The 1,153,433-nt window shown below is 41.4% G+C and overlaps 8 protein-coding genes and 1 long non-coding RNA gene across 26 annotated transcripts; 8 read left to right on the forward strand and 1 right to left on the reverse strand.

Moving 5' to 3' along the window:
• The first annotated feature begins 73,372 nt into the window (after positions 1-73,372).
• LOC139749315 (protein FAM200B-like) lies at positions 73,373-74,507 on the forward strand. The gene is made up of 3 exons (XM_071663041.1): positions 73,373-73,444; positions 73,558-74,070; positions 74,238-74,507. Exons 1-3 carry the CDS (start codon positions 73,373-73,375, stop codon positions 74,505-74,507), a joined length of 855 nt encoding a protein of 284 aa, XP_071519142.1.
• Positions 74,508-94,573: 20,066 nt separating this feature from the next.
• Positions 94,574-141,398, forward strand: Vps24 (vacuolar protein sorting 24). Its single transcript, XM_071663420.1, has 5 exons — positions 94,574-94,891; positions 127,689-127,749; positions 131,351-131,530; positions 137,825-138,036; positions 140,490-141,398. The coding sequence occupies exons 1-5, from the start codon at positions 94,847-94,849 to the stop codon at positions 140,649-140,651; spliced, it is 660 nt and encodes a 219-aa protein (XP_071519521.1). The 5' UTR covers positions 94,574-94,846; the 3' UTR covers positions 140,652-141,398.
• Positions 141,399-186,128: 44,730 nt separating this feature from the next.
• Positions 186,129-244,174, forward strand: LOC139749498 (uncharacterized). Of its 3 annotated transcripts, XM_071663422.1 has the most exons (4): positions 186,421-186,707; positions 188,006-188,063; positions 210,593-210,691; positions 233,008-244,174. In XM_071663422.1, the coding sequence occupies exons 3-4, from the start codon at positions 210,653-210,655 to the stop codon at positions 240,682-240,684; spliced, it is 7,716 nt and encodes a 2,571-aa protein (XP_071519523.1). In that variant the 5' UTR covers positions 186,421-186,707; positions 188,006-188,063; positions 210,593-210,652; the 3' UTR covers positions 240,685-244,174. The 3 variants fall into 3 exon arrangements, with proteins under 3 accessions (XP_071519525.1, XP_071519523.1, XP_071519522.1); XM_071663424.1 differs by lacking the exons at positions 186,421-186,707; positions 188,006-188,063 and adding an exon at positions 186,129-186,329 and having other exon boundaries at positions 210,597-210,691; XM_071663421.1 differs by lacking the exon at positions 188,006-188,063.
• LOC139749316 (EF-hand calcium-binding domain-containing protein 4B-like) lies at positions 207,849-208,310 on the forward strand. The gene has a single exon (XM_071663042.1). It carries the CDS (start codon positions 207,849-207,851, stop codon positions 208,308-208,310), a length of 462 nt encoding a protein of 153 aa, XP_071519143.1.
• Positions 244,175-254,338: 10,164 nt separating the features above from the next.
• On the forward strand, positions 254,339-732,089 carry psidin (phagocyte signaling impaired). Of its 2 annotated transcripts, XM_071663426.1 has the most exons (17): positions 254,339-254,583; positions 299,398-299,622; positions 318,047-318,240; positions 346,386-346,523; positions 489,455-489,615; positions 500,246-500,475; positions 525,450-525,619; positions 528,871-529,034; positions 553,679-553,869; positions 589,407-589,576; positions 606,296-606,439; positions 625,348-625,481; positions 655,749-655,901; positions 695,944-696,064; positions 698,633-698,756; positions 723,416-723,687; positions 730,713-732,089. In XM_071663426.1, the coding sequence occupies exons 1-17, from the start codon at positions 254,523-254,525 to the stop codon at positions 730,992-730,994; spliced, it is 2,934 nt and encodes a 977-aa protein (XP_071519527.1). In that variant the 5' UTR covers positions 254,339-254,522; the 3' UTR covers positions 730,995-732,089. The 2 variants fall into 2 exon arrangements, with proteins under 2 accessions (XP_071519527.1, XP_071519526.1); XM_071663425.1 differs by lacking the exons at positions 254,339-254,583; positions 299,398-299,622 and adding an exon at positions 303,510-303,766.
• A 28,089-nt stretch (positions 732,090-760,178) lies between these two features.
• asrij (OCIA domain-containing protein asrij) lies at positions 760,179-839,119 on the forward strand. Of its 2 annotated transcripts, none has more exons than XM_071663427.1 (6): positions 760,179-760,325; positions 781,819-781,942; positions 783,088-783,271; positions 811,244-811,392; positions 821,724-821,852; positions 838,266-839,119. In XM_071663427.1, the coding sequence occupies exons 1-6, from the start codon at positions 760,251-760,253 to the stop codon at positions 838,397-838,399; spliced, it is 795 nt and encodes a 264-aa protein (XP_071519528.1). In that variant the 5' UTR covers positions 760,179-760,250; the 3' UTR covers positions 838,400-839,119. The 2 variants fall into 2 exon arrangements, with proteins under 2 accessions (XP_071519528.1, XP_071519529.1); XM_071663428.1 differs by lacking the exon at positions 760,179-760,325 and adding an exon at positions 760,405-760,475.
• Positions 839,120-845,402: 6,283 nt separating this feature from the next.
• LOC139749501 (ataxin-3-like) lies at positions 845,403-1,001,947 on the forward strand. Of its 5 annotated transcripts, XM_071663431.1 has the most exons (12): positions 846,077-846,155; positions 849,822-849,983; positions 868,935-869,141; positions 869,503-869,703; positions 908,301-908,465; positions 918,406-918,542; positions 927,987-928,141; positions 936,060-936,166; positions 951,770-951,983; positions 971,847-972,002; positions 979,895-980,050; positions 1,000,276-1,001,947. In XM_071663431.1, exons 2-12 carry the CDS (start codon positions 849,834-849,836, stop codon positions 1,000,353-1,000,355), a joined length of 1,728 nt encoding a protein of 575 aa, XP_071519532.1. In that variant the 5' UTR covers positions 846,077-846,155; positions 849,822-849,833; the 3' UTR covers positions 1,000,356-1,001,947. The 5 variants fall into 5 exon arrangements, with proteins under 5 accessions (XP_071519531.1, XP_071519532.1, XP_071519530.1 ...); XM_071663434.1 differs by lacking the exons at positions 846,077-846,155; positions 849,822-849,983; positions 868,935-869,141; positions 869,503-869,703 and adding an exon at positions 904,086-904,182; XM_071663430.1 differs by lacking the exons at positions 846,077-846,155; positions 908,301-908,465; positions 918,406-918,542; ... (4 more) ...; positions 979,895-980,050; positions 1,000,276-1,001,947 and adding exons at positions 845,403-845,420; positions 874,137-874,276; positions 884,976-886,865.
• A 5,764-nt stretch (positions 1,001,948-1,007,711) lies between these two features.
• LOC139749503 (uncharacterized) lies at positions 1,007,712-1,025,236 on the reverse strand. Its single transcript, XR_011712982.1, has 2 exons — positions 1,024,705-1,025,236; positions 1,007,712-1,007,918 (listed from the first exon to the last, which is right to left on the reverse strand). It is a non-coding gene; the product is annotated as an uncharacterized lncRNA (long non-coding RNA).
• A 10,809-nt stretch (positions 1,025,237-1,036,045) lies between these two features.
• Positions 1,036,046-1,138,313, forward strand: LOC139749504 (cytosolic Fe-S cluster assembly factor NUBP2 homolog). Of its 10 annotated transcripts, none has more exons than XM_071663443.1 (10): positions 1,036,051-1,036,129; positions 1,049,300-1,049,377; positions 1,061,895-1,061,915; positions 1,068,376-1,068,468; positions 1,084,962-1,085,121; positions 1,091,338-1,091,452; positions 1,093,699-1,093,843; positions 1,122,790-1,122,887; positions 1,127,924-1,128,135; positions 1,136,154-1,138,313. In XM_071663443.1, exons 2-10 carry the CDS (start codon positions 1,049,362-1,049,364, stop codon positions 1,136,203-1,136,205), a joined length of 912 nt encoding a protein of 303 aa, XP_071519544.1. In that variant the 5' UTR covers positions 1,036,051-1,036,129; positions 1,049,300-1,049,361; the 3' UTR covers positions 1,136,206-1,138,313. The 10 variants fall into 10 exon arrangements, with proteins under 10 accessions (XP_071519537.1, XP_071519544.1, XP_071519536.1 ...); XM_071663435.1 differs by having other exon boundaries at positions 1,036,055-1,036,129; positions 1,061,895-1,061,958; XM_071663440.1 differs by lacking the exon at positions 1,036,051-1,036,129 and adding an exon at positions 1,036,668-1,036,712 and having other exon boundaries at positions 1,061,895-1,061,958.
• Positions 1,138,314-1,153,433: the final 15,120 nt, after the last annotated feature.

The raw sequence follows: 1,153,433 nt of genomic DNA on the forward strand, positions 1-1,153,433 counted from the left end.
CCACTCACAGGTGAGGTGTATGGTGGAGAACCACTCAGAGGTGTGGTGCATGGTGGAGAACCACTCAGAGGTGTGGCACATGGTGGAGAACCACTCAGAGTTGTGGTGCATGGTGGAGAACCACTCATAGGTGTGGTGCATGGTGGAGAACCACTCAGAGGTGTGGTGCATGGTGGAGAACCACTCAGAGGTGTGGCACATGGTGGAGAACCACTCAGAGTTGTGGTGCATGGTGGAGAACCACTCATAGGTGTGGTGCATGGTGGAGAATCACTCATAGGTGTGGTGCATGGTGGAGAACCACTCGGTGGTGTGGTACATGGTGGAGAACCTCTCAGAGATGTGGTGGATGATGGAGAACCAATCAGAGGTGTGGTGCATGGTAGAGAGACACTCAGAGGTGTGGTGCATTGTGGAGAAGCTCAAAGGTGTGGCGGATGGTGGAGAAGCACTCAGACATGGTACATGATGGATAACCACTCACAGGTGTGGCGCATGGTGAAGAACCACTCAGAGGTGTGGCGCATGGTGGAGAACCACTCACAGGTGTGGTGGATGGTGGAGAACCATTCAGAGGTATGGCGCATGGTGGAGAACCACTCACAGGTGTGGTGGATGGTGAAGAACCACTCAGAGGTATGGCGCATGGTGGAGAACCACTCAGAGGTGTGGTGGATGGTGGAGAACCATTCAGAGGTGCGGTGCATGGTGGAGAACCTCTCACTTGCTAACCCAGACAACCGTACCCTGAGTCACCCACTGCTTGTTGTCCAAGTTAATATTGAGTAGCAGTGGCACGCAGCGAAGTAGCTACTTTCGAGTTTTTACTAGTGTTACTTTTCCTGGAGTACAACCCAGCTCCCCTGACGAGACCGAGATTCATGAACATGACAGCCATCTCCCCTCCCACCAGCAAGTAACGAGAGACGTCAAGTAAAAAAGTGATGAAATTTGCGTATTTTTTCTCGGAAAATGTACTCGAAGTAGATGTAACGCTCGTCAGATATTGAAATATTGGGTTGAAATCCGGAAATGATCGCCTTTAGTAGAGTAACGAAGTAATGGTACTTGCCTTCATACCACCACTGTTCATCACTCGTTTTGTGGTGAAATGTGAGTGAGAGAGAATCCAGGGAGGTTGTTATTCTCGCCAGCCCTTCGCTAGGTACGACGTGTGCGTTGAGCCGCTCTGCTGCACCTGTGTCCTTGAGACACGGCCTTCCTGCCGCCCTCTATTGCAAGCCATCCTTCATGCTCTGCCAACATTGGCTGCGCTCTCGTACATGGCAACAGCTATACACCTGAGTACGAGTATCGGGCAGCATTGGGCGGTAGCTGGGTCTGCGTGCTCTCTCTTAGACTGTGCTTTTATTGACGCCAATGTGGTCTCTTGTTCGTCTCATGTACGAGGATGGTAGCAAGAGACAAACGGGCAAAACAAAGAGAGACAGACAAACCTTGGTGATGAATAGTGCAAATTCATTGTACCAGTTGCCAGGTTACAAGTATGTTGGCAGACCGGGGCTCCGTTAGTACCAGCTGACCTGAGCTGACAGCACACCCACAGCCTCGGGGGTCCGCCATGACCACACACCCACTGGCCAGGGGGCCCAGCATGGGTCCAAAATAGGTTGGCAACGTTTAAAATGCCGCACTGGTCGTGTCCTCTGCCCACAGCATTAGTGGCCTGTCCTGTCGTCAACCCACAACGCTGATGGTTTATTCCGTTATGTTAATAACCCATAACACCGGTGGTCTGTTGTGTACTCAGCCCATAACACCGGTGGTCTGATGTGTCACCCTTCTACAACACTGGTGGTCTGTTCTGTCTCGAGCCCACGACACTGGTAGAGTTGTCGTCAGCTCACAACACTGGTAGAGCTGACGTCAGCCCACAATTCTGGTAGAGTTGTCGTCAGCCCACAACACTGGTAAAGTTGTCGTTAGCCCACAACACTGGTAGAGTTGTCGTCAGCCCTCAACACTGGTAGAGTTGTCGTCAGCTCACAACACGGGTATAATTGTCGTCAGCCTACAACACTGGTAGGGTTGTCGTCAGCCCACAACCCTGGTAGAGTTGACGTCAGCCCACAATTCTGGTAGAGTTGTCGTCAGCCCACAATACTGGTAGAGTTGTCGTCAGCCCTCAACACTGGTAGAGTTGTCGTCAGCCCTCAACACTGGTAGAGTTGTCGTCAGCTCACAACACGGGTATGATTATTGTCAGCCCACAACACTGGTAGGGTTGTCGTCAGCCCACAACACTGGTAGAATTGTCGTCAGCCCACAACACTGGTAGGGTTGTCGTCAGCCCACAACACTGGTAGAGTTGTCGTCAGCCCACAATTCTGGTAGAATTGTCGTCAGCCCACAACACTGGTAGAGTTGTCGTCAGCCCTCAACACTGGTAGCGTTGTCGTCAGCCCTCAACACTGGTAGAGTTGTCGTCAGCTCACAACACGGGTGTAATTGTCGTCAGCCCACAACACTGGCAGGGTTGTCGTCAGCCCACAACACTGGTAGAATTGTCGTCAGCCCACAACACTGGTAGAGTTGTCGTCAGCCCTCAACACTGGTAGAGTTGTCGTCAGCCCACAACACTGGTAGAGTTGTCGTCAGCCTACAACAATGGTAGGGTTGTCGTCAGCCCACAACACTAGTAGAATTGTCGTCAGCCCACAACACTGGTAGAGTTGTCGTCAGCCCACAACACTGGTAGAATTGTCGTCAGCCCACAACACTGGTAGAGTTGTCGTCAGCCCACAACACTGGTAGAATTGTCGCCAGCCTACAACACTGGTAGTTGTCGTCAGCCCACATCACTGGTAGAGTTGTCGTCAGCCCACAACACTGGTAGAGTTGTCCTCAGCCCACAACACTGGTAGAGTTGTCGTCAGCCCACAACACTGGGAGGGTTGTCGTCAGCCCACAACACTGGTAGAGTTGTCGTCAGCCCACAACACTGGGAGGGTTGTCGTCAGCCTACAACATTGGTAGAGTTGTCGTCAGCCCACAACACTGGTAGAGTTGTCGTCAGCCCACAACACTGTAGAAGTTTCTTGTGTCGCCAGTAATGTTGTCGTCAACCCACAACAATGGTGGAGTTTGTTGTGTCGTCAGCCCACAACCCTGATGGGGCATGGTGTGTCGTCAGCCCACAACCCTGATGGGGCATGGTGTGTCATCACACAACCCTGATGGGGCATGGAGTGTCGTCAACACACAACCCTGATGGGGCATGGTGTGTCGTCAACACACAACCCTGATGGGGCATGGTGTGTCACACATCCCAGCAGTAAAGGTACATTGAGCTGGTGGTACATCGTTGATGAGTTCTGTGCAGGATGATAACACGATGGTCTCGGTCTGGGGCATCTTGCCATACCTCCTCGCCTCACTCTTACTGGTAACTCTGCGTGCTCCGGGCCAACGCCGGATGTCATATCTGGCTGGTTGTGTGTGTCTGTGGTAGAGACGGAGGTGGAGAGACAGATATTAAGATATTTTGACACCAGGGAGAGAGAGAGAGAGAGAGAGAGAGAGAGAGAGAGAGAGAGAGAGAGAGAGAGAGAGAGAGAGAGAGAGAGATGACTTGGCGTCACATTCCCATGTTTCATCACCAAGGTGGGTGGGTATCAAATTATGTCATGCACTATACTTGTACAGTACACGTACAGAACTGTACCTGTAATGAACACGTACAGAACTGTTCTAACTTTTTATCACACTGTTCTTCTACTGCAGACGTATAGGACTGTATCTGTAATGAGCAAGTAAGGAACTAATGTAACACATTTTTCGCACACTGCAACTATGCGAACCAAAAGCAGAAACAGTGTAGTTCCACCAGACGTTCGTGATTGAGGCAAGGCGATTCACAGACCAGTGTGAGTGAACAGACTACCTCCCACACAGACTTAGGTAAACCTCAGGTAGGATGTAAACTGTAATTTTGATATCACCTTCGTACACAAGTCAGTGAATACTTTCCTCGCTGGGTTGAGTGCCAAGGGAGAACACAGAGGAGTCAGCGGGAACTGGTTGAGGCCCGGGAGCTCTGGTCGCGGTTCATTGTGACAGACAACTAGTCTGTTACTCGACGTCAGCTCTCTCAGGTGGAACACGAAGAAAAAAGAACCAGGTCTGTAACAATTATTTTGATGAAATTCATTCCACTGGAATCTGACTTTAAAGACCCATTGCGACCTCTGTAATCCTTTTGTGCTACCGCTCACAGGATTAGCGTGGGGTGCACAATGAATTTCCCGGTGATACCGGCACAAATCGAAAAGTATGAAAAGAAAATGTCTTTATAAATCATTTGTATAAATCTCTTGGTAAATTTGCTCATACACTGTACCTGAGGAGAGGTAGCCACAACACCGACACACTGTACGCGTATAAACTGTCTCTCCTAAGGGCTGGCCTCGGGGTTTGCAGCCCCACACCCCTTCCTGCCAGACCCCGCTTATCCTCCACCTGCCCAACAGCGTTCCTCGTTCCCTCACGGCGACCTTGCTCACTCATGGTACATAAGGTATCCGCGAACGTCAACCATCGCCCCTGTGAAGCAGGAGTTGGGGGGGGGGGGTCTCTCCAGTGGTGGAGGTGTCATGTTGTCAGTAGCTCAGCCATGGGGTCATCTGCAAGTACCTGTCTTAAAGGGTATCAGGTAAATGCCAGTCCTCCCTCCTCCCAGGTACTTACGTTAAGTGTTGTGCATCTTTCGCCGCTGAAGGACTCTAGCTCATACTATATTGTGACCGCTGAGAGACACGTTAAAGAACTCATCCATGGATGAATACTTGCAAAGGGAAATTTAACCAAAGTGATGCACAGAACGGATTTAGGGAGAGCGTTGTACGCAACGTCTCATGGATCTGTATGAGGGAGATAGCTTCGTTTTGGACGAGAGATATGGATGGACGGAATATGTGTTCCTGGACTGTCAGTAGGCGTTTGACGTTGTGCCATAGAGTGGTAAAGAAGCTGGATCTTCAAGCGGGAGTGAAGGGATAACTTGTTCCATAGATTGAAAAATATCGTAGTGGAAGGGAAAGAAGGTCGACCGAAAATGTTGAGTTTACCATTGGTGTGCCACAGGGCGTGGTCCTGGGACCATTGATCTTCTTGATCGCAAGTGATCCGCCAGGACTGGAATCGAACCTGAACATACTTAACGCATGATACCAGTTCCATGAGCCGAGTAAAGAATGAGGTGGACCGTATCAGTTTGCAGTGGGACCAAGACATACTCCAAAATTGCTCGATTTGTAGGTGATGAAATTCAACAGCGTTATTTGTAAAGGAATGAGGATGGATGACTGAGAAAGAAGCCCTCGAAACAAATATAATCTAACTGGAAATGTGCGACGGGAATCCGTGTGAAAGAGATCTGGGAGTCGACATTGTACCAAACATGTCACCAGAGGTCCATCTCAGGAGACTTGTACAGGAATTTCATTTTTTAGCGGGTACAGGGATAAGATAATGTTAAGCAAATAATTTCCATCGTATATTGTCGTAATATACGATGGGAGAACAATCCACCTCATCAGGTGTCAGTACTTCATAAAGTTATTTACATCTCAACATCACAACAGAAGTATCATCCGACGTAGAGACAGGTGCTGGGGTTGGCAGGTATAAAGGGAAGCAGGTACCAAGGGAGGCAGGTACCAAGGAAAGCAAGTACCAAGGGAGGCAGGTACCAAGGAAAGCAAGTACCAAGGGAGGCAGGTACCAAGGAAAGCAAGTACCAAGGGAGGCAGGTACCAAGGAAAGCAAGTACCAAGGGAGGCAGGTACCAAGAGTGGCAGGTACCAAGGAAGGCGGGTACCGAGGGAGGCAGGTACCAAGGAAGGCAGGTACCGAGGGAGGCAGGTTCCAAGGACGGCAGGTACTGAGGGAGGCAGGTACCAAGGAAAGCAGGTACCAAGAGAGGCACATAACAAGGAAGGCAGGTGCCAAGGAAGGCAGGTACCAAAGGAGGCAGGTACCGAGGGAGGAATGTACCACGGGACGCAGGTACCGAGGAAGGCAGGTACCAAGGGAGGCAGGTACCAAGAGAGGCAGGTACCGAGGGAGGCGGGTACCAAGGGAGGCACGTACCAAGGGAGGCAGGTGCCGGGGGAGGTATGTAGCAGGGAGTGTTTATGGCGACGGTGGCCTTCCTTAGTATCATGGGCCTAAGGCAACAGGGTGACCTCCGGCCGCCCTCTCCCCCGACGCGCAAATCCCAGTGGCTGCAGCAGGTCTTTCCCAGTCTTCCCGTGAGAGGCCGTCCCGGGACGGGCCCTCCAGTACACCACTCAGAGCTGGACACGTGATCTTCATGGTGTACATGTCCAGATTATATACCTTTTTTGTTCCTGTTGTTGGGCATATGTTTTAGGTGTGTGTACTGTGTCTCGTTGAAGTAAGGGAGTGTAGACGCTGCAGTCGGCCGGCGTCACACTGTGTCCTCGATAACCGGCGGTCGTCGTTTATGGTCTCGTGTTTTGTGCAGTTGTCAAGGGTCGCTAGCGGTACGATCACTGAGTGGTACCTGGTACCTTGGTTATATTTCCTCGTTGTTTACTGATTGTTATCAGTACCCCAAAATACCTCTTACCACTGTTTGACATTACTTGTGTTACAATGGGCTGAGAATGACTGACAATAATGGATATTCTTTTTGTTTCTTTTACACCTTTTGTGTTCCTCCGTCGACGTTAGTAGTGTGGTGTTGGTCCATCCCTTGTACACCCTGTAGGGCCAGGATCCTCGTCATATGTACACTTGTGTTCAGTAGCGTTGGGTTTGGTGTCATGGTTGGCAGGATACTGCTGACATTATGGCAGCTTTCGACCCATCGCGTCCACGTCATCGGGTCTGTGATAACCTGCTCATGGTGTTCACCCACTCGCTATTGAGCCATGGCTTAGGGTTTAATTTTGTTCATAGATGAATGTGGCCATCGAATGGCAGGCTTTAAAAATAACCTGGCCTAGGTCAGGTCCCTCTTGACGTCACTACCTACGTCATCAGCAGAACACCAACGTAAATGAAGAAAAAACGGGTTATCATTAAGGGCTATATTCGCCCAAGGCCGGATGTACGTACATGTACTTGTTACATTCCACGACACGTTGTATTCTGCTTCCTCGCCCAACATGACCACTGGCTTGTGCTTATCTTGGTCCACAACTGGTCGTGAATATTATAGTCATGGGTAAGGTGCAGTTCCCTCCCCCACTGCTGAGTCACAGCTGGAACATGCTCACCCCTCCTAACCGCCACACCATGACCCTTCACCACCACAGTGTCGCCTCTCACCACCACAGTATGACCCTTCACCACCACAGTGTCGCCTCTCACCACCACAGTGTGACCCTTCACCACCACAGTGTCGCCTCTCACCACCACAGTGTGACCCTTCATCACCGCAGTGTCGCCTCTCACCACCACAGTATGACCCTTCACCACCACAGTGTCGCCCCTCACCACCACAGTATGACCCTTCACCATCACAGTGCCGCCCCTCACCACCACAGTGTCGCCCCTCACCACCACAGTTTGGCCCTCACCACCACAGTTTGGCCCTCACCACCACAGTATGACCCTTCACCAGCACAGTGTCGCCTCTCACCACCACAGTATAACCCTTCACCACTACACTGTCGCCCCTCACAACCACAGTATGACCCTTTACCACCACATTGTCGCCCCTCACCGCCACAGTATGATCCTTCAGCATCACAGTGCCGCCCCTCACCACCACAGTATGACCCTTCACCGTCACAGTGTCGCCCCTCACCACCACAATATGACCCTTCACCACCACAGTGTCGCCCCTCACCACCATAGTATGACCCTTCACCATCACAGTGTCGCCCCTCACCACCACAGTATGACCCTTCACCACCACAGTGTCGCCCCTCACCACCACAATATGACCCTTCACCACAACACTGTCGCCCCTCACCGCCACAGTATGACCCTTCAGCATCACAGTGCCGCCCCTCACCACCACAGTATGACCCTTCACCATCACAGTGCCGCCCCTCACCACCACAGTATGACCCTTCACCAACACAGTGTCGCCCCTCACCGCCGCAGTATGACCCTTCACCATCACAGTGTCGCCCTTCATCACCACAGAGTCACCCCTCACCACCACAATATGACCCTTTACCATGACGGTATGACCCTTCACCACCACAGTTTGACCCTTCACCACGATGGTATGAACCTTGACCACGGCGGCATGACCCTTCACCACGACGGTGTGCACCCTGACCGCGATGGTACAACGTTTTCTGTGCTCTTTGGGGTTGGTTATGAGGCAGGTAGCGTTATGAGCCATTATGATATGGTTGTGGTGCTGGGTCACACACACAACAACATTACTGTAAGCTACCGCAGGGTCAGGCACGGGAGCTAAAGAACCGTTCTATCACACCTGCACGAACTCTTGGCTACAATACCCAGTTTTCGCTCTTTAACTGGCTCAGGCAAGTGGAGTGGTGTCTTGAGTCATCCCTTACAATTGCGGGAAAATTTCAACTTGTTGCTGGGTTAGTATTTTCTTACCATTTTTTATCCCTCAGGTTCTTTGAAGAGGTTAAGCCCAGGCTGACTGACCTGTGGCCGTAGGCTGTCCCTTGCATTCCTTACACAATTTTATTGCTGGGAAAAAATAGAAAATTTAGCTGCCCTTCTTAAGGAGTGGCAAATTTTTTATACGAAATAATCTATAATATTTTTTCTGTAAAACAAGGCATTTAGCACTGTACCTTGTCATGGTACAGTTTGCGTGTGTCTGTGTGTGTGTATATATATATATATATATATATATATATATATATATATATATATATATATATATATATATATATATATTCTATTATACTTTGTCGCTGTCTCCCGAGGTAGCGCAAGGAAACAGACGAAAGAAATGGCCCAACCCACCCCCATACACATGTATATACATACGTCCACACACGCAAATATACATACCTACACAGCTTTCCATGGTTTACCCCAGACGCTTCACATGCCTTGATTCAATCCACTGACAGCACGTCAACCCCGGTATACCACATCGCTCCAATTCACTCTATTCCTTGCCCTCCTTTCACCCTCCTGCATGTTCAGGCCCCGATCACACAAAATCTTTTTCACTCCATCTTTCCACCTCCAATTTGGTCTCCCTCTTCTCCTCGTTCCCTCCACCTCCGACACATATATCCTCTTGGTCAATCTTTCCTCACTCATTCTCTCCATGTGCCCAAACCATTTCAAAACACCCTCTTCTGCTCTCTCAACCACGCTCTTTTTATTTCCACACATCTCTCTTACCCTTACGTTACTTACTCGATCAAACCACCTCACACCACACATTGTCCTCAAACATCTCATTTCCAGCACATCCATCCTCCTGCGCACAACTCTATCCATAGTCCACGCCTCGCAACCATACAACATTGTTGGAACCACTATTCCTTCAAACATACCCATTTTTGCTTTCCGAGATAATGTTCTCGACTTCCACACATTCTTCAAGGCTCCCAGAATTTTCGCCCCCTCCCCCACCCTATGATCCACTTCCGCTTCCATGTTTCCATCCGCTGCCAGATCCACTCCCAGATATCTAAAACACTTCACTTCCTCCAGTTTTTCTCCATTCAAACTCACCTCCCAATTGACTTGACCCTCAACCCTACTGTACCTAATAACCTTGCTCTTATTCACATTTACTCTTAACTTTCTTCTTTCACACACTTTACCAAACTCAGTCACCGGTTTCTGCAGTTTCTCACATGAATCAACCACCAGCGCTGTATCATCAGCGAACAACAACTGACTCACTTCCCAAGCTCTCTCATCCCCAACAGACTTCATACTTGCCCCTCTTTCCAAAACTCTTGCATTCACCTCCCTAACAACCCCATCCATAAACAAATTAAACAACCATGGAGACATCACACACCCCTGCCGCAAACCTACATTCACTGAGAACCAATCACTTTCCTCTCTTCCTACACGTACACATGCCTTACATCCTCGATAAAAACTTTTCACTGCTTCTAACAACTTGCCTCCCACACCATATATTCTTAATACCTTCCACAGAGCATCTCTATCAACTCTATCATATGCCTTCTCCAGATCCATAAATGCTACATACAAATCCATTTGCTTTTCTAAGTATTTCTCACATACATTCTTCAAAGCAAACACCTGATCCACACATCCTCTACCACTTCTGAAACCACACTGCTCTTCCCCAATCTGATGCTCTGTACATATATATATATATATATATATATATATATATATATATATATATATATATATATATATATATATATATATATATATATATATATATATAAATATATATAAATATATATAAATATATATATATATATATATATATATATATATATATATATATATATATATATATATATACATATATATATAAATATGTATGTATACACACACACACACACACACACACACACACACACACACACACACACACACACGCACACACACACACACACGCACACACACACACACACACACACACACACACACAACTTCTCTTCCTGCCCTAGGAATTCCTTTTATTTTCTGAGACTTCCAGAACACTGTGGGAGCCGGCCGCGTCCTTGGGGCAGGACCACAGCTCATTAAGTGTAGTGCTAATATGTTGGCGTTTATGAAGATAGAAGTCGGGGCAACTGGGGTGTAACTGTTTATGAGGAAAGAGTGGGGGGCAACTGGATTGTCAGTGTTTATGAAGATAGAGTGCAGGGCAACTGGGGTGTAAGTGTTTATGAAGGCAGAGTGCGGGGTAACTGAGGTGTACGTGTGTGTGTTCACTGTGGTTGGTATATGGAGGGCATGAAGTATCTTGAAATATGTTGTACTGGTGTGTGTAGTGTCGCAGGGATTGGTGTTATTCAGAAGCATAAACGAAAAAGTGTAACTCTTTTATGTCTGGGGAGTGTGTTGACAGAAAGGTATTTGTCTAATGCTGTGGAGTTTAAGACATAGTTGGGAGGTGGAGGATGGTGTGTTAGTGGTTCTCGGGTCTTTTCGGTGAGTATACGTTTTGTTTGTCGGGCTGCACGGATCTTTGAGTATAGGTTGCTACAGTGTGAGGTAAGGGGGTAAGCTTTTTGTTTTTATGCTTATTACACATGACACGTGGAACATGAATATTAGGCAATTCTTCGTCTGTTCTTGGCGGTACCTCGTAGACTTGGAAAACGACGAAGTATAAAATATGTGTGAAGGAATAGTGGTTCCGACAGTGGTATATGGTTGCGAGGCATGGTCTATAGATAGAGTTGTGCGGAGGAGGGTGGATGTGCTGGAAATGAGATGCTTGAGGACAATATGTGGTGTGAGGTGGTTTGATCGAGTAACGAATGAAAGGGTAAGAGAGATGTGTGGTAACAAAAAGAGTGTGGTTGAAAGAGCAGAAGAGGGTGTTTTGAAATGATTTGGTCACATGGAGAGAATGAGCGAGGAAAGATTGACAAAGAAGATATATGTGTCAGAGGTGGAGGGAACGAGAAGTGGGAGACCAATTTGGAGGAGGAAAGATGGAGTGAAAAAGATTTAGAGTGATCGGGGCCTGAACATGCAGGAGGGTGAAACGCGTGCCCGGAATAGAGTGAATTGGAACGGTGTGGTATACCGGGTTCGACGTGCTGTCAGTGGATTGAACCAGGGCATGTGAAGCGTCTGGGGTAAACCATGGAAAGTTCTGCGGGGCCTGGATGTGGAAAGAGAGCTGTGGCTTTGGTGCATTATTCATGACAGCTAGAGACTGAGTGTAAACGAATGTGGCCTTCGTTGTCTTTTTTTAGTGTAACCTCGCGCACATTCGGGGTGGGGGGGGGGTTGTCATTTCATGTGTGGCGGGGTGGCGACGGGAATGGATAAGGGCAGACAGTATGAATTATGTACATGTGTATATATATGTGTATGTCTGTGTGTATATATATGTATACGTTGAGATGTATAGGTATGTATATGTGCATGTGTGGACGTGTATGTATATACATGTGTATGTGGGTGGGTTGGGCTATTCTTTCGTCTTTTTCCTTGCGCTACCTCGCTAACGCGGGAGACAGCGACAAAGTATGATAATAGTAGTAATATATATACTGCTTAGTATGTGTAAACTTAGGTAGTTGCGGTAAGCAGTAGAGTAGTATGAAGATGAACATATAAAGATACCAAATAAAGTAAGAGGATGGTCATATTTTTGCAGTGTGTCCTTTGTGCTGTAAGACTGACTAGCACAGAGATCAGTTTATTCGTCATTAATGATACTTGGAAGTTCGATATGATATTCAGATGTGCCCGGCTAATGTGTATGACCAGGGACGCTGGCGATATGTATGTATGGTACTATTCTAATTGAGCGTTAGCTGTACATAAGGATTTACTCCACCCATGGGAAAGTGTGGATGTTATTCAGGGAGTGTGTTGTAAGGTCTGGCGACAGCTGGTGCTGGCGAGTGTTGCTGGAGGGAGGGCCCAGGCTGACCCACACTTTCAAGGCCTCTCGCTCAGTGCTCACCCCCAGCCCAGGCTGACGCTCTAACACTCATCTCCCAACCCCGGAGTGAATCTTCCTCCTTCTCCCTCGTGATGAGTATCGTCTCCCCACCTCCCATCTCCTCAGGATTAATCCCCCCACTCCTTAACTCGTCTCCCATCCCTCAGGCCGTCTCCCTCCCGACACGCCCATCCGCTTCCGCTGTTTATCGGGGTTGACGCAACCCGTTCTCAAGTAAATACGATCGTCAAGGACTTACACAGTGTACTGAGAACTGGCACTAGGAGAGACGTTGAGGGAGGGTTCAACACAGCGCGACACAGTGTCTGTAAAGCCATGAGACTGTTTTTTCTTAATTGCCGATAGATGAGTAGTTGAATATATTAAGTAGTACAGCTGTTTTATTATTATTATTATTATTATTATTATTATTATTATTATTATTATTATTATTATTATCATTTATTATGACTAGGACTCTTAAGTTACAAGGCGGCTGGCAGTAGTAGAGATGAAGCATTATGTAGTAAGTAATGGCTTGATTATATAGTAAGTAATATAGTAATATAGTAAGTAATGGCTTGATTATATAGTAACAAAGAGGTTAAGACAAGTGTGAGTAGCATCGAGAGCAGTAGATGGCGTGAGATTTACAGGAACAAGAAAACGAGAAGAAGGATTACGAAGAGTTTTGATGATAATGAGAGGCGTAGTGGTTGTCGTCCGGTGGATGATGGGGGCCTGTATGAGAGGGAATCCATAACAATTTTGAGTTGAATCCCTGGAGCAATAATGGGTGAGTATTTATCTCTGGCTTCAGAGACCAGAATGTTACATTTTGATCTCAGGATGTTAAGGACAAGAGGTGAAGATAAAGAATCAAAGATAATTGAACTGTCTGTGGCAGTGATTTCTACCTGCTCAAGAACGATAAGTATCGCGAACAAATCACTTTGTACAGTAGATGCCCAAATGTTTATTCTACCATTTTTATCTAATCTATTACCATTGGACTTGATCACAATGGCAGACTGTCTGCCCTCCCAGTGGTAGAGTCATGAGAACCGTCAGTATAGATGCACTAGGCTATGTTATTGTCAGTCTGGATTTCCTGTATATGTTCAAGAGTACTGGTCTTAGCTAAGAGTTGAAGGTAAAGTTATAAGTAATTAGTGTCTTGTGTGGATAAGTGGGTGTAGTGACGTCAAAGGGAGTTATCTGCCAGGGAGGCAGGAAATGCTGCTGCTTCCTGATTTTATACAAATTATGTACACCAAACATTGTCATGTGGTTGGCTGTTATTTGGATCCATTTAGATTCACTCGTGCCATTGCATATGTGGTTTAACAATTCTTTAGAGACAACACTGTCTGGATTTCAAGTATTCAGTCTTCCATGCTGGGAATACAAGTTCTTTCCTACTGTGAAGCACTTTAGTGGACTTCGGGCAACCAAGTTTGATTCTTAAGGCTTCATTTAGCATTTCTTCAAGTCTTTTGATAACTTTGCTGTTGTGTAGGACCAAAACTGCCCACACTGTCTGTTGCCACTCAAAAATAGTTCATCCGTCATTGGCGTACTTCCTAGTGGTAACTTTGACGGCCAAAAGAAATTATTCAAAATCTTTCTTACGTGTCTTTTGAGTCTCTTAAATGACCTCCAGAAATCGACTCATGAGCTCAGTGTATCACATGACTTCTGTACGTGGTTGGTGCTACGACGTCATGTAAGTTGCCCCTGCCATGTCCTGCTCTAAATTCCGTATATGATACACGTTTGGCTGAAAATGACCCTTAACGTTTTACCCCGTGTGGTTGTCTTCGTCTCTCAGGAAGCACCTGACCGTTGCAGTGCTGCTTTTCCCACGTTCCACTGTTGTAACAACTTGGCCTTGTAGTATGGACACCTGGCCTGCCACGAGCCACTGGCACTCACCTCGCAGTCCCATCCATCAACACATAAGCTTTCATCGAGCCTGTGAGTTATCCTTCCTTCGCCAAGCCACGTCCACTTGCTGTGGGGGAAGAGCGTGTGTCTCACCACTTTTACTCAACTTCCAGTCACCTCGCCCACGGTGACTGGCATCACTCTCACTTCAGCTGGGAGTGTCTCACCTCCTCCTCCTCCTCCTCCTCTTCCTCCTCATATCATGGAGTCGTGTGTCAGACTACGTACAACATATGACAGTGCAGCAACGTCTTTACACTATCAGGGTTGACCTTTTCTGGTTCCGAAATTCCTCCGACTCCTTTTCCCTGACTGCTCATGTTTCTCTACACACCCCTGCTTCGCCCCATACCATAGGATAGACATGATGCAGATCCTGTGGTCCTGCCGTGTCTGTAATCCCCATATAAAAAGCAAGTACCAGAAACTCGCGATTTATTCACCTCTGGCGGCTTCATCGTCTGGTCGTCACATTTTGGGTAGACCCATACATTCCCCGACCTTCTCTTGCCTCGCTGTACTGATTAGCAAATCTTGCCCCTTCCGTTACATCAGAGGGTTTCCGTTCGCGTACAGTCAACCTCATCTGCTGAGGACAACGCTGTCACTCAAAACTAAACGTAACGTTCAAAAATAGATTTCCGGTGTTTCAGCTTTAGCCACCACTCCTGATGATTTCAGAGTATTGTGTGAGCACGACTGCCCTTTCTCAGGTCTCGATGAACATATATAACCATTTGATTCCTTATTGGAGTCGTGTACCGCCGCTTCTGCCTCGCTTAAACAATAATGAGTTTCTAGTGTCGTAATTGTCAATAGACATGTGAAAGTTGTAGCCCACTTTTCCCCTGTTTAAAAACTGTGATGTGGCCATATTTCACGTGACTCCTGAAATTTAATCAATTTTCATATTTTTCATCTCATGCGTCCTCCCCTTCCCGCAGTCCAGCCTGCCGTCTTTGCAAGCTTAATTTTCTCTCTCTCTCTCTCTCTCTCTCTCTCTCTCTCTCTCTCTCTCTCTCTCTCTCTCTCTCTCTCTCTCTCTCTCTCTATCTCTATCTCTCTATCTCTCTCTCTCTCTCTCTCTCTCTCTCTCTCTCTCTCTCTCTCTCTCTGAAAAAGAGTGTCTCTGAACTTGCACCTGTGCTTGCTCATCTGCTCCATATCTGTTCCAAAAACAAAACTTTTCCTTCTTCTTGGATGCATGCATTGATACAGCCCATCCCTAAGAAGGGTGACTGTTCTGACCCCTGTTGCTTTGACATCTATCATATCCAAAGTCTTTGAATCCCTCCTCTACTTCTACATCCTTAGACATTTGGGGTGGTTCTAGCTCTGCATCCTTACTTGACCGAGATGAGTTGAAAGCGGTCCGACTCATTAACTCTCCCATGATAACTTTAAGACTTGACCCGCTTGCCCTACGCCGCAATGTTCGTTCATTTTCCCTCTTCTATAGGTATTACGGTGGTTTTCGCCCCAGAGAGCTGGCGGCCTGTGTTTTCCTCACTACTAGCTGAACCACACAACACTCTAGGGCTAGCTGCTGTGTCACATAATTACTGAGTGGCTTGGCAACTCAAAGGTGGGTCGTTTTGATAACTGTTTCTTTCCCTACACTTCGAAGCTTTGGAACTCTGTTCGCTGTGTGAATAGAAAAACTTAACAAAATATTGCGGTTGTCGAGGTATTAACATGTAGATTTTGTGTGTTGGAAGAATAAGCTAAGCTTGTAAGATGTAGACATTGTGTGATGATGGGATAGGCTACGCTTGCAACATGTAGACATTGTTGGTGATAGGATAGGCTAAGCTTGAGTTACTACACCTTCTAAGATTGATCTGGTGTCAGTGAGTCATCTGGCGGCCACAACATCGCCTTCATTACTTGAATTTTGCCCACGAGAATCATCATCGAGAATACTCTTACGAAGGTAACTTCCAACTTTTGCAACCTACGGACCGTCTTGTGGGCTACCGCTACATTTGTGATGAAGTATATGGAGAGTTCGCGGGTAGAGGAAGCAAAGCAGCGGTCGGAAAATGATGGTCCAGGAAAACATGGTATATTGAAGTATGGTTAGATATTTTGCAAGTATTTACTTATACTAGTGTAATCGTTTCCATATGCCAACTGAAATTGTTATATGTGTGTTTCGTATTGATTCTGAATTCCTTACAGCGAATCATTTTACTTTTCGGAGAGATGTACCACGAACCTAGGCTGACATCCTTAACCACTGGAGGTCAGATAAGACGTTACCTTAATGTTGCCTGCTTCCCTCATCGTCCGTATTCCCGACACATCTGTGTTTAGGTCGACGACAGTTTGATGGTAATGGGTGAGTGAAGGTGTGTCTTACGGTAGCAGAGTGAAACAAAGTGTTTTATTGCGTCACGCTGATCAACCAGACCAAGCATGACCGGTGAAGGTGACTCCGCCACAGCCTGAGGCTGTTTCACCCATCCAGCTACGAAGGTGGTGTCCTGGTGACTCACTTCCCTTCCGGCCTCGCAGACTCCTGAGGTGTATCTCTCCACCACCCACGGTATGAGTATCCGCAACCCCTTACCCCTACCCTGACCGGCCACTCAGGTTAGGTAGACTGGTCCAGGTCTTCCGCTCATGTGTCTTTGACGTCAGCGGATGAGCCGTACGCCCACGACATGAGGGGCCCCCGTACTCACGCAAGCACCAGCTTAAAACAGGAAGAATAGTGTGGTTTGGAAGTGTAGGATAGATGTCCAGTGGCTTCTGTTGTGGGTGGGGAGTGTAGGATAGATGTCCAGTGGCTTCTGTTGTGGGTGGGGAGTGTAGGATAGATGTCCAGTGGCATCTGTTGTGGGTGGGGAGTGTAGGATAGATGTCCAGTGGCTTCTGTTGTGGGTGGGGAGTGTAGGATAGATGTCCAATGTTTTCTGTTGTAGATAGGAATCCGTAGGGGTAAGGCTGGATGTGCCATCTGCTTGTAGGCAATACATTTTGTGAATAATTTTCTTCTCTTGTTTGTTTTGTTTGTTGTTGGGAATTATTGCAGAAACAGGTCCAAGCTCACCTAACCGTAAGCTGATACTTAAACTCGAGGGTCGCAGTGAATTATACGGATATTACGTTGTGCAGACCACACCACAGTCTGTGTTGTGCAGACCACGCCACAGTCTGTGTTGTACAGACCACGCCACAGTCTGTGTCGTGCAAACCACACCGCAGTCTGTGACGCGCAGACCACACCACAGTCTGTATTGTGCAGACCACCCCACAGTCTGTGTCGTGGAGACCACACCACAGTCTGTGTTGTGCAGACCACACTACAGTCTCTGTTATGCAGACCAAACCACAGTCTTTGTTGTGGAGACCACATCACAGTCTCTGTTGTGCAGACCACACTACAGTCTCTGTTGTGCAGACCACACCACAGTCTTTGTTGTGCAGACCACACTACAGTCTGTTTTGTGCAGACCACACCTCAGTCTGTGTTGTGCAGACCACACCACGGACTGTGTTGTGCAGACCACACCACAGTCTGCGTTGTGCAGACCACACTACAGTCTGTGTTGTGCAGACCACACCACAGTCTGTGTTGTGCAGACCAGACCACGGACTGTGTTATGCAGACCACACCACAATCTGCGTGTGCAGACCACACTACAGTCTGTGTTGTGCAGACCCCACCACAGTCTGTGTTGTGCAGACCACACTACAGTCTGTGTTATGCAGACCGCACCACAAACTGTGTTGTGCAGACCACACCACAGTCTGTGTTATGCAGACCACACCACAGTCTGCGTTGTGCAGACCACACCACAGTCTGTGTTGTGCAGACCACACCACGGACTGTGTTATGCAGACCACACCACAAACTGTGTTGTGCAGACCACACCACAGTCTGTGTTGTGCAGACCACACCACAGAGTGCAAAGGAAACAAGTGGGCTGGTGCAGTGTAGAGGGAAGGATCAAGGTTGCCTGACCGACCACGACAATGGTAGGCTATCATTACTCGTGGTGCACGGCTGTTGCTGCAGTACCACGGTGCATAGCAGCCACCACACTGCTGGTTGGTGTTAGTGGTCCTGCTGCTTGGGGGGGGGGGGGGGGTACTGATGCTGGTGGAGTGTACCAAGAAAAATCATGGAAACTTGTCTCGCGTCTTTCTCAGCAACTGTGACTTGGCACATTTTAGGACTGGCTTTTCACTTCCTGCAAAAATCGTAAATATTATCCCTTGTCTTTTGTTTTTCCTATTCATAATCCTCTCAATATATTAGTTAAGGCTTGGCGTTGTTGTGGACTTTTGTCCGTAACTGGAGCGCCCAAAGAAAAGAAAATCGCACGATTGTTTAGAGTTGCATCAGAGTCGTTTTCGAGAACAGAAAGAGAGCCGCTTTGTCAGTAGGAAGAAACAGATATAATAGTACAGTGAGGCCAGGGAAGTGAGGGAGAGTTACGATGACAAAACTTGTTATGGATACGTTTGTCTCAACACCAGAGAGGCGTTCCTCTGGAAGGTGATCGACAAACGTTGTACCTCACCAGTAATGTAATTAGAACCAAGCCCAGAAAAAAGGCTGCAGATTTGTATGAATTACATGTGTGGTCTCATAAACCAACCAACCAATTACACGTCAAGGTTTGCAGGCAAACGATCAACATCTGGTTGGATATCATTCTCCTGGATGGCAGTAAACAGTATAAATGTCATCATTCAAAATGGCCTCCACGAAGGCTTTCTTTTGTGTCCCAACGACTTAGGCGATCTTGGTACCTACTTATACGTTTTGAGGGTCAAGGATTAAGTGTATGACAGAAGTACAGTCCTTCTCTACTGCTCTCACACTTGGGTTGGTTCTAATCCTGTATGCTCACTTGACGGAGTTGAGCCGAAAGCGATCCGACTTGCACACTGTCCCTGGCTAACTTCCAAACCTGAGCCCAATTGCCCTACGCTGCAATGATGGTTCACTTTCCTTCTTATATAGGTATTACTTTGGTTTCTGCTCACTAGAACTGGCTGTTTGTATGCCCCCACCTCTAGTTGGATCGCACAATACTCGGCAAGCTGCTGCGTCACAGGATCACTGTGTGGCCATCGGCAACTCAAAGGTGGGCCGTTTTGATACCTGCTTCTTTCCCTTCACGTCGAAGTTTTGGAACTCTCTACCATTTCATGTTTTTCCCATTAACTATGACCTGGCACACTTCAAAACACAGGTCTTTCACTTCTTCCAAATTCGCAAATACTTTCCCTTGTCTTTTCTTTTTCTGTTTCATAACTATATATTTCAATTAAGGCCCGGCCTGATGTGGACTTTTGTCAGTGACTGGAGCCTTCAACATACAAAATGATGTGCTCATATACCTCCATATTTGTACAGTAAGGTTCTGTAAAATGCTAACTGTTGGTAATGTGAGCCTAATGGGATTTGACTAGTGTAGAATTCGTTGCCCATGAATGTGAGACGAAGGGTAATCGAATAGTCATTTTCCTATTAGGGGTGATCAGAACCAAACGGTAGCATTCCCACCTACCATGCATAGGGTCCTGGGTTCGAACCCTGGCTGTTGGAGGGTTATGTGCTCTATGAAAGTACGCGTTCAGATGCACTGATGCACTATATTTTTGTGTATGTGTGTGTGTGTGTGTGTGTGTGTGTGTGTGTGTGTGTGTGTGTGTGTGTGTGTGTGTGTGTTAGTGCAAAGGTGAGTAATGTGGCAGTTGAGGGAATAATTGGTGTACATGGGGTGTTCAGTGTTGTAAATGGAAATGGTGAAGAGCTTGTAGATTTGTGTGCTGAAAAAGGACTGGTGGTTGGGCATACCTGGTTTGAAAAGAGAGATATACATGAGTATACGTATGTGAGTAGGAGAGATAGCCAGAGAGCGTTATTGGATTATGTTTTAATTGATAGGCGCGCGAAAGAGAGACTTTTGGATGTTAATGTGCTGAGAGGTGCAACTGGAGGGATGTCGGACCATTATCCTGTGGAGGCGAAGGTGAAGATCTGCAGAGGTTTTCTGAAAAGAAGAGAGAATGTTGGGATGAAGAGAGTGGTGAGAGTAAGTGAGCTTGGGAAGGAGACTTGTGTGAGGAAGTCCTAGGAGAGACTGAGTGCATAATGGAAAAAGGTGAGAGCAAAGGACGTAAGGGGAGTAAGGGAGGAATGGGATGTATGTAGGGAAGCAGTAATGGCTTGCGCAAAAGATGCTTGTGGCATGAGAAGCGTTGGAGGTGGGCAGATTAGAAAGGGTAGTGAGTGGTGGGATGAAGAAGTAAGATTATAAGTGAAAGAGAAGAGAGAGGCTTTTGGATGATTTTTGCAGGGAAATAATGCAAATGAGTGGGAGATGTATAAAAGAAAGAGGCAAGAGGAGGTCAAGAGAAAGGTGCAAGAGGTAAAAAAGAGGGCAAATGAGAGTTGGGGTGAGAGAGTATCATTAAATTCTTGGGAGAATAAAAAGATGTTTTGGAAGGAGGTAAATGATGTGCGTAAGACAAGAGATCAAATGGGAACATCAGTGAAGAGGGCTAATGGGGTGGTAATAACAAGTAGTGGTGATGTGAGAAGGAGATGGAGTGAGTATTTTAAATGTTTGCTGAATGTGTTGCTGAATGCATTATACATGACAGCTAGACACTGAGTGTGAACGAATGTGGCCTTTGTTGTCTTTTCCTAGCGCTACTTTGCGCGCATGCGGGGAAGGGGGTTGTCATTTCATGTGTGGCGGGGTGGTGATGGTAATGATGAATAAAGGCAGCAAGTATGAATTGAGTACATATATATTTATATTTATTGTAGTAAATACGGGCAGAAACTGCGTGTGGTCAGTGATCCGGATCATCCATCCGCTCACAAGGATCTCCACACACACATTCACCGCACACTGCATTCTCCATTGACTGGACTGTTACTTAACAGACGTTACCATCACCCGAGTGCCGGATCTGGGGGGGGGGGGGGTCATCGTCTTTTACACGAGCGGCTACAATACGTACATTCAAGTCCGGGATCGGTAGCCAGATACCGGACGCGAGGCGAGGGAGAAAGTTTTCGTAGCTCCAGGTGAGGTGTGTTCTGGGAAGCTAGTGCTTACTGAGCAGGGCGTCCGGGTAGGTCGACCAGCTCCTGCCAAGTGAATATCAATGGAAGTGTAGGAAAGCTTTGGCTTGGGAAGGTCCTTTTGGTCAAGTCGTGAGTCAATGCAGAATCAGAAGAAAATATTTGGGTTTCCAGAGTACCGGGGAGTCACCTGGAGGTGCTAAGAGGTCATTAACGGTGCTGGGGAGTCACTTGGAGGTGCTAGGAGGTCAGTTACGGTGCTAGGGAGTCACTTGGGAGGTGATAGGAGGCCACTTACGACGTTAGCGATTCATTTGGAGGTGCTAGGAGGTCGGTTACGGTGCTGGAGAGTCAGTAGCAGGTGTTAGCCGTCAGTTAGGTTGCTAGGCAGCCATTGGAAGAGCGAGATAATCATGACGGCAGAAAACCATGGTTATATCACCTGAGGGGAAAGGAGATGTGAACCAATAACCTGTTGTCAACGGCCACAGTAGCTGCCTGAAGAAAATAATAATGTAATAGACGCCTTAAGTTTTGTTGGCAATACCTTGACATATGACTTCAAAGAAAATGTTCAAGTGCATCCGTTCAGAAATGCAAATGCCAGAAGGAAATCCACTGAATTGTGGCATCTTGAGCATTCATCTTACAGGGTCTTCATTATTGTTGTTGAGGTATGTGAACAGAAACGTCAGTGTCGCAGTATAGAATGGTGTGGTTGGGTCTTGTCATTCTGAGGTTGGCTTTATTTTCTCTTATGTATACCCAGGGAATGGTACTATGCATGGCATAGCATACCAGGGGAATGGTACTGTGCGTGGCATAGCATACCCAGGGAATGGCACTGTGCATGGCATAGCATACTCAGAGAATGGCACTGTGCATGGCACAGCATACCCACGGAATGGTACTGTGCATGGCATAGCATACCAGGGGAATGATACTGTGCGTGGCATAGCATACCCAGGGAATGGCATTGTGCATGGCATAGCAAACCCAGGGAATGGCAGGAGGATAGTGGAGTGGCTCACAGATGGTGAGGCTGGTGAATGATGGTGGCTCACAGATGGTGAGGCAGGAGGACAATGTAGTGGCTCACAGATGGTAAGGCTGGTGAATGATGGTGGCTCACAGATGGTGAGGCTGGTGAATGATGGTGGCTCACAGATGGTGAGGCAGGAGGACAATGTAGTGGCTCACAGATGGTGAGGCATGTGGATAGTGCAGTGGCTCACAGATGGCGAGGCAGGAGGATAGTGGAGTGGCTCACAGATGGTGAGGCAGATGGAGACTGGAATGGCTCACAGATGGTGAGGCAGGAGGACAATGGAGTGGCTCACAGATAGTGAGACAGATGGATAGTGGAATGGCTCACAGATGGTGTGGCAGGACAATGGAGTGGCTCACAGATGGTGAGACGGGTGGACAGTGGAGTGGCTCACAGATGGTGAGGCAGGAGGACAGTCGAGTGGCTCACAGATGGTGAGGCAGGAGGACAATGTAGTGGCTCACAGATGGTGATGGAGATGGATAGTGGAGTGGCTCACAGATGGTGAGGCAGGAGGACAATGGAGTGGCTCACAGATGGTGAGACAGGTGGATAGTAGAGTGGCTCACAGATTACCTGAGCCCTGCTCCCCAACTCCTCCCAGGCCTCAGCTTCAACCCTGGAGTGTCTTAACGCATCTCCTACCAGACACATCACGTCCAGCCACCTTCGTTAATCCCACATCATATTAACACACAGGCTCCTGCTCCAGGTGTTGGGTAGTGTGAGATGCCGATGATGTATATCCAGGTGCTGTTGGCGGTGACTCTAGCATCAGTAGCGTTTGAACTAGAAAAAGATATACTGTGATTTAGTAGATGTTACTCTCGTGTACTGACACTTGTCATTTTTGTCGTACGTGTTTTTCCGGTATTGCAGTCTGTTTCTAGTTCTCTCGACTTCATTGGCAAGAACTGGGATGGTTTCTGTTGGCCAGTGTCTCACTGTGCATTACAATTACCATCGTTAATCCTTTGACTGTATGATGTTGTATCATACTTATCCAATGTCTTCTGTTTGGTACTTAATTAACATTCATCACCCATCTGAACATTGTGGTACTTCATCAAGTGATCGTGAAATGTTATTTGTGGAACACAGGGAGTCCCCAAGCTTGACACTCAACGACATCACACAGTAGAAGGCGGGACTTGCATCAGAGGGTAGCACATAGACCCCCTACAGCCACAGTACCATATCATTTACAGTAATTTTTCAGTGTTACATGTCAGACATTACGTTATATCATTTGCTCATGTTACTTTCACAGATTAATGACTTTTCCTCTTATTCTGTCTTTATGTATTCATTCAACCATCGTTCACCTCCTGCATTACCACTGGTCATGTCCTCTTCACAGGCACGGGGTACCTCGTCTCCCCTGCCTCTGCACGTTACTCTAAACTGCTCACTACCATTCACGGTGCCCCATCGAGTACGCTGCCTTCCTTGCAAAAACCAATTTGACAATTACCTTATTAGCTTCAAGAAACCAAAGTCCTGGGATGAAGTTCTCTAGCACTGTGAGACGAGAATGTGTGTTGCCTAACTTACACTGCTGTGTGTACTAAGCCTTTAGTAACAGTAAGTCTGGGGAGAAGTAAATAAGGGTGTTAATCAACTACGCAATCAACTGCAATATTCTCTGGGTAGACGCCTTTATTTACCATGGCTCATACATGAAGCCTCTGTTGTGCCACTTAAAGGCGTGTTTACACTGTTCATAAAAATCATTTGGCCCACAGATATCTCTGGGTTTCTACGAATCGTCCACAGAAACGCGTGGGGAAAGCGACAACTAGCTAAAAGGATATTCTCTGGGCACCCGTCATACACAGATTGTAATTGTGTAGACGCTATATTATCATTCGTATGCATTCCAGTTATGATATCTATTTCTGTTATTCAGTTATGAAAATTGTGCTTTTGAATATGTGCAAATGTATATTTAGAATGCAGAACATTTATTTCAAGTTATATATCCAGCAAGATATCATGTTCAGAGCGTCAACTGACCCCCGACCGAAAGCAAACATTCAAGAGAGCGGCACCAGAGATACTCTTCGAATTTTTCCGTAGCCATGGTTTTTGCCCAAAACCTTTTCGTTTTCTTGTTTTTCTTTTCCAACTCCCTCTACACACTCAGGCAGTTTGATGTGGCAATAGTCGCAGGAATTGTTCAGGTTCCACCAAGGCGGAGTTTGTTTACATTAGAATCGCTGGGCTGGGACTGTGGTTTTCGTTGCAGAGTGAACATAACGGATGGTATTGGGAGAACTCCAACCCATAGAAAACTGTGCATCCCATTGGTATCTATGTCTAGTATAAACGTACTCTAAGAGTGGCCACGCTTGTCGTGGACACTTTCACTGTGACCAAGCTTGTCGTGGCCAGTTTAAGAGTGGCCACGCTTGTCATGACCTTGTGACTGCCCACGCTCGTCGTGGTTATCATCTCAATGAGTTGGTTAGCTGGTTAAGGGAATAGATAAATTCGCCAAAGTTTCCTCCTTTGGGGGCGCCTACGCCGCGGAGGCTGGGGGTTGGGGAAGGGGAGCAGGGCCTGGGAGCGGGGTCGAGCCGGGCCCTTAGGGAGTGGAGGCAGCACAAGGGTTGGCTCAGTAAGGGAGAGATAGTGGCTCAGTATAGTGGTGGTGGGGCTTGTCTGGGGTGGCGCATATCCTTATTCAAACATTTTCTTAACAATTGACATAGACAGGGACTAGTAAATGAATGAATTGATAAACAGACAACGATAGTTTGGTAACAGGAGTATCTTTTTTACCACCCACTAATTCAAGTTCCAGGACCTTATTTACGGCAACCTAGGAAAACGCAAAGCCGTCACCCTCGTCAACTTGAGCAGGTGTCTCGACCTAAGTAGCCATAACACAATTATCAACAAAGCCATCAGTGTTGGGCTGATAAGAAGCCTCATACCGTGGCTTGTACACCTCTCGGTGAGCTTCCCAGGAGCCGTCAACGCTTTCAAGTCCCTCAGGAGATAAGGATAGGACTCTTGTGTTGCCTCATCAAGCTGACCAGGAATATGCCGGTTCCTTTAGAAGTACGTGCATCCATGACTTCCAGCAGCATCACCGTTGACAACAGCTCCCCCAACAACATGGCCCTCTCGGACACTCTGAACAGCCTTCAGGACTAAACTCACTATTGCTGTGGCTGCAATACATCCGGTCCCTCTGGTTAGAAAAAAAAAAATAATATAATCCATTTGAAACAAATTTGAATTGATTAGATCGAAAACCTAGACACCTTTTTTCTTCTTTTCTTTTTTTTTTTTACACTCCGTCCTTCCCTTGGAGTATGGAGATTAACTTCCTATGTTCATAGTGAATGGAACACTTAAGCTGTAGCCTGGTATTAAGTCATCGGTAAAGAAATCTTTATCGCCGATATTTAACCAAGATTCGGAAATGGCGATCATATATTTTCCTTCTATCGCTGTTGTCACTAATTCTGAGACTTTATTTCGTATACTTTGAGCGTAAGATATTTTTAGACGAAACTGAGACCTATATGGCGAGGTACTTACAAAAGGGGATGAGTCCGTCCTTTTTAAACAAACCAGACTGCATGTGGAAATGCTGCCACAAGTGTATGAACTCAACTCCATCCTGATGACAGAGAATCACTGATCTGTTACTCAGACAGAAGGACTTACCAAATAAGGCGTTCCTGGCATCGATCCTGAGTAGCACTCTTGAAATCACATAATTTGTTTGATGTCGAATGAACTGGCGATATTTTTCCAACAGCTCCTCCGATCTCTCCTTCAGCACATCGTTAGTACCTACACAACAAATATTTAGTGTACTGTCGTTAGTGCCACCACAAACCTTGTCTATACCGTCGGCAACATCGTCTGCCTTGGCTCCTGGAAATCAAAAACGTTTACGGCGTGAAAAGTTTCTGGCGCAAGATTCCTCCCGCTGCCTTTGGAACATAGAGTCGCTGACGAGCCTTACTTCATGTCCGTTGTCGTCCACATCACCCAATGCCTGAAACCGAGCTTTCATTGTAATAATTGGCATCAGAGGTAAAGCGTATGGGGTTCCGCACGTCGTCGCACTACCTGGATGGGTCGGCTTTCCCTGGTGAGAGAAGAAGGATCACTTTGGTGTCTGAACAACCACAACGCTGCTGTCCGACGGTGATGGCTCTCAGCAAGCTGGTGGAGTCGACCATGTCCTGAAGCACATCTGCCTCGTATGTTTGAACTGTTACTTCATCAGTAACTGCAGCTACCGTCTCCTAAAAGGTCCCGTCTGTCCACGTATAGCCTGCATAACAAAGGCATCGCAAGATGATTATTAGCCTGAACGCCACCTTTTCCAACAGCACACACACACAAAACACTTCTGACCTGCTGTGCTGGCATGCTGAAATAGTAAACAGAAATTATACATGACTGAAAATGAGGATTGTTGAAGGACATGAAACTCACAGAAAAGACCCTACCTTGTATGCTAGGCTTATGATGAGAGTTCCGCGTCTCCCCAGATCCTCGCATTGTTTCCCAAGAGCACGTATATGAATGTTTTTCTATCTTATATCACAATTTATAGCACTTTTTAGCTCTACATTATGATATGCCACTTGCTAGATATATATAAAACAACACCCGAACCAGCTGTCCCTAAAAGATGCAGTGACAGGACACCGAAGAATCACAACAAAATGTGTAATAGAATCGTTTCAGGAAATAGTCCTTTGAAGGGTGTGCAGGCGGGCGTGTCTGACCTCCAGTGATCACATTATCTGTAGTGTGGACCAAGGCGTGCGTGCCTGCCAGCATGGCTGCTGCGGTGTCCTCCTCCTGCGGTAGGCTAGCACCGTCGTCAACAATCAGAGACGTGTGTAAACATTTTCCGCTACCCCTCACAGGATGAGCATGCCCCGGGTGCACAGTGAATTTGCCGGTGTTATCAACGCAAATCGAATCAAAAAGTCGGTTGACCTTTGTATTAAGAAGTATTCCCGCCCTTGACGGGAGTCAGTAAATAATGATTATATCAGTAATAATAATGATAATAATAATAATAATAATGATAATAATAATAATGATAATAATAATAATAATAATAATAATGATAATAATGATAATAATAATAATAATAATAATAATATTATTATTATTATTATTATTATTATTATTATTATTATTATTATTATCATTATTATTATTATTATTATTATTATTATTATTATTATTATTATTATTATTATTATTATCATTATTATTATCATTATTATTATTATTATTATTATTATTATTGTTGTTGCTGTTGTTGTTATTATTATTATTATTATTATTATTATTATTATTATTATTATCATTATTATTATCATTATTATTATTATTATTATTATTATTATTATTATTATTATTATTATTATCATTATTATTATTATTATTATTATTATTATTATTATTGTTGCTGTTGTTTTTTTTTTTTTTTTTTTTTTTTTTTTTTATACTTTGTCGCTGTCTCCCGCGTTTGCGAGGTAGCGCAAGGAAACAGACGAAAGAAATGGCCCAACCCCCCCCATACACATGTACATACACACGTCCACACACGCAAATATACATACCTACACAGCTTTCCATGGTTTACCCCAGACGCTTCACATGCCTTGATTCAATCCACTGACAGCACGTCAACCCCTGTATACCACATCGCTCCAATTCACTCTATTCCTTGCCCTCCTTTCACCCTCCTGCATGTTCAGGCCCCGATCACACAAAATCCTTTTCACTCCATCTTTCCACCTCCAATTTGGTCTCCCTCTTCTCCTCGTTCCCTCCACCTCCGACACATATATCCTCTTGGTCAATCTTTCCTCACTCATTCTCTCCATGTGCCCAAACCACTTCAAAACACCCTCTTCTGCTCTCTCAACCACGCTCTTTTTATTTCCACACATCTCTCTTACCCTTACGTTACTTACTCGATCAAACCACCTCACACCACACATTGTCCTCAAACATCTCATTTCCAGCACATCCATCCTCCTACGCACAACTCTATCCATAGCCCACGCCTCGCAACCATACAACATTGTTGGAACTACTATTCCTTCAAACATACCCATTTTTGCTTTCCGGGATAATGTTCTCGACTTCCACACATTTTTCAAGGCTCCCAAAATTTTCGCCCCCTCCCCCACCCTATGATCCACTTCCGCTTCCATGGTTCCATCCGCTGACAGATCCACTCCCAGATATCTAAAACACTTCACTTCCTCCAGCCTCTCACCATTCAAACTCACCTCCCAATTGACTTGACCCTCAACCCTATTATTATTATTATTATTATTATTATTATCATTATTATTATCATTATTATTATTATTATTATTATTATTATTATTATTATTATTATTATCATTATTATTATCATTATTATTATTATTATTATTATTATTATTGTTGTTGCTGTTGTTGTTATTATTATTATTATTATTATTATTATTATTATTATTATTATTATTATCATTACTCATCATCATTACTATTATTCTCATCATGACGCCGAGGATGAGGCGACATTAGAAGCAGTGTGGTGACGAGGGACCAGCTGTCCGGCCCCAGGGGACGGACCCGGCTGCCCGCTTCTCCGAGCGTTCTGTTTGCAGGATGGAAAATGGGCATTCGTTGTAAGTGTGTTGATGACGGCGTGTAACAGCAAGAGTCAGAAACAGACATAAGAGCAGAGAAGCAAATAGATGCGTGCAGCAGAAATACCTGTAAACTTTACATGAAGCTGACGGGAGGCAAATAATGTCAATCATTATGTGAGTCAGGCAAAGTAATTATCAAGTCCAAAACGTATCAGTCACTGATGCTGCTTTCCACTACACTAACGGGTATATCATCCCATATGTAAACATTTCTACTGAGGCAAAAGGACTGTATCACATTAGCATTTGTCTACAAATCTGTATTCATTACCACGAGTGAAATCAGGGAAATGTATCCTTGAACAGGTTCTTAGTTCGAGACTGCGAAAGCTTTTGAGAAATGGAATACCCCTGTCACATCTCGTAACCTTCCCTCTTCTAGAATATAAAAGTTCAATTCGTCTAGCTGATGTTCTATAAAAAAAAAATCCAAAAACTTTGAACAAAATTCAACATGATATTTGAATAGGTAAGAGTGAGTAGTTTATCAGACCAATTCGAATGCCCTAACCAGAAAAAATAGAATTTCGTCTGCCTTGTTCATTGCTTCTGTGCACTACTCACTAAGCTTTATTGCCAGATTATACTCAAGACTTTTCCCTTCTTTACTTTTTGAGGTTCATCAGAATTCATACTGTCTCTGCCTCTTCGTTTTTACTACTGATGTGTAAGTAGAACTTTATGCTTATAAATATAAAGATTCGATTGCCACCTGTGAGACTGACCAGTCCATCAGTTTGTTTTTGTCAGACTGCAGCTGTAGACGTTCAGTTTCTCTAGTACTTGTATTTCCCAGCTTAGCATCGTTTTTGAAATTTGGTACCTCAAAAGGCAGCCCATTATCAGTATCATTAATGTATATGAGAAAGAAAGCAGGACCTAAGAGTGATCCCTGTAGCACACCACTTGTCACGTCTAACCACCCTGTGGCTTGACGGTTAACCACTTTACTTATCATACGGCTACTCAGCCACTTTTCTGACCACTGAAGAACAACATTATCTATAACACTTGACTTAACCTTTGCAGGGATTTTATCAATTTTTTTTTCGAAAGATAAAGAGAAATGACATCATCCACTTTACTTTCATTATACATTTTGATTTTATCATTAAGAAAGATAAAAGATAAATGAAAATCAAGCAGATTTGTCAGACATTAACTATTTCGTGGAAAATCATGCAGTGAATGGATGAATAACTGGTGGGCCTCACAATGATTTAGTCTTGTCTGGAATGATGGTTTTCGTGAACTTTCTTAATACCGGTGGTAAAGTGACAGGGTGTTTATTTCTAGGCAGGAATATCAGTTTCCTCGTAGTAAGTGATTTTCTGTAATACCAGTTAAGATCTTAACTTTCTACTTGTTAGCTAGTTTGATTTTCCTTGTATCAAACTTGTCAAGAGCCATCCATTGTTTTCACTTCTTTTGATGTTGACTGAACATCTTGACAGTGTATGTATAGCAGAATATTCTCCTCTCTTAGCAGTGCATCCGTAGATCTGGGACGTGAGTTGCATCTTCAGTAGTGTAGACAAAATGAAGCACAACACATCTGATACCTTTGTGATGACTGCGTTGTTATGAACCAAGTCACCCATTGTCATAACCAGCTGAGTGATGATGACGCTCTTGCTTCTAACTCAACTTTAGATTTCTTCTTATTTTCTTTTGCTTGTTTTTGTAATGTACGCTTCGTTTTAGAGTAAGATTGATGTACAAAATTATGTAGCTTTTGTCAGTCTTACTTATGTTATCATGTTGATTACTCTTCTTGTTAAGATCCATATGTAAATGACAATGATAATAGTAATTATTATTATTATTATTATTATTATTATTATTATTATTATTATGATTATGATTATTATTACTATCATTATTATTATTATTATTATTATTATTATTATTATTATTATTATTATTATTATTATTATTACTATTATTATTATTATTATTATTATTATTATTATTATTATTATTATTATCATCATCATCATCATCATTATTAGTTATCAATGTTATTAGGATTATTATGATGATCGTTATACCTAACATAGTTTCCCTCCTAAGCGAGGGAGCATGAGGAACACATGAGGAGTGGTGTCATTTGCACACATGCGATCTTATTATTCAATTATTATTAAAGTTTATTGGACAAAATCTGACAGTGTTAGATCATTTACATGTTACAGCATTATATCAGCTCATGCTCAACAAGGTACATGAGCATAGTCAAAAGTATCACAACCACCCAGCATGGGTGATAATTGTTAAAGTGATCACAGTAATGCAGAATGCACAAAACAAAGATACATCAGCACTTGAGAAGCAGAAAGTACAAAACAAGGATTTCACATGATATTAAGGAATCTAGGATAATTGTTAAAGTGCTCGCCTCGCTGTTACGTATATGACGTAGAGAGACCAGAACCCGAACTTGTTTGTTGGAAGTTTTGATGTCTCTTATATAGAATATAGATAGGGAAGGGCCTAGTGACGACCCTCTGAGTTAACCCCGTATGCAGTGTCTTTGATATGTTAAGGAACATAGCTAATGCACGCAGATCGTTTTCTGTTTCTTCAATGGATGTTGAACTTTACCAGTGGTGTTTGGTAAACATCAGAGTACTCATGTTTATGTCTAGGATTGTTGTCATGAATGGTAGCACGTGCTTCTGGGAGATCCAGCAATATAGCACGGGCCAGTTTTCCAGTGTTTGATATCAGTTGTAATCTCGTTCGGCAGTGGAAGGATGAACACATATTGATAGTTAATGTCCTGCAGGGGGATGGACTGTGACAAGCGTTGATGTGGGAAATAGACGATCTCGGAGAGAGAGAGAGAGAGAGAGAGAGAGAGAGAGAGAGAGAGAGAGAGAGAGAGAGAGAGAGAGAGATTTTTGTTTCTGTTGGTGACGGAAAGTTGTGTACTGTCGCCATGAATGTGTGGAGATGGCTAGTATGACATGGTATCTAGCTATGTCTGGATATCAGATATGATAATATGGTAGTTCATGGTCTGAGTGGGCTATGGTAGTATATCATCTAGTAATGCATGGTAGGAGTAACATGGGAACTACTTCAGAAGAGACGAGTGTTTGGTATTTTGGGGTAAGTGAACGTAAGACGTATGCCAACTCCCGTTGCGTGTAGTATGTGACGGGAGTTGCAGGATGAGAGAGAAGACGGTACGTAGCGATGTACGTAGCAGAATATAATTGTCCTAACGGATGTAGATTGAGAGTGTGGTTAATGGATCTATGGCAGCTATCAAGATAATGGTGGTGGGGAGGGGGGGATTACTAGAGAATGGGGAAGGTGGAATGGCAGCTGCGAATGAGAGGAGAGGATTGTGCGTTACTGATCACACATGATGTAGTAACCTTCACCTATAGTAACGCAGTGTAACAGTCTCTCTCTCTCTCTCTCTCTCTCTCTCTCTCTCTCTCTCTCTCTCTCTCTCTCTCTCTCTCTCTCTCTCTCTCTCTCTCTCCTGGGCCCTAAATCGACCTAATCCAAGTCTTTCGTAACCCATCCCGACGTAAGCAAAACCCAATCTCAATTTCTTTACAAAACTACTGGAACCTCTGCTGACCTGGCTGGCGGCTTGATGGGCGTCTGGAGACTGTCTGCCACAGCCTTAACTCACCCTCACCTCACCTGACCCACCTGGTGTCGGAGGTATGGGTGACCGAAATGGAAGGGATAAACTAGTCTGCTTAAAGAACGGTCACATAACACCGATGTTAATTACGTTGCTCCTTGACGTTAGTCGTTATTCATATCGCATATTCAGACGTACGCTATGCCTCAGTGAATGTAAAGAGGAAATGACGCATTCTATGACGGAGAACAGCAAGAACACGTGATTGCTCATCAAAGTGGAACACAGTAAACAAATTTCATTTCTTTGGTTCCTTCACTGTTCACGACACACTGGACGTTACAAGGAACTGTTACTGGCACCCAGACTACACTAGACGTTACAAGGAAGACACAACTAATGGTCAACCGCAAGATCCTCTCCTTCCTTGTTTTTATGTTCAAAGTATACCTCCTGTACTGACGTGTATGTTAAAAGTATACCTCCTGTACTGACGTGTATGTTAAAAGTATACCTCCTGTACTGACGTGTATGTTAAAAGTATACCTCCTGTACTGACGTGTATGTTCAAAGTATACCTCCTGTACTGACGTGTATGTTAAAAGTATACCTCCTGTACTGACGTGTATGTTCAAAGTATACCTCCTGTACTGACGTGTATGTTAAAAGTATACCTCCTGTACTGACGTGTATGTTAAAAGTATACCTCCTGTACTGACGTGTATGTTCAAAGTATACCTCCTGTACTGACGTGTATGTTAAAAGTATACCTCCTGTACTGACGTGTATGTTCAAAGTATACCTCCTGTACTGACGTGTATGTTAAAAGTATACCTCCTGTACTGACGTGTATGTTAAAAGTATACCTCCTGTACTGACGTGTATGTTAAAAGTATACCTCCTGTACTGACGTGTATGTTCAAAGTATACCTCCTGTACTGACGTGTATGTTAAAAGTATACCTCCTGTACTGACGTGTATGTTAAAAGTATACCTCCTGTACTGACGTGTATGTTAAAAGTATACCTCCTGTACTGACGTGTATGTTCAAAGTATACCTCCTGTACTGACGTGTATGTTAAAAGTATACCTCCTGTACTGACGTGTATGTTCAAAGTATACCTCCTGTACTGACGTGTATGTTAAAAGTATACCTCCTGTACTGACGTGTATGTTCAAAGTATACCTCCTGTACTGACGTGTATGTTCAAAGTATACCTCCTGTACTGACGTGTATGTTAAAAGTATACGTCCTGTACTGACGTGTATGTTAAAAGTATACCTCCTGCACTGACGTGTATGTTAAAAGTATACCTCCTGTATTGACGTGTATTTTACCATTATACCTTCTGTACTGATATGTATATTAAAAGTATACCTCCTGTACTGATGTGCATACTGAAAGCATACCTCCTGTACTGATGTGCATACTAAAAGCATACCTCCTGTACTGATGTGTATGTGAAAAGTTTGCTAGTGAGATGGGAGGGGAGAGCGTTAAGAAACAAAACAAAATAACAGAGACATCTAGGAAAGATGTTAATAGAACACTGATGAGTCTTAACTCCGACAAGGATCATTTTCGCCATTTCCCTCGTTAGCGAGGTAGCGCAAGGAAACAGACGAAAAAATGGCCTAACCCACCCACATACACATGTATATGCATACACGTCCACGCACGCACGTTTGTATGTGTGTGTGTGTGTGTGTGTGTGTGTTGTCTTGATATGACTTACTTGTCTCCATGTGTACGTAGACGAGGAGAGTAAGACAGTATTCCTGTCCTACATCAGGTATCCTCGTCCTATAATAGATCGTTTTTCCTTCAGTTCTCGTAGCTTCCCATTCAGTTTCGTATAGACTTGGTCCCTGGACTCGCAGCGTTCGTGACCATCCCGGCTGAACCTGTAGCCTGCCGGCCAGCAGTCTCTCTCTCTCTCTCTCTCTCTCTCTCTCTCTCTCTCTCTCTCTCTCTCTCTCTCTCTCTCTCTCTCTCTCAACACCCTTTACCTCGAAGCCTCTGCAAGTGGCACGTAAGCCCTTCATGCTGCCGGGAGAGGGGGGGGGGGGGGAGGAGGAGGAGGATTTCCTATCTAGAAGTTGAAGGTGAACTGGGGATCAAGTTGTCTTAAAGATATTAAGATTGTGCTAAGAAAATATGTACCCCAATACTCACTGAAGGGGTTAACTTGATGGGATGGTTGAGTTATATGGAAAACTTTAAATGGTCGTACTAAAGTGTTGTCGTAGTGAAGATGGATAAGGTATCGTACCGAGAATGGTTAAGCTGTGTATCTAATGAAGGAGATGTGCTTAAAAAGTTAAAGTGTTGAACTAAATAAATTAAGTTTTCATAATCAAGGAGTTCAGGTGGTCACATGACCCGGGAGGAATCGGTCTTGCAGATGGCTTGAGCCAGTCTTGCTGAAGATTCGTCGTCTGGAGTTTGTATTATTGTACTCCGTCGCTTAGATTCTCGCACTGAATAGGACTGAGTATTGTACTCAGTAAGTCAAAATGTTCTACTTAGTGGATTAGGTATTCAGTGGCTTAAATTGTTGTATGTACTTGGTTAGATTGTCTTACCCCTTAGGTTAAAATGTCGTACTCTATAGATTAAAGAGACATACTCAGTAAGTTAGATTGTCGTACTTGTAGGTTAAAGTGTCGTACTCAGTAGATTAATTTCTCGTAATCAGTAAGTTGAAGTATCGTACTCAGTAGGTTAGATTGTCGTACTTGTAGGTTAAAGTGTCGTACTCAGTAGATTAATTTCTCGTAATCAGTAAGTTGAAGTATCGTACTCAGTAGGTTAGATTGTCCTACTTTGTAGGTTAAAGTGTCGTACTCAGTAGATTGATTTGTCGTACTGAGTTAAGTTGAAGTATCGTACTCTGTAGGTAAGACGTCGTACTTTGTAGATTAAAGTGTCGTAATTAGTAGGTTGATTTGTCGTACTCGGTAAGTTAAAGTATCGCACTCAGTAGGTTAGAATATCGTTGTCAGTAGGTTGAATTAGCTTAGTTGCTTAGTCGTACTCGGCAAGTCAAAGCGTCGTCGTATTAGTACGTTAACGTGTTGTGATTGGTTAGTTAAGTGTTGCTACGAAGTGAGTAGCTTAGAGTGTTGTACTGGCTTGTATTATTCTTTAAGTTCGTTTTAGAACTTACGGAATTAAGCTTTAGTACTCAGAGTTGTAGTACTCAAGCTGTTAATTTGTAGCGCTGTCGAGGTTGATTCATGCTCGTAGGGTAAAGTGGTAGTAGTATTAGAATGGTTAGATTATAGCACTCAAGGAGGTAAAATGTAGTGGGTAGATTATAGCACTCAAGGAGGTAAATTGTTGTGGGTAGATTATAGCACTCAAGGAGGTAAAATGTCGTGGGTAGATTATAGCACTCAAGCTGGTAAGATGTAATAGGTAGATTATAGCACTCAGGGAGGTTACAGACTGTACAAAGGCATGCTTCCAAGAGGAAAAGTCTGGGCTTTGAGGCAGACGCTCAATAGGTGAGCGAGGATGGGAACTAGCCTTCGCCTTGTCCACTCAGAGCTTGAAGAATACACGGAAGATCCTGGTCACAACCAGGACCTAGTTTCTTGGGGTCAAACACCCTAAATCAAGTGGTCTCTTTTTGTCGATGTGAAGGGCTAATTATTACTGTACTCAGCAGATTGAGTTTGATGGTGTTGAGTATATTTGGTTAGTTATTTCACAGCTCATCTCCGAGGTGAAGTAACATATAGAGTTCCATTTTATGCTAATCGACTAATGCAAAGCTCTATGTATGTATGAATCATTTATGACAACTCCCAGCTGGTATGTGCCCGATCCTGCACTGACCACCATCACCAGAGAGCCTCACTTACACCACACTCCATGAAAAGGTTACCAGTGGACTATTCTGACTGACATAACATTATGCTATGCTTCCTACCTCCTGCATTCCCATCACATGTTACATTATGCTATGCTTCCTACCTTCTGCATTCCCATCACATGTTACATTATGCTATGTTTCATACCTCCTACATCCCTATCACATGTTACATTATGCTGTGTTCATACCTCCTGCATATCCCATCACATGTTACATTATGCTATGCTTCATACCTCCTGCGTCCCCATCACATGTTACATTATGCTATGCTTCCTACCTCCTGCATCCCCATCACATGTTACATTATGCTATGTTTCATACCTCCTGCATATCCCATCACATTTTACATTATGCTATGCTTCATACCTCCTGCATATCCCATCACATGTTACATTATGCTATGCTTCATACCTCCTGCATATCCCATCACATGTTACTTTATGCTATGCTTCATACCTCCTGCATCCCCATCACATGTTACATTATGCTATGCTTCATACCTCCTGCATCCCCATCACATGTTACATTATGCTATGTTTCATACCTCCTGCATATCCCATCACATGTTACATTATGCTATGCTTCATACCTCCAGCATCCCCATCACATGTTACATTATGCTATGTTTCATACCTCCTGCATATCCCATCACATGTTACATTATGCTATGCTTCATACCTCCTGCATCCCCATCACATGTTACATTATGCTATGTTTCATACCTCCTGCATATCCCATCACATGTTACATTATGCTATGCTTCATACCTCCAGCATCCCCATCACATGTTACATTATGCTATGCTTCATACCTTCTGCATATCCCATCACATGTTACATTATGCTATGCTTCATACCTCCTGCATATCCCATCACATGTTACTTTATGCTATGCTTCATACCTCCTGCATCCCCATCACATGTTACATTATGCTATGCTTCCTACCTTCTGCATTCCCATCACATGTTACATTATGCTATGTTTCATACCTCCTACATCCCTATCACATGTTACATTATGCTGTGTTTCATACCTCCTGCATCCCCATCACATGTTACATATGCTGTGCTTCATACCTCCCGCATCCTTATCACATGTTACATTATGATATGCTTCATACCTCCTGCATCCCCATCACATGTTACATTATGCTATGCTTCATACCTCCTGCATCCCCATCACATGTTACATTATGCTATGCTTCATACCTCCTGCATCCCCATCACATGTTACATTATGATATGCTTCATACCTCCTGCATCCCCATCACATGTTACATTATGCTATGCTTCATACCTCCTGCATCCCCATCACATGTTACATTATGCTATGCTTCATACCTCCTGCATCCCCATCACATGTTACATTATGCTATGCTTCAAACCTCCTGCATCCCTATCACATGTTACATAATGCTATGCTTCATACCTGCATATCCCATCACATTTTACATTATGCTATGCTTCATACCTCCTGCATATCCCATCACATGTTCCATTATGCTATGCTTCATACCTCCTGCATATCCCATCACATGTTACATAATGCTATGCTTCATACCTGCATATCCCATCACATGTTACATTATGCTATGCTTCATACCTCCTGCATATCCCATCACATCACATGTACATATGCTATGCTTCATACCCTGCATATCCCATCACATGTTACATTATGCTATGCTTCCTACCTCCTGCATCCCCCATCACATGTTACATTATGCTATGCTTCATACCTCCTGCATCCCATCACATGTTACATTATGCTATGCTTCATACCTCCTGCATATCCCATCACATGTTACATTATGCTGTGCTTCATACCTCCTGCATATCCCATCACATGTTACATTATGCTGTGCTTCATACCTCCTGCATATCCCATCACATGTTACATTATGCTATGCTTCATACCTCCTGCATATCCCATCACATGTTACATTATGCTATGCTTCATACCTCCTGCATATCCCATCACATGTTACATTATGCTATGCTTCATACCTCCTGCATCCCCATCACATGTTACATTATGCTATGCTTCATACCTCCTGCATATCCCATCACATGTTACATTATGCTATGCTTCATACTACCTCTATCCCTTTCACATGTTACATTATGCTATGCTTCATACCTCCTGCATATCCCATCACATGTTACATTATGCTGTGCTTCATACCTCCTGCATCCCCATCACATGTTACATTATGCTATGCTCCATACCTATGCTATGCTTCATACCTCCTGCATCCCCCTCACGTTACATTATGCTATGCTTCATACCTCCTGCATATCCCATCACATGTTACATTATGCTATGCTTCATACCTCCTGCATCCCCATCACATGTTACATTACGCTATGCTTCATACCTCCTGCATATCCCATCACATGTTGCATTATGCTATGCTTCATACCTCCTGCATCCCCATCACATGTTACATTATGCAATGTTTCATACCTCCTGCATCCCTATCACATGTTACATTATGCTATGCTTCATACCTCTTGCATCCCCCTCACATGTTACATTATGCTATGCTCCATACCTCCTGCATCCCCATCACATGTTACATTATGCTATGCTTCATACCTCCTGCATATCCCGTCACATGTTACATTATGCTATGTTTCATACCTCCTGCATCCCCATCACGTTACATTATGCTATGCTTCATACCTCCTGCATATCCCATCACATGTTACATTATGCTATGCTTTATACCTCCTGCATCCCCATCACATGTTACATTATGCTATGCTTCATACCTCCTGCATATCCCATCACATGTTACATTATGCTATGCTTTATACCTCCTGCATCCCCATCACATGTTACATTATGCTATGCTTCATACCTCTTGCATCCCCATCACATGTTACATTATGCTGTGCTTCATACCTCCTGCATATCCCATCACATGTTACATTATGCTATGCTTCATACCTCCTGCATCCCCATCACATGTTACATTATGCTATGCTTCATACTACCTCTATCCCTACCACATGTTACATTATGCTATGCTTCATACCTCCTGCATATCCCATCACATGTTACATTATGCTATGCTTCATACCTCCTGCATCCTTACCACATGTTACATTATGCTATGCTTCATACCTCCAGCATCCCCCATCACATGTTACATTATGCTATGCTTCATACTACCTCTGTCCCGATCACATGTTACATTATGCTATGCTTCATACCTCCAGCATCCCCATCACATGTTACATTATGCTGTGCTTCATACCTCCTGCATCCCTATCACATGTTACATTATGCTATGCTTCATACCTCCAGCATCCCTATCACATGTTACATTATGCTATGCTTCATACCTCCAGCATTCCTCATCACATGTTACATTATGCTATTCTTCATACCTCCAGCATCCCCCATCACATGTTACATTATGCTATTCTTCATACCTCCAGCATCCCCCATCACATGTTACATTATGCTATTCTTCATACCTCCAGCATCCCCATCACATGTTACATTATGCTATGCTTCATACCTCCAGCATCCCCATCACATGTTACATTATGCTATGCTTCATACCTCCTGCATCCCCCATCACATGTTACATTATGCTATGCTTCATACCTCCAGTATCCCCCATCACATGTTACATTATGCTATGCTTCATATCTCCAGCATCCCCCATCACATGTTACATTATGCTATGCTTCATACCTCCAGCATCCCCATCACATGTTACATTATGCTATGCTTCATACCTCCTGCATCCCCATCACATGTTACATTATGCTATGCTTCATACCTCCTGCATCCCCATCACATGGTGTTCATCATTACAGGAAACTCGGCAAGCTTGCATTATGAATGTAACGTAACATCCATGAGGAATGTCTAATTACGTAGGAGGTGTCATTCATACAGGCTGAAATCATACATACTGTAGGTTTTTAACTTCAAACTTTTGAAGATTATTATTCTGTGGTGTTATATGGGTCGTATGTAAAATAAGTATCCGTTTATATGCACAGTAATGACACGTTACAGTGAGTCTTTAAGAGGAGCAACCTTTAGAAAGAAAATTTTTAGGTAAAGCATTCCATCTATTGTGTCTGAATACTGAAGCCACCGTGCAGAAAGCTGGGATAGTGTGCAAGGTAACGAACAACAGGATCAAACCAGTGAAGTGCTGCTAAAAAAAAAAAAAATTACCTGCACGAAGCTCACTACATAACCTCACCACTAATGTTATATGAATACTTTTTTTTTTGTTTTGTTTTGTATTGTTTGCAAACGTATTTACTTTCCGTTGTTTCTTGATATGCGACGTGTGGCCTCCGTGCTTGGGTGCTGCTGGGCCACGAGGGTACGTGCGTTGACTAATGATGTGTGGCGGTAATCCCAGCACACACTGAACCTTTTGCCTGAGCTATCATACACAAACAGTCGAACCGTCGTCCTCAAGGCTTGTATGCAGGAATTAATATTATCTGTAGCTACTTTCCTGTGATCTTGAAACTAATTAGTTTCGTAGTGTTCCGTCAGTGGTACTAACCACTGGCGTAAGTCTCATGTCGAAGGGAAGCTATACTAGTGATGATTTTGTAAAGTGCTGTTACTGATTTTCTATCCGAGTGACATTAAATCAGCACACAAATAAACCGTCACTGAAAACATCAACCCAAAACAGAAATGCTCTTCAGAGAGTTCATCAGGCGGTCAGGCGCATCGCATGGCGCAATCACTTCTGAGAAACTAACGACCGGAGTGGTGGCGGGGCCGGGCGGGCCGGGGCTGGGGTTCCACATAGCTGCGCCACAACGTTTGGTTTAGTTCATCCCTGCTGGCAAGCCGCCGCCTGACTTTGGTGTTTGGTTATAGCCTCCATCCCCCGTTCTTCGCCATAAGTCTTTGTACTTCATAAATTCTAACGTACTGTTAGAGGAGTCTTTCTTAACGTTTGCATCTTCATAGTCAATTGCATACACACATATTCTTTTACCTGCTTTAAATCATGGCTTCCAGTCTTCTCTCGTTTGTCGTGATGTACTGACAAGGGCACGTGATAAGCACATGACAAACTAATCAAGACACGTGGTAAGCCCGTACATGTGGGAAAATGACTAGAACAACAAAGTAAGAGCAGCAGCGGCGTGGTATATCATATCATGAATAGTGAGCAGGGATTACCCAAGCGGAGGAGCATGCGTCACGCTCACCCACATTATATCGGTAGGTTTTCCTGTAGCGACGGCACGACAGCTTGTAAGTCAGCAGTAAGTTGTTAAGAGGTTCCAGTGGCGATGCGTAAATATATCGAGGGAATAAGGCAAGTAAAGATAAGACAAACTTACACATGAGACTGACGGACAAATAAAGACATCTTCCTGTGGCACTTGAAGGATCAGACGTTGGCACGTAGCCTGGCTGGCACACACGTACCATTCATCATTGCAGATTGTCACGTCACTCGTGAAGAATAGAAGTGACGGTCGTATAGTGAGGGTTGCGGTGGCCACTTGTTTATATTAAAACCTTCATTAGTGTAAATGTGCGTACGTTGACATGACGTTTGTGTCACAGCCGGATTGAAAGACACACACACACACACACACACACACACACACACACACACACACACACACACACACACACATACATACATACATACATACATACATACATACATACATACACACACACACACACACACACACACACACACACACACACACATACACACACACACATACACACATTCACACACACACACACACACACACACACACACACACACACACACACACACACACACACACATATATATATGAATATATATATATATATATATATATATATATATATATATATATATATATATATATATATATATATATATATATATGTTTCCTTGCGCTACCTCGCAAACGCGGGAGACAGCGACAAAGTATAAAAAAAAAAAAAAAAAAAAAAAAAAAAAAATATATATATATATATATATATATATATATATATATATATATATTGTTACGAACTCAATAATCATTAAGGTCGCCAGTAACATGTTACAAATACTACTGATCCTTGTCTTGCAAGGACGTTATAGATTTGTCAAGTTGCACAACTCAGGATAACACAATAATAAAGTTATGGGATTGAATTAAAGACCAGCATTACATTAAATCTACTTATAATGAAAGAATTCAAGTGTACGAAGATAGGCACATAAATCAAGCATGAATCATTACGTTAACACTGAAAGTGAGTTTAACATTGAACATGAGATAACATTCCAGATAAGATTTCAAGCCAAGAGATCTCTTTCTTGTGACACTTAGTTACGCTTGACGTGACACAATGAACTTCATCGTTACACTTATCTAAACCTGATGTAACACAGTAAACACTTAGCTAAATCTGATGTAACACAGTTAACACTTATAGCACAACACTCGAGTAACGGGCTTACAGGCTTACAGCAGGGGACACCACCCACCTCGCTGGGCTGGAGAGAGAGAAATCGAATCTCAGCGGGTGTAGTGGGTACAAGAAGACAAGCGTTCACCCTTGCTGCTATACAACCTTACATTTCGATTGGCTATAGAAATATAGGAGCAATTCTTATTGGTTGGAGGGTCCCAGAGTCTCGGCGTAGTTACACTCTTCGGTTTCTTGCGAACTCAGCACCGATGAAATACGGTGGTGAAATACCCTCGCAGCTGACCCCATCAGAATGCTGGGTGGACAGAAACTCCGAGCCAGCCTCTGGCATCACTCCTCGCCCTGATAAGAAATAGATACAACACACACGTGTTCGTAACAATATATACACATATATATATATATATATATATATATATATATATATATATATATATATATATATATATATATATATATATATATATATATATATATATTCATTATGCTTTGCCGCTGTCTCCTGCGTTAGCTTGCCTTTCACCCATGGTCTGCAGATGCGTGCCCTTCACCCATGGTCTGGAGGTGCTTACCTTTCACCCATGGTCTGGAGGTGCTTGACCTGAACCCATGATCTGGAGGTGCTTGCCTTTCACCCATGGTCTGGAGGTGCGTACCCGTCACCCATGGTCTGGAGGTGCTTGCCCTTCACCCATGGTCTGGAGGTGCTTGACCTGAACCCATGGTCTGGAGGTGCTTGCCTTTCACCCATGGTCAGAAGGCCCTTGCCCTTCACCCATGGTCTGGAGGTGCTTGACCTTCATCCATGGTCTGGAGGTGCTTGCCCTTCACCCATTGTCAGAACGCCCTTGCCCGTCACCCATGGTCTGGAGGTGGGTGCCCCTCTCCCATGGTCTGGAGGTGCTTTCCCTTCACCCATGGTCTGGAGGTGCTTGCTCTTCACCCATGGTCTGGAGGTGCTTGCCTTTCACCCATGGTCTGGAGGTGCTTGCTCTTCACCCATGGTCTGGAGGTGCGTGCCCGTCACCCATGGTCTGGAGGTGCGTGCCCGTCACCCATGGTCTGTAGGTGCTTGCCCTTCTCCCATGGTCTAGAGGTGCTTGCCCTTCATCCATTATCTGGAGGTGTGTGCTATTCACCCATGTTCTGGAGGTGCTTGCCCTTCACCCATAGTCTGGGGTTGCTTTTCCTTCACCCATGGTCAGGAGATGTTTGCCCTTCACTCATGATCTGGAGGTGCTTGCCCTTCACCCATGGTCTGGAGGTGCTTGCCTTTCACCCATGGTCTAGAGGTGCTTGCTCTTCTCCCATGGTCTGGAGTTGCTTGCCCTTCACCCATGATCTGGAGGTACATGCCCTTCACCCATGGTCTGGATGTGCTTGCTCTTCTCCCATGGTCTGGAGGTGCTTGCCCTTCACCCATGATCTGTAGGTCCTTGCCCTTCACCCATGATCTGGAGGTGCTTGCCCGTCACCTTGGTCTGGAGGTGCTTGCCCTTCACCCATGATCTGTAGGTGCTTGCCCTTCACCTATGATCTGGAGGTGCTTGCCCTTCACCCATGGTCTGGAGGTGCTTGCCTTTCACCCATGGTCTGGAGGTGCTTGCCTTTCACCCATGGTCTGGAGGTGCTTGCCCTTTACCCATAGTCTAGAGTTGCTTGCCCTTCACCCATGATCTGGAGGTGCTTGACCGTCACCCATGGTCTGGAGGTGCTTGCCGTTCACCCATGATCTGGAGGTACTTCCCTTCACCCATGATCTGGAGGTGCTTGCCCTTTACCCATAGTCTAGAGTTGCTTGCCCTTCACCCATGATCTGGAGGTGCTTGAGCGTCACCCATGGTCTGGAGGTGCTTGCCCTTCACCCATGATCTGGAGGTGCTTGACCGTCACCCATGGTCTGGAGGTGTTTGGCCGTCACCCATGGTCTGGAGGTGTTTGGCCGTCACCCATGGTTTGGAGGTGCGTGCCCTTCACCCATGGTCTGGAGGTGCGTGCCTTTCACCCATGGTCTGGAGGTGCGTGCCCTTCACCCAAGGTCTCATTGAAATACTTTGTATGATTAGAAAAATAGAATTTTTGAAATTGGATGAATTGCATGAAGATCTTCCACATTAGTTGAGCCTCGTGTTATCATTACCAAATGGTGGACGACGCATTTCAGTTTCTCGTGGAAATTCACTCTTCGCTACATGACCTTGAGAAGAATCTTGATAACCGAGATCCCTGGATAGGTAGTGGTACACCAGCTTTATCTGCAGAACTTTTTCTTGGAATCTTCCAGTCTTTAACCCTGCAGGAGTACATGATGATCTCCCCGGAACCATGTCATCTCATGACCCGCCACTGAACTCGCTCAGAAATCTTCCGGTACACGAATTTGAGAGAGCCGGGGTGGTGGGCGGCGGAGTGGGATGGTCAATATGACTAGCTCCAGGTTGATTTGTGGAGGTTATGACACTTTACTCGGGGTCATGTACGTACACTAGTCACCATGGAATGATGTACGTGAATATGTGTGGCACGTCACGTCACTATGTGTGACCTTGTGTGAAAACTGGAGGTTGTTATGGCTTAGTCTTCGTATCAGTAGTCAGAGTCACCGAGATGATTGATATGAGTAACCATTTGCTGGAGTGATTGCGAGTGAGCGTAAGAAGGTAAAGTGTACCATACCTTTCTCCTGGAATATCCTGGAAGGCATGGATCATGGCTCTTATGCCCAGCCATTGTAAGTACACACTGGTCACCGTGTGTACTCTAGATTTAGTGTGTTTATCTTGGTCGCTGTTTCTAGAGTGGGTTTCCGATATCAAGTGGGGGGGCATCGTAAGTCAAGCCAGGTCGCTATGTTGAAGATGGGATCATCTTCAGTTAACCCGGGGTCACTGTGTAGTAGACGGGGGGGGTCATCGTGAGTTGGTGGAGGGGGAGCGGGAGTAGAGTGTGAGGGGAAGCGTGCACAGACTGCCCACACTCCTTCCATAAAGGAAGATCAAGTCTTTCTCCAGTTGCCTTTACTGGCTAGATGGTAATGCTGGGCAGGAACCGTGAGGATCATGATTCCCTGAGCGAGAGGGTGCGACCCCTGAGCACGACGGTGCGGTATATAAGTTACAACGATACGACCCTGGGGAACGGTGTCGTTGTCTCTGGTCTTGGTAATTAAGAATCAAGCCATCATGCCCACGTGTCGTACCGTCGTGTTCAAGGATCGAACTGTTGTGTTGGAGGGTCGTACCGTCGTGTTCAAGAATCACACAGTTGTGTTGGAGGGTCGTACCGTCGTGTTCAAGGATCGAACTGTTGTGTTGGAGGGTCGTACCGTCGTGTTCAAGGATCACACTGTTGTGTTGGAGGGTCGGACCGTCGTGTTCAAGGATCACACTGTTGTGTTGGAGGGTCGGACCGTCGTGTTCAAGGATCACACAGTTGTGTTGGAGGGTCGTACCGTCGTGTTCAAGGATCACACAGTTGTGTTGGAGGGTCGTACCGTCGTGTTCAAGGATCACACTGTTGTGTTGGAGGGTCGTACCGTCGTGTTCAAGGATCACACAGTTGTGTCGGCGGGTCGGACCGTCGTGTTCAAGGATCACACAGTTGTGTTGGAGGGTCGTACCGTCGTGTTCAAGGATCACACAGTTGTGTTGGAGGGTCGGACCGTCGTCCTTGAAGATGGCATTATCGCCCTGGAAGATTGTACCGTCTTACTTTAGATGCTGAGGCGTGCACCAGACATGGATTTTTATTATTATTATTATTATTATTATTATTATTATTATTATTATTATTATTATTATTATCATTATTATTATTATTATTTTTATCATTATTATTATTATTATTATTATTATTATTATTATTATTATTATTATTATTATTATCATTATTAATATTATTATTATTATTATTATTATTATTATTATTATTATTATTATTATTATTATTATTTTTATCATTATTATTATTATTATTATTATTATTATTATTATTATTATTTTTATCATTATTATTATTATTATTATTATTATTATTATTATTATTATTATTATTATTATGATTATTATCATTGTGATTATTATTATTATCATTATTATTATTATTATTATTATTATTGTTATTATTATTATTATTATTATTATTATTATTATTATTATTATTATTATTGTTATTATTATTATTATTATTATTATTATTATTATTATTATGATGATGATGATAATGATGATGATTATTATTATTATTATTATCATTATTATTATCATTATTATTATTATTATCATTATTATTATTATTATTATTATTATTATTATTATTATTATTATTATTATTATTATTGTTATTATTATTAATAATAATAATAATATTATTATTATTATTATTATCATTATTATTATTATTATTATTATCATTATTATTATTATTATTATTATCATTATTATTATTATTATTATTATTATTATTATTATTATTATTATTATTATTATTACCTGAGAATCAAGCACATTACCGTCTATTATATCGTTATGATGAGCCTCGTCCATGCATCACATCATGATACATTGAATTTTGAACAGTGATCATGTCAAGGTGAACGGGTTTTTCAGAGATGTAGAGATAAAACAACATAGAATTAAAGAAGCTTGTTAGAAAAAGACGTGAAGTACTTTATATATTAAGAGTGGTGCTTGAAAGTGATATAAAGGGTGTAGTGAATGTGGACAACTTGCAGAAGTTTTAAAGATTGTACGACAGCAGAGAATACTTGAGAAATGGCGGGCCACGAGACTAGTACTCTATCTTTTATGTTGGAGGCTCCAATCACGGACATTATTCCACATCAAGGTCGGGCCTTAATTAAAATATAGAGAATGATGAAAGGGGAAAAGAAAAGACAAAGTGAAGAGTTTACGAATTTTGGAGGAAGAGAAAAACCTTTCTATTAAACTGTGAGTTTTATTAATCAATGTGATAGAAATGACGTGAGATATGTTTAACATATGACGTCCTCCGCCCAAGATATCCTGTGTAAGAAAGTCGTGTAGCAACAAGAGCAGTGAGTGGGTTAAGTGACGAGGTGGATTCATACAATAAGACTACCCCTCCTGCCCTAGTCCCCCCAGTTTACTTAGAAGGTTACTAGAGACAGCGTGCGCGCGGTAACGTTCGAGTCTTCTGGGAACTGATTATCAACCTTCCTCATTGTGGGGGGCGGAGTGTTAGGGCCGCGCCACGATCCTCCTGCCAACCGGCTGAGATACAGTGGTGCAATCTTCCCAGTGGTAGCATTGCTCTCCTGTATGGTTAGTGTCTGTAGAATCTTTTGTAGGTGGTTGGCAACGTTTGGCAACGGTGGCTTCAATTATCTGTGGATGGTGGACATATTAAATGATAATTATCCCTCTGTTGGATGGCCCCTGCTGAGCCAGTGTTGTCACGTGAGTGGCTCTTGGATAACCTCGTTTTTCTCCTGTATTATAACTTTATGATTCTGTGGAGTTACCATTATAAGGACACACGAGGTAGATGATATGAAGCATTTTAGCGTGAGTGCGACCTACAGCGAACGCAGTTCTCTTCTCGTTCTGATTACTGTAGTGGTTGGTGTTGGAACTTCTGAATAGACTCCTTCACGCTTGATTTTCATTTTTTTTTTTCTCTCAGAAGTATGTTAATACCTGTACTGTTATGTAACAATGGACTGTTCCATTAGCGCTGACCATATTTAAGGGTCTATCATGCTGTTAAGACATCGGGTCTGACCATACTTGTACATAGGACCGTGTTACAGTAGCTGTAGTACATGGGACCGTGATACAGCAGTTGTAGTACATTGGACCGTGATACAGCAGCTGTAGTACATTTGACAGTGATACAGCAGCTGGAGTACATGGGACCGTGATACAGCAGGTGTAGTACATGGGACCGTGATACAGCAGCTGCAGTACATTGGACCGTGATACAGCAGGTGTAGTACATTTGACAGTGATACAGCAGGTGTAGTACATTTGACAGTGATACAGCAGCTGTAGTACATGGGACCGTGATACAGCAGCTGGAGTACATGAGACCGTGATACAGCAGCTGTAGTACATGGGACCGTGATACAGCAGCCGTAGTACATTTGACCGTGATACAGCAGCTGTATTACATTAGACCGTGATACAGCAGCTGTAGTACATGGGACCGTGATACAGCAGCTGTGATACCAATATATTAATGTAACCTAACGAACAAGTTCGACTTTATTATTAACACTGATGGATGTGCCATTCTTCCCATTACCATTTCATTAATTGATCGTAGGATTTTCACTGTAGATATCAGTTATATTCTTAAACCCTACTTTTGTGCAGTGTATGTGCCAGCTTTAATGGCTACCACATCAGTCAGTGGGAGACTGTTCACCTTGTTGTGAATATCGTCATCATTAGTTAAGTCGTTTACCGAGCAGAGAGAACGTACCATTTACGGTTAATTCATCAACATTTTGTTTATATCAATTGCAGTGTGACGTTAGCGAACGTTCGCACTTTAACTTTGCTGGGCTGCACCGTCCTCTTGCCTCTGTGTTTGTCTCTCCCTTGTTTTGCCGTCAGACTGCATTCCTCTCTCTCTCTCTCTCTCTCTCTCTCTCTCTCTCTCTCTCTCTCTCTCTCTCTCTCTCTCTCTCTCTCTCTCTCTCTCTCTCTCTCTCTCTCCCAGTCAGTTCCTACTGTTTTCCTTTTTTTTCTGATCCTACCAAATCACTTTCTTGGTTACATGACTACAGATGGTAGTGGAAGACGAAGGGAAGGGGGGGATCCCTGGGAGCAGAGGGGTGGTAGTGTAGGCAGTAGAGGGAGCGGGTGGTCGCGGACATGTTGGGTCTCGGGGAGGAAGTGTTGGGGTATGGGAGGTGGTGGCTGGGTTGGTGCTCGGGGGAAGTGTGGTGACGGTAGGGGCGGGGGATGTAAAGGATAGGGAAGGGGAGGAGGAGTCGGCGAGATAACGATCGTCGTTCTAGGAGTTCATGGCCTGAATGACGTGAGATTCCACCACAGCCAAGGAGCGGGGAGGGAGGACAGCGCTCGCGAGAGAGAACCAACCCGCCAGTCTCCGACCTTGAGCATCTGGCGGGTATAATATCAAATTTCTTTCCTCATTATGGATGTACTGATGCCGTAGTAACAGCTTTTTCGTTGTTTGAAGTGTAATGTATTACATAACCGCCCACACACGCACATATACATACATATACATTTCAACGTATACGTACATATACATACACAGACATATACATGTATACAAATGTATATAATCATACTTGCTGCCTTCATCCATACTCGTCGCCACCCCGCCACAAATGAAATAGCATCTCCCACCCCCACCCTGACCTCCAGCGAGGTAGCGCCAGGAAAAGACAACAAAGGCCACATTCGTTCACACTCAGTCTCTAGCTGTCATGTGTAATGTACCGAAACCACAACTCCCTGTCCACATCCAGGCCCCACAGACCTTTCCATGTATATATATATATATATATATATATATATATATATATATATATATATATATTTTTTTTTTTTATACTTTGTCGCTGTCTCCCGCGTTTGCGAGGTAGCGCAAGGAAACAGACGAAAGAAATGGCCCCCCCCCATACACATGTACATACACACGTCCACACACGCAAATATACATACCTACACAGCTTTCCATGGTTTACCCCAGACGCTTCACATGCCTTGATTCAATCCACTGACAGCACGTCAACCCCTGTATACCACATCGCTCCAATTCACTCTATTCCTTGCCCTCCTTTCACCTTCCTGCATGTTCAGGCCCCGATCACACAAAATCTTTTTCACTCCATCTTTCCACCTCCAATTTGGTCTCCCTCTTCTCCTCGTTCCCTCCACCTCCGACACATATATCCTCTTGGTCAATCTTTCCTCACTCATTCTCTCCATGTGCCCAAACCATTTCAAAACACCCTCTTCTGCTCTCTCAACCACGCTCTTTTTATTTCCACACATCTCTCTTACCCTTACGTTACTTACTCGATCAAACCACCTCACACCACACATTGTCCTCAAACATCTCATTTCCAGCACATCCATCCTCCTGCGCACAACTCTATCCATAGCCCACGCCTCGCAACCATACAACATTGTTGGAACCACTATTCCTTCAAACATACCCATTTTTGCTTTCCGAGATAATGTTCTCGACTTCCACACATTTTTCAAGGCTCCCAAAATTTTCGCCCCCTCCCCCACCCTATGATCCACTTCCGCTTCCATGGTTCCATCCGCTGACATATCCACTCCCAGATATCTAAAACACTTCACTTCCTCCAGTTTTTCTCCATTCAAACTCACCTCCCAATTGACTTGACCCTCAACCCTACTGTACCTAATAACCTTGCTCTTATTCACATTTACTCTTAACTTTCTTCTTCCACACACTTTACCAAACTCAGTCACCAGCTTCTGCAGTTTCTCACATGAATCAGCCACCAGCGCTGTATCATCAGCGAACAACAACTGACTCACTTCCCAAGCTCTCTCATCCCCAACAGACTTCATACTTGCCCCTCTTTCCAGGACTCTTGCATTTACCTCCCTAACAACCCCATCCATAAACAAATTAAACAACCATGGAGACATCACACACCCCTGCCGCAAACCTACATTCACTGAGAACCAATCACTTTCCTCTCTTCCTACACGTACACATGCCTTACATCCTCGATAAAAACTTTTCACTGCTTCTAACAACTTGCCTCCCACACCATATATTCTTAATACCTTCCACAGAGCATCTCTATCAACTCTATCATATGCCTTCTCCAGATCCATAAATGCTACATACAAATCCATTTGCTTTTCTAAGTATTTCTCACATACATTCTTCAAAGCAAACACCTGATCCACACATCCTCTACTACTTCTGAAACCGCACTGCTCTTCCCCAATCTGATGCTCTGTACATGCCTTCACCCTCTCAATCAATACCCTCCCATATAATTTACCAGGAATACTCAACAAACTTATACCTCTGTAATTTGAGCACTCACTCTTATCCCCTTTGCCTTTGTACAATGGCACTATGCACGCATTCCGCCAATCCTCAGGCACCTCACCATGAGTCATACATACATTAAATAACCTTACCAACCAGTCAACAATACAGTCACCCCCTTTTTTAATAAATTCCACTGCAATACCATCCAAACCTGCTCCCTTGCCGGCTTTCATCTTCCGCAAAGCTTTTACTACCTCTTCTCTGTTTACCAAATCATTTTCCCTAACCCTCTCACTTATATATATATATATATATATATATATATATATATATATATATCTTTCAAACTATTCGCCATTTCCCGCATTAGCGAGGTAGCGTTAAGAACAGAGAACTGGGCCTTTGAGGGAATATCCTCACCTGGCCCCCTTCTCTGTTCCTTCTTTTGGAAAATTAAAAAAAAATAATGAGAGGGGAGGATTTCCAGCCCCCCGCTCCCTCCCCTTTTAGTCGCCTTCTACGACACGCAGGGAATACGTGTGAAGTATTCTTTCTCCCCTATCCCCAGGGATAATATATATATATTTATATATATATATATATATATATATATATATATATATATATATATATATATATATATATATATATATATATATGTGTGTGTGTGTGTGTGTGTGTGTGTGTGTGTGTGTGTGTGTGTGTGTGTGTGTGTGTGTGTGTGTGTGTATTTCTCTAGCTTTAATATTTAATCGCCGATCTCCACGTTACCGAGGTAATGCCAGGAACACGAAGAAATTTTGGCCGCATCTGCCCACAACCATACTCCAGCTGCCATATGCAGCGCATCAAAACCGCAGCTCCCTATCCACACCCCAGGCCCTCCCGACTTTCAAATGGTTTACCCGGAACGTTTCACATGCACTGGTTCAGTCCGTTGACAGCACGTTGACCTCAGTATATCGCATCGTTCCAATTCATTCTATTCTTTGCATGCCTCTCACCCTCCTGTATATTCAGGCCCCGATAGTTCAAAATCTCTTTCACTCCATCCTTCCATCTCCAATGTGATCTCCCAGTTCTCATTGTTCCCTCCACTTTTGACATATATCCTCTATATCAACCTATCCTTACTCGTTCTCTCCATATGTCCATATCACAACAATAAAGAACTTGTTCATTGAAAGGGACTGACCTTGAAGTTATAAATTGTGACATCCATTCTGTACTTGCCTTGCATGTTTATCTATGAATGAGCTTATGTTACGATTTCCTAGATAAGTATTGTCGTGTTTTAGTGGGTTTTTTATTAACTTAATGTTTTATTGGTGCAGTACCTTTGTAGATCACTTGTGTTATTTGTCTTTGAATACAATGAATTAATGTATTTTACTGTATTGTTTCATTGCTTTAGATTTTAATCATGGACCATGATGTATATTGTATACATTCTTAAATCATGTAATTTTGTGGTCAATAAAATACCTATCTATCTACCTATCTGTCTATATATATATATATATATATATATATATATATATATATATATATATATATATATATATAGATAGATAGATAGATAGAGGGAGACCAAATTGGAGGTGGAAAGATGGAGTGAAAAAGATTTTGTGTGATCGGGGCCTGAACATGCAGGAGGGTGAAAGGAGGGCAAGGAATAGAGTGAATTGGAGCGATGTGGTATACCGGGGTTGACGTGCTGTCAGTGGATTGAATCAAGGCATGTGAAGCGTCTGGGGTAAGCCATGGAATGCTGTGTAGGTATGTATATTTGCGTGTGTGGACGTATGTATATACATGTGTATGGGGGGGGTTGGGCCATTTCTTTCGTCTGTTTCCTTGCGCTACCTCGCAAACGCGGGAGACAGCGACAAAGTATAAAAAAATATATATATATATATACATATATATATATATATATATATATATATATATATATATATATATATATATATTTTTTTTTTTTTTTTTTATACTTTTTATATATATATATATATATATATATATATATATATATATATATATATATATATATATATTATCCCTGGGGATAGGGGTGAAAGAATGCTTCCCACGTATTCCCTGCGTGTCGTATAAGGCGACAACAAGGGGAGGGAGTGGGGGCTGGAAATCCTTCCCTCTCGTCTTTTTTTAATTTTCCAAAAGAGGAACAGAGAAGGGGGCGAAGTGAGGATATTCCCTCAAAGTCTCAGTCCTCTGTTCTTAACGCTACCTCGCTAACGCGGGAAATGGCAAATAGTATGAAAAAAGAAAAGAAATATATATATATATCCAAACCATGTCAGCACTCTTTCTATTGCCACACATCTCTCTTACCCTTTCATTACTTACTCGCTCAAACCACCTCACACCTTATATTATCCTCAAACATTTCATTTCCAACACACAGCCTTATCTATAGCCCATGCCTCGTATCCATATGATATTGGTGAGATTACTATTCCTTCAAACTCCCATTTTTGCCCTCCCAGATAACGTTTTCTTTTCCCCACACATTCTTCAGAGCTCGCAGAACCTTCGCCTCCTCACCCACCTTATGCCTCATTTCCACTTCCTTTGTTCCATTTGCTGCCATGTCAACCTCCCAGGTATCTAAGATACTTCACTTCTTCCAATTTTTCTTCATCAAAACTCACCCCAAGGTAATCTCTCCTTCTATCCTGCTAAACCTAATAACATTGCTTTTATTCACATTTACTCCCAACTTCCTCCTTTCACACACGTTTCCAAGCTCATTCACCAACTTCTGCAGTTTCTCAGTCGAATCTGCCACCAGTGCTGTATCGCCAACAAATGACTCACTCTCCAGGCCCTTTCATTCCTCCACAGACTGCATACTCGCTCCTGTCTCCAAGACTCGCGTTTACCTCCCTCACACCCCATCCACAAACAAATTGAACGCTCATAGTGACATTACACACTCCTGTCGCTGACCAACCTTCACTTAGAACAATTTACTCTCCTCTCTTCCTACTCATACACATTCCTTACACCCTTTACAAAAACTTTTCACCTCTTTCTAGCTGCTCTCCCCACTACAACTTAAAGTCTTAACACCTTCCACAAGGCATACCTATCAACCTTATCCTATGGCTTCTCCAGATCCATAATTGCCACATGCGAGTCTATCTGTTTCTTTGAGTATTTCTCACACACATTCGTTAAAGCACTTCTGAACAATCAGTTTCTTCCTATACAACTTACCAGGTACATTCAACAAACTTACAAGTCTGTATTTTGAACACTCGCCTTAATCCCCCTTGCCTTTATACAGTGGCACTTCACCATGATCCACACATACATTGATTATCCTTATCAGCCAATCAACAAAACAGTCATCCCCCATTCTTGATAAATTCAGCTGTAGTACAATCCACTCCCGCCGCCTTGCCACATTTCGTCATACGTAAGGCATGTGTACGAGTAGGAAGAGAGGAAAGTGATTGGAATGATGTGGTATACCGGGGTCGACGTGCTGTCAGTGGATTGAACCAGGGCATGTGAAGCGTCTGGGGTAAACCTTGAAAAGTTCTGAGGGGCCTGGATGTGGAAAGGGAGCTGTGGTTAAGGTGCATTACACATGACAGCTAGTGACTGGGTGTTCACATATGTGGCATTTTTTGTCTTTTCCTGACGCTACCTCGCTGGAGGAGGGGGAGGGGGGGGTGCTTTTTCATGTGTGGCAGGGTGGCGACGAGAATGGATGAAGGCAGCAGATATGAATATGTACATGTGTATTTATGTATATGTCTGTGTATGTATACATTGAAATGTATATGTATGTATATGGGCGTTTATGTATAAACATGTGTATGTAGGTGGGTTGGGAAATTCTTCGCTACCTCGCTGACGCGGGAGACGGCGTTTAAGTATAATAAATGAAATATGAAATGATATATATATTGGAAAGGATCACAATTTTGCGCGTGATCATAGGAATATATATATATATATATATATATATATATATATATTGGAAAGGATCACAATTTTGCGCGTGATCAAGATATTCCTATGAGTCCCCAGGAAAATGATGATGTGATTATTACACGAAAGTGCACTTGGGAACTTTTCGTGTTTCATTTTCCCCGTGGACTCATAGGAATATATATATATATATATATATATATATATATATATATATATATATATATATATATATATATATATATATATATAAGAGGATGTGTATATATATATATATATATATATATATATATATATATATATATATATATATATATATATATATATATATATATATGTATATATATATATATATATATTTGTTTATTTATTAAACAAGGGGGTAACTGTATTGTTGACTGGTTGGTAAGGTTACTTAATGTATGTATGATTCATGGTGAGGTGCCTGAGGATTGGCGGAATGCTTGCATAGTGCCATTGTACAAAAGCAAAGGGGATAAGAGTGAGTGCTCAAATTACAGAGGTATAAGTTTGTTGAGTATTCCTGGTAAATTATATGGGAGGGTATTGATTGAGAGGGTGAAGGCATGTACAGAGCATCAGATTGGGGAAGAGCAGTGTGGTTTCAGAAGTGGTAGAGGATGTGTGGATCAGGTGTTTGCTTTGAAGAATGTATGTGAGAAATACTTAGAAAAACAAATGGATTTGTATGTACCATTTATGGATCTGGAGAAGGCATACGATAGAGTTGATAGAGATGCTATGTGGAAGGTTTTAAGAATATATGGTGTGGGTGGCAAGTTGTTAGAGGCAGTGAAAAGTTTTTATCGAGGATGTAAGGCATGTGTACGTGTAGGAAGAGAGGAAACTGATTGGTTCTCAGTGAATGTAGGTTTGCGGCAGGGGTGTGTGATGTCTCCATGGTTGTTTAATTTGTTTATGGATGGGGTTGTTAGGGAGGTGAATGCAAGAGTTTTGGAAAGAGGGGCAAGTATGAAGTCTGTTGGGGATGAGAGAGCTTGGGAAGTGAGTCAGTTGTTGTTCGCTGATGATACAGCGCTGGTGGCTGATTCATGTAAGAAACTGCAGAAGCTGGTGACTGAGTTTGGTAAAGTGTGTGAAAGATGAAAGTTAAGAGTAAATGTGAATAAGAGCAAGGTTATTAGGTACAGTAGGGTTGAGGGTCAAGTCAGTTGGGAGGTAAGTTTGAATGGAGAGAAACTGGAGGAAGTAAAGTGTTTTAGATATCTGGGACTGGATCTGGCAGCGGATGGAACCATGGAAGCGGAAGTGAATCATAGGGTGGGGGAGGGGGCGAAAATTCTGGGAGCCTTGAAGAATGTTTGGAAGTCGAGAACATTATCTCGGAAAGCAAAAATGGGTATGTTTGAAGGAATAGTGGTTCCAACAATGCTGTATGGTTGCGAGGCGTGGGCTATGGATAGAGTTGTGCTCAGGAGGGTGGATGTGCTGGAAATGAGGTGTTTGAGGACAATATGTGGTGTGAGGTGGTTTGATCGAGTAAGTAATGTAAGGGTAAGAGAGATGTGTGGAAATGAAAAGAGTGTGGTTGAGAGAGCAGAAGAGGGTGTTTTGAAATGGTTTGGTCTCATGGAGAGAATGAGTGAGGAAAGATTGACCAAGAGGATATATGTGTCAGAGGTGGAGGGAACGAGGAGAAGTGGGAGACCAAATTGGAGGTGGAAAAATGGAGTGAAAAAGAGTTTGAGTGATCGGGGCCTGAACATGCAGGAGGGTGAAAGGCGTGCAAGGAATAGAGTGAATTGGAACGATGTGGAATACCGGGGTCGACGTGCTGTCAGTGGATTGAACCAGGGCATGTGAAGCGTCTGGGGTAAACCATGGAAAGTTGTGTGGGGCCTGGATGTGGAAAGGGAACTGTGGTTTCGGTGCATTATTACATGACAGCTAGAGACTGAATGTGAACGAATGTGACCTTTGTTGTCTTTTCCTAGCGCTACCTCGCACACATGAGGGGGGAGGGGGATGTTATTTCATGTGTGGCGGGGTGGCGATGGGAATTAATAAAGGCAGACTATGAATTATGTACATGTATATATATGCATATGTCTGTGTGTGTATATATATGTATACGTTGAGATGTATAGGTATGTATATTTGCGTGTGTGGACGTGTATGCATATACATGTGTATGTGGGTGGTTGGGCCATTCTTTCGTCTGTTTCCTTGCGCTACCTCGCTAACGCGGGAGACAGCGACAAAGCAAAATAATTATAATAATGATGATGATAATAATAAAATATAATTATGTGTGTGTATATATATATATATATATATATATATATATATATATATATATATATATATATATATATATATATATATATATATTATTATTATTATTATTATTATTATACTTTGTCGCTGTCTCCCGCGTTTACGAGGTAGCGCAAGGAAACAGACGAAAGAAATGGCCCAACCACCCCCCCCCCCATACACATGTATATACATACGTCCACACACGCAAATATACATACCTACACAGCTTTCCATATATATATATATATATATATATATACCCTAGCCTGAGCCAGGTACCCGATTATCGATCAACCCCTAGAGGTGGAGGAACAGCTGGGTTTGACTGTGGACCGAGTGCCGCAACCAGGATTCGAATCTGTGTGCTCGACCCTGAGCGGCCCATGAATACGTCACGGTTAGGAATGCTAACCGCTGCACCACGCAAGTCCATAGTTACATCCAAAAGTCTCTCTTTAACACTCCTATCAATTGATATGTAGTCCAATAATGCCCGCTGACCATGTCTTCTACTAACGCATGTATACTTGTGTGTGTTCCTCTTTTTAACTCAGGTATTCCCAGTCATCAGCCCTTTTTCAGTACACAGCTCCTCAAGCTGCTCACCATTTTCATTCATAATACAGAATACTCCATGCGCCCTAATTATACCATCAATTGCCACATTACTCACCTTCGCATTGAAATCACCGATCACTAATACCCGGTCTCTTCCATCAAAACTGCTGACATTCACTCAGCTGCTCCCAAAACACTTGCTTTTATGATCTTTCTTCACTTGGCCAGGGACATATGCATTGATAACCACCCATTACTCGCCATCCACTCTCATTTTTACCCACATCAGTTTGGAATTTACTTTCTTATACTCTTTCATACACTCCTACAACTGCTGCTTCAAGATTAATGCTAATCCTTCTTTAGCTCTTGTCCTCTCATCAACCCCTGACTTTACTGCCAAGACATTTCCAAAACATTCTTTCCCCTTTACCCTTGAGCATTGTTTCACTCTGAGCCAGAGCGTCCAGGTTTCTTTCCTCAGACACACTATCTCTCCACTGTTATCATGTTGGTTACATCCACACGCTTTAGACACATTAGCCTGAGCCTTCGAGGAGGATGAGCACTCCCTGCTTGGCTACTGTTTCTTCTAGAAATTTAAATACAAGTAGGGAAAGGGGATTCCCAGCCACCCCGCTCCCGCCCTCTTTTGTCGCCTTCTACGTCACGCAGGGAATACGGATGTAGAATCCTGTCACCTACCCCAGGGTTGGAGTAGGTGGGTATATAGGTGGAGGCAGCCACCGACCTGGAGGGTACATTACTTGCACTACCCGCCTGGGTACTCATGAGGGTTAGTGACACCTCCACAGTGGCTGCTGTATTGAACTCCCCCGACCCAGGGAGCAGTGTTTTCTCTGTGCCTCACCCACACGTTACTGCTGGCATTCACTTCGCAAACATACAACCGCCCCATCTCACATAGAACACATAACAACGCATAATTCATAGAACTCGTTCTTAGAAATCAATATTTTTCCGCGGTGAACGCTACGCGCTGGCCCGGTCTTTTGGCAATATCTCGTCGTGGGTACTTGTACATAGTATAGGTGCAGACAGGAATCCATTATAGCTGTGTCTTTCATTGGCTAGTGTGAAATTTTTACCTCTTCTCTGGTAAGGTTCAAAATGTCGTCTTCTGTGGTAGGGTTCAACATGTATTGTCTTCTGTGGTAGCGTTCAACATGTTTTATCTTCTGTGTAGGGTTCAACTTGTATTGTCTTCTGTGGTAGGGTTCAACATGTTTTATCTTCTGTGGTAGGTTTCAACTTGTATTGTCTTCTGTGGTAGGGTTCAACATGTTTTATCTTCTGTGGTAGGGTTCAACATGTTTTATCTTCTTTGGTAGGGTTCAACATGTTTTATCTTCTGTGGTAGGGTTCAACATGTATTGTCTTCTGTGGTAGGGTTCAACATGTTTTATCTTCTTTGGTAGGGTTCAACATGTTTTATCTTCTGTGGTAGGGTTCAACATGAATTGTCTTCTGTGGTAGGGTTCAACATGTCTTGTCTTCTGTGGTAGGGTTCAACATATATTGTCTTCTGTGATAGGGTTTAACGTGTATTGTCTTCTATGGTAGGGTTCAACATGTATTGTCTTCTGTGGTAGGGTTCAACATGTTTTATCTTCTGTGGTAGGGTTCACCATGTCTTGTCCTCTGTAGTAGGGTTCAACATGTCTTGTCTTCTGTGGTAGGGTTCAACATATGTTGTCTTCCTTTTCGGTAGGATTTAACAAAACCTCTTTCGAGTTACGGTTCAGTATATCTTGACTTTCTCTGTTGTAGGGTTCAGCACATCTTCCTCAGTTGTAGAGTTCAACACATCTTGACTTCCTCTACTGTAAGGTTCAACTCATCTTGACTTCCTCTACTGTAAGGTTCAACTCATCTTGACTTCCTCTACTGTAAGGTTCAACTCGACTTCCTCTGTTGTAAAGTTCAACACATCTTAACTTCCTCTGCTGTAGTGTTCAGCATATTATGTCCTCTGTGGTAGGGTTCATAATATCTTGAATTCCTCTGCTGTAGGGTCAGCACATCTTGTCTTCCTCTTTGATAGAGTTTAACTCATTCTATCCTGTTTTAAGGTTTAACACATCTTAACACCCTCTTTAGGAGGGTTCAACACATTTTGACTTCCTTTATTACAGGGTTCAGAACATCTTGTCCCCTACTGTAGTGTTCAAAACATCTTGACTTCCACTCTTGTAGGATTCAGCTCGTCTTCCTTTATGATTGGGTTCAACACATCTTCCTGCTGTAATAGGATTCAACAAATCTTGGCCTCCTCTGTGGTAAGGTTCAACACATCTTGACTTCCTTTGTTGTAGGGTTCGTCCAAGATCTTGTAGGTCCACTTGTAACAAGGGACTTGAATGGCTAAGTATGAAGTGATCCTCATCACAGAAGTGCGAGTGTGTAGTGTGGCATTTAGGCCACTAGTGTGGTGTTCGTAGGTGGGGTGAGGTAATAGTAGCTTGTGCGTTGCGCTTCGTATGCATGGTTTACACAAAGGATATGACTGGCTCGATGAGTAACATATGATGGGTTTGATCAGTCGTGGACAGAAAAATGGTTGAATTTAATCATTTGTTGTAGATATTTCGTAGCTCAGATGTTTAACTCAAACACGATCCTTCTAATAGTTTCTTTGTAAGATTGTCCTTTTTTTTCTCTGTGATTTACAAAGAAATGGTACCAATAATTTATTTAGTAATGTGTCTCGTTTGGATTTCCGAAAGTGACACTGTAAAGGTTTTGCGTTTGTATGTTTCTTTTTCCATTGACTCGTAGATATTAATAGCTGGATTAGTGTTGAACTGAGGCCGTGGTGTAGGATCAGGAAGTAGTCCGAGAATCTGCCACCAAGTGAAAGAACTGTTTGACGAAGAAGCTGGTGAAGCTATCAGTGTAAATTGTTCATACAAATATAAGGTCGTAGGGAGAGTAGGACAGAGGACATGATGGAAATGCTGATTGGTAGACTCATAAGTGGAAGATGGGACACCTTGTGAGTTGAATATACAAACTAGTGAGAGGAAGTTGTCTACGAAGTAAGAGGCAGTTAGACGAGCAGATGATACGTGAAGTTAGCTGAGGAGCGAGACAATAGGAAGGTGGGATAATCACCGCTTGCATCGCCTGAGGACAACACTGACAATACCTTCCAAAGACTGAGGTATAATTGACCACAAAGAGCTATTCATGCTAGAACCTTGGACTGGGACTCCAAGTTTTCCTACAAATGAATAACTCCTTAATCTAGAGAAGTGAAATGGTCTTGATAAAAGGCTACGTTAGATATTATCGGTGTATTAAGTTTACAACCATTTTAAAACGCCTTTTTCTCTCTGCAGGCAATTTGAGGAGGACGCAATATGATTTACATTACTGATCAAAGGGATAGATTGGTGGTGAGTTTATAATAAAACATATTATCCCAGTGTTTCCATTTGATATGGATGCAGGAAACTATACTTGGTGTGCCAGGCAACAGACCAGTAGCGATACACATATAATTCAACTGTTTGTTTGTGGTTCCTTAACCTCTTGTCTTGTAGAATTGCTGGTAGGGAGTGTAGCAGTCACGGAGCCAGAGCTTACTCGATCAAACCAGCTCATACCACATATTGTCCTAAAACATCTCGTTTCCAACACATCCACCCTCCTCTGCACAACCCTATACATAGCCCACGCCTCGCAACCATATAACATTGTTGGAACCACTATTCCTTCAAACATACCCATTTTTGCTTTCAGAGATAATGTTCTCGCCTTCCACACATTTTTCAACGCTCACAGAACTTTCGCCCCCTCCCCCAACCTATGACTCACTTCTGCTTCCATGGTTCCATCCGCTGCCAAATCCACTCCCAGATACTTAAAACACTTCACTTCCTCCAGTCATTTTCCATTCAAACTTACCTCCCAATTGACTTGTCCCTCAACCCTACTGTGCCTAATAACCTTGCTCTTATTCACATTTACTCTCACCTTTCTTCTTTCACACACTTTACCAAACTCAGTTATCAGCTTCTGCAATTTCTCACCCGAATCAACCACCAGCGATGTATCATCAGCGAACAACAACTGACTCACTTAACAAGCCCTCTCATCCACAACAGACTGCATACTTGCCCCTTCCCCCAAAACTCTTGCATTTACCTCCCTAACAACCCCTTCCATAAACAAATTAACCTTGGAGACATCACGCATCCCTGCCGCAAACCGACATTCACTGAGAACCAATCACTTTCCTCTCTTCTTACTCGTACACATGCCTTACATCCTCGATAAAAACTTTCTTCTAGCAACTTGCCTCCCACACCATACATTCTTAATACCTTCCACAGAAAATCTCAATCAACTCTATCATATGCCTTCTCCAGATCCATAGATGCTATATACAAATCCATTTGCTTTTCTAAGTATTTCTCACATACATTCTTCAAAGCAAACACCTTACATCCTTACATCCTTACATCCTCTACCACTTCTGAAACCACACTGCTCTTCCCCAATCTTCTGTTCTGTACATACCTTCACCCTCTCAATCAATACCCTCCTATATAATTTCCCAGGAATAATTAACAAACTTATACCTCTGTAAATTGAACACTCACCTTGATCCCCTTTGCCTTTGTACAATGGCACGATGCATGCATTCCGCAAATCCTCAGGCACTTTACCATGAGCCATACATACATTAGATATCCTTACCAACCAGTCATCAACACAGTCACCCCCTTTTTTAATAAATTCCACTGCAATACCATCCAAACCCGCCGCCTTGCCGGCTTTCATCTTCCGCAAACTTTCACTTCCTCTTCTCTGTTTACCAAATCATTTTCCATAACCCTCTCATTTCGCACACCACCTCAACCAAAACACCCTATATCTGCCATTCTATCATCTAACACATTCAACAAACTTTCGAAATACTTACTCCATCTCCTTCTCACATCACCACTTCTTGTTATTACCTCCCCATTTGCCCCCTTCACCGATGTTCCCATTTGATCTCTTGTCTTACGCACTTTATTTCCCTCCCTCCAAAACATCTTTTCATTCTCCCTAAAATTTGATGATACTTTCTCACCCCAACCCTCATTTACCCTCTTTTTCACCTCTTGCACCTTTCTCTTGACCACCTGCCTCTTTCTTATACACATCTCCCAGTCATTTGCACTATTTTCCTGCAAAAATCTTCCAAATATCTCTCTCTTCTTTTTCACTAATAATCTTACTTGTTCATCCCACCACTCACTACCCTTTTTAATCTGCCCACCTCCCACGCTTCTCATGCCACAAGCATCTTTTGTGCAAGCCATCACTGCTTCCCTAAATACATTCCATTCCTCCCCCACTCCCCTTACGTCCTTTGCTCTCACCTTTTTCCATTCTGCATTCAGTTTCTCCTTGTACTTCCTCACACAAGTCTCCTTCCCAAGCTCACTTACTCTCACCACTCTCTTCACCCCAACATTCTCTCTTCTTTTCTGAAAACTTCGACAAATCTTCACCTTCGCCTCCACAAGATAATGATCAGACATCCCTCCAGTTGCACCTCTCTGCACATTAACAACCAAAAGTCTGTCTTTCACGCGCCTATCAGTTAACACGTAATCCAATAACGCTCTCTGGCCATCTCTCCTACTTGCGTACGTATACTTATGTACATCTCTCTTTTTGAACCAGGTATTCCCAGTCACCAGTCCTTTATCAGCACACAAATCTTCAAGCTCTTCACCATTTCCATTTACAACACTTAATACCCCATGTCCACCAATTATTCCCTCAACTGCCACATTACTCACATTTGTACTCAAATCACCCATCACTATAACCCGGTCTCGTGCATCAAAACTGCTAACACACTCACTCACCTTCTCCCAAAACACTTGCCTCTCATGATCTTTCTTTTCATGCCCAGGTGCATAGGCACCAATAATCACCGATCTCTCTCCATCCACTTTCAGTTTTACCCATACTTTCTTACACTTTATCACATGCTCCCACAATTCCTGTTTCAGGAGTAGTGCTACTCCTTCCTTTGCTCTTGTCCTCTCACCAACCCCTGACTCTACTCCCAAAACATTCCCAAACCACTCTTCCCCTTTACCCTTGAGTTTCGTTTCACTCAGAGCCAAAAGATCAGGTTTCTTTCCTTAAACATACTACCTATCTCTCCTTTTTTCTCATCTTGGTTACATCCACACACATTTAGACACCCCAATCTGAGACTTCGAGGAGGATGAGCACTCCCCGCGTGACTCTTCTGTTTCCCCTTTTAGAAAGTTAAAATACAGGGAAGGGAGGGCCTACCCGATTGAGCAGGTAATAAAATGCTTGGTAGCTGATGTGGTAGAGGAACTATTATACAAAGTAGTGAAGTTAAATGTAAATAGAAACATTAAAGAAGGATTGGAAGTGGAGTGTGAGGTCACTGACAGAACGACTTTTGTGGTGGCGTAATGCAAGCAGAACACAACAAACCCTTTACCAAATATGAGGAAACTTTGTTAAGTGATATCATACCCGGAGCCGGGATAGGTACCTCGAGCCTGGGTGTTGGTCCCTGGAGCCTGGGGTAGGTACCTCGAGCCTAGGGTTGTACCTCGATCCTGGGGTTGAAACTGGAACCTGGGGTAGGTACACGTTTGGTTTATTCCTGTATTGATAGTCGAGAACTTTGTGATATCACTTGCTGGAAAGACTTAAGGGTGTGGTGGTACCAGATGTAAGTGTATCAGGAGTAGGAGTACCGTATGTGAGTGTATCAGGTGTAGGAGTACCATATGTAAGTGTATCAAGTATGGGAGTAGCGTATGTGAGTGTATCAGGTGTAGGAATACCGTATGTATCAGGTGTAGGAATACCGTATGTATCAGGTGTAGGAATACCTTATGTGAATATCATGTTTAGGAGTGCTGACCTCAGTCCATCAGGCTGGGGGAGGGGAAGTCTCCCTAGTCCAGAACGTTTTCGCGTGCTGGCAGCCGGCTTACACAATGAGTCAGACTTCCAGTTATTTAGGGAGGTGATGACGTCAGAGGATACGAGCTCTGCTGAGGTTCCTACAATATGGCCTGCGGCGTCTCATCTAAGAATAAGTGTCACATGAGCCAAAGCACCTGTGGATTATGTTCGCTGTTATCAGTCAGTCGCTACTTCTGGGAGGAGCTGGGAATCTCCGTCCGGTTGGCTGTGCTCATAACCACCTGATTCTTAGTTTGACTTCACTGTTATATGACGCAGGTTACGTCCCGTCACGCCTCTTGACGTCATTGTCTGTAATTTACTCACATCTCTAATATGGACTGTATGGTGCGGGGCGGTAGGGTTGAGAGTCCTATAGTCAAACTGGTATCAGTACGTGTGTGTGTGTGTGTGTGTGTGTGTGTGTGTGTCGCCTAGGAACTTCCGGGGCGGAGCTGCACCTCCCCTCCCGCCACCCGAGTTACTTGCATTGTTACGTGTTCTCACGCCAGTGAATCTCAGCAAGAAAATCCAGAGAAAGTTGGCAGTCTGGATGAATGGCTGGCCCGAAGAGGGAAATTCCCGGGTAAATCCCAAACACAGGCGGGGGCGACCGCAATACACGGCGCATGCGGCTCCTGGCGCACTCAGATGATGACTGCCATGGTCATGGTGCGCGTACCTGATGACTTCCATGGCCTTGACGCACACCCATGATGACTTACGAAGTATCAGACAGGCCTGATGATGAGACATGCGGTCGTCGCCATGCAATTATTATACTCAGTTTTTGTTTTTTGTTTTTTTTTCATCGAGGCGAAGATACACTTGACAGGTTGGTGATGATTGGTTGATTGCAACATGTCCGAATAATATCGCTAATTTGCAAATAAATATCAGATAATGTGAATTGAAACTTACTCAAATTTCTTTCTGCTACATATGTTATTAGTGCATACTGGTCACTGGCATGCACAGGTACTGTTACATAACACCCATTGGCATACACAGGTGGTGCATATTACTCACTGCCATACACAGGTAGTGGTGCATAATAATCAGCGCCTTACACAGGTAGTGGTGCATTCTAGTTACTGTCAAACTCAGGTGCTGGTGCTTACTAGTAGTTACTGGAGTACACAGGTACTAGTGCGTACTAGTTACTAGAATACACAGGTTCTAGTGCATACTAGTCATTGGTATGCTTGGTCATGAGATAGAGCACCTCAGGTGTAAAACTTCCTCCTAGAACCGCGCAAACAGGTAATTGCACACACACACACACACACACACACACACACACACACACACACACACACACACACACATTCATGAGAGAGTGACTCTCGTTTTATACAGTACAAGGCTGTGTGGACTGCATGTATGTGGACCGTCGGAAAGCATTTGACCCTGACTAAGGAGGCCGCCGGTAAGATAGCTGGGTAGTCAAGCAGTAATAAGGTGGAAGTCTCCGTCGACTGAACGAAAGTTACGTAAATGGGTTGAGGTTACGATTGGTGTGCCACAAGGCTCGGTCCTGGGACCATTTGCTCGGCTTGATTTATCAAAAGCACTATATTCATACTTGAAGATGTTTGCGTATGATGCCAGTGTCATGCTGAGAAGTAAACAGTGAGGAGAACTGGTCCAACGTACGAGGGGATCTGACACACTTCAGAGTTGGTTTGATATACTGTGTTGAAGACATTCAGCCTGATACTGTGTGATGATGATGGGACGCTGAGGAAGGTCTTGATACGAACATCATCCGGCCACTACATAAGCCGCAAGAACTTCTGTGTCAGAGGGTTTAGGAGTGGACAAATGGGAACTTCAGTGAAGGGGGCTAATGGGGAGGTGATAACAAGTAGTGGTGATGTGAGAAGGAGATGGAGTGAGTATTTTGAAGGTTTGTTGAATGTGTTTGATGATAGAGTGGCAGATATAGGGTGTTTTGGTCACGGTGGTGTGCAAAGTGAGAGGGTTAGGGAAAATGATTTGGTAAACAGAGAAGAGGTAGTAAAAGCTTTGTGGAGGATGAAAGCCGGCAAGGCAGCAGGTTTGGATGGTATTGCAGTGGAATTTATTAAAAAAGGGGGTGACTGTATTGTTGACTGGTTGGTAAGGTTATTTAATGTATGTATGATTCATGGTGAGGTGCCTGAGGATTGGCGGAATGCTTGCATAGTGCCATTGTACAAAGGCAAAGGGGATAAGAGTGAGTGCTCAAATTACAGAGGTATAAGTTTGTTGAGTATTCCTGGTAAATTATGTGAGAGGGTATTGATTGAGAGGGTGAAGGCATGTACAAAGCATCAGATTGGGGAAGAGCAGTGTGGTTTCAGAAGTGGTAGAGGATGTGTGTATCAGGTGTTTGCTTTGAAGAATGTATGTGAGAAATACTTAGAAAAGCAAATGGATTTGTATGTAGAATTTATGGATCTTGAGAAGGCTTATGATAGAGTTGATAGAGATGCTCTGTGGAAGGTATTAAGGACATATGGTGTGGGAGGCAAGTTGTTAGAAGCAGTAAAAAGTTTTTATCGAGGATGTAAGGCATGTGTACGTGTAGGAAGAGAGGAAAGTGATTGGTTCTCAATGAATGTAGGTTTGCGGCAGGGGTGTGTATGTCTCCATGGTTGTTTAATTTGTTTATGGATGGGGTTGTTAGGGAGGTGAATTCAAGAGTTTTGGAAAGAGGGGCAAGTATGCAGTCTGTTGTGGATGAGAGAGCTTGGAAAGTGAGTCAGTTGTTGTTCGCTGATGATACTGCACTGGTGGCTGATTCATGTGAGAAACTGCAGAAGCTGGTGACTGAGTTTTGTAAAGTGTGTGAAAGAAGAAAGTTGAGAGTAAATGTGAATAAGAGTAAGGTTATTAGGTACAGTAGGGTTGAGGGTCAAGTAAATTGGGAGGTGAGTTTGAATGGAGAGAAACTGGAGGAAGTGAAGTGTTTTAGATATCTGGGAGTGGATCTGGCAGCGGATGGAACCATGGAAGCGGAAGTGAATCATAGGGTGGGGGAGGGGGCGAAAGTTCTGGGAGCCTTGAAGAATGTGTGGAAGTCGAAAGCATTATCTCTGAAAGCAAAAATGGGTATGTTTGAAGGAATGGTGGCTCCAACAATGTTGTATGGTTGCGAGGCGTGGGCTATGAATAGAGTTGTGCGGAGGAGGGTGGATGTGCTGGAAATGAGATGTTTGAGGACAATATGTGGTGTGAGGTTGTTTGATTGAGTAAGTAATGTAAGGATAAGAGAGATGTGTGGTAATAAAAAGAGTGTGGTTGAGAGAGCAGAAGAGGGTGTTTTGAAATGATTTGGTCACATGGAGAGAATGAGTGAGGAAAGATTGACCAAGAGGATATATGTGTCTGAGGTGGAGGGAACGAGGAGAAGTGGGAGACTAAATTGGAGATGGAAAGATGGAGTGAAAAAGATTTTGAGTGATCGGGGCCTGAACATGCAGGAGGGTGAAAGGCGTGCAAGGAATAGAGTGAATTGGAACGATGTGGTATACCGGGGTCGACGTGCTGTCAATGGATTGAACCAGGGCATGTGAAGCGTCCGGGGTAAACCATGGAAAGTTCTGTGGGGCCTGGATGTGGAAAGGGAGCTGTGGTTTCAGTGCTTTATTACATGACAGCTAGAACTGAGTGTGAACGAATGGGGCCTTTATTGTCTTTTTCTAGCGCTACCCCGCACACATGAGGGGGGAGGGTGTTGCTATTCCGTGTGTGGCGGGGTGGCGATGGGAATTGATAAAGGCAGACAGTATGAATTATGTACATGGGTATATATGTATATGTCTGTGTGGGTATATATATGTATACATTGAGATGTATAGGTATGTATATTTGCGTGTGTGGACGTGTATGTATATTCATGTGTATGTGGGTGGGTTGGGCCATTCTTTCGTCTGTTTCCTTGCGCTACCTCGCTAACGCGGGAGACAGCGACAAAGCAAAATAAAGATAGATAAGATATATATATATATATATATATATATATATATATATATATATATATATATATATATATATATATATATATATACATCTTTTTTTTCCACGCTATTCGCCATCTCCCACGTTAGCGAGAAAGCGTTAAGAACAGAGGACTGAGCCTATAAGGGAAATCCTCACTTGGCCCCCCTCTCTGGATTGGATTACGTGTTTATTGATAGGCGCGCGAAAGAGACTTTTGGATGTTAATGTGCTGAGAGGTGCAACTGGAGGGATGTCTGATCATCATCTTGTGGAGGCGAAGGTTAAGATTTGTAGAGGTTTTCAGAAAAGAAGAGAGAATGTTGGGGTGAAGAGAGTGGTAAGAGTAAGTGAGCTTGTGAAGGAGACTTGTGTGAGGAAGTACCAGGAGAGACTGAGTGCAGAATGGAAAAAGGTGAGAGCAAAGGACGTAAGGGGAGTAAGGGAGGAATGGGATGTATGTAGGGAAGCAGTAATGGCTTGCTCAAAAGATGCTTGTGGCATGAGAAGCGTGGGAGGTGGGCAAATTAGAAAGGGTAGTGAGTGGTGGGATGAAAGAGTAAGATTATTAGTGAAAGAGAAGCGAGAGGCATTTGGACGATTTTTGCAGGGAAATAGTGCAAATGACTGGGAGATGTTTAAAAGAAAGAGGCAGGAGGTCAAGATAAAGGTGCAAGAGGTGATATATATATATATATATATATATATATATATATATATATATATATATATATATATATATATATATATATATATATATAAGTGGGAGATCTAATTGGAGGTAGAAGGATGGAGTGAAAAAGATTTTGAGCGATCGGGGCCTGAGCATGCAGGAGGGTGAAAGGCATGCGAGGAATAGAGTGAATTGGGGTCGACATGCTGTCAATGGATTGAACCAGGGCATGTGAAGAGTCTGGGGGGAACCATGTGAAGTTGGTGGCCTTTGTTGTCTTTTCCTAGCGCTACCTCGCGCGCATGCGGGGGGAGGGGGTTGTCATTTCATGTGTGGCGGGGTGGCGACGGAATGAATAAAGGCAGCAAGTATGAATTATTTACATGTGTAAATATGTATATGACTGTGTGTGTGTGTGTGTGTATATGGGTGGGTTGGGCCATTCTTTCGTCAGTTTCCTTGCGCTACCTCGCTAACGCGGGAGACAGTGACAAAGTATAATAGAAATAGAAATAGATAAAAAAAAAAAAATATATATATATATATATATATATATATATATATATATATATATATATATATATATATATATATATATATGTTGGAAAGGATCACAATTTTGCGCGTGATCAAGATATTCCTACGAGTCTACGAGGAAAATGAAACACGAAAAGTTCCCAAGTGCACTTTCGTGTAATAGTCACATCGTCAGGGGAGACACAAGAGAGAAATATAACGGTCAGTTGATATACATCGAAGAGACAGAGCTAGGACGCCAAATGGTAAACATGTGATTGTCCAAAACAATCACACACACACACACACACATATATATATATATATATATATATATATATATATATATATATATATATATATATATATATATATGTATATATATATATATATATATATATATATATATATATATATATATATATATATATATATATATATTTTTTTTTTTTTTTTTTTTTTTTTTTTTGCTTTGTCGCTGTCTCCCGCGTTTGCGAGGTAGCGCAAGGAAACAGACGAAAGAAATGGCCCAACCCACCCCCATACACATGCCTTGATTCAATCCACTGACAGCACGTCAACCCCGGTATACCACATCGATCCAATTCACTCTGTTCTTTGCCCTCCTTTCACCCTCCTGCATGTTCAGGCCCCGATCACACAAAATCTTTTTCACTCCATCTTTCCACCTCCAATTTGGTCTCCCTCTTCTCCTCGTTCCCTCCACCTCCGACACATATATCCTCTTGGTCAATCTTTCCTCACTCATTCTCTCCATGTGACCAAACCATTTCAAAACACCCTCTTCTGCTCTCTCAACCACGCTCTTTTTATTTCCACACATCTCTCTTACCCTTACGTTACTTACTCGATCAAACCCCCTCACACCACACATTGTCCTCAAACATCTCATTTCCAGCACATCCATCCTCCTGCGCACAACTCTATCCATAGTCCACGCCTCGCAACCATACAACATTGTTGGAACCACTATTCCTTCAAACATACCCATTTTTGCTTTCCGAGATAATGTTCTCGACTTCCACACATTCTTCAAGGCTCCCAGAATTTTCGCCCCCTCCCCCACCCTATGATCCACTTCCGCTTCCATGGTTCCATCCGCTGCCAGATCCACTCCCAGATATCTAAAACACTTCACTTCCTCCAGTTTTTCTCCATTCAAACTCACCTCCCAGTTGAATTGACCCTCAACCCCTACTGTACCTAATAACCTTGCTCTTATTCACATTTACTCTTAACTTTCTTCTTTCACACACTTTACCAAACTCAGTCACCAGCTTCTGCAGTTTCTCACATGAATCAGCCACCAGCGCTGTATCATCAGCGAACAACAACTGACTCACTTCCCAAGCTCTCTCATCCCCAACAGACTTCATACTTGCCCCTCTTTCCAAAACTCTTGCATTCACCTCCCTAACAACCCCATCCATAAACAAATTAAACTACCATGGAGACATCACACACCCCTGCCGCAAACCTACATTCACTGAGAACCAATCACTTTCCTCTCTTCCTACACGTACACATGCCTTACATCCTCGATAAAAACTTTTCACTGCTTCTTATATATATATATATATATATATATATATATATATATATATATATATATATATATATATATATATATATATATATATATCAGGTTTGAATTCCAGAGGGAGCGTTGGCTTATCGCAAACAACAATTGCGGTGTAAACCTGAGTTCGTGAAATACGATCACTGAGCTGAGAGAGAGATCGAGGAATGTCCGTTCTCAGTGTGTCCAGTGCCAGCAAGTCCTTGTCAACAAATCTATGAAGGAAAACAAACTAAAATGTCACTTGTGTTCAGGTCATCCAGACTTTGTTGAGAAGCGACTAAGATATTGAAAGGATAAGGAAGAACAGGTAAAACGAAGACGGACTGATGCTCCTTGAGGCTCAGCTTTTTCTTTGGAGAAAGCTTCCTTGGCGTCCTTTGAAGTGGCATGGCGTATTGCAAGATGCAAAAAGCCTCATAACATTAGAGAGGAGCTAGTAAAACCAGCAGCAGCAGCTATGGTGAAAACTACTTGCATCAGACGTCGAATTGATCTCATTCTTTAGATATTTTAGATCAGCTAATTGTGGCGCTGAAAAAAATGGCAGGAAAATTTTCACTGCGGTTAGATGAATTTGTGAACATTGCTGGTGACCCTCAACTCATGGTTTTTGTGAGTTATAGACGAGATGTCAGAATTCTACGGAAATTTGTGTTCTGTAGTGCATTGTGCACAACCACCAATGAAGGAGGCATCTTTGTTATATCGGACAATTTTTTTTCCAGAAATACAACTTCGACTGGTTGACTTGTTTGGCTGTGTGTACTGATGGAGCTTCATCTATGATGGGAAGTCATGTAGGTTTTGTCACTCGAACTGAAAGAGAAAATCCTGATGTCATAATGTCTCACTGTTTCTTACATGAAAACTTGGCCTCTCAACGTCTCCAGCCGAAACACTATGTGGTTCTGAACGATGTTATCCAAGTTGTGAATGTTATCAAGGCCAGAGCTTTGAACTCACGCATTTTCCATAAAATGTGTGAAGAGATGGGATCACATCACCTGCACCTACTTTTCCACTCTGATGTCCGCTGGCTGTCTCGAGGTCGCGTTCTTGAGCTGGTTATTGAGCGAAAAATTGAAAGAGAAGTTTTTCTCCAGGAGAAAAAGCTTAAGCTGGCCGACTGCTTCAAAGATCCTGCTTGGGTGGCAAAGGTGATTTATTTAGGCGATATCTTCAGGCACATGAATGAAGAGAACTCAGACATGCAAGCCCGAAATCAAACTATGAAGGACGTTAGTGAAAAAAATTGCCCCATTCAAGAAGAAACTTGCACTTTGGAGAAAAAGGTTAACCAGGGGAAAGAAGGCTGCTTTTCCAGGACTGAGTGAGTGTAGTGCTGGAAGATTCGTCAGAAATAGCCCTTGCTGACATTAAAGTGGATTTTAAAGATCATTTGAAGAAACTTCAGGAGGAAATGGACAGATATCTGCCAGAAAGTATCGACCTACGTCAAGATAGCTGGGTTAGGAATATGTTCGGTGTGAACGTCAGCGAAGATGGAGAACATATCCCTGGTTTTCAAGAAGAACTAATAGATCTCCAGGAAAATCAGGTGCAGAGGCAACGTTTTGAAAGTCTCTCGTACTCTGAATTCTGGGCTCAACTCAAGGATAATCCTATTCTGACTCATGAGGCTGAAAAGGCTCTTCCCCCTTATCCAACCACATAGCTGTCATGTATAATGCACCGAAACCACCGCTCCCTTTCCACATCCAGGCCCCACAAAACTTTCTATGGTTTACCTAAAGACGCTTCACATGACTTAGTTCAATCCATTAACAGCACATCGTTCCATTTCATTCTATTCCTTGCACGCCTTTCACCCTCCTGCATGTTCAGACCCCGATCGCTCAAAATCTTTTTCACTCCATCCTTCCACCTCCAATTTGGTCTTCCACTTCTCCTCGTTCCCTCCACCTCTAACACATATATCCTCTTTGTCAATCTTTCCTCACTCATTCTCTCCACGTGACCAAACCATTTCAGTACACCCTCTTCTGCTCTTTCAACCACACTCTTTATTACCACAGATCTCTCTTACCCTTTCATTACTTACTCGTATATATAGAACACAAGGTGAAAGTGAATACAGTTAGAGTGGGTGGGGAATGAAAAGGAAAGCAGTGATGGCATGTGTAAGAGAAGCATGTGACATGTGAAAGGTGGGAGGTGGGCAGATTAGAAAGGGTAGAGAGTGGTGGGATGAAGTGAAGTTGCTAGTGAGAGAAAGAGAGGCGTGGTGAGAGAGTAAAAGTAAATTTTAGGGAAACTTAAATGGTTTGTAGGGGGACTGATAATATACGAAAAGCAAGAGAACAAATGGGAGCATCGGTGAAGGCGGCAAATTGGGAAGTGGTAACAGGTAGTGATGGAGTGAGGAGATGGAGTCAGTATTTTGAAAGATTGTTGAATGTATTTGATGATACAGTGGCAGATGAAGGATGTATTGTTCGGGGTGGCATGCGAACTGTAAGGGTCATGGAAGTGGTTTGGTAAAGGGAGAAGAAGTGGTGAAAGCCTTACGTAAGATGAGATGTGGCAAGGCAGCTGGGATGGTTAGCATTGCAGTTGAATTTCTTAAGAAAGGGTTTGACTGCGCTGTTGACTAGTTAGTTAGGATTTTCGGTGTATGCGTGAATCATAGTAAGATGCTTGAGGATTAGCGGAATGCATGCATAATGCCATTGCATAAAGGCAAGGGGATTAAGGTGAGTGTTGAAATCAAGGAGGTGTGCGTTTTCTGAGTGTAGCTGTTAAGTTATATGGGAGGGTATTGATTGAGGGTGTGAAGGCATATACAGAGTATTAGATTGGGGAGGAGCAGTGTGGTTTCAGAAGTGCTTGGGGATATGTGGGTCAAGTGTTTGCTTTAAATAATATGTGTAAGAAATACTTAGAGAAACGGATGAATTTGTGGGTGGCATTTACGGTTTTGGAGAAAGCATATGTTAGGTTTGATAAAGATGCCTTGTAGAAGGTTTTTAAGAATATGGTGAGGGAGGGTAGTTACTAAAAGTAATGATAAGTTCTTATCAAGGGTATAAGGCTTGTGTGCGAGTAGAAAGAGGGGAGAGTGAATGGTTCCAAGCGAAGGTCGGTCCGTGGCAGGAGTATGTGATGTTACCACATGTTTGAATCGTCTGATGGATGGAGTGGTGAGGGATGTGAATGCGAGCGTCTTGGAGAGAGGGGCGAGTATGCAATCTGTAGGAAATGAAAAGGCCTGGGAAGAGAGTCAGTTGTTGTTTGCTGATGATGCAGCACTGATGGCAGATTCGAGTGAGAAACTGCAGAAGTTGACTGAGTTTGGAACTGTGTGTGAAAGGAGGAAGCTTAGAAAAACGTTAGTTATAGCACGGTTAGTAGGTTTACCATGGTTGAGGGACAGGTTAGTTGCGGTGTGAGTTTGAATGGAAAAAAGAAATTGGAAGAAGTGAAGTGTTTTAGACATTACAGGGAATGGAATTATGGAGGCGGAAGTGAGTCATGGGGTAGGTTAGGGGCGATGGTTCTGGGAGCATTGAAGAATGTATGTAAAGAGAGATCGTTATCTGGGAGGGCAAAAATGGGTATGTATAAAGGTATAATGGTCTCAACAACTTTTATGTGGCTGCAAAGCAGAGGAGGGTGGAATTGATGGAAATGAAATGTTTGAGGACAATATGTGGTATGAAGTGGTTTGATCGAGTAAGTTATGAAAAAATAGGAGAGAATTAAAGTAATGAAAAGGGTATGGTTGAGAGCTGAAGAGGGTATGTTGAAATGGTTTAAGCATATGGGGAGAATGAGTGAGGAAAAGTTAATAGAAGGGATATATATGTGTGTCAGAGGTGGAGGGAACAAGAAGAGGGAGACCAAATTGCAGATGGAAGGATGGAACGAAAAATGTTTTGAGTGATGGGGCCTGAAGATGCAGGAGGGTGAAAAGACACACACAGGACAGAGTGAACTGGAACGATGTGGTACACAGGGGTCGACGCGCTGGCAATAGACTGAACCTGGACATGTGACGTGAAAAGGTCTGTGGGCATATGTGTGGAAAGGGAGCTGTGGTTTCGATGCATTACATACGACAGACAGGGAAAGGATGAGAGCGAGTGTGACCTTTGTTCGTCTTTTCCTGACGGTGCCTCACTAACGAGGGAAATGGCGATCAAGTACGAAAGAAAGAATATATATAAGCTAGGATCATGGGCAGCACCTCATCAAGGCGTCAATATAGCGTAAAAGTTGCCAGTAATAAGCAAGCAGCTTTGTTAAGGCTCGACCCTCTACACCCGCTGCATGTTTCCCATTCTGTCACAACCAAAGTTTGCTTAGCTGACGTTATGGAGTTCTTATCATCACAGTCAAGAAATGGAGAAAACGTGCGTGAATCTTTATCGTTAAGTATGACCCCTCTTATGGTTCCCAAACACAAGTAACCAAATTATAGCGAAGGATAACACATGCTTACGTCTGTTAAGTTCTTGATCTTTGTGGTGACGCACGCTTATATTATTAGAATATGTAACTCCTGCCAAGCATTACCTACTGCTCGTGTGTCCATCGTAACATGCATCATGCAGGCCTACTGCCTTGCATATATACTAGTACACCAGCTACACTCCCGCATGGTGGTGTTGCTCAATGACATTCATCAGCATACAGTGGAGGACTCGTACTGACGACGTGGTCAGTACTAGTGGACCAGGTCAGTGTACGATGCAGGACCTGTACTGACGACGTGGTCAATACTGGTGTACCAGGTCAGTGAGACACAGGACCTGTACTGACTACGTGGTCAGTACTGTTGGACCAGGTCAATGTGTGACACAGGACCTGTACTGACGACGTGGTCATCGCTGGTGGACCAGGTCAGTGTGTGACGCAGGACGTGTACTGACGATGTGATCATTACTGGTACACCAGTTCAGTGTATGACACTGGGCCTGTACTGACGACGTGGTCAGTACTGGTGGGCCAGGTCAGTCTGTGACACAGGACTCTTACTGACGACGTGGTCAGTACTGGTGGACCAGGTCAGTGTGTGACACAGGACCTGTACTGACGACGTGGTCAGTACTGGTGGACCAGGTCAGTGTGTGACACAGGACCTGTACTGACGACGTGGTCAATATTGGTTGTCCAGGTCAGTATGTGGCAATGGACCGTTCAGGTCAGTGTGTGACACGGGAAGTGTACTGACGACGTGGTTAGTATTGGTGGACCAGGTCAGTGTGTGACATAGTACCTGTACTGACGACCTGGTCACTACTGGTGGACCAGGTTCATATGTGACACAGGACTTGTACTGACGACGTGGTCAATACTGGTGGACCAGGTGAGTGTGTGACTCAGGACCTGTACTGACGACGTTTTCAATCATGGTGGACCAGGTCAGTGTTTGTCGTAGGACCTGTACTGTCGACATGGTCAGTACTGGTGAAACAGGTTAAGTGTGTGACACAGGACCTGTACTGACGACGTGGTCAATCCTGGTGGACCAGGTCAGTGTGTGACACAGGATCTGTATTGACGACGTGGTCATTCTGGTGGACCAGGTCAGTTTGACACATGATCTGTACTGACAACGTGGTCAGTACTAGTGGACCAGGTCTGTGTGTGACACAGGACCTGTATTGACGACGTGGTCAGTCCTGGTGGACCAGGTCAGTGTGTACATATGACCTGTACTGTCGACATGGTCAGTACTGGTGGACCAGTGTGACGCAGGACCTGCATTGACGACGTGGTCAGTACTGGTGGACCAGTTCAATGTGAGACACAGGACCTGTACTGACGACGTTGTCAGTACTGGTGGACCAGGTCATTGTGTGACACAGGACCTGTACTGACGACGTGGTCAGTACTGGTGGACCAGAGCTTTGGGAGCGGGCCTCAGTGAAAGACTGACCTGGAAAGTACTTGTGTGATGATACTTCCGGATCTTAAAGCTGCTTTGAGGGGCTCCAGACCTGTAAGAAGCTCTTGATATGTGTGAGGAGAGGCTCCTAAGATGTGTGAATAGAAGCTCCTCAGATGTGTGAGGAGAGGCTCCTAAGATGTATGATGAGAGGCTCCTAAGATGTGAGAGGAGAGGCCCCTAAGATTTATGAGGAGAGGGTCCTAAGATGTGCGAGGAGAGGCTCCTAAGATTTGTGAGGAGAAATTCCCAAGATGTCTGAGGAGAGGCTCCTATAATGTGTAAGGAGAGGCTCCTAAGATGTATGAGAAGAGGCTCTGAAGATGAGTGAGGAGAGGCTCCTAAGATATGCGAGGAGAGGCTCCTAATATGTGTGAAGAAAGGCTCCTAAGATGTGAGAGGAGAGGCTTCTCAGATGTGTGAGGAAAGGCTCCTAAGATGTGTGAGAAGCTCTTAACATGTGTGAGGAGAGGCTTCTAAGATGTGTAAAGAGGGGCTCCTAAGATGTGTAAGGAGAGGCCCCTAAGGTGTGTAAGGAAGACTCTTAAGTTTTGTTAGGAGAGGCTCCTAAGATGTGTGAAGAGAGGCTCCTAAGATGTGTGAGGAAAGGCTCTTAAGATGTGTGAGGAGAAGCTCTTAATATCTGTGAGGAGAGGCTTCTAAGATGTGTAAAGAGAGGCTCCTAAGATGTGAGGAGAGGCTCCTAAGATGTGTGAAGAGAGGCTTCTAAGATGTGTGAGGAAAGGCTCTTAAGATATGTGAGGAGAAGCTCTTGATGTATTTAAGGAGAGGCTTCTAAGATGTGTAAAGAGAGGCTCCTAAGATGTGTAAGGAGAGGCTCCTAAGATGTGTGAGGAGAGGCTCCTAAGATGTGTGAAGAGAGGCTTCTGTGTGGAGAGGCCCCTGAAATGTGTAAAGAGAGGCTCCTAAGACGTGAGGAGAAGCTCCCAAGTTGTGTGAGAAGAGGCTCCTAAGATGTGTGAAGAGAGGCTCCTAAGATATGTGAGGAGAGGCTCTTAAGATGTGTAAGGAGAGGCTCCTAAGTTATGTGAGGAGAGGCTCCCAAGATGTGTGAGGAGAGGTTCCTAAGATGTGTGAAGAGAGGCTCCTGTGTGAAGAGAGGCCCCTAAGATGCGTAAGGAGAGGCTCCTAAAATTTGTAAAGAGAGGCTCCTAAGATGTGTGAGGAGAGGCTCCTAAAAATGTGTGAGGAGAGGCTCCTAAGATGTGCAAGGAGAGGCTCCTAAGATGTGTGAGGGGAGGTTCCTAAGAGGTGTGTGGAGAGTCTCCCAAGATGTGTGATGAAAGGCTCCTAAGGAGGCAGTGAGATCCATAAGACTGAAATAGACCAACCAGAACAAGAAATATGTTAAGAAATATACATGTAAAAAGCAGTGTTGAAGTGCATGAGAAATGAATGAGTGGTGTGAACTGAGTTACGAGATTGTGACGTTGTGCAGAAGCTGGATTACTTGTATGGTAGCAGAGAATGTTCAGGAGATGGGCATCCCACGAGTTTAGAGCTCCCTCGACATAATGTACTAATAGGTACTTACATATAGTGATTACACACACAGTAACATGTTTGCCTTTTTTCAGCATTATATATATATATATATATATATATATATATATATATATATATATATATATATATATATATATATATATATATATATATATATATATATATATATATATATATGTGTGTGTGTGTGTGTGTGTGTGTGTGTGTGTGTGTGTAATGGGGATTTCCATGCTTACCCCGCTGTGTAGCAGTGGCAGGGGGCAGGAGGTGGCCAGGAAAGTCCACGACTGGGGCAGTGCCGGGGATCCCAGCCTGACTGGCCCCGCTTCAGATAACTCCACACACACACACACACACACACACACACGTGGGGACAAGGTCAGTGACAGCCTCTTCCACGTGATTGTTTTCTGTTACATATCATCTGACCTGTTCCTCTGTGTATATATCACTTAAGAATTATGTTTTAAGTAATATTCTTTTTTTTTTTTGCTCAATGTCGATTGATTTTCCAGCCATTGTGTTCATTATAGTATCACAGAGGCATACCCCTTCCAGAGCAATAATTAAGGTATATGTCCAGGATTTCCTCATCTTATGAGAAAAGAACCTTTCAGTAACATTGTAAACTTATGCAAAAATATAAATATAACCAGCAAGAACCATTTGAGGAAGGTGGGAGGGTGAGTGTGGGGTGAGAGGCTGGGGTGCTGCGGGTTGGGATTCCCAGCCCCGCCAGCCATCAACACCACTCTCCTCCCTCCGTTATATTTGTAACTTTACTCTTTATCTCATAATACATTATTTTCTAACTATGATGTACCATATATCGACCTCATCATAACATACCATTTCTTGACCTCATCATAACATACCATATCTTGATCTCATCATAACATACCATATCCTGACCTCACCATAACATACCATATCCTGACCTCACCATAACATACCATATCCTGACCTCACCATAACATACCATATCCTGACCTCACCATAACACACCATATCCTGACCTCACCATAACATACCATATCCTGACCTCACCATAACATACCATATCTTGATCTCATCATAACATACCATATCTTTACCTCACCATAACATACCATATCCTGACCTCACCATAACATACCATATCCTGACCTCACCATAACATACCATATCTTGACCTCACCATAACATACCATATCCTGACCTCACCATAACACACCATATCCTGACCTCACCATAACATACCATATCCTGACCTCACCATAACACACCATATCCTAACCTCACCATAACACACCATATCCTGACCTCACCATAACATACCATATCTTGACCTCACCATAACATACCATATCTTGATCTCACCATAACATACCATATCCTGACCTCACCATAACATACCATATCCTGACCTCACCATAACATACCATATCCTGACCTCACCATAACATACCATATCTTGACCTCACCATAACATAACATCTTGACCTCACCATAACATAACATATCTTGACCTCGCTATGACATACCTAAGCTTTATTTTGTCACCCTAGATAATCATTACATAGCTTTACGTCAGTGAAAGCTTGACTCCTCTTTCCCAGTGATACAGGACCTGGCTTGGCTCGGGCTTGATGACCAGGGACTTGGTGCTGCCGTAGCTGTATGATGAACTTTATTTTTATGATGTGGGGGAGCGTGAGTGTTGTATGTATGTTGAGGTACGTATCTCCTTGTGTCCCAGCTGACTGTGGTGGTGTTGCCCAGACTGTCACTGGGGCACCACTATCTGCCACTGACCTTGATGGTGCCCAGACTGACACTGGGGCGTTATTGCCTGCCACTGACCTTGGTGGTGGCCAGGCTGATTACAGTGGGGCACCACTGTCTGCCATTGACCTTGGTGGTTGCCAGGCTGACACTGGAACACCATTGCCTGCCTCTGACCTTGGTGGTGGCCAGACTGACACTGGGACACCACTGCCTGCAGCTAACCTTGGTCATATAGTGCTCAGGATAATGATTGCTACATGCTAAATGAAGGACGGACAACGCCATTTATCCGGTAGATGCGTCAGTGTGAAAACCAACAGGATATACGGTACATCTTGCCCATGTACCTATCCTACCCACATTGTGTGCACGTGTATGTGTCTCTGTATGTAATAATAATGATAATACCAATAATAATGATGATAATAATATTAATAATAATGTGAGAAACTGCAGAAGCTGGTGACTGAGTTTGGTAAAGTGTGTGGAAGAAGAAAGTTAAGAGTAAATGTGAATAAGAGCAAGGTTATTAGGTACAGTAGGGTTGAGGGTCAAGTCAATTGGGAGGTGAGTTTGAATGGAGAAAAACTGGAGGAAGTGAAGTGTTTTAGATATCTGGGAGTGGATCTGGCAGCGGATGGAACCATGGAAGCGGAAGTGGATCATAGGGTGGGGGAGGGGGCGAAAATTCTGGGAGCCTTGAAGAATGTGTGGAAGTCGAGAACATTATCTCGGAAAGCAAAAATGGGTATGTTTGAAGGAATAGTGGTTCCAACAATGTTGTATGGTTGCGAGGCGTGGGCTATGGATAGAGTTGTGCGCAGGAGGATGGATGTGCTGGAAATGAGATGTTTGAGGACAATGTGTGGTGTGAGGTGGTTTGATCGAGTAAGTAACGTAAGGGTAAGAGAGATGTGTGGAAATAAAAAGAGCGTGGTTGAGAGAGCAGAAGAGGGTGTTTTGAAATGGTTTGGGCACATGGAGAGAATGAGTGAGGAAAGATTGACCAAGAGGATATATGTGTCGGAGGTGGAGGGAACGAGGAGAAGAGGGAGACCAAATTGGAGGTGGAAAGATGGAGTGAAAAAGATTTTGTGTGATCGGGGCCTGAACATGCAGGAGGGTGAAAGGAGGGCAAGGAATAGAGTGAATTGGAGCGATGTGGTATACCGGGGTTGACGTGCTGTCAGTGGATTGAATCAAGGCATGTGAAGCGTCTGGGGTAAACCATGGAAAGCTGTGTAGGTATGTATATTTGCGTGTGTGGACGTATGTATATACATGTGTATGGGGGTGGGTTGGGCCATTTCTTTCGTCTGTTTCCTTGCGCTACCTCGCAAACGCGGGAGACAGCGACAAAGCAAAAAAAAAAAAAAGATAATAACAATGATAATGATGATAATAAAAATAATAAGAGAAGAGGAGGAAATCAACGATTTATTTCATTAACTGGAGCCGAAGGCTGAAATTATTCTTGCAAAACATGACATCATAAACTGGCTGACACTGGGGCACCACAGACCTTGGTAGTGGCTAGGCTGACATTAGAGCGATAAAAGAGAATGTGGAACGTGTTAAACAGACAATCTTTACACAAATGGTAGGATGGGGGTTAATATATAACCTATTATTGTTGATTGTGATAACTGGTTGGAATGGAGCTGTTCTCAAAGCGATTTGTTACGAGTTCGTATGGGTTCATTGCCGCTGTGATAGCAAACTGCATCTCGGGAACGAGATGTCTTAAGTGGCAGGATCTGATAGTGGCGAAAATAGTGCAGTAGCTTCATCCCGAGCTGTCGCAGGTGGTCGTTGGAGAAAGCCGGGAGGATCAGTGTCTTGAGCGCTTTTTGATAGGTGGTGTAAGAGACCGCGAATGATCTTGAATGCCCATTTCTGTACGTTTTCTATTTTCCCAGTTGTCTTGTGGATAAGGCGGGGCAGACAAAGGTGAGCTTGAAAAGAATGAGTTTTGTACCTGGCACTGAGTACATCACCAGGGAGTCTGTATTGCAGCTTTGAGTCGACGAAGAAGTTGATGGCTAGCTGGAAGATATTATGATGGTATCAACGTATTTCATTCAGCTTTAGTTTGTCATCCAGAAAACTTTATTGACCAAAGAATTTGGAGGGAGATGGGCCGTCGTGAGACAGTAGGGACTCGTGAGTCAGTAGGGTTTCGTGAGTAAGCAGGAGCTCGTGAAACAGTAGGGTTTCGCAAGTCAGTAGGGGCTTGTGAGTTAGTATTGGCTAGTGAGACAGGAAAGGTTCGTGACTCGTGAGTCAATAGCGTCTGGGACCTGGTTGAAATAAGACTGACATGCATGAATACGGTTTTTGATTGGTTGATGGTGACGCCTTGGGATGAGACTTTTCCGCAGCCAAGGTTGATGGCTTTGTTTATCATTATGTTATGGCTAGCTAAGTCGGGAGCCCTGATATAGTCAACGAAAGTAAGAGCCATAGAGGTCTTGCATTCTAGGTAGTTGCAGTAGGTGACAGAGGTCCTCATATTAACAAATTGCTGAAGGCTTTTTGTATATTCCGTATCTGTGTAAACCCATGTAAACGCAATAGCTCCACAAAGTAGGCGAGGGGTTGGGGCGATGGCTGTGGGTCATAAGTAAATGCGAGACAGTGGCTTGTTGCCTCTGGTGTTAGCAAAACTTTGAGTGATAGGGCAGATGTGTTTGATTAGAGAATTCCTTGTACACTTTCAGTGATAAGTTTAAAGATGTATGGGGAGCATTGTATCTTGTGCCTGGGGCTTCAAATTCATTGTGTGACCCAGGAGATGGGGCTAAGGTTAGCTGACAGTTCATCCCATGCTATTTATCGGCGCCTCTGTTCCTAAAAACGGTTCGTCTCTTCCCTTAGATTAGGTCAACTTCGGTTCAGTTAGGTTTATCGAATAGTCAGTAGATGTACGGGGACAACTTTCGGGATGGGCCGAAGCGTCGGGCAAGTGTATGCTAGGAAGGAGGACGTGTCTAGGCGGGACTGTTTGGCGAACGGCGACGAAGTTATTGCGAGCTCAACTGTTTTATCATTGCAGATGCAATCACCGGAGGGAAAGGACGAAGTCTGCTTGTGATTCTTGTCTGTGTATTATTGGGAGAGAGTTTCAAACTCGTGTTACCCTGTCTGTTATCGTTGTATACATGTACGAACCGTATCTAAACTCCTATGTGTACAGATACATTCACGCACGTCTGCCTGAGCCAGATGTGTGTGTGTCATTGGAGTAGGTGTTTACCAGGGTGAGCGAGAATGTGTCTTTCCATATTTTGTAAGATGGTATCTTTCAGTGTGTATTACGGTCACAAATAGTGTGATTTAGCATTCTGTACAAGATTGCTGACGGTATTCGTGAAACGAACTGGAAAAGAATGAAGTCTTGTGCAAAGAGGAATGCTTTCAGAGAAGGGTGGCAACTCTGTGTGCATTTGCAATTGAAATGGTAAATTAGAATGCAAGTCTTCACTCATGATGATATATGAGACAATGGGTGTGTGCTTCTCGTTACCAGTGTACAGAATCAGAGGCAGAGATAAACACAGTAACCCTCTCAACAAATATTCTGCTAGTTTTCCTGCTTCCTTGAGGTTCCACCTCTGTATATATTTTCATTTTTATCAGTGGTATCATCAGATTGTGGCTGAATCTGTTATGTATCAATGTATAGGGAATTATTCGCATTTTCTGCGCAAGAGCTTTTTCTTCTGTTATCAGAAGAATGAACGAATATCCGTAACGAAGTCATGAGTTTCCATATACCGCTGTAGCAACATCTGCTGTATACGGCCTCATTCACGTCATTGGAGCACTTTGGATGTCAGTTTGATAATTTTATATTAATATACTTCCAGAAAAGTACATTCTATGGTATAAGATCAGTAGAATTTCTCTCATCCTGTTGAAAATATGTTTGGCGAGCGTTATTTTGTAACAATTAAAAGGACAACAAGAACTGTATAATATGATCTGCATGAATTTATGTTTTGCCAAGAGCGTGTGAAATATGTTCGTTTAACTGCTATATATTGGTGACCCGCCGGTGTCACTTGCCCTCCACCCAGCTACGTTACCTCTGACGTTGGACGCAGTTGTTTCGCAAGTTTTTGTGCGACTGGCGAAAGTGATTTGAACTGGCTGGGCCGGACGTTCAGCTCCTCATGACGTCAGTAGTCTCCGTGACCGAAATCAACAGAACGTTTTCCCCACCAGCAGTAATTTAGGCAACAAGCAGCTGCGCGGTAGTGGCTTGTTGTCGTCAATCTTTACGTCAGTGGTAACTCTTGTCCGCTCGTTCATATATTCATCACGATTGAGGATATTTAGTTTGTGATTATGATCTTTACGTTATGGGGAGAGAGTTTTGCACTCAAGTTGCAATGTCTCATCTTTCTCTGTACGGGTCATGTCTTTTATGTCAGTATACTCTAGCCCACACATCAGCCTAAGCCAGGTACACTTACCGACCAGTCCCGAGGGGAGGATATACACCTGGGTTGGATGTGTAGTCAACTCCATTTGAGTTGAAACTGCTGAATTTTCCAGACATAGTATTTCATAAGAATCATTATGCCGTGAACTTGAACATTTTTTCAGTATCAGATTTGTATGTTCAGTTATTAGTGGATTCAACTGAAATGTATGCAGATTTGTTACATTTGTGACGTTCAAGTGGTCAAAAAATAATCCTTACAAAACTTGAGCTGAACAGAAACACACTTCCCATTCCTTTATTGTCAGATGAACCAAATCATTGAATGCTTTTCTTTATCAACAACCACAAGAACTGTGTATTTTTTTGTTAGCAATGATGAAGTCAGTGGCAGGAGCATCTCCTTTCCCACAGGATAATATGGTTAACCCAACGGGAGGAGTAACAGTCCCGGAAAACATTCCCATATGGTAACAGTATCCTCTCCTACCGTCACAGGCACTCCTCTTTCATAGCCCCTAGGGAGCAACACACCTCCTAAACATACTACATTAAGAACATGCTCCCTTATCTTACCATCATACTCTCTCACCGCCATGCTCCCTCACCACCATACTCCCTCATCATTATACTCCATCATAATGCCCCCCCCCCCACCACCATACTCCCTCACCATCATACTCCCTCACCACCATACTCCCTTATCATACTCCCTCACCATCATGGTCCATCACCACTACATTCCCTCAACAACATACTCCCATACCTCCATACATCCTTACCAGCATACTCTCACCATCATATTTCCTCACCACATACTTCCTTACCAACATGCCGCCTCACCATCATAATTCCTTGCCACCATACTCCCGCACCACCAACGTACTTCCTCACCACCATCATACTTCCTCACCACCGACAAACTCCGTTACCACCAACATACTCCCTCACCACCACCATACTCTCACCACCAACATACTCCCTCACCACCACCATACTCCCTCACAACCAACATACTCTCACCACAACATACTATCTCACCACCAGCGACATATTCCCTTACCACCAACTTATTTCACCGCCTCCATACACTCACCACCAGCATACTCCCTCGCCACCACCACCATACTCCCTCACCACCACCATACTCCCTCACCACCACCATACTCCCTCACCAGTGACATAGTGCCCCACCACCCTCATACCCTCTCATTACTAACATGCTTCCCTACCGTCAACATCCTCACCGCCAGCATACTCCCTCACCAACACCTTACTCCCTCGCCACCAACTTACTCCCTCCCTATTACCAGTCTCTCACCACCACCATACTCCCTCACTACCACCGTACTCCCACACCAACACCATACTCCCTCACTACCACCATACTTCCTCTACCACCATAATCACACCACCATACTCCCTCACTATCACCATACTTCTCACTACCAGCATACTCCCACACCAACACCACACTCCCTCACTACCACCATAATCCCACACCAACACCATACTCCCTCACTCCCACCATACTCCCACACCAACACCATACTCCCTCACTGCCACCATATTCCCACACCAACACCATACTCCCTCACTACAATCATACTCCCACACCAACACCATACTCCCTCACTACCACCATACTCCCACACCAAAACCATACTCCCTCTACCATCATACTCTCTCACCACCATACTCCCTCACCACCAACATACTCCTACACAACCACCATACTCCCTCAGCACCACCATACTCCCTCACTACCATCATACTCCCACACCAACACCATACTTCCTCACTACCACCATACTCCCACACCAACACCATACTCCCCCACTACCACCATACTCCCTCACTATCACCATACTCCTTCACTACCACCATACTCCTATACCAACACCATACTCCCTCACTACCACCATACTCCCTCACCAACACCATACACCCTCACTACCACCGTACTCCCTCACTACCACCATACTCCCTCACTACCACCATACTCCCACACCAACACCATACTCCCTCACTACCACCATACTCCCACACCAAAACCATACTCCCTCTACCAACATACTCTTTCATCACCACCATACTGGCCATCAGCAACTCAAGGGTTGGTCGTGTAACTGTAACCTGGCGTTTTTTAAGACAGGCATTTTACTTCCTCCAAAATTCGTAAATACTTTCCCTTGTCTCTTATTTTTCCCTCTCATTATTCTTTCTGTATTTCAATTAAGGCCTGTCCTTGGTATGGAAATTTGTCCGTGACTGAAGACTCCAGCTAAGAAAAAAAAAAACTCAGATACCCAACTGGTCGACCAACTTCTAGGGGAGGATGAATAGCTGGAATGCTAAATTACTTAAGAAATCTTAGAGATGCGACGCACTAAGGTCGATATATATATATATATATATATATATATATATATATATATATATATATATATATATATATATATATATATATATATGTTCCTTCCTTCTTTTGGAAAAAAAAAAAAAAAGGAACAGAGAAGGGGGCCAGGTGAGGATATTCCCTCTAAGGCCCAGTCCTCTGTTCTTAACGCTACCTCACTAATGCGGGAAATGGCGAATAGTATGAAAAAAAAAAAAAAAATATATATATATATATATATATATATATATATATATATATATATATATATATATATATATAAAATTGGTGGCTGGGTTTCGTGGGGTGTGTGGGGGAGGAGGACTGGGTGGATGTGAATAGGAGCAAGGTTATTAGGTTCACAGTAGGGTTGAGGAACAAGTAAATTGGGAGGTAAGTTTGAATGGAGAAAAACTGGAGGAAGTGAAGTGTTGTAGATATCTGGGAGTGGATTTGGCAGCGGATAGAACCATGGAAGCGGAAATGAGTCACAGGGTGGGGGAGGGGGCGAAGGTTCTGGGAGCGATGAAGAATGTGTGGAAGGCGAGAACATTATCTCGGAAAGCAAAAATGAGTATGTTTGACGGAATAGCGTTCCAACAATGTTATATGGTTGTGAGGCATGGGCGATAGATAGGGTTGTGCGGAGGAGGGTGGATGTGCTGGAAATGAGATGTTTGAGGATAGTATGTGGTGTGAGGTGGTTTGATCAAGTAATGAAAGGGTAAGATAGATGTATGGTAATAAAAAAGTGTGGTTGAGAGAGCAGAAGAGGGTGTATTGAAATGGTTTAGTCACATGGAGAGAATAAGTGAGGAAAGATTGATAAAGAGGATATATGTGTCAGAGGTGGAGGGAACAAAGAGAAGTAGGAGACCAAATTGGAGGTGGAAGGATGGAGTGAAAAAGATTTTGAGCGATCAGAGCCTGAACATACAGGAGGGTGAAAGGCGCGCAAGGCATAGAATGAATTGGAACGATGTGGTATACCGGGGTCGACGTGCTGTCAATGGATTGAACCAGGGCATGTGAAGTGTTTGGAGTAAACCAAAGAAAGTTTTGTGGGGCCTGGATGTGGAAAGGGAGCTGTGGTTTCGGTGCATTACACATGATAGCCTAGTATATATATATATATATATATATATATATATATATATATATATATATATATATATATATATATTCCTGGGGATAGGGGAGAAAGAATACTTCCCATGTATTCCCTGCATGTTGTAGAAGGCGACTAAAAGGGGAGGGAGCGGGTGGCTGGAAATCTTCCCCTCTCGTTTTTTTTTTTTTTAATTTTCCAAAAGAAGGAACAGAGAAGGGGGCCAGGTGAGGATATTCCCTCAAAGGCCCAGTCCTCTGTTCCTAACGCTACCTTGCTAATGCAGGAAATGGCGAATAGTATGAAAGAAAAGAAAGATATATATTCCTATGAGTCCACGGGGAAAATGAAACACGATAAGTTCCCAAGTGCACTTTCGTGTAATAATCACATCATCAGGGGAGACACAAGAGAGAAATATAACAGTCAGTTGATATACATCGAAGAGACGAAGCTAGGACGCCATTTGGTAAACATGTGATTGTCCAAAACATACAACGAGCGTTCATAAACTTATCATTTTACAAATTTTATCAACAATAAAGTTATCTAATTTGTATAGACCATCACTAATATTAAGATTATAATTCTTTGTGTATTCAGTAATAGAAGATTCAATGATATTTCTCTTGGTAACAGAGTTAGAGTTAATAACTGAGATGGCGTTACTCCAGTCAATACAATGATCATAGTTTTTAACGTGATTAAACAAGGCATTTGATTCTTGTCCCGTTCTTATACTATATTTATGTTGCTTAAGTTTAACAGAAAGATCCTTACCAGTCTGACCAACATAAAATTTATCACAGTTTCCGGAAGGCACTTTATAGATGCATCCAAGAGAATTTTCTGGTGAATTCCTGATTAAGATATTCTTTATAGTATCATTGTTGCTAAAGGCAACATTTACATTAAAGGATTTAAGCAACATGGGAAGCAAAGTGAAATTATTATTAAAAGGGAGAACTAAAAGATTCTTGGTGTCAATGGGAGGTTTGTGCTCAACTCTATAAAATGATTTCTTTGCTAACTTAAGGGATTTATCAATGAAAGATCTAGGGTACTTTAACTTAGATCCAATAGAATATACCTTCTCAAACTCATCATCAATAAACTCTGGACTGCAAATACGTAATGCCCTAAGGAACATATATTGAAATGATGATAATCTAACTCTGTCATGTTGAGATGAGTAATAATGGATAGATGAGCATACATTGGTGGGTTTTCTGTGTATGCTAAACTTAAACTTGTTTCCTTGTCTATGGATCATGCAATCTAAATATATATATATATATATATATATATATATATATATATATATATATATATATATATATATATATATATATATATATATATATAAGTTAGAGTTTGTCATAAATAATTCGGGATAACGAAAATCCCCCAAGTTTCTGCGACAATTGCACTGGAACCTCATAGTATACCTCACTGACTCCCATTACTGGGGCCAAGGACTGTCATGGGTCCTAGTCCGGTGTGAATTATCACAGACAGTGACGGGTATCCATTTTTGTAGTAAGGAAAAATGGCAGATTTACTCGTTTAACAAATGGTACTTCGATGGAAGAGCCAATTTTGTGTCGACATACCTGGAGAATTTAACAGTGAACTGTCTTGCGTTTCATGGTGGTAAGTAACCACGGAGGTCTACTGCGGCAATCGGTGTAATGTGTCGCAAACAGTGGGGAGATTTTCATTTAACCCAATTTCAATATAACATACTAAAAAAAAATTTCCCTTTTTTCTTTTAGTCCACTTCGATGCGTCATTACTCTAAAAATCACTTCGGAAATTTTGCATTATAATTACGGGAAAAGTACTAAATTATTAGGGTGTGACATGACCATGATTTTCAAATTGAGTGATAGCTTGACCACACTCCCATACCGGGGATGAAAAACTGAATTACCCTATGTGATGTGTACAGAGCCTCAGATTTTACGGAACCTGGACTCCAAGTATTTGATAGACGACTTTACAAGAAAGAAATGAAACAAATAATTTTCAAGTGCATGGTACATATATACCCATCGCATATATTTATTGTGAAACTGATAAATATCGCAGTCTCTTATTTCATGCAATCTTCTGACTCCATACACAGTATGGGACCAAAAAGTTTTAGCCTAATAACCATCATCTCCAGGGAAGATAGTTCCATCAGGCCTTCCCCTTTTCGTTCAGGATATCTTAGAAAAGTCATTTATGAAGATTATTAGATATAAGTTGCATATTTAGTGGTAATATATGCACTAGAACCGACAGTAAACATACCATAATATTTTACGTTACTCTTGAACATATAGTTTTCTGTCAACTGGTTTGAAAGAAAAGAAAATTGAAGTCAGGGTATACTTTTCATTCAGAAAGTAAAAGTTATTCAAACAAAAACCAAATATTTGATGACAGTAGAGAAATGCGAAGTTATATGTAGTATATAAAACACGTGAGATAATGTACATCTATTTGTAGGGGGAGTTCTCAAAGCTGAATTTCCGATACCCATCTTTACAAGACAGGGGAAAAAAAAAAAAAAAGGTAGGGACAGCAAGCTCTTACCGAATTAACTTCGTGTATAAAATGACCCAAACATATTGGCCATAGGCTGAAGAATAAATGTGAGTGGTATCGCTAAGATCTATGTGCCAACAGGTTACGATACGTTTGGTTGTATTAGTACAACACTCATTAAGCGGCCCCATACATAGTCAAATACGCTTGTCCTACATGGTGCTTGATCATACAGTTTGAGCATGTTTGGGTGTGATTGAAGGTATGACCAACATGCTTGACGAAGATTAGACAAGTCTGATATTTTCTTGTCATACATGCTTGACCGTGCTTGATCAAATGTGCTCAGTTGAGTAGCTGCAACCATGGCGAGCACATTGACTCGCAAGCATTGTTTTTAGATGTAGGCCTATTCTTTCTGCATCTGAGTACTTTTTCTTCATACTCAGGTCAAAGGCATATATTTAGTTATAAGGGACATTTTATCGTTTATTTTCATGTAAATGAATTGTTAAAAAGAATGTTACATGTATTTCATATTCACCCTAAAAATTTCTTAAGTATCAACCACTAAAAAGCACACTTTCTTTTCCTCTAATCGAAATGCTTAGAATTATTAGGCTAACATTATTGAATGAAAAGTTTCACTTTTAATTAGTACCTTATTTCATAAAGTTAGTCGATATCAAAATGAATTATAGAATTGAAAAGTAATATTGTTTTTAAACAAAAATAATGTGTGTACTTTACTTTGAACTCTAAAAAATAAAAAGGTATGAAACTTTGCAATATGAAACTTTGTAATCAGATGCATTCTTACCTAGCTATTGTGTTACAACACCTTTATCATTGAAATGCATGTATCCAGTACAATAATGCCAAGGCTCTTTGCAGATATCCAGGTTGTAAATTTCGTCCTCGAAAGATAAGCCCGTTGCAAGGAACCGCAGCAGTGTCCTTGAGTGCCTTTGGTACCGTGGTATATCATCTCTCATATTGGTATCCTTTCTTACAATGTATGGCGTTACTAAACCCAATTATTCAAAGTTTCATTGTCTATACGTAAAAAGTTCCTATAATCTTCGGGAGATGAGATGACTAGTTCCTTTAATAAGACATTGTGAGATTTAGGCCTTTTTGTGTGTGTGTGTGTGTGCCAGTCATTCATCCAACTTTCGTTTCTTGTTTTTTTTAAACCTTTGCTTCAAGAGAATAGATGTAGCACAAGCTACTTCCTTGCTCATGTTCGCTTCCCACTCGTACACACTACCAGCTGAGGTTGGATCGGTGTGTCTGATGAGTGTGGAGCGGTGTATGGCACGATCAAGCATTATGTAAGACGATCATATTTAATCGTCTATGGGCAACTGTAGAGTTTAAATTATTTTACTTTTTTCCTGCGCTTCAAAACCCTTCTCATTGTGGGTTCTCTTACCAACGTAGGATGGAAGGGCAGGACGTGCACTTATTGCATGTGAAAATCTTGTCTTCAGGAATCAGATCAGTTGCCCAATGAAGTTACTGAAAAAGAAAGGATTGATTAGAGGGCGAAAGGAGATTTGATACATTTTAAAATCAACAGCAATATGTTGGTATCAGAGGGAGAAACTGTAACTTTGTAGAAAGTTCCACAAACATACGTGTTGTATGTTTAACTTATTTAGACAAAAGATAAGTGTTCCAAACACGAATATTATAACTAGCACAATGGTATCCATACACTTACAACTGCGTACGATCTGCACTGACCTCACTGAGAATACAAAATGTCTCACAGTATGACTTATTTTACGTCTTTGATACGTTCATATATAACTGGCAATATACCCATGATTTATGTCCTCTGAAAGTGTCAAGTGTTTCCCCGTCAACTTCGGTAACTTTCTTCCCGCATAGTGGCATAGTATCTTGACATAATCATTTGTAGTGTTTTTTTATATGTAAATGTATTATAATCAATAGCAATATCTATTTAACTAAGTGAAAATCTTATTTATCTTTCATAAGAAGTACATCAATATTACTCTTTCAAAATGTAAAAATGTAGCCATGTTTGTTGACAACCAAGATTAAATGTCCGAAACCTTTAATAATGTATTTGTCGACAGTTTTTAATAGGAAGACCTCGAACTGAAGGGTCGCAATGAGGGAAAAGATATGTTAGATTAGTCAAAATAGATTGTTTGGTAGCTGGATATTACAAATGAAAAACTGTTAAGATATGATTTACCCATCATAGATGATTGAGACTGTCCAAACGAACTGTATGGTTGACTCAGCGTATTAAGTGTCGTGCAGAAGCATTTAACAGACTTCTAAAAATGGGTTTGTTTTCTAAGAGTCCCAGCAAAACTCCTAAAGATCAGGTAAGTTGATGTAAACATCGTATGGCTTGGTTATCTTTTCTGTCAACTTGTGTTTGGTACGTAGGAGGGTCATGCAGTGGACTCTGACACCAGACGCCAAAGCAACTTGTGTTTGGTACACGGAAGAGTCATGCAATGAACTCTGACACCAGACCCCAAAGTATTACTTGCGCCCAGATGACAGTCATCTCACAGGACAATGGGTAAAGATAGCAATCTAGGTTAATGCTAACCCGAGCATAACCATATAACAACCACAATCTGGTCCTTTTCCTAAGGTGAAGATGAACATAGACTTGAGTGCTGTCTACACATTGTCATGTGGGCCGCCTGTCTTGTGTGGCGACTGTGTTCAGAAGCGCCAACACGGTTGTTTCGGTGCGGCTTTATTTGTTATAGGCATGCTTGAGGTTGCGTAATAAAAACTTTCTAAAGCAAGGACCACGTTAGTGTTTATCTTATGAATATTTTTTTGAAGTTTATTTTCGCTTGACATAGCTATAGTCATGGACAATGAAAAATGTTGTGTAGTTTATAAAGGATACAATAACTTTTGAGCAAATACAGAACGATATTAACTAAAGATTGTAGTAGTGAGGGTTATGTACATCATGGGAAAATACAGGGTTCAGTATTGTAAAATTAGTTGATACACTGATGATAAATTAACAGTTCCAATGAAAATCTCTGTAGAATTACATTGTCAGGCACTGTTTTTCCGATTCGATTTTTTTTTGTGTGTGGTTTTCACGATTCTGACCATTATTTCCACTAGATTACTACCTTTTAGTGGAAAGCAATGATTTGCAATAGAAATGAAGGTCAAAATCGTTCAAAAGACATCAAAAACCATTGGAAAATTCCTTTCAGCCAAACCAAACATAACCTAACCTGACAAAATTCGGTAGATAACTAAAACAGGAATAATACCATAATGTTGCCTAATTATCCTAGCTTCCTGAGTTGCAGGAATATTCTAATTAAGATATATCACTCACAACCAAGGCTGAACATTGTGCAAATTCCAGTGATGTTCACAAACAGATAACTGAGCTGCAATGTGATCTGCATGAGCAGATCACTGTAACTGTTTTACCTCTGTATCAAAACTAGCTCTGAGAAATGGCATCTCATGATTTATCTTCTTTATACAGTTGATCTTGATTACTGAAATACTTGCAGAGGACTGACCTATCGTCTTATTGGTTTATCAGGGAAATTATGGGATTGATTCATGTAGAAATAAGTAATACGCTTGTTAAAAATCTGTGAACCTATGAAAACCCACATAATATTGTAGACAGTATTTCTCATACTTGGTATATTAGTTGAAATATATCAGTCACACTAAAGAAATTGCACTTTTTTTTACCTCCTTCCTAAACATCTTTTTCTTCTCCCTAAAATTTAATGATACGCTCTCACCCCAACTCTCATTTGACCTCTTTTTCACCTCTTGCACCTTTTTGACCTCCTGCCTCTTTCTTTTATACATCTCCCACTCATTTGCATTATTTCCCCTGCAAAAATCGTCCAAACGCCTCTCTCTTCTCTTTCACTAATAATCTTCCTTCTTCATCCCACCACTCACTACCCTTTCTAATCAACCCACCTCCCACGCTTCTCATGCCACAAGCATCTTATTATACTTTATCGCTGTCTCTCGTGTTAGTAAGGTAGCACAAAGAAACACACGAAAGAATGGCCTGACCCACCCACATACACGTCCACACACTCACATATACATACCTAAACATCTCAAGGTATACATATATATATACACACAGACATATACATATATACACATGTACATAATTCATACTGTCTGCTCTTGTTCATTCCCGTTGCCACCCCGCCACACATGAAATGACAACCCCCTGCCCCCACATATGCGCGAGGTAGCACTAGGAAAAAACAACAAAGGCCACATTCATTAACTGAAACCACATCTCCCTTTCCACATCCAGGCCCTACAAAACTTTCCAAGATTTATCCCAGATGCTTCACATGCCCTGGTTCAATCCATTGACAGAACGTCGACCCCGGTATACCACATCGTTCCAATGCACTCTATTCCTTGCACGCCTTTCACCCTCCTGCATGTTCAGGCCCCGATCACTCAAAATCTTTTTCGCTCCATCTTTCCACCTCCAATTTGGTCTCCCACTTCTCGTTCCTTCCACCTCTGACACATATATCCTCTTTGTCAATCTTTCCTTACTCATTCTATCTATGTGACCAAACCATTTCAAAACACCCTCTTCTGCTCTCTCAACCACACTTTTTTTATTACCACACATCTCTCTTACCCTTTCATTACTTACTCGATCAAACCACCTCACACCACATATTGTCTTCAAACATCTCATTTCAAGCACATCCACCCTCCTCTGCACAACTTTATGTATAGCCCACACTTCACAACCATATAACATTGATGGAACCACTATTCCTTCAAACTCACCCATTTTTTCTTTCCGAGATACCATTCTCGCCTTCCACACATTTTTCAACGCTCCCAGAACTTTTGCATCCTCCCGCACCCTATGACTCACTTCCACATCCATGATTCCATCCGCTACCAAATCCACTCCCAGATATCTAAAACACTTCACTTCCTCCAGTTTTTCTCCATTCAAACGTACCTCCCAATTGACTTGTCCTTCAACCCTACTGTACCTAATAACCTTGCTAATATTCACATTTACTCTCAGCTTTCTTCTTTCACACACTTTACCAAACTCAGTCACCAGTTTCTGCAGTTTCTTACCCGAATCAGGCACTAGCGCTGAATCATCAGCGAACAACAACTGACTCACTTCCCAAGCTCTCTCATCCACAGCAGACTGCATACTTGCCCTCTCTCCAAAACTCTTGCATTCACTTCCCTAACAAACCCATCCATAAACAAATTAAACAACCATGGAGGCCTGACACACCCCTGCCGCAAACCAACATTCACTGAGAACCAATCACTTTCCTCTCTTCCTACTCGTACACATGCCTTACATATTCGATAAAAACTTTTCACTGCTTCTAACAACTTGCCTCCCACACAATGTATTGTTAATACCTTCCACAGAGCTTATCTATCAACTCTATCATATACCTTCTCCAGATCCATAAATGCTACATACAAATCCATTTCCTTTTCTAAGTATTTCTCAGTTACATTTTTCAAAGCAAACACATGATCCACACATCCTCTACCACTTCTGAAACCACACTGCTCTTCCCCCATCTAATACTCTGTACATGCCTTCACCCTCTCAATCAATACCCTCCCATATAATTTCCCAGGAATACTCAACAAACTTATACCTCTTTAATTTGAGCACTCACCTATATCCCCTTTGCCTTTGTACAATGGCACTATGCAAGCATGCCGCCAACGCTCAGGCACCTCACCATGAGTCTTACATACATTAAATAACCTCACCAACCAGTCAACAACACAATCACCCCCTTTTTTAATAAATTCCACTGCAATACCATCCAAACCCACTGCCTTGCCAGCTTTCATCTTCCACAAAGGTTTTATTACCTCTTCTCTGTTTACCAAATCATTCTCCCTAACCCTCTCACTTTGCACACCAAAACACCCTATATCTGCCACTCTATCACCAAACACATTCAACAAACCTTCAAAATACTCACTCCATCTCCTTCTCACATCACCACTACTTGTTATCACATCCCCATTAGCCATCTTCACCGATGTTGCCATTTGTTCCCTTCTCACGCACTTTATTTACCTTCTTCCAAAACATCTTTTAATTCTCCTTAAAATTTAATGATACTCTCTCACCCCAGCTCTCATTTGCCCTCTTTTTCACCTCTTGCACCTTTCTCTTGACCTCCTGCCTCTTTCTTTTATACATCTCCCAGTCATTTGCACTATTTCCCCACAAAAATCATCCAAACGCCTCTCTCTTCTCTTTCACTAATAATCTTACTTCTTCATCCCACCACTCACTACCCTTTCTAATCTACCCACCTCCTATGCTTCTCATGCCACAAGCATCTTTTGCACAAGCCATCGCTGCTTCCCTAAATACATCCCATCCCTCCTCCTCTCCCCTTACGTCCTTTGTTCTCACCTTTTTCCATTCTGTACTCAATCTCTCTTGGTACTTCCTCACACAAGTCTCCTTCCCAAGCTCACTTACTCTCACCACTCTCTTCACCCCAACATTCTCTCTTCTTTTCTGAAAACCTCTACAAATCTTCACCTTCACCTCCACAAGATAATGATCAGACATCCCTACAGTTGCACCTCTCAGCGCATTGATATCCAAAAGTCTCTCTTTTGTGCGACTATCAATTAAAACGTAACCCAATAATGCTCTCTAGCCATCTCTCTAGCCTACTTACATACATATACTTATGTATATCTCTCTTTTTAAACCAGGTATTCCCAATCACCAGTCCTTTTTCAGCGCACAAATCTACAAGCTCTTCACCATTTCCATTTACAACACTGAACACCCCATGTACACCAGTTATTCCCTCAATTGCCACATTACTCCCCTTTGCATTCAAATCACCCATCACTATAACCTGGTCTCGTGCATCAAAACTACTAATACACTCACTCAGCTGCTCCCAGAACACTTGCCTCTCATGATCTTTCTTCTCATACCCAGGTGCATATGCAACAATAATCACCCATCTTTCTCCATCCACTTTCAGTTTTACTCATATCAATCTAGAGTTTACTTTCTTACATTCTATCACATACTCCCACCACTCCTGTTTCAGGAGTATTGCTACTCCTTCCCTTGCTCTTGTCCTCTCACCAACCCCAGACTTTACTCTCACTGTTCCCCTTTACCCTTGAGCTCCGTTTCACTCAGAGCCAGAGCATCCAGGTTCCTTTCCTCAAAGATACTACCTATCTCTCTCTCTCTCTCTCTCTCTCTCTCTCTCTCTCTCTCTCTCTCTCTCTCTCTCTCTCTCTCTCTCTCTCTCTATGTATATATGTATGTATATGTGTGTGTGTTGACGTGTATGTATATACATTTGTATGTGGGTGGGTTGGGCCATTCTTTTGTCTGTTTCTTTGTGCTACCTCACCAATGCTGGAGACAACGAGAGAGTATGATAAATGAATAAATAAAATATATATATATATATATATATATATATATATATATATATATATATATATATATATATATATATATATTCAAACTTTCAAACTATTCGCCATTTCCCGCGTTAGCAAGGTAGCGTTAAGAACAGAAGACTGGGCCTCTGAGGGAATATCCTCACCTGGCCCCCTTCTCTGTTCCTTCTTTTGGAAAATTAAAAAAAAAACAAGAGGGGAGGATTTTTTTTTTTTTTTTTTATACTTTGTCGCTGTCTCCCGCGTTTGCGAGGTAGCGCAAGGAAACAGACAAAAGAAATGGCCCAACCCCCCCCCCCATACACATGTATATACATACGTCCACACACGCAAATATACATACCTACACAGCTTTCCATGGTTTACCCCAGACGCTTCACATGCCCTGATTCAATCCACTGACAGCACGTCAACCCCAGTATACCACATCGCTCCAATTCACTCTATTCCTTGCCCTCCTTTCACCCTCCTGCATGTTCAAGCCCCGATCACACAAAATCTTTTTCACTCCATCTTTCCACCTCCAATTTGGTCTCCCTCTTCTCCTTGCTCCCTCCACCTCCGACACATATATCCTCTTGGTCAATCTTTCCTCACTCATCCTCTCCATGTGCCCAAACCACTTCAAAACACCCTCTTCTGCTCTCTCAACCATGCTCTTTTTATTTCCACACATCTCTCTTACCCTTACGTTACTCACTCGATCAAACCACCTCACACCACACATTGTCCTCAAACATCTCATTTCCAGCACATCCATCCTCCTGCGCACAACTCTATCCATAGCCCACGCCTCGCAACCATACAACATTGTTGGAACCACTATTCCTTCAAACATACCCATTTTTGCTTTCCGAGATAATGTTCTCGACTTCCACACATTCTTCAAGGCCCCCCAGAATTTTCGCCCCCTCCCCCACCCTATGATCCACTTCCGCTTCCATGGTTCCATCCATTGCCAGATCCACTCCCAGATATCTAAAACACTTCACTTCCTCCAGTTTTTCTCCATTCAAACTCACCTCCCAATTGACTTGACCCTCAACCCTACTGTACCTAATAACCTTGCTCTTATTCACATTTACTCTTAACTTTCTTCTTCCACACACTTTACCAAACTCAGTCACCAGCTTCTGCAGTTTCTCACATGAATCAGCCACCAGCGCTGTATCATCAGCGAACAACAACTGACTCACTTCCCAAGCTCTCTCATCCCCAACAGACTTCATACTTGCCCCTCTTTCCAAAACTCTTGCATTTACCTCCCTAACAACCCCATCCATAAACAAATTAAACAACCATGGAGACATCACACACCCCTGCCGCAAACCTACATTCACTGGGGATAGGGGAGAAAGAATACTTCCCACGTATTCCCTGCGTGTCGTAGAAGGCGACTAAAAGGGGAGGGAGTGGGTGGCTGGAAATCCTCCCCTCTCGTTTTTTTTTAATTTTCCAAAAGAAGGAATAGAGAAGGGGGCCAGGTGAGGATTTTCCCTCTAAGGCCCAGTCCTCTGTTCTTAACGCTACCTCGCAAACGCGGGAAATGGCAAATAGTATGGAAAAAAAAAATATATATATATATATATATATATATATATATATATATATATATATATATATATATATATATATATTTTTTTTTTTTTTTTTTTTTTTTTTTTTTGCTGTCTCCCGCGTTTGCAAGGTAGCGCAAGGAAACAGACGAAAGAAATGGCCCAACCCACCCCAATACACATGTATATACATACATCCACACACGCAAATATACATACCTACACAGCTTTCCATGGTTTACCCCAGACGCTTCACATGCCTTGATTCAATCCACTGACAGCACGTCAACCCCGGTATACCACATCGCTCCAATTCACTCTATTCCTTGCCCTCCTTTCACCCTCCTGCATGTTCAGGCCCCGATCACACAAAATCTTTTTCACTCCATCTTTCCACCTCCAATTTGGTCTCCCTCTTCTCCTCGTTCCCTCCACCTCCGACACATATATCCTCTTGGTCACTCTTTCCTCACTCATTCTCTCCATGTGCCCAAACCATTTCAAAACACCCTTTTCTGCTCTCTCAACCACTCTCTTTTTATTTCCACACATCTCTCTTACCCTTACGTTACTTACTCGATCAAACCACCTCACACCCCACCACACATTGTCCTCAAACATCTCATTTCCAGCACATCCATCCTCCTGCGCACAACTCTATCCATAGCCCACGCCTCGCAACCATACAACATTGTTGGAACCACTATTCTTTCAAACATACCCATTTTTGCTTTCCGAGATAATGTTCTCGACTTCCACACATTCTTCAAGGCTCCCAGAATTTTCGCCCCCTCCCCCGCCCTATGATCCACTTCCGCTTCCATGGTTCCATCCGCTGCCAGATCCACTCCCAGATATCTAAAACACTTCACTTCCTCCAGTTTTTCTCCATTCAAACTCACCTCCCAATTGACTTGACCCTCATCCCTACTGTACCTAATAACCTTGCTCTTATTCACATTTACTCTTAACTTTCTTCTTCCACACACTTTACCAAACTCAGTCACCAGCTTCTGCAGTTTCTCATATGAATCAGCCACCAGCGCTGTATCATCAGCGAACAACAACTGACTCACTTCCCAAGCTCTCTCATCCCCAACAGACTTCATACTTGCCCCTCTTTCCAAAACTCTTGCATTCACCTCCCTAACAACCCCATCCATAAACAAATTAAACAACCATGGAGACATCACTCACCCCTGCCGCAAACCTACATTCACTGAGAACCAATCACTTTCCTCTCTTCCTACACGTACACATGCCTTACATCCTCGATAAAAACTTTTCACCGCTTCTAACAACTTGCCTCCCACACCATATATTCTTAATACCTTCCACAGAGCTTCTCTATCAACTCTATCATATGCCTTCTCCAGATCCATAAATGCTACATACAAATCCATTTGCTTTTCTAAGTATTTCTCACATACATTCTTCAAAGCAAACACCTGATCCACACATCCTCTACCACTTCTGAAACCACACTGCTCTTCCCCAATCTGATGCTCTGTACATGCCTTCACCCTTTCAATCAATACCCTCCCATATAATTTACCAGGAATACTCAACAAACTTATACCTCTGTAATTTGAGCACTCACTCTTATCCCCTTTGCCTTTGTACAATGGCACTATGCACGCATTCCGCCAATCCTCAGGCACCTCACCATGAGTCATACATACATTAAATAACCTTACCAACCAGTCAACAATACAGTCACCCCCTTTTTTAATAAATTCCACTGCAATACCATCCAAACCTGCTGCCTTGCCGGCTTTCATCTTCCGCAAAGCTTTTACTATCTCTTCTCTGTTTACCAAATCATTTTCCCTAACCTTCTCACTTTGCACACCACCTCGACCAAAACACCCTATATCTGCCACTCTATCATCAAACACATTCAACAAACCTTCAAAATACTCACTCCATCTCCTTCTCACATCACCACTACTTGTTATCACCTCCCCATTTGCGCCCTTCACTGAAGTTCCCATTTGCTCCCTTGTCTTACGCACTTTATTTACCTCCTTCCAGAACATCTTTTTATTCTCCCTAAAATTTAATGATACTCTCTCACCCCAACTCTCATTTGCCCTTTTTTTCACCTCTTGCACCTTTCTCTTGACCTCCTGTCTCTTCCTTTTATACATCTCCCACTCAATTGCATTTTTTCCCTGCAAAAATTGTCCAAATGCCTCTCTCTTCTCTTTCACTAATACTCTTACTTCTTCATCCCACCACTCACTATATATATATATATATATATATATATATATATATATATATATATGCAAGAGTTTTGGAAAGAGGGGCAAGTATGCAGTCTGTTGGCGATGAGAGAGCTTGGGAAGTGTCAGTTGTTGTTCGCTGATGATACAGCGCTGGTGGCTGATTCATGTGAGAAACTGCAGAAGCTGGTGACTGAGTTTGGCAAAGTGTGTGAAAGAAGAAAGTTAAGAGTAAATGTGAATAAGAGCAAGGTTATTAGGTACAGTAGGGTTGAGGGTCAAGTCAATTGGGAGGCAAGTTTGAATGGAGAAAAACTGGAGGAAGTAAAGTGTTTTAGATATCTGGGAGTGGATCTGGCAGCGGATGGAACCATGGAAGCAGAAGTGAATCATAGGGTGGGGGAGGGGGCGAAAATCCTGGGAGCCTTGAAGAATGTTTGGAAGTCGAGAACATTATCTCTGAAAGCAAAAATGGGTATGTTTGAAGGAATAGTGGTTCCAACAATGTTGTATGGTTGCGAGGCGTGGGCTATGGATAGAGTTGTGCGCAGGAGGGTCGATGTGCTGGAAATGAGATGTTTGAGTACAGTGAGGTGGTTTGATTGAGTAAGTAATGTAAGGGTAAGAGAGATGTGTGGAAATAAAAAGAGCATGGTTGAGAGAGCAGAAGAGGGTGTTTTGAAATGGTTTGGGCACATGGAGAGAATGAGTGAGGAAAGATTGACCAAGAGGATATATGTGTCAGAGGTGGAGGGAATGAGGAGAAGTGGGAGACCAAATTGGAGGTGGAAAGATGGAGTGAAAAAGATTTTGAGTGATCAGGTCCTGAACATGCAGGAGGGTGAAAGGCGGGCAAGGAATAGAGCGAATTGGATCGATGTGATATACCAGGGTCGACGTGCTGTCATTGGATTGAATCAGGGCATGTGAAGCGTCTGGGGTAAACCATGGAAAGTTGTGTGAGGCCTGGATGTGGAAAGGGAGCTGTGGTTCCGGGCATTATTACATGACACCTAGAGACTGAGTGTGAACGAATGGGGCCTTTGTTGTCTTTTACTAGCGCTACCTCGCACACATAAGGGGGGAGGGGGATGTTATTCCATGTCTGGCGAGGTGAATAAATAAAGGCAGACAGTATGAATTATGTACATGTGTATATATGTATATGTCTGTGTGTGTATATATATGTGTACATTGAGATGTATTGGTATGTATATTTGCGTTGGTGGATGTGTATGTATATACATTTGTATGGGGGTGGGTTGGGCCATTTCTTTCGTCTGTTTCCTTGCGCTACCTTGTAAACGCGGGGGACAGCGACAAAGCAAAAGTTTTGGAAAGAGGGGCAAGTATGAAGTCTGTTGTGGATGAGAGAGCTTGGGAAGTGAGTCAGTTGTTGTTCGCTGATGATACAGCGCTGGTGGCTAATTCATGTGAGAAACTGCAGAAGCTGGTGACTGAGTATAGTAAAGTGTGTGAAAGAAGAAAGTTAAGAGTAAATGTGAATAAGAGCAAGGTTATTAGGTACAGTCGGGTTGAGGGTCAAGTCAATTGGGAGGTAAGTTTGAATGGAGAAAAACTGGAGGAAGTAAAGTGTTTTAGATATCTGGGAGTGGATCTGGCAGCGGATGGAACCATGGAAGCGGAAGTGAATCATAGGGTGGGGGAGGGGGCGAAAATCCTGGGAGCCTTGAAGAATGTGTGGAAGTCGAGAACATTATCTCTGAAAGCAAAAATGGGTATGTTTGAAGGAATAGTGGTTCCAACAATGTTGTATGGTTGCGAGGCGTGGGCTATGGATAGAGTTGTGCACAGGAGGATGGATGTGCTGGAAATGAGATGTTTGAGGACAATGTGTGGTGTGAGGTGGTTTGATCGAGTAAGTAATGTAAGGGTAAGAGAGATGTGTGGAAATAAAAAGAGCATGGTTGAGAGAGCAGAAGAGGGTGTTTTGAAATGGTTTGGGCACATGGAGAGAATGAGTGAGGAAAGATTGACCAAGAGGATATATGTGTCAGAGGTGGAGGGAACGAGGAGAAGTGGGAGACCAAATTGGAGGTGGAAAGATGGAGTGAAAAAGATTTTGTGTGATTGGGGCCTGAACATGCAGGAGGGTGAAAGGAGGGCAAGGAATAGAGTGAATTGGATCGATGTGGTATACCGGGGTTGACGTGCTGTCAGTGGATTGAATCAGGGCATGTGAAGCTTCTGGGGTAAACCATTGAAAGTTGTGTGGGGCCTGGATGTGGAAAGGGAGCTGTGGTTTCAGGCATTATTGCGTGACAGCTGGAGACTGAGTGTGAACGAATGGGGCCTTTGTTGTCTTTTCATAGTGCTACCTCGCACACATGAGGGGGGAGGGGGATGGTATTCCTTGGGTGGTGAGATGGCGATGGGAATGAATAGGGGCAGACAATGTGAATTGTGTGCATGGGTATATATGTATGTGTCTGTGTGTGTGTATATATATGTGTACATTGAGATGTATATGTATGTATACTTGCGTGTGTGGGCATGTGTGTGTGTACATTGTGTATGGGGGTGGGTTGGGCCATTTCTTTAGTCTGTTTCCTTGCACTACCTCGCAAACGCGGGAGACAGCGACAAAGCAAAATATAATAAATATGTAAGATAAAATATATATATATATATATATATATATATATATATATATTTTTTTTTTTTTTTTTTTTTTTTTTTTTTCCAAACTATTCGCCATTTCCCGCGTTAGCGAGGTAGCGTTAAGAACAGGGAACTGGGCCACTGAGGGAATATCCTCACCTGGCCCCCTTCTCTGTTCCTTCTTTTGGAAAATTAAAAAAAAAAAAAAATTGAGAGGGGAGGATTTCCAGCCCCCCGCTCCCTCCCCTTTTAGTCGCCTTCTACGACACGCAGGGAATACGTGGGAAGTATTCTTTCTCCCCTATCCCCAGGGATAATAATAATAATAATAATAATAATAATGATAATAATAATGATAATAATATATACACGTGCATGTATTACCTGAAAAACTTGACATTACATCCTTTTCAAAACAGCAAAATGCATAATTACATCTACCTTAAACTAAGGTTTGACCCATCTGCAGTGATACAAATCACCAAAATTCTTTTCAATGAAGTTTCTGTAAAGAATGTCACAACACTCACAGAAGCAACCTTCTCAAAAGTTGCACATCCACACCCTTCCACTATTTCAACCATAAGCAATTTGCATATTCAGCAGTCAACATATTTTATCAATAATCTTCTTGGTCTAACTTTGTTAACTGATCTCCTCTAACTGCAATAATTCCAATCATCTGACTTTATGGCATGAAGATCTACAATCTAAATTCCAAAGTGAAACAAAAGTTATAGTTCTTTCATTAAAGATCTACATGCAATGCAATACGGATTAAACAAGTTTTGTGGTAAAGATAGAGCAGACACTAAAAACAAAAACAAAATTCTACCTAATTATGAGAAAATTTTCCATGCATGGCAATTTTTTTTTTTTTTAAATCCACTTTTTCAAGTCCAGTGTTCAGTTTAAAACAAATGACTTGGGAAAATCTAACTTATCTTTACCATGAGAGAATATACGTAAATACAAAATAACCCTTTATTATTCTTTCTTCCGATATACAATCACAAACCGTCCATACAACAAATATCAACAAACAATTAATTTCAAAAACTCAATTACATTTAGTCTGTTACCTAGAGGTTCAACAACTATGTAATTAGATGAATCTTGTGTAAGGCTGCAACATGAGCCTTGAGAGCATCCTTGCGATTGGTACGATTTGGGCAATAAGGACAATGAAACGGCTTTTGACCTGTGTGAACCAGCAAGTGCCGCTCAAGCTTCTGTTTCCAAGTAATGCCGCTAAACGAGTGGCCACATATACTACAGGACCTTGACAGGGCAATGGAATTTTTTTCTCCTGCAACACCTATTCCAAGGCCACCTGCACTCCCTCCATCTGGAGCATGACCTCCTGGTTCGTGACGCCGTCTATCCACTGCAAGAGGGGTTGTGTACGCTGAGTCTTGTCAGGATAAGTCAACCTGCAATGTAAACGCATACCACTCAGTCTCCCTCTAGCTCTATGCTTGCCTACAAGTATCTTCTTTATTTACTTATGATTGGTACAATCATAAGTATATGTATATATATATATATATATATATATATATATATATATATATATATATATATATATTTTTTTTTCCGCTGTCTCCCGCGTTTGCGAGGTAGCGCAAGGAAACAGACGAAAGAAATGGCCCAACCCACCCCCATACACATGTATATACATACGTCCACACATGCTAATATACATACCTACACAGCTTTCCATGGTTTACCCCAGACGCTTCACATGCCCTGATTCAATCCACTGACAGCAAGTCAACCCCGGTATACCACATCGATCCAATTCACTCTATTCCTTGCCCTCCTTTCACCCTCCTGCATGTTCAGGCCCCGATCACACAAAATCTTTTTCACTCCATCTTTCCACCTCCAGTTTGGTCTCCCTCTTCTCCTCGTTCCCTCCACATCCGACACATATATCCTCTTGGTCAATCTTTCCTCACTCATTCTCTCCATGTGCCCAAACCATTTCAAAACACCCTTTCTGCTCTCTCAACCACTCTCTTTTTATTTCCACACATCTCTCTTACCCTTACGTTACTTACTCGATCAAACCACCTCACACCACACATTGTCCTCAAACATCTCATTTCCAGCACATCCATCCTCCTGCGCACAACTCTATCCATAGCCCACGCCTCACAACCATACAACATTGTTGGAACCACTATTCCTTCAAACATACCCATTTTTGTTTTCCGAGATAATGTTCTCGACTTCCACACATTCCTCAAGGCTCCCAGGATTTTCGCCCCCTCCCTCACCTATGATCCACTTCCGCTTCCATGGTTCCATTCGCTGCCAGATCCACTCCCAGATATCTAAAACACTTGAGCACTCACTCTTATCCCCTTTGCCTTTGTACAATGGCCCTATGTACGCATTCCGCCAATCCTCAGGCACCTCACCATGAGTCATACATACATTAAATAACCTTACCAACCAGTCAACAATACAGTCACCCCCTTTTTTAATAAATTCCACTGCAATACCATCCAAACCTGCTGCCTTGCCGGCTTTCATCTTCCGCAAAGCTTTTACTATCTCTTCTCTGTTTACCAAATCATTTTCCCTAACCTTCTCACTTTGCACACCACCTCGACCAAAACACCCTATATCTGCCACTCTATCATCAAACACATTCAACAAACCTTCAAAATACTCACTCCATCTCCTTCTCACATCACCACTACTTGTTATCACCTCCCCATTTGCGCCCTTCACTGAAGTTCCCATTTGCTCCCTTGTCTTACGCACTTTATTTACCTCCTTCCAGAACATCTTTTTATTCTCCCTAAAATTTAATGATACTCTCTCACCCCAACTCTCATTTGCCCTTTTTTTCACCTCTTGCACCTTTCTCTTGACCTCCTGTCTCTTCCTTTTATACATCTCCCACTCAATTGCATTTTTTCCCTGCAAAAATTGTCCAAATGCCTCTCTCTTCTCTTTCACTAATACTCTTACTTCTTCATCCCACCACTCACTATATATATATATATATATATATATATATATATATATATATATATATATATATATGCAAGAGTTTTGGAAAGAGGGGCAAGTATGCAGTCTGTTGGCGATGAGAGAGCTTGGGAAGTGTCAGTTGTTGTTCGCTGATGATACAGCGCTGGTGGCTGATTCATGTGAGAAACTGCAGAAGCTGGTGACTGAGTTTGGCAAAGTGTGTGAAAGAAGAAAGTTAAGAGTAAATGTGAATAAGAGCAAGGTTATTAGGTACAGTAGGGTTGAGGGTCAAGTCACTTGGGAGGCAAGTTTGAATGGAGAAAAACTGGAGGAAGTAAAGTGTTTTAGATATCTGGGAGTGGATCTGGCAGCGGATGGAACCATGGAAGCAGAAGTGAATCATAGGGTGGGGGAGGGGGCGAAAATCCTGGGAGCCTTGAAGAATGTTTGGAAGTCGAGAACATTATCTCTGAAAGCAAAAATGGGTATGTTTGAAGGAATAGTGGTTCCAACAATGTTGTATGGTTGCGAGGCGTGGGCTATGGATAGAGTTGTGCGCAGGAGGGTCGATGTGCTGGAAATGAGATGTTTGAGTACAGTGAGGTGGTTTGATTGAGTAAGTAATGTAAGGGTAAGAGAGATGTGTGGAAATAAAAAGAGCATGGTTGAGAGAGCAGAAGAGGGTGTTTTGAAATGGTTTGGGCACATGGAGAGAATGAGTGAGGAAAGATTGACCAAGAGGATATATGTGTCAGAGGTGGAGGGAATGAGGAGAAGTGGGAGACCAAATTGGAGGTGGAAAGATGGAGTGAAAAAGATTTTGAGTGATCAGGTCCTGAACATGCAGGAGGGTGAAAGGCGGGCAAGGAATAGAGCGAATTGGATCGATGTGATATACCAGGGTCGACGTGCTGTCATTGGATTGAATCAGGGCATGTGAAGCGTCTGGGGTAAACCATGGAAAGTTGTGTGAGGCCTGGATGTGGAAAGGGAGCTGTGGTTCCGGGCATTATTACATGACACCTAGAGACTGAGTGTGAACGAATGGGGCCTTTGTTGTCTTTTACTAGCGCTACCTCGCACACATAAGGGGGGAGGGGGATGTTATTCCATGTCTGGCGAGGTGAATAAATAAAGGCAGACAGTATGAATTATGTACATGTGTATATATGTATATGTCTGTGTGTGTATATATATGTGTACATTGAGATGTATTGGTATGTATATTTGCGTTGGTGGATGTGTATGTATATACATTTGTATGGGGGTGGGTTGGGCCATTTTCTTTCGTCTGTTTCCTTGCGCTACCTTGTAAACGCGGGGGACAGCGACAAAGCAAAAGTTTTGGAAAGAGGGGCAAGTATGAAGTCTGTTGTGGATGAGAGAGCTTGGGAAGTGAGTCAGTTGTTGTTCGCTGATGATACAGCGCTGGTGGCTAATTCATGTGAGAAACTGCAGAAGCTGGTGACTGAGTATAGTAAAGTGTGTGAAAGAAGAAAGTTAAGAGTAAATGTGAATAAGAGCAAGGTTATTAGGTACAGTCGGGTTGAGGGTCAAGTCAATTGGGAGGTAAGTTTGAATGGAGAAAAACTGGAGGAAGTAAAGTGTTTTAGATATCTGGGAGTGGATCTGGCAGCGGATGGAACCATGGAAGCGGAAGTGAATCATAGGGTGGGGGAGGGGGCGAAAATCCTGGGAGCCTTGAAGAATGTGTGGAAGTCGAGAACATTATCTCTGAAAGCAAAAATGGGTATGTTTGAAGGAATAGTGGTTCCAACAATGTTGTATGGTTGCGAGGCGTGGGCTATGGATAGAGTTGTGCACAGGAGGATGGATGTGCTGGAAATGAGATGTTTGAGGACAATGTGTGGTGTGAGGTGGTTTGATCGAGTAAGTAATGTAAGGGTAAGAGAGATGTGTGGAAATAAAAAGAGCATGGTTGAGAGAGCAGAAGAGGGTGTTTTGAAATGGTTTGGGCACATGGAGAGAATGAGTGAGGAAAGATTGACCAAGAGGATATATGTGTCAGAGGTGGAGGGAACGAGGAGAAGTGGGAGACCAAATTGGAGGTGGAAAGATGGAGTGAAAAAGATTTTGTGTGATCGGGGCCTGAACATGCAGGAGGGTGAAAGGAGGGCAAGGAATAGAGTGAATTGGATCGATGTGGTATACCGGGGTTGACGTGCTGTCAGTGGATTGAATCAGGGCATGTGAAGCTTCTGGGGTAAACCATTGAAAGTTGTGTGGGGCCTGGATGTGGAAAGGGAGCTGTGGTTTCAGGCATTATTGCGTGACAGCTGGAGACTGAGTGTGAACGAATGGGGCCTTTGTTGTCTTTTCATAGTGCTACCTCGCACACATGAGGGGGGAGAGGGATGGTATTCCTTGGGTGGTGAGATGGCGATGGGAATGAATAGGGGCAGACAATGTGAATTGTGTGCATGGGTATATATGTATGTGTCTGTGTGTGTGTATATATATGTGTACATTGAGATGTATATGTATGTATACTTGCGTGTGTGGGCATGTGTGTGTGTACATTGTGTATGGGGGTGGGTTGGGCCATTTCTTTAGTCTGTTTCCTTGCACTACCTCGCAAACGCGGGAGACAGCGACAAAGCAAAATATAATAAATATGTAAGATAAAATATATATATATATATATATATATATATATATATATATATATATATATATATATATATATATATATATATATTTTTTTTTTTTTTTTTTTTTTTTTTTTCAAACTATTCGCCATTTCCCGCGTTAGCGAGGTAGCGTTAAGAACAGGGAACTGGGCCACTGAGGGAATATCCTCACCTGGCCCCCTTCTCTGTTCCTTCTTTTGGAAAATTAAAAAAAAAAAAGAAAAATTGAGAGGGGAGGATTTCCAGCCCCCCGCTCCCTCCCCTTTTAGTCGCCTTCTACGACACGCAGGGAATACGTGGGAAGTATTCTTTCTCCCCTATCCCCTGGGATAATAATAATAATAATAATAATAATAATGATAATAATAATGATAATAATATATACACGTGCATGTATTACCTGAAAAACTTGACATTACATCCTTTTCAAAACAGCAAAATGCATAATTACATCTACCTTAAACTAAGGTTTGACCCATCTGCAGTGATACAAATCACCAAAATTCTTTTCAATGAAGTTTCTGTAAAGAATGTCACAACACTCACAGAAGCAACCTTCTCAAAAGTTGCACATCCACACCCTTCCACTATTTCAACCATAAGCAATTTGCATATTCAGCAGTCAACATATTTTATCAATAATCTTCTTGGTCTAACTTTGTTAACTGATCTCCTCTAACTGCAATAATTCCAATCATCTGACTTTATGGCATGAAGATCTACAATCTAAATTCCAAAGTGAAACAAAAGTTATAGTTCTTTCATTAAAGATCTACATGCAATGCAATACGGATTAAACAAGTTTTGTGGTAAAGATAGAGCAGACACTAAAAACAAAAACAAAATTCTACCTAATTATGAGAAAATTTTCCATGCATGGCAATTTTTTTTTTTTTTTAAATCCACTTTTTCAAGTCCAGTGTTCAGTTTAAAACAAATGACTTGGGAAAATCTAACTTATCTTTACCATGAGAGAATATACGTAAATACAAAAAACCCTTTATTATTCTTTCTTCCGATATACAATCACAAACCGTCCATACAACAAATATCAACAAACAATTAATTTCAAAAACTCAATTACATTTAGTCTGTTACCTAGAGGTTCAACAACTATGTAATTAGATGAATCTTGTGTAAGGCTGCAACATGAGCCTTGAGAGCATCCTTGCGATTGGTACGATTTGGGCAATAAGGACAATGAAACGGCTTTTGACCTGTGTGAACCAGCAAGTGCCGCTCAAGCTTCTGTTTCCAAGTAATGCCGCTAAACGAGTGGCCACATATACTACAGGACCTTGACAGGGCAATGGAATTTTTTTCTCCTGCAACACCTATTCCAAGGCCACCTGCACTCCCTCCATCTGGAGCATGACCTCCTGGTTCGTGACGCCGTCTATCCACTGCAAGAGGGGTTGTGTACGCTGAGTCTTGTCAGGATAAGTCAACCTGCAATGTAAACGCATACCACTCAGTCTCCCTCTAGCTCTATGCTTGCCTACAAGTATCTTCTTTATTTACTTATGATTGGTACAATCATAAGTATATGTATATATATATATATATATATATATATATATATATATATATATATATATATTTTTTTTTCCGCTGTCTCCCGCGTTTGCGAGGTAGCGCAAGGAAACAGACGAAAGAAATGGCCCAACCCACCCCCATACACATGTATATACATACGTCCACACATGCTAATATACATACCTACACAGCTTTCCATGGTTTACCCCAGACGCTTCACATGCCCTGATTCAATCCACTGACAGCAAGTCAACCCCGGTATACCACATCGATCCAATTCACTCTATTCCTTGCCCTCCTTTCACCCTCCTGCATGTTCAGGCCCCGATCACACAAAATCTTTTTCACTCCATCTTTCCACCTCCAGTTTGGTCTCCCTCTTCTCCTCGTTCCCTCCACATCCGACACATATATCCTCTTGGTCAATCTTTCCTCACTCATTCTCTCCATGTGCCCAAACCATTTCAAAACACCCTCTTCTGCTCTCTCAACCACTCTCTTTTTATTTCCACACATCTCTCTTACCCTTACGTTACTTACTCGATCAAACCACCTCACACCACACATTGTCCTCAAACATCTCATTTCCAGCACATCCATCCTCCTGCGCACAACTCTATCCATAGCCCACGCCTCACAACCATACAACATTGTTGGAACCACTATTCCTCCAAACATACCCATTTTTGTTTTCCGAGATAATGTTCTCGACTTCCACACATTCCTCAAGGCTCCCAGGATTTTCGCCCCCTCCCTCACCATATGATCCACTTCCGCTTCCATGGTTCCATTCGCTGCCAGATCCACTCCCAGATATCTAAAACACGGGAATTGATAAGGGCAGCAATTATGAATTATATACATGTGTGTATGTGTATATGTCTTTGTATGTATATATATATGTATACATTGAAATGTAGAGGTATGTGTATGTGCGTGTGTGGACATGTATGTATATACATTTATATGGGAGTGGTTTTAGCCATTCTTTCATCTGTTTCTTTGTGCTACCTTGCTAATGCGGGAGACAGCGACAAAGTATAATAAAAAAAAAAGAAAATTTATATATTTTTGTATTTGGACGAGTTTTGCAGGGAAATAGTGCAAATGAATGGGAGATGTATAAAAGAAAGAGGCAGGAGGTCAAGAGAAAGGTGCAAGAGGTGAAAAACAGGGCAAATAAAAGTTGGGAGGAGAGAGTATCATTAAATTTTAGGGAGAATGAAAAGATGTTTTGGAAGAAGGTAAATAAAGTGAATAAGACAAGAGAACAAATGGGAACATCAGTGAAGGGGGCTAATGGGGAGATAGAGTGAGTATTTTCAAGGTTTGTTGAATGTGTTAGATGATAGAGTGGCAGATATAGGGTGTTTTGGTCGAGGTGGTGTTTAAAGTGAGAGGGTTAGGGAGAATGATTTGGTAAACAGAAAGAGGTAGTAAAAGCTTTGCAGAAGATGAAAGCTGGCAAGGCAGTGGGTTTGGATGGCATTGCTGTGGAATTTATTTTAAAAACGGGTGATTGTGTTGGTGACGGGTTGACAAGGTTATTTAATATATGTATGACTCATGGCGAGGTGCTTGAGGATTGGCGGAATGCAGGCGTAGTTCCATTGTACAATGGCACATGGAATAAAGGTGAGTGCTCAAATTACAGAGGTATAAGTTTGTTTAGTATTCCTGGGAAATTATATGGGAGGGTATTGATTGGGAGGGTGAAGGCATGTGCAGAGCATCAGATTGGGGAAAAGCAGTGTGGTTTCAAAAGTGGTAGTGGATGTGTGGATCAGGTGTTTGCTTTGAAGAATGTATGTGAGAAATACTTAGAAAAGCAAATGGATTTGTATGTAGCATTTATGGATCTGGAGAAGGCATATGATAAAGTTGATAGAGATGCTCTGTGGAAGGTATTAAGATTATATGGTGTGGGAGGCAAGTTGTTAGAAGCAGTGAAAAGTTTTTATCGAGGATGTAAGGCATGTGTATGAGTAGGAAGAGAGGAAAGTGATTGGTTCTCAGTGAATGTCAGTTTGCAGCAGGGGTGCATGATGTCTCCATGGTTGTTTAATTTGTTTATGGATGGGGTTGTTAGGGAGGTGAATGCAAGAGTTTTGGAGAGAGAGGCAAGTATGCAGTCTTTTGTAGATGAGAGAGCTTGGGAAGTGAGTCATTTGTTGTTCGCTGTTGATACAGCACTGGTGACTGATTCATGTGAGAAACTGCAGAAACTGGTGACTGAGTTTGGTAAAATGTGTAAAAGAAGAAAGCTGAGAGTAAATGTGAATAAAAGCAAGGTTAAAGGTACAGTAGGGTTGAGGGACAAGTCAATTGGGAGGTAAGTTTGAATGGAGAAAAACTGGGGGAAGTGAAGTGTTTTAGATGTTTGGGAGTGGATTTGGCAGCGAATGGAACCATGGAAGTGGAAGTGAATCACAGGATGGAGAGGGGGCGAAAGTTCTGGGAGCATTGAAAAATGTGTGGAAGGCGATAACATTATCTCAGAAAGCAAAAATGGGCATGTTTGAAAAGAATAGTGGTTCCAACAATGTTATATGGTTGCGAGGCATGGGCTATAGATAGAGTTGTGCAGAGGAGGGTGGATGTGCTGGAAATGAGATGTTTAAGGACAATATGTGGTGTGAGGTGGTTTGATCGAGAAAGTAATGAAAAGGTAAGAGAGATGTGTGGTAATAAATAGTGTGGTTGAGAGAGCAGAAGAGTGTTTTGAAATGGTTTGGTCACATGGAGAGAATGAGTGAGGAAAGATTGACAAAGAGGATATATGGGTCAGAGGTGGAGGGAACAAGGAGAAGTGGGAGACCAGATTTGAGGTGGAAAGATGGAGTGAAAAAGATTTTGAGTGATCAGGGCCTGAACATACAGGAGGGTGAAAGGCATGCAAGGAGTAGAGTGAATTTGAACGATGTGGTATACCGGGGTCAGCGTGCTGTCAGTGGATTGTATCAGGGCATGTGAAGCATCTGGGGTAAACCATTGAAAGTTTTGTGGGGCCTGGATGTGGAAAGGGAGCTGTGGTTTCGGTGCATTATACATGACAGCTAGAGACTGAGTGTGAACGAATGTGGCCTTTGTTGTCTTTTTCTAGTGCTACCTCACACACATGAGGGGGGAGGGGGTTGTCATTTTATGTGTGGCAGGGTGTTGATGGGAATGAATAAAGGCAGCAAAGTATGAATTATGTACAAGTTTATATATATATATATATATATATATATATATATATATATATATATATATATATATATGTCTGTGTATGTATAAATATGTATACGTTGAAATATATAGGTATGTATATGTGCGTGTGTGGACATGTATGTATATACATGTGTATGTGGGTGGGTCAGGCCACTCTTTCATATATTTCCTTGCGCTGCCTCGCTAACGCGGGAGACAGCGACAAAGTATAATAAATAATAATTATATACATATATTGAATTTATTATACTTGATTGCTGTTTCACTTGTCAGCAAGGTAGTACCAGGAAACAGACAAAGAAGGACCCATCCACTCATATGCACATATATATATATATATATATATATATATATATATATATATATATATATAGAAGCAGTGAAAAGCAGTTAGAAGCAGTGAAAAGTTTTTATCGAGGATGTAAGGCATGTGTACGTGTAGGAAGAGAGGAAAGTGATTGGTTCTCAGTGATTGTAGGTTTGCGGCAGGGGTGTGTGATGTCTCCATGGTTGTTTAATTTGTTTATGGATGGGGTTGTTAGGGAGGTAAATGCAAGAGTTTTGGAAAGAGGGGCAAGTATGAAGTCTGTTGGGGATGAGAGAGCTTGGAAAGTGAGTCAGTTGTTGTTCGCTGATGATACAGCGCTGGTGGCTGATTCTTGTGAGAAACTGCAGAAGCTGGTGACTGAGTTTGGTAAAGTGTGTGGAAGAAGAAAGTTAAAAGTAAATGTGAATAAGAGCAAGGTTATTAGGTACAGTAGGGTTGAGGGTCAAGTCAATTGGGAGGTGAGTTTGAATGGAGAAAAACTGGAGGAAGTGAAGTGTTTTAGATATCTGGGAGTGGATCTGGCAGCGGATGGAACCATGGAAGCAGAAGTGGATCATAGGGTGGGGGAGGGGGCGAAAATTCTGGGGGCCTTGAAGAATGTGTGGAAGTCGAGAACATTATCTCAGAAAGCAAAAATGGGTATGTTTGAAGGAATAGTGGTTCCAACAATGTTGTATGGTTGCGAGGCGTGGGCTATGGATAGAGTTGTGCGCAGGAGGATGGATGTGCTGGAAATGAGATGTTTGAGGACAATGTGTGGTGTGAGGTGGTTTGATCGAGTGAGTAACGTAAGGGTAAGAGAGATGTGTGGAAATAAAAAGAGCATGGTTGAGAGAGCAGAAGAGGGTGTTTTGAAGTGGTTTGGGCACATGGAGAGAATGAGTGAGGAAAGATTGACCAAGAGGATATATGTGTCGGAGGTGGAGGGAACGAGGAGAAGAGGGAGACCAAATTGGAGGTGGAAAGATGGAGTGAAAAAGATTTTGTGTGATCGGGGCCTGAACATGCAGGAGGGTGAAAGGAGGTTAAGGAATAGAGTGAATTGGAGCGATGTGGTATACCGGGGTTGACGTGCTGTCAGTGCATTGAATCAAGGCATGTGAAGCGTCTGGGGTAAACCATGGAAAGCTGTGTAGGTATGTATATTTGCGTGTGTGGACGTATGTATATACATGTGTATGGGGGGGGGCCATTTCTTTCGTCTGTTTCCTTGCGCTACCTCGCAAACGCGGGAGACAGCGACATAGTATAATAAAAATAATAATAAATAAATAATATATATATATATATATATATATATATATATATATATATATATTTTTTTTTTTTTTTTTTTTTTTTTTTCTCCAAACTATTCGCCATTTCCCGCGTTAGCAAGGTAGCGTTAAGAACAGAGGACTGGGCCTCTGAGGGAAAATCCTCACCTGGCCCCCTTCTCTCTTCCTTCTTTTGGAAAAAAAAAAAAGAAAAAAAAAGAAAAAAAAGAAGGGGAGGATTTCCAGCCCCCCCGCTCCCTCCCCTTTTAGTCGCCTTCTACGACACGCAGGGAATACGTGGGAAGTATTCTTTCTCCCCAATCCCCAGGGGATATATATATATATATATATATATATATATATATATATATATATATATATATATATATATATATATATATATATATATATACCGGAGTTGACGTGCTGTTAGTGGATTGAATCAGGGCATGTGAAGCGTCTGGGGTAAACCATGGAAAGCTGTGTAGGTATGTATATTTGCGTGTGTGGACGTATGTATATACATGTGTATGGGGGGTGGGTTGGGCCATTTCTTTCGTCTGTTTCCTTGCGCTACCTCGCAAACGCGGGAGACAGCGACAAAGCAAAATATATATATATATGTATATATATACTTACATATATATATATATACTTGCCCCTCTTTCCAAAACTCTTGCATTCACCTCCCTAACAACCCCATCCATAAACAAATTAAACAACCATGGAGACATCACACACCCCTGGTTTGCAGCAGGGGTGTGTGAGGTCTCCATGGTTGTTTAATTTGTTTATGGATGGGGTTGTTAGGGAAGTGAATGCAAGAGTTTTGGAAAAAGGGGCAAGTATGAAGTCTGTTGGGGATGAGAGAGCTTGGGAAGTGAGTCAGTTGATGTTCGCTGATGATACAGCGCTGGTGGCTGATTCATGTGAGAAACTGCAGAAGCTGGTGACTGAGTTTGGTAAAGTGTGTGAAAGAAGAAAGTTAAGAGTAAATGTGAATAAGAGCAAGGTTATTAGGTACAGTAGGGTTGAGGGTCAAGTCAACTGGGAGGTAAGTTTGAATGGAGAAAAACTGGAGGAAGTAAAGTGTTTTAGATATCTGGGAGTGGATCTGGCAGCGGATGGAACCATGGAAGTGGAAGTGAATCATAGGGTGGGGGAGGGGGCGAAAATCCTGGGAGCCTTGAAGAATGTGTGGGAGTCAAGCTGGTTTGATCGAGTAAGTAATGTAAGGGTAAGAGATATGTGTGGAAATAAAAAGAGCGTAGTTGAGAGAGCAGAAGAGGGTGTTTTGAAATGGTTTGGGCACATGGAGAGAATGAGTGAGGAAAGATTGACCAAGAGGATATATGTGTCGGAGGTGGAGGGAACGAGGAGAAGTGGGAGACCAAATTGGAGGTGGAAAGATGGAGTGAAAAAGATTTTGAGTGATCGGGGCCTGAACATGCAGGAGGGTGAAAGGCATGCAAGGAATAGAGTGAATTGGATCGATGTGGTATACCAGGTCGATGTGCTGTCAATGGATTGAATCAGGGCATGTGAAGCGTCTGGGGTAAACCATGGAAAGTTCTGTGGGGCCTGGATGTGGAAAGGGAGCTGTGGTTTCGGGCATTATTGCACGACAGCTAGAGACTGAGTGTGAACGAATGGGGCCTTTGTTGTCTTTTCATAGCGCTACCTCGCACACATGAGGGGGGAGGGGGATGTTATTTCATGTGTAGCGAGGTGGCGATGGGAATGAATAAAGGCAGACAGTGTGAATTGTGTGCATGGGTATATATGTATGTGTCTGTGTGTGTATATATATGTGTACATTGAGATGTATGGGTATGTACATTTGCGTGTATGGACGTGTATGTATATACATGTGTATGGGGGTGGGTTGGGCCATTTCTTTTGTCTGTTTCCTTGCGCTACCTCGCAAGCGCGGGAGACAGCGACAAAGCAAAATAAATAAAATATATATATATGTTTTTTCTTTTCTTTTCTTTCAAACTATTCGCCATTTCCCGCGTTAGCGAGGTAGCGTTAAGAACAGAGAACTGGGCCTTTGAGGGTATATCCTCACCTGGCCTCCTTCTCTGTTCCTTCTTTTGGAAAAATTGAAAAAAAATAATGATAGGGGAGGATTTCCAGCCCCCCGCTCCCTCCCCTTTTATTCACCTTCTACGACACACAGGAAGTACATGGGAAGTATTCTTTCTCCCATATCCCCAGGGATAATATATATATATATATATATATGGGTTTTCAGAAAAGAGGAGTGAATGTTGGGGTGAAGAAGGTGGTGAGAGTAAGTGAGCTTGGGAAGGAGACCTGTGTGGGGAAGTACCAGGAGAGACTGTGTACAGAATGGAAAAAGGTGAGAACAATGGAAGTAAGGGGAGTCGGGGAGGAATGGGATGTATTTAGGGAATCAGTGATGGATTGCGCAAAAGATGCTTGTGGCATGAGAAGAGTGGGAGGTGGGCTGTTTAGAAAGGGTAGTGAGTGGTGGGATGAAGAAGTAAGAGTATTAGTGAAAGAGAAGAGAGAGGCATTTGGACGATTTTTGCAGGGAAAAAATGCAATTGAGTGGGAGAAGTATAAAAGAAAGAGACAGGAGGTCAAGAGAAAGGTGCAAGAGGTGAAAAAAAGGGCAAATGAGAGTTGGGGTGAGAGACTATCAGTAAATTTTAGGGAGAATAAAAAGATGTTCTGGAAGGAGGTAAATAGGGTGCGTAAGACAAGGGAGCAAATGGGAACTTCAGTGAAGGGCGTAAATGGGGAGGTGATAACAAGTAGCGGTGATGTGAGAAGGAGATGGAATGAGTATTTTGAAGGTTTGTTGAATGTGTCTGATGACAGAGTGGCAGATATAGGGTGTTTTGGTCGAGGTGGTGTGCAAAGTGAGAGGGTTAGGGAAAATGATTTGGTAAACAGAGAGGAGGTAGTAAAAGCTTTGCGGAAGATGAAAGCCGGCAAGGCAGCAGGTTTGGATGGTATTGCAGTGGAATTTATTAAGAAAGGGGGTGACTGTATTGTTGACTGGTTGGTAAGGTTATTTAATGTATGTATGACTCATGGTGAGGTGCCTGAGGATTGGCGGAATGCGTGCATAGTGCCATTGTACAAAGGCAAAGGGGATAAGAGTGAGTGCTCAAATTACAGAGGTATAAGTTTGTTGAGTATTCCTGGTAAATTATATGGGAGGGTATTGATTGAGAGGGTGAAGGCATGTACAGAGCATCAGATTGGGGAAGAGCAGTGCGGTTTCAGAAGTGGTAGAGGATGTGTGGATCAGGTGTTTGCTTTGAAGAATGTATGTGAGAAATACTTAGAAAAGCAAATGGATTTGTATGTAGCATTTATGGATCTGGAGAAGGCATATGATAGAATTGATAGAGATGCTCTGTGGAAGGTATTAAGAATATATGGTGTGGGAGGCAAGTTGTTAGAAGCAGTGAAAAGTTTTTATCGAGGATGTAAGGCATGTGTACGTGTAGGAAGAGAGGAAAGTGATTGGTTCTCAGTGAATGTAGGTTTGCGGCAGGGGTGTGTGATGTCTCCATGGTTGTTTAATTTGTTTATGGATGGGGTTGTAAAGGAGGTAAATGCAAGAGTCCTGGAAAGAGGGGCAAGTATGAAGTCTGTTGGGGATGAGAGAGCTTGGGAAGTGAGTCAATTGTTGTTCGCTGATGATACAGCGCTGGTGGCTGATTCATGTGAGAAACTGCAGAAGCTGGTGACTGAGTTTGGTAAAGTGTGTGGAAGAAGAAAGTTGAGAGTAAATGTGAATAAGAGCAAGGTTATTAGGTACAGTAGGGGTGAGGGTCAAGTCAATTGGGAGGTGAGTTTGAATGGAGAAAAACTGGAGGAAGTGAAGTGTTTTAGATATCTGGGAGTGGATCTGTCAGCGGATGGAACCATGGAAGCGGAAGTGGATCATAGGGTGGGGGAGGGGGCGAAAATTTTGGGAGCCTTGAAAAATGTGTGGAAGTCGAGAACATTATCTCGGAAAGCAAAAATGGGTATGTTTGAGGGAATAGTGGTTCCAACAATGCTGTATGGTTGCGAGGCGTGGGCTATGGATAGAGATGTGCGCAGGAGGATGGATGTGCTGGAAATGAGATGTTTGAGGACAATGTGTGGTGTGAGGTGGTTTGATCGAGTAAGTAACGTAAGGGTAAGAGAGATGTGTGGAAATAAAAAGAGCGTGGTCGAGAGAGCAGAAGAGGGTGTTTTGAAATGGTTTGGGCACATGGAGAGAATGAGTGAGGAGAGATTGACCAAGAGGATATATGTGTCGGAGGTGGAGGGAACGAGGAGAAGAGGGAGACCAAATTGGAGGTGGAAAGATGGAGTGAAAAAGATTTTGTGTGATCGGGGCCTGAACATGCAGGAGGGTGAAAGGAGGGCAAGAAATAGAGTGAATTGGAGTCATGTGGTATACAGGGGTTGACGTGCTGTCAGTGGATTGAAGCAAGGCATGTGAAGCGTCTGGGGTAAACCATGGAAAGCTGTGTAGGTATGTATATTTGCGTGTCTGGACGTGTGTATGTACATGTGTATGGGGGGGGGGGTGGGCCATTTCTTTCGTCTGTTTCCTTGCGCTACCTCGCAAACGCGGGAGACAGCGACAAAGTATAAAAAAAAAAAAAAAAAAATATATATATATATATATATATATATATATATATATATATATATATATATATATATATATGTATATATATATATTTATTTATTTTATTTATTATACTTTGTCGCTGTCTCCCGCGTTTGCGAGGTAGCGCAAGGAAACAGACGAAAGAAATGGCCCAACCCCCCCCCCTACACATGTATATACATAGGTCCACACACGCAAATATACATACCTACACAGCTTTCCATGGTTTACCCCAGACGCTTCACATGCCCTGATTCAGTCCACTGACAGCACGTCAACCCCGGTATACCACATCGATCCAATTCACTCTATTCCTTGCCCACCTTTCACCCTCCTGCATGTTCAGGCCCCGATCACACAAAATCTTTTTCACTCCATCTTTCCACCTCCAATTTGGTCTCCCACTTCTCCTCGTTCCCTCCACCTCCGACACATATATCCTCTTTGTCAATCTTTCCTCACTCATTCTCTCCATGTGCCCAAACCATTTCAAAACACCCTCTTCTGCTCTCTCAACCATGCTCTTTTTATTTCCACACATCTCTCTTACCCTTACGTTACTTACTCGATCAAACCACCTCACACCACACATTGTCCTCAAACATCTCATTTCCAGCACATCCATCCTCCTGCACACAACTCTATCCATAGCCCACGCCTCGCAACCATACAACATTGTTGGAACCACTATTCCTTCAAACATACCCATTTTTGCTTTCCGAGATAATGTTCTCGACTTCCACACATTCTACAAGGCCCCCAGGATTTTCGCCCCCTCCCCCACCCTATGATTCACTTCCACTTCCATGGTTCCGTCCGCTGCCAGATCCACTCCCAGATATCTAAAACACTTTACTTCCTCCAGTTTTTCTCCATTCAAACTTACCTCCCAGTTGACTTGACCCTCAACCCTACTGTACCTAATTACCTTGCTCTTATTCACATTTACTCTTACCTTTCTTCTTTCACACACTTTACCAAACTCAGTCACCAGCTTCTGCAGTTTCTCACATGAATCAGCCACCAGCGCTGTATCATCAGCGAACAACAACTGACTCACTTCCCAAGCTCTCTCGTCCCCAACAGACTTCATACTTGCCCCTCTTTCCAAAACTCTTGCATTCACCTCCCTAACAACCCCATCCATAAACAAATTAAACAACCATGGAGACATCACACACCCCTGCTGCAAACCTACATTCACTGAGAACCAATCACTTTCCTCTCTTCCTACACGTACACATGCCTTACATCCTCGATAAAAGCTTTTCACTGCTTCTAACAACTTGCCTCCCACACCATATATTGTTAATACCTTCCACAGAGCATCTCTATCAACTCTATCATATGCCTTCTCCAGATCCATAAATGCTACATACAAATCCATTTGCTTTTCTAAGTATATATATATTCTTTCTTTTTTCTTTTAAACTATTCGCCATTTCCCGCGTTAGCGAGGTAGCGTTTAAGAACAGAAGACTGGGCCTTTGTGGAATATCCTCACCTTGCCCCCCTCTGTTCCTTCTTTTGGAAAATTAAAAAAAAAAACGAGAAGGGAGGATTTCCAGCCTCCCGCTCCCTCCCCTTTTAGTCGCCTTCTACGACACGCAGGGAATACGTGAGAAGTATTCTTAATCCCCTATCCCCAGGGATAGGGGGAAGTGAAGTGTTTTAGATATCTGGGAGTGGATCTGGCAGCGGATGGAACCATGGAAGCGGAAGTGGATCATAGGGTGGGGGAGGGGGCGAAAATTCTGGGGGCCTTGAAGAATGTGTGGAAGTCGAGAACATTATCTCGGAAAGCAAAAATGGGTATGTTTGAAGGAATAGTGGTTCCAACAATGTTGTATGGTTGCGAGGCGTGGGCTATGGATAGAGTTGTGCGCAGGAGGATGGATGTGCTGGAAATGAGATGTTTGAGGACAATGTGTGGTGTGAGGCGGTTTGATCGAGTGAGTAACGTAAGGGTAAGAGAGATGTGTGGAAATAAATAGAGCATGGTTGAGAGAGCAGAAGAGGGTGTTTTGAAGTGGTTTGGGCACATGGAGAGAATGAGTGAGGAAAGATTGACCAAGAGGATATATGTGTCGGAGGTGGAGGGAACGAGGAGAAGAGGGAGACCAAATTGGAGGTGGAAAGATGGAGTGAAAAAGATTTTGAGTGATCGGTGCCTGAACATGCAGGAGGGTGAAAGGAGGGCAAGGAACAGAGTGAATTGGATCGATGTGGTATACCGGGGTTGACGTGCTGTCAATGGATTGAGTCAGGGCATGTGAAGCGTCTGGGGTAAACCATGGAAATTCTGTGGGGCCTGGATGTGGAAAGGGAGCTGTGGTTTCGGGCATTATTGCATGACAGCTAGAGACTGAGTGTGAACGAATGGGGCCTTTGTTTTCTTTTCCTAGCACTACCTCGCACACATGAGGGGGGGAGGGGGGATGTTATTCCAAGTGTGGCGAGGTGGCGATGGGAATGAATAAAGGCAGACAGTGTGAATTGTGTGCAGGTGTATATATGTATGTGTCTGTGTGTGTATATATATGTGTACATTGAGATGTATGGGTATGTATATTTGCGTGTGTGGATGTGTATGTATATACATGTGTATGGGGGTGGGTTGGGCCATTTCTTTCGTCTGTTTCCTTGCGCTGCCTCGCAAACGTGGGAGACAGCGACAAAGCAAAATAAAAATATATATATATATATATATATATATATATATATATATATATATATATATATATATATATATATATATAGAGCATCGATGTATATATATATATATATATATATATATATATATATATATATATATATATATATATATATATACACATCAATGCTCTTGCATGCACAAATGCATATACATATGCATATCGACATAGACACATATACATACACATACACAGATATACATATACACACATGTACATATTCATACTTGCTTGCCTTCAGTCATTCCTGGTGCTACCCTGTCCCACCAGAAACAGCATCGCTACCCCCTGCTTGAGCAATGTAGTGCCAGGAAAACAGACAAAAAAGGCCATATTCATTTACACTCAGTCTCTAGTTGTCATGTGTAATGCACAGAAACCACAGCTCCCTATCCACATCCAGGCCCTACATACCTGTACATGGTTTACCCCAGACATTTCACATGCCCTAGTTCAGTCCATTAACAGCATGTTGCCCCCAGTATACCACATTGTTCCAATTTACTCTGTTCCGTGCATGCCTCTTACCTTCCTGCATGTTCAGGCCCCGATCACTCTAAATCTTTTTCACTCCATTCTTCTACCTCCAATTTGGTCTCTCTGTTCTTGTTCCCTCCACTTCCGACATATCCTCTTTCTCAACTTTTCTTCATATGTCCAAACCATTTTAGCACACCCTTTTCTGCTCTCTCAACCAAACATCTCTCTTACCAAAATTCACATCTCATTTATGAACAAATGAACTTCAGCCTCATTTGTTCACCACATTTCTTAAGCTGTCATGTAGGATGTATAGGAACCAGACTGCCCTCCATTACTAAGTCCCACAGGCTATACCATGTTTTACCCTGACAGCTTCATATGCCCCAGTTCATCCCACTGACAACACAATATTTCCTACGCTCCACATCACTCCATTGCATTCTATCTCATACCTACCCTCCACCTTCATGAATGTTCAGAATTTTATACCTAACAGCCCCCTTCATTCCATCTTCCATCTTCTTGGTCTCTCCGTACTCCTTCTTCTCTCCACATTTGACATATTGGTACTCTTAATCAATCTTTCTTTGCTTATACTCTCCATATGTCCGTAGCCAGCTCTAACAATCATATTGTGTTTACTACCATAACGTTTTCTTCTATCATTCCTTACATAATGAACATGCTGCACACCTAACATTGTCCTCAGGCATTTTATTTCCAACACTTCCATCCCTTTCCTTTCCTTTGTGTTCAAGGCTCAAGATTCACATCCATACCATACTGTTAAGAGTGCTATACCTTAAATAGCTGCCCTGATAGAAACTGGCCTCTCCACCCACACTTTCTGTAATACACCTGAGACTGTAGTCTCCACTCCCACCATGTGACTCACTTCATCCCCCATGGTTTCCTTTGTTGCCATGTCCACTGTGTCCACTCTTAGGTACATGAATCATTCAACTTCTTCCAGTTCTTTTCCTCTCAAACTATCTTGTTTCATCCCCCTGCTGCACCTCATTCCCTTACTTTTCATCATGCTCTCTCAGCTTTCTCCTCTCACATGCTCCAAGACTGTGTCACTAGCTTTTGGAGTGTATCTTTTGAGTAAGTCACCAGAGCCATGTCATCTGTGAACAGCAGTTGATTCACCTACCATCTTCAATATACCATCAACTTGTCCTCCACTCAGTCACTTGCATTTATCTCCCCCATTATCCTTCCCGTAAAAAGATAAACTACAGTGCACACCCTTGACACAGACTCACTGTTACTGGGAACCACTCACCTTCACCCCTTCTACTTGCACACATGGTTTATTTTCCTGATAGAAATTCCCTGCTGCATATATACAGTATTACCTATTGATAGAATAATTTGTAAATAAGCACAAACTCCTGAATAGTATACTATGTCTTTATACTGGGTTTTCCTCTTCCCCAGGTCAATGAGTGGTGCAGCCGAATAAGGAAGGAGGGATATGGCTTAGACAGACAGATTAGAGGTATAGAATTGGCGTTATTGTTGATATTGTAGTTTACCTGTGTTTAATATACTGCCAAGCATTTCTTAAACTCTGCTTTGGTTTAACATAGTTATGAATGTGATACAAATTTTAAGAGAAGGATGTCATTGCCAACTACAGTAAAGTCAGCAATTATGTAGGTTTCTGCTGCAAATTACAGGGAAATTACAATTCTGCTGAAGTCTTCAGTAATGATGGAATTTTGAGCATAAAGATTTTTTCTTTCTTATGTGGTCTCTCCTGTGAGCATGACATATTCTATTTCATATTCTTTAGGAGAATCAGGGTAGGACCCTCCAGTCCTCAATATTTCCATTGAGCAAGTGCTAGCCTTCCCCACCCTTAGCTTTTCACGCAAAAGCTGCAGCTCATTTCAGGCCTGCCTTCAGCCAATCAAAATCCACCCTAGATTGAGGTCATTGACCTACTCGTCATAATCACCTGACATCTTTCAGTTCTTTTGGATCACATTCTGACAAGATATTTGCTACCAACCCAGCCTCACCTATCCTTTTTCTGTTATGTGTAATGCACCGAAACCATGGCTCCCTGTCCACATCTACGCCCCTTAAACCTTTCCATGGTTTACCCCAGACATTTCACCTGCCCTGCTTCACTTCATTGACAGCACGTCAACCAAAGTATACCACATCATTCCACTTCACTCTGTTCCTCGCGCGCCTCTCACCCTCCTGTATGTTCAGGCCCTGATCGCTGAAAATCTTTTTCACTCCATCCTTCCACCTCTAATTTGGTCTCCCACTTCTTCCCCCCACCTCTAACACATATATCCTCTTTGTCAATCTTTCCTCACTCATTCTCTCCATGTCTTCAGACTGTTTCAACACATGCTCTTCTTTTTTCTCGACCACTTTCTTTTTATTTCCACACGTCTCTCTTACCCTTTCATTACTTACTCGATCAAACCACCTCACACCACATATTGTCCTCAAACGCTTCATTTCCAACACATCCACCCTCCTCAGTTCAACCCTATTATAGCCCATGCCTCGCAATCATATAACCTTTGTTCGAACTACTATTCCTTCAAACATACATAGCATTGTCTCCTTCCACACATTTTTCATTGCTTCCAGAACCTTCACCACCTCCCCCACCCTGTGACTCACTTCCGCTTCCATGGTTCCATTCACTGCTAAGTCCACTTCCAGGTATCTAAAGTACTTCACTTCAACCAATTTTTCTCCATTCAAACTTTCATCCTAATCACCTTGTCCCTCACCCCTACTGAACTTGATAACCTTGATCTTATTCACATTTACTCTCAACTTTCTTTTTTCACACACTTGTCCAAATTCACTCACCAGCTTCTGCAGTTTCTCACTCGAATCAGCCACTAGAGCTGTATCATCTACCAACAACAACTGACTCACTTTTCAAGCCCTCTCATCCCCAACCAACTGCATGCTCGCCTGTATCTCCAAAACTCTTGCATTTACCCCCCTAACCACCCCATCCATAAACAAATCAAACAATCATGGATACATCATGCATCCCTGCTGCATACTGACATTCACTGGGAACCAATCACTTTCCTCTTCCTACTTGTACACATGCCATACATGCTTGGTAAAAACTTTTCACTGCTTCTAGCAACTTATTTCCCACACCATATACTCTTAAGACTTTCCACAAAGCATCTCTGTCAGCCCTATCATATACCTTCTCCAGATCCATAAATGCTGCATACAAATCCATTTTTTAAGTATTTCTCACATACATTCCTCAAAGCAAACACCTGGTCCACACATCCTCTACCACTTCTGAAACCACACTGCTCTTCCTTAATCTGATGCTTTTTACATTCCTTCACCCTCTCAATCAATACTCTCCCATATAATTTCCCAGGAATACTCAACAAACTTATTATTTTTATATTTCATTATACTTTGTTGCTGTCTCCCACGTCAGTGAGGTAGCACAAGGAAACTGACGAAAGAATGGCCCAACCCACCCACATACACATGTATATACATACACATCCACAACTGCACATATACATACCTGTACAATTCAACATAAACATATATATACATACACAGACATATACACATATACATAATTCATACTTGCTGCCTTCATTCATTCCCATTGCCACCCCGCCACACATGAAATGACAACCCCCTTCCCCTGCACGCGCGTGAGGTAGCGCCAAAAAAAGACAACAAAGGCCACATTCATTCACATTCAGTCTCCAGCTGTCATGTATAATGTACTTAAACCACAGCTCCCTTTCCACATCCAGACCCCACAAAACTTTCCGTGGTTTACTCCAGACGCTTCACATGTCCTGGTTCATTCCATTGACAGCACTTCAACCCTGGTATACCACATCGTCCAATTCACTCTATTCCTTGCACGCCTTTCACCCTTCTGCATGTTCAGGCCCTGATTGCTCAAAATCTTTTTCACTCCATCCTTCCACCTCCAGTTTTGGTGTGAATGAATGTGGCCTTTTGTTGTCTTTTCCTAGCACTACCTCACGTGCATGTGGGGGGATGGGGGGTGCCATTTCATATGGCGATGTGGCTGCGGGAGTGGATGAAGGCAGAATGTATGAATATGTACATGTATATATATGTATATTGTGTATGTATATGTATGTGTACGTTGAAATGTATAGGTATGTATATGTATGTGTACGTTGAAATGTATAGGTATGTATATGTGCGTGTGTGAGTGTTTGTGTATATACATGTGTATGTAGGCAGGTTGGGCTTTTCTTTCGTCTGATTCCTTGTGGTACCTCACTAATGCGGGAGACAACGACAAAGGATAATAAATAAATGAATAAATAATATATATGTGTGTGTGTTTGTGGTTTGGGACGTAAGTACAAGAGTTTTGGAGAGAGGGGCAAGTAGGCAGTCTGTTGGGAATGAAAGGGCTTGGGAAGTGAGTCAGTTGTTGTTCGCCGATGATACAGCTCTAGTGGTTGATTCGAGTGAGAAACTGCAGAGTTTGGTGACTGAGTTTGGAAAAGTGTGTGAAAGGAGAAAGTTGAGAGTTAATGTGAATAAGAGCAAGGTTATTAGGTTCAGTAGGGTGGAGGGACAAGTTGATTGGGATGTAAGTTTGAATGGAGAAAAATTGGAGGAAGTGAAGTGTTTTAGATATCTGGGAATGGATTTAACAGCGGATGGAACCATGTAAGCAGAAGTGAGTCACAGGCTGGGGGAGGGGGTGAAGGTTCTGGGAGCGATGAAGAATGTGTGGAAGGAGAGAGCATTATCTCAGAGGGGTTTACCTATCTCACTTTTTGTCAATTAATCCTTACTATTTATATTTTTCTCAAACTCACTTACATTTCCTCTAAGATGGCCATAATTGGGGCATGCTTTTGCTCATACCTTGTCGGCTACTGTAGAAAAAAATAAGATGCTAGAATTGAGTGGTTAAGCAAATTAGCAATTTAGGATATAAAATCTTTTGTAATTATATGATTTTAGTTTAAGAATGTTTGATAATAAATGTATTATGTAATTACAAGAAAGTTTGTATGGATTCTAGGAAGTATAAACCTGTGGAATGAACTAAATTTGATTTTTTTTATTTACAGCCATCCAGCGAGAAGAGGAAAAAGTCAAACGCTCATTGAAGGATGCAGCTCATAAGGGTGATCAGGATGTGTGCCGAATGCTTGCAAAAGAAATAATTCAGTCAAGAAAAGCTGTTACTCGAATCTATACAAGCAAGGCACATTTGAACTCTGTGCAGTCACAGATGAAAACACAGTTAGGTAAAAGCACTTCATCTCATAACAGCTAAATATTTTTAATGGACATGATTACAGTGTGTGACTTTTGTCACTTGCATTGATTTGCTGAGAAAGAGTTAAGAAAACATTGTTAAGTTGGTTTGTTGCTCAGGACAAGCTGCTGCAGGTAGTGCAGGATTTGGTAAGATGCAAGGTAAGATGAGGTAAAATAATGTGAAGTAGGCAGGTTCTTGTAGTGCTGTTGAAGATGGAGATGAGCTTATTATTATTTTTTTGTTAGTTTATTTTATTATACCCAATGGCCATCTCCTATGTTAGTGGGGTAGCGCAAGGAAACAGACGAGGAATGGCCCAACCCACCCATCTATCAAGTCTATCATATGCCTTCTCCAGATACATAAATACTACATACAAATCCATTTGTTTTCTAAGTATTTCCTACATACATTCTTCAAAGCTTACACCTGATCTACACATCTCCCACTTCTCAAACCACAGTGCTCTTCCCCAATCTGATACTCTGTACATGCCTTCACCCTCTCAATCAATACCCTCCCATATAATTTTCCAGGAATACTCAACGAACTTATACCTCTGTAATTTGAACACTCGCCTTTATCCCCTTTGCCTTTGTACAATGGCACTATGCATGCATTCTGCCAGTCCTCAGGTACTTCACAATGACCCATACATACATTGAATATTATCACCAACCACTCAATAACACAGTCACCCCCTTTTTTAATAAATTCCACTGTAGTACCATCCAAACCCGCTGCCTTGCCAGCTTTTATCTTCTGCAAAGCTTTCACCACCTCTTCTCTGTTTACCAAATCATTCTCCCTGACCCTCTCACTTCACACACCACCTCGACGAAAACACCCTATATCTACCACTCTATCATCTAACACATTCAACAAACCTTCAAAATAGTCACTCCATTTCCTTCTCACATCACCACTACTTGCTGTTACCTCCCCATTAGCCCCCTTCACTGATGCTCCCATTTGTTCTCTTGTCTTATGCACTGTATTTACCTCTTTCCAAAACATCTTTTTATTCTCCCTAGAATTTAATGATGCTCTCACCCCAACTCTCATGTGCCCTCTTTTTCACCTCTTGCACCTTTCTCTTGACCTCCTGCCTCTTTCTTTTATACATCTCCCACTCATTTGCACTATTTTCCTGCAAAAATCGTCCAAATGCCTCTCTCTTCTCTTTCACTAATAATCTTACTTCTTCATCCCACCACTCACTACCCTTTCTAATCTGCTCACTTCCCACGCTTCTCATGCCACAAGCATCTTTTGTGCAAGCCATCACTGCTTCCCTAAATACATCCCATTCCTCCCCCATTCCTCCCCCATTCCCCTTACGTCCTTTGCTTTCACCTTTTTTCATTCTGCTTTCAGTCTCTCCTGGTACTTCCTCACACAAGTCTCCTTTCCAAGCTCACTTAATCTCACCACTTTCTTCACCCCAACATTCTCTCTTCTTTTCTGAAAACCTCTACAAATCTTCACCTTCGCCTCCACAAGATAATGATCAGACATCCCTCCAGTTGCACCTCTCAGCACATTAACATCCAAAAGTCTCTCTTTCATGCACCTAACAATTAACACGAAATCCAATGATGCTCTCTGGCCATCTATATCTATGTTTTCATACCAGATATTCCCAATCACCAGAACTCTTTCAGCACACAAATCTACAAGCTCTTCACCATTTCCATTTACAACACTGAACACCCCATATACCCCAATTATTTCCTCAACTGCCACATTACTCACCTTTGCATTCAAATCACCCATCACTATAACCCGGTCTCGTGCATCAAAACTACTAACACACTCACTTAGGTGCTCCCAAAACACTTGCCTCTCATGATCTTTCTTCTCATGCCCAGGTGCATAGGTACCAATAATCACCCGTCTCTCTCCATCCACATTCAGTTTTACCCACATCAATCTAGAGTTTACTTTCTTACATTCTATTACATACTCCCACATCTCCTGTTTCAGTAGTGCTACCCCTTCCTTTGCTCTTGTCCTCTCACCAACCCTTGACTTTACTCCCAAAACATTCCCAAACCACTCTCCCCCTTTACCCTTGAGCTTTGTTTCACTCAGAGCCAAAACATCCAGGTTCCTTTCCTCAAACATATTACCTATCTCTCCTTATTTCTCATCTTGGTTACATCCACACACATTTAGACACCCCAATCTGAGCCTTCGAGGAGAATGAGCATTCCCCGCGTGACTCCTTCTTCTGTTTCCCCTTTTAGAAAGTTAAAATACAAGGAGGGGAGGGTTTCCAGCCCCCCGCTCCCGTCCCCTTTAGTCGCATTCTACGACACTTGAAGAATGCGCGGGAAGTATTCTTTCTCCCCTATCCTCAGGGATATATATATATATATATATATATATATATATATATATATATATATATATATATATATATATATATATATATATATTTTTTTTTTTTTTGCTTTGTCGCTGTCTCCCACGTTTGCGAGGTAGCGCAAGGAAACAGACGAAAGAAATGGCCCAACCCACCCCCATACACATGTATATACATATGTCCACACACGCAAATATACATACCTACACAGCTTTCCATGGTTTACCCCAGACGCTTCACATGCCCTGATTCAATCCATTGACAGCACGTCAACCCCGGTATACCACATCGATCCAATTCACTCTATTCCTTGCCCTCCTTTCACCCTCCTGCATGTTCAGGCCCCGATCACACAAAATCTTTTTTACTCCATCTTTCCATCTCCAATTTGGTCTCCCACTTCTCCTCGTTCCCTCCACCTCCGACACATATATCCTCTTGGTCAATCTTTCCTCACCCATTCTCTCCATGTGCCAAAACCATTTCAAAACACCCTCTTCTGCTCTCTCAACCACGCTCTTTTTATTTCCACACATCTCTCTTACCCTTACATTACTTACTCGATCAAACCACCTCACACCACACATTGTTCTCAAACATCTCATTTCCAGCACATCCATCCTCCTGCGCACAACTCTATCCATAGCCCACGCCTCGCAACCATACAACATTATTGGAACCACTATTCCTTCAAACATACCCATTTTTGCTTTCCGAGATAATGTTCTCGACTTCCACACATTCTTCACGGCTCCCAGGATTTTTGCCCCCTCCCCCACCCTATGATCCACTTCCGCTTCCATGGTTCCATTCGCTGCCAGATCCACTCCCAGATATCTAAAACACTTTACTTCCTCCAGTTTTGCTCCATTCAAACTTACCTCCCAATTGACTTGACCCTCAACCCTACTGTACCTAATTACCTTGCTCTTATTCACATTTACTCTTAACTTTCTTCTTTCACACACTTTACCAAACTCAGTCACCAGCTTCTGCAGTTTCTCACATGAATCAGCCACCAGCGCTGTATCATCAGCGAATAACAACTGACTCACTTCCCAAGCTCTCTCATCCCCAACAGACTTCATACTTGCCCCTCTTTCCAAAACTCTTGCATTTACCTCCCTAACAACCCCATCCATAAACAAATTAAACAACCATGGAGACATCACACACCCCTGCCGCAAACCTATATTCACTGAGAACCAATCACTTTCCTCTCTTCCTACACGTACACATGCCCTACATCCTCGATAAAAACTTTTCACTGCTTCTAACAACTTGCCTCCCACACCATATATTCTTAATACCTTCCACAGAGCATCTCTATCAACTCTATCATATGCCTTCTCCAGATCCATAAATGCTACATACAAATCCATTTGCTTTTCTAAGTATTTCTCACATACATTCTTCAAAGCAAACACCTGATCCACACATCCTCTACCACTTCTGAAACCACACTGCTCTTCCCCAATCTGATTCTCTGTACATGCCTTCACCCTCTCAATCAATACCCTCCCATATAATTTACCAGGAATACTCAACAAACTTATACCTCTGTAATTTGAGCACTCACTCTTATCCCCTTTGCCTTTGTACAATGGCACTATGCACGCATTCCGCCAATCCTCAGGCACCTCACCATGAGTCATACATACATTAAATAACCTTACCAACCAGTCAATAATACAGTCACCCCCTTTTTTAATAAATTCCACTGCAATACCATCCAAACCTGCTGCCTTGCCGGCTTTCATCTTCCGCAAAGCTTTTACTACCTCTTCTCTGTTTACCAAATCATTTTCCCTAACCCTCTCACTTTGCACACCACCTTGACCAAAACACCCTATATCTGCCACTCTATCATCAAACACATTCAACAAACCTTCAAAATACTCACTCCATCTCCTTCTCACATCACCACTACTTGTTATCACCTCCCCATTTGCGCCCTTCACTGAAGTTCCCATTTGCTCCCTTGTCTTACGCACTTTATTTACCTCCTTCCAGAACATCTTTTTATTCTCCCTAAAATTCAATGATACTCTCTCACCCCAACTCTCATTTGACCTCTTTTTCACCTCTTGCACCTTTCTCTTGACCTCCTGTCTCTTTCTTTTATACATCTCCCACTCAATTGCATTTTTTCCCTGCAAAAATTGTCCAAATGCCTCTCTCTTCTCTTTCACTAATACTCTTACTTCTTCATCCCACCACTCACTGCCCTTTCTAATCAACCTACCTCCCACTCTTCTCATGCCAAAAGCATCTTTTGCGCAATCCATCACTGATATATATATATATATTTCTTTTCTTTTAAACTATCCGCCATTTCCCGCATTAGCGAGGTAGCGTTAAGAACAGAGGACTGGGCCTTTGTGGAATATCCTCACCTGGCCCCCCTCTGTTCCTTCTTTTGGAAAATTAAGAAAAAAAAAGAAAAAAAAAAAAAATATATATATATATATATATATATATATATATATATATATATATATATATATATATATATATATATATTGGAAAGGATCACAATTTTGGGCGTGATCAAGATATTCCTCTGAGTTCACGGGGAAAATGAAACACGAAAAGTTCCCAAGTGCACTTTCATGTAATAATCACATCATCAGGGGAGACACAAGAGAGGAATATAACAGTCAGTTGATATACATCGAAGAGACGAAGCTAGGACGCCATTTGGTAAACATGTGATTTACCAAATCATGTTTACCAAATGGCGTCCTAGCTTCGTCTCTTCAATATATATCAACTGACTGTTATATTCCTCTCTTGTGTCTCCCCTGATGATGTGATTATTACACGAAAGTGCACTTGGGAACTTTTCGTATTTCATTTTCCCCGTGGACTCATAGGAATATATATATATATATATATATATATATATATATATATATATATATATATATATATATATATATATACCATCGAGTCCATGGGCGAATGAGACTCCATATGTTCCCAAATGCACTTTCATGTAATAATGATATCCTCAGGCAGTAGTTGATATACATGGAAGAGTTGTAGCTAGGATGTATCTTTCTACATCTGTTTCTTAATGTTATATTGCTAGCATAAGAAACAGCGATCCAGTATGAAAATCATATGTATGTTTGTATATGCGCACTGGACTCTACCTGCTTGAAGTTACATTGCAAGTTAAAAGTCAACTTTTGGGAGAATGTCATTGTGAGGATAGTCCAATCAACAAACTATTCACTTCAAAAAAGTTTCCATGTACCTGCTATGAAAAGTAGCATAACCTTGAGCTTCAGGACCCGTAACAAAGATTCTGGGTAATGCCAGGACTCTTATAGAAATTAGTCTTGTAATAGTAATTGTAAATAGATTAGATATTGGGACAAGAAAAGGAATCCCTCAGTATCCTCTACAAACAATCCATCCTCTCCACTTTTAACTGTGCCTTTCAGAACCAAATATGAAAATAATGCCAACAAACAAGATATTGCATTCAGTACACTTACTCGCTATCTAGCCACCACAAACAATCAACGTTACAGTGAAACAAAGCTCCTCTCAGTACAGTCCCACCCCAACATGCTTGGCAGTCAATTTTATGCAACAATATTACATCCCTCCCACCGAAACCACTCTCTAACCAACCATCAACTTGCTAAGTTGAAATGAAAATCTTACCTATGCCTCACACTTCAGTAACCTCTCTACCCACAGACCCCTACCCCAACAAAAACAACACATGAAAATAACGTGGCAAATATTAAACATCCAACCTCCTAACTCAGTCTTAAACTCAAACCCATCAGACACACACCAATGAGAATATTAATGTAATGTCACTGTATTCATTAATGTGGAAAATTCATTGAAGCATTTGTTTTATAAACCTTAAAAATTTAAAATTTCTTACAGCTACTCTTCGTATTGCTGGTTCACTGCAGCAGTCAACTGATGTAATGAAAGCCATGCAAGAGTTGATCAGATTGCCTGAAATTAGTAAAACTATGCAGGAGCTGAGCCGTGAAATGATGAAAGCTGGCATCATTGAAGAAATGCTGGAGGATACCATGGAAGGCCTTGAACCTGAGGAATTGGAGGAGGAGGCTCAGGAGGAAATTGACAAGGTTAGAGGGATGTGATAGTGACAGTCAAATCTCAGAATTTGACTTTACAGCTGTAATATGTTAGAATGTTTAGAAACCAGAAATTATGATTGAAGGGTCTCCTTATAACATCTAAAGTTAGAATCATTGAATTTCTGTTTGAAATGCATTGTGAGGGATACTTAAAAGGAATCTAACCACTACTAAAAACCGTAAATATGACCATTTTAACTTTTAGACATAACTTGTTTTTTTTTTTTTTCTTCTTCTTCTTTGACAGTACAGAAGCTTCCCAAAGAAGCTAGTTCATAAATTGGGTACTACTGTAGGCTAGGGATATCTATACACGTAGTTATTTATGTATTATACTTTGTTGCTGTCTCCCGTGTTAGTGAGGTAGCACAAGGAAACATATGAAAGAATGGCCCAACCCACCCACATACACATTTATGTACATACACGCCCACACACACACATGTACATATCTATACATTTCAACTTATACATACATATACATACACAGACATATACATATATACACATATACATATTCATACTTGCTGCCTTCATCCATTTCCACTGCCACCCTGCCACACATGAAATGGCATCCCCCAACCTCTGCATGCATGTGAGGTAGTGCTAGGAAAAGACAGTAAAGGCCACATCCGTTAACACTCATTTTCTAGTTGTCATGTGTAATGCATCGAAACCACAGCTCTCTTTCCACATCCAGACCCCACAAAACTTTCCATGGTTTACCCCAAATGTTTCACATGCCCTGGTTCAATCCATTGACAGCACATTGACCCCAATATACCACATCGTTCCACCATCTTCTGCTCTCTCAACCATTCTCTTTTTATTACCACACATCTCTCTTACCCTTTCATTATTTACTCGATCAAACCACCTCACACCACATATTGTCCTCAAGCTCTTGATTTCCAACACATCCACCCACTTACACACACCCCTATCTATAGCCCATCCCTCACAACCATATAACATTGTTGGAACCACTATTCCAACAAACTTACCCATTCTTGCTTTCTGAGATAACAATCTCACCTTCCACACATTCTTCAACGCTCCAAGAACCTTCACCCCCTCCCCCACTTCCACTTCCATTGTTCCATCCACTGCTAAATCTGCTCCCATATATCTAAAACACTTCACTTCCTCCAGTTTTTTCCATTCAAACTTACCACCCAATCAACTTTTCCGTCAACCCTACTGAACCTGATAACCTTCCTTCTATTCACATTTACTCCCAGCTTTCTTCTTTCACACACTTTACCAAACTCAGTCACCAACCTCTGCATTGTCTCACAAGTCTCTCACCCAAATCAGCCTCCAGCGCTGTATCATCAGCAAACAACTGCCTCACATCCCAAGCCCTCTCATCCACAAAAGACTGTATGCTTACCCCTCTCTCCAAAACTCTTGCATTCACCTCCTAACAACCCCATCCATAAACAAATTAAACATCCATGGAGACATCACACACCCCTGCCACAAACCGACATTCACTAGGAACCAGTCACTTTCCTCTCTTCCTACTCGTACACGTACCTTAAATCCTTGGAAAAACTTTTCACTGCTTCTACCATCTTCCCTCCCACACCATATACTCTTAATATTAAACCTTCCCGAGAGCATCTCTAGCAGCTCTCTCATATGCCTTCGGATCCATAAATGCTACATACAAATCCATTTGTTCTAAGTATTTCTCATATACATTCTTCAAAGCAAACACCTGATCCACACATCCTGTACCACATCTGAAACCACACTTCTCTTCCCCAATCTGATGCTCTGTACATGCCTTTACCTTCTCAACCAATACCCTTTCATATAATTTCCCAGGAATACTCAACAAACTTGTACCTCTGTAATTTGAACTCTCACCTTTATTCCCTTTGCCTTTGTACAGTGGCACTATGCATGCATTCCACCAATCCTCAGGCACTTCACCATGAACCATACATACATTGAATATCCTTACCAACCAGTCAACAACACAGACACCCCTTTTTTTAATAGATTCCTCTGTAATACCATCCAAACCCACCACTGCCTGCTTTCATCTCCCCAAAGCTTCCACTACCTCTTCTCTGTTTACCAAACCATTCTCCCTGACCCTCTCACTTCGCACACCACCTCGACCAAAATACCCCATATCTGCTACAGTATGTTTACTATGTTGAGAGGTGGAATTAGATCCATCAGAGCAAACAGAGAAGTTACAAGTTTTAAAAATTGAATAAGAAGAAATTGAGCTTTAGAGATTTTAAAGTTAGGTATGGTGCTTTTGCTTCTCTGGTTAATCCTTACCAATTATGAGTGTATGATAGTATTACACAGTACAGAGATCACTGCTATGCTGAGAAATAACATATGTTCATTGTTTAAAAAACCATATTTTTTCTACATATGCCCACAATACAATGTAATGGATTATATTTCACAATCAGGTGTTATGGGAGATCACAGCTGGCCAGCTGGGCAAGACACCAGCCATGGTGAGTGATGCATTGCCTGCTGAGCCTGAGGGTGCAACTGCACTTGCCCCAGAGGAGGAACCAGAAGAAGACATGGAGGAGATGAGAAATCGTCTGGAAGCTTTGCGTAGCTGAGGAGGAAAAGGAATGTGATGATCATGGAATCTTTGATCAAGGTGCTTTTCTTCCTTGAAGCAAGTGGGCTGTTAATGTTTCTAAAATGAAAATACAAAAAAATTTATAATGAATTGTTTTACTTAAGGTTTTAAAGAGTAAATATTTTGAAAATAAAAGAAAGTAACGAAGGCAAAATTTTAAATTTGCGTTTGATGTGATATGTATGATTTTTTTGTCTCAATTTATAGTTAGCAGTACATTTCTTTCAAGTTTCAACAGTATATGTTAAAGAAATTAATTTGATAAGTGTGGCAAAGCACTTTACTGTGAATTTACTATCTATATGGATACTGGACTTATAATCCATGAAAATTTGGATAAAAAGTAGCTTGAACAAAGTCTGTGAATAGCACCAACATTACTGGAAACTTTTAGTCAAAAGAAATGTACAGTCTCTATCTTATTTATCTCACTTCATTCTGTTTTTTAAGCTTGTAGATTATGCCTATATCATGATTCATTGTTTTTACCTGGTTTCATCTGAAGGAAGGAATTGCTTTCATAACTTATGAATTGTACTATACTATAATTCCCGTTTTTCACTGTGACAACACTAGCCCCCCCAATTTTTTTTTTTTTTACATATGGAGATTTGTGTCACATTACAAGATATAATTCAGTGTTGCCAAAGCAAATACTGTTGCATATAAATATACATCCCTCTTCAATCCTTGTAAAAAATTTTATAATACATCATTATGTGGTTATGGAATTCTCAGTTAACCCGGAAACAGTTGTACTGACTGCAATGTTGATGTGCTTGTGCAGTTTGAAAGACAAAGAAAAAAAATTTTCTTCCCCTCCCTAATGATATATTAGCATGAAGAGGTAAGAAAAGATAGTTAGAAAGTTAAATGAATACCTCTTTTGGGCTGGTCAACTACTGAGCACTGGACTGCTGGTATTCTGTCCACAACCATACTCTCTCTCCTTGTCACACATAACACTTAAGAACACTTAACTCATGTGACTCATTCTTCATATCTCTAGATTTTTTTATTGTGAGCTCTGTACACTAGCCCTGCCTTTTTGCAAAACGGTAGGAGGAATAGACAGAAGTAGGTTAGAACATTAGACAGGAGCATTAGGTAGTTGTATGTAGGAATATAAGGTTGGAGCATCAGGTAAAAGTAATAGGTTGTAACATTAGTTAGACACGTCAGGTAGTAGTAGTGAGTTTAAAGAGTCTAAAAAGCAGCATTGAAGTTCACCAGTTTAGATAGACATCTGATAGCTCCTATTAAGAAAGAAGGAAATGGAAGTTTTATATTCTTTCATGTAAGCTTGGTGTCACACTGTACTATCATACATGGCACAATGTCATTGGTGAATAACTTGAATATGTTTGGAAATCTTACACTACAAACACTAAAAATGAGTGTGAGCAGGGTGGGTGGCTGGCATGTGTGTAGAAGAATATTAGAACTTTTGTTTCTTTTTTCCTGAACATAGTGTCACAGTTTACTTTTATTTCATATACAGTCATAATAATGCTGGTGAATAACTTAAATACATTTGGAAATATATTACACTACTCACACAAAAAAATGAGTGTAAGCAGGGTGAGTGGCTAGCACATAGGAGGATATTGTAGGTATATTTCCTTTGGAAGTAGTAAAGTTCAATACTGTCATCTTTTACAAAGGTTCTTCCAGGTGCCATGATTACATAAAAGAGAAAAACAATGCATTTGTTGCTGTAGTCCCTTCCATGTGAGGGAAGGTGATGGGTTGGCCCTACTCCTGTAATGTAATCCCTCTAAAACACTCTCAAAGTCATTATTTCTACACACTTCTCTTTTTATTCTTCTTCACATTCTTCACCATATCATAAATGTTCCCTCATCGCTATGTCTCCCAGCACTCGTAAGTATTTTCCACCGTGTATGCATAGCTTGCATGCTGTGCACTTTTACTGATGGTTCTTTGAGCGATGGGGTCAGCAGAATTCTTTCTATACCTTGATGATAATGGAAGAAACCTCTATAGGCTGCTGATGGTATGATAACTGAGCAACATATGTAACCAGAATGTCGATTCATCATGTGATGATGGGAGTAGTTTAAGTGTTTCCGAAAAGAAATGTTTTTGCAGTATGTCATTTAACTTTGTGTTCTCACTGCATTACTTACTTTCTTTGAATAAGAATGATTTTTCATGATCAGTTTATTCCTTACAGTGATGTATATGAATATGTTTATAGTTAATCATGGTTTGAAATATAATACAATCGGTGAAACCTTTAATAGGGGACTTCATTTTATCAGAATGTAGCTCTCATCAGACCTTTTGGACCCCACTGGACTAAGTTTGGGACCAAATGGAAAAATCCAAGCAGTTCCATTACATCAGGCTGAGTTAGGAATGTAGTGAAATAGTCCATTAGTTCCTGACCTTAGTTTGGGATGTTGGGCACCAGAACATGTGACACCCTGTGTCAGAAGACCTTATGTTCTTATGTTCATTCACATATGACATTCTTCTCACCTCACATACAAAACATGTTGATGAAGATATTGAGGAAATTACATGAGCAATATCAGCAGTCTTTCAAATAGAGGAAAGGACAAAGGTACAGTACCTGTGGAAAGTCTGAGGAATGGGTAAAAAACAAAAAAATTCTACTTTCTTTATTTTAGTACTCAGTGTGGCCATCATGTGCCTTCAAAAAAAGCTTGTCTGCATCGCGGCATGGAGTCAGTAATGTTTCTGCAGTAATCAAGGTCAGTATCATTCAACCAGATGTCTCTGATGGCTTCAAGAAGGCAAGGAATTGTAGAGGTGTTCCTTTTTTGAAGTTTAAGTTTCATGTGAGACCACAGCTCTTCAATGGGATTCAGATCTGGAGAATTCCTTGGCCATTGAAGGATGTTCACCTGCTTGTCTGACAACCATTTCATGACCATCTTTGCCTTATGACGTGGTGCACTGTCTTGCATAAAGAAGTTGCAGTCATGGGTATCATAAAATTTCATCAAGTGGTCACAAAGAATTTCAATGTAGCAATCTTCATTCATTGTGATGTTCTTGGGAAGCACATGAAATCCCCCACATCCTAACTCTCCAATGAAGCAACTCCAAATCGTGCCTGAGTATGGGTGTTTAACAGCCATTTGTGCATAACAGGGGTAAAGGGGATTCATGTGTGAGGGACATCTAAATTTGCCATGCCTCACTGCACTACACTGGAAAGTCAACTCATCGCTCCATGAGACCCTTTTCCAGTTCCTTGCAAAACTGAGATGAGCAGCATGAAGCATGCGAGTCATTAGGGGTTTTCTGGTTGGGGAATGAAGAGGCAGGTTCAGATGTTCCTGGCAGCACTCTTGAATCACGGTGCATTCAGCAACACTTTCGAGGTGGGTGGCATAAGCTTGCTTCAATTGTCTTGCTGTGACACATGGATTTATCAATACTTGCCTCTTTATAAGCTTGTTGGTAGTTGCTGAAGTCTTTCTGGGATACCCTGGTACAGATTTATGAGGTGGAACTCCATCTTGTTGGGTATTCTTGGCTTTTGCAACAAGGCTGTGTATGGCTGACTTGCTCACCTCCCATACACTGACAAATCTTCTTCACTGACATTTTTGCTTCCCTCAGGGCAAGAATTCAAGCCTTTTCTTGCTGGGTGAGGTTCTTGTGCCCCATTCGAAGATGTGGTTGGGTGGCAGTGGGATGAAAAGTGAACAAAACAGAAAAAAAGGGTCTTTGTTAATCCAGTAACTCATGGCTTACATACTCTCTCTAGCTTGTCCCATAAGGCACTCACGTGGTCCTTAGTCTGTGGTGACTGGATCACCAGGAAGAGTTACCAAATACTAGTTAAGGGACATCTGAGCGCTCAGTTCAGTAGGCTTGTAGATGTAGACATTCTGAGAACACCCAACCACACAACAAAAGGCCCCATATTCCTCAGACTTTCTGTGGGTACTGTACACACAGCATCTGTTGAGTCAATATCAACAGCTGTTCAGTTAATGAAAAAGACTAACTCACACACATACACACAGACTGATTATAGTACAGGACAAGGCAGTTTAGGAGGAGCAGTTTTGGCTGCAAATTAACAGACATAGAACCTGAAGTGTGATGGAAAGAAAAGATCTAGAGTGACAGTCAGAGGTGCAAAGAGAATTAGATGAAGAAGGCAAAAAAAATAATGTGCACTGTTAAAGATGCAGCAACCAAGAGAGGTTATGTGTTAGTTGATGGGAGGTTAAGAGAAATACAAAGCATACAGGACCAAAGCTTTCTGGCTAAAAGAGAGACACAGACAATGACTCTTCTACACTGAGGGATCTAGCTGAAAAGTGGATGGCACCAAAATTAGAAAGATTAGTAAAGGAAGAGATTGATGTGTATAAATTACTGATTATTTTTGGCTTGGAAGACCATACATCAGGTAAGGAAAGAGGAGGAAATATATATAAAAAGATTGCAGGAGGCTCTGGGACTGTCATATGCAATTTCTGTGATAAAGGTGGTCTAATCAAGATAAGAAGGGGCAACCATTTATGGTTTCGTTTGACTTGGTGTAATCAAACTAGGAAGTACTTGGGAAAGCCAGGAATTTTATAGGCAAGGTGGAATTCAGTGAAATACTCATCAGATGTGGTAAATCAGAGGAAGAGAAGGAGAAGAGCAAAGAGTACAGTCAGAAGACAAAAAAACAAGATGCCAAACACTGCAGAGAGGGCAGGAGTGTTAGGGGATGGAAATAACAAACTGAAAGTAATTAGTGGTAAAGAACTGGAATTCAAGGACTGTATGAAGGCACCAGATATTGTTAAGAGTTGTGGAAACTTTTTTTGCCTAGACAAGTCAAGAAAAAGAGAGGACAAAGTAGAGGAGGGATTACCCTCAATAAAAGATAGCCAGATGTTTCAAGAATTGGTGGAAGATGGCCCATTCAGACAATACTTAATGGGAAGAGTAACTTCAGGGAAGAAGAGTGTACTGGTGTTGATATTGTGTCATTTTTCAAAATATTGTAATGTACAGGGACAAATATACAATGATGACAATGAAGGAACAATCAAAATGGTACTTGAAGTAGTGAAACACTTACTTCTTAGAGAGGGAGAAAGTACTGATTATGGGGAATTTCAATTATACAGATATAGACTGGGAGATTTCGGAATTTTGTAGTGACAGGTGTCCATGGAGACAAGTTTTTCAAGTGAAAATTTCTTGGGATTTTGGATTCTCATAGTTACAGGTAATTGTGGGACACAACTTTTTAAAGTCTAAGCTGGAGGATTTCTGAGGGATTTTGAATTCTCATGGTGACAGTTAATCATGGAGACAAAAAGGCTGGAAAATCTCCTTTACCAACATAGCAGGGAGCATACTAGGATAAAAGGAACTGATACACCATCATCATTAAATCTTCACACATACTGGCATGGCCATGAGGATATTATATTTCTTTTTTTCATGTGTGCCATTCTCTATGTGAGCTAGGTAATGCCAAGAACAGACAAAGAAATTACCTCATTCACTGACATCCACTCTCTAGATTCATGTATAATGTGCTGAAACCGTAAATCTTTGCATGGTTTCTCTCAACTGTTCCACATACCTTGGTTGAGCCCATTGACAGCATGTTGTCCCCTGTCATTGACATCATTCCAATTTGCTCTCTTCCTTGCATGCCTCACACCCTGTAATTCATATCATTCCAGTTTGTTCTATCCTTTACATGCCTCACACCTTGTAATCCACATCATTCCAGTTTGATCTATCCCTTACATGCCTCACAACCTCCTGCACGCTCATCTCCTGAGCCTTTTGAAAGTATCTTTCACTCTATCCTTTTACCTCATCCTAAGTTACCCCCTTTTCCTTGTTCCATCCACTTTTGACATGTATACTCTTTTAGTAATCCTTTCCTCATCCTCCCTGTGTGTCAAGACCATTTCAGCACACCCTCTTCAGCTCTCTCGATCATACTCCTCTTACTACAACAATTCCCTCTTACCCTATCATTTCACATTCAATCAACCCTCCTTACACCACTTATTGCCTTCAAACATTTCATTTCCAACACATTCACCTTATCCTTTACATTTTTTGTCAAAGGTCTATGGTGCGTATCTATATAGTTACCATCAAACATCCCTGTCTGCACCCTTAAAAAAGGGTGACCTCTCTTTCCACATATTCCTCAGTGCATTTAAGACCTGTGCTCTCCCTCACCCACCCATCATTCCATTTGCTGCCACATCACATCTATAACCAAGTATCAAACAATCCATTTCTTTCCAACAAGTTCTCTTTATTCAAATTTACATTCCTAGATACCTGACATTTCATTGCTGAACCTAATAACCTTGCATTTATTCACATTTGCTCTCGATTTTATCCTTTCACACACACTTCTAAATTCAAAACCATCTGCAGTTTCTCACTCAAATCTTCCACCAAAACCATTTCAACAGCAAAAAAGCAACTGACTCGTCTCCCAAGGTCCACCTCCCCAGGTTACAGAATACCTGCTTCCCTCTCCAAGACCCTTCCAGTTACCTCCCTTATCATCCTCTCTGTAAACAGATTAAAGAGCCATAGCTTATCCCTGGGGACAGGGGAGAAAGAATACTTCCCACGTATTCCCTGCGTGTCGTAGAAGGCGACTAAAAGGGGAGGGAGCGGGGGGCTGGAAATCCTCCCCTCTCTCTTTTTTTTTTTTTTTAATTTTCCAAAAGAGGGAACAGAGAAGGGGCCCAGGTGAGGATATTCCCTCAAGGGCCCAGTCCTCTGTTCTCAACGCTACCTCGCTAATGCGGGAAATGGCGAATAGTATGAAAGAAAGAAAAAAGCAACATCACACCCCTGCTGCAAACCAACCTTCACCAGGAACCACTCACCCTCCTCTCTTATTCTCTTGATACTGTTTCTCATGGCTTTCCTTCCATACCATATATTCAGAGCACCTTCCATAAAGCATCTGTATCAACCCTGTCCTGTCAAATTCTTCCTGCAGATCCAAAAATGCCACTTGAAAATCCTCCCCTATCTCTTAAGTATTTCTCATGCACTTTCTTCAAAGCAAATACTTGATCCACACGTCCTCTGCCACTCATGAAATCACTGTTCCTCTCCTATCTGATGCACTGTTCTTTTAACCACCACCCTCTCAATCGCCATTCATCCATACAGCTTACCTGGTACACTCAACAAACTAATACCTCTTTATCTGAACACTCACCTTTGTTTCCTTTGCCTTTATCTAATGGCACTATACATTCATTCTGCCAGTCTTCAGGCATTTATACAAGGCTTTCACCACTTTTCCTTTCACCAAACCACTTGCCATGGCTCTCTCACTTTGCATACCTTCCTGACCCAAACACTCTACCACCCTGGTATCAAACACATTTAACATTTCAAAATACTGTTTCCATCTCCTCCTCCCTTCATCACTGCCTGTTACCACTTCCCCATTTGCCCCTTTCACCGAAGTGCTTCATTGTATTTTTCTCACTATTAACCTCCTCCTGAAGTATCTTATTCTCCCTAAAGTGTGCTGACTCATGCTCTCACAAGCCTTCATTTGCCCTCTTTTTCAACCTCTGCACCTTACTTTTGACCTGCCACTTTATCTCATACATCTAATCACTCTCACTCCTTTCTTGTAAGTATTGCCACTGCCCATACACCTTTTCTCTTTCACCTTCAACTTTTTTTTGTCATCCCACCACTCATTACCCTGTCTCACATGCCACACACTCATCTAGCAAGTTCACGTGCTGCTTACCTAAATACTTCTTTTTCACACACTCCCCTAGTTGTGTTTACTCTCACCTTTTGCCATTATCCACTCAATCTTTCCTGATATTTTTTCACACCAAGTCTCTTTTCCAAGTTTTATTACTTTCACCACCCTGTTCTCACCCATATCATTTCCTCTCCTCTGAAAACGTCTATAATACTTCACCATCATCTACACCAGGTAATGATTAGACATCCCACCAGCAGACCCTCTCAGCTTATCTTTTGCATACCTATCAGTTAGTATGTAATCCAGTAACTCCCAATTCACATCTTTCCTACTCACTCACATATATTTAAGTATGTCCTGCTTTTTAAACCTGGTATTCCCAATCACCTGTCCTTTTTCAGTACACAACTCCACAAACTGTTCACCATCTCCATGTACCTTACTGAATACCCCATTCCCCCTAATTAGACACTCAACTGCCACATTACTCACTCTCACATTCAAATTACCCGTCACTAATACCTGGTCAATTACATCAGAATTGCTGACACACTATCCTAGTTGCTATCAAAATACTAACCACTCTTCTTTCTTCTTGTGGCCAGGCACATAAGAACTGTATTCACCCATCTCTCATAATCCATTTTCATTTTTTACCTCCGTCAGTTTAGAGCTCACTTCCTGACACTCTCACACATTCCCAGAGCTGCTTCAGCAGTAATGCTACCCCTTCCTTAGCTCTTGCCCTCTACTTAACCCTTAACTTTATCCCTAAGATGTTCCTAAACTATTCTTCCCCCTTACCCTTGAGTTTTGTTTCACACACAGCTAGAACATTCTGGTTCTTTTGTCAGACATAACCTATCTCTCCGTTCTTCTTATCCACACACATTTAGACCCCTCAGCCTAAGCCTTTGAGAAGGGTGACTACTCCATGCTTGGCCTTTGTTCTCTTTTCCTAGCGCTACCTTGCGCATGTGCAGGGGGAGGGGGTGGCATTTCATGTGTGGTGGGGTGGCAGCGGGAATGGATAAAGGCAGCATGTATGAATATGTACATGTGTATATGTCTGTGTATATGTATGTATATGTTGAAATGTATAGGTATGTATATGTGTGTGTGTGGGCATCTATGTATGTACATGTGTATGTGGGTGGTCTGGGCCATTCTTTTGTCTGTTTCCTTGCGCTACCTCGCTAATGCAGGAGGCAGCGACAAAGTATGATAAAATGAAAAATTATTATTATTATTTATTGATATCTGTTTCCTCTTTTACAAAGTTGAAGTACGAGGAGGGGAGAGTTTCTAGCCCCCCACTCCCATCCCCTTTAGTCGCCTTCTACAACACGCGGGGAATGCGTGGATGTATTGGAAATGAGATGCTTGAGGACAATATGTGGTGTGAGGTGGTTTGATTGAGTAAGTAATGAAAGGGTAAGAGAGATGTGTGGTAATAAAAAGAGTGTGGTTGAGAGAGTAGAAGAGGGTGTATTGAAATTGTTTGGTCACATTGAGAGAATGAGTGAGGAGAGATTGACAAAGAGGATATATGTCAGAAGTGGAGGGAACAAGGAGAAGTGGGAGACCAAATTGGAGGTGGAAAGATGGAGTGATAAAAGACTTTAAGCGATCAGGGCCTGAACATACAGGAGGGTGAAAGGCGTGCAAGGAATAGAGTGAATTTGAACGATGTGGTATACCAGGGTGGACGTGCTGTCAATGGATTGAAACAGGGCATATGAAGCGTCTGGGGTAAACTATGGAAAGTTTTGTGGGGCCTGGATGTGGAAAGGGAGCTGTGGTTTTGGTGCAGCTATAGACTGACTGTGAATGAATGTGGCCTTTGTTGTGTTTTCCTAGCACTACCTCGCATGTGGGCTGAAAATATCATGGTGCAAAGTTTTGAAACCTGCACTTTCTATTGTTGTGTGTGGTTGTTTCTGTGTAAATGTATTTAAACATGCAGTTTGATTGTTGTTTTTTGCTAAGGTAGAGATATATTTGCCTATAATCTAAAATGACATTTTTCAAAATTAAGGTTGCATAGATTGACTTCAAATGGAAAGTTATTTTGGACAGGATAGTATCCAGTTGAATTCCTTGCATCTCTGACTGTTTTTTAGAGTGGCAACAAGCTCCTTAAATGCAATGCTGTACTCACAGCTAAACATTTTCCTGAGTCATTTATGGGAGAGAATATCAGACACATGATTCATAGTATGATGACACCATCAGAAATATCTGGTGAGAAACATGACAAACTTGTTCATGATGGAGTTTCAAATGTGGTTCTAGGTACCCATCTAGCAAAAGTAAAGACTGTCCATTATTTCCTTCACATTCTTGATGTAGTCATGGAGGACTGTTTTCGGTCATCACACTGTCATTAAAATTTGTACTAAAGTTCACAACATTGCTACCTATTTCAGTTACTCAAGTTTGGGTCACAACAAGGTAAGAAAACTTCAGACTGATATGCTCATTGAAAACTCACTTTTTTCAGTCCAAAATCTAGCCAAGAGATGGATCAGCACAGTTTTCTGTCCAAGACATAACCAGGTGATGGAAGAACACTGACCTCATGCTTCAGTGGGGGCCTAACACTAAAGCAATACATCTAAATTCACAAAGCCATCTATGAATATGTCTTTTCAATTTTGAGTGCTAATGAGTGAAACCTTATTAGAAAATTAATGTGCCTACTTCTTTCTGAATTTTGAAATTGAAGTATGCTGAGTGATAAGGATTGTCTTTTTTTTATTGCTTTGGATTTGAGACATAAGCTGATGTGCATTAAAGACCAGATAGGCAGTGTTAAAAAGTGGCTTTTGATGGAGGTTCAGGCTATTGAGAAGCAACTACAAAGAGGAATAACTGAGGGCGGGGCTAGTAATGAAAATGAAAGTACTATCCCTAGTGTATTTAAACCTTATAAGAATGCCAGAGAATAGATATAGGTGAATGTAAGAGCTACAAGAAAACTGTAAGCTTGAAAGAGCATCATGACAACTTCCCCAGTTATGATGAAAATGGCAAAGCGGAAGAAACTTCCATCGATATGGAAATATGAGAAGAAAAAGTTAATCGCAATAGAGTTATTACATGCAGTTGACAACTGAGTCACTAAACTAGGTCATGGATAGGCTCCTTTGAAATTCTAGAAGGATATTACATCTGCTTACCCAAATGTATGTAAACTAGCTTGTTACTATCTTGCCACTACTGCTTCATCTCTTAATTCTGAGCATCTTTTGTCTGAAGTAGAAAATGTATTCAGAAAGCACCAAACATTTCTCCTACCTTATTTCTTCACCACAACTCTAATCCCCCCCCCCCCCCCATTCCTCAAACAGATGCTCAATAAATGAGAGTATTAATTTTTTTTTTTTTTTTTTTTTTTTTTTATACTTTGTCGCTGTCTCCCGCGTTTGCGAGGTAGCGCGAGGAAACAGACGAAAGAAATGGCCCAACCCCCATACACACGTACATACACACGTCCACACACGCAAATATACATACCTACACAGCTTTCCATGGTTTACCCCAGACGCTTCACATGCCTTGATTCAATCCACTGACAGCACGTCAACCCCTGTATACCACATCGCTCCAATTCACTCTATTCCTTGCCCTCCTTTCACCCTCCTGCATGTTCAGGCCCCGATCACACAAAATCTTTTTCACTCCATCTTTCCACCTCCAATTTGGTCTCCCTCTTCTCCTCGTTCCCTCCACCTCCGACACATATATCCTCTTGGTCAATCTTTCCTCACTCATTCTCTCCATGTGCCCAAACCATTTCAAAACACCCTCTTCTGCTCTCTCAACCACGCTCTTTTTATTTCCACACATCTCTCTTACCCTTACGTTACTTACTCGATCAAACCACCTCACACCACACATTGTCCTCAAACATCTCATTTCCAGCACATCCATCCTCCTGCGCACAACTCTATCCATAGCCCACGCCTCGCAACCATACAACATTGTTTGGAACCACTATTCCTTCAAACATACCCATTTTTGCTTTCCGAGATAATGTTCTCGACTTCCACACATTTTTCAAGGCTCCCAAAATTTTCGCCCCCTCCCCCCACCCTAGGTTCCACTTCCGCTTCCATGGTTCCATCCGCTGACAGATCCACTCCCAGATATCTAAAACACTTCACTTCCTCCAGTTTTTCTCCATTCAAACTCACCTCCCAATTGACTTGACCCTCAACCCTACTGTACCTAATAACCTTGCTCTTATTCACATTTACTCTTAACTTTCTTCTTCCACACACTTTACCAAACTCAGTCACCAGCTTCTGCAGTTTCTCACATGAATCAGCCACCAGCGCTGTATCATCAGCGAACAACAAGAGTATTAATATGTATTGTATTATGAATTTGATTTTGAGTTGTTTGAATTTCCTGTATAAATCATTGTGCTTATTCAGTTGATGTTTGGCTATACAGGTACGCCACCAAATTTCTGGCAACTGATGGTTTGGTACCTCCTTTAGTCTGGACAAAATTATGTGAGGGAACTTGAAATTACCGCGGCCACCAGACTAGTTTACTTGGCAGCCACAGATAGTGTTGTGTGTAGGGTGCACTTATTTACATTCTTTACACTGCATTTGGTGGTGATACCACAATTCTGTGAGATTCTTAGCTTATTTTGCTCAAATTTAACCCTAGCTATGGTTTCTAAGACATATGAGAGTGTCAGATGTGGTTTCAAACATAAACACCAGTCCATATCTACTTTATTTGTTCATCAACTGTTTATGATATAAAGAAGCAAAGGGAGAAAATATTGAAATTCTATGCAGACAGCGATTCCAAGAAGCAAATGACGATTAGAAAAACTATGAAAGATGGTAAGAGCGCTGAGCATCATCAAGTGATGATGGAATGGTTTCGACAGCATTGAAGTGATCATGGGGATCTGTCAGGTAGCATGATAATGAACCAGGCTAATTTGTTCCATAAGGAACTTAAATTACAACATGAGCATAACTATAGTTAAGGATGGCTTCAAAGATTCAAGAAGCGTCATGGAATTTCCATAAATAAAGTTTGCGAAGAAAAGCGGTCTGCAAACCACGAAGGAGCTGCTGAGTATGTGGGCGAATTTCCAAAACTCTTAGTTGACAAGCACCTCAGTCCTGAGCAGGTGTATAAAGTATTTCATGTATTTATTTGATTTACATTTAATATTTGTTTACTTTAAAGAAAGAGACAGGAGGTCAAGAGAAAGGTGCAAGAGGTGAAAAAGAGGGCAAATGAGAGTTGGGGTGAGAGAGTATCATTAAATTTTAGGGAGAATAAAAAGATGTTCTGGAAGGAGGTAAATAAAGTGCGAAAGACAAGGGAGCAAATGGGAACTTCAGTGAAGGGCGCAAATGGGGAGGTGATAACAAGTAGTGGTGATGTGAGAAGGAGATGGAGTGAGTATTTTGAAGGTTTGTTGAATGTGTTTGATGATAGAGTGGCAGATATAGGGTGTTTTGGTCGAGGTGGTGTGCAAAGTGAGAGGGTTAGGGAAAATGATTTGGTAAACAGAGAAGAGGTAGTAAAAGCTTTGCGGAAGATGAAAGCCGGCAAGGCAGCAGGTTTGGATGGTGTTGCAGTGGAATTTATTAAAAAAGGGGGTGACTGTATTATTGACTGGTTGGTAAGGTTATTTAATGTATGTATGACTCATGGTGAGGTGCCTGAGGATTGGCGGAATGCGTGCATAGTGCCTTTGTACAAAGGCAAAGGGGATAAGAGTGAGTGCTCAAATTACAGAGGTATAAGTTTGTTGAGTATTCTTGGTAAATTATATGGGAGGGTATTGATTGAGAGGGTGAAGGCATGTACAGAGCATCAGATTGGGGAAGAGCAGTGTGGTTTCAGAAGTGGTAGAGGATGTGTGGATCAGGTGTTTGCTTTGAAGAATGTATGTGAGAAATACTTAGAAAAGTAAATGGATTTGTATGTAGCATTTATGGATCTGGAGAAGGCATATGATAGAGTTGATAGAGATGCTCTGTGGAAGGTATTAAGAATATATGGTGTGGGAGGCAAGTTGGTAGAAGCAGTGAAAAGTTTTTATCGAGGATGTAAGGCATGTGTACGTGTAGGAAGAGAGGAAAGTGATTGGTTCTCAGTGAATGTAGGTTTGCGGCAGGGGTGTGTGATGTCTCCATGGTTGTTTAATTTGTTTATGGATGGGGTTGTTAGGGAGGTGAATGCAAGAGTTTTGGAAAGAGGGGCAAGTATGAAGTCTGTTGGGGATGAGAGAGGTTGGGAAGTGAGTCAGTTGTTGTTCGCTGATGATACAGCGCTGGTGGCTGATTCATGTGAGAAACTGCAGAAGCTGGTGACTGAGTTTGGTAAAGTGTGTGAAAGAAGAAAGTTAAGAGTAAATGTGAATAAGAGCAAGGTAATTAGGTACAGTAGGGTTGAGGGTCAAGTCAATTGGGAGGTAAGTTTGAATGGAGAAAGACTGGAGGAAGTGAAGTGTTTTAGATATCTGGGAGTGGAGCTGGCAGCGGATGGAACCATGGAAGCAGAAGTGGATCATAGGGTGGGGGAGGGGGCGAAAATCCTGGGAGCCTTGAAGAATGTGTGGAAGTCGAGAACATTATCTCGGAAAGCAAAAATGGGTATGTTTGAAGGAATAGTGGTTCCAACAATGTTGTATGGTTGCGAGGCGTTGGCTATGGATAGAGTTGTGCGCAGGAGGATGGATGTGCTGGAAATGAGATGTTTGAGGACAATGTGTGGTGTGAGGTGGTTTGATCGAGTAAGTAACGTAAGGGTAAGAGAGATGTGTGGAAATAAAAAGAGCATGGTTGAGAGAGCAGAAGAGGGTGTTTTGAAATGGTTTGGGCACATGGAGAGAATGAGTGAGGAAAGATTGACCAAGAGGATATATGTGTCGGAGGTGGAGGGAACGAGGAGAAGTGGGAGACCAAATTGGAAGTGGAAAGATGGAGTGAAAAAGATATTGTGTGATCGGGGCCTGAACATGCAGGAGGGTGAAAGGAGGTCAAGGAATAGAGTGAATTGGATCGATGTGGTATACCGGGGTTGACGTGCTGTCAGTGGATTGAATCAGGGCATGTGAAGCGTCTGGGGTAAGTCATGGAAGGCTGTGTAGGTATGTATATTTGCGTGTGTGGACGTATGTATATACATGTGTATGGGGGTGGGTTGGGCCATTTCTTTCGTCTGTTTCCTTGCGCTACCTCGCAAACACGGGAGACAGCAACAAAGCAAAAAAAAAAAATTTCTAGCATTCCATGGTATACTTTAGACACATGGGAGATGTATAATTAGTGGGTTAAAGATGTGTTGATGAATAATTACTATGTGACCACAGTTTGTCCAGTAAAATGGTTAATCCGGCAAGGCTTTGGAACCAAGAGTGCTAGAAAGTTGGTGGTGTCCCTGTATATATAGATTAATTTTTATTTATTATACTTTGTCGTTGTCTCCCGCGTTAGCAATGTAGCGTAAGGAAACAGATGAAAGATTGGCCCAACCCACATGCACATGTATATACATACACGTCAACACACACACATATACATACCTATACATTTCAACATATACATATATATACATACACAGACATATACATACACATGTACATAATTCATACTTGCTGCCTTTATTCATTCCCGTTGTCACCCCGCCACACATGAAATGACAACCCCCTCCCCCTGCATGCGTGTGAGGTAGCGCTAGGAAAAGACAAGAAAAGCCACATTCATTCACACTCAGTCTCTAGTTGTCATGTATAATGCACCGAAACCACAGTTCCCATTCCACATCCAGGCTCCACAAAACTTTCCATGGTTTACCCCAGACACTTCACATGCCCTGGTTCAATCCATTGACAGCATGTCGACTCCGGTATACCACATCATTCCAATTTTCTTTATTCCTTGCATACCTTTCACCCTCCTGCATGTTCAGGCCCCGATTGATCAAAATCTTTTTCACTCCATCTTTCCACTTCCAAGCTGGTCTCCCACTTCTCATTCCCTCCACCTCTGACACATATATCCTCTTCGTCAGTCTTTCCTCACTCATTCTCTCCATGCAACCAAACCATTTCAAAACATCCTCTTCTGCAATCTCAACCACACTCTTTTCATTACCACACATTTCTCTTACCCTTTCATTACTTTACTAAATCAAACCACTTCACACCACATATTGTCCTCACACATCTCATTTCCAACACATCCACCATCCTCCACACAACTCTATCTATTGCCCACGCCTCGCAACCATACAGCATTGTTGGAACCACTATTCCTTCAAACATACCCATTTTTGCTTTCCGAGATAATATTCTCAACTTCCACACATTCTTCAAGGCTCCCAGGATTTTCGCCCCCTCCCCCACCCTATGATCCACTTCCGCTTCCATGGTTCCATCCGCTGCCAGATCCACTCCCAGATATCTAAAACACTTTACTTCCTCCAGTTTTTCTCCATTCAAACTTACCTCCCAATTGACTTGACCCTCAACCCTGCTGTACCTAATAACCTTGCTCTTATTCACATTTACTCTTAACTTTCTTCTTTCACACACTTTACCAAACTCAGTCACCAGCTTCTGCAGTTTCTCACATGAATCAGCCACCAGCGCTGTATCATCAGCGAACAACAACTGACTCACTTCCCAACCTCTCTCATCCCCAACAGACTTCATACTTGCCCCTCTTTCCAAAACTCTTTTGCATTCACCTCCCTAACAACCCCATCCATAAACAAATTAAACAACCATGGAGACATCACACACCCCTGCCACAAACCTACATTCACTGAGAACCAATCACTTTCCTCTCTTCCTACACGTACACATGCCTTACATCCTCGATAAAAACTTTTCACTGCTTCTAACAACTTGCCTCCCACACCATATATTCTTAATACCTTCCACAGAGCATCTCTATCAACTCTATCATATGCCTTCTCCAGATCCATAAATGCTACATACAAATTCATTTGCTTTTCTAAGTATTTCTCACATACATTCTTCAAAGCAAACACCTGATCCACACATCCTCTACCACTTCTGAAACCACACTGCTCTTCCCCAATCTGATGCTCTGTACATGCCTTCACCCTCTCAATCAATACCCTCCCATATAATTTACCAGGAATACTCAACAAACTTATACCTCTGTAATTTGAGCACTCACTCTTATCCCCTTTGCCTTTGTACAATGGCACTATGCACGCATTCCGCCAATCCTCAGGCACCTCACCATGAGTCATACATACATTAAATAACCTTACCAACCAGTCAATAATACAGTCACCCCCTTTTTTAATAAATTCCACTGCAATACCATCCAAACCTGCTGCCTTGCCGGCTTTCATCTTCCGCAAAGCTTTTACTACCTCTTCTCTGTTTACCAAATCATTTTCCCTAACCCTCTCACTTTGCACACCACCTCGCCCAAAACACCCTATATCTGCCACTCTGTCATCAAACATTCAACAAACCTTCAAAATACTCTCTCCATCTCCTTCTCACATCACCACTACTTGTTATCACCTTCCCATTTACGCCCTTCACTGAAGTTCCCATTTGCTCCCTTGTCTTACGCACTTTATTTACCTCCTTCCAGAACATCTTTTTATTCTCCCTAAAATTTAATGATACTCTCTCACCCCAACTCTCATTTACCCTCTTTTTCACCTCTTGCACCTTTCTCTTGATCTCCTGTCTCTTTCTTTTATACATCTCCCACTCAATTGCATTTTTTCCCTGCAAAAATCGTCCAAATGACTCTCTCTTCTCTTTCACTAATAATCTTACTTCTTCATCCCACCACTCACTACCCTTTCTAATCAACCCACCTCCCACTCTTCTCTCTCTCTCTCTCTCTCTCTCTCTCTCTCTATATATATATATATATATATATATATATATATATATATATATATATATATATATATATATTATCCCTGGGGATAGGGGAGAAAGAATACTTCCCACGTATTCCCTGCGTGTCGTAGAAGGCGACTAAAAGGGAAGGGAGTGGGTGGCTTGAGGATTTCAAGCCCCCTGCTACCTCCCCTTTTAGTCATCTTCTGCGACACGCAGGGATTAGATGGGAATTATTTTCTCCCCTATCCCCAGGACGTAGGGGGAATGTGGGAGGAATGGGATATATTTAGGGAAGCAGTGATGACTTGTGCAAAAGATGCTTATGGCATGAGAAGCATGGGAGGTGGACAGATTAGAAAGAGTAGTGAATGGTGGGATGAAGAAGTAAGATTATTAGTGAAAGAGAAGAGAGGGGCATTTGGATGATTTTTTGCAGGGAAATAGTGCAAATGACTTGGAGATGTATAAAAGAAAGAGGCAGGAGGTCAAGAGAAAGGTGCAAGAGGTGAAAAGGACAAATGGGAGTTGGGGTGAGAGAATATCATTAAATTTTAGGGAAAATAATAAGATGTTTTGGAAGGAGGTAAATGAAGTGCATAAGACAAGAAAACAAATTGGAACATCAGTGAAAAGGGATAATGGGAAGATAATAACAAGTAGTGGTTATGTGAGGAGATAAAAAGGGAGAGATAGGAAGTATGTTTGAGGAAAGGAACCTGGATGTTTTGGCTATGAGTGAAACGATGCTCAAGGGTAAAGGGGAAGAGTGGTTTGGGAATGTTTTGGGAGTAAAGTCAGGGGTTGGTGAGACAACAAGAGCAATGGAAGGAGTAGCACTACTCCTGAAACAAGAGTAGTGGGAGTATGTGATAGGGCGTAAGAAAATGAACTCTAGATTGATATGGGTAAAACTGAGAGAGGATGGAGAGAGATGGGGGATTGTTGGTGCCTTTGCACCTGGGCATGAGAAGAAAGATCATGAGAGGCAAGTGTTTTGGGAGCACCTGAGTGAGTGTGTTATTAGTTTTGATGCACAAGACCGGGTTATAGTGATAGGTGATTTGAATGCAAAGGTGAGTAATGTGGCAGTTGAGGGAATAATTGGTGTACATGGGGTGTTCAGTGTCATAAATGGAAATGGTGAAGAGCTTGTAGATTTGTGTGCTGAAAAAGGACTGGTGATTGGGAATACCTGTTTAAAAAGAGATATATACATAAGTATACATATGTAAGTAGGAAAGATGGCCAGAGAGCATTACTGGATTACATGTTAATTGATAGGCATATGAAAGAGAGGCTTTTGGATGTTAATGTGCTGAGAGGTGCAACTGGAGGGATGTCTGATCATTATCTTGTGGAGGTGAAGGTGAAGATTTGAAGAGGTTTTCAGAAAAGAAGAGAGAGTGTTGGGGTGAAAAGAGTGGTGAGAGTAAGTTAGACTGGGAAGGAGACTTGTATGAGGAAGTACCTGGAGAGACTGAGTGCAGAATGGAAAAAGGTGAGAGCAAACGACATAAGGAGAGTGGGGGTGGAATGGGATATATTTAGGGTAGCATTGATGGCTTGCGCAAAAGATGCTTGTGGCATGAGAAGCGTAGGAGGTGGGCAGATTAGAAAGAGTAGTGAGTGGTGGGATGAAGAAGTAAGATTATTAGTGAAAAAGAAGAGAGAGGCATTTGGACGATTTTTGCAGGGAAATAGTGCAAATGACTGGGAGATGTATAAAAGAAAGAGGCAAGAGGTCAAGAGAAAGGTGCAAGAAGTGAAAAAGAGGGCACTCTTCCCCTTTACCCTTAAGCTTCGTTTCACTCAGAGCCAAAACATCCAGGTTCCTTTCCTCAAACATACTTCCTATCTCTCCTTTTTTCTCATCTTGGTTACATCCTCACACATTTAGACACCCCAATCTGAGCGTTTGAGGAGGATGAACACTCCCCGCGTGACTCCTTCTTCTGTTTACCATTTTAGAAAGTTTAAATACAAGGAGGGGAGGGTTTCTAGCCCCTCGCTCCCGTCCCCTGTAGTCGCCTTCTATGACACGTGAGGAATGCATGGGAACATGCAGGAGGGTGAAAGGCGTGCAAGGAATAGAGTGAATTGGAACGATGTGGTATACCGGGTCGATGTGCTGTCAATGGATTGAACTAGGACATGTAAAGTGTCTAGGGTAAACCATGGAAAGTTTTGTGGGGCCTGTATGTGGAAAGGGAGCTGTGGTTATGGTGCATTATACATGACAGCTAGAAACTGAGTGTGAATGAACGTGGCCTTTGTTGTCTTTTCCTAGCGCTACCTCGCTCGCATTCGGGGGAAGGGGGTTGTCATTTCATGTGTGGTAGGGTGGCGATGGGAATGAATAAAGGCTGCAAGTATGAATTATGTATATATATATATATATATATATATATATATATATATATATATATATATGTTATTTTATTTTTTTTTATTATACTTTGTCGCTGTCTCCCGCGTTTGCGAGGTAGCGCAAGGAAACAGACGAAAGAAATGGCCCAACCCCCCCCCATACACATGTATATACATACGTCCACACACGCAAATATACATACCTACACAGCTTTCCATGGTTTACCCCAGACGCTTCACATGCCTTGATTCAATCCACTGACAGCACGTCAACCCCGGTATACCACATCACTCCAATTCACTCTATTCCTTGCCCTCCTTTCACCCTCCTGCATGTTCAGGCCCCGATCACACAAAATCTTTTTCACTCCATCTTTCCACCTCCAATTTGGTCTCCCTCTTCTCCTCGTTCCCTCCACCTCCGACACATATATCCTCTTGGTCAATCTTTCCTCACTCATTCTCTCCATGTGCCCAAACCACTTCAAAACACCCTCTTCTGCTCTCTCAACCACGCTCTTTTTACTTCCACACATCTCTCTTACCCTTACGTTACTCACTCGATCAAACCACCTCACACCACACATTGTCCTCAAACATCTCATTTCCAGCACATCCATCCTCCTGTGCACAACTCTATCCATAGCCCACGCCTCGCAACCATACAACATTGTTGGAACCACTATTCCTTCAAACATACCCATTTTTGCTTTCCGAGATAATGTTCTCGACTTCCACACATTCTTCAAGGCCCCCAGAATTTTCGCCCCCTCCCCCACCCTATGATCCACTTCCGCTTCCATGGTTCCATCCGCTGCCAGATCCACTCCCAGATATCTAAAACACTTCACTTCCTCCAGTTTTTCTCCATTCAAACTCACCTCCCAATTGACTTGACCCTCAACCCTACTGTACCTAATAACCTTGCTCTTATTCACATTTACTCTTAACTTTCTTCTTCCACACACTTTACCAAACTCAGGAAGTTGAAAGTCTCCTCAGCTTGTCCACTGTTTACCGAAATTTGGAGAGTAGTATTTGAAAGCTATAGCTAATTTATCCTTATCGCATGTGCTCTTCGGTGCTTCGTGTGCAGCTCAGAGGTGGACTCTGCATGTGCAGGTGAATTTGGGTTTGACTCTCCAGCCTTACAGAGTGCCTTCATTCAAGGTTGCACTGTGGAAGGTGCAACAGGGGCAGGAGAGCCATTCTGCGGGAAGAGCAAGATATACATTGAGGAACGGACAACACCAACTTGCATGTTCAGCCCAGGCCACGGCTGGGTGCAGGGAGGCTACAAGTGTAAGTGTAAGACAGAGTACTTCCCCAAGGACAAGACATTCAATGGCAGTCTTGTTGAAGTGGCCTGGGAGGGGAAGCAAGTCAAGAACCCGACCTACGAGATGCTGTACGTCTGTCGCTCCTGCCCTAAAGACTGCCCCAACTGCACCTCCGACAAGCCCTGCGTGGCCCACTACAACTGGCCCTTCAGGTCCTCAGACGGTGGAAGAGAATCGCCGTGACGGGAACTGTGTCCTTCAGCATGGCAAGGAAATTGCCCATCGCTGAACAACACTTCCACTGGACCTCTATCATCACCTCGTTAAGATCATCGTGTGTCAAGACATCATATAAAGCGCCTCTTCGCAAACGGAACTACCTTGGCCCACCAGTGATGCTACTACGTTTGTGAATCGGGAACCATTGCAACACAAACCTCGCCAGGTGGTAGAGTTTCCCGCAGTGGATCGAGACAGACTTCCCCAGAACTTTTTTTAAAGGGGAAGTAAATGTTTATAGTTGTGTTACTGGAGTGATAGTTTTCATACATGGTGTTTTGACAAGAAAATAGTGAAATTGGAGAAAAATGTAGCTTAGACATTGAAGCTTATTGATACAGTGGTTAAATTGATGAGAACTGCTATTGACGTTTGTGTAAATAAATTATACATTTCCTTTTTCCATAGCCAGAGGTTGAACCATTATGTGACATTCATTTTTTCATTCATTCCAAGCTAGAAGTTTCAGTTTTCTAAATTGTTTCTTACATTTTTCATATGTATATATATGTATGTGTGTGTGTGTGTGTGTATATGTGCGTATGTATGTGTGTGTGTGTGTGTGTGTGTGTGTGTGTGTATGTGTATGTATATATATATATTATCCCTGGGGATAGGGGTGAAAGAAAGAATATATATATATATATATATATATATATATATATATATATATATATATATATATATATATATATATATATATATTTAAAGTGTGTATAAAGTGGTAAAGTGTGTGAAAGAAGAAAGTTAAGAGTAAATGTGAATAAGAGCAAGGTTATTAGGTACAGTAGGGTTGAGGGTCAAGTCAATTGGGAGGTGAGTTTGAATGGAGAAAAACTGGAGGAAGTGAAGTGTTTTAGATATCTGGGAGTGGATCTGGCAGCGGATGGAAACATGGAAGCGGAAGTGGATCATAGGGTGGGGGAGGGGGCGAAAATTCTGGGAGCCTTGAAGAATGTGTGGAAGTCAAGAACATTATCTCGGAAAGCAAAAATGGGTATGTTTGAAGGAATAGTGGTTCCAACAATGTTGTATGGTTGCGAGGCTTGGACTATGGATAGAGTTGTGCGCAGGAGGATGGATGTGCTGGAAATGAGATGTTTGAGGACAATGTGTGGTGTGAGGTGGTTTGATCGAGTAAGTAACGTAAGGGTAAGAGAGATGTGTGGAAACAAAAAGAGCGTGGTTGAGAGAGCAGAAGAGGGTGTTTTGAAATGGTTTGGTCACATGGAGAGAATGAGTGAGGAAAGATTGACCAAGAGGATATATGTGTCGGAGGTGGAGGGAACGAGGAGAAGAGGGAGACCAAATTAGAGGTGGAAAGATGGAGTGAAAAAGATTTTGTGTGATCGGGGCCTGAACATGCAGGAGGGTGAAAGGAGGGCAAGGAATAGAGTGAATTGGAGCGATGTGGTATACCGGGGTTGACGTGCTGTCAGTGGATTGAATCAAGGCATGTGAAGCGTCTGGGGTAAACCATGGAAAGCTGTGTAGGTATGTATATTTGCGTGTGTGGACGTATGTATATACATGTGTATGGGGGTGGGTTGGGCCATTTCTTTCGTCTGTTTCCTTGCGCAACCTCGCAAACGCGGGAGACAGCGACAAAGCAAAAAAAAAAAATATATATATATATATATATATATATTTTTTTTTTTTTTTTTTTTTTTTATACTTTGTCGCTGTCTCCCGCGTTTGCGAGGTAGCGCAAGGAAACAGACGAAAGAAATGGCCCAACCCCCCCCCCCATACACATGTACATACACACGTCCAGACACGCAAATATACATACCTACACAGCTTTCCATGGTTTACCCCAGACGCTTCACATGCCTTGCTTCAATCCACTGACAGCACGTCAACCCCTGTATACCACATGACTCCAATTCACTCTATTTCTTGCCCTCCTTTCACCCTCCTGCATGTTCAGGCCCCGATCACACAAAATCTTTTTCACTCCATCTTTCCACCTCCAATTTGGTCTCCCTCTTCTCCTCGTTCCCTCCACCTTCGACACATATATCCTCTTGGTCAATCTCTCCTCACTCATTCTCTCCATGTGCCCAAACCATTTCAAAACACCCTCTTCTGCTCTCTCGACCACGCTCTTTTTATTTCCACACATCTCTCTTACCCTTACGTTACTTACTCGATCAAACCACCTCACACCACACATTGTCCTCAAACATCTCATTTCCAGCACATCCATCCTCCTGCGCACATCTCTATCCATAGCCCACGCCTCGCAACCATACAGCATTGTTGGAACCACTATTCCCTCAAACATACCCATTTTTGCTTTCCGAGATAATGTTCTCGACTTCCACACATTTTTCAAGGCTCCCAAAATTCTCGCCCCCTCCCCCACCCTATGATCCACTTCCGCTTCCATGGTTCCATCCGCTGACAGATCCACTCCCAGATATCTAAAACACTTCACTTCCTCCAGTTTTTCTCCATTCAAACTCACCTCCCAATTGACTTGACCCTCACCCCTACTGTACCTAATAACCTTGCTCTTATTCACATTTACTCTCAACTTTCTTCTTCCACACACTTTACCAAACTCAGTCACCAGCTTCTGCAGTTTCTCACATGAATCAGCCACCAGCGCTGTATCATCAGCGAACAACAATTGACTCACTTCCCAAGCTCTCTCATCCCCAACAGACTTCATACTTGCCCCTCTTTCCAGGACTCTTGCATTTACCTCCTTTACAACCCCATCCATAAACAAATTAAACAACCATGGAGACATCACACACCCCTGCCGCAAACCTACATTCACTGAGAACCAATCACTTTCCTCTCTTCCTACACGTACACATGCCTTACATCCTCGATAAAAACTTTTCACTGCTTCTAACAACTTGCCTCCCACACCATATATTCTTAATACCTTCCACAGAGCATCTCTATCAACTCTATCATATGCCTTCTCCAGATCCATAAATGCTACATACAAATCCATTTGCTTTTCTAAGTATTTCTCACATACATTCTTCAAAGCAAACACCTGATCCACACATCCTCTACCACTTCTGAAACCGCACTGCTCTTCCCCAATCTGATGCTCTGTACATGCCTTCACCCTCTCAATCAATACCCTCCCATATAATTTACCAGGAATACTCAACAAACTTATACCTCTGTAATTTGAGCACTCACTCTTATCCCCTTTGCCTTTGTACAATGGCACTATGCACGCATTCCGCCAATCCTCAGGCACCTCACCATGAGTCATACATACATTAAATAACCTTACCAACCAGTCAACAATACAGTCACCCCCTTTCTTAATAAATTCCACTGCAATACCATCCAAACCTGCTGCCTTTGCCGGCTTTCATCTTCCGCAAAGCTTTTACTACCTCTTCTCTGTTTATCAGATCATTTTCCCTAACCCTCTCATATATATATATATATATATATATATATATATATATATATATATATATATATAAATATTTGTTCTTTCTTTCTTTCATACTATTCGCCATTTCCCGCGATAGCGAGGTAGCGTTAAGAACAGAGGACTGAGCCTTTGAGGGAATATCCTCACCTGGCCCCCTTCTCTGTTCCTTTTGGAAAATTAAAAAAGAAAAAAAAAAACAAGAGGGGAGGATTTCCAGAGCCCCGCTCCCTTCCCTTTTAGTCGCCTTCTACGACACGCAGGGAATACGTGGGAAGTATTCTTTCTCCCCTATCCCCAGGTGTATATATAGGGGATAGGGGAGCAAGAATACTTCCCACGTATTCCCTGCGTGTCGTAGAAGGCGACTAAAAGGGGAGGGAGCGGGGGCTGGAAATCCTCCCCTCTCATTTTTTTTTTTTAATTTTCCAAAAGAAGGAACAGAGAATTGGGCCAGGAGGGTAGTCCCTCAAGGGCCCAGTCATCTGTTCTTAACGCTACCTCGCTAATGCGGGAAATGGTGAATAGTTTGAAAGAAAGAAGAAAATATATATATATATATATATATATATTATATATATATATATATATATATATATATATATATATATATATATATATATATATATATATTATTTTTTTTTTTTTTTTTTTTTTTTTTTTTTTTATACTTTGTCGCTGTCTCCCGCGTTTGCGAGGTAGCGCAAGGAAACAGACGAAGGAAATGGCCCAACCCACCCCCATACACATGTATATACATACGTCCACACACGCAAATATACATACCTACACAGCTTTCCATGGTTTACCCCAGACGCTTCACATGCCTTGATTCAATCCACTGACAGCACGTCAACCCCGGTATACACATCGCTCCAGTTCACTCTATTCCTTGCCCTCCTTTCACCCTCCTGCGTGTTCAGGCCCCGATCACACAAAATCTTTTTCACTCCATCTTTCCACCTCCAATTTGGTCTCCCTCTTCTCCTCGTTCCTTCCACCTCCGACACATATATCCTCTTGGTCAATCTTTCCTCACTCATTCTCTCCATGTGCCCAAACCATTTCAAAACACCCTCTTCTGCTCTCTCAACCACGCTCTTTTTATTTCCACACATCTCTCTTACCCTTACGTTACTTACTCGATCAAACCACCTCACACCACACATTGTCCTCAAACATCTCATTTCCAGCACATCCATCCTCCTGTGCACAACTCTATCTATAGCCCACGCCTCGCAACCATACAACATTGTTGGAACCACTATTCCTTCAAACATACCCATTTTTGCTTTCCGAGATAATGTTCTCGACTTCCACACATTCTTCAAGGCCCCCAGAATTTTCGCCCCCCCCCCACCCTATGATCCACTTCCGCTTCCATGGTTCCATCCGCTGCCAGATCCACTCCCAGATATCTAAAACACTTCACTTCGTCCAGTTTTCTCCATTCAAACTCACCTCCCAATTGACTTGACCCTCAACCCTACTGTACCTAATAACCTTGCTCTTCTTCACATTTACTCTTAAATTTCTTCTTTCACACACTTTACCAAACTCAGTCACCAGCTTCTGCAGTTTCTCACATGAATCAGCCACCAGCGCTGTATCATCAGCGAACAACAACTGACTCACCCCCCAAAAACCTTCTCTAACCCCCAAACGGGACTTCAACTTGCCCCTCTTTCCAAAACTTTTTTGCATTCACCCCCAAAAAAACCCCCATCCAAAAACCCAAATTAAACAACCGGGAGACATCCCCCAAAACCCCTGCCACAAACCTACATTCACTGGAACCAATCATTTTTCCTCTTTTCCCTACACGTACACATGCCTTACACCCTCGATAAAAAACTTTTCACTGCTTCTAACAACTTCCCCTCCCACACCTTATATTTTTTAATACCTTCCAAGAGCATCTCTATCAACTCTATCATACCCTTTCCAGATCCAAAAAATGCAAATTTACAAATTTCCATTTGTTTTTTCTAAGTATTTCTCACATAATTCTTAAAAAGCAAACACCTGATCCCCCACATCCTCTACCACTTCTGAAACCACATCCCTTTTCCCCCAAATTCTGAGGGGCTCTGTACATGCCTTCCCCCTCTCAATCAATACCCCCCCTTTAAATTTCCCGGAATACTCAAAAAAACTTATACCTCTGTAATTGAGAAATCCCCTTTTTACCCCCTTTCCCTTTGTACAATGGCACTATGCACGTTTCCCGGGCCCAATCCTCAGGCACCTCACCAGGGAGTATACATACTTTAAAATTAACCTTACCAACCAGTCAAAATTACATTCCCCCCCTTTTTTAAAAAATTCCCACTGCAATCCCAACCCAAAACCTGCTGCCTTGCCGGTTTCATTTTCCCGCAAAGCTTTTACTACCTTTCTTTTTTAAACCAAATCATTTTCCCAACCCTCTCACTTTGCCCCACCTCGCCAAAACACCCTAAAATTCTGCCACTCTTTCATCAAACACTTCAAAAAAACCTTAAAAATTTCTCTCTCCATCTCCTTCTCACATCCCCAAAAAATTGTTATCCCCTTTCCCCATTTCCCCCTTACTGAAGTTCCCATTTGCTCCCTTGTCTTACGCATTTTATTTACCTCCTTCCAGAAAAATTCTTTTTATTCTCCCAAAAAATTTTAATTGAAACTCTTTTCACCCCAACTTTTTTTCCCTTTTTTTCACCTTTGCCCTTTTCTTGATCTCCTGTCTCTTTTTTTATACATCTCCCACAAAAATTGCATTTTTTCCCTGAAAAAATTTCGCCCAAAAATGCCTCTCTTTCTCTTTCACTAAAAATCTTACTTCTTCTTCCCACCACTCACTACCCTTTCTAATCAACCCACCTCCCACTCTTCTCCTCTCTCTCTTCTCTCTCCTCTCTCTTTTATATATATATATATATATATATATTATATATATAAAATTTTTATATATATTTTATATTATCCCTGGGGTTTGGGGAGAAAAAATTTACTTCCCACGTTTTCCCCTTTGCGTGTCGTAGAAGGCGACAAAAAGGGAAGGGAGTGGGTGGTTGAGGTTTCAACCCCCCTGCTACCTCCCCTTTTAGTCATTTTCTGCGACCGCAGGGATTAAAAGGGAATTATTTTTTCCCCTACCCCCAGGGACGTGGGGGGAATGTGGGAGGAATGGGATATATTTAGGGAAAGCAGTGATGATTGTGAAAAAGATGCTTATGGCATGAGAAGCATGGGAGGTTTGGGCAGATTAGAAAGAGTAAATGAAAAGGGGGGATGAAGAAGTAAGGGTTATTAGGGGGAAAAAGAAGAGAGGGGCATTTGGGGTGATTTTTTTTCAGGGGGAAATAGTGCAAATGGGCTTGGGGGATGTATAAAAAAAAGAGGCCCGGAGGGCAAGAGAAAGGTGCAAGAGGTGAAAAAAGGGGCAAATGGGAGTTGGGGGGGGAGGAAATCATTAAATTTTAGGGAAAATAATAAGATGTTTTGGAAGGAGGTAAATAAAATGCAAAGCAAGGGAAAAAAAATTGGGGAAATTCAGTGAAAAAGGATAATGGGGAGATAATAACAAGTAATTTGGGTTTTGTGAGGAGATAAAAAGGGAGAGATAGGTAAGTATGTTTGAGGAAGGAACCTGATGTTTTGGCATATGAGTGAAACGATGCTCCCAAAAAAAAGGGTAAAGGGGAAGAGTGGTTTGGGAATGTTTTGGGGGTAAAGTCAGGGGTTGGTGAGACAACAAGAGCAATGGAAGGAGTTGCACTACTCCTGAAACAAGAGTAGTGGGTGTATGTGATAGTAGGCGTAAGTAATGTTGAACTCTAGATTGATATGGGTAAAACTGAGAGAGGAAAGGAGAGAGATGGGGGTTTTTTGGTGCCTTTGCACCGGGGTTTAGAAGAAAAGGGTCATGAGAGGCAAGTGTTTTGGGTGCACCTGAGTGTGTGTGTTATTAGTTTTGATAGCACAAAGATCCGGGTTTAGTGATAGGTGATTTGAATGCCTAAGTGATGGAGATTTTTGAGCTTTTGAGTAATGTTGATTTGAGTAGTTGAAGTACATTTTTGGAGTTTGTTTGAGTTGTTGGATAGGTGAGTGGAGTAAATGAGTATGATGAGAAAGTATTTGTGTTTTCTTAGATGTATAGTAAAGTACTTGAAGTTGTTTTTTGAAGATGAGTAGTTATGTAATTTGTTTGAGTAAAGTTGAGATGAAGAAAGTTAGTAATGGTGTGAGGTTGTGAGTAGTGAGTGAATGTGAGTTGTTGAGTTGAGTATGTGTGAAGTTTTTGTGAGCATTGATTTTTTGTGGTGTATTTGAGTTTTTGTGATTGAAGTTTTTTTGAGTTGTGAGTGTAGAGTGAAGTATAGTATGAGTATATATTTGATAGTTGGATTGTGTTGTGATGAATTTTTTGAGTGTGTGTGTGTTTTGTTTGGCAAGTAAGTAGTTTGTTTGTGAAGTAAGAAGTAAGTGGAGTAGTTATTTTGGCACGAGAGTTGGATTTGTTTGTAGTTAAAGTTTTCTTGTTGAATTTTTTGTGTTGATGAGTGTCTTTTTTTGTAGTGAGTCAGTGTGGTGAGTGTGTGTTGTATGGTAATTGAAAGTTTCGATGGATTTTTTGAAGTGTAAGTTGTGTAATGTTTGTTTTTTGTTCGACGTTATTTTGAGTAAGTGTGTATTTTGGAGTAACTTTGAGTTAAGTTGAGTTTTTTGAGTGATTAGATTGAGGAGAAGTACGAGAAGTATTTGTTTGAGAGCGTAGTAATGAGAGTTTGATGGAGTGTAGTAAAGGGTGGTATTTGAGAGTAAGTTTGAGAGTTGAGTTTTGAGTTTGACAGGTGAAAGTTGAGGGAATAATTGGTGACATGGGGTTTTCCCAGTGTCATAAATGGAAATGGTGAAGAGCTTGTAGATTTGTGTGCTGAAAAGGATGGTGTTGGGATATACATGTTTAAAAAGAAAATATATACATAAGTATAATATGTAAGTAGGAAAGATGGCCAGAGGGCATTACTGGATTACATGTTAATTGATTAGGCATTGAAAGAGAGGCTTTTGGATGTTAATGTGCTGAGAGGTGCAACTGGAGGGATGCGATCATTATCTTGTGGAGGTGAAGGTGAAGATTTGAGGGTTTTCAGAAAGAAGAGAGAGTGTTGGGGTGAAAAGAGTGGTGGAGAAAGGGTTAGATGGGAAGGAGACTTGTATGAGGAAGTACTGGGAAAATGAGTGCAGAATGGAAAAAGGTGAGAGCAAACGACATAAGGAGAGTGGGGGTGGAATGGGATATATTTAGGGAGCTTTGATGGCTTGCGCAAAGATGCTTGTGGAAATGAAAAGCGAGGAGGTGGCAGATTAGAAAGAGTAGTGAGTGGTGGGATGAAGAAGTAAGATTATTAGTGAAAAAGAAGAGAGAGGCATTGGACGTTTTTTGCAGGGAAATAGTGCAAATGACTGGGAGATGTATAAAAGAAAGAGGCAAGAGGTCAAGAGAAAGGTGCAAGAAGTGAAAAAGAGGGCACTCTTTTTAATATACTAATTTAAAAAAAAATTTTTAAAAAATAATAAAAATTTAACACCCAATTAATTTAAAATAAAAATTTTTTATTTTTAAAATAAAAACCCGGAGGGGAGGGTTTTCTAGGCCCTCCGCTCCGTCCCCTGTAGTTTGCCTTCTATGACACGTGAGGAATCATGGGAACATGCAGGAGGGTGAAAGGCGTGCAAGGAATAGAGTGAAATTGGAACGATGTGGTATACCGGGTCGATGTGCTGTCAATGGGTTGAACTAGGACATGTAAAGTGTCTAGGGTAAACCATGGAAAGTTTTGTGGGGCCTGTATGTGGAAAGGGAGCTGTGGTTATGGTGCATTATACATGACAGCTAGAAACTGAGTGTGAATGAACGTGGCCTTTGTTGTCTTTTTTCCCAGCGCTACCTTTGCTCGCATTCGGGGGAAGGGGGTTGTCATTTTTATGTGTGGTAGGGTGGCGATGGGAATGAATAAAGGCTGCAAGTATGAATTATGTATATATATATATATATATATATATATATATATATATATATATATATATATTATATATATATATATATATATGTTATTTTATTTTTTTTTATTATACTTTGTCGCTGTCTCCCGCATTTGCGAGGTAGCGCAAGGAAACAGACGAAAGAAATGGCCCAACCCCCCCCCATACACATGTATATACATACGTCCACACACGCAAATATACATACCTACACAGCTTTCCATGGTTTACCCCAGACGCTTCACATGCCTTGATTCAATCCACTGACAGCACGTCAACCCCGGTATACCACATCACTCCAATTCACTCTATTCCTTGCCCTCCTTTCACCCTCCTGCATGTTCAGGCCCCGATCACACAAAATCTTTTTCACTCCATCTTTCCACCTCCAATTTGGTCTCCCTCTTCTCCTCGTTCCCTCCACCTCCGACACATATATCCTCTTGGTCAATCTTTCCTCACTCATTCTCTCCATGTGCCCAAACCACTTCAAAACACCCTCTTCTGCTCTCTCAACCACGCTCTTTTTACTTCCACACATCTCTCTTACCCTTACGTTACTCACTCGATCAAACCACCTCACACCACACATTGTCCTCAAACATCTCATTTCCAGCACATCCATCCTCCTGTGCACAACTCTATCCATAGCCCACGCCTCGCAACCATACAACATTGTTGGAACCACTATTCCTTCAAACATACCCATTTTTGCTTTCCGAGATAATGTTCTCGACTTCCACACATTCTTCAAGGCCCCCAGAATTTTCGCCCCCTCCCCCACCCTATGATCCACTTCCGCTTCCATGGTTCCATCCGCTGCCAGATCCACTCCCAGATATCTAAAACACTTCACTTCCTCCAGTTTTTCTCCATTCAAACTCACCTCCCAATTGACTTGACCCTCAACCCTACTGTACCTAATAACCTTGCTCTTATTCACATTTACTCTTAACTTTCTTCTTCCACACACTTTACCAAACTCAGGAAGTTGAAAGTCTCCTCAGCTTGTCCACTGTTTACCGAAATTTGGAGAGTAGTATTTGAAAGCTATAGCTAATTTATCCTTATCGCATGTGCTCTTCGGTGCTTCGTGTGCAGCTCAGAGGTGGACTCTGCATGTGCAGGTGAATTTGGGTTTGACTCTCCAGCCTTACAGAGTGCCTTCATTCAAGGTTGCACTGTGGAAGGTGCAACAGGGGCAGGAGAGCCATTCTGCGGGAAGAGCAAGATATACATTGAGGAACGGACAACACCAACTTGCATGTTCAGCCCAGGCCACGGCTGGGTGCAGGGAGGCTACAAGTGTAAGTGTAAGACAGAGTACTTCCCCAAGGACAAGACATTCAATGGCAGTCTTGTTGAAGTGGCCTGGGAGGGGAAGCAAGTCAAGAACCCGACCTACGAGATGCTGTACGTCTGTCGCTCCTGCCCTAAAGACTGCCCCAACTGCACCTCCGACAAGCCCTGCGTGGCCCACTACAACTGGCCCTTCAGGTCCTCAGACGGTGGAAGAGAATCGCCGTGACGGGAACTGTGTCCTTCAGCATGGCAAGGAAATTGCCCATCGCTGAACAACACTTCCCCTGGACCTCTATCATCACCTCGTTAAGATCATCGTGTGTCAAGACATCATATAAAGCGCCTCTTCGCAAACGGAACTACCTTGGCCCACCAGTGATGCTACTACGTTTGTGAATCGGGAACCATTGCAACACAAACCTCGCCAGGTGGTAGAGTTTCCCGCAGTGGATCGAGACAGACTTCCCCAGAACTTTTTTTAAAGGGGAAGTAAATGTTTATAGTTGTGTTACTGGAGTGATAGTTTTCATACATGGTGTTTTGACAAGAAAATAGTGAAATTGGAGAAAAATGTAGCTTAGACATTGAAGCTTATTGATACAGTGGTTAAATTGATGAGAACTGCTATTGACGTTTGTGTAAATAAATTATACATTTCCTTTTTCCATAGCCAGAGGTTGAACCATTATGTGACATTCATTTTTTCATTCATTCCAAGCTAGAAGTTTCAGTTTTCTAAATTGTTTCTTACATTTTTCATATGTATATATATGTATGTGTGTGTGTGTGTGTGTGTATATGTGCGTATGTATGTGTGTGTGTGTGTGTGTGTGTGTGTGTGTGTATGTGTATGTATATATATATATTATCCCTGGGGATAGGGGTGAAAGAAAGAATATATATATATATATATATATATATATATATATATATATATATATATATATATATATATATATATATATTTAAAGTGTGTATAAAGTGGTAAAGTGTGTGAAAGAAGAAAGTTAAGAGTAAATGTGAATAAGAGCAAGGTTATTAGGTACAGTAGGGTTGAGGGTCAAGTCAATTGGGAGGTGAGTTTGAATGGAGAAAAACTGGAGGAAGTGAAGTGTTTTAGATATCTGAGAGTGGATCTGGCAGCGGATGGAAACATGGAAGCGGAAGTGGATCATAGGGTGGGGGAGGGGGCGAAAATTCTGGGAGCCTTGAAGAATGTGTGGAAGTCAAGAACATTATCTCGGAAAGCAAAAATGGGTATGTTTGAAGGAATAGTGGTTCCAACAATGTTGTATGGTTGCGAGGCTTGGACTATGGATAGAGTTGTGCGCAGGAGGATGGATGTGCTGGAAATGAGATGTTTGAGGACAATGTGTGGTGTGAGGTGGTTTGATCGAGTAAGTAACGTAAGGGTAAGAGAGATGTGTGGAAACAAAAAGAGCGTGGTTGAGAGAGCAGAAGAGGGTGTTTTGAAATGGTTTGGTCACATGGAGAGAATGAGTGAGGAAAGATTGACCAAGAGGATATATGTGTCGGAGGTGGAGGGAACGAGGAGAAGAGGGAGACCAAATTAGAGGTGGAAAGATGGAGTGAAAAAGATTTTGTGTGATCGGGGCCTGAACATGCAGGAGGGTGAAAGGAGGGCAAGGAATAGAGTGGATTGGAGCGATGTGGTATACCGGGGTTGACGTGCTGTCAGTGGATTGAATCAAGGCATGTGAAGCGTCTGGGGTAAACCATGGAAAGCTGTGTAGGTATGTATATTTGCGTGTGTGGACGTATGTATATACATGTGTATGGGGGTGGGTTGGGCCATTTCTTTCGTCTGTTTCCTTGCGCTACCTCGCAAACGCGGGAGACAGCGACAAAGCAAAAAAAAAATATATATATATATATATATATATATATATATATATATTTTTTTTTTTTTTTTTTTTTTTTATACTTTGTCGCTGTCTCCCGCGTTTGCGAGGTAGCGCAAGGAAACAGACGAAAGAAATGGCCCAACCCCCCCCCCCATACACATGTACATACACACGTCCACACACGCAAATATACATACCTACACAGCTTTCCATGGTTTACCCCAGACGCTTCACATGCCTTGCTTCAATCCACTGACAGCACGTCAACCCCTGTATACCACATGACTCCAATTCACTCTATTTCTTGCCCTCCTTTCACCCTCCTGCATGTTCAGGCCCCGATCACACAAAATCTTTTTCACTCCATCTTTCCACCTCCAATTTGGTCTCCCTCTTCTCCTCGTTCCCTCCACCTTCGACACATATATCCTCTTGGTCAATCTCTCCTCACTCATTCTCTCCATGTGCCCAAACCATTTCAAAACACCCTCTTCTGCTCTCTCGACCACGCTCTTTTTATTTCCACACATCTCTCTTACCCTTACGTTACTTACTCGATCAAACCACCTCACACCACACATTGTCCTCAAACATCTCATTTCCAGCACATCCATCCTCCTGCGCACATCTCTATCCATAGCCCACGCCTCGCAACCATACAGCATTGTTGGAACCACTATTCCCTCAAACATACCCATTTTTGCTTTCCGAGATAATGTTCTCGACTTCCACACATTTTTCAAGGCTCCCAAAATTCTCGCCCCCTCCCCCACCCTATGATCCACTTCCGCTTCCATGGTTCCATCCGCTGACAGATCCACTCCCAGATATCTAAAACACTTCACTTCCTCCAGTTTTTCTCCATTCAAACTCACCTCCCAATTGACTTGACCCTCACCCCTACTGTACCTAATAACCTTGCTCTTATTCACATTTACTCTCAACTTTCTTCTTCCACACACTTTACCAAACTCAGTCACCAGCTTCTGCAGTTTCTCACATGAATCAGCCACCAGCGCTGTATCATCAGCGAACAACAATTGACTCACTTCCCAAGCTCTCTCATCCCCAACAGACTTCATACTTGCCCCTCTTTCCAGGACTCTTGCATTTACCTCCTTTACAACCCCATCCATAAACAAATTAAACAACCATGGAGACATCACACACCCCTGCCGCAAACCTACATTCACTGAGAACCAATCACTTTCCTCTCTTCCTACACGTACACATGCCTTACATCCTCGATAAAAACTTTTCACTGCTTCTAACAACTTGCCTCCCACACCATATATTCTTAATACCTTCCACAGAGCATCTCTATCAACTCTATCATATGCCTTCTCCAGATCCATAAATGCTACATACAAATCCATTTGCTTTTCTAAGTATTTCTCACATACATTCTTCAAAGCAAACACCTGATCCACACATCCTCTACCACTTCTGAAACCGCACTGCTCTTCCCCAATCTGATGCTCTGTACATGCCTTCACCCTCTCAATCAATACCCTCCCATATAATTTACCAGGAATACTCAACAAACTTATACCTCTGTAATTTGAGCACTCACTCTTATCCCCTTTGCCTTTGTACAATGGCACTATGCACGCATTCCGCCAATCCTCAGGCACCTCACCATGAGTCATACATACATTAAATAACCTTACCAACCAGTCAACAATACAGTCACCCCCCTTTCTTAATAAATTCCACTGCAATACCATCCAAACCTGCTGCCTTGCCGGCTTTCATCTTCCGCAAAGCTTTTACTACCTCTTCTCTGTTTATCAGATCATTTTCCCTAACCCTCTCATATATATATATATATATATATATATATATATATATATATATATATATATATAAATATTTGTTCTTTCTTTCTTTCATACTATTCGCCATTTCCCGCGATAGCGAGGTAGCGTTAAGAACAGAGGACTGAGCCTTTGAGGGAATATCCTCACCTGGCCCCCTTCTCTGTTCCTTTTGGAAAATTAAAAAAGAAAAAAAAAAAACAAGAGGGGAGGATTTCCAGAGCCGCGCTCCCTTCCCTTTTAGTCGCCTTCTACGACACGCAGGGAATACGTGGGAAGTATTCTTTCTCCCCTATCCCCAGGTGTATATATAGGGGATAGGGGAGCAAGAATACTTCCCACGTATTCCCTGCGTGTCGTAGAAGGCGACTAAAAGGGGAGGGAGCGGGGGGCTGGAAATCCTCCCCTCTCATTTTTTTTTTTTTAATTTTCCAAAAGAAGGAACAGAGAATTGGGCCAGGTGAGGGTAGTCCCTCAAGGGCCCAGTCATCTGTTCTTAACGCTACCTCGCTAATGCGGGAAATGGTGAATAGTTTGAAAGAAAGAAGAAAATATATATATATATATATATATATATATATATATATATATATATATATATATATATATATATATATATATATATATATATATTTTTTTTTTTTTTTTTTTTTTTTTTTATACTTTGTCGCTGTCTCCCGCGTTTGCGAGGTAGCGCAAGGAAACAGACGAAGGAAATGGCCCAACCCACCCCCATACACATGTATATACATACGTCCACACACGCAAATATACATACCTACACAGCTTTCCATGGTTTACCCCAGACGCTTCACATGCCTTGATTCAATCCACTGACAGCACGTCAACCCCGGTATACCACATCGCTCCAGTTCACTCTATTCCTTGCCCTCCTTTCACCCTCCTGCGTGTTCAGGCCCCGATCACACAAAATCTTTTTCACTCCATCTTTCCACCTCCAATTTGGTCTCCCTCTTCTCCTCGTTCCTTCCACCTCCGACACATATATCCTCTTGGTCAATCTTTCCTCACTCATTCTCTCCATGTGCCCAAACCATTTCAAAACACCCTCTTCTGCTCTCTCAACCACGCTCTTTTTATTTCCACACATCTCTCTTACCCTTACGTTACTTACTCGATCAAACCACCTCACACCACACATTGTCCTCAAACATCTCATTTCCAGCACATCCATCCTCCTGTGCACAACTCTATCTATAGCCCACGCCTCGCAACCATACAACATTGTTGGAACCACTATTCCTTCAAACATACCCATTTTTGCTTTCCGAGATAATGTTCTCGACTTCCACACATTCTTCAAGGCCCCCAGAATTTTCGCCCCCTCCCCCACCCTATGATCCACTTCCGCTTCCATGGTTCCATCCGCTGCCAGATCCACTCCCAGATATCTAAAACACTTCACTTCGTCCAGTTTTCTCCATTCAAACTCACCTCCCAATTGACTTGACCCTCAACCCTACTGTACCTAATAACCTTGCTCTTCTTCACATTTACTCTTAAATTTCTTCTTTCACACACTTTACCAAACTCAGTCACCAGCTTCTGCAGTTTCTCACATGAATCAGCCACCAGCGCTGTATCATCAGCGAACAACAACTGACTCACTTCCCAAGCTCTCTCATCCCCAACAGACCATACTTGCCCCTCTTTCCAAAACTCTTGCATTCACCTCCCTAACAACCCCATCCATAAACAAATTAAACAACCATGGAGACATCACACACCCCTGCCGCAAACCTACATTCACTGAGAACCAATCACTTTCATCTCTTCCTACACGTACACATGCCTTACATCCTCGATAAAAACTTTTCACTGCTTCTAACAACTTTCCTCCCACACCATATATTCTTAATACCTTCCACAGAGCATCTCCATCAACTCTATCATATGCCTTCTCCTGATCCATAAATGCTACATACAAATCCATTTGCTTTTCTAAGTATTTCTCACATACATTCTTCAAAGCAAACACCTGATCCACACATCCTCTACCACTTCTGAAACCACACTGCTCTTCCCCAATCTGATGCTCTGTACATGCCTTCACCCTCTCAGTCAATATCCTCCCATATAATTTACCAGGAATACTCAACAAACTTATACCTCTGTAATTTGAGCACTCACTCTAATCCCCTTTGCCTTTGTACAATGGCACTATGCACGCATTCCGCCAATCCTCAGGCACCTCACCATGAGTCATACATACATTAAATAACCTTACCAACCAGTCAACAATACAGTCACCCCCTTTTTTAATAAATTCCACTGCAATATCATCCAAACCTGCTGCCTTGCCGGCTTTCATCTTCCGCAAAGCTTTTACTACCTCTTCTCTGTTTACCAAATCATTTTCCCTAACCCTCTCACTTTGCACACCACCTCGACCAAAACACCCTATATCTGCCACTCTATCATCAAACACATTCAACAAACCTTCAAAATACTCACTCCATCTCCTTCTCACATCACCACTACTTGTTTTCACCTCCCCATTTGCGCCCTTCACTGAAGTTCCCATTTGCTCCCTTGTCTTACGCACTTTATTTACCTCCTTCCAGAACATCTTTTTATTCTCCCTAAAATTTAATGATACTCTCTCACCCCAACTCTCATTTGCCCTTTTTTTCACCTCTTGCACCTTTCTCTTGACCTCCTTTCTCTCTTTTATACATCTCCCACTCGATTGCATTTTTTCCCTGCAAAAATCGTCCAAATGCCTCTCTCTTCTCTTTCACTAATACTCTTACTTCTTCATCCCACCACTCACTACCCTTTCTAATCAACCCACCTCCCACTCTTCTCATGCCACAAGCATGTACATATTCATACTTGCTTGCCTTCATCCATTCCCACCCCACAGGAAACAGCATCACTAACCCCTGTTTCAGTGAGGTAGTGCCAGGAAAAGAGACAAAAAAAGGCCACATTCATTTACACTTAGTCTCTAGCTGTCATGTGTAATGTTTGATCTCCATTTTCTGTGCTTGTGCCAGGAAATAGATGAAGAAAGATACACATACATTTAAGTATTTAGGAGCTATCTTGGGTAATTTTGGAGATATGAAAGGATAGACAAGGGAGAGATGAGTGGAGGATAGCAGTCTGTGGGTCCCTTAATGGAATAATGAATGGTAGAGGTACAGAAGTGAAGAAAATATTAAGGGACAGCATAGTCCTCCTGACCTTGACCTATGCAGCCGAAGCATGGACATGGAATGAGTCAGAAAGGTCAAGAATCCAGGCTGTGGAAATGAGCTGTTTGAGAGGAGCATGTGGTATGACTAGATGGGCCTCACAGAACTCTGGGATTCTATGAAAGCTTGATAGGGGTCTCAAAAAAGAGCTGCTCTGCAATTGGTTTTTTATCATTCCATATATGACCAATTAGTGGCTTTAACTACATTAAGCAGCAGGAAGTTCACAGTTTCAAGATCACAATAATAATGTGGTCCATTGTCAAGATTCTTTGTGGAACGATAAAGTTTAATGCCTCCAAGACTCAGTTTCTACCCATCTCTTTCTCGGAAATTCCTCACAACGTTCATCTCTCCTTTGATGATTCTGTAATTTTCCACCTCTTGACTCAGTGAACATACTCGGTATTACTGTAACATCCACTCTTTCTTGGAAGCCCCTTTTATGGAAATAGCTAAGTCTGCCTCTAAGAAACTGGGAATCCTGTTTATATGTCAAAACTTCTTTTTTTCTGAACTACTGCTCTGTTTATACAAAGAATTGATTCGTCCTTGTATGGAGTACTGCTCTTACATCTGGGGTAGATTCAGCCTTGCATCCTTACTTGACAGAGTTGAGTCGAAAACAGTCAGACTTATAAACTTTCTCAGGCTGACTTCCAAACTTGACCCTCTTGCCCTACACCACAATGTTGGTTTGCTTTCCCTCTTCTATAGGTAATACTTTGGGTTTGGCTCCCAAGAGCTGGCTGCTTGTGTGCCCCCACCACTAGTTAAACCGTGCAATACTCAGCAAACTACTGCATCACATTATTATTGTGTGGCCATTGGCATCTCACGAGTGGGCTATTTTGGTCTTCATCTTGAGAACATCCTCCGTTACTAACTCTCCCGCTGGGATGCTGATGGTGTTACTCAATCTTGTGGAGACATCCTTGATCACGTCCTTCCATCTAGACCAGATGCATCTCATGTGAGGTCCTCATTCATCCCTGCCTTCCTCTCGGAGCATGTTACAAAAATCCACATCAAGGCCAGGCCATAAATTAAATATGAAGAGAAAAGGGTAAAGGAATAGACAAGGGAAAGTATTAACGAATTTTGGAGGATATGAAAGACCTGTCTTTTAAAATGTATCTGGCCGTAGAGACATCCCCATGAGAAGGAAGAGTTTCAAAGCTTTGAAGTGTAGAGAAAAAAACAGTTATCAAAACAGCCCACCCTTGAGTTTCCAATGGACACATAGTAATCATGTGACACATCAGCTTCCTGAATATTGTTTGGTCTACCCAGTGGTAGTGGGGCACAAGCATCCAGCTCTTAGGAGCAAAAACCAATATAATAAAAATAGAAGAGGGGTAAGTGAACGAACATTGCAGCATAGGGTAAGAGGGGAAAGTTTGGAAGTTAGCCTGTGACAGTTTATAAGTTGGACCATTTTCAACTCAACTCTATCAAGTACAGATGCAGAGCTAGTACCACCGCAGATGTGAGAACAGTACTCCATACAAAGATATATCAGTCCTTTGTATAAATGGAGGAACTGTTCAGAAATTAAATTTTGACATCTAAACAGGACTCCTAGTTTTTCAGAGGCAGACTTAGCCATTTCTGTAATGTGGGGTTTCCAAGAAAGAGTGGATATTATTGTAATACCAAGTATGTCTACTGAGTCAAGAGGTGGAATTACAGAACTGTCAAAGGAGAGACCAGAGTTGTAAGGAGGCTTCGACAGAGAGATGGGTAGAAACTGGGTTTTGGAGGCATTAAACTTAACCAGGTTACATCTACCCCACTGAGATATCCTGTCCAAGCCTGAGTTTATTGAAGAAGTTGCGTCAGACGAGATGCAGATCAAGTGAGAAAAGAAGGAGCATAATTAAAGGATGTGGATGAATGCAATATCGAGTTGGCATCATACGAGTGCATTTGGTTAGTTGAGGGAGATGAAATCATTGATAAAATGGGGGAAAAGTGCAGGGGACAGGCAGAACCTTGAGGGACACTGCTGTTGATGGAGAAAGGGGGTGCAGAGAGGCTGATCCATCAACAACCACAGAGACATCAGCCAGAGAGGAAGCTAGATATGAAGGAGAATATTAAGGGAGGGAAGCCAAAAGAAGGGAGCTTAAAGATGAGACCCTAATGCAACACCGTTAAAAGCTTTGGATACGGCAAAGGCAACTACACAAGACTCCCTAAAATCTTGCACAGTGAAGATGACCAGAAATTAGTAAGACAGGAAAGAATATCACCAATGAATCTCATAGAAGCCATACTGGTGATCAGAGGAAAGACTGTGAGATTCAAGGTGTATAAGGATATGGGAGTTGAGCAGGAATTCGAAGACTTTGGAAATGGTAGATGTCAAAGCAATAGGACGATAGTTAGGGGGTCAGAACAGTCACCCTTCTAAGGAATGGGATGTATCAACATATGCCTTCAAGAAGGAAATGTTTTGGTTTTTAAACAAATGGAATGGATGGGCAAGCACAGATGCAGGTTCAGAGGCACACCCTTTCAGTACATGGGGTATGGATGCCATCAGGACCGCAAGCTTGTGTCCAGAGGGAGAAGCACTTTTTAGACAGTCTGAAAAGAGATTGTGGGGAGGGGGATAAGATTAGTAAGAAGAGGATCAGGGAGTGAAGGAATGTAAGAGTAGAAATGGGAACCAAAGAAAGTTGCTTTGTCTATGAGAGAGATAGCTATAGTATCACCAGAATGGAAAAGTGAAGGAAGGATAGGGCAACAAGTTGTTAGTGATGCTCTTAACTAAAGACCAGAAAGACCTGTCAGTGGATGATGAAGAGAGGTTATCACACTTCCTCTAAATAAAGGAATACTTTGCCTGATGGATAACATACTTGCAGTGATTACGGGCTGTGGTAAAAGTTGAACAGGAGTCAGAAGAAGGAGGGTTTTTCTAAGCCTGGATGGCTTTAGAACAGGAACGGTTGAACCATGGATTGGAAGAAGGGGTCATTTTGGAGGAACGGGATAAATGCTGCCAGTTCCACAAGAATAACCTCTACAGTTCATTTGGCAGAGACAGAAGCATCGCCACATTAGAGTAATGTACCCAAGGAAAGTTGGGAAAAAAGTTACACAAGTTATTCCAGTCAGCTTTGTTGAGATGCCACTATTTTATGGTTTGATAAGTGTTCTGGAAAGGGAGGTGCCATTAGAATAGATACATTTATGAGAGTGTGGTCAACCTTCTTCTTACATTTAATTTAAAGTCGCTGTAGATGTTATACTCCTCACTTGTGAACTCCGCACATGATTTCCACAGATGTTACATTTCTTGGGCACCCATTAAACGTTGCCCTGAAGCCTGGACCCGATTCCTTTATGAAAATATTCTCTTAGTGAAAAAGAAGGCAATAGAGGATGGTATTTCACTTCAAGGGAATGAGACCCATGACCGTCTCCACCAGTACCAGTCATCCAAGGATGATCTGATTGCCTTCCACAATGTCATCGGACTGAATTCTGACATAACCTCACAGTCAGCATTAACCATGAAACAGGTATGGCAGCCATGTGGCACTTCATCAACAAGGTGCTCAGAAAGAAGTCTTCTGGTGCCCTTCACCCCAGCCCAGCACAGCACACAACAAGACCTCATCACAACCTGGTCTGAGCAACTCCAAGATCGTAATATCCCGCAGCACATTTAAGAGGCCCTTGCCCTCCAGCCAGTTCTCCATGCCCTCCATCTCATGGCAGCATCACTGAAGGTCGATGAAGAGGATACGGTGGAGATAACTGATAAGGAATTGTAGTGTGCCCTCTTCCAAGTAAAGGCAACAGCCCCTGGTGATGATGGTGTCACCTACTCACTTCTCCGTCTGCTTCTGAAAGTCCTCAGCAATCCCTTCCTCCTACTACACAATCTATATACCTGCATCGGGTACTTGCCCAGTGGCTATACACCTCCAGCATAACAGTTCCCATTCCAAAATGTCAATTTCAGGCCTATTTCCTTTCCCTCCTCCCCTCCTATAAAGGCAAGGTCATCAAACTTATTATCCTTACCTTTCTCATGTTTGGGCTGAAAGACAAACTCTCACCAAGCCTGTATGGCTCCCCACTACAACAGAGTACACACCAGCCTCATGGAACTCTATACCCGCCTTTCCCAACAAGCGACTGGGAGACTTGAGGGTCAAAGGTAATCTTTTATAATGAATTCGGGGATACAAGTGGAACAGAACCTTTCATATCCTCTTTAAGGGAACCTGCAGCTCCACCAAGGACTTCGAACTTGGCATTCCACAAGTTGAGGTTCTCGGCCCCTTTCTCTTTACTGTCTCCTTATGCATCACCAACTCTCCCACCTGACGTTCTCGATACCACAGTCACCTGATACGCTGGTGATATCTGCATATACTCTGACTCGCCAGGAAGTCTTTAACGACTCCTGAACTCATTCATCACGTTGAACTCCATTCATGGTCATATTATCTCCCCAGACAAGAGCAGATCTCTCCCCGCATCCCAAGGACGCTCCCAAAATTCATCGTGGGAGATAGTGTTATCCCTGTGTGTATGCAGCACCTTTACCTGGGTGCACCTGTACGGATTACTCCAGCCACACCAGTACGACAAAGTGTTCACCCCATCGTCCGTGACTTCATAAATCTATTGCAACAGTGCCTGTCCTTTCCCCGATGGCTCATCAACAATGCTGTCAGGAAATCTATCCGCTTAACCAGAACTGCTTACATTGTTTCTCCTATCTGTTGTCGACTACCTTTCACCTGTCTCAGCTCCCAAGGATTCCCTAGATCCCCCAGAAAAGTTTCGAAACAAAGTCCTGAGATTTATCCTGAACTGTTCCACCTCCACCAGGATAATTACCAAACGGAGCTCAGTCTTCCTCCTCTTGTTGAGAGAATATATCTTAATGTCTCCTGCTTCAGTGTCAGATGTCTTATGTCATTAGAACCTCCCTTAACCTAAATGCATCTCGGCTTCTACTTCGGCCGGGTGGTCTCATTCTCATTAAAGGAACTTGTTCTATACTTCAATATCTCGCAAGTGATGTGCCCCAATCAGAGGATGATCACGGTCCTCCATCCTGAGGATGGCTCGTACATTTGTCTTCTTTACTCACACCTCAAAGTCGGAACCACCACTCCCTCAGAAACAATTAGCTCTGTAGGCCATAAACAGAATTTCTTCATCAATCCCTACCTTACACCATACATAACCTACACTGACGTTTCCCTACAGGCAGACGGGAGTGTGGGATGAACTCTCCTCTCACTGAACGAAACGTGAGCACGTCAGCAGGAAGTTAGGTCGGCCGTCGACTTCCTAGGTGGTCAAGCTCTGTCTAAAGTAAAATGCATTGACTTTTAGATGTTGTTGATCTCTAACCTCAGAGATCAAATGGTGTGATTATATGTGATTTTTCAATCTACTACTCAGGCCCTCTACTCCGACAATCCCAGATGCCTTCCTTTAATGCAACTTATATTACGTTTCCAACCGTTAACACCATGCAACACTATTGCCTCGACTGTCCCACTGAAATAGACTTCCTACTGCAGGGGGAGTCGCTAATTAGCATAAGTTACCCACCTACTTGTACATAATACTTTGAATGTAATTATTTTGCACGCCACCCAAGCTTTTGACGGGGATGGCTGAAGCCCCTACTTTGAAAAGTTTGGGTTGGGGGGGACCCCATTTTGTTTTAGACCTACTAGTAAAGAATTGTAGTATGTTGTGAAAGCTACCGCCGCCCATAACGAACCATGTAGAGTGTCCTGGAAGACACCAGCACCCGTGTTTGGCTGCATGATCTCGTAATTATATTTCTTGCCCTTTGGGGCATAATAGTAGAATGAAATAAACATAAGCATGAAATAAGTAACTTGATAAGAAACATGCAAGGAAATGGTGGAAGAATGGCGTAAAATCAATTAGACATGGATAATGCAGACAACATACAGAAATGTGTAATTATAATTTGGTAATTGCATATACACCCTTAAATATGTATATTTGCATATATGTGTACATTTCCAAATATGCATGTTTTTTTCATGAGCTTTTTTCTTGTTCCACCTACTGGATAAATTTCATTAATTCGCAGATTTCTTGTTTTCAATAAAACTGAGAATTTCTTTTGCACGTAAAAGTCTTGTTCCAAGTGTGATTGAGATATAAAGGCGAAGTAAATCTTAGCACAGAAAGTGGACATTAGTAACTTTATTGCTAAATAGATTTACCAGTCCTTTGAATTACTTAGAGAATTCTCCTTGGAAAATCGTGAATCCATCCCCACATAACGTGGTTTTATTTGGTAAAACTATGCGTTCTTTAGAATTTTATAATATTTTGACTAAAGGAACCTTAGTTCTTTAGTGAAACCCTTGGAAATGGCGATGTTTATCAACGACTGTAAAGCCATATTTCGTCAGTTCTAAAGGCAAGTATATCAAATCCGAGGAAGTATTTCTCTTTCTCTCTTTCTAAAAGTCTTAATTGAAGATGTGATGAAATAATGAGATTTTAAACCCATAGTTGAGCTAGGGATACCAAGAGACAATGAGCACGTGACGAGATAGACGTCAAAGTCTAGGCACGTCAACGTTTAGGGCATTGGATGGCTACTGAACGGTGGTGCATCGTAACAAGTTGGTCGCCAACATCTTGGTATGTCTATGTATCTCAGACGTTTCGAAGAGAAAATTGGTGAATCTCGTGACTGGAGATTATGAAGTGATTTAATGTGCACGTTTGTTCGGCACATAGTAGTGATGGCGGCTGTTTATTGTTCCCTCTAGGACGTGGGGTCGCACGCTTTGCTGGTAAGTTATTCACCATTTTCAGTATGATGACCAGACTACTTTACTACTGCCCCAGCCATTAACATGAATAATGCCAACGTTATATATATATATATATATATATATATATATATATATATATATATATATATATATAACGAAAGGAAAAATCCATTAACCTTCGACCTTAATTTTTTTTTGCCTCCGAATTACAAAGTTTCGTGTACCCAGCTTGGTAGTTCATCATCAAGCAGACTCCCGTGTACTAGATGATATTTATATTATTCGACCGTGATACCTGTGGATTTTTTTTTATGATTTTTGCATTAATAATTCATTGCGAGATTTTATTTAGCGTACCTCGTACTGCCACAAGGTGAAGAAACCACAAAGGTGGAGCTTTAGACAAGAGGGGAACCGAGGTAAAACCACTGGTGTTCAGTGTTCGGACTTTTGTTGTCACTCATCACAATAACTCAGCTAATGTCCTAATATCATATGACCAAATATCTTTCCTCAATCTACGAGGATACTCGCAGTAAATGTCTTGAAGACTACAGCAAAATATCCATTTGACACTTTGTTCAGACTCGCTAGAGCTTTATTCGGTTTGTAAATAGATTTTTAAACAAAGAAAACTATTGAATAATGTGACTTGCCTTTAGGGTTTGGCAAAGGGTAATTCCCTTGTTATTAAGAAGACACAGCCCAGTGGATGGAACCAGGCTTAGTAAATTTTGTAGGTTAGACTGACTGAATCTAGTTCTTTCAAAAATGTGTGGTAAATTCAGGTACCTATGAACTTAATGGGAATGAACTGTGGCAGAAAAGGACCTTTTCCAAACACTTGGTCAAGTTCTAATACAAGTGTAGATAGTTTAACTTGCTGGTTCCATCTCACCCCATGCGGGGCACTGTCCATTGGATGATGTTTCTTTACTAATGGAGAATGTCATTCATTACAAGACTATGTCATCTTTAGCATTCAGACTGCCAAGATATGTTTTTGCTTTCTCGTGCTTAGAATTATACTTTATTTACCCCCCACATTTTCCCATTCTCTCATAACCGTATTTGCTATCTGGTTATTAATGAATAATAAGGATTGTAGGAGGTAGTGTAAAAACCATACCTTAAATTCCATAGTTATATACTAAATAAAGTTTCTACAAGAGCACAACAAAATGCCTAGAACTAGAGCACATGCATGTTTCCTGATGAATTACTGTTTTTGAATTGCCATGATTACTGTTATTATTTAGAAATTTTTTCAACTTCATTAAATTAATGTTTACTAGTACGAATGTGAATTATTTCAGGAATACTGTACCCGGAACAGCTTGTGATTGTACCCTCTTCTTTACATTAATATTAAAGGTAGAGTATTTTAATTCAGTGTCAGAACTAGCTCTTGGAAATGACTATGTTTGTTTTAGGTGCTTTATATAGTTCATTATTATCACAAAAATACCTATGTAGTGTATTTGTTTTACTAGACAATATTAATCAAGACCAGTCATATATCATGGAATAGGTAGAGTTAAAAAAGTAGAAGTTGGTTATACACCTGTAAGAAATAATAAAAGCCCAGGAAAGTTTGCCTAACCTTCTTTGAAGGTGAGATTTATCTTAACTTTTACTAATCAATGTATACCAGTCTCTTGAAAATAAACTGCATCATGATGCCCAGTGTCTGCAAATGGATGACACAGTAGGCAGCACATGAATATTGTGTTGGTGTATTTCTACTCATGTTTCAGTTTCTCCGTGTGGATTTTATTGGTACTGTTGATGTTTTACATGTCTCGCCTATTTTAACATTAATGAGCCAAATATTCTCCCTGATATATGCGTATAACCTCAGTAGCCTTAATTGATATAGTTTGATGAAATATAGAGTTCCAGTCATGCTTTGTAGGAATTTCTGTAATCAAAACAAATCATATAAAGCACCTAAAACATAAGTAGCCATATTCCAAAGTTAGTTTGATAAAGAGTTAAAACACATTTTAAGAATTCTTTTGACATTAGAAATTATAGGGTTAGCAGTAATTAGCATGTCATAAAACTATTTTAAACTTATACTCTTAAGTAGGAGAAAATGTAGATAACAGTTATTTATTTATTAGGTGTTACCAGGTTCCACCTGCATGAAGTTTCACCATGAGTGACAAGTCATCTTTGGTAAGGCTGTATCACTGGGAACACAGTCTCTTTAAAGAATGTTTCAAGTACTACTCTAAAGTTGTGCATCCTTGGTTGCAGGAGCCTTTAGAAAGAGGTCTTAATAACAAGACTCTTCATTAGAAATTGATCCTGGGGTAATAATAGATAAATACTTGTAAATACTAAATGAATAAATACTTGTAAATATGCACACTTTAACACTAGCTTTGGATATTGGGTGATTTTATCAGTTATGCTAGTTTAAAGTATAGAGAATATGGTAAGAGTTTAAGGAGCATGACCGTTTAAATGAGGTGTTAGATACAGTGATAGTAATGAGGGTTATGAATATGGGAAAAATGTGGGGTTAGACAATGTTAAAGTTAGTGAAACACCTCTAGAAACTCAACAGGATGTGTGAAGACCTTACCTAGCCTCCTTAGCACTTGAAAGTTACCTATATGTTTAATATTCTAGATGAAGTATGCCAGTCACACCCATGACTGAACATGCTGACAGCTGGCGAATGTTTACAGAGAGCAGGCTGAGCAATAAATCAGCCACCATCAAACCTCCTCTCAACCAGCCATTCCATGAGATTCCCAGCAGCAGAAAGTTCAGTGTTAGTGTTATATATTGGGGTTGACATAACCCTGAAATATGCCAAAATTAGCCAAAATTTATAAGAATAATTACATGCCATCCAAATTGCCTGACTTGTGATCAGGTGAGCTGGTAGAACAACGATTGTCATAAAGAAAAATATTTGACATTTGTGCTTTCATCAGATCATACTTTCAGACACTGATAAACATCTTAATTGGCGAAACATAATTGGAAAACTATGCAAAATGATAAATCATTGTAAAAGAATAATAAAACAACCCCAAAAAAGCAAGTGAATAGGGCTTAACCTAACCAGAGAGAAATTTAAACTTTGGGATTATATTGTTCAATAGCATTATGTGCTGAAAATATCTGGATGTTGACACATCTCCCTGGTGGTGGTGGTGGTGTCACCTCTTTAGTGTAGCAGTTTGGTAAACTTGCTTTCTATATGAGGATAAAGTTCACCAAGTTCCACATGGCTTCATTAGTTTTAAAGGTGTTTGATTAGCTTCCTTATGATATTTGGTGTGATATTCTCATACAGTATTTATTTATTGATTTGTCATTATTGATCTCAGCACGTCAATACTTTTACTTGGTTCATAGTTGAGTGATGGTACAATGATTGATACCTTGTTTCAGTATTTATTCAACTTCATTACACATGTGTCATACTAGGCAAAAGGATGGAGAAGCTCACTAGCACTGATGAGAATGCTGGAGTGTTAGGAGATGGTAATGTTGGACTGATGTTAATGTATTCAAATGCTGATGGACTGATAGCTAGTGGTAGAGGTGGAATGCAAGGATTGGATAAGGAAAAGTGCACTTAATATTGGAGTTTTGGTAACTAAGCATACCTGCTTCACCCAGAGGAGTACATGATATCATGAAAGGAAAGAGAAGGTGAAGGAGGAGGAGGATTAACCCTCTTAATGAAAGTTAACTTGGAAGTTGCAAGAAACTGTGGAAGATAGCCCATTCAATCAGTTAATAATAGGATGAATAACTGTAGGGAAGAAGAGAACAGTGGCATTAATATTATGCAATCCTTCATAGAATTGCAGTGAGCCAGAACGAATACATGGTTTATAACATTGAAGGAACAGGATGGTCCATACAGTAGTGAAACACTCAGTGAATGGAGATGATAAAGTAATGATAATCGGGGATTTCAGTTATAAAGAAATAAATGGAATTTGGATTTCTAAAGTGATAGGGAGTCATGGAGACAATATTTAGGATATATACAGGAAAATCTATGCCATGTTAGTGATCATCTAAGGATGAGAGGGATTAACACTATGCAAGCATTCCACCAATCCTCAGGCACGTTCACCATGAGTCATACATACATTAGATATCCTTACCAACCAGTCAACAACACAGTCACCCACTTTTTTAATAAATTCCACTGCAATACCATCCAAACCCACTGCCTTGCTGGCTTTCATCTTCCGCAAAGCTTTTACTACCTCTTCTCTGTTTACCAAATCATTCTCCCTAACCCTCTCACTTTGCACACCACCTTGACCAAAACACCCTATATCTGCCACTCTACCATCAAACACATTCAGCAAACCTTCAAAATACTCACTCCATCTCCTTTTCACATCACCACATGTTATCACCTCCTCATTTACCTCTTTCACTGATGTTCCCATATGTTCCTTTGTCTTACGCACTTTATTTACCTCCTTCCAAAACATATTTTTATTCTCCCTAAAATTTAATGATACTCTCACCCCAATTCTCGTTTGCACTCTTTTTCACCTCTTGCACCTTTCTCTTGACCTCCTGCCTCTTTCTTTTATACATCTCCCAGCCATTTGCATTATTTCCCTGCAAAAATCGTCCATATGCCTCTCCTCTTTCACTAACAATCTTAATTCTTCCTCCCACAACTCACAGCCCTTTCTAATCTGCCCACCTCCCATGCTTCTCATACCACAAGCATCTTTTGCACAAGCCATCACTGCTACCCTAGATACATCCCATTCCTCCCCCACTCCCCTTACGTCCTTTGTTCTCACCTTTTTCCATTCTGTACCCAGTGTCTCTTGGTACTTCCTCACACAAGTCTCCTTCCCAAGCCCACTTACTCTCACCACTATCTTCACCCCAACATTCTCTCTTCCTTTCTGAAAACCTCTACATATCTTCACCTTCGCTTCCACAAGATAATGATCAGACATCCCTCCAGTTGTACCTCTCAGCACATTAACATCCAAAAGTCTCTCTCGCACGCCTATCAATTAACACATAATCCAATAACGCTCTCTGACCATCTCTCCTACTTACATATTTATACTTATGTATATCTCTCTTTTTAAACCAGGTATTCCCAGTCACCAGTCCTTTTTCAGCACATAAATCTACAAGCTCTTCAACATTTCCATTTACAACACTGGACACCCCATGTACACCAATTATTCCCTCAACTTCCACATTACTCACATTTGCATTCAAATCACCCATTACTATAACCCAGTCTCGTGCATCAAAACTACTAACACACTCACTCAGGTGCTCCCAAAACACTTGCCTCTCATGATCTTTCTTCTCATGCCCAGGTGCATATGCACCAGTAATCACCCATCTCTCCCCATCCACTTTCAGTTTTACCCATATCAATCTAAAGTTTACTTTCTTACACTCTATCACAAACTCCCACCACTCCTGTTTCAGTAGTGCTACTCCTTCCCTTGCTCTTGTCCTCTCACTAACCCCTGACTGTACTCCCAAGACATTCCCAAACCGCTCTTCCCCTTTACCCTTGAGCTTCGTTTCACTCATAACCAAAACATCCAGGTTCCTTTCCTCAAACATACTACCTATCTCTCCTTTTTCTCCTCTTGGTTATGGCCACACATATTTAGACACCCCAATCTGAGCCTTCGAGGAGGATGAGCACTCCCCGCGTGACCCCTTTTGTTTCCCCGTTTAGAAAGTTGAAATACAAGGAGGAGAGGGTTTCTAGCCCCCCGCTCCCATTCCCTTTAGTCGCCTTCTACGACACGTGAGGAATGCATGGGAAGTGTTCTTTCTCCCCATCCCCAGGGATATATATATATATATATATATATATATATATATATATATATATATATATATTTTTTTTTTTTTTTTTTTTTTTTTTTGCCGCTGTCTCCCGCGTTTGCGAGGTAGCACAAGGAAACAGACGAAAGAAATGGCCCAACCCACCCCCATACACATGTATATACATACGTCCACACACGCAAATATACATACCTACACAGCTTTCCATGGTTTACCCCAGATGCTTCACATGCCCTGATTCAATCCACTAACAGCACGTCAACCCCAGTATACCACATCGATTCAATTCACTCTATTCCTTGCCCTTCTTTCACCCTCCTGCATGTTCAGGCCCCGATCACACAAAATCTTTTTCACTCCATCTTTCCACCTCCAATTTGGTCTCCCACTTCTCCTCGTTCCCTCCACCTCCGACACATATATCCTCTTGGTCAATCTTTCCTCACTCATTCTCTCCATGTGCCCAAACCATTTCAAAACACCCTCTTCTGCTCTCTCAACCACGCTCTTTTTATTTCCACACATCTCTCTTACCCTTACGTTATTTACTCAATCAAACCACCTCGCACCACACATTGTCCTCAAACATCTCATTTCCAGCACATCCATCCTCCTGCACACAACTCTATCCATAGCCCACACCTCACAACCATACAACATTGTTGGAACCACATAGCCCACACCTCACAACCATACAACATTGTTGGAACCACTATTCCTTCAAACATACCCATTTTTGCTTTCCGAGATAATGTTCTCGACTTCCACACATTCTTCAAGGCTCCCAGGATTTTCACCCCCTCCCCCACCCTATGATCCACTTCCGCTTCCATGGTTCCATCCGCTGCCAGATCCGCTCCCAGATATCTAAAACACTTTACTTCCTCCAGTTTTGCTCCATTCAAACTTACCTTCCAATTGACTTGACCCTCAACCCTACTGTACCTAATAACCTTGCTCTTATTCACATTTACTCTTAACTTTCTTCTTTCACACACTTTACCAAACTCAGTCACCAGCTTCTGCAGTTTCTCACATGAATCAGCCACCAGCGCTGTATCATCAGCGAACAACAACTGACTCACTTCCCAAGCTCTCTCATCCCCAACAGACTTCATACTTGCCCCTCTTTCCAAAACTCTTGCATTTACCTCCCTAACAACCCCATCCATAAACAAATTAAACAACCATGGAGACATCACACACCCCTGCCACAAACCTACATTCACTGAGAACCAATCAGTTTCCTCTCTTCCTACACGTACACATGCCTTACATCCTCGATAAAAACTTTTCACTGCTTCTAACAACTTGCCTCCCACACCATATATTCTTAATACCTTCCACAGAGCATCTCTATCAACTCTATCATATGCCTTCTCCAGATCCGTAAATGCTACATACAAATCCATTTGCTTTTCTAAGTATTTCTCACATACATTCTTCAAAGCAAACACCTGATCCACACATCCTCTACCACTTCTGAAACCACACTGCTCTTCCCCAATCTGATGCTCTGTACATGCCTTCACCCTCTCAATCAATACCCTCCCATATAATTTACCAGGAATACTCAACAAACTTATACCTCTGTAATTTGAGCACTCACTCTTATCCCCTTTGCCTTTGTACAATGGCACTATGCACGCATTCCGCCAATCCTCAGGCACCTTACCCTGAGTCATACATACATTAAATAACCTTACCAACCAGTCAATAATACAGTCTCCCCCTTTTTTTGATAAATTCCACTGCAATACCATCCAAACCTGCTGCCTTGCCGGCTTTCATCTTCTCTGTTTACCAAATCATTTTCCCTAACCCTCTCACTTTGCACACCACCTCGACCAAAACACCCTATATCTGCCACTCTATCATCAAACACATTCAACAAACCTTCAAAATACTCACTCCATCTCCTTCTCACATCACCACTACTTGTTATCACCTCCCCATTTGCGCCCTTCACTGAAGTTCCCATTTGCTCCCTTGTCTTACGCACTTTATTTACCTCCTTCCAGAACATCTTTTTATTCTCCCTAAAATTTAATGATACTCTCTCACCCCAACTCTCATTTGCCCTCTTTTTCACCTCTTGCACCTTTCTCTTGACCTCCTGTCTTACTTTTATACATCTCCCTCTCAATTGCATTTTTTCCCTGCAAAAATCATCCAAATGCCTCTCTCTTCTCTTTCACTAATACTCTTACTTCTTCATCCCACCACTCACTACCCTTTCTAATCAACCCACCTCCCACTCTTCTCATGCCACAAGCATCTTTTGCGCAATCCATCACTGATTCCCTAAATACATCCCATTCCTCCCCCACTCCCCTTACTTCCATTGTTCTCACCTTTTTCCATTCTGTACTCAGTCTCTCCTGGTACTTCCTCACACAAGTCTCCTTCCCAAGCTCACTTACTCTCACCACCCTCTTCACCCCAACATTCACTCTTCTTTTCTGAAAACCCATACAAATCTTCACCTTAGCCTCCACAAGATAATGATCAGACATCCCTCCAGTTGCACCTCTCAGCACATTAACATCCAAAAGTCTCTCTTTCGCGCGCCTGTCAATTAACACATAATCCAATAACGCTCTCTGGCCATCTCTCCTACTTACATACGTATACTTATGTATGTCTCGCTTTTTAAACCAGGTATTCCCAATCACCAGTCCTTTTTCAGCACATAAATCTACAAGCTCTTCACCATTTCCATTTACAACACTGAACACCCCATGTATACCAATTATTCCCTCAACTGCCACATTACCCACCTTTGCATTCAAATCACCCATCACTATAACCCGGTCTCGTGCATCAAAACCACTAACTAGTGGAGCACGGAATGAGTCAGACCACATTGGAAAGATCTTTTGATCCTACTTTTCCTGGGCTATAAAAGGATTCCAGACTGTTCCCACGATCTGTTACAGATCCGCTACAGGCGAGCGTTACAGACATGAAGGAGACGTTACAGGCCAAACCATGAAGGGGGCGCTGCTCTCCACCAGCCTCTCGAAGCCCCTTACGATGTGTCCAGCCCCAACTATTCCAAGTTGCCGCTCGGGGAGTCCCAGTAGCAGAGTTCAACGTGGAGACAACACCAGCCACCAACACCTTTGGCTTAAGCGTCGCGTCATGAGAAGAACCATCATAATGGAGTTGCACGGACTGTGATCCTTGCTGTGGTTACAAGAATGTTCTTCCGCCCACCAGTGATGCTACTACGTTTGTGAATCAAGAACCATTGCAACACAAACCTTGCCAGGTGGTAGAGTGTCCCGCAGTGTATTGAGACAGACTTCCCCAGAACTTTTTTAAAGGGGAAGTAAATGTTTATAGTTGTGTTACTGGAGTGATAGTTTTCATACATGGTGCTTTGACAAGAAAATAGTGAAATTGGAAAAAATGTAGCTTAGACATTGAAGCTTATTGATACAATGGTTAAATTGATGAGAACTGCTATTGACGTTTGTGAATAAATTATACATTTCCCTTTTCCATAGCCAGAGGTTGAACCATTATGGGACATTCATTTTTTCATTTCATTTCAAGCTAGAAGTTTCAGTTTTCTAAATTGTTTCTTACATTTTTCATATGTATATATAGGTATATGGGTGTGTGTGTGTATATGTGTGTATGTGTATGTATATATGTATATGTATTTTTTTTTTTTTTTCTTTTGTCGCTGTCTCCCGCGTTTGCGAGGTAGCGCAAGGAAACAGACGAAAGAAATGGCCCAACCCACCCCCATACACATGTATATACATATGTCCGCACACGCAAATATACATACCTACACAGCTTTCCATGGTTTACCCCAGACGCTTCACATGCCTTGATTCAATCCACTGACAGCACGTCAACCCCGGTATACCACATCGCTCCAATTCACTCTATTCCTTGCCCTCCTTTCACCCTCCTGCATGTTCAGGCCCCGATCACACAAAATCTTTTTCACTCCATCTTTCCACCTCCAATTTGGTCTCCCTCTTCTCCTCGTTCCCTCCACGTCCGACACATATATTCTCTTGGTCAATCTTTCCTCACTCATTCTCTCCATGTGCCCAAACCATTTCAAAACACCCTCTTCTGCTCTCTCAACCACGCTCTTTTTATTTCCACACATCTCTCTTACCCTTACGTTACTTACTCGATCAAACCACCTCACACCACACATTGTCCTCAAACATCTCATTTCCAGCACATCCATCCTCCTGCGCACAACTCTATCCATAGCCCACGCCTCGCAACCATACAACATTGTTGGAACCACTATTCCTTCAAACATACCCATTTTTGCTTTCCGAGATAATGTTCTCGACTTCCACACATTCTTCAAGGCTCCCATAATTTTCGCCCCCTCCCCCACCCTATGATCCACTTCCGCTTCCATGGTTCCATCCGCTGCCAGATCCACTCCCAGATATCTAAAACACTTCACTTCCTCCAGTTTTTCTCCATTCAAACTCACCTCCCAATTGACTTGACCCTCAACCCTACTGTACCTAATAACCTTGCTCTTATTCACATTTACTCTTAACTTTCTTCCTTCACACACTTTACCAAACTCAGTCACCAGCTTCTGCAGTTTCTCACATGAATCAGCCACCAGCGCTGTATCATCAGCGAACAACAACTGACTCACTTCCCAAGCTCTCTCATCCCCAACAGACTTCATACTTGCCCCTCTTTCCAAAACTCTTGCATTGACCTCCCTAACAACCCCATCCATAAACAAATTAAACAACCATGGAGACATCACACACCCCTGCCGCAAACCTACATTCACTGAGAACCAATCACTTTCCTCTCTTCCTACACGTACACATATGTATATGTATATATATATATATATATATTATCCCTGGGGATAGGGGTGAAAGAATACTTCCCACGCATTCCTCGTGTGTCGTAGAAAGCGACTAGAGGGGACGGGAGCGGGGGGCCAGAAATCCTCCCCTCGTATTTTTTAACTTTCTAAAATGGGAAACAGAAGAAGGAGTCACGCGGGGAGTGCTCATCCTCCTCGAAGGCTCAGACTGGGGTGTCTAAATGTGTGTGGATGTAACCAAGATGTGAAAAAGGAGAGATAGGTAGTATGTTTGAGGAAAGGAACCCGGATGTTTTGGCTCTGAGTGACACGAAGCTCAAGGGTAAAGGGGAAGAGTGGTTTGGGAATGTCTTGGGAGTAAAGTCAGGGGTTAGTGAGAGGACAAGAGCAAGGGAAGGAGTAGCAGTACTCCTGAAATAGGAGTTGTTGGAGTATGTGATAGAATGTAAGAAAGTAAATTCTCGATTAATATGGGTAAAACTGAAAGTTGGTGGAGAGAGATGGGTGATTATTGGTGCATATGCACCTGGGCATGAGAAGAAAGATCATGAGAGGCAAGTGTTTTGGGAGCAGCTGAATATATATATATATATATATATATATATATATATATATATATATATATATATATATATATATATATATATATATCTCACATCACCACTACTTGTTATCACCTCCCCATTTGCGCCCTTAAATGAAGTTCCCATTTGCTCCCTTGTCTTACGCACTTTATTTACCTCCTTCCAGAACATCTTTTTATTCTCCCTAAAATTTAATGATACTCTCTCACCCCAACTCTCATTTGCCCTTTTTTTCACCTCTTGCACCTTTCTCTTGACCTCCTGTCTCTTTCTTTTATACGTCTCCCACTCAGTTTCATTTTTTCCCTGCAAAAATCATCCAAATGCCTCTCTCTTCTCTTTCACTAATACTCTTACTTCTTCATCCCACCACTCACTACCCTTTCTAATCAACCCATCTCCCACTCTTCTCATGCCACAAGCATCTTTTGCGCAATCCATCACTGATTCCCTAAATACATCCCATTCCTCCCCCACTCCCCTTACTTCCATTGTTCTCACCTTTTTCCATTCTGTACTCAGTCTCTCCTGGTACTTCCTCACACAAGTCTCCTTCCCAAGCTCACTTACTCTCACCACCCTCTTCACCCCAACATTCACTCTTCTTTTCTGAAAACCCATACAAATCTTCACCTTAGCCTCCACAAGATAATGATCAGACATCCCTCCAGTTGCACCTCTTAGCACATTAACATCCAAAAGTCTCTCTTTCGCGTGCCTGTCAATTAACACGTAATCCAATAACGCTCTCTGGCCATCTCTCCTACTTACATAAGTATACTTATGTATATCTCGCTTTTTAAACCAGGTATTCCCAATCATCAGTCCTTTTTCAGCACATAAATCTACAAGCTCTTCACCATTTCCATTTACAACACTCAACACCCCATGTATACCAGTTATTCCCTCAACTGCCACATTACTCACCTTTGCATTCAAATCACCCAACACTATAACCCGGTCTCGTGCATCAAAACCACTAACACACTCATTCAGCTGCTCCCAAAACACTTGCCTCTCATGATCTTTCTTCTCATGCCCAGGTGCATATGCACCAATAATCACCCATCTCTCTCCATCAACTTTCAGTTTTACCCATATTAATCGAGAATTTACTTTCTTACATTCTATCACATACTTCCACAACTCCTGTTTCAGGAGTACTGCTACTCCTTCCCTTGCTCTTGTCCTCTCACTAACCCCTGACTTTACTCCCAAGACATTCCCAAACCACTCTTCCCCTTTACCCTTGAGCTTCGTTTCACTCAGAGCCAAAACATCCAGGTTCCTTTCCTCAAACATACTACCTTTCTCTCCTTTTTTCACATCTTGGTTACATCCACACACATTTAGGCACCCCAATCTGAGCCTTCGAGGAGGATGAGCACTCCCCGCGTGACTCCTTCTTCTGTTTCCCATTTTAGAAAGTTAAAAAAATACAAGGAGGGGAGGATTTCTGGCCCCCCGCTCCCGTCCCCTCTAGTCGCTTTCTACGACACGCGAGGAATGCGTGGGAAGTATTCTTTCACCCCTATCCCCAGGGATAATATACATATATATATATATACACATACACACACATACACACACACACGTACACATACACATCATCAGCATCACGGGACCTCTGCCAAGTCTGCCTCGTGCTACTCGACCTACCTTACTTTATTTCTTCTTTATAATAATTCTAATTCAGACTTCCCCAAAACTTTTTTTTTTTTTAAAGGGGAAGTAAATGTTTATAGTTGTGTTACTGGAGTGATAGTTTCATACATAGTGTTTTGACAAGAAAATAGTGAAATTGGAGAAAAAAATGTAGCTTAGACATTGAAGCTTATTGATACAGTGGTTAAATTGATGAGAACTACTATTGACGTTTGTGTAAATAAATTATACATTTCCTTTTTCCATAGCCAGAGGTTGAACCATTATGTGACATTCATTTTTTCATTCATTTCAAGCTAGAAGTTTCAGTTTTCTAAATTGTTTCTTACATTTTTCATATGTATATATATGTATGTGTGTGTGTGTGTATATGTGCGTGTGTATGTGTATGTGTATATGTATATATATATGTATATTATCCCTGGGGATAGGGGTGAAAGAATGCTTCCCACGTGTTCCTCGCGTGTCGTAGAAAGCGACTAGAGGGGACGGGAGCGGGGGGGCCAGAAATCCTCCCCTCCTTGTATTAACTTTCTAAAATGGGAAATATATATATATATATATATATATATATATATATATATATATATATATATATATATATATATATTTTTTTTTTTTTTTTTTTTTTTTTTTTTTGCCGCTGTCTCCCGCGTTTGTGAGGTAGCACAAGGAAACAGACGAAAGAAATGGCCCAACCCACCCCCATACACATGTATATACATACGTCCACACACGCAAAATATACATACCTACACAGCTTTCCATGGTTTACCCCAGACGCTTCACATGCCCCGATTCAATCCACTGACAGCACATCAACCCCGGTATACCACATCGCTCCAATTCACTCTATTCCTTGCCCTCCTTTCACCCTCCTGCATGTTCAGGCCCCGATCACACAAAATCTTTTTCACTCCATCTTTCCACCTCCAATTTGGTCTCCAACTTCTCCTCGTTCCCTCCACCTCCGACACATATATCCTCTTGGTCAATCTTTCCTCACTCATTCGCTCCATGTGCCCAAACCATTTCAAAACACCCTCTTCTGCTCTCTCAACCACGCTCTTTTTATTTCCACACATCTCTCTTACCCTTACGTTACTTACTCAATCAAACCACCTCACACCACACATTGTCCTCAAACATCTCATTTCCAGCACATCCATCCTCCTGCGCACAACTCTATCCATAGCCCACACCTCGCAACCATACAACATTGTTGGAACCACTATTCCTTCAAACATACCCATTTTTGCTTTCCGAGATAATGTTCTCGACTTCCACACATTCTTCAAGGCTCCCAGGATTTTCGACCCCTCCCCCACCCTATGATCCACTTCCACTTCCATGGTTCCATCCGCTGCCAGATCCACTCCCAGATATGTAAAACACTTTACTTCCTCCAGTTTTTCTCCATTCAAACATACCTCCCAATTGACTTGACCCTCAACCCTACTGTACCTAATAACCTTGCTCTTATTCACATTTACTCTTAACTTTCTTCTTTCACACACTTTACCAAACTCAGTCACCAGCTTCTGCAGTTTCTCACATGAATCAGCCTCCAGCGCTGTATCATCAGCGAACTACAACTGACTCACTTCCTAAGCTCTCTCATCCCCAACAGACTTCATACTTGCCCCTCTTTCCAAAACTCTTGCATTTACCTCCCTAACAACCCCATCCATAAACAAATTAAACAACCATGGAGACATCACACACCCCTGCCGCAAACCTACATTCACTGAGAACCAATCACTTTCCTCTCTTCCTACACGTACACATGCCTTACATCCTCGATAAAAACTTTTCACTGCTTCTAACAACTTGCCTCCCACACCATATATTCTTAATACCTTCCACAGAGCATCTCTATCAACTCTATCATATGCCTTCTCCAGATCCATAAATGCTACATACAAATCCATTTGCTTTTCTAAGTATTTCTCACATACATTCTTCAAAGCAAACACCTGATCCACACATCCTCTACCACTTCTGAAACCACACTGCTCTTCCCCAATCTGATGCTCTGTACATGCCTTCACCCTCTCAATCAATACCCTCCCATATAATTTACCAGAAATACTCAACAAACTTATGCCTCTGTAATTTGAGCACTCACTCTTATCCCCTTTGCCTTTGTACAATGGCACTATGCACGCATTCTGCCAATCCTCAGGCACCTCACCATGAGTCATACATACATTAGATAACCTTACCAACCAGTCAATAATACAGTCACCCCCTTTTTTAATAAATTCCACTGCAATACCATCCAAACCTGCTGCCTTGCCGGCTTTCATCTTCCGCAAAGCTTTTACTACCTCTTCTCTGTTTGCCAAATCATTTACCCTAACCCTCTCACTTTGCACACCACCTCGACCAAAACACCCTATATCTGCCACTCTATCATCAAACACATTCAACAAACCTTCAAAATACTCACTCCATCTCCTTCTCACATCACCACTACTTGTTATCACCTCCCCATTTGCGTCTTTCACTGAAGTTCCCATTTGCTCCCCTGTCTTACGCACTTTATTTACCTACTTCCAGAACATTTTTTTATTCTCCCTAAAATTTAATGATGCTCTCTCACCCCAACTCTCATTTGCCCTCTTTTTCACCTCTTGCACCTTTCTCTTGACCTCCTGTCTCTTTCTTTTATACATCTCCCACTCAATTGCATTTTTTCCTTGCAAAAATCGTCCAAATGCCTCTCTCTTCTCTTTCACTAATAATCTTACTTCTTCATCCCACCACTCACTACCCTTTCTAATCAACCCACCTCCCACTCTTCTCATGCCACAAGCATCTTTTGCGCAATCCATCACTGATTCCCTAAATCCTTACCAACCAGTCAACAATACAGTCACCCCCTTTTTTAATAAATTCCACTGCAATACCATCCAAACCTGCTGCCTTGCCGGCTTTCATCTTCCGCAAAGCTTTTACTACCTCTTCTCTGTTTACCAACTCATTTTCCCTAACCCTCGCACTTTGCACACCACCTCGACCAAAACACCCTATATCTGCCACTCTTATCATCAAACACATTCAACAAACCTTCAAAATACTCACTCCATCTCCTTCTCACATCACCACTACTTGTTATGACTCATGGTGAGGTGCCTGAGGATTGGCGGAATGCGTGCATAGTGCCATTGTACAAAGGCAAAGGGGATAAGAGTGAGTGCTCAAATTACAGAGGTATAAGTTTGTTGAGTATTCCTGGCAAATTATTTTTTTTTTTTTTTTTTTTTTTTTTTTTTTTATACTTTGTCGCTGTCTCCCGCGTTTGCGAGGTAGCGCAAGGAAACAGACGAAAGAAATGGCCCAACCCCCCCCCCATACACATGTACATACACACGTCCACACACGCAAATATACATACCTACACAGCTTTCCATGGTTTACCCCAGACGCTTCACATGCCTTGATTCACTCCACTGACAGCACGTCAACCCCTGTATACCACATCGCTCCAATTCACTCTATTCCTTGCCCTCCTTACACCCTCCTGCATGTTCAGGCCCCGATCACACAAAATCTTTTTCACTCCATCTTTCCACCTCCAATTTGGTCTCCCTCTTCTCCTCGTTCCCTCCACCTCCGACACATATATCCTCTTGGTCAATCTTTCCTCACTCATTCTCTCCATGTGCCCAAACCATTTCAAAACACCCTCTTCTGCTCTCTCAACCACGCTCTTTTTATTTCCACACATCTCTCTTACCCTTACGTTACTTACTCGATCAAACCACCTCACACCACACATTGTCCTCAAACATCTCATTTCCAGCACATCCATCCTCCTGCGCACAACTCTTTCCATAGCCCACGCCTCGCAACCATACAACATTGTTGGAACCACTATTCCTTCAAACATACCCATTTTTGCTTTCCGAGATAATGTTCTCGACTTCCACACATTTTTCAAGGCTCCCAGAATTTTCGCCCCCTCCCCCACCCTATGATCCACTTCTGCTTCCATGGTTCCATCCGCTGACAGATCCACTCCCAGATATCTAAAACACTTCACTTCCTCCAGTTTTTCTCCATTCAAACTCACCTCCCAATTGACTTGACCCTCAACCCTACTGTACCTAATAACCTTGCTCTTATTCACATTTACTCTTAACTTTCTTCTTCCACACACTTTACCAAACTCAGTCACCAGCTTCTGCAGTTTCTCACATGAATCAGCCACCAGCGCTGTATCATCAGCGAACAACAACTGACTCACTTCCCAAGCTCTCTCATCCCCAACAGACTTCATACTTGCCCCTCTTTCCAGGACTCTTGCATTTACCTCCCTAACAACCCCATCCATAAACAAATTAAACAACCATGGAGACATCACACACCCCTGCCGCAAACCTACATTCACTGAGAACCAATCACTTTCCTCTCTTCCTACACGTACACATGCCTTACATCCTCGATAAAAACTTTTCACTGCTTCTAACAACTTGCCTCCCACACCATATATTCTTAATACCTTCCACAGAGCATCTCTATCAACTCTATCATATGCCTTCTCCAGATCCATAAATGCTACATACAAATCCATTTGCTTTTCTAAGTATTTCTCACATACATTCTTCAAAGCAAACACCTGATCCACACATCCTCTACCACTTCTGAAACCACACTGCTCTTCCCCAATCTGATGCTCTGTACATGCCTTCACCCTCTCAATCAATACCCTCCCATATAATTTACCAGGAATACTCAACAAACTTATACCTCTGTAATTTGAGCACTCACTCTTATCCCCTTTGCCTTTGTACAATGGCACTATGCACGCATTCCGCCAATCCTCAGGCACCTCACCATGAGTCATACATACATTAAATAACCTTACCAACCAGTCAACAATACAGTCACCCCCTTTTTTAATAAATTCCACTGCAATACCATCCAAACCTGCTGCCTTGCCGGCTTTCATCTTCCGCAAAGCTTTTACTACCTCTTCTCTGTTTACCAAATCATTTTCCCTAACCCTCTCACTTTGCACACCACCTCGACCAAAACACCCTATATCTGCCACTCTGTCATCAGACACATTCAACAAACCTTCAAAATACTCATTCCATCTCCTCACATCACCACTACTTGTTATCACCTCCCCATTTACGCCCTTCACTGAAGTTCCCATTTGCTCCCTTATCTTACGCACCCTATTTACCTCCTTCCAGAACATCTTTTTATTCTCCCTAAAATTTACTGATAGTCTCTCACCCCAACTCTCATTTGCCCTTTTTTTCACCTCTTGCACCTTTCTCTTGACCTCCTGTCTCTTTCTTTTATACTTCTCCCACTCAATTGCATTTTTTCCCTGCAAAAATCGTCCAAATGCCTCTCTCTTCTCTTTCACTAATACTCTTACTTCTTCATCCCACCACTCACTACCCTTTCTAAACAGCCCACCTCCCACTCTTCTCATGCCACAAGCATCTTTTGCGCAATCCATCACTGATTCCCTAAATACATCCCATTCCTCCCCCACTCCCCTTACTTCCATTGTTCTCACCTTTTTCCATTCTGTACACAGTCTCTCCTGGTACTTCCCCACACAGGTCTCCTTCCCAAGCTCACTTACTCTCACCACCTTCTTCACCCCAACATTCACTCCTCTTTTCTGAAAACCCATACTAATCTTCACCTTAGCCTCCACAAGATAATGATCAGACATCCCTCCAGTTGCACCTCTCAGCACATTAACATCCAAAAGTCTCTCTTTCGCACGCCTGTCAATTAACACGTAATCCAATAACGCTCTCTGGCCATCTCTCCTACTTACATAAGTATACTTATGTATATCTCGCTTTTTAAACCAGGTATTCCCAATCATCAGTCCTTTTTCAGCACATAAATCTACAAGCTCTTCACCATTTCCATTTACAACACTGAACACCCCATGCATACCAATTATTCCCTCAACTGCCACATTACTCACCTTTGCATTCAAATCACCCATCACTATAACCCGGTCTCGTGCATCAAAACCGCTAACACACTCATTCAGCTGCTCCCAAAACACTTGCCTCTCATGATCTTTCTTCTCATGCCCAGGTGCATATGCACCAATAATCACCCACCTCACTCCATCAACTTTCAATTTTACCCATATTAATCGAGAATTTACTTTCTTACATTCTATCACATACTCCCACAACTCCTGTTTCAGGAGTATTGCTACTCCTTCCCTTGCTCTTGTCCTCTCACTAACCCCTGACTTCACTCCCCAAACATTTCCAAACCACTCTTCCCCTTTACCCTTGAGCTTCGTTTCACTCAGAGCCAAAACATCCAGGTTCCTTTCCTCAAACATACTACCTATCTCTCCTTTTTTCACATCTTGGTTACATCCACACACATTTAGGCACCCCACTTTGAGCCTTCGAGGAGGATGATCACTCCCCTGCGTGACTCCTGGCAAATTATATGGGAGGGTATTGATTGAGAGGGTGAAGGCATGTGCAGAGCATCAGATTGGGGAACAGCAGTGTGGTTTCAGAAGTGGTAGAGGATGTGTGGATCAGGTGTTTGCTTTGAAGAATGTATGTGAGAAATACTTAGAAAAGCAAATGGATTTGTATGTAGCATTTATGGATCTGGAGAAGGCATATGATAGAGATGCTCTGTGGAAGGTATTAAGAATATATGGTGTGGGAGGCAAGTTGTTAGAAGCAGTGAAAAGTTTTTATCGAGGATGTAAGGCATGTGTACGTGTAGGAAGAGAGGAAAGTGATTGGTTCTCAGTGAATGTAGGTTTGCGGCAGGGGTGTGTGATGTCTCCATGGTTGTTTAATTTGTTTATGGATGGGGTTGTTAGGGAGGTGAATGCAAGAGTTTTGGAAAGAGGGGCAAGTATGAAGTCTGTTGGGGATGAGAGAGCTTGGGAAGTGAGTCAGTTGTTTGCTGATGATACAGCGCTGGTGGCTGATTCATGTGAGAAACTGCAGAAGCTGGTGACTGAGTTTGGTAAAGTGTGTGAAAGAAGAAAGTTGAGAGTAAATGTGAATAAGAGCAAGGTTATTAGGTACAGTAGGGTTGAGGGTCAATTCAATTGGGAGGTGAGTTTGAATGGAGAAAAACTGGAGGAAGTGAAGTGTTTTAGATATCTGGGAGTGGATCTGGCAGCGGATGGAACCATGGAAGCGGAAGTGGATCATAGGGTGGGGGAGGGGGCGAAAATTCTGGGAGCCTTGAAGAATGTGTGGAAGTCGAGAACATTATCTCGGAAAGCAAAAATGGGTATGTTTGAAGGAATAGTGGTTCCAACAACGTTGTATGATTGCGAGGCGTGGACTATGGATAGAGTTGTGCGCAGGAGGATGGATGTGCTGGAAATGAGATGTTTGAGGACAATGTGTGGTGCGAGGTGGTTTGATCGAGTAAGTAACGTAAGGATAAGAGAGATGTGTGGAAATAAAAAGAGCGTGGTTGAGAGAGCAGAAGAGGGTGTTTTGAAATGGTTTGGTCACATGGAGAGAATGAGTGAGGAAAGATTGACCAAGAGGATATATGTGTCGGAGGTGGAGGGAATGAGGAGAAGAGGGAGACCAAATTGGAGGTGGAAAGATGGAGTGAAAAAGATTTGTGTGATCAGGGCCTGAACATGCAGGAGGGTGAAAGGAGGGCAAAGAATAGAGTGAATTGGAGCGATGTGGTATACCGGGGTTGACGTGCTGTCAGTGGATTGAATCAAGGCATGTGTATGGGGGTGGGTTGGGCCATTTCTTTCGTCTGTTTCCTTGCGCTACCTCGCAAACGCGGGAGACAGCGACAAAGCAAAAAAAAAAAAGAAAAAAAAAATTTATCCCTGGGGATAGGGGAGAAAGAATACTTCCCACGTATTCCCTGCATGTCGTAGAAGGCGACTAAAAGGGGAGGGAGCGGGTGGCTGGAAATCCTCCCCTCTTTTTTTCTTTTTTTTTTTCTAAAAGAAGGAACAGAGTAGGGGGCCAGGTGAGGATGTTCCCTCAAAGTCCCAGTCCTCTGTTCTTAACGCTACCTCGCTAATACGGGAAATGGCAAATAGTTTGAAAGAAAGAAAGAAAGAAAGATATATATCACAGCTACCTTAGAGAATGAGCGTCTTCTGTACTGCCCATCCCGGATGTTCAAGGTTGTATCTATTGGGATAGTGGTGTAGGGAAAACTTCCTTCATCTACAGGGCTTCCAAGGGTGAATTTCGGGATGATGTTGGTTCAACAGTTGGTATGGACTACCAGACACTGGAGGTGCAGGTGGGTGGTGTGCTTGCAGTACTCCATCTATGGGACACTGCGGGCCAAGAACGGTTTCGGTCCATCACCAAACAGTACTACAGGAAGGCTGATGGTGTGGTGGTCATGTATGACCTTACCAATGAACAGTCCTTTCTGAATGTGGTGGATTGGATAACTTCAGTCAAGGAGACAGCTGGAGAGGATGTGATTGTGATGGTATTGGGGAATAAAGAAGACCTGCAGGCAGATCAGCACATTGATGAGAGTGTAGCGTACAGGCTGGCTAAGGACAATAACTGCTTCATATGTCAGTGCAGTGCTGCAACTGGTAGTGGGGTACAGGAAGCCATATTGCATTTAGCAGCTGTTCTAACCACCCTGCAGGAGCATGACATCATTGCTCCCACAGCCATCACACTTCAAGAGCCACTCAAGAAAAAGATGTGCTGCTGATAAGGCATTAAAGCGAATGTCATCATATTTATCTAGTCATGATTTGTTTAGTAATAGTTGATTTCATGTTACAAGTACTGGACAATAGAATTTACTTATTCAGGCATTGATATGAGCAGTAGTGTTTATAAATGTGTTAGAAATACCATTATATTCCCACCACAGAAAACACTTTCTCAAGGACTAATAATAAAAGTGTTAAAGTGCTGTCATATATATCTTTTTACTTATTAAGTCTAGGAGCGGGGGGCTGGAAATCCTCCCCTCTCATTTTTTTTTTAAATTTTCCAAAAGAAGGAAGAGAGGGGGGCCATGTGAGGATATTCCCTCAAAGGCCCAGTCCTCTGTTCTTAACGCTGCCTAGCTAATGGGGGAAATGGTGAATAGTATGAAAAAAAAAAAAATATATATATATATATATATATATATATATATATATATATATATATATATATATATATATATATGCATACATACATACATACATACATACATACATACATACATATATTCCTATGGGTCCACTCGTAAAATGAAACACGATAAGTTCCCAAGTGCACTTTTGTGTAATAATCACATCATCAGGGGAGACACAAGAGATAAATATTATACTTTGTTGCTGTCTGCTGCGTTAGCGAGGTAGCACAAGGAAACAGACAAAAGAATGGCCCAACCCACCCACATACACATGTATAAACATACACGTCCACACACACACACACATATACATACCTATACATTTCAACGTATACATATATATATACATACACAGACATATACATATATACACATGTACATAATTCATACTTGCTGCCTTTATTCATTCCTGTCGCCACCCCGCCACATGAAATGACAACCCCCTCCCCTCGCATGTGTGCGAGGTAGTGCTAGGGAAAGACCACCAAGGCCACGTTCGTTCACTCAGTCTCTAGCTGTCATGTTTAATGCATCGAAACCACAGCTCCCTCTCCGCATCCAGGTTTTGGTGCTTTACGCATGGCAGCTAGAGAATGAGTGTGAGCCTATATCGCCTTTTTCTTTGTCCATTTCCTGGCCCTACCTCACTGACAAAGGGTGGCAATGCTGTTTTGTGTTGGGCGGGATGGCACCGGGAATGGATGAGGGCGAGTAAGTATAAATATTTACATGTGTATGTATATGTTCACATGTACTTGTGTGTCGATATGTGTGTGTATGAGTGGATTGGTCTTTCTTCCTCTGTTTCCTGGAGCTTCCTCACTAACATGAGAAACAGCGATCAAGTGTAATGAGTAAATGAAATATATATTTATGGTTTGTGGGCAGTTCTTTGAGATATCCCACATATTTATGGAAATAATTGACTGTTGTAAATTTAAAGGTAGACACAGATATAGTGACAAACATTGCTTTGAACTTATAAGATAAAAGCAAATCTAAGTTTGAAAAAAAAGAAAAATTGAAAATAAGAAGACCAAACTTGAGAAGCATATTGTTGTTTTAGCCATAAGTATAATCTGAACTGCTTGCTGATTATATCATGATATCCATAACAGAATGTGAATTGATTGTAATCTTGTTAGATACTTCAGATGTATAACACTGGACATCATTGCTCCCTTTTAGTGTCACTATATATGATTTTATTTATTGACCTGAAAATGTATGTTATATGAATTTTATGAATTATTATTCTCATTGTGATTGCTATCCCTCATTATGTCATTCATAGAAACTCTAGAAAGAGTATGATTCACAGAGATCATCACTTCTTATAGTTTGTCATTACTTGACCTCAGTAGTAGTTGTTTCTCCTAGAGCTGAATACAGCACTTGAGTAACTGAAAACAGTCGGTTGCTTTAAAAAATTCAGTGATTACCCTTATATTTTATTTTTATTGCCAAAGTGCTCCTCATGGGGATTCTTTTGAGAAAAAGTATTGTGAGGTAGTTATGAGTAGTACCATGGTGGACCTAAGTAGCATAACTTTAGGCTGTTTTGGGCACAACCCAAATAAAAAGAATTCAGAAAGTAGCTTCATGAAATTTAAAGATTTTTATTACTTTTTATTGAATAGATATGTGGCCTTATGTCTGAAAGTTTGTTTGTCATGAATTAGAAAATATGTAGATGTATAAAGAGGTGATTTGTTTAAGGCACTGTAATGGTTCAAATGGAAAGAAAATTTGGGGTAAGTGAATGAGGACTAGAAAGCATTAGTTTGATACTGGGCTGCATCTTGAATAAACTAAATAAAGACATATACATTTTATGTTGCCATGTACTGTACTATTTCTTCCAGGTAGCAGCTGTATGGAAGGTCTTGGTGTATGCTGTCATTTGGTGGATTGCTGATAATATTATGGTAGAGTTCATCATGGACTGCGTATGGCTTTCTGTGGTAAGAAATTTCTTGCTTAGTTCAAACTCATGCCTTCTCTTTATTCTCTTAGTGATCTTGAAATTTTGTAACACTGTCATGCTTTGTTTTTGCAGCAGTGTTACCAGTAGCCAAGCTATTCCTTTACTGTAAGTGCTCTTATTTTCTTTTAACAAATATTTCTTTGTCATTTGTATTTACCCGAAGGTGTGAGTGCTCACAGAGTTGTATAAGTGTAAGAAATGTAGGTTTTGAGGAATCAAAAGCATCAGAAAAGAGCACTTGCTCAGTTGTTTAAACATTAATGAAATATGAGGGATATTCATGTATGCAAACTATTATAACGTATGAGGCTCTCAGATGCTCATTCATAGGGACACGGTGACCGTATATTATCCAAGCATCTGTGATATTATGATGTGGATGAGAGGTTGCACCAAGCATTCAGACACCCTAATTCATTCACTAGCTGCTCAAGTCTGTGTTTTGGCCGTGTTACCATCAGGAAGCAAGGAATTATATATATATATATGTATATATGTATATGTTTGGGATGAGAGAGCTTGGGAAGTGAGTCAGTTGTTGTTCGCTGATGATACAGCGCTGGTGGCTGATTCATGTGAGAAACTGCAGAAGCTGGTGACGGAGTTTGGTAAAGTGTGTGGAAGAAGAAAGTTAAGAGTAAATGTGAATAAGAGCAAGGTCATTAGGTACAATAGGGTTGAGGGTCAAGTAAATTGGGAGGTGAGTTTGAATGGAGAAAAACTGGAGGAAGTGAAGTGTTTTAGATATCTGGGAGTGGATCTGGCAGCGGATGGAACCATGGAAGCAGAATTGGACCATAGGGTGGGGGAGGGGGCGAAAATTCTGGGAGCCTTGAAGAATGTGTGGAAGTCGAGAACATTATCTCGGAAAGCAAAAATGGGTATGTTTGAAGGAATAGTGGTTCCAACAATGTTGTATGGTTGCGAGGCATGGGCTATGGATAGAGTTGTGCGCAGGAGGATGGATGTGCTGGAAATGAGATGTCTGAGGACAATGTGTGGTGTGAGGTGGTTTGATCGAGTAAGTAACGTAAGGGTGAGAGAGATGTGTGGAAATAAAAAGAGCGTGGTTGAGAGAGCAGAAGAGGGTGTTTTGAAATGGTTTGGGCACATGGAGAGAATGAGTGAGGAAAGGTTGACCAAGAAGATATATGTGTCGGAGGTGGAGGGAACGAGGAGAAGAGGGAGACCAAATTGGAGGTGGAAAGATGGAGTGAAAAAGATTTTGTGTGATCGGGGCCTGAACTTGCAGGAGGGTGAAAGGAGGGCAAGGAATAGAGTGAATTGGAGCAATGTGGTATACCGGGGTTGACGTGCTGTCAGTGGATTGAATCAAGACATGTGAAGCGTCTGGGGTAAACCATGGAAAGCTGTGTAGGTATGTATATGTGCGTGTGTGGACGTATGTATATACATGTGTATGGGGGGGGGTTGGGCCATTTCTTTCGTCTGTTTCCTTGCGCTACCTCGCAAACGCGGGAGACAGCGACAAAGTATAAAAAAAAAAAAAATATATATATATATATATATATATATATATATATATATATATATATATATATATATATATATATATATATATATATATATATATTTTTTTTTTTTTTTTTTTTTTTTTTTTTTTTTTTTTGCCGCTGTCTCCCACGTTTGCGAGGTTGCGCAAGGAAACAGACGAAAGAAATGGCCCAACCCACCTCCATACACATGCCTTGATTCAATCCACTGACAGCACGTCAACCCCGGTATACCACATCGCTCCAATTCACTCTATTCTTTGCCCTCCTTTCACCCTCCTGCATGTTCAGGCCCCGATCACACAAAATCTTTTTCACTCCATCTTTCCACCTCCAATTTGGTCTCCCTCTTCTCCTCGTTCCCTCCACCTCCGACACATATATCCTCTTGGTCAATCTTTCCTCACTCATTCTCTCCATGTGACCAAACCATTTCAAAACACCCTCTTCTGCTCTCTCAACCACGCTCTTTTTATTTCCACACATCTCTCTTACCCTTACGTTACTTACTCGATCAAACCACCTCACACCACACATTGTCCTCAAACATCTCATTTCCAGCACATCCATCCTCCTGCGCACAACTCTATCCATAGTCCACGCCTCGCAACCATACAACATTGTTGGAACCACTATTCCTTCAAACATACCCATTTTTGCTTTCCGAGATAATGTTCTCGACTTCCACACATTCTTCAAAGCTCCCAGAATTTTCGCCCCCTCCCCCACCCTATGATCCACTTCCGCTTCCATGGTTCCATCCACTGCCAGATCCACTCCCAGATATCTAAAACACTTCACTTCCTCCAGTTTTTCTCCATTCAAACTCACCTCCCAATATATATATATATATATATATATATATATATTTTTTTTTTTTTTTTTTTTTGTCGCTGTCTCCCGCGTCTGCGAGGTAGCGCAAAGAAACAGACGAAAGAAATGGCCCCACCCACCCCCATACACATGTATATACATACGTCCACACACGCAAATATACATACCTACACAGCTTTCCATGGTTTACCCCAGACGCTTCACATGCCTTGATTCAATCCACTGACAGCACGGCAACCCCGGTATACCACATTGCTCCAATTCACTCTATTCCTTGCCCTCCTTTCACCCTCCTGCATGTTCAGGCCCCGATCACACAAAATCTTTTTCACTCCATCTTTCCACCTCCAATTTGGTCTCCCTCTTCTCCTCGTTCCCTCCACCTCCGACACATATATCCTCTTGGTCAATCTTTCCTCACTCATTCTCTCCATGTGCCCAAACCATTTCAAAACACCCTCTTCTGCTCTCTCAACCACGCTCTTTTTATTTCCACACATCTCTCTTACCCTTACGTTACTTACTCGATCAAACCACCTCACACCACACATTGTCCTCAAACATCTCATTTCCAGCACATCCATCCTCCTGCGCACCACTCTATCCATAGCCCACGCCTCGCAACCATACAACATTGTTGGAGCCACTATTCCTTCAAACATACCCATTTTTGCTTTCCGAGATAATGTTCTCGACTTCCACACATTCTTCAAGGCTCCCAGAATTTTCGCCCCCTCCTCCATCCTATGATCCACTTCCGCTTCCATGGTTCCATCCGCTGCCAGATCCACTCCCAGATATCTAAAACACTTCACTTCCTCCAGTTTTTCTCCATTCAAACTCACCTCCCAATTGACTTGACCCTCAACCCTATTGTACCTAATAACCTTGCTCTTATTCACATTTACTCTTAACTTTCTTCTTTCACACACTTTACCAAACTCAGTCACCAGCTTCTGCAGTTTCTCACATGAAGCAGCCACCAGCGCTGTATCATCAGCGAACAACAACTGACTCACTTCCCAAGCTCTCTCATCCCCAACAGACTTCATACTTGCCCCTCTTTCCAAAACTCTTGCATTCACCTCCCTAACAACCCCATCCATAAACAAATTAAACAACCATGGAGACATCACACACCCCTGCCGCAAACCTACATTCACTGAGAACCAATCATTTTCCTCTCTTCCTACACGTACACATGCCTTACATCCTCGATAAAAACTTTTCAATGCTTCTAACAACTTGACTCCCACACCATATATTATTAATACCTTCTTCAGAGCATCTCTATCAACTCTATCATATGCCTTCTCCAGATCCATAAATGCTACATACAAATCCATTTGCTTTTCTAAGTATTTCTCACATACTTTCCTCAAAGCAAACACCTGATCCACACATCCTCTACCACTTCTGAAACCACACTGCTCTTCCCCAATCTGATGCTCTGTACATGCCTTCACCCTCTCAATCAATACCCTCCCATATAATTTACCAGGAATACTCAACAAACTTATACCTCTGTAATTTGAGCACTCACTCTTATCCCCTTTGCCTTTGTACAATGGCACTATGCACGCATTCCGCCAATCCTCAGGCACCTCACCATGAGTCATACATACATTAAATAACCTTACCAACCAGTCAACAATACAGTCACCCCCTTTTTTAATAAATTCCACTGCAATACCATCCAAACCTGCTGCCTTGCCGGCTTTCATCTTCCGCAAAGCTTTTACTACCTCTTCTCTGTTTACCAAATCATTTTCCCTAACCCTCTCACTTTGCACACCACCTCGACCAAAACACCCTATATCTGCCACTCTATCATCAAACTCATTCAACAAACCTTCAAAATACTCACTCCATCTCCTTCTCACATCACCACCACTTGTTATCACCTCCCCATTTGCGCCCTTCACTGAAGTTCCCATTTGCTCCCTTGTCTTACGCACTTTATTTACCTCCTTCCAGAACATCTTTTTATTCTCCCTAAAATTTAATGATACTCTCTCACCCCAACTCTCATTTGCCCTTTTTTTCACCTCTTGCACCTTTCTCTTGACCTCCTGTCTCTTTCTTTTATACATCTCCCACTCAATTGCATTTTATCCCTGCAAAAATCGTCCAAATGCCTCTCTCTTCTCTTTCACTAATACTCTTACTTCTTCATCCCACCACTCACTACCCTTTCTAATCAACCCATCTCCCACTCTTCTCATGCCACAAGCATCTTTTGCGTAATCCATCACTGATTCCCTAAATACATCCCATTCCTCCCCCACTCCCCTTACTTCCATTGTTCTCACCTTTTTCCATTCTGTGCTCAGTCTCTCCTGGTACTTCCTCACACAAGTCTCCTTCCCAAGCTCACTTACTCTCACCACCCTCTTCACCCCAACATTCACTCTTCTTTTCTGAAAACCCATACAAATCTTCACCTTAGCCTCCACAAGATAATGATCAGACATCCCTCCAGTTGCACCTCTCAGCACATTAACATCCAAAAGTCTCTCTTTCGCGCGCCTGTCAATTAACACGTAATCCAATAACCCTCTTTGGCCATCTCTCCTGCTTACATAAGTATACTTATGCATATCTCGCTTTTTAAACCAGGTATTCCCAATCATCAGTCCTTTTTCAGCACATAAATCTACAAGCTGCTCTTCATTTCCATTTACAACACTGAACTCCCCATGTGTACCAATTATTCCCTCTACTGCCACATTACTCACCTTTACATTCAAATCACCCATCACTATAACCCGGTCTCGTGCATCAAAACCACTAACACACTCATTCAGCTGCTCCCAAAACACTTGCCTCTCATGATCTTTCTTCTCATGCCCAGGTGCATATGCACCAATAATCACCCATCTCTCTCCATCAACTTTCAGTTTTACCCATATTAATCGAGAATTTACTTTCTTACATTCTATCACATACTCCCACAACTCCTGTTTCAGGAGTATTGCTACTCCTTCCCTTGCTCTTGTCTTCTCACTAACCCCTGACTTTACTCCCAAGACCTTCCCAAACCACTCTTCCCCTTTACCCTTGAGCTTCGTTTCACTCAGAGCCAAAACATCCAGGTTCCTTTCCTCAAACATACTACTTATCTCTCCTTTTTTCATATCTTGGTTACATCCACACACATTTAGGCACCCCAATCTGAGCCTTCGAGGAGGATGAGCACTCCCCGCGTGACTCCTTTTTCTGTTTCCCATTTTAGAAAGTTAAAAAAGTACAAGGAGGGGAGGATTTCTGGCCCGCCGCTCCCGTCCCCTCTAGTCGCTTTCTACGACACGCGAGGAATGCGTGGGAAGTATTCTTTCACCCCTATCCCCAGTGATAATATATATATATATATATATATATATATATATATATATATATATATATATATATATATATATATATATACACAAATGTAGCTTAGACATTGAAGCTTATTGATACAGTGGTCAAATTGATGAGAACTACTATTGACGTTTGTGTAAATAAATTATACATTTCCTTTTTCCATCGCCAGAGGTTGAACCATTATGTGACATCCATTTTTTCATTTCATTTCAAGCTAGAAGTTTCAGTTTTCTAAATTGTTTCTTACATTTTTCATATGTATATATATGTATGTGTGTGTGTGTGTATATGTGCGTATGTATGTGTGTGTGTATGTGTATATATATATATATATATTATCCCTGGGGATATGGGTGAAAGAATACTTCCCACGCATTCCTCGCGTGTCGTAGAAAGCGACTAGAGGGGACGGGAGCGGGGGGCCAGAAATCCTCCCCTCCTTGTATTTTTTAACTTTCTAAAATGGGAAACAGAAGAAGGAGTCACGCGGGGAGTGCTCATCCTCCTCGAAGGCTCAGATTGGGGTGCCTAAATGTGTGTGGATGTAACCAAGATGTGAAAAAAGGAGAGATAGGTAGTATGTTTGAGGAAAGGAACCTGGATGTTTTGGCTCTGAGTGAAACGAAGCTCAAGGGTAAAGGGGAAGAGTGGTTTGGGAATGTCTTGGGAGTAAAGTCAGGGGTTAGTGAGAAGACAAGAGCAAGGGAAGGAGTAGCAATACTCCTGAAACAGGAGTTGTGGGAGTATGTGATAGAATGTAAGAAAGTAAATTCTCGATTAATATGGGTAAAACTGAAAGTTGATGGAGAGAGATGGGTGATTATTGGTGCATATGCACCTGGGCATGAGAAGAAAGATCATGAGAGGCAAGTGTTTTAGGAGCAGCTGAATGAGTGTGTTAGTGGTTTTGATGCACGAGACCGGGTTATAGTGATGGGTGATTTGAATGCAAAGGTGAGTAATGTGGCAGTTGAGGGAATAATTGGTATACATGGGGTGTTCAGTGTTGTAAATGGAAATGGTGAAGAGCTTGGAGATTTATGTGCTGAAAAAGGACTGATGATTGGGAATACCTGGTTTAAAAAGCGAGATATACATAAGTATACTTATGTAAGTAGGAGAGATGGCCAGAGAGTGTTATTGGATTACGTGTTAATTGACAGGCGCGCGAAAGAGAGACTTTTGGATGTTAATGTGCTGAGAGGTGCAACTGGAGGGATGTCTGATCATTATCTTGTGGAGGCTAAGGTGAAGATTTGTATGGGTTTTCAGAAAAGAAGAGTGAATGTTGGGGTGAAGAGGGTGGTGAGAGTAAGTGAGCTTGGGAAGGAGACTTGTGTGAGGAAGTACCAGGAGAGACTGAGTACAGAATGGAAAAAGGTGAGAACAATGGAAGTAAGGGGAGTGAGGGAGGAATGGGATGTATTTAGGGAATCAGTGATGGATTGCGCAAAAGATGCTTGTGGCATGAGAAGAGTGGGAGGTGGGTTGATTAGAAAGGGTAGTGAGTGGTGGGATGAAGAAGTAAGAGTATTAGTGAAAGAGAAGAGAGAGGCATTTGGACGATTTTTGCAGGGAAAAAATGAAATTGAGTGGGAGATGTATAAAAGAAAGAGACAGGAGGTCAAGAGAAAGGTGCAAGAGGTGAAAAAAAGGGCAAATGAGAGTTGGGGTGAGAGAGTATCTTTAAATTTTAGGGAGAATAAAAAGATGTTCTGGAAGGAGGTAAATAAAGTGCGTAAGACAAGGGAGCAAATGGGAACTTCAGTGAAGGGCGCAAATGGGGAGGTGATAACAAGTAGTGGTGATGTGAGGAGATGGAGTGAGTATTTTGAAGGTTTGTTGAATGTGTTTGATGATAGAGTGGCAGATATAGGGTGTTTTGGTCGAGGTGGTGTGCAAAGTGAGAGGGTTAGGGAAAATGATTTGGTAAACAGAGAAGAGGTAGTAAAAGCTTTGCGGAAGATGAAAGCCGGCAAGGCAGGAGGTTTGGATGGTATTGCAGTGGAATTTATTAAAAAGGGGGGTGACTGTATTGTTGACTGGTTGGTAAGGTTATTTAATGTATGTATGACTCATGGTGAGGTGCCTGAGGATTGGCGGAATGCGTGCATATTGCCATTGTACAAAGGCAAAGGGGATAAGAGTGAGTGCTCAAATTACAGAGGTATAAGTTTGTTGAGTATTCCTGGTAAATTATATGGGAGGATATTGATTGAGAGGGTGAAGGCATGTACAGAGCATCAGATTGGGGAAGAGCAGTGTGGTTTCAGAAGTGGTAGAGGATGTGTGGATCAGGTGTTTGCTTTGAAGAATGTATGTGAGAAATACTTAGAAAAGCAAATGGATTTGTATGTAGCATTTATGGATCTGGAGAAGGCATATGATAGAGTTGATAGAGATACTCTGTGGAAGGTATTAAGAATATATGGTGTGGGAGGCAATTTGTTAGAAGTAGTGAAAAGTTTTTATCGAGGATGTAAGGCATGTGTACGTGTAGGAAGAGAGGAAAGTGATTGGTTCTCAGTGAATGTAGGTTTGTGGCAGGGGTGTGTGATGTCCCCATGGTTGTTTAATTTGTTTATGGATGGGGTTGTTAGGGAGGTGAATGCAAGAGTTTTGGAAAGAGGGGCAAGTATGAAGTCTGTTGGGGATGAGAGAGCTTGGGAAGTGAGTCAGTTGTTGTTCGCTGATGATACAGCGCTGGTGGCTGATTCATGTGAGAAACTGCAGAAGCTGGTGACTGAGTTTGGTAAAGTGTGTGAAAGAAGAAAGTTAAGAGTAAATGTGAATAAGAGCAAGGTTATTAGGTACAGTAGGGTTGAGGGTCAAGTCAATTGGGAGGTGAGTTTGAATGGAGAAAAACTGGAGGAAGTGAAGTGTTTTAGATATCTGGGAGTGGATCTGGCAGCGGATGGAACCATGGAAGCGGAAGTGGATCATAGGGTGAGGGAGGGGGCGAAAATTCTGGGAGCCTTGAAGAATGTGTGGAAGTCGAGAACATTATCTCGGAAAGCAAAAATGGGTATGTTTGAAGGCATAGTGGTTCCAACAATGTTGTATGGTTGCGAGGCGTGGGCTATGGATAGAGTTGTGCGCAGGAGGATGGATGTGCTGGAAATGAGATGTTTGAGGACAATGTGTGGTGTGAGGTGGTTTGATCGAGTAAGTAACGTAAGGGTAAGAGAGATGTGTGGCAATAAAAGGAGCGTGGTTGAGAGAGCAGAAGAGGGTGTTTTGAAATGGTTCAGGCACATGGAGAGAATGAGTGAGGAAAGATTGACCAAGAGAATATATGTGTCGGAGGTGGAGGGAACGAGGAGAAGAGGGAGACCAAATTGGAGGTGGAAAGATGGAGTGAAAAAGATTTTGTGTGATCGGGGCCTGAACATGCAGGAGGGTGAAAGGAGGGCAAGGAATAGAGTGAATTGGAGCGATGTGGTATACCGGGGTTGACGTGCTGTCAGTGGATTGAATCAGGGCATGTGAAGCGTCTGGGGTAAACCATGGAATGCTGTGTAGGTATGTATATTTGCGTGTGTGGACGTATGTATATACATGTGTATGGGGGTGGGTTGGGCCATTTCTTTCGTATGTTTCCTTGCGCTACCTCGCAAACGCGGGAGACAGCGACAAAGCAAAAAAAAAAAAATATATATATACACATACACACACATACACACACATACGCACATATACACACACACACACATACATATATATATACATATGAAAAATGTAAGAAACAATTTGGAAAACTGAAACTTCTAGCTTGAAATGAAATGAAAAATGCATGTCACATACTGGTTCAACCTCTGGCTATGGAAAAAGGAAATGTATAATTTATTTACACAAACATCAGTAGTAGTTCTCATCAATTTAACCACTGTATCAATAAGCTTCAATGTCTAAGCTACATTTTTTCCAATTTCACTATTTTCTTGTCAAAGCACCATGTATGAAAACTATCACTCCAGTAACACAACTATAAACATTTACTTCCCCTTTAAAAAAGTTCTGGGGAAGTCTGTCTCGACACACTGCGGGACACTCTACCACCTGGCGAGGTTTGTGTTGCAATGGTTCTTGATTCACAAACGTAGTAGCATCACTGGTGGGCCAAGGTAGAACTGACTTGCTCCTTGCGAAACACAACTTAAAGATGACATTAGAGTCCCACTGGGCAGAGGACGCGAGGACCCAGTCCTTGCCAATGATGATGATAATCACTGGTGCGAGAAAGAGCAACCATCAGAGCCAATATAATTGGTGATATGCCAACTACAAGCCTCCAGCCTTGACCACGCTTCTTGCCAAACACACACAGTTTACCACAGATCCACAGACTCAGGTATCCTAGGCTGCAAAATGAAAAGGAAGAATGCCCACTGGGAAAAGCTCTTGGGTCCTTCTTGTATTGAATATATATATATATATATATATATTTTTTTTTTCATACTATTCGCTATTTCCCGCGATAGCGAGGTAGCGTTAAGAACAGAGGACTGGGCCTTTGAGGGAATATCTTCACCTGGCCCCCTTCTCTGTTCCTTCTTATGGAAAATTAAAAAAGAAACGAGAGGGGAGGATTTCCAGCCCCCTGCTCCCTTCCCTTTTAGTCGCCTTCTACAACACGCAGGGAATACGTGGGAAGTATTCTTTCTCCCCTATCCCCAGGGATAATATATATATATATATATATATATATATATATAGAAGGAGGTAAATAAAGTGCGTAAGACAAGGGAGCAAATGGGAACTTCAGTGAAGGGCGCAAATGGGGAGGTGATAACAAGTATTGGTGATGTGAGAAGGAGATGGAGTGAGTATTTTGAAGGTTTGTTGAATGTGTTTGATGATAGAGTGGCAGATATAGGGTGTTTTGGTTGAGGTGGTGTGCAAAGTGAGAGTGTTAGGGAAAATGATTTGGTAAACAGAGAAGAGGTAGTGAAAGCTTTGCGGAAGATGAAAGCCGGCAAGGCAGCAGGCTTGGATGGTATTGCAGTGGAATTTATTAAAAAAGGGGGTGACTGTATTGTTGACTGGTTGGTAAGGTTATTTAATGTATGTATGACTCATGGTGAGGTGCCTGAGGATTGGCGGAATGCGTGCATATTGCCATTGTACAAAGGCAAAGGGGATAAGAGTGAGTGCTCAAATTACAGAGGTATAAGTTTGTTGAGTATTCCTGGTAAATTATATGGGAGGGTATTGATTGAGAGGGTGAAGGCATGTACAGAGTATCAGATTGGGGAAGAGCAGTGTGGTTTCAGAAGTGGTAGAGGATGTGTGGATCAGGTGTTTGCTTTGAAGAATGTATGTGAGAAATACTTAGAAAAGCAAATGGATTTGTATGTAGCATTTATGGATCTGGAGAAGGCATATGATAGAGTTGATAGAGATGCTCTGTGGAAGGTATTAAGAATATATGGTGTGGGAGGAAAGTTGTTAGAAGCAGTGAAAAGTTTTTATCGAGGATGTAAGGCATGTGTACGTGTAGGAAGAGAGGAAAGTGATTGGTTCTCAGTGAATGTAGGTTTGCAGCAGGGGTGTGTGATGTCTCCATGGTTGTTTAATTTGTTTGTGGATGGGGTTGTTAGGGAGGTAAATGCAAGAGTTTTGGAAAGAGGGGCAAGTATGAAGTCTGTTGGGGATGAGAGAGGCTTGGGAAGTGAGTCAGTTGTTGTTCGCTGATGATACAGCGCTGGTGGCTGATTCATGTGAGAAACTGCAGAAGCTGGTGACTGAGTTTGGTAAAGTGTGTGGAAGAAGAAAGTTAAGAGTAAATGTGAATAAGAGCAAGGTTATTAGGTACAGTAGGGTTGAGGGTCAATTCAATTGGGAGGTGAGTTTGAATGGAGAAAAACTGGAGGAAGTGACGTGTTTTAGATATCTGGGAGTGGATCTGGCAGCGGATGGAACCATGGAAGCGGAAGTGGATCATAGGGTGGGGGAGGGGGCGAAAATTCTGGGGGCCTTGAAGAATGTGTGGAAGTCGAGAACATTATCTCGGAAAGCAAAAATGGGTATGTTTGAAGGAATAGTGGTTCCAACAATGTTGTATGGTTGCGAGGCATGGGCTATGGATAGAGTTGTGCGCAGGAGGATGGATGTGCTGGAAATGAGATGTTTGAGGACAATGTGTGGTGTGAGGTGGTTTGATCGAGTGAGTAACGTAAGGGTAAGAGAGATGTGTGGAAATAAAAAGAGCGTGGTTGAGAGAGCAGAAGAGGGTGTTTTGAAGTGGTTTGGGCACATGGAGAGGATGAGTGAGGAAAGATTGACCAAGAGGATATATGTGTCGGAGGTGGAGGGAGCAAGGAGAAGAGGGAGACCAAATTGGAGGTGGAAAGATGGAGTGAAAAAGATTTTGTGTGATCGGGGCCTGAACATGCAGGAGGGTGAAAGGAGGGCAAGGAATAGAGTGAATTGGAGCGATGTGGTATACAGGGGTTGACGTGCTGTCAGTGGATTGAATCAAGGCATGTGAAGCGTCTGGGGTAAACCATGGAAAGCTGTGTAGGTATGTATATTTGCGTGTGTGGACGTATGTATATACATGTGTATGGGGGGGGTTGGGCCATTTCTTTCGTCTGTTTCCTTGCGCTACCTCGCAAACACGGGAGACAGCGACAAAGTATAAAAAAAAAAAAAAAATATATATATATATATATATATATATATATATATATATATTTTTTTTTTATTTTGCTTTGTCGCTGTCTCCCGCGTTTGCGAGGTAGCGCAAGGAAATAGACGAAAGAAATGGCCCAACCCACCCCCATACACATGTATCTACACACACGTCCACACACGCAAATATACATACCTATACATCTCAATGTACACATATATATATACACACACAGACACATACATATATACCCATGCACGCAATTCACACTTGTCTGCCTTTATTCATTCCCATCGCCACCTCGCCACACATGGAAAACCATACCCCTCCCCCTTCATGTGTGCGAGGTAACGCTAGGAAAAGACAACAAAGGCCTCATTCGTTCACACTCAGTCTCCAGCTGTCATGCAATAATGCCCGAAACCACAGCTCCCTTTCCACATCCAGGCCCCACACAACTTTCCATGGTTTACCCCAGACGCTTCACATGCCCTGATTCAATCCACTGACAGCACGTCAACCCCGGTATACCACATCGATCCAATTCACTCTATTCTTTGCACGCCTTTCACCCTCCTGCATGTTCTGGCCCCAATCACTCAAAATCTTTTTCACTCCATCGTTCCACCTCCAGTTTTGTCTCCCACTTCTCCTCGTTCCCTCCACCTCCGACACATATATCCTCTTGGTCAATCTTTCCTCACTCATTCTCTCCATGTGCCCAAACCATTTCAAAACACCCTCTTCTGCTCTCTCAACCACGCTCTTTTTATTTCCACACATCTCTCTTACCCTTACATTACTTACTCGATCAAACCACCTCACACCACACATTGTCCTCAAACATCTCATTTCCAGCACATCCACCCTCCTGCGCACAACTCTATCCATAGCCCACGCCTCGCAACCATACAACATTGTTGGAACCACTATTCCTTCAAACATACCCATTTTTGCTTTCCGAGATGATGTTCTCGACTTCCACACATTCTTCAAGGCTCCCAGGATTTTCGCCCCCTCCCCCACCCTATGATTCACTTCCGCTTCCATGGTTCCATCCGCTGCCAGATCCACTCCCAGATATCTAAAACACTTTACTTCCTTACTTCCTCCAGTTTTTCTCCATTCAAACTTACCTCCCAAATGACTTGACCCTCAACCCTACTGTACCTAATAACCTTGCTCTTATTCACATTTACTTTTAACTTTCTTCTTTCACACACTTTACCAAACTCAGTCACCAGCTTCTGCAGTTTCTCATATGAATCAGCCACCAGCGCTGTATCATCAGCGAACAACAACTGACTCACTTCCCAAGCTCTCTCATCCCCAACAGACTTCATACTTGCCCCTCTTTCCAAAACTCTTGCATTCACCTCCCTAACAACCCCATCCATAAACAAATTAAACAACCATGGAGACATCACACACCCCTGCCGCAAACCTACATTCACTGAGAACCAATCAGTTTCCTCTCTTCCTACACGTACACATGCCTTACATCCTCGATAAAAACTTTTCACTGCTTCTAACAACTTTCCTCCCACACCATATGTTCTTAATACCTTCCACAGAGCATCTCTATCAGCTCTATCATATGCCTTCTCCAGATCCATAAATGCTACATACAAATCCATTTGCTTTTCTAAGTATTTCTCACATACATTCTTCAAAGCAAACACCTGATCCACACATCCTCTACCACTTCTGAAACCACACTGCTCTTCCCCAATCTGATGCTCTGTACATGCCTTCACCCTCACAATCAATACCCTCCCATATAATTTCCCAGTAATACTCAACAAACTTATACCTCTGTAATTTGAGCACTCACTCTTATCCCCTTTGCCTTTGTACAGTGGCACTATGCAAGCATTCCGCCAATCCTCAGGCACCTCACCATGAATCATACATACATTAAATAACCTTACCAAACAATACAGTCACCCCCTTTTTTAATAAATTCCACTGCAATACCGTCCAAACCTGCTGCCTTGCCAGATTTCATCTTCCACAAAGCTTTTACTACCTCTTCTCTGTTTACCAAATCATTTTTCCTAACCCTCTCACTTTGCACACCACCTCGACCAAAACACCCTATATCTGCCACTCTATCATCAAACACATTCAACAAACCTTCAAAATACTCACTCCATCTCCTTCTCACATCACCACTACTTATCACCTCCCCATTAGCCCCCTTCACTGAAGTTCCCATTTGCTCCCTTGTCTTACGCACTTTATTTACCTCCTTCCAGAACATCTTTTTATTTTCCCTAAAATTTAATGATACTCTCTCACCCCAACTCTCAGTTGCCCTCTTTTTCACCTCTTGCACCTTTCTCTTGACCTCCTGCATCTTTCTTTTATACATCTCCCACTCATTTGCATTTTTTCCCTGCAAAAGTCATCCAAATGCCTCTCTCTTCTCTTTCACTAATAATCTTACTTCTTCATCCCGCCATTCCCTACCCTTTCTAATCAACGCACCTTCCAGGCTTCTCATGCCACAAGCATCTTTTGCGCAAGCCATCACTGCTTCCCTAAATACATTGCATTCCTCCCCCACTGAAGTTCCCATTTGCTCCCTTGTCTTACGCACTTTATTTACCTCCTTCCAGAACATCTTTTTATTTTCCCTAAAATTTAGTGATACTCTCTCACCCCAGCTCTCAGTTGCCCTCTTTTTCACCTCTTGCACCTTTCTCTTGACCTGCTGCATCTTTCTTTTATACATCTCCCACTCATTTGCATTTTTTCCCTGCAAAAGTCATCCAAATGCCTCTCTCTTCTCTTTCACTAATAATCTTACTTCTTCATCCCGCCATTCCCTACCCTTTCTAATCAACGCACCTTCCAGGCTTCTCATGCCACAAGCATCTTTTGCGCAAGCCATCACTGCTTCCCTAAATACATTGCATTCCTCCCCCACTCCCCTTACCTCCTTTGTTCTCACCTTTTTCCATTCTGTACTCAGTCTCTCCTGTTACTTCCTCACACAAGTCTCCTTCCTAAGCTCACTTACTTTCACAACCCTCTTCACCCCAACATTCTCTCTTCTTTTCTGAAAACCCATACAAATCTTCACCTTCGCCTCCACAAGATAATGATCAGACATCCCTCCAGTTGCACCTCTCCGCACATTAACATCCAAAAGTCTCTCTTTAGTGCGCCTGTCAATTAATACGTAATCCAATAACACTCTCTGTCCATCTCTCCTACTTACATACGTATACTTAAGTATATCTTGCTTTTTAAACCAGGTGTTCCCAATCACCAGTCCTTTTTCAGCACATAAGTCTACAAGCTCTTCACCATTTCCATTTACAACACTGAACACCCCATGTATACCAGTTATTCCCTCAACTACCACATTACTCACCTTTGCATTCAAATCACCCATCACTATAACCCGGTCTTGTGCATCAAAACCACTAACACACTCATTTAGCTGCTCCCAAAACACTTGCCTCTCATGATCTTTCTTTTCATGCCCAGGTGCATATGCACCAATAATCATCCATCTCTCTCCATCAACTTTCAGTTTTACCCATATTAATCTAGAATTTACTTTCTTACATTCTATCACATACTCCCACAACTCCTGTTTCAGGAGTAGTGCTACTCCTTCCCTTGCTCTTGTCCTCTCACTAACCTCTGACTTTACTCCCAAGACATTCCCAAACCACTCTTCCCCTTTACCCTTGAGCTTCGTTTCACTCAGAGCCAAAACATCCAGGTTCCTTTCCTCAAACATATATATATATATATATATATATATATATATATATATATATATATATATATATATATATATATATATATTATATATATATATATATATATGTATATATATATATATATATATATATATATATATATATATATATATATATATATATGTATTGTTCTCACCTTTTTCCTTTCTGTACTCAGTCTCTCCTGGTACTTCCTCACACAAGTCTCCTTCCCAAGCTCACTTACTCTCACCACCCTCTTCACCCCAGCATTCACTCTTCTTTTCTGAAAACCCATACAAATCTTCACCTTAGCCTCCACAAGATAATGATCAGACATCCCTCGAGTTGCACCTCTCAGCACATTAACGTCCAAAAGTTTCTCTTTTGCGTGCCTGTCAATTAACACGTAATCCAATAACGCTCTCTGGCCATCTCTCCTACTTATATACGTATACTTATGTATATCCCGCTTTTTAAACCAGGTATTCCCAATCACCAGTCCTTTTTCAGCACATAAATCTACAATCTCTTCACCATTTCCATTTACAACACTGAACACCCCATGTATACCAATTATTCCCTCAACTGCCACATTACTCACCTTTGCATTCAAATCGCCCATCACTGTAACCCGGTTTCGTGCATCAAAACCACTAACACACTCATTCAGCTGCTCCCAAAACACTTGCCTCTCATGATCTTTCTTCTCATGCCCAGGTGCATATGCACCAATAATCACCCATCTCTCTCCATCAACTTTCAGTTTTACCCATATTAATCAAGAATTTACTTTCTTACATTCTATCACATACTCCCACAACTCCTGTTTCAGGAGTACTGCTACTCCTTCCCTTGCTCTTGGCCTCTCACTAATCCCTGACTTTACTCCCAAGACATTCCCAAACCACTCTTCCCCTTTACCCTTGAGCTTCGTTTCACTCAGAGCCAAAACATCCAGGTTCCTTTCCTCAAACATACTACCTATCTCTCCTTTTTTCACATCGTGGTTACATCCACACACATTTAGACACCCCAGTCTGAGCCTTCGAGGAGGATGAGCACTCCCCGCGTGACTCCTTCTTCTGTTTCCCATTTTAGAAAGTTAAAAAATAAAAGGAGGGGAGGATTTCTGGCCCCCCGCTCCCGTCCCCTCTAGTTGGCTTCTACGACACGCGAGGAATGCGAGGGAAGTATTCTTTCACCCCTATCCCCAGGGATGATATATATATACAACTTGCCTCCCACACCATATGTTCTTGATACTTTCCACAGACCATCTTTGTCAACTTCATCATATGCCTTCTCCAGCTCCATAAATGCTACATACAAATCCATTTGCTTTTCTAAGTATTTATCATGTACATTCTTCAAAGCAAACACCTGATCCACACATCCTCTATCACTTCTGAAACCACACTGCTCTTCCCCAATCTGATGCTCTGTACATGCCTTCACCCTCTCAATCAATACCCTCCCATATAATTTCCCAGGAGTACTCAACAAACTTATACCTCTGTAATTTGAACACTAACCTTTATCCCATTTGCCTTTGTACAATGGCACTATGCATGCATTCCGCCAATCCTCAGGCACTTCACCGTGAGTCATACTTACATTAAATATCCTTACCAATCAGTCAACAACACAGTCACCCCCTTTTATAATAAATTCCTCTGCAATACCATCTAAACCTGCTGCCTTGCTGGTTTTCATCTTCCGCAAAGCTTTTACTATCTCTTCTCTATGTACCAAATCATTGTCTCTAACACTCACTTTGTACACCACCTCGACCAAAACACCGTATATCTGCCACGCTATCATCTAACATTCAACTAACCTGGAAAATACTCACTTTTTTATTATTCTCATTATTATTATTATTATATTTTGATGCTGTCTCCTGCATTAGCAAGGTAGTGCAAGGAAACAGACAGAAGAATGGCCCAACCCAACCCACCCACATACAAGTGTATATACATAAATGCCCACACACACACATATACATAGCTATACATTTCAACGTATACATACATATACATACACATACGTATACATATATACACTTGTACATATTCATACATGCTGCCTTCATCCGTTCCTGCCGCCATCTTTCTCTTGACGTCACATGAAATGAAACTTCCCTCCCCGTGTGTGTGCGCAAGGTAGCGCTAGGAAAAACAACAAAGGCCACATTTGTTCACACTCAGTCTCTAGCTGTCATGTGTAATGCACCAAAACCACAGCTCCCTTTCCACATCCAGGCCCCACAAAACTTTCCATGGTAAACCCTAGATGCTTCGCATGCCCTGGTACAATCCACTGACAGCACATTGACCCTGGTATATCAATTCACTCTATTCCTTGCACGCCTTTCGCCCTCCTGTATGTTCAGGCCCCGATTACTCAAAATCTTTTTCACTCCATCCTTCCACCTCCAGTTTGGTCTCCAGCTTCTCCTCATTCCCTCCACCTCTGACACATATATCCTCTTTGTCAGTGTTTCCTCACTCATTCTCTCCATGTGACCAAACCACTTTAAAACACCCTCTTCTGATCTCTCAACCACACTCTTTTTATTACCACACATCTCTCTTACCCTTTCATTACTTATTCGATCAAACTACCTCACCCCACATATTGTCCTCACACATCTCATTTCCAACATATCCACCCTCCTCCTCACAATCCTATCTTTAGCCCATTCCTCACAACCATATAACTTTGTTGGAGACTTCTGGATGTTAATGTGCTGAGAGATGCAACTGGAGGGATGTCCGATCAATATCTTGTGGAGGTGAAGGAGAAGATTTGTAGAGGTTTTCAGAAAAGAAGAGAGAATGTTGGGGTGAAGAGAGTGGTGAGAGTAAGTGAGCTTGGGAAGGAGACTTGTGTGAGGAAGTGCCAGGAGAGACTGAGTGCAGAATGGAAAAAGGTGAGAGCAAAGGACATAAGGGGAGTGGGAGAGGAATGGGATGTATTTAGGGAAGCAGTGATGGCTTGCGCAAAAGATGCTTGTGGCATGAGAAGCGTGGGAGGTGGGCAGATTAGAAAGGGTAGTGAGTGGTGGGATGAAATAAGATTATTAGTGAAAGAGAAGAGAGAGGCATTTGAACTATTTTTGCAGGGTAATAATGCAAATGAGTGGGAGATGTATAAAAGAAAGAGGCAGGAGGTCAAGAGGTGAAAAAGAGGGCAAATGAGAGTTGGGGTGAGAGGGTATCATTAAATTTTAGGGAGAATAAAAAGATGTTTTGGAAGGAGGTAAATAAAGTACGTAAGACAAGAGAGCAAATGGGAACATCGGTGAAGGGGGCAAATGGGGAGGTGATAAGAAGTAGTGGTGATGTGAGAAGGAGATGGAGTGAGTATTTTGAAGGTTTGTTGAATGTGTTAGATGATGTGGCAGATATAGGGTGTTTTGGTTGAGGTGGTGTGTGAAGTGAGAGGGTTAGGGAGAATGATTTAGTAAACTGAAAAAGCTTTTTGAAAGATGTAAGCTGGCAAGGCAGCGGGTTTGGATGGTATTGCAGTGGAATTTATTAAAAAAGGGGGTGACTATGTTGTTGACTGGTTGGTAAGGATATTCACTGCATGTATGACTCATGGTGAGGTGCCTGAAGATTGGCAGAATGCATGCATAGTGCCACTGTACAAAGGCATATGGGATAAAGATGAGTGCTCAAATTACAGAGGTATAAGTTTGTTGAGTATTCCTGGGAAATTATATGGGAGGCTATTGATTGAGAGGGTGAAGGCATGTACAGAGCATCAGATTGGGGAACAGCAGTGTGGTTTCAGAAGTGGTAGAGGATGTGTGGATCAATTGTTTGCTTTGAAGGATGTATGTGAGAAATACTTAGAAAAGCAAATGGATTTGTATGTAGCATTTATGGATCTGGAGAAGGCATATGATAGAGTTGATAGAGATGCTCTGTGGAAGGTATTTAGAATATGTGGTGTTTGAGGCAAGTTGTTAGAAGCAGTGAAAAGTTTTTATTGAGGATGTAAGGCATGTGTATGTGTAGGAAGAGAGGAAAGTGATTGGTTCTCAGTTAATATTGGTTTGTGGCAGGGGTGCATGATGTGTCTGTGGTTGTTTAATTTGTTTATGGATGGGGTTGTTAGGGAGGTGAATGCAAGAGTTTTGGAGAGAAGGGCAAGTATGCAGTTTGTTGTGGATGAGAGGGCTTGGGAAGTGAGTCAGTTGTTCAGTGATGATACAGTGCTGGTGACTGATTCGGGTGAGAAACTGCAGAAACTGGTGACTGAGTTTGGTAAAGTGTGTGAAAGAAGAAAGCTGAGAGTAAATGTGAATGAGAGCAAGGTTATTAGGTACAGTAGGGTTGAGGGACAAGTCAGTTGGGAGGTAAGTTTGAATGGAGAAAAACTGGAGGAAGTGAAGTGTTTTAGATATCTGGGAGTGGATTTGGCAGTGGATAACCATGGAAGCGGAAGTGAGTCACAAGGTGGGGGAGGGGTCGAAAGTTCTGGGAGCATTGAAAAATGTGTGGAAGGCGAGAACATTATATCGGAAAGCATAATTGGGTATGTTTGAAGGAATAGTGGTTCCAACAATGTTATATGGTTGCAAGGCATGGGCTATTGATAGAGTTGTGCGGAGGAGGGTGGGTATGTTGGAAATGAGATGTTTGAGGACAATATGTGGTGTGAGGTGGTTTGATCAAGTAAGTAATGAAAGGGTAAGAGAGATGTGTGGTAATAAAAAGAGTGTGGTTGAGAGAGCAGAAGAGGGTGTTTTGAAATGGTTTGATCACATGGAGAGATTGAATGAGGAAAGATTGACCAAGAGGATATATGTGTCAGAGGTGGAGGGAATGAGGAGAAGTGGGAGACCAAATTGGAGGTGGAAAGATGGAGTGAAAAAGATTTTGAGCGATCGGGGCCTGAACATGCAGGAGGGTGAAAGGCGGGCAAGGAATAGAGTGAATTGGAACGATATGGTATACTGGGGTCGACGTGCTGTCAATGGATTGAACCAGGGCATGTGAAGTGTCTGGGGTAAACCATGGATAGTTTTGTTTGGCCTGGATGTGGAAAGGGAGCCGTGGTTTCGGTGCATCATATATGACAGCTAGAGACTGAGTGTGAACAAATGTGGCCTTTGTTGTCTTTTCCTAGCGCTACCTTGCGTGCATGTGGGGGGAGGTGTTGTCATTTCACATGTGGTAGGGTGGCGACGGGAATGAATGAAGGCAGCAAGTATGAATTATGTTCATGTGTATATATGTATTTGTTTGTGTATGTGTATATATATGTATACATTGAAATGTATAGGTATGTATATGTGCGTGTGTGGATGTGCATGTATATACATGTATATGTGGATGGGTTGGGCCATTCTTTCGTCTGTTTCCTTGTGCTACCTCACTGACATGGGAAACAGTGACAAAGTATAATAATAATATTTATAATAATGATAATAATGATAATATTTATATAATTATTTTGTTTTGTCGCTGTCTCCCACGTTAGCGAGGTAGCGTAAGGAAACAGACGAAAGAATGGCCCAACCCACCCACATACGCATGTATATACATACACGTCCACACATGCAAATATACATACCTATACATCTCAGTGTGCACATATATATACACACACAGACATATACATATATACACATGTACATAATTCATACTGTCTGCCTTTATTTATTCCCATTGCCACCTGGGAATAAATAGATAATAATAATATAGATATATATAAATATTTTAGGTTTTCAGTTTCCTCCATTCTCAAGGTAGTGCCAGTAACAAGTGAAGATACTGCCTCATTTCCTCACTCATTCATTCACTCACTCTCAAGTTGTCACATATGATTTTCTGAAAACACAGCTCCATAGCTACAACCTGGTCCCACAGGCCATTCAGTAGTTTCCCCCCAACCACCTCATATATCCTGGTTTAGCCCATTGGGAGTACATATCTACCTGTAAACCAGATCTCTGCAATTCATTTCAACCCATCCTTTCATCTCCAGTTTGGTCTCTGTTTTCTCTTATCCCTTCCGCTTCTGACACACGTATCTCCTTTTTCAACTTTTCACTCATTTCCATTTGTCTGAACCATTTCAGCACTCTTCAGCACCACATATTGTCTTCAAGCATTTCATCTGCTTTCTTTTACCAGGTTGTTGAAATTAGGGCATATATGTATGTGATAAATACTTCTATTTTATTTTTCAGAAGGACATGAGGCCTTCATCTCGCTCCAGATCTGCTTGTTTGAGACCGTTTCGAATCTCATCTCAAAAGAGAGTCTCTCTGTCAGATGGTTGTCATGATAGCAAAGGATGTTCTGAAGGCAAAAAGGAAGTAGGAATACATTACAAATATTCTGAAAGTATTTGTAAGGAAAACAAAACAAAAAGAATGAAAATAAAACTTTGGGGAAGTGGAAAAAATTTATTAACAAAAAATGATGGGAAGGTGTTGAAACGAGGTTGTCTGGCATTTAAGAAATTTACTGAAAAGGAACTCTCATCAAAGGATGCAGAGGTGAAATCTCGGGGAAGTTATTTTGGTGAACATACGGAAAGTGAAATGAAAAAGGAAGTAAATTTTCAAGGAATCATATTGCATGCCTCAGAGGAAACTGAAAGGAAGGGAAACTACAAGTTGCAGGAAAGTGAAGATGTGTTGACAAGGGAATTTGAAAAGAAGACGATACAGACTCAGGAAACTGCGGATATTACATTAAAAGAAATTGAAATGGAAATGACTGGGATAAATAGAGGAAATGATGAAAGTGATTCCTTGGAAAGTAAGATGAAAGGAATATGTACTGAACAAGTTGGAACTGAGGTGAAGGAAGAAAAGCTTGTGAATATTGCTAAAGGTGTTTTGAAAGGTAATAGTGAGTGTTACAAAAAGCAAAAGAAAAATGAGGACACTATGCTGACTGAAAATTACATTAAGGAAATTGAAATGAAACCTCAAGAAGGTAGAGAAAGTCAGTTGAAGGAAAGTTATGGAAAAGATCAAGGTAAGAAGCTTGAAATGTGTGAAGAGTTGATTAGACCTGAGGTCTTAAAAGAAGGGGCACTCCCAAGACCTTTTGTTAAAGACTGTGATATTGCATCTGAAGACAGTACATCACTTCATGTGCATAGTCATATGAGGGGGAGAGATGGTACTAATGGGAATCCCCCTGTTGTTTCCCATTTAATGCAGCATGCACCTGTTTTCCCAGATGGATGGTTGGAATGTAATGTAAAGTTTTCATGCAAAGGAAGCCCAAGAATTCATGGACTGTTCTCCAGAAAATGGGAAGATGAAATTGGAATTTGTTCAGACAGTTCAACGGGGAATATTGTTGATTTCTATGGAGGGGCAGATGATATGGAAAATGACACAGGAGAACATCCACCGAAGTTTGTTAATTTTAATCCCAGCAAAAGAGAAGGTAATATTGAGTATGAAGTGGCTCTTACCAAACCGATTAAGAAGGAATTGGTTCCTATTGAAACAACTGCAGTTTCGTTTATCACAAAAAGTTCGGGAGGTATCAGAGACTACAGTGAAAGAAAGGAAACAATTACTGAAAATACAAATACCAACAAAGTTGTTAAAAGTAATTTCATCACTGCAATTACTTTTAAAGACCACAAGAAACTAAAGAGCAAAGAAAGTCACTTAGTCCTTAACGAAAATGAGCAAGAATGCTCTTCTGTATATACAGATGATCAGGTCTTGCTCACAAAAGTTGATGTACATATGGAAACTGTTGAACAAAGGAAAAATGATACTGAGATTAGAGTAAGCAACAGAAGCATGTTTGTATCACACAGTGATTCAGTGGAGGACAGTAGTAGAATTCAATCTGATGATTATATGGAATGTACAGATACCCCTCCTACTATAGTTATGAGAGAGAACGGTAGTCTAAGGGTCTTAGGAAAGCCCAAGGACATACCACAAAATAAGAATGATGATGAGCATGAATCGGAATACTGTACGACTGATGGAAAATCCTCATCAGAAATTTTGCATGGTGTTTTTACTGAGGAAAGATTTCCTTTAAAATGCAATATGTCATCCCTAGAACATATGATTCCCAGATCACATTCTCTGGAAAATGTTGGTTATTTCACTGTGGGAAAGGAAGGTAACATTGAACATTTAACTGACAGAAGGAATATTCATTCTGGCCAGATACCTTTAAGGGAAGTTGATCCTGACTGTGTACCATTGGAAATACAGTGTTATGTTGATAATGTACACATGAGGGACGAAGGTAATTCTGGACATGTAGTATTGAAAAAAGGAGGTGATCAAGACAGCATATGTGTGAGAAAGGAATATGAATATAACCATTTATCTTTGGAAATGGAAGGTAATCATGACCGTGTACCTGCGGGAAGGGAAGCTGAGCATTGTTGTGTATCCTTAGAGAGAGAGACTGTGGGAAGGGAAGCTGAGCATTGTCATGTATCCTTAGAGAGAGAGAGTGATCATTTAGCTGTAAGAAGAGAAGGTTATCCTAATGGTTCACAAATGAAAGGAGAATCTGAATTGGAACAAATACTTTCAAGAAGGATAATGGATCCTAATGATATATCATTTAGAAGTAAAGGATGTTCTGACCATGAATACATTAGTAAGGAAAACAAGGCTAATCATGTATATGTAAGTAAAGTTGATTCAAATGTTGTATGTGTAGGAAGAGAAAGTGATCTTGACCATTCACCTTTGAAAAGTAAGAGTGATCTTAACCATGTTCTGGAAGGAAAGAACGATTATAACAGTACATTCATTGGGATGGATTTTGGGCAAGAAAACCAACTTGAAGGAGGGAGCTGTGATCACGAAAGTCTTCCTTGTATCAGAGATGTCAACACATATGAGACTGTTGAAGAAAGAATGCATAACAGTTTTAGCTGTAACACATACCCAAGTGTTTGTGGAAGAGAGGGGCCTTCTGAAGAGAGGAGTAAAGTAGTGGAACACCATGAATCTCAAGAAGAGTTTGATTCTGATCATGTACTGAAGACTAAAGACAGAGACAAATTAGACATAGTTGGAACACTATCAAATGTTCCTCTCAAAGGACAAGAAAATGAAATAATTTTTGAAGACTTTTGTATAAAAGATTGTGGTTTAGAAAAGAATTCCTCCTATGGTTTGCTTACTGAAAGGGAAGAGGGACAGGCAGGAGGTGAAGTTGTTATAAACTGTTATAATTTAGGGCACCTGATTTCTCTTCTCCAAGTATCAGGTGCACTAAGTGATAGTAAACATCTTCTGTCAATTCCACGATCGTATCTTACTGTCGAACTTGTAATGGCAGCCATCAATGCAAACATTTTTAAAAACAGTGATATCTTTACATGGATTTGTAGGATTTGCAGGCCAAAGAGCAGAAAATACACTTCAAAATTTGCTCATCAGTTTCAACAATATCAACAACTGTATCAACATATTACTGAAAAAGTTTGTCCAGACAAGCGAGATGTATGGGGAAACCTTCTTAAGCAGTCTGTATATCGTATACCAAAGGGCAAAGGTTTATGTCTGATATTTGGAAAAATTCCTGAACTATGTAAGAATGAAGCACTTGATATTAGTTTGATTGGTCATCTTGATGGGGTTATCCAGAAGGATATGGCTTTGGCACCTTTTGAATATCAGAGGGGTTATGATGGATTTAGAAGATCAATAAAAGCAATGAGGGGTGAGATTGATAGGTTGCTGTCAGAATTGAAAGGTAAGAATGAAGAATTAAAGCATCAGCAAGAATATACAAAGCAAGAAATGAAAAAGGTAAGGGAGGGGGATTCTGGTAAGCAAGAGTTAATGAGTATTTATGAGACATTAATTGAAGAAATTAGATTATCTTTTCTGTTGATAAAAAATCAAAGTTCCACTGTTAATCACAATTTAGTTGAAGAGGAAAAGGGAGCTTACCTCAGGCATGTTCCTAAAGTGTTAGTCTGTCTTCGTCAAATTGTTTTGGAGAAAGAATCAAAGGTCAACCAGTTACAGGATAAGGTAAACTCTTACTTGGACATGGTAGAGGCAAGAGAAATTATTATCAAGAAGCAGCAGGAAGAAATATGTAAGAATGAACATGAAGCATCACGAACAGATGATTATATAAAGCAACTTAAAAAGCACATAAAGGTTGTTGAGAGTAGGGTAAAAGATTGTAAGTCTCATATTCATCAGCAGGAAGAGCTTCTTAGGATGAAGTCAGTCAGTCCCATCTATGTTAAGCAGCTAGAGGAAGACATTACAAAATTAAAAGATATTCTGAGAGAACAAGAACTACTAATATGTCAGCAGCAAGAAAAGCATACTCAGATGGAAAATGCAGTCATAGTATGTGAATCTCTAAAGAACCAACTTAACCAAGAGTTGAAGGTTGTTCAGGATACATTACATGAAAGGGATGCTCAGATTCAGTGTCATCAGACATTGCACAGTCAGTTGGAGTATGATGCACAACAAAAAGAAGCTATTGCACAAAGATTGAAGGAAGAACTTCATGCTTGTGAGGCAATTCTGAGTGAAAAGGAAGCACATATTTCCACACTTCATGCAGAACGAAGTGTTCGCATCACTGAATTGGAAGAAAGACTTGTATGTTGTAATAATCTTCTTGTAGAAAGAAATGACATCATAGAAAAACTTAAGAGTGACCTTGCTGTATTAGAGAAGAAAGAAAAGGAAAGAGAAACCCAGATTCATAATCTTGAGGAAGAAGTAGACCATTATCAAAACTATGTCATGGAAATCCATGCAATAAGTTTCAAAGACAGTTCTTCAGTTACTGACAGCTTTAACAATAACCAGATAAGAAAAAAATTTAATGATACAGAATATTCACAGAGTTTTATCAAAGGCAGAATGGCTAGGAAGAAAGTTAGTGATGATGTATTTTATAAACCTACATTAGATCATTCATTAATGCTTAAAAACAAAGTTGAACAACATAGAAGAGATACAGATAAGCTAAAAGAAATTGAACAGGTATTTTATTTGTCAAAGCAAGAAAGAGATGGCAGTCCAGCCACTGACTTGAAAAGTGTACAGGAACTCAGGATGCAGGTTTCAGAGCTCAAACGCTGTCTTGCTTCTCGCGAGGAAATGAATGGACAACTTGAGGAAATGCTCAGGAATCAAGAGGAATCAATTGAGAAACTAAAGAATCACCAAGAAGCTAAGGATAGTATAATAAATTATTTACAGATGTTATGTGTAAATTCAAACAGTGTTTTGGAGTCGGTCAATAAGTCAGTTGACAAAAACGAATGGTTGGATGAACTAAAAGTTGGTCCTAGTTTTGCAATACAAGATAGTTCTCGAGCAGTATCGCTGCATCACATAGAAACTATGAAGCTGGAACCCATGAATGACTCTCCCATGTTGGTAAGAGACAGTCTAGGTCAAACTAAAGAACTTGAAATATCTCAAAGCAGACAGATCAGACAAAGACCATCTATTGTGCACAATTGCTTCACAAAAGAAAATACCACCATAACTTTAGGTGATGCTGGTATTTCAAATAGTATTTTAGTTCAGGAAACCAGCTCCAGTAAGCGGGTAGTTTCAAAAGAATCACACCATTTGAAAATTACTCTTTCTGAGTACCGTGTTAGAAGTAAAGGCAAGGAAGTGGATCTAAATGAAGAAAAACAAAAACTTCATTTACCTTGCACTTCTGGTAACCAAAGGCAAAACATGAAGAGGAAAGGTAATGAAGTAGGATTGCCAGAAACATCACTGTTGAAGACAATGAAGAACCCTCATCCAGAGAAGAAGAGAAGAATTTTATCAAGAGAAAACTTTCCTGTTGAGTTAGATGAGAACAAGAGGACTAAAAGTCAGATTATAAGCAGAGAAGATTTCCATCTTATTACTAAAGATCGTTACACTGTACCTAGTGTGAGACAAGCTGGAATGAGGAGAGAAAAGCATAAATATTTAAAGCACAGGTTGAAAAGGCATGATTATCAGACTCATCAGTCTCTTAGAGAGAAGAATCCAGGAGAGGAGATGCTGAGATTGAAAAAGACTTTGGAGTACATTAAAGGAAAACATGACAAGGCAATGGCTAAAGAAATTGAGGAAAGGTTGAAGTTAGAGGAAAGGTCTAGATCTAGAGAAATACTTTTAGCCCAGTTGGTGAAAGATTGTGGTAACTTAGAGGTACAACTGAGAAATAGTGATACAGCTTTAATCATAATAGAAAATGACCGAGCAAGGATCAGTACCCTTTTGGAACAAGTTGAAACTGATCTGAAACAAGCATTAGACACCAAGGATTATCTTAGAGACCTTATTAGCCAAAAAGATGATGCTCTAAAGGTATGTCATGATGAAAAGGCAAAGTTGAATTTAATTATTGAACAAACCATTAAAGAACACCAAAAGAAAGTAGAGGTTCTCAGTCATGCACTTAAAGATAAGGAGATGAATGTTAATGATTTGAAGAAGAAGATAGAAAAACTTGAAGAAGATATTGATAAAGAAAGAGAAAACCATCATAAAGTTACAGAACAGATAGAAAAGAACCTAAGGAGTAGAACCAATGCCTTGGAGGTGATGAGGAGTGAGAAAATCCATTTGAAAAAGGATGTAGAAAAAAAAGATATGAACTTGAAAATGCATATTGAAGAAAAGGAGCAGTTAGGTGCCATGTTAAAAATTGAAAAAGACAAAAATGATCAGTTTGGAAAGAAATTGATGGAAAATGATGAAAAAATTAGGGATGCAGTAGAAGGAAAGATTGAGGTTGAAAGACTGCTGAAAGGGAAAGAGCAGGCATTGGTAAGACTTGAAGAAAAGACAAAATATATGGAAGCCAGTATAGAGGAAAAGGCAAAAGAAATACTACTGTTACAAGAAGAAATATGTAATTTAAAAGAAACAAGAGAAAAGGAAGATGCAGTAAAAGAAAGCTTTGTTTTAGAGAAACAAAAACTTGAGCAAACTTTAAAGCAATGTCAACAAGCATTAAGGGAGCAGTTAGAGGACAAGAAACAAAAAGAAGCAATAATCCAGAAACTTCAGGAGACCATCATCTCAGAAACAGAAAAGACACGGATGGTGAATAAGGAGGCAGATGAAGCTTTAGCTCATAAAGAGCAGGAAATCCATGATCTTCAGAAAGATAAAGAGCAGTTGGAAGTAGATATAGAGGAAAATAAACAGAAACATTCAATTATTTTGTCTGAGAAGGACAGATACTTGAAAATGCAATTAGATTTGGTTCGTAATGATCTTGAAGAAGCACTTAAAACAAATGCAACTTTAAAATGTCAGCTGGAAGACATCAAGGCAACTAAGATCCTTATTAGAAAAGAATTAAAACTTGGAGAAGCATCTTGTAAACCCCTAAAATTAAAAGAGGAACTTGAAAGTGTATGTAAACTTACTAACATGCTGAAGGAGGAGAAAATGAGGAGTGGTATGATGAACCGTGAGCTGCTTGAAGAAAAATCAAGAAGCAGGACTCTCATGAAGCAGTTGCAGATGATAAAGAAGGATAAACAAGTTGTAAAGAGGTGGGCTAATAAAGGTAAACAGAATCATTTGAACCAAGCTTGCCAGACTTTGCCTTTACAGGAAGAGGATTTGCAGTTTCACATAGAAAACACAAAAAATCTTAAGACAGCCTTGGAAACAGAGAAACGTGTTTCTGAGGGTATGTACCTTAAGTTGTTGGTTGAGCAGAAAAAGTCTATGTCTTTAGCTACTGGACTTCAGCAGGCTTATGAAGAAACTTCAAAAGATTTAGAATACCAGTTGTCCCTCTTCTGTTGGGCTGCAGAGAAGTATAGGGAAAAGTTGCGAAAGCTTGAAGAGCTTACTGCCATTAGCACCAATAGTGAAGTAGGAGTTGAAGATTTTCCACCTTAAAAATGTTTTATGGTGATCTTGGAATTATGTACAACAGGAAGTAACAGAAGATAAATTGAAGCTTTTGATTATTGCTTGATAATAAGGGATTTTTCTTTTTTTTCCTGGATGTGGAAAAATGTATATTAAGGCTTATAGTGTGAATGTAACTTAGGCTTAGTTAATTCTAAGTTCTTGGTCATTAAGTGATTATTTGTCCATACTTTGAAATTTAGTTCCTTTGTTTTTTGTTTTAATATCTTTGTTATTATTGTCAGGGTTTTTCTTCATATAAACAGTCTGATTTTATTTGTAATTAATAGTATAATTTGTTACAAATGGTGTATTACATCTCTTTTAGAATATTTTTTGTATTCTTTTGTTTGTTTTGTGTTTGCACATGCTGGGTAATCGAAGAAAAGTTCCCAAGTTATACACACATTGTCAGGTGCTTGAAATTGTAGTAGGACTGCATCATGTCAGAATACTTGCTACACAATTGTCCCCTTTTTTCAATGAAAAGAAGGAATTACCATGTTAATTTGGCTGTAGGGGTTGGTGTTACCATTGTAACAATAAACAGATTAATGTACATAGACCTTTGTTGGTCTGGTATGGAAGGGCAGTTAGAAGTTTATTCCTTGAATGAGTAGAATTTCCTTTTACTTTTATAGAATGCAGATTTTGCATTGTACTCAATTTTAGTCTCAAAACTGATTTTTTTCATGTTATTTTCTCTGCCTGCATGAGTTACAGTGTGAATGAGAAGTCACCTTTGACAAGGTTCTATTACTCGGAGTACAGTCTTGTATAAAAACTTCTTCCTTCAAAGGAGTCTGCATTTCCCTGTTACTGGAAGTAATGCAACCTTGGGCTGCAGGAGACTTTAGAAAGGTCATAGGTAATGCCAGGACTCTCGTAAGAGATTGGTCCAAGGATGATTCCAAATAAGTAAATAGAATACCTGTATATTGTAGACATTAAATTTTGTGTTCCATGAAAACTTTCATGAAAAAAATTATCTACCTTATTTTCTGCCATAGACACTTTTCTTCAGAGAAACATCTCCAAAAATCACTCCATGTCATAGTTTAGACCTTTATACCCTCGACTGCCAGTCTCGCATTCAAATCGCCCATCATGAGTACAGATCTCTTGTGTCAAGACTACCGACACACACAATTGGCTCTTCCCCAAAACCCTTGCTTCTTCCTCCCTCCTCTCATTTCAAAGTGCATATGCACTGATGGTCACCTATCTCTTGTAATCCACTTTTTTTTTTTACCCACATTAGTCTGCAGCTCACTTCCTTACACTTTTTCAAACATTCCCATAACTTCTTTAGCAGGAGTGCTACCCCTTCTTTAGATCTTGCATTGACTTAACCCAAGACATTCCTGAATTATTATTCTGCACTATGAAACACTTCCATACATATCCTTACATTACCTATCTTCTTTGTCTACAATATTCTTTACAAAGTCCTGTTCTTTATTACTTATCCTGTTATACTCATTCCTTGCTATTGCATAGATTACAAATGCTAGCAGGCCAGAGTACCCCAGTAGCCAGTGGCTGTATATTCTTCCCAGGACATGAAGTTTTTTGGCTTTTTGATATCGTTTATTCAACCACCCTTATTTCATAGCCTACCCTCTGTATTTGAAGCCAAAGGTAACTATGTTCCTACTCCACTACAGATTTCACAGAATTTTCCACCACAGTGCAGTGGTACTAAACTTTATTTCCCATTTGTACTACCATAGAAAGTTTGAATTTTATGTAGTTTCATCTTTGTATTTTTGTAGTTTCTAGTTTCCCTCATCTGCCATAATAACAGGCTCAAGCAGTATTACGTTTTCCAATTGTTGTTTATACATGATATTTTCAATATCCTTGGTGCTATGGGTGAAGATTTAGTAGTACAGGTTGAGCATCCCTAATCCGAAATACTCCAATTTTTTTTTTTTTTTTTAGCAGCGACATGACGTTACTGGTGGAAAATGCCACACCTGACCTCACTTGCCCATGCTGGGCTCTTGACATTTTTGTTGGCACGTTTGTTACAAAACCATCATCACTGCCAGACCTACATGCATTGTTCACTGTGTTTTTTGCTTATTCTTTGCTATGTGAATAAGTGTACGAAAATGATTAGGTTTATCAATACTATATAAATTCAGTCAGAAGTCGAGATGATGTCAAACAAACACATTGTTCACATGGGCAGCCACCTTAGCTCTCTTATGGTTGAGTTACACAAATTTGTTTCACATGCAAAATTATTGAAAATATTGTATACATTACCTTTGGGCTGTGTGTATAAGTTGAATATGAAATGTGTGGATTTTGTGTTTAGACTTGAGTCCCATCCCCAAGATATCTATTAACCATCATGACACTTGTGGAAAACAGGATGGTAAGAAAACAAATGGGTTAGAGCTGAGACATACCTCAATGTTTCGACCGTTCGACGGTCTTTCTCAGGAGATACTGATTCCAGCATTCTGCAGGGCTGTGTTCTCCAGCAAGTGATGGTCACCTTGTCGGACGCCTTGGCATGTCGCTCTCTGGTTGGATCGCTTGTCCTCTCCACCGTTCACAATGATCTCTGCTGCCTGACATGACCAGATGAACCCAGACCTAGTGTTAACGTTGCTCTAAAGCAGGACTCTCATGAAGCAGTTGCAGATGATAAAGAAGGATAAACAATTTGTAAAGAGGTGGGCTGATAAAGGTAAACAGAATCATTTGAACCAAGAATGCCAGACTTTTCCTTTACAGGAAGAGGATTTGCAGTTTCACAGAAAACACAAAATATTAAGACAACCTTGGAAACAGAGAAACATGTCTGAGGGTATGTACCTTAAGTTGCTGGTCAAGCAGAAAAAGTCTTATGTCTTTAGCTACTGGACCTCAGCAGGCTTATGAAGAAACTTCAAAAGATTTAGAATATCAGCTGTCCCTCTTCTCTTGGGCTGCAGAGAAGTATAGGGAAAAGTTGCAAAAGCTTGAAGAGTTTACTGCCATGAGCACTAATAGTGAAGTAGGAGTTGAAGATTTTCCACCTTAAAAATTGTTATAGTGACCTTGGAATTGTGTACAACAGGAAATAACATAAAATAAATTGAGGCTTTTTATTATTGCTCGATAGTAAGGGGATTTTTTTTTTCCTGGATGTATGATAAGGCTTATAGTTTGAATGTAACTTAGGCTTGGTTAGTTCTAAGCTCTTGGTCATTAAGTAATTATTTTTACATACTTTGAAATTTAGTTCCTTTGTTTTTTGTTTTAATATCTTTGTTATTGTTGTCAGGGTTTTTCTTTTTACAAAGTCTGATTTTATTTGTAATTAATAGTGTAATTTGTTACAAATGGTGTATTACATCTCTTTTTGAAGATTTTTTTATTTTGTCTGTTTTGTGTTTACACATGCTGGGTCATCAAAGAAAAGTTCTCAAGTTGTATACACATTGTAAGGTGCTTGAAATTATAGTAGGACTGCATCATGTCAGAATATTTTCTACACAATTATCCCCTTTTTTGAGTGAAAAGACCTTTGTTTAAGTATGGCATGGAAGGGCAATTAGAAGTTTATTCCTTGAATGAGTAGAATTTCCATTTACTTTCGTAGAATGCAGATTTTTCATTATACTCGATTTTAAAGTCTCAAAACTGAATTTTTTTCATGTTATTTTCTCTGCCTGCATGAGTTACAGTGTGAATGAAAAGGCACCTTTGACAAGGTTCTATTATTCGGAGTACAGTCTTGTCAAAGAACTTCTTCCTTCAAAGGAGTCTGCATTTCCCTGCAACTGGAAATAATGCAACCTTGGGCTGCAGGAGACTTTAGAAAGGTCATAGGTAACACCAGGACTCTTATATGAGATTGGTCCAAAGATGATTCCAAATAAGTAAATAGAATACCTGTATATTGTAGACATTAAATTTTGTGTTCCATGAAAACATTCATGAAAAAATTATTTACCTTATTTTCTGCCATAAAGACACTTTTTTTTTAGAGAAACATCTCCAAAAATCATTCCATGTCATAGTTTAGACTTTTATACCCTCGACTGCCAGTCTCGCATTCAAATCGCCCATCATGAGTACAGATCTCTTGTGTCAAGACTATCGACACACACAATCAGCTCTTCTCCAAAATACTCGCTGCTTCCTCCCTTCTCTCATTTCAAAGTGCATATGCACTGATGGTCACCCATCTCTTGTAATCCACTTTCACTTTTACCCATATTAGTCTGCAGCTCACTTCCTTACACTTTTTCAAACATTCCCATAACTTCTTCAGCAGGAGTGCTACCCCTGCTTTAGATCTTGCATTGACTTTACCTAAGACATTCCCAAATTATTATTCTGCACTGTGAAAACACTTCCATACATATCCTTATATTACCTATCATCTTTGTCTTTATTCTTTTCAAAGTCCTGTTCTTCATTACTTATCCTGCTATACTCGTTCCTAGCTATTGCATACATTACAAATGCTAGCAGGGGCTGTATATTCTTCCCAGGACATGAAGTTTTTTGGCTTTTTGATAGTTTATTCAACCACCCTTATTTCGTAGCCTACCCTCTGTATTTGAAGCCAAAGGTAACTATGTTCCTACTCCTTCACTACAGATTTCACATAATTTTCCACCACAGTGCAGTGGTACTAAACTTTATTTCCCATTTGTAGTACCATAGAAAGTTTGAATTTTATGTAGTTTCTACTCTTGAAATCGAGTTTCATCTTTGTACATTTGTTGTTTCTCCTGAATCTGATTTCATCTATGTTTTTTCCTCATCTACTATATTAACAGACTCAAGCAGTATTACGTTTTCCAATTGTCGGTTATACATGATATTTTCAACGTCGTTGCTGCTGTGTGTGAAGATTTAGTAGCACAGGTTGAACATCCCTAATCCAAAATACTCTTTTTTTTTTTTTTTTTTTTTTTTTTTTTTTTTTTTGCAGCGACATGACGTTACAGGTGGAAAATGCCACGCCTGACCTCACTTGCCCATGCTGAGCTCTTGACATTTCTGTTGGCACGTTTGTTACAAAACCATCGTCACCGCCAGACCTACGTGCATTATTCACTGCGTTTTTTGCTTATTCTTTGCTATGTTTACAAGTGTACGAAAATGATTAGGCTTATCAGTAGCATATAAATTCAGTCAGGAATCGAGATGGTGGCAAACAAACACATTGTACACAAACTTGTTTCATGTGCAGAATTATTGAAAATGTGTACATTACCTTCGCGCTATAAGTTGAATATGAAACGTGGATTTTGTGTTTAGACTTGCGTCCCATCCCTAAGATATCTGTTAACCATCATGACACTTGTGGAAAACAGGATGGTAAGAAAACAAATGGGTTAGAGCAGAGACACACCTCAACATTTTGACAGTTCAACAGTCTTTCTCAGGAGATACTGATTCCAGCATTCTGCGGGACTGTGTTCTCAAGCGAGTGATGGTCACCCGGTTGGACGCCTTGGCATGTCGCTCTCTGGTTGGATCACTTGTCCTCTCCACAGTTCACAGTGATCTCTGCTGCCTGACATGACCAGCAGATGAACCCAGACCTAGTGTTAACGTTGTTCTTAATCTCTTCCTCTAGGTAAGCTCTGACACTATAACTAAACGGTGTGTCACTTGCCTGTAGTTACCTTGGTGTCGACCTTATAGTGAAAGTGTGAGAGCTTACCTGGAGGAAGGGATTAAAAACAATGTTAACACAGGGTCTGGGTTCATCTGCTGGTCTCTTCAGGCAGCGTAGATCATTGTGAACGGATGGAGGCAGCAGGACAATCAGAGTGACATGACAAGGCGTCCGACCGGATGACCATCACTTACTGAGGAACACAGTCCTGCCAAATGCTGGAATCAGTATCTCCTGAGAAAGCCCGTTGAATGGTCGAGACATTGAGGTACGTCTCAGCTCTAACCTTTTTTTTTTTTTTTTTTTTTTTCTCCATCCTGTTTCCCACCTATCTCGTTTTGTCTTTGCAAATATTCCAAAACACCTCTGGTCCCAAGCATTTTGTATAAGGGTTACTCAACCTGTAATGGTGTCAGTCCATCTGATCCTAGGTGTGGTCATTGACGTGTTAGTAAGGGAAATTTTCCTGTAAATACTAAAAGCTTGCATCTTCGTGGCCATTGGTTTCCATGAAGGATATATGATGTAAAGGAGGGATGGAGAAAAGAGGTTAGGTATCTTGATATAGAGATATCTGGGAGTTTGAGATGCTGATGGAGGACCCATTTATGCAATGCACCAGCTAGGCAATATTTGCATTGTATTAGATAATGATTCACAGGATTTAAATGAAGCCATACATATATACAATAAAATAAGGGAATTAGGATCAAGTTATATGCTTCTCAATAATGGTAATGGAGGATTTCAGTTACAAAGAAAGGTGGAAGTCAAATTTTCATGACAAAATGTCATGAGACAAGTTCTTAGAGTGGGAGATAGTAGCTTCCTCCACCTTCCCTTGAGTTGTGTCCTTGATCTGTTTATTGTGGATTGAAGCTCTTTACCTTTAGTCAGAGAAAGCATGTTGGAACAGAGGCATGACTGTGCCTCTTTCGCCGTGAGTCGATAATGAAATGAACAAAAGTAAATTTTCCATGAGGAGAAAGTTATGGTGATACAAGTTCTTCGAGTTGTTTCCTGTATTAGCATCTAACTGACCACATCTAGAATCAGAGACTAATTATTACTAATTTTATGGTAACACATAGCATGGAAAATGGAAATGTCAGATATGGTAGGCCAATCAGCAAAAGTGATTATTTATTTCTTAGACTTGATAACCATCTTATGGAGGTGTTAGAATCAGATGAGAGGAAACCAGACTTGAGAGATATAGTCATGAGCCTGAACAGAGCTAAATGATTTCTTTGCGAACATTAAGTCGCAAGGAAAGTACAGAAAGATGGGGATTGCCTCGGTTTAGGAGAAAACCTAGACACTGAAGTTGGCAATGTATTTGGCTAGAAAAAGAGAAAATGCAGATAAATGCTCAATAATGGGAATGGGACACACGTGATAAAAGATCTTGATACAATTGTTAATTACCAGAAAATAAGGTGTAGGAACCTAGGTTAAGGGACATGGAAATTGACAAGATATTTAAACCCTCGACAGAACTCCACCTCACGAGAATTGTAAAGAAATTCTGTTTGCAGAATATTAGAATGGCATTTAGCGTATGTATTAGGAAATTTCCATCAAGATATTGTCAAAATTAAGAGAACCAAGTTACTATATACAAGTGACTCAGGCCATAGAATTGTCCACTAAGAAAAGGGTGAGCGGTGACTGGATCACATCCTATAAGACTGCAAACCAGTTGATGTCAGCCGTGAACAGATCTCCGTAAAAATTTCCGATTAGATAACCAGAGGATGTAACAAGAAAGTAGGCAAGAAACTTAGTAGAAGAGAAATGTTTTCATATCCCAGTACTAATGAATGGAACAAGTTAAAGAAACTAATTGCTGAAAATATGTATAGTTGCAAAGCTGCATAAAAGTAAATTTCAAGAAATTGAGGCTCATTGAGTGGAAAACCTCCATACTGTATTGAGCTATTATCAATAAAAACATTGACAAATTTGTACAGTTATCAAGGTAAATCACTATTGCTTGTGCAGAAACAGGAAACAGGAATATAGATAAGGCAGTCTTGACAAAGGATGAGGTATTAACTGGGGTCCCATGATGCCACTGGAGACCAATGATGCTGCGGCAAGAGGAACGAGACGTTTCTTGGTTTCTCTTGTACTATCGCAAGTGGGATGACTTACTATTAATATAACCCAATTTGTATGATGTATGGGAAGGGAGTTTTACACTCGTGGTGCCCCTATCTCTGGAACATTATCATACTACTACATGTGTATTCAGCCTTTAACTGTGTCCTTGGTCAGACTGTTCCATTCACCTAACACTCTTATGCTATCAAAGTACTTCTTTACATCTTTGCTTGCAAGATTTTTTGCTCAATTTCATGTTATGACCTCTGGTTCCTCAATCTCCACATCTTTCGAAAAACTGTTCTGTCTTTTAAACATTTAAAGGTTGTGATCAAGTCACCCCTCATTCTTTCTTCCAAGATGGACATATTTAAAGCCTCGAGCAAACACATTAAGGTAGGTGTCCATCCCTTAAGGTAAGTCATGTACATATAACAAAAAGAATAATAGTCCTAAAACAGACCCTCTGGCACTCCGTTAGGCACCTCAACCCATTTGGAGAAGGGTTCTCTAACGTCCGTCGTCTGTTCCTTCTCACTAAGATATGTCCATGGAAGGAGTTTCCCACATATTTCTGCCTAGCTAGTAGCTTCATGATTATCATTTTCCCACACAGTACAGGACCAAAGTCTTTCTGTCAGACATTCCTTGGTGGTAGAATGAAATTTCATAAAACAGTATTGGAATGAGATAATGCAATTATGTCTCAAGATACCAAACCAATCTAATATTAACAGTGACTTTACCTGGGATATCTTCCATCTGCATAGTACAGTAAGCATCAATGTTTTAGGCTCAGCAAAGCTGACAGTCATTATATGAAGGCTTCAGTAAGATGTTTTAACATAACATGGTATATATCTTATCCTCCCCTGCAGCACTATATTTAGTATCTAATAGACTGTGTATCATTTCCTTCATGTGAAATCGTTATAGTTTCCTTCATTACTGAAGCAGACAGATAGGGGAAAGGTCTTTTTTTATTATGAGCTCCTTACTATATCTGTTGACACCCAGACACTGACAAGTAACATCCGGAAAGAACATCACAGCAAAAAAGTAATACATTTTGATGCCTTCATTAATAAGTCGAAGCAAAGAACCTACTAAAAAAATTTCGACCAACTTCTTTATTCTGATTCGGTAAAGTTCTCCAATACTTTTTTCTTGATACATTTTTGGCTTCCTTGACTTTTTTATATTTTCTGGTAAATCAATCTATTGTTAAAAGAATTATCTCCCCTTAGTCTAGTGTATGTAGATCTACAAAGGTTTGCGATACCGAACGTAAGATTGGTTTTATTTTCCTTGTTGAAGTAGTGCTATTCTTGACTGCATCTATGATGTTTACATAATTATCATATGCTTCTTCAACAACAGGAAATTCAAACATCTATGGTGCCGAACTTAAAGTAATGGTCACCGGAAATGTTTTCCTCCTTTTCTTGTGTGCGTTCAGCTTTAATGGCTCTCAGGAGCTGAGATGATTTCACTAGAATCTGTCTCACGTTAAATATACAAGAACTTATAGCTGGAATTTATGTTGCAGATTATCTATTTGTACGATATAGAATAAACTCCACTAAGAATTAGAGTAATTGTCAACAATAGAGCTAGATCAAAAGAAGCACCTAGTCATTCAGTAGTATGTATGGTAAAGAATTAGCAACATAAGTATATTTGAAATGACCCATTCCCAAGAGCCTGTTTAAAAGTTTCCATTTACAATGAATTAAAAATATTAGAGACTTATTTTACAGGTAAAATGGATACCCATTTTAGATGTATCTAATTTCTTTTGTAGAGGTCAAACGAAAAGGGAATACAGAAGCGCACTTAGTAGTACAAGAATGATGTGCTAAGTACAAGGAAAGTGGTGCACGAGCTATTGCTCCTGGTGCACAAGTTGAAAAAGGGTTTAGGGAGTGTTCCACAGTGATGGTACAGGAGGGGTGAGTCGTTACCATAATTTTCAATAGGAAATCGCGATCGTCTCGAAGCAGTCAAGATCACAGGCATTATACAGGGATATGTTGAACATTATTTGAAATTGAAGAGCGGGACTATGACGGCATGTAAGGAACTGTGATTGGTTGGTTCAAATTCGAAGTGGCCTATTAATGTCCAGAAAACAACTACGCATCCGTACTGCAGCCTTACAACAAACATACGAACACACAGGACTCTTGGACACTTTTCAAATAGATAATGGTTATGTGGCAGGAAAGTTATTCCTATGTGTAAGGAGAAGATAAAGTATAATTATTGTCACATTTTAAACGAACATATGCCGATGGTGCACATCTGGAGTTCTAGAATCTGATTATATAAATCATTGGCTCCATCGCGTTTAGGATCATCATGGCGTCAAGAGTGAACTTGTTTTGCAGTACGAGTGTAGACTGGATCAGTTTCTGTTCTGAAAACAAAAGTGATGAAACACTGTTTTGACCATCAACAGCCAGTAGGAAGCCCAGTTATTGTTGTGAAAATTGACGAGTTGCAAATTGGAAAGAGGAGATGCGAGAGAGGCCGTGTTCCGAGTGTTTGGCGGCTTCGAGAGGAAATCCAAGAAGTTTTACGTCATTCCTCTCGTAGAACCTGTTGCCCATAAATGTCACCTGCTGCAATGTTTCCTTTGATTAAGCAGTATATATATACGCCCAGGGACAACTATTGTAAGTGACAAGTGGACAACCGGCAATAGCCTGGAGAACCACGGATTCATATGACCATCTTGTGATTAAACACTCCGAGAATTATGATCCACATAATTGCACTATTCACACGCAGAATATTGTGGAGGGACAATAAGTTGTGGATGTAGCGACCCGGCAACAAGGCTGACTACTCCAAGCAGTACTTGGCGCGATACTTGTTCGTCACTCACTCCAGCGAGGACTTCGTCACTGTCAGCAAGCTCTACCCCCTGCAGTCAGAGAAACAGTGGCCAGTGTGACGTGTGGCTGAAGAGGAGGACCATGACAACCCCATTTCTAAGTCTTATAGAGTTTGATTAAGGTAAGTACTCATAGGTGTACATATGTTACGATAGGGTACGTTAGGCCCTGGTTAGGTTCGGTTTAGTTGAAACTGCTTTTCCAGATGGCTTATGATGTCTTTAGAACGATCCTCCTGACCTTCAATACTATCAGAAATCACGCATTTTTATGATTTCCCAAACCCCGGTTCCTGCTGAGAGTACCCTATTATTGCTGGATAAAGAGGGGGAGGGTTATTTCAGTGTAGTGAGTTGTGGTAGAAAGGTCAGAATCGTGCAAAACACACAAAAAATGAAAGAGCGTGATTTCAACTTCCAAGCAGGTGGATGTCATAAACTAATTCTACCCAATACTTTTAATTTTTCTTTTTCATCCTGCTCCACTCGTCCCATACTCTCTTAGACCTTGCCAGTACTACCGGGTTAGAGTGCTTCTATCTCTTCATCACTACTTATCTCGAAGCTCCTTTAGTTTATGACATTTTTAGTAAAATCATTCATTCTTTGTGACCATTCTTTCTTTATTTGAGGCTTGAGGTACCCATGCCTCTCATTCCTCACTGTGAATTTCAATAAACCTCTCAACACTACGTCCTGGTTCGTGGCTACTGAATTCCATTCTTCAGTCTATCTTACCATAGGAATTATTGAGGTTTGTGTAGTTCCTCGATTGTATCTACTTTCTGCCTTACCTGCTCTTTTAATGTCCACTTTAACCAGATATTCAAATCTGAGTATTACATTATCACTTTCCAACAGGTGTATCGTGTACATTTTTCTCAATATCCATGCTAGTATGATTAAAGATAAGGTGTAGTAATGCTGGTATATCATTCTTCATCTTAGTGTGCTCCCTGACATGCTGTTGCAAGAAATTTTCTTTTATACCACGAGAATCCAGATTTCCCTACTCTGTCTCTGTATAACTAAGATTCTCCATTATCCGTAGTGTACCATCTCTAAGAGGTGTGTGTTTCACTATATGTACCATCCTGATTCTTCCTTTGTTGTCATCATTGTGTTTCTGTTCCGGTTCGTTTCAATTCTTTGGAGTACATACTGATAACACCACAGTGCTCTTCTTCCCTATAGTTACTATTCTCAGTACATAGTCTGAATGAGCCGTCCTCCACTATTTACTGAAGTTTCAGATTCCCTTTTATTAAGAAGTCCGATCCTCCCCCTCCTTCCCATTCCCTTTCCCTTCATATACCACTTTGGGCGGAAAAGTGAGTTTATCTGTGGTAAGCTTAGTTTCCACCATTCCAATAATATCAGATGCATTGTCCCTTATACGATCCTTGAATTTTCAGTTTTTTACAACCATCAATCCATCCTCCTTTGAATACATTACTTTCAGTCTGACATTACCATTCCCAAATACTCCTGCCCTTTCTGTAGTTCTAACAGGACTTCTCCATCCACTTGCCATGTGTCACGTCTCCAGTTTTTTCTGACTGTACTCTTTTCTTTCCTTAAATCTATCACATTTGATGAACATCCCACTGAATTCCACCATGCCTTTCAGATTCTAAGCTTTTCTTAGTGTATCCTGGTTAGATCACTCCAAGCCAAACGTATCCATAACTGGTCGTCCCCTAACGTCTTTGTTATAACCTGTTCTTCTCCTTTCATACATCACAGAAGTCGCTTCTTGCAGTCCCATAGCCTCACGGTATCGTAGTTGTGCTACATGAACTGGGAGATATTGCCGAGGTGTTCTGGCTGTGCTGCAGAAAGCGCTGTCGCGGTAAGGTGTCGTTGTATAGGAGGGAGATTATCTTACCGAGTTCCTGTGATACTAGACCTGCAGAAGACAGCACGGAGGTCCTACAGAGCTGCCTTAGGGAGAATAAACCGCATTCAGTATGCAGCTGCGATGATATGGGTAGTAGGTGATGAGCTCCTGCGGGATAGGGGCAAGGACATACACCAGATGTGTCTGTATCTGACGGCTTAAGTTAGAAAACCCACAGTTTTTATGGCCATGGAACACTGCCCTCGGGTGGGTGATGTATGACTTTGGTCTAGAAGGACCGATGAGGCAATGCGTCACCGAAGTGTATATGAAGATTGTGGTTGAAAGAGATTTGTTGGGGACGTCATGTTGCGTGAGGTATCCAAGTCATTCACACCATATAGATTGATTTTTTCTTTTTTATCACAAACCTGGTGACTGTGAGAGACGTGGGATGTGCGGTTTCCACACCATCTGGACTGATTTTTTACCACAAACCTGTTGGGTTCAAAGGAGACTTGGAATGTGCGGTTTCACAAGGCACCCAGGTCCTTGACGGGAAGGCACGTGGACTTTTAATTAAAAGGTTTTGTTGAGGAACGCATACGTCATTACACCATCTTAGAAAGGGCATGTTACACCTGACTCAGCATCAGCATAATTCTTGTGCTTGCTATTGCATCCAATCTTTCAAGCAAACTCAATGATGACGCAGCATACGTAAATAACCATAACCTGGAGAACTTGCTAAACATTTTTTTCTTTATTTCAGTAATTCTTTTGGTAGTTTTTGGAAATATTTTACTTGCAACAACGAATGAGATATGGAAGTCCAACAAATTGATCTAATTTCTGAATATGACTGAGCTGCACATCACCTTTTAGCAGTCCACTTACAGAGGACTATAAGCATTTCTAAAATTGAATGTCACTGTTCATCCGTTTCATCTTTGCCCGTAGACACGCATTTTAAATAGAAAATATTGTTTAACTTTATGCTTAACATTTTTCAGTTATCAGAAGAAATACACATGAAAAAATCTAAAGATATACGAATGAGCAGAAGGAAAAGTTGGGGTAATTCAGTGTATAAATTTGGTAAAATGTATGGCCCAAGTGTTTGTTTTCATCTAAATGTGAAGGTGTAGTGACAGTGGCAATAATTGAGTACCGTGCGGCGCATCATTTATTTTGCATGTGTTTGATAGCGTTTGCCTCAGTTTGTCAGACTGATTTTCGCTTAATAAGTAACGAATATGAGGAAGATATAAATAATATTATTAAAATTTGATATGATAGGAATTAGAAAGAAACTTTCTAAAATCATAACATAGTCAGCAAACATGGCCGGTCGGGCGCATGTTGACGATTCTGTTATTGAAAGACGTTTACGGCCTATTTATGGTAAGATTCACTTCCAGTTTAATTTTCAAGATTGATGAATGTACCATTGTATGTATGGGACTTGCAAGTAAAGGATTCATGTAGCGACAAAAATTCTTTGACTACATGATACTAACCACTTTGAGTACAAAGTCAGCTCAGGGTAATATTTTGTTAAGGACGACGTTATATTGGAATGACCTTTGCAATTTGATATTTGATCTTGTTGAAGGTGGCTTATCAGATGAGTAGGGATTTACGGAATTATGTGTTCAGCCTGTTGAACGATATGTTCTGAGACAGTCTGTTCCATGTTTACAATTTTTACTGAATGATACAAAAGATTTCATATATTTCTGAAGGAAGACATGAAAATTTTCAGTTTACTTACACGTTGATACTAACCTTGGAATGATGATTTTGTTAAAAGCTCATTTTAGCTCTGCATCAAAGCTAGGTTTTGGATGTGGCTAGCCACTTCTGTTTTAAAGTGAAATTTCAGAATTCGAACGCCCGTTTTTTTAGATGCTCCAATATAAAGTAATGTATTTCTTACAATGCCTAGAGTTGACATTGAATGTGGGATTTTAAGTGTAAAACATCTAACTCCATCAGTTATAATTTCTTAGAAAGTGGGCAGGGCTTTGAGGTAGGGGGAAATTATGGGGCAAAAGCACTAGAAATGGACAATTGAGAGTGTAACGAATGTATAGGTAACACTTGTCCAAATCTAGAAAATATTTGATAATCAGCAAGAATTCCTGTCTTGTCCTGGCATTTTCTAAAAGTCACCGTCCTGTGGAAAGCTGGTATAAGATATTTATCTTGCATTTGTTTGGATTCTATAGAGGTTTATTTTGTTTTGTTGACATACATATTGATTAAAGTTGTGATACAAGAAAATTGTGCTGTTGGGTCCAGAAATGCGTAATTTTTTAAATCATTGATACATTCCAGTGAATGCTGCCACTCATTCTTTTTTGTAACTTTTGTTTCTGAGTTTTGCACATTTGTTGGATGAGTTCTGAGAGCTGTAAAGATATAGGGATCAAATTAATTCTAATGTGATCTGTCCCACATAGGGCTACATTCCTGTATCTACAGACATTTGAACTTGCAGTTTACCTCTTTAATGAGATGGAATCTTAGCACTGCTAAGTAGAGACTGTGTTTTGATAATGTATTTTCAGCAATAATAGCACCCACAAAACTTTTGTAGCATGAAAACAGGCAAATTATATTATTTTTTATATTGGTATTTCACACTTTGTATCACTTAACCCTTTATTTTACCTTTTCTTCATTACATTACCACTAACCTTATTTATTATGGAAAGATAAATTTTAAGGATAAGAAATAATGTAGCCATAAAATGATTGCAAAAGAGTAGAACTCATACTAAACCTAGAGAATGTGCATGTGGCTTTATTTACATTTCTGTAATTACAGAAATACCTTTGGAGGGTAAAATTCTGTTTGCTCAGTGTCATATTTTGTTTTAGGAAATGGCTTCATATGATGTTAAACTATTTGGATGATAATTACCAGGTAGTGACTTATTACTTTTTTTGAACATCGGTGTTACAGTAGTGAATTTCCATTTTTTTTTTTTTTCCGGTCTCCCGCATTTGCGAGGTAGCGCAAGGAAACAGACGAAAGAAATGGCCCAACCCACCCCCATACACATGTATATACATACGTCCACACACACAAATATACATACCTACACAGCTTTCCATGGTTTACCCCAGACGCCTCACATGCCCTGATTCAATCCACTGACAGCACGTCAACCCCGGTATACCACATCGATCCAATTCACTCTATTCCTTGCCCTTCTTTCACCCTCCTGCATGTTCAGGCCCCGATCACATAAAATCTTTCTCACTCCATCTTTCCACCTCCAATTTGGTCTCCCACTTCTCCTCGTTCCCTCCACCTCCGACACATATATCCTCTTGGTCAATCTTTCCTCACTCATTCTCTCCATGTGCCCAAACCATTTCAAAACACCCTCTTCTGCTCTCTCAACCACGCTCTTTTTATTTCCACACATCTCTCTTACCTTTACGTTACTTACTCGATCAAACCACCTCACACCACACATTGTCCTCAAACATCTCATTTCCAGCACATCCATCCTCCTGCGCACAACTCTATCCATAGCCCACGCCTCGCAACCATACAACATTGTTGGAACCACTATTCCTTCAAACATACCCATTTTTGCTTTCCGAGATAATGTTTTTGACTTCCACACATTCTTCAAGGCTCCCAGAATTTTCGCCCCCTCCCCCACCCTATGATCCACTTCCGCTTCCATGGTTCCATCCGCTGCCAGATCCACTCCCAGATATGTAAAACACTTTACTTCCTCCAGTTTTTCTCCATTCAAACTTACCTCCCAATTGACTTGACCCTCAACCCTACTGTACCTAATAACCTTGCTCTTATTCACATTTACTCTAACTTTCTTCTTTCACACACTTTACCAAACTCAGTCACCAGCTTCTGCAGTTTCTCACATGAATCAGCCACCAGCGCTGTATCATCAGCGAACAACAACTGACTCACATCCCAAGCTCTCTCATCCTCAACAGACTTCATACTTGCCCCTCTTTCCAAAACTCTTGCATTCACCTCCCTAACAACCCCATCCATAAACAAATTAAACAACCATGGAGACATCACACACCCCTGCCGCAAACCTACATTCACTGAGAACCAATTCATCTGGAAATTTTCCTGTAGCAAGTGATTTATTGAATATGCAGTCAAGGGCTTAACTGTCTCGTATTTCATCTCTTTTTTTTCCTTGGATGAAACTAATTAGGGCCTACTATTTAATTTATTTACTTTAAGATTATTGCTTATAGCATGTCTTCAGGTTTTATGTCAATTTGTGGAAGAACATCCCCTATCTTACCAGTGAAACTAGATTCGGGATGTGGGTTGTGTCTTTGATTGTAAATACAAATGTAAAAAAGTCATTTAAGATTTTTACCTTGGTTTTGTTGTCTCTAAGCATTTCACTATTTTCCATAATTAATGGACCAAATGACAGTATTGACTCTTGCTTCTGATATAACTAAAACTGCTTAGGGTTTCCTTTGCTATTTACAGCAACAAATGCTTCTTGTTGATGTATACTTTGTTATATATCTCTTTTACTTTCTCTATGTGAATTAAGTAACTTTATCATTTTGGTTATTGGTCTTTTTGAATTTCGTACGAGCTGCTTCTTTAGGCAATAGGCTTTTTTTTATTTCACTGTTCCACTACCTTGGCTTTGTTTTTGAAATTGACCATTTACAATGTATTGGCATGTCCATTCCTCCCTATTGCTTTGAAGGTTTTTCTGAAACTTTCCCAAGCTATGTTCATGTCGTTTTCACTTACCCTGTCTACCTAGGTTTGCATGTCGGGAGCATGTGAAGATCATTAAAATTTGCATATTTAAAATCAGGTATCTCTTCACAAGCTATCATGTTGACCAGTGTTACAAGCTGTGTCGAAATCGACCTCAAAAGTAATTTGTTTCATGATCACTTTTACCAAACTTTTCACAGTAATTTTGTTTCATGATCACTTTTACCAAACTTTTCACTTCAGTGTTATTGACTGTATCCACCTTTGTAGTTTGAATTAGATCTAATGTAGTCTCATCATGAGTAGGTTTCTTGTCGGAGTTGATTAGGTTGCTATTAAGCAAATTTAGGCAAGAGTCCATGCCTTAAGCTACTGTAAAGGGATTCTTCCCATTTAGGTACTGGTACGTTAAAACCTCCTACTATGATATAATCTTCTTCATTACAAATTTCTGCTAACTGATCATAAAATCTTTCATCTGCCTTTGGTGTTTGTGTAAGGGGCCTATAAACCAGTGCTACTATTATTTTCTTATGAACTTTATCTTTAATTTATACAATAATGAAGTCAGCATTCTCAATGGCTTCAGCATTTTTTCTTTAGGATTTAGATGAGTTTTAACAAAGTGCAAGACACTGCCACCTACTTTGTTTTCCCTGTCCCTGTTGTTCAGGTTGTATACCTAGGAAATGAGTATTCAGCAAGGAAGTCACTGTTGTTGATATCTAACCAAGATTTGAGAATAGCAATCATGTCATAATTTCCTTCCAACGCTTTTGTCTCTAACTCTTGAGATTTTATTGCATATATTCCGACCGTTAGCATAAAATATTTTTAGATGAAGGCGAGACCTATTTCAAATGGTGCTTATACTGGTGGATGGGTTTACTCCTCACAAGCAACATTTTTTTTTACCAAAACACACATGTTAACTCATTAAGGAGCCTACCAAAATGTGCGGCTCCCATTGCATTCAGGTTTAGTCCTTCCTTGATAAACATCAGATTGCCTGTAGAAATGTTGCCACAAGTTTATGCACTCCTGTCCTTCCTGAAAACAAAGGTTCAGTAATCTATTATTTAAAGTGAATGCCCTGCTAAAGAAGGTGTTCCTAATGCCGATCCTGAGAAGAACTCCTGAAATCACAATATTATCTATTTCACCTCGGAAGTTTCAAATGAGCTGGAGATATTTCTCTAATCTCTGATATTTCCTTCAGTACATGGCAAAGAACAAAATTATTATCATTAGTTCCACAACAGACCTCATTTACAGTGTTGGCAGCATCATCTACACTAACACCTGGAAAACAAAAAACATTTATGGCTTAAAGGGTTTCTGGCTCCAAATTCCTCCTGCTGTCCTCAGATCATGGAGTTTCTGAAGAGTCATACTTTGTGTTTTTTGTCCTCAACATCATTCAAAGCCATAGATTTTTTTCTTTTAATTATTGGCATCAGTGGGAAATGTTTGCAGGGTTTTGCCCCTCATCACACTACCTGGAAGAGTTTACTTGGTGAGAGAGGGATTACCTTTGAGTATTTCAATACCCACAGTGCTGCTTCTTGACATTGATGGCTCACACTCTGATGTTTGCAAGCTGGATTCAATGATGTCCTGTAATGCAATTACCCTATGTGTTAGAACAGTTATTTTTTTCAGTAGCTGCAGCCAACTTTTCTTTCAAGGCTCTTGTCAGTCCAAGCAAAACCTGCAAATATAAGGCATTGCAAGATTATTGCAAAACAGAATGCCAAACATCCCACTGCATACAGAACACTGTTGACCTGCTGGCATGCTGAAATAGTAAACAAAAATTTTATATTATCAGAAGTAAGGCTTAGTAAGAAATCACAGAAAAGACATTATCTTGTATGTTAGACTTATGAAAGTTTCACTTTCCCCAGAAATCTTCAGTGTTTCCCAGGCACATGTGTATCTGCGCAATGTTTCCCAAGCACATGTGTAGGGGTATTTTTTACTTGCTTTTACCTCTGGAAATTTATACCATAACCATTTCAGCACACTCTTCAGCTTTCTCACCCACATTCTTTTTATTGCCACGCCCCATTCTTGCCATCTTATTACTCAATCAAACCACCTTACACCACATAATTGTCCTCAGACAATTCATTTCCATTACTTCCACTCTCCTCTGCACATCTTCAAATATAGGCCATGCCTAACATCATTCAACATTGTTGGGACTACTGTACCTTCAAACATAACCATTTTTGATCTTGTTTTTCCACACATCCTTCAATGCTCCGAGACCCTTTTTTCCCATCTAACCCACCCAATGACTCACTTTCACTTCCATGGTTCCATATTTATTTTATTTATATTCTATTATACTTATTTGCTGTCTCCAGCGTTAGCGAGGTAGCACAGAGAAACAGACGAAAGAATGGTTCACCCCACCCACATACACATGTATATACATAAATGCCTACACACGCTCATATACATACCTATACATCTCAATGTATACATACACAGACATATACATATATACACATGAACATATTCATACTTGCTGCCTTCATCCATTCCTGTCGCCACCCCGCCACACATGACAAACAGCACACACACACACCCGTGCAGGCAAGGTAGCACTAGCGAAAGACAACAAAGGCCACATTCGTTCACATTCAGTCTCTAGCTGTCATGTGTAATGCACCAAAACCACAGCTCCCTTTTCTTATCCAGGCTGACAAAACTATCCATGGTTTACCCCAAATGCTTCACATGCCCTGGTTCAATCCATTGACAGCACACTGACCCTGGTATACCACATCGTTCCAATTCACTCTATTCCTTGCATGCCTTTCACCCTTCTGTATGTTCAGGCCCCAATCGCTGAAAATTGTTTTCACACTATCCTTCCACCTCCAATTCAGTCTCCCACTTCTCGTTCCCTCCACTTCTGACATATATATCTTCTTTGTCAATCTATCCTCACTCATTCTCTCCATGTGACCAAACCATTTCAATACACCCTCTTCTGCTCTCTCAACCACGCTCATTTTATTACCACACATCTCTCTTACCCTTTCATTACTTACTTGATCAAACCACCTCACTCCACATATTGTCCTCAAACATCTTATTTCCAACACATCCACCCTCCTCTGCACAACCCTATCTATAGCCCATACCTCACAGCCAAATAACATTGTTGGAACTACTATTCCTTCATACATACCCATTATTGCTCTCCAAAATAACGTTCTCACCTTCCACACATTCTTCAATACTTCCAGAACCTCCCCCCCCTCCTCCACCCTGTGAATTACTTCCGCTTCCATGTTTCCATCCGCTGCCAAATCCACTCCCAGATATCTAAAACACTTCACTTCCTCCAGTTTTTCTCCATTTAAACTTACCTCCCACTTCACTTGTCCCTCAACCCTACTGAATCTAATTACCTTTGCTCTTATTCACATTTACTCTCAGCTTTCTTCTGTCACACACTGTATCAAACTCGCTCACCAACTTCAACAGTTTCTCACCCGAATCAGCCACCAGCGCTGTATCATCAGCGAACAGCAACTGACTCACTTCCCAAGCTCTCATCCACAACTGACTGCATCCTTGCCCCTCTCTCTAAAACTCTGGCATTCACCTCCCAAACAACTCCATCCCTAAACAAATTAAACAACCATGGAGACATCACGTACCCATGCCACAAACCACCATCCACTGGGAACCAGTCACTTTCTTGTCTTTCTACTTGTCCACATGCTTTACATCCTTGGTAAAAACTTTTCACTGCTTCTAGCAACTTACCTCCCACACCATATACTCTTATTACCTTCCACAAAGCATCTCTATCAACTCTATCATATGCATTCTCCAGATCCATAAATGCTACATACAAATCCATCTGTTTTTTTAAGTATGGGAGGTAAGTTGCTAGAAGCAGTGAAAAGTTTTTATTGAGGATGTAAGGCATGTTTACGAGTAGGAAGAGAGGAAAGTAATTAGTTCCAAGTGAATGTTGGTGTGCGGCAGGGGTGCGTGATGTCTCCATGGTTATTTGATTTGTTTATGGATGGGGTTGTTAGGGAGGTGAATGCAAGAGTTTTGGAGAGAGGGGCAATTATGCAGTCTGTTGTGGATGAGAGGGTTTGGGAAGTGAGTCAGTTGTTGTTTACTGATGATACAGCACTGGTGGCTGATTCGGGTGAGAAACTGCAGAAGTTGGTGGCTGTGTGAAAGAAAAAAGCTGAGAGTTAATGTGAATAAGAGCAAGGTTATTAGGTTGAGTAGGGTTGAGGGACAAGTCTATTGGGAGGAAAGTTTGAATGGAGAAACTGGAGGAAGTGAGGTGTTTTAGATACCTGGGAGTGGATTTGGCAGCAGATGGAACCATGGAAGCGGAAATGAGTCACAGGATGGGGGAGGGGGCGAAGGTTCTGAGAGCGTTGAAGATTGTGTGGAAGGCGAGAATTTTATGTCGGAGAGTAAAAATGGGTATGTATGAAGGAATAGTGGTTCCAACAATGTTATATGATTGTGAGACATGGGCTATAGAAATGGTTGTGAAGAGGAAGGTGGATGTGTCGGAAATGAAATGTTTGAGAATATGTGGTGTGGAGGTTTGATTAAAGAAGTAATGAAAGGGTAGGAGAAATGTGTGGTAATGAAAAGAATGTAGTTGAGAGAGCATGGTCAATTGGAGAGAATGAGTGAGGAAGGATTGACAAAGAGGATATATGTGTCAGAGGTGGAGGGAAAAAGGAGAAGTGGGAGACCAAATTGGAGGTGGAAGGATGAAGTGAAAAACATTTTGAGCGATCAGGGCCTGAACATACAGGAGGGTGAAAGGTGAAAGGGTGGGGGAGGGGGCGAAGGTTCTGAGAGCGTTGAAGATTGTGTGGAAGGCGAGAATTTTATGTCGGAGGGTAAAAATGGGTATGTATGAAGGAATAGTGGTTCCAACAATGTTATATGATTGTGAGACATGGGCTATAGAAATGGTTGTGAGGAAGAAGGTGGATGTGTTGGAAATGAAATGTTTGGGAATATGTGGTGTGGAGGTTTGATTAAAGAAGTAATGAAAGGGTAGGAGAAATGTGTGGTAATGAAAAGAATGTAGTTGAGAGAGCATGGTCACATGGAGAGAATGAGTGAGGAAGGATTGACAAAGAGGATATATGTGTCAGAGGTGGAGGGAAAAAGGAGAAGTGGGAGACCAAATTGGAGGTGGAAGGATGAAGTGAAAAACATTTTGAGCGATCAGGGCCTGAACATACAGGAGGGTGAAAGGCCTGCAAGGAGTAAAGTGAATTGGAACATTGTGGTATATCGGGGTGGATGTGGTGTCAATGGATTGAACCAGGGCATGTGAAGCGTCTGGGGTAAACCATAGAAAGTTTTGTGGGGCCAGGATGAGGAAAGGGAGCTATGGTTTTGGTGCATTGCACATGATAGCTTGAGACTGAATGTGAATGAATGTGGCCTTTGTTGTCTTTTCCTAGTGCTACCTGTGGATGTAACCATTATGAGAAAAAAAGAGAGATAGGTCATATGTTTGAGGAAAGGAACCTGGATGTTTTGGCTCTGAGTGAAATGAAGCTCAATTGTAAAGGGGAAGAGTGGTTTGGGAATGCTTTAGGAGTAAAGTCAGGGGTTGGTGAGAGGACAAGAGCAAAGGAAAGAGTAGCACTACTCCTGAAGCAGGAGTTGTGGGATTATGTGATAGAGTGTAAGAAAGTAAACTCTAGATTGATATGGGTTAAAACTGAAAGTGGATGGAGAGAGATGGGTTATTATTTGTGCCTATGCACCTGGTCATGAGAAGAGAGATCATGAGTGTCAAGTGTTTTGGGAGCAGCTGAGTGAGTGTGTTAGACATCTTTGATGCACGAAACTGGGTTATAGTGATGGGTGATTTGAATGCAAAGGTAAGTAATGTGGCAGTTGAGGGTATAATTGGTGTACATTGGGTGTTAAGTGTTGTAAATGTAAATGGTGAAAAGCTTGTAGATTTGTGTACTGAAAAAGGACTGGTGACCTGGTGATTAGGAATACCTGGTTTAAAACGAGAAATATACATAAGTATATGTTTGTAAGAAGGAGAGATAGCCAGAGAATGTTATTGGACCATGTGTTAATTGATAGGCAAGTGAAAGAGACTTTTAGATGTTCATACTGAGAGGGGCAACTGGAGGGATGTCTGATCATTATCTTGTGGAGGCGAAGGTGAAGATTTGTAGAGGTTTTTAGAAAAGTAGAGAGAATGTTGGAATGAAGAGAGTGGTGAGAGTAGTTGGAATGAAGAGAGTGGTGAGAGTAAGTGAGCTTAGAGAGGAGACTTGTGTGAGGAAGTACCAGGAGAGATTGAGTGTAGAATGGAAAAAGGTGAGAGCAAATGATGGAAGGGGAGTGGGAGAGGAGGAATGGGATGTATTTAGGGAAACAGTGATGGCTTGTGCAGAAGATGCCTGTGGCATGAGAAAGGTGGAAGGTTGGCAGATTAGAAAGAGTAGTGATTGATGGGATGAAGAAGTAAGAATGTTCGCAAAAGAATAGAGGCGTTTGGACGATTTTTATAGGGAAGTAGTGCGAATGACTGGGAGATGTATAAAAGAAAGAGGCAGGAGGTCAAGAGAAAGGTGCAAGAGGTGAATCCTTGAGAGGGCAAATAAGAGTTAGGGTAAGAGAGTATCATTAACTTCTAGGGAGAATAAAAAGATGTTTTGGAAGGAAGTAAATAAAGTGCATAAGACAAGAGAACAAATGGGAACATCGGTGAAGGGGGATAATGGGGAGGTAATACCAAGTAGTGGTGAAGTGAGAAGATGGAGTGATTATTTTGAAGGTTTGTTGAATGTGTTTGATGATGGATTGGCAGATATAGGGTGTTTTGGTCAAGGTGGTATGTAAAGTGAGAGGGGTCAGGGAGAATGGTTTGGTAAACAGAGAAGAGATACTGAAAGTTGTGTGGAAGATGAAAGCCGGCAAGGCAGCGGGTTTTGATGGTATTGCAGTGTAATTTATTAAAAAAGGCGGTGACTGTTGTTCACTGATTGATAAGGATATTTACTGTATGTACGGATCATGGTGAAGTGCCTGAGGATTGACGGAATGCATGCATAGTGCCATTGTACAAAGGCAAAGGGGATAAAGGTGAGTGTTCAAATTACAGATGTATAAGTTTGTTGAGTATTCCTGGGAAATTATATGGGAGGGTATTGATTGAAAAGGTAAAGGCATATACAGAGCATCAGAGGGGAAGAGCAGTGTGGTGTCATAAATGGTAGAGGATGTGTGGATCAGGTGTTTGCTTTGAAGAATGAATGTGAGAATACTTAGAAAAGCATATGGATTTGTATGTTTCATTTATGGATCTGGAGAAGGCATATAATAAGAGTTGATAAAGATGCTCTTTGGAAGGTATTAAGAGTATATGGTGTGGGAAGTAATTTGCTAGAAGCAGTGAAAAGTTTTTTCAAGGATGTAAGGCATTTGTATGAGTAGGAAGACAGGAAAGTGATTGGTTCCCAGTGAATGTTGGTTTGCAGCAGGGGTGCATGATGTCTCCATGGTTGTTTGATTTTTTTATGGGTGGGATGGTTAGGGAGGTGAATGCAAGAGTTTTGGAGAGAGGGGCAAGTATGCAGTGTGTTGTGGATGAGTAGGCTTTTGAAGTGAGTCAGTTGTTGTTCACTGATGATACAGCATTGGTGGCTGATTCAGGTGACAAAACTGCAGAAGTTGGTGACTGAGTTTGGTAAAGTGTGTGAAAGAAGAAAACTTAGGGTAAATATAAATAAGAGCAAGGTAATTATTAGGTTCAGTAGGGTTGAGGGACAAGTAGATTGGAAGGTAGGTGTGAATAGAGAAAAACTGGAGGAAGTGAAGTGTTTTAGAAATCTGGGAGTGGATTTAACAGCGAATGGAACCATGGAAGCAGAAGTTAGTCACAGGGTGGGAGAGGGGGCGAAGGTTCTGGGAGTGTTGAAGAATGTATGGAAGGTGAAACATTATCTTGGAGAGCATAAATGGGTATGTTTGAAGGAATAATGGTTCCAACAATGTTATGTGGTTATGAGTCATGGGCTATAGATAGGGTTGTGCAGAGGAGGGTGGATGTGTTGGAAATGAAATGTTTTGGGACAATATGTAGTGTGAGGTGGTTTGATCGAGTAAGTAGTGAAAAGGTAAGAGAGATATGTGGTAATAAAAAGAGTGTGGTTGAGAGAGTGTAAGAGGATGTATTGAAATGGAGAGATTGAGTAAGGAAAGATTGACAAAGAGGATATATGTGTCAGAGGTGGAGGGAATGAGAAGTGGTAGACCATATTGGAGGTGGAAGGATGGAGTGAAAAAGATTTTGAGCAAGCAGGGCTTGGACATATCGAAGGGTGAAAGGCGTGCAAGGAATAGAGTGAATTGGAACGTTGTGGTATACCAGGGTCGACGTGCTGTCAATGGATTGAACTAGGGCATGTGAAATGTCTGGGGTAAACCATGGAAAGTTGTGGGGCCTGGATGTGGAAAGGGAGCTGTGGTTTCGGTGCATTATACATGACAGCTAGAGACTGAGTGGGAACGAATGTGGCTTTTGTTGTCTTTTCCTAGCGCTACCTTACGCACATGCTGGGGGAGGGGGTTGTCATTTCATGTGTGGTGGGGTGGTGACGGGAATGAATAAGGGTAGACAGTATGAGTTTATGTACATGTGTATATATGTATATGTCTGTGTGTGTATATATATACATGTGTATGTGGGTGGGTTTGGCCATTCTTTTGTCTGTTTCCTTGCGCTACCTCGCTAACACGGGAAACAGCGACAAAGTATGATAAAAATGAAAATAAAAGTTTTGTGGAAGATGAAAGCTGGTAAGGCAGAGGGTTTGGATGGTATTGCAGTGGAATTTATTAAAAAAGGAGGTGACTGTATTGTTGAATGGTTGTTAAGGTTATTTAATGTATGTATGACTCATGGAGAGGTGCCTGAGGATTGGCGGAATGCTTGCATAGTGCCATTGTACAAAGGCAAAGGGGATAAAAGTGAGTGCTCAAATTACAGAGGTATAAGTTTGTTGAGTATTCTTAGGAAATTATATGGGAGGGTATTGATGAGAGGGTGAAGGCATGTACAGAGCATCAGATTGGGGAAGAGCAGTGTGGTTTCAGAAGTGGTAGAGGATGTGTGGATCAGGTGTTTGCTTTGAAGAATGTATGTGAGAAATACTTAGAAAAGCAAATTGATTTTTATGTAGCATTTCTGGATCTGGAGAAGGCATATGATAGACTTGATAGAGATGCTGTGTGGAAGGTACTAAGAATATATGGTGTGGGAGGCAAGTTGTTAGAAGCAATGAAAAGTTTTTATCAAGGATGTAAGGCATGTGTACGAGTAGGAAGAGAGGAAAGTGATTGGTTCTCAGTGAATGTAGGTTTGCGGCAGGGGTGTGTGATGTCTCCATGGTTATTTAATTTGTTTATGGATGGGGTTGTTAGGGAGGTGAATGCAAGAGTTTTGGAAAGAGGGGCAATTATGAAGTCTGTTGTGGATGAGAGAGCTTGGGAAGTGAGTCAGTTGTTGTTCACTTATGATACAGCGCTGGTGGCTGATTCATGTGAGAAACTGCAGAAGCTAGTGACTGAGTTTGGTAAAGTGTGTGAAAGAAGAAAGTTAAGAGTAAATGTGAATAAGAGCAAGGTTATTAGGTACAGTAGGGTTGAGGGTCAAGTCAATTGGGAAGTAAGATTGAATGGAGAAAAACTGGAGGAAGTGAAGTGTATTAGATATCTGAGAGTGGACTTGGCAGCAGATGGAACCATGGAAGCGGAAGTGAATCATAGGGTGGGGGAGGGGGCGAAAATTCTGAGAGCGTTGAAGAATGTGTGGAAGTCGAGAATATTATCTCGGAAAGTAAAAATGGGTATGTTTGAAGGAATAGTGGTTCCAACAATGTTATATGGTTGCGAGGTGTGGGCCATGGATAGAATTGTGCGGGGGAGGGTGGATGTGCTGGAAATGAGATGTTTGAGGACAGTATGTGGTGTGAGGTGGTTTGATCGAGTAAGCAATAATAGGGTAAGAGAGATGTGTGGTAACAAAAAGAGTTTGGTTGAGAGAGCAGAAGAGGGTGTTTTGAAATGGTTTGGTCACATGGAGAGAATGAGTGAGGAAAGATCGACCAAGAGGATATATGTGTCAGAGGTGGAGGGAATGAGGAGAAGTGGGAGACCAATTTGGAGGTCGAAAGATGGAGTGAAAAAGATTTTGAGTTATTGGGGCTTGAACATGCAGGACGGTGAAAGGCATGCAAGGAATAGAGTGAATTGGAACGATGTGGTATACCGGGGTCGACATGCTATCAATGGATTGAACCAGGGCATGTGAAGCGTCTGGGGTAAACCATGGAAAGTTCTGTGGGGCCTGGATGTGGAAAGGGAGCTGTGGTTTTGGTGCATTATTACATGACAGCTAGAGACTGAGTGTGAACGAATGGGGCCTTTGTTGTCTTTCCTAGCGCTACCTCGCACATGCACACATGAGGGGGGAGGGGGTTGTTATTCCATGTGTGGCGAGGTGGTGATGGGAATGAATAAAGGCAGACAATATGAATTATGTACATGTGTATATATGTATATGTCTGTGTGTGTATATATATGTATACGTTATGTATAGGTATGTATATTTGCGTGTGTGGACGTGTATGTGTATACATGTGTATATGGGTGGGTTGGGCCATTCTTTCGTCTGTCTCCTTGTGCTACCTCGCTAATGTGGAGACAGCGACAAAGAAAAATAAAAAAATACTTAGTTTCTTGCTAGGGTTAAATTTTCATCTGTTAAAAGCTTTCAAGATGTATATGAGATAGGTTTGAATATGAGATCTAATTCTGAATCATGAAATGATGTTCTGTTTTTATTAGAAAGTCAGCATCTGCAATGTAAACTTAGAGAAATTCACATCATAGTAAAGGAAATTTTTGATATTTCATGGGAAGCAAAGTCTTCTCAAAAGAGTCCATGAATTATATAGTTTTTGTAAGCATCCTATTCACAAAGTCTTTCTTTACATAACTAAGTTTTCAAAGTTTGTTCTTGTTAAATCATCCAGTATCTTTAAAGAAAAAAGATATGGGAGGTGTTGTAGGCAGAATTTGCACTTGTCTTCTCTTATCAATGGGAGGTGTTGTAGGCAGAATTGGCACTTGTCTTCTCTTATCAATGCCTTTTATTCAACTAAAGGCTCAGTGTTGTGCCTTAGGTGGTGCTAAGTATCCCATGCATTAATGATATTTGTTTGTAAAAGTCTGATAAAGCCAAGGGACATAGAACATGGCCAGAAAATCTGACAAATCCTTGCAGGTAAAGAACGGACTAAACAGCATTTCTGTTAAATTAAGCATATTAGTTGGATAAATTGTGGTGCTTGATATGTTTTCGTTTCATATAATTAGCTTATTCCTGGGGATAGGTGAGAAAGAATACTTCTGGCAAATTCCCCGCGTATTGTAGAAGGCGACTAAAGGGGACGGGAGCAGTGGGCTAGAAACCCTCCCCTCCTTGTATTTTAACATTCTAAAAGGGGAAACAGAAGAAGGAGTCACGTGGGGAGTGCTAGTCCTCCTCGAAGGCTCAGATTGGGTTGTCTAAATGTGTGTGGATGTAACCAAAATGAGACAAAAGGAGAGATAGGTAGTATGTTAGAGGAGAGGAACCTAGATGTTTTGGCTCTGAGTGAAATGAAGCTCAAGGGTAAAGGGGAAGAGTGGTTTAGGAATGTTTTAGGAGTAAATTCGGGGGTTGATGAAAGGACAAGAGCAAAGGAAGAAGTAGCACTACTCCTGAAGTTGTGGGAGTATGTGATAGAGTGTAAGAAAGTAAACTCTAGATTGAGATGGGTAAAACTGAAAATGAATGGAGAGAGATGGTTGATTATTGATGACTATGCACCTGGGCCTGAGAAGAAAGATCATGAGTGGCAAATGTTTTGGGAGCAGCTGAGTGAGTGTGTTAGTAGTTTTGATGCACAAGACCTGGTTATAGTGATGGATGATTTGAATGCAAAGGTGAGTAATGTGGCAGTTGAGGGAATAATTGGTGTACATGGGATATTCAGTGTTGTAGATGGAAATGGTGAAGAGCTTGTAGATTTGTGTGCTGAAAAAGGACTGGTGATTGGGAATACATGACAGAGTGGCAGATATAGGGTGTTTTGGTCGAGGTGGTGTGCAAAGTGAGAGGGTTAGGGAAAATGATTTGGTAAACAGAGAAGAGGTAGTAAAAGCTTTGCGGAAGATGAAAGCCGGCAAGGCAGCAGGTTTGGATGGTATTGCAGTGGAATTTATTAAGAAAGGGGGTGACTGTATTGTTGACTGGTTGGTAAGGTTATTTAATGTATGTATGACTCATGGTGAGGTGCCTGAGGATTGGCGGAATGCGTGCATAGTGCCATTGTACAAAGGCAAAGGGGATAAGAGTGAGTGCTCAAATTACAGAGGTATAAGTTTGTTGAGTATTCCTGGTAAATTATATGGGAGGGTATTGATTGAGAGGGTGAAGGCATGTACAGAGCATCAGATTGGGGAAGAGCAGTGCGGTTTCAGAAGTGGTAGAGGATGTGTGGATCAGGTGTTTGCTTTGAAGAATGTATGTGAGAAATACTTAGAAAAGCAAATGGATTTGTATGTAGCATTTATGGATCTGGAAAAGGCATATGATAGAGTTGATAGAGATGCTCTGTGGAAGGTTTTAAGAATATATGGTGTGGGAGGCAAGTTGTTAGAAGCAGTGAAAAGTTTTTATCGAGGATGTAAGGCATGTGTACGTGTAGGAAGAGAGGAAAGTGATTGGTTCTCAGTGAATGTAGGTTTGCGGCAGGGGTGTGTGATGTCTCCATGGTTGTTTAATTTGTTTATGGATGGGGTTGTAAGGGAGGTAAATGCAAGAGTCCTGGAAAGAGGGGCAAGTATGAAGTCTGTTGGGGATGAGAGAGCTTGGGAAGTGAGTCAGTTGTTGTTCGCTGATGATACAGCGCTGGTGGCTGATTCATGTGAGAAACTGCAGAAGCTGGTGACTGAGTTTGGTAAAGTGTGTGGAAGAAGAAAGTTGAGAGTAAATGTGAATAAGAGCAAGGTTATTAGGTACAGTAGGGGTGAGGGTCAAGTCAATTGGGAGGTGAGTTTGAATGGAGAAAAACTGGAGGAAGTGAAGTGTTTTAGATATCTGGGAGTGGATCTGTCAGCGGATGGAACCATGGAAGCGGAAGTGGATCATAGGGTGGGGGAGGGGGCGAAAATTTTGGGAGCCTTGAAAAATGTGTGGAAGTCGAGAACATTATCTCGGAAAGCAAAAATGGGTATGTTTGAGGGAATAGTGGTTCCAACAATGTTGTATGGTTGCGAGGCGTGGGCTATGGATAGAGATGTGCGCAGGAGGATGGATGTGCTGGAAATGAGATGTTTGAGGACAATGTGTGGTGTGAGGTGGTTTGATCGAGTAAGTAACGTAAGGGTAAGAGAGATGTGTGGAAATAAAAAGAGCGTGGTTGAGAGAGCAGAAGAGGGTGTTTTGAAATGGTTTGGGCACATGGAGAGAATGAGTGAGGAGAGATTGACCAAGAGGATATATGTGTCGGAGGTGGAGGGAACGAGGAGAAGAGGGAGACCAAATTGGAGGTGGAAAGATGGAGTGAAAAAGATTTTGTGTGATCGGGGCCTGAACATGCAGGAGGGTGAAAGGAGGGCAAGAAATAGAGTGAATTGGAGTCATGTGGTATACAGGGGTTGACGTGCTGTCAGTGGATTGAAGCAAGGCATGTGAAGCGTCTGGGGTAAACCATGGAAAGCTGTGTAGGTATGTATATTTGCGTGTGTGGACGTGTGTATGTACATGTGTATGGGGGGGGGGGTTGGGCCATTTCTTTCGTCTGTTTCCTTGCGCTACCTCGCAAATGCGGGAGACAGCGACATAGTATAAAAAAAAAAAAAAAAAAAATAAGTATACGTATGTAAGTAGGAGAGATGGCCAAGGAGAGCATTATTGGATTACGTGTTAATTGTACACATGTACAAAATTCATACTGTCTGCCACCCCACCACACATGAAATGACAACCCCCTCCCCCCGCATGTGCGGGAGGTAGCAGTAGGAAAAGACAACAAATGCCACATTCGTTCACACTCAGTCTCTAGCTGTCATGTATAATGTACCGAAACCACAGCTCCCTTTCCACATCCAGGCCCCACAAAACTTTCCATGGTTTACCCCAGACGCTTCACATGCCCTGGCTCAATCCATTGACAGCACGTCGACCCCAGTATACCACATCATTCCAGTTCACTCTAATCCTTGCACGCCTTTCACCCTCCTGCATGTTCAGGCCCCGATCACTCAAAATCATTTTCCATCCATCTTTCCACCTCCAATTTGGACTCCCACTTCTCAGTCCCTTCACCTCTGACACAATATCCTCTTTGTCAGTCTTTCCTTACTCATTCTCTCCATGTGACTAAACCATTTCAAAACACCCTCTTCTGCTCTCTCAACCACACTCTTTTTATTACCACACATCTCTCTTACCCTTTCATTACTTACTCGATCAAACCACCTCACACTACATATTGTCCTCAAACATCTCATTTCCAGCACATCCACCCTCCTCCGCACAACTCTATCTATAGCCCACGCCTCGCAACCATACAACATTGTTGGAACCACTGTTCCTTCAAACATACCCATTTTTGCTTTACAAGATAACGTTCCCACCTTCTACACATTTTCAACGCTTCCATGGTTCCATCCGCTGCCAAGTCCACTCCCAGATATCTAAAACACTTTACTTCCTCCAGTTTTTCTCCATTCAAGCATACCTCCCAGTTGACTTGTCCCTCAACCCTACTGTACCTAATAACCTTGCTCTTATTCACATTTACTCTCAGCTTTCTTCTTTCACACACTTTACCAGACTAAGTCACTATCTTCTGCAGTTTCTCACTCAAATCAGCCACCAGCGCTGTATCATCAGCAAACAACAACTGACTCACTTCCCAAGTTCTCTCATCCTCAACAGACTGCATACTTGCCCTTCTCTCCAAAACTTTTGCATTCACCTCCCTAACAACTCCATCCATAAACAAATTAAACAACCATGGAGACATCACACACCCCTGCCTCAAACCGACATTCACTGAGAACCAATAACTTTCCTCTCTTCCTACTCGTACACATGCCTTACATCCTTGATACAAACTTTTCACTGCTTTTACCAACTTACCTCCCACACCATATATTCTTAATACCTTCCACAGAGAATCTCCATCATATGCCTTCTCCAGATCCATTTGCTTTTCTAAGTATTTCTCACATGCATTCTTCAAAGTACACACCTGATCCACACATCCTCTACCACTTCTGAAACCACACTGCTCTTCCCCAGTATGATGCTCTGTACATGCGTTCACCCTCTCAGTCAATACCCTCCCATATAATTTCCCAGGAATACTCAACAAACTTATACCTCTGTAATTTGAGCACTCACCTTTATCCCCTTTGCCTTTGTACAGTGGCACTTTGCAAGCATTCTGCCAATCCTCAGGCACCTCACCATGAGTCATGCATACATTAAATAAACTTACCAACCAGTGAACAACACAGTCACCCCCATTTTTAATAAATTCCACTGCAATATCATCCAAACCTGCTGCCTTGCCAGCTTTCATCTTCCGCAAAGTTTTACTACCTCTTCTGTGTTTACCAAATCATTTTCCATAACCCTCTCACTTTACACACCACCTTGACCAAAACACCCTATATCTGCCACTCTATCATCAAACACATTCAACAGACCTTCAAAATACTCACTCCATCTCCTCACATCACCACTACTTTTTATCACCTCCCCATTAGCCCCCTTCACTGATGTTCCCATTTGTTCCTTTGTCCTATGCACTTTATTTACGTTCTTCGAAAACATCTTTTATTCTACCTAAAATTTAATGCTCTCTCACCCCAACTCTCATTTGCCCTTTTTTCACCTCTTGGACCTTTCTCTTGACCTCCTGCCTCTTTCTTTTATACATATCCCAGTCATTTGCATTATTTCCCTACATTATTTCTCCCCAATCCCTGGGGATAGGGGAGAAAGAATACTTCCCACGCATTCCTCACTTGTCATAGAAAGCAACTAAAGGCGACGGGAGCGATGGTCTAGAAACCCTCCCCTCCTTGTATTTTAACTTTGGTTTGGTTTGGGAATGTCTTGGGAGTAAAGTCAGGGGTTAGTGAGGACGAGAGCAAGGGAAGGAGTAGTACTTCTCCTGAAACAGGAGTGGTGGGAGTATGTGATTAAGAGTGTAAGAAAGTAAACTCTAGATTGATATGGGTAAAACTGAAAGTGGATGGAGAGAGAAGAAAGATCATGAGAGGTAAGTGTTTTGGGAGCAGCTGAGTGAGTGTGTTTGTAGTTTGGATGCACGAGACCTGGGTGATTTAAATGCAAAGGTGAGTAATGTGGCAGTTGAGGGAATAATTGGTGTACATGGGGTGGTCAGTATTGTAAATGGAAATGGAGAAGAGCTTGTAAATTTATGTGCTGAAATAGGACTGGTGATCGGGAATACCTGGTTTAAAAAGAGAGATATACATAAGTATACGTATGTAAGTAGGAGAGATGGCCAGAGAGCATTATTGGATTATTTGTTAATTGATAGGCATTCGAGAGAGAGACTTTTAGGTGTTGCTGTGCTGAGAGGTGCAACTGGAGGGATGTCTGATCATTATCTTGTGGAGGCGAAAGAGAAGAATTGTAGAGGTTTTCAGAAAAGAAGAATGTTGGAGTGAAGAGAGTGGTGAGAGTAAGTGAGCTTGGGAAGGAGACTTGTGCGAAGAAGTACCTGGAGAGACTGAGTACAGAATGAAAAAAGGTGAGAACAAAGGAGGTAAGGGGAGTGGGGGAGGAATGGGATGCATTTAGGGAAGCAGTGATGGCTTGCGCAAAAGATGCTTGTGGAGTGAGAAGCATGGGAGGTGGGCCGATTAGAAAGGGTAGTGAGTGGTGAGATAAAGAAGTAAGATTATTAGTGAAAGAGAAAAGAGAGGCATTTGGACGATATATATATATATATATATATATATATATATATATATATATATATATATATATATATATATATATATTTTTTTGGTCGCTGTCTCCCGCATTTGCGAGGTAGCGCAAGGAAACAGACGAAAGAAATGGCCCAACCCACCCCCATACACATGTATATACATACGTCCACACATGCAAATATACATACCTACAAAGCTTTGCATGGTTTACCCCAGACGCTTCACATGCCCTGATTCAATCCACTGACAGCACATCAACCCCGGTATACCACATCGATCCAATTCACTCTATTCCTTGCCCTCCTTTCACCCTCCTGTATGTTCAGGCCCTGATCACACAAAATCTATCTCACTCCATCTTTCCACCTCCAATTTGGTCTCCCACTTCTCCTCGTTCCCTCCACCTCCAACAATGTTGTATTTTTGTGAGGCATGGGCTATGGATAGAGTTGTGCGCAGGAGGATGGATGTGCTGGAAATGAGATGTTTGAGGACAATGTGTGGTGTGAGGTGGTTTGATCGAGTAAGTAATGTAAGGGTAAGAGAGATGTGTGGAAATAAAAAGAGCGTGGTTGAGAGAGCAGAAGAGGGTGTTTTGAAATGGTTTGGGCTCATGGAGAGAATGAGTGAGGAAAGATTGACCAAGAGGATATATGTGTCGGAGGTGGAATGAGGAGAAGTGGGAGACCAAATTGGAGGTGGAAAGATGGAGTGAGATAGATTTTGTGTGATCGGGGCCTGAACATGCAGGAGGGTGAAAGGAGGGCAAGGAATAGAGTGAATTGGATCGATGTGGTATACCGGGGTTGACGTGCTGTCAGTGGATTGAATCAGGGCATGTGAAGCGTCTGGGGTAAACCATGGAAAGCTTTGTAGGTATGTATATTTGCGTGTGTGGACGTATGTATATACATGTGTATGGGGGTGGGTTGGGCCATTTCTTTCGTCTGTTTCCTTGCGCTACCTCGCAAACGCGGGAGACAGCGACAAAGCAAAAAAAAAAATATATTTATTTTTTATTTTCCTTTGTCGCTGTCTCCCGCACCTGCGAGGTAGCGCAAGGAAACAGACGAAAGAAATGGCCCAACCCACCCCCACACACATGCACACACACACACGTCCACACACGCAAGCATACACACCCACACATCCCAACGAACCCACATATACACACATGCACACAATTCACACTGTCTGCCCCTACTTACCCAATCGCCACCCTGCCACACACGGAATAACATACCCCTCCCCCCTCATGTGCGCGAGGCAGCGCCAGGAAAAGACAACAAAGGTCCCATTCGCTCACACTCCATCTGTCATGCAATAATGCCCGAAACCACAGCTCCCTTTCCACATCCAGGCCCCACAGAACTTTCCATGGTTTACCCCAGACGCTTCACATGCCCTGATTCAATCCATTGACAGCACGTCAACCCCGGTATACCACATCGATCCAATTCACTTTATTCCTTACACGCCTTTCACCCTCCTGTATGTTCAGGCCCCAGTCACTCAAAATCTTTTTCACTCCATCTTTCCACCTCCAATTTGGTCTCCCACTTCTCCTCGTTCCCTCCACCTCCGACACATATATCCTCTTGGTCAATCTTTCCTCGCTCATTCTCTCCATGTGCCCAAACCATTTCAAAACACCCTCTTCTGCTCTCTCAACCACGCTCTTCTTATTTCCACACATCTCTCTTACCCTTACATTACTTACTCAACCAAACCATCTCACACCACATATTGTCCTTAAACATCTCATTTCCAGCACATCCACCCTCCTGCGCACTACTCTATCCATAGCCCACATCTCGCAACCATACAACATTGTTGGAACCACTATTCCTTCAAACATAGCCATTTTTGCTTTCTGAGATAATGTTCTCGACTTCCACACATTCTTCAAGGCTCCCAGGATACAAATCCATTTGCTTTTCTAAGTATTTCTCACATACATTCCTCAAAGCAAACACCTGATCCACACATCCTCTACCACTTCTGAAACCACAGGGCTCTTCCCCAATCTGCTCTGTACATGCCTTCACCCTCTTAATCAATACCCTCCCTTATGATTTACCAGGAATACTCAACAAACTTAATTTGAGCACTCATCTTTTTCCCCTTTGCTTTTGTACAATGGCACTATGCAAGCATTCCGCCAATCCTCAGGCACCTCACCATGAATCATACATCCATTAAATAACCTTACCAACCAGTCAACAATACAGTCACCCCTTTTTTTTTATAAATTCCACTGCAATACTATCCAAACCTGCTGCCTTGCTGGCTTTCATCTTCTGCAAAGCTTTTACTACCTCTTCTCTGTTTACCAAATCATTTTCCCTAACTCTCTCAATTTGCACACCACCTCGACCTAAACACCCTATATCTGCCACTCTATAATCAAACACATTCAACAAACTTCAAAATACTCACTCCACCTCCTTCACACATCACCACTACTTATCACCTCCCCATTAGCCCCCTTCACTGAAGTTCCCATTTGGTCCCTTGTCTTACGCACTTTATTTACCTCCTTCCAAAACATCTTTTTATTCTCCCTAAAATTTAATCTTCACCTTCGCCTCCACAAGATAATGATCAGATGTGTGTGGATGTAACCAAGATGAGAAAAAAGGAGAGATAGGTAGTATGTTTGAGGAAAGGAACCTGGATGTTTTGGCTCTGAGTGAAACGAAGCTCAAGGGTAAAGGGGAAGAGTGGTTTGGGAATGTCTTGGGAGTAAAGTCAGGGGTTAGTGAGAGGACAAGAGCAAGGGAAGTAGTAGCACTACTCCTGAAATAGGAGTTGTGGGAGTGTGTGATAGAGTGTAAGAAAGTAAACTCTAGATTGATATGGGTAAACTGAACGTTGATGGGAGAGATGGTGATTAGGTGCAAAAGCACTGGCAGAAAAGAAAGATCATGAGAGGCAATGCTTTGGGAGCAGCTGAATGAGTGTGTTAGTGGTTTTGATGCATGAGACCAGGCATGTGAGGGTGATTTGAATGCAAAGGTGAGTAATGTGCAGTTGAGGGAATAATTGGGATACATGGGTGTTCATGTTATAAATGAAATGGTGAAGAGCTTGTAGATTTATGTGCTGAAAAAGGAGTGGTAGATTTATGTGCTGAAAAAGGAGTGGTAGATTTATGTGCTGAAAAAGGAGTGGTAGATTTATGTGCTGAAAAAGGAGTGGTAGATTTATGTGCTGAAAAAGGAGTGGTAGATTTATGTGCTGAAAAAGGAGTGGTAGATTTATGTGCTGAAAAAGGAGTGGTAGATTTATGTGCTGAAAAAGGAGTGGTAGATTTATGTGCTGAAAAAGGAGTGGTAGATTTATGTGCTGAAAAAGGAGTGGTAGATTTATGTGCTGAAAAAGGAGTGGTAGATTTATGTGCTGAAAAAGGAGTGGTAGATTTATGTGCTGAAAAAGGAGTGGTAGATTTATGTGCTGAAAAAGGAGTGGTAGATTTATGTGCTGAAAAAGGAGTGGTAGATTTATGTGCTGAAAAAGGAGTGGTAGATTTATGTGCTGAAAAAGGAGTGGTAGATTTATGTGCTGAAAAAGGAGTGGTAGATTTATGTGCTGAAAAAGGAGTGGTAGATTTATGTGCTGAAAAAGGAGTGGTAGATTTATGTGCTGAAAAAGGAGTGGTAGATTTATGTGCTGAAAAAGGAGTGGTAGATTTATGTGCTGAAAAAGGAGTGGTAGATTTATGTGCTGAAAAAGGAGTGGTAGATTTATGTGCTGAAAAAGGAGTGGTAGATTTATGTGCTGAAAAAGGAGTGGTAGATTTATGTGCTGAAAAAGGAGTGGTAGATTTATGTGCTGAAAAAGGAGTGGTAGATTTATGTGCTGAAAAAGGAGTGGTAGATTTATGTGCTGAAAAAGGAGTGGTAGATTTATGTGCTGAAAAAGGAGTGGTAGATTTATGTGCTGAAAAAGGAGTGGTAGATTTATGTGCTGAAAAAGGAGTGGTAGATTTATGTGCTGAAAAAGGAGTGGTAGATTTATGTGCTGAAAAAGGAGTGGTAGATTTATGTGCTGAAAAAGGAGTGGTAGATTTATGTGCTGAAAAAGGAGTGGTAGATTTATGTGCTGAAAAAGGAGTGGTAGATTTATGTGCTGAAAAAGGAGTGGTAGATTTATGTGCTGAAAAAGGAGTGGTAGATTTATGTGCTGAAAAAGGAGTGGTAGATTTATGTGCTGAAAAAGGAGTGGTAGATTTATGTGCTGAAAAAGGAGTGGTAGATTTATGTGCTGAAAAAGGAGTGGTAGATTTATGTGCTGAAAAAGGAGTGGTAGATTTATGTGCTGAAAAAGGAGTGGTAGATTTATGTGCTGAAAAAGGAGTGGTAGATTTATGTGCTGAAAAAGGAGTGGTAGATTTATGTGCTGAAAAAGGAGTGGTAGATTTATGTGCTGAAAAAGGAGTGGTAGATTTATGTGCTGAAAAAGGAGTGGTAGATTTATGTGCTGAAAAAGGAGTGGTAGATTTATGTGCTGAAAAAGGAGTGGTAGATTTATGTGCTGAAAAAGGAGTGGTAGATTTATGTGCTGAAAAAGGAGTGGTAGATTTATGTGCTGAAAAAGGAGTGGTAGATTTATGTGCTGAAAAAGGAGTGGTAGATTTATGTGCTGAAAAAGGAGTGGTAGATTTATGTGCTGAAAAAGGAGTGGTAGATTTATGTGCTGAAAAAGGAGTGGTAGATTTATGTGCTGAAAAAGGAGTGGTAGATTTATGTGCTGAAAAAGGAGTGGTAGATTTATGTGCTGAAAAAGGAGTGGTAGATTTATGTGCTGAAAAAGGAGTGGTAGATTTATGTGCTGAAAAAGGAGTGGTAGATTTATGTGCTGAAAAAGGAGTGGTAGATTTATGTGCTGAAAAAGGAGTGGTAGATTTATGTGCTGAAAAAGGAGTGGTAGATTTATGTGCTGAAAAAGGAGTGGTAGATTTATGTGCTGGAAATGAGATGTTTGAGGACAATATGTGGTGTGAGGTGGTTTGATCGAGTAAGTAATAGTAGGGTAAGAGAGATGTGTGGTAATAGGAAGAGTGTGGTTGAGAGAGCAGAAGAGGGTGTTTTGAAATGGTTTGGTCGCATGGAGAGAATGATTGAGGAAAGATTGACCAAGAGGATATATGTGTCGGAGGTGGAGGAAATGAGGAGAAGTGGGAGACCAAATTGGAGGTGGAAAGATGGAGTGAAAAAGATTTTGAGTGATCGGGGCCTGAACATGCAGGAGGGTGAAAGGCGTGCAAAGAATAGAGTGAATTGGAACGATGTGGTATACCGGGGTTGACGTGCTGTCAATGGATTGAACCAGGGCATGTGAAGAGTCTTGGGTAAAACATGGAAAGTTCTGTGGGGCCTGGATGTGGAAAGGGAGCAGTGGTTTCGGTGCATTATTACATGACAGCAAGAGTCTGAGTGTGAACGAATGGGGCCTTTGTTGTCGTTTTCCTAGCGCTACCTCGCACACATGAGGGGGGAGGGGGTTGTTATTCCATGTGTGGCGAGGTGGCGATGGGAATGAATAAAGGCAGACAGTATGAATTGTGCACATGTGTATATATGTATATGTCTGTGTGTTTATATATATTTATACATTGAGATGTATAGGTATGTATATTTGCGTGTGTTGACGTGTATGTATATACATGTGTATGTGGGTGGGTTGGGCCATTCTTTCGTGTGTTTCCTTGTGCTATCTCGCTAACGCGGGAGACAGTGACAAAGCAAAATAAAAAAAAATATTTCATGTTGGAGGCTTCAGTCATGAACAAAGGTGTACATTGAGGGTGGACCTTAGTTGAAATAAAGAGAGGATTATGAAAGGGAAAAATAAGAAACAAGGAAAAGTACAAATTTTGGAGAAAGTGAACAACCTGTCTTTTAGAATGTTCCACACCACAGTCACTGGGAAAGGCATGAGAAGGTAAGGAGCTCTAGTTAGGTGTAGGGAAATTGTTACTAAAATAGCCCATCTTTGAGTTGCCAACTGCCACACAATAATCTTGTGATGCAGCGGTTTGCTGAGTATTGCATAGTCTAGCTTTTGGTTAGGGCACACAAGCAGCCAACTCTCAGGAGCAAAAACCAAGGTAATACCCATAGAAGAGGGAAAGTGAACCAACATTGCATCAGAGGACAACTGAGTCAAATTCTGAAGTTAGTCTAGGAGAATGCATAAGCTGGACCACTTTCTTCTCTGTCAAGTAAGGATGTAGAGGTAGAACCGCCATAGATTTGAGAGCAGCACTCCTTACAAGTTTGAGTCAGTCCTTTGCATAAATGGAGCGAATGTTGAGAAGTAAAGAAATATCATCTGTACAGGACTCTCAGTTTCTTAGAGGTAGTCTTGACTATTTCCATAATGTGTTTTTTTCCAGGAAAGAGTGGATGTTACAATCATGTCAAGTATGTTCATTGAGTCAAGAGGTGGAATTACAGAACCAGCAAAGGAGAGATGAGAGTTGCAGGGAGTTTTGATCGAGGAATGGGCAGAAACTAGGTCTTGAAGGCATTAAACTTAAACAGATTTTTCTTCATCACTGAGATATCCTATCCAAGTCTGAGTTTACTGGGGAATTTGTGTTGAGATGAGATGCAGATTGAGTGAGAGGAGGAGGAGTAGAATTGAAGAATGTTGAGTCAGCTTGTGAGTGCACTTGGTTATTTGTGAGAGGAAATCATTGATAAAAAGGAGAAAAAGTGCAGGGGAGAGGACAGAACCTTGAGGGACACCGCTGTTGATAGAGAAAGTATGGGAGGCTGATTCATCAACAGCCAAGAAGATAGATCAGCCTGAGGGGAAGCTAAATATGAGGGATCAAATTGATGGAGGGAAGCCAGAAGAGGGAAGCTTAGAGATGAGACCCCAATGCCACACCCTGTCAAAAGCTTTGGATATGTCAAGGGCAACAACACTGGACTCTCGAAAATCTTTCAGGGATGATGACTAGACTTTAATAAATTAAGATAGGATAAAATGTCACCAGTCGATCTCACCTTATGGAAGCCACGTTGGTGATCAAAGAGAAGACTGTGAGATTTATGGTTTACAAGAATATGGAAGTTGAGTAGGGATTCAAAGACTGGAAATGGTAGATGTCAAAGCAACAGGATGATAGGGGAGTTATAATGGTCACCCTTCTTCAGGATGGGATGTACCATAAACCTTGCTTGTGTCCAGAGAGAGAAGCTTTTTTTGGACAGTCCGAGAGGAGATTATGGGGAGCGGCATAGGATTAGGAAGAGTAGTGTCAGGGGGTGAAAGAATGTTACTCATTCTAAGTGAAATTTGAGGAGAAACAGGAACCGAAGAGAGTTGTTTTGTCTGTGTGAGAGACAGCTATAGTGCCATCAGAGCAGAAAAGTAAAGGAAAGGTAGTTACAGAAGTTGATAGCAATGCCCTTAACTAAAGACTAGAGTTGCCTATCAGGGTACGAAGAGGAAAGGTTATTGCTCTTTCTTTGAATAAAGGAACACTTTGCCTCATGGATAACATGCTTGCAATTATTATGGGGAGTGATAAGTGCTGAATGGGAGTCAGAGAAAGGAGAGTTTTTCCAAGCCCAATATGCCTGATCCCTTGCCTGAATGTCCTCAGAATAGGAACGGTTGAACCATGGATTGGAAGAAGAGGTCATCTAGGAGGAACAAGGAATGAAGGTTTCCATACCTGCAAGAATAATCTCTGCTATGCGTTTGGTGGTGGCCAAAGCATCACCACATAAGAAACAGTAATTTATCCAAGGAATGTCAGAAAAGGATTTTCATAAATTGTTCTTGTCAGCTTTGTTGAGTTTCCAGTATTTATGCATAGGAGATGCTGGAGGGGGAGGTACTGTTCAAATAGATACACTTATGACAATGTGATCAAATGAACCATTTGGAGTGACATTGTGTTAGAACCGGATGGATTAAAAGTGGAAAACAGATTCTACCTTATTAAACATAATAACCTTGCTTTTATTTACATTTACTTTCAATTTCCTCTTTTCACACTCTTCCGGGCTCAGTCACTTTCAGCAGTTTCTCACTCGAATCTGTCATTAGTGCTGTGTCATCAGTAAACAATAACTGACTTAATTCTCAGTTCCCCTCATCCACTACAGAATACAGACTCTAACACCCTTGCATTTGCCTACCTTGCCACCCCATCCATAAACAATTAAACAGCCATCATGACATCACATGCCCCTGCTGCTGACCAACCTTCACTTAGATGCACTTAGTCTCCTCTCTTCCTACTTGTATGCATCTTGAACTCTTAAAAACTTCTCTGCTTCTTGCAGCTTTCCTCCTATGCTATGTATTCATAAAACTTTTTGCATGATATCTCCATGAACCCTGTCATGTGCTTTCTCCAGGTCCATAAATGCCACGTACGAATCCTGTTTCTCTTTACTATTTCTCATACACATTCTTTAAGGTAAAAATCTGATCCTCTATCTCCTTTACCACTTCTTAGACTACAGTGTTCCTACTCAGGTTGATGCTCTGTACATGCTTTCACCCTTTCAGTCTCTACTATCCCATACATTTTATGAAGTACATTCAAACTTACACCTGTATAGTTTGAACACTCATTTTTCCCCACTGCCTTTGTACAGTGGCACTGTGCATGCATTTTTGCCAATCTTGAGGCACCTCATCATGATCCATGAACATCCTCAACTGTGGTACCATCCATGCCAGTCACCTTGCCACATTTCATCATATGAAAGGCCTTCACCACCTTTTCTCTCTTCACCAAACCACTTTCCATGATTTTCACTTTGCGTACCACCCAGACCCTCATGGATACCTCACTGAGTCTTTGGAGATCTTCATCCTCCATAGCCCAGGCAAGGCCCAGACTGCTGGATTGTGCCTTTAGTTGACCAAGCTGTTGGAAACAGCAACCCATGCTGTTTCTAATGGTTGGTGGCATGGTGTGGAAGAGTGTTGGGCCACAAGTTTAAAGGGTTCTCTCTTTTTGTGCATATGGTACCTATAGATTTCAGAGGAAGTATTTTGCCAAGTCTTCCATGTATCTTATGTATGTATCAACTGTATGTTGTGATGTATTGGTTATTTCCATCTTTTGCATTCTAAGTGCTGTGACACCATGGTTATATTTGTCAGATGCTTTTGCAAAGTTGGTGTAAATTACATCAGCATTTTTTTTCTAGAGCTTCAACAAAAATATAGTGGTCGTGCAACTGAGAGGGATAAGCTTTTCCCACCTGAAACCATGTCCTGTGATGGAGCTACACTTCTACAAATTCAGTCAGCTTGCACCTTGGGACTCATTAAAAGATTTTAATGATGTGATGTTAATACACTTGGTCAATAGTTTCTTAGAATTGCTTTGTTTCTGCCTCTGTGGAGGGGGATAGTGTGGTTCAGTTTCATACTCTCAGGGATGATGCCAGAATCTAGACTTTTTTTTCCAGAAGATATCTAGGGCATGTGCTAGAGGTGTCTTGCATTTCTTAGGGAAGACTGAGTTCCATGAGTCTGGACCTGGGGCTAAGTGCATGGGCATACTTTCAATGGCCCTCTTAAAATTCCGTGTTAAGATAATATCTTCTTTGCGTACACTTGGGAAGTTAATGTTTAGGAAGAAATCTGTTGGTTCATTTATTTTTAATGTGGTTGGCTCACTGAATACTTATTCATGTTGCCTTTTTAAAATCTCACTTATCTCTTGGCAGTTGTGTGTAAAGTTACCTTTTTCTGTTTTGATTTGGCCATTAGAGTTTGTCGTCCTGGATTTGCATTTTTTTTATATGAGTAAGAGTGTTTTGGGTTATCTCTTATTTCATAAATGGCTTTCTCTTCTTCCTGTTTCATATGACATTTTTAGTGTATGGTTTGTGTCATAATTATTCACTTCATAGGTTTTCTTTTCTTTGTTAGGAGAGCTGTGACTTCATCAGACGATCTGCAGTTCTTTTTTGTGTCAAGTAAAGTGCTCATCTTTCTCGTTCTGACCTAGACCTTTCATGCTTTCTTCTCGTTGGTATATGTCTGTTGCATGTTTGGGGTACCAAAATTTTTAAGTCATTTACACGTTCCTTCTTCATTTTGGTATTCAGCAGGGTTTCCCATTGTGTTGCAGATATCTCATTGATCACATTTTCCTAGTTTATCCATTTACTATTATAACTGAAATTACTTAAAACACCTCTACTGTTTCTTCTGTTTTAATGAGGCAATTTAGCATCCAAATTTGTTTTTACTAGAACCTAGTTGTGTTCAGAATATAGGGTGTTTGAGTTGGCATTATTACAATATTTGTGAAGATTAAGCCCAGAATGCTTTTGATTCTGGTTGGTTTTGTCATTTGTTGGCTGTAGGAGAACGTTTCACGTAGTCTGAATAACTCTTGCTGCTGTTCATGTTAGTTGCTTCCATTGTGAGTATTTTCTGCCACGGTGCTATTTCCTGCTTGTTTCCATTTAATGTGTAGTAGGTTGAAATCTCCTAAGACAGTTATACAGGTACGCCACCGAATTTCCAGCAACTGATGGTTCGCCACCTCCTTTAGTCCTGACAAAGTTACACAAGGGAACTTGAAATTACCGCGGCCACCAGACTAGTTTACTGGGCAGCCACAGACGGTATTGTGTGTAGGGCACGCTTATTTACATTCTGTATGCTGCACTTGGTGGTGATACTGCAATTCTGTAAGATTCTTAGCTTATTTTGCTTAGATTTAACCCTAGCTATGGCATCTAAGACACGAGTGTCATTCGTGGTTTCAAATTTAAACACCAGTCCTTATCAATCCATGATAAAGTAGAACTGTTGAAAAAATGGACCGTGGTATTTTGGTGCGTTAGCTGTGTGACATCTACATTATTTGTTAACAGCTGTTGCGTTAGCTGTGTGACATCTACATTATTTGTTCTTCAACAGTTTATGATATAAAGAAGCAAAGGGAGAAAATATTGAAAATCTATGCAGACAGTGATTCCAAGAAGCAAATGATGATTAGAAAAACTATGAAAGATGGTAAGAGTACTGTGCATGATCGGGTGATGATGGAATGGTTTCGACAGCATCGGAGTGATGAAGTGGATTTGTCAGGTAGCATGATAATGGACCAGGCTAAGTTGTTCCATAAAGAACTTAAATTACAACATGAGCGTGACTATAGTGAAGGATGTCTTCAAAGATTCAAGAAGCATCATGGAATTTCCATGAATAAAGTGTGCGGAGAAAACTGATCTGCAAACCTCAAAGGAGCTGTTAAGTATGTGGATGAATTCGCGAAACTTGTAGCTGACGAGCACCTCAGTCCTGAGCAGGTGTATAAGTACCTGTATTTCATTAATTTATTTAATTTACATTTAATATTTGTTTGATTCAAATTTCTAACAGTCCATGGTATACTTTAGACATATGGGTGATGTGTGATTAGTGGATTAGAGGTGTATTGATGAATTATTATGTGAACCGCGGTTGGTCCGGCAAAATGGTTAATCCGGCAAGGCTTTGGAACCAAGAGTGCCAGAAAATCTTTGGTGTACCTGTATTTAGTGCTGGGTTTCTAAGGCAAAGACAAGTCTGAGTTTCTTATTTGTTCCGTAAATTCATGAGGCTTTGCATCAGGTGGTATATAGATAAATGCAATGATCAGGTTTGGGTTTTCAGTCTTAATAACAAGTGATTCTACTACATCATTGTAGGAGTTCAGTTGCTATAAGTGTATTTAGTGTATGCAGCCCAACTCCTCCAGATGATATAATTCTGTCTCATCTGAACAGGTTGAAATTTGGGATCCACACCTCACTGATCATATGGTCTTTTGTATGTGTTTCAGTGAAAGCCACAAATTTAGCACTTGACTCATTTAGCAAGGATGTTACATGGTTTGTCTCTGTATTGTTTTAGAGGGTTAATATGCTCTGTTTTGCTAAATTTGGTAAACAGCTTTCAGTTCCCTCACCATTCTAAAGTGCAAAGCCAGTGTCATCTCCCTTTCTTGTAGTTCTTCCCTGCCTCTGTTTGACCTTTTGTTTGTCACTAAAAAAGAACTTGTGCTTTGTTAGGCACAAGGGATATGTCTTATTGACCCTAATATCAAGTGGTTCTCACATTACTTATTCAAGCAGTGACTGAATTCTAGTGATTGTTAGCACAATTCTGGATGGTAGAATCTCCATCCCCCCTACATTCATTTATTTTTCTTCAGCCAGTTCAAACTTTTTTTAGGGTGTTTGAATTTACATTTTCCCCAGTATGTTATGCCAGTCTTGCTATTCATGGAATTTCCCTTTGCACAGTATCAACAGACTTTGTCCATCCCCTGGATTTATTATTCATTTACTGCATGTCTGTGCACACTGTTTTCTGGCTTCCATTAACTCCTCCTCATTCTATACTAGATCAGTGTCTCCGTCACTTTCTATGTTCATTTCTGTGGTTGAAGTTTCTCGATCTCTGCTTTCTATGGGAAATTCCACAGTGGACTTTCCCTCTGTAGTTGTGACAGAGTCTGCTATGTTTACAAGATCATTCTCACTGCAGCATTTCTCATTTCTGAGTTTATGTGCAGGCCTACAATAAGAGTGATATGTGACTTTTTCCACTTGATTTAGAGTGAGGTTAGTGTTTTTGAAAACTTTTCCTAATCTTCCTCATATTCTCATTTAATATTTGAAAAAGCAATATGATGTGTATTTGCTGTACATGACCAACACTTACTGTCTGCCTGTGAAGCACTCATGGCAGTTTTTAACATGTTACTATTTGTGCTTGCTCTGTTGTTGTTACAGATTCTCTTAAAAGATAAGCAAGCAATTCCCTGTTGGATTTTCAGGGTTTTTAGAGGCACTCAACATCTGCCACCATATTAAACACATTGAACAGTTCTTCAAAACACTCATTCCTTCTCCTCCTTACTGCATCCCTGCCTTTTATCAATTCCCCATTTCCCCTCTTCATTGATGTAGGTTTGTGGGTCATGGCTAGGTAGGTAGGTGGGTGGGTAGGTATGTAGGTGAATGTATGGGTGGGTAGGTTGGCAGTCAGGTGGGTATGTAGAGAGAGAGGTAGGTGGTTTGGTTGGGTAGGTAGGAAGGTAGTTGGTTAGTAGGTAGGTGGGTATGTAGATAGGTGGGTGGGCAGGTAGATATGTAGGTGGGTGGGAGGCAAAGTGGGCAGTTGGGTGGGTAGGTAGGTTGACAGGTAGGTAGTTGGGGGGTAGGAAGGTAGGTGGGTGGATGGGTAGGCAATTAGGTAGGTAGGTGGATGAGATGGTAAGTAGGTGGATGGGTAGGTAGGTAGGTGGGTGGGAGGGTAGGGAGGCAGGTGGGTGGTTAGATACATAAGTGGGTGGGTGGGATGGTTGTAAGGTAGGTGGATGGGAGGGTAGGTAGGCATGTGGGTGGTTAGGTAGGTAGGTAATCAGTGGGTGGGTAGGTAGTTAGGTGGCTGGGAGGGTAGGTAGGGATGTGGGTGGTTAGGTAGGTAGTTAATCAGTGGATAGGTAGGTAGGTGGATGGTTGGGGGAGTAGGCAGTTAAGTGGATGCATAGGTAGGTAGGTAGGTAGGTGTGTGGGTGGGTAGGTAGGTAGGTCAGTAGGTAGGTAGTTGGGGTGGGTGGGTAGGTAGTTAAGTAGGTAGGTGGGAGGGAAATAGGTAGATGTGTAGGTGGGTGGATTGTTGGGTAGTTAGGTAGGTGGATGGATAGGTAGGTAGGTAGGTGGATGGGAGGGTAGGTAGGCAGGTGGATAGTTAGGTAGGTAGCTTATAAGTGGGTAGTTAGGTAGGTAGGTGGATGGATAGGTAGGTGTATGGGTGGGTAGTTAGGTAGGTAGGTGGATGGATAGGTAGGTGTATGGGTGGGTAGGTTGTAAGTAGTCAGTTGGGGGTGGGTGGGTAAGTAGGCAGGTGGAAGGGAAGGTATGTAGGTGTGTGGATTGATGGGCAGGTGGGTGAGTGGATTGATGGGTAGGTGGGTGGGTGGATTGTTAGGTAGGTGGATGAGTGGGTAGGTAGACATTCGCAAACCATTCTTGCCCCCTTACCCTAGAGCTTTGTTTCACTCTGATCTAGAACATCCAGGTTTCTTTCCTCTAACTTTCTGCTTATCTCTCCTCTTTTCTCATCTTGGTTACACCCACACATATTTGGACAGTCTGGTCTGAGCTTTTGAGGTGGATGAACACTCCCTGCCTGGCTTCTTTTGTTTCCTCATTCTGAAATTTAGATACAGGAAGGAGAGGGTTTCCAGCCCACCTGCTGTTGCCCTTTTAGTCACCTTCTATGACAAACATGGAATACAGAGGTGGAATTCTTTCTCCTCTGCATATATATATATATATATATATATATATATATATATAAGAGTGAGTGCTCAAATTACAGAGGTATAAGTTTGTTGAGTATTTCTGGCAAATTATATGGGAGGATATTGATTGAGAGGGTGAAGGCATGTACAGAGCATCAGATTGGGAAGAGCAGTGTGGTTTCAGAAGTGGTAGAGGATGTGTGGATCAGGTGTTTGCTTTGAAGAATGTATGTGAGAAATACTTAGAAAAGCAAATGGATTTGTATGTAGCATTTATGGATCTGGAGAAGGCATATGATAGAGTTGATAGAGATGCTCTGTGGAAGGTATTAAGAATATATGGTGTGGGAGGCAAGTTGTTAGAAGCAGTGAAAAGTTTTTATCGAGGATGTAAGGCATGTGTACGTGTAGGAAGAGAGGAAAGTGATTGGTTCTCAGTGAATGTAGGTTTGCGGCAGGGGTGTGTGATGTCTCCTTGGTTGTTTAATTTGTTTATGGATGGGGTTGTTAGGGAGGTGAATGCAAGAGTTTTGGAAAGAGGGGCAAGTATGAAGTCTGTTGGGGATGAGAGAGCTTGGGAAGTGAGTCGGTTGTTGTTCGCTGATGATACAGCGCTGGTGGCTGATTCATGTGAGAAACTGCAGAAGCTGGTGACTGAGTTTGGTAAAGTGTGTGAAAGAAGAAAGTTAAGAGTAAATGTGAATAAGAGCAAGGTTATTAGGTACAGTAGGGTTGAGGGTCAAGTCAATTGGGAGGTAAGTTTGAATGGAGAAAAACTGGAGGAAGTGAAGTGTTTTAGATATCTGGGAGTGGATCTGACAGCGGATGGAACCATGGAAGCGGAAGTGGATCATAGGGTGGGGGAGGGGGCGAAAATTCTGGGAGCCTTGAAGAATGTGTGGAAGTCGAGAACATTATCTCGGAAAGCAAAAATGGGTATGTTTGAAGGAATAGTGGTTCCAACAATGTTGTATGGTTGCGAGACGTGGGCTATGGATAGAGTTGTGCGCAGGAGGATGGATGTGCTGGAAATGAGATGTTTGAGGACAATATGTGGTGTGAGGTGGTTTGATCGAGTAAGTAACGTAAGGGTAAGAGAGATGTGTGGAAATAAAAAGAGCGTGGTTGAGAGAGCAGAAGAGGGTGTTTTGAATTGGTTCAGGCACATGGAGAGAATGAGTGAGGAAAGATTGACCAAGAGAATATATGTGTCGGAGGTGGAGGGAACGAGGAGAAGAGGGAGACCAAATTGGAGGTGGAAAGATGGAGTGAAAAAGATTTTGTGTGATCGGGGCCTGAACATGCAAGAGGGTGAAAGGAGGGCAAGGAATAGAGTGAATTGATGCGATGTGGTATACCAGGGTTGACGTGCTGTCAGTGGATTGAATCAAGGCATGTGAAGCGTCTGGGGTAAACCATGGAAAGCTGTGTAGGTATGTATATTTGCGTGTGTGGACGTATGTATATACATGTGTATGGGGGTGGGTTGGGCCATTTCTTTCGTCTGTTTCCTTGCGCTACCTCGCAAACGCGGGAGACAGCGACAAAGCAAAAAAAAAAATATATATATATATATATATATATATATATATATATATATATATATATATATATAGTCTGTTGGGGATGAGAGAGCTTGGGAAGTGAGTCAGTTGTTGTTCGCTGATGATACAGCGCTGGTGGCTGATTCATGTGAGAAACTGCAGAAGCTGGTGACTGAGTTTGGAAAAGTGTGTGGAAGAAGAAAGTTAAGAGTAAATGTGAATAAGAGCAAGGTTATTAGGTACAGTAGGGTTGAGGGTCAAGTCAATTGGGAGGTGAGTTTGAATGGAGAAAAACTGGAGGAAGTGAAGTGTTTTAGATATCTGGGAGTGGATCTGGCAGCGGATCAAACCATGGAAGCGGAAGTGGATCATAGGGTGGGGGAGGGGGCGAAAATCCTGGGGGCCTTGAAGAATGTGTGGAAGTCGAGAACATTATCTCGGAAAGCAAAAATGGGTATGTTTGAAGGAATAGTGGTTCCAACAATGTTGTATGGTTGCGAGGCGTGGGCTATGGATAGAGTTGTGCGCAGGAGGATGGATGTGCTGGAAATGAGATGTTTGAGGACAATGTGTGGTGTGAGGTGGTTTGATCGAGTGAGTAACGTAAGGGTAAGAGAGATGTGTGGAAATAAAAAGAGCGTGGTTGAGAGAGCAGAAGAGGGTGTTTTGAAGTGGTTTGGGCACATGGAGAGGATGAGTGAGGAAAGATTGACCAAGAGGATATATGTGTCGGAGGTGGAGGGAACAAGGAGAAGAGGGAGACCAAATTGGAGGTGGAAAGATGGAGTGAAAAAGATTTTGTGTGATCAGGGCCTGAACATGCAGGAGGGTGAAAGGAGGGCAAGGAATAGAGTGAATTTGAGCGATGTGGTATACCGGGGTTGACGTGCTGTCAGTGGATTGAAGCAGGGCATGTGAAGCGTCTGGGGTAAACATGGAAAGCTGTGTAGGTATGTATATTTGCGTGTGTGGACGTATGTATATACATGTGTATGGGGGGGGGTTGGGCCATTTCTTTCGTCTGTTTCCTTGCGCTACCTCGCAAACGCGGGAGACAGCGACAAAGTATAATAAAAAAAAAAAATAATATATATATATATATATATATATATATATATATATATATATATATATATATATATATATATTTATTTTTTTATTTATATTGCTTTGTCACTGTCTCCCGCGTTTGCGAGGTAGCGCAAGGAAACAGACAAAAGAAATGGCCCAACCCACCCCATACACATGTATATACATACACGTCCACACACGCAAATATACATACCTATACATCTCAATGTACACATATATATACACACACAAACACATACATATATACCCATGCACACAATTCACACTGTCTTCCTTTATTCATTCCCATCGCCAAATACATGATCACCACTCCTGTTAGTAAGGTAGCACCAGGTACAGACAAAGAAAGGCCACATTCACTCACATCCATTCTCTAGCTGTCATGCATAATGCACCAAAACCACAGCTCCCCATTGACAGCTAGGCCCCACAGACCTTTCCATTTCATGATATGCCTTGGAAATTTCATATGCCCTGGTTCAGTTAATTGACAGCATGTCGACCCCAGTGTACATCATCATTCCAGTTCACTCTGTCCTGTGTCACCTTTCATCCAACTGCATGTTCAGGCCCTGAGTTCTAAATATCTGTTTCACTTCATCCTGACACATATCCTTTTTGTCAACCTTTCTTTGCTCACTCTCTCCATTTGTCCAAACCATTTCAGCATACCCTCTTCAGTTCTCTCGACCATACTCTTTTTATTACTATACATCATCTTTTACCCTTTCATTACTTACTCACACCACATATTGTTTTCTTACATTTAATTTCTAACACATCCAGCCTCCTCAAGACAACCCTATCTACAGCCCATGCCTTGCATTCATATGATATTGATGAGACGACTATTCTTTCAAACATACCCAATTTTAACCTCCCAGATAATGTTCTCTTTTCACATGTTCTTCAGCTCACAGAACCTTTGCCCCTCCCCCATCCTATGACTCACTTCTGCTTCAGTGGTCTCATTTGAGGACATGTCCACTCACAGATATCTAAAACACTTCACTTCCTCGAGTTTTTTCCATTTAAAATCACACCCCCAACTAACCTGTCCTTCAACCCTGCAAAAGCTAATATAAAAACTTTGCTTTTATTAACATTCACTCTCAGCTTTCTCTTTTCGTACTCTCTTCCATTTTCAGTCACCAGCTTCTGCAGTTTCTGAATTGCATCTGCCACCAGTGCTGTATCATCAGCAAACAACTGTTCTTCCCACACCCTCTCATCCCCAACAAACTTCAAACTCGCCCCTCTTTCCAAGACTCCTGCATTTATCTCCGTGACCCCCCATCCATAAACAAATTGAATGACCATGGTAACATCATACGCACCTACCATAGACCAACCTATGCTTGGATCCATTTATTCCCATCTCTTCTTACTCATGCACAAAACCTTACACCCTTGATAAAAACTTTTCACTGCTTCTAGTAGCCTTCCTCTGACACTGTATATTCTTAAGACCTTCCATAAAGCATCGCTATCAACCCTGTCATGTGCCTTCTCCAGATTCGTAAATGCCATTTACAAATCCATCTGTTTTTCTATGTATTTCTCTCACATTCTTTAAAGCAAAGACTTCTCTGTCAAACCTATTATAACCTCTTTGTCAGCCTCTCCTTACCTATTCTCTTCATATGTCCAGACCGTTTCAGTGCATCTGACTCAGCTATCTCATCCGCGCTTTTTATTGCATTAGAACCTTTACCCCCACACCTTGCTATGACTCACCTTTGTGTCATGGTTCCCTTCACTGCCATGTCCACTCTCAGGTATCTAGAACACTTCACTTTCACCAAATATTTTCCTTTCAAACTCACATCCCAAGTAACCCATCCATCTGCCCTGCTAAACCCAAAAAAACTTTCTTTTATCCTTACTCAGTCTCCTCCTCCTCTTACTTGCTCTCCCAAACTCAGTCACTAACTTTTTCAGTTTCTCACCCAAATCTGCTCACCAGTGCTGTGTCAACAAACAAAAATTGCCTCAATTCCCAGGCCCACTTAACCCACCTTCAAACTGCAGAATGCATACTCTTCCCTTTTTTCAAAACCCTTGCATTTGCCTTCGCCACCCCATCCACAAAAAGAAATTAAACTGCCATGATGACATCATACACCCCAACTGCTGACCAAACTTCTTTTGGAGCCACTCACTCTCCTCACTAACTACTTGCACACACACCTTATGCCATTGATAGAGACTTTTCCCTTCCTAGTCAGTGAAGAGTTTATTTCCCTCCTTGTCGTAGCGTAAGGTGTACTCCCCCTTCTCTTTGCATAAAAAGCCTTTTACTCTCATCTTAGTACCTAATTATTCCAGGTGGATGGAGGAATCTATAACTAGTACCCCATTTACATTTTTGAAATTTATTAAGATATCTGCATAGTTTGAGGTGCATGACCTCACATTTATTATTCACAAAGCATTTTGCTGTAACACTTTCTAAATAGTACATTCTTTTACATTTTTGTTATATTTACTCCTGCATCTATTGTTAGATATATATTTTCCCCCTTTATTTACCTCCTTCGAAAACATCTTTTTATTCTCCCTAAAATTTAATGATACTCCCTCATCCCAGCTCTCATTTGTCCTCTTTTTCACCTCTTGCACCTTTCTCTTGACCTCTTGCCTCTTTCTTTTATACATCTCCCTGTCATTTGCACTATTTCCCTGCAAAAATCGTCCAAATGCTTCTCTCTTCTCTTTCACTTACAATCTTATTTCTTCTTCCCACCACTCACTACCCTTTCTAATCTGCCCACCTCTCACCTTTCTCATGCCACAGGCATCTTTTGCACAAGCCATCACTGCTTCCTTAAGTACATCCCATTCCTCCCCCACTCCCTTTACGTCATTTGCTCATACCTTTTTCCATTCTATACTCAGTCTCTCCTGGTACTTTCTCACACAAGTCTCCTTTCCAAACTCACTTACTCTCACCACTCTCTTCACCCCAACATTCTCTCTTGTTTTCTGAAAACCTCTACAAATCTTCACCTTTGCCTCCACAAGATATTGATCAGACATCCCTCCAGTTACCCCTCTCAGCACATTAACATTCAAAAGTCTCTCTTTCACGCCCCTTTCAAGTAATACATAAGCCGATAATGCTCTATGGCCATCTCTCCAACTTTCATACGTATATTTATGTATATCTCTCTTTTTAAAGTAGGTATTCCCAATCACCAGTCTTTTTTCAGCACACAAATCTACATGCTCTTCACCATTTACATTTACAACACTTAACACCCAATGTACATCAATTATACCCTCAACTGCCTGCCACATTACTCTCCTTTGCATTCAAATCACCCATCACTATACTCTGGTCTCATGTATCAAAGCTGCTAACACACTCACTCACCTGCTCCCAAAACACTTGCCTCTCATAATCTCTTTTCTCATGACCAGGTGCATAGCCACCAATAATCACCCATCTCTCTCCATCCACTTTAAGTTTTACCCATATCAATCTAAAGTTTACTTTTTTACACTCTATCACATACTCCCACAACTCCTGTTTCAGAAGTGGAGCTACTCCTTCCTTTGCTCTTGTCCTCTCACCAGCCCCTGACTTAACTTCCAAAACATTCCCAAACCATTCTTCCCCTTTACCCTTGAGCTTTGTTTCACTCAGAGCTAAAACATCCAGGTTCTTTTCCTCAAACATACTACGTATCTCTCCTTTTTTTTCATCTTTGTTACATCCACACACATTTAGACACCCCAGCCTGAGCTTTCGAGGAGGATGAGCACTCCCCACATGACTCCTTCTTCTGTTTCCCCTTTCAGAAAGTTAGAATACAAGGAGGAGAGGGTTTCTAGCCACCTGCTCCTGTCCCCTTTAGTCACCTTGTATGACCTTGTTCCCCAGAGAACAAATGGGAACATCGGTTAAGGGGGCAAATGGGGAGGTAATAACAAGTAGTGGTGAAGTGAGAGGGAGATGGAGTGAGTATTTTGAAGGTTTGTTGAATGCGTTTGATGATAGAGTAGCAGATATTGGGTGTTTTGGTTGAGGAGGTGTGTGAAGTGAGAGGGTCAGGGAGAATGATTTGGTAAACAGAGAAGAGGTAGTGAAAGCTTTGTGGAAGATGAAAGCTGGCAAGGTGGCAGGTTTGGATGGTACTGCTGTGGAATTTGTTAAAAAAGGGATTGACTGTGTTGTTGACTGGTTGGTAAGGATATTCAATGTATATATGGTTCATGGTGAAGTACCTGAGGATTGGTGGAATGCATGCATAGTGCCATTGTACATAGTCAAGGGAATAAAGGTGAGTGTTCAAATTACAGAGGTATAAGTTTGCTGAGTATTCCTGGGAAATTATGGGAGGGTATTGATTGAGAGGATGATGGCATGTACAGAGGGCCAGATTAGGGAAGAGCAGTGTGGTTTCAGAAGTGGTAGTGGATGTGTGGATAAGGTGTTTGCTTTGAAGAATGTATGTGAGAAATACCTAGAAAAACAGATGGATTTGTATGTAGCATTTATGGACCTGGAGTAGGCATATGATAGAGTTGATAGAGATGCTCTGTGGAAGGTAAGAGTATATGGTGTAGGAAGTAAGTTGCTAGAAGATGTGAAAAGTTTTTATTGAAGATGTAAGGCATGTGTAAGAATGTGAAGTGAGGAAAGTGATTGGTTCCCTGTGAATGTCAGTTTGTGGCAGGGGTGCGTGATGTCTCCATGGTTGTTTAATTTATTTATGGATGGGGTTGTTAGGGAGATGAATTCAAGAGTTTTAAAGAGAGGGGCAAGTATGCAGTCTGTTGTGGATGAGATGGTTTTGTAAGTGTGTCAGTTGTTGTTCGCTGATGATACAGCGCTGGTTGCTGATTCGGGTGAGAAACTGCAGAAGCTGGTGACTGAGTTTGGTAATTGTGTGAAAGAAGAAAGCTGGGAGTAAATGTGAATAAGAGCAAGGTTTTTAGGTTCAACAGGGTTGAAGGACAAGTCATGTGGGAGGTAAGTTTGAAAGGAGAAAATCTGGATGAAGTGAAGTGTTTTAGACATCTTGGAGTGAATTTAGCAGCAGATGGAACCATGGAAGCAGAAGTGAGTCATAGGGTGCGGGAGGGGGCGAAGGTTCTGGAAGTGTTGAAGAATGTGTGGAAGGCGAGAATGTTATCTTGGAGAGCAAAAATGGGTATGTTTGAAGGAATAGTGGTTCCAACTATGTTATGTGTTTGCGAGGCATGGGCTATAGATAGAGTTGTGCAGAGGAGGGTGGATGTGTTGGAAATGAGATGTTTGAGGACAATATGTGGTGTGTGAGGTGTTTTGATCGAGTAAGTAATGCATGGGTAAGAGAGATGTGTAGTAATAAAAAGAGTGTGGTTGAGAGAGCAGAAGAGGGTGTATTGAAATTGTTTGGTCTTATGGAGAGAATGAGTCAGGAAAGATTGACAAAGAGGGTATATGTGTCAAAGGTGGTGGGAACGAGGAGAAGTGGGAGACCAAATTGGAGGTGGAAGGATGGAGTGAAAAAGATTTTGAGTGATCAGGGCCTGAACATACAGGAGAGTGAAAGGCGTGCAAGGAATAGAGTGCATTGGAACGATGTGGTATACCGGGGCCGACGTGGTGTCAGTGGATTGAACCAGGGCATGTGAAGCACCTGGGGTAAACCATGGAAAGTTTTGTGGGGCCTGGATGTGGAAAAGGAGCTGTGGTTTTGGTGCATTACACATGACTGCTAGAGGTTGAGTGTGAACGAATGGGGCCTTTGTTGTCTTATCCAAGCGCTACCTTGTGCGCATGTGGGGGGAGGGGGCTGCCTTTTCATGTGTGGCAGGGTGGCGGCAGGAATGGATGAAGGCAGCATGTATGAGTATGTACACATGTACATATATCTGTGTATGTCTGTGTATGTATACGTTGAAATGTATAGGTATGTATATGTGCGTGTGTATGCGTTTATGTACATACATGTGTATATACATATACATCTGTTTCCTTGCGCTACCTCGCTAACGCGGGAGACAGTTACAAAGTATAATGATATTGAAAATAATGTATTTCCCCATAGTAAGTTTTATATTTCTCATTCATATTATAAAAAGTTTCATCAATCTACCTTAACTTTGTGATATTCTACGGGTAAAGGGGCATAGGAGGAGAATCAGTTACTGTTTGCAGATGATATGACTTTGATTACAGACTCCAGAGATAAACTCCAAATGTTACTGTCAAAGTTTAGGAGAGCCTGTGAAAGGAGAGTGTGATTACAGACTCCAGAGATTAACTCCAGATTTTGGTGTCAAAGTTTAGGAGAGCATGTGAAAGGAGAATGTTGAGAATGAAAGTAAACAAAAATAAGGTTGTGAGATGTGGTGGTGGCATGAAACAGGATGGTATAAGAATATTTTGAATGAAGTGAAAAGAAGAATATGTTAATAAATTTGACTTCAGAAATAATTACAGAATGGAAAACATCATGTGGACTGGGCCTACAGGAAATCCACATACATTTTTCTTTAAAAGAAAATTGCTGATTAGATTGATTGTGTGATCACATAGCCAATGATTTTTTTTTTCAGCTATGCACTCATATGTTCTGAATGATTTGAATTTTACTCAAGCAGACACATGGTTGAATATGTGACAACTAGTGTCCATTTGACTTTTATTTATTGATTTGGCATTAGTTAAAGATCTTTAAGAATTCCTTCCTTTTTAGTTATTCCTTCATGTATAAACTATCATTCTGTTTGGTAAGTTTAATGTATGTTAACTGTGTCGAGAGTACTGTATAATAATTAGATGAAATTTGCAGCTTTTTGTAGATATGTTACAACTAACTCATTAACCTCAACAAACCTACATATTGCAATGCATCTCACTGGATAACGCAACCTAAACAAGCTTGGTGTAATATTTTGAATGAGTGCTTTCTGTGAATATCATGACGTACTTGATATTGGACCATTTGAGTTATCAACCTCTGATTCATGATGACAAGACTACTGGCCTACCATTCCATTTGTGAGGCTTATGGTAAACTGGTAGTTCATAACTTTGCAAAAAGTCTTGCTGAATTGATGAACAGAAATGTGGGAATGAGTTAGTCATGATGTACTCACAAAGTAGATGACAAATTATATGAACTGATGACATAGATGCCTCATATCAGAAGTTATGTAAATAGGTAAGCACATGCCATTGCTGATATACCTAACTACAGTAAGTACATGGTCACAAAGTACTTAATTTCAGGGAAGTGATATTTGTATTGTATTTTAAATGGCTTGACAGTAAAGTGACTAAGGAAGGATGATGATTGAGTAGACTAAACACACTAAACACAATGAAGATGAGTATAGCTTATCAGAATCATTGATTAGTGAAGAGTTGAAGTACAGTAGTGTGTGCTATTGCCATACTTAGATGCAGTAAAAGTTATGAAAGGTATTACTTCAATGACAGTTTTGTATTGCAGAATGGCTGGATACGGGAAATAACAAAAAGGCAGTGCAAGAAGCAGACAAGGTGCTGCGGAAACAGGCCACCCTCCATTGTGCTCGTGTACTTAAGGGTCTGGCTCTCCTACGCATGAGCAGGCGAGAAGAATGTGAGAACCTCATTTCTGCTGTTATCAAGGACAGACCAACAGATGAAGCAACTCTCCAGGCTCTCACAATTTGTTTTCGGGAGATGCATCAACGTAAGTTTAGTGCTATCCATGATTACACATGCATGAATGAAGAAGAATTTTTTTTGTCATTATCATCATACAAAGAAGGTCAGATTTCTGATGTCTGTGTCGTACCTTGTTTATGTTTATGAGATTTTGATACCACATATACTCTAGAATAGTGCAGATCTCATGCATAGTTTGACCCCCTCCCCCAGATATACCTCATAAAAATTCAGTTTTTTTTATGAGGTCAAGAGAAAGGTGCAAGAGGTGAAAAAGAGGGCAATTGAGAGTTGGGGTGAGAGAGTATCATTAAATTTTAGGGAGAATAAAAAGATGTTTTGGAAGGAGGTAAATAAAGTGCGTAAGACAAGGGAACAAATGGGAACTTCAGTGAAGGGGGCTAATGGGGAGGTGATAACAAGTAGTGGTGATGTGAGAAGGAGATAGAGTGAGTATTTGAAGGTTTGTTGAATGTGTTTGATGATAGAGTGGCAGGTATATGGTGTTTTGGTTGAGGTGGTGTGCAAAGTGAGAGGGTTAGGGAAAATGATTTGGTAAACAGAGTAAAGGTAGTAAAAGCTTTGCGGAAGATGAAAGCCGGGAAGGCAGCAGGTTTGGATGGTATTGCAGTGGAATTTATTAGAAAAGAGGGTGACTGTATTGTTGACTGGTTGGTAAGGTTATTTAATGTATGTAAGATTCATGGTGAGGTGCCTAAGGATTGGCAGAATGCTTGCATAGCGCCATTGTACAAAGGCAAAGGGGATAAGAGTGAGTGCTCAAATTACAGAGGTATAAGTTTGTTGAGTATTCCTGGTGAATTATATGGGAGGGTATTGATTGAGAGGGTGAAGGCATGTACAGAGCATCAGATTGGGGAAGAGCAGTGTGGTTTCAGAAGTGGTAGAGGATGTGTGGATCAGGTGTTTGCTTTGAAGAATGTATATGAGAAATACTTAGAAAAGCAAATGGATTTGTATGTAGCATTTATGGATCTGGAGAAGGCAAATGATAGAGTTGATAGAGATGCTCTGTCGAAGGTATTAAGAATATATGGTGTGGTAGGCAAGTTGTTAGAAACAGTGAAAAGTTTTTATCGAGGATGTAAGGCATGTGTACGTGGAGGAAGAGAGGAAAGTGATTGGTTCTCAGTGAATGTAGGTTTGCGGCAGGGGTGTATGATGTCTCCATGGTTGTTTAATTTGTTTATGAATGGGGTTGTTAGGGAGGTGAATGCAAGAGTTTTGGAAAGAGGGGCAAGTATGCAGTCAGTTGTGGATGAGAGAGCTTGGGAGGTGAGTCAGTTGTTGTTCGCTGATGATACAGCGCTGGTGGCTGATTCATGTGAGAAACTGCAGAAGGTGGTGACTGAGTTTGGTAAAGTGTGTGAAAGAAGAAAGTTATGAGTAAATGTGAATAAGAGCAAGGTTATTAGGTACAGTAGGGTTGAGAGTCAAGTCAATTGGGAGGTAAGTTTGAATGGAGAAAAACTGGAGGAAGTGAAGTGTTTTAGATATCTGGGAGTGGATCTGGCAGTGGATGGAACCATGGAAGCGGAAGTGAATCATAGGGTGGGGGAGGGGGTGAAAATTGTGGGAGCCTTGAAGAATGTGTGGAAGTCAAGAACATTATCTCGGAAAGCAAAAATGGGTATGTTTGAAGGAATAGTGGTTCCAACAGTGTTGTATGGTTGCAAGGCGTGGGCTGTGGATAGAGTTGTGTGCAGGAGGGTGGATGTGCTGGAAATGAGATGTTTGAGGACAATATGTGGTGTGAGGTGGTTTGATCGAGTAAGTAATAATAGGGTAAGAGAGATATGTGGTAGTAAAAAGAGTGTGGTTGAGAGAGCAGAAGAGGGTGTTTTGAAATGGTTTGATCACATGGAGAGAATGAGTGAGGAAAGATTGACCAAGAGGATATATGTGTCAGAGGTGGAGGGAATGAGGAGAAGTGGGAGACCAAATTGGAGGTGTAAAGATGGAGTGAAAGAGATTTTGAGTGATCAGGGCCTGAACATGCAGGAGGGTGAAAGGCGGGCAAGGAATATAGTGAATTGGAACGATGTGGTATACCGGGGTCGACGTGGTGTCAGTGGATTGAACCAGGGCATGTGAAGCACCTGGGGTAAACCATGGAAAGTTTTGTGGGGCCTGGATGTGGAAAAGGAGCTGTGGTTTTGGTGCATTACACATGACTGCTAGAGGTTGAGTGTGAACGAATGGGGCCTTTGTTGTCTTATCCAAGCGCTACCTTGTGCGCATGTGGGGGGAGGGGGCTGCCTTTTCATGTGTGGCAGGGTGGCGGCAGGAATGGATGAAGGCAGCATGTATGAGTATGTACACATGTACATATATCTGTGTATGTCTGTGTATGTATACGTTGAAATGTATAGGTATGTATATGTGCGTGTGTATGCGTTTATGTACATACATGTGTATATATACATATACATCTGTTTCCTTGCGCTACCTCGCTAACGCGGGAGACAGTTATAAAGTATAATGATATTGAAAATAATGTATTTCCCCATAGTAAGTTTTATATTTCTCATTCATATTATAAAAAAGTTTCATCAATCTACCTTAACTTTGTGATATTCTACGGGTAAAGGGGCATAGGAGGAGAATCAGTTACTGTTTGCAGATGATATGACTTTGATTACAGACTCCAGAGATAAACTCCAAATGTTACTGTCAAAGTTTAGGAGAGCCTGTGAAAGGAGAGTGTGATTACAGACTCCAGAGATTAACTCCAGATTTTGGTGTCAAAGTTTAGGAGAGCATGTGAAAGGAGAATGTTGAGAATGAAAGTAAACAAAAATAAGGTTGTGAGATGTGGTGGTGGCATGAAACAGGATGGTATAAGAATATTTTGAATGAAGTGAAAAGAAGAATATGTTAATAAATTTGACTTCAGAAATAATTACAGAATGGAAAACATCATGTGGACTGGGCCTACAGGAAATCCACATACATTTTTCTTTAAAAGAAAATTGCTGATTAGATTGATTGTGTGATCACATAGCCAATGATTTTTTTTTTCAGCTATGCACTCATATGTTCTGAATGATTTGAATTTTACTCAAGCAGACACATGGTTGAATATGTGACAACTAGTGTCCATTTGACTTTTATTTATTGATTTGGCATTAGTTAAAGATCTTTAAGAATTCCTTCCTTTTTAGTTATTCCTTCATGTATAAACTATCATTCTGTTTGGTAAGTTTAATGTATGTTAACTGTGTCGAGAGTACTGTATAATAATTAGATGAAATTTGCAGCTTTTTGTAGATATGTTACAACTAACTCATTAACCTCAACAAACCTACATATTGCAATGCATCTCACTGGATAACGCAACCTAAACAAGCTTGGTGTAATATTTTGAATGAGTGCTTTCTGTGAATATCATGACGTACTTGATATTGGACCATTTGAGTTATCAACCTCTGATTCATGATGACAAGACTACTGGCCTACCATTCCATTTGTGAGGCTTATGGTAAACTGGTAGTTCATAACTTTGCAAAAAGTCTTGCTGAATTGATGAACAGAAATGTGGGAATGAGTTAGTCATGATGTACTCACAAAGTAGATGACAAATTATATGAACTGATGACATAGATGCCTCATATCAGAAGTTATGTAAATAGGTAAGCACATGCCATTGCTGATATACCTAACTACAGTAAGTACATGGTCACAAAGTACTTAATTTCAGGGAAGTGATATTTGTATTGTATTTTAAATGGCTTGACAGTAAAGTGACTAAGGAAGGATGATGATTGAGTAGACTAAACACACTAAACACAATGAAGATGAGTATAGCTTATCAGAATCATTGATTAGTGAAGAGTTGAAGTACAGTAGTGTGTGCTATTGCCATACTTAGATACAGTAAAAGTTATGAAAGGTATTACTTCAATGACAGTTTTGTATTGCAGAATGGCTGGATACGGGAAATAACAAAAAGGCAGTGCAAGAAGCAGACAAGGTGCTGCGGAAACAGGCCACCCTCCATTGTGCTCGTGTACTTAAGGGTCTGGCTCTCCTACGCATGAGCAGGCGAGAAGAATGTGAGAACCTCATTTCTGCTGTTATCAAGGACAGACCAACAGATGAAGCAACTCTCCAGGCTCTCACAATTTGTTTTCGGGAGATGCATCAACGTAAGTTTAGTGCTATCCATGATTACACATGCATGAATGAAGAAGAATTTTTTTGTCATTATCATCATACAAAGAAGGTCAGATTTCTGATGTCTGTGTCGTACCTTGTTTATGTTTATGAGATTTTGATACCACATATACTCTAGAATAGTGCAGATCTCATGCATAGTTTGACCCCCTCCCCCAGATATACCTCATAAAAATTCAGTTTTTTTTATGAGGTCAAGAGAAAGGTGCAAGAGGTGAAAAAGAGGGCAATTGAGAGTTGGGGTGAGAGAGTATCATTAAATTTTAGGGAGAATAAAAAGATGTTTTGGAAGGAGGTAAATAAAGTGCGTAAGACAAGGGAACAAATGGGAACTTCAGTGAAGGGGGCTAATGGGGAGGTGATAACAAGTAGTGGTGATGTGAGAAGGAGATAGAGTGAGTATTTGAAGGTTTGTTGAATGTGTTTGATGATAGAGTGGCAGGTATATGGTGTTTTGGTTGAGGTGGTGTGCAAAGTGAGAGGGTTAGGGAAAATGATTTGGTAAACAGAGTAAAGGTAGTAAAAGCTTTGCGGAAGATGAAAGCCGGGAAGGCAGCAGGTTTGGATGGTATTGCAGTGGAATTTATTAGAAAAGAGGGTGACTGTATTGTTGACTGGTTGGTAAGGTTATTTAATGTATGTAAGATTCATGGTGAGGTGCCTAAGGATTGGCAGAATGCTTGCATAGCGCCATTGTACAAAGGCAAAGGGGATAAGAGTGAGTGCTCAAATTACAGAGGTATAAGTTTGTTGAGTATTCCTGGTGAATTATATGGGAGGGTATTGATTGAGAGGGTGAAGGCATGTACAGAGCATCAGATTGGGGAAGAGCAGTGTGGTTTCAGAAGTGGTAGAGGATGTGTGGATCAGGTGTTTGCTTTGAAGAATGTATATGAGAAATACTTAGAAAAGCAAATGGATTTGTATGTAGCATTTATGGATCTGGAGAAGGCAAATGATAGAGTTGATAGAGATGCTCTGTCGAAGGTATTAAGAATATATGGTGTGGTAGGCAAGTTGTTAGAAACAGTGAAAAGTTTTTATCGAGGATGTAAGGCATGTGTACGTGGAGGAAGAGAGGAAAGTGATTGGTTCTCAGTGAATGTAGGTTTGCGGCAGGGGTGTATGATGTCTCCATGGTTGTTTAATTTGTTTATGAATGGGGTTGTTAGGGAGGTGAATGCAAGAGTTTTGGAAAGAGGGGCAAGTATGCAGTCAGTTGTGGATGAGAGAGCTTGGGAGGTGAGTCAGTTGTTGTTCGCTGATGATACAGCGCTGGTGGCTGATTCATGTGAGAAACTGCAGAAGGTGGTGACTGAGTTTGGTAAAGTGTGTGAAAGAAGAAAGTTATGAGTAAATGTGAATAAGAGCAAGGTTATTAGGTACAGTAGGGTTGAGAGTCAAGTCAATTGGGAGGTAAGTTTGAATGGAGAAAAACTGGAGGAAGTGAAGTGTTTTAGATATCTGGGAGTGGATCTGGCAGTGGATGGAACCATGGAAGCGGAAGTGAATCATAGGGTGGGGGAGGGGGTGAAAATTGTGGGAGCCTTGAAGAATGTGTGGAAGTCAAGAACATTATCTCGGAAAGCAAAAATGGGTATGTTTGAAGGAATAGTGGTTCCAACAGTGTTGTATGGTTGCAAGGCGTGGGCTGTGGATAGAGTTGTGTGCAGGAGGGTGGATGTGCTGGAAATGAGATGTTTGAGGACAATATGTGGTGTGAGGTGGTTTGATCGAGTAAGTAATAATAGGGTAAGAGAGATATGTGGTAGTAAAAAGAGTGTGGTTGAGAGAGCAGAAGAGGGTGTTTTGAAATGGTTTGATCACATGGAGAGAATGAGTGAGGAAAGATTGACCAAGAGGATATATGTGTCAGAGGTGGAGGGAATGAGGAGAAGTGGGAGACCAAATTGGAGGTGTAAAGATGGAGTGAAAGAGATTTTGAGTGATCAGGGCCTGAACATGCAGGAGGGTGAAAGGCGGGCAAGGAATATAGTGAATTGGAACGATGTGGTATACCGGGGTCGACGTGCTGTCAATGGATTGAACCAGGGCATGTGAAGCGTCTGGGGTAAACTACGGAAAGTTCTGTGGGGCCTGGATGTGGAAAGGGAGCTGTAGTTTTGGTGCATTATTACATGACAGCTAGAGACTGAGTGTGAATGAGTGTGGCCTTTGTTGTCTTTTCCTGGCGCTACCTCGCACACATGAGGGGGGAGGGGGTTGTTATTCCATGTGTGGCGAGGTGGCGATGGGAATGAATAAAGGCAGACTGTATGAATTATGTACATGTGTATATATGTATATGTCTGTGTGTATATATATGTATACATTGAGATGTATAGATATGTATATTTGCGTGTGTGGACGTATATGTATATACATGTGTATGTGGGTGGGTTTGGCCATTATTTCGTATGTTTCCTTGCCCTACCTTGCTAACGCAGGAGACAGTGACAAAGCAAAATAGATATAGATAAATATTTCATTTATAGATTGACCCAAGTGTTTGAAGGAATGCCCTAAGCATACTGGTATATTCCTAACTCCACTGAGACCCACCATGGTGTGGTATCATTGTGGATGTTGTGTATCTTATCCCATACCCATCATTTTTGCTCATAGATATATGCAGAACATTCCTGTTGTGTGATAGATAAGTACTTACTTATCTGTAGGAATCAAATAGAGACATTTTGATAGTAATATTATTGCATTATGTGTGGCTTTGGGGTCTCATTTCTAAGCTCCCCTCTTTTGGCTTCCCTCACTCATTTTGCTCTTTCATATCTAGCTTCCTCTCTGGCCAATCTATCACTGTGGTTGTTGATGGATCAGCCTCCTCCCTTTTCTCCATCAACAGCAGTGTCCATCAGGGTTCTGCCTTGTCCCCTACACTTTCTCTCCTTTTTTTCAACAATTTCCTTTCCTCCACAAATAATCCAGTGCATTCATATGCTGATGACTCAGCACTGCATTCATCCACATCCTTCGGTTCTGCTCCCTCTTCTTTCCCTCAATGTGCATCTCATCTTGATACAGCTTCCTCGGTAAACTCAGACTTGGATAGGATGTCTCAGTTGGGTAGACAAAATCTTAAGTTTTATGCCTCCAAGACCCAATCTCTACCCATCTCTCTATCACAAAGTCCTCAACTCTCATCTTTCCTTTGACATTTCTGTAATTCCACAACTTGACTTGATGAGCATACGTGCTTGGTGTTACTGTAACGTCCACTCTTTCTTGGAAACCTGACATTGTGGAAATAGCTGTCTGCCTCTAAGAAACTGGATATCCTGTTTAGATGTTGAAAATTCTTCTCTTTTGAACCTTTGCTCCTTTTATACGAGGAATTGATTTGCCCTTGTATAGAGTACTGCTCTCACATTTGGGATGGTTCTAGCTCTGTGTGTTAACTTAACAAAGCTGAGTTGAAAGCATTGCAACTTATGAACTGTCCCAGGCTAACTTCCAAACTTGACCCTCTTGCCTTTATAAACTGTCCCAGGCTAACTTCTAAACTTAACCCCCTTGCCCTGTGCTGCAGTGTTGGTTCACTTTCCCTATTATATAGGTATTACTTTGGTTTCTGCTCCTGAGAGCTGGCTGCTTGTGTTCCTTCATGACTAGCAAGACCATGCAACACTTAGCAAACTGTTGCATCACATGATTATTGTTTAACCATCAGCATCTCAAGGGTGGGTTGTTTTGATACCTGCTTCTTTCCCTACACATCGAAGCATTGGAATTCTCTACCTTCTCATGTTTTCCCAAGAATCATAACCTGGCACATTTCAAAAGACAGGTCTTTCACTTCCTCCAGAATTCCTAAATTCTTTCCCCTGCCTTTTCTTTTTTGTTTCATGATTCGCTCTATATTTCATTTAAGGCCTGGCCTTGATGTGGACTTTTGTCCGTGACTGGAGCCTTCAGCATAAAAAAAAGTAAAGAGTATGGTATTTAAGGGCAAAGGTAAGTATTTATTGTGGGATAGTGGTCCTGTCGATGCTGTATGGATGTAAGGTGTGCTCTGTAGGCAAATGTGAAGGTTTAGGTCAATGTGTTGGAAATGAAATGTGTGAGGACAATATGTGGTGTAAGGAGGATTGATTCAATAAGAAATGTTGTATGGGTAAGAGAGATAGCCATGTTGTTCTCTTTATTAATGTCTGCAGTGAGTTGTTTATTTATCTCATTACCTATTAGAAAAAGCTCTCATTGAGGATTAATTAAGAAACAGAAAGCTACAATTGACTAAATGTTTGTCAGCATGTATCTTCAGATAGCTTTTTGTAACATTGTACATAGGTACTTTGTGGTATGTATGGATCCTCAAACCAGATAGTAATAAACTTCCTGATAATCTCAGTTTATTTTACTGGCATTTCCATTAAATTCAGTTTTTTTCTCTCAATGATTTCAAGACAGTCAGAATGATGAATATTGAGATTGGCAAACTTTTGGAATTATAATGTCTGCATTTTGGTCAAATTGCATTTCCGTATTAATAATCTTTAATTTTTTGGTTTATTGAATTATAATATTGGTGGACTTCATTGTTTATCAAGCTGCACTCCTCTGACCCAAGTAGCCTCGCCCAAATATGGACTGCTGGCATTCTGTCCAGAAACACAATATCTCCTTGTTATACATAACACTTGGCATGTTATACATAACACTTGACAACACTTTAACTCACCCTACTTATTCTTTGTAACTCAAGAGTTTCTGCAGTGAGCACTGTGTGCTAGCCTTAGTCAGTAGGAACATTAGGTAGGAGCCTATGTTAACACTGCTATTGACTGGCCCTCTGCCACTAGCCTATTTAGGGTAAGGCCCTAAAGACGAAGTGACACTGGAGCTCACTAGTTATGGAGACCCTGTTGCAGTGGCCACCCCCTTGTAGAAGTTTCAGTTGGGAACAGGCAGCAGAGATTATAGATAGAAAGCTGGCAAGGCAGCGGGTTTGGATGGTATTGCAGTGGAATTTATTAAAAAAGAGGGTGACTGTATTGTTGACTGGTTGGTAAGGTTATTTAATGTATGTATGATTCATGGTGAGGTGCCTGAGGATTGGCGGAATGCTTGCATAGTGCCATTGTACAAAGGCAAAGGGGATAAGAGTGAGTGCTCAAATTACAGAGGTATAAGCTTGTTGAGTATTCCTGGTAAATTATATGGGAGGGTATTGATTGAGAGGGTGAAGGCATGTACAGAGCATCAGATTGGGGAAGAGCAGTGTGGTTTCAGAAGTGGTAGAGGATATGTGGATCAGGTGTTTGCTTTTAAGAATGTATGTGAGAAATACTTAGAAAAGCAAATGGATTTGTATGTAGCATTTATGGATCTGGAGAAGGCCTATGATAGAGTTGATAGAGATGCTCTGTGGAAGGTACTAAGAATACATGGTGTGGGAGGCAAGTTGTTAGAAGCAGTGAAAAGTTTATATCGAGGATGTAAGGCATGTTTACGTGTAGGAAGAGAGGAAAGTGATTGGTTCTCAGTGAATGTAGGTTTGCGGCAGGGGTGTGTGATGTCTCCATGGTTGTTTAATTTGTTTATGAATGGGGTTGTTAGGGAGGTGAATGCAAGAGTTTTGGAAAGAGGGGCAAGTATGCAGTCTGTTGTGGATGAGAGAGCTTGGGAAGTGAGTCAGTTGTTGTTCGCTGATGATACAGCGCTGGTGGCTGATTCATGTGAGAAACTGCAGAAGCTGGTGACTGAGTTTGGTAAAGTGTGTGAAAGAAGAAAGTTAAGAATAAATGTGAATAAAAGCAAGGTTATTAGGTACAGTAGGGTTGAGGGTCAAGTCAGTTGGGAGGTAAGTTTGAATGGAGAAAAACTGGAGGAAGTAAAGTGTTTTAGATATCTGGGAGTGGATCTGGCAGCGGATGGAACCATGGAAGCGGAAGTAAATCATAGGGTGGGGGAGGGGGCGAAAATTGTGGGAGCCTTGAAGAATGTGTGGAAGTCGAGAACATTATCTCGGAAAGCAAAAATGGGTATGTTTGAAGGAATAGTGGTTCCAACAATGTTATATGGTTGCGAGGCGAGGGCAATGGATAGAATTGTGCGCAGGAGGGTGGATGTGCTGGAAATGAGATGTTTGAGGACAATATGTGGTGTGAGGTGGTTTGATCGAGTAAGTAATGTAAGGGTAAGAGAGATGTGTGGAAATGAAAAGAGTGTGGTTGAGAGAGCAGAAGAGGGTATTTTGAAATGGTTTGGGCACATGGAGACAATGAGTGAGGAAAGATTGACCAAGAGGATATATGTGTCAGAGGTGGAGGGAACGAGGAGAAGTGGGAGACCAAATTTTAGGTGGAAAGATGGAGTGAAAAAGATTTTGAGTTATCAGGGCCTGAACATGCAGGAGGGTGAAAGGCGGGCAAGGAATAGAGTGAATTGGATCGATGTGGTATACCGGGGTCGACGTGCTGTCAATGGATTGAACCAGGGCATGTGAAGTGTCTGGGGTAAACCATGGAAAGTTGTGTGGGGCCTGGATGTGGAAAGGGAGCTGTGGTTTCGGGCATTATTGCATGACAGCTGGAGACTGAGTGTGAGCGAATGGGGCCTTTGTTGTCTTTTCCTAGCGCTGCCTCGCGCACATGAGGGGGGAGGGGGATGTTATTCCATGTGTGGCGGGGTGGCGATGGGGGTGAGTAGGGGCAGACAGTGTGAATTGTGTGCATGTGTGTATATGTGTTTGTCTGTGTGTGTATATATGTGTGTACGTTGGGATGTGTGGGTGTGTATGTTTGCGTGTGTGAACGTGTGTGTGTGTGCATGTGTGTGGGGGTGGGTTGGGCCATTTCTTTTGTCTGTTTTCTTGCGCTACCTCGCAGGCGCGGGAGACAGCGACAAAGCAAAATAATAAAAAAAAAAAAGATAGTATTCATCTTGTTTCAGTATTTTAAGGGTATAATGGGCATCAGAAAAGTCAAGTATCATTTTTAGAATTTTATTACAACAAAACCAAAAGAGATATAGTGATATAGTTTTTTGATTTATCTAATAAATTCCCATGCTTTGTGCTCTTCAGTATGTACACATCCAAGTGATAACCCACTTCTGTCCATGTATTGGCCAACACATCCTTCTTCACATTGCTGATGCCATCTCATATCCCTGTACAAAATATTTCACTGTCAACAACAAGGTGTTTGAAAAGCATAATCCTTGACATACTCCCATAAAAAGTCTAAGAGCACATCATCAGAAGGCCATAGAGAGCTGGGGACTGGACTATTACATGCAATCCAGCTGTTAAGGAAGTTCTTGTCAAGGAGGTCATGCATAGACAAACTTCATTGTAAAGGACTTCATTGTAGAGGAGTATTGTCCTGTTGAAAAAGAAAATGAATAGCTGCATTTCTTCCTACTGGGGGATAAAGTAGATTTCAAGGATTTCAGGATATAGTTCACCTTTTTTTGTCACAATCTGGTCAGTTAAGAAAAATGGGTCTATTAACCTGTTGTGTGTTACTCTAGTCTCATCATCATAGAGTTTTGAGGTATTATATTTGTGGCCATGTCAGAAAGCAAAACCCTTTTAGGTAGTCAATATTTTCATCACTTGAATTAATCATGGAACATGCAGACTCACATCACCATGGCATATCGTTTGGTTGTAAAGCTTGCAGCATCTGCCTTTTTGTATGAATGAAGTGTAATCTCTTTTATCTGTCTATCTTTGATGCCTGTACCTTCCTGGAACTCCCTGAAAGGGGTGGCCACAGCAGAAAAGTCTCCATAAGTAGTGAACTTCATAACTGCTTCTTAACCTTTAGTGCCTTGCCCTTAACAGGCAACTGGCAGAGGACAACCCTAACAAAGTGTTTGCAGAGGCTCTTTCCTTATGTGCCTACTGATTACTTCTACCTAACGCTCCTGCCTAATGTTCTTACCGACTTCTTCGACCTGATGCTTTTGCCTAAATGTTCCTGCCAACCACATCTACCTATTGCTCCTACCATTTTGCCAAAAGGCAGGGCTGGTGCATTGTGCTCTAGTGCTCACACCGCAGAAGAATCTAGAATTTTGAAGAATGATCTGTTTGAGTTAAGTGGCGTCAGGTGTCATGTGTGACAAAGTTTGTATGTTTGTGGACAGAATGCCAGTTGTCCACATATGGGTGAAGCAGAAAGAAGAGACAGCTACCTGGGTCAAAGGAGTGCAACTTAACAACTGCTGAAGTGCTGGCTCACTATGCAGCCATCTCTTGAATACATTTTGATGATTGTTCACTTTGACAACTGGAATTGACCTAAGGCACAATGCATAGAATTTCTGGGACTGCATTGGAAGGCCTCTTGGACTTAAAAGTTTCTCCTGAAAGCCTCTTGATTTCCACTTTGAGTTGACTATGCGTGCTCCCTGTCTCAAGAAATTTGTAAAACCATCTCCTAATGCTGGGTTTGGAGAGAGCATTATAGCTTTATAGATGGTCAGAAAGCTTTTCATCAGTTGTCACTGATTTTGACTCGGCATTTGTCATTTTTGTTTAGGCGGTTGTCATTTTTGTTTATCCATTGATCAGTTGCAATTGGTCTCAAATTATAACCTATATATTATACTGTTGCTGTCTCCCGCGATAGCGAGGTAGTGCAAGGAAACAGATGAAAGAATGGCTCAACCCACCCACATACACATGTATATATATACTTGCCCACACACCCACATACACAGACATATACATACATACACATGTACATATTCATACTTGCTCCCTTCATCCATTTCCATCGCCACCCTGCCACACATGAAATGGCACCCCTTCCCCCCCCACATGTGCACGAGGTAGCGCTAGGAAAAGACAACAAAAGCCACATTCGTTCACACTCAGTCTCTAGCTGTCATGTGTAATGCACCGAAACCACAGCTCCCGTTCCACATCCAGGCCCCACAAAACTTTCCATGGTTTACCCCAGATGCTTCACATGCCCTGGTTCAATCCGTTGACCGCACATTGACCCCGGTATATCACAATTGTTCCAATTCACTCTATTCCTTGTACGCCTTTCACCCTCCTGTATGGTCAGGCCCCGATTACTCAAAATCTTTTTCACTCCACCCTTCCACCTCCAATTTGGTCTCCCACTTCCCCTTGTTCACTCCACCTCTGACATATATATCTGCTTTGTCAATCTTTCCTCACTCATTCTCTCCATGTGACCAAACCATTTCAATATACCCTCTTCTGCTCTCTCAACCACACTCTTTTTATTACCACAAATCTCTCTTACCCTCTCATTACTTACTCGATCAAACCACCTCACACCACATATTGTCCTCAAACATATGATTTCCAACACATCCACCCTCCTCCTCACAACTCTATATATAGCCCATGTCTCACAACCATATGATATAGGTGGAACCACAATTCCTTCTAACATACCTATTTTTGCTCCGAGATAATGTTCTCACCTTCCACACATTCTTCACTGCTCCCAGAACCTTCGCCCCCTTCCCCACCCTATGCCTCCCTTCCACTTCCATGGTTCCATCCGCTGCTAAGTCCACTCACAGATATCTAAAACACTTCACATCCTCCAGTTTTTCTCCATTGAAAGTTGTCCCTCAACCCTACTGAACCTGATAACCTTGCTCTTATTCACATTTACTCTTAGCTTTCTTCTTTCATACACTTTGCCAAACTCAGTCACCAGCTACTGCAGTTTCTCACCTGAATCAGCCACCAGCGCTGTATCATCAGCGAACAACAACTGACTCACTGACCAAGCCCTCTCATCCACAACAGACTGCATACTTGCCCCTCTTTCCAAAACTCTTGCATTCACCTCCCTAACAACCTCATCCAACAAATTAAACAACCATGGAGACATCACGCTTCCCTGCCACAAACCGACATTCACTGGGAACCAATCACTTTCCTCTCTTCCTCCTTAAACACATGTCTTACATCCTCGATGAAAACTTTTCTTTGCTTCTAGCAACTTACCTTCCACACCATATACTCTTATTACCTTCCACAGAGCATCTCTATCAACTCTTATCATATGCCTTCTACAGATCCATAAATGCTACATACAAATCCATCTGTTTTTCTAAGTATTTCTCACATTGTACAAAGGCAAAGGGGATAAGAGTGAGTGCTCAAATTACAGAGGAATAAGTTTGTTGAGTATTCCTGGTAAATTATATGGGAGGGTATTGATTGAGAGGGTGAAGGCATGTACAGAGCATCAGATTGGGGAAGAGCAGTGTGGTTTCAGAAGTGGTAGAGGATGTGTGGATCAGGTGTTTGCTTTGAAGAATGTATGTGAGAAATACTTAGAAAAGCAAATGGATTTGTATGTAGCATTTCTGGATCTGGAGAAGGCATATGATAGAGTTGATAGAGATGCTGTGTGGAAGGTATTAAGAATATATGGTGTGGTAGGCAAGTTGTTAGAAACAGTGAAAAGTTTTTATCGAGGATGTAAGGCATGTGTACGTGTAGGAAGAGAGGAAAATGATTGGTTCTCAGTGAATGTAGGTTTGCGGCAGGGGTGTGTGATGTCTCCATGGTTGTTTAATTTGTTTATGGATGGGGTTGTTAGGGAGGTGAATGCAAGAGTTTTGGAAAGAGGGGCAAGTATGAAGTCTGTTGGGGATGAGAGAGCTTGGGAAGTGAGTCAGTCGTTGTTCGCTGATGATACAGCGCTGGTGGCTGATTCATGTGAGAAACTGCAGAAGCTGGTGACTGAGTTTGGTAAAGTGTGTGAAAGAAGAACGGTAAGAGTAAATGTGAATAAGAGCAAGGTTATTAGGTACAGTAGGGTTGAGGGTCAAGTCAATTGGGAGGTAAGTTTGAATGGAGAAAAACTGGAGGAAGTAAAGTGTTTTAGATATCTGGGAGTGGATCTGGCAGCGGATCAAACCATGGAAGTGGAAGTGAATCATAGGGTGGGGGAGGGGGCGAAAATTGTGGGAGCCTTAAAGAATGTTTGGAAGTCGAGAACATTATCTCGGAAAGCAAAAATGGGTATATTTGAAGGAATAGTGGTTCCAACAATGTTGTATGGTTGCGAGGCATGGGCTATGGATAGAGTTGTGCGCAGGAGGGTGGATGTGCTGGAAATGAGATGTTTGAGGACAATGTGTGGTGTGAGGTGGTTTGATCGAGTAAGTAACGTAAGGGTAAGAGAGATGTGTGGAAATAAAAAGAGCGTGGTTGAGAGAGCAGAAGAGGGTGTTTTGAAATGGTTTGGTCACATGGAGAGAATGAGTGAGGCAAGATTGACCAAGCGGATATATGTGTCGGAGGTGGAGGGAACGAGGAGAAGTGGGAGACCAAATTGGAGATGGAAAGATGGAGTGAAAAAGATTTTGAGTGATCGGGGCCTGAACATGCAGGAGGGTGAAAGGAGGGCAAGGAATAGAGTGAATTGGATCGATGTGGTATACCAGGGTTGACGTGCTGTCAATGGATTGAATCAGGGCATGTGAAGCGTCTTGGGTAAACCATGGAAAGTTGTGTGGGGCCTGGATGTGGAAAGGGAGCTGTGGTTTCGGGCATTATTGCATGACAGCTAGAGACTGAGTGTGAAAGAATGGGGCCTTTGTTGTCTTTTCCTAGCGCTACCTCGCACACATGAGGGGGGAGGAGGATGGTATTCCATGTGTGGCGAGGTGGTGATGGGAATGAATAAAGGCAGACAGTGTGAATTGTGTGCATGGGTATATATGTATGTGTCTGTGTGTGTATATATATGTGTACATTGAGATGTATATGTATGTATATTTGCGTGTGTGGACGTGTATGTATATACATGTGTATGGGGGTGGGTTGGGCCATTTCTTTTGTCTGTTTCCTTGCGCTACCTCGCAAACGCGGGAGACAGCAACAGCAAAATAAATAAATAAATAAAACATATTCTCACGTACATTCTTCAAAGCCAACACCTTATCCACACATCCTCTACCACTTCTGAAACCACACTGCTCTTCCCCTCTCAATACCCTCCCATATAATTTCCCAGGAATACTCAACAAACTTATTTATTTATTTATTTATTATACTTTGTCGCTGTCTCCCGCGTTTGCGAGGTAGCGCAAGGAAACAGACGAAAGAAATGGCCCAACCCCCCCCCATACACATGTATATACATACGTCCACACACGCAAATATACATACCTACACAGCTTTCCATGGTTTACCCCAGACGCTTGACATGCCCTGATTCAATCCACTGACAGCACGTCAACCCCGGTATACCACATCGCTCCAATTCACTCTATTCCTTGCCCTCCTTTCACCCTCCTGCATGTTCAGGCCCCGATCACACAAAATCTTTTTCACTCCATCTTTCCACCTCCAATTTGGTCTCCCTCTTCTCCTCGTTCCCTCCACCTCCGACACATATATCCTCTTGGGCAATCTTTCCTCACTCATTCTCTCCATGTGCCCAAACCACTTCAAAACACCCTCTTCTGCTCTCTCAACCACGCTCTTTTTATTTCCACACATCTCTCTTACCCTTACGTTACTCACTCGATCAAACCACCTCACACCACACATTGTCCTCAAACATCTCATTTCCAGCACATCCATCCTCCTGCGCACAACTCTATCCATAGCCCACGCCTTGCAACCATACAACATTGTTGGAACCACTATTCCTTCAAACATACCCATTTTTGCTTTCCGAGATAATGTTCTCGACTTCCACACATTCTTCAAGGCCCCCAGAATTTTCGCCCCCTCCCCCACCCTATGATCCACTTCCGCTTCCATGGTTCCATCCGCTGCCAGATCCACTCCCAGATATCTAAAACACTTCACTTCCTCCAGTTTTTCTCCATTCAAACTCACCTCCCAATTGACTTGACCCTCAACCCTACTGTACCTAATAACCTTGCTCTTATTCACATTTACTCTTAACTTTCTTCTTCCACACACTTTACCAAACTCAGTCACCAGCTTCTGCAGTTTCTCACATGAATCAGCCACCAGCGCTGTATCATCAGCGAACAACAACTGACTCACTTCCCAAGCTCTCTCATCCCCAACTGACTTCATACTTGCCCCTCTTTCCAAAACTCTTGCATTTACCTCAACAAACTTATGACTCTGTAATTTGAACACTCACCTTTATCCTGATTGCCTTTGTGCAGTGGCACTATGCATGCATTCCACCAATCCTCAGGCACTTCATTATGAACCATACATACATTGAATATCCTCACCAGCCAGTCAACAACAGTCAACCCCTTTTTTAATAAATTCCACAGCAATACCATCCAAACCTGCCACCTTGCCAGCTTTCATTTTCCACAAAGCTTTCACTACCTCTTCTCTGTTTAACAAATCATTCTCCCTGACCCTCTCACTTCGCACATCACCTCAACCAAAACACCCTATATCTGCCCCTCTATCATCAAAAACATTCAACAAACCTTCAAAATACTCGCTCCATCTCTTTCTCACTTCACCACTACTTGTTATTACATCCCCATTATCCCCCTTCACCAGTGTTCCCAATTATAACCTACAGAACAAAAAGACTCCATAAGTTAAGCGATAAAATGCAAAACTGCATTAGTTTGTCTCTTTAGGTTTTGAGGTTTTATTATAATTTAAGTTTTAAAGGGAATATTATTTTGTGGTCACCTTGTATTTCAGTTCATAGGATAACCTTTACCAACTGAATGATATGAAATGCTAAAATTTACCTTGATAATTGATTTTAGATTTTATTATGAATCCGATGGATCTTGTGGTCATTATACTGTTGAAGTGTGTACCTCACATCAGATATTTATAATCTCAAATGTGTTTTGTTTATACATATTGGATGAGAGAGTCCTGTTTGATTTTATGAAAGACTATTTATCATCTTTGTAGCAAAGACTGTAAGTGTTGAAATTATGTTGCATCTTAGAAAATTTGAGAAGAGTAATGATCTAATAAAGTATGATATTTTGAAAGGTTCCATTTGAACTCCATTTTTACAGAGAGGAGTCATGGCTATGAAAAGATGAGTGGACTGTTATGCCCAAAATTATGGAAGTGAAATGGTCATTAAACTGGATTCAACATAAATATGATTGGAAAATTTATGCAATTTTAGATATGTGTTTTTAGCTTCAAGTATAAAATGTATCTGGAAAAGTTTGATATTGTATCCACTTTGATATTCCGGTCCTACAGAGTGGGTGACCTCATATAGTCTTTTGTCTTTATGAATTTCAGATGACTTGCTCTAATGATAACCCTCTCTTTTTCTGTTGCATACTTACAGCTGACCAGATATGCAGAGTATATGAAATGGCAGTAAAAACTGAGCCAAGCAATGAGGAGCTACTGTCTCATCTCTTTATGGCCTATGTTCGAATAGGAGACTATAAGAACCAGCAGCAGACAGCTATGAAGTTGTATAAGCTCAAACCAAAAAACCCCTACTACTTCTGGGCAGTGATGAGCTATGTAATGCAGGTAAAAAAAATTTATATATCGAGGATGTAAGGCATGTGTACGTGTAGGAAGAGAGGAAAGTGATTGGTTCTCAATGAATGTAGGTTTGCGGCAGGGGCGTGTGATGTCTCCATGGTTGTTTAATTTGTTTATGGATGGGGTTGTTAGGGAGGTGAATGCAAGAGTTTTGGAAAGAGGGGCAAGTATGAAGTCTGTTGGGGATGAGAGAGCTTGGGAAGTGAGTCAGTTGTCGTTCGCTGATGATACAGCGCTGGTGGCTGATTCATGTGAGAAACTGCAGAAGCTGGTGACTGAGTTTGGTAAAGTGTGTGAAAAAAGAAAGTTAAGAGTAAATGTGAATAAGAGTACGGTTATTAGGTACAGTAGGGTTGAGGGTCAAGTCAATTGGGAGGTAAGTTTGAATGGAGAAAAACTGGAGGAAGTAAAGTGTTTTAGATATCTGGGAGTGGATCTGGCAGCGGATGGAACCATGGAAGCGGAAGTGGATCATAGGGTGGGGGAGGGGGCGAAAATTGTGGGAACCTTGAAGAATGGAAGTCGAGAACATTATCTCGGAAAGCAAAAATGGGTATGTTTGAAGGAATAGTGGTTCCAACAATGTTGTATGGTTGCGAGGCGTGGGCTATGGATAGAGTTGTGCACAGGAGGATGGATGTGCTGGAAATGAGATGTTTGAGGACAATGTGTGGTGTGAGGTGGTTTGATCGAGTAAGTAACGTAAGGGTAAGAGAGATGTGTGGAAATAAAAAGAGCGTGGTTGAGAGAGCAGAAGAGGGTGTTTTGAAATGGTTTGGGCACATGGAGAGAATGAGTGAGGAAAGATTGACCAAGAGGATATATGTGTCGGATGTGGAGGGAACGAGGAGAAGTGGGAGACCAAATTTTAGGTGGAAAGATGGAGTGAAAAAGATTTTGTGTGATCAGGGCCTGAACATGCAGGAGGGTGAAAGGAGGGCAAGGAATAGAGTGAATTGGATCGATGTGGTATACCGGGGTTAACGTGCTGTCAGTGGATTGAATCGGGGCATGTGAAGCGTCTGGGGTAAACCATGGAAAGCTGTGTAGGTATGTATATTTGCGTGTGTGGACGTATGTATATACATGTGCATGGTTGGGCCATTTCTTTCGTCTGTTTCCTTGCGCTACCTCGCAAACGCGGGAGACAGCGACAAAGCAAAAAATATATATATATATATATATATATATATATATATATATATATATATATATATATATATATATATATATATATATATTATTTATTTTTATTATTATTATTTTGCTTTGTCGCTGTCTCCCGCGTTTGCGAGGTAGCGCAAGGAAACAGACGAAAGAAATAGCCCAACCCACCCCCATGCACATGTATACACATACACGTCCACACACGCAAATATACATACCTATACATCTCAATGTACACATATATATACACACACAGACACATACATATATACCCATGCACACAATTCACACTGTCAGCCTTTATTCATTCCCATCGCCACCTTGCCACACATGGAATACCATCCTCCTCCCCCCTCATGTGTGCGAGGTAGCGCTAGGAAAAGACAACAAAGGCCCCATTCGTTCACACTCAGTCTCTAGCTGTCATGCAATAATGCCCGAAACCACAGCTCCCTTTCCACATCCAGGCCCCACACAACTTTCCATGGTTTACCCCAGACGCTTCACATGCCCTGATTCAATCCACTGACAGCACGTCAACCCCGGTATACCACGTCGATCCAATTCACTCTATTCCTTGCCCGCCTTTCACCCTCCTGCATGTTCTGGCCCCGATCACTCAAAATCTTTTTCACTCCATCTTTCCACCTCCAATTTGGTCTCCCACTTCTCCTCGTTCCCTCCACCTCCGACACATATATCCTCTTGGTCAATCTTTCCTCACTCATTCTCTCCATGTGCCCAAACCATTTCAGAACACTCTCTTCTGCTCTCTCAACCACTCTCTTTTTATTTCCACACATCTCTCTTACCCTTGCATTACTTACTCGATCAAACCACCTCACACCACACATTGTCCTCAAACATCTCATTGCCAGCACATCCACCCTCCTGCGCACAACTCTATCCATAGCCCACGCCTCGCAACCATAAACATTGTTGGAACCACTATTCCTTCAAACATACCCATTTTTGCTTTCCGAGATAATGTTCTCAACTTCCACACATTCTTCAAGGCTCCCAGGATTTTTGCCCCCTCCCCCACCCTATGATTCACTTCCGCTTCCATGGTTCCATCCACTGCCAGATCCGCTCCCAGATATCTAAAACCCTTTACTTCGTCCAATTTTTCTCCATTCAAACTTATCTCCCAATTGACTTGACCCTCAACCTTACTGTACCTAATAACCTTGCTCTTATTCACATTTACTCTTAACTTTCTTCTTTCACACACCTTACCAAACTCAGTCACCAGCTTCTGCAGTTTCTCACATGAATCAGCCACCAGCGCTGTATCATCAGCAAACAACAACTGACTCACTTCCCAAGCTCTCTCATCCACAACAGATTTCATACTTGCCCCTCTTTCCAAAACTCTTGCATTCACCTCCCTAACAACCCCATCCATAAACAAATTAAACAACCGTGGAGACATCACACACCCCTGCCGCAAACCTACATTCACTGAGAACCAATCACTTTCCTCTCTTCCTACACGTACACATGCCTTACATCCTCGATAAAAACTTTTCACTGCTTCTAACAACTTGCCTCCCACACCATATATTCTTAATACCTTCCACAGAGCATCTCTATCAACTCTATCATATGCCTTCTCCAGATCCATAAATGCTACATACAAATCCATTTGCTTTTCTAAGTATTTCTCACATACATTCTTCAAAGCAAACACCTGATCCACACATCCTCTACCACTTCTGAAACCACACTGCTCTTCCCCAATCTGATGCTCTGTACATGCCTTCACCCTCTCAATCAATATATATATATATTTTATTATTTATTTTGCTTTGTTGCTGTCTCCCGCGTTTGCGAGGTAGCGCAAGGATACAGACGGAAGAAATGGCCCAACCCACCCCCATACACATATATATACATACACGTCCACACACACAAATACACATACGTGTACATCTCAGTGTACACATATATATATACACACACAGACACATACATATATACCCATGCACACAATTCACACTGTCAGCCTTTATTCATTCCCATCGCCACCTCGCCATACATGGAATACCATCCTCCTCCCCCCCTCATGTGTGCGAGGTAGCACTAGGAAAAGACAACAAAGGCCCCATTCGTTCACACTTAGTCTCTAGCTGTCATGCAATAATGCCCGAAACCACAGCTCCCTTTCCACATCCAGACCCCACACAACTTTCCATGGTTTACCCCAGACGCTTCACATGCCCTGATTCAATCCACTGACAGCACGTCAACCCCGGTATACCACATCGATCCAATTCACTCTATTCCTTGCCCTCCTTTCACCCTCCTGCATGTTCTGGCCCCGATCACTCAAAATCTTTTTCACTCCATCTTTCCACCTCCAATTTGGTCTCCCACTTCTCCTCGTTCTCTCCACCTCCGACACATGTATCCTCTTGATCAATCTTTCCTCACTCATTCTCTCCATGTGCCCAAACCATTTCAAAACACCCTCTTCTGCTCTCTCAACCACGCTCTTCTTATTTCCACACATCTCTCTTACCCTTGCATTACTTACTCGATCAAACCACCTCACACCACACATTGTCCTCAAACATCTCATTTCCAGCACATCCACCCTCCTGCGCACAACTCTATCTATAGCCCACGCCTCGCAATCATACAACATTGTTGGAACCACTATTCCTTCAAACATACCCATTTTTGCTTTCCGAGATAATGTTCTCGACATCCACAAATTCTTCAAGGCTCCCAAGAATTTTGCCCCCTCCCCTACCCTATATATATATATATATATATATATATATATATGTATATATATATTTTTGCTTTGTCGCTGTCTCCCGCGTTTGCGAGGTAGCGCAAGGAAACATACGAAAGAAATGGCCCAACCCACCCCCATACACATGTATATACATACGTCCTTACACGCAAAATATACATGCCTACACAGCTTTCCATGGTTTACCCCAGACGCTTCACATGCCCTGATTCAATCCACTGACAGCACGTCAACCCCGGTATACCACATCGATCCAATTCACTCTATTCCTTGCCCTCCTTTCACCCTCCTGCATGTTCAGGCCCCGATCACACAAAATCTTTTTCACTCCATCTTTCCACCTAAAATTTGGTCTCCCACTTCTCCTCGTTCCCTCCACCTCCGACACATATATCCTCTTGGTCAATCTTTCCTCACTCATTCTCTCCATGTGCCCAAACCACTTCAAAACACCCTCTTCTGCTCCCTCAACCACGCTCTTTTTATTTCCACACATCTCTCTTACCCTTACGTTACTTACTCGATCAAACCACCTCACACCACACATTGTCCTCAAACATCTCATTTCCAGCACATCCATCCTCCTGCGCACAACTCTATCCATGGCCCACGCCTCGCAACCATACAACATTGTTGGAACCACTATTCCTTCAAATATACCCATTTTTGCTTTCTGAGATAATGTTCTCGACTTCCACACATTCTTCAAGGCTCCCAGAATTTTCGCCGCCTCCCCCACCCTATGATCCACTTCCACTTCCATGGTTCCATCCGCTGCCAGATCCACTCCCAGATATCTAAAACACTTCATCTCCTCCAGTTTTTCTCCATTCAAACTTACCTCCCAATTGACTTGACCCTCAACCCTACTGTACCTAATAACCTTGCTCTTATTCACATTTACTCTTAACTTTCTTCTTTCACACACTTTGCCAAACTCAGTCACCACCTTCGCAAGTTTCTCACATGAATCAGCCACCAGCGCTGTATCATCAGCGAACAACGACTGACTCACTTCCCAAGCTCTCTTATCCCCAACAGACTTCATACTTGCCCCTCTTTCCAAAACTCTTGCATTCACCTCCCTAACAACCCCATCCATAAACAAATTAAACAACCATGGAGACATCACACACCCCTGCCGCAAACCTACATTCACTGAGAACCAATCACTTTCCTCTCTTCCTCCACGTACACATGCCTTACATCCTCGATAAAAACTTTTCACTGCTTCTAACAACTTGCCTCCCACACCATATATTCTTAATACCTTCCACAGAGCATCTCTATCAACTCTATCATATGCCTTCTCCAGATCCATAAATGCTACATACAAATCCATTTGCTTTTCTAAGTATTTCTCACATACTTTCTTCAAAGCAAACACCTGATCCACACATCCTCTACCACTTCTGAAACCACACTGCTCTTCCCCAATCTGAAGCTCTGTACATGCCTTCACCCTTATACCTCTGTAATTTGTAACTTATACCTCTGTAATTTGAGCACTCACTCTTATCCCCTTTGCCTTTGTACAATGGCACTATGCACGCATTCCGCCAATCCTCAGGCACCTCACCATGAGTCATACATACATTAAATAACCTTACCAACCAGTCAATAATACAGTCACCCCCTTTTTTAATAAATTCCACTGCAATACCATCCAAACCTGCTGCCTTGCTGGCTTTCATCTTCCACAAAGCTTTTACTACCTCTTCTCTGTTTACCAAATCATTTTCCCTAACCCTCTCACTTTGCACACCACCTCGACCAAAACACCCTATGTCTGCCACTCTATCATCAAACACATTCAATAAACCTTCAAAATACTCACTCCATCTCCTTCTCACATCACCACTACTTGTTATCACCTCCCCATTTGTGCCCTTCACTGAAGTTCCCATTTGCTCCCTTGTCTTACGCACTTTATTTACCTCCTTCCAGAACATCTTTTTTATATAAATATATATATATATATATATATATATATATATATATATATATATATATATATATATATATATATATATTTTATTTTTTTATATTTATTATACTTTGTCGCTGTCTCCCGCGTTTGCGAGGTAGCGCAAGGAAACAGACGAAAGAAATGGCCCAACCCCCCCCATACACGTGTATATACATACGTCCACACACGCAAATATACATACCTACACAGCTTTCCATGGTTTACCCCAGACGCTTCACATGCCTTGATTCAATCCACTGACAGCACGTCAACCCCGGTATACCACATCGCTCCAATTCACTCTATTCCTTGCCCTCCTTTCACCCTCCTGCATGTTCAGGCCCCGATCACACAAAATCTTTTTCACTCCATCTTTCCACCTCCAATTTGGTCTCCCTCTTCTCCTCGTTCCCTCCACCTCTGACACATATATCCTCTTGGTCAATCTTTCCTCACTCATTCTCTCCATGTGCCCAAACCACTTCAAAACACCCTCTTCTGCTCTCTCAACCACGCTCTTTTTATTTCCACACATCTCTCTTACCCTTACGTTACTCACTCGATCAAACCACCTCACACCACACATTGTCCTCAAACATCTCATTTCCAGCACATCCATCCTCCTGCGCACAACTCTATCCATAGCCCACGCCTCGCAACCATACAACATTGTTGGAACCACTATTCCTTCAAATATACCCATTTTTGCTTTCTGAGATAATGTTCTCGACTTCCACACATTCTTCAAGGCCCCCAGAATTTTCGCCGCCTCCCCCACCCTATGATCCACTTCCACTTCCATGGTTCCATCCGCTGCCAGATCCACTCCCAGATATCTAAAACACTTCATCTCCTCCAGTTTTTCTCCATTCAAACTTACCTCCCAATTGACTTGACCCTCAACCCTACTGTACCTAATAACCTTGCTCTTATTCACATTTACTCTTAACTTTCTTCTTTCACACACTTTGCCAAACTCAGTCACCACCTTCGCAAGTTTCTCACATGAATCAGCCACCAGCGCTGTATCATCAGCGAACAACGACTGACTCACTTCCCAAGCTCTCTTATCCCCAACAGACTTCATACTTGCCCCTCTTTCCAAAACTCTTGCATTCACCTCCCTAACAACCCCATCCATAAACAAATTAAACAACCATGGAGACATCACACACCCCTGCCACAAACCTACATTCACTGAGAACCAATCACTTTCCTCTCTTCCTACACGTACACATGCCTTACATCCTCGATAAAAACTTTTCACTGCTTCTAACAACTTGCCTCCCACACCATATATTTTTAATACCTTCCACAGAGCATCTCTATCAACTCTATCATATGCCTTCTCCAGATCCATAAATGCTACATACAAATCCATTTGCTTTTCTAAGTATTTCTCACATACATTCTTCAAAGCAAACACCTGATCCACACATCCTCTACCACTTCTGAAACCACACTGCTCTTCCCCAATCTGATGCTCTGTACATGCCTTCACCCTCTCAATCAATATAAATATATATTTTATTATTTATTTTGCTTTGTTGCTGTCTCCCGCGTTTGCGAGGTAGCGCAAGGATACAGACGGAAGAAATGGCCCAACCCACCCCCATACACATATATATACATACATGTCCACACACGCAAATACACATACCTGTACATCTCAGTGTACACATATATATATACACACACAGACACATACATATATACCCATGCACACAATTCACACTGTCAGCCTTTATTCATTCCCATCGCCACCTCGCCATACATGGAATACCATCCTCCTCCCCCCTCATGTGTGCGAGGTAGCACTAGGAAAAGACAACAAAGGCCCCATTCGTTCACACTTAGTCTCTAGCTGTCATGCAATAATGCCCGAAACCACAGCTCCCTTTCCACATCCAGACCCCACACAACTTTCCATGGTTTACCCCAGACGCTTCACATGCCCTGATTCAATCCACTGACAGCACGTCAACCCCGGTATACCACATCGATCCAATTCACTCTATTCCTTGCCCTCCTTTCACCCTCCTGCATGTTCTGGCCCCGATCACTCAAAATCTTTTTCACTCCATCTTTCCACCTCCAATTTGGTCTCCCACTTCTCCTCGTTCTCTCCACCTCCGACACATGTATCCTCTTGATCAATCTTTCCTCACTCATTCTCTCCATGTGCCCAAACCATTTCAAAACACCCTCTTCTGCTCTCTCAACCACGCTCTTCTTATTTCCACACATCTCTCTTACCCTTGCATTACTTACTCGATCAAACCACCTCACACCACACATTGTCCTCAAACATCTCATTTCCAGCACATCCACCCTCCTGCGCACAACTCTATCTATAGCCCACGCCTCGCAATCATACAACATTGTTGGAACCACTATTCCTTCAAACATACCCATTTTTGCTTTCCGAGATAATGTTCTCGACATCCACAAATTCTTCAAGGCTCCCAAGATTTTCGCCCCCTCCCCTACCCTATATATATATATATATATATATATATATATATATATATATATATATATATATATATATGTATATATATATTTTTGCTTTGTCGCTGTCTCCCGCGTTTGCGAGGTAGCGCAAGGAAACAGACGAAAGAAATGGCCCAACCCACCCCCATACACATGTATATACATACGTCCTTACACGCAAAATATACATGCCTACACAGCTTTCCATGGTTTACCCCAGACGCTTCACATGCCCTGATTCAATCCACTGACAGCACGTCAACCCCGGTATACCACATCGATCCAATTCACTCTATTCCTTGCCCTCCTTTCACCCTCCTGCATGTTCAGGCCCCGATCACACAAAATCTTTTTCACTCCATCTTTCCACCTAAAATTTGGTCTCCCACTTCTCCTCGTTCCCTCCACCTCCGACACATATATCCTCTTGGTCAATCTTTCCTCACTCATTCTCTCCATGTGCCCAAACCACTTCAAAACACCCTCTTCTGCTCCCTCAACCACGCTCTTTTTATTTCCACACATCTCTCTTACCCTTACGTAACTTACTCGATCAAACCACCTCACACCACACATTGTCCTCAAACATCTCATTTCCAGCACATCCATCCTCCTGCGCACAACTCTATCCATGGCCCACGCCTCGCAACCATACAACATTGTTGGAACCACTATTCCTTCAAATATACCCATTTTTGCTTTCTGAGATAATGTTCTCGACTTCCACACATTCTTCAAGGCTCCCAGAATTTTCGCCGCCTCCCCCACCCTATGATCCACTTCCACTTCCATGGTTCCATCCGCTGCCAGATCCACTCCCAGATATCTAAAACACTTCATCTCCTCCAGTTTTTCTCCATTCAAACTTACCTCCCAATTGACTTGACCCTCAACCCTACTGTACCTAATAACCTTGCTCTTATTCACATTTACTCTTAACTTTCTTCTTTCACACACTTTGCCAAACTCAGTCACCACCTTCGCAAGTTTCTCACATGAATCAGCCACCAGCGCTGTATCATCAGCGAACAACGACTGACTCACTTCCCAAGCTCTCTTATCCCCAACAGACTTCATACTTGCCCCTCTTTCCAAAACTCTTGCATTCACCTCCCTAACAACCCCATCCATAAACAAATTAAACAACCATGGAGACATCACACACCCCTGCCGCAAACCTACATTCACTGAGAACCAATCACTTTCCTCTCTTCCTCCACGTACACATGCCTTACATCCTCGATAAAAACTTTTCACTGCTTCTAACAACTTGCCTCCCACACCATATATTCTTAATACCTTCCACAGAGCATCTCTATCAACTCTATCATATGCCTTCTCCAGATCCATAAATGCTACATACAAATCCATTTGCTTTTCTAAGTATTTCTCACATACTTTCTTCAAAGCAAACACCTGATCCACACATCCTCTACCACTTCTGAAACCACACTGCTCTTCCCCAATCTGAAGCTCTGTACATGCCTTCACCCTTATACCTCTGTAATTTGTAACTTATACCTCTGTAATTTGAGCACTCACTCTTATCCCCTTTGCCTTTGTACAATGGCACTATGCACGCATTCCGCCAATCCTCAGGCACCTCACCATGAGTCATACATACATTAAATAACCTTACCAACCAGTCAATAATACAGTCACCCCCTTTTTTAATAAATTCCACTGCAATACCATCCAAACCTGCTGCCTTGCTGGCTTTCATCTTCCACAAAGCTTTTACTACCTCTTCTCTGTTTACCAAATCATTTTCCCTAACCCTCTCACTTTGCACACCACCTCGACCAAAACACCCTATGTCTGCCACTCTATCATCAAACACATTCAATAAACCTTCAAAATACTCACTCCATCTCCTTCTCACATCACCACTACTTGTTATCACCTCCCCATTTGTGCCCTTCACTGAAGTTCCCATTTGCTCCCTTGTCTTACGCACTTTATTTACCTCCTTCCAGAACATCTTTTTTATATAAATGTATATATATATATATATATATATATATATATATATATATATATATATATATATATATATATATTTTATTTTTTTATATTTATTATACTTTGTCGCTGTCTCCCGCGTTTGCGAGGTAGCGCAAGGAACCCGGACGAACGAAATTGGCCCAACCCCCCCATACAGTTTGTATATACTACGTCCACACCACGCAAATAAACATACTACACAGCTTTCCATGGTTTACCCCAGACGCTTCACATGCCTTGATGCAATCAACTGCAGCAGTCAACCGGTATACCCATGCTCCAATACTCTATTCCTGCTCTTTCCACCCTCCTGCATGTTCAGGCCGATCCAAAAATCTTTTTCACTCTCTTTCCACCTCCAATTTGGTCTCCCTCTTTCTGATCCTCCACTTGACAATATTCCTCCTTGGTCAATCTTTCCTCATATTCTCTCCATGTTGCCCCAAAACTTAACCCACCCCTAAACAGCATAACACCCACCGTCTTTAAAATCCACACATCTTTTTACCTTCCGATACTACCTGATAACCGCCACACCCACCAATTTGTCTCTCCTGCATCTATCTCGCTCTGTGATCGCACATTCTCACACTCCCCCGCACCCCTGCACGCTGTACTCTATGTCTCGTACGCCGACTACCACTCCTAATATCAAATACAACTGCACGTTCATGACCTCACTTCTCCTCACGCCTCTCCACCATCAGTCTCACATAGTAGAAATGAACTCCAGCTGTGTGTGCCTCCTCACACTCCAATACTTCTCAATAAGATGTAAGAATGTTACTATGAGACTATGACTCTGTACTACATTGATATCAACTAACTGTGTGTCCTAGCGAAAAGGTAATCCCTACTGACTACATCTCAGTACGCCGCTACATCCCCTGACACCACAGACACCTCACACACCCTCAATAAGCACAGAATCACTCAGTGCAACACTCTCAACCCCCTCTGTTGCCATCGGATCCACAAACATACTAACATAGTACTTACAATCTATCTCTATCACCCCAAGAACTACTCACCTCCCTCTCCTAGCCTAAAGAATAAAAACCACATTACCAACAAGACTTCTCACACACTGAGAATTACAGAACTCACCCTCAAACCATTAACTCATCACAACATTGTCTCTCCACACACCTAAGCTCAATATATATACCTCTTCAACCTCAAAGTCACATACTAAACCTGTCACATTCTTATTACTCAGATAACCCCTGCCGATGATAGCGGCGACCGAAATACCTGACACTCCTCTCCACCAGTAGTGATATCAGTGACACCAATATCGCACCCGAGTCTCTCTGAATATGAGCTGACCAAGTCAACACTATCCCTCTCAGGAGATCTCGTTGGTTTTAGTCTACTTCACACTCTCCTCTCAGAGTATCTTACTCATTTTACCTACTTATATACCACATCCACTCGGCTCCGTGCCCACATACGATTATACACGGTGTGCTCGGTCGTCGGACAATATGTAAACTGTCTACCCTCGAGCATTAAACTGATTCCTCAGTGTAGACCCTACGACACGCCACTCTACCTACTCAAAGTACGTGTCCATTCGGTCAACACGAGTACGTGATAGAGATCCGTGTTCTCTCACATCACCACAGTATATATTACCTATGTCATACAAAATCATCTCACCATGAGACAAAGACTCATCCCCCCTCTCAAAACTCACTTCACCTCGTTATCTGTATTGTGTGCCCAAAGTTCACTCACTATCCCTACAGTCTCTGACATATGAACTCCTTATGTAAACAGAGTTGTGTATACTCTCATTGTTCTGTCTGTTGTTCTCTCTCTACTTCTCTCACTTGCACCATATATAATCTCCAGTCCGCAACAATAGTTCGCCTCTATAGACGCCTACCCTAAATCCAACCACCGAAGTCTCGACTTTACTCTCACAGTACGCGTGACTGGTGCCACAATCGGGCGTTAGTGTGCGTCAAGTCCTGAATGCGCCACCACCATAGAGCTCAGGATGTGAACCCACTAATCATTCTATCTGCACTGCATATGATCGATATAAATCTCGCTTAAACTACTCAAGTAGAGGTCGATATGGCATGAGTGTCTCTCACCGGCTCCCTTCACTCCGTGTCCCTCTCTCCAAGATGTGCGCTGTGTGCTCGCTTGCACGCATGTACGCACAGATGTAATCACCCGAGCGGTACAGCTCTATTGACACTTCTACGTCTACCTGTCAATCCACAGACCTAGCCTCTATCACTCTCTCCCACCTTCACTCCGTCGATCTCCAGGTCGCCACACTCGAATCTCACCTCGATCAACGTTCGTCAATGCGCTCACCAGAGTGTCGTGCCCGGAAGCACTCGCCCTACGCACTACAAGATCTGGCCAACCACCCCATGTCTACATCGACCATACGCCCCGATCCCCTCTCTTCAACGGCATCCTACCTACCACAACACACATACCGAAAATGCCCACTCCTACCTAGACCAGTCCACATCCCCCAACTGCTCATACGCACCAACCTATACAACATTATCTCCCACCACATCATGCCATCTCTCACTACAGAGACGATCCACATGTCCTCTGATGACTTCCTGTCGAGGTCGGTGCCTGTCCTATAGTCTTCGTAGTCAGTGCGTGTGCCATCCTCACGCCCACAACGCGTGTTGTGCACCACCTATACTCCATTCTACCAGACTCGAGTGAGATCGCAGGAAACTTTCTACGGCTAAACAGAGCCTCGCCCCACATCATAGTAGTTCTACCTCAGTGCGTCTTCATTCTCGCACCCTACCGTCTAAGACCAGTCCGTGTGTAATAACACTGTGTCGCCACACGTGACGGTCTGTGCCCCGTCCTACTCTCGCACATAATTACTGTCATATTGTGTGTGTTTTCTCATCTACATAACGCTCTCAAGACATTATTACAATTACATAGTGTCATTCATCTTATCACTTACTATACCTATATCCTTAGATTATGAGTCACATATATACTCCACTGCTCGCACACACTACCTGAGTCCACGCTAATATGAATCGCACGTGCCGGCTACAGTGCGTATGATATCGCCGCCACCTCGTCCGCGTCCTCGGCGCCACTCCAGTGCTAGAGGACCTTTTCTATATACATGCTAGTGAGACACTGTTCGCGCGTGTCGTATAGTCAGCTCTCTATTTGGCGTGTGGCGTGGTGGGCATAACACATATCCCCGCGGGGGTGAAGACCCTTGAGAGACCCACAAGTCTATCTCCAGCATCGCACTCCTCTGTCCTGTTCATTATTTGCACTTTCGACAAGCAGGGGAATAACATGGAAGTATTTCTTTCTTGGTGTGTGTCGCCCCATCTACGGGCTGTCCATCCTCTCTCATCTCCTCACCAGTCTCCGCACTCAGAAATAAAGAAAGACTAAAAACATGAGAAGTGTACAAATATAAAGTATTTAGTATATGTAAAAATGTAAAAATCATGTACCATCATCTCTGTATATATGTGATCTAGTGTGTTTTTATTATATTTTTTTTTTTGCCCTGTCTCTGCGTTTGGCAGTTAGCGCAGGCCACTGCCAGCGTAGTAACGGTGTCCACACCCCAGTCCCTCCCCTGTCCCCTCCCAGTTACCACCTCACTCACACACTATTCACCGATTACTCACACCGCAAGACCTCTAAAACATACTATCCAAGCCACTTTCCCTGGTATTGCCCCCGCCGAACAGACCGCTCACCTGCCGCGAAGTCACACCTCCCCTAGTACCGACATCTCTCTTGTATCCCCCCGCGCCTAAATGTCCAGTATCTCCCGCATCGCGTCACGCACTCACTCACCTCACAGTGTCTCGATGTCTGACTACTTCCGCACACTCCCTTCTCGTACCACCTGTGTGCTTCGCTTTTCTGCTCTACAGATCCCTACAATGCTATAACTCTCACAAGTATATACATCACTCCTGACTGAGATTCACCAACACTCTGACACTCTGCGTGTGTCTCAAGTTAATTTTCCGTTGTACCCTACCACCCCCCTCCCCCGCCTACAGACTATGTCTCACCTCTACCAGACGCGAAGACACACTATTATTACACTCTAATAGTTATCCTGATGTCAGAAGTCATCAAGCACCAGTCACCTATTATCTATACCCAACAACTGTGCCGCATCAGAGCATCCTCCAAACACATTATCATTACTAAAGAATCTACCTACAACACAGTATCTGTCTTACATCAATATATGACCATCTCTACTATGCAAGCTCTCTCACACCACACACCTCCATGCACCTTGACTAACTCCTCTCCTAATATCTGACGTCTAGTGAGTTAGATCATAGTCTTCTTAACATCAACAGATTATCCCTACACCACTCCTCTCACCTTAACAACACTGATGCACTCCTCCCACTCGCCCCTGATCACACACAAATCGCCCTAATCCCCCGACCACACTCACCCACATACACTACATCCACACACTAACCCCTAACTCATAAGAGGTGTATCTACACACTCACACCACTTGATCTTACAATCTCCGCACCCCAAAATCAAACTCTAACCATAACACTCCAACCCCCCCAACAACATTCACCACATGTCCATAAAAGTGTCCCTCCCTCCACACCTCCACACATGTGATAAGCCTCTAACTCCCTGTATACACACCATTAATAGCCACTCACATTCCCACACTGTCCTTACCCACATCACCACCTAGACTCAACTCTCCAGCCCTCATCTCTACATAACTCTATCAGCTCCACACTATACTAAACCATACAACTCGCCCACACTGCACACCTATTCAACACTATCCTTCACTATGTCCTCCCTATCATCCCTCCACTATCCACGCATTCATCATATAGACAAGCCACCACACTAGCGAGTCCCTTCCACAACAAATAATAGAGACCACCCACATCCATACACTCCTCTCCTCACCTCTCCTCTTGTGTCATAGCCACACCACTCAACATCAATAGATACCACTAAAACACAACGATAAATCACACCTGTCAACCTCTTGCACCGCATACTAACACTCCAATGCCTACCACATACCCATCCTCCATCGTACCCCGCCTCCAACCACCTCGCTGTCCACTCCCAGCCTCACTACCTGAGCCCATCCCTAACCAAGACCATATCACGCACATGAGACTGAACATCTCTCACCCACAATCACAGACCCTACCACACACATCTAGATCCCCCCCATGAGCCCTAAGATCCCCTCTTCTCCTACCCCACTCCACAATGTGCATCATATACCCACCAGTCATGCCTCCCCCCACTCACCTCAACTACCACACCCACTCAGAGGCCCCACCCTCCCTCCATGAAGAGTAGTCACCACACAGCCACCTCCACACCACGTACACCTGTCCTCCCCAGCCCTCACACCCCCATCACTACACCCAAGTGACTGTGTGCTATCTACCCCCCCTATATCACCAAAACCATCACCAACCCTACCAACCTACACCTCTAGCGCACCCCCTATCCCCACCTAGTATCAGTAGACACACACTCCCTACCAAATGTCCATCATGCCAACCTCACGACACACCCTCAGCTACCACCACCACAATCCCCCACCACATCTAAGACACACAAACAACCCATACATCTTGTCGTCCTAAGTCCACACCACAGACACCACCACAAGTCTATCAACTCACACCACGCACCCAACCTACACTCGACCCCATCTCAAACCAAGATTGCCATAACCCAAACATAACTCCCCTTTGCTCCTCATACATCATTCCCTAATGTCTCTAGGATTCACTTATCTTCAGTCGTCCCGTTCGTCCACACATTATCCTCCCCTAAAGTTAAATCCTGTCTCCACTTATTCTAATCTGATTCTCTGATCCCAGTTGTCCATTGTGATGTGTGCTTTCCACAGTGGACTTGCGTGTCATTCCCGCTTGCACCACACTCCCTACCCTCTAAAACTCCCTCCCACTCCCACTCCCACACTCTATATCCATCCATACCCAGCTCAAACAACGCTCTCTACTCACTCTGATCAACAAGTCCTGTCCCAGTTATATCACACAGTGTGTAGATATGTGTATCAATAGAGTCCTCCCCCACCAGTAGTCATGTTACAACCTCGTCCTATCAAGTGAAGAGTATGTCAGTCCGATAGTATAATACAACACGCCACAGTGAGAGTCCCATGCGCCTGTTTCCCTAGCCGCTATCATCTAACGCGACGTGCCACCTCCTCACCCCAATAATCCCCACTAACACACTCCACCAACATAATACAACTCTCATCTTCACATTAACACCACCCAAAAACTCGCCCCTCCCTGACTGCTACCTAGTTGCTACACCCATCACTATCTATTACGAGAACACACCTGCTTGCAGACAAAAGTGACGTGAAATTCGACCTGAACACTGACTACCAAACCATCATGAGTATCCCCTCTTCGCTCACTCATGTCTCTTACTGAGCACCAATGTCTCCCTTGTTTATGAGATGTGTACAAGCTAGCCTCTGTGATCACACTCTAACTACCCCTCCATACAAATGCCGTACTCTACCCAGATCACCCGCCAGTCTCATCGTACTACCCCTCAAAGGTGCACTACTATGCGCTTACTAGTTCACACTCACCACATTTACCACACCCCCCACCACCACCTGCTCCCCCTGTGGTGTGCTCTCTGGACCTTGTATGGTCACAATAATTCTGGAGCTGGTCTAGTAGAGAGCCCATATCTCACTTGAATATAGTGTCTATAGTCCTACTGATGTTGTCAAGTATGTGTCCTCTCTACTCATGTGTGTCAATATTGACATCTCTTGCACTGCACCGTGAGACCTCCTGACGTAACTCTGTAGAGAGTCATAACCACTCACATTGAGTGAACTTGATGAGACCGCTCTGCCGTTTGCCATCTAGAAGTACCCCATGTGACCTAGATCTCCAACACTTTCCTCCCTCCTGTATTCTGTAGGTTATGACTCCCATAGAATCTATGTGTGTCTCTCCAACACCAGAGCTCATGTGCCTAGCATTGTATCGTGTGTGTACTCCTCTATCATCCTCCCAGAGTAGAAGATCGTCTTTGTCACTTGATCCACGCATATCTTAACAATGTCGAGCTCCTGTGTCACACAGAACTTATCAATACTTCACTAATCTCTCCTGAGGTCTCTCTGCATACGATGTCTATATCTGACATCTTGTTCATATGACCGTGACCGTGACTAAAGTTTTATCTCTCTTACTGTCCACAGACATTAGTCTGAACTGAGACTGTGAATCACACCTCACTCCCGTGTAGATGAGAGTTTTGTCCTTTGTGTACACTTTACCGGACCTCTCACAGGATGTAGTCCTCCCTCCCCTGTGTACCCCTCACCTCTCCTAGTGTATCATGACCTGGTGCAAGACCTGCGTCTGTCTATCCATGGAGAGAGCCACCTGTTGTCATTCCTTGAAGCCCCAAACTTATATCGCATCGCTAGTAGCGAGCCACTGTTGTGCTAGGAGAGAGCACCTATGTTAGAACACAAGAGATTCTCTTAAGATATGCCATATGAGAAAGAGTTGAGTCACACACAGTGTGCCTAGTTGAAGATCATTGCCAAATAACACCATCTCGCAGTCGCTTAGTGATATATAGAGAAATCTGTCACAACCTGTGTTCGTACGTAGTCACACTCCACGTGTAGAAGTCAGCCCGTCTGCTAACCGTTGTGCGTGTACACTACAGATGAGGATCCTAGACTACCTCCGATCGTCTCACAACCCCACTCTTCAACTGTAATATACTATAGACTAAGAATCTTGTGTCATAGCTTGTAGTGTGTGCTCTACGACCTCACTCACCCTCAACGGACACCCAGAATTGTACACACCAGATGACGTGTAGAGTGCACAGAGAGTGTCACACCCCTGAATCATCGTCTACGATGAACTCTCAGAGATCCTCATCATCTCTTCTACTCTGAGTACTAGACACTGTATACAAACTACAACCCCCAGTAGTCCCATACTCGCTAAATGAACTTATAATCTCATAATTTCTAATGACCACACTCCGCAGAGAGACTCGACATGAGAACACGACCTCAACTGGCCACAACAGTGTCTACGTATCAAAGTGTTCATTAGACGTCCCTGAGACGAAAATCCTATGCTCTCATCCTGAGTCCCTGCAGCTTGATACTCCCCTCACACCGTGTCCCTCTTTTCACCCTCATATGACAACGTATCCTTATCTCCACAGAAGCCTATTCACTCTGCATAGATGTAGTGTGTCTCTATACCACTCCACTCCGTGTCACCCGATATGAGAAGAACGATTTGCTGACACTCTTAACTATATGTCTATGACGTAGTGAATCATTAGATGATACCTGAGACCTCTGCAGCCTACGTCACACAGTCCAATGTAGTGCGCGGTCCTGTCACCGTCTATGTTCTAATCAGTGTAAACTCCTAGACCTAATCTCCGCATGTGATGATACCCGCAGTTGATCAACCTTAAGAACAATTGATCAATAGATTAAATCCTCTTTGCCCACCGTACTCTGTCTCGACCAGAGATACTCCAAGTGTAGCCACATGATCCCATGATGACAGAACCACTTACCAACATATACCCTGTCCTTCCTAAACTCTTCGTACTAGAACGTTGTAGAGACTCCACGGCAAGCGCGTGGACTCGCCTCTTCTAAACTGTCTGTAATATAAAGTCAACCTGATAGAGTAGGTCGCTAGCCGCGGAAACTGTCACATCCCTAAGTAATACTAGTGTTGGTCGTTGCCTTGTACGATCTTGAGTGATTGTCTGTGCCTGCCCTACTAAGTACTATTGCAGTGAAACTGTACGTATTGGCACCATTTAGTCAAGCGTGCTCTGCTTTAAGCCTTGAGTGTCACGCGTCAACTCTGCTAAGTATGACTGCATATATCAGGCTCCAGCACATACACAGCCTATATCGCCACTTTCCGCTATCATCGCACGGCACCTGTGACCCAGTGTGAGACGCACGTGAGACTCTCAACAGATCCCCCGAGTCGGAGTGATGCTCTCAATAAGAGTATGGTCCAGAGACGCAGCGAATGCCGTACTTGTGATGTAATTGTCACCACTCGTAGCACATGAGATCACCTCTAAAATCTGATGCCGATCACATTTGTGCGCTGCCCATAGATATACTAAGACACCAGTGTCAACTGTGATACTAACCTCAACTCTACGCTCACTTATTGTACCCTCTGATGCCGTACTTCCAAGAGTGTACCCTTGTATCTGCTCCCCATCACAAGAGACTAATGATATGTTGTCCAAGATATGCCGCCTACAGTCTAGTCATACTCGCTAGAGTGAGTATGTTAGTACCTCACTAGTACAGTGTGTCAATACCTAGAGTCATTGCCATAGTAGACTTATTAGTGTAACATATATATGTCTAATCCTCCTCACTCAGAGATTCAGAGTCTTTCCTGTGTAGCCTGTGTCCCTACAGTGTGAGACTCTTGAGCCAGCAATGTACGTTTAGATCCTGTATCTGCCCCGTGAGAACTACAGTCTGACTCCATGTCACCCTGAGACCTTTAATCTTACCCTACCTCACCCAAGTTGTAGAAGACTATAGAGAATGACCCTGCGTAGTGTACATGTGTCCCGTGTCTGCTGTCACAACGAACATGTGAGATGTGTACAGACTAATGTCATGTACGTGTACGAGACCGCCCAACCCACGTGAATGACAGTGTCATATCTCCGTGTCCCCGTATGTCTGTCTTTGCACACACCACTGTCTGTTCGCCCTTATTGTGTCCATATCATCTCTATTGTGTAGACTCCGCACGTCTTGGCCAACCACCGGGAGACATTCTACTCTCCTGTGCTCGTAGCTCACCTAGCCTGAGCCCTGTTAGATCGAGACGCATGCCTGTCCTTTACAATCTTACCTCTGACGTGAGCTGCTCCTTCTCTAAAGCAGAGTGTACCTGATAACTCACTTGTTCTATGTTCACTTTGCACTAACGTCAACTGTATAATAAGATGTTCAAGTGAGTTTGTAATAGTTGAGTCTAGATGAGTGTCTGATAACTCCGCCCTCTCTCTCTCTATGAGTGTCTTCGTGTGCTTGGCTTGTCTCGGATAACCCCCCGCTGAGTGTCTAAATGTTCTTGTGTCCGCTTGTGTAAGTTTGCTGCGATGCGCCTGGGATCTGGATGTTGTGAGCTGTTGTGAATCTCCTGAGAGAGGTGTTGGCACACTCCAACTCGATTTGTGTCTCGATCGCCAGAATGAGTTGTGCATCCGTGGCCCTCCGCGCACGTGTACTGTGTCATAAACTGCGGCTGTTGATGAGTGACGCATTGATGTGTGGTCACCTGTCATCTCCTATGTAAAGACGACTTTGATGCGTGCTGCTGTCCGAGATCGTGATGCGCCGCGCATGTGTGCGCTGGTCGTGCAACATAGACTGGTGTTTGTTCGTTGTGCCCTCGATATGTGTCAGTTGTTCAGATGTCAATTTATGTCTGAGTCGGCCTCATGCTGTATTTGCAGGAGTCTCTCTCAGAGTTGATAAGATATCGATTGTCTGGTAGAGGTGGAGGGATATTGATAGGCGTGCTAAGTTGAGCGATGTGAACTCGCACTATTCATGTATGTATTTGTCGCGACGTCCAGATAACAAGAATGGTGCGTGTGAAAAAAGCATTTGTGTTTTAAGTGATCGGTGCATCTGAAACATGCAGGAGGTTGGAAAGGAGGGACTGAAGGAAGAATAGAGTGAATTGGTATCGATGTGGTATACCGAGTGGTTGACGTGCTGTCAGTGGATTGAATCAGGGCATGTGAAGCGTCTGGGGTAAACCATGGAAAGCTGTGTAGGTATGTATATTTGCGTGTGTGGACGTATGTATATACATGTGTATGGGGGTGGGTTGGGCCATTTCTGTCGTCTGTTGCCTTGCGCTACCTCGCAAACGCGGGAGACAGCGACAAAGCAAAAAAAAAAAAAAATATCCCTGGGGATAGGGGAGAAAGAATACTTTCCACATATTTCCTGCGTGTCGTAGAAGGTGACTATAGGGGAAGGGAGCGGGGGGCTGGAAATCCTCCCCTCTCGTTTTTTTTTCCCCCCCAAAAAGATGGAACAGAGAAGTGGGCCAGGTGAGGATATTCCCTCAAAGGCCCAGTCCTCTGTTCTTAATGCTACCTCGCTAACGTGGGAAATGGCGAATAGTATGAAAAAAAATATATATATATTATTCATTTATTTTATTTCACTTTGTCAGAGCTGGTTCCAATCTTAGTTCACCTGTTTTGTCTCTGCCAAAAAATCAGACTTTCCCTTTTAGAAAGCATTCTCTGGGCTTGCCTACCCCTGAAGGGAAGACCATTCTAGCCCTTCTACCTATTGCCCTGTTGCTCTCTGTTTTTTACTGTCTCCTTAGTCATTAAAATCTTTTGATTGCAATCATTAAGACTAATTTCTTTATTTCAGGCCACCAGTACAGCTTTTGGGGCTCAAGCACAATTTTCTTTTTTTTCAGACCACAAGTACAGCTTTTGGGGCTCAAGTACAATTGTTGATCTTTTCTCATATGTGACCCACCTCTGGTCCTCTTTTGGGGATTTTAACTGATCTTCTATCCTGGTCCTTAACATCTCCAAAATATGTGATAGGATATGGTTCATTTCTTTACATAGTAAACTTTCATCCTTTGGCTCTGCTCTAACTCTCTGTTTTTGTAATCATTCTTTCTTTGATGGAGCAACTTCTCCCTCTGATCTTATCATCATTAGTGACCTTCAGTGTCTTTCTTTATTCACATCATGTGATCTCCTTTCCTGAACCTCTAACCCATTTGTGATTCCACTATACATTCTTCAACTAACCTCCCTACCCCTCCTAACCCCAATAATGATTTTTTTCTTGCACTTAACATATTTCCTTTCTTAATTCTGACCTTTGCATTAGCTCCAAGTGGGTAAGCAGTAACCTGGTTAGAATTCAACATTGGAGAAATGCAGTTTCTACCTATAACTCTTTTTAGATCTCATTCATTTTTGAAAGTTAGATTTTAAAACTATAGCATTTCAAAAGAGTGTTTTATCCCATCAGTAACATTAGATACATTAAATTGTTAGACAGAACTATATCTTTCACTCTATCTTGGAAACCCTTCATGATGAACATCATAAAATGTGCTTCACAAATGCTTGGGATGTTTTATAGGTGCTGCAATAATTTTTCTTGTGAGTAGGTATTACCTATTGTAAGTAATCTTATTCACTTGAGTATGGAGTCCTGTTCACATGTTTAGGATGTTTTCTCCACCTTTCTTTTAGCCTGATTGGAAAGGAAAACCTCCTACCTTATGAATGCACAGCTATTAATCCAAAAGTACTGTTTGTTTGCTTGGACAAAGGAAAGAACAATAAATCAGATATTGGATCTTTTAAAGCTGACATTTATGTAAGCATTTTCCAAAGTATTCCATATGTTAATTGGCCTATACAAGTCTGTATTTAGCCTAAGAGTGAATGAAGAAACTGATAACAATATACTCAGTGACTTTGATGAACATGCATCTACAATAATAAACATATCAGAGGGAGATATGATTGAGACATTTGACCAACCAAAAGAGAATTCTGCAGTATGGCTAGTTGTAATTCCAGCTGTATTTCTAAAAGAAATGAAAAAACGATGAGAATTTAAAAAAAAAAAGCTTAACTGGTATTGTCAGTACAAAGCGTAGACCAATCTAGCATAGCAGTTATACAGGATGTGGCATATGGAACAGCAGTACAGGAAGGGATATCCAAATTGTTGCTACAACAATATTGACCAGTCTGTCTAACTTCACAGATAATAAAAATATTTTGGAGAATAATAAAGAAACACATTTGGAACATCGAGTTCACAGTGAACTCTTAAATATAGGTCAGTATGGTTTTGTACCTGGTAAAAGTGCACAAACACAGCTATTATCTCCCTGTAGTTAAACAGTTAAGGTGACAAACTGCCTGTTAGCAAATGTTAGAAGTTCAATGTAGTTCACATATAAAGAAATACTTGGTAAGCTCTTCACAACCTAGATAAGGTCAAAACTAGAATATGCTTCTCAAGTTTGGTCACTACACCTAAAGAAACACAAACAGTTATTGGAGAAGGTCCAGTGGAGAGTTGCAAAATTAAGAATAAAGAGAGTTGATTTACAGGGAAAGGTTAGATGCCTTAAATTTTCCTGCCTTGGAGGAGAGAGGGGTGACCTTATTACATTCTTTAGGTTTTGAAAGTACGTTGATGACATGGACATTAAACGGTTCTTTGAAGGATTTAGGAATACAGGTTGTACCTCTCTAATCCGGTGCACTGTGGTCTGGCATGTTTTGAATCTGCCGCCATTAGTTATTAGTTTGTGGGTTTGCTACCAGGGCAGCACTGTTAGCAGTGCTAAGGCACCAAAATCTGTTTAAACTGCACCTAAGCTAATTAACATTCCTGTTAATTTCATATATTCAGCTGTATTTTGGCCCTTCAGGATGTCATCCAAGAGACCAAGAAGATGGTGCTGGTGCTAATAAGCATAAGCATAAATGATTATCTATTCTTGAAAAGGTAGAGTTACTGAAATAATTAGATAAGGGAATTTCTGTAAAGAATTTGTGTTAGTACTATGCCACAGTACTATGAGAAAAAAGGAGAGATAGGTAGTATGTTTGAGGAAAGGAACCTGGATGTTTTGGCTCCGAGTTAAACGAAGCTCAAGGGTATAGGGGAAGAGTGGTTTGGGAATGTCTTGGGAGTAAAGTCAGGGGTTAGTGAGAGGACAAGAGCAAGGGAAGGAGTAGCACTACTCCTGAAACAGGAGTGGTGGGAGTATGTGATAGAGTGTAAGAAAGTAAACTCTAGATAGGTATGGGTAAAACTGAAAGTGGATGGAGAGAGAGGGGTAATTATTGGTGCATATGCACCTGGGCATAAGAAAGATCATGAGAGGCAAGTGATTTGGGAGCAGCTGAGTGAGTGTGTCAGTAGTTTTGATGCATGAGACCGGGTTATAGTGATGGGTGATTTGAATGCAAAGGTGAGTAATGTGGCAGTTGAGGGAATAATTGGTGTACATGGGGTGTTCAGTGTTGTAAATGGAAATGGTGAAGAGCTTGTAGATTTGTGTGCTGAAAAAGGACTGATGATTGGGAATACCTGGTTTAAAAAAGAGAGATATACATAAGTATACGTATGTAAGTAGGAGAGATGGCCAGAGAGTGTTATTGCATTACATGTTAATTGACAGGCGTGCGAAGGAGAGACTTTTGGATGTTAATGTGCTGAGAGGTGCAACTGGAGGGATGTCTGATCATTATCTTGTGGAGGCGAAGGTGAAGATATGTAGAGGTTTTCAGAAAAGAAGAGAGAATGTTGGGTTGAAGAGAGTGGTGAGAGTAAGTGAGCTTGGGAAGGAGACTTGTGTGAGGAAGTACCAGGAGAGACTGAGTATAGAATGGATAAAGGTGAGAACAAAGGAGGTAAGGGGAGTGGGGGAGGAATGGGATGTATTTAGGGAAGCAGCAATGGCTTGCACAAAAGATGCTTGTGGCATGAGAAGCGTGGGAGGTGGGCAGATTAGAAAGGGTAGTGAGTGGTTGGATGAAGAAGTAAGATTATTTGTAAAAGAGAAGAGAGAGGCATTTGGACGACTTTTGTAGGGAAATAATGCAAATGACTGGGAGGTGTATAAAAGAAAGAGACAGGAGGTCAAGAGAAAGGTGCAAGAGGTGAAAAGAGGGCAAATGAGAGTTGGGGTGAGAGAGTATCATTAAATTTTAGGGAGAATAAAAAGATGTTTTGGAAGGAGGTAAATAAAGTGCATCAGACAAAGGAACAAATGGGAACATCAGTGAAGGGGGCTAATTGGGAGGTGATAACAAGTAGTGGTGATGTGAGAAGGAGATGGAGTGAGTATTTTGAAGGTTTGTTGAATGTTTGATGATAGAGTGGCAGATATAGGGTGTTTTGGTTGAGGTGGTGTGCAAAGTGAGAAGGTTAGGGAGAATGATTTGGTAAACAGAGGTAGTAAAAGCTTTGCGGAAGATGAAAGCCGGGAAGGCAGCAGGTTTGGATGGTATTGCAGTGGAATTTATTAAAAAAGGGGGTGACTGTATGGTTGTTAAGGTTATTTAATGTATGTATGACTCATGGTGAGGTGCCTAAGGATTGGCGGAATGCTTGCATAGTCCCATTGTACAAAGGCAAAAGGGACAAAGGTGAGTGCTCAAATTACAGAGGTATAAGTTTGTTGAGTACTCCTGGTAAATTATATGGGAGGGTATTGATTGAGAGGGTGAAGGCATGTACAGAGCATCGGATTGGGGAAGAGCCGTGTGGTTTCAGAAGTGGTAGAGGATGTGTGGATCAGGTGTTTGCTTTGAGAAATGTATGTGAGAAATACTTAGAAAAGTAAATGGATTTGTATGTAGCATTTGTGGATCTGGAGAAGGCATATGATAGAGTTGATAGAGATGCTCTGTGGAAGGTATTAAGAATATATGGTGTGGGAGGTAAGTTGTTAGAAGCAGTGAAAAGTTTCTATTGGGGATGTAAGGCATGTGTACGTGTAGGAAGAGAGGAAAGTGATTGGTTCTCAGTGAATGTAGGTTTGTGGCAGGGGTGTGTGATGTCTCCATGGTTGTTTAATTTGTTTATGGATGGGGTTAGGGAGGTGAATGCAAGAGTTTTGGAAAGAGGGGCAAGTATGCAGTCTGTTGTGGATGAGAGAGCTTGGGAAGTGAGTCAGTTGTTGTTCTCCATCAACACTAGTGTCCCTCATGGTTCCGTCCTGTCCCCTACACTTTTTTTTTTTTTTTCAATTTCCTCTCCATGAATAATCCAATGCTCTCATATGCTGACAACTCAACACTACATTCATCCACATCCTTCAGTTCTGCTCCCTCTTCTTTTGCTCAACCTGCATCTCATCTTAACACAGCCTCCTCAATAAACTCAGATTTGGCTAGGATATCTCAATTGGGTAGAGAAAATTTTAAGTTGAAGGCCTGTAAGACCCAATTTCTACCCATCTCTTTATTGAAAACTCCACAAGTATCGTCCCTCCTTTGATGATTCTGTAATTCCACCTCTTGACTCAATGAATATATTTGGTATTATTGTAAGATCCACTCTTTCTTGGAAACCCCAAATTACAGGAATATCTAAGTCTGCTTCTAAGAAACTGGGTGTCCTGTTTAGATGTCGAACCTTCTTTTCTTGTGAACAGTTGCTTCGTTTATAAAAGGGATTGATTTGTCCTAGTATGGAGTACTGCTCTCACATTTGGGGTGGTTCTAGTTCTGTATGCTAACTTGACAGAGTTGAATTGAAAGCGATGCGACTTATAAACTGTCCGAGGCTAACTTCCAAATTTGATTCCCTTGCCCTATGCTGCAATGTTGGTTCACTTTCCCTTGTCTATAGGTATTACTTTGGTTTCTGCTCCTGAGAGCTCGCTGCTTGTGTGTCCCTCACCACTAGCTAGACCATGCCGTACTTGGCAAGGTGCTGTGTCACATGATTATTGTGTGGCCATCAGCAACTCAAAGGCGGGCTGTTTTGATACCTGTTCCTTTCCCTACGTGTCGAAGCTCTGGAACTCTCAACCCTCTCATGTTTTTCCCAGTAACCATGACCTGGCAAATTTCCAAACACAGTTTTTTCTTAAAAATTTGTAAATACTTTCCCTTGTCTTTTTTTTTTATTTGTTTCATAATTCTCTCTGTATTTCAATTAAGGCCCGGCCTTGATATGGACTTTTATCTGTGACTGGAGCCTTCAACATAAAGAAGATAAAAGCTTTTGCCTCGTCATCCACTTTATCATTGGCATATAGATGGAAGATTAGATTTAGGGCCATATGCATTTAAACCACTAAATTATTATGGAGATGAGACTCATCTCAACCCAGCCTTCATGAAGAAGGCAAGAAATCAGCAATGGAGATATTTGTGGCCAGTCTTGATTTGATGATATAATTATGATAAGAGAGTGCAGCTACTCTTTTTGTGTATATAACAATATGTTTACCATGTTTATTATTATTAGGACTTTCACTGATAACCTAGTGAAGCCTTTATATATTGTTCATATGTAAGAAATATCAATGCTGTCTGAAATGCATCCCCATATATACAGTGTTACAGTGACCTCTTTTACTACTGATGTGATTAGCACTCTTTTGCCAGGAATGCATCCTGAATACTAAGCAGGGTACCTGTTCATACATTTATTCTGATAATTTTTTCCTTCATATGTGAGTGGTGTAATTTCTCTTAATGAACACATTTTAGACGGTAACACATTGGCTGTCATTAGTTCTTTGTCATTAAACTACTTAGCTATGTTACAATCACATTGACTCTTGGCTGATCCTGGCCCCCCCCCCCTTTTTTTTTTCAAATAAAGCCACAACTACCACTTCTGTATATTTATAATAAAACAACTAGATCTTTACTAGGAATGAAACTGTGGCATTAAAGGTGATTGATTAATTCATACAAACATGGTATGGTACATTAGGTTGAACTGTATCTATAAAAGGCATGATTCTTATAGGATTAATAGATAAATTTTTGTGTAATTACAGGATATCTGCCATATTGTATTTGAAAGGGTTTTCTTTTAGATGGTTATGTAGCCATGTATTCTTTTACATTCCATTTCAGGCCCACAAATCAGGTGATCCAAAGGGGAAGGAGGTTAGCCTTTTACTGGCTGAGAGAATGGTTAATAATTTTGTCAAAGATGGCAAGATTGAAGCAGAGGCAGAAGTTATGACATACCTTCACATCTTGGAAACGCAGGTAGAAAATGAAGTGAATTATGTATATTTATGTTTTATGTAAGGTCATCAACAAATTTCTCAATTCTTCTTATAACTTAGCATTCACTTCACAGACAGTTAGGAAGTAACAAAGAAGGGGAATCAAGTATTTTTCGGTATTTTTAGATGATGTATGACCATCTTACACATGTGGGTTATTAGTTTTAAACTGGTGGCTTTTATTATAGAATGTTGCTCATTAACACTTAGTGTATGAACACTTATCATTGCATACTAATGGAGATTGCTGTTGTAGAGAGTGAATCAGCTAGCTTTGGTTACTAATGGAATCACTAGCTATTGTGAAGTTTATTTTTTTTTTTTTTAGATTAATAAAGGGTTGAGAAAACCCTTGACTTACATATCCCAAAGTGGTCTTATTGAAAGAATTCCATGTATGATTCAGAAGAGAAAGGTTTTAAGATGACTACCAGTTAGAATTAAGTGGGTCAAAGGTGTGTCCAGTGAGATGTGAAAATGCAGGATGACTTCAGTGCTACTAATAACACACTCCACTGTAAGTACTTATCTTCCATTTAGTTTCCTTTCAGAGCAGTATGTGTGTCTCCTTGGCAAGTACACAAATGTCTGTTGTTTAGTTGTAAGGTCGATAGATGCCTATACCTACTGTCTTTGATCATTTACTTCACAAATGGAAATGGTGAAATAGGATTTATTTTGGGGGCATTGAAGATTTTCTCTTGTGATGTACTTAGGAGGAGGATGTTAAGACTGAATGCAGTGGTTATCAGGGTGCTTGTGGATGAAAATGTTGAGGAGGCCCTGTTGAATGTGAGTTTGAAACATGTTAAAAAGTAACTTTCATGAAGCATGTTATTGAGAAAGTGGAAATTTACATTTAGAATTAAGTAAGAAGAATTGTAATTGCTCTGAGAACTCTGTTGAATGAGAAGAAATTAAGATTGAAGAGTGCATGATTTAACTGCTCGTATTATATGTATTGGGCTTTGAAAGAAAGAGGCTGAGAGAGAAGTATGTAAGAACTCTTTTAAGATGCACTCATTACTCTAATTGTTGTATGAATGTGAAACACTCACTGAAATTGGTGTATGTCCTTGAAATATGAGAACTCAAAAGTGAATGATTCACATGGTATAGTATGAATGGATATTATGGATAAAGAATGAAGTACAAGAAATATACAGGATTATGAAGTCATTTGCAAGGCAAAGGAAGAAAACCTTTTAGTATGATAAAACCAAGTAGATGGCACAGCAGTTGTAAGGTTATTAGAGATGTGTGACATGAATAGTTAGGAGAAATTGATCACTGCAAAACTAGTTATAAACTAATGAAATACACCTGTTGAGGATCCTCAGTATATAATGCCCTTTTATATTGTGGCCCCCAAAAAATCTTTTTTAGGTGTAAGCCGTTTTAAATTCCCAAAATGAAATTTGAATTGTACCATATTCAGAAATACCATACGGAATCTATACAATTGGAATGTTATGCAGTATTTACCAAACTCAGTCTCCTACATTACATAGAAGGAAATTTGTTTTATGGTAATGAACATAAGACACTGCGGAAGTTCATCCATGGGAAAACCAATAAAGGAAAGTTCATTGCCAAATGAAACAAAATGGCAGTATTCATAATTTTCTGTCCAAAAATATATATATATATATTTTTTTTTTTTTTTTTTTCCAATTGAAGGAACAGAGAAGGGGGCTGGATGAGGATGTTTCCTCAGAGGCCCAGTCCTCTGTTCTTAACGCTACCTCGCTGACGTGGGAAATGGCGAATAGTATGAAAGAAAGAAGTACTGAACAGTGTTTTTCAGTGTAAAGTAACCAGTAAATGTACATCAGAAATGGAATGCACCTTTTTTTTATGCTTGATTACTGTTTCCCTCATTAGTATGGTAACACCAGGAACAGATGAAGAAAGGCTGTACTTGCTCACATCTACTCTCTAGCTGTCATTTGCAATGCATTGAAACTACAGCTCCTTATCTACGGCTGAGCCCCCGGACCTTTCTGTTGTTTCTTCAGCCATTTAATATGCCCCAGTTCAATCCATTAATAGCACATTGACTTATGTTTACCACAATGTTCCGGTATGTTCTATCCTATGCATGCCTCTCGCCCTCTTGTATTTTCAGGCCTCGATTACTCAAAATCTTTTCACCCTCTTCTCCTGTCTCTAATTTGGTATTCCATTCTCCTTTTTCCCTCCACCTCTGGCGTATACCCTCTTTGTCAGCCTTTCCTTACTCAAGCTCTCCATTATCTCCAAACCATCACAGCAAACACAATTCAGGTATCTAAACCACACTCAGTTTGTTACCACACCTTTCTCTTATCCTTTTATTACTTGATCAAACCACCTCACACCTCATATTGGTCTCTTAACATTTAATTTTCAACACTTCCAGCCTCCTTTGCACATAATCTGTAGCCCATGCCTCATATCCATACAACATAGTTGGGACTAATTTACCCTCAAACATACTCATTTATACCCATCCCCCCCGAAAAAAAGCACCTCTCCACACATTTTTCAAGGCTCTCAGAACCTTGGCCCCTTTACCCAGCCAATGACTTGCATCTCCAGTGTTCCATTTGCAGTCTTGGTGCTGACTAGGTGTGTAAAACACTTCATTTCTTCTAGATTTTATCCATTCAAACTCACACCCGACTAACGTGCCTCTTCATCCTGGTAAACCCATTAACTTAATATTCGTTCACATCTACCCTCTACTTCCTCCTTTCACACACTCAAGCTTGGTTGCCAACTTTCCTTGGATTGATTACTATATTTGGATTGGTGATGCCTCTTCCTCTACCATACACATAACAGAGGTAGTTGTTGTGGGATTGGACACATTTATCCTCCAAGACGACCTCTTCTTCCAATCCTTGGTTCAACCTTTCGTGTTCTGAGGCCATTCAGATAGTGGATCAGGCGTATTAGGTTTGGAAAAATTCTCCATCCATGTATGGCCATTCAGTATTTACCAGTTCCCATAATCATAACAAATCTGTTAGCTGTGAGGCAAAGCATTCCTTTATTCAAAAGAAGTGCAATAACCTCCCCTCTTCATCCACCAATAGATCTTTCCAGTCTTTAGCTAAGGGTAACATTTACAACTTTTGTTTCTCCATTTAACCTACACTTTTCTGTTCTGGCAGTAATATAAATGTTGCTTCCATGGATACAGCAACTCTCTTTTGGTCTTGTTTCTCCTCTAATTCTACCTTGGATGACTATTAACATTCTTTCACCCTTTGATGCTCCTTTTATTAATCCTATACTCCTCCCTGTAATCTCCTTTTGAACTGTCTGAAAAGCACTTCTCTTTCTGGATATAAGTAAGGCTTTTAGTCCTGATAGCATCCATCCCCATGTACTGAAAGTGTGTGCCTCTGAACTTGTTTTTGCACTTGCTCGTTTGATCTGTTTTTGTTTAAAAACCAAAACTTTTCATTCTTCTTGGAAGCATGTGTTGGTACATTCTACCTCAAAGAACAGTTGTCATTCTATCCCTCTAACTATTATCCTGTTGCTTTGACATCAGCAGTTTCTAAAGTCTTTGGATCCCTCCTCAGCTGCCATATCCTCAGATATCCTGAATCACAGTTTTCTTTCTGGTCACCCTTCCATAAAGGCGAGATCCACTGATGATATTCTCTCCTATCTTGCCAATGTTTAGACATCATCCCTTGAAGATTTTGGGAAATCCTCTGTAGTTGCCCTTGATATATTCAAAGCTTTTGACAGGGTTTGGCATTGGGGTCTTATCTTTAAGCTTGCCTCTTTTGGCTTCCCTCCCTTTTTATGTTTATGGATGGGGTGGTAAGGGAGGTAAATGCAAATCTTGGAGAAAGGAGCAAGTATGCAGTCTGTTGGGATGAGAGTGGCTGGAAAGTGAGTCAGTTGTTCGCTGATGATACAGCACTAGTGGCTGATTCGAGTGTGAAATTACAGAAGGTGGAAGAGTGTGTGAAAGGAGGAAGTTTGGAGTGAATTTGAATAAAAACAAGGTTTTTAGGTTCAGTAGGGTTGAGGGATAAGTTAGTTGGGTTGTAAGTTTGAATGGAGAAAAATTGGAGGAAGTGAAGTGTTTTAGATATCTGGGAGTAGACATGGCAGTGATTGGAAGTGGAAGTGATTCATAGGTGGGGGAGTGGACAAAGTTTCTGGGAGCGATGAAGTATGTGTGGAAAGAGAGAACGTTATGTGAGAAGGCAGAAATGGGTATGTTTGAAGGAATAGTAGTTCCAACAGTATTATATGGTTGCAAGGCATGGGATATAGATAGGGTTGTACGGAGGAGGGTGGATGTGTTGGAAATGAAATGTTTGAGGACAATAGGTGGAGTGAGATGGTTTGATTGAGTAAATATGAGAGGGTAAAAGAAATGTGTGGTAAAAAAGAGAGTGTGGTTGAGAGAGGAGAAGAGGATGTGTTGAAATGATTTGGACATATGGAGAGAATGATTGACGAAAGATTGTCAGAGTGGATATATGTGTCAGAAGTGGAGGAGACAGTGAGAACTGGGACACCAAATTGGAGATGGAAGGATGGAGTGGAACAGATTTTGAGCAATCAGGGCCTGAGGGTGAAAGGCGTGCATGGAATAGTGAATTAAAACAATGTGGTTTACTGGGGTCGGCGTGCCATCAGTGGACTGAGTCTGAACTAGGGCATGTGAAACGTCTAGGATAAACCATAGAAAGGTCTGTGGGGCCTGGATGTGGATAGGGAGCTGTTGATCAGTGCATTACACATGATAGTTAGAGAATGAATGTGAATGGATGCAACTTTTCTTTGTCTATTTCTTGGCACTGCCTCACTGACGATCTGGTATGGGGGAAAAGAAGTGAATGTATATGTTATCTTTTGCCTTTTCTTTCATTTATGCTGTTTCCTGTGGGTTAGGGTGGCTTTGGGAATGGATGAAGGCAAGCAAGTATGAATGTGTGCATATATATTAATTTTCCAAAAGAGGGAACAGAGAATTGCGCCAGGTGAGGGTATTCCCTCAAAGGCCCAGTCCTCTGTTCTTAACGCTACCTCGCTAATGCGGGAAATGGCGAATAGTTTGAAAGAAAAAAGAAAGATATATATATATATATATATATATATATATATATATATATATATATATATATATATATATATATTTTTTTTTTTTTTTTTTATACACAGGTGCACGAAAGAGAGACTTTTGGATGTTAATGTGCTGAGAGGTGCAACTGGAGGGATGTCTGATCATTATCTTGTGGAGGCGAAGGTGAAGATTTGTATGGGTTTTCAGAAAAGAAGAGAGAATGTTGGGGTGAAGAGGGTGGTGAGAGTAAGTGAGCTTGGGAAGGAGACTTGTGTGAGGAAGTACCAGGAGAGACTGAGTACAGAATGGAAAAAGGTGAGAACAAAGGAGGTAAGGGGAGTGGGGGAGGAATGGGATGCATTTAGGGAAGCAGTGATGGCTTGCGCAAAAGATGCTTGTGGCATGAGAAGCGTGGGAGGTGGGTTGATTAGAAAGGGTAGTGAATGGTGGGATGAAGAAGTAAGATTATTAGTGAAAGAGAAGAGAGAGGCATTTGGACGATTTTTACAGGGAAAAAATGCAAATGAGTGGGAGATGTATAAAAGAAAGAGACAGGAGGTCAAGAGAACGGTGCAAGAGGTGAAAAAGAGGGCAAATGAGAGTTGGGGTGAGAGAGTATCATTGAATTTTAGGGAGAATAAAAAGATGTTTTGGAAAGAGGTAAATAAAGTGCGTAAGACAAGGGAGCAAATGGGAACTTCAGTGAAGGGGGCTAATGGGGAGATGATAACAAGTAGTGGTGATGTGAGGAGATGGAGTGAGTATTTTGAAGGTTTGTTGAATGTGTTTGATGATAGAGTGGCAGATATAGGGTGTTTTGGGTCGAGGTGGTGTGCAAAGTGAGAGGGTTAGGGAAAATGATTTGGTAAACAGAGAAGAGGTAGTAAAAGCTTTGCGGAAGCTGAAAGCCGGCAATGCAGCAGGTTTGGGTGGTATTGCAGTGGAATTTATTAAAAAAGGGGGTGAGTGTATTGTTGACTGGTTGGTAAGGTTATTTAATGTATGTATGACTCATGGTGAGGTGCCTGAGGATTGGCGGAACGCTTGCATAGTGCCATTGTACAAAGGCAAAGGGGATAAGAGTGAGTGCTCAAATTACAGAGGTATAAGTTTGTTGAGTATTCTGGTAAATTATATGGGAGGGTATTGATTGAGAGGGTGAAGGCATGTACAGAGCATCAGATTGGGGAAGAGCAGTGTGGTTTCAGAAGTGGTAGAGGATGTGTGGATCAGGTGTTTGCTTTGAAGAATGTATGTGAGAAATACTTAGAAAAGCAAATGGATTTGTATGTAGCATTTATGATCTGGAGAAGGCATATGATAGAGTTGATAGAGATGCTCTGTGGAAGGTATTAAGAATATATGGTGTGGGAGGCAAGTTGTTAGAAGCAGTGAAAAGTTTTTATCGAGGATGTAAGGCATGTGTACGTGTAGGAAGAGAGGAAAGTGATTGGTTCTCAGTGAATGTAGGTTTGCGGCAGGGGTGTGTGATGTCTCCATGGTTGTTTAATTTGTTTATGGATGGGGTTGTTAGGGAGGTAAATGCAAGAGTTTTGGAAAGAGGGGCAAGTATGAAGTCTGTTGGGGATGAGAGAGCTTGGGAAGTGAGTCAGTTGTTGTTCGCTGATGATACAGCGCTGGTGGCGGATTCATGTGAGAAACTGCAGAAGCTGGTGACGGAGTTTGGTAAAGTGTGTGGAAGAAGAAAGTTAAGAGTAAATGTCAATAAGAGCAAGGTTATTAGGTACAGTAGGGTGGAGGGTCAAGTCAATTGGGAGGTGAGTTTGAATGGTGAGAGGCTGGAGGAAGTGAAGTGTTTTAGATATCTGGGAGTGGATCTGTCAGCGGATGGAACCATGGAAGCGGAAGTGGATCATAGGGTGGGGGAGGGGGCGAAAATTTTGGGAGCCTTGAAAAATGTGTGGAAGTCGAGAACATTATCCCGGAAAGCAAAAATGGGTATGTTTGAAGGAATAGTAGTTCCAACAATGTTGTATGGTTGCGAGGCGTGGGCTATGGATAGAGTTGTGCGCAGGAGGATGGATGTGCTGGAAATGAGATGTTTGAGGACAATGTGTGGTGTGAGGTGGTTTGATCGAGTAAGCAACGTAAGGGTAAGAGAGATGTGTGGAAATAAAAAGAGCGTGGTTGAGAGAGCAGAAGAGGGTGTTTTGAAATGGTTTGGCACATGGAAGAATGAGTGAGGAAAGATTGACCAAAAGGATATATGTGTCGAGGTGGAGGGAACAAGGAGAAGTGGAGACCAAATTGGAGGTGGAAAGATGGAGTGAAAAAGATTTTTAGTGATCGGGGGCCCAAACATGCAGGAGGGTAAAAGGCATGCAAAGAATAGAGTGAATTGAACGATGTGGTATACCGGGTGACGTCTGTCAATGGATTGGACCAGGGGATGTGAAGCTCTGGGGTAAACCATGGAAAGTTGTGTGGCCTGGATGGGGGAAAGGGAGCTGTGGTTTTGGTGCATTATTACATGACAGATAGAGACTGATTGGGGAACGAATGGGGCCTTTGTTGTCTTTCCTAGCGCTAAAACCTCGCACACATGAGGGGGGTAGGGGGTTGTTATTCCACGTGTGGCGAGGTGGCAATGGAATGAATAAAGGCATACAGTAAAACAGTGGGTTTGCTTTGAAGAATGTATGTGAGAAATACTTAGAAAAGCAAATGGATTTGTATGTAGCATTTAGGACCTGGAGAAGGCATATGAAAGAGTTGATAGAATGCTCTGTGGAAGGTATTAAGAATATATGGTGTGGGAGCAAGTTGTTAGAAGCAGTGAAAAGTTTTTATCGAGGATGTAAGGCATGTGTACGTGGAGGAAGAAAAGGGAAAAAGGGTTGGTTTCCAGTGAATGTAGGTTTGCGGCAGGGGTGTGTGATGTCTCCATGGTTGTTTAATTTGTTTATGGATGGGGTTTTTTAGGGAGGTGAATGCAAGAGTTTTGGAAAGAGGGGCAAGTATGAAGTCTGTTTTGGATGAGAGAGCTTGGGAAGTGAGTCAGTTGTTGTTCGCTGATGATACAGCGCTGGTGGCTGATTCATGTGAGAAACTGCAGAAGGGTGGTGACTGGTTTGGTAAAGTGTGTGAAAGAAAAAAATTTAAGGGAGTAAATGTGAATAAGAGCAAGGTTATTAGGAAACCAGTGGGGTTGAGGGTCAAGTCAATTGGGGGTGATTTTGAAGGGGAAAAAAAATGGAGGAATTTAAAGTTTTTTAGATATTGGGGAGTGGATCTGGCAGCGGATGGAACCATGGAAGCGGAAGTGGATAAATAGGGTGGGGGAGGGGGGAAAAATTCGGGGAAAACCTTGAAGAATGTTTTGGAAGTTGAAAAATTTTTATCTCGGAAAGCAAAAATGGGTATGTTTAAAGGGGAATTTGTGGTTCCAACAATGTTGTATGGTTGGGGAGGGGGGGGGCTATTTTTTGAGTTTTTTGGCAGGGGGAAATGGATGTGCTGGAAATGAGATGTTTAAAGAAAATGTGTGGTGTGGGGGGGTTTGATCGAGTAAGTAACGAAAAGGGTTTAAGAGAGATGTTTGGAAAAAAAAAAAAGAGCGTGGTTGGGGAGAGCAGAAAAAAGGGTGTTTTGAAAGGGTTTTGGGGCACATGGAGGAATGAGTGGGGAAAAAGATTAAACCAAGAGGATTTATGGGGGTGGAGGTGGAAAAGGGAAGAGGGGAAAACCGGAGGTGGAAAGAGGGGAGTAAAAAAGGGGATTTTTTTGGTTGTTGGGGGCCCCCTGCATGCAGGAGGGTGAAAGGAGGGCAAAAAAATAGGGAAATTTTGGGTATTTTTGGTATCCGGGGTTGACGTGCTGTCGGGGTGGATTGAACAAGGCATGTGAAGCGCCCCGGGGAAAAACCATGGAAACTGTGTAGGTTTTGTATATTTGCTTTGTGTGGATTTTGGGGTAATACTGTGTAGGGGGGGGGGGGTTGGGGCCCATTTCTTTCTTTCTGTTTCCTTGGCTACCTCGCAAACGGGGGGGAGACAGCGACAAAAAAAAAAAAAAAAAAAAAAAAAAAAATAAAATATATATAAAAATATATAATATAAAAATAAAATTATATATTTTATATATATATATATTATATATTTATATAAAAAATTTTTAATTTTTTTATTTTTCTTTTTCCCCAAAAGTAAAAATGTTTTGGAAAGCAGAAAAAAGGGGTTTTTTTTTTTCATGAATTTTTTTTTACTGGGGAAAAAAACTTAAAATTGGTTAAAAAAAAAAATTAACTTTTGGTTTTTCTGTTCAAAAAGGGGAAAATTTTTTTTAAATTTTTTTGGCGGATGAAAAATTCTACCCTCATGTTTTTCCAAGATAGGGTTTGGGTACTTTGTGTAGTGAAGAAAATTTTAAAAGAAACATCAAAAGCCAAAAACCCATTTTCATAAAGGTTTAAAAAAGGGGACCAGGAAATTTGGATAACAGTGGTTAAATTGATGAAAAATTTACTTTTGAGTTTTTTAAATAAATTATACTTTTTCCCTTTTTCCCATAGCCAGGGGTTTTTAAACCGTTATGTGACATTCTTTTTTCATTTTTTTTTCCAGCTAAAAGGGCCCCATTTTTTTTAAATTTTTTTTTTACATTTTAATATATTTTATATATAAATATATATATATATAATATATATATATATATAAAATTTTTATATTTTTTATATATATTTTTATTTTTTTCCCGGGGGTTTTAGGGGGAAAAAATTACTTCCCACCCCTTTCCCCCAGGTTTTGAAAAAGGCCCCCTTAAAAGGGGAAGGGGGGGGGGGGGCCAAAAACCCTCCCCTTTGAATTTTAACTTTTAAAATGGGAAACGGGAAGAAGGAGTCACGCGGGGAGTGCTCATCCTTTCCCCGGGAGGCCAGGGTTGGGGGGGTCTAAATGTGTGTGGATGGGACCAAATTTGGAAAAAAAAGGGGAGATAAGGGAATATTTTTTGGGAAAAAGGGAAACCGGAAAGTTTTGGCTCTGATGAAAAAGAAACTTAAGGGGTAAAAAAGGGGAAAAAGTGGTTTTTGGGGAAAGTCTTGGGAAAAGTCAGGGGGGGTTTGGGAGAGGACAAGAGCAAGGGAAGGAGGAGAAATAATCCTTTAAACTATTTTGGGGGAGTATGTGAAGGGAAAGTAAGAAAATAAATTTTAGATTAATATGGGTAAAACTGAAAGTTGGGTGGAGAGAGATGGGTGAAATTGGTGCAAAATGCACCTGGGGGCCCTGAGAAGAAAGATCTGAGAAGGGAAAATGTTTTGGGAGCAGCTGAAAGAGTGTGTTAGTGGTTTTTTATGCACCCCCGGGGCGGGTTTTTAGTGATGGGTGATTTGAATGCAAAGGGGGAGTAATGTGGGCAGTTGAGGGAAAAAAATTTTTTTGGGTTTTCATGGGTGTTCGTGTTTTAAATGGAAATGGTGAAGAGCTTGAGGGTTTTTGCTGAAAAAGGGCTGGTGATTGGGAATACCTGGTTTTAAAAAGGAGATATACATTTAAAAAACTATGTAAGTAGGAAAAGATGGGGCCCGAGGGGGTTATTGGATTAGTTTTTAATTGGCAGGCGGCAAAGAGAGACTTTTGGGGTGTTTTAAAGTGCTGAGAGGGGGCAAAATGGGGGATGTCTGATCATTATCTTGTGGGGAAGGTTTAAAATTTTTTTTTTGGGTTTTCAGAAAAGAAGAGGTTTAATGTTGGGGGTGGGAAGGGGGGTGGTGAGAGAAGTGAGCTTGGGGAAAGGGGACTTGTGTGAGGAAGTACCGGGAGACTGAGTCCCAAATGGAAAAAGGTTTTTGGAAAAAAAAGGGGGTAAGGGGAGTGGGGGAGGAATGGGATGCATTTAGGGAAGCAGTGATGGCTTGCGCAAAAGATGCTTGTGGCATGAGAAGCGTGGGAGGTGGGTTGATTAGAAAGGGTAGTGAATGGTGGGATGAAGAAGTAAGATTATTAGTGAAAGAGAAGAGAGAGGCATTTGGACGATTTTTACAGGGAAAAAATGCAAATGAGTGGGAGATGTATAAAAGAAAGAGACAGGAGGTCAAGAGAACGGTGCAAGAGGTGAAAAAGAGGGCAAATGAGAGTTGGGGTGAGAGAGTATCATTGAATTTTAGGGAGAATAAAAAGATGTTTTGGAAAGAGGTAAATAAAGTGCGTAAGACAAGGGAGCAAATGGGAACTTCAGTGAAGGGGGCTAATGGGGAGATGATAACAAGTAGTGGTGATGTGAGGAGATGGAGTGAGTATTTTGAAGGTTTGTTGAATGTGTTTGATGATAGAGTGGCAGATGTAGGGTGTTTTGGTTGAGGTGGTGTGCAAAGTGAGAGGGTTAGGGAAAATGATTTGGTAAACAGAGAAGAGGTAGTAAAAGCTTTGCGGAAGCTGAAAGCCGGCAAGGCAGCAGGTTTGGATGGTATTGCAGTGGAATTTATTAAAAAAAGGGGGTGACTGTATTGTTGACTGGTTGGTAAGGTTATTCAATGTATGTATGATTCATGGTGAGGTGCCTGAGGATTGGCGGAATGCTTGCATAGTGCCATTGTACAAAGGCAAAGGGGATAAGAGTGAGTGCTCAAATTTCAGAGGTATAAGTTTGTTGAGTATTTCTGGTAAATTATATGGGAGGGTATTGATTGAGAGGGTGAAGGCATGTACAGAGCATCAGATTGGGGAAGAGCAGTGTGGTTTCAGAAGTGGTAGAGGATGTGTGGATCAGGTGTTTGCTTTGAAGAATGTATGTGAGAAATACTTAGAAAAGCAAATGGATTTGTATGTAGCATTTATGGATCTGGAGAAGGCATATGATAGAGTTGATAGAGATGCTCTGTGGAAGGTATTAAGAAGATATGGTGTGGGAGGCAAGTTGTTAGAAGCAGTGAAAAGTTTTTATCGAGGATGTAAGGCATGTGTACGTGTAGGAAGAGAGGAAAGTGATTGGTTCTCAGTGAATGTAGGTTTGCAGCAGGGGTGTGTGATGTCTCCACGGTTGTTTTATTTGTTTGTGGATGGGGTTGTTAGGGAGGTGAATGCGAGAGTTTTGGAAAGAGGGGCAAGTGTGCAGTCTGTTGTGGATGAGAGAGCTTGGGAAGTGTTGTTGTTGTTCGCTGATGATACAGCGCTGGTGGCTGATTCATGTGAGAAACTGCAGAAGGTGGTGACTGAGTTTGGTAAAGTGTGTGAAAGAAGAAAGTTAAGAGTAAATGTGAATAAGAGCAAGGTTATTAGGTACAGTAGGGTTGAGGGTCAAGTCAGTTGGGAGGTAAGTTTGAATGGAGAAAAACTGGAGGAAGTAAAGTGTTTTAGATATCTGGGAGTGGATCTGGCAGCGGATGGAACCATGGAAGCGGAAGTGAATCATAGGGTGGGGGAGGGGGCGAAAATCCTGGGAGCCTTGAAGAATGTTTGGAAGTTGAGAACATTGTCTAGGAAAGCAAAAATGGGTATGTTTGAAGGAATAGTGGTTCCAACAATGTTGTATGGCTGCGAGGCATGGGCTATGGATAGAGTTGTGTGCAGGAGGGTGGATGTGCTGGAAATGAGATGTTTGAGGACAATATGTGGTGTGAGGTGGTTTGATCGAGTAAGTAATGTAAGGGTAAGAGAGATGTGTGGAAATAAAAAGAGTGTGGTTGAGAGAGCAGAAGAGGGTGTTTTGAAATGGTTTGGTCACATGGAGAGAATGAGTGAGGAAAGATTGACCAAGAGGATATATGTGTCGGAGGTGGAGGGAACAAGGAGAAGTGGGAGACCAAATTGGAGGTGGAAAGATGGAGTGAAAAAGATTTTGAGTGATCGGGGCCTAAACATGCAGGAGGGTAAAAGGCATGCAAAGAATAGAGTGAATTGGAACGATGTGGTATACCAGGGTCGACGTGCTGTCAATGGATTGGACCAGGGCATGTGAAGCATCTGGGGTAAACCATGGAAAGTTGTGTGGGGCCTGGATGTGGAAAGGGAGCTGTGGTTTTGGTGCATTATTACATGACAGATAGAGACTGATTGTGAACGAATGGGGCCTTTGTTGTCTTTTCCTAGCGCTACCTCGCACACATGAGGGGGTAGGGGGTTGTTATTCCACGTGTGGCGAGGTGGCAATGGGAATGAATAAAGGCATACAGTATACAGTGTTTGCTTTGAAGAATGTATGTGAGAAATACTTAGAAAAGCAAATGGATTTGTATGTAGCATTTATGGACCTGGAGAAGGCATATGATAGAGTTGATAGAGATGCTCTGTGGAAGGTATTAAGAATATATGGTGTGGGAGGCAAGTTGTTAGAAGCAGTGAAAAGTTTTTATCGAGGATGTAAGGCATGTGTACGTGGAGGAAGAGAGGAAAGTGATTGGTTCTCAGTGAATGTAGGTTTGCGGCAGGGGTGTGTGATGTCTCCATGGTTGTTTAATTTGTTTATGGATGGGGTTGTTAGGGAGGTGAATGCAAGAGTTTTGGAAAGAGGGGCAAGTATGAAGTCTGTTGTGGATGAGAGAGCTTGGGAAGTGAGTCAGTTGTTGTTCGCTGATGATACAGCGCTGGTGGCTGATTCATGTGAGAAACTGCAGAAGGTGGTGACTGAGTTTGGTAAAGTGTGTGAAAGAAGAAAGTTAAGAGTAAATGTGAATAAGAGCAAGGTTATTAGGTACAGTAGGGTTGAGGGTCAAGTCAATTGGGAGGTGAGTTTGAATGGAGAAAAACTGGAGGAAGTGAAGTGTTTTAGATATCTGGGAGTGGATCTGGCAGCGGATGGAACCATGGAAGCGGAAGTGGATCATAGGGTGGGGGAGGGGGCGAAAATTCTGGGAGCCTTGAAGAATGTGTGGAAGTTGAGAACATTATCTCGGAAAGCAAAAATGGGTATGTTTGAAGGAATAGTGGTTCCAACAATGTTGTATGGTTGCGAGGCGTGGACTATGGATAGAGTTGTGCGCAGGAGGATGGATGTGCTGGAAATGAGATGTTTGAAGACAATGTGTGGTGTGAGGTGGTTTGATCGAGTAAGTAACGTAAGGGTAAGAGAGATGTGTGGAAATAAAAAGAGCGTGGTTGAGAGAGCAGAAGAGGGTGTTTTGAAATGGTTTGGTCACATGGAGAGAATGAGTGAGGAAAGATTGACCAAGAGGATATATGTGTCGGAGGTGGAGGGAACGAGGAGAAGAGGGAGACCAAATTGGAGGTGGAAAGATGGAGTGAAAAAGATTTTGTGTGATCGGGGCCTGAACATGCAAGAGGGTGAAAGGAGGGCAAGGAATAGAGTGAATTGGAGCTATGTGGTATACCGGGGTTGACGTGCTGTCAGTGGATTGAATCAAGGCATGTGAAGCGTCTGGGGTAAACCATGGAAAGCTGTGTAGGTATGTATATTTGCGTGTGTGGACGTATGTATATACATGTGTATGGGGGTGGGTTGGGCCATTTCTTTCGTCTGTTTCCTTGCGCTACCTCGCAAATGCGGGAGACAGCGACAAAAAAAAAAAGAAAAAAAAAAAGTATAAATTATGTACATGTGTATATATGTATATGTCTGTGTGTGTATATATATGTGTATATTGAGATGTATAGGTATGTATATTTGTGTGTGTGGACATGTATGTATATACATGTGTATGTGGGTGGGTTGGGCCATTCTTTCATCTGTTTCCTTGCACTACCTCGCTAACGTGGGAGACAGCGACAGTGTATTGCAGTATATTGAGACAGACTTCCCCAGAACCTTTTTAAAGGGGAAGTAATGTTTATAGTTGTGTTACTGGAGTGATAGTTTTCATACATGGTGCTCTGACAAGAAAATAGTGAAACTGGAAAAGAATGTAGCTTAGACATTGAAGCTTATTTCTTTCATTGAAATGTGAACAAATGGTGAACAAATGGAGCATTTTTTCAGAGTGATAGAGATGTAAAGCAAAAAGGTGTTTTTCATGAATGTACTGGAAAACTTGAGGTCCAGATAAACTTTTGGTCTGTCAAGACTTTATTATGGCGGATGACAAACTACCTACCCTCATGTATCCAAGATATGGTTGTACTTTGTGTAGTGAAGACAATTGAGAAACATCATAAGCCAATATTCCAGTTTCATGATAAGAGAAGAAGTGGACCAGGCAGTTTGATACAGTGGTTAAATTGATGAAAACTACTATTGACGTTTGTGTAAATAAATTATACATTTCCCTTTTCCATAGCCAGAGGTTGAACCGTTATGTGACATTCTTTTTTCATTTCATTTCCAGCTAGAAGTTTCAGTTTTCTAAATTATTTCCTACATTTTGAATATATATATATATATATATATATATATATATATATATATATATATATATATATATGTATATTATCCCTGGGGATAGGGGTGAAAGAATACTTCCCACGCATTCCCCACGTGTCGTAGAAGGCAACTAGGAGGGACAGGAGCAGGGGGCCAGAAATCCTCCCCTCCTTGAATTTTAACTTTATAAAATGGGAAACAGAAGAAGGAGTCACGCGGGGAGTGCTCATCCTCCTCGTAGGCTCAGATTGGGGTGTCTAAATGTGTGTGGATGTCACCAAGATGTGAAAAAAGGAGAGATAAGTAGTATGTTTGAGGAAAGGAACCTGGATGTTTTGGCTCTGAGTGAAACGAAGCTTAAGGGTAAAGGGGAAGAGTGGTTTGGGAATGTCTTGGGAGTAAAGTCAGGGGTTAGTGAGAGGACAAGAGCAAGGGAAGGAGTAGCACTACTCCTGAAACATACTCCTGGGAGTATGTGATAGAATGTAAGAAAGTAAACTCTAGATTGATATGGGTAAAACTGAAAGTGGATGGAGAGAGATGGGTGATTATTGGTGCATATGCACTTGGGCATGAGAAGAAGGCATGAGAAGAAAGATCATGAGAAGCAAGTGTTTTGGGAGCAGCTGAATGAGTGTGTTAGTGGTTTTGATGCACGAGACTGGGTTATAGTGATGGGTGATTTGAATGCAAAGGTGAGTAATGTGGCAGTTGAGGGAATAATTGGTATACATGGGGTGTTCAGTGTTGTAAATGGAAATGGTGAAGAGCTTGTAGATTTATGTGCTGAAAAAGGACTGGTGATTGGGAATACCTGGTTTAAAAAGTGAGATATACATAAATATACATATGTAAGTAGAAGAGATGGCCAGAGAGTGTTATTGGATTATGTGTTACTTGACAGGCGTGCGAAAGAGAGACTTTTGGATGTTAATGTGCTGAGAGGTGCAACTGGAGGGATGTCTGATCATTATCTTGTGGAGGCTAAGGTGAAGATTTGTATGGGTTTTCAGAAAAGAAGAGTGAATGTTGGCGTGAAGAGGGTGGTGAGAGTAAGTGAGCTTGGGAAGGAGACTTGTGTGAGGAAGTACCAGGAGAGACTGAGTACAGAATGGAAAAAGGCGAGAACAATGGAAGTAAGGGGATTGGGGGACGCATGGGATGTGTTTAGGGAATCAGTGATGGATTGCGCAAAACATGCTTGTGGCATGAGAAGCGTGGGAGGTGGGTTGATTTGAAAGGGTAGTGAGTGGTGGGATGAAGAAGTAAGAAAGAAGTGAAAGAGAAGAGAGAGGCATTTGGACGATTTTTGCAGGGAAAAAATGCATTTGAGTGGGAGATGTATAAAAGAAAGAGACAGGAGGTCAAGAGAAAGGTGCAAGAGTTGAAAAAGAGGGGAAATGAGAGTTGGGGTGAGAGAATATCATTAAATTTTAGGGAGAATAAAAAGATGCTCTGGAAGGAGGTAAATAAGGTGCGTAAGACAAGGGAGCAAATGGGAACTTCAGTGAAGGGCGCTAATGGGGAGGTGATAACAAGTAGTGGTGATGTGAGAAGGAGATGGAGTGAGTATTTTGAAGGTTTGTTGAATGTGTTTGATGATAGAGTGGCAGATATAGGGTGTTTTGGTCGAGGTGGTGTGCAAAGTGAGAGGGTTAGGGAAAATGATTTGGTAAACAGAGAAGAGGTAGTAAAAGCTTTGCGGAAGCTGAAAGCCGGCAAGGCAGCAGGTTTGGATGGTATTGCAGTGGAATCTATAAAAAAAGGGGGTGACTGTATTGTTGACTGGTTGGTAAGGTTATTTAATGTATGTATGACTCATGGTGAGGTGCCTGAGGATTGGCAGAATGCGTGTATAGTGCCATTGTACAAAGGCAAAGGGGATAAGAGTGAGTGCTCAAATTACAGAGGTATAAGTTTGTTGAGTATTCCTGGTAAATTATATGGGAGGGTATTGATTGAGAGGGTGAAGGCATGTACAGAGCATCAGATTGGGGAAGAGCAGTGTGGTTTCAGAAGTGGTAGAGGATGTGTGGATCAGGTGTTTGCTTTGAAGAATGTGTGTGAGAAATACTTAGAAAAGCAAATGGATTTGTATGTAGCAGTTATGGATCTGGAGAAGGCATATGATAGAGTTGATAGAGATGCTCTGTGGAAGGTATTAAGAATATATGGTGTGGGAGGCAAGTTGTTAGAAGCAGTGAAAAGTTTTTATCGAGGATGTAAGGCATGTGTACGTGTAGGAAGAGAGGAAAGTGATTGGTTCTTAGTGAATGTAGGTTTGCGGCAGGGGTGTGTGATGTCTCCATGGTTGTTTAATTTGTTTATGGATGGGGTTGTTAGGGAGGTGAATGCAAGAGTTTTGGAAAGAGGGGCGAGTATGAAGTCTGTTGTGGATGAGAGAGCTTGGGAAGTGAGTCAGTTGTTGTTCGCTGATGATACAGCGCTGGTGGCTGATTCATGTGAGAAACTGCAGAAGGTGGTGACTGAGTTTGGTAAAGTGTGTGAAAGAAGAAAGTTAAGAGTAAATGTGAATAAGAGCAAGGTAATTAGGTACAGTAGGGTTGAGGGTCAAGTCAATTGGGAGGTAAGTTTGAATGGAGAAAAACTGGAGGAAGTAAAGTGTTTTAGATATCTGGGAGTGGATCTGGCAGCGGATGGAACCATGGAAGCGGAAGTGAATCATAGGGTGGGGGAGGGGGCGAAAATCCTGGGAGCCTTGAAGAATGTGTGGAAGTCGAGAAATTTATCTCGGAAAGCAAAAATGGGTATGTTTGAAGGAATAGTGGTTCCAACAATGTTGTATGGTTGCGAGGCGTGGGCTATGGATAGAGTTGTGCGCAGGAGGATGGATGTGCTGGAAATGAGATGTTTGAGGACAATGTGTGGTGTGAGGTGGTTTGATCAAGTAAGTAATGTAAGGGTAAGAGATGTGTGGAAATAAAAAGAGCGTGGTTGAGAGAGCAGAAGAGGGTGTTTTGAAATGGTTTGTGCACATGGAGAGAATGAGTGAGGAAAGATTGACCAAGAGGATATATGTGTCGGAGGTGGAGGGAACGAGGAGAAGTTCGAGACCAAATTGAAGGTGGAAAGATGGAGTGAAAAAGATTTTGTGTGATCGGGGCCTGAACATGCAGGAGGGTGAAAGGATGGCAAGGAATAGAGTGAATTGGATCGATGTGTATACCGGGGTTGACGTGCTGTCAGTGGATTGAATCAGGGCATGTGAAGCGTCTGGGGTAAACTTTGGAAAGCTGTGTAGGTATGTATATTTGCGTGTGTGGATGTATGTATATACATGTGTATGGGGGTGGGTTGGGCCATTTCTTTCGTCTGTTTCCTTGCGCTACCTCGCAAACGCGGGAGACCGGCAAAAAAAAAAAAATATATATATATATGATTGGATGGGCTATTGTTCGTGTTTCCTGGCACTACCTCACTGACACAGGAAACAGCAGTTGAGTGATTTTGATGATAATCAACATATACAAATATGCATACACATACACACATATAGGTACAGTTGTACATATTCATATTTGTTTACCCTTATCTATTCTTATTGCCTCCCCGCCCCACAGGAAATAGCATCACTACCCCCAACTTCAGCAAGGTAGCGTGAGGAAAATAGACCAAAAAGGCCACGTTTGTTCACACTCAGTCTCTGTCATGTGTAATGCACTTAAACCACATCTCCCTATCCACATCTAGGCCCCACATACCTTTCCATGGTTTACCCCAGACGCTTCACATGCCCTGGTTCAATCCATTGACAGCATGTCGACCCCGGTATACCACATCATTCCAATTCCCTCTATTCCTTGCACACCCTCATGTATGTTCTGGCCTCGATCACTCAAAATCTTTTTTACTCTATCCCTCCACCTCTAACTTGGTCTCCCACTTCTCCTCATTCCCTCCACCTCTGACTCATATATCCTCTTTGTCAATCTTTCCTCATTTATTCTCCCCAAGTGATCAAACCTTTTCAACACACCCTCTTCTGCTTTCTCAACCACACTCTATTTATTACCACACATTTCTCTTACCTTTTCATTACTTACTCGATTAAACCACCTCACACCACATATTGTCCTCAAACATCTGATTTCCAACACATCCACCCTCCTCCGCACAACCCTATCTATAGCCCATCCCTCACAACCATATAACATTGTTGGAACCTCTATTCCTTCATAAATACCCACTTTTGCTCTCAGAGATATCGTTCTCGCCTTCCACACATTCTTCAATACTCCCAGAACCTTTGCTCCCTCCCCCACCCTGTGACTCACTTTCACTTCCATAGTTCCTACTGCTGCTAAATCCACTCCCAGATATATAAAACACTTCACTTCCTCCAGTTTCTCTCCATTCAAACTTACCTCCCAATTAACTTTTCCCTCAATCCTACTGAACCTAATAGCCTTGCTCTTATTCACCGTTTAGTCTCAGCTTTCTTCTTTCACACACTTTACCAAACTCAGTCACGAACCTCTGCAGTTTCTCACCCGAATCAGCCACCAGTGCTGTACCATCAGCATGTATGTGAGTGGGCCTGTCTTTCTTCATCTCTTTCCTGACACTATCTTGCTAATGTGGGAGACGGCGATCTAGTTTTGAAAAGAAAAAATCATCCTTCTTTTTGGTTAGTCTATCTCTGTGGTTGTAGATGGATCAGCCTTTTCCCCTATCTCCATCAACATTAGTGACCCTCATGGTTCTGTCCTGTCTCCTATACTTTTTCTCCCTTTTTTTTTCCAGTCTTCGGCAGATAACCAAATGCATTTGTATGCTGACAATTCAACACTGCATTCCTCCACATCCTTCACTCCTGCTCCTGCTTCTCTCACTTGGTATGCATTGCATCTAGACACAACTCTCTCAATAGACTCTCAGACTTGAACAGGTAGGTAAGGATCTGGTTAAGTTTATCGCATCTAAGACCCAGTTTCTTCCCATCTCTTTTGTGAATTCCTCACAACATTCCACTATCCTTTGATGGTTCTGTAATTTCACCTCAACTCTGTGAACATATTTAATATTATAATAGCATCCTCTCTGTCCTGGAAACATCACATTTTAGAAATAGCTAAGTCTGCCTCTTAGAAACTGAGAGTTTAGTTTAGATGTTGAAATTTCTTTTCTTCCAAACAATTACTTTTCTCATAGAAAGGATTGATCTGTTCTTGGATTGAGTACTAATCTCACATCTAGGGTGGATCTAGCCCTGCAGTCTTACTTGACAGAATTGAATCAAAAGTGTTTTTCCAAGGCAAACTTCAGAACTTGCCTTACACTGCAATACTGGTTCACTCTCCCTCTTCTATTGGTATTGCTTTGGTTTCTGCTCCTGAGAGCTGGCTGCTTGTGTGCCCCTACCATTAGCTAGACCTTGCAGTACTTGGCAGGTGGTTGTGTCTTATGATTAATGTGTGGCCATTGGTGACTTAATGGTGTTTTTTTTTTTTTTGTTATGTGTTTCTTTTCAAACACCTCAAAGCTTTGGAACTCTACTGTCTCATGTGTATCTTGGTAACTATTACCTAGCACTTTTTAAAAGGCATTTTTTTTACTTCCACCAAAATTTTTGATATCTTCCCTTGTATTGTCTTCTTTCCATTCATTAATATTTCCTCCAAAAGTCTTCAGTATTTTCCCCTGTATTGTCTTCTTCCCATTCATTAACATTTCTTTTCTCAATTAAGGCCCTGGCCTTGATGTGGACTTTTGTACCTGACTAGAGCGAGTGTCCAAGGAAAAAAGATCTCATTTGAATCTGCCAGCTGTACTCTGTTATCAGCAAACAACTACTTATTCTCTTCCCAAGCCCCTTCATCCCCTACAAACTGCACCCTCACCTCTTTTTCAGACTCTTGCATGTACCTGCCTCCACCCTATACATAAACAGTCTTTCGCACATGCCAGAAGTGTTTCCTTAAATTCTACCCATTCCTTGCCCACTCTCCTCACTTCATTTACTCTCACCTTTTTAATATTCTACTCTCAATTTTTCAAGGTGTTTCTTCACACAAGTTTATTTCCTAAGCTCACTTACTTTCAACACTGTGTTCTCACCAATGAGATTTCATCTTTTCCAAAAACTTACTAAAGTCCTCACACTCGCCTCCACAAGTTGATGACTACACATCCCACCTGCTTCCCCTCTTAGCACTTTCACATTCAGAAGCCTCTCTTTTGCATGCCAATCAGTTACTATGTAATCTAATAATGCCATGTTACCATCTTTCTTCCTCCCCCACATATATTTATGTATGTCTTTTAAACCAGATATTGCCAGTCACTGATCTTTTTTTTCAGCACACAACTCCATAAGTTGTTCATCATTCCTCTTCACCTCACTGAATATCCCATGTACCCCAGTTATACCCTCAATTGCCACACTACTCATTCTCACATTTGAACCACACATCACTAATTCCCAATCTCAAGCATCAAAACTGCTGACACACTCACACAGCTGGTCCCAAGACACTAGCCTCTTATAATCCTCCTTCTGATGGCCTGGTGCATAACCATCTCTAGCATTTAGCTTTTATTTTTACCCACATCAGTCTGGAGCTCACTTCCCTACACTCTTTCACATATTCCCACAACTCGTGCTTGATCAGTATTGCAACTGTTTTCGTATCTCTTGCCCTCACACCGACCCCTGACGTTAATAAACCCCTAAGACATTCCTAAACCATTCTTCACCCTTATCCTTGAGTTTTGTTTCATTCAGAGCCAGAACATTCTGGTTCCTTTCCTCCAACATAATACCTATCTCTCCTCTCTTCTCATCTCAGTTGCATCTACACACATTTAGACACCTATCCTGAGCCTTTAAGGAGGATGAACACTTCTTTCCTGGCTCCTTATTTTATTTTATCTTTTGGATATTGAAATACCAGATGAAGAGGTTTCCATCCCCCTGCTTTGGCCCCTCATAGTTGCTATCTGTGACACACAGGGAGTATATAGGTAGGAGTCTTTCTCCGCTTCCCCTATATTATTTTTTTCATACTTGATCGCTGTTTCCCACATTAGCAAGATAAAAACAACATCAGGCAAAGAAAGGCTGCATTTGCAAACATCCTTTCTCTGGCTGTGCAGTACTCCAAAACCACTGACCCCCATCCATAACCAGACCCCACAGACCTTTCTGTGGTTCCCCCAGCCAATTCACATGTCCTGGTTCAGTCCACTGACAGTATGCCAGCCCATATACCACATCATTCCAATCCACTGTATCCATGCATTACTTTCACCTTCCTGCATGCTCAGGCCCCAGTCAGTTAAACACTCTTTCACTCCATCCTTCCATCTCCAATGTGGTCTCGCCTATCTTCTTGTCAATGTATGTCTGACACACATATCCTCTTCGTCAGCTTTTCCTTACTCATTCTCTCCATATGTCCAAACTATTTCAGGACACTCTCCTCTTTATTACCCTCTTTATTACCACACCTCTCTTGTACACTTGTGTTACTTGATCAATATATTGGATATATAGATTTTTATTATAGGTGTTGATGGACTGTCAGAACGAGGTTAAACCATGAGTGAAAAGTCACCATTGCTGAGGCTATGTCATTGGTAGTATGGTCTCATCAGAGGACTTCTCTCTCCATGGGAGTCTGCATTTCACTGCTACTAGAAGTAGCACAACATTGGGCTGCAGTAATCTCAAGAAAGGTCCTGGGTAACACCTGAACTCTTTGTTAAAAATTGGTCGTAGGTTAATAATAAATTAGTGAAATATATATACAGTCTGTGCTAGAAGTCAAGGCACAAGCTGAAGATAAGAATTTTTTTGTTTAAATGGCTTAGAAAATGTAATTAATGCTAACCAACATAATTAATGCTTTATTCCATTTCACTTCCTGTTGATGCACTCCTATAGCCTGTTGGGAATGCTGTCAGCAAGATTCTTGAGTAGTTCTGGGGAAAAAGTACCCCATAGCTGCTTAATTACTGTCTAGGTTTTGGTAGAGAAAATGTGTCCATTTGTGAAGTCGTTGCATCATATTGGACCACAAGGTTTCCATTGGATTTAGGTTGTTAGGACTGCTGGTCCTTCAAACATACCCATTTTTCCCCTTCCAGATAACATTCTCTGTTACCATACATTCTTCAGAACTCGGAACCTTTGCCACCTCCCCCACCCTATGCCTCGCTTCCACTTCCCTGGTTCTATTTTCTGCCAAGTCGTCTCCCAGATATCTATTTTTCTCCAGTCGAACTTACGTCCCAACTAACTTATCCCTCACCCCTGCTGAATCTGATAACCTTGTTTTTATTCCCATTCACTCAACATTCTCCTTTCATACACTCTTCCAAACTCCCCGTCCTCCACCATTTCTCACTTGAATCAGCTAACAGTGCATTATCATCAGCAAGCAAAAACTGACTCACTTCCCAGGCCCTCTCATCCCCCACAGACTGCATACTTGCTCAACACTCCAAGAGTCTTGCATTTACCAACCTCACCACGCCATTCATAAACAACTTAAATAACCATGGTGACATCACACATCCCTGCCACAGACTGACCTTCACTTGGAACCATTCACTCATCTCTGTTCCCTCTCATATACATGCTTTGTACTGTTGATAAAAATTTCTCACTGTTTTTAGCAGGTTTCTTCCCACACCATATATTCTTAGGACCTTCCACAAAGCAATTCTATTAACCCGCTCATATGCTTTCTCTAGATCCGTAAATGCCACATACAGTCCATCTGTTTTTGTAAGTATTTCTCATACATTTTCTGTAAAGCAAACATCTGATCCACACACATCCTCTTCCACTTCTGAAACCACACTGCTCCTGCCTAATCTGATGCTCTGGATGTGACTTCACCCTCACAGTTAATACCCTACCGTACATCTTACCAAGTATGCTCCACAAACTCATACCTCTGTAGTTTGAACACTCACCTTCATCCCCCTGCCTTTGTACTATAGTGCAATGGCTGGAAATGTAAAAAAAAAAAGCTTTACAAGAAAATATATAGATGTCTTGCAAAGAAATTTGAATATCTCCTTTAATGCAGTGCTGGAAAACTAAAAAATTTAAAAAGATTGATTACAGCAACATTTAAAAGAAGACTAGACTCATGGATAAAGACAGTACTGGAGGAGTTTAGAATAGACTGGTACATCAGGGGAATAACTTGAAAAAACAGCTTTATACAACAGGCAAGATATATGATAAGTGGAGTAGTGGTGGTTGAGAGAAACAGCATCCAAGAAATTATTTGTGCCATGGCAAAATCATGTAATAGGTATTTGTAAATAGGTATGTATGCTTGACAGTACTTCTGGAGTACCTCGTACTCCTGGCAGTGGAGCAACTTTAGTTAAAGAGCATATAGTGCACATAATTGTTTTACCACATTGAGGATTATGTCATTGTGTTATGCTTTATTTAATCATGATAACAAATGTAGGTTGATATTGTTCAAGAGTTTCATGCACACAGAGTGTACTGTAGATATTAGGTCTGCTTCAGTGTGAGGGTTTTTAAAGGAATTTTCCTTTAGTTTCAGTCGTTTTCCAAATTCTAGGGCCTCCTATATAGCATAGCAAACTTTCACACTTACTGCTGTGAAGTAGGGCACAGATTTGTATAGTGACAAGTACCCTCTTTTACATTCAGTAGGATTGAAAAGAGTATTCATTTATCATAGTTTTTATTTACGAAATATTTTTTCCTTTGATATGAGAATATTTCAAGATGTAAGATATTGCTTTGCTCATCATGCATTTTATAATGATATGGCAAGGAGCTTTTTAAATTGTGTTCCACTCTTTGGCAAAATGCATTTTATTTTGCATCCTACCCACTGGAAATCGGCTTGATAACAAAAACATGCCAGCCAATGCTAACACTTGCCAGGTTTGTCAGCACCTTTTCTTGTTATTTTCTACTTCTAAAGTAAGTGTTTGCCATTTCATTTTGTCTGCCCGGATTTTTTAATGTACTCAGGGGAGTACAAGAACACAAGGATATTATTTTGAATGTGAAATTGGAGGTGTTTAGGAAGTTTGATGCTATAAAGAATCCCGTTTACTTTGTGCAGAAGGAAAAGTAAGGAGAAACTTTGATGTGGTTCTTTGTCTTACATTTCATTTGCTGCTGAATTAATGTGTAAAGAACCAGTGATATAATGGAAAAGATGGAAAACCTCCTGAGCGTTTGGACTGAATGTCAGAATCTGAGGAACATAATGATGACCTGACATGGGTCACAACTGTGAATGTTACCTTTGTTGTGTAGAAGGCTTACCAATGTTTCATGTGGCTATAGAGAGCTTTAGAGAAGGAAGAAGAGACATACTACTCATGTAACACTGGGTAAAATTTTTTAAACACCTAAGAAAACCTCTTGTCTCACATCCAGTTGAAGAGTTGTTTGAATCAGGTCATTCAAGGAATGATGTAGACCAGGGATTTCCACGCTTTTTGATAGAAAAATGAATTACTAGAACCTTGTCCAAGAGGTTCCAATATAGCCATGATATAGTATGGAGAATATTAAGAAAAAGTTGTATATCATATGTAGCTTCTTACTGATGTTCTTATAATCTTGCTGAAAAAGATCATTACTGAGTATTATCATGTTTGTTTATAATATGGAGTGAAAAACAAGTTGCATCGAAAATGCATTTTACACATTAACACGTTCATAACTCTAGTGGACCTAGAGAACTAAACCTACTAACTCAGATAACCTCACTTGATTGACAAGAGTGAGCAGTTTTTGATCATCAGCTGTGTGTTTATAAGATGTTCCTGTTTCTTGCTGTGACTGTTTTGGGAGGAACATAGCAAATGTTGATAAAGTTGCCAATTGGCTTTCCACAGTTCTAAATCATGGATATCATATTATTCACATTAAAAGATGTCAATGTACCTCAAAGACCCTCATTCCACATTTGTTCCTATGTTGTCAGTCACTCTTGTTCAAAGAACAAAAATGGACTGATCAGAGATCATGGAACCCCATCAAGTTTTCACAGAACCTTGGGCCCAATCCTGCTGAACTCAGTTTCACAACCTCTGATATAGACAACCCTGTTGCTCCTACATGTACCTCTCAGTAACCCTCACTCCTCAGCACACTCCACCAGCACCACATTCCCCTATCACTCCATTTTCTTGTAAATTTTCATTTGGTCTTTTACATTCACTGATGTTGGTGTGTAGTAAGTTTTTAAGGCTAAGTTGTTGCAGATTTATTTCACAGTAAGGAGTTAGAATCGGAAAATTTTTGATCAGATATGTAACTCCCTCTTACTTCATAGTGAGTTTCAGTTGCTCATATAGCGACATTACACTTAGCGACAGCTTTTCAGGAACGTAATTCTGTCTATGTGTAGGAGTTACTAGTACTCAGTAATTTTACCCTTTACTCCATCACTATACTAAGCAGATGCTGCTGTCTCTTACCAGTTAAATGCATTACAATGATCATTCACTTTTATTTTGTCATTAAACCTGATAGTAACCACACTAAATTGAGCTAAGCCCATTGCATTAACAATATCAGTCATCCGATCATCTTGCTGAAGACACCGAAGCACATTAAATTTCACTTCTAAAGTACAAAAATTATCAACAGGAATGAAAGATTTTCTTTGCATAGGCATGACTAGAGATAAACTTACGATACCAATACTTTGTAATGAATCAATCACAGTTACTTCATGGTAGCTGTTATTTACAGAAAACAATGATTTGAGTACTGTATTATATACAGTATATAGATTTCCGTCATTTTAACGCGAACCTTTAATTTCCACCATTCAACAGACCATTAAAACTCGCATTCTGGGGTTCCGCGTGCCCACCTACCCCAATGTGAACCAGGCGGAGACAGGCTGGAGGTGCGCGGCGCGTGAGTTTATATAATTTTTCACGCTGTTTTTGTTGTACACAAATTGTTCTTACATTTATATGTTTGTAAATAATTTTCTTATCATATAGTAAAATATGAAGATAGATTCATAGTGTCAGGTTATTTCCCTAATGGTGTGAATAACTTCAGATTTCACTCCATCTCCAGTATCACAACCATCACTCCAACACCACCAACTCCTTCTTCAGCTTAACATCACTAACAATAACTCCACCTTCATCGTTAACACGAATTATACTATTAACTTATCAATTGAACATATACTGTATTTACCAGTAAGGTCTTGCAGAGCATCTGCATTGATCCTCCCTGTATACATGGTGTATAGTTTGAACTTTATGATGTGCACAATGCTTCAAATGTCTGAATTTTCCAGACAATTGAAGCAAAACATGTAATTGGAATGCGAGAGTAAGTTTTTGAAGATATGCAGTTTTTGGCATTGGGACACGAGTTTCAAAAATATTGAATAGATTTTGTAGAATTTTTTTCATACTTGTTTGCCATTTCCTACATTAACAAGGTAGTGCCAGGAACAGATGAAGAAAGGCCTCATTCTCTCACATCCACTTTCTATCAGTCATGAGTAATGCATTGAAATCATAGTCCCCTATCCACATTCACATCCCACAGACCTTTTCATGTTTTCCCCAACTGCTTTATATGCCGTGGTTCAGTTAATTAACATCATGTTTCCCCCTGTATACAACATCATTCCAGTTCACTCTATCTTTTCTACATCTTTCACTCTCCTGCATGTTCAGGCTCTGAACTCAATTTTTTTTCATTCCATCCTTTTGTATTTACTTTGGTCTCCTTCTCCATATCCCTTCTGCAAATGACACATATATCCTCTGTCAATCTCTCTTCACTCATTCTCTGTGTTTCCAAGCCATTCCGTCAAACCCTCTTCAGCTCTCTCAACCCCCACTCTTCTTATTACCTCACCTCTCTCTTACCCTTTTATTACTCGATAAAACTAACTCACATTACATATTGTCCTCAGACATTTAGTTTCCACACATTCTCAATCTATAGCCCATGCCTCACATCCATATACCACATACTGTCCTGAAGCATTTCGTTTCCACACATTCTCATATGAAGCCCATGCCTCACATCCATATACCACATACTGTCCTGAAGCATTTCGTTTCCACACATTCTCATATGAAGCCCATGCCTCACATCCATACAACGTTGTTGGGACTACTGTACCTTCAGGCATACTCATTTTTACCATCCCAGATGATAACCCCTCTCTCCTCATGTTCATCATTGCTCCCATTGTAGATACAAACTTCTAAATTCCATCATGTTAGAACATAAATTTAAAGTCACTCATTAATATATAAACTGAAAATTTCATCAGTCTAAGTGGCTCGACTGGGTGCTGTTTGGGGTTGTTGCCAGAGTTGGGTGGTAGACTATTTCTGGCTGATCTATATTGAATCACTTTTTCCATATACATCATTTTATTTATTTGTAAATTTCATTGAGAATAAAGTTTTCACCATTTTCTTCATCAGTTTCACACATTTTAATGTTCTGCAGTCCATTTAGAATAACTAAATCTGTTATGACGTCACTTGACTTTTGGAATTCCTTTCTGAAGCTTGTTTTATGTATTTTGCCTTTAGAATCACCTTTGTGACTATATCAATGAAAATTACATACCTATCATCACTTTCATTTGGCTTTTACAGTTTATTGTACCATTGTACATAATAATTCTTTCAGTCCAGTGAAAGAATGTTAGTCATCCAAGGTGGAGTTAGAGAAGAAGGGGTAACCAAAGAGAGGTGCTTGTCTACAGCAGGGACAGCTATAGTACCGTCAGAACAGAAAAGTAAAGGAAAGGTACAGCTACAGAAGTTGTTAGAGATGCCCTTAGCTAAAGACCAGAAAGACCTATCAGTGGATTACAAGGAGAGGTTATCGCACTTCTTTTGAATAAAGAGATGCTTTGCCTCAGATAATGTGCTTGCGGTGATTATGGGTGATGATAAAAGCAGAATGGAAGCCAGAGGAAGGAGAATTTTTCCAAACCCAATATGCTGGATCCCTTGCCTAAATGGCCTCAGAACAGGAACAGTTGAACAGATGATTGGATGGAGAGGTTTTCTTGGAGGAAAAGGGGGTAAATACTTACATTCCTGCAAGAAGAACATCTGCTATGCATTTTGCAGAGACAGAAGGATCTCTACTTAAGAGACAGTTATTTACCCAAGGAAAGTCAGAAAAGGAATTATGCAAGTTATTCCAGTCAGCTTAGTTGAAGTGCCAGTATTTATGCTTTGAAGGGGCTGCTGGATGGGGAGGTGCCATTAGAATAGTTACATTTATGAGAATGTGATCAGATGAACCAATTAGGATCAAGATTGTGTACTTCCAGAAGGTTGGACCATAGTTGAAAAACAAATCCAGGATATTAGGAGAGTGGTTGTAGCAGTCAGGAATATGGTAGGGTGGGAGATAATTTGCTTTAAACCATTGAGAATGGAGAATGTGAGGGTTTCAATCCCTCCACCATCTGTATAGGAAGAATTCAACATTCCTTATGGTGAACAATGGAGTCCCCAAGGTAGAGGATCTTGGTTTGAGGTTGAGAGGATGTCACAGTCTCATGACAGGAGTTTAGATAGTCGAAGAAACATAAAATTTGTGCAGTTAGGAAAGCAAAAGGCAAAACAGAGGAAGAGTGTGGTGGTTGGGAGACAGACCTTGAGCCACATAACATAAATGTTTGGGGACTCAAGGTCTTTGAGGCATGCAACAGTTGTGTTGATGTTGGAGTAATTACAAACACCACCTTTTAAATGGAATTGTGAGTGGAGATTATGGTTGGATATTATTTCTTATTATCCTACTTGATTGCCGCTTCCCATGTCAGTGAAGTAGCACCAGGAAACACAAAAAAAGACTCTCATACACGTTCCCATGGTTGTTTAGGGAGGTAATTGGAAGAGTTTTGGAGAAAGGGGCAAGTATGCAGTCTCTTGTGGATCAGAGGGATTGGGCATTGAGTCAGTTGTTGTTCGCCAATGATGCAGCTCTAATGGCTGATTCATGTGAGAAATTGCAGAGGTTGGTGACGGAGTTTGGAAAAATATGTGAAAGGAGAATGTTCAGTGTAAATGTGAATAAGAGCAAGGTTATTAGGTTCACTAGGGTTGAGGGACAAGTTAATTTGGATGTAAGTTTGAATGGAGAAAAAAATTGGAGGAAGTGAAGTGTTTTAGATATCTGGGACTGGACTTAGCAGTGGATGGAACCATGAAAGCGGAAGTGAGTCACAGGATGGGGGAGGGGGCGAGGGTTCTGGGAGCAATGAAGAATGTGTGGAAGGAGAATGTTATCTCAGAGAGCAAAAATGGGTATGTTTGAAGGATTAGTAGTTCTAACAATATTATATGGTTGCGAGACATGAGCTGTAGATCGGGTTGTATGGAGGAGAGTGGATATGTTGGAAATTAAATGTTTGAGGACAGTGCGGTCTGAGGAGGTTTGATCGAGTAAGTAATGAAAGGGTAAGAGAGATGTGTGGTAATAAAAAGAGTGTGGTTAAGAGAGCAGAAGAGGATGTTTTGAAATGGTTTGGACGTATGGACAGAATGAGTGAGGAAAGGTTGACAAAGAGGATATATATGCCAGAGGTGGAGGGAACAAGAGGCAGGAGACCAAATTGGAGGTGGAAGGATGGAGTGAAAAAGAATTTGAGAGATTGGGGCCTGAACATACAGGAGGGTGAGAGGTGTGCAAGGAATAGAGTGAATTGGAACGATGTGGTATACCGTGTCAATGGACTGAATTAGGGCATGTGAAACGTCTGGGGTAAACCATGGAAAGGTCTGTGAAGCTTGAATGTGGATGGGGACCTATGTTATCAGTGCATTACACATGACAGCTAGAGACTGAGTGTGAACGAATGAAGCCTTTTTTGTGTTTTCCTGGCACTATTTCACTGAAGGAGGGGCAGTGATGCTGTTTCCTGTGGGGTTGGGTGGCGCCAGGAATGGATTGAAGGCAAGCAAGTGTGAATATGTACATATATATTATTCATTTATTTAGTATACTTTGTCGCTGTCTCCTGTGTTAGCGAGGTAGCGCAAGGAAACAGATGAAAGAATGGCCCAACCCAACCACATACACTTGTATAAACATACCCACCTACACATGCGCATATACATACCTGTACATTTCAACATATACATACATATACATACACTGATATATATATATATATATATATATATATATATATATCCCTGGGGATAGGGGAGAAAGAATACTTCCCACGTATTCCCTGCGTGTCGTAGAAGGCGACTAAAAGGGAAGGGAGCGGGGGGCTGGAAATCCTCCCCTCTCGTTTTTTTTTTTTTTTTTTTTAATTTTCCAAAAGAAGGAACAGAGAAGGGGGCCAGGTGAGGATATTCCCTCAAAGGCCCAGTCCTCTGTTCTTAACGCTACCTCGCTATCGCGGGAAAGTGGCGAATAGTATGAAAGAAAAAGAAAGAAATATATATATATATGTGGAAGGTATTAAGAATATATGGTGTGGGAGGCAAGTTGTTAGAAGCAGTGAAAAGTTTTTATCGAGGATGTAAGGCATGTGTACGTGTAGGAAGAGAGGAAAGTGATTGGTTCTCAGTGAATGTAGGTTTGCGGCAGGGGTGTGTGATGTCACATGCCCTGGTTCAATCCAATGACAGCACGTCTACCACAATATACCACATTGTCCAATTCAATCTATTCCTTGCATGTCTTTCACCCTCCTTGTTGTTCAGGCAATCATCACTCAAAATCTTTTTCACTCCATCCTTCCACTTTCAATTTGGTCTCCCACTTCTCCTCGTTCCCTCCACCTCTGACACATATATTCTTTTTGTCAATCTTTCCTCACTCATTCTCTCCATGTAACCAAACCATTTCAATACACCCTCTTCTGCTCTCTCAACCGCAATTTTTTTTTTATTACCACACATCTCTCTTACCCTTTCATTACTTACACAATCAAACCACCTCACACCACATATTATTCCTCAAACATCTTATTTCCAACACATCCACCCTCCTCCACACAACCGTATCTATAGCCTATGCCTGGCAACCATATAACTATTCTTTCAAACATACCCATTTTATATTATACTTGTACTTTGTTGCTGTCTCCTGCGTTAGTGAGGTAGCGCAAGGAAGCAGATGAAAGAATGGCCCAACCCACCCACATACACATGTATATACATACACGTCCACACACACACACACATATACATACCTATACATTTCAACATATACATATATATATACATACACAGACATATATACACATGAACATAAATCATACCTGCTGCCTTTATTCATTCCCATCGTCTCCCCGCCACACATGAAACAACAACCCCCTCCCCTGCATGTGCGCAAGGTAGCGCTAGGAAAAGACAACAAAGGCCACATTCATTCACACTCAGTCTCTAGCTGTCATGTATGATGCACCGAAACCATAGCTCCCTTTCAACATCCAGGCCCCACAAAACATTCCATGGTTTATACCCAGACGCTTCACATGCCCTGGTTCAATCCAGTGACAACATGTCGACCCTGGTGTACCTCATCGTTCAAATTCACCCATATATATTATATTATCCTTGAGGTTAGGGGAGAAAGAATACTTCCCCTGTATTCCCTGCGTGGCATAGATGGCGACTATATGGGGTGGGAGCAGAGGCATGGAAATCCCCTCTCCTTTTATTTCAACTTCTAAAAGGGGAAACAGAAGAAGCGGGGACTGCTCATTCTCTTTGAAGGCTCAGATTGGGGTGTGTGGATGTAACCAAGATGAGAAGAAAGGAGATATAGGGAGTATGTTTGAGGAAAGGAACCTGGATGTTTTGGATCTGAGTGAAACAAAACTCAAGGGTAAAGGGAAAGAGTGGTTTGGGAATGTTTTGGGAGTAAAGTCAGGGGTTGGTGAATGGACAAGAGCTAAGGAAGGAGTAGTACTATTCCTGAAGCACGAATTGTGGGAGTATGTGATAGAGTCTAAGAAAGTAAATTCTAGATTGATTTAGGTAAGACTGAAAGTGGATGGAGAGAGATGGGTAATTATTGGTGCCTATGCACCTAGTCATGATAAGAAAGATCATGAGAGGCAAGTGTTTTGGGAACAGCTGAGTGGGTGTGTGAGCAGCTTAAATGCACGAGACCGGTTATAGTGACGGGTGATTTGAATGTGAAGGTGAGTAATGTGGCAGTTAAGGGTATAATTGGTGTACATGGGGTGTTCAGTGTTGTAAATGGAAATGGTGAAGAGCTTATGGATTTGTGTCCTGAGAAAGGACTGGTGATTGGGAATACTTGGTTTGAGAACAAAGATATATGTAAGTATACGTATGTGAGTAGGAAAGATGGTCAGAGGGTGTTACTGGATCACATGTTAATTAATAGGCATGGAAAAGTGGGACTTTTGTATGTTAATGTGCTGAGAGGGGCAGCTGGAGGGATGTCTGATCGCTATCTTGTGGAGGCAAAGGTGAATATTTGTTGAGATTTTCAGAAAAGAAGAGAGAATGTTGAGGAGAAGAGAGTGGTGAGAGTAAGTGAGCTTGGAAAGGAGACTTCTGTGAGGAAGTACCAGGAGAGATTGAGTGCAGAATTGGCAAAAGGTGAGAGCAAATGCCGTGAGGGTAGTGGGGGAGGAATGGGATGTATTTCTGGAAGCAGTGATGGCATGCACAAATGATGCATGTTGCATGAGAAAGGTGGGAGGTGGGCAGATTAGAAATGGTGGTGAGTGGTGGGATGAAGAAGTTAGATTGTTCGTGAAAGAGAAGAGAGAGGCGTTTGGATGATTTTTTGCAGAGGTGAGTAATATGGCAGTATAGGGAATATTTGGTGTACATGGGGTGTTCAGTGTTGGAAATGGAAATGGTGAAGAGCTTGTAGATTTGCGTGCTGAAAAATGACTGGTGATTGGGAATACCTGGTTTAAAAAGATAGATATACATAAGTATACCTATGAAAGTAGGAGAGATGGCCAGAGAGCGTTATTGGATTACGTGTTAATTAATAGGTGCATGAAAGAGAGACTTTTGGATGTTAACTTATTGAGAGGTGCAACTGGAAGGATGTCTGATCATTATCTTGTGGAGGTGAAGGTGAAGATTTGTAGAGGTTTTTAGAAAAGAAGAGAGTTTGTTGGGGTGAAGAGAGTGGTGAGAGTAAGTGAGCTTGGGAAGGAGTCTTGTGTGAGGAAGTACCAGGAGAGAGTGAGTGCAGAATGGAAAAAGGTGAGAGCAAAGGACATAAGGGGAGTGGGGGAAGAATGGGATGTATTTAGGGAAGCCGTGATGGCTCGCGCAAAAGATGCTTGTGGCATGAGTACATGCCTATACATCTCAACATATACATATATATATATATATATATATATATATATATATATATATATATATATATATTCTTTTTTTTTTTTCATACGATTCGCCATTTCCCGCGTTTGCGAGGTAGCGTTAAGAACAGAGGACAGGGCCTTAGAGGGAAAATCCTCACCTGGCCCCCTTCTCTGTTCCTTCTTTTGGAAAATTAAAAAAAAAAAAAACGAGAGGGGAGGATTTCCAGCCACCCGCTCCCTCCCCTTTTAGTCGCCTTCTACGACACGCAGGGAATACATGGGAAGTATTCTTTCTCCCCTATCCCCAGGGATATATATATATATATATATATATATATATATATATATATATACATACATACACACACAGACATATACATATATACACATGTACACAATTCATACAGTCTGCCTTTATTCATTCCCATCGCCACCCCGACACACATGAAATAACAACCCCCTCCCCCCGCAATTGCGTGAGGTAGCGCTAAGAAAAGACAACAAAGGCCATATTCGTTCACACTCATTCTCTAGCTGTCATGTAATAATGCACCGAAACCACAGCTCCCTTTCCACATCCAGGCCCTACAGAACTTTCCATGGTTTACCCCAGGCGCTTCACATGCCTTGGTTCAATTCATTGACAGCACGTGGACCCCGGTATACCACATTGTTCAATTCACTCTATTCCTTGCAAGGCTTTCACCCTCCTGCATGTTCAGGCCCTGCTCACTCAGAATCTTTTTCACTCCATCTTTCCACCTCCTGTTTGGTCTCCCACTTCTCCTCGTTCCCTCCACCTCTGACACATATATCCTCTTTGTCAATCTTTCCTCACTCATTCTCTCCATGTGACCAAACCATTTCAAAACACCCTCTTCTGCTCTCTCAACCATACTCTTTATTTCCACACATCTCTCTTACCCTTACGTTACTTACTCGATCAAACCACCTCACACCACATATTGTCCTCAAACATCTCATTTCCAGCACATCCACCCTCCTGCGCACAACTCTATCCATAGCCCTCGCCTTGCAACCATACAACATTGTTGGAACCACTATTCCTTCAAACATAGCCATTTTTGCTTTCCAAGATAATGTTCTCGACGTCCACACATTCATCAAGGCTCCCAGGATTTTTGCCCCCTCCCCCACCCTGTGATTCACTTCTGCTTCCATGGTTCCATCCGCTGCCAGATCCATTCCCAGATATCTAAAACACTTTACTTCCTCCAGTTTTTCTCCATTCAAACTTACCTTCCACTTGACTTGACCCTCAACCTTACTGTACCTAATAACCTTGCTCTTATTCACATTTACTCTTAACTTTCTTCTTTCACACCCTTACCAAACTCAGTCACCAGCTTCTGCAGTTTCTCACATGAATCAGCCACCAGCGCTGTATCATCAGCGAACAACAACTGACTCACTTCCCAAGCTCTCTCATCTACAACAGACTTCATACTTGCCCCTCTTTCCAAAACTCTTGCATTCACCTCCCTAACAACCCCATCCATAAACAAATTAAACAACCATGGAGACATCACACACCCCTGCCGCAAACCTACATTCACTGAGAACCAGTCACTTTCCTCTCATCCTACACGTACACATGCCTTACATCCTCGATAAAAACTTTTCACTGCTTCTAACAACTTGCCTCCCACACCATATATCCTTAATACCTTCCACAGAGCATCTCTATCAACTCTATCATATGCCTTCTCCAGATCCTTAAATGCTACATACAAATCCATTTGCTTTTCTAAGTATTTCTCACATACATTCTTCAAAGCAAACACCTGATCCACACATCCTCTACCACTTCTAAAACCACACTGCTCTTCCCCAATCTGATGCTCTGTACATGCCTTCACCCTCTCAATCAATACCCTCCCATATAATTTACCAGGAATACTCAACAGACTTATACCTCTGTAAGCACTTACTCTTATCCCCTTTGCCTTTGTACAATGGCACTATGCAAGCATTCCGCCAATCCTCAGGCACCTCACCATGAGTCATACATACATTAAATAACCTTACCAACCAGTCAACAATACAGTCCCCCCCTTTTTTGATAGATTCCACTGCAATACCATCCAAACCTGCTGCCTTGCCAGCTTTCATCCTCTGCAAAGCTTTTACTACCTCTTCTCTGTTTACCAAATCATTTTCCCTAACCCTCTCACTTTGCACACCACCTCAACCAAAACACCCTATATTTGCCACTCTATCATCAAACACATTCAACAAACCTTCAAAATAGTCACTCCATCTCCTTCTCACATCACCACTACTTGTTATCACCTCCCCTTTAGCCACCTTTACTGAAGTTCCTATTTGCTCCCTTGTCTTACGCACTTTATTTACCTTCTTCCAAAACATCTTTTTATTCTCCCTGAAATTTAATGATACTCTCTCACCCCAACTCTCATTTGCCCTCTTTTTCACCTCTTGCACCTTTCTCTTGACCTCCTGCCTCTTTCTTTTATACATCTCCCACTCATTTGCATTTTTTCCCTGCAGAAATCATCCAAATGCCTCTCTCTTCTCTTTCACTAATAGTGTTACTTCTTCATCCTACCACTCGCTACCCTTTCTAATCAACCCACCTCCCACGCTTCTCATGCCACAAGCATCTTTTGCGCAAGCCATCACTGCTTCCCTAAATACATCCCATTCCTCCCCCACTCCCCTTACCTCCTTTGATTTCACCTTTTTCCATTCTGTACTCAGTCTCTCCAGGTACTTCCTCACACAAGTCTCCTTCCCAAGCTCACTTACTCTCACCACTCTCTTCACCCCAACAATCTCTCTTCTTTTCTGAAAACCCGTACAAATCTCCACCTTCGCCTCCACAAGATAATGATCAGACATCCCTCCAGTTGCACCTCTCAGCACATTAACATCCAAAAGTCTCTCTTTCGCGCGCCTATCAATTAACACGTAATCCAATAACTCTCTCTGGCCATCTCTCCTACTTACATAGTATACTTATGTATATCTCGCTTTTTAAACCAGGTATTCCCAATCACCAGTCCTTTCTCAGCACACAAATCCACAAGCTCTTCACCATTTCCATTTACAACACTGAACACCCCATGTATACCAATTATTCCCTCAACTGCCACATTACTCACCTTTGCATTCAAATCACCCATCACTATAACCCGTATGTATATATATATATATATATATATATATATATATATATATATATATATATATATATATATATATATATGTATATATATATTAAATACATTAAATACATTAAATACATTAAGTAACGTAAGGGTAAGAGAGATGTGTGGAAATAAAAAGAGCGTGGTTGAGAGAGCAGAAGAGGGTGTTTTGAAATGGTTTGGGCACATGGAGAGAATGAGTGAGGAAAGATTGACCAAGAGGATATATGTGTCGGAGGTGGAGGGAACGAGGAGAAGAGGGAGACCAAATTGGAGGTGGAAAGATGGAGTGAAAAAGATTTTGTGTGATTGGGGCCTGAACATGCAGGAGGGTGAAAGGAGGGCAAGGAATAGAGTGAATTGGAGTGATGTGGTATACCGGGGTTGACGTGCTGTCAATGGATTGAATCAAGGCATGTGAAGCGTCTGGGGTAAACCATGGAAAGCTGTGTAGGTATGTATATTTGCGTGTGTGGACGTATGTATATACATGTGTATGGGGGTGGGTTGGGCCATTTCTTTCGTCTGTTTCCTTGCGCTACCTCGCAAACGCGGGAGACAGCGACAAAGCAAAAAAAAAAAAAAATGTATATATATATATATATATATATATACATTTTTTTTTTTTTTTGCTTTGTCGCTGTCTCCCGCGTTTGCGAGGTAGCGCAAGGAAACAGACGATATAGGGTGTTTTGGTCGAAGTGGTGTGCAAAGTGAGAGGGTTAGGGAAAATGATTTGGTAAACAGAGAAGAGGTAGTAAAAGCTTTGCGGAAGATGAAAGCCGGCAAGGCAGCAGGTTTGGATGGTATTGCAGTGGAATTTATTAAAAAAGGGGGTGACTGTATTGTTGACTGGTTGGTAAGGTTATTTAATGTATGTATGACTCATGGTGAGGTGCCTGAGGATTGGCGGAATGCGTGCATAGTGCCATTGTACAAAGGCAAAGGGGATAAGAGTGAGTGCTCAAATTACAGAGGTATAAGTTTGTTGAGTATTCCTGGTAAACTATATGGGAGGGTATTGATTGAGAGGGTGAAGGCATGTACAGAGCATCAGATTGGGGAAGAGCAGTGCGGTTTCAGAAGTGGTAGAGGATGTGTGGATCAGGTGTTTGCTTTGAAGAATGTATGTGAGAAATACTTAGAAAAGCAAATGGATTTGTATGTAGCATTTATGGATCTGGAGAAGGCATATGATAGAGTTGATAGAGATGCTCTGTGGAAGGTATTAAGAATATATGGTGTGGGAGGCAAGTTGTTAGAAGCAGTGAAAAGTTTTTATCGAGGATGTAAGGCATGTGTACGTGTAGGAAGAGAGGAAAGTGATTGGTTCTCAGTGAATGTAGGTTTGCGGCAGGGGTGTGTGATGTCTCCATGGTTGTTTAATTTGTTTATGGATGGGGTTGTTAGGGAGGTAAATGCAAGAGTCCTGGAAAGAGGGGCAAGTATGAAGTCTGTTGGGGATGAGAGAGCTTGGGAAGTGAGTCAGTTGTTGTTCGCTGATGATACAGCGCTGGTGGCTGATTCATGTGAGAAACTGCAGAAGCTGGTGACTGAGTTTGGTAAAGTGTGTGGAAGAAGAAAGTTAAGAGTAAATGTGAATAAGAGCAAGGTTATTAGGTACAGTAGGGTTGAGGGTCAAGTCAATTGGGAGGTGAGTTTGAATGGAGAAAAACTGGAGGAAGTGAAGTGTTTTAGATATCTGGGAGTGGATCTGTCAGTGGATGGAACCATGGAAGCGGAAGTGGATCATAGGGTGGGGGAGGGGGCGAAAATTTTGGGAGCCTTGAAAAATGTGTGGAAGTCGAGAACATTATCTCGGAAAGCAAAAATGGGTATGTTTGAAGGAATAGTGGTTCCAACAATGTTGTATGGTTGCGAGGCGTGGGCTATGGATAGAGTTGTGCGCAGGAGGATGGATGTGCTGGAAATGAGATGTTTGAGGACAATGTGTGGTGTGAGGTGGTTTGATCGAGTAAGTAACGTAAGGGTAAGAGAGATGTGTGGAAATAAAAAGAGCGTGGTTGAGAGAGCAGAAGAGGGTGTTTTGAAATGGTTTGGGCACATGGAGAGAATGAGTGAGGAAAGATTGACCAAGAGGATATATGTGTCGGAGGTGGAGGGAACGAGGAGAAGAGGGAGACCAAATTGGAGGTGGAAAGATGGAGTGAAAAAGATTTTGTGTGATCGGGGCCTGAACATGCAGGAGGGTGAAAGGAGGGCAAGGAATAGAGTGAATTGGAGCGATGTGGTATACAGGGGTTGACGTGCTGTCAGTGGATTGAATCAAGGCATGTGAAGCGTCTGGGGTAAACCATGGAAAGCTGTGTAGGTATGTATATTTGCGTGTGTGGACGTGTGTATGTACGTGTGTATGGGGGTTGGGCCATTTCTTTCGTCTGTTTCCTCGCGCTACCTCGCAAACGCGGGAGACAGCGACAAAGTATAAAAAAAAAAAAAAAAAAAAAAAAAAAATATATATATATATATATATATATTTCTTTTTCTTTTAAACTATTTGCCATTTCCCGCGTTAGCGAGGTAGTGTTAAGAACAGAGGACTGGGCGTTTTTTGGAATATCCTCACCTGGCCCCCTTCTCTGTTCCTTCTTTTGGAAAATTAAAAAAAGAATGAGAGGGGAGGATTTCAAGCCACCCGCTCGCTCCCTCTTTATGTCGCCCTCTACGACACGCAAGGAATACGCGGGAAGTATTCTTTCTACCCATCCCCAGGGATGGAGAGACAGCGACAAAGTATAAAAAAAAAAGAAAAAAAAAATATATATATATATATATATGTGAGAAACTGCAGAATCTGGTGACTGAGTTTGGTAAAGTGTGTGGAAGAAGAAAGTTAAGAGTAAATGTGAATAAGAGCAAAGTTATTAGGTACAGTAGGGTTGAGGGTCAAGTCAATTGGGAGGTGAGTTTGAATGGAGAAAAACTGGAGGAAGTGAAGTGTTTTAGATATCTAGGAGTGGATCTGGCAGCGGATGGAACCATGGAAGCGGAAGTGGATCATAGGGTGGGGGAGGGGGCGAAAATTCTGGGGGCCTTGAAGAATGTGTGGAAGTCGAGAACATTATCTCGGAAAGCAAAAATGGGTATATTTGAAGGAATAGTGGTTCCAACAATGTTGTATGGTTGCGAGGCGTGGGCTATGGATAGAGTTGTGCGCAGGAGGATGGATGTGCTGGAAATGAGATGTTTGAGAACAATGTGTGGTGTGAGGTGGTTTGATCGAGTGAGTAACGTAAGGGTAAGAGAGATGTGTGGAAATAAAAAGAGCGTGGTTGAGAGAGCAGAAGAGGGTGTTTTGAAGTGGTTTGGGCACATGGAGAGAATGAGTGAGGAAAGATTGACCAAGAGGATATATGTGTTGGAGGTGGAGGGAACAAGGAGAAGAGGGAGACCAAATTGGAGGTGGAAAGATGGAGTGAAAAAGATTTTGTGTGATCGGGGCCTGAACATGCAGGAGGGTGAAAGGAGGGCAAGGAATAGAGTGAATTGGAGCGATGTGGTATACCGGGGTTGACGTGCTGTCAGTGGATTGAATCAAGGCATGTGAAGCGTCTGGGGTAAACCATGGAAAGCTGTGTAGGTATGTATATTTGCGTGTGTGAACGTATGTATATACATGTGTATGGGGGGGGTTGGGCCATTTCTTTCGTCTGTTTCCTTGCGCTACCTCGCAAACGCGGGAGACAGCGACAAAGTATAATAAAAAAAAATATATATATATATATATATATATATATATATATATATATATATCCCTGGGGATAGGGTAGAAAGAATTCTTCCCACGTATTCCCTGCGTGTCGTAGAAGGCGACTAAAAGGGGAAGGAGCGGGTGGCTGGGAATCCTCCCCTCTCATTTTTTTTTTTTTTTTTTTTTAATTTTGCAAAAGAAGGAACAGAGAAGGGGGCCAGGTGAGGATAGTCCCCGTAAGGCCCAGTACTCTTTTCTTAACGCTACCTCGCTCATGCGGAAAATGGCGAATATTATGAAAGAAAGAAAAAAATATATGTATAAATATCCCTGGGGATAGGGGAGAAAGAATACTTTCCACGCATTCCTCACGTGTCGTAGAAGGTGACTAGAGGGGACGGGAGCGGGGGGGCTGGAAACCCTCCCCTCCTTATATTTTCACTTTCTAAAAGGGGAAACAGAAGAAGCCACACGGGGAGTGCTCATCCTCCTTGAAGGCTCAGATTGGGGTGTCTAAATGTGTGTGGATGTGACCAAGATGAGAAAAAAGGAAAGATAGGTAGTTTGTTTGAGGAAAGGAACCTGGATGTTTTGGCTCTGAGTGAAACAAAGCTCAAGGGTAAAGGGGAAGAGTGGTTTGGGAATGTCTTGGGAGTAAAGTCAGGGGTTAGTGAGAGGGCAATAGCAAGGGAAGGAGTAGCACTACACCTGAAACAGGAGTGGTGGGAGTATGTGATAGAGTGTAAGAAAGTAAACTCTTGATTGAGATGGGTAAAACTGAAAGTGGATGGAGAGAGATGGATGATTATTGGTGCATATGCACCTGGGCATGAGAAGAAAGATCATGAGAGGCAAGTGTTTTGGGAGCAGCTGAGTGAGTGTGTTAGTAGTTTGGATGCACGAGACTGGGTTATAGTGATGGGTGATTTGAATGCAAAGATGAGTGATGTGGCAGTTGAGGGAATAATTGGTGTACATGGGGTGTTCAGTGTTGTAAAAAGAAATGATGAAGAACTTGTAGATTTATGTGCTGAAAAAGGAGTGGTGAATGGGAATACCTGGTTTAAAAAGAGAGATATACATAAGTATATTTATGTAAGTAGGAGAGATGGCCAGAGAGCATTATTGGATTACGTGTTAATTGATAGGCACGCAGAAGAGAGACTTTTGGATGTTAATGTGCTGAGAGGTGCAACTGGAGGGATGTCTGATCATTTTCTTGTGGAGGCGAAGGTGAAGATTTGTAGAGGTTTTCAGAAAAGAAGAGAGAATGTTGGGGTGAAGAGAGTGGTGAGAGTAAGTGAGCTTGGGAAGGAGACTTGTGTGATGAAGTACCAGGAGAGACTGAGTTCAGAATGGAAAAAGGTGAGAACAAATGACGTTAGGGGAGTGGGGGAGGAATGGGACGTATTTAGGGAAGTAGTGATGGCTTGCGCAAAAGATGCTTGTGGCATGAGAAGCGTGGGAGGTGGGTTGATTAGAAAGGGTAGTGAGTGGTGGGATGAAGAAGTAAGATTATTAGTGAAAGAGAAGAGAGAGGCATTTGGATGATTTTTGCAGGGAAATAATGCAAATGAGTGGGAGATGTATAAAAGAAAGAGGCAGGAGGTCAAGAGAAAGGTGCAAAAGGTGAAAAAGAGGGCAAATGAGAGTTGGGGTGAGAGATTATCATTAAATTTTAGGGAGAATACAAAGATATATTGGAAGGAGGTAAATAAAGTGCATAAGACAAGGGGACAAATGGGAACTTCAATGAAGGGGGCTAAAGGGGAGGTGATAACAAGTAGTGGTGATGTGAGAAGGAGATGGAGTGAGTATTTTGAAGGTTTGTTGAATGTGATTGATGATAGAGTGGCAAATATAGGGTGTTTTGGTCGAGGTGGTGTGGAAAGTGAGAGGGTTAGGGAAAATGATTTGGTAAACATAGAAGAGGTAGTAAAAGCTTTGCAGAAGATGAAAGCCAGCAAGGCAGCAGGTTTGGGTGGTATTGCAGTGGAATTTATTAAAAAAGGGGGTGACTGTATTGTTGACTGGTTGGTAAGGTTATTTAATGTTTTGTGACTCATGGTGAGGTGCCTGAGGATTGGCGGAATGCTTGCATATTGCCATCCCATTAACATTATATATATAGGTTGAGTATCCGTTATCTGAGATGCCCCCAACCAGAAGTGTCTCAGATTTTGTTTTTTTTTCAGATTTTGGAATATTTGCATATGCATAAAGAGATATGTGGAAAGCAGGATGGTATGGAAACAAATGGGTTAGAGCTAAGACGTACCTCAATGTTTCGACTGATCAATGGTCTTCCTCAGGAGATACTGATTCCAGCATTTGGCAGGACTGTGTTCCCTGGCATGTGATGGTCACTTGGTAGGATGCCTTGGCAAGTCATTCTCTGATTGGATCACTTGTCCAGCTGCCTCCACCTGTTCGCAGCGATCTCCACTACGTAATGTGACCAGATGATCCCAGACCTTTTGTTAACTTTTTCTTAATCTCTTCCTCTTGGTAAGCTTTTTTAATATCATTAAACAGTTTGCCACTTGCCTAAAGTTGCCTTGGTGTCAACCATTTAGTGATAGTGTGAAAGCTTACGTAGAAGAAGGGATTAAGAGCAACGTTAAGACAAGGTTTAGGTTCATCTGCTGGTCGAGTCAGGCAGTGGAGATATCTACACTGTGAATGGGTGAAGGCAGCAGGACAAGCGATCCAATCAGAGAGCAACATGCCAAGGTGTCCAACCAGTTGACCATCATTAGCTGGGGAATATGATCCCACTGAATGCTGGAGTCAGTGTCTCCAGAGGAAGATGGTTTAATGGTCAAAATGTTGAGGTATGTCTCAGCTCTGACCCATTTGTGTCCAAACCATCCAGTTTTCCATGTTTGTCTTCATGGATAATGAGATATCTTGGGGATGGGACCCAAGTCTAAACACAAGATCCATTTGTTTCATATAAAATTTATACACATAGTCTGAAGGTAATGTATACAGTATTTTTGATAATTTTGCACATGAAACAAAATTTATGTGACACTGAACCTTCAGAAAGCTAAGGTGTCACAACCTCAGCCGCCCATGGGGACTATCTGTGGTTGTTAAGCATCATTTTATGCCTTACTGAATTTATATGCTGCTGATAAGTAATCATTTTCTTACACTTATTCACACAGAACAGAGAATAAGCAAAAAAAAAAAAAAAAGGAGTAGGGCATGTAGATCTGGTGGTCACAATGGTTTGTAACAAATTAACACCACCAGAGTGTCAGAGCCCAGCATGGGTGAGTGAGGTCATGTGTTTAATTTTCCACATGTAACGTCATGTTGTCGTTCAAAATGTTTTAGATTTTCAGAGCAGGGATCTGGCGATCAAGTATTATAGAATAGATAAATGAATATATATCTGATCACGATCTTATGGAGGCGAAGGTGAAGATTTGTAGAGGTTTTCAGAAAAGAAGAGAGAATGTTGGGGAGAAGAGAGTGGTGAGAGTAAGTGAGCTTGGAAAAGAGACTTGTGTGAGGAAGTACCAAGAGAGATTGAGTGCAGAATGGCAAAAGGTGAGAGCAATTGACAAGGGGAGTGGGGTAGGAATGGGATGTATTTAGGGAAGCAGTGATGGCTTGCAAAAGATCCATGTGGTATGAGAAAGGTGGGAGGGAGAGTAGAAAGGGTAGTGAATAGTGGGATGAAGAAGTAAGATTGTAAGCGAAAGAGAGGAGAGAGGCATTTGGACAATTTTTACTGGGAAGTAGTGCAAATGACTGGGAGATCTATAAAAGAAACTGGCAGGAGGTCAAGAGGTAGGTGCAAAAGGTGAAAAAGAGGGCAAATGAGAGTTGATGAGAGAGTATCATTAAACTTTAGGGAGAATAAAAATGTTTTAGAAGGAGGTAAATAAAGTGCATAAAATAAGAGAACCAAAGGGAACATCGGTGAAGGGGGCAAATGGGGAGGTAATAACAAGTAGTGATGAAGTGAGAAGGAGATGGAGTGAGTATTTTGAAGGTTTGTTGAATGTGTTTGATAATAAAGTGGCAGATATAGGGGGTTTTTGTCAGGGTGTTGTGCGAAGTGAGAGGGTCAGGGAGAATGGTTTGGTAAACAGAGAAGAGGAAGTGAAAGCTTTGCGGAAAATGGAAGCCGGCAAGGCAGTGGATTTGGATGGTACTGCAGTGGAATTTATTGAAAATGAGGGTGACTGGGCTGTTGATTGGTTAGTAAGGATATTCAGTGTTGGTATGGATCATGGTGAAGTGCCTGAGGTTTGGCAGAATGCATGCATAGTGCCATAGTACAAAGGCAAAGGGGATAAAGATGAGTGTTCAAATTACAGAGGCATAAGTTTGATGAGTATTCCTGAGAATACTTTACCAAACTCAGTCACCAACTTCTGCAGTTTGTCATCCGAGTCAGCCACCAGCGCTGTATCATCAGTGAACAACAATTGACTCACTTCCCAAACCCTCTCATCCACAACAGACTGCATACTAGCCCCTCTCTCCAAAACTCTTGCATTCACCTCCTTGACAACCCCATCCATAAACAAATTAAACAACCATGGAGACCACGCACCCCTACCACAAACCGACATTCACTGGGAACCAATCACTTTCCTCTTTTCCCACTCGTACACATTCCTTACATCCTTGATAAAAACTTCTCACTGCTTGTAGGAACGTAACCTCCCAGACCATATACTCTTAATACCTTACACAAAGCATCTCTATCAACTCAGTCATATTCCTTCTCCAGATTCATAAGTGCTACATGCAAATCCATCTGTTTTTCTAAGTATTTCTCACATACATTCTTCAAAGCAAACACCTGATCCACACATCCATTACCTCTTCTGACACCGCACTGCTCTTCCTTATTCTGATAATCAGTACATGCCTTTACCCTCTCAATCAATACCCTCCCATAGAATTTCCTAGGAGTACTCAACAAACTTATACCTCTGTAATTTGAACACTCACCTGTATCCCCTTTACCTTTGCACAGTTTCACTATGCATGCTTTCCATTAATCCTCAGGCACTTCACCATGAACCATGCATACATTGAATATCCTTACCAACCAGTCAACAATACAGTCACCCCCTTTTTTAATAGATTCCACCGTACAATGGCACTATGCAAGCATTCCGCCAATCTTCAGGCACCTCACCATGAGTCATACATACATTAAATTACCTTACCAATCAGTCAACAATACAGTCACCCCCTTTTTATTAAATTCCACTGCAATACCATCCAAACCCGCTGCCTTGCCGGCTTTCATCTGCTGCAATGCTTTTACTACCTCTTCTCTGTTCACCAAACCATTCTCCCTGACCCTCTCACTTCGAACAGCACCTTGACCAAAACACCCTATATCTGCCACACTATCATTAAACACATTCAACAAACCTTCAAAATACTCACTTCATCACTACTTGTTATCACCTCCCCATTTGTTCTCTTGTCTTATGCACTTCATTTACCTCCTTCCAAAACATCTTTTTATTCTCCCCAAAATCTAATGATACTCTCTCACCCCAACTCTCATTTGCCCTCTTTTTCACTTCTTGCACCTTTCTTTTGACCTCCTGCCTCTTTCTTTTATACACCTCCCAGTCATTTGCACTATTTCCCTGCAAAAGTCATCCAGATGCCTGTCTCTTCTCTTTCACTAACAATCTTACTTCTTCATCCCACCACTCACTACCCTTTCTAATCTGCCCATCTCCCACCTTTCTCATGCCATTGGCATCTTTTGCATAAGCCATCACTGCTTCCCAAAATACATCCAATTCCTCCCCCACTCCCCTTACGTCTTTGCTCTCACTTTTTTCCATTTTGCACTCAGTCTCTCCTTGTATTTCCTCACACAAGTCTCCTTTCCAAGCTCACATACTCTCACCACTCTCTTCACCCCAGAATTCTTTCTTCTTTTCTGAAAACCTCTGCAAATCATCACCTTCGCCTCCACAAGATAATGATCAGACATCCCTCCATTTGTCCCTCTCAGCGCATTAACATCCAAAAGTCTCTCTTTCACGGGCCTCTCAAATAACACTTATTCCAATAACGCTCTCTGGCCATCTCTCCTACTTTACATACTTATACTTATGTATGTCTCTCTTTTTAAACCAGGTATTCCCAATCATCAGTCCTTTTTCAGCACACAAATCTACAAGCTCTTCACCATTTCCATGTACACCAATTATACCCTCAACTGCCACATTACTTACCTTTGCATTCAAATCACCCATCACTCTATCCCAGTCCCGTGCATCAAAACTACTAACACACTCACTCAGATGCTCCCAAAACACTTGCCTCTCCTGATCTTTCTTTTCATGACCAGTTGCATTAGCACCACTACTCACCCATCTCTCTCCATCCACTTTCTTACACTATATCACATACTCCCACAACTTCTGCTTCAGGAGTAGTGCTACTCCTTCCTTTGCTCTTGTACTCTCACCAACCCCAGCTTTACTCCCAAGACATTCCCAAACCACTCTTCCCCTTTACCCTTGAGCTTTGTTTCACTCAGAGCCAAAACGTCCAGGTTCCTTTCCTCAAACATACTACCTCTCTCTCCTTGATTCTCATCTTGGTTACATCCACACACATTTAGACACCCCAATCTGAGCCTTTGAGGAGGATGAGCACTTCCCGCATGACTCCTGTTTCCCCTTTTAGAAAGTTAAAATATATTTTTTTTTCCATACTATTCGCCATTTACTGCATTAGCGAGGTAGCGTTAAGAACAGAGGACTGAGTCTTTGAGGGACTATCCTCACTTGGCCCCCTTCTCTGTTCCTTCTTTTGGTCAATTAAAAAACGAGAGGGGAGGACATCCAGCCCCCTGCTCCCTCCCTTTTAGTCGCCTTCTACGACATGCAGGGAATACGTGGGAAGAATTCTTTCTGGAGAGAATGAGTGAGGAAAGATTGACAAAGAGGATATATGTGTCAGAGGTGGAGGGAACAAGAAGTGGTAGACCAAATTGGAGGTGGAAGGATGGAGTGAATAAGATTTTGAGTGATCGGGGCCTGAACATGCAGGAGGGTGAAAGGCTTGCAAGGAATAGAGTGAATTGGAACGATGTGGTATACTGGGATCGATGTGCTGTCAGTGGATTAAACCAGGGCACGTGAAGCGTCTAGGGTAACCTATGGAAAGTTTTGTGGGGCCTGGATGTAGAAAGGGAGCTGTGGTTTCGGTGCATTATACATGACAGCTAGAGACCGAGTGTGAACGAATGTGGCCTTTGTTGTCTTTTCCTAGCACTACCTCGTGCGCATGTGGGGGAAGGGAGTTTTCATTTCATATGTGGTGGGGTGCCGACGGGAATGAATGAAGGCAGCAAGTATGAATTATGTACATGTGTATATATGTATATGTCTGTGTATGTATATAGATGTATATGTTGAAATGTATAGATATATATATGTGCGTGTGTAGACGTGTATGTATATGCATGTGTATGTCGATGGGTTGGGCCATTCTATTGTCTGTTTCCTTGTGCTACTTCGCTAACGCGGGAGACAGTGACAAAGTATAATATATGATAATAAATAAGTAAAGGTAACCCAATGTGAATAAGAGCAAGGTTATTAGGTACAGTAGGGTTGAGGGTCAAGTCAATTGGGAGGTAAGTTTGAATGGAGCAAAACTGGAGGAAGTAAAGTGTTTTCGATATCTGGGAGTGGATCTGGCAGCGGATGGAACCATGGAAGCGGAAGTGGATCATAGGGTGGGGGAGGGGGCGAAAATCCTGGGAGCCTTGAAGAATGTGTGGAGGTCAAGAACATTATCTCGGAAAGCAAAAATGGGTATGTTTGAAGGAATAGTGGTTCCAACAATGTTGTATGGTTGCGAGGCGTGGGCTATGGATAGAGTTGTGCGCAGGAGGGTGGATGTGCTGGAAATGAGATGTTTGAGGACAATGTGTGGTGTGAGGTGGTTTGATCGAGTAAGTAACGTAAGGGTAAAAGAGATGTATGGAAATAAAAAGAGCGTGGTTGAGAGAGCAGAAGCGGGTGTTTTGAAATGGTTTGGGCACATGGAGAGAATGAGTGAGGAAAGATTGACCAAGAGGATATATGAGTCGGAGGTGGAGGGAACGAGAAGTGGGAGACCAAATTGGAGGTGGAAAGATGGAGTGAAAAAGATTTTGAGTGATCGGGGCCTGAACATGCAGGAGGGTGAAAGGAGGGCAAGGAATAGAGTGAATTGGATCAATGTGGTATACCGGGGTTGACGTGCTGTCAGTGGATTGAATCAGGGCATGTGAAGCGTCTGGGGTAATCCATGGAAAGCTGTGTAGGTATGTATATTTGCGTGTGTGGACGTATGTATATACATGTGTATGGGGGTGGGTTGGGCCATTTCTTTTGTCTGTTTCCTTGCGCTACCTCGCAAACGCGGGAGACAGCAACAAAGCAAAAAAAAAAAAAAGAAAAAAATATGTAAAGGAGGAAGTAAAGTGTTTTAGATATCTGGGAGTGGATCTGGCAGCGGGTGTAACCATGGAAGCGGAAGTGAATCATAGGGTGGGGGAGGGGGTGAAAATCCTGGGAGCCTTGAAGAATGTGTGGAAGTCAAGAACATTATCTCCGAAAGCAAAAATGGCTATGTTTGAAGGAATAGTGGTTCCAACAATGTTGTATGGTTGCGAGGCGTGGGCTATGGATAGAGTTGTGCGCAGGAGGGTGGATGTGCTGGAAATGAGATGTTTGAGGACAGTATGTGGTGTGAGGTGGTTTGATCGAGTAAGTAATGTAAGGGTAAGAGAGATGTGTGGAAATAAAAAGAGCTTGGTTGAGAGAGCAGAAGAGGGTGTTCTGAAATGGTTTGTGCACATGGAGAGAATGATTGAGGAAAGATTGACCAAGAGGATATATGTGTCGGAGGTGGAGGGAACGAGGAGAAGTGGAAGACCAAATTGGAGGTGGAAAGATGGAGTGAAAAAGATTTTGAGTGATCGGGGCCTGAACATGCAGGAGGGTGAAAGGCGTGCAAGGAATAGAGTGAATTGGATCGATGTGGTATACCGGGGTCGACGTGCTGTCAGTGGATTGAATCAGGGCATGTGAAGAGTCTGGGGTAAACCATGGAAAGTTGTGTGGGGCCTGGATGCGGAAAGGGAGCTGTGGTTTCGGGCGTTATTGCATGACAGCTAGAGACTGAGTGTGAACGAATAGGGGCCTTTGTTGTCTTTTCCTAGCACTACCTCGCAGACATGAGGGGGGAGGGGGATGTTATTCCATGTGTGGCGAGGTGGCGATGGGAATGAATAAAGGCAGACAGTGTGAATTGTGTGCATGTGTATATATGTATATGTCTGTGTGTGTATATATATGTGTACATTGAGATGTATAGGTATGTATATTTGACGCGTGTGTGGATGTGTATGTATATACATGTGTATGGGAGTGGGTTGGGCCATTTCTTTCGTCTGTTTCCTTGCGCTACCTCGCAAACGCGGGAGACAGCGACAGAGCAAAATAAATATGAATAAAATATATATATATATATATATATATATATATATATATATATATATATATATTTTTATACTTTGTCGCTGTCTCCCGCGTTTGCGAGGTAGCGCAAGGAAACAGACGAAAGAAATGGCCCAACCCCCCCCATACACATGTACATACACACGTCCACACACGCAAATATACATACCTACACAGCTTTCCATGGTTTACCCAAGACGCTTCACATGCCCTGATTCAATCCACTGACAGCACGTCAACCCCGGTATACCACATTGATCCAATTCACTCTATTCCTTGCCCTCCTTTCACCCTCCTGCATGTTCAGGCCCCGATCACACAAAATCTTTTTCACTCCATCTTTCCACCTCCAATTTGGTCTCCCTCTTCTCCTCGTTCCCTCCACCTCCGACACATATATCCTCTTGGTCAATCTTTCCTCACTCATTCTCTCCATGTGCCCAAACTATTTCAAAACACCCTCTTCTGCTCTCTCAACCACGCTCTTTTTATTTCCACACATCTCTCTTACCCTTACGTTACTTACTCGATCAATCCACCTCACACCACACATTGTCCTCAAACATCTCATTTCCAGCACATCCATCCTCCTGCGCACAACTCTATCCATAGCCCACGCCTCGCAACCATACAACATTGTTGGAACCACTATTCCTTCAAACATACCCATTTTTTGCTTTCCGGGATAATGTTCTCGACTTCCACACATTCTTCAAGGCTCCCAGAATTTTCGCCCCCTCCCCCACCCTATGATCCACTTCCGCTTCCATGGTTCCATCCGCTGACAGATCCACTCCCAGATATCTAAAACACTTCACTTCCTCCAGTTTTTCTCCATTCAAACTCACCTCCCAATTGACTTGACCCTCAACCCTACTGTACCTAATAACCTTGCTCTTATTCACATTTACTCTTAACTTTCTTCTTTCACACACTTTACCAAACTCAGTCACCAGCTTCTGCAGAGGCAAGTGTTTTGGGAGCAGCTGAATGAGTGTGTCAGTGGTTTTGATGCACGAGACCGGGTTATAGTGATGGGTGATTTGAATGCAAAGGTGAGTAATGTGGCAGTTGAGGGAATAATTGGTATACATGGGGTGTTCAGTGTTGTAATTGGAAATGGTGAAGAGCTTGTAGATTTATGTGCTGAAAAAGGACCGGTGATTGGGAATACCTGGTTTAAAAAGCGAGATATACATAAGTATACGTATGTAAGTAGGAGAGATGGCCAGAGAGCGTTATTGGATTACGTGTTAATTGACAGGCGCGCGAAAGAGAGACTTTTGGATGTTAATGTGCTGAGAGGTGCAACTGGAGGGATGTCTGATCATTATCTTGTGGAGGCTAAGGTGAAGATTTGTATGGGTTTTCAGAAAAGAAGAGTGAATGTTGGGGTGAAGAGGGTGGTGAAAGTAAGTGAGCTTGGGAAGGAGACTTGTGTGAGGAAGTACCAGGAGAGACTGAGTACAGAATGGAAAAAGGTGAGAACAATGGAAGTAAGGGGAGTAGGGGAGGAATGGGATGTATTTAGGGAATCAGTGATGGATTGTGCAAAAGATGCTTGTGGCATGAGAAGAGTGGGAGGTGGGTTGATTAGAAAGGGTAGTGAGTGGTGGGATGAAGAAGTAAGATTAGTAGTGAAAGAGAAGAGAGAGGCATTTGGACGATTTTTGCAGGGAAAAAATGCAATTGAGTGGGAGATGTATAAAAGAAAGAAACAGGAGGTCAAGAGAAAGGTGCAAGAGGTGAAAAAGAGGGCAAATGAGAGTTGGGGTGAGAGAGTATCATTAAATTTTAGGGAGGATAAAAAGATGTTCTGGAAGAAGGTAAATAAAGTGCGTAAGACAAGGGAGCAAATGGGAACTTCAGTGAAGGGCGCAAATGGGGAGGTGATAACAAGTAGTGGTGATGTGAGAAGGAGATGGAGTGAGTATTTTGAAGGTTTGTTGAACGTGTTTGATGATAGAGTGGCAGATATAGGGTGTTTTGGTCGAGGTGGTGTGCAAAGTGAGAGGGTTAGGGAAAATGATTTGGTAAACAGAGAAGAGGTAGTAAAAGCTTTGCGGAAGATGAAAGCCGGCAAGGCAGCAGGTTTGGATGGTATTGCAGTGGAATCTATTAAAAAAGGGGGTGACTGTATTATTGACTGGTTGGTAAGGTTATTTAATGTATGTTTGACTCATGGTGAGGTGCCTGAGGATTGGCGGAATGCGTGCATAGTGCCATTGTACAAAGGCAAAGGGAATAAGAGTGAGTGCTCAAATTACAGAGGTATAAGTTTGTTGAGTATTCCTGGTAAATTATATGGGAGGGTATTGATTGAGAGGGTGAAGGCATGTACAGAGCATCAGATTGGGGAAGAGCAGTGTGGTTTCAGAAGTGGTAGAGGATATGTGGATCAGGTATTTGCTTTGAAGAATGTATGTGAGAAATACTTAGAAAAGCAAATGGATTTGTATGTAGCATTTATGGATCTGGAGAAGGCATATGATAGAGTTGATAGAGATGCTCTGTGGAAGGTATTAAGAATATATGGTGTGGGAGGCAAGTTGTTAGAAGCAGTGAAAAGTTTTTATCGAGGATGTAAGGCATGTGTACATGTAGGAAGAGAGGAAAGTGATTGGGTCTCAGTGAATGTAGGTTTGCGGCAGGGGTGTGTGATGTCTCCATGGTTGTTTAATTTGTTTATGGATGGGGTTGTTAGGGAGGTGAATGCAAGAGATTTGGAAAGAGGGGCAAGTATGAAGTCTGTTGTGGATGAGAGAGCTTGGGAAGTGAGTCAGTTGTTGTTCGCTGATGATACAGCGCTGGTGGCTGAATCATGTGAGAAACTGCAGAATATATATATATATATATATATATATATATATATATATATATATATATATATATATATATATATATATATATATACATACATATATTTCTACTATTGACATTTGTGTAAATAAATTATACATTTCCTTTTTCCATAGCCAGAGGTTGAACCATCATGTGACATTCATTTTTCATTTCATTTCAAGCTAGAAGTTTCAGTTTTCTAAATTGTTTCTTACATTTTTCATATGTATATATATGTATGTGTGTGTGTGTATATGTGCGTATGTATGTGTATGTGTGTGTATGTATATATATATATATATATATATATATATATATATATATATATATATATATATATATATATATATATATATATATATTATCCCTGGGGATAGGGGTGAAAGAATACTTCCCACGCATTCCTCGTGTGTCGTAGAAAGCGACTAGAGGGGACGGGAGCGGGGGGCCAAAAATGCTCCCCTCCTTGTATTTTTTAACTTTCTAAAATGGGAAACAGAAGAAGGAGTCACGCGGGGAGTGCTCATCCTCCTCGAAGGCTCAGATTGGGGTGCCTAAATGTGTGTGGATGTAACCAAGATGTGAAAAAAGGAGAGATAGGTAGTATGTTTGAGGAAAGGAACCTGGATGTTTTGGCTCTGAGTGAAACGAAGCTCAAGGGTAAAGGGGAAGAGTGGTTTGGGAATGTCTTGGGAGTAAAGTCAGGAGTTAGTGAGAGGACAAGAGCAAGGGAAGGAGTAGCAGTACTCCTGAAACAGAAGTTGTGGGAGTATGTGATAGAATGTAAGAAAGTAAATTCTCGATTAATATGGGTAAAACTGAAAGTTGATGGAGAGAGATGGGTGATTATTGGTGCATATGCACCTGGGCATGAGAAGAAAGATCATGAGAGGCAAGTGTTTTGGGAGCAGCTGAATGAGTGTGTTAGTGGTTTTGATGCACGAGACCGGGTTATAGTGATGGGTGATTTGAATGCAAAGGTGAGTAATATGGCAGTTGAGGGAATAATTGGTATACATGGGGTGTTCAGTGTTGTAAATGGAAATGGTGAAGAGCTTGTAGATTTATGTGCTGAGAAAGGACTGATGATTGGGAATACCTGGTTTAAAAAGCGAGATATACATAACTATATTTATGTAAGTAGGAGAGATGGCCAGAGAGCATTATTGGATTACGTGTTAATTAACAGGCGCGCGAAAGAGAGACTTTTGGATGTTAATGTTCTGAGAGGTGCAACTGGAGGGATGTCTGATCATTATCTTGTGGAGGCTAAGGTGAAGATTTGTATGGGTTTTCAGAAAAGAAGAGTGAATGTTAGGGTGAAGAGGGTGGTGAGAGTAAGTGAGCTTGGGAAGGAGACTTGTGTGAGGAAGTACCAGGAGAGACGGAGTACAGAATGGAAAAAGGTGAGAACAATGGAAGTAAGGGGAGTGGGGGAGGAATGGGATGTATTTAGGGAATCAGCGATGGATTGCGCAAAAGATGCTTGTGGCATGAGAAGAGTGGGAGGTGGGTTGATTAGAAAGGGTAGTGAGTGGTGGGATGAAGAAGTAAGAGTATTAGTGAAAGAGAAGAGAGAGGCATTTGGACGATTTTTGCAGGGAAAAAATGCAATTGAGTGGGAGATGTATAAAAGAAAGAGACAGGAGGTCAAGAGAAAGGTGCAAGAGGTGAAAAAAAGGGCAATTGAGAGTTGGGGTGAGAGAGTATCATTAAATTTTAGGGAGAATAAAAAGATGTTCTGGAAGGAGGTAAATAAAGTGCGTAAGACAAGGGAGCAAATGGGAACTTCAGTGAAGGGTGCAAATGGGGAGGTGATAACAAGTAGTGGTGATGTGAGAAGGAGATGGAGTGAGTATTTTGAAGGTTTGTTGAATGTGTTTGATGATAGAGTGGCAGATATAGGGTGTTTTGGTCGAGGTGGTGTGCAAAGTGAGAGGGTTAGGGAAAATGATTTGGTAAACAGAGAAGAGGTAGTAAAAGCTTTGCGGAAGATGAAAGCCGGCAAGGCAGCAGGTTTGGATGGTATTGCAGTGGAATTTATTAAAAAAGGGGGTGACTGTATTGTTGACTGGTTGGTAAGGTTATTTAATGTATGTATGACTCATGGTGAGGTGCCTGAGGATTAGCGGAATGCGTGCATAGTGCCATTGTACAAAGGCAAAGGGGATAAGAGTGAGTGCTCAAATTACAGAGGTATAAGTTTGTTGAGTATTCCTGGTAAATTATATGGGAGGGTATTGATTGAGAGGGTGAAGGCATGTACAGAGCATCAGATTGGGGAAGAGCAGTGTGGTTGCAGGAGTGGTAGAGGATGTGTGGATCAGGTGTTTGCTTTGAAGAATGTATGTGAGAAATACTTAGAAAAGCAAATGGATTTGTATGTAGCATTTATGGATCTGGAGAAGGCATATGATAGAGTTGATAGAGATGCTTTGTGGAAGGTATTAAGAATATATGGTGTGGGAGGCAAGTTGTTAGAAGCAGTGAAAAGTTTTTATCGAGGATGTAAGGCATGTGTACGTGTAGGAAGAGAGGAAAGTGATTGGTTCTCAGTGAATGTAGGTTTGCGGCAGGGGTGTGTGATGTCTCCATGGTTGTTTAATTTGTTTATGGATGGGGTTGTTAGGGAGGTGAATGCAAGAGTTTTGGAAAGAGGGGCAAGTATGAAGTCTGTTGGGGATGAGAGAGCTTGGGAAGTGAGTCAGTTGTTGTTCGCTGAGTATACAGCGCTGGTGGCTGATTCATGTGAGACTCTGCAGAAGCTGGTGACTGAGTTTGGTAAAGTGTGTGAAAGAAGAAAGTTAAGAGTAAATGTGAATAAGAGCAAGGTTATTAGGTACAGTAGGGTTGAGGGTCAAGTCAATTGGGAGGTGAGTTTGAAATGAGAAAAACTGGAGGAAGTGAAGTGTTTTAGATATCTGGGAGTGGATCTGTCAGTGGATGGAACCATGGAAGCGGATGTGGATCATAGGGTGGGGGAGGGGGCGAAAATTCTGGGAGCCTTGAAGAATGTGTGGAAGTCGAGAACATTATCTCGGAAAGCAAAAATGGGTATGTTTGAAGGAATAGTGGTTCCAACAATGTTGTATGGTTGCGAGGCGTGGGCTATGGATAGAGTTGTGCGCAGGAGGATGGATGTGCTGGAAATGAGATGTTTGAGGACAATGTGTGGTGTGAGGTGGTTCGATCGAGTAAGTAACGTAAGGGTAAGAGAGATGTGTGGAAATAAAAAGAGCGTGGTTGAGAGAGCAGAAGAGGGTGTTTTGAAATGGTTTGGGCACATGGAGAGAATGAGTGAGGAAAGATTGACCAAGAGGATATATGTGTCGGAGGTGGAGGGAACGAGGAGAAGAGGGAGACCAAATTGGAGGTGGAAAGATGGAGTGAAAAAGATTTTGTGTGATCGGGGCCTGAACATGCAGGAGGGTGAAAGGAGGGCAAGGAATAGAGTGAATTGGAGCAATATGGTATACCGGGGTTGACGTGCTGTAAGTGGATTGAATCAAGGCATGTGAAGCGTCTGGGGTAAACCATGGAAAGCTGTGTAGGTATGTATATTTGCGTGTGTGGACGTATGTATATACATGTGTATGGGGGTGGGTTGGGCCATTTCTTTTGTCTGTTTCCTTGCGCTACCTCGCAAACGCGGGAGACAGCGACAAAGCAAAAAAAAAAAAAATATATTTCTCTCTTATGTCTTCCCTGATGATGTGATTATTACACGAAAGTGCACTTGGGAACTTATCGTGTTTCATTTTCCCCCTGGACTCATAGGAATATATATTTATTATTTATTCATTTATGTATTTTGCTTTGTCGCTGTCTTCTGCATTAGCGAGGTAGCGCAAGGAAACAGACGAAAGAATGGCCCAACCCACCCACATACACATGTATATACATACACGTCCACACATGCAAATATACATACCTATACATCTCAACGTATACATATATATACACACAGACATATACATATATACACATGTATATAATTCATACTGTCTGCCTTTATTCATTCCCATCGCCACCCCGCCACACATGAAATATCAACCCCCTGCCACCTCATGTGCGCGAAGTAGTGTATGTTGGTGGGTTAGGCTATTTTTTCGTCTGTTTCCTTGCTCTACCTTGCTAATGCGGGAGACAGGGACAAAGTATGATAAATGAAATAAATATGAAATAAATATAAATGGGAACATCAGTGAAGGGGCTAGTGGGGAGGTAATAACAAGTAGTGGTGATGTGAGAAGGAGATGGAGTGAGTATTTTGAAAGTTTGTTGAATGTGTTTGATGATAGAGTGGCAGATGTAGGGTGTTTTGGTCAAGGTGGTGTGCAAAGTGAGAGAGTTAGGGAGAATGACTTGGTAAACACAGATGAGGTAGTAGGAGCTTTGCGGAAGATGAAACCCGGGAAGGGAGCAGGTGTGGATGGTATTGCAGTGGAATTTATTGAAAAAGGGGAGACTGTGTTGTTGACTGGTTGGTAAGGTTATTTAATGTTTGTATGACTCATGGTAAGGTGTCTGAGGATTGGCGGAATGCTTGCATAGTGCCATTGTACAAAGGCAAAGGGGATAAAAGTGAGTACTCAAATTACAGAGGTATAAGTTTGCTGAGTATTCCTGGTAAATTATATGGGAGGGTATTGATTGAGAGGGTGAAGGCATGTACAGAGCATCAGATTGGGGAAGAGCAGTGTGGTTTCAGAAGTGGTAGAGGATGTGTGGATCAGGTGTTTGCTTTGAAGAATGTATGAGAGAAATACTTAGAAAAGCAAATGGATTGGTATGTAGCATTTATGGATCTGGAGAAGGCATATGATAAGAGTTGATAGAGATGCTCTGTGGAAGGTATTAAGAATATATGGTGTGGGAGGCAAGTTGTTAGAAGCAGTAAAAAGTTTTTATCGAGGATGTAAGGCATGTGTACAAGTAGGAAGAGAGGAAAGTGATTGGTTCTCAGTGAATGTAGGCTTGTGGCAGGGGTGTGTGATGTCTCCATGGTTGTTTAGTTTGTTTATGGATGGAGTTGTTAGGGAGGTGAATGCAGGAATTTTAGAGAGAGCAGCAAGTATGCAGTCTGTTGTGGATGAGAAGGCTTGGGAAGCGAGTCAGTTGTTGTTTGCTGATGATTCAGCGCTGGTGGCTGATTCGTGTGAGAAACTGCAGAAGGTGGTGAATGAGTTTGGTAAAGTGTGTGAAAGAAGAAAGCTGAGAGTAAATATGAATAGAGCAAGGTTATTAGGTACAGTAGGATTGAAGGACAAGTCATTTGGGAGGTAAGTTTGAATGGAGAAAAACTGGAGGAAGTAAAGTGTTTTAGATATCTGGGAATGGATTTGGCAGCAGGTGGAACCATGGAAGCTGAAGTGAGTCATCGGGTGAGGAAGGGGCGAAAGTTCTGGAAACGTTGAAAAATGTGTGTAAGGCGAGAACATTATCTCAGAAAGGAAAAATGGGTATGTTTGAAGGAATAGTGGTTCTGACAATGTTATAGGTTGTGAGGCATGGCCTATGAAGTTGTGCAGAGAAGGGTGGATGTGCTGGAAATGAGATGTTTGAGGACAATATGTGGTGTGAGGTGGTTTGACCGAGTAAGTAATGAAAGGGTGAGAGAGATGTGTGGTTATAAAAAGTGTGTAGTTGAGAGAGCAGAAGAGGGTGTTTTGAGATGGTTTGGTCACATAGAGAGAATGAGTGAGGAAGGATTGACAAAGAGGATATATGTGTCAGAGGCCACGATTGGTCAAAATCTTTTTCATTCCATTTCACCTCCAACTTGGTCTCCTACTTCTTGTTCCTTCCCCCTCTGACACATATATCCTTTTTGTCCATCTTTCCTCATTCATTCTCTCCATGTGACCAAACTATTTCAATACACCCACTTCTGCTCTCTCAACCACACTTTTTATTACCACACATCTCTTATTCTTTCATTACTTATTCAATCAAACCACCTCACACCACTTATTGTCCTAAAACCTCTCATTTCCAACACATCCACCCTCCTCCGCACAACCCTATCTCTATAGCCCATGCCTCCCAACCAATAACATTGTTTGAACCACTATTCCTTCAAATATACCCATTTTTGCTCTCCGAGATAATGTTCTTGCCTTCCACACATTCTTCACCATTTCCAGAGCCTTCGCCCCCTCCCTCACCCTGTGACTCACTTCCGCTTCCATGGTTCCATCCGCTGCCAAATCCACTCCCAGATATCTAAAACACTTCACTTCCTCCAGTTTTTCTCCATTCAAGCCTCCCTCCCAATTTACTTGTCCCTCAACCCTACTGAACCTAATAACCTTGCTCTTATTCACATTTACTCTCAGTTTTCTTCTTTCAAACACTTTACCAAACTCAGTCACCAACTTCTGCAGTTTCTTGACCGAATCGGCCACCAATGCTGTATCATTAGTGAACAACAACTGACCCAAACCCTCTTATCGAAAACAGACTGCATGCTTGCCCCTTTCTCCAAAACTCTTGCATTCACCTCCCTAACAACCCCATCCATAAACAAATTAAACAACCATGGAGACATCACGCACCCCTGCCGCAAATCGACATTCACTGAGACGCAATCACTTTCCTCTCTTCCTACTCATACACATGCCTTACATGCTTGATCAAAATTCTCACTGCTTTAAACAACTTACCTCCCACACCATATACTTTTACTACCTTCCACAGAGGATATCTATCAACTCTTATCATATGCCTTCTCCAGATCCATAAATGCTACATACAAATCCATCTGTTTTTCTAAGTATTTCTCACATACATTCTTCAAAGCAATCACCTGATCCGCACATTCTCTACCACTTCCGAAACCACACTGCTCTTCCCAATCTGATGCTCTGTACATGCCTTCACCCTCTCAGTCAATACCCTCCAATATAATTTCCCAGGAATACAAGAAACTTATACTTCTGTAATTTGAACACTCACCTTTGTCCCCTTTGCCTTTGTACAATGGCACTATGCATGCATTCTGCCAATCCTCAGGCACTTCACCATGAACCATACATACATTGAATATCCTCACCAACGAGTCAACCATAGTCACCCCCTCTTTTGATAAATTCCACTGCAATACCATGCAAACCCACCACCTTGCTGGCTTTCATCTTCCACAAGCCTTTCACTACCTCTTGTCTTTTTGCCAAATCATTCTCCCTGACCATATCACTTTGCACACCACCTCGACCAAACACCCTATATCTGCCACTCTATTATCAAATACATTCAACAAACCTTCAAAATACTCACTCCATTGGTTCACCACTACTTGTTATTACCTTTCCATTTGCCCCCTTCACCGATGTTCCCATTTGTTCTCTTTTCTTATGCTTTTTATTTACCTCCTTCCAAAAATCTTTTTATTTTCCTTAAAATGTAATGATACTCTCTCTTCCCAACTCTTATTTGCCCTCTTTTTCACCTCTTCCACCTTTCTCTTGACTTCTGTTTTCTCTTTCGTTTATACATCTCCCGGTCGTTTGCACTATTTCCCTGCAAAAATTGTGCAAATGCCTCTCTCTTCTCTTTTATTAACAATCTTACCTCTTCATCCCACCCCATACTACCCTATATATATTATACTTAGTCGCTGTCTCCCGCATTAGCGAGGAAGTGCAAGGAAATACACATGTACATACATAAACACCCACACACGCATATATACATACTTATACATCTCAACTTATACATACATATACATATTCAGACATATACATATATGCACATGTACATGTCCATACTTGCTGCCTACATCTATTGCTGTCATCACACCACCACACATGAAAATGGCACCCCCTCCCCCCACGCGCACATGGAGTAGCACTAGGAAACGACAACAAAGGCCACATTCGTTTACACTCAGTCTCTAGCTGTCATGTGTAGTGCACCGAAACCACAGCTCCCTTTCCACATTCAGGCCTCACAAAACTTTCCATGGTTTGCCTGAGACGTTTCACATCCCCTAGTTCAATTCATTGATAGCACGTCAACCCCGGTATACCACATCGTTCCAATTTACTCTATTCCTTGTACACCTTTCACCTTCCTGTATGTTCAGGCCCCAATCGCTCAAAATCTTTTTCCACTCCATCCTTCCACCTCCAATTTGGTCTCCCACTTCTTGTTCCCTTCACCTCTGACACATATATCCTCCTTGTCATCTTTCCCCACTCATTCTCTCCATGTGAACAAACCATTTCAATACACCCTCTTCTGCTCTCTCAACCACACTCTTTTTATTATCACACATCTCTCTTCCCCTTTAATTCTTTCATTACTTACTCGATCAAACCACCTCATACCACACATTGTCCTAAAACATTTCATTTCTAACACATCCTTCCTCCTCCGCACAACACTATCTATAGCCCATGCCTCATAACCATATAACATTGTTGAAACCATTATTCCTTCTAACATACCCATTTTTGCTCACAGAGATAATGTTCTCGCCTTCCACACATTCTTCAGCTCTCCCAGAACCTTTCCCCCCTTCCCTACCTTGTGACTCACTTCTGCTTCCATGGTTCCATCCTCTGCCAAATCTACTCCCAGATATCTAAAACACTTCTCTACCTCCAGTTTTTCTCCATTCAAACTTACCTCCCAATTAACTAGTTCCTCAACCCAACTGAACCTAACAACCCTGCTGTTATTCACATTTACTCTCAGCTTTCTTCTTTCACACACTTTACTAAACTCAGTCACCAACTTCTGCAGTTTCTCACCTGAATCAGCCACCAGCACTGTATCTTCAGTGAACAACAACTGACTCACTTCCCAAGCCCTCTCATCCACAACAGACTGCATATTTGCCCCTCTCCAGAACTCTTGCATTCACCTCCCTAACAACCCCATCCATAGACAAATTTATCAGCCATGGAGACATCACGCACCCCTGCCGCAAACTGACTGAGAACCAATCACTTTCCTCTCTTCCTACTCGTACACATGCCTTACATCCTTGATAAAAACTTTTCACTGCTTCTAGCAACTTACCTCCCACACCATATACTCTTAATACCTTCCATAAAGCATCTCTATCCACTTTACCATATGCTTTCTCCAGATCCATAAATGGTACATACAAATCCATTTGTTTTTCTAAGTATTTCTCACATACATTCTTCAAAGCAAACACCTGATCCACATATCCTCTACCACTTCTGAAACCACACTGCTTTTCCCCAATCTGATGCTCTGTACATGCTTTTACCCACTCAGTCAATACCCTCCCATATATATTATCCCTGGGGATGGGGGTGAAAGAATACTTCCCACATGTTCCCTGTGTGTCGTTGAAGATTACTAAAAGGGGCGGGTGCAGGAGGGTAGAAATCCTTACATCTTGTTTTAATTTTCCAAAAGAAGGAACAGAGAAGGGGCCAAGTAAGGATATTCCCTCTAAAGGTCAGTCTTCTGTTCTGAATGATAGAGGGGTTAGAATGGTCATCCTTTGTAGGGATGGAATGTATCAAAGCATTCTTTTAAAGAGAAGAAAAAGTTTGGTTTTTAATCAGAAATGGAAAAGATGAGCAAGCACAGGTGTAAGAGTATAGGCACGCTCTTTCAGTACACGGAGGTGGATGCCGTTGGAATAAGCCTTGCCTGTGTCCAGAAAAAGAAGCGCTTTTTGGCCAGTCCAAAAAGAGATTACAGGAAGTGGAATAGGATTATTAAGAGAAGCATCAGGGGGTGAAGCATTGTTAGAGTCATCCAGGGTGGAGTTAGAGGTGAAATGGGTACCAAAGAAAGTCACTTTGTCTACGGGAGAGACAGCATAGTACTGTTAGAATGGAAAAGTATGGAAACTTAAGAGTGATGATCCACGGATATACGTGGATGTGGAATGATGGAAAAGAAGAGCAAAAAGATTTTGATTGACTATATGGCAGTGGATGAATGATTGAGAAAGGGTGTGCTAGATGCTAGAGTTGTGAGAGGATTCTTTGGAGACTGGCCATTTCATGTTCTTGTTGGGATGAGGATCAGGAAGAAGTAGAGGTAAGGTGTAAGGAAGAGTGGAGGGATAGAAGTTTTGGCAAGTGAGAAGATGAATTAAAAAAAATGCAGGGAGGAGTGTGAAAGGAAGGTGACTGAAAGCTTAAATGGAGGTGCAATGAATGTAGGGGTTCAGTCATGTGTGAATGAGGTGTTTAAAATGTTTAGAAAAATAATGTTAAAGGTTGTAGAATTACTAGTTGGATACAAGGTCATGAGATATGGCAAATGAAAGGGCAATGCATGGTGGACAGAAGGGATTAGAAATGCTGTGGAAGGGAAGAAAAAGACATATGGTAGATTGCTAGATAGCAGTGTACCAGTGGAAGTTCAGCAAAAGAGGAGAGAAGAATATGAAATAATGTAGACAGAATGTTAAGAAGCTGATGGAGGAAAGCAGAGAAAGAGTAGATGAAGATTTTGGAAGAAAGATGAGTGAAAAGTTTTGGTATAATATGAAACTACCCTGGAAGGAGGTGAAAAAGGATAGGTGGATGCAAGAGTGGAAATGTTAATGTGACAAGTAAGGAAGGGGAGTTGCTGAATGAAAAGGAGGAAGTGAAAGGAAGGTAGAGAGAGTACTTTGAAGAACTGATGAATGTGAGAGGAGAGGCAGCAGACATGCATGGGTATGGAGGATGGAAGGAAAAGGATACAAGTGCAAGGGCCTGTAGCAAAAAGGGAAGTAAGAAGGGCAATAATGAGGCTAAGGGTAGGAAAGGCACCTGAAGTGGATGGGATTTCAGCTTGAAAGCTGTAGTATGGAGGAGAAATTGAGGTAGAGTGGATGCATCTGATATGTATTATAGCATGGAAACAGAAGGTTGTGTGTGAGGATTGGATGAAGGTTATTATTGTTCCTTTATTCAAAGGAAAAGGTGCTAAGGATGTATGGAGCAATTATAGGGGAACAAGTCTGTTGATTATACCAAGAAAAGTGTATGCAAGAATGTTAATTGATTGGGTGATGGAAGTAACTGAAATTCTGCATGAAGAGGAAGGGGTTTTTATTAAAGGTAGATGTGTGGATCAGAGTTTTTAGTAAAGGTGACAGTGAAAAAATATTTAGCAAAAGGTAAGAAGTTGTATGCAGCTTTTATGGATATGGAGAAAGCATATGACAGATTTGAGGGAAGTGCTTTATGGGATATGTTAAGGGAATATGGTGGAGGGGGATGACTGTTGGATGGTGTGAAAGCCTTCTATAGAGGAACAAAAGCTTGTGTAAGAGTGGATGGAGAGCCGAGTGAAAGTTTTGTGATACATGTAGGTGTGAGGCAGGGTTGTGTGATGTTACAGTGGCTTTTTATTACATATATGGATGAAGTGAGAGATGAAAGCAAAATCAGGGAAAAGGGGTGCAGAGATGGTGTCGCAGTGAGAAATGGTGTCTAATGGCAAGCCTGTCTGTGGATGATGCTGTTGTTTACTGAGAGTGAAGAGGAGTTGCAGAAGGTTGTAAGTGTGTTTTATGATGTGTGTAAGTGGAGACTGAAGTTAAATGGTAGTAAAAGTAAAGGAATGGTGTTTGAAAGGAAACTTTTTGAAAGTATAGATTTTGTAAAACCTTACAGAGTGAAAGAAGAAAGCGTACTAAATTTTGCTATGGACATGGAGGGTGAAAGACTGGAAGAAGTGAGAGAATTTAAGTATTTAGTAGCTGTCTTTGAGTAAGTTTAGTGATATGGAAAAAGAGATAAGGGAGAGAGCATTACAGGGTTGAAGAGTCATTGGGTCCCTTAATGGAACAATGAAGGGTAGAGGTGTAAGTATGGAAGTGAAGAGAGGTTTATGAGACAGTATAGTCTCCCAACCCTGACTAATGCAGCCGAAACATTGACATGGAATGAGTCACAGAGGTCTAGAATCCAGGCTGTGGAAATGAGCTATTTGAGAAGAGCGTTTGGTGTAACAAGATGGAATGAAAGAAATGAAGGGATGTATGAGATATGTAGTATGGTAGGAAATGAATTGTGGAATGGTAGAATGGATGAAATGAAATACTTTTAGGTGGTTTGGGCATTTGGAAAGAATGCAAGAGTGGGAGTTTACAAGAAGAGTGTATGATAATACAATCAAAGGGGTTGGCGTGAGAGGAAGACCCCCCCTGTGACATGGGCAAATGAGGTGGAGGAATACTGGAGAGAGGGAAATGGTGGAAGAATATGAGGGAAGTATTAAGGGCAGGGATAAGTGGATACTTTTTTGCTATGGTTACCCCTTGATGGGAGTTCTTGGAAGGAACAGGGGTCAGAGATATAGAAGGCTGAGCCTGAAAAGAAATATAGAGAGGTTAATGAAAGGGAAAAGGAAGAGCCTTGGGAAAGAATTTATGAATTTTGGAATAAGTGATAAACCTGTCTTTTAAAATGTGCCAGGTCATAGTTATTGGGAATGAGATGAAATGGTAGAGTTCCAAAGCTTCAAGGTGTAGGAAAAGAAACAGTTTTCAAAGCAGCCCACCCTTAAGTTGCCACCTGTCACACAATAATCATTTGACACAGTAGCTTGCTGAATGTTGTATGGTGTAGCTAGTGATGGGGGCACACAAGTAACAGGCTCTTGAGAGCAAAAACAAATGTGATTCCTATAGAAGAAGGAAAGCAAATGAACAGAGTTGTGTAGGACAAGTAGGTCTAGCTTTAAAGAAAGCCTAGAAGGGTTGATATGTTGCTTTCGACTGAACCCTGTTAAGTAAGGATGCAGAACTGGAAAAGCACCCCAGATATGAGAGCAGTGTTCCTTATGATTACAGATCATTCCTTTGTATAAATTGAGTAATATCTAAACAGGATTCCCAGTTTCTTAGTGACAGACTTAGCTAACTTTGTAATGTGGAGTTTCCAAGTTAGAGTTGAACTTAGTGATATCAAGTATGTTCATTGAGTCAAGAGGTAGAATTGTAGAACCATAGAAGGAGAAAGGAAAGTTGTAAGGAATTTTTTATTGAGAGATGGGGAGAAACTGGATCTTAGAGGCATTAGATTTTACCAGATTTCTTCTAACCCACTGAGATATCATGTCCAAATCTGAGTTTGTTGAGAAAGTTCTTTCGAGACAAGATGCAGATCAAGTGAGAGAAGAAGGAGCAGAACTGTGGGATGTGGAGGGATGGAGTGTTGAGTCATCAGCATAAGGATGCATTTGGCTATTTGTAGAAGAAAAGAAATCGTCAGTGAGAAGGAGAAAAAGTGTATGAGTCTCTACAGAACCTTGAGGGACAATGCTGATGATGGAGAAATGGGGAGAGGCTGATCCATCAGCAACCATGGAAATAGATCAACCGGAGAGGAAACTAGATATGCAGGAGCAAAGTGAGGGAGGGAGGTCAAAAGAGGGGAGCTTAGAGAGAGGTTTGGATATATCAAAGGCATCTATATAGGATTCCCCAAGCTCTTTTGGGGATGATGACCATACCTTAGTGAAAGAGGATAGAATATCACTGTTGGATCTTGCTTTCCATCTATATTGGTGATCGGAAAGAAAACTGAGGTTCTTGATGTCCAATGATATGTTTGTTAAGGAGAGATTCAGGCTTTATATATGGTAGATGTCAAGGCAATAAGACAGTAGAGGGTTTAGAATGGTCACCGCTCTTAGGGATGGGATGCACTGATGCATGCTTTCAAGAAAAAGTAAGAATTATGCTTTTCAAACTAAAACAAAATAGAAGAGAAAGTGCTGCTGGTGGAAATTCAGAGGCATCCTCTGTACGTAGATGCTATCAGGACCATAAGCCTTCTTGTATCCAGAGAGAGAAGCTCTTTTTGGACAGTTCAACAAGAGATTACTGGGAGAAGCATAAAGTTAGTAAGAGGAGTAAGGGGTGAAGGAATGTTAGTCATCCAAGGTAGAGTTAGAGGAGAAACAGGAACCAGATTTGCTTTATCAGTGGGAGAGACATTTATTGTACCTTCAGAATGGAAAAATTAAGGAAAGATGGAGTGACAGGTAATTGTTAACAATGCCCTTAGCTAAAGACCAGAAAGACATCGGGGATGCACTTCTTTTGAGTAAAGGAATGCTTTGCCTGATAGATGATGTACTTACAGTGATTACAGACAGTGATAAATGCTAAAAGGGAGTCAGAGGAAGGAAAATTTTTCAGAGCCTGATATGATTGATCCCTTGTCTGAATGGCTTCAGAACAGGAATGGTTGAACTTTGGATTGGAAGAAGAGGACATCTTGAAGGAAGATGGGATAAATGCTTCCATTTCCACAGCATTAAGCTCTGTTATGTATTTAGTGAAGTTGGAAGCATCACCATATGAGAGACAGTAATTTACCCAAGAAAAAACAGGAAAGAATTTTCATAAGTTATTCCAACCAGCTTTGTTGAGGTGCCAATTTTTGCATTTAGAAGGGGCTGCTAGAGGGGTAGGTGTTCTTAGAATAGATACATTTACGTGAGTGTTGGCAGATGATCCAGTTGAGAGCAAGATTGTGAAGGATTGGTGGCAAAAAACAAGAATATTAAGAGTGGTCTCATTGGTCAATCCCCCACTGTCCATGTGGTGAACATTGAAATCCCTTAGTTAGAGGATCTCGGTTTGCGGATGAGAGGATGTCATGGCAGGAGTTTAGATAGTGAAAGAAGGATTTAAAGTTTGTAGAATTGATACAGCAGTAGACATAACAAAGGAAAACAGTGGTAGGTGGGAGACAAACCTTGAGCCAAATAGCATCAAAGTTTAGGGACTCAAGGTCCCCAATGCATGCAGTGAGTTGATGTTGGAATAAGCATAGATACCACTTTTGAACTGGAACCCTGAATAGAGATTATAGTTGGATATGAGGAAAGGGCTAGTGAAAACATCATTAGACAAATGTATCTCAGAGAGAAATGAGATGTTAGGAAAGGTACTAGACAGATGGTGTTCAACAAAAGAGAGGTTATTAGAGAGACCATGACTGTTAGTATAAGGAATAGAAAAAGAGGCAGGTCTTTTAGAGTGGGAAAGGCCTTGGGAGGGGTAAGTACAACTACTGCCTGTGCCAACGAAGTCAAGCGCAATAAAGATGACTCATTCAAGTAGCAGTTTGTTTGAAAAAATGGAAGGTAGGTTAAGCTAAGCAGGACTAAGTGGCAGGTGTGGTGATGGGTTGAATGTCAGCTGAAAAAAATGGGAGGTAGGTTAAGCTAAGCAAGGCTAAGTGGCGGGTTTGGTGGTGGGTTGAATGTCAGCTGTTGAGGAGTGCTTGGCAACACGCCTGGTGCATGTTAACACTCCCTTTCATGCCACCACTTTAATCACCCTTACCTTTCTGCTTTCTCACATCTCATTTTGAAATGTTAAGTAATATGATGTTGATGGGATACACCATTGCTCATTTGTACTTCCACTCAATTTTGTGGGTAGACATCAGCTGTTAAATAGTCACTGGCAGTGCTGCAGCCATTGTTACCAAAGAAACCAGTAGATGCATCACTTCCTCACTACTTACCAGTCTCCCTCACCACCCACACCACTTTCATCATTATCACTACCACTATTTTCACACCTAAATCATAATTTCAGTGATTCAAAGATGGATTAGCTTCACCCAGAGCAGAGCTGTATGATGTCTACTGCCTCCTTCCTTTCACCTTTTTCTCTCCCACTGCATCTCCCTGACATGTCTTTCTCATTCTCCCATAATCATTCAGGATGCAATATTGTACATTATTTATTTGTAAGTCTTTAATCAGTAAAGATAGGTTTCTGTAATAATCTGTGTTTATTGGTACTTGTAATCTTCTTATACAATATTTTCTCCTTCTCATAGGTAATGACAACAGGCATGCATCTCCATATATGCAGTAGTAAAAGTACCCTGTAGAGAACGTTTCATTTAGCACTCCATTTTCCAGGAACATATTCTGATTGCTAATCAGGGTATTTATTAGTGTACCTGGTAAGTTGTGTGGGAGAGTGATGATTGAGAGGGTGGTGGCTTGCACAGATCATCAGAGTTGGGAGGACCAACATGACTTCAGGAGTTTTAGAGCATCCGTGGATCTGGTGTTTCTTTGAATATTGTTTGTGAGAAATACAGGGAGAAACAGAAGGCTTTGTGTATTGTGTTTATGGATCTGGAGACAGCATATGATAGGATTGCTAGAGATTTGCTGTGGAAGGTTATGCAAATATAAGGTGTTTGAGGAGAGTTGCTAGAAGCAATGAAAAGATTTTATCAAGAGAGGGGCATGAGAAGAGAGGTTGAATGGTTCCATGAGATGATGGGTCTGCAGCAGTGGGTATGTAATGTCACTGTGGCTGTTTAATGTTTATGGATGAAGTTGTTAGGGAGGAGAATACTATGTTCTTTGAGAGAGGAGCAGGTCTGCAATCTAGCTGGGCTGGGTGGCGAGTCAGTTGTTGTTTGCTATTGTTATGGCACTGGAGGTAGATTTGAGTGAGAAACACTGGAAGCTGGTGTCTGAGTTTGGGAGAGTGTGTTAAAGGAGAAAGTTGAGAGTGAATGTGAATAATAGCAAGTTAATTAGCTTTAGTAGTAGAAAGAGACAGGTTTGGTGGATTTTGAGACTGAATGGAGAGAACCTGAAGGGATGGTTTCGATACCTGGGAATGGACATGACAGTGAATGGAACTAAAGAAGCTGAAGTGAGCCATAGCATTGGTGAGGGGGGCAAAGGTCCTGGGCTCATTGAGGAATTTATGGAGAGGTCTTTCTCATTCAGGGCAAAGTTGGGCATGTGTGATTGACTAGTAATCCTGAAGATACATGAATGTGAGGCCTAGGATATGGATGAGAAAGTACTGAGGAGTGGGAATATGTTGGAAATGAATTGTTGAAGGGCAGTTTGTCATGTGAAGAGGGTTGATTGAATAAGAAGTGAGAGGTGTGATAATAAGAAGAGTAATTTTAAGATAGCTGAAGAGGGTGTGCAGAAATGGTTTAGACATATGGGAAGGATGAGTGAGAGATTGATATGGAGGATACATGTCAGTTGAGTGAACTTGCATCAGAGATAGAGATAGATAGAGGTCAGAAGATGAGTGGGTAGGAAGGAAGGGGAGACCAGGCTGGAGATGGAGGGATGGAGTAAAAAAGTTTTCATTGCTTGAAAATCCTAATCAACCAGTCAACATCACTGTCACCCTCTTTCTTGCAAAATTCAACTGCAATTCATATCCACTCCAGCTGCTCTTCCACCTGTCATCTTATATATGGCTTTCACTGCTTCTCTTTTCACCTAACCACTTGCCATGATTCTGGTTTTACATACCTCTTCATCCAAACACCTTATGTGTGCCACCTTATCATGTAATACATTCATGATTCCATCAGAATGACCATTCTATCTCCTCTTTACATTTTGTTTGTCTGTTACTACTTCACACCTGTTACCTTCTGGTGCTACCATATGGTTTCATTTCACTCTGGTCACCTCTTTCCATTATATTTTCTTGTTCTCTCTAAATCTTGCTGATACTCTCTCACTTCAGCTTTCATTTGCCCTCCTTTTCATCCCCCTGCACAGTCTTTTTGACTGTTTCTTCTTCCTCTCATAAATCTCCCAATCACTTGCACTCCTTCAATGCAGGTAACTCTCAAACTCCTCCCTTTTTCCGTTCATTTCCAACTTGATTTCTACATCCCACCACTTATCTCACCAGATCACCCCCACCCTACCTTACCCCAGCACTGACCCCTCATTGAACCAACAACAACCTAACTTTAGCTATATATAACAAGCAAGATATGTGATGAATAGAGGAATGACAGTTGAGAGGAACACAGTTTTCTGCCCACCAGGTAATGTGATGAGTGCCACATGTTAGCCCAACCATCATGGCAGAATCTCATCGTAGGTACTCATAGGTACCTTACTTTTGCAAATGCTGAACCCCCCTCCCCCTCTCTCTCTAACCCCACAACAGTCCCACCTTACTTTACCCCTACACTAAACACCTGAACACCATAACAGCCTCACTCCTACTTTACCCCAGCACTAATCCCTGCTTATCTAACTTTCCCCAGGGCTAACACAGATGCCTTTAACCCAGCACTGAATCTTCAGAGTCTCTCTCTCTCTCTCTCTCTCTCTCTCTCTCTCTCTCTCTCTCTCTCTCTCTCTCTCTCTCTCTCTCTCTCTCTCTCTCTCTCTCTCTCTCTCTCTCTCTCTCTCTCTCTCTCTCTCTCTCTCTCTCTCTCTCTCTCTCTCTCTCTCTCTCTCTCTCTCTCTCTCTCTCTCTCTCTCTCTCTCTCTCTCTCTCTCTCTCTCTCTCTCTCTCTCTCTCTCTCTCTCTCTCTCTCTCTCTCTCTCTCTCTCTCTCTCTCTCCTCTCTCTCTCTCTCTCTCTCTCTCTCTCTCTCTCTCTCTCTCTCTCTCTCTCTCTCTCTCTCTCTCTCTCTCTCTCTCTCTCTCTCTCTCTCTCTCTCTCTCTCTCTCTCTCTCTCTCTCTCTCTCTCTCTCTCTCTCTCTCTCTCTCTCTCTCTCTCTCTCTCTCTCTCTCTCTCTCTCTCTCTCTCTCTCTCTCTCTCTCTCTCTCTCTCTCTCTCTCTCTCTCTCTCTCTCTCTCTCTCTCTCTCTCTCTCTCTCTCTCTCTCTCTCTCTCTCTCTCTCTCTCTCTCTCTCTCTCTCTCTCTCTCTCTCTCTCTCTCTCTCTCTCTCTCTCTCTCTCTCTCTCTCTCTCTCTCTCTCTCTCTCTCTCTCTCTCTCTCTCTCTCTCTCTCTCTCTCTCTCTCTCTCTCTCTCTCTCTCTCTCTCTCTCTCTCTCTCTCTCTCTCTCTCTCTCTCTCTCTCTCTCTCTCTCTCTCTCTCTCTCTCTCAGAAAAGGATTTATTAGTAGAATTGATAATCCTGGGGTATTGTGTTTTCTGAAAACACAGACTTTAAAAAACAGACTAATTGATATGATAGAAGACTGTTTTCGAAGTCAGATGATTCAGGACCCAATGACAGGTGGAAATATATTTGATAGAATGCTGTCCACCAACAGAACCTAATCAGCACATGTACAGAAGGTGAAAAACTAGGAAACAGCTGTCACAGTATTGTCGGATTCAATATAAGATGCCAGTTTGGTTTCAAATAAAACTGCATGATGATACCCAATTTTTGATTTGTTGACTGTTCAGTTAGGCCAAGACTTAAGTAAAGTAAATTGGATCAGGCTCTTGAGTAGACATGGATACAGTTGAAAAGATGTGGAGAAACTTAAGTGAAGTGAATTGGATCAGGCTCTGAGTCGACATGAATACAGTTGAAAAGATGTGGGAAATCTTCAAGAATACATTGCATCCCCATGAAAGAGTCAGCGTCTTAAAAAAAAGGTGAAAAGGAGCCATGAAAGGGAAGAGCCAGGTTGGATGAATTCAGAAATTAATGGCATATTTAAAATGCAGACCATGAAATATACATAAAAGTGCAAAGAGAATTTAGGAAGAAAATCAAAAGCAATAAGAAAACTGGAAAAAAATTCTCACTTTTGAAAAAAAAAGAAATCCCTAGATACATGAGAAGCACAAAAAAGTCAAGGATACTTTAATTAGAGTTCTTTGCCAGCAGCAGGGCTACATTTTCAGAAAAGCCCTGTGGTTGGTAAAATTGTGGTTGGTGAGACACTTACCTAGGTATATGGGAAATTGAGAGTTAGGGGGAGTGATCCTTGAGAGACATACCTTAAGTCCTATTTTGAGCTCTGGAAAATAATCAGCACGTTATGCCGCTGGAACAACATGTTTGTTCTATAAAACTATAAGGAAATGACATATAAAATGGTATAGAATGATGATAGTATATCATCTATGTTGCTTTCTGCTTGGCCTCTGTAATGCAACTGGTCAGCTGTGGCATAGAAAATGCTGCTTCACTGTTCTTTATAATTCACATTGGTGACTCTTAAACACCAAAATGTCTCATAACAGAAGACAAGTTTTTGCTCTAAAGACATATCTTTTCTTGCTGTCAGTAGATTAGCACAGTCTGCATCACTAGAGGCCATATCTAAGGGCACATAGCATCACACATTAAATTTATCTAAAGTTTGTAATGATCTCATATGGAGTCCACCACTTGATGAGTCAGAGTAAGATAGAACAATTTAGCTAGAGTGTAGGTAATGTTGCTAAGGTGACTGGGTTATCTTATTCACATTTTGCTGTGTGCTTTCTCATCCTTTTGACTGAGGGATGCAAACCACTGCTGGAAGTATGTAGATGAATTCACCATTTATGTCACTAGTAACAACAAATTTCCTGACGTCAGTGCCCCTCAAGCTACTGTTAACAAGGTTCAGGGGTGGACTACAGCCAACAACTTCACCATCAGTCACACCAAGACTGTGATGATGCACATCAACCTAGGTGCAGATGACATCCTGTCCCCATCATACTTGGCCCTGATGTCCTCCGGGTAGTCAGACTTCAAACTTCTTGACTTCATTATAGATAATGGCTTAAACTGGAAGAGTGATGTTAGCACTCTCATCAGATCTCATATGGTCACCGTCTCCACTGGCTGTGATCACTGCGTGTCCCATCATCTTAGCTGACGAATGTGTATGCGATCTTCACTCTACCTAAGCTCACCAGTGCCTCCCCAGCCTGGTATTCCTCTCTCACAGCTATAGAGAGGGACCATCTGGAGTGAGTGCCTAAGAGGGCATGCAGAATCATTCTTGGCCCTTCTTACACCAATCATCTTGCTGGACCTGTCCATCCTCTTCTCCCAATGCCATCAGGTCACACAACAGTTTGGTGATAAACTGCTGACATACTCCCTTCACTGGGACCTCCTTCCCCCTGATGCCCCACCCCCATGGACTACTGTCTGTTACACAGTTGCCTTGTTCCGATTAGAGCTAGTACAGAAAAATATAAGAAGTCGTTCATGAACAAGTGCATAGCCAGGCAAGTTAATAGCCCAGTTTTCATTTGGTTAAGCTGTTTTGTGTGTTAGCTACTTTGTCATTGTAACTTAATCATTACATAATGGCCAACTAATTATCACTTAGTGCCTAATGTATAAATCTTAGTATTTACTCCATGAAACTATTTGTATATCTTCCACTTTGACTTTGTAGCTGTACCTTACTCGTGTGCTAGTCTGAAGCATGAAAGTATCCAGCTCTACCTTGACCTTAAGCTCTGTTATGATTAGTTAACTAGTTACTTATGACATCCTAGTTCTGTAATATTTCAGTTGTGTATTTTCAGGTGAATAGCTGCCTGAATTCAATAAACTTTTCATCATTACTATTATTATTATTATCTTCTTGCCACCACTGTGCTGGATCCCACCATGCTTGCTAGAAATAGCCTGTAGCCACCATGATACTCACCTGATGGTCAGAAAAAACATTTCATGGATACTCATAGCCCTATACTGTGGTTGGTAAAAAAGTTATCATTTATCTTGAGTATGGATATGTGAAACTGGTTGGAAATACTACAGGAAACAAGGGACCTACCTATATATTGGCACATCAAATGATAATTGCACATTAGTTTCATAAAAGGAGTGGCTTCCTCTCCAAACAAGACTTTTGATTGAATATTTATCATAGAAAATTCATATGGCATACCATAGGCACAAAATTTATTTCTAGCCACTGAAAATGAAAAATTGATATTACAAGTTAATTGGGATGTAAGTTTGAGTGGAGTAAAATTGGAGGAAGTGAAGTGTTTTACATATCTGGGAGTGGACTTAGCAGCAGATGGAACCATGGAAGCATAAGTGAGTCCAGGGTGGGGGAGGGGATAAAGGTTCTAGGAGCAATGAAGAATGTGTGGAAGGAGAGAATGTTATCTCGGAAAGCAGAAATAGGTATGTTTGAAGGAATAATAGTTCCAACAATTTTATATGGTTGCAAGGCATGTGTTATAGATAGTGTTGTATAGAGGAGGGTGGATATGTTGGAAATGAAATGTTTGAGGATAATACGTGGTGTGAGGTGGTTTGACAGAGTAAGTAATGAATGGGTAAGAGAGATGTGTGGTAATTAAAAGAGTGTGGTTGAGAGAGCAGAAGAGGGTGTGTTGAAATTGTTTGGACATATGGAGAGAATGAGTGAGGAAAGATTGACAAAGAGGATATATGTGTCAGAGGTGGAGGGAACAAGGAGAAGCAGTAGACCAAATTGGAGGTGGAAGGATGGAGAGAAAAGTTTGAGCAATCGAGGCCTGAACATTCAGGAGTGTGAAAGGCGTGCAAGGAATAGAGTGAATTGGAACGATGCAGTATACTGGGGTTGACATGCTGTCAGTGGACTGAACCAGTGCATTTGAAGCATCTGGAGTAAACCATAGAAAGGTCTGTGGGGCTGGATGTGAATAGGGAGCTGTGGTTTTGGTGCATTACACATGACAGCTAGACTGACTGAATGTGGCCTTTTTTTTTTTTTTTTTCAGCTGACTGAATGAATGTGGCCTTTTTTTTTTTTTTTTTTTCCTGGCACTACCTCACTGAAGGGTTGGGGGGTTGCTATTTCCTGTGTGGTGGGGTAGCTACAGGAATGGATGAAGGCAAGCAAGTATGATTATGTACATAGGTTTTTTTTGTTTTTTTTTCAAACTATTCGCCATTTCCAGCATTAGCAAGGTAGCGTTAAGAACAGAGGACTGAGCCTCTGAGGGAATATCCTCACCTGGCCCCCTTCATATGTATATATCTGTGTGTATATATGTTGATATGTATATGTATGTATATGTGCATGTATGGACATTTATGTATATATATATATTTTCTTTTTTTTTTTTCTTTTAAACTATTCGCCATTTCCCGCGTTAGCGAGGTAGCGTTAGGAACAGAGGACTGGGCCTTTTTTGGAATATCCTCACCTGGCCCCCTCTGTTCCTTCTTTTGGAAAATTAAAAAAAAAAAAAAAACGAGAGGGGAGGATTTCCAGCACCACGCTCCCTCCCCTTTTAGTCACCTTCTACGACACGCAGGGAATACATGGGAAGTATTCTTAATCCCCTATCCCCAGGGATAAGTATATATTTTTTTTTTATTATACTTTGTCGCTGTCTCCCGCGTTTGCGAGGTAGCGCAAGGAAACAGACGAAAGAAATGGCCCAACCCACCCCCATACACATGCCTTGATTCAATCCACTGACAGCACGTCAACCCCGGTATACCACATCGCTCCAATTCACTCTATTCTTTGCCCTCCTTTCACCCTCCTGCATGTTCAGGCCCCGATCACACAAAATCTTTTTCACTCCATCTTTCCACCTCCAATTTGGTCTCCCTCTTCTCCTCGTTCCCTCCACCTCCGACACATATATCCTCTTGGTCAATCTTTCCTCACTCATTCTCTCCATGTGACCAAACCATTTCAAAACACCCTCTTCCGCTCTCTCAACCACGCTCTTTTTATTTCCACACATCTCTCTTACCCTTACGTTACTTACTCGATCAAACCACCTCACACCACACATTGTCCTCAAACATCTCATTTCCAGCACATCCATCCTCCTGCGCACAACTCTATCCATAGTCCATGCCTCACAACCATACAACATTGTTGGAACCACTATTCCTTCAAACATACCCATTTTTGCTTTTCGAGATAATGTTCTCGACTTCCACACATTCTTCAAGGCTCCCAGAATTTTCACCCCCTCCCCCACCCTATGATCCACTTCCCCTTCCATGGTTCCATCCGCTGCCAGATCCACTCCCAGATATCTAAAACACTTCACTTCCTCCAGTTTTTCTCCATTCAAACTCACCTCCCAATTGAATTGACCCTCAACCCTACTGAACCTAATAACCTTGCTCTTATGGGAGGGTATTGATTGAGAGGGTGAAGGCATGTACAGAGCATCAGATTGGGGAAGAGCAGTGTGGTTTCAGAAGTGGTAGAGGATGTGTGGATCAGGTGTTTGCTTTGAAGAATGTATGTGAGAAATACTTAGAAAAGCAAATGGATTTGTATGTAGCATTTATGGATCTGGAGAAGGCATATGATAGAGTTGATAGAGATGCTCTGTGGAAGGTATTAAGAATATATGGTGTGGGAGGCAAGTTGTTAGAAGCAGTGAAAAGTTTTTATCGAGGATGTAAGGCATGTGTACGTGTAGGAAGAGAGGAAAGTGATTGGTTCTCAGTGAATGTAGGTTTGCGGCAGGGGTGTGTGATGTCTCCATGGTTGTTTAATTTGTTTATGGATGGGGTTGTTAGGGAGGTGAATGCAAGAGTTTTGGATGGGCCATTCGTTTTTGTTTCATGGTGCTACCTCGCTGATGCGGGAAACAGTGATTAAGTATGATTTTAACAATAATACTTGAAAATTGAGGCACACTATATCCAAACAAATCAACTGGTGCAGATGATATCTCCCCCAGAATATTGGAAGAAGTTAGCTGGTGAATAGCTTTCCTGATGACCATAATGTTCAACAAATTGTTTGGGAAGAGAATTATCTGATGACCAGGGCATGTAAAACGTCTGGGGTAAACCATGGAAAGGTCTGTGGGGCCTGGATGATACAGTACTGTTGGCTGATTCTGGTGAGGAACTGCAGAAGCTGGTGACTGAGTTTGGTAAAGTGTGTGAAATAAGAAAGCTGAGAGTAAATGTGAATAAGAGCAAGGTTATTAGGTACAGTAGGGTTGAGGGACAAGTCAATTGGGAGGTAAGTTTGAATAGAGAAAAACTGGAGGAAGTGAAATGCTTTAGATATCTGGGAGTGGATTTGGTGGTGGATGGAACCATGGAAGCAGAAGTGAGTCACAGGGTGGGGGAGGGGGCGAAAGTTCTGGGAGCGTTGAAAAATGTGTGGAAGTTGAGAACATTATCTCGGAAAGCAAAATTGGGTATGTTTGAAGGACTAGTGGTTCCAACAATGTTATATGGTTACGAGGCATGGGCTATAGGTAAGTTTGTACCGCGGAGGGTGGATGTGCTGGAAATGAGGTGTTTGAGGACAATATTTGGTGTGAGGTGGTTTGATCGAGTAAGTAATGAAAGGATAAGAGAGATGTATGGTAATAAAAAGAGAGTGGTTGAGAGACCAGAAGAGGGTGTATTGAAATGGTTTGGTCACATGGAGAGAATGAGTGAGGAAAGATTGACAAAGAGGATATTTATGTCAGAGGTGGAGGGAACGAGAAGTGGGAGACCAAATTGGAGGTGGAAGGATGGAGTGAAAAAGATTTTGAGTGATCGGGGCCTGAGCATGCAGGAGGGTGAAAGGTGTACAAGGAATAGAGTGGATTGGAACGATGTGGTATACCGGGGTCGACGTGCTGTCAATGGACTGAACCAGGGCATGTGAAGCGTCTGGGTTAAACCGTGGAGAGTTTTATGTGGCCTGGATGTGGAAAGGGAGCTGTGGTTATGGTTCATTATACATGACAACTAGAGACCGAGTGTGAACGAATGTGGCCTTTGTTGTCTTTTCCTAGCGCTACCTCGCGTGCGTGCCAGGGGAGGGGGTTGTCATTTCATGTGTGGCGGGGTGGCGATGTGATTGAATAAAGGCAGCAAGTATGAATCATGTACATTTGCATATATGTATGTCTGTGTATGTAATGATATGTATACGTTGAAATATATAGGTATGTACATGTGCGCGTGTAGACAGGTATGTATATACATGTGTATATGGGCATGTTGGGCCATTCTTTCATCTGTTTCCTTGCATCCCCCCCTAATGTGGGAGACAGCGAAAAAGAGGGCAAATGAGAGTTGGTTTGAGAGAGTATCAATAGATTTTAGGGAGTATAAAAAGATGTTTTGGAAGGAGGTAAATAAAGTGCGTAAGACATTGGAACAAATGGGGACATCAGTGAAGGGGGCTAATGAGGAGATGATAACAAGTAGTGGTGATATGAGAAGGAGATGGAGTGAGTATTTTGAAGGTTTGTTGAATGTGTTTGATGATAGAGTGGCAGATATAGGGTGTTTTGGTCGAGGTGGTGTGCAAAGTGAGAGGGTTAGGGAGAATGATTTGGTAAACAGAGAAGAGGTAGTAAAAGCTTTTCGGAAGATGAAAGCTGGCAAGGCAGCGGGTTTGGATGGTATTGCAGTGGAATTTATTAAAAAAGGGGGTAACTGTGTTGTTGCCTGGTTGGTAAGATTATTTAATGTATCTGTGACTCATGGTGAGGTGCCTGAGGACTGGCGGAATGCTTGCTTATTGCCATTGTACAAAGGCAAAGGGGATAAGAGTGAGTGCTCAAATTGCAGAGGTATAAGTTTGTTGAGTATTTCTGGGAAATAATATGGTAGGGTATTGATTGAGAGGGTGAAGGTATGTACAGAGCATCAGATTGAGGAAGAGCAGTGTGATTTCAGAAGTGGTAGAGGATGTGTGGATCAGGTGTTTGCTTTGAAGAATGTATGTGAGAAACACTTAGAAAAGCAAATGGATTTGTATGTAGCATTTATGGATCTGGAGAAGGCATATGATAGAGTTGATAGAGATGCTCTGGGAAAGGTATTGAGACTATATGGTGTGGGAGGTAAGTTGTTAAAAGCAGTGGAAAGTTTTTATTAAGGATGTAAGGCATGTGTACATGTAGGAAGAGTGGATAAAGATGAGTAATCAAATTACAGAAGTATAAGTTTGTTGAGTATTCCTGGGAAATTATATGGGAGGGTATTGATTGAGAGGGTGAAGGCATGTATAGAGCATCAGATTGGGGAAGAGCATTGTGGGTCAGAAGTGGTAGAGGATGTGTGGATCAGGTGTTAACTTTGAAGAATGTATGTGAGAAATACTTAGAAAAGCAAATGGATTTGTATGTAGCATTTATGGACCTAGAGAAGGCATATGTTAGAGTTGATAGAGATGCTCCGTGGAAGGTATTAAGAGAATATGGTGTGGGAGGCATGTTGCTAGAAGCAGTGAAAAGTTTTTATCAAGGATGTAAGGCATGGGTATGAGTAGGAAGAGAGGAAAGTGATTGGTTCCCAGTGAATGTAGGTTTGCTGCAGGGGTGTGTGATGTCTCCATGGTTGTTTAATTTGTTTATGGATGGGGTTGTTGGCAGGGTGAATGCAAGAGTTTTGGAGAGGGGGCAAGTATGCAGTCTGTTGTGGATGAGAGAGCTTGGGAAGTGAGTCAGTTGTTGTTCACTGATGATTCAGCGCTGGTGGCTGATTCATGTGAGAAACTGCAGAAGCTGGTGACTTAGTTTGGTAAAGTGTGTGAAAGAAGAAAGCTGAAAGTAAATGTGAATAAGAGCAAGGGTATTAGGCACATCCAAAAGTCTCTCTTTCACGCGCCTATCAATTAATGCTTAGTCCAATAATGCTCTTTTGCCATATCTCCTACTTACATACATATACTTATGTATAGCCTTCTTTTTAAACCATGTATTCCCAATCATCAATCTTTTTTCAGCACACAAATCTACAAGCCCTTCACCATTTCCATTTACAACACTGAACACCCCTTGTACACCAATTATACCCTCAACTGCCATATTATTTACCTTTGCCTTCAAATCACATATTACTACAACCTGGTCTCATGCTTGAAAACTGCTAACACACTCACTCAGCTGCTCCCAAAACACTTGCCTCTCATGATCTTTCTTCTCATGAACAGGTGCGTAGGCACCAATAATCACCCATCTCTCTATCCACTTTCAGTTTTACCCATATCATTCTAGAGTTTACTTTCTTGCACTTTATCGTATACTCCCTCAATTCAGTAGTGCTACTCCTTGCTTTGCCCTTGTCCTCTCACCAACCCCTGACTTTACTCCCAAAACATTCCCAAACCACTCTTCCCCTTTAACCTTGAGCTTCATTTTACTAAGAGCCAAAACACCCAGGTTCCTTTCCTCAAACATACTACCTATCTCTTTTTTTTTATCTTGGTTACATCCACATACATTTAGACACCCAAGTCTTATCCTTCGAGGAGGATGAGCACGCCCCGCATAACTCCTTCTTCTGTTTCCCCTTTTAGAAATTTAGAATACAAGGAGGGGAGGGTTTCTATCCCTGTGCTCCATCCCCTTATTCGCCTTCTACGGAACGCAGGAATGTGTGGGAAGTATTCTTTCTTCCCTATCCCTATGTATATGTGCGTGTATAGGAGGGTGTTGATTGAGAGGGTAAAGGCATGTGCTGAGCATCAGATAGGAAGAGAGGAGAGTGATTGGTTCCCTGTGAATGTTGGTCTGCGGAAAGGTGGTGTGATGTCCTCATGGTTATTGAATTTGTGTATGGATTGGGTAGTTAGGGAGGTAAATGGAAGAGCTTTGGAGAGGGGATGAGTATTCAGTCTGTTGTGGATGCGAGGGCATGGGAGATGAGTCAGTTGTTGTTTGCCGATGATACAGCTTTAGTGGCTGGTTCGTGTGAGAAACTACTGAGGTTTGTGACTGAGTTTGGAAAAGTGTGTGAATGGAGAAAGTTTAGAGTAAATGTGAATAAGAACAAGGTTATTAGGTTCATTAGGGTTGAGGGACAAGTTAATTGGGATGTAAGTTTGTATAGGGAGAAACTGGAGGAAGTGAAGTCTTTTAGATATCTGGGAGTAGTCTTGGGAGTGGATGGAACCATGGAAGTGAGTCACAGGGTGGGGGATGGGGCGAAGGTTCTGGGAGTGATGAAAAATGTGTGAAAGGAGAAAACATTATCTCGGAAAGCAAAAATTGGTATTTTTGAAGGAATAGTAGTTCCAACATTGTAATATGGTTGTGAGGCATGGGCTATAGATAGGGTAGTACGTAGGGTGGATGTGTTGGAAATGAAATGTTTAAGGACAATATGTGGTGTGAGGTGTTATGATCGAGTAAGTAATGTATAGGTAAGAGGGATGTGTGGAAATACAAGAATATGGTTGAGAGAGCAGAAGAGGGTGTGTTGAAATGGTTTGGACATATGGAGGGAATGAGTGAGGAAAGCTTGACAAAGAGGATATATGTGTCAGAGGTGGAGGGAACAAGGAGAAGTGGGAGACCAAATTGGAGGTGGAAGGATGGAGTGAAAAAGATTTTATATGTATTATCCCTGGGGATAGGGGAGAAAGAATACTTCCCACGTATTCCCTGCGTGTTGTAGAAGGCGACTAAAAGGCAAGGGAGCGGGGGGCTGGAAATCCTCCCCTCTCATTTTTTTTTTAATTTTCCAAAAGAAGGAACAGAGAAGGGGGCCAGGTGAGGATATTCCCTCAAAGGCCCAGTCCTCTGTTCTTAACGCTACCTCGCTAATGTGGGAAATGGCGAATAGTATGAAAGAAAAGAAAGATATATATATATATATATATATATATATATATATATATATATATATATATATATATATATATATTTTTCTTTTCTTTCAAACTATTCGCCATTTCCTTGCTTTGTCGCTGTCTCCCGCGTTTGCGAGGTAGCGCAAGGAAACAGACAAAAGCAATGGCCCAACCCACCCCCATACACATGTATATACATACGTCCACACACGCAAATATACATACCTACACAGCTTTCCATGGTTTACCCCAGACGCTTCACATGCCTTGACTCAATCCACTGACAGCACGTCAACCCCGGTATACCACATCGCTACAATTCACTCTATTCCTTGCCCTCCTTCCACCCTCCTGCATGTTCAGGCCCCGATCACACAAAATCTTTTTCACTCCATCTTTCCACCTCCAATTTGGTCTCCCTCTTCTCCTCGTTCCCTCCACCTCCGACACATATATCCTCTTGGTCAATCTTTCCTCACTCATTCTCTCCATGTGCCCAAACCATTTCAAAACACCCTCTTCTGCTCTCTCAACCACGCTCTTTTTATTTCCACACATCTCTCTTACCCTTACGTTACTTACTCGATCAAACCACCTCACACCACACATTGTCCTCAAACATCTCATTTCCAGCACATCCATCCTCCTGCGCACAACTCTGTCCATAGCCCACGCCTCGCAACCATACAACATTGTTGGAACCACTAATCCTTCAAACATACCCATTTTTGCTTTCCGAGATAATGTTCTCGACTTCCACACATTCTTCAAGGCTCCCAGAATTTTCGCCCCCTCCCCCACCCTATGATCCACTTCCGCTTCCATGGTTCCATCCGCTGCCAGATCCACTCCCAGATATCTAAAACACTTCACTTCCTCCAGTTTTTCTCCATTCAAACTCACCTCCCAATTGACTTGACCCTCAACCCTACTGTACCTAATAACCTTGCTCTTATTCATATTTACTCTAAACTTTCTTCTTTCACACACTTTACCAAACTCAGTCACCAGCTTCTGCAGTTTCTCACATGAATCAGCCACCAGCGCTGTATCATCAGCGAACAACAACTGACTCACTTCCCAAGCTCTCTCATCCCCAACAGACTTCATACTTGCCCCTCTTTCCAAAACTCTTGCATTCACCTCCCTAACAACCCCATCCATAAACAAATTAAACAACCATGGAGACATCACACACCCCTGCCCCAAACCTACATTCACTGAGAACCAATCACTTTCCTCTCTTCCTACACGTACACATGCCTTACATCCTCGATAAAACCTTTTCACTGCTTCTAACAACTTGCCTCCCACACCATATATTCTTAATACCTTACACAGAGCATCTCTATCAACTCTATCATATGCCTTCTCCAGATCCATAAATGCTACATACAAATCCATTAGCTTTTCTAAGTATTTCTCACATACATTCTTCAAAGCAAACACCTGATCCACACATCCTCTACCACTTCTATATATATATATATGTATATATATATATATATATATATATATATATATATATATATATATATATATATATATATATGAATCAGCCACCAGCGCTGTATCATCAGCGAACAACAACTGACTCAGCGCTGGTGGCTGATTCATGTGAGAAACTGCAGAAGCTGGTGACTGAGTTTGGTAAAGTGTGTGGAAGAAGAAAGTTAAGAGTAAATGTGAATAAGAGCAAGGTTATTAGGTACAGTAGGGTTGAGGGTCAAGTCAATTGGGAGGTGAGTTTGAATGGAGAAAAACTGGAGGAAGTGAAGTGTTTTAGATATCTGGGAGTGGATCTGGCAGCGGATGGAACCATGGAAGCGGAAGTGGATCATAGGGTGGGGGAGGGGGCGAAAATTCTGGGAGCCTTGAAGAATGTGTGGAAGTCGAGAACATTATCTCGGAAAGCAAAAATGGGTATGTTTGAAGGAATAGTGGTTCCAACAATGTTGTATGGTTGTGAGGCATGGACTATGGATAGAGTTGTGCGCAGGAGGATGGATGTGCTGGAAATGAGATGTTTGAGGACAATGTGTGGTGTGAGGTGGTTTGATCGAGTGAGTAACGTAAGGGTAAGAGAGATGTGTGGAAATAAAAAGAGCGTGGTTGAGAGAGCAGAAGAGGGTGTTTTGAAGTGGTTTGGGCACATGGAGAGGATGAGTGAGGAAAGATTGACCAAGAGGATATATGTGTCAGAGGTGGAGGGAGCAAGGAGAAGAGGGAGACCAAATTGGAGGTGGAAAGATGGAGTGAAAAAGATTTTGTGTGATCGGGGCCTGAACATGCAGGAGGGTGAAAGGAGGGCAAGGAATAGAGTGAATTGGAGCAATGTGGTATACCGGGGTTGACGTGCTGTCAGTGGATTGAATCAAGGCATGTGAAGCGTCTGGGGTAAACCATGGAAAGCTGTGTAGGTATGTATATTGTATATTTGCGTGTGTGGACGTATGTATATACATGTGTATGGGGGGGGTTGGGCCATTTCTTTCGTCTGTTTCCTTGCGCTACCTCGCAAACGCGGGAGACAGCGACAAAGTATAAAAATATATATATATATATATATATATATATATATATATATATATATATATATATATATATATATATATATATATATATATATATATGGAAGCGGAAGTGAATCATAGGGTGGGGGAGGGGGCGAAAATTCTGGGAGCCTTGAAGAATGTTTGGAAGTCGAGAACATTATCTCAGAAAGCAAAAATGGGTATGTTTGAAGGAATAGTGGTTCCAACAATGTTGTATGGTTGCGAGGCGTGGGCTATGGATGGGGTTTTGCGCAGGAGGATGGATGTGCTGGAAATGAGATGTTTGAGGACAGTATGTGGTGTGAGGTGGTTTGATCGAGTAAGTAATGTAAGGGTAAGAGAGATGTGTGGAAATAAAAAGAGTGTGGTTGAGAGAGCAGAAGAGGGTGTTTTGAAATGGTTTGGTCACATGGAGAGAATGAGTGAGGAAAGATTGACCAAGAGGATATATGTGTCGGAGGTGGAGGGAACGAGGAGAAGTGGGAGACCAAATTGGAGGTGGAAAGATGGAGTGAAAAAGATTTTGAGTGATCGGGGCCTGAACATGCAGGAGGGTGAAAGGAGTGCAAGGAATAGAGTGTATTTGAACGATATGGTATACCAGGGTCGACGTGCTGTCAATGGATTGAACCAGGGCATGTGAAGCGTCTAGGGTAAACCATGGAAAGTTGTGTGGGGCCTGGATGTGGAAAGGGAGCTGTGGTTTCGGTGCATTATTACATGACAGCTAGAGACTGAGTGTGAACGAATGGGGCCTTTGTTGTCTTTTCTTAGTGCTACCTTACACACATGAGGGGGTAGGGGGTTGTTATTCCATGTGTGGCGAGGTGGCAATGGGAATAAATAAAGGCAGACTATGAATTATGTACATGTGTATATATGTATATGTCTGTTTGTGTATATATATGTGTACATTTTGACGTAGAGGTATGTATATTTGCGTGTGTGGACATGTATGTATATACATGTGTATGTGGGTGGGTTGGGCCATTCTTTCGTCTGTTTCCTTGCATTACCTCGCTAACGTGGGAGACAGCGACAAAGCAAGATAAATGAATATAAAATAGAAATTTATATAGATATCCCAGATATCTAAAACTCTTTACTTCCTCCAGTTTTTCTCCATTCAAACTTACCTCCTGATTGACTTGACCCTCAACCCTACTGTACCTAATAACTTTGCTCTTATTCACATTTACTCTTAACTTTCTTCTTTCACACACTTTACTAAACTCAGTCACCAGCTTCTGCAGTTTCTCACATGAATCAGCCACCAGCGCTGTATCATCAGCGAACAACAACTGACTCACTTCCCAAGCTCTCTCATCCCCAACAGACTTCATACTTGCCCCTCTTTCGAAAACTCTTGCATTCACCTTCCTAACAACCCCATCCATAAATAAATTTAACAACCATGGAGACATCACACACCCCTGCCGCAAACCTACATTCACTGAAAACCAATCACTTTCCTCTCTTCCTACACATACACATGCCTTACATCCTTGATAAAACCTTTTCACTGCTTCTAACAACTTGCCTCCCACACCATATATTCTTGATACCTTCCACAGAGCATCTCTATCAACTCTATCATATGCCTTCTCCAGATCCATAAATGTTACATACAAATCCATTTGCTTTTCTAAGTATTTCTCACATACATTCTTCAAAGCAAACACCTGATCCACACATCCTCTACCACTTCTGAAACCACACTGCTCTTCCCCAATCTGATGCTCTGAACATGCCTTCACCCTCTCAATCAATACCCTCCCATATAATTTCCCAGGAATACTCAACAAACTTGTACCTCTGTAATTTGAGCATTCACTCTTATCCCCTTTGCCTTTGTACAATGGCACTATGCAAGCATTCTGCCAATCCTCGGGCACGTCACCATGAATCATACATACATTAAACAACCTTACCAACCAGTCAACAATACAGTCACCCTCTTTTTTAAAAAATTCCACTGCAGTACCATCCAAACCTGCTGCCTTGCCGGCTTTCATCTTCCGTAAAGCTTTTACTACCTCTTCTCTATTTACCAAATCATTTTCCCTAACCCTCTCACTTTGCACACCACCTTGACCAAAACACCCTATATCTGCCACTCTATCATCAAACACATTCAACAAACCTTCAAAATACTCACTCTATCTCCTTCTCATATCACCACTACTTGTTATCACCTCTCCAATAGCCCCCTTCACTGAAGTTCCCATTTGCTCCCTTGTCTTACGCACTTTATTTACCTCCTTCCAAAACATCTTTTTATTCTCCCTAAAATTTAATGATACTCTCTCACCCCAACTCTCATTTGCCCTCTTTTTCACCTCTTGCACCTTTCTCTTGACCTCCTGCCTCTTTCTCTTTACCTCCTGCCTCTTCCTTTTATACATCTCCCACTCATTTGCATTTTTTCCCTGCAAAAATCATCCAAATGCCTCTCGCTTCTCTTTACTAATAATCTTACTTCTTCATCCTAACACTCACTACCCTTTCTAATCAACCCACCTCCCACGCTTCTCATGCCACAAGCATCTTTTGCGCAAGCCATCACTGCTTCCCTAAATACATCCCATTCCTCCCCCACTCCCCTTACGTCCTTTGTTCTCACCTTTTTCCATTCTGTACTCAGTCTCTCCTGGTACTTCCTCACACAAGTGTCCTTCCCAAACTCACTTACTCTCTCCACTCTCTTCACCCCAACATTCTCTCTTCTTTTTTGAAAACCCCTACAAATCTTCACCTTCGCCTCCACAAGTTAATGATCAGACATCCCTCCAGTTGCACCTCTCAGCACATTAACATCCAAAAGTCTCTCTTTCGCACGCCTGTCAATTAACACATAATCCGATAATGCTTTCTGGCCATCTCTCCTACTTACATATGTATACTTATGTATATCTCGCTTTTTAAACCAGGTATTCCCAATCACCAGTCCTTTTTCAGCACATAAAGCTACAAGCTCTTCACCATTTCCATTTGCAACACTGAACTACCCATGTATACCAATTATTCCCTCAACTGCCACATTACTCACCTTTGCATTCAAATCACCCATCACTATAACCCGGTCTCATGCATCAAAACCACCAACACACTCACTCAGCTGCTCCCAAAACACTTGCCTCTCATGATCTTTCTTCTCATGCCCATGTGCATATGCCCCAATAATCACCCATCTCTGTCCATCAACTTTCAGTTTTACCCATATCAATCTAGAATTTACTTTCTTACACTCTATCACAATCTCCTACAACTCCTGTTTCAGGAGTAGTGCTACTCCTTCCCTTGCTCTTGTCCTCTCACTAACCCCTGACTTTACTCCCAAGACATTCCCAAACCACTCTTCCCCTTTACCCTTAAGCTTCATTTCACTCAGAGCCAAAACATCCAGGTTCCTTTCCTCATCCTATCTCTCTTTTTTTCTCATCTTGCTTACATCCACACACATTTAGACACCCCAATCTGAGCTTTCGAGGAGGATGAGCACTCCCCGCGTGACTCCTTCTTCTATTTCCCCTTTTAGAAAATTAAAATACAAGGAGGGGAGGGTTTCTATCCCTGTGCTCCATCCCCTTATTCGCCTTCTACGGAACGCAGGAATGTGTGGGAAGTATTCTTTCTTCCCTATCCCTATGTATATGTGCGTGTATAGGAGGGTGTTGGATTGAGAGGGTAAAGGCATTGCTGAGCATCAGATAGGAAGAGAGGAGAGGATTGGTTCCCTGTGAATGTTGGTCTGGGAAAGGTGGTGTGATGTCCTCAATGTTATTGAATTTGTGTATGGATTGGGTAGTTAGGGAGGTAAATGGAAGAGCTTTGGGAGGGGATGAGTATTCAGTCTGTTGTGGATGCGAGGGCATGGGAGATGAGTCAGTTGTTGTTTGCGATGATACAGCTTTAGTGGCTGGTTCGTTTGAGAGAAACTATGAGGTTTGTGACTGAGTTTGGAAAAGTGTGTGAATGGAGGAAAGTTTAGAGTAAATGTAATAAGAACAAGGTTATTAGGTTCATTAGGGTTGAGGGACAAGTTAATTGGGATGTAAGTTTGTATAGGGAGAAACTGGAGGAAGTGAAGTCTTTTAGATATCTGGGAGTAGTCTTGGGAGTGGATGGAACCATGGAAGTGAGTCACAGGGTGGGGGATGGGGCGAAGGTTCTGGGAGTGATGAAAAATGTGTGAAAGGAGAAAACATTATCTCGGAAAGCAAAAATTGGTATTTTTGAAGGAATAGTAGTTCCAACATTGTAATATGGTTGTGAGGCATGGGCTATAGATAGGGTAGTACGTAGGGTGGATGTGTTGGAAATGAAATGTTTAAGGACAATATGTGGTGTGAGGTGTTATGATCGAGTAAGTAATGTATAGGTAAGAGGGATGTGTGGAAATACAAGAATATGGTTGAGAGAGCAGAAGAGGGTGTGTTGAAATGGTTTGGACATATGGAGGGAATGAGTGAGGAAAGCTTGACAAAGAGGATATATGTGTCAGAGGTGGAGGGAACAAGGAGAAGTGGGAGACCAAATTGGAGGTGGAAGGATGGAGTGAAAAAGATTTTATATGTATTATCCCTGGGGATAGGGGAGAAAGAATACTTCCCACGTATTCCCTGCGTGTTGTAGAAGGCGACTAAAAGGCAAGGGAGCGGGGGGCTGGAAATCCTCCCCTCTCATTTTTTTTTAATTTTCCAAAAGAAGGAACAGAGAAGGGGGCCAGGTGAGGATATTCCCTCAAAGGCCCAGTCCTCTGTTCTTAACGCTACCTCGCTAATGTGGGAAATGGCGAATAGTATGAAAGAAAAGAAAGATATATATATATATATATATATATATATATATATATATATATATATATATATATATATATATTTTTCTTTTCTTTCAAACTATTCGCCATTTCCTTGCTTTGTCGCTGTCTCCCGCGTTTGCGAGGTAGCGCAAGGAAACAGACAAAAGCAATGGCCCAACCCACCCCCATACACATGTATATACATACGTCCACACACGCAAATATACATACCTACACAGCTTTCCATGGTTTACCCCAGACGCTTCACATGCCTTGATTCAATCCACTGACAGCACGTCAACCCCGGTATACCACATCGCTCCAATTCACTCTATTCCTTGCCCTCCTTTCACCCTCCTGCATGTTCAGGCCCCGATCACACAAAATCTTTTTCACTCCATCTTTCCACCTCCAATTTGGTCTCCCTCTTCTACTCGTTCCCTCCACCTCCGACACATATATCCTCTTGGTCAATCTTTCCTCACTCATTCTCTCCATGTGCCCAAACCATTTCAAAACACCCTCTTCTGCTCTCTCAACCACGCTCTTTTTATTTCCACACATCTCTCTTACCCTTACGTTACTTACTCGATCAAACCACCTCACACCACACATTGTCCTCAAACATCTCATTTCCAGCACATCCATCCTCCTGCGCACAACTCTATCCATAGCCCACGCCTCGCAACCATACAACATTGTTGGAACCACTATTCCTTCAAACATACCCATTTTTGCTTTCCGAGATAATGTTCTCGACTTCCACACATTCTTCAAGGCTCCCAGAATTTTCGCCCCCTCCCCCACCCTATGATCCACTTCCGCTTCCATGGTTCCATCCGCTGCCAGATCCACTCCCAGATATCTAAAACACTTCACTTCCTCCAGTTTTTCTCCATTCAAACTCACCTCCCAATTGACTTGACCCTCAACCCTACTGTACCTAATAACCTTGCTCTTATTCACATTTACTCTAAACTTTCTTCTTTCACACACTTTACCAAACTCAGTCACCAGCTTCTGCAGTTTCTCACATGAATCAGCCACCAGCGCTGTATCATCAGCGAACAACAACTGACTCACTTCCCAAGCTCTCTCATCCCCAACAGACTTCATACTTGCCCCTCTTTCCAAAACTCTTGCATTCACCTCCCTAACAACCCCATCCATAAACAAATTAAACAACCATGGAGACATCACACACCCCTGCCGCAAACCTACATTCACTGAGAACCAATCACTTTCCTCTCTTCCTACACGTACACATGCCTTACATCCTCGATAAAAACTTTTCACTGCTTCTAACAACTTGCCTCCCACACCATATATTCTTAATACCTTACACAGAGCATCTCTATCAACTCTATCATATGCCTTCTCCAGATCCATAAATGCTACATACAAATCCATTAGCTTTTCTAAGTATTTCTCACATACATTCTTCAAAGCAAACACCTGATCCACACATCCTCTACCACTTCTATATATATATATATGTATATATATATATATATATATATATATATATATATATATATATATATATATATATATATATGAATCAGCCACCAGCGCTGTATCATCAGCGAACAACAACTGACTCAGCGCTGGTGGCTGATTCATGTGAGAAACTGCAGAAGCTGGTGACTGAGTTTGGTAAAGTGTGTGGAAGAAGAAAGTTAAGAGTAAATGTGAATAAGAGCAAGGTTATTAGGTACAGTAGGGTTGAGGGTCAAGTCAATTGGGAGGTGAGTTTGAATGGAGAAAAACTGGAGGAAGTGAAGTGTTTTAGATATCTGGGAGTGGATCTGGCAGCGGATGGAACCATGGAAGCGGAAGTGGATCATAGGGTGGGGGAGGGGGCGAAAATTCTGGGAGCCTTGAAGAATGTGTGGAAGTCGAGAACATTATCTCGGAAAGCAAAAATGGGTATGTTTGAAGGAATAGTGGTTCCAACAATGTTGTATGGTTGTGAGGCATGGACTATGGATAGAGTTGTGCGCAGGAGGATGGATGTGCTGGAAATGAGATGTTTGAGGACAATGTGTGGTGTGAGGTGGTTTGATCGAGTGAGTAACGTAAGGGTAAGAGAGATGTGTGGAAATAAAAAGAGCGTGGTTGAGAGAGCAGAAGAGGGTGTTTTGAAGTGGTTTGGGCACATGGAGAGGATGAGTGAGGAAAGATTGACCAAGAGGATATATGTGTCAGAGGTGGAGGGAGCAAGGAGAAGAGGGAGACCAAATTGGAGGTGGAAAGATGGAGTGAAAAAGATTTTGTGTGATCGGGGCCTGAACATGCAGGAGGGTGAAAGGAGGGCAAGGAATAGAGTGAATTGGAGCAATGTGGTATACCGGGGTTGACGTGCTGTCAGTGGATTGAATCAAGGCATGTGAAGCGTCTGGGGTAAACCATGGAAAGCTGTGTAGGTATGTATATTGTATATTTGCGTGTGTGGACGTATGTATATACATGTGTATGGGGGGGGTTGGGCCATTTCTTTCGTCTGTTTCCTTGCGCTACCTCGCAAACGCGGGAGACAGCGACAAAGTATAAAAATATATATATATATATATATATATATATATATATATATATATATATATATATATATATATATATATATATATATATATATATATATATATGGAAGCGGAAGTGAATCATAGGGTGGGGGAGGGGGCGAAAATTCTGGGAGCCTTGAAGAATGTTTGGAAGTCGAGAACATTATCTCAGAAAGCAAAAATGGGTATGTTTGAAGGAATAGTGGTTCCAACAATGTTGTATGGTTGCGAGGCGTGGGCTATGGATGGGGTTTTGCGCAGGAGGATGGATGTGCTGGAAATGAGATGTTTGAGGACAGTATGTGGTGTGAGGTGGTTTGATCGAGTAAGTAATGTAAGGGTAAGAGAGATGTGTGGAAATAAAAAGAGTGTGGTTGAGAGAGCAGAAGAGGGTGTTTTGAAATGGTTTGGTCACATGGAGAGAATGAGTGAGGAAAGATTGACCAAGAGGATATATGTGTCGGAGGTGGAGGGAACGAGGAGAAGTGGGAGACCAAATTGGAGGTGGAAAGATGGAGTGAAAAAGATTTTGAGTGATCGGGGCCTGAACATGCAGGAGGGTGAAAGGAGTGCAAGGAATAGAGTGTATTTGAACGATATGGTATACCAGGGTCGACGTGCTGTCAATGGATTGAACCAGGGCATGTGAAGCGTCTAGGGTAAACCATGGAAAGTTGTGTGGGGCCTGGATGTGGAAAGGGAGCTGTGGTTTCGGTGCATTATTACATGACAGCTAGAGACTGAGTGTGAACGAATGGGGCCTTTGTTGTCTTTTCTTAGTGCTACCTTACACACATGAGGGGGTAGGGGGTTGTTATTCCATGTGTGGCGAGGTGGCAATGGGAATAAATAAAGGCAGACTATGAATTATGTACATGTGTATATATGTATATGTCTGTTTGTGTATATATATGTGTACATTTTGACGTAGAGGTATGTATATTTGCGTGTGTGGACATGTATGTATATACATGTGTATGTGGGTGGGTTGGGCCATTCTTTCGTCTGTTTCCTTGCATTACCTCGCTAACGTGGGAGACAGCGACAAAGCAAGATAAATGAATATAAAATAGAAATTTATATAGATATCCCAGATATCTAAAACTCTTTACTTCCTCCAGTTTTTCTCCATTCAAACTTACCTCCTGATTGACTTGACCCTCAACCCTACTGTACCTAATAACTTTGCTCTTATTCACATTTACTCTTAACTTTCTTCTTTCACACACTTTACTAAACTCAGTCACCAGCTTCTGCAGTTTCTCACATGAATCAGCCACCAGCGCTGTATCATCAGCGAACAACAACTGACTCACTTCCCAAGCTCTCTCATCCCCAACAGACTTCATACTTGCCCCTCTTTCGAAAACTCTTGCATTCACCTTCCTAACAACCCCATCCATAAATAAATTTAACAACCATGAGACATCACACACCCCTGCCGCAAACCTACATTCACTGAAAACCAATCACTTTCCTCTCTTCCTACACATACACATGCCTTACATCCTTGATAAAACCTTTTCACTGCTTCTAACAACTTGCCTCCCACACCATATATTCTTGATACCTTCCACAGAGCATCTCTATCAACTCTATCATATGCCTTCTCCAGATCCATAAATGTTACATACAAATCCATTTGCTTTTCTAAGTATTTCTCACATACATTCTTCAAAGCAAACACCTGATCCACACATCCTCTACCACTTCTGAAACCACACTGCTCTTCCCCAATCTGATGCTCTGAACATGCCTTCACCCTCTCAATCAATACCCTCCCATATAATTTCCCAGGAATACTCAACAAACTTGTACCTCTGTAATTTGAGCATTCACTCTTATCCCCTTTGCCTTTGTACAATGGCACTATGCAAGCATTCTGCCAATCCTCGGGCACGTCACCATGAATCATACATACATTAAACAACCTTACCAACCAGTCAACAATACAGTCACCCTCTTTTTTAAAAAATTCCACTGCAGTACCATCCAAACCTGCTGCCTTGCCGGCTTTCATCTTCCGTAAAGCTTTTACTACCTCTTCTCTATTTACCAAATCATTTTCCCTAACCCTCTCACTTTGCACACCACCTTGACCAAAACACCCTATATCTGCCACTCTATCATCAAACACATTCAACAAACCTTCAAAATACTCACTCTATCTCCTTCTCATATCACCACTACTTGTTATCACCTCTCCAATAGCCCCCTTCACTGAAGTTCCCATTTGCTCCCTTGTCTTACGCACTTTATTTACCTCCTTCCAAAACATCTTTTTATTCTCCCTAAAATTTAATGATACTCTCTCACCCCAACTCTCATTTGCCCTCTTTTTCACCTCTTGCACCTTTCTCTTGACCTCCTGCCTCTTTCTCTTTACCTCCTGCCTCTTCCTTTTATACATCTCCCACTCATTTGCATTTTTTCCCTGCAAAAATCATCCAAATGCCTCTCGCTTCTCTTTACTAATAATCTTACTTCTTCATCCTAACACTCACTACCCTTTCTAATCAACCCACCTCCCACGCTTCTCATGCCACAAGCATCTTTTGCGCAAGCCATCACTGCTTCCCTAAATACATCCCATTCCTCCCCCACTCCCCTTACGTCCTTTGTTCTCACCTTTTTCCATTCTGTACTCAGTCTCTCCTGGTACTTCCTCACACAAGTGTCCTTCCCAAACTCACTTACTCTCTCCACTCTCTTCACCCCAACATTCTCTCTTCTTTTTTGAAAACCCCTACAAATCTTCACCTTCGCCTCCACAAGTTAATGATCAGACATCCCTCCAGTTGCACCTCTCAGCACATTAACATCCAAAAGTCTCTCTTTCGCACGCCTGTCAATTAACACATAATCCGATAATGCTTTCTGGCCATCTCTCCTACTTACATATGTATACTTATGTATATCTCGCTTTTTAAACCAGGTATTCCCAATCACCAGTCCTTTTTCAGCACATAAAGCTACAAGCTCTTCACCATTTCCATTTGCAACACTGAACTACCCATGTATACCAATTATTCCCTCAACTGCCACATTACTCACCTTTGCATTCAAATCACCCATCACTATAACCCGGTCTCATGCATCAAAACCACCAACACACTCACTCAGCTGCTCCCAAAACACTTGCCTCTCATGATCTTTCTTCTCATGCCCAGGTGCATATGCCCCAATAATCACCCATCTCTGTCCATCAACTTTCAGTTTTACCCATATCAATCTAGAATTTACTTTCTTACACTCTATCACAATCTCCTACAACTCCTGTTTCAGGAGTAGTGCTACTCCTTCCCTTGCTCTTGTCCTCTCACTAACCCCTGACTTTACTCCCAAGACATTCCCAAACCACTCTTCCCCTTTACCCTTAAGCTTCATTTCACTCAGAGCCAAAACATCCAGGTTCCTTTCCTCATCCTATCTCTCTTTTTTTCTCATCTTGCTTACATCCACACACATTTAGACACCCCAATCTGAGCTTTCGAGGAGGATGAGCACTCCCCGCGTGACTCCTTCTTCTATTTCCCCTTTTAGAAAATTAAAATACGAAGAGGGGAGGGTTTCTGGCCCCCCCGCTCCCGTTTCCTTTAGTCGCCTACTACAACACGTGAGGAATGCGTGGAAGTATTTTTTCTCCCCTATCCCCAGGGATTTATATATATATATATATATATATAGATAAGAGAGATATTCATAAGTATACATATGTAAGTAGGAGAGATGGCCTGAGAGCCTTATTGGATTACGTGTTAATTGATAGGCACGTGAAAGAGAGACTTTTGGATGTTAATGTGCTGAGAGGTGCAACTGGAGGGATGTCTGATCATTATCTTGTGGAGGCGAAGTTGAAGATTGGTAGGGGTTTTCAGAAAAGAAGAATGTAGGGGTGAAGAGAGTGGTGAGAGTAAGTGAGTTTGGGAAGGAGACTTGTGTGAGGAAGTACTGGGAGAGGCTGAGCACAGGATGGAAAAAGGTGAGAACAAAGGAGGTAAGGGGAGTGGGGAAGGAATGGGATGTCTTTAGGGAAGCAGTGATGGCTTGTGCAAAAGATGCTTGTGGCATGAGAAGCATGGGAGATGGGCAGATTAGAAAGGGTAGTGAGTGGTGGGATGAAGAAGTAAGATTGTCAGTGAAAGAGAAGAGAGAGGCATTTGGATGACTTTTGCAGGGAAATGATGCAAATGACTGGGAGAAATATAAAAGAAAGAAACAGGAGGTCAAGAGAAAGGTGCAAGAAGTGAAGAAGAGGGCAAATGAGAGTTGGGGTGAAAGAGTATCATTAAATTTTAGGGAGAATAAAAAGATGTTTTGGAAGGAGGTAAATAAAGTGCATAAGACAAGGGAACAAATGGGAACATCAGTGAAGGGGGCTAATGGGGAGGTGATAACAAGTATTGGTGATGTGAGAAGGAGATGGAGTGAGTATTTTGAAGGTTTGTTGAACGTGTTTGATGATAGAGTGGCAGATATAGGATGTTTTGGTCGAAGTGGTGTGCAAAGTTAGAGGGTTATGGAGAATGATTTGGTAAACAGAGAAGAGGTAGTAAAACCTTTGCGGTAGATGAAAGCTGGCAAGGCAGTGGGTTTAGGGTATTGCAGTGGAATTTATTAAAAAAGGGCATGACTGTGTTGTTGACTGGTTGGTAAGGTTATATAATGTATGTATGACTCATGGTGAGGTGCCTGACGATTGGCGGAATGTTGGCATAGTGCCATTGTACAAAGGCAAAGGGGATACAGGTGAGTGCTCAAATTACAGAGGTATAAGTTGTTAAGTATTCCTGGGAAATTATATGGGAGGGTATTGATTGAGAGGGTGAAGGCATGTACAGAGTATCAGATTGGGGAAGAGCAGTGTGGTTTCAGAAGTGGTAGAGGATGTGTGGATCAGGTGTTTGCTTTGAAGAATGTATGTGAGAAATACTTAGAAAAGTAAATGGATTTGTATGTAGCGTTTATGGATCTGGAGAAGGCATATGATAGAGTTGATAGAGACGCTCTGTAGAAGGCATTAAGAATATATGGTGTGGGAGGCAAGTTGTTAGAAGCAGTGAAAAGTTTTTATCGAAGATGTAAGGCATGTGTACGTGTAGGAAGAGAGGAAAGTGATTGGTTCTCAGTGAATGCTCGTTTGCGGCAGGGGTGTGTATCTCCATGGTTGTTTTATTTGTTTATGGATGGGGTTGTTAGGAAGGTGAATGCAAGAGTTTTGGAAAGAGGGGCAAGTATGCAGTCTGTTGTGGATGAGAGAGCTTGGGAAGTGAGTCAGTTGTTGTTCGCTGATGATTCAGCGCTGGTGGCTGATTCATGTGAGAAACTGCAGAAGATGGTGATTGAGTACAGTAAAGTGTGTGAAAGAGGAAAGCTGAGAGTAAATGTGAATAAGAGCAAGGTTAGTAGGTACAGAAGGGTTAAGGGACAAGTCAATTGGGAGGTAAGTTTGAATGGAGAGAAACTGGAGGAAGTGAAGTGTTTTAGATATCTGGGAGTGGATTTTGCAGCAGATGGAAGCATGGAAGCGGAAGTGAATCACAGGGTGGGGGAGGGGGCGAAAGTTCTGGGAGCGTTGAAAAATATGTGGAAGTCGAGAACATTATCTTGGAAAGGAAAAATGGGTATGTTTGAAGGATTAGTGGTTCCAAGAATGTTATATGGTTGCAAGGCATAGGTACATGGAGGAGGGTGGATGTGCTGGAAATGAGATGTTTGAGGACAATATGTGGTGTGAGGTGTTTGATCGAGTAAGTAATGAAAGGGTAAGAGAGATCTGTAGTAATAAAAAGAGTGTGGTTGAGAGAGCAGAAGAGAGTGTTTTGAAATGTTTTGGTCACATGGAGAGAATGAGTGAGGAAAGATTGACAAAGAGAATATATGTGTCAGAGGTGGAGGGAACGAGGAGAAGTAGGAGACCAAATTGGAGGTGGAAAGATGGAGTGAAAAAGATTTTGAGTGATCGGGGCCTGAACATACAGGAGGGTGAAAGGCGTGCAAGGAGTAGAGTGAATTGAAATGATGTGGTATACTGAGGTTGATGTGCTGTCAATGGATTGAACCACAGGGCATGTGAAGCGTCTGGGTAAACCATGGCAAGTTTTGTGGGCCTGGATGTGGAAAGGGAGTTGTGGTTTCGGTGCGTTAGACATGACAGCTAGAGACTGAGTGTGAACGAATGTGGTCTTTGTTGTGTTTTCCTAGCTCAACCTCGTGCTCATGGAGGGGGAGGGGGTTGTCATTTCATGTGTGGCATGGTGGCGACAGGAATGAATAAGGGCAGACAGTATGAATTGTGTACAAGTGTATATATGTATATGTCTGTGTGTGTATATATATGTATACGTAGAGATGTATAGATGGACATAGGTGGACACAGGCGAAAGTCCACCTCAAGGCTGGGCCTTAATTAGAATATAGAGGTTAATGAAAGGGAAAAAGAAGAGACAAGAAAAAGTATTTACAAATTTTGGAGGAAGTAAAAATCCTTTCTTTTAAAATGTGCCAGATCATAGTTCTTGGGAAAGACATGAGAGGGTAGAGAGTTTCCAAAGCTTTAAGGTGTAGGCAAAGGAACAGTTATCAAAATGTTCCACCCTTGCTTGAACTGCCTAAGGTCGTAAGGTAATCATGTGATGCAGCAGCTTACTGAGTATTGCATGGCCTACCTGATGGTAGAGGCACATTAGTAGCCAGCTCTTGGGAGTAAAAACCAAAGTATTACCTACAAAAGAAGGAAAGCTAACCCATTGTGGCCTAGGGTAAGTGGGTCAAGTTTTGAAGTTAGACTGGGAGAGTTGATAAGTGATACCACTTTCGACTCAACTCTATTACCAATGCAGGGATTAATCCTTTGAATAAATGAAGCAGTTGTTTGGAAGAAAAGGAATTTTGGCATTCAAGCAGGACTTCCAATTTCTTAGAGGTAGAATTAGCTATTTCCTTGATGTGGGTTTCCAAGCTAGTGTGAATATTACAGTTTTACAAAGTGTGTTCATTGAGTTGAGGTGGAATTACAGATCCGTCAGAGGAGAGAGGAAAGTTCTGAGGAATTTTTGATTAAGATGTGACAAAGACTGACTCTTGGAAGCATTAAACTTAACCAGATTTCTTCTACTCCACTGAGATTTCTTGTCCAAGTCTGAGTTTATTGAGGAAGTTGTGTCAAAATGAGATGCAGATTGAGTGAGAGAAGATGGAGTAGATTTAAAGGGTGTAAAAGGAATTCAGTGTTGAATCATCAGAATATGACTGCATATGATTAATTTTAGTAGAGAGTAAATCTTTGATAGAAAGGACATAGAATGTAGGAGACAGAACAGAACATTGAGGGACACTACTTATGATAAAGAATGTGAGAGAGACTGACCCATCAACAACCATGGAAATATATTGGCCCAAGAGGAAACAAGGTAAGGGAGGGAAACCAAAAGAAGGAGCTTGGAGATGAGTTCCCGTGCCACACCCTGTTAAAAATCTTTGGATATATCAAGGGCAACTACATAGGTTTCTCCAAAGTCCTTCAGAGATGATTTGCAGATATTAGGAAGACGGGAAAGAAAATCAACGATGGATCTCGTTTTACAGAAGCCAGACTGGTGATCAGAGAAGATACTGAGATTAAAGATATTAGGGATATGGGAGCTGAGGAGGGATCAAAGTCTGGATAGTAGATGTCAAAGCAATAATAGGGCAATAGTTACAGGGATTAGAATGGTCACCCTTCTGAAGAATGGAATGTATCGACAGATGCATCCATGAAGAAGGAAAAGTTCTGGTTTTTAAACAAATGGGACAGACAAGCAAGCACAGGTACAACTTCTGTTGAACACTTTTTCAGTACATGGGGATGGATGACATTAGGTCCATAAACCTTGCTTGTGTCTAAAGAGAGAAGTGTTTTTCGAAAGGGTTGAAAAGAGATTAAAGGGAGGAGCACAGGATTTGTAAGAGGAGCATCAGGGGTGAAGGAATGTTAGAGTCGTCCAAGTTAGTTAGAGGAGAAACAAGAATGCTTGGCTAAAAACCAGAAAGACCAGTCAGTGGATGAAGAAGAGAGGTTGAGATTACTGCATTTCCCCTGGATAAAGGAAGGATTTCACTCGAGGATAATGTACTTGCAGTAATAAATGGTGAATGGGAATCAGAAGGAAAGGCTTTCCAAGCCTGATGTGGATATGCCTAATCTGTTGCCTGAATGACCTCACAACAGGAGCAGTTGAACCATGGATCAGAAGAAGAGTTGTCTTTGAGAAAGAGGGGATATTTGCTTTCATTCTAGCAATAGTAACATTTGCTGTGTGTTTGGTGGAGACGAAAGCTTCACCACATAAGAGCCAGTGATTTAAACAAGGAAAGTAAGCCAAGAATTTTCATAAGTTAATCTAGTTAGTTAGAAGATATGCTTCCAACTAATGTTCCAGCCTCACTTTGGTTCTATATAAATTTTTATAAACAATGGAGACAAAATCCTTAAATTCTTAAAATGTAGATTGATAACAGACCATAAACATTGTTTTCAGAATGAAAGATCATGTTAAGTGAATCTGTATTATTTGGTCATTTATATGATAACAGGGACTCCAAAATATCCTCTGAAGCTATATAGTTGGACTTTGATATGGCATTTGATAGAATGCCACATAAATGATCACTAAAAAAAATGAAAGACCACTGCTTTGCATGGATAGCATATTAACTCAGAGAAGAAATGAAAAATATTATGAAATGGGAAAGTGTGCAACTGACTTTTCATCTGTATAACAACATAGAGAAACGACCCACCCATAGAAGCTCTATTTGCCAATGAAATGAAATTAGGAAGCTTAGCCGATTTGAAGGAAGACTGCCAGAAAAATCAGTGGGGATTTAGGAAAACTGGTAAAGTGAGTAGAAACATGGCAGATGGATTGCAGCTAAGGCAGATGCAAAGTAATGCACATTGGTGTAAAAAATGTCATGATTACAAGATTGTTGATAAACCACATCTATAAATTAAAAGTGAAAGGGCCTTGGAGTGATTTTCAGTAATGACCTTAACCCTTTCACCACTCAAATCTAAAGCCAACAGAACCAGGTCATTATCCAAAGTGAGTGATGACGAGGATGAGAATGAACCAGAGTCACAGCCATCAACCAGCACAGCACTGGGTCAGACACACCATTATAAGTGGTCAGTGGTAAATAATGTACAAAAGGAAAACCGAGAACAAGTTGAAAGGTGTGATGGATATCATTGGTACATATAAAGTGATTGGAAAAGAAAACTATACCCCATTCCAATGTTTTCTGAAAACTTTCCTTTATACCATTTATGAACATGTTAGTAAAGAAACTAACAAGTAACTGATATGTATAGATATTTCTTTTTGAAATTGTTCAAATCGTTTGAGGTGATATAATATAACCCTTTATGCATCCATCTTCATTCTGTATCCTGATACTGTAATATATGTATGTGTGTGTGTGTGTGTACATATACGTGTGTATGTGGGTGGGCTGGGCCATTCTTTCATCTCTTTCCTTGCGCTACCCCACTAACATGGGAGACAGCGACTAAGTGTAATAAGAATAAAAAAAATATATTTATATATTTTTTTTTTTTTTCAAACTATTCGCCATTTCCCGCTTCAGCAAGGTAGCGTTAAGAACAGAGGACTGGGCCTCTGAGGGAACATCCTCACCTGGCCTCCTTCTCTGTTCCTTTTTTTGGAAAATTAAAAAAAAAACAAGAGGGGAGGATTTCCAGCCCCCCGCTCCCTCCCCTTTTAGTCGCCTTCTACGACATGCAGGGAATACGTGGGAAGTATTCTTTCTCCCCTATCCCCAGGGATATATATGTATATATTTGTATATATATATATTTTATTATTATTATTATACTTAGTCGCTGTCTCCCACGTTAGCGAGGTAGCACAAGGAAACAGACGACAGAATGGCCCAACCCACTCACATACAGATGTATATACATAATGCCCACACACGCACATATACATACCTATACATTTCAACATATACATATATAGACATATACATATATACACATGTACATATTCATACTTGCTGCCCTCATCCATTCCCCTTGCTATATCCCTCCCCCCGCGTGCACATGAGATAGCACTTGGAAAGACAACAGAGGCCACATTCGTTCACACTCAGTCTCTGTCTGTTATGTGTAATGCACCGAAACCACAGCTCCCTTTCCACATCCAAACCCCACAAAACTTTCCATGGTTTACCCAAGACGCTTCACATGCCCTGGTTCAATCCATTGACAGCATGTCGACCCTGGTATACCACATTGTTGCAATTCACTCTATTCCTTGCACACCTTTCACCCTCCTGCATGTTCAGGCCCTGATCGCTCAAAATTTTTTTTCCACTTCATCCATCTCATTTCCAATCCATCCACCCTCCTCCGCTCAACCCTATCTATAGCCCATCCCTCACAAACATATAACATTGTTGGAACCACTGTTCCTTCAAACATACCCATTTTTGCTCTCCAAGATAACATTCTCACCTTCCACACATTCTTCAACGCTCCCAGAACCTTCGCCCCCCTCCCCCACCGTGTGACTCACTTCCGCTTCCATGGTTCTGTCCGCTGCCACATCCACTCCCAGATATCTAAAACACTTCACTTCCTCATGTTTTTCTCTATTAAAATTCACCTCCCAATTTACTTGTCCCTCAATCCTACTGAACCTAATAACCTTGCTCTTATTCACATTTACTCTCAGCTTTCTTCTTTCACACACCTAACCAAACTCAATCACCAGCTTCTGCAGTTTCTCACCCGATTCAGCCACCAATGCTGTATCATCAGCGAACAACAACTGACCCACTTCCCAAGCTCTCTCATCCACAACAGACTGCATACTTGCCCCTCTCTCCAAAACTCTTGCATTCACCTCCCTAACTACCCCATCCATAAACAAATTAAACCACCATGGAGACATCACGCACCCCTGCCGCAAACCGACATTCACTGAGAACCAATCACTTTTCTCTCTTCCTAATCGTACACATGCCTTACAGCCTTGGTAAAAACTTTTCACTGCTTCTAGCAACTTACTTCCCACACCATATACTCTTAATACCTTTCAGAGAGCATCTCTATCAACTCTATCATATGCCTTCTCCAGATCCTTAAATGCTACGTACAAATCCATCTGCTTTTCTAAGTATTTCTCACATACGTTCTACAAAGCAAAACCCTGATCCACACAGCCAGTACCACCTATGAAACCACACTGCTCCTCCCCAATCTGATGCTCTGTACATGCCTTCACCTTCTCAATCAATACCATCCCATATAATTTCCCAGGAATAATCAACAAACTTATACCTGTGAAATTTGAACACTCACCTTTATCCCCTTTGCCTTTGTACAGTGGCACTATACATGCATTCCGCCAATCCTCAGGCACTTCACAATGAACCATACATACACAGAATATCCTCAGCAAAAAGTCAACAACACAGTCTCCCTCTTTTTCAATAAGATCCATTGCAATACCATCCATACCCGCCACCTTGCTGGCTTTCATCTTCCGCAAAGCTTTCAATACCTCTTCTCTGGTTAATAAATCATTCTCCCTGACCCTCTCACTTCGCACACCTCCTCAACCAAAACACCATATATCAGCCACTGTATCATCAAACTTATTTAACAAACCTTCAAAATATTCACTATATCTCGCTCTCACATCACCACTTCCTGTTATTACCTTCCCATTTGCCTCCTTCACCGATGTTCCCATTTGTTCTCTTGTCTTATGCACTTTATTGACCTCCTTCCAAAACATCTTTTTATTCTCCCAAAAATTTAATGATACTCTCTCATCCCAACTCTAATTTGCCCTCTTTACTCTCTCATCCCAACTCTAATTTGCCCTCTTTTTCACCTCTTGCATCTTTCTCTTGACCTTCTGCCTCTTTCTTTTATACATCTCCCAGTCATTTTGCACTATTTTCCTGTAAAAATTGTCCAAATGCCTCTCTCCTCTCTTTCTCTAAGAATCGTACTTCTTCATCCCACCACTCACTACCCTTCTAATCGGCCCACCTCCCACATGCTTCACATGCCACAAGCATTCCCTGCACAAGCCAACACTACTTCCCTAAGTACATCCCATTCCTCCCCCACTCCCCTTATGTCCTTTGCTCTCACCTTTTTCCATTCTGCACTCAGTCTCTCCTGGTACTTCCTCACACAAGTCTCCTTCCCAAGCTCACTTACTCGCACCACTCTCTTCACCCCAACATTCTCTCTTCTTTTCTGAAAACCTCTACAAATCTTCACCTTCGCCTCCACAAGGTAATGATCAGACATCCCTCCAGTTGCACCTCTCAGCACATTAACATCCACAAGTCTCTCTTTCGCACGCTTATCAATTAACACATAATCCAGTAACGCTCTCTGGCCATCTCTCCTACTTACATACGTATACTTATGTAAATCTCTCTTTTTAAACCAGGTATTTCCAATCACCTTTTTCAGCACACAAATCTACAAGCTCTTCACCATTTCTATTTACAACACTGAACACCCCATGGACACCAATTATTCCCTCAACTGCCACATTACTCACCTTTGCATTCAAATCACCCATCACTATAACCCAGTCTCATTCATCAAAACTACTAAAACACTCACTCATCTGCTCCCAAAACACTTGCCTTTCATGATCCTTCTTATGCCCAGGTGCATATGCACCAACAGTCACCCATCTCTCTCCATCCACTTTCAGTTTTACCCATATCAATCTAGAGTTTACTTTCTTACACTGTATCACATACTCCCACTACTCCTGTTTCAGGAGAAGTGCTACTCCTTCCCTTGCTCTTGTCCTCTCACCAACCCCTGGCTTTACTCTCAAAACATTCCCAGAGCACTCTTCCCCTTTACCCTTGAGCTTCGTTTCACTCAGAGCCAAAACATCCAGGTTCCTTTCCTCTAACATACCACCTATCTCTCCTATTTTCTCATCTTGTGTTATATCCACACACATTTAGACACCCCAATCTGAGCCTTCGAGGAGGATGAGCACTCCCCACGTGACTCCTTCTGTTTCCCCTTTGAGAAAGTTAAAATACAGGAAGGGGAGGGTTTCTAGCCCCCCACTCCCGTCCCCTTTAGTCACCTTCTACGACACGTGAGGAATGCGTGGGAAGTATTCTTTTTCCCCTATCCCCTATATATATATATATATATATATATATATATATATATATTTTTTTTTTTTTTTTTTTTATACTTTGTCCGCTGTCTCCCGCGTCTGCGAGGTAGCGCAAGGAAACAGACGAAAGAAATGGCCCAACCCCCCCCCCATACACATGTACATACATACGTCCACACACGCAAATATACATACCTACACAGCTTTCCATGGTTTACCCCAGACGCTTCACATGCCCTGCTTCAATCCACTGACAGCACGTCAACCCCGGTATACCACATCGACTCCAATTCACTCTATTCCTTGCCCTCCTTTCACCCTCCTGCATGTTCAGGCCCCGATCACACAAAATCTTTTTCACTCCATCTTTCCACCTCCAATTTGGTCTCCCTCTTCTCCTCGTTCCCTCCACCTCCGACACATATATCCTCTTGGTCAATCTCTCCTCACTCATTCTCTCCATGTGCCCAAACCATTTCAAAACACCCTCTTCTGCTCTCTCAACCACGCTCTTTTTATTTCCACACATCTCTCTTACCCTTACGTTACTTACTCGATCAAACCACCTCACACCACACATTGTCCTCAAACATCTCATTTCCAGCACATCCATCCTCCTGCGCACCACTCTATCCATAGCCCACGCCTCGCAACCATACAACATTGTTGGAACCACTATTCCTTCAAACATACCCATTTTTGCTTTCCGAGATAATGTTCTCGACTTCCACACATTCTTCAAGGCTCCCAGAATTTTCGCCCCCGCCCCCACCCTATGATCCACTTCCGTTTCCATGGTTCCATCCGCTGCCAGATCCACTCCCAGATATCTAAAACACTTCACTTCCTCCAGTTTTTCTCCATTCAAACTCACCTCCAAATTGACTTGACCCTCAACCCTACTGTACCTAATAACCTTGCTCTTATTCACATTTACTCTTAACTTTCTTCTTTCACACACTTTACCAAACTCAGTCACCAGCTTCTGCAGTTTCTCACATGAATCAGCCACCAGCGCTGTATCATCAGCGAACAACAACTGACTCACTTCCCAAGCTCTCTCATCCCCAACAGACTTCATACTTGCCCCTCTTTCCAAAACTCTTGCATTCACCTCCCTAACAACCCCATCCATAAACAAATTAAACAACCATGGAGACATCACACACCCCTGCCGCAAACCTACATTCACTGAGAACCAATCACTTTCCTCTCTTCCTACACGTACACATGCCTTACATCCTCGATAAAAACTTTTCACTGCTTCTAACAACTTGCCTCCCACACCATATATTCTTAATACCTTCCACAGAGCATCTCTATCAACTCTATCATATGCCTTCTCCAGATCCATAAATGCTACATACAAATCCATTTGCTTTTCTAAGTATTTCTCACATACATTCTTCAAAGCAAACACCTGATCCACACATCCTCTACCACTTCTGAAACCACACTGCTCTTCCCCAATCTGATGCTCTGTACATGCTTTCACCCTCTCAGTCAATACCCTCCCATATAATTTCCCAGGAATACTCAACAAACTTATACCTCTGTAATTTGAGCACTCACTCTTATCCCCTTTGCCTTTGTACAATGGCACTATGCACGCATTCCGCCAATCCTCAGGCACCTCACCGTGAGTCATACATACATTAAATAACCTTACCAACCAGTCAACAATACAGTCACCCCCTTTTTTAATAAATTCCACTGCAATACCATCCAAACCTGCTGCCTTGCCGGCTTTCATCTTGCGCAAAGCTTTTACTACCTCTTCTCTGTTTACCAAATCATTTTCCCTAACCCTCTCACTTTGCACACCACCTCGACCAAAACACCCTATATCTGCCACTCTATCATCAAACACATTCAACAAACCTTCAAAATACTCACTCCATCTCCTTCTCACATCACCACTACTTGTTATCACCTCCCCATTTGCGCCCTTCACTGAAGTTCCCATTTGCTCCCTTGTCTTACGCACTTTATTTACCTCCTTCCAGAACATCTTTTTATTCTCCCTAAAATTTAATGATACTCTCTCATATATTTTTTTTTCTTTTTTTTTTTTTTTTGCTTTGTCGCTGTCTCCCGTGTTTGCGAGGTAACGCAAGGAAACAGATGAAAGAAATGGCCCAACCCACCCCCATACACATGTATATACATACGTCCACACACGCAAATATACAATATACATACCTACACAGCTTTCCATGGTTTACCCCAGACGCTTCACATGCCCTGATTCAATCCACTGACAGCACGTCAACCCCAGTATACCACATCGATCCAATTCACTCTATTACTTGCCCTCCTTTCACCCTCCTGCATGTTCAGGCCCCGATCACACAAAATCTTTTTCACTCCATCTTTCCACCTCCAATTTGGTCTCCCACTTCTCCTCGTTCCCTCCACCTCCGACACATATATCCTCTTGGTCAATCTTTCCTCACTCATTCTCTCCATGTGCCCAAACCATTTCAAACCACCCTCTTCTGCTATCTCAACCACGCTCTTTTTATTTCCACACATCTCTCTTACCCTTACGTTACTTACTCGATCAAACCACCTCACACCACACATTGTCCTCAAACATCTCATTTCCAGCACATCCATCCTCCTGCGCACAACTCTATCCATAGCCCACGCCTCGCAATCATACAACATTGTTGGAACCACTATTCCTTCAAACATACCCATTTTTGCTCTCCGAGATAATGTTCTGGACTTCCACACATTCTTCAAGGCTCCCAGGATTTTCGCCCCCTCCCCCACCCTATGATCCACTTCCGCTTCCATGGTTCCATCCGCTGCCAGATCCACTCCCAGATATCTAAAACACTTTACTTCCTCCAGTTTTTCTCCATTCAAACTTACCTCCCAGTTGACTTGACCCTCAACCCTACTGTACCTAATAACCTTGCTCTTATTCACATTTACTCTTAACTTTCTTCTTTCACACACTTTACCAAACTCAGTCACCCGCTTCTGCAGTTTCTCACATGAATCAGCCACCAGCACTGTATCATCAGCGAACAACAACTGACTCACTTCCCAAGCTCTCTCATCCACAACAGACTTCATACTTGCCCCTCTTTCCAAAACTCTTGCATTCACCTCCCTAACAACCCCATCCATAAACAAATTAAAAATATATGAGAATCACACATTGTCCAAATATATGATTATTTATATAAATATTTATTTTTCTTGTCTCCCCTCTTTTCCAGCCAAAACGACAATTACTCTCGATAAAAAACTTTCACTGTTTTTCTAACAATTTTCCTCCCACCCTATTTTTCTTATACCCCACAAGATCTCTATCAACTCTATCATATCCCTTTCCCTCCAGACCTAAATGCTACATAAAAATCCATTTGCTTTTCTAAGTTTTTCTCACAAAATTTCTTCAAAGCAAACACCTGACCCCACACACCTCTACCCTTCTGAAACCACATTTGCTTTCCCCAATCTGATGCCTTACATGCTTTCCCCCTCATCATCCCCTCCCATATAATTTCCCAGGAATACTCAAAAATTTACCTCTGTAATTTGAGCACTACTTTATCCCCTTTGCCTTTGTAAAAGGGACTAGCAGCTTCCCCAACCTCGGCACCTCACCGTGATCATACTAAATTAAAAAAACCTTACCAACCGTCAACAATACAGTCACCCCCTTTTTTAAAAATCCACTGAAATACCATCCAAACCTGCCCCTTCCCGGCTTTCATTTTCCGAAAAGTTTTTACACCTTTCCTTTTTTACCAAATTTTTTCCTAACCCTCCATTTTGCACACCACCTCGCCCAAAACTCCCTATATCTCCCACTTATCTAAAAATTCAAAAAAACCCCTTCAAAAAACCACTCCTCCCCTTCTAAAACCCACCACTATTTTTATACCCCCCATTTGCCCCCTTTCACTAAAGTTCCCATTTGCCCCTTGTTTTACGCATTTTATTTACCCCTTCCAGAACATCTTTTTATTCTCCCTAAAATTTTAATGATACTCTCCATAATTTTTTTTTCTTTTTTTTTTTTTTTTTGCTTTGTCGCGTCTCCCGTGTTTGCGAGGAACGAAAGGGAAAAACAGATGAAAGAAAAGGCCCAACCCACCCCCCTCACATGTAAAAACATACTCCACATTAAACCAAAAATACAATATACAACCTACACAGCTTTTTATGGTTTACCCCAGACGCTTAATGCCCTGATTTAAACCCGACAGCACTCAAAACCCCGTTACCACACGATCCAATTCACTCATTAAATTCCCCCTTTCACCCTCCTGCATTTTAGGCCCCGTCAACAAAATCTTTTTCACTCCATTTTCCCCCCAATTTGGTCTCCCACTTCTCCAGTTCCCCCCACCTCCCGACACATATTCCTCGGCAAAACTTTCCTCACCATTTTCCATGTGCCCAAAACCCTTTTAAACCACCCTCTTCGTATCTCAACCCTCTTTTTTTTTCCCCAAAACATCCTCTTACCCTTAAAATTATTTTTCGATCAAACCACCCCCCACACCACACTTTCCCAAAATCTCTTTCCCCCATCCACCCCTTTCGGGAAAACTCATCCATGCCCCCCGCAATCATACAACATTTTTGGAACCACTTTTCCTTTTTAAAATACCCATTTTTGCTCCCGAGATAATGTTCTGGGTTTTCCCCACATCTTCAAGGCTCCCAAAGGGTTTTTTTGCCCCTCCCCCATATGATCCACTTTCCCCTTCATGGTTCCATCCGCTGCCAACCACCCCCAATATCTAAAACACTTTTCTTTCCCCCAAATTTTTTCCATTCAAACTTACCCCTTGACTTTACCCAACCCCCAGTACCTAATAACCTTTTCCTTTTTCACATTTACTCTTTTAAATTTCTTTTTTAAACACTTACCAACTCAGTCAAACCCCCCCTTTTTGCAGTTTCCCATGAATCAGCCACCAGCACGTATCTCAGCGAAAAAAACAACTGACTCACTTCCCCAAACTCTCTATCCCCAACAGACTTCATAAATTGCCCCCCTTTCCAAAACTTTGCATTCACCTCCCAACAACCCCATCCATAAAAAAATTAAAAAAATATAAATATTAATATTAAATTGTATAAGAAAAGTATTATTTTTTATTAAATATTTATATTTATTTTGCTTTGCGCTGTTCCTGCTTTGGGGAGGCAGCGCAAGGAAAAAAGACAAAAGAAATGCCCAACCCACCCCCATACACATGTATATACATACACGTCACACACGCAAATATACATACCCATACATCTCAATGTATACATATATATACACACACAGACACATACATACATACACATGCACACAATTCACACTGCCTTTATTCATTTTCCCCTCGCCACCTGACCCACACATGGAATAACAACATCCCCCTTCCCCTCATGTGTGCGAGGTAGCAATGGAAAAGACAACAAAGGCCCCATTCGTTCGCCACTCAGTCTCTAGCTGTCATGTAATAATGCCTGAAACCACAGCTTTCCCCTTTTCCACATCCAGGCCCTGCAGAACTTTCCATGGTTTACCCCAGATGCTTCACATGCCCTGATTCAATCCATTGACAGCACGTCTACCCCGGTATACCACATCGATCCAATTCACTCAATTCCTTGCCTGCCTTTCACCCTCCTGCATGTTCAGGGCCCGATCACTCAAAATCTTTTTTCACTCCATCTTTCCACCTCCAATTTGGTCTCCCACTTCTCCTCGTTCCCTCCACCTCCGACACATATATCCTCTTGGAAATGAGATGTTTGAGGACAATATGTGGTGTGAGGTGGTTTGATCGAGTAAGTAATGTAAGGGTAAGAGAGATGTGTGGAAATAAAAAGAGCATGGTTGAGAGAGCAGAAGAGGGTGTTGTGAAATGGTTTGGGCTCATGGAGAGAATGAGACAGCGACAAAGTATAAAAAAAAAAAAAAAAAAAAAAAAAAAAAAAATATATATATATATATATATAATATAAAATTATATAGACTTTTGGATTTTTAATGTGCTGAGAGGTGCAACTGGAGGGATGTCTGATCATTATCTTGTGGAGGCTAAGGTGAAGATTTGTATGGGTTTTCAGAAAAGAAGAGTGAATGTTGGGGTGAAGAGGGTGGTGAGAGTAAGTGAGCTTGGGAAGGAGACTTATGTGAGGAAGTACCAGGAGAGACTGAGTACAGAATGGAAAAAGGTGAGAACAATGGAAGTAAGGGGAGTGGGGGAGGAATGGGATGTATTTAGGGAATCAGTGATGGATTGCGCAAAAGATGCTTGTGGCATGAGAAGAGTGGGAGATGGGTTGATTAGAAAGGGTAGTGAGTGGTGGGATGAAGAAGTAAGAGTATTAGTGAGAGAGAAGAGAGAGGCATTTGGACGATTTTTGCAGGGAAAAAATGCAATTGAGTGGGAGATGTATAAAAGAAAGAGACAGGAGGTCAAGAGAAAGGTGCAAGAGGTGAAAAAGAGGGCAAATGAGAGTTGGGGTGAGAGAGTATCATTAAATTTTAGGGAGAATAAAAAGATGTTCTGGAAGGAGGTAAATAAAGTGCGTAAGACAAGGGAGCAAATGGGAACTTCAGTGAAGGGCGCAAATGGGGAGGTGATAACAAGTAGTGGTGATGTGAGAAGGAGATGGAGTGAGTATTTTGAAGGTTTGTTGAATGTGTTTGATGATAGAGTGGCAGATATAGGGTGTTTTGGTCGAGGTGGTGTGCAAAGTGAGAGGGTTAGGGAAAATGATTTGGTAAACAGAGAAGAGGTAGTAAAAGCTTTGCGGAAGATGAAAGCCGGCAAGGCAGCAGGTTTGGATGGTTATTGCAGTGGAATTTATTAAAAAAGGGGTGACTGTATTGTTGACTGGTTGGTAAGGTTATTTAATGTATGTATGACTCATGGTGAGGTGCCTGAGGTTTGGCGAAATGCGTGCATAGTGCCATTGTACAAAGGCAAAGGGGATAAGAGTGAGTGCTCAAATTACAGATGTATAAGTTTTTTGAGTATTCCTGGGAAATTATATGGGAGGGTATTGATTGAGAGGGTGAAGGCATGTACAGAGCATCAGATTGGGGAAGAGCAGTGTGGTTTCAGAAGTGGTAGAGGATGTGTGGATCAGGTGTTTGCTTTGAAGAATGTATGTGAGAAATACTTAGAAAAGCAAATGGATTTGTATGTAGCATTTATGGATCTGGAGAAGGCATATGATAGAGTTGATTAGAGATGCTTCTGTGGAAGGTATTAAGAATATATGGTGTTGGGAGGCAAGTTGTTAGAAGCAGTGAAAAGTTTTTATCGAGGATGTAAGGCATGTGTACGTGTAGGAAGAGAGGAAAGTGATTGGTTCTCAGTGAATGTAGGTTTGCGGCAGGGGTGTGTGATGTTCTCCATGGTTGTTTAATTTGTTTATGGATGGGGTTGTTAGGGAGGTGAATGCAAGAGTTTTGGAAAGAGGGGCAAGTATGAAGTCTGTTGGGGATGAGAGAGCTTGGGAAGTGAGTCAGTTGTTGTTCGCTGATGATACAGCGCTGGTGGCTGATTCATGTGAGAAACTGCAGAAGCTGGTGACTGAGTTTGGTAAAGTGTGTGAAAGAAGAAAGTTAAGAGTAAATGTGAATAAGAGCAAGGTTATTAGGTACAGTAGGGTTGAGTGCCAAGTGAATTGGGAGGTGAGTATGAATGGAGAAAAACTGGAGGAAGTAAAGTGTTTTAGATATCTGGGAGTGGATCTGGCAGCGGATGGAACCATGGAAGCGGAAGTGGATCATAGGGTGGGGGAGGGGGCGAAAATTCTGGGAGCCTTGAAGAATGTGTGGAAGTCGAGAACATTATCTCGGAAAGCAAAAATGGTTATGTTTGAAGGAATAGTGGTTCCAACAATGTTGTATGGTTGCGAGGCGTGGGCTATGGATAGAGTGGTGAGCAGGAGGATGGATGTGCTGGAAATGAGATGTTTGAGGACAATCTGTGGTGTGAGGTGGTTTGATCGAGTAAGTAACGTAAGGGTAAGAGAGATGTGTGGAAATAAAAAGAGCGTGGTTGAGATAGCAGAAGAGGGTTTTTGAAATGGTTTGGGCACATGGAGAGAATGAGTGAGGAAAGATTGACCAAGAGGATATAGTGTCGGAGGTGGAGGGAACGAGGAGAAGAGGGAGACCAAATTGGAGGTGGAAAGATGGAGTGAAAAAGATTTTGTGTGATCGGGGCTCTGAACATGCAGGAGGGTGAAAGGAGGGCAAGGAATAGAGTAAATTGGAGCGATGTGGTATACCGGGGTTGATGTGCTGTCAGTGGATTGAATCAAGGCATGTGAAGCGTCTGGGGTAAACATGGAAAGCTGTGTAGGTATGTTATTTGCGTGTGTGGACGTATGTATATACATGTGTATGGGGGTGGTTTGGGCCATTTCTTTGTCTGTTTCCTTGCGCTACCTCGCAAACGTGGGAGACAGCGACAAAGCACAAAAAAAAAATGATTATACATTTCCTTTTTTCCATAGCCAGAGGTTGAACCATTATGTGACATTCATTTTTTTCATTCATTTCAAGCTAGAAGTTTCAGTTTTCTATATTGTTTCTTACATTTTTTCATATGTATATATATGTATGTGTGTGTGTGTGTGTATATGTGCGTATGTATGTGTATGTGTGTGTATGTGTATATGTATATATATATGTATATTATCCCTGGGGATAGGGGTGAAAGAATACTTCCCACGTATTCCTCGCGTGTCGTAGAAAGCGACTAGAGGGGACGGGAGCGGGGGGCCAGAAATCCTCCCCTCCTTGTATTAACTTTCTAAAATGGGAAACAGAAGAAGGAGTCACGCGGGGAGTGCTCATCCTCCTCGAAGGCTCAGAGTGGGGTGCCTAAATGTGTGTGGATGTAACCAAGATGTGAAAAAAGGAGAGATAGGTAGTATGTTTGAGGAAAGGAACCTGGATGTTTTGGCTCTGAGTGAAACGAAGCTCAAGGGTAAAGGGGAAGAGTGGTTTGGGAATGTCTGGGGAGTAAAGTCAGGGGTTAGTGAGAGGACAAGAGCAAGGGAAGGAGTAGCAATACTCCTGAAACAGGAGTTGTGGGAGTATGTGATAGAGTGTAAGAAAGTAAATTCTCGATTAATATGGGTAAAACTGAAAGTTGATGGAGAGAGATGGGTGATTATTGGTACATATGCACCTGGGCATGAGAAGAAAGATCAAGAGAGGCAAGTGTTTTGGGAGCAGCTGTATGAGTGTGTTAGTGGTTTTGATGCACGAGACCGGGTTATAGTGATGGGTGATTTGAATGCAAAGGTGAGTAATGTGGCAGTTGAGGGAATAATTGGTATACATGGGGTGTTCAGTGTTGTAAATGGAAATGGTGAAGAGCTTGTAGATTTATGTGCTGAAAAGGACTGATGATTGGGAATACCTGGTTTAAAAAGTGAGATATACATAAGTATACTTATGTAAGTAGGAGAGATGGCCAGAGAGCGTTATTGGATTATGTGTTAATTGACAGGCGTGGCGTGCGAAAGAGAGACTTTTGGATGTTAATGTGCTGAGAGGTGCAACTGGAGGGATGTCTGATCATTATCTTGTGGAGGCTAAGGTGAAGATTTTGTATGGGTTTTCAGAAAAGAAGAGTGAATGTTAGGGTGAAGAGGGTGGTGAGAGTAAGTGAGCTAGGGAAGGAGACCTGTGTGAGGAAGTACCAGGATGAGACTGAGTACAGAATGGAAAAAAGGTGAGAACAATGGAAGTAAGGGGTAGTGGGGGAGGAATGGGATGTATTTAGGGAATCAGTGATGGATTGCGCAAAAGATGCTTGTGGCATGAGAAGAGTGGGAGGTGGGATTGATTAGAAAGGGTAGTGAGTGGTGGGATGAAGAAGTAAGAGTATTAGTGAAAGAGAAGAGAGAGGCATTTGGACGATTTTTGCAGGGAAAAAAAAAAAAAATATATAATAAATATATATATATATATATATATATATATTTATATATATATATATAATATATATGGTATATATATGGTATGGTATTCCTGGGGATAGGGGAGCAAGATACTTCCCTCGTTTCCATGCGTGTCGTAGAAGGCGACTAAAGGGAAGGGAGCGGTGGCTGGAAATCCTCTCCCTCTCGTTTTTTTTTTTTCCAAAAGAAGTGAACGAGAAGGGGGCCAGGTGCGGCTATTCCCTCTAAGGCCCAGTTCCTCTGTTCGTAGCGCTACCTCGCTAACGCGGGAAATGGCGAATAGTATGAAAAAAAAAATTATATATATATATTATATATATAATATATATATTAGGTATATATAAAGATGGTTTGCGTGGAATTTATTAAAAAGGGGGTGACTGTATTGTTGACTGGTTGTAAGGTTATTTAATGTATGTATGACTCATGGTGAGGTGCTGAGGATTGGCGGAATGCGTGCATAGTTTCATTGTACAAAGGCAAAGGGGATAAGAGTGAGTGCTCAATTACAGAGGTATAGTTTGTTGAGTATTCCTGGTAAAATTATATGGGAGGGTATTGATTGAGAGGGTGAAAGCATGTACAGAGCATCAGATTGGTGGAAGAGCAGTGTGGTTTCAGAAGTGGTAGAGGATGTGTGGATCAGGTGTTTGCTTTGAAGAATGTATGTGAGAAATACTTAGAAAGCAAATGGATTTGTATGTAGCATTTATGGATCTGGAGAAGGCATATGATAGAGTTGATAGAGATGCTCTGTGGAAGGTATTAAGAGATATATGGTGTGGGAGGCAAGTTGTTAGAAGTAGTGAAAAGTTTTTTCGAGGATGTAAGGCATGTGTACGTGTAGGAAAGAGAGAAAGTGATTGGTTCTCAGTGAATGTTAGGTTTGCGGCAGGGGTGGTGATGTTCCATGGTTGTTTAATTTGTTTATGGATGGGGTTGTTAGGGAGGTAAATGCAATGAGTTTGGAAAGATGGCAAGTATGAGTCTGTTGGGGATGAGAGAGCTTGGGAAGTGAGTCAGTTGTTGTTTCGCTGATGATACAGCGCTGGTGGCTGATTCATGTGAGAAACTGCAGAAGCTGGTGACTGAGTTTGGTAAAGTGAGTGAAAGAAGAAAGTGAGAGTAAATGTGAATAAGAGCAAGGTTATTAGGTACAGTAGGGTTGAGGGTCAAGTCAATTGGGAGGTAGTTTGAATGGAGAAAAACTGGAGGAAGTGAAGTGTTTTAGATATCTGGGAGTGGATTGGCAGCGGATGGAACCATAGGAAGCGGAAGTGATCATAGGGTGGGGGAGGGGGCGAAATTCTGGGAGCCTTGAAAGAATGTGTGGAAGTCGAGAAACTTATCTCGGAAAGCAAAAATGGGTATGTTTGAAGGGATTAGTGGTTCCAACAATGTTGTATGGTTGCGAGGCGTGGCTATGGATAGAGTGTGCGCAGGAGGATGGATGTGCTGAAATGAGATGTTTGAGGACAATGTGTGGTGTGAGGTGGTTTGATCGAGTAAGTAAGTAAGGGTAAGAGAGATTGTGGAAATAAAAGAGCATGGTTGAGAGAGCAGAAGAGGGTGTTTTGAAATGGTTTGGGCACATGGAGAGAATGAGTGAGGAAAGATGACCAAGAGGATATGTGTCGGAGGTGGAGGGAACGAGGAGAAATAGGGAGACCAAATTGGAGGTGAAAGATGGAGTGAAAAAGATTTTGTGTGATCGGGGCCTTGAACATGCAGGAGGGTGAAAGGGACAAGGAATAGAGTGAATTGGACGTATGTGGTATACGGGGTTGACGTGCTGTCAGTGGATTGAACAAGGCATGTGAAGCGTTTGGGGTAAACCATGGAAAGTTTGAGGGGCCTGGGGTGGAAAGGGGGCTGTGGGGGTTTTGGTGCAAATTTCGTGAAGCTAGAGACTGAGGTGATCAAAAGTGCCTTTGCATCTTTTTTTTAAAAAACTACCTCGTGCACGTGGGGTTTAGGGGGTCGTTTTTTCACATGTGGGGGATGGCACGGGAATGAGTAAAGGCAGACATATGAAAATTATGTACATGTGTAATTGTATAGTCTGTGGTGTAATTATGTATCGTTGGTGTATAGGTATTTATTTCGTGTGTTTATGTAAAATTACATGTGTATGTGGGTGGGGGGGGGGGTCTTGGGTTTTTTTCTTTTCCTTGTGCACCTCGCTAACGCGGGAGGGGCAGCGACAAGCAAATAAATGAAATAAAATAAATTTATCCTTTCTTTTTTTGCTGTCTCCCGCCTTTGCGAGATAGCCCTAGGAAACAGACGAAAGGGAAGGCCCAACCACCCACACACATGTATATACTTTCACACCACCCATCATTTTAAAAATACCTATACATCTCAACGTGTACATATATATACCACAGGGCATATACGTATACACACTGGGACTAATTTTTACGTCTTTCCATATTCATTCCCCTTGCAACCCGCACAGTGAAAAACAACCCCTCCCCCCCCCATGTGTGCGAGGTAGCTCTAGAAAGGCAACAAGGCCACATTCGTTTCACTATCAGTCTCCTAGCTGTCATGTATAATGCACCGAAAACAGCTCCCTTTCCCCCATGCAGTCCCACACAACTTTTAATGGTTTACCCCAAAACGCTTCACATGCCCGGTTCAAAAATTACACAGTTTGGGCCCCGGTAACCCCATCGTTCCCAAATTCACTTTATTCTTGCACCCTTTTTCCTCTTGCAGTTTAGGGCCCCGATCAATCAAAATCTTACTCCATCCTTCACCCCCAATTCGGCTCCCCCTTCTCCCGTTCCCCCTTCTGACAATACATCCTCTTTGTCGTATTTCCCCCATCATTCTTTCCATGTACCAAACCATTCAAAAACCCTTTCGCTCTCTAACCACGCTCTTTTTATTACCACACATCTCCTTACCCTATTTTTAATTTCCAAACAAACCCCCTCACACCACATATTGTCCTAAAACACTCATTTCCAGCAACCCACCCTTTCCGCACAACCTATCTATGCCCATCCCAAAACTATATAACATTTTGAATCACTATTTTTTTTTTTTTGAATCCCCTTTTTTTGTTTTCCCAAAAAAACGTTTCTTGTTTACCACATTTTGAACGCTCCCAGAACTTTCGCCCCCCCCCCACCCTATGATTCCTTCGGTTCATGGTTCCACCGCGGCCAAACCCACTCCAGATATCAAAAACACTTCATTCCCATTTTTCTCCTTCCCACACTTACCTCGCAATTGACTTGCCCCAAAACCCTATTTGTACTAATTAAATGAAAATTTTATATTTTTTTTTCATTTATTTTGCTTTGTTGCTGTCCCCCACGTAGCGAATTTTACCCAAAGGGGAAACAACGAAAGATTGACCGAAACACACCCACTTTACACATGAATGCATACATGCCACACCGCCACACATAAAAAATAACCACCCCCCTCCCCCCAAGTGTGTGCGAGTTTTAGCTAGAAAAAGACAAAAAAGGGCCCCACTTTTTTTTTCATTCAGTCTCTAGTTTGTCATGAATATGCATGAAACCGGCCCCTTTTTCCCACATCCAGGCCCCACAGAACTTTCAATGGTTTACCCCAGACGCTTCACGGGCCCGGTTCAATTTTGACAACAATCACCCCGGTATACCACATCGTTCCAATTCAATCTTTTCCCTTTGGGCACGCCTTTATCCCTGCATGTTCAGGCCTGACACTAAAAATTCTTTTTCCACCCCCATCTTTCCACCCCCCAATTTGGTTCCCACTTCTCCTCGCCCCTCCACCTCGACACATATATCTCTTTGTAAATTTTTTCCCTTACTCATTTTTCCCCAAAGGGGACAAACCCCATTTCAATATACCTCTTCTGCTATCTCAACCACACTTTTTTTAACCACATCCTCTTACCCTTTCTTACTTACTCGATTAAACTTTCAGGGCGTGAACATACAGCGGGGGTTTGAAAGGCGTGCAAGGGAATATTTGATAGGTTAGGGTATACGGGGGTCACGTGCTGTCAGTGGGTTTTTTAAAAACAGGTACATGAAGAGTCGGGGTTTGGAACTATGGAAAGGTCTGTAGGGCCCCTATTGTGGAAAGGGAGCTGTATTTTAGTTGCATTACAATGCGCAGAAAACTAAGTGTGAAATGAATGTGGCCTCTTTGTCTTTTCCGGGCGTTGCCATACTAAAAAAAAGGGGTTGCTTTTACATGTGTGGGGGGTTGGGGACACGAATGGATGAAGACGGGAAATTTGGGGAATCGTCGTGGGTATTTTGTATATGTTTTTGTACTTTTATATATGATTAGAGGTTAGGCATTCTTCTTCTTTTCCTTCGCTACCTCCTTTTGCAGGAACAGCGATTAAGTATATAAGAAAAATAAAAAATTTTAAAAAATTTTAAAGTATTATGGAAGCGTAACAGTGTGCCAAAGGGTTGGGGCAAAGGATTGGATAATGAGGGGAAAAGGGTTACTCAGAGAGTAAACATGTCGGAGGAGAAGGGATAAGAAAAGTGGAAAAAAACCAAAGAATAGGTTCCCGGGTGGAAGAAAGTGCTTTGACGGCCCTTGGGGCATGAACAGCAAGAAGATTCAGAGATGGAAGAGTATTACAGGGATAAGTTTCTGTTATTGCTGTATTAGGCATTTGAAGTGGTTTGGGGAAACAGAGAAAGGTTTTTAGGTTATGTTTGTGAGTAGGGATCTGGTTTCTTTTTATCTGACATTACACTAAGAGTGTGTGTGAGGGAAATGAGGCCATTTTATCTCCTGGCATTACCCACTAATACAGGAAATGGCCCAAACCTTTTTATGAAAAAAAAAAATTCAATGTAAATTCTGTTTTCAGATTAAATTTTTGCCATATTTGTTAAAATTATGTCTTTTGTTTTTACTTAAAGTTTTTTAAAAAGCATATATGATTTCATTTTTCAAGTGCAAAAAATAATTTCATGGGAATAAACTGAAAATGAAATCTGTGGGTGAAGTTAGATATGGTAAACAGTGCTTAGCTTCATAAAAATAAAGGTTAAAAAGGATTTGTTTTCACCCTTCTATAATTTTGGTTTCCAGCTTGATCAGAATTAAAAGAAAAAATAGACAGTTCACGACCAACAAACTAGTCACTTCTAACAGGGAAAAAGTTTTGAGGAAATTCCCGATCTAAATGTATTCTCTGTAAAAAGGCTAAAACAAAGGGGGTTTGATAGCAGTTTTTTAAAAACATTTAAATTTATTTTGACAGATACTAACAAAAAATTTCATCATTAGACAGAGATTTATTGACTGAATATATGAAAATAAAAGGAAGGCAAGTAATACAATGTGGACAAAGTGTTTTTCATTTTGCATTGGGTTGTGCATTTTAATGAAATTCCTCCCGAAAAGTAAGTGCGAAAAAAATATAAGTTCCTTAGATCAAAACTAGGCAAATTTATGAGTGAGTGTATCCGCAGTTTTGGTGCATTTAGACGGGGTATTAGTGATGTGTGGTGAAAAAATTTTTCTTTTTTTTTTGGGGTTGGGATAATTGGGTAAATGGGGTATTCAGTGTTGGGCAATGGCAATGGTGAGAGCTTGTGGATTTATTGCTGAAAAAAAAACCCTTTTGATTGAGGGAATATCTGGTTTGATAGAGAGAATACACCCAAATATACGTATTCAAGAGGAAGATTGTCAAAGGCAAATTTTTAGAACATTTTTAATCAAAAGGAGTTTAAAAGAAGACTATTGGATGTAAAGTCAGAGGGGCAGCTGGGGGATGTTGATCACTGTCCTGTTGGGGGGTGAATTTTGAAGTTTTGTAGAGGTTTTTCAGAAAAAAATGTCAGGGAGAAGGAGTGGGTGTGAGTAAGTGAATTTGGGAAAAGGGAAGTTATGTAAGGAAGTACAGGAGGAGTTGGATGTAGATTGGAAAAAGGTAAGAGCAAATACAGAGGGGAGTGGGTGAGAAAGGGGATGTATTTGGGGAAGGGCAGTGGGGCATGTTAGAGACGCATGTGCCCAGGAAAGGTGGGGTTGGGAAGTTTAGAAGGGGAAAAGTAGTGGTGGGATGAAGAGGAAAGTTCTTAGTGAAATAAAAAGAGAGGCATTTTTGGATGTTTCTTGTGAGGAAGAATGCAAATGCTGAGAGATTATAAAGGAACAGCAAAAAGGCAAGGGGGAAGTTGCAAAGCTGAAAAAGGGGGGGCAAAATAAGATTTGGGGGTGAGAGAGCATCATTAAATTTTGTTAGGGGAAGCCTCGGGGAGAGGGTTTTGGTAAAGAGAGGGGAGGTGGTAAAAAGCCTGAAGAAATGAAACCAAAAAAGGTGGTGGGTGGGATGGATTACAGTTAAATTTTTTAAGAAAGGGGGGTACTCGTTCTTAATTGGTTAGTAAAAAATTTCATGTATGTAGGGAATCAGGGTGAATTGCCTGAGGTTTGGGCAGAAACTGAATATTGCCATTATACAAAGGCAAAAGGGTAAAGGTGAGAGTTTAAACACAGAGGCATAAGTTTTTTGATATTTCTGGAAAAAATTATCGGTAGGGTATTATGAAGGGTGAAGGTTGTGCAAGCTCGGGTTGGGGAGAGCATTGTGGTTTTTAGAAGCAGTACAGGTGTGGATCAGGGTGTTTTTTTGAAGAATGTGTGTAAAGAAATACGTAAAAAAACAGATGTTTTGTTGTAGCATTTATGGGTTTGGAGGAGGCATATGATGGAGATAGAGATGCTTTGGGGAAGGTCTTAAGAGTGTAGGGGTTATGGGGGGGTAAGGCAGAAGCAGAGAAGTTTGTATTTAAGGGGTTTGTAGATTGACATGTAGGAATAGAGGGGGTATTGGTTCCATAAAGGGTCGGTCGCACGGGGGTTTTGTGATATCCTCTTTTTTGTTTAATTTGTTTATGGGTGGGTGGTTAATGATGGTTATAGCGGGCTTTTAGGAGAAAGGGGGAGTTATGCGTCGTTGTGGTTTGAGAGGGCTGAAGGTGATCATTTATTGTTCCCGTGTTCAGCTCTGGTGGCTGATTCAGTGAGAAACTGCAGTTGGTGACAAAAATGAAAGTGTGGAAAGGAGAAGTTTGGAAATTTGATATGAATTAGAGCAGGTTATTGGGTTTACAGGGTTGAACAAGTTTTTTGGGATGTGAATTTGAATGGAGAAAAATTGGGTATCTGGGAGTGGGGTTTTGCGCAAGTGGAACCATGGAAGTAGAAGCGAGGGGGATGAAGATTCTGGGAGAGAAAGAAAAAAATGTGGGAAAAGGGGTGAAAAGTTATCATGAAGAGTGAAAAAACATATGTTTGAAGAAATATAATTCCCACAGTATTTTTAAGGCTGCAGGGATGGGGTTTTAGATAGTTTTGTAGGAGGAGGTTGGGTGTGTTGGAATTGAATGTTTGAGAAGATATGTTGGGGGAGGGGTTTGGTTTTATTGATTAAGAATGAAAGGGTAAAGAAGATTGTGGTAATAGAAAGAGTGTGGTTGATGGAGCAGAAAGGGGTTTGTTGAAATGTTGAAAAGTGGGAAAGGTTGACAAAGAGGATGTTTTGTGGGCAGAGGGGGAGGGAAAAGGAGAAGCAGGGGGGACAAAATTTGGGGATGGAGGATGGAGTGAAGATTTTTAGGTCAAGGCCTGAAAATGCAGGAAGGTGGAGGCCCTACAAAAAAATAAAAGTGAAAATTGGGAAAGATGTGGTACCATGGGGGCAGTGCTGTTTAAATGGACTGAACCGGGATTGAAAAAATCTGGGTAAAAACCTTTGGGAAAAGTCTGTGGGGCCTGGGTGGATAGGGAGTTTTGGTTTTGGTGCATTTTCACATGATAGTAGAGACTGATGTGAATGTGTGGCATTTTTTTTTCTGTTTTCCTGGGGCTTCCTCTCAAAAAACGGGGTTTGGGAATGTTGTTCCCTTTGGGGCAGGGTGGCGCGGGAATGGTTAAGCAGCAGTATAAAAATAATCATGTATGTAATATGAAAAGGTATTATGGAAAAAGGGGAGAAACAATGGGTAAGGGGAGTGGGGGGGGAAAAGGGATGATTTGGGGCAAATGATGGATTGGCAAAAGATGCTTTTTGGCATGTGAAGAGTGGGAGGTGGGCTGTTTAGAAAGGGTAGTGAGTGGTGGGATGAAGAAGTAAGAGTATTAGTGAGAGAGAAGAGAGAGGCATTTGGACGATTTTTGCAGGGAAAAAATGCAATTGAGTGGGAGATGTATAAAAGAAAGAGACAGGAGGTCAAGAGAAAGGTGCAAGAGGTGAAAAAGAGGGCAAATGAGAGTTGGGGTGAGAGAGTATCATTAAATTTTAGGGAGAATAAAAAGATGTTCTGGAAGGAGGTAAATAAAGTGCGTAAGACAAGGGAGCAAATGGGAACTTCAGTGAAGGGCGCAAATGGGGAGGTGATAACAAGTAGTGGTAATGTGAGAAGGAGATGGAGTGAGTATTTTGAAGGTTTGTTGAATGTGTTTGATGATAGAGTGGCAGATATAGGGTGTTTTGGTCGAGGTGGTGTGCAAAGTGAGAGGGTTAGGGAAAATGATTTGGTAAACAGAGAAGAGGTAGTAAAAGCTTTGCGGAAGATGAAAGCCGGCAAGGCAGCAGGTTTGGATGGTATTGCAGTGGAATTTATAAAAAAAGGGGGTGACTGTATTGTTGACTGGTTGGTAAGGTTATTTAATGTATGTATGACTCATGGTGAGGTGCCTGAGGTTTGGCGAAATGCGTGCATAGTGCCATTGTACAAAGGCAAAGGGGATAAGAGTGAGTGCTCAAATTACAGATGTATAAGTTTTTTGAGTATTCCTGGGAAATTATATGGGAGGGTATTGATTGAGAGGGTGAAGGCATGTACAGAGCATCAGATTGGGGAAGAGCAGTGTGGTTTCAGAAGTGGTAGAGGATGTGTGGATCAGGTGTTTGCTTTGAAGAATGTATGTGAGAAATACTTAGAAAAGCAAATGGATTTGTATGTAGCATTTATGGATCTGGAGAAGGCATATGATAGAGTTGATAGAGATGCTCTGTGGAAGGTATTAAGAATATATGGTGTGGGAGGCAAGTTGTTAGAAGCAGTGAAAAGTTTTTATCGAGGATGTAAGGCATGTGTACGTGTAGGAAGAGAGGAAAGTGATTGGTTCTCAGTGAATGTAGGTTTGCGGCAGGGGTGTGTGATGTCTCCATGGTTGTTTAATTTGTTTATGGATGGGGTTGTTAGGGAGGTGAATGCAAGAGTTTTGGAAAGAGGGGCAAGTATGAAGTCTGTTGGGGATGAGAGAGCTTGGGAAGTGAGTCAGTTGTTGTTCGCTGATGATACAGCGCTGGTGGCTGATTCATGTGAGAAACTGCAGAAGCTGGTGACTGAGTTTGGTAAAGTGTGTGAAAGAAGAAAGTTAAGAGTAAATGTGAATAAGAGCAAGGTTATTAGGTACAGTAGGGTTGAGTGCCAAGTGAATTGGGAGGTGAGTATGAATGGAGAAAAACTGGAGGAAGTAAAGTGTTTTAGATATCTGGGAGTGGATCTGGCAGCGGATGGAACCATGGAAGCGGAAGTGGATCATAGGGTGGGGGAGGGGGCGAAAATTCTGGGAGCCTTGAAGAATGTGTGGAAGTCGAGAACATTATCTCGGAAAGCAAAAATGGTTATGTTTGAAGGAATAGTGGTTCCAACAATGTTGTATGGTTGCGAGGCGTGGGCTATGGATAGAGTGGTGCGCAGGAGGATGGATGTGCTGGAAATGAGATGTTTGAGGACAATCTGTGGTGTGAGGTGGTTTGATTGAGTAAGTAACGTAAGGGTAAGAGAGATGTGTGGAAATAAAAAGAGCGTGGTTGAGATAGCAGAAGAGGGTATTTTGAAATGGTTTGGGCACATGGAGAGAATGAGTGAGGAAAGATTGACCAAGAGGATATATGTGTCGGAGGTGGAGGGAACGAGGAGAAGAGGGAGACCAAATTGGAGGTGGAAAGATGGAGTGAAAAAGATTTTGTGTGATCGGGGCCTGAACATGCAGGAGGGTGAAAGGAGGGCAAGGAATAGAGTAAATTGGAGCGATGTGGTATACCGGGGTTGATGTGCTGTCAGTGGATTGAATCAAGGCATGTGAAGCGTCTGGGGTAAACCATGGAAAGCTGTGTAGGTATGTATATTTGCGTGTGTGGACGTATGTATATACATGTGTATGGGGGTGGGTTGGGCCATTTCTTTTGTCTGTTTCCTTGCGCTACCTCACAAACGTGGGAGACAGCGACAAAGCACAAAAAAAAAAATGATTATACATTTCCTTTTTTCCATAGCCAGAGGTTGAACCATTATGTGACATTCATTTTTTTCATTCATTTCAAGCTAGAAGTTTCAGTTTTCTAAATTGTTTCTTACATTTTTTCATATGTATATATATATATGTGTGTGTGTGTGTGTATATGTGCGTATGTATGTGTATGTGTGTGTATGTGTATATGTATATATATATGTATATTATCCCTGGGGATAGGGGTGAAAGAATACTTCCCACGTATTCCTCGCGTGTCGTAGAAAGCGACTAGAGGGGACGGGAGCGGGGGGCCAGAAATCCTCCCCTCCTTGTATTAACTTTCTAAAATGGGAAACAGAAGAAGGAGTCACGCGGGGAGTGCTCATCCTCCTCGAAGGCTCAGAGTGGGGTGCCTAAATGTGTGTGGATGTAACCAAGATGTGAAAAAAGGAGAGATAGGTAGTATGTTTGAGGAAAGGAACCTGGATGTTTTGGCTCTGAGTGAAACGAAGCTCAAGGGTAAAGGGGAAGAGTGGTTTGGGAATGTCTGGGGAGTAAAGTCAGGGGTTAGTGAGAGGACAAGAGCAAGGGAAGGAGTAGCAATACTCCTGAAACAGGAGTTGTGGGAGTATGTGATAGAGTGTAAGAAAGTAAATTCTCGATTAATATGGGTAAAACTGAAAGTTGATGGAGAGAGATGGGTGATTATTGGTACATATGCACCTAGGCATGAGAAGAAAGATCAAGAGAGGCAAGTGTTTTGGGAGCAGCTGAATGAGTGTGTTAGTGGTTTTGATGCACGAGACCGGGTTATAGTGATGGGTGATTTGAATGCAAAGGTGAGTAATGTGGCAGTTGAGGGAATAATTGGTATACATGGGGTGTTCAGTGTTGTAAATGGAAATGGTGAAGAGCTTGTAGATTTATGTGCTGAAAAAGGACTGATGATTGGGAATACCTGGTTTAAAAAGTGAGATATACATAAGTATACTTATGTAAGTAGGAGAGATGGCCAGAGAGCGTTATTGGATTATGTGTTAATTGACAGGCGTGGCGTGCGAAAGAGAGACTTTTGGATGTTAATGTGCTGAGAGGTGCAACTGGAGGGATGTCTGATCATTATCTTGTGGAGGCTAAGGTGAAGATTTGTATGGGTTTTCAGAAAAGAAGAGTGAATGTTAGGGTGAAGAGGGTGGTGAGAGTAAGTGAGCTAGGGAAGGAGACCTGTGTGAGGAAGTACCAGGAGAGACTGAGTACAGAATGGAAAAAGGTGAGAACAATGGAAGTAAGGGGAGTGGGGGAGGAATGGGATGTATTTAGGGAATCAGTGATGGATTGCGCAAAAGATGCTTGTGGCATGAGAAGAGTGGGAGGTGGATTGATTAGAAAGGGTAGTGAGTGGTGGGATGAAGAAGTAAGAGTATTAGTGAAAGAGAAGAGAGAGGCATTTGGACGATTTTTGCAGGGAAAAAAAAAAATATATATATATATATATATATATATATATATATATATATATATATATGGTATATATATGGTATGGTATTCCTGGGGATAGGGGAGCAAGAGTACTTCCCTCGTATTCCATGCGTGTCGTAGAAGGCGACTAAAAGGGAAGGGAGCGGGTGGCTGGAAATCCTCCCCTCTCGTTTTTTTTTTTTTCCAAAAGAGTGAACAGAGAAGGGGGCCAGGTGCGGCTATTCCCTCTAAGGCCCAGTCCTCTGTTCGTAGCGCTACCTCGCTAACGCGGGAAATGGCGAATAGTATGAAAAAAAAAATATATATATATATATATATATATATATATATATATATATATATATATATGGTATTGCAGTGGAATTTATTAAGAAAGGGGGTGACTGTATTGTTGACTGGTTGGTAAGGTTATTTAATGTATGTATGACTCATGGTGAGGTGCCTGAGGATTGGCGGAATGCGTGCATAGTGCCATTGTACAAAGGCAAAGGGGATAAGAGTGAGTGCTCAAATTACAGAGGTATAAGTTTGTTGAGTATTCCTGGTAAATTATATGGGAGGGTATTGATTGAGAGGGTGAAGGCATGTACAGAGCATCAGATTGGGGAAGAGCAGTGTGGTTTCAGAAGTGGTAGAGGATGTGTGGATCAGGTGTTTGCTTTGAAGAATGTATGTGAGAAATACTTAGAAAAGCAAATGGATTTGTATGTAGCATTTATGGATCTGGAGAAGGCATATGATAGAGTTGATAGAGATGCTCTGTGGAAGGTATTAAGAATATATGGTGTGGGAGGCAAGTTGTTAGAAGCAGTGAAAAGTTTTTATCGAGGATGTAAGGCATGTGTACGTGTAGGAAGAGAGGAAAGTGATTGGTTCTCAGTGAATGTAGGTTTGCGGCAGGGGTGTGTGATGTCTCCATGGTTGTTTAATTTGTTTATGGATGGGGTTGTAAGGGAGGTAAATGCAAGAGTCCTGGAAAGAGGGGCAAGTATGAAGTCTGTTGGGGATGAGAGAGCTTGGGAAGTGAGTCAGTTGTTGTTCGCTGATGATACAGCGCTGGTGGCTGATTCATGTGAGAAACTGCAGAAGCTGGTGACTGAGTTTGGTAAAGTGTGTGGAAGAAGAAAGTTGAGAGTAAATGTGAATAAGAGCAAGGTTATTAGGTACAGTAGGGGTGAGGGTCAAGTCAATTGGGAGGTGAGTTTGAATGGAGAAAAACTGGAGGAAGTGAAGTGTTTTAGATATCTGGGAGTGGATCTGTCAGCGGATGGAACCATGGAAGCGGAAGTGGATCATAGGGTGGGGGAGGGGGCGAAAATTTTGGGAGCCTTGAAAAATGTGTGGAAGTCAAGAACACTATCTCGGAAAGCAAAAATGGGTATGTTTGAGGGAATAGTGGTTCCAACAATGTTGTATGGTTGCGAGGCGTGGGCTGTGGATAGAGATGTGCGCAGGAGGATGGATGTGCTGGAAATGAGATGTTTGAGGACAATGTGTGGTGTGAGGTGGTTTGATCGAGTAAGTAACGTAAGGGTAAGAGAGATGTGTGGAAATAAAAAGAGCATGGTTGAGAGAGCAGAAGAGGGTGTTTTGAAATGGTTTGGGCACATGGAGAGAATGAGTGAGGAGAGATTGACCAAGAGGATATATGTGTCGGAGGTGGAGGGAACGAGGAGAAGAGGGAGACCAAATTGGAGGTGGAAAGATGGAGTGAAAAAGATTTTGTGTGATCGGGGCCTGAACATGCAGGAGGGTGAAAGGAGGGCAAGAAATAGAGTGAATTGGAGTCATGTGGTATACAGGGGTTGACGTGCTGTCAGTGGATTGAAGCAAGGCATGTGAAGCGTCTGGGGTAAACCATGGAAAGCTGTGTAGGTATGTGTATTTGCGTGTGTGGACGTGTGTATGTACATGTGTATGGGGGGGGGGGCCATTTCTTTCGTCTGTTTCCTTGCGCTACCTCGCAAACGCGGGAGACAGCGACAAAGTATAAAAAAAAAAAAAAAAAAAAAAAAAAAAATATATATATATATATATATATATAGGTATATATAAAGATGCTTTGGTAGGAGGTAAATAAAGTGCGTAAGACAAGGGAACAACTGGGGACATCAATGAAGGGGGCTAATAGGTAGGTGATAACAAGTAGTGGTGATGTGAGAAGTAGATGAAGTGAGTATTTTGAAGGTTTGTTAAATGTGTTTGATAATAGAGTGGCAGATATAGGGTGTTTTGGTTGAGGTAGTGTGCAAAGTGAGAGGGTTAGGGAGAATGATTTGGTAAACAGAGAAGAGGTAGTAAAAGCTTTGCAGAAGAAGAAAGCCAGCAAGGCAGCGGGTTTGGATGGTATTGCAGTGGAATTTATTGAAAAAAGGGGTGACTGTATTGTTGACTGGTTGATAAGGTTATTTAATGTATGTATGACTCATGGTGAGGTGACTGAGGATTGGCGGAATGCTTGCATAGTTTCATTGTACAAAGGCAAAGGGGATAAATATTAGTGCTTAAATTACAGAGGTAAGAGTTTGTTGAGTATTCCTGAAAAATTATATGGGAGGGTATTGATTGAGAGGGTGAAAGCATGTACAGAGCATCAGATTGGTGAAGAGCAGTGTGGTTTCAGAAGTGGTAGAGGATGTGTGGATCAGGTGTTTGCTTTGAAGAATGTATGAGAAATACTTAGGAGAGCAAATGGATTTGTATGTAGCATTTATGGATCTGGAGAAGGCATATGATAGAGTTGATAGAGATGCTCTGTGGAAGGTATTAAGAGTATATGGTGTGGGAGACAAGTTGTTCAAAGTAGTGAAAAGATTTTGTTGAGGATGTAAGGCATGTGTACGTGTAGGAAGAGATGAAAGTGATTGGTTCTCAGTGAATGTTGGTTTGCGGGAGGGGTGCGTGATGTTTCCATGGTTGTTTAATTTGTTTATGGATGGGGTTGTTAGGGAGGTGAATGCATGAGTTATGGAAAGATTGGCAAGTATGCAGTCAGTTGTGGATGAGAGAGCTTGGAAAGTGAGCCAGTTGTTGTTTGCTGATGATACAGCGCTGGTGGCTGATTCATGTGAGAAACTGCAGAAACTGATGACTGAGTTTGGTAAAGTGTGTGAAAGAAGAAAGCTGAGAGTAAATGTGAACAAGAGCAAGGTTATTAGGTACAGTAGGGTTGAGGGACAAGTCAAGTGGGAGTTAAGTTTGAATGGTGAAAAACTGGAGGAAGCGAAGTGTTTTAGATATCTGGGAGCGGATTTGGCAGCGGATGGAACCAAGGTAGCGGAAGTGTATTATAGGGTGGGGGAGGGGGCGAAAGTTCTGGGAGTGTTGAAGAATGTGTGGAAGTCGAGAACGTTATCTTGGAAAGCAAAAATGGGTATGTTTGAAGGATTAGTGGTTCCAACAATGATATATGGTTGCGAGGCGTGAGCTATAGATAAAGTTGTGCGGAGGAGGGTGGTTGTGCTGTAAATGATATGTCTTGAGGACAATATGTTGTGTGAGGTGGTTTGATCGAGTAAGTAATGAAAGGGTAAGAGAGATATGTGGTAATAGAACGAGTGTGGTTGAGAGAGCAGAAGAGGGTGTTTTGAAATGGTTTGGTCACATGGAGAGAATGAGTGAGGAAAGATCGACAAAGAGGATGTATGTGTCAGAAGTGGAGGGAACGAGGAGAAATGGGAGACCAAATTGGAGGCAGAAGGATGGAGTGAAAAAGATTTTGAGTGATCGGGGCCTTAACATGCAGGAGGGTGAAAGGCGTACAAGGAATAGAGTGAATTGGAACGATGTGGTATACTGGGGTCGACGGGCTGTCAATGGATCGAACCAGGGCATGTGAAGCGTTTGGGGTAAACCATGGGAAGTTCTGAGGGGCCTGGATGTGGAAAGGGAGCTGTGGTTTTGGTGCATTATACGTGACAGCTAGAGACTGAGTGTGATCAAATGTGGCCTTTGTCATCTTTTCTTAACACTACCTCGTGCACATGTGGGTTGAGGGGGTCGTTATTTCACATGTGGTGGGATGGCGACGGGAATGAGTAAAGGCAGACAGTATGAATTATGTACATGTGTATATATGTATATGTCTGTGTGTGTATATATATGTATACGTTGAGATGTATAGGTATGTATATTTGCGTGTGTTTATGTGAATGTATATACATGTGTATGTGGGTGGGTTGGGCCATTCTTTCGTCTGTTTCCTTGTGCTACCTCGCTAACGCGGGAGACAGCGACAAAGCAAATAAATGAAATAAAATAAATTTATCATACTTTGTCGCTGTCTCCCGCCTTAGCGAGATAGCCCTAGGAAACAGACGAAAGAATGGCCCAACCCACCCACATACACATGTATATACATACACATCCACTCGTACATATACATACCTATACATCTCAACGTGTACATATATATACACACAGACATATACGTATACACACATGTACATAATTTATACTGTCTGCCCATATTCATTCCCATTGCAACCCCGCCACATGTGAAAGAACAACCCCCTCCCCCTGCATGTGTGCGAGGTAGCTCTAGGAAAAGGCAACAAAGGCCACATTCGTTCACTCTCAGTCTCTAGCTGTCATGTATAATGCACCGAAACCACAGCTCCCTTTCCACATGCAGGTCCCACACAACTTTCAATGGTTTACCCCAGACGCTTCACATGCCCTGGTTCAATCCATTAACAGCACGTGGACCCCGGTATACCACATCGTTCCAATTCACTTTATTTCTTGCACGCCTTTCACCCTCTTGCATGTTTAGACCCCGATCAATCAAAATCTTTTCACTCCATCCTTCTACCTCCAATTCGGTCTCCCACTTCTCCTCGTTCCCTCCACTTCTGACACATACATCCTCTTTGTCGATATTTCCTCACTCATTCTTTCCATGTGACCAAACCATTTCAAAACTCCCTCTTCTGCTCTCTGAACCACGCTCTTTTTATTACCACACATCTCCCTTACCCTATTATTACTTACTCAATCAAACCACCTCACACCACATATTGTCCTCAAACATCTCATTTCCAGCACATCCACCCTCTTCCGCACAACTCTATCTATAGCCCATGCCTCACAACTATATAACATTGTTGAATCACTATTCCTTTAGACATACCCATTTTTGCTTTCCAAGATAACGTTCTTGACTTACGCACATTTTTGAACGCTCCCAGAACTTTCGCCCCCTCCCCCACCCTATGATTCACTTCGGCTTCCATGGTTCCATCCGCTGCCAAATCCACTCCCAGATATCTAAAACACTTCACTTCCTCCAGTTTTTCTCCATTCACACTTACCTCGCAATTGACTTGTCCCTCAACCCTACTGTACCTAATATAAATGATATATATATTTATTTTTCATTTATTTTGCTTTGTTGCTGTCTCCCACGTTAGCGAGGTAGCACAAGGAAACAGACGAAAGAATGGCCGAACACACCCACATACACATGTATATGCATACATGCCACCCCGCCACACATGAAAATAACCACCCCCTCCCCCCAAGTGTGTGCGAGGTAGCACTAGAAAAAGACAACAAAGGCCACTTTCGTTTACATTCAGTCTCTAGCTGTCATGTAATAATGCACTGAAACCACGGCTCCCTTTCCACATCCAGGCCCCACAGAACTTTCCATGGTTTACCCCAGACGCTTCACATGCCCTGGTTCAATCTATTGACAACATGTCGACCCCGGTATACCACATCGTTCCAATTCACTCTATTCCTTGCACGCCTTTCATCCTCCTGCATGTTCAGGCCCTGATCACTCAAAATCTTTTTCACTCCATCTTTCCACCTCCAATTTGGTCTCCCACTTCTCCTCGTTCCCTCCACCTCTGACACATATATCCTCTTTGTTAATCTTTCCTAACTCATTCTCACCATGTGACCAAACCATTTCAATATACCCTCTTCTGCTATCTCAACCACACTTTTTATTACCACACATCTCTCTTACCCTTTCATTACTTACTCGATTAAACCATATCAGGGCGTGAACATACAGGAGGGTGAAAGGCGTGCAAGGAATATATTGAATAGGATTGATGTGGTATACTGGGGTCAACGTGCTGTCAGTGGATTAAACCAAGGTACATGAAGAGTCTGGGATGAACTATGGAAAGGTCTGTATGGCCTAGATGTGGAAAGGGAGCTGTATTTTAGTTGCATTACACATGACAGCTAGAGACTAAGTGTGAATGAATGTGGCCTCTTTGTCTTTTCCTGGCGTTGCCATACTGAAAAAGGGGGGTTGCTGTTACATGTGTGGTGGGTTGGGGACACGAATGGATGAAGACAGCAATTGTGAATGCGTACGTGGGTATATATGTATATGTTTTTGTGTATATATATATATGTATATGAGTGGTTAGGCCATTCTTCTTCTGTTTCCTTGCGCTACCTCACTTTTGCAGGAAACAGCGATTAAGTATAATAAGTAAATATAAAAATAAATATATAAAGTATGTATGAGAGCTGTAAACAGTGTGCCAAATGGTTTGGACAAAGGATTGGATGAATGAGGAAAGGATTACTCAGAGAGTATACATGTCGGAGGTAGAAGGTATAAGAAAAGTGAGAAACCAAAGAATAGGTTCCAGGATGGAGAGAAAGATGCTTTGACGGCTTGGGACATGAACATGCAAGAAGATGCAAGAGATGGAATGATGTAGTTTACAGGGATAACGTGCTGTTATTGCTGTATTAGAGCATATGAAGTGGTTAGGGGAAACTAGAGAAAGGTTTTTAGGTTATGTTTGTGAGTAGGGTCTCTGGTTTCTTTGTATCTGACATTACAGCTAGAGAGTGTGTGTGAGCAAATGAGGCCATTTATCTCCTGGCATTACCTCACTAATACAGGAAATGGCAAACTTATATGAAAAAAAATATTCAATGTAGAATTCTGATATCAGATATATTGTTGCCATATTTGTTAACTTATGGTCTTTTGTTGTACTGAAAGTTTTTAAAAAGTCATATATGATTTCATTTTTCAAGTGCAAAATATAAGTTTCATGGAACTAAACTTGAAAATGAAATCTGTGATGAAAAGATTAGATATGGTAAACAGTGCTTAGCTTCATACAATAAAGTAATAGGATTTGATACTCACCCATTCTATGAATTTTGGTTTCCAGACTTGATCAGAATTAAAGAAAAACTAGAGCAGGTTCACAGACCAACCAAACTAGTCACTTCTAACAGAAACAAGCTTATGAGGAAAGATTCCAAGATCTAAATGTATTCTCTGTAAAAAGGCATAAAATCAAAGGGGGTTTGATAGCAGTTTTCAAAACATTAATTGATTTTGACAGTATACTAACAAAAGTTTCATCATTAGACAGAGATTTATTGACTAGTAATATATGAAGATAAAAGGAAGGCAATGTAATAGCAATGTGGACAAAGTGTTTTTCATATGCATTGTGGTTGTGCATTATAATGAACTTCCTCCTGACATAGTAAGTGCGAAAACTATAAGTTCCTTCAGATCAAAACTAGACAGATATTCACTGAGTGAGTGTATCCGCAGTTTTGGTGCATGAGACCGGATATTAGTGATGTGTAGGTGAGTAATGTGGCAGTTGAGGATATAATTGGTGTAAATGGGGTATTCAGTGTTGTCAATGGCAATGGTGAAGAGCTTGTGGATTTATGTGCTGAAAAAAGACTGGTGATTGAGAATATCTGGTTTGAATAGAGAGATATACACAAGTATACGTATTCAAGTAGGAGAGATTGTCAAAGGCATTATTAGATTACATGTTAATCAATAGGCATGTAAAAGAGAGACTATTGGATGTAAATGTGCTAAGAGGGGCAGCTGGTGGGATGTTTGATCACTGTCATGTGGAGGTGAAGGTGAAGATTTGTAGAGGTTTTCAAGAAAAAATGTCAGGGAGAAGAGAGTGGTGTGAGTAAGTGAACTTGGAAAGGAAAGTTATGTAAGGAAGTACCAGGAGAGATTGGATGTAGAATGGCAAAAGGTAAGAGCAAATGACAGAGGGGAGTGGGTGAGAAATGGGATGTATTTAGGGAAGCAGTGATGGCATGTGCAAGAGACGCATGTGACATGAGAAAGGTGGGAGTTGGGAAGATTAGAAAGGGTAGTGAGTGGTGGGATGAAGAAGTAAAGTTCTTAGTGAAATAGAAAAGAGAGGCATTTGGATGATACTTGTGAGGAAGAAGTGCAAATGACTGAGAGATGTATAAGAGGAAGCAGCAGAAGGTCAAGAGGAAGTTGCAAGAGTTGAAAAAGAGGGCAAATAAGAGTTGGGGTGAGAGAGCATCATTAAACTTTGTGTAGTGAGAGCCTCAGGGAGAGTGGTTTGGTGAAGAGAGAGGAGGTGGTGAAAGCCTTGAAGAAGATGAAATCCAGAAAGGTGGTGGGTTGGGATGGTATTACAGTTGAATTTATTAAGAAAGGGGGTGACTCAGTTCTTAATTGGTTAGTAAGAATATTCAGTGTATGTATGAATCATGGTGAAGTGCCTGAGGATTGGCAGAATACATGAATAGTGCCATTATACAAAGGCAAAAGGGATAAAGGTGAGAGTTTAAACTACAGAGGCATAAGTTTGTTGAGTATTCCTGGAAAATTATATCGGAGGGTATTATTGAGAGGGTGAAGGTGTGTGCAAAGCATCAGGTTGGGGAAGAGCATTGTGGTTTTAGAAGCAGTACAGAATGTGTGGATCAGGTGTTTTCTTTGAAGAATGTGTGTGAGAAATACGTAGAAAAACAGATGGATTTGTATGTAGCATTTATGGGTTTGGAGGAGGCATATGATAGAGATGATAGAGATGCTTTGTGGAAGGTCTTAAGAGTGTACGGTATGGGAGGTAAGCTGCTAGAAGCAGAGAAGTTTGTATTAAGGGTGTAAGATATGTGTACATGTAGGAATAGAGGAGAGTGATTGGTTCTCAGTGAAGGTCGGTCTGCAGCAGGGGTGTGTGATATCCTCATTGTTGTTTAATTTGTTTATGGGTTGGGTGGTTAATGAGGTATATGCAGGCGTTTAGGAGAAAGGGGCGAGTATGCAGTCTGTTGTGGATGAGAGGGCCTGAAGAGTGAGTCAGTTATTGTTCACCGATGTTACAGCTCTGGTGGCTGATTCGAGTGAGAAACTGCAGTTGGTGACTAAGTATAGAAAAGTGTGTGAAAGGAGAAAGTTGAGATTAGATATGAATAAGAGCAAGGTTATTAGGTTCAGCAGGGTTGAGGGACAAGTTTGTTGGGATGTGAATTTGAATGGAGAAAAATTAGATATCTGGGAGTGGGTTTAGCAGCAAGTGGAACCATGGAAGTAGAAGCGAGGGGATGAAGATTCTGGGAGAGATGAAGAATGTGTGGAAGGAGTGAATGTTATCATGAAGAGTGAAAATCAGTATGTTTGAAGAAATAGTAATTCCAACAGTATTAAATGGCTGCAAGGCATGGGCTGTAGATAGTTTTGTATGGAGGAGGGTGGATGTGTTGGAAATTGAATGTTTGAGAATGATATGTGGTGTGAGGTGGTTTGATTGAGTAAGTAATGAAAGGGTAAGAGAGATGTGTGGTAATAGAAAGAGTGTGGTTGATGGAGCAGAAGAGGGTTTGTTGAAATGTTGAGAATGAGTGAGGAAAGGTTGACAAAGAGGATGTTTGTGTCAGAGGTGGAGGGAACAAGGAGAAGCAGGTGACCAAATTGGAGATGGAAGGATGGAGTGAAGATTTTGAGGAGTCAAGGCCTGAACATGCAGGAGGGTGAGAGGCATACAAGCAATAGAGTGAATTGGAATGATGTGGTACACTGGGGTCATGTGCTGTCAGTGGACTGAACCAGGGCATGTGAAACATCTGGGGTAAACCATGGAAATGTCTGTGGAGCCTGGATGTGGATAGGGAGTTGTGGTTTTGGTGCATTACACATGATAGCTAGAGACTGAGTGTGAATGAATGTGGCCATTTTTGTCTGTTTTCCTGGTGCTTCCTCTCAAACACAGGGGGTGGCAATGTTGTTCCCTTTGGGGCAGGGTGGCGCTGGGAATGGATGAAGGCAAGCGAGTATAAATATATTCATGTATGTATATATGAAAAAGGTATATATGGAAAAAGGTGAGAACAATGGAAGTAAGGGGAGTGGGGGAGGAATGGGATGTATTTAGGGAATCAGTGATGGATTGTGCAAAAGATGCTTGTGGCATGAGAAGAGTGGGAGGTGGGCTGTTTAGAAAGGGTAGTGAGTGGTGGGATGAAGAAGTAAGAGTATTAGTGAAAGAGAAGAGAGAGGCATTTGGACGATTTTTGCAGGGAAAAAATGCAATTGAGTGGGAGAAGTATAAAAGAAAGAGACAGGAGGTCAAGAGAAAGGTGCAAGAGGTGAAAAAAAGGGCAAATGAGAGTTGGGGTGAGAGACTATCAGTAAATTTTAGGGAGAATAAAAAGATGTTCTGGAAGGAGGTAAATAGGGTGCGTAAGACAAGGGAGCAAATGGGAACTTCAGTGAAGAGCATAAATGGGGAGGTGATAACAAGTAGTGGTGATGTGAGAAGGAGATGGAATGAGTATTTTGAAGGTTTGTTGAATGTGTCTGATGACAGAGTGGCAGATATAGGGTGTTTGGGTCGAGGTGGTGTGCAAAGTGAGAGGGTTAGGGAAAATGATTTGGTAAACAGAGAAGAGGTAGTAAAAGCTTTGCGGAAGATGAAAGCCGGCAAGGCAGCAGGTTTGGATGGTATTGCAGTGGAATTTATTAAAAAAGGGGGTGACTGTATTGTTGACTGGTTGGTAAGGTTATTTAATGTATGTATGACTCATGGTGAGGTGCCTGAGGATTGGCGGAATGCGTGCATAGTGCCATTGTACAAAGGCAAAGGGGATAAGAGTGAGTGCTCAAATTACAGAGGTATAAGTTTGTTGAGTATTCCTGGTAAATTATATGGGAGGGTATTGATTGAGAGGGTGAAGGCAGGTACAGAGCATCAGATTGGGGAAGAGCAGTGTGGTTTCAGAAGTGGTAGAGGATGTGTGGATCAGGTGTTTGCTTTGAAGAATGTATGTGAGAAATACTTAGAAAAGCAAATGGATTTGTATGTAGCATTTATGGATCTGGAGAAGGCATATGATAGAGTTGATAGAGATGCTCTGTGGAGGGTATTAAGAATATATGGTGTGGGAGGCAAGTTGTTAGAAGCAGTGAAAAGTTTTTATCGAGGATGTAAGGCATGTGTACGTGTAGGAAGAGAGGAAAGTGATTGGTTCTCAGTGAATGTAGGTTTGCGGCAGGGGTGTGTGATGTCTCCATGGTTGTTTAATTTGTTTATGGATGGGGTTGTTAGGGAGGTAAATGCAAGAGTCTTGGAAAGAGGGGCAAGTATGAAGTCTGTTGGGGATGAGAGAGCTTGGGAAGTGAGTCAGTTGTTGTTCGCTGATGATACAGCGCTGGTGGCGAATTCATGTGAGAAACTGCAGAAGCTGGTGACGGAGTTTGGTAAAGTGTGTGGAAGAAGAAAGTTAAGAGTAAATGTGAATAAGAGCAAGGTTATTAGGTACAGTAGGGTTGAGGGTCAAGTCAATTGGGAGGTGAGTTTGAATGGAGAAAAACTGGAGGAAGTGAAGTGTTTTAGATATCTGGGAGTGGATCTGTCAGCGGATGGAACCATGGAAGCGGAAGTGGATCATAGGGTGGGGGAGGGGGCGAAAATTTTGGGAGCCTTGAAAAATGTGTGGAAGTCGAGAACATTATCTCGGAAAGCAAAAATGGGTATGTTTGAAGGAATAGTGGTTCCAACAATGTTGTATGGTTGCGAGGCGTGGGCTATGGATAGAGTTGTGCGCAGGAGGATGGATGTGCTGGAAATGAGATGTTTGAGGACAATGTGTGGTGTGAGGTGGTTTGATCGAGTAAGTAACGTAAGGGTAAGAGAGATGTGTGGAAATAAAAAGAGCGTGGTTGAGAGAGCAGAAGAGGGTGTTTTGAAATGGTTTGGGCACATGGAGAGAATGAGTGAGGAAAGATTGACCAAGAGGATATATGTGTCGGAGGTGGAGGGAACGAGGAGAAGAGGGAGACCAAATTGGAGGTGGAAAGATGGAGTGAAAAGGATTTTGTGTGATCGGGGCCTGAACATGCAGGAGGGTGAAAGGTGGGCAAGGAATAGAGTGAATTGGAGCGATGTGGTATACAGGGGTTGACGTGCTGTCAGTGGATTGAATCAAGGCATGTGAAGCGTCCGGGGTAAACCATGGAAAGCTGTGTAGGTATGTATATTTGCGTGTGTGGACGTGTGTATGTACATGTGTATGGGGGGGGTTGGGCCATTTCTTTCGTCTGTTTCCTTGCGCTACCTCGCAACCGTGGGAGACAGCGACGAGGTATAAAAAAAAAAAAAAAAAATGTATATATGAGTGGATGGGTCTTTCTTCATGTTTCCTGGCGTTACCTTGCTGACATGGGAAATAGCGATCAAGTATAATGATGATAATTTTAGTGTTTACTGAATTATTTTGTGCAACAAAATAATTTTATGAATAAAAAAGTCATAGTTTCAGAAATACCAAGAATGTTATGTGCAAGTTTTTTCTCTGTCCCTCCCAACAAATATTTACATAGCTGAGTGATGCCTATAGACCTAGACCAGTTGTATTTACTAAAAAGTGGGGAGGGTCAAGTGGAGCAACAAAAAATTTTGGTCTGGCTGCAAATACTTATTAAACTATATACTTATGCATTATGAAATATGCATTAACAATATCTCCATTGTCTTTGGGCCAAAATTTGCATTAGCTATACTTTATATGCTTTAATTCGATGATCAGAGTTTTTCCCTTGCACTCATGGTTATTAGAATCATTTATATTTAATTACTTTTTATCATTTTCTTTCCCCTCTTCTGGGCTGCAGGAGAGACAAGTGGGGGCTGCATGTGGCTCACAGGCAGTATAGTGAATGCCAGTGCTCTTGAGTTAAGACGGATATTTACACACTGAACTTTGTGGCTCATTTTCAAAGCCACTTGCTGAGATTGAGTGGTGGCTGAGGGGGAAGTAATCTTTCAGCAATGCCAATGAGAACATATTTTCTTGAGTTTTCTAGGAAGGAGACTGAGTGGATTTAAGCTAGATTTAGAGGACAAGGGTGAAGGAGACCCTGAAGTATTTGTCAGTGAGGATCTGTCTTCAGATCATATTGAGTGTGATTCTATAGACCATTTTTAGTCGTTGCTGGGTATTAAGCAAGGACTTCAGTTGTCAAGTCAGTTGTACTTCTCTGATCCACATAGCTGTCTTTTCTTTCTGCCCCACCCACACATGAACTGCTGGCTTTTCTGTCCAGAAAATACAATCTCTCCCTATTACAGAGCACTTGACAAAATTTAACTCGCACATATCATTCTTCCTAACTCTAGATTTTCTTGCAGTGAGCACTATAGTACACTAGCCCTACATCAAGGCAAAATGGTGGAGCAATAGATAGAAGTGGTAAGTAGAGAAATTAGGTGGGAGCATTTGGTAGAAACAGTAGTCAGAACCAGTGGATAGGAACATTGGCAGGAGCATTATGTAGATGTATTAGGTTGGAACATTATGTACAAACATAAAGTAGACACATTAAATAGTAGTTGCTGGAAGGAACATTAGGGAGAAGCTTCTGGAAACACTGTGCTAGAGTTGTCCACTGCCATTGGCCTGTTAAGGTTGGGGCTGTAAAGGCGAAGAAGCGGCACTAGAGCTCACTAGTAATGGAGAATATTTTGCTGTTGCCACCCATGAGAGAGTTCCCAGATGGTACACACATCAGAAATATAGATAGATAGATAGACTCTTTCAGCACTGAAAGTTAAGCAAGATGAAGCAAAAGGTTTTGTCAAAATTAAAGGCCGTGTTGCCAGTGCCCACATAACCTTGACATTACTGCATCTGACTGGTGCAGCTGGTAATTTTACGTACTTTTATAGTTTTGCTGTTATGAAAAATTGATCTTTGAATCGGCACATTATTGCAATTAAAGCAATATGGTAGAAATGTACTTCTGAAGTGAGTTTTTTCATGGGTATACAAACATCTCTGAAATTGTATGAAATTGTATGGCTTAATACATTTTTTAAACAATTTGAAAAATATAAATTTTGAGGTTTGGAAAGGAAAACTTCATGTGACATTAAGGGATTAAGGATATGATGATAATGATAGAATTATCTGAGAAAAGCTTGGAGTTTTAATGCTACTTCTGCTTCTGAGAGCTGACTGCTGGACCACGCAGTACTTGGCAAGCTGCTGCATTACATGATTACTGTGTGGCCATCAGCAACTCAAGGGTGGGATGTTTTGTTGACCATTTCTTTCTCTACACCTTGAAACTTTGGAACACACTACTTTCTCATGTCTTTCCCATTATATGACCAAGCAATTTTTAAAAGAGGTTTTACTCTTCCTCCCAAATGCTTTCACATGTCTTTTCTTTTTCCCTTTTGTAATTCTCTCTTTCAGTTAAGGCCCAGCCTTGATGTAGACTTTTGTCCTTGACTGGTGCCTTAAAAAAAGTTAGATGAGGAGAACAATGGTGTATGTCTTGCCAGTTAATGGCATATAAAGCAATTGATTATGGAGATTCTCATCTAGTTTGATAGTAATTTTGAATGTGTTCAAGTAATGATTATAGGATATTTTGGTTTTAAGAAGCATGGATTTTCAAATGTTGACCTATAATTCATTATTTAGTGTAGAATTGCTACCTTTTTATCCTTAAAATTATCGTAAACTGTAGTTGACTAGGGTGAGGATGAATAGTTAATGGAAGACCAGAAGTGTAGCAGATGAAGAAAGTGAATATTATTTGGGTGAGAGGAATTTCTTGAATAAGGAATTAGGTGATGTATATGAAAATACATTAGTTGTGCATGAAGAGATTATGCATGAACCAGCCAGCAATATAGTGGTGAAAGGCATAATGAATGTACGATTTTTAGAGTTTTTGAATTAAAGTGTCCAAAATGAATTCCTCTCTCTTTGCAGGGTAAATATGCTGAGGCATTGGGTGTTCTGGATGGCCCTTTAGCAGAAAAGGTGGTGCATCAGCCTCAGAACTTTCTAGCCTTAAAGAGAGCTACTTATCACTCAAAACTGGGCCAGTGGGAAGCTGCTGCATCTGTCTATAAGAACCTCATAAGTGAGGAGTGAGTTTTTGACCACAATAGAATTGATGTTTACTGTATTTTTTTTTTTTTTTACTTTCATATCATATTCACCTTCAACTTCCCACTGTATTGCAGGATGAGTCATGCAGATTGATTAAGTACACACATAAACACATGCATGCATGCAAGTACTTAGGAGTGTTTTTAGAATGTAAAGATTATGCGATTACTGATGAAAATAGTGATAAAATTACATGAATGAAGAAGCCTGTACGTATAGTAGAAGCCAACTAACTGATGCCAAGTCAGTGAGTTGCTCAAACAATATTCACCACCCAGGTTATTTTGAATAATACAAGATGCAAGTACCAGCATAATGAAAGTGTAAATTGAAATAAAGGTGGTATTTTCCAGTGCTTAAGAAACAGTGGAAGTATCATCAAAACAAAACAGTAATTAGGATCTGATGAACACCAGTTGGAAACAGCTTTGACTAGAAACTTTCTTTTCATTTCTAAGTGTAAATGAAGTTTGGGATTTCTCTTAATATAAGCCAGATCACATTGGCAATTCATCATTTTTAAAGATGAGTTTAAAAAGCTGTATTGTATTTCATGTCAAGGAACTAGTGTACAGTGCGCAAAAATAGGGTGAAACAAACATCTAAAGGTAGCTATGATATGCTAGGTCTTCATCTTAACATTTTCTGTCCACAAATGATCTTTTAGCCCTTCTTAGTTCAGGAAAAATATCAATCGCATATTTTTCTCATGAAGGTGTGCACAAAAATGAAGTATGTTTCTTTGACCATTAGACTGCAGCTGTTTCAAAATCTGCATACAGCTGTAAAAAGCATGATAAGATAAAGGCTTTTATGAAATAATGTGTTCTTGTGAAATTAAAGACATGTATGCAGAAGAAAGTAAAGTGAAAAAAGATATATCTCCATGTACTTTGCCCTGGGGAAGTGTTGAAACTTATCAATGCATCTCTAAATGCTGCATTTGGCATGCATAGGCTTTCTTAAAAGTATATTTATCGTATTCATATATAATTAAAGTTATGCAGGTAGAAGTATCCAAAAATGAAGAAATATAAATCCTTCATCAACTTTTATTTTACCATGGTTGATTGGTAAAGTTTAGAAATTCTACATGTGGTGTTCAATTTAATTATATTGTGCAGAAACATGTTTAAGAGAGGAGGCATGTCATAGTTGTAGGAATGAATTTATATGAGGAATGTTGCAGTTTTAGAGTTCAGTTGGCAAGTTCATTTGAAATGACATTCCCGCAGTGTGAAAGCAAAAAAGATAGAGAGAATATACTTTCTTCTTTATTAAGCGGTTGGGTGTCATTAGATGTGGAAGGGCCCCTAGCTAGTGGCATGGATGCTCCTTATATAAGTAAGTATCGAGTTATCATTGATTTTCCTAGGTGTTATTTCATTCAATTATATTTATTATGCTTTATCACTGTTTTCCGCATCAGCGAAGTAGCCCCAGGAAACAGACGAAGGATGGCCTATCCACTTATATGCACACACATATACATAAACACCCATACATGCAAATATACATACATATACATATCAACATATACATACATATACATACACAGACATATACATATATACACATGTACATATTCATACTTGCTTGCTTTCATCCATTCCTGTCGCTACCCCACCCAACAGAAAGCAGCATTGTTACCCCCTGCTTCAGTAAGGTAGTGCCAGTGAAACAGACAAAAATGCCACATTCGTTCACACTCAGTCTCTAGCTGTCATGTGTAATGCACTGAAACCACAGCTCCCTATCCATATCCTGGCCCCACAGACCTTTCCATGATTTACCCCAGATGCTTCACATGCCTTGGTTCAGTCCATTGGCAGCATGTTGACCCTGGTATGCCACATCATTCCAATTCACTCTATTCCTTGCACGCCTCTCACCCTCCTGTTTGTTCAGGCTCCAGTTGCTCAAAATCTCTTTCACTCCATCCTTCCACCTCCAATTTGGTCTCCCACTTCTTGTTCTGTACACCTCTTACACATGTATCCTCTTTGTCAATCTTTTCTCACTCATTCTCTCCATATGTCCAAACCATTTCAACACACCCTCTTCTGCTGTCTCAACCACACTCTTTTTATTACCACACATCTGTCTTACCCTTTCATTACCTATTCAGTTGTACCACCTCACACCACATGTTGTCTTGAAAATTTCATTTCCAACACATCCACCCTTCTCTTTATAAACCTATCTATAGCCCTAGCACCCTTACAACCTTGTTGGAACTACTATTCCTTCAAACATACCCTTTATACTCTCTGAGATAACATTCACTTCATCCACACATACATACATTAATACACATCACACACTCTCGATTTTTCCAAGTATGATTTTATACATTCATTATGTATCATTTACATATTTCTTACATTCTTTATGCATATTTTATGTATATATGTTTTTTGAAATTACCTCAGGATCAGTTTTTATGAAGGAGTCCTGTTATTACCCACGATTTTTAAAGTCTGCACAACATCCATTAGCAGGAAAACAATGTAGATTCCTTTAAAGTGAGAAGTTCTTTGACGAGGCTGTGCCTTCAGTGAAGCAGCCTCACCAAAGGTGTTTTTTTCACTCATTGTGTAACCTCTAGCAGATGGAGTTTGGTAATACCTGTGTGGATATTTATATTTGCACATCAGTTTTGCAAACCAACTTTATTTACATGAATATATAAGAAAAAACCTTATTTTCATCAAAAATATTAATATTATATTTTCTTTATTATACTTTGTCGCTGTTTCCCGCGTTAGCAAGGTATTGCAAGGAAACAGTCGAAAGAATGGCCCAACCCACATGCACACCCACATGCACACCCACATACGCACATATACACAACTATACATTTCAACGTATACATACATATACATACACAGACATATACATGTATACACATGTACATATTCATATTTGCTGCCCTCATCCATTCCCCTCGCCACCCAGCCACACGTGAAGTAGCACCCCCTCCCCCATGCACGCGCAAGGTAGTGTTAGGAAAAGACAACAAAGGCCACATTCGTTCACACTCAGTCTGTAACTGTCATGTGTAATGCACCAAAACCACAGCTCCCTTTCCACATCTAGGCCCCTCAAAATTTCCATGATTTACCTCAGACGCTTCACATGCCCTGGTTCAATCCATTGACAGCATGTCGAGTTTGGTATACCACATCGTTCCAAGAACAGAGGACTGAGCCTTTGAGGGAATATCCTCACTTGGCCCCCTTCTCTGTTCATTCTTTTGGAAAATTAAAAACGAGAGGGGAGGATTTCCAGCCCCCTGCGCCATAAGGCGACTAGAGGGGACGGGAGCGGTGGGCCAGAAATCCTCCCCTCCTTGTATTTTAACTTTCTAAAAAATGGGAAGCAGAAGGAGTCACGCGTGGAGTGCTCATCCTCCTCATAGACTCGGATTGGGGTGTCTAAATGTGTGTGGATGTAACCAAGATGAGAAAAAAGGAGAGACAAGTAGTATGTTTCAGGAAAGGAACCTGGATGTTTTGGCTCTGAGTGAAACGAAGCTCAAGGGTAAAGGGGAAGAGTGGTTTGGGAATGTCTTGGGAGTAAAGTCAGGGGTTAGTGAGAGGACAAGAGCAAGGGAAGGAATAGCACTACTCCTGAAACAGGAGTTGTGGGAGTATGTGATTGAATGTAAGAAAGTAAATTCTCGATTAATATGGGTAAAACTGAAAGTTGATGGAGAGAAATGGGTGATTATTGGTGCATATGCACCTAGGCATGAGAAGAAAGATCATGAGAGGCAAGTGTTTTGGGAGCAGCTGAATGAGTGTGTTAGTGGTTTTGATGCACAAGACCGGGGTATAGTGATGGGTGATTTGAATGCAAAGGTGAGTAATGTGGCAGTTGAGGGAATAATTGGTATACATGGGGTGTTCAGTGTTGTAAATGGAAATGGTGAAGAGCTTGTAGATTTATGTGTTGAAAAAGGACTGGTGATTGGGAATACCTGGTTTAAAAAGCGAGATATACATAAGTATACGTATGTAAGTAGGAGAGATGGCCAGAGAGCGTTATTGGATTACGTGTTAATTGACAGGCGCGCGAAAGAGAGACTTTTGGATGTTAATGTGCTGAGAGGTGCAACTGGAGGGATGTGTGATCATTATCTTGTGGAGGCGAACGTGAAGATTTGTATGGGTTTTCAGAAAAGAAGAGTGAATGTTGGGGTGAAGAGGGTGGTGAGAGTAAGTGAGCTTGGGAAGGAGACTTGTGTGAGGAAGTACCAGGAGAGACTGAGTACAGAATGGAAAAAGGTGAGAACAATGGAAGTAAGGGGAGTGGGGGAGGAATGGGATGTATTTAGGGAATCAGTGATGGATTGCGCAAAAGATGCTTGTGGCATGGGAAGCGTGGGAGGTGGGTTGATTAGAAAGGGTAGTGAGTGTTAGGATGAAGGAGTAAGATTATTAGTGAAAGAGAAGAGAGAGGCATTTGGACAAATTTTGCAGGGAAAAAATGCAATTGAGTGGAAGATGTATAAAAGAAAGAGACAGGAGGTCAAGAGAAAGGTGCAAGAGATGAAAAAGAGGGCAAATGAGAGTTGGGATGAGAGAGTATCATTAAATTTTAGGGAGAATAAAAAGATGTTTTGGAAGGAGTTAAATAAAGTGCGTAAGACAAGAGAGCAAATGGGAACTTCAGTGAAGGGTGCTAATGGGGAGGTGATAACAAGTAGTGGTGATGTGAGAAGGAGATGGAGTGAGTATTTTGAAGGTTTATTGAATGTGTTTGATGATAGAGTGGCAGATATAGGGTGTTTTGGTCGAGGTGGTGTGCAAAGTGAGAGGGTTAGGGAAAATGATTTGGTAAACAGAGAAGAGGTAGTAAAAGCTTTGCGGAAGATGAAAGCCGGCAAGGCAGCAGGTTTGGATGGTATTGCAGTGGAATCTATTAAAAAAGGGGGTGACTGTATTGTTGACTGGTTGGTAAGGTTATTTAATGTATGACTCATGGTGAAGCGCCTGAGGATTGGCGGAATGCGTGCATAGTGCCATTATACAAAGGCAAAGGGGATAAGAGTGAGTGCTCAAATTACAGAGATATGTTTGTTGAGTATTCCTGGTAAATTATATGGAAGGGTATTGATTGAGAGGGTGAAGGCATGTACAGGGCATCAGATTTGGGAAGAGCAGTGTGGTTTTAGAAGTGGTAGAGGATGTGTGGATCAGGTGTTTGCTTTGAAGAATGCATGTGAGAAATGCTTAGAAAAGCAAATGGATTTGTATGTAGCATTTATGGATCTGGAGAAGGCATATGATAGAGTTGATAGAGATGCTCTGTGGAGGGTATTAAGAATATATGGTGTGGGAGGCAAGTTGTTAGAAGCAGTGAAAAGTTCGTATCGAGGATGTAAGGCATGTGTACGTGTAGGAAGAGAGGAAAGTGATTGGTTCTCAGTGAATGTAGGTTTGCGGCAGGGGTGTGTGATGTCTCCATGGTTGCTTAATTTGTTTATGGATGGGGTTGTTAGGGAGGTAAATGCAAGAGTTTTGGAAAGAGGGGCAGGTATGAAGTCTGTTGTGGATGAGAGACCTTGGGAAGTGAGTCAGTTGTTGTTCGCTGATGATACAGCGCTGGTGGCTGATTCATGTGAGAAACTGCAGAAGGTGGTGACTGAGTTTGGTAAAGTGTGTGAAAGAAGAAAGTTAAGAGTAAATGTGAATAAGAGCAAGGTTGTTAGGTATAGTAGGGTTGAGGGTCAATTGACGTCAATTGGGAGGTAAGTTTGAATGGAGAAAAACTGGAGGAAGTAAAGTGTTTTAGATATCTGGGAGTGGATCTGGCAGCAGATGGAACCATGGAAGCGGAAGTGAATCATAGGGTGGGGGAGGGGGCGAAAATCCTGGGAGCCTTGAAGAATGTTTAGAAGTCGAGAACATTATCTCGGAAAGCAAAAATGGGTATGTTTGAAGGAATAGTGGTTCCAACAATGTTGTATGGTTGCGAGGCATGGGCTATGGATAGAGTTGTGCGGAGGAGGGGTGGATGTGCTGGAAATGAGATGTTTGAGGACAGTGTGTGGTGTGAGGTGGTTTGATCGAGTAAGTAATGTAAGGGTAAGAGAGATGTGTGGAAATAAAAAGAGCGTGGTTGAGAGAGCAGAAGAGGGTGTTTTGAAATGGTTTGGGCACATGGAGAGAATGAGTGAGGAAAGATTGACCAAGAGGATATATGTGTCAGAGGTGGAGGGAACGAGGAGAAGTGGGAGACCAAATTTTAGGTGGAAAGATGGAGTGAAAAAGATTTTGAGTGATCGGGGCCTTAACATGCAGGAGGGTGAAAGGAGGGCAAGGAATAGAGTGAATTGGATCGATGTGGTATACCAGGGTTGACGTGCTGTCAGTGGATTGAATCAGGGCATGTGAAGCGTCTGGGGTAAACCATGGAAAGTTGTGCGTTGCGTGGATGTGGAAAGAGAGCTGTGGTTTGGGGCATTATTGCATGACAGCTAGAGACTGAGTGTGAACGAATGGGGCCTTTATTGTCTTTTCCTAGCGCTACCTCGCACACATGAGGGGGAGGGGGATGGTATTCCATGTGTGGTGAGGTGGCGATGGGAATGAATAAAGGCAGACAGTGTGAATTGTGTGCATAGGTATATATGTATGTGTCCGTGTGTGTATATATATATGTACATTGAGATGTATAGGTATGTATGTTGTTGTTCGCTGATGATACAGTGCTGGTGGCTGATTCATGTGAGAAACTGCAGAAGCTGGTGACTGAGTTTGGTAAAGTGTGTGAAAGAAGAAAGTTAAGAGTAAATGTGAATAAGAGCAAGGTTATTAGGTACAGTAAGGGTTGAGGGTCAAGTCAATTGGGAGATGAGTTTGAATGGAGAAAAACTGGAGGAAGTGAAGTGTTTTAGATATCTGGGAGTGGATCTGGCAGCGGATGGAACCATGGAAGCGGAAGTGGATCATAGGGTGGGGGAGGGGGCGAAAATTCTGGGAGCCTTGAAGAATGTGTGGAAGTCGAGAACATTATCTCGGAAAGCAAAAATGGGTATGTTTGAAGGAATAGTGGTTCCAACAATGTTGTATGGTTGCGAGGCGTGGGCTATGGATAGAGTTGTGCGCAGGAGGATGGATGTGCTGGAAATGAGATGTTTGTGGACAATGTGTGGTGTGAGGTGGTTTGATCGAGTAAGTAACGTAAGGGTAAGAGAGATGTGTGGAAATAAAAAGAGCGTGGTTGAGAGAGCAGAAGAGGGTGTTTTGAAGTGGTTTGGGCACATGGAGAGAATGAGTGAGGAAAGATTGACCAAGAGGATATATGTGTCGGAGGTGGAGGGAACGAGGAGAAGAGGGAGACCAAATTGGAGGTGGAAAGATGGAGTGAAAAAGATTTTGTGTGATTGGGGCCTGAACATGCAGGAGGGTGAAAGGAGGGCAAGGAATAGAGTGAATTGGAGCGATGTGGTATACCGGGGTTGATGTGCTGTCAGTGGATTGAATCAGGGCATGTGAATCATCTGGGGTAAACCATGGAAAGCTGTGTAGGTATGTATATTTGCGTGTGTGGACGTGTATGTATATACATGTGTATGGGGGTGGGTTGGGCCATTTCTTTCGTCTGTTTCCTTGCACTAACTCGCAAACGCGGGAGACAGCGACAAAGCAAAAAAAAAAAAAAAAAAATATTTGCGTGTGTGGACGTGTATGTATATACATGTGTATGGGGGTGGGTTGGGCCATTTCTTTCGTCTGTTTCCTTGCGCTACCTCGCAAACGCGGGAGACAGCGACAAAGCAAAATAAAATAAATATATATATATATATATATATATATATATATATATAGGGAGCGGGGGGCTGGAAATCCTCCCCTCTCAATTTTTTTTAATTTTCCAAAAGAAGGAACAGAGAAGGGGGCCAGGTGAAGATATTCCCTCAGTGGCCCAGTTCTCTGTTCTTAACGCTACCTCGCTAACGCGGGAAATGGCGAATAGTTTGAAAAAAAAAAAAAAATATATATATATATATATATATATATATATATATATATATATATATATATATATATATATATATATATATATGAGTTGACAGAGATGCTCTGTGGAAGGTATTAAGAATATATGGTGTGGGAGGCAAGTTGTTAGAAACAGTGAAATGTTTTTATCGAGGATGTAAGGCATGTGTACGTGTAGGAAGAGAGGAAAGTGATTGGTTCTCAGTGAATGTAGGTTTGTGGCAGGGGTGTGTGATGTCTCCATGGTTGTTTAATTTGTTTATGGATGGGGTTGTTAGGGAGGTGAATGCAAGAGTTTTGGAAAGAGGGGCAAGTATGAAGTCTGTTGTGGGTGAGAGAGCTTGGGAAGTGAGTCAGTTGTTGTTCGCTGATAATACAGTGAAGCTGGTGACTGAGTTTGGTGGAGTGTGTGAAAGAAGAAAGTTAAGAGTAAATGTGAATAAGAGCAAGGTTATTAGGTACAGTAGGGTTGAGGGTCAAGTCAATTGGGAGATGAGTTTGAATGGAGAAAAACTGGAGGAAGTGAAGTGTTTTAGATATCTGGGAGTGGATCTGGCAGCGGATGGAACCATGGAAGCGGAAGTGGATCATAGGGTGGGGGAGGGGGCGAAAATTCTGGGGGCCTTGAAGAATGTGTGGAAGTCGAGAACATTATCTCGGAAAGCAAAAATGGGTATGTTTGAAGGAATAGTGGTTCCAACAATGTTGTATGGTTGCGAGGCGTGGACTATGGATAGAGTTGTGCGCAGGAGGATGGATGTGCTGGAAATGAGATGTTTGAGGACAATGTGTGGTGTGAGGTGGTTTGATCGAGTGAGTAACGTAAGGGTAAGAGAGATGTGTGGAAATAAAAAGAGCGTGGTTGAGAGAGCAGAAGAGGGTGTTTTGGAGTGGTTTGGGCACATGGAGAGAATGAGTGAGGAAAGATTGACCAAGAGGATATATGTGTCGGAGGTGGAGGGAACGAGGAGAAGAGGGAGACCAAATTGGAGGTGGAAAGATGGAGTGAAAAAGATTTTGTGTGATCGGGGCCTGAACATGCAGGAGGGTGAAAGGAGGGCAAGGAATAGAGTGAATTGGAGCGATGTGGTATACCGGGGTTGACGTGCTGTCAGTGGATTGAATCGAGGCATGTGAAGCGTCTGGGGTAAACCATGGAAAGCTGTGTAGGTATGTATATTTGCGTGTGTGGACGTATGTATATACATGTGTATGGGGGGGGGTTGGGCCATTTCTTTCATCTGTTTCCTTGCATTACCTCGCAAACGCGGGAGACAGCGACAAAGTATAATAGAAAATAAATAATATAATATATATATATATATATATATATATATATATATATATATATATATATATATGTATAACTTGTCCCTCAACCCTGCTGAACCTCATAACCTTGCTCTTATTGACATTTACTATCAGCTTTCACCTTACACACACTTTTCCAATCTCAGTCACCAACTTCTGCAGTTTCTCACTCGAATCAGCCAAAAGAGCTATATCATCACTTAACAATAATGACTCACTTCCCAGGCACTTTCATCGCCAACAGACTGCATACTTACCCCTATCTCCAAACTCCTGCATTTACCTCCTTAACCACACCTTCCATAAACAAATTTAACAACCATGGGGACATCACACACCCCTGCCACAGACCGACCTTCACTGGGAACCAATCACTCTCCTCTGGTCCCACTCATACACATGCCTCACATCCTTGGTAAAAACTTTTCATTGCTCCTAGCACCTTACCTCCCTCACCATATTCTCTAAAGACCTTCCTCAAAGCATCTCTATCAGCCTATCATATGCCTTCTTGAGATCCATAAATGCTACATACAAATCCATTTGTTTTTCTAAGTATTTCTCACACATCTTCAAAGCAAACACCTGGTCCACACTTCCTCTACCTCTTCTCCCCCAATCTGATGTTCTGTACATGCCTTCACCCTCCCAATCAATACCCTCCCATATGATTTCCCAGGAATACTCAACTAACCTATGCCTCTGTAGTTTGAACACTCACCTTTGTCCACTTTGCCTTTGAACAGTGGCACTATGTGTGCATTTCAACAATCCTCAGGCACTTCACCATGGTCCATACATACATTGAGTATCCTTACCAACCAAGCAACAACACAGTCACCCCCATTTTTAGTAAATTCTACTGCAGTACCATGCAAACCTGCCACCTTGCCAGATTTCATCTTCCGCAAAGTTTTCACTAACTCTTCTCTTAACCGAATCATTCTCCCTGACCCTCCCACTTCGCACACCACCCTGACCAAAGCACCCTATATCTTAGGTAGGACATGCTTGCAAGAGAACTGATTAGATGTTGCAGAGCCAGTGTGATTGACTTATATGGGATGAGGTTCTTTGCTGATTTGATGAGACCCTTGAATTTTCCTCTTATTATTAAGGATGATATTTTAGATTGGAAGTATAAGTTATATGTTAATGAGGATTCAAAGGCAACTTAATACTTAGTACTGATAGAACTCTAAGAATGATATTGGTGCTAAAATGGATTCTTTGGAATCCCTATTTCAGATTTACATAAATTCATTTATATTTGTTCTCCTCAACCAAGGCCGGACAACTGGCAACACTACGTAGAATACATTCAGATGTTGATGAAGCTAAGAGACAGTGATAGAGGAGTTGATGACCCATTGGTAGAAGCTGCTGCATTCCTCTGTAATTTGAAACAGAAAACTGTTGTTGAGAAGACTAGGAACAGAGGACCACTTTTGGGCTTGCTACAGTTGGCTCTGGTGCTAGAACGTGAGGGGATGAGTGATCAAATTAGTGAATTGTGTGGTAAGTTAACCTGCTTGTTCATTTCATCTTGTTTGATCTTGTTTGTAGCTTAATTCAATTTTATTATTCCCAGAGTTTTTGATTTTGTGTTGTACAAAGATTATAAAGCAAAGAAATATTCCAGGGAGCATTTTGCAATGACTATATCTCATTTGATTACAGTGCCAGTTATGGTGAATGACAATCCAAAATCTTTATTTTCTTTTTTTGCCTTACTCTGTTGCTATTTAAGTGATAGTCTAGATATCTTTGTCTCAAGGTCGATGGTGAAGGTGTCAGGAATGTGTATATTCTGGCTAACCATGTTCCCAAACAAGCTAATGATCCCAAAATTTATATGTGAAGGACATTGAGTTTGACAAAGGTGCATTTGAGTGCTGTTCCAAACAGCTGTAGATCTGATATATATAAGGTACCCTGAGAGAGAACTAGGCATATGACAAATGGCAGAAGATGTGTTTCTTATTATGATTTTCAAATTTCCCTCTTTCCAGTAGAAAACTGAGACATAGTATGGTTGATTTTCCCAACAAAAAGTGCAGTTTCACCCTGTCACTAAGGTTCACTGGATTATGCTGACCCATTTTATTACTGGGAAAGTTCTGCCTCCCTTACTACCAACACCCTCTATTTAGATATCTTATTTCTTCTGTTGTGTGTGTGTGTGCATGAAATGAAACATTAGATTGTTCAATGTGTTTTAACCCATCATACCATGTCGTAAGAATTTAGGGTGTATCTCTTTCATAAGTGGGAAGGAGGTGGGGAATTAGTGTGTGGTGGTATTGTTAAATCCATCATCACCCCCACCTGGTACTGCCACCTTCACCACCATCACCATCATTGCTGAAATATTTTTAACCACCACCACCTGTCATTATCAGCTTTCAATTGTAGATTAAGCACCTGTAATGGCTACGACAGGTAACAGAGAATAAAGCTTTGATTCCAGAATGGGAGCTTGAGAAATGTCTGTTGCATGTAAGGAAGTTAGTAGGCACACAAATTACCTGCTCATGGCACAGGAAGGTATGAAAAATATTGATGTGAGACTCATTCAAGGCCTGGAAATTGGAATGAGTACACTTTAAATCCTTTAACAAGAATTCATTAGAGGGCAAGTCTGGTGATATTAAGCCTGGACATTCTACTCCAATAGCTTATTTTAAAGTTAATGCAGTTAAAAAGCAATAGTTGGATTTCAGTTCTGGACTTGCAGTTTATTGCCCAGTGCCCACTGTTATATGCCAAACAGCTGCACTGCTGGCTCACACAGGTTGCTCTTTGTTGAGTTCCCCAAGTGCCTAGCAAGTTTACTTTTAGAATTTTAGTGTTCAGAGTAGGCTTTTTATATTTACCTAGGGATTAGGAGACAGAGTACTCCCATGCATTTCCTTCATGTTGTAGAAATTGACTATGGGGCAGGAGTAGAGAGGGGGCTAGAATTCTAACCCACCCCTTCTTGTATTTCTTTTTCTAAAAAGCTGAAACAGAAGAATTGGCCGAGGAAGGATTGCTTATCCTCTTAGTGTGTTCGAATGTAACCAAGATGAATAGAAGGGAGAGATAGTTAGTTTTTATGAGGAAAGAAACCTGGGATGTTCTTGCTCTGAATAAACTAAACCTTAAGGGTGAGAGAAAAGAATTGTTTGGGACTGTCTTAGGAGAAAAGTCAGGGGTTAGTGTAACAGTGAGAGGTAGCACTTCTTCTGGAGGAGGAGTTGTGAAAAATGTGCAAAATAGTGTAAGGAAGTGAACCCCAGATTAATGTACATGAAATGAAAGTAGCTTATGAGAGATAAGTTATTATTAATGTTTAAACTAGCCACAAGAAGAATGATAAAGAGGTGAGTGTTTTGGGAAGAGTTGAGTATGTCAGCAGCTTTGATGGGAGAGATTGGGTATTAGTGATAGGTGATTTGAATGTGAGAGTGGGTAATGTTGTAGTTTAGGGTATGATAGAAGATGTGGGGTATTCAGTGATGTGATTGGCAGTGCTGAATTGCATGTAGTGTTGTATGCTGAAAAAGGATTGGCGATTAGGTATACCTGATTTAAAAAGAGGAACATATATAAGTATGTGGAGTAGTAAAGATGATTATATGGCATTATTGAAATAGTTGCTGGTATCTGGTGGGATCTATGAACATTATATACTGGAGACGATAGTAAAGATATGTAGAGGTATTCAGAAAAGATGAATTTGTTATGGGTGACAAGAGGGTGGTGAAAGTAAGTGAGCTCGGAAAAAAGGCCTATAGGAAGAGATACCAGAAGAGATTGAGTGTAGAATAGCTAAAGGTGAAAGTAAGGGAAGCTTGGGGAATGAGTGATGAATGGGAGACTTTTAAGAAAGTAGTCCTGGCATGGTAAGAGAAATGTGTGGAATGCGGGAGGTGGGTGGTGGATAGGAGAGAAAGGGAAATTAGTAGTGGGATGACAAAGTTAAGTTGCTGGCGAAAGAAAAAAGAGAGGTGTATGAGTGGTGTATTGAGAGGAATGCAGTGAATGGGAAATGTACAGGAAAAAGCAACAGGAGTTGAAAAAGAGGTTAAATAAGAGTTAGGGTGAGTAGCACACTTATTGGAAGGAAGTTAATAGTGTGAGGTAAGCAAGAGAAGAAATGGGAACATTAGTGAAGGGGACAAATGGGATATTGTTAGCAGGTAGAGGTGAAGAAGAGATGGAGTGAATATTCGAAGGGATGTTGAATATGTTTGATGATAGGGTAGCACATGAAGGGTGTCTGGGTTGGGGAGGTGTGTGAGGTGAGAATCATTGCAGGTAGTTTGGTTAAAAGAGAAGGAGTGGTGAAAGTCATGTTTAAGATGAATTGTGGTTTGGTGGCTGGAGTGAAGGGCATTGCAGTTGAATTTTTTAAGAAAGGGGGTGACTTTTGATGTTGATTGAATAGCTAGGATTTTCACTGTATGTGTTAATCATCATGAGTGCCAGAAGACTGGTGGAATGATTGTATAGTGTAACTGTATAAGGGTAAGGGGACAGAGGTGAGTGTTTGAATCACAAAGGTATAAGCTTATAAGTTTGTTAATTGTACCTGGTAAGTTGTATGGAAGATTGATAATTGAGAGGGTGGTGCCATGCACAGAGCATCAAACTGGAGAGGAGCAATATGATTTCGAGTGGTAGATGTGTGAATCAGGTTTTTACCTTGTTGAATGTGTATAAGAAATACTTAGAGAAGCAAAGATTTATGAGCTGCAGTTACGAATCTGGAGAAGGCTATGATAGGATTGATAGAGATGTGTTGGAAGGATTTTGTGAATATATTAACACTGAAGAATGATCTAGAGAAGTGACAGATTTATGTTGGATAATTATACCTATCTTTTCTCTTTCAGTAGCAACTTTAATTACTGCTTCAGTGTCAGTTATGATGATGAAAATATGAAATACATTTATATAAGTATATGTATGTAAGTAGGAGAGATGGTCAGAGACCGTTATTGGATTTCGTGTTAATTGATAGGCATGTGAAAGAAAGACTTTTGGATGTTAATATGCTGAGAGGGGCAACTGGAGGGATGTCTGATCATCATCTTGTGGAGGCAAAGGTGAAGATATGTAGAGATTTTCAGAAAAGAAGAGAGAATGTTGGGGTGAAGAAAGTGGTGGGAGTAAGTGAGCTTGGAAAGGAGACATGTAAGGAAGTACCAGGGGAGACTGAGTGCAGAATGGAAAAAGGTGAGAGCAAATGACGTAAGGGGAGTGGGGGAGGAATGGGATGTTTTTAGGGAAGCAGTGATGGCTTGCACAAAAGATGCCTGTGGTGTGAGAAAGGTGGGAGATGGGCAGATTAGAAAGGGTAGTGAGTGGTGGGATGAAGAAGTAAGATTGTTAGTGAAAGAGCATGATAGTTACATAGTACTTAATAGAAAGATGACTAATTGATCAAAACACAAGAGTTAAAAGACAATAGTTAAATGGCTATTTGTGTGGTGTAATCTTTCAGCTGATTGAGTGTCAACAAATAGCATGTGCGGCATCTTTGCAAAAGGCAACTTTCCAAAACTTTGGTGTCTGAATGTACATATGAATATCACAGGATAATGTGACATCTTTAACTTACCTACAAATATGAATTGAAACTAAGACATTGTACAAATCAATTCTCTGAGTGATGAAACAAATGCATTAAACTGAAAACTGAAACATGTAAGAATTTTAGCAGTTAATTACAGATTGCCAGTCTTATAATTGTATATCAAAGGATGAGTGACTATTTGTTTATATTTATTATACTTTGTCGCTGTCTCCCGTGTTAGCAAGGTAGCGCAAGGAAACAGACGAAAGAACGGCCCAACCCACCCACATACACGTGTATATACATACATGTCCACATACGCACATATACATACCTATACATCTCAACTTGTACATATATATACACACACAGACATTTACATATACATAATTCATACATGTGTATGATGTGAAAAAAGGAGAGATAGGTAGTATGTTTGAGGAAAGGAACCTGGATGTTTTGGCTCTGAGTGAAACGAAGCTCAAGGGTAAAGGGGAAGAGTGGTTTGGGAATGTCTGGGGAGTAAAGTCAGGGGTTAGTGAGAGGACAAGAGCAAGGGAAGGAGTAGCAATACTCCTGAAACAGGAGTTGTGGGAGTATGTGATAGAATGTAAGAAAGTAAATTCTCGATTAATATGGGTAAAACTGAAAGTTGATGGAGAGAGGTGGGTGATTATTGGTGCATATGCACCTGGGCATGAGAAGAAAGATCATGAGAGGCAAGTGTTTTGGGAGCAGCTGAATGAGTGTGTTAGTGGTTTTGATGCACGAGACCGGGTTATAGTGATGGGTGATTTGAATGCAAAGGTGAGTAATGTGGCAGTTGAGGGAATGATTGGTATACATGGGGTGTTCAGTGTTGTAAATGGAAATGGTGAAGAGCTTGTAGATTTATGTGCTGAAAAAGGACTGATGATTGGGAATACCTGGTTTAAAAAGCGAGATATACATAAGTATACTTATGTAAGTAGGAGAGATGGCCAGAGAGCGTTATTGGATTACGTGTTAATTGACAGGCGTGCGAAAGAGAGACTTTTGGATATTAATGTGCTGAGAGGTGCAACTGGAGGGATGTCTGATCATTATCTTGTGGAGGCTAAGGTGAAGATTTGTATGGGTTTTCAGAAAAGAAGAGTGAATGTTGGGGTGAAGAGGGTGGTGAGAGTAAGTGAGCTTGGGAAGGAGACCTGTGTGAGGAAGTACCAGGAGAGACTGAGTACAGAATGGAAAAAGGTGAGAACAATGGAAGTAAGGGGAGTGGGGGAGGAATGGGATGTATTTAGGGAATCAGTGATGGATTGCGCAAAAGATGCTTGTGGCATGAGAAGAGTGGGAGGTGGGTTGATTAGAAAGGGTAGTGAGTGGTGGGATGAAGAAGTAAGAGTATTAGTGAAAGAGAAGAGAGAGGCATTTGGACGATTTTTGCAGGGAAAAAATGCAATTGAGTGGGAGATGTATAAAAGAAAGAGACAGGAGGTCAAGAGAAAGGTGCAAGAGGTGAAAAAAAGGGCAAATGAGAGTTGGGGTGAGAGAGTATCATTAAATTTTAGGGAGAATAAAAAGATGTTCTGGAAGGAGGTAAATAAAGTGCGTAAGACAAGGGAGCAAATGGGAACTTCAGTGAAGGGCGCAAATGGGGAGGTGATAACAAGTAGTGGTGATGTGAGAAGGAGATGGAGTGAGTATTTTGAAGGTTTGTTGAATGTGTTTGATGATAGAGTGGCAGATATAGGGTGTTTTGGTCGAGGTGGTGTGCAAAGTGAGAGGGTTAGGGAAAATGATTTGGTAAACAGAGAAGAGGTAGTGAAAGCTTTGCGGAAGATGAAAGCCGGCAAGGCAGCAGGTTTGGATGGTATTGCAGTGGAATCTATTAAAAAAGGGGGTGACTGTATTGTTGACTGGTTAGTAAGGTTATTTAATGTATGTATGACTCATGGTGAGGTGCCTGAGGATTGGCGGAATGCGTGCATAGTGCCATTGTACAAAGGCAAAGGGGACAAGAGTGAGTGCTCAAATTACAGAGGTATAAGTTTGTTGAGTATTCCTGGTAAATTATATGGGAGGGTATTGATTGAGAGGGTGAAGGCATGTACAGAGCATCAGATTGGGGAAGAGCAGTGTGGTTTCAGAAGTGGTAGAGGATGTGTGGATCAGGTGTTTGCTTTGAAGAATGTATGTGAGAAATACTTAGAAAAGCAAATGGATTTGTATGTAGCATTTATGGATCTGGAGAAGGCATATGATAGAGATGATAGAGATGCTCTGTCGAAGGTATTAAGAATATATGGTGTGGGAGGAAAGTTGTTAGAAGCAGTGAAAAGTTTTTATCGAGGATGTGAGGCATGTGTACGTGTAGGAAGAGAGGAAAGTGATTGGTTCTCAGTGAATGTAGGTTTGCGGCAGGGGTGTGTGATGTCTCCATGGTTGTTTAATTTGTTTATGGATGGGGTTGTTAGGGAGGTAAATGCAAGAGTTTTGGAAAGAGGGGCAAGTATGAAGTCTGTTGGGGATGAGAGAGCTTGGGAAGTGAGTCAGTTGTTGTTCGCTGATGATACAGCGCTGGTGGCTGATTCATGTGAGAAACTGCAGAAGCTGGTGACTGAGTTTGGTAAAGTGTGTGGAAGAAGAAAGTTAAGAGTAAATGTGAATAAGAGCAAGGTTATTAGGTACAGTAGGGTTGAGGGTCAAGTCAATTGGGAGGTGAGTTTGAATGGAGAAAAACTGGAGGAAGCGAAGTGTTTTAGATATCTGGGAGTGGATCTGGCAGCGGATGGAACCATGGAAGCGGAAGTGGATCATAGGGTGGGGGAGGGGGCGAAAATTCTGGGGGCCTTGAAGAATGTGTGGAAGTCGAGAACATTATCTCGGAAAGCAAAAATGGGTATGTTTGAAGGAATAGTGGTTCCAACAATGTTGTATGGTTGCGAGGCGTGGGCTATGGATAGAGTTGTGCGCAGGAGGATGGATGTGCTGGAAATGAGATGTTTGAGGACAATGTGTGGTGTGAGGTGGTTTGATCGAGTGAGTAACGTAAGGGTAAGAGAGATGTGTGGAAATAAAAAGAGCGTGGTTGAGAGAGCAGAAGAGGGTGTTTTGAAGTGGTTTGGGCACATGGAGAGAATGAGTGAGGAAAGATTGACCAAGAGGATATATGTGTCGGAGGTGGAGGGAACGAGGAGAAGAGGGAGACCAAATTGGAGGTGGAAAGATGGAGTGAAAAAGATTTTGTGTGATCGGGGCCTGAACATGCAGGAGGGTGAAAGGAGGGCAAGGAATAGAGTAAATTGGAGCGATGTGGTATACCGGGGTTGACATGCTGTCAGTGGATTGAATCAAGGCATGTGAAGCGTCTGGGGTAAACCATGGAAAGCTGTGTAGGTATGTATATTTGCGTGTGTGGACGTATGTATATACATATGTATGGGGCGGGGTTGGGCCAGTTCTTTCGTCTGTTTCCTTGTGCTACCTCGCAAACGTGGGAGACAGCAACAAAGTATAATAAAAAAAAAAAATAGATAATTCATACTGTCTGCCCTTATTCATCCCTGTCACCATCCCACCACACATGAAATGACAACCCTCTCCCCCCGCATGTGCGTGAGGTAGCGCTAGGAAAAGACAATAAAGGCCCCATTCGTTCACACTCAGTCTCTAGCTGTCATGTATAATGCACCGAAACCATAGCTCCCTTTCCACATCCAGGCCCCACAAAACTTTCCATGGTTTACCCCAGATGCTTCACATGCCCTGGTTCAATTCATTGACAGCACGTCGACCTCGGTATACCACATCGTGCCGATTCACTCTATTCCTTGCACGCCTTTCACCCTCCTTCATGTTCAGTCCCCGATCACTCAAAATCTTTTTCACTCCATCTTTCCAACTCCAATTTGGTCTTCTACTTATCCTCGTTCCCTCCACCTCTGACACGTATATCCTCTTGGTCAATCTTTCCTCACTCATTCTCTTCATGTGACCAAACCATTTCAATATACCCTCTTCTGCTCTCTCACCCACACTCTTTTTATTACCACACATCTCTCTTACCCTTTCATTACTCACTCGATCAAACCACCTCACACCACATATTGTCCTCAAACATCACATTTCCAGCACATCCACCCTCCTCCGCACAACTCTATCTATAGCCCATGCCTTGCAACCATATAGCATTGATGGAACCACTATTCCTTCAAACATACCCATTTTTGCTTTCCAAGATAACGTTCTCGACTTCCAGGCACTTTTCAATGCTCCCAGAACTTTTGCCCCCTCCCCCACCCTATGATTCACTTCCACTTCCATGGTTCCATCCGCTGCCAAATCCACTCCCAGATATCTAAAATACTTCACTTCCTCCAGCTTTTCTCCATTCAAACTTACCTCCCAGTTGACTTGTCCCTCAACCCTACTGTACCTAATAACCTTGCTCTTATTCACATTCACTCTCAGCTTTCTTCTTTCACACACTTTACCAAACTCAGTCACAAGCTTGTGCAGTTTCTCACCCGAATCAGCCACCAGTGCTGTGTCATCAGCGAACAACAACTGACTCGCTTCCCAAGCTCTCTCATCCACAATAGACTGCATACTTGCCCCTCTTTCCAAAACTCTTGCATTCACCTCCCTAACAACCCCATCCATAAACAAATTAAACAACCATGGAGACATCACACACCCCTGCCGCAATCCAACATTCACTGAGAACCAATCACTTTCCTCTCTTCCCACTCACAGACATGCCTTACATCCTCAATAAAAACTTTTCACTGCTTCTAACAACTTGCCTCCCACACCATATATTCTTGATACCTTCCACAGAGCATCTTTATCAACTCTATCATGTGCCTTCTCTAGATCCATAAATGCTACATACAAATCCATTTGCTTTTCTAAGTATTTCTCACATACATTCTTCAAAGCAAACACCTGATCCACACATCCTCTACCACTTCTGAAACCACACTGCTTTTCCCCAATCTGATGCTCTGTACATGCCTTCACCCTCTCAATCAATACCCTCCCATATAATTTCCCAGGAATACTCAACAAACCTATACCTCTGTAATTTGAGCACTCACTTTTATCTCCTTTGCCTTTGTACAATAGCACTATGCAAGCATTCCGCCAATCTTCAGGCACCTCACCTTACCAACCATTCAACAATACAGTCACCTTTTTTAATGACTTCCACTGCAATACCACCCAAACCCGCGGCCTTGCCGGCTTTCATCTTTTGCAAAGCTTTTACTACCTCTTCTCTGTTTACCAAATCATTCTCCCTAACCCTCTCACTTTGCACACCTCCTCGACTGATGTTCCAATTTGTTCCTTTGCCTTATGCACTTTATTTACCTCCTTCCAAAACATCTTTTTATTCTCCCTAAAATTTAATGATACTCTCTCACCCCAACTCTCATTTGCCCTCTTTTTCACCTTTTGCACCTTTCTCTTGACCTCTTGCCTCTTTCTTTTATATATCTCCCAGTCATTTGCATTATTTCCCTGCAAAAATCGTCCAAATGCCTCTCTCTGATTGACTAATATGTTAATGATATTATGAATAGAACAAGAGTTAGATAGCTATTCATGCAGCTTAATCAATCACTGATTGAGTGTCAACAAACAGTGCTTGCAGCATCTTTACAAAAGGCAGCCCTCCAAAACTACTGGCATTTATATGCTTTCTATGTCACTGATGACTGTCCCTCCAGGAACTTCCTCAAGGGAGTGGCCACTGCAAACCAAACTCCATAAATGATTAACTCCAGTGCCACTTCTAAGCCTTTAGTGCCTCACCCTAAACAAGCCACTGGCAGAGGGCAACTCTAGCTCAGTATTTTCAGAGGTTCCCACCAAATGTTCCTACCAACTACTTCTACCTAATGTTCCTACCAACTACTACTACATGATGTTCCTACCTACTGATTCTACCTGTTGTTCCTACCATTTTGCTGGAAGGCAGGGTTAACGCACAGTGCTCACAGCAGGGAAATCTAGAGTTATGAAGAATAAGTTAAGTGTTGTCAAGTGTTCTGTATGACAAGAAGATATGTTTGTGGAGAGAATGCCAACCGTCTAGGTGTGGATGAAGTAGAGAGAAAAGACAGCTACCTGTGTCAGATAAGTACAACTTGACAACTACTGAAGTGCTGGCTCATAATGCAGCTGTTGCTAATTCTCCCAATACCGTGGGTAGTACTGGTAATATTCCTCACTAGTCAGAGGCTGCCTATAAATTACTACCTGCACATAAGAGAATATTGTAAATATCACAGGATAATATATAATTTTTAACTTATCTATGAATAAAAATTGAAGCTCATACATTTTATACATGGAGTTTGAATGAAGAAACACACATATTGACACTGCAAACTCTGACATATATGTGCACTTTAGTAGCTCTGACATAATTGTATGTTAGAGGGTAGATACTATGATACTGAATAAATATGAGAGATAGGGTACTTCCATTTTACTAATCAGTCAATGAAAATATCTCAAAAACGGAGAGAGATCTACTTATTGTGTGCTTGGTCAGCTGGCATCTGTATACAAACAGAGAGCATAGTGCTGTGTTACTCACAGAGGGCAGCCTAAACATGTGTAAGGCAGGCTTTTCAAGGTTGTCAGGTTGTATCTGCTTATTGTAGTATTAGGAAAAGTTTTTGTAACCCCATGGGGTAAGTCTGCTGATTTTCCTTTTGTGGTGTTTTCATCTTATTGTGCTTCACCTCAAGCTGAAATATATTTGTAAGACATCATGCAAGAGGAGAAACTTTGGAATGCGACTGTGTGCAGTTATTGGTAATCATTTTGTGAGCAGATATGTCCACTTATCACAGGGAAAGTGTGAAATTGGTGATGCTTTTGTAAGAACATAGTTAATTTTGTAGTAAATGAGCAATAATGAAGAGCATATGAGGAGCACAATTTAATGCACTGCAAATGGACCACAGTGAGGAATTATTGCTTTTGGTTTTCCATCATAGTCAGTTTGTCAGTCACTTTATGACTTTGTGTCAGTACTCAAGACCTATTATTTTTGCCAGTATTGAAATGTATTATTTATGAGAATGCTATTTTTGTTTTGTAGCATTAATACTTTATTTATTATTTTTATTATACTTAGTCGCTTTCTCCCACGTTAGCAAGGTAGTGCAAGGAAACAGACGAGAGAATGGCCCAACCCACCCACATACACATGTATATATATATAAACGCACACACACGCACATATACATACCTATACATTTCAACGTATACGTATTTATGTTTTTTTTTTTTTTTTTTTTTTTTTGCTGCTGTCTCCCGCATTTGCAAGGTAGCGCAAGGAAACAGACGAAAGAAATGGCCCAACCCACCCCCATACACATGTATATACATACGTCCACACACGCAAATATACATACCTACACAGCTTTCCATGGTTTACCCCAGACGCTTCACATGCCCTGATTCAATCCACTGACAGCACGTCAACCCCGGTATACCACATCGCTCCAATTCACTCTATTCCTTGCCCTCCTTTCACCCTCCTGCATGTTCAGGCCCTGATCACACAAAATCTTTTTCACTCCATCTTTCCACCTCCAATTTGGTCTCCCACTTCTCCTCGTTCCCTCCACCTCCGACACAAATGTCCTCTTGGTCAATCTTTCCTCACTCATTCTCTCCATGTGCCCAAACCATTTCAAAACACCCTCTTCTGCTCTCTCAACCAAGCTCTTTTTATTTCCACACATCTCTCTCACCCTTACGTTACTTACTCGATCAAACCACCTCACACCACACATTGTCCTCAAACATCTCATTTCCAGCACATCCATCCTCCTGCGCACAACTCTATCCATAGCCCACGCCTCGCAACCATACAGCATTGTTGGAACCACTATTCCTTCAAACATACCCATTTTTGCTTTCCGAGATAATGTTCTCGACTTCCACACATTCTTCAAGGCTCCCAGGATTTTCGCCCCCTCCCCCACCCTATGATCCACTTCCACTTCCATGGTTCCATCCGCTGCCAGATCCACTCCCAGATATCTAAAACACTTTACTTCCTCCAATTTTGCTCCATTCAAACTTACCTCCCAATTGACTTGACCCTCAACCCTACTGTACCTAATTACCTTGCTCTTATTCACATTTACTCTTAACTTTCTTCTTTCACACACTTTACCAAACTCAGTCACCAGCTTCTGCAGTTTCTCACATGAATCAGCCACCAGGGCTGTATCATCAGCGAACAACAACTGACTCACTTCCCAAGCTCTCTCATCCCCAGCAGACTTCATACTTGCCCCTCTTTCCAAAACTCTTGCATTCACCTCCCCAACAACCCCATCCATAAACAAATTAAACAACCATGGAGACATCACACACCCCTGCCGCAAACCTACATATGTTGTATGTACTATATATGTTCCATGGCTTTAGATTCTGCTCTGCAGTTGAGGAGGCTATACTTTCTTATGCTCTCTTATTGTTTTAGTTTTGTGGATTCTTTCTTTTTGTAATGTGTTATAGTGTATTACACTGTCAGTTTATATTACAACCTATATATAATACTGCATTTTACCACATTGTTTCCTTTGGTGATAAGGATAAAGAATACAGCCCATTTATTTCTTGTGTCACAAAAGGTGACTGAGAGAGATAAGAGTGGGGAGCAGGAATTCCTTCATCTCCATATTTCTTTCCAAGTTGTTACCGATGAGGGAGCAAAGTAAGGATTTTTCATCAAAGGCTCAGTCATCTCTTCTTAATGCTACCTCACTCATGTGAGAAATAGCAAACATTTATGAAAGAAAGAGAAGAAGGAAGTCATACTATTTAACTCCTTTTACATTTTTGTGTTGCATTCATATCATAGTTTACACTTAGAGATTGTTTTGTCCCTTGTTTTTGTCTGTCTGTCAGTGTATCATCCATTTGTCTGCTTGTCATCCACATTGGGAGTAGTGCTTTAACCTTCCGCATAACCTTGATTACAACCTGAAAACTTTTGATTAGATACTCAGTGAATTGTATGCTGTTGTTTCCTTGCATATACTTGATTTAATAGCATATGAGCCATAACTATAGTTTGGAATTTACCTAAGTTATGTTGTTTACAGTATCAAAATATTCAGCTGGGAACATAATCTTCCTCATGACTTGAAAAGAATTCAACCTGAGACCATGAATCTTTGTACAGTTGTTTCCCAGCTTTTAAAGAATTTAATAGCATGTGACTCATAACTCGTTTGATTTTTATGCTACTTATGAAATGGTTTAATCTGAAACATGATTGATTCATAACTGGAAGAAGCTTCCACATTGGCCATGAAACTTAATATGTTTGTTTCCTATGGTTGTTTCATAGCAACTAATGAATTGAGTGACCTAAGACTCATAACTTTATTTCTATTTTTATGCCACTCATTAAAAGGTTTAGCTGTTTTCACTTCCTGTATATAAGGTTTTTTACAAGCAATACAAGTGTTCCATGTAATACACTTTAGTTTTCTCTTTTTCAAAGCCATATTTTTACCACATTATATTGTGTTGTATTAAAGTGTGTCTTATTGTCTTATTTTCTCTTATATTCATCTTTATTGTATTATACTACATTACACTGAAGTCACAAGCTCACATTCATCGCTATTGTAATATACTGCATTACACTGAAGTCACATGCCTAGTATCATTAAGTATGCTAGTTCAGTGTAACAAATTGTAATTAACTTTCTGTACAGTAACAGGAGAGAGTTCTACACTCGTGGGACTTGTCTCCTAAACAGTCTGTATTATCGAATAGCCCTTTGGTTATCTGCCAGCCTTTGCTGTATCACACATTAGTTTTTCAACTATATACCGTCTGAACACAATGCCTCTCTCTCTCTCTCTCTCTCTCTCTCTCTCTCTCTCTCTCATATATACATTTTTTTTTTTTTTTTTTGCTTTGTCGCTGTCTCCCGCGTTTGCGAGGTAGCGCAAGGAAACAGACGAAAGAAATGGCCCAACCCACCCCCATACACATGTATATACATACGTCCACACACGTTAATATACATACCTACACAGCTTTCCATGGTTTACCCCAGACGCTTCACATGCCTTGATTCAATCCACTGACAGCACGTCAACCCCGGTATACCACATCGCTCCAGTTCACTCTATTCCTTGCCCTCCTTTCACCCTCCTGCATGTTCAGGCCCCGATCACACAAAATCTTTTTCACTCCATCTTTCCACCTCCAATTTGGTCTCCCACTTCTCCTCGTTCCCTCCACCTCCGACACATATATCCTCTTGGTCAATCTTTCCTCACTCATTCTCTCCATGTGCCCAAACCATTTCAAAACACCCTCTTCTGCTCTCTCAACCATGCTCTTTTTATTTCCACACATCCCTGGGGATAGGGGAGAAAGAATACTTCCCACGTATTCCCTGCGTGTCGTAGAAGGCGACTAAAAGGGAAGGGAGCGGGGGGCTGGAAATCCTCCCCTCTCGTTTTTTTTTTTTTTTTTTTTTTTTTTTCCAAAAGAAGGAACAGAGGAGAGGTCCAGGTGAGGATATTCCCTCAAAGGCCCAGTCCTCTGTTCTTAACGCTACCTCGCTATCGCGGGAAATAGCGAATAGTATGAAAAAAAAAAAAAAAAAAAATCTTTCTTACCCTTACGTTACTTACTCGATCAAACCACCTCACACCACACATTGTCCTCAAACATCTCATTTCCAGCACATCCATCGTTCTGCGCACAACTGTATCCATAGCCCACGCCTCGCAACCATACAACATTGTTGGAACCACTATTCCTTCAAACATACCCATTTTTGCTTTCCGAGATAATGTTCTCGACTTCCACACATTCTTCAAGGCTCCCAGGATTTTCGCCCCCTCCCCCACCCTATGATCCACTTCCACTTCCATGGTTCCATCCGCTGCCAGATCCACTCCCAGATATCTAAAACACTTTACTTCCTCCAGTTTTGCTCCATTCAAACTTACCTCCCAATTGACTTGACCCTCAACCCTACTGTACCTAATAACCTTGCTCTTATTCACATTTACTCTTAACTTTCTTCTTTCACACACTTTACCAAACTCAGTCACCAGCTTCTGCAGTTTCTCACATGAATCAGCCACCAGGGCTGTATCATCAGTGAACAACAACTGACTCACTTCCCAAGCTCTCTCATCCCCAACAGACTTCATACTTGCCCCTCTTTCCAAAACTCTTGCATTCACCTCCCTAACAACCCCATCCATAAACAAAATAAACAACCATGGAGACATCACACACCCCTGCCACAAACCTATATTCACTGAGAACCAATCACTTTCCTCTCTTCCTACACGTACACATGCCTTACATCCTCGATAAAAACTTTTCACTGCTTCTAACAACTTGCCTCCCACACCATATATTCTTAATACCTTCCACAGAGCATCTCTATCAACTCTATCATATGCCTTCTCCAGATCCATAAATGCTACATACATATCCATTTGCTTTTCTAAGTATTTCTCACATACATTCTTCAAAGCAAACACCTGATCCACACATCCTCTACCACTTCTGAAACCACACTGCTCTTCCCCAATCTGATGCTCTGTACATGCCTTCACCCTCTCAATCAATACCCTCCCATATAATTTACCAGGAATACTCAACAAAGTTATACCTCTGTAATTTGAGCACTCACTCTTATCCCCTTTGCCTTTGTACAATGGCACTATGCACGCATTCCGCCAATCCTCAGGCACCTCACCATGAATCATACATACATTAAATAACCTTACCAACCAGTCAATAATACAGTCACCCCCTTTTTTAATAAATTCCACTGCAATACCATCCAAACCTACTGCCATGCCAGCTTTCATCTTCCGCAAAGCTTTTACTACCTCTTCTCTGTTTACCAAATCATTTTCCCTAACCCTCTCACTTTGCACACCACCTCGACCAAAACAACCTATATCTGCCACTCTATCATCAAACACATTCAACAAACCTTCAAAATACTCACTCCATCTCCTTCTCACATCACCACTACATGTTATCACCTCCCCATTAGCGCCCTTCACTGAAGTTCCCATTTGCTCCCTTGTCTTACGCACTTTATTTACCTCCTTCCAGAACATCTTTTTATTCTCCCTAAAATTTAATGATACTCTCTCACCCCAACTCTCATTTGCCCTCTTTTTCACCTCTTGCACCTTTCTCTTGACCCCCTGTCTCTTTCTTTTATACATCTCCCACTCAATTGCATTTTTTCCTTGCAAAGATCATCCAAATGTCTCTCTCTTCTCTTTCACTAATAATCTTACTTCTTCATCCCACCACTCCCTACCCTTTCTAATCAACCCACCTCCCACTCTTCTCATGCCACAAGCATCTTTTGCGCAATCCGTCACTGATTCCCTAAATCCATCCCATTCCTCCCCCGTTCCCCTTACTTCCATTGTTATCACCTTTTTCCATTCTGTACTCAGTCTCTCCTGGTACTTCCTCACACAAGTCTCCTTCCCAAGCTCACTTACTTTCACCACCCTCTTCACCCCAACATTCACTCTTCATTTCTGAAAACCCATACAAATCTTCACCTTCACCTCCACAAGATAATGATCAGACACTCCCTCCAGTTGCACCTCTCAGCACATTAACATCCAAAAGTCTCTCTTTCGCGCGCCTGTCAATTAACACATAATCCAATAACGCTCTCTGGCCATCTCTCCTACTTACATACGTATACTTATGTATATCTCGCTTTTTAAACCAGGTATTCCCAATCACCAGTCCTTTCTCAGCACATAAATCTACAAGCTCTCCACCATTTCCATTTACAACACTGAACACCCCATGTATACCAATTATTCCCTCAACTGCCACATTACTCACATTTGCATTCAAATCACCCATCACTATAACCCGGTCTCGTGCATCAAAACCACTAACACACTCATTCAGCTGCTCCCAAAACACTTGCCTCTCATGATCTTTCTTCTCATGCCCAGGTGCATATGCACCAATAATCACCCATCTCTCTCCATCAACTTTCAGTTTTACCCATATTAATCGAGAATTTACTTTCTTACATTCTATCACATACTCCCACAACTCCTGTTTCAGGAGTACTGCTACTCCTTCCCCTGCTCTTGTCCTCTCACAAACCCCTGACTTTACTCCCCAGACATTCCCAAACCACTCTTCCCCTTTACCCTTGAGCTTCGTTTCACTCAGAGCCAAAACATCCAGGTTCCTTTCCTCAAACATACTACCTATCTCTCCTTTTTTCACATCTTGGTTACATCCACACACATTTAGACACCCCAATCTGAGCCTTCGAGGAGGATGAGCACTCCCCGCATGACTCTTTCTTCTGTTTCCCATTTTAGAAAGTTGAAAAAAAAATACAAGGAGGGGAGGATTTCTGGCCCCCCGCTCCCGTCCCCTCTAGTCGCCTTCTACGACATGCGAGGAATGCGTGGGAAGTATTCTTTCACCCCTATCCCCAGGGATAATATATATATACATACATATATATGTACATACACATACATACGCACATATACACACACACACACACATATACATATGAAAAATGTAAGAAATAATTTAGAAAACTGAAACTTCTAGCTTGAAATGAAATGAAAAAATGAATGTCACATAATGGTTCAACCTCTGGCTATGGAAAAGGGAAATGTATAATTTATTTACACAAACGTCAATAGTAGTTGTCATCAATTTAACCACTGTATCAATAAGCTTCAATGTCTAAGCTACATTTTTTCCAATTTTACTATTTTCATGTCAAAGCACCATGTATGAAAACTATCACTCCAGTAACACAACTATAAACATTTACTTCCCCTTTAAAAAAGTTCTGGGGAGGTCTGTCTCGATACACTGCGGGACACTCTACCACCTGGCGAGGTTTGTGTCGCAATGGTTCTTGATTCACAAATGTAGTAGCATTACTGGTGGGCGGATGAACATTCTTGTAACCACAGTAAGGATCACAGTCCGTGCAACTCCATTATGATGGTTCTTCTCATGACGCGACGCTTAAGCTGTGACCATGGTTGAGAGCAGCCATTCTTCAGCTTAAACTCAGAAAACTCATAGTAGGGGGTCGTCGTGGTCCTCCTCTTCTTCACTCACAAACTTGCACTGGCCGCTGACACTTTCTTCAACTAACTCGCTCGGCCGGATGTCACACTTCTCACTGACTCCTTCCTGAGGTGCTTCGATCCCTTGCTGGGCTGGGACTGCTTTCTCAACAGTTGCTCACTCTGTCTATTTTTTTTTCCCCCCTCGTTCTGTCTGTGGTACTCTTGCACGTCCAGCTTACCCTACACTCTCGTCTTCCCTCTCTTGCCTCCTGCCACGGGACACTACTGTGCCCCACAGCCAAGTCACGCGGCTGACCCAGGACCCCATGCACTACACACACATATATATATATATATATATATATATATATATATATATATTATCTCTGGGGATAGGGGAGAAAGAATACTTCCCACGCATTCCACACATGTCGTAGAAGGTGACTAGAGGGGACGGGAGCGGAAGGGCCAGAAATGCTCCCCTCCTTGTATTTTAACTTTCTAAAATGGGAAACAGAAGAAGAAGTCAGGCGGGGAGTGCTCATCCTCCTCATAGGCTCAGATTGGGGTGTCTAAATGTGTGTGGATGTAACCAAGATGTGAAAAAAGGAGAGATAGGTACTATGTTTGAGGAAAGGAACCTGGATGTTTTGGCTCTGAGTGAAACAAAGCTCAAGGGTAAAGGGGAAGAGTGGTTTGGGAATGTCTTGGGAGTAAAGGCAGAGGTCAGTGAGAGGACAAGAGCAAGGGAAGGAGTAGCACTACTCCTGGAACAGAAGTCATGGGAGTATGTGATAGAATGTAAGAAAATAAACTCTAGATTAATATGGGTAAAACTGAAAGTGGATGGAAAGAGATGGATGATTATTGGTGCATATGCACCTGGGCATGAGAAGAAAGATCATGAGAGGCAAGTGTTTTGGGAGCAGCTGAATGAGTGTGTTAGTGGTTTTGATGCACGAGACCGGGTTATAGTGATGGGTGATTTGAATGCAAAGGTGAGTAATGTGGCAGTTGAGGGAATAATTGGTATACATGGGGTGTTCAGTGTTGTAAATGGAAATGGTGAAGAGCTTGTAGATTTATGTGCTGAAAAAGGACTGGTGATTGGGAATACCTGGTTTAAAAAGCGAGATATACATAAGTATACGTATGTAAGTAGGAGAGATGGCCAGAGAGCGTTATTGGATTACGTGTTAATTGATAGGCGCGCGAAAGAGAGACTTTTGGATGTTAATGTGCTGAGAGGTGCAACTGGAGGGATGTGTGATCATTATCTTGTGGAGGCGAAGGTGAAGATTTGTATTGGTTTTCAGAAAAGAAGAGAGAATGTTGGGGTGAAGAGGGTGGTGAGAGTAAGTGAGCTTGGGAAGGAGACTTGTGTGAGGAACTACCAGGAGAGACTGAGTAAAGAATGGAAAAAGGTGAGAACAAAGGAGGTAAGGGGAGTTGGGGAGGAATGGGATGTATTTAGTTAATCAGTGATGGATTGCGCAAAAGATGCTTGTGGCATGGGAAGCGTGGGAGGTGGGTTGATTAGAAAGGGTAGTGAGTGGTGGGATGAAGAAGTAAGATTATTAGTGAAAGAGAAGAGAGAGACATTTGGATGATCTTTGCAGGGAAAAAATGCAAATGAGTGGGAGAAGTATAAAAGAAAGAGGCAGGAGGTCAAGAGAAAGGTGCAAGAGATGAAAAAGAGGGCAAATGAGAGTTGGGGTGAGAGAGTATCATTAAATTTTAATGAGAATAAAAAGATGTTCTGGAAGGAGGTAAATAAAGTGCATAAGACAAGGGAGCAAATGGGAACTTTAGTGAAGGGGGCTAATTGGGAGGTGATAACAAGTAGTGGTGATGTGAGAAGGAGATGGAGTGAGTATTTTGAAGGTTTGTTGAATGTATTTGATGATAGATTGACAGATATAGGTTGTTTTGGTCGAGGTGGTGTGCAAAGTGAGAGGGTTAGGGAAAATGATTTGGTAAACAGAGAAGAGGTAGTAAAAGCTTTGCGGAAGATGAAAGCCGGCAAGGCAGCAGGTTTGGATGGTATTGCAGTGGAATTTATTAAAAAAGGGGGTGACTGTATTGTTGACTGGTTGGTAAGGTTATTTAATGTATGTATGACTCATGGTGAGGTGCCTGAGGATTGGCGGAATGCGTGCATAGTGCCATTGTACAAAGGCAAAGGGGATAAGAGTGAGTGCTCAAATTACAGAGGTATAAGTTTGTTGAGTATTCCTGGTACATTATATGGGAGGGTATTGATTGAGAGGGTGAAGGCATGTACAGAGCATCAGATTGGGGAAGAGCAGTGTGGTTTCAGAAGTGGTAGAGGATGTGTGGATCAGGTGTTTGCTTTGAAGAATGTATGTGAGAAATACTTAGAAAAGCAAATGGATTTGTATGTAGCATTTATGGATCTGGAGAAGGCATATGATAGAGTTGATAGTGATGCTCTGTGGAAGGTATTAAGAATATATGGTGTGGGAGGCAAGTTGTTAGAAGCAGTGAAAAGTTTTTATCGAGGATATAAGGCATGTGTACGTGTAGGAAGAGAGGAAAGTGATTGGTTCTCAGTGAATGTAGGTTTGTGGCAGGGGTGTGTGATGTCTCCATGGTTGTTTAATTTGTTTATGGCTGGGGTTGTTAGGGAGGTGAATGCAAGAGTTTTGGAAAGAGGGGCAAGTATGAAGTCTGTTGGGGATGAGAGAGCTTGGGAAGTGAGTCAGTTGTTGTTCGCTGATGATACAGCGCTGGTGGCTGATTCATGTGAGAAACTGCAGAAGCTGGTGACTGAGTTTGGTAAAGTGTGTGAAAGAAGAAAGTTAAGAGTAAATGTGAATAAGAGCAAGGTTATTAGGTACAGTAGGGTTGAGGGTCAAGTCAATTGGGAGGTGAGTTTGAATGGAGAAAAACTGGAGGAAGTGAAGTGTTTTAGATATCTGGGAGTGGATCTGGCAGCGGATGGAACCATGGAAGCGGAAGTGGATCATAGGGTGGGGGGAGGGGGCGAAAATTCTGGGAGCCTTGAAGAATGTGTGGAAGTCGAGAACATTATCTCGGAAAGTAAAAATGGGTATGTTTGAAGGAATAGTGGTTCCAACAATGTTGTATGGTTGCGAGGCGTGGGCTATGGATAGAGTTGTGCGCAGGAGGATGAATGTGCTGGAAATGAGATGTTTGAGAACAATGTGTGGTGTGAGGTGGTTTGATCGAGTAAGTAACGTAAGGGTAAGAGAGATGTGTGGAAATAGAAAGAGCGTGGTTGAGAGAGCAGAAGAGGGTGTTTTGAAATGGTTTGAGCACATGGAGAGAATGAGTGAGGAAAGATTGACCAAGAGGATATATGTGTCGGAGGTGGAGGGAACGAGGAGAAGAGGGAGACCAAATTAGAGGTGGAAAGATGGAGTGAAAAAGATTTTGTGTGATCGGGGCCTGAACATGCAGGAGGGTGAAAGGAGGGCAAGGAATAGAGTGAATTGGAGCGATGTGGTATACCGGGGTTGACGTGCTGTCAGTGGATTGAATCAGGGCATGTGAAGCTTCTGGGGTAAACCATGGAAAGCTGTGTAGGTATGTATATTTGCGTGTGTGGACGTATGTATATACATGTGTATGGGGGTGGGTTGGGCCATTTCTTTCGTCTGTTTCCTTGCGCTACCTCGCAAACGCGGGAGACAGCGACAAAGTATAAAAAAAAAAAAAAAAAAAAAAAAAAAAAAATATATATATATATATATATATATATTTTTTTATATAATGTACCAAAACCACAGCTCCCTATCCACAACCAGTCACCACAGAACTTTCCATGGTTTACCCCAGATGCTTCCCATGTCTTGGTTCAGTCCATAGACAGCATATTGACCCCAATATACCACTTCCTTCCAGTTCACTCTCTCCTATGCCTGCCTTTCACCCTTTTGCATGTTCAGGCCTCATTTGCTAAAAATCTTTTTCATTCCATCCTTCCATCTCTAATTATGTCTCCCCCTTCTCCTTGTCCCCTTCACATATGACACATACATCCTCTTTTTTTGACCTTTCCTCGCACATTCTCTCCAAATATCCAAACTATTTCAGTACACCCTTTTCTGCTATCTCAGCCACACTCTTTTTATTGCCAAATATCTCTCTTGCCCATTCATTCTCAACGAGATAAAACCGCTTCACACCACATATTGTCCTCAAACATTTTTATTGCCACATATCTCTCTTGCCCGTTCATTCCCTGCAGGATCTAACCACTTCACACCACATATTGTTCTCAGACACTCAATTTCCAACACTTCTGCCCTCCTCTGCACAGCCTTATCAATAGCCCTTGCCTTGCATCCATATGATATTGTTGGAACTACTATTCCTGCAAACATACCCATTTTTGTCCTCCCAGATAATGTTTCTTCCACACATTCATTGTGTTCCCAGAACCTTCACCCCCTCCCCCACTTAATGACCCACTATCACGTCCATGATTCCATTCATTCCCCTGTCCACCTCCAGATATCTAAACCACTTTTCTTCCTCCAAATTTTCACCATTCATAGTCACACATGAGCTAACCTGTCCCTCAACCCTGCTGAACCTAATAACCTTGCTTTTATTCATATTCACTCTCAAGTTTCTCCTTTCACACACACTTCCAAATTCAGTCACCAACTTCAGTAGTTTATCACTCAAATCTCCCACCAGTGCTGTATCATCAGCAATCAACATCTGACTCACTTCCCAAGCCCTCTCATCCCTCACAGATGGCATACTCACCCCTCTCTACAAGATTCTGGCATTTACCTTCCTTATCACCTTATCCATAAACAAATTGAACAACCATGTTGACATCACACACTTCTGCTGCAGACCAACTTTCACATGGAACCATTCTTTCTCCTGTCTTCCTACTCATACACATGCCTTGCACCCTTGATTAAAACTTATCTGCTTCTAGAAGCTTTTCTCCCATACCGTATGTTCTTAACACTTTCCACAAAGCATCTCTTTCAACCATATCGTATGCCTTTTCCAAATCCATAAGTGCCACATATAAATTCTTCGTCTTTTTAAGTATATCGCACATGTTATTTAAAGCAACACCTAATCTACCCATCGTCTTCCATTTGTGAAACCACACTGCTCCTCCCCTCCCCCCTCCCTGATGCTCTGTACATTTCTTCACCATCTCAATCAATACTCTCCCATACATTTACCATGTATACTCAACAAACTTATACCTTTGTAGTTTAAACACCTTTATACAGTGGCACTATACAAGCATTTTGCCAGTCCTCAGGCAGCTCTCTATGATCCATACATGTACTGAAAATCCTTACCAACCAATCAACATCACAACCACCCTCTTTTTTAATGAATTCAACTGCAGTACCATCCACTCCAACTGCCTTCCCACTTTCCATCTTCCGCAAGGCTTTTGACACCTCTTCTCTACATCAAACCACTGTCCATGACTCTTACTTCACATACCAGCCTAACCAAACACCCTATATCTATCACTGTATCATCAAACACATTTAACAGTCTTTGAATGTGGTGGATAATAAAGTGGCAGATGTAGAGTCTTTTTGGTCAGGGTGCTATATGAAGTGAGAGAGTCATGGACAGTGGTCTGATAAAGAGGAAACGGGAGGTGGTGAAAGCCTTGTGTAAGATGAAATGTGGCAAGTCAGCTGGATTGGATGGTGTTGCTGTTGAATTTATTAAGAAAGGGGGTGGTTGTGCTGTTGATGGCTTGGTAAAGATTTTATATGTATGTATGGATCATGCTGGGGTGCCTGAGGATTAAAGAAATGCAAGTCTAGTATAGTGCCATTTTATGAAGGCAAAGGGGATAAAGGTGATTGTTCGAACTACAAAGGTATAAGTCTGTTCAGTATTCTTGGTAATTTGTATAGGAGGCCATTGCTTGAGATGGTGAAGGCATGTCTCATAGGTTAGTTTACTTCAACTGTCTGCCACCCTAACACTAAAGCAGTGCTTCTTAATGTACTTTTTAACTAATGTTTTACGTAGCTTTTTGTCATGGCCTCTGGTTACTCTGGTACTGCATCTCATGAAAAACTGTTCCATGTGAGTATCATCTAGCTGATTTAGAAACTTGAAGATCGTTAACTGGTCCCCTCTTATCTCTCTTTGCCATCTTGGTAGACAGCTTTGTAACTTTCATCCTTTCATTATAGTTCAGTCCTCCTAAATATTGTACCTTTGTAGTTGCTTTTTTCTGTACCTTCTCAGTCAGATCTTGATGCTTCTTTAGATGTGGAGACCAGAATTGTAAGGAATAATCCAATTTTGGTCTGGTGTTTGTTATGAACAATATACAGAACATGTCCTTATCCATATACTTAAATGCAGTTCTTATATTTGCCGGCAGGTAGTTAGGCTCTTTCACAGTTCTACTGATGTGTAGCTCTGTGAACAGATTGGGTACAATATTGACCCTCAGGCGTTTTTCAAACAAATTCCTGTATATGTTGTCAAGACCTCACCCCATCACTAAGCTGGGTTTGTAAGCCTTACTAACACCTCACTTTTCATATAGGACAAGCTGTTGGCTTCTGTTAGACATGCAAAATAGTCAGGTTACATGCTTAAGTGTCCAGAAAATTGTATGAAGATTGTTGCTTGATGGAACTTTGAATTGTATGGATGTGATACTTAAAACTTTTATAGTTGGAAGTGTGGAGTAAATAAGTAACTAGAATGTTTTTGAAAGTTTCTGCATGCTATGACCTGCTTTAAATGCAAGTGATATGAATGGATAAAGATGCGTAGATAGATAGGTTTATAAAAAGAAAATCTTTGACTTTTCCAGGTGATCTTGTAGAGATCCTTCACCTGTATATTGAGGGTTATGGGGATAAGATGTGTTGCTATGGTGACATTGTGAACTTCCTTCCACTTGTGCCAAAGGACCGAATCTCTCTCTTCCTAAATCAGATCAAGGATATTATACATCTTAATGAAGAAAGTATTCCCCTTAATGTAAGTGTTACGACAAATATGTTTACTCTATTCATCCTTAATGTTGTTGTTTTGATGTAAAGTGGTCTTTAGTAAAAGCTTTCCTTGATGACACAGTCATCTTATATACTTATTTTTCTCTCTCAGAGAACCAGTATTAGGGCTAGAAATATAGAGAGTGCAGTTTGGTGAAACATTTCAATCATCTTTTTTCAAAGGTATATGAAATGTGCTTAGAAGCTCATTATAAATTCTTGTCTTTTGCCTCTAAACCCACAAGTATGTTACAAACTAGTTAACACATGATTTACACAACACTTTACTCTCCATTCTAGCTTTTCCTTTATGATGTATGTGGATTTATGAATTATGGCAGTACACCATCAATTGGATTCTTTGATGCTGAATTGGAATGGCATCTTCAGTCAGTGAGGGCTGGTTGGTTCCCTGGGCCTCAGTGAGTTACAAGTGATTAAGGCCTACCCTACTTCTACATACACCATTCCCAGACCTGGCTTTTTTCATTTTCATATCTGCACTGTTCATTCTCTTAATGCTAACCATCCTTGTGTAGAACACCATCTGTCCACTTCCTGCCCTGATTAACTGTTAAGGCTGCTTCTCTGCAATACCAGATCTTTAATCTTTAACATAATTTTTAATCCTAAGGTGGTATTTGTGCCTCCTGTAACACAGAAACTGCCATTGCACTGTAAAAGCAAGCACAAACATTATCTGTCAGATTATAGAACAAATAATCTCTAGACTAATACCATATAAAGTGAAATGTAATAATGTACAGAGAAAAGTACTTCAAAGAAAGAAAACAGTTGACAAACAGAAGATAAGAGTAGAAGAAAAACTGAGGCATACAACAGGCATAAGCAAAAAAGATGAACTAGAAAATGAAATAGGAAATGATAATGAGAAAAGAGTTCTATAAAAGAGAAAAGAGAGTAAATGAAGAAAGAAATTCAGAGCATGGAATATGAATTCAAATGTATACATAGAGAAAGCAAAGAATGATAAGACAGACTGGAATATTCACATCAAGAGATTATTGAAGAAAAAAGCCCAGAATATAATCTGCCAGATGTTAATCTACTAATATATAGATGTTGAATCATTTGATGATGATGCCCCTAAGGGCCGGGATAAGTGGTGACTCTTTTGCCATGGCCATCAGAAATAGATATAGCCCTTACTTCTATAGATTTAACTGAAAAGGACGTGATTAAAGTGATACATGAATTTAGAGACAACTTGTCAGGAGCATCTGATGGAATTCCAGCCGTATTTCTTTAAAAAGCATGCAAAGCCCCTTATGATGTTACTGAGACAGAGGAAAAACCAATCTTGTACAGCAGATATACAAAAAATTGTATTCATAACTCCAGTACACAAAGGGAGATTCAGATTACTACCAAAAATGGTATAGACGAGTTAGCCTGACATTGCATATGCTTAAGACTTATGAAAAAATGATGAAAAGCATATTCTGAAGTACTGTTGAATAATGATAGGGTAGCAGGTGTGCAATTTTTGGGTCAGGATGGTATGCCAAGTGAGAGAGTCATGGACAGTGTTTTGGTGAAAAGAAAGATGCTGAAAGCCTCAGATAAGATGAAATAAGGTAGGGCAGCTAGAGTGGATGGTATTGCAATTGAATCTATTAAGAAAGGAGGTTACTCTGTTGTTGATTGGTTGATAAGGATTTTCATGGTATGTATGGATCATGGTGAAGTGCTTGAGGATTGGCAGAATGCATATATATAGTGTCGTTGTATAAGGACAAAGTTCATAAAGGTGAGTATTCAGACTTCAGGCATTAAGTGCTCCTGTTAAGTTGTATGGGAGGGTATTGATTGAGAATGTGAAAGCATGTACAGAGCATCAGATTGGGGAGGGGCAATGTAGTTTCAAAAGTGGTAGAGGATGTGTGAATTAGGTGTTTGCTTCAAGGAAAATGCATGAGAAACATTTAGAAAAACGATGGATTTGTATGTGGCATTTATTTATCTGGAAAATGCATTTTATAGGATTACTAGAGATGCCTTGTGGAAGGTACTAAAAACTTCTCACTGCTTCTAGCAACTTTCCTCCCACTCTGTTGCTCTGTATATTCTTTATATCCTTTCACAAGGCATCTTTATCAACCTTATGCTGTCTCTAGATCCATAAATGCCACATGCAAATCCATCTGTTTTCTTAAATGCATACAGCTGATCCACACATCCTATACCATTTCCGAAACCACACTATTCCTCCCCAATCTGATGCTCTCCTTGCTTTCACCTCCTCATACAACTTACCAGGTATATTCAACAAACATTCTCCTTTATCTCCCTTGCCTTTATACAATGTCACTATACATGTATTCGACCAGTCCTGAGGCACCTAACCATAATCCATGCATACATGGAAAATCCTTACCAACCAATTAACAACACAGTCAACCCCTTTCTAAATATATTCAAGTTCAATATCATCCACTCGTGCCACCTTACCACATTTTTATCTTGCTCAAGGTTTTCATCACCTCTTCCAAACCACTCTCCTTGACTCTCTCATTTCTCTTACCACCCTAACCAAAACACCCTACATCTGCCACTCCATCATTAAACACATTCAACAGTCCTTCAGAATACTCAGTCTCCTTCTCACTTTATCACCACTTCTTAGCATTTCCCCTTTTGCCCCTTCACCAGCATTTCTAACTGTTTTATTGTTTTTTTTTTTATATTATTTACCCCCTTCCAAAGCTCACTCATTCTAACTCTCATTTGCACTCTTTCCCTGTAAGTACCAACCAAAATCCTCTCTTTTTTTTCTTTTTTCTTTTAGAAGCAACTTTGTTTCTTCCTCCTATCACTAAACACCCTTTTTATTCTGCCCTTCTCCTACCCATCGCATACCACTTACATTTCATGCAAATTCAATCACCGTTTCCCAAAATACCTCCCTTTGCTCACTCATTCCCCTTCCTTCATTTACTCTCACCTTTTGCCATTCTGCATGCAGTCTTTCCTGGTATTTCTTTACACAAGTCTCTTTTCCAAGCTCCCTTACTCTCACCATTCTTTTTTTTTTTCACTGACAGTGTTCCTCTTTTGCAATTAAAGTCTAATGTAGTGACTATGTCTGATTTTTGTTGTTCAAAATGTTGAAGATCATATTGCAGTTTATTTGTGGTACACTCCGAGTTGTTTTTTGAAAACTTTATCGAATGTATTAAGCTGCTAATGTAACACTTTTATTCTTATTTTTTATAGGTTGAAGCCATTTATCGCAATCTTTGTTGGTTGCAGCTTAGAAGAGCCTTAGGAGAGCAAGAAAATCTAAACCCTTTACAACATACAGAATTCTCTGACTCTCTTGTAAAGTTGTATAATCAAACATTACATCTCTCTTCACACATGGCTGATACGGACATCAGGTCAGTAAAGATTTTATTTTTCAAGTTTTGCTTCTACATAATGATTGCATGATTGTGAACTGCAAAGATGACTATTTTAAGAAATTTGGGCAAATATTTTTAACTGACTTGCAAAGTTAAAGTGAATTTTAAGAAATTTGGGCAAATATTTTTAACTGATTTGCAAAGTTAAAGTGAATGCTAAGTTTTTCATGTGCCTCACAGGAGAATGGTATTGTTGTGTGAGTAGAAAATGTTTAAGCACTGAGGTCATGTTAGCCACTTTGTCATGTACATCATAAATGTGGTTGAAATATATGGTTAATTCAGAAAATTTTTGGTTAGAGGTGTGCTTAGAATTAATGTTGAGCTCTTCACCAAGGTTATAGGGGCATTTACATCTTGAAAATGATAATATTCTTTGAAGCTCTTGATCAAGAGGTGTGAAGGTATTTTCTTCTGAGCATGTCGAAATACTACGTCCCTCAAAGTGCAGTATACAGTATTGCATTCTTGAGATGAAGGTTCTAAGCTAGAGGGTGTGTGAAACTGAATTTTTTAGATAAGCTTTTTAAGATGTAGATAGTTTCATATATTCTCTCTCATTTGCCACTGGTCCTACATGCATTGAGTGACATATCCAGACAACATGCCAACTTGGGCTTGTTCAGTCTTATATTTGGTGAGAATAGAGCAGCCTAAACTCACCCTTAGTAAACACTTCAGTGATGCTCACATCAAAGTTATCATCTGAAGTGGTTTGCTTTTGGCCAGTCAGCAATCATGTCTAGGATAACATTACTGCACCCGCATCCTACTGACTCACTGAGTCCATCATTTATTAGTATATGAAATACCCAGACTATTGCTTCACAGCCAGCTATTATGAAGATCAATAAACTTTCCTTTCTATTTTATTTATTTATTTATTATACTTAATCGCCGTCTCCCACGTTAGGGAGGTAGCATAAGGAAACAGACGAAAGAATGGCCCAACCCACCCCCATACACATATATATACATAAATGCCCACACACGCATATATACATACCTATACATTTCAACGTATACATAAATGTACATACACAGACATATACATATATACACATGTACATATGCATACATGCTGCCTTCATCCATTTCCATTGCCACCATGTCACACATGAAATAGCACACACACACACACACACACACACACACACACACACACACACACACAGTGAGCGTGCGAGGTAGCGCTAGGAAAAGACAAAAAAGGCCACATTCGTTCACACTCAGTCTCCTTTCTTTTCTTATTTATATTATACTTTGTCGCTGTCTCCCGTGTTAGCAAGGTAGCACAAGGAAACAGATAAAAGAATGGACCAACCCACCCACATACACATTTATATACATACACGTCCACATACGCACATATACATACCTATACATTTCAACGTATACATATATATACATGCACAGACTTATAAATATCTACACATGTACATAATTCATACTTGCTGCCTATTTTCATTCCCGTTGCTTTCCCACCACACACAAAATGACACTCCCCTCCCCCCGCATGCACACTAGGTAGCGCTAGGAAAAGACAACAAAGGCCACATTTGTTCACACTCATTCTCTATATGTCATGTATAATGCACTGAAACCACAGCTCCTTTTCCACATCCAGGCCCCACAAAACTTTCCAAGGTTTACCCCAGATGCTTCACATGCCCTGGTTCAAGCCATTGACAGCACGTCAACCCTGGTATACCACATCATTCCAGTTCACTTTATTCTTTGCACGCCTTTCACCCTCCTGCATGTTCAGGCCCCGATCACTCAAAATCTTTTTCACTTCATCTTTCCACCTCCAGTTTGGTCTCCCACTTCTCCTCCTTCCCTCCACCTCTGATACATATATCCTCATGGTCCATTTTTCCTCACTCATTCTCTCAACACACCCTCTTCTGCTCTCTCAACCACACTCTTTTTATTACCACACATCTCTCCTACCGTTTCATTACTTACTTGATCAAACCACCTCACACCACATATTGTTTTCAAACATTTAATTTCCAACACATGCACCCTCCTCCGAACAACCCTGTCTACAGCCCACGCCTCGCAATCATACAACATTGTTGGAACCACAATTCCTTCAAACAAACCCATTTTTTCTTTCCGAGATGATGTTCTCGCCTTCCCCACAATCTTCAACGCTCCCAGAACCTTTGCCCCCTCCCCCACCCTGTGACTCACTTCCACTTCCATGGTTACATCTGCTGCCAAATCCACTCCCAGATATCTAAAACACTTCACTTCCTCCAGTTTTTCTCCATTCAAATGTACCTCCCAATTGACTTGTCTCTCAACCCTACTGTACTTGATGACCATGGTGAAGTGCCTGAGGATTGGCGGAATGCATATATAGTGCCATTGTACAAAGGTGAAAGGGATAAAGGTGAGTGATCAGATTACAGAGGTATAAGTTTGTTGAGCATTATGGGAAATTATGTGGAAGGGTATTAAACGAAAGGGTGAAGGCTGGTATAGAGCAACAGATTGGGGAGGAGCAGTGTGGTTTCAGAAGTGGTAGAGGATGTGTGGATCAGGTGTTTGCTTTGAAGAATGTATGTGAGAAATACTTAGAAAAGCAAATGGATTTGTATGGAGCATTTATGGATCTGGAGAGGGCGTATGATAGAGTTGATAGAGATGTTCCATGGAAGTTATTAAGAATATATGGTGTGGGAGGTAAGTTGCTAGAAGCAGTGAAAAGTTTTTATCGTAGATGTAAGGCATGTGTACAAGTAGGAAGAGAGGAAAGTAATTGGTTCCCAGTGAATGTCGATTTGCGGCAGGGGTGTGATGTCTCCATGGCTGTTTAATTTATTTATGGATTGGGTTGTTAGGGAGGTGAATGCAAGAGTTTTGGAGAGAGGGGCAAGTATGCAGTCTGTTGTGCATGAGAGGGCTTGGAAAGTGAGTCAGTTGTTGTTCACTGATGATAGAGTGCTGATGGCTGATTCGGGTGAGAAACTGCTGAAGATGGTGACTGAGTTTGGTAATGTGTGTGAAAGAAGAAAGCTGAGAGTAAATGTGAATAAGAGCAAGGTTATTAGGTTCAGTAGGGTTGAGGGACAAGTAAATTGGAAGGTAAGTTTGAATGGAGAAAAACTGAAGTATTTTAGATATCTAGGAGTGGATTTACCAGTGGATAGAACCATGGAAGTGGAAGTGAGTCATAAGGGTAGGGGAGGGGGCAAAGGTTCGGGGAGCGTTGAAGAATTTGTGGAAGGTGAGAACCTTATCTCGGAGAGCAAAAATGAGTATGTTAGAAGGAATAGTGGTTCCAACAATGGTATATGGTTTTCAGGCAAGGGTGATTGATAGGGTTGTGTAGAGGAGGGTGGATGTGATGGAAACGAAATGTTTGAGGACATTATATGGTGTGAGGTGGTTTGATTGAGTAAGTAATGAAAGGGTAAGAGAGATGCGTGGTAATAAAAACAGTATGGTTGAGAGAGCAGAAGAGGGTGTTTTGAAATGGTTTGGTCACATGGAGAGAATGAGTGAATAAAGATTGCCAAAGAGGATATATGTGTCAAAGTTGGTGGGAACGAGGAAAAGTGATAGACCAAATTTGAGGTGTTAGGATGGAGTGAAAAAGGTAACGCAAGGAAACAGACGAAACAGTGGCCATACCCACCAACATACACATGTATATACATACACGTCCACACACGCAAATATACATACCTGTACATCTCAACATATACATATACATACACACACAGACATATACATATATACACATGTATTTAATTCATACCATCTGCATTTATTCATTCTCATCGCCACCCCGCCACACATGAAATAAGAACCCCTTCCCCCTGTATGTGCGCAAGGTAGCGCTAGGAAAAGACAACAAAGGCCACATTCGTTCACACTCAGTCTCTAGCTGTCATGTATAATGCACCGAAACCACAGCTCCCTTTCCTCATCCAGGCCCCACAGAACTTTCCATGGTTTACCCCAAACGCTTCTCACACCCTGGTTCAATCCATTGACAACACGTCCACCCCGGTATACCACTACGTTCCAATTCACTCTATTCCTTGCACACCTTTCACCCTCCTGCATGTTCAGGCCCCGATCACTCAAAATCTTTTTTCACTCCATCTTTCCACCTCCAATTTGGTCTCCCACTTCTCCTCGTTCCCTCCACCTCTGACACATATATCCTCTTTGTCAATCTTTCATCACTCATTCTCTCCATGTGACTCAACCATTTCAAAACACCCTCTTCTGCTCTCTCAACCACACTCTTTTTATTACCACACATCTCTCTTAACCTATTATTACTCGATCAAACCACCTGACACCACATATTGTCCTCAAACATCTCATTTCCAGAACATCGCAACCATATAACATTATTGGAACCACTATTCCTTCAAAAATACCCATTTTTGCTTTTTGCGATAACGTTCTCACCTTCCACACATTCTTCAACGCTCCCAGAATTTTCGCCCCTTTCCCCACCCTATGATTCACTTCCGCTTCCATGGTTCCATCTGCTGCCAAATCCACTCCCAGATACATAAAACACTTCACTTCCTCCTGATTTTCTCCATTGAAACACCTCCCACTTGACTTGTCCCTCAACACTACTGTACTTAATAACCTTGCTCTTATTCACATTTACTATCAGCTTTCTTCTTTCACACACTTTACCAAACTCAGTCATCAGTTTCTGCAGTTTCTCACACGAATCAGCCACCAGCGCTGTATCATCAGCGAACAACAACTGACTCACTTCCCAAGCTCTCTCATCCACAGCAGACTGCATACTTGCCCCTCTTTCCAAAACTCTTGCATTCACCTCCCTAACAACCCCATCCATAAACAAATTAAACAACCATGGAGACATCACACACCTGGCCAGAAACCATCATTCACTGAGAACCAATCACTTTCCTCTCTTCCTACAAGTACACATGCCTTACATCCTCGATAAAAACTTTTCACTGCTTCTAACAACTTGCCTCCCGCACAATATATTCTTAATACCTTGCACAGAGCATCTCTATCAACTCTATCATATGCCTTTTCTAGATCTATAAATGCTACATACAAATCCATTTGATTTTCTAAGTATTTGTCACATACATTCTTCAAATCAAATACCTGATCCACACATCCTCTACCACTTCTGAAACCACACTGCTCTTCCCCAATCTGATGCTCTGTACATGCCTTCACCCTCTCAATCAATACCCTCCCATATAATTTCCCAGGAATACTCAACGAACTTATACCTCTATAATTTGAGCACTCACTCTTATCGCCTTTGCCTTTGTACAATGGCACTATGCAAGCATTCCGCCGATCCTCAGGCACCTCACAATGACTCAGACATACATTAGATAACCTTACCAACCAGTCAACAATACAGTCACCCTCTTTTTTGATAAATTCCACTGCAATACCATCCAAACCCGCTGCCTTGCCGGCTTTCATCTCCTGCAAAGCTTTTACTACGTCTTCTCTGTTTACCAAATCATTTTCCCTAACCCTCTCACTTTGCACACAATGCCTCGACTAAAACACCCTATATCTGCCACTCTATCATCAAACACATTCAACAAACCTTCAAAATACTCACTCCATCTCCTTACATCCTCACTACTTGTTATCAGCTACCCATTAGCCCTCTTCACTGAAGTTCCCATTTGTTCCCTTGTGCAAGAGGTGAAAAAAAGGGCAAATGAGAGTTGGGGTGAGAGACTATCAGTAAATTTTAGGGAGAATAAAAAGATGTTCTGGAAGGAGGTAAATAGGGTGCGTAAGACAAGGGAGCAAATGGGAACTTCAGTGAAGGGCGTAAATGGGGAGGTGATAACAAGTAGCGGTGATGTGAGAAGGAGATGGAATGAGTATTTTGAAGGTTTGTTGAATGTGTCTGATGACAGAGTGGCAGATATAGGGTGTTTTGGTCGAGGTGGTGTGCAAAGTGAGAGGGTTAGGGAAAATGATTTGGTAAACAGAGAAGAGGTAGTAAAAGCTTTGCGGAAGATGAAAGCCGGCAAGGCAGCAGGTTTGGATGGTATTGCAGTGGAATTTATTAAGAAAGGGGGTGACTGTATTGTTGACTGGTTGGTAAGGTTATTTAATGTATGTATGACTCATGGTGAGGTGCCTGAGGATTGGCGGAATGCGTGCATAGTGCCATTGTACAAAGGCAAAGGGGATAAGAGTGAGTGCTCAAATTACAGAGGTATAAGTTTGTTGAGTATTCCTGGTAAATTATATGGGAGGGTATTGATTGAGAGGGTGAAGGCATGTACAGAGCATCAGATTGGGGAAGAGCAGTGCGGTTTCAGAAGTGGTAGAGGATGTGTGGATCAGGTGTTTGCTTTGAAGAATGTATGTGAGAAATACTTAGAAAAGCAAATGGATTTGTATGTAGCATTTATGGATCTGGAGAAGGCATATGATAGAGTTGATAGAGATGCTCTGTGGAAGGTATTAAGAATATATGGTGTGGGAGGCAAGTTGTTAGAAGCAGTGAAAAGTTTTTATCGAGGATGTAAGGCATGTGTACGTGTAGGAAGAGAGGAAAGTGATTGGTTCTCAGTGAATGTAGGTTTGCGGCAGGGGTGTGTGATGTCTCCATGGTTGTTTAATTTGTTTATGGATGGGGTTGTAAAGGAGGTAAATGCAAGAGTCCTGGAAAGAGGGGCAAGTATGAAGTCTGTTGGGGATGAGAGAGCTTGGGAAGTGAGTCAATTGTTGTTCGCTGATGATACAGCGCTGGTGGCTGATTCATGTGAGAAACTGCAGAAGCTGGTGACTGAGTTTGGTAAAGTGTGTGGAAGAAGAAAGTTGAGAGTAAATGTGTGTGAATATATATATATATATATATATATATATATATATATATATATATATATTCACTGAGAACCAATCACTTTCCTCTCTTCCTACACGTACACATGCCTAACATCCTCGATAAAAACTTTTCACTGCTTCTAACAACTTGCCTCCCACACCATATATTCTTAATACCTTCCACAGAGCATCTCTATCAGCATCAGCGACAAAGCAAAAAAAAAAAATATATATATATATATTATTATTTTATTTTTATTATACTTTGTCGCTGTCTCCCGCGTTTGCGAGGTAGCGCAAGGAAACAGACGAAGGAAATGGCCCAACCCCCCCCATACACATGTATATACATACGTCCACACACGCAAATATACATACCTACACAGCTTTCCATGGTTTACCCCAGACGCTTCACATGCCTTGATTCAATCCACTGACAGCACGTCAACCCCGGTATACTACATCGCTCCAATTCACTCTATTCCTTGCCCTCCTTTCACCCTCCTGCATGTTCAGGCCCCGATCACACAAAATCTTTTTCACTCCATCTTTCCACCTCCAATTTGGTCTCCCTCTTCTCCTTGTTCCCTCCACCTCCGACACATATATCCTCTTGGTCAATCTTTCCTCACTCATCCTCTCCATGTGCCCAAACCACTTCAAAACACCCTCTTCTGCTCTCTCAACCACGCTCTTTCTATTTCCACACATCTCTCTTACCCTTACGTTACTTACTCGATCAAACCACCTCACACCACGCATTGTCCTCAAACATCTCGTTTCCAGCACATCCATCCTCCTGCGCACAACTCTATCCATAGCCCACGCCTTGCAACCATATATATATATATATATTTTTTTTATACTTTGTCGCTGTCTCCCGCGTTTGCGAGGTAGCGCAAGGAAACAGACCAAAGAAATGGCCCAACCCCCCCCCCCATACACATGTATATACATACGTCCACACACGCAAATATACATACCTACACAGCTTTCCATGGTTTACCCCAGACGCTTCACATGCCTTGATTCAATCTACTGACAGCACGTCAACCCCGGTATACTACATCGCTCCAATTCACTCTATTCCTTGCCCTCCTTTCACCCTCCTGCATGTTCAGGCCCCGATCACACAAAATCTTTTTCACTCCATCTTTCCACCTCCAATTTGGTCTCCCTCTTCTCCTTGTTCCCTCCACCTCCGACACATATATCCTCTTGGTCAATTTTTCCTCACTCATCCTCTCCATGTGCCCAAACCACTTCAAAACACCCTCTTCTGCTCTCTCAACCCCGCTCTTTTTATTTCCACACATCTCTCTTACCCTTACGTTACTCACTCGATCAAACCACCTCACACCACACATTGTCCTCAAACATCTCATTTCCAGCACATCCATCCTCCTGCGCACAACTCTATCCATAGCCCACGCCTCGCAACCATACAACATACATATATATATATATATATATATATATATATATATATATATATATATATATATATATATATATATATATCCCTGGGGATATGGGAGAAAGAATACTTCCCACGCATTCCTCACGTTTCGTAGAAGGCAACTAAAGGGGATGGGAGCGGGGGGCTAGAAACCCTCCCCTCCTTGTATTTTAACTTTCTAAAAGGTGAAACAGAAGAAGGAGTCACGCAGGCAGTGCTCATCCTCCTCGAAGGCTCAGATTGGGGTGTCTAAATGTGTGTGGATGTAACCAAGATGAGAAAAAAAGAAGAGATAGGTAGTATGGCTGAGGAAAGGAACCTGGATGTTTTGGCTCTGAGTGAAACGAAGCTCAAGGGTAAAGGGGAAGAGCGGTTTGGGAATGTCTTGGGAGTAAAGTCAGGGGTTAGTGAGAGGACAAGAGCAAGGGAAGGAGTAGCACTACTCCTGAAACAGGAGTGGTGGGAGTATGTGATAGAGTGTAAGAAAGTAAACTCTAGATTGATCTGGGTAAAACTGAAAGTTGATGGAGAGAGATGGGTGATTATTGGTGCATATGTACCTGGGCATGAGAAGAAAGATCATGAGAGGCAAGTGTTTTGGGAGCAGCTGAATGAGTGTGTTAGTGGTTTTGATCCATGAGACCGGGTTATAGTGATGGGTGATTTGAATGCAAAGGTGAGTAATGTGGCAGTTGAGGGAATAATTGGTATACATGGGGTGTTCAGTGTTGTAAATAGAAATGGTGAAGAGCTTGTAGATTTATGTGCTGAAAAAGGTCTGGTGAATGGGAATACCTGGTTTAAAAAGAGAGATATACATAAGTATATGTATGTAGGTAGGAGAGATGGCCAGAGAGTGTTATTGGATTACATGTTAATTGATAGGCACGCAAAAGAGAGACTTTTTAATGTGAATGTGCTGAGAGGTACAACTGGTGGGGTGTCTCATCAATATCTTGTGGAGGCGAAGGTGAAGATTTGTAGAGGTTTTCAGAAAAGAAGAGAGATTGTTAGGGTGAAGAGAGTGGTGAGAGTAAGTGAGCTTGGGAAGGAGACCTGTGTGAGGAAGTACCAGGAGATACTGAGTATAGAATGGAAAAAGGTGAGAAGAAAGGAGGTAAAGGGAGTGGGGAAGTAATGGGATGTATTTAGGGAAGCAGTGATTGCTTACGCACGTGGGAGGTGGGCAGATTAGAAAGGGTAGTGAGTGGTGGGATGAAGAAGTAAGATTATTAGTGAAAGAGAAGAGAGAGGCATTTGGACGATTTTTGCAGGGACATAATGCAAATGAGTGGGAGATGTATAAAAGAAAGCGGCAGGAGGTCAAGAGAAAGGTGCAAGAGGTGAAAAAGAGGGCAAATGAGAGTTGGGGTGAGAGAGTATCATTAAATTTTAGGGAGAATAAAAAGATATTTTGGAAGGAGGTAAATAAAGTGCGTAAGACAAGGGAACGAATGGGAACTTCAGTGAAGGGGGCTAATGGGGAGGTGATAACAAGTAGTGGTGATGTGAGAAGGAGATGGAGTGAGTATTTTGAAGGTTTGTTGAATGTGTTTGATGATAAGAGTGGCAGATATAGAGTGTTTTCGTTGAGGTGGTGTGCAAAGTGAGAGGGTTAGGGAAAATGATTTGGTAAACAGAGAAGAGGTAGTAAAAGCTTTGTGGAAGATGAAAGCCGGCAAGGCAGCGGGTTTGGATAGTATTGCAGTGGAATTTATTAGAAAAGGGGGTGACTGTATTGTTGACTGTTTGGTAAGATTATTTAATGTATGTATGACTCATAGTGAGGTGCCTGAGGGTTGGCGGAATGCTTGCATTGTACCATTGTACAAAGGCAAAGGGGATAAAAGTGAGTGCTCAAATTACAGAGGTATAAGTTTGTTGAGTATTCCTAGGAAATTATATGGGAGGGTATTGATTGAGATGGTGAAGGCATATACAGAGAATCAGATTGGGGAAGAGCAGTGTGGTTTCAGAAGTGGTAGAGGATGTGTGGATCAGGTGTTTGCTTTGAAGAATGTATGTGAGAAATACTTAGAAAAGCAAATGGATTTGTATGTAGCACTTATGGATCTGGAAAGGGCATATGATAGAGTTGATAGAGATGCTCTGTGGAAGGTATTAAGAATATATGGTGTGGGAGGCAAATTGTTAGAAGCAGTGAAAAGGTTTTATCAAGAATGTAAGGCATGTGTATGTGTAGGAAGAGAGGAAAGTGATTGGTTCTCAGTGAATGTAGGTTTGCGGCAGGGGTGTGTGATGTCTCCATGGTTGTTTAATTTGTTTATGGATGGGTTTGTTAGGGAGGTGAATGCAAGAGTTTTGGAAAGAGGGGCAAGTATGCAGTCTGTTGTGAATGAGAGAGCTTGGGAAGTGAGTCAGTTGTTGTTTGCTGATGATAATTCATGGTGGATAATTCATGTGAGAAACTGCAGAAGGTGGTGACTGAGTTTGGTAGAGTGTGTAAAAGAAGAAAGTTGAGAGTAAATGTGAATAAGAGGAAGGTTATTAGGTACAGTAGGGTTGAGGGACAATTCAATTGGGAGGTAAGTTAGAATGGACAAAAACTGGAGGAAGTGAAGTGTTTTAGATATCTGGGAGTGGATTTGGCAGTGGATGGAACCATGGAAGCGGAAGTGAATCATAAGGTGGGGGAGGTAGTGAAAACTCTGGGAGCGTTGAAGAATGTGTGGAAGTCGAGAACATTATCTCGGAAAGCAAAAATGGGTATGTTTGAAGGAATAGTGGTTCCAACAATGTTGTATGGTTGTGAGGCGTGGGCTATGGATAGAGTGTTGTGGAGGAGGATGGATGTGCTGGAAATGAGATGTTTGAGGACAATATGTGGTGTGAGGTGGTTTGATCGAGTAAGTAATAATAGGGTAAGAGAGATGTGTGGTAATGAAAAGAGTGTGGTTGAGAGAGCAGAAGAGGGTGTTTTGAAATGGTTTGGTCACATGGAGAGAATGAGAGAGGAAAGATTGACAAAGAGGATATATGTGTCGGAGGTGGAGGGAACGAGGAGAAGTGGGAGACCAAATTGTAGGTGGAAAGATGGAGTGAAAAAGATTTCGAGTGATCGGGGCCTGAACATGCAGGGGGGTGAAAGGTGTGCAAGGAATAGAGTGAATTGGAACGATGTGGTACACCGGTGTCGACGTGCTGTGAGTGGATTGAACCAGGGCATTTGAAGCGTCTGGGGTAAACCATGGAAAGTTCTATAGGGCCTGGATGTGGAAAAGGAGCTGTGGTTTCGGTGCATTATTACATGACAGCTAGAGACTGAGTGTGAACAAATGTGGCCTTTGTTGTCTTTTCCTATCACTACCTCACACACATTTGGGGGGAGGGGGTTGTTATTTCATGTGTGGCGAGGTGGTGATGGGAATGAATAAAGGCAGACAGTATGAATTATGTATATGTGTATATATGTATATGTCTGTGTGTGTATATATATGTATATGATAGAGTTGATAGAGATGCTCTGTGGAAGGTATTAAGAATATATGGTGTGGGAGGAAAGTTGTTAGAAGCAGTGAAAAGTTTTTATCGAGGATGTAAGGCATGTGTACGTGTAGGAAGAGAGGAAAGTGATTGGTTCTCAGTGAATGTAGGTTTGCGGCAGGGGTGTGTGATGTCTCCATGGTTGTTTAATTTGTTTATGGATGGGGTTTGTTAGGGAGGTAAATGCAAGAGTTTTGGAAAGAGGGGCAAGTATGAAGTCTGTTGTGGATGAGAGAGCTTGGGAAGTGAGTCAGTTGTTGTTCGCTGATGATACAGCGCTGGTGGCTGATTCATGTGAGAAACTGCAGAAGCTGGTGACTGAGTTTGGTAAAGTGTGTGGAAGAAGAAAGTTAAGAGTAAATGTGAATAAGAGCAAGGTTATTAGGTACAGTAGGGTTGAGGGTCAAGTCAATTGGGAGGTGAGTTTGAATGGAGAAAAACTGGAGGAAGTGAAGTGTTTTAGATATCTGGGAGTGGATCTGGCAGCGGATGGAACCATGGAAGCGGAAGTGGATCATAGGGTGGGGGAGGGGGCGAAAATTCTGGGGGCCTTGAAGAATGTGTGGAAGTCGAGAACATTATCTCGGAAAGCAAAAATGGGTATGTTTGAAGGAATAGTGGTTCCAACAATGTTGTATGGTTGTGAGGCGCGGGCTATGGATAGAGTTGTGCGCAGGAGGATGGATGTGCTGGAAATGAGATGTTTGAGGACAATGTGTGGTGTGAGGTGGTTTGATCGAGTGAGTAATGTAAGGGTAAGAGAGATGTGTGGAAATGAAAAGAGCGTGGTTGAGAGAGCAGAAGAGGGTGTTTTGAAGTGGTTTGGGCACATGGAGAGAATGAGTGAGGAAAGATTGACCAAGAGGATATATGTGTCGGAGGTGGAGGGAACGAGGAGAAGAGGGAGACCAAATTTTAGGTGGAAAGATGGAGTGAAAAAGATTTTGTGTGATCGGGGCCTGAAAATGCAGGAGGGTGAAAGGAGGGCAAGGAATAGAGTGAATTGGAGCGATGTGGTATACCGGGTTTGACGTGCTGTCAGTGGATTGAATCAAGGCATGTGAAGCGTCTGGGGTAAACCATGGAAAGCTGTTTAGGTATGTATATTTGCGTGTGTGGACGTATGTATATACATGTGTATGGGGGGGGGGTTGGGCCATTTCTTTCGTCTGTTTCCTTGCGCTACCTCGCAAACGCGGGAGACAGCGACAAAGTATAATAAAAATATATAATGTTGAGATGTATAGGTATGTATATTTGCATGTGTCGACGTGTATGTATATACATGTGTATGTGGGTGGGTTGGGCCATCGTTTCGTCTGTTTCCTTGCGCTACCTCGCTAACGCGAGAGACAGCAACAAAGCAAAATGAATAAAATATATAAATATATATTTATATATTATTCATTTATTTATTTGCTTTGTCGCTTTCTCCCGCATTAGCGAGATAGCGCAATGAAACAGACAAAAGAATGGCCCAACCCACCCACATACACATGTATATACATACCCGTCGACACACGAAAATATACATACCTATACATCTCAACGTATACATACATATACACACACAGACATATACATATATACACATGTACATAATTCATGCTATCTTCCTTTATTCATTCCCATCGCCACCCTGCCACACATAAAATAACAACCCCCTCTGAAATAACAACCCCCTCCCCCGCATGTGCGTGAGGTAGCGCTTGGAAAAGACAACAAAGGCCATATTTGTTCACACTCAATCATTAGCTGTCATGTAATAATACACTGAAACCATAGCTCCCTTTCCACATCCAGGCCCCACAGAATTTTCGATGGTTTACCCCAGATGCTTCACATGGCCTGGTTCAATCCATTAACAGCATGTCGACCCCGGTATACCACATCGTTACATTTTACTCTATTCCTTGCATGCCTTTCACCCGCAAAATATTCTTCTCCATCTTTCCACCTCCAGTTTGGTCTCCCACTTCTCCTCGTTCCCTCCACCTCTGACACATATATCCTCTTTGTCAATCTTTCCTCTTTCATTCTCTCCATGTGACCAAACCATTTCAAAACACCCTCTTCTGCTGTCTCAACCACACTCCTTTTATTACCACACATCTCTCTTACCCTATTATTACTTACTCAATCAAACCACCTCACACCACATATTGTCCTTAAACATCTCATTTCCAGTACATCCATCCACCCTCCTCCGCACAACTCTATCTATAGCCCACGCCTCTCAACCATACAACATTGTTGGAACCACTATTCCTTCAAGCATACCCATTTTTGCTTTCTGAGATAATGTTCTCAACTTCCATTCATTCTTCACCGCTCCCAGAACTTTCGCCCCCTCCCCCACCCTACGATTCAGTTCCGCTTCCATGGTTCCATCCACTGCCAAATCCACTCCCAGATATCTAAAACACCACTTCCTCCAGTTTTTCTCCATTCAAATTTACCTCCCAATTGACTTGTCCCTCAACCCTACTGTACTTAATAACCTTGCTCTAATTCACATTTACTCTCAGCTTTCTTCTTTCACACACTTTACCAAACTCAGTCACCAGCTTCTGCAGTTTCTCACACGAATCAGCCACCAGCGCTGTATCATCAGCGAACAACATGTGACTCACTTCCCAAGCTCTCTCATCCACAACAGACTGCATACTTGCCCCTCTTTCCAAAACTCTTGCTTTCACCTCCCTAACAACCCCATCCATAAACAAATTAAACAACCATGGAGACATCACACGCCCTTGCTGCAAACCTACAATCACTGAGAACCAATCACTTTCCTCTCTTCCCACTCGTACACATGCCTTACATTCTTGATAAAATCTTTTCACTGCTTCTAACAACTTTCCTCCCACACCATATATTCTTAATACCTTCCACAGAGCATCTCTATCAACTTTATCATATCCCTTCTCCAGATCCATAAATGCTACTTACAAATCCATTTGCTTTTCTAAGTATTTCTCACATACATTCTTCAAAGCAAACACCTGATCCATACATCATCTACCACTTCTGAAACCACACTGCTCTTCCCCAATCTGATGCTCTGTACATGCCATCACCCTCTCAATCAATATCCTCCCATATATTTTCCCAGGAATACTCAACAAACTTATACCTCTGTAATTTGAGCGCTCACTTTTATCCCCTTTGCCTTTGTACAGTTTCAATATGCAAGCATTCCTCCAATCCTCAGGCACCTCACCATGAATCATACATACATTAAATAACCTTACCAACCAGTCAACAATACAGTCATCCCCTTTTTTGTTAATTTCCACTGCAATACCATCCAAACCCGCTGCCTTGCCGGCTTTCATCTTCCGCAAAGTTTTTACTACCTTTTCTCTGTTTACCAAATCATTCTTTCTAACCCTCTCACTTTGCACACCACCTCGACCAACACCCTATATCTTCCACTCTTATCATCAAACACATTCAACACACCTTCAAAATACTCACTCCATCTCCTTCTCACATCACCACTACTTGTTATCACCTCCCCATTAGTACCCTTCACTGAAGTTCCCATTTGTTCCCTTGTCTTACGCGCTTTATTTACCTCCTTCCAAAATATCTTTTTATTCTCCCTAAAATTTAATGATACTCTCTCACCCCAACTCTCATTTGCCCTCTTTTTCACCTCTTGCACCTTTCTCTTGACCTCCTGCCTCTTTCTTTTATACATCTCCCACTCATTTGCATTATTTCCCTGCAAAAATCATCCAAATGCCTCTCCCTTCTCTTTCACTAATAATCTTACATCTTCATCCCACCACTCACTACCCTTTCTAATATGCCCACCTCCCACACTTCTCATGCCACAAGCATCTTTTGCGCAAGCCATCACTGCTTTCCTAAATACATCCCATTCCTCCCCCACTCCCCTTACGTCCTTTGATCTCACCTTTTTCCATTCTGTACTCAGTCTCTCCCGGTACTTCCTCACCGTTTTGCACGTGATCAAGTATATTCCTATGAGTTTACCAGGAAAATGAAACACGATAAATTCCATAGTACACTTTCGTGTGATAATCACATCATCATGGGAGATACAAGAAACAAATATAACTCAGCTGATATACAAGAAAGAGACGTAGCTAGGACATTATTAGGTAAACATGTGATTGTCCAAGACACACAACGAGCATACTATAAACGTATTATGTGGACAAGAAGGTGAATTGTTTACAAATTTTATAAACAATAAAGCTATTCAATTTGTATAGACCTTCACTAATATTAAGGTTATGATTCTTTGTGTATTTGATAATAGAAGATTCAGTGATATTTCTCGTGGTACTGGAGTTAGAGTTGATAAGAGATGGCATTACTCCAGTCAGTGCAATGATCGTAGTTTGTAACATGATTAAACAAGGCATTTGATTCTTGTCCTGTTCTTTTACTGTATTTATGTTGCTTAAGTATAATGGAAAGATCCTTACCAGTCTGCACAACATTAAACTTATCACAATTTCTACATGGCACTTTGTAGATGCACCCAGGAGAATTTTCTAGTGAGTTCCAGATTAAGATATTCTTTATAGTATTATTGTTGCTGAAGGCAACATATACGTTAAAGGATGTAGGCAGCATGGGAAGTAAAGTAGAATTGGTATTAAAAGGGAGAACTAAAAGATTTTTGGTGTCAGTGGGAGGTTTGTGTTCAACTCTATAAAATGATGTCTTTGCTAACTTAAGGGATTTATCAATGAAAGATCAAGGGTACTTTTAGATCCGATAGAATATATCTTCTAAAACTCATCATCAATAAACTCTGAACTGCAAATACATAATGCCCTAAGGAACATAGATTGAAATGATGATGATTTAACTCTGTCATGTTGAGATGAGTCATAATGGATATATGAGTATACATTGGTAGGTTTTCTGTATATTCTAAACTTAAACTTGTTTCCTTGCCTCTGGATCATGCAATCTAAAAAAGGTAACAGACCATCATTTTCATTTTCTACAGTAAATTTGATGGAAGGTACTAAATTGTTAAGTAAGGGGAAAAATGTTTGTAAATTTTCATTTGTTGGCCAAACACGAAGAACATCATCTACATACCAAAACGAAATTCCATTAGAAGGTAAGATATCCTTTAGTAATTTTGTTTCAAAGAATTCTCTATAAAGATTACTTAGTACAGGTGAAAGAGGGTTACCCATTGCCATACCAAATTTTTGAGCATAATATTCTCCATTGAATTGAAATACACAGTCTTTTATACACAATTTTATCAGTTCAATGAAAACAGACTTTGAAACAGGTAAATTAATATCATGACAAAGAGGATATATGTGTCAGAGGTGGAGGGAACGAGGAAAAGTGGGAGACCAAATTGGAGGTAGAAGGATGGAGTGAAAAAGATTTTGAGTGATCGGGGCCTGAACATACAGGAGGGTGAAAGGCGTGCAAAGAATAGAGTGAATTGGAATGTTGTGGTATACTGGGGTTGGCTTGCTGTCAGTGGATTGAACCATGTCACATGAAGCATCTGAGGTAAACCATGGAAGGTTTTGTGGGGCGTTGATGTGGAAAGGGAGCTGTGGTTTCGGTGCAATACACACGACAACTAGAGACTTAGTGTGAACGAATTCGGCCTTTGTTGTCTTTTCCTAGTGCTACCTCGAGTGCATGCCCCACCTCCCCAAAGTTTTCTCTTTTCAGATTCACTCCCCACCTAACTTATCTCTCTCCACTGGTAAATGTAATAACCATCCTGTTATTCACACTTACTCTTAACTTTCTGCTTTCACATACACTCGAAAACTCTGACACCAACTTTTGCAGTTTCTCACTTGCATCTGCCTCCAGCACCTTGTCATCAGCATACAACAACTGACTCCCCTCATTGCCCTCACCTCCAACAAACTGCATACCTGCCCCTTTTTCCAAAACCCTTACATTTACCTCCAACTACAGTTGAATATCTATGGTGACATCACACACCCTTGCGGCAGATCCACTCTCACCTTGAACCACTCACCCTCCTCTTTACTTACTCACACACATGCTATACTCTCTTGATAAAAATCCTCAGTGCTTCTCATGTCTTTCCTCCCACACTTTCTACAAAGCACCTCTGTTAACCCTATCATATGCTCTCTCCGTATCCATGAATGCCTCATAAGAATACTTCTGTTTGTGTTTCATACATTCTTCAAAGCAAACATTTAACCCACACATCCCCTACCACTCATGAAATCATATTTGTGCTCTCCAGTTTGATGCGTACCATGACCCTCTCAATCATTGCTTTCCTTTACAACTTAGCAGGTACAATCAGCAAACTTTAACCTCTAATTTGATCACTTGCCTTTGTCTTCCTGCCTTTATACAGTAGCATTATGCATGCATTTTGCTAATCCTCAGGCACCTTTCCTGACTAACTAAGTAACCAGGCAGCACACAATCATCCCTTTTTTGAGAAATTCAACTGCAGTACTATCCACTCCATCCACCTTGCCACATTGCATCATATGTACATAAGACTTTCACCACCTCTTATCTTTCCTCCAATACTTTGCCTTTTGCAACCTAGGCACCTTGAATTTGCTACCTTGTCATCAGACACATTCAAATCCTTCAAAGTATAGGTTGAGTATCCCTTATCCGAAACGCCTGGGACCAGAAGTGTTTCAGGTTTTGGATTTTTTTTTTTATTTTGGAATATATGCATATACATAATGTGTTTTGGAAAACAGGTTAACTGGAAACAAATGGGTTAGAGCTGAGACATACCTCAATGTTTTTACCATTCAGCGGTCTTCCTCAGGAGATACTGATTCCGGCATTTGGCAGGACCATGTTCTCAGCAAGTGATGGTCACCTGGTCAGACGCCTTGGCATGTTGCTCTCTGATTGGATCGCTTTTCTTGCTGCCTCCACTCATTCACAACAATATCCGCTGCCTGATGCGACCAGCAGATGAACCCAGACCTTGTGTTAAAGTTGTCTTTGGTAGCAATGTAAGCTGCTTCTAATTTCTTTCTTATTTGTTTGCTTAAGCCCTTGTGCAGTATTCTTGCCTCATCCCACTACACAGATTTGCATCGAAGAGTTCCTCTTTGTTTCTGTCATGCTGAGACTTGAGTGATGTAAACAAAGGAAGGAGGCAAGAATACTGGGCAAGGGCCTGAGCTAACAAATAACAAGGACATTAGAAGTGATTTACACTGCTACCAAAGAATGTTAACACAAGATCTGTTTCACCTTTTGGTTACATCAGGCATCGGAGATATCTGTGAATGAGTGAAGGTGGCAGGATAATCGATCCAATCAGAGAGTGACATGCCAAGACATCCGACCGGATGACCATCACTTGCAGAGGAATATGGTCCTACTGAATGCTGGAATCAGTATCTCCTGAGGAAAACCATTGAACATTTGAAATGTTGAGGTATGTCTCAGCTCTAACCCATTTGCTTCCATACCATCTTGTTTCCACATTTGTCATGATGGATAATAGATAATGAGATATCTTGGGGATGGAACCCAAGTTTAAACACAAAATTCATTTATGTTTCATATGCACCCTATACACATAGCCTGAAAGTAATTCATACAATATTTTTGATAATTTTGTGCATGAAACAAAGTTTGTGTAACACTGAACCATCAGAAAGCTAAGATGTCACAACCTCAGCTTTTTTAAATGGCTTTTTAAAATGTTTTCTCCAGAGTTATCTTCCTCATTAACAATGGATTTTGTCTTAAAAGTCTGTCTTTGATTTTATTAACTGACATGATTTTTTGTTCTGTTAAGAATGTATGCTGCTATAACCCATCAATAAGTACATCACATTTTTTTGTCATGTCATCTATAGGCACTTTTTCTGCAGTGTTAACAAAGTCATCTAAAACGGCTGTTATCACGATCACCTTGATTCAGAACTATTTCAGCTATTTACTATTGGTCAGTGAATGAACGATTGGAACCTCATTATCTGCAGGCCTTTTTGACATTTTCAAAAATATCTTTGTACCACAGAGCAGAGAATGAGCAAAAAACAGAAACGCACATGGGTCTGGCAGTGACTATGGTTTGTAATAAACTGGTGTCAACAGAGCATCAGAGCCCAGCATGGGTAAGTGAGGTCAGGTGTGGAATTTTCCATTTGTAATGTCGTGGCTGCTCCAAAAGTTTTGGATTTTGGAGCATTTTGGATTTTCGGATTAGGGATGCTCAACCTGCTCTCACTTCATCTCATCTTCATCTCACCTCTGCCTATAACCACTTACCCATGTGTCCCATTCAAGGATGATCCCTTTCTCTCTCTCTCTCTCTCTCTCTCTCTCTCTCTCTCTCTCTCTCTCTCTCTCTCTCTCAACATTTCCGAAACATTTATCTGTTTTGTTTGAAGTTTGCTGGTATGTGCTCGCCCCAACTCTTATTTGCCCTCTTTTTCAGCCCCTGTACCATCCTCTTGACATCTTATGGCTTTCTCTTGCACCTCACCCAATCACTTGCCCTTCTTTCCCATAAGTATCATCTATACACTTCTTTTTGCCCTTTCACTAGCAACTTAACTCCATTTTCCCACATTTCATTACTCTTTCTCACCTCAATACCTTCTGCATGCCACACCACTTCTTGTACATGCTGGCGTTTTATCTCTTTTCTATATTTCTGATGCCTATTCCATCCAGGAACTCCCATCAGCAAAAGTCTTTACTTATCCCTGTCCTTACATGCCTTCCTCACATACACCATTTCATGCACTCTTCCACCATTCCTCCTCCTCCAGTATTCTTTCACTCTGTTTGCCCATGTCACAGGTGGTCTTCCTCTCACCCCAGTCCCTTTAAGTGTACTGTCATGCTCTCTCCTTGTAAACTCTCAGTCTTGCATTCTCTCCACATTTCCAGATCACCTCAAAGTATTACATTTCACCCACTTTACCACTCCACAATTCATTCCTTTTGCATTCCTTACCATACCACATCTCTCATATACCCCATCATTTCTTTCTTCATTCTTTCTAGTCATACCAGGTGCTCTTCTCAAATAGCTTATTTTCACAGCCTGGATTCTTGACCACTTTGATGCATTCTTAGTTCAAGGTTTTGAGGACCATGCTGTCTCTAAATCCTGTCATCACTTCCACACTTTCACTTCTACCCTTCATTATTATCTTAAGGGATTCTTCTACTCCATACTGCTGTCTCCTTTATATCTCCTTCCATATCACCAAACTTATCCAGGAGAGCTCTTAGATACTTAAATTCTCTCACTTTTCCAGTCTTTCTCCCCCATATCCAAAAGTCAGTTTAGTACACTTTCTAATTTCATTATTTATGGTTTTGCAAAATCTATACTTTCACTCTGTTTTCTTTCAGACACTGTTACTTTGCATTTACCTTTAATTTCCTATACTTACACACATCATAAAACACACTTCCATCCTTCTGTAACTCCTCTTTACTCTCAGCAAACAAGACATTTTCGTCCACAAGCAGGCTTGCCACTAGCAACCGCACCGCAACGACACTCCATCTCTGCACCTCTTTTCCCTAGTTTTGCTTTCGTCATTCTTATCATTCCATCCATATATATATTAAAATGCCATGGTAACGTCATGCAGCCTTGCCTCACACCAGCATATATACCGAACTTTTGCTCGACTTCCCATCCACTCTTACACATGAATTTGTTCTTCTATTGTAGGCTTTCTCACCACCCAACAGTTGAACCCCTTCTCCTTATATCTCTAGCACATCTCTTAAAGCATTCCACTTGACTCTGTCATAAGTTTCTCCAGATCCATAAAAGCTGCATATATGTTTTTACCTTTTGCTAAATACTTTTCCACTGTCATCTTTACCACAAAAATCTGATCCCCACATCCCCTACCTTTCCTAAAACATCCTTGTCCGAGTTTTGGCTGCATCGTTCAAGGTTAGGAGGACTATGCTGTCCCTAAATCCTGTCATCACTTCCATACTTTCACCTCTACCCTTCATTATTCTTTTATGGGACTCTTCTTCTCTATTTTGCTGTCTCCTTTATATCTCCTTCCAAATCACCAAACTTATCCAAAACAGCTCCTAAATTCTTAAATTCTCTCACTCTTCCTGTCTTTCTCTCCATATCCAAAACACAGTTTAGTAGACTTTCTTACTTCATTCTTTATGATTTTGCTAAATCTATACTTTCACTCTGTTTGCTTTCAGACACCATTACTTTACTTTTACTTGCATGTACCTTCAATTGCCTACACTTACATACATCATAAAACACACTTCCATCCTTCTGCAACTCCTCTTTACTCTCAGCAAACAACACAATATCATCTGCAAACAGGCTTGTCATTAGCAACCAAACCTCATCGCCACACTGCATCTCTTCACCCCCTTTCCCTAGATTTGCTTTCATCTTGCTCATCAGTCCATCCATATATATGTATATTAAAATGCCATAGTGACATCACACAGCCTTGCCTCATGCCAACATATATACTGAACTTTCACTCAACGTTCCATCCACTCTTACACGTGTATTTGCTTTCACACCAACCAACAGGTGAACCCCTTCTCCATAGATCCCTAACACATCCCATAAAGCATTCCACTCAAGTCTGCCATACTCTTTCTCCAGATCTATAGAAGCTGCACATATGTTCTTGACACAAAAATCTGATCCACACATCCCCTACCTTTCTTAAAACATCCTTGCTCCTCACTTATTCTGCATTCAGTCACATCCATGACTCTTTATCAGTCAACATTTATACTTAAAAGACTTATTCCCCTGTAATTGCTACATATATCCTGAGCACCCATTCCTTTGAATAAAGGAACAATAATGGCTTTCACTCAGTGTGCAGGCACAACCTTCTATTTCTGTGCTGACTTACATATTAGATGCCTCCACTCTATCGCACTTTCCTCATAGTTCAGCATTTCAGCTGTAATCCCATCCACTCCAGGTGCCTTTCCTATCTTCAGCCTCATTATTGCCTGTCTTACCTCCCTGTTTACTTTAGGCCCTTGCACTTGTATCCACTTCCTTCCAGCCTCCATACCCATGCATGTAACAACTGTGGCCCCATCTTCTCCCACATTGAACATTTCTTCAAAAAGACAACTTCCCTTAATTCCTTCCATTCATCACCAATATCCCAAGCTTTGTTTTTTCTCCTGGTATCTCCTCACACAAACCTCTTTACCAAGCTCATTTACTTTCAACACTCTCACTCATTTATTTCCTTTTTTCTGAAATCCTCTACAGATCTTCACCCTTACATCCACCACGTAATGATTCAGGCATACTTATGCATGTCCCTTTTTTAAACCAATATTCCCAGTAACCATTCATTTTCAGCACATAACTCCACAAGCTATTCACTATTTCCATTCATGTCACAAAATACTCCATACACCCAATTATACCCTTAAGTGCCTCTTTACTCATCTTCACATATAAATCACCTATCACTAATACCCACTCTCACATCAAAATGACTGACACACTCACTCAGCTGTTCCCAAAACACTTGCCTCTCTGTCTGTGGTTGTAGGTGGATGTAAATCTGATGAGGTAGAATGTAAGACTGGATTGTTAGGGCAGTTTTTTAGTGCTTGTTGAGTCATTACTGTTTATATGCTATTTATCAGTCTCATGTTTGCTTGGGGTAGGGTTTATCTCAGGGTATATGTTACACAGCCACACAAATTAGCAACCTATACCCTGAGATAAACCCTACCCCAAGCAAACATAAGGCTTTTGTTTGTACTTTGGGGTTTCAAATTTTGTTTCAGAGGGGTGTAGTGCTCTTTCAAAGAATTAGATGCTGACCATATTGCAGTAACTTTTTACTTGAACTATTTTTGTTTCCCTGCCCTTCTTTTTTGTAAGGCCTTGTTTGTATAGTTACAGTTGTTTGCTTTTGAATGGGTGAGTGACCTGGGAGTAAGGTTAAAAATGGAGTGAATAAGACCTTTGTAAAGGATGCTGGGGGATTCTTGTCCAGTTCTGATGCCAGTAATTTTTTTTTAGGTGTTTGTAGTGCTTATGGCCTTTTATTTTGATGTTTGTGGAGTGGGTTATGAATGTGTGTCAAATATAATGCTCATTATTGCTGATGTTTTGGTGAGTGGGAGTGCTTTACCCTTAAGGGTGAATGGAAGATGCAGATTTAATTCATATCTATCTTAGGGTAAGAGGATGACGGTAGTTTTATGGTGATGTAGACATTCTGTTTTGGATGAACAGTTGTTCTAACTGCATTATTTAGTGTTGCATTTTCGTTTTTTTGGTTGGGTAGTGATTTGAGGTCAAATAGAAGAGATTGAGAAGGGTTTGGAGGCTTAGGTAGCTCCTTTGAAGATGTTCATGATTTTAGAGGTGACACCTTTGTTAGATACAATGGCTTTGAAGCCAGCTATACAGTTGGGTAACCAATTTTTGTCACTGTTGTGGAGGGTTTTGTGAAGTATCTTTTATGTGAGGATGTGTCAGGATGATGTTGATGTATTATTGATAGATATTTTCACTAATACTGCATGGATGGGGAGACCTTTGGTTAGTTTAAGCTGTCCAGGATGTGTTGTTTAAGGTGGATATGTAGAGTTTTAATGAAGAGATTTGTTCTGAACCCATGCTGTGCTATTGAGAGTGGGATGGTTTAGTTGATTATGTTGTTGGTCAGTTTTCATTAAGTTTGGATCGTGAAAACAGAATTCATAAAATGAGGAATGGTACTATGTTTTTATGGTATACATGCTTATGGATAAGCAATTTCCAAGTACTTTGGTGATAGTAAGTGTAGTAACATTCTTTAATTCTTTTTTCCAGACCAGGTGATGCATACTTGATCCTGGCTGCCCACAGTTATCTAAAGGCTGTGTCAAAATGTGATGTCTCTACTGATGTTGATTCAAGACAGGTGATCCTCAGAATTGCTGCCATATTGGAGCATGGCATAGAAATATCCAAAGCCAACTTCCAGCTAAAGCTACTACTTATTAAAGTGTATAATTCATTAGGTGAGTGAATATGAAATTTTTATTAATTGATTGCATATGAAGGTTGGTCTGAAAGAAATGTTTATAAGAGAAATGAAAACCTGAAACTTGTGAGGTATCTTTGAATATTTAGTGCTCTAAGGCACTAACCAAGGAGGTTTTACCAGTAGTAACTGCCTGTTTATTGGTAAGGTTAGAGATAGCTGCACAGTGGGCCAGCATTTCACTGGCTGTCAATTTTCACTTGAGGTATCTTTGAATATTTAGTGCTCTAAGGCACTAACCAAGGAAGTTTTACCAGTACTACTGCCTAGTTATTGGTAACGTTAGAGATAGCTGCACAGTGGGCCAGCATTTCACTGGCTGTCAATTTTTTGGGAGTTATATTTGAGGCAGAGTTTCATTGGAGACAAAATAACTTCCATCATCATTTGGCATATGTAGCATCAGTACCCAGAGAGGATGATCCAAGCTGATACCTAAACAAGACAGACCAGTTAGCTTGACCTAGCATGAAATAAAAGTCTTTGAAAGAGTAATCAGAATACATGTATTAAACCGTCTAGACAAGAACAACTACATATATGAAGGCCAAGATAGATTTGTAACAGGAAAAAGTATGCAAACTCAATTATTAGCTCATGACAATGACTTTTGTGAAACGTTTGTGCAAGGAAGAAGAATGGGCACTTTTTTTTGAAGTCCCAGCTTGCCTAACACAGGCATCTGCACATGTTGCTTCTTTACCTATGGTCCCACATGATGAACATGGTTAGTTCCCTGGATGTTATGACGGCACCTTAGAAGCATATCCTGGGGCATTGAAGTGAGTGCTGTACAGTCGTGTTGTAATGTAGCACAATTCAATTCAGTGATCTCGATGTATTGCAGGCACCTAAAATACTCCCATTTTTTCATTATGACACAAGCTGTTGTGACATGACGTGAGCTGTAGATAACTTGCTGCCCACCACTTCTGTTCTCTCTCTGCATTCCAAATGTATGGATGCATCATGTCCCACTCATTCATTTCAACACTTCTGCCCACTTGAACCAGTAACCACTGTACCAAAGGGTCCAGCAATTAATCCTACTGCAAGTGATCCTGTTCAAGATAGAGAGATTCTTTCAATGGAGCCTCTTGTAACAGATTTTTATGTAAAAGAGATAAACAATATTCATTGAAGAAATATACTGTATTGTGAGGCTTATACTACACACTTTCATCCAAACTATTAGTTCCAAAAGTCTCCCTGAAGATCATGTCCAGAATGAGTTTTGCTCTGGTATTAGCCCAAATTTCAGGCACCATCATATGGCTTAGAGGGTCTCTTAACCTTGGTATTTAACAAACCAGTATCTTGGAAATTATTATGAATTATCACTTGATTTTTTGATGGAACACAGACCATGCAATGCTCTAGATGTTACAGAGGATGATCTAGTAAATTGCCTACCCATCCAGTTCTAGAGGAACAAGGCTCTTCACTTCCCCCACAAGTATCTGAGGAACAAGGCTTCTTGCCTTTCCCACCAGTACCTGAGGAATGAAGCTCCTCACCTCCTCCACCAGTGCTTGAGGGAAAAGGCTCCTTGCCTCCCTCTCCAGTATCTGAGGAATAATGCTTCTCCCTTCTGCCAGTATCTGAAGAGCAAGGCTCCCTATCTCCTCCCCCACTAGTATTAGAGGACCTCACCTCCCCAGCCAGTACTTAAGGAACAAGGCTTCTTGCATCCTGTACCAGTACCTGGGTAACAAGGTTCCATGCCTCCCCCACTAGTACCTGAAGAACAGAGTCCTTGCCTCACCCACAAGTGCCTGAGGAACAAGGCTTCATGTCTTCCCACCAGTACCTGAAGAGCAAGGCAGTGCTTTTGGGAGAAGACTCCTTGTCTCCCCCAATTAATCACTTGGATTAGGTTCCTCAACTGTTAAAACAATATAAAGAATCAGCCAGCCCACCATGTCCTTAGTGGTAGTGGTTTCCTGCACTAAGAATTAGTTGCTTGAGTTTAAGGAAAGCTGGCTAGGAAGGTGCAAGAGTGCTGTTGAAGTGTGGCACTGATCATTGTACAGTTTCGAATGTTATCAGTCAGGGAAGGAGTGCAGAGCGGTTTTCTTTTGGTTCAAAATGCATGTATTTTCTGGTGAATCATATGGTGAATTGTATTCTGTATACATTTTCCTACACTTTTCTTTTTAGAAAGTTCATTGCTAATTCATGCACTAAATATGAGGTATGTAAGAGGAAAAATAATGGAAGTATGAGTGATACAGTTAAATATTTGCAATTCAATTAGGTGAGGCAAGTCTATTTTTTACGTAAATCTGTTCAGATGTTTCTTATCTAATGCATGAACTTATAATTATCTGCAAAACCATATTGAGCACATTCTAGTGTCCCACTTTGGATGTGACAAAAAGGTAGATACCTGACTAATTTTTTCTGGACTAATTTTTTCTGTAAATATTTTATATTATTTTCATTGCTTGGATGACACTTTGAATGTTTTTTGATAAATTGTTTGCATGATGTTTTGAGAATATTTTTTTCCACTGTCCCTAACCTGTTATATACATGAATATGGATGTTAGGATGTAGCACAGTTCAATACAGCACAACCTTTTTTGGTACCTGTCTGTGTTATATCATGACCTTACTGTTTAAGGTGTAGCTGCTTAGGCATTTGCCATATTATATTTTTTCACATATTGTTGTATTGCACCTGTTGGAGATTTAGCAAGCTCTGATGCTTTTGCAATTTAGCATAGTTTTTGACCCACATCATACCTCTGTAATACTAAGTTTTACATCTACCATAATCCCCATACAGGGTTTATATGCACTACTGCTACTTGCAAATAATGGCTTCTTTCCAGAAATTCTAAAAAAGATAGGCATACTGCACAAAACTTAATAAGGTAAGAGTAAAACATAAGAAAGGGTAGTATTGTGCTCAGAACAAGTTGTCATCTGTTTATTGACATCAAAGAAATGGCTCAGTATGAAGCTGTTGCAACTGCAGCAAGAAATATGCAAAAATGCAAATCATACGAAATAGATATGATTTAGCATTTCAATGTATTCAGATTTTTGTGCCATATCCCAAATTTAGTGATTTTACAAATTCTGTATTGGTGAAATTCAGCAGCCTGAGTATCCATAATACACTGAATAAATGTACTGTTTGTTTAAAAATATGACAAACATTAGTTACCATGTAGGCTTTTTATGGAAATGGCTAACAGTTTTAGTATTCACAAACTGGGCACAGTATGTTTTATCTCAGAAGATGGTAGAATTTGGGACATGGACATTGTACTTATGTGGGTAACATGCGTGTTTACAAATGCAAAGAACAATTACATATTTTAGGGAATGGAAGAATATTCAGGAGATTTCAAATAAGACTTAAGATTAGTGAGTGCATGTTTTAAGATTAATGATTGCATGTCAAGAGGTCTGAACTTTTTTCATGGTGGACCATGCATACAGATGCATAAAGTGATTTTATTTTCTGTATATAGAGAGTACATTTTGCATGGCCTACTCAACAGATAGTGAAATCTTTTGTATATGACTTAAAAGTTTTATCAATATCCCTACCAGTACTTGATTTGCGAAACAGAATTTGGCAGTACAATAAACCCTCAATTTAATGGACTAGTAGTGAAAGTCTGTTAAATTGAATGTAACCCATGAGCCATTTTTTAATACAATATACAGTTCGCACTCTTTCAGCCCCTCTATCACTTCATACCATTATGAATTGTAAGGATTGCAAAATTATATGTTAAATATAGTCTCATTTCTCTATACAACCTGACCACATGATAGCTTGAGGCAGACTGAGACTGAAACAAAGCAAGTATACCCCATGCTACCAAAAACAAGTGCAATATAAAATGCGCATGGTGTGGTGTTTGAAATTTTTTCTTAATTATTATCCTTTTTTATTCTATACTTAGTTGCTGTCTCCTGCATTAGCAAGGTAGCACAAGGAAACAGACGAAAGAATGGCCCAACCCTCCCACATACACATGCATATACATGAACTCCTACACACGCATATATACATGTCTATACATTTCAACGTATACATACATATACATGTACAGACATATACATATATTAACATATACACATCCACACTTGTTGCCTTCATCCATTCCCGTCACCACCCCACCACACATGAAATATATATATATATATTTTTTTTTTTTTTTTTTGCTTTGTCGCTGTCTCCCGCGTTTGCGAGGTAGCGCAAGGAAACAGAGGAAAGAAATGGCCCAACCCACCCCCATACACATGTATATACATACGTCCACACACGCAAATATACGTACCTACACAGCTTTCCATGGTTTACCCCAGACGCTTCACATGCCCTGATTCAATCCACTGACAGCACGTCAACCCTGGTATACCACATCGATCCAATTCACTCTATTCCTTGCCCTCCTTTCACCCTCCTGCATGTTCAGGCCCCGATCACACAAAATCTTTTTCACTCCATCTTTCCACATCCAATTTGGTTTCCCACTTCTCCTCGTTCCCTCCACCTCCGACACATATATCCTCTTGGTTAATCTTTTCTCACTCATTCTCTCCATGTGGCCAAACCATTTCAAAACACCCTCTTCTGCTCTCTCAACCACGCTCTTTTTATTTCCACACATCTCTCTTACCCTTACATTACTTACTCGATCAAACCACCTCACACCACACATTGTCCTCAAACATCTCATTTCCAGCACATCCATCCTCCTGCGCACAACTCTATCCATAGCCCACGCCTCGCAACCATACAACATTGTTGGAACCACTATTCCTTCAAACATACCCATTTTTGCTTTCCGAGATAATGTTCTCGACTTCCACACATTCTTCAAGGCTCCCGGAATTTTCGCCCCCTCCCCCACCCTATGATCCACTTCCACTTCCATGGTTCCATCCGCTGCCAGATCCACTCCCAGATATCTAAAACACTTTACTTCCTCCAGTTTTTCTCCATTCAAACTTACCTCCAAATTGACTTGACCCTCAACCCTACTGTATCTAATAACCTTGCTCTTATTCACATTTACTCTTAACTTTCTTCTTTCACACACTTTACCAAACTCAGTCACCAGCTTCTGCAGTTTCTCACATGAATCAGCCACCAGCGCTGTATTATCAGCGAACAACAACTGACTCACTTTCCAAGCTCTCTCATCCCCAACAGACTTCATACTTGCCCCTCTTTCCAAAACTCTTGCATTCACCTCCCTAACAACCCCATCCATAAACAAATTAAACAACCATGGAGACATCACACACCCCTGCCACAAACCTACATTCACTGAGAACCAATCACTTTCCTCTCTTCCTACACATACACATGCCTTACATCCTCGATAAAAACTTTTCACTGCTTCTAACAACTTGCCTCCCACACCATATATTCTTAATACCTTCCACAGAGCATCTCTATCAACTCTATCATATGCCTTCTCCAGATCCATAAATGCTACATACAAATCCATTTGCTTTTCTAAGTATTTCTCACATACATTCTTCAAAGCAAATGCCTGATCCACACATCCTCTACCACTTCTGAAACCACACTGCTCTTCCCCAATCTGATGCTCTGTACATGACTTCACCCTCTCAATCAATACCCTCCCATATAATTTACCAGGAATACTCAACAAACCTATACCTCTGTAATTTGAGCACTCGCTCTTATCCCCTTTGCCTTTGTACAATGGCACTATGCACACATTCCGCCAATCCTCAGGCACCTCACCATGAGTCATACATACATTAAATAACCTTACCAACCAGTCAATAATACAGTCACCCCCTTTTTTAATAAATTCTACTGCAATACCATCCAAACCTGCTGCCTTGCCGGCTTTCATCTTCCGCAAAGCTTTTACTACCTCTTCTTCTTTTTTAAAGGGGAAGTAAATGTTTATAGTTGTGTTACTGGAGTGATAGTTTTCATACATGGTGCTTTGACAAGAAAATAGTGAAATTGGAAAAAATGTAGCTTAGACATTGAAGCTTATTGATACAGTGGTTAAATTGGTGAGAACTACTATTGACGTTTGTGTAAATAAATTATACATTTTCCCTTTTCCATAGTAAGAGGTTGAACCATTAGGTGACATTCATTTTTTCATTTCATTTCAAGCTAGAAGTTTCAGTTTCTAAATTATTTCTTACATTTTTCATATGTATATATATGTATATGTGTGTGTGTGTGTATATGTGTGTATGTATGTGTATGTATATGTATATGTAGGGAAAATGATTTGGTAAACAGAGAAGAGGTAGTAAAAGCTTTGCGGAAGATGAAAGCCAGCAAGGCAGCAGGTTTGGATGGTATTGCAGTGGAATTTAGTAAAAAAGGGGGTGACTGTATTGTTGACTGGTTGGTAAGGTTATTTAATGTATGTATGACTCATGGTGAGGTGCCTGAGGATTGGCAGAATGCGTGTATAGTGCCATTGTACAAAGGCAAAGGGAATAAGAGTGAGTGCTCAAATTACAGAGGTATAAGTTTGTTGAGTATTCCTGGTAAATTATATGGGAGGGTATTGATTGAGAGGGTGAAGGCATGTACAGAACATCAGATTGGGGAAGAGCAGTGTGGTTTCAGAAGTGGTAGAGGATGTGTGGATCAGGTGTTTGCTTTGAAGAATGTATGTGAGAAATACTTAGAAAAGCAAATGGATTTGTATGTAGCATTTATGGATCTGGAGAAAGCATATGATAGAGTTGATAGAGATGCTCTGTGGAAGGTATTAAGAATATATGGTGTGGGAGGCAAGTTGTCAGAAGCAGTGAAAAGTTTTTATCGAGGATGTAAGGCATGTGTACGTGTAGGAAGAGAGGAAAGTGATTGGTTCTCAGTGAATGTAGGTTTGCGGCAGGGGTGTGTGATGTCTCCATGGTTGTTTTAATTTGTTTATGGATGGGGTTGTTAGGGAGGTGAATGCAAGAGTTTTGGAAAGAGGGGCAAGTATGAAGTCTGTTGTGGATGAGAGAGCTTGGGAAGTGAGTCAGTTGTTGTTCGCTGATGATACAGCGCTGGTGGCTGATTCATGTGAGAAACTGCAGAAGCTGGTGACTGAGTTTGGTAAAGTGTGTGAAAGAAGAAAGTTAAGAGTAAATGTGAATAAGAGCAAAGTTATTAGGTACAGTAGGGTTGAGGGTCAAGTTAATTGGGAGGTAAGTTTGAATGGAGAAAAACTAGAGGAAGTAAAGTGTTTTAGATATCTGGGAGTGGATCTGGCAGTGGATGGAACCATGGAAGCGGAAGTGAATCATAGGGTGGGGGAGGGGGCGAAAATCCTGGGAGCCTTGAAGAATGTGTGGAAGTCGAGAACATTATCTCAGAAAGCAAAAATGGGTATTTTTGAAGGAATAGTGGTTCCAACAATGTTGTATGGTTGCGAGACATGGGCTATGGATAGAGTTGTGCACAGGAGGGTGGATGTGCTGGAAATGAGATGTTTGAGGACAATGTGTGGTGTGAGGTGGTTTGATCGAGTAAGTAATGTAAGGGTAAGAGAGATGTGTGGAAATAAAAAGAGCGTGGTTGAGAGAGCAGAAGAGGGTGTTTTGAAATGGTTTGGTCACATGGAGAGAATGAGTGAGGAAAGATTGACCAAGAGGATATATGTGTCGGAGGTGGAGGGAACGAGGAGAAGTGGGAGACCAAATTGGAGGTGGAAAGATGGAGTGAAAAAGATTTTGTGTGATCGGGGCCTGAACATGCAGGAGGGTGAAAGGCGGGCAAGGAATAGAGTGAATTGGATCGATGTGGTATACCGGGGTTGACGTGCTGTCAGTGGATTGAATCAGGGCATGTGAAGCATCTGGGGTAAACCATGGAAAGTTGTGTGGGGCCTGGATGTGGAAAGGGAGCTGTGGTTTCGGGCATTATTGCGTGACAGCTGGAGACTGAGTGTGAACGAATGGGGCCTTTGTTGTCTTTTCCTAGTGCTACCTCGCACACCTGAGGGGGGAGGGGGATGGTATTCCATGTGTGGGGAGGTGGCGATGGGAATGAATAGGGGCAGACAGTGTGAATTGTGTGCATGGATATATATGTATGTGTCTGTGTGTGTATATATATGTGTACATTGAGATGTATAGGTATGTATATTTGCGTTTGTGGGCGTGTGTGTGTGTACATTGTGTATGGGGGTGGGTTGTGCCATTTCTTTCGTCTGTTTCCTTGCGCAACCTCGCAAATGCGGGAGATAGCGACAAAGCAAAATAAAAAAAAATGAAATATAGTGTGTGAAAGAAGAAAGTTAAGAGTAAAAGTGAATAAGAGCAAGGTTATTAGGTACAGTAGGGTTGAGGGTCAAGTCAATTGGGAGGTGAGTTTGAATGGAGAAAAACTGTAGGAAGTGAAGTGTTTTAGATATCTGGGAGTGGATCTGGCAGTGGATGGAACCATGGAAGCGGAAGTGGATCATAGGGTTGGGGAGGGGGCGAAAATTCTGGGAGCCTTGAAGAATATGTGGAAGTCGAGAACATTATCTCGGAAAGCAAAAATGGGTATGTTTGAAGGAATAGTGGTTCCAACAGTGTTGTATGGTTGCGAGGCGTGGACTATGGGTAGAGTTGTGCGCAGGAGGATGGATGTGCTGGAAATGAGATGTTTGAGGACAATGTGTGGTGTGAGGTGGTTTAATCGAGTAAGTAACGTAAGGGTAAGAGAGATGTGTGGAAATAAAAAGAGCGTGGTTGAGAGAGCAGAAGAGGGTGTTTTGAAATGGTTTGGGCACATGGAGAGAATGAGTGAGGAAAGATTGACCAAGAGGATATATGTGTCGGAGGTGGAGGGAACGAGGAGAAGAGGGAGACCAAATTGGAGGTGGAAAGATGGAGTGAAAAAGATTTTGTGTGATCGGGGCCTGAACATGCAGGAGGGTGAAAGGAGGGTAAGGAATAGAGTGAATTGGAGCGATGTGGTATACCGGGGTTGACGTGCTGTCAGTGGATTGAATCAAGGCATGTGAAGCGTCTGGGGTAAACCATGGAAAGCTGTGTAGGTATGTATATTTGCGTGTGTGTGGACTTATGTACATACATGTGTATGGGGGTGGGTTGGGCCATTTCTTTCGTCTGTTTCCTTGCGCTACCTCGCAAACGCGGGAGACAGCGACAAAGCAAAAAAAAAAAAAAAATATATATATATATATATATATATATATATATATATATATATATATATATATATATATATATATATATATATTGTCCCTGGGGATGGGGGTGAAAGAATACTTCCCACGCATTCCTCGCGTGTCGTAGAAGGCGACTAGAGGGGACGGGAGCAAGGGGCCAGAAATCCTCCCCTCCTTGTATTTTTTAACTTTCTAAAATGGGAAACAGAAGAAGGAGTCATGCGAGGAGTGCTCATCCTCCTCGAAGGCTCAGACTGGGGTGTCTAAATGTGTGTGGATGTAACCAAGATGTGAAAAAAGGAGAGATAGGTAGTATGTTTGAGGAAAGGAACCTGGATGTTTTGGCTCTGAGTGAAACGAAGCTCAAGGGTAAAGGGGAAGAGTGGTTTGGGAATGTCTTGGGAGTAAAGTCAGGGGTTAGTGAGAGGACAAGAGCAAGGGAAGGAGTAGCAGTACTCCTGAAACAGGGTTGTGGGAGTATGTGATAGAATGTAAGAAAGTAAATTCTCGATTAATATGGGTAAAACTGAAAGTTGATGGAGAGAGATGGGTGATTATTGGTGCATATGCACCTGGGCATGAGAAGAAAGATCATGAGAGGCAAGTGTTTTGGGAGCAGCTGAATGAGTGTGTTAGTGGTTTTGATGCACGAGACCGGGTTATAGGTGATGGGTGATTTGAATGCAAAGGTGAGTAATGTGGCAGTTGAGGGAATAATTGGTATACATGGGGTGTTCAGTGTTGTAAATGGAAATGGTGAAGAGCTTGTAGATTTATGTGCTGAAAAAGGACTGGTGATTGGGAATACCTGGTTTAAAAAGCGAGATATACATAAGTATACGTATGTAAGTAGGAGAGATGGCCAGAGAGCGTTATTGGATTACATGTTAATTGACAGGCGCGCGAAAGAGAGACTTTTGGATGTTAATATGCTGAGAGGTGCAACTGGAGGGATGTCTGATCATTATCTTGTGGAGGCTAAGGTGAAGATTTGTATGGGTTTTCAGAAAAGAAGAGTGAATGTTGGGGTGAAGAGGGTGGTGAGAGTAAGTGAGCTTGGGAAGGAGACTTGTGTGGGGAAGTACCAGGAGAGACTGAGAACAGAATGGAAAAAGGTGAGAACAATGGAAGTAAGGGGAGTGGGGGAGGAATGGGATGTATTTAGGGAATCAGTGATGGATTGCGCAAAAGATGCTTGTGGCATGAGAAGAATGGGAGGTGGGTTGATTAGAAAGGTGAGTGGTGGGATGAAGAAGTAAGATTATTAGTGAAAGAGAAGAGAGAGGCATTTGGACGATTTTTGCAGGGAAAAAATGCAGTTGAGTGGGAGATGTATAAAAGAAAGAGACAGGAGGTCAAGAGAAAGGTGCAAGAGGTGAAAAAGAGGGCAAATGAGAGTTAGGGGGAGAGAGTATCATTAAATTTTAGGGAGAATAAAAGATGTTCTGGAAGGAGGTAAATAAAGTGCGTAAGACAAGGGAGCAAACGGGAACTTCAGTGAAGGGCGCAAATGGAGAGGTGATAACAAGTAGTGGTGATGTGAGAAGGAGATGGAGTGAGTATTTTGAAGGTTTGTTGAATGTGTTTGATGATAGAGTGGCAGATATAGGGTGTTTTGGTCGAGGTGGTGTGCAAAGTGAGAGGGTTTGGGAAAATGATTTGGTATATATATATATATATATTCATTTTTATTATCCCTGGGAATAGGGGAGAAAGAATACTTCCCACGCATTCCTCACGTATCGTAGAAGGCAACTAAAGGGGACGGGAGCGGGGGGCTAGAAACCCTCCCCTCCTTGTATTTTAACTTTCTAAAAGGGGAAACAGAAGAAGGAGTCATGCGGGGAGTGCTCATCCTCCTTGAAGGCTCAGATTGGGGTGTCTAAATGTGTATGGAGAAAGAGGAGAAAAAAGGAGAGATAGGTTGTATGTTTGAAGAAAGGAACCTGGATGTTTTGGCTCTGAGTGAAACGAAGCTCAAGGGTAAAGGGGAAGAGTGGTTTGGGAATGTCTTGGGAGTAAAGTCAGGGGTTAGTGGGAGGACAAGAGCAAGGGAAGGAGTAGCACTACTCCTGAAACAGGAGTTGTGGGAGTATGTGATAGAGTGTAAGAGAGTAAATTCTAGATTGATCTGGGTAAAACTGAAAGTTGATGGAGAGTGATGGGTGATTATTAGTGCATATGCACCTGGGCATGAGAAGAAAGATCATGAGAGGCAAGTGTTTTTGGAGCAGCTGAATGAGTGTGTTAGTGGTTTTGATGCACAAGACCGGGTTATAGTGATGGATGATTTGAATGCAAAGGTGAGTAATGTGGCAGTTGAGGGAATAATTGGTATACATGGGGTGTTCAGTGTTGTAAATGGAAATGGTGAAGAGCTTGTAGATTTATGTGCTGAAAAAGGACTGGTGATTGGGAATACCTAGTTCAAAAAGCGAGATATACATAAGTGTACGTATGTAAGTAGGAGAGATGGCCAGAGAGCGTTATTGGATTACATGTTAATTGATAGGCGCGCAAAAGAGAGACTTTTGGATGTTAATGTGCTGAGAGATGCAACTGGAGGGATGTCTGATCATTATCTTGTGGAGGCGAAGGTGAAGATTTGTAGTGGTTTTCAGAAAAGAAGAAAGAATGTTGGGGTGAAGAGAGTGGTGAGAGTAAGTGAGCTTGGGAAGGAGACCTGTGTGAAGAAGTACCAGGAGAGACTGAGTACAGAATGGAAAAAGGTGAGAAGAAAGGAGGTAAGGGGAGAGGGGGAGGAATGGGATGTATTTAGGGAAGCAGTGATGGCTTGCGCAAAAGATGGCATGAGAAGCATGGAAGGTGGGTTGATTAGAAAGGGTAGTGAGTGGTGGGATGAAGAAGTAAGATTATTAGTGAAAGAGAAGAGAGAGGCATTTGGACGAATTTTGCAGGAGGTCAAGAGAAAGGTGCAAGAGGTGAAAAATAGGGCAAATGAGAGTTGGGGTGAGAGAGTATCATTAAATTTTAGGGAGAATAAAAAGATGTTTTGGAAGGAGGTAAATAAAGTGCATAAGACAAGGGAGCAAATGGGAATTTCAGTTAAGGGGGCTAATGGGAGGTGATAACAAGTAGTGGTGATGTGAGAAGGAGATGGAGTGAGTATTTTGAAGGTTTGCTGAATGTGTTTGATGATAGAGTGGCAGATATAGGGTGTTTTGGTCGAGGTGGTTTGCAAAGTGAGAGGGACAGGGAAAATGATTTGGTAAACAGAGAAGAGGTAGTAAAAGCTTTGTGGAAGGTGAAAGTCGGCAAGGCAGCAGGTTTGGATGGTATTGCAGTGGAATTTATTAAAAAAGGGGGTGACTGTATTGTTGACTGGTTGGTAAGGTTATTTAATGTATGTATGATTCATGGTAAGGTGCCTGAGGGTTGGAGGAATGCTTGCATAGTGCCATTGTACAAAGGCAAAGGGGATAAGAGTGAGTGCTTAAATTACAGAGATATAAGTTTGTTGAGTATTCCTGGTAAATTATATGGGAGGGTATTGATTGAGAGGGTGAAGGCATGTACAGAGAATCAGATTAGGGGAAGAGCAGTGTGGTTTCAGAAGTGGTAGAGGATGTGTGGATCAGATGTTTGCTTTGAAGAATGTATGTGAGAAATACTTAGAGAAGCAAATGGATTTGTATGTAGCATTTATGGATCTGGAGAAGGCATATGATAGAGTTGATAGAGATGCTCTGTGGAAGGTATTAAGAATATATGGTGTGGGAGGCATGTTGTTAGAAGTAGTGAAAAGTTTTTATCGAGAATGTAAGGCCTGTGTACGTGTAGGAAGAGAGAAAAGTGATTGGTTCTCAGTGAATGTAGGTTTGTGGCAGGGGTGTGTGATGTCTCCATGGTTGTTTAATTTGTTTATGGATGGGGTTATTAGGGAGGTGAATGCAAGAGTTTTGGAAAGAGGGGCAAGTATGCAGTCTGTTGTGGATGAGAGAGCTTGGGAAGTGAGTCAGTTGTTGTTCGCTGATGATACAGCGCTGGTGGCTGATTCATGTGAGAAACTGCAGAAGCTGGTGACTGAGTTTGGTAAAGTGTGTGAAAGAAGAAAGTTGAGAGTAAATGTGAATAAGAGCAAGGTTATTAGGTGCAGTAGGGTTGAGGGTCAAGTCAATTGGGAGGTGAGTTTGAATGGAGAAAAACTGGAGGAAGTAAAGTGTTTTAGATATCTGGGAGTGGATTTGGCAGCGGATGGAACCAAGGAAGCGGAAGTGAATCATAGGGTGGGGGAGGGGGCGAAAACTCTGGGAGCCTTGAAGAATGTTTGGAAGTCGAGAACATTATCTCGTAAAGCTAAAATGGGTATGTTTGAAGGAATAGTGGTTCCAACAATGTTGTATGGTTGCGAGGTGTGGGCTATGGATAGAGTTGTGCAGAGGAGGGTGGATGTGCTGGAAATGAGATGTTTGAGGACAATATGTGGTGTGAGGTGGTTTGATCGAGTAAGTAATTAAGGGTAAGAGAGATGTGTGGAAATAAAAAGAGCATGGTTGAGAGAGCAGAAGAGGGTGTTTTGAAATGGTTTGGTCACATGGGGAGAATGAGTGAGGAAAGATTGACCAAGAGGATATATGTGTCGGAGGTGGAGGGAACGAGAAGTGGGAGACCAAATTGGAGGTGAAAAGATGGAGTAAAAAGATTTTGAGTGATCGGGGCCTGAACATGCAGGGGTGTGAAAGGCGTGCAAGGAATAGAGTGAATTGGAATGATGTGGTATACTGGGGTCGACGTGCTGTCAATGGATTGAACCAGGTCATGTGAAGTGTCTGGGGTAAACCATGTAAAGATCTGTGGGGCCTTAATGTGGAAAGGGAGCTGTGGTTTCGGGCATTATTGCATGACATCTAGAGACTGAGTGTGAACGAAAGTGGCCTTTGTTGTGTTTTCCTTGCGCTACCTCGCACACATGAAGGGGGAGGAGGTTGTTATTCCATGTGTGGCGAGGTGGCGATGGGAATAAATAAAGGCAGACTGTATGAATTGTGTACATGCGTATATATGTATATGTCTGTGTGCGTATATATATGTATACATTGAGATGTATAGGTATGTATATTTGCGTGTGTGGACGTGTATGTATATACATGTGTGTGTAGGTGGGTTGGGCCATTCTTTCATCTGTTTCCTTGCACTACCTTGCTAATGCAGGAGACAGCGACAAAGCAAAATAAATATAAAAATTTTATTATTCTTAGTCGCCGTCTCCTGCGTTAGTGAGGTAGGGTAAGGAAACAGACGAGAGAATGGCCCAACCCAACCTTATACACATTTGTATACATAAATGCCCACACACACATATATACATACCTATACATTTCAACGTATACATACATACACATACACATATACTCGTGCATATTCATACTTGCTGCCTTCATCTATTCCCGCCACCACCCTGCCACTGATGAAATGCCCACACACACATATATACATACCTATATATTTCAACATATACATACATATACACATGTACATATTCATTCTTGCTGCCTTCATCTATTCCTGCCACCACCCCGCCACTGATGAAATATTCGTACTTACTGCCTTCATCTATTCCCGACGCCACCCCACCACTGATGAAATGCCCACACACATATATACATACCTATACATTTCAACGTACATATACATACACATATACACATGTACATATTCATACTTGCTGCCTTCATCTATTCCCGCCGCCACCCCGCCACTGATGAAATATTCATACTTGCTGCCTTCATCTATTCCTGCTACCACCCTGCCACTGACGAAATGCCCACACACACATTTATATACATACCTATACATCTCAGCGTATACATACATATACATACAATATACACATGTACATATACATACTTGCTGCCTTCATCTATTCCCGCCACCAGCCCACCACTGATGAAATGCCCACACACATATATACACATATCTAAACATTTCAACGTATACATACATATACATACACATATACACATGTACATATTCATACTTGCTGCCTTCATCTATTTCTGCCGCCATCCCACCACTGATGAAATATTCGTACTTGCTGCCTTCATCTATTCCTGCCGCCACCCCAACACTGATGCAATGCCCACACACACACATATATATAATTTTTTTATTTTATTAAAACATTCGGGTTTTTATACATACTTTTATACATAAAATATTTTTTTGCAAAAAAATTACAAAATTGGGCTGCCTTCATCTATTCCCGCCCCAGCCCCCCATTGAGGGAAATGCCCGCAAAAACACATATATCCATCCCTTTACATTTCAATTTTTAATACATACATTACATACTTTTTTAAAACACATGTACTATTCATACTTTTTTCCCCTTCATCTTTCCTGCCCCACCCCCCCAATGAAATTTTTGTATTATCCCTTCATTATTCCTGCCCCCAACCCCCCCATGATGAAATGCCCACCCCCACACTTTTATATACATACCCTTTACATTTCAATGTAAAAAATACATATACATACACATAAAAACATATTCATATTTTGGCTGCCTTCATCTATTCCGCTGCCACCCCCCAGTGAAAAAATGCATATATATATATATATAAAATATATATATATTATATATTTTTATTATATACAATTGGTGGGAGATTTTATAAAAGAAAGAGACAGGAGGTCAAGGGAAAGGTGCAAGAGGTAAAAAAAAGGGGCCCAAATGAGAGTTGGGGGGGAGAGATTTTTTTTTAAAATTTTAGGGAGAAAAAAAAGGATGTTCTGGAAGGGGGTTTAAATAAATTTGGTTTAAGACAAGGGGCAAAGGGAACCCTTTCGGTGAAGGGCGAAATGGGGAGGGGGAAAAAAAGTAGGGGTGTTTTGAGAAGGAGAGGGAAAGTGAGTATTTTAAAGGGTTTTGTTGAATGTGTTTGATGTTTAAGAGGGGGCAGATTAGGGTTTTTGGTCGGGGTGGTGTGAAGTGGAGGGTTGGGGAAAAAAAATGTTTGGAAAAACAGGAAGAGGTAAAAAAAGTTTTGGGGAAGTTTGAAAGCCCCCAAGGCAGGGGGGTTTTTGGATGGTTTTCCCGTGGAATTTATTAAAAAAGGGGGTGACTGTTTTGTTGAGGGTTTGGAAAGGTTATTTAATGTATGTATGATATGGTGAGGTGCCTGGGGAAATTGGCGGAATGCGTGCATAGTGCCATTGTACAAAAAGGGAAAAGGGGGTAAAAGTGAGTGCTCAAATTACGAGGTATAAGTTTTTGAGTTTTTTCCTGGTAAAATTTATGGGGGGTATTGTTGAGAGGGTGAAGGATTTTACGAGCATCAGATTGGGGAAAAAAGCCGTGTGGTTTCAGAAGTGGTAGAGGATGTGTGGATAGGTGTTTGCTTTGAAAAATGTATGGGAGAAATATTAGAAAAGCAAATGGATTTGTATTTTAGCATTTATGGATCTTTAAAAAAGGCATATTTTTAGATTTTATAGAGATGCTCTGTGGGAAAGGGATTAAAAAATATTTGGGGGTGGGAGGAAAGTTGTTAGAAGCAGTGAAAAGTTTTTATCGAGGATGTAAAGGGATGTGTACGTGTTTTTAAAAGAGGAAAATATTGGTTTCAGTGAATGTAGGTTTGGGCAGGGGTTGTGATGTCTCCATGGTTGTTTAATTTTTTTTATGGATGGGGTTTTTGGGAGGTAAATGAAGAGTTTTGGGGGAAAAAGGGGGAAGTATGAAATCGGGTTGGGGGGTGAGAGAGCTTGGGAAGTGGTCAGTTGTTGTTCGCTGATGATACAAACGCTGGTGGCTGATTCAGGGGAAAAACTGAAAGAAGCTGGTGATGAGTTTGGAAAATTGTGGGGGAAAGAAGAAAGTTAAAAAGAAAATGTGAAAAAAGACCCGGGTTTAAATTGGTTACGTAGGGTTGGGGTCAATTTAAATTGGGGGTGAGTTTAAAAGGAGAAAAATGGAGGAATAAAGGGTGTTTTAGATATCTGGGAGTGGATTGGGCGGAGGGGAACCAGGGAAAGCGGAATTTGGGATCATAGGGTGGGGGAGGGGGCAAAAATCCTGGGGGCCTTGAAGAAGTGGGAAGTCGAGAACATTTCTGGGAAAAGAAAAATGGGTATGTATGAAGGAATGGGGTTTCCCAACAATTTTGGTATGGTTGCGAGGCGTGGGTATGGATAGAGTTGGGGCCAGGGGGGTTGGATGTGCGGAAAAATGGATGTTTGAGGCCCGTGTTTGGTGTGAGGTGGTTTGATCGAGTGAGTGACTTTAAGGGGTAAGAGAGTGTGTGGAAAAAAAAAGAGCTTTGGTTGAGAGGGCAGAAGAGGGTGTTTTAAAAGGGGTTTTGGGGGCAATGGGGGGGAATGGTGAGGAAAAAATTGCCCAAGAGGATTTATTTTTGTCGGAGGTGGGGGGAACAAGGAGAAGAGGGAGACCAAAGGGGGAGGGGGAAAAAGATGGAGTGAAAAAAAAAAAATTTTTTTTGTGTGGGGGGGGCCCTTTTGAACATGAGGAGGGTGAAAGGGGGGGAAAAGGGAAATAGAGTGAATTGGACGATGTGGTATCCCGGGGGTTGACTTGTTGTCGGGTGGATTAAAAGGCAGGGCATGTAAAGGGTTTCTGGGGGGGTAAACCAGGGAAAGCTGTTTTAGGGATGTATTTTTTGGTGTGTGGACGGGATGTATATACATGTGTTTTGGGGGGGGGGGGTTTGGGGCCCTTTTTTTCGTCTGTTTCCTTGCGTACCTGCAAAAGCGGGAAGACAGCGACCCAAAAAAAAAAAAAAAAATATATATATATTTACACACACAACACACCCCACAAAAAACACACAACACAACAACCAAAACACACCTTGCCACAAAGGGAGTTTGGGAAAAAATGACAAAGGCCACATTTGTTTAATCAGTCTCCCGTGTCTGTTGATGCACCGAAACCCCAAACTCCCTTTCCAACCAGGGCCCCCCAAAAACTTTCCATGGTTTACCCCCGAGGTTTTACATGCCCCTTTGGGTTTAATTTCATTGAAGCCCTCCACCCGTATCCCATAAATTTTAGTTTTATCTTTTTGCACGCCCTTTTTTCCCCCGGGATGTTAAAGGGATTGCTCAAAAACTTTTTCACTATCCCTTTCCCCCCCAATTTGGTTTTTACTTTTCCAAAATTTCCCCCACCTTTGCCCCAAAATTTTCCTTTTTTTGTCAATCTTTTTCACTATTTATCCAAAGTGACCAAACCCTTTCAGTCAAACCCTTTTTTTGCTCTCTCAACCCACTTTTTTTTTCCCCCCAAAATTTTTACCCTTTCATTACTTACTCGATCAAACCCCCTCAAAAACCACATTTTGTTTCATACATTTAAACTCCCAAAAACATTGAAACCCCCTTCCCCACAACCCCATTATAGCCCCCGGGCCCCGGAACCATTTTAACATTGTTGGAACCCCTATTCCCCCAAAAATACCCATTTTTGCCTCGAGATAAGTTTGTCTTCCACACCTTTTAAAAACTTCAAATTCATCCCCCCCCACTTGTGATCACTTTGTTTCCCTTGTTCCCTTGCTGGTTAATCCATTCCCACTATCTTTAAAAACCTTTCTTCCTTTCCGTTTTTTTCCATTCAAAAATTTCCCCCCAATTAATCGCCCTTTCTGAACCTAATAAATTTTCTTTATTCACCCCCCCCCCCTTTACTCTCAGATTTCTTCTTTTTAAAACCCTTTTTGACCCAAGTCACCAACTTCTGCAGTTTTTTCACCTGGAAACAGTTACAGCATGTTCATCGAAACAAAAACTGACTCACTTCCCAAGCCCTTTCATGACAAAGATTGCTTCCCTTTCCCCCCTCTCCAAAACTTTGTATTCACCCCCTGAACCCATCCATAAACCTATTTAAAACCTTTGAGACATCATGCATCCCCGCTGCAACCCAATTCAATGGATGAAACCCGATTTTGGGGTAAACCATTGGAAAATTTAGTGGGGGCCCGGATTGGGAAAAGGGGGCTGTGGCTTCAGTGCATTTTTACATAAAAAGCTAGAGACTGTGTGTGAATGAATGTGGCCTTTTTTGTCTTTTCCTTTGCACAAACCCCGTGCACATTTTAGGGGGGGGATTGTTTATTTCTGTTTTTGGGGGGCGACAGGAAAAAGAAAAAAAGGCAGCAAGTATGAAAATTTTGTACATGTGTATGCTTTTAATTGTTTTGTATGTATATATTTCGTTTTACATTTGAAATGTTTTAGGTATGTATAAAGGCGTGTGTGGACGTGTATGTATATTTAAGTGGGTTTTGGGGGGTTGGGCCCTTCTTTGTTTGTTTTCCCTTTCGCTACCCCGCTGGGGGAGACAGCAAACTAGGGTACTTTAACTTAGAACCCCAAAAGAAAATATCTTCTCAAATCATCATCGTATACTCTGGCTGCAAACGTAAACCCCCCGTATACCACATCGCCCCTTTTCCCTTTTTTCCCTTTTGCCCCCCTTTCACCCTCCTGCATGTTCAGGCCCCGTTTCACACAAAATCTTTTTCACTCCCCCCTTCCCCCTCCAATTTGGTTCCCACTTCTCCCTCGCCCTTTCCCACCCCCCGACACAAAATATCCTCTTTTTTAATTTTTCCCTCACCCCAAAATTTCCATGTGCCAAAACCATTTAAAACCTAAAAAACCCCCCTCTTTTTCTTTCTCACCCACGCTCTATTTTTTTTCCACACACTCTTTTCCCCTTTTCATTACTTACTCGATCAAACCCCTTTACAAAAATCCTAAAATTTTTCCAAACAAAAAACCCACCCGGCAAACCAAAAACCCATACCCCAGCCCGCAACCATAAAAATTTTTTTGGAACCACATTCCTTCAAACAAAACCCATTTTTGTTTTCCCGGGGTAATGTTTTTGCCTTCCACACATTTTTTAAGGTTTCCCGGAATTTTCCCCCCTCCCCCCCCCCTTTGACCATTTCCCCTTTTCCCCATTTTTTCCACCCGGGGGAAAATCCATTCCCAATACCCTAAAACACTTTATTTCCTCCAGTTTTTCTCCATTAAAACCCTTAAACCCCCCAAATTAAACCTTGCCCCAACCCTACTGTACCAAACCCCCTTTCTCAGCAAAAACCCTTTTAACTTTCTTCTTTCCACACTTTAAAAAAACCAGTTCCCAAAGCTTCTGAATTTTCTCCCCTAATTCACCAAACCAGCTTTTATCAGCAACAAAATGACCCCTTTTTCCAAGCCCTCTCTTTAAAACAGATTTCATAATTCCCCCTTTTCCAAAATTCTTCATTCCCCCCCCCAAAACAACCCATCCAAAACAAATAAAAAACCCCGGGAGCCCATAAACCACCCCTCCCAAAAACCCTACATTCACTGGGAACCAATCCCCTTCCCTCTTCCTACCATACACATCCTTTTACATCCTCGAAAAAAAACTTTTCACTGCTTCTAAAAAACTTGCCCCCCACACCAATATTCTTAATACCTTCCCAGAGCATCTCTATAACTCTATCAACCTTCCCCCAAATTTTCCATAAATGCTACATACAAATCCTTTTCTTTTCTAAGTATTTCTCACATACATTCTTCAAAGCAAATGCCTAAACCCCAAAACATCCTCTACCACTTCTAAAACCACACTGCTCTTCCCCAATCGTTTGCCTGTACAGGGATTTCACCCTCTCAATCAATACCCCTCCCATAAATTTTACCAGGAATACTCAACAAACCTATACCTCTGAATTTAGCACTCGCTCTTTTTTTTTTTTTTTTTTTTTCCCCTTTGCCTTTGTACAAGGGGCACTATCACCACATTCCGCCAATCCTCGGGCACCTCACCTTGATCATACTTTCAAAAAAAACCCTTTTCCAACCTTTCCAAAAATTTACAGTCCCCCCCTTTTTTTAATAAATTCTACTGCAATACCATCCAAACCTGCTGCCTTCCCGGTTTTAAACTTCCGCAAAGTTTTTTACTACCTCTTCTTTTTTTTTAAAGGGGGAAGAAAATTTTTTTAATAGTTGTGTTACTGGAGTGATAGTTTTCATACAGGGGTGCTTTGCCAAGAAAATAGAAAAATTTGGGAAAAAAAAGGGTGCTTAGAAAATTGAAGCTTATTGATCAGTGGTTAAATTGGTGAGAACTACTATTGACGTTTGTTAAATAAATTATACATTTTCCCTTTTTTCCCTAGTAAGAGGGTTTAAAACCCTTAGGGGGACATTCATTTTTTTATTTCCCCTTTCAACTAGAAGTTTCAGTTTTCCCAAATTATTTCTTAAAATTTTTCATATGTAATATAAAAAATATGTGTGTGTGTTGGGATAGGGGTTTTTTGTATGGAAAGAAAAATTTTTATGTAGGGAAAATGAATTTTGGTAAACAGAGAAGGGTATAAAAGGGTTTTCGGAAAATGAAAGCCAAACAAGGCAGCAGGTTTGGATGTTTTTGCAATGGAATTTTGTAAAAAAAAGGGGGGGACTGTATTGTTTACTGGTTGGTAAGGTTATTTAATGTATGTATGACCATGGGAGGTGCCTGAGGATTGGCAGAATGCTGTAATTTCCATTGAAAAAAGGAAAGGGGAAAAAGAGTAGTGGGTCAAATTACAGAGGTATAAGTTTTTTGAGTATTTTCCTTTGGGAAATTTTATGGGGGGGTATTGATTGAGAGGGGAAGGCAGTTTCAAACACAGATTGGGGAAGAGCAGGTGGTTTCAAAGTGGGAGAGGGTGTGTGGATTAGGGGTTTGCTTTGAAGAATGTATGTGAAAATACTTTGAAAAGCAAATGGATTTGTATTACATTTTTGGATCGGAGAAAGGGATATGATAGAGTTTATAAGATTTCTCTGTGGAAGGGAATTTAAAATATATGGGGTGGGAGGCAAGTTGTCAGAAGCAGTGAAAAGTTTTTTTTCGAGGAAGTAAGGCATGTGTAAAGTGTAGGAAGAGAGGGAAAGGGGATTGGTTCTCAGTGAATGTAGGTTTGCGGCAGGGGTGTGTGATGTTCCATGGTTTTTTAATTTTTTATGGATGGGGTTTTTAGGGGGGTAATGCAAGAGTTTTGGGAAAAGGGGCAAGTATGAATCTGTTGTGGGTGAGAGAGCTTTGGGGAAATGGGGTCAGTTGTTGTTCGCGATGATACAGCGCTGGGGTTATTCTGTGAGAAACTGCAGAAGCTGGTGACTAGTTTGGGAAATGTGTGAAAGAAGAAAGTTAAGAAATAAATTTTGAATAAAGCAAAGTTATTAGGTACAGTAGGGTTTTAGGGGCAATAATTGGGAGGTAATTTGAATGGAGAAAAACGGGGGAAGGGGAAAGGGTTTTTGATATCTGGGAGTGGATCTGGCAGTGGATGGAACCATGGGAACGGGAAATGAATCATAAAGGGGGGGGGAAGGGGGGGAAAATTTCCCGGGAGCCTTTAAGAATGTGTGGAAGTCGAGAAAAATTATTTTCAGAAACAAAAATGGGTATTTTGAAGGAATAGTGGTTCCCAAAATGTTGTTGGTTGCGGGCGTGGGGTTGGTAGGTTTTTTGCCAGGAGGTGGATGTGGGAAAAAGAGATGTTTGAGGGCAATTTGGTGTAGGTGGTTTAAACGAGTAAGTAAGTAAGGGTAAGAGAGATGTGTGGAAAAAAAAAGAGCGTGGTTTTTAAAGCAGAAGAGGGTTTTTGAAATGGTTTTGGGGGCATGGGAGAATGAGTGAGGAAAATTGACCCAAAAGGATATGTGCGGAGGTGGAGGGGAAAGAGGAGAAGAGGGAGACCAAATTGGAGGGGGAAGATGGATGAAAAAGATTTTGTGTGATCGGGGCCTGAAAAATGCAGGGGGGTGAAAGGAGGGTAAGGAAAAGAGTGAATTGGAGCGTGTGGTATCCGGGGGTTTAGTGTGTCAGTGGTTGAATTTAAGGGATGTAAAGGCGGGGTAAACCCTGGGAAAGCTGTGTGGTATGTTATTTGCGTGTGTGTGGACTTTTGTCAATCATTGTATGGGGGGGGGTTTGGGGGGGCCCCCCCCTTTTTTTTCGCTGTTTCCCTTTCCAAAACCTCCCGAAAAAGCGGGGGGAAGCGACAAAGCAAAAAAAAAAAAAAATATATATATATTTAAAATTTATAAATTTATATATATTTATATATAAAATAAAAATATATTAATATATAAAATATATATTTATTTGTCCCTGGGGGATGGGGTGAAAGAATACTTCCCCCCGCATTCCTTGCGTGCGTAGAAGGCACTAGAGGGGACGGGACAAGGGGCCAGAAAACCTCCCCCCCTTGTATTTTTTAACTTTCTAAAAAGGGAAAAAGAAAAGGGGTCATCGAGGAGTGCTCATCCTCCTCAAGGCTCAGATGGGGTTCTAAAATGTGTTGGGTGTAACCAAAATGTGAAAAAAGGGGAGATAGTATATGTTTGAGGAAAAGGGAAACCGGTTTTGGCCTAGGAAAACGAAGCTCAAGGGTAAAGGGGAAGAGTGGTTTGGGAAAATCTTGGGGTAAAGTCAGGGGGTTTGTGAGAGGACAAGACAAGGGGGGAGTACAGTACTCCTGAAACAGGGGTTTTGGGGGTATGTGATAGAAAGTAAAAAGTAAAATTTTCGATTAATATGGGTAAAACTGAAATTGTGGGAGAGATGGGGGGATTATTGGTGCATATGCCCGGGGGTGAGAAAAAAGTCATGGAGGAAGGTTTTGGGGGAGTGAAAGAGTGGTTAGTGGTTTTTATGCACAGACCGGGTTATAGTGTGGTGATTTGAAGCAAAGGGGAGTAATGTGGCAGTTGAGGGGAAAAATTGGTATACTGGGGGGTTTTAGGTTGTAAATGGAAATGGTGAAGAGCTTGTAGATTTTTGTCTGAAAAAGGATGGTGATTGGGGAAAACCTGTTAAAAAACAGAAAACAAATTACGTATGTAATAGGAGGGAAGCCGAGGCTTATTGGATTTCAGTTAATTTAAGCGCGCAAAGAGAGACTTTTGGATGTTAATTGCGAGAGTGCAACTGGAGGGATGTCTGATCATTATCTTGGGAGGCAAGGTGAAGATTTTTATGGTTTTAGAAAAAAAAAAGAGTGGTTGGTAAGAGGGTGGGGAAGAAGTGAGCTTGGAAGGGGACTTTTGTGGGGGAAATCCAGGAGAGATGAACAGAATGGAAAAAGGTGAGAAAAAGGGAAGGGGAGGGGGGAGGAAAGGGGGGGGATTTAGGGAACATGATGGAGCGCAAAGATTTTTGGGTGAGAAGAAAGGGAGGTGGGGTTTTTTAAAAGTAGTGAGTGGGGGATAAGAAGTAAGATTTTTAGTAAAAGAAGAAGAGGCTTTGGACGATTTTTTAGGGAAAAAAAAATTTTTAAATGTTGAAAGGGGGTAAAAAATAAAAAAAAGGGGAAAAGATTGGGGGGGGGAGTATCATTTAAAAATTTTGGGGAATAAAAGATGTTTGGGGAAGGGGGTAAATAAAGTCAAGACAAGGGGGAAAACGGGAATTTTCATTAAGGGGGCAAGGGAGGTGATAACAAGTAGGGTGATGTGAAAGGGAATGGATGAGTATTTTGAAGGGTTTGTTGAATGGTTTGAGGGTAGGTGGCAGATATGGGGTTTTTTGGTCGAGGTGGTTTGCAAAGTGGGGGGGGAAGGGGAAAATATTTGGTAAACAAAAAGGGGATAAAAGCTTTGGGAAGTGAAAGGGGAAAGGGCAAGGGGTTTTGGGATGTATTGCAGGGGAATTTTATTAAAAAAGGGGGCGATTGTTGACTGGTTGGTAAGGTTTTTTAAATTTATGTATATCAGGGTAGGTGCCTGAGGTTGGGGAATGCTTCATATGCCATTGTAAAAAGGGAAAAGGGGGATAAAGTGGTGTTTAAATTACAAGAATAAGTTTGTTGAGTATTCCTGGAAATTTAATGGGAGGGTATTGATTGAGAGGGTAAAGGGAGTACAGAGAACAGATTGGAAGAGCAGTTGGTTTCAAAAGTGGTAGGGGAGTGTGGACGGGTGTTTGCTTTGAAAATGTATGTAAAATACTTAAAAAAGCAAAGGGTTTTGTATGTAGCATTTAGGGATCGGAGAAGGCATATGTAGAGTTGATAGAGATGCTCTGGGGAAGGTATTAAAATATATGGGTGGGGGGAAGTTTTTTAGAAGAGTGAAAATTTTTTATCGAGTTTAAAGGCCCGTGTACTGAGGAAGGAGAAAATGTTTGGGTTCTCAGTAAGTGGTTTGGGCAGGGTGTGTGATTCTCCATGGTTTTTAAATTTGTTTATGGATGGGGTTATTAGGGGGGTAAATGCAAGAGTTTTGGAAAAGGGGGGCAAGTATGACTGTTGGGATAAAGGGACTTGGGAAGGAGTCAGTTTTTTTCGCTGATGATACGCGCTGGGGCTATTCATGTGAAAAACTGCGAAGCGGGTGACTATTTGGTAAAGTTGTGAAAGAAGAAATTTAGAGAAAGGGAATAAACAAGGTATTAGGTCAGTAGGGTTGGGGGTCAATCAATTGGAGGTGGTTTGAATGGAGAAAAAACTGGAGGAATAAAGGTTTAGATATCTGGGGGTGGATTTGGCAGCGGAGGGAAACCCAAAGGAAGGGGAAGAAAAACTAGGGGGGGGAGGGGGCGAAAATCGGGGAGCCTTGAAGAATTTGAAGCGAAAACATTACTGGGAAAGCAAAAAGGGTTGTTTGAAGGAATAGGGGTTCCCAACAATGTTTAGGGTTGCGAGGGGGGGCTATGGATAGAGTGTCCCAGGAGGGGGTGTGCTGGAAATGAGATGTTTGGGGACAATTGTGGTGTGAGGTGGTTTGTTTTTGAAAATTTTTTAATTTAAGGGAAAGAGAGATGTGGGGAAATAAAAAAGCTGGTTGAGAGAGCAAAAGGGGGGGTGTTTTAAAAGGGTTTTGGGTCACATGGGGAGAATGAGTGAGGAAAATTGCCCAAAGAGGATATATGTGTCGGGTGGGGGGAACGGGGGAAAAAGGGGAGACCAAATTGGAGGGGGAAAAAAGGGGTAAAAAGATTTGTGTGCGGGGGCCTGAACATGCAGGGGTGGAAAGGGGGCAAGGGTAGAGTGAATTGGAAGATTGGTATACGGGGTGACGTGCTGTCAATGGATTTTTTAAAAATCCCACACACACATATATACATACCAAATTTTTTTTAAACATAAACAACAAAATCCCAACTTTGGTAACAAAATTAAAATTCTTTTTGGCGCCTTCATCTTTTCCCTGCCCCCCCCCAACACCCCCCCCCCTTTAATAAATTTTCCCCGGAAACTTTCCCGCATTTCCCAATTCTTTCCCCTGCCACCCCCCACCACTGATGAAATGCCCACACAAAATTTATATACATACCTATACTTTTCAAAAATTACATAAAAACATCACATATACACATGTACAATTCAAAACTTGCTGCCTTCATCTATTCCCGCCGCCACCCCCCACTGATGAAATATTCATATTTTGCTGCCTTCATCTATTCCCCTCCCACCACCCCCCACGGAAAATGCCCACACAAAACAAAATTTATATACATACCTATACATCTCCTATACATACATATACATACATATACACATTACATTTTCATATTTGCTGCCTTCATCTATTCCCGCCACCACCCACCACTGATGAAATGCCCACACACATATTTACACATTCAAAACATTTAAAACGTATACTACAAAATACATACACATATACACATGTACATATTCAACTTGCTCCCTTCATCTTTTTCTGCCCCCAAAAAAATCCCAAAACCCCGGATAAAATTTCGTAATTTTTTTTGGGCCAAAACAAATTCCGGGGGCCCCAAAACCCCAAACGGGGTAGGGAAAAGGGGGGCCAAACCAAACAACTTTATAAATTTTAAATGGTTTCCTAAATAATTTTTGGGGCTTTTTTATTTACATAAAATTAATTTTAAAAAAAACAAAAAAAATTTTAAAGGGGCACATAAATATGGGTTGCCCAAAATTATTTCCGGGGGGGGGAAAAAAACCAAAATTGGAGGGGGAAAAGGGGGGGCCCGCAGAAAAAACAAAAAAATAATTTACCTTTATCCCTTAACCCATTTTAATAACATTAACTTTAAACCCCATAAACATTTAAACATTATTTAATACTTTTAGGGGGGTTCCTTTCTTTCCGCCCCAACCCCCTGCACAAAAAAAAAAAAAATATATTTTAAAACCCAACCCCCAAAAAAACCCCCAACCCAAACCCCACCCCCCCCCCCCCCCCCCCCCTAAAATAAATTTTTTTGCCTACAAAAAACAAAATCCCATACTTTTAACATACCTATACAAATCAAAAAAGTATACATACAAATACATACACATATAACAAATATTCATACTTGCTGCCTTCATCTATTCCCCCCCGCCACCCCACCAGGGGATAAAAAAAAAATTTATATTTTAATAATATATATAAATATATATATATATATATATATATATATATAAAAATATACAATTGAGGGGGAGATGATAAAAAAAGAGACGGGAGGTAAAGAAAAAGGGTGCAAGAGGTGAAAAAAAGGGCAAATGGGGAGTTGGGGTAGAGAGTATCTTTAAATTTTAGGGAAAATTTAAAAAGATGTTCTGGAAGGGGGTAAAAAAAGTGCGAAGAAAAGGGGAAGCAAAGGGGAACTTCGGTGAAGGGCGCAAGTGGGGAGGTGATAACAAGTAGTGGTGATGTGAGAAGGAGATAGAGTGAGTATTTTGAAGGTTTGTTGAATGTGTTTGATGATAGAGTGGCAGATATAGGGTGTTTTGGTCGAGGTGGTGTGCAAAGTGAGAGGGTTAGGGAAAATGATTTGGTAAACAGAGAAGAGGTAGTGAAAGCTTTGCGGAAGATGAAAGCCGGCAAGGCAGCAGGTTTGGATGGTATTGCAGTGGAATTTATTAAAAAAGGGGGTGACTGTATTGTTGACTGGTTGGTAAGGTTATTTAATGTATGTATGACTCATGGTGAGGTGCCTGAGGATTGGCGGAATGCGTGCATAGTGCCATTGTACAAAGGCAAAGGGGATAAGAGTGAGTGCTCAAATTACAGAGGTATAAGTTTGTTGAGTATTCCTGGTAAATTATATGGGAGGGTATTGATTGAGAGGGTGAAGGCATGTACAGAGCATCAGATTGGGGAAGAGCAGTGTGGTTTCAGAAGTGGTAGAGGATGTGTGGATCAGGTGTTTGCTTTGAAGAATGTATGTGAGAAATACTTAGAAAAGCAAATGGATTTGTATGTAGCATTTATGGATCTGGAGAAGGCATATGATAGAGTTGACAGAGATGCTCTGTGGAAGGTATTAAGAATATATGGTGTGGGAGGAAAGTTGTTAGAAGCAGTGAAAAGTTTTTATCGAGGATGTAAGGCATGTGTACATGTAGGAAGAGAGGAAAGTGATTGGTTCTCAGTGAATGTAGGTTTGCGGCAGGGGTGTGTGATGTCTCCATGGTTGTTTAATTTGTTTATGGATGGGGTTGTTAGGGAGGTAAATGCAAGAGTTTTGGAAAGAGGGGCAAGTATGAAGTCTGTTGTGGATGAGAGAGCTTGGGAAGTGAGTCAGTTGTTGTTCGCTGATGATACAGCGCTGGTGGCTGATTCATGTGAGAAACTGCAGAAGCTGGTGACTGAGTTTGGTAAAGTGTGTGAAAGAAGAAAGTTAAGAGTAAATGTGAATAAGAGCAAGGTTATTAGGTACAGTAGGGTTGAGGGTCAAGTCAATTGGGAGGTGAGTTTGAATGGAGAAAAACTGGAGGAAGTGAAGTGTTTTAGATATCTGGGAGTGGATCTGGCAGCGGATGGAACCATGGAAGCGGAAGTGGATCATAGGGTGGGGGAGGGGGCGAAAATCCTGGGGGCCTTGAAGAATGTGTGGAAGTCGAGAACATTATCTCGGAAAGCAAAAATGGGTATGTATGAAGGAATAGTGGTTCCAACAATGTTGTATGGTTGCGAGGCGTGGGCTATGGATAGAGTTGTGCGCAGGAGGATGGATGTGCTGGAAATGAGATGTTTGAGGACAATGTGTGGTGTGAGGTGGTTTGATCGAGTGAGTGACGTAAGGGTAAGAGAGATGTGTGGAAATAAAAAGAGCGTGGTTGAGAGAGCAGAAGAGGGTGTTTTGAAGTGGTTTGGGCACATGGAGAGGATGAGTGAGGAAAGATTGACCAAGAGGATATATGTGTCGGAGGTGGAGGGAACAAGGAGAAGAGGGAGACCAAATTGGAGGTGGAAAGATGGAGTGAAAAAGATTTTGTGTGATGGGGGCCTGAACATGCAGGAGGGTGAAAGGAGGGCAAGGAATAGAGTGAATTGGAGCGATGTGGTATACCGGGGTTGACGTGCTGTCAGTGGATTGAAGCAGGGCATGTGAAGCGTCTGGGGTAAACCATGGAAAGCTGTGTAGGTATGTATATTTGCATGTGTGGACGTATGTATATACATGTGTATGGGGGGGGGGTTGGGCCATTTCTTTGGTCTGTTTCCTTGCGCTACCTCGCAAACGCGGGAGACAGCGACAAAGTATAATAAAAATAATATATATATATACACACACACACACACACACACACACACACACACACACACACACACACACCTGTGCACACAAGGTAGTTCTAGGAAAAGATGACAAAGGCCACATTTGTTTACACTCAGTCTCCAGCTGTCATGTCTGATGCACCGAAACCACAGCTCCCTTTCCACATCCAGGCCCCACAGAACTTTCCATGGTTTACCCCAGAGGCTTCACATGCCTTGGTTCAATACATTGACAGCACATCCACCCCGGTATACCACATCATTTCAGTTCACTCTATTCCTTGCACGCCTTTCATCCTCCTGTATGTTCAGGCCCCGATTGCTCAAAATCTTTTTCACTCCATCTTTCCACCTCCAATTTGGTCTTCTACTTTTCCTAATTCCCTCCACCTCTGACACATGTATCTTCTTTGTCAATCTTTCTTCACTCATTCTATCCATGTGACCAAACCATTTCAGTACACCGTCTTCTGCTCTCTCAACCACACTCTTTTTATTACCACACATCTCTTACCCTTTCATTACTTACTCGATCAAACCACCTCACACCACATTTTGTCTTCATACATTTCATCTCCAACACATTGACCCTCTTCCGCACAACCCTATCTATAGCCCACGCCTCGCAACCATATAACATTGTTGGAACCACTATTCCTTCAAACATACCCATTTTTGCTCTCCGAGATAACGTTCTCGTCTTCCACACATTCTTCAACACTTCAACACCTTCACTCCTCCCCCACTCTGTGACTCACTTCTGTTTCCATAGTTCCATCTGCTGGTGAATCCATTCCCACATATCTAAAACACTTCTCTTCCTCCAGTCTTTCTCCATTCAAACTTACCTCCCAATTAACCTCAGCCCTACTGAACCTAATAACCTTGCTCTTATTCACATTTACTCTCAGATTTCTTCTTTCACACACTTTACTGACCTAAGTCACCAACTTCTGCAGTTTCTCACCTGAATCAGCTACCAGCACTGTATCATCAGCAAACAACAACTGACTCACTTCCCAAGCCCTCTCATGCACAACAGATTGCATCCTTGCCCCTCTCTCCAAAACTCTTGTATTCACCACCCTAGCAACCCCATCCATAAACATATTTAACAACCATAGAGACATCATGCATCCCTGCTGCAAACCGACATTCAATGGACTGAACCAGAGTATGGGGTAAACCATAGAAAGTTTAGTGGGGCCTGGATGTGGAAAGGGAGCTGTGGCTTCAGTGCATTATACATAACAGCTAGAGACTGTGTGTGAATGAATGTGGCCTTTGTTGTCTTTTCCTAGCACTACCTCGTGCACATGTAGGGGGAGGGGATTGTCATTTCATGTGTTTTGGGGTGGCGACAGGAATGAATAAAGGCAGCAAGTATGAATTATGTACATGTGTATGCATGAATATGTCTGTGTATGTATATATACGTATACATTGAAATGTATAGGTATGTATATGTGCGTGTGTGGACGTGTATGTATATACATGTGTATGTGGGTGGGTTGGGCCATTCTTTCGTTTGTTTCCTTGCGCTACCTCGCTGACGCGGGAGACAGCGATCTAGGGTACTTTAACTTAGATCCAATAGAATATATCTTCTCAAACTCATCATCAGTATACTCTGGACTGCAAATACATAATGCCCTAAGGGACATAGATTGAAATGATGATAATTTAACTCTGTCATGTTGAGATGAGTAATAATAGATATATGAGCATACATTGGTAGGTTTTCTGTATATGCTAAACTTAAATGTGTTTCCTTGCCTATGGATCATGCAATCAAAAAATGGTAACATACCATTATTTTCATTTTCTACAGTAAATTTGATGGAAGGTACTAAATTGTTGAGTAAGGGGAGAAATATTTGTAAAATTTCCTTTGTTGGCCAGACACAAAGTACATCATCTACATACCTGAATCAAATTGCATTAGAAGGTGAGATATCCTTTAGTAAATTCCAAATAAAGATTACTTAGTACAGGTAAAAGAGGGTTACCCATTGCCATACCAAATTTTTCAGCAGCACGTCAACCCCAGTATACCACATCGTTCCAATTCGCTCTTTTCCTTGCACATCTTTCACCCTCCTGCATATTCAGACCCCGATCACTCAAAATCTTTTTCACTCCATCCTTCCACCTCCAATTTGGTCTCCCACTTCTCCTCGTTCCCTCCACCTCTGACACATATATCCTCTTTGTCAATCTTTCCTCACTCATAATTTCCATGTGACCAACCCATTTCACTATACCCTCTTCTGCTTTCTCACCCACGCTCTATTTATTACCACACAGCTCTCTTACCCTTTCACTACTTACTCGATCAAACCACCTTACACATCTCATTTCCAACACATAAACCCTCCGCCGCGCAACCATATCTATAGCCTATGCCTCGCAACCATATAACATTGTTGGAACCACTATTCCTTCAAACATACCCATTTTTGCTTTCTGAGGTAATGTTCTTGCCTTCCACACATTCTTTAATGCTCCCAGAACCTTCACCCCCTCCCCCACCCTGTGACTCACTTCTGCTTCCATGGATCCCTCCACTGTTAAATCCATTCCCAGATATCTAAAACACTTCACCTCCTCCAGTTTTTCTCCATTCAAACTTACCTCCCAACTGACTTGTCCCACAACCCTACTGTACCTAATAACCTCTCAGCTAATAACCCTCAGCTTTCTTCTTTCTCACACTTTATCAAACAGTTACCAGCTTCTGCACTTTCTCACCTGAATCAGCCACCAGCATTCTATCATCAGCAAGCAATAGGTGACTCTCTAACCAAGCCCTCTCATTGACAACAGACTGCATAATTGCCCCTTTCTCCAAAATTCTTACATTGACCTTCGTAACAACTCCATCCACAAACAAACTAAACAACCCTGGAGACATCATGCACCCCTGCCGCAAACTGACATTCACTGGGAACCAATCACCTTCCTCTCTTCCTACTCGTGCACATACCTTCATCCTCGATAAAAACTTTTCACTGCTTCTAGCATCTTACCTCCCACACTATATACTCTTAATATCTTCCACAGAGCATCTCTATCAACTCTATCGTATGCCTTCTCCAGATCCATAAATGCTTCATACAAATCCATTTGTTTTTCTGGGTATTTCTCACATACATTCTTCAAAGCAAACACCTGATCCACACTTCCTCTACCACTTCTGAAAACAACCCTGCTCTTCCCGAATCTGATGCTCTGTACATGCCTTCACCCTCTCAAACAATACCCTATCATATAATTTCCCAGGAATACTCAACAAACGTATACCTCCCTAATTTGAACACTCACCTTTATCTCCTTTGCCTTTGTACAATGGCACTATGCATGCATTCCACCAATCCTCTGGTACTTCACCATGAGCCATACTTACATTGAATATCCTCACCAACCAGTCAACAATTCAGTCACCCCCTTTTTTAATGAATTTCACTGCAATACCATCCAAACCTGCTGCCTTGCCGGCTTTCATCTTCCGCAAAGCTTTTACTACCTCTTCTCTGTTTACCAAATCATTCTACCTGACCCTCTCACTTCACACACCACCTTGACCAAAACGCCCTATATCTGCCACTCTGTCATCGAACACATTCAACAAACCTCGAAAATACTCACTCCATATCCTTGTCACATCACCACTACTTGTTATTACCTCCCCATTATCCCTCTTCACCAGTGTTCTCATTTGTTCTCTTGTCTTACGCACTTCATTTAACCCCTTTCAAAACATGTTTTTATTCTCCCTAAAATTTAATGATACTCTCTCACCCCAATTCTCATTTACCCTCTTTTTCACCTCTTGCACCTTTCTCTTGACCTCCTGCTTCTTTCTTTTATACATCTCCCACTCATTTGCACTATTTCCATGCAAAAATCGTCCAAATGTCTCTCTCTCTTTTTCACTAATAATCTTACTTCTTCATCCTTTCACTCACTACCCTTTCCAATCTGCTCGCCTCCCACGTTTCTCATGCCACAAGCATATTTTGTGCAAGCCATCACTGCTTCCCTAAATACATCCCATTCCTCCCACACTCCCCTTATGTCCTGTGCTCTTACCTTTTTCCATTCTGCACTCAGTCTCTCCTGGTGCTTCCTCACACAAGTCTCCTTCCCAAGCTCACTTACTCTCACCACTCTCTTCACCCCAGCATTCTCTATTCTTTTCTGAAGACCTTTACATATCTTCACCTATGTTTCCACAAGATAATGATCATACATCCCTCCAGCCACCCCTCTCAGCTCATTCACATCCAAAAGTCTCCCTTTCATGCGCCTATTAATTAACACATAGTCTAGTAACGCTCTCTGGCCATCTCTCCTATTCACATACATATCCTTATGTATATCTCTCTTTTTAAACCAGTATTCCCAATCACCAGTCCTTTTTCAGCACACAAATCTACAAGCTCTTCACCATTTTCACTTACAACACTGAACACCCATGTACAATTATTTTCTCAACTGCCACATTACTCTCCTTTGCATTTAAATCACCCATCACTATAACCCGGTCTCGTGCGTCAAAACTGCTAACACACTCACTCAGCTGTTCCCAAAACACTTGCCTCTCATGATCTTTCTTCTCATGCCCAGGTGCATAGGCACCAATAATCACCCATCTGTCTCCATCCACTTGCAGTTTTACCCATATCATTCTAGAGTTTACTTTCTTACTCTCTATCACATACAACTCCTGTTTCAGGAGTAGTGCTACTCCTTCCTTTGCTCTTGTCCTCTCACCAACCTCTGACTTTACTCCCTAAACATTCCCGAACCACTCTTCCCCTTTACCCTTGAGCTTCTTTTCACTCAGAGCCAAAACATCCACGTTCCTTTCCTCAAACATACTACCTATCTCTCCTTTTTTCTCCTCTTGGTTATATTCACACACATTTAGACACCCCAATCTGAGCCTTCAAGGAGGATGAGCTCTCCCCTCATGACTCCTTCTTCTGTTTCCCCTTTTATTTATTTATTTATTTTACTTTGTCGCAGTCTCACGCATTAGCGAGGTAGTGTAAGGAAACAGATGAAAGAATGGCCCAACCCACCCACATGCACATTTATATACATAAACGCCCACACACGGACATATACATACATATACATACACATATATACACATGTACATATTCATACATGCTGCCTTCATCTATTCCCGCCGCCACCCCGCCACACATGAAATGGCACCCCCCTTTCCTGCGTGCATGCGAGGTAGCACTAGGAAAAGACAACAAAGGCCACATTTGTTCACATTCAATCTCTAGCTGTCATGTGTAATGCACTGAAACCACAGCTCCCTTTTTGGGCCTGAACATGCATGATGGCAAAAGGCGTGCAAGGAATAGAGTGAATTGGAACGATGTGGTATACTGGGGTCGACATGCTGGCAATGGATTGAACCAGGGCATGTGAAGCGTCTGGGCTAAACCATGGATTAGTAATTAATGTGTTATTATTTGCCTGGTCCATTAAATCTGAAATCTGTTGTATCAGGGTCCATTAAATCAAGGGTTTACTGTATAGATATTTGTATTTGTATGGTTTCATGTGTTTGCTACTATGTGAAAAGCTTGCAGTCACTCACTTCTCAAGTAAATGTTTTGTGGTAAAATCTGTGTGATAGATAATTTTGATATTTCTGTAAAGTTCATGCAGCAGATAGAAATGAAATATATCTTGACAAAAGTGTTACAGATAGTTTTCAAGGGTTACTCTACCCTTTTGTCAGGCATTGTCTACTAAGCATGAATCTGCTTACTTCAGTGTTACTACTGTCTTTGGTAATATTTTGTTATTTATATTCTAGGTGCTACTGATGCTTCCCACACTGTTTACGAAAAATGTGACTTGAAGCACATTCAACTTGACACCTTGGGTCATGTTCTGGCATTGCAAGCTCTAGATTCTGCTAATTATTCTGTCTCTGCTGAAATCTTCTCTTCCACGCTCAAGTTCTTTATGGCCAACTACAAAGATGTAAGCCTACAACTGATTTATGTTTTGCCCATTTCGCAGCTTACATTTAAGGTTAAACAGAGTGCATATATCAAATATTAATGAAGGATTTTGGACTTTTAGAAGTAGATGAATCTGATAATGAGGATTACCATAGGCATCAAATATTAAGTCATTCTATATCCACATTGACATTGCACTTCTATACATTGCACTTCTACTCATCATTCATTCTTTTGTACCTCTTATGCCTCCTTTCCTCTATATTCTTTATTTTATACTTTTTTTTTTTCTTTCTCTTATTCATGGACCTAAGTTCACATCAAGGCAGGGCTTTAATTGAAGTATAGAAAGGATTATGTAAGGGAAAAAGAAGAAACATGGGATAGGATTTTTGAATTTTGGAGGAAGTGAAAAGGCCAGTCACTTAAAATGTGCCAGGTCATAGTTATTGCGAAAGATATGAGTGGGTAGAGTTCCAAAGCTTTGAGTTATAGGGAAAGAAATGGTTATCAAAATGGCCCACCCGTGAGTTGCCAATGGCCATATCACACAGGAGCTTACTGAGTATTGTGTGGTGCACTTAGTGGAGGGAGCACATCAGTAGCCAACTCTTGGGAGCAAAAACCAAAGTAATACATATAGAAGAGGCAGAGTGAACCAACATTGCAGCATAGAGCAAGCTGGTCAAGGTTTGAAGTTTGCCTGGGAGAGTTTATGATTGGTACAGCTTTTGACTCGACTCTTTCGAGTAAGGATGCAAAGCTAGAACAACCCTAGATTTGAGAAACTGTTCAGAAGAAAAGATAGTTTGACATCTAAACAGGACTCATAGTTTCTTAGAGGCAGACTTAGCTATATCTGTAATGTGGGATTTCCAAGAAAGAGTGAATGTTATAGTAATACCAAGTATGTTCATTGAATCAAGAGTTGGAATTACAGAACTATCAGAGGAGGGAGGAAAGTTGTGAGGAATTTTCAATAGCAAGATGGGTAGAATTGGGTCTTGAAGGCATTAGACTTAACCAGATTTTGTCTACCCCACAATATTTCTGAGTTTATTGAGACAAGATGCAGATCGAGTATGAGAAGAAGGTGCAGAAATGAATGCTATTGAAGAATGCAGTGTTGAGTCGTCAATGTATAATTATAATGCATTTGCTTTTTGTGGAACAGAGGAAATCATGTAGGAGATAGGACAGATCCTTAACGGACACTGCTGTTGATGGAGAAAGGGTAGGGAGGCTGATCCATCAACAGTCATGGAGATAGATCAACCAGAGAGGAAGCTAGATATGAGGGAGCAAAGTGAGGGAGGGAAGTCAAAAGAAGGGAGCTTAGAGATGAGTCCCCATTGCCAAACCCTTTCAAAAGCTTTGGATTTGTCTAGGGCAGCTACATAGCATTGCCTAAAATCTTTCAGGGATGATGACCAGACATATGTAACATAGGAAAGAATGTCACCAGTGGGTCACCTTACAGAAACCACACTAGTGCTCAGAAAGAAGACTCTGAAAGTCAAGATGTCTAAGGATATGAGAGTTGAGGTGGAAAGTGGTAGATGTCAAAGCAACAGGACAATAGTTCTATGGATTAGAACTGGCTGCTTGTGTGCCCCCACCACTAGCTAGACCACATAATCTTTGGCAGGCCCATGGATGAGCCATTTTGATAACCATCCCTTTCCATGCGCCACAAATCTTTCATGTCTTACCCAGTAACTACCTATAATCTTGCATGTTTTGAAAGTTTTTTAACCTCCAAAATTTGCAAATACCTTTTCCTTTGTCTCATCTTTTTGCCTTTCATTAACCTCTATAAATTTCAATTAAGGCACAGCCTTCATGTGGACTTTTTTCTATGACTGGAGCCTTAAAAAATATCAGTTCCCCTCCACTATCTGCACATAGATGCATACACAGCATCACTGATCACAGTACACTTAATGATTGTTGACCTGATCAGTGGATGTAGGCAGCTACCTAAGTGCTGCAAGCTTAAAAAGTTAAGAAGACCTCCTGGGGCAGGAAGGTATTTCAATTTCTAGAAGAGGAAACAGAAGAAGGAGCCAAGTGGGGACTACTCATAAGTAGCCAACTCTTTGGAGCAAAAACCAAAGCAATACATGTAGAAGAGGCAGAGTGAACCAACATTACAGCATAGAGCAAGCTGGTCAAGTTTTGAAGTTTGCCTGGAAGAGTTTATGATTGGTGCAGCTTTTGACTCAACTCTTTCAAGTAAGGATGCAGAGCTAGAACAACCCTAGATTTGAAAAACTGTTCAGAAGAAAAGAAAGTTCGACATTTAAATTGGACTCACAGTTTCTTAGAGGCAGACTTAGCCATATCTGTAATGTGGGATTTCCAAGAAAGAGTGAATGTTATAGTAATACCAAGTATGCTCATTGAGTCAAGAGTTGGAATTACAAAACTGTCAGAGGAGGGAGGAAAGTTGTGAGGAACATTCAATAGCAAGATGGGTAGATTGGGTCTTGAAGGCATTAGATTTACCCAGATTTTGTCTACCTCACAATAAGTCTGAGATCAACCAAAGAGAAAGCTAGATATGCGGGAGCAAAGCGAGGGAGGGAAGTCAAAAGAAGGGAGCTTAGAGATGAGTCCCCATTGCCAAACCCTTTCAAAAGCTTTGGATTTGTCAAGGGCAGCCACATAGCATTCCCCAAAATTTTTCAGTGATGATGACCAGACATTTGTAAGATAGGAAAGAATATCACCAGTGGGTCTCACCTTACAGAAACCACACCGATGCTCAGAAAGAAGACTGAAATTCAAGATGTCTAAGGATGTGGGAGTTGAGGTGGAAAATGGTGAATGTCAAAGCAACAGGACAATAGTTCTTTGGATTAGAACTGGCTGCTTGTGTGCCCCCACCACTAGCTAGACCACATTATCTTTGACAGGCTCCTGCATTGCTCACAGATGAGCCATTTTGATAACCGTACCATTCCATACACCTCAAGTCTTACCCAGTAACTAACTATAACCTTGCATGTTTTGAAACAGTTTTTTAACCTTATAAATTTGCAAATACTTTTTCCTTTGTCTCTTCTTTTTTCTTTCATTTACCTCTATGAATTTCAATTAAGGCACAGCCTTCATGTGGACTTTTGTCTATGACGGGAGCCTTAATAAAAATCAGTTCCCCTTCACTTTCTGCACATAGATGCATACACAGCATCACAGATCACAGTTCACTTTATGACCTGCTGGCCTGATCGGTGGAGGTAGGCAGCTACCTGAGTGCTGCACAAAGCTTAAAAAGTTAAGAACTCCTGTGGCAGGAAGGTATTTCATTTTCTAAAAGAGGAAACAGAAGGAGCCAAGCAGTGAGTGCTTATAAGTAGCCCGGTCTTGGAAGCAAAACCCAAAGTAATACGTATGGAAGAGGCAGAGTGAACCAACATTGCAGCATAGGGCAAGTTGGTCAAGGTTTGAAGTTTGCCTTGGAGAGTTTATGATTCTTACGTCTTTTGACTCAACTTTTTTAAGTAAGGATGCAGAGCTAGAGCAAACATTAGATTTGAGAAGCTGTTCATAAGAAAAGAAAGTTTGACATCTAAACATGACACAGTTTCTTAGAGGCCGACTTAACTCTATCTGTAATGTGGGGTTTCCAAGAAAGAGTGAATGTTATATTTATACCAAGTATGGGAGCCTTGAAGAATGTTTGGAAGTCGAGAACATTATCTCGGAAAGCAAAAATGGGTATGTTTGAAGGAATAATTGTTCCAACAATGTTGTATGGTTGCGAGGCGTGGGCTATGGATAGAGTTGTGCGCAGGAGGGTGGATGTGCTGGAAACGAGATGTTTGAGGACAATATGTGGTGTGAGTTGGTTTGATCGAGTAAGTAATGTAAGGGTAAGAGAGATGTGTGGAAATAAAAAGAGCTTGGTTGAGAGAGCTGAGGAGGGTGTTTTGAAATGGTTTGGGCATATGGAGAGAATGAGTGAGGAAAGATTGACCGAGAGGATATATGTGTCAGAGGTGGAGGGAACGAGGAGAAGTGGGAGACCAAATTTTAGGTGGAAAGATGGAGTGAAAAAGATTTTGAGTGATCGAGGCCTGAACATACAGGAGGGTGAAAGGCATGCAAGGAATAGAGTGAATTGGATCGATATGGTATACCGGGGTCGACGTGCTATCAGTGGATTGAATCAGGGCATGTGAAGCGTCTCGGGTAAACCATGGAAAGTTGTGTGGGGCCTGGATGTGGAAAGGGAGCTGTGGTTTCAGGCATTATTACATGACAGCTAGAGACTGAGTGTGAACGAATGGGGCCTTTGTTGTCTTTTCCTTGTGCTACCTCACACACATGAGGAGGGAGGGGGATGTTATTCCATGTGTGGCGAGGTGGTGATGGGAATAAATAAAGGCAGACAGTATGAATTATGTACTTGTGTATATATGTATATGTCTGTGTGTGTATATATATGTGTACATTGAGATGTATGGGTATGTATATTTACGTGTGTGGACGTGTATGTATATACATGTGTATGGGGGTGGGTTGGGCCATTTCTTTCGTCTGTTTCCTTGCGCTACCTCGCAAACGCAGGAGACAGCGACAAAGCAAAATAAATTAATAGATATACTCATTGAGTCAAGAGTTGGAATTACAAAACTGTCAAAGAAGGGAGGAAAGTTGTGTGGAATTTTCAGTTGCAAAATGGGTAGAATTGGGTCTTGAAGGCATTAGACTTAACCCAATTTTGTCTACCCCTCAGTGAGTCTGAGATTATTGAGTAAGTTGTGTTGAGACAAGATGCAGATCGAGTATGAGAAGAAGGTGCAGAATTGAATGACATTGAAGAATGCGGTGTTGAGCCCTCAATCAGTTCCCTTCCACTTTCTGCACATAGATGCATACACAGCATCACTGATCACAGTTCACTTTATGACCTGTTGACCTGATTGGTGGATGTAGGCAGCTACCTGAATGCTGCACAAAGCTTATGAAATTAAAAAGGACTCCAGGGGCTGGAAGGTATTTCAATTTCTAAAAGAGGAAACAGAAGAAGGAGCCAAGCCGGGAGTGATCATCCTTCTTGAAGGGTCAGATTGGGGTGTCTGGATGTGTGTAGATGTAACCAAGATGAGAAGAGAGGGGAGAAAGGTAGTATATTGAGGAAAGAAACCTGGATGTTCTGGCTCTGAGTGAAACAAAGCTCAAGAGTAAAGGGGAAGAAGGGTTTGGAAATGTCTTGGTAGTAAAGTTAGGGGTTGGTGAGAGGACAAGAGCTGAGGAAGGATTAGCACTACTCCTGAAGTAGTTGTGGGAGTGTGTGATAGAGTGTAAGGAAGTAAATTCTAGATTGATGGGGGTAAAACTGAAGGAAGACGGCAAAAGATGGGTGATTACTGGTGCTCATGCATCTGGCCATGAGAAGAAAGATCATGAGAGGCAAGTGTTTTGGGAGCAGTTGAGAGTGAATCAGCAGTTTTGGTGCACATGACTGGGTATTAGTGTTGGATGATTTAAATGCAAAGGTAATTAATGTGGCAGATGAGAGTGTAATTGGTGCTCATTGGGTATTCAGTGCTGTGAATGAAAATGATGAAGAGCTTGTGGAGTTGTATGCTGATAAAAGACAAGATCAGAAATACCTGGTTTTAAAAGAGACATACACAAGTATACGTATGTAAGTTGGAGAGATGGTCAACAAGCTTTATTAGATTACGTATTAATTGATAATCATGCAAAAGAGAGACTTATGGATGTAAATGTGCTAAGAGGGGCAGCTGGTGAGATGTGTAATCACTATCTTGTGGAGGTGAGGGTAAACATTTGTAGAGATCAATGTCGGGGAGAAGAGAGTGGTGAGAGTCAGTGATCTTGGAAAGAATACTTTTGTGAAGCATCTGGGTAAACCGTGTCAAGGTCTGTGGGGCCTGGATGTGGATAGGGAGCTGTGGTTTTGGTGCATTACACATTACAGCGAGAGACTGAATGAGTGTGGCCTTTTTGTCTGTTCTCCCAGCACTACCTCGCTGGAGTAGGGGTAGCGATGCCAGGAATGGATTAAGGCTAGCAAGTGTGAATATGTGCATGTGTAAATATGTATATGTCTTTGTATATGCATTTTTTTTTTTTTTTTTTTTTTTTTTTTTTTTTTTGCTGTCTCCTGCATTAGCGACGTAGTGCAAGGAAACAGATGAAAGAATGGCCCAACCCACCCAAATACACATGTATATACATATACGTCCACACATGCAAATATACATACCTATACATCTCAATGCATACATATATATACACACACACAGACATATACATATATACACATGTACATAATTCGTACTGTCTGCCTTTATTCATTCCCATCGCCACCCCGCCACACGTGAAATAACAACCCCTTCCCCCTTCATGTGTGCGAGGTAGTGCTAGGAAAAGCAAAGTCCACATTCGTTCTCACTCAGTCTCTAGTTGTCATGTAATAATTCACCGAAACCACAGCTCCCTTTCCACATCCAGGCCCCACAGATCTTTCCATGGTTTACCCAAGATGCTTCACATGCCCTGGTTCAATCCATTGACAGCACGTCGACCCCGGTATACCACATCATTCGAATTCACTCTATTCCTTGCACACCTTTCACCCTCCTGCATGTTCAGGCCCCCATCACTCAAAATCTTTTTCACTCCATCTTTCCACCTCCAATTTGGTCTCCCACTTCTCGTTCCCTCCACCTTTGACAAATATATCCTCTTGGTCAATCTTTCCTCACTTATTCTCTCCATGTGGCCAGACCATTTCAAAACACCCTCTTCTGCTCTCTCAACCACACTCTTTTTATTACCACACATCTCTCTTACCCTATTATTACTTACTCGATCAAACCACCTCACACCACATATTGTCCTCAAACATCTCATTTCCAGCACATCTACCCTCCCCCGCACAACTCTATCCATAGCCCACGCCTCGCAACCATATAATATTGTTGGAACCACTATTCCTTCAAGCATACCCATTTTTGCTTTCCGAGATAATGCTCTCGACTTCCACACATTCTTCAACGCTCCCAGAATTTTCGCCCCCTCCGCCACCCTATGATTCACCTCCGCTTCCATGGTTCCATCTGCTGCCAAATCCACTCCCTGATGTCTAAAACACTCCACTTCCTCCAGTTTTTCTCCTTTCAAACTCACCTCCCAATTGACTTGACCCTCAACCCTACTGTACCTAATAACCTTGCTCTTATTCACATTTACTCTCAGCTTTCTTCTTTCACATACTTTACCAAAGTCAGTCACCAGCTTCTGCAGTTTCTCCCATGAATCAGCCACCAGCACTGTATCATCAGCGAACAACAACTGACTCACTTCCCAAGCTCTCTCATCCACAACAGACTGCAAACTTGCCCCTCTTTCCAAAACTCTTGCATTCACCTCCCTAACAACCCAATCCATAAACAAATTAAAAAACCATGGAGACATCACACACCCCTGCCGCAAACCTACATTCACTGAGAACCAATCACTTTCCTCTCTTCCTACATGTACACATGCCTTACATCATCGATAAAAACTTTTCACTGCTTCTAAAAACTTGCCTCCCACACCATATATTCTTAATACCTTCCACAGAGCATCTCTATCAACTCTATCATATGCCTTCTCCAGATCCATAAATGCTACATACAAATCCATTTGCTTTTCTAAGTATTTCTCTCATACATTCTTCAAAGCAAACACCTGATCCACACATCCTCTACCACTTCTGAAACCACACTGCTCTTCCCCAATCTGATGCTCTGTACATGCCTTTACCCTCTCAATCAATACCCTCCCATATAATTTCCCAGGAATACTCAACAAACTTATACCTCTGTAATTTGAGCACTCACTTTTATCCCTTTGCCTTTGTACAGTGGCACTATGCACGCATTCCGCTAATCCTCAGGCACCTCACCATGAGTCAAACTTACATTAAATAACCTTACCAACCAGTCAACAATACAGTCACCCCCTTTTTTTAATAAATTCCACTGCAGTACCATCCAAAGCCGCTCCCTTGCCGGCTTTCATCTTCCGCAAAGCTTTTACTACCTCTTCTCTGTTTACCAAATCATTTTCCCTAACCCTCTCACTTTCCACACCACCTCAACCAAAACACCCTTTATCTGCCACTCTATCATCAAACACATTTAACAAACCTTCAATATACTCACTCCATCTCCTTCTCACATCACCACTACTTGTTATCACCTCCCCATTAGCCCCCTTCACAAATGTTCCCATTTGTTCCCTCGTCCTATGCACTTTATTTACCTCCTTCCAAAACATCATTTTATTCTCCCTAAAATTTAATGATACTCTCTCACCCCAGCTCTCATTTGCCCTCTTTTACACCTCTTGCACCTTTCTCTTGACCTCCTGCCTCTTTCTTTTATACGTCTCCCACTCATTTGTATCATTTACTTGCAAAAATTGTCCAAATACCTCTCTCTTCTCTTTTACTAACAATCTTACTACTTCATCCCACCACTCACTACCTTTTCTAACCTGCCCACCTCCCACTTTTCTCATGCCACATGCATCTTTTGCCCAAGCCATCACTGCTTCCGTAAATACATCCCATTCCTTCCCCACTCCCATCATTTCATTTGCTCTCACCTTTTTCCATTCTGCACTCAATCTCTCCTGGTACTTCCTCACACAAGTCTCCTTTCCAAGCTCACCTACTCTCACCACTCTCTTCACCCCAACATTCTCTCTTCTTTTCTGAAAACCCCCACAAATCTTCACCTTTGCCTCCACAAGATAATGATCAGACATCCTCCAGTTGCCCCTCTGAAGGGGGCTAATGGGGAGGTTATAACAAGTAGTAATGAAGTGAGGACATTGAGTAAGTATTTTGAAGGTTTGTTGAATGCGTTTGATGATAGAGTGGCAGATATAGGGTGTTGTGAGAGGGTCAGGGGGAATGGTTTGGTAAACAGAGAAGAGGGGATGAAAGCTTTGTGGAAGTCGAAATCCAGCAAGGCGATGGGTTTCGATGGTATTGCAGTGGAATGTGGTAAAAAAGGGGGTGACTGTGTTTTTGAGTGGTTAGTAAGGATATTCAGGGTATGTATGGTTCATGTTGATGTGCCTGAGGATTGGCAGAATGCATGCATCATGCCATTGTACAAAGGCAAAGGAGGTAAAGGTGAGTGTTCAAATTATAGAAGTATAAGTATGTTAAGTATTCCTGGGAAATTATATGGGAGGGTATTGATTGAGAGGCTAAAGGCATGTAGTGAGCATCAGATTGGGTAAGGGCAGTGTGGTGTCAGAAGTGGTAGAGGATGTGTGGATCAGGTGTTTGCTTTGAAGAATGTATGTGAGAAATACTTCGAAAAACAGATGGATTTGTATGTAGCATTCATGGATCTGGGGAAGGCATGTGATAGAGTTTGTAGAAATGCTTTGTGGGAGGTATGTTGCTAGAAGCAAAGTTTTTATCAAGGATGTAAGGCATGTGTACAAGTAGGAAGCAAGGAAAGTGAATGGTTCCCAGTGGATGTTGGCTTGCGGCAGGGGTGTGTGATGTCTCCATGATTGTTTAATTTGTGTATGGATAGGATTGTTAGGGAGGTGAATGCAGGAGTTTTGGAAACAGGGGCAAGTTTGCAATCTTTTGTGGATGAGAGGGCTTGGGAAGTGAGTCAGTTGTTCGCTGATGATACAGCACTGGTGGCTGATTCGGGTGAGAAACTGCAGAAGCTGGTGACTGTGATTGGTAAAGTGTGTGAAAGAAGAAAGCTGAGAGTAAATGTGAATAAGAGCGATGTCATTAGGTTCAGTAGGGTTGAGTGACAAGTCAACTGGGAGGTAAGTTTGAATGGAGAAAAACTGGAAGTGAAGTGTTTTAGATATCTGGGAGTGGACTTAGCAGGGGATGGAACTATGGAAGTGGAATTGAGTCACAAGGTGAGGGAGGGGGCGAAGGTTCTGGGAGCATTGAAGAATGTGTAGAAGGCGAGAACATTATCTCGGAGAGCAAAAATGGGTATGTTTCAAGGAATAGTGGTTCCAACAATTTTTATGGTTGCGAGGTGTGGGCTATGGATAGGGTTGTGCGGAGGAGAGTGGATGTGTTGGAAATGAGATGTTTGAGGACAGTATGTGGTGTGAGGTGGTTTGATTGAGTAAGTAATGAAAGGGTAAGAGAGATGTGTTGTAATAAAAAGAGTGTGGTTGAGAGAGCAGAAGAGGGTGTTTTGAAATGGTTTGGTCACATGGAGAGAATGAGTGAGAGAAGATTGACTAGATATATGTGGCAGAGGTGGAGGGAACGAGAAGTTGGAGACCAAATTGGAGGTGGAAGGATGGAGTGAAAAAAATTTTGAGTGATTGGCCCTGAACAGACAGGGGGGGTGAAAGGCGTGCAAGGAATAGAATGAATTGGAACGATGTGGTATACTAGGGTGGACATGCTGTCAATGGATTGAACCAGGGCATGTGAAGCGTTTAGGGTAAACCATGGAAACTTTTGTGGGGCCTGGATGTGGAAAGGGAGCTATGGTTTTGGTGCATTACACATGACAGCTAGAGACTGAGTGTGAGCGAATGTGGACTTTGTTGTCTTTACCTTGCGCATGCGTGGGGGGAGGGGGTTGCCATTACATGTGTTGCTGTTTGGTAATGGGAATGGATGAAGGCAGCAAGTATGGATATGTGCATGTGTATATGTGTATATGTATGTATACGTTGAAATGTATACGCATATATATGTGCGTGTGTGGGCATTTGTGTGTGTGTGTATATATATATATATATATATATATATATATATATATATATATATATATATATATATTTTTTTTTTTGCTTTGTCGCTGTCTCCCGCGTTTGCGAGGTAGCGCAAGGAAACAGACGAAAGAAATGGCCCAACCCACCCCCATACACATGTATATACATACACGTCCACACACGCAAATGTACGTACCTACAAGCTTTCCATGGTTTACCCCAGACGCTTCACATGCCCTGATTCAATCCACTGACAGCACGTCAACCCCGGTATACCACATCGATCCAATTCACTCTATTCCTTGCCCTCCTTTCACCCTCCTGCATGTTCAGGCCCCGATCACACAAAATCTTTTTCACTCCATCTTTCCACCTCCAATTTGGTCTCCCTCTTCTCCTCGTTCCCTCCACCTCTGACACATATATCCTCTTGGTCAATCTTTCCTCACTCATTCTCTCCATGTGCCCAAACCACTTCAAAACACCCTCTTCTGCTCTCTCAACCACGCTCTTTTTATTTCCACGCATCTCTCTTACCCTTACGTTACTCACTCGATCAAACCACCTCACACCACACATTGTCCTCAAATATCTCATTTCCAGCACATCCATCCTCCTGCGCACAACTCTATCCATAGCCCACGCCTCGCAACCATACAACATTGTTGGAACCACTATTCCTTCAAACATACCCATTTTTGCTTTCCGAGATAATGTTCTCGACTTCCACACATTCTTCAAGGCCCCCAGAATTTTCGCCCCCTCCCCCACCCTATGATCCACTTCCGCTTCCATAGTTCCATCCGCAGCCAGATCCACTCCCAGATATCTAAAACACTTCACTTCCTCCAGTTTTTCTCCATTCAAACTCACCTCCCAATTGACTTGACCCTCAACCCTACTGTACCTAATAACCTTGCTCTTATTCACATTTACTCTTAACTTTCTTCTTCCACACACTTTACCAAACTCAGTCACCAGCTTCTGCAGTTTCTCACATGAATCAGCCACCAGCGCTGTATCATCAGCGAACAACAACTGACTCACTTCCCAAGCTCTCTCATCCCCAACAGACTTCATACTTGCCCCTCTTTCCAAAACTCTTGCATTTACCTCCCTAACAACCCCATCCATAAACAAATTAAACAACCATGGAGACATCACACACCCCTGCCGCAAACCTACATTCACTGAGAACCAATCACTTTCCTCTCTTCCTACACGTACACATGCCTTACATCCTCGATAAAAACTTTTCACTGCTTCTAACAACTTTCCTCCCACACCATATATTCTTAATACCTTCCACAGAGCATCTCTATCAACTCTATCATATGCCTTCTCCAGATCCATAAATGCTACATACAAATCCATTTGCTTTTCTAAGTATTTCTCACATACATTCTTCAAAGCAAACACCTGATCCACACATCCTCTACCACTTCTGAAACCACACTGCTCTTCCCCAATCTAATGCTCTGTACATGCCTTCACCCTCTCAATCAATACCCTCCCATATAATCGATTAATATGGGTAAAATTGAAAGTTGATGGAGAGAGGTGGGTGATTATTGGTGCATATGCACCTGGGCATGAGAAGAAAGATCATGAGAGGCAAGTGTTTTGGGAGCAGCTGAATGAGTGTGTTAGCGGTTTTGATGCACGAGACCGGGTTATAGTGATGGGTGATTTGAATGCAAAGGTGAGTAATGTGGCAGTTGAGGGAATAATTGGTATGCATGGGGTGTTCAGTGTTGTAAATGGAAATGGTGAAGAGCTTGTAGATTTATGTGCTGAAAAAGGACTGATGATTGGGAATACCTGGTTTAAAAAGCGAGATATACATAAGTATACTTATGTAAGTAGGAGAGATGGCCAGAGAGCGTTATTGGATTACGTGTTAATTGACAGGCGTGCGAAAGAGAGACTTTTGGATGTTAATGTGCTGAGAGGTGCAACTGGAGGGATGTCTGATCATTATCTTGTGGAGGCTAAGGTGAAGATTAGTATGGGTTTTCAGAAAAGAGGAGTGAATGTTGGGGTGAAGAAGGTGGTGAGAGTAAGTGAGCTTGGGAAGGAGACCTGTGTGGGGAAGTACGAGGAGAGACTGTGTACAGAATGGAAAAAGGTGAGAACAATGGAAGTAAGGGGAGTGGGGGAGGAATGGGATGTATTTAGGGAATCAGTGATGGACTGCGCAAAAGATGCTTGTGGCATGAGAAGAGTGGGAGGTGGGCTGTTTAGAAAGGGTAGTGAGTGGTGGGATGAAGAAGTAAGAGTATTAGTGAAAGAGAAGAGAGAGGCATTTGGACGATTTTTGCAGGGAAAAAATGCAATTGAGTGGGAGAAGTATAAAAGAAAGAGACAGGAGGTCAAGAGAAAGGTGCAAGAGGTGAAAAAAAGGGCAAATGAGAGTTGGGGTGAGAGACTATCAGTAAATTTTAGGGAGAATAAAAAGATGTTCTGGAAGGAGGTAAATAGGGTGCGTAAGACAAGGGAGCAAATGGGAACTTCAGTGAAGGGCGTAAATGGGGAGGTGATAACAAGTAGTGGTGATGTGAGAAGGAGATGGAATGAGTATTTTGAAGGTTTGTTGAATGTGTCTGATGACAGAGTGGCAGATATAGGGTGTTTTGGTCGAGGTGGTGTGCAAAGTGAGAGGGTTAGGGAAAATGATTTGGTAAACAGAGAAGAGGTAGTAAAAGCTTTGGGGAAGATGAAAGCCGGCAAGGCAGCAGGTTTGGATGGTATTGCAGTGGAATTTATTAAAAAAGGGGGTGACTGTATTGTTGACTGGTTGGTAAGGTTATTTAATGTATGTATGACTCATGGTGAGGTGCCTGAGGATTGGCGGAATGCGTGCATAGTGCCATTGTACAAAGGCAAAGGGGATAAGAGTGAGTGCTCAAATTACAGAGGTATAAGTTTGTTGAGTATTCCTGGTAAATTATATGGGAGGGTATTGATTGAGAGGGTGAAGGCATGTACAGAGCATCAGATTGGGGAAGAGCAGTGCGGTTTCAGAAGTGGTAGAGGATGTGTGGATCAGGTGTTTGCTTTGAAGAATGTATGTGAGAAATACTTAGAAAAGCAAATGGATTTGTATGTAGCATTTATGGATCTGGAGAAGGCATATGATAGAGTTGATAGAGATGCTCTGTGGAAGGTATTAAGAATATATGGTGTGGGTGGAAAGTTGTTAGAAGCAGTGAAAAGTTTTTATCGAGGATGTAAGGCATGTGTACGTGTAGGAAGAGAGGAAAGTGATTGGTTCTCAGTGAATGTAGGTTTGCGGCAGGGGTGTGTGATGTCTCCATGGTTGTTTAATTTGTTTATGGATGGGGTTGTTAGGGAGGTAAATGCAAGAGTCCTGGAAAGAGGGGCAAGTATGAAGTCTGTTGGGGATGAGAGAGCTTGGGAAGTGAGTCAGTTGTTGTTCGCTGATGATACAGCGCTGGTGGCTGATTCATGTGAGAAACTGCAGAAGCTGGTGACTGAGTTTGGTAAAGTGTGTGGAAGAAGAAAGTTAAGAGTAAATGTGAATAAGAGCAAGGTTATTAGGTACAGTAGGGTTGAGGGTCAAGTCAATTGGGAGGTGAGTTTGAATGGAGAAAAACTGGAGGAAGTGAAGTGTTTTAGATATCTGGGAGTGGATCTGTCAGCGGATGGAACCATGGAAGCGGAAGTGGATCATAGGGTGGGGGAGGGGGCGAAAATTTTGGGAGCCTTGAAAAATGTGTGGAAGTCGAGAACACTATCTCGGAAAGCAAAAATGGGTATGTTTGAAGGAATAGTGGTTCCAACAATGTTGTATGGTTGCGAGGCGTGGGCTATGGATAGAGTTGTGCGCAGGAGGATGGATGTGCTGGAAATGAGATGTTTGAGGACAATGTGTGGTGTGAGGTGGTTTGATCGAGTAAGTAACGTAAGGGTAAGAGAGATGTGTGGAAATAAAAAGAGCGTGGTTGAGAGAGCAGAAGAGGGTGTTTTGAAATGGTTTGGGCACATGGAGAGAATGAGTGAGGAAAGATTGACCAAGAGGATATATGTGTCGGAGGTGGAGGGAACGAGGAGAAGAGGGAGACCAAATTGGAGGTGGAAAGATGGAGTGAAAAAGATTTTGTGTGATCGGGGCCTGAACATGCAGGAGGGTGAAAGGAGGGCAAGGAATAGAGTGAATTGGAGCGATGTGGTATACAGGGGTTGACGTGCTGTCAGTGGATTGAATCAGGGCATGTGAAGCATCTGGGGTAAACCATGGAAAGCTGTGTAGGTATGTATATTTGCGTGTGTGGACGTGTGTATGTACATGTGTATGGGGGGGGGTTGGGCCATTTCTTTCGTCTGTTTCCTTGCGCTACCTCGCAAACGCGGGAGACAGCGACAAAGTATAAAAAAAAAAAAAAAAAATAATAATTTACCAGGAATACTCAACAAACTTATACCTCTGTAATTTGAGCACTCACTCTTATCCCCTTTGCCTTTGTACAATGGCACTATGCACGCATTCCGCCAATCCTCAGGCACCTCACCATGAGTCATACATACATTAAATAACCTTACCAACCAGTCAACAATACAGTCACCCCCTTTTTTAATAAATTCCACTGCAATACTATCCAAACCTGCTGCCTTGCCGGCTTTCATCTTCCGCAAAGCTTTCAATACCTCTTCTCTGTTTACCAAATCATTTTCCCTAACCCTCTCACTTTGCACACCACCTCGACCACAACACCCTATATCTGCCACTCTATCATCAAACACATTCAACAAACCTTCAAAATACTCACTCCATCTCCTTCTCACATCACCACTACTTGTTATCACCTCCCCATTTGCGCCCTTCACTGAAGTTCCCATTTGCTCCCTTGTCTTACGCACTTTATTTACCTCCTTCCAGAACATATATATATATATATATATATATATATATATATATATATATATATATACATGGTTGTTTAATTTGTTTATGGATGGGGTTGTTAGGGAGGTGAATGCAAGAGTTTTGGAAAGAGGGGCAAGTATGAAGTCTGTTGTGGATGAGAGAGCTTGGGAAGTGAGTCAGTTGTTGTTTGCTGATGATACAGCGCTGGTGGCTGATTCATGTGAGAAACTGCAGAAGCTGGTGACTGAGTTTGGTAAAGTGTGTGAAAGAAGAAAGTTGAGAGTAAATGTGAATAAGAGCAAGGTTATTAGGTACAGTAGGGTTGAGGGACAAGTCATTTTTTCATATGCTTCCTTGTGTTACCTCGCTAACACAGAAGACAGTGACTAAGTATAATAAAAGATAAATGAGATTTTAATGAAAGGAGATAATATATTTCTGATGTTATGACTTATTTCTTATTTTTCCAGTGTATCCATTATTATTGACTTTAGTTGAATTAAGCAGAATTATGAATAAATTAATCATGAATTAACACGTGGACAAGCATTACTTTGTGAAAAATTTCCATGTTCTGTAGCCATGCCTAGTGACTGCACTGGATGAGCTACCACATTAGCAATTTATGTTAGTCTGTGTCCATGTAATAAAGATGTAAATGGCTTGAAGTAGCTATCATAACATAGAACTTGGTAACCATAATCTCAAAGAATGTGCCAGTTGTTGGGGATGTATGGTCTTTTTGAAAAGCATTGAGGTAATGCTAACTCAGATGCATTTTATATGTGCTTTAAAGAGGAAATTTGACCATAAGGTTGAAATATATTGAGAAAATATGTGAATGAGATAGGTATTATTGCTGAGAAATACATACAAAAAATGCAAAAATGAATGTTTGAAGGATATTTTAAAGCATGAACCATCCTGATGGGTTGTGTGAAAATTTGCATGCACATGCAGTATCTCAATTATCTCAGTTTATTTCTTTACTCAATACACAGGTACTTATTAACTTTTAAATGAACTAAAGGATAGGTGACTTTGAAAGTTTACTTTGTTGTTTGCTTTCATGTTTTTTCTTTATACTTTCAGACCTCAGATCCACTCATATCTTCTTATAAGTATGGATCACTAACAAGAATTCCTGAGTTCGTGGAATTTAGAGAAAGACTGAATAACTCCCTCCATTTTGCTATGGTGACTGCAGAGCAAATGCTAATGGACCTAACTTTAGATGTGAGTATGTTTTTAATACGCCATCATTGATTTCTTTTCCTGAATTACTGATAGCTGATGTACCCTAGAAGCATGATCTTTTACTTATAAAGAATACATTTTCAGAAATAAGGGAAAAATAAGGTGGTTTTAAAGATTTGTGCAGTATTATCGTAATGTCATATGTACAACTTTTCGTATGAAAATTCAAAATATTTCTCGGATTGAAGAATGTTGCATTTAGCAACCAGTGTGACTTTTTCAACAGGCATGAGTTGTTAATGATACATTTGTCCCATGCTATACATGGGCCTGAAATGCCTGGTTTTGCTGATGCACATTTTATTTTTTGATATGATTTTCAAGAAGCTTGGGCTGCGTTTCACTTATGCACAGTAATCATCCACATAGTTAAGTGGATTAGCACACTTCTTGGGCCCATTGCAACATTTGTTTCCGGACCCCTTAATTGATCCCTCTCACAAACATAGCCATCTCTTTTTTCCTCCTCTCTAGGCATTTCTTTCAGTTGTCTTTGCTCTTTGGCTTCTGAATTTTGCTGTATTCTCTAGGTGCTCAATAATAAGAGTCAGAAAACATGAGCTGAAGATTTACTTTGTTGGATTAATATATTATTATTTTTATTATACTTTGTCGCTGTCTCCCGCGTTTGCGAGGTAGCGCAAGGAAACAGACGAAAGAAATGGCCCAACCCCCCCCCATACACATGTATATACATACGTCCACACACGCAAATATACATACCTACACAGCTTTCCATGGTTTACCCCAGACGCTTCACATGCCTTGATTCAATCCACTGACAGCACGTCAACCCCGGTATACCACATCGCTCCAATTCACTCTATTCCTTGCCCTCCTTTCACCCTCCTGCATGTTCAGGCCCCGATCACACAAAATCTTTTTCACTCCATCTTTCCACCTCCAATTTGGTCTCCCTCTTCTCCTCGTTCCCTCCACCTCCGACACATATATCCTCTTGGTCAATCTTTCCTCACTCATTCTCTCCATGTGCCCAAACCACTTCAAAACACCCTCTTCTGCTCTCTCAACCACGCTCTTTTTATTTCCACACATCTCTCTTACCCTTACATTACTCACTCGATCAAACCACCTCACACCACACATTGTCCTCAAACATCTCATTTCCAGCACATCCATCCTCCTGCGCACAAGTCTATCCATAGCCCATGCCTCGCAACCATACAACATTGTTGGAACCACTATTCCTTCAAACATACCCATTTTTGCTTTCCGAGATAATGTTCTCGACTTCCACACATTCTTCAAGGCCCCCAGAATTTTCACCCCCTCCCCCACCCTATGATCCACTTCCGCTTCCATGGTTCCATCCGCTGCCAGATCCACTCCCAGATATCTAAAACACTTCACTTCCTCCAGTTTTTCTCCATTCAAACTCACCTCCCAATTGACTTGACCCTCAACCCTACTGTACCTAATAACCTTGCTCTTATTCACATTTACTCTTAACTTTCTTCTTCCACACACTTTACCAAACTCAGTCACCAGCTTCTGCAGTTTCTCACATGAATCAGCCACCAGCGCTGTATCATCAGCGAACAACAACTGACTCACTTACCAAGCTCTCTCATCCCCAACAGACTTCATACTTGCCCCTCTTTCCAAAACTCTTGCATTTACCTCCCTAACAACCCCATCGATAAACAAATTAAACAACCATGGAGACATCACACACCCCTGCCGCAAACCTACATTCACTGAGAACCAATCACTTTCCTCTCTTCCTACACGTACACATGCCTTACATCCTCGATAAAAACTTTTCACTGCTTCTAACAACTTTCCTCCCACACCATATATTCTTAATACCTTCCACAGAGCATCTCTATCAACTCTATCATATGCCTTCTCCAGATCCATAAATGCTACATACAAATCCATTTGTTTTTCTAAGTATTTCTCACATACATTCTTCAAAGCAAACACCTGATCCACACATCCTCTACCACTTCTGAAACCACACTGCTCTTCCCCAATCTGATGCTCTGTACATGCCTTCACCCTCTCAATCAATACCCTCCCATATAATTTACCAGGAATACTCAACAAACTTATACCTCTGTAATTTGAGCACTCACTCTTATCCCCTTTGCCTTTGTACAATGGCACTATGCACGCATTCCGCCAATCCTCAGGCACCTCACCATGAGTCATACATACATTAAATAACCTTACCAACCAGTCAACAATACAGTCACCCCCTTTTTTAATAAATTCCACTGCAATACCATCCAAACCTGCTGCCTTGCCGGCTTTCATCTTGCGCAAAGCTTTCACTACCTCTTCTCTGTTTACCAAATCATTTTCCCTAACCCTCTCACTTTGCACACCACCTCGACCAAAACACCCTATATCTGCCACTCTATCATCAAACACATTCAACAAACCTTCAAAATACTCACTCCATCTCCTTCTCACATCACCACTACTTGTTATCACCTCCCCATTTGCGCCCTTCACGGAAGTTCCCATTTGCTCCCTTGTCTTACGCACTTTATTTACCTCCTTTAGCTACATCTAAAGAAATAGTTAATATGACATGACAAAGCACTGTATTCAGTTAAAGAATATTTGACAATGCAACTTTTGGAACACTTTAAAAGTCTTTCATTGCTTGGAATGTTATTGCAGTTATTTTTTTAAGAATTTCAGGTCTGATTTTTTATGACAAAATTCAGATGCATTTAACCATTATATGAAAAGAAAATATAAGTTATACTTATCCAGCCACAGAGAAGCAATATATTTTTTGATATTACTGCATTGTTCATTACATAATGTCATCAGTATATTAAGAAAGCATTATTAATCTTGAGGAAACATTATGAAGTATAAAAGTATGCTTTATTTATTTTAGGGAGAATAAAAAGATATTTTGGAAGGAGGTAAATAAAGTGCATAAGACAAGGGAACAAATGGGAACTTCAGTGAAGGGGGTTAATGGGGAGGTGATAACAAGTAGTGGTGATGTGAGAAGGAGATGGAGAGAGTATTTTGAAGGTTTGTTGAATGTGTTTGATGATAGAGTGGCAGATATAGGGTGTTTTGGTTGAGGTGGTGTGCAGAGTGAGAGGGTTAGAGAGAATGTTTTGGCAAACAGAGAAGAGGTAGTAAAAGCTTTGCGGAAGATGAAAGCTGGCAAGGCAGCGGCTTTGGATGGTATTGCAGTGGAATTTATTAAAAAAGGGCATGACTGTATTGTTGACTGGTTGGTGAGGTTATTTAATGTATGTATGACTCATGGTGAGGTGCCTGAGGATTGGTGGAATGCTTGCATAGTGCCATTGTACAAAGGCAAAGGGGATAAAAGTGAGTGCTCAAATTACAAAGGTATAAGTTTGTTGAGTATTCCTGGTAAATTATATGGGAGGGTATTGATTGAGAGAGTGAAGGAATGTACAGAGCATCAGATTGGGGAAGAGCAGTGTGGTTTCAGAAGTGGTAGAGGATGTGTGGATCAGGTGTTTGCTTTGAAGAATATATGTGAGAAATACTTAGAAAAGCAAATGGATTTGTATGTAGCATTTATGGATCTTGAGAAGGCATATGATAGAGTTGATAGAGATGCTCTGTGGAAGGTATTAAGAATATATGGTGTGGGAGGCAAGTTGTTAGAAGCAGTGAAAAGTTTTTATCAAGGATGTAAGGCATGTGTACATGTAGGAAGAGAGGAAAGTGATTGGTTCTCAGTGAATGTAGGTTTATGGCAGGGGTGTGTGATGTCTCCATGGTTGTTTAATTTGTTTATGGATGGGGTTGTTAGGGAGGTGAATGCAAGAGATTTGGAAAGAGGGCAAGTATGCAGTCTGTTGTGGATGAGAGAGCTTGGGAAGTGAGTCAGTTGTTCGCTGATGAAACAGCGCTGGTGGCTGATTTGGGTGAGAAACTGCAGAAGCTGGTGACTGAGTTTGGTAAAGTGTGTGAAAGAAGAAAGTTGAGAGTAAATGTGAATAAGAGCAAGGTTATTAGGTACAGTAGGGTTGAGGGACAAGTAAATTGGGAGGTAAGTTTGAATGGAGAAAAACTGGAGGAAGTGAAGGTTTTAGATATCTGGGAGTGGGTCTGGCAGTGGATGGAACCATTGAAGCAGAAGTGAATCATAGGGTAGGGGAGGAGGTGAAAGTTCTGGGAGCATTGAAGAATGTGTGGAAGTCGAGAACATTATCTCGGAAAGCTAAATTAGGTATGTTTGAAGGAATAGTTGTTCCAACAATGTTATATGGTTGCGAGGCATGGGGTATAGATAGAGTTGTGCGGAGGAGGGTGGATGTGCTGCAAATGAAATGTTTGAGGACAGTATGTGGTGTGAGGTGGTTTGATCGAGTAAGTAATGAAAGGGTAAGAGAGATGTGTGGTAATAAAAAGAATGTGGTTGAGAGAGCAGAAGAGGGTGTTTTGAAATGGTTTGGTCACATGGAGAGAATGAGTGAGGAAAGATTGACCAAGAGTAATATATGTCTCAGAGGTGGAGGGAATGAGGAGAAGTGGGAGACCAAATTGGAGGTGGAAAGATGAAGTGAAAAAGATTTTGAGTGATTGGGGCCTGAACATGCAGGAGGGTGAAAGGCATGCAAGGAACAGAGTGAATTGGATTGATGTGGTATACTGGGGTCGACCAGCTGTCAATGGATTGAACCAGGGCATGTGAAGTGTCTGGGGTAAACCATGGAAAGTTCTGTGGGGCCTGGATGTGGAAAGGGAGCTGTGGTTTTGGTGCATTATACATGACAGCTAGAGACTGAGTGTGAACGAATGTGGCCTTTGTTGTCTTTTCCCTAGTTAGAGACTGAGTGTGAACGAATGTGTCCTTTGTTGTCTTTTCCCCAGCACTACCGCACGCACATGTGGGGGGAGGGGGTTGTTATTTCACGTGTGGCAGGGAATGAATGAAGGCAGTCAGTATGAATTATGCACATGTGTATATATGTATATGTCTGTGTGTGTGTATATATATATGTATACGTTGAGATGTATAGGAATGCATATTTGCGTGTGTGGACGTGTATGTATATACATGTGTATGTGGGTGGGTTGGGCCATTCTTTCGTCTGTTTTCTTGCGCTACTTCGCTAACTCGGAAGACAGCGACAAAGTAAAATAAATATATAAATATAAATATGTGTATATTTTATTATACTTGATCGCTGTTTCCCATGTTAGCAAGGTAGCGCCAGGAAACAGACAAAGAATGGCCCATCCACCCACATACAAATATATATTCATAAATGCCCACACATGCACATATACATATCAACATATACACACACATACATATGCTGGAAAGGATCATAATTTAGCGCATGATCAAGTATTTTCGTATGAGTACACAGGGAAGTGAAACGCAATAAGTTCCCAATTGCACTTTCGTGTAATAATCACATCATCAGGGGAGATACAAGAAAGAAATATAACAGTCAGTTGATATACAACAAAGAGACATACCTAGGATGCCATTTGGTAAACGAGTGACTTTGGACAGTCACTTGTTTACCAATTGGCATCCATAACCCATGCCTCACTTCCATATAATGTTGGAATGACTATTGCTTTAAATATGCCCATTTTTGCCCTTGCAGATGATGTTCTCTCCACACATTCTTTATCGCTCCCAGAACCTTCGCACCTTCCCCTATCCTATGACTCACTTCTGCTTCCATAGTTCCATTCATTGCCATGTCCACTCCCAGGTATCTAAACCACTTCACTTCCCCCAATTTTTCTCCATTTAAACTCACACCACAATTAACCTGTCCTTGAACCCTACTAAACATAGATAACGTTGCTTTTATTCGCATTCACTGTCATCTTTCTCCTTTCTCACACTTCCATACTCAGTCACCAGCTTATGTAGTATCTCACTGGAAACTGCCACTGGTGCTGTATTATCAGTAAAAAAGAACTAACTTGCTTATCAGGCCCCCTCATCCCCCACAGACTACATACTCACCCCTCTCTCCAAGACTTTCACATTCCTGTTCCTCACCACCCCATCCATAAACAAATTGAACATCCATGGTGACATCAAACACCTCTCCTGCAGACCCGCCTTCACTGGGAACCATTCACTCTCCTCTCCTCTTACTTGTACACATGTTGTACACCCTTGATAAAAACTTTTCACAGCTTCTAGCAGCTTTCCTTCCACAATGTATATTCTTAATTCTTAAGACCTTCCACAGAGCACCTCTATCAGCCATAGCATAAGCTTTCAGCAGATCCATAAATTCTCCTACACTATCTGTTTCTCTAAGTATTTCTCATACACATTCTTATAATTTAGCAGACCTGATCCATGCATCCTCTACCACTTATGAAACAGCACTGCTTTTCCCATTTGATATTCTTTACATGGCTTCACCCTTTCAATCGATACCCTCCCATATGATGTACCAGATATACATAACAAACTTATACCTCTGTTATTTGGACACTCACCTGTATCCCCTAAGCCTCTGTACAATGGCACTATATATTCATTCTGCCATTCCTCAGGCACCTAACTATGATCCATACATATGTTGAAAATCCTTACTAACCAATCAGTTGCATACTCACTCACTTTCTTAATAAATTCAACTCCTTTACCACCCTATCCAGCTGCCTTGCTACATTTCATCTTACACAAAGCTTTCACCACCTCGTGCCTCTTTACCAAACCACCCTCAATGACTCCCTCACTTTGCATACCACCCAAACACCCTACATCTGCCACTCTGTCGTCAAACACATAAGACAGTCCTTCTTCTTAAAGTTTACTGATACTTACTCACCTTGATACTCATTTTCCCTCTTTTTCAACCCCTGCACTTTCCTCTTGTCCTCATGCGTCTTTCTCTTATACATCTTCCAATCATTTGCACTCCTTCTATGTAAGTACTGCCCAAATGCCTCTTTTCTATTTCACAAGCAACCTTACTTTTTCAGCCTACCACTCACTACCATTTCTAATCTGCCTACCTACCACCTTTCATATGCCACATGCATTTCTTGCATATGCCAGCACTGCTTCCTTAAATATCTCCCATTCCTCACCTACTCCCTTTACTTTATTTACTCTTACCATATGCCATTCTACACCCAATCTTTCCTGGTATTTCTTCACAAAAGTTTCTCTTCCAGGCTTACTTTTACTGTTTTCTTCTCACTGACAGTATGTTATACATGAGGCTAAGCGTTCCTTTATATAAAGGAAGTGTGATAACCTCTCCTCATCATCCACTGATGAATCTTTCCGGTCTTTACCTGAGGACATCACTAACGACTTCTCTTGGTCTAATTTTCCTGCACTTTTCCTCTCTGATGTCTCTCCCATAGACAAAGCAATTCTCTGTGGTTCCTGCATCTCCTCTATCTCCACCTTGGATGACTTTGATATTCCTTCACCCCATGATGCTCCTTTTACTAATCTTGTGCTCCTCCCTGTAATCTTTTTTCGATCTGTCCAAAAAGTGATACACTCTCTTCAGTCACGAGCAAGGCTAATGGTCCTGATGGTATCCATCCCAGTGTGACGAAAGAGTGTGCCTCTTCTTGCTCATCTGTTCTGCTTTTTATTTACAAACAGAAATTTAACTTCTTAGAAGCATGCATTGGCACATTCCATCCCTAGGAAGGGTAACCATTCTCACCACTCAAATTGTCTTACTGTTGCTTTGACATCTACCATTTCCAAAATCTGAATCCCTTCTCAATTCCCATATCCTTAGACATCTTGAATTTCACTGTCTTCCCTCTAATTACCAGAATGGCTTCTGCAAGTTGAGGTCTACCTGTGATATTATGTCATATTCTACCAATGTCTAGTAATCATCCCTGAAAGATTTTGTAGAATCCTATGTAGTTTCCCTTGACATATCAAAAGTTTTCGACAGGATGTTGCATCGGGGTATCATCTCTAAGCTCCCCTCTTTTTTGCTTCCCTCCTTCACTTTGCATCCTAATATCTAGCTTCCTCTGGCTGATCTATCTCTGTGGGTATTGATGGATCAGCTTTCCCATTTTTTCCATCAGCAGTGATGTCCCTCAGGGTTCTCTTCTGTCCCCTATATTTTTTTTTTTTCTTTTTATCGATGATTTTCTTTCATCCACAAATAGAGTGATGAGTCAACACTGCATTCCACCACATTCTTCAGTTCCTCTCATTCTCTCAATCTGTCTGTATCTTTTCTTGACACAGCTTCCTCAATAGACTCAAACTTGGACAGGATATCTCAGTGGGGCACATGAAACCTAGTTAATTTTACTGCCTCCAGGACCCAGATTCTACCAATTCCACTATCGAAAACTCCCCTTGACAGTTCTGTTATTCCACCTCTTGACACGGTGAATATACTTGTATATCTGTAACATCATGTCTTTCTTGGAAATTCCACATTATGGAAATAGTTCAGTCTGCGTCTTAGAAACTGGGATTCCTGTTTAGATGTTTAAATTTCTTTTCATCTGAACACTTGCTTTGTTTATGCAAAGGATTGATCCATCCATATATGAAGTCTGCTCTCACATCTGGGATGCTTCTAGCTCTTCATCCTAACTTGACAGAATTGAGTCAAAAGTGATCCAACTGAACTCTTCCAAGCTAATCTAAAAACTTGACCAACTTGCCCTACATTGCAATGTTGGTTCACTCTCTCTCTCTTCTATAGGTATCACCTTGGTTTTTGCTTCTGAGAGCTGGCATCTTGTATGCCCCCACCTCTAGCTAAACCATGCAATACTCAGCAAGCTGTTGCATCTCATGATTACTGTGTGGCTGTTGGCAACTCAAGGGTGGGCCATTTTGATAACTTTTTTTCCTTACACCTCAAAGCTTTGGAATGATATCTTTACCCTCTTATGGCATTTTCAATAACTATGACCAGGTACATTTTAAAAGACAGGTTTTTCACTTCTTCCAAAATTCATAAATACTTTCCCATGTCTCTTCTTTCTCTCTTTCATTATCCTCTCTCATTTTCAATTTAGGCCTGGCCTTGATTAGACTTCTCTCCATGGCTGGAGCCTTTAACATTAAGAAAAAATCCAGGAGGGTGAAAGGCAGTCACAGGATAGAGAGAATTGGAATGACATGGTATAGTAGAAATGATGTGCTCTTAATGGACTAAATCAGGGCATATGAAGAGTCTGGGGTAATTCTACAAAAGGTTTGTAGGGCCTGATTGTGAATAGGGAACTTTGGTTTTGGTGCATTACACATGACAGCAAGAAAATGGATGTGAGTGATTGTAGCTTTTCCCCCCCCTGCTCTGGTGGTACCTCGCTAATGCAGGAAACAGCGCTCAAGTATAAGAAAAAATATATATATATGTACATATATTTTTTTCTTTTACTTGAATGCTGTTTCCAGCATTTGCAAGGTCCCAAGAGGATAGGGCAGAAATAATACTTCCCATATATTCCCCACTGAATTTGTATGCAGCATTTATGGATCTGGAGAAGGCATATGATAAGAGTTGATACAGATGCTCTGTGGAAGGTATTAAGAGTATATGCTGTGGGTGGCAAGTTGCTGGAAGCAGTGAAAAGTTTTTATCGAGAATGTAAGGCATGTGTATGAGTAGGAAGAGAGGAAAGTGATTGATTCTCAGTGAATATCGGTTTGTGGCAGGGTTGTGTGATGTCTTCATGGCTGTTTGATTTGTTTATGGATGGGGTTGTTAGGGAGGTGAATGCAAGAGTTTTGCTGAGAGGGGCAAATATGCAGTTTGTTGTGGATGATAGGGCTTAGGAAGTGAGTCAGTTGTTGTTCGCTGATGATACAGCACTGTTGGCTGATTCGTGTGAGAAACTGCAGAAACTGGTGACTGAGTTTGGTAAAGTGTATGGAAGAAGAAAGCTGAGAGTAAAAGTGAATAAAAGCAAGGTTATTAGGTACAGTAGGGTTGAGGGACAAGTCAATTGGGAGGTAAGTTTGAATGGAGAAAAACTGGAGGAAGTGAAGTGTTTTAGATATCAGGGAGTGGATTTGGCAGCAGAAGGAACCATGGAAGCAGAAGTGAGTCACAGGGTGGTGGAGGGGCAAAAGTCTGGGAGCATTGAAAAATGTGTGGAAGTCGAGAACATTATCTCGGAAAGCAAAAATGGGTATGTTTGAAGGAATAGTGGTTCCAACAGTGTTATATGGTTGCGAGGCATGGGCTTTAGATAGGGTTGTGTGGAGAAGAGTGGATGTGCTGGAAATGAGATGTTTGAGGACAATATGTGGTGTGAGGGGGATTGATCGAGTAAGAAATGAAAGGGTATGAGAGAGGTGTGGTAATAAAAAAGAGTGTGGTTGAGAGAGCAGAAGAGGGTATATTGAAATGGTTTGGCCACATGGAGAGAATGAGTGAGGAAAGATTGACAAAGAGGATATAAGTGTCAGAGGTGGAGGGAACAAGGAAAAGTGGGAGACCAAATTGGAGGTGGAAGGATGGTGTGAAAAAGATTTTGAGCGATGAGGGCCTGAACATGCAGGAGGGTGAAAGGCGTGCAAGGAATAGAGTGAAGTGGAACGATGTTGTATACCGGGGTCAACATGCTGTCAATGGATTGAACCAGGGTATGTAAAGCGTCTGGGGTGAACCATGGAAAGTTTTGTGGAGCCTGGATGTGGAAAGGGAGCTGTGGTTTCAGTGCATTATGCATGACAGCTAGAGACTGATTGTGAACGAATGTGTCCTTTGTTGTCTTTCCTAGCGCTACCTCACACGCATGTGGGGGGAGGGTTTGTCATTTCATATGTGGCGGGTGGTGATGGGAATGGATGAAGGCAGCAAGTATGAATTATGTACATGTGCATATATGTATATATCTGTGTATGTATATGTATGTATACGTTGAAATGTATAGGTATGTATGTGTGCGTGTGTGGACGTGCACATATACACATGTGTATGTGGGTGGATTGGGACATTCTTTCGTTTGTTTTTTTGTGCTACCTCGCTAACGCGGGAGACAGAGACAAAGTATGATAAATGAATATGAATAATGATATTCCCCATTTGTTGTAGAAGGCAGCTAAAAGGGATGGGAGCTGGGCTGAGGGCTGGAAACCCTCCCCTTCTTATATTTCAATTTCTAAAGCAAGAAACAAAAGGAGCCAAGCTGGGAGTGCTCATCCTCCTTGATGTCTTAGATTAGGGTGTTTGAATGTGTGTGGATGTAATCAACATGAGAAGAAAAGAGAGATAGGTAGTATGTTTGAGGAAAGAAACCTGAATGTTCTGACTCTGAGTGAAGTGAAGCTCAAGGGTAAAGGGGAAGAATGGTTTGGAAACATCTTGGGAGTAATGTTAGGGGTTGGTGAGAGGACAAGAGCTAAGGAAGGAGTAGCACTACTCCCAAATCAGGAGTTGTGGGACAGTGTAAGGAAGTAAATTCTAGATTGGTGTGGGTAAAACTGAAAGTGAACGGAGAGAGTTGGGTGATTATTGGTGCTTATGCACCTGGTCATGAGAAGAAAGATCTTGAGAGGCAAGTGTATTGGGAGCTGCTGAGTGAATGTCAGCAGTTTTGATGCATGAAACCAGGTATTAGTGATGGGTGATTTGAATGCGGTGAGTGATGTGGCAGTTGAGGGTATAATTAGTGTACATGGGGTATTCAGTGTTGTGAATGGAAATGAAGAGCTTGTGGATTTGTGTGCTGAAAAAAGACTGGTGGTTGGGAATACTTGGTTTAAAAAGAGATATACATAAGTATACTTATGTGAGTAGGAGAGATGGTCAAAGGACATTATTGGATTACGTGTTGATGGATGGGCATGTGAAAGAGAGACTTCTGGATGTTAATGTGCTGAGAGTGGCAGCTGAAGGGATGTCTGATCACTATCTTGTGGAGACGAGGTTGAAGATTTGTAGAGGTTTTCAAAAAAGAAGAGAAAATGGGGAAAAGAGAGTGGTGAGAGTAAATGAGCTTGGAAAGGAGACTTGAGTGAGGAAGTACCAGGAGATATTGAGTGTAGAATGGCAAAAAAGGTGAGAGCATATGATGTGAGGTGAGTGGGTGAGGAATGGGATGTATTTAGGGAAGCAGTGCTGGTATGTGCAAAAGATGCTTGTGACATGAAAAAGATGGGACCTAGGCAGATTAGAAAGGGTAGTGAGAGGTGAGATGAACAAGTAAAGTTGTTAGTGAAAGAGAGGCATTTGAATGGTACTTACAAGGAAGGGGTGCAAATGACTGAGTGAGGAAAGGCTGACAAAGAGGATATATGCATATGATGATATGTACGGGTATGTGTGTGTATGTATATATGCGTTATGTGAGTGGATGGTTCTTTATTCGTCTGTTTCCTGGCACTATCTTGCTGACACAGGAAATGGCAATCAAGCACAATGATAAGAAGATTTGTAGTTTTTCTTTTTCCCTTTTTATACATATTCATCATTTTTCACATTAGCAAGGTAGCACCAAGAACAGATGACTGAGCCTCAGAGGGAAAATCCTCACTTCTGTTCCTTCTTTTGGAAAAGCAGAACAGAAGGAGAGGATTTCTAGCCTTCCATGACATGCTGGGAATATGTGTAGAATGGCAAAAGGTGAGAGCAAATGATGTGAGGGAAGTGGGTGAGGAATGGGATGTATTTAGGGAAGCATTGATGGATTGTGCAAAAGATGCATGTGGCATAAGAAAGTTGGAGGAAGGCAGATTAGAAAGGGTAGTGAATAGTGGGATGAAAAAGTAGAGTTAGTGAAAGAGAAAAGAGAGGCGTATGGACCAAACCTGCAAGGAAGGGGTGCAAATGACTGGGAGATGTATAAAAGAAAGCAGCAGGATGTCAAGAGAAAGGTGCAAGGGCTGAAAAAGAGGGCAAATGAGAGTTGGGTTGAGAGTGTCATTAAACTTTAGGGAGAATAAAAAGGTGTTTTGGAAGGAGGTAAATAACATGTGTAGGACAAGGGAACAAATGGGAACATTGATGAAGGGGACGAGTGGGGAAGTAATAACAGGTAGTGATGAATTGAGAAGGAGATGGAGTGAGTATTTTGAAGCTCTGTTGAATGTTTGATGATAGAGTGGCAGATGTAGGGTGTTTTGGTTGGTGTGGTTTTCCAAATGAGTGGGTTAGGGAGAATGGTTTGGTTAAGAGAGAAGAGGTAGTGAAAGCTGTGTGGAAGATGAAATCTGGTAGGGCAGCAGGATTGGATGGTATTGCCGTGGAATTTATCAAATAAGGGGTGACTGTGTTGTTGATTGGTTGGTAAGGATATTCAGTGTATGTATGGATCATGATGAAGTGCCTGAGGATTGGCGGAATGCATGCATAGTGCCATTGTACAAAGGCAGAGGAGATAAATGTTAGTGTTCAAATTTTATTTTATTATACTTTGCCGCTGTCTCCCGCGTTTGCGAGGTAGCGCAAGGAAACAGACGAAAGAAATGGCCCAACCCCCCCCCATACACATGTATATACATACGTCCACACACACAAATATACATACCTACACAGCTTTCCATGGTTTACCCCAGACGCTTCACATGCCTTGATTCAATCCACTGACAGCACGTCAACCCCGGTATACCACATCGCTCCAATTCACTCTATTCCTTGCCCTCCTTTCACCCTCCTGCATGTTCAGGCCCCGATCACACAAAATCTTTTTCACTCCATCTTTCCACCTCCAATTTGGTCTCCCTCTTCTCCTCGTTCCCTCCACCTCCGACACATATATCCTCTTGGTCAATCTTTCCTCACTCATTCTCTCCATGTGCCCAAACCACTTCAAAACACCCTCTTCTGCTCTCTCAACCACGCTCTTTTTATTTCCACACATCTCTCTTACCCTTAGGTTATTCACTCGATCAAACCGCCTCACACCACACATTGTCCTCAAACATCTCATTTCCAGCACATCCATCCTCCTGCGCACAACTCTATCCATAGCCCACGCCTCGCAACCATACAACATTGTTGGAACCACTATTCCTTCAAACATACCCATTTTTGCTTTCCGAGATAATGTTCTCGACTTCCACACATTCTTCAAGGCCCCCAGAATTTTCGCCCCCTCCCCCACCCTATGATCCACTTCCGCTCCCATGGTTCCATCCGCTGCCAGATCCACTCCCAGATATCTAAAACACTTCACTTCCTCCAGTTTTTCTCCATTCAAACTCACCTCCCAATTGACTTGACCCTCAACCCTACTGTACCTAATAACCTTGCTCTTATTCACATTTACTCTTAACTTTCTTCTTCCACACACTTTACCAAACTCAGTCACCAGCTTCTGCAGTTTCTCACATGAATCAGCCACCAGCGCTGTATCATCAGCGAACAACAACTGACTCACTTTCCAAGCTCTCTCATCCCCAACAGACTTCATACTTGCCCCTCTTTCCAAAACTCTTGCATTTACCTCCCTAACAACCCCATCGATAAACAAATTAAACAACCATGGAGACATCACACACCCCTGCCGCAAACCTACATTCACTGAGAACCAATCACTTTCCTCTCTTCCTACACGTACACATGCCTTACATCCTCGATAAAAACTTTTCACTGCTTCTAACAACTTTCCTCCCACACCATATATTCTTAATACCTTCCACAGAGCATCTCTATCAACTCTATCATATGCCTTCTCCAGATCCATAAATGCTACATACAAATCCATTTGCTTTTCTAAGTATTTCTCACATACATTCTTCAAAGCAAACACCTGATCCACACATCCTCTACCACTTCTGAAACCACACTGCTCTTCCCCAATCTGATGCTCTGTACATGCCTTCACCCTCTCAGTCAATACCCTCCCATATAATTTACCAGGAATACTCAACAAACTTATACCTCTGTAATTTGAGCACTCACTCTTATCCCCTTTGCCTTTGTACAATGGCACTATGCACGCATTCCGCCAATCCTCAGGCACCTCACCATGAGTCATACATACATTAAATAACCCTACCAACCAGTCAACAATACAGTCACCCCCTTTTTTAATAAATTCCACTGCAATACCATCCAAACCTGCTGCCTTGCCGGCTTTCATCTTCCACAAAGCTTTCACTACCTCTTCTCTGTTTACCAAATCATTTTCCCTAACCCTCTCACTTTGCACACCACCTCGACCAAAACTCCCTATATCTGCCACTCTATCATCAAACACATTCAACAAACCTTCAAAATACTCACTCCATCTCCTTCTCACATCACCACTACTTGTTATCACCTCCCCATTTGCGCCCTTCACTGAAGTTCCCATTTGCTCCCTTGTCTTACGCACTTTATTTACCTCCTTCCAGAACATCTTTTTATTCTCCCTAAAATTTAATGATACTCTCTCACCCCAACTCTCATTTGCCCTTTTTTTCACCTCTTGCACCTTTCTCTTGACCTCCTGTCTCTTTCTTGTATACATCTCCCACTCAATTGCATTTTTTCCCTGCAAAAATCGTCCAAATGCCTCTCTCTTCTCTTTCACTAATACTCTTACTTCTTCATCCCACCACTCACTACCCTTTCTAATCAACCCACCTCCCACTTTTCTCATGCCACAAGCATCTTTTGCGCAATCCATCACTGATACCCTAAATACATCCCATTCCTCCCCCACTCCCCTTACTTCCATTGTTCTCACCTTTTTCCATTCTGTACTCAGTCTCTCCTGGTACTTCCTCACACAGGTCTCCTTCCCAAGCTCACTTACTCTCACCACCCTCTTCACCCCAACATTCACTCTTCTTTTCTGAAAACCCATACAAATCTTCACCTTAGCCTCCACAAGATAATGATCAGACATCCCTCCAGTTGCACCTCTCAGCACATTAACATCCAAAAGTCTCTCTTTCGCACGCCTGTCAATTAACACGTAATCCAATAACGCTCTCTGGCCATCTCTCCTACTTACATAAGTATACTTATGTATATCTCGCTTTTTAAACCAGGTATTCCCAATCATCAGTCCTTTTTCAGCACATAAATCTACAAGCTCTTCACCATTTCCATTTACAACACTGAACACCCCATGTATACCAATTATTCCCTCAACTGCCACATTACTCACCTTTGCATTCAAATCACCCATCACTATAACCTGGTCTCGTGCATCAAAACCACTAACACACTCATTCAGCTGCTGCTGTTCAAATTACAGAGGAATAAGTTTGTTGAGTATTTCTGAGAAATTAATGGGAGGGTTTTGATTGAAAGGGTTAAGGCATGTACAGAGCATCAGATTGGGGAAGAGTAATGTGGTTTCAGAAGTGGTAGAGGACGTGTAGATCAGGTGTTTGCTTTGAAGAATGTATGCGAGAAATACTTAGAAAAACAGATGGATTTGTATTTAGCATTTATGGATCTGGAGAAGGCATGTGATAGGGTTGATAGAAATGCTTTGTGGAAGGTCTTAAGTGTGTATAGTGTGAGAGGTAAGTTGCTAGAAGCAGTGAAATCCTTTTACCAAGGATGTAAGGCATGTGTACGAGTAGGAGGAGAGGAGATAGATTGGTTTCCAGTGAATGGCGGTCTGCGGCAGGGGTGTGTGATGTCCCCATGGTTGTTTAGTTTGTTTACGGATGGGGTCGTTAGAGAGGGAAATGCAAGAGTTTTGGGAAGAGGGGTGAGTATGCAGTCTGTTGTGGATGAGAGGACCTGGAAAGTAAGTTGTTGTTTGAACATGATACAGCTTTAGTGGCTAATTCATGTGAGAAAACAGCTCTAGTGGCTGATTCATGTTAGAAACTGCAGAAGGTGGTGACTGTGTTTGGAAAAATATGTGAAAGGAGAAAGTTGAGAGTAAATGTGAATAAGAGCACGGTTATTAAGTTCAGTAGGGTTGAGGGACAAGTTAATTGGGATGTAAGTTTGAATGAAGAAAAATTGGAGGAAGTGAAGTGCTTTAGATATCTGGGAGTGGACTTAGCAGCAAATGGAACCATGGAAGCAGAAGTGAGTCACAAGATGGGGTAGGGGTGAAGGCTCTGGAAGTGATGAAGAATGTGTGGGACAAGAGAATGTTATCTTGAAGAGCAAAAATAGGTATGTTTGAAGAAATAGTAGTTCCAACTATGTTATATGGTTGTGAGGCATGGGCTATAGATTGGGTTGTATGGAGGAGGGTGGATGTGTTGGAAATGAAATGTTTGAGGACAGTATGTGGTTTGAGGTGGTTTGATCGAGTAAGTAATGAAAGGGTAAAAGAGGTGTGGGAGTAAAGAGTGTGGTTGAGAGAGCAGAAGAGGGTATGTTGTAATGGTTTGGACATATGGAAAGAATGAGAGGAAAGTTTGCCGTGTCTTGCATTAGTGAGGTAGTGCCAGGAACAGTCAAAGATAGGGTGCATTTTGGTGACATCCATTCTCTGGCTGTCATGTGTAATACACCTAAGTCACAGCTCCCTATCCACAACCAAGTCTCGCAAACCATAACATAGTTTACCACAAATGCTTTACATACCCTGGTTCAGTCCACTGACAGCATTTTGACCCCAGTATACCACATTGTTTCAGTTCACTCTACTTGATGCATGCCTTTCACCCTTCTTGACATGCCGTGGCTTAGTCCACTGAAAGCACATCAACCCCAGTATTCCACATTTTTCTAATTCACTCAGTCCCAAGCATGCCTTTCACTCTCCCTCCTTCACATGCCCTGGTTCAGCCCACTGAAAGCACATCAACCCCAGCATTCCACATTTTTCTAATTCACTCATTCCCATGCATGCCTTTCACTCTCCTGCACATTCCTGCCCTGATTGCTCAAAATCTTTTTCACTCCATCCTTCCATCTCCAATTTGGTATGTATTTATAAACTCATACTTTTTTCTAGAGTGATACTGTTGAATTTTCAGATAACCTCATTTTATCTACCTATGGGAGTTTTAAGTAACAGAGTATCATGCCTTGTTAAATGTCTTTGAGATCTTTTAGATATCTTAATGATTACTGTGCTAGAGTTCCCCTCTGTCAGTTGTCTCTTATGGATGAGGCACTAAAGGCTAAGAAGTGACCCTGGAGCAAACCAGTTATGGAGACTTTTGTTGTGGCCATCCCCTTGAGGTTGTTCAAGGAGAGAAAGGGTACCAGAGATAAAGATAAAATACTGAGGGAATCATTTTTGTCTTCATGTATGGCATAGCGATTGATGCATATATGTGGACAAAAAACTAGTTGTTTTGGCTCAACAAGACTTATGATATAGGACATACTGTAAGGAAATTAGCTTTAACTTTCGCCTTCTTCTGAAACCTTTCTCGTAGCAAATTGAGGAAAGGTGTTCTTTGTCTCTCTTTCCCCTTTGTAAATGATGCTTTAGTTTGGACATGTTACATCTGACCTCAGAGAGCTGGATTCTGGTATACCTCTCATTCACGAGTGAAGGGGTTGAATATTTTATTTAGTCTGATTTGAAAGCTTTTTTTCTAACTCTAGTCCTATATATGTGTTTGCTATCATGCTTATGGGCTATACCAAAGAGGAGATTGTGTCCTGCAAGCAATTTTTCGTCTTTTTATTGCCCTGCCTAGCCTTCCCTTCTTTTTCAGAAAACATTTTTTTCTTTACCTTTCAGTGGCCACCTTGCTTTGGTTAGTGTTATGTGAATTGTGAGCTCAGTATGGCTAGGAGCCAGTTAGTTGGTGACATCAGCATGGTGATGTTTGATAATTGACAGAAAGTGAACCTTGTTAAGGATACAAAGGTCTTGGTGTTTTGAGGATTGGCCAAAGGGGTGAGTGAAAGAGAGCTTACCCACCAATATTAAGAGGGTAGGAATTATCCAGACATCAGATATTCCCCAAGGAATCTTTCATGTCCCAGGATGCTGATTCAGAGAGAAAAGGTTTTTCAAACTTCAAAATATTTTTTTGGGCAAAAAGAGTGGTTTAGATATGTTGTTATCATTTGTATTTTATTAAGCTTAATTGTTTTTGTCAGATAAGCTCTCACAGTCAACTGGGTGAAGCACTGCAGCAGATGGATATAGACCCAGCAACCGACAAAACTAACTGGGAAGAGCTGTGTGACAATCGGGACTTGCGAGTAATGAACACCTGGGAGCCTCTCAGTAGGTAAGATGGAACAGGCTATAAGGAAGTTGTTCACTTTATATTTGATAATGTGTACACATGGTAAAAAATGTATCTTCTTGGATGGGTTCAATGAAATTTGAAATGATCATTACATCTCATGTTGTTTCTGTAAGGTTGGTAAGTAAGCATGAATGTGAGACAGATTTCCTAATAATTTTGGTAGCCTCACTTTTGTAGCTATTTATATGAAAATGTGAAATCAATATATGATTTGTTAGGGCAAATGACTGGAAATATTTGCTTGCAATTAATATGTTACAATATCATGAAAGCAGGGTTACTAATGTGAGGCCATACCAATGGGCAGTTCTCAAAATCCTTCATCTGTGGTGTTATATTGTTTCACACAAAAAGTGGTAAGATAATAATTTTCCCATGTGTACACAAAACTTGCTTCACATATGAATTTTAAATGTTTGCATAAAGGGATGGCTAAGTTTGACATAGTCTTCAGTCTTATCATTGGATAAGATGTCTTTATGACTGTGTTTCCTTATTATGGGAGTCAGCCAATAAGCAGTGATAAAGAGGGTTCTCCATCTCTTTGGGAGTAGTAATGTAATATTCCAGTCATAGTACATGGGAAACCCATCATCTGCCCCTAAAGACAAGATCATGGGGCAGTAAGGTAAAGGTGAAGATAAAGGTAAAGGAGAGAGGTGCATGTATGCAATCAATTGGGGGTGGTACTTCCTGGAAGGTGAGTCACTTGTTTGCGTATGACACAGCGGTGATGGCAGATTCAAGTGAAACACTGCAAAACTGGTGTTTGAGTTTGGAAGATTGTGTATGAAAGGAGAAAGTCAAGAGCAAATATGAATAGTGTTACTCTGTTTTGCAGTGAAGATAATGACCTCTCCTATCACACTTTCCTTTAGCTCCCCACCCATCCAACAGCATACTGCAGCTCCCATGATTCCATTTGTTCACGTATGCACTCCATGTTAACTAAAACGCTTCACTTCCTCTAAGTTCTTCTCATTCAGACTCACACTTTAGGTAACCTGTCTCTTTTCATTTTCTTTTATTCACATTCACATGTACTCACAACTTTCTGTTTTCTCAGTCTCCCAAACTCAGACACCAGCTTTTGCAGCTTCTCATTCAAATCTGCCACCAGCACCATTTCATCAGCAAACAACATCTGACTCTCCTCCCAAGCCCCCACCCATAACAGACAGCACACCTGCTCCCCTGTCCAAGACCCTTGCACTCACCTCACTCACCACCCCATCTGTAAACAGACTGAACAACCATGATGATATCAAACACCCCTTTCTCAGACTCTCCATTACCTAGAATGAGGCACCCTTCTCTCTACCCACTTGCATGTATGCCACTCTCTCTTGACAAGAATTCAGTGCTTCTAATGGCTTTCCTTCCTCACTATATGTTGTAGCACCTTCCATAGACCTTCTCTATAAACCTTATCATATGCTTTCATCATATCCATAAATGCCACTTGGAAATCCCTGTTTCTGTAAGTATCTCTCATGCACATTCTTCAAAGTGAACTCCTGATCACCGTGTTGTCTTATGCTCTTGAAACATCATTACTTTTCCTTAGTCTAATTCTCTCTGCATGCCGCCACCCTCTTAGTCACCACTATTCCAGTCATCAAACACATTCAGCAATCCTTCATAATACGCACTCTGTCTCTTCATCTTTTCTCTCCTTGTTACCAGTTCCTCATTTGCCCCATTTTTGATGTTTCCATTTGTTCCTTTGTTCTTGCAAATTTAACCTCCTTCCACATTTTCTTGTCCTCCCTAAAATTTCTTGACACTCTTATACCCCAACTCTCATTTGCCCCCTTTTTCAGCTCGTGCACATTCCTCTTAACATCCTGCTGCTTTCTCTTGTACATCTCCCACGCTCCTTCCCTGTAAGTTGTGCCCACCTTTCTTTTGTTTTTCACTAGCAATTAAACTACATCATGCCACCACTCCTTTCTCACCTGCCTTGATTTGTTAAATTCCATTAGATTCTTTTCTTTCCATTTGTATGTAGTGTCCAAATCACTTTCCATATTTCTTTGGTTTTTCTTATTTACCATTGGTATTTTATTTTTGAGTTTTCAGCAGATGTTTTTATATTACTGGTATTTACACTTTTGTCTATGTCAGATATCAATATTACCGAGAGAATTGAAACTAATACTGAGCTTTGTGGCTCCCAGAAGCACATGTATTGGTTTCATAATCTTGAGTTTTCAGCAAATGTTTTTACATTATTGATTATTTGTAGTTATAATACTTTTTCACTATCTCCCACGTTAGCAAGGTAGCACAAGGAAACAAGACAAAAGAATGGCCCAACACACCCACATACACATATATATACATACACGTCCACACATGCAAATATACATACCTATACATTTCAACGTATACATATGTATACATAGACGGACATATACATAAATACACATGTACATAATTCATACTTGCTGCCTTTATTAATTCCCATTGTCACCCCACCACACGTGAAATGACAACCCCCTCCCCCCACATGCGTGCAAGTTAGCGCCAGGAAAAGACAACAAAGGCCACATTCATTCACAATCAGTCTCTAGCTGTCATATATAATGCACCGAAACCACAGCTCCCTTTCCACATCCAGGCCCCACAAAGCTTTCCATGGTTTACCCCAGACGCTTCACATGCCCTGGTTCAATCCATTGACAGCACGTCGACCCCGGTATACCACATAGTTCCAGTTCACTCTATTCCTTGCACTCCTTTCACCCTCCTACATGTTCAGGCCCTGATCACTCAAAATCTTTTTCACTCTATCCTTCCACCTCCTATTTGGTCTCCCACTTCTCGTTCCCTCCACCTCTGACACATATATCCTCTTTGTCAATCTATCCTCACTCATTCTCTCTATGTGAACCATTTCAAAACACCCTCTTCTGCTCTCTCAACCACACTCTTTTTATTACCACACATCTCTCTTACCCTTTCATTACTTACTTGATCAAACCACCTCACACCACATATTGTCCTTGAACATCTCATTTCCAACACATCCACCCTCCTCCACACAACTCTATCTATAGCCCACACCTCGCAACCATATAACATTGTTGGAAACACTATTCCTTCAAACATACCCATTTTTGCTTTCCGAGATAATGTTTTTGCCTTCCACACATTTTTCAACACTCCCAGAACTTTTGCCCCCTCCCCCACCCTGTGACTCACTTCCTCTTCCATGGTTCCATCCGCTGCCAAATCCACTCCCAGATATCTAAAACACTTCACTTCCTCCAGTTTTTCTCCATTCAAACTTACCTCCCAATTGACTTGTCCCTCAACCATACTGTACCTAATATCCTTGCTCTTATTCACATTTACTCTCAGCTTTCTTCTTTCACACACTTTACCAAACAAAGTCACCAGCTTCTGCAGTTTCTCACCCGAAGCAGCCACCAGCGCTGTATCATCAGCGAACAACAACTGACTCACTTCCCAAGCCCTCTCATCCACAACAGACTGCATACTTGCCCCTCTCTCCAAAACTCTTGCATTCAGCTCCCTAACAACCCCATCCTTAAACAAATTAAACAACCATGGAGACATCACACACCCCTGCCACAAACTGACATTCACTGAGAACCAATCACTTTCTTCTCTTCCTACTCGTACACATGCCTTACATCCTTGATACAACCTTTTCACTGCTTCTAGCAACTTGCCTCCCACACCATATATTCTTAATACTTTCCACAGAGCATCTCTAGCAACTCTATCATGTGCCTTCTCCAGATCCATAAATGTTACTTACAAATCCATTTGTTTTTCTGGGTATTTCTCACATACATTCTTCAAAGCAAACACCTGATCCACACATCCTTTACCACTTCTGAAACCACACTGGTCTTCCCCAATATGATGCTCTGTACATGCTTTCACCCTCTCAATCAATACCCTTCCATATAATGTCCCAGGAATACTTAACAAACTTATACCTCTGTAATTTGAGCACTCACCTTTATCCCCTTTGCCTTTATACAGTGGCACTATGCATGCATTCCGCCAATCCTTGGGCACCTCAACATGAGTCATACATGCATTAAATATCCTCACCAACCAGTCAACAACACAGTCATCCTCTTTTTTAATAAATTCCACCACAGTACCATCCAAACCCGCTGCCTTGCCAGCTTTCATCTTCCACAAAGCTTTTACTACCTCTTCTCTGTTTACCAAAACATTCTCCCTAACCCTCACACTTCGCACACCACCTTCACCAACACACCCTATATCTGCCACTCTATCATCTAACACATTGAATAAACCTTCAAAATTCTCACTCCATCTCCCTCTCACATCACCTTTACTTGTTACTACCTCCCCATTAGCCCCCTTATTATTATTGATATGTACACTTTTGTCTATGTCAGATATCAATATTACCAAGAGAATTGAAACTAATGTTGTGCCTTGTGGGACACCCAAAAGCACATCATTGTCTTCAGACATATTTCTATTTAAAGCTAATTTGAACTTTTTGTTGATTAGAAATTATTTGATAAATTTTCCTTTTTTCATTAATATTATATTTTGCCACTCTCTTTAATAGTACTCCATAGTTTACTTAGTCAGACACATTAGCAAAATCTAAATGACAATCTATTCTTTTTCCTCTTATTAGAGTGGGAGACCAAATTGGAGGTGGAAGGATGGAGTGAAAAAGATTTTGAGCAATCGGGGCCTGAACTTACAAGAGGGTAAAAGGTGTGCAAGGATTAGAGTGAATTGGAACGATGTATTATATTGGGGTCAACATGCTGTCAATGGATTGAACCAGGGCATGTGAAGCGTCTGGGGTAAACAATGGAAAGTTTTGTTGGGCCTGGATGTGGAAAGGGAGCTTTGGTTTCGATGCATTACACATGACAGCGAGATGCTAAGTGTGAATGAATGTTGCCTTAGTTGTCTTTTCCTAGCACAAACTTGCATGCATGTGGGGGAAGGGGGTTGCCACTTAATGTGTGGCGGGGTGGCAATGGGAATGGATGAAGGCAGCAAGTATGAATATTTACATGTGTATATATGTATATATCTGTGTATGTATATGTATGTATATGTTTTATCCCTGAGGATAGGGGAGAAAGAATACTTCCCAGCCATTCCTCATGTGTCGTAGAAAGCGACTAAAGGGGACGGGAACGGGGAGCTAGAAACCCTCCCCTCCTTGTATTTTAACTTTCTAAAAGGGGAAACAGAAGAAGGAGTCACGCGGGGAGTGCTCATCCTCCTCGAAGGCTCAGATTGGGGTGTCTAAATGTGTGTGGATGTAACCAAGATGAGAAAAAAGGAGAGATAGGTAGTATGTTTGAGAAAAGGAACCTGGATGTTTTGGCTCTGAGTGAAACGAAGCTCAAGGGTAACTGGAAGAGTGGTTTGGGAATGTCTTGGGAGTAAAGTCAGGGGTTTGTGAGAGAACAAGAGCAAGGGAAGGAGTAGCACTACTCCTGAAACAGGAGTTGTGGGAGTATGTGATAGAGTGTAAGAAAGTAAACTCTAGGTTGATATGGGTAAAACTGAAAGTTGATGGAGAGAGATAGGTGATTATTGGTGCATATGCACTTGGGCATGAGAAGAAAGATCATGAGAGGCAAGTGTTTTGGGAGCAGCTGAATGAGAGTGGTTTTGATGCATGAGACCAGGTATAGTGATGGGTGATTTGAATGCAAAGGTGAGTAATGTGGCAGTTGAGGGAATAATTGGTATACATGCGGTGTTCAGTGTTGTAAATGGAAATGGTGAAGAGCTTGTAGATTTGTGCTGTAAAAGGACTGGTGATTGGGAATACCTGGTTTAAAAATAGATACACATAAGTATACATATGTAAGTAGGAGAGATGGCCAGAGAGCGTTATTGGATTACGTGTTACTTGATAGGTGCGCAAAAGAAACTTTTGGATGTTAATGTGCAGAGAGGTGCAACTGGAGGGATGTCTGATCATTATCTTGTGGAGGCAAAGGTGAAGATTTGTATGGGTTTTCAGAAAAGAAGAGAGAGTGTTGGGGTGAAGAGAGTGGTGAGAGTAAGTGAGCTTGGGAAGGAGACTTGTGTGAGGAAGTACCAGGAGAGACTGAGTACAGAATGGAAAAGGGTGAGAACAAAGGAGGTAAGGGGAGTGGGGTAGGAATGGGATGTATTTAGGGAAGCAGTGATGGCTTGCACAAAAGATGCTTGTGGCATGAGAAGAGTGGGAGGTGGGTAGATTAGAAAGGGTAGTGAGTGGTGGGATGAAGAAGTAAGAATAATAGTGAAAGAGAAGAGAGAGTCATTTGGACGATTTTTGCAGGGAAATAATGCAAATGAGTGGGAGATGTATAAAAGAGAGGCAGGAGGTCAAGAGAAAGGTGCAAGAAGTGAAAATGAGGGCAATTGAGAGTTGGGGTGAGAGAGTATCATTAAATTTTAGGGAGAATAAGAAGATGTTTTGGAAGGAGGTAAATAAAGTGCGTAAGACAAGGGAACAAATGGGAACTTCAGTGAATGGGGGCTAATGGGGAGGTGATAACAAGTAGTGGTGATGTGAGAAGGAGATGGAGTGAGTATTTTGAAGGTTTGTTCAATGTGTTTGATAATAGAGTGGCAGATATAGGGTGTTTTGGTCGAGGTGGTTTGCAAAGTGAGAGGGTTAGGGAAAATGATTTGGAAAACAGAGAAGAGGTAGTAAAAGCTTTGCGGAAGATGAAAGCCGGCAAGGCAGCAGGTTTGGATGGTACTGCAGTGGAATTTATTAAAAAAGGGGGTGACTGTATTGTTGACTGGTTGGTAAGGTTATTTAATGTATGTATGTCTCATGGTGAGGTGCCTGAGGATTGGTGGAATGCTTGCATAGTGCCGTTGTACAAAGGCAAAGTGGACAAAGGTAAGTGCTCAGATTATAGAGGTATAAGTTTGTTGAGTATCCCTGGTATATTATATGGGAGGGTATTGATTGAGAGGGTGAAGGCATGTACAGAACATCAGATTGGGGAAGAGCAGTTTGGTTTCAGAAGTGGTAGAGGATGTGTGGATCAGGTGTTTGCTTTGAAGAATGTATGTGAGAAATACTTGGAAAAGCAAATGGATTTGTATGTAGCATTTATGGATCTGGAGAAGGCATATGATAAGAGTTGATAGAGATGCTCTGTGGAAGGTATTAAGAATATATGGTGTGGGAGGCAAGTTGTTAGAAGCATTGAAAAGTTTCTATCGAGGATGTAAGGCATGTGTACGTGTAGGAAGAGAGGAAAGTGATTGGTTCTCAGTGAATGTAGGTTTGTGGCAGGGGTGTGTGATGTCTCCATGGTTGTTCAGTTTGTTTATGGATGGGGTTGTTAGGGAGGTGAATGCAAGAGTTTTGGAAAGAGGGGCAGGTATGCAGTCTGTTGTGGATGAGAGAGCTTGGGAAGTGAGTCAGTTGTTGTTCGCTAATGATACAGCGCTGGTGGCTGATTCATGTGAGAAACTGCAGAAGCTGGTGACTGAGTTTGGTGAAGTGTGTGGAAGAAGAAAGTTGAGAGTAAATGTAAATAAGAGTAAGGTTATTAGGTTCAGTAGGGTTGAGGGTCAAGTCAATTGGAAGGTAAGTTTGAATGGAGAAAAACTAGAGGAAGTGAAGTGTTTTAGATATCTTGGAGTGGATCTGGCAGCGGATGGAACCATGGAAGCGGAAGTGAATCATAGGGTGGGGGAGGGGGCGAAAACTCTGGGAGCCTTGAAGAATGTGTGGAGGTTGAGAACATTTTCTCGGAAAGCAAAAATGGGTATGTTTGAAGGAATAGTGGTTCCAACAATGTTCTATGGTTGCGAGGCGTGGGCTATGGATAGAGTTGTGCGGAGGAGGGTGGATGTGCTGGAAATGAGATGTTTGAGGACAATATGTGGTGTGAGGTGGTTTGATTGAGTAAGTAATAATAGGGTAAGAGAGATGTGTGGTAATAAAAAGAGTGTGGTTGAGAGAGCAGAAGAGGGTGTTTTGAAATGGTTTGTTCACATGGAGAGAATGAGTGAGGAAAGATTGACCAAGAGGATATATGTGTCAGAGGTGGAGGGAATGAGGAGAAGTGGGAGACCAAATTGGAGGTGGAAAGATGGAGTGAAAAAGATTTTGAGTGATCGGGGCCTGAACATGCAGGAGGGTGAAAGGCGTGCAAGGAATAGAATGAATTGGAATGATGTGGTATACCGGGATCGACGTGCTGTCAGTGGATTGAACCAGGTCATGTGAAGTGTCTGGGGTAAACCATGGAAAGTTCTGTGGGGCCTGGATGTGGAAAGGGAGCTGTGGTTTTGGTGCATTATTACATGACAGCTAGAGACTGAGAGTGAACGAAAGTGGCCTTTGTTGTCTTTTCCTAGTGCTACCTCGCACACATGAGGGGGGAGGGGGTTGTTATTTCATGTGTGGCGAGGTGGTGATGGGAATGAATAAGGGTAGACAGTGTGAATTATGTACATGTATATGTCTGTGTGTGTATATATGTATGTATATGTTGAGATGTATAGGTATATATATATTTGCGTGTGTGGACGTGTATGTATATACATGTGTATGCGGATGGGTTGGGCCATTCTTTCGTCTGTATCTTTGCGCTACCTTGCTAACGCGGGAGACAGCGACAAAGCAAAATAAAATAAATATAATGTATATTTTGAAATGTATAGGTATGTATATGTGTGTGTGTAGGCATGTATGTATATACATGTGTATGTGGGTGGGTTGGGCTGTTCTTTTGTCTGTTTCCTTGCGCTACCTGCTAACGTGGAAGACAGCAACAGAGTATGATAAATAGATAAATAGAGTTTCATATTTGGCGTTGTAGTGAGCCAGTAGTTGTGATTGTTTGCTTTTACCATGTACAAAGCTGTGTAGGCCTTGATTATGATTTTTATTATTTTTTTTTTCTAATATGGACCTCTGTGGTGTAATGTTTAGCTTTGCTGAAATGTGACATACTCATGGGCCACCCATGTTCATGTCTGCTTAAGTTTGAATCCTGATTGCTGCATTTGGTCTGTGGTCAACTCAGCTGTTCATCTTTCTGTAGCGGATGGTCAGTAAAATGGATACCTTGGCTTAGGCTAGGGTATATACAATATATAGTTGTGTATAGGTCGAGTTTGTATGACCAAAAGATTATGCAAAAAGTAGGGGGTCGCCCTATACATAAGCAATATTTTTAAAGGGTTAAAATCTTGGTAGTGGGTGTAGTAGACTCACATTATATCATATGAATGGGACTAAGGATTACTACTTATAGGTAATTAACTCATGGACCAAGAATTACCACTATAAGATGTTTAATGTAAAAATTCTAGAAATATAGAATAAATATCATTTATATCTCAGGTATTTTGTAGCTCAGAAACTCCCATGGTTTTGGAAAAAAAAAATTAACCTTGTTCAGCAAAATTTTTATGCTTCAGAAAATTGCCACTCTCTCCTCAGATGCTAAGGTTATTTGGGTACTCCACAGTCAGAAACTGTACTGAGTGACTTGTATCTCTATACATGTTTACATGTACGTACACCTTTGGTTTATTTTATGTGTAATTTAGTTCAACATGAAATAAAACAATATACCTAACATTAATGAAGACTAAGAAATTTAGAAATTTTGAGAATGATATCGAATAATGGAAGAGATCTCATCATCATGAGTTACACTTTAGATATGAGTTGATTAAGGTTTAACTCCCTGCTTCTCTTAATGTGTGAGCTCATTTAGTACACAGTGTATGTTTCAAGTACTATATCTATCTTCGTATGTTATTTGTGATGAATCATGTACATAGAAAGCTTCTGATCCATCCCAGAGTTGGGAGAACCAGAAGTGAGATCAGAGTAGGAGCAATGGAAGGGTACATTGCATCATGAAGTCTGTGTCCTCTTCTTTATTCCCTCTGTTGAGTTCTATATACTTTCCAGGTGCTTAAGTTTGCTCTTTCTTCCCATGATAAATGGATAAAGAAAATCATTTAAAACACTGTGATATAAGAATATGTACCACCAGATGTTGACTAAGCAACTGTCCATTCTGATGGACTGGAGGGCACTGATATGAGCTCTCAAGTGAGCAAATCTTGGACAGATTTTTTTTTATCACTCGGTGAGAAATGCCTATTTGTGATTGATTTAATTTTTTTCCTAACTTAGAGGTGATTAGGCTGTCATGTAATGGTGGTGTACTGTGGAGGAGTAGTGAATCACAAGACTCACAGCATCCAACTCTGGTTCAGATGAAAGAAAATCCACTCATTGCACCTGTCCAGCCCCAGTTAATGAAGCATTCCTAACCCATTCTAATGAAATCTTTTCTTCCATAGAACATACAACATGATTATGAAACACTGCTCAAAAATCATCCTCAAACCAACCATACCCCAGAACAGAAAAGTCTTGAAAACCAACCTATCTATATATAGCCCATGCCTCACAACCATATAACATTGTTGGAACCCCTATTCCTTCAAACATACCCATTTTTGCTCTCCGATATAACGCTCTCACCTTCCACACATTGTTCAATGCTCCCAGAACCTTCGCTCCCTCCCCCACCCTGTGACTCACTTCCACTGCCATGGTTTCATCCACTGCTAAATCCACTCCCAGATATCTAAAACACTTCACTTCCTCCATTTTTTCTCATTCAAACTTACCTCCCAATCAACTTGTCCCTCAACCCAACTGAACCGAATAGCTTTACTCATATTCACATTTACTATCAACCTTCTTCTTTTACACAATTTACCTAACTCAGTCACCAGCTTCTGCAGTTTCTCACCTGAATCAGCCACCAGCATTGTATCATCAGCGAACAATAACTGACACTTCCCAAGCCCTCTCTTCCACAACAGACTGCATAGTTACCCCTCTCTCCAAAACTCCTGCATTCACCTCCCTAACTACTCTATCCATAAACAAACTAAACAACCATGGAGACATCATGCATCCCTGCTGCAAGCGGATATTCATTGGAAACCAATCACTTTCCTCTCTTCCTACTTGTACACATGCCTTACATCCTTGGTAAAAACTTTATGCTGCTTCTAGCAACTTACCTCCCTCACCATATACCCTTAAAACCTTCAACAAAGCATCTCTATCAACCCTATCATAAGCCTTCTCCAGATCCATAAATGCTACATACAAATCCATCTGTTTTTCTAAGTATTTCTCACATGCATTCTTTTTATTCTTCCTAAGATTTAATGATACTCTCTTACCCCAACTCTCATTTGCCCTCTTTTTCACCTCTTGCACCTTTTTCTTGACCTCCTGCCACTTTCTTTTATGCATCTCCCAGTCATTTGCACTGCTTCCCTGCAAAAATCGTCCAAACGCCTCTCTCTTTTCTTTCACTTACAATCTTACTTCTTCATCCAACCACTCGCTACCCTTCTTAATCTGCCCACCTCCCACCTTTCTCATGCCACATGCATCTTTTGTGCAAGCCATCACTGCTTCCCAAAATACATCCCATTCCTTTCCCACTGCCCTTACATCATTTGCTTTCACTTTTTGCCATTCTACACTTAATCTCTCCTGGTACTTCCTCACACAAGTCTCCTTTCCAAGCTCACTTACTCTCACAATTCTCTTCTCCCAACATTCTCTCTTCTTTCCTGAAAACCTCCTCAAAACTTCACCTTCGCCTCCACAAGATAGTGATCAGACATCCCTCCAGCTGCCCCTCTCAGCACATTAACATCCAAAAGTTTCTCTTTTACATGCCTTTCAATTAACACATAATACAATAACGCCCTCTGACTATCTCTCCTACTCACATATGTATACTTATGTATATCTTTCTTTTTAAACCAGGTATTCCCTATCACAAGTTCTTTTTCAGCAAGCAAATCTACAACCTCTTCACCATTTCCATTTATAACACTGAAGACCCCATGTGCACCAATTATATCCTCAACTGCCAAGTTACTCACCTTCGCATTCAAATCACCCACATGGACACATGGAGAGAAAGAGTGAGGAAAGATTGACAAAGAGGATATATATATGTAAGAGGTGGAGGGAAGAAGAAGCATGAGACCAAATTGGAGGTGTAAGGATGGAGTGAAAAAGACTTTGAGCAATCGGGGCCTGAACATACAGGAGGGTGAAAGGCATGCAAGGAATAGAGTCAATTGGAACAATTTGGTATACCGGAGTTGATGTGCTGTTAGTGGATTGAACCAGGGCATGTGAATGTCTAGAGTAAACAATAGAAAAGTCTCTGGGGCCTTGATGTGGAAAGGGAGCTGTGGTTTTGGTGCATTACACATGACAGCTAGACTGAGTGTGAACGAATGTGGCCTTTTTTGTCTGTTCCTGGCACTGCCTCGCTGGAGGAAAGGGATGCTATTTCATGTGTAAGGGTGACGAAGAGAATGGCTAAAGCTAGCAAATATGGATATGTACATGTGTATATATGTATATGTATGTATGCACTGAAATGTATATGTATGTATATGTGTGTGTATGGGCATTTATGAATATACATGTGTATGTGGATAGGTTGGGCCATTCCTCATCTGTTTCCTTGGACTACCTCGCTAACATGGGAGACGGAAGTTAAGTATTTATTTATTCATTATACTTTGTCACTGTCTCCTGCGTTAGCGAGGTAGCGCAAGGAAACAGACGAAAGTATGGCCCAACCCACCCACATACACATGTATATACATACACGTCCACACACACACATATACATACCTATACATCTCAACATATACATATATATACACACACAGACATATACATATATACACATATACATAATTCATACTGTCTGCTCTTATTCATTCCCGTCACCACCCTGCCACACATGAAATGACAACCCCCTCCCCCCCGCATGTGCACAAGGTAGCACTAGGAAAAGACAGCAAAGGCCACATTCATTCATACTCAGTCTCTATCTGTCATGTATAATGCACCGAAACCACAGCTCCCTTTCCACATCCAGGCCCCACAGAACTTTCCATGGTTTACCCCAGACGCTTCACATGCCCTGGTTCAATCCATTGACAGCACGTCGACCCCAGTATACCACATCCTTCCAATTTACTCTATTCCTTGCACGCCTTTCACCCTCCTGCATGTTCAGGCCCCAATCACTCAAAATCTTTTTCACTCTATCTTTCCACCTCCAATTTGGTCTCCCACTTCTCCTCGTTCCCTCCACCTCTGACACATATATCCTCTTTGTCAATCTTTCCTCACTCATTCTCTCCATGTGACCAAACCATTTCAAAACACCCTCTTCTGCTGTCTCAACCACATTCTCTTTACCACCAAATATTTCTCTTACCCTTTCATTACTTACTTGATCAAACCTCCTCAGACCACATATTGTCCTCAAACATCTCATTTGCAGAACATCCGCCCTCCTTGGCACAACTCTATCTATAGCCCACTCCTCGCAACCATATATCATTGTTGGAACCACTATTTCTTCAAACATACCCATTTTTGCTTTCCAAGATAATGTTCTCGACTTCCACACATTCTTCAACACACCCAGAACTTTTGCCCCCTCCCCCACCCTGATTCACTTCCGCTTCCTTGGTTCCATCTGCTGCCAAATCCATTCCCAGATATCTAAAGCACTTCACTACCTCCAGTTTTACCTCCCAACTGACTTGTCCCTCAGCCTTACTGTACCTAATAACCTTGCTCTTATTCACATTTACTCTCAACTTTCTTCTTTCACACACTTTACCAAACTCAGTCACCAGCTTCTGCAGTCTCTCACATGAATCAACCACCAGCGCTGTATCATCAGCGAACAACAACTGACTCACTTCCCAAGCTCTCTCATCCACAACAGACTGCATACTTGCCCCTCTTTCCAAAACTCTTGCATTCACCTCCCTAACAACCCCATCCATAAACAAATTAAACAACCATGGAGACATCACGCACCCCTGTCGCAAACCAACATTCACCGAGAACCAAATACTTTCCTCTCTTCCTACACGTACACATGCCTTACATCCTCGATAAAAACTTTTCGCTGCTTCTAACAACTTGCCTCCCACACCATATATGCTTAATACCTCGCACAGAGCATCTGTATCAACTCTATCATATGCCTTCTCCAGATCCATAAATGCTACATACAAATCCATTTGTTTTTCTGGGTATTTCTCATACATTCTTCAAAGCAAACACCTGATCCACTCATCCTCTACTACTTCTGAAACCACACTGCTCTTCCCCAATCTGATGCTCTGTACATGCTTTCACCCTCTCAATCAATACCCTCCCATATAATTCCCCAGGAATACTCAACAAACTTATACCTCTGTAATAGGAGCACTCACTTTTATCCCATTTGCCTTTGTACAATGGCACTATGCAAGTATTCCGCCAATCCTCAGACACCTCACCGTGAGTCATACATACATTAAATAATCTTACCATCCTGTCAACAATACAGTCACCCCTTTTTTAATAAATTCCACTGCAATACCATCCAAACCTGCTGCCTTGCCGGCTTTCATCTTCCACAAAGCTTTTACTACCTCTTCTCTGTTTACCAAGTCATTCTCCCTAACCCTCTCACTTTGCACACCACCTTGACAAAAACACCCTATATCTGCTACGCTATCATCAAACACGTTCAACAAACCTTCAGAATACTCACTATTTCCTTCTCACATCACCACTACATGTTATCACCTCCCCGTTTGCCCCCTTCGCTGATGTTCCCATTTGTTCCCTTGTCTTACGCACTTTATTTACCTCCTTCCAAAACATCTTTTTATTCTCCCTAAAATTTAATGATACTCTCTCACCCCAACTCTCATTTGCCCTCTTTTTCACCTCTTGCACCTTTCTCTTGACCTCCTGCTTCTTTCTTTTATACATCTCCCACTCATTTGCATTATTTCCCTGCAAAAATTGTCCAAATGCCTCTCTCTTCTCTTTCACTAATAGTCTTACTTCTTCATCCCACCACTCACTACCCTTTCTAATCTGCCCACCTCCCACGCTTCTCATGCCACAAGGTAAATATAATGAATAAATAAATAGATAAAGAGATGTTTTGGAAGGAGGTAAATAACATGTGTAAGACTAGAGAACAAATGAGAACATCAGTGAAGGGGCATATGGGGAGGTAATAACAAATAGTGATGAAGTTAGAAAGAGATGGAGTGAGTATTTTGAAGGTTTGTTGAATGTTTGTTGATAGCGTGGCAGATATAGGCTATTTTGGTTGGGGTGGTGTGCGAAGTGAAAGGGTCAGGGAACATTGTTTGGTAAACAGAGAAGAGGTAGTGAAAGCTTTGGGGAAGATGAAAGCTGTCAAGGCGGTGAAAAAGATTTTGAGTGATCGGGGCCTGAACATGCAGGAGGGTGAAAGGCGTGCAAGGGATAGAGTGAATTGGAACAATGTGCTGTACCGGGGTTGACATACTGTCAACCAGGGCATGTCTGGGGTAAACCATGGAAAGTTTTGTGGGGCCTGGATGTGGAAAGGGAGCTGTGGTTTCGGTGCATTATACATGACAGCTAAAGACTGTGTGTGAGTGAATGTTGCCTTTGTTGTCTTTTCCTAGTGCTACCTCATGTGTGTGCAGGGGGAGGGGGTGTCATTTCATGTGTGGCAGGGTGGCAACAGGAATGGATAAAGGCAGCAGGTGTGAATTATGTGCATGTGTATATATGTATATGTCTGTGTATGTATATGTATGTATACGTTGACATGTATAGGTATGTATATGTGCGTGTGTGGACGTGTACGTACATACATGTGTATGTGGGTGGGTTGGGCCATTCTTTCGTCTGTTTCCTTGCGCTACTTTACAAACGCGGGAGACAGCAACAAAGTATAATAAATAAAATAATAATATCATTTTATCCCTGGGGATAGGGGAGAAAGAATAATTCCACGCATTCCCTGCGTGTCGTAGAATGCGACTAAAAGGGAATGGAATGGGGGGCTGGAAATCCTCCCCTCTCTTTTTAATTTCCAGAAGGAATGGAGAAGGGGGCCAAGTGAGGATTTTCCTCAAAGGCTCAGTCCTCTGTTCTTAATGCTATTTTGCTAACACAGGAAATGGCGAATAGTATGAAAAGAAAAAAAATATTTATTTTTTTCATTTATTTATTTTATTATACTTAATTGTTGTTTCCCACCTTAGTGAGGTGGCGCAAGGAAACAGTTGAAGAATGGCCCAACCACCCATGTACACATGTATATACATAAACACCCATACATGCACATATACATATCAACTTATACAAATAGCAAGGTAGCGCCAGAAAAAAACAAAAAGGCCTGTATATATAAGTACACATATGTATACATAAATTCCCATACATGCCTATGTAGATGCCTATACACTTCAACATAAATATTCATGTACATTCACAGACAAATATGTATTCACCATTTCCCTCGTTAGCGAGGTATTAAGAACAGAGGACTGAACCTAAGAGGGAAAAATCTTTATTTCACCCCAGGGGATAGGGGAGAAAGAATACTTTCCAGGTATTCTCTGCGTGTCGTAAAAGGCGACTAAAAGGGGAGGGAGTGGGGAGCTGGAAATTCCCCCTCCAGTTTTGACTTTTCCAAAAGAAGGAGCAGAGAATGGGACCAAGTGAGGATTTTCGCTCTTAGGCTCAGTTCTCTGTTCTAAATGCTGCCTCACTAATATGGAAAATGGTGAATATGCATGAAAAAAATATATATATTGTTGTTTTTATATTTTATTATACATAATCGCTGTTTCCCGCATCAGCAAGGTAGTGCCAGGAAACAGACAAAGAATGGCCCATCCACTCATATGCACATATACATATACATATTTTCATACATATTTGCCATTTCATGCATCAGGAAGGTGGTGTTAAGAACAGAGGACTGAGCCATTTTCATACATATTTGCCATTTCATGCATCAGGAAGGTGGTGTTAAGAACAGAGGACTGAGCCTTAGAGGAAATATCCTCATTTAGCCCATTTCTCTGTTCCTTCATTTGGAAAATTGATAAGCCACAGTACATCAAACAGCCTTGCCTCACACCTACATGTATACTGAAACTTTAGCTCAACTCTCCATCCACTCTTAGACATGCATTTGTTCCACCATAGAAGGTTTTCTTACCATCCAACAGTTGTTCCCTACCCCATATATCCTTAAAACATCCCATAAAGCATTCCACTAGATGCAGATATACCCTTTCCCCAGATCCATAAAAGGTGCATACAACTTCTTACTTTTCACTAAGTACTTTTCCACAGTTGTCTTTACCAAAAGAATCTGACCCACAAATCCCTTACTTCTCCTGAAACCGATTGCTCCTCACTTATTGTGCATTCAATTACTTCCATCACTCTATCGGTCATCTTTCTTGCATACACTTTTCCTAGTATACTTAACAGACTTTTTTTTTTTTTTTTTTTTTTTTTTTTTTTTTATACTTTGTCGCTGTCTCCCGCGTTTGCGAGGTAGCGCAAGGAAACAGACGAAAGAAATGGCCCAACCCCCCCCCATACACATGTACATACACACGTCCACACACGCAAATATACATACCTACACAGCTTTCCATGGTTTACCCCAGACGCTTCACATGCCTTGATTCAATCCACTGACAGCACGTCAACCCCTGTATACCACATCGCTCCAATTCACTCTATTCCTTGCCCTCCTTTCACCCTCCTGCATGTTCAGGCCCCGATCACACAAAATCTTTTTCACTCCATCTTTCCACCTCCAATTTGGTCTCCTTCTTCTCCTCGTTCCCTCCACCTCCGACACATATATCCTCTTGGTCAATCTTTCCTCACTCATTCTCTCCATGTGCCCAAACCATTTCAAAACACCCTCTTCTGCTCTCTCAACCACGCTCTTTTTATTTCCACACATCTCTCTTACCCTTACGTTACTTACTCGATCAAACCACCTCACACCACACATTGTCCTCAAACATCTCATTTCCAGCACATCCATCCTCCTGCGCACAACTCTATCCATAGCCCACGCCTCGCAACCATACAACATTGTTGGAACCACTATTCCTTAGCACTAGCTGTCTCCTTTAAAAAAACAATAGTAATTTTCACCTAGTCCTCAGGCACAACCCTCTGTATCGCTAAATTACTTATCAGATGCACTTTCTCATCTATACATTAGTTAAGCAACTCAAAAACTAAAATTCATAGGGCTGGGAAGGAAATATTAATGAGCAGTTAAAGGGTTAAAGGAATAAGACTGGAAATGTAGGGAAGCCCTCAGGACTAGGTTTCATTAGAAAATAGAATGTTTTAATCTGGTGCTTTTTCTACTTTCTGCCTCATTATTGCCCTTTTTACCACCCTTTTTGTTATAGACCCTTGCATTTGTATCCTCATCCTTCTCTCCTCCATAACTATTCATGTAAACAACTACTGCCTCACCTTCTTCCACATTTATCAGTTCTTCAAAATACTCTTTCCATCTTACTTTTACTTCCTCCTTTTGCTTCAGCAACTCCCCTTCCTTACTTCTAACATTAACATTTCCACTTTTACATCCACCTTTTTTCTTTTTCACCACCTTCCAGTACAATTTTTTATTTTTCCCTAAACTTCTCACTGTGTAATGATTACAGAAATAAAACTTTGTCATTTAATTATTCTAGGTGAGCACAGTTATTGAGGATATTTTCTCCAATTTTGATTATTTTCAGATTTTAGAAATTTTCTTCCAACACTCCTCTTGAATTATTCACATACATATGTAACATTTTCCTTGGATTATTCCTTTTGTTTTCATTAAATTTCTGGGTTAGTATGATAATTTCTTTTCATACTTATTCACCATTTCACCATGTCAACAGGGTTGTTTTAGGAGCTGCCAAAGAACAGTTTCATTTGCTCACAAATTTCTATAACTGTGATGTATAATGCATCAAAACCAGAACACCCTATCCACAGCCAACCCCATGGACCTTTCTGTGGATTCTTATGATTGTTTCACATGCCCTGTCATCCTGTTCATGCCCCATTTTCCAGTTTGTTTTTCATGGACCCCTCACACCCTCCTGCAAGCTCAGGCCCCTGTCACCCAAAGCACCTTTCATTCCATCCTGCCATCACATTCTTGGTTACCCCTTCCTCTTTGTTCCTTCTGTTTTTAATTGTGTATACTCTCTAAGTCAGTCTCTTCATACTCATCCTCTCTATATTCCCAGACCATTTTAACTCACCTTCTTCAGCTGTCATCCATACTCTTCTAAATGCTACATCACTCTCTTACCTTGTCATTTCTTACTTGATCAACATTCCTTATGCCAAATATTGTCCTCAACCATTTCATATCCAATATACCTACTTTCATCCATAAATTTTTAATTAATTTTCATGAAGGGTCCATGTCTTGCATCCATATCATTTGGACTGTTGTACCATCACATCTTTGCCTTAACAAACATCTCTCTTTACCCACTCCTCAATATACTCAGGACCTACCCCCTCACTCACCCAGTGATTCATTTCAGCTTCCACAGTTACATTAGCTGCCATATCCACTCCCAGGTATCTAAAACACCCCACTTCTTCCATGCTCACTCCATTAAAACTTACATTCAAAGGGAGTTATCTTCCAATCCATTAAGTCTCATTACTTTGAGTGTATTCACATTAACCCTCAGCTTCCTCCTTTCCCATACTCTCTCTTTTACAGTTTCTCACTCTAGTCTATAACTGGAGCAATGTCATCCATAAACAGCAAGTGACTCACCCTCTAGGCTTCCCCAAGCCTCTTTCCAGAATCCTCACATTTACCTCCCTTACTAGCTTATCCATAAAAAGATTAAACAGCTGTAGTGACATCACACACCATATACACCTTAAACCTCAACTCCTTACCTCCTTTAGATATATATATATATATATATATATATTTTTTTTTTTTTTTTTTTTTTTTTTTTATACTTTGTCGCTGTCTCCCGCGTTTGCGAGGTAGCGCAAGGAAACAGACGAAAGAAATGGCCCAACCCCCCCCATACACATGTATATACATACGTCCACACACGCAAATATACATACCTACACAGCTTTCCATGGTTTACCCCAGACGCTTCACATGTCTTGATTCAATCCGCTGACAGCACGTCAACCCCGGTATACCACATTGCTCCAATTCACTCTATTCCTTGCCCTCCTTTCACCCTCCTGCAAGTTCAGGCCCCGATCACACAAAATCTTTTTCACTCCATCTTTCCACCTCCAATTTGGTCTCCCTCTTCTCCTCGTTCCCTCCACCTCCGACACATATATCCTCTTGGTCAACCTTTCCTCACTCATTCTCTCCATGTGCCCAAACCATTTCAAAACACCCTCTTCTGCTCTCTCAACCACGCTCTTTTTATTTCCACACATCTCTCTCACCCTTACGTTACTTACTCGATCAAACCACCTCACACCACACATTGTCCTCAGACATCTCATTTCCAGCACATCCATCCTCCTGCGCACAACTCTATCCATAGCCCACGCCTCGCAACCATACAACATTGTTGGAACCACTATTCCTTCAAACATACCCATTTTTGCTTTCCGAGATAATGTTCTCGACTTCCACACATTATATATATATATATTGAGTTTCTAGCCTTTATATCAAGGTTATCCCCCAAGCCTAGGTGGTCTCTGAAGTGGTAGTGCACATTGATTTCTTCCCATGGTCATTCCTTCTCCAGTCAAGCCAATTACAGTATGTTTTCTTAATTTTTCTAGCAAGGTAACTGGTGTCTTGTAGCTTGAATCAGAGGACTAAGCAGATGATCCTAAATTACTTGATAATGATGAGCTGTCCTTGGATCATGAAAAGAGTGATTTTATAGACACTTGATGTCTCAGCACCTAAAAGTTGTCCAAGAAAATGGAGGAGGTGTATCTAATAAAAGTGAAGGGATTTTTGCCACTTCTGGCTTGGTCTTGACAACATTACATCTGAATGATGTGACTGGTAATATTGGAAATTTTGCTTGTATGAAAAAGTTGTCAATTAATCACATTGATGATAACAAAAAAGACAAAACATACAAATAATCAATATTCAGCTTTATGGCTTATGTAGAATAGAAGATAAGACAAGCGCATTGGCAAATCTTTTGACACTCAGGCCTTATTCCTGTACTTTTTAACATGTTATGCTGAAAAATCTACTGAGCTTCTACACATAATCAGAATTAATGAAATATACTTCTGAAGTAATTGTTTTATTTTTCTAAAAGGGGAAACAGGAGTCACGCAGGGAGTGCTTATCCTCCTTGAAGGCTCAGATGGAGGCGTATAAATGTGTGTGGATGTAACCAAGATAAGAAAAAAGGAGAGATAGGTAGTATGTTTGAGGAAAGGAACCTGGATGTTTTGGCTCTGAGTGAAACGAAGCTCAAGGGTAAAGGGGAAGAGTGGTTTGGGAATGTCTTGGGAGTAAAATCAGGGGTTAGTGAGAGGACAAGAGCAAGGGAAGGAGTAGCACTACTCCTGAAACAGGAGTGATGGGAGTATGTGATAGAGTGTAAGAAAGTAAACTCTAGATTGATATTGGGTAAAACTGAAAGTGGATGGAGAGAGGTGGGTGATTATTGGTGCATATGCACCTGGGCATAAGAAAGATCATGAGAGGCAAGTGTTTTGGGAGCAGCTGAGTGAGTGTGTTAGTAGTTTTGATGCACGAGACCGGGCTATAGTGATGGGTGATTTGAATGCAAAGGTGAGTAATGTGGCAGTTGAGGGAATAATTGGTGTGTATGGGGTGTTCAGTGTTGTAAATGGAAATGGTGAAGAGCTTGTAGATTTATGTGCTGAAAAAGGACTGGTGATTGGGAATACCTGGTTTAAAAAGAGAGATATACATAAGTATATGTATGTAAGTAGGAGAGATGGCCAGAGAGCATTATTGGATTATGTGTTAATTGATAGGCGCATGAAAGAGAGACTCTTGGATGTTAATGTGATGAGAGGTGCAACTGGAGGGATGTCTGATCATTATCTTGTGGAGGCGAAGGTGAAGATTTGTAGAGGTTTTCAGAAAAGAAGAGAGAATGTTGGGTTGAAGAGAGTGGTGAGAGTAAGTGACCTTGGGAAGGAGACTTGTGTGAGAAAGTACCAGGAGAGACTGAGTACAGAATGGAAAAAGGTGAGAACAAAGGAGGTAAGAGGAGTAGGAGAGGAGGAATGGGATGTATTTAGGGAAGCAGTGATGGCTTGCACAAAAGATGCTCGTGGCATGAGAAGCGTGGAAGGTGGGCAGACTAGAAAGGGTAGTGAGTGGTGGGATGAAGAAGGTAAGATTGTTAGTGAAAGAGAAGAGAGAGGCATTTGGACAATTTTTGTAGGGAAATAATGCAAATGAGTGGGAGATGTATAAAAGAAAGAGGCAGGAGGTCAAGAGAAAGGTGCAAGTGGTGAAAAAGAGGGCAAATGAGAGTTAGGGTGAGAGAGTATTATTAAATTTTAGGGAGAATAAAAAGATGTTTTAGAAGGAGGTAAATAAAGTGCGTAAGACAAGGGAACAAATGGGAACATCAGTGAAGGGGGCTAATACGGAGGTGATAACAAGTAGTGGTGACGTGAGAAGGAGATGGAGTGAGTATTTTGAAGGTTTGTTGAATGTGTTTGATAATAGAGTGGCAGATATAGGGAGTTTTGGTGGAGGTGGTGTGTAAAGTGAGAGGGTTAGGGAGAATGATTTAGCAAACAGAGAAGAGGTAGTAAAAGCCTTCCGGAAGATGAAAGCCGGCAAGGTAGTGGGTTTGGATGGTATTGCGGTGGAATTTATTAAAAAAGGGGGTGACTGTATTGTTGATTGGTTGGTAAGGTTATTTAATGTATGTATGTCTCATGGTGAGGTGCCTGAGGATTGGCGGAATGCTTGCATAGTGCCATTGTACAAAGGCAAAGGGGATAAAGGTGAGTGCTCATATTACAGAGGTATAAGTTTGTTGAGTATTCCTGGGAAAGTACATGGGAGGGTATTGATCGAGAGGGTGAAGGCATGTACAGAACATCAGATTGGGGAAGAGCAGTGTGGCTTCAGAAGTGGTAGAGGATGTGTGGATCAGGTGTTTGCTTTGAAGAATGTATGTGAAAAATACTTAGAAAAGCAAATGGATTTGTATGTAGCATTTATGGATTTGGAGAAGGCTTATGATAGAAATGATAGAGATGCTGTGTGGAAGGTATTAAGAATATATGGTGTGGGAGGCAAGTTGTTAGAAGCAGTGAAAAGTTTTTATCGAGGATGTAAGGCATGTGTACGTGTAGGAAGAAAGGAAAGTGATTGGTTCTCAGTGAATGTTTTGTTTTGCGGCAGGGGTGCGTGATGTCTCCATGGTTGTTTAATTTGTTTATGGATGGGGTTGTTAGGGAGGTGAATGCAAGAGTTTTGGAAAGAGGGGCAAGTATGCAGTCTGTTGTGGATGAGAGAGCTTGGAAGTGAGTCAGTTGTTGTTCCCTGATGATATAGCACTGGTGGCTGATTCGGGTGAGAAACTGCAGAAGCTGGTGACTGAGTTTGGTAAAGTGTGTGAAAGAAGAAAGTTGAGAGTAAATGTGAATAAGAGCAAGGTTATTAGGTACAGTAGGGTTGAAGGACAAGTCAATTGGGAGGTAAGTTTGAATGGAGAAAAACTGGAGGAAGTGAAGTGCTTTAGATATCTGGGAATGGATTTGGCAGTGGATGGTACCATGGAAGCGGAAGTGAATCATAGGGTGAGGGAGGGGGCGAAAGTTCTGGGAGTGTTGAAGAATGTGTGGAAGTCGAGAATGTTATCTTGGAAAGCAAAAATGGGTATGTTTGAAGGAATAGTGGTTCTAACAATGTTACATGGTTGCGAGGCGTGGGCTATAGATAGAGTTGTGCGGAGGAGGATGGATGTGCTGGAAATGAGATGTTTGAGGACAATATGTGGTGTGAGGTGGTTTGATCGATTAAGTAATGAAAGGGTAAGAGAGATGTGTGGTAATAAATAGGGTGTGGTTGAAAGAGCAGAAGAGGGTGTTTTGAAATGGTTTGGCCACATGGAGAGAATGAGTGAGGAAAGATTGACAGAGTATTTATGTGTCAGAGGTGGAGGGAACGAGGAGAAGTGGGAGACCAAATTGGAGGTGGAAAGATGGAGTGAAAAAGATTTTGAGTGATTGGGGCCTGAACATGCAGGAGGGTGAAAGGCGTGCAAGGAATAGAATGAATTGGAACGATGTGGTATACTGGGGTCGACGTGCTGTCAGTGGATTGAACCAGGGCATGTGAAGCGTCTGGGTTAAACCATGGAAAGTTCTGTTAGGCCTGGATGTGGAAAGGGAGCTGTGGTTTCGGCGCATTATACATGACAGCTAGAGACTGAGCGTGAACGAATGTGGCCTTTGTTGTCTTTTCCTAGCGATACTTCATGCACATGTGGGGGGAGGGGGTTGTCATTTCATGTGTGGTGGGGTGGCGACAGGAATGAATAAGGGCAGACAGTATGAATTATGTACATGTATATATATATATATATATATATATATATATATAAAAAGATGTTCTGGAAGGAGGTAAATAGGGTGCGTAAGACAAGGGAGCAAATGGGAACTTCAGTGAAGGGCGTAAATGGGGAGGTGATAACAAGTAGTGGTGATGTGAGAAGGAGATGGAATGAGTATTTTGAAGGTTTGTTGAATGTGTCTGATGACAGAGTGGCAGATATAGGGTGTTTTGGTCGAGGTGGTGTGCAAAGTGAGAGGGTTAGGGAAAATGATTTGGTAAACAGAGAAGAGGTAGTAAAAGCTTTGCGGAAGATGAAAGCCGGCAAGGCAGCAGGTTTGGATGGTATTGCAGTGGAATTTATTAAAAAAGGGGGTGACTGTATTGTTGACTGGTTGGTAAGGTTATTTAATGTATGTATGACTCATGGTGAGGTGCCTGAGGATTGGCGGAATGCGTGCATAGTGCCACTGTACAAAGGCAAAGGGGATAAGAGTGAGTGCTCAAATTACAGAGGTATAAGTTTGTTGAGTATTCCTGGTAAATTATATGGGAGGGTATTGATTGAGAGGGTGAAGGCATGTACAGAGCATCAGATTGGGGAAGAGCAGTGCGGTTTCAGAAGTGGTAGAGGATGTGTGGATCAGGTGTTTGCTTTGAAGAATGTATGTGAGAAATACTTAGAAAAGCAAATGGATTTGTATGTAGCATTTATGGATCTGGAGAAGGCATATGATAGAGTTGATAGAGATGCTCTGTGGAAGGTATTAAGAATATATGGTGTGGGAGGCAAGTTGTTAGAAGCAGTGAAAAGTTTTTATCGAGGATGTAAGGCATGTGTACGTGTAGGAAGAGAGGAAAGTGATTGGTTCTCAGTGAATGTAGGTTTGCGGCAGGGGTGTGTGATGTCTCCATGGTTGTTTAATTTGTTTATGGATGGGGTTGTTAGGGAGGTGAATGCAAGAGTCCTGGAAAGAGGGGCAAGTATGAAGTCTGTTGGGGATGAGAGAGCCTGGGAAGTGAGTCAGTTGTTGTTCGCTGATGATACAGCGCTGGTGGCTGATTCATGTGAGAAACTGCAGAAGCTGGTGACTGAGTTTGGTAAAGTGTGTGGAAGAAGAAAGTTAAGAGTAAATGTGAATAAGAGCAAGGTTATTAGGTACAGTAGGGTTGAGGGTCAAGTCAATTGGGAGGTAAGTTTGAATGGAGAAAAACTGGAGGAAGTGAAGTGTTTTAGATATCTGGGAGTGGATCTGTCAGCGGATGGAACCATGGAAGCGGAAGTGGATCATAGGGTGGGGGAGGGGGCGAAAATTTTGGGAGCCTTGAAAAATGTGTGGAAGTCGAGAACATTATCTCGGAAAGCAAAAATGGGTATGTTTGAAGGAATAGTGGTTCCAACAATGTTGTATGGTTGCGAGGCGTGGGCTATGGATAGAGTTGTGCGCAGGAGGATGGATGTGCTGGAAATGAGATGTTTGAGGACAATGTGTGGTGTGAGGTGGTTTGATCGAGTAAGTAACGTAAGGGTAAGAGAGATGTGTGGAAATAAAAAGAGCGTGGTTGAGAGAGCAGAAGAGGGTGTTTTGAAATGGTTTGGGCACATGGAGAGAATGAGTGAGGAAAGATTGACCAAGAGGATATATGTGTCGGAGGTGGAGGGAACGAGGAGAAGAGGGAGACCAAATTGGAGGTGGAAAGATGGAGTGAAAAAGATTTTGTGTGATCGGGGCCTGAACATGCAGGAGGGTGTAAGGAGGGCAAGGAATAGAGTGAATTGGAGCGATGTGGTATACAGGGGTTGACGTGCTGTCAGTGGAGTGAATCAAGGCATGTGAGGCGTCTGGGGTGGACCATGGAAAGCTGTGTAGGTATGTATACACGTGTGTGGACATGTGTATGTACATGTGTATGGGGGGGGGGTTGGGCCATTTCTTTCGTCTGTTTCCTTGCGCTACCTCGCAGACGCGGGAGACAGCGACAAAGTATAAAAAAAAAAAAAAAAAAAAAATATATATATATATATATATATATATATATGTCTGTGTGTGTATATATATATGTATACGTTGAGATTTATAGGTATGTATATGTGCGTGTGTGAACGTGTATGTATATACATGTGTATGTGGGTGGGTTGGGCCATTCTTTCGTTTGTTTCCTCCGCTACCTTGCTAATGCGGGAGACAGCGACAAAGTATAATAGATAAATAGAATAATGAATATATTAGAAATTTTAAGTTAGATACATTAGTTGATTAAAAAACTAAGATTCATAGGGATGGAAAGGAAATATTAATGTGTAGTTATAGGGTTAAAGGATTATGACTGGAAATGTAGGGTAGCCCTCAGGACAGGTTCATTAGAAAATAGAATGTTTTAATCTTCTTGGTTAATAGGAGATATCAAGAAATTTGAAGTAAAAGGAAAGTTTTTGTAAGCCATCTATTTTTGTTGCTGTACAGACTTACGGTAGATTTGGTATGCTGTATGAGCTCAACTTATCATGTTTCTTGACGCTTTCATCTTTGTCTTTTCTCTGCCATCCCCGGTGGATGACTGATAACTTTTCTCAATGCTAACAGTTCATTATCTGTCAAATCATTATCACCATAATTAGTGCCCCAAAGACCAGGGCAGTATCACTTCTTATTGTGTTATATGGGTAATTGAATCACTAAGAATCTCTTTCCCAGGTGCTAATTGTAGTTCCTTGTAACTTGAGGCATCTTTTCATACTAAGAGAGTGTGCTTTTCAGTTTAAATGATGGCAGGCAAAGGCTACCTGTACAGGTACTGCTTAGGTTCCTGTTGAGTAGGACTTTGTTATATGTGAGTAACTATAACTGTACTATTTTTGTCTTGGTGTTAATTCCAGTTTCTTTTGACATAAGGCATCTCTAAGTACTTATAGAGTGCACCTTCAAGTTTTTGTAAGGCAGAGAAAAGGCAGTCCCTACAAATATGGCTAGGGTCGCCATACCAGGAAACATACAAGTACGGCTAGGGTCTTTTTGGAGTTAATAAAGTATCTCTGTCAACCCTATTTTATCCACATCCTTGAATGCCACATACAAATCCTTCTCTTTCTCTTAGTATTTCTCACACAGATTCCTCAAAGCATACATGTAGCCCACACATTTACCACTCATGAAGCCTCAGTGTTTCTCCTCAGTCCAATGCCATGTGCATGCCATTACCCATTGATCACCATTCTTTCATGCAGCTTACCAGGTATACTCAACAAGCCTATACCTATGTAATTTGGCATTTACTTCTTCCTTCCTTGCATTTATTCAGTGGGACTTACTGTACAGGCATTCTATCTGTCCTCTGGCACCTCACATACATTGAGAACCCTAACCAACAAGACAGCAACACTGTCATCCCGTTTCTTGAGAATCCCACTGCAGTCCTATCCGTTCCAGCCACTTTTTCCATACTTAATGTTGCATTAGGCATTTTCACCAAACCAATTATCATGACTGTTTTTGCCTTGTGTTACTTCCTGTTCCAAACACTCTACAACTGCCATGCTGTCATTTAACACATTCGTCAGTCCTTCAAAATCCTCACTCTTTTTTTCTTCACGTCTACTCTTCTTGTAACCTTTTTTCCATCTTCTCCCCTTTCTGAGGCTACCATTTATTCTCCTGTTCTTTTTGGACTATTCTCCTCCTTTCTGAACATTTTCTTATTCTTCCTGAAGTTTACCATTAGTCTCTGACACCATATCTTGCCTTCTGTTTCAGCTCCTGCACCTTCTTCTTAACCCCCTGTATTTTCCACTTGTATATCTCCCAGTCACTTACAATCCATCTTTGTAGGTAACAGCCATACCTCTTTCTTTTTTTTTCGTCATAAACAACTTAGCTTCCTCATCCCACCACTCGCTATCCATTTTTATATGCACACATCCCACCAACGAAGTTAAGCACTGCCTTTTACTAAATACCTTCCATTTCTTGCTCACTCCCCTAATTCTATGAACTTCTTCCATTTGCCATTTTTTACCCAATCTTTCCTGTTATTTTCTCTCTTAAGCCTCTTTTCCTCACTCAGTCACTTTCATCACCATCTTTCCACTCATAATAGTTCTACTTTTCCAAAAGCCTGTATAAACTTTCACCCTTGAAATGATCAGACATTCAACTTTCTGTCCCTCTCAACAGATTTACATCCAGGAGTTTCTCTTTCACACACCTGGCATTTAGTACTTAATCCAGTAATGCCCACCTACCAGCTCACTAACATATTCTTATGTATGTCCCTTTTTTTTCAAACCAGGTATTTCCAATCACCAGTCTTATTTTCAGCACACAGGATACCACATCCCTCCCCCAAGTTAAACTCTTATTTGCCACATTACACCCATTTTTTCATTCAAATCACCCATCTCTTAAATTTGATCCTTCACATCAGAACTGCTGACATAATCATCTCCCAAAACAACCATCTCTGCTCCTCACTCAGCTTGCTACTAGGTGCATATGACACTGACAGTCACCCACCTATTGTATCCATTTTCATTTCCATGCACTTCAATCTGGAGCTCAGTCCCTTCAACTTTGGCAGAGATGCCACCACCTTCGTTTGCTTCCACCCTAACACCAACACCAGACTTTACTCCTAAGCTCTTCCCAAACCGTTCGTATGACTTCCCCTTTAATCTGAACAGGGATGTACTGTAGGGTTCACTACCCGAGGAATTATTCAATGGTTAAGACCTTGCTATCAAGGATTTCTTGCAAGTCCATCAGACATGAAGGGTATTTGAAATCCACTTGAAGGTTTCTCTCATGAGGAAGATATTTGACCCAGGAAATATTAAGCCATGCAGACACCTCAACAAAAGAAGAGTATCCTAAGGGTTCATTTATAGAAAAGAAGTACCATGAAGTTGTCTTCATCTAGTGCTAGTGACTTCATGTATTTTTTATTATGTAAATCCTCCTTCCATGTTCAATAGTCAGAAAACTAAATGAATGAGGGCAGGTGAGGGTTAACCTCATAAATTCTGTTTGAGATTGTAGAATGCCATGTCTTTGAGTTAGATCCTTCATTTGGCCTCATTCCTTGACCAACCCACCTTCCCTTGTAAGCTTGGGTTTCCTCCCAATGACCTTTGAGACTCGAGTGGAAGAACATGCTGTGGAGTGTAGCAATGTTGGAGTGACAACATAGGTGAGAGGTTAAGGAAGCAGCTTTGCAGGTGATTATATCACTGTTTTTTTAATAAAATTTTTCACACAGCTCTCAAGGATGCATTATAGTTTTATATTTCTTTGCACATTGAACGTAACTATGGCATGATTATTGTTTTGTTCATTTACCTTACTGACTAAATTAGATGGCATTTTTGAGGGAACTACATGATGGAAGGTAGGTGAGGGGTTGAACTCAAAAACATGAAATGCTTTTCACAAACTCAGAGCCAACTTTTTCATATCACCAGTTTGTATACTTATTTATTTATGTGTGAAACTGATTTTCAATATTAGATGTTAGTTTTGCATCTGTTACAAAGACTTTTGCATGTTGAAAAGATTGGAGATTGCCATACCTAGATCATTATTGGTATATTTTTTATGTATATTAGATTGGTTTTACCATTTTTTGGTAGGGAAATTGACTATCAGGGTGTAGAATGAAGTGAAAGATATAGTGGATATGTAATTAAGTTATTAATTTCAAGCCCTGTTTGATCATTTTTTCATAATACTAATTTGAAGCACCATTTGATATTTTTTCATACTTTTTTCCTTTTCAGATGCTTGCAAGAGAGTGATATAAAGGCTATCACCACTGCAGATATTTCCATGCTGAAGTTACGCAATATAATGTTAAGATTAGTGGGAGCTGCAAGTAGACTTAGTTATTCAAAAATGAGCAATGATCAAGCATCTGCCAACAAAGAAAATAGGTTTGTTTTTTCAAAAATTTATTTTTTTGTATTTGTATGAATAGTTTTGAATATTCTTTTACTGTTAAGTGCTCAAGTAAAGATTTATTGTGTTTTTCTCTATTCTTCATAGATATATTATTTTTTATTGTACTTGATCGCTGTTTCCCCACATTTAATTAGGTAGCACCAGGAAACACATGAAGAAAGACCCATTCACTCATATATGTGTATATATATATATATATATATATATATATATATATATATATATATATATATATATATATATATATATATATATATATATATATATATATATATATATATATATATAATTTATTTTTTTATTATACTTTGTCGCTGTCTCCCGCGTTGCGAGGTAGCGCAAGGAAACAGACGAAAGAAATGGCCCAACCCCCCCCCCCATACACATGTATATACATACGTCCACACACGCAAATATACATACCTACACAGCTTTCCATGGTTTACCCCAGACGCTTCACATGCCTTGATTCAATCCACTGACAGCACGTCAACCCCGGTATACCACATCGCTCCAATTCACTCTATTCCTTGCCCTCCTTTCACCCTCCTGCATGTTCAGGCCCCGATCACACAAAATCTTTTTCACTCCATCTTTCCACCTCCAATTTGGTCTCCCTCTTCTCCTTGTTCCCTCCACCTCCGACACATATATCCTCTTGGTCAATCTTTCCTCACTCATTCTCTCCATGTGCCCAAACCACTTCAAAACACCCTCTTCTGCTCTCTCAACCACGCTCTTTTTATTTCCACACATCTCTCTTACCCTTACGTTACTCACTCGATCAAACCACCTCACACCACACATTGTCCTCAAACATCTCATTTCCAGCACATCCATCCTCCTGCGCACAACTCTATCCATAGCCCACGCCTCGCAACCATACAACATTGTTGGAACCACTATTCCTTCAAACATACCCATTTTTGCTTTCCGAGATAATGTTCTCGACTTCCACACATTCTTCAAGGCCCCCAGGATTTTCGCCCCCTCCCCCACCCTATGATCCACTTCCGCTTCCATGGTTCCATCCGCTGCCAGATCCACTCCCAGATATCTAAATCACTTCACTTCCTCCAGTTTTTCTCCATTCAAACTCACCTCCCAATTGACTTGACCCTCAACCCTACTGTACCTAATAACCTTGCTCTTATTCACATTTACTCTTAACTTTCTTCTTCCACACACTTTTCCAAACTCAGTCACCAGCTTCTGCAGTTTCTCACATGAATCAGCCACCAGCGCTGTATCATCAGCGAACAACAACTGACTCACTTCCCAAGCTCTCTCATCCCCAACAGACTTCATACTTGCCCCTCTTTCCAAAACTCTTGCATTTACCTCCCTAACAACCCCATCCATAAACAAATTAAACAACCATGGAGACATCACACACCCCTGCCGCAAACCTACATTCACTGAGAACCAATCACTTTCCTCTCTTCCTACACGTACACATGCCTTACATCCTCGATAAAAACTTTTCACTGCTTCTAACAACTTTCCTCCCACACCATATATTCTTAATACCTTCCACAGAGCATCTCTATCAACTCTATCATATGCCCTCTCCAGATCCACAAATGCTACATACAAATCCATTTGCTTTTCTAAGTATTTCTCACATACATTCTTCAAAGCAAACACCTGATCCACACATCCTCTACCACTTCTGAAACCACACTGCTCTTCCCCAATCTGATGCTCTGTACATGCCTTCACCCTCTCAATCAATACCCTCCCATATAATTTACCAGGAATACTCAACAAACTTATACCTCTGTAATTTGAGCACTCACTCTTATCCCCTTTGCCTTTGTACAATGGCACTATGCACGCATTCCGCCAATCCTCAGGCACCTCACCATGAGTCATACATACATTAAATAACCTTACCAACCAGTCAACAATACAGTCACCCCCTTTTTTAATAAATTCCACTGCAATACCATCCAAACCTGCTGCCTTGCCGGCTTTCATCTTCCGCAAAGCTTTCACTACCTCTTCTCTGTTTACCAAATCATTTTCCCTAACCCTCTCACTTTGCACACCACCTCGACCAAAACTCCCTATATCTGCCACTCTATCATCAAACACATTCAACAAACCTTCAAAATACTCACTCCATCTCCTTCTCACATCACCACTACTTGTTATCACCTCCCCATTTGCGCCCTTCACTGAAGTTCCCATTTGCTCCCTTGTCTTACGCACTTTATTTACCTCCTTCCAGAACATCTTTTTATTCTCCCTAAAATTTAATGATACTCTCTCACCCCAACTCTCATTTGCCCTCTTTTTCACCTCTTGCACCTTTCTCTTGACCTCCTGTCTCTTTCTTTTATACATCTCCCACTCAATTGCATTTTTTCCCTGCAAAAATCGTCCAAATGCCTCTCTCTTCTCTTTCACTAATACTCTTACTTCTTCATCCCACCACTCACTACCCTTTCTAATCAACCCACCTCCCACTCTTCTCATGCCACAAGCATCTTTTGCGCAATCCATCACTGATTCCCTAAATACATCCCATTCCTCCCCCACTCCCCTTACTTCCATTGTTCTCACCTTTTTCCATTCTGTACTCAGTCTCTCCTGGTACTTCCTCACACAGGTCTCCTTCTCAAGCTCACTTACTCTCACCACCCTCTTCACCCCAACATTCACTCTTCTTTTCTGAAAACCCATACAATCTAATATATATATTATATCGGAAAGCAAAAATGAGTATGTTTGAAGGAATAGTGGTTCCAACAATGTTGTATGGTTGCGAGGCGTGGGCTATGGATAGAGTTGTGCGCAGGAGGATGGATGTGCTGGAAATGAGATGTTTGAGGACAATATGTGGTGTGAGGTGGTTTGATCGAGTAAGTAACGTAAGGGTAAGAGAGATGTGTGGAAATAAAAAGAGCGTGGTTGAGAGAGCAGAAGAGGGAGTTTTGAAATGGTTCGGGCACATGGAGAGAATGAGTGAGGAAAGATTGACCAAGAGAATATATGTGTCGGAGGTGGAGGGAACGAGGAGAAGAGGGAGACCAAATTGGAGGTGGAAAGATGGAGTGAAAAAGATTTTGTGTGATCGGGGCCTGAACATGCAGGAGGGTGAAAGGAGGGCAAGGAATAGAGTGATTTGGAGCGATGTGGTATACCGGGGTTGACATGCTGGCAATGGATTGAATCAAGGCATGTGAAGCGTCTGGGGTAAACCATGGAAAGCTTGTAGGTACGTAAATTTGCGTGTGTGGACGTGTATGTATATACATGTGTATGGGGGTGGGTTGGGCCATTTCTTTCGTCTGTTTCCTTGCGCTACCTCGCAAACGCGGGAGACAGCGACAAAGCAAAAAAAAAAAAAAAATATGTATATATATATATATATATATATATATATATATATATATATATATATATATATATATTAGGGAGAATAAAAAGATGTTCTGGAAGGGGGTAAATAAAGTGCGTAAGACAAGGGAGCAAATGGGAACTTCAGTGAAGGGCGCAAATGGGGAGGTGATAACAAGTAGTGGTGATGTGAGAAGGAGATGGAGTGAGTATTTTGAAGGTTTGTTGAATGTGTTTGATGATAGAGTGGCAGATATAGGGTGTTTTGGTTGAGGTGGTGTGCAAAGTGAGAGGGTTAGGGAAAATGATTTGGTAAACAGAGAAGAGGTAGTAAAAGCTTTGCGGAAGATGAAAGCCGGCGAGGCAGCAGGTTTGGATGGTATTGCAGTGGAATTTATTAAAAAAGGGGGTGACTGTATTATTGACTGGTTGGTAAGGTTATTTAATGTATGTATGACTCATGGTGAGGTGCCTGAGGATTGGCGGAATGCGTGCATAGTGCCATTGTACAAAGCCAAAGGGGATAAGAGTGAGTGCTCAAATTACAGAGGTATAGGTTTGTTGAGTATTCCTGGTAAATTATATAGGAGGGTATTGATTGAGAGGGTGAAGGCATGTACAGAGCATCAGATTGGGGAAGAGCAGTGTGGTTTCAGAAGTGGTAGAGGATGTGTGGATCAGGTGTTTGCTTTGAAGAATGTATGTGAGAAATACTTAGAAAAGCAAATGGATTTGTATGTAGCATTTATGGATCTGGAGAAGGCATATGATAGAGTTGATAGAGATGCTCTGTGGAAGGTATTAAGAATATATGGTGTGGGAGGCAAGTTGTTAGAAGCAGTGAAAAGTTTTTATCGAGGATGTAAGGCATGTGTACGTGTAGGAAGAGAGGAAAGTGATTGGTTCTCAGTGAATGTAGGTTTGCGGCAGGGGTGTGTGATGTCTCCATGGTTGTTTAATTTGTTTATGGATGGGGTTGTTAGGGAGGTAAATGCAAGACTTTTGGAGCAAGTATGAAGTCTGATGGGGATGAGAGAGTTTGGGAAGTGAGTCAGTTGTTGTTCGCTGATGATACAGCGCTGGTAGCTGATTCATGTGAGAAACTGCAGAAGCTGGTGACTGAGTTTGGTAAAGTGTGTGAAAGAAGAAAGTGAAGAGTAAATGTGAATAAGAGCAATGTTATTAGGTACAGTAGGGTTGAGGGTCAAGTCAATATATATATATATATTTTTTTTTTTTTTGCTGTCTCCCGCCTTAGCGAGGTAGCGCAAGGAAACAGACGAAAGAAATGGCCCAACCCACCCCCATACGCATGTATATACATACGTCCACACACGCAAATATACATACCTACACAGCTTTCCATGGTTTACCCCAGACGCTTCACATGCCCTGATTCAATCCACTGACAGCACGTCAACCCCGGTATACCACATTGATCCAATTCACTCTATTCCTTGCCCTCCTTTCACCCTCCTGCATGTTCAGGCCCCGATCACACAAAATCTTTTTCACCCCATCTTTCCACCTCCAATTTGGTCTCCCACTTCTCCTCGTTCCCTCCACCTCCGACACATATATCCTCTTGGTCAATCTTTCCTCACTCATTCTCTCCATGTGCCCAAACCATTTCAAAACACCCTCTTATGCTCTCTCAACCACACTCTTTTTATTTCCACACATCTCTCTTACCCTTACGTTACTTACTCGATCAAACCACCTCACACCACACATTGTCCTCAAATATCTCATTTCCAGCACATCCATCCTCCTGCACACAACTCTATCCATAACCCATGCCTCGCAACCATACAACATTGTTGGAACCACTATTCCCTCAAACATACCCATTTTTGCTTTCCGAGATAATGTTCTCGATTCCACACATTCTTCAAGGCTCCCAGGATTTTTGCCCCCTCCCCCACCTATGATCCACTTCCGCTTCCATGGTTCCATCCGCTGCCAGATCCACTCCCAGATATCTAAAACACTTTACTTCCTTCAGTTCTGCTCCATTCAAACTTACCTCCCAATTGACTTGACCCTCAACCCTACTGTACCTAATAACATTGCTCTTATTCACATTTACTCTTAACTTTCTTCTTTCACACACTTTACCAAACTCAGTCACCAGCTTCTGCAGTTTCTCACATGAATCAGCCACCAGCACTGTATCATCAGCAAACAACAACTGACTCACTTCCCAAGCTCTCTCATCCCCATCAGACTTCATACTTGCTCCAAAAGTCTTGCATTTACCTCCCTAACAACCCCATCCATAAACAAATTAAACAACCATGGAGACAGTCACACACCCCTGCCGCAAACCTACATTCACTGAGAACAAATCACTTTCCTCTCTTCCTACACGTACACATGCCTTACATCCTCGATAAAAACTTTTCACTACTTCTAACAACTTGCCTCCCACACCATATATTCTTAATACCTTCCACAGAGCATCTCTATCAGCTCTATCATATGCCTTCTCCAGATCCATAAATGCTACATACAAATCCATTTGCTTTTCTAAGTATTTCTCACATACATTCTTCAAAGCAAACACCTGATCCACACATCCTCTACCACTTCTGAAACCACACTGCTCTTCCCCAATCTGATGCTCTGTACATGCCTTCACCCTCTCAATCAATACCCTCCCATATAATTTACCAGGAATATATATATATATATATATATACATATATATTTCCTTCTTTCATACTATTTGCCATATTATATTATATTTTATTATACTTTGGCACTGTCTCCCGCATTAGCGAGGTAGCACAAGGAAACAGATGAAAGAATGGCCCAACCCACCCACATACACATGTATATACATACACATCCACACACGCACATATACATACCTATACATCTCAACGTATACATTTATATACAGACAGACATATACATATATACATGTGTATATAATTCATACTGTCTGCCCTTATTCATTCCTGTCGCCACCCCACCACACATGAAATTAAAAACACCCTTCCCCCCACATATGCACGAGGTAGCACTAGGAAAAGACTACAAAGGCCACTTTCATTCACACTCAGTCTCTAACTATCATGTATAATGCACTGAAACCATAGCTCCGTTTCCACATCCAGGCCCCACAGAACTTTCCTTGCTTTACCCCAGACGCTTCACATGCCTTGGTTCAATCCATTGACAGCATGTCGACCCCGGTATACCTCATCGTTCCAATTTACTCTATTCCTTGCATGCCTTTCACCCTCCTGCATGTTCAGACCCCCATCACTCAAAATCTTTTTCACTCCATCTTTCCACCTCCAATGGTCTCCCACTTCTTGTTCCCTCCACCTCTGACACATATATCCTCTTTGTCAATCTTACCTCACTCATTCTCTCCATGTGACCAAACCATTTCAAAACACCCTCTTCTGCTCTCTCAACCACACTCTTTTTATTACCACACATCTCTCTTACCCTTTCTATACTTACTTGATCGAACCACCTCACACCACATATTGTCCTCAAATATCTCATTTCCAGCACACCCACCCTCCTCTGCACAACTCTAGGCCATGCGTCGCTCCCATATAACATTGTAGGAACCACTATACCTTCAAATATATCCATCTTTGCTTTCCAAGATAATGTTCTGAACTTCCACACATTTTTCAACGCTCCCAGAACTTTTGCCCACTCCCCCACCCTATGATTCACTTCCGCTTCCATGGTTCCATCCACTGCCAAATCCACTCCCAGATATCTAAAACACTTCACTTCCTCCAGTTTTTCTCCATTCAAACTTACCTCCCAATTGACTTGTCCCTCAACCCTACTGTACCTAATAACCTTGCTCTTATTCACATTTACTCTCAGCTTTCTTCTTTCACACACTTTACCAAACTCAGTCACCAGCTTCTGCAGTTTCTCACCCGAATCAGCCACCAGCACTTTATCATCAGCAAACAACAACTGACTCACTTCCCAAGCTCTCTCATCCACAACAGACTGTATAATTGCTCCTTTCCAAAACTCTTGCATTCACCTCCCTAACAACCCCATCTTTAAATGAATTAAACGAACATGGAGACATCATGCAGCCCTGCTGCAAACCAGCATTCACTGAGAACCAATCACTTTCCTCTCTTCCTACTCGTACACATGCCTTACATCCTCAATAAAAACTTTTCACTGCCTCTAACAGCTTGCCTCCCACTCTATATATTCTTAATACCTTCCATAGAGCATCTCTATCAACTCTATCACATTCCTTCTCCAGGTCCATAGATACTATGTACACATTCATTTGCTTTTCAAATCCTTTTGCTTTATTATTATTATTATTATTATTATTATTGTTATTATTATTATTATTATTATTATACTTTGTCGCTTGTTCCCGCGTTAGTGAGGTAGCGTAAGGATACAGATGGAAGAATGGCCCAACCCAACCACATACACATGTACATACATACACATCCACACACACACACATATACATACCCATACATTTCAACGTATACATAAATATACATACTCAGACATATACATATATACACATGTACATAATTCATACTTGCTGCCTTCATTCATTCCTGTAACCACCCTGCCACATAAAATTACACACACACACACACACACACATGCGCGCGCGCTATGTAGCGCTAGGAAAAGACAACGAAGGCCGCATTCGTTCACTCTCAGTTTCTAGTTGTCATGTATAATGCACCAAAACCACAGCTCCCTTTCCACGTCCAGGCCCTACAAAGCTTTCCATGATTTACCCCAGACGCTTCACATGCCCTGGTTCAATCCATTGACAGCACGTCGACTCCGGTATACCACATTGTTCAATTCACTCTATTCCTTGCACGCCTTTCACCCTCCTGCATGTTCAGGCCCCGATCACTCAAAATCTTTTTCACTCCATCCTTCCACCTCCAATTTGGTCTCCGACTTCTCTTCATTCCCTCCACCTCTGACACATATATCCTCTTTGTCAATCTTTCCTCTCTCATTCTCTCCATGTGACCAAACCATTTCCATACACCCTCTTCTGCTTTCTCAACCACAATCTTTTTATTACCACATACCTCTCTTACCCTTTCATTACTTACTCTGTCAAACTACCTCACACCACATATTGTCCTCAAACATCTCATTTCCAGCACATCAACCCTCCTCCACACAACCCCATCTACAGCCCACACCTCGTAACCATAGAATATTGTTGGAACCACTGTTCCTTCAAACATACCCATTTTTTTCTTTCCGAGACAATGTTGTCGCCTTCCACACATTCTTCAAAGCTCCCAGAACCTTAGTCCCCCTCCCCACCCTGTGACTCATTTCCACTTCCATGGTTCCATCAGCTGCCAAATCCACTCCCAGATATCTAAAACACTTCACTTCCTCCAGTTTTTCTCCATTCAAACTTACCTCTCAATTGACTTGTCCCTCAACCCTAATGTACCTTATAACTTTGTTCTTATTCACATTTACTCTCAGCTTTCTTCTTTCACGTACTGTACCAAACTCAGTCACCAGCTTCTTCAGTTTCTCACCCGAATCAGCCACCATTGCTGTGTCATCAGCAAACAACAACTGACTCACTTCCTAAGCCCTCTCATCCACAACAGACTATATAATTGCCCTTCTCCCCAAAACTCTTGCATTCGCATTCCTAATAACCCCATCCATAAACAAATTAAACAACCATGGAGACATCACGCACCCCTGCCACAAACCGACATTCCCTGGAAACCAATCCCTTTCCTCTCTTCAAACTCATACACATGCTTTACATCCTCGATAAGATTTTTTCACTGCTTCTAGCAACTTGCCTTCCACACCATATACTCTTAATACCTTCCACAGAGCATCTCTATCAACTCTGTCATATGCCTTCTCCAGGTCCATAAATGCTACATTCAAATCCATTTGTTTTTCTAAGTATTTTCACATACATTCTTCAAAGCAAACACCTGCTCCACACATCCTCTACCACATCTGAAACCACACTGCTCTTCCCCAGTCTGATGTTCTGTACATGCCTTCACCCTCTCAGTTAATACCCTCCCATATGATTTCCAAGGAATACTCAAAGAAACTTATACCTCTTTAATTTGAACACTCACTTTTAACCCCTTTGCCTTTGTTCAGTGGCACTATGCAAGCATTCTTCCAATCCTCAGTCACTTCACCATGAGCCATACATACATTGAATATCCTCAATAACCAGTCAACACAGTCACCCCCATTTTTATTGAATTCCACTGCAATACCATCCAGACCCGCTGCCTTGCCAGCTTTCATCTTCCCGCAAAGCTTTCACTACCTTTTCTCTGTTTACCAAAGCATTCTCCCTGACCCTCTCACTTCGCACACCACCTCAACCAAAACACCCTGTATCTGCCACTCTTATCATCTAACACATTCAACAAACCTTCAAAATACTCACTCCATTTTCTCATATCACCACATTAGTCCCCTTCACCGATGTTCCCATTTGTTTTCTTGTGTTACTCACTTTATTTACCTCCTTACAAAACATCTGTTTATTCTTCCTAGAATTTAATTATACTCTCTCACCGGAACTCTCATTTGCCCTCTTTTTCACCTCTTGCACCTTTCTCTTGACCTCCTGCCTTGTTCTTTTATACATCTCCCAGTCATTTGCACTATTTCCCTGCAAAGCTCGTCCAAATGCCTGTTTCTTCTCTTTCACTAATAATCTCACTTCTTCATCCCACCACTCACTACCCTTTCTAGTCTGCCCACTTCCCACACTTCTCATGCCACAAGCATCTTATGCACAAGCCATCATTGCTTCCCTAAATACATCCCATTCCTCTCCCACTCCCCTTACGTTCTTTGCTCTCACCTTTTTCCATTCTGCACTCAGTCTCTCCTGGTACTTCTTCACACAAGTCTCTTACCTAAGCTCACTTACTCTCACCACTCTCTTCACCCCAACATTTTCATATCTTTTCTGAAAACCTCTACAAATCTTCACCTTCACCTCCACAAGATAATGATCAGACACCCCTCCAGTTGCACCTCTCAGCACATTAACATCCAAAAGTCTCTCTTTCACACGCCTATCAATTAACACATAATCCAATAATGCTCTCTGGCCATCTCTCCTACTTACATACTTATACTTATGTATATCTCTCTTTTTGAACCAGGTATTCCCAGTCACCAGTCCTTTTTCAGCACACAAATCTACAAGCTCTTCACCATTTCCATTCACAACACTGAACACTCCATGTACACCAGTTTTTCCCTCAACTGCCACATTACTCACCTTTGCATTCAAATTACCCATCACTGTAACTTGGTCTTGTGCATCAAAACTACTAACACACTCACTCAGCTGCTCCCAAAACACTTGCCTTTCATGATCTTTCTTCTCATGCCCAGGTGCTTAGGCACCGATAATCACCCATCTCTCTCCATCCACTTTCAGTTTTACCCCGTATCAGTCTAGAGTTTACTTTCTTACACTCTATCACATACTTCCACAACTCTTTTCAGGAGTAGTGCTACTCCTTTATTTGCTCTTGTCCTCTCACAAACCCCTGACTTTACTCCCAAAACATTCCCAAACCACTCTTTCCCTTTACCCTTAAGCTTCATTTCACTCAGAGCCAAAACATCCAGGTTCCTTTCCTCAAACATACTACCTATCTCTCCTTTTTTCTCCTCTTGGTTACATCCACACATATTTAGACACCCTAATCTGAGCCTTCGAGGAAGATGAGCACTCCCTGCATGACTCCTTCTGTTTCCCCATTTAGAAAGTTGAAATACAAGGAGGGGAGGGTTTCTAGCCTCTCGCTCCCGTCCCCTTTAGTCACCTTCTATGACACGTGGGGAATATATATATATTATTTATTGTTATTATACTTCATCGCTGTCTCCCACGTTAGCGAGGTAGCGCAAGGAAACAGACGATAGAATGGGCCAACCCACCCACATACACATGTATATACATAAACACCCACAGATGCACATATGCAAACCTATACATTTCAACATATACATACACAGAAATATACATATATACACATGAACATTTTCGTACATGCTGCCTTCATCCATTCCCAACTCCATCCCGCCACACATGAAATGGCACCCCCCCCCTCACCCCGCATGCGCACGAGGTAGCGGTAGGAAAAGACAACAAAGGCCACATTTGTTCACACTCAGTCTCTAGCTGTCATGTGTTATGCACTGAAACCACAGCTCCCTTTCCACATCCAGGCCCCACAAAACTTTCCATGGTTTACCACAGACTCTTCACATTCCCTGGTTCAATCCATTGACAGCACATTAACCCTGGTATACCACATCGTTCCAATTTACTCTATTCCTTGCAAGCCTTTTACCCTCCTCCATGTTCAGGCCCTGATTGCTCAAAATCATTTTAACTCCATCCTTCCACCTCCAATTTTGTCTCCCACTTCTCCTTGTTCCCTGCACCTCTGACACATATATCCTCTTTGTCAGTCTTTCCTCTCATTCTTTCCATGTGACCAAACCATTTCAATGCACCCTCTTCTGCTCTCTCAACACACTCTTTTTATTACCACACATCTCTCTTACCCTTTCATTACTTACTTGATCAAACTACCTCACACCACAGGTTGTCCTCAAACATCTCATTTCCAGCACATCCACCCTCCTCCACACAACTCTATCTACAGCCCATGCCTCACAACCATATAGCATTGTTGGAACCGCTATTCCTTCAAACATTCCCATTTTTGCTCCCCAAGATAACATTCTCACCCTCCACACATTCTTCCACACTCCCAGAATCTTGGCTCCCTTCCCCACCCTGTGACTCATTTCCTCTTCCATGGTTCTGTCCACTGCCAAATCCACTCCCAGATATCTAAAACACTTCACTTCCTCCAGTTTTTCTCCCTTCAAACTTACCTCCCAATTTACTTGTCCCTCAACCCTACTGAACCTAATAACCTTGCTCTTATTCACATTTACTCTCAGCTTTCTTCTTTCACACACTTTACCAAAGTCAGTCACCAACTTCTGCAGTTTCTCACTCAAATCAGCCACTAATTTGTATCATCAGAGAACAATAACTGACTCACTTCCCAAGCCCTCTCATCCACAACAGACTGCATACTTGCCTCTCTCTCCAAAACTCTTGCATTCATCTCCCTGACAACTCCATCCATAAACAAATTAAACAACCATGGCGACATCACGCACCACTGCCGCAAACCGACATTCACTGGGAACCAATCACTTTCCTCTCTTCCTACTTGTACACATGCTTTACATCCTCTATAAAAACTTTTCACTGCTTCTAGGAACTTACCTCCCACACCATATACTCTTGATACCTTCCACAGAGCATCTCTATCAACTCTATCATATGCCTTCTCCAGATCCATAAATGCTACATACATATCCACTCCCAGATATCTAAAACACTTCACTTCCTCCAGTATTTCTCCATGTAAACTTACCTCCCAATTGACTTGTCCCTCAACCCTGCTCTACCTAATAACCTTGCTCATATTCACATTTACTCTCAGCTTTTTTCTTCCACACACTTTAGCAAACTCAGTCACCAGCTTCTGCAGTTTCTCACCTAAATCAGCCACCAATGCTGTATCATCAGCGAACAACTAATGACTCTTTTCCCAAGCTCTCTCATCCACAACAGACTGCATACTTGCCCCTCTCTCCAAAACTCATGCATTCATCTCCCTAACAACCCCATGCATGAACAAATTAAACAACCATGAAGACACCACGCACCTCTCCTGTAAACTGACATTCACTGAGAACCAATCACTTTCCACTCTTCCTGCTTGTACACATGCCTTACATCCTCAATAAAAACTTTTCACTACTTCCAGCACCTTGCCTCCCACACCATATACTCTTAATACCTTCCACAGAGCATCTCTATCAGCTCTGTCATATGCCTTCTCCAGATCCATAAATGCTACTTACAAATCCATTTGTTTTTCTAAGTATTTTTCACATACATTCTTCAAACCAAACACCTGATCCACACATCCTCTACCACTTTTGACACCACACTGCTCTTCCCCAATCTGATGCTCTGTACATGCCTTCACCCTCTCAATCAATACCTTCCCGTATAATTTCCCCAGAATACTCAACATACTCTGTAATTTGAACACTCACCTGTATCCCCTTTGCCTTTGTACAGTGGCACTATGCATGCATTCTGCCAATCCTCGGGCACATCACCATGAGCCATACATATACTGAATATCCTCACCAACCAGTCAACAACACAGTCACCCCCTTTCTTAACAAGTTCCACTGCACTACCATGCAAACCTGCTGCCTTGCCGACTTTCATCTTCCGCACATCACCATGAGCCATACATACACTGAATATCCTCACCAACCAGTCAACAACACAGTCACCCCCTTTCTTAACAAATTCCACTGCACTACCATGCAAACCTGCTGCCTTGCTGACTTTCATCTTCCACAAAGCTTTTGCTACCTTTTCTCTGTTTACCAAACCCTTTCACTTCGCACACCATCTCGACCAAAACACCAAATATTTGCCTCTCTATCATCTAACACATTCAACAAACCTTCAAAATACTCACTCCATCTCCTTCTAACATCACCACATCTTGTTATTACCTCCCCATTAACCCCTTCACCAATGTTCCCATTTGTTCTCTTATCATACACACTTTATTCGCCTCCCTCCAAAACATCTTTTTATTCTCACTAAAATTTAATGATACTCTCTCAACCCAACTCTCATTTACCCTCTTTTTCACCTCTTGCATCTTTCTCTTGACCTCCCGCCTCTCTTTTTTTTATACATTTCCCAGTCATTTGCACTACTTCCCTGCAAAAATCGTCCAAATGCCTCTCTCTTCTCTTTCACTAACAATCTTACTTCCTTATCCCACCACTCACTACCCTTTCTAATCTGCTCACCTCCCACCTTTCTCATGCCACAAGCATCTTTCGCACAATCCATCATTGCTTCCCCAGACACTTTCCCTGGTTCAATCCATCGACAGCGCGTTGACCCCGGTATACCACATTGTTCCAGTTCACTCTATTCCTTATGCACCTTTCACCCTCCTGTATATTCAGACCTCCATCCCTCAAAATCTCTTTCATTCCATCCTTCCACCTCCTATTTGGTGTCTTGCTCCTCCTCCTCTCCACCTCTGACACATATATCCTCTTTCTTAATCTTTCCTTACTCATTCTCTCTCTGTGTCCAAACCATTTCAACACACCCTCTTCTGCTGCGAAGATATTTTGATTAAAAGATAGTAAGAAAACAAGAAAGAATTGATCAACTGTATTTGTGATTGAGAAAGTGTTGTGGTGTAGGCAGTGCACATGCATGCATTGACTCTTCAGAAAACCGTCATCACAGTTTGGGCTTTCCATTCTGGAATTCACCACAGAGTAAACACTGCTATATTTGGTATATCACTGTATATCATTAGGGAATTCCTTCAGCATTAGTGTAAGAGTTTAGGTACCTTGGAAATCCTTGCAGGCATTGCTTCAAGAGCAGCATTGTGAAGGCAGAGCTGATTGTAAAATTTTAAAGGGAAGTATATGGAAATATTTGTATGTAATACTGTCTCTTTGCTGGTGTATCTTCGTACTAGCTTGACAGCAATAGATTTTGCAGAGTAAGCATGATTTTATTTTTCAGTAGTTAATTCTAAGTTTTCAAGCTTTCTTCTTAGTTATGTGTGGATTAAGAATAGCTTTGCAACCTAAGAATTCTGTGAGTAGCTATCAGCAAGCAGGTAAGTCAGAGACATGATAGTCTCTTTTTAGTTTATTTTCTTATGTACATAACATGTGGGATGTCATTACTTGATGATGTGCCACCCTTCCTTAATCTTTTTTATTTCATTCTTGTTTGCTGTTTCCTGCATCAGCAAGTTAGTGCCAAGAATAGACAAAGAAAAGGCCACATTCATTCACATCCATTTCTAGCTGTCATATGTAATGCACTGAAACCTTAAGTTCCCTGTCTAAATAGGTTAAATAATTTCATCTAGTACTACCACTTGTGATTCACTAAAGGCAAGTGTAATCTTGACACTGTAATAATTTATGAGGATGACAGTTGCAAGATGAGAATTCCAGGCTAAGGAAACCTGAGAGTAACAGACACATGCAGGTTAACCTACCAATAGTCAGTATTCTGGAGAAGACTTCAGTGTAATCCAAGGCTGAATAAACACATGTAAAATGTACATACTTCAGTTACAGTGGAAAAAAGCGCACACACACACACACACACACACACACACACACACACACATTGAAAGAATAGAATAGCTTTCACATACATGGGTAAGAAAATATTTGGCAAGTTGTTCCTATCCTACATATGACCAAAACTAGAATATGCTTCTTCAGGACCAAAGAAGCCCAAGGAGCTAATAGAAAAGGTTCAAGGGAGAGCAACAAAGTTGGTACAAGTAGTACCTCTCTAATCTGGCGTTCTTTGGTCTGGTAACTCCCATGGTCCGTCTCATTTTAAATCTACCACCATTAGTTTGTGGATTTTCCACCAGGGCGGCACTATTAATAGCACTAAGGCACCAAAATCTGTTTACACTGCAGTCGAGCTGATTAACAGTCCTGTTAATTCCATATATTCAGTTTTTTGCTGAAAATGAAAACCAGAAAGTTTAAAGTTTTGGAAAATTTTGAAAGGTGCCAGGAGTACAGAATTAGACATTGCACTAATAAAGAGGTTTAAGCTCCCATGTTATGAAGGCCGAAGCATTTCTTGGGAGATGCTTACCGAGCAGGCCAAAGTTTTTTATAGAGAACTAAAGCTAGACTATGACTGAATATTCGCAAGGATGGTTACACAATTTAAGTGGACATGGAATTTCAGTATATACTGTGTACAGTGAAAAGCTTAGCACTGACAAGGGAGCTTGTAGTGTAAGGTCATATTAAAAGAATCGATAAAAACCCCAGTTCTCTATCAAACAACCAACAGCAGTATGTACAGGTAGAGAAAGAGTGTATGAGCCAGCTGCTTGTCTGGCTGGTTGGTTGTTTGGGCTTTAGGCCTATCAACTGTCATGGTCATTAAGGCTGTCAGCATAAGCTACATCCACCAACCAAAAAATCTTTAACATCTTCTTCAGGTGTTAAAGATAATTCCAAGACCACCTACACTCTCCCTATACATGTTACCCATCACCTTGCTGGGACTGACGTAGCGCATGCTGGCTGTCTTGACCGATAACAATAAAACAATAATATTAACAAGAGTCATCCAAAATCGACTATCAACATATGGTCGTTCATTACATTAACTACTCATCACAAAGCTGCGATAAAGTTTGTGGATGAATTTGCACAGTTAGTGGCAGTGGAAAACTCAGCCCCAGAATAAGTGTATAATGTTGACAGATCTGCTCTTTATTGGCATCATATTACACACAAAAAACACTTGCCCATTATATTACGGAGTCTCCATCTGGTTGTGTTTTTGATGTAACAATAAAAACTTTGTTTTGAAGCATTAATGGTTGTATTATTTCCTGTCTTAAGCTTTGTACTACCTTTGATAACATAGCAATATGTATGTGGAATGAGCTGGGAAGACTAGGGGTCGGGCATGTATTTACATAGGGGGTTCCATTAGGGGTCAATTTCTGTTCTCCAGCATTTTCTTTGGTCCAGTAATGGCCAGGTTCCAAGGTTGCCAGATTAAAAAGGTTCACTTTGTACCAGAATTAAGAGAGCTAAGTTACAAGGAAAGGTGAAAGGCTTTGAATTGCCCACCTTGGAATAGAGGAGTGAGGGGGTAACCAGATCACAACTGCTCTTTATGTTTCTGAAACAGCTCAGTGATGTAGACAATGAATAGTTCTTTGAGAGATCCACATCTCTGGTTAGAGCAGCCAGAAGACATAACATTTATTAAGTAAGAGACTTTTCATAGAAGATGAAAAGGAGTATTAGAATGGATGGATGAATCTAATAAGATGACTAAGGATATGGATAATGCAGATGGCATACATAAATTTGAGAAGTTCTGTGACAGTAGAGAATGTTCAAGAGGTAGTGCTGCACAGATGTAAAGCAAGTAGGTGATTACACACTCACACACGTTAAAACAGGTGACAACACACATAACTCCCAGTATTGGAGGCAGTTGGAGGGTACCTTCATAGACATTTCTCACAATTTAGAACCTACCTATGTAACACAGTCACAGTGAGTTTTATGCAAGGAGGCTTGAACAAAATAAAAGTATATGGACAGAAGGAGCCAAGTGAGGAGTGCTTATCTTCGTCGAAGGCTCAAGCTGGGATGTTTCCATGTGTGGATGTAACCAAGATGAGAAGAAAGGGGAGTATAGTTGTATATTTTAGGTAAGGAACCTGGATGTTCTGGCTTTGAGTGAAACAAAGCTCAGTGGGAAAGGTGAAGAATGGTTTGAGAATGTCATAGGGGTTACATCAGAAATTGGTCTGGTGAGTAGGAGCTAAGATGTGGGAATGTATGTGAAAGGGAGTCAGCAAGAGAAAGCATATGATAGGGTTTATAAAGATGCCTTGTGGATGGTCTTATTGTGGAGGGAAGGTACTAAAAGTTCAGAGAAGTTTTTATCAAGAGTGTACAGTCTGGGCTATCAAATTATCTTATTACAGAAATCATTTCATGTCCCTCATAGAGACCCTAGCAAGTGTAATAAGTTAAGTCATGCATCAATAGCACTAGTCATATGTTTGGCAGTGTTGTGATAATGCGTCATAACCATCAGCTTTATGTAGCAGCCATAAGGCTTGTGTCTATTTTGTTTTGTTTCATATTTTATTTATTATTATACTTGATCACAGTTTCCCATGTCCATACTCTTTCAGCACACCCTCTTCTGCTCTCTCATCCACACTCATTTTTATTACCTTACATCTCTCTTACCCTTTCATTACTGAAGTGATCAAACTATCTCACACCATATATTGTCCTCAAACATTTCATTTCCAACACATCCATCCTCCTTCACACAACTCCATCTATAGCCCATGCCTCACAACCAAGTGATATTGTTGGAACTACTATTCCTTCAAACATACCCATTTTTGCTCTCTGAGATATTCTTTCTTTCCACACATTCTTCACCACTTTTAGAACCTTTGCCCCCTCCCCACCCTGTGACTCTTTTTCCACTTTCACAGTTCCATTCATTGTGATGTACACCTCCAGGTAACTAAAACACATCACTTCCTTCAAATTATTCTCTTCAAACTTACATCCCAACAAACTTGTCTCTTAACCCTGCTGAACCTAATAACCTTGCTTTTATTCACATTTACTCCCAGCTTTCTCCTTTCATACACACTTATATACTCAGTCACTAACTTTTCCAGTGATACCAAGTATGTGCATTAAGTCAAGAGGTAGAATTACTGAACCATCAAAGGAGAGAGTAAAGCTGTGAGGAATTTTTGGTAGAGAAATGAGTAGATATTGGATCTCTTCGGCATGAGACTAAACTAGAATTTGTCTACCCAGCTGAGATATTCTGTCCAAGACTGAGTGTATTGAGGAAGTTGTGTCAAGACCAGATGCAGATCAAGTAAGAGGAGTAGAACTGAAGGATGTGGAGGAATGCAGTGTTGAGTCCTCAATGTATGAGTGCTTTTGCTTATTTATGGAAGAAAGGAAATTGTTGATAAAAAGGAGAAACAGTGTAGGAGATAGTAGAATCTTGAGGTACATCACTGTTTGATGGAGAAAGGGGAAGAGGCTGATCCATCAACAACCATGGAGATAGATCGGCCAGAAAAGAAGCTAGATGTGAGGGAGGGAAACCAAAGGAGGGGAGCTTAGAGATGAGACCCCGATGCTACACCTTGTCAAAAGCTTTGGATATTTCAAAGGCAACTACTTTGGATTCCCCAGAATCTTTCAGGGATAATGACCAGACATTGGTAAGAGAGGAAAGGATATCACTAGTGGATCTATCCTTATGGAAGCCATACTAGTGATCATAGAGAAGATTAAGAGATTCAAGATGTCTGAGGATATGGGAGTTGAGGAAGGATTCAAGGCAACAAGATGGTAGTTAGAGGGGTTAGAATGGTCACCTTTCCTAGGAATAGAATGTACCAACACATGCTTCCAAGAAGAAGGGAAAGTTGAAACAGAGCAGACAAGCAAGCACAGGTGCAAGTTTAGAGGCAAAGTCTTTCAGTGAACAGATGAATCCCATAAGTTGGAGAAGTGGGAACCAAAGAGAGTTGCTTTGTCTTTGGGAGAGACAGCTGTGGTACTGTCAGAATGGAAAAGTAAAGAAAAGGTATAGTGAAAGAAGTTGTTTGTTGCCTCAGCTAAATACCTTAAAGACCTGTCCGTGTACAATGACAAAATGTTATCACAATAATTTTGAATGATGGAATGCTTTGCTTCATGGATAATGTACTTTACTGATTACACACAAAGATAAATGCTGAATTGGAGTTGGAAGAAGGAGAGTTTGTCCAAGCTTGATGTGCCTGATCCCTTTCCTGGATGACCTCAGAATAGGAACAGTTGTGCCATGGGTAGGAAGAAGAGGTCGTCTTGGAGTAAAAGGGAAAAATGCTTCCATACCCACAACAGTAACCTCTGCTTTGTGTTCTGTGGAGACAGAGCTTCACCACATAAGGGACAGTAATTTACCCGAGGAAGTCAGAAAAGAATTATAAGTTATTCCAGTAACTATATGTATATGTCTGTGGGTGTATATATATGTGTACATTGAGATGTATAGGTATGTATATTTGCATGTGTGGACATGTATGTATATACATGTGTATGTGGGTGGGTTGGGCCATTCTTTCGTCTGTTTCCTTGCGCTACCTCGCTGACGCAGGAGACAGCAACAAAGCAAAAGAAAAAAGAAAAAATCCAGTAAATGTCGGTTTGCAGCAGGGGTATGTGATGTCACCATTGTTGTTTAATTTGTTTATGGATGGGATGGTTAGGGAGGTGAATGCAAGAGTTTTGGAGAGAGGGGCAAGTATGCAGTTTGTTGGGGATGAGAGGGCTTGGGAAGTGAGTCAGTTGTTGTTTGTTGATACAGCTTTTGTAGCTGATCTGGGTGAGAAACTGCAGAGGTTGGTGACTGAGTTTGGTAAAGTGTGTGAAAAGAGGAAGTTGAGAGTAAATATGAATAAGAACAAGGTTATTTAGGTTCAGTAGGTGTGAGGAAGTTAATTGGGAGGTAAGTTTGAATGGAGGAAAACTGTAGGAAGTGAAGTGCTTTAGATATCTGGGAGTGAACTTAGCAGTGGATCGAACCATGGAAGTGGAAGTGAGTCAAGGGGAGGGGTCTGGGAGCGATGAAGAATGTGTGAAAGGAGAGAAGGTTATCTCGGAAAGCAAATGGGTATGTTTGAAGGAATATTAGTTCCAACAATGTTATATGGTTGCGAGGCATGGGCTATAGATAGGATTGTATAGAGGAGGGTGGATGTGTTGGAAATGAAATGTTTGAGGACAATATGTGGTGTGAGGTGGTTTGATCGAGTAAGTAATGAAAGGATAAGAGAGATGTGTGGAAATATAAAGAGTGTAGTTGAGAGAGCAGAAGAGGGTGTGTTGAAATGGCTTGGATATATGAAGAGAATGAATGTGGAAAGATTGACAAAGAGGATCTATGTGTCAGGAGGTGGAGGGAACAAGAAGTGGGAGACCAAATTGGAGGTGGAAGGATGGAGTGAAAACTTTGAGTGGTCGGGGTCTGAACATACAGGATGGTGAAAGGTGTGCAAGGAATAGAGTGAATTGGAACGATGTGGTATACCGGGGTCAACGTGCTGTCAGTGGACTGAACCAGGGCATGTGAAGTGTCTGGGGCAAACCATGGAAAGGTCTGTAGGGCCTGGATAGGGATAGGGAACTGTGGTTTTGGTGCATTACACATGACAGCTAAAGACTGAGTGTGACCAAATGTGACTTTTTTTTGTTTCCAGGTGGTACCTCACTGAAGGGGAGGGGGAATGCTATTTCCTGTGTGGCGGGGTAGTGACTGGAATGGATGAAGGCAAGCAAGTATGAATATGTACATGTGTATATATGTATATGTGCGTGTATGGGCATTTTTGTATATATATATATGCATATTTGAGTGGTTTGGCCATTTTTTGTCTGTTTCCTTGCTGACACCAGAAACAGCAATTAAGTATAATGAATAAGTATCCTGTTAACTTTATTGAAGAACCAATGTTTATGTTTAGAAAGGGCTGCTGGAAGGGGAAGTGCCATTAAGATACATTTATAGATACATTTATGAATGTGAAGTCAGATGAACCAATTGGGAGCAAAATTGTGTACTCACAGTGTGAAGGATTCAAGATGAAGAGATCCAGAATATTAGGAAAGTGGTCACTGTGGTCAGGAATATAGGTAGGGTAGGAGCTAATGTGCGTAGATCACTGAGAATGGAGAACATTAGGGCTTCATTCCCCCACCATCTCTATGGAAGGAATTTAATCATTCCCTGTAAGTAAAGGATCTCAGCTTGTGGATGAGAGGATGCCACAGTCTCATGGCAGGAGTTTAGATAATTGAAGAAAAGTATAAAATTTGTAGAATAAGGAGAGAAGTAGGTGAAACAGAGGGAAAGTATGGAAGTTGGGAGACAGACCTTGAGGCACGTAACATGAGGCATGCAATAGGTTTTAAATGTTGGAATAAGTGTAGACATCAACTTTGAATAGGAATTGTGGGAAGAGAATATGATTATTGTTGGGGATGAAGATTGGTGATTGGGAGTACCAGGTTTAAAGAGGGACATACACAAGTGTACACATGTGAGTAGGAGAGATATTCAGTGGGTATTATATGATTTCATACTAGTTGATAGGCATTTACAGAGAGACTTTTAAATTTAAGTGTGCTGAGAGGAGTAGCTGGTTGATTGTCTGATCACTATCTTGTGGCAGTGAGGGTGAAGATTTGCAGAGGCTTTCAGAAAACAGAGTCAGTGAGAAGAAAGTGATGAGAGTAAGTGAGCTTGGAAAAGAGACTTGTGTGAAGAAAAGGGAATAAGTGAGGAATGGAGGAGGAAGGATAGTGAGCAGTGGGGTCAAGGAGTAAAGTTACTGATTAGAGAGAAAAGAGAAGCATATAGGCAGTACATACAGGGAAGGAGTGTACATGTATGAGAGAAAGCAGCAGGAGGTCAAGAGGAAATTGCAGGGGTTGAAAATGAGGGCAGATGAGAGCTGGGATGAGTGAGTATTGGTAAACTTTAGGGAAAATGAGATGTGTTGGAAGAAGGTAAATAATGTGTGAAGAATAAGAGAACAAATAGGAGCATCAGTGAAGGGGACAAAAGGGGAAGTGATAGCAGGTAATAGTAAGTGAGGAGATGGAGTGATGATTTTGGAGGACTGTTAAATGTGTTTGATGCTAGAATGGTAGATGAAGTGTTTGAGTTTAGGTGGTATGCAAAGCAAAATAGAAATAGAGATTGGTTTGATGAAGAGAAAAGAGGCTGTGAAAACCTTGTGTAAGACGAAATGTGGCATGGTGGCTGGAGTGCATGGTATTGGAGTTGAATTTATTAGGAATGTTGTTGATTGGTTTGTAAGGGATTTTAATGTATGTATGGATCATGGTAAGGAGCCTTAGGATTGGCAGAATGTATGTATAGTACCATTGCATGAAGGCAACGGGGATAAAGGTTGAGTGTTCAAATTACAGAGGTATAAGTTTGTTGATTATTCTTGGTAAGTTGTATGGGAGGGTATTGATCAAGAGGGTGAAAGCATGCACAGAGCAGTGTGGTTTCAGAAGTGGTAGATGCGTGGATCTGGTGTTTGCTTTAAAGAATGTGTGTGAGAAATACTAAGAAAAAAACATGTATTTTTATGTTGTGCTTATGGATTTGGAAATTTTAATGATAGGGTTGATAGAGATACTTTGTAAAAGGTCTTAAGAATATATGGTGTTTAAGGAAATGTGCTTGATGCAGCGAGAAGTTTTTATCAAGGATGTAAGGCATATGTATGTGTCGGAAGAGAGGAGAGTGAATGGTACCAAGTGAAGGTTGGTTTGGAGCTGGGCTGTGTGATGTCACTATGTTCAGTTTGTTTTTGGATGTGGTGATGAGGGAGGTAATTATGAAAGTCTTAGAGAGAGGGGCGAGTATGCAGTCTTTGGGGATGAGATTATCTGGAAAGGGAGTCAGTTGTTATTTGCAGATGATACAGTACTGGTGGTGGATTTGAGTGAGAAACTTGGGGATGAGATTATCTGGAAAAAGAGTCAGTTTTTGTTTGCAGATGATACAGTACTAGTGGTGGATTTGAGTGAGAAACTGCAAAATTTGGTTTCTGAGTTTGGAAGAGTGTGTGAAATGAGGAGGAAGTTAAGAGTAAATGTGAATAAAAACAATTATTAGATTTAGCAGAATTGAGGGACAGGTTAGTTTAGGTGTGAGTTTGAATGGAAAAAATTACAAGTTAAGTGTTTTAGATACCTTGGAGTGGACATGGCAGTGGGAGTTTGTCATAGGGTGGGTGAGGGACCAAAGGTTATGGGAGCACTGAAGAAAGTGTTGAAAGAGAACATTATCTGGGTGAGCGAAAATGGGTATGTTTGATGGAATGGTAGCCCCAACAATATCATATGGATGCGAAGTATGGACTATACATGAGGCTGTTCGTAGGAGGGTGGCTGTGGTAGAAATGAAATGTTTGAAGACAATATGTGGTGTGAGATAGTTTGATTGGATAAGTAATGAAAGGATAGTTTGATTGGGTAAGTAATGAAAGGATAAGAGAGAAGTGTGGTAATAAAAAGAGTGTGGTTGACAAAGCAGAAGAGGGTGTGCTCTCACCTTTTTTCCATTCTGCTCTCAGTCTCTCCTAGCACTTCCTTGCACAAGTCTCCTTACCAAGCTCACTTACTCTCACCGCTCTCTTCACCCTAACATTCTCTCTTCTTTACTGAAAACCTCTACAAATCTTCACCTTTGCCTCCTCAAGATAATGATCAGACATCCCTCCAGTTGCACCTCTCAGCACATTAACATCCAAAAGTCTCTCTTTCACATGCCTATCAATTAACATGTAATCCAATAATGCTCTAGCCATCTCTCGTACTTACATATACTTATGTATATCTCCTACTTACATATACGTATGTATATTTCTCTTTTTAAACCAGGTATTCCCCATCACCAGTCCTTTTTCAGCACATAAATCTACAAGCTCTTCACCATTTCCATTTACAACACTAAACACCCCATGTACACCAATTATTCCCTCAACTGCCGCATTACTCACCTTTGCATTAAAATCACCCATCACTATAACTCCTAACACACTCACTCAGCTGCTCCCAAAACACTTGCCATCTTTCTTCTCATGCCCCAGGTGCATCGGCTCCAATAATCACCCATCTCCTTCCATCCACTTTCAGTTTTACCCATATCAATGTAGAGTTTACTTTCTTGTACTCTTATCACATACTCCCACAACTCCTGTTTAATTTGTATATTATATTTATTCATTTTATTTATTTTGCTTTGTCGCTGTCTCCCGCGTTAGCGAGGTAGCGCAAGGAGACAGACGAAAGAATGGCCCAACCCACCCACATACACATGTATATACATACATGTCCACACACGCAACGTATACATATATACGCACACAGACATATATATACACATGCACATCATTCATACTATCTGCCTTTAACCATTCCCATTGCCACCTCGCCACACATGAAATAACAAGCCCCTCCCCCCTCATGTGTGCAAGGTAGCGCAAGGAAAAGACAACAAAGGCCCCATTCGTTTACACTCAGTCTCTAGCTGTCCTGTAATAATGCACCGAAACCACAGCTCCCTTTCCACAACCAGGCCCCACAGAACTTTCCATGGTTTACCCCAGACGCTTCACATGCCCTGGTTCAATCCATTGACAGCACGTCGACCCCGGTATACCAAATCGTTCCAATTCACTCTATTCCTTGCATACCTTTCAACCTCCTGCATGTTCAGGCCCCGATCACTCAAAATCTTCTTCACTCCATCTTTCCACCTAAAATTTGGTCTCCCACTTCTCCTCGTTCGATCCACCTCTGACACATATATCCTCTTGGTCAATCTTTCCTCACTCATTCTCTCCATGTGACCAAACCATTTCAAAACACCCTCTTCTGCTCTCTCACCCACACTCTTTTTATTACCACACATTTCTCTTACCCTATTATTCCTTACTTGATCAAACCATCTCACACCACATATTGTCCTCAAACATCTCATTTCCAGCACATCCACCCTCCTGCGCACATCTCTATCCATAGCTCACGCCTCGCAACCATACAACATTGCTGGAACCACTATTCCTTCAAACATACCCATTTTTGCTTTCCGAGATAATGTTCTCGACTTCCACACATTCTTCAAGGCTCCCAGAACTTTCGCCCCCTCCCCCACCCTATGATTCACTTCCGCTTCCATAGTTCCATCCGCTGTGAAATTCACTCCCAGATATCTAAAACACTTCACTTCCAGTTTTTCTCCATTCAAACTTACCTCCCAATTGACTTGACCCTCAACCCTACTGTACCTATTAACCTTGCTCTTATTCACATTTACTTTCAACTTTCTTCTTTCACACACTTTACCAAACTCAGTCACTAGCTTCTGCAGTTTCTCACATGAATCAGCCACCAGCGCTGTATCATCAGCGAACAACAACTGACTCACTTCCCAAGCTCTCTCATCCACAACAGACTGCATACTTGCCCCTCTTTCCAAAACTCTTGCATTCACCTCCCTAACAACCCCATCCATAAACAAATTAAACAACCATGGAGACTTCACACACCCCTGCCGCAAACCTACATTCACTGAGAACCAGTCACTTTCCTCTCTTCCTACACGTTCACTTGCCTTACATCCTCGATAAAAACTTTTCATTGCTTCTAGCAACTTGCCTCCCACACCATATGTTCTTAATACCTTCCACAGAGCATCTCTATCAACTCTATCATATGCTTTCTCTAGATCCATAAATGCTACGTACAAATCCATTTGCTTTTCTAAGTATTTCTCACATACATTCTTCAAAGCTAACACCTGATCCACACATCCTCTACCACTTCTGAAACCACACTGCTCTTCCCCAATCTGATGCTCTGTACATGCCTTCACCCTCTCAATCAATACCCTCCCATATAATTTACCAGGAGTACTCAACAAACTTATACCTCTGTAATTTGAGCACTCACCTTTGTCCCCTTTGCCTTTGTACCTTGGCACTATGCAAGCATTCCTCCAATCCTCAGGCACCTCACCATGAATCATACATACATTGAATAACCTTACCAACCAGTCAACAATACATTCACCCCTGTTTTTAATAAATTCCACTGCAATCCATCCAAACCCGCTGCCTTGCCGGCTTTCATCTTCCACAAAGCTTTTACTACCTCTTCTCTGTTTACCAAATCATTTTCCCTAACCCTCTTACTTTGCACACCACCTCGACCAAAACACCCTATATCTGCCACTCTATCATCAAACACATCCAACAAACCTTCAAAATACTCACTCCATCTCCTTCTCACACCACTACTACTTGTTATCACCTCCCCAATAGCCCTTCACTGAAGTTCCCATTTGTTCCCTTGTCTTACGCACTTTATTTACCTTCTTCCAGAGCATCAGATTGGGGAAGAGCAGTGTGGTTTCAGAAGTGGTAGAGGATGTGTGGATCAGGTGTTTGCTTTGAAGAATGTATGTGAGAAATACTTAGAAAAGCAAATGGATTTGTATGTAGCATTTATGGATCTGGAGAAGGCATATGATAGAGTTGATAGGGATGCTCTGTGGAAAGTATTAAGAATATATGGTGTGGGAGGCAAGTTGTTAGAAGCAGTGAAAAGTTTTTATAGAGGATGTAAGGCATGTGTACGTGTAGGAAGAGAGGAAAGTGATTGGTTCTCAGTGAATGTAGGTTTGCGGCAGGGGTGTGTGATGTCTCCATGGTTGTTTAATTTGTTTATGGATGGGGTTGTTAGGGAGGTAAATGCAAGAGTTTTGGAAAGAGGGGCAAGTATGAAGTCTGTTGTGGATGAGAGAGCTTGGGAAATGAGTCAGTTGTTTTTCGCTGATGATACAGCGCTGGTGGCTGATTCATGTGAGAAACTGCAGAAGCTGGTGACTGAGTTTGGTAAAGTGTATGAAAGAAGAAAGTTAAGAGTAAATGTGAATAAGAGCAAGGTTATTAGGTACAGTAGGGTTGAGGGTCAAGTCAATTGGGAGGTAAGTTTGAATGGAGAAAAACTGGAGGAAGTGACGTGTTTTAGATATCTGGGAGTGGATCTGGCAGCGGATGGAACCATAGAAGCGGAAGTGATCATAGGGTGGGGGAGGGGGCGAAAATCCTGGAAGCCTTGAAGAATGTTTGGAAGTCGAGAACATTATCTCGGAAAGCAAAAATGGGTATGTTTGAAGGAATAGTGGTTCCAACAATGTTGTATGGTTGCGAGGCGTGGGCTATGGATAGAGTGCGCAGGAGGATGGATGTGCTGGAAATGAGATGTTTGAGGACAATGTGTGGTGTGAGGTGGTTTGATCGAGTAAGTAACGTAAGGGCAAGAGAGATGTGTGGAAATAAAAAGAGCGTGGTTTAGAGAGCATAAGAGGGTGTTTTGAAATGGTTTGGGCACATGGAGAGAATGAGTGAGGCAAGATTGACCAAGAGGATAAATGTGTCGGAGGTGGAGGGAACGAGGAGAAGTGGGAGACCAAATTTTAGGTTGAGAGATGGAGTGAAAAAGATTTTCTGTGATCGGGGCCTGAACATGCAGGAGGGTGAAAGGAGGGCAAGGAATAGAGTGAATTGGATCGATGTGGTATACCGGGGTTGACGTGCTGTCAGTGGATTGAATCAGGGCATGTGGAGCGTCTGGGGTAAACCATGGAAAGCTGTGTAGGTATGTATATTTGCGTGTGTGGACGTATGTATATACATGTGTATGGGGGTGGGTTGGGCCATTTCTTTCATCTGTTTCCTTGCGCTACCTCGCAAGCGCGGGAGACAGCGACAAAGCAAAAAATATATATATATATATATATATATATATATATATTTTTTTTTTTTTTTTTTTTTTAATACTTTGTCGCTGTCTCCCGCGTTTGCGAGGTAGCGCAAGGAAACAGACGAAAGAAATGGCCCAACCCCCCCCCATACACATGTATATACATACGTCCACACACGCAAATATACATACCTACACAGCTTTCCATGGTTTACCCCAGACGCTTCACACGCCTTGATTCAATCCACTGACAGCACGTCAACCCTGGTATACCACATCGCTCCAATTCACTCTATTCCTTGCCCTCCTTTCACCCTCCTGCATGTTCAGGCCCCGATCACACAAAATCTTTTTCACTCCATCTTTCCACCTCCAATTTGGTCTCCCTCTTCTCCTCGTTCCCTCCACCTCCGACACATATATCCTCTTGGTCAATCTTTCCTCACTCATTCTCTCCATGTGCCCAAACCACTTCAAAACACCCTCTTCTGCTCTCTCAACCACGCTCTTTTTATTTCCACACATCTCTCTTACCCTTACGTTACTCACTCGATCAAACCACCTCACACCACACATTGTCCTCAAACATCTCATTTCCAGCACATCCATCCTCCTGCGCACAACTCTATCCATAGCCCACGCCTCGCAACCATACAACATTGTTGGAACCACTATTCCTTCAAACATACCCATTTTTGCTTTCCGAGATAATGTTCTCGACTTCCACACATTCTTCAAGGTTGACTGGTTGGTAAGGTTATTTAATGTATGTATGACTCATGGTGAGGTGCCTGAGGATTGGCGGAATGCGTGCATAGTGCCATTGTACAAAGGCAAAGGGGATAAGAGTGAGTGCTCAAATTACAGAGGTATAAGTTTGTTGAGTATTCCTGGTAAATTATATGGGAGGGTATTGATTGAGAGGGTGAAGGCATGTACAGAGCATCAGATTGGGGAAGAGCAGTGTGGTTTCAGAAGTGGTAGAGGATGTGTGGATCAGGTGTTTGCTTTGAAGAATGTATGTGAGAAATACTTAGAAAAGCAAATGGATTTGTATGTAGCATTTATGGATCTGGAGAAGGCATATGATAGAGTTGATAGAGATGCTCTGTGGAAGGTATTAAGAATATATGGTGTGGGAGGAAAGTTGTTAGAAGCAGTGAAAAGTTTTTATCGAGGATGTAAGGCATGTGTACGTGTAGGAAGAGAGGAAAGTGATTGGTTCTCAGTGAATGTAGGTTTGCGGCAGGGGTGTGTGATGTCTCCATGGTTGTTTAATTTGTTTATGGATGGGGTTGTTAGGGAGGTAAATGCAAGAGTTTTGGAAAGAGGGGCAAGTATGAAGTCTGTTGGGGGTGAGAGAGCTTGGGAAGTGAGTCAGTTGTTGTTCGCTGATGATACAGCGCTGGTGGCTGATTCATGTGAGAAACTGCAGAAGCTGGTGACTGAGTTTGGTAAAGTGTGTGGAAGAAGAAAGTTAAGAGTAAATGTGAATAAGAGCAAGGTTATTAGGTACAGTAGGGTTGAGGGTCAAGTCAATTGGGAGGTGAGTTTGAATGGAGAAAAACTGGAGGAAGTGAAGTGTTTTAGATATCTGGGAGTGGATCTGGCAGCGGATGGAACCATAGAAGCGGAAGTGGATCATAGGGTGGGGGAGGGGGCGAAAATTCTGGGGGCCTTGAAGAATATATATATATATATATATATATATATATATATATATATATATATATATATATATTTTTTTTTTTTTTTTTTTTTATACTTTGTCGCTGTCTCCCGCGTTTGCGAGGCAGCGCAAGGAAACAGACGAAAGAAATGGCCCAACCCCCCCATACACATGTATATACATACGTCCACACACGCAAATATACATACCTACACAGCTTTCCATGGTTTACCCCAGACGCTTCACATGCCTTGATTCAATCCACTGACAGCACGTCAACCCCGGTATACCACATTGCTCCAATTCACTCTATTCCTTGCCCTCCTTTCACCCTCCTGCATGTTCAGGCCCCGATCACACAAAATCTTTTTCACTCCATCTTTCCACCTCCAATTTGGTCTCCCTCTTCTCCTTGCTCCCTCCACCTCCGACACATATATCCTCTTGGTCAATCTTTCCTCACTCATCCTCTCCATGTGCCCAAACCACTTCAAAACACCCTCTTCTGCTCTCTCAACCACGCTCTTTTTATTTCCACACATCTCTCTTACCCTTACGTTGCTCACTCGATCAAACCACCTCACACCACACATTGTCCTCAAACATCTCATTTCCAGCACATCCATCCTCCTGCGCACAACTCTATCCATAACCCACGCCTCGCAACCATACAACATTGTTGGAACCACTATTCCTTCAAACATACCCATTTTTGCTTTCCGAGATAATGTTCTCGACTTCCACACATTCTTCAAGGCCCCCAGAATTTTCGCCCCCTCCCCCACCCTATGATCCACTTCCGCTTCCATGGTTCCATCCGCTGCCAGATCCACTCCCAGATATCTAAAACACTTCACTTCCTCCAGTTTTTCTCCATTCAAACTCACCTCCCAATTGACTTGACCCTCAACCCTACTGTACCTAATAACCTTGCTCTTATTCACATTTACTCTTAACTTTCTTCTTCCACACACTTTACCAAACTCAGTCACCAGCTTCTGCAGTTTCTCACATGAATCAGCCACCAGCGCTGTATCATCAGCGAACAGCAACTGACTCACTTCCCAAGCTCTCATCCCCAACAGACTTCATATTGCCCCTCTTTCCAAAACTCTTGCATTTACCTCCCTAACAACCCCATCCATAAACAAATTAAACAACCATGGAGACATCACACACCCCTGCCGCAAACCTACATTCACTGAGAACCAATCACTTTCCTCTCTTCCTACCCGTACACATGCCTTACATCCTCGATAAAAACTTTTCACTGCTTCTAACAACTTGCCTCCCACACCATATATTCTTAATACCTTCCACAGAGCATCTCTATCAACTCTATCATATGCCTTCTCCAGATCCATAAATGCTACATACAAATCCATTTGCTTTTCTAAGTATTTCTCATATACATTCTTCAAAGCAAACACCTGATCCACACATCCTCTACCACTTCTGAAACCACACTGCTCTTCCCCAATCTGATGCTCTGTACATGCCTTCACCCTCTCAATCAATACCCTCCCATATAATTTACCAGGAATACTCAACAAACTTATACCTCTGTAATTTGAGCACTCACTCTTATCCCCTTTGCCTTTGTACAATGGCACTATGCACGCATTCCGCCAATCCTCAGGCACCTCACCATGAGTCATACATACATTAAATAACCTTACCAACCAGTCAACAATACAGTCACCCCCTTTTTTAATAAATTCCACTGCAATACCATCCAAACCTGGTATATATATATATATATATATATATATATATATATATATATATATATATATATATATATATGATATGTATATATATATATATATATATATATATATATATATATATATATATATATATATATATATATTTATATGAGCTACTCCTTCCCTTGCTCTTCTCCTCTCACTAACCCGTGACTTTACTCCCAAGACATAACCCAAACTACTCTTCCCCTTTACCCTTGAGCTTCATTTCACTCAGATCCAAAACATCCAGGTTCCTTTCCTCAAACATACTACCTATCTCTCCTTTTTTCTCATCTTGGTTACATCCACACACATTTAGACACCGCAATCTGAGCCTTCGAGGAGGATGAGCACTCCCTGGGTGACTCCTTCTTCTGTTTCCCCTTTTAGAAAGTTAAAATACAAGGAGGGGAGGGTTTCTAGCCTCTCACTCCCGTCCCCTTTAGTCACCTTTTACGACACATGAGGAATGCGTGGGAAGTATTCTTTCTCCCCTATCCCCAGGGATAAATAAATATATATGAGAGGCAAGTGTTTTGGGAGCAGGTGAGTGAGTGTGTTAGTAGTTTTGATGCAAGAGACTGGGTTATAGTGATGGGTGATTTGAATGAAAAGGTGAGTAATGTGGCAGTTGAGGGAATAATTGGTATACATAGGGTGTTCAGTGTTGTAAATGGAAATGGTGTACAGCTTGTAGATTTATGTGCTGAAAAAGGACTGGTGATTGGGAATACCTGGTTTAAAAAGAGAGAGATACATAAGTAGAAGTATGTAAGTAGGAGAGATGGCCAGAGAGCGTTATTGGAATACGTCTATTATACATTATTGGAATACGCGAGAGAGACTTCTGGATGTTAATGTGCTGAGAGGTGCAACTGGAGGGATGTCTGATCATTAACTTGTGGAGGTGAAGGTGAAGATTTATAGAGGTTTTCAGAAAAGAAAAGAGAATGTTGGGGTGAAGAGAGTGGTGAGAGTAAGTGAGCTTGGGAAGGAGACTTGTGTGAGGAAGTATTAGGAGGGACTGAGTACAAAATGGAAAAAGGTGAGAATAAAGGACGTGACTGGAGTGGGGGAGGAATGGGATGTATTTAGGGAAGCAATGATGGCTTGTGCAAAGGATGCTTGTGGCATGAGAAGCATGGGAGGTGGACAGATTAGAAAGGGTAGTGATTGGTGGGATGAAGAAGTGAGATCATTAGTGAAAGAGAAGAGAGAGGCATTTGGACGATTTTTGCAGGGAAATAATGGAAATGACTAGATGTATAAGGGAAAGAGGCAGGAGGTCAAGAGAAAGATGCCAGAGGTGAAAAAGAGGGTAAATGAGAGTTGGGGTGAGAGAGTATCATTAAATTTTAGAGAGAATAAAAAGATGTTTTAGAAAGAGGTAAATAAAGTGCGTAAGACAAGGGAGCAAATGGGAACTTCAGTGAAGAGGGCTAATGGGGAGGTGATAACAAGTAGTGGTGATGTGAAAAGCAGATGGAGTGAGTATTTTGAATGTATGTTGAATGTGTTTGATGATAGAGTGGCAGATATAGGGTGTTTTGGTCGAGGTGGTGTGCAAAGTGAGAGGGTTAGGGAAAATGATTTGGTAAACAGAGAAGAGGTAGTAAAAGCTTTGCGGAAGATGAAAGCCGGCAAGGCAGCGGGTTTGGATGGTATTGCAGTGGAATTTATTAAAAAAGGGGGGGACTGTATTGTTGACTGGTTGGTAAGGTTATTTAATGTATATATGACTCATGGTGAGGTGCCTGAGGATTGGCGGAATGCGTGCATAGTGCCATTGTACAAAGGCAAAGGGGATAAGAGTGAGTGCTCAAATTACAGAGGTATAAGTTTGTTGAGTATTCCTGGTAAATTATATGGGAGGGTATTTATTGAGAGGGTGAAGGCATGTACAGAGCATCAGATTGGGGAAGAGCAGTGTGGTTTCAGAAGTGGTAGAGGATGTGTGGATCAGGTGTTTGCTTTGAAGAATGTATGTGAGAAATACTTAGAAAAGCAAATGGATTTGTATGTAGCATTTATGGATCTGGAGAAGGCATATGATAGAGTTGATAGAGATGCTCTGTGGAAGGTATTAAGAATATATGGTGTGGGAGGAAAGTTGTTAGAAGCAGTGAAAAGTTTTTATCGAGGATGTAAGGCATGTGTACGGGTAGGAAGAAAGGAAAGTGATTGGTTCTCAGTGAATGTAGGTTTGCGGCAGGGGTGTGTGATGTCTCCATGGTTGTTTAATTTGTTTATGGATGGGGTTGTTAGGGAGGTAAATGCAAGAGTTTTGGAAAGAGGGGCAAGTATGAAGTCTGTTGGGGGTGAGAGAGCTTGGGAAGTGAGTCATTTGTTGTTCGCTGATGATACAGCGCTGGTGGCTGATTCATGTGAGAAACTGCAGAAGCTGGTGACTGAGTTTGGTAAAGTGTGTGGAAGAAGAAAGTTAAGAGTAAATGTGAATAAGAGCAAGGTTATTAGGTACAGTAGGGTTGAGGGTCAAGTCAATTGGGAGGTGAGTTTGAATGGAGAAAAACTGGAGGAAGTGAAGTGTTTTAGATATCTGGGAGTGGATCTGGCAGCGGATGGAACCATGGAAGCGGAAGTGGATCATAGGGTGGGGGAGGGGGCGAAAATTCTGGGGGCCTTGAATAATGTGTGGAAGTCGAGAACATTATCTCGGAAAGCAAAAATGGGTATGTTTGAAGGAATAGTGGTTCCAACAATGTTGTATGGATGCGAGGCGTGGGCTATGGATAGAGTTGTGCGCAGGAGGATGGATGTGCTGGAAATGAGATGTTTGAGGACAATGTGTGGTGTGAGGTGGTTTGATAGAGTGAGTAACGTAAGGGTAAGAGAGATGTGTGGAAATAAAAAGAGTGTGGTTGAGAGAACAGAAGAGGGTGTTTTGAAGTGGTTTGGGCACATGGAGAGAATGAGTGAGGAAAGATTGACCAAGAGGATATATGTGTCGGAGGTGGAGGGAACGAGGAGAAGAGGGAGACCAAATTGGAGGTGGAAAGATGGAGTGAAAAAGATTTTGTGTGATCGGGGCCTGAACATGCAGGAGGGTGAAAGGAGGGCAAGGAATAGAGTGAATTGGAGCGATGTGGTATACCGGGGTTGACGTGCTGTCAGTGGATTGAATCAAGGCATGTGAAGCGTCTGGGGTAAACCATGGAAAGGTGTATAGGTATGTATATTTGCGTGTGTGGACGTATGTATATACATGTGTATGGGGGTGGGTTGGGCCATTTCTTTCGTTTGTTTCCTTGCGCTACCTCGCAAACGCGGGAGACAGCGACAAAGCAAAAAAAAAAAAAATATATATATATATATATATATATATATATATATATATATATATATATATATAGGGGATAGGGGATTAAGAATACTTCTCACGTATTCCCTGCGTGTCGTAGAAGGCGACTAAAAGGGGAGGGAGCGGGGAGGCTGGAAATCCTCCCCTCTCTTTTTTTTTTTTTTTTTTTTTTTTTTAATTTTCCAAAAGAAGGAACAGAGGGGGCCAGGTGAGGATATTCCAAAAAAGGCCCAGTCCTCTGTTCTTAACGCTACCTCGCTAACGCGGGAAATGGCAAATAGTTTAAAAGAAAGAAAAGAAAAGATATATATATATATTGATTGAGTATTGATTGAGAGGGTGAAGGCATGTACAGAGCATCAGATTGGGGAAGAGCAGTGTGGTTTCAGAAGTGGTAGAGGATGTGTGGATCAGGTGTTTGCTTTGAAGAATGTATGTGAGAAATACTTAGAAAAGCAAATGGATTTGTATGTAGCATTTATGGATCTGGAGAAGACATATGATAGAGTTGATAGAGATGCTCTGTGGAAGGTATTAAGAATATATGGTGTGGGAGGCAAGTTGTTAGAAGCAGTGAAAAGTTTTTATCGAGGATGTAAGGCATGTGTACGTGTAGGAAGAAAGTGATTTGTTCTCAGTGAATGTAGGTTTGCGGCAGGGGTGTGTGATGTCTCCATGGTTGTTTAATTTGTTTATGGATGGGGTTGTTAGGGAGGTGAATGCAAGAGTTTTGGAAAGAGGGGCAAGGATGAAGTCTGTTGGGGATGAGAGAGCTTGGGACTTAAGTGAGTCAGTTGTTGTTCGCTGATGATACAGCGCTGGTGGCTGATTCATGTGAGAAACTGCAGAAGGTGGTGACTGAGTTTGGTAAAGTGTGTGAAAGAAGAAAGTTAAGAGTAAATGTGAATAAGAGCAAGGTTATTAGGTACAGTAGGGTTGAGGGTCAAGTCAATTGGGAGGTGAGTTTGAATGGAGAAAAACTGGAGGAAGTGAAGTGTTTTAGATATCTGGGAGTGGATCTGGCAGCGAATGGAAACATGGAAGCGGAAGTGGATCATAGGGTGGGGGAGGGGGCGAAAATTCTGGGAGCCTTGAAGAATGTGTGGAAGTCGAGAACATTATCTCGGAAAGCAAAAATGGGTATGTTTGAAGGAATAGTGGTTCCAACAATGTTATATGGTTGCGAGGCGTGGACTATGGATAGAGTTGTGCGCAGGAGGATGGATGTGCTGGAAATGAGATGTTTGAGGACAATGTGTGGTGTGAGGTGGTTTGATCGAGTAAGTAACGTAAGGGTAAGAGAGATGTGTGGAAATAAAAAGAGCGTGGTTGAGAGAGCAGAAGAGGGTGTTTTGAAATGGTTTGGTCACATGGAGAGAATGAGTGAGGAAAGATTGACCAAGAGGATATATGTGTCGGAGGTGGAGGGAACGAGGAGAAGAGGGAGACCAAATTGGAGGTGGAAAGATGGAGTGAAAAAGATTTTGTGTGATCAGGGCCTGAACATGCAGGAGGGTGAAAGGAGGGCAAGGAATAGAGTGAATTGGAGCGATGTGGTATACCGGGGTTGACGTGCTGTCAGTGGATTGAATCAAGGCATGTGAAGCGTCTGGGGTAAACCATGGAAAGCTGTGTAGGTATGTATATTTGTGTGTGTGGACGTATGTATATACATGTGTATGGGGGTGGGTTGGGCCATTTCTTTCGTCTGTTTCCTTGCGCTACCTCGCAAACGCGGGAGACAGCGACAAAGCAAAAAAAAAAAAAATATATATATATATATATATATATATATATATATATATATATATATATATATATATGAATTAAGTGATAAGAGGGATGAAAGTGAAACTAGGGAAAAGGGGTGCAAAGATGGAGTGTGGTGGTGAGATGTTGACGAATGGCTAGCCTGTTTGCAAATGATACTGTGTTGTTTGCTGAGAGTGAAGAGGAGTTGCAGAGGGTTGTAAATGTGTCATATGGTGTTTGTAAGCATAAGCAACTGATGGTAGATGCAAGTTAGTGTAAAGCAATGGTGTTTGAAAGGAAACAGAGTGAAAGTATAGATTTTGTAAAACCATATAGAGTGAAAGAAGAAAACTTACTGAATTGTGCTGTGGATGGGGGGGATGACTGGAAGAAGTGAGAAAATTTAAGTATCTAGGAGCTATCTTTGGTAAGTGTGGTGATGTGGAAGGAGAAATAATGGAGAGAGCAGTACAGGGTAGAAGAGTTATTAGGTCCCTTAATAGAATAATGAAGGGTAGAGGTGTAAGTATGGAAGTGAAGAGAGGATTAAGGGACAGCATAGTCCTCCCAACCCTGACCAATGCAGCTGAAACATGGACATGTTATTAGTCACAGAGGTCAAGAATCCAGGCTGTGGAAATGAGCTATTTGAGAAAAGCATGTGGTGTGACTGGATAGAATGAAGAAAGAAATGAAAGGGTGTATGAGGGATGTGGTATAACAGGGAATGTAAAAGGAGTGAATTGTGTAGTGGTAGAATGGATGACATAATACTTTGAGGTGATATGGGCATATGGAAAGAATGCAAGACTGGGAGTTTACAAGGAGAGTGTATGATAGTACAATTAAGGGAGTTGGTGTGATTGGAAGACCACCTGCAACATGGGCAAATAGGTTAGAGGAATACTGGAGGAAGAGAAAAGTGGAAGAATACATGGAATGGTGCATGCAAGGGAGGCATGTAAGGACGGGGTAAGTGGAGACTCTTTTAGATTGGCCACCATTTGATGGGAGTTCCTGGAGTGATTAAGAATCTTGAACAGAATGTGTACGCAGGGCTGGAGAACATGAATATTACTCATTTGCCTTATGTACATATTAGAAGTTATATATTGAGTATATGTCACCTTTGAAAACAATGCTGGACTTGTATTGTGTACAGAGCATAAAAAAGAGTACTTCTGACTTGGCAGATTTGTATATGGATAGTTATGCACAGAGTACATATCAGCCGTTATGTCATCTCGTTAGAGGGAATTCTTAAATTCGAAGTACCACCACATGATAACAGAGATTATATCTGAAATATTGGAGTAGAGTTATAGGGATAGGTTAGTGAATTTTGCCCATCATGGGAGACAGAAAAGATGAGAGGCATGTTTGCAAGTTTATGATTTTTTTAATGAGATTGACAGTATCTACAGTGAGCATTTCTTCTGAATTAAGAAAGATCTACGAGAAAATACAATCAAGTTGGAAAAGATATAAAGTACATTTTTGTTACTACAGTGGTGAAGTTTTGTATGGGTGTCTTTAATCAGCCTGTAATGGTTGATGCCGTATGTATTATTGGTACTACCCACTTGGGTATTGGAAAGGTTTATGACAGCTGCATAGTGAGCCAGCACTTCATTGGTTCTCAAGTTGCACTCCTTTAACCCAGGTAACTGTCTTTTCTTTTTGCCTCACCCACACATGTACTGTTGACATTTTGTTCACAAACATACAGTCTCTCCTCACACATAACACTTGACACTTACCTCACACAACTCATTTTTTGTAACTCCAGATTTGCCTGTGGGGTGCACTATGTGATGGCACTGCCTTTTAGGAAAATGGTCAGAGCAATAGATAGAAGTGGTAGGTAGGAACATTAGGCAGGAGCATTAGGTAGAAAGATTAGGTGGAAGTATTAGGTAGGAACATTAGGCGAAAGCATTTGTTAGAAGTAGTAGGTTGGAACAGTAGGCAGGAACAATAGGTAGACACATCAGTCAGAGTTAGTTGATAAGAACATGAAACAGGAGCCTCTGGAAACAGTGCATTAGAGTAACTATATATAACTGATGGATATTCCTAAGATTATTAAATTGATTGGTGTTGGCAGAGATGAAGAAAAGAAATGTTTAAACACAGAAAGTGAAATAGCTCATCTTGGATGTCCTGCATGTGAATTTTGATATTCCCACAATATAGTGATATCGAATCAGTTTTAGTTTTATCTTGAGGTGACATTGAAAACCTTGAAAGAGTTTTAAGTGAAATGAAGGAACAGCAAAATTAAGTCATAGAGATTATGTACAGTACTGTATGGAGGAGGATATTTGCAGGAATGTAAGGAGTTTATGATGGAAAGATGAATCAATTGCAAAGCTTAAACTTTACAGGGTGAGGGGAAAACATGAAACTTTTAGTGGTGTATTTCAGGTAAAGATTCCAAGGATATGATTTCTGGTTTTGTGCACTAGATATGTATTTCATTTGAGGGTGGAAGTGTGAGTGAAGATATTAGTTTTACTGTATAAATCAAGAGCAGAATGTTGGGAGTAATTAACAGTGAAGAAGCACTGTAGTATTGTCATATTCTATTCACTTTATGATATAAGACAGAAGTCAAGGGTTAGTGATTGAGATGAAGGTTCTAAAAACAAGTAATCCCCTCTTGTAAGTAGAAGTGTACATAACAAAGTAAATGGAATTATTGATAGGGTTAGACTAAATTCATGCACCATCCAAAGTAAGTGCAGAAGTCATAGTGGATGTAGATAAACAGAAACACTATTTCTTATTTGGGTGGCTTAGCCAAGTTCATGCTGGATCTTTGATGTCATGTAGCAAGACAAACTCGTATCTCTTAGATATTGATTAGATTCACTATTTACATTATATTATATTCTCCTCAGGGTGTTTTCCTTCATTTTATAGTCAGCTAAGCCTCAACACTTGGGAAACTTTCATCTTTGAGAGCTTATATGATTAGATCTTAGACTTTCTATCAGAATAAAAGAAAAAAGTTATTGTTGGTATTTTGATTAATAAATTTTTGTAGTTTTTACTTTGCTGCATATTGTAATACTGAAAGTCTTTTGAAACCTCAGTGAATGTGTGAATGGTGAAGCAAGTTCATCTGAAGATGCAACTCTCTTGGCCGACTTAACTGCCCGACTAGAACAGGAATACGAAGATTGCAACAGATATAGAACCTGCAAGTCCCCTCAGGTAATGTTTTTCTTGTTTGCTTTATTCTAAAGTAACTTTGGAATATAATATCCTGTATTGATCCCTGCAGTATCTCAGTATAATCTTATATGAAAAAGAAATTTTTATTTTTTCAGATTAGCTGTTATACTTAAGTTATGAATTTTATCTAATGACTAAGAAAAGCAGAACCTTGTATTTTAAATGCACACATGATACTGTAATCTTTTGTGACATGAATATAATCATTTGCATTCTGGAAGGTGTACCATAAATGTGATTTTCATCAAAGAAGATGAGGTTAGATGAGGAATGTGTTGAGAATTGGAATTCATGAGGATATGGCAGATGATTTATAGTGCAGGTTGAGCCTCTGGTATTCCAGGAACTGGTTCCACCCATGAACCAGCACTGTTAGGAATTATTCATATTAATTCTTTAAACCAGAAAACTGCCGGTGGACTGGCATGATTAGTTTTCAGACTGGTTGCTCAGTGTCTTTGAATACTTAAGTTGGGATTCTCAGCATTCTTTGTTAGTTGATTGAGATACTGCCCAGATTTCAGCCTTAAGAACGACTAGCTACTTGTTGTCTTTGTGTTGGTGCAACCAAACAGAAACATCATTTACTGTCTATTCAGGAGAGAGTTGAATTTCTGCAGAAGTTAGACAGGGGAACCTCAGGAAAGGGTTTTTGTGCACTGCACAATTTTGGCTTCCCACAGGGTATGATTTGATAAAGCAGAAAGAGGTTAAAAGTAGTGACCTTAATACTGCCATGATATATTGACTTAATGTTCACTACTTTAGTATTCCCTTACTTGAGCAGAGGTTAATTAAGTCAGCAGAGTTTTTCCATGAGGAACTAAACTTTGAATGTAAGTGTGAATATTTTGAAGGCTGGATTCAGAAAATGAAGAAGCAATATGGCATTTGTTTGTAGTCAATCCATGTTGAAAAATTTTCGGCTGATACAGAGGCACTGTCAGTAACCTGTATGAATTTACTGTTAGTGACGTGAGAAATTTCCAATCAGTACAAATAGGTTATTGTTTATTTTTTTATATATAATTACCCTAGTCCCGTTTTCTAAGAAAGTGTTGTAGTGTTACCCAGAGTCCCTTAGCAGAGGTCCTAACTGCCTCAGGCTTTGTTACGTACAGTTGCATGGAAATGTGAAATCCTTTGGAGTGAGAAGTTCTTTAAGGAGATTGTGCTTTCAGTGGTACAGGGATTGATTTGTAAGTGTGATTGAGGGTGAAAGTTAGAAAGATATTAAACTCACATATCATATAATCATTTTTTTTTTTTTTGCCGCTGTCTCCCGTGTTTGCGAGGCAGCGCAAGGAAACAGACGAAAGAAATGGCCCAACCCACCCCCATACACATGTATATACATACGTCCACACACGCAAATATACATACCTACACAGCTTTCCATGGTTTACCCCAGACGCTTCACATGCCTTGATTCAATCCACTGACAGCACGTCAACCCCGGTATACCACATCGCTCCAATTCACTCTATTCCTTGCCCTCCTTTCACCCTCCTGCATGTTCAGGCCCCGATCACACAAAATCTTTTTCACTCCATCTTTCCACCTCCAATTTGGTCTCCCTCTTCTCCTCGTTCCCTCCACCTCCGACACATATATCCTCTTGGTCAATCTTTCCTCACTCATTCTCTCCATGTGCCCAAACCATTTCAAAACACCCTCTTCTGCTCTCTCAACCACGCTCTTTTTATTTCCACACATCTCTCTTACCCTTACGTTACTTACTCGATCAAACCACCTCACACCACACATTGTCCTCAAACATCTCATTTCCAGCACAACCATCCTCCTGCGCACAACTCTATCCATAGCCCACGCCTCGCAACCATACAACATTGTTGGAACCACTATTCCTTCAAACATACCCATTTTTGCTTTCCGAGATAATGTTCTCGACTTCCACACATTCTTCAAGGCTCCCAGAATTTTCGCCCCCTCCCCCACCCTATGATCCACTTCCGCTTCCATGGTTCCATCCATATAATCATAGTGTGGGAAAATAGAAAATTAAGACGTGCATACATAAGTGTGGAAGCCTTTGTTCACTTTATTGTATTTGCCATAGATTGAGGATGTATGAATGAACTGAGAGGTTGTATGCATGCATATATAAGTGTGGAAGCCTTTGTTCACTTTATTGTATTTGCTGTAGATTGAGGCTGTATGAATGAACTGAGAGGTTGTATGCTTTTGATCTATCCTGTGCAAATGGAAGTGCAAGTAGATATAGTAGATAGAGGGATAGATAGTTTGATCACTTTTTTAATATAAATCTAATGGGGCTGTTTACCATATCAGCATTATAAAAACAAAAAAAAAGAAACTAGAGCTAATATATTTTGTAAAGTTTAAAAGCAAGATATCAAAAAGTAAGACTGATAAGCTTGCAGGCAAATCGGTTCTTGATAGTATCATTTTTTTTTCAGTTGTATGTTTAATGATAATCCAACTTTTAGTGTACTATTTATTTTTGCTGTATGTAAGAGATTAGAATTTTTATTTGCTTACATCATTATGATTTTATATTTTCAGCTTCCACTTCAAGGCCCAGATCCGTCCAGAATATATCTGTATACTTCAGGAAGTTATATTCCTATCCTAGTCAGACATGCACGGGTGTTGCATCAAGTACATAAGTGTTCTAATGATTCTGCTGGTATGTAGGACATCTCTTTTGTTTTACAATCCATGTTGTTATTTGAAAGTTCTTTGCTATGTTCATAAAATGGTTACTGTACATACATCTTTAGAAATCCAGACTTCATAAATTAGGAAACCTTGGGGATAGGGGAGAAAGAATACTTCCCACACATTCTCCATGTGTCATAGAAGGTGATTAAAGGGGACAGGAGCAGGGGGCTAGAAACACTCCCCTCCTTGTATTTTAATTTTCTAAAAGGAGAAACAGAAGAAGGAGTCATGCAGGGAGTGCTCATCCTCCTCGAAGGCTCAGATTGGGGTGTCTAAATGTGTGTGGATGTAACCAAGCTGAGAAAAAGGGAGAGATAGGTAGTATGTTTGAGGTAAGGAACCTGAATGTTTTGGCTGAGTGGAATGAACCTCAAGGGTGAAAGGGAAGAGTGGTTTAGGAATGTTTTGGGAGTAAAGTCAGGGGTTGGTGAGAGGACAAGAGCAAGGGAAGGAGAAGCTTTACTCCTGAATCAGGAGTTGTGGGAGTATGTGATAGAGTGTAAGAAAGTAAACTCTAGATTGATATGGGTAAAACTGAAAAGGGATGGAGAGAGATTGGTGATTATTGGTGCCTATGCACCTGGGCATGAGAAGAAAGATCAGGAGAGGCAAGTGTTTTGGGAGCAGCTGAGTGAGTATGTTAGCAGTTTTGATGCACAAGACGGGGTTATACTGATGGGAGATTTGAATGCAAAGGTGAGTAATGTGGCAGGTGAGGGAATAATTGGTATACATGGGGTGCTTCGTGTTGTAAATGGAAATGGAGAAGAGCTTGTAGATTTGTGTGCTGAAAAAGGACTGGTGATTGGGAATACCTGGTTTGAAAAGAGAAGTATACATTAGTATACGTATGTAAGTAGGAGAGATGGCCAGAGAGCGTTATTGGATTACGTGTTAATTGATAGGTGTGTGAAAGAGACTTTTGGATGTTAATGTCCTGAGAGGTGCAACTGGAGGGAAGTCTGATTAGAAAGGGTAGTGAGTGGTGGGATGAAGAAGTAAGATTATTTGTGAAAGAGAAGAGAGAGGCATTTGGATGATATTTGCAGGGAAATAATGCACATGACTGGGAGATGTATAATTGAAAGAGGCAGGAGGTCAAGAGAAAGGTGCAAGAGGTGAAAAAGAGGGAAATGAGAGTTGGGGTGAGAGAGTATCATTAAATTTTAGGGAGAATAAAAAGATGTTTTCGAAAGAGGTAAATACATTGCGCAAGACAAGAGGACAATTGGGAACATCAGTGAAAGGGGTTAATGGGGAGGTAATAACAAGTAGTGGTGATGTGAGAAGGAGATGGAGTAAGTATTTTGAAGTTTTGTTGAGTATGTTAGATGATAGAGTGGCAGATATAGGGTGTTTTGGTCGAGGTGGTGTGCAGGATGAGAGGGTAAGGGAAAATGATTTGGTAAACAGAGAAGAGGTAGTAAAAGCTTTGCAGAAGATGAAAGCTGGCAAGGTGGCGGGTTTGGATGGTATTGCAGTGGAATTTATTAAAAAAGGGGGTGATTGTGTTGTTGACTGGTTAGTAAGGATATTTAATGTATGTATGGCTCATGGTGAAGTGCCTGAGGATTGGCAGAATGCATGCATAGTGCCATTATACAAAGGCAAAGGGGATAAAGGTGAGTGTTCAAATTACAGAGGTATATGTTTGTTGAGTATTCCTGGGAAATTGTATGGGAGGATATTGATTGAGAGGGTGAAGGTATGTACAGTGCATCAGATTGGGGAAGAGCAGTGCGGTTTCAGAAGTGGTAGAGGATGTGTGGATTAGGTGTTTGCTTTGAAGAATGTATGCGAGAAATACTTAAAAGTAAATAGATTTGTTTGTAGCTTTTATGGATCACTAGAAGGCATATGACAGAGTTGATAGAGATGCTCTGTGGAAGGTATTAAGAATATATGGTGTGGGAGGCAAGTTGCCAGAAGCAGTGAAAAGTTTCTATCGAGGATGTAAGGCATGTGTTCGAGTAGGAGGAGAGGAGAGTAATTGGTTCTGAGTGAATGTCAGTTTGCGGCAAGGATGTGTGATGTCTCCATGGTTGTTTAATTTGTTTATGGATGGTGTTGTTAGGGGTGTGAATGCAAGAGTTTTGGAGAGAGGGGCAAGTATGCAGTCTATTGTGGATGAAAGGGCTTGGGAAGTGAGTCAGTTGTTGTTCGCTGATGATACAGTGCTGGTGGCTGATTCGGATGAGAAACTGCAGAAGCTGGTGACTGAGTATGGTAAAGTGTGTGAAAGAAGAAAGCTGAGAGTAAATGTGAATAAGAGCAAGGTTATGAGGTAGGGTTGAGGGAGAAATCAATTGGGAGGTAAGTTTGAATGGAGAAAAACTGGAGGAAGTGAAGTGTTTTCGATATCTGGGAGTGGATTTGGCTGTGGATGGAACAATGGAAGAGGAAGTGAGTCACAGGATGGGGGAGGGGGTGAAAGTTCTGGGAGCGTTGAAAAATGTGTGGAAGGTGAGAACATTATCTTGGGAAGCAAAAATGGGTATGTTTGAAGGAATAGTTGTTCCAACAATGTTATATGGTTGCAAGGCGTTGGCTATAGATAGGGTTGTGTGGAGGAGGATGAATGTGTTGGAAATGAGATGCTTGAGGACAATATGTGGTGTGAGATGGTTTGATCGAGTAAGGAATGAAAGGGTAAGAGAGATGTGTGGTAATAAAAAGATTGTGGTTGAGAGAGCAGAAGAGGGTGTCTTGATATGGTTTGGTCATATGGAGAGAATGAGTGAGGAAAGATTGACCAAGAGTATATATGTGTCAGAGGTGGAGGGAATGAGCAGAAGTGGGAGACCAAATTGGAGGTGGAAGGATGGAGTGAAAAAGATTTTGAGTGATTGGGGCCTGAACATGCAGGAGGGTGAAAGGCGTGCAAGGAATAGAGTGAATTGGAATGATGTGGTATACAGGGGTCGACGTGCTGTCAGTGGATTGAACCAGGGCTATGAAGCATCTGGGGTAAACCATGAAAAGTTTTGTGGGGCCTGGATGTATACTTATGTATATCTCTCTTTTTAAACCAGGTATTCCCAATCACCAGTCCCTTTTCAGCACACACATCTAAAGGCTGTTCACCATTTCCATTTACAACACTGAACACCCCATGTACACCAATTATACCCTCAACTGCCGCATTACTCACCTTTGCATTCAAATCACCCATCACTATAACCCAGTCTCATGCATCAAAGCTGCTAACACACTCACTCAGCTGCTCCCAAAACACTTGCCTCTCATGATTTTTCTTCTCATGACCAGGTGCATATGCACCAATAATCACCCATCTCTCTCCTTCCACTTTCAGTTTTATTCACATCAATATAGAGGTTACTTTTTTACACTCCATCACATACTCCCACAACTCCTGTTTCAGTAGTGCTACTCCTTCCTCTGCTCTTGTCCTCTCACCAACCCCTAACTTTACTCCCAAGACATTCCCAAACCACTCTTCCCCTTTACCCTTGAGTTTTGTTTCACACAGAGCCGAAACATCCAGGTTCATTTCCTCAAATGTACTTCCTATCTATTCTTTTTTCTCATCTTGGTTACATCCACTCACATTTAGACACCCCAATCTGAGCCTTTGAGGAGGATGAGCACTCCCCGCATGACTCCTTCTTCTGTTTCTCCTTTTAGAAAGTTAAAATACAAGGAGGGGAGGGTTTTTAGCCCCCTGCTCCCGTCCCCTTTAGTCACCTTCTACGACACGCGGGGAATGTGTGGGGAGTATTCTTTCTCCCCTATCCCCAGGGATAATTTCATTAATATCCCATTGAACTCTACTCTGCCTTTGATTTTCTTAGCTTTCTTTAAGTATTGCCTGGCTAAATGACTCCAGGTCAAATGTAAACATAACTGGTCTACCCCCTTGTGTCTTGTTTGTAACCACCAAATTCTTTTCCTTTCTTTTATCATCAAAATTGTATCTGGCAATTCCATAGCCTATGGTAAAAATTTCAATAAACATTTCTTTTCTTTCCCCTTTTCACCATAAGTGATGTATGACCTTCTTCCAAAGCAAAAGTAATCAGTGATTTGTATCTCTCAACCATATTTTACTGGTCTTTTTAGTTTTAGTGCCACCCACTTTTCATCTAGATTCTGGATTGGTGAATATTCAACCTCCATGTCTCTGACTTTTTCTAAAATCCCTCTCTCAGCTAACAAGCAGCTACCTTGTATGAACTATACTATTCTGAATCTTCCATTGACTAGGCCATAGACTTTCATGATTGCTCCATCTCTAACAATGCATATTATTATTTTGACAGTTTCACTTAATTTTTTTGTACTTTTGTACAACCCTTGATCTCTGTTTATCCCTATCAGTCTTCATACATTGTGTGTTGATCAGCTGCTAGATTTGCTCCCATTGAATCTCCATGTCCGCTGCTGTCAATAGATTCTACTTGTGTTTTAGTCCCTGTTTCTAACTGAACAGCTGCCAATATTGTTACTCCTGCACCACCTTGCCACAAATGTCGGTAGATTCTGTATGTGTTTTAGTCCTTCCCCTGCTTAAAAATGCTGACGATATTGTTCCTTTTGCACCTCCTTGCCCACTATTGTCAGTAGATTCTGTATATGCTTTAATTCTTTCCTCTAACCATACATACACCTAGAAAAGACCCATTAGCCCTTAATTGCTCTTAAAGAAATTCTCCTTCTTTAATTATGTATCTAGTTACAATAATGGTTGCAATCAAAAATAGCTTCAGTCATAAGGAGTCTAGATTTTTAATTGATGCTGAGTGTTGCCTTTTGGGTACACTAAAACTTTACTCCCTTTTGTTAAGTATGAGCTGCACCTTTATAAAGTAACTTAGCTACACTTGTTCACTTCCCCATTGGTAGCCACTTATTCTTTTGAAAATTGAGTCTTTGTAGAAAAAAATAACGTGTTGGCTTCTTTCACAGCAATCAGTTTGAATCAGGGAAGTGTCCACTCACGAGCCTTATTAAATTCCCAGAACATGGCACACTTATACTCAGTATCCAATGAGTATATCACTAGGGAGCTTCTTCACATTCTACTCACCTTTACTTACTTTTATGTAATATGCTTCTAGAGCTGTAGACCTTCAAAAATATGACAAATATCAGTGATCCAAATATCAAGGATCACTGCCAGGAGCTCTTTTCTGGTGAGTGGTAATGTGTGTATGTGTGTGTTTCTTTAAGTGGTGGCCACACTTCCAGGGCATGATCCATCTTTGTGAATAACATACCAAACATATTCTTCATAAATGAAATTCTTACATTTGTCAGCAGACTTGTTGCTTCTTTCATTGTTCTCTAATTTGTTCCTTTAGCAGAAGATTAGGCACAATGTTGACACCTAGGACTCTTTCATATTCAGATTCTTATAATTATTTTGCCATTAGGTTATGATTGCACTGAGGCTTTCTTTTGCTGTCCTATTCTTTTTACCCAGTATTTACTTGGATTGAATCCCATCATCCATTAATTTTCCCAACTTTGTAGTCTGTGCTAATTCCCCAGCAAGCTGATGCAATAATTGTCATTCTTTATTTCTCTCAAGATTTTGGCATCGTTCACAAACATGTTTAGATACCATTCCAATACATGAGATGATTAATTTACATAGACTAAGAACAGCAAAGGACCCAAGATGTTACCCCAGCCTTCCTCAAGGGTACACCTCTTACCTGTAGTCTCTGCTTTTCCAATAATGTAATCTTCTGTCGGGTGAAGGATACTGCCTCTTATTTCTGCTTGTAAGTCTAGCTTCTTAATTAATCTCCAGTGAGTAGTGTCAAGTACACTCTGGAAGTCCAAAATACAATCTACCCATCCCCTTTGGGGATCTGAGAGGGATCCCATATCATAGTAGTCTAGAACATTGGTTATGCATGACCTCTTCTCCATGAAACCATGTTGCCTTCTAGTTAGAAAGTTGTTTGTAGTTACTTATTCGTACTGTATGGGGAAGGAGTCCAGAGAGACCCCATCTTTTGAACATTCTGTAATATTATACAAAACTTCTTAGATCTTTCTTTGCTGTTTACATTAACCATTTTCTGTCATTTTATCCCTTTCATCCAACACTTTTATCATAAAAGCACTTTTGAACATTTCTTTGTAAGTGTTTTGCTTAATGTAATGTTCTCTCATGTTGCTTTGTCCCAGCATCTCTCAAAGAACTGGTCACTGTCTGTGTTATCATTATGTTTTGATAACTTAAGAGGTCTTTCCTTCATAGTGGTCAAATTTTAGGCTTCTATCATTTTCCTGCAACTGTGCTGTCTTAATTTTGGTACCCTTTTATTGCTCTTCTCAAGAACTCTGTTAGCTCCTTGTGGTTATGTAGGTGCAGCAACTAAACTTAAGAAGCACGTTTAAGTTTTGGTCTTTTGTAATGTGCTTGCCGAATATTTCTTTATGCGTGAACTTGAATACATTCTTAGTATTTGCTTTTAGGCAGTTGGTCTCTTCAATTATCCTAAAAGTGGGACTCTGACAACAGGCTGGGGGATCATGTCATCCCCCAAGTTCTCGCCCACAGATTCCTACAGCTTATTTTCTGCTTGGTGATAATCATATTGAAGATTTCTTTTATTGTGATTCACCCTCATCCCTCATTACTTAACATTTGTGAACTTCATCAGCCATGTATCAGACCAACTTTGTAGTCTCCCAGGGTCTTCTTGTATGCTGATGCAATTGTCAACATTTTTCACTTCCTTCATGACTACATTATCTGCAAACATGTTCAGGTTGAAGTCCATGTCTTCTGGCAGGTCATTCACTTAGATCAAGAAGAGTAATGGCCCTAGAATAGAACCTTTCAGCACTTAATGGTGACCTCAACCCATTTTCAGAAAAGGAGTAATTTCACCTCAATAGAAAGTCATTAGTTTGCATTTTGATTATAGTGTCCATAACCTTACAGACCTGCAATGACATCTTGAACATTACTTCAAGAAGTTTGTCAGGTGTATCTGCACACATGGTCAGCACAATTAGCCAGGTATAGGTCAAGACCTTTGAATATTCTGTTCGTGTCTCCTACATCTCTCTCTCTCTCTCTCTCTCTCTCTCTCTCTCTCTCTCTCTCTCTCTCTCTCTCTCTCTTTCTCTCTCTCTCTCTCTCTCTCTCTCTCTCTCTCTCTCTCTCTCTATATATATATATATATATATATATATATATCACTTGTCAGTTGTTGTTCGCTGATGATACAGCGCTGATGGCTGATTCAGGTGAGAAACTGCAGAAGCTGGTGACTGAGTTTGGTAAAGTATGTAAAAGAAGAAAGTTGAAAGTAAATGTGAATAAGAGCAAGGTTATTAGGTACAGTAGGGTTGAGGGTCAAGTCAGTTGGAAGGTAAGTTTGAATGGAGAAAAACTAGAGGAAGTGAAGTGTTTTAGATATCTGGGAGTGGATTTGGCAACAGATGGAACCATGGAAGTGGAAGTGAATCATAGGGTGGGAGAGGGGGCAAAAATTCTGGGAGCCTTGAAGAATGTGTGAAGTCGAGAACATTATCTCGGAAAGCAAAAATGGGTATGTTTGAAGGAATAGTGGTTCCAACAATGTTGTATGGTTGCGAGTCATGGGCTATGGATAGAATTGTGCAGAGGAGGGTGGATGTGCTTGAAATGAGATGTTTGAGGATATGTGGTGTGAGGTAGTTTGATCGAGTAAGTAATAATAGGGTAAGTGAGATGTGTGGTAATAAAAAGAGTGTGGTTGAGAGAGCAGAAGAGGGTGTTTTGAAATGGTTTGGTCACATGGAGAGAATGAAGGAGGAAAGATTGACCAAGAGGATATTTTTGTGTCAGAGGTGGAGGGAACGAGGAGAAGTGGGAGACCAAATTGGAGGTGGAAAGATGGAGTGAAAAAGATTTTGAGTGATTGGGGCCTGAACATGGAGGAGGGTGAAAAGCGTGCAAGGAATAGATTGAATTGGAACGATATGGTATACCGGGGTCGACGTGCTGTCAGTGCATTGAACTAGGGCATGTGAAGCGTTTGGGGTAAACCATGGAAAGTTCTGTGGGGCCTGGATGTGGAAAGGGAGCTGTGGTTTCGGTGCATTATTACATGACAGCTAGAGACTGAGTGTGAACGAATGGGGCCTTTGTTGTCTTCCTAGCACTACCTCGCACACATGAGGGGGGAGGGGGTTGTTATTTCATGTGTGGCAGGGTGGCGATGGGAATGAATAAAGGCAGACAGTATGAATTATGTACATGTGTATATATGTATATGTCTGTGTGTATATATATATATATATATGTATACGTTGAGATGTATAGGTAAGTATATTTGCATGTGTGGACGTGTCTGTATATACATGTGTATGTGGGTGGGTTGGGCCATTCTTTCGTCTGTTTCCTTGCGCTACCTCACTAACGCAGGAGACAGCGACAAAGCAAAATGAAAAGGGAATAATTGGTATACATGGGGTGTTTAGTGTTGTAAATGGAAATGGTGAAGAGCTTGTAGATTTATGTGCTGAAAAAGGACTGGTGATTGGGAATACCTGGTTTAAAAAGCAAGATATACATAAGGATATGTATGTAAGTAGGAGAGATGGCCAGAGAGCATTATTGGATTACGTGTTAATTGACAGGCGCGCGAAAGAGAGACCTCTGGATGTTAATGTGCTGAGAGGTGCAACTGGAGGGATGTCTGGTCATTATCTTGTGGAGGCTAAGGTGAAGATTTGTAGGGGTTTTCAGAAAAGAAGAGTGAATGTTGGGGTGAAGAGGGTGGTGAGAGTAAGTGAGCTTGGGAAGGAGACTTGTGTGAGGAAGTACCAGGAGAGACTGAGTACAGAATGGAAAAAGGTGAGAACAATGGAAGTAAGGGGAATGGGGGAGGAATGGGATGTATTTAGGGAATCAGTGATGGATTGCGCAAATGATGCTTGTGGCATGAGAAGCGGGTTGATTAGAAAGGGTAGTGAGTGGTGGGATGAAGAAGTAAGATTATTAGTGAAAGAGAAGAGAGAGGCATTTGGACGATTTCTGCTGGGAAATAATGCAATTGAGTGGGAGATGTATAAAAGAAAGAGACAGGAGGTCAAGAGAAAGGTGCAAGAGGTGAAAAAGAGGGCAAATGAGAGAGTATCATTAAATTTTAGGGAGAATAAAAAGATGTTCTGGAAGGAGGTAAATAAAGTGCGTAAGACAAGGGAGCAAATGGGAACTTCAGTGAAGGGCGCAAATGGGGAGGTGATAACAAGTAGTGGTGATGTGAGAAGGAGATGGAGTGAGTATTTTGAAGGTTTGTTGAATGTGTTTGATGATAGAGTGGCAGATATAGGGTGTTTTGGTCGAGGTGGTGTGCAAAGTGAGAGGGTTAGGAAAAATGATTTGGTAAACAGAGAAGAGGTAGTAAAAGCTTTGCGGAAGATGAAAGCCAGCAAGGCAGCAGGTTTGGATGGTATTGCAGTGGAATCTATTAAAAAAGGGGGTGACTGTATTGTTGACTGGTTGGTAAGGTTATTTAATGTATGTATGACTCATGGTGAGGTGCCTGAGGATTGGCGGAATGCGTGCATAGTGCCATTGCACAAAGGCAAAGGGGATAAGAGTGAGTGCTCAAATTACAGAGGTATAAGTTTGTTGAGTATTCCTGGTATATTATATGGGAGGGTATTGATTGAGAGGATGAAGGCATGTACAGAGCATCAGATTGGGGAAGAGCAGTGTGGTTTCAGAAGTGGTAGAGGATGTGTGGATCAGGTGTTTGCTTTGAAGAATGTATGTGAGAAATACTTAGAAAAGCAAATGGATTTGTATGTAGCATTTATGGATCTGGAGAAGGCATATGATAGAGTTGATAGAGATGCTCTGTGGAAGGCATTAAGAATATATGGTGTGGGAGGCAAGTTGTTAGATGCAGTGAAAAGTTTTTATCGAGGATGTAAGGCATGTGTACGTGTAGGAAGAGAGGAAAGTGATTGGTTCTCAGTGAATGTAGGTTTGCGGCAGGGGTGTGTGATGTCTCTATGGTTGTTTAATTTGTTTATGGATGGGGTTGTTAGGGAGGTGAATGCAAGAGTTTTGGAAAGAGGGGCAAGTATGAAGTCTGTTGTGGATGAGAGAGCTTGGGAAGTGAGTCAGTTGTTGTTCGCTGATGATACAGCGCTGGTGGCTGATTCATGTGAGAAACTGCAGAAGCTGGTGACTGAGTTTGGTAAAGTGTGTGAAAGAAGAAAGTTAAGAGTAAATGTGAATAAGAGCAAGGTTATTAGGTACAGTAGGGTTGAGGGTCAAGTCAATTGGGAGGTAAGTTTGAATGGAGAAAAACTGGAGGAAGTAAAGTGTTTTAGATATCTGGGAGTGGATCTGGCAGCGGATGGAACCATGGAAGTGGAAGTGAATCATAGGGTGGGAGAGGGGGCGAAAATCCTGGGAGCCTTGAAGAATGTTTGGAAGTCGAGAACATTATCTCGGAAAGCAAAAATGGGTATGTTTGAATTAATAGTGGTTCCAAAAATGTTGTATGGTTGCGAGGCGTGGACTATGGATAGAGTTGTGCGCAGGAGGGTGGATGTGCTGGAAATGAGATGTTTGAGGACAATGTGTGGTGTGAGGTGGTTTGATCGAGTAAGTAACGTAAGGGTAAGAGAGATGTGTGGAAATAAAAAGAGCGTGATTGAGAGAGCAGAAGAGGGTGTTTTGAAATAGTTTGGGCACATGGAGAGAATGAATGAGGAAAGATTGACCAAGAGGATATATGTGTCGGAGGTGGAGGGAACAAGGAGAAGAGGGAGACCAAATTGGAGGTGGAAAGATGGAGTGAAAAAGATTTTGAGTGATCGGGGCCTGAACATGCAGGAGGGTGAAAGGCGGGCAAGGAATAGAGTGATTTGGAGCGATGTGGTATACCGGGGTTGACGTGCTGTCAGTGGATTGAAGCAAGGCATGTGAGGCGTCTGGGGTAAACCATGGAAAGCTGTGTAGGTATGTATATTTGCGTGTGTGGACGTATGTATATACATGTGTATGGGGGGGGGGTTGGGCCATTTCTTTCGTCTGTTTCCTTGCGCTACCTCGCAAACGCGGGAGACAGCGACAAAGTATAATAATAATAAAAAAAAATAATATATATATATATATATATATATATATATGTGTGTTATAATGTTTCTCACTTTAGAAGCAAATATTTGATGTTTTGAAGAAGTCCTCTTTTAGCTTTGAGTTTTTGTTTAATTTCCAGAGCTCAGTTCTGTTTTCTGTGAGTGGAAACTAAGTTACAAATTGTATAAGAAGGGGTATTAGGATGATGTTGGACTGTACTATACTCTTGTTAGCAGTGGCATAAAGAAGTCCCAGACTGATTGAAAGTTTTGTTAGCAGTCATTATAAACTCATTAGGGACAAAAAGGATAATTTTTCTGTACTTGACTGCCGTTTCCTGCATTAATGAGTAGCACCAAGAACAGACAAAGAAAGGCACAACTACTTGTATCCATTCTCTAACTGTCATGTGTAATGCACCAAAACCACAGCTCCCTATTCACAACCAGACTCCACTGACCTTTCCAGACACCTAACATTCCTTGTTTCAGTCCAGTGACACCACATCATTCCAATATAGCTCTATCCCATGCATGCCTTTCATCCTCCAACATGTTCAGGCCCCAGTCACTCAAAATCTCTCTCACTTCATCCTTCCATCTCCAGTATGGTATCCCCATTCTCCTTTTCCCCTTCACTTCTGACATATATACTCTTTGTCAGCCTTTCTCCAATCATTCTCTCCATATGACCAAACCATTTCAGCACACCCTTTTTCGCTGTCTTAACCACACTTTTTGTTATCACACGTCTCTCCTCCCTCTCAATACTTACTTAATCAAACCTCCTCACACCACAAATTGTCCTTGAACATTTAATTTCCGACATATCCAACCTCCTCCGCACAGCCTTATCTATAGCCCATGTTTTGCATCCATATGTTCCTTCAAACATACCCATTTTTGCCCTCCCAAATAGTGTTGTGTCTTTCAACACATTATTCATAAATCTTGTCCTGTGTTTTTAATCAAGCTTTGTAATTTTTGCTCCTTCTTAGCATAATTGATCATGCAACCTTAGGATGCCTTTTGTAGGACTCATGTACCTTCAAAACTTCTCCAATCAGGAGCTGGGAAATGATGGAATCCTTCTGGAATGAGAAATTCTTTGATGAAATTTTTACACCTATTTCTCCAGTGATGTGATACAGCCTCGCCAGAGTTGATCTCTCATACACTGCGTAATTACATCCGGGTGGAGTCCTGAACTACCTCTTTGTATCGTGTCAACCATGAATTGTCCAGGTGTTACGAATAACTTGAACTAGGTGGCTTGAATGGGTATTGTGGGTTACTTAGTGTCAAAAATTGCTTAAATTGAGGCCTATGTGTATCTGTCTCTTTATAGTGATTTAAGGGTTTTCTTGAAGTGGTCATAATCATCATGTTTGTTTAATGAAACTGATATTGATAAGAATGTCCATATTGGGCTAAGACAAAACGTCATTTGACTCATATATATATATATATATATATATATATATACAGTCTTTATCCCTGGGGATAGGGGAGAAAGAATACTTCCCACGTATTCCCTGCATGTCGTAGAAGGCGACTAAAAGGGGAGGGAGCGGGGGGCTGGAAATCCTCCCCTCTCGTTTTTTTTTTTTTTAATTTTCCAAAAGAAGGAACAGAGAATTGGGCCAGGTGAGGGTATTCCCTCAAGGCCCAGTCCTCTGTTCTTAACGCTACCTCGCTAATGCGGGAAATGGCGAATAGTTTGAAAAAAGAAAGAAAATATATATATATATATATATATATATATATATATTTTTTTTTTTTTTTTTTTTTTTTTTATACTTTGTCGCTGTCTCCCGCGTTTGCGAGGTAGCGCAAGGAAACAGACGAAAGAAATGGCCCAACCCCCATACACACGTACATACACACGTCCACACACGCAAATATACATACCTACACAGCTTTCCATGGTTTACCCCAGACGCTTCACATGCCTTGATTCAATCCACTGACAGCACGTCAACCCCTGTATACCACATCGCTCCAATTCACTCTATTTCTTGCCCTCCTTTCACCCTCCTGCATGTTCAGGCCCCGATCACACAAAATCTTTTTCACTCCATCTTTCCACCTCCAATTTGGTCTCCCTCTTCTCCTTGTTCCCTCCACCTCCGACACATATATCCTCTTGGTCAATCTTTCCTCACTCATCCTCTCCATGTGCGCAAACCACTTCAAAACACCCTCTTCTGCTCTCTCAACCACACTCTTTTTATTTCCACACATCTCTCTTACCCTTACGTTACTCACTCGATCAAACCACCTCACACCACAAATTGTCCTCAAACATCTCATTTCCAGCACATCCATCCTCCTGCGCACAACTCTATCCATAGCCCACGCCTCGCAACCATACAACATTGTTGGAACCACTATTCCTTCAAACATACCCATTTTTGCTTTCCGAGCTAATGTTCTCGACTTCCACACATTCTTCAAGGCCCCCAGAATTTTCGCCCCCTCCCCCACCCTATGATCCACTTCCGCTTCCATGGTTCCATCCACTGCCAGATCCACTCCCAGATATCTAAAACACTTCACTTCCTCCAGTTTTTCTCCATTCAAACTCACCTCCCAATTGACTTGACCCTCAACCCTACTGTACCTAATAACCTTGCTCTTATTCACATTTACTCTTAACTTTCTTCTTCCACACACTTTACCAAACTCAGTCACCAGCTTCTGCAGTTTCTCACATGAATCAGCCACCAGCGCTGTATCATCAGCGAACAACAACTGACTCACTTCCCAAGCTCTCTCATCCCCCCCAATATATATATATTGTTTAATTTGTTTATGGATGGGGTTGTTAGGGAGGTAAATGCAAGAGTCCTGGAAAGAGGGGCAAGTATGAAGTCTGTTGGGGATGAGAGAGCTTGGGAAGTGAGTCAGTTGTTGTTCGCTGATGATACAGCGCTGGTGGCTGATTCATGTGAGAAACTGCAGAAGCTGGTGACTGAGTTTGGTAAAGTGTGTGGAAGAAGAAAGTTAAGAGTAAATGTGAATAAGAGCAAGGTTATTAGGTACAGTAGGGTTGAGGGTCAAGTCAATTGGGAGGTGAGTTTGAATGGAGAAAAACTGGAGGAAGTGAAGTGTTTTAGATATCTGGGAGTGGATCTGGCAGTGGATGGAACCATGGAAGCGGAAGTGGATCATAGGGTGGGGGAGGGGGCGAAAATTCTGGGGGCCTTGAAGAATGTGTGGAAGTCGAGAACATTAGCTCGGAAAGCAAAAATGGGTATGTTTGAAGGAATAGTGGTTCCAACAATGTTGTATGGTTGCGAGGCGTGGGCTATGGATAGAGTTGTGCGCAGGAGGATGGATGTGCTGGAAATGAGATGTTTGAGGACAATTTGTGGTGTGAGGTGGTTTGATCGAGTGAGTAACGTAAGGGTAAGAGAGATGTGTGGAAATAAAAAGAGTGTGGTTGAGAGAGCAGAAGAGGGTGTTTTGAAGTGGTTTGCGCACATGGAGAGGATGAGTGAGGAAAGATTGACCAAGAGGATATATGTGTCGGAGGTGGAGGGAACAAGGAGAAGAGGGAGACCAAATTGGAGGTGGAAAGATGGAGTGAAAAAGATTTTGTGTGATCGGGGCCTGAACATGCAGGAGGGTGAAAGGAGGGCAAGGAATAGAGTGAATTGGAGCGATGTGGTATACCGGGGTTGACGTGCTGTCAGTGGATTGAATCAATGCATGTGAAGCGTCTGGGGTAAGCCATGGAAAGCTGTGTAGGTATGTATATTTGCGTGTGTGGACGTATGTATATACATGTGTATGGGGCGGTTGGGCCATTTCTTTCGTCTGTTTCCTTGCGCTACCTCGCAAACGTGGGAGACAGCGACAAAGTAAAAAAAAAAAAAAAATTAAGGAAGCAGCCATAGAGAGGGAAGGCAAAATATTGAAGATAGGAGATAAGGGAGAAAGAATACTTGCCACGTATTCCCTGCGTGTCGTAGAAGGCGACTAAAAGGGGAGGGAGCTGAGGTGGAAACTCACTACGCCACACAACAGTGCGCCAGGAAGGAGCCGCCAGGTTACAGCCGAGGACTGACTCCAAATTCCTGCAAGGGGAAGTCAGCACCACAAGTAAAGCATCCTCTGCGAAGGCTCAGAGTGGGGTGCCTAAATGTGTGTGGATGTAACCAAGATGTGAAGACCCTTACTGGAAAAACAATCACTCTTGAAGTAGAACCTTCAGACACAATTGAAAATGTGAAGGAAAATAGTGAAATTGGAGAAAAATGTAGCTTAGACATTGAAGCCTATTGATACAGTGGTTAAATTGATGAGAACTGCTATTGACGTTTGTGTAAATAAATTATACATTTCCTTTTTTCCATAGCCAGAGGTTGAACCATTATGTGACATTCATTTTTTTTCATTCATTTCAAGCTAGAAGTTTCAGTTTTCTAAATTGTTTCTTACATTTTTCATATGTATATATATGTATGTGTGTGTGTGTGTGTATGTGCGTATGTATGTGTATGTGTGTGTATTGTGTATATGTATATATATATGTATATTATCCCTGGGGATAGGGGTGAAAGAATACTTCCCACGTATTCCTCGCGTGTCGTAGAAAGCGACTAGAGGGGACGGGAGCGGGGGGCCAGAAATCCTCCCCTCCTTGTATTAACTTTCTAAAATGGGAAACAGAAGAAGGAGTCACGCGGGGAGTGCTCATCCTCCTCGAAGGCTCAGAGTGGGGTGCCTAAATGTGTGTGGATGTAACCAAGATGTGAAAAAAGGAGAGATAGGTAGTATGTTTGAGGAAAGGAACCTGGATGTTTTGGCTCTGAGTGAAACGAAGCTCAAGGGTAAAGGGGAAGAGTGGTTTGGGAATGTCTTGGGAGTAAAGTCAGGGGTTAGTGAGAGGACAAGAGCAAGGGAAGGAGTAGCAATACTCCTGAAACAGGAGTTGTGGGAGTATGTGATAGAGTGTAAGAAAGTAAATTCTCGATTAATATGGGTAAAACTGAAAGTTGATGGAGAGAGGTGGGTGATTATTGGTGCTTATGCACCTGGGCATGAGAAGAAAGATCAAGAGAGGCAAGTGTTTTGGGAGCAGCTGAATGAGTGTGTTAGTGGTTTTGATGCACGAGACCGGGTTATAGTGATGGGTGATTTGAATGCAAAGGTGAGTAATGTGGCAGTTGAGGGAATAATTGGTATACATGGGGTGTTCAGTGTTGTAAATGGAAATGGTGAAGAGCTTGTAGATTTATGTGCTGAAAAAGGACTGATGATTGGGAATACCTGGTTTAAAAAGCGAGATATACATAAGTATACTTATGTAAGTAGGAGAGATGGCCAGAGAGCGTTATTGGATTACGTGTTAATTGACAGGCGTGCGAAAGAGAGACTTTTGGATGTTAATGTGCTGAGAGGTGCAACTGGAGGGATGTCTGATCATTATCTTGTGGAGGCTAAGGTGAAGATTTGTATGGGTTTTCAGAAAAGAAGAGTGAATGTTGGGGTGAAGAGGGTGGTGAGAGTAAGTGAGCTTGAGAAGGAGACCTGTGTGAGGAAGTACCAGGAGAGACTGAGTACAGAATGGAAAAAGGTGAGAACAATGGAAGTAAGGGGAGTGGGGGAGGAAGGGGATGTATTTAGGGAATCAGTGATGGATTGCGCAAAAGATGCTTGTGGCATGAGAAGAGTGGGAGGTGGGTTGATTAGAAAGGGTAGTGAGTGGTGGGATGAAGAAGTAAGAGTATTAGTGAAAGAGAAGAGAGAGGCATTTGGACGATTTTTGCAGGGAAAAAATGCAATTGAGTGGGAGATGTATAAAAGAAAGAGACAGGAGGTCAAGAGAAAGGTGCAAGAGGTGAAAAAAGGGGCAAATGAGAGATGGGGTGAGAGAGTATCATTAAATTTTAGGGAGAATAAAAAGATGTTCTGGAAGGAGGTAAATAAAGTGCGTAAGACAAGGGAGCAAATGGGAACTTCAGTGAAGGGCGCAAATGGGGAGGTGATAACAAGTAGTGGTGATGTGAGAAGGAGATGGAGTGAGTATTTTGAAGGTTTGTTGAATGTGTTTGATGATAGAGTGGCAGATATAGGGTGTTTTGGTCGAGGTGGTGTGCAAAGTGAGAGGGTTAGGGAAAATGATTTGGTAAACAGAGAAGAGGTAGTGAAAGCTTTGCGGAAGATGAAAGCCGGCAACGCAGCAGGTTTGGATGGTATTGCAGTGGAATTTATTAAGAAAGGGGATGACTGTATTGTTGACTGGTTGGTAAGGTTATTTAATGTATGTATGACTCATGGTGAGGTGCCTGAGGATTGGCGGAATGCGTGCATAGTGCCATTGTACAAAGGCAAAGGGGATAAGAGTGAGTGCTCAAATTACAGAGGTATAAGTTTGTTGAGTATTCCTGGTAAATTGTATGGTAGGGTATTGATTGAGAGGGTGAAGGCATGTACAGAGCATCAGATTGGGGAAGAGCAGTGCGGTTTCAGAAGTGGTAGAGGATGTGTGGATCAGGTGTTTGCTTTGAAGAATGTATGTGAGAAATACTTAGAAAAGCAAATGGATTTGTATGTAGCATTTATGGATCTGGAGAAGGCATATGATAGAGTTGATAGAGATGCTCTGTGGAAGGTATTAAGAATATATGGTGTGGGAGGCAAGTTGTTAGAAGCAGTGAAAAGTTTTTATCGAGGATGTAAGGCATGTGTACGTGTAGGAAGAGAGGAAAGTGATTGGTTCTCAGTGAATGTAGGTTTGCGGCAGGGGTGTGTGATGTCTCCATGGTTGTTTAATTTGTTTATGGATGGGGTTGTTAGGGAGGTAAATGCAAGAGTCTGGAAAGAGGGGCAAGTATGAAGTCTGTTGGGGATGAGAGAGCTTGGGAAGTGAGTCAGTTGCTGTTCGCTGATGATACAGCGCTGGTGGCTGATTCATGTGAGAAACTGCAGAAGCTGGTGACTGAGTTTGGTAAAGTGTGTGGAAGAAGAAAGTTAAGAGTAAATGTGAATAAGAGCAAGGTTATTAGGTACAGTAGGGGTGAGGGTCAAGTCAATTGGGAGGTGAGTTTGAATGGAGAAAAACTGGAGGAAGTGAAGTGTTTTAGATACCTGGGAGTGGATCTGTCAGCGGATGGAACCATGGAAGCGGAAGTGGATCATAGGGTGGGGGAGGGGGCGAAAATTCTGGGAGCCTTGAAGAATGTGTGGAAGTCGAGAACACTATCTCGGAAAGCAAAAATGGGTATGTTTGAGGAATAGTGGTTCCAACAATGTTGTATGGTTGCGAGGCGTGGGCTATGGATAGAGATGTGCGCAGGAGGATGGATGTGCTGGAAATGAGATGTTTGAGGACAATGTGTGGTGTGAGGTGGTTTGATCGAGTAAGTAACGTAAGGGTGAGAGAGATGTGTGGAAATAAAAAGAGCGTGGTTGAGAGAGCAGAAGAGGGTGTTTTGAAGTGGTTTGGGCACATGGAGAGAATGAGTGAGGAGAGATTGACCAAGAGGATATATGTGTCGGAGGTGGAGGGAACGAGGAGAAGAGGGAGACCAAATTGGAGGTGGAAAGATGGAGTGAAAAAGATTTTGTGTGATCGGGGCCTGAACATGCAGGAGGGTGAAAGGAGGGCAAGAAATAGAGTGAAGTGGAGTCATGTGGTATACAGGGGTTGACGTGCTGTCAGTGGATTGAAGCAAGGCATGTGAAGCGTCTGGGGTAAACCATGGAAAGCTGTGTAGGTATGTATATTTGCGTGTGTGGACGTGTGTATGTACATGTGTATGGGGGGGGGGGGGGTTGGGCCATTTCTTTCGTCTGTTTCCTTGCGCTACCTCGCAAACGCGGGAGACAGCGACAAAGTATAAAAAAAAAAAAAAAAAAAAAATTATCATTATTTTGCTTTGTCGCTTTCTCCCACGTTAGCGAGGTAGCACAAGGAAACAGACGAAACAATGGCCCAATCCACCCATATACACATGTATGTACATACATGTCCACACACGCAAATATACATACCTATACATCTCAATGTATACATATATATACACACACAGACATATATACATATATACACATGAACATAATTCATACTGTCTGCCTTTATTCATTCCCATCGCCACCCCGCCGCACATGGAATAACAACCCCCTCCCCCCTCATGTGTGCGAGGTAGCGCTAGGAAAAGACAACAAAGGCCCCATTTGTTCACACACAGTCTCTAGCTGTCATGTAATAATGCACTGAAACCACAGCTCTCTTTCCACATACAGGACTTTCCATGGTTTACCCCAGACGCTTCATATGCCCTGGTTCAATCCATTGACAGTACGTCGACCCCGGTATACCACATCGTTCCAATTCACTCTATTCCTTGCACGCCTTTCACCCTCCTGCATGTTCAGGGCCCGATCACTCAAAATCTTTTCCACTCCATCTTTCCACCTCCAATTTGGTCTCCCACTTCTTGTTCCCTCCATCTCTGACACATATATCCTCTCTGTCAATCTTTCCTCACTCATTCTCTCCATGTGACCAAACCATTTCAAAACACTCTCTTCTGCTCTCTCAACCAAACTCTTTTTATTACCACACATCTCTTTTACCCTATAATTACTTACTTGATCAAACCACCTCACACCACATATTGTCCTCAAACATCTCATTTCCAGCACATCTACCCTCCTCTGCACAACTCTATCTATAGCCCACACCTTGCAACCATATAACATTGTTAGAAACACTATTCCTTCAAACATACCCATTTTTGCTTTCCGAGATAATGTTCTTAACTTCCACACATTCTTCAACGCTCCCACAACTTTTGCCACCTCCCCCACCCTGTGATTTACTTCCGCTTCCATGGTTCCATCCGCTGCCAAATCCATTCCCAGATATCTAAAACACTTCACTTCCTCCAGTTTTTCTCCAGTCAAACTTACCTTCCAATTGACTTGTCCCTCAACCCTACTGTACCTAATAACCTTGCTCCTATTCACATTTACTCTCAGCTTTCTTCATTCACACACTTTACCAAACTCAGTCACCAGCTTCTGCAGTTTCTCGCCCGAATCAGCCTCCAGCGCTGTATCATCAGCGAACAACAACTGACTCATTTCCCAAGCTCTCTCATCCACAACAGACTGCACACTTGCCCCTCTTTCCAAAACTCTTGCATTCACCTCCCTAACAACCCCATCCATAAACAAATTAAACAACCATAGAGACATCACACACCCCTGCCGCAAACCTACATTCACTGAGAACCAATCACTTTCCTCTCTTCCTACATGTACACATGCCTTACATCCTCGATAGAAACTTTTCACTGCATCTAACAACTTGCCTCCCACACCATATATTCTTAATGCCTTCCACAGAGCATCTCTATCAACTCTATCATATGCCTTCTCCAGATCCATAAATGCTACATACAAATCCATTTGCTTTTCTAAGTATTTCTCACATATATTCTTCAAAGCAAACACCTGATCCACACATCCTCTACCACTTCTGAAACCACACTGCTCTTCCCCAATCTGATGCTCTGTACATGCCCTCACCCTCTCAATCAATACCCTCCCATATAATTTCCCAGGAATACTCAACAAACTTATACCTCTGTAATTTGAGCACTCACTCTTATCCCCTTTGCCTTTGTACAATGGCACTATGCAAGCATTCTGCCAATCCTCAGGCACCTCACCATGAGTCATACATACATTGAATAACCTTACCAACCAGTCAACAATACAGTCACCCCCTTTTTTAATAAATTCCTCTGCAATACCATCCAAACCTGCTGCCTTGCTGGCTTTCATCTTCCACAAAGCTTTTACTACCTCTTCTCTGTTTACCAAATCATTCTCCCTAACCCTCTCACTTTGCACACCACTTTGACCAAAACACCCTATATCTGCCACTCTATCATCAAACACATTCAACAAACCTTCAGAATACTCACTCCATCTCCTTCTCACATCACCACTACTTGTTATCACCTTCCCATTAGCCCTTTTCACTGAATTTCCCATTTGTTCCCTTGTCTTACGCACTTTATTTACCTCCTTTCAAAACATCTTTTTATTCTCCCTAAAATTTAATGATACTCTCTCACCCCAACTCTCATTTGCCCTTTTTTTCACCTGCACCTTTCTCTTGACCTCCTGCCTCTTTCTTTTATACATCTCCCACTCATTTGCATTATTTCCCTGCAAAAATCATGCAAATGCATCTATCTTCTCTTTCACTAATAATCTTACTTCTTCATCCCACCCCTCACTACCCTTTCTACTCTGCCCACCTCCCATGCTTCTCATGCCACAAGCATCTTTTGCGCAGGCCATCACTGCTTCCCTAAATGCATCCCATTCCTCCCCCACTCCCCTTACATCCTTTGTTCTCACCTTTTTCCATTCTGTACTCAGTCTCTCCTGGTACTTCCTCACACAAGTCTCCTTCCCAAGGTCACTTACTCCCATCACTCTTTTCACCCCAACATTCTCTCTTCTTTTCTGAAAACCTCTACAAATCTTCACCTTTGCCTCCACAAGATAATGATCAGACATCCCTCCAGTTGCACCTCTCAGCACATTAACATCCAAAAGTCTCTCTAAGTCTCTTTTTCGCACGCCTATCAATTAACACATATTCCAGTAACGCTCTCTGGCTATCTCTCCTACTTACATACATATACTTATGTATATCTCACTTTTTAAACCAGGTATTCCCAATCACCATTCCTTTTTCAACACATAAATCTACAAGCTCTTCACCATTTCCATTTACAACACTGAACACCCCATGTACACCAATTATTCCCTCAACTGCCACATTACTCACCTTTGCATTCAAATCACCCATCACTATAACCGGGTCTCATTCATCAAAACTACTAACACACTCTCTCAGCTGCTCCCAAAACACTTGCCTCTCATGATCTTTCTTCTCATGCCTAGGTGCATATGCACCAATAATCACCCATCTCTCTCCAACCACTTTCAGTTTTACCCATATCAATCTAGAGTTTACTTTCTTAAGTCTATCATATACTCCCACCACTCCTGTCTCAGGAGTAGTGCTACTCCTTCCCTTGCTCTTGTCTTCTCACTAACCCCTGACTTTACTCCCAGGACATTCCCGATACATTTTTTAATTGAAATCCCGTTATTCGTACTTGTACCTTCTCAGAGAAGGGCATGCTTTAATGCTTATATGCCATCCTGATGGTTCCTTCATTGTTATCATTGCACTTTTGTTCTGAATCAGTCTTTGGAGGAGTATTTAATGTCAATACCATTATGCAGTTCTATCCCACATTTACACTTCCAGTTATATAGTTTTTGAACAGGCCATCTACCACCATATCTTAAAACCTAAGGTTACAGCTTATTAGGAAGACCAGTTTTTTTCTTCTTTCTTTGTGTGATCTTTCCATACTTACTGTCATTTACTCCTTTGGACAGAAAAGGCATGGTCTTATTTCTTTAGTAAGCTGTTTCCACAATCCCAACAATATCAGATGCATATTCTTATAGTCATTAAGTTCCATATCTTTACGTTTTGCTACTTATCCATTAACATAAGTATCCATTACTGTAAGTCTGATATTACAATCACATAATATTCCTGATCTCTGTGGTTTTGGCAGGGGTGTTTCATCCTCATGTCCCCATTTGATGTCATGTTTTTTGGCCAACTGACTGTGTTCTTTGCTTTTCTGTCTCTCCTCCTTAGACACAGCACATTAGATGAATACCCTACTGAATTCCACTCTGTTTTTAAGTTTTTTCCAGCCTAAGTACCTCTTGACTTGATGATTCTAAAGCATACATAACCATAATTGGATCAGTTCTTTTCTTTTAACACAGAAATTGCATCTGGCAATTTACAGCCACCAGTAATCTCACAAAATGGCATTTCTTCTTCCTTTACCCTTTCCTCTTTATTCAGTCCAAAAATATAAATATAGATTTATGTCTGTCAACCTCTCGTGGTACTTATCTCTTTTGGTGCCATCCACTTTATGGCTAAGTACAGTAGTTTTGAATTGTCTACCTCTTTGTTTCTTTCTTTCCCTAAAATCTCCCTCCTTTTTATTTACAAGCATTTGCAGTTTTCTAAACTTTTCTTATACTAGACCATGTATTTTGAGCATTGTATATTATTTCATCTTCAGTTTCATTCAGTCTCCTGGACACCTCTGTTACATTGTCCTCAAGTTTCTGTCCCACTGCTTAAGTCATCATATTCAGAGTCTGCTTACCAGCTCCAGAAAGTGCTACATCTCCTCCTTGCCCACTGATTTTTAGTAGCTTCCCTTCCATGTGATGCGGGTGGATCCTTCTATTCCGCATTTTCAAAGATATCAAGAATAGCCCCTTCTGATCCTCCTGTTCTTTAAGCATTCTGCCCCCCTTTCCTTTGGTTATTTTCCTTCTGAACCCAATCACTTGATGCAAATCTGTGCTCATAATAATTTACTTTAATCTTTAATTCCCTAGGTTCCTATCTTGTCTCAAGACATTCTTCATGATCCTTAATTTGATTCCTCGGTTTATTCATTTCCTCCTGTAGTTGAATTAATTTTGATCTTGTTTCTTGGTAATTTCCCAAAAATCTCCAAACTTTTGTTCTTTGATAATGCATCCTTCATTTTTCCTTCTTGTCATTTCCTTGTAGATCTAGTCACAACAGACTGGTCTTGATACATTGTCTTATTTGAATCCATACTAGATTATGATCCTGTGTGAAACAAAAACTTAATTACTTGGCTTACTTTATGTTTAATGACAGATTGTCCCAGCTGTCTCAACTAATTTTTCTGCCTCCTCATAAGATGTTTATGTTTCCTTTACTCAGACGCAGCTAAAGGGTGTAACCCATTCCTTTGAATTAATAATAACCTAACCTGCAATGAAGCTTACTGACACAAAAATAGCATTTGTTATGAGGTGAAATTAAATCATCAACTGACAATGACAGAGTTGCCTTTTGATTACAAACAAAACTCTACTATCTTTTTATTTAGGCACAGCTGCACTTTTTTATAGTAATTGTTAGGTTTACTTGCTCAGTCTCTTTATGTTAGCCACTTCTTTATTATTTAGATCTTAAAATTATAGTAGTATAAAGAATTACGCTCACATTTGTTCACATAAATTGATAACTCTCCCGGGCATTTGATTTGAACCTGGGAACTTTTACTCCAAGCATTTATTGAACTTATAGAATCTGGCACAATCAGTATATCTTGCTCACAGGTTCCTTAACACTTCACTCCCCCTTACTTTTACATAATGGACTTGATGTGCTGTAAACTCTAAAGATCTTGAAAATAAATCTTCACCACTCAGGAGTTCCTCCCTGGGTCAAAGCTGCAGTGTGTGTGCACTTGCATGCATAGCTCTATGTATGGTATAGGGTCTGTCTAGCATGTATCCTTTGTGAATACTAAAGGGAAATACTGCACCTCCCGTCTTAAACAGGTTCCCTTTCCATATCTTAACTTTTTACTTGAAGTATTTTACAGTGTGTTAAAAGAATTGTTAAGAATATGATCTCTTTGTCTCTAGGTAATGAAAGTTGGTCCAGTGAAGTTATAAAAGAAGCTCGGGAAGAAGTTGAAGAGTTGATAACATCACACTTGCAGCATTTGGATGCTCTACAGACAGTCATACCAAACATCTTTCCAGGTGTAAATCCTCCAGCCTTTGCACACCTGCATCACTTGGCACAGACATTAGGCATTATTGCTGTCCTTCTTGGTTGCTGTTTTACTATTTTGAAACCAATAAAGGCAACTGTAACCAAAAAAAATAAGAAGAGAAAAGAGCCTGTGATAATGGTGAGTATGTTTCAAGTGTGAAGTAGCTGTGTTAAAGTTATTTTGAATATGAATGTTGGACATCCTAAGATCTTGTAGTCTTTTCCAGTTTTCCTCATCCTCTGGGTTTTCAGCTGAATGGCTTCATTCCTTATATAGTACTGATTCACTCAGTGAGGACTGAAGTTGCTTTCTGTGAATGGATATGTTAGTATGTCTCGACCACTCTCCTGAAGTCAGCAGTCAAGAAATAGTTTACTTGAGTAGAAGCTTTTTTTATCCTTTAGCACAGTAAACATATCTTTGGACATGTATGCATGAGCTAAGAGGCTGTACAAACATTTCAACCTGTATAAATGAGAATGAAACTAAAAAAGAATACTGTATAGAGTTGATATTCATTTGATAGCAGAGTAAACTTGACATGTTAAAGAATTGAGTTAAAACAAGGCTAAGAATGGTTTGATAAAGATTAATTCTCCTACTGTTTATTCATAATATATCGTTAATCTCATGGTTTTTCTTTTAAGGAGAGCATACAATTATATATTCCAGACACACCTAATGCACAAAAAATATATAACTACAGTGTGTTGTGAAGGCAATCTCATGAACCTGCTGAGAAAATACTAGTAATATAGTACTGTTAAGTCTTAAACACCTCATACAACTAACTGTGATGCCACTCTGTCAAAACCTCTACTGCTTTACTTCTACTTCCCTCAGTCTCTTAGAAGTTGATTTGAAATGAGTGAAGGTTTTCTGCTGTATGGTTAAAACTTAGCATAATTATTGAATATTTCCCTGCTTAATGAATTATGGCATATTTTTTGATAATACTGGATACAGACTATATTTTCATTAATACTTTTTTATCCCTGAAGTATGGGAGAAAGAATTCTACCCCCATATTCCCCGTGTGTCATAGATGACTAAATGGGCAGGAGAGGGGGCTGGAAACCCTCCCTTTCTTGTATTTTAATATCTAAAAGAGGAAGCAGAAGAAAGAGCCAAGCAGGGAGTGCTCCTCCTCCTTGAAGGAGAAAGTTGAGAGTAGATGTGAATAAAAGCAAGGTTATTAGGTTTAGTATGGTTGAGGGACAATTTAGTTGGAATGTAAGTTTTATTGGAGGAAAATTGGAGGAAGTGAAGTGTTTTAGATATCTGGGAGTGGACTTGGCAGTGAATGGAATCATGGAAGCAGAAGTGTGAGGGGGTGAGGATTGTGGGAGTGATGAAAAATGTGTGGAAATAGAGAATGTTATCTTGGAGAGAAAAAAATGGGTGTTTGAAGGAAAGCAGATGATCCCAGACTTACAATGGTTCAGCTTATGATTTTTTGACTTTACAGTGGTGCAATATTCAACACTTTGTGATAAATGACTTTGTCCAAATGTGGGCTAATTTAAGTGTCCTGAGAATGTTTAAGGTAGGCTAGGCTAAGCTATGATGTTTGGTAGGTTAGATGTACTCATTAAATGTATTTTCGACCTAGGTATTCAACTTATGATGGGTTTATTGGAACATAGCCCCATTGTAAGTCGTATGATTGCGAGACATTGGCCATAGATTGGGTTGTGCAGAGTACAGTGGATGTATTGGAAATGAAATGTTTAAGGACAGTATGTGGTGTGAGATGGTTTGATGGAATAAGTAATGAAATGATAAGAGAGATATGTGGTAATTAAAAGACTTGTGCTTGAGAGACAGAAGAGGGTGTGGAAAGGTTTGTGGGGCCTGGATGTGAATAGGGGGCTGTGCTTTTGGTGCATTACACTTGACAGCTAGAGACTGAGTGCGAATGAATGTGGGATTTTTTTCTGTTTTCCTGGTGCTACCTTGATGTAGCAGGGGATAGCGATGCCCTGGTTCAATCCGTTGACAGCATGTTGACCCCAGCATACCACATCATTCCAATTCACTCTATTTCTTGCACGCCTTTCACCCTCCTGTATGTTCAGGCCCTGATCGCTCAAAATCTTTTTCACTCCATCCTTCCACCTCCAATTTGGTCTCCCACTTCCCCTCGTTCCCTCCACCTCTGACACATATATCCTCTTTGTCAATCTTTCCTCACTCATTCTCTCCATGCAACCAAACCATTTCAAAACACCCTCTTCTGCTCTCTCAACCACACTCTTTTTATTACCACACATCTCTTTTACCCTTTCATTACTTACTCAATCAAATTACTTCACACCACATATTGTCCTCAAACATCTCATTTCCAACACATCCACCCTCCTCCACACAACCCTATCTAGAGCTCACGCCTCACAACCATATAACATTGTTGGAACCACTATTCCTTCAAACATACCCATTTTTGCTCTCAGAGATAACGTTCTTGCCTTCCACACATTCTTCAACACTCCCAGAACCTTCTCCCCCCTCCCCCCACTCTGTGACTCACTTCCGCTTGCAAGATTCCATCCGCTGCCAAACCCACTCCCAGATATGTAAAACACTTCACTTCCTCCAGTTTTTCTTCATTCAAACTTACCTCCCAATTTACTTGTCCCTCTACCCTACTGTACCTAATAACCTTGCTCTCATTCAAATTTACTCTCAGCTTTTGTCTTCCACACACTTTACCAAACTCAGTCACCAACTTCTGCAGTTTCTCATGCGAATCAGCCACCAGTAGTGCTGTATCATCAGCGAACAACTGACTCATTTTCCAAGCCCTGTCATCCACAACAGACTGCATACTTGCTCCTCTCTCCAAAACTCTTGCATTCACCTCCCTCACAACCCCATCCAGAAACAAATTAAACAACCATGGAGACATCATGCACCCCTGCCACAAACCGACATTCACTAGGAACCAATCACTTTCCTCTCTTCCTGCTTGTACACATGCCTTACATCCTCGATAAAAACTTTTCACTGCTTCTAGCGACTTACCTCCCACACCATATACTCTTAATACCTTCCACAGAGCATCTCTTTCAACTCTCTCATATGCCTTCTCCAGATCCATAAATGCTACATACAAATCCATCTGCTTTTCAAAGTATTTCTCACATACATTCTTCAAAGTAAACACCTGATCCACACATCCTCTACCACTTCTGAAACCACACTGCTCCACCCCAATCTGATGCTCTGTACATGCCTTTGTCCTCTCAATCAATACCCTCCCATATAATTTCCCAGGAATACTCAACAAACTTATACCTCTGTAATTTGAACTTTTTCAAACTTACATCCAAATTAACTTGTCCCACAACCCTACTGAACCTAATCACCTTGCTCTTATTCACATTTACTCTAAAATTTCTCCTTTCACACACTTTCCCAAACTCAGTCACCATCCTGTGCGATTTCTCACCTGAATCAGCCACCAGAACTGTATCATCAACGAACAACAATTGACACTTCCCAGGCCCTCTCATCCACACCAGACTGCATACTCACCCCTCTCTCCAAAATTCTTGCATTTATCTTTTTAATCATATTTTTTTTATTATACTTTGTCGCTGTCTCCCGCGTTTGCGAGGTAGTGCAAGGAAACAGACGAAAGAAATGGCCCAACCCCCCCCATACACATGCATACACATACGTCCATGCACGCAAATATACATACCTACACAGCTTTCCATGGTTTACCCCAGACGCCTCACATGCCCTGATTCAATCCACTGACAGCACGTCAACCCCGGTACACCACATCGCTCCAATTCACTCTATTCCTTGCCCTCCTTTCACCCTCCTGCATGTTCAGGTCCCGATCACACAAAATCTTTTTCACTCCATCTTTCCACCTCCAATTTGGTCTCCCTCTTCTCCTCGTTCCCTCCACCTCCGACACATATATCCTCTTGGTCAATCTTTCCTCACTCATTCTCTCCATGTGCCCAAACCACTTCAAAACACCCTCTTCTGCTCTCTCAACCACGCTCTTTTTATTTCCACACATCTCTCTTACCCTTACGTTACTCACTCGATCAAACCACCTCACACCACACATTGTCCTCAAACATTTCATTTCCAGCACATCCATCCTCCTGCGCACAACTGTATCCATAGCCCACACCTCGCAACCATACAACATTGTTGGAACCACTATTCCTTCAAACATACCCATTTTTGCTTTCCGAGATAATGTTCTCGACTTCCACACATTCTTCAAGGCCCCCAGAATTTTCGCCCCCCTCCCCCACCCTATGATCCACTTCCGCTTCCATGGTTCCATCCGCTGCCAGATCCACTCCCAGATATCTAAAACACTTTTTAATTAGCCCATCCATAAACAAATTATACAACCATGGGGACATCACACACCCTTGCCACAAACCAACATTCACTGGGAACCAGTCACTCTCCTTTCTCTTTACTTGTACACATGCCTTACATCCTTGGTAAAATCTTTTCACTCCCACACCATATATACTCTTCATTCCTTCCACAGAGCATCTTTATCAACCCTTTCATGTGCCTTCTCCAGATCCATAAATGCTACATACATATCCATATGTTTTTCTAAGTATTTCTCACATACATTCTTGAAAGCAAACACCTGGTACATACATTCTCTCCCACTTCTGAAACCACACTGCTCTTTCCCAATCTGATGCTCTCTACATGCCTCTACTCTCTCAGTCAATACCCTCCCAAATAATTTCCCAGGAATACTCAACAAACATATACCTCTGTAGTTTGAACATTCCCCTGTATCCCCTTTGCCTTTGTACAGTGGCACTACGCATTCATTCTGCCAATCCTCAGGCACTACACCATGATCCATACATACATTGAATATCCTTACCAACCAATCAACAACACAGTCCCCACTTTTTAATCAATTCCACTGCAATACCATCCAAACCTTGCTGGTATTCATCTTCTGCGAAGCTTTCACTACCTCTGTTTACTAAACCATTCTCCTTGACCCTCTCACTTCGCACACCACTCCGACCAAAACAACCTATATCTGCCACTCTGTTATCTGACACATTCAGCAAACCTTCAAAATACTCAATCCTTCTCACTTCATCACTTCTTGTTATTACCTTCCCACCTGCCCCCTTCACCGATGTTCTTGTCTTGCGCACGTTATTTACCTTCTTCCAGAATATCTTTTTATTCTCCCTAAAATTTAATGATATTCTCTCACACCAACTCTCATTGCCTTCTTTTTCACCTCTCGCAACTTTCTCTTGACCTCCTGCTGCTTTCTTTTATATATCTCCCAGTCATTTGCTCTACTTCCCTGGAAGTATCATCCAAACGCCTCTCTCTTCTCTTTCACTAACAACCTCTTTTTTTCATCCCACCACTCACTACCCTTTCTAATCTGCCCACTTCCCACCTTTCTTATGCCACATGCATCTTTTGCACAAGCCATCACTGCTTCCCTAAATACATTCTTTTCCTCACCTACTCCCCTCTTGTCATTTACTCTTGCCTTTTGCCATTCTACACTCAATCGCTCCTGGTACTTCCTCACACAAGTCTCCTTTCCAAATTTACTTTCTCTCCATTCCCCTCTCCCCAACATTCTCTTTTATCTTTTCTGGAAACCTCTATAAATCTTCACCTTCGCCTCCACAAGGTAGTGACCTGACATCCCTCCAGCTGCCCCTCTCAACACATTAACATCCAATAGTCTTTCTTTTACATGCCTGTCAATTAACACATAATCTAATAATGCCCTTTGACCGTATCTCCTACTAACATATGTATACTTATGTATATCTCTCTTTTTTAACCAGGTTTTCCCAATGACCATTCCTTTTTCAGCACACAAATCCACAAGGTCTTCACCATTTCCATTTATAACACTGAACACCCCATGTACACTAATTATGCCCTCAACTGCCAAATTACTCACCTTCATATTTAAATCACCCATCAATATAACCTGGTCTCATGCATCAAAGCTGCTGACACACTTACTCAGCTGTTCCCAAAACACTTGCCTCTCAATGTCTTTCTTCTCATGACCAGGTGCATAGGTACCAATAATCACCCGTCTTTCTCCATCCCCTTTCAGTTTTACCCACATCAATCTCAAATTTACTTTCTTACACTCTGTCACATACTCCCACACCTCCTGCTTCAGTAGTGCTACTCCTTCCTTAGCTTTTGTCCTTTCACCAACCCCTGACTTTACTGTCAAGACTTTACCAAACCACTCTTCCCCTTTAACCTTGAACTTCATTTCACTCAGAGCCAAAAACACTGATTTCTTTCCTCATACATACTACCTATCTCTCCTTTCTTCTCATCTTGGTTACATCCACACACATTCATACACCCCAATATGAGCCTTCAAGGAGGATGAACACTCCTTGCTTGACTCCATCTTTTATTTCTCCTTTTACATATTGAAGTACGAGTGGAGGGTTTCCAGCCCCCCACTTCCACCCCCATATAGTCCTCTCCTTCAACACGCAGGGAATTCCTGGAAAGTCTTCTTTCTCCCCTTTTCCTGGTGTCACCCCACCTCACACAAAACAGCATCGCTACCCCCTGCTTCAGTGAGGTAGCGCCAGGAAAACAGACAAAAAAGGCCACATTCATTCACTTTTAGTGTCTAGCTGTCATGTGTAACACACTGAAACCACAGCTCCCTGTCCACATCCATGCCCCGCAGACCTTCCCTTGGTTTCCTGCATCAGCGAGGTAGCACTAGGAAACAGACAAAGAATGGCCTATCTACTCATATACTCGTATATATACATATACACACATATACATACGCATACAGAAGCATATACATACATACTTATGTACATATTCATACTTACTTGCCTTCTTCAGTTCATGTAGCTACTCCTCCCCACAGGAGACAGCATCACTACTCCCTGCTTCAACGAGGTAGCACCAGGAAAACAGAAAAAAAGCCACATTCATTCACAGTCAGTCTCTAGCTGTCATGTGTAATGCACCGAAACCACAGCTCCCTATCCATATCCAAGCCCCACATACCTTTCCCTGGTTTACCCCAGATGCTTCACATGCCCTGGTTTAGTCCAGAGCTTATTGAATATGTTATATGTATTTCTTTCATTAGTCTATTCGGCCGTATTTCTTTCCAGCCTGAGGTGATACCACAGTTTGCCAGCTATATTGCCTCCCTCACATCTCACCTCCAAAAATTGGAAAAAGTCACAGCAGAGAAATATAAGTCAGTAAAGTCAGCAACAGAGGAAAACATCCAAAAGGGCTACTCCTCTGTAGATATCAACTCCTCCCTAACAAGTCATAGTAGCATAAAGCCAGTGTGTGAAAAAGTGGAATTGAGTTATGTTAAAAGCTTAGAAAGGCTCTCATTTTCTATAGGAAATAAACTTAAATATATTTCATCTCTTAAACTCTAGATATGAATTATTATTGAGGGTAAGTGATATGATTTTTTTATTGTACACCATACTTTGTTGATATTGAGTGCCCTCTAATGCAAAGTAAAATTAAAGTGTCTTAAAGCTTTGCAGTCCTCAGCCAAAGTGAATGATGGTAAGTAAAAAAAAAAAAAAATGACCATTTTAGACAAATTTTGAAATGTTTGTAAAGATTGAATATGCCTTAATTACTTTTAATATAGTTTTTCAGCAGCTGAAGTCTTGTAACCATTTGCTTGTTGAGTTTCATCTTAATACAGTTTGAATGCGAGTATGATGTCTTATTATTTGGCCTTGAGTTTATTGTAATACACTTCACTGCATCTGAATGGCCTTGGAAACACAGATATATTGTTTATCTTTTCCAGTGTTAGAAATATCGTTCAATGAGAAAGTCATTGTTCTCCTGGAGAAACCTCCTATTTATATTTGCAGTCTATCATTTGCAGGGAAGCAGCATAGTATTTTTATACAACTATGGGGTGTTTTGTCATTTAGGAGTGTGGTATAACCCACTTAAGTTTATAGGAATAAAATGAAGTATTTTATACAAAAGTAGTACATAATAGGATTTAGTCCTTGATATTTTTAATAGTACAAGAGTAAACTAATAATACATATTATGAATGGAGAAGATGAAACAGAACTTGAAAACTGTTATGTACTCTGGAAAAAATATGGCATTTTCTCCCTGTATCTACTTACTCTTCCCAATAGAAAAAGGAAAACAAAAGAAAGATGATTACCTAACCCTACCTCTTTTTGAGAGTTCCAGATTGTCAAGTTAACATTTCATTTGATTGTAGGATATTTATTTGTATGTATTTATTAGACAGCCACACTACTTTGGAAATTCAGTAAATTCTGCTGCTTTCCAAAAGCCAAATTACCACGTATTTCTTTAATGAATTACTGTAACATAGAATTTTATAATAATGTCACAGTGGAAAAGCAACATGTATTATTCTAAAATGTACTTTTTTAATGCAAGTGAACAGCTTGCACTCGTACAAGGAAGCAAAGCTTCAGGTTTAAGTACCTTTGTATCTGTTGGATATTAAAATCATCCTTTTGTTTTTGGTATTTCTACACATGTGCTTTTAAACCATGTTTACATAATTGAATTTTATTTTTATATATAAACTATGTGAATTATCATTTATTGAACATCTGAAAGTTCTATTCTAATACTTTGGTGCTACTACTTGTACTGTACTTATATCGCATGTTGTTCTTCCAATTCGTGTGCTTGTAACCTCTCATGAACATGTTGCCAGTTTGAGAGTATAGAAATTCAGACCATATCATCTGTTAATACTTCCTTGAGATTGCTAAGAATCTACTTGTGGAAGAAGAAATAGTATCTCTCTGCTAATGATGAAGTACAAATTGGTTTTACAAAATGCAACAGCATAATGGAATACTGTACAGTACATGTTTTCCTGTAAGCAAATAATATATGTGTTACAGTCTTTCGCTTTGAATTCATCATTAATAAAAGTTAGGTCTGAATTTATTAATCAGCAGTCTGTGACAATTTGCAACCATATGAAAAAGTTTCCATTTTCATAGACAATTTCTTCCATCACTTAGCAGAAACCAAAACTTTTATGGAGAGTCCCCATTTTCACTTGGCTTTTTTATGTTTATATTTAAATTCAGGTTTTAAACACACTGAACTAGTTAACAATTCCTACTGAAATAGTTATTGTTTACCCATTGGTAAATCAACTGAAAACATTAGAGACTTGTGTAAAGAATAGGGAAAAGTACACTTGACTGTCAGCCATTTCATGTGTTGAGATTCAAAGTATTACATAGAGAATATCACCAGTTGCATGTTTTAATATATAGACTTTGATAGTGGTGCTATTCCTTTCTGTATCTTAATACGGGAAGGAAGTGAGACAAACATTTTATTGGATTAACAAAGAGGACATATGTGTCAGAGGTGGAGGGAACAAGGAAAAGTGGGAGACCAAATTTTAGGTGGAAAGATGGAGTGAAAAAGATTTTGAGTGATCAGGGCCTGAACATGCAGGAGGGTGAAAGGCGTGCAAGGAATAGAGTGAATTGGAACCATGTCGTATACCGGGGTCGACGTGCTGTCAATGGATTGAACCAGGGCATGTGAAGCGTCTGGGGTAAACCATGGAAAGTTGTGTGGGGCCTGGATCTGGAAAGGGATCTGTGGTTTCGGTGCATTATTACATGACAGCTAGAGACTGAGTGTGAACGAATGGGGCCTTTGGTGTCTTTTCCTAGCGCTACCTCGCACACATGAGGGGGGAGGGGGTTGTTATTCCATGTGTGGCGGAGTGGCGATGGGAACAAATGAAGGCAGACAGTATGAATTATGTACATGTGTATATATGTATATGTCTGTGTGTGTATATATGTGTGTACATTGAGATGTATAGGTATGTATGTTTGCATGTGTGGACGTGTATGTATATACATGTGTATGTGGGCGGGTTGGGCCATTCTTTCGTCTGTTTCCTTGCTCTACCTTGCTAACGCGGGAGACAGCGACAAAGCAAAAAAAATATTATATATATATATATATATATATATATATATATATAAATTGTTTCTGTTTCCCATTTTAGAAAGTTAATACAAGGAGGGGAGGATTTCTGGCCCCCCGCTCCCGTCCCCTCTAGTCGCTTTCTACGACACGCGAGGAATACGTGGGAAGTATTCTTTCACCCCTATCCCCAGGGATAACATACATATATATATATACATATACACATACAAACACATACACATACATACGCACATATACACACACACACACACACATACATATATATACATATGAGAAATGTTGTGCGCAGGAGGATGGATGTGCTGGAAATGAGATGTTTGAGGACAATGTGTGGTGTGAGGTGGTTTGATCGAGTGAGTAACGTAAGGGTAAGAGAGATGTGTGGAAATAAAAAGAGCGTGGTTGAGAGAGCAGAAGAGGGTGTTTTGAAGTGGTTTGAGCACATGGAGAGGATGAGTGAGGAAAGATTGACCAAGAGGATATATGTGTCGGAGGTGGAGGGAACGAGGAGAAGAGGGAGACCAAATTGGGGGTGGAAAGATGGAGTGAAAAAGATTTTGTGTGATCGGGGCCTGAACATGCAGGAGGGTGAAAGGAGGGCAAGGAATAGAGTGAATTGGAGCGATGTGGTATACCGGGGTTGACGTGCTGTCAGTGGATTGAAGCAGGGCATGTGAAGCGTCTGGGGTAAACCATGGAAAGCTGTGTAGGTATGTATATTTGCATGTGTGGACGTATGTATATACATGTGTATGGGGGGGGGTTGGGCCATTTCTTTCGTCTGTTTCCTTGCGCTACCTCGCAAATGCGGGAGACAGCGACAAAGTATAATAAAAAGAAAAATAATAATAAATTGTTTCTTACATTTTTCATATGTATATATATGTATGTGTGTGTGTGTATATGTGCGTATGTATGTGTGTGTATGTGTATATATATATATATATATATATATATATATATATATATATATATATATATATATATATATATATATATATTATCCCTGGGGATAGGGGTGAAAGAATACTTCCCACGCATTCCTCGCGTGTCGTAGAAAGCGACTAGAGGGGACGGGAGCGGGGGGCCAGAAATCCTCCCATCCTTGTATTTTTTTAACTTTCTAAAATGGGAAACAGAAGAAGGAGTCACACGGGGAGTGCTCATCCTCCTCAAAGGCTCAGATTGGGGTGCCTAAATGTGTGTGGATGTAACCAAGATGTGAAAAAAGGAGAGATAGGTAGTATGTTTGAGGAAAGGAACCTGGATGTTTTGGCTCTGAGTGAAACGAAGCTCAAGGGTAAAGGGGAAGAGTGGTTTGGGAATGTCTTGGGAGTAAAGTCAGGGGTTAGTGAGAGGACAAGAGCAAGGGAAGGAGTAGCAGTACTCCTGAAACAGGAGTTGTGGGAGTATGTGATAGAATGTAAGAAAGTAAATTCTCGATTAATATGGGTAAAACTGAAAGTTGATGGAGAGAGATGGGTGATTATTGGTGCATATGCACCTGGGCATGAGAAGAAAGATCATGAGAGGCAAGTGTTTTGGGAGCAGCTGAATGAGTGTGTTAGTGGTTTTGATGCACGAGACCGGGTTATAGTGATGGGTGATTTGAATGTAAAGGTGAGTAATGTGGCAGTTGAGGGAATAATTGGTATACATGGGGTGTTCAGTGTTGTAAATGGAAATGATGAAGAGCTTGTAGATTTATGTGCTGGAAAAGGACTGATGATTGGGAATACCTGGTTTAAAAAGCGAGATATACATAAGTATACTTATTTAAGTAGGAGAGATGGCCAGAGAGCGTTATTGGATTACGTGTTAATTGACAGGCTCACGAAAGAGAGACTTTTGGATGTTAATGTGCTGAGAGGTGCAACTGGAGGGATGTCTGATCATTATCTTGTGGAGTGGGGCTAAGGTGAAGATTTGTATGGGTTTTCAGAAAAGAAGAGTGAATGTTGGGGTGAAGAGAGTGGTGAGAGTAAGTGAGCTTGGGAAGGAGACTTGTGTGAGGAAGTACCAGGAGAGACTGAGTACAGAATGGAAAAAGGTGAGAACAATGGAAGTAAGGGGAGTGGGGGAGGAATGGGATGTATTTAGGGAATCAGTGATGGATTGCGCAAAAGATGCTTGTGGCATGAGAAGAGTGGGAGGTGGGTTGATTAGAAAGGGTAGTGAGTGGTGAGATGAAGAAGTAAGAGTATTAGTGAAAGAGAAGAGAGAGGCATTTGGACGATTTTTGCAGGGAAAAAATGCAATTGAGTGGGAGATGTATAAAAGAAAGAGACAGGAGGTCAAGAGAAAGGTGCAAGAGGTGAAAAAAAGGGCAAATGAGAGTTGGGGTGAAAGAGTATCATTAAATTTTAGGGAGAATAAAAAGATGTTCTGGAAGGAGGTAAATAAAGTGCGTAAGACAAGGGAGCAAATGGGAACTTCAGTGAAGGGCGCAAATGGGGAGGTGATAACAAGTAGTGGTGATGTGAGAAGGAGATGGAGTGAGTATTTTGAAGGTTTGTTGAATGTGTTTGATGATAGAGTGGCAGATATAGGGTGTTTTGGTCGAGGTGGTGTGCAAAGTGAGAGGGTTAGGGAAAATGATTTGGTAAACAGAGAAGAGGTAGTAAAAGCTTTGCGGAAGATGAAAGCCGGTAAGGCAGCAGGTTTGGATGGTATTGCAGTGGAATTTATTAAAAAAGGGGGTGACTGTATTATTGACTGGTTGGTAAGGTTATTTAATGTATGTATGACTCATGGTGAGGTGCCTGAGGATTGGCGGAATGCGTGCATAGTGCCATTGCACAAAGGCAAAGGGAATAAGAGTGAGTGCTCAAATTACAGAGGTATAAGTTTGTTGAGTATTCCTGGTAAATTATATGGGAGGATATTGATTGAGAGGGTGAAGGCATGTACAGAGCATCAGATTGGGGAAGAGCAGTGTGGTTTCAGAAGTGGTAGAGGATGTGTGGATCAGGTGTTTGCTTTGAAGAATGTATGTGAGAAATACTTAGAAAAGCAAATGGATTTGTATGTAGCATTTATGGATCTGGAGAAGGTATATGATAGAGTTGATAGCGATGCTCTGTGGAAGGTATTAAGAATATATGGTGTGGGAGGCAAGTTGTTAGAAGCAGTGAAAAGTTTTTATCGAGGATGTAAGGCATGTGTACGTGTAGGAAGAGAGGAAAGTGATTGGTTCTCAGTGAATGTAGGTTTGCGGCAGGGGTGTGTGATGTCTCCATGGTTGTTTAATTTGTTTATGGATGGGGTTGTTAGGGAGGTGAATGCAAGAGTTTTGGAAAGAGGGGCAAGTATGAAGTCTGTTGGGGATGAGAGAGCTTGGGAAGTGAGTCAGTTGTTGTTCGCTGATGATACAGCGCTGGTGGCTGATTCATGTGAGAAACTGCAGAAGCTGGTGACTGAGTTTGGTAAAGTGTGTGAAAGAAGAAAGTTAAGAGTAAATGTGAATAAGAGCAAGGTTATTAGGTACAGTAGGGTTGAGGGTCAAGTCAATTGGGAGGTGAGTTTGAATGGAGAAAAACTGGAGGAAGTGAAGTGTTTTAGATATCTGGGAGTGGATCTGGCAGCGGATGGAACCATGGAAGCGGAAGTGGATCATAGGTTGGGGGAGGGGGCGAATATTCTGGGAGCCTTGAAGAATGTGTGGAAGTCGAGAACATTATCTCGGAAAGCAAAAATGGGTATGTTTGAAGGAATAGTGGTTCCAACAATGTTGTATGGTTGCAAGGCGTGGGCTATGGATAGAGTTGTGCGCAGGAGGGTGGATGTGATGGAATGAGATGTTTGAGGACAATGTGTGGTGTGAGGTGGTTTGATCGAGTAAGTAACGTAAGGGTAAGAGAGATGTGTGGAAATAAAAAGAGCGTGGTTGAGAGAGCAGAAGAGGGTGTTTTGAAATGGTTTGGGCACATGGAAAGAATGAGTGAGGAAAGATTGACCAAGAGGATATATGTGTCGGAGGTGGAGGGAACGAGGAGAAGTGGGAGACCAAATTGGAGTTGGAAAGATGGAGTGAAAAAGATTTTGTGTGATCAGGGCCTGAACATGCAGGAGGGTGAAAGGAGGGCAAGGAATAGAGTGAATTGGATCGATGTGGTATACCGGGGTTGACGTGCTGTCAGTGGGTTGAATCAGGGCATGTGAAGCGTCTGGGGTAAACCATGGAAAGCTGTGTAGGTATGTATATTTGCGTGTGTGGACGTATGTATATACATGTGTATGGGGGTGGGTTGGGCCATTTCTTTCGTCTGTTTCCTTGCGCTACCTCGCAAATGCGGGAGACAGCGACAAAGTATAATAAAAAGAAAAATAATAATAAATTGTTTCTTACATTTTTCATATGTATATATATATGTATGTGTGTGTGTGTATATGTGCGTATGTATTTTGTGGTTTAATTGAAATATATATAATATATATATTATATAAAATATATATATATATATATATATATATATAATATATATATATATTATCCCTGGGATAGGGTGAAAGAATACTTCCCACGCATTCCTCGCGTGTCGTAGAAAGCGACTAGAGGGACGGGAGCGGGGGCCAGAAATCCTCCCCATCCTTGTATTTTTTTAACTTTCTAAAATGGAAACAGAAGAAGGAGTCACACGGGGAGTGCTCATCCTCCTCAAAGGCTCAGATTGGGGTGCCTAAATGTGTGTGGATGTAACCAAGATGTGAAAAAAGGAGAGATAGGTAGTATGTTTGAGAAAGAACCTGGATGTTTTGGCTCTGAGTGAAACGAAGCTCAAGGTAAAGGGAAGAGTGGTTTGGGAATGTCTTGGGAGTAAAGTCAGGGGTTAGTGAGAGGACAAGAGCAAGGGAAGGAGTAGCAGTACTCCTGAAACAGGAGTTGTGGGAGTATGTGATAGAATGTAAGAAAGTAAATTCTCGATTAATATGGGTAAAACTGAAAGTTGATGGAGAGAGATGGGTGATTATTGGTGCATATGCACCTGGGCATGAGAAGAAAGATCATGAGAGGCAAGTGTTTTGGGAGCAGCTGAATGAGTGTGTTAGTGGTTTTGATGCACGAGACCGGGTTATAGTGATGGGTGATTTGAATGCAAAGGTGAGTAATGTGGCAGTTGAGGGAATAATTGGTATACATGGGGTGTTCAGTGTTGTAAATGGAAATGGTGAAGAGCTTGTAGATTTATGTGCTGAAAAAGGACTGATGATTGGGAATACCTGGTTTAAAAAGCGAGATATACATAAGTATACTTATTTAAGTAGGAGAGATGGCCAGAGAGCGTTATTGGATTACGTGTTAATTGACAGGCTCACGAAAGAGAGACTTTTGGATGTTAATGTGCTGAGAGGTGCAACTGGAGGATGTCTGATCATTATCTTGTGGAGTGGGGCTAAGGTGAAGATTTGTATGGGTTTTCAGAAAAGAAGAGTGAATGTTGGGGTGAAGAGAGTGGTGAGAGTAAGTGAGCTTGGGAAGGAGACTTGTGTGAGGAAGTACCAGGAGAGACTGAGTACAGAATGGAAAAAGGTGAGAACAATGGAAGTAAGGGGAGTGGGGGAGGAATGGGATGTATTTAGGGAATCAGTGATGGATTGCGCAAAAGATGCTTGTGGCATGAGAAGAGTGGGAGGTGGGTTGATTAGAAAGGGTAGTGAGTGGTGAGATGAAGAAGTAAGAGTATTAGTGAAAGAGAAGAGAGAGGCATTTGGACGATTTTTGCAGGGAAAAAATGCAATTGAGTGGGAGATGTATAAAAGAAAGAGACAGGAGGTCAAGAGAAAGGTGCAAGAGGTGAAAAAAAGGGCAAATGAGAGTTGGGGTGAAGAGTATCATTAAATTTTAGGGAGAATAAAAAGATGTTCTGGAAGGAGGTAAATAAAGTGCGTAAGACAAGGGAGCAAATGGGAACTTCAGTGAAGGGCGCAAATGGGGAGGTGATAACAAGTAGTGGTGATGTGAGAAGGAGATGGAGTGAGTATTTTGAAGGTTTGTTGAATGTGTTTGATGATAGAGTGGCAGATATAGGGTGTTTTGGTCGAGGTGGTGTGCAAAGTGAGAGGGTTAGGGAAAATGATTTGGTAAACAGAGAAGAGGTAGTAAAAGCTTTGCGGAAGATGAAAGCCGGTAAGGCAGCAGGTTTGGATGGTATTGCAGTGGAATTTATTAAAAAAGGGGGTGACTGTATTATTGACTGGTTGGTAAGGTTATTTAATGTATGTATGACTCATGGTGAGGTGCCTGAGGATTGGCGGAATGCGTGCATAGTGCCATTGCACAAAGGCAAAGGGGATAAGAGTGAGTGCTCAAATTACAGAGGTATAAGTTTGTTGAGTATTCCTGGTAAATTATATGGGAGGATATTGATTGAGAGGGTGAAGGCATGTACAGAGCATCAGATTGGGGAAGAGCAGTGTGGTTTCAGAAGTGGTAGAGGATGTGTGGATCAGGTGTTTGCTTTGAAGAATGTATGTGAGAAATACTTAGAAAAGCAAATGGATTTGTATGTAGCATTTATGGATCTGGAGAAGGTATATGATAGAGTTGATAGCGATGCTCTGTGGAAGGTATTAAGAATATATGGTGTGGGAGGCAAGTTGTTAGAAGCAGTGAAAAGTTTTTATCGAGGATGTAAGGCATGTGTACGTGTAGGAAGAGAGGAAAGTGATTGGTTCTCAGTGAATGTAGGTTTGCGGCAGGGGTGTGTGATGTCTCCATGGTTGTTTAATTTGTTTATGGATGGGGTTGTTAGGGAGGTGAATGCAAGAGTTTTGGAAAGAGGGGCAAGTATGAAGTCTGTTGGGGATGAGAGAGCTTGGGAAGTGAGTCAGTTGTTGTTCGCTGATGATACAGCGCTGGTGGCTGATTCATGTGAGAAACTGCAGAAGCTGGTGACTGAGTTTGGTAAAGTGTGTGAAAGAAGAAAGTTAAGAGTAAATGTGAATAAGAGCAAGGTTATTAGGTACAGTAGGGTTGAGGGTCAAGTCAATTGGGAGGTGAGTTTGAATGGAGAAAAACTGGAGGAAGTGAAGTGTTTTAGATATCTGGGAGTGGATCTGGCAGCGGATGGAACCATGGAAGCGGAAGTGGATCATAGGTTGGGGGAGGGGGCGAATATTCTGGGAGCCTTGAAGAATGTGTGGAAGTCGAGAACATTATCTCAGGAAAGCAAAAATGGGTATGTTTGAAGGAATAGTGGTTCCAACAATGTTGTATGGTTGCAAGGCGTGGGCTATGGATAGAGTTGTGCGCAGGAGGGTGGATGTGATGGAATGAGATGTTTGAGGACAATGTGTGGTGTGAGGTGGTTTGATCGAGTAAGTAACGTAAGGGTAAGAGAGATGTGTGGAAATAAAAAGAGCGTGGTTGAGAGAGCAGAAGAGGGTGTTTTGAAATGGTTTGGGCACATGGAAAGAATGAGTGAGGAAAGATTGACCAAGAGGATATATGTGTCGGAGGTGGAGGGAACGAGGAGAAGTGGGAGACCAAATTGGAGTTGGAAAGATGGAGTGAAAAAGATTTTGTGTGATCAGGGCCTGAACATGCAGGAGGGTGAAAGGAGGGCAAGGAATAGAGTGAATTGGATCGATGTGGTATACCGGGGTTGACGTGCTGTCAGTGGGTTGAATCAGGGCATGTGAAGCGTCTGGGGTAAACCATGGAAAGCTGTGTAGGTATGTATATTTGCGTGTGTGGACGTATGTATATACATGTGTATGGGGGTGGGTTGGGCCATTTTTTTCGTCTGTTTCCTTGCGCTACCTCGCAAACGCGGGAGACAGCGACAAAGCAAAAAAAAAAAAAAAAAAAGTATATGTATGTAAGTAGGAGAGATGGCCAGAGAGCGTTATTGGATTACGTGTTAATTGACAGGTGCGCAAAAGAGAGTTGCAACTGGAGGGATGTCTGATCATTATCTTGTGGAGGCTAAGGTGAAGATTTGTATGGGTTTTCAGAAAATAAAAGTGAATGTTGGGGTGAAGAGGGTGGTGAGAGTAAGTGAGCTTGGGAAGGAGTCTTGTGTGAGGAAGTACCAGGAGAGACTGAGTACAGAATGGAAAAAGGTGAGAACAATGGAAGTAAGAGGAGTGGGGGAGGAATGGGATGTATTTAGGGAATCAGTGATGGATTGCGCAAAAATAAATAAATATATATATATATATATATATATATATATATATATATATATATATATATATATATATATATATATATATTCCTATGAGTTCACGGGGAAAATGCAACATGATAAGTTCCCAAGTGCACTTTCGTGTAGTAATCACATCATCAGGGGAGACACGAGAGAAATATAACAGTCAGTTGATATACATCGAAGAGACGAAGTTAGGACGCCATTTGGTAAACATGTTTACCAAATGGCGTCCTAGCTTCGTCTCTTCGATGTATATCAACTGACTGTTATAGTTCTCTCTTGTGTCTCCCCTGATGATGTGATTATTACACAAAAGTGCACTTGGGAACTTTTCGTGTTTCATTTTCCCCGTGGACTCATAGGAATATATATATATACATGTAATAACAGGGTAAGAGAGATGTGTGGTAGTAAAAAGAGTGTGGTTGAGAGAGCAGAAGAGGGTGTTTTGAAATGGTCTGGTCACATGGAGAGAATGAGTGAGGAAAGATTGACAAAGAGGATATATGTGTCAGAGGTGGAGGGAACGAGGAGAAGTGGGAAACCAAATAGGAGGTGGAAAGATGGTGTGAAAAAGATTTTGAGTGATCAGGGCCTGAACATGCAGGAGGGTGAAAGGCGTGCAAGGAATAGAGTGAATTGGAACGATGTGGTATACTGGGGTCGATGTGCTGTCAATGGATTGAACCAGGGCATGTGAAGCATCTGGGGTAAACCATGGAAAGTTCTGTGGGGCTTGGATGTGGAAAGGGAGCTGTGGTTTCGGTGCATTATTACATGACAGCTAGAGACTGAGTGTGAACAAATGGGGCCTTTGTTGTCTTTTCCTAGCGCTACTTCGCACACTTGAGCGGGGAGGGGGTTGTCATTTCATGTGTGGCGAGGTGGCGATGGGAATGAATAAAGGCAGACAGTATGAATTATGTACTTGTGTATATATGTATATGTTTGTGTGTGTATATATATGTATATGTTGAGATGTATAGGTATGTATATTTGCATGTGTGGACGTGTATGTATATACATGTGTATGTGGGTGGGTTGGGCCATTCTTTCATCTGTTTCCTTGCGCTTCCTCGCTAACACGGGAGACAGTGACGAAGCAAAATAAAATAAAAAAAATAAGAAAAATGTATATGTATATGTTGAAATGTATAGGTATATATATGTGTCTGTGTAGGCATTTATGTATATACATGTGTATGTGGGTGGGTTGGGCCATTCTTTCGTCTGTTTCCTTGCGCTACCTCAGAAACGCGGGAGACAGCGTCAAAGTATAATAAATATAATAAATAATGGCAATCACTGATAAGATTAAAGAAATAGTATTTCAAGATTTGTAAATGAAGAGCTTTGAAAGAATTTTATGTAGGAATAGTTATTCAACCATACTACCAGCAATGAGTCCAAGAGATTTTTTTATTTTTAAATGAAAATGCAAGTATTTTAATGATTGAAAATGACAACCCCATACTAAGTTATGGACAAGTTGTTGTGTAGTTTCATGTGGGATATCCACCAGTTGACAATACCAAGAAAGGGCAGAGGAGAAGCAAAATCTTATCAGTTTCATAGGAGGATGAGAACAATACAGAGCTTATCAAATTAGATTCTGTGTAGGGAAAGAATATCTGAGAAAGTATCAGTTTAGTAAATTGGTATGTGGGTGAAAGCATTGGAAATTATGACAGCCTACTACAGGTTAATACTTTACATTCTTTATTTCTAACAGAATTCTTTTAGCAAGCTACACAAAAGGGCAAACACTCACCATCTACACAATGATACAAGATTTTCCCTTTACAATCCCAACTTGATATGCTTGGCAACTAGTTCTTTGCAACCCTGTTTGGTATATCCTCTCAAAGACTGAATGAATTTGTGTGCTAAGGTATAGCTAGGTTTTGAGAGAAAAACCTACACTCTCTCAAATGCACACTAAATACTCCCAAACCCTAAATATTTGATTCAGGTTTGGGTGTGTTTTGAGTTAGGGTACAAAAACTTGCAGTGTTAACCACATCACTTGGACAAAATATTCACAACCTGGATCTCCCTTTATGCACATGCACACACACTCGAAAAAAAATCCAGGTTATGGAGGATTAGGAGGAGGTGTTACATACAAGGTGTCTTAAAAAAAAAGTATACACTCTTTGAATTTTTATTGTCAGTCAAACTATATCCAAGATTTATAATTTTGAGGTGTCACATGTGTTCAGACTGATAGCCATTTTAGCCCAGACACTGATGACAGTGCAATTTCATAGCGTTGCAAACAGCATTAAACAATTCATTTGGGATTTAGGTGCATTTTCTTTCAATGGCTGCTTTTATCACATCGATTGTTGCCAGTTTTGCATGATAAATATTATCTTTTAGGTGTCCCCATGAGAAAAAATCCATTGGCGTGAGGGCTGGTGAACAAGGGATATTCAGTGCTACCTCTTTGCCCAATCCATCAGTTAAGCAGATTTTCATCAAGATAGGCCCTTACATCATGATGGTAGTGTATGGAGGTGCTCCATCTTGAATTATAAATTTTGTATGTAGTTAAATTGACTTTGTATTAATATATATTCAAAGTGTGTATACATTTTTTTGAGACAACCTGTATTAACTTAAGATTACTCTGAAAACACTGTGCAAAGAGTTACCCTCTGCAATGGGCTATTAAGCTGAGGGCTAAGAAGTGGGATTGGAGCCCACCAATTATGGAGACTTGCCACGGCCAACCCCTTGAGGGAGATCCTGAGGGAAGCAGCATCGATGTAGATAGATAGAAGGTTACACATGGTAGAAAGGGCAGAAAGCATAAAGCTCAATTTGAAGTATGGGAACAGAGATTATACTGAGAAGAGGGTACTTCTTGGTAACCAAGCAGTTCATAGTGAAGTGAGATTACACATGGTATGGGCACAGAGATAAATGGCTCTTTCCCTCATTCACAGTAGAATTGCATATGGAGCATTGTCTCTAAGCATCAGAGAAATGGTAGTACTCTCTATGTTGGAATGGCCTGTACACACCCATAACAATGTGGCTTGTCATCTCAAATACTTTTCTGAGTTACTTGAATTTCAAGATAAGTTGGAACTGACAGTGTACTGCACTTATGTGTGCAAATACAGTATATTCATGTTTGAACTTTGGCAAAAGACTTTTCAGTGTTATCTTCTCAAAGGAAGGAAGAAAGGGTTCGACTATTCTGTAACTTCACCCAGGTATTGACCTCATGGCATCTTTAATATCCATGCAGATTTACAGCATGTCCCTCCTTGTATGCCATGTCATTCCATTTCGCTGTCTTTCTAGTACCCCTCATGTCATCTTGCATGCTCAGGCCCTGAACTTTCAGAGCCTCTTTCAGTCCATTCTTCCACTTCCTTGGTTTCCCCCTTTTCCTTGTTACCTCGACTTCTAGCATGCAGACCTTCTTAGTCATCCTCTTGTCACTCATCCTCTCCATATGTCAAAACTATTTCAGCACACCCTCTCTTTCATATCCTATCATTTCTTATTTAGTCAAACCTCTTCATATCACATATCGTCCTCAAACATTTAATTCCATCCATATCACGCTCTTCTGTACTTTGTATTAGGGGCCCACACCTTGCATCCATATAACAGTGACATGACTGTTATACCATCAAATATAAATCTTTGCCTCAAAGACAGTGACCTCTATGTAAATGTGTCATGGAGCTCCCATGGTTTTCATTGGCCACCATGTCTGCTTCCTCCAAGTTTTGACCAACACTCAACACTCCAAATAATAAGTCTGTCTCCACTGCTAAATGTAATAACCTTGCCTGTTTCACATTTTCTCTCAGGTTTCTCCTTTCAATCACTTTCCCAAACTCAGAAACCTCTCTCTCTCTCTCTCTCTCTCTCTCTCTCTCTCTCTCTCTCTCTCTCTCTCTCTCTCTCTCTCTCTCTCTCTCTCTCTCTCTCTCTCTCTCTCTCTCTCTCTCTCTCTCTCTCTCTCTCTCTCTCTCTCTCTCTCTCTCTCTCTCTCTCTCTCTCTCTCTCTCTCTCTCTCTCTCTCTCTCTCTCTCTCTCTCTCTCTCTCTCTCTCTCTCTCTCTCTCTCTCTCTCTCTCTCTCTCTCTCTCTCTCTCTCTCTCTCTCTCTCTCTCTCTCTCTCTCTCTCTCTCTCTCTCTCTCTCTCTCTCTCTCTCTCTCTCTCTCTCTCTCTCTCTCTCTCTCTCTCTCTCTCTCTCTCTCTCTCTCTCTCTCTCTCTCTCTCTCTCTCTCTCTCTCTCTCTCTCTCTCTCTCTCTCTCTCTCTCTCTCTCTCTCTCTCTCTCTCTCTCTCTCTCTCTCTCTCTCTCTCTCTCTCTCTCTCTCTCTCTCTCTCTCTCTCTCTCTCTCTCTCTCTCTCTCTCTCTCTCTCTCTCTCTCTCTCTCTCTCTCTCTCTCTCTCTCTCTCTCTCTCTCTCTCTCTCTCTCTCTCTCTCTCTCTCTCTCTCTCTCTCTCTCTCTCTCTCTCTCTCTCTCTCATATGCCACTACATCAGTAAACTGCCATGGTGATATTACTCTCCCCTGTTGCTGATCGATGTTCACCTTTCTTCTTACTCACATATGCACCTTATTCTTGTAAAAACTTCTCACTGCTTTTAGTGTGGGGGGTTCCCAACCCATGGTAGAAGTGGCACTGGTAGTACATTTGGGATTTATCATTGCTGAATAGAACAAATTATCCACTTCTTGAGGGATGGTACCAGCAAAAGATTTTCTATGATCAATTATTTGCTTTGAATCATGTGCCCAGTATATTTACTTTCTTAGTTTATTCATGCATTAAATTTACATTCATTCTTGGATGGAGGACAAATAAGATTCAGATTGGGTACCCATTATTTTTATTTTACCCATATGTCGCTTTCAAAAAATTTACGAATATTATGGAATAATTTTTTTAATCACTTTACTGGTGTAATTATCACCCTTCTCTTCACCCTTATATTCATACCTGTGGGCATAGTGGTACATGGCTGTTAACAAAACTATCAAGTGGCACATGAGATGATGAAGGTTGGGAACCCCCATTCGAGTAGCTTTTCTCCCACACCATAAAGCATCTCCATCAACCCTCTTGTATGCTGTCTCCAGATTCATAAATCCCATAACATCTTTCTATTCCTCCATATATTTTTCACACATTCTTGAAAGCGAACACCAGATATGTATGTCCTCAAACACTCCTGAAATTGCATTGTTCTTTCTCAGTCTAATGCTTTGTGCATTCCACCACCATTCTCCCATACAACTTACCAGATGCTCTTAACAAACTGTAATTCAAACCTTCACTTTTATCCCCCTTGCTTTAATAAAGTGGCACTAAATAGGTATTCTGCCAATCTTCAGGCACCTCACGATGATCCATACATACATTGAAAATCCTAACCAACTAATCATTATCACAATCGATCCCTTTCTTAAGAAAGATTGCGTGTCACTGGAAGAGTCATTGTCCATAAAAACACATTCCATAGGCAGAGAGCAAATGATATACGAATAACATCAAAACAATGAAAAATTAGAAGTTTTACTTCTAGGGTACCTGCTAGCAACACTAGCTTTGCTTGGGCTAAGAATACCTAATGCCGTATCTTGGTGTCTTTCAATATTTAAAGAGTCAGTGTCTATAAAATCAATACCCAAATGATCCCAAGACAGATCATTGCCATCATGTAATTCAAGATAATATTCTGCCTAGTCCTGTAAATCTGGGAAATGCTGCTCAGTTTCCTCACCACAGTTTATGGAAATGTGTTTTCTTTGGCATGGCTGAACAGGGATTTACTAAGGGGAGGATATAATGTATCACTGACAACTGAGCAACCACCCAGGCAAGGAAGGCAACCTTCAGACTGAGGCAAAATTTCATGCATATGTATATATCTCAAGTTTCTTGCCTTGTGTAAATACAGGAGTTAATGGGTTGATACCCTACACACTTACCTCTTTTGCCCTTATTATCCCAGGCATTTGCTTTGAAAAATGTGCATGAGATATACTCAGAAAAACAGGTGGATTTGTATGTAGCATTTATGGATCTGGAGAAGGTGTATGTTAGCATTAATAGAGTTGTTTTGTGGAAGATCTTAAGAGTATATGGTGTGGATGGTAAGTTGCTACAAGCAGTGAAAAGTTTTTAGTGAGGATGTAAGGCATGTGTACAAGTTGGAAGAGAAGACAGTGATTGGTTCCCAGTGAATGTCAGTCTGCTGTTGGGGGTGTGTGATGTCCCCATGGTTGTTTGATTTGTTTATGGATGGGATGGTTAGGGAGGTAAATGCAAGAGTTTTGGAGAGGGGCAAGCATGCACTCTGTTGGGGATGGGAGGGTCTGGGAAGTGAGTCAGTTGTTGTCTGCCGATGATACAGCACTGGTCGTTGATTCGAGTGAGAAACTGTAGAAGTTGGTGACAGTTTCGAAAAGTGTGTGAAGGAGAAAGTTGAGGGTAAATGTGAATAAGAGCAAGGTAATTAGGTTCAGTAGGGTTGAGGGATGAGTTAATTGGGATGTAAGTTTGAATGGAGAAAAATTATGGAAGTGAAGTGTTTTAGATATCTGGGAGTGGACTTAACAGCGAATGGAACTATGGAAGTGGAAGTAAGTCACAGGGTGGGGGAGGGTGCGAAGGTTCTGTGAGTGAAAAAGAATATGTGGAAGAAGAGAACATTATTTCAGAAGTCAAAAATGGGTATTTTTGAAGGAATAATAGTTCCATCAATATTATATGGTTGTGAGGCATGGGTTATAGATAGGGTTATACAGTACAGAGGAGGGTGGATGTGTTGGAAATAAAAATGTTTGAGGACAATATGTGGTGTGAGGTGGTTTCATCAAGTAAGTAATAAAAAAAAGAGTAGGAGATATTTGTGGAAATAAAAAGAATTTGGTGCAGAATAGGGTGTGTTGAAATGGTTTGGACATATAGAGAGAATGAAAGAGGAAAGGTTGAAAAAGATGATTTATGTGGCAGAGGTGGAGGGAACAAGGAGAAGCAGGAGACCAAATTGGAGGTAGAAGGACGGAGTGAAAAAGATTTCGAGTGATCAAGGCCTGAACATACAGGAGGGTGAGAGGTGTGCAATGAATAGAGTGAACTGGAACAATGGGGTATACCAGGGGTCAACTTGCTGTCAATAGACTGAACCAAGGCACATGAAATGTCTGGGGTAAACCGTGAAAAGGTCTGTGGGGCCTGGATGTGGATAGGGAACTATGGTTTCAGTGCATTACACATGAGAGCTAAAGACTGAGTGTGAACGAATGTGGCCATTTTTGTCTGTTTTTCTGGCGCTACCTCACTGAAGCAGGGTGTAGAGATGCTGTTTACTGTGGCACTGGGAAAGGATTAAAGGCAAGCAAATATGAATATGTACAAAAATGGGTATGTTTGAAGGTATAGTGGTTCCATCAATGTTCTGTGGTTGCGAGGCATGGGTTGTATTGAGGAGTATGGATGTTGGAAATGAAATGTTTGAGGACAATATGTGGTGTGAGGTGGTTTGATTAAGTAATGAAAACATAAGAGAGATGTGTGGAAATAAAAAGAGTGTGGTTAAGAGAGCAGAAGAGGGTGTGTTGAAATAGTTTGGACATATGAACAGAATGAGTGAAGAAAGATTGACAAAGAGGATATATGTGTCAGAGGTGCAGGGAAAGAGGAGAAGCAGGAGACCAAATTGGATGTGGAAGGATGGAGTGAAAAAGATTTTGAGTGATCAGGGCTTGAACATACAAGAGGATGAAAGGAGTGCAAGGAATAGAGTGAATTGGCACAGTATGGTATACTGGGGTCGACGTGCTGTCAATGGATTGAACCAGGGCATGTGAAGCATCCGGGGAAAACCATGGAAAGGTCTATGGGGCCTGGATGTGGAAAGGGAGCTGTGGCTTCGGTGTATTACACATGACAGGTAGAAACTGAGTGGCCTTTTCTGTCGGTTCCTGGTGCTACCTCACACACTTTACCAAACTCAGTCACCAGCTTCTGCAGTTTCTCACACGAATCAGCCACTAGCGCTGTATCATCAGCAAACAACAACTGACTCACTTCCCAAGCTCTCTCATCCACAACAGACGGCATACTTGACCCTCTCTCCAATACTCTTGCATTCATCTCCCTAACAACCCCATCCATAAACAAATTGAACAACCATGGAGACATCACACACCCCTGCCGCAAGCCGACATTCAATAAGAACTAGTTATATTCCTCTCTTCCTACTCACACACATGCCTTACATCCTCGATAAAAACTTTTCACTGCTTCTAGCTACTTGCCTCCCACACCATATACTCTTAATACCTTCCACAGAGCATCTCTATCAACTATGTCATATGCCTTTTCCAGATCCATAAATGCTACATACAAATCCATTTGTTTTTCTATATATTTCTCACATACATTCTTCAAAGCAAACACCTGATCCACACATCCTCTACCACTTCTGAAACCACACTGCTCATCCCCAATCTGATTCTTTGAACATGCCTTCACCCTCTCAATCAATATCCTCCTATATAATTTCCCAGGAATACTCAACAGACTTATACCTCAGTAATTTGAACACTCACCTTTATCCCCTTTGCCTTTGTACAATGGCACTATGCATGCATTCCGCCAATCCTCACTGAATATCCTCACCAACCAGTCCACAACACAGTCACCCTGTTTTACTAAATTCCACTGCAATACCATCCAAACCCGCTGCCTTGCTGGCTTTCATCTTCTGCAAAGCTTTCACTACCTCTTCTCTGTTTACCAAATCATTCTCCCTGACCCTCTCACTTCGCACATCAACTTGACCAAAACACCCTATATCTGCCACTCTTATCATCAAACACGTTCAAGAAACCTTCAAAATACTCACTCCATCTTCTCACATTAGCCCCCTTCACCGATGTTCCCATTTGTTCTCTTGTCTTACACACTTAATTACTTCCTTCTAAAACATCTTTTTATTCTCCCTTAAATTTAATGATACTCTCTCACCCCAACTCTCATTTGCCCTCTTTTTCACCTCTTGCACCTTTCTCTTGATCTCCTGCCTCTTTCTTTTATACATCTCCCAGTTATTTGCACTATTTCCCTGCAAAAACTGACCAAATGCCTTTCTCTTCTCTTTCACTAATAATCTTACTTCTTCATCCCACCACTCACTACCCTTTCTAATCTGCCCACCTCCCACCTTTCTCATGCCACAAGTATCTTTTGCACAGTCCATCACTGCTTCCCTGAATACATCCCATTCTCCCCCAACTCCCTTTACGTACTTTGCACTCACCTTTTTCCATTCTGCACTCAGTCTCTCCTGGTACTTCTTCACACATGTCTCCTTCCCAAGCTCACTTACTCTCACCACTCTCTTCACCCTAACATTCTCTCTTCTTTTCTGAAAACCTTTACAAGTCTTCACCTTTGCCTCCGCAAGGTAATGATCAGACATCCCTCCAGTTGCACCTCTCAGCTCATTGACATCCAAAAGTCTCTCTTTCACATGCCTAACAATTAACAAATAATCCAAGAACGCTCTCTGCCCATCTCTCCTACTTACATATACTTATGTATATCTCTTTTTTTAAACCAGGTATTCCTAATCACCAGTCTTTTTCAGCACACAAATCTACAAGCTCTTCACCATTTCCATTTACAACACTAAACACCCCATGTACACCAATTATTCCCTCAACTGCCACACTAATCACCTTTGCATTCAAATCACACATCACTATAACCCGGTCTCTTGCATCAAAACTGATAACACACTCACTCAGCTGCTCCCAAAACACTTGCCTCTCATGATCTTTTTTTTCATGCCCAGGTGCATATGTACCAATAATCACCCATCTCTCTCCATCCACTTTCAGTTTTACCCATATCAATGTAGAGTTTACTTTCTTATATTCTGTCACATACTCCCACAACTCCAGTTTCAGGAGTAGTGCTATATACTTGATAGTATTGCATTTAAGCTTTTGATAGTCTATTTTGAAGCTTTGAATTCACAATGTTCATATGAGTAAAGATATGCTCTACATCAGTGTTGGAGTATTGCAGTGTCAGTAAAGTCAAAGAAAACTCAGTGGTCACTGAAGGGATTATTTTTCTGTTGCATCCTTGTTCATGGCTATTTCAACCCAGAGAGAGTAAACATCTTTGCTAATTCCAGTATTCCATGCTTTATGGGGTGCAGGCATTAACTTGCACAAATGATGACACTGACCATAACACTTGGACATTTTTCTGGCAAACATCGACGAAGCTGTTTCACCAACTCCACTCTAAACCATATGCATTTTCCTCGAATATCCTTTTCATCAGGAAACTTACATTGTACCATCTTTTCAAACTCGTACGAAATTTTTGCATTCTTTACTGTCTGCAACTGTGCTTTGCACAGCTCATTGAGATGATCAAAACATGTAATGAACAATGTTCTGCAATGAATAGTGATAAATTTTCTTCAGTCTCCCATGCATTATCACTCACTTTTTTACAGGGAATTGTGGTTTGTCTTTAAGTACTAAATGGCTCTTCAGCTTTCTTGTGTTTAGCTTTGTGTCTTTAAGTATCACTAAGTTTGGCAGACAGTGGACAATAGCAGTATTTGCAAAGACATCTTGTGTCATCCCCCCTCTACTTTTCTTAATCACTTTTCATGTTTGGTGTCTTTCAACCACTCTGCTCTAAAATGTTCGAGTATATTTCTTACTCATTATTGTGTTCATTAAATGTAATGGCACACAAACACACACAGCTTTGCTACTGTCCTTCATGGCCCACAGAGAGTTCTGTCACCACTTAGAGTCCAACTGAACCTGAATTGAATGGGGTACTTGAGGAGGGGGAAGCCTGCAGAATACACCCGAACTGAACCTGTTCAAAAAATTTTCAAACATGTTTAACTTGTTTATGGATGGAGTTGTTAGGGAGGTGAATGCAAGTGTTTTGATGAGAGGGGCAAGTATGCAGTCTGTTGTGGATGAGAGGGCTTGGGAAGTGAGTCAGTTGTTGTTCACTGATGACACAGCGGTGTTGGCTGATTCGGGTGAGAAATTGCAGAAGTTGGTGACAGTTTAGTAAAGTGTGTGAAAGAAGAAAGTGAGAGTATATGTGAATAAGGGCAAGGTTATTAGGTTCAGTAGGGTTGAGGGACAAGTCAAATGGGAGGTAAGTTTGAATGGAGAAAAAGTGGAGGAAGTGAAGTGTTTTAGATATCTGGGAGTGGATTTTGCAGCAAATGGAACCATGGAAGCAGAAGTGAGTCACAGGGTGGGGGAGGGGGTACAGGTTCTGGGAGCATTGAAGAAAGTGTGGAAGGCGAGAACGTTATCTTGGAGAGCAAAAATGGATATGTTTGAAGGAACAGTGGTTTCAACAGTGTTATATGGTTGCGAGGCATGGGCTGTAGATAAGGTTGTGCAGAGGAGGATGGATGTGTTGGAAATGAAATGTTTGAGGACAATATGTGGTGTGAGGTTGTTTGATTAAGTAATGAGAGGGGTAAGAGAGATGTGTCGTAGTAAAGGGTGTGATTGAGAGAGCAGAAGAGGTTGTATTGAAATGGTTTGGTCACATGGAGAGAATGAATAAGGAAAGATTGACAAAGAGGGTATATGTGTCATAGGTGAAGGGAACAAGAAGTGGGAGACCAAATTGGAGGTGGAAAGATGGAGTGAAAAAGATTTTGAGCGATCAGGGCCTGAACATACAGGAGGGTGAAAGGCATGCAAGGAATAGTGACTTGGAAAGATGTGGTATACTGGGGTTGACATGCTGTCAATGGATTGAACCAGGGCATGTGAAGCATCTGGGTTAAACCGTGGAGTTTTGTTGGGCCTGGATGTGGAAAGGGAGCTGTGGTTTTGTTGCATTACACATGACAGGAAGAGAGTGAGTGTGAATGAATGTGGCCTTTGTATTTTCCCAGCACTACCTCGCGCGCGGGGAGTGCTGTTTCATGTGTGGCGGGGTAGCGACGAGAATGGATGAAGGCAGCAAGTATGAATATGTACATATCTGTGTATGTATATGCATAAATACGTTGAAATTTATAGGTATGTATATGTGCGGGTGTAGGCTTTATGTATATGCATGTGTATGTGGGTGGGTTGAGCCATTCTTTCGTTTGTTTCCTTGCACTACCTCGCTAATGCGGGAGACCGACTAAGTTTAATAGAATAAATGAAATATGTATATTTTATATATATTATATATTTCATTCTGGTAAACACCACCGTGCTGGTCAAACTTTACTCACCTTTCGTTCTGCAGCACGAGTTTTGATTTTCACCAACAGTCTAAGCTTTGCACCGTGTCTGCGGCAAGTGTTTGGCAGAAACACGAAATTTTGGCTCAGGAAGAAAAGATTGCACTAATACACTGCATAGACGATGACCTACAGCTTTCAAGTAGTGATTCAGAAGCAGATGATCCGCGACCGACAACAATGGAGGTAACAGACGGTTTTTAAGTGATTAGTAAGAAGGAAAAGGAGTCGAGAGCTAGTGAAGCAAAGTGAAGGAAGTGATAGTGACGAGATCCAAAACGACAGGAAGAAAAAGAATTCATACGTAGAAGAAAGCAGAAAGAATAATTCAACTGGGAACCGAATGCAGCAGGTTGGTCGAATGAATACTGCAACAATCAGTGTGAAGAGCAACCCAGTTGGAGGAAACAGCTCGGGTAGGAGTAGGTTGAACTTTCCAAGTGACTTATGCCTGACATTCTACAAGCGCTTACCATGGGCTGCTAAGCTGGTAAGGCAGCATAAAAAGTTTGAACCTCTGCTTAAGGAAGGTCGTAATCCTATCTGTCAGTATCTGTGCATGAAACAACAAAGTTTTTGACAACGACGAGGTTTGAGGAAGTGATATTAACAATACCCCAAGACATAGAACATTATACAATCCTGATTTCCTTCTTGGTGATACACGATTCGTATGGGCAAAAAGACATGAAATCCGGGAAGAAAAGAACCGTGGTAGCCTTGATAAAGGGAGACGTCCCGAAGATATTCATCTCTGGAATAGGATATAGGAGAATTGCAAGTTCTTTGAACAGACTGTTTTGCATTACAAGTCAGTAGGTGGGGCCATATGGCCTGGAAATGCAAAAGTGAATATCATTGTCATCATTGTGAAAATCATAATTCAATGGAATGTGGAAATAAAATAAAGTCTGGGCAACCTGTTGTGCCGTCGTTGTAATTGTGGCTGTGCGCATAATGCAGGTTCACCAGTTTGCAGTAGACCACAGATGCGCGGCGCTCGGTGCAGGCAGACCATGGAAGAAGTGCAGCAGCTGGAAAGCGAGGATGGACAAAGAGTTTCATAAAAGACAACACTACCTTCAACTGAGAACGTGTGCGAGAAGAGAGTGGAGCAGAGTGACACGTTGGTGACAAGAAATGATGCAAAGGCTCCATCGAAAACTACTCCAGAAGATAAGGTAAATGACAAACTATGATGTAGTTTAACTCCAGCAAGAAATTCGGGCTCTTAGGAAAAAGTTAGAGGACAATCAGATCGTAATTGTTAATCTTTCTGAACATGGAAAGGTGAACGGGGGAGGGGAAGAGAGAAGGCTGAAAATAATACAGTGATAAATACAGACAAGCCATCCTCGCTTTACGGAAGCGGAAATGTGGATATTAGGAACGAGATAACGCACAGGTGGGCTGACATCCCTGAAGTATTACAAGATAAGGTATTAACTTGAGTGAAAGATGTGATGGAATAATTCATGAATGAGAGAATAAAGTTAGTTTCAGTTGTAAATAGGGAGAATGGAAGACCACGAGGTGCATGCTTATCCGCTGTTGTATAAGGTGGATGTGATAGCTTTTTTCTAAAAGAAACTGGTGCTGAGGATAGTATGAATTTGCATGATTATCAGTGTTTTTGTTTACCAGCTGATAAAAGAAATAATACAAGAGGACTGTTAACTTATGTTTGGAAAAATGTGCCAGTTAAATTGGTGTTAGCTAACAAGCAGAATGGGTTGAAGACTTGCGTGTTAAAGTCAATCTCCAAGGGAGATTTATATGTATTGTTGATATCTGTACATTCTCAAAGTTTGGATATTGATGATATGCCTGCGTGCTCATTTATTGATGTCATAGACATGAAAACCTGGGGACTTTAGGACCCAACAACATTAACAGGAGATGGTTACATTTCTTGTAGGAGTTTTGAAGATACTGAAATATTGGGAAATCATGAGCCTACCCACATACGTGGTGGAAGGCTGGATTATGTAATATTTTTTGATGGAGGTGAAATAAGAACAAGTGCTGAGATAGTTAGGGATTTGCTTAGTAATCATTTTGCATTGCTAATTAATGTACATGGATACAAAATACAAGAACCAGTTAAGCAGAAAATATATCATTTGCCGGAAGACTAAAAAAAGTAACATCACTGTTGTAAAGGACTGGTGCACAGATTATGAACCAAGGGATGCTGATAGCTTTTATGATGATTTATTACCTATCATTGAGTCTGTTCTGACGACAAATAAGCTTAAGAATAAAGGAGAAATAAATATTGGGAAGCGGAATATGTATAAAAAAGACAAACTGGTTCAGGGCTGGAGTACACTCCTTAGAAAGCTACATAGAGTGCAAATCCAGTTATCAAAGTTTAATATTTTCTGGTAATTTTATGGATCAACATGTCTTTGAGGCACCAACTGGTCACCTTGATATTGGTCACGTATTGCCTAAAATTTCTAATGGTGGATTGTTAGTAATTTCAGTTTGTTGCTAATTCCAACAGTTTGTATGCAGAGGAACTAAGTCCTAGTAACAGATGACGTAATGTTTTACTTAATCCTTTTCAAAGCAACTGAGGAGTCTCTGTAACTTGCCTGTGACTTACGGTAGACCACAAAAGTTCAAAGTTCGAGGATTGGCCCTGTGCTAAAGAACCGTAAGTAAGCTGTTTTAGTGACTTTGATAAGGGTCACTCATGCAACCTCTTACCAACTTCTTCAAGGACCTCTCAAAAATGTACCCATTCCTAAATTCATCCTACAAGATTGAAGAGTTTTAGGTCTGGCAGTTTTTGGTTGGCCGTTTTATTCATGCTGGAGCTTTGTTTAACTTCCACTATCACTACCGCTCATCCTAAATCAGTGCAACTGGTATGAAGCCAATTAATGTTTCAGTAGAGTTCTTGGTATGAAGCCAATTAATGTTTAGGTAGAGTTCTTATATCTTACCGAGTTTCAAACTGTTCTAAAGATTTTCTTAGTTTTTATTCTTCAGTTCTTAGTTCATTAACGATCAAAAAGGTCTAAAGCGTTGCTTGAAATCTTTTATTGGGTTCGGATAGATTTTTTTTCCAATTACAATTTTTCAACTGTATCGGCTGATACTAGCCCGTGACATTTATTCATGGCATGAGCGATATGGCCCTTTTGGGCTGCCAAACTGACCTTACTTCTGATATGGATGTGCTATATGAGCTTTCTTGTTCGAGCAGCTTAAGCAGACATATAGTAGTTAATGGAGATGGCAAACCGAAGAGTCTGAAAGCAAGAGGAGAGTAAAAAGATAAAGTAAGGTATGGGACTGTTGCTCCACAGAGCCAGCAGTATGATAAACCAAAGCATTTGTAGCGATGTTATGGTGAAGGGTGGATGGAGCACATTAATTGTAATGGATTTTGAAGAGATTTGCAGGTATCATCGGCAGACAATTGACCCCCTAAACTTCTAACTGACTACATACCTACTCCTTTCTCCAAAACCCTTGCATTCACCTCTTTCTCCACCCCTTCTATAAACAGATTAAACAGTTATGGTGACATTACATACCCCTGCTGTAGACTCACCTTCAACCAGAATCACCCACCTTCCTCCCTAATTACTTGCATGCACACTTCTCTGTTGATAAAACACCTAACTGCTTATACTTTTCCTCCCCAATCGTATAGATTCATAGCGCCTTCCACAAGCCATTGCTATCAACCCTATCATATGCTTTCTTCAGATCCATAAATGCCACATGCAAATCCTGTTCCTCTATGTATTTCTCATACACAGCATTCAAAACGAACACCTGATCCACACATCTATCACTCCTGAAACCCAATTATTCTTCCCCAGTCTGATGTTCTGTGCATGCCAGCACCCTCTTAATCATTACTTCCATACAGTTTACTGGGTACACTCAACAACCTAATACTCCTGTAATTCGAACACTCAGCTCAGTTCTCTTTCCCTACATAGATGGCACTATATAAGCATTTCGCCAATCCTCAGGTACGTCACCACGGTCTATCACGCACAGAAAGTCCCAACTAAGCAATCAACACAGTCACCCCTTTCTTAACGAAATTCAACTTTGCTACCATTCACACCACGCCTTGCCACATTTTATCTTACACAAAGCTTTTACCACCTCTTCTCTTTTCACCAAACCACTTGCCATGAGTCACATCACATACTTCCCCGACGTAAACAGCCTACATCTGACACCCTATCATCAAACGCATTCAACTATCCTTCAGAGTACCTACTCCATCACTTCACCTTATATGTGCCTGTTACTACTTTCCCCATTTGCACTTTCAGTAATGTCCCTCATTTGTTTTCTTTTTTCTCTATACCTTAATAACCTCGTTCCAAAATATATTTTTATTCTCCGTAGAGTATATGAGACTCTACTCTCGTGTTCATTTATTTTTTTTTTTTTTTCAGCCTCTGCCCCTTCCTCTTGACCTCTAACCGCACCGTCTTGTACATCTCACTTATAGCACTTTCCCTGTAAGTAACGCCTAGAATATCTCTCTTTACTGTTTACCTTGCAACTTCGTCGTCTGGTCACTCACTAATCTTTCTCACCTGCCCACCTTCGATCTGCATGCTACACACCTCTCGCACATGGCAAACTGCTTCCCTAAACACCTACCATTCCTCACACACTTACCTAGCTTCATTTGATTTCACCTCTTACTATTCTATACTCAAACTCTCCTGGTATCTCTTCACACAAGCCTTTTTACCATGCTCACTTACTTCCAACTTCCTCTTTTCATCCATATCATTTTTTCTCTTCCGAAAACCTCTATAGATCTTCACCCTCAACTCCACCTGGTAATTATCAAACATCCCACAAACTGCCCCTCTCAATATATTAGCATCTAAAGGTCTCTGTCTCGCACGCCTATCATTTAATACTAAATACAATAATGCCCGCTTAAAGTATTTCCTACTCCACGTATGTTCATGTATGACCCTCCTTTTACATTAGGTATTCCCTATCATCGATCATTTTTAAGCACTAATTCCAAAAGCTGTTCACAATTTCCTTTCACATTACTGAATACCCAGTGCCTCTTGATTATACCTCCAACTGCCATATCACCCATTTTCGCATTCAAATCCCACCAATTTCCTCGTATCAACACATACATTAACTTGGCTCCTCCCAGTACACTCTCCTCTCCTAGTCAGACGTCTCATAGGGTGGTGCATAAACACTAATGATTATTGACCAGCTTAATGTAATCCAAGCATTACCTTTTCCTAAGTTCTCGCCCACACGCTAATTCCAGATATTACCCCTAAGATCTTGATTTCCAAACCATCATACCCCCTTACCCTTGAGCTTTGTTTCTTCAGAGATAGAACATCCTGTACAATTCCTATATCTTACCTTAGGTACCATGGTACCTAACTTTGCCCTTTTCTCATCTTACTTGCATCCAATATTGGCCTTCGGTGAAACTCGGGGAATAATTGCGAAATATTAAGAAAGGGAAGGAATAAATGTCTTGTAATCGCAGTATCAAAAGTTATTAATGATTGATTGGTGTGCATTCAACATACACTCTCGGTCAAATATTTATTAAGAATAATGATAATTTGAGAAGAAAAAGTAAGTTTGAATACGTTTATGTTATGGGAAGAATTTTAAACAGTGCAGACTGAGCACAAACCTCTCCTTAACTGGAAGTAAACGCGATATTTTGAGATATATTTTTTGAATAATATTAAAAGTAACATAAATGCTGGAAACGCCAGGTTTTCATTCGTTCAGTTGATTTCTCTTTTTAACATTCACTATTATCCAAACCACATTTTACTGACTTTAGTAACCTTCTTTACTGACGATGTATCTGTTATCGAAGTTAAAAAATAGCCCAAGTAAAATATAGTTCCTTATTCACAAATTACTCATTTCTACCATCAAATCATTTGACGTGTGAAGATGTCTCATAGAATAAATAAATGGATAGATAGATTGGAGGAAAAATTAAGTAATTACTAATACAAATCAGTAACTAGCACATGAGAAATCGTGGTTTAAAAGAAAAGATGTATCCATGAAAACATGGAAGGAGGATTAATTGTACCATCAAATGTAGTTACATGTTCGCTGCATAATACGTGCGTCAGAATTTTGAGTTACTTTGAGTTGTGCTCGCTTACTGAATTGCTCGCTGGGAGTGAGTGTACGCCTGACGACTTGTTCGCTGGTAAAAAAACATATTGTTGATATAATGTCACACTCTTCTCTACAACAAAACTACCCTCCAACACATCAAAGACATCCACCTTCAGCATCAGAACAATATGTAAGTGCATTTTCTTTAAATTTCGGCCGCTTAGGTTTCATTTACTTCTGAAACGAAACTAGCTTTAAGAAATGGATGCCCGTGATTACTGTGTGGCAATATTTCAGTTTATGGACGCAGGTGTTCCAGTTGATATATTTTGATGAAATGGTACTAATTAACTCTTTACACTGTCTAGAGTTTATACAGAGTGTGGTATTTTAGTGTCGTGAGTTCTATTCCATCACTTGTAAGTGCTCGAAATGTGGATAATACATCAAAATTGAGGGACATCGTGTGGTAAAAACATTAGTTCATCAACAGTCGGGAGCATAACGAATGCATTTGTAAAACACTTTTCAAAATCTAGCTCCCAGGAAACGAAGTCTCTGGTGTCAATATATATATATATATATATATATATATATATATATATATATATATATAGAGTGAAGAGAGACAATATATATATATATATATATATATATATATATATATATATATATATATATATATATATATATATATTGTCTCTCTTTACTCTTTGATATTATTCGCCATTTCCCACATTAGCGAGGTAGCTTTAAGAACAGAGGACTGAACCTTTGAGGGAATATCCTCACTTGACCCCCCCCTCCTCTGTCCCTTTTTTAGGAAAACTAAAAACGAGAGGGGATGATTTCCAGTCCCCCACTCCCTTCCCTTTTAGTCACTTTCTACAACACGCAGGGAATACGTGGGAAGTATTCTTTCTCCCCGATCCCCAGGGATATTATATATATATATATATATATATATATTATTATTATTATATTATTTTGCTTTGCCGGTCTCCCGTGTTTGCAAGGTAGCGCAAGGAAACAGATGAAAGAAATTGCCCAACCCACCCCCATACACAATGCATATACATACACGTCCACACACGCAAATATACATACCTATACATCTCAATGTACACATATATATACACACACAGACACATACATATATACCCATGCACACAATTCACACTGTCTCTTTTTATTCATTCCCACCGCCACCTCGCCACACATGGAATACCATCCCCCTCCCCCCTCATGTGTGCGAGGTAGCACTAGGAAAAGACAACAAAGGCCCCATTCGTTCACACTCAGTCTCTAGCTGTCATGCAATAATGCCCGAAACCACAGCTCCCTTTCCACATCCAGGCCCCACACAACTTTCCATGGTTTACCCCAGACGCTTCACATGCCCTGATTCAATCCACTGACAGCACGTCAACCCCAATATACCACATCGATCCAATTCACTCTATTCCTTGCCCGCCTTTCACCCTCCTGCATGTTCAGGCCCCGATCACACAAAATCTTTTTCACTCCATCTTTCCACCTCCAATTTGGTCTCCCACTTCTCCTCGTTCCCTCCACCTCCTACACATAAATCCTCTCGGTCAATCTTTCCTCACTCATTCTCTCCATGTGCCCAAACCATTTCAAAACACCCTCTTCTGCTCTCTCAACCACGCTCTTTTTATTTCCACACATTTCTCTTACCCTTACATTACTTACTCGATCAAACCACCTCACACCACACATTGTCCTCAAACATCTCATTTCCAGCACATCCACCCTCCTGCGCGCAACTCTATCCATAGCCCACGCCTCACAACCATACAACATTGTTGGAACCACTATTCCTTCAAACATAGCCATTTTTGCTTTCCGAGATAATGTTCTCGACTTCCACACATTCTTCAAGGCTCCCAGGATTTTTGCCCCCTCCCCCACCCTATGATTCACTTCCGTTTCCATGGTTCCATCTGCTGCCAGATCCACTCCCAGATATCTAAAACACTTCACTTCCTCCAGTTTTTCTCCATTCAAACTTACCTCCCAATTGACTTGACCCTCAACCCTACTGTACCTAATAACCTTGCTCTTATTCACATTTACTCTTAACTTTCTTATTTCACACACTTTACCAGACTCAGTCACCAGCTTCTGCAGTTTCTCACATGAATCAGCCGCCAGTGCTGTATCATCAGCGAAAAACAACTGACTCACTTCCCAAGCTCTCTCATCCACAACAGACTTCATACTTGCCCCTCTTTCCAAAACTCTTGCATTCACCTCCCTAACAACCCCATCCATAAACAAATTAAACAACCATGGAGACATCACACACCCCTGCCGCAAACCTACATTCACTGAGAACCAATCACTTTCCTCTCTTCCTACACGTACACATGCCTTACATCCTCAATAAAAACTTTTCACTGCTTCTAACAACTTGCCTCCCACACCATATATTCTTAATACCTTCCACAGAGCATCTCTATCAACTCTATCATATGCCTTCTCCAGATCCATAAATGCTACATACAAATCCATTTGCTTTTCTAAGTATTTCTCACATACATTCTTCAAAGCAAACACCTGATCCACACATCCTCTACCACTTCTGAAACCACACTGCTCTTCCCCAATCTGATGCTCTGTACATTCCTTCACCCTCTCGATTAATACCCTCCCATATAATTTACCAGGAATACTCAACAAACTTATACCTCTGTAATTTGAGCACTCACTCTTATCCCCTTTGCCTTTGTACAGTGGCACTATGCACGCATTCCGCCAATCCTCAGGCACCTCACCATGAGTCATACATACATTAAATAACCTTACCAACCAGTCAACAATGTTACAGTCACCCCCTTTTTTAATAGATTCCACTGCAATACCATCCAAACCTGCTGCCTTGCCGGCTTTCATCTTCCGCAAAGCTTTTACTACCTCTTCTCTGTTTACCAAATTATTTTCCCTAACCCTCTCACTTTGCACACCACCTCGACCAAAACACCCTATATCTGCCACTCTATCATCAAACACATTCAACAAACCTTCAAAATACTCACTCCATCTCCTCACATCACCACTACTTGTTATCACCTCCCCATTTGCGCCCTTCACTGAAGTTCCCATTTGCTCCCTTGTCTTGCACACTTTATTTACCTCCTTCCAGAACATCTTTGTATTCTCCCTAAATTTTAATGATAATCTCTCACCCCAACTCTCATTTGCCCTCTTTTTCACCTCTTGCACCTTTCTCTTGACCTCCTGTCTCTTTCTTTTATACATCTCCCACTCAATTGCATTTTTTCCCTGCAAAAATCGTCCAAATGCCTCTCTCTTCTCTTTCACTAATAATCTTACTTCTTCATCCCACCACTCACTACCCTTTCTAATCAACCCACCTTCCACTCTTCTCATGCCACAAGCATCTTTTGCGCAATCCATCACTGATTCCCTAAATACATCCCATTCCTCCCCCACTCCCCTTACTTCCATTGTTCTCGCCTTTTTCCATTCTGTACTCAGTCTCTCCTGGTACTTCCACACACAGGTCTCCTTCCCAAGCTCACTTACTCTCACCACCCTCTTGACCCCAACATTCACTCTTCTTTTCTGAAAACCCATACAAATCTTCACCTTAGCCTCCACAAGATAATGATCAGACATCCCTCCAGTTGCACCTCTCAGCACATTAACATCCAAAAGTCTCTCTTTCGCGCGCCTGTCAATTAACACGTAATCCAGTAACACTCTCTGGCCATCTCTCCTACTTACATACGTATACTTATGTATATCTCGCTTTTTAAACCAGGTATTCTCAATCACCAGTCCTTTTTCAGCACATAAATCTACAAGCTCTTCACCATTTCCATTTACAACACTGAACACCCCATGTATACCAATTATTTCCTCAACTGCCACATTACTCACCTTTGCATTCAAATCACCCATCACTATAACCCGGTCTCGTGCATCAAAACCACTAACACACTCATTTAGCTGCTCCCAAAACACTTGCCTCTCATGATCTTTATTCTCATGCCCAGGTGCATATGCACCAATAATCACCCATCTCTCTCCATCAACTTTCAGTTTACCCATATTAATCGAGAATTTACTTTCTTACATTCTACCACATACTCCCACAACTCCTGTTTCAGGAGTATATATATATATATATATATATATATATATATATATATATATATATATATATTTTTTTTTTTTTTTTTTTTTTTTTTTTTTTGCCGCTGTCTCCTGCATTTGCGAGGTAGTGCAAGGAAATAGACGAAAGAATTGGCCCAACCCACCCCCATACACATGTATATACATACGTCCACACACGCAAATATACATACCTACACAGCTTTCCATGGTTTACCCCAGACGCTTCACATGCCTTGATTCAATCCACTGACAGCACGTCAACCCCGGTATACCACATCGCCCCAATTCACTCTATTCCTTGCCCTCCTTTCACCCTCCTGCATGTTCAGGCCCCGATCACACAAAATCTTTTTCACTCCATCTTTCCACCTCCAATTTGGTCTCCCTCTTCTCCTCGTTCCCTCCACCTCCGACACATATATCCTCTTGGTCAATCTTTCCTTACTCATTCTCTCCATGTGCCCAAACCATTTCAAAACACCCTCTTCTGCTCTCTCAACCACGCTCTTTTTATTTCCACACATCTCTCTTACCCTTACGTTACTTACTCGATCAAACGACCTCACACCACACATTGTCCTCAAACATCTCATTTCCAGCACATCCATCCTCCTGCGCACAACTCTATCCATAGCCCACGCCTCGCAACCATACAACATTGTTGGAACCACTATTCCTTCAAACATAGCCATTTTTGCTTTCCGAGATAATGTTCTCGACTTCCACACATTCTTCAAGGCTCCCAGAATTTTCGCCCCCTCCCCCACACTATGATCCACTTCCGCTTCCATGTTTCCATCCGCTACCAGATCCACTCCCAGATATCTAAAACACTTCACTTCCTCCAGTTTTTCTCCATTCAAACTCACCTCCCAATTGACTTGACCCTCAACCCTACTGTACCTAATAACCTTGCTCTTATTCACATTTACTCTTAACTTTCTTCTTTCACACACTTTACCAAACTCAGTCACCAGCTTCTGCAGTTTCTCACATGAATCAGCCACCAGCGCTGTATCATCAGCGAACAACAACTGACTCACTTCCCAAGCTCTCTCATCCCCAACAGACTTCATACTTGCCCCTCTTTCCAAAACTCTTGCATTCACCTCCCTAACAACCCCATCCATAAACAAATATATATATATATATATATATATATATATATATATATATATATATATATATATATATATATATATATTTTTTTTTTTTTTTTTTTTTTTTTGCTTGGTCGCTGTCTCCCGCGTTTGTGAGGTAGCGCAAGGAAACAGACGAAAGAAATGGCCCAACCCACCCCCATACACATGTATATACATACGTCCACACACGCAAATATACATACCTACACAGCTTTCCATGGTTTACCCCAGACGCTTCACATGCCTTGATTCAATCCACTGACAGCACGTCAACCCCGGTATACCACATCGCTCCAATTCACTCTATTCCTTGCCCTCCTTTCACCCTCCTGCATGTTCAGGCCCCGATCACACAAAATCTTTTTCACTCCATCTTTCCACCTCCAATTTGGTCTCCCTCTTCTCCTCGTTCCCTCCACCTCCGACACATATATCCTCTTGGTCAATCTTTCCTCACTCATTCTCTCCATGTGACCAAACCATTTCAAAACACCCTCTTCTGCTCTCTCAACCACGCTCTTTTTATATCCACACATCTCTCTTACCCTTACGTTACTTACTCGATCAAACCACCTCACACCACACATTGTCCATAAACATCTCATTTCCAGCACATCCATCCTCCTGCGCACAACTCTATCCATAGTCCACGCCTCGCAACCATACAACATTGTTGGAACCACTATTCCTTCAAACATACCCATTTTTGCTTTCCGAGATAATGTTCTCGACTTCCACACATTCTTCAAGGCTCCCAGAATTTTCGCCCCCTCCCCCACCCTATGATCCACTTCCGCTTCCATGTTTCCATCCGCTGCCAGATCCACTCCCAGATATCTAAAACACTTCACTTCCTCCAGTTTTTCTCCATTCAAACTCACCTCCCAATTGACTTGACCCTCAACCCTACTGTACCTAATAACCTTGCTCTTATTCACATTTACTCTTAACTTTCTTCTTTCACACACTTTACCAAACTCAGTCACCAGCTTCTGCGGTTTCTCACATGAATCAGCCACCAGCGCTGTATCATCATCGAACAACAACTGACTCACTTCCCAAGCTCTCTCATCCCCAACAGACTTCATACTTGCCCCTCTTTCCAAAACTCTTGCATTCACCTCCCTAACAACCCCATCCATAAACAAATTAAACAACCATGGAGACATCACACACCCCTGCCGCAGACCTAGATTCACTGAGAACCAATCACTTTCCTCTCTTCCTACACGTACACATGCCTTACATCCTCGATAAAAACTTTTCACTGCTTCTAACAACTTGTCTCCCACACCATATATTCTTAATACCTTCCACAGAGCATCTCTATCAACTCTATCATATGCCTTCTCCAGATCCATAAATGCTACATACAAATCCATTTGCTTTTCTAAGTATTTCTCACATACATTCTTCAAAGCAAACACCTGATCCACACATCCTCTACCACTTCTGAAACCACACTGCTCTTCCCCAATCTGATGCTCTGTACGTGCCTTCACCCTCTCAATCAATACCCTCCCATATAATTTGCCAGGAATACTCAACAAACTTATACCTCTGTAATTTGAGCACTCATTCTTATCCCCTTTGCCTTTGTACAACGGCACTATGCACGCATTCCGCCAATCCTCAGGCACCTCACCATGAGTCATACATACATTAAATAACCTTACCAACCAGTCAACAATACAGTCACCCCCTTTTTTAATAAATTCCACTGCAATACCATCCAAACCTGCTGCCTTGCCGGCTTTCATCTTCCGCAAAGCTTTTACTACCTCTTCTCTGTTTACCAAATCATATATATATATATATATATATATATATATATATATATATATAAAATGAAACACGATGCTGTTCACCATTTCCCGCATTAGCGAGATAGCGTTAAGAACAGAGGACTGAGCCTTTGAGGGAATATCCTCACTTGGCCTCCTTCTTTGTTCCTTCTTTTCGCATGAGAAGCATGGGAGGTGGGCAGATTAGAAAGGGTAGTGAGTGGTGGGATGAAGAAGTAAGATTATTAGTGAAAGAGAAGAGAGGCATTTGGACAATTTTTGCAGGGAATTAGTGCAAATTATTGTGATATTTATAAGAGAAAGAGGCAGGAGGTCAAGAGAAAGGTGCAAGAGGCAAAAAGAGGGCAAATGAGAGTTGCAGTGAGAGAGTATCATTAAATTTTAGGGAGAATAAAAAGATGTTTTGGAAAGAGGTAAATAAAGTGTGTAAGACAAGAGAACAAATAGGAACATAGGTGAAGGGGGCTAATGGGGAGGTGATAACAAGTTGTGGTGATGTGAGGAATGGAGTGAGTATTTTGAAGGTTTATTGAATGTGTTAGATGATGGAGTGGCAGATATAGGGTGTTTTGGTCAAGGTGGTGTGCGAAGTGGGGGTTCAGGGAGAAAGGTTAGGTAAACAGAGAAGAGGTAGTGAAAGCTTTGCGGAAGATGAAAGCTGGTAAGGTGGCGGGTTTGGATGGTATTGCAGTGGAATTTATTAAAAAGGGGGGTGACTGTGTTGTTGACTGGTTGGTGAGGATATTAATTGTATGTATGGCTCATGGTGAAGTGCCTGAGGATTGGCGGAATGCAAGCATAGTGCCATTGTACAAAGGCAAAGGGGATAAAGGTGAGTGCTTAAATTACAGAGGTATAAGTTTGTTGAGTATTCCTGGGAAATTGTATAGGAGGGTATTAATTGAGAGGGTGAAGGCATGCACAGACCATCAGACTGGGGAAGGGCAGTGTGGATTCAGAAGTGGTAGAGGATGTTAGAAGTTGTTAGAGGTAGTGAAAAGTTTTTATCGAGGACGTAAGGCATGTGTGCAAGTGGGAAGAGAGGAAAGTGATTGGTTCTCAGTGAATGTCAGTTTGCGGCAGGGGTGCGTGATGTCTCCATGTTTGTTCAATTTGTTTATGGATGGGGTTGTTGGAGAGGTGAATGCAAGCGTTTTGGAGAGATGGGCAAGTATGCAGTCTGTTGTGGATGAGAAAGCTTGGGAAGTGTCATTTGTTATTCGCTGATGATACAGCGCTGGTGGCTAATTCGGGTGAGAAACTACAGAAGGTGGTGACTGAGTTTGGTAAAGTGTGTGAAAGAAGAAAGCCAAGAGTAAATGTGAATAAGGGTAAGGTTATTAGGTACAGTAGGGTTGAGGGACATGTCAATTGGGAGGTGAATTTGAATGAAGAAAGACTGGAGGAAGTGAAGTATTTTAGATATCTGGGAGTGGATTTGGCAGTGGATGGAACCATGGAAGCAGAAGTGAGTCACAGGGTAGGGGAGGAGGCGAAAGTGCTGGGGGCATTGAAAAATGTGTGGAAGGTGAGAACATTATCTCGGAAAGCAAAAATGGGTATGTTTGAAGGAATAGTGGTTCCAGCAATGTTATATGGTTGCGAGGCATAGGGCTATAGAGAGAGTAGTGCGGAGGAGGGTGGATGTGTTGGAAATGAGATGTTTGAGGACAATATGTGGTGTGAGGTGGTTTGATCAAGTAAGTAATGAAAGGGTACGAGAGATGTGTGGTAATAAAAAGAGTGTGGTTGAGAGAGCAGAAGAAGATGTTTTGAAATGGTTTGGTCACATGGAGAGAATGAGTGAGGAAAGATATTGACAAAAAGGATATATGTGTCAGAGGTGGAGGGAACAAGTAGAAGTGGGAGACCAAATTGGAGGTGGAAAGACGGAGTGAAAAAGATTTTGAGCGATCAGGGCCCGAACATGCAGGAGGGTGAAAGGCATGCAAGGAATAGAGTGATTTGGAACAATGTGGTATACCAGGGTCGACTTGCTGTCAATGGATTAAACCAGGGTATGTGAAGCATCTGGGGTAAACCATGGAAAGTTCTGTGGGGCCTGGATGTGGAAAGGGAGCTGTGGTTTCGATGCATTATTACATGACAGCTAGAGACTGTGTGGGAACGAATGTGGCCTTTGTTGTCTTTTCCTAGTGCTACCTCACGCACGTGTGGGGGGAGGGGGTTGTTATTTTTTCATATGTGGTGGGGTGGTGATGGGAATGAATAAAGGCAGACAGTATGAATTATGTACATGTGTATATATGTATATGTCTGTGTGTGTATATATATGTATACGTTGAGATGTATAGGTATGTATATTTGCGTGTGTGGACGTGTATGTATATACATGTGTATGTGGGTGGGTTGGGCTATTCTTTCGTCTGCTTCCTTGCGCTACCTTGCTAAAGCAGGAGACAGCGACAAAGGTAAGGTTATTTAATGTATGTATGACTCATGGTGAGGTGCCTGAGGATTGGCGGAATGCGTGCATAGTGCCATTGTACAAAGGCAAAGGGGATAAGAGTGAGTGCTCAAATTACAGAGGTATAAGTTTGTTGAGTATTCCTGGTAAATTATATGGGAGGGTATTGATTAAGAGGGTGAAGGCATGTACAGAGCATCAGATTGGGGAAGAGCAGTGTGGTTTCAGAAGTGGTAGAGGATGTGTGGATCAGGTGTTTGCTTTGAAGAATGTATGTGAGAAATACTTAGAAAAGTAAATGGATTTGTATGTAGCATTTATGGATCTGGAGAAGGCATATGATAGAGTTGATAGAGATGCTCTGTGGAAGGTATTAAGAATATATGGTGTGGGAGGCAAGTTGTTAGAAGCAGTGAAAAGTTTTTATCGAGGATGTAAGGCATGTGTACGTGTAGGAAGAGAGGAAAGTGATTGGTTCTCAGTGAATGTAGGTTTGCGGCAGGGGTGTGTGATGTCTCCATGGTTGTTTAATTTGTTTATGGATGGGGTTGTTAGGGAGGTGAATGCAAGAGTTTTGGAAAGAGGGGCAAGTATGAAGTCTGTTGGGGATGAGAGAGCTTGGGAAGTGAGTCAGTTGTTGTTCGCTGATGATACAGCGCTGGTGGCTGATTCATGTGAGAAACTGCAGAAGCTGGTGACTGAGTTTGGTAAAGTGTGTGAAAGAAGAAAGTTAAGAGTAAATGTGAATAAGAGCAAGGTTATTAGGTACAGTAGGGTTGAGGGTCAAGTCAATTGGGAGGTGAGTTTGAATGGAGAAAAACTGGAAGAAGTGAAGTGTTTTAGATATCTGGGAGTGGATCTGGCAGCGGATGGAACCATGGAAGCGGAAGTGGATCATAGGGTGGGGGAGGGGGCGAAAATTCTGGGAGCCATGAAGAATGTGTGGAAGTCGAGAACATTATCTCGGAAAGCAAAAATGGGTATGTTTGAAGGAATAGTGGTTCCAACAATGTTGTATGGTTGCGAGGCGTGGGCTATGGATAGAGTTGTGCGCAGGAGGATGGATGTGCTGGAAATGAGATGTTTGAGGACGGTGTGTGGTGTGAGGTGGTTTTTTTTTTTTTTTTTTAGTTTTCCAAAAGAAGGAACAGAGGGGGCCAGGTGAGGATATTCCAAAAAAGGCCCAGTCCTCTGTTCTTAACGCTACCTCGCTAATCCGGGAAATGGCGAATAGTTTAAAAGAAAGAAAAAATATATATATATATATACACATGTATATATTTATACTTGCTGCCTTTGTCCATTCCCATTGTTACCCTGCCACACAGGAAATAACCCCCCCCCCCCACACACACACACACACACACACACACACCCCTCCACACACACACACACACACACACACACACACACACACACACACACACTCACACACAGTGAGGTAGTGCCAGGAAAAGACATAAAAAGGCTTCATTCGCTCACACTCATTATTTAGCTGCCATGTGTAATGCACTGAAACCACAGCTCCCTTTCCACATTCAGGCCCCACAGACCTTTTCATTGTTTACACCAGACACTTCACATGCCCTGGTTCAGTCCATTGAGAGCACGTTGATCTGGTATACCACATCGTTCCAGTTCAGTCTCTTCACCCTTGTGCATGTTCAGGCCCTTATCACTCAAAATCTTTTTCACTCCATCCTTTTACCTCCAATTTGGTCTTTTGCTTCTCCATGTTCCATCCACCTCTGACACATGTATCCTCTTTGTCAACCTTTCCTCACTCATCCTCTCCATATGTCCAAACCATTTCAACCACACTTTTTATTTCCCCACATCTCTCTTACCCTTTCATTACTTACTCGACCAAACCACCTCACACCACATATTGTCCTCAAACATTTCATTTCCAACACATCCACCTTCCTCCATACAACTCTATCTATAGCCCATGCCTTACAACCTTATAACATTGTTGGAACCACTATTCCTTCAAACATACTTATTTTTGCTCTTCGAGATAATGTTTTCTTCTTTCACACATTCTTAAACGCTTCCAGAATCTTTCCCCCCTCCCCCACCCTGTGACTCACTTCCACTTCCATGGCTCCATTCACTGCTAATTTCCACTCCCAGATATCTAAAACACATCATTTTCCCTAATTTTTCTCCATTCAAACTTACATCCTAGTGAACTTGTCCCTCAACCCTACTGAACCTAATAACCTTGCTCTTATTCACATTTACTCTCAACTTTCTTCTTTACACACTTTTCCAAACTCAATCTTCAACCTCTGCAGTTTCTCACCCGAATCAGCCTCTAGAGCTGTATCATCAGCAAACAGTTACTGACTCTCTTCCCAGTCCCTCTCATCCACAATGACTACATACTCGCCCCTCTCTCCAAAACTCTTGCATTTACCTCCCTAACCACCCCATCCATAAACAAATTAAACAATCATGGGGACATCACACACCCCTGCCGCAAACCAACATCCACTGGGAACCAATTACTCTCCTCTCATCCTACTCATACACATGCCTAACATCCTTGGTAAAAACTTTTCACTGCTTCTAGCAAGTTACCCCCCAGACCGTATACTCTTAAAACCTTCCACAAAGCCATCTGTCAACCCTATCATATGCCTTTTCTGGATCCATAAATGCTACATACAAATCCATATGTTTTTCTAAGAATTTCACATAAATTCTTCAAAGCAAACTCCTGATCCACACATCCTCTACCACCTCTGAAACCACACTGCTCTTCTCCAGTCTGATGCTCTGTACATGCCTTCACCCTCTCAATCATTACCCTCCCATATAGTTTCTCAGGAATACTCAACAGACTTATGCCTCTGTAGTTTGAACACTCACCTTTATCCCCTTGCTCTTTACAGTGGCACTATGCATGCATTCCGCCAATCCCCAGGCACTTCTCCATGATCCATACATACATTGAATATCCATTCCAACCAGTTAACAACACAGTCACCCCCTTTTTTAATAAAGTCCATTGGAATACGATTCAATCCTACCGCCTTACTGGCTTTGATCTTTTGTAAAGCTTTCACTACCTCTTCTCTGTTTACCAAACCATTCTCCCTGACCCTCTCACTTCACGCATCACCTCACCCAAAACACCTTTTATCTGCCACTGTATCATCAAACACATTTAACAAACCTTCAAAATACTCACTCCATCTCCTCACTTCATCACTACCTGTTATTACCTCCCCATTTGCCCCCTTCACCGATGTTCCCATTTGTTCTCCTGTTATACACATGCTATTTACCTCCTCCCAAAACATATTCTTATCCTCCCTAAAATTTAATGATAATCTCTCACCCAACTCTCATTTGCCCCCTTTTTCACCTCTTGCACCTTTCTCTTGACCTCCTGCCACTTTCTTTTATACATCTCCCAGTCATTTGCACTGCTTCCCTGCAAGTATCGTCCAAACACCTCTCTTTTCTTGTTTACTAACAACCTTACTTCTTCATCCCCATTTCTGATCTGCCCACCTCCCACCTTTCTTATGCCACATGCATCCTTTGCACAAGCTATCACTGTTTTCCTTAAATATATCCCATTCCTCACCCACTCCCCTCATGGCATTTGCTCTTACCTTTTGCCATTTTACACACAATGTCTCCTGGGACTTCCTCACACAAGTCTCCTTTCCAAGCTCACTTACTCTCACCACTCTCTTCTCCCCAACATTCTCTTCTTTTTTGGAAACTTCCCAGTGTCCACACAGTAAACATGTGATGCAGTGGCTTGCCAAATATTGCCTGGTCTAGCTAGTGGTGGGGGCATACAAGTGTTACAATAGCTGTGCCTCTTGTCTGCCTATGATAACCAGGCAGGATGAATAAAAGAGAAGGCAATCCTCTACATCTTGTATTCTTGCTCCAGTCCACCAACAACAGCATAAAGCCCCTCTTGTGGCCAAGCCAAGCTCAGCATTAAAACAAAACAACATAGCTTTAGGTAGACACAAATAAAATGAATGAATTGATATTGTTACATCCTCTTTCCTTTTATTTTCATAAACTGTACATGCAAATAAATATATCGAAGAATCAATGACAGAATATTTATAGCTACATTTAATAATAATTGGCATAATCAGAGAACCTCTTAGGAGGCTTAGCACACCTTCCTGACCTAGTTTTAAGTACATTGTCATTCAGTACTGGAGCACCGGGGTTACTGACATGTTACTCCTGTTTCTGAACATAATCATGAAGGCCCTCATCTTTCACATTAGCATCACCACTGGCCTTATCCTCACCTGATACCACCTGCTTAGGTCTACCCTCAGTTACATCTGTGAGAGGGTCACCACACATTATTCTTACTGGAGACTCATGTGAACGTCTCATGTGACACCTATTCCTCCTTAGTATTCCAGCATCCTCTGTTTCTGCCTCATATGACCTGGCATCTAACTGTTTGGTTACAGTTTCCTTCTTCTGTCTTTTAACTTTAAGCCTAAATGGTTTAAGTCTGACAGTATCACCTTCAAGTAATTTAGGGAGGTCATGATCTTTAACTTAATATAAGATGCCAGTTTATTCTGCAAACTTTTCACTTTATTTACCGTATTCTCTCCAACTTTACTGTCTGTCTTGTCTTGTCACCATACACTAGTACATCATCTGCTACACACAAAACACCCTGCAGTCTCTTTTAAAATATTTCACTGCTCACCTTTAGGCCAAAGGGTAGATGCAACTATCTGTATCTCCCAGTTGGAGTAGCAAACATTGTCAACAAACTGGACTCATAATCTAACTCACAATGACAGTAGGCAGCCTATCAATCACATAGAAAATAAGGTTGCACCATTTAGGTCAGGTAGAATATCCTCTATAACCAGCAATTTATAATATTCTCTTTTCAGGGCCTTATTTAAGGGTTTAGGGTCAATACACACCCTAAGATCACCTGACTTCTTTGTAGTGAGACACATTTGATTTACCCAGTCAATTGGTTCATCAGCAGGAACTATTTTACCTTCATGTTTTAACTTATCCAAAGCCTTTTTGGCTTTTTGTTTCATGGCCTCTGGGATCCTCCTGGCTGGCTGAACAGCACAGTCAGCATCACCAGATATTGTTAAATGCTCAGGACCACAAGGCAATGTTCCCAGATGCCATCAAACACTGTAAGGAATTCTGTACACAAATCAGTATGTTGTTTTACTATATTAATGATCTCAAAATTATCATAATTGATGAGTATCAATCTCACAGCTGCCACCATGTTACAATAGCTGTGCCTCTTGTCCATTCATGATGATCAGGCAGGATGAATCAAAGAGAAGACAATCCTCTACATCCTGTATTCTTGCTCCAATCTAACAACACTAAGTGCCTCTTGTGGCCAAACTCGGCATTTAAACAAAACATCATAGCTTTGGGTAAACACAACTAAAATGAATGAATTAATGTTGTTACAATAAACAGTCAGCTCTCAGGAGCAAAAACCAAAGTAATACCCATAGAAGAGGGAAAATGAACCAACATTGTGGCATAGGGCAAGGGGGTCAAGTTTAGAAGTTAGCTCAGGTCAGTTTATAAGTCAGACAGCTTTCGACTCAACTCTGTCAAGTAATGATACAGAGCTAGAACCAACCTGAATGTGAAAGCAGTACTCCATACAAAGATGAATCAATCCCTTGTATGAACAGAGAAGAAGAGAAGTTTCGACATCTAAACAGGACACCCAGTTTCTTAGAGGCAGACTTAGCTATACCCCATAATGTGGGGTTTCCAAGAGATGTTACAGTAATACCAAGTATGTTCATTGAGTCAAGAGATGGAATTACAGAACTGCAAAGGAGAGATGAGAGTTGTGAGGAATTTTTGATAGAGAGATGGGTAGAGATTGGGTCTTGGAGGCATTAAACTTAACAAGATTTTGCTTACCCCATTGAGATATCCTGTCCAAGTCTGAGTTTATTGAGGAAGCTTTGTCAAGATGAGATGCAGATTGAGTGAGAGAAGAGGGAGCAGAAAAGAAGGTGGATGAATGCATTGTTGAAGACAGAACCTTGAGGGACTCTGGTGTTGACAGAGAAAAGGGGGAAGGTGGATCCATCAACAACCACTGGGATAGATCAGCCAGAGAGGAAGCTTGATATGAAGGACCAAAGTGAGGGAGGGGACCTTAGAGATGAGACCCCAATGCCACACCCTGTCAAAAGCCTTAGATATGTCAAGGGGAACTACATATGGCTCCCCAAAATTTTTCAGGGATAACGACCAAACTTTGATAAGACAGGAAAGAATATCACTAGTGGATCTCACCTTATTGGAAGCCATACTGGTGATCAGAGAGAAGACTGTGATTTTTGAGGTGTTTAAGGATATGGGAGTTGAGGAGGGATTCAAAGACTTTGGAAATGGTATATGTCAAGGCAGTAGGACGATAGTTAGAGGGGTCAGAACAGTCACCCTTCTTAGGGATGGAATGCATCAATGCATGCTTCCAAGGAGAAGGAAGAGTTTTAGTTTTTAAACTGAAATGAAACATGAGCAAGCACAGGTGCAAATTCAGAGGCACGAGGCACACCCTTTCAGTACCAGGAGATGGATGTCATGAGGACCATTAGCCTTGCTTGTGTCCAGAGAAAGAAGCACTTTTCGGACCCTGAATAGAGATTGCGGGAAGAGGCATAGGATTAGTAAGAGCATCAGGGGGTGAAGAGGAATGTTAGAGTCATCCAAGGTGGAGTTAGAGGAGAAATGGGAAACAAAGAGAATTGCCTTGTCAATGGGAGAGACAGCTATAATACCATCAGAATGGAAAAGTGAAGGAAAGTTAAAGCAACAGAAGTTGTTAGAGATGCCTTAGCTGAAGACCAGCAAGACCTATCAGTGGATGACGAGGAGAGGTTATCACACTTCCTTTGAATAAAGGAATGCTTCGCCTCTTGGATAACATGTTTGCAGCGATTACGGACTGTGATAGAAGCTGAATGGGAACCAGAGGAAGTAGAGTTTTTCTAAGCTTGATATGCTTGATCCCTTGTCTGAATGACCTCAGAACAAGAACAGTTGAACCATGACTGCTGTGTCCACTTCCCTTAATGTTCTGGACTTGTATTTCACCTCTAGTCCATCTCGCTGTAAATACACAATCTCACCCTCAATTGGTTCATCTCATCACACTCTCATGAATGTGTCTGTTCTAGCAGTACCTTCCCCTCCAGCAGCCCCGTCTAAGAGTAAATACTGGCACCTGAAGAAAGCTGACTGGAATAACTCACATAACTTCTTTTCTGACTTTCCTTGGATGAATTACTGTCTGTTATGTCGTGATGCTTCTGTCTCCACCAAATGCATAACAGAGGCAATTCTTGCTCTCTCCGCCACACACTTTTTTTTTTTTTCTTTTTTTTGTCGCTGTCTCCTGCGTTTGCGAGGTAGCGCAAGGAAACAGACGAAAGAAATGGCCCAACCCACCCCCATACACATGTATATACATACGTCCACACACGCAAATATACATACCTACACAGCTTTCCATGGTTTACCCCAGACGCTTCACATGCCTTGATTCAATCCACTGACAGCACGTCAACCCCGGTATACCACATCGCTCCAATTCACTCTATTCCTTGCCCTCCTTTCACCCTCCTGCATGTTCAGGCCCCGATCACACAAAATCTTTTTCACTCCATCTTTCCACCTCCAATTTGGTTTCCCTCTTCTCCTCGTTCCCTCCACCTCCAACACATATATCCTCTTGGTCAATCTTTCCTCACTCATTCTCTCCATGTGACCAAACCATTTCAAAACACCCTCTTCTGCTCTCTCAACCACGCTCTCTTTATTTCCACACATCTCTCTTACCCTTACGTTACTTACTCGATCAAACCACCTCACACCACACATTGTCCTCAAACATCTCATTTCCAGCACATCCATCCTCCTGCGCACAACTCTATCCATAGTCCACGCCTCGCAACCATACAACATATAACATATTTTCTCTTACCCTTTCATTACTTACTTGATCAAACCACCTCAACCACATACTGTCCTCAAACATTTCATTTCCTTCACATCCACCCTCCTCCACACAACCCTATCTATCAGCCCATGCCTCACAACCATGTGATATTGTTGGAACTACTACTCCTTCAAACGTATCCATTTTTGTTTTATGAGATAAAGTTGTCTCTTTCCTCACATTCTTCATCGCTCCCAGAACCATTCCCGCCTCCCCCACCTTATGACTCGCTTCCATTTCCATGGTTCCATTTGCTGCCGGATATCTAAACACTTCACTTCCTCCAATCTTTCTCCATTCAAACTTGCATCCCAACTAACTAGTCTCTCAACCCTGCTGAACCAAATTATCTTGCTTTAATTCACATTTACTCTCAACTTTCTCCTTTCACATACTCTTCCAAACTCAGTCAACAACTGCAGTTTCTCACTCAACTCAGCCACAAGTGCTGTATCATAGGCAAACAACAACTGACTCTCTTCCCAACAAACTACATACTTGCCCCTGTGTCCACAACTCTTGCATTTACCTCTCTCACCACTCCTTCCATAAACAAATTAAGCAACCATGGTGACATCACACACCCTTGCCACAGACTGACCTTCAGTGGGGACTATTCACTCTTCTCTCTTCCTACTCGTACACATGCTTTACACCCTTGATAAAAACTTGACTGCTTCTAGCAGCATACTTCCAACATCATATAGTCTTAAGACCTTCCACAACATACCCTATTATATGCCTTCTCCAGGTTCATAGATGCCAAGTATAAATCCATCTGTTATATTAGTATTTCTCTCATGTTCTTGAAAGCAAACACCTGATCCACACATCCTCTACCACTTCTAAAACCACACTGCTCTTCCCCAATCTGATGCTCTTTACATGCCTTCACCCTTTCAATCAGTACCCTCCCGTATAATTTTCCAGGTATACTCAGCAAACTTATGCCTCTGTAGTTTGAACACTCATCCTTATCCCCTTTACCTTTATACTGTGGCTTTAAACATGCATTCCTCCAATCCTCAGGCACTTCACTATGATCCATACATACAGTGAATATCCTTACCAACCAGTCAACAACACAGTCACCTGCTTTCTTGATAAATTAAACTGCAGTACCATCCAGTCCCCCACCTTGCTAGATTTCATCTTCTCAAACGCTTTCACCAGCTCTTCTTTCTTCACCAAAGCACTGTCCCTGAGTTTCTCACCTCACATACCACTTTGCCTTAAACACCCTACATCTGCCACTCTGTCATCAAACACATTTAACAGGCCTTCAGAATACTCACTTCATTGCTCCTTGTTATCACTTCCCCCCTTGCCCCCTTCACCGATGTTCGCATTTGTTCTCATCTTTCTCATAATTTACCTCCTTCCAAAACATCTTTTTATTCTCCCTAACTCTCATTTGCCCTCTTTTGGTGCTTTCTCTTGTACATCTCCCAATCATTTGCACTCCTTCTTTGTACGCACCACCTAAAAGCGTCTCTTCTCTTTCACTAGCAACTTTACTTCTTCATGCCACCACTCACTGTCCTTTCTAATCTGCTTACCTCCCACTTTTCACATGCTACATGCATTTCTTGGACATGCCATCACTGTTTCTCTTAAATACCTCCCACTCCCCACCCACTCACCTCACTTCATATGTTCTCACCTTTTGCCATTCTACTATCAATCTCTCTTCATGTTTCTTCACACAAGTCTCCTTTTCATCCTTACTTTCCAAGCTCACATATTCTCACCACATTGTCTCTTTTTCAAAAACCTCTACAAATCTTCACCCTAGCCTTTTCAAGATAGTGATCAGACATCCCACCAGGTGCCCATCTCAGCACATTTACATCCAAAAGTCTCTTACATGCCTGTCAATGAATATGTAATCTTTTAATGCCTGTTGACCATCTCTCCTGCTCACATATGTATACTTATGTATAGCTCTCTTTTTAAACCAGGTATTCCCAATCACCAGCCTTTTTTCAGCACACAACTCCACAATCTCTTCATCATTTCCATTTATAGCAGAATACTCCATGTGCACCATTTATACCCTCAACTGCCACATTACTTACCTTCACATTTAAATCACCCATCGCTAAAACCTGATCTCCCTAAACACTTGCCTCTCATGATCTTTCTTCTCATGGCCAATTGCATAAGCACCAATAATCACCCATCTCTTGCCATCCACTTTCAGTTTTACCCACTTCCGTCTAGAATTCACTTTCTTAAACTCAGTCACACACTCCCACAACTCCTGCTTTAGGAGTAGTCTTCTCACCAACCCATGAAATGTCATTACTCCCATGACATTTATAAACCATTCTTCCCCTTTATCCTTGAACTTCTTTTCATTCAAAACCAGAACATCCAGGTTTCTTTCCTTAAACATACCACCAATCTCCCCTCTCTTCTTGGTTACATTCACACACATTTAGACACCCCAATCTGAGCTTTCAAGGAGGATGAGCATTTCTCACTTGACTCCTTGTTTCCTCTTTTAGAAATTTGAATACAAGAAGGGGAGAGTTTCCAGTCCCCCACTCCCACCTCCTTTAGTCGCCTTCTATAACACATGAGGAATACATAGGTAGTATTCTTTATCCCTAACCAAAGCTGAGTGCCCAATTTATCAAACAGCCCCATAGAGGATGGTGACCTGCAGGGTTTTGTGTGGATCAACTGCCATGACCAGTAATTGAACCTATTCAGGGTCAACCCTGGATACTTTATGAATGCTTCACATTCAGCAGTACTAACCACTTCAGGTCCTACTTTTTACCTAGGAAGTAGTTCCACCATCATAAGCTTCCAGTGGATTTCCTTTCACCTCTGAGTGCCCTATACTGTCCAAGGATCTTTGATCTGCTGTAAACCATATTGTCTGTTTTAGCTTAGACTGCAACTTGACTGTCCTCTACAGTGTCCCTATGTCTTGTTCCAAATTAAGTCCTCTCCCCTAGCCCATAGGTAACACAGCCTCTCAGTTTTTATTCTGTGTTGTTATGCCTGACCCAAGAATCCGTGGCAAGGTTGAGGTTAACTTCATCTTCTATTTCATCTTCCAACATGGAATTTATTATTAGTTTTGGTTCAGTATTGGTCTTTTTCCTTTGGGCTATCATACCATTCCTACCCACTTGAATTATCATTGCTGTTTAATTTCATCTCTGCCTTGACCATTCGAGTTTCTAGATTACCAAATATACTAACATTTTTTGAAATCCAGGGTCCATGTGATGATGATTCCTGAAGCAACCTCACAGTCACTCAGTCTAGTGGCAACACTTTCACTAACTACTCCATTATGACTGAACTCTCTTGATAGTCTCTTGTATAGATCTTATAAAAGCAGTGAACATATTTATCTTCATCTCTGAAGAAGATATCTATTATATATTCCCAGTTGTTCTTTAGACAAGCAAAGTGTGCATTGTAAGGCATCTTTTAAATTTTTCTTACCTCAGTAGCTTAAGAGTGCTGAGTAGAGCACATCAGTCCTTGACCAAGGTCAGGTGAAAAATGAGAGAAGGAGATTAAAAGGTCTCTTACCTCTGGGGATCTTAGAAATTCCCCTAAAAGCTCACCATGCACCACCCTGCAGAGAAAGGTTTTTATTCTTCTAAACAAATATCTTGATTTTTGTTTGGCTGCTTTTAAATGAATATGATAATGGGAGCATTGTGTTCCCACAACCAACAACCCACATTGTAGACTTTGTCATTTAAGGTTAATGTGACATAGAGATTTCTGATAATTTGTGTGAAATGTAATCATGGTAGCCTCAAAATGTTAGCAATTAGGACAAGCATATCCAGTTTATGTAGGTAAATAATTAGTGAAAATACTGAAATCAAATACTTACTGTATAGATTTATTGTTTTTTACCAATCTTTTAATGGTACAGTACTGTATTGTTACATTAGAATTCTTTGCTTCAAAAAACATAGCAAAGAAAATGCTGTTGTCATTTTGATACAGGTCATGTACAGTGGCTTACATGGGAAAGTTTTTTTTATGAAGGTTTGTGATACTGATGTTTGATTTTTTTTTAGGTTCAAAAGAAAACTTCTTGATTCTCTCCTTTTGTTTTTTATTCATTGTAACAGAGACCAGCATTCAACCAGGATGAGCTGAGAGTATTGCGAGAATGTAATCGAGAATCCTTTTATTTTCGTTGTGTTCCTTTTGCTGCAGCTCTCTCCACAGCAGCATATTTTGCCATGAGGCAAGGTAAGTTCAAACATTGCACAATCAATATTCACTTATATTTTCAGGTCACTCACCCTCCACAAACAACTTATTAAAAAAGATTTACTCTGTACACCTAGTTCATGATAATCAGTGCCCCTCTATGCCTATCAGGTAGTGATGTCTACCAAGGCATATACTGTGCAATAAACAGTAGTGTCTTTTCTTATTGTCACAGAATCCACCAAATTTATAATTAACAAAGTGGTAATTAATTTTACAGAAAATTATAATTAATTTTACAGAAGTCAGAGACTGCAGAAGCTGATGTTTATGTTTGGGAGAGTTTTTAAAAGAAGAAAGTTGAGAGTCAGTGTGAATAAAAGTAAGGTTAGATTTAGCATGGGAGAAGGTTTGGTTGCAATTGAAGTTTGAATGGAGAGAACTTGGAGGAAGTGAAGTTTTTAAGTACTTTACTTGGAGGTGGACATGGCAGCAGATGAAACCATGGGAGCTAAGGTAAGCCATATGTTGGGTGTGGGGGCTGTAAATACTGAGAATGTTAGATAATATTAAGAGAGGTGATATGTCAAGCAAGTGCTTTTTATACGTATTCACTTTTTCTTACTTTAACAAGGTAAGAAATCTTTAGAATTTATAATGTTGGATTGATAAGGAAGCTGTATATATATTCAGTTTCTTACTTTAGAAAGGTAAAGAAAATCTTTAGAAATTATAATGTTGGAGTTAATAGGGAAATATTTCAGAGATAGCATAGGATTATTAGAAAGTGAAAATATGTTTGAAAGGAATAAGTGCATATAAGAATGGCAAAAGACAAACAAATATAGGACTGAGTGAACTAAACTGGTATGGCAGTAGGGGATGACCTGAGGATTATGAATATAAACAGAATGAGGAGTGGATATCGGCTTTAGAAAAACAAAAGGTGAAATTGAGATATAGAATGAGGTAAATGGTAAGCCGTTAAAGGAAAATAGTGGAGTGAGGTGGTGTTGAGATTAGAGTGAAAACTTGGAAAAGGGTAAATAAGATAATGTGTCTGTCAGTGAAGTATATGGTGAATAGAGCATTTTGAGAAGGCTTTGTATGATCCACGTTAATGTGATTAGATATTTGTGAGATAATATCTATTGATCAGTGTTCACTTTCTTGTCTCATTTCAGGGATTTTGAAAGTGAGTCATCGGTTTGGCTATGCACCAAAGATGTTTGGGGCAGCATTTGTTGGCTACTTTGCAGGAAAGTTGTCATATCAGAATGCTTGTGCTGAAAAGTTAATGCAACTCCCTGACAGCCCTGTAGGAGAAGCCTTGCGCAAGAGGAAAGGACGACTTGGGTTCCAAGACACGTGCGTGTCTGTTTTCTTGGCTGTGTCTATCTATCTTTCTATATCTCTGATGCCCATTCTCTCTGGGAACTCCTATCAAGACCACTTATCCCTGTTCTTACATGCCTTCCTCTCATACATCATTCCACCCATTTTTCATCTGTTTCTCTCCCTCCAGTATTCCTCCACCCTTTTTTCCATGTCACAGGTGATCTTCCTCTCACACCAACCCCTTTTATTGTATTATCATACACTCACCTTGTAAACTCCAGTCCTGCATTCTTTCCACTTGCCCAAACCACCTCAAAATTTTATGTTTCACCCATTCTACCACTACACAATTCATTCCCTTTGCATTCCTTGTCATACCACATCTATCATGCACCCTGTCATTTGTTTCTTCATTTCATCTAGTCACACCACATGCTCTCCCCAATTAGCTCATTTCCACAACCTGGATTCTTAACCTCTGTACCTCATTCCACATCCATGTTTCAGCTGGATAGGTCAGGGTTGGGAGGACTGTGCTGTCCCTTAATCCTCTGTTCACTTCCATATTTACACCTCTGTCCTTCATTATTCCATTAAGAGATCCAATGATTCTTCTACCCTATACTGCTTTCTACCTTATCTCACCTTCCATATCACCTCACTTACTCAAGACAGCTCCTAGATACTTGAATTCCTTCACTTCCAGTTTTTTTTCCCCTCAAATCTACAACACAATTTATTACACTTTCTTCTTTCACTTTATGTGGTTTCACAAAATTTATAATTTCACTCTGTTTCCTTTTAAACACCATTACTTTACTTTTACTTGCATTTTCCTTCAATCTCCTCTGTTTACACACTTCATAAAACACACAACCTTCTTCAACTCTGCACTCTCTGCAAATAACACAGTATCATCCCCAAATAGGCCTGCCACTAGCCACCATATCTCACTGACATACTCCATCTATGTACCCCATTTCCTTAGTTTTGCTTTCACTCTCTTATCACTCCATCCATATATATATATATATATATATATATATATATATATATATATGTATAATATATAAAAAAAATATAAAAAGTATAAAAAAAATATATATATATATATTTTTTTTTTTTTTTTTTTTTTTTTTCATACTATTCGCCATTTCCCGCGATAGCGAGGTAGCGTTAAGAACAGAGGACTGGGCCTTTGAGGGAATATCCTCACCTGGCCCTCTTCTCTGTTCCTTCTTTTGGAAAAAAAAAAAAAAAAAAAAAAAAAAAAAAACAGACGAAAGAAATGGCCCAACCCACCCCCATACACATGTATATACATACATCCACACACGCAAATATACATACCTACACAGCTTTCCATGGTTTACCCCAGACGCTTCACATGCCTTGATTCAATCCACTGACAGCACGTCAACCCCGGTATACCACATCGCTCCAATTCACTCTATTCCTTGCCCTCCTTTCACCCTCCTGCATGCTCAGGCCCCGATCACACAAAATCTTTTTCACTCCATCTTTCCACCTCCAATTTGGTCTCCCTCTTCTCCTCGTTCCCTCCACCTCCGACACATATATTCTCTTGGTGAATCTTTCCTCACTCATTCTCTCCATGTGCCCGAACCATTTCAGAACACCCTCTTCTGCTCTCTCAACCACACTCTTTTTATTTCCACACATCTCTCTTACCCTTACGTTACTTACTCGATCAAACCACCTCACACCACACATTGTCCTCAAACATCTCATTTCCAGCACATCATCCTCCTGCGCACAACTCTATCCATAGCCCACGCCTCGCAACCATACAACATTGTTGGAACCACTATTCCTTCAAACATACTCATTTGTGCTTTCCGAGATAATGTTCTCGACTTCCACACATTCTTCAAGGCTCCCAGAATTTTCGCCCCCTCCCCCACCCTATGATCCACTTCCGCTTCCATGGTTCCATCCGCTGCCAGATCCACTCCCAGATATCTAAAACACTTCACTTCTTCCAGTTTTTCTCCATTCAAACTCACCTCCCAATTTACTTGACCCTCAACCCTACTGTACCTAATAACCTTGCTCTTATTCACATTTACTCTTAACTTTCTTCTCTCACACACTTTACCAAACTCAGTCACCAGCTTCTGCAGTTTCTCACATGAATCAGCCACCAGCGCTGTATCATCAGCAAACAACAACTGACTCACTTCCCAAGCTCTCTCATCCCCAACAGATTGCATACTTGCCCCTCTTTCCAAAACTCTTGCATTCACCTCCATAACAACCCCATCCATAAACAAATTAAACAAACAACCATGGAGACATCACACACTCTTGCCGCAAACCTACATTCACTGAGAACCAATCACTTTCCTCTCTTCCTACACGTACACATGCCTTACATCCTCGATAAAAACTTTTCACTGCTTCTAACAACTTGCCTCCCACACCATATATTCTTAATACCTTCCACAGAGCATCTCTATCAACTCTATCATATGCCTTCTCCAGATCCATAAATGCTACATACAAATCCATTTGCTTTTCTAAGTATTTCTCACATACATTCTCCAAAGCAAACACCTGATCCACACATCCTCTACCACTTCTGAAACCACACTGCTCTTCCCCAATCTGATGCTCTGTACATGCCTTTACCCTCGCAATCAATACCCTCCCATATAATTTACCAGGAATACTCAACAAACTTAAACCTCTGTAATTTGAGCACTCACTCTCATCCCCTTTGCCTTTGTACTTTGTACAATGGCACTATGCAAGCATTCCGCCAATCCTCAGGCACCTCACCATGAGTCATACATACATTAAATAACCTTACCAACCAGTCAACAGTACAGTCACCCCCTTTTTTGATAAATCCCACTGCAATACCATCCAAACCCGCTGCCTTGCCGGCTTTCATCTTCCGCAAAGCTTTTACTACCTCTTCTGTGTTTACCAAATCATTTTCCCTAACCCTCTCACTTTGCACACCACCTCGACCAAAACACCCTATATCTGCTACTCTCTGTATCATCAAAAACATTCAACAAACCTTCAAAATCCTCACTCCATCTCCTTCTCACATCACCACTACTTGTTATCACTTCCCCATTAGCCCCCTTCACTGAAATTCCCATTTGTTCCCATATTTTACGCACGTTATTTACCTCCTTCCAAAACATCTTTTTATTCTCCCTAAAATTTAATGATACTCTCTCACCCCAACTCTCATTTGCCCTCTTTTTCACCTCTTGCACGTTTCTCTTGACCTCCTACCTCTTTCTTTTATACATCTCCCACTCACTTGCAATATTTCCCTGCAAAAATTGTCCAAATGCCTCTCTCTTCTCTTTCACTAATAATCTTACTTCTTCATCCCACCACTCACTACCCTTTCTAATCTGCCCACCTCAAACGCTTCTCATGCCACAACCATCTTTTGCACAAGTCATAATTGCTTCCCTAAATACATCCCATTCCTCCTCCACTCCCCTTACTTCCATTGTTCTCACCTTTTTCCATTCTGTACTCAGTCTCTCCTGGTACTTCCTCACACAGGTCTCCTTCCCAAGCTCACTTACTCTCACCACTCTCTTTACCCCAACATTCTCTCTTATTTTCTGAAAACCTCTACAAATCTTCACCTTCGCCTCCACAAGATAATGATCAGACATCCCTCCAGTTGCACCTCTCAGCACATTAACATGCAAAAGTCTCTCTTGCGCGCCTATCAATTAACACGTAATCCAATAACACTCTCTGGCCATCTCTCCAACTTACATACATATACTTATGTATATCTCTCTTTTTGAACCAGGTATTGCCCATCACCAGTCCTTTTTCAGCACATAAATCTACAAACTCATCACCATTTCCCTTTGCAACTCTGAACACCCCATGTATACCAATTATTTCCTCAACTGCCACATTACTCACCTTTGCATTTAAATCACCCATCACTATAACCCGGTCTTGTGTATCAAAACCACTAACACACTCATTCAGCTGCTCCCAAAACACTTGCCTCTCATGATCTTTCTTCTCATGCCCAGGTGCATATGCACCAATAATCACCCATCTCTCTCCATCCACTTTCAGTTTTACCCATATCAATCTAGAGTTTACTTTCTTACACTCTATCACATACTCCCACCATTCCTGTTTCAGGAGTAGTGCTACTCCTTCCCTTGCTCTTGTCCTCTCACTAACCCCTGACTTTACTCCCAAGACATTCCCAAACCACTCTTCCCCTTTACCCTTGAGCTTCGTTTCACTCAGAGCCAAAACATCTATATATATATATATATATATATATATATATATATATATATATATATATATATCTATATATATATATATATATATATATATATATATATATATATATATATATATATATATATATTATCTCTGGGGATAGGGGAGAAAGAATACTTCCCACGTATTCCCTGCATGTCGTAGAAGGCGACTAAGAGGGAAGGGAGCGGGGGGCTGGAAATCCTCCCCTCTCGTTTTTTTTTTTTTTCCCAAAAGAAGGAACAGAGAAGGGGGCCAGGTGAGGGTATTCCCTCAAAGGCCCAGTCCTCTGTTCTTAATGCTACCTCACTATCGCGGGAAATGGCGAATAGTATGAAAAAAAAAAATATAAATATATATATATATATATATATATATATATATATATATATATATATATATATATATGCATCCCTATCCCCAGGATATATATATATATATATATATATATATATATATATATATATATATATATATATATATCCCATTTTAGAAAATTCTGGGAGCCTTGAAGAATGTGTGGAAGTCGAGAACATTATCTCAGAAAGCAAAAATGGGTATGTTTGAAGGAATAGTGGTTCCAACAATGTTGTATGGTTGCGAGGCGTGGGCTATGGATAGAGTTGTGCGCAGGAGGATGGATATGCTGGAAATGAGATGTTTGAGGACAATGTGTGGTGTGAGGTGGTTTGATCGAGTAAGTAACGTAAGGGTAAGAGAGATGTGTGGAAATAAAAAGAGCGTGGTTGAGAGAGCAGAAGAGGGTGTTTTGAAATGGTTTGGGCACATGGAGAGAATGAGTGAGGAAAGATTGACCAAGAGGATATATGTGTCGGAGGTGGAGGGAACGAGGAGAAGAGGGAGACCAAATTGGAGGTGGAAAGATGGAGTGAAAAAGATTTTGTGTGATCGGGGCCTGAAAATGCAGGAGGGTGAAAGGAGGGCAAGGAATAGAGTGAATTGGAGCGATGTGGTATACCGGGGTTGACGTGCTGTCAGTGGATTGAATCGGGGCATGTGAAGCGTCTGGGGTAAACCATGGAAAGCTGTGTAGGTATGTATATTTGCGTGTGTGGACGTATGTATATACATGTGTATGGGGGTGGTTGGGCCATTTCTTTCGTCTGTTTCCTTGCGCTACCTCGCAAACGTGGGAGACAGCGACAAAGCAAGAAAAAAAAGAAAAAAAAAAAAATATATATATATATATATATATATATATATATATATATATATATATATATATATATATTTTTTTTTTTTTTTTTTTTTTTTTTCATACTATTTGCCATTTCCCGCTTTAGCGAGGTAGCGTTAAGAACAGAGAACTGGGCCTTAGAGGGAATATCCTCGCCTGACCCCCTTCTCTGTTCCTTCTTTGGAAAATTAAAAAAAAAAAACAAGAAAGGGGAGGATTTCCAGCCACCCGCTCCCTCCCCTTTTAGTCGCCTTCTACGACACGCAGGGAATACGTGGGAAGTATTCTTTCTCCCCTATCCCCAGGGATATATATATATATTTTTACTTTGTTGCTGTCTCTCGCGTTAGCGAGGTAGTGCAAGGAAACAGATGAAAGAATGGCCCAACCCACCCACACACACATGTATATACATACACATCCACACACGCAAATATACATACCTATACATCTCTACGTATACATATATATACACACACAGACATATACATATATACACATGTACATAATTCATACTGTCTGCCTTTATTCATTCCCATCGCCACCTCGCCACACATGAAATAACAACCCCCTCCCCCCGCATGTGTACGAGGTAGCGCTAGGAAAAGACAATAAAGGCCACATTCATTCACACTCAATCTCTAGCTGTCATATTTAATGCACCGAAACCACAGCTCCCTTTCCACATCCAGGCCCCACACAACTTTCCATGGTTTACCCCAGATGCTTCACATGCCTTGGTTCAATCCATTGACATCACGTCAACCCTGGTATACCACATCGTTCCCAATCACTCTATTCCTTGCATGCCTTTCACCCTCCTGCATGTTCAGGACCTGATCACTCAAAATCTTCTTCACTATCTTTCCACCTCCAATTTGGTCTCCCACTTCTCCTCGTTCCCTTCACCTCTGAAACATATATCCTCTTTGTCAATCTTTCCTCACTCATTCTCTCCATGTAACCAAACCATTTCAAAACACCCTCTTCTGCTCTTTCAATCACACTCTTTTTATTACCACACATCTTTCTTACCCTTTCATTACTTGATCAAACCACCTTACACCACATATTGTCCTCAAACATGTCATTTCCAGCACATCCACCCTCCTCCGCACGACTCTATCTATAGCCCACACTTCACAACCATATAACATTGTTGGAACCACTATTCCTTCAAACATACCCATTTTTGCTTTCAAAGATAACGTTCTGGAATTCCACACATTCTTCAATGTTCCCAGAACTTTCGGCCCCTCCCCCACCCTATGATTCACTTCCGCTTCGATGGTTCCATCCGCTGCCAAATCCACTCCCAGCTATCTAAAACACTTCACTTCCTCCAGTTTTTCTCCATTCAAACTTACCCCCCAGTTGACTTGTCTCTCAACCCTACTGTACCTAATAACCTTGCTCTTATTCACATTTACTCTCAGCTTTCTTTCAGACACTTTACCAAACTCAGTCACCAGCTTCTGCAGTTTCTCACCCGAATCAGCCACCAGTGCTGTATCATCAGTGGACAACAACTGACTCTTTTCCCTAGGTCTCTCATCCACAACAGACTGCATACTTGCCCCTCTTTCCAAAACTCTTGCATTCACCTCCCTAAAAACCCCATCCATAAGCAAATTATACAACGATGGAGACATCACACACCCTTGCCGCAAACCAACATTCACTGAAACCCAATCACTTTCCTCTCTTCCTACATGTACACATGCCTTACATCCTCGATAAAAACTTGCTTTGAAGAATGTATGTGAGAAATACTTAGAAAAGCAAATGGATTTGTATGTAGCATTTATGGATCTGGAGAAGGCATATGATAGAGTTGCTCTGTGGAAGGTATTAAGAATATATGGTGTGGGAGGCAAGTTGTTAGAAGCAGTGAAAAGTTTCTGTCGAGGATGTAAGGCATGTGTACGTGTAGGAAGAGAGGAAAGTGATTGGTTCTTAGTGAATGTAGGTTTGTGACAGGGGTGTGTGATTTCTCCATGGTTGTTTAATTTGTTTATGGATGGGTTGTTAGGGAGGTGAATGCAAGAGTTTTGGAAAGAGGGGCAAGTATGCAGTCTGTTGTGGATGAGAGAGCTTGGGAAGTGAGTCAGTTGTTGTTCGCTGATGATACAGCGCTGGTGGCTGATTAATGTGAGAAACTGCAGAAGCTGGTGACTGAGTTTGGTGAGTGTGTGAAAGAAGAAAGTTTAGAGTAAATGCGAATAAGAGCAAGGTTATTAGGCACAGTAGGGTTGAGAGTCAAGTCAATTGGGAGGTAAGTTTGAATGGAGAAAAACTGGAGGAAGTGAAGTGTTTTAGATATCTGGGAGGGGATTTGGCAGCGGATGGAACCATGGAAGCGGAAGTGAATCATAGGGTGGGGGAGGGGGCGAAAATTCTGGGAGCCTTGAAGAATGTGTGGAAGTCGAGAACATTATCTCAGAAAGCAAAAATGGGTATGTTTGAAGGAATAGTGCTTCCAACAATGCTGTATGGCTGCGAGGCGTGGGCTATGGATAGAGTTGTGCGCAGGAGGGTGGAGGTGCTGGAAATGAGATGTTTGAGGACAATATGTGGTGTGAGGTGGGTTGATCGAGTAAGTAATGTAAGGGTAAGAGAGATGTGTGGAAATAAAAAGAGTGTGGTTGAGAGAGCAGAAGAGGGTGTTTTGAAATGGTTTGGTCACATGGAGAGAATGAATGAGGAAAGATTGACCAAGAGGATATATGTGTCAGAGGTGGAGGGAACAAGGAGAAGTGGGAGACCAAATTGGAGGTGGAAAGATGGAATGAAAAAGATTTTGAGTGATCTGGGCCTGAACATGCAGGAGGGTGAAAGGCATGCAAGGAATAGAGTGAATTGGAACGATGTGGCATACCGGGGTCGACGTGCTGTCAATGGATTGAACCAGGGCATGTGAAGCGTCTGGGGTAAACCATGGAAAGTTGTGTGGGGCCTGGATGTGGAAAGGGAGCTGTGGTTTCGGGCATTATTACATGACAGCTAGAGACTGAGTGTGAACGAATGTGGCCTTTGTTGTCTTTTCCTAGCGCTACCTTGTACACATGAGGGGGGAGGGGGATGGTATTCCATGTGTGGCGAGGTGGCGATGGAAATGAATAAAGGCAGACAGTGTGAATTGTGTGCATGGGTATATATGTATGTGTCTGTGTGTGTATATATATATGTGTACATTGAGATGTATAGGTATGTATATTTGCGTGTGTGGACGTGTATGTATATACATGTGTATGGGGGTGGGTTGGGCCATTTCTTTCATCTGTTTCCTTGCGCTACCTCGCAAACGCGGGAGACAGCGACAAAGCAAAATGAATAAAAATAAAATATATTTTTTTTTTTTTTTTTTATATACATACGTCCACACACGCAAATATACATACCTACACAGCTTTCCATGGTTTACCCCAGACGCTTCACATGCCTTGATTCAATCCACTGACAGCACGTCAGCCCCGGTATACCACATCGCTCCAATTCACTCTATTCCTTGCCCTCCTTTCACCCTCCTGCATGTTCAGGCCCCGATCACACAAAATCTTTTTCACTCCATCCTTCCACCTCCAACTTGGTCTCCCTCTTCTCCTTGTTCCCTCCAACTCCGACACATATATCCTCTTGGTCAATCTTTCCTCACTCATCCTCTCCATGTGCCCAAACCACTTCAAAACACCCTCTTCTGCTCTCTCAACCACGCTCTTTTTATTTCCACACATCTCTCTTACCCTTACGTTACTCACTCGATCAAACCACCTCACACCACACATTGTCCTCAAACATCTCATTTCCAGCACATCCATCCTCCTGCGCAGAACTCTATCCATAGCCCACGCCTCGCAACCATACAACATTGTTGGAACCACTATTCCTTCAAACATACCCATTTTTGCTTTCCGAGATAATGTTCTCGACTTCCACACATTCTTCAAGGCCCCCAGAATTTTCGCCCCCTCCCCCACCCTATGATCCACTTCCGCTTCCATGGTTCCATCCGCTGCCAGATCCACTCCCAGATATCTAAAACACTTCACTTCCTCCAGTTTTTCTCCATTCAAACTCACCTCCCAATTGACTTGACCCTCAACCCTACTGTACCTAATAACCTTGCTCTTATTCACATTTACTCTTAACTTTCTTCTTCCACACACTTTACCAAACTCAGTCACCAGCTTCTGCAGTTTCACACATGAATCAGCCACCAGCGCTGTGTCATCAGCGAACAACAACTGACTCACTTCCCAAGCTCTCTCATCCCCAACAGACTTCATACTTGCCCCTCTTTCTAAAACTCTTGCATTTACCTCCCTAACAACCCCATCCATAAACAAATTAAACAACCATGGAGACATCACACACCCCTGCCGCAAACCTACATTCACTGAGAACCAATCACTTTCCTCTCTTCCTACACGTACACATGCCTTACATCCTCGATAAAAACTTTTCACTGCTTCTAACAACTTTCCTCCCACACCATATATTCTTAATACCTTCCACAGAGCATCTCTATCGACTCTATCATATGCCTTCTCCAGATCCATAAATGCTACATACAAATCCATTTCCTTTTCTAGGTATTTCTCAAATACATTCTTCAAAGCAAACACCTGATCCACACATCCTCTACCACTTCTGAAACCACACTGCTCTTCCCCAATCTGATGCTCTGTACATGCCTTCACCCTCTCAATCAATACCCTCCCATATAATTTACCAGGAATACTCAACAAACTTATACCTCTGTAATATATATATATATATATATATATATATATATATATATATATATATATATATATATATATATACATATATATATATATATATATATATATATATATATATATATATATATATATATATATATATCCACTTCCGCTTCCATGGTTCCATCCGCTGCCAGATCCACTCCTAGATATCTAAAACACTTTTCTTCCTCCAGTTTTTCTCCATTCAAACTTACCTCCCAATTGACTTGACCCTCAACCCTACTGTACCTAATAACCTTGCTCTTATTCACATTTACTCTTAACTTTCTTCTTTCACACACTTTACCAAACTCAGTCACCAGCTTCTGCAGTTTCTCACATGAATCAGCCACCAGCACTGTATCATCAGCAAACAACAACTGACTCACTTCCCAAGCTCTCTCATCCCCAACAGACTTAATACTTGCCCCTCTTTCCAAAACTCTTGCATTTACCTCCCTAACAACCCCATCCATAAACAAATTAAACAAACAACCATGGAGACATCACACACCCCTGCCGCAAACCTACATTCACTGAGAACCAATCACTTTCCTCTCTTCCTACACGTACACATGCCTTACATCCTCGATAAAAACTTTTCTCTGCTTCTAACAACTTGCCTCCCACACCATATATTCTTGATACCTTCCACAGAGCATCTCTATCAACTCTATCATATTCCTTCTCCAGATCCATAAATGCTACATACAAATCCATTTGCTTTTCTAAGTATTTCTCACATACATTCTTCAAAGCAAACACCTGATCCACACATCCTCTACCACTTCTGAAACCACACTGCTCTTCCCCAATCTGATCATAGGGTGGGGGAGGGGGCGAAAATCCTGGGAGCCTTGAAGAATGTGTGGAAGTCGAGAACATTATCTCGGAAAGCAAAAATGGGTATGTTTGAAGGAATAGTGGTTCCAACAATGTTGTATGGTTGCGAGGCGTGGGCTATGGATAGAGTTGTGCGCAGGAGGATGGATGTGCTGGAAATGAGATGTTTGAGGACAATGTGTGGTGTGAGGTGGTTTGATCAAGTAAGTAACGTAAGGGTAAGAGAGATGTGTGGAAATAAAAAGAGCGTGGTTGAGAGAGCAGAAGAGGGTGTTTTGAAATGGTATGGGCACATGGAGAGAATGAGTGAGGAAAGATTGACCAAGAGGATATATGTGTCGGAGGTGGAGGGAACGAGGAGAAGTGGGAGAGCAAATTGGAGGTGGAAAGATGGAGTGAAAAATATTTTGTGTGATTGGGGCCTGAACATGCAGGAGGGTGAAAGGAGGGCAAGGAATAGAGTGAATTGGATCGATGCGGTATACCGGGGTTGATGTGCTGTCAGTGGACTGAATCAGGGCATGTGAAGCGTCTGGGGTAAACCATGGAAAGCTGTGTAGGTATGTATATTTGCGTGTGTGGACGTATGTATATACATGTGTATGGGGGTGGGTTGGGCCATTTCCTTCGTCTGTTTCCTTGCGCTACCTCGCAAACGCGGGAGACCACAAAGCAAAAAAAAAATATATATATATATATATATATATATATATATATATATATATATATATAGTGTGGTTTCAGAAGTGGTAGAGGATGTGTGGATCAGGTGTTTGCTTTGAAGAATGTATGTGAGAAATACGTAGAAAAGTAAATGGATTTGTATGTAGCATTTATGGATCTGGAGAAGGCATATGATAGAGTTGATAGAGATGCTCTGTGGAAGGTATTAAGAATATATGGTGTGGGAGGCAAGTTGTTAGAAGCAGTGAAAAGTTTTTATCGAGGTTGTAAGGCATGTGTACGTGTAGGAAGAGAGGAAAGTGATTGGTTCTCAGTGAATGTAGGTTTGCGGCAGGGGTGTGTGATGTCTCCATGGTTGTTTAATTTGTTTATGGATGGGGTTGTTAGGGAGGTGAATGCAAGAGTTTTGGAAAGAGGGGCAAGTATGAAGTCTGTTGGGGATGAGAGAGCTTGGGAAGTGAGTCAGTTGTTGTTCGCTGATGATACAGCGCTGGTGGCTGATTCATGTGAGAAACTGCAGAAGCTGGTGACTGAGTTTGGTAAAGTGTGTGGAAGAAGAAAGTTAAGAGTAAATGTGAATAAGAGCAAGGTTATTAGGTACAGTAGGGTTGAGGGTCAAGTCAATTGGGAGGTGAGTTTGAATGGAGAAAAACTGGAGGAAGTGAAGTGTTTTAGATATCTGGGAGTGGATCTGGCAGCGGATGGAACCATGGAAGCGGAAGTGGATCATAGGGTGGGGGAGGGGGCGAAAATTCTGGGGGCCTTGAAGAATGTGTGGAAGTCGAGAACATTATCTCGGAAAGCAAAAATGGGTATGTTTGAAGGAATAGTGGTTCCAACAATGTTGTATGGTTGCGAGGCGTGGGCTATGGATAGAGTTGTGCACAGGAGGATGGATGTGCTGGAAATGAGATGTTTGAGGACAATGTGTGGTGTGAGGTGGTTTGATCGAGTAAGTAACGTAAGGGTAAGAGAGATGTGTGGAAATAAAAAGAGCGTGGTTGAGAGAGCAGAAGAGGGTGTTTTGAAGTGGTTTGGGCACATGGAGAGGATGAGTGAGGAAAGATTGACCAAGAGGATATATGTGTCGGAGGTGGAGGGAACGAGGAGAAGAGGGAGACCAAATTGGAGGTGGAAAGATGGAGTGAAAAAGATTTTGTGTGATCGGGGCCTGAACATGCAGGAGGGTGAAAGAAGGGCAAGGAATAGAGTGAATTGGAGCGATGTGGTATACTGGGGTTGACGTGCTGTCAGTGGATTGAATCAAGGCATGTGAAGCGTCTGGGGTAAACCATGGAAGGCTGTGTAGGTATGTATATTTGCGTGTGTGGACGTATGTATATACATGTGTATGGGGGGGTTTGGGCCATTTCTTTCGTCTGTTTCCTTGCGCTACCTTGCAAACGCGGGAGAAAGCGACAAAGTATAAAAAAAAAAAAAAAAATATATATATATATATATATGGAGTGAAAAAGATTTTGTGTGATCGGGGCCTGAACATGCAGGAGGGTGAAAGGAGGGCAAGGAATAGAGTGAATTGGAGTGATGTGGTATACCGGGGTTGACGTGCTGTCAGTGGATTGAATCAAGGCATGTGAAGCATCTGGGGTAAACCATGGAAAGCTGTGTAGGTATGTATATTTGCGTGTGTGGACGTATGTATATACATGTGTATGGGGGGGTTAGGCCATTTCTTTTGTTTGTTTCCTTGTGCTACCTCGCAAATGCGGGAGACAGTGACAAAGTATAATAAAAAAATAAATAATAATATATATCTTTTTTGTTTATCATTATCATACCTGTCACTGTCTCCTGCATTAGTGAGGTAAAGCAAGGAAACAGATGAAAGAATGGCCCAACCCACCCACATATACATGTATAAACATAAACATTCACACACGCACATATACATACCTATACATTTCAACGTATACATACATATACATACACAGATATACATATATACACATGTACACATTCATACTTGCTGCCTTCATCCATTCCTGTCGCCGCCCCGCCACACATGAAGTGGCACCCCTCTCCCCCTGCATGCGGGGCATAATATATGTGGGGATAGGGGAGAAAGAATACTTCCCACGTATTCCCTGTGTGTTGTAGAAGGCAACTAAAAGGGGAGGGAGCGTGTGGCTGGAAATCCTCCCCTCTCAATCTTTTTTTTAATTTTCCAAAAGAAGGAACAGAGAAGGGGGCCAGGTGAATGTATTACCTCAAAGGCCCAGTCCTCTGTTCTTAACACTACCTCGCTAATGCGGGAAATGGCGAATAGTATAAATATATATATATATTATCCCTGGGGATAGGGGAGAAAGAATACTTCCCATGCATTCCTCACGTGTTGTAGAAGGCGACTAAAGGGGACGGGAGAGGGGGCTAGAAACCCTCCCCTTGTATTCTAACTTTCTAAAAGGGGAAACAGAAGAAGGAATCACGCGCTACCTTGCTAGCGCAGGAGACAGCGAAAAAGTATAATAAAATATACATGGGGCTGGAAATCCTCCCCTCTCATTTCTTTTTCAATTTTCCAAAACAAGGAACAGAGAAGGGGGCCAGGTGAGGATGTTCCCTCAAAAGGCCCAGTCCTCTGTTCTTAACGCTACCTCGCTAACACGAGCAATGGCGAATAGTATGAAAGATATATATATATCCCTGGGGATAGGAGAGATAGAATACTTCCCACATTTTCCCTGCATGTCGTAGAAGGCGACTAAAAGGGGAGGAAGCAGGGGGCTGGAAATCCTTCCATCTCATTTTCTTAAATTTCCAAAAGGGGAGCAGAGAAGGGGGCTAAGTGAGGATATTCCCTCAAAGGCTCAGTCTGCTTTTTTTTTTCATTCATTTCAAGCTAGAAGTTTCAGTTTTCTAAATTGTTTCTTACATTTCTCATATGTATATACATGTATGTGTGCGTGTGTGTATATGTGCGTATGTATGTGTATGTGTGTGTATGTGTATATGTATATATATATGTATATTATCCCTGGGGATAGGGGTGAAAGAATACTTCCCACGTATTCCTCGCGTGTCGTGGAAAGCGACTAGAGGGGACGGGAGCGGGGGGCCAGAAATCCTCCCCTCCTTGTATTAACTTTCTAAAATGGGAAACAGAAGAAGGAGTCACGCGGGGAGTGCTCATCCTCCTCGAAGGCTCAGAGTGGGGTGCCTAAATGTGTGTGGATGTAACCAAGATGTGAAAAAAGGAGAGATAGGTAGTATGTTTGAGGAAAGGAACCTGGATGTTTTGGCTCTGAGTGAAACGAAGCTCAAGGGTAAAGGGGAAGAGTGGTTTGGGAATGTCTGGGGAGTAAAGTCAGGGGTTAGTGAGAGGACAAGAGCAAGGGAAGGAGTAGCAATACTCCTGAAACAGGAGTTGTGGGAGTATGTGATAGAGTGTAAGAAAGTAAATTCTCGATTAATATGGGTAAAACTGAAAGTTGATGGAGAGAGGTGGGTGATTATTGGTGCATATGCACCTGGGCATGAGAAGAAAGATCAAGAGAGGCAAGTGTTTTGGGAGCAGCTGAATGAGTGTGTTAGTGGTTTTGATGCACGAGACCGGGTCATAGTGATGGGTGATTTGAATGCAAAGGTGAGTGATGTGGCAGTTGAGGGAATAATTGGTATACATGGGGTGTTCAGTGTTGTAAATGGAAATGGTGAAGAGCTTGTAGATTTATGTGCTGAAAAAGGACTGATGATTGGGAATACCTGGTTTAAAAAGCGAGATATACATAAGTATACTTATGTAAGTAGGAGAGATGGCCAGAGAGCGTTATTGGATTACGTGTTAATTGACAGGCGTGCGAAAGAGAGACTTTTGGATGTTAATGTGCTGAGAGGTGCAACTGGAGGGATGTCTGATCATTATCTTGTGGAGGCTAAGGTGAAGATTTGTATGGGTTTTCAGAAAAGAAGAGTGAATGTTGGGGTGAAGAGGGTGGTGAGAGTAAGTGAGCTTGAGAAGGAGACCTGTGTGAGGAAGTACCAGGAGAGACTGAGTACAGAATGGAAAAAGGTGAGAACAATGGAAGTAAGGGGAGTGGGGGAGGAATGGGATATATTTAGGGAATCAGTGATGGATTGCGCAAAAGATGCTTGTGGCATGAGAAGAGTGGGAGGTGGGTTGATTAGAAAGGGTAGTGAGTGGTGGGATGAAGAAGTAAGAGTATTAGTGAAAGAGAAGAGAGAGGCATTTGGACGATTTTTGCAGGGAAAAAATGCAATTGAGTGGGAGATGTATAAAAGAAAGAGACAGGAGGTCAAGAGAAAGGTGCAAGAGGTGAAAAAGAGGGCAAATGAGAGTTGGGGTGAGAGAGTATCATTAAATTTTAGGGAGAATAAAAAGATGTTCTGGAAGGAGGTAAATAAAGTGCGTAAGACAAGGGAGCAAATGGGAACTTCAGTGAAGGGCGCAAATGGGGAGGTGAAAACAAGTAGTGGTGATGTGAGAAGGAGATGGAGTGAGTATTTTGAAGGTTTGTTGAATGTGTTTGATGATAGAGTGGCAGATATAGGGTGTTTTGGTCGAGGTGGTGTGCAAAGTGAGAGGGTTAGGGAAAATGATTTGGTAAACAGAGAAGAGGTAGTGAAAGCTTTGCGGAAGATGAAAGCCGGCAAGGCAGCAGGTTTGGATGGTATTGCAGTGGAATTTATTAAAAAAGGGGGTGACTGTATTGTTGACTGGTTGGTAGGGTTATTTAATGTATGTATGACTCATGGTGAGGTGTCTGAGGATTGGCGGAATGCGTGCATAGTGCCATTGTACAAAGGCAAAGGGGATAAGAGTGAGTGCTCAAATTACAGAGGTATAAGTTTGTTGAGTATTCCTGGTAAATTATATGGGAGGGTATTGATTGAGAGGGTGAAGGCATGTACAGAGCATCAGATTGGGGAAGAGCAGTGTGGTTTCAGAAGTGGTAGAGGATGTGTGGATCAGGTGTTTGCTTTGAAGAATGTATGTGAGAAATACTTAGAAAAGCAAATGGATTTGTATGTAGCATTTATGGATCTGGAGAAGGCATATGATAGAGTTGATAGAGATGCTCTGTGGAAGGTATTAAGAATATATGGTGTGGGAGGAAAGTTGTTAGAAGCAGTGAAAAGTTTTTATCGAGGATGTAAGGCATGTGTACGTGTAGGAAGAGAGGAAAGTGATTGGTTCTCAGTGAATGTAGGTTTGCGGCAGGGGTGTGTGATGTCTCCATGGTTGTTTAATTTGTTTATGGATGGGATTGTTAGGGAGGTAAATGCAAGAGTTTTGGAAAGAGGGGCAAGTATGAAGTCTGTTGGGGATGAGAGAGCTTGGGAAGTGAGTCAGTTGTTGTTCGCTGATGATACAGCGCTGGTGGCTGATTCATGTGAGAAACTGCAGAAGCTGGTGACTGAGTTTGGAAAAGTGTGTGGAAGAAGAAAGTTAAGAGTAAATGTGAATAAGAGCAAGGTTATTAGGTACAGTAGGGTTGAGGGTCAAGTCAATTGGGAGGTGAGTTTGAATGGAGAAAAACTGGAGGAAGTGAAGTGTTTTAGATATCTGGGAGTGGATCTGGCAGCGGATGGAACCATGGAAGCGGAAGTGGATCATAGGGTGGGGGAGGGGGCGAAAATTCTGGGGGCCTTGAAGAATGTGTGGAAGTCGAGAACATTATCTCGGAAAGCAAAAATGGGTATGTTTGAAGGAATAGTGGTTCCAACAATGTTGTATGGTTGCGAGGCGTGGGCTATGGATAGAGTTGTGCGCAGGAGGATGGATGTGCTGGAAATGAGATGTTTGAGGACAATGTGTGTGTGAGGTGGTTTGATCGAGTGAGTAACGTAAGGGTAAGAGAGATGTGTGGAAATGAAAAGAGCTTGGTTGAGAGAGCAGAAGAGGGTGTTTTGAAGTGGTTTGGGCACATGGAGAGGATGAGTGAGGAAAGATTGACCAAGAAGATATATGTGTCGGAGGTGGAGGGAACAAGGAGAAGAGGGAGACCAAATTGGAGGTGGAAAGATGGAGTGAAAAAGATTTTGTGTGATCGGGGCCTGAACATGCAGGAGGGTGAAAGGAGGGCAAGGAATAGAGTGAATTGGAGCGATGTGGTATACCGGGGTTGACGTGCTGTCAGTGGATTGAATCAAGGCATGTGAAGCGTCTGGGGTAAACCATGGAAAGCTGTGTAGGTATGTATATTTGCGTGTGTGGACGTATGTATATACATGTGCATGGGGGGGGGGGCCATTTCTTTCGTCTGTTTCCTTGCGCTACCTCACAAATGCGGGAGACAGCGACAAAGTATAATAAATATATAATAGATAAAAATGAATATATATATATTTTTTTTTTTTTGCTTTGTCGCTGTCTCCCGCGTTTGCGAGGTAGTGCAAGGAAACAGACGAAAGAAATGGCCCAACCCATCCCCATACACATGTATATACATACTTCCACACACGCAAATATACATACCTACACAGCTTTCTATGGTTTACCCCAGATGCTTCACATGCCTTGATTCAATCCACTGACAGCACGTCAACCCCGGTATACCACATCGCTCCAATTCACTCTATTCCTTGCCCTCCTTTCACCCTCCTGCATGTTCAGGCCCTGATCACACAAAATCTTTTTCACTCCATCTTTCCACCTCCAATTTGGTCTCCCTCTTCTCCTCGTTCCCTCCACCTCTGACACATATATCCTCTTGGTCAATCTTTCCTCACTCATTCTCTCCATGTGACCAAACCATTTCAAAACACCCTCTTCTGCTCTCTCAACCACGCTCTTTTTATTTCCACACATCTCTCTTACCCTTACGTTACTTACTCGATCAAACCACCTCACACCACACATTGTCCTCAAACATCTCATTTCCAGCACATCCATCCTCCTGCGCACAACTCTATCCATAGTCCACGCCTCGCAACCATACAACATTGTTGGAACCACTATTCCTTCAAACATACCCATTTTTGCTTTCCGAGATAATGTTCTCGACTTCCACACATTCTTCAAGGCTCCCAGAATTTTCGCCCCCTCCCCCACCCTATGATCCACTTCTGCTTCCATGTTTCCATCCGCTGCCAGATCCACTCCCAGATATCTAAAACACTTCACTTCCTCCAGTTTTTCTCCATTCAAACTCACCTCCCAATTGACTTGACCCTCAACCCTACTGTACCTAATAACCTTGCTCTTATTCACATTTACTCTAAACTTTCTTCTTTCACACACTTTACCAAACTCAGTCACCAGCTTCTGCAGTTTCTCACATGAATCAGCCACCAGCGCTGTATCATCAGCGAACAACAACTGACTCACTTCCCAAGCTCTCTCATCCCCAACAGACTTCATACTTGCCCCTCTTTCCAAAACTCTTGCATTCACCTCCCTAACAACCCCATCCATAAACAAATTAAACAACCATGGAGACATCACACACCCCTGCCGCAAACCTACATTCACTGAGAACCAATCACTTTCCTCTCTTCCTACACGTACACATGCCTTACATCCTCAATAAAAACTTTTCACTGCTTCTAACAACTTGCCTCCCACGCCATATATTCTTAATACCTTCCACAGAGCATCTCTATCAACTCTATCATATGCCTTCTCCAGATCCATAAATGCTACATACAAATCCATTTGCTTTTCTAAGTATTTCTCACATACATTCTTCAAAGCAAACACCTGATCCACACATCCTCTACCACTTCTGAAACCACACTGCTCTTCCCCAATCTGATGCTCTGTACATGCCTTCACCCTCTCAATCAATACCCTCCCATATAATTTGCCATATAATATATATATATATATATATATTTCCTTCTTTCATACCATTCGCCACTTCCCACGTTAGCGAGGCAGTGCCAAGAACGGAGGACTGGACCCCTGAGGGAACATTCTCACCTGGCCCCATTCTCTGTTGCTTCTTTTGGAAAATTAAGAAAAAGAAAAACAAGAGGGGGAGGATTTCCAGCCTCCCCCCCCCCTTCTCGTTTAGTCGCCTTCTACAACACGCAGGGAATACGTGGGAAGTATTCTTTCTCCCCTATCCCCAGGGATAACACATGTATATACCCCTAAATATTTTTTCTTCTTTTTGATTGATACCAGCCACTCACCACTTTTCTCTCTGTCAAGGTATAAATATGCAGACATCTAGTCTTCCATATGCAGAAATGCAATAGGATTCTTGGGTTGGATGGCCACAAATGGTCCTGGAGAACATGTAGTCATTGATGAATGCTTAGGCAAAGCCCAGTATATTGAAATTCTTGAAGAGTTTATGATACCCTTTGTTTGGGCACTGCTAATACCTCACCTGCTACCAGTCTACTTTACATTGCTGTGAACATCTCCACTGTGCACAGTGCCTTCATTGTAAGACTCTGGTTCCAACAAAATATCAGCATCGCTTGCATCCATGGGCCAACAAAATCACTTGAATTCCAACTTGAATTTGTGGGCATATATGACGAAGAAGAGCTTATGATACCCTTTGTTTGGGCACTGCTAATACCTCACCCTTTACCAGTCTACTTTACATTGCTGTGAACATCACTGTGCACAGTGCCTTCATTGTAAGACTCTGGTTCCAACAACATGTCACCATCGTTTGCATCAATGGGCCAACAAAATCATTTGAATCCCAACTTGAATTTGTGGGCATGTATGACGAAGAAGTGGGACCCCACCCCAAAAAAAAAATCATAGTCAAGTCATGTAACGTCCTTCATTTATGAACATACAGGGACTTAAGTCACATAAAACAAATAGAATTCCATTTACAAGTGGCTTGCCAAACAAATCAAATGCAGTATTTGCAGCCTTTACTAAAATTCAAACTAAAGACCATATGAATAGTGAGGGATGTATCCCAAATTACAACTTGTGCAGATGCAGCAGACCTAGATCTTGTAGAGGAGTTGGACTGTAAATATTAGTTACTCTTATAAAAACTGAACTTCTGAACTGAAATGATGTCGTAGAAGCACTTGATTTATAGACCACCAGATGCAGAATCTCAAGAATTTATGGAACAAATATGAAATATTGAATCGTGTCTTGAGTGTTTTTGGAAACCTAGCCCCTAATTTACTTGTAATAAGAGACTTCAACTTACCACACATTGAATAACTTCATAGTTGAAAATGCCAACACTGGAAGGAGCTCAGGTGAACACCTGCAAAAAAAGAATTATTCAGACTATGTGAAAAGTTCTCCCTCAGCAAATGGTTAACAAATTCAACCAGAGGAAATAACATTACAAGTAACGTGTGACTTTACTATCTCAGACACCATATACTTTCATGACATTGTCATCAAAGTAAAAACAAGTTTGGAGGGTAAACTGCCAATGCAGAACACTTAACAGAGGTATTTTCTGTAATTTAGAAGTTTTAATAGTAAATAGATAAAGTGGGAAGATGTGATCAAAGTGACGTCTGTGACACATTGGGAAACCTCGAAAGTACCAAAACAGAGGAGGAATGCATAAATGACATGACCACTTTGCTAGTCCAAACATGCAGTGGACATGTGCCAGCAAGAAGAAAGCACAAGAGGTCTAGGTTAGAACAAGAAAGGTGAGCACTTTACGGGAAGCAAAAAAGAATTGCAGACCTACTGAAGAGGCCACAGCTCACTGGAAAAAGAAAGAAGACCTATCAAGTGAATTATAGGACGTAGACCATAAAGTAAATATGTCATATGAAACACAAGAAAAAGAAGTTAAAGCCATTAGTGACAAGAAATAACCCAAAATACTTTTTTCAGTGTAATAAAAATACAGGACCACAAACTCCATTAGACCACTTAAAACAGAGGACAGTATTTTTACAAATGACTGCCAGATGAGTGAAACTAAAAGGGCAAAATCAATTGGTATTTATCTATCTATATCTGTGATGCCTCCCATAACTGGAAAGGCCTTGGCAAGAGTTTACTCACATACCTGTCTCTACATACTTCCCCTTACATACAAAATTCCTAGCTTTCTTTGCCCATTTCTCTCCCCCCAGTGCTCTTTCACCATTTTGTCTTGTCAAAGTTGGTTTTCCTTACACACCAAGCCTTTTAATCATATTGTTATACATTCTCCTTATAAACTCCCCATGTTGCTTTCTTTCTACCGCAAAATATTGTGGTTCACCTGGTCTACCGTCCTGCAATTCATTCCCTCTACATTCCTTGACATACCAAATCTCTCATTCATCCCCATTATTTTCTTCATTCCATCTATACTGCATGCTCCTCTCAAATAACTCATTTTCACAGTCTGGATTCTTGAACTTTGTCACTCATCTTGTGTCCATGTTTTGGCAGCACAGGTCAGGAGGACTGTGCTGTCCCTAAATCCTTTTTTTCTCTTCCATTCTTATACCTTTATCATTAATTATTCAGTTGTACTTATTCTGCTCTTTCCTTACAAGATAGTTCCCAAATACTTAAATTCAGGAAGCCAAAAACCACATTAAAGATAAATGACCCAGCAGACTTCCTTCTGAAGAACAATTCCCCAGGTGTACACATAGCAGATATCACCACTTCATCACAAGATTTCAAGAGGGCCATTGAGAACATGCCCATGCTCTCAGCCCCAGGCTTGGACTCATTTCAACACAGTCTGAAACTGACTGATATCAGATATCACCACTTCAACACAAGATTTTGAGAGGGCATTGAGAGCATGCCCATGCACTCAGCCCCAAGCCTGGACTCTTTGTATTCAGTCTTCTTGAAGAAATGCAAGAAACTTTTAGCATGTGCACTTAATGAACTCTGAAGAAAAAGTCTAGATTTTGGCGTCATTCCTAAGAGCTTGAAACCGACTCACATGGCCCCATTCCATAAAGATGGAAGCAAGTCAGGCCAAAAAACTATCAACTATTAGCTCTAATATCGCATATCATAAAAATCTTTGAAAGAATCCTGAGGCAAGCTGGAAGAATTCATGGAAGTGAACAATCTACAGAGTCTTTAACTGGGCAACTAAGAGAATATGCTTTTCAATGGAGATGTTCCAAGTCCTGTGGTATGGGAAAAATGAAGAAATCAAAAACAACACAATATCAGACAGACACAGGTGTGCTCATAAACCATTTGAATAACTTGAAAGACCTTAGAGTTATAATGTCAATGACCTTTAGCGAACACAACAAAACAATGGTTGCTTCATGCAGAAGTATGGCAGGAAGGATCTTGTAGACCTTCAAGACAAGAAGAGACAGCAATGTTGATATTATTCAGTGCTAATTCTTTCATAGATTGAATATTGTTGTGTCCTAACATCAACCTACAAGGCAGGCAACATTGCAGAATTAGAAATGTTCCAAGGACTTTCACAACCCATGTTAATGTGGGAAAGAACCTAGATTATTGGGAACAGCGGAGATCTCTGAGGCTATACTTACTAGAGTGCAGATGGGAGAGGTATATTATCTGTACCTGGAAAATCCTAGAAGGTATGGTTTCCAACTTATAATCCGAAATAACAAGGCATGGAAGGCTTTGTAAAATACTGCATCTGAAGTACAGATGCAAAGTGTGATATGCACAAAAAGAGAGAACACTGTGCAACCAAGACAATATGCTTTTCAATGGAGATGTTCCAAGACCTGTGGTATGGGAAAAATGAAGAATTAGAAAACAACATAGAATATTAGACAAACAAAGGTGCTCTCATAAACTATTCAAATAATTTGAAAGACCTAAGAGTTATAATGTCAATGACCTTTAGCGAACACAACAGAACAATGGTTGTCTCATGCAGAAGTATGGCAGGAAGGCTCTTACAGACCTTCAAGATGAGAAGAGACAGCAATGTTGATATTATTCAGAGTGCTAATTCTTTCATAGATTGAATATTGTTTTGTCCTAACATCAGTCTACAAGGCAGGTGACATTGCAGAATTAGAAAGTGTTCCAAGGTCTTTCACAACTCATATTAATGTGGGAAAGGACCTAGGTTATTGGGAACAGCTGAAATCTCTGAGGCCATACTTCCTAGAGTGCAGACAGGAGAGGTATATCATCTGTACGTAGAAAATCCTAGAAGGTATGGTTTCCAACTTATAATCAGAAATAACATCCTACTGGCACAACAAGGTGTGGAAGGCTTTGTGAAATCAAAAAATCAAAAGTGAAAATACTACCTCTGAAATGCAAAGTGCGATATGCACAATAAGAGCATATGGGGCCCAAGACTCTTCAACACCTTGCTGGCTACTATCAGAATCAGGATGCCATGCACAGTAGAGAAGTTCAAGAATGCACTGGACAAGTAACTGCAAAGTGTACCATATCAGCCAGGCTGTGAGGGGCTATGTAGGTATGGGCCCAGAGCGGGCTGTAGGGTGAAGACATCTGAAGACTGCGCTGGGTATGCAAGATGTGTTAAGTAAAAGCAACTTGACATCTCATGCTGTGCTTATTTGGAAAAACTTGCAGCCGAAACGGGAAATGATAAATATATGTGAAAGCCTGGCAGAATCAATGCTTCAAAGTTTAGAGGAAGTATTAGACAACAGGAGATCATATAGTAAATGCTAGTAAATCTGTACAATTGCGTTTAAATTCAAGTTTCCATTAATGGCATTCATGCTTAAAATTTATTCAATTACTTTTAGCAGATTATTGCAAAATCAGTATTTAATTATCAAGTCAAATGACAAATGTATGTGAAAGCCTCGTAGAATCAATGCCCTTTTAAAAGGTTAAAAAAAAGTAATAGATGACAGGGGATCATTTTGTAAATATCAATATCTGTTCAATTAGGTTTAAAAAATATATGACATTCATACTCTAAATTAATTTCGTCACTATTAGGAGACTGTTGCAAGATCAGTATTTAATCATTATTAATTATTCATTCATAAAACAGTTCTTTGAGCTTTAGATAGGCAGTGGGCTTAAACATTTATTGTTACTGTCTTTCCCTAGTATAATAAGAAACTTTATTGTCAAATATGCTCTGAAGGTATTGCATTATTTTAGCACCAAGGAATGAAATTAATACATATATTGAAATCCCATTTGTTACCCAGGAAGAAGGCTAAATTGTCAACTTCAATAAATGTATATTCAATTGATAATTATTCTAGAGCCTTCCATGTTGTTCTAAAACTTAAACTAACTAAGGAAATGAGCTATATGCAGCATATTCTATTCATAGGATTGTTACCAGCTTGTTTTGCTGTATCAATTCAGGCCAGCTGTCCTTTTTGTCTGCGCACATCTTTGTGTTTAGAGCATGGGATTGGGATATAGCTCTTTTACCTTTTCTTCCCATCTGGAAGGCTTTTACCTTCAAAAGTATGAGGGTATGCTAGAAAAAGGTTAGGCTGTGAGAAATTTGGGTCAGGAGCTTGTAAATATGCAACCTTCCTACATTGGTGACCACATGTTGGGTCTGCTTGACTTCCACCCAGACACCACCCTTAAGGTGTAGTTGCTGTTTGGATGACTCATACTGAAAATAGTTACATCACTGCACTGGTTCATTGTATAATGGTACCTGGATGTTCTGGAGTTTGAGTGAAATTTTTTGGAGCTGGGGTAAAATGATTTGAAAAGGATTGTGGATGAAGTCAGAGGTTATTGTCAGAACTAGAGCAAAGGAAGAGATTACACTTTTGATTTATATTCAGCTGTAGGAATCTGTTAAAGAATGTAAGGAATTGAGTTCAAGGTTGATGTGGATGAGAATGAGTGAAGGCTACAAGAGATGGGTGATTGTCATGGCTTATATATCCAGTACTGACAGGAGTGAAAAAGAAATGGGTGCTTTGTGATAGGTGATGAATGAGTGCTTTGTTAATTTTGATGCAAGTTATCAAATCGAGTTGGTAGGGGATCTGAATGTAAGAGTGTGTGATGTAGCAGATTTGGTGATAACTGAGGAGGGGAGTGTACCTGGAGTAAATGTAAATGGGGAAAAGTTTGTTAACTTTTGAGCTGAAAAAAGTTGATGTTGGGAAATACTTTGTTTGAAAAAGGTTAATAGAAAAGTCTACATTAGTGGGCAAAGTTTGGGATCACCAGGCCTTATGGTAGTATTTGCTGATTTACAGATGTGCAAAGGATAGATTGTTAGATGTGAACATACAAGCTGAGAGGGGCAGCAGACTGAATGTTTAATAATTTCTTGGTGGAGGCAGCAGACTGGGTTTATGATCATTTCTTGGTGGAGGCAAGTGGGAAAGTGTATAGTGGTTTTAGGTAAAGAGGAAATGACGTGCATGAAAGAAGTGGTGAAAGTGATTGAGCTTGAAAAATAGGCTTGTGTACAGAGATACCTAGAGAGTTTGAGTGAAAAGTGGCATATGGTGAGAATATATGAAATGAGGAGTGGGTAAGGAGTGGAAGATATTTAGGGAAATATTTACATGTGTGCATGAAGTATGTGGTATGTGGAAGGTGTTGGGTAGGCATTTGAGAAAAGTTAATGGATGGTGGGGTTGAGGTAGTTATATTGCAAAGGAAAGAGAAAAGAGAGATGTTTGGATGGTACTTGCAGTGAAGGGGTGTGTGATTTGGAGATGTACAAGAGAAAGTGCCAGGTGATATGAGAAAGGTATTGAAGTTGAAAATGAGGGTGAATGAGAGACAGGGAGATTATCAGTGAACTTAAGGAAGAATATGGACATGTTTTGGAAGGTGAATAGTGTAAGGAGAACAAATAGGAGTGATAGTTAGAGTAGCTAAAGGGGAAGTGATAACAGGGAAAGAAGGGGTGAAAAAGAGATGGTTAGCATTTTATAGTACTTTTAAATGTGTTAAATGATAAGTGAGCAGATTTGCTGTGTCTTGGTTGAGATGATATATGGTGCAAGAGAGTCCTGGTGAATGGATTAGGGAAATGAAAGGAGATAGTAGAATCCCTGCATATGATGAAGCATGGCAAGGAATTAGGAGTGGATGGGGCTGCAACTGAGTTTTTCAAGGAAGTAAGTGACTGTTGTTTATTGGTTAGTCAGGCTATTCTATGTTTGTATAGTCCAAGATAAGGTGCCCAACAACTGACAAAATGTACATGTTGTGCCTTATATGAAGGCAAGGGGAACAGAACTGAAAGCTTGAAATACATATGTATGAATTTTATGAATATTCTTAGTAAGGTGTATGGGAGAATAGTAATTGAAAGGATGATGGCATGCACAGAACATTTAGTTGGGGTTGGCAGGGAGCATTAAGGCTTCATGAGTGGTTGAGGAAGTGTGAACCAGGTGCTTGTACTGAAATATTTGTTTGAGAAATACTTGGAGGAAGAGAGGAATTTGTATGTAGCGTTTCTGAACATGGAGAAAGCATATGGTAGGGAAACTACTTTGAATATATGGTATGGGAGGAAAGATACTCCATGAAATGAGGGGTTTATGCTAGAAGAGAGGTGTTTTGTGTAGATAGAAAGCAAGGAGTTTGAGTGGTTCCAGGCAAAGGTGGATCATTATTAGGGATGTGTGATGGCACCATGGCTGTTTAATCAATTATGGATGGAATGATAAGGTAGGTAAATGCAAGGGTTTTGAAATTTGGGTTGGATCTTCAGTAAAGTATGATGGGGAGGCCTGGGAGGTGATCCTTTGCTGTGTGCAGAAAACACAGCTCCTGAAGCTGGTATGTGAGCATGGGACAGACTATGAGATGAAGTTAGGAGTTGATATGAACAGAAGTATGGTAATGAGGTCTAGTTGTGGGTGAGACAGGATGGTGAGTGTGAGTTTGAATTGGAAGGACCTGGAGGAAGTGAAGATGCCTCCTCATCCCAATAAAAAGAACTATGACAGAACATACTCACTGAAATTATCCGATGAACATTAAACAACTGCTGTAACAAACCAACTTTATACACCACCCCACCAGACATAAACCTATTGGGATCATCAGAATAGAGTTGTCTTGACAAGAACATAGCCTCTTCTAGACTGTGATAAGATTTAGTGCAAAATTCTGTGGTTCTGGGTGGGGATGGAAACCATTTTGCAACATACTAAACATAAATTCTTACTTTGTATCATTGTTTCATTTAGGTTTGGAAGCCTTGGTAAATGTCAGTCTGAGAGGTTAGGTTGAACCCTTATGGCTTGGCTTAGGTTCCTCTCCATGATCTGGGACCATGGCAATAATTTTGAAATTCAAGGTTATAAGATTATCAATAGTTTAATGAAGTGGGCTTTTTCATAATATTTTTGTCTTTAATTCAACTTGTAATATTTCAGGCTTGGTGTAGAGCCAGGATTCTCAGTTGGATTTCCATCCAATGAGTTGGGTACCTCTGATTCACAGGAACCCATCTTTGATGACCACAGGCCAGATCTGCGTGACCATAATGAGGGTTTAGATGATTATGAGCGTGGAGTTACTGAATGTAAGAACTTATTATAATTATTATATGAACCTTTGTGTGTATATATATATATATATATATATATATATATATATATATATATATATATATATATATATATATATATATCTGTTTCCCATTTTAGAAAGTTAAAAAAAATACGAGGGGAGGATTTCTGGCCCCCCACTCCTGTCCCCTCTAGTCGCTTTCTACGACATGCGAGGAATGCGTGGGAAGTATTCTTTCACCCCTATCCCCAGGGATAATATATATATATATATATATATACACACACACACACACATACACATATACACACACACACACATACATATATATACATATGAAAAATGTAAGAAACAATTTAGAAAACTGAAACTTCTAGCTTGAAATGAAATGAAAAAAATGGATGTCACATAATGGTTCAACCTCTGGCTATGGAAAAAGGAAATGTATAATTTATTTACACAAACGTCAGTAGTAGTTCTCATCAATTTGACCACTGTATCAATAAGCTTCAATGTCTAAGCTACATTTTTTCCAATTTCACTATTTTCTTGTCAAAGCACCATGTATGAAAACTACCACTCCAGTAACACAACTATAAACACTTACTTCCCCTTTAAAAAAGTTCTGGGGAAGTCTGTCTCGATACACTGCGGGACACTCTACCACCTGGCGAGGTTTGTGTTGCAATGGTTCTTGATTCACAAACGTAGTAGCATCACTGGTGGGCCAAGGTAGTACCGGATTAGAGGTACAACCTGTATTTCACTTAAGAAAATTACAGGGATCATGACACTTTTTGTATGCATCAAAGATAGAGTGAATTGGAGCGATGTGGTATACCAGGTTGACGTGCTGTCAGTGGATTGAATCAAGGCATGTGAAGCGTCTGGGGTAAACCATGGAAAGCTGTGTAGGTATGTATATTTGCGTGTGTGGACGTATGTATATACATGTGTATGGGGGTGGGTTGGGCCATTTCTTTCGTCTGTTTCCTTGCGCTACCTCGCAAACGCGGGAGACAGCGACAAAGTATAAAAAAAAAAAAAAAATATATATATGCCATTGTACAAAGGCAAAGGGGATAAGAGTGAGTGCTCAAATTACAGAGGTATAAGTTTGTTGAGTATTCCTGGTAAATTATATGGGAGGGTATTGATTGAGAGGGTGAAGGCATGTACAGAGCATCAGATTGGGGAAGAGCAGTGCGGTTTCAGAAGTGGTAGAGGATGTGTGGATCAGGTGTTTGCTTTGAAGAATGTATGTGAGAAATACTTAGAAAAGCAAATGGATTTGTATGTAGCATTTATGGATCTGGAGAAGGCATATGATAGAGTTGATAGAGATGCTCTGTGGAAGGTATTAAGAATATATGGTGTGGGAGGCAAGTTGTTAGAAGCAGTGAAAAGTTTTTATCGAGGATGTAAGGCATGTGTACGTGTAGGAAGAGAGGAAAGTGATTGGTTCTCAGTGAATGTAGGTTTGCGGCAGGGGTGTGTGATGTCTCCATGGTTGTTTAATTTGTTTATGGATGGGGTTGTTAGGGAGGTAAATGCAAGAGTCCTGGAAAGAGGGGCAAGTATGAAGTCTGTTGGGGATGAGAGAGCTTGGGAAGTGAGTCAGTTGTTGTTCGCTGATGATACAGCGCTGGTGGCTGATTCATGTGAGAAACTGCAGAAGCTGGTGACTGAGTTTGGTAAAGTGTGTGGAAGAAGAAAGTTAAGAGTAAATGTGAATAAGAGCAAGGTTATTAGGTACAGTAGGGTTGAGGGTCAAGTCAATTGGGAGGTGAGTTTGAATGGAGAAAAACTGGAGGAAGTGAAGTGTTTTAGATATCTGGGAGTGGATCTGTCAGCGGATGGAACCATGGAAGCGGAAGTGGATCATAGGGTGGGGGAGGGGGCGAAAATTTTGGGAGCCTTGAAAAATGTGTGGAAGTCGAGAACATTATCTCGGAAAGCAAAAATGGGTATGTTTGAAGGAATAGTGGTTCCAACAATGTTGTATGGTTGCGAGGCGTGGGCTATGGATAGAGTTGTGCGCAGGAGGATGGATGTGCTGGAAATGAGATGTTTGAGGACAATGTGTGGTGTGAGGTGGTTTGATCGAGTAAGTAACGTAAGGGTAAGAGAGATGTGTGGAAATAAAAAGAGCGTGGTTGAGAGAGCAGAAGAGGGTGTTTTGAAATGGTTTGGGCACATGGAGAGAATGAGTGAGGAAAGATTGACCAAGAGGATATATGTGTCGGAGGTGGAGGGAACGAGGAGAAGAGGGAGACCAAATTGGAGGTGGAAAGATGGAGTGAAAAAGATTTTGTGTGATCGGGGCCTGAACATGCAGGAGGGTGAAAGGAGGGCAAGGAATAGAGTGAATTGGAGCGATGTGGTATACAGGGGTTGACGTGCTGTCAGTGGAGTGAATCAAGGCATGTGAAGCGTCTGGGGTAAACCATGGAAAGCTGTGTAGGTATGTATATTTGCGTGTGTGGACGTGTGTATGTACATGTGAATGGGGGGGTTGGGCCATTTCTTTCGTCTGTTTCCTTGCGCTACCTCGCAAACGCGGGAGACAGCGACAAAGTATAAAAAAAAAAAAAAAAAAATATTCCTTGCCCGCCTTTCACCCTCCTGCATGTTCAGGCCCCGATCACTCAAAATCTTTTTCACTCCATCTTTCCGCCTCCAATTTGGTCTCCCACTTTTCCTCGTTCCCTCCACCTCCGACACATATCCTCTTGGTCAATCTTTCCTCACTCATTCTCTCCATGTGCCCAAACCATTTCAAAACACCCTATTCCTATGAATCTACGGGGAAATGAAACACGACAAGCTGCCAAGCGCACGCCCGCGCAATAATCACATCATCAGGGGAAATAAGATAAAGAAATATAACAGGCTAAGTCTCTTCGTTGTATATATATATATATATATATATATATATATATATATATATATGTATATATATATATATATATATATATATATATATTTCTTTTCTTTCTTCCATACTATTCGCCATTTCCCACATTAGCGAGGTAGCGTTAAGAACAGAGGACTGGGCCTTTGAGGGAATATCCTCACCTGGTCCCCCTTCTCTGTTCCTTCTTTTGGAAAATTGAAAAAAAAAGAGAGGGGAGGATTTCCAGCCACCCGCTCCCTCCCCTTTTAGTCGCCTTCTACGACATGCAGGGAATACATGGGAAGTATTCTTTCTCTCCTATCCCCAGGGATAATATATATATATATATATATATATATGTTGAGGTGCCTGAGGATTGGCGGAATGCGTGCATAGTGCCATTGTACAAAGGCAAAGGAGATAAGAGTGAGTGCTCAAATTACAGAGGTATAAGTTTGTTGAGTATTCCTGGTAAAGTATATGGGAGGGTATTGATTGAGAGGGTGAAGGCATGTACAGAGCATCAGATTGGGGAAGAGCAGTGTGGTTTCAGAAGTGGTAGAGGATGTGTGGATCAGGTGTTTGCTTTGAAGAATGTATGTGAGAAATACTTAGAAAAGCAAATGGATTTGTATGTAGCATTTATGGATCTGGAGAAGGCATATGATAGAGTTGATAGAGATGCTCTTTGGAAGGTATTAAGAATATATGGTGTGGGAGGCAAGTTGTTCGAAGCAGTGAAAAGTTTTTATCGAGGATGTAAGGCATGTGTACGTGTAGGAAGAGAGGAAAGTGATTGGTTCTCAGTGAATGTAGGTTTGCGGCAGGGGTGTGTGATGTCTCCATGGTTGTTTGATTTGTTTATGGATGTGGTTGTTAGGGAGGTAAATGCAAGAGTTTTGGAAAGAGGGGCAAGTATGAAGTCTGTTGGGGATGAGAGAGCTTGGGAAGTGAGTCAGTTGTTGTTCACTGATGATACAGCACTGGTGGCTGATTCACGTGAGAAACTGCAGAAGCTGGTGACTGAGTTTGGTAAAGTGTGTGAAAGAAGAAAGTTAAGAGTAAATGTGAATAAGAGCAAGGTTATTAGGTACAGTAGGGTTGAGGGTCAAGTCAATTGGGAGGTAAGTTTGAATGGAGCAAAACTGGAGGAAGTAAAGTGTTTTAGATATCTGGGAGTGGATCTGGCAGCGGATGGAACCATGGAAGCGGAAGTGGATCATAGGGTGGGGGAGGGGGCGAAAATCCTGGGAGCCTTGAAGAATGTGTGGAAGTCGAGAACATTATCTCGGAAAGCAAAAATGGGTGTGTTTGAAGGAATAGTGGTTCCAACAATGTTGTATGGTTGCGAGGCGTGGGCTATGGATAGAGATGTGGGCAGGAGGATGGATGTGCTGGAAATGAGATGTTTGAGGACAATGTGTGGTGTGAGGTGGTTTGATCGGGTAAGTAACGTAAGGGTAAGAGAGATGTGTGGAAATAAAAAGAGCGTGGTTGAGAGAGCAGGAGAGGGTGTTTGAAATGGTTTGGGCACATGGAGAGAATGAGTGAGGAAAGATTGACCAAGAGGATATATGTGTCGGAGGTGGAGGGAACGAGAAGTGGGAGACCAAATTAGAGGTGGAAAGATGGAGTGAAAAAGATTTTGTGTGATCGGGGCCTGAACATGCAGGAGGGTGAAATGAGGGCAAGGAATAGAGTGAATTGGATCGATGTGGTATACCGGGGTTGACGTGCTGTCAGTGGATTGAATCAGGGCATGTGAAGCGTCTGGGGTAAACCATGGAAAGCTGTGTAGGTATGTGTATTTGTGTGTGTGGACGTATGTATGTACATGTGTATGGGGGTGGGTTGGGCCATTTCTTTTCTGTTTCCTTGCGCTACCTCGCAAACGCGGGACACAGCGACAAAAAATATATATATATATATATATATATATATATATTTATTTATTTTATAAATAAATAGGTATTATATTTATTTTTATTTATTTTGCTTTGTCGCTGTCTCCCGCATTTGCGAGGTAGCGCAAGGAAACAGATGAAAGAAATGGCACAACCCACCCCCATACACAATGTACACACACACACGCCCACACACGCAAATATACATACCTATACATCTCAATGTACACATATATATATATACACAGACAGACACATACATATATACCCATGCACACAATTCACACTGCCTGCCCCTATTAATTCCCATCGCCACCTCGCCACACATGGAATACCATCCCCCTCCCCCCTCATGTGTGCGAGGTAGCACTAGGAAAAGACAACAAAGGCCCCATTCGTTCACACTCAGTCTCCAGCTGTCACGCAATAATGCCCAAAACCACAGCTCCCTTTCCACATCCAGGCCCCACACAACTTTCCATGGTTTACCCCAGACGCTTCACATGCCCTGATTCAATCCACTGACAGCACGTCAACCCCGGTATACCACATCGATCCAGTTCACTCTATTCCTTGCCCGCCTTTCACCCTCCTGCATGTTCAGGCCCCGATCACTCAAAATCTTTTTCACTCCATCTTTCCACCTCCAATTTGGTCTCCCACTTCTCCTCGTTCCCTCCACCTCTGACACATATATCCTCTTGGTCAATCTTTCCTCACTCATTCTCTCCATGTGCCCAAACCATTTCAAAATACCCTCTTCTGCTCTCTCAACCACGCTCTTTTTATTTCCACACATCTCTCTTACCCTTACATTACTTACTCGATCAAACCACCTCACACCACACATTGTCCTCAAACATCTCATTTCCAGCACATCCACCCTCCTGCGCACAACTCTATCCATAGCCCATGCCTCGCAAACATACAACATCGTTGGAACCACTATTCCTTCAAACATAGCCATTTTTGCCCCCTCCCCCACCCTATGATTCACTTCCGCTTCCATGGTTCCATCCGCTGCCAGATCCACTCCCAGATATCTAAAACACTTTACTTCCTCCAGTTTTTCTCCATTCAAACTTACCTCCCAATTGACTTGACCCTCAACCCTACTGTACCTAATAACCTTGCTCTTATTCACATTTACTCTTAACTTTCTTCTTTCACACACTTTACCAAACTCAGTCACCAGCTTCTGCAGTTTCTCACATGAATCAGCCACCAGCGCTGTATCATCAGTGAACAACAACTGACTCACTTCCCAAGCTCTCTCATCCACAACAGACTTCATACTTGCCCCTCTTTCCAAAACTCTTGCATTCACCTCCATAACAACCCCATCCATAAACAAATTAAACAACCATGGAGACATCACACACCCCTGCCGCAAACCTACATTCACTGAGAACCAATCACTTTCCTCTCTTCCTACACGTACAAATGCCTTACATCCTCGATAAAAACTTTTCACTGCTTCTAACAACTTGCCTCCTCACCATATATTCTTAATACCTTCCACAGAGCATCTCTATCAACTCCATCATATGCCTTCTCCAGATCCATAAATGCTACATACAAATCCATTTGCTTTTCTAAGTATTTCTCACGTACATTCTTCAAAGCAAACACCTGATCCACACATCCTCTACCACTTCTGAAACCACACTGCTCTTCCCCAATCTGATGCTCTGTAGATGCCTTCACCCTCTCAATCAATACCCTTCCATAAAATTTACCAGGAATACTCAACAAACTTATACCTCTGTAATTTGAGCACTCACTCTTATCCCCTTTGCCTTTGTACAATGGCATTATGCACGCATTCCGCCAATCCTCAGGCACCTCACCATGAGTCATACATATATTAAATAACCTTACCAACCAGTCAACAATACAGTCACCCACTTTTTTAATAGATTCCACTGCAATACCATCCAAACCTGCTGCCTTGCCGGCTTTCATCTTCCGCAAAGCATTTACTACCTCTTCTCTGTTTACCAAATCATTTTCCCTAACCCTCTCACTTTGCACACCACCTCGACCAAAACACCCTATATCTGCCACTCTATCATCAAACACATTGAACAAACCTTCAAAATACTCACTCCACCATGTGAGAAATAGATATATATATATATATATATATATATATATATATATATATATATGGGTATGTTTGAAGGAATAGTGGTTCCAACAATGTTGTATGGTTGCGAGGTGTGGGCTATGGATAGAGTTGTGCGCAGGAGGATGGATGTGCTGGAAATGAGATGTTTGAGGACAATGTGTGGTGTGAGGTGGTTTGATCGAGTGAGTAACGTAAGGGTAAGAGAGATGTGTGGAAATAAAAAGAGCGTGGTTGAGAGAGCAGAAGAGGGTGTTTTGAAGTGGTTTGGGCACATGGAGAGAATGAGTGAGGAAAGATTGACCAAGAGGATATATGTGACGGAGGTGGAGGGAACAAGGAGAAGAGGGAGACCAAATTGGGGGTGGAAAGATGGAGTGAAAAAGATTTTGTGTGATCGGGGCCTGAACATGCAGGAGGGTGAAAGGAGGGCAAAGAATAGAGTGAATTGGAGCGATGTGGTATACCGGGGTTGACGTGCTGTCAGTGGATTGAATCAAGGCATGTGAAGCGTCTGGGGTAAGCCATGGAAAGCTGTGTAGGTATGTATATTTGCGTGTGTGGACGTATGTATATACATGTGTATGGGGGGGGTTGGGCCATTTCTTTCGTCTGTTTCCTTGCACTACCTCGCAAACGCGGGAGACAGCGACAAAGTATAAAAAAATATATATATATATATATATATATATATATATATATATATATTATTATTTTTATTTTGCTTTGTCGCTGTCTCCCGCATTTGCGAGGTAGCGCAAGGAAACAGACGGAAGAAATGGCCCAACCCACCCCCACACACATGCACACACACACACGTCCACACACGCAAACATACACACCCACACATCCCAACGTACACACATATATACACACACAGACACACACATATACACACATGCACACAATTCACTTTGTCTGCCCCTACTCACCCCCATCGCCACCCTGCCACATACGGAATAACATCCCCCTCCCCCCTCATGTGCGCGAGGCAGCGCCAGGAAAAGACAACAAAGGCCCCATTCGCTCACACTCAATCTCCAGCTGTCATGCAATAATGCCCGAAACCACAGCTCCCTTTCCACATCCAGGCCTCACAGAACTTTCCATGGTTTACCCCAGACACTTCACATGCCCTGATTCAATCCATTGACAGCACATCGACCCTAGTATACCTTTTTTCTCATCTTGGTTACATCCACACACATTTAGACACCCCAATCTGAGCGTTTGAGGAGGATGAGCACTCCCCATGTGACTCCTTCTTCTGTTTCCCCTTTTAGAAATTTAAAATATGAGGAGGGGAGGGTTTCTAGCAGATATAGGGTGTTTTGGTCGAGGTGGGGTGCAAAGTGAGAGGGTTAGGGAGGATGATTTGGCAAACAGAGAAGAGGTAGTAAAAGCTTTGCGGAAGATGATAGCCGGCAAGGCAGCGGGTTAGGATGGTATTGCAGTGGAATTTATTAAAAAAGGGGGGGTGACTGTATTGTTGACTGGTTGGTAAGGTTATTTATGTAGGTATGACTCATGGTAAGGTGCCTTAGGATTGGCGGAATGCTTGCATAGTGCCATTGTACAAAGGCAAAGGGGATAAGAGTGAGTGCTCAAATTACAGATGTATAACTTTTTTTTAGTATTCCTGGGAAATTATATGGGAGGGTATTGATTGAGAGGGTGAAGGCATGTACAGAGCATCAGATTGGGGAAGAGCAGTGTGGTTTCAGATGTGGTAAAGGATGTGTGGATCAGATGTTTGCTTTGAAAAGTGTATGCGAGAAATACTTAGAAAAGCAAATGGATTTGTATGTAGCATTTATGGATCTGGAGAAGGCATATGATAGAGTTGCTCTTTGGAAGGTATTAAGAATATATGGTGTGGGAGGCAAGTTGTTAGAAGCAGTTAAAAGTTTTTATTGAGAATGTAAGGCATGTGTACATGTAGGAAGAGAGGAAAGTGATTGGTTCTCAGTGAATGTAGGTTTGCGGCAGGGGTGTGTGATGTCTCCATGGTTGTTTAATTTGTTTATGGATGGGGTTGTTAGGGAGGTGAATGCAAGGGTTTTGGAAAGAGGGGCAAGTATGCAGTCTTTTGTGGATGAGAGAGCTTGGGAAGTGAGTCAGTTGTTGTTCGCTGATGATACAGCACTGGTGGCTGATTCATGTGAGAAACTGCAGAAGCTGGTGACTGAGTTTGGTAAAGGGTGTGAAAAAAGAAAGTTGAGAGTAAATGTGAATAAGAGTAAGCTTATTAGGTACAGTAGGGTTGAGGGTCAAGTCAATTGGGAGGTAAGTTTGAATGGAGAAAAACTGGAGGAAGTGAAGTGTTTTAGATATCTGGGAGTGGATTTGGCAGCGGATGGAACCATGGAAGCGGAAGTGAATCATAGGGTGGGGGAAGGGGGCGAAAATTCTGGGAGCCTTGAAGAATGTGTGGAAGTAGAGAACATTATCTCAGAAAGCAGAAATGGGTATGTTTGAAGGAATAGTGGTTCCAACAATGTTGTATGGTTGCGAGAAGTGGGCTATGAATAGAGTTGTGTGGAGGAGGGTGGGTGTGCTGGAGATGAGATGTTTGAGGACAATATGTGGTGTGAGGTGGTTTGATCGATTAAGTAATAATAGGGTAACAGAGATGTGTGGTAATAAAAAGAGTGTGGTTGAGAGAGCAGAAGAGGGTGTATTGAAATGGTTTGGTCACATGGAGAGAATGAGTGAGGAAAGATTGACCAAGAGGATATATGTGTCAGAGGTGGAGGGAATGAGAAGTGGGAGAACAAATTGTAGGTGGAAAGATGGAGTGAAAAAGATTTTGAGAGTTCGGGGCTTGAACATGCATGAGGGTGGAAGGCGTGCAAGGAATGGAGTGAATTGAAACAATGTGGTATACCGGGGTCGACATGCTGTCAGTGGATTGAACTAGGGCATGTGAAGCGTTTGGGGTAAACCATGGAAAGGTGTGTGGGGCTTGGATGTGGAAAGGGAGCTGTGGTTTCGGTGCATTAGTACATGACAGCTAGAGACTGAGTGTGAACGAATGTGGCCTTTGTTGTCTTTTCCTAGTGCTACCTTGCGCACATGCGGGGGGAGGGGGTTGTTATTTCATGTGTGGCGGGGTGGTGATGGGAATGAATAAAGGCAGACAGTATGAATTGTGTACATGTGTATATATGTATATGTCTGTGTGTGTATATATATGTATATGTTGAGATGTATAGGTATGTATATTTGCGTGTGTGGATGTGTATGTATATACATGTGTATGTGGGTGGGTTGGGCCATTCTTTCGTCTTTTTCCTTGCGCTACCTTGCTAACGCGGGAGACTAGCGACAAAGTAAAATAAATGAATAAATAAATGTAATAGGTATACACTTTTTGTATTTCAATTTATAATTGAAATATTTTGTGTCTTCCACAGCACTGACTCCATACACAGAAGTTTCTCCTAATGTGACTCAGCAGCACACAACATATCAAGAACTTAGACGCCAGAATCGTGAGGAGTATGTTAGTAAAATGGCAGAAAAATATCGTAGACCACCATTAGGTAAGTCCTCACTATCAACTAATCAGTGAAGAGAATGTTAGAATGAAGTGACCTATCCTGATGTAACCTTTGTTCTTTAGCAGGCCCTATGACTCAAGTTTAATCCTTTGCTTAGACAGGATTGGGGAAGTTTTATTTGCTGATCAACAAAAATGCTGGTCACTGAAGGCAGGTACACAAATTTCTTGTTTTTGTAAATATATCATTATGGTTTAAAAAAAATTGATTAAAAGAAAAGTAAGGACAGAATTGGGACAGCAAGGGTAGAGTAAAAAAAACCTTCTCCCCAAAATTATTGCAAATTTATATTGTCCTTTTAGTACCTATATACACATGAATAGTCTGATACAAAAAGCAAAAGAGCATGAAGTGGTCATTCGTCATCATATGAGTTGCTGTTGGTGGATAGTATTTTGATCATAGGGAAATGTTTAGAGATTATGAAGTAACTGGGAGAAACATTAGGTAGGAGCATCTGAAAACACTGCACTAGAGTTGCCCTGTGCCACTGGCCTGTCATGGGTGAGGCACAAAAGGCTAAAAAGTGGGTTTAGAGTTGACCAGTTATGGACACTCTTTTGCCTTGGCCACCATCTTGAAGGAGTTTCCAAAGGGGAATGGCATCAGAGATATAGATAGTTAGATATTATTATGTGGATTTCTGCATGGTTCCTTTCAAGTGCATGTATAATCTTTTGTTCATGACATTCCATTGCACTTAAATGCAAACTTATGGTTCATAAAACATGAATACCTCTTAACACCTGCATGCCATCAATTCCATCAGTCTAGCTTGAACAGTGTGAGAGACCTTTAAGTAATATTGTCTGACAACCTAACCTTCATCAAAGAAAACAAGACAGCAATTACCTCTTCCAAAAAGATTGTCAGCTGGACCTTGGGATATCCAAGACAAGCAAAACAAGAGAAATCAGTGACTATGCTCTTCAAGGCACTGATACTTACAAACAGAATACTGCTGTGTACTAAGATTATATTTCAAGACAGGCACCCTCCTCCATACAACCCTCTCTATAGCCCATACCTCACAACCATATAACATTGTTAGAACTACTATTCCTTCAAACATACCCATTTTTGCTCTCTGAGATAACGTTCTCTCCTTCCACGCATTCTTCATCACTCCCAGAAGCTTCACCCCCTCCCCTACCCTGTGAATCACTTCCACTTCCATGGTTCCATCCATTGTTAAATCAACTCCCAGACATCTAAAACACATCCCTTCCTCCAACTTTTCTCCATTCAAACTTTCATCCCAGTTGACTTGTCCCTGAACCTAATAACCTTGCTATTATTCACATTTACTCTCAACTTTCTCCTTTCACACACTTTTCCAAACTCAGTCACCAACCTATGCAGTTTCTCACACAAATCAGCCACTAGAGCTGTTTCATCGGCAAACAACAACTGACTCCCTTTCCAGGCCCCCCTCTTCCAGAACAGACTGCATATTTGCCCCTCTCTCCAAAACTCTTGCATTTACCTTCCTAACCACCCCATCCAGAAACAAATTAAACAACCATTGGGACATCACACACCTCTGCTGCAAACCTGCATTTACTGGGAACCAATCACTCTCCTCTTTTCCTACTTAAACACATGCCTTACATCCTTGGTAAAAGCTTTTCACTGCTTCTGGCAATGTACCTCCCACACCATATACTCTTAAAACCTTCCACAAAGCATCTCTATCAACCCTATCATATGCCTTCTCCAGATCCATAAATGCTACATACAAGTATTTCTCACATACATTCTTCAAACAAATACCTGATCCACACATCCTCTGTCATTTCTGAAACCACACTGCTCTTCCCCAATCTGATGCTCTGTACATGCCTTCTCCTTCTCAATCAGTACTCTCTCACATAATTTCCCAGGAATACTCAACAAAGTTATGCCTTTGTAGTTTGAACACTCACCTTTATCCTCTTTGCCATTTGTACAATGGCACAATGCATGCATTCCACCAATCCTCAGGCACTTCACCATGGTCCATACATACATTGAATATCCTTACCAGCCAATCAACAACACAGTCACCCCCTTCTTTAATAAATTCCACTGCAATACCATTCAAACCTGCTGCCTTGCCACATTTCATCTTCCACTACTTCTTCTCTCTTTACCCAATCATTCTCCATGACCCTTTCACTTCACACTTCTCCCCAATAAAATAAACGTATATCTGGTACTCTATCATCAAACACATTCAAACAAACCTTCAAAATACTCGCTCCATCTCCTCACTTCATCACTACCTTGTTATTACCTCCCCTCTTGCCCCTTCACCGATATTCCCATTTGTTCTCTTGTCTTACACACATTATTTACCTCTTTCTAAAACATCTATTTATTCTCTCTAATGATACTCTTTCACCCCACTTTCATTTGCTCTCTTTTTCAACTCTTGCACCTTTCTCTTGACTTTCTGCCACTTTTTTTTTATACATCTCCCAGTCATTTGCACTATTTCCCTTCAAGTTTCGTCCAAACACCTCTCTTTTCTCTTTCACTTACTTCTTCATCCCTCCACTCACTACCCTTTCTAATCTGCCTACCTTCCGCCTTTCTGATCCCACACACATCTTTTGTGTAAGCACATCACTGTTTCCGTAAATAAATCCCATTCCTTACCCACTTCCCTCACGTCATTTGCTCTCACCTTTCATCAGCCCACTTCCCTCATGTCATTTGCTCTCACCTTTCATCAGCCCACTTCCATCACGTCATTTGCTCTCACCTTTTGTCATTCTACACTCAGTCTCTCTTGGTACTTCCTCACACAAGTCTCTTTTCCATTACTCTCTTCTCCTCAACGTTCTCTCTTCTTTTCTGAAAACTTCTACAAATCTTCACCTTTGCCTCCAAAAGATAGTGATCAGACGTCTCTCCAGCTGCCCCTCTCAGCACATTAACATCCAAAAGTCTCTCTTTTACAAGCCTATCAATTGACACATAATCCAGTGATGCCATTTGACTGTCTCTCCTACTCACATACCTATACTTATATCTCTTTTTAACCCAGGTATTCCCAATCACCAGTCTTTTTTTCAGCACACAAATCTACATGCTCTTCACCATTTCCATTTACAACACTGAACACCCCATGTGCACCAATTATACCCTCAACTGCCACATTACTCACCTTTGCATTTAAATCATCCATCACTATAACCCAGTCTCGTGCATCTAAGTTGCTAACATTCACTCAGCTGCTCCCAAAACACTTGCCTTTCATGATCTTTCTTCTCATGACCATGTGCATAGGCTCCATCTCTCTCCATCCTCTTTCAGTTTTACCCACATCAGTCTAGAATTTACTTTCTTTCACTCTATTACATACTCTCACAATGCCTGCTTCAGGAGTAGTGCCACTCCTTCCTTAGCTCTCACCAACCCCTGACTTTACTCCCAAGACTTTTCCAAACCACTCTTCCCCTTTACCCTTGAGCTTCATTTCACTCAGAGCCAGAACATCCAGGTTTCTTTCCTTAAACATACTACCTATCTCTCCTTTAAAGAGCCAGAATATCCAGGTTTCTTTCCTCAAAAATACTACCTGTCTCTCCTTTCTTCTCATCTTGGTTACATCCACACACATTCAGACACCCCAGTCTGAGCCTTCAAGGAGGATGAGCACTCCCAGCTTTACTCCTTCTGTTTCCCTTTTTAGAAATTTAAATACAAGTAGGGAGGGTTCCAGCCCCCAGCTCCTGCCCCCTTTGGTCGCCTTCTACAACATGCAGAGAATACGTGGGAAGTATTCTTTCTCCCGTATCCCCATATCAACATACACACATATACATGCATGTACACAGACATATACATATAACATATTCATACTTGGTTCCCTTCATCCATATTTATTATTTCATAATTTATTTATTGTACTTAACTGCCAACTCCCTCGTCAGCGAGGTAGCGCAAGGAAACAGATGAGGAATGGCCCAACCCACCCACATACACATGTATATACATAAACACCCACACACTCACATTTATTTATTCTATTATACTTAATCACTGTTTCCCGTGTTATATAAACGCCCACACACGCACACATACATGCCTATACATTTCAATGTATACATACATATAGACACAGACATCTACATATTTACACTTGTACATATTCATTATTGCTGCCTTTATCCATTCCTGTCACCACCCTCAGACATGAAATAGCATCCCCACACCACCACCCCCATGAGGTAGCTTTAGGAAAAGACAACAAAGGCCACATTCGTTCACACTCAGTCTCTAGCTGTCATGTGTAATGCACCAAAACCACAGCTCCCTTTCCACATCCAGACCCCACAGACCTTTTCCATGGTTTAACTCAGACACTTCACATGCCCTGGTTCAATCCATTGACAGCACGTCAACCCCAGTATACCACATCGTTCCAATTCACTCTATTCCTTGCACGCCTTTCACCCTCCTGTATGTTCAGGCCCCGATCACTCAGTCTTTTTCACTCCATCCCTCCACTTCCAATTCGGTCTCCCGCTTCTCCTCATTCCCTCCACCTCAGACACATATATCCTCTTTGTCAATCTTTCATCACTCATTCTCTCCATGTGACCAAACCATTTCAACACAACGTCTTCTGCTCTCTGAACCACACTCTTTTTATTACCACTCATCACTCTTACTCTTTCATTACTTACTTGATCAAACACCTCACACCACATATTGTCCTCAAACACTTCATTTCCAACATATCCACCCTCCTCCACACAAACCTATCTATAGCCCATACCTCGCAACCATATAACATTGTTGGAACTACTTTTACTTCAAACATACCCAATTTTGCTCTCCAATATAATGTTCTCGCCTTCCACACATTCTTCAACACTCCCAGAACCTTTGCTCGCTCCCCCACCCTATGACTCACTTCTGCTTCCATGGTTACATCCGCTTCTAAATCCTCTCCCAGATATCTAAAACACTTCAGTTTTTTCTATTCAAATTTACTTCCCAATTATCTTGTCCCTCAGCCCTACTGAACTTAATAACCTTTCTCATATTCATGTTTACTCTCAACTTTCTTCTTTCACATACTTTACCAAACTCAGTCACTGACTTCTGCAATTTCTCACCCGAATCAGCCACCAGCGCTGTATGATCAGCAACCAACAACTGACTCTTTTCCCAAGCCCTCTCATCCAGAACAGACTGCATACTTGCCCTCTCCAAAACTCTTGCATTCACCTCCCTAACCACCCCATCCATAAACAAATCAAACAACCTTGGAGACATCACGCAACCCTGCCACTAACCGACATTCACTGGGAACCAATCCCTTTCCTCTCTTCCTGCTCGTGCACATCCTTGGTAAAAACTTTTCACTGTTTCTAGCAACTTACCTCCCATAAGATATACTCTTAAAACCTTCCACAAAGTGTTTCTATCTACCCTGTCATATGCCTTCTCTAGATCCATAAATGCTACATGCAAATCCATCTGTTTTTCTAAATATTTCTCACATACATTCTTCAAAGCAAATACCTGATCCACACATCCTCTACCACTTCTGAACCCACACTGCTCTTCCCCAATCTGATGCTCTGTACATGCTTTTACCCTCTCAATCAATACCCTTCCATATAATTTACCAGTAATACTCAACAAACTTATGCCTCTGTAATTTGAACACTCACCTTTACCCCCTTTGCCTTTCTACATTGGCACTATGCATGCATTCTGCTAATCTTCAGGCACTTCACCATGATCCATACATACACTGAATACCCTTACCACCCAATCAAAAACAGTGTCACCCCCTTTTTTATAAATTCCACTGCAATACCATCCACACCCTCTGCCTTGCTGGCTTTCATCTTCCACAAAGCTTTCACTACCTCTTCTCAGGTTATCAAACCATTCTCCCTGACTCTTTCACTTTGCACACCACCCTGACCAAAACACCCTTTATCTACCACTCTATCATCAAACACATTCAACAAACCTTCAAAATATTCACTCTATCTCTTTCTCACTTCATCATTACTTGTTATTTCCTCCCCATTTACCCTCCTCACCGATGTTCCCATTTGTTCCCTCGTCTTTTTATCTCCTTCCAATACATCTTTTCATTCTCCCTAAAATTTAATGATACTCTCTCACCCCAACCCTCATTTGCCCTCTTTTTCACCTCTTGCACCTTTCTCTTGACCTCCTGCTGATTTCTTTTATACATCTCCTAGTCATTTACACTACTTCCCTGCAGAAATCATCCAAACACCTCTTTCTTCTCTTTCACTAAAAATTTTACTTCTTCATCCCACCATTCACTAACCTTTCTACTCTGCCTACCTCCCACCTCTCTCATACCATATGCATCTTTTGCGTGTGCCATCACTGCTTCCTTAAATACATCCCATTCCTCCCCCCATTCCCCTTATATCATTTGCTCTCACCTTTTGCCATCTGTATTCAATTTTTCCAGGTACTTCCTCACACAAGTCTCCTTTCCAAGCTCACTTACTCTCACCACTCTCTTCACCCCAACATTCCCTCTTCTTTTCTGAAAACCTCAACAACTCTTTACCTTCGCCTTCACAAGATAGTGATCAGACATCCCTGCAGCTGCCCCTCTCAGCACTTTAACATCCAAAAGTCCCTCCTTTACACGCCTATCAATTTACACGTAACTCAATAATGCCCTCTGGCCATCTCTCCTACTCACATATGTGTACTTAAGTATATCTCTTTTTAAACCAGGTATTCCCGGTCTCCAGTCCTTTTTCAGCACACAAGTCTTGAAGCTCTCCACCATTTCTATTTACAACACTGAACATCCCATGTACACTTATTATATACCTTCAACCGCCACATTACTCACCTTTGCATTCAAATCACCCATCACTATAACCCACTCTCAAGTATCAAAGCTGCTAACACACTCACTCAGCTGCTTCCAAAACACTTGCCTCTCATGATCTTTCTTCTCATGACTAGGTGCATAGGCACCAATAATCACCCATCTCTCTCCATCTACTTTCAGTTTTACCCATATCAATCTAGAGTTTACTTTCTTACACTCTCACATATTCCCACTCCTCCTGCATTAATGGGATGGCCTTGATTAGGGCCTCAGCTGCCCATGCCATCTCAGCTAACATTAAAAAATGTATATTCATGTTTGAAATTTAAAGACACAAATCCCTTTTGTTTTTAAAACTTTTGGCTTACCCACTTACCCATCTCAACCCAAATGGGAGTTGGAGTTATAAAGGCCCTTCATCATTTATATTTTGTAAGTTTTACTGGTAGTTTCTTTTTGCAACCTTTTTTATGTTTACATTCTTCCTTATAATCATGGATTGGGTAAGAGAGTTAATTTAGATTTTTTGTTATTTCCACACTTGCGAATCTCATTAGATTTGCCAATCGCATTTTGCTAATATGATTGTTTATCCAAAGATCCTTTCTATGCATTTTTTTTTTTTTTTGTTAATGGAAGGTTCATGTTGCAGTATCATGTAGTTATGGTAGGAAGTGGGTTGGGAAAGCATACATTAGTAGTGGTCTGTGGTGGGTCAGACACCAGTTAAAGGGCACTATTTCAGCCCATTGAGATGTTTGCTTCTCCAAGATGTGGTCATTTAGGTGGCTTTCTCCACACATTTGCTGCTTTTTGCCATAATTGTGCTGTTGCCTCTAGTTGATAGATCTAGCTAATAGATTCAGCCTGTAGCCCTGTTTCATTAAGGGGAGGTGAGACTCATTTCACAAGGTCCTGTACCTTGACGAGTTTACTGTTCTGTGATACTCTGAGGGATACCAAATCAGAGGATCCTCTTCCCAGAGGGATGTTCCACCTTTCATCAGTAACCATTGATCCCCCAACCTCACTGACCCACATATATTTATGTATGCACTGTTTCTTGAACTATGTATTTCTAGTTGATATGACTCCTTCAACACACAATTGAATAAGCTGTACCTTTTTTTTTATTCACACAAGGGACCTCATGCTTCACAATAATACTGTACAGTATCCCTGTATTCTTAGTTACGTGTCACCTACCCCAGCCTGAGCATTTGAGGATGAGCACTCCTTACTTGCCTCCTTCATTTGTTCCATCTTTTTAAAATCTCTTGCATCAAAATTGCTTAAGACTCTTTCAGCTTCTCCTAAAATGCATTTTTTCTCCATTACTCTCACTTCCTCATATGTACTCTGAATATGTAATTTATGCAGATAGATAAAATTAAAGATTATGCAGTTATAAGTGGCAAATTTAAAGGGTTATTGTAATTGTTTATTTATCATTACCAATTTTTTTCTATATTCAGAAGGTCTACCCTTGGACAATTTTCTGAACCTAAAATCGACACATGGAGCCCCCAACTCTTGAACATTGTGTACTGTCATACAACATCTGTAACTTATGTATGCTGTCTATGTGAACCATGTCTTCAGTCAGTTTACTCCATTCATAAACCTTTTTTATACCATAAATGTACTTCTTTACTTCCTTTTCAACTAGTTTTACACTTAATTTCTTGTTGATTTCTTGTTTTATCCTTTGGGTACTCTGTTCTTATATCTATAGAAGAATTGTTCACCATCTAGATCATAGATCCATTTTAAAAACTTCAAGATTGTGTGCAGGTAACCCTTCACTTTTCACACTCTTGTGTTGATTTGATGATCAGATATCTACGTGTATAGTAGATTCTTTTTAAGTTTGTTACCATCATCATAGTTCATGTAGATTTTTGAAAGGAAGGAGTGCAAATGACTGGGAGATGTATAAAAGAAAGTGGCAGGAGGTTAAGAGAAAGGTGTAAGGCTAGAAAAGGAGGGCAGGTGAGAGTTGGGGTGAGAGAGCATCATTAAAATTTAGGGAGAATCAAAAGACGCTCTGGAAGGAGGTAAATAACATGCATAAGATGAGAACAGATGGGAACGTTGGTGAAGGGGGCAAGTGGGGAAGTAATGATAAGTAGTGATGAAGTGAGAAGGAAATGGAGTGAGTATTTTGAAGGTTTGTTGACTGTCTTTGATGATAAGAGTGACAGATATAGAGTGTTTTGGTTAGGGTGGTGTGTGAAGTGAGAGGATCAGGGAGAATGGTTTGGTAAAGAGAGCAGAGGTAGTGAAAGCTTTGCGGGACATGAAAGCCAGTAAGGCGGCGGGTTTGGATGGTATAGCAGTAGAAGTTTTGAAAAAAAGGGGGGTGCCCATGTTGTTGATTTGTTGCTAAGGATATTCAGTTTATGTATGGATCAGGGTGAAGTGCCTGATTGGCAAAATGCATGCATAGTGCCACTGTACAAAGGCAAAGGGGATAAAGGTGAGTGTTCAAACTACAGAGGCATAACTTTGTTGAGAATTCCTGGGAAATTACATGGGAGGGTATTGATTGAGAGGGTGAAGGCATGTACAGAGCATCAGATTGGAGAAGAGCACTGTGGTTTCAGAAGTGGTAGAGGATGTGTGTCCTTTGAAGAATGTTTTTGAGAAATACTTAGAAAAACAAATGGAATTGTGTATAGCATTTATGGATATGGAGAAGGCATATGATAGAGTTGATAGAGATGCTTTGTGGAAGGTCTTAAGAGTATATAGTGTGGGCAGTAAGTTGCTGGAAGCAGTTAAAAGTTTTTACCAAAGATGTAAGGCATGTGTACCAGTAGGAAGAGATGAGAATGGTTGGTTCCCAGTGAATGTCGATATGCAGCAGGGGTGTATGATGTCCTCATGATTGTTTAATTTGTTTATGGATGTGATGGTTAGGGAGATAAATGCAAGAGTTTTGGAGAGAGGGGCAAGTATGCAGTCCGTTGGGGTTGGGAGAGCCTGGTAGTGAGTCAGTTGTTCTTCGTTGATGATACAGCTCTGGTGGCTGATTCGAGCGTGAAACTGCAGAAGTTGGTGACTGAGTTTAGAAAAGTATGTGAAAGGAGAAAGTTGAGAGTAAATGCGAATAAGAGCAAGGTTATTAAGTTCAGTAGGGTTGATGGACAAGTTGATTGGGATATAAGTTTGAATGGAGAAAAACTGGAGGAAGTGAAATGTTTTAGATATCTGGGAGTGGACTTAGCAGCGAATGGAACCATGGAAGCAGAAGTGAGTCGCAGGGTGGGGGAGGGGCGAAGGTTCTGGTAGCGATGAAGAATATATGGAAGGGGAGGATGTTGTATCAAAGGGCGAAAATGGGTAAGTTTAAAGGAATAGAAGTTCGAACAATGTTATATGGTCGTGAGGCATGGGCTATATATACATTTGTGCGGTGGAGGGTGGGTGTGTTGGAAATGAAATGTTTGAGGACAATTTGTGGTGTGAGGTGTTTTGATCGAGTAAGTAATGAAAAGGTGAGAGTGATGTGTTAAAATGTAAAGAGTGTGATTGAAAGAGCAGAAGGGGATGTATTGAAATGATTTGCACATATGGAGAGAATTAATGAGAAAAGACTGACAAAAAAGATATATGTGTCAGAGGTGGAGGGAACAAGGAGAAACAGGAGACCAGATTGGAGGTGGAAGGATGGAGTGAAAAAGATTTTGAATGACCAGGGCCTTAATGTACAGGAGGGTGAGAAGCATGCAAAGATTTGAGTGAATTGTAATGAAGTGGTATATTGCTGTCAACATGCTGTCAGTGTGCTGAACCATGGCCTGTAAAACGTCTGGGGTAAACCATGGAAAGGTCTGTGGAGCCTGAATGTGGATAGGGAGCTTTGGTTTTGGTGCATTACACATGACAGCTAGAGACTGAGTGTGAACAACTGTAGCCATTTTTCTGTTTTCCTGGCGTTACCTCGTTGAAGTAGGGGGTAGCAATGCTGTTTCTTGTGGAATGGGGTAGCGCCAGGAATGAATGAAGGCAAGCAAGTATGAATATGTACATGTGTATATATGTATGTGCCTGTGTATGTGTATGTTTATGTGTATATATTGATATGTATATGTATGAGTAGGAAGAGATGCAAGTGATTGGTTCTCAGTGAATGTCGGTTTGTGGCAGGGGTGCATGATGTCTTCATGGTTGTTTAATGTTTAATAATAGGGTGGTTAGAGAGGTGAATGCAAGAGTTTTAGAGAGAGGGGCAAATGTGCAGTCTGTTGTGGATTAGAGGGCTTTGGAAGTGAGTCAGTTGTTGTTTGTTGATGATACAGTGCTGGTGGCTCATTCAGGTGAGAAACGGCAGAAGCTGGTGACTGAGTTTGGTAAAGTGTGTGAAAGAAGAAAGCCGAGAGTAAATGTGAATAAGAGCAAGGTTATTAGGTACAGTAGGGTTGAGGGACAACTCAATTGGGAGGTAAGTTTGAATGGAGAAAAAATGGAGGAAGTGAAGTGTTTTAGGTATCTGGAAGTAGATTTGGCAGGGGATGGAACCGTGGAAGTGAGTCACAGGGTTGGGAAGGGAATGAAGGTTCTAGGAGTGTCGAAGAATGAGTGGAAGGCAAGGACATTATCTTGGAAAGCAAAAATGGGTATGTTTGAAGGAACAGTGGTTTCAACAATGTTATATGGTTGCGAGACCTGTTGGATATGAGATGTTTGAGGAAAATATATGGTGTGAGGTGGTTTGATCGAGTAAGTAATGAAAGAGTAAGAGAGATGTGTGGTAATAAAAAGAGTGTGGTTGAGAGAGCAGAAGAGGGTGTATTGAAATGGTTTGGTCACATGGAGAGAATGAGTGAGGAAAGATTGACCAAGAGGATATATGTGTCAGAGGTGGAGGGAACGAGGAGAAGTGGAAGACCAAACTGGAGGTGGAAAAATGGAGTGAAAAAGATTTTGAGTGATCAGGGCCTGAACATGCAGGAGGGTGTAAGGCGTGCAAGGAATAGAGTGAATTGGAACGATGTGGTATACTGGGGTCGACGTGCTGTCAATGGATTGAACCAGGGCATGTGAAGCGTCTGGGGTAAACCATGGAAAGTTCTGATAATGATCAGACATCCCTCCAGTTGGAAGGAGGTAAATAAAGTGCGTAAGACAAGGGAGCAAATGGGAACTTCAGTGAAGGGCGCAAATGGGGAGGTGATAACAAGTAGTGGTGATGTGAGAAGGAGATGGAGTGAGTATTTTGAAGGTCTGTTGAATGTGTTTGATGATAGAGTGGCAGATATAGGGTGTTTTGGTCGAGGTGGTGTGCAAAGTGAGAGGGTTAGGGAAAATGATTTGGTAAACAGAGAAGAGGTAGTGAAAGCTTTGCGGAAGATGAAAGCCGGCAAGGCAGCAGGTTTGGATGGTATTGCAGTGGAATTTATTAAAAAAGGGGGTGACTGTATTGTTGACTGGTTGTTAAGGTTATTTAATGTATGTATGACTCATGGTGAGGTGCCTGAGGATTGGCGGAATGCGTGCATAGTGCCATTGTACAAAGGCAAAGGGGATAAGAGTGAGTGCTCAAATTACAGAGGTATAAGTTTGTTGAGTATTCCTGGTAAATTATATGGGAGGGTATTGATTGAGAGGGTGAAGGCATGTACAGAGCATCAGATTGGGGAAGAGCAGTGTGGTTTCAGAAGTGGTAGAGGATGTGTGGATCAGGTGTTTGCTTTGAAGAATGTATGTGAGAAATACTTAGAAAAGGAAATGGATTTGTATGTAGCATTTATGGATCTGGAGAAGGCATATGATAGAGTTGATAGAGATGCTCTGTGGAAGGTATTAAGAATATATGGTGTGGGAGGAAAGTTGTTAGAAGCAGTGAAAAGTTTTTATCGAGGATGTAAGGCATGTGTACGTGTAGGAAGAGAGGAAAGTGATTGGTTCTCAGTGAATGTAGGTTTGCGGCAGGGGTGTGTGATGTCTCCATGGTTGTTTAATTTGTTTATGGATGGGGTTGTTAGGGAGGTAAATGCAAGAGTTTTGGAAAGAGGGGCAAGTATGAAGTCTGTTGGGGATGAGAGAGCTTGGGAAGTGAGTCAGTTGTTGTTCGCTGATGATACAGCGCTGGTGGCTGATTCATGTGAGAAACTGCAGAAGCTGGTGATTGAGTTTGGTAAAGTGTGTGGAAGAAGAAAGTTAAGAGTAAATGTGAATAAGAGCAAGGTTATTAGGTACAGTAGGGTTGAGGGTCAAGTCAATTGGGAGGTGAGTTTGAATGGAGAAAAACTGGAGGAAGTGAAGTGTTTTAGATATCTGGGAGTGGATCTGTCAGCGGATGGAACCATGGAAGCGGAAGTGGATCATAGGGTGGGGGAGGGGGCGAAAATTCTGGGGGCCTTGAAGAATGTGTGGAAGTCGAGAACATTATCTCGGAAAGCAAAAATGGGTATGTTTGAAGGAATAGTGGTTCCAACAATGTTGTATGGTTGCGAGGCGTGGGCTATGGATAGAGTTGTGTGCAGGATGATGGATGTGCTGGAAATGAGATGTTTGAGGACAATGTGTGGTGTGAGGTGGTTTGATCGAGTGAGTAACGTAAGGGTAAGAGAGATGTGTGGAAATAAAAAGAGCGTGGTTGAGAGAGCAGAAGAGGGTGTTTTGAAGTGGTTTGGGCACATGGAGAGAATGAGTGAGGAAAGATTGACCAAGAGGATATATGTGTCGGAGGTGGAGGGAACGAGGAGAAGAGGGAGACCAAATTGGAGGTGGAAAGATGGAGTGAAAAAGATTTTGTGTGATCAGGGCCTGAACATGCAGGAGGGTGAAAGGAGGGCAAGGAATAGAGTGAATTGGAGCGATGTGGTATACCGGGGTTGACGTGCTGTCAGTGGATTGAATCAAGGCATGTGAAGCGTCTGGGGTAAACCATGGAAAGCTGTGTAGGTATGTATATTTGTGTGTGTGGACGTATGTATATACATGTGTATGGGGGGGGGTTGGGCCATTTCTTTCGTCTGTTTCCTTGCGCTGCCTCGCAAACGCGGGAGACAGCGACAAAGTATAATAAAAAAAAAAAATAATATATATATATTTATACGTGTGTGTGTTATCCCTGGGGATAGGGGAGAAAGAATACTTCCCACGTATTCCCTGCGTGTCGTAGAAGGCGACTAAAAGGGGAGGGAGCGGGAGGCTGGAAATCCTCCCCTCTCTTTTTTTTTTCCAAAAGAAGAAACAGAGAAGGGGGCCAGGTGAGGATATTCCCTCAAAGGCCCAGTCCTCATCCTCTGTTCTTAACGCTACCTCGCTAATGTGGGAAATGGCGATTAGTATAAAAAAAAAAAAAAAAAAATGTGTGTGTGTGTGTGTGTGTGTGTGTGTATGTATGTGTTTGAGTGTGTTAGAATGTGTTTGATGATAGAGTTGCAGATATTGGTTGTTTTGGTCGAGGTGGTGAGCAAAGTGATAGGGCAAGGGAAAATGATTTGGTAAACAGAGAAGAGGTAGTAAAAGCTTTGCGGAAGATGAAAGCCGGCAAGGCAGTGGGTTTGAATGGTATTGCAGTGGAATTTATTAAAAAAGGGGGTGACTGTATTGTTGACTGGTTGGTAAGGTTATTTAATGTATGTATGACTCATGGTGAGGTGCCTGAGGATTGGCGGAATGCCTGCATAGTGCCATTGTACAAAGGCAAAGGGGATAAAAGTGAGGGCTCAAATTACAGAGGTATAAGTTTGTTGAGTATTCCTGGGAAATTATATGGGAGGGTATTTATTGAGAGGGTGAAGGCATGTACAGAGCATCAGATTGGGGAAGAGCAGTGTGGTTTCAGAAGTGGTAGAGGATGTGTGGATCAGGTGTTTTGCTTTGAAGAATGTATGTGAGAAATACTTAAAAAAGCTAATGGATTTGTATGTAGCATTTATGGATCTAGAGAAGGCATATGATAGAGTTGATAGAGATACTCTGTGGGAGGTATTAAGAATATATGGTGTGGGAAGCAAGTTGTTAGAAGCATTGAAAAGTTTCTATCGAGGATGTAAGGCATGTGTACGTGTAGGAAGAGAGGAAAGTGATTGGTTCTCAGTGAATGTAGGTTTGCAGCAGGGGTGTGTGATGTCTCCATGGTTGTTTAATTTGTTTATGGATGGGGTTGTTAGGGAGGTGAATGCAAGAGTTTTGGAAAGGGGCAAGTATGCAGTCTGTTGTAGATGAGAGAGCTTGGGAAGTGAGTCAGTTGTTGTTCGCTGATGATACAGCGCTGGTGGCTGATTCATGTGAGAAACTGCAGGAGCTGGTGACTGAGTTTGGAAAAGTGTGTGAAAGAAGAAAGCTGAGAGTAAATGTGAATAAGAGCAAGGTTATTAGGTGCAGTAGGGTTGAGGGACAAGTCAATTGGGAGGTAAGTTTGAATGGAGAAAAACTGGAGGAAGTGAAGTGTTTTAGATATCTGGGAGTGGATTTGGCAGTGGATGGAACAATGGAAGTGGAAGTGAATCATAGGGTGGGGGAGGGAGCAAAAGTTCTGGGAGCCTTGAAGAATGTGTGGAAGTCGAGAACATTATCTCGGAAAGCAAAAATGGGTATGTTTGAAGGAATAGTGGTTCCAACAATGTTATATGGTTGCGAGGCGTGGGCTATGGATAGAGTTGTGCGGAGCAGGGTGGATGTGCTGGAAGTGAGATGTTTGAGGACAATATGTGGTGTGAGGTGGTTTGATCGAGTAAGTAATAATAGGGTAAGAGAGATGTGTGGTAATAAAAAGAGTGTGGTTGAGAGAGCAGAAGAGTGTTTTGAAATGGTTTGGTCACATGGAGAGAATGAGTGAGAAAAGATTGACCAAGAGGATATATGTGTCAGAGGTGGAGGGAAGGAGGAGAAGTGGGAGACCAAATTGGAGGTGGGAAAATGGAGTGAAAAAGATTTTGAGTGATTGGGGCCTGAACATGCAGGAGAGTGAAAGGCGTGCAAGGAATAGAGTAAATTGGAACGATGTGGTAGACCTGGGTCGACGTGCTGTCAATGGATTGAACCAGGGCATGTGAAGCATCTGGGGTAAACCATGGAAAGTTGTGTGGGGCCTGGATGTGGAAAGGGAGCTGTGGTTTTGATGCATTATTACATGACAGCTAGAGACTGAGTGCGAACGAATGTGGCCTTTGTTGTCTTTTCCTAGCGCTACCTTGCGCACGTGAGGGGGTAGGGCGTTGTTATTTCATGTGTGGCAGGGTGGCGATGAGAATGAATGAATGCAGACAGTATGAATTATGTACATGTGTATATATGTATATGTCTGTGTGTGTATATATATGTATACGTTGAGATGTATAGGTATGTATATTTGCGTGTGTGGACATGTATGTATATACATGTGTATGTGGGTGGGTTGGGCCATTCTTTCATCTGTTTCCTTGCGCTACCTTGCTAACGCGGGAGACAGCAACAAAGCAAAATGAAAATAAAAATAGATATATATGTATATGTATGTAGGTGATTGGGCCATTCTTTTTTCATCCATTTCCTAGCGTTACCTTCTTGATGTGGAAAACAGAAATCAAGTATTATAAATGATTTTTTTTTGACAACAGATCATATACCAGAGAGTAGCTCATCATCTCTCCCTTCAGAAGACCATCAGCCTACACAGCCAATTTTCAAGCCTCCACCACTTCCGCGAAATAGTGTTAAAAAGAACCAGTATGGGGATGATATCTTTGAGTAAGAGATATTGGAATCCTTTAATATGCAAAACCGATTGTGACAGAGTAAAGCAGTTAATAAGAGTGATGAGAGGACTAGTGAAATACCTTTGTTATTTTTATTTTCTCTGAGTGGGTTAGCAGTGTTGACAATTTTAGTAATGTACACTTTATTGATCATGTAGAAGACTAACTTTATTTTATTGACAATGAAAATATGAGAACTTTATTACCTGCGTGCAGTATTTGATAAGCACTATGTAAACAGATGGTAATTCAGAGTTTAATGGAAATGATTCATACCCTTATGATGAGATAACCCCCCACCAAACACCACCACCACCACACACACACACACACACACACACACACACACACACACACACACACATGCAAAAAACAAAAGAGAATTGAAGTATTACTTGATGTGGGCTGCTGTCCTATGGTGTATATAATTTGATGTTGGATGCCATTTGAGGTTTAAAGATCTTTCAAGGATTGACATAATGAACTAGGACTGCTTTAGAAGTGTATTTATATGTACTTGTTTAACATAAGTGCCCAACAGTTGACTTTCCTTAAAGTAAGTAATGCTTTGCCAGGCATACCAGAGAGTATCAGTTAATGACTGTTTAAATGAAAAAAGCTAAAGAAAAATGTTGTGTATTACTTAGATACAGTACAATGTACTGGGACAAGTGTGTAACTACTGCTTGTACACTGTAAATAAATGATGATCAGCACTGTAGAATATTTATATATTCCCTATGTCCAATTGTAAGATACCACAACTGTGGCATACTCCAAAATATTATTGTGAAATGAGTACGCATTGGTCCCAGTTAGCATTGGGATGTGATCCTGAAAGTGCTACTAAGCAAAACAACTTATGAGTGAATGCAATTCTCCAATCGGAAGCCAAGTGTAAAGGTAAGGTAAGATCCATGGGAGCAAACTTAGGAATATATTTTTATGAAAGACCACCATTCAAATCACCCATCACTATTACACACACAGGTATTTTATCTAAACAACTTCTTTCGACTACCAGGACTCCCTCAAGCTCCACAGGTCCATACATTGTTGATTTTAGGGTTGGAAAAGCACCCCAACTAACTCGGTCTTCCGACTCAGTTAATATATTGCAACGACTTCGTTTAGCAATTGCGATGCCATCAAGTACCACTGGTCCATACCTGTGTTGATTTTAGGCTCAGAAGAGTGCCCCAGAGTAATTGGGTCTTTTCTCTCAATAATTTTGGTTTGCCCTTGGGACACCTTGAAGCACCTCAAGTCCATACCTGTGTCAATTTTAGGCTCAGAAAAGCACCCTGACCGATTTGGGTATTTTATCTTAACGACTTTGTTTTAGACCCCAGGATGCCCGTAAGCACCACAGGTCCGTCCATACCTGTGTCGATTTTAGGCTCAGAAAACTGCCCCTACCGACTTTGGTAATTCATCTCAATGGCTTCTTTCGGCTCTTGGGATGCCCACAAGCACCACAGGTCTGCACCTGTCAATTTTAGGTTCAGAAAAGTGTCTTGACAGACTCAGGTATTATATCTCAATGACTTAGCTCAGCCACTGGGATGCCCACAAGCACCACAGGTCCATACCTGGGTCGATTTTAGTCTCAGAAGTGCATCCTGAAGTACTCCAGTATTTTATCAAAACAACTTTGTTTGGCTTTTGGGACACCCTCAAGCCCCATAAAACTGTCCCAACCGATTTGTGTGTTTTTATCTCGAGTACTTCTTTCGGCTCTTGGGACAATCTCATGCACCATAGGTCTATGCCTGTGTCGATTTTAGGCTCAGATGAGTGCCCTGAAGTACTCAGGATTTAATCTCAACAACTTTGTTCAGCTTTCGTGACACCATCAAGCACCACAGGTCCATATCTATGTCAATTTTAGGCCAGAAAAGCGTCTTGACTGACTCGGATATTTTATTTGAAGAACTCTCGGCCCCTGGGATGCCCTTAAGCACCACAGGTTCGTCCTGTGTTGATTTTAAGCAAAGAAAAGCATCTTGACTGACTCTGGTATTATATCTCCAAACGACTTCCTTCAAGCACCGGGACGCCTTCAAACACCACAAGTTTGTTACCTGTGTCGATTTTAGGTTCAGAGACACATCTTGACCAAGTGTGGTATTGTATCTGAACGACTTCCTTCAGCCACTGGGATGCCCTCAAGCACCGCAGGTTCATTACCTGTGTCGATTTTAAGTTTAGAGAAGAGTCTTGACTGACTTGGGTATTATATCTCAACGACTTTGTTCAGCTACTGGGATGCCCTCAAACACCACAGGTTTGTACCAGTGTCAATTTTGGGTACATGAAAGAGCCTCGACTGACTCGGATATTCTATCTCAAGAACTTTGGTCCCTAGGATGCCCTAAAACACCACAGGTCCATACCTGTGTCGAATTTAGGCTTAGGAGAGTGTCCCGAAGTAATCGGGTATTTTATCTCAACAATTTCATTCATCTTTCGGGACACTCTTAAGCATAACAGAAAACTGCCCCAACTGACTGAAGTATTTTATTTCAACGACTTTGTTCGGTCCTCAAGACGCCCTCAAGCACCACCTTCAGCCTCATTATTGCCCTTCTTACCTACCTCTTTGCTTCAGGCCCCTGCACTTGTATCCTCTTCCTTCCCTTACCCATGCATGTAACAGCTGCTGCCTTCCCTTCTCCAACCTTCATCAGTTCTTCAAAATACTCTTTCCATCTTCCTTTCACTTCCTCCTTTTGATTCAGCATTTCTCCCTCCATACTTCTCACATTAAAATTTCCACTCTTTCATCCACCTCTTTCCTTTTTTCACCTCCTTCCAGTATAGTTTCTTATTCCGAAACTTTTCACTTAACTCTTCCATAATCTTCATGTATTCTTTCTTTGCTTTCCCCTATCAGCTTCTTAACATTATGTTTACATATTTTGTATTCTTCCCTTCTCCTTTGCTGAACTTCCACAGGTACATTCCTTTTGAGCAATCTACCATATGCCTTTTTCTTCTCTTCCACAGCATTTCTAATCTCTTTTGTCCACCGTACATTGCCCTTTTTCTTCCTGTATCTCACTACCTTGTATCCAACTACTGATTCTGTCACCTTTAATAGTATTTCATTAAACATTCTAAACACATCCAAACATGACTGCATTCCTACAGTCAATGCACTTCCATTTAAACTTTCAGTTTCCTTCCTTTCATACTCATCTCTGTATTTTTCCTGATTCATCTTCTCGCTTGCCAACTCTTTACTTCTCCATATTTCATTACACCTTAAACACATCCAACCTTCGTTTAAAGCTAGATTGTCTTCATAGATTCCCAATTAGTGATGGGATGTGCAGGAAAGTCTTAACTACAACTACGGCTGTGCATTTTTTTTTTTTTTGTAATTTTAAAAACTACTGCAAGGGTGGTTGTCGGTAGGCGACTTAACTACATGTTGATAGTGAAGGAAGTTGTTAATTTAGGGAAGGAGTGCATGGACACCATAAGAGGAAGATTTTAAGATCAGACTGCTGATAGCATAGACAGAAGTAAGTTAAGAGGTGGCAGTCAGATGATGTTTCGAAACATACCTTACCTACCGACTGAACACACAGCGACTTTCCGGCACTGCTCACCTTCCAGTACGGCCTGTCGCGCGGAAGCAATGGGCAGCCCCACCAAGGCGTCCACCATCCCTCACGACAACCCGACCTCAGGAACTGGTACTTGCCCTTGGAGCCACGGGAGAACAGCCTAATCCCACACACCCCAAGCACACAAAGGGGGAGATGACCTTCACCAACCCATTGGCCGACACCAGATGGACAAGGCAGGCTCCGATTATCAACCTGTGCTCTTGGATCACATCCTGTGAAGGGAGTGGGTCCAGGTTAGGGCTTTGACGGTGCACACCTCAAGGTCCTGGTACGTCAGTCCTAACCCTATGAGAGCACTTGCACTTTTCTTGGCACCATGCGCCACACCAATTCAATGTGGCAGATGTCATATGCACGGTGCCTTTGCCGGTGAAATCCCATACGCCATGTAAGACTTCCGGGGTGCAGTAATAGCTGCACTTGTATTGGTGTGTAGCCGAAAGTGCGAAATGGACCCCAGAAACCTGTGTCTATTATAAAGGCCTCTGTGCCTTTGGAAGCCACAATGTTCGGCTTCCTAAAGGATCCCACAATCTGAATGCGGGGCTCGCAGGACACCTGGTAACCCCTCTGTCTCAGTCGTCCGGCCAAATAGGCACTGATATTGTCGTGCCTTTTTACCCTCCCGCCATTAGTACGGGAGCACATCTGTGCGATGTGCGCGAGCGTACCCGGCTTCTGACAGGTGTCACAGAGGCTGTTGATCTCGGGCCGACCTCTGGATGCCCTGGCAGGGGTGGGTAAAGCGCCAATCCTCACTTGGAGGGCCTTCACATAGTCAGAACAGGACAGGAAATGGTTCCCGCTATTCACCCATCTGACCTGAGGCACGGCAGCAGATGGAGTGAGACCCGCACCGTCGACGATGCTGACCAGATTGGCCCTCCATGCATGATGGCGTTCGAGCTTGTTCCCCGCCTGCCGACCAACAATGCACGTGGGTCCGGTCCAGCGTGCAGCTTGGTCATCACTGCAGGCTCCGGGACAGCCGCCTGAATCACCGGGTCGGTCGAGGTGAGTAACTTCTCCAACCTGGCTTGCTTATTCAGCCGGACGGTCATGACAAAGTCTGGTATACCCAGCCCACCATCTCCTGCTGCCGAGTGGGAGTATCCGGATGCGAGGCACATCATGGGATAGGCGGAGCCAGCGGCGAACCTCCACTCGCACCTGCCTGTCCATGCGTGCGAATTGCGTCTTATAGACTTCACCCAGCACCAAGTGATGCATGAGCTAAGGCACCAGATGTCCCACAAGCAACGCAATCCGTTGTTGAGGTTCTAGAGGGGCTCTGGTGATGTTATGGAGCCCTTCTTCTAGCAGGGCACCGTAGGATTTTCGCTGGCCTCCCTGCTCTGACAAGGATGTCAAGGTACTTGTAATCGTCCTCAGCATTCATGGATCCCACGGCGCTACCCAAGACTTGGAACGTCCTGTTCTTATTGGCGTACCAAGTCTTGCACTTGCCGTCGACCTCCATGCTGAGGGTACGACATTTCCCAGGGTTAACTTGAAGCCCACCCCCCGCGAGGTTCTCCGCCATCACGCCAATTGCCTATTGCAAGCCAGTGGGCGTCTGCGCAACCAGGACCAAATCGTCGGCAAATGCCACTGCTGAAACCTTCTGGTCACCTAACCCAACCCCTACACCAATCTCCTTCACCCTTGCGATTCCCTCGTCAGTCACAAGGTTGAAGAGAATAGGTGATAGTGGGTCACCCTGCTTGACCCCACGAGTCATGTTGATCCTACGATGACATATGCCCTGACGAGGGCTGGAATGCCCTTCCGCGACATGGCCCGCTCGATAGTGCTATGATTAACACTATCGAATGCTTTGGCCATGTCGAAAAATGCCAGGTGCACACCGTGGGCGTGTGACCGCGCACGACCGACGATCGCATCCAAGATCGTGAGGGACGAACGCCTTTTGAGCTCCATCGATCTGGACGAGGCTCGAGATGCGGCTGCTCAGTATCTTGTGAAGCAGACGGACTACGGCACAGGAGATGGTAATTGGCCTGTAGTCCTTGGGTTCAGTTGGGTTAGGTACTTTTGGAATTAGCACTGTGCTATTTGCCTTGAGTGGTTCCGGCAACGCAGACGTGGCTAAGCCACAGGTTGAACATTTTGGCGAAGATCCTCGGAGGAATGGACTTAGCAAACGAGCCGACTTCCCATCAGGACCAGGGGCAGATGTTTTAGTGGCTTTGAGGTGATGTGCTAACTCGTCTACGGTGACAGCCTCTGCTAGTTGTCCATCTACTCGGTCACAATCGAGTACCTACCTTCTACGACTGTACTTGGCAGCTTGCTCCATAAATCTACTACCCCATTCCCGAACCAATAGTTACCCACATCAGACCTGGATCTATTTTTTCTAAATTAAATCCAATATTTCTAGTCCTATCCAGTGGCGTCATTCTAAGAATTTCATTCGTTTTACCCATATTAACGCCCTTCACCCATGCATACACTTAATTATATCCCCTCCAGCCCTTCTCCTCTTGAGTGAGTGTAAATTAAGTCTTTTTAACCATTCTTCGTAAGTGAGGTTTCTAATTCCAGGTATCAAGTTTGTCAATCTCCGTTGGACTCTAAACAATCTATGTCAACTGCATAGTATGGAGTACAAAACTGTACCGCGTAATCCAAATGGGGTCTCAAAAACGCAAGATAAAGTTGTAGTGATACTCAAGGGGTTTTATTGCTAAGAGTCCTATTAATTAACCCTAACATCTTATTAACCTTATTATATACTTATGCTACGTAATTGGCCGTAAACAAAGAAAAAGTGCTAGTACAGAGCTAACGAAAACGTAGAATTATCTAACTTTACTTACACTTTCCCTATACCTTTCCTCGTAGCATCCTACTTTCTCGTACAGTATCCATACTTCTCACACTTTCTTTGCAACTGAAGGTTCAGGGCCGCGTGACATCACAAACCGGATTGCGCGGCCGAGTTCGTTTTTATTTTAGCCGTAGTGGCTTGCTATATGTCAGACTTAATTGTCTTTGGGTATATGTAGACTTAGGTATGTTGGGTATGTCGTCAGTTGACGACAGAGTTCATTTTCTTGAAGAAACTCATCCAAACTAGTCTATCGCTTTTCTCCTGTTGGAATGACGCTTTCCTTGAAATCTCAGTAACCCAGCATATGTAATTGGGTGTCTTGTTTAGATTTCGAAACTACTTCCCTTCTACATTAGTTGCTCCGTTTATACAAGGGATTGATTCGTCCTTGTATGGATTACTGCTCTTACATTTGAGGCAGTTCCATCTCTGTGCGATTGACAGAGTTGAGTCGAAAGCGGTCGCCTTATTTACCGTCCAAGGCTAACTTCCATACCTGACTTCCTTGCCCTACGCCGCAATGTTTGTTCACTTTCTCCTCTTTTATAAGTATTTCTTTGGTTTTTGCTCCCTAGAGCTGGATGGTCGTGTGCCCTAACCTCTAGCTAGACCATGCAATACTCGCCAAGCTGCTGTGTTACATGATTATTGTGTGGCCAACTGACTGTTTTGACAACTGCTTTCCCTACATGTAGAAGCTTTGGAACTCTCTACCTTCTTGTCTTCCCACTATGACCGGGCTGATTTCAAAAAACAGGTCTTTCACTTTCAGAAAAATTCGTAAATACTTTCCCTTGTCTTTTTCCGTTTCATGATTCTCTATATTTCAATCAAGGCCCGGCCTTGATGCGGACTTTTGTTCGTGACTGGAGCCTTCAACTTAAAGAATGACGAATTTTTCCACTTTCGTAACACTAACTTTAAAGATTTGAAAGCCTGGTATATATGTTTATTTTCGTGGTAATATCCTTTTCCAGCCAGACAAAAATGCACTTGTATGTAAGTGTGGAAATAATTTTTTTCAGAAAAATCTCTGTATACTATTAACATTTGCAGGAAATCTCAATAGAAAATGGATGAACTTTTTGGTGTTTAAGCAATATTTACCAAAATGACGTCACAAAAGTATGAAGAGTGTTAACCAATCAGAAGTTAGTAAGTAAGATCTGTAAACCAATCACATTTATTCATTTTGGAGGCCATTTTTAAAGATCCCTTTGAAAAGGCTGTAACGGGAGGGCCGACTGCAAGCTTAAGGTACTATTTGGCCCTTTAAACGCTTTAGGGCAGCAAATCAGTTATTCATTAGAATCTCAAAATTCATTTGTTGAGAAAGGAACCGATTATATAATGGCTGTATGATGAGTTTCTTTAGCAGTCAAGCTTCTTCGCTATCAGATAGTGAAATGTCAACAAATATTTTCTTGTACGAGTTACATATGTTTAACAGGGGGTGATAATAGGTATCCTGGTGCCTGTGACAAGCTCAGATTCCATATTGATATATAAAAAGTGTAAAAGGTTTTTATACCTATTAGATGTGAACAACAAGTGCACATCCTTTGTACCACATTGTACATCATCAATATACTGTGGTTATTTAGCCGACAGTTTGGTACCTATTGTACAAAAAGTATTTTGATTGGTTACAAACCTCATTTAGCTTTGCATGGAACAAACTTTGATTTTGTTTTACTTTGTCAGTATAATTTTTGGAGAATACAGTAATTGTTAAACATGTTTTGGAGCATTATATTTCATAGAACAATAATAGATAATCCAATAGTATTAAGGGTTATGTATACCAGGAGAAATTTGAAGACTGTTTACTTCAAATAGGTAAAACACCTGTAAAGATCATCTAAACCTATTATTTGGAACATTATATTTTATTGCATGACAGTACATAAGCCAATATTGGTGAAGGTTATGTATATAAGGGGAAATGTGGTGATCATTTAATGTACATGCGTAAAGTCAACAAAACTTATCAAATCCTCTTGACCGTATAGCAAAAATATATACATTAGTAAAAGTATACCAAAATTAGATTGGTGTGATGCTGGGCATTGTATTGCTAGTCAGTTTTTCATTTTTTTGATGGCATTTGGTGACTTTGTTTAATGTTCAGCTATGGGTAAATTTCTAAACTGAGTACTGAATGCTAAGATAAATTTTGACTGCTGATGAGGTAAGGTGAGGTTTCCTTAGTTTTTCTTGAATTTCTATATGTGCCATATGTACATTTACAGTAAATGAACCCCCTTCTCCAGTATGTATAACCTCACTGCTGTCACTTCTTGTAAAATGGTTCAGTAGATTATAATGTTCCAGATCATGCTCTGAAACTTATTGTATTTCTTAAACACTACACGAGTATTGCTGAATAAAATCAGTCATTATCAAAAGCTGAAAACAGTGCAGAGCTAAGCTTGATTTTTACCATTTGGAGAGCTCATACCTGTAGCTGTCTTGATGTCATAGAAAATTATTAGTTAGAATAGTCAAATTACTCAACAATACCTAAACCTCATCTATAAAGCAGAGTGCCCTGGTCCACCCTACTATGATCTACCTCAACAAAACCAAGAGATGGTTCAAGAGAGAAAAAAAGAAAATATTAGAGATATCGTTTGACTGACTAGTGCTGTTTAAGTGTCATAATGATTGCTATGTAGAAAGTTATAAGTTTATACCAAACATGTAAGCTCCTTTTATTGACTGATGCTGTTTTTGTTTTGTCCATAACTAGTTTTCATAATGAAATTATGAGGAGAAAGGGAACTCACTAAATGCTAAAATATAGCTTGATTACTTGTATACAAAGAAGTACAAACAGAATGCACAACTTTCATTAAAACACACATGTAATGGTGTGATATACACAGTCTACTATGTGAAATGATATTGATTATGGTAGGATTTTACTTTTCTGTGTGCACTTTGAAACTTTTATTGGATGATCATGCCTTATGCATGACATGATAACATTTGCAATGGTTCAGCTACAGTAGCCAGGTATCACAGTGATAGACAGTTTACCACTATAAATCACCAGTTGTGTCATGGGTCAGAAAAGCAGATATTTAGTTCTGCTGTACTGCATAAAATGGGCATAATGTTAAACATAACTTAGTGACCCCATGTGATTCTTGATGGACAAAAATATATGGCTGCATGTCATTGAGAGAAACAAATGACAGATATATATGCCTGGGAATGGGGAGAAAGAATATAAACTTCATATTTCTTTTGTGTCTTAGAAGGTGACTAAAATGGGCAGGAGCTGGGAGTCAGGAACCCTCACTTTCTTGAATTTCAGTTTCTAAAAGATTAAACAGAAGGAGCAATGTGAGGCATGCCCATCCTCTTCGAAGGCTCAGTATGGGGTGTTTGAATGTATGTGAATATAACCGGGATGAGAAGAAGGGAAAGATAGGAAGCATATTTGGGGGACAGGAACCTGGATGTTTTGGTTCCGAGTGAAGCCAAGGTCTAGGGGAAGGGGAGGAGTAGTTTGGGAATGTCTGAGTGGTAATATTGCGGGTAACAGTGACAGCAAGAGCAAAGGATGGGGTGTCACTTCTACTGGAGTTGTGGGAATATGTGAAAGATTATGAGAAAGTAAGCCCCAGACTAATATGGGTGAAAATGAAAGTGAATTATGAAAGGTGGGTGATTATTAGTACTTAGTACCAGGTAGAGAGGAGTGATGGAGAGAGGCAAGTATTTTAGTTGGAGGTGAGTGTGTGCATCAGGAATTTTGATGTGAGGGATCAAGTAATGATTATGGATGACTTAAATGCAAGAGTGAGTAATGTGGCAGTTGATCGTATGATTAAGAGTCATGGTGTACCTATTCTGAATGAAAATGACGAACCGCTTTTGGAGTGAGTTTTGAAAAAGGACTTGTGATTGCGAATACCTAGTTTAAAAAGAGGAACATACATGATTGAATTGGGGTAATGGTAAGTGGGCAATCTTGAATTATGTTCTAATGTTCTCTGTCAATTGAAGATTGGCCATCCCATGTTGATGGAGAGGAGACTTACCCCAGTATGTGACACCTTCAGTTGCAATATTACTATGAAACATACTGATGGAATGCCAAAAATATAGGAATCTCAGGGTCAGATATGAATAATGGCAGGAATAAAAGAAACATAAGTAATGAAGAAATTTTTGATGATAATGCTGATGTAAACAGACATGATTTTTTTTATAGAAGCTAGAATATATAATTCGATATGAATGGTTTTAAGTTTTTAGATATACATGTGTATTAAGGGAAGCCAAAATGTGTAATTCGCTGTAAGTAGTTGTACATTTTTAGACATCCTTTTCTAGCTATAAAGTGTTGAGTTTTACTAGATTCTAGTGCTTTACAAATTCCATAACACTTGAAGTGAAGCTGTTTTTACAGGCCCAGTGTGAATATTTTAGATATCTGTAATCTTTGGTGCAGTGCCTTATTGAGAGATGTGAGACTCCAAGAAAATACTTTGCTCACTATTTTTAGATCCATTACTATTTTCTATTCATTAATTATTTTAGTCCCCCCAATTTTTCACTTGCGCTAAGGCATGATAGTGATTGCAGTTCATATTTACAAATTTCGAGTATTGCCAATATTTATCATGTTGGGGTGATAACTTTTCCTGCACAGTATGGAACTGAAAGGGTTTTGAACAGTTATAGATAAGTCCAGGATTGATATATATTCACTGTGCCTGGCTGCATAGCATAATATTGTTAAAAAAGCTGTGTACACTAGCCTTGCCTTATGGGTATAACTCATTGTTGGTACTCCAAAGTAGATACTCACTCTCTCTGTTTTCTGTGGTAGGGCAATATCTATATGTGAATTTTCAGATATATGATTTCTTTTTCTTCTTGCAGGATAATGTTACTTTGTACCAACAGATTGTGAAAATCATGGGTCCGAGATTGGATGACTTTGAGGTGCTCTCTACAATTGGCAGTGGGGCTCATGGAACAGTACGAAAAGTAAGACGTCGTCAAGATGGCCAAGTACTTGTATGGAAGGAGCTTAACTATGGTACCATGAGTGAGTCTGAGAAGCAGGCAAGTGTTTTCTCTGCTTTTCATTAGTCCTTAAGAACTTACTTTTCATATCCCTTATCTAACTCACGTGTATTGTATCCTTTTTCTGAATCATCATTAGCAGCTATTTCCACTCAAAGTACCCCTAGCATTCTTAGCTTGGTTGTGTATCAGGTCATACCTGATTTCTGCTCCCTAAAGATTTCATTCCTTCATTTCTATTCATTAGCTTACCAGGTGAATTATTTTCATCACTTTCTATCTATAATCTGTTTGTCAACTTTCAGTAGTATGATAAATTCCTCAGAAACTACAGAATCAATTGAACTGAAACTGTGCAGAAGTTATTTATGGATGGCCCTTTATCCTTTCCTCATTTCGTGTCACTCCATTATCTGAGATGATCACCACTCTAATTTGCTGTCATCTGTCCACAAATGTTTCACATTGTAGTCTCTTTTGAAACCATCAGGTTCATTTAAATGAATTGAAATTCTCTCTGAATGGTTGTTTATCATGTATCTTTATTTTATTTTCATTCAATATCTAATATAGGTGCCACTGGGCAGAATCGTCTGACTTTCTTTATGTTGGTGAAATTGCATGTTCAGCTGGGACCTTAATCAAGGCCATCCCATTAATGCTATATATTTTATTTATTTGTTATACTTGATTGTCGTCTCCCATGTTAGTGAGGTAGCACAAGGAAACAGACGAGGAATGGCCCAACCCATGCACATGTATATACATAAATGCCCATACACACACATATACATTCATATACATTTCAACGTATACATACATATACATACATATACACACGTACATATATATACATGCTGCCATCATCTATTCCTGTCACCACCCCGCCACACATGAAATACCATTCCCCCTCTCTCTCTCTCTCTCTTTAATGAGGTAGCTCTAGGAAAAGACAAAAAAAAAGGCCACATTTGTTCACTCAGTCTTTAGCTGTCATTTGTAATGTATCGAAACCACAGCTCCCTTTCCACCTTCAGGCCCCACAGATCTTTACATGGTTTACCCCAGGTGCTTCACGGGCTTGACAGCACGTTGACCCTGGCATACCACATCATTCCAATTCACTCTATTAATTGCATACCTTTCACCCTCCTGTATGTTCAGGGCCCGATCGCTCAAAATCTTTTTCACTCCATCCTTCTACCTCCAAGATGGTCTCCCACTTCTCCTTGTTCTCCACCTCTGACATATATATCCTCTTTGTCAGTCTTTCCTCACTCATTCTCTCTCTCTCTCTCTCTCTCTCTCTCTCTCTCTCTCTCTCTCTCTCTCTCTCTCTCTCTCTCTCTCTCTCTCTCTCTCTCTCTCTCTCTCTCTCTATATATATATATATATATATATATATATATGTTGTATGGTTGCGAGGCGTGGGCTATGGATAGAGTTGTGCGCAGGAGGATGGATGTGCTGGAAATGAGATGTTTGAGGACAATGTGTGGTGTGAGGTGGTTTGATCGAGTGAGTAACGTAAGGGTAAGAGAGATGTGTGGAAATAAAAAGAGCGTGGTTGAGAGAGCAGAAGAGGGTGTTTTGAAGTGGTTTGGGCACATGGAGAGGATGAGTGAGGAAAGATTGACCAAGAGGATATATGTGTCGGAGGTGGAGGGAGCAAGGAGAAGAGGTAGACCAAATTGGAGGTGGAAAGATGGAGTGAAAAAGATTTTGTGTGATCGGGGCCTGAACATGCAGGAGGGTGAAAGGAGGGCAAGGAATAGAGTGAATTGGAGCGATGTGGTATACCGGGGTTGACGTGCTGTCAGTGGATTGAATCAAGGCATGTGAAGCGTCTGGGGTAAACCATGGAAAGCTGTGTAGGTATGTATATTTGCGTGTGTGGACGTATGCATATACATGTGTATGGGGGGGGTTGGGCCATTTCTTTCGTCTGTTTCCTTGCGCTACCTCGCAAACGCGGGAGACAGCGACAAAGTATAAAAAAAAATATATATATATATATGCCATTGTACAAAGGCAAAGGGGATAAGAGTGAGTGCTCAAATTACAGAGGTATAAGTTTGTTGAGTATTCCTGGTAAATTATATGGGAGGGTATTGATTGAGAGGGTGAAGGCATGTACAGAGCATCAGATTGGGGAAGAGCAGTGTGGTTTCAGAAGTGGTAGAGGATGTGTGGATCAGGTGTTTGCTTTGAAGAATGTATGTGAGAAATACTTAGAAAAGCAAATGGATTTGTATGTAGCATTTATGGATCTGGAGAAGGCATATGATAGAGTTGATAGAGATGCTCTGTGGAAGGTATTAAGAATATATGGTGTGGGAGGAAAGTTGTTAGAAGCAGTGAAAAGTTTTTATCGAGGATGTAAGGCATGTGTACGTGTAGGAAGAGAGGAGAGTGATTGGTTCTCGGTGAATGTAGGTTTGCGGCAGGGGTGTGTGATGTCTCCATGGTTGTTTAATTTGTTTATGGATGGGGTTGTTAGGGAGGTAAATGCAAGAGTTTTGGAAAGAGGGGCAAGTATGAAGTCTGTTGGGGATGAGAGAGCTTGGGAAGTGAGTCAGTTGTTGTTCGCTGATGATACAGCGCTGGTGGCTGATTCATGTGAGAAACTGCAGAAGCTGGTGACTGAGTTTGGTAAAGTGTGTGGAAGAAGAAAGTTAAGAGTAAATGTGAATATGAGCAAGGTTATTAGGTACAGTAGGGTTGAGGGTCAAGTCAATTGGGAGGTGAGTTTGAATGGAGAAAAACTGGAGGAAGTGAAGTGTTTTAGATATCTGGGAGTGGATCTGGCAGCGGATGGAACCATGGAAGCGGAAGTGGATCATAGGGTGGGGGAGGGGGCGAAAATTCTAGGGGCCTTGAAGAATGTGTGGAAGTCGAGAACATTATCTCGGAAAGCAAAAATGGGTATGTTTGAAGGAATAGTGGTTCCAACAATGTTGTATGGTTGCGAGGCGTGGGCTATGGATAGAGTTGTGCGCAGGAGGATGGATGTGCTGGAAATGAGATGTTTGAGGACAATGTGTGGTGTGAGGTGGTTTGATCGAGTGAGTAACGTAAGGGTAAGAGAGATGTGTGGAAATAAAAAGAGCGTGGTTGAGAGAGCAGAAGAGGGTGTTTTGAAGTGGTTTGGGCACATGGAGAGAATGAGTGAGGAAAGGTTGACCAAGAGGATATATGTGTCGGAGGTGGAGGGAACGAGGAGAAGAGGGAGACCAAATTGGAGGTGGAAAGATGGAGTGAAAAAGATTTTGTGTGATCGGGGCCTGAACATGCAGGAGGGTGAAAGGAGGGCAAGGAATAGAGTGAATTGGAGCGATGTGGTATACCGGGGTTGACGTGCTGTCAGTGGATTGAATCAAGGCATGTGAATCGTCTGGGGTAAACCATGGAAAGCTGTGTAGGTATGTATATTTGCGTGTGTGGACGTATGTATATACATGTGTATGGGGGGGGTTGGGCCATTTCTTTCGTCTGTTTCCTTGCGCTACCTCGCAAACGCGGGAGACAGCGACAAAGTATAATAAAAAAAAGATATATATATATATATATATATATTTTTCTTTCTTTTTTTTTCATACTATTCACCATCTCCTGCATTTGCAAGGTAGTGTTAAGAACAGAGGACTGAGCCTTTGAGGGAAATCCTCACTTGGACCCCTTCTCTGTTCCTCCTTTTGGAAAATTAAAAACGAGAGGGGAGGATTTCCAGCCCCCACTCCCCCCCCCCCCCCCCTTTTAGTCGCCTTCTACAACACGTAGGGAATACATGGGAAGTATCCTTTCTCCTCTCCTCTATGGAGGAAGTGAAGTGTTTTAGATATCTGGGAGTGGATTTGGCAGGGAATGGAACCATGGAAGCGGAAGTGAATCATAGGGTGGGGGAGGGGGCAAAAGTTCTGGGAGCGTTGAAGAATGTGTGGAAGTCAAGAAAATTATCTCGGAAAGCAAAAATAGGTGTTTCAAGGAATAGTGGTTCCAACAATGTTATATGGTTGCGAGGCGTGGGCTATAGATAGAGTTGTGCGGAGGAGGGTGTCTCTGTGTATATATATATGTATACATTGAGATGTATAGATATGTACATGTGCTTGTGTGGACATGTATGTATATACATGTGTATGTGGGTGGGTTGGGCCATTCTTTCGTCTGTTTCCTTGCGCTACCTCGCTAACACGGGAGACAGCAACAGAGTATGATAAAAGAATATATGTATATATGTTCTTTTTTTTTTTTCTTTTTTGCTTTGTCGCTGTCTCCCGTGTTTGTGAGGTAGCGATATATATATATATATATAAACATATATATATTTTTTTTTTCCGCTGTCTCCCGCGTTTGCGAGGTAGCGCAAGGAAACAGACGAAAGAAATGGCCCAACCCACCCCCATACACATGTATATACATATGTCCACACATGCAAATATACATACCTACACAGCTTTCCATGGTTTACCCCAGACGCTTCAAATGCCCTGATTCAATCCACTGACAGCACGTCAACCCCGGTATACCACATCGATCCAATTCACTCTATTCCTTGCCCTCCTTTCACCCTCCTGCATGTTCAGGCCCCTGATCACACAAAATCTTTTTCACTCCATCCCTCCACATCCAATTTAGTCTCCCATTTCTCCTCGTTCTGACACATATACCCTCTTTGTCAATCTTTCCTCACTCATTCTCTCCATGTGACCAAACCATCTCAATACAATCTCTTTTGCTCTCTTAACCACACTCTTTTTATTACCACGCATATCTCTTACCCTCTCATTACTTAGTCGATCAAACCACCTCACACCACATATTGTCCTCAAACATCTCATTTCCAACACATCCACCCTCCTCTGCACAACTCTATCTATCGCCCATGCCTCACAACCATATAACATTGTTGGAACCGCTATTCCTTCAAACATACCCATTTTTGCTCTCCGAGATAATGTTCTGGTCTTCCACACATTCTTCAAGGCTCCCAGGACCTTTGCCCCCCCCCCCCCCCCCCCCCCCCCCACACACACACACACACACACACACACACACACACACACACACACACACACACACACACACACACACACCCCCACCCCACCCCACCCCACCCCACCCTGTGACTCACTTTCGCTTCCATGGTTCCATCCGCTGCCAAATCCACTCCCAGATATCTAAAACACTTCACTTCCTCCAGTTTTCCTCCATTCAAACTTACCTCCCAATTTACTTGTCCCTCAACCCTACTGAACCTAATAACCTTGCTCTTATTCACATTTACTCTCAGCTTTCTTCTTTCACACACTTTACCACACTCAGTCACCAACTTAAGTCAGTTTCTCACCCAAATCAGCCACCAGTGCTGTATCATCAGTGAATAACAACTGACTCACTTCCCAAGCAATCTTATCCGCAAAAGACTGCATTCTTGCCCCTCTTTCCAAAAACTATTGCATTCACCTTCCTAAGTACCCCATCTCTCTTACCCTTTCATTACTTGCTCAATCAAACCACCTCAAAACACATTTTGTCCTCAAACATGTCATTTCCACCACATCCACCCTCTGCACAACTCTATCTATAGCCCATGCCTCACAAGTATAGCATTGTTGGAACCACTATTCCTTCAAACATACCCATTTTTGCTTTCTGAGATAATGCTCTGGTCTTCCACACATTCTTCAACACTCCCAGGATCTTCGTCTCCTCCCCCACCCTATGACTCACTTCCGCTTTCATGGTTCCATCCGCTGCCACATCCACTCCCAAATATCTAAAACACTTCACCTCCTCCAGTTTTTCTCCATTCAAACTTACCTCCCTATTTACTTGTCCCTCAACCCGACTAACTAATAACCTTGCTCTTATTCACATACATGACAGCTAGAGACTGAGTGTAAAAGAATGTGGCCTTTGTTGTCTTTTCCTAGCCCTAACTCGCGCACATGCGGGGGGGAGGGGGGTTGTCATTTCATGTGTGGCGGGGTGGCAACAGGAATAAATAAGGGCAGACAGTATGAATTATGTACATGTATATATATGTATATGTCTGTGTGTTTACATATATGTATACATTGAGATGTATAGGCATGTATATGTGCATGTGTGGATGTGTATGTATATACATGTATATGTGGGTGGGTTGGGCCATTCTTTCGTCTGTTTCCTTGCGCTACCTCGCTAAGCGGGAGACAATGACAAAGTATACTAAAAAACAAATAAAATAAATATATATACTTCCCATGCATTCCTCACTTGTTGTAGAAGGCGACTAAAGGGGACAGGAATGGTGGGGCTACTAACCCTTCCCTCCTTGTTTTTAACTTTCTAAAAGGGGAAACAGAAGAAAGAGTCATGTGGGGAGTGCTCATCCTCCTCAAAGGCTCAGATTGGGGTGTCTAAATGTGTGTGGATGTAACCAAGATGAGAAAAAAGGAGAGATGGGTAGTATGTTTGAGGAAAGGAACCTGGATGTTTTGGCTCTGAGTGAAACGAAGCTCAAGGGTAAAGGGGAAGAGTGGTTTGGGAATGTCTTGGGAGTAAAGTCAGGGGTAGGTGAAAGGACAAGAGCACAGGAAGGAGCAGCAGTACTCCTGAAACAGGAATGGTGGGAGTATGTGATAGTGTAAGAAAGTAAATTCTAGATTGATATGGGTAACATTGAAAGTGGATGGAGAGAGATGGGTTATTATTGGTGCATATGCACCTGGGCATGAGAAGAAAGATCATGAAAGGAAAGTGTTTTGGGAGCAGCTGAATGAGTGTGTTAGTAATTTTGATGCACAAGACCGGGTTATAGTGACGGGTGATTTGAATGCAAAGGTGAGTAATGTGGCAGCTGAGGGAATAATTGGTGTACATGGGGTGTTCAGTGTTGTAAATGGAAATGGTGAAGAGCTTGTAGATTTGTGTGCTGAAAAAGGACTGGTGATTGGGAATACCTGGATTAAAAAGAGAGATATACACAAGTATATGTATGTAAGTAGGAGATATGGCCAGAGAGCATTATTGGATTACGTGTTAATTGATAGGCGCGTGAAAGAGAGAATTTTGGATGTAATGTGCTGAGAGGTGCAACTGGAGGGATGTCTGATCATTATCTTGTGGAGGCGAAGGTGAAGATTTGTAGAGGTTTTCAGAAAAGAAGAGAGAATGTTGGGGTGAAGAGAGTGGTGAGAGTAAGTGAGCTTGGGAAGGAGACTTTTGTGAGGAAGTACCAGGAGAGACTGAGTGCACAATGGAAAAAGGTGAGAGCAAAGGACGTAAGTGGAGTGGGGGAGGAATGGGATGTATTTAGGGAAGCAGTGATGGCTTGCGCAAAAGGTGCTTGTGGCATGAGAAGCATGGGAGGTGGGTTGATTAGAAAGGGTAGAGAGTGGTGGGATGAAGAAGTAAGATTATTAGTAAAAGAGAAGAGAGAGGTATTTGGATGAGTTTTGCAGGGAAATAGTGCAAATGACTGGTAGATATATAAAATAAAGAGGCAGGAGATCAAGAGAAAAGTGCAAGAGGTGAAAAATAGGGCAAATGAGAGTTGGAGTGAGAGAGTATCATTAAATTTTAGGGAGATTAAAAAGATGTTTTGGAAGGAGGTAAATAAAGTGCGTAAGACGAGAACAAATGGCAACATTGGTGAAGGAGGCTAATGGGGAGGTAATAACAAGTAGTGGTGATGGGAGAAGGAGATGGAGTGAGTATTTTGAAGGTTTGTTGAGGTGTGTTAGAGGATAGAGTGGCAGATATAGGGTGTTTTGGTCAAGGTGGTGTGTGAAGTGAGAATGATCTGGTAAACAGAGAAGAGATAGTAAAAGCTTTGCGGAAGATGAAAGCCGGCAAGGCAGCAGGTTTGGATGGCATTGCAGTGAAATTTATCAAAAAGGGGGTGACTGTGTTGTTGACTGGTTGGTAAGGATGTTTAATGTATGTATGATTCATGGTGAGGTCCTCAGCTGAGGACTAGCAGAATGCATGCATAATGCCATTGTTCAAAGGCAAAGGGGATAAATGTGAGTGCTCAAAGAGGCATAAGTTTGTTGAGTATTCCTGGGAAATTATATGGGAGGGTATTGATTGAGAAGGTGAAAGCATGTACAGAGCATCAGATTAGGGAACAGCAGTGTGGTTTCAGAAGTGGTAGAGGATGTGTGGATCGGGTGTTTACTTTGAAAAGTATATGTGAGAAATAATTAGAAAAGGAAATGGATTTGTATGTGGCATTTATGGATCTGGAGAAGGCATATGATAGAGTTGATAGAGATGCTCTGTGGAAGGTATTAAGAATACATGGTGTGGGGGGAAAGTTGCTAGAAGCAGTGAAAAGTTTTTATCGAGGATGTAAGGCATGTGTGGGAGTAGGAAGAGAGGAAAGTGATTGGTTCTCAGTGAATGTTGTTTTATGGCAAGGGTGCATGATGTCTCCATGGTTGTTTAATTTGTTTATGGATGGGGTTGTTAGGGAGGTAAATGCAAGAGTTTTGGAAAGAGGGGCAAGTATGCAGTCTGTTGTGGATGCGAGGGCTTGGGAAGTGAGTCGGATATTGTTTGCTGATGATACAGCACTGGTGGCTGATTCGGGTGAGAAACTGCAGAAGCTGGTGATTGAGTTTCGTAAAGTGTGTGAAAGAAGAAAGCTGAGAGTAAAGTGAATAAGAGCAAGGTTATCAGGTACAGTAGGGTTGAGGGACAAGTCAATTGGGAGGTAAGTTTGAATGGAGAAAAACTGGAGGAAGTGAAGTCTTTTAGATATCTGGAAGTGGATTTGGCAGCAGATGGAACCATGGAAGTGGAAGTGAGTCACAGGGTGGGGGAGGGGGCAAAAGTTCTTGGAGCGTTGAAAAATGTGTGGAAGGTGAGATCATTATCTCAGAAAGCAAAAATGGGTATGTTTGAAGGAATATTGGTTCCAACAATGTTGTATGGTTGCGAGGCGTGGGCTATAGATAGAGTTGTGTGGAAGAGGGTGGATGTGTTAGAAATGAGATGCTTGAGGACAGTATGTGGTGTGATCGTATGTGGTTTGATCGAGTAAGTAATGAAAGGGTAAGAGAGATGTGTGGTAATAAAAAAGTGTGGTTGAGAGAGCAGAAGAGCATGTTTTGAAATGGTTTGGTCACATGGAGAGAATGAGTGAGGAAAGATTGAGCAAGAGGATATATGTGTCAGAGGTGGAGGGAACGAGGAGAAGTGAGAGACCAAACTGGAGGTGGAAAGATGGAGTGAAAAAGATTTTGAGTGATCAGGGCCTGAACATGTAGGAGGGTGAAAGGCGTGCAATGAATAGAGTGAATTGGAACAATGTGGTATACTGGGCTGTGTTGTCAATGGATTGAACCAGGGCATGTGAAGCATCAGGGGTAAACTATGGAAAGTTTTGTGGGGCCTGGATGTGGAAAGGGAGCTGTGGTTTCGGTGCATTATACATGACAGCTAGAGACTGAGTGTGAAGGAATGTGGCCTTTGTTGTCTATTCCTAGCGCTACCTCATGCGCATGCATGGGGAGGGGGTTGTCATTTCATGTGTGGCGGGGTGGCGACAGGAATGAATAAAGGCAGGAAGTATGAATCATGTACATGTGCATATGTGGATATGTCTATGTATGTATATACATGTATACATTGAAATGTATGGGTATGTATATGTGCGTGTGTGGATGTGTATGTATATACATGTGTATGTGGGTGGGTTGGGCCATTCTTTCATCTGTTTCTTGTGCTACCTCACTAACATGCGAGACAGTGAGAAAGTATAATAAAATAAAACATAAAGAAAGTCAGACGATTCTGCCCAGTGGCACCTATATAAAAATGAACACAGCATCAGATTGGGGAAGAGCAGTGTGGTTTCAGAAGTGGTAGAGGATGTGTGGATCAGGTGTTTGCTTTGAAGAATGTATGTGAGAAATACTTAGAAAAGCAAATGGATTTGTATGTAGCATTTATGGATCTGGAGAAGGCATATGATAGAGTTGATAGAGATGCTCTGTGGAAGGTATTAAGAATATATGGTGTGGGTTTACCCCAGATGCTTCACATGCCCTGATTCAATCCACTGACAGCACGTCAACCCCGGTATACCACATCGATCCAATTCACTCTATTCCTTGCCCTCCTTTCACCCTCCTGCATGTTCAGGCCCCGATCACACAAAATCTTTTTCACTCCATCTTTCCACCTCCACTTTGGTCTCCCACTTCTCCTCGTTCCCTCCACCTCCGACACATATATCCTCTTGGTCAGTCTTTCCTCACCCATTCTCTCCATGTGCCCAAACCATTTCAAAACACCCTCTTCTGCTCTCTCAACCACGCTCTTTTTATTTCCATACATTTCTCTTACCCTTATGTTACTTACTCGATCAAACCACCTCATACCACACATTGTCCTCAAACATCTCATTTCCAGCACATCCATCCTCCTGCGCACAACTCTATCCATAGCCCACGCCTCGCAACCATACAACATTGTTGGAACCACTATTCCTTCAAACATACCCATTTTTGCTTTCCGAGATAATGTTCTCGACTTCCACACATTCTTCAAGGCTCCCAGGATTTTCGCCCCCTCCCCCACCCTATTATCCACTTCCACTTCCATGGTTCCATCCGCTGCCAGATCCACTCCCAGATATCTAAAACACTACTTCCTCCAGTTTTGCTCCATTCAAACTTACCTCCCAATTGACTTGACCCTCAACCCTACTGTTACCTCCCAATTGACTTGACCCTCAACCCTACTGTACCTAATAACCTTGCTCTTATTCACATTTACTCTTAACTTTCTTCTTTCACACACTTTACGAAACTCAGTCACCAGCTTCTGCAGTTTCTCACATGAATCAGCCACCAGCGCTGTATCATCAGCGAACAACAACTGACTCACTTCCCAAGCTCTCTCATCCCCAACAGACTTCATACTTGCCCCTCTTTCCAAAACTCTTGCATTCACCTCCCTAACAACCCCATCCATAAACAAATTAAACAACCATGGAGACATCACACACCCCTGCCGCAAACCTTCATTCACTGAGAACCAATCACTTTCCTCTCTTCCTACACGTACACATGCCTTACATCCTCGATAAAAACTTTTCACTGCTTTGAACAACTTGCCTCCACACCATATATTCTTAAAACCTTCCACAGAGCATCTCTATCAACTCTATCATATGCCTTCTCCAGATCCATAAATGCTACATACAAATCCATTTGCTTTTCTAAGTATTTCTCACATACATTCTTCAAAGCAAACACCTGATCCACACATCCTCTACCACTTCTGAAACCACACTGCTCTTCCCCAATCTGATGCTCTGTACATGCCTTCACCCTCTCAATCAATACCCTCCCATATAATTTCCCAGGAATACTCAACAAACTTATACCTCTGTAATTTGAGCACTCACCTTTGTCCCTTTTGCCTTTGTACAATGGCACTATGGAAGCATTCCGCCAATCCTCAGGCACCTCACCATGAATCATACATACATTAAATAACCTTACCAACCAATCAAAGATACAGTCACCCCCTTTTTTAATAAATTCCACTGCAATGCCATCCAAACCCGCTGCCTTGCCGGCTTTCATCTTCCGCAAAGCTTTTACTACCTCTTCTCTGTTTATGTTTACCAAATCATCCTCCCTAACCCTCTCACTTTGCACACCACCTCGACCAAAACATGCTATATCTGCCACTCTGTCGTCAAACACATTCAAAATACTCACTCCATCTCCTTCTCACGTCACCACTACTTGTAATTACCTCCCCATTAGCCCCCTTCACTGAAGTTCCCATTTGTTCACTTGTCTTACGCACTTTATTTACCTCCTTCCAAAACATCTATTTATTCTCCCTAAAATTTAATGATACTCTCTCACCCCAACTCTCATTTGCCCTCTTTTTCACCTCTTGCACCTTTCTCTTGACCTCCTGCCTCTTTCTTTTATACATCTCTCGCTCATTTGCATTATTTCCCTGTAAAAATCGTCCAAATGCCTCTCTCTTCTCTTTCACTAATAATCTTACTTCTTCATCCCTCCACTCACTACCTTTTCTAATCTGCCTACCTCCCACGCTTCTCATGCCACAAGCATCTTTTGCGTAAGCCATCACTGCTTCCCTAAATACATCCCATTCCTTCCCCACTCCCCTTACCTCCTTTGTTCTCACCTTTTTCCATTGTGTACTCAGTCTCTCTTGGTACTTCCTCACACGTCTCCTTCCCAAGCTCACTTACTCTCCCCATTCCCTTCACCCCAACATTCGCTCTTCTTTTCTGAAAACCTCTACAAATCTTCACCTTCGCCTCCACAAGATAAAGATCAGACATCCCTCCAGTTGCACCTCTCAGCACATTAACATCCAAAAGTCTCTCTATCGCGCGCCTACCAATTAACACGTAATCCAATAACACTCTCTGGCCATCTCTCCTACTTACATACGTATACTTATGTATATCTCTCTTTTTAAACCAGGTATTCCCAATCACCAGTCCTTTTTCAGCACATAAATCTACAAGCTCTTCACCATTTCCATTTACAACACTGAACACCCCATGTATACCAATTATTCCCTCAACTGCCACATTACTCACCTTTGCCTTTAAACACCCATCACTATAACCTGATCTCGTGCATCAAAACCACTAACACACTCATTCAGCTGCTCCCAAAACACTTGCCTCTCATGATCTTTCTTCTCATGCCCAGGTGCATATGCACCAATAATCACCCATCTCTCTCCATCAACTTTCAGTTTTACCCATATCAATCTCGAGTTTACTTTCTTACACTCTATCACCTACTCCCACCACTCCTGTTTCAGGAGTAGTGCTACTCCTTCCCTTGCTCTTGTCCTCTCACAAACCCCTGACTTTACTCCCAAGACATCCCAAACCACTCTTCCCCTTTACCCTTGAGCTTCGTTTCACTCAGAGCCAAAACATCCAGGTTCCTTTCCTCAAACATACGACCTATCTCTCCTTTTTTCTCATCTTGGTTACATCCACACACATTTAGACACCCCAATCTGAGCCTTCGAGGAGGATGAGCACTCCCCGCATGACTCCTTCTTCTGTTTCCCCTTTTAGAAAGTTAAAATACAAGGAGGGGAGAGTTTCTAGCCCCCTGCTCCCATCACCTTTAGTCGCCTTCTACGACCCGTGAGGAATGCGTGGGAAGTATTCTTTCTCCCCTATCCCCAGGGATATAGATATTTTTTATTACAATTTTACATTATTGCTGTTTCCTGCGTCAGTGAGGTAGTGCCAGGAAACATACAAAGAATGGCCCATCCACTTATATACACATATATATATATATATATATATATATATATATATATATATGTGAAGCGTCTGGGGTAAACCATGGAAAGCTGTGTAGGTATGTATATTTTGCGTGTGTGGACGTATGTATATACATGTGTATGGGGGTGGGTTGGGCCATTTCTTTCGTCTGTTTCCTTGCGCTACCTCGCAAACGCGGGAGACAGCGGCAAAAAAAAAAAAAAAAAATATATATATATATATATATATATATATATATATATATATATATATATATATATATATATATATATATATAGCTATGAGACTGATTTATCCCAAAGTAGGTTATTAGATCAAGATTATCAAAGCTTATTATGATTTTGAATATATCATTTCTTAACTGTCTCTTTTCTGTGCTAAATATATTTAATGTAAATAGTCAGCTCTCATACGATTTGTTCCTTAGGCTGGGAATCATCTTGGTAGCTCGCCTCTACTCTCTCCATTCGGTCTATATCTTTCCTCTAGTAGGGTGGCCAATATTGAACACAGTATTCAAGATGCGGATGCATTAGGGAGTTGCAGAGTGAGAATAATTTGCTGAGACGGAAATTTGAAAGTTGTTAGTCTGAATCCAATGATTTTGTGCACTGCTTGCTTGGCTTTAGTTCACCAGAGATTATTACACCCAAGTCGTTACCCTTGCTGACCTTTTGTAGCTCAACAGAATTCATATTGTGGTTTGCCTTATCATTTTCACTACCTATCAGTAAAACTTTGCACTTATCAGTATTAGAAATTATTTGTCACATGTTAGACCAATCCATCAGTTTCTATGTCAGTTTGAAGCTACAGGCATTGCACCTGTTGCAGATTTATTTCCTAACTCAGTACCAAATGCAAATATAGAGATCTTACAGTGAAGTCCATTGCCAGTATTGTTAACCTTATTGAGAAAAAGAACTGATTCCAAAACTGATCTATATGGCATACCTCTTGCCATCTGACCATTCTGAGGCTTGACTACTCTTTGTTTACAGCAAGTCAGCCAATTTTCTAATCGTTGAAGTACAGTCCCATGTGGCTTATCTTTTTTTAGTAACCTCTGATGTGGAACTTTATTGAATGCTTATTGAAAATCTAAATAGATGAGATCAAGTGCTTTACTTTTGTCATACATGTTAATGATTTCATAAAAGAAATCAACCAGGATTGTCAGGTAAGTGATTTCATGGAAAACCATGCTGAGAACTGTTTATGATAAGTGCTGGTCCTAAATGAGTTACAATCATAACCTGAATGATGGTTCCCATTGGTTTACCAGCTACAGACGTTTAATATAATTGGATGATAATTCGTGGGTAATGATATAACTATTCCTCTGGAACATTTCCTGCAGCAAGTGACTTTTTGAAAAGAGCAACCAATTATTTATCTATCTAATTTTTTGCCCGTTTCTATGCCCTCGGATGAAACTTATTCAGGCCTGCTGTTTTATAGACTCCCATACCATTCAGAGCTGATGGTATATCTTTACCTGTTACTTCTATACGTTGCAGAATATTTTCCCCTCTAAGCAATTGAACTGGATATAGGACATGAAATGTATCTTCACTTGTAAATGCAGAAGCAAAAGAATAATTCAAAATCTGTGCCATGGCTTTGTTGCCTTGAATAAAGTCACCATTTTCTGTAATCAGTGGGTCAGTTGACTGGGTAATGACTCTCTTACTTCTAATATAATTATAAAACTCTTCAGGGTTTCTTTTGCTATCTTCAGCAATATACACTTCATAGTGACATTTGCTTTGCTGTGTAAGTCTCGTAGTTTCCCTACACATATTTAAATAATGTACTTTGTCATTTTGATTATATGTCTCTTTAAGTTTTTCATTTGCTACTTTCTCAGACAGACAGCACTTATTCATGTTATTGCTTCACTACTTTGGTTTTATTTTGAAACAAGACTGTCTTCACTTTGGCAAATATGTTCCTTTTGCTACTTTGAAAGTATTACTGAATCTTTTCCAAGCTACATCCATGTTGTCTGTATTGTTGTTATCATTTCAGGTTAAGATTAGTGCAAAGACCATTGAATTTTGCAAATAAAAAGATCTGGATTTTTTTGTGATTGTTGACCAGCATTACAGGCTGTCGAAAGTTACCTCAGAAGATAAAGTTGGAAATGGTACAACACCAAATGCATGGCCTACTTGAATTTTGATAGAAATTTTGCTTGAGTTCCAAATAACGAGTCTTTGAATGCTTTAGACTAATAACTATATGGAACAAAACTTAACCTTGCCAGACCAAAAGTGATTTGCCAGGCATCACTTGTAACAAACTTTTCTCCCACTTCAACATTATATACAAGGTCCTCATTTGTAGTTAGAACTAAATCTATTTTCATTGTGAGTAGGTTTCTCAACTAATTGTGTTAGGGCAGCTTCAAGCAAATGTAGAAAGAGCCCATGCTCTGTGTTTCTGGAAATGGATCCTTCCCACTTAAATCCTGTTATTTTGAAGTTTTCCATTATGACTGAATCTTGTTCAGTACAAATTTCTGTTAATTGATCGTAAAGTCTTTCATCTATCTCTGGTGTCTGTGCAGAGACCCATAAACTAATCTAACTGTTTTTTCCTTGTATTTTTTTTTATTTCAACGAAAATGGAATTGATTTTATCAACCGTTACAACACGAGTTGTATTTAGTAGGCAGCCAACGACCAGGGAGGTATATTACCAGTACTACCTGCCTAGGTATTGGGAGGGTTATTGACAGCTACATATTGAGGCAGGACTTCAGTGGTTGTCATGTTGTACTTCTCTGACTCAGGTAGCTGTCTTTTATTTCTGCCTTATCCACATGTGGACTACTGGCATTCTGTTCACAAACATACAATCTCTCCTTGCCACACATAATGTTTGACAGCACTTAACTCACACAGCTCATTCTTCGTAACTCTAGATTTTCTTGCAGTGAGCTGTATGCTATCCCTACCTTTTGACAAAATGGTGGGAGCAATAGATATAAGCAGTGGTTAGGAACATTTTAAGCAGGAGGATTGGGTAGAAATACTAGGTAGGAGTAGTAGGTAGGAAGATTAGATGGGAGCATTAAGTGAAAGTAGTAGGTTGGAACATTAGGTAGAAGTAGTCAGTAGGAACACTGGTTAGGAGTCTCTGTAAACACTTCATTAGAGTTGCCCTCTACCAGTAGCCTGTTAAGGGTGAAACACTAAAGGCTAAGAAGTGGCAAATATATAGTGGAATGGGTTGCTCAGTGGTTGTAGTGCAGAAACTAACACAACATTGTTTTACAAGAGAGGACAAATGATAAAAGGGTTGATACAAAGGAAAAGAATATATTTTTATGAAAAGAAATAAATCAAGAGATGGAAAACAAATGGATGAATAGAAGCAAATGGAAGAAAAGGGAAAGGTGTATAACAAATAGAGATGAGGAAGATCTTGAAGAAAAAGTAAGAAATGCTGACAGGGCCATCATGGTGGATAAAGCATAGGAAATGAAAAAGTAATACAAAGTATGGAACAGACTTTTAAAGATCTGTTTGCACATATAAAGAAAGTGGAGAACAGATTATGTAATCCAGATGGTAACCAAACATTATAAGTCAGCATTCAGTACACAGAAAATAGAAATAAGTGGAATGAAATATGTAATCAGTATGATGAGCTTGCCCTTACAAATATTGATAGAAAGGACATAATGATTAAAGAGAACTTAGTTCCAGGACCTGATGAGATCCCAGCAATATCCATCAAAAGACAAAAGTGACAGGCAAAACCCCTGATGATATTATTGGGACAAAGCATAGATCTGAGTATGCACCCAAAATTGCTTACATAACTTCAACACTTGAAGGGTGATCTATGGTAGTGCCAAAACAATATAGACAAGTTAGCTTTATATCACATGTAATCAAAGTGTGAAACTGTGATAAAAATGCATTCTGGAAAATGATTGGCAACAATTTCACAAACAACACCCAGCATGGATTTACATCAGGGGAGAATACACTTACATCTAGTTCACTGTCAAAACAAACATGAAGCTCAACTGTGAAGAGAGGGAATGGAGATCCCTTTTTCTTGATTTTGGTAAAGCATTTGACACATAAGAGGATTTATTTGGGAAAGTGGTAAGACAAACATTTGGGTAAACTAAGAATATGCATCAAACACAAATGCTGGATGTAACCTTGTGCCAAAATAATATAGTCAAGCTACCTTCACATTACATATAGTCACAGTATGAAACTGTGATAGAAGTATGTTCAGGATCATATGATGGACAGCAGTTTCATAAATGAAAACCAGCATGGATTTGTACATGGTGAAAATACACTAATGCTGCTACTACTTCATTTAAAAAAAAATATATGAAACTTTTAACTGCAAGAACAAGGAATGATCAACCTTTTTCTGATTTTGCTTATTTAACAAGTTATATAATTTTATTAGAGAAGTGGTGAGATGAAACATTAGAGATAAACTAGGAATATGGATCTATTTTTAGCTGACAAAAGATTAAGAGTGGAAGCGAATGGAACTATGTCTTCAGAAGAGAACATTCTAAAAGGAGTATCATAAGGAACAGTATTAATTTTAATACTATTTGTAATAGTGGGTTTAGGCACAGACAGGAATGTAAATCTGAGAGTATAGTCAGGTGTTTTGAAGATGCCACAAGTGTGATTAAAACAATAGGACCAGAAGAATCCCAATAAAAACTGTAGAAAGATATGGGCATGATATATGGATAGTGAAGAGGACCTGATGGAAGTTAATGGAGAATGATTTGAGCAAATAAGTCATTGAATTATTAGCCCTTTAGGGAAAGAAATATAAAGGGAAGAAACGGTCAAAGATCTAAGAGTCATTATGAATGTGAAACTTGAATTCAGCAAACATGTTGATAAGATTGTACTTTCATGCCAAACAGTTAGCAGTTTGGTAATGAGAATTTTCACAAGACAGAAAGCTTATGTTGAAAATGTTTAATGTAAACATAATAGCAAAGCTAGATTGTTCTGCATGGTCATCACTCAAACAGATGGAAATAGACACCTTTAAGAGGTGTTCAGAAACACTTCACTTGCAAGATTAATGGTCTTTTATATATGAACTAACATGAGAAGTTGAAAGACCTTCATGTATTTAGCTCAGAAAGAAGAAAGAAAATATTCACAATGATACACACATGGTAGCATACTGAAGGCATTAAGAACAATGTAATAGATCTGAAAGCATCTCAACAAGGTCTCTAGCTCCCTCAACCATATTCCTCTGACTACCACACCTCTTTCTTATCCTTTCATCTCATATTTGATCAACCTCCTCACACCATACTTTGGCATCAAACATTTCATCTCCAACCCAACTGCCCTTTTCTGTATTCTTTTTTTTTTAGACATGAACATGCCTTGCATCCATTCAACTCTGTGGCCTAGTGTACCTTCAGAAATTCTCTCTCTCTCTCTCTCTCTCTCTCTCTCTCTATCTCTATCTCTATCTCTCTCTCTCTCTCTCTCTCTCTCTCTCTCTCTCTCTCTCTCTCTCTCTCTCTCTCTGCAGCTAGTGGCACCCCTTCATATGTTTGAGCACTTGTTTTGATTAAAAGATCATATATCTACTTCATTTTTTTTTTTTTTTTTTTTTATGAAAATTTGATCTTTATCACTGGGATCCCATTGCAGAGTTTGGTATTAGAGGTAAACCTTCTGAGAGAATTGCGCCACCCCAACATAGTCAAATTTCTGCATCACATAGTTGAGAAACGTTCCACTACCCTATATATCTTGATGGAATATTGCCTTGGGGGGGACCTAAAATGCCTTATCTCCAAGTGTCGTCACACCTCAACATTCTTGGAAGAGGGTTTCATCTGGAGGGTCCTCAAACAAGTTGGTTTCCATTACTTTTGTTTTTATACCATTATATTTTGTGTGGCATTTTGTTGGAATTGAGGAAGGATACTACAGATATTTTGATTTTAAAAGAAACTTAGAAAAGTTGGTTGATGATATTTTTATCAATTTCATGTTTAAACTTAATCCTGTATCTCTTTCTCAGAAAGTTTGTTTTTTGTTGGTAGTTTTATTATTAATGGTCTAATCAGTCCCTTCAAATTCATTTATCAGTGCCTTAATGTAGCTTACGATTAACCATTTATCCTTAAGATATTTCATTAATCACCATCTATTCAATTATTTGAAATGCTTTAGTTAAAACTCATAGGATAGTGATTGAGTGTTGCTGTTACAGATCTGTGAGGCCTTAAAAGTTTGTCATACTAGGCAGCTGAGAGGCGGTCGGATTATCCTCCATAGAGACATCAAGCCAGCTAATGTTTTCTTAGATGCTGACGGTGAAGTTAAGCTGGGGGACTTTGGCTTGGCTAGAACCCTGAACTCGGAGGCCAGCTTTGCTACTACCTTCGTTGGAACACCATATTATATGAGCCCCGTGAGTTATTTGACTTTCCCAACTTCATGTATCTTGCATCCATTATTTATATGAAGTCATGCCTTATCAAGTTGTGTCCTTGTAATTCTGGTTCTGTTAGTACTAATAAGCTCACTTTTTTAGATATTGTTTAGAGTGCCTTATTTTATGTTTCTATTGGTATTCACACACAGCATTTGCCATTTAATCTTTAACCCTTGAACTGCATCATACATTATTTGATGATTTATGATCAGCTGCAACATACATTATATGAGACAAGATATTTACATCCCTGTTTGAAATTGTTTGCCAAGTTTAGAATTCATAAACCATTGCATATGTCTCCTTAGGCCTCTTTATACCACCTGGATATCACTCAGGGCCTTCGTAGCGTCTATGTTGGGATGGTGGACTCACATACATAAACATCTCCCAATTACCGTCTACTTCCCACAATGCAGATGGTGTGCAAAGGAAGAGTAGTGTAAAGAAGAATTATGGAAACATAAGCTTTACAGCAGTTCATAGATAGATTTGATGACTGTACTCTCTGCTTCAGTCGGCTTTATAGCAATTTGTAAATAATTTTGTTTATCATATTCATTTGTTCTGTTTAGATTCCTGTGACATATATCATATGATGTTAGTACACAGTCAAATGTAGCATACTTCACCTGAGACAAAATTTCCATCAACATTCTTAAAAACTGCATGTCAAGTTCAGTATTCCATTCACACCACCCTCCTTCCTCCTGTCTTGCTGTGAATGGCTCACTTCATTTGTTCCTTCCCTCTCCTCTGCTTACTTTATTACTTTATCATGGCAACATAGAAAAGTAGATAAAAAGATATTTTTCATTTTTTCAGATTTCTGCATGCATATCTTTAATTTTATAAGAATTTTATATTTTTAAAGTTTTTCTTGTGTTTTTTGCACGTGGGGTAAGAGTTTTGTTGTAGCCACAGTTTAAGGGTTAAATGGCTCTTTTCATCATTTGACTGTCCTTTGGAGAAGGGCTTTCATCATTACATGACAATTTAACTTCTCTTGCTTCATTTTGATTATCTAGCTGACTTACCATACCATTACTAACTGCAAAGGTCTCTACCATTGTCAGGAAGGGAGGAAAGAATTGTACTTTCCCCTCTATCCCTACAACCAGCAGGATGTGCATACACTGTGATCACACAGAAAATACATAAATTGTTATTTATTTATGTATTTAAGATCACTCCAGAACTAATTTCTGTGAAAGAGTCTTGGTATTATCCAAGACCATTATAAAAGGGTCCTGCAGCCCAAGGCTGCAACCACTTCCAGTAGCAGGGAAATGTAGATTCCTTTGGAGTGAGAAGTGCTTTGACATGACAGTACAGTACTACCAGCGATACAGTTTCAGTAGAGGATAATTAACAGGTACTAAGGAAAGTGAAGAGGAATAGAATTAGGAATATGTAGAGATAAATGACTAAGAGAGTGATTTAGCAGAATTATGAAAGGAGGAGGAGGGCCTGGATGTGGAAAGGGAGCTGTGGTTTCGGTGCATTACACATGACAGCTAGAGACTGAGTGTGAATGAATGTGGTCTTTGTTGTCTTTTCCTAGTGCTACCTCACGCACATGCGGGGGGAGGGGGTGCCATTTCATGTGCGGTGCGGTGGCGGCGGAATGGATGAAGGCAGCATGTATGAATATGTACATGTGTATATATGTATATGTCTGTGTATGTATATGTATGTATACATGGAAATGTATAGGTATGTATATGTGCGTGTGTGGGCATTTATGTATATACTTGTGTCTGTGGGTGGGTTAGGCCATTCTTTCATCTGCTTCCTTGCGCTACCTCGCTAATGCAGGAGACAGCAACAAAGTATAATAAATAAAAATAAAAATAGTATAATATTTCAAAATAGAATCATGTTATTCACCTACAATGCAGTACCACTGTGTGAAATAACAGTGGATTATGAAGCCAAAATGTAAAGAATGAAACAAACTCTTCCCATCCTCACTATTTAGTGGAAGCAGGTAGACATGCTAAACACACACTCTACCAATCCTTACCAAGTAGTGGATTAGGCCAACTCAAAGATATTTGATATAACATCATGAGAATTTTTTTACCATTAAAAGTCAGTCTATAATTTCATTAAGAATTCTTCTTTTGTTTATTTTTCCTTGATATGCATATGAAGATGGATTTTGAAATCAGTACTGCCTTGTAAGGGTTACTGAGCACCTGACATTTTCTGATGTTGAAACGCATTGTTTAGTTCACAAATATCGATGAGGTATTTCTCTCAGTGATTCTATGTTTTTCTTAAATAAGTGTTTTGTATCGTTGTTCTCATTTGTCAGCCTTACTCCTCTACCAGGAAGGACATACTACAGATTGTACCTTTTTAATCTGGCAGCCATGGGACCAGGCCATTGCCAGACCACAGAAAATGCCAGAAAACAGAGATTGACCCCTAAGTCATACACATCTCATGGTACTCACACAAAGTTTTTGCAGACATTCCATTATCTAATTTTTTCAGTAGCTCCACCTTTTTAGGCATAGATAATGATTTATGCTTATGATTATTAGCACTAGCACCATCATCTGCACCTCTTGGTCTCTTGGATGACATCCTGAAGGGCTAAAATAGCTGAATACAAGAAATTAAGAGGACTTAATTAGCTCCGCTGCAGTGTAATCAGATTTTGGTGCCGTAGTGCTGCTGACAGCACCACCCTGTTGGCAGATCCACAAACTAATAACTATTGGTGGCAGATTCAAAACTTGCCGGATCATGGGAGTTGCCAGACCACAGAGCCCTGGATGAGTGTGGTACAACCTGTACTTTGCATAAGCCTGTCACTCATCCTTTGGCACAGCTGTTCAGTTATCTTTCCCATTCTTTTTAAGAAGTTATTGTAGGTAAAGACACTGAAGGTTTTTGCAAATGTTTGTAAACTATTTGGTTGATAATGCAGAAAGACGTTAGCAGTATTATGAATATTTTCTTTACTGTATATTGTTTTTTTTTTTAGACATCATACTGTGTGAGTATTATATAGCTGGTTATACTTTTTGTTGGAATATAGTTTTTCAGATATCATACTATGTGAATCTTATATGCTTGGGGATGCTTTTTGTTGAAATACAGTATGTGATCATGTATTTATTGAGTGCTGGGCAGGAGTTGTACATTCATGGGGTCCCCATCTCCAGAACTGCTTTTACTATCATTAAGCTTTTTAAAGATTCATACACTGTCAAAATTCACATATTCATTACATAACTTTTGTTCATCCACAATTTTGATGCTGCACATATACTTGTTCGTCTTCCCTAATTTCTTACTATACTGTTTTGTAACTTTTTTTTAAAGTTATCAACATTAACAATGTCAGGCTAGTCTAGAAACTTGAAAGTTGTGATCATTTCTCCCATTAATCTTACTTTCTGTAATGGCAATAGCTTAAAACTCTCCCTGTAACTAAGCTCTTATTTCAGTTATCATCTTACTTTCCTTCCACTGGACCTATTCCCTTTAGTCTCTATGTTTCTTGAAGTGATTAAACTTGAGAAATCATTTCTAATTTATTTTGTAAATTATATAGTTAATAGTATATTGACTATCCCCTTATCCATGTATGTAAATACTATCATCTAATTATGTGTTATCATTACTCCATAACCATTTTAATGGGCTGAATCAGGTACATTACTTACATCTGCAACATAACTCACACACATCATTAGCCCATACTTTATTTGTTAAAGTGAAACAGATTTCCATGCTAATAAAGGCACTTCTTAATTTTTTCACTTTAGCATATTGACCTACCAAGAAAAGCAGACCCTCCAAATCACTTCTGTTTCAGATGGTTGGATAATTAGGTTTCAGAGAGGAGAGAAGTAAACAGATGTGTTGTACAGAGGGGAGGTTGGTTGATTTGAGGTGGCAAATTTTGCAGAAATGAATGGAGAAAGGGGCATGTTTAGGAGCAGTGTCATGGTATATGAAATGGGTACCAGTTGCTTGATGTCAATCGTAGTGGCCCTGGGAACCCAGTCCTCAAATTTTGATTCTGCACCAGAGATTCATGTGTGTGGTATACTGCCATGGTTTTTAAATGCTAAGAGAGGAAAACCTCAAGTAATATAGAGAGTAAAGATTGGTATGAATTGGGTGTTTTCGAGTGTTATGTAAGAGAAGGTTGAATGAGATGTTAGTACAACCATAAGATATGAATAAGAGATATTACTGTTACTGTAATTGATCCAGTGGGAGATTTTGTCTGAAAGCATACAGAGAATCGGATGAAAGTTTGCATTTGGGAAATCAAAGTAAGGGGCATCTGAGAACTCTCCACTGGATGGATGGATGTAAAATGAAAATATAATATGATGTTGAGATAGTTTTATACTGCTTAATACAGTGTTTGTACTCAACAGGAAGTGATAGAAGGACAAGAATATAATGAGAAGTCAGACATTTGGTCACTGGGTTGTCTTATATATGAGTTGTGTGCTCTACACCCTCCATTCCAGGCCACCACACATAAGCAACTTGCTGCTAAAATTAGAGAAGCCAGGTTAGTCTGATGGTTCAGAATGTAAGCTTGGTTATCAAATTAGGCTGTTTTGTAGTTGCAGGAATATGTACAGATATAAGCAATTTTAGTAGTTTTAAAAGTTGGAAGTTAACATTTTGGGTAAAAAATAAGCCTGGAAAGGAGTGAACCTGTACATTAAGGTCCTATGAAGCATTACAGCAGAGTATATAGATTCAACAAACTTGATTATTCTTACTCTTTACTTATGGTGTCTAATGCTGTCCAATGAAGATTGCTGTTAATCTATATTTTGTGTAAAGAAGCTTATGAACTTGAAGCTATCAGTTATTCAGTGAAGACCAAATCAACCCTTGTGCCAATTGTAAGAGTCCCAAGTGTGATTGCCATTGTGGCTAACACCACTGAATAACTGTGTTATCCTCCTTTACATTGAAAAATCTTAGCCAGGGGGCCCACTTTTATGTAGAGGGCTTTCCAGCGTACAACCCATCTGGAACTCCGTAGCACCTCCCCTACCTCAACCCACCCAGGGGGCCAATTTGAACTCAAGTACTTGTCGATTATAGATGGACCACACATGACTGATGTCAGCACATAGAAACAGTTATATTATCCATGGGAAAGGAGATGATAAGAATTAAAAAGTGAAGTCAGTATAAGGTAAAACAAGGGATTGAGTAAATGGGTGTGAATGGCTGGGACCCATAATGCTTCAAGTGTTTGACTGGTTGAATTATCTGAATGGCTCTCCATGTCTCCAGTTGCCAGATTCATTCATTATTTAATTATTTGGAAATAGTAATGTTAAGTAGTTGTTGAAATGTATTACTGAAAAGCCAGGATACTCTCCCATGAAGTAAGCTGCCACAGAGATTGAGTGAAGATTCTCCCAGGTAAGAAACTGGGTGGGGTAGGAGTCACAGGTTGGACACTAGAGGGATCAATAGTGAATTGTGTAAGTTATGAATATCAAATTTCCCTGTGATTAAGGTTATTATTGTAATAAACTGATTAGGAAGATGGGTTACTGAGATGTGGACATGAAAGCACAATTGTAAACATGTAAATTTGTGCGTATAGTGCAAAAGTACACATGCATGCGGGTCTACAGCTCATGAAGCTTTATATAAAGGAACCCTAGAGTGCTTAGATTTATGCTTTGGATCTTAAGTTTGGTTTTGCCAAAATCTGGATGGTTGCTAGAACTTGGAAGTGGAAGTTCACAGGTTCAAATCAAATGCCCAGGAGTGTTGCCAACTTCAATTTCTTTCAATTCTTCTTCTTTTTAAGGAGATCCCAACATTAAGAGAGTAAATGGCTAACACTGAGGAGGGAGCAAGTGTATCTAAGAGATATTGCATAAAAGTGCAACTGTGACTAAATATGAGGTGGTAAAGTTGTATAGTAACCAAAAGGCAACACTCATTGTCAGTTAAAGATTTAGATTCCCTTCATAAGTAAGGGTATTTTGTGCTAGTAAGATCCATTACTGTTACAAGTATTACTTTAGAGATAAAGACCTTAGCAGTACCTGTAATTTGGTATGGACTCATATAAGGGAATGTACCTTGACTAGTTAAGTGAAAGTAGATTCACAAGTAAAGAAATAAGAGGGAGTAATGGAAGAGGAACCACCAGAGAACAGTTATTTAGAAATGTAATGGGAAAGTACTAAAAGCAAGACCAAAAGTTAACACAGCTAGAGATAGGGGTAAAGAAAATGAGGAATCAATTAAAGGATTATGAAAAGTGTCACAAGATGAGAGAGGAACTTTAGAAATTAAAGATTAAAGTAGAAGAGCATGAACGAAGATTCACTCACATCAGGTAAAGATAAGAGGGTACATAACCAAAGTGCATAAGACAAGAGAACAAATGGGAACATCGGTGAAGGGGGCTAATAGGGAGGTAATAACAAGTAGTGGTGAAGTGAGGAGATGGAGTGAGTATTTTGAAGGTTTGTTGAGTGTGTTTGATGACAGAGTGGCAGATATAGTGTGTTTGATGACAGAGTGGCAGATATAGGGTGTTTTGGTCGAGGTGGTGTGCGAAGTGAGAGGGTCAGGGGGAATGGTTTGGTAAACAGAGAAGAGGGAGTGAAAGCTTTGCAGAAGATGAAAGCTGGCAAGGCGGTGGGTTTGGATGGTATTGCAGTGGAATTTATTAAAAAAGGGGATGACTGTGTTGTTGACATGTTGGTAAGGATATTCATTGTATGTATGGTTCATGGTGAAGTGCCTGATGATTGGCGGAATGCATGCGTAGTGCCAATGTACAAAGCCAAAGGGGAATGCATGCATAGTGCCATTGTACAAAGCCAAAGGGGATAAAGGTGAGTGTTCAAATTACAGAGGTATAAGTTTGTTGAGTATTCCTGGGAAATTATATGGGAGGGTAAAGGCATGGGGAAGAGCATTGTGGTTTCAGAAGTGGTAGAGGATGTGTGGATCAGGTGTTTGCTTTGAAGAATGTGAGAAATATTGAGAAAAACATATGGATTTGTATGTAGTATTTATGGATCTGGAGAAGGCATATGATAGAGTTGATAGAGATGCTTTGTGGAAGGTATTAAGAGTATATGGTTTGGGAGGTAAGTTGCTAGAGAGTTGATAGAGATGCTTTGTGGAAGGTAATAAGAGTATATGGTGTGGGAGGTAAGTTGCTACAAGCAGTGAAAAGTTTTTACCAAGGATGTAAGACGTATGTACAAGTAGGAAGAGAGGAAAGTGATTGGATCCCAGTGAATGTCAGTTTGTGGCAGGGGTGCATGATGTCTCCATGGTTGTTTAATTTGTTTAAGAATTGGGTGGTTAGGGAGGTGAATGCAAGAGTTTTGGAGAGAGGGGCAGTCTGTTGTGGATGAGAGGGCTTGGAAAGTGAGTCATTTGTTGTTCGCTGATGATACAGTGCTTGTGGTTGATTCAGTTGAGAAACTGCAAAAGTTTGTGACTGAGTTTGGTAAAGTGTCTGAAAGAAGAAAGCTGAGAGTAAATCTGAATAAGAGCAAGGTTATTAGTTCAGTAGTGTTGAGGGACAAGTTAACTGGGAGTTAAGTTTGAATGGAGGAAAACTGGAGGAAGTGAAATGTTTTAGATATCAGGGAGTGGATTTAGCAGCGGACGGAACCATGGAAGGGGATTTGAGTCACAGCGTGGGGATGGGGGCGAAGGTCCTGGGTGTGTTGAAGAATGTGTGGAAGGCGAGAACGTTATCTCAGAGAGCAAAAATGGGTATGTTCGAAGGAATAGTGATTCCACCACTGTTATATAGTTGTGAGGCATGGACTATAGATAGGGTAGATCTGTTGGAATTGAAATGTTTGAGTACAATATGTGGTGTGAGGTGGTTTGATTGAGTGGGTAATGAAAGGGTAAGAGATATGTGTGGTAATAAAAAGAGTGTGGTTGAGAGAGCAGAAGAGGGTGTGTTAAAATGGTTTGGTCACATGGAGAGAATGAGTGAGGAAAGATTGACGAAGAGGATGTATGTGTCAAAGGTAGAGGGAATGGGAAGTGGGAGACCCAACTGGAGGTGGAAGGATGTAGTGAAAAAGATTTTGAGCTATTGAGGCCTGAACATACAGGAGGGTGAAAGGCGTGCAAGGAATAGAGTGAATTGGAACTTTGTGGTATACTAGGGTTGACGTGCTGTCAGTGGATTGAACCAGGGCATGTCAAGCGTCCTGGGTAAACCTTGGAAAGTTTTGTGGGGCCTGGATGTGGAAAGGGAGCTGTGGTTTTGATGAATTACACATGACAGCTAGAGTCTGAAGGAACGTGGATTTTGTTGTCTTTTCCTAGCGCTACCTCGCACACGCGTGGGGGGAGGGGGATGCTATTTCATGTGTGGCGGGATGGCGATGGGACTGGATGAAGGCAGCAATTATGAATATGTGTATATGTATATTTCTGTGTATGCATATGTATGTATATGTTGAAATGTTTAGGTATGTATATGTGCGTGTGTGGGCGTTTATGTATATACATGTGTATATGGGTTGGTTGTGCCATTCTTTCGTCTGTTTCCTTGAAAAATGGGAAAGTTTAGAAGGGTTAATTTAGATATCACAGAATACATTTCATAGAATACCTAACAGGAGTAATTGCCATTAACACAAGCTAGAAAATATATTGAAAATAGTGGACAGGAAGGAAAGGGAGCAGCAGTTTCTGGGACTTCTCAACAGGCTCTGAACATGATGACTGATATAATGAGACAGGAGCCTGGAGACATTGCAACAAAGGAGTCCAGAGGGTTAAGTAAAACTATTTATTTATTATATTCCTTATACTTTTGTCGCTGTCTCCCGTGTTAGCGAGGTAGTGCAAGGAAACAGACAAAAGAATGGCCCAACCCACCCACATATGCATGTATATACATACACGTCCCCACACGCATATATACATACCTATACATTTCAACATATACATATACATATATTATATATTTTGCTTTATTTATTTTGCTTTGTCGCTGTCTCCCACGTTAGCGAGGTAGCGCAAGGAAACAGACGAAAGAATGGCCCAACCCGCCCACTTACACATGTATATACATACACATCCACACACGCAAATATACATACCTATACATCTCAATGTACACTTATATATACACACACAGACATATACATATATACACATGTACATAATTCATACTGTCTGCCTTTATTTGTTCCCATCGCCACCTCACCACACATGGAATGACAACCCCCTCCCCCCTCATGTGTTGGAGGTAGAGCTAGGGAAAGACAGCAAAGGCCCCATTCGTTCACACTCAGTCTCTAGCTGTCATGTAATAATGCACCGAAACCACAGCTCCCTTTCCACATCCAGGCCCCACACAACCTTCCATGGTTTACCCCAGACGCTTCACATGCCCTGGTTCAATCCATTGAGAGCACGTCGACCCCGGTATACCACATGGTTCCAGTTCACTCTATTCCTTGCACGCCTTTCACCCTCCTGCATGTTCAGGCCCCGATCACTCAAAATCTTTTTCACTTCATCCTTCCACCTCCAATTTGGTCCCCCACTTCTCGTTCCCTCCACCTCTGACACATATATCCTCTTTCTCAATCTTTCCTCACTCATTCTCTCCATGTGACCAGACCATTTCAATACACCCTCTTTTCCTGTCTCAACCACACTCATTTTATTACCACCCATCTCTCTTACCCTTTCATTACTTATTCAATCAAACAACCTCACACGACATATTGTCCTCAAACATCTCATTTCCAACGCATCCACCCTCCTCCGCACAACTCTATCTATAGCCCACACCTCACAACCATATAACATTGTTGGAACCACTATTCTCTCAAACATACCCATTTTTGCTTTCCGAGATAATGTTCTCGCCTTTGACACATTTTTCAACGCTCCCAGAACTTTCACCCCCTCCCCATCCTGTGACTCACTTCTGCTTCCATGGTTCCATCCACTGCCAAATCCACTTACGGATATCTAAAACACTTCACTTCCTCCAGTTTTCTCCATTCAAACTTACCTCCCAATTGACTTGTCCCTTAACCCTACTGTGCCTAATAACCTTGCTCTTATTCACATTTACTCTCAGCTTTCTTCTTTCACACACTTTACCAAACTCAGTCACCAGCTTCTGCAGTTTCTCACCCGAATCAGCCACTATTGCTGTATCATCAGGAAACAACAACTTTACTCACTTCCCAAGCCCTCTCATCCACAACGGACAGCATACTTGCCCCTCTCTCCAAAACTCTTGCATTCACCTCCCTTACAACCCCATTCATGAACAAATTAAACAACCATGGAGACATTCACTGAGAACCAGTCACTTTCCTCTCCTCCTACTCGTACACATGCCTTACATCCTCAATAAAAACTTTTCAATGCTTCCAGCAACTTGCCTCCCACACCATATACTCTTAATACCTTCTACAGAGCATCTTTATCAACTCTATCATATGCCTTCTCCAGATCCATAAATGCTACATACAAATCCATTTGTTTTTCTAAGTATTTCTCATACATTCTTCAAAGCAAACACCTGATCCAAATATCCTCTACCACTTCTGAAACCACACTGCTTTTCCCCAATCTGATGTTCTGTACATGCCTTGACCCTTTCAATCAATACCCTCCCATATGATTTCCCAGGAATACTCAACAGACTTATACCTCTGTAATTTGAACACTAACCTTTATCCCCTTTGCCTTTATACAATGGCACTATGCATGCATTCCACCAATCCTCAGACACTTCATCGTGAGCCTTACATACATCGAATATCCTCACCAACCAGTCAACAACACAGTCACCCCCTTTTTTAATAAATTCCACTGCAATACCATCCAAACCTGCCGCCTTGCCGGCTTTCATCTTCTGCAAAGCTTTCACTACCTCTTCTCTGTTTACCAAACCATTCTCCCTGACCCTTTCACTTTGCACACCACCTTGACCAAAACACCCTATATCTGCCACTCTATCATCTAACACATTCAACAAACCTTCAAAATACTCACTCCACCTCCTTTTCACATCACCACCACTTGTTTTTACCTCTCCATTTGCCCCCTTCACCGATGTTCCCATTTGTTCTCTTGTCTTATGCACTTTGTTTACCTCCTTCCAAAACACCTCTTTATTCTCCCTAAAATTTAATGATACTCTCTCACCCCAACTCTCATTTGCCCTCTTTTTCACCTCTTGCACCTTTCTCTTGACCTCCTACCTCTTTCTTTTATACATCTCCCACTCATTTGCACTATTTCCCTCATAAAAATCATCCAAATGCCTCCCTCTTCTCTTTCACTAATAATCTTACTTCATCCCACCATTCACTGCCCCTTCTAATCTGCCCCCCTCCCATGCTTCTTATGCCACAAGCATCTGTTGTGCAAGCCATCACTGCTTTCCCAAATACATCTCATTCCTCCCCCACTTCCCTTACGTCCTTTGCTCTCACCTTTTTCCATTCTTTACTCAGTCTCTCCTGGTACTTCCTCACACAAGTCTCCTTCCCAAGCTCACTTACTTTCACCACTCTCTTCACCCCAACATTCTCTCTTCTTTTCTGAAAGCCTCTACAAATCTTCACCTTCGCCTCCAGAAGATAATGATCAGACATCCCTCTAGTTGCACCTCTCAGCACGTAAACATCCAAAAGTATCTCTTTCACGCGCCTATCAATTCACACATTATCCAATAATGCTCTCTGGCTATCTCTCCTACTTACATATGTATACTTATGTATATCTCTCCTTTTAAACCAGGTATTCCCAATCACCAGTCCTTTTTCAGCACACAAATCTACAGGCTCTTCACCATTTCCATTTACAACACTGAACATCCCATGTACACCAATTATTCCCTCAACTGCTACATTACTCACCTTTGCATTCAAATCACCCATCTCTACAACCTGGTCTCATGCATCAAAACTGCTAACACTCACTTAGCTGCTCCCAAAACACTTTCCTCTCATGATCTTTCTTCTCATGCCCAGGTGCATAGGCTCCAATAATCACCCATCTCTCTCCATCCACCTTCAGTTTTACCCATATCAATGTAGAGTTTACTTTCTTGCACTCTATCACATACTCCCACTACTCCTGTTTCAGGAGTAGTGCTACTCCTTCCTTTGCTCTTGTCCTCTCACCAACCCCTGACTTTACACCCAAAACATTCCCAAACCACTCTTCCCCTTTACTCATAAGCTTCATTTCACTTAGAGTCAAAACATCCAGGTTCCTTTCCTCAAACATACTACCTATCTCTCCTTTTTTCTCATCTTGGTTACATCCACACACACATTTAGACACCCGAGTCTGAGCCTTTGTAGAGGATGAGCAATCCCCACGTGACTCCTTCTTGTTTCCCCTTTGAGAAAGTTAAAATACAAGGAGGGGATGGTTTGTAGCCCCCGCTCCCGTCCCCTTTAGTCGACTTCTACAACACGCAGGGAATGTGTGGGAAGTATTTTTTCTCCCGCGGGGAATGTGTGGGAAATATTCTTTCTCCCCTATCCCTAGGGACAAAACTATAGCTAGAATAATATGCACTGCCAGAGACAGGGCAATCAGGAAAATTTATGGTCCAGTAGATAAGTTTATAAATGCTGAGCATAGATCAGTGCTTGTGAGCAAAAAGGGAGATTATAGAGATAGCCAGAAACTTAGAGACTGATGAACCAAAACTATTGGTCTTAGCCATAAAGTAGGCAGCACAAAAATTGTAGAGACTAAAATCCCCGGAGATTGAGACATAATTTTTAATTATTTTTAAACTAAATGAAGATCATATATAGAGAGGAGAGTGAAAAGAGAGAAATACCCATTGAAAGCTTACTGGAGGCTGTGAAATTGCTAGACTCAATTTTGGTAATAAAGGAAAAAGAATTGATAGTTATAATCAAGACATAAGAGGATGTTCAATTGTTATGTGTGACTTGGTATAATTTAGCCATGAGATAGGTATGCAGGCAAAGAAACTTTAAGACAAGTTGGAATTCAGTAGGGTATTCATCAGACATGATAGACTAAGGGAATAGAGGTAGAAAAGCAAAGAATAGTCACATGGCAAAATATAGGATACACCAAATGAGGCAGGAGGACAGAACATTATCACCAGCACTGCAGACAGGTCAGGAATGTCAGGTGATGGAAATGTTAGACTGAAAGTAATGTATACAAATGCTGATTATGAATTAGTAGTAAATGGTAAATGGTTGAAAACTGTTCTGACCAGGGGAGGGATACATGATACTGTAGTGAGAAGGGAAAGAAAAGGCAAAGGAAGGTGAGGATTGGCCCTCTTAATAAAATATTGCCACGTTACAGGAAATAGTGTAAAATGGCCTATTCAGACAGTATGTAATGGAAAGAGTAAGTGCACGGAAGGAGTGCATTGTGGTGTTGGTGTTTATAATCCTCTAAAGAATTTTAATTATCAGGAACAATTATACAATGATAATGAAGGAACAATCAAGATGGTACATGAAACAGCAAAACAATCACTTTTCAGATATGGTGGTAATGGGGGATTTCAGTTATGACTTGGCATTCTCATGGTGATAGGGAGTCATGGAGAGACAAGTTTTTAGAATGTATAAGTATACAGGAAACTTCCCTTTTATGTAAGAGACTTGATATCAGTAATGGATGATATCAATGCAAAGGTAAGTAATATAGCAGTTGTTGGTGTGATTGGAGTGCATGGGGTATTCAGCATTATGAATTGAAATGAACAGCTTGTGGAGTTGTGTGCTGAAAAAAGGACTGGGGATTGGGAATACCTGATTTAAAAGAGGGATATAACAAGTACTTTTGTGAGTAGGAGAGATGGTCAGAGGACATTAATGGATTACATATTAATTGATAGGCATGTAAAATGAGACTTTTGGATGTAAATGTGCTGAGAGGGGCAGCTAGTGGATTGTCTGATTACTACCTTGTGGAGGCAAGGGTGAAGATTTATAAAGGTTTTCCAAAAAGAGGAAACAATGTCTGGGAAAGAGTAGTGAGAGTAAGTGATTGCGGAAAGGAGACTTGTGTGAATGGCATCAGAGCATTTATTTGACAAATATACCATCAAATATGCTTATCTTTTCCTTTAAAGACAGTGATCTCTCTTTCCACACCTTTTTCATTGCAACCCAGATCTCTTCTACCTTACCCACCCTATGGTTCACTTCGGCACATGGGTTCATTTGCTGCCATTCCCACTCCTAGGTATCTAAAAGACTTCACTTCCTCCAAGTTCTCTACATTTAAACTCTCCAAATAATATGTCTCTGCTAAACCTAATAACCTTGCTTTTATTCACTCAACCTTTACCTTTCAAATACACTTTCAAACTAAGACATCAGCACTAGCAGTTCCTCTCTCAAATCTGCCACCAGCACCATATCATCAACAAACAGCAACTGACTCATTTTCCAGGCACCCTCTACCCTTAGCAAACTACATATCTGTTCTTGTCTCCATGACCCTTGCATTCACCTCTGCCACCACCACCTCGTTATTATTGTTTATTATGCAACCCTTGGACCCTTTATATAGGGCTCCTGCAGCTTAACAGCAACGCTCCATGCAAGAGCAGGATAGTGTGGGGTCCTCTGGGGTAGGGAGGTCCTCGATGATGTAATGTTCTCCATCTTCCAATGGTGATACAACCTTAACAAAAAAGACTTTGTACGAAATCTGGTAACATCTTTACAAAGTGTTTATGTCTAAAGTGATAAAAGAAATCCTCACTTGATAAAAGTATAGGTTAAGGAAATATAACTTTAGAATGCAAATCACCAGTAATTGATTTATTAGCTATTTATCTTTTGCTATATTGTCTTTTCCTCTATTGGTATACATGTATTGATTATTAATATGAAACGTAATACTGTGAGGTGGTTTGGGCATGTGGAAAGAATGCTAGATGGAATTTCCAGGAAGAGTGTATGATTAATGGAGTTGAGGTGAGAGGAAGAACACTTTTGACATAAGGAAATAGTGTGGAAGAGTATTGGAAGGAGAGATATGTGTGGACTGGTGTATGCAATGGAAGCATATAAGGACGGGGATAAGTTGAGACTTATGCCATGGCCACCACATTGATGGGAGTTCCTAGAGGGAACATGTCAGAGATATTGATACAGATATCAGTGAATGTTGATATTGGTGCTTTTTATATCTGCTAGTTTGAATTAGTTTTAAATATTGATGCAGTTTCTTGCTTCCAACAGATATGAAAGAATTCCTATTCAGTACAGTAGTGCACTGCAGGAAGTTTTGGGTCTCATGTTAACATATGAGGACTTTCTGCGACCCACAGCCCTTATGGTCCTTCATCACTCTGCTGTTATTGCTCATACTACCTCAGATAAAGACCAAGAGGAGGAGGATCCTCTTTATCGATCTTTAAACCCAAGTGTTCTTTTAGGTGCTGGAAAGAAATCAGATACTGTGGAAGATATAGAAGGATCAAAGGTAGAAAAGAACACTGAAGTGAAAGGGAGCAAAAAGATTGAAGTGGAAAAGGTAGGAAAGTGGGAGAAGTCAAATGAAATTTCTAGGGATAATGTTTCAACAAAACAGATTGATTGCTGTGCAGTTGATGTAAGATTTAAAACTACAGAAAAAAGTCAGACAGATGAAACACTAATTAAACAAAACAGTGTTGATGATGTGTGCCCAGATACTGAAACATATAGAGTTCTCAGAACTCACGTTCATACTTTAGATGATAGGAATCAACACATTCCTGTCTGTCAAGAGAAACTAGTCAGGAGTCAAAGTGAAATTCAGGTTAGTGCATCAGTTGACACCTTATCTCAAGAAAGCATCATTAAACCTCCTCATATTAAAAAACATGAATCACTTTTGGAAAATACCATAGAAAAGATCTGTCAGGCTACTAGAGATGAAGTAAATTTGCTTGAAGTTGGTAGTAAGGAACATGAAGATTTGAATTTTGCTAAACACGAATGTGTATGTGGAGGTTTTTCAAAAGCATGGCGAGAGCGACTAGTTGCATTACGAGAGGCTGAAACAGCAGTGAGGGAACGTGAAATAGCCGTTAAGGAGAGGGAAAGGGAAGTAAGCCATCGAGAGCACCGTGTGGCAGCAATGGAGAGAGAGGCACGTCAGCACTTAGTACGAGCCCAAATTTACCTGAGACAGTCTAGGCCACGACAGAATGCTGCAACATCTCCACACCGTCCTCCTTCTGATTTAGACACTACTGTTAGTGCTGACCCTGGTGATGAGGATGTGGCTACAACTGTGAAACTTGACCCACAGCAGATAGATAATCCATTTCTCAAAATGAGAGGTATCCAACCTCCACCAGAGAAACGAGTTTCCTTTAAGGAAAAGCCAACTAGATTCAAGAGTAATACGCTTGATAACCCAAAAAGTCGACGTAAAAGAGGCAACATTTTCAGTTTAGTAGAACGTGCTACAGAGACTAGTAAGGAAGTCAAAGAGAAAGTGCTTGAAGAAATTCATTGTAGAGTACCCTTTAAAGCTGTATCAGGTAATGCCATGACTTCTCAACAGCAGGGTCAGAAGCCCAACTTCTTGCCTGATAAGAAATCACAAGAATCATCACTTCCACCAGCTTTTCTTCCAAACCTTCAGAAGCCTGCCCAGGACTCTATTAGTAATCCAGATCTGAATATTACACATGTTTTACGAGAAAGACCAAGAAGCACAGAAAATCTTAGTAAAAAATCATTGGATACTTGGTCTGACAAAGAAAATGTAGTTCTGGCTGTTAAACAGAAAAAGATGCCTGAGTTTAAATCTGGGTTATGGAGTAGATCAGGAAATAAAGGTGCTGAACGACCTGGACGTCGAGAGCATCCAACATTTAAATCACAAAAACATGTCCTGCACTTTTATAATGTGGTGTAAGTTTTCTTCATACTAATTACATATATCATCTGTTTGAATCATAGAATAAGTCTTATTGAGAATTTATTTTATAGTCATAGGTATAATAATGGTATATGGTTTAGTGCAGAGAATAAGCCATTGTTTTACTGTATGTAGTACTGTGTAAACTTTGCACGCAAAAGTAATTTGACCAGACATTCATTTGAAAAATAAGTGAATAAAGTTACTGAACCAGAGGACATAGATACTTAGGTACCTTTGTGATGTATCTTTTTCATGAAGACTAGTTTTTAAGTTAGTACTGAAAAACTGCCAAGTATTTTCATATGATATCTCTTGTTTTCTGACTGATGGATGAAACTGAATTATATTTTATGCAATAAATGATGTGTGCATAAGGTTTTGCCATAGTATCAAGCTAAAGGGAAAAAAGTTTTATAAGAATTAGAGGGGACTACATTCTCTGAACACTTTTAGCAAAGTGTTATTGAATGATAAAAGTGTGTTGATTTGATTAATAAGACCATTTTACATAGATAAAAAGGCAGGTATAGGAAGGGAATCTATAAACCAGATTTTTGCACTAAAGGAAGAGGAAAGATTTCATGAGAAAAAGAAAGTGTATGCAGAATGCAGAGACTGACCTTTTTTTTTTCATGTTAGAGGCTCCAGTAATGGACAGAAGTCCATGTTAAGACTGGATTCTTAATTAAAATATGAAGAGGGAAAAGGGAATGTGAAAAATAATGGACTAGGAAAAGTATTTACAAATTTTGTAAGAAGTGAAAAATCTTGTCTTCTGAAATGTACCAGGTCATAGTTATTGGGAAAGACATAAGAGGGTAGAAAGTTCCAAGGCTTTGAGGTGTAGGGAAAGAAACTGTTATCAAAATGGCCCACCTGTGAGTTGCCATTGGCCATACAGTAATCATGTGATGTAACAGCTTTTTGAGGATTGCGTGGTTCAGCTACAAGTGGGGGCACACAAGCAGCCAGCTTTCTGGAGCAACAACCAGAGTAATACCTATAGAAGAAAGGAGTGAACCAACATTGTGGCATAGGGCAAGTGGATCAAGTTTTGAAGTTAGCCTGGGAAAGTTGATAATTCAGACTGCTTTTGACTCAATTGGTCAAGTAATGACGCAGAGCTCGAGGCACCCCAATACTTTATACAAGAACAGATCAATCCTTTGTATAAAGAGAGCAAATATTCAGAAAAAAAATATCTAAACAGCACTCCCAGTTTCTCAGAGGAGGATGTAGCTATTTCCATAATGTGGGGTGTCCAAGATATTGTGGATATTACAGAAATACCAAGAAAGCTCACTAAGTTGAAATGGAATTACAGACCCATCAGAGGAAAAAAGTAAGTTGTGAGGAATTTTTGATTGAAAGATAGGCAGAAACCGAGTCTATGAGGCATTAAATTTAACTAGATTTCGTTTACCTCAGAGATACTGTCCATGTCTGAGTTTGTTGAGAAAGTGGTGTCAATACAGATGCAAATTGAGTGAGAGAAGGAGCTGATTTGAAGGATATGGAGGAATGCAGTGTTGAGTTGTCAATGTATGAGAACATTTGGTTATTTTTAGAAGAAAGGAAATCATTCAAGAAAAGAAAAAAGTGAAGGAGGCTGGACACAACCATAAGGGACACCTCTGTTGATGGAGAAGGGGAGAGGCTATTCTGTCAACAATGATGGAGACAGATCAGCCAGAGAGGAAGCAAAGTGACGGAGGGAAGCCAAAAGAGGGGAGCTTAGGGATGAGACTCCAATGCCACACCCTGTCAAAAGCATTGGATATATCAAGGGCAATTACATAGCTTCCTGAAATCTTTCAGGGACGATGACCAGACATTAGTAAGATAAGAAAGAATATCACTAGTGGATCTCGCCTTAAGAGGTTTTGGGGCATTACACTTGACAGCTAGAGAATGGACGTGGCCTTTCTTCATCTGTTCTTGGTGTTACCTTGCTAACTGGGAAATGGTGATCAAGTGATGAAAAAAATTAACAAAAGTAATAAAAGAAATGAGTTGTCCATTCACAGAAAGGCAAAAAATGATTATTTGGCTTGAAATATTAATCTTCTACTCAGTGTATGATATGGTAATTTTTTTATTTTTTTTTTTTGTCTACGCAGCTCTCATCTAGGTTCTAGGATCTCACCTTAAGAGGTTTTGGGGCAGTACACTTGACAGCTAGAGAATAGACGGGGCCCTTTTTCATCTGTTCTTGGTGTTGCCTTGCTAACTGGGAAATGGTGATCAAGTGATGAAAAATTAACAAAAATAATAAAAGAAATGAGTTGTCCATTCACAGAAAGGCAAAAAATTGATCATTTGGTTTGAAATATTAATCTTCTACTCAGTGTATGATATGGTAATTTTTTTTTTTCAATACTTTGTCTACACAGCTCTCTTCTAGTTTCTTACCGAATACCCCTATTAATGATTATCTAAATTATCAGAAAAGATACAGGAAACCTTACATAGCCATTTTTGGAATCTTGATCAATGGGCTATTCAAAGGTTTCATCTTACACTTTGTGAGTGATATGGTAAATTGCATTTATTTTGATAATTTCTCAACGCATTTCTCTTTAGTAGTTTCTTGACTTATTCTTGCATTAGAATTAATGTACATATTTAGAAAAAAAAATGGATTGTGTATTTGCATTACACATGACAGCTAGAGACTGAGTGCGAACTGTTTTCCTGGCGCTACCTCACTGAAGCAGGATGTAGTGATGCTGTTTCCTGTGGGGCGGGGTATCACCAGGAATGGATGAAGGCAAGTAAGTATGAATGTGTACATGTGTATATATGTATATGAATGTACATGTGTGTATATATCTGTATTTATATGTGTATATGTTATGTATACGGGTGTTTATGTATATATATGAGTGCATGGGCCATTCTTCATCTGTTTACTGGCGCTACCTTGCTGACATGGGAAATGGCAATCAGTGTAATAGAATAAATAAATAGTATTTGCAAAGGGGTAAATGATCCATCAATTCGCTCAAAACATTTATCATTTGCTCTGAAAAATATGGGAAACTGTATCTTTTATATACTTTTGTACACCTTTCTTTTGAGTCGCCTTTTACCTTATGCATGACTTTGTCATTGTAAACATATTAAAAGATTATAGGAAAAATCTTACCTAACCTTTATCGGAGGTCCCAATTAATCTACTGTTCAAAAGATTTCTCTCACAGTTGGTTAGTGATTTGGTAAATTGTATTCATTTGTATAGTTTTTACAAACAGTTTTTTTTAATAGACTAATTCTTGCTGTAAAAGTGAATTTCACATTAAGAAAATAATGGATATTTGGTGGTCCATTTCTAGATAGGCAAGTGATGATCAGTTGTTCAGTTCAAGACATTGATCTTTTAATTAGTCAATGATATGGTATGTTATATTTTTTATATAAAGCTTGAACATCCCAAATCTGAAAATTCAAAATCCGAAACCTTTTGAATGGCAACATGACATTACAAGTGGAAAATGCCTCTCCTGACCATTTGCCCATGTTGGGCTCAGATGCTCTGTTGGTGCCAGTTTGTTACAAACCATTGTCACTGTCAGACATATGTGCATTACTCAGTGTGTTTTTTTTGCTTATTCTCTGCTCTCTGAGAATAAGTTTAAAAAATGATTGCTTATCAATCACATATAAATTCAAAGTCAGGAATGAAGGTGATGCCAAATGACCAGATTGTCCATTTAGGTGGCTGACATTGTGACACCTTAGTGAAAATGTGAGAGCTTACCTACAAGAGGGGATTAAGAATAACGTTAACACAAGGTCTTGGTTCATATGCTGGTCACGTCAGGCAGCAGAGATTGCTGTGAACAAATGGAGGCAGCAGGACAAGTGATCCAATCAACCAGCAATACACCAAGACATCCAACCAGGTGACCATCACTTGCTGGGGAACCCAGTCCTGCCAAATGCGTGGATCAGTATCTCCTGAGGAAGACTGTTGAACAGTTGAAACGTTGAGGTATGTCTCAGCTTTAACCCATTTGTTTCCATACCATCCTGTTTTCCACATATCTCATTATGTTATTATTACTATTATTACACTTGATTGCCATTTCCTGTGTCAGTGAGGTAGCCTCATGAAACAAAGAATGGCCCATCCACTCATATACACTTATACATAAACACGCATACATATACAAATCAACATATTATTATTATTATTTTTATTTTGCTTTGTCGCTGTCTCCCGCGTTTGCAAGGTAGCGCAAGGAAACAGATGAAAGAAATGGCCCAACCCACCCCCATACACATGTATGTACATACACGTCCACACACGCAAATATACATACCCATACATCTCAATGTACACATATATATACACACACAGACACATACATATATACACATGCACACAATTCACACTGCCTTTATTCATTTCCATCGCCACCTCGCCACACATGGAATAACATCCCCCTCCCCCCTCATGTACACATGTACATATTCATACTTGCTTGCCTTCATCCATTCCCACACCCACAGGAAATAGCATTGCTACACCCTGCTTCAGCAAGGTAGCACCAGGGAAACAAACGAAAAAGGCCACACTCATTCTCTAGCTGTTATGTGTAATGCATCGAAACCACAGTTACCTCTTCACATCCAGGCCCCACGGACCTTTCTATGGTTTACCCCAGACGTTTTAAATGCCCTGGTTCAGTCCATTGACAGCATGTCAACCTTGGTATACCACATCATTCCAATTCACTTTATTCCTTGCACACCTCTTACCCTCCTGTATGTTCAGGCTCTGATTGCTCAAAATCTTTTTCACTCCATCCATCCACCTCAATTTGGTCTGCTTCTCCTTGTTTCCTCCACCTCTGACACATATATCCTCTTTGTCAACCTTTCCTCACTCATTCTCTCCATATGTCAAAACCATTTCAACACTCTCTTCTGCTCTCTCACCCACACTTTTTTTTTTCCACACATCTCTAACTCTTTCATTACTCATTCAATCAAACCACTTCACACCACATATTGTCCTCAAACATTTCATTTCCATCACATCCACCCTCCTCCGTACAACCCTGTCTATAGCCCATGCTTCGCAACCATATAATGTTGTTGGAACTACTATTCCTTCAAACATACCCATTTTTCCTTTCCAAGATAATGTTCTCTCCTTCCACACATTATACTTTATTTTTGTTATTATACTAAACTGCTTTTTCCCACATCACTGAGGTAGCGCCAGGAAACAGACAAAGAATGGCCTATCCACTCATATGCACATATATATACACATAAACCCCCATATACATATCAACATACACATACTTTACACAGACATATACATATATACATACGTACATATTCATACTTGCTTGCCTTCATCCATTCCTTTCGCTACCCCACCCCACAGGAAACAGCATTGCTACCCCCTGCTTCAGCGAGGTAGTGCCAGGAAAGCACACAAAAAGGCCACATTCGTTCACAGTCAATCTCTAGTTGTCATATGTAATGCACCGAAACCACAGCTCCCTATCCACATCCAGTCCCTAAAGACTTTTACATGGTTTACCCCAGACAGTTCACTCCATCCTTCCATCTCCAAATTAGTCTCTTGCTTCTTGTTCCCTCCACCTCTGACACGTATATCCTCTTTGTCAATCTTTCCTCACTCATTCTTTCCATATGTCCAAACCATTTCAACACACCCTCTTCTGCTCTCTCAACCACACTCTTTCTACTTCCACACATCTCTCTTACCCTTTCATTATTCACTTGATCAAACCACCTCATGCCACATACTGTCCTCAAACATTTCATTTCCAACACGTCCACCCTTCTCCATACAACCCTGTCTATAGCCCATGCCTCACAACCAAATAACATTGTTGGAACTACTATTCCTTCAAACATACCCATTTTTGCTCTCCAAGATAACGTTCTCTCCTTCCACACATTCTTCATTGCTTCCAGAACTTTCACCCCCTCCCTCACCCTGTGACTCACTTCCGCTTCCATGGGTCCATCCGCTGCTAAGTCCACTCCCAGATATCTAAAACAGTTCACTTCCAATTTTTCTCCATTCAGACATACATCCCAGTTAATTTGTCCCTCAACCCTACTGAACCTTGCACTTATTCACATTTGCTCTCAACTTTCTCCTTTCACACACTCAATCCAGACTCAGTCACCAACTTCTCCAGTTTCTCACATGAATCAACTAATAGAGTTGTATCATCAGCTAACAACAAATGACTCACTTCCCAGGCCCTCTCATCCCTAACAGACTGCATACTAACCCCTCTCTCCAAAACTCTTGCATTTACCTCCCTAACCACCCCATCCATAAACAAATTAAACAACCATGGGTACATCACACACCCCTGCTGCAGACTGACATTCACTGGGATTCAATCATTCTCCTCTCTTCCTACTCATACAAATGCCTTACATCCTTGGTAAAAACTTTTCACTGCTTCTAGCAACTCACTTCTCGAACCATATACTCTTAAAACCTTCCACAAAGTATCCCTATCAACCCCATCATATGCTTTCTCCAGATCCATAAATGCTACATACAAATCCATCTGTTTTTCTAAGTATTTCTCACATTCTTCAAAGCAAACACCTGATCCACATATCCTCTACCTTTCCTGAAACCATACTGTTCTTCCCCAGTCTGATACTTTGTACATGCCTTCACTCTCTCATTCGATACCCTCCCATACATTTTCCCAGGAATACTCAACAAACGTATGCCTCTGTAGTTTGAGCACTCACCTTTATCCCCTTTGCCTTTGTACAATGGCATTATGCATGCACCCCTCCTATCCTCAGGCACTTCACCATGGTCTACACATTAGGTATATGCAAATATTCCAAAATCCAAAAAAAATCTAAAATCTGAAACAATTCTGGTCCCAGGCATTTCTAATAAGGGATAGTCACCTTGTACTTTTTCCTCATAATTCTCTTCAATAGGATCTTGCCTACTGCATGAAGTAATACTGATCTGTGTGTTCAGAAAATATAGGAAAATCACCAGTTCTGTATCAGGGTCCCAATGACTGCTGTTCAAAAGTATCATCTTATATACAGTAAATTGTATTTATATTTGTTCAGCTCAAGTCTCTTTGATAGATTCTTGACTAATTCATGCACTAAAGATATACTTCATATTAATTGAAAAATGGGTGGTGCATTTGCAGAAATGCAAGTGATGATTGATTCTTCCCTAATACTTCCATTGTTCAGTCCATTGACAGTCTGGTTCCCAGATCTTTCCATGGTTTATATGAACTGGTTCAGTCCATTGACAGCATGTTACCTCCTGTATACCACTTCACTCCAATTCACTTTCTCCCAAGTTTGCCTTACACCCTTCTGTATGTTTAAGCCCTGAGCAATTAAAACATTCACTTCATCCTTACATCTCTAGTTTGGTCTCCCCTTTCTCCTTATCTCCTCCATTTCTGACACATATACCCTCTGTCAGTGTTAAATCTCTCTTCACTCATTCTCAACACATGTCCAGTGCATTTAAGCACACCTTTTTCAGCTATCTCAAAACATACTCTTTCTTATTACCACACATATCTCACCCTATCATATCTTACTTTTACTTGATCAATCCCCTTCACGCTATATATTGTCCTCAGACATTTCTTTTTCAACACATTCACCCTCTTCTGTACGGTTTCATCTAGAATACAAGCCTTGCATCAATACAACAATGTCAGGAGTACCATAACTTCAAATATGCCCATCTTTCCCTTTACAGATAATGAACTCTACATATTCCTCATTGTGACTGGGACCTTTGTCCTCTCACCCAACCTGTGACTCATTTCAGCTTCCATGGTTCCATTTGCTGCCATATCCTTTGCCAGTTATCTAAAATAAAGTTCACTTCCTCTAAGTTCTCTCCACTCAAATTCACATTTCAACTTTCTTCATTTACACACTTCCAAACTCAGGAACCAACTTCCACAGTCTCTCATTCAAATTTGCACTATCACCATGTTAGCTGCAAACAGTAGCTGACTCACCTTCCAATGCCACAATTCTTGACAGACTATTCATCTACCCCTTTCCCCAAAACCCATGCATTTACCTCCCTCATCACCTTATCTAGAAACAGGTTAAACACCCATGGTGAAATCACATATGCTTATTGCAGACCCACCATCACGTGAAACTGCTTACCCTTCTCTCTGTCTACTTGCACGTATGCTATATATCTTCATGAATTCTCTTCATTGCCTCTTATACCTTTCCTTCCATACCTTGTATAGATAACACCTTTCACAAAGCATCTCTATCAACCTTATCATATGCTAGATCCATAAGTAGTACTTGCAAATCTTGTTTTTCTAAGTGTTTCTCACACAAATTCTTCATTGTAAACACCTTATCCACACATCATCTAACTCTTCTGAATTAGCATTACTCCAATTGTGATGATTTGTGTATGCCAATCCACTATCAGTCACCACTCTCCCATACAACATACCAAGTATTCTCAACAAACTTATTTATTTATTCATCTATAATATACTTGATCACTATTTCCCACGTTAGCAAGGTAGCACCAGGAAACTGATGAAGAAAGACCCATCCACACACATACATGTATCTATGTTATATTATTGTTGTTTATATACTTGATCACCAGTTCCCGCATTAGCAAGGTAGTTCCAGGAAACAGACAAAGAAAAACCCATCCACTCATATACACACATATATACATACACGTACATATACAAATCAACATATACATATATACACATGTATATATTCACATTTGCTCGCCTTCATCCCTTCCCAGTGCCTCCCCACCCTACAGGAAACAGCAACACCACCCTGTGTCAGTGAGGTAGTACCAGGAAACAGACCAAAAAAGGTCCCATCCATATACACTCATTCTCTAGCTGTCATGTCATGTCAGATAAAGATAACTTTAATGCCATTCATGTCAAAAGGTACACGTATGCCAACACGTATTGATGGGATACCCTACTATGAGAAGGATGGCAATATTTCGCGTGCCACATGAAAGGGAGATCTCATCCCTATATACCTCTTGACGATCCCCAGATAACTAAAGCCACTTCTAGTGACAAATCTTGCGAGTACTGACGTAGGACAACCTCTAGCTAGTACTAAGACACTGGATGAACAGAAATCTACTAGAGTTCAGATGTAAAGTTCACAAACAGTGCTTATTTTCATTCCGAAGTCTGTTTTACTTAACTGATGAATCACATATCCCCTTCTGGAAACCCTAACTCAAGTTAAACTCCAGCTAGATACTGATTATTAACAGAAGATTGGTGTAGATACCTCCAATCCTAGGTCTAAAGTTTTCTGTCTCTGAACCAGGCACAGTTCAGATGGGAGGGATCAGTCTAAACTGCTCCTTGAACCAGTTTTAGGGTGGATCAGTGGTGACTTACCTGGCCAGTAAATTGTTACACACCCAGAGACTCAGGCACAGAGCAAAGATGGTTGGTTTCACAGTTTAAGGGTACCATCCAAGAGGAAGAAAAAGATCTGCAGATTAGCTTAGTTAATACTCAAGGTCTTGCAGTTTCGGTCAACCAGATTTTTCAACCTTTAGATGTTAGCAAAATCCCAGTCATCAATGCTTCTATGATGACTCCAGTGGAGTTCACTAAAGCTATGCCACAACTGATTAAGCTCCTTAATAAGTACAAGTCCTTTGTAGCACTGAAAAATGAACCACTAGGGGAAACACACCTCGTTAAAGATCGCATTGATTTGAAGCCCAGTATTAATCCCATGTATGTCCCGGCTCGTCAAATTCTGCATTTCCAATGGGTAATCATAGAAAAGTCTGTTGGGGATATGTTGGCCCAAGGTGTCATTGAACCCTCTATGTAACCTTGGAATAGTCCTTTGCTTCTCGTCCTTAAATCTGATGGCACCTGGAAGCCATGTATTGACTTCTGAAAGCTTAATTCAGTTAGGGTGCCTGACTGATTTCCTATACCTGTGCTAGGAGAACTTATAAAGAGCTTGGGAAAGAACATTTTCCACACTTGACCTCCTCAATAGATTTTGGCAAATACATTTGGATAAAGAAAGTAGACCTCTAACAGCATTCTCAACCCCTTCTGGACATTGGGAATTTGTTTGTATGCCATTTGGTTTTCAAAGCAGCCCCATAACCTTCTCACGCCTCATGAATGCTATATTCCGTCCTATAACAGGGAGTGAGATATTAGTCTATCTTGATATAATAATCATGTCTTCAGACGTCTCCACTCATCTCACTCGTATTGAGCATGTTTTGTCAAGACTCCACGAAGCCAATTTAAATTACTTGTCCTCTTACCAATTTGTTAAAGAAAGATGTCCCATTTCAGAGGTGATATGAACAACAACAAGTGTTTGAGTTGTTAAAAGACGCGTTTAGTTACGCTTCCATGCTGTTTCCCCGATTTCGCGAAACCCTTTACCTTGACCACAGATGCTAGTTAGGTGCGGTTCTTTTGCAAGATGTTAAAGGTAAACTCCATCCCTTAGCGTACGCTAGTCGAACACTAAACAATGCAGAAGCCAATTGTTGTGTAACTGAATTGGAAGCACATGCAGTAGTGTGGGCACAAATACTTTAAAGATTTTATATATGGGTATGACGCCACTGTTAACACTGATTATCTACCCTTGCTTGACTTATTTAAGAATAAGAACCCTTCCTGGCAAGTTCGCCAGATAACATTTAATCGTTCAGTTTAAACTCTTGTTCAAATATGTTCCCGGTAAGATCAGTCATGTCGCCGACACTTTATCCCGTAATGTAGCCGTCGTCGCTGTTTTCCTACGATTGACCTAAACAAATTTCGTGAAGCACAGAACCAAGACCCTTTGGTACTCATTCCTATTTTACCTTGAGGATCATACGGCTAATCTCAAAGTAAAGATTCCGGGCCCTCTTCAGGAATCTTTAGCTCAGGAAGATTCATTAAACAGGAAGGGAATTTTGAGTGCTTCCTCACTTCTGTTACGCAGCCAGTCGTCCCAAGTCCTAAATCCTTGAAATACCATCACTGATTCATGACACTCCTCAGCCTGCTCACCCTGGCAGAAACAGATGTATTAAACACGCATGTTCATTACTGTTGGCCTAACATGACACGTGATGTCTCGTACTGAATAGATAATTGTCAAGTTTGTAATGAGAATAAAGGTAACCTCATACCACATCTTCCAGTGTCACAGTGTCCAGGGCCAACATGTCCTTGGGAACGTGTGAGCATGGACATTCTAAGTGAATTATACGCCACTCCGTACCAATAGATTTTCCCTAGTTATTATAGATACATACACTCGATACTGTGAACTCGTTCCTGTCCCAGATAAAATAGCGAAAACTGGCTATAGCTTTCGAGGAGCGCGTTCTAGATAGATACAATACACTATAATAACTAGTTACAGACAATGGAGGCGAGTTTAATAACGCTCTGTTGTCTGAACTCTGCGAATTATATCACATAAGAAATGTAACATCGAAGCCTATCACGGGCTTGGCCTCTAATGGCTTGGCTGAAAGGCTTAATCTTCGAAAGATTGTAGAACACCTTCGAGCACACACAGACTTCGTTAACTAACTGGGACGGCTGCATGTCTGACGTGCAAAGTCCTTTGAACACGTCCTCCCACCAGTCGTTAGGGGGTCACCTCATTTCTCCATCTACAGCCATGATAAAGTATTCCCCTATGAGATATGGTCGGAAGTGAAGACCAGAAGATATACTTTATAGGTGACAAATTCAATGACTCGACAGATTCATCAAAGGATCGCTTCTGAACTTAGAAAACCACATACGTATACACTAGAGAATGTAACAAGTCAGCCAAGACACCACCAGACCTTGTGGGAAAATTAGTCATGATTAAAAATTTGGGAACTAAAACACGTTAGATTCGTGGGTCCATACAGGGTGAAAGTTTATAGCAGGACACCGGTACAAGCTCACTTTTATCCACACAGGAGAAGTCAGGGAAGAACACGGGGATAACTTGAAGCTACTACGGTCCCAAGATCCAGCCCATACCGCCGAGGGTGTAGATCAAAAAGATCTTAACTCTCACTCTTTCTACCAAGTGGTGGTCTTGTTAATATTCCTACACCTGAGGTATCACATCGCTATAACATACGTAACCGGTATATTTAGGTACAGTTTATTTTTAGTGTTTATTTGATCTTGTGCTCACAAGACCATCATGTTGCTCCTTATCGTCCTTGTGGCAACGGGAACGGTGGCGTTTGACCCGTTACACCCAAGATGCCTGGTCACTCCATCAGGGAATATCGCTCATTCGGCAGTTGTTCGTAGTGAAGATACATATCGAACCGATCCCGAACGTACCGAACATCCTCACGCATCTCTCGGAACAACTGGTCCCTGCTAATATTAACCCAAGTACAAAACTTATCTGATCAGGTACAACCCTGTCTCCTCGTTCACTGGATGTGGGAACTAGTTAACACAGTCCACCTTGAGTTTGGTCATGCATCATTCTCAAAGCTGGCAAATTCAACCCCAGCAGACTCTTCCCCGGCTCGTAGCAGGAGTAAGAGGTCTGTTTGACGCAATTGGAATTGTGGGTAAATTTTTGTTTGGTTTAGCTACAGAAGGGGACATAAGTGTCCGCCAGCGAAATGATATATTGCAGAAAAGAGCTGACCATCAAGAATGTGTAATTAACGCACAATCTCATCTGCTAGCAACACAAATATATTATGAGGATTACTAGTACAGTAAATTACATAAGTTAAAGTCAACCTTTTAGCCAGTACTATGGATAACATGCATGCTTATATGATAGCGATAGGCCGGCTTTGATTGGAGAGACACTCTGGTCTCGGCAACTTGTGTTCTCACCCTTTAACTTAGAAATTATGATAATATTTATCATAGGTTTTGGTTTTAAGCTTAAGACTCCAGACTGATAATCTTACTCTGTGGATGAAAATATGATTTGTACTCTTATTTTCTATTCATAAGTAAGTTCAAGACTAGAGGCCTGTCTACACGAGCGGGCCTGATCGGCGGGTTTGCCCGTTAACGGGCAAATTCTGGCGGGCCTGCCCGTGAATGTTGTCCACACGACCGAAGTGATGAACAGCCGGGCCTGCCCGACGATGTTGCCAGTAGCGGGTGGATTGCAGTACGAGAACCATGGTGCCTAGCACTGTCAAGAAAAAGATTTTGTGCTCTATGATAATAGCTTTGTGTCTCAAGAAGAAAAGGATATGGTGTAAAGATTGGTTAAAGAAAAGAAGTATGTTTGGAAGCACTGCAACAATACTTCATGAACTACAAAGTAGTGAAGAACACGACTTCAGAAATTACCTTACGATGAGTGTAAGCACTTTTTACATCTTATCAAAGGTGGAACCATACATAGTGAAGAAAGACACAGTTATGAGAAACAGCATTACAGCAGAAGCTCGTATGGAAGCAACTCTGCGATTTTTGGCAAGTGGGTCTACTTATTCGGAGTTGCAGTACAGTACACGCATATCAAAGCAAAGCTTGTCCCGCATAATGCTCTCTCATCGCAGCAATAGCCTTCACTGCTGTTATGCGTTTGTCTCTGTTCTTACAGCATTTCATCTTCACATTCCATAAACAAGGATTCTTACGATAAAGGTCAATCAAAGTACTAGTAAGTGCTTTAGACCAAAAAATTGTTGGTGGCTCACTAGAGTTATCCTGGGCTGCCATCGTTAAATGTTCACTGTGCTACTATGCCGTGAAATGAAGGCCCGCTGTGGGTTCACGATGTTATCTTGCGTCTGGCAGGGTAGAAACTCCAGCTACCGGGCACCAGCTCAGTGATTTCGCTCGGCGGGCTTTCGGGCAATTTGATCGTTTTCCCGTCAAATATGCCCGTTAACGGGCAAGCCCGCCGATCAGGCCCGCTCGTGTAGACAGGCCTTAATTCATGCATTGAAAATAAGTTGCATACAAAAAGAAATAATGGAAATGTGGTTTGTGCAGTCGAACGTTTGCAAGTCAGGTAGGCTAACGTTTGAACGTTCTTGTAAAATAATCAGTAAATTATACAATGAATTTGTATTTCATTTACACTTTACAGAATTCTTTCTATATAATAGATCTATTTCTGCTCTCTCAACCACACTCCCTTTATTACTACACATCTCTTACCCTTTCATTACTTACTTGATCAAACCACCTCACACCACATATTGTCCTTAAACATTTCATTTCTGACCCATCCACCCTCCTTACAACCCTGCCTATAGCCCATGCCTCACAGCCTTATCATATTGTTGGAACTACTATATCTTCAAACATATCCATTTTTGCTCTCCATACATTCTTCATCGCACCCAGAACCCCCCCCCCCCCCCCCTCCTATGACTCGCTTTCATTTCCATGGTTCCATTCGTTGCTAAAACCACTACCAGATATCTAAAACATTTCACTTCCTCTAATTTTTCTCCTTTCAAAGTTACATCTCAACTAATCCCGCAACCTGCTGGACCTAATAACCAACTTATGCAGTTTCTCTCTAAAATCAGCCACCGCTCTAGAGCTGTACTGACTCGCTTCCCATCCCATTCATCCCCAACAGACTGTATACTCGCCCCTCTCTCCAAAACTCGCATTTACCTCCCTAACAACCCCATCCATAAACAAATTAAACAACCATGGGGACATCACACACCCCTGTCGCAGACCGACATTCACTGGGAACCAATCACTCTCGTCTTCCAACTCGTGCATATGCCTTACACCCTTGATAAAAACTTTTCTGCTTATAGCAGCTTACTTCTCACACCATATACTTTTAAGACCTTCCACAAAGATCTCTATCAACCCCATCATATGCCTTCTCCAGATCCATATCAGCTTCATACAAATCCATCTTTTTCTATGTATTTCTCGCACATTCTTCAAAGTATACACCTGATCCACGCATCTTCAACCGCTTCTGAACCATACTGCTCCTCCCGATCTGATGTTCTGTACATGCCTTCTTCCTCTCAGTCAATACCCTCCTGGTAGTAGCTATTGTGGATAGCCTGACAGCAGTGTTACGTATGAAGGTGATGATCTCGCACTTGCCTTCGATTTCACCCACTTCTTTCACAAGAGGCAGATCATTAGACGGGCTTCGGTAAGGTGGCTGCCTCACTGCAAAAGTGTCTTAGGGGGTCACTGGGCCTGACAATAGCTAGGTGTATGCGGTGGGTGTTTCTTCCTTGAGGGCCTATGCTATGATTACATCTCTGAATGCTAAAGTGTCTTTGCTGATGTTGATTCTCGACGGACTGATGGTGTTGCCTCATCCGCCCTCCTTGTATATAGCCCAAGTCATGCATCCATATAACATTGTTAGAAATACTGTACCTTCAATCATAAATGCTCTTGTTCTCCCAGATAATATACTTTTTCCACACATTTTTCAAAGCTCCCTTTAACCTTTGCCCCCACACCCACCCTATGAATCACTTCCGCTTCCATGGTTTTTTTACTGGCACGCCCATTTCCAGATATCTAGAACACTTCACTTCCTGCAATTTTCTCCATTCAAATTCACACCACAACTAACCTGTCCTTAAAGCCTGCTAAAACTAATAACCTTGCTTTTATTCACATTTACTCTCAACTTCCTACTTTCATCCACTCTTCCAAACTCAGTTACCAACTGCTGCAGTCTCTCACTCGAATCCATCACCAGTGCTGCATCATCAGCAAACAGCAACTGACTCACTTCCCATGCACACCAACCCCTCACAGACTGCGTACTCGCTCTTCTCTCCAAATCTTGCATTTCCATCTTATCACCCTATCCATGAAAAAATTAATTATTCGTATTCATATAACTCCGCGTTGTACAGTTAGGTTCGGTAAAACGCTATCAGCTGGCTATGTGTTCTGTTCGGAAACAACCGATAGACCCCGTTGCTCACCATTGTGAGACGAAGGGTATTCGAGTACTTTGTGTTTCGAATAGTTATTTCCTGTTATACAGACCCTTAGCCTATCGGTTAGCATGCCTGCCTCTTGCACAAGGGGTCCCAGGTTCGATCCTGGCTGTTGGAGGTTTGTATGTTCTATGAAGGTGCGCGTTCATATACACTTTATTCGTATTCATGTAACTCCGCGTTGTACAGTTAGGTTCGGTAAAACGCCATCAGCTGGCTATGTGTTCTGTTCGGAAACAACCGATAGACCCCGTTGTTCACCATTGTGAGACGAAGAGTATTCGAGTACTTAGTATTTCGAATAGTTGTTTCATATTATACAGTCCCTTAGCCTAGCGGTTACATACCTGCCTCTTGCACAAGGGGTTCCAGGTTCGATCCTGGCTGTTGGAGGTTTGTATGTGAGATATATATATATATATATATATATATATATATATACACACGCCCATATGCATACGTATACATACTCGCTGTCTCCCGCGTTAGCGAGGTAGCGCAAGGAAACAGACGAAAGAACAGCCCAACCCATCCACATACACATGGTATATCCGTAAAGGCCCACACACGCACATACACATACCTATACATTTCAACGTATACATTTACAGACATAAACATATATACACATGTGCATATTCATACTTGCTGCCTTCGTCCATTCCATCACCAGCCCGCCACACAAGAAAAACAGCACCCCCTCCCCTCCACCCGCGCGCCCGAGGCAGCGCTAGGAAAAAACAAAGGCCACATTCGTTCACACTCAGTCTCTAGCTGTCATGCATAATGTAACGAAACCACAGCTCCCTTTACACATCCAGGCCCACAAAACTTTCCATGGTTTACCCCAGACGCTTCACATGCCCTAGTTCAATCCATTGACAGCACGTCGACCCCGGTATACCACATCGTTCCATTTCGCTCTATTCCTTGGATGCCTTTCACCCTCCTGTATGTTCAGGCCCCAATCGCTCAAAATCTTTTTCACTCCACCCATCCACCTCCAATTTGGTCTCCCACTTCTCGTTCCCTCCACCTCTGACATATATCCTCTTTGTCAATCTTTCCACGTTCATTCTCTCGATGTGATTAAACCATTTCAATACACCCTCTTTTGCTCTTTCAGCCACACTCTTTTTATTACCACACATCTCTCTCACCCTTTCATTACTTACAGGATCAAACCACCTCATATCACATATTGTCCTCAAACATTTCATTTCCAACACATCCACCGTCCTCCGCACAACCCCATCCATAGCCCATGCCTCGCAACCATATATTATTGTTGGAACCACTATTCCTTCAAACATACCCATTTTTGCTCTCCGATATATATATATATATATATATATATATATATATATATATATATATATATATATATATATATATTGCGATTGGTTAAGAATCATATGAGCTCATTTCTGTGTGTTCGCTGGGCAGAGGTGCTTGCTAACCGTCCCACTAGCAGTGACTGGCAGTGTTGTTCGCTGGCGCAACAACAGCACCAGGAACAGCCTTCGGCAATGGAGTTGGTTTATCATGAGAAGGTAAGGTTGAAAGGATTGAAATTGCCTTTATCGTTAGAGTGAAAAGTTAGATAATTGGTGACAGTGGGTAACTTTATGAAGAGGATAAACGTTTAGTTTGAAAGCACTATTAATATCGTTACGGAGATAAGTCATGACTTTCGTATCCACAAACTTTATGTATTACCTTATGTTCTGTTCCATAACGTTTATCTGTTGTACATGCAATACGAGCTCTCACTGAAAGACAAGCATATAATAACTCAGTTAACTTCAGAATATGAATAATTTTTGCAGTAGGTGTGGTATGTGTGGATAAAAAAAAAAACGGAGGGACGTGATTTGGAGCACGAATATTCACTGTCTTCCTTGGTAGATATGTAGTTGAATTACACCACAGAAATAGCATATAGTATTGGAAGGAAAACATGCCAAAGGATTCTTTACACTTATTGCCTACTTACGAGTACATTGGAAGAGATTTTTTTTTATGACGATAGGACTAAGGCAAAGCACTCACTGCATGTCTTGATTGTTGCATTATATTTATATCCTTAATTTCCTGGTTTACGGTCACCACCTTTCTAGGTTGACAAATCAACGATATTTCTTTATTGGATGTTTACAGTGTGTAGACGTGATGAAGTGAGTTAGATTTCAGGAGTAGCATCTGTAACCATCAATTTTTAAGTTTTTGTAAGGTGCAGAGAGGTGCAATAGAGGTGAGAATCATTATTTAGCAGTTTAGGTGATGTGTTCGTTACACTTTCTTTGAAATCTTGCGAAAAGTAAATGAACAGGATTGACACCAATGGCGTCCTAATTTCAAATGTCCTTGAACTAAGCATAAGTTGACCAAAAATATGTGGACTTTGTAGAGCTTTATTTGATTTGTTAATCGATATACATGGTGAATGATGCTGTAATGTAACAAGAAAACTTACCTATAGAGTCTAGAAAGGCATATTACTGTATATTATTTATGCAATTCACCTCCCAACTTTCATATGCCACAAGCATCTCTCGCACATGCCAGCACTTCTTTCCTTAAAACCTCCCACTTCTTACCTTCTCCCCTTGCTTCATTTACTGTCAACTTTTGCCATACTACACTCAATCTCTTGATATTTCTTCACACAAGTCTCTTTTCCAAACTCACTTGCCCTCACCATTCTCCTCTCACTGACATTGTTTCCTCTTTTCCAAAAACCTCTACAAATCTTCATCCTTACCTTTAGAAGATAGTGATCAGTCATCCCATTAGCTGCTCCTCCTAACACATTTACATCCAAAAGTCTCTTTTATGTGTCTATCAGATAACATGTAATGTAATAATGCGTGCAGACTCTCTTTCCTTCTCACATATGTATACTCTTTTTAAAACAGGTATTCCCAGTCACCAGTCCTTTTTCAGCACAGTCCTGCAAACTGCTCACCATTTCCATTAGTAATACTGAATACTCCATGCCACCCTCTCAGTGATACCATGAACTGCCACATTACTCACAGTATCATTGTATAGTTATTCAATCCCACATTTTCGTTATCCCTCATGACCCTACCGCTGACTTAATCAGTATCAAAAGAGAGTTTTAGAGTGTAGGGAAGCAACATCTCACGCTCTTATATCATTCCTTCCAGTTGCAACAAAAATTCCATAAAAGAAAAACTTATGATATCATACCTGTAAAAGTGGGGGCCATACCTCTTACATACTTATCAATCCAAGTTTCATCAGGGGTTGACCAAAACTACAAATCAAAACATGCTGGGTATGCTACCAGTTTAGTTACAAATTGAAATTAGCTTTGGTTATTAAATGATTTTTGTTTTGCAGTGGTAGCAAAACACCATAATATTTTGAGAAGGGAATGAAATCCTTGGAGGATGACTGGGAACTTCCTATTATATTTTTGTCAAAGATGATCTTTGTGTTGGTCAGGAATGTGGGAGAAAATTGTGGGCTTATTTAATGTAAAAGAAAGTCAGTCCTTTCACTATGGGTGAGGCACATATTTCATGATGTTTTTTTTAATTTATTCTTCGTAACAGAGACATATAAGTTATAAATTTTTGAATTGACTGTTTCTGCTGTTAAGAGGTAAGATATATGGCCATTAATGCTTATATTGGCATCAGGCATTACTTCCAGACGTTATATTCTTACCTTTCCCTGAATATTGATAAGCATATATGATGTTGAAGCCTGTACAAGATCTCTTTCCCCATGTTATGTAATAATTTTTGAAGCTGTGCTGCCTTTACAAGGTAATAGATGTTACGGATCATATTTGTATGTCAATAAAACTCATACAGAAATATCACATCTCATTATGTATGTGTGAAGTATTCCTGTAGCACCTCATGCACCTAGTAGCAGAGCAGCATAAAGGATGTGTAGCAAACAGTATCTTGCCAGGTTCAGTTGTGTGACATTTCATTTAGAAAATTATGTTCTGGTGAGGCAAAATAACTTATTCTTTTAGGGATTGAAAATATTTTGCTCATGGAGTGTCTGTGGCTATTATGAAGCATAGTGAAGGGGCTAAACAGTTGAAAAAAAAATTAGCAAAATCTACAAAAACCTCTCTTAACCTCCCCTTGCAATTAAGAATTATAGAAGACATATATGTGCAGATGCCAGACCATTCAGTCCATACTAACACATTAGATTTGTCTGCTGCCAGGAATTATGTGGCTGGTCGTTGTGTCATCTGTTTGTTGACATCAGGGGCCATTTGAGCAGTGCTCAGTCAAGGTTGTGACTGGTGTATGTTGACCAGAATATTGAACATTAAGATAGGGTGTTCAGATTGGCAGATTAGGTGAGGTTTTCATAATGTCAGTTGATTTTTGCACGTGAGTTATCTATGTTTACATGAAATAACACCAAATATGTGAAGCACTTGACCCTACAAAACTGCTTAAGAAATCATTAGAGCATTGTAGATGTCAAGGTACAGCAATTTCAACTCTTTAATTAAGCAGTTTGTGTGGTGCCTCTGAGCTTGAGTTGAATTTTTGATTTTCCACACACAACATCACCAGCTTCTATATTGGGTGAAATGCAAGACCTTACCAGTCATGAGGCATCAGCCTCACATAAGCCAGACAACACTCCTTTGTGTTCAACTTTAACTTCAGCTGGGCCAGATACCATCCCACACAATTCATAGATACTGTAAGCATATGTTACTACCAAAGTCAACATGGTACCAGACACACACAGTGATTTTTTATATACAGTAATTGATTACAGCTGTATTGTTGTTTGAGACTTACATAAAAATTTTAGTTGTAGAAGAGAAAGCTCCACAGGTTAAATATGATTTACTCTATCTGCTATTTGATCCCCTTGGCATAATGGATATCCAAAATGTGAAAGCTTCTGAAATCAAACAACCATTCAGCCCACAGGTTGCCAGATTTAAGATGTTTGACTGTAATGCTTATTGATAGATATGCATTGTAACCTTTAAATGCCAGGAGTCATCATATAAAACTTGTGTAGCATGCATCAGGCATAATATGAGTACTAGTTTTTGTGAACTTATTTTTGACAACCCACCAATATATTGACATTATATGGCTAAATGTCTTGTTCTCTATAAGTGCTTATTACAGAGCCTACCTCCCCTGGGAACTAATTTTGAAGAGTAAATAGATATATAAGAGTAAGTATATGTAAATATGTGTAAATAGTAATGATGAATAGTAATGTGTCATTTAGTGAATTTTAGTCACAAGGATAACAAAACATTGGATGGCAGCTAAGTGTTTTCATCATCATAAGTGCTTATTACAGAGACTGCCACTCTAGAAGTAATTCTAAGTGAAAATATATTTATGTAAATGTATTGCTCCTCCCCACCCACCTTGCTTACTATCCCCTCCTTGCCCTTTTCAGCTCTAACTAGGGGCTGTACACATGAACTTTTAGCACTGTACTATGGTCATATTTTATCTCACTTTTTTGTATATATTTTTTACTTTTGTATGTGTTTCTTTCAATTTATAAAACCATAAGCATCTTTCTTTTTGCTGGTGTTTTATGCATTAATATTTAAGCATAGTTGTAGTTGTGAATATTTTAGATATGACTGTTAATGATTTCTAAGATTTTAGTATTTTATTTGCAGCAAGATGGCTTGCTTTGTGGTCAGCACTGTCTCAACAACCTACTTCAGGGCCAGTACTTCTCTGCAGTGGATTTGGCAGATATAGCACAGCAGATGGACCAAGCTGAACAGCACCATATGGCAGAGCTGGGAATGCATACAGATGACTTCAGAAGATTTATGGAAGTATGTAAATGCATAAGGTTTGTACAAGTAAGGAACACCATAGACATGGTAGGGAGACTGAGCAAGGATGCATATAAGAATGAAGCAGTTGTCATAAATTTTCTCACCCCTTCACTCTGTCTTACAAAAATGAGACATTTTGTTGGACAGCTTGGAAAATCAAACTCAGAACCTTCCAACCCTCAGTATTTCTGGCGAGCAAACACTGGACTTCCGTGCTCATTGCTAACCATTCACCCATGGCTGTGTTAGCTTACTTGTTTTTGGGCCCACCCTTGTACTGTCATAGACCACCACAGAGATGACCTCAATGACTTACTCCCAGATGCTAGCAGCATATATTTTTTAGGGTCCTATGCTGTCAGTAATCCTCTTTTTACCAGACCAGCTTCAATTCCATGGGGTAGTATCTTTTTTATACATCTACAGTATTATTTAGCTTAACAACTGTTATGCCAGGGACTCATTCGACTGTGCTGTATCATCATTGATACCATTAGGTTTTTCTGGGTCATCTCAGCTGCTGTGTGAGGTCTTGAACTCAAGTTTTGGTTTCTAGAATTTATATGGATGGATTTTCTTAAGCACTTTTAGAAGTACTTGTTCAAAGGATGCATAACAAATTTCCTTTTACATAACATACATATCTGCTCAAAGACAATACAGGTGAACCTCTTTAATCCAGCAACATTGGAATCTGGCCATTGTTTGACCACAGGAAATGCCGGAAAACAGAAATTGACCCATAATGGAACCCCCTATGTAAACATATGCCCAAACTCTCGTCTTGCCAGCTCATTCCACATACATATTGCTGTGTTATTAAAGGTAGAACAAAGCTTAAAACAGGAAATAGTATAACAATTAATGCTTCCAAACAAGGTTTGTATTGTTACGTCAGACGTACCTTCAGATGGAGACTCCTCAGTATCTTGGGTAAGGGTTTTTTTATGGCATATGGCTCCAATACAGGGCAGATTCGTCTACATTATACAATTGTTTTGGAGCTAGGTTTTCCACTGCCACTAGCTGTGCAAATTCATCCACGAACTTTGTCACAGCTTTGTGAGAAGTAGTTAATGTAACGAACAACCATAGGCTGGTAGTTGGCTTTGATCTACTCTTGTTACTGTTGTTTTATTGTTATCGTCATGACAGCCAGCCTGCACTGCATCAGCCCCAGCCTGGCAGCCGGCTTGTACGCCCTCTCTTGCCCTGTACATATTGCTGCTGGTTGTTTAATAGAGAATGGGAGTTTTTATTGATTCTTTTAATATGACCTTACACTTAAGCTTCTGTGTCAGCACTATGCTTTTCACCACACACACTATGTACTGAAATTCCATGTCTCCACTTCAACTTATGTAACCATCATTGTGAATGTTCAAAGTCATAGTCTACCTTTAGTTCTCTATGAAAAGCTTTGGTCTGCTTGATAAGAATTTCCCCAGAATTGTTTACACATTCATTACTTGGGAGCTTGAACCATTTCATAAGTGCACTGTCTAATTCTGTACTCTTAGCACCTTTCAAAGTTTTTCAAAACTGAACATTCCTAAAAACCGAATATAAGAAATCTACAGGACTGTTAATTAGCGTGGTTGCAATGTAAACAGATTTTGGTGCCTTAGTGCTGCTAACAGTACCACCCTGGTGGCAGATTCAAAACATGCTGGACCACAGAGTGCTGGATTAGAGAGGTACAACCTGCACCAGTTAGTCAGGTAAGCCTTTCAGTCCTTCCTTGAAAAATATGGTGTCTTGCTTGTGACTGAAGCTATATATATAGTTTTTCTCTAGCAGTTTTTATGACAAGAATAAGACTAGTAATACTGTTTCCTTTCATAAGAGTACCTTTCAAGAGCTCCAATACCTTGTTTTTGGTAAGTATTAATATGACGCCTGGTTTGGTAAAACTGTTTTTAAAAGGAAATAGGTTGCACCTCCACTGCAACCCAATTGGGAGCTTTCAAAAGTCCTAGACAGTTTACAGTCCAGTAGTCTTCTGGCAGTTTAGCTCAGCATCTTATAAGAATTCTCTTCCTAATAGCCTTAAGCTATATTCCAGACTTGAGAGTCTTCTGCTCTTTGATGACTTTTGTGTGTGGTAAGACAGTCAGTGAATAAAAGTTCAGGCTGCAATGCTGCCTGACGTAAGATATATACCTCATTATGGCATATATCCACATATCACTACACAGTCATGTTATACTTTTCAGTAATATATATTTTGTTATTGATGTTCATTTACATACAATATTCCACAAATATGATGCTTTCACTTAGCACACTTTCGTTTCTAAAAGGTAAATAAAATTAGGTACACTTTTCTAACAACCTGTTTGGAAATTTCATGCTGAGAACTATTGTTTTTTAAATGCTTATGAAAGTAAAGAAGTTTGCAGAAGTGTAACTCCTTCATGTACAACTAAGGTGATCTGTATGTGCTCTCTCATAAAAGAAGGTTATTAAGTGCCTGAATAGAATATTACAGTTTAGAGAAATTTTCCCCTGAGCTTGCATGTGACTTTAGAAAAAAATGGAAGCATCCATGTATTTTTCAACAAGGAAATGCCATGTGACTATGAAATAAAACCATTCACTACAAACTATGAATGGTTTGAAAGATTCAAACTCAGGTACAAGTTTCACTGTATTAAAATGACTGATAAAGCCACCACAGCTGCTGAAAAAAAATCCCTGCATCATCATTAAGGAAGGTGGCTATAGCCCCAAACAAGTATTTGATGTTGGTGAGACAGGACTATATTGGTAGAGAAAGCCACCCTAAACATACATGGTGAGGAAGAAGAAAACAGTGCCTGTTTTCAAGCTCGCAAAGGACAGATTAATGCTGCTGCTAGGAGGGAATGTTGAGCTTAAGCCTCTAGTTATGTATCATTCAGAAATGCCAAGGGCGGGTAAGGGCTGTACAATTGAATACATAAGAGTTATTTAACAATCTAACCCTAAAGTTCAGATAACAAATAATACTTTTGAAAGTTGGGATACCTATCACTTATTTAAAGTATTAAAAGTACGGCGTTAGGGTAAGCCCTGATTTTAAGTTCCACGTGATGGTGCACTCTCTCATCTTACAATATTATGAATTTTTTTTATAAAAATTTCATTTGTATTTCCTCCTTCAAATACGACATTGCTTCAGCCGATGGATCAAGGCATCATTTTGGCTACCGAGGCCTATTTTTGCCAAACATTTTCCAAGCCAATCAAGGACACTAATGGTGATGATAGAGCATCAGTCAAGGAGTTCTGGCACTCATTTAACATCAAGAATTCAGTGAATGTCACTGCCCAGTTTTGGAAGAAATCCACTCCTGCCTACATGAATGCTTGTTGGCACAAGCTCTTGCCAAAGTGCTGTAAGAGGAAAATTTGCTGCCCTGACCAAACAGTTTGGGCTTGAGAAGGTTAATGAGGAAGATGTGGAGTTGCTTCAGTTCCACAAAGAAGAATTATCAAATGGAGAGCTGTAGCAACTTGAACAATGTAGGACTGAGAAAGGGGTAACAAAGATTTTAGACACCAGTTGGGTTTTGACAGCAAAAAGATTTTCTGAAGAATTTAACCATGTGAAATTAGCCTTAACATACCTTGATGAAGATGAAGATGACAGGGAGTATAGTCAGATTGTCAGAATGATGGAAGATGCCATTGAGAGCTACCAATATATTTACAAAGAAAAATCAAGAAAGTGTCATAACTCTTGATCAACTCCATTGTCCATCTCAGGCTAGGGAAAGTTTCCAGCATTGACAGTCTCAGTAATATCTAAAGGATGGGCATCATGAATTTACATTGAGTTGTTAAGTCTTAATAAAATGTTCATAAGTTGCTTTGATATTCGTGATTTATTATAAATTCACAAATTTGCCCTTGCATCTCATTTAAGAAATCAAGTCATTTCAAGTCATTTTCTTATTAGATAATTTTTAAACTTACAGTCTTTGATATTGACATTTATTAAGGATATTATGATTTCTCACGTTTGTCCTCATATCATTACCAAAGATAAGGCAGGCTCATGCAGAGCAGTGATCACAGTATTAACTGCCAGTGCAGAAATGTTATCATCATATCTTGTTTGTTTCCTTATATTTTGCTATACAGCGTAGCACAATGGGAAATATTTGGAAGCAGTGCTGGCATGTGCAAGAGAAGTGTTTAGCATCCAAAAGATTTGAGGTGGGCTGATAAATAGTAGAGAGGTGAGATGAGAAAGTAAAGTTAGTCGGGAAGTAGTACACATAATTGGGAGATTTAGGAGAGAAAGTGCCTGGAGGTCAAGGAGAAGATGCAAGGGTTGAAAATGAAGGCAAATAAGAGTTGGGATGCGTGAGTATCTTTAAACTTTAGAGAGAATAAGATGATGTAAAAGGAGGTTAATAGTGTAAGAAAAACAAGAAAACAAATGGGAACATCATTGAAGGGGGTGAATGGGGAAGTGGTTTCAAATAGTGATGAGATGAGGAAAAGATGGAGTAGGTATACTGAACACTGTTGAATGTATTTGATGAGAATGGTGGCAGATGAAGGCAAATAAGAGTTGGGATGCGTGAGTATCTTTAAACTTTAGAGAGAATAAGATGATGTAAAAGGAGGTTAATAGTGTAAGAAAAACAAGAAAACAAATGGGAACATCATTGAAGGGGGTGAATGGGGAAGTGGTTTCAAATAGTGATGAGATGAGGAAAAGATGGAGTAGGTATACTGAACACTGTTGAATGTATTTGATGAGAATGGTGGCAGATGAAGCATATTTGGGTTGAGGGGGTATGCAAATTGAGTCTTGAAAATTTGTATGGTGAAGAGAGAAGTGGTGGTGAAAGCCTTATGTAAGATGATATGTGGCAAGGCAGCAGGAGTAGTTGAATTTCATAAGAATAGAGGCATCTATAGTGTTGATTGGTTTATTAGGATCTTCAATGTATGTATGGATAATATCATAGTGAAGTGCCTAAGGATTAGTGGAATGCATTTATAGTGCCATTGTATAAGAGAAAGGGGAACAAAAGTGACTGGTAAACTACAGATGTATAAGTTGTATGTAGGTTGCATGGGAGAGAAGTCATTGAGAGGAACAATGTGGTTTCCAGAGTGGTAGAGGGTGTGTGGGTCAGGTGTTTGCTGTGAAGAATGTATTTGAGTAATACAAAGAGAAACAGAAGGATTTGTCTGTGGCAGTTATGGATATAGAGAAAGCATTTGATAGGGTTGATAGTGAAGCCTTGTGGAAGATCCTACAAACATACGGTATGGGAGTTAGCGATTAGGAGTGAGAAGTTTTCATAAAGATTGTAAGGCATTTGTGCGAGTGGATAGAGAGGTGAGTGTTCCAGGTGAAGGTGGCTCTGTGACAAGGATATGTGATGTCACCATGTTTATGTGATTTGTTCTTGGATGTTATGGTGAAGGAGTTAAATGCAAGAGTTTTGGAGAAAGGGTATGCAGTCTGAAGTGGGGTGATGGGGGGGGGGGTCTAGGAAGTTTGTCGGTTGCTGTTTGCAGAAGACACAGCACTAGGGGCAGATCTGAGCGTAAAACTGCAGAAGGTGGTGATTGATTTTGGGAGAGTGTTTTAAAAGAGGAAGTTGAGAGTAAATGTGAGTAAAAGCAAGGTTTAGTCAAAGCAGAGGGACAGGTTAGTTAGTGTGTGAATTTAGAGAAAATTTTGGGGTAGCAAAGTGTTTTAGATACCTGGGTGTGGACATGGTAGTGATTGGAACCATAGAAGCAGAAGTGAGTGTTCGAGGGATGAGGGGATGAATATTCAGGGAGCATAAAGGAATGTGTGGAAAGACAGGTCATTATCTGAGAGGGTGAAAATGGGAATGTTTGAAGGTGTATTAGTCCTAGCAATATTGTATGGGTGTGAGGCATGAGTTATAGATAAGGATGTGTGGAAGAGGGCGGACATACAGGTGCACCACTGATTTTCCGGCACTCTTGGTTCCAATGCCTTGCCGGATTAACCATTTTGCCAGACCAACCATGGTCATGTAATAATAATTCATCAACACACCTCTAACCCACTGATTATATGTATCCCATAGACTGCTAGAAATTTAAATTAAACAAATATTAAATGTCTGAGCACCGTAAGATGGTAAGTTTCTCCTTAGATTGTTTGAATCCTGTGGGGTCTTCTTCGTCTTCTGCTGTTATAAGTTTTCTTAGGTGTGCAGCACCAGAATAATGCAGTTTCATCTGCATAATACACCTGCTCAGGACTGAGGTGCTCGTTAGCAATGAGTTTCGCAAATTCGTCCACATACTCGACAGCTCCTTCATGGTTTGCAGACTGCTTTTCTCTGCACACGTTATTCATGGAAATTCCATGACGCTTCTTGAATCTTTAAAAGCCATCCTTCTCTATAGTCAGGCTCATGTTGTATTTAATTTCTTTGTGGAACAACTAAGGCTGGTCCATTATCATGCTACCTGACAAGTCCACTCCATCTCTCCAATGCTGTCGAAACCATTCCATCATCATTCGATCATGCTCAGTACTCTTACCATCTTTCATAGTTTTCCTAATCATCATTTGCTTCTTGGAATTGCTGTCTGTATAGAATTTCAATATTTTCTCCCTTTGCTTCTTTATATCATAAATAGTTGATGGATCAATACTGTAGATGTCACGCAGCTTATGCATCGAAACACCACAGTCCATTTTTTCAACAGTTCTACTTTATCTTGGATCGATATGGACTGGTGTTTACATTTGACACCACGACTGACACTCTCATATGTCTTAAAAGCCATAGCTAGGGTTAAATTTAAGCAAAATAAGCTAAGAATCTCACAGAATCGTGGTATCACCACCAATAAGTGCAGAGTAAAGAATGTACATAAGTGTGCCCTACACATAACGCCATCTGTGGCTGCCCAGTGAACTAGTCTGGTGGCCGCAGTAATTTCAAGTTCCCTCACGTAATTTTGTCCAGACTAAAGGATGTACTGTACCATCAGTTGCCAGAAAATCGGTGGTGTACCTATATTGGAAGTGAAATTTTTGAGGACAATGTACGGTGAGGTGGATTAATTGAGTAAGTAGTTAAAGGGTTAGAGAGATGCCTGATAGTAAGAATAGTGTGGTTGAGAGAGTTTGAGATGTGCTGAAATGGTTTGGACATATGAAGGGAATGAGTGAGGAGAGGTTGATAGATAGGATATATATGTCAGAAGTGGAAGGGCAAAGAAGAATGGGAGACCAAATTGGAGTTGGAAGGATGGAGTGAAAAAGATTTTGAGTGATCATTTCTTGAGCAGGCAGGAGGGTGAAAGGTGAAAGGAGTGAATTGGAACAATGTGGTGTACAAGGGATAATGTGCTGTCATTTGACTGAACCAGGGCATGTGAAGTGGCTGGCTGTGGATAGGGAACGGCACTCTTTGTCAGTAGTATCACAGCTAGAGAATGGATGTGAGCAAATGTAACCTTTGTACATCTGTACTGTGCTCTGCCATGCTAACTTGGGAAATTGCAAAGTATTAAAAGAAGATCTGTATATTCATGTATGTATACAACTTTACAATCGTTTCAACATGCCCCAAGACCCTTCAAGTCCACAATGCAACTACCATAAGAAGACACCAAGCACTTACTACACAGTAATCCTACACTCTCAGCCCATAGACACACACTACATCACGACACTTTATGAACTATGGTCCTAGCTGGTGGACTTGACCAGCTTCCTAAGTGATGGAGGAGCCTCATTAAGACAGAAGAGACTCCTGGTAAAGAAAGTAAGGTCTTTGGGTCTAAGAGACTTTGATGTCTATGCATTATACATGACAGCTACAGAATGGATGTGAGGAAAGGAGAAAAGTTATTCATCTGTTTCTGGCATTACTGCACAAATACATAAAAAGTGAACAGGTATTTGATTTAGAAAGAAGGTTAGATGAGACTTCTAGATGTTCATTTCATGTTTACAGTATCATAGTGGTTTATTTCTTGTAGTTTTGCCTAATTTTGTGTGTGAAGTTGACTCATATCATCTGGGGAAAGGCCTGGAGTTGTTAGTGTTGGTGATTTTGGCAAACTTGCAAGGAAAAGGATCAGTATTGTTCCATAATTTATTGTAATTCTGATGTTATTTTTCTTTGAAGATTATTCATAGATTAATTTTTTTTTTTTTTTCTTTGTCGCTGTCTCCCGCGTTTGCGAGGTAGTGCATGGAAACAGACGAAAGAAATGGCCCAACCCACCCCCATACACATGTATATACATACACGTCCACACACGCAAATATACATACCTACACAGCTTTCCATGGTTTACCCCAGACGCTTCACATGCCCTGATTCAATCCACTGACAGCACGTCAACCCCGGTATACCACATCGATCCAATTCACTCTATTCCTTGCCCTCCTTTCACCCTCCTGCATGTTCAGGCCCCGATCACACAAAATCTTTTTCACTCCATCTTTCCACCTCCAATTTGGTCTCCCACTTCTCCTCGTTCCCTCCACCTCCGACACGTATATCCTCTTGGTCAATCTTTCCTCACTCATTCTCTCCATGTGCCCAAACCATTTCAAAACACCCTCTTCTGCTCTCTCAACCATGCTCTTTTTATTTCCACACATCTCTCTTACCCTTACGTTACTTACTCGATCAAACCATCTCACACCACACATTGTCCTCAAACATCTCATTTGCAGCACATCCATCCTCCTGCGCACAACTCTATCCATAGCCCACGCCTCGCAACCATACAAAATTGTTGGAACCACTATTCCTTCAAACATACCCATTTTTGCTTTCCGAGATAATGTTCTCGACTTCCACACATTCTTCAAGGCTCCCAGGATTTTCGCCCCCTCCCCCACCCTATGATCCACTTCCGCTTCCATGGTTCCATCCGCTGCCAGATCCACTCCCAGATATCTAAAACACTTTACTTCCTCCAGTGTTTCTCCATTCAAACTTACCTCCCAATTGACTTGACCCTCAACCCTACTGTACCTAATAACCTTGCTCTTATTCACATTTACTCTTAACTTTCTTCTTTCACACACTTTACCAAACTCAGTCACCAGCTTCTGCAGTTTCTCACATGAATCAGCCACCAGCGCTGTATCATCAGCGAACAACAACTGACTCACTTCCCAAGCTCTCTCATCCACAACAGACTTCATACTTGCCCTTCTTTCCAAAACCCTTGCATTCACCTCCCTAACAACCCCATCCATAAACAAATTAAACAACCATGGAGACATCACACACCCCTGCCGCAAACCTACATTCACTTAGAACCAATCACTTTCCTCTCTTCCTACACGTACACATGCCTTACAACCTCGATAAAAACTTTTCACTGCTTCTAACAACTTGCCTCCCACACCATATATTCTTAATACCTTCCACAGAGCACCTCTATCAACTCTATCATATGCCTTCTCCACATCCATAAATGCTACATACAAATCCATTTGCTTTTCTAAGTATTTCTCACATACATTCTTCAAAGCAAACACCTGATCCACACATCCTCTACCACTTCTGAAACCACACTGCTCTTCCCCAATCTGATGCTCTGTACATGCCTTCACCCTTTCAGTCAATAGATTAATGTGAAACAGTTATCATCCGTGCTTAGTCTCCATTTGTGCTACTACCAATATCCCAACTGTATATCGCCTGTAGGTGAGCAATGGTGCTTTCTGTATGCATCTCTGTTGAAGCCACATTATGAATGCCTTGTTTAGTGTTTATTTTGATTAGTGCTTGGTGATCAGGATTACATCTTAGATGCTAATCAAAGTATCTGTACTACATGACTTTCTAAATCTGTGGATCCTATAATTAACTTACAGTTTCTGTCTTCAGGAAGTTAAGTTTAATATAGATTTCATGAATCTTATTTTGTTGATTATCAGTCAAACAGATTATTTTGTATTTTGCAGCAACCTTCAGTAAACATGGATGACAGTGGTATGTTTAGCGTTCAGGTGCTGACCTCCGCTCTGCGGGTGTGGGATCTCTCCTTGGTTCCCTATGCATCAAATAATCCTTTAGCAAGAGCTGCTCGGGGCAATCCCACGTAAGTTGATACAGCACATATTTAGCTACCAAGGCTTATTAAGAGCCTTTACAGCTGGCCCCAGAATCTTTTGTTTGTTTGATTTTAATATTTGGTTTGCATGTAATTGGGGAGGCAGCTGGAAGCTAGTGGAGTTTGAATCTACACATTGTGATTCAGTCTTATACTTTTGATGACAGTAAAGGCATCACAGACACTCAGAGCACGTAGGTTAAAACTAATTGAATTAATGGTTTGACTGAGTATTGCTGATGAATGCATGTTATAGTTCAATCCTTTCTGTTAGTATGTGATGTGACATATATTATGATGTATCACAAAAATGTGTAGTTAATGAACGTTGAAGAATTTTACAGAAAAAATGGCACTGTTATAAAGGGTGAGAGAATAATGTCAACATATCTTATGCATGTTTTAGTGGCAACTAAGTGGAGTGGGAGTAAGAGGCTGGAAATCACTCCAAATGTTGACTATCTGAAAGGGGGAACAGGAGCTGAGAAAGGATTTTTTCTTGAAGACTCATTTGTCTGTTACAGGTGCTACCTTGCTAGGGCTGGAGGGATGAGGTAGTATGAAAAAATTATTAACATTTTCACTCTTGAGCTTGGTCTTTTTATTTGATCTCCATCCTAAGCTTAAATCAGAGAATAAGAAGATTGAAAAAATAATGGCACCTCAATGAATTTTGCTGACTGGAATTACACAAAAATACTTTTCTGACTTTCCTTGTATAAATTACTGTCTCATTTGTGATGGTGCTACTGTCTCTGCCATATATTTTGCAGATGTTATTGTCATGGGAATGGAAACATTTTTCCCCTTTTCCTCCAAGATGACCTTTTCTTCTAATCAGTGGTTCAATCCTCTTTGTTCTAAGGCCATTCAGGCAAGGAATCAGGTGTATTGAGCTTGGTAAAACTCTCCTTCCTCCACCTCCAGTTCAGTATTTACCACTGCCTGTAATCATTGCAAGTATGTTATCCATGAGGCAAAGCATTCCTTTATTCAAAGCAAGTGCAATGACCTCTCCTCACCAGCCACTGATAGGTCTTTCAGGTCTTTAGCTAAGGGTGGTGTTAACATCTGTTTCTCTTTCCTTGAATTTTCTGTTCTGATGGTACTATATCTGTATCTTCCATAGACAAAACAGCTCTTCACCCCTTGACGTTCCCCCTATGAATCCTATGCAACTTCCTGTAATCTTTTTGAACTCCCCCAAAAGAGCCTCACTTCTTTCTCTGGACACACATATGGCCTATGATCTTGAGGGCATTCATTCCCTCATAGTGAAAAAGTATGCTTCTGAACTTGAACCTGTGCTTGGTCATCTGTTCCATTTCAATTAAAAAAGCCAAACTTTTCCTTCTTCATAGAAATGTGTGGATACATCCCATGCTTAACCACTCTAACTATTGTCCTGTTGCTTTGACATCTACCATTTCCAAAGTCTTTGAATCCCTCCTCAGTTCCCATATCTTCTGATATCTTGAATTTCACTGTCTTATCTTTGATCACCAGTTATTATTCCACCAGGCTAGAGCCACTGGTGACATTCTTCCCTATCTTACTATCTTACTATCTTTGGGAATACTATGTAGTTACCCTTGACATATCCAAAGCTTTTGACAGGGTGTGACATCAGATTTTATCTCTAAGCTTCCCTCTTTTGGCCTTCCTCCTGCACTTTGGTCTCTCATATCTAACTTCCTTTTTAGCATAATTCCCCATGGTTGTTATGGATCAGTCTCTGCCATTTTCCATCAACGGTGATATCCATCAAGGTTGTGTCCTGTCACCTACATATTTCTCTTTTTTCATCGATGATTTTCTCTCTCACAAATAACCCAATAAACTTTTATGCAGATGACTCATCATTGCATTCCTCCATATCCTTCAATTATGCTCATTTTACCTTCACTTGATCAGCATCTTATCTTGACACAACTTCCTCAATAAACTCAGACCTGGACAAGGTATCTCAGTGGGGTAGATGAAATCTTGTGAAGTTTAAAGCCCCCAAGACTCAGTTTTTACTCATCTCTCTGTTGAAAACTCCTGACAACTTTCTCCTCTCCTTTGACAGTTTTGTAATTCCACCTCTTGACTCAATGAAAATACTTGGTATTACTGTAACATCCATTCCATGTTGGAAACCTCATGTTATGGAAATAGCCAAGTCTGCTTCTAAGAAATTAGGAGTCTTATTTAGATGTTGAAGTTTCTTTTCTTCTGAGCAGTTTCTCCTTTTATACAAAGGATTGATTAGTCCTTGTATGGAGTACTGCTGTCATGTCCGGAGGGTTCTAACTCTACATCATTTCTTGACAGAGTTTAGTGGAAATGGTCCAACTTATAAACTCTCCCAGGCTAACTTCAGAACTTAATCTGCCTGCCCTACACCACGGTGTTGGCTCTCTTTTGCTGTTCTATAGGTATTACTTTGGTTTTTGCTCCCATGAGCTGGTTGCTTGTGTGCCCCCCCACCACTAGCTACACACATGATATTGGCAAGGTGCTGTGTCGGATGATTTCTGTGTGGCCGTTGGTAACTCTAGGATGGACCAGTTTGATAGCTTAGTCTTTCCCTATACCTGAAAGCTCTGGAGCTCTCTACCCTCTCATGTCTTACTTAATAACAATAACCTGGCACAGTTTAAAAGACAGGTTTTTCACTTCCTCCAAAATTCCTAAATATTTACCCTTGTTTTGTCTCTTCTTTTTCCCTTTTGTAAATCTCCTTATATCCCAAAGAAGGCCTTCCTTGATTTGGACTTTTGTCTGTGACTGGACCTTCCAACTAAAAAAAAAATGTAATACAAGAATGCCCACCAGTGATGCTACTACGTTTGTGAATCAAGAACCATTGCAACACAAACCTCGCCAGGTGGTAGAGTGTCCCGCAGTGTATCGAGACAGACTTCCCCAGAACTTTTTTTAAAGGGGAAGTAAATGTTTATAGTTGTGTTACTGGAGTGATAGTTTTCATACATGGTGCTTTGACAAGAAAATAGTGAAATTGGAAAAAATGTAGCTTAGACATTGAAGCTTATTGATACAGTGGTTAAATTGATGAGAACTACTATTGACATTTGTGTAAATAAATTAAACATTTCCTTTCCATAGCCAGAGGTTGAACCATTATGTGACATTCATTTTTTCATTTCATTTCAAGCTAGAAGTTTCAGTTTTCTAAATTGTTTCTTACATTTTTCACATGTATATATATGTATGTGTGTGTGTGTGTGTATATGTGCGTGTGTGTGTGTATGTGTGTGTAAGTGTATATATATATGTATATTATCCCTGGGGATAGGGGTGAAAGAATACTTCCCACGCATTCCTCGCGTGTCGTAGAAAGCGACTAGAGGGGACGGGAGCGAGGGGCCAGAAATCCTCCCCTCCTTGTATTTTTTAACTTTCTAAAATGGGAAACAGAAGAAGGAGTCACGCGGGGAGTGCTCATCCTCCTCGAAGGCTCAGATTGGGGTGCCTAAATGTGTGTGGATGTAACCAAGATGTGAAAAAAGGAGAGATAGGTAGTATGTTTGAGGAAAGGAACCTGGATGTTTTGGCTCTGAGTGAAACGAAGCTCAAGGGTAAAGGGGAAGAGTGGTTTGGGAATGTCTTGGGAGTAAAGTCAGGGGTTAGTGAGAGGACAAGAGCAAGGGAAGGAGTAGCAGTACTCCTGAAACAGGAGTTGTGGAAGTATGTGATAGAATGTAAGAAAGTAAATTCTTGATTAATATGGGTAAAACTGAAAGTTGATGGAGAGAGATGGGTGATTATTGGTGCATATGCACCTGGGCATGAGAAGAAAGATCATGAGAGGCAAGTGTTTTGGGAGCAGCTGAATGAGTGTGTTAGTGGTTTTGATGCACGAGACCGGGTTATAGTGTTGGGTGATTTGAATGCAAAGGTGAGTAATGTGGCAGTTGAGGGAATAATTGGTATACATGGGGTGTTCAGTGTTGTAAATGGAAATGGTGAAGAGCTTGTAGATTTATGTGCTGAAAAAGGACTGATGATTGGGAATACCTGGTTTAAAAAGCGAGATATACATAAGTATACTTATGTAAGTAGGAGAGATGGCCAGAGAGCGTTATTGGATTACGTGTTAATTGACAGGCGCGCGAAAGAGAGACTTTTGGATGTTAATGTGCTGAGAGGTGCAACTGGAGGGATGTCTGATCATTATCTTGTGGAGGCTAAGGTGAAGATTTGTATGGGTTTTCAGAAAAGAAGAGTGAATGTTGGGGTGAAGAGGGTGGTGAGAGTAAGTGAGCTTGGGAAGGAGACTTGTGTGAGGAAGTACCAGGAGAGACTGAGTACAGAATGGAAAAAGGTGAGAACAATGGAAGTAAGGGGAGTGGGGGAGGAATGGGATGTATTTAGGGAATCAGTGATGGATAGCACAAAAGATGCATGTGGCATGAGAAGAGTGGGAGGTGGGTTGATTAGAAAGGGTAGTGAGTGGTGGAATGAAGAAGTAAGAGTATTAGTGAAAGAGAAGAGAGAGGCATTTGGACGATTTTTTGCAGGGAAAAAATGAAATTGAGTGGGAGACGTATAAAAGAAAGAGACAGGAGGTCAAGAGAAAGGTGCAAGAGGTGAAAAAAAGGGCAAATGAGAGTTGGGGTGAGAGAGTATCATTAAATTTTAGGGAGAATAAAAAGATGTTCTGGAAGGAGGTAAATAAAGTGCGTAAGACAAGGGAGCAAATGGGAACTTCAGTGAAGGGCGCAAATGGGGAGGTGATAACAAGTAGTGGTGATGTGAGAAGGAGATGGAGTGAGTATTTTGAAGGTTTGTTGAATGTGTTTGATGATAGAGTGGCAGATATAGGGTGTTTTGGTCGAGGTGGTGTGCAAAGTGCGAGGGTGAGGGAAAATGAGTTGGTAAACAGAGAAGAGGTAGTAAAAGCTTTGCGGAAGATGAAAGCCGGCAAGGCAGCAGGTTTGGATGGTATTGCAGTGGAATTTATTAAAAAAGGGGGTGACTGTATTGTTGACTGGTTGGTAAGGTTATTTAATGTATGTATGACTCATGGTGAGGTGCCTGAGGATTGGCGGAATGCGTGCATAGTGCCATTGTACAAAGGCAAAGGGGATAAGAGTGAGTGCTCAAATTACAGAGGTATAAGTTTGTTGAGTATTCCTGGCAAATTATATGGGAGGGTATTGATTGAGAGGGTGAAGGCATGTACAGAGCATCAGATTGGGGAAGAGCAGTGTGGTTTCAGAAGTGGTAGAGGATGTGTGGATCAGGTGTTTGCTTTGAAGAATGTATGTGAGAAATACTTAGAAAAGCAAATGGATTTGTATGTAGCATTTATGGATCTGGAGAAGGCATATGATAGAGTTGATAGAGATGCTCTGTGGAAGGTATTAAGAATATATGGTGTGGGAGGCAAGTTGTTAGAAGCAGTGAAAAGTTTTTATCGAGGATGTAAGGCATGTGTACGTGTAGGAAGAGAGGAAAGTGATTGGTTCTCAGTGAATGTAGGTTTGCGGCAGGGGTGTGTGATGTCTCCATGGTTGTTTAATTTGTTTATGGATGGGGTTGTTAGGGAGGTGAATGCAAGAGTTTTGGAAAGAGGGGCAAGTATGAAGTCTGTTGGGGATGAGAGAGCTTGGGAAGTGAGTCAGTTGTTGTTCGCTGATGATACAGTGCTGGTGGCTGATTCATGTGAGAAACTGCAGAAGCTGGTGACTGAGTTTGGTAAAGTGTGTGAAAGAAGAAAGTTAAGAGTAAATGTGAATAAGAGCAAGGTTATTAGGTACAGTAGGGTTGAGGGTCAATTCAATTGGGAGGTGAGTTTGAATGGAGAAAAACTGGAGGAAGTGAAGTGTTTTAGATATCTGGGAGTGGATCTGGCAGCGGATGGAACCATGGAAGCGGAAGTGGATCTTAGGGTGGGGGAGGGGGCGAAAATCCTGGGAGCCTTGAAGAATGTGTGGAAGTCGAGAACATTATCTCGGAAAGCAAAAATGGGTATGTTTGAAGGAATAGTGGTTCCAACAATGTTGTATGGTTGCTAGGCGTGGACTATGGATAGAGTTGTGCGCAGGAGGATGGATGTGCTGGAAATGAGATGTTTGAGGACAATGTGTGGTGTGAGGTGGTTTGATCGAGTAAGTAACGTAAGGGTAAGAGAGATGTGTGGAAATAAAAAGAGCGTGGTTGAGAGAGCAGAAGAGGGTGTTTTGAAATGGTTTGGTCACATGGAGAGAATGAGTGAGGAAAGATTGACCAAGAGGATATATGTGTCAGAGGTGGAGGGAACGAGGAGAAGAGGGAGACCAAATTGGAGGTGGAAAGATGGAGTGAAAAAGATTTTGTGTGATCGGGGCCTGAACATGCAGGAGGGTGAGAGGAGGGTAAAGAATAGAGTGAATTGGAGCGATGTGGTATACCGGGGTTGACGTGCTGTCAGTGGATTGAATCAAGGCATGTGTATGGGGGTGGGTTGGGCCATTTCTTTCGTCTGTTTCCTTGCGCTACCTCGCAAACGCGGGAGACAGCGACAAAGCAAAAAAAAAAAAAAAAGAATGCCCCCGTACCATCTTTCTTGCTTACCCATGTTTGCTTAGGTATTCCCAATCATCAGTCCTTTTTCAGCATGCAACTTCACTAATTGTTCACTATTCCTAACCACCTTAGTACTCCATGGCCCCCAATTATAGTCAGTTGCCACATTATTCAATCTCACATTTAAATCACCCTTCACTAATACTTGATCTCAAGCATCAGAACTACTGCCACACTCACTCAGCTTCTTCCAAAACACTTTTTTCCTGTCCACCTACGACAGGAATACCTATTTAAAAAAGAGGGACATACACAAATATATATGTATGTGAGTAATCCAGTAATGACATTTGGATTACATACTAATTGACAGACATGCAAAACAGAGACTTTTGTATGTGAATGTGCTGAGAGGGGCAGTTGGTGTGATGTCTGTGCATTTCCTTGTCGAGGTGAGGGTCACTGAATATTTGGAAAGATTTTGGAAAATAGGAAATGTTATGGGTGAGAAGAGAGTGGTGAATGTAACTGAGGTTGTAAAAGATACATGTGAAAAAATACTAGGAAGATTGAGTTTATTATAGCAATAGGTGATAGTAAATGAAGCTAGGATAGTGGGTGAGAAATGGGAGGTATTTAGAGAAGCAGTGCTGACATGTGTGAAAGAAGGATGTGGCATGTGTAAAATGGGAGATGGGCAGTTAAGAGAGGGTAATGATTGGTGGTATGACAAAGTAGATTGATAGGGAAAGAGAGATTAGAGATGCATATAGGCATTAATTACAGAGAAGTGCAAATGATTGGGAGATGTATAAGAGAAAGCCGCAGGTGATCAGGAGAAAGGTGCAGAGGTTGAAAAAGAAGGCAAGTGAGAGATAACAATAAACTTCATGGTGAATAAGATGTTTTTGGAAGGAGGTTAATAGCGTGAGAAAAACAAGAGAGCAAATGGGAATGTCAGTAAAGTGAGTAAATGGGGAAGTGGTGACAGGGAGTGATGATGTAAGTGTTGTGGTGTTGAAAGCTTTGCATGAGATAAATTGTGATAAATCATTTGGAGTGGATGGTATTGCAGTTGAATTTCCTGAGAGAGGGTGTGATTGTGTTGACTGGTTAGTTAGGATTTTGAATGTATTGATCATGGTGGAGTGCCTGAGGATTGGCAGAATGCATGTATAGCACCAATGTATAAAGGCAATGGGGAGAAAGGTGAGTATTCAGAATATAGGGGTATAAGTTTGTTGAGTGTATCTGGTAAGTTGTATGGGAGAGTAGTGATTGAGAGGGTGAAGGTATGTACAAAGAATCAGATTAGGGAGGAACAATATGATTTCATAAGTGGTAGGGGATGTGTTGATCAGGTGATTGATTTAAAGGATATATGCGAAAAATACTTAAAGCAACAGAAGGATTTGTTTGTGGCACTTGGCTCTGGTGAAAGCATATTATAGGGTTGGTAACAATGCCTTTTGGAAGGTCTTTTAAATATCTGGTTTGGAAGACTACTAGAATAATTAAGAACTTCTGTCAAGAGTTTAAGGTATGTGTATGAGTAAGAAGAGAGGAGACTGAGTGGTTCTGGGTGAAGGGTGGTTTGTGATGTCACTGTGGCTGTTTAATTTGTTTGTGGATGGGGTGGCATGGGATGCAAATGGAAGTCTTGGAGAGAGATGTAAGCATGCATTCTATAGGGAACAAGGGGGCCTGGGGAGTGAGCCAGTTGTTTGCTGATGACATAGCACCTGTGGGAGATTTGAGAGAGAAATTGCAAAAGTTGGTGACTGAGTTTAGGGATGTGTGTAAAAGGGAAGTTGAGAGTAAATTAAATGAAAGCAAGATCATTAAGTTAAGCAGGTTAGTGGGACAGGTTAGTTAGGGTATGAGTTTGAAAATGGTAAATGTGGAGGAAGTAAGGTGTTTTAGATCCTTGAGAGTGGACACTGCAGCAAATGGAGCCATGGAAGTGGAAGTGAGTCATCAGGTGGGAAAGGGGGTAAAGGTTATGGAAGCACTGAAGAATTTGTGGGAAGAAAGGTCAATATCTGGAAGGGTGAAAATAGGTAAATTTAAAGTTATATGAGTCCCAAGGATGATGTATGGATGTGAAGCATGGGCTATTGATGAGGATTTGCTGAGGTGGTTGGATTTTTTTTGGAGATGAAATGCTTGAGGACTGTATGTTGTGTGAAGTAAATTGGCTGAGTTAATAATGATATGGTAAGAGAAAGTTATGGTAAAAAAAAGTGTTGTGAAGAGAGCTGAAGAGAGTGTACTGAGATGATTTGGATATATGAAGAAAATGAACAAGGAGAGGTTGAAAAGAGGATATTTGTATCTAGAAATGAGAGGAAAAGGAGAAGGGGAGACCAGATTGGAGATGGAAGGATGGAGTAAAAGTGGATTCTGAGTGACTGGGACCTGAACATGCCGGATGGTGAAAGGCGTGCATGGGTTAGATAAGATTGGAATGATATGGTGTTCAGAGGTGAACGTGCTGTCAGTAGACAGAACCAGGGCATGTGAAGTGGCTGGAGTAAATAATGGAAAAGTCTGTAGGGCCTGGTTTTATAGGGCCTGTGGTTTTGGTGCATTTTACATGACAGCTAGAGAATATATGCATGCAAATGTGACATTTCTTCATCTGTTCCTGACACTACCTTGTGAATACAGGAAATCGCAAACAAGTATGAAAAAATGATAATAGATAATAATTATATCTGAAATGGACATAAAGTTATAGTATTCAGAGGTTTTAGTACATTAGTTTTAAAGGACAACTGAGAATGGGTTGTTGATACTGATGAATAACATATTTTTGTGGGATCTCATTGAAATATGAAAGTCTATGTAAAACTGGAATTGTTCACCTACAGCTACTTGGATCACAGCATCATTTTGATCTTTTTTTATTCACAGAGAACAACAGGCATATATTTGCAACTTCAAGGAACATTGGCTCACGGTACGCAAACTGGGCCATCAGTGGTTTAATCTCAACAGTCTCCTAACTCATCCTGAGCTCATCTCCAGTACCTATTTGTCACTTTTCTTGACACAGCTCCAGCATGAAGGTTAATATGAACATATTTGTGAATTGGATTACAGTATTGTACCTCCTGTAATTATCATATTAACTCTTTTGTTTATTCGTTTAGCCTAATGGGTATGTTTGAAGGAATAGTAGTTCCAACACTATTATATTTTTGCGAGGTATGAGCTATAGATAGGGTTGTACAGAGGAGGGTGGAGGTGTTGGAAATGAAATGTTTTAGGACAGTATGTGGTGTGAGGTGGTTTGATTGAGTAAGGAATGAAAGATTAAGAGAGATGTATGGTAATGAAAAGAGTGTGGTTGAGAGAGCAGAATAGGGTATGTTGAGATGGTTTGGACATGTGAAGCAACTGAGTGAGGAGAGGTTGACAAAGAGGATATGTGTATCAGAAGTGGAGGTAACCAAGAGAGCAGGGAGACCAAATTGGAGATGGAATGATGGAGTGTAAAAGATTTTGAGTGACTGGGGTCTAAATATGCAGAATGGTGAAACATGTGCTTGGAATAGAATGAATTGAAATGATGTGGTATACTGGGATTGACATGCTGTCAGTGGACTGAATCAGGGCATGTGAAGCATCCAGGGTAAACCATGGAAAGGTATGTGGGGCCTAGCTGTGGATAGGGAACTGTGATTTCAGTGCATTACACAAGACAGCTAGAGAATGGATGTGAGTGGATGTGGCCTTTCTTTTTGTGTTCCAGGCATTACATCAGTAATGTGGGAAATTGCGATCATCTATGAAAAAAATGCATGCTGTTGCACCCTAACCCTAGGCCGTCAGTATACCTCTCCCCACAGTTCCAGATACCTGTCATCAAAAAGTATCATAACTTCATCAGGAGCTGCAACTGCATGGAGGGTATCACCTCCACTGCACATCACTGTCATCAGTTAGAGATCATTCAAAACATTGGAAATGCAGCAACCACTCAGACAGCAGCCCTAAAAACCCATCCCATCCCACCCCTGTCCAGCACAGATACTCAACAGACATCAGAACACTCCTATAGACAAATCATTTTACTTATAGAACCCAGCAACAGACTAATCTCATTGTAGCTTATTGCCAGTGGCAGTAAAAACAAACAAACAAATACTCAACCTACTCAGAGATCACAACTTCTGCATAGCATTCATCTAAGAAATCAGATTAACATCCAGGTCTTCCCTCCCACCTGTCTTTAGCTACTCAACTGTAAGAGAGGACAGACAATAAATACGAGGAGAAGGACTCATAACATTTGTCCATCAAACCATGCCATACTTGAGCACCACTGACACCACAAAACAACTTACAGACAACATAAGCACTCTAGAAATACAAGCCATAAAAATGAAACTTCACAGTACCAACTACCGTATGATTAACATCGACATCCCTTCGCCCTCCACATTTCCCCCAAGATATACTCCCTAGCTGCAGAATGGATTCAATTAACAACAACCCTCTTCTGCACAGTACTGGTTGCAATAGACATTTGCAGAGTATATGACATTGTCCCCTGACATAATCCTCTCACAAAAATTATTAAACATCACCCTACACAATACTGATAAAGAGTGATTGGCCAATTTTATAGTCGGAGACTCATAGTGGTTTCACCTCAAAAACACTAGAACTGTACAGTGAAGTTCACCAAGGAGAAGTTCTTTCTCCAACTGTCATCAGTCTCTTCTCCCTTCCTACATGCCCTCCCATTACCTCAGGCAAACTTTAACATGAAAGTCCTTTCATATGCAGATGTTCTCACACTTGCATCACAACACACTAACACCACAGTAACATCAAACATGCAGTACTACATTACACACTTGGAACAATGGCTCACCCAAAACAGCATGTTTGCATCTCTACAGATGTCTTCAGTTACTCTTTGAACCCCAGATGGGTATGAATCTGGCTCACACCCATCAGTCACCATAAATGGACAGTCTCTCCTACTGAACAAAACATCAACAATTCTAGGCATCACATATGAAACACTCAAGACATTCACTTCCCACATCATTAACATGAACACAAAAGTAATACACAAATTAGATTTCTTCAGAAGACTAACTGGCACCAGATGTGGACTAGTAAAAGAACCTCTCCCAGTCTCATGCAAACAATTCATGTGCTCCATTTTAAACATGCCACACCTACCCGATCCTCCAACCTCTTGAAAACAATTATAACAAAGCTCCAAACCACTTAAAGTAGTGTACTCAGAACAATCACCAGCTTCTTAGCAACTACAAACACCCAGTGCCTTCACAATGAAACAAAGATCCTCTCAATACAGTTCCACCTCACTATGCTTAGTCTTCAGTTCTATTCTCCTTTTCCACATCCAGGCCCCACAAAACTTTCCATAGCTTACACCAGATGCTTCATGTGCCCTGGTTCAATCCATTGACAGCACATCAATCCTGGTATACCACATCGTTCCAATTCACTCTATTCCTTGCACGCCTTTCACCCTCCTGCATGTTCAGGCCCCAATCGCTCAAAATCTCTTTCACTCCTTCCTTCCACCTCCAATTTAGTCTCCCACTTCTTGTTCCCTCCACCTCTGACACATATATATATCCTCTTTGTCAATCTTTCCTCACTCATTCTCTCCATGTGACCAAACCTTTCAATACACCCTCTTCTGCTCTCTCAACCACACTCTTTTTATCAAGTATAATGATGATAAGTGGAGTGAATCAGGGCATGTGAAGCGTCTGGGGTAAACCATGGAAAGCTGTGTAGGTATGTATATTTGCGTGTGTGGACGTATGTATATACATGTGTATGGGGGGGGGGGTTGGGCCATTTCTTTCGTCTGTTTCCTTGCGCTACCTCGCAAACGCGGGAGACAGCGACAAAGTATAATAAAAAAATGAAAAATATGATATATTTATTTATTTATGTATTATACTTAATTGCTGTTTCCCTCATCAACGAGGTAATGCCAGGAAACAGACGAAGAATTGCTCAACCACTCATAACACATATATATATATACATACATATCCATACATGCAGGTATACATACATATACATATCAACATATACATATACAGAATGCATGCATAGTGCCATTGTACACAGGCAAAGGGGACAAAGGTGAGTGTTCAAATTACAGAGGCATAAGTTTGTTGAATATTCGTGGGAAATTATATGGGAGGGTATTGATTGAGAGGGTCAAGGTATGTACAGAGCACCAGATTGGGGAAGAGCAGTGTGATTTCAGAAGTAGTAGAGGATGTGTGGATCAAGTGTTTGCTTTGAAGAATATATTTTGAGAAATACCTAGAAAAATAGATGGATTTGTATGTAGCATTTATGGATGTGGAGGAAGGATATGATAGGGTAGATAGAGATGCTTTGTGGAAAGGTTTAAGAGTGTATGGTGTGGGAGGTTAATTGTTACAAGCATTGAAAAGCTTTTACCAAGATGTAAGGCATGTGTATGGGTAGGAAGAGAAAGCGATTGGTTCCCAGTGAACGTTGGTTTGCAGCAGGGGTGCATGATGTCTCCATGGTTGTTTAATTTGCTCATGGATTGGGTGGTTAGGGAGGTGAATGCAAGAGTTTTGGAGAGAGGGGCAAGTATGCAGTCTGTTGTGAATGAGAGGGCTTGGGAAGTGAGTTAGCTGCTGTTTGCTGATGATACAGCACTGGTGGCTGATTCAGGTGAGAAACTCTAGAGGTTGGTGACTGAGTTTGGTAAAGTGTGTGAAAGGAGAAAGTTGAGAGTAAATTTGAATAAGAACAAGGTTATTATGTTCAGTAAAGTTGAGGGACAAGTTAATTGGGAGGTAAGTTTGAATGGAGAAAATCTGGAGGAAGTGAAGTGTTTTAGATATCTGGGAGTGGACTTAGCAGTGGATGGAACCATGGAAGTGGAAGTGAGTCACTGGGTGGGGAAGGGGGCAAAGGTTCTGGGAGCATTGAAGAAAATGTGGAAGGCGAGAACTTTATCTCAGAGAGCAAAAATGGATATGTTTGAAGGAATAGTGGTTCCAACAAAGTTATATGGTTATGAGGCATGGGCTATAGATACGATTGTGCGGAGGAGGGTGGATGTGTTGGAAATGAAATGTTTGAGGACAATATGTGGTGTGAGATGGTTTGATCGTGTAAGTAATGAAAGAGTAAGAGAGGTTTGTGGTATTAAAAAGAGTTTGGTTGAGAGAGCAGAAGAGGTTTGGACACATGGAGAGAATGAGTAAGGAAAGATTGACAATTAGGATATATATGTCAGAGGTGGAGGGAACAAGAAGTGGGAGACCAAATTGGAGGTGGAAGGATGGAGTGAAAAAGATTTTGAGTGATCGGGGCCCGAACATACAGGAAGGTGAGAGGTATGCAAGGAATAGAGTGAATTGGAACGATGTGGGATACTGGGGTCGATTTGCTGTCAATTGACTGAGCCAGGGCTTGTAAAGCATCTGGGGTAAACCATGGAAAGGTCTGTGGGGTCTGGATGTTGATAGGGAGCCGTGGTTTCGGTGCATTACACATATCAGCTAGAGACTGAGTTTGAACGAATGTGGCCTTTTTGTCTTTTCCTGGTGCTACCTATGGGAAACTGGGGGTAATGATACTGCTTACTGTGGGTGGAATAGCGACAGGAATGGATGAAGGCAAGAAAGTATGAATATATACATGTGTATATTTGGATATGTATGTATGTATATATCTGTGTATGTATATGTGCGTTTATGTATATATATGTGAATATGAGTGGATGGGCCATTCTTTGCTGTTTCCTGGTGCTACCTTGCTGAAGCGGGAAACAGCGATGAAGTATAATAAGAAAAATAAAATATATGTGAAGTTGAATATATAGGGGATAGGGGATTAAGAATACTTCCCACGTATTCCCTTCGTGTCGTAGAAGGCAACTAAAAGGGGAGGGAGCGGGAGGCTGGAAATCCTCCCCTCTCGTTTTTTTTTTTTTTTTTTTTTTTTTTTTTTCCCAAAAGAAGGAACAGAGAATTGGGCCAGGTGAGGGTATTCCCTCAAAGGCCCAGTCCTCTGTTCTTAACGCTACCTCGCTAATGCGGGAAATGGCGAATAGTTTGAAAGAAAAAAAGAATATATATATATATATATATATATATATATATATATATATATATATATATATATATATTTTTTTTTTTTTTTTTTTTTCATACTATTTGCCATTTCCCGCGTTAGCGAGGTAGCGTTAAGAACAGAGAACTGGGTCTTAGAGGGAATATCCTCACCTGACCCCCTTCTCTGTTGCTTCTTTTGGAAAATTAAAAAAAAACAAGAAAGGGGAGGATTTCCAGCCACCCGCTCCCTCCCCTTTTAGTCGCCTTCTACGACACGCAGGGAATACGTGGGAAGTATTCTTTCTCCCCTATCCCCAGGGAAAATATATATATATATATATATATATATATATATATTTATATTTTGCTTTGTCGCTGTCTCCCGCATGAGCGAGGTAGCGAAAGGAAACAGACGAAAGAATGGCCCAACCCACCCACATACACATGTATATACACACACGTCCACACATGCACATATACATACCTATACATCTCATTGTATACATATATATACACACACAGACATATACATATATACACATGTACATAATTCATACTTGCTGCCTTTATTCATTCCCATCGCCACCCCACCACACATGAAATAACAACCACCTCCCCCTCATGTGTGCGAGGTAGCGCTAGGAAAAGACAACAAAGGCCACATTTGCTCACACTCAGTCTCTAGCTGTCATATAATAATGCACCGAAACCACAGCTCCTTTTCCACATCCAGGCCCCACAGAACTTTCCATGGTTTACCCCAGACACTTCACATGCCCTGGTTCAATCCATTGACAGCATGTTGACCCCGGTATACCACATCATTCCAATTCACTCTATTCCTTGCACACCGTTCACCCTCCTGCATGTTCAGGCCCCGATCACTCAAAATCTTTTTCACTCCATCTTTCCACCTCCAATTTGGTCTCCCACTTCTCCTCGTTCCCTCCACCTCTGACACATATATCCTCTTGGTCAATCTTTCCTTACTCATTCTCTCCATGTGACCAAACCATTTCAAAACACCCTCTTCTGCTCTCTCAACTACACTCTTTTTATTACCACACATCTCTCTTACCCTATTATTACTTACTCGATCAAACCACCTCACACCACATACTGTCCTCAAACACCTCATTTCCAGCACATCCACCCTCCTGCGCACAACTCTATCCATAGCCCACGCCTCGCAACCATATAACATTGATGAAACCACTATTCCTTCAAACATACCCATTTTTGCTTTCCGAGATAATGTTCTCGGCTTCCACACATTCTTCAACGCTCCCAGAAATTTCGCCCCCTCCCCCACCCTATGATTCACTTCCACTTCCATGGTTCCATACGCTGCCAAATCCACTCCCAGATATCTAAAACACTTCACTTCCTCCAGTTTTTCTCCATTCAAACTTACCTCCCAGTTGACTTGTCCCTCAACCCTACTTAATTAGGAGTTCATACAATTTTATTTAATGTGTAATTTTTCTGTACATGCAACATGACATGTTTCATGGAGACAATCCTCCTCACCACGTTCATGAATATGCAGGAGGTTGAAAGATGTGCAGGGAACAAAGTGAATTGGAATGATGTGGTATACTGGGGTCGACGTGCTGTCAGTGGACTGAACCAAGGCTTGTGAAGTGTCTAGGGTAAACCATTGAAAGGTCTGAGGGGCCCGATTGTGGATAGGGACATCTTGAGAATGGACATGAGCAGATGCATGCTTTATTTGTCTGTCCCTGGCGCTACCTTGCTCTATGGGAAACTGTTATCAAGTATGAAAAAAATATGGTATATGCAGAAAGATTATGAAAACCCTTGTTTTTTTTCTTATAAATAAAAGTTAAGTTTTAGTATTTTAAGAAAAAACAGTATATATTAAACTGGCTAATCCTAAGTACCAACTGTGTGGATACAGTGATTGGTGCCACAGACAAGGTGAGTTCTAAGAAAAGGCATACAGCTGCCCACTGTTGTCACTTGTGGGTTACTGGGACTTCCAGACAGCTCGTGATTTGTCCTTAGTTTTGGTTGCCACCTTGGGCTAGCCAGCAGAGCCTACAATGCATGCAGAATTTTACTTACGATGGAAATGTATGTGCTTAAGTTGATGCCAGTAGCACTGAAAAAGTAAGTTGATGATGAATATCCTTGTCTCAAGAATTATGAGGTGGCAGGTTGGTACCCATGTGATGGCCAGTAGGACAATGACATTAATGTGAAGTAAGGGTAGCTGATTGATCATTGAACAGACCTTGACCAAACTAGCAGGAAGCTAGTACACCACATACTTGGTTAGTGAGGAGTGAGAAGATTTTACCTTACCAGAAGACAGGAGGTAAAAGATTTCAAGCCATGGGGATTTTGCAGATTTTTTCAGACTTGTAGGACTTTACTTGAGAGAGTTTTTCATTCTTCAATAATTACTTTTTTTTCATTAGAACTTGGGAGTTATGATTATTGAGAATATCAGTTTTAAATAAAAGTATCATTTAGTTATTGAAACCTCCGGGAATTTTTCTTGCAGTACAAAATGATGAGACTCCCCTAGGGATGTTAAACATGCTGTTATGTATGAACATGAAGAGAGAAACTAGCATTTATTAGGTTGGTATATATCACCCCTCATAAAAGATGAACCAACGTAATTGTTTGTGTCTTTTCAGTAGTTTGCATATCTCTGCATGATTTGAATTGTTGCCAGTTGATTCTGAATTACTGAGGTACAATAAGTTTGGAATTAGATAGTTTATATTCCCTGATTATAAGAAATAGTTTAACAGATGAACTATTGATATTCTGTATATATAAGATTATTCTGTAATTTTCATCATTTTTTTAATCATAGTTCAGTAATTTTTCTTTTGCATCATAGGTTATTCAATATTTGTAGTAGATGGCCAGCTACCTCCATCTGAGGCTGATGAGACTCTGCGCCTTCACCCAGCACAGCAAACCACTAGGCCCAGATTGCTCTCTGAGGTACTGCCTCTTGTGTTTTGTAAATTAAGTTTTCACATTTATGTAGACAGAAGGTGACTTCTACAATTGTGTCATAACTAAACCAGCGTTCAGACCACCAGGTATGGAGTTCAGGATACCAGCCGAAAAGGGTTGTTTACCAACAGAGTAGAAGAATGCAAATACAATACTTCTCTTAAAAAGAAGTGGCCAAAAAGTAACAGTGAACTACAAATATGTGCTACTTGCAAGCATAGTCTGCCAGCTACTGAACATGATGATCAAGAAGTTGATTGTTACTTAGGCAGTTAGAAATTGATCTGGTGACAGTTAGCATAGCACAAACAGTCTCTAAGCCTTGTACACAAAGTTGAGAACCATCTTTGAAAAGAGATGTATTTGTATTCTTGGACTGCCAGAAGTTCTTTGATACTATCCATCACAGAAGATTAATAAAGAAGTTGGAGTTCAAGCAAATATTAGGGAAGACTTAGAAAATGAATTGAAAGATAAATGGGCAGAACAGAGAACACAAGTCAGCAGATCCTTTCAAGCTTGGTGAGGGTCCTTCAAGGTTTATTGACAGTAATATGGCTTTTTTGAGTAAGAAGGACTGAGTTGTACCTGAATACATGGTCAGATGATGCCCAGCTCATGAATTATGTACTAAGCTTTGGATAGGTAAAAACATTGCAACATGATTAATGTAAAATGATTTGATGAACTGCATGTGAAATTTAACCCAAACAAATGTAAAGGAATATAAATATGAAATGGTGATGTTAGACTTGACTGTGAAAGTCATGATGGAAAGCAGATTGCAAGAATCATCCTGAGAAAGGGACCAAGTAATTGTTATAGGATTGAGAGAAGCTAATTGTACTCTTAGACTTTGATTAATTTATTTGTTTGTTTGAAATTACCCCATGACCCTTTTTTGAAAGGTTCCAGTTAAAACCCTAGGACTGTTTTCCAGGGGCTCCTGCAGCCCAAGGCTGTACTACACTCATTAGCAAGAGCAGGTTGGACTCCTTTGAAGCAAGAAGTTCTTTGATGTGACTGTACTCTGTCTACTTGTCTATCTATTTATATCTTTGACATCAGTACCCTCTGGGAATTCCCATCAAGGTGTTCACAGCAAAAGAGTCTTCACTTATCCCTGTCCTTGCATATACTATTCCACAAATTCTTTCACCATTTCTCTCCCTCCTGTGCTGTTCCACTCTATTTCCCCAGGTATGGTCTTCCTTTCTCCCCAGCCCCTTTAATTGTACTATCATATACTCTCCGTGTAAAGTCCCCATGCTCAAACCACCTCCAAGTATTACGCTTCACCCGTTCTGCCACTTAACAATTCATTCCCTTTGCATTCCCTGCCATACCACATCTCTCATACTTCTCTTTATTTCTTTCTTTATTCCAGCTGGTCATACCATGTACTCCTCTCAAATACCTCATTTCCACAGCCAGGATTCTTGACCTGGATAACTCACTCTATGTCCTTGCTTTGGCTGCATAGGTCAGGGGTGGGAGGACTATGCTGTCCCTTAACCCTTTCTTCACTTTCATACATACACATTTCTTTTCTTTCATACTATTCGCCATTTCCCGCATTAGCGGGGTAGCGTTAAGAACAGAGGACTGGGCCTTAGAGGGAATATCCTCACCTGGCCCCCTTCTCTGTTCCTTCTTTTGGAAAATTAAAAAAAAAACGAGAGGGGAGGATTTCCAGCCACCCGCTCCCTCCCCTTTTAGTCGCCTTCTACGACACACAGGGAATACGTGGGAAGTATTCTTTCTCCCCTATCCCCAGGTCAGGGGTGGGAGGACTATGCTGTCCCTTAACCCGTTCTTCACTTTCATACATACACATTTACCTTTCATTATTCTGTTAAGGGACTCAGTGACTTTTCTTCCCTGTACTGCTCTCTCCCTTATCTTCCCTTCTATATCATCAAACTTACCCAAGATAGCCCCTTTTTTTCATACATGATTGCCATTTCCTACGTTAGTGAGGTAGTGCTGAGAACGATAAAGAACGGCCACATCTGCTCGCATCCATTCTCTAGCTGTCATGAGTAATGCAAAGAAGCTACAGCTCCCTATCCACAACCAGGCCATACAAAACCTTCTATATTTACTCTGGACACTTCACATGCCTTGGATTAGTCCATTGACAGCATGTCAACCCCAGTATGCTGCATCGTTCCAGTTTGCTATAACCTGGGTCTGCCTTTCACTCTCCTGTATGTTCAGACCCCATTCGCTCAAAATCTTTTTCTCTCCATCCTTTCATCTCCGGTTTGGTCTCCCAGTTCTTGTTCCCTCCACTTCTGACTCATATGTCCTCTTTGTCAACCTTTCCTTATTCATTTTTCCGTATGTTCAAGCCATTTTAGCACACCCTCTTCTGCTCTCATAACCACACTCTTTTTATTACCACACATCTCTCTTACCCTTACATTACTTACTCAGTTAAATAGCACTTCATACCACACGCTGTGATCAAACATTTCATTTCCAATACATCCACCCTCCTCTGCACAGCCTTATCCATAACCCATGCCTCACATCCAAATAGTATTGTTGGGACTACTTTTCTTTTAAACATACCAATTTTTGCCCTCCAAGATAACATTCTCTCTTTCCACTCATTTTTTAGCACTCCCAAGACCTTCACCAGCTCCTCCACCATATAACTTACTTCTTCCATTTGCTGCTATGACCACTCCCAGATATATGAAACACTTTACATCCTCCAATTTTCCTCCATTCAAAATCACACCCAACTAAACTGCCTCGCAGTCCTGCAAAATCCTTGTTTTTATTAACATTTACTCTCAACTTTCTCCTTTCACACACACTTCCAAACTCATTCACCAACTTCTGCACTTTCTCACTTGAAGCTGCCACCAATGGTGTATGACCAGCAAACAACTGCCTCACTTTCCATGCCCTCTCATCTCCCACAGACTGTATATAGCTCCCACCTCTTCCAGTTATTCTCCCCTCGTATCTATAACAAAGTGTAGTACACTGTCTTCTTCACTATGGGTTTTGCAAAATTTATACTTTCGCTCTGTTTCCTTTCAGACACCATTACTTAACTTTTACTCACATTTACCTTCAATTGCCTACACTTATACACATCATGAAAGACAACCTTCTGCCAGTCCTCTTCACCCTCAGCACACAACAGTATCATCCACAAGTAGGCTTGTCACTAGTCATAATACCTCACTACCCATTGCATCAGAGCACCCCATTTCCTTAATTTTGCCTTCATCTCTCTTATCACTCCATGTATATGTTAAAATGGCGACATCACACAGCCCTGCCTCACACCCAGATATATACAAAAACTTTCAGTCAACTCTCCATTCATTTTTACTTATGCATTTGCTATTCTATTGAAAGATTATACCATCCAACATTTGTTCCCCAGCCTCTTATATCCTTAACACATCCCATAAAGCATTCCCTGGACTCTTTTATACACTTTCTTCAGATGCATAAAAGCTACATACACCTTACCTTTTGCCAGTCATTTTCATGCAAAAATCTTATCCACACATCCCATACCTTTTCAAACACCCCTTTGTTTTTCACTTATTCTGCATCCAGTCATTTCCATAACTCTATCAGTCGACACTCTCACATACATTTTTCCGGTTACACTTAACAGATTAATTCCCTTATAATTGCTCGTTTTTTTTTTTTTTTTTTTTTTTTTTCCAAAAGAAGGAACAGAGAAGGGGGCCAGGTGAGGGTATTCCCTCAAAGGCCCAGTCCTCTGTTCTTAACGCTACCTCGCTATCGCGGGAAATGGCGAATAGTATGAAAAAAAAAAAAAAAATTGCTACATACATCCTTAGCACCTTTTCCTTTGAATAAAGGAACAGTAATAGCTTTCACCCAATACTTAGGCACAACCTTCTATTTCCTTGCTAGATTACTTATCAAGGAAGGAAGAGGATACAGGTGCAAGGCGAATAAGTCTGTAAAGTATACAAATGTAAGTAGGAGAGATGGCCAGAGAGCATTATTGGATTACTTGTTAATTGATAGGTGCATGAAAGAGAGACTTTTGGATGTTAATGTGCTGAGAGGGGCAACTAGAGGGATGTCTGATCATTATCTTTTGGAGGCAAAGGTGAAGATATGTAGAGGTTCTCAGAAAAGAAGAGAGAATGTTGGGGTGAAGAGAGTAGTGCGAGTAAGTGAGCTTGGAAATGAGACTTGTGTGAGGAAGTACTGGGAGAGATTGAGTACAGAATGGAAAAAGGTGAGAGCAAATGATGGAAGGGGAGTGGGGAAGGAATGGAATGTATTTAGGGAAGCAGTGATGGTTTGTGCAAAAGATGCCAATGGCATGAGAAAGGTGGGAGGTGGGTAAATTAGAAAGGGTAGTGAGTGGTGGGATGAAGAAGTAAGATTGTTAGTGAAAGAGAAGAGAGAGACATTTGGACGATTTTTGCAGGGAAGTAGTGTAAATGACTGGGAGATGTATAAATGAAAGCAGGAGGAGGTCAAGAGAATGGTGCAAGAGGTGAAAAAGAGGGCAATTGAGAGTTGGGGTGAGAGCATCATTAAATTCTAGGGAGAATAAAAAGATGTTTTGGAAGGAGGTAAATAGTGTGTAAGACAAGAGAACAAATGGGAACATTGGTGAAGGGGGCAAATGGGGAGGTAATAACAAGTGGTGGTGAAGTGAGAGGGAGATGGAGTGAGTATTTTGAAGGTTTGTTGAATGTGTTTGATGATAGAGTGGCAGATATAGGGTGTTTTGGTCGAGGTGGTGCGCATAGTGAGAGGGGTCAGGGAGAATGGTTTGGTAAACAGAGAAGAGGTAGTGAAAGCTATGGGGAAGATGAAAGCTGGCGGATTTGGCTGGTATTGCTGTGGAATTTATTAAAAAAGGGGGTGACTGCATTGTTGACTGGTTGGTGAGGATATTCAATGTATGTATGGTTCATTGTAAAGTGCCTGAGGATTGGCAGAATGCATGCATAGTGCCATTGTACAAAGGCAAAGGGGATAAAGGTGAGTGTTCAAATTACAGAGGTATAAGTTTGTTCAGTATTCCTGGGAAAGTATATGGTCGGGTATTGATTAAGAGGATGAAGGCATGTACAGAGCATCAGTTTGGGGAAGAGCAGTGTGGCTTCAGAAGTGGTAGAGGATGTTTGGATCAGGTGTTTGCTTTGAAGAATGTATGTGAGAAATACTTAGAAAGACAAATGGATTTGTATGTAGCATTTATGGATCTGGAGAAGGCATATGATAGAGGTGATAGAGATGCTTTGTGGAAGGTATTAAGAGTATATGGTGTAGGAGGTAAGTTGCTAGAACCAGTGAAAAGTTTTTATCTAGGATGTAAGGCATGTGTATGAGAAGGAAAAGACAACAAAGGCCACATTTGTTCACATTGTCTTTATCTCTCATGTATAATGCACTGAAACCACAGCTCCCTTTTCCACATCCAGGCCCCACAAATCTTTCCATGGTTTACCCCAGATGCTTCACATCCCCTGGTTCAATCCATTGACAGCATGTCAACCCCTGTATACCATATTCCAATTTACTCTATTCCTTCCACGCCTTTCATCCTCCTGGATGTTCAGGCCCCGATTGCTCAAAATCTTTTTCACTCCATTCTTCTACCTCTAATTTGGTCTTCCACTTCCCCTCCTTCCCTCCACCTCTGACACATATATCCTCTTTGTCAATCTTTCCTCACTCATTCTCTCCATGTGACCAAACCATTTCAAAACACTCTCTTCTGCTCTCTCACCCACGCTCTTTTTTACCACACATCTCTCTTACCCTTTCATTACGTACTCGATCAAACCACCTCACACCACATTTTGTCCTCAAACATCTCATTTCCAACACATCCACCCTCCTTCACACAACTCTGTCTATAGCCCACGTCTCACAACCATATAACATTGTTAGAACCACTATTCCTTCAGACATACCCATTTTTGCTTAATGAGATAATATTCTCGTCTTTCACACATTTTTCAACACTCCCAGAACTTTTGCCCCCTCCCCCACCTTGTGACTCACTTCTGCTTCCATGGTTCCATCCGCTGCCAAATCCATTCCCAGTTATCTAAAACACTTCACTTCCTCCAGTTTTTCTCCATTCAAATGTACCTCCCAATTGACTTGTCCCTCAACCCTACTGTACCCAATAACCTTGCTCATATTCACATTTACTCCCAGCTTTCTTCTTTCACACTCTTTACCAGACTCAGTTACCAGCTTCTGCAGTTTCTCATCCGAATCAGCCACCAGCACTGTATCATCAGCGAACAACTGACTCACTTTCCAAGCTCTCTCATCCACAACAGACTGCATACTTGCCCCTCTTTCCAAAACTCTTGCATTCACCTCCCTAACAACCCCATCCATAAACAAATTAAACAACCATGGAGACATCACGTGTCCCTGCTGCAAACCGACATTCACTGAGAACCAATCACTTTCTTCTCTTCCTACTTGTACACATGTCTTACATCCTCAATAAAAACTTTTCACTGCTTCTAGCAGATTGTCTCCATTACCATATATTCTTAATACCTTCCACAGAGCATCTCTATCAACTCTATGATATGCCTTCTCCAGATCCATAAATGCTACATACAAACCCATTTGCTTTTCTTTCTCACATACATTCTTCAAAGCAAACACCTGATCCAAATATCCTCTACCACTTCTGAAACCAACTGCTCTTCCCCAATCAGATGCTCTGTATGTGCTTTCACCCTCTCAATCAATACCCTCCCATATAATTTCCCAGGAATACTCAACAAACATATACCTCTGTAATTTGAGCACTCATCTTTATACCCTTTGCCTTTGTATAATGGCACTATGCTTGCATTCTGCCAATCCTCAGGCACCTCACCATAAGTCATACATGCATTAAATATCCTTACCAACCACGCACCCCTGCCGCAGACCAACATTCCCTGAGAACCAATCACTTTCCTCTCTTCATACTCGTACACATGTCTTACATCCTCGATAAAAACTTTTCACTGCTTCCAGCAAATTGTCTTCCACACCATATATTCTTAATACCTTCCACAGAGAATCTCTATCAACTCTATCATATGCCTTTTCCAGATCCATAAGTGCTACATACAAATCCATTTGCTTTTCTTTCACACATACATTCTTCAAAGCAAACACCTAATCCAAATATCCTCTACCACTTCTGAAACCAACTGCTCTTCCCCAGTCTGATGCTCTGTACGTGCTTTCACCCTCTCAATCGATACCCTTCCACATGATGTCCCAGGAATACTCAACAAACTTATACCTCTGTAATTTGAGCACTCACCTTTATCCCCTTTGCCTTGTATAATGGCCAATCCTCAGGCATCCTCAGGCATCCTCAGGCACCTCACCATGAGTCGTACATACATTAAATATCCTTACCAACTAGTCAACAACACAGTCACCCTTTTTTTAATAAATTGCACTGCAATACCATCCAAACCTGCTGCCTTGCCGGCTTTCATCTTCCGCAAAGCTTTTACTACCTCTTCTCTGTTTACCAAATCATTCTGCTTAACCCTATTACTTTGCACACCACCTCGACCAAAACACCCTATATCTGCCACTCTGTCATCTAACACATTCAACAAACTTTTAAAATACTCACTCCATCTCCTCACATCACCACTACTTGTTATTACCTCCCCATTAGCTCCCTTTACCGATGTTCCCATTTCTGCTCTTGTCTTACGCACTTTATTTACCTCCTTCCTAAGCATCTTTTTATTCTCCATAAGCTTTGATGATACTCTCTCACCCCAACTTTCATTTGCCCTCTTTTTCACCTCTTGCACCTTTCTCTTGACCTCCTGCCTCTTTCTTTTATACATCTCCCAGTCATTTGCACTATTTCCCTGCAAAACTCATCCAAATGCCTCTCTCTTCTCTTTCACTAATAATCTTACTTCTTCATCCCACCACCCACTACCCTTTCTAATCTGCCCACCTCCCACGCTTCTCATGCCACAAACATCTTTTGCGCAAGCCATCACTGCTTCCCAAAATACATCCCATTCCTCTCCCACTCCCCTTACGTCCTTTGGTCTCACCTTTTTCCATCCTGCACTCAGTCTCTCCTGGTACTTCCTCACACAGGCCTCCTTCCCAAGCTCACTTACTCTCACCACTCTCTTCACCCCAACATTCTCTCTTCTTTTCTGAAAACTTCTACAAATCTTCACTTTCACCTCCACAAGATAATGATCGGACATCCCTCCAGTTGCACCTCTCAGCACATTGTTTATTATACAGTATTTATTATACTTATTTGCTGTCTCCCCACATTTACAAGGTAGCACTAGGAAACAGACAAAAGAATGGCACAACCCACCCACATACGAGTGTGTACATAAACACCGACACATGCACACACACATACGTATACATTTCAACAAGTATATACATACACAGACATATACATATATATATAAATATGTACACACTCATACTTGCTGCTCCCATCCATTCCCGTCACCACCCCACCACACATGAAATGGCACCCTCCTCCCCCCATGTGTGTGCGAGGTAGTGCCAGGAAAAGACAATAAAGGCCACATATGTTCACACTCAGTCACTAGCTGTCATGTGTAATGCACCAAAAACACAGCTGCCTTTCCACATCCAGGCCTCACAAAAATTTCCATGGTTTACCCCAGATGCTTCACATGCCCTAGTTCAATCCACTGACAGCTGTCAATCCTAGTATACCACATCATTCCAATTCTCTCTATTCCTTGCATGCCTTTCACCCTCCTGTATGTTCAGGCCTTGATCGCTGAAAATCTTTTTCACTTCATCCTTCCACCTCCAGTTTGGTCTCCCACTTCTCCTCATTCCCTCCACCTCTGATACATATATCCTCTTTGTCAAACTTTCCTCACTCATTCTCTCCATGTGACCAAACCATTTCAATACACCCTCTTCTCAACCACACTCTTTTTATTACCACACATCTCTCTTACCCTTTCATTACTTACTCGATCAAACCACCTCACACCACATATTGTCCTCAAACATTTCGTTTCCAACACATCCACCCTCCTCCATATAACCCCATCTATAGCCCACGCTTTGCAACCATATATCATTGTTGGAACCACTGTTCCTTCAAACATACCCATTTTTACTCTCCAAGATAATGTTCTCGCCTTCCACACATTCTTCATCGCTCCCAGAACCTTTGCCCCCTCCCCCACCCTCTGAGTCACTTATGCTTCCATGGTTCCATCTGCTGATAAGTCCACTCCCAGATATCTAAAGCACTTCACTTCCTCCAATTTTTCTCCATTCAAACTTACACCCCAATTAATTTGTCCCTCCACCCTACTGAACCTAATAACCTTGCTCTTATTCACATTTACTATCCACTTTCTCCTTTCACACACTTTTCCAAACTCAGTCACCAACCTTTCATACATATTCGCCATTTCCCATGTTAACGAGGTAGCATTAAGAACAGAGGACTGAGCCTTAGAGGGAGTATCCTTACTTGGTCCCCATCTCTGTTCTTTATTTTGTAAAATTAAAAACAGGATTGGAGGATTTCCAGCCCCCCATGCTCCCCTTTTAGTCCCCATGTATGACCCACAGGGAATATATGGGAAATTTTCATTCTCCCCTATCGCCATACAAAGTTGTGGCTAAGAAAAAAGATTGTAGCCACACCTAAATCACAACTGTTAGAGACCATTTTGTATTGATGGTTCAACCTGAAACGTTTTAAAGATCCACAACTTACAAGTATAATGCCTACTGATTTATTGACTTTTTTCACCTCTACTATTGTTTGAAACTGTATTATATAGTTAGTTATAGTTACAGTGTTTCAGAACATTCAAATGGCATCAAAAATGTTTCCAATGAAATATGTAAGGAATATGCTCTTGTGACCATTATACTGTCATGTCCAGCACTGCCAAATTCTAACAAATACTGAAGAAAGTTTTTCCTTTGCTAGTAAAGAGGAGTAGTCTTGCTGCAGAAAGGTAACCTAAGTATCAGTACATGGCGCTGCTGTCTCACTTGACATCAGTGATCCAATAGTAAAAGGCAAATACAATACAGAAGAAAAATTACACCCTGACCATGACTTCTATGGTGAAAACACCCTCAATAAGAAAACCACATGATTAAAGCACTAAGATGCATAAAAGAAAGAAGCCCAAAGCTTCAAAACAAACCCAGATCATGTCAATGGGCCCCTAAAAAAATGAAGGAAATGATCCAAGCATTTGTTTCCAAACACAAAGAAAATAAGAACTGATAAGAGAATACTTAAGTTTGCTAAGCTCTTATGAGTAAAAATGGGAAAAAATATAAGAAAGCAAAACAAAGAAACAAGTCAGTGGCAGTTGCTGGCATAGGCTCTGTTCTTTTATGTAAAAGCTTGCTATGGATTTGTAGCACCAGCTTCCTCCTGTAGAGGAGCTAATGGCAAGCAGTTATTTACAAAACGTGACAGAAGGTGGGATTACCTATAAATTTTTATGGAGATATTGCTATTATTCCCAAAGAAAATGGAACTTTCACATCACCTTTGTTTACAGGCTAAATTCTGTTTGGAAAAATATATGTTGCATTCAAATTTAAGAGTATGTATTATCCCTAGGGATAGGGAGAAAGAATACTTCTTACATATTCCACATATTCCCTGCATGTCATAGAAGGCAACTAAAAGGGGCAGGAGCATGGGGCTAGAAACCCTCCCCTTCTGGTATTTCAGTTTCTAAAAGCGGAAACAGGAGTCAAGCGGGGAGTTCTTATGCTCCTCAAAGGCTCAGATTAGGGTGTCTGAATGTCTGTGGATGTAACCAAGAAGAAAGGAGAGGTAGGTAGTATGTTTTAGGAAAGAAACCTGGATATTCTGGCTCTGAGTGAAATGGAGCTCAAGGGTATAGGAGAAGAATGGTTTGGAAAAGTTTTTTGAGTAAAGTCAGGGGTTGGTTAGAGGACAAGACCTAAGGAAGGAGTAGCACTACTAAAGCAGGTGTTATGGGAATGTGTGATAGAGTGTAAGAAAGAAAGTTCTAGATTGATGTGGGAAAAACTGAAAGTGAATGGAGAGAGATTGGTGATTATTAGTGCTCATGCACCTTGTCATGAGAAGAAAGATCTTGAGAGGCAAATATTTTGGTTGTAGCTGAGTGAGTGTGTCTGCAGTTTTTTGGTGCATGAGACTGGGTATTAGTGATGGGTGATTCAGCAAGGTAGCGAAAGAAAAACAGACAAAAAAGGCCACATCATTCACATTCAGTCTCTAGCTGTTGTATAATGTACTGAAACCACAGCTCCCTATCCACATCCAGGCTCCACAGACCTTTCCGTGGTTTACCTCAGATGTTTCACATGCCCTGGTTCAGACCATTGACAGCACATCAACCCTGGTATATCTTATTGTTCCAATTCACTCCATTCTTGGCATGCCTGTCTCCCTCCTGTATGTTCAGGCCCCGATCGCTCAAAATATTTTTCACTTCATCTTTCCACCTCCAGTTTGGTCTCCTGCTTCTTTTTCCCTCCACCTCTGACACATATATCCTCTTTGTCAGTCTTTCCTCACTCATTCTCAGTATATGTCTATACATGCCCAGATGAAGTTTTGGGCCAGTTTTAAGTGTCAGTTTACGCACCATCAAGTCATATTCATTCCCATGCATGACAGAAACCATAAAACCAACAACAAGCCTGAATGGAACTCCCAGAATATTGCAAGAGCTGTGTGACAGAAATAAACTCTATAAGCTTAAGAGCAGTGTGGTTTCAGAAGTGGTAGAGGATGTGTGGATCAGGTGTTTGCTTTGAAGAATGTATGTGAGAAATACTTAGAAAAGCAAATGGATTTGTATGTAGCATTTATGGATCTGGAGAAGGCATATGATAGAGTTGATAGAGATGCTCTGTGGAAGGTATTAAGAATATATGGTGTGGGAGGCAAGTTGTTAGAAGCAGTGAAAAGTTTTTACGAGGATGTAAGGCATGTGTACGTGTAGGAAGAGAGGAAAGTGATTGGTTCTCAGTGAATGTAGGTTTGCGGCAGGGGTGTGTGATGTCTCCATGGTTGTTTAATTTGTTTATGGATGGGGTTGTTAGGGAGGTAAATGCAAGAGTTTTGGAAAGAGGGGCAAGTATGAAGTCTGTTGGGAATGAGAAAGCTTGGGAAGTGAGTCAGTTGTTGTTCGCTGATGATACAGCGCTGGTGGCTGATTCATGTGAGAAACTGCAGAAGCTGGTGACTGAGTTTGGTAAAGTGTGTGAAAGAAGAAAGTTAAGAGTAAATGTGAATAAGAGCAAGGTTATTAGGTACAGTAGGGTTGAGGGTCAATTCAATTGGGAGGTGAGTTTGAATGGAGAAAAACTGGAGGAAGTGAAGTGTTTTAGATGTCTGGGAGTGGATCTGGCAGCGGATGGAACCATGGAAGCAGAAGTGGATCATAGGGTGGGGGAGGGGGCGAAAATTCTGGGAGCCTTGAAGAATGTGTGGAAGTCGAGAACATTATCTCGGAAAGCAAAAATGGGTATGTTTGAAGGAATAGTGGTTCCAACAATGTTGTATGGTTGCTAGGCGTGGACTATGGATAGAGTTGTGCGCAGGAGGATGGATGTGCTGGAAATGAGATGTTTGAGGACAATGTGTGGTGTGAGATGGTTTGATCGAGTAAGTAACGTAAGGGTAAGAGAGATGTGTGGAAATAAAAAGAGCGTGGTTGAGAGAGCAGAAGAGGGTGTTTTGAAATGGTTTGGTCACATGGAGAGAATGAGTGAGGAAAGATTGACCAAGAGGATATATGTGTTGGAGGTGGAGGGAACAAGGAGAAGAGGGAGACCAAATTGGAGGTGGAAAGATGGAGTGAAAAAGATTTTGTGTGATCGGGGCCTGAACATGCAGGAGGGTGAAAGGAGGGCAAAGAATAGAGTGAATTGGAGCGATGTGGTATACCGGGGTTGACGTGCTGTCAGTGGATTGAATCAAGGCATGTGTATGGGGGTGGGTTGGGCCATTTCTTTCGTCTGTTTCCTTGCGCTACCTCGCAAACACGGGAGACAGCAAAAAAAAAAAAAAAAAAGCTTAAGAAATCAGACAATGATCCAAATATTGCAAAGCAGTATAAGACAATCAGAAAACAAGTGACAGACCTTATTAAAGAAGCCAAGAGAGAATACAAAGTGAGTATGGCAATAGAGACCCTTAAAGATTTTATAGATATATCAATAATAAGAAACATATAAGGAGTGGAATAGGACCCATAGTAAACAAGGAAAGGGAACCCATTGTGGATGATAAAAGCATAGCAACAACCAGAATTTTTTTTTATCTTTTTACACAAAAAAACAGTGACAAATTTTGAGACATAAATAGCACTCAAGATACAGGAATTTACCACCACAGTTAGAGAAGTACTAACACAGATAGATAAGTTGAGGACTAATAAAAGCCCAGGTCCTGATTAAAAAGGTCAAACAAGAAATTGCCAGACTGTTAACCAAGGATGGAATAGTCCCACAGGACTGGAGACTGGCAAATGTCTCTCCTTTATTAAAAGAAAAAAAAAAAAAGGAAGCTGCATATTGCCTGGTAATTACTGTCCTATTAGCCTCACATCATTTATGTTTAAACTTATGGAGTTGATTATTAGAGATAAAATTGTATCCCATCTGGAATAACACAGCTTGATCAATAATACACAGGTTTGCAAGGCATGGTGTAGATATATGGAGAGAATGAGTGAGGAGAGGTTGACAAAGAGGATATGTCTGTCAGAAGTGGAGGGGATGAGCAAAAGGCATTCTGCATTGGAAATTGAAGTATATGTCTTGGAAATGGAAGGATAGATTGAATAAGATTTCGATTGCTTAGGGGCTAACATGCAGGAGGGTGGAAGGAGTGCATGGGATAGAATCGATTGGAGTGATGTGGTAAACAGGTTGACATGCTGTCAGTGGACTGAACCAGGGAGCATTAAGGAGATGGGGAAACCATAGAAAGGTCTGTGGGGCCTGTTGTTGCCAGGAGGCTGTGGTTTCAGTGCATTGCACATGGCAGCTAGGGAATGGATGTGAGCGATTGAGGCATTTTCTTCATCTGTTCATGGTGCTATCTTGCTAACTTGGAAACTGGCAAACAAGTATGAAATTTTTTTTAAAGCAGTTATATGTTGGTTAAGAATTATGCTTGAAATCTTTTTTATGTTTAGAAGTTTTGTCAGTGATTCCTCCTCGTTGGCACAGAAATGTTTGCTATGTTTACTCACACTTTCTTAGTGTACAGAAATATATATTTATATTTATATTTATTTTGCTTTGTCGCTGTCTCCCGCGTTAGTGAGGTAGCGCAAGGAAACAGACGAAAGAATGGCCCAACCCACCCACATACACATGTATATACATACATGTCCACACACGCAAATATACATACCTATACATCTCAATGTATACATATATATACACACACAGACATATACATATATACACATGTACATAATTCATACTATCTGCCTTTATTCATTCCTATCGCCACCTCGCCACACATGGAATAACAACCACCTCCCCCCTCATGTGTGCGAGGTAGCACTAGGAAAAGACAACAAAGGCCCCATTTGTTCACACTCAGTCTCTAGCTGTCATGTAATAATGCACCGAAACCACAGCTCCCTTTCCACATCCAGGCTCCACAGAACTTTCCATGGTTTACCCCAGACGCTTCACATGCCCTGGTTCAATCCATTGACAGCACGTCGACCCTGGTATACCACATTGTTCCAATTCACTCTATTCCTTGCACGCTTTTCACCCTCCTGCATGTTCATCCCCAATCACTCAAAATCTTTTTCACTCCATCTTTCCACCTCCAATTTGGTCTCCCACTTCTCCTCGTTCCCTCCACCTCTGACACATATATCCTCTTGGTCAGTCTTTCCTCACTCATTCTCTCCATGTGACCAAGCCATTTCAAAACACCCTCTTCTGCTCTCTCAACCTCACTCTTTTTATTACCACACATCTCTCTTACCCAATTATTACTTACTCGATCAAACCACCTCACACCACATATTGTCCTCAAACATCTCATTTCCAGCACATCCACCCTCCTGCACACGACTCTATCCATAGCCCACGCCTCGCAACCATACAACATTGTTGGAACCATTATTCCTTCAAACATACCCATTTTTACTTTCCGAGATAATGTTCTCAACTTCCACACATTCTTCAAGGCTCCCAGAATTTTCGCCCCCTCCCCCATTCTATGATTCACTTCCGCTTCCATGGTTCCATCTGCTGCCAAGTCCACTCCCAGATCTCTAAAACACTTCACTTCCTCCAGTTTTTCTCCATTACAGAAATAAGCCACATATTTCCCATATATGTTAAAACACAAAAAAATTTGACATGCTGACTCTCATGAAAATGGAAAGTGGAAGCATCTAGTAATGAACAATACTGAAAACAGATCTTGGTAAGATTACATGAATTTACTCTCTTAGAAAGTTTATTGTTTTTTCTTTATAAATACTGAATGTGTGGTCTTTTTGAGACTTATCTATAATTACTGGACAGGTATCTGATGAAGCAAGAATTAGTAAAGAAGATAGTGAGCTCAAAGCAGTCCTAGCAGCCAGTCTGGCAAAGGTTGGACCCTCTGTTGATAATACCAGTAGACCATCTCGTCAAGAGGATTACGATAACTTGCAAGCTGCTATCCAAATGTCACTTCAAGGCACAAACCATGGAAAAGCAGGCACTGCTTCAAGGACTCAGGTCCATTCAGATGGTAAGCATGCATACTCTTTCATTTGTACTTTGCATACTTTTTGAATTTCATTTGTGTGACATTGATGGGCATGTGGACAAGTGATTTAAACCCTTACATTTGAATGGCAGGAATTTTCTCAACACCTAATGGCATTAGGAGGCTGAACATAAAGTGAAAGTGACCGCCTAACCACCTAACAATCTTATCCAAGGAGATTGTGTAGTGAGAAGCTGGTACCTAATTTGCTTGGTTACCTCACTTTGATAGTGTAAACACAATTAGCCTTACCTGTGATGGTACACTGGCTGTTAGTCTTCGCTTAACTAGGGTGCAGCACATCATGTCTAGTTCAGGTTATACAAACCTTGGTAGATTTTTTTTAAATCTTAAGAATGTTGTAGGAGATAATTCTGTAGGTTATATAATGGAATTGTAATGAGGCTTGTTTGGAATCTTTGCAGTGTTTAGTTTTAAGCCCATTACACATGAAGAAAATTTTTAATTGACAGAGTCTTTGAGTAAGTGAAACTTTTATGTCTTTAGCACTAATATTGATTGAATCCTACCTGCAAAGTAGGCATGATTTGTCTTGCATTGGAAATTAGGTGTTCAGGTTGAATGGTTGAACGCTGTATATATGAATGAAACACCGAGAAAAGAAAGCTTGTAAATAGAACACTGAGCAATAATTTTCAGTCTTTATGTAAAATCAGTGTTAAGGCTACATCAGGAAAAGCAATTTTCAGTTGTTTGACCTGTCTGGTCATGGGTATTTTAATTACACTGTAATGATACTGAATGTTCTTGACTCCCATATGCAGTGCTCAACCATATATGGACCCTTTATCCCTTCTATTAAGTGTCTTTTAATCATTCAGTTTTTGCTTTCTTATTGTGAGTTCACACAACAGTTCATCTTTTTCATTAATCTTGATTTGATTGAATGATTTATATGATGGGAAGGGTGCAAATGTTCTGGGAGCACTGAAGAATTTGTGGAAAGAGAGAATATTATTTGGAAGGGTAAAAAATTTATATGTTTGAAGGAACAGTAATTCCTACAATATTACATGGATGTGAGGCATGAGTTGTAGATGGGGCTTTGTGGAGGATGGTGGATTTATTAGAAATGAAATGTTTGAGGACATGTGGTGTGAGGGGGTATGATCGAGTAAATAATGAAAGGGTAAGAGAGAAGTGTGGAAATAAGAATGTGGTTGAGAGAGTAGAAGAGGGTATGCTGAAATGGTTTGGATATGTGGAGAGAATGAGTGAGGAAATGTTAACAAAGAGGATGTTTATGTCAGAAGTGGAAGGGACAAGGAGAATGGGGAGATCAAATTGGAGAAAGAAGGATGAAGTGAAAGAGATATTGAGTGAATGGGACCTGAACAGATAGCAGGGAGAAAGGTGTGCATGGGATAGAATGAATTAGAATGATGCGGTATACTTTTTTTAATGTTGAAGGTCCAGTCACAGACAAAAGTCCACATCAAGGCTGGGCCCTAATTGAAATAGAGAATTATGAAACAAAAAGAAAAGCCAAGGGAAAGTATTTACAAATTTTTGAGTGAAAAACCTGTCTGTTGAAATGTACTAGGCCATAGTTATTGAGAAAGACATGAGAGGGTAGAGAGTTCCAGAGTTTTGGTATGTAGGGAAAGAAATAGGTATCAAAGCGGCCCACCCTTGAGTTGCTGATGGCCACACAATGAACATGAGCTTGTCAAGTATTGCATGGTCTAGCTAGTTGTGTGAGCACACAAGCAGCCAGCTTTTAGGAGCAAAAACCATAGTGATACTTATAAAAGAAGGAAAGTGAACCAACATTGCTATAAAGGGCAAGGGGGTCAAGTTTGGAAGTTAGCTTGGGACTTTATGAGGCAGATTGCTTTCGACTCATATTTGTCAAGTAATGATGCAGAGCTAGGACCACCCCAAATTTGAGAGCAGCACTCCAAACAAGGGTGAATCAATCTCATGTATGAACACAGCAACCGTTCAGAAAAGTAGTTTCAGTATCTGAACAGGAAACCCAGTTTCTTAGAGACAGATAGCTGTTCCTGGAATGTGGGGTTTCCAAAAAAGAGTGGATGTTACAGAAATGCCAAATATGTTCATTGAATCAAGAGGTGGAATTACAGAACCTTCAATGGAGAGTAGTACTCCAAACAAGGATGAATCAATCCCATGTATAAATAGAGCAACTGTTTAGAAGAGAAGAAGTTTCAACAACTAAATAGGACACTCAGTTTCTTAGAGGCAGACTTAGCTATTCCTGTAATGTGGGGTTTCCAAGTAAGAGTGGATGTTACAGTAATGCCAAGTATGTTCATTGAGTCGAGGTGAAGTTACAGAATCGTCAAAGGAGAGACAGTTATGAGGAGTTTTCATTATAAATTTTGGTTGAATCTGGGTCTTGAAGGCATTGAATTTAAAAAGATTTTGTCTACCCCACTGAGATATCCTGCCCAAGTCTGAGTTTATTGAGGAGGCTGTGTCAAGATGAGATGCGGATTAAGAAAAGAGGGAGCAGACGAAGAATGTGGATGAATGCAGGGTTGAGTTGTAGGCATATGAGTGTTTTGGATTATTTGTGGAGGAGATAAAATCATTGAAGAAAAGGAGAAAAAGTGTAGGGGATGGGACAGAACCTTGAGGGACACTCCTACTGATGGAGAAGAGGAATGAGGCTGATCCATCAACAGTCACAGAGATAGATCGGCCAGAGAGAAAGCTAGATATGAAGGAGCAAAGTGAGGGAGGGAAGCCAAAAGAAGAAAACTTAGAGATGTGACCCCAATGCCACACCTGGTCAAAAGCCTTTGATATGTTAAGGGCTGCTACACTTGTATTCCAAAAATCTTTCAGGAATGCAGGAATGATGACCAAACATTAGTAAGATAAGAAAGAATATCACCAGTGGATCTTGCCTCATGGAAGCCGTACTGGTGATTGAGAGAAGACTCTAATTGATTTGGTGTTTAAGTATATAGGAGTCGAGGAGGGATTCAAAGACTTTGGAAATGGTAGGTGTCAAAGCAATAGGATGATAGTTAGAGGGGTCAGAATGCTCACCCTTCGTAGGGATGGGATGTATCAATGCATGCCTCCAAGGAGAAGGAAGTGTTTTGGTTTTTAAACAGAAATGGAACAGGTGAGCAAGAGAAAGTGCAAATTCAGAGGCACACTCTTTCAGTGCAAGAGGATGGATGCTATCATGACCATAAACCTTACTTGAGTCCAGAGAAAGAAGTGCTTTTCAGACGATCCAAAAAGAGGTTATGGGAAGGGGCATAGGATTAGCAAGAGGAGCATCAGGGGTAGAATGAATGTTATAGTCATTCAAGGTGGAGTTAGAGAAGAAACAGGAACCAAAGAGTGCTGCTTTGTCTATGGGAGAAACATCTATAGTAAAGTCAGAGCGGAAAAGTGAAGGGAAGGTGGAGCTACAGAAGTTGTTAGAGATGCCCTTAGCTAAAGACCAGAAAGACCTTTCAGTGGATGGCAAGGGGAGGTTATCACACTTCCTTTGAATAAAGGAATGCTTTGCCTCACAGATAACATTCTTACAATGATTATGGGCAGTGATAAAAGCTGAATGGAAGCCAGAGGAAGGAGAGTTTTCCTCAACTGATATGCCTGATCACTTGCCTCAATGGCCTCAGAACAAGAACAGTTGAACCATGTATTGGATGAAGAGGCTGTCTTGGAGGAAGAAGGGATAAATGCTTCTGTCTTCGCAAGAATAACCTCTGCTATGTGTTTGGTGGAGACAGAAGCATCACCATATAAAAGGTCAACTTGCTTTCAATGAACAGAAACAGGGAATGTAAACTAGCCAGGGTAAGCCATGGAAAGTTCTGTGGGGCCTAGTTGTGGATAGGGAGCTATGATTGCAGTGCATTGCACGTGACAGCTAGAGAATGGATGTGATTGGATGCAGCCTTCTCTTCGTCTGTTCCTGGCGCTACTTTGCTAATGCAAGAACAGTGATCAAGTATGAAAGAAAGAAAAAGGAATGATTCAGTAGCGGAATGCAACAAATGAACAAAATGATAAATTTTTTCTCAATTTTTGATTACTTAACCCTTAAATAGGAAGTGTGGTCCAAAATTTTGGAAAATAAGAAAAATATTACCTTAATGGTGGTAGATCATATAGAGAAAAGCAAAAAGTACGCAGAAAACTTTCAGTGGTTTACCCCAGATGCTTCACATACCCTGGCTCAATCCATTGACAGCACATTGACCCTGGTATCCCATATTGTTCCAATTCACTATATCCTTGCACACCTTTCACCCTCCTGTATGTTCAGGCCCCAATCACTCAAAATCTTTTTCACTCCATCCTTCCACCTCCAGTTTGGTCTCCCACTTCTCCTCATTCCCTCTACCTTTGACACATATATCCTCTTTGTCAGTCTTTCCTCACTCATTCTCTCCATGTGACCAAAGCATTTCAACATACCCTCTTCTGTTCTCTCAACCACACTCTTTTTATTACCACGCATCTCTCTTACCCTTTCATTACTTACTCGATCAGACCGCCTCACATCACATTGTCCTCAGACATTTCATATCCAACACATCCATCCATCCATCCACACAACCCTATCTATAGCCCACGTCTCGCAACCATATAACATTGTTGGAACCACTATTCCTTCAATCATACCCATTTTTGCTCTCCGAGATAACGTTCTCACCTTCCACACATTCTTCATCGCTCCCAGAACCTTTGCCTCCTCCCCTACCCTGTGCCTCATTTCCGCTTCCTTAGTTCCATCTGCTGCTAAATCCACTCCCAGATATCTAAAACACTTCACTTCCTCCAGTTTATTTCCATTCAAACTTACCTCCCAATTGACTTGTCCCTCAACTCTACTGAACCTAATAACCTTGCTCTTATTCACATTTACTCTCAGCTTTCTTCTTTCATACACTTTACTAAACTCAGTCACCAACTTCTGCAGTTTCTTACCCAAATCAGCCACAAGCACTGTATCATCAGCAAACAACAACTGACTCACTTCCCAAGCCCTCTCTTCCACAACAGACTGCATACTTGCTCCTCTCTCCAAAACTCTTGCATTTACCTCCTTAACCACCCCACCCATAAACAAATTAAACAACCATGGAGACATCACACACCCCTTCCGCAAACCGACATTCACTAGGAACCAGTCACTTTCCTCGCTTCCTATTTGAACACATGGCTTATGTCCTTGGTAAAAACTTTTCACTGGTTCTAGCAGCTTACCTCCCACACCATATACTCTTAATACCTTCCATAAAGCATCTTTATCAACCCTATCGTATGCCTTCTTCAGATCCATAGATGCTACATACACATCCATCTGTTTTTCTAAATATTTCTCATACATTCTTCAAAGCAAACACCTGATCCACACATCCTCTACCACTTCTGGAACCACATTGCTCTTCCCCAATCTGATGCTCTTTACTTGCCTTTACCCTCTTGATCAATACCTTCCCATATGATTTCCCAGGAATACTCATCAGACTTATACCTCTGTAATTTGAACATTCTCCTTCATCCCCTTTGCATTTTTACAATGGCATAATGCATGCATTCCACCAATCCTCAGACACTTCACCATGAACCATACATACATTGAATATCCTTGCCAACCAACCTCCCCTTTTTTAATAAATTCTACTGCAATAACATCCAAACCTGCTGCCTTGGCAGCATTCATCATCTGCAAAGCTTTCACTACCTCTTCTCTGTTTACCAAAACATTCTCCCTAACCCTCTCACTTCGCACACCAACTTGACCAAAACACCCTATATCTGCCACTCTATCATCAAACACATTCAACAAACCTTTAAAATACTCACTTCATCTCCTTCTCACCTCACCACTACTTGATATTGCCTCCCCGTTAGCCCCCTTCACCGATGTTCCCATTTGTTCTGTCTTACGCTTTTTATTTATTTACGTTCCTCCAAAACATCTTTTTATTCTCCCTAAAATTTAATGATACTCTCTCACCCCAACTCTCATTTGCCCTCTTTTTCACCTCTTGCACCTTTCTCTTGACCTCTTGCTGCTTTCTAAAAGGGGAATGCACCTCCCACACCACATACTCCCAACACCTTCCACATAGCATCTCCATCAACTCCATCATATGCCCTCTCCAGATCCATAAATGCCACATACAAATCCATTTATTTTTCTAAGTATTTCTCACATACATTCTTGAAAGCAAACACACGATCCACACATTCTCTACCACTTCTGAAACCACACTGCTCTTCCCCAATCTGATGCTCTATACATGCCTTCACCCTCTCAATCAATACCTTCGCATATAATTTCCCAGGAATACTCAACAAACTTATATCTCTGTAATTTGAACACTCACCTTTATCCCTTTTTCCTTGGTACAATTTACCGCATGTCGTAGAAGGCAATTAAAGGGGACAGAAGCAGGGGACTAGAAACCCTCCCCTCCTTGTATTTTAACTTTCTAAAAGGGAGACAGAAGAAGGAGTTGTGTGGGGAGTGCTCATCCTCCTCAAAGGCTCTGACTGGGGTGTCTAAATGTGTGTGGATGTAACCAAGATGAGAAAAAAAAAAGCAGAGATAGGTAATATATTTGAGGAAAGAAACCTGGAAATTTTGGCTCTGAATGAAACGAAGCTCAAGGGTAAAGGGGAAGAGTGGTTTGGGAATGTTGTGGGAGTAAAGTCAGGGGTTGGTGAGAGGATAAGAGCAAAGGAAGGAGTAGCACTACTCCTGAAGCAGGAGTTGTAGGAGTATGTGATAGTGTGTAAGAAAGTAAACTCTAAATTGATATGGGTAAAACTGAAGGTATAGGGAGAGAGATGGGTGATTTTTGGTGCCTATGCACCAAGGTGAAGATTTGTAGATTTTTTTGATTTTTCAAAAGGGGAGCAGAGAAGGGGGTCAAGTGAGGATCTTCCCTCAAAGGCTCATTCCTCTGTTCTTAACACTACCTTGATAATGCGGAAAATGGCAAGTAGAATAAAATATATATATTGTTTTCAAATTTATCATACTTTGTCGCTGTCTCCTGCGTTAGCAAGGTAGCACAAGGAAACAGACGAAAGAATGGCCCAACCCACCCACATACACAGGTATATACATACACATCCACACACGCAGGCATACATACCTATACATGTCAACGTATACGTATATATACATACACAGACATACACATGTACATAATTCATACTGTGTGCCCTTATTCATTCCCGTTGCCACCCCGCCACACATGAAATGACAACCCCCTCCCCCTGCATGTGTGTGAGATAGCACTAGGAAAAGACAACAAAGGCCACATTCGTTCACACTCAGTCTCTAGCTTTCATGTATAATGCACCAAAACTACAGCTCCCTTTCCACATCCAGGCCCCACAAAACTTTCCATGGTTTACCCAGATGTTTCACATGCCCTGGTTCAATCCATTGACAGCACGTCGACCCCAGTATACCACATCGTTCCAATTCACTCTATTCCTTGCACGCCTTTGACCCTCCTGCATGTTCAGGCCCCGATCACTCAAAATCTTTTTCACTCCATCTTTGGTCTCCCAGTTCTCCTCATTCCCTCCACCTCTGACACATATATCCTCTTTTTCAATCTTTCCTCACTCATTCTCTACATGTGACCAAACCATTTCAAAACACCCTGTTGTGCTCTCTCAACCACACTCTTTTTATTACCACTTATCTCTCTTACCCTTACATTACTTACTCGATCAAACCACCTCACACCACATATTGTCCTCAAACATCTCATTTCCAGCACATTCACCCTCCTCCGCAGAACTCTATCTATAGCCCATGCCTCGCAACCATATAACATGGTTGGAACCACTATTCCTTCAAACGCCCATTTTTGCTTTCCGAGATAATGCACTCACCTTCCACACATTTTTCAATACTCCCAGAACTTTTGCCCCCTCCCCCACCTTGTGACTCACTTCCGCTTCCATGGTTCCATCCGCTGCCAAATCCACTCCCAGATATCTAAAACACTTCACTTCCTCCAGTTTTTCTCCATTAAAACTTACCTCCCTGTTGACTTTTCCCTCAACCCTACTGTACCTAATAACCTTGCTCTTATTCACATTTACTCTCAGCTTTCTTCTCTCACACACTTTACCAAACTCAGTCACTAGCTTCTGCAGTTTCTCATCTGAATCAGCCACCAGCGCTGTATCATCAGCGAACAACAACTGACTCACTTCCCAAGCTCTCTCATCCACAACAGACTGCATACTTGCCCCTCTCTCCAAAACTCTTGAATTCACCTCCCTAACAACCCCATCCATAAACAAATTAAACAACTATGGAGACATCACGCACCCCTGCCGCAAACCGACATTCACTGAGAACCAATCACTCTCCTCTCTTCCTATACGTACACATGTCTTACATCCTCGATTAAAACTTTTCACTGCTTCTAACAACTTACCTCCCACATCATATATTCTTAATATTTTCCACAGAGCATCTCTATCATATGCTTTCTCCAGATCCATAAATGCTACATACAAATCCATTTGCTTTTCTAAGTATTTCTCACATACATTCCTCAAAGCGAACACCTGATCCACACATCCTCTACCACTTCCGAAACCACACTGCTCTTCCCCAGTCTGATGCTCTGTACATGCCTTCACCCTCTCAATCAATACCCTCCCATATAATTTTCCAGGAATACTCAACAAACTTATACCTCTGTAATTTGAGCAATCACCTTTATCCCCTTTGCCTCTATACAGTGGCACTATGCAAGCATTCTGCCAATCCTCAGGCACCTCACCATGTGTCATACATACATTAAATAACCTTACCAGCCAGTCAACAACACAGTCACCCCCTTTTTTAATAAATTCCACTGCAATACCATCCAACCCCGCCGCCTTGCCGGCTTTCATGGTCCGCAAAGCTTTTGCTGCCTCTTCTCTGTTTACCAAGTCATTCTCCGTAACCCTCTCACTCTGCACACCACCTTGACCAAAACTCCCTATACCTGCCACTCTATCATCAAACACATTCAACAAACCTTCAAAATACTCACTCCATCTCCTTCTCACATCACCACTACTTGTCATCACCTTCCCATTAGCCCCCTTCACTGATGTTCCCATTTGTTCCCTTGTCTTATGCACTTTATTTACCTCCTTCCAAAACATCTTTTTATTCTCCCTAAGACTTAATGATACTCTCACCCCAACTCTCATTTGCCCTCTTTTTCACCTCTTGCACCTTTCTCTTGACCTCCTTCCTCTTTCTTTTATACATCTCCCACTCATTTGCATTATTTCCCTGCAAAAATCATCCAAATGCCTCTCACTTCTCTTTCACTAATAATCGTACTTCTTCATCCCACCACTCACTACCCTTTCTAATCTGCCCACCTCCCACGCTTCTCTTGCCACAAGCATCTTTTCCACATGCCATCACTGCTTCCCTAAATACATCCCATTCCTCCCCCACTCCCCTTACATCCTTTGTTCTCACCTTTTTCCATTCTGTACTCAGTCTGTCCTGGTACTTCCTCACACAAGTCTCCTTCCAAAGCTCACTTACTCTCACCACTCTCTTCACCCTAACATTCTCTCTTTTTTTCTGAAAACCTCTACAAATCTTCACCTTTGCCTTCAGAAGAAAAATTCACCCTAACATTCTCTCTTCTTTTTTGAAAACCTCTACAAATCTTCACCTTCGCCTCCAGAAGATAATGATCAGATATCCCTTCAGTTGCACCTCTCAGCACATTAACATCCAAAAGTCTCTTTTGCACACCTACCAATTAACATGTAATCCAATAACGCTCTCTGGCCATCTCTCCTACTTACATACATATACTTATGTATATCTCCTTTTAAACCAGGTATTCCCAATCACCAGTCCTTTTTCAGCACATAAATCTACAAGCTCTTCACCATTTCCATTTACAACACTGAACACCCCATGCACACCAATTATTCCCTCAACTGCCACATTACTCACCTTTGCATTCAAATCACCCATCACTATAACCCGGTCTTGTGCATCAAAACTACTAACACACTCACTCAGCTGCTCCCAAAACACTTGCCTCTCATGATCTTTCTTCTCATACCCAGGTGCATATGCACCAATAATCACCCATCTCTCTCCATCCACTTTCAGTTTTATCCATATCAATCTAGAGTTTACTTTCTTACACTCTATCACATACTCCCACCACTCCTGTTTCAGGAGTAGTGCTACTCCTTCCCTTGCTCTTGTCCTCTCACTAACCCCTGACTTTACTCCCAAGACATTCCCAAACCACTCTTCCCCTTTACCATTGAGCCTCGTTTCACTCAGAGCCAAAACATCCAGGTTCCTTTCCGCAAACATACTACCTATCTCTCCTTTTTTCTCATCTTGGTTACATCCACACACATTTAGACACCCCAATATGAGCCTTCGAGGAGGATGAACACTCCCTGTGTGACTCCTTCTGTTTCCCCATTTAAAAAGTTAAAATACAAGGAGGGGAGGGTTTCTAGCCCCCTGCTCCTGTCCCCTTTAGTCGTCTTCTACAATATGCGGTAAATGCGTGGGAAGTATTCTTTCTCCCCTATCCCCATTGTACTAAGGCAAAAGGGATAAAGGTGAGTGTTCTAATTACAGAGATATAAGTTTATTGAGTATTCCTGGGAAATTATATGGGAAGGTATTGATTGAGAGGGTGAGGGCATGTATAGAGCATCAGATTGGGGAAGAGCAGTGTTGTTTAAGAAGTGGTAGAGGATGTGTGGATCGTGAGTTTGCTTTGAAGAATGTATGTGAGAAATTCTTAGAAAAATAAATTAATTTGTATGTGGCATTTGTGGATCTGGAGAGGGCATATGATGGAGTTGATGGAGATGCTTTGTGGAAGGTGTTGGGAGTATGTGTGGGAGGTGCATTCTTAGCAGTAGTGAAAAGTTATTATTGAGGATGTGGGACATGTGTGTGGGTAACAAGAGAGGAAAGTGATTGGTTCCCAGTGAATGTCAGTTTGCGGCAGGGGTGCGTGATGTCTCCATGGTTGTTTGGTTTGTTTGTGGATGGGGTTGTTGGGGAGGTGAATGCAAGAGTTTTGGAGAGAGGGGCATGTGTGCAGTCTGCTGTCAATGAGAGGGCTTGGGAAGTGAGTCAGTTGTTTGCTGATGATACAGCGCTGGTGGCTGATTGAGGTGAGAAGCTGCAGAGGCTGGTGGCTGAGTTTGATGGGGTGTGTAACAGAGGAAAGCTGGGGGTAAATGTGAATAAGAGCAAGGTTATTAGGTACAGTAGGGTTGAGGGACAAGTTAATTGGTAGGTAAGTTTGAATGGAGAAAAACTGGAGGAAGTGAGGTGTTTTTAGATATCTGGGAGTGGATTTGGCAGCGGATGGAACCATGGAAGTGGAAGTGAGTCAAAGGGTGGGGGAGGGGGTGAAGGTTCTGGGATCATTGAAGAATGTGTGGAAGGCGAGAATGGGTATGTTTGAAGGAATAGTGGTTCCAATAATGTTATACGGTTGCGAGGTGTGGGCTATAGATAGGGTTGTGTGGAGGAGGGAGGATGTGTTGGAAATGAGATTTTTGAGGACAATATGTGATGTGAGGTGGTTTGATCTAGTAAGTAATGAAAGGGTGAGAGAGATGTGTGGTAATGAAAAGAGTGTGGTTGAGAGAGCAGAAGAGGGTGTATTGAAATGGTTTGGTCACATGGAGTGAATGAGTGAGGAAAGATTGACAGAGGATATATGTGTCAGAGGTTGAGGGAACGAGAATTGGGAGACCAAATTGGAGGTGCAAAGATGGAGTGAAAAAGATTTTGAGTGATCAGGGCCGGAACATACAGGAGGATGAAAGGTGCGCAAGGGATAGAGTGAATTGGGACGACATGGTATACCGGGATCAATGTGCTGTCAGTGGATTGAACCAGGGCATGTGAAGTGTCTGAGGTAAACCATGGAAAGTTTTGTGGGGCTTGGATGTGGAAAGGGAGCTGTGGTTTCAGTGCATTCAGCTAGAGAACGAGTGTGAACGAATGTGGCCTTTTGTTCTTTCCTAGCGCTACCTCGCGGGGGGAGGGGGGATGCTATTTCACATGTGACGGGGTGGCGACGGGAATGAATAAAGGCAGCAAGTATGAATTATATGCATGTGTATATATATGTATATATGTATATGTCTCACAGCAACAAAGTATAAAAAAAATAAATTATACTTGATTGCCATTTCCTGCAATGATTTAGATTTTTTTTTTTGGCCCATAACCTGTCTGTTGCTAGCAAAGTCCTCCAGTACCCCAGGATTTCATGAAAAGATTACTTGGTGGAATTGTTACATAATTTCCACCATATGTGTGAGTTCACAGGATCACCTCCTCCCCCTTCTTACATAATCCCAGTAAATTTACTTTCAAAAATATATTTCTTATTTCTTAACATTTTCATTTCATTCCTCTTCTCTTTCCTCACCAGCTGATATGATAGTCTTTTCTTTTCTTTCATACTTGTTCACCATTTCCCACATTAATGAGATGGTGCTAGGACAGACGAAGAAAAGGCTTCATTTTCTCGCACCCATTCTCTAGCTGTCTTATGTAATGCACTAAAACTTGTTCACAACCAGGCCTCACAAACCCTTCTTTCATTTCCCCCAGCTGCTCATATGCCTTGGTTGAGTCCATTGACAGCACATCATCCACTGTATACCACATTGCTCCAGTTCACTTTATCCCCTGCGTGCTTTTCACCCTCCTGCATCTTTCCATTTCCAGTTCAGTCTCCCTCTTCTCCTTTTCCCCTCTGCTTTTGACACATATATCCTCTTAGTCATTCCATCATCACTCATTCTCTCAGTGTGTCTACACCTTTTCAGCACACCCACTTAGCTCTCTTAACCATGCTTTTTTTTTTTTATTACTACATGTGGTTGAGAGAGCAGAAGAGGGTGTTTTGAAATGGTTTGGTCCCATGGAGAGAATGAGTGAGGAAAGGTTGACAAAGAGGATATATGTGTCACAGGTGGAGGGAATGAGGAGAAGTGGGAGACCAAATTAGAGGTGGAAAGATGGAGTGAAAAAGATTTTGGGTGATTGGGGCCTGAACATGCAGGAGGGTGAAAGAAGTGCAAGGAATAGAGTGAATTGGAACGATGTGGTATTCTGGCGTCGACGTGCTGTCATTGGATTGAACCAGGGCATGTGAAGCATCTAGGGTAAACCATGGAAAGCTTTGTGAGGCCTGGATGTGGAAAGGGAGCTGTGGTTTCAGTGCATTATACATAACAGCTAGAGACTGAGTGTGAACGAATGTGGCTTTTGTGTCTTTTCCTAGCACTACCTCATGCACATGCGGGGGGAGGGGGTTGTCATTTCATGTGTGGTGGGGTGGCGATGGGAATGAATAAGGGCAGTCAGTATGAATTATGTACATGTGTATATGTCTGTGTGTGTATATATATGTATACATTGAGATGTATAGGTATGTATATGTGCGTGTGTGGACGTGTATGTATATACATGTATATGTGGGTGGGTTGGGCCATTCTTTCGTCTGTTTCCTTGTGCTACCTCACTTACGCGGGAGACAGCGACAAAGTATAATAAATGAAAATAGTCTTTCTTACCCCATCATTATTTACTCAATCAACCCTCTCACGGCACATATTGTCCACAAAAAAATTCTCATGTAAAGCCCTTGCCTCACATCAGTACAATAATGTTGAAACTACAGTACCTTTAAACATATGCATTTTTGCCCTCACTGATAGTGACCTATCTCTCCACACATTATTCAGTGCTCCCAGAACTTCACCCCCCCTTCACACTCCCTAATACTCAGCTCTGCTTCCATGGTTCCATTTGCTGCCATGTCCTTTCCCAGGTATCTAAAACACTTCACTTCCTCTAGGTTTTCTTCCCTCATCCTTGATACCCTAACTGACTTGTCTCTTTGCACTGTTAAACTTGATAATCTTGCTGTTGTTCACATTTACTCTCAGATTTCTCCTTTTACACACACTTCCAACTCAGACACCATCTTCTACAGAATCTTACTCAAATCTACCCCCAGCACTGTGTCATCAGTCAAAGAACAACTTATCTCCCAGGCTCCCACCCTCAGTAGACTAAATATATGCCCCTTTCTTCAAGATCCCTGCATTTACTTGTCACACCACCCCATCCATAAACATATTAAACAGCCATGGTGACATCACACACTCCTGCTACAGACCCTCCTTCAACTGAAACCACTTACTCTCCTTTGTTGCTACTTGCACACATTCCATCCTCTCTAGATAAAAACTCCTTTCTGATTCTAATAGTTTGCTTTGACACCACATATTTGTAACACATTCCACAAAGCATCTCTTTACTCCCTATCACATGCTTTCTCCATATCCATGAATACCACATACAAATCCCTCTGTTCTTTTAGTTTATCTCACCCAAATTCTTCAAAGCACATATCCTCTCTTCCATATCCTCGTTCTCTGCTGCTGTGTGAATACCACCATCCTCTCAGTCAATTCAGTACTCTTCCATATATCTTCCTAGGGACACTCAACAAACTTATACTTCTCTGACTTGAACACTCATGTTTGTCCCCACATCATTTCACTTGGTTCTGTTTCTTTTTCTTGTATGTCTCACATACTTCTTTCACTACCTCACAACTCTTTGACCCTATTATTTCTATTCGATCATCCCTCCTCACACCACATTGTTCTCAAAGATTTCATTTTCAGTACATCCACCCTCTTTACATTTTTGTCTAAACCCACACTTCCCATCTGTACAACACTCATGGGACAAGTATACCATCAAACATACCCATCTTTGCCCTAAAGACATTGACCTTGCATTCTGCATATTCCTTGGTGCATCCATGACCTTTGCCTCATACACCTAATGGCTTGCTTCATTTCCCATGATTCCATTCACTTTCATATCCACTCCTAGGTATCTAAAGCACTTCACTTCCTCCAAGTTTTCTCCATTCAGACTCACATCTCAGCAAACCTGTCTATGCAGTGCTAAACATAATAGCCTTGCTTTTATTCACAGTTCCTCTCAGTTTTCTCCTTTCATACACTTCCATACTCAGACACTAACTTGTGCAGATTTTCACTCAAATCTGCCTCCAGTAGTGTGTCATCAGTCATACAAAAACTGACTCACCACCTCCCAGTCCTCCCTCCCCCACCACCACCACCACTTCCACCACCAACAACAACAAAATACTTCATACCTGCCCCCTTTTCCAAGACTTGAGTTTATCTCTTCCACTTCCCCATCCATAAACAAATTAAACAGCCATGGTAACATCACATGCTCCTGCTGCAGACCCACCTTTACCTGGAACCATTGACCCCCTCTCTACTTACTCGCAGACATGCCTTATTCTCTTGATAAAAACTTATTGCTTTTAATAGATTTCCGTCCTTGTCGTATATTTGTAACTTATTCCACAAAGCATCTCTATTACCCCTATCATTTGCTTTCTCCACATCCATATATGACACATAAAGATCCCTCTCTTTCTCCAATTATTTCTCAAAGATATTCTTCATAGCAAACACCTGATCCATGCATTCTCTACCACTGAAACCACATTGTTCTTACCCAGTCTGATTCTCTTCACATGCCACCACTCTCCCATACAACTAAAAAACTTATACCCCTGTAATTCAGACTTTCATCTTTGTTCCCCTTACCTTTATACAGTGTCACTACACAGCATTTCACAAATTCTCAGGTACCTCACTATGACCCATACTTATATTGAAAATCCTAACTAACCAGTTAGCAACTCAGTTACCCTGAAAAAATTTAACTGCAGTACCATCTATTCCAGCTGCCTTGCCACATTCCATCCAATGCATCTTTCATCACCTCCTCTCTTTTCACCAAACCACTTGCCATGACTCTCACTTTACATACTTCCCTAACTGAAACACCCTGTATCTGCCACTCTCTCATCAAACACATTCAACTGTCCTTCAAAATACTCTTTTCATCTGTCACCTCATCACTACCTGATTCTGCTTTCCCATTTGCCCCCTTCACTGGTGTTCCCATTTGTGTTCTTGTTTTTATGTATTTAATCATTATACCTTGTCGCTGTCTCCCGCGTTAGTGAGGTAGCGCAAGGAACAGATGAAAGAATGGCCCAACCCACCCACATATACATGTATATACATACACGTCCACACACACACATATACATACCTATACATTTCAATGTATACATAATATATACATACACTGACATATACATATATACACATGTTCATAATTCATACTTCCTGCCTTTATTCATTCCCATCGCCACACCGACACACATGATTAGACAACCCCCTCCCCATGCACGTGCGCAAGATAGCGCTAGGAAAAGACAACAAAGGCCACATTCATTCACACTCAGTCTCTAGCTGTCATGAATAATGCAACGAAACAGCTCCCTTTTACATCCAGGTCCCACAAAACTTTCCATGGTTTACCCCATACACTTCACATACCCTGGTTCAATCCATTGACAGCACGTCGACCCCAGTATACCACATCGTTCCAATTTACTCTACTCCTTGCATGCCTTTCACTATCCTGCATGTTCAGGCCATGATCGCCCAAAATCTTTTTCACTCCATCCTTCCACCTCCAATTTGATCTCCCACTTCTCCTCGTTCCGTCCACCTCTGACGCATCTATCCACTTTGTCAATCTTTCCTCACTCATTCTCTCCATGTGACCAAAGCATTTCAATACACCCTCATCTGCTCTCTCAAAACACTCTTTTTATTACCACACATCTCTCTTACCCTTTCATTACTTACTCGATCAAACCACCTTACACCACATATTGTCCTCAAATATCTCTTCAATGCTCCCAGCACTTTTGCCCCCTCTCCCACCCTGTGACTCACTTCCGCTTCCATGTTTCCATCCGCTGCCAAATCCACTCCCAGATATCTAAAACACTTCACTTCCTCCAGTTTTTCTCCATTCAAACTTACCTCCCAATTGACTTGTTCCTCAACCTTTATGTACCTAACACCTTGCTCTTATTCACATTTACTCTCAGCTTTCTTCTTTCACACACTTTACCAAACTCAGTCATCAGCTTCTGCAGTTTCTCACTCAAATCAGCCACCAGCGCTGTATCATTAGCGAACAACAACTGATTCACTTCCCAAGCCCTCTCATCCACAACAGACTGCATATTTGCCCCTCTTTCCAAAACTCTTGCATTCATCTCCCTAACAACCCCATCCATAAACAAATTAAACAACCATGGAGACATTACGCACCCCTACCGCAAACTGACATTCATTGGGAACCAGTCACGTCCCTATCTTCCTACTCATACACATGCCCCATATCCTCGATAAAAACTTTTCACTGCTTCAAGCAACTTGCCTCCCACGCCACATACTCTCAATACCTTCCATAGAGCATCTCTATCAACTCTATCGATATATGTCTTTTCCAGATCCATAAATGCCACATACAAATCCGCTTGTTTTTCTAAGTATTTCTCACATATATTCTTCAATGCAAGTACCTGATCCACACATCCTATACCACTTCTTAAACCACACTTTTTCTTCTCCAGTCTGATGCTCTGTACATGCCTTCACCTTCTCAATCAATACCCTCACATATAATTTCCCAGGAATACTCAACAAATTTATACCTCTGTAATTTGAACACTCATCTTTATCCCCTCTGCCTTTGTACAATGGCACTATTCAAGCATTCTGCCAATCCTCAATCACTTCACCATGAGCCATACATACATTGAATATCCTCACCAACCAGTCAACAACACAGTCACCCCCATTTTTAATAGATTCCACTGCAATACCATCCAAACCCGCCGCCTTGCCGGCTTTCATCTTCCACAAAGCTTTCACTACCTCTTCTCTGTTTACCAAATCATTCTCCCTGACCCTCTCACTTCGCACACCACCTCGACCAAAACACCCTATATCTGCCAGTCTATCATGCAACACATTCAACAAACCTTCAAAATACTCACTCCACCACCACTTGTTATTACCTCCCCATTATCCCCCTTCACCGATGTTCCCATTTGTTCCCTTGTCTTACACACTTTATTTACCTCCTTCCAAAACATCTTTTTATTCTCCCTGAAATTTAATGATACTCTCTCTCTCCCCAACTCTCATGTGCCTTCTTTTTCACCTTTTGCACCTTTCACTTGACCTCCGGCCTCTTTCTTTCATACATCTCCTAGTCATTTGTACTATTTCCCTGCAAAAATCATCCAAGTGCATCTCCTTCTCTTTCACTAATAATCATACTTCTTCATCCCACTACTCGCTACCCTTTCTAATCTGGCCACCTCCCACGCTTCTCATGCCATAAGCATCTTTTGCGCTAACCATCACTGCTTCCCTAAATACATCCTGTTCCTCCCCCACTCCCTTTGCGTCCTTTGCTCTCACCCTTTTCTATTCTGCACTCAGTCTTTCCTGGTACTTTCTCACACAAGTCTCTTTCCCAAGCTCACTTACTCTCACCACTCTCTTCACCCCAACATTCTTCTTTTCTGAAAACCTCTACAAATATTCACCTTCGCCTCCACAAGATAATGATCAGAAATCCCTCCATTTGCACCTCTCAGCACATTAACATACAAACGTCTCTCTTTTTATCTCTATTAAATTCTTTCCAGAACATTTTCTTATTCTCCTTGAGATTTTCTAATACTGGCTCAACCCAACTTTCATTTGCCCTCTTTTTCAGCCTCTGAACCTTCCTCTTGACCTCCTGCTGTTTCCTCTAGTACATCTTCCAGTCATTTGCACTCCATCCCTGTAAGTACAAACATATGCCTTTCTTTTTTACTCTCTTAGTAGCAACCTAACTACTCTTTCTAACCTCTCCATGTCCCACCTTCCACATGCCAAACACCTCTTCCACACACATCATCACTTCCGGAGATTCATTTACTCTCACTTTACACTCAATCTCTGCTGGTATCTCTTCACACAGTCCTCTTTTCCCAGCTCACTTGCTTTCACCACCCTTTTCTCACCTACATCATTTCCTCTTTTCTGAAACTCTCTACAAATCCCTCACCTCTAGTAAGAATTAGAAATCCCAAAAACTGTCCCTCTCAGCACTTTCACATCCATGACTCTTTCTTTTGCATTCATTTCAGTTAGTATGTAATCCAGTAATGCCCACTTATCATCTTTCCTACTTCACTTGAAGTATAGTTATGTATGTCCCTGTTTTTCAATCAAGTATTCCCAATCACTAGCCCTTTAAGAGCACACAACTCCACAAGCTGATTACCATTTCCATTTACCTTTCTGAATACCCAGTGCCTAACCATTATACCCTCAACTGCCTCATTACCTTTTGATATATTCCCTGATTTTAAGTTTTGTATTTACAGTAACTCCTTTGTCTTTTTTACATTTTCTTTGCTAACAATTTCTTTCCTTATCAGGCCTTTGTAGGAACCTCTGTCAACAGTTGAGCCAATCAGTTCCCACTGCATAATTGTTTTGTGTATCACAGAAAATTTTTGTTCGTTGTATATTTTTCATATGTTGTCCATTATTTTATATGCCAAGGAAGATTATATACTGAATAATTTGGCTAGTCAAACCCCATTAAATGATGATTAGTGAAGTGGGTAATGCATATTAGATGAGAAATGTCTGGCAGAGATGCCAGTATTATGATAAGTGTTCTTACTAAATAGATAGCCCAAATAATGGCATGAAAATCAGTTAAGTGGCTTGTATTGTGTATCACTGGTTTAAATTGTGCTTGTGAAAAACAATTATTTTTTATTTCTCAGTGCTGCATTATTTCCTTTTCAGATGATGACTTAGAAAGAGCCCTTCAGTTGAGCTTGTGCAGTGAAGAAAAACACGCTATCCCTGCAGGTCAAGATGCAGTAATACCAACCAGTGAGGATGAGTGCCTACAGGCTGCTATTCGTATGAGTCTGGGTCAGCACAGTCCAGAGGCTGCAGGTATAAGCTTTCCTCTTGTGTGCACATTGTGCATATCAAGACAAGCACAGTCCATTTGGTGCTAGTTAATGATGCTGATCTTTGGAAAGTTTTAGGTGAAACTGCTTCATCTTTACTTTGAATTTAATATCATTATACTCTTTAGACATCCCTTTAACAGAATTAGTGTATTGGAGAAGATAAGACAGAGAGAACTACTCTTACCATTTTAACTATGACCAATACTGCTAATGATATTTTTATGTTCAGTTGATATGATTTGATGAGTTTTCTTACTTTGCTTATTTATATGTGTAACATTTGTGCGATGAATTTTTAGTGTCTGTTTATTATACATAATTGTAGTATTAATTTTGTTTAGTTTTAGCATATCAGGTAACAAGTATGATAGTGTACAGAAATGAGGAGTAATGTATGTTACAAGTGGTGAAGTGAGAGATAGAGTGAGAGGATAAATGAAATTACTTTTTGTTTGGATTTGCTCGACTTTCAGGCTGCATGAAAAATCATTAAACGAAAAAAGGCTGTGTATGATTGGATAAGGCTTAAGACACTGTGAGTAGGGAAAAATTATATTTGGGAAGGAAATGTTAAATGGAAAGGAAAGTGGCTGAAGGCACTTCATGGCTTGTATGAAGAGAGAATGAAATGCATCAGAAGTTGTACAACAGTGGATTGAATGACAAGGTGAAGGTTAAGGGAAGGGTTAGTCATGGATGTGTCAAGTTTCTTTACCTAGGAACACAGACTTAATACTGTTGACAGACCTTTTATAGTGGTCTTATGAGTTGAGCTCATGACCAGAGATATGGTCATAGGAACTAGCATGGCAAGAAGCTCAAAAATGAGGTATGTGTTTAAAGTCAGATGAGTATAGATTGTGTTGTGTGTGAAACTCTGGGGCTAGCCAAAGGTTGCATTGGGACCAAGCCCAGTTGAGCTAGGGGTTTGTCTCAAGGTGAAGCCTTTGCTGCCACAGAGGAGAATCACACAGCTAGGTTAGGTTTGGGTAAGTGCCAATTTTAGAATAAGATATTGCTGGGGTGGTTGATGGTCATCTTCCTGTAAATTACTTTCATCCTGCATATCAAGCTGCAAAGCTATTGCTAAGATCCACATTTCCAGTTGCTTCCATCTCAACAACTCATGGACATTAATATGGATATCATTCCCCTACCGGAGAAGTGCCAAATCACAGTTGTTTGAAAATGAAAGTAAGACCAACAAGACCTTAGGCTTCTTTACCATCTTCTTTTGTCAGATGATGTTAAATGAACCTTTTGACATTGCAGGGATGCACAATTCATCCATCCACTTCCATTTGTTGAAAACAGAGATAATAATGTCTTGGAAGTCTTAAAAGGTTTGCTTAGCATTAACCTATTTTTCTAAAACCATGTTGTTTCTCACATAGGGAATGTCTTTTTTTAAAGTAATCATCCATTTGCATTCTTATCACCTTTTCCAGCATTTTGGCTCTTTTCCAAGTCTCAGTTACAAATAAAGTAATCAAAAGCAGTAATAATCACCCTCAAAGGGACTATGGTCTATTGTTGTTTGAATTCCATGGTATTCCTTTTGTATGATTATCAAAGTAATAAGTATTGCTTTATATACTCTAACATTGATATTATTATTATTCAGCCAACAGTGACATAGTATATGAAACCTATAGTGTTTTTCCATTGCTATTTATATTGAATATTTTTTATCCTATCAGGATGAAGTTGTTTTAATTTTTTTTTTTTATTATTATTATACTTTGTCGCTGTCTCCCGCGTTTGCGAGGTAGCGCAAGGAAACAGACGAAAGAAATGGCCCAACCCCCCCCATACACATGTATATATATACGTCCACACACGCAAATATACATACCTACACAGCTTTCCATGGCTTACCCCAGACGCTTCACATGCCTTGATTCAATCCACTGACAGCACATCAACCCCGGTATACCACCTCGCTCCAATTCACTCTATTCCTTGCCCTCCTTTCACCCTCCTGCATGTTCAGGCCCCGATCACACAAAATCTTTTTCACTCCATCTTTTCACCTCCAATTTGGTCTCCCTCTTCTCCTTGTTCCCTCCACCTCCGACACATATATCCTCTTGGTCAATCTTTCCTCACTCATCCTCTCCATGTGCCCAAACCACTTCAAAACACCCTCTTCTGCTCTCTCAACCACGCTCTTTTTATTTCCACACATCTCTCTCACCCTTACGTTACTCACTCGATCAAACCACCTCACACCACACATTGTCCTCAAACATCTCATTTCCAGCACATCCATCCTCCTGCGCACAACTCTATCCATAGCCCACGCCTCGCAACCATACAACATTGTTGGAACCACTATTCCTTCAAACATACCCATTTTTGCTTTCCGAGATAATGTTCTCGACTTCCACACATTCTTCAAGGCCCCCAGAATTTTCGCCCCCTCCCCCACCCTATGATCCACTTCCGCTTCCATGGTTCCATCTGCTGCCAGATCCACTCCCAGATATCTAAAACACTTCACTTCCTCCAGTTTTTCTCCATTCAAACTCACCTCCCAATTGACTTGACCCTCAACCCTACTGTACCTAATAACCTTGCTCTTATTCACATTTACTCTTAACTTTCTTCTTCCACACACTTTACCAAACTCAGTCACCAGCTTCTGCAGTTTCTCACATGAATCAGCCACCAGCGCTGTATCATCAGCGAACAACAACTGACTCACTTCCCAAGCTCTCTCATCCCCAACAGACTTCATACTTGCCCCTCTTTCCAAAACTCTTGCATTTACCTCCCTAACAACCCCATCCATAAACAAATTAAACAACCATGGAGACATGACACACCCCTGCCGCAAACCTACATTCACTGAGAAGGTAGGTTTGCAGCAGGGTTTTAATTTTTATCATTACAAAATGAATTTTTGTAAAGTTTATAGGAAATGATGCAATAAACAACCTGAGAAATAAAACTTGCTTTAAATTTCTCACAAATCCTTGTATTTCATTAGCATGAATTATTTACTATATGTTATTTTTCATATGTATATATATGTATGTGTGTGTGTGTGTATATGTGCGTATGTGTGTGTATGTGTGTGTATGTGTATATGTATATATATGTGTATATTATCCCTGGGGATAGGGGTGAAAGAATACTTCCCACGTATTCCTCGCTTGTCGTAGAAAGCGACTAGAGGGGACGGGAGCGGGGGGCCAGAAATCCTCCCCTCCTTGTATTAACTTTCTAAAATGGGAAACAGAAGAAGGAGTCACGCGGGGAGTGCTCATCCTCCTCGAAGGCTTAGAGTGGGGTGCCTAAATGTGTGTGGTTGTAACCAAGATGTGAAAAAAGGAGAGATAGGTAGTATGTTTGAGGAAAGGAACCTGGATGTTTTGGCTCTGAGTGAAACGAAGCTCAAGGGTAAAGGGGAAGAGTGGTTTGGGAATGTCTGGGGAGTAAAGTCAGGGGTTAGTGAGAGGACAAGAGCAAGGGAAGGAGTAGCAATACTCCTGAAACAGGAGTTGTGGGAGTATGTGATAGAATGTAAGAAAGTAAATTCTCGATTAATATGGGTAAAACTGAAAGTTGATGGAGAGAGGTGGGTGATTATTGGTGCATATGCACCTGGGCATGAGAAGAAAGATCATGAGAGGCAAGTGTTTTGGGAGCAGCTGAATGAGTGTGTTAGTGGTTTTGATGCACGAGACCGGGTTATAGTGATGGGTGATTTGAATGCAAAGGTGAGTAATGTGGCAGTTGAGGGAATAATTGGTATACATGGGGTGTTCAGTGTTGTAAATGGAAATGGTGAAGAGCTTGTAGATTTATGTGCTGAAAAAGGACTGATGATTGGGAATACCTGGTTTAAAAAGCGACATATACATAAGTATACTTATGTAAGTAGGAGAGATGGCCAGAGAGCGTTATTGGATTACGTGTTAATTGACAGGCGTGCGAAAGAGAGACTTTTGGATGTTAATGTGCTGAGAGGTGCAACTGGAGGGATGTCTGATCATTATCTTGTGGAGGCTAAGGTGAAGATTTGTATGGGTTTTCAGAAAAGAAGAGTGAATGTTGGGGTGAAGAGGGTGGTGAGAGTAAGTGAGCTTGGGAAGGAGACCTGTGTGAGGAAGTACCAGGAGAGACTGAGTACAGAATGGAAAAAGGTGAGAACAATGGAAGTAAGGGGAGTGGGGGAGGAATGGGATGTATTTAGGGAATCAGTGATGGATTGCGCAAAAGATGCTTGTGGCATGAGAAGAGTGGGAGGTGGGTTGATTAGAAAGGGTAGTGAGTGGTGGGATGAAGAAGTAAGAGTATTAGTGAAAGAGAAGAGAGAGGCATTTGGACGATTTTTGCAGGGAAAAAATGCAATTGAGTGGGAGATGTATAAAAGAAAGAGACAGGAGGTCAAGAGAAAGGTGCAAGAGGTGAAAAAAAGGGCAAATGAGAGTTGGGGTGAGAGAGTATCATTAAATTTTAGGGAGAACAAAAAGATGTTCTGGAAGGAGGTAAATAAAGTGCGTAAGACAAGGGAGCAAATGGGAACTTCAGTGAAGGGCGCAAATGGGGAGGTGATAACAAGTAGTGGTGATGTGAGAAGGAGATGGAGTGAGTATTTTGAAGGTTTGTTGAATGTGTTTGATGATAGAGTGGCAGATATAGGGTGTTTTGGTCGAGGTGGTGTGCAAAGTGAGAGGGTTAGGGAAAATGATTTGGTAAACAGAGAAGAGGTAGTGAAAGCTTTGCGGAAGATGAAAGCCGGCAAGGCAGCAGGTTTGGATGGTATTGCAGTGGAATTTATTAAAAAAGGGGGTGACTGTATTGTTGACTGGTTGGTAAGGTTATTTAATGTATGTATGACTCATGGTGAGGTGCCTGAGGATTGGCGGAATGCGTGCATAGTGCCATTGTACAAAGGCAAAGGGGATAAGAGTGAGTGCTCAAATTACAGAGGTATAAGTTTGTTGAGTATTCCTGGTAAATTATAGGGGAGGGTATTGATTGAGAGGGTGAAGGCATGTACAGAGCATCAGATTGGGGAAGAGCAGTGTGGTTTCAGAAGTGGTAGAGGATGTGTGGATCAGGTGTTTGCTTTGAAGAATGTATGTGAGAAATACTTAGAAAAGCAAATAGATTTGTATGTAGCATTTATGGATCTGGAGAAGGCATATGATAGAGTTGATAGAGATGCTCTGTGGAAGGTATTAAGAATATATGGTGTGGGAGGAAAGTTGTTAGAAGCAGTGAAAAGTTTTTATCGAGGATGTAAGGTATGTGTACGTGTAGGAAGAGAGGAAAGTGATTGGTTCTCAGTGAATGTAGGTTTGTGGCAGGGGTGTGTGATGTCTCCATGGTTGTTTAATTTGTTTATGGATGGGGTTGTTAGGGAGGTAAATGCAAGAGTTTTGGAAAGAGGGGCAAGTATGAAGTCTGTTGGTGATGAGAGAGCTTGGGAAGTGAGTCAGATGTTGTTTGCTGATGATACAGCGCTGGTGGCTGATTCATGTGAGAAACTGCAGAAGCTGGTGACTGAGTTTGGTAAAGTGTGTGGAAGAAGAAAGTTAAGAGTAAATGTGAATAAGAGCAAGGTTATTAGGTACAGTAGGGTTGAGGGTCAAGTCAATTGGGAGGTGAGTTTGAATGGAGAAAAACTGGAGGAAGTGAAGTGTTTTAGATATCTGGGAGTGGATCTGGCAGCGGATGGAACCATGGAAGCGGAAGTGGATCATAGGGTGGGGGAGGGGGCGAAAATTCTGGGGGCCTTGAAGAATGTGTGGAAGTCGAGAACATTATCTCGGAAAGCAAAAATGGGTATGTTTGAAGGAATAGTGGTTCCAACAATGTTGTATGGTTGCGAGGCGTGGGCTATGGATAGAGTTGTGCGCAGGAGGATGGATGTGCTGGAAATGAGATGTTTGAGGACAATGTGTGGTGTGAGGTGGTTTGATCGAGTGAGTAACGTAAGGGTAAGAGAGATGTGTGGAAATAAAAAGAGCGTGGTTGAGAGAGCAGAAGAGGGTGTTTTGAAGTGGTTTGGGCACATGGAGAGAATGAGTGAGGAAAGATTGACCAAGAGGATTTATGTGTCGGAGGTGGAGGGAACGAGGAGAAGAGGGAGACCAAATTGGAGGTGGAAAGATGGAGTGAAAAAGATTTTGTGTGATTGGGGCCTGAACATGCAGGAGGGTGAAAGGATGGCAAGGAATAGAGTGAATTGGAGCGATGTGGTATACCGGGGTTGACGTGCTGTCAGTGGATTGAATCAAGGCATGTGAAGCGTCTGGGGTAAACCATGGAAAGCTGTGTAGGTATGTATATTTGCGTGTGTGGACGTATGTATATACATGTGTATGGGGGGGGGTTGGGCCATTTCTTTCGTCTGTTTCCTTGCGCTACCTCGCAAATGCGGGAGACAGCGACAAAGTATAATAAAATAAAATAGATATAAAATATGTTATTTTTTCTTGTTTGAATAGGCTCTTTTTCTATCTGTATTACTGACTTTCTTAGTTGTGACCATATTACTTAGAGGAAAATTTGTCTTGAGTTTCGAAGTTTTCACTGTCATTGTGTGTCTTAGTCAAAATACAAATAGCAGAGTGATAACAAGGACAATTAATCAAATATTTTGACAGGAAAAAGACATTATATATGGGGGAGGGGGGTTTAAAAGGTGGGAATTATTAATGGGATGGGAATTAATGGGATGGGAATCAGAATTAGGGTCCTAGTTGTGGGCCAGACTAGGACAGGACATTTGACTGGTCATGGTGCTTGATGGACATGAGGGAAACCCTTCCCTCCCATATTTTCTGAAACTGGTGTCAAAAAAACAAATGTGCATGAATGAAACCACACTCATTGGGCATGTGCACTATGAGGTTAGGATGTTCTTCAGTGAATTGTTGTATGGAATTCAGTAAAAATCTGATAACTAGGAGGACACAGAATTCCTAGGGTTTTAGGATTAAGGGAGTTTGACATGTTATTTTTCTATGTATTTTTACCACAGGTGAGGCTTACACACTGGTTAATGTTGGGCTCATTTTGTAGCAGGTGATGAAAAGAGTTAATGCATATCATGCTTTTACATACAATCACAGGATACTTGACAATGATAGGAGTGCCATTCTTGTGAAGGAAAGATAAAAAAGGAGTGGAGAAGTGAAAAACAGAATAATTCATACGTCTCATACCACGTTTTCTTACTACTGTTACAAGACTGATCATTGTATATGTTTTGATTAAATCTTTATAATTTCATAACAGATTTATATACTTTGGTTCAGTTTGTTACTCATGCTTGGAAATACAACTGACTTTGGAATTTCTTGTTGCATTTTGCAAGTTAGTTTGATAAACTTGAGTTTTGAATTATTTCGGACTATTGCCAAAACTATCCCATGGACCATAAGGGCAGCTTCAGCTTATCTTAAGGATGCTTGTTCCAGTCCATTAAGCTTTTGTGAGATTACTAATTTTTCCTTTAGATGTTTTCATGTGCTTCTTAGCCTGCTTGATTTTTCTGACTCATAACGAATACTAATTTTTTGATTGGAGGGTTTTCTTTCAGTTTTGTGGCTAAATAAGAGTTGAAATGATAGAAATATGCTCCTTACCCACCTCACATTTAGTTGTGATGTTCACTCTCGAAACATTGAATAAAAGATGACATCGTTGGTTTGTTCATGACCAAAATAAAGATAGGCAGACTTTTGGTTTAAAACATTTAGCTCTTTTAAGTTCTGTCTGAAATTCTAACCTTGGATATTACTTTGGAAGGAGCATAGTGTAAGTCATTATAACCATGTTCACCAATACAGAGCTAAGTATGTTTCTCATCAGAACTCTGTTGTTAGATATCATGGAAGTTTCTCATTGCAGATGAAGACCTGAAAAGAGCCCTTCAGCTAAGCCTATCTAGTAAGACAAAACAAGCTTTAACAGAGGGCCAGGTTGCTGAAGGGTCATCTAGTGAGGAGGAACACCTACAAAAGGCCTTGAGCATGAGTCTTGATGAACAAAATTCAGAAGATGCAGGTATGAGAATTTCTTATTGTGTACATAAGAATTTGTTGATGTGCTGTCAGTGGATTGAACCAGGGCATGTGAAGCATTTGGGGTAAACCATGGAAAGTTTTGTGGGGCCTGGATGTGGAAACGGAGCTGTAGTTTCAATGCGTTACACAAGACAGCTAGAGAGTGAGTGTGAATGAATGTGGCTTTTTTTTTTTTGTCTTTTCCTAGCGCTACCTTGCAGGGGGGATGCTATTTCATGTGTGGCAGGGTGCTGATGGGAATGGATGAAGGCAGTGAGTATAAATATGTACATGTGTGTATATGTATATGTCTGTGTATGTATATGTTGAAATGTATAGGTATGTATATGTGCATGTGAGGGCATTTATGTATATACATGTGTATGTGGGTGGGTTGGGCTATTCTTTCACCTGTTTCTTGTTTCTTTGCACTACCTTACTAACACAGGAGATGGCAATTAAGTATAATAAAAAAATCATACAAGAATTTCAATTATTTAGATGATAATTTGAACTGTTACTGATTCTGAATATTTACAAATGGTTTGGCAATATTTCAAGAACCTCATGTAAAATATTGAAAATACACCCTTTTAAAATCCAGAAACTCACAGAATTAGTGGTTCAGCACATTCATATTACTTTTTTTTTTTCTTTCTTTTTTTTGCCGCTGTCTCCCGCGTTTGTGAGGTAGCGCAAGGAAACAGACAAAAGAAATGGCCCAACCCACCCCCATACACGTGTATATACATACGTCCACACACGCAAATATACATACCTACACAGCTTTCCATGGTTTACCCCAGACGCTTCACATGCCCTGATTCAATCCACTGACAGCACGTCAACCCCAGTATACCACATTGATCCAATTCACTCTATTCCTTGCCCTCCTTTCACCCTCCTGCATGTTCAGGCCCCGATCACACAAAATCTTTTTCACTCCATCTTTCCACCTAAAATTTGGTCTCCCACTTCTCCTCGTTCCCTCCACCTCCGACACATATATCCTCTTGGTCAGTCTTTCCTCCCTCATTCTCTCCATGTGCCCAAACCATTTCAAAACACCCTCTTCTGCTCTCTCAACCATGCTCTTTTTATTTCCACACATCTCTCTTACCCTTACGTTACTTAATCAAACCACCTCACACCACACATTGTCCTCAAACATCTCATTTCCAGCACATCCATCCTCCTGCGCACAACTCTATCCATAGCCCACACCTTGCAACCATACAACATTGTTGGAACCACTATTCCTTCAAACATACCCATTTTTGCTTTCCGAGATAATGTTCTCAGTTTCCACACATTCTTCAAGGCTCCCAGAATTTTCGCCCCCTCCCCCACCCTATAATCCACCTCCGCTTCCATGGTCCCATCCACTGCCAGATCCACTCCCAGATATCTAAAACACTTTACTTCCTCCAGTTTTTCTCCATTCAAACTTACCTCCCAACTGACTTGACCCTCAACCCTACTGTACCTAATAACCTTGCTCTTATTCACATTTACTCATATTACTATACCGCCATATTACAGCATGAGTTAGACTGTAATTTTTTCATGCTATATTGCTTTGCCTGACGATTGGCAGAATGCTTGCATAGTGCCATTGTACAAAGGCAAAGGGGATAAGAGTGAGTGCTCAAATTACAGAGGTATAAGTTTGTTGAGTATTCCTGGTAAATTGTATGGGAGGGTATTGATTGAGAGGGTGAAGGCATGTACAGAGCATCAGATTGGGGAAGAGCAGTGTGGTTTCAGAAGTGGTAGAGGATGTGTGGATCAGGTGTTTGCTTTGAAGAATGTATGTGAAAAATACTTAGAAAAGTAAATGGATTTGTATGTAGCATTTATGGATCTGGAGAAGGCATATGATAGAGTTGATAGAGATGCTCTGAGGAAGGTATTAAGAATATATGGTCTGGGAGGCAAGTTGTTAGAAGCAGTGAAAAGTTTTTATCGAGGATGTAAGGCATGTGTACGTGTAGGAAGAGAGGAAAGTGATTGGTTCTCAGTGAATGTAGGTTTGCGGCAGGGGTGTGTGATGTCTCCATGGTTGTTTAATTTGTTTATGGATGGGGTTGTTAGGGAGGTGAATGCAAGAGTTTTGGAAAGAGGGGCAAGTATGCAGTCTGTTGTGGATGAGAGAGCTTGGGAAGTGAGTCAGTTGTTGTTCGCTGATGATACAGCGCTGGTGGCTGATTCATGTGAGAAACTGCAGAAGCTGGTGACTGAGTTTGGTAAAGTGTGTGAAAGTAGAAACTTAAGAGTAAATGTGAATAAGAGCAAGGTTATTTGGTACAGTAGGGTAGAGGGCCAAGTCAATTGGGAGGTAAGTTTGAATGGAGAAAAACTGGAGGAAGTAAAGTGTTTTAGATATCTGGGAGTGGATCTGGCAGCGGATGGAACCATGGAAGCGGAGGTGAATCATAGGGTGGGGGAGGGGACGAAAATTCTGGGAGCCTTGAAGAATGTGTGGAAGTCAAGAACATTATCTCGGAAAGCAAAAATGGGTATGTTTGAAGGAATAGTGGTTCCAACAATGTTGTATGGTTGCAAGGCGTGGGCTATGGATAGAGTTGTGCGGAGGAGGGTGGATGTGCTGGAAATGAGATGTTTGAGGACGGTGTGTGGTGTGAGGTGGTTTGATCGAGTAAGTAATGTAAGGGTAAGAGAGATGTGTGGAAATAAAAAGAGCGTGGTTGAGAGAGCAGAAGAGGGTGTTTTGAAATGGTTTGGTCACATGGAGAGAATGAGTGAGGAAAGATTGACCAAGAGGATATATGTGTCAGAGGTGGAGGGAACGAGAAGTGGAAGACCAAATTGGAGGTGGAAAGATGGAGTGAAAAAGATTTTGAGTGATCAGGGCCTGAACATGCAGGAGGGTGAAAGGCATGCAAGGAATAGAGTGAAATGGAATGATGTGGTATACCGGGGTCGACGTGCTGTCAATGGATGGAACCAGGGCATGTGAAGCGTCTGGAGTAAACCATGGAAAGTTCTGTGGGGCCTGGATGTGGAAAGGGAGCTGTGGTTTCGGTGCATTATTACACGACAGCTAGAGACTGAGTGTGAACGAATGGGGCCTTTGTTGTCTTTTCTTAGTGCTACCTCACACACATGAGGGGGGAGGGGGTTGTTATTCCATGTGTGGCGGGGTGGCGATGGGGATAATTAAAGGCAGACAGTATGAATTATGTACATGTGTATATATGTATATGTCTGTGTGTGTATATATATGTGTACATTGAGATGTATAAGTATGTATATTTGCGTGTGTGGATGTGTATGTATATACATGTGTATGTGGGTGGGTTGGGCCATTCTTTCGTCTTTTTCCTTGCGCTACCTCGCTAACGCGGGAGACAGCGACAAAGCAAAATAAAAAATAAAATAAATAAATATTGCTTTGCCTATCTTTGCAAGGTAACACCAGGAACAAACAAAGAACCTTATTGGCACAGATCATATGTAACATAATAAAACCAAAACCTACCATTCACAGCCAAGTCCTTTGGACAGTTTCATATACTGAGAGTCCTCAACTTACGAATGGGGTATACTCCTGGACCCTGTATATTGTTCGTAAGTTGAAAAATATAAATTTTCTTTTATACCTGTTCACCGTTTCTCACATTAACAAGGTAGCGTCAAGAACAGAAAATGAGAGGCTCCATTTACTGACATCCATTCCCTAGCTGTCATCTGCAGTACACTGAAACCTCAGCTAGGCACCACAGACCTTTCTGTGGTTTCTCCTGACCACTGCATGTGGCCTGGATCAGTCCATGTACACTTTTTTTTCTTGATTGCCTTTTCCTGCATTAGTGAGGTAGTGCCAGGAACAGACGAAGAAAGGCCACATCGGCTCACATCCTTTTTCTACCTTACCACATCATTCCAGTTCACTTTATCCCATGCACGCCTTTCACCTTCCTGCATGTACAGGCCTCGATTGTTCAAATCTTTTTCACTTACTCTTTCCATCTCCAATTTGATGTCCCTTTTCATGTTTCCTCTGCTACTGACACATATATCCTCTTTGTCAACCTTTCCTCACTCATTCTTTCCATATATCCATACCATTTCAGCACATTTTCTACTCTCTCAACCACATACCTTGTTCTTACCACACCTCTTTCATACTCTTCTATTACTTATGCAATCAAACCACCTCATACCATATATTGTCCTCAAACATTTCATTTCCAACACATCTGCCCCTCTCCACATAGACTTACCTATAGCCCATGCCTCATCCATATAATATTGTTGGGACTACCATGCCTTCAAACATACCCATTTTTACCCACACAGATAATGTTCTCTTTTTCCACATTCTTCAGTGCTCCCAGATCCTTCGCTACCTCCCCACCCTGTGACTTGCTTTTGCTCCCATAGTTCCATTCGCTGCCATGTCCACTCCCAGATATCAGAAACACTTAATTTCCTCCAGTTTATCTCCATTCAAACTCACACCCCAACTAATTTGTCCTTCAACCCTGATGAACATAATAACCTTGCTTTTATTCACATTCACTCTTAACTTTCTTCTTACTTATACTCTTTTAAACTCAGTCAACAACTTCTTCAGTTTATCACTTGAATCTGCCACCAGTGCTGTATCATCAGCAAACAGCTGACACTTCCTAGGCCCTCTCATACCTCATGGACTGCATGCTCACCCATCTCTCCAAGACTCTCGCATTTACCTCCATCACCACCCTATCCATAAACAAATTGAACTTGAACAACCATGGTGAAGCCACACACACCTGCCGCAGAAGAACCTTCAGTCGGAATCATTCACTCTCCTAAATTCCTACTAGTACACATGCCATACACTCTACATAAAAACTTTTCACTGCTAGCAGCTTTCCCCCCACATCATATATTTCTAATTCCTTCCACAAAGCATCTCTTATCAACCCTATTATGTCTTCTCAAGGTCCATGAATGCTACGTACATATTCATCTGATTTTAAAATATTTCTCACATTCCTTAAGGCAAATGCATGATCTACACTTCCTCTACTACTGAAACCACATTACTCCTCCCCAATCTGATGCTTTGTACATGCCTTGACTCTCACAGTCGGTACCCTTAAATACAACTTAACAAGTATACTCAACAAATATATACCGCTGTAGTTTGAACACTCACATTTATCCCCCTTGCCTTTATACAGTGACATTGTATATGTATTCTGCCAGTCCATACCATGATCCATACTTGCATTGAAAATCCTTACCAGCCGATTACCATCACAATAACCCCCCTTTCTTTATAAAGTCAAATGCGATACCATTCACTCCAGCTGGCTTGCCGCTTTTCACCTTATACCAGGCTTTCACCACCTCTTCTTTCTTCACCAGCCCACTCTTCATGATTATCTCACTTTGCATACCATCCTGACCAGAAAACCCTATATCTAAATTTAACAGTCCTTCAAAATACTTACTTCATCTCCTTCTAAGTTATCACTTCACTTTTTGCCCCTTCACTGGTTCCCATTTTTCTCTCATCTTTTGCATGTTATTTACCTCCTTTCACAACATCTTATTCTCCTTAAAGATTTCTGATACTTGTTCCCCCAACTCTCATTTGCCTTCTTTTTCAACCCCTTCACTGACCTCTTGACCTGCTGCTGCTTTCTCTGATACATCTCCCACTCATTTGCACTTCTTCCAGTAAGTACCTCCCAAATGCCTCTCTTTTCATTTTCACTTGCAAATTTACTTCTTCATACCACCACTCTCTACCTTTTCTAATCTACCCACCTCCCACCTTTCACATGGCTCATGCATCTCTTGCACATGCCATCACTGCATTCCTAAATATCCCTCATTCCTCACTCTTTCTCATCACTTCAGATAGTCTCACTTTTTGCCATTCTACACTTAATCTCTCCTGGTATTTCTTCACATGTCTTTTTTCTAAGCTCACTTACTCTTTCTGCTCTCTTCTCACCAACATTGTTTCCTCTTTTTCATAAACCTTGATTATCTTACTATTCGCCATTTCCCGCGTTAGTGAGGTAGCGTTAAGAACAGAGGACTGAGCCTTTGAGGGAATGTCCTCACTTGGCTCCCTTCTCTGTTCCTTCTTTTGGAAAATTAAAAATAAGAGGAGAGGACTTCCAGCTCCAACTCCCTTCCCTTTTAGTCGCCTTCTACAACATGCAGGGAATACGTGGGAAGTATGCTTTCTCCCCTATCCCCAGTGATAAACCAAAAATGGGTATGTTTGAAGGAATAGTGGTTCCAACAATGTTATATGGTTACGAGGCGTGGGCTATAGATAGGGTTGTGCGGAGGAGGGTGGATATGTTGGAAATGAGATGTATGTAAGTAGGAGGCATGGCGCCTGAGAGCGTCATTGGATTATGTGTTAATTGATAGGCGTGTGAAAGAGAGACTTTTGGATGTTAATGTGCTGAGAGGTGCAACTAGAGGGATGTCTGATCATTATCTTGTGGAGGCGAAGGTGAAGGTTTGTAGAGGTTTTCAGAAAAGAAGAGAGACTGTTGGGGTGAAGAGAGTGGTGAGAGTAAGTGAGCTTGGGAAAGGAGACTTGTGTGAGGAAGTACCAGGAGAGACTGAGTACAGAATGGAAAAAGGTGAGAACAAAGGATGTAAGGGGAGTGGGGGAGGAATGGGATGTATTTAGGGAAGCAGTGATGGCTTCTGCAAAATTTGCTTGTGGCATGAGAAGCATGGGAGGTGGGCAGATTAGAAAGGGTAGTGAGTGGTGGGATGAAGAAGTAAGATTTTTAGTGAAGGAGAAAAGAGAGGCATTTGGATGATTTTTGTGGGGAAATAATGCAAATGACTGGGAGATGTATAAAAGAAAGAGGTAGGAGGTCAAGAGAGAGATGCAAGAGGCAAAAAAGAGGGCAAATGAGAGTTGGGGTGAGAGAGTATCATTAAATTTTAGGGAGAATAAAAAGATGTTTCGGAAGGAGGTAAATAAAGTGTGTAAGACAAGGGAACAAATGGGAACATCACTGAAGGGGGGCTAATGGGAAGGTGATAACAAGTAGTGGTGATATGAGAAGGAGATGGAGTAAGTATTTTGAAGGTTTGTTGAATGTGTTTGATAATAGAGTGGTTGATATAGGGTGTTTTGGTTGAGGTGGTGTGAAACGTGAGAGGGTTAGGGAGAATGATTTGGTAAACAGAGAAGAGGTAGTAAAAGCTTTACGGAAGATGAAAGCCGGCAAGGCAGCGGGTTTGGATGGTATTGCAGTGGAATTTATTAAAAAGGGGTGACTATTGTTGACTGGTGGGTAAGATTATTTAATGCATGTATGACTCATTGTGAGGTGCCTGAGGACTGGCGGAATGCTTGCATAGTGCCATTTTACAAAGGCAAAGGGGATAAGAGTGAGTGCTCAAATTACAAAGGTATAAGTTTGTTCATTATTCCTGGGAAATGATATGGGAGGGTATTGATTGAGAGGGTGAAGGCATGTACAGAGCATCAGATTGGGGAAGAGCAGTGTGGTTTCAGAAGTGGTAAAGGATGTGTGGATCAGGTGTTTGCTTTGAAAAATGTATGTGAGAAATACTTAGAAAAGCAAATGGATTTGTATGTAGCATTTATGGATCTGGAGAAATCATACGATAGAGTTGATAGAGATGCTCTGTGGAAGGTAGTAAGAATATATGGTAAGGGAGGTAAGTTGTTAGAAGCAGTGAAAAAAGAGAGGTAAATGATTGGTTCTCAGTGAGTGTTGGTTTGCGGCAGGGCTGCGTAATGTCTCCTTGGTTGTTTAATTTGTTTATGGATGGGGTTGTGAGGGAGGTGAATGCAAGAGTTTTGGAAAGAGGGGCAAGTATGCAGTCTGTTGTGGATGAGAGAGCCTGGGAAGTGAGTCAGTTGTTGTTCGCTGATGATACAGTGCTGGTGGCTGATTCGTATGAGAAACTGCAGAAGCTGGTGACTGAGTTTGGTAAAGTGTGTGAAAGAAGAAAGCTGAGAGTAAATGTGAATAAGAGCAAGGTTATTAGGTACAGTAGGGTAGAGGGACAAGTAAATTGGGAGGTAAGGTTGAATGGAGAAAAACTGGAGGAAGTGAAGTGTTTTAGATATCTGGGAGTGGATTTGGCAGCGGATGGAACCATGGAAGCGGAAATGAATCATAGGATGGGGGAGGGAGCGAAAATTCTTGGAGCGTTGAAAAATGTGTGGAAGTCGAGAACGTTATCATGGAAAGCAAAAATGGGTATATTTGAAGGAATAGTGGTTCCAACAATGTTATATGGTTGCGAGGCATGGGCTATAGATAGAGTTGTGCGGAAAAGGGTGGATGTGCTGGAAATGAGATGTTTGAGGACAGTATGTGGTGTGAGGTGGTTTGATTAAGTAATGAAAGGGTAAGAGAGATGTGTGGTAGTAAAAAGAGTGTGGTTGAGAGAGGAGAAGAGGGTGTTTCAAAATGGTTTGGTCACATGGAGAGAATGAGTGAGGAAAGATTGACCAAGAGGATATATGTGTCAGAGGTGGAGGGAACGAGAAGTAGGAGACCAAATTGGAGGTGGAAAGATAGAGTGAAAAAGATTTTGAGTGTTCGGGGCCTGATCATGCAGGAGGGTGAAAGGCGTGCAAGGAATAGATTGAATTGGAATGATGTGGTATACCAGGGTCGACGTGCTGTCAGTGGATTGAACCAGGGCATGTGAAGCGTCTGGGGTGAACCATGGAAATTTTTGTGGGCCTGGATGTGGAAAGGGAGCTGTGGTTTTGGTGCATTATACATGACAGCTGGAGACTTAGTGTGAACGAATGTGGCCTTTGTTGTCTTTTCCTAGCACTACCTCGCTCACGTGCGGGGGGAGGGGGGTTTTCATTTCATGTGTGGTGGGGTGGCAATGGGAATGAATAAGGGCAGACAGTATGAATTATGTACATGTGTATATGTCTGTGTGTGTATATATATGTATATGTTGAGATGTATAGGTATGTATATTTGCGTGTGTGGACGTGTATGTATATACATATGTATGTGGGTGGGTTTGGCCATTCTTTCGTCTGTTTTCTTGCGCTAACTCGCTAACGCGGGAGACAGCGACAAAGCAAAATAAAAAATAAAATAAATAAATATTGCTTTGCCTATCTTTGCAAGGTAACACCAGGAACAAACAAAGAACCTTATTGGCACAGATCATATGTAACATAATAAAACCAAAACCTACCATTCACAGCCAAGTCCTTTGGACAGTTTCATATACTGAGAGTCCTCAACTTACGAATGGGGTATACTCCTGGACCCTGTATATTGTTCGTAAGTTGAAAAATATAAATTTTCTTTTATACCTGTTCACCGTTTCTCACATTAACAAGGTAGCGTCAAGAACAGAAAATGAGAGGCTCCATTTACTGACATCCATTCCCTAGCTGTCATCTGCAGTACACTGAAACCTCAGCTAGGCACCACAGACCTTTCTGTGGTTTCTCCTGACCACTGCATGTGGCCTGGATCAGTCCATGTACACTTTTTTTTCTTGATTGCCTTTTCCTGCATTAGTGAGGTAGTGCCAGGAACAGACGAAGAAAGGCCACATCGGCTCACATCCTTTTTCTACCTTACCACATCATTCCAGTTCACTTTATCCCATGCACGCCTTTCACCTTCCTGCATGTACAGGCCTCGATTGTTCAAATCTTTTTCACTTACTCTTTCCATCTCCAATTTGATGTCCCTTTTCATGTTTCCTCTGCTACTGACACATATATCCTCTTTGTCAACCTTTCCTCACTCATTCTTTCCATATATCCATACCATTTCAGCACATTTTCTACTCTCTCAACCACATACCTTGTTCTTACCACACCTCTTTCATACTCTTCTATTACTTATGCAATCAAACCACCTCATACCATATATTGTCCTCAAACATTTCATTTCCAACACATCTGCCCCTCTCCACATAGACTTACCTATAGCCCATGCCTCATCCATATAATATTGTTGGGACTACCATGCCTTCAAACATACCCATTTTTACCCACACAGATAATGTTCTCTTTTTCCACATTCTTCAGTGCTCCCAGATCCTTCGCTACCTCCCCACCCTGTGACTTGCTTTTGCTCCCATAGTTCCACTCGCTGCCATGTCCACTCCCAGATATCAGAAACACTTAATTTCCTCCAGTTTATCTCCATTCAAACTCACACCCCAACTAATTTGTCCTTCAACCCTGATGAACATAATAACCTTGCTTTTATTCACATTCACTCTTAACTTTCTTCTTACTTATACTCTTCCAAACTCAGTCAACAACTTCTTCAGTTTATCACTTGAATCTGCCACCAGTGCTGTATCATCAGCAAACAGCTGACACTTCCTAGGCCCTCTCATACCTCATGGACTGCATGCTCACCCATCTCTCCAAGACTCTCGCATTTACCTCCATCACCACCCTATCCATAAACAAATTGAACTTGAACAACCATGGTGAAGCCACACACACCTGCCGCAGAAGAACCTTCAGTCGGAATCATTCACTCTCCTAAATTCCTACTAGTACACATGCCATACACTCTACATAAAAACTTTTCACTGCTAGCAGCTTTCCCCCCACATCATATATTTCTAATTCCTTCCACAAAGCATCTCTTATCAACCCTATTATGTCTTCTCAAGGTCCATGAATGCTACGTACATATTCATCTGATTTTAAAATATTTCTCACATTCCTTAAGGCAAATGCATGATCTACACTTCCTCTACTACTGAAACCACATTACTCCTCCCCAATCTGATGCTTTGTACATGCCTTGACTCTCACAGTCGGTACCCTTAAATACAACTTAACAAGTATACTCAACAAATATATACCGCTGTAGTTTGAACACTCACATTTATCCCCCTTGCCTTTATACAGTGACATTGTATATGTATTCTGCCAGTCCATACCATGATCCATACTTGCATTGAAAATCCTTACCAGCCGATTACCATCACAATAACCCCCCTTTCTTTATAAAGTCAAATGCGATACCATTCACTCCAGCTGGCTTGCCGCTTTTCACCTTATACCAGGCTTTCACCACCTCTTCTTTCTTCACCAGCCCACTCTTCATGATTATCTCACTTTGCATACCATCCTGACCAGAAAACCCTATATCTAAATTTAACAGTCCTTCAAAATACTTACTTCATCTCCTTCTAAGTTATCACTTCACTTTTTGCCCCTTCACTGGTTCCCATTTTTCTCTCATCTTTTGCATGTTATTTACCTCCTTTCACAACATCTTATTCTCCTTAAAGATTTCTGATACTTGTTCCCCCAACTCTCATTTGCCTTCTTTTTCAACCCCTTCACTGACCTCTTGACCTGCTGCTGCTTTCTCTGATACATCTCCCACTCATTTGCACTTCTTCCAGTAAGTACCTCCCAAATGCCTCTCTTTTCATTTTCACTTGCAAATTTACTTCTTCATACCACCACTCTCTACCTTTTCTAATCTACCCACCTCCCACCTTTCACATGGCTCATGCATCTCTTGCACATGCCATCACTGCATTCCTAAATATCCCTCATTCCTCACTCTTTCTCATCACTTCAGATAGTCTCACTTTTTGCCATTCTACACTTAATCTCTCCTGGTATTTCTTCACATGTCTTTTTTCTAAGCTCACTTACTCTTTCTGCTCTCTTCTCACCAACATTGTTTCCTCTTTTTCATAAACCTTGATTATCTTACTATTCGCCATTTCCCGCGTTAGTGAGGTAGCGTTAAGAACAGAGGACTGAGCCTTTGAGGGAATGTCCTCACTTGGCTCCCTTCTCTGTTCCTTCTTTTGGAAAATTAAAAATAAGAGGAGAGGACTTCCAGCTCCAACTCCCTTCCCTTTTAGTCGCCTTCTACAACATGCAGGGAATACGTGGGAAGTATGCTTTCTCCCCTATCCCCAGTGATAAACCAAAAATGGGTATGTTTGAAGGAATAGTGGTTCCAACAATGTTATATGGTTACGAGGCGTGGGCTATAGATAGGGTTGTGCGGAGGAGGGTGGATATGTTGGAAATGAGATGTATGTAAGTAGGAGGCATGGCGCCTGAGAGCGTCATTGGATTATGTGTTAATTGATAGGCGTGTGAAAGAGAGACTTTTGGATGTTAATGTGCTGAGAGGTGCAACTAGAGGGATGTCTGATCATTATCTTGTGGAGGCGAAGGTGAAGGTTTGTAGAGGTTTTCAGAAAAGAAGAGAGACTGTTGGGGTGAAGAGAGTGGTGAGAGTAAGTGAGCTTGGGAAAGGAGACTTGTGTGAGGAAGTACCAGGAGAGACTGAGTACAGAATGGAAAAAGGTGAGAACAAAGGATGTAAGGGGAGTGGGGGAGGAATGGGATGTATTTAGGGAAGCAGTGATGGCTTCTGCAAAATTTGCTTGTGGCATGAGAAGCATGGGAGGTGGGCAGATTAGAAAGGGTAGTGAGTGGTGGGATGAAGAAGTAAGATTTTTAGTGAAGGAGAAAAGAGAGGCATTTGGATGATTTTTGTGGGGAAATAATGCAAATGACTGGGAGATGTATAAAAGAAAGAGGTAGGAGGTCAAGAGAGAGATGCAAGAGGCAAAAAAGAGGGCAAATGAGAGTTGGGGTGAGAGAGTATCATTAAATTTTAGGGAGAATAAAAAGATGTTTCGGAAGGAGGTAAATAAAGTGTGTAAGACAAGGGAACAAATGGGAACATCACTGAAGGGGGGCTAATGGGAAGGTGATAACAAGTAGTGGTGATATGAGAAGGAGATGGAGTAAGTATTTTGAAGGTTTGTTGAATGTGTTTGATAATAGAGTGGTTGATATAGGGTGTTTTGGTTGAGGTGGTGTGAAACGTGAGAGGGTTAGGGAGAATGATTTGGTAAACAGAGAAGAGGTAGTAAAAGCTTTACGGAAGATGAAAGCCGGCAAGGCAGCGGGTTTGGATGGTATTGCAGTGGAATTTATTAAAAAGGGGTGACTATTGTTGACTGGTGGGTAAGATTATTTAATGCATGTATGACTCATTGTGAGGTGCCTGAGGACTGGCGGAATGCTTGCATAGTGCCATTTTACAAAGGCAAAGGGGATAAGAGTGAGTGCTCAAATTACAAAGGTATAAGTTTGTTCATTATTCCTGGGAAATGATATGGGAGGGTATTGATTGAGAGGGTGAAGGCATGTACAGAGCATCAGATTGGGGAAGAGCAGTGTGGTTTCAGAAGTGGTAAAGGATGTGTGGATCAGGTGTTTGCTTTGAAAAATGTATGTGAGAAATACTTAGAAAAGCAAATGGATTTGTATGTAGCATTTATGGATCTGGAGAAATCATACGATAGAGTTGATAGAGATGCTCTGTGGAAGGTAGTAAGAATATATGGTAAGGGAGGTAAGTTGTTAGAAGCAGTGAAAAAAGAGAGGTAAATGATTGGTTCTCAGTGAGTGTTGGTTTGCGGCAGGGCTGCGTAATGTCTCCTTGGTTGTTTAATTTGTTTATGGATGGGGTTGTGAGGGAGGTGAATGCAAGAGTTTTGGAAAGAGGGGCAAGTATGCAGTCTGTTGTGGATGAGAGAGCCTGGGAAGTGAGTCAGTTGTTGTTCGCTGATGATACAGTGCTGGTGGCTGATTCGTATGAGAAACTGCAGAAGCTGGTGACTGAGTTTGGTAAAGTGTGTGAAAGAAGAAAGCTGAGAGTAAATGTGAATAAGAGCAAGGTTATTAGGTACAGTAGGGTAGAGGGACAAGTAAATTGGGAGGTAAGGTTGAATGGAGAAAAACTGGAGGAAGTGAAGTGTTTTAGATATCTGGGAGTGGATTTGGCAGCGGATGGAACCATGGAAGCGGAAATGAATCATAGGATGGGGGAGGGAGCGAAAATTCTTGGAGCGTTGAAAAATGTGTGGAAGTCGAGAACGTTATCATGGAAAGCAAAAATGGGTATATTTGAAGGAATAGTGGTTCCAACAATGTTATATGGTTGCGAGGCATGGGCTATAGATAGAGTTGTGCGGAAAAGGGTGGATGTGCTGGAAATGAGATGTTTGAGGACAGTATGTGGTGTGAGGTGGTTTGATTAAGTAATGAAAGGGTAAGAGAGATGTGTGGTAGTAAAAAGAGTGTGGTTGAGAGAGGAGAAGAGGGTGTTTCAAAATGGTTTGGTCACATGGAGAGAATGAGTGAGGAAAGATTGACCAAGAGGATATATGTGTCAGAGGTGGAGGGAACGAGAAGTAGGAGACCAAATTGGAGGTGGAAAGATAGAGTGAAAAAGATTTTGAGTGTTCGGGGCCTGATCATGCAGGAGGGTGAAAGGCGTGCAAGGAATAGATTGAATTGGAATGATGTGGTATACCAGGGTCGACGTGCTGTCAGTGGATTGAACCAGGGCATGTGAAGCGTCTGGGGTGAACCATGGAAATTTTTGTGGGCCTGGATGTGGAAAGGGAGCTGTGGTTTTGGTGCATTATACATGACAGCTGGAGACTTAGTGTGAACGAATGTGGCCTTTGTTGTCTTTTCCTAGCACTACCTCGCTCACGTGCGGGGGGAGGGGGGTTTTCATTTCATGTGTGGTGGGGTGGCAATGGGAATGAATAAGGGCAGACAGTATGAATTATGTACATGTGTATATGTCTGTGTGTGTATATATATGTATATGTTGAGATGTATAGGTATGTATATTTGCGTGTGTGGACGTGTATGTATATACATATGTATGTGGGTGGGTTTGGCCATTCTTTCGTCTGTTTTCTTGCGCTAACTTGCTAATGAGGGAGACAGCGACAAAGTATAATAAATATATAAATAAATGAAATGTATAGGTATGTATATGTTCGTATGTGGACGTGTATGTGTATACATGTGTATGTGGATGGGTTGGGCCATTCTTTCGTCTGTTTCCTTGTGCTACCTCGCTAATGCGGGAGACAGCGACAAAGTATAATAAAGTAAATAAATGAATATATATTTGCCTACTTGCCCCTCTCTCCAAAACTCTTACATTCACCTCCCTAATAACCCCATCCATAAACAAGTTAAACAACTGTGGAGACATCACGCACCTCTGCCACAAACTGACATTTAAGTTAAACAACTGTGGAGACATCACGCACCTGTGCCGCAAACAGACATTCACTGGGAACCAATCACTTTCGTCTCTTCCTACTCATACACATGCCTAACATCCTCGATAAAAACTTTTCATTGCTTCTAGCAACTTACCTCCCACACCATATACTCGTAATACCTTCCACAAAGCATCTCTATCAACTCCATAATATGCCTTCTCCAGATCCATAAATGCCACATACAAATCCATCTGTTTTTCTAAGTCTTTCTGACCTGCATTCTTCAAAGCAAACACCTGATCCACACATCATCTACCACTTCTGAAACCACACTGCTCTTCCCTAATCTGATGCTCTGTACATGTCTTGACCCTCCCACATAATTTCCCAGGAATACTCAATAAACTTTTACCTCTGTAATTTGAACACTCACCTTTATCCCCTTTGTCTTTGTACAGTAGGACTATGCATGCATTCCGCCAATCCTCAGGCACTTCACCATGAACCAAACATGCATTGAATATCCTCACCAATCAGTCAACACAGTCACCCCCTTTTTTGATAAATTCCACTGCAATACCATCCTAACATGCAGCCTTGCCAGCTTTCATTTTCCACAAAGCTTTCACTACCTCTTCTCTGTTTACCAAATCATTCTCCCTGACCCCCTCACTTCGCACACCACCTCAACCAAAACACCCTATATCTGCCACTCTATCATCAAACACATTCAACAAGCCTTCAAAATACTCACCTCATCTCCCTCTCACTTCACTACATGTTATTACCTCTCCATTAACCCTCTTCACTGGTGTTCCCATTTGTTTTCTTGTCTTACGCTTTTTATTTACCTCCTTCCAAACATCTTTTAATTCTCCCTAAAATTTAATGATACTCTCACCCCAACTCTCGTTTACCCTCTTTTTCACCTCTTGCACCTTTCTTTTATACATCTCTCAGTCATTTGCACTATTTCCCTGCAAAAATCGTCCTAATGCCTCCCTCTTCTCTTTCTCTAACAATTTTACTTCTTCATTCCACCACTCACTACCCTTTCTAATCTGCCCACATCCCACCTTTCTCATGCCATAGGAATCTTTTGCGAAAGCCATCACTGCTTCCCTAAATACATCCAATTCCTCCCCCACTCCCTTTACGTCATTTGCTCTCACTTTTTTCCATTCTGCACTCAATCTCTCCTGGTATTTCCTCACAAAGTCTCCTATCCAAGCTCACGTATTCTCTCCACTCTCTTCACCCCAGCATTCTCTCTTCTGAAAACCTCTACATATCTTCACCTTCGTCCTCCACGAGATAATGATCAGACATCCCTCCAGTTGACCCTCTCAGCACATTAACATCCACAATTCTCTCTTTCCCATGCCTATCAATTAACATGTAATCCAATAATGCTCTCTGGCTATCTCTCCTACTTACATAGGTATAATTATGTATATCTCTCTTCTTAAACCAGGTATTTCCAGTCAGTAGTCCTTTTTAAGCACACAAATGTCCAAGCTCTTCACCATTTCCATTTACAACACTGAACACCCCATGTACACCAATTATACCCTCAACTGCCACATTACTCACCTTTGCATTCAAATCACCCATCACTGTAACCCGGTCTCGTGCATCAAATTTGTTAACGCACACACACACACTCAGCTGCTCCCAAAACACTTGCCTCTCATGGTCTTTCTTCTCATGACCAGGTACATAGGTACCAATAATCACCCATCTCTCTCCATCCACTTTCAGTTTTACCCACATCAGTCTAAAGTTTACTTTCTTACACTCTATCACATACTCCCACAACTGCTGCTTCAGGAGTGATGCTACTCCTTCCTTTGGTGTTGTCCTCTCACCAACCCCTGACTTTACTCCCAAGACATTCCCAAACCACTCTTCCCCTTTACCCTTGAGCTTCGTTTCGCTTAGAGCCAAAACATCCAGGTTCCGTTCCTCAAACATATTACCTATCACTCCTTTTTTCTCATCATCCACACACATTTTGACACCCCAATCTGAGCCTTTGAGGAGGATGAGCACTCCCTGCATGACTCCTTCTGTTTCCCGTGTTAGAAAGGTAAATACAAGGAGGGGAGGGTTTCTAGCCCCCCTGCTCCCGTCCCCTTTAGTCGCCTTCTACAACACATGGGAAAGTGGGTGAAGTATTCTTTCTACCCTATTCCTGGAGATAGGGGAGAAAGACATATACACATATACATATTCATACATGCTTGACTTCATCCATTCCTGTCACTACCCTGTCCCACAGGAAACAGCATCGCTACCCCCTGCTTCAGCATGGCAGCACCAGGAAAACAGACAAAAAAAGGCTACATTCATTCGTACTCAGTTTCTAGCTGTCTTGTGTAATGTACCAAAAGCACAGCTTCCTATCCACATCCAGGCCCCATAGACCTTTCCAAGGTTTATCCCAGGTGTTTCACATGCCCTGGTTCAGCCCATTGACAACATGTCAACCCCAGTATACCACACCATTCTAATTCACTCTGTTCCTTGCACGCCTCTCACCCTTCTGTATGTTCAGGGCCCCAGTTGCTCAAAATCTTTTTAACTCCAGCCTTCCACCTTCAATTTTGTCTTCCACTTCTCTTTGTTCCCTCCACCTCTGACACACACATCCTCTTTGTCAATCTTTCCTCACTCATTCTCTCCATATGACCAAACCATTTCAACACACCCTCTTCTGCTCTCTCAACCACACGCTTTATATTTCCACTCATCTTTCTTACCTTTCCTTTACTTACTCGATCAAACCATCTCATACCATATATTGTCCTCAAACATTTCATTTCCAACACCTCCACCCTCCTCCATACAACCCTATCTATAGCCCAGGCCATGGAACCATATATCATTGTTGGAACTACTGTTCCTTCAGATATACCCATTTTTGTTCTCCAAGATACGTTCTCTCCTTCCACACATTCTTCATCACTCCCAGAACCTTTGCCCCCGTCCCCCACCCTTTTACTTGCTTTCGCATCCATGGTTCCATTTGCTGCTAACTCCACTCCCAGATATCTAAAACACTTCACTTCCTCCAATTTTTCTCCATTCAAACTTACATCCCCTTTAACTTGTCCCTCAACCCAACTGAACCTATTAACCTTGCTCTTATTCACATTTACTCTCAACTTTCTCCTTTCATACACTATTCTAAAATCATTCACCAATCTCTGCAATTTCTCACTCGAATTAGCCACTAGAGCTGTATCATCCACTAGAGCTGTATCTTTGGTGAACAACACTTGACTCACTTCCCAGGCCCTCTCATCCCCAGTAGACTGCATACTTGCCCCTCTCTCCAAAACTCTTGTATTTACCTCCCTAACCACCCCATCCATAAAGAAACTAAACAGCCATGGGGACATCACACACCCCTGCCACAGACCGACATTCACTGAGAACCAATCACTCTCCTCTCTTCCTACTCGTACACATGCCTTACATCCTTGATAAAAACTTCTCTCCAGTTTTTATCACTAGCATCCCACCACTCACTACCCTTTCTAATCTGCCCACCTCCTGCCTTTCTTGTTCCACATGCATCTCTTGCACATGCAATGCTGCTTTCCTAAGTACATCCCAGCACATGCATTGCCACTTTCCTCACTTCATTTGCTTTGCTCTCACCTTTTGCCATTTTACACTCAGTCTCACCTGGTATTTCTTCACACAAGTCTCCTCTCCAAGAACACTTACCTCACCACTCTCTTCCCCCGACATTGTCTCCTCTTTTTCAAAAACCTCTACAAATCTTCGCCTTCGCCTCCTTAAGATATGATCAGACATCCCAACATCTGCCCCTATCAGCACATTTACATCCAAAAGTCTCTTTTTTACATGTCTATCATTTAATACTTAATCTAAATGATGCCTGTTGACCATCTCTCCAGCTCACATATGTATACTTGTGTATATCTCTTCTTTTCAAACCATTCTTTTTCCAGCGCACAACTCCATAAGCTCTTCACCATTTCCATTCATAATGCTGAATACCCCATGCACACCAATTATACCCTCAACTGCCACATTACTTACCTCTGCATTTTAATCACCCATCACAAATACCCAGTCTCATGCATTAAAACTGATGACACATTTGCTCAGCTGCTCCCAAAACACTTGCCTTTCATGATCTTTCTTCTCATGACCAGGTGCATAAGCACCAATAATCATCCATCTCTCGCCATTCACTTTCAGTTTTACCCACCTCAATCTAGAATTTACTTCCTTATTCTCTGTCACACATTCCCACACCTGTTTCAGGAGTATTGGTACTCCTTCCGTAGCTCTTGGCCTCTCACCAACCCAACTTTACTCCCAAGATGTTTCCAATCCATTCTTCCCCTTTACGCTTGAGCTTTGTTTCACTTACAGCCATTCTACCTATCTCTCCTTATTTCTCATCTTGGTTACATCCACACCCATTCAGACACCCCAAGGAAGATGAGCACTCCTGTTTTCTCTTTTAGAAATTTAAATACAAGAAGAGGAGGGTTTCCAGCCCTATGCTCCCACCCCCTTTAATCACCTTCTGTGACACACATGGAATACGTAGTTAGAATTCCTTCTCCCGTACCCATGAAATGAATTACCATGATTTTACTGGGGAAAAATCAAGACAGTAATCCAAACTCAAAGAAATGTCATTATCCAATGGCAGTAGTATGAGAATCAGTTTTTTCATGGAATATGCCATAATGCACATAACTTGTCTTTGCAAAACTTGGAATCTTCCCTAGTGAGGGGTCAGAGCCTCTGCTTTATTTTCATTTGCCGAAGACCAACACTGACTCCCTGATTTCTTCTATCCTTTACTTATTTTATGTTGAACCATACCTGTAACCTTCTGTCTTAATTTCCTACTATTGGTATTTAGATACTTAACCCTTCCTCAGTATGGATGGTATCTTACAGAATCTTCTATAACACTGTTTAGTTGAGTTTCCTACCTTTGATGTCTCATTTAATGTGGTATCTCTTAGAACCTCTTATGATAATTCTTAGATGTAAAATTTCACCTCCCAGTCATTGCTCTGCGAGAAACTGGAAGGCTTTGAATGCTGTACATGCAAATTGAAAAGGTGAAGTTTATGTACTCATATCTTTAATATTCCCCTTCAGCTTCAAACTCATCTCTGCAACCAGACCCTGAAGAAATACGCAAAAGACGACTGGCATTCTTGAGTAAGAAGACACCTTGACCCTCCTAGAGCTAAAAGTTCCTCCTGGGAGCATGATTGTGATTTATTGATTAACTACCACATTAGTTGCCTTATTAAAATATAATTCCACTTCTTGTTCAACTGGAGCAAGGTAATTTTTATACCTGTGTAACTTTGTAAAAAAAACTGATTTTATGATGGTGTTACCAATGTCTGTAATAGTGTTTATTTAGGGAACGGCCATATGATATGGATGGACCTATCATTGTTATCCCTTTTTTGCACAAATAGATATGAAATCTTTTACTTCACTGAAAGTGAGTAAGATACATTGCAGAGGGGTAACATTTATTCTTTAGTTTTTTTAGTATAGCACAAGAACTTGAGAGTTTGGTGCAAGGTAAAGACCTGACATGAATGTTTGCAGTTACTACTTGTTTTAAAGATTGTGGATTTTCACAACCCTCAGCTTGGATAGGTTATCAGCCTTTGGATATGAAAGGCATAAAATGAAATCTTTAATTTATATGTAACAAGCTTAGGTTGTAAATTTTATTTTTCTTCATTGGATGTGGAGATTTTGACTGCTAAACCAAGTAGCACATACTCAGAAGAGAAAGTTTAGATATTCGTATGATCATTGAGATGTCAAGTTGTAGTTATGCTCTGTAAAGCATTTTGGTCTGTCTAATTTGCTTTTTTTACTCCTTTTTGCTCCTTTATCATTTTAATTCTGTGCTCTGAAAGTTCAGTTAGTAAAACTGATTTATTGTCATTTTGCTAGAAATTTAACATCAAAGAAATTCTAACTGTAGAAAGTATTTAAATCCACACATGAGGGATGGAGTAAAATACATACACTGAACATCTGTACTAATATGTGAAAATTTCTTGATCTATGCTTTTAGCATACCTCAGTGTGAATAACTAATTTTGTTGACTTGAATCTATATGTATGGTATCTTCTGCTTAAGGTTACACCACAAGTGAGAAGGCATCTTTCGCAAGGTAATATCATTTCAAAGGGGTTCATATATCCCTACTCCTTGGAGCTGCAGGAGGCCCAGGAAAAAGGGCCATGGGGTAAGACCAGGACATTTTCTGGAAGGGATCCTGGGGTATAGATAAAAACAGTACTCATGCATCTCAAATCATCCAGGGCTGTGAATGTGATCTGTGCACACAGGTTTTACAGTCACAAATAGCTGACCTTAGTGTTGAATTAAGAGCTCATTTAGTAGGCTATGAAATATATTAAAAGCAGACTAACGACAGTAACTGGAATATAATTCTTGTACCCAGGTTATGCATTTATGCTCAGTAAGCTAAACTGATTGTGTGTATTTTGGTGTGTGTTTACAGATTTTTCTGTGTGTACAGTTAGTTAAATTCCGTACTAAGGTCAAACATTTGTGCATACAAAGCTAACCTGATTGTGTTTTTGGTATATGTTTTCTGATCTTGCAGTGTTTATAGTGAACAACACTATGTACCCAGGTTATGCATTTGTGTACTGTAAGCTAACCTGACTGCTTGTATTCTGGTTTATATTTGCAAGTGTTTACAATTAATTAAATTCTGTTTGTAGACTCATATCCATGTGGTCAGATTATACAAGTGAAGAGAGTCAACCTATTTTATATATTCAAGCCCATAAGCCATGGTTTCACCATATTAAGGGCAAGCTAAATTCATTGTGTGGATTTAAATCCATGTCCAAGTTATTTATACAGATGCTCTCTGATTTACTGAAGACATGATGGAAGTCGAGAACATTATCTCGGAAAGCAAAAATGGGTATGTTTGAAGGAATAGTGGTTCCAACAATGTTGTATGGTTGCGAGGCGTGGGCTATGGATAGAGATGTGCGCAGGAGGATGGATGTGCTGGAAATGAGATGTTTGAGGACAATGTGTGGTGTGAGGTGGTTTGAGCGAGTGAGTAACGTAAGGGTAAGAGAGATGTGTGGAAATAAAAAGAGCGTGGTTGAGAGAGCAGAAGAGGGTGTTTTGAAATGGTTTGGGCACATGGAGAGAATGAGTGAGGAAAGATTGACTAAGAGGATATATGTGTCGGAGGTGGAGGGAACGAGGAGAAGAGGGAGACCAAATTGGAGGTGGAAAGATGGAGTGAAAAAGATTTTGTGTGATCGGGGCCTGAACATGCAGGAGGGTGAAAGGAGGGCAAGGAATAGAGTGAATTGGAGCGATGTGGTATACAGGGGTTGACGTGCTGTCAGTGGATTGAATCAAGGCATGTGAAGCGTCTGGGGTAAACCATGGAAAGCTGTGTAGGTATGTATATTTTGCGTGTGTGGACGTATGTACATGTGTATGGGGGGGATGATGGTGAAAATCCAACTTATGCAGATTCTACCGTAACTCCTACACAATATATTTTTAAGTCAGAAAAATTTGCATTAGTAATGGAAATGCTAAATAGTGTGTGCAGAGGAATATAACAGGAGGAGGTGTGATGCGGGCTCCCTCTTCCTTAAGGTGCATGTCTTACTTTAACAATGATGCAGTTACAGTGGTTCCATTAGCATCTCCAACATACTATTATGGAACTTTCATTGACTAAATTTAGTGTTAATATTGCCCTTATTTCAAACTTATAATGACTGGAAAACTATTAAGTGATAATAAGAGTTGGAGCCTCTGCAAACACTGTACTAGACTTGCCCTATGCCAGTGGCCTGTTAAGGATGAGGCACTGAAGGTTCAGAAGCGGCATTGGAGTTCTTTAGTTATGGAGACTCTGTTGCCTTGACCACCCTTTTGAGGGAGTTTCAATTGCAACAGGCATCAGAGATATAGATAGAGATAGAAGAGTGGAAAACCTCAGTGTAAAGTGATTGATTTAGAAATGAAAGTGAAAATTATAAAAAGGCACAGAGATAGGCAAACACCCTCTTCCATCTTGCATGAGCTTGGGGTGGCCAATTTAACAGTGAACACAATTTTGAAGGACAGCGGGTGCATTTAGAAGCATATAACAGATTCAGCACCTTTGAAATCAACTGTTATAGCCAAGAAGTGAGCTTGTGCTATCCATGAGATGGAGAAATTACAAACTTTGAATGGAAGAGCATATTCGATGTGATGTACTGCTAAGTCTCATAGTAATGGAGGTAAAGACGAGAGGTCTCTTCAGAGAAGTTAAAGGAAGGTACAGTAATGTTGACACAAAATTTGTGGCCAATCATTGATAATTTAATAGATTTATGGCTTATGCAAAATATCCTAAGTGAGTTGTGAGTCTGAGCATTGTTAGGATTAAGGTAGGAGAGGGTGTGGCAATGAAAAGAGTGTGGTTGAACAAGCTGAAGAGGTTGTGCTGAAATGGTGTCCAGTATGGAGAAATTGAATGAGGTAAGGTAGATAAAAGAGGACAAATGTGTCAGAAATGGAGAGACCGAGGAAAACAGGGAGAACAAATTGGAAGGTTGGAGAGAAAAATATTTTGAGTGATCAGAGCCTGAACATGCAGGAGGGTGAAAAGCACACACAGAGTGAAATGGAATAATGTTATACTGGGGTTGATATGCTGTCTATGGACTGAACCAGGGCATGTGAAGCGCCTGGGGTAAACCATGGAAAGCTCTGTGGGGCCTGTTTGTGGATAGGGAGCTGTGGATTCAGTGCATTACTCTTAATAGCTAAGGAATGGGTGCAAGTGGATGCGGCCTTTTTTCATCTGTTCCTGATGCTGCCTCACTAATGCAGGAAGTGGCAATCAAGTATTTCAAAAAAATATCTTTTCTTTTTTATAGTTAGTGATTTCTTCCCATATTTCTATTGCTCAGTGTGGTGGTGTTTTAAGTGTGCTGGTTTTGCACTCTGGGGTTTGGGATGTTGTAAGCATTGTAAGTGTGGTGGGCAAGCATAGCACAGTGTGATATACAATAACGACAGAAAGCAAGCACCCACATGACAGGATAACATAGAAAACAAGCTAGAAACCAGGGAAGGGAGGCTCATTTATTTTAGGTGATGAAATTTTGGGTGAATTATATGGGTTTTAACTTGGAAATTTTGACTTATGCTCCGTTATCAGGAACTTAACATCAAGTCGAGAGCATCTTTATGTTTATCGCAAGGCAGCATCAGTGTATGGACTTGAATCCATTTGCTCAGGTTATGCGCTTTGTAAAAGCTAATGTGTGTGCATAGTTTTAAATCCATTTGCCATTATTAGATATCAACAAGCTCACCTCTTTGTATAAATTTGAATTTAAAAGGCATTTATTGTATACCCTGCGAGTTAAAAATCTGGCAGCTGCATGGCCCCCCAAGGTTGATGAATTTGAGACAGTAATGAGTATACTGATATGCAGTAACTTTCATCACAGTGGTGTATTAATTACTGGTAAAATGACAGAAGAATTTCTTTCTCTTATTTTCTGTCTAGCTAGTATTTGTTTATTTTATTGTTTATCACAAGTCAAAGTTTTTTAAAGAAATAAATGTTTATGGTTCTAAGAGGGCAAGCATCTCTCTTTTGAAATGATAAATGCTATGTTTCATTACAGAATATTCAGTATTTACCAGGTTCTGATACCATGACTCACATATCTACAACTGTATATTGGCTTATTGCCACTAACCTCATGGAAGTGATCTTAAATATTCTGTAGCATTAACACGACATGGATCATGTTTATTTTTCAGACAGTTGGACATTTCTACAGAAATACTTGAAACATTACATAGAACTTTGTACTTGGTCATTCTTATTTATTGAGCTTTTAGGTTATAGTTACATGTTCATTCTCTAATAGTATTTCGATAATCATAAAGGGGACCTCTCCTTCACTGGGAAGGCACTCATTGTCATTGGCCAAGAACGTAAGCATTTTGTATGAAATGTATCGATCTGAAGAACTGTTTTCAGGCAGCTGACTTTGAAAGGTACATTTTCTAACAGGCTGAGATGCCAGTGTAGGGAGTGGGGCACAGTATGACCACTGATATGCAATAAGAAATTTGGTTGCAAGTTCACTGCATATTCATATGGTGTCAAGTTTAGTGGTTTATGTATTAGCACAATATTGATATAGACAATGTATCATTTGTATTTCATAAAAGTTTGTCCACACTTGTTATCTTAGTTTAAATGAGTGAATTCCATGTCAGTTCAATGAGATCATTTAACCTGCTTATTATGTTTGTTTGTTAATTTTTTGTGTGTATATCTATGCTATCATTTTAGGAATAGAATTAGGTCTCCACAAAATGAAGTTTCAGGGTGCCTACAGTAATCTGATTTTCTGTCTATCCGCTTCCCCATCCACAACTTAAATTTTGTAGGATAACTGCAAAAATCCATTGTCTATTTTTATTGGGATGTTTGAAGATATTTTGGAAGAAAACAAAGAACACTTTGTTTTAGGTCAGAATTCAGAGGTCACGGTCACTGCTGCACTTTAAGGCCTGATACTCCCGGTCTGCTCTTGCTCCAGTATTTCAATGGGGGCATGCGCATTATCGCTCACGGTTCACTCTCGCTCCGGTCACACTCAGCAGTGGTCATCCAAAAGATATTTTGAGCAGAGCTGGAGCAGACTGTGACTGGAGCGAGAGCGACAGTGTACATTACCCAATGGTCTCGCTCCAGCCTTGGCCCGATCATCAGTGAGGTGGGAGGCTGTCTCCAGCCATCCCTATGAGCCCTAAGAAACCAATCATGTGGGATTATGAAAGAATTTGTCATCATCGATCAGATGAGGATAGAGGGTGTGAAATTCTCCCTCAATTTTCCTCTTCTCCAACATTGGTTGGGGCAGCCAAGTTCTCCTTTTCCTATTTTGTTTGTTTGTTTATTCTTCCTCTTTGTCCAGGGCTATGGCAATCATAGCCAACTCAGACTAAGAAAAATCCATCTTTTCCCACTACCAGATGCACTGACACTAGACAGCTTGTGACAAGAGTGGACTGGGGTGACCATTGCTTGAGCATGGGCATACCATGAATGGAGCAGTAAGTGTGCATTACCAAAGACTGTGAGTGGAGTGAGCATCCCATGAGCGGAATGGGAGCAAAGCTATCGTGTGCATCAAGCCTAAGTAGATTTTGGAGTTTATTTCATTTGTACACAATTTCTTGGAGTGAAGTCCATCACCACATAGCATGATTGTTTCCCAAAGGACAAGAAAGTTCCCCATTGATTATGAGGTCAAAAGTCAGGGTCACTGACACTCTTTTAAAGGATTTTGATTTAGCGCAATAGCTCAAATTTTTCTGGATATTTTGTTTTACTTTGGCATGTGTATTTTACTTGAGACAAGGAAGGTTGCTTTTAATTTTGATGTCAAAAGTTCAAAGGTCAGGATCACTATCACATTTGTAATTTATTTTGTTTCTGTACTATGACATTTCATATTTTAAGTTCGTTCAGACTTGATGTATGTATTCCCTTGGAGCAGTTCAGGTATAAATTGAGATCAAATGCTCAAGGACAAGGTTGCTGCGAATACATATTTCAGTCAGAAGGCACGTATTCAGTATCTCTGACATTTTGTACATGCCTGATTAATGATGACACCAAGTCATCATCTACCACTGCTTTTGCCATCACGGCTCTCACCACTTTTGTCACCACCATTTTCACCTCCTTGACTTCTACCACTATCATGACCTTTGACTTTCCCTTGTCACCATCTCTATCACCCCTTTTTGCAACCAGCACAACCACCACCCATGCTACCACCATAGCCACTAGTTGTGTCCTGAAACCAACCACCTGTGCCACCACCACTTTAGCCACCAACTCTGCCACCTCCTTTGCCATCACCACTACAACCACCCCTGCCACCCTTTACACCACCAGTGCCAACCCCTCTACCACCTCCCATCACCAGTTCTGAGACCACATTCGTCGTTGCCCGTGTTACCACCTTTACCACCATCACCCTTTCTTTGTTCAAGAGTCTGGAAGGGCAGTGAAGGAAATGATTAAGGAACTGCATCTGGTTGCTTTTATCCATATCTTCTGTGTGGAGGTCAGTAACACGAGGATTAACCATTCTGTCACTTCCTTTCGTCATATAGTGAAGACATGAAATTCTTTTCTGTCTTTTTTCTTACTTCCTTCCTACAATGCAATGGTTCGAGCTATAAGAGTTGGGTCTAGAATCATGAAGGAGCTCAAGTTAACTTCTGCATTCTTCACACCTATAACCTTATCTTTCATCAAAGATGGCTTTAATTAGGGCATGATCTTATCCTCTGCTTCTCCATCCACCCACTTGCCCATCCACAGTTTTGTTTCTGCAAGTATCTTGGAAATCACATTGTTGGATTTTATGAAAACTTGATATGACTGTTTTGGATGAAAATAAGGAACACTGCTGATTTCGGGGTAAGAAATGAAAGGTCAAGGTCAGTACCAAACTTGGAGTTGATGTCATTTTATGTAATAATTAGAAATTGGGAGCAGGGGGCTGGAAATCCTCTCCTCCTGTGTCTATTTCCAAAAGAACAGAGGAAGGGGCCAATGGAGGATTTTTCTTCTAAGGCTGGTCATCTGTTCTTGATGCTACCTTGCAGTGAATTCTATCAACATGTGGTCAAATGGGAAAGCTCAAGGTCACTTCACAATCTAAAATGAAAGAAAAATCACACAGTAAGTAGGGCCCTTATTGATGGCTATCCATTGCTGAAAACTCTAGTTCTTAATATAATTGTTAATGTTATTACTTTTTGTGGATGTTTTGGAAATGTTTGAGGACATGTTGTGAGAAGGGTTGTTCGAATAAGTAATGATGGGTAATAGAGAGGTGTGGTAAGAAGTGGAGTATTTATAAGGGAGCTGATGACGGTATGCTAAAATGCTTTGAATAATTGGAGAGGATAATTATGTAAGCTAGAAGTTTCAGTTTTCTAAATTGTTTCTTACATTTTTCATATGTATATATATGTATGTGTGTGTGTGTGTGTATATGTGCGTATGTATGTGTGTGTGTATGTGTATATATATATATATATATACATATTTATCCCTGGGATAGGGGTGAAAGAATACTTCCCACGCATTCCTCGCGTGTCGTAGAAAGCGACTAGAGGGGACGGGAGCAGGGGGCCAGAAATCCTCCCCTCCTTGTATTTTTTAACTTTCTAAAATGGGAAACAGAAGAAGGAGTCACGCGGGGAGTGCTCATCCTCCTCGAAGGCTCAGATTGGGGTGCCTAAATGTGTGTGGATGTAACCAAGAAGTGAAAAAAGGAGAGATAGGTAGTATGTTTGAGGAAAGGAACCTGGATGTTTTGGCTCTGAGTGAAACGAAGCTCAAGGGTAAAGGGGAAGAGGGGTTTGGGAATGTCTTGGGAGTAAAGTCAGGGGCTAGTGAGAAGACAAGAGCAAGGGAAGGAGTAGCAATACTCCTGAAACAGGAGTTGTGGGAGTATGTGATAGAATGTAAGAAAGTAAATTCTCGATTAATATCGGTAAAACTGAAAGTTGATGGAGAGAGATGGGTGATTATTGGTGCATACGCACCTGGGCATGAGAAGAAAGATCATGAGAGGCAAGTGTTTTGGGAGCAGCTGAATGAGTGTGTTAGTGGTTTTGATGCACGAGACCGGGTTATAGTGATGGGTGATTTGAATGCAAAGGTGAGTAATGTGGCAGTTGAGGGAATAATTGGTATACATGGGGTGTTCAGTGTTGTAAATGGAAATGGTGAAGAGCTTGTAGATTTATGTGCTGAAAAAGGACTGATGATTGGGAATACCTGGTTTAAAAAGCGAGATATACATAAGTATACTTATGTAAGTAGGAGAGATGGCCAGAGAGCGTTATTGGATTACGTGTTAATTGACAGGTGCGCGAAAGAGAGACTTTTGGATGTTAATGTGCTGAGAGGTGCAACTGGAGGGATGTCTGATCATTATCTTGTGGAGGCTAAGGTGAAGATTTGTATGGGTTTTCAGAAAAGAAGAGTGAATGTTGGGGTGAAGAGGGTGGTGAGAGTAAGTGAGCTTGGGAAGGAGACTTGTGTGAGGAAGTACCAGGAGAGACTGAGTACAGAATGGAAAAAGATGAGAACAATGGAAGTAAGGGGAGTGGGGGAGGAATGGGATGTATTTAGGGAATCAGTGATGGATTGCGCAAAAGATGCTTGTGGCATGAGAAGAGTGGGAGGTGGGTTGATTAGAAAGGGTAGTGAGTGGTGGGATGAAGAAGTAAGAGTATTAGTGAAAGAGAAGAGAGAGGCATTTGGACGATTTTTGCAGGGAAAAAATGAAATTGAGTGGGAGATGTATAAAAGAAAGAGACAGGAGGTCAAGAGAAAGGTGCAAGAGGTGAAAAAAAAGGGCAAATGAGAGTTGGGGTGAGAGAGTATCATTAAATTTTAGGGAGAATAAAAAGATGTTCTGGAAGGAGGTAAATAAAGTACGTAAGACAAGGGAGCAAATGGGAACTTCAGTGAAGGGCGCAAATGGGGAGGTGATAACAAGTAGTGGTGATGTGAGAAGGAGATGGAGTGAGTATTTTGAAGGTTTGTTGAATGTGTTTGATGATAGAGTGGCAGATATAGGGTGTTTTGGTCGAGGTGGTGTGCAAAGTGAGAGGGTTAGGGAAAATGATTTGGTAAACTGAGAAGAGGTAGTAAAAGCTTTGCGGAAGATGAAAGCCGGCAAGGCAGCAGGTTTGGATGGTATTGCAGTGGAATTTATTAAAAAAGGGGGTGACTGTATTATTGACTGGTTGGTAAGGTTATTTAATGTATGTATGACTCATGGTGAGGTGCCTGAGGATTGGCGGAATGCGTGCATAGTACCATTGTACAAAGGCAAAGGGGATAAGAGTGAGTGCTCAAATTACAGAGGTATAAGTTTGTTGAGTATTCCTGGTAAATTATATGGGAGGATATTGATTGAGAGGTTGAAGGCATGTACAGAGCATCAGATTGGGGAAGAGCAGGGTGGTTTCAGAAGTGGTAGAGTATGTGTAGCTCAGGTGTTTGCTTTGAAGAATGTATGTGAGAAATACTTAGAAAAGCAAATGGATTTGTATGTAGCATTTATGGATCTGGAGAAGGCATATGATAGAGTTGATAGAGATGCTCTGTGGAAGGTATTAAGAATATATGGTGTGGGAGGCAAGTTGTTAGAAGCAGTGAAAAGTTTTTATCGAGGTTGTAAGGCATGTGTACGTGTAGGAAGAGAGGAAAGTGATTGGTTCTCAGTGAATGTAGGTTTGCGGCAGGGATGTGTGATGTCTCCATGGTTGTTTAATTTGTTTATGGATGGGGTTGTTAGGGAGGTGAATGCAAGAGTTTTGGAAAGAGGGGCAAGTATGAAGTCTGTTGGGGATGAGAGAGCTTGGGAAGTGAGTCAGTTGTTGTTCGCTGATGATACAGCGCTGGTGGCTGATTCATGTGAGAAACTGCAGAAGCTGGTGACTGAGTTTGGTAAAGTGTGTGAAAGAAGAAAGTTAAGAGTAAATGTGAATAAGAGCAAGGTTATTAGGTACAGTAGGGTTGAGGGTCAAGTCAATTGGGAGGTGAGTTTGAATGGAGAAAAACTGGAGGAAGTGAAGTGTTTTAGATACCTGGGAGTGGGTCTGGCAGCGTATGGAACCATGGAAGCGGAAGTGGATCATAGGGTGGGGGAGGGGGCGAAAATCCTGGGAGCCTTGAAGAATGTGTGGAAGTCGAGAACATTATCTCGGAAAGCAAAAATGGGTATGTTTGAAGGAATAGTGGTTCCAACAATGTTGTATGGTTGCGAGGCGTGGGCTATGGATAGAGTTGTGGTAGGAGGATGGATGTGCTGGAAATGAGATGTTTGAGGACAATGTGTGGTGTGAGGTGGTTTGATCGAGTAAGTAACGTAAGGGTAAGAGAGATGTGTGGAAATAAAAAGAGCGTGGTTGAGAGAGCAGAAGAGGGTGTTTTGAAATGGTTCGGGCACATGGAGAGAATGAGTGAGGAAAGATTGACCAAGAGAATATATGTGTCGGAGGTGGAGGGAATGAGAAGAAGAGGGAGACCAAATTGGAGGTGGAAAGATGGAGTGAAAAAGATTTTGTGTGATCGGGGCCTGAGCATGCAGGAGGGTGAAAGGAGGGCAAGGAATAGAGTGAATTGGAGCGATGTGGTATACCGGGGTTGACGTGCTGTCAGTGGATTGAATCAAGGCATGTGAAGCGTCTGGGGTAAACCATGGAAAGCTGTGTAGGTATGTATATTTGCGTGTGTGGACGTATGTATATACATGTGTATGGGGGTGGGTTGGGCCATTTCTTTCGTCTGTTTCCTTGCGGTACCTCGCAAACGCGGGAGGAAAAAAAAAAAAGGATAAGAGAATATATTGCTGGAAATGGAGTAAACAAAGAGAAGGGGGTAACTATGGACTCCCATGGTGTAGTGGGTAGCGTTCCTGACTGTAACACATTCATGGGCCTCCCAGGGTCGATCCCATAAGTTTGAATCATAGTTACTGCAGTCAGTCCACACTCAACCCAGCTGTTCATCCATCCCTAGGGGTTGATCGATAACATGGGTACCTGACGCAGGTTTGCATGATGTTTAATTTGTTTATGGATGGTGTTGTTAGGGAGGTGAATGCAAGAGTTTTGGAGAGAGGGGCAAGTATGCAGTCTGTCGTTGATGAGAAGGCTTAGGAAGTGAGTCAGTTGTTCGTTGATGGTACAGTGCTGGTGGCTGATTCGGATGAGAATCTGCAGAAGCTGGTGACTGAGTTTGGTAAACTGTGTGAAAGAAGAAAGCTGAGTAAATATGAATAAGAGCAAGGTTAATTATTAGGTTCAGTAAGGTTGAGGGACAAGTTAACTGAGGTAAGTTTGAATGGAGAAAAACTGGAGGAAGTGAGGTGTTTTAGATATCTGGGAGTGGATTTAGCATCAGATGGAACCATGGAAACGGAATTGAGTCACAGGGTGGAGGAGGGGCAAATGTTCTGGGAGCGTTGAAGAATGTGTGGAAGGTGAGAACGTTATCTTGGAAAGCAAAAATGGGTATTTTTGAAGGAATAGTGATTCCAACAATGCTATATGGTTGCAAGGCATGGGCTACAGATAGGGTTGTGCGGAGGAGGGTGGATGTGTTGGAAATATGTTTGCAGACAATATGTGGTGTGAGGTGGTTTGACTGAGTAAGTAATGGAAGGGTAAGAGAGATGTGTGGTAATAAAAAGAGTGTGGTTGAGAGAGCAAAAGAGGGTGTGTTGAAATGGTTTGGTCACATGGAGAGAATGAGTGAGGAAAGATTGACAAAGAGGATATATGTGTCAGAGGTGGAGGGAACAAGAAGTGGGAGACCAAATTCGAGGTGGAAGGATGGAGTGAAAAAGATTTTGAGCGATTTGGCCCTGAACATATGGGTGAAAGGCTTGCAAGGAATAGAGTGAATTGGGACAATGTGGTACACCGGGGTCGATGTGCTGTCAGTAGATTGAACCAGGGCATGTGAAGCGTCTAGGGTAAACCATGGAAAGTTTTGTGGGGCCTGGATGTGGAAAGGGAGCTGTGGTTTCGGTGCATTACACATGAAAGCTAGAGAGTGAGTGTGAACGAATATCCTTACCAACCATTCAACAACACGGTCACCCCCTTTTTCAATAAATTCCACTGCAATACCATCCAAACCTGCTGCCTTGCCGGCTTTCATCATCCGCAAAGCTTTCACTACCTCTTCTTTGTTCACCAAACCATTCTCCCTGACCCTCTCACTTCGCACACCACCCTGACCAAAACACCCTATATCTTCCACTCTGTCACCAAACACATTCAACAAGCCTTCAAAATATTCACTCCATCTCCTTCTCACTTCGTCACTACTTTTTATTATCTCCCAATTTGCCCCCTTCATCGATGTTCCCATATTTTCTCTTGTCTTACGCACTTTATTTACCTCGTTCCATTCCATATTCCCTCCACCTCCGACACATATATCCTCTTGGTCAATCTCTCCTCACTCATTCTCTCCATGTGCCCAAACCATTTCAAAACACCCTCTTCTGCTCTCTCAACCACGCTCTTTTTATTTCCACACATCTCTCTTACCCTTACGTTACTTACTCGATCAAACCACCTCACACCACACATTGTCCTCAAACATCTCATTTCCAGCACATCCATCCTCCTGCGCACATCTCTATCCATAGCCCACGCCTCGCAACCATACAGCATTGTTGGAACCACTATTCCCTCAAACATACCCATTTTTGCTTTCCGAGATAATGTTCTCGACTTCCACACATTTTTCAAGGCTCCCAAAATTTTCGCCCCCTCCCCCACCCTATGATCCACTTCCGCTTCCATGGTTCCATCCGCTGACAGATCCACTCCCAGATATCTAAAGCACTTCACTTCCTCCAGTTTTTCTCCATTCAAACTCACCTCCCAATTGACTTGACCCTCACCCCTACTGTACCTAATAACCTTGCTCTTATTCACATTTACTCTCAACTTTCTTCTTCCACACACTTTACCAAACTCAGTCACCAGCTTCTGCAGTTTCTCACATGAATCAGCCACCAGCGCTGTATCATCAGCGAACAACAATTGACTCACTTCCCAAGCTCTCTCATCCCCAACAGACTTCATACTTGCCCCTCTTTCCAGGACTCTTGCATTTACCTCCTTTACAACCCCATCCATAAACAAATTAAACAACCATGGAGACATCACACACCCCTGCCGCAAACCTACATTCACTGAGAACCAATCACTTTCCTCTCTTCCTACACGTACACATGCCTTACATCCTCGATAAAAACTTTTCACTGCTTCTAACAACTTGCCTCCCACACCATATATTCTTAATACCTTCCACAGAGCATCTCTATCAACTCTATCATATGCCTTCTCCAGATCCATAAATGCTACATACAAATCCATTTGCTTTTCTAAGTATTTCTCACATACATCTTTTTACTCTCCCTAAAATTTAACAATACTCTCTCCCCAACTCTCATTTGCCCTCTTTTTCACCTCCTGCACCTTTCTCTTGAGCTCTTGCAGCTTTCTTTTATACATCTCCCAGTCATTTGCCCTACTTTCTTGAAAAAATTGGCCAAATCCTCTCTTCTCTTTCACTAACAATCTTACTTCTTCATCCCACAATTCACTACCCTTTCTAATCTGCCCACCTCCCACCTTTCTCATGCCTTATGCATCTTTTGTGCAAGCCATCACTGCTTCCCTAAATACATCCCATTCCTCTCCCTCTCCCCTTACGTCATTTGCTCTCACCTTTTTCCACTCTGCACTCGATCTCTCCTGGTACTTCTTCACACAAGTCTCCTTTCCAAGCTCACTTACTCTCATCATATTCATACATATTCGCCATTTCCCGCATTAGCAAGGTAGCATTAAGAACAGAGGACTGAGCCTAAGAGGGAAAATCCTCACTTGGCCTCTTCTCTGTTCCTTTTGTTTTGGAAAAGTAAAAAAGTACTGGAGGGGAGGATTTCCATCCCCCACTCCCTCCCCTTTTAGTTGCCTTTTACAACACGCAGGGAATACATGGGAATTATTCTTTCTCCCCTATCCCCAGGGATATATATATATATATATATATATATATATATATATATATATATATATATATATATATATATATATATATATATATATATTTTGAATATTTTGAATGTGTTTGGTGATAGAGAGGTATAAGTTTAATGAGTATTCCTGGTAAATTATATGGGAGGGTATTGATTGAGAGGGTGAAGGCATGTACAGAGCATCAGATTGGGGAAGAGCAGTGTGGTTTCAGAAGTGGTAGAGGATGTGTGGATCAGGTGTTTGCGCTGAAGAATGTATGTGAGAAATACTTAGAAAAGCAAATGGATTTGTATGTAGCATTTATGGATCTGGAGAAGGCATATGATAGAGTTGATAGAGATGCTCTGTGGAAGGTATTAAGAATAAATGGTGTGGGAGGCAAGTTGTTAGAAGCACTGAAAAGTTTTTATCGAGGATGTAAGGCATGTGTACGTGTAGGAAGAGAGGAAAGTGATTGGTTCTCAGTGAATGTAGGTTTGCGGCAGGGGTGTGTGATGTCTCCATGGTTGTTTAATTTGTTTATGGATGGGGTTGTTAGGGAGGTGAATGCAAGAGTTTTGGAAAGAGGGGCAAGTATGAAGTCTGCTGTGGATGAGATAGCTTGGGAAGTGAGTCAGTTGTTGTTCGCTGATGATACAGTGCTGGTGGCTGATTCATGTGAGAAACTGCAGAAGCTGGTGACTGAGTTTGGTAAAGTGTGTGAAAGAAGAAAGTTAAGAGTAAATGTGAATAAGAGCAAGGTTATTAGGTACAGTAGGGTTGAGGGTCAAGTCAATTGGGAGGTAAGTTTGAATGGAGAAAAACTGGAGGAAGTAAAGTGTTTTAGATATCTGGAAGTGGATCTGGCAGCGGATGGAACCATGGAAGCGGAAGTGGATCATAGGGTGGGGGAGGGGGGCGAAAATCCTGGGAGCCTTGAAGAATGTGTGGAAGTCGAGAACTTTATCTCGGAAAGCAAAAATGGGTATGTTTGAAGGAATAGTGGTTCCAACAATGTTGTATGGTTGCGAGGCGTGGGCTATGGATAGAGTTGTGCGCAGGAGGATGGATGTGCTGGAAATGAGATGTTTGAGGACAATGTGTGGTGTGAGGTGGTTTGATCGAGTAAGTAACGTAAGGGTAAGAGAGATGTGTGGAAATAAAAAGAGCGTGGTTGAGAGAGCAGAAGAGGGTGTTTTGAAATGGTTTGGGCACATGGAGAGAATGAGTGAGGAAAGATTGACCAAGAGGATATATGTGTCGGAGATGGAGGGAACGAGGAGAAGTGGGAGACCAAATTGGAGGTGGAAAGTTGGAGTGAAAAAGATTTTGTGTGATCGGGGCCTGAACATGCAGGAGGGTGAAAGGAGGGCAAGGAATAGAGTGAATTGGATCGATGTGGTATACCAGGGTTGACATGCTGTCAGTGGATTGAATCAGGGCATGTGAAGCGTCTGGGGTAAACCATGGAAAGCTGTGTAGGTATGTATATTTGCGTGTGTTGGCGTATGTATATACATGTGTATGGGGGTGACTTGGGCCATTTCTTTCGTCTGTTTCCTTTGCGCTACCTCGCAAACGCGGGAGACAGCAAAAAAAAAAAATATATATACCACCGATTTTCTAGCACTCTTGGTTCCAAAGCCTTATCAAATTAACCATATTGCTAGACCAACCATGGTCACGTAATAATAATTCATCAACATATCTCTAACTCACTAATTATACATCTCCCATGTGTCTAAAGTATACCATGGACTTTTAGAAATTTAAATTAAACAAATATTAAATGTTCAAGCACCCTAAGATGGTAAGTCTGTCCTTAGATTGTTTGAATCCAGTGGCGTATCTAGGGTATGGTAGGTAGGGCAGGTGCCCTGGGCACCACTTGAAGGGCGGCGCCAGTGGCACAATGGTGTCCTAGATCCAGGCAATGATTCAGATCTTAAGGATTTAGATTTCTTGACCATGAAAATGTACCTTTGGCATTTGGAATCATATTGATATCATTATTAGTTCAATAGTTATTCACAAAAATCTATATTTCCGTAATGGCGTCCTGGATCCAGACAATGATTCGGATCACTCCCAAAATCTAATCAGTTGGCCCTTGTGTCATTTCTGACTTTCAAAATTGGTTCATAACTTTTGTTGAAAGTTGCTCACAAAAACAAACAAATGCCCGTAAAAACATAATCTCCTTGGTGCAGGTAATAAAAATAAAAAATGTTGTTATCATATGTTTGGACAGGGGCGCAATTTCAGTGCTTGTCATAGGCGCTTTTTCCCGTAGATACCCCTGTTTGAATCCTGTGGGGTTTTCTTTGTCTTCTGTTGTTAGTGTTTTCCTAGGTGTGCTTCACCAGAATAATGCAGTTTCGAATGCATTATACAACTGCTCAGGACTGAGGTGCTCATCAGCTACAAGTTTTGAAAATTTGTCCACTTACTTGGTAGCTCCTTCATGGTTTGCAGACCGCTTTTCTCCGCACACTTTATTCATGGAAATTCCATGATGCTTCTTGAATCTTTAAAGCCATCCTTCACTATAGTCATGCTCATGTAATTTAAGTTCTTTATGGAACAACTTAGCCTGGTCCATTATCATGTTACCTGACAAGTCCACTCCATCACTCTGACGCTGTCGAAACCATTCCATCATCACTCAATCATGCTCAGTACTCTTACCATCTTTCATAATTTTCTAATCGTCATTTGCTTCTTGGAATCGCTGTCTGCATAGAATTTCAATATTTTCTCACTTTGCTTTTTCATATCATAAACATTTGATGAACCAATACTGTAGATGTCACACATCTTACGTACCGAAACACCACGGTCCATTTTTTTCAACAGTTCTAAGGTTAAATTTAAGCAAAATAAGCTAGGACTCTCACAGAATTGTGGTATTACCACCAATGAGTGCAGTGAAAAGAATGTAAATAAGCACACCCAACACACAATGCCATCTGTGGCTGCCCAGTAAACTAATCTGGTGGCCACGGTAATTTCAAGTTCCCTCATGTAATTTTTTCCGGACTATAGGAGGTGCCGAACCATCAGTTGCTGGATATTTGGTGGTGTACCTGTATATAAAAGTGAGTGCTCAAATTACAGAGGTATAAGTCTGTTGAGTATTCCTGGGAAATTATATGAGAGGGTTTGATTGAGAGGGTGAAAGCATGTACAAAGCATCAGATTGGGGAAGAGCAGGGTGGTTTCAGAAGTGGTAGAGGATGTGTGGATCAGGTGTTTGCTTTGAAGAATGTAGTGAGGAATACTTAGAGAAGCAAATGGATTTGTATGTAGCATTTATGGATCTGGAGAAGGCATATGATAGAGTTGATAGAGATGCTCTGTGGAAGGTATTAAGAATATACGGTGTGTGAGGCAAGTTGTTAGAAGCAGTGAAAAGTTTTTATCGAGGATGTAAGGCATGTGTACGTGTAGGAAGAGAGGAGAGTGATTGGTTCTCAGTGAATGCTGGTTTGCTGCAGGGGTGCGTGATGTCCCCATGGTTGTTTAATTTGTTTATGGATGGGGTTGTTAGGGAGATGAATGAAAGAGTTTTGGAAAGAGGGGCAAGTATGCAGTCTGTTGTGGATGAGAGAGCTTGGGAAGTGAGTCAGCTGTTGTTCGCTGATGATACAGAGCTGGTGACTGATTCGTGTGAGAAACTGCAGAAGCTGGTGACTGAGTTTGGTAAAGTGTGTGAAAGAAGAAAGCTGAGAGTAAATGTGAATAAGAGCAAGGTTATTAGGTACAGTGGGGTTGAGGGACAAGTCAATTGGGAGGTAAGTTTGAATGGAGAAAAACTGGAGGAAGTAAAGTGTTTTAGATATCTGGGAGTGGATCTGGCAGCGGATGGAACCATGGAAGCGGAAGTGGATCATAGGGTGGGGGAGGGGGCGAAAATCCTGGGAGCCTTGAAGAATGTGTGGAAGTCGAGAACATTATCTCGGAAAGCAAAAATGGGTATGTTTGAAGGAATAGTGGTTCCAACAATGTTGTATGGTTGCGAGGCGTGGGCTATGGATAGAGTTGTGCGCAGGAGGGTGGATGTGCTGGGAATGAGATGTTTGAGGACAATGTGTGGTGTGAGGTGGTTTGATCGAGTAAGTAACGTAAGGGTAAGAGAGATGTGTGGCAATAAAAAGAGCATGGTTGAGAGAGCAGAAGAGGGTGTTTTGAAATGGTTTGGGCACATGGAGAGAATGAGTGAGGATATATGTGTCGGAGGTCGAGGGAACGAGGAGAAGTGGGAGACCAAATTGGAGGTGGAAAGATGGAGTGAAAAAGATTTTGTGTGATCGGGGCCTGAACATGCAGGAGGGTGAAAGGAGGGCAAGGAATAGAGTGAATTGGATCGATGTGGTATACCGGGGTTGACATGCTGTCAGTGGATTGAATCAGGGCATGTGAAGCGTCTGGGGTAAACCATGGAAAGCTGTGCAGGTATGTATATTTGCGTGTGTGGACGTGTATGTATATACATGTGTATGGGGGTGGGTTGGGCCATTTCTTTCGTCTGTTTCCATGCGGTACCTCGCAAACGCAGGAGACAGCGACAAAGCAAAAAAAAAAAAAAAAAAAATATATATATATATATATATATATATATATATATTTTCATACTTTGCTGTTTTCTGCTATAGTGAGGTAGCACCAGGAACAGAAAAAGAAGCATACATTCACTAACATTCCTTCTCTAGCTTTCACATAGAATGTACCAAAACCACACCCCTATCCACAACCAGGCCCTTCAAAGTTTTCCTTAATTTCCCCCAGCTCCTTCACATATCTTGGTTCAGTTCATACACAAACACAATTTTTTTGTACATATTCACCATTTCCCACATTAGCAAGGTAGTGTCAAGAACAGATGAAGAAAGGCCACATCTGCTCACATCCATTCTCTAGCTGTCATGTGTAATGCACCAAAACCATAGCTTCCTATCCATAACTAGGACCCACAAGAATTAAAAACAAATCTTATAATAAAGTGCCAGACAGACAGCTTAAACTTATCAGTCTAGAAATGCATATGTTAAGAGTTATTACAGGTATTCATAATAAATCTATTAGCCAAAAAAGTTGTAAAATTATAAGAGATTTCAATAACTTTTACCTAAGCAGCTACTTAAGGGTAGATTTATATTATATCACTCATAGTAATGGATACAAACTAGAGGGCAAATGTTATTTTTCAAACAAGTCCGAGTATTTTTTCTTCGGTAGCATTGTTAACTGTATTGTAACTGAAAGCAGCACCATAGATAAGTTTAAGAATAAGCTTATAAAATACTTTGCTTCAAATCCACAAAGTATAGTACTTGCATCTCCCTAGTCGCGTGAAGTTAACAGATGTTCTCACTAAATCATCTTAATGCTTTTCTCCTGTTACAGACGTATCTCTTGAGTTTCTGAAATCATCTATCTTCAAAGACAGCCTCAGAAGGACTCATTTGTATTTTGCTATCTGAATTCCTCTATCTTTCTTCCTTTGAAGTGAAACGAGCAAACCTGTTTCTCCATATGAATTGACTCGACTCTGTACTGATAACATCAACAAACAGTTATAAGAAGAGATAAGAAATTTTACATTCATTCATTGTGCCTTAACATTTAAGTTTTCTGTGATATTGTAAGGTCGTTAGTGGTGCTTGTCATTATATGTTAATATGATTTTTCTTGTATATTTGTGTATTTTACTAATGCAGCAATGAGTGTAAATAAAAGTAAAATTTAAAAACAAAATCTGTTTATGGGGCATCCAGATTATGAGAAAATTCTATATGGAACACAAATGATTAACTGTGAGTACCAAGTATTTTGATGTATATAGATGAAGCATGTTGTAGATTCACCAGATATCAAAAAGCAAGTCAGCACAGTATTATTACTGCAAAAATTACAGATAATTGGACTGAAATGTATGCAACTCAGATTTTTGACAATCTGAAATACTGAATTAATGTAGAATAGATAACTATGCCAGAGAATAGCTTCTGAAAAAAATAGCATAACACAACAAGCAAGATGAATGATGGGAGTAGGAGAGGTGGTCGAGAGAAACTTTGTCAATTACATGTCAAGTGGTGAGTGCAGCATGTTAACCCAGCTACCTTGACTAAATTTTGACTAACACACTCATAAGTAGGTAGGTACCCTATCATTTCTTACTTGATCAACTATCCTTGTACCATATATTGTTTTCAAGCAATTAATATCCAGCACATCCACCCTCTTCCATACTTTTTTCATCTTGGGCCCATGACTCACATCCATATAATACCACTGGGACTACTTTACCATTAAACTAACCCATATTTATCCTTGCAGACAGTCTTATCTCTTTCCACACACTCCTAAATTGAGAAGGTTCAGAGGACAGCAACAAAGACTGCTGTACCAAAATTAGGGTTACAGGGAAAAAAAGAGAACAATGAGGGGTGAGCTGATCACGTTTGTCAGATCAGTTTGATGATGTGAACAGTGAACAGTTCTTCAAAATATGTCATAGGCTATAATGAGAAATTAAAAAACTCAGTAGAAAGCATATAAGTATATATTTTTATAGTATGAGTAATGGATGAATTGAATACTATGAATGAGGAAATAGTAAATAAGGACAATATAAGAAGTTTATAAAGTTGTAGAATAGTAGAAAGAGATCTCAAGATCGGGTCTCAAGAGTGTAAGACTCCCTACCCGCACAGTACAAATAGGTATTACTGCTACAGAAAGCAAGGAAATTATATGCATGTAAACAAGATGAGAAAAAGGAAGAGACAGGAAGTATGGTAGGGGGGAAGAATGGTTTGGAAATGTCATAGGGGTAAAATCAGTTTACTGTATGGATGAGAGCTAGAATGGGATAGCCCTTTTGCCTAAAGCAGAGCTGTAGGAATGTGTCAGCGAGTGTAAAGAAGTGGGTGTCAGACTAATGTGGATAAATAATGAAGGTGGATTATAAGAGGTGGGTGACTGTTCATACTTATGCACCTAGACATGAAAGGAGGGGCGAGTGTTTTGGGAGGACCTGAGCATGTTATGAGTTCTGATGCAAGGGATCAAGTAATAGTAGTGGATGATTTGAGGGCAAAAGAGGGTAATTTAGCAGTTACGGCTATAACTAGGGGGCCTGAGGTACCCAGTCATGTGAATGAAAGTGATAAACAGCTTGTGGAAATGTGGACTGAAAAAAGGATGAGACTGGGAATACTTGGTCTAGAAAGATAAACAGTTTAAAATATATATGGATGAGTGGGTAAGCATTACTGGATAATGTAGTAAATGACAGGCATGCAAAAGATTCTTGGATGTGAATGTGATGAGAGGGGCAGTTGATAGCATACCTGATCACTACTTAATGGAGGTGCAGATGAAGGTTTATTGAGGCTTAGGAAAAGAGAAAAATGTTATGGGTGTTGAAAGTGAGTGAGCTTAGAAAAGAGACATCAAGAGAAATTGAAAGCAGAATGACAAAATGTGAGAGTAAAGGAAGTGAAGGGAATGGTAGGGGGACGTGCTGTATTAAACAAAGTTCTTCTTGCATGTTCAAGAAAAGTGTGGTAGATGTAAGGTGGAGTGTGGGCATTAGAAAAAGACTGGTAAGTGGTGGGATGAGAAAGTTACAATGCTTGTGAAAGAGAAAAGAGATTTATAACTGTTACATATAGGGAGTGTGAGTGATTGGGAGATGTACTAATGATAGCAGCAGGAGATCAAGAGGAAGGTGTAGGACCTGAAATAGAGGACAAATGAGAGTAATGTATCAGCAAACTTCAGGAAAAATAAGAAAATGTTTTGGAAGGAGGTTAAAAGTACAAAGAAAACTTGAGAACAAATGGAAACATCAGTGAAGGGGGCAGATAGGGAGGTGGTAACAGGCAGAGATGAGTTGAAGAGATGGAGTGAGTATCTTGAAAAATTGTTGAATATGTTCAATAATAGGGTGACAGATGTTTGGTGTTTTGGAGGGAGAGGCATGCGAGCTGAGAACTTCATAGGAAATGGCAAGAGGTAGTGAAAGCCTCAGCATAAAACAAGTGTAACAAGTCAACTGGAATGAATGGGATTGCAGTCGAATTTCTTACAAAACGGTGTGACTGCGTTCCTAAGTGACTAGTTAGGATTTCAAGTGTATGTAAGTAACATGGTGAGGTACATAAGGATTGGCAGAATGCATGTACAAAAACAAGGGGGACAAAGGTGAATGTTCAAATTTCTGTGGTATAAGTTTGCTGAGTGTACATGCTAAATTGTATGGGAGAGCAGTGATTGAGAGGGTGGTGACATACACAGAGCATTATTCTGGGGAGGAACAATGTAGTTTTGGCAGTGGTAGAAGATATTTATCTTAAAGATTGTGAGAAATACACAGAAACGGAATGATTTGTATGTGGCACTTATGGATCAGTAAAAAGCATAAAATAAAAAGTATAGGGTTGCTAGAGATGCCTTGTGGAAGATCTTGTGAATATATGGTGTGGGAAGAAAGCTACTAGAAGCAATGAGAAATTTTATCAAGACATTAAGGCTCGTGAGCTGGTTGAGAGGAAAATGTGTGCTTCCAGGTGAAGGTGGGTCTCGGACAGGGATGTGTGATGTCACCATGGCCGTTTAATTTGTTTATGGATGGAGTGGTGAGGAAGATAAATGCAAGGATCTTGGAAAGAGGGGCAACTATGAGATTTATAGGGGATGAGTCAGTTTTTGTTTGCTGATGAGACAAAACTTGGCAAAGTCAAGTGAGAAACTGCAGAAGTTGGTGTGTGAGTTTGGAAGAATGTGTGAAAAGAGAAAGTTGAAAATAAATGTAAATTAAAGCAACGTTATCACAGTTTAACAGTGCAAATGGACAGGTTAGTTGGGTTGTGAGTTTCAATGAATAATTTTTTGGGGAAGTGGAGTATCTTAGATACCTGGGAGTGGACAAGGCAATGAATTGAACTACCGAAGTAGAAATGAGTCACAAGATCGGTGAGTGGGAACTAAAATATGCATGGAAATAGTTTTTTTTATGGGAGAGCAAAAATGGATGTTTAAAAGTATAGTAATTTTAAGAATATTATATGGATTTGAGGCAAAGCTAAAGATTAGAATGTGCAGAGGAGATTGGACTTACTGGAAATGAAACGTATGAGGACAATACGTGGTACCACGTAAGGTGGTTTGATCAAGAAAGTGATTGAGAGCTGAAGAGGGTGTTCTTGATATGTTTGGGTATACTGAGAGGGTAAGTGAGGAGGTGTTGACAGAGGATATATGTATCAGAGGTGTAGGGGACAAGAACAAAGGGGAAACCAAATTAGAGATGGAAAAGAGGTGAAAAAGATTTCGTGTTTGGGGCCTGAACACGCAGGAGGGTGGACAGGGAGTGACTTGCTGTCAGTGGACTGAACCACGGCATATGAGAAAGCCAGGGAAAGCGTGAGAAGGTTTTTGGGTCCTGGTTATGAATAGGGGGCTGTGGTTTTAGTGCATAACACGATAGCTGAAGAATGGATGTGAGTGAATGGAGCCTTTCTTCTTCACTTCATGGCACTACCTTCATATGCTGGACATGGTGACCAAGTATGATAAAAGTATAAATTTCCTGTTCATCGTTTCCACTGTTTGCGGGTAGCTTCACAAACAGAAAACATGGCCTAATTCGTACACATCCTTTCTTTAATTATCTCACATAATGCACAAAAACCACAATCCTTTATCTAGAAACGGGCTTCACAAACCTTTTCATGGTGTCCCCTGACTGATTCATATTCCCAGGTCAGCCCATTGCCAGGATGTGAACCCTTGTATACCACAACTCTCCATTTCACTATCCGATGCACCCCTGAAAGCATTTTCAGGCCTTGGGCACTCACCTCTCTGCATTCTTGCATCTCCAGCAGTCTTTCCCTTTCTTTGTCCCCTCTATTTCTGACACATATACTCTCTTTGTCAACTTCTCATACATCCTTAGTCCAAGGCCTCTCAAATGGGTGGTGGGGGGGAAGGGGTACATCTTATCCGGGCCCGGGAATTTCCTGGTATCTGAAAAAAATCAACAGAGCGCTCCATTCACCCTTCCCTCATCTACCATACCCTTTTTGGTCTTACATCTCATGCCATAAAATCGTAGTGGATAAAAACAGGATGACTAATAGAGAAGGGTAGGGGACCCAAAAGAAACTATCCCCTGATAAAATTCCTCTCAGAGGCCCCGAATTCGTCACTATATGTCAGCACATCCACTTCATCTCTCAACCACTCTTATTATCACACCTTTCTCTTATCTATTTTTTCCTAACTGATCAGCCTTTGTTATACCTAATACTGTCCTCACATTTCATTTCTAACACATTCACCTATTCCATACATACTCGTCTACATCTTCAGACATGCCCACCTTTGCTCTCCCAGATACACATCTCTCTACGCATACCTGAATACTCCCAGGAACTTGACAATCTCACCCACCCTATGACTCAGTTCAGATCTCATGGTTTCATATGTGCCTTGTCCGCTCTCAGGTATCAAAAAAACTTTTCATTTTGCCTAAAGATTTCTCCATTTGAACTCAACCCCAACTAACCTGTTTCTCTCCACTCCTAAACATAGTTACCTAGCATTTATTCATAGTTACTTTCAATTTTCTCTTTTCATATACTTGCACTAACTCAGTCAACAATTTCTCAGTTTCTCACTCGAATGTTTAAACAACAATAGGTTATCAATCGGAAACCTCAAAACTGTAATTAATAGAGAACTAACAGACCTCTTTGAAGCAAGTAGACTAGTTCATATAAGCACAAGTAGAGACATTTCCCATCAAAGTGAAATGTGTATAGTAAGTATAAGAAGAAAGTAATAAGATCAGGAGATTAAAAGATATTGTAATTGCTTGAACAATGGTACCTTTGGTGTTTTGGCCTATCTGGATGTTATTCATGTAAATTGTGAAGTTTGTGGCCAAAGATTTGGACACAAACTAGAACACTGTCTTAGAATACAAAAAAAAAAAAAAAAAGCAGCTTTGTAGGGATGTCTAAACAAACCCTTCAACCGGTTACAACACATTACTAGCATACCTTAAATTTTGTTTGTATCAGCTTTTTGCATCTAGGTAAAACTTACCATATGAAACTATGTAGTGCATGTAATGAACCATAAACAATGAATCAACTTTATAGCAACCTATGCAATATTAACCTAGTATGATCAGACTGAGGCCCTTGGTGACCTCGGCAATAATGTCTATCTATCGCAGCCTCACAGGATGATTATCATGATCATGCTCTTATCAGATCAGTGTTGGTATTATTACCACTTCGTACATTTAGCGAATTTAGGGATTTTCAGCCAAGGAATCGATAGTTTATGCAATTTCACGAACCATTCCTTCCATACCATTTTCTTACGCAAAAGAATAAAATTGCGATACTTTTGTTGGAGTCGTATTTTTTTTCTTGAGTCCATTACTAACGTGACGAACATCCCAGATATCTCACGTGTGTTCGTATGTTGGTTGTAGGCTAAAGTACACATCATCCAGGTTAGTCTTTGGTCTTTGGCCAAAGTTGCGCAAACATTTGGTCTTTGCGCATGATCAAGCGGCTGACGCATGCGCAATTGTTCTCTGGAAACTGATTGGTCCCTTTGAACTTGTATCAACCATTCAAAGTTCGATATAGGCCTGCGCAGAGCAGCCCGCGCTTGAATTTGAAATAGTTTCCACCATGTTGTGCCAGTGATCTTGACTCCTGAGTGACTATAGGAAGAATTTCGTATTATATATTATGATGATACTAGCAAAGTGGGGAAATTTCTTCAAGAAACCGGTGTCCTTACCGAGGTGAATTGTGTGAAGTGTACGCACATTGCAGTTACCGAGCTAACAAACATATGAGGTTTTGTGGCAGTTTCTCATATCCGGACCTCCGAGACGAATATTATCCGGGGATACAAAGTTTCTTTCGGGTCCCCTTCTCTTCTCTTCTCCATCTTGGTTTTATCCACTACAGTTTTATGCCATAAGCTGTAAGGCCAAAAAGAGTATGGAAAATGAGAGGGGTGGATTGGAGCGTTCTTGATTTTCTAATTTTGAGGCCTTATGCTCTTATATTCCCTCCATGATAAATATAAATGAATGTATATAAATGTAAATTCCAGAGCCCACTTTTTGATCCCCGGGACCGGAAATGATGTACCCTAGCCCCCCCCCCCCCCCCTCTCATAGGCGGTGATTCCTATGTGTAAGGCGAGAAAGAAGTCTAAACATCAAGTGTCACATTTTGAAGTAACATTTGTCGATGGTGCACATCTGGAATTATGGACACTAATTTTATTAATCATTGGCTCCATCGGGTTTTGGATTATTATTCCGTCGTCAAGTGCAGTACGAGTGTCGACTGCCGGTTACAATTTGAAAAAAAAAAAGTGCCGGAATAGTTATGACCATCAGTAGCTAGTACGAGGTCCTGGTATTGTTGTGGACATTGAAACGTCACAATTTTGAAAGAGGAAATACGAGAGAGGCCGTGTTCTGAGTGACATCTGAGTATTTGACGGCACTGAGAGGCAGTGCCTGGCAGTCCAAGAAGTTTTACGTCAGTGGACCACGACGACCCTAACTGTGAGTCTCCTGAGCTTAAGGTAAGTCCACCGTGGCGTACCTATGTTACGTTAGACCCTTGTTTAGTTTGGTTTGGTTAAAATTTTTCCAACGCAATTTGAACATCCTGTGTGTGTTTGTGTGTAAAGATTCTCCAAGGCTAAGTCTAACAAGGTAGACACGTAGAGTTCAAGCTACTAAATCCGTATTGGCAATCAAAATAAGGGAATGGGGTCTAAGTGTCTAAGAAAGTTTGATCTTAGGTGAGATGAAAAAAAATGGGGACAGAAGTGAAAGCGGTGGAGCGGTAGTTGGAAGGGTTATCTTAGGGAAGGGCTGCACCAAGAGGAAAGTTTGATTAATCGAGAGAGGGTCGAAGTCATCTTATAGGACGCTCTTAAAGAGCTGAGATGTGTCATCTTGGCCATACGCTTTGTCACATGGAGCTGGGAAAGTACTTGAAAGACCTTGTTCACATGAAATATAAGTAGATGACATATATTCCCGTAGATGAGATGGGTGCGGAATACATGGAAAGTTCAAAATTGTATTCAAGGAAGATGATAGCAAAAATAGCGACTTCATCGGTTGCAGACAGCTGTAGATTGGTTAGGGTGGAAGAGAAAGAAAAAGAATGGATCATATAAGTTACTGGGAAGGCTTTGGGTTAAAGAACAGGAAGATTTATCATTAGAAGTCAAATAAGAAAACTTAATTTTTATAAGTTTACGAAGAAATTTTTGTGCTGAAAGAAATCGGAGTGGGATTCGGAAAGAGAAGAATGCAATAGCTGTCACGTGACAAGGATCAGGAGCAATAAAGCCATGATTGGGGAAAAAAGATGTAGAAGATAGAATGTCAGGGGAAGATCAAGGATTTTGGAATGTGGGTGGGGCGATGTCGAGATTGTTTGAACATTTAGGTGCTTAATTTCAGACAAAAACGTAAGTAGGTAATCGTGGATCATTCTGCACTGACGCTTCTACTAGTGATCATAATAATGATAATGGTGATGATAATAATAATAATGAATTGAATTTAGGTAGCAATTCGACTGAAAAAGTTAACTTGCAGTACTAGATCATAATTGTAACTAGTAAACTAAGACATTGTCTGTATGGTCTGAAGGCTTGCGGAGGTCATTTATGACAAACCTAATAGTCTCCCGTCATTGAATATCAGAAAAAGTTGTTTTCAGTTCATCTCAGTTCAGTTTCAGCCTCTACTCGGTAAAACAGCGAGGAATGGGTTGTTGGTACTCTTACTACACAGTGGCAGAGGCATGGGGTGGCTTTTGAAAAGCAAGGGGTTCAGCCTCCATTTTGTTTAGATTTGTATAGAACTGCAGTATGCTGCATTGTCGCCTTCATATCACTTAGAAGCTGTCGCCGTCTCTACTACAGCTTATCACTGTAGACAGCATTTATATTTTTGGAAATTGGTCTTCATCTGTATCCTCAAGGCATTCCAAGAAGTATGCCGTTAATGAACGTGAGTCAATGGCTGTTTCTAAATTGAATTTGAAGATAGAAGAGTTGCCTGACGTTAAATTGTGTTATTTCACATGATATATTCTAGAACATGGGTTTTTACGCATGTTCTTGTAATGGAAGAATTCGTCTTTTTCCTTTAATAATCATACTTTTTATATATTGAATGATAATCTACTATACTCATATTAGAAGACCGAATCTTGCGTTTCAGTGTGCATTTCATTTCTTTATATCTTCTGTGAGAACAGGGTGTAGGGAGCCCTCTGAAGTCTTACAGCACATTCAAACTCTATGGCATTGAACAGCAGTTGGGAGAAACTTGTTTGGCATGTTCTAATTTCATCCCTCCTGAACCTGGTTGTAAGTTTTGGAGAGATACTACCTACATTCTTGTAGTGGTGTTCTTCATTTGATGCTTAATCGGTATGTGTTGTTGCCTATCAGTGACCCTTGGCATGATCTCACTATCCCACATCCTGGCATGCTGAATTACTTGGTGTACCACAAGGGAGATTCTGTGTCGATGTGGCGTTTCATGTCTTCCACCGGTATGATTACATGCATCATCGATCGGTCTGTTGGATATATTACTCACGCTTTTGCGATTTTATGGCAGTGGCCAAATTACCTCCAGTGTGCTGTGTGATCTGGAAGACCTTAATGTTGTATGATGACTTTATGCTTGTGGGGAGAGTTTGAGCCTTGGCTCTACTGTCTCGATCCAAGATCCAATGTAATTATGAGAGTACAACAAACTTCTGGCCGGTAGTCCCTAGCATCATTGGGGTGCTAAGAATCTCCAGGTTTCCGCCCGACTCTACTGCCAGTGAGAGGGAGGGCTTAGACATTAGTACCGGACCCTCCCACGACCTTTCCCTCTGTAATACATCTTCCTCTTTTTCTGTTCACTATACCAACCACCAACACACCTGTTGGGTACACAGGACCTTGAGTCCCCAAACTTTGATGTTATAAATGTGGCTCAAGGTCTGTCTCCCACACTTTTCTTGTTTCTATTATTGCTCTCTTAATTTCACATTTTCTACAACTTTTCGAATATCTAAACTCTTGCCATCAGGTCGTGACATCTTTTCATCCGGAAGCTGAGATCCTATACCTAGGAGATTCAACGTTCTCAGGGAATGGTTGAACGTCTTACATACGGAAGTAGATGGGATTGAAGCCCTCACGTTCTCCATTCTCAACGATCTAGAACAAATTATAGCCCCCCTTACCCATACTCCTGGCTGCTGTGACAACTTTTCTAATGTTCTGGATCTGTTTATCACTTATAATCCTTCGCCCTGTAGCTGCACAGTCTTACCACCAATTGGTTCATCAGACCACACTTTCATAAATGCATATATTTTAACGGCACCTCCCCCTCCAGCAGCCCCTTCCAACGTAAATGTTGGCACCTCAACAAAGCCGACTGGAATAACTTACGATTTTTTTTTCTGACGGTAGATTATTGTCTTCGCCAAACGCATAGCAGAGGTGATTTTTGCGGGAATGGAAGCATTTATTCCTTCGTCCTCCGAGACAACCACTACTTCCAACCAATGTTTCAACCGCTCCTGTTCTGAGGCCATTCGGGCAAGGTTGATATCAGGCATATTGGGCTAGGAAAAATGTTATTTCCGATTTCTTGTCAGCATTTATCACAGTCTAATGATTGCAAGTATATTATCCGTGAAGCAAATCGTTCCTTAATTCAAAGGAAGTCCGATAATCTCTCCCCTTCATCCAGTAATAGGTCTTTCTGGTATTTAGGTAACGGCATCGTTAACAACTGTAGGCCTATCTTTCCTTCACCTTTTCGATACTATAGCTGTGTCTCCCATTGACAAAGCAACTCCCATTGGTTCTCGTTTTCTCTAACTCTTCCTTGGATGACTAACATTCTTACACCCCCTGATGCTCCTTTACCAATCCAGTGCCCCATTCCCATAATCTTTTGAACTCCGAAAAGCCTTTCTCTCTACACACACAAGGACTTATGGACCTGGGTGGTATCCATCCCTCTGTACTAAAAGAGTGTGCCTCTGAAATTGCACCCGTGCTTGCTCGTCTGTTCTGTTTATCTGAAAATCAGACTTTTCCTTTTTGGAAGCAATTGTTGGTACATCCCATCCCTGAGAAGGCTTACCGTTCTAATCTCGCTAATTATTGTCCTGTTGCTTTAACATTTACTATTTCCAATATCTGAATTCTTCCTCAGCTCCCAGATTCTAAAAACAACTTGATTTTCATAGTCTTCTCAGATCATCAGTATTGCTTCCGTAAGACTAGGTCCATTCGTGATGTTGGTTCCTATGATAACTATGTCTGGTCATCCCAGAAAGATTTTGGGGAATCCTATGTTGTTTCACTAGGTATATCCAAAGCTTTTGACAGGATGTGGCATCGGGATCTCATTTAAGCTTCCTCTTTTGGTTTCTCTCGCTCACCTTTCTTAATTAGGGCCGATCTATCTGTGTAGATGTTGATGGATCAGCCTCCCCCGTCTCCATGAACAGCGATGTCACTCAAGGTTGTCTTATCTCCTACACCTTTTCTTTTCTTTTTTTTATCAATAATTGCCTTCTACAAATAACCATGTGCGCTCATATGCTGACGACTCAACGGTGCATTCCTCCACATCTCTCAAATCTGTTCCTTCTCTCACTCAATCCGTATCTCATCTCGACACAACTTCCTCAATAAACTACCCATCAGAGATACCATGTCCAAACAGGATATCTCAGTCCGGTAGACGAAATCTGGTTGAGTTTAATGCCTCCCAGGCCCAGTTTGTGCCCATCTCCCTACCCAAAATTCCTCACAACTTTCTCATCTCCATTGAAGGATCTGTTATTCAACTTTTTGACCCAATGAATATACTTAGTATTACCATAACATCTACACTCTCTTGGAAAGCCCACATTACGAAAAAAGAAAATTCTGTCTTTAAGGTATGGAGATTCCTGTTAGGATGTCGAATTTTCTTTATTTCCGAACAGTTGCTCTGTTTATGCAAACGACTGATCCGTCCTCAAATGGAGTACTGTTCTTAAACCAGGCATGGTTTTAGCTCTCCATCCTTACTTGACAAAGTGGAGTCGAAAGCGGTCTGACTTACCAACTCAGGCTGACTTCAAAGCTTAAGCCGCTTGCTCTACACCGCGTATTTTGGTTCACTTTCCCTCTTTCTTTTGTGTTTGCTCCTGAAAGCTGGCTGCTTGTGTTTCCCCACCACTAGCCAGACCACTCAATAATCGACAAGCTGCAGCATCACATGATTACTGTGTGTCAGTTGACAATTAAATGGTGGGCCGTTTTGATGAGTATTTCTTTCACTTCGTCCTCGAAGCTCAAGAACTTGACCTTTCATGCCTTTCCTAATAACTGTCCAGAATTTTCTCAAATATATGGGTGATTATTGGTACATATGCACCTGGGCATGAGAAGAAAGATCAAGAGAGGCAAGTGTTTTGGGAGCAGCTGAATGAGTGTGTTAGTGGTTTTGATGCACGAGACCGGGTCATAGTGATGGGTGATTTGAATGCAAAGGTGAGTAATGTGGCAGTTGAGGGAATAATTGGTATACATAGGGTGTTCAGTGTTGTAAATGGAAATGGTGAAGAGCTTGTAGATTTATGTGCTGAAAAAGGACTGATGATTGGGAATACCTGGTTTAAAAAGCGAGATATACATAAGTATACTTATGTAAGTAGGAGAGATGGCCAGAGAGCGTTATTGGATTACGTATTAATTGACAGGCGTGCGAAAGAGAGACTTTTGGATGTTAATGTGCTGAGAGGTGCAACTGGAGGGATGTCTGATCATTATCTTGTGGAGGCTAAGGTGAAGATTTGTATGGGTTTTCAGAAAAGAAGAGTGAATGTTGGGGTGAAGAGGGTGGTGAGAGTAAGTGAGCTTGAGAAGGAGACCTGTGTGAGGAAGTACCAGGAGAGACTGAGTACAGAATGGAAAAAGGTGAGAACAATGGAAGTAAGGGGAGTGGGGGAGGAATGGGATGTATTTAGGGAATCAGTGATGGATTGCGCAAAAGATGCTTGTGGCATGAGAAGAGTGGGAGGTGGGTTGATTAGAAAGGGTAGTGAGTGGTGGGATGAAGAAGTAAGAGTATTAGTGAAACAGAAGAGAGAGGCATTTGGACGATTTTTGCAGGGAAAAAATGCAATTGAGTGGGAGATGTATAAAAGAAAGAGACAGGAGGTCAAGAGAAAGGTGCAAGAGGTGAAAAAAAGGGCAAATGAGAGTTGGGGTGAGAGAGTATCATTAAATTTTAGGGAGAATAAAAAGATGTTCTGGAAGGAGGTAAATAAAGTGCGTAAGACAAGGGAGCAAATGGGAACTTCAGTGAAGGGCGCAAATGGGGAGGTGATAACAAGTAGTGGTGATGTGAGAAGGAGATGGAGTGAGTATTTTGAAGGTTTGTTGAATGTGCTTGAAGATAGAGTGGCAGATATAGGGTGTTTTGGTCGAGGTGGTGTGCAAAGTGAGAGGGTTAGGGAAAATGATTTGGTAAACAGAGAAGAGGTAGTGAAAGCTTTGCGGAAGATGAAAGCCGGCAAGGCAGCAGGTTTGGATGGTATTGCAGTGGAATTTATTAAAAAAGGGGGTGACTGTATTGTTGACTGGTTGGTAAGGTTATTTAATGTATGTATGACTCATGGTGAGGTGCCTGAGGATTGGCGGAATGCGTGCATAGTGCCATTGTACAAAGGCAAAGGGGATAAGAGTGAGTGCTCAAATTACAGAGGTATAAGTTTGTTGAGTATTCCTGGTAAATTATATGGGAGGGTATTGATTGAGAGGGTGAAGGCATGTACAGAGCATCAGATTGGGGAAGAGCAGTGTGGTTTCAGAAGTGGTAGAGGATGTGTGGATCAGGTGTTTGCTTTGAAGAATGTATGTGAGAAATACTTAGAAAAGCAAATGGATTTGTATGTAGCATTTATGGATCTGGAGAAGGCATATGATAGAGTTGATAGAGATGCTCTGTGGAAGGTATTAAGAATATATGGTGTGGGAGGAAAGTTGTTAGAAGCAGTGAAAAGTTTTTATCGAGGATGTAAGGCATGTGTACGTGTAGGAAGAGAGGAAAGTGATTGGTTCTCAGTGAATGTAGGTTTGCGGCAGGGGTGTGTGATGTCTCCATGGTTGTTTAATTTGTTTATGGATGGGGTTGTTAGGGAGGTAAATGCAAGAGTTTTGGAAAGAGGGGCAAGTATGAAGTCTGTTGGGGATGAGAGAGCTTGGGAAGTGAGTCAGTTGTTCGCTGATGATACAGCGCTGGTGGCTGATTCATGTGAGAAACTGCAGAAGCTGGTGACTGAGTTTGGAAAAGTGTGTGGAAGAAGAAAGTTAAGAGTAAATGTGAATAAGAGCAAGGTTATTAGGTACAGTAGGGTTGAGGGTCAAGTCAATTGGGAGGTGAGTTTGAATGGAGAAAAACTGGAGGAAGTGAAGTGTTTTAGATATCTGGGAGTGGATCTGGCAGCGGATGGAATCATGGAAGCGGAAGTGGATCATAGGGTGGGGGAGGGGGCGAAAATCCTGGGGGCCTTGAAGAATGTGTGGAAGTCGAGAACATTATCTCGGAAAGCAAAAATGGGTATGTTTGAAGGAATAGTGGTTCCAACAATCTTGTATGGTTGCGAGGCGTGGGCTATGGATAGAGTTGTGCGCAGGAGGATGGATGTGCTGGAAATGAGATGTTTGAGGACAATGTGTGGTGTGAGGTGGTTTGATCGAGTGAGTAACGTAAGGGTAAGAGAGATGTGTGGAAATAAAAAGAGCGTGGTTGAGAGAGCAGAAGAGGGTGTTTTGAAGTGGTTTGGGCACATGGAGAGGATGAGTGAGGAAAGATTGACCAAGAGGATATATGTGTCGGAGGTGGAGGGAACAAGGAGAAGAGGGAGACCAAATTGGAGGTGGAAAGATGGAGTGAAAAAGATTTTGTGTGATCGGGGTCTGAACATGCAGGAGGGTGAAAGGAGGGCAAGGAATAGAGTGAATTGGAGCGATGTGGTATACCGGGGTTGACGTGCTGTCAGTGGATTGAATCAGGGCATGTGAGGCGTCTGGGGTAAACCATGGAAAGCTGTGTAGGTATGTATATTTGCGTGTGTGGACGTATGTATATACATGTGTATGGGGGGGGGGGTTGGGCCATTTCTTTCGTCTGTTTCCCTGCGCTACCTCGCAAACGCGGGAGACAGCGACAAAGTATAATGAAAAAAAAATAATATATTTTTCTACTCCAGAATTCATAAAAACTTTTCCTGTCTCATATTTTTCTCTTTCAGTAAACTTATGTTTCAAGTAAAGCCTGACTTGAAAGTGGAGTCTCTAACGAAAAAAAAAAATCTAGTGGCTGTTCATTAACGTCAAGGCTTGTCTCCATTTTTTCAGTACACACTGAACGGACTACTATGGTTGACAGTGTAGTCAAGAGTGTTAGCAAAGAAGGAACACAGCCAATGGAGTGTCAAGTGTGCCGTTCAGTACAATGTGTCGTACATATTTTTTTTTCATTATTTCTAGTTTTGTGCTATATTCTTTAAGCCCTTTACGAATGCCCTTTCAAACATATTTGAGGGTAAATCAGTGATCAGGAAAATTTCACTGAAATCCACTATATTTTCAATATGGTTATCTTGTGCAGTGATCAGGTACAGAGATTCAGTGAGTATATAGAGTGCTGTTTGAACTGCAGCCTTTAATTCTGCCTTGAACGCACGTTCGTTCTGCAAATATTACGCTTGCATCATCACAAGCTTACCCCTAAATCTTTCAAAACCTTATTGCTATAGTGGATATAATAGCATTTGTTGTGGCTTCTATTGTATGTTTTAGATCAATTTGAGTAAATAATTCAAACGTAGATTCCTATCCCTCACGAAAAATCTAGACCTACGGAGTCGGTCAAGGGCAGGCCGGGGGCATGGAATGGATCTTGCTGTCTCAAAGAGCAGTAAATCACACACACACACACACACACACACACACACACACACACATATATATATATATATATATATATATATATATATATATATATATATATATATATATATATATATATATATATATATATGCATCTTATTCTATTTAGCTTCCTTGAAGTCGGGGATGTCGCAGACCTCATTGACTGCCTATAGATCCTTCCCCGGATGTAGGACTCCATCCAAGGTAAGACAACCCCAGCTGTATGATCAGCAAAGTGTAAATAGTCTGTAACTATTTCCCGTCACTTTTGTAGGCTTCCTATAATTTTTCAAAGAATTTGTACATTGTTAGTATGGTGTCCATTGTAACGTATAACCCATTTTACTGCATTTGCAGAACTTTCACTCTCACTTGGCTGACGACAGTTGCACTACAGCAGTCCCTAGATACAAAAATGTAACGAAATACATGAGAATTATTGTTGGGTTGGCAAAATACACTGGCCGTAGTGTAGGAGACAGTTGACACGAAATTTACGTTCATATCAGTGTTGCTTTAGTATAATTTTATTCCGACAATAGCGGAATGATTGAGTTTAATTTGGAAAAATACATAATCAACGAGTTTAAATATTTTTCGTGGATAGCGCATGAAATATATTAAAACTTTATTACAAATCCAGTACTTTCCGTTTTCCGAGGAATGGGTTATTTACAAGGAAAATTAGATTCTCGCACGAAATGGGAAAGCATCATTTTGAATTTATAAAAAATCTAGACAAGTAATATAGGCCTCAATAAGGTGGTAACGTATTGCTGTGACAGTGGTAAGATGTGGGGTAAATTGACGTTTTTATCATAAGATTTTTCATTGTTTCATTACGTTAATGTCTTAAAATCTTTTATCATAAGATTTTTCATTGTTACATTACGTTAATGTACTAAAATGTGAATCCGCTGTTTCGAAAAATTTATTTTCAGTTTATCTGGAAAGCATCCATATTTCAGAGACCGGGAATAGGATGTGAAATGCAACAAAATCTTAGAAATACAGATAAATAGTAAAATGCTATTACAAATATGAATTGCAGTTCGCCGACCATGCAGTGAATTTTGTTGCTTATGCAGACACTTAAGGGCGACGGTATCGCTTTACCATTGCTTGATATGCATACAATACTTAATTAGTTTATTTGTATCGGCTGCCTATTAAAGTCATGAATAGTCTCGTCTGCTAAGGAATTTGATAGTTTTCATTTAATGTGATTATTTTACAATTTCATTAATATTTACTGGGTACATTTCCAGTGTTGAGGTAAACTGTAAACGAACAAACAAGTAGTCAAGTACATAAGCAAATATTACACCACAAACAAGGGAGAGTTATATAAAATGTACTTTGCAACCAAAATGTTAACATTGCAATGTTACATGAAAATATGAAATTATGATGTCATTTGCATTCCAATGCTGGGAGATTTGATTGCTAACGGGATGGTTATAGTTTAGGGGCACCACCGCAATAGCGTACAGATTTAGAAGGAACTCACATTATCTGATTTCTGATACTTAATATAGACCGGAGGAGCGTCATTTGTAATATATTCTTTTTACTCCTGGAATGATGCATAAGTAAAATTATTGTGAAGGTTAGGGGAAGTATGAGACAGGTCACAGAAAAATTTTAAATATGAGAAAAAATATGAAAAACCCCCAAATTTACCAAGACGCCAAGATTTAACTCAATTTTCAACAGTATAAGTGAAATATACGAACAACAATAATTAACATACTGCCAAAGCAGTTTGCATGTGATAGGAGTAAGTAAACACACTTAGCGAATGAGGGAAACGTACATAGCGAAGAAATATCGCTGCACCCGAGTGAAAACAACGTATATGACCCTCTTATTATTCAAAAACATTTAAGGGTATATATTAGATGTTACTGTGCTTTCACCTCATATTTCCCCAGACCGTCACAACCTTCCCCCATGACATTTATTTTCATATGAAGCTAATGCTACTTGTTTAAATCACTTTAGTGCAGTACTATGCATGAAACCTGATGATGTGCATTTCCTCCAAAGTCATGTAATTTTTATGTTACCCCTAAGCACTGTTCTCATCAGCGTAAGGAAGATGACAAAAGTTGTTGGCGTAATACAGCCATGATATCCATAACCAAAGTAAATCTTATTTCTGAAGTAGTTAGTTGAGGGTATCACTAGTTCTGTTGGTGTCTAGTGTGTTTTACCTACATTTGACCCACATTTTCTTTACAATGATGATTCCAATCATGCTACTCCAATCTGGATCATATGTACACCAAAATGAAAACATCGGTATGGGCCTACTCCAAATCCATCTCATATTTTTGTGATAAGTTACCAGTTTGACTCCACATCATTATTAATTCTTGATATTGAGTGATTTTGTTATACAATGATTTTCTTATACAATGCTGAAATTGTGTTAAGAGAATACAGTGACAGGTGTGGAACAGTTCAGAGCATATTTCATAGAATGATATGAAGTATGATGATAAGGGATGTATTTAAGATGGGTTGTATAGGGTTTTTTATTATTTAATTAAGGTGTCTGAATGTGTGTGGATGTAACCAAGAGGGAAGAGATGGGAAGTATGTTTGAGGAAAGAAACATTGATGTTTTGGCTCTGAGGGAATTGAAGCTCGAGGGTAAAGGGGAGGAATGGTTTGAAAATGTCTTGGGAGTAAAATCGGGGTTGGTGAGAGGACAAAAGCAAAGGAAGGAGTAGCAGTACTCCTGAAGCAGTTGTGGGAGTGTGTGACAAAGTGTAAGGAAGTTAATTCTAGATTGATGTTGGTACAACTGAAAGTAGTTGGTGTGAGATGGGATATTATCGGTGCTTATGCACTTTACTATGAGAAGAAAGATCATTGGGGGCAAATGTTATGGGGGCAGCTGAGTGATTGTGTCAGCAGTTTTGATGCATGAGACTGGGTATTAGTGATGGATGATTTATATGTGAGGGTAAGTAATGAGGCAGTTGAGGATATAATTGGTTTGCATGGGGTAGTCAGTGATTGAATGGCTATGATGAAACTTTTGGAGTTGTGTGCTGAAAAAAGTGGTGATTAGGAATACCTGATTTAAAGAGAGATATACACCAGTGTACATATATGAGTAGATGTGTTCACCGGGTATTACTGAATTATATATTAATTGACGGGCATGTAAAGTTGACGATTCAACACTGCATTCATCCACATCCTTCAGTTCTGCTCCCTCTTCTCTCACTCAGTCTGCATCTCGTCTTGACAGACTTGGACAGGATATCGTAGTGGGGTAGACAAAATCTTAAGTTTAATGACTCCAAGACCCAATTTTTACCCATTTCCTTTGATGGTTCTGTAATTCCACCTTGACTCAGTGAACATACTTGGTATTACTGTAACATCCACTCTCTCTTGGAAACTTCACTTAATAGGAATAGCTAATTTTGCCTCAAAGAAACTGGGTGTTCTGTTTAGATGTCGCAACTTCTCTTCCGAACAGTTGCTTTGTTTATACAAGGAATTGATTTGTCCTTGTATGGAGTACTGATCTCACATTTGAGGTGGTTCTATCTATGTATACTTACTTGACAAAGTTGAGTTGAAAGCGATCTGACTAATAAAGTGTTTTAAGCTAACTTCCAAACTTGACCCCTTTGCCCTACCCTGTAATATTGGTTCACTTTCCCTCTTCTGTAGGTATACGTTGGTTTCTGCTCCTAAGAGCTGGCTGCTTGTGTGCCCCTACCACTAACTAGACCACACAATACTCGGCAAGCTGCTGGGTCACACAATTATTGTGTGGCCTTCGGCAGCTCAAGGGTGGGCTGTTTTTATACCTTCATTTTTCCCTACATATCAGAGCTTTGGAACTCTCAACCTTATGTTTTCCCCAATAATTATGACCTGGCACATTTCAAAAGACAGGTCTTTCACTTCCTCCAAGATTCTTGAATACTTTCCCTTGTCTTTTCTTGTTCCTTTTCATAATTCTCTATATTTCAGTTAAGGTCCGGCCTTGATGTGGACTTTTGTCTGTGACTGGAGCCTTCAGCATTAAAGAAATAAGACTTTTGGGTGTAAATGTGCTGAGAGGGGCAGCTAGTGGGAAGTCTGATCACTATTATGTGGATGTGAGTGAATATTTGTTTACATTTTTGAAAATGGGGAAACAATGTTGGTGAGAAGAGAGTGGTGAGAGTAAGTGAGCTTGGAAGGAGACTTGTGTGAAGAAATACCAAGACAGTTTGAGAATAGAATGGCAAAAGGTGAGAGCAAATGAAGTGAGGGGAATGGATGAGGAATGGGAGGTATTAAGGGAAGCAGTGATGCATGTGCAAGAGATGCATATGGCATGAGAAAGTTGGGAGGTGGGCAGATCAGAAAGGGTAGTGACTGGTGGGATGAAGAAGTAGAGTTGCTCATGAAAGAGAAAAGCAGGGCATTTAGGTGGTACTTAGAGGGAAGGAGTGCAAATGATTGGGAGATGTATAAGAGAAAGCAGCACGAGGTTAAGAGAAAGGTTCAGGGGTTGGAAAAGTGGGCAAATGAGAGATTGGGTGAGAGGGTATCATTGAACTTTAGGGGAGATAAAGAGACGTTTTGGAAGAGGTAAATAATGTGCGAAAGACAAGAGAACAAATGGGGAAATCAGTGAAGGGGGCAAAAGGGGAAGTGATAACAGGCAGTGATGGAGTGAGTGTTTTGAAGGATTTTTGAATGAGTTTGATAATAGTGGCAGATGTAGGATGTTTTGGTCAGGGTAGTATGCGAAGTGAGAGAGTCAGGGAGAGTGGTTTGGTGTAGAGAGAAGAGGTGGTTAAAGTTGTGTGGAAGATGAACTGCAGCAAGGCAGTGAGTATGGATGGGGTTGCAGACTTTGAATTTATTAAGAATGGGGGATGACTTTATTGTTGATTTGTTGGTAAGGATATTCTATGTATGAATGGATTATGGTAAATTCCTAAGGATTGGTGAATACATGCATAGTACAATTTTAAAGAGGCAAAGGGGATAAAGATGAGGGTTCAAACTACAGAGGTGTAAGTCTGTTGAGTATACTCGGTAAGTTTTATGGGAGGGTATTGATTAAGAGGGTGAAGGCAGGTACAGAGCATCAGATCTGGGAGGAGCATTGTGATTTCAGACATGTTAGAGGATGTGTGGATCAGGTCTTTGCTTTGAAGAATGTATGTGAAAAATACGTTGAAAAATAGTTGAATTTGTATGTAGTATTTGTGGAACTGGAGATGGCATATGATAGGGTTGATAGAAATGCTTTGTGGAAGGTCTTATGAATATATTTGTGGGAGGTAAGCTGCTAGAAGTAATGAGAAGTTTTTATCAGGTGTATAGGGCGTGTGTATGAGTGGGAAGAGAGGAGAGTGATTGGTTCCCGTTGAAGGTCAGTCTGTGGCAGGGGTGTGTGATGTCACCGTGATTCTTTAATTTGTTTATGGACACGGTTGTGAGGGAGGTAAATGCAAGAGTCTTGGTGAAAGGAATGAGTATGCAGTCTGTTGGAGATGAGAAGGCCTGGAAAGTGAGTCAGTCGTTGTTTGATAATGTTATAGCGTTGTTGGCTGATTCAGGTGAGAAAATGCAGAAGTTGGTGACTGAGTTTTGAAGCATGTGTGAAAGGAGAAAGTTGAGAGCAGATATGTATATGAGCACGGTTATTTGGTTCAGCAGGCTTGAGGGACAAGTAAGTTGGGATGTAAGTTTGAATGGAGAAAAATTGGAGTAAGTGAAGTGTTTTAGAAGTCTGGAGTGGAGTTGGCAGTGAGTGGAACCTTGGAAGTGGAAGTGAGTCATAGGGTGTGGGAGAGGGCAAAGGCTCTATGAGCGCTGAAGAACTTGTAGAAAGAGGGAACGTTATCTTGTAGGGCAAAAATTGGTATGTTTGAATTGGTAGTTTCAACAACATTATATAGTTGCAAAGTATGGGTTATAGATGGGTTGTATGGAGGAGGGTGGATGTATTGGAAACAAGTGTTTGAGGACAATATGTGGTGTGAGGTGGCTTGATCAAGTACCATATATATTCGTTTATGAGTCTGCCTCATGTATACGTCAACCTTTGATTTTTGCTTAAGAAATCATTAATTTATGTTATTCCCCATGTATAGGGTAGTCCAAGTTTTTAAGGGTAATGGAACAACAAATTAGGGTAATAAAGCACCATATCTTATGGCAAATAAAACTCATCTCAGAAAATCCTCTCTAAAAAAGCACTCTGTGTCCTATAAACTGAGGTTTGCTGAGCCTGAAACACTGAGCTAAGGCAAATTGTTTGCCATTTATTGTTAATGGCACTTTACTCTAAAAAGTGAGTTAAATATTGTGTATTTCCATTCAAGTATTTATTCAAGTCAGTTTGGTTAGAATATTATTGTAATTATTATTTTTTTTTTTTTTTTACAAATTCATTTGAAAAGGAAATATAACCATATTTTAATTGAAAGCTATTAAAAACAGGGTAACATCTCTTGATATTCGGAAGGTTAGGTAAAGTCTTTTATATTATTTTACATTGGAAAAAGGACTGGTGATTGGGAATACCTGGTTTAAAAAGAGAGATATAGATAAATATACGTATGTAAGTAGGAGAGATGGCCAGAGAGTGTTATTGGATTATGTGTTAATTGATGGGCGCACAAAAGAAAGACTTTTGGATGTTAATGTGCTGAGAGGTGCAACTGGAGGGATGTCTGATCGTTATCTTGTGGAGGCGAAGGTGAAGATTTGTAGAGGTTTTCAGAAAAGAATAGAGAATGTTGGGGTGAAGAGAGTGGTGAGAGAAAGGAGACTTTTGTGAGGAAGTACCTGGAGAGACTGAGTGCAGAATGGAAAAAGGTGAGAACAAAGGACTTAAGGGGAGTGGGGGAGGAATGCGATGTATTTAGGGAAGCAGTGATGGCTTTTGCAAAAGATGCTTGTGGCATGAGAAGCGTGGGAGGTGGGCAGATAAGAAAGGGTAGTGATTGGTGGGATGAAGAAGTAAGATTTTTCGTGAAGAGAAGAGAGAGGCATTTGGACAAGTTTTGCAGGGAAATAGTGCAAATGACTGAGAGATGTATAAAAGAAAGAGGCAGGAGGTCAAGAGAAAGGTGCAAGAGGTGAAAAAGAGGGCAAATGAGAATTGAGGTGAGAGAGTATCATTAAATTTTAGGGAGAATAAAAAGATGTTTTGGAAGGAGGTAAATAAAGTGCATAAGACAAGAGAAGAAATGGGAACAATGGTGAAGGGGGCAAATGGGGAGGTGATAACAAGTAGTACTACGATGATGCGAGAAGGAGATGCAGTAAGTATTTTGAAGGTTTGTTGTATGTGTTAGATGATAGGTGGTATGCGAGGTGAGAGGGTTAGGGAGAATGATTTGGTAAACAGAGAAGAGGTAGTAAAAGCTTTGTGGAAGATGAAAGCCGGCAAGGCAGCGGGTTTGGATGGTATTGCAGTGGAATTTATTAAAAAAAGGGGTGACTGTGTTGTTGACTGATTGGTAAGGATATTTAGTATATGTATGACTCATGGTGAGGTGCCTGAGGATTGGCGGAATGCATGCATAGTGCCATTGTACAGAGGCTAGTGACACTGTACAGAGGCAAAGGGGATAAAGGTGAGTGGTCAAATTATAGAGGTATAAGTTTGTTAAGTATTCCTGGTAAATTATATGGGAGGGTATTGATTGAGAAGGTGAAGGCATATACAGAGCATCAGATTGGGGAAGAGCAGTGTGGTTTCAGAAGTGGTAGAGGATGTGTGGATCAGGTGTTTGCACTGAAGAATGTATGTGAGGAATACTTAGAAATGCAAATAGATTTGTATGTAGCATTTATGGATCTGGAGTAGGCATATGATAGAGTTGATAGAGATGCTCTGTGGAAGGTATTAAGAATATATGGTGTGGGAGGCAAGTTGTTAGAAGCAGTGAAAAGTTTTTATTGAGGATGTAAAGCATGTATATGAGTAGGAAGAGAGGAAAGTGATTGGTTCTCAGTGAATGTCAGTTTGCGGCAGAGGTGTGTGATGGCTCCATGGTTGTTTAATTTGTTTAAGGATGGGGTTGTTAGGGAGGTGAATGCAAGAGTTTTGGAGAGAGGGGCAAATATGCAGTCTGTTGTGGGTGAGTGAGCTGGGGAAGTGAGTCAGTTGTTGTTCGCTGATGGCTGATTCATGTGAGAAACTGCAGAAGCTGGTGACTGAGTTTGGTAAAGTGTGTGAAGGAAGAAAGCTGAGAGTAAATGTGAATAAGAGCAAGGTTATTAGGTACAGCAGGGTTGAGGGACAAGTCACTTGGGAGGTAAGTTTGAATGGAGAAAAACTGGAGGAAGTGAAGTGTTTTAGATATCTGGGAGTGGATTTGGCAGCAGATGGAACCATGGAAGCTGAAGTGAGTCACAGTGTGGGGGAGGGTCAAAGGTTCTGGGAGCGTTGAAAAATGTGTGGAAGGCAAGAACAATGTCTCAGAAAGCAAAAATGGATATGGTTGAAGGAGTAGTGGTTCCAACAATGTTATATGGTCACGAGGCATGGGCTATAGATAGAGTTGTGTGGAGGAGGATGGATGTGTTGAAAATGAGATGGTTGAGGACAATATGTAGTGTGAGGTTGTTTTATCGAGTAAGTAAGTAATGAAAGGGTAAGAGATGTGTGGTAATAGAAAGAGTGTGGTTGAGAGAGCAAAAGAGGGTGTTTTGAAGTGGTTTGGTCACATAGAGAGAATGAGTGAGGAAAGATTGACAGAGTGGATATATGTGTCAGAGGTGGAGGAAACAAGAAGTGGGAGACCAAATTGGAGGTGGAAAGATGGAGTAAAAAAGATTTTGAGCTATCGGGGTTTGAACATGCAGGAGGGTGCAAGGAATAGAGTGAATTGGAATGATGCGGTATACTGGGGTCGATGTGCTGTCAATGGATTGAACCAGGGCATGTGAAGCGTCTTGGGTAAACCATGGAAAGTTTTGTGGGGCCTGGATGTGGAAAGGGAGCTATGGTTTCGGTGCATTATACATGACAGCTAGAGACTGAGTATTCGTATATGTATGTTTATTATGTGTATCTCTATGTGTATACGTGAATGGATGTCTATGTTTGTTTCTTTCCTAACTCTACCTTGCTAGGATGGGAAACAGTGATCAGTTATGAAAAAATTTTCAGTTTTTAAGTTTTGTTATACTTGATCGCCATTTCCTGTGTCAGCGAGGTAACGCCAGGAAATAGAAGGAGAAAGACCCATCCACTCGTATGCACATACCTATATACATGTACATGTACATACATGGGTTTATATGTAGCATTTATGGATCTGGGGAAGGCATGTAATAGAGTTGATAGAGATGTTTTTTGGAAGGTCTCAAGAGTATATGGTGAGGGAGGTACTTTGCTAGAAGCAGTAAAGAGTTTTGATCAAGGATGTAAGGCATGTGTGTGTGTAGGAAGAGAGGAGAGTGACTTGTTTCCATTGAAGGTCTGTTTGTGGCAGGGATGTGTGATGTCCCCATGGTTGTTTAATTTGTTTATGGATGGGGTGGTTAGGGAGGTAAATGCAAGCGTTTTGGAGAGAGGGGCGAATATGCAGTCTGTTGAGGATGAGAGGGCCTTGGAAACGAGTCAGTTGTTGTTCGCCGATGATACAGCTCTGGTGGCTGATTCAAGTGAGAAATTGCAGAGGTTGGTGACTGAGTTTAGAGAAGTGTGTGAAAGGAGAAAGTTGAGAGTAAATGTAAATAAGAATGAGGTTATCAGGTTCAGCAGAGTTGAGGGACAAGTTAACTGGGATGTAAGTTTGAATGGAGAAAAATTGAAGGAAGTGAAGTGTTTTAGATATTTGGGAGTGGACTTAGCAATGAATGGAACCATGGAAGTGAGTCACAGGGTGGGGAAGGGGGCAAAGGTTCTGGGAATGATGAAGAATGAAAAGTACTTTTTTTGCAAATACTCAGAAATTTCAATTGTAATGAGTGAAAAGATCAATTAAGTTTCACAAGGTCCAGCTGGGATGTGTGAGAACTTTTAACCATCACCAACCTTGATATTTTAGGTAAGCTGTGAATAGAACAGTCTAACAATTTCCTAACTGCCAGCCAGGGGGTCTGCTCTTGTCCCTTGATCTCATATCTTAGTGAAACACTGACCTTCTTTACTTTAACCCTTACACTGTAGTTACCAGCCTTTCAAGTAGAGGAAAGGACAAAAGCATGTACAGGATCCACTGAATCAATATTGACAGCTGTTCAGGTAGAGAAAAGGAATATCTCACAGAGAATGATTAATGATAGTAGAGGGTAGGGAAGTTTAGGTGCCATTTTGGCAGCAGATCAGTGTAATGTGAAGAGTGAGGGAGAAGAACATAGACCTGGGGACACAGAGTTACACAAGAAATCAGTTGAAGTGGTTGAAAGAATGATATGCACTGTAGGAGATGAAGCAAACCAGGAAGTATTTGGGCTAGTCATAGGATGGTTTAGAAAAGTAGGGACCATGTAGAAACAGTGCCTGCTGGCCAAAAGAGAGATTAAGAAACATAAGAGACATAGAGGTTGACACTTACACACTGAGGTATCTAGCTGAAAAGTGAATGGCACCAAACTTTGAAAGATCAGTAAAGCAGGAGATTTATAACTGAAAATTACTGATTATATTTAGCTTGGAAGATCATATGTCAGATGAGGAAGAAAGGGGGAAAAAGGAGGACATGCAGTGTAAAAAGTTTGCTTGAGGTCATGGGACTGTCAGATAGAGATTCTATGATAGAAAGAAGAATTGGTGGTTATTATAACCAAGATGGAAGGGGGCCACCACTAGTGGTTACATTTGATGTGAAGTCATCAAGCCAGAAAGTACTTAGAAAAGCTAAGAATGTCAAAAGCATTTTGGAACTCATTAGGTTATTCATCAAATGTGATAAATCCAAGGAAGAGAGGAAGAAATCCAGAGCACAGTCAGAAGACAAAAACTGGGGATGCCACATGTAGCTAGAGGATGGAGCAGCCCCAGTAGAACTTTAGAGAGGGTAGGAGATGGTAGTGACAGATTGAAAGTAATGTATTCCTATGTCGATGGATTGAGTTCATTTTTAAAAACTTAGAATTCAAGGATTGTAAGGGAAAGTGTACTTAATATTGGAGTCGTGGAAACTAAGCTTACTAAAGAGATGAGCTGTTACTTGCTCTGCTCAGAGGGTTACATGATAAGCAAGAAAGGAAAGTTAAGGCAGAAGAGAGGGAGGATTATTCCTTTTGACTAAAAAGCGCTTGAAGTTTCAAGAAATGTGGGAGATGGCTCATTCAGACTACTTACTAGGAATAGTACTTGAAGGGAAGAGCATAGTGGTGTTATTATTATATATTCCTTCAGAGAATAACAGAACAAACATACAGTGATAATAGTGAAGGAAAAGGCAGGATGGTACATGAAGCAGTGAAACATTCCCATCCTAGAAATGGTAAAAGTACTGATAATGGGGAATTTCAATTAGAAAGAGACAGATGGAAATTTTGGATTCTCAAGGTGATAGGGAGTCATGGAAACAAGTTTTTAGAGTGTATACAGGAAAATTTTCTACACCAACATGTAACGGAGCATATTGGGATGAGAAAGACTGATATGTTCACACATAGTAGCTTGGATGATGAGAACATTATACATGATAAACCAATTGGAAGAAATGATTATGGAATGCTCAAAGTCTGAATATGTGGTAAAAGAGGACATTAAAAGAGCAAAGCTGAGACAGAAAGTAATTTCTATGGAAATGTAGGCTGGGAAATGATATTCAGTAGCTTGGAACCAGGGCGTTGTGGTGAGGTTGTGAAATTTGCAGTGAAGGAATAGAAGCATGGATACCTTAAACTTCATTTACAGAAGCTACAAGAAGAAAGAAGGAATTGTTTTATTAAACATGTCATGAAGCAGCTTCAAGATGTGCAGTTACAAAGTATAGATGGCACTCCAGACAGCCAACATTTGCACTGTATAGGAAAGCATGGAACAAGCATAGCAGGATGGGAAAGGAGAAACAAAGAAGCTTTGGAAAGAATATTGTGGACAAGGCTGGTGCAAATCCAAAACTTTTTTTTGTAGATTCACTAGGGTTAATTGTCAGGCAAGGAATACCAAATTAGGCTAAGGGATTCAGAGGCATAAGTTATTGAGGATAATGTAGGGTTAAGTGAGAAACTGAATAACATGCTCAATAGTGTTTTTACAGTGGAAGACACTCTAGCCCGACTACTATTGATATAGAATGGGAAAGAATTTTAGAAATCATTAAGATATGTAGAAAAAATAGTAACAGAATACTAAAAGAGCTTGGTCCATATAAGGCTTAGGGTCCTGATGAAATTTCATTTGTGCTGAAGAGGTGTGCAGATGTGGTAATAAACCATATGATACTGTTCAAGATGTCACTGGAGAGAGGCAAAGTGCCAAGGGAATGAAAAAAAGCAAACCATACCTATTTATGAGAGAGGAGATTAGAAATATGCTTTGAACTACAGACTGGTCTCACAAAGGTGTGGTGCGTAAAATTCTGGAAAAAATTATTAGAAAGCAAGTTGATGAATTTCTGTGGCGGAGAAATTTCCAAAGTGAAAGACTCCAAGTCATGTAACTTACCTCTAGAGTTCTGTGAGAGTGAGCTCATTCCTTGACAAGGGAAGCCTGGGTGGACTGTCTGTATCTGAATTGCCTGAAAGTATTTGACTCTGTACTGCATGGGAGGATTGTTGAGGAACTGGATCACTTGGATGAAATAATGGGGAGACTCCTTTGATGGATAGAAAATTGTCGTAGTAGGATGGAACAAAGAACACATGTTAGAGAAGCTTTTCCTAATGGGTTGAGGCGACCAGTGGAGTGCCACGGGGTTTGGTTCTGGCACCATTATTTTTATTCATTTGTGCTAATGCCTTGACTTAAGGTAAGGAATCTTACCTGAACATATTTGCAAATAATGCAAAGGTCATGAGAGAGGTGACAAGCAAGGAGGATTGCATCAGCTTAAAAGGGGACCTAAACAGATTCCAAAGTTGGTCAGAAACATGGTTGATGAAATTCAACCTGAGCAAAAGTGAAGTGATGAGGATGGGACAAAGCAGGAAATAAGCTTCAAGATACAAGAAGGTAAGAACAACAACTTTTTCATGAAAGGTGTAAGATTATCTGGGCATCATTTCAACACATAACAGTACAGTACATAGGTAAGTACTGTAGCTAATGTCTGTGACTTAAAGTACTTACAGTGAATAAGGAAAAGATAACTAGATAACTAACATCTCAACAAATATTATCCTAATACCAGAGAAAATACAGTGGATTTGTATCTAGATTTACTGAAAAGATATGAAAGATGAAGTAAATGTTTATATCCACAGGGACAGGAACTGCACAACATGTCAGCCCAACTTCATGATATTGAAGATCTGGGATTTCAAGAATGTCCTGCAGACACGGTAATGTGTGAATTTATCAGGTACAGAGATGTGCTTAGTTTTTGTCAGTTAAGACAGCAGAAATGTTGATTTTAGAAAATAGTATAACAATCTAAAGAATGAAATGTATTAACTATGTTAAAAGAAACTTTACCCCTAGTCTGTACCATAAAAAGTTCAAGAAATTGTGATTGAGTGCAGAGGCTAAGAGATGGGATCCCTTCCCCATGCAGTATGGTGTGTGTATGTTTTTATTTATTTATATTTATCTGAGGGGGTTGGGGAGATTTATACTCAGTGGGAATCATATTAGATTTTAGATTTCTATATGCTGTCCACATTTATGATCTCATAATTTGGTTTATTTCATTTGTCTTTTGGTAGTGGTGTAAGATGATTGGTGTATCGTGTATGATATTCTCATTTTCCTTGCAATTGAGTGTGAAGATAAGTTCTAGTAATGATGGAGTATCAGTAACTGTCATCATTCTCTTTTTCCATGCTACTGAGTGTGAAGATAAGTCCTAGTAATGATGGAATATTAGTAACTATCATTCTAGTATGTTCACTGATGTGCAGGTGTAGGAATATTTGTTTATACACTAGAAATTTTTGTATCCGTAGGAATCCAAATTCCTCCTGCTGTCTCTTTATTAGTGTAATCTCCATTATCAGTGCTTTATTATGCCTGAGAAGTGCATTTTACTGCTTGATATGCTATCCTGATTGTTCCTTCATTGTTGGCATGTTATATTTGTTCTCATTTGGAAAAATTCCTTGGAGGGTTAGATATAATTGACAATATGCACATCTTTCCTATTGTTACCCTTCCCATTGTGTATTGATTGAATTGACCGTCTTTCAGTATTTCCTGAAAGTGCTGTCTGTTAATAATAGGGCCATTCCTCCCCTTCCTCTGTCATCTTTTTCTTTGTTACCATGTATCCCTCACGACCAGTGTTATTCACTGTGTGGCTTGAAAGAGAGACAAGAAAAAAAGACTACTTGAATAAGAGATATTGTAAGTAATATCAGTAGTTGTAGAGAAAAATGACCTGATTATCTAACTACAACATATAAAAGGTAGAGATGTAATGTGTATTTTATGTGCTAAGTTAGGTTTTTTACAAAGATTTTACATGTGTACGTTTTTCAAAACTTTTGTGGCCCTTTTCACATTTTCTGTCTCTCCATTTAGCTCTCCGTAGTCTTCAAGTAAACACTGTTATAGAGAGTTGCAATTTACAGACCCTAAGCCTTGGGGGGTTGTCATTCCATGTGTGGTGGGGTGGCAAAAGGAATGAATAAAGGCAGCAAGTATGAGTTATGTACATGTGTATATATATATTTGTGTATGTATATATATGTATACGTTGAAATGTATAGGTATGTATATGTGTGTGTGTGGACATGTATGTATATACGTGTGTATGTGGAATATATCCCTGGGGATAGGGGAGAAAGAATACTTCCCATGCATTCCTTATGTGTCGTAGAAGGTGACTAAAGGGGACGGGAGCGGGGGGCTGGAAACCCTCCCCTCCTTGTATTTTAACTTTCTAAAAGGGAAACAGAAGAAAGAGTCACGCGGGGAGTGCTCATCCTCCTCGAAGGCTTAGATTGGGGTGTCTAAATGTGTGTGGATGTAACCAAGATGAGAAAAAGGAGAGATAGGTAGTATGTTTGAGGAAAGGAACCTTGATGTTTTGGCTTTGAGTGAAACGAAGCTCAAGGGTAAAGGGGAAGAGTGGTTTGGGAATGTCTTGGGAGTAAAGTCAGGGGTTAGTGAGAGGACAAGAGCAAGGGAAGGAGTAGCACTACTCCTGAAACAGGAGTGGTGGGAGTATGTGATAGAGTGTAAGAAAGTAAACTGTAGATTGATATGGGTAAAACTAAAAGTGGATGGAGAGAGATGGGTGATTATTGGTGCATATGCACCTGGGCATGAGAAGAAAGATCATGAGAGGCAAGTGTTTTGGGAGCAGCTGAGTGGGTGTGTTAGTAGTTTTGATGCACGAGACCGGGCTATAGTGATGGGTGATTTGAATGCAAAGGTGAGTAATGTGGTAGTTGAGGGAATAATTGGTGGATATGGGATGTTCAGTGTTGTAAATGGAAATGGCGAAGAGCTTCTAGATTTATGTGCTGAAAAAGGACTGGTGATGGGGAATACCTGGTTTAAAAAGAGAGATATACATAAGTATTCGTGTGTAAGTAGAGAGATGGCCAGAGAGCGTTATTGGATTATGTGTTAATTGATAGGCGCATGAAAGAGAGAATTTTGGATGTAAATGTGCTGAGAGGTGCAACTGGAGGGATGTCTCGTCATTATCTTGTCGAGGCAAAGGTGAAGATTTGTAGAGATTTTCAGAAAAGAAGAGAAATGTTGGGGTGAAAAGAGTGGTAAGAGTAAGTGAACTTGGGAAGGAGATTTGTGTGAGGAAGTACCAAGAGAGACTGTGTACAGAATGGAAAAAGGTGAGAACAAAGGATGTAAGGGGAGTGGGGGAGGAATGGGATGTATTTAGGGAAGCAGTGATGGCTTGCACAAAAGATGCTTGTGGCATGAGAAGCATGGGAGGTGGGCAGATTAGAAAGGGTAGTGAGTGGTGGGATGAAGAAGTAAGAGTATTAGTGAAAGAGAAGAGAGAGGCATTTAGATGATTTTTGCAGGGAAATAATGCAAATGACTAGGAGATGTATAAAAGAAAGAGGCAGGAGGTCAAGAGAAAGGTGCAAGAGGTGAAAAAGAGGGGAAATGAGAGTTGGGGTGAGAGAGTATCATTAGATTTTAGGGAGAATAAAAAGATGTTTTGGAAGGAGGTAAATAAAGTGCATAAGACAAGGGAACAAATGGAAACTTCAAAATCTTTTTCACTCCATCTTTCTACCTCCAATTTGGTCTCCCACTTCTCGTTCCCTCCGCTTCTGACACATATATCCTTTTGGTCAATCTTACCTCACTCATTCTCTCCATGTGACCAAACCATTTCAAAACACCCTCTTCTGCTCTCTCAACCACACTCACTTTTATTACCACACATCTCTCTTGGAATTGGACTCACTTGGAAGCGGAAGTGAGTCATGGGGGGTCTGGGAGTGTTGAAGAATGTGTGGGAGGCGAGAACATTATCTCGGAAAGCAAAAATGGCTTTGTTTGAAGGAATAGTGGTTTCAGCAATGTTATATGGTTGCAAGGCATGGGATATGGATAGCATTGTGCAGAGGAGGGTGGATGTGTTGGAAATAAGATGTTTGAGGACAATATGTAGTGTGAGGTGGGTTGATCGAGGAAGTAATGAGAGGGTAAGAGAGATATGTGGTAATAAAATGAGTGTGGTTGAGAGAGCAGAAGAGGGTGTGTTGAAATGGTTTGGTCACATGGAGAGAATGAGCGAGGAAAGATTGACCAAGAGGATATATGTGTCAGAGGTGGAGGGAAGGAAGAGAATGGGAGACCAAATTGGAGGTGGAAGGATGGAGTGAAAAAGATTTTGAGCAATCGGGGCCTGAACATGCAGGAGGGTGAAAGGCGTGCAAGGAATAGAGTGAGTTGGAACGATGTGTTATACTGGGGTCGACGTGCTGTCACTGGATTGAACCAGGGCACGTGAAGTGTCTGGTGTAAACCATGGAAAGTTTTGTGGGGCCTGGATGTGGAAAGGGAGTTATGGTTTCTGTGCATTAAACATGATGGCTAGAGACAGTGTGAACGAATGTGGCCTTTGTTGTCTTTTCCTAGCACAACCTCGCGCGTGTGTGGAGGGAGGGGGTGCCATTTCATGTGTGGCGGGGTGGCGACAGTAATGAATAAAGGCAGCAAGTATGAATTATGTATTTGTGTATATATGTATATGTCTGTGTATGTATATATATGTATACATTGAAATGTATAAGTATGTACATGTGTGTGTGTGTGTGTGGACGTGTATGTATATACATGTGTATGTGGATGGGATGGGCCATTCTTTCGTCTGTTCCCTTGTGCTACCTCGCGAAAGTGGGAGACAGCGATAAAGTACAATAAAATAAAATAAATTTAAAAATGTATATAAGTTAAGATTTTAACTCTCTCAATGGGGAAACAGAAGAAAGAGTTATGCGGGGATTGTTCATCCTCCTCAAAGGCTCAGATTGATGTGTTTAAATGTGTTGATGTAACCAGGATGAGAAAAAAGGAGAGATAGATAGTATGTTAGAGGAAAGGAACCTGGATGTTTTGACTCTGAGTGAAACTAAGCTTAAGGGTAAAGGGGAAGTATGGTTTGGGAATGTCTTGGGAGTAAAGTCAGGGGTTGGTGAGAGGACAAGAGCAAATGAAAGAGTAGCACTACTCCTGAAGCAGGAGTTGTGGGAGTATGTGATAGAGTGTAAGAAAGTAAACTCTAGATTGATATGGGTAAAACTGAAAGTATGTGATAGAGTGTAAGAAAGTAAACTCTAGATCGATATGGGTAAAACTGAAAGTGGATGGAGAGAGATGGGTGATTATTTAATGCTTATGCACCTGGTCATGAGAAGAATCATGAGAGGCAAGTGTTTTGGGAGCAGCTGAGTGAGTGTGTTAGCAATTTTGATGCACGAGACCGGGTTATAGTGATGGGTGATTTGAATGTAAAGGTGAGTAATGTGGCAGTTGAGGGTATAATTAGTGTTGTAAATGGAAATGGTAAAGAGCTAGTAGATTTGTGTGCTAAAAAAGGACTGATGATTGGGAATACCTGGTTTAAAAAGAGAGAGATACATAAGTGTACATATGTAAGTAGGAGAGATGGCCAGAGAGTGTTATTGGATTATGTGTTAATTGATAGGCGTGGGAAAGAGGGACTTTTAGATGTTAATGTGCAGAGAGGTGCAACTGGAGGGATAACTGGTCATGATCTTGTGGAGGCGAAGGTGAAGATTTGTAGAGGTTTTCAGAAAAGAAGAGAATGTTGGGGTGAAGAGAGGGGTGAGAGTAAGTGAGCTTGGAAAGGAGACTTGTGTGAGGAAGTACCAAGAGAGACTGAGTGCAGAATGGGAAAAGGTGAGAGCAAATGATGTAAGGGGAGTGGGGGGAGGAATGGGATGTATTTAGGGAAGCAGTGATGGCTTGCGCAAAAGATGCTTGTGGCATGAGAAAGGTGGGAGGTGGGGAGATTAGAACGGGTAGTGAGTGGTGGGATGAAGAAGTAAGATTGTTAGTGAAACAGGAGAGATAGGCATTTGAATGATTCTTGCAGGGAAGTAGTGTGAATGATTGGGAGATGTATAAAAGAAAGAGGCAGGAGGTCAAGAGAAAGGTGCAAGAGGTGAAAAAGAGGGCAATTGAGAGTTGGTGTGAGAGAGTATCATTATATTTTAAGGAAAATGAAAAGATGTTTTGGAAGGAGATAGATAAAGTGCATAAGACAAGAGAACAAATGGGAACATCGGTGAAGGGGGCAAATGGGGAGGTAATAACAAGTAGTGGTGAAGTGAGAAGATGGAGTGAGTATTTTGAGTGTTTTTTGAATGTGTTTGATGATGTAGTGGCAGGTATAGGGTGTTTTGGTTGAGGTGGTGTGCGAAGTGAGAGGGTCAGGGAGAATGGATTGGTAAACAGAGAAGAGGTAGTGAAAGCTTTGCAGAAGATGAAAGCCGGCAAGGCAGTGGGTTTGGATGGTATTGCAGTGGAATTTATTAAAAAGGGGGTGACTGTGTTGTTAACTGGTTGGTGAGGATATTCAGTGTATGTATGGTTAATAGTGAAGTGCTTGAAGATTGGTGGAATGCATGCACAGTGCCATTGTACAAAGGCAAAGTGGATAAAGGTGAGTGTTCAAATTACAGAGGTATAAGTTAGTTGAGTATTTCTGGGAAATTATATGGGAGGGTATTGATTAAGAGGGTGAAGGCATGTACAGAGCATCAGATTGGGGAAGTGCAGTGTGGTTTCAGAAGTGTTAGAGGATGTGTGGATCAGGTGTTTGCTTTGAAGAATGTATGTGAGAAATACTTAGAAAAACAAATGGATTTGTATGTAGCATTTATGGATCTGGAGAAGGCACATGATAGAGTTGATAGAGATGCTCTGTGGAAGGTATTAAGAGTATATGGTGTGGGAGGTAGGTTGCTAGAATCAGTGAAAAGTTTATATCAAGGATGTAAGGCTTGTGGATGAGTAGGAAGAGAGGAAAGTTATTGGTTCTTAGTGAATGTCAGTTTGCAGCAGAGATGTGTGATGTCTCCATGGTTGTTTAATTTGTTTATGGATGAGTTTGTTAGGGAGGTGAATGCAAGAGTTTTGGAGAGAGGGGCAAGTATGCAGTCTGTTGTTGAGGAGAGGGCTTGAGAAGTGAGTCAGTTGTTGTAGGGTTGAGGGACAAGCCAATCGGGAGGTAAGTTTGAATGGAGATAAACTGGAGGAAGTAAAGTGCTTAAGATATCTGGGAGTGGATTTGGCAGCAGATGGAACCATGGAAGCGGAAGTGAGTCACAGGATGGGGAAGGGGGCGAAGGTTCTGGGAGTGTTGAAAAATATGTGGAAGTTGAGGACATTATCTTGGAGAGCAAAAATGGGTATGTTTGAAGGAATAGTGATTCCAACAATGTTATATGGTTGCGAGGCATGGGCTATAGATAGGGTTGTGCGGGGAAGATTGGGTGTGTTGGAAATGAGATGTTTGAGGACAATATGTGGTGTGAGGTGGTTTGATTGAGTAAGTAATGAAAGGGTAAGAGAGATGTTTGGTAAAAAAAAAAAGATGTGGTTGAGAGAGCAGAAGAGGGTGTATTGAAATGGTTTGGTCACATGGAGAGAATGAGTGAGGAAAGATTGACAAAGAGGATATATGTGTCAGAGGTGGAGGGAACGATAAGTGGGAGACCTAATTGGAGGTGGAAGGATTGAGTTAAAAAGATTTTGAATGATTGGGGCCTGACCATACAGGAGGATGAAAGGCGTGCAAGGAATAGAGTGAATTGGAATGATGTATACTGGGGTCGATGTGCTGTCAATGGATTGAACCAGGTCATGTGAAGCATCTGAGGTAAAACGTGGGAAGTTTTGTGGGGCCTGGATGTGGAAAGGGAGCTATGGTTTCGGTGCATTACACATAACAGCTAGAGACTGAGTATTGACGAATGTGGCCTTTCTTGTCTTTTCCTAGTGCTACCTCGCAAACGTTGGTGGGAGGGGGTGCCATTTCACGTGTGGCGGGGTGGTGATGGGAATGGATGAAGGCAGCAAATATGAATATGTACATGTGTGTATATATGTATATGTCTGTGTATGTATATGTATGTATACATATACATGTATAATGCAGGAGACAGTGACAAAGTATGATAATAAATATATAGATAAACACATTTATTTTATTTGTTATAGTTTGTCGCTGTCTCCCACATTAGCGTGGTAACGCAAGGAAACAGATGAAAGAATGGCCCAACCCGCCCACATACACGTGTATATACATAGACGCCTGCACATGCACATATACATACCTATACATTTCAACGTATACATACATATACATACACAGACACATACATATATACACATGTACTTATTCATCCATGCTTCCTTCATCCATTCCTGCCGCACAGACACATACATATATACACATGTACTTATTCATCCATGCTTCCTTCATCCATTCCCGCCGCCACCCCACCACACATGAAATGGCACTCCCTTCCCCTCGCATGTGCTCAAGGTAGCGCTAGGAAAAGACGACAAAGGCCACATTCGTTCACACTCAGTTCCTAACTGTCATGTGTAATGCACCAAAACCACAGCTCCCTTTCCACATCCAGAAAATGATGGAGGAAAGATTAGATCATGCAAGAGTTGCTGAGGGACAACTCTTTTACATTAGTGGTATGTTTGTGTGAGTGTATATGGTAGATCAGCTCATGAAATCTCAGGCATCAGTCATGTGGTATTTAATGAAAGGTTGAGGCTTTTTTAGATTACTAGTTATCCTCTTTTTTTCAGTTTTGTGTAAGAATATTATTCGTGTGACTTTCACAGTGATGAAAATACACTTATACATTATGAGGTTGGGAATAAGATTTTGTAGACCAAATGTTGCTATACAGCAAAGATATTGATTATATGGCTTACAGCCTAATGATGGCTTGCAGTTGTTTTACCTACCACTTGAAAGAAAGAGATGAAAAAGAAACAATAAGTAACTGAATAAGAGATATTGTAAATAATAATTGTAAGTAGAGTGAAAAATGTTCTGTTTATTGAACTACAGCATGTAAAGTATAGATATTAAGTGTAACTTCTAATGCACTTAAGGGCATTTTTGTATTGTGATTTTGTGTGTATACATTTGTCAAATCCCTTTTGGTCCAGTTGAAATTTTATGTTAAACCAGTTGGCCCTACCTCTTTTTCTAGTGATAACCACTGTTATGGAGAGTCATGGTTACCAGAATATGCGAATTTTGGAGTGACTTAACATTAGAGGGATGAGGTGTATGGTATGTTAAATTCACTTTTAATTTTTATCCACAGAAGTCATAAGCCAACCACTGTAGTTGCTTTCCTTGAAGGCCCCGTAATTTTCAGAACCGTGGTTGGCAAGTTTAGGGAAATGGGGGTAAGGGGGAGTGATCCTTGAAACACATACCTTGAGTTCTATAATGAATACTTCATGGTTGAAAACAATGAGAATATTTTAATTTAAAAGCAGCATGTTATTCTGTGAAAGTACAAGAAAATGATGTTCTAAATAGTAAAGTAATAATATGATAGCAGTATGTTACCAATGATGCCCTGCCTCTTTACTCCAAACAGCAATAAGGCATTTATGCTGCTCAAGAGGCTTCCTCATAGCTCACCCTAGCAACACTGCCTAGTTATGACATTCATCCTTTCAGTCCTTAGAAGTGGTAGTCTGCTGGTCTGGGCCACAAGCAGCCTACATCCTCATGATGCTTGCCCAGTGGGGGGAGAGAGAGAGAGAGAGAGAGAGAGAGAGAGAGAGAGAGAGAGAGAGAGAGAGAGAGAGAGAGAGAGAACCATGGATACTCAAAACTTGATGCCCTTGATAGTAAGTTTGTATACATTATTGAAAGTGTGTATACTCTAAACTATATTTGTAAAAATGTGGTAGGCAAGGGAACTCTGTATGTCACATGATGCCAATTTTGAATTGATTTTAGTAGTGTTTAGGGTCCCTCAAAGTATGGGGCCAAGGACACTTGCCCTAAGTGGCTTAACCTTACCATGCCTCAGACTGGGATTAAATAAAAGAAAGTAAATTGTTTGTCACGAAAGAGCAGCATTGTCAGCTGGTAAGCTTCAATGCTTTTTATGGATAGACATTATTTTTGTGCTAGTCAGCTGTCTAAACCTTTAAGGTCTCCAGATGGATATTTATGTTAGCTAAGTGATGTCTTTAGACAAACATTTATGTAGACTTTTGTGACTCAGTTGCCAAGCCTGTGTAATGATTTTAGGGGGTTAGTGTACAGTGATTTCTCCTTGCAGTCAGTCAATGAGATCATACTTACTTGAGTTTATTTGGAAGGAAATTGAGTGGCTTTTAGCTAGATTTAATGGACTAGGCAGATGATCCTGAATAATTTGACAGTGATGATCTGTCTTTGGATCATGTGGAGAGTGATTTTGTGGATACTGGCTCTTTCATTATTGAAAGTGGACCAAAATGAAGCAGGTGAAGGTTTTCTAGCAAAAGTGAAGGCATTATTACCAACATGTACTTGACTTTGGTAATACTGCATGTAACTGATGCTGCTGGTAATTTTACATACTTTTATAGTTTTTCTGTTATGAGAAAACAATATTCAGTGATCACCTTTTCAGTGCATCTATAGATATTTGGATATAGGTGAATGAGCAATGGTTATTCACTTGATAACTAGGCCTCATTCTTATACTATTTTATGAGTTGTGTTGAAATGTCTACAAAACTTCTACATGTTATTGGAGTGAAAGTAACTGATGAACTATACTCATGAAGTCTTTTTGCCATTATAATATGAATACAGTACCCAGCATTTTCTTTGAGGAGCATAGGCCTCCCCACCACCAGTTTAAGCGATGTTTTCACTGATTCTGTTGAATTTAAAAATGTTTACCCCTTTCTTTTATTGTACCCCACATTTTCCCAAATCAACGTAGCCCTCCCCAATATATGATTTTTTTTTTTTCTATGTAAAGTTTTAAAAGTTTTTGTTGAATTTTAAGTGTTTCCCTTTTGAGGAACCCAAATTTTCCAAGATCAGTATCACCCTCCCCACCATCGACTTTCATAGGTTTTCTTTTTTTCTTAAATTGTTTCTCTTGCTTTTACAATATCTCACATTTTCCCAGTCAGTATAGCCCTCCCCACCATCACCTGCATTAGATTTTCAAGAGCATAACAACCTCCATAATATGGGTTTTAATGATGTATAACAATAATGCACCAGAACAATAGATCTTCAAGAATGTAACTTTAGTACCGTATGAAGGCTAGATGTATTTGAAGAAAGTAGATTCAAACAGCATGATACAGTAACTCAGGTTGAGCAGTAACACAAGTTGAGCTTTGATTTTTGGGCACACCTTCCACTTCCTCCTATGTCTAACCACTGATATGATAGCAAAGTTATGTATTTTTGTAAAATCATTGTCAGATGTATTTTAGATAAAATAAAAATTCTCCCTTGATTAATGAACATTAAGATGGACTCCACCCAATGAGTGCTTGGGGCTAGACTGTGTAGATTGCATAGAAATTATAAAGTTTGGCAATGAGTGGTTGACTTTAAAAGTCTGTATTTAAATGTTGAACTTTAGAAGTTCACATAAAAAGATTTATTCAGTGGTACTTTAATGATGTTTTAGAATGATGGAATTTTATCTAGAAATTTCTTTAGGAATGTAGCATTCATATAATGATACTTCATTGTTCTGCTCTCAATTTTTCATCAGTTAACTGCATGAACTTTAGAAAGTTTTTCACCTCATGTTTAATCAGACCTGTAGCCAGGAGGGGAGGCAAGAGTGCTTGCCACTCTCACCACAGAGCAGAGTCTGGCCAGACTACAGCTGTATTTTTACATTATGTAGAGTATTTTCTTTTTGTACTTGTGTAAGTCACATTGTAAAGAAATTGGCAAGCTATAAGTGTATGATTTATAATATAAATGTAGTGGTTTTTGTTGACCTAGCAGCATTAGGCCCATCAGCAGATGATGTAACATTTTGTTTACCAACCACAGTTATCAGTATAGTTGATATTTGGTGCATTTTCGCCATGATATGGGTAAGGTATTTCATCTAAAACTGCATTAAGCTGTGAAATCTAGCATGAAATGATGGTGCAGTTGAATAATGGTCTAGATGATAGGGTATTTACCATAGTTCTAATGTCTCTCCTTCCCTTTTCTGTTCATTGTAGACCTTATTACTCAGTATATGCAGTACATATACTATATGTGTTTCAACTACTAGTGGCCTACATAATGACTTGGCAGTAAATTTACTCATTTCATGACATCATTATAGTTATGAAAATAATTGTGAAAAATAGTAAATAGATAATTGAGATAAAAATGGTGCACTAAAAGTGGTTGGTAAACAGCCAATGACCAGGGATGTATATTACCAGTACTGTCTGCCTGGGTATAAGGAAGGTTAGCAATGGCTGCTTAGTGAGTCATCACTATGTGGTTGTCTGGTTGCACTCCTCTGACCAAGGTAGCTGTCTTTTCTTTCTGCCTCACCCACACATGGACAACTGGCATTCTGTTCACAAGCAATCTCTCCTTGTCACCCATGACACTTGGCAACACTTAACTCAAATAGCTCATTCTTCGTAACTCCAGATTTTCCTGCAGTAAGCACTATATGCTATCCCTGCTTTTTTGCAAGATGGTAGGAGCAGTAGATGGTAGTAGAAGCATCTAGGCAAGAGCATTAGGTAGAAACATTAGGTGAAAGTAGGTAAAAATAGTCTGCAGGAGCCTTAGATAGGAGGCTCTGCAAGCACTGTGTTAGAGTTTCCATCTGCCAGTGACCTGTTAAGGGTGAGGCATGAAAGGCTAAGAAGCAGCACTAAAGTTCACTACTCATGCACGTGGACATATCACTGTATGCAAAATACTAATATTTTCTCTTTTTGTTTCTTTAGATCTTAAATTTTAGAATACCAACAACATAATCATCACTAAACTTCTTCATGGGTATATTTTTCTCATTTTTTTGTAATAGATCAAGTTTCTTGTGAATCATGTTTTCCTTGAATAGAATATTGGGGGCGGTGTGCTGGTCTTTTGAAGACAATGTGGATGCACTTGAGGGGTGACATTATGAAAACGTCACTTGCCTCAGTATGGTGCAGATTGCCAGTGTCAACACTGGAGTTTGGAGCGTGAAGCAGCCACTACGAATATTCACACTGTGTGCTTATGATTCTTTGAGAATTGTCCTCAGATTGTTAGCATGTAGGATTCTTTTTTGTGAAACTTTTTTTTCAAGATTTGTCAGAGTGAGCCTGTAAAAATTAAGATGATATTTTCCAGGAATTTTACTTGGAAATTTCTTTTTACAGAGAGATGCTGGAAGAGCACAGGTGTGTGAGGGATGTCCTGGTAAAGAGCTTTGCTTGTCAGAGGGTATGTTATAAATTGTTGGATTTTATTTCAGTGCGTTGTAGGAAAATTATTGATTGCAAATTATATTACAAGTAGCAGTGTAGAATAAGTGAACAAAAGTATTGGTTTTGAAAACTGAATAACTTTATGTCTTTGAGTTGGTGTCCTGCGAGCATGAGATATATTTTTGGTGAGGAATCTTAAGTGTTTAATCATCCTCATAAATAACCCAAATGTGATAGCAGATCCTTACTCATTCCAGGCTTTCCTTCACTCAGTTAGTCACTGCTACTAAGGATAGAAACATGTTTAAGTTTAGCATATACAGAAAACCCACCAATGTTTGTTCATATATTCATTAATACTCAGCTCAACATGACAGTTGAATTATCATCATTCCAGTTGATGTTCCTTAGGGCATTATGCACATGTAGTCTGGAATTTATTGATGATGAGTTTGAGAAGATATATTCTGTTGGGTCCAAGTTAAAGTATGCTAGATCTTTTATTGATAAATCCCTTAAGTTTGCAAAGATACCTTGATACCAAAAACCTTTTAGTTCTCCCTTTTAGTGATAATTTTGAATTACTTCCCAAGTTGCTTGAATCCTTTTCTTTATCAAAAGCTCATCAGAAAATTCTACGTGCTATGTTTACAGAATACATTTTGAAACTGTAATATGTTTTATGTTGGGCGGACTGGTAAGGATCTTATGTTAGACTTCAGCAACATGAATATAGTATAAGAACAGGGAAAGAATCAAATGCTTTGTTTAATCAGGAAACAGCATTGCCACCCCCTGCATCAGTGAGGTGGTGCCAGGAAATCAGACAAACAAAGCCAGATTGGTTCACACTTAGTCTCTAACTGTCATGTGTAATGCACAGAAACCACAACGTTCCATCCACATCCAGGCCCCACAGACTTTCCATGGTTTACCCCAGATGTTTCACATTCCCTGGTTCAGTCCTTGACAGTAAGTTGACCCTGGTATATCACATTGTTCCAGTTCAGTCTATTCCTTGCACGCCTCTCTCCCTCCTGCATGGTCAGGCACTGATGGCTCAAAATGTTTTTCAATCCTTCCTTCCACCCCCAATATGGTCTCCTGCTTCTCCTTGTTCCCTAAGATGTTAATGTGCTGAAAGGGGCAGCTAGTGGGATGCCTGATTGCTGTCTTATGGACGCGAAGGTGAAGATTTGTAGAGGTTTTCTAAAAAGAAGAGAGAATGATGTGGAGAAGAGAGTGGTGAGAGTAAGTGAGCTTGGAAAGGAGACTTGTGTGAGGAAGTACTAGGAGAGATTGAGTGTAGAATGGCAAGAGGTGAGAGCAAATGATGTGAGGGGAGTGGATGAGGAATGGAATGTGTTTGGGGAAGCAATGATAGTATGTGCAAATGATGCATGTGGCATGAGAAAGGTGGGATGAAGAAGTAAAGTTGTTAGTGAAATAGTAAAGAGAGGCATTTGGACAATACTTGCAAGTAAGGAGTGCAAATTACTGAGAGATGTATAAAAGAAAGTGGCAGGAGGTCAAAATGAAGGTGCAAGGGTTAAAAAGGGGGCAAATGAGAGTTGGGATTAGAGATTATCATTAAACTTTAGGGAGAATAAAAAGATGTTTTGGTAGGAGGTAAATTACATGCGAAAGACGAGAACAAATGGGAATGTCGGTGAAGGGGGTAAGGTAGGAAGTGATAACAGGTAGTAATGAAGTGAGGAGATGGAGCGAGTATTTTAAAGGTTTGTTGAATGTGTTTGATGATAGAGTGGCAGATGTAGGGTGTTTTGGTCAGGGTGGTGTGCCAAGTGAGAGGGTCAGGGAAAATGGCTTGGTTGAGAGAGAAGAGGTGATGGAAGCCTTGCATAAGATGAATTTTATCAAGGCGGTGGGTTTGGATGGTATTGCAGTTGAATTGATTAAGAAAGGGGGTGACTTGAGTTGTTGATTGGTTGGTACGGATATTCAGTGTATGTATGGATCATGGCAAAGTGCCTGAGGATTGGGTGAATGCATGTATGGTGCCATTGTACAAAGGCAGAGGGAATGAAGGTGAGTGTTCAAACTAGAGAGGCATAAGGTTTTTGAGTATTCCTGGAAAGTTGTACAGGAGGGTATTGATTGAGAGGGTGAAGGTGTGTACAGAGCATCAGACTGGGGAGGAGCAGTTTGGTTTCAGCAGTTGTAGAGGATGTGTGGATCAGGTGTTTGCTTTGAAGAATGAATGTGAGAAATACATAGAAAGACAGATGGATTTGTATGTAGCATTTATGGATCTGGAAAAGGCATATGATATGATTGATAGAGATGCTCTGTGGAAGGTCTTAAGAGTATGTGGTGTGGGAGGTAAGCTGCTAGATGCAGTGTAAAGTTTTTGTCAAGGATGTAAGGCATGTGTACATGTAGGGAGAGAGGAAAGTGATTGGTTCCCAGTAAATACTGTTCTGTGGCAGGGGGTGTGTGATGTCTCCATAGTTGTTTAATTTGTTTATGGATTGGGTGATTAGGAAGGTAAATTCAAAAGTTTTGGAGAGAGGAGCAAGAATGCTGTCTGTTGGGGATGAGAGGGGTCTGGGAAGTGAGTCAAATGTTGTTCACCGATGATACAACTCTGGTGGCTGATTCAAATGAGAAACTTGGTAAGTTTATGACTGAGTTTGGAAAAGTGTGTAAAAGGAGAAAGCTGAAAGTAAATGTGAATAAGAGCAAGGTTATTAGGTTCAGCAGGGTTCAGGGACAAGTTAGTTGAGATGTAAGTTTGAATGGAGAAAAATTGGAGGAAGTGAATGCTTTAGATATCAGGGAGTGGACTTAGCAGCAGAAGTGAATCAAAGGGTGGGCGAAGGGGCAAAGATTCTTGGAGAGATGAAGAATGTGTGGAAAGAGAGAACATTATCTTGGAGAGCAAAAATGGGTATGTTTGAAGGAAAAGTAATTCCAGCAATATTATATGGTTGCAAGGCATGGACTATACATACGGTTTTATGGAGGAGGGTGAATGTGTTGGAAATGAAATGTTTGAGGATAATATGTGGTGTGAGGTGGTTTGATCGAGTAAATAATGAAAGGGGTAAGAGAGATGTATGGAAAAAAGTGTGTGGCTGAGAGAGCAGGAGAGGATGTGTTGAATGGTTTGGAAATATGGAGAGAATGAATGAGGAAAGATTGACAAAGACGATATATTTGTCAGAGGTGGAGGGAATAAGAAGTGGGAGACCAAACTGGAGTTGGAAGGATGAAGTGAAAGAGATTTTGAGTGATCGTGGCCTGAATATACAGGAATTAGGGTATGAGGCGTGCAAGGAATAGAGTGAATTGGAATAATTTGGTGTACCAGAACTGATGTACTGTCAGTGGACTGAACTGGGGCATATGAAACATCTTGGGTAAACCTTGGAAAGGTCTATGGGGCCTGGATGTGGATAGGGAACTTTGGTTTTGATGCATTACATATGACAGTTAAAGACTGTGTCAATGAATGTGGCCTTCTTTGTCTGTTTTCTTGGCACTGCATGTATGAAGCAGGGGTAGCAGTGCCATTTTCTGTAGGGGTGGGGTTGTGATAGGAATATGTATGAATATGTACATGACTGTATGCATATGTATATATATGTGCAAATGTTGATGTGTATATGTATGTATATGTGCATTTATGGGCATTTATGTATATATACGTGTATATGAGTGGATGGGCCATTCTTTGTCTGTTTCTTGGTGCCTCCTTGCTGATGCTTGGAAACAGTGCTGTTCCCTGTGAGACAGGATGGCACCAGGAGTGGAGGCAGGCGGGTGTGAATGTGTATATGTGTATGTGTGTGTGTTGATATGTGTATGTATATGTATGTATATGTGTGTGTATGGGCGTTTATGGATATATATGTGTATATGAGTGGATGGGCCATTCTTTCTTCGCCTGTTTCCTGGTGCTACCTCACTGACATGGGAAACGGCGATCAAGTATGATGAATAGATGAATAAATGACTTATGTTATATTATATATTATACTTTGACACTGTCTTCCTCGTTAGCGAGATAGCGCAAGGAAACAGGCAAAAGAATAGCCCAACCCACCCACGTACACATAGATATACATAAATGCCCACACACGCACATATACATACCTATACATTTCAAAGTATACATACATATACATACACAGACATATACATATATACACATGTACATATACATACTTCATCCATTCCTGCCGCCACCCCACCACACATGAAATGATACCCCCCTCCCCCTACGTGCGTGAGGTAGTGCCAGGAAACGACAACAAAGGCCACATTCGTTCACACTCAATCTCTAGCTGTCATGTGTAATGCACCGAAACCATAGCTCCCTTTCCACATCCCAGCCCCACAAAACTTTCACTGTTTACCCCAGGCACTTCACATGCCCTGGTTCAATCCACTGACAGCATGTTGACCCTGGTATACCATATCGTTCCAATTCACTCTATTCCTTGCATGCCTTTCACCCTCCTGCATGTTCAGGCCCTGATTGCTCAAAATCTTTTTCACTCCATCCTTCCACCTCCAATTTGGTCTCCCACTTCTCCTCGTTCCCTCCACCTCTGACACATATATCCTCTTTGTCAGTCTTTCCTCACTCATTCTCTGCATGTGACCAAACCGTTTCAACACACCCTCTTCTGCTTTCTCAACCACACTCTTTTTATTACCACACATCTCTCTTACCCTTTCATTACTCAATCAAACCACCTCACACCACATATTGTCCTCGAACATTTCTTTTCCAACACATCCACCTGTCCTTCGAACAATCCTATGTATAGCCCATGCCTCGCAATATAACATTGTTGGAACCACTATTCCTTCAAACATACCCATTTTTGCTTTCTGGCATAATGTTCTTGCCTTCCACACATTTTTCAACGCTCTCAGATCCTTAGCCCCCTCCCCCACCCTGTGACTCACTTCCGCTTCTATGGTTCCAAAGGTTGCCAAATCTACTCCCCGATATCTAAAACACTTCACTTCCTCCAGTTTTTCTCCATTCAAACTTACCTCCCAATTGACTTGTCCCTCAACCCTACTCTACCTAATACCCTTGCTCTTCACATTTACTCTCAGCTTTCTTCTTGTACACACTTTACCAATTCAGTCACCTCAGCTTCTGCAGTTTCTCAACCGAATCAGCCACCAGTGCTGTATCATCAGCGAACAGCAACTGACTCACTTCCCAAGCTCTCTCATCCACAACAGACTGCATACTTGCCCCTCTCTCTAAAACTCTTGCATTCACCTCCCTAACATTTCCATTAATAAACAAATTAAACAACCATGGAGACATCACGCACCCCTGCCGCAAACTGACATTCACTGAGAACCCCTCTCTTCCTACTTGTATATATGCCGTACATCCTTGATAAAAACATTTCACTGCTTCTAACTACTTGCCTCCCATATCATATATTCTTAATACCTCCCACAGAGCATTTCTATGAACTCTATCATATGCCTTCTCCAGGTCCATAAATGCTACATACAAATCCATTTGCTTTTCTAAGTATTTCTCACATACATTCTTCAAAGCAAACAACTGATCCACACATCCTCTACCACTTCTGAAAGTTAAGAGTAAATGTGAATAAGAGCAAGGTTATTAGGTTCAGTAGGGTTGAGGGACACTTAAATTGGGAGGTGAGTTTGAATGGAGAAAAATTGGAGGAAGTGGTGTTTTAGATATCTGGGAGTAGATTTGGAAGCGGATGGAACCATGGAAGCAGAAGTGAGTCACCTCATCAGTTGCAAACAGTTCATGAAGTTTTCAATCCTCACAGCAACAAATAGCTCTGTACATCCTATTACTGCCATGCCAGAGTATACACTGGACAGAATGTTAAAGAGAAAGTGGGTGTTGCCTTGTGGTGAAGGGGGATTATGTTGGAGTGGTTGGCCTAGTTTGCAAGATGCATGTTCAGATATTCTTCTTACATTATTATGACTTGATAATTTTTTTGAAATGATTTGGTTGATAATAGGATGTGCTTTGAAGTTACCTGGCGACAAATTAAAGTTAATACTATCTACAATTAAGACAATGACGTTAAGGGTAGCATAATCCCATGAGGAGAACAGGGTGACTGTTGTTAAGGTCTACAGGGTGATTGTTTTCTTGCCAGGGTATAGCAAGAGCATTTCTGTGGTCACCTCTACATACTGAACGACTGTGTCAATAGCATCTCTCAGTTTCTGTAGATAAGATTAGTAGCAAGTTTTCTACAGGGAATTACATATCCTTGTCCTGCCAGTCAGTAATATTGAGAGTGAAGGCTACAATTTTGTGAATTTATTCCTCACAGAAACTGCATGTCCATTGGTATTTGATTGACCTGTGTAGATAGGAACTGATTTATAGATAATACATTATCTTTGAGATTTAGTATTCATGCATTTTTTATTTCAGTTAGCAAACCTGACCCAGATCAGCAGATGATAGACACAAGATTAAAAGCCATTAAACACAGAATTTTAGTACTTTCTGGAAAAGGAGGCGTGGGTATGTATCATTGAAAAGTCTGCATATCTGTCAACTCTCCTTATGAGTACTTGGATATTTGTTCATATTCTTGTAGAACAAAGGAAAATAAGTCATGCCTTAAACCTCATAAATTCATACGCTCATTATTTTTCATACTAGTTTGCCATTTCTTGCTTTAGTGAGGTAGTGCCACCCACTGTGACAACTCAGTAGTGCCAGGAAACATATGAAGAAAGGCCAAATGAGCTTACATCCTTTCTTTAGCTGTCATGTGTAATGTACTGAAACCACAGCTCCCTCTATACATATACGTATATATAGTTTTCGTACTTGATCGCTGTTTCATGCATTAGTGAGGTAGTGCCAGGAAACAGATAAAGAAAGACACATCCATTCATATGTGCATATATATACATATACATACACATACATTTATGAAATAATGGCCCAACCCACCCACATACACACACATGTATATACATAATTGCCCACACACGTACATATACGTACCTATACATTTCAATGTGTACATACATGTACATACACAGACATATACATATACACACGTACATATTCATACTTGCTGCCTTCATCCATTCCTGTCGCCACACCACCACACATGAAATGTCACCCCCTCCCCTCACGTGCATGCGAGTTAGTGCTAGGAAAAGACAACAAAGGCCACATTCGTTCACACTCAGTCTCTAGCTGTCATGTATAATGCACTGAAACCACAGCTCCCTTTCCACATCCAGGCTCCGTAAAACTTTCTATGGTTTACCTCAGACGCTTCACATGCCCTGGTTCAATTCATCGACAGCACATTGACCCCGGTATACCACATTGTTCCAATTCACTCTATTCCTTGCATGCCTTTAGCCCTTCTGTATGTTCAGGCCCCAATCGCTCAAAATCTTTTTCACTCCATGATTCCACCTCCAATTTTGTCTCCCACTTCTCCTTTTTCCCTCCACCTCTGACACATATATCCTCTTTGTCAATCTTTCCTCACTCATTCTCTCCATGTGACCAAACCATTTCAATACACCTTCTTGTGCTTTCTCACCCAAACACTTTTTTTTTTTATTACCACACATCTCTCTTACCCTTTCATCACTTACTCGATCAAACCTTCTCACACCACCTATTGTCCTCAAACATTTCATTTCCAATACATCGACCCTCCTCTGCACAACCCTATCTGTATACCCCGTGCCTCACAACCATATAATGTTGGAACCACTATCCTTCAAACATACCCATTTTTGCTCTCGGAGATAACGTTCTTGCCTTCCACACATTCTTCAACACTCCCAGAACCTTCACCCCCTCCCCCACTCTGTGACTCACTTCCTCTTCCATGGTTCCATCCGCTACTAAATCCATTCCCAGATATCTAAAACACTTCACTTCCTCCACTTTTCTGCTTTCAAACTTACCTCCCAATTAACTTGTCCCTCAGCTTTACTAAACCTAATAACCTTGCTCTTTTTCACATTCACTCTTAGCTTTCTTCCTTCACACACTTTACCAAACTCAGACACTAACTTCTGCAGTTTCTCACCTGAATCAGCCACCGGTGTTGTATCATCAGCAAACAACAACTGTTTCACTTCTCAAGCCCACTCATCCACAACATGCTGCATACTTGCCCCTCTCTCCAGAACTCTTGCATTCACCTCCCTAACAACCCCATCCATAAACAAATTAAACCACCATGGAGACATCACACACCCCTGCCGCAAACCTACATTCACTGGGAAACAATCACTTTCCTCTCTTCCTACTCGTACACATACCTTACATCCTTTATAAAAACTTTTCACTACTTCTAGCAACTTACCTCCCACACCATATACTCTTAATACCTTCCAAAAGGCATCTTTATCAACTCTATCATATGCCTTCTCCAGATCCATAAATGCTACATACAAATCCATCTGTTCTAAGTATTTCTCATGTACATTCTTCAAAGGAAATACCTGATCCACACATCCTCTACCACTTCTGAAACCACACTGCACTTCCCCAATCTGATGCTCTGTACATGCCTTCACCATTTTAATCAAGACCCTCCCATATAATTTCCCAGGAATACTCAACAAACTTGTACCTCTGTAATTTGAGCATTCACCTTTATCCCCTTTGCCTTTGTACAGTGGCACTATGCATGCATTCCACCAATCCTTAGGGACTTCACCATGATTCATACATACATTGAGTATCCTTACCAACTAGTCAACAACACAGTCACCCCTTTTTTAATAAGTTCCACTGCGATACCATCCAAACCCGCCGCCTTGCCGGCTTTCATCTACCGCATAGCTTTCATTACCACTTCTCTTTTTCCCAAACCATTCTCCCTGCCCCTCTCACTTCGCACACCACGTCAACCAAAGCACCCTATTTCTGCCACTTATCATCAAACACTCAATAAATCTTCAAAATACTCGCTCCATCTCCTTCTCACTTCACCACTACTTGTTATTACCTCCCAATTAGCTCCCTTCACCGATGTTCCCATTTGTTCTCTTGTCTTATGCTCTGTATTTACCTCCTTCCAAAACATCTTTTTTTTTTTTTTATATACTTTGTCGCTGTCTCCCGCGTTTGCGAGGTAGCGCAAGGAAACAGACGAAAGAAATGGCCCAACCCCCCCATACACATGTATATACATACGTCCACACACGCAAATATACATACCTACACAGCTTTCCATGGTTTACCCCAGACGCTTCACATGCCTTGATTCAATCCACTGACAGCACGTCAACCCCGGTATACCACATCTTTTTATCTTCCCTAAAACTTAATGATATTCTCTCACCCTAACTCTCATTTGCCCTCTTTTTCACCTCTTGCACCTTTCTCTTGACCTCTTGCCTCTTTCTTTTATACATCTCCCAGTCATTCGCTCGACTTCCCTGCAAAAATCATCTGAACGCCTATCTCTTCTCTTTCACTAACAATCTTACTTCTTCATCCCACCATTCACTACCCTTTCTAATCTGTCCACCTCCTACCATTCTCATGCCACAGCCATCTTTTGTGCAAACCATCACTGCCTCCTTGAATACATCCCATTCCTCCCCCACTCCCCTTATGTCATTTGCTCTCATCTTCTTCCATTCTGCACTCAATCTCTTCTGGTACTTCCTTACACAAGTCTCCTTTCCAAGCTCACTTACTCTCACCACTCTCTTCACCCCAACATTCTTTCTCTTTTTCTGAAAACCTCTACAAATCTTCACCTTCGTCTCCACAAGATAATTATCAGACATCCCTCCAGTTACCCCTCTCAGCTCATTAACTTCCAAAAGTCTCTTTCACGCACCTGTCAATTAGCCCTTAATCCACTAATGCTCTCCGGCCATCTCTCTTACTTACATACATATACTTATGTATATCTTTTTAAACCAGGTATTCCCAATCACCAGTCATTTTTCAACACACAAATCTACAAGCTTTTCACCATTTCCATTTACAACTTTGAACACCCCATGTACACCAATTAGGCCCTCATCTGCCACATTACTCACCTTTGCATTCAAATCACCCTTCACTATAACCTGGTCTCGTGCATCAAAGCTGCTAACACACTCACTCAGCTGCTCCCAAAACACTTGCCTCATGATTATTATTATTGTTATTATTATCATTATTATTATTATTATTATTATTATTATTATTGTTATACTTAGTCGCTGTCTCCTGCGTTAGCGAGGTAGTGCAAAGAAACAGATGAAAGAATGGCTCAACCCACCCACATACACACATATATATATATATATACATAAATGTCCACACACTCACATATACATACCTATACATTTCAACATTCTCATTTGGTAAACAGAGAAGAGGTAGTAAAAGCATTGCAGAAGATGAAAGCTGGCAAGGCAGTGGGTTTGAATGGTGGAGAAGAGGTAGTGAAAGCTTTGCAGAAGATGAAAGTCGGCAAGGCAGCAGATTTGGATGGTATTACAGTGGAATTTATTAAAAAGGGGGTGACTGTACCTAATAACCTTACTCTTATTCACATTCACTCTCAACTTTCTTCTTTCACACACTTTACCAAACTCAGTCACCGGCTTCTGCAGTTTCTCACCCAAATCATCCACCAGTGCTGTATCATCAGCGAACAACAACTGACTCACTTCCCAAGCTCTCTCATCCACAACAGACTGCATACTTGCCCCTCTCTCCAAAACTCTTGCATTCACCTCCCTAATAACCCCATCCATAAACAAACTAAACAACCATGGAGACATCATGCACCCCTGCCGCAAACTAACATTCACTGAGAACCAATCACTTTCCTCTCTTCCTACTCGTACACATGCATTACATACTCAATAAAAACATTTCACTGCTTCTAACAACTTGCCTCCCACACCATATATTCTTAATACCTTCTACAGAGCATCTCTATCAACTCTATCATATGCCTTCTCCAGATCCATAAATGCTACATACAAATCCATTTGCTTTTCTAAGTATTTTTCACATACATTCTTCAAAGCAAACTCCTGATCCACACATCCTCTACCACTTCTGAAACCACACTGCTCTTCCCCAATCTGATGCTCTGTACATGCCTTGACCCTCTCAGTCAATACCCTTCCTTATAATTTCCCAGGAATACTCAACAAACTTACATCTCTGTAATTTGAACACTCACCTTTTTCCCTTTTGCCTCTGTATAATGGCACTATGCTTGCATTCCACCAATCCTCATGCACTTCACCATGAACCATGCATACATTGAATATCCTTACCAACCAGTCAACAATACAGTCACCCCCTATTTTTAATAAGTTCCACTGTAATACCATCCAAATCCGCTGCCTTGCCGACTTTCATCTTCTGCAAAGCTTTCACAACCTCTTCTCTGTTTACCAAACCATTCTTCCTGACTTTCTCACTTTGCACACCACCTCGACCAAAACACCCTATATCTGCCATTCTGTCATCAAACACATTCAACAAACCTTCAAAATACTCACTCCATCTCCTTCTCACTTCACCACTGCTGTTATTACCTCCCCATTAGCCCTCTTCACTGATGTTCCCATTTGTTCTCTTGTCTTATGCGCTTAATTTACCTCCTTCCAAAACTCCTTTTCATTCTCCCTAAAATTTAATGATACTCTCACCCCAACTCTCATTTGCCCTCTTTTTCACCTCTTGCACCTTTCTCTTGACCTCCTGCCTCTTTCTTTTATACATCTCCCAATCATTCACACTGCTTCTCTGCAAAAATCGTCCAAATGCCTCTCTGTTCTCTTTCACTAACAATCTTATTTCTTCCTCCCACCATTTGCTGCCATTTCTAATATGCCCTCCTCCTACCTTTCTCATGCCACAAGCATCTTTTGCACCAGCCATCACTGCTTTCCTAGATACCTCCCATTCCTCCCTTACTCTCCTTAAGTCATTTGCTGTCACCTTTTTCCATTCTGCCCTCAGTCTTTCTTGGTATTTCCTCACACAAGTCTCCTTTCCAAGCTCATTTACCCTCACCACTCTCTTCACCCCAACATTCTCTCTTCTTTTCTGAAAACTTCTACAAATCTTCACTTTTGCCTCCACAAGATAATGATCAGACAATGATCAAACATCCCTCTAGTTGCCCCTCTCAGCACATTAACATCCAAAAGTCTCTCTTACATGAACCTATCAATTAACATGTAATCCAATAATGTTTTCTGGCCATCTCTCCTACTTACATACTTATACTTATGTATGTCTCCCTTTTTAAACCAGATATTCCTAGAAGCAGTGAAAAGTTTTTATCGAGGATGTAAGGCATGTGTACGTGTAGGAAGAGAGGAAAGTGATTGGTTCTCAGTGAATGTAGGTTTGCGGCAGGGGTGTGTGATGTCTCCATGGCGGCTTAATTTGTTTATGAATGGGGTTGTTAGGGAGGTGAATGGAAGAGTTCTGGAAAGAGGGGCAAGTGTGCAGTCTGTTGTGGATGAGAGAGCTTGGGAAGTGAGTCAGTTGTTGTTCGCTGATGATATAGCATTGGTGGCTGATTCATGTGAGAAACTGCAGAAGCTGGTGACTGAGTTTGGTAAAGTGTGTGAAAGAAGAAAGCTGAGAGTAAATGGGAATAAGAGCAAGGTTATTAGGTACAGTAGGGTTGAGGGACAAGCCAGTTGGGAGGTAAGTTTGAAAGGAGAAAAACTGGAGGAAGTGAAGTGTTTTATATATCTGGGAGTGGATTTGGCAGCGGATGGAACCATGGAAGCGGAAGTGAATCATAGGGTGTGGGAGGGGGGCAAAAGTTCTGGGAGCATTGAAGAATGTGTGGAAGTTGAGAACATTATCTCAGAAAGCAAAAATGGGTATGTTTGAAGGAATAGTGGTTCCAACAATGTTATATGGTTGTGAGGCATGGGCTATAGATAGAGTTGTGCGGAGGAGGGTGGATGTGCTGGAAATGAGATGTTAGAGGACAATATGTGGTGTGAGATGGTTTGATCGAGTAAGTAATATAATTTTGCCCCCTTCCCCATCCTGTGACTCACTTCCGCTTCCATGGTTCCATCCGCTGCCAAATCCACTCCCAGATATCTAAAACAATTCACTTCCTCCAGGTTTTCTCCACTCAAACACCTCCCAATTTACTTGTCCCTCAACCCTACCGAATCTAATAACCTTACTCTTATTCACATTTTCTCTCTGCTTTCTTCTTTCACACACTTTACCAAACTCAGTCACCAACTTCTGCAGTTTCTCACCCGAATCAGCCACCAGCGCTATATCATTAGCGAAGAACAACTGATTCATTTCCCAAGCCCTCTCATCCCTAACAGACTGCACACTTGTTTCTCTCTCCAAAACTCTTGCATTCACCTCCCTAATAACCCCATCCATAAATAAATTAAATAACCAACCATGGAGACATCATGCACTCCTGCCGCAAACTGATGTTCAGTAGGAACCAGTCACTTTCCTCTCTTCCTACTCATACAGATGCCTTACATCCTCGATAAAAACTTTTCACTGCTTCTAACAACTTACCTCCCACACCATATACTCTTAATACCTTCCACAAAGCATCTCTATCGTATGCCTTCTCCAGATCCATAAATGCTAAATACAAATCCATCTGTTTTTCTAAGTATTTCTCACATACATTCTTCAAAGCAAACACCTGATTCACACATCCTCTACCACTTCTGAAACCACACTGCTCTTCCCCAATCTGATGCTATGTACATGCCTTCACCCTGTCGATCATGCCCTCTCTAATTTCCTAAGAATACTCAACAAACTTATACCTTTGTAATTTGAACACTCATCTTTATCCCCTTTGCCTTTGTACAATGGCACTATGCATGTATTCCGCCAGTCTTCAGCCACTTCACCATGAACCATACATATATTGAATGTCCTCACCGACCAGTCAGCAACACAGTCACCCCATTTTTCGATAAATTCCACTGCAATACCATCCAAACCCGCTGCCTTCTTGGTTTTCATCTTCTGCAAAGCTTTCACTTCCTCTTCTCTGTTTGCCAAATCATTCTCCCTGACCCTCTCACCTCGCACACCACCTCGACCAAAACACCTTATATCTGCCACTCTTATCAAATACATCCAACAAACCTTCAAAATACTCACTCCATCTCCCTCTCACTTTACCACTACTTGTTATTACCTCCCCATTTGCCCCCTTCGCCAATGTTCCCATTTGTTCTCTTGTCTTATGCACTTTATTTACCTCCTTCCAAAATATCTTTTTATTCTCCCTAATATTTGATGATGCTTTCTCACCCCAACTCTCATTTGCCCTCTTTTTCACCTCTTGCACCTTTCTCTTGATCTCCTGCCTCTTTCTTTTATACATCTCCCAGTCATTTGCACTATTTCCCTGCAAAAATTCTGCAAATGCCTCTCTCTCTTCTCTTTCACTAACAATCTTGCTGCTTCATTCCACCACTCACTACCCTTTCTAATCTGCCCACCTCCCACCTTTCTCATGCCACAGGCATCTTTTATACAAGCCGTCACTGCTTCCCTAAATACATCCCATTTCTCCTCCACTCCCCTTACATCATTTTCTTTAACCTTTTTTCATTTTGCATTCAATCTCTCCAGGTACTTCCCCACACAAGTCTTCTTCCCAAGCTTGCTTACTCTCACCACTCTCTCCCCCCATCTTTCTCTCTTCTTTTCTGAAAAACCTCTACATATCTTCACCTTCACCTCCACAAGATAATGATTAGACATCCCTGCAGTTGCCCTTCTCAGCACATTAACATCGAAAAGTCTCCCTTTCACGTGCCTGTCAGTTAACACTTAATCCAATAACGCTGTCTGGCCATCTCTCCTACTTACATACATATACTTATATATATAGCTCTCTTTTTAAAACAGGTATTCCCAATCACCAGTCCTTTTTAGCACACAAATCCACAAGCTCCTCACCATTTCCATTTACAACACTGAACACCCCATGTGCACCAATTATACCCTCAGCTGCCACATTACTCACCTTTGCATTCAAATCACCCATCACTATAACTCAGTATCGTGCATCAAAGCTGCTAACGCACTCACTCAGCTGCTCCCAAAACACCTCCCTCTCATGATCTCTCTTCTCATAACCAGGTGCATAGACACCCATCTCTCTGCATCCACTTTCAGTTTTACCAATATCAATCCAGTTTACTTTCTTACACTCCGTGACTTACTTCCTCTACTCCTGCTTCAGGAATAGTGCTACTCCTTCCTTTGCTCTTTCCCTCTCACCAACCCCTGACTTTACTCCCATACTCATACATACATACACACACAGATGCTTCCCAACTTATGACCTATGCACCTGACGACTATCTTTACATACTACTGGAAAAAATATGAATAGAAAAATATACTTAAATATAAAATTACGGTTGGTTGTGAGTCTGCCAGTGCTGATTGCTGCATGTGTATGATAGTGATTGCCATTCAGGAAGCGCGTTATTCAAGTGAACCTAACAAATTTCCTTTCTGGATTAAACCATTGTGGTATTAAACTGCGAAGAAGATGACAAGGAAGAGGAAAAACCAATTGCACAATCTACAGTTGTCCCATTTGATGGTCTCCATAATTTTAAGGGACAAAAAAATTCATGAAGCAGTGAAAGGTTCGGCAAGTATGAAGTCTGTGATAGTAACAAAGCAACAACATGAGCCCATCCACGAAATGGAAAAGTTGCTGATGCTGTGGCTTGAAGATCAAATTAGAAAATGTCTCCCACTAAGATTATTAACAGTTCAGGTGAAGGTTAGAAGTCTTTTCGAGACTTTGGAGGAGTGAGCGGGAGAGGATTACGTTGAGAACTTCACAGGGAGTCATGGTTTAGTAGATTTAAAAGAAGATGTATCCTGCACAATGTTTGAGTCACAGGTAAAGCAGCAACTGCTAACAGCTTTTTGCATATGATAGTGAATGTCAGATGACCCTAGCATTGTGTACATCACATCACATCTCTCAGTTCTCACAATCAGTTACCATTCAGTAAGCGCACATTCCCCGTCACATTGATAGACCTCATAAGAAGTAGAGGAAGGCACTCAGTTTGGAATTGAAAATGAAGGTAATCACCCAGTATGAAGGAAGAAAAAAGTTAATGCGATTGTATGTGATCTACAGTTGCCCCATTTGACAGTCTTCACAACTTTAAAGGGCAAATGAAAATATGTGAAGCAGTGAAAGGTTCGGCATGTGTGAAGCCTGCTATAATACCAAAGGAGTTACAAGGGCCCATGCATGAAATGAAAAAGTTGTGGATGCAAGATCAAATTAAAAAAAAGTTTACCACTAAGCTTACTTACAATTCAGGCAAAGGTAGAAGTCTTTTTGAGACTTTGAAGGAGCGAGCAGGGGAGGATTACTTCGACAGGTTCAAAGCAAGTCATGGTCGGTTCAATAGATTTAAAAGAAGATATACCCTGCACAACGTACGAGTCACAGGTGAAGCAGCAAGTGCTGACAAAGTTCAGTGAAAGTTTGGTTGAATCAATCCATGAACTAAAGATTCTTGAATAGAAAGTAAAGAAATTACAGAATCTTATGATAAACAAGATAATCATGACAAAAATTAAGTAGGATAAAAGAATGCTGAACATTTATATGAATTCTACATGCCATGCTGACATACGTCTATTTTGAGATCCGACTGGTTGATTAGAATGGAACTTGGATGTATGTTGGGCAGCATCTGTACATATGTACATCTACGTTTTCATGTCTGCTCACCTTCATCCATTCCAGCCACCACCCTGCCCCCACAAGAAACAGCATAGCCACCTTGTGTCAGCAAGGTAGCATTAGGAAACAGATAAAGAAAGGCCACATCTGCTCACATCCATGTGTAAGCTGTCACGTGAAATGCACCAAAACCACAGCTCCCTATCCACATCCAGGCCCCACAGACCTTTCCATGGTTTATCCTGGATGTTTCACATACCCTGGTTCGGTCCATTGACGGCACGTTGACTCCAAGTATAGCACATAATTCCTATTCACTCTATTCCATGCATGCCTTTCACCCTCCTGCAAGTTCAGGCACAGATCATTCAAACTCTTTTTCACCCCATCTTTCCATCTTCAATTTAGTCTCCTGGTTTGCCATGTTTCATCTATTTCTGACACGTATATCCTCTTTCTCAACCTTTCATCACACATTATATCCTTAAGTCCAAACCATTTCAACACACTCTCAAACCATTTCAACACACACTCTTCTGCTATCTCATCCACACTCTTTTTATTATGACACACCTCTCTTACCCTTTCATTACTTACTTGAACAAACCACCTCACACCACATATTGTCCTCAAACATATCAATTCCAACGCATCCACCCTTCTCTGTGCAACCCAGTCTGTAGCCCATGCCTCACAACCAGATGATGTGTTGGAACTTTAATTCCTTTACACATGTCCATATACATAAGTATACTTATGTAAGTAGGAGAGATGGCCAGAGAGCGTTATTGGATTACGTGTTAATTGACAGGCGTGCGAAAGAGAGACTTTTGGATGTCAATGTGCTGAGAGGTGCAACTGGAGGGATGTCTGATCATTATCTTGTGGAGGCTAAGGTGAAGATTAGTATGGGTTTTCAGAAAAGAAGAGTGAATGTTGGGGTGAAGAAGGTGGTGAGAGTAAGTGAGCTTGGGAAGGAGACCTGTGTGAAGAAGTATCAGGAGAGACTGTGTACAGAATTGAAAAAGGTGAGAACAATGGAAGTAAGGGGAGTGGGGGAGGAATGGGATGTATTTAGGGAATCAGTGATGGATTGCGCAAAAGATGCTTGTGGCATGAGAAGAGTGGGAGGTGGGCTGTTTAGAAAGGGTAGTGAGTGGTGGGATGAAGAAGTAAGAGTATTAGTGAAAGAGAAGAGAGAGGCATTTGGACGATTTTTGTAGGGAAAAAATGCAATTGAGTGGGAGAAGTATAAAAGAAAGAGACAGGAGGTCAAGAGAAAGGTGCAAGAGGTGAAAAAAAGGGCAAATGAGAGTTGGGGTGAGAGACTATCAGTAAATTTTAGGGAGAATAAAAAGATGTTCTGGAAGGAGGTAAATAGGGTGCGTAAGACAAGGGAGCAAATGGGAACTTCAGTGAAGGGCGTAAATGGGGAGGTGATAACAAGTAGTGGTGATGTGAGAAGGAGATGGAATGAGTATTTTGAAGGTTTGTTGAATGTGTCTGATGACAGAGTGGCAGATATAGGGTGTTTGGGTCGAGGTGGTGTGCAAAGTGAGAGGGTTAGGGAAAATGATTTGGTAAACAGAGAAGAGGTAGTAAAAGCTTTGCGGAAGATGAAAGCCGGCAAGGCAGCAGGTTTGGATGGTATTGCAGTGGAATTTATTAAAAAAGGGGGTGACTGTATTGTTGACTGGTTGGTAAGGTTATTTAATGTATGTATGACTCATGGTGAGGTGCCTGAGGATTGGCGGAATGCGTGCATAGTGCCATTGTACAAAGGCAAAGGGGATAAGAGTGAGTGCTCAAATTACAGAGGTATAAGTTTGTTGAGTATTCCTGGTAAATTATATGGGAGGGTATTGATTGAGAGGGTGAAGGCATGTACAGAGCATCAGATTGGGGAAGAGCAGTGTGGTTTCAGAAGTGGTAGAGGATGTGTGGATCAGGTGTTTGCTTTGAAGAATGTATGTGAGAAATACTTAGAAAAGCAAATGGATTTGTATGTAGCATTTATGGATCTGGAGAAGGCATATGATAGAGTTGATAGAGATGCTTTGTGGAAGGTATTAAGAATATATGGTGTGGGAGGCAAGTTGTTAGAAGCAGTGAAAAGTTTTTATCGAGGATGTAAGGCATGTGTACGTGTAGGAAGAGAGGAAAGTGATTGGTTCTCAGTGAATGTAGGTTTGCGGCAGGGGTGTGTGATGTCTCCATGGTTGTTTAATTTGTTTATGGATGGGGTTGTTAGGGAGGTAAATGCAAGAGTCTTGGAAAGAGGGGCAAGTATGAAGTCTGTTGGGGATGAGAGAGCTTGGGAAGTGAGTCAGTTGTTGTTCGCTGATGATACAGCGCTGGTGGCGGATTCATGTGAGAAACTGCAGAAGCTGGTGACTGAGTTTGGTAAAGTGTGTGGAAGAAGAAAGTTAAGAGTAAATGTGAATAAGAGCAAGGTTATTAGGTACAGTAGGGTTGAGGGTCAAGTCAATTGGGAGGTGAGTTTGAATGGAGAAAAACTGGAGGAAGTGAAGTGTTTTAGATATCTGGGAGTGGATCTGTCAGCGGATGGAACCATGGAAGCGGAAGTGGATCATAGGGTGGGGGAGGGGGCGAAAATTTTGGGAGCCTTGAAAAATGTGTGGAGGTCGAGAACATTATCCCGGAAAGCAAAAATGGGTATGTTTGAGGGAATAGTGGTTCCAACAATGTTATATGGTTGCGAGGCGTGGGCTATGGATAGAGTTGTGCGCAGGAGGATGGATGTGCTGGAAATGAGATGTTTGAGGACAATGTGTGGTGTGAGGTGGTTTGATCGAGTAAGTAACGTAAGGGTACGAGAGATGTGTGGAAATAAAAAGAGCGTGGTTGAGAGAGCAGAAGAGGGTGTTTTGAAATGGTTTGGGCACATGGAGAGAATGAGTGAGGAAAGATTGACCAAGAGGATATATGTGTCGGAGGTGGAGGGAACGAGGAGAAGAGGGAGACCAAATTGGAGGTGGAAAGATGGAGTGAAAAGGATTTTGTGTGATCGGGGCCTGAACATGCAGGAGGGTGAAAGGAGGGCAAGGAATAGAGTGAATTGGAGCGATGTGGTATACAGGGGTTGACATGCTGTCAGTGGATTGAATCAAGGCATGTGAAGCGTCCGGGGTAAACCAAGGAAAGCTGTGTAGGTATGTATATTTGCGTGTGTGGACGTGTGTATGTACATGTGTATGGGGGGGTTGGGCCATTTCTTTCGTCTGTTTCCTTGCGCTACCTCGCAAACGCGGGAGACAGCGACAAAGTATGAAAAAAAAAAAAAAAAAATGTCCATTTTTGCTCTTTGAGATAATGTTTTCTCTTTCCACACATTCTTCTTCACTCCCAGAACCTTTGCCCTCTCCCACACCCTTTGCCCCCTCCCACACCCTTTGATTCACTTCCACTTCCATTTGCTGCCAAGCCCACTTTCATATATTTAAAACACTTCACATCTTCCAATTTTTCTCCATTCAGACTTACCTCCCAACTTACTTGTCCCTTAACACAGCTTAATGTTTTAACCTTGTTTTTATTCACATTTCCTCGTAACTTTCTCCTTTCACAATGTCTTCCAGACCCCTTCAGCACAACGTCGTGTGCTTTCTCAACCACACTCTTTTAATTTCTACACATCTCTCTCACCCATTCATTATTTTCTTGATCAAACTACCTCATACCACATATTGTCTTCATGTGTTTCATTTCTAATACAGTCTTCCCCCTCCACACAATGCTATCTATGTCCCATGCCTCACAGCCATATAATATTGTTGGAATTACTTTTCCTTTAAATATACCCATTTTTGCCTTCTGAGATAACAGTCTCTCTTTCCACACAGTCTTCAGCACTCTCAGAATCTTTGCCCCCTCCCCAACCCTATGACTCATTTCCACTTCCATGGTTCCATTCACTGCCAAGTCCACTCCTAGACATTTAAGCACTTCACTTCCTCCAATTTTTCTCCATTCAAACTTACATCCCAACTAACTTGTTCCTCAACCCTACAGAACCTAATAACCTGCTTTTATTGTCATTTACTCTCAACTTTTTGCTTTCACACACTCTTCCAAACTCAGTCACCAACTTGTGCAGTTTCTCAATTGAATCAGCTACCAGTGCTGTATCATAAGTAAACAACAACTGACTCACTTCCCAGGCCCTCTCATCCTCCACAGACTGCATGTTCGCCTTTCTCTCCAAGATTCTTGCATTTACCTCCCTAACCACCCAATCTGTAAACAAATTAAAGAACCATGGTGACATCATACACCCCTGCTGCAGACCAGGCTTCATTTGGAACCATTCACTCTCCTCTCTTCCTACTTGTTCACAAGCCTTACACTCGATAAAAACTTCTCATGGCTTCTAGCAGCGTACCTCCCACCATATATTCTTAAGACCTTTCACAAAGCACCTCTGTCATCCCTATCATATACTTTCTCCAGATCCATAAATGCTACAAACAAATCCATGGGTTCTGCTACATATTTCTCCCACACATTATTCAAAGCAAGTATCTGATCCACACATCCTCTATCACTTCTGAAACCACACTGCTCCTCCCCAATCTCCTGCTCTGTACATGCCTTCACTCTCCCAGTCAATACCCTCCCATACAACTTTCCAGGTATACTCAACAAACTTATAAGTCTTTAGTTTGAACACTCTCCTTTATCCCCTTTGCCTTTGTACAGTGGTACTATGCATGCATTCTGCCATTCCTTGGGCACTTTACTGTGATCCTTACACATATTGAACGAATACCCTAGCCAAACAATCAACAACACAGTTACCCCCGTTCTGCATTTCATCTCACACAAGGCTTTCACCACCTCCTCTCTGTTCACCAAACCACTCCCTATGACTCACTTTGCATACCACCCTGACCAAACACCCTACATCTACTTTTCTGTATCATCAAACTCATCTAACACTCCTTCAAAATACTCACTCCATCTTCCTCTCACTTTACCACTCCCTCTTATCACTTCCTCTTTTTTCTCTTTCACCAATGTTCCCAATCGCTCTTTTATCATTCGCATATTATTTACCTCCTTCCAAAACATCTTTTTATTTACCTTAAAATTTTATGATACTCTCACCCCTACTCTTATTTGTCCTCTTTTTAACCCTGAACTTTCCTCTTGACCTGCTACTTTCTCTTTTACAGGCCCTCATATACATATGGTGGCTGGAAATATTCCCTTTCTGTATTTCTTTGAAAAAAATAGGAATAGAGAGAAAAGCCAAATGTAAATTTTTTGTTCTCTAAGGCTCACTCATCTATTGTGGATACTACCATGCTTATATGGACAATAGTGATAGCTATGAAAATAGAAAAAGAAAAGATATGTACTTCACACTTGTTCTCTGTTATCAATGTTAGGAACAGACAAAGAAGAAGCCTCATTTGCTCACATCCATATTCTAGCTATCATGTGTACTGCACCAAAACCACAGTCTCCTATCCACAGCCAGGCTTTGTAGACCTTTCTGTTGTTTCCCCTGATTGTTTCATATGCCCTAATTCAGTTCATTGATAGCACATCACCCTCTTTATATTACATTGTTCCAATTCGCTCTATTCTGTGCACATCTAAAACTCTCATGTTTGTTCAGGTCCAAGTCGCTCATAATCATCTTCATGCCATTCTTCCATAACCAATTTGGTCTCCCACTTCTCCTCTCCCCTCCACTTCTGACACTCGTATCCTCTTTGTCAACCTCTTCTTACTCATTCTCTCTATATGTCCAAACCATTTCAGCTCTCAGTCATACTCTTCATATTTGCAATCCTTTCTCTTACCCTAATGTTACTTACTTTATCAAGCCTCTTCTCACCACATATTGTTCTGAGACATTTGATTTCCATCACATGCACTCCACCATACTATCTTATCTATAACCCATGCCTTGCATCCACACAACATTATTGGAACTACTATGTTTTCAGACATACCTATTTTCACCTGCAATGCCCTCTTCTCACACATTCATCAGTGCTCCTAGAACCTTTTCCCCTTTGGCATTATTGGGCTCTGTCTGTAAGTGGTTATAATACAAAAGAAATCTTTCATCAAGGTTGTATCATTATTAGTGGGTGAAAAGAAGTACAATTTCTTCAAGTGATATCATTTCAAAGAAGTCTCTCATTTCTCTGCTGCTAAGTCTTGCACAGCCTTGAAGCTGAAGGAACCTCATTAAAGGGGTCCTATGATTATATAAGTATAATTACAAATGAGTAAATGACTGTGATTGTTTTTCTTCTTTCTTGTGCAGGCAAGTCAAGCATAGCGGCAATACTTTCCCAGATGTTAGCAGGTGATGGTAAACGTGTTGGGCTTCTGGATGTAGATATCTGTGGTCCAAGTATTCCCTTACTACTTGGAGTGGTTAATAAACCTATATTAGATTCACAATGGGGATGGAAACCAGTAATGTAAGTTATTAACTGTTCAGAGAAAATAGTAAGATATCTTTTGTAGTTTGTGCATTTTCTCTTTAACCAGCAATTGCAGTTATGTAGGAAAAACAAAAATCAAAATTTTTTTGGTTAACAAGAGTTTTTTTTGTTTTGATTTATTCAGCTTGTAATTTATGGATGAAAGTATATTGATTGTACTAGCTGTTTATTGCATGTAATTCAAACTTCTCTATCCAAAAACTTTACTTCGTGACTAAGGATAGATTGAGTAGCATATCTACTCAATGTATCTCCTGTATGTCACAAGAGGCACCTAACAGAGGTGGAAATGAGGGACTGGAAACCCTCCTTTGTATTAACAGTTTCCAAAGCAGGAACAGAAGAAAGAACCAAACAAGGATTTCTCCTTGAAGGCTCAGGCTAGGTGTCTCACTGTGCTTGGATGTAAGCACATTGAAGAGGGAAAGTTAGGTGCTATGTTTGATGAGGGGAACCTGGATCTTCTGGCTTTGACTGAAATTAAGTGGCTTGAATGGTTTAGGAATGTTCAGGGGCTAAAGCCTGGGGTTAGAATTAGAGCAAGAACAAAGAAGAGGATGGCATTTGTGATGAAAGAGGAGCTGTGGGACTGTCTTTAGGAGTGTATGGAAGTGAGATAAAGATTGATGTGAGAATGAAATTAGATTACAAAAGGGGAGTGATTGTTATAGCTTATGCACCTGGTAGAGAGACATGAATAAGATGGGAATTTTTTTTTTGTAGGAGTTGAGTAAGTGCTTTGACAGTTTTGATGTAAGGAACCTAATCTTGGACTCTGGTGTTCTGATTGCAAGAGTGGATGATGTGGCAGTTGAAGGTATAATTGGGGTCATTCAGTGCCTGGTGTAAATGAAAATGGGAAAGAACATTAAAGAGGATGAGTTACTGGGAATACTTAGTTTAAAAAGAAAAGTGCACACATGAGTTTACATGGGTGAGTGGTAGTAGAGGGTCAGTGAACATTTATTTGGGTGAGTGGTAGTAGGGGGTCAGTGAACATTATTGGATTAGGAGCTAATTAACAAAGGAGAGGTGGTTGGGTTTGAATGTGTTGAGAGGAATGTCTGATAATAACTTTGTAGAGACATGCAATAATTGCAACGATTTGATAAAAACAGAACCAGTACTACCTGCCTAAGTATTTGAAGGGTTAGTGATAGCTACATAGTGAGCTAGCACTTCATTGGTTGTCAAGTTGCACTCCTCTGACCCAGGTAGCTCTTTTTTTCTTTCTGCCTCACTCACATGTGAACTACTGGCTTTCTGTCCATAAACATACAGTCTCTCTTTGTTATACATAACACTTTACAACACTTAACTCATACTGCTTATTCTTTGTAACTCAGTTTTCCTGTGGTGAGCCTTTTGGCAAAATGATTGGAGGAATAATAAAAGAAGTAGTAGGAAGGAACATTTAGATAGGAGCATTAGTTAGGAACGTTAGGTAGAAGTAATAGGTAGGAGCATTTGGAAGGAGCATAGGTAGTAGTAATAGGTAGGAACATTCAGAAGGAGCATTAGTTTGAAGTAATCAGTGGGAACATTAGGTAGAAGCCTCTTTAAACACTGTGCTAGAGTTGCCCTCTGCCACTGGCCTGTTAAGGGTGAGGCACTAAAAGCTAGAAAGCAGCATTGGAGTTATCTAGTTATGGAGACTATCGCTGTGGCCATCCCCTTGAGGGGAGTCCCAGTTGGGAACAGGCATCAGAGATATAGATAGATAGAAAAATGTATTAAGGAAGTGGTGAAAATGAACGATCTTGGAGAAAATGCGTGTCCAGAGACACCATGAAATATTGAGTGAAGAGTGGCTTATTCCTAAGTTAGAGTATATGAGGTCAGGGAAGTAGTAGAGGTTGACCTTAAAGGGTTTTGAGGTGAAACCATTGTGAATGACTGTTGAATAGCAGCTGGCTATGAAGCACCTTTCATTATTGTTGTGGAGGTGAAGGATGGTGTCAGTTATCTTTATTGTGTATTTATTTTTTCTAGTTACCCCTGGGATAATTTCTATGAAAGAGTCCTGATGTTACTCATAACCTTTCCAAACACTCCTGCAGCAAGGCTGCGCTTCTTCTAGTAGCAAGGAGTTACAGACTTCTTTGGGGTGCTCATCCACCTCGAATGCTTAGATAAGGGTGTCTGAATGCGTGTGAATACAACCAAAATGAGAAGAGAGGAGAGATAGGTATTATGGTTTAGGAAACCTGAATGTTCTGGCTCTGAGTGAAACAAAGCGAGGGTAAAGGGGAAGAATGGTTTGAAAAATTCTTGGGCGTAAATTTAGGTGTTGATGAGAGGACAAGAGCTAAGGAAGGAGTAGCGCTATTGTAAAAGCATGAACTGTGGGAGTGAGTGATAGAGTGTAAGAAAGTAAATTTTAGATTGATTTGGGTAAAACTGAAAGTGGATGGAGCGATGGGTGATTATGGGCACTTATGCTCTGGGTCATGAGAAGAAAGATCATGAGAGGCATGTGTTTTGGGAGCAGCTGAGTGAGTGTGTCAGCAGCTTTGGGGCATGAGACAGGGTATTAGTGATGGGTGATTTAAATGCAAAGGTTAGTAATGTGGCAGTTGAGGGTATAATTGGTGAACATGACTTATTCAGTGATGTTAAAAGAAATGGTGAAGAGCTTATGGATTTGTGTGCTGAAAAAAATGGGTGATTAGGAATACCTGGTTGGAAAAGAGAGATATACATAAGTGTATGTATTTGAGTGGGAGAGGTGGTCAAAGGGCAGTATTAGATTATGTGTTAATTGATAGACATGTAAAAGAGAAACTTTAGAATGTTAGAGTGCTGAGAGGGGCAGCTGGTGGGATGTCTGATCTCTGTCTTGTGGAGGTGAAGTTGAAGATTTGTAGAGGTTTTCAAAAAAGAAAAGAGAATGTCAGGGAGAAGAGAGTGGTGAGAGTAAGTGAGCTTGGAAGGGAGACTTGTGTGAAGAAGTACCAAGAGAGATTAAATGCAGGATGGCAAAAAGTGAGAGCAAATGACGTGAGCAGAGTGGGTGAGGAGTGGGATGTATTTAGGGAAGCAGTGATGGCATGTGCAAAAGATGCCTGTTACATGAGAAAGGTGGGAGGTGGGCAGATTAGAAAGGGTAGTGAGTAGTGGGATGAAGTAAAGTTGTTAGTGAAAAAGAAAAGAAGCGATGATACTTACAAGGAAGTGGTGCAGAAGACTGGGAGATGTATAAAAGAATGCAAAAGGGGGTCAAAAGGAAGGTGCAAGTGTTGAAAATGGGGGCAAATTAGTGTTGGGGTGAGTGTGTTAATAGACTTTAGGGAGAATAAAAAGATGTTTTGGAAGGATATAAATAACAAGCATAAAACAAGAGAACAAATGGGAACATCGATGAATGGGGCAAGAGGGGAAGTGATTACAGGTAGTGATGAAGTGAGAAGATGGAGTGAGTATTTTGAAGGTTTGTTGAATGTGTTCGATGATAGATTGGCAGATGTAGGGAGTTTTGGTTGGGATGGTGTGCAAAGTGAGAGAGTCAAGGAGAATGGTTTGGTTAAGAGATAACGTGCATAAAACAAGAGAACAAATGGGAACATCGATGAATGGGGCAAGAGGAGAAGTGATGACAGGTAGTGATGAAGTGAGAAGGAGATGGAGTGAGTATTTTGAAGGTTTGTTGAATGTGTTTGATGATAGAGTGGCAGATGTAGGGAGTTTTGGGTGGGATGGTTTGCAGAGTGAGAGAGTCAAGGAGAATGGTTTGGTTAAGAGAGAAGTGGTGAAAGCCTTGTGGAAGATGAAATCTGGCAAGATGGCAGGTTTGGGTGGTACTGCAGTTGAATTTATGAAAAAAGGGGGTGACTGTGTTGTTGATTGGTTGATAAGGCTATTCATTGTATATATGGATCACAGTGAAGTGCCTGAGGATTGGCAGAATGCATATATAATTCCATTTTATGAAGGCAAAGGGGATAAAGGTAAGTGTTCAAACAATAGAGTCATAAGTTTGTTGAATATTCTGGGAAAGTTGTATGGGAGGGTATTGATTGAGAGGGTGATTTGTTGAATATTCTGGGAAAATTGTATGGGAGGGTATTAAGAGGGTGAAGGCATGTACAGAGCATCAGATTAGGGAAGAGCAGTGTGGTTTCAGAAGAATGTGTGTGAGGAATACTTAGAATAACAGATGGACTTGTATGTAGCATTTATTAATCTGGAGAAGGCATATGATTGGGTTGATAGAGATGCTTGAAAGTATATGGTGTCGGAGATAAGCTGCAAGAAGCAGAGAAGTTTTTTCAAGGGTGTAAGGCATGTGTACGAGTAGGGAGAGAGGGGAGTAATTGGTTCCCAGTGAAGTTCTGTCTGCAGCATGGTGTGTAATGTCTCCATGGTTGTTTGATTTTTTTATGGATGGGGTGGTTAGGGAGGTAGATGCAGGAGTTTTGGAGAGAGGGGCAAGTAAGCAGCCTGTTGGGGATAAGAGAGCCTGGGAAGTGAGTCAGTTGTTGTTTGCCAGTGATACAGCACTATTAGCTGATTCAAGTGAGAAACTGCAAAAGTTGGTGACTGAGTTTGGGAGAGTGTTTGAAAGGAAAAAGTTGAGAGTAAATGTGAATAAGAGCAAGGTTATTAGGTTCAGCAGGGTTGAGGGACAAATTAGTTGGGATGTAAGTCTGAATGGAGAAAAACTTGAGAAAGTGAAGTGTTTTATATATCTGGAAGTGGACATAGCAGCGAATGGAACCATTGAAGTGGAAGTGATTTATAGGGTGGGGAGGGGGCGAAGATTCTGGGAGTGATGAAGAATGTGTGGAAAGAGAAAATGCTATTTCGGTGAGCAAAAATGGGTGTATTTGAAGTAATAGTAATTCTAACAATATTAAATGTTTGCAAGGCATGGTTTATAGATAGGGTTGTATGGTGGAGAGTGGATGTGTTGGAAATGAAATGTTTGAGGACAATATGTGGTGTGAGGTGGTTTGATCAAGTAAAAGTAAGTATTGAAAGGGTAAGAGAGATGTATGGTAATGAAATGAGTGTGGCTGAGAGAGCAGAAGAGGGTGTGTTGAAATGCTTTGTACATATGGAATGAATGAGTGAGGAAAGGTTGACAAAGGGATATATAGGTCAGAGGTGGAGGGAACAAAGAGAAGTGGGTAGCCAAATTAGAGGTGGAATGATGGAGTGAAAAAGACTTTGAGTGATCGGGGCCTGAACATACTGGAGGGTGAAAGGCGTGCAAGGAATAGAGTGAATTGGAACAATTCAGTATACTGAGGTCGACGTGCTGTCAGTGGACTGAATCAGGGCATGTGAAGCATCTGGGGTAAACCATGGATAAGTCTGTGGGGCCTGGATGCGGACAGGGAGCTGTGGTTTTGGTGCATTACACATTACAGCTAGAGACTGCATGTGAACGAGTGTGGCCTTTTTTGTCAGTTTTCCTGGCGCTACCTTGTTGGAGTGGGCGGTAGTGATGCTATTTCCTGTGTGGCAGGGTAGTGACAGGGATGGATGAAGGCAAGCAAGTATGAATATGTATATGTTTATATATGTATATGTCTGTGTTTGTATATGTTGACATGTATATGTATTTATATGTGCGTGCAAGGGTGTTTATGTATGTGTATATGAGTGGATGAGCCATTCTTTGTGTGTTTCCTGGCGCTACCTTACCGACACGGAGTGTAGCTTGACAGCCACTAAAGCGCTGGCTTTCTACGCACTCATCACTAACCCTCCCGATACCCAGGCAGGTAGCACTGGTAATAACCTCCCTGGTTGGTGGCTTCCTACCAGTTGCTACCTTCCTTTTATATATCTGTTCTTCATAATTTCTTAAACTTTTTTTATGCCTTACGTTCAAAACTTTAGTTTGTACAAGCTATATACTGTACATGTTATGGATTAAAGGATAGTGGAGGAATACACTAGGTATGTGGTAAGTAGTCTTGAAACCTTTTAATCTTTCCCTGTTAGACTTGTCTATACTGTGCAGTTAGATAGTTGCTATTGTGTTTAGTTTTTGCTCCATCTGTTGTAGTGTTTTGAAAAATAGAAGGGTATATACTACTTATCTCCAGATTTTAATGTAGGTAGGTCATTTTCTTAAAATTTTTGTAAGTAACTTCCTCAGTCCCATATCATATCATGGTTTTATCATTAAGTAGTATATACTGAGTTTATAAATAGAATACATGCTCAAAATGATGTACACAGATCTCCACATGGCAACATCAAGACTTTGTCAGTTGGATCCCTTCTGAACTCTGATGCCCAAGCTGTTGTGTGGAGAGGTCCTCGTAAAACTGCTTTGATAAGACGTATGATAAAGGTGTGTGGTCTTTGGGCTTTTTGTAATATACCCTAGAATAAGTGTGTAAATATTATTCCCTCCTTGTCATTTAGGGGTAGAATTGCTCCATTTGAGGGCTTAGGATTGTTTGTAATATTTAGAACAGAAAGAATACTTCCCACATATTCCCTTCATGTCGTAGAAGGTGACTACAAGGGGAGAGAGTGGGGGCTAGAAATCCTCCCCTCTCCTGTTTTTACTTTCCAAAAGAGGGAACAGAAAAGGTGGCCAAGTGAGTATTTTCTCTTTAAGGTTCAGTCCTCTGTTCTTAGTGCTACCTGGCTAATGCGGGAAATGGTGAATATGTATGGAAAAAAGATACCTTGCGGATATTTAATGTGTAGAAGACTGACAAATTTTTTTTTCAATAGTACTTTAAAATATAGTTGAATCACTAAGTATAAGCCTTTCATCACATATTTAATAAATAGCCGTGCATGTACTTATTTTTGTGCTATTAGATATTTGTAAATATTTATTTCTTCAAGAGATTCATGTGGTTTCAGGCAAAAGTGGAATATCTTCAACTCTTGCAGACATCATAAATTCAAATGTGTTGAATGGTAATGTAATTGTTTGAAAGACATATATATTTGTCAGAGGGGTAATTGAAGTATGTAAAGTGACCATGAGCGTGTGATTGGGGTGGAGTAAAAGTCGTGAGTTGAGGCTTCTTAGATGTTGATATAAAGAAGGATGTAAAACTCGAGAATATTAATGAGGAAATTGGAAAGATATTTTATCTAATTTTTGCTGGTTCCTTCCTTAGTAAGGCAGTATGAGGAACAGATGACTGATTCTTCCCAGAAATATCATTTGAGCTCCTTCTTTTGTTCATGCTTTTGGAAAGTAATGATTCAGGAGTAGAAGATTACCACTTCTTCACTTCTGCCCTTCTTTGTTGCCTTCTTTGACACAAAGGAAATAAATCCCAATATATCCCTGTTCATAGATGCTACCATGCTAAGGCAGGAACCAGCAAAGAAATAAAGATATAATATCATTCCAAGATCTTCATAATTCTTCATAAGTTCTGCATCCGCCTTCATATAATGATTTACTAAACCCAAAATCACAATTTACACATGACAGCTAGACAATGGGTCGGCCTTTTCTTTGTCTGTTCCTGGTAATACCTCACAAATGGGGACATGGTGAACAAGCATGGCAGAAAAATACACATATAGGTGATGGAATGGATTTGGCAAGTCTCCCACCTTCAGTTTCATTTTCACTTCTATTTTTGTGAGAAATTATTGGAGATCTGTTATATCTGAGGGAAGCAGTACTATATTCACTGAAAGTGAAATGATTTTTTCCCCTTTGTCACTGATAGAACTCTAAGGACTTTGACCAAAAGGACCCTGAAAATCCTGTCCTTTTATTCTAACACTTCCATGCTCCTTGACTATTCCTATTCCTCACATAGATCTCTTTTTATGTAATTCAAATAGTACTTTTCCCTTTGGACATAAGCTAAGTGCATGGACTGAACAGCATTCCTCCTTGTTTGTTATTGAGTGTACCTGTGAACTTGTGCTCACACTCAGGGCCTATGAGAGGTGGGTGTAGAGGGTGCATGCACCTGGGCCTGGGGTTCCAAAAGGGGGCCCAAGAATTTCCTGGGATCTTAGAAAATTTTTGCATATATTGAAGACTGACATTCACATTTTGTGTGAGCCTTCATAGTTAAAATATTCTCATGGCACATTGCATAAAACAGAATGATTAATAGAGAAGGGAAGGAGACCCGAAAAATTTTGTACCCCCCTAATAGAATTCCTCTCAGAGGCCCTGCTCATGCTAGCTCATCTGTCTTGCTATATCTTAAAAAGAGAACACTTCTGCAACTAAAATATGTATTTGGACAGCCCATCATTCTCTTTCATCTATCATTCCGTTACTTTGACTTCAGCTGTTTTTAAAGTCTTTGAATTCTACTCAGAATCTAACGCATTTCTTTGAGCATCTTGTATCTCAGTTTTCTCTCTGTTCACCTTCATATGGTTTTTGCAAGGCAAAAGGAATTGCTGATATATTCTTGTTTTCAGTGATTATTTCTGGTCATCTTCAGTCAGAGACTTTAGCGAATCTTTTGTTGTAACATATGATAAATTCAGATGTTTTAATAGGGGTCTGATCTCTAAATTTCTATCTTTTTATTTCCTCTCTTCATTCTGGTTTTATGCATTCTACGTTGTTAAATGAAAACTAAATTTCCGTAGGACACTCTCTGGGGCCGTTTAGACTACCTGGTTATAGACACCCCACCTGGAACTAGTGATGAACATCTCACTGTCATGAAACTACTTGCCACTGCAAAACCTGATGGTGCAATTATTGTGACTTCACCTCAGAAACTGTCTGCTGGTATGTGTCTTTCTATGTCTTTCCTTCATAAGCTCAGTAAATGTAATAAGTATATGGAAGAAACAAGCTGTGTTTATCTTATGTTTATAGAAAGGCTGTAGATTTACCTCTCCTTTCCTTATTTATGGCATTTACTTCATGTTAATTATATCAAATGTGCTTAAAGAGAACCATAGATAATGATTTACAGAGATGAAGTTGATAGATGAAGTCATTGCCAAACCTTTTACTCATTATTGGATATATATAGAAGTTTATGATTTAGTTGCAGTGTTTTAAAGAAGGTAAGTGTTCTGGTACTACTCTTGGGTATTTGGCATATGGACTGAACCAGTGCATGTGAAAAGTCTTGGGTGAACCATGGAAAGGTCTGTAAGGCCTGGATGTGGGTAGGTAGCTGTGGTTTTGTTGCATTACACATGACAGCTAGAGACTGAATGTGAATGAGTGTGGCTTTTCTTGTCTATTTTCCTGGCGCTACCATGCTGAAAGCAGGGGGTAACAATGTTGTTTCCTGTGGGGCAGGGTAGCACCGGGAATGGATGGAGGCAAGCATGCATGAATATGTACATGTGGCTATATATATATGTCTGTGTATGTGTATGTATATGTTGATATGTATATGTGGTGTGAGGTGGTTTGATCGAGTAAGTAATAATAGGGTAAGAGAGATGTTTGGTAATAAAAAGAGTGTGGTTGAGAGAGCAGTAGAGGTTGTTTTGAAATGGTTTGGTCACATGGAGAGAATGAGTGAGGAAAGATTGACAAAGAGGATATATGTGTCAGAGGTGGAGGGAACGAGAAGTGGGAGACCAAATTGGAGGTGGAAAGATGGAGTGAAAAAGATTTTGAGTGATCGGGGCCTGAACATGCAGGAGGGTGAAAGGCGTGCAAGGATTAGAGTGAATTGGAACGATGTGGTATACTGGGGTCGACGTGCTGTCAATGGATTGAACCAGGGCATGTGAAGCATCCGAGGTAAACCATGGAAAGTTCTGTGGGGCCTGGATGTGGAAAGGGAGCTGTGGTTTTGGTGCATTATTACATGACAGCTAGAGACTGAGCGTGAACGAATGTGGCCTTTGTTGTCTTTTCCTAGGGCTACCTCACGCACATGAGGGGGGAGGGGGTTGTTGTTTCATGTGTGGCGGGGTGGCAATGGGAATGAATAAAGGCAGACAGTATGAATTATGTACATGTGTATATATGTATGTGTGTGTGTATATATATGTTTATGTTGAGATGTATAGGTATGTATATTTGCGTGTGTGGACGTGTATGTATATACATGTGTATGTGGGTGGGTTGGGCCATTCTTTCGTCTGTTTCCTTGCACTACCTCGCTAACACGGGAGACAGCGACAAAGCAAAATATGGGCATTTATGTATATACATGTATGTGTATAGGAGTGGATGGGCCATTCTTTGTCTGTTTCCTGGTGCTACCTCGATGATGTGGGAACATCTATTAAGTACAATAAATGATAAATATGTGTGTGTGTGTGTCAGAAGTAGAGGGAACAAGAAGTGAGAGACCAAATTGTAGGTGGAAGGATAGAGTGAAAAAGATTTTGAGTGTTCAGGGCCGAAACATGTTGGAAGTTGAAAGGCGTGCTCAGATTAGAGTGAATTGGAACAATGTAGTATACTGGGATCAACTTACTGTCAGTGGACTGAACCATGGCATGGGAAATGTCTGGGGAAAACCATGGAAAGGTTTTTGAACTTGGATATGCAAAGGGAGCTATGGTTTCATTACAGTACACATGACAGGTACAGAATGGATGTGAACGGCTGTGGCCTTTCCTCTTATGTTTCCTGGCACTGTTGTTTCCTGTGTGGTGGGGTGGTGCTACAAATGGATAGCAGCAAGGTGTGAATGCGTATGTGTGTGTGTGTGCCATTTCATGGGTGGCGGGGTGGTGGCAGGAATGGATGAAGGCAGCATGTATGAATATGTACATGTGTATGTATGCATATGTCTGTGTATGTATATGTGCATGTGTGGGCATTTATGTATATACATGTGTATGTAGGTGTGTTTGGGCCATTCTTTCATCTGTTTCCTTGCACTACCTTGCTAATGTGGAGACAGCGATAAAGTATAATGATAAATAAAAAAAAAAATATAAGGAAATCCTCCCCTCTTGTTTTTTAATTTTCCAAAAGAAGGAACAGAGAAGGGGGGCCAAGTGAGGATATTCCCTCTAAGGCTCAGTCCTTTGTTCTTAACGCTTCCTTGCTAGTGCGGGAAATGGCAAGGGGGAGGGGGTTTTTCATGTGCTGTGGGGTGACGACAGGAATGAATAAGGGCAGATTAGAAAAGGTAGTGAGTGGTGGGATGAAGAAGTAAGATTATTAGTGAAAGAGAAGAGAGAGGCATTTGGACAATTTTTGCAGGGAAATAATGCAAATGAGTGGGAGATGTATAAAAGAAAGAGGCAAGAGGTCAAGAGAAAGGTGCAAGAGGTGAAAAAGAGGGCAAATGAGAGTTGGGGTGAGAGAGTATCATTAAATTTTAGGGAGAGTAAAAAGATGTTTCGGAAGGAGGTACACAAAGTGGTTAAGACAAGGGAACAAATGGGAACTTCAGTGAAGGGGCTCATAGGGAGGTGATAACAAGTAATGGTGATGTGAGGAGATGGAGTGAGTATTTTGAAGGTTTGTTGAATGTGTTTGATGATAGAGTGGCAGATGTAGGGTGTTTTGGTCAAGGTGGTGTGCAAAGTGAGAGGGTTAGGGAAAATGATTTGGTAAACAGAGAAGAGGTAGTAAAAGCTTTGCGGAAGATGAAAGCCGGCAAGGCAGCGGGTTTGGATGATATTGCAGTAGAATTTATTAAAAAACGGGGTGACTGTATTGTTGACTGGTTGGTAAGGTTATTTAATATATGTATGTCTCATGGTGAGGTGCCTGAGGATTGGCAGAATGCTTGCATAGTGCCATTGTACAAAGGCAAAGGGGATAAAAGTGAGTGCTCAAATTACAGAGGTATAAGTTTCTTGAGTATTCCTGGAAAATTATATGGGAGGGTATTGATTGAGAGGGTGAAGGCATGTACAGAGCATTAGATTGGGGAAGAGCAGTGTGGTTTCAGAAGTGGTAGAGGATGTGTGGATCAGGTGTTTGCTTTGAAGAATGTATGTGAGAAATACTTAGAAAAACAGATGGATTTGTATGTAGCATTTATGGATCTGGAGAAGGCATATGATAGAGTTGATAGAGATGCTCTGTGGAAGGTTTTAAGAATATATGGTGTGGGAGGCAAGTTGTTAGAAGCAGTGAAAAGTTTTTATCGAGGATGTAAGGCATGTGTACATGTAGGAAGAGAGGAAAGTGATTGGTTCTCAGTGAATGTAGGTTTGCGGCAGGGGTGTGTGATGTCTCCATGGTTGTTTAATTTGTTTATGGATGGAGTTGTTAGGGAAGTAAATGCAAGAGTTTTGGAAAGAGGGGCAAGTATGTAGTCTGTTGTGGATGAGAGAGCTTGGGAAGTGAGTCAGTTGTTGTTCGCTGATGATACAGTGCTGGTGGCTGATTTATGTGAGAAACTGCAGAAGCTGGTGACTGAGTTTGGTAAAGTGTGTGAAAGAAGAAAGTTAAGAGTAAATGTGAATAAGAGCAAGGTTATTAGGTACAGTAGGGTTGAGGGTCAAGTCAATTGGGAGGTGAGTTTGAATGGAGAAAAACTGGAGGAAGTAAAGTGTTTTAGATATCTGGGAGTGGATCTGGCAGCGGATGGAACCATGGAAGCGGAAGTGAATCATAGGGTGGGGGAGGGGGCGAAAATCCTGGGAGCCTTGAAGAATGTGTGGAAGTCGAGAACATTATCTCAGAAAGCAAAAATGGGTATGTTTGAAGGAATAGTGGTTCCAACAATGTTATATGGTTGCGAGGCGTAGGCTACAGATTCAGCTGTGCGTAGGAGGGTGGATGTGCTGGTAATGAGATGTTTGAGGACAATATGTGTTGTGAGATGGTTTGATGAAGTAAGTAATAATATGGTAAGAGAGATGTGTGGTAATAAAAAGTGTGGTTGAGAGAGCAGAAGAGGGTGTTTTGAACTAGTTTGGTCACATGGAGAGAATGAGTGAGGAAAGATTGACCATGAGGTGGAGGGAAGGAGAAGTGGGAGACCAAATTGGAGGTGGAAAGATGGAGTGAAGAAGATTTTGAGTGATCAGGGCCTGAACATGCAGGAGGGTGAAAGGCGTGCAAGGAATAGAGTGAATTCGAACGATGTGGTATACCGGGGTCGACGTGCTGTTAATGGATTGAACCAGGGTATGTGAAGCTTCTGGGGTAAACCATGGAAAGTTCTCTGGGGCCTGGATGTGGAAAGGGAGCTGTGGTTTCGGTGCATTACTACATAACAGCTAGAGACTGAGTGTGAACGAATGTGGCCTTTGTTGTCTTTTCCTAGCGCTACCTCGCGCACATTTGTGGGGAGGGGGTTGTTTTTTCATGTGTTGTGGGGTGGGGATGGGAATGAATGAGGGCAGACTGTATGAATAATGTACATGCGTATATAGGTATATGTCTGTGTGTGTATATATATATGTATACGTTGAGATGTATAGGTATGTATATTTGCGTGTGTGGATGTGTATGTACATACATGTGTATGTGGGTGGGTTGGGCCATTTCTTTCTTCTGTTTCCTTGTGCTACCTCGCTAACGCGGGAGACAGCGACAAAGCAAAGTAAATAAATATATAGTATGAATTATGTACATGTGTTTATATGTATATGTCTGTGCGTGTATATATATGTATACATTGAGATGTATAGGTATGTATATGTGCGTGTGGGGACGTGTATTTATATACATGTGTATGTGGGTGGGTTGGGCCATTCTTTCGTCTGTTTCCCTGCGCTACCTTGCTGATGTGGGAGACAGCGACAAAGTATAATAAATAAATAAATAAATAAATGATAAATAAAGAAATCTCTTTCTTTCTTACTATTCACCATTTCCCGTGTTAGCGAGGTAGCGTTAAGAACAGAGGACTGGCCCTTTGAGGGAATATCTTCAACTGGCCCCCTTCTCTGTTCCATCTTTTGGAAAATTAAGGAAAAACGATAGGGGAGGATTTCCAGCCATCTGCTCCCAAATAAATGAATAGTATATATGTGGGTGGGTTGGGCCATTTCTTTCATCTGTTTCCTTGCGCTACCTCGCAAACGTGGGAGACAGTGACAAAGCAAAAAAAAAAAAAAAAATATATATATATATATATATATATATATATATATATATATTTATATATATATATATATATATATATATATATATATATATATATATATATATATGGGAAAAAAAAAATATATATATATATATATATATTTTTTTTTTGCTTTGTCGCTGTCTCCCGCGTTTGCGAGGTAGCGCAAGGAAACAGACGAAAGAAATGGCCCAACCCACCCCCATACACATGTATATACATACGTCCACACACGCAAATATACATACCTACACAGCTTTCCATGGTTTACCCCAGACGCTTCACATGCCTTGATTTAATCCACTGACAGTACGTCAACCCCGGTATACCACATCGCTCCAATTCACTCTATTCCTTGCCCGCCTTTCACCCTCCTGCATGTTCAGGCCCCGATCACACAAAATCTCCTTCACTCCATCTTTCCACCTCCAATTTGGTCTCCCTCTTCTCCTCGTTCCCTCCACCTCCGACACATATATCCTCTTGCTCAATCTTTCCTCACTCATTCTTTCCATGTGCCCAAACCATTTCAAAACACCCTCTTCTGCTCTCTCAACCACGCTCTTTCTATTTCCACACATCTCTCTTACCCTTACGTTACTTACTCGATCAAACCACCTCACACCACACATTGTCCTCAAACATCTCATTTCCAGCACATCCATCCTCCTGCGCACAACTCTATCCATACCCCACGCCTCGCAACCATACAACATTGTTGGAACCACTATTCCTTTAAACATACCCATTTTTTTGCTTTCCGAGATAATGTTCTCGACTTCCACACATTCTTCAAGGCTCCCAGAATTTTCGCCCCCTCCCCCACCCTATGATCCACTTCCGCTTTCATGGTTCCATCCGCTGCCAGATCCACTCCCAGATATCTAAAACACTTCACTTCCTCATGTTTATCTCCATTTAAACTTACCTCCCATTTGACTTGTCCTTCAATCCTACTGTACCTAATAACCTTGCTCTTATTCACATTTACTCTCAACTTTCTTCTTTCACACACCTTACCAAACTCAGTCACCAGCTTCTGCAGTTTCTCACATGAATCAGCCACCAGCGCTGTATCATCAGCGAACAACAACTGACTCACTTCCCAAGCTCTCTCATCCCCAACAGACTTCATACTTGCCCCTCTTTCCAAAACTCTTGCATTTACCTCCCTAACAACCCCATCCATAAACAAATTAAACAACCATGGAGACATGACACACCCCTGCCGCAAACCTACATTCACTGAGAACCAATCACTTTCCTCTCTTCCTACACGTACACATGCCTTACATCCTCGATAAAAACTTTTCACTGCTTCTAACAACTTTCCTCCCACACCATATATTCTTAATACCTTCCACAGAGCATCTCTATCAACTCTATCATATGCCTTCTGCAGATCCATAAATGCTACATACAAATCCATTTGCTTTTCTAAGTATTTCTCACATACATTCTTCAAAGCAAACACCTGATCCACACATCCTCTACCACTTCTGAAACCACACTGCTCTTCCCCAATCTGATGCTCTGTACATGCCTTCACCCTCTCAATCAATACCCTCCCATATAATTTACCAGGAATACTCAACAAACTTATACCTCTGTAATTTGAGCACTCACTCTTATCCCATTTGCCTTTGTACAATGGCACTATGCACGCATTCCGCCAATCCTCAGGCACCTCACCATGAGTCATACATACATTAAATAACCTTACCAACCAGTCAACAATACAGTCACCCCCTTTTTTAATAAATTCCACTGCAATACCATCCAAACCTGCTGCCTTGCCGACTTTCATCTTCCGCAAAGCTTTCACTACCTCTTCTCTGTTTACCAAATCATTTTCCCTAACCCTCTCACTTTGTACACCACCTCGACCAAAACACCCTATATCTGCCACTCTATCATCAAACACATTCAACAAACCTTCAAAATACTCACTCCATCTCCTTCTCACATCACCACTACTTGTTATCACCTCCCCATTTGCGCCCTTCACTGAAGTTCCCATTTGCTCCCTTGTCTTACGCACTTTATTTACCTCCTTCCAGAACATCTTTTTATTCTCCCTAAAATTTAATGAAACTCTCTCACCCCAACTCTCATTTGCCCTTTTTTTCACCTCTTGCACCTTTCTCTTGACCTCCTGTCTCTTTCTTTTATACTTCTCCCACTCAATTGCATTTTTTCCCTGCAAAAATCGTCCGAATGCCTCTTTCTTCTCTTTCACTAATACTCTTACTTCTTCATCCCACCACTCACTACCCTTTCTAATCAACCCACCTCCCACTCTTTTCATGCCACAAGCATCTTTTGCGCAATCCATCACTGATTCCCTAAATACATCCCATTCCTCCCCCACTCCCCTTGCTTCCATTGTTCTCACCTTTTTCCATTCTGTACTCAGTCTCTCCTGGTACTTCCTCACACAGGTCTCCTTCTCAAGCTCACTTACTCTCACCACCCTCTTTACCCCAACATATATATATATATATATATATATATATATATATATATATATATATATATATATATATATATATATATATTCATTCATACTATTCGCCGTTTCCCGCGATAGCGAGGTAGCGTTAGGAACAGAGGACTGGGCCTTTGAGGGAATATCCTCACCTGGCCCTCTTCTCTGTTCCTTCTTTTGGGGGGAAAAAAAAAAAAAAAAAAATGAGAGGGGAGGATTTCCAGCCCCCCGCTCCCTTCCCTTTTAGTCGCCTTCTACGACACGCAGGGAATACGTGGGAAGTATTCTTTCTCCCCTATCCCCATATATATATATATATATATATATATATATATATATATATATATATATATATATATATTTTTTTTTCTTGCTTTGTCGCTGTCTCCCACGTTTGCGAGGTAGCGCAAGGAAACAGACGAAAGAAATGGCCCAACCCACCCCCATACACATGTATATACATACGTCCACACACGCAAATATACATACCTACACAGCTTTCCATGGTTTACCCCAGACGCCTCACATGCCTTGATTCAATCCACTGACAGCACGTCAACCCCGGTATACCACATCGCTCCAATTCACTCTATTCCTTGCCCTCCTTTCACCCTCCTGCATGTTCAGGCCCCGATCACACAAAAACTTTTTCACTCCATCTTTCCACCTCCAATTTGGTCTCCCACTTCTCCTCGTTCCCTCCACCTCCGAAACATATATCCTCTTGGTCAATCTTTCCTCACTCATTCTCTCCATGTGCCCAAACCATTTCAAAACACCCTCTTCTGCTCTCTCAACCACGCTCTTTTTATTTCCACACATCTCTCTTACCCTTACGTTACTTACTCGATCAAACCACCTCACACCACATATTGTCCTCAAACATCTCATTTCCAGCACATCCATCCTCCTGCGCACAACTCTATCCATAGCGCACGTCTCGCAACAATACAACATTGTTGGAACCACTATTCCTTCAAACATACCCATTTTTGCTTTCCGAGATAATGTTCTCGACTTCCACACATTCTTCAAGGCTCCCAGAATTTTTGCCCCCTCCCCCACCCTATTATCCACTTCCGCTTCCATGGTTCCATCCACTGCCAGATCCACTCCCAGATATCTAAAACACTTCACTTCCTCCAGTTTTTCTCCATTCAAACTCACCTCCCAATTGACTTGACCCTCAACCCTACTGTACCTAATAACCTTGCTCTTATTCACATTTACTCTTAACTTTCTTCTTTCACACACTTTACCAAACTCAGTCACCAGCTTCTGCAGTTTCTCACATGAATCAGCCACCAGCGCTGTATCATCAGCGAACAACAACTGACTCACTTCCCAAGCTCTCTCATCCCCAACAGACTTCATACTTGCCCCTCTTTCCAAAACTCTTGCATTCACCTCCCTAACAACCCCATCCATAAACAAATTAAACAACCATGGAGACATCACACACCCCTGCCGCAAACCTACATTCACTGAGAACCAATCACTTTCCTCTCTTCCTGCACATACACATGCCTTACATCCTCGATAAAAACTTTTCACTGCTTCTAACAACTTGCCTCCCACACCATATATTCTTAATACCTTCCACAGAGCATCTCTATCAACTCCATCATATGCCTTCTCCAGATCCATAAATGCTACATACAAATCCATTTGCTTTTCTAAGTATTTCTCACATACATTCTTCAAAGCAAACACCTGATCCACACATCCTCTACCACTTCTGAAACCACACTGCTCTTCCCCAATCTGATGCTCTGTACATGCCTTCACCCTCTCAATCAATATCCTCCCATATAATTTACCAGGAATACTCAACAAACTTATACCTCTGTAATTTGAGCACTCACTCTTATCCCCTTTGCCTTTGTACAAAGGCACTATGCACGCATTCCGCCAATCCTCAGGCACCTCACCATGAGTCATACATACATTAAATAACCTTACCAACCAGTCAACCCCTTTTTTAATAAATTCCACTGCAATATCATCCAAACCTGCTGCCTTGCCGGCTTTCATCTTCCGCAAAGCTTTTACTACCTCTTCTCTGTTTACCAAATCATCTTCCCTAACCCTCTCACTTTGCACACCACCTCGAAAAAGGACTGATGATTGGGAATACCTGGTTTAAAAAGCGAGATATACATAAGTGTACTTATGTAAGTAGGAGAGATGTCCAGAGAGCGTTATTGGATTACGTGTTAATTGACAGGCGCGCGAAAGAGAGACTTTTGGATGTTAATGTGCTGAGAGGTGCAACTGGAGGGATGTCTGATCATTATCTTGTGGAGGCTAAGGTGAAGATTTGTAAGGGTTTTCAGAAAAGAAGAGTGAATGTTGGGGTGAAGAGGGTGGTGAGAGTAAGTGAGCTTGGGAAGGAGACTTGTGTGAGGAAGTACCAGGAGAGACTGAGTACAGAATGGAAAAAGGTGAGAACAATGGAAGTAAGGGGAGTGGGGGAGGAATGGGATGTATTTAGGGAATCAGTGATGGATTGCGCAAAAGATGCTTGTGGCATGAGAAGAGTGGGAGGTGGGTTGATTAGAAAGGGTAGTGAGTGGTGGGATGAAGAAGTAAGAGTATTAGTGAAAGAGAAGAGAGAGGCATTTGGACGATTTTTGCAGGGAAAAAATGCAATTGAGTGGGAGATGTATAAAAGAAAGAGACAGGAGGTCAAGAGAAAGGTGCAAGAGGTGAAAAAAAGGGCAAATGAGAGTTGGGGTGAGAGAGTATCATTAAATTTTAGGGAGAATAAAAAGATGTTCTGGAAGGAGGTAAATAAAGTGCGTAAGACAAGGGAGCAAATGGGAACTTCAGTGAAGGGCGCAAATGGGGAGGTGATAACAAGTAGTGGTGATGTGAGAAGGAGATGGAGTGAGTATTTTGAAGGTTTGTTGAATATGTTTGATGATAGAGTGGCAGATATATATATATATGTATATATATATATATATATATATATATATATATATATATATATATATATATATATATATATATATATATATATATATAAATATAAATATATATATATATATTTCTTTCATACTATTCGCCATTTCCCGCATTAGCGAGGTAGCGTTGAGAACAGAGGACTGGGCCCTTGAGGGAATATCCTCACCTGGGCCCCTTCTCTGTTCCCTCTTTTGGAAAATTAAAAAAAAAAGTGAGAGGGGAGGATTTCCAGCCCCCCGCTCCCTCCCCTTTTAGTCGCCTTCTACGACACGCAGGGAATACGTGGGAAGTATTCTTTCTCCCCTATCCCCAGGGATAAATAAATATATAAATATATAAAGATATAAATATATAGATGTATAAAAGAAAGAGACAGGAGGTCAAGAGAAAGGTGCAAGAGGTGAAAAAAAGGGCAAATGAGAGTTGGGGTGAGAGAGTATCATTAAATTTTAGGGAGAATAAAAAGATGTTCTGGAAGGAGGTAAATAAAGTGCGTAAGACAAGGGAGCAAATGGGAACTTCAGTGAAGGGCGCAAATGGGGAGGTGATAACAAGTAGTGGTGATGTGAGAAGGAGATGGAGTGAGTATTTTGAAGGTTTGTTGAATGTGTTTGATGATAGAGTGGCAGATATAGGGTGTTTTGGTCGAGGTGGTGTGCAAAGTGAGAGGGTTAGGGAAAATGATTTCGTAAACAGAGAAGAGGTAGTAAAAGCTTTGCGGAAGATGAAAGCCGGCAAGGCAGCAGGTTTGGATGGTATTGCAGTGGAATTTATTTAAAAAGGGGTGACTGTATTATTGACTGGTTGGTAAGGTTATTTAATGTATGTATGACTCATGGTGAGGTGCCTGAGGATTGGTGGAATGCATGCATAGTGCCATTGTACAAAGGCAAAGGGGATAAGAGTGAGTGCTCAAATTACAGAGGTATAAGTTTGTTGAGTATTCCTGGTAAATTATATGGGAGGGTATTGATTGAGAGGGTGAAGGCATGTACAGAGCATCAGATTGGGGAAGAGCAGTGTGGTTTCAGAAGTGGTAGAGGATGTGTGGATCAGGTGTTTCTTTGAAGAATGTATGTGAGAAATACTTAGAAAAGCAGATGGATTTGTATGTAGCATTTATGGATCTGGAGAAGGCATATGATAGAGTTGATAGAGATGCTCTGTGGAAGGTATTAAGAATATATGGTGTGTGAGGCAAGTTGTTAGAAGCAGTGAAAAGTTTTTATCGAGGATGTAAGGCATGTGTACGTGTAGGAAGAGAGGAAAGTGATTGGTTCTCAGTGAATGTAGGTTTGCGGCAGGGGTGTGTGATGTCTCCATGGTTGTTTAATTTGTTTATGGATGGGGTTGTTAGGGAGGTGAATGCAAGAGTTTTGGAAAGAGGGGCAAGTATGAAGTCTGTTGGGGATGAGAGAGCTTGGGAAGTGAGTCAGTTGTTGTACGCTGATGATACAGCGCTGGTGGCTGATTCATGTGAGAAACTGCAGAAGCTGGTGACTGAGTTTGGTAAAGTGTGTGAAAGAAGAAAGTTAAGAGTAAATGTGAATAAGAGCAAGGTTATTAGGTACAGTAGGGTTGAGGGTCAAGTCAATTGGGAGGTAAGTTTGAATGGAGCAAAACTGGAGGAAGTAAAGTGTTTTAGATATCTGGGAGTGGATCTGGCAGCGGATGGAACCATGGAAGCGGAAGTGGATCATAGGGTGGGGGAGGGGGCGAAAATCCTGGGAGCCTTGAAGAATGTGTGGAAGTCGAGAACATTATCTCGGAAAGCAAAAATGGGTATGTTTGAAGGAATAGTGGTTCCAAGAATGTTGTATGGTTGCGAGGCGTGGGCTATGGATAGAGTTGTGCGCAGGAGGATGGATGTGCTGGAAATGAGATGTTTGAGGACAATGTGTGGTGTGAGGTGGTTTGATCGAGTAAGTAACGTAAGGGTAAGAGAGATGTGTGGAAATAAAAAGAGCGTGGTTGAGAGAGCAGAAGAGGGTGTTTTGAAATGGTTTGGGCACATGGAGAGAATGAGTGAGGAAAGATTGACCAAGAGGATATATGTGTCGGAGGTGGAGGGAACGAGGAGAAGTGGGAGACCAAATTGGAGGTGGAAAGATGGAGTGAAAAAGTTTTTGTGTGATCGGGGCCTGAACATGCAGGAGGGTGAAAGGAGGGCAAGGAATAAAGTGAATTGGATCGATGTGGTATACCGGGGTTGACGTGCTGTCAGTGGATTGAATCAGGGCATGTGAAGCGTCTGGGGTAAACCATGGAAAGCTGTGTAGGTATGTATATATGCGTGTGTGGGCATAGGTATATACATGTGTATGGGGGTGGGTTGGGCCATTTCTTTCGTCTGTTTCCTTGCGCTACCTCGCAAACGCGGGAGAGCGACAAAGCAAAAAAATATATATATATATATATATATATATATATATATATATATATATATATATATATATATATATATATATATATATATATATATTTACATATATATACAGGAATTGTGGGAGTATGTGATGGCGTGTAAGAAAGTAAACTCTAGATTGATATGGGTAAAACTGAAAGTTGATGGAGAGAGATGGGTGATTGTTGGTACCTATGCACCTTGGTCATGAGAAGAAAGATCATGAGAGGTAAGTGTTTTGAGAGCAGCTGGGTGAGTGTGTCAGCAGCTTGGATGCACGAGACCGGGTTATAGTGAAGGGTAATTTGAATGGAAAGGTGAGTAATGTGGCAGTTGAGGGAATAATTGGAGTACGTGGTGTGTTCAGTGTTGTAAATGGAAATGATGAAGAGCTTGCACATTTGTGTGCTGAAAAATGACTGGTTATTGGGTATACCTGGTTTAGAATGAGAGATATACATAAGTACATGTATGTAAGTAGGAGAGATGGATAGAGAGCGTGATTGGATTACGTTTTAATTGATAGGCGCGTGAAAGAGAGACTTTTGGTTGTTAATGTGCTGAGAGGGGCAACTGGAGGGATATCTGATCATTATTTTGTAGAGGTGAAGGTGAAGATTTGTAGAGGTTTTCAGAAAAGAAGAGAGAATGTTGGGGTGAAGAGAGTGGTGAGAGTAAGTGAGCTTGGAAGGATACTTGTGTGAGGAAGTACCAGGAGAGACTGAGTGCAGAATGGAAAAAGGTGAGAGCAAATGACGTAAGGGGAGAGGGGGAGGAATGGGATGTATTCAGGGAAGCAGTGATGGCTTGCGCAAAAGATGCCTGGAGCATGAGAAGCATGGGAGGTGGGCAGATTAGAAAGGGTAGTGAGTGGTGGGATGAAGCAGTAAGATTGTTAGTGAAAGAGAAGAGAGGGGCATTTGGACAATTTTTGCAGGGAAATAGTGCAAATGACTGGGAGTTGAGTTGTATAAAAGAAAGAGGCAGGAGGTCAAGAGAAAGGTGCAAGAGGTGAAAAAGAGTGGGGTGAAAGAGTATTGTTAAATTTTAGGGAGAAGAAAAAGATGCTGTGGAAGAAGGTAAATAAAGCGCGTAAAACAAGAGAAGAAATGGGAACATCAGTAAAGGGGGCTTATGGGGAGGTAATAACAAGTAGTGGTGAAGCGAGAAGGAGATGTAGTGAGTATTTTGAAGGTTTGCTGATTGTGTTTGATGATAGAATGGCAGATATAGGGTGTTTTGGTCGAGATGGTGTGTGAAGTGAGAGGGTCAGGGAGAATGGTTTGGTAAACAGAGAAGCTTTGCGGAAGACGAAAGTCGGCAAGGCGGCAGGTTTAGATGGTATTGCATTGGAATTTCTTTAAAAGGGGATGACTGTGTTGTTGACTGGTTGGTGAGGATATTCAATGTATGTATGGTTCATGGTGGAGTGCCTGAGGATTGGCAGAATGCATGCATAGTGTCATTATATAAAGGCATAGGGGATAAAGGTGAGTCTTCAAATTTTGGAGGTATACATTTGTTGAGTATTCCTGGGAAATTATATGGGAGGGTATTGATTAAATAAATTCCACCGCAGTACCATTGGGGAAAAAAAAAAAAAAAAAAAAAAAAAAAAAAAAAAAAAACCCACTTGCCAGCTTTCATCTTCTGGTTTCGTGAAAGAGAGATGTATGGTAACAGAAAGAATGTGGTTGAGAGAGCAGAAGAGGGTGTGTTGAAATGATTTGGTCACATGGAGAGAATGAGCAAGGAAAGATTGACAAAGAAGATATATGTGTTTGAGGTGGAGGGAACAAGGAGAAGCAGGAGACGAAATTGGAGGTGGAAGGACAACTGACTCACTTCTCAAGCTCTTTCATCCACAACAGACTGCATACTTGTGCCTCTCTCTAAAACTCTTGCATTCACCTCCCTAACCACACCATCCATATACTAATTAGACAACCATGGAGACATCACGCACCCCTACTGCAAACTGACATTCACTGGGAACCAATCACTTTCCTCTCTTCCTACTTGAACACATTCCTTACATCCTTGATAAAAACTTTTTACTGCTTCTAGCAACTTACCTCCCACACCATATACTCTTTAAACCTTGCACAAAGCTTCTCTATGAACCTTATCATATTTCTTCTCTAGATCCATAAATGCTACATACAAATCCATCTGTTTTTCTAAGTATTTTTCACATACATTCTTCAGAGTAAATATCTGATCCACACATCCTCTACCACTTCTGATACCACACTGTTCTTCCCCAATCTGATGCTCTGTACATGCCTTTACCATCTTAATTTGAACACTCATCTTTATCCCCTTTGCCTTTGTACAGTGGCACTATGCATGCATTCTGCCAATCCTCAGGCACTTCACCATGATCCATACATACATGGAATTTCTTTACCTACCAATCAACAACACAAGTCACTCCTTTTTTGAAAAATCCCTCTGCAATACCATCCAAAACCGCTGCCTTGCTGGTTTTTCATCTGCAAAGCTCTCACTACCTCTTCTCTGTTCACCATAATGTTCTCCCTAACCCTTTCATTTCGCACACCACCTCGACCAAAACACCCAATATCTGCCACTCTATCATCAAACACGTTCAACAAACCTTCAAAATACTCACTTCATCTCCTTATCAGTTCATCACTACTTGTTATTACCTCCCCATTTTCCTCCTTCATCGATGTTCCCGTATGTTCTCTTGTCTTACGCACTTTATTTACCTCCTTCTAGAAATCTTTGTATTCTCCCTAAAATTTAATGATACTCTTTCACCCCAACTCTCATTTGCCCTCTTTTTCACCTATTGTGTATGTGAGCAGATGGGCTGTTCTTTGTCTGATTCCTGCTGCTACATTGCTGACACAGGAAATGTCAATCAGTTATAAGAATAATAATAATAAAAAACATTCTAAGTCAAAAAGGTAAATATTTTTTTTTTTTTTTTTTTTGCTTTGTCGCTGTCTCCCGCGTTTGCGAGGTTAGCGCAACAAAACAGACGAAAGAAATGGCCCAACCCACCCCCATACACATGTATATACATACGTCCACACACTCAAATATACATACCTACACAGCTTTCCATGGTTTACCCAGACGCTTCACATGCCTGATTCAATCCACTGACAGCACGTCAACCCCGGTATACCACATCGCTCCAATTCACTCTATTCCTTGCCTCCTTTCACCCTCCTGCATGTTCAGGCCCCGATCACACAAAATCTTCTTCACTCCATCTTTCCACCTCCAATTTGGTCTCCCTCTTCTCTCGTTCCCTCCACCTCCGACACATATATCCTCTTGGTCAATCTTTCCTCACTCATTCTCTCCATGTGCCCAAACCACTTCAAAACACCCTCTTCTGCTCTCTCAACCACGCTCTTTTTATTTCCACACATCTCTCTTACCCTTACGTTACTCACTCGATCAAACCACCTCACACCACACATTGTCCTCAAACATCTCATTTCCAGCACATCCATCCTCCTGCGCACAACTCTATCCATAGCCCACGCCTCGCAACCATACAACATTGTTGGAACCACTATTCCTTCAAACATACCCATTTTTGCTTTCCGAGATAATGTTCTCGACTTCCACACATTCTTCAAGGCCCCCAGAATTTTCGCCCCCTCCCCCACCCTATGATCCACTTCCGCTTCCATGGTTCCATCCGCTGCCAGATCCACTCCCAGATATCTAAAACACTTCACTTCCTCCAGTTTTTCTCCATTCAAACTCACCCCCCAATTGACTTGACCCTCAACCCTACTGTACCTAATAACCTTGCTCTTATTCACATTTACTCTTAACTTTCTTCTTCCACACACTTTACCAAACTCAGTCACCAGCTTCTGCAGTTTCTCACATGAATCAGCCACCAGCGCTGGATCATCAGCGAACAACAACTGACTCACTTCCCAAGCTCTCTCATCCCCAACAGACTTCATACTTGCCCCTCTTTCCAAAACTCTTGCATTTACTTCCCTAACAACTCCATCCATAAACAAATTAAACAACCATGGAGACATCACACACCCCTGCCGCAAACCTACATTCACTGAGAACCAATCACTTTCCTCTCTTCCTACACGTACACATGCCTTACATCCTCGATAAAAACTTTTCACTGCTTCTAACAACTTGCCTCCCACACCATATATTCTTAATACCTTCCACAGAGCATCTCTATCAACTCTATCATATGCCTTCTCCAGATCCATAAATGCTACATACAAATCCATTTGCTTTTCTAAGTATTTCTCACATACATTCTTCAAAGCAAACACCTGATCCACACATCCTCTACCACTTCTGAAACCACACTGCTCTTCCCCAATCTGATGCTCTGTACATGCCTTCACCCTCTCAATCAATACCCTCCCATATAATTTACCAGGAATACTCAACAAACTTATACCTCTGTAATTTGAGCACTCACTCTTATCCCCTTTGCCTTTGTACAATGGCACTATGCACGCATTCCGCCAATCCTCAGGCACCTCACCATGAGTCATACATACATTAAATAACCTTACCAACCAGTCAACAATACAGTCACCCCCTTTTTTAATAAATTCCACTGCAATACCATCCAAACCTGCTGCCTTGCCGGCTTTCATCTTCCGCAAAGCTTTCACTACCCCTTCTCTGTTTACCAAATCATTTTCCCTAACCCTCTCACTTTGCACACCACCTTGACCAAAACACCCTATATCTGCCACTCTATCATCAAACACATTCAACAAACCTTCAAAATACTCACTCTATCTCCTTCTCACATCACCACTATTTGTTATCACCTTCCCATTTGCGCCCTTCACTGAAGTTCCCATTTGCTCCCTTGTCTTACACACTTTATTTACCTCCTTCCAGAACATCTTTTTATTCTCCCTAAAATTTAATGATACTCTCTCACCCCAACTCTCATTTGCCCTTTTTTTCACCTCTTGCACCTTTCTCTTGACCTCCTGTCTCTTTCTTTTATACATCTCCCACTCAATTGCATTTTTTCCCTGCAAAAATCGTCCAAATGCCTCTCTCTTCTCTTTCACTAATACTCTTACTTCTTCATCCCACCACTCACTACCCTTTCTAATCAACCCACCTCCCACTCTTCTCATGCCACAAGCATCTTTTGCGCAATCCATCACTGATTCCCTAAATACATCCCATTCCTCCCCCACTCCCCTTGCTTCCATTGTTCTCACCTTTTTCCATTCTGTACTCAGTCTCTCCTGGTACTTCCTCACACAGGTCTCCTTCTCAAGCTCACTTACTCTCACCACCCTCTTCACCCCAACATATATATATATATATATATATATATATATATATATATATATATATATATATATTCATTCATACTATTCGCCGTTTCCCGCGATAGCGAGGTAGCGTTAGGAACAGAGGACTGGGCCTTTGAGGGAATATCCTCACCTGGCCCTCTTCTCTGTTCCTTCTTTTGGGGGAAAAAAAAAAAAAAAAAAAATGAGAGGGGAGGATTTCCAGCCCCCCGCTCCCTTCCCTTTTAGTCGCCTTCTACGACACGCAGGGAATACGTGGGAAGTATTCTTTCTCCCCTATCCCCATATATATATATATATATATATATATATATATATATATATATATATATATATATATTTTTTTTTTCTTCCTTTGTCGCTGTCTCCCACGTTTGCGAGGTAGCGCAAGGAAACAGACGAAAGAAATGGCCCAACCCACCCCCATACACATGTATATACATACGTCCACACACGCAAATATACATACCTACACAGCTTTCCATGGTTTACCCCAGACGCCTCACATGCCTTGATTCAATCCACTGACAGCACGTCAACCCCGGTATACCACATCGCTCCAATTCACTCTATTCCTTGCCCTCCTTTCACCCTCCTGCATGTTCAGGCCCCGATCACACAAAAACTTTTTCACTCCATCTTTCCACCTCCAATTTGGTCTCCCACTTCTCCTCGTTCCCTCCACCTCCGAAACATATATCCTCTTGGTCAATCTTTCCTCACTCATTCTCTCCATGTGCCCAAACCATTTCAAAACACCCTCTTCTGCTCTCTCAACCACGCTCTTTTTATTTCCACACATCTCTCTTACCCTTACGTTACTTACTCGATCAAACCACCTCACACCACATATTGTCCTCAAACATCTCATTTCCAGCACATCCATCCTCCTGCGCACAACTCTATCCATAGCGCACGTCTCGCAACCATACAACATTGTTGGAACCACTATTCCTTCAAACATACCCATTTTTGCTTTCCGAGATAATGTTCTCGACTTCCACACATTCTTCAAGGCTCCCAGAATTTTTGCCCCCTCCCCCACCCTATGATCCACTTCCGCTTCCATGGTTCCATCCACTGCCAGATCCACTCCCAGATATCTAAAACACTTCACTTCCTCCAGTTTTTCTCCATTCAAACTCACCTCCCAATTGACTTGACCCTCAACCCTACTGTACCTAATAACCTTGCTCTTATTCACATTTACTCTTAACTTTCTTCTTTCACACACTTTACCAAACTCAGTCACCAGCTTCTGCAGTTTCTCACATGAATCAGCCACCAGCGCTGTATCATCAGCGAACAACAACTGACTCACTTCCCAAGCTCTCTCATCCCCAACAGACTTCATACTTGCCCCTCTTTCCAAAACTCTTGCATTCACCTCCCTAACAACCCCATCCATAAACAAATTAAACAACCATGGAGACATCACACACCCCTGCCGCAAACCTACATTCACTGAGAACCAATCACTTTCCTCTCTTCCTGCACATACACATGCCTTACATCCTCGATAAAAACTTTTCACTGCTTCTAACAACTTGCCTCCCACACCATATATTCTTAATACCTTCCACAGAGCATCTCTATCAACTCCATCATATGCCTTCTCCAGATCCATAAATGCTACATACAAATCCATTTGCTTTTCTAAGTATTTCTCACATACATTCTTCAAAGCAAACACCTGATCCACACATCCTCTACCACTTCTGAAACCACACTGCTCTTCCCCAATCTGATGCTCTGTACATGCCTTCACCCTCTCAATCAATATCCTCCCATATAATTTACCAGGAATACTCAACAAACTTATACCTCTGTAATTTGAGCACTCACTCTTATCCCCTTTGCCTTTGTACAAAGGCACTATGCACGCATTCCGCCAATCCTCAGGCACCTCACCATGAGTCATACATACATTAAATAACCTTACCAACCAGTCAACCCCTTTTTTAATAAATTCCACTGCAATATCATCCAAACCTGCTGCCTTGCCGGCTTTCATCTTCCGCAAAGCTTTTACTACCTCTTCTCTGTTTACCAAATCATCTTCCCTAACCCTCTCACTTTGCACACCACCTCGAAAAAGGACTGATGATTGGGAATACCTGGTTTAAAAAGCGAGATATACATAAGTGTACTTATGTAAGTAGGAGAGATGTCCAGAGAGCGTTATTGGATTACGTGTTAATTGACAGGCGCACGAAAGAGAGACTTTTGGATGTTAATGTGCTGAGAGGTGCAACTGGAGGGATGTCTGATCATTATCTTGTGGAGGCTAAGGTGAAGATTTGTAAGGGTTTTCAGAAAAGAAGAGTGAATGTTGGGGTGAAGAGGGTGGTGAGAGTAAGTGAGCTTGGGAAGGAGACTTGTGTGAGGAAGTACCAGGAGAGACTGAGTACAGAATGGAAAAAGGTGAGAACAATGGAAGTAAGGGGAGTGGGGGAGGAATGGGATGTATTTAGGGAATCAGTGATGGATTGCGCAAAAGATGCTTGTGGCATGAGAAGAGTGGGAGGTGGGTTGATTAGAAAGGGTAGTGAGTGGTGGGATGAAGAAGTAAGAGTATTAGTGAAAGAGAAGAGAGAGGCATTTGGACGATTTTTGCAGGGAAAAAATGCAATTGAGTGGGAGATGTATAAAAGAAAGAGACAGGAGGTCAAGAGAAAGGTGCAAGAGGTGAAAAAAAGGGCAAATGAGAGTTGGGGTGAGAGAGTATCATTAAATTTTAGGGAGAATAAAAAGATGTTCTGGAAGGAGGTAAATAAAGTGCGTAAGAGAAGGGAGCAAATGGGAACTTCAGTGAAGGGCGCAAATGGGGAGGTGATAACAAGTAGTGGTGATGTGAGAAGGAGATGGAGTGAGTATTTTGAAGGTTTGTTGAATGTGTTTGATGATAGAGTGGCAGATATAGGGTGTTTTGGTCGAGGTGGTGTGCAAAGTGAGAGGGTTAGGGAAAATGATTTCGTAAACAGAGAAGAGGTAGTAAAAGCTTTGCGGAAGATGAAAGCCGGCAAGGCAGCAGGTTTGGATGGTATTGCAGTGGAATTTATTTAAAAAGGGGTGACTGTATTATTGACTGGTTGGTAAGGTTATTTAATGTATGTATGACTCATGGTGAGGTGCCTGAGGATTGGTGGAATGCATGCATAGTGCCATTGTACAAAGGCAAAGGGGATAAGAGTGAGTGCTCAAATTACAGAGGTATAAGTTTGTTGAGTATTCCTGGTAAATTATATGGGAGGGTATTGATTGAGAGGGTGAAGGCATGTACAGAGCATCAGATTGGGGAAGAGCAGTGTGGTTTCAGAAGTGGTAGAGGATGTGTGGATCAGGTGTTTCTTTGAAGAATGTATGTGAGAAATACTTAGAAAAGCAGATGGATTTGTATGTAGCATTTATGGATCTGGAGAAGGCATATGATAGAGTTGATAGAGATGCTCTGTGGAAGGTATTAAGAATATATGGTGTGTGAGGCAAGTTGTTAGAAGCAGTGAAAAGTTTTTATAGAGGATGTAAGGCATGTGTACGTGTAGGAAGAGAGGAAAGTGATTGGTTCTCAGTGAATGTAGGTTTGCGGCAGGGGTGTGTGATGTCTCCATGGTTGTTTAATTTGTTTATGGATGGGGTTGTTAGGGAGGTGAATGCAAGAGTTTTGGAAAGAGGGGCAAGTATGAAGTCTGTTGGGGATGAGAGAGCTTGGGAAGTGAGTCAGTTGTTGTACGCTGATGATACAGCGCTGGTGGCTGATTCATGTGAGAAACTGCAGAAGCTGGTGACTGAGTTTGGTAAAGTGTGTGAAAGAAGAAAGTTAAGAGTAAATGTGAATAAGAGCAAGGTTATTAGGTACAGTAGGGTTGAGGGTCAAGTCAATTGGGAGGTAAGTTTGAATGGAGCAAAACTGGAGGAAGTAAAGTGTTTTAGATATCTGGGAGTGGATCTGGCAGCGGATGGAACCATGGAAGCGGAAGTGGATCATAGGGTGGGGGAGGGGGCGAAAATCCTGGGAGCCTTGAAGAATGTGTGGAAGTCGAGAACATTATCTCGGAAAGCAAAAATGGGTATGTTTGAAGGAATAGTGGTTCCAAGAATGTTGTATGGTTGCGAGGCGTGGGCTATGGATAGAGTTGTGCGCAGGAGGATGGATGTGCTGGAAATGAGATGTTTGAGGACAATGTGTGGTGTGAGGTGGTTTGATCGAGTAAGTAACGTAAGGGTAAGAGAGATGTGTGGAAATAAAAAGAGCGTGGTTGAGAGAGCAGAAGAGGGTGTTTTGAAATGGTTTGGGCACATGGAGAGAATGAGTGAGGAAAGATTGACCAAGAGGATATATGTTTCGGAGGTGGAGGGAACGAGGAGAAGTGGGAGACCAAATTGGAGGTGGAAAGATGGAGTGAAAAAGTTTTTGTGTGATCGGGGCCTGAACATGCAGGAGGGTGAAAGGAGGGCAAGGAATAAAGTGAATTGGATCGATGTGGTATACCGGGGTTGACGTGCTGTCAGTGGATTGAATCAGGGCATGTGAAGCGTCTGGGGTAAACCATGGAAAGCTGTGTAGGTATGTATATATGCGTGTGTGGGCATAGGTATATACATGTGTATGGGGGTGGGTTGGGCCATTTCTTTCGTCTGTTTCCTTGCGCTACCTCGCAAACGCGGGAGAGCGACAAAGCAAAAAAATATATATATATATATATATATATATATATATATATATATATATATATATATATATATATATATATATATATATATATATTTACATATATATACAGGAATTGTGGGAGTATGTGATGGCGTGTAAGAAAGTAAACTCTAGATTGATATGGGTAAAACTGAAAGTTGATGGAGAGAGATGGGTGATTGTTGGTACCTATGCACCTTGGTCATGAGAAGAAAGATCATGAGAGGTAAGTGTTTTGAGAGCAGCTGGGTGAGTGTGTCAGCAGCTTGGATGCACGAGACCGGGTTATAGTGAAGGGTAATTTGAATGTAAAGGTGAGTAATGTGGCAGTTGAGGGAATAATTGGAGTACGTGGTGTGTTCAGTGTTGTAAATGGAAATGATGAAGAGCTTGCACATTTGTGTGCTGAAAAATGACTGGTTATTGGGTATACCTGGTTTAGAATGAGAGATATACATAAGTACATGTATGTAAGTAGGAGAGATGGATAGAGAGCGTGATTGGATTACGTTTTAATTGATAGGCGCGTGAAAGAGAGACTTTTGGTTGTTAATGTGCTGAGAGGGGCAACTGGAGGGATATCTGATCATTATTTTGTAGAGGTGAAGGTGAAGATTTGTAGAGGTTTTCAGAAAAGAAGAGAGAATGTTGGGGTGAAGAGAGTGGTGAGAGTAAGTGAGCTTGGAAGGATACTTGTGTGAGGAAGTACCAGGAGAGACTGAGTGCAGAATGGAAAAAGGTGAGAGCAAATGACGTAAGGGGAGAGGGGGAGGAATGGGATGTATTCAGGGAAGCAGTGATGGCTTGCGCAAAAGATGCCTGGAGCATGAGAAGCATGGGAGGTGGGCAGATTAGAAAGGGTAGTGAGTGGTGGGATGAAGCAGTAAGATTGTTAGTGAAAGAGAAGAGAGGGGCATTTGGACAATTTTTGCAGGGAAATAGTGCAAATGACTGGGAGTTGAGTTGTATAAAAGAAAGAGGCAGGAGGTCAAGAGAAAGGTACAAGAGGTGAAAAAGAGTGGGGTGAAAGAGTATTGTTAAATTTTAGGGAGAAGAAAAAGATGCTGTGGAAGAAGGTAAATAAAGCGCGTAAAACAAGAGAAGAAATGGGAACATCAGTAAAGGGGGCTTATGGGGAGGTAATAACAAGTAGTGGTGAAGCGAGAAGGAGATGTAGTGAGTATTTTGAAGGTTTGCTGATTGTGTTTGATGATAGAATGGCAGATATAGGGTGTTTTGGTCGAGATGGTGTGTGAAGTGAGAGGGTCAGGGAGAATGGTTTGGTAAACAGAGAAGCTTTGCGGAAGACGAAAGTCGGCAAGGCGGCAGGTTTAGATGGTATTGCATTGGAATTTCTTTAAAAGGGGATGACTGTGTTGTTGACTGGTTGGTGAGGATATTCAATGTATGTATGGTTCATGGTGGAGTGCCTGAGGATTGGCAGAATGCATGCATAGTGTCATTATATAAAGGCATAGGGGATAAAGGTGAGTCTTCAAATTTTGGAGGTATACATTTGTTGAGTATTCCTGGGAAATTATATGGGAGGGTATTGATTAAATAAATTCCACCGCAGTACCATTGGGGAAAAAAAAAAAAAAAAAAAAAAAAAACCCACTTGCCAGCTTTCATCTTCTGGTTTCGTGAAAGAGAGATGTATGGTAACAGAAAGAATGTGGTTGAGAGAGCAGAAGAGGGTGTGTTGAAATGATTTGGTCACATGGAGAGAATGAGCAAGGAAAGATTGACAAAGAAGATATATGTGTTTGAGGTGGAGGGAACAAGGAGAAGCAGGAGACGAAATTGGAGGTGGAAGGACAACTGACTCACTTCTCAAGCTCTTTCATCCACAACAGACTGCATACTTGTGCCTCTCTCTAAAACTCTTGCATTCACCTCCCTAACCACACCATCCATATACTAATTAGACAACCATGGAGACATCACGCACCCCTACTGCAAACTGACATTCACTGGGAACCAATCACTTTCCTCTCTTCCTACTTGAACACATTCCTTACATCCTTGATAAAAACTTTTTACTGCTTCTAGCAACTTACCTCCCACACCATATACTCTTTAAACCTTGCACAAAGCTTCTCTATGAACCTTATCATATTTCTTCTCTAGATCCATAAATGCTACATACAAATCCATCTGTTTTTCTAAGTATTTTTCACATACATTCTTCAGAGTAAATATCTGATCCACACATCCTCTACCACTTCTGATACCACACTGTTCTTCCCCAATCTGATGCTCTGTACATGCCTTTACCATCTTAATTTGAACACTCATCTTTATCCCCTTTGCCTTTGTACAGTGGCACTATGCATGCATTCTGCCAATCCTCAGGCACTTCACCATGATCCATACATACATGGAATTTCTTTACCTACCAATCAACAACACAAGTCACTCCTTTTTTGAAAAATCCCTCTGCAATACCATCCAAACCACTGCCTTGCTGGTTTTCATCTGCAAAGCTCTCACTACCTCTTCTCTGTTCACCATAATGTTCTCCCTAACCCTTTCATTTCGCACACCACCTCGACCAAAACACCCAATATCTGCCACTCTATCATCAAACACGTTCAACAAACCTTCAAAATACTCACTTCATCTCCTTATCAGTTCATCACTACTTGTTATTACCTCCCCATTTTCCTCCTTCATCGATGTTCCCGTATGTTCTCTTGTCTTACGCACTTTATTTACCTCCTTCTAGAAATCTTTGTATTCTCCCTAAAATTTAATGATACTCTTTCACCCCAACTCTCATTTGCCCTCTTTTTCACCTATTGTGTATGTGAGCAGATGGGCTGTTCTTTGTCTGATTCCTGCTGCTACATTGCTGACACAGGAAATGTCAATCAGTTATAAGAATAATAATAATAAAAAACATTCTAAGTCAAAAAGGTAAATATTTTTTTTTTTTTTTTTTTTGCTTTGTCGCTGTCTCCCGCGTTTGCGAGGTAGCGCAACAAAACAGACGAAAGAAATGGCCCAACCCACCCCCATACACATGTATATACATACGTCCACACACTCAAATATACATACCTACACAGCTTTCCATGGTTTACCCCAGACGCTTCACATGCCCTGATTCAATCCACTGACAGCACGTCAACCCCGGTATACCACATCGCTCCAATTCACTCTATTCCTTGCCCTCCTTTCACCCTCCTGCATGTTCAGGCCCCGATCACACAAAATCTTCTTCACTCCATCTTTCCACCTCCAATTTGGTCTCCCTCTTCTCCTCGTTCCCTCCACCTCCGACACATATATCCTCTTGGTCAATCTTTCCTCACTCATTCTCTCCATGTGCCCAAACCATTTCAAAACACCCTCTTCTGCTCTCTCAACCACGCTCTTTTTATTTCCACACATCTCTCTTACCCTTACGTTACTTACTCGATCAAACCACCTCACACCACACATTGTCCTCAAACATCTCATTTCCAGCACATCCATCCTCCTGCGCACCACTCTATCCATAGCCCACGCCTCGCAACCATACAACATTGTTGGAACCACTATTCCTTCAAACATACCCCCTTTTTGCTTTCCGAGATAATGTTCTCGACTTCCACACATTCTTCAAGGCTCCCAGAATTTTCGCCCCCTCCCCCACCCTATGATCCACTTCCGCTTCCATGGTTCCATCCGCTGCCAGATCCACTCCCAGATATCTAAAACACTTCACTTCCTCCAGTTTTTCTCCATTCAAACTCACCTCCCAATTGAATTGACCCTCAACCCTACTGTACCTAATAACCTTGCTCTTATTCACATTTACTCTTAACTTTCTTCTTTCACACACTTTACCAAACTCAGTCACCAGCTTCTGCAGTTTCTCACATGAATCAGCCACCAGCGCTGTATCATCAGCGAACAACAACTGACTCACTTCCCAAGCTCTCTCATCCCCAACAGACTTCATACTTGCCCCTCTTTCCAAAACTCTTGCATTCACCTCCCTAACAACTCCATCCATAAACAAATTAAACAACCATGGAGACATCACACACCCCTGCCGCAAACCTACATTCACTGAGAACCAATCACTTTCCTCTCTTCCTACACGTACACATGCCTTACATCCTCGATAAAAACTTTTCACTGCTTCTAACAACTTGCCTCCCACACCATATATTCTTAATACCTTCCACAGAGCATCTCTATCAACTCTATCATATGCCTTCTGCAGATCCATAAATGCTACATACAAATCCATTTGCTTTTCTAAGTATTTCTCACATACATTCTTCAAAGCAAACACCTGATCCACACATCCTCTACCACTTCTGAAACCACACTGCTCTTCCCCAATCTGATGCTCTGTACATGCCTTCACCCTCTCAATCAATACCCTCCCATATAATTTACCAGGAATACTCAACAAACTTATACCTCTGTAATTAGAGCACTCACTCTTATCCCCTTTGCCTTTGTACAATGGCACTATGCACGCATTCCGCCAATCCTCAGGCACCTCACCATGAGTCATACATACATTAAATAACCTTACCAACCAGTCAACAATACAGTCACCCCCTTTTTTAATAAATTCCACTGCAATACCATCCAAACCTGCTGCCTTGCCGGCTTTCATCTTCCGCAAAGCTTTTACTACCTCTTCTCTGTTTACCAAATCATTTTCCCTAACCCTCTCACTTTGTACACCACCTCGACCAAAACACCCTATATCTGCCACTCTATCATCAAACACATTCAACAAACCTTCAAAATACTCACTCCATCTCCTTCTCACATCACCACTACTTGTTATCACCTCCCAATTTGCGCCCTTCACTGAAGTTCCCATTTGCTCCCTTGTCTTACGCACTTTATTTACCTCCTTCCAGAACATCTTTTTATTCTCCCTAAAATTTAATGATACTCTCTCACCCCAACTCTCATTTGCCCTTTTTTTCACCTCTTGCACCTTTCTCTTGACCTCCTGTCTCTTTCTTTTATACATCTCCCACTCAGTTGCATTTTTTCCCTGCAAAAATCGTCCAAATGCCTCTCTCTTCTCTTTCACTAATACTCTTACTTCTTCATCCCACCACTCACTACCCTTTCTAATCAACCCATCTCCCACTCTTCTCATGCCACAAGCATCTTTTGCGCAATCCATCATTGATTCCCTAAATACATCCCATTCCTCCCCCACTCCCCTTACTTCCATTTTTCTCACCTTTTTCCATTCTGTACTCAGTCTCTCCTGGTACTTCCTCACACAAGTCTCCTTCCCAAGCTCACTTACTCTCACCACCCTCTTCACCCCAACATTCACTCTTCTTTTCTGAAAACCCATACAAATCTTCACCTTAGCCTCCACAAGATAATGATCAGACATCCCTCCAGTTGCACCTCTCAGCACATTAACATCCAAAAGTCTCTCTTTCGCGCGCCTGTCAATTAACACGTAATCCAATAATGCTCTCTGGCCATCTCTCCTACTTACATAAGTATACTTATGTATATCTCGCTTTTTAAACCAGGTATTCCCAATCATCAGTCCTTTTTCTAGATATGTTGCTGTAATGAGGCCTTGTGAAGTGATGCTCCGAGAGAAGTCGTAAATATTAGGGCCTCTTGTACTTTATATCATTTCCTTTCCTGCCTTATTTTCACATATCCAATCACAATAAAGATTGTTCTATATGTAAGGTTAGTTTTTTCTCAGTGACTGCTGCTCTAGCTAGCCTCATACTCTCAGGATTTTTTTCTGGGATTTTTTTTGTAAACTTTTGACAGAACATTAGATACAGATAGCCTCATATTTGGCATGTTTAGAAACATTTTCATAGGTAAATGATTCTCATTCACAGGTGTTGTAAGCAGAGAGATTCGATTTTGTCAAAAGATGAACATACCAGTTTTAGGGATAATAGAGAACATGTCTGGATTCTGCTGCCCGTGTTGTTCAGTAAGTATGATGCAGATACTGGTTTTCTTATAACTTCTTTTGGAAATTGTCCTTGTACAATTTAGATTCACTGAAATCTTGGTTATCCAAATCCTGCTCATCTGGAGCTTTAGATAGAACAGGTTAAAAAATCTCAGTCAAACAGCACATGCACTTGTTTTGTTAGTTAAGTTACCTCCGAGTGTATTTCAACAATAATCAAAATGATTATAACAGCATACCATATACCGTATTATATATCCAAAATATAGTGATAATGACAGATAATATATTTAGAAAGTTCCATAAGAAAGCAGATACAGTACTGTGCTACAGCAATGAAACTTTCAAAAGAAAATTAGATTAGTGGCTGACAAAATGACTGAATCATCCTGAAATAAACATTAATGGATAATACACAGCCATAGATGATAGTAGCCCTGTGAATCAGGTGAAATACCTGGTGATCACTACCCATTAACCTTACAACTTCAGGAAGATTCATTTTATACATATTCACCAGTTGGGTCAATTACTTTTCCTTATGTGTTTTAGTTATATGCAAGTTAGCTGAAACATTTCCAAAATTTTGTGATTATAGAACAAAATACAAGGGAATAGAATAAAGTATGTATAAAGTTAAAACAAGATATGATAATAGTATTTAAACAAAGGAGGAAGCAAACATTCAATCTAGATATAGTAGATAGTACAATACTATCTTGAAAGATTCAGCATCACAAAGGTTGTATCTCCACACTTGCTAGTCAGGCAAGTTTGGACTTTTTGATGATGAAGGTAGAAGGATAATTTGCCTTTGCTGTGGGGGTTTATACATGAGTTAGCTTAAAAGTTTGTAATGATAGTGCCAAATACAGTGACATATAAGTCTGTATAAAGTAATAACGAGAAACCAATAATGATAAAAGCTAAACCTTTGCTGAAGCAAACATTGAAACTACACGTAGTTTATGGTATTGAGTTCCTCTATCCTGGAAAATGTAGCATCACTAAGGTTATATCTCTACATTGGCTGGGCAGGTGCTACAGATTTTTTTGTTTTACCATTTTGGCTCTTGCTGCTTCAATGAGGTAGTGCCAGGAACAGATGACAGCCTTTTGGAGCTTTGTTCAACTTGTTGTTCTGTTACTTCTTTTAGAAAGTCAGCACAGGATGGAAAGATTTCCAGACCTCTGCTCATATTTCTTTTATCTGTTTTCTACAGTATTCCTCCTTCCTGTTTCCCAGGGATAGAAGGATATGCAGATTGAAGGCTTATTTTCCTTCACTGTAGTTGTGTATGCAGTCAGCTAGTTTCCTTTTAAGTGTAAGCCAACAAACTCTTATTAGCAATTTATTGGTAGTTTAACAGGCTTTTACTCTTCATCCTTCACTTTTAGATTGCCCTCTAATAAATGCTTACTTTTCAAATGTATGTTAGTGTCACTATGTATTTTTATTATGATTCTTTGTTTACTTGTACATTGAACACCCTTTTACTTGACTCATTTAATTGGAAAACCCCAAACAAGGGCATTTTTCAGATTTTCTTTCTGTGGATAAAAACCTCAAAAAAAATGGCACCTGATGATCCTCATATGGATAGAAATCCCAGACAATGGCAACTTTACCCCTTCAATTATTTCTTGAATTATATTTTCAGAGGACACTTAATTTTACTAACTTCATAAGATGGGATAGATTAGCAAGAGGATGATGTTCCTTACTTTTCCCACCAGACCTGTTTTAACACAGTACCAGTTGTAATATGTTGTGTACTCTTCCCCAACCCAGTTTTCTCATTAATTGATGCATAACAATATGATATGTATATATGAATCACTTAAAAAGTCCCTCCCCATACAGTACCAAGGTAATTACACAGTCTGTTTTGATTTGTGATACCCAAAAGGCCATTTGTGCAGTGTGGCTAGATGTTCTCATATTTTATTTTTATATATTTATTTTACTTTGTCACTGTCTCCCGTGTTAGCGAGGTAGCGCAAGGAAACAGACGAAAGAATGGCCCAACCCACCCACATACACATATTTATACATACATGTCCACACACGCAAATATACATACCTATACATCTCAACGTATACATATATATACACACACAGACATAGACATACATGTACATAATTCATACTGTGTGCCTTTATTCACTCCCATCACCACCCCGCCACACATGAAATAACAACCCCCTCCCCCGCATGTGCACAAGGTAGCGCTAGGAAAAGACAAGAAAGGCCACATTCGTTCACACTCAGTCTCTAGCTGTCATGTATGATGCGCCGAAACCACAGCTCCCTTTCCACATCCAGGCCCCACAGAACTTTCCATGGTTTACCCCAGATGCTTCACATGCCCTGGTTCAATCCACTGATAGCACGTCGACCCTGGTATACCACATCGTTCCAATTCATTCTATTCTTTGCACGCCTTTCACCCTCCTGCATGTTCAGGCCCCAATCACTCAAAATCTTTTTCACTCCATCTTTCCACCTCCAGTTTGGTCTCCCACTTCTCCTCGTTCCCTCCACCTCCGACACATATATCCTCTTTGTCAATCTTTCCTCACTCATTCTCTCCATGTGACCAAACCATTTCAAAACACCCTCTTCTGCTCTCTCAACCACACTCTTTTTATTACCACACATCTCTCTTACCCTATTATTGCTCACTTGATCAAACCACCTTACACCACATATTGTCCTTAAACATCTCATTTCCAGCACATACACCCTCCTGCGCACAGCTCTATCTATAGCCCACGCCTCGCAACCATATAACATTGTTGGAACCACTATTCCTTCAAACATACCCATTTTTGCTTTCCGAGATAATGTTCTCGACCTCCACACATTCTTCATCGCTCTCAGAACTTTCGCTCCCTCCCCCACCCTATGATTCACTTCCGCTTCCATGGTCCATCCGCTGCCAAATCCACTTCCAGATATCTAAAACATTTCACTTCGTCCAGTTTTTCTCCATTCAAACTTACCTCCCAATTGACTTGTCCCTCAACCCTACTGTACCTAATAACCTTGCTCTTATTCACATTTACTCTCAGCTTTCTTCTTTCACACACTTTACCAGACTCAGTTACCAGCTTCTGCAGTTTCTCACACGAATCAGCCACCAGCGCTGTATCATCAGCGAACAACAACTGACTCCCTTCCCAAGCTCTCTCATCCATAACAGACTACATGCTTGCCCCTCTTTCCAAAACTCTTGCATTCACCTCCCTAACAACCCCATCCATAAACAAATTAAACAACCATGGAGACATCAAACACCCCTGCCACAAACCAACATTCACTGAGAACCAATCACTTTCCTCTTTTCCTACACGTACACATGCCTTACATCCTCGATAAAAACTTTTCACTGCTTCTAACAACTTGCCTCCCACACCATATATTCTTAATACCTTCCACAGAGCATCTCTATCAACTCTATCATATGCCTTCTCCAGATCCATAAATGCTACATACAAATCCATTTGTTTTTCTACGTATTTCTCACATACATTCTTCAAAGCAAACACCTGATCCACACATCCTCTACCACTTCTGAAACCACACTGCTCTTCCCTAATCTGATGCTCTGTACATGCCTTCACCCTCTCAATCAGTACCCTTGTGCAAAAGATGCTTGTGGCATGAGAAACATGGGAGGTGGGCAGATTAGAAAGGGTAGTGAGTGGTGGGATGAAGAAGTAAGATTATTAGTGATAAAGAAGAGAGAGGCATTTGGACGATTTTTGCAGGGAAATAATGCAAATGATGGGAGATGTATAAAAGAAAGAGGCAGGAGGTCAAGAGAAAGATGCAAGTGGTGAAAAAGAGGGCAAATGAGAGTTGAGGTGAGAGAGTATCATTAAATTTTAGGGAGAATAAAAAGATGTTTTGGAAGGAGGTAAATAAAGTGCATAAGACAAGGGAACAAATGGGAACTTCAGTGAAGGGGGCTAATGGAGAAGTGATAACAAGTAGTGGTGATGTGAGAAGATGGAGTGAGTATTTTGAAGGTTTGTTGAATGTGTTTGATGATAAGATTGGCAGATATAGGGTGTTTTGGTCGAGTTGGTGTGCAAAGTGAGAGGGTTAGGGAGAATAATTTGGTAAACAGAGAAGAGGTAGTAAAAGCTTTGTGGAAGATGAAAGCTGGCAAGGCAGCGGGTTTGGGGGTTTGGATGGTATTGCAGTGGAATTTGTTAAAAAATCGGGTGACTGTATTGTTGACTGGTTGTTAAGGTTATTTAATGTATGCATGACTCATGGTGAGGTGCCTGAGGATTGGCGGAATGCTTGCATAGTGCCATTGTACAAAGGCAAAGGGGATAAAAGTGAGTGATGAAATTACAGAGGTATAAGTTTGTTAAGTTTGTTGAGATGTTCTCATGTGAATTATAATACTGAAACTAAAATTATTGCACATCCATTTCACGAGATTTTCAGAACTTTTTGCAGCACTGCATTTAGATTAATATCGATATACACCACATGCTTTTCCATATGTCATAGAAATAGCTTAACTAACATGTTACGGATATGAATTGCATGACAGTCTTTGGTGAACAGTAGTGATATCTAACAATACAGACATAGTAGATATGTAGTATTTAGTATTTCCTCGTGAATGGATGGGCACAGCATGGTTTTAGTTGTAACGGCTGTGGTGATCAGCTGACAAAAATGCTTTCTTGTATTTTTTTGAATTCAGTTCAAAACAGATTTGTGAATACAGAAATTGTGAAATTATACTTCCTATACAAAACCAAAAATGATAAATCAATGCAAAAGCCAACTGAATATAATGCATATTTACTATTTCCCGTGTTAGCAAGGTAGCATTAAGAACAGAGGACTGAGCCTTAGCGGGAATATCCTCACTTGGCCCCCTTCTCTTCCCTATGTTGGAAGTGATTATTAAAACTTTTATTAACAGCCACAAAGTAAACTGTGTATGGATTACCCAAAAGTATGCATGATAGAGAAATGTGCTTGTATTAGCTTGAATAGTAGTTCCTTTTTGTTTCATTTTCAGGAAGTTAGCCATGTGTTTTCATCTGGTGCTGGAGAATACTTGGCACAAAAGTATAAAATTTCTTTCTTTGGCAAAATACCTCTAGATCCTCAGTTGTCTGCTGCTCAGGAGTGTGGATGCAATATTGAAGTGGAATACCGTGATTCTCCCATAATTATAGCCTTAAGGAAAATCATTATGAAAATTGTTGATGATTTACACAAGGAGTTAATGTAAGTGGACAAGTATGCATTGTCATGAAAATTTTCATGTCTTAATTGATTGACTAAATTTTTTAAAATTTTCAATCCTTTTCCAAGCAGATAATTATTGGGATTCAATTGTACAATATAGTAACTGTAGAGGTCAGTTTTTATATTTTTTTCACTACAGAATCCAAAACTCAGTATAATATCTTGTATTTTCTTCAGAATCCAAAGTCATCTCCAACAAACTGTCATTTAACCTTTTTTTCTCTCTTCAGACTTGATCAATTTATAACTAACTCTTCTACTGGTAAAGCCATTCTTTATTTATATGTTATTCTCAAACTTTACTTTGGATGATTCTGTATCAAGTCCTGTTCCCCCACCTTCTTTTACTGAATATTTAGGAGGGTGAAAGGTGTGCAAGGAATAGAGTGAACGATGTGGTATACTGGGGTCGACGTGCCATTACTGGATTAAACCAGGGCAAGTGAAGTGTCTGGGGTAAACCATGGAAAGTTTTGTTGGCCTGGATATGGAAAGGGAGCTGTGGTTTCGGTGCATTATACATGACAGCTAGAGACTGAGTGTGAACAAATGTGGCCTTTATTGTCTTTTCCTAGTGCTACCTCACGCACATGTGGGGGAAGGGGGTTGTCCTTTCATGTGTGGCAGGGTGGCGACGGGAATGAATAAGGGTAGACAGTATGAATTATGTACATGTGTATATATGTGTATGTCTGTGTGTGTATATATATGTATACGTTGAGATGTATAGGTATGTATATGTGCGTGTGTGGACGTGTATATATATATATTTTTCTTTTTTTTTTTTTTTTTTTGCTTTGTCGCTGTCTCCCGCGTTTGCGAGGTAGCGCAAGGAAACAAACGAAAGAAATGGCCCAACCCACCCCCATACACATGTATATACATACGTCCACACACGCAAATATACATACCTACACAGCTTTCCATGGTTTACCCCAGACGCTTCACATGCCCTGATTCAATCCACTGACAGCACGTCAACCCCGGTATACCACATCGCTCCAATTCACTCTATTCCTTGCCCTCCTTTCACCCTCCTGCATGTTCAGGCCCCGATCACACAAAATCTTTTTCACTCCATCTTTCCACCTCCAATTTGGTCTCCCTCTTCTCCTCGTTCCCTCCACCTCCGACACATATATCCTCTTGGTCAATCTTTCCTCACTCATTCTCTCCATGTGCCCAAACCATTTCAAAACACCCTCTTCTGCTCTCACAACCACGCTCTTTTTATTTCCACACATCTCTCTTACCCTTACGTTACTTACTCGATCAAACCACCTCACACCACACATTGTCCTCAAACATCTCATTTCCAGCACATCCATCCTCCTGCGCTCAACTCTATCCATAGCCCACGCCTCGCAACCATACAACATTGTTGGAACCACTATTCCTTCAAACATACCCATTTTTGCTTTCCGAGATAATGTTCTCGACTTCCACACATTCTTCAAGGCTCCCAGAATTTTCGCCCCCTCCCCCACCCTATGATCCACTTCCGCTTCCATGGTTCCATCCGCTGCCAGATCCACTCCCAGATATCTAAAACACTTCACTTCCTCCAGTTTTTCTCCATTCAAACTCACCTCCCAATTGACTTGACCCTCAACCCTACTGTACCTAATAACCTTGCTCTTATTCACATTTACTCTTAACTTTCTTCTTTCACACACTTTACCAGACTCAGTCACCAGCTTCTGCAGTTTCTCACATGAATCAGCCACCAGCGCTGTATCATCAGCGAACAACAACTGACTCACTTCCCAAGCTCTCTCATCCCCAACAGACTTCATACTTGCCCCTCTTTCCAAAACTCTTGCATTCACCTCCCTAACAACCCCATCCATAAACAAATTAAACAACCATGGAGACATCACACACCCCTGCCGCAAACCTACATTCACTGAGAACCAATCACTTTCCTCTCTTCCTACACGTACACATGCCTTACATCCTCGATAAAAACTTTTCACTGCTTCTAACAACTTGCCTCCCACACCATATATTCTTAATACCTTCCACAGAGCATCTCTATCAACTCTATCATATGCCTTCTCCAGATCCATAAATGCTACATACAAATCCATTTGCTTTTCTAAGTATTTCTCACATACATTCTTCAAAGCAAATACCTGATCCACACATCCTCTACCACTTCTGAAACCACACTGCTCTTCCCCAATCTGATGCTCTGTACATGCCTTCACCCTCTCAATCAATACCCTCCCATATAATTGTATATATAATGTATATATATATATATATATATATATATATATACACATGTGGGTGTGTTGGGCCATTTCTTTTTTCTGTTTCCTTGCTCTACCTCACTAACGCAAGAGACAGCGACAAAGTATAATGAATAAATAAACATTTCAACGTATACATACATATACATACACAAATATATACATGTACACATGTACATATTCATACTTAATGCCTTCATCCATTCCTGTCGCCACCTTGCCACACATGAAATGGCACACACACACACACATACACACACCCTGGCCACAAACCGACATTTACTGAGAACCAATCACTTTCCTTTCTTTCTACTCATATACATGCCTTACATCCTTGATAAAAACTTTTCACTGCTTCTAGCAACTTGCCCCCACACCATATATTCTTAATACCATCCACAGAACACCTCTATCAACTCTCTCATATGCTTTCTCCATATCCATAAATGCTACATACAAATCCATTTGTTTTGTATTTCTCATACATTCTTCAAAGCAAACACCTGATCCACACATCCTCTACCACGTCTGAAACCACACTGTTATTCCCCAATCTGATGCTCTGTACATGCTTTCGCCCTCTCAATCGATACCCTCCTATATAATTTTCCAGGAATACTCAATAAACATATACCTCTGTAATTTGAACACTTACCTTTATCCCCTTTGCCTTTGTACAATGGCACTATACATGCATTCCACCAATCCTCAGGCACTTCACCATGAGCCATACATACATTGAATATCCTCACCAACCAGTGAACAACAGAGTCACCCCCTTTTTTAATAAATTCCACTGCAATACTATCCAAACCTGCTGCCTTGTCAGCTCTCTTCCTTGCCGGCTTTCATCTTGCGCAAAGCTTTTACTACTTCTCTGTTTACCAAATCATTCTCACTGACCATCTCATTTCGCCCACCACCTTGATCAAAACACCCTATATCTGCCACTCTATCATCTAACCCATGCAACAAACCTTCAAAATACTCACTCCATCTCTTTCTCACATCACCACTACTTGTTATTACCTCCCCATTATCCACCTTCACCGATGTTCCCATTTGTTCTCTTGTCTTACACACTTTATTTACCTCCGTCTCTCCTGGTACATCCTCTCACAAGTCTCCTTCCCAAGCTCACTTACTCTCACCACTCCAACATTCTCTCTTCTTTTCTGAAAACCTTGACAAATCACCTTTGCCTCCACAAGATCATGACCAGACATCCCTCTAGTTGCACCTCTCAGCACATCAACATCCAAGTCTCTCTTTCACGCACCTATCAATTAACACATAATCCAATAATGCTCTCTGGCCTTTTCTCCTACTTACATATGTATACTTATGTATATCTCTTTTTAAACCAGGTATTCCCAATCACCGGTCCTTTTTCAGCACAAATCTACAAGCTCTTCACCATTTCCATTTACAACACTGAACACTCCATGTACACCAATTATTCCCTCAACTGCCACATTTTCATTCAAATCACCCATCAAAATAACCCAGTCTTGTGCATCAAAACTAACACACTCACTCAGCTGTATGTATGTGTGTTGCAGGAGCCTACAGTTGTATATGCATATGACCACAAAGAAAATCAAACATGATAAGTTCCCAAATGTACTTTCTTGAATTGGTCACATTATCAGGGGAGATACAAGAATGAGCTATAGATATAGAACAGTTAATCAATATACAAGGAAGAAACGAAGCTAAGACTCCATTGATAAATAAGCGTTACTGGTTGGTGATGTTCATGTCTGGCATCATGCCTGTCATAAATTTCTTATTATATGGACAGGAAAGGGAACTGTTTACAGATTTTGCCTTCAAAAAAAGCTATAAGTTTGTGTATTCCTTCAACAAACGAAAATTTGTTAACATATCTACCATTAGTACCTTCTTTTGAATTTACTGTTGAAGTGGAAAATAATTGTGTCACCACTTTTAAATTGCATGATTCACAGGGATAGAAACAATGTTAAGTTTAACATATACAGAAATCCCACCAATGTTTGCTCCTGTTCCCATTATTACTTAGCTCAACATGACAGACTTAAACCATCATCATTCCAGTTAGTGCTCCTTAATGCATTACGTATATACAGTCTGGAATTTATTGATAATGAATTTATTTATTTATTTATTTTGCTTTGTCACTGTCTCCCGCGTTAGTGAGGTAGCACAAGGAAACAGACGAAAGAATGGCCCAACCCACCCACATACACATCCACACACGCAAATATACATACCTATACATCTCAATGTATACATATATATACCCACACAGACATATACATATATACCCATGTACATAATTCATACAGTCTGCCTTTATTCATTCCCATCGCCACCCCACCACACATGGAATAACAATACCCTTCCCCCTCATGTGTGCTGGGTAGCGCTAGGAAAAGACAACAAAGGCCCCATTTGTTCACACTCAGTCTCTAGCTGTCATGTAATAATGCACTGAAACCACAGCTCCCTTTCCACATCCAGGCCCCACAGAACTTTCCATGGTTTACCCCAGACGCTTCACATGCCCTGGTTCAATCCATTGACAGCACGTCGACCCCGGTATACCACATCGTTCCAATTCACTCTACTCCTTGCACCCTCCTGCATGTTCAGGCCCCGATCACTCAAAATCTTTTTCACTCCATCTTTCCACCTCCAATTTGGTCTCCCACTTCTCGTTCCCTCCACCTCTGACACATATATCCTCTTGGTCAATCTTTCCTCACTCATTCTCTCCATGTGACCAAACCATTTCAAAACACCCTGTTCTGCTCTCTCAACCACACTCTTTTTATTACCACACATCTCTCTTACCCTATTATTACTTACTCGATCAAACCACCTCACACCATGTATTGTCCTCAAACATCTCATTTCCAGCACATCCACCCTCCTGCGCACAACTCTATCCATAGCCCACGTCTCGCAACCATACAACATTGTTGGAACCACTATTCCTTCAAACATACCCATTTTTGCTTTCTGAGATAATGTTCTCAACCCACACATTCTTCAAGGCTCCCAGAATTTTCACCCCCTCCATCACCCTATGATTCACTTCCGCTTCCATGGTTCTATCCGCTGCCAAATCCACTCCCAGATATCTAAAATACTTCACTTCCTCCAGTTTTTCTCCATTCAAACTTACCTCCCAATTTACTTGACCCTCAACCCTACTGTACCTACTAACCTTACTCTTATTTACTTTACTCTCAATTTGAGAGGACATATTCCTTTGGATCCAAGTAGCCTATTTCTTTCATTGATAAATCTCTTAAGTTGGCAAAGAAATCATTTTATAGAGTCAAACCCAAACCCTCCCATGATACCAAGAGAGTAAAAGCATTTGATTAACCAAGAGAAAAGCTGTGCTTGATGCTAGAGTTGTGTCAGGACTCTCTGGAGACTCTGACCACTTTGCAGTTCTTGGGGTTGAGGATCAGGGAGAAGTTGAGATATGGTGTAAGGAAGATGGAGAGGTAAAAGTATTGTCAGAATCAGAAAGAATGGAAGGAGTATGAAAGGAGGCTGACTGAAAGTTTAGGGGGAAGTGCAGTAAATGTTGGGATGCAGTCATGTGTAAGTGAGGTGTTTTAAATATTTAAAATTGTTTAGAATATTTAAAAAGAGACTTAAATGGTGTCGAACTTCTAGATGGATACAAGCTTGTGAGATATAGGAATAAAAAGGGAAATGCATGGTGATGTAAAAGATTAGAAATGCTGTAGAACAGAAGGAAGAGGGACATGGTAGATTGCTTGAAAGAAGTGCACCAATGGAGGTTTAGCAAAGGAGGAGGGAAGAATATAAGATGCAGGTAGAATGTTAAGCCGATAGAAGTATGAAAAGAAAGAAGAGATGAAGATTTTGGAAGACAGTTGAATGAAAGTTTAGGGAAAAGGAAATTGTACTGGAAAGTAAAAAAGGAAAGAGATGGATGTAAGAATGGAAATGTTGATATGAGGAATAAGGTAGGGGAGTTGCTGAATCAAAAGGAGGAAGTGAGAGGGAGATGAAAAGAGTATTTTGAAGAATGTGGGGAAGTAGAGGCAGTAGTTGTTACATGTATGGATATGGAGGATGGATAGAAGAGGATACAGATGCAAGGGCCTTTATCACTAATGAGATGGAAGGTATGAAAGGCACCTGGAGTGGATGGAATTACGGCTGAAATGTTGAAGTATGGAGAAGAAAGTGTGATAGTGTTGATGCATTTTATACATAATTTAACATAGAAACAGAAGGTTGTGCCTTAGGATTGGTGAAAACTATTATTGTTCCTGTAGTCAAAGGAAAAGGTGCCAAGGATGTATGTAGCAATTATCAGGGGATAAGTCTATTAAATATACTAGGAAAAGTGTATGTAAGAGTGTTGATTGATAAAGTGATGGAATGCAGAATAAGTGAGAAACAAGGGGTTTTAGGTAAAGTAGGGGGATGTATTATTAGATTTTTGTGGTATATGACTGTAGAAAAGTATCTAGCAAAAGGTAAGATGTTGTGTGCAGCTTTTATGGATCTTGAAAAAGCATTTGCCAGAGTCAAGTGGAATGCTCCATGGGATGTGCTAAGGATATATGTGGTAGGGAGACAACTGCTGATGGTGTGATAGCCTGCTATAGGGTAGCAAATGCATGCGTAAGAATGGGTGGAGAGTTGGGTGAAAGTTTTGGTATACATATGGGTGATGTCACTGGGGCTTTTTAACATATGTACGGATGGAGTGATAAGAGAGGTGAATGCCAAACTTGCAAAGATGGAGTGTGGCAGCGAGGTATGGCGACTAGTGACAAGGCTGTTTATGGATGATACTGTGTTGTTTTGCCGAGAGTGAAGAGGAGTTGCAGAAGGTTGTCTTTTATGATGTGTGTAAGTGCATAGGAAATTGAAAGTAAATACAAGTAAAAGTAAAATAATGGTGTTTGAAAGGAAACTGAAAGCTTAGACTTTGCAAAACTCTGTAGAGTGAAAGAAGGAAGTGTACTAAACCATGTTATAGATATGGGGAGAGAAAGACTGGTAGAGGTTAGAGAATTTAAGTATTTAGGAGCTATCCTGGGTAAGTTTGGTGATATGGAAGGAGAGAGCAGTACAAGGTAAAAGAGTCATTGGGTCCCATAATAGAAAAATGTAGGATAGAGGTGTAAGTATAGAAGTGAAGAAATGGTTAAGGGACAGCATAGTCCTCCCATGCAGCCAAAACGTGGGCATGGAATGAATCACTGAGGTAAAGAATCCAGGCTGTGGAAATGAGTTATTTGAGAGGAGCATGTTGTACAACTAGATGGAAAAAAGAAAGAAATGAGAGATGTGGTATGGCAGGGAATGCAAAAGGAATGAATTGAAGAATGGGTGAAATGTTTTACTTTGAGATGGCTTGGGCTTGTGGAAAGAATGCAAGATGAGTTTACAAGGAGAGTGTATGATAGTACAATTAAAGGGTTTGGTATGAGAGGAAGACCATATGCGACATGGGAAAATAGAGTGAAATTGTACTGGAGAGAAATGATGGAAGAATGCATGGGATCGAGTATGCACAGGAGGCATGTAAGGACAAGGATAATTGGAGACTCTTTTGATATGGCCACCCCTTGATGGGAGTTCCTGGGGGAAGCAAGCATCAGAGATATATTTAGATATATAGAAACTATTTTTTGATATTCAAACATAAGTGCCTCAATCATTCCAGCAATTTACCTCTTTCATCTCTCCGTCTAGGCAGCCTTCCTCTGATCTACTGCAGAAACCTACTCATAGTACATTCTGGTGAGAGATGATGGCATTTGATAAACTTCTTGTGACATTCAAGCAAAAGGATCTAACGATGATGGCATGTTGGAGCCTTACCTCATCTACTTTCTCCACCATCACTCTGCATCAGTGCTTCCATTGCTCATTTACATGATAAAATTGTCATTTCTTCAGTAATGATGAACTTCAGTGCCGTTTCTTAATACCAGAGCAGTTAATCTTGAAGAGCAACCACTTGTCACTGTTTACCTTTGAATCAGTTCTCACAGTAATGCACATTCTTGGGAAAATTACTTTTTGATCTGTTGATTTATATACCTATGAACACATCATGTGAAAAATTTTAAGCTTCACATGGTAGGACTTAATGTTTCCTCCAGTTGTCACATTCCTATTTAAGTGAGATTGGCTGTGTGAAGGGGTAGGCAACAACACAAAATCTAGTGGAGTTCCATTAATATCTGGTCATATGAGTTTGGCACACCACTTTTTTCCCCTCACTAACCAAGTCAACTTGAGAAGGCTCAATTATGACAGTTGTACATTGTGTTTTCAAAACCAGGCCTAAATGTTTTTGAATATGCAGTAAATTTTTTTTTCTTTTTTTTTTTCCCGGTCTCCCGCGTTTGCGAGGTAGCGCAAGGAAACAGACGAAAGAAATGGCCCAACCCACCCCCATACACATGTATATACATACGTCCACAGACGCAAATATACATACCTACACAGCTTTCCATGGTTTACCCCAGACGCTTCGCATGCCTGATTCAATCCACTGACAGCACGTCAACCCCAGGTATACCACATCGCTCCAATTCACTCTATTCCTTGCCCTCCTTTCACCCTCCTGCATGTTCAGGCCCCGATCACACAAAAACTTTTTCACTCCATCTTTCCACCTCCAATTTGGTCTCCCTCTTCTCCTCGTTCCCTCCACCTCTGACACATATATCCTCTTGGTCAATCTTTCCTCACTCATTCTCTCCATGTGCCCAGACCATTTCAAAACACCCTCTTCTGCTCTCTCAACCATGCTCTTTTTATTTCCACACATCTCTCTTACCCTTATGTTACTTACTCGATCAAACCACCTCACACCACACATTGTCCTCAAACATCTCATTTCCAGCACATCCATCCTCCTGCGCACCACTCTATCCATAGCCCACGCCTCACAACCATACAACATTGTTGGAACCACTATTCCTTCAAACATACCCATTTTTGCTTTCCGAGATAATGTTCTCGACTTCCACACATTCTTCAAGGCTCCCAGAATTTTCGCCCCCCTCCCCCATCCTATGATCCACTTCCGCTTCCATGGTTCCATCTGCTGCCAGATCCACTCCCAGATATCTAAAACACTTTACTTCCTCCAGTTTTTCTCCATTCAAACTCATCTCCCAATTGACTTGACCCTCAACCCTACTGTACCTAATAACCTTGCTCTTATTCACATTTACTCTTAACTTTCTTCTTTCACACACTTTACCAAACTCAGTCACCAGCTTCTGCAGTTTCTCACATGAATCAGCCATCAGCGCTGTATCATCAGCGAACAACAACTGACTCACTTCCCAAGCTCTCTCATCCCCAACAGACTTCATACTTGCCTCTCTTTCCAAAACTCTTGCATTCACCTCCCTAACAACCCCATCCATAAACAAATTAAACAACCATGGAGACATCACACACCCCTGCCGCAAACCTACACTCACTGAGAACCAATCACTTTCCTCTCTTCCTACACGTACACATGCCTTACATCCTCGATAAAAACTTTTCACTGCTTCTAACAACTTGCCTCCCACACCATATATTCTTAATACCTTCTACAGAGCATCTCTATCAACTCTATCGTACGCCTTCTCCAGATCCATAAATGCAACATACAAATCCATTTGATTTTCTAAGTATTTCTCACATACATTCTTCAAAGCAAACACCTGATCCACACATCCTCTACCACTTCTGAAACCACAATGTTCTTCCCCAATCTGATGCTCTGTACATGCCTTCACCCTCTCAATCAATACCCTCCCATATAATTTACCAGGAATACTCAACAAACTTATACCTCTGTAATTTGAGCACTCACTCTTATCCCCTTTGCCTTTGTACAATGGCACTATGCACGCATTCCGCCAATCCTCAGGCACCTCACCATGAGTCATACATACATTAAATAACCTTACCAACCAGTCAACAATACAGTCACCCCCTTTTTTAATAAATTCCACTGCAATACCATCCAAACCTGCTGCCTTGCCGGCTTTCATCTTCCGCAAAGCTTTTACTACCTCTTCTCTGTTTACCAAATCATTTTCTCTAACCCTCTCACTTTGCACACCACCTCGACCAAAACACCCTATATCTGCCACTCTATCATCAAACATTCAACAAACCTTCAAAATACTCATTCCATCTCCTTCTCACATCACCACTACTTGTTATCACCTCCCCATTTGCGCCCTTCACTGAAGTTCCCATTTGCTCCCTTGTCTTACGCACTTTATTTACCTCCTTCCAGAACATCTTTTTATTCTCCCTAAAATTTAATGATACTCTCTCACCCCAACTCTCATTTGCCCTTTTTTTTCACCTCTTGCACCTTTCTCTTGACCTCCTGTCTCTTTCTTTTATACATCTCCCACTTAATTGCATTTTTTCCCTGCAAAAATCGTCCAAATGCCTCTCTCTTCTCTTTCACTAATACTCTTACTTCTTCATCCCACCACTCACTACCCTTTCTAATCAACCCATCTCCCACTCTTCTCATGCAGTAAATTTATAAATGATATTTATACATAACTAAAAAGTTAGATGGTTAGTACAGTGTATCTGCATCGGAAAAAAAACATTTCAAACATTTTGATCAACCCCACAGAAATGAGACTTAGAGTCTTCATGTATTCTTAATATTACAAAAACAAACATTACTTCAAACTGTGTATCCTTTTTACAAGTTTATAATTGGAATTTCTGACCCTTTCAAGTTCTATAAAGGTTCAGCCATCAATGATATGCCAAGAAAAAACAAAGCTTGTACATTGAAATCCAATATTTTATATTAACTTCAGTATCATGCTATGCTATTCATGTTATGTTGCTGGCACTGCCAACACTTCTATTATTTACATTGGCAGATTGTAATAAACTACTTTATGTTATGCTGTACTGAGGTTATAAAAATAAAGGTACAGATTCTAATCAACATTTATTGAAAAACCTTTGGTTAGTATTATCTTACAATATGCCAGATGCAGGAGCAAGAAAATTAATACTGTTTATACCATTGGTAGGGCGGACTCAGGAAAAAAAAGTTAGTAATGTTACACTGGATCTATATCAATCCAAAGAACTGGCTTATACTTCATGAAGTCAAACTTATAACTACTGTATCAGGGTCTGTACTTCAAACTGTTGTGATTAAGGATGATGAACATTACTGCAGTATGACCTAGTATTTACACTAGCTCAGTATTGATGTAAAAGTCAGTTTCAAATCCATTGGCACTAAAATCTATCTATGTTACGAAGATCAGTGACTATATTGGTTATCACTACAAGTAATGAGATCTATAAAACAAAATTATACCATAAACTTTCAAGTGTTGCAGTAACATTCAAAGTCACTTACAAAGTTCTAGTAAAGGAATCGTGCAACTAAAGATCTATACCAACTCACCTCTAGGACTCAGGAAAACATGGGAGAACCTCAAAGGATGAATATCATGCTTGTTTCATAAAGACAGACTCACTGAATATAACTCCTTGATGCTTCCCATACCTTTATCATACTCCCTTAAGTATGATGTTGGATATACCCATGGGAGTTTTCACTTTATACATAATATACAGATAAGAAAATACCCAACACTTTAACTAAACAGCATAGTAAAATAGAAAAATGCTGTGTACTGGATAGAATGCTTTTTCTGTTCATTTCTAATGAACATTGATAATAAACATGTCATCCCCAGATGAAGACAAACATTTACTGCAAAGCATTGTCATTCCAATGAAAAGAAATTGCCTTACAGATATCAAGTTATAAGTGCTAGCCAATAATGTATTCACTGCACCAATTATTATTTTGATAATTGTGGCTCTGTTTCATTACCTTTTTAGGATATCCTCTAATTGTGTTTTCTTCACATTTTCTTGCATACATATCAAGGTATTCAAAGTTCAGGTATGAAATACCTGAGGAAGTAATTTGGGATACCTTAAATACACTGCATCATGTTAACATTATTATTATAACACCAAGATCCATTTTATGGGGTTGCTGCAAATCTGAGGCAGTACAACAATCAGCAGTAGAAAAATGACAGACTCCTATGGAGAGTTCTCAAATGAGATTGTACTCTATTTCATTCGCTTACAATGAATGATTCACCTTAACCAAACATGAACTGTCACTTGCTGTGTAACCTTATGAAGAAGGAGACTGTTAACACCATATACATACACAGACATATTCATATATACACACGTACATATTCATACTTGCTGCCTTCATCCATTCCCGTCACCACTCCGCCACGCATGCAATAGAACACACACACACACACACCCACGTGCATGCAAGGTAGCGCCAGGAAAAGACAAAAAAGGCCACAATTGTTCACAGTCTCTAATTGTCAAATGTAATACACCCGAACCATAGCTCCCTTTCCACATCCAGGCCCCACAAAACTTTCCATGGTTTACCCTAGACGCTTCACATGCCCTGGTTCAATCCATTGACAGCATGTCCACCCCGGTATGCCACATCGTTCCACTTCACTTTATTCCTTTGTACACCTTTCACCCTCCCGTATGTTTAGGCCCCGATCGCTCAAAATCTTTTTCACTTCATCCTTCCACCTCCAGTTTGGTCTCCTGCTTCCCTCCACCTATGACATATATGTCCTCTTTGTCAGTCTTTCCACACTCATTCTCTCCATGTGTCCAAAGCATTTCAACGCACCCTCTTCAGCTCTCTCAACCACACTCTTTTTATTACCACACATCTCTCTTACCATTTTATTACTTACTTGATCAAACCATCTCACACCACATATTTTCCTCAAACATTTCATTTCCAACACATCCACCCTCCTCTGCACAACCTTATCTACAGCCCATGCCTTGCAACCATATAACATTGTTGGAACCACTATTCCTTCAAACATACCCATTTTTGCTCTCTTGAGATAATGTTCTCGCCTTCCACACATTCTTCAACGCTCCCAGAACTTTTGCCCTCTCCCTCACCCTGTGACTCACTTCTGCTTCCATGGTTCCTTCCACTGCTAAGTCCACTTCCAGATATCTTACACTTCACTTCCTCCAGTTTTTCTCCATTTCAACTTACCTCCCAATTAACTTGTCCTTCAACCCTACTGAATCTATTTACTAACCTTGTTCTTGTTCATATTTAGTCTCAACTTTCTTCTTTCACACACTTTACCAAACTCAGTCACCAACTTCTGCAGTTTCTCACCCGAATCAGCCACCAGCGCTGTATCATCAGCGAACAACAACTGACTCACTTCCCAAGCCCTCTCATCCACAACAGACTGCATACTTGCCCCTCTCTCCAAAACTCTTGCATTCACCTCCCTAACAACCCCATCCATAAACAAATTAAACAACCATGGAGACATCACACACCCCTGCCGCAAACCGACATTCACTGGGAACCAATCACTTTCCTCTCCTCCTACTCGTACACAAGCCTTACATCCTTGATAAAGCTTTTCACTGTTTCTAGCAACTTACCTCCCACACCATATACTCTTAATACCTTCCACAAAACATCTCTATTATCCCTATCATATGCCTTCTCCAAATCCATCTGTTTTTCTAAGTATTTCTCACATATGTTCTTCAAAGCAAACACCTGATCCACACATACTCTACCACTTCTGAAACCACAATGCTCTTCCCCAATCTGATGCTCTGTACATGCCTTTACCCTCTCAATCAATACCATCCCATTTCATTTCCCAGGAATACTCAACAAACTTATACTTCTGTAATTTGAACATTCAGCTTTATCCCTTTTGCCTTTGTGCATTGCCAAGCACTATGCATGCATTGCGCCAATCCTCAGGCACTTCACTATGAACCATACATACAGTGAATATCCTCACCAACTACTCAACAACACAGTCACCACCTTTTTTCATAAATTCCATTGCAATACCATCCAAACCCGCTGCCATACTTGCTTTCATTTTCTGCAAAGCTTTAACTACCTCTTCTCTCTTTACCAAACCATTCTCCCTGACCCTCTCACTTCGCACACCACCTCGACCAGAACACCCTTATCATCAAACACATTCAACAAACATTCAAAATACTCACTCCATCTCGTTCTCACTTCACCACTACTTGTTATTACCTCCCCATTAGCCCCCTTCACCTTTGTTACCATTTGTTTTATAGTCTTATGCACTTTATTTACCTCCTTCCAAAACATCTTTTTATTCTCCCTAAAATTTACTGATACTTTCCCACCCCAACTCTCATTTGCCCTCTTTTTCACCTCTTGCACCTTTTTCTTGACTTCCTGCATCTCCCAGTCATTTGCACTGCTTCACTGCAAAAATTGTCCAAATACCTCTCTTCTCTTTCAATAACAGTCATACTTCTCCATCCCACCACTCACTACCCTTTCTTATATATATATATATATATATATATATATATATATATATATATATATATATATATATATATATATATTATTTATATTTATTTTTATTTTGCTTTGTCGGTCTCCCGCGTTTGCGAGGTAGCGCAAGGAAACAGACGAAAGAAATGGCCCAACCCACCCCCATACATATGTATATACACACACGTCCACACACGCAAATATACATACCTATACATCTCAATGTACACATATATATACACACACAGACACATACATATATACCCATGCACACAATTCACACTCTGCCTTTATTCATTCCCATCGCCACCTCGCCACATATGGAATACCATCCCCCTCCCCCCTCATGTGTGCGAGGTAGCGCTAGGAAAAGACAACAAAGGCCTCATTCGTTCACACTCAGACTCTAGCTGTCATGCAATAATGCCCGAAACCACAGCTCCCTTTCCACATCCAGGCCCCACACAGCTTTCCATGGTTTACCCCAGACGCTTCACATGCCCTGATTCAATCCACTGACAGCACGTCAACCCCGGTATACCACATCGATCCAATTCACTCTATTCCTTGCCTGCCTTTCACCCTCCTGCATGTTCAGGCCCCGATCACTCAAAATCTTTTTCACTCCATCTTTCCACCTCCAATTTGGTCTCCCACTTCTCCTCGTTCCCTCCACCCCCGACACACACACACACACACACACACACACACACACACATATATATATATATATATATATATATATATATATATATATATATATATATATATATATATTTATTTTATTATACTTAATCGCTGTCTCCTGCGTTAGCGAAGTAGTGCAAGGAAACGCGAAAGAATTGCCCAACCCACCCACATACACATGCACATACATAAAAGCACACACACACACACATACATATCTATACATTTCAACATATATATACATAGACAGACATATATACATATTAATATTTGCTGCCTTCATCCATTATATATATATATGGGGAGAGGGGAGAAAGAATACTTCCCACGTATTCCCTGTGTGTTGTAGAAGACGACTAAAAGGGAAGGGAGCGGGGGGGCCTGGAAATCCTCCCCTCTCGTTTTTAGTTTTCCTAATGAAGGAACAGAGGAGGGGGCCAAGTGAGGATATTCCCTCAAGGGCTCAGTCCTCTGTTCTTAACGCTACCTTGCTGACGCGGGAAATGGCGAATAGTATGAAAATATATATATATATATATATATATATATATATATATATATATATATATATATATATATATATATATATACCATCCCTGGGGATAGGGGAGAAAGAATACTTCCCACATATTCCCTGCATGTCGTAGAAGGCGACTAAAAGGGGAGGGAGTGGGTGGCTGTAAATCCTCCTCTCTCGTTTTTTTTTAATTTTCCAAAAGAACGAACAGAGAAGGGGGCCAGGTGAGGATATTCCCTCAAAGGCCCAGTCCTCTGTTCTTACGCTACCTTGCTAACGTGGGAAATGGCGAATATTATAAAATACAGGGACATCTCAGTTTAAGTGACTGTTGTGCTCTTGAAAATTGTTGCTTACATCAAAAAGACATAAATCATGAAAGTAATGAAGAGTAGTGGGTTTTGTTATTAATAAGACAGTACTGAATATTTTACCACTGAAAAATTATAGTATGTGCATACCAGGAAATATAGAATACGATAATATACGTACTGTACCTGGCTTTTGAATCTTGGTGCAGTCTTCTCTTCATGGGAAATGTACATTCTCTAAGGCATTATTTTCCAAAATAATCTGGTCTAGACCACATTGAAAATCAGTTTAGGAGAATGACTGCCTTCCTTGATAATGATGTTGAGGGTTCCTGGGATATTTTCAGCAGCAACAACATCAATAGAAGCAGCCTCACCAGTCACATTGATGTTGTAACGTTTCCTAAATTTGATGAACCAACTAGGACTTGCTTGAATTGTCTTTGTTGCTCCTCTCCTGCTGCCATGTCATTATGAAGACTCTGGGCCTTTGTATCACAAGCAAGCTGATGGGAACATTTCATGAGTTTGGTGCTCAACATTCATTCCATTCTCTCCATAATCAAACTTTGGTAATACGAGGTCTTAGACTCCTTGATTAATGTTCCATTCTTTGGACTCTCCTTGATCTTGACAATATCATGAATAATTTGTAAAGTAGATTCACTAAGTCTAAGAGCATGCTTAATATCAGCTGTTTGTTCACCTCTCTCATAACATCTAAGCACATCTATCTTAACCTCATCCTTCTTAGCACCACTGGTACCAGAACTTGAAAGGTGCTTTGATGACAAGGAGCGAAACACATGCAATATGCAGTATACGGCAGCACAAAATACTGTAGCACTCTGTGACCATGGACTGTATCCATGCCATGTGTATTTGCTCTTCTTGGATGGTGCTGCAATGCCACACCAATGAGCTGCCAGCCTAATGACAATTGCATTATACTAACCTTAAGCCCATGTAAAAAAAATGGTAATGGACTATAAATCAGATATGCATAAATCGAGATTTTTGTACTGAGAGAGAGAGAGAGAGAGAGAGAGAGAGAGAGAGAGAGAGAGAGAGAGAGAGAGAGAGAATGCCTGTGAAAAGTCTTTTGGCAAGGCTTTATCACTGGGAGTACTGGTCTCGTAAAAGAACATACCACACCAAAAGGATCCCCATTTCCTTGCTGCTGGAGATAGCACAGCCTTGGGTTGCAGCAGCCTGAAGAAATGTCTTAAGTAACACCAGGACTCTTTTATGTAATATTGGTCCTGGTATATATAAGGTACATGCTTGTTGAGTGTCTGGTAAGTTGTATGGAAGGTTATTGGTTTAGAGGGTGAAGGTATTACAGAGCATCAGACTGAGGAGGAACAGTGTGGTTTCATTAGTGGTAAAGGGTGCAAGGATCGAGTGTTTGCTTTAAGGAGTATGTGTGTGTAATACATAGAGAAACAGGTGGATTTTTATGTGGCATTTATGGATATGGAGAAGGCATATGACAGTGTTGATAGAGATGCCTTGTGGAAGGCCTTAGAAAATACAATGCAGGTGGAAAGCTGGTAGAAGCTGTGAGAAATTTCTATCAAAGGTGGAAGGCATGTGTAACATGTAAGAATAGAGGAGAGTGGATGGTTCCAGGTGAAGGCTGGTCTACAGTAGGGGTGTGTGATGTCATCGTGGTTATTCAGTTTGTTTATGGATGGGGAGGTGAGGGATGTAAATTCATGAGTCCTGGAGAAAGGGGGCAAGTATACTGTCTGCTGGGGGATGAGAGGGACTGGGAAGCGTGTCAGTTAGTATTTGCTGATGATAAAGCACTGATGGGGATTCAAGAGAGAAACTATAGATCTTGGTGACTGAGCTTGGAAGAGTGTGTGATATGTGACTGAGTTTGGAAGTGTGTGATACGAAGAGGTTTAGAGTAAACGTATATAAAAGCAAGGTTATTAGGTTTTGCATGGTTAAGGGACAAGTTAGGGTGTGAGTGTGAATGGAAAAATTTGGTGAAGTGTTTTAGATTCCTTTGAGTGGGCATGGCAGTGAATGGAACCATGTATGTCAGGCATGGACGAGGATGTGTGGAGTAGGGTGGATGTATTGGAAATGAAATGTTTAAGAACAGTATGTGGTGGTTTGATTAAGTAATGAAAGGGTAAGAGAGATGTGTGGTGAAAAAATCTGTTTATGGATGGGGTGGTTAAGGAGGTAAATGCAAGAATTTTGGAGAGAGGGGTGAGTATGTAGTCTGTTAGGGATGAGAGGGCCTGGGAAGTGAGTCAGTTGTTCACCAATGATGTAGCTCTGGTGGCTGATTTGAGTGAGAAACTGCAGAAGTTGGTGACTAATTTTGGTAAAGTGCGTGAAAGGAGAAAGTTGAGAGCAAATGTGAATAGGAGTAAGGTCATTAGTTTCAGTAGGGTTGAGGGACAAGTTAATTGGGTTGTAAGTTTAAATGGAGAAAAATTAGAGGAAGTGAAGTGTTTTAGATATCTGGGAGTGGACTTAACTAGGAATGGAACCTTGGAAACGGAAGTGAGTCAGGGTGGGGGAGGGAACAAAGGTTCTGGTAGTGATGAAGAATGTAAGGAAGGAGAGAAGTTATCTCAGAGAGCAAAAATGGGTATGTTTGAAGGAACAGTAGTAACAATATTATTTGGTTGCGAGGCATGGGCTGTAGATAGGGTTGTGTGGAGGAGGGTGGATTTGTTGGAAATGAAATGTTTGAGGACAATATGTGGTGTGAGGTGGTTTGATTGAGTAAGTAATGAAAGGGTAAGAGAGTGTGTTGATATGGTTTGGACATATGGAGAATTTGAGTGAGGAAAGATTGACAAAGAGGATATATGTGTCAAAGGTGAAGATTCCAAGGAGAAGTGGAAGACCAAATTGGAGATGGAAGGATGGAGGAGTGATAAAGATTTTGAGTGATCGGGGCCTGAACATACAGGAGGGTGAGAGGCATGCAAGGAATAGACTGAATTGAATGAAATGGTATACCAGGGTTGATGTGCTGTCAATGGGTTGAACCAGGGCATGTGAAACATCTTGGGTAAACCATGGAAAGTTTTGTGGAGCCTGGATGTGGATAGGGAGCTGTGGTTTCAGTGCACTACACGATAGCTAGAGACTGAGTGTGTGATTTTTTTTTTTTTGTTTTTTTTTGGGTCTGGTTTCCTGAAGTAGGGGTTAGCGATGCTCTTTCATGTAGGATGGGGTAGCACCAGAAATGAATGAAGGCAAGCAAGTATGAATATGTACATGTGTATATATGTATATTTTTGTGTATATGTGTATTTATGGGCATTTATGTAAGTGGATGGGCCATTCTTTGTCTGTTTTCTGATGCAACCTTGTTGACGTAGGAAATGGCGATCAAGTATAATAAAAAATATAAATATATGACTGTGTGTGTATATATAGTATACGTTGACATGTATAGGTATGTATATGTGCATGTGTGGACGTGTATGTATATACATGTGTGTGTGGGTGGGTTGGGCCATTCTTTCATCTGTTTCCTTGCGCTACCTCGCTAACGAGGGAGACAGCGACAAAGCAAAATAAATATATATATTATTAATCTATTTATTTTGCTTTGTCGCTGTCTCCCGACTAGTCCACACACACAAATATACATACCTACACATCTCAACGTATACATATATATACACACACACAGACATATACATATATATACATGAACATAATGCATACTGTCTGCCTTTCTTTTATATATATATATATATATATATATATATATATATATATATATATATATATATATATATATATATATATATATATATGTCTTTCTTTCTTTCAAACTATTCGCCATTTCCCGCATTAGCGAGGTAGTGTTAAGAACAGAGAACTGGGCCTTTGAGGGAATATCCTCACCTGGCCCCCTTCTCTGTTCCTTCTTTTGGAAAATTAAAAAAAAAATAATGAGATGGGAGGATTTCCAGCCCCCCGCTCCCTCCCCTTTTAGTTGCCTTCTACGACACGCAGGGAATACGTGGGAAGTATTCTTTCTTCCCTATCCCCAGGGATAATATATATATATATATATATATATATATATATATATATATATATATATATATATATATATTTGCTTTGTCGCTGTCTCCTGTGTCAGCGAGGTAGCGCAACAAAACAGACGAAAGAATGGCCCAACCCACCCACATACACATGTATATACATACACGTCCACACACGCAAATATACATACCTATACATCTTAACGTATACATATATATACACACACAGACATATACATATATACACATGTACATAATTCATACTATCTGCCTTTATTCATTCCCATCGCCACCTCGCCACACATGAAATAACAACCTCTTCCCCCCCCTCATGTGTGTGAGGTAGCGCTAGGAAAAGACAACAAAGGTCACGTTCGTTCACACTCAGTTTCTAGCTGTCATGTAACAATGCACCGAAACCACAGCTCCCTTTCCACATCCAGGCCCCACAGAACTTTCCATGGTTTACCCCAGATGCTTCACATGCCCTAGTTCAATCCATTGACAGTACATATATATTTATTTATTTATTATTTATTATACTTTGTCGCTGTCTCCCGCGTTAGTGAGGTAGCGCAAGGAAACACGAAAGAATGGCCCAGCCCACCCACATACACATGCATATACATACATGTCCACACATGCACATATACAGTGTGGTTTCAGAAGTGGTAGAGGATGTGTGGATCAGGTGTTTGCTTTGAAGAATGTATGTGAGAAATACTTAGAAAAGCAAATGGATTCTTATGTAGCATTTATGGATCTGGAGAAGGCATATGATAAGAGTTGATAGAGATGCTCTGTGGAAGGTATTAAGAATATATGGTATGGGAGGCAAGTTGTTAGAAGCAGTGAAAAGTTTTTATCGAGGATGTAAGGCATGTGTACGTGTAGGAAGAGAGGACAGTGATTGGTTCTAAGTGAATGTAGGTTTGCAGCGGGGGTGTGTGATGTCTCCATGGTTGTTTAATTTGTTTATGGATGGGGTTGTTAGGGAGGTGAATGCAAGAGTTTTGGAAAGAGGGGCAAGTATGAAGTCTGGGTGTGGATGAGAGAGCTTGAGAAGTGAGTCAGTTGTTGTTCACTGATGATACAGCACTGGTGGCTGATTCACGTGAGAAATTGAAGAAGCTAGTGACTGAGTTTGGTAAAGTGTGTGAAAGAAGAAAGCTGAGAGTAAATGTGAATAAGAGCAAGGTTATTAGGTACAGTAGGGTTGAGGGACAAGTCAATTGGGAGGTAAGTTTGAATGGAGAAAAACTGGAGGGAGTGAAGTGTTTTAGATATCTGGGAGTAGATATGACAGTAGATGGAACTATGGAAGCAGAAGTGAATCATAGGGTGGGGGAGAGGGTGAAAGTTCTGGGAGTGTTGAGGAATGTGTGGAAGTCGAGAACATTATCTTGGAAAGCAAAAATGGGTATGTTTGAAGAATAGTGGTTCTAACAATGTTATATGGTTGCGAGGTGTGGGCTATAGATAGAGTTGTGCGGAGGACGATGGATGTGCTGGAAATGAGATGTTTGAGGACAATATGTGGTGTGAGGTGGTTGATCGAGTAAGTAATTATAGGGTAAGAGAGATTTATGGTAATAAAAAGTGTGTGGTTGAGAGAGCAGAAGAGGGTGTTTTAAAATGGTTTGGTCACATGGAGAGAATGAGTGAGGAAAGATTGACCAAGAGGATATATGTGTCAGAGGTGGAGGGAATGAGAGGTGGCAGACCAAACTGGATGTGGTAAGATGGAGTGAAAAAGATTTTGAGTGATCGGGGGCTGAACATGCAGGAGGGTGAAAGGAGTGCAAGGAATAGAGTGAAATGGAATGATGTGGTATACCAGGGTCGATGTGCTGTCAATGGATTGAACCAGGGCATGTGAAGCATCTGGGGTAAACCATGGAATGTTCTGTGGGGCCTGGATGTGGAAAGGGAGCTGTGGTTTTGGTGCATTATTACATGACAGCTAGAGACTGAGTGTGAATGAATGTGGCCTTTGTTGTCTTTTCCTAGCGCTACCTCGCGCACATGAGGGGGGAGGGGGTTGTTATTCCATGTGTGGTGGGGTGGTGATGGAAATGAATAAAGCCAGACAGTATGAATTATGTACATGTGTATATATGTATATGTCTGTGTGTGTATATATATGTATATGTTGAGATGTATAGGTATGTATATTTGCGTGTGTGGATGTGTATGTATATACAGGTGTTTGTGGGTGGGTTGGGCCATTCTTTAATCTGTTTCCTTGCGCTACCTCACCAATGCGGGAGACAGCGACAAAGCAAAATAAATAAATATATATATATATATATATATATGTATATATATATATATATATATATATATATTTTCTTCTTTTAAACTTCGCCATTTCCCGCGTTAGCGAGGTAGCGTTAAGAACAGAGGACTGGGCCTTTTTTGGAATATCCTCACCTGGCCCCCTCTGTTCCTTCTTTTGGAAAATTAAAATAAAAAACGAGAGGGGAGGATTTCCAGCCCCCCCGCTCCCTCCCCTTTTAGTCGCCTTCTACGACACGCAGGGAATACATGGGAAGTATTCTTAATCCCCTATCCCCAGGGATAAATATATATATATATATATATATATATGTTGGAAAGGATCACAATTTTGCGCGTGATCAAGATATTCCTATGAGTCCACGGGGAAAATGAAACATGAAAAGTTCCCAAGTGCACTTTCGTGTAATGATCACATCATCAGGGGAGACACAAGAGAGAGATATAACAGTCAGTTGATATACATCGAAGAGACGATGCTAGGACGTCATTTGGTAAACATGTGATTGTCCAAAACATACAACGCTCGTTGTATGTTTTGGACAATCACATGTTTACCAATGGCAATCTTCCCCTCTAGTTTTTTTTTTTTTTTTTTTTTTTTTAATTTTCCAAAACAAGGAACAGAGAAGGGGGCCAGGTGAGGATATTCCCTCAAAGGCCTAGTCCTCTGTTCTTAACGCCACCTCGCAAATGCAGGAAATGGAAAATAGTATGAAAGAAAAGAAAGATATATATATATATATATATATATATATATTTTTTTTTTCGGTCTCCCGCGTTTGCGAGTTAGCGCAAGGAAACAGACGAAAGAAATGGCCCAACCCACCCCCATACACATGTATATACATACGTCCACACACACAAATATACATACCTACACAGCTTTCCATGGTTTACCCCAGACGCTTCACATGCCTTGATTCAATCCACTGACAGCACGTCAACCCCGGTATACCACATCGCTCCAATTCACTCTATTCCTTGCCCTCCTTTCACCCTCCTGCATGTTCAGGCCCCGATCACACAAAATCTTTTTCACTCCATCTTTCCACCTCCAATTTGGTCTCCCTCTTCTCCTCGTTCCCTCCACCTCCGAAACATATATCCTCTTGGTCAATCTTTCCTCACTCATTCTGTCCATGTGCCCAAACCATTTCAAAACACCCTCTTCTGCTCTCTCAACCACGCTCTTTTTATTTCCACACATCTCTCTTACCCTTACGTTACTTACTCGATCGAACCACCTCACACCACACATTGTCCTCAAACATCTCATTTCCAGCACATCCATCCTCCTGCGCACAACTCTATCCATAGTCCACGTCTCGCAACCATACAACATTGTTGGAACCACTATTCCTTCAAACATACCCATTTTTGCTTTCCGAGATAATGTTCTCGACTTCCACACATTCTTCAAGGCTCCCAGAATTTTCGCCCCCTCCCCCACCCTATGATCCACTTCCGCTTCCATGTTTCCATCCGCTGCCAGATCCACTCCCAGATATCTAAAACACTTCACTTCCTCCAGTTTTTCTCCATTCAAACTCACCTCCCAATTGACTTGACCCTCAACCCTACTGTACCTAATAACCTTGCTCTTATTCACATTTACTCTTAACTTTCTTCTTTCACACACTTTACCAAACTCAGTCACCAGCTTCTGCAGTTTCTCACATGAATCAGCCACCAGCGCTGTATCATCAGCGAACAACAACTGACTCACTTCCCAAGCTCTCTCATCCCCAACAGACTTCATACTTGCCCCTCTTTCCAAAACTCTTGCATTCACCTCCCTAACAACCCCATCCATAAACAAATTAAACAACCATGGAGATATCACACACCCCTGCCGCAAACCTACATTCACTGAGAACCAATCACTTTCCTCTCTTCCTACACGTACACATGCCTTACATCCTCGATAAAAACTTTTCACTGCTTCTAACAACTTGCCTCCCACACCATATATTCTAAATATATATATATATATATATATATATATATATATATATATATATATATATATATATATATATATATATTTTTCTTTATTATACTTTGTCGCTGTCTCCCACATTCGCGAGGTAGTGCAAGGAAACAGATGAAAGAATGGACCAACCCCCCTACATGCACATGTATATACATACATATCCACACACGCACATATACATATCTATACATTTCAACGTAGACATATATACATATCTACACAGACATATATACACATGTACTTAATTCATACTTGCTTAGGGAAGCAGTGATGGCTTGTACAAAAGATGCTTGTGGCACGAGAAATGTGGGAGGTGGGCAGATTAGAAAGGGTAGTGAGTGGTGTGATGAAGAAATATGATTATTAGTGAAAGAGAAGAGAGAGGCATTTGGATGATTTTTGCAGGGAAATAGTGCAAATGACTGGGAGATGTATAAAAGAATGAGGCAGGAGGTCAACAGAAAGGTGCAAGAGGTGAAAAAGAGGGAAAATGAGAGTTGGGGTGAGAATCATTAAATTTTGGGGAGAATAAGAAGATATTTTGGAAGGAGGTATATAAAGTGCATAAGACAAGAGAACAAATGGGAACGTCAGTGAAAAGGGCTAATGGGGAGGTAATGACAAGTAGTGGTGATTTAAGAAAGAGATGGAATGATTATTTTTGAAGGTTTGTTGAATGTGTTAGATGACAGAGTGGCAGATATAGGGTGTTTTGATCGAGGTAGTGTATGAAGTGA

The sequence above is a fragment of the Panulirus ornatus genome, chromosome 7 (assembly GCF_036320965.1).
Source record: "Panulirus ornatus isolate Po-2019 chromosome 7, ASM3632096v1, whole genome shotgun sequence".
Lineage (NCBI taxonomy): Eukaryota > Metazoa > Arthropoda > Malacostraca > Decapoda > Palinuridae > Panulirus > Panulirus ornatus.

Bases quoted from the DNA above. Each gene is read 5' to 3' on its own strand.
- asrij (XM_071663427.1), top strand. From the start codon at position 760,251: ATGTCACACTCTTCTCTACAACAAAACTACCCTCCAACACATCAAAGA. The intron at 760,326-781,818 runs GTAAGTGCATTT...TCATTGTAACAG, and splicing joins CTTCAGCATCAGAACAATAT to AGACCAGCATTCAACCAGGA. The intron at 811,393-821,723 runs GTAAGAACTTAT...TGTCTTCCACAG, and splicing joins TGAGCGTGGAGTTACTGAAT to CACTGACTCCATACACAGAA.
- Vps24 (XM_071663420.1), top strand. From the start codon at position 94,847: ATGGGTTTGTTTTCTAAGAGTCCCAGCAAAACTCCTAAAGATCAG. The intron at 127,750-131,350 runs GTATAGAATTGG...TTTTATTTACAG, and splicing joins CTTAGACAGACAGATTAGAG to CCATCCAGCGAGAAGAGGAA. The intron at 131,531-137,824 runs GTAAAAGCACTT...AATTTCTTACAG, and splicing joins ACAGATGAAAACACAGTTAG to CTACTCTTCGTATTGCTGGT.
- LOC139749315 (XM_071663041.1), top strand. From the start codon at position 73,373: ATGGCAGGAAAATTTTCACTGCGGTTAGATGAATTTGTGAACATTGCT. The intron at 73,445-73,557 runs GTGAGTTATAGA...TTTTTTTTCCAG, and splicing joins ACCCTCAACTCATGGTTTTT to AAATACAACTTCGACTGGTT. The intron at 74,071-74,237 runs GTTAGTGAAAAA...GATCATTTGAAG, and splicing joins GAAATCAAACTATGAAGGAC to AAACTTCAGGAGGAAATGGA.
- LOC139749504 (XM_071663435.1), top strand. From the start codon at position 1,036,070: ATGTCGCAGACCTCATTGACTGCCTATAGATCCTTCCCCGGATGTAGG. The intron at 1,091,453-1,093,698 runs GTGTGTGGTCTT...AAATTTCCGTAG, and splicing joins TGATAAGACGTATGATAAAG to GACACTCTCTGGGGCCGTTT. The intron at 1,093,844-1,122,789 runs GTATGTGTCTTT...TCTCATTCACAG, and splicing joins ACCTCAGAAACTGTCTGCTG to GTGTTGTAAGCAGAGAGATT.
- psidin (XM_071663426.1), top strand. From the start codon at position 254,523: ATGGCCGGTCGGGCGCATGTTGACGATTCTGTTATTGAAAGACGTTTA. The intron at 606,440-625,347 runs GTGAGTATGTTT...TGTTTTTGTCAG, and splicing joins TAATGGACCTAACTTTAGAT to ATAAGCTCTCACAGTCAACT. The intron at 698,757-723,415 runs GTATGTAGGACA...CTTTGTCTCTAG, and splicing joins GTGTTCTAATGATTCTGCTG to GTAATGAAAGTTGGTCCAGT.
- LOC139749316 (XM_071663042.1), top strand. From the start codon at position 207,849: ATGGACTACCAGACACTGGAGGTGCAGGTGGGTGGTGTGCTTGCAGTA.
- LOC139749498 (XM_071663424.1), top strand. From the start codon at position 210,653: ATGGTAGAGTTCATCATGGACTGCGTATGGCTTTCTGTG. The intron at 210,692-233,007 runs GTAAGAAATTTC...TTTATTTTTCAG, and splicing joins ACTGCGTATGGCTTTCTGTG to AAGGACATGAGGCCTTCATC.
- LOC139749501 (XM_071663430.1), top strand. From the start codon at position 849,834: ATGGGTCCGAGATTGGATGACTTTGAGGTGCTCTCTACAATTGGCAGT. The intron at 849,984-868,934 runs GCAAGTGTTTTC...ATCCCATTGCAG, and splicing joins TGAGTGAGTCTGAGAAGCAG to AGTTTGGTATTAGAGGTAAA. The intron at 874,277-884,975 runs GTTAGTCTGATG...TGCTTCCAACAG, and splicing joins GCTAAAATTAGAGAAGCCAG to ATATGAAAGAATTCCTATTC.